Raw genomic sequence first — 863,644 nt, forward strand, 5'->3', positions numbered from 1 at the left:
GTACTGAGGTTTTAAAGGTGATTGCCCAAACGGGCTGGCTCTCACAGAGGGGAGGGATATCCTGTGGGGTATGATTTGGTGTTTGGGGGGTCCCCAGTAAAGTCTGAAGACGTTGTGTTGGCCGCTGCCTTCGTAAATCAACTTTCTGTAACGTGCTGTAAAGGGACAAACAGCAAAAGTGGGAATTTTTGTCACTGGGAACCCAAAAGCCAAGGCTTTGAGGGGGTAAATTCAGTGCCCGAATCAAAATAAACCCCGAAAGGAGCATCACTGGTATTGATTTCATTCCTTATTGCTAAATGGGCTTGGTGAGACCAGTGAAGCTGCTCCAGTAAGAGAAAAACCTTCGAGGTTTGTGTGTGGTTGTGCAGGAGAGCTGTGGCAGGGACTCGAGTTGGGGGTCACCTCAAAATTAAGATAAATTAGCGGTAGGGCCCATTAAATGCAAACCGAGAGGCTCTGGCTGCAGAGCCGGGACCCTGCGAGGTGTCTGTGGGGTGTAAGGACAGTGGGGTGATGGGGAACCCCGTCCCTTGGGCAGGGGGGTGTCGGGATGTGGGGGGGAGCCCCGGCCCTGCAGAGGCAAAAAGCCCCAACGGACAAAACTTAAAATATTTAAAAAAAAAAAAAAAAAAAAAAAAAGCGCCTTTCAGGCCAATACAGCTTAGTAAGCAACAAGAAATCGCATGAGCGCTGCCAGCCGCCACGCCTGGCGTCTCCCCCCCCGCTCGCCCGGCCCCGGCGCTTGGGTAAACAGCGGAGCCCCGGGGGCTGCGGGGAGCCCAGGCGGGGGGAACGCGGGGCCTCCCTCCCCCTACCCGCCGGGAGCCGGCTCCTTTGGAGGCGAGAACCGGGAGGGCAACGGAGGGATGCGCCTGCCTGCCTGCCTGCCTGCCTGCCTGCCTGCCTTCCCCCCGCGGTGGGCGGGCGGGGAGCGCCGGCATCCCCCGGAGCCGGGGCGGTGCGGTACAACCCGGCGGGAGCGGCGGGGCCGGGGCTGGGTGGCGGGGGCGTGCATTTAAAGGGAGCCGCGGAGCCAATGCGCAGGAAGGGGCCGAGCATGTGGGGAGGTTGTTTACACCAGCCCGGCCCCGGGAGCTTTAACCCGGCCGGCGGCGAGGCGCAGAGCAGGGCTCCCCGGACGCTGTGAGTAGCGGGGTTGCGGTACCGGGCATCCCCCGCCCGGCTTCCCTCTTTTCCTCCTTCCCACCCGGCATTACCTGGGAAAAAAGCAAAAAAAAAAAATAATAATAATTTAAAAAAAAAAAAAAAAAAGCGCGCGCGGGAGCGGTGGTTCCCGCCCGGCCGGGCCGCGCCTCCCTGGCCCCGGCTCCTCCCCGCCCCGCCCGGCGGGGCTCCAGCCCCGGGCCGCCGCGTACGTGAGCCGGCCGCGGCGGGGACGGGGATTTCAAAACAAGCTGCGGCGGGGGGAGGAGGGTGGGTGGAAGGCGGGAGCCGCGCCGGAGGTAAGAGCCGTGCCGGGCCCACTCTCCCGCTCTGCGACTCCCTCCTCCTCCGGGGGGGGGGCACCCGGCTTTGCCCCCCCCGTCCCCCGTCCCCCCGCGGGTCTTTGCCGTCCCCAGCTGCGCACACCCCCTCCCCCGAGTCCTGCCCTCTGCGCTCCCCCCGGTGCCTGCCCTCCCCGCCCCGGGCCTGCCCGGTGCCTGTGTCCCTCCTGCCCGGTGCACGCTCCCCCCCCCCTCCCCCCGGTACGTGCCACGCCCCCGGCTGCCCGGTGCATACCCCCCCCCCCCCCAGCCCTCCCCCTCTTTGCGATCTGCCCCCCTCCTTCCCGTGCATGTCCCGCCCCACCGGGGCCTGTGCGCGGTGCGCGCCCCGCCTCCCGGCTTGCCCGGTGCATGTGTGTGTGTGTCCCCCCTCCCCGCCGACGTCCCCCGCCCGCCGCAGCCCTCCCCGCACACACGTGCCCTGCCCGGTGCCTCCCTCCGCGGCAGGCCCGGACACACGCCGCCTCCTCCCCTGCCTCCGGCCCTGCCATCTTCCCCACGTGCCCTGCCCGTCCGCACGGCCGCGGGCCCTGCACACGCGTGCACGCACATATATGCACACGGGTGTACACGCACATAACGCGTGTCGGCGCGTGCCCTGTCTCCTGCTGCACGTTCGTCCCGGTGCCCACGTGATGGCTTCGAGTCACGCTCCGCCGACACCGCTCCCAGAAAGCAGCAAACTCCCGCCCTTTCCTTCCTGGCTGTCCTTGCCGCCAGCGCGCACCGGCCCGCCGATGCCCAGGGAAGTCGCGCTGCCTGCACCGGCGTTGCTGCCTGCACCGGCGTTCCCGCCTGCGCCGACGTTGGTGCCTCTGCTGGGAAAGGCGTCTTTAGGCAGGCGGGTGTTTTCAAAAAGCGTTTTCTTTTGGAATCGCCCAACGGTGGCAAACGCCGTCGTGGGTGAAACGGCAGGGTGAGGGTCAGGGAGCCTTTCCTGGCACTGCTGGTGGGGATACGGTGCAGCCCCGTGGTGGTGACGCGTCCACGGGCAGAACCCAAGCTGTGGGCAGCGAGCACCGAGGCGGGATTAGGAAGAAACTATTGGGGAAGGTGCCTGTTTTGTGGCGTTTTCTGTGAGGGTTAGGTCACGGATGGGTTTGGCTCTGTCTTGGGGTCAGTAGATCCTTGCCACTCTTTTTTTTTTTTTTTTTTTTTTTTTTTTTTTTTTTTTTTTTTAATAAAGCCCAAACTTTGCAAACCGCTCCTTGCGGATGTCTTGTTTCCCAGTCACGTGTGCTGATGGGCGCAGGGCCGGGGTGCGGTTTGCAGAGGGCTTTGGGATGTGTTGAGATGAGAAGGGGCTTTTTGGAAACCATGAAAATCTGGGGTTTGTTAGCAGTTATTGCAGTGTTTAGGGTCTCTTATAGGGTGGACTTTGCGGTCTGGGTTGCCGATCTTGTGGCATGGTGGTCTGTGGCAGGAGTTAGGCTGGATTTGAGGGAACCTGCCAGCACTTATTCCTGAAAAAATGGGGTGTGCTGTAATTGCACGTTCCCTGGGGAGGGGATTTGTGCCAGCCGCCCTGGTTTGCGCGGCACCACGGGTGCAGGAGCTGCCTTTCTGCCGGCAAACCCCGGACAAACAGCAGTCGGGGTGAGCGCCAGGGCACCCTCCCCGCTTTGCCGCACACACCCCCCCCCCCCGACCTTCCCTGCTTGTTAAATGAAGTGTTCCTCGTTTGCCAAACGAGGCGCCTTCTTTCCCAAAACCTCCACCCGGGCTTGCTCTGCCGGCAGCAGCGGCAATGCTGGTAGTCACAAGGGCTGACATTTTTTCCCCGGCGAGCGCTGGAAAAATGCCGTCCAAAATACACGCCCGGCATTGAAGCAAGAAATAATTTGGGATCTGTGCCGGCTCTGACCCCTGCGGCGCGTGATTGCTAACAGCTGGGAGGGCTCGCGGCGGCAGCGTGGCCTCCCGGCTCCGCCTGTGCCGCTGACGCCCTCCCAGCTCTTGCTCTTCTTCTTGCTTTGTGTTTTGGGGCGCAGGGGGAGAAAGGATTTTTTTTTTTTTTTTTTTTTTTGGTGTTGGTGTGTCACCCTCGGCTATGGGTTGAACGCTGAGACGGGATCCGGCATTCAAAGGTCTGCTGGAAGCAGATGTGGCTCCCGAAACTGGCTTTTGGGAGGGCTTTCCTTCCCTTAGTTGCAATTGCGCTTCTCTCCTCCTTCCCGCTTCCCCACCCTCCCCCAGGCCGGAGGGGAAAGGAAAGGGAAAGCGAAATGAAACCCTGAAGGAAATGAGAAGCAGCCTCCCACCTTTGGCGCTGCCCTCACCACACCTGGTCGCCAGCCAAACGCTGCCTTGAAACCGGCGTGCGCTGACCGTCGTCGAGGCGGCGGCGATTTAGCGCCGTTTTCTGTGCCGTGGCGGCAGTGACATTGCTCCATCGACTCCCTGAGCCCTTGGAAAGGCAGTTCCCAAAACGCACCCCCCCCCGCCCCCCCCCAGCCTCGGATATCTGAGCGCGAGGTTTTAAGGTGATGCAGGAGGAAACGTGGTCTGGTGCTAATTCCTGCGGTGAAGTGGAGGGGCTTTGCCGCAGCTTTGCTCTGGGATTTGAAACAAACCGCCGTGTCCCTCCCTCCCAGCCCTTTCGGTTTCCTTTTGGATGAGAAAGTCCCGTATGGGTATATAGGAAATTTAGGAGCAGAGCTGCTTGGCCAGGTCACTTGTCTTCATCAGAAAATATGTTGCACCATGGAAAAAAAGACATTATCGAACAGAGCGGGCTCAGGAGCATCCCCTGGTGATGCCCGTACGCTGCAAAGTCCCGCGTATTTCCTGGGCAGGGCAAGATGAGAGGGAAGCCGGGGGGAGCGGCTCGGCTCTGCCAGCCGCTGCGGCCTCTTTGATCCTGCTCCGGAGGCAAGGCGGCGACGGAGGTGGCAAAGTCCCCGCGCGCTGCGAGACGGGCAACCCTGGCACGAGGTGCTGTCCCCAGCACGCCTCTATCCGTTATGCACCCTATCCTGCTCTTCCTGCTCTATTCTTTATGGCTCCTAAATAGCTGTTAATTTTCTACTCGGGGATGGCTGGATTTCGGAGGAGGACAAAGTGAGCTGAGGGCATACGGTTATTCATAAAACCGCTTGTAAATCTTGGGCGTCCTTTGAAGCGGGACGTGGTTTGGAATAACCCTTCCTGGGACAGTTGGAGGTCAAGAGGAGCAGCAAGCTCCCCTTCCCTTCCTTGGAAAACTTTTCTCATCCAAGATAGTATGTAAGACAGTGCTACATAAATAAGATGTAAAAAAAAAATTATATATATATATATGTTTGATCTGCCGTTAAAATGCCATCACTTTGTAACGGGGAACTGAGCCATCTCTTGCAGCGACCCTGCACGAGAAGAGGAGGGTCTGGGTGCAAGCACCCGGCAGCTCGGGGTTAATCCTCCCTCTTGCACAAGTAGCAGCTCCTCGGACTTGGACTCTCCATGGCCCAGGTTACACTCCAACCCAGACGCCCGACAAACACCCGCAGCCCCCATCCGGCTGGGCGACGCTCGCTGACAAGCCCAGGCGGGGTGGCAAAGGTGACAGAGTTGGTGGTGGTGCAAAAGCACACGGCTTTTTCGATGTACCCCGAGACATGGGGCTGCACCAAGCCTCTTACCTGTTCTCTCTCCTCCCGAACCCCGAGTGCCGTCACCCTTTGGTCTCATCATGGTGTGCGTCCTCGGTTCCCATCGGAGAGGGTGTTGCAGCAGAGGAGACTTTGGGAGGAGGGTGGGATGGAGGAGGACGGCGAGTGCTGCTGGAGCTGTCAGATTTATCAGGGCTGGGTGCGTCGTCTGTCCCCATGCCTGGGTGTCCCTTGCTTATAAGGAAACCTGTAAACCTTTGTTTCTTTTAAAACAGCAATAAAATCGAGAAACCCAAACAAACGAGCCAGGCAAGCTGCTCTCTTGATAGGCTTGCTAGCAGAGCCACACTGACATGAGGAAAACCTATGTCAGAGGAAAAGGAAGCTCTTTTGGAGGCAAAAATGGGTTAAAGTTAGTTACAGAGAAACAGTTCAGGATAAAAATGCACCAAACTTCTAATTTCCTAACAAAGCAGGGTAAGAGGATGCTCCTGTTTTGTTGCCAGACTGACCCTGGGAGAGCTGGGCATGAGTTGTGAGCTTGGAGAAACTTCTCCCAAAAGCATGAGAGCTCCTGGAAAGGGGAGTATTGGGGTGCCAGGTGAGAATGGGCACTGGCTTTCGCTGCCAGAGAGCTTTCCTCCCCTGCCGGAGCGCGGGCAGGGGAGTTGCAGGACTGCGCTGGGCATGGACCCGAGTCTAGAGGTCAAGGTTGAAGAGCACCGATGGCGGGTTTTAGTGTGATGGGCGGGAATAGCCACGGTGGCCTCCGGAGCCTGCACCAGGGGCAACTTGGGTGGGGGACGTGGGCTCCAAGGGCTGTCCCAACTCCATCTGCAGGGTTTCCTTTGGGCTGGCTCATCCCTTTTTTTCCAGAGGGGTTTAGGCAGTGAAGAGCTGTAGGGCAGGGGGAGCTCAGGCCCGCTGCTGTCCCCATGTCCCCGAGATGTCTCTGTGCCTAGGGGCCAACGGGAGCCCCTGAGCAAGCGCGTGGGGATGCCGGAGCAGTGGAAAGCTGCTTTCTTGACCGCCAGCGTGGCGGTGGGGGGGGAAAACACTCCACCGCTGTGGTCCTGCACCAAAGGTAACATCCTCATGTCTTTCTCTTCTGCAGCGTGTCCGAGATGGCGAGTGTGCTGTCCAGGCGTCTGGGGAAGCGCTCCCTGCTAGGCACTCGCGTCTCTGCCCCTGGCGCCTTGGCCGAGGGGGTGCTGGTGGCCACCCAGATCCCTGGCTTGCCGACTGACCTCGGCCGGGCATCTGCCCACGCGGCGCTGCGAGAGGACGGGTCCAGCATGCCGTTGGCGGAGGAGAGCAGCCAAGCACCCAGGTTCCCCAGCCCTGGCCACCGGCAGCTCTGCGCTGGACAGCAAGTACGTAAGGAGGCTCTCGGTGTCCTTGACTGGTGGGCTGCGATCCAGTGGCTGGCTCTGGGGAGGAATAAAACCCCTGGGGCTCTCCTGATGTATGGTGCAATGGGGTTCTGTGATTACCGAGAGTCATTAGTGGGTGTTGGCATTAGTGCACTCGGCCCTGGCGATGCCTGATGGGTTGGGACCATACCAGCTCAAACGGAGATCTATCTCTTCCACGAGATGTCTCCAGTCCTAGCCAAAGGTGAGTGTCCAGAGAAGAGGGTAAGAAGACCTGACGCTTCCCTCCAGCGTTCTCCAACTGTCTGAGGCTAAGGGAGATGATTTCTGTACATTTAGTGACCCCCAGTGGACCTTTTTTCCATGAACTTGTCCTGTCTCCCCATAACCCATGTTAATATCTGCAGGGAAGTGGCAAGGAGCCCCCCAGCTTAGCCAGGGTGGCAACGAGCCTCACGGCTCAGGCCTCGGAGCTCAGTCTGCAGCAGCTTTTTGCTGCTGAGAGTTGGCTATGTGGACGTATGTGGCGAAGAAGCTCTTAGGGAAGAGTGAGGAGCAATGGCTCGTCCAGAAAGGACATCTAGTCCTGCTGGGCTCCACCACTTCTTGTGCCCCAGGCTCCTGAGGCTTAGGAAGGCTGTGCCTTGGCTGGGATGCTGCCTGGGGCGGGGAATATTGTTCATTCTCAATCCCACCGGAACAGTTCCTATTAATGCCTGGCCAAGCAGCACTGTCTGAGGGAAGCCGTGAGCTGCTGACATGGAGCCCATTTCTTGGCTGCTACCTGCAGAACTGTAAAACTTTTTCTGGGCAGAGCTTGTGAAATGGAGGGTAAATAAGGTCCCTGTTCAGTTTTGTGGCTCCTCCTGCTCCATGTTTACTAACCACAGGACAGTAAGAGTTGTTTTCTCGTACGTGCTCTGCGGTGGAGGATTTTGCTTGCTTGCTTTGCTGCTGGGAACAGCATAAAAACAGTGATGGGGTGCCTTCCCCTCCCAGCGACAGGCGGGACCTGTGCTGGTGACTGTGCAAAGCCTGAGGAGGTGTCGGCTCCTCATGCCGTGTGCAGTCCAGGGACAGCCCTTGTGGTTCACGGGGAAGCCTTACAGAAAGCACGGTCAGGGTCTGCTGTGTCCTGGTCCTTGCACTGATCCCCTTATCCCTGGTCCTGCCACGGGTGGCTTTTTCTGCCCGAGGTCTCACCTGAGATGGTCTCGTAGGCTCCTCCCCGGTCAGAGTATGGGTGCGCGTGTCCATCCCGTATCGGCTTCTTGGTATGACACCCATGGCGTTTCCATAAAGAGATGTTCCTGTTCCTATAAATAACCGAGGACACGTGTAGGGTCTTTTTGACACAGATACATTTCCATTAACAGAAATAGGCTCATGGGTGGTAGTGGTGGAAAGCTGCCCATCAGGAGTTGGGATGCTGTGAAGCAGGAGGAGTTGGGGTTTCCACATCTCCTTCTCCTGCCTGAGACTGGACTGGAGCCGGGACTGGAGAAGCCAAGGTGTGAATTCAGGGTCACTTTGCCCAAGAAACCTCCATTTCCATGTCCCCCTGTGGCTTTAAATCCTTTTATCTATGTACTTTGCCATGGTGTGTAATAATTGTGGGAGTCCTTGCAGCAGGATGGTGTGAGAACAAAGCCAAAGCAGAGAAATTCATTGGAGAAAAGTCCACCCAAAGCCATAACACTCAGAGAGGCGGCTGGCACCGCCTCAGGAAATCCCTCAACTTGGGATTGCCGGAGTCGGGAAGCTTGTGCCCGGGAAGAGCAGATCTCTTGGTGGTGGGGTTGGGATGAACCCAGGCCACCCCTTTGGTTTGCTGTAACCGCAGTCTGAAGTCCAGGCCCTTCAGGACAGGCTCTGTCTTTGTCCTAAAGCCCTCTGTGGCCTCCTCCGCTGCGGGAGGGAGAGGAGGGGGGATACTGCAGCAGGTGAAATCTTGCTTGTGCTGTGGCACGACATCCCCTGGGAGGAGCGGGGCAGCGAGTGGCACTGACAAACCACCCCTCGTACCGTTTTCAGGTCCTTGTCACCTACAACGGGCAGGAGTGTGCCGGCCTGGTGGAGCAACACAACTTGCTGAGTGACAAGGTGAAGGTGCTGCTGCCAGAACAGGGCTTGCAGGCGTGCTGGAGGGCGCAGGACGTGCGGCCGGCTGCGCTTCAGCCCCCAGCCCTGCCCGCAGCTGGTGGTCCCAACCCTGCCGAGGCGCTGCAGAGATCCGTATCCAGCAATATCGATGTACCCAAGAGGTTTGTGCCTTTGGCTGATGGTATCTCACTCAGGTGGGAGAGCGGCTCTTGGTGGCTCCAGTAACACGATTGGTTTTACACCAACAGAGCGAGCGGTGATGCTGAGGATATATCCGCCTTCCTAGCGCGGGATTATCCGGAGGATGGTTAAATTTAGGATTAAGGGGATTTTCTTTTTTTTTTTCCTCCAAATGGGGAGAAAACATCCTTCCCAGTGACTTAAAAATGACGCAAAGTTTAGGGGGGGGTGGGGGGAAGAACCTGCACTGCTGCTGCAGGTTGTGCTGCCCTTTGGGTGCCCAGTGACCCCCTGGGTTATACCCAGGCTGTTTCTCTGCTGTTTTTCTCTACGTATTTCACGTGTCTCCCTTCACGGTGCAGGAAAGCTGACGCAGCTGTGGAGATGGACGAGATGGTGGCAGCCATGGTACTGACGAGCCTGTCCTGCAGCCCTGTGGTGCAGAGCCCTCCCGCCGGCGAGAGTGGCATCCCCCGTGAGTGTGCATTTAAAATATTCTTGCATATTTATTAAAAAAACCCGACATCTGAAACAAAAAGAAATGCGGATAAACACGCTGTGCCCTTTGGATCTCAGCGTCAGGGCTCTTGCTTGCCGCAGAGGTGCTTTGCGGGATGCCGAATAGCTGCCAGGACAGGGACCGCGCTGGGCTGGAGGTGGCCAGGGAGCAGCACCAGGGACACAGTAGCGCCCACGAGTGCAGTTGCTGGTTGGGGCCAAGCAAGCTGGGACGCCCCTGGCAGTGCGTTGGGGGTAACCCTGCTCTCCGCAGCCGTCCCGGGGGGCCGGGGAGCCCCGCGCAGGAGTCCCAGGCCGGGGAGCACCGCCCGGTCGCTCCTTTTTTTAGAGATGGTTTCATTCCTGAGGAGTCAAATGCAGCCAGAGGGATAAAAATAGCTGCCTGGAGCCGTGGGAAATGTGCGTGCCCCGGTGCTGGCTGCTCGCCGTGTGCCGGCTGTGCCCACAGGATTGCGCTGATGCCAAGGAGGATGGGGAGGGGAAAAAAGGGGTAAATGACCAATAATTGGGAGCTGGCACTGAGCAAAGGTGCAAAGGCTTCACTTTGCCAAGTTTTTAAAAAAACAAACAGAGGCAAACTGTTGTTGCTGGTTACCCAACTTCAGGGCTGGTCTCTGCTCTGGAGGGGGTTTGGTCAGCCTTGAGCTGATGGTGGCAGCGTGTGTCCCCTCCCCACAGCCTCCCGGGTGGCCTGCGATCCCTGGAAGGAGAGCGGCGACGTCTCGGACAGTGGTAGCAGCACCACCAGCGGGCACTGGAGCGGGGGCAGCGACATCTCCACCCCTTCGCCCCCTCATCCTGCAGGCAGCCCCAAGTACTCCAGCGAGGCTCTGAGCTCTCCCCAGGTAGACGATGGCTTCGAGACAGACTCCGACCCCTTTCTCCTTGACGAACCCGCTCCTCGCAAGAGAAAGGTACTGCTGCTGTGGGGTGGGGTCCCAGCACCGGTGGGGTGGCTTGAGCTGAGCTGGTGTCCTGTGGAGGGATTGCTGCCACCAGGCAGGGGGTGACAGGGGCCGTCTCTCCGCCAGAACTCGGTGAAGGTGATGTACAAGTGCCTGTGGCCAAACTGCGGCAAGGTCCTGCGCTCCATCGTCGGCATCAAGCGGCACGTCAAGACCCAGCACCTCGGGTAAGGTGAAGGTTTCACCTCCTTGATCCCTTCCCAGTGCTGAAGCCACGCACCCTGCCACTGCATAATTCATAATTCCTGCAGCAAATATCCCTAGTATCGGAGATGGCCTTCTGCACTCAGCTTGGCAGTTCTTAGCTGAGCAGTCCGTGTCACCAAAGCCACTGCTGTATTTGTCCCCACCTTCAGGGAACGCAGGGCTTTCTGGCAGGCACGGGAGCCCCATCTGGGGTTCGGGACTGCCCAGCTTGGGTGTGCATTTTCAGTCTGAGGGGTTCAGGTTACACGCGAGCCCTGGGCTCCTGGGCAGAGGCAGAAAGGCACCACCCCAGCTGGGTTTTGCAAGGGCTGGCGCCATGAAAGCTGTGCCTGCTGCGGCAGCAGCTGGCTCCAGCTTGGCCGTCGGGGCTGCCGTGGGCACCTACATACCATCCCGGTGGTGACCACCGCTTTGGCAGTTTGCTTTGTCCTGACCTTCTGTGAATTCTCCCTAAAATACAAAGTAGTGAGGGTGTGGGGATCAGCTTTGCTATGCTCTCCTCCTGCGGCCCCATTGCATTTCTCACCTCAACCTCAGTTTTCTTGTGCTTTTGTCCGTGTTTTCCGGTGTGTATTTTTCTCCTCCCTTGCAAACGTGAACGCTCAGGGAAAGGCGAGGACAGAAGGGCCGTGGTGCAGTGGGCAGCGCTGGACTGCCATCCAGTGCCGAATAAATGCACTGGGAAAATAATAAGAGAGACTTCAGAGGCTGTTTCCTGCTGGGTCAACCACAGGGCTTCGGTTGCAGCTGTGCTAAATGAACTCGATGAGAAGTGAGCAGGGGATTTTCAGTGGCACCCGGTCAATGTGCCAGCATTTTTAAAGGCCCTGGAAGAGTTACTGATCTTTCTTGGAAGTGTGAAGTGCCCCTGCAGAGGCAGTGGCCGTTGCTGATTGTGGTCAATGTGATGCTTTGGAGCCTGGGAGTGGAGCTTTTCTGCCCAGGAGGGCAAGATCGCTCTCCCCTGGGGAAGTTGGGGGCTTCTCACCTAGGTGGACACAGGAGCACCTTTTCATCGCTGTCCCCCTTTCCTCCCCCGCAGGGACGGCGCAGACTCTGACCAGCGGAAGCGGGAGGAGGACTTCTACTACACCGAAGTGCAGGTGAAGGAAGAGCCGGCGCCGGAGGCGGCTGCTGCCGTCAGCCCCACGTCCGCGTCCGCCCCCATCATCATCCAGCAAGCCCTGGCAAAGCCAGAGGCGCTGCTGGTGGAGCAGCCGGCGCTGGAGCCCGCCCTGGCCAGCAGCGCCCTGAGCCAGTCTGCCCCCAGCTCCTTCTGGCACATCCAGGCTGATCATGCCTACCAGGTGAGCTGGTGGCATCTCCCGGGGACCAGTGGCCTCCTGAAATCTTGCCAAAGGGCAGGTCATGATCCGGTTTGCTCCACAAGTCCCCCCTGGGGCAGGGACGTTTCGTTGCCACCCCCACAGCATGGAGAGGCTTTGGTGCCGGTGTAGCACCGTTCCCTGCCTGCCTGCCCTTCAGCCCTTGAGCAACCAGCTTTGTTAACGCCCGGTTAAGGGGCTCATGTGCTTCTGCCACCGTTCCTGGGCTGGGGGGGAGCTGCTGGCCTCTGCTTCCCTGCAATTACCCTGTGCTGGTATGTAACACGCCCTTCTGCCGGCAGATAACACGGGGCTGGAATGTAGCCGTGCCGGATCCTGCACGTCTCCGCTGCACGCTCACTGGGGCGCGGGCTTTTGAGGCACAGGAAACTTGGGGACCTGGAGCGGTGGCCCCGTGGGTACCCTGGGCCAGTGGCCCTTGTCCCAGGGACTGTTTGAGAGCCAGGTGCTGTTCTGGAGCTGCAAGCTAGCGCAGAGACAGGGTATATACATCCATAAGCTGCATGCATATCCATTCCCATCCCAGGGAACAGATATGACATCATCTAAAAGCAGAAAGCTTACGTAAATAGGTGCAAAAATGCTTAAATATAGACCAGGGTGGTGCACGAGGTTTGGCATTGCCACCAAATGCAGTGGCAGGAGTGAAGAAGCTGCTGTGCCCTGGCAAAGGGTGACACAGCCTGTGTGCCCTGCCCTGTGTTAGCAGGATCCGGTGCTGGAGCAGAGGTTGCACGGGGATTTCCATCCCACCCCCAGTGCTCCCAGTTTACAGGTACTCCAGGGTGGTCTTCACAGGGAGATGGATGCCTGTGGGGTGGCACATGGAAACAGGGGACCCCCGGGGCTAATGCTGACCCCTCTGTTCCCCCACAGGCGTTGCCCTCGATCCAAATTCCAGTGTCGCCCCACATCTTCACCAGCATCAGCTGGGCCACTGCCACCTCAACTCTCCCGTCCCTGTCACCGGTGAGTCCTGTAGGTGTTTTCCCTTCATCCTTTTGGGCTGTAGGGTTGGGCTGGGAGCTATGGGAACCTTGTCTCTGCATTCTCACTCCCCACTTTAAACATTGGGTTTGTGGGCTGGGGGCACCCATGTCTCCCACTACCCCATCGCGGTGCCCAGGGGCTGCATGGCAGGAGGACAGCATCGTCCCCCATACCCTTTGACACCTGATTCCCCGCAGGTGCGGAGCCGGTCGCTCAGCTTCAGCGAACCCCAGCCACCGACGCCGATGCTCAAGTCCCACCTGATCGTCGCCTCACCGCCCAGGGTGTCCATCGGCACCAGGTGAGGGTCCTGCCAGCCGGAGGGGAGCAGAGGGAGAGCCCGTCAGCAAAAGGGGTGCCCTGCATCTCCGCTGAGATGGAGCAGAACGATGCTCGGTCGTGGTTACGGGGCCTTACCCTTAGATACGCGACCGAAACTCTGCAGTGGGTGGCTAAATGTTATTTCCTCTCTTCCCCCTTTTGCAGGAAAGTCCGTGGTGAAGCCAAAAAGTGCCGTAAGGTGTACGGCATCGAGCACCGGGACCAGTGGTGCACGGCCTGCCGGTGGAAAAAAGCCTGCCAGCGTTTCCTGGACTGAGTGCAGCACCGCGGTGCCGCGTCCCTCCCCTGCTCCTGCCCTGGGAGCACCGGAGTTCCTCACTGCTGCAACCAGGGACCTTGGAGGTACCTCTTGTGACCCCAGAAGACACCTCCAGAGCTGCGTGTAAATTCTTCCTTCTGTATATTGTACATCTGCTGGGTTTGCTCTCTTTTTTTTTTTTTTTTTTTTTTTAAAAAAAAAAAAACTTTTTCCAACTTTTTCTTTTTTTTAAACCTGAAGAATATCTCCCTTTGTACAGTAAAAGCTGGGGCTGGGAGGGAAGGAAGCCAGTTCCTCGGGGTTCAGGGGAAATTGTAGGCGATCTGGGGACCAAAGAACTACCTGCATTTCCCAGATCAGCCCTAAAAATCTCCTGAACGGTTGCAGCGTAGCTGGGGTGAGGCGTTGAGGCAGCTTCCCGTGTCCTTTGACTACCTAGAAAGTGCCAATCCCTTGTACCCTTTAAGGGAGGGGATTGGTAACAATTATAGCTTTAAAAAAGAAATGCTCTTGGGTTGCTGCAAGCAAGGCAGGAGCGGTTCTCGGGGCAGGAGTCGGAGGTTTCTCTCCCTGCGTGGATGTGGTATTTGCTCATGTCGCATCGTACCGGTAGCTCGAGCCTGCACGTGCCTCCAGTTGGTTCCAGCGCGTCATTTTTGGAGGCATTCAGGGGAAAAAAAACCAAACACCCTGAACACCTTAATCAGGAAAAGTACGAGAATTTTTTAAGGCAAAACCTGGTGTTCCTTCTCATTTTAGGCTTTGTAAGTCTGCTTAGCTATGTGAAAGTGTATGTTGTGGCACTCGCCATGTCTTTCAAAACTAGGCTGAGCAATTTTATTTTTTGTTATTTAACAATTCCACCAGTAAAGGCAGCTGGGAGGACTGGGAAGGGCTTTCCCTTAGCATCACCATATGGTCCCAATTCAGCAAAACACTCCAGTGTTTCCTTTTGAATCCCATGGAGCCTGGTGGGAGTCAGTTTTCTGACTTTTTATCTTCTAAAACATTTACCCAACCCAAATTGCTGCTGGTTTCTCGTCACTGTCGCGACTGTCCCAACTAGACCAGCATCACTGGCGGGGCCTCGCACTTGGTGTCGGGCCAGGATGCGTGTGGCTGGGGAGTCGGATTGCCCCGTCAGTTTTCTCCCCTTGCCGGGGCAGGCAGCCGTTTGGATTTGTATTACTTTTTTGCTGCATTTTTGATAATTGTAGACCGTAACACGCAACCATTGAGCCGAGAGCAATCCCTGCACGTGGCTTGAGCCCGGGGTGTTTTTTAAGAACCCCGCGCCGAGACTCAACTTTCCTTATAAAAGCGAATCAACTGGCTGGGAGAGTGCGATGCTGCTCCTGGATTGCCGTGAGCCCCGTTGTTAAGGGGATCGAGCGGGCAGGCAAAGCGGGTTGAGATACATATAGATGTATTACTGGTGCTTGTCGACGTGTTTGGGTATTTTTCGTTGTTCGTTTGTTTGTAATTTTGTACATATAATCAGTATATTTTCCCGCAACCTGATCTCCTCTCTGATATCTAAGTGGCGGATGCAAAATTTGGCCATTGGAAAGCAGGAGCAAAACTTCCCCGGGCAGGGTGTGACCCTGTGGGGGGTCAAATCCCAGCTCAAATCCCAACAAGGAGAGGAGCTTTTGCTCCTCGCTCAGACTCCCATCCCTGCTGGAGCGCGGTGTTAGCAGCAGGATGTCGGGAAAAGCCTTTTCCTCTCCCGTCACTGTTGGAGACTCTTTGCAGGTTCCCAGGTTGAGCGTTTTATTCAAAGAATGACTTCCCAAAGCACGTTGCAGGTTGGTGCTCTGCATCCACAGCCCTGGTAACAATTAACTGCGCGGTGGGGTTGTTGCACTACTCAAAAATAGGTATTTTTTTAATATATATAAAAAAAAAAAAAAAATCCCCTGCGCCTTTGCTGCTGTGACCTCCAGTGTTTGAACGGTCAGGCCGGCGTTACGCGTCCTGCGTCGCCTCGCGGAGCGCAGCGTGTTTATCCTTTCAGGGAAGGGCCCGGCGATGCCGGGGCGCAGGCAGGTTTTCGGTGATGCCGGAGTTGCTGGGTGGCTCTCTAGAAGCGAGCTGGCGCTTTGAGAAATCGCATACAGCACCTCGCTGCATTTGCATTTTCCAAATAGTTTTTAAAAACGGGGCTTGAAGCAGCACCCAGAGCATGGAAGGGGGCGGGGGGGGGGGAGAAAGGGTGACTTTGTGCTTTCCTCAGACCTTGTGCCTTTGCCCCCACCACTCGGAGAGACCTGGGCAGGACCAGAGATTTTACTTCTTGCTTTTTATACTTTTTCTGCCCCAAACAGCATCAGGCAGAGCCAGATCTGCGGCAGCACTGGCCAGACACAACTCTGCTCCCGCGGCTCCCAGCTCTATCACTCAGGAAATGTCAAACCAAGCCATCGGGGAGCGGCATCGCCCTGGCAGGGGGAATTCATCCCCCCCGAACCTGGGGTGTAGCATCGGCCACCCCTAGCCCTTCCCAACGCAGATCTGCCTCAGAGATCAGGTTTTTCACTACCGGGAGCTCGGGTATCCGAAAAACAAAGCGCAAAATACCTTTCTGCTTTTCTGATAAAGATGCTTTTTAAAAAAAAATTATATAAAAAGGAAGAAAAAGGTGTCAGCGGCATTGGAACAAGCAGGCATGCGTGGCGTGCAGCATCCCCGGGTGAGACAGGGGCTGTTTGTGTCCCCCCTCCCAGCAAATATGGGGGACACTGCCCCTCGGTCCCGGCGGTGCCGCCTCCTCCCCGCAGCGCGTAGCACTTACTGCCCGGCACCCGGCAGGGATTATCTCGCGTAGGAGTATTTTATATCAGTGTTGTTGTATCGGGGGGCTTGGGAGGGGTGGGAGGTGCGTACAGCTGCTTTTGCGAGGGCTTTTGCGGTACGGACTTAACTGGACAAAATTGTCCTTGTGCTCATGGCTCTTTTCTGTTGGGTCTTTTTTTTTTATTTTTTTAATGGAGAAACTGGTGCAGGGTGGGTTAGTTGTTCTTTTTTCCTTCTGGTTTGGGAGTATTTTGGAATTTTTACACTTTAAAACAGAAAAACCTTGTATTTTTTCAGAAATGACAGCAGGCTTCCACCGTGTCTATCGGGTTGGTTGGCATTGGATAGATAATTTTACTTTTTTTTTTTTTTTTTTGGTCCTTTCCCTATTATTTCCCTTTCCTGTTATTTTTTAACTCACTTCCAGCCACCTCCCTACCATTGGACTTCTCCTCCCGATACTTGAGTCTCGCTGGTCTCAAGAAAAACCCTCTTCAGCCCCAACCGCGGGTAACCCCGACCTGTAAATCCACCCCAGGGAGTTTTCCCTTTCGCATCTGGCTGTCTCCCGGAGCGTGTATATGTATGTATATAGGAACCTCTTAATTGGGCACTAATTAATTGGAGGCTGCTCCCCCCCCTCTCCAACCGGGACACTCTGCCCACCTCACAGCCGGTGGGGGGGTAGGTGGACCCCGAAAGGCAAAGCGAGTCGGTTTAGTGCAGGGTGACCCCGCGGTGTCACTCGGTGCCCCGTTGCCGTCGGCGGGAAACGTCGTGGAGGTGTCGGGGGCGGTGGGGGAGCAGAGAAGGGGTTGTGGGGACATTTGTCAGCGTGGCCGTGCCCCTATGGGGCCACCAGCTGCCAGGCCGAGCGGGCGCGATGCCGTATCAGTGAATTTTCTGTCTTGTTGGAGCTTTTCTCAGCTGTCTTCCAAGTATTATTTTTATTGGTTAAAAAAAAAAAAAAAAGGAGGAAAAAAGTTTAAAAAGAAAATAAAAAGGTGAAATGTAATTTTTACAGCAGCAATATGAAATATATTTTATAAGAAATAAAAAGAAATGTTGCCTGATAGCTTGCTGTCTCATCCTTGTAGCCCCGTGCGGTGGGGGTGTCTCCCTGTCCCCTGTGTCCCCCAGGGACCCTGTGTGTCCCCCCCGGTGCGGAGGTGGGGGCACTTTCTGCTGCCGCTCGGCCTCCACCCGCAGATGCTTTTTTCTGGCACCACTAGATAGCAGTGTGTGCCTGGCGCTGGGAGCCGCCATGGCACTTGGCAGCCGATGCTGCTCTTTTCTCTTTTTGTTGGTTTTCCCCCCAAAAACCCCCAAATTCATCAAGTTTTTAACCTAGAAGCTGCAGGGAAGTGTCAGTATGTGCTAAACCCGGCAGGTTTTTAATCGATGTCCTGCCGTGGGCCGTGCCGCAAAGTCTTGTGGCCCGGAGCCCTCCCTTGCTGAGAGTCGAAGGGCAAGCTGAGAAGTTGCCTTTTGTTGCAAAAAACCTGGGTAATTTTATATACGTATTTTATTTTGTGCATGTTGAAGTAGCAAAGGACAAAAAAGGGAGGGGAGGAGAGGAGAAGGGGCAGGGGGATGGAGGGGGGGGGCAGCATGGGGAAGGAGTGGGGGAAAAAAAATAGACTTTAAAAATTGCATCCTGGGAACACCAAATTGATGTAATTCCTACAAATTCCACGGCTGGCCCCGTGCCTGAGCCCCACCTGTCCCACAAGGGACCTCGGGGACTTCGGGTCCCACCTCGCGGCGGGCAAAGAAAACTCTGCCCGGAGCTGGTTCCTCACCAGCCTTAACCCAGTTTGCAAACTGGGACTCAACTGGGGCCGGCCTGTGGTATGGCCACCGACCGTACCGGAGCCCGGTGAGACCCAGCCGCCTGCCGGCACCGTTTCCATGGCAATGCTAAAAATAGCGCCCAGGCGTTTGGGCGGTGATGTGGGTCCTCTCCCCAAATCCAGGGGCTCCTGAGAGAGGTGAACCCCCAAATTCCCAGGGGGGTCGCGGATACCGGGGGGCTGTGGGTGCTGGAGCCTTCGTTATCCGTATGGAAAAGGGCTCCGGATGCGATGGAGGCGGGCAGAAATTCTTCTCTCTTAAACCCTAAAATCCCTCTTTTTTCCCCCCAAATAACCTCCCAATCCATCCCGTATTTGGCTGAGCGGGTGTGAGCAACAGGACCAACGCCCCCCCACACACACACAGCAGCTCGGGGGGGATTTCTGCCATCCCCAAAGCCTCCACTCTGGAAATGATACAAATTTACACAAAATCTCCCTTTTTTCCCCTAAAACTGTTCCCCAGCTGAGTGGGCGGTTCGGTTCCCCCCCCCGGCTGGAGGGGGGGCGGCAGCAGGGACCTGCTCTGCAAACGTTGACCCAAGTGACGGTCGCCAGTCGCAATAATATCGTAGAAACAGTAAACTAATTTATTAATCCTTTTGCTATGTACAAGTTTAATGGAGAAATCTTTGTATGAAACAATTAAAAAGAACAAGATCTTGGATTTTTTTTTTTCTTTTTTTTTTTTTTTTTTCCTGTAGGGGTTATTAGATTTTTTTTTTTAACTTTTTTTTTTTACAAACAGTGAAGGGCGGCACTGCGGGTGAGACCCGGGCGAAGTCGCTCCCGGGATATGCTTTTTGGATAGCAAATTAGGCAGGAGAATTAACCGGCTTCGATTATTCTCCTGGGAGCGACACGGAAAAACCGCATCCCGGCTCGGGGACTGGGACGCGATGCATGCCGGGGAGGGGGTGGGGGGGAATGCAACGAAAACACGTGCGTGGTTTGTATTGCTGAGCAAAGAAGTCAACCCCGGAGGTTTTACAAAACTTCAAGGAAAACACTTTAAAAAAGGGGAAAAAAAAAATAAAAGGGAAAAAAAAATTAAAAATAAACATTTCCAGGTGGTTTCTGGGTGCTGGGGTGGGACGGAGCCACGGCGAGACGTGACCCCTCGGCATCCCCCATCTGAAAAGTTGGAAATAAATCCCGTGGGAAGCCAAAAGCCCCGGCCGGGGGATGCCGAGCGCTGCCGGGGAAGGCACTGGGAACGTGGGGCAGGGGCTGATTTTCCGCTGGATCCAAGGTGGCTTTTTCATAGTGGCTGACAGCCCCCCCCCCCCCCCCCAAAAATCCCCCAAAATCCACTTTTTTTTTCTTTTTCAAAAATCCCTTTTTTTTTTCCCCCCCCTTATTTTGTTTAAACTTCCGCTCGCTCCCCCGTGGTCCTCTCCCTCCCTCCCCGTGGCATCTCGCTCCTGTCGCCGGCGGAGGCCGAAATTCGTCGGGTCCTGGTTTAAATCGGGCTTAGTGAGTGAAGAGCAAAGTGATTTCTGAAGCTTTGGGGTCCGTCAGAGAGAGGATGGAGGCTGCTGGGGTGGACAGGAGCAGGGTTAATTTTGCCTGTGCCTGGCAGAAGGTGCTGGGATGCGATGCCGGAACGCTATAAAAAAAATAAAAATAAAAAAATAGAGAAAGGGAAAAAAAAAACAAACACCAAAATAAGAAAGAAAAAAGAAAAAAAAAAGAGGGGAGAAAAAAAGGGGGAAAAAAAGCAGCTGAGCCAAGAGCGGGGGGAGCAGGGGGCGGCTCTCTCCCGGGAGGCTGCGGGGCTGGGGGTGCATCCCCTAATTTAGGGAGATGCTGCCCGGGGTAAAAAAAAAAAAGAAAAAAAAAAGAGGGGGGGGGGGAAATTTGAAAATTCTCCCAAATTATAAATTTGGGGGGTTTGGGGATGGGTGGTCTCGGCAGCTGCAGAGTAGAGGGGCTGGGGGCTCCGAGCATCCCGGTGCGGAGCTGGGGGGGGAACGGGGATCGCGGGTCCCTGGGGAGCGGGTTAACCCGCTGCTCAACTTGGCAATGTGAAACTGGAGCATTTTGGGAGGAATTTAATGGCTAAAAGGAAAAGGTTCTGCTTTGTTTTAATCTATTTAATTAATTTTAATTGATTTTAATTTTTAAGACTTTAAAATGTAATTTTTTAAAAATTAATTTTTAAAACTGACTCAATTTTTTCATTTTTAAGCTTTTTTTTTTTGCCCCCCTGCTTTTTAGGGGACTGAACCATCCTTCAGACCTATTTGGTGTGGAGGACAAACCCGTTTTTGCCCATCCTCCTCGGGGTGGGGTTGGGGGGGGGGGAGGCTGACAGCAAAGGGCCTTTCCCTGAGCACCCTCCGGACGCCGAGATGCCGACGGGCCACCCTCAGCATCCCTCCCCGGTCTCCGATTCAGCCTTTTTCAAACCGTTTCCAAATTTTTGCCCCCTTTTTAATTTCGCGCCTATGGACGTGTGGTGTAGAGGGGTAGAGGGTTGACTTTTTTGGCCATGGCGGACCTAGCCGGGCGGCGCGGGTCTCCGTTAGATCTCGTTGTGCTCGCTGATGCCGCCGGCAATGTCGTACTCACTGGAGCGGGGTGACATGCCCAGGTACTGCTTCAGGAACTCGCTAAACCTCTTCTGGTTGTTCCACTTCCTCGCCGATTTGCGGACCCCGATGAAGCCCCCGTATCGCTTCTGCACCCCCCTGGCTGTCGGCGCCGGCCGCGAGCCGTGCGGCCCCCGCGGGAAACCGCTGAGTCGTCGGGAAATGTCCTCGGGTGGCTGCGGGAAGGCGCCCGGCGCCGGTTCGACGCCTTCGTCTTCGGCTTCCCGGCGCCGCAGGAGCTCGCTTACCTGCAGCGGGCTCACCGGTACCGCCGGTACCGCCGCCACCACGCCGTGCCAGGGATCGCCGTCGTCCTGGAGGTCGCGGGGCCGTGGGACGGCTCGGCCGGCGGCGGCGGCGGCGCACATCTCCCAGGTGGCCCGCGGCACGGCTTCGCCTTCGCACTCCAGGATGCAGACCTGCGTGGGAGACATGGGGATGGCACGTCAGAAGGGGTTTGGTCCACCCAGGACTGCGGGACACTGGGCAGCGCCGGGTGGTGCACCCCAAATGCCAGGTGCTCAGGCATCCCCCCGCTTCCAGGCCATCCAGCGATGCAACGCACTGGAAGACACCCGTGGAAAGGTGCTGGCAGCTCATCAGCCCTTGCCTGGCCTCATTCAGGAAGGTGTCCCCTCCCAAAACCCATTCCTGAGCTCCCAGAGGTGGTGGTGGTGGAGATGCTGGGGAGCCATGGCAGCTGCTCAGCACCCCTCTCCCACCCCTCCCTAGACAGGCTCTGCTCCGCACTGGACACACTCCACACTTCCACATGCCGCCGGCTCCTTCAGCCAGACACGAGCCCAAAAAATCATCGAGTCACAGGACAGCAGAGGTGGAAAGGACCTCTGGCATGTGCCCATGGCATGTCCTGGTGCCTGGGACTGTTCGTCCCCAGGGGCAGGTCTTTGCTCTTCTCCTTGCCGAACTCCCTGAGTTTCCTACCAGCCCATTTTTCCGGCCTGGCGAGGTTCCTCTGGATGGTCGCATGACCCTGCGGTCTACCATCCATGCCTCTCAACCCTGCATCATCTGCTAATTGCTGGAGGTGCGTCCACCACATCGTCCTGCTCATTAATGAAGATGTCAATGTCCCCCAGGTTTCAGTCCACGTCACCGCCCATTTATCTATCCTGTGCTTCAGCAGCTTGTCTATGAGGACGTCATGGGACAAAATGTCAAAGCCTGATGAAAGTCAAGGCAAGCCGGTTGTCTCACAGCAGAAAGCTATCAGGTTGGTCAAGCACGATTTCCCCCTCATAAATCCATGCTGGCTGCTCCCGATGACATTCTTGTCCTTCATACGTCTGGAAATGCTTTCCAGGATGATGTGCTCCACTGCCTCCCCAAGGATTGAGATGAGGGCAACTAGCCCATGGCTTCCCAGATCCTCCTTCATGCCTTCCTTGAAGTCAGGTGTGACATCTGCCTCCTCCCAGCCCCCAGGAACCCGCCACATCCCTTCAAAGGCCATCAAGAGCAGCCTCGTCAAGAGGTGCCATCGGGTTTCCTCAGCACCCGTGGGTGCATCCCACCACGTTTGTGTCTCATGTCTTTAAATGAGACCTCGCCCACCAAGGCAGGGCACAGACCTGGCACCGCTGTGGGGTGATAGCCCCAAGTGGGCTGGTACCACCAAAATCAGCACCCAGGGGAAACCATCCAGGAGAGAACTGTAGAAGAAAAAATAGGCCATACTAAATAAATACCCAAAGAAACCAGGGCTGGAGGGCCCAGAAGGGAAGGGTTGTCCTCCCTCGCGTTGAAGTATCTCCATCCCAGCATTAGGTTCATGGTGGGCTCTTTGAAATGCTTAACACCAACTGGGGGACCCCATGTTGAAGCACATTGGCGTGTCTCATTGCTACAGGCTGTCTGCAAGACCATGGGTTCATTAACTTTGCCAAGAGGGAGGTGCTACAAGTCCCAACGTGGTGTCTCAGGGCTGCAGCTCAAGCACGTGGCTCTGTGGCAGTTGGCTATTTCCATCCCAGAGGGCAGACAAAAAGACAAAAGAAAAATAGTTGTCCCAAAGTGAGGTGGTAAGGAGGGTCTTGTAGGCTGGGACACCTACAAGGGTCCTTGTGGAGACACTGAGGGCATTCTGTGCTGAGTCAAGATCCTGTCCTGGGATCTCCAAGGCTTTGGCAGGATCTACGGCTGATGGACAGTGTCCTGGCAGTGGCTCACGTTGGAGATGAAAGGTGATGGATCACATGCAGGGAACAGCTCTGATGAGCAGCAGCTAATAGGCTTCAAGAGGAATTACCCCAGGCATCAGGCTGAAGACCATCCGTGGTCCTACCATCCATCCACAAAGCAGCATGATGAACATCCCAGGGTCCTCAGCTGTCTTAGTTCACATGGAAATGGCTTCTGCCACCGGGCCAGCTCACAGTGTTTTGGGAGTCCTCAGCAAACACCAGCCAACGCTCCTCCACATCCAATGCTGAAACTATGCTCCTTCTGATCTTCGGTTGGCATTAATGGTGCCACCCTGGGTTTGCACCGTGCCTAGATGACTCTGGGGACCAGGACACAGGTGATTCATCCACATCTTGAAGACCAGCTCCATCAACTGGTCCCTGTCCTGCCCCGGCAGCTGTGATACTGGTGCAGGCATGCCTGTAACTTCAGGGGGATCTCCTAGTTCTACCTCTGAAGGATGGGTCAGCCATGTTGCTGATGGGACTTCCTTGGCTGGTGCTTTGGAAATGGTGGAGGGTTGTATCAAATCCCACCATGATGTTTCTTCCAGCTGAAACTGAGCCTCGAAAGACCCCAGGATCCTCCGCTCCTCGTTCAAAACACTCTTGCTTTGAGATACAACCTTGCACGGGACCCGTGAGCCACCAACCATCCCATCTCCTCTCCATCTTGCTGTCCGGAGAAGACAGAGCAAAATGCAGCTCCAGAAGCAGGACCAGGCAGGAAGGGGGGGGGTCCCTGCAGAGACCCTGGGGCCTTCAGACTGCAAAACAGCATTTTGGGGCAAAACCAGGGAGACTGTGCCCCAAAAGTTGGTGGCAGCAACGTGCAATTGCAGGAGGCTTTGTCGGCGAGGGGGTGGCACTGGGGTGGCTCCAGCGTGGTGTCTGCGCTGCCCTGGAAGTCACTGGTCCCCCCTGGTTTTGGGGGGGACGTTTCCCAGCCCTGGGGGCTTCCCGAGCTGCCGGCTCCTTTCGGGTGGAGGGCTCGACTTGCCGTGATTTATCGTCAATAATAAATAGGCGAGTGGGTGGGGGGAACGACGGATAATCCCCTGGGGGGTGGAGGGGGAACGGGAAGGAAAGAAATGCTACTGGCCAGGGCACGGCCACGGCTCAGCGGAGGGGAAAAGAAAGGATTAGGGGCTGGGAAAAACCCAAAAATGCTTTTTAATGGCTCTTCCCATCCGGCGTTGGAGGCAAATGAAGAGGGTGAGAGGGGCTGATGCCCAGACCCCAGAAACACCACAGCTCTCCAGCCATCTGCAAAGCTGGTCCCACCCCGATGGGGCTCAGAGGGGGATTTTGGTGCCTCCTTGGAGGATGGGGTGGGGGTCTGGGGGGCCTGGGGTTGACGTAGGTGCAGACGGTGATGCTGCAAGCCATGGGGGCAGGAAAGCCGGGGATGCTCGGGGTCTTGGGACTCTCCTTGGGCCATCGCAGCCTCGTCCCCATCACTCCCAGCAGCTGATTTGGGGTCTGCATCCTCCCTCGGGACCGTCTTGTCCAATGGTGTCCCTGGGGGGTGCCCAAGGAGGGGGGACGGTGGCAGCAGGTGGCACCTTCCCCTCGAGGTTTGGCACCGACCGGCAGCCAAAGCCTCCCCAGACCCCAAACCCCAACCCCGGCACAGGAAGGAGGGTGCCCACCCGGTGTGTGTGTGGGGGGGGGGGGATGCAACTGGCACAGCACCCATGGGTGCTACCCCTGTGGGTGCTGCCCACGGCAGGGGGGGGCACAAGCCAGCGGGCAGAGGGACTTACGAGGACGTCAAAGCTGTCCCGGTAGAGGTGGCGGTCGCAGCGCAGGCAGTCCCCCCGGCAGTCCCCCCGCGCCCGGGCGAAGAGGCAGAGCAGCAACAGGTCCCAGAGCACAGCCCTCATGGCGGCACCGGCAGCAGCTGCGGCACGGGAGAGAGAAAAACCGTCAAAGCGGGACGGCACCGGCGCCTCCGAGCCCTGCACCTGCACTGAAATGTGCCCGTTCTCAGCCCGTCCTCCCTCGTCGTCCCCCCCCAGACACACGTGTTCCCGCTCTCCCTGCCAAAATTATCCTTTCGGGAAAGGAGCTCGGCTGCCTCCTCACCCCCAGAACAGATCCGGCGTCTCCTGGCTTGATTTTTTCCAGGCTACCGCATGGCACGAATCCCGGACGGGGCTTAATTTAGGAGGTGGACGTGGTGGGGCAGCACGTCCCCAGCTGTCCCCTGAGCAGGACACTCCTTATCCGAGCATCGCCGGAGCTGGGAGAGGATGCCCCTCTCCGATTTCCCCTCCTGGCCATTTTTGGGGTGCTACAACCCCTGTCCCCATCTCAGGAGGGTTCGGCCATTGCAGGGATTCCGGGATCTGAGCCTGCCCGGTGCGGAGCAGCAAAGCCCATTCCCAGAGAACCCCTCGTGTACCGTCCAGCTTTGCCGACGTCGGTGACGGGTGACGATTAAGTGACGTGACCAAGGCTGTGCGCTTCCTTCCCCATTCCTGGAGATTTGGTCCTCCTGACCCCCCCCCCCCACCTCCCTCATCCCGTCAGGAAAAGGGATCTGACATCCCCGTGGTCCTTGGGAGCGGGTCCCGGTGCTGCACGGCATCAGGTTTATAAGCCAGCGATGGGACGAGATGAAGGTGATGGAGAGGAGCAGGACGGGGACGCGGAGGTTGGTGCCACCCTTGGTGGCACCGAGGTCCCTCCATGTTGGAGCAGCACCCAGAACCCCCCGTACCGGGATGCTCGGAGGCGAGGAAGACCTCAGTGATGGTGGCTTTGCAACCCGTGTGTTACTCCAGCAGCATTTCAAGCCGCTTTTGGGGAGGTTGGGGTCCTGATCAGAGGGTCCCCACTTATTTCCCACCCCACCGAGGTGGGGTACACCCCTGCTCCTTGCAACGGAGGCAGAGCATCCGCCGGGGTCCCCAACCGGCGTCACGGTCACCTTTCGTCCCCGCCAGCCGGGCAGTGACACAGAGCCTGGCAGCTCCCGTTGTCATTTGCTGGAGGGTGCGAGGGGAAGCTGATAAGGAGCAGGAATTAAGGTTTAATCTTTGCCGAGTCTCATTAAAACTGGCTGGCGGCGTGAGTCAGAGGCTCGGCAGAAAGCTCCCAGGAGAGGGCAACAGACCCCCCCCCCAAAAAAAAAATAATAAAAAAAAAATCACTCAGTCCCAAAATGGGGTTCAGCGGAGCCGGGGAGGGGTCTGCAACCCACCCCCAGCCCTGTCCCCATGTCCCCGAGAGACATCGGCCATGTCCTGGGAAAAGCAGGTCACATCTGGCTGCGGAGGAGGCTCCCAGATTACGGCTCGGCTTTTCTTCCCGGTTAATTGAAAGATGCTATCGGGCGGGCGGGATGCGGTACCCCACCAGCAGCACCGGCCGGGGCAGGGCTGGTAAAGAGGGAAACAAACCCCCCTGTTTGCGCATCGGTGCCCCCAGCGCCCCCCCCCCCCCAAAAAAAAATAATAATTCAATCAGGTCGTTAAAAGGGAAGGAGCCGAGTGCAGGGGATTTTTTTTCTTGCTCCTGCCCTTGCGTGTTTGGGGGCGAGGGGGGGTGGCAGGGTGGTGGGGCGGTGACGGCACGAAGCCCCGCTCTGAGTTTCGCAGTCACAGACCCACGAGAAAAAAAAGGAATGCCTTTTTTCCCGGTTTTCCCATTTTTCCCCTTTTTTCCCCCTTTTTTCACCATTTTTCCATTTTCCCCCAATTTTTCCTCATTTTTTTCATATTTTTCCTCATTTTTTTTTCTCAGGGAAAACTGAACCTGGGCCCTGTTTCTCAGGGCCCCGCTGCCCTCACGCCCAGGGATGCCATCGACCCTGGCCGAGGATGTGCCGGCCCCGGCGTCACGCCACAGCCACCCCCACGGCTCCTTGGACGCCGGGGCTGCTCCCGGGCACGAACCTTCCTCTTCCTCCCTGAAAACTAAATCTTTCCCTCCCGGGGGGGGTGTGTGTGTGTGTGTGTGTGTCAGGATACGGCCACCCCATCTCCCAAAACAGCTTTGGGACCCGCCTGCTGCTACGGGCTGCCCCAAAGGCGCATCCTCTCCGGTTCTCAATCCAGTTGAATTACCCACATTAATATTTGGGGTGAAAAAAAAAAAAAAAAGGGTTTTTTTTTTTTTTTTCTCGAAATCCAGCTTGCGGTTCAGATAACGGCGGGGGTCTGGTTATCCGTCAGGACAAGCGGCTTTTATTTATTGCTCCGGGTGGGATGATGTGGGAGACGGAGCCGTAGGAAAGGGCTGATTCCAGGGGCAGCGGGAAGGATGGAGCGGAGCTCGTGGGATGTGAATAACCCGAGGAGAAGAGGTGGAGGGGGGAAGCAGGTGCTGGCTGAAATGGGCTTTATTCGCTTGATTTGATGCGATTTGGGCCGGGAGCTCGCGGAGAGCGCTGGGGAGATGCTCCCTGCCTCTCCCCAGGGATGCTCCATCCCCTTTACCCATGAGAGACGCTAACCGTGGAGGGAGCAGGGATTATCCCGGTAGCGGGATCACCGTCCTTCCCCAAACACCTTGGCGGGGGTTTCAACGCAGCGATGCTCTCGCTTTCCCAGGTCAGGATCAGTCCCGCCACGTGGGAAGCACATTTAGGAGCTTTTTCGCTTCCCACACCCGGAGCTCAACCGGCCCCAATTAATTTTTTCCCTACTAATTTTTTGCCCCGCGCTGCCCAAAGCCAAGGCCTGATCCAGCGGGCAGGAGAAATGCGACCGGGCAGGATCCGGCCCCGCTGGGACCCAGCATTGAAGGAGTCAAAGCTTTTTCCAGCCAAAAAAAGCGCAATATTGTCCAACAGTGTCCCCCACTGGCACCGGGTAAAACACTTCCCTGGCTCCCCCAAACCCCGGCGATGCCGTACGGCTTCGTGCCGGCGGCTTTTGGGGGGATTTTTAGGGAGAAAAGGAGAGGTTTGGGAAGGGGGGGGTGGGGGGGGGTTGGCTACAGATGCCCGGCACTCACCAGAAAAATAAGCGTTTCCTTTTGTCGATCCCCTTCAATCAGGTAATTGGCCATAATTGGCCGAAATTAGATGCCGCGGCGCGACTATAAACACAGATGTGGGCTCCAGAGACTGAGAAAGGCTCTTTAGAGGTAAAAAAGCTCGGGGAGAACGTTTCTCCCCCGCGTCCCCACGTCTCAGCCATTCACTCCTGGTTTTTTGGGGGGGGGGGGGCTGACAAAAATCGAAGCAACAAACACACACCCCCACCACCTCCACCCCTCCCGTTTTTATCCTTTTTATGCTTTTTAGGAGGGAAAAAGGGATTGCTCGCAAGCAGGGCATCTCTCGGAGCATCCCGCAGTGATCCCGGTGAAGTCCCGGCTAGAAGAAAAAAGGGGCAGAAATTGTGAATGGGGAAAGTCGTGGTGTGGCGGGTCCCCTCCAAAAAAAACCACCCCAAAAATCCCCTAAAAAATCCTCCCCATCCTGGAGGAACCCACCGTCACCCCGTGGGCTTCCCCCCGGCTTCGGGCAGCCGGCCCGTGCCGACTCTTGTTGCATCCCTCCGGCTCCACTCCCGTTGATTTTGGGGCTGGACGGTGAAGCCGAAACTTTTCCTCTCTTGGGATAGAGGGGATGGATTTCTCCCTCCGGGAAGATATTTCATTTATAGTGGGGAGGGGATTATCTATCCATGAATCGAAGCCGGACGGACCATCTTCGGACGTAAAAAAAAAAAACCAAACCCAAAAACCCAACAAAAAACCAGCCGAGCCCCCCCAGGATGGAAAATTAAAGCGGATTTCCTACCTGCGGGTGTGCTGTCGGCTGCCGGCTCCTCTGATCTGTGACTCCTCCGGCGCCTGTGCCACGGTGGTATATATAGACGGTGTACACACGCATCCCCACACCTCCCTCCCCGAACACGTGCGTCGCTGAGCCCACCCCCGGGGGCTGCCGGCGGAGGGATGGATGAGCCAGCCGGCAGCTGGGGACCGGGGATGTTCATCCTTCCCCTCTCCCGCATCCCTCAGCCCTTCCTCTTCCTCCTCCCCAAATCTGGGGTGTGGGGTGGTGGTAGGGGGGGAGAAGCGGCCCCAAAAGAGGCGAGGGATGCCGGCCTGACCGTTAGCCGAAGGTGCGGGGTGTCCGAGCAGCCCGGGGACGGAGGGGTTGGGACGGAGCCCTGGGGCCGGGGGGGGGGTGAAGCTGCTGCTCGGTGGCCCCGCTGTGCCCTGGTCCAGACCTGGAGGGGTTACGAGGACCCGAAGGCACCGGCAGCCAGGTGAGCCCCGAAATCACCCCCCACACCCCCAGAACAACCCTCAGCCCTACCCGGGGCAGGGGGGGGGGGGCTCTTCAAACCCCCCCCCCTGCTCAGAGCCCGGGAAGGGGTGAAGGGGGGGTCCCCGACCCCGTTACCAACCCTCTCCGGCACGGCTGCGGCATCGCCGCGTGGCTACCCAGCGCGTCGCGCATCGATGGCAGGCGTGCGGGTGGGAAGAATTGATTTCGGGCTCGGCGGATGATGGAAGGGGAGCGGGGGGGCGGGGAGGGGGAGCAGAAAATTCCAACTTTACGTTTCACGGCTGATGGAAACGCCTGGTGAGCCAAACGCAGCCGCGTGCTGGCACCTCTCGACGCGGGGAGCCAGGTTTGGCCGCTCCGGCGGCAGGGATAGATGCTGCCTTTGGTTTGAAAAGGCCAAATGGATCTCGACCTTCAGTGGTTTCACCCCCAAAACCAGCATCACCCCATATTCCCCCCCCCCCCCCCCCCCAATTTAGGTGACCCGCAGCGGTAACGTTCATCCCAGCCCACACCGGCGCGGAGCCAGGACCCCCCCCCCCCCCCCGAGCATCTCTCCCTGCCCCACCTCGGCAATTAAATAATAAAATCCGCCGCGGCGCTGTGATCCTATCTTGGTAATTTCTTGTAACGACTCCCTAGGAAGGGCTGGAGATCAGAGCGAAACGCCTTTCGGTTCGGCTACGGCTATTAAATAGTTGCGTTTAATGTGTCCCCCCCCGGGTGAGACCTTCGGCTGCGCTGGTGCTTGGGCAGGCGTTAAAAAAAAAAAAAAAAAAAAAAAAAAAAAGAAGTACAAATTGATGAAAATGCCCCAAAAGTGGTGAAATGGCATCGTAGGAGTGGGTAGAGGGAACCTGCCTGGTGCTGGGGGTGAGATGTGAGCCTGGATTTGGGGGGTTTTAGGGGGAAATAGGGCTGGTGAGGAACTGCCCACGGGCAGCCTGGGGCGAAGCGATTCCCTATTCCAGCGGTGAACGCTGGAGATAAAGAGGCTGGGGGGTTTTTTAATATATATATTTATATTTTTATTTTTTAAATTTTTTTTTTTAAATATTTTTTTTTCCTTTCAGTCTTTCCTTAACGCCTTGGTTTTTCATGAAGGACGTATTTCCCTGGCTCTTATGCAAAGCCGAGCAGCAGCTGAGCCGGAGCGAGAAGGCTTCGCGCTTCTTTTGTCCTCTCCGGGGGTAATTTTACAAGCTCTCAGGGCTGCCGTTCGCCCCGCAGCCCCCCAAAATATTCACTTTTTGACATTTATTGAAGCGCCGGAGCCTTTTCTCCCGTAACCCGGCCGAAGGGGATTGCCTCCGCGGCCCCTTGGTTGAGCCGGTGAGGAGGATGATGATGATGATGCTGTTGAGCTGGCAGGAGCAGGAGGCAGCAAATGACATCGGGGTGACGTCGTTTACAGTCTTGTTAATTAAGAGGGGTGGGGGTGGGGGATGATTGACAGCCAAAGTGCCCAAAGCCAGCACGCTAGGCAGGAGAAATACCCATTTTTGCAGCGTTTCCAGGTTTTTCCAGGTCTGTGTGGGTACCATCAGCAGTACCGGGGAGAGAACAGCTTTGGGATCTGGGGACGATTCAATCCTTGTAAAATTAGGATAGAAAATACAGATGTGTATTTTTTTTAAAAGATTTTTGGGTACTTCTGTTTCAAAGTTGGGTCCGACCGAGCGCTCTCCTCCGCAGTTCGGGGCGGGGGGGGGGGGGAAGAGCATCCCTGGTGAGGTGGAGCAGGAGGATTGGAAGTGACAGGCAATTAGCAGCGAAAAGCAACGATCCTTTTCAGAAAGAGGACATAAAGCAGATGGGATCTGGCGCAAGGGAAACATGGAGAGGCTTCGAAAGCTGCCTGGAGGACGCAGGAGCTGGAAAACTCAGGAGCCGGGAAGTTGTGTTGTTCCCCTGGTCTCCTGGATCCCTTAAACGCTGCAGCTGGAGGGGTTGAGGACGTTCCCAAGCCTGTGTGATGCATCCCATGTTCACTTCTGGATGCTGCCTGATCATTTTTGTAATTAACTCTGGGCGTTTATAGGGCAGCTGTCCCCTCCTTCAAGAAAAACATCCCCCCCCGAGCATCCCCCCTTCTCCCAACCCCTTCTTGGGTACCCCCACCCAGGAACACCCCCCCCCCCCAAGCATCCCCCCCCTCTCCCAACCCCTTCTTGGGTACCCCCGCCCAGGAACAGCCCCCCACCCTGAGCATCCCCCCCTCTCCCAGCCCTGCTTGGGTACCCCTGCCCAGGAACACCCCCCCCCAAGCATCACCTCCTCTCCTAACCCCTTCTTGGGTACCCCCACCCAAGAACAGCCCCCCTGAGCATGCCCCCCTCTCCCAGCCCTGCTCGGGTACCCCCACCCAGGAACACCCCCCACCCCGAGCATCCCCCCCTCTCCCAGCCCTGCTTGGGTACCCCCACCCACGAACAGCCCCCCCACCCCGAGCATCCCCCCCTCTCCCAGCCCTGCTCGGGTACCCCCGCCCGGGAGCTGATTCCCCAGGAGCTTTACAAGAGCCAGGCGCTCGATGCTGGGGCCGCATCCTGCCCACAGGCAGCTCAGTGAGAAGCTTTGAGAAGATGAAGCAGCACTTGAAAGGGCTTCACTGCCCCCAGTTTAGGGTCGATAAACGCCAGCAGCGGGGTACAGACTGGTGTTACTGGTTTACTCCCACCGGCAACGACGGGGAGCTTTGAGCTCTGCCCTGGCAGGGTGAGGATGAGCGTGATGAAGGCTCAAGCCATTTCTGCACCCCTGCAAGCAGCTCGGGGCTGGGCAGGGGAACGGGGCCAGCACGCTACGTCTCGTCGCCGAGTTTGGGGTTTGCCCGGCCACCCAACACCGCAGCCGGCAGAGTCCCGCTGGGCGACAGGAACCCGTTTGCATCCTTCGCTGCCGATAAACCTTAACCGAGGCGCCTGGCTCCGGGCCACGCGTGGGGACGGCTGGAAGCCCTGCCAAGGATGCCGAGGGTTGCCTGGAGACCTGCCTGCGCTGAGCAGGAGGCAGATGCTCCGAGCAGGGGTGCGGGCAGGCAGCGAACCCCAAATTTCAATGGGGGGGCGGGAGGGAAAGCAGCTCTTTGACGAGCCACAGGGACGAGGCGTGTGTGTGTGTGGGGGGGTACCCTCCGGCTCCGTCGCCGTCGAGGAGATGGGTGCTGCGGGTAATAGCGCAACCGGGCTGGAGCTGATTGAATTCGCCGGGTGGAAAAGAAACCGCTTTTTTCTCAGGTTAGTTTTCCACCACTTTAGCGAGTTGGATGAGCTCGGGAAGGGGCCTGATGGGCAGCAGGAGGATGTGACGGGGCAGAAACCATCCACCCGTGCAGATGTAGCTCTTCATGGACGAAGCAGCACAAACCTGCCTGGTTTCCACCGTAACGTGGGCAGTAATGGCTTCACCGCTGGGTCTCCAGCAGATCCTGGCTGAAATGAGGAGTCTGAGGCCAAGAATGGACGAGTTGAGGGATTCAGAGGCATATTAAGGAAAAAAAAACATGAAAAGGAGGGGAGAGCAATCCCTTCCTGCACTTTGCACCAAGCAGGAAAGAAGGAAAGATGATATTGGGCAACCTGGTCTGGTGGGAGGTGTCCCTGCCTATGGCAGGGGGGTGGAACCAGAAGATCTTTGAGGTCCCTTCCCACCCAAACCATTCTGTGATTCCATGATTCTGTGATCTTTGAGGTCCTTTCCAACCCAAACCATTCTATGATATTTCTACAAGGGAAGAGGAACTAGAGCAATTCAGCTTGAGGCAACATCTGAGAAGATCATAATTTCTACTCGGTGCCCTTCATCTCTGCTGCCAGGAAGGGCCAATTTGGACATGGGAACTCCATTTTGTGTTGGGAAAGGGAGGTTTTACCCTCAAGCCCCGAGTGACATGGCTGCTCCCCTCTGCACAACCTCCAGGCTTCATCCTTGGAGATGCTGGAACCACGTCTGGATGGGTGCTGAGGGGCACGACCTGCTTTGAGGTTGGTCCTGCTTTGAGCACAGCTGGGACCAGAGTTCCTCTGGAGATCCCATCCCACCTTCCTGGGACTTTCTGACCCAAGGTGGGCAGAAGGAAGCAGGGACCCAAAATGGGCCAGGAGGAGGACCTTTATTAAAAATAATAAGCGAGGAGATTATTTCATCTCCCCTACCTGTAGCAACCCCCAGTAGTCACAGGATGGTGGCCATCTCCACCCATCTCCATCACCATCTCCATCTCCATCTCCATCTCCATCTCCATCATCTCCATCATCTCCATCCCTGAGCTGGTCCTGGTGGGGATGTGGTGGCTCTCAGAGAGCTGCAGTAGCTGGGCAACATCTCTGGGCCACAGCAAGGTGATGGAGAGAATCCATCCTGTTCTTTTCTGAATTAATTTCTGGGACCAAACTGCCCTGACCAAATCAGAAACCCTCCACCAGCACCCAGTTTGCTTGTGGATGGACCTGGAGCCCCCACCCGTTCTCCAGTGTTGGCTCTGGGGATCTTGTCACATCAACCCTATACGAAGAACAAAGGTGGGTGATGTTTTTTTCTTCAAACATCTCAAAATTTGCCATTCAAGGCAATTTTTGCCGCAAAAGCTCTTTGTGGACCATCCTCCTGGTTACCCCATGCCGGGACACACCATCCCCAAACCTGCTCGTGGCTCTGCCCTCCTCAGCTCCGTTCTCCCACGGAACAAACGGGTGTTAGCTGCCACCACCATCACCACGTACCCACAAAGCAGAGAACAGCCGGACAACAGTCTGCGGTCTTCTCCAAGCAGAACCATGAATAGGTTCCTCAAGAAATAAAGACAACGGGAGATATCGCCAGCAACACAAGAGCTCTGCCGCTCGACGCTCAGCCTCAGCGAGCAGTGGGGGCTCGACAGGGCCCCGCCAAGTATTTGTGTCACCTCGTTAGAAATTGCAGTTTTATTGAAAGCCCGATTGCGCTCATTTAGCTGTCACTCAAACCCTTCTGCAGCCGCTTATTAGCGCTGGAGAGAGGAGCAATAAGACTTTGCTGAAGATCACCCATCCTTTCACAAATTACCTCTTAGTGATGAATTAAGGCCGTCGAGACGACGGTGCCTGAAACGGGAGGATATCTGAATTTCAGAAGGAGTGCCTGAAGCCGTTCCCCCTGTCTATTCATCACCCGTGGAGCAACATCTGGAGCGTCGCATGGGATGGTCGGCTCCAAGGAGAATCGCAGGGACTGGGAGGCCACGGGGATGGTGGGAGGCTGGAGGGTGGGATGTCGGAGGAGCTGTTAAAAGAGGCTGCGGAGCAGGGTTTTTTTGTTCAAATGGAGGGGGGAAATGGTAGATCTCACCCCACGTATGCTCCAACGTATGGTGTATCGTCCTGCGTATGTCTCCTCCACTCCGGGAGCAGGGGGTCCGGCTGGAGATGAGCTTGATCCCGGTGTGGGAAAATCACCTTATTAGCACCATAGGCTGATTTTTTTTTGGGGGGGGGGAGTGGGGGGGAAAAGCTCTTGACTTTAGGCAAATCTCCAAAAACACTTCAGGGCAGAGAAAGAACTTTGTAGGGGCGAGATTTCAACCCATGACACAGGAACGCACATACACGTACGTGGGTTCGGGGGTCCCAACAGCACCTTGGGACCAGCCGAAAAATTGCCGGCCGAAGCTCTCTGCCCCCCAAAGCATCCGGGAGCAACGATGCCGTTACCCCCCCCCCCCCGATCGTTATATTTATGTTCAACCCCTGGGGCCAGCACTTGAAAGATGGGAAGGATGATGTTTAAACCATCTACTGGCTTCTCGCTTTGGGGCCACGGCACCCTCCGTCTCCTCCTTCCCGCGAAAAAAATCTTCCCCGGGGAAAAAAATCTGCTCGGCTCAGCCCCGTCTGATGGATGGCGGCGGGGACGGGCTGGCGAGAAACCAGATTGAAACCGGTGACTCATTTCCCACCGGCGGCTATTTCGGGGGAGAAAAGCGGCCGTCCCCCCCTCTCCAACATCCATCAGGTGGTCGGAAAGTCCCCGCAGCCACCTCCGACACCCGTTGCGCCGCCGTGGGGCGGACAAATGAGTTTTTACCCTAATTGGATCTTTTTCTCTCTTTTCTTGCATCCCCACCCCGTGCTATCCTCTGCCGGCCGTGGGATGAGGATGCAGCTTCGTCCCCGCTGGTACCCAGACCCCCCCGCGTCCCCCCCGCCGGCTGTCGATGGGTGACATTTGGCTGCGATCGAGCAGCTTTCCCTGGGAGGGGAGATAATTAGCAATCGGCTTCCCCAGGAGATTGCCGTCGCTTATAGACACTATAGATATCTATAGGCGCTGCGATGGAGCCCGTAACCAACCCAGAAATACCAGCCAGCACAGATGCGCCTGGCGGTTTTGGGGCAGGATTCGGGTTTTGAGGTGCCGATGTTTCCATCCGAGAGCGGAAGACGGCTCTGAGCCCAAAGCACCGGCACGCATTCATCCTTGCACAGCCCCAAACCCTTGCGCTGCCTCCGTCCCGGCTCACGCCAGGAAAAAAGAGCACAAAGTTTAATGAAACAGGTTCAGCAATCAATAAAAAAAAAAAAAAAAGTAACGATAAGGAATTTCTTTGCTCAGCAGCAACTAAATCTCTTCTCCCACCTGGCAGCCCAGCCCAACCGACCAGCCTCGCACCCTTCGCTCACCCCATCGTTCCCAGTATGGGTACCCAGCATCTTCCCGGCAAGGAGCCTGGGCTGGTACCCGCGAAACCACGATGCACCAAAAAAAATAACCCCCAAACCCCAGCATTTAGCGCTTTGCGAAAGAAAAACTGCTACATCACTGTCGCCTTTAGCACATAAAACCTCTGAGTCACCGGAGGAATGTGCAGCGCTTTTTAATAGAGTCCAAACTGTCCCAGCGGGCCCGATGTTTAACAGTCAGGGCTTTGATTTATTTTATCTGTATTTATTTAAATTGCTTCATTAAAATATTCCCCCCCCCTCCCCAACACCCCGACACGTGGGACGATGCGATTGCAGGAGAGAGGGGGATGCTGCGCGGTTGAGGATGGACGGACTGACCCCACCGCTGGTCCTCTTGATGCTGAATTATTTTTTTAACCCGAATGTAAAAATAATGATTCTCCCTGATAGTGGGAGTGGGTTTCTGGTGATGCTGGGCGGGAAGGATGGGCTGGTCCCCCCACGACGGACGGGGATAGAGGCAGCTCAGGGCAGACGTGCTCAAGCTCTTGGAAAAGCCGCAACAGGCAGAAAAGTTAACCAAAAAATGACTTTTTTGCCAGGATAAAATACAGAAATGCAGCGAGCAGATGGGTGGCTGGAAGGGGAGAGGAGGAGGGATGAGCTGTGGGCTCCTTGCTGCGGGACATCGCAGCGGCTGAAGGATGCTGCCGCGATAATAAGGGAATAAAAATCCAGCGGAGACAATGGAAACTCTCCCTGCCAGCCGGTCACGGCATCCCATCGGGCTCAGCTCCACGCGGAGCCGGGATTTGGGGCTGCTGTGCCCCCCCGGGGGGGGGGGGGGCGATACCACGTCCCTGCGTTTGGCTCCTTGTTTTTAAGACAGAAGGAAATATTTCAGACGGGTGCCGTGGGTTGATTTCATACCGCGAGCGCTGGCCGTTATTAAAACCAATATTGAGGGGGTGCGATGGCCACGCAGAGCCCGGCTGGGGGGCGAGGGGGGGGGGGAACCTGCCCAGCCTCGCTGATAAACACGGCGGGGGGGGACACCGGGATGCTTCGCAGAGCTGGCACCCAGCTGCGACCCCCCCGGGTCCCCATCGCTGCCCCCGCCCCGGGATGACGGGTGGGATCACTGTGGGGGTTTTTTTTGGGGGTTGCAATTCCTAATGCAAGTACAGCCGGGAGGGGGGGACACGTTCCAAGTGGGGCTTTTTTCGCCGGAGGCCCACTACAGCCCTTATTGCTGGGATGGAGCCGGTCCCAGCTGCCTCTTCCCGGTCCTTCTTCCCGGCCCCATCAGCGCTAAGGGCTCATTTAGGACACAGAGAGCTCCCGCACCTCCTAAAATCGTGTTTGAGTTTGGCAAGGTGGCCAGGCGGAGTTTAACAGGAGCAGGAACAAGACGTGGAACGGTCTGAAATCTCCCTGCTGAGACATTTGCACCCGCTCCCAGCCCCGTAACCAAATCCAGGCGCTCTCTACGCATTACAATCTTAGCAAATGGCTCCGTTTTCTGGTGAAATCGGATCATTGAAAACTGTTTTGGTTTATGACTTTCTGCAGGTGTGGTGGGGAAACCCCCGTGCCCACCCGGTTTTCTCTCCCAGCCGCAACAGGGAGGGAAATAAGAAACCAAGGCACGTTCCCACCGCCGGAAAAATGCCGTAAACCGACAGAGATGAGGTAGAAATCAGCCTGCCCACGGTGAAAGCCCGACCTCCTCCTCGGGGGCACGGTCCGAACCCGGAGCTGGGGCTGAGAACCAGGGGGTGACGCACAGGGCGGGGGGAACCCCCAAGTGATGCTCTGGGATGCGGGCACATCCCTCTGCCGCTCTTTTTGAGGCGTTCGACGCCACCGTGTCTTTGGGGCCTGCACCAGGACCCTGATTCGGTGGAGTGGTACCCGGGTGGGCTGGGTACCCTCTGGGTATCTGCCAAAAATTTCCAAAAAAATTTATTTATTTATTTTTTTTAATCATCGGGGCCAAATCAGAGGTAGGAGGCGAGGGCGGGGAAGCGGTTGCGTTGCCCTGCGTTGCACAATTGCCTCGCCAACCGCCGCCGGGACAAGGGGCCGGGTGGGCAGGGAACAGCCTTTGCTGTCGCGCCCAGCGCCCACGCCACGCCGGTCCACAGCTCCAGCACACGCGGCCGTTTGAGGAGGTTTGTCCCTAGCGGGCAACTGTCGTCCGCCGCAGAGGCTGCTGGGAATTGTAGTTTCCCCCCCCCCGCTCCACCACAACCACGCAGGCGCAGAACTTCCGCGCCCGGGCTGCTTGAACCGGGGAAAGCGAAGAATTCGTCGATTGGTCAGGTGACAGCCTCACCTTCCCCTTCGCTGACTTGTGATTGGTTCGACCGCGCCTCCTTCCTTCTGGTTGGTCGGTTGCGGCCAGTGGGAGGGGCGCACGGCGGTGGCGGGAATTGCGGCGGCAGGGGCTGGGCGTGAGCGGTCGCCGGTGGTGAGGGGCCGGGCTGAGGTAACGGCCGGGCGACGGGCTGAGGCGGGTGGAAGCGGGAATGAGCAGGGCCCGAGGGGCTGGCGGGGAAGGGGGTGGTGGGGCAGGATACCTAAGACTCGTAGGTGCTGGGACGAGCTGGGCCTGAGGTGATGGTGGAGGTGGGGACGGGGCCTGGAAGGAGTTTTAGGCAAGAAGTGGGGAAGAGCTGGGCCTGAGGAGGTGGTGGAAGAGGGCAGGGGCTGGGGCTGGGGGCTGAGGTGGCCGAGGGGTCTTTGTTGAAATGCTGGGGCCTGAGGGGATGGCGGGGGTGGGGAGGGGGACAGGGGGTGGGGAAAGGGGGAAGGGGTCTTAGGCGAGAAGCGGGGAAGAGTTGGGCCTGAGGGGCTGGTGGAAGAGGGCGGAGGCGGGGAAGGGGCTGGGGAAGGAGCCTGAGGCGGGGAAGGGGCTGGGGAAGGAGCCTGAGGCGGGGAAGGGGCTGGGGAAGGAGCCTGAGGCGGGGAAGGGGCTGGGGAAGGAGCCTGAGGCGGGGAAGGGGCTGGGGAAGGAGCCTGAGGCGGGGAAGGGGCTGGGGAAGGAGCCTGAGGCGGGGAAGGGGTCTTAGGCGAGAAGTGGGGAAGAGTTGGGCCTGAGGGGCTGGTGGAAGAGGGCTGAGGCGGGGAAGGGGCTGGGGGTGTGCAGAAAGGGGCTGAGGGGACATGCTGGGAAGAGCAGGGCCTGAGGGGCTGGTGGAGGTGGGAGAGGGGGCAGGGGCGGGGCTGGACCCCTGTGGTTTTGCCGTAGGACTGGGGGGGCAGTTTGAGGGGAGGTCGGGGCTTGGACTGTGGGGGGGGGCTGAGGGCTGGCGAGTGGGGAGTAGGGTGGGAGAGGGTTGGGAGGGCTGGGTGAAAAGATGAAAGGTTTGGGAAAGGAGCAGAGCTGGGGGACGGGAGCTGGAGGAGGGGGGATTGAGAAGGAAGCTGGGGTGGGCTGGGAAGAGGGGGGTAGGTTGGGGGAGCTGGACTGAGGGTTTGGGATGGGAGGAGAATTTGGGGGGGGAGTGGGGGCTTTGAAGGCAGCAGCAGGTGGGGTAGGGAGTAGCAGGGAGGTTTGAAGGGGGAAGGGTTCGGGGGACTGGGGAAGGACCATGCGGGGTATGGAAGCAGAGAATTATTAACATGTTATTAGGGAGCAAAACTTGGGATGGTGTTGAAGAGCACTGGCGTGGGGAGAAGTGAAATGAGAGGCTGAAAAGGGAGCAGGGTTATTGGGGAATAGGGCTGGGGATTTGAATGAGGGATCACGAGAATTGCGCTGGGAACCTGTACTAGACAATGAAGTGAAGAGTGACCTGGGGTGGGGGGGCCTCGGAGTGGGACACGGAGCTTGAGGTGGAAGGCTTGTGAAGGGGTTGGGAGAGGGTGAGCTGGAGAAAAGGGGGTGAGTATCAGGACATGGACTGGTAGAAAATTGGTAATGGAAGTGCAGGGGCATGATGTAGTCGCTGATGGATAAGTAAATTAATGAGGGGGGAAAGTGAGGGTGAAAGATCTAGTGCCAGACTGGCACTTCTGGCTAACTTAATTTCTTTAAAAGTCAATTCTGGTAAAAGTAAGCTCAGCTTTTACCCAGGAGGTCTTGTCTTCTTTTTCCTGCCCTGCTTAGGAAACGTGTCTATAATACCTCTTTTTCTTTCTCACTAAACTTTGTCTGCTGTGGACAAATCAATGTCACTTCCCAGGTGGTTGTATCCCACTGTGCTGTCAGGATTGTACTTGATAATGTCTCAAAGTTACCATGGATATAGGCTTTCTCTTAAAACTCCGTTTTAGCTGTCGGTCCTCGTGCAGCTGCATCATGTACCGATGCTTATACTGCTAAAATTGATACCGGTTGGAAGTATTTGCAGTTGATCGTTGGTAAGCTGCTTTGTTTGGGAGAGTTTTAAGCTTTTTATCCCCTTGTCTTCCAGGGTTTTACTACAGGTCACGACTGATTTGCCATGAGTTCAAATATTTTCCTCTGATTTGCCATTCGCTGGGCCGAAGTGAGGGATGGCTACGGAAGCCAAGTATAGCATCATTCGAGAAGTGGGCCGAGGGAGTTATGGGGTGGTTTATGAGGCCATCGTTAATCAAACTAGAAGCAAAGTAGCTGTTAAAAGGATGCATTGTAACGTGCCTGAAAACGTAGAACTGGCTCTGCAAGAGTTCTGGGCCCTGCAGAGCATCCAGAGGCAACATGAAAATGTGATCCAGTTGGAGGAGTGTATCCTGCAGAATGGCCAAGTCTTTCAGCCAATTAGTCATCGGTACAGGAAATCAGATAGCCATTTGCTGCTAATTGAGACCTGCCTGAAAGGGCGGAGGTGCATGGATCCCAAATCCGCCTGCTTTCTGTGGTTTGTGATGGAGTTTTGTGACGGTGGAAACATGAACGAATACCTGCTGTCTCGCAGCCCGGATGCTCAGCTGAATAACAGCTTCATGCGGCAGCTCAGCAGCGCCGTGGCTTTCCTGCACAGAAACCAGATAGTGCACAGAGACCTGAAATCCGACAATATTTTGATTTCTCATAGACGTGGAAATCCCATAGTAAAGGTAAGGGAATAAAACTTTGCTGTAACAAGTGCGTGATCTGCGCGCTTACGAATCATGTGCTTTGGAATAGTCTTTTGGTTAAGTCTTGTGATACTTGTCATAAGTGTACCGAGAACATCTGATATCAGTTGTGGGGTTGGGTTTTCTTTTTTTAGGAGTTTTGGAAGGAAGTAGAGGTCACAATGATGTGTTTCTGTATCGTCCTTCATCCACTGCTTATCCTGTTGAGAGGAGCAGTTCAGGGCTGTCAAACTTCTGCGCGCTAGATAATCAGAGAGATCACGATCAGTCAAAGATGAAGCAATATTTTCTGTGCCCTTAAACTTTGAGAACATACTGCCCTGTTACAACAGCTAGCGCTTCCGATATTGCTGCCTCAAGCACATGCTGAAGTTCAAGGAATGATGGGGAATTTCTTTGTGCTTCGTGTGGGTTGATGCCCTGATTGAGATGAAGACTGGCTACCTGCCTTTTTTGTAGCACCAGACTTGAAAGTCTGTGTGGCTGCTTTTCAGAGAGCTGGGAAAGCTGGAAGCCAGCTCGCTCCTGAACTTTCAATCCTGAGAGTTCCTGTAGTTAGACGTAAAATAACAGGTCAGTGCCTGGCAGATAATTCATGTCTTGACCGTTCAGATCAATAATGGTATTTGTACTTCAACCTATAGAGCCATCAAGGGATGTTTAAATCAATGTCATCTTAATCACTATGGATAATAACAGTAATGCAAGAGATTCAGTGCATGGGAGATCCAATTTTTAGGAAGGAAATGGCAAGATGGCCTTCGTCAGATCCCGATGGAGGTAATCAACAAAGTAGCAGCGAGGTCTCCACTGACTAGCAAAAAGGAAAGACAAGCTGCCTTAGGCGTTGTGGGCTTTTGGAGAATGCGTATTCCAAATTATAGTCTTGATTGTCAGTGCCATGCTGTGGTGGATTGCAGAGTGGAATTCACTGAGCTGCTGTTTGTAAACACGCTGGTAAACTTGATGTTTGCGAATAAGTTATTTTGCTTTTCTTCTTATGCGTTGCAGGTGGCGGATTTTGGCCTCAGCAAGGTATGTCAGGGGAAAGGGAATGTGAACCAGCATCGCTTCTCTTCTGCGTGCGGGTCAAACTTCTACATGGCTCCAGAAGTATGGGAAGGTCACTACACTGCGAAGGCTGATGTATTTGCCCTTGGGATCATTTTCTGGGCTATGGTCGAGAGGATCACCTTCCGAGATGGGGATACTGAGAAGGAATTGCTCGGTGAGGATCAGATCAGTGCTGTCCTGTTGTCAGTGGACGTTCTGGATCTTTAGGGGTCTTCTGAGAGGTGTTTCTCCCAGGCATAGTTACAAATGCTGTGGCATGTATGCTTTGGATGTGGCTTTTTCCAGAAATCTGCAAGCACTTTGCAACACAAAGAAATCCAAAGCTGGTTTTTTTTGGGTGGTTTGAGTTTTTGTTTTTAAGAGAACTGCAAAGAAATCTCTTCATCATGCATTGCTCCTAATTTGGTTGCTTCTCATGCAGGGTTTCCAGGTCTTGAAGAGATATCACTAAGGCAGAGGGAATGCTTTTTATATTTACAAATCGCTTTGTTTGGAAGATCATTGCTTCTGCCAGAAATGCTCTCTGGGATTTAAAGGTCAAGGGAAAGATCACTTCTGGCTTTTCTGCTGTCAGGCCTCCTTTACCCTAAGGAACACTCTTAAAAAATGAATTTGGCCCTTATTGTCACTAAAGAATTGTAAGAGAAAAAACTTGTAGCTGCTGGTGAGGCATCTGTCTTACAGCGATGCTCTTGATAGACAATTTACTATCTGTATACTTCCATTTGCTCAGAAATACTTTTAATGCTCTTAAAAGCAAAACCTTTCTGGAATTGGGCTTACGGGTTTGCTTGTGTCCTTGACTTGGCATAACCAAGGGACGGGATCGCTCAGAGCACCGAAAGGATGTTCCAAGGAGCCAAATAATAAACTGGAAAAGGATGTTTAGATATACTTCACTGCCATCTGGCTTGAGTTTCCTTGCAGTTGAGAGATGCAAGATCTCACAGGGATGAATCCTCTGATGGCCTGCGCTCGCTCGCTCTCTCCCCGCCTCCTTCTTCCTCCAAATCCCCCACATACACGCACGCTTGAAATACTTTATACTAAATGATTTCAGAAAAGTATATTGCAGTGGAAAATCCATCTCCAGAGGAGAGAATGCCAGTTATGCACATTAGCATAATAATTGAAGACATCTACCCAGGCTCTGAGATCATAGCATACCTGTCTATCTTTTAAATGTTTAAATTCTTAAAAGGAATTTTTACGGAGGAACTTTGAGAAGCTATTGCGCTACCCCTTTAATTTTTTTTTCATCTTCAAGTAGGCTCAGTTCTAATTCTATTATTTATTTCTTTTTAAAATGCCAAACATTGATAAATGTTTTAGTTCCTGCCTACAGAAACAAGCAAATGGCTGCAGCTGAGACCAAAGCATGAACAGATTTCATTAAAATAGCTACCCGCCAACTTGAGATAAGGAGTTTGCAAGGCCAACCTTTTCTATACACAGACAGGTCACTGCCTTTGAAACATTTATTCTTTGCTTGGTGCAGGGGCAGAACAGCTTGACTGAGCAAAGCTGTTTTTACTGTCTGGTTTGGAAGCCGGTTAATCATTTTCAACAACCGGTGAAATTATTTAGATTACCAGGAGCAAATTTACATTTCCCTTCCTTAATCTTGCTGAGGAGAAGTTGGCTAATGGTAAAAGGCATATGCTGTCATTTTAATTGAAAATTGTTTGACTAACTGAGCAAATAACTTTTGTGTTTAACTCTTTCGAGTCGCCTCAGCCAAGCAGTCTCCCTCCCTCTTCTAGAGCTTCTGAGCCTGCTAATAGGGTGAAACGGAGTAAAATGGAGGAAATTCACTTCAGCAGCCCATTTTCTCTGCAGATGGTCCATATAACTGCTTGGTGAACAAGCCGTGTTTAACTTGCTCCCTCTGTTCCATGCATGGTTACGCGCACAGCCTTGCGCAACATCTTGATTACTATTTGAAAGTGAAAGCCTCTTCTGATAACAACCTCTCCTAATATTTGACTTGGCGGTCGCCTTTCAATAAGTGATCTTTCCGGTAATCTTTCAGATGTTTTGTTTCCCAGATTGCTTCTCCACACTACAGCATTTTGTGTAGACTGTCCTCTACCTGTATAACCTGACTCCTTCTAACCTGTGTTCAGGAACGTACATCTGCCAAGGCAAGGACCTCATTCCCCTCGGAGAAGCGTTGCTGGAGAATCCCAACATGAAATTGCAAATTCCCCTGAAGAACAAGAAGTCCATGCCGGATGATCTCTGCAAGCTCCTGCGTGATATGCTGGCTTTTAACCCAAAGGAAAGATTGGATGCCTTCCAACTGGAAGTCCGAATCAGGCAAATCTCCTATGGTAAAAAGCGTCAACGCTCTGTCTCGTAGAGACGAAGAACATTCAGGTTAGTGTCTTTGCCAGGTTACTCCCTATTTAGGCTGAGCTTACAGGGGATTTTCTGTTCTATTGACCTCCAGGCCAAAGCCCTCTAAATCAAAAGTGACCTGTAGCAGTTCTGAAAATTCAGCGATAGAAAGATGCAGTCAAACTAGATGAAGAAAAGGCTTCGATAAACATTTGGGAAAAGGAATTTGGTTGAAGTATGTCTAACAAAGAAACTTTTGCCTCCTTAATAGTGTTTGTTCAGGGAATGGCCTGTACCATCTGTATGTGGGCCAGCCTGGCCTCTATCCTAAACCTCATCTATTGCCACAAATGAGGGCAGATTTCTGCCCTTGCTCCAGCGTTTACCCGTGGTTGTTTGTTGCTTTTACAGCATATTTGCTAACTAAATACAAGCTGAAGTGGGCAAAGTTACTGTATATGTGTAGATGGTATTCAGGTATGATTGTAACTGTCAGATTAAAGACAGATTTTTTTTTTTTTTTAAAAATTAAAGTGCTGTTAATGCTCAGAGTGTATCAGAGCTGGGTGTACCAGGTGATAGAGGAGCTTCCTGTCCTGACCTGTTTAACATGTAAAGGCCTTGAATAATGGCTGGCCTGGAGGTCTGCTGGTCTTGTTGTGTCCTACAGTGAAATTGTTGTTTTTATGTGCCTGCTTTGGGGGGTGGGGAAATCCGGTCCTTATTCTTGTGAGTCCTTGACAGCGTCTTTAGTATCTGCCTTGATGGAGGTTTGAATGTCCAACATAAAATTCAAGATGGTCTGTCAGATTCCGTGTCTTTCAGCAGAGCGATGAAAATACAAAAGGGAGTTTCCAGGATTTTCAAGTCCTGTCTTCTGCTGTCATGGGCTTCGTATCCTAGAATTTATTCGATAAATGCATTGTGGAAATAAAAGGGTTTGTGTCTGATACTGAGACTGAGCATCTGGCTGTCCTTATAGCTAAGGACATTGTCCTTTGCAACACAAATGCATTTCTGATGAGTTTAATACTCTTGATCTTGTGACAGACTTGTCCTTTAGCTTAAAATGTTCTTCTCCTTCTCCAGTGTTTGCCAATTCTGAACTATTTTATAGAGAGCAATTGTAACCTTAGCAGCATTTCTTCCTGCCCAAGGTTGGTTGGTTGGTTTCTCCGTGTCCTCTATATACAAATAAGTTCTGCGCTTACCCTAGGCGAGTCTTTTCAGGTCCTTATAAAGCACTGGCATTTACCATCTAGTCTGGAAATATCCTCCTGATGTATTCCAGGATAGCATCTCTCTCCTTTCATATCTATATCACTTAATTCTCTCATAATTACTTTGTATCCTAAAGCCCTTTTTGACTTAGTAGCTTCAAATCAATAACATTCTGGGTTACAGCAGTTACTTTTGTTCACAGATGCATGACCTTATTTTTTCTATTACTGTGTTTCATCCCCCCGTCAGTTAAAAGCAGCGGTGAATTACCCTGAATATTTCCTCATCCTTTTTTATAACCGTAATACCTCCAGCTTTGTGTCTCGCTACACTTCTAATTGTGCCAAGGCTCTTAGTGAAAACATTAATTAAACAAGTCCGTTGCCAGTGCCAATCTTGATAAAACTCTACTCAAGCCTCTTCATTTCCAAATTATCCGTTTCAGTTTTCCCTTGGGACAGGTTAACTGCTTTACATCTTCCTTTTTACTAATCCCAGTCTTTTCCTGTCTATCTAATGCTTTCTTGTGTGGTACTACATCAAATGCTTTACTGAAATCTCAGTGGACAAGACCAACGCTTCTTTTTATCTAGAAAAATCAGTTTTATCGCTGAAAATTACTTGATTAGTCTGGTAGGATCTGCAGTTCTGGGGACTCCCACCTGAAACAGGAGGCCTGGCGTACTGTAATAGCAACCGTACCACTAGTTGGCAGGCCAGCCCTGAAGTGGTTAGCCTGCTATAAAGGAATTTGCAAGGATAAAGAGGGAGAAGAAGGCTCTAACAGCACAGTGTCAGGCTTACTACTGTTGACTTTCCTTTTCCATTATGAAACCATAACGGTAAACAGGTTTGCAGGCAAGGTTCAGAAGAAAAATGTCAGCACAGCCAGGATCTATCCCTGAAAACCCCCTCTGTCTCAATACTCTTCATTTATTTTATTTTCCTGTTCAGTAGGAAGCTAGCTGAATACTATACTTGCTTTTGGCATGTAATTGGAGTTGATGCAGCAATGACTTGTGGCACAGCGCTCCGTGCCACGGGGCGCTAGTCTCGCGTTGTTGAAAATACTGTCAGCTGCTGCGTTAAGCGGGGAGTGAAATGAAAACCCAACTCGCCTTTCAAAAACGGGCTTGTCCTAAACACCAATCCATGGATGCGTCAGTCCAGAAAACAGACCGATTTCAAATCTGACTTCCCTAATCTAAAATTGGGTAGCACAGAAGCTGAAAAGTGTTTCTCGCAATGCTAAATCTAGGTGCTTCAGAAGAAATTCTCCAGTAGCAAGTTCAAGTCAAACAGGAGATAGATACCTTTTTTTTTTCCTTTCCATACCGCTTTGTTATCACAGGGCAATGAACCCTACAGTGTAGGGCAGCCAAACACTAAATCTCCTCAGAGCAGTGTGAAAACTATCTAAATGAGTTTTCTTTCGTGAATTTAAAGACAAGGATATGGGTATAACTTAAGAGGACTTCCTGAATCACAGGTTGAATGTTGTTCAGAACCAGGATTTTTACTGAGGAAAGCCTATTTATGTACCTGCCCTGTGCTCTTCCCTAAGTGTATGTCTGTGAGTGATGTCCCGGAGGCGGAACAGTGGGCCGGGGGACATGTGGTATGGGCCAGTCCTCTCGCCGAGAAGTATTTTATTTTGCAACTTTGACGCATTTCTTTTGCAGGTATCGCGTCCCGCTGTGGTCTGGGAGCCTCGGAGGTGGTGAACAACTCCGCCTTCCTTTGGAAAGAGTGGGTCAATCAGAAGACCATTGCTGCCTTCCAGTTTTCCCGAATGGTTATATTTAAATTGACAATAACTTTATTTATTTGTACAGTAATTTTAAGAGGAGAACTACAAAAAAAATCTATTTTTATGCAAACCTTTGGTGTTTTTATATTTGCGTTCTTTTATGCAGCGAGTAGCGTAGGTGCAAACTTGACTGAGGTGACCTTGACTGCTTGGCCATACTCAGCACAGTCGTAGAGGAGTTTTTGAACTTGCTCTTCTTAAAGCAACCCTTGTGCGTCCTTTTGTTGTCGTCCCACGACCGTCCTTCTGAAGGACGGCAAAGAAACATGTAGAAACCATCTGGAGACAGACTTCTCTGCCCTGTTGCATGGTGACTGCCTTTCCAGCCCTGGCTTCTCACTGATAACTCCATGTCGCTTGTCCTTGGCACAGAAGTTGTCTTTAGAAGGTTGAATTGGAGTTTTTTTGGTGTAATTCTTCACTCCACGTTGCTTGGCCACGTAACTGAGTGATGTCTGCTGAATGAGCTGGCAAAGCGTTCAGTGTCTATTCTGAAAAGTTTGAGCAGAAACAAAAATGTATTTTCTTCACAGTAGCTTTTGAATATTCTTGCTTAGATTAACTAAAATGCTTTCTTAAAATAAATACAAAGAATGTTAAAGATGCCAACTCTTGATTAGAACGTATGCGTCACTAACACTTAAAGTAGTTTAAGGAATCATGCTTCCTGCTGTGTTAGCTGCTTGTGCCAGCTGTTCTTACAAGGGAAATGAAAAGGACTGAACTGGAATCTTGGCAGGTAAATGGGGAGTCTAATTTGCACCCTGTTTGAAACATATTTTAATGTATCTGTGAACTACTGCTGATCGTCGCTTTTCTTAAGGAGCTGGGAGCTCCTGGAAAAGGTTCCTCCTATGCTCTTCTGTTGTGCAGAGGTGAAATAGTGTCCTTCAGGGAAGGCTTCCTTTTGTAGGAGAGGAATAAACTGCCAAATGAAAGATAACATGGGGAGCCCCTCTGCGCCGCCGTGCCACGCGGGACAGAAATACATGTATTTGTTAGAAATAGATTATACATTTCTTCCCCCTGTCCTACTCTACTGAGATTGTGGCTGCTGTATAGAAGACTGTTATTATAAGCAGCGTGTCGTAAGCTAAATTAATGGAGAGGATCTTTCTTCTGCCATGACTTTATCCAGAGGCTCCACTGGTTTTCCATGGGGAAGCGTCCATTTTCTCATCTCTTCCTCCAGGCTGTAAAATGTTTGTCCTGCACAAACAAAGATTAATTGACCTCTGTCCCCGTAACAGATAACAAAGGGACTACCCGATAGGAGTGGTCCCTGGAAAGAGCTGTTGTGGGAACATACAAAAAATAAGTTAATTCAACTTGTTAAATTAAACTTGACTCTTGAATTTAGAGAATCCCTAGTCCAATGGTGCTAGTGCGTGCAGCGATGATCGGGTTGTTTTGAAGCTCATTCAGCTCTTGACATCTCTGCACAAATCCGTATGGTGACTGGAAACAAGCTGACATGGGGCTCTGGATCTTTTGTTATTACAAGTTCTGGAAAGCGCTTCTGTCTTCTGGTAGGAGACAGGTCTGGCTTTCATTGCAGCTCTCTACCTGTAGTGCAGCCCAGTTTTACCTAATCCTAGTTGTTGCCTTGATTTCTAGCTAACCTTGGAGTTCTGGGGAATCGAGTTTTCCTTTCCGCAGCTTTCGCTTATAAATATTCTTGTGCTTTGCAGAGCTGCTATTCTGAAGTAAGAATTCTTCCTCCTTCTCTTTCTAACCCTATTGTCTGCTTTCTGCCATCTCTCCTCCTGGTAGTCTTTCAGGGCTGTTTTTAGTTGAGACCAGGTGCATTTTTCTGGAATACAGATAGGTTTGTCCACCCTCGCAACACGTGAGAAAATTGCAGGGCACAAGAAGGGCTGTTTACTCATTATTTTTTTTTTTCTCCTTGTTTTGCCATGCTAGGCGAGTATCCTCACAGCTGCTAGATATTTTTAGCTAGTCTGTACATATGCTTTAATCCCTTGAAACTCTGTATTTTATAAATTAATAAAGTGCTGTGGTTTTTTTACTAATGGCTTAAAAAGTGTGGTAATACCAAGCATCTCTTTAGAATCACATGCGACACTTCTTTTTATGTTTTTAGGTACCACAATTTAGTAAGTCTTACTCTAATACCTAGTGAATTGGTAAATGAACATATGCAATGACAGCCTCTAATTTAAGTGACGACTACTTAGGGAAAGGGGCGGAGGGAGCCGCTGCGTGTAGCTCTCTGAAAACAAGCTCAATATTCAAAAGCGATCTAAAGGGTAAATGTAATGTCTGTAGCAGGGAAAGGAACAGAAAAAAATGGAAGAGTGCGTGAATCCATGGTATTCTGTTTCAAAAGCTGTGTGGAGCTCATTAATAACAATATAGCTGAGAGGGAAAAAAAAAATACAGCTAAGTTTGTCAAAGACCTACAATTTGGGAACAGGGGATGGGAAGTTTGTTAAATTGTCTATGTTATGGAGAAAATGAGCTCCTCTTTATTGCTTTATTCCTCTCGTGCTCTGGGAACTAAGGGGGTGCCCAGGGGATGCCCAGGTTTCACACAGCACGTCCCTGAATTGCTAAACTCCCTGGTGATAGCAGAAGTGGCAGAGGGCTTAAATCACACCTACTGGTGGAAGGTAAATCTATGAGCGGCTATTTAGAGCAACCTTTGGTTCAGGGAGTTAGTTAGTTCCTCAAGGGTTGTTCAGCTGCCGATGGAGCTGATCTCTCTGTTGGTACCCTGTTCGTATGCAGGTTTTTTTCCAGCTCCTGGGGGCGACGGCAGTGCTGCTGTTTTCCTTTCTCACCGTAAAACGCTGAACCCTAAACGTTGCTGCCCATCACTCCCGGCATGGTAAAGCAGCTGGGTCTTGGTGGAAACCGCTGCTTTGGTGGCTGGAGGAAGACGTTTGCCAGCGATAGCTGCTGACGTGACTTCGCGTTTTTGGGAAGAGAACGGGGCACCAGGGCTGCGAGTGGGTGTCTCGGCTCGGCACCTGGCTCACGGGGCTTTGACACTGTTTGTTTTTCCCTAGGGCAGGCAGTGGTGTCTAAGGATGCGCTGCTCTGTTTTTTTTTAAAATCTACGGTCATAATTTCTCTTGAAGAAAAGAAAACGGAGAGAAGTGCGGATCTGTGATTCAGCCTTGTGTTTCAAACGAACAGATAGTGGGGGTGAGGCTTTGTTCTGCTGGGAAAACTCTGTGAGTTTGCTGGGTTTTTTTTTTTTTCTTCTCTTGAGCCTCGTGCATCACCGTGGTTTGTTAGAATCACCTCTAAATGCTGGAGTTGTCCATTGAGGCAGGCAGCTAAATTCATTGCTTTGGATTAAGAAAGCTTCAGACTATTTTTTTTTCTTTCTGTGGGACAAATAACATCACTCACAGATATGCAAGATAGCTAGGGGCTGAATTTATCCAGGGAAGAATTAAAAACTTGCTACCGTCTCCAGTCAGGATCAAGTCAGTCAATACTATTCTATTTTTCTCTAAAATTAAGCATTGCCTCCAAAGCATTCATTTGCAGAATCCTCCATTAATCATAAATCCCAGCACATCTCGCCAGACAGCAGAAGCAGAAGGTCTTTTTTTCCCCGATGTCTGTTAAATACATCATTGTAGCCGATAGTCTTACAGCTGCTGGGAAGCAAGGGGTTTTTTTGGAACTAAATAAATTCACAGGTCTGTTAATCACAAAGACTAATGAAGGCGCTCCTGGACGCCTGTCGCTGAGCAGTTATCTGCAGGCAACCAACATGCAGATGGGGTGGCTGGAGGTGGAGATCATTCCAAGGCGGGGGGACACAGGAGCTGCTTGGATTAAGTGTTTCATCTCAGCAGGGGCTCGGGACGAGATAAGGAAAGCAGATTTGTCGACTTGTTCCGGTGCAGCGGTTGGCTTCGGTGAAAGCTACAGGCCACGGCGTCCGTGATCCCGATTCATCATCTAGAAACGTTCCCTTTGCGAAGGGTTCAGAGAGAGAATTTAATTTCTTCACGGCTGGAGAGGTAAGGAGGAAGTTATTGACTTGTGTGGGTGCAGAAGTGAACCAGGCGTCACTCGTGGACTAACGGCATCTAAAGAAATATTTTTGCAGAATAAAAAAGGGGGAAACCTGCAGCTTAACCCATTGGAGATGGATCCGGACTATTTCCTAATTAAAACCTTTAGCACTGGGGCGCTCAGTTCACATTGTTCCTCCTCTCTCATCCTAAACTTTGAACACGTTGCTCCTTTGTTCCGTTAAATAGCTGCTGCCTTCCTCCACCAAAGGAGGCAGAAACCACTAACGCTGTATTTGCATTCTGTTTGCAAAGCATGAGCCAGGTACTCTCGCCGGCAAAATGTAAAGACACCTACGTGCCGCGGCTGACGTTGCGCAGGAACATCATGGAGAGGATTTGAAAAGGTAATGAGCTCGTGCGGTTCAATCTGTCAGTCCCTGTTGTTCTTGCACAATTCTTTGTACACTCTTAATTGATTTTGCTGAGGCTTTTTGAAGTTGGAAGCAGTGGTGTGCTCCCTTTTAAGCTTACTTAGCTTTCCTTTAGTCGCAAAGAGCTGCAGGATCAGAGAATTTAGATGAAATTGGTTTTAAATGGAAACAATGTGCAGTCTGCTGGCATTATTCACACCTCCTCGCAGTGCTCCTGCTCAGCGACAGCCTTACGCTCGCTCCCTCGTCAAAGGGCTGTTTGCAGAATAGCCTGCAGCGCAGAGCGGCCGGGTTTCCCTGGAAAACGGGCAAGAGGGAATTTGAAAGCCAGTCCCGTCCCATGCTGGTGAGCACACAGAGGCGTAAAACCCAAAAGCCATCAACGCCTGTCCTCTTGCAGCTTCCCCAGAAAGTTTGGGGTTTGAGTTGTTGACAAAGTGTTGTTTTGTTTTTTTTAAAGAGGATTTGTGGAGGTCTTCCAAGCTGCACTGAGCTGTGATGTGGGTCCCAGCCACATAGATGGGGGATGGAGAGCAGCCCTGAGGAGAAGGACTTGGGCTGTTGGGGCTCAACACGAGCCGGCAATGTGCGCTGGCAGCCCAGAAAGCCACCCGTGTCCTGGGCTGCGTGTCCAGCAGCGTGAGCAGCAGGTCGAGGGAGGGGATTCTGCCCCTCTGCTCCGCTCGGCTGAGACCCCCCTGCAGTGCTGCGTCCAGCTCGGGGGTCCCCAGCACAAGAAGGACATGGAGCTGTTGGAGCCAGGCCAGAGGAGGCCACGGAGATGCTGCGAGGGCTGGAGCACCTCTGCTCTGGAGACCTCAGGCTGAGAGAGTTGGGCTGGTTCAGCCTGGAGAAGAGAAGGCTGCGGGGAGACCTTGGAGCCCCTTCCAGTCCCTGCAGGGGCTCCAGGAAAGCTGGAGAGGGGCTGGTGCCAAGGGCAGGGAGGGACAGGCCAAGGGGAATGGCCTGAAGCTGCAGGAGGGGAGATGGAGATGGGATGGGAGGCAGCAATCCTTCCCTGGGAGGGTGCTGAGGCCCTGGCCCAGGGTGCCCAGAGAAGCTCTGGCTGCCCCTGGCTCCCTGGCAGTGGTCAAGGCCAGGTTGGATGGGGCTTTGGGCAACCTGGGCTAGTGGAGGGTGTCCCTGCCCATGGCAGGGGTGGCACTGGATGGGCTGGGAGGTCCCTGCCCACCCAAACCAGTTGGGGATTCTATAGTGAGGGATGCAGCCACCCACGGACCCTGTGTCGGGATCAAGACCCTGCTGCCATTGCCCTGCTACCTCCAGCTCCCCTAATCCTAGCAAACCCGGCTCCCAGGCAGAACAAAGGCCTCAAGGTTTACTTAAACTATACTAATGGGGAAGGAATTTCTAGAACCGTTCTGATACCATGCAATGACGCTGGAGTTTGAAAATACATACATTTAAGGCTGAAACGGTGTACGTGTCAGGCTTGGACCTAGATCTAGTGCCCGAGAACCACCAGGTACTCCTGACAACTGCTCGTAGACATGGCCAGAGCAAAGCTTGTATTTAATTTTTATCATGATTTCCAGCTGGATTTAGACTAAAACTAGATCTGCATCGATTCTGGAAAGAAGCGTCAATGAAACCAGAGGAATTTGTACACATTGACTTAAGAGTTTTATTTTTTTGAAGCTTTTCCCTTAAACCAGCACCAACTTCTGCTGGAAAATGACTGTGCTGAATGAATTTAGCTGTCACTTTGTGACTGAGGAGTCTCAGCCTTTGCTTACATGAAAGCCTGAGACTAAACCCACCACATTTGGTTCTTCCCCACAATTATAAACAAACTGAAGGGGGGGGCGGGGGGAGGAAAAAAACCCAACATAAAACCAAATGTGTTCCTGCAAGTGTTTAAAACCAGCACGGCGGCTCTGTAAGCCAGTGCAGGGGCTGGTGGCCTTCGAAGGGGACTTTGGGCATGAAATCCCACGGCCACCTGCGGCCCTGCGCCAGCCGGCTGAGACGGGGAAGGGACAAAAGGGGAAGCGGGCAGCGATGTCGAGAAATTGATGCCAAACCCCTTCTTTCCCATTTGGAAAAGGATTCGCGATGAGCCCAAAGATTTTGTGCTGCTGTTTACCCAAGGCCTGAGCAGTGCCGTTTCACCTCGACTTTGTTTTTCCAAACCACCAACTCCTTATTCTTATTAAACAAAGCTGATGAGCACATCCAGATCGTGACTGCTGTATTTTTTAAAATCAAGCTCTTTTTCTAGCTCCTGCTTCTCTTGATTTAATTTTCTCCTTTTCTAACAGATTCGCCGCAGATTCCCCGAGTCCCTGGCGTGACTGCTTATTGCACTGAAGGCAGGAGGCAGCCCCTGCTGCTGCCGCACGAAGGATGCGAGTGAAGAAGAAAAACAAAATCCGTGTTGGCAAAAGGGGAGCGATCCTTGAGAGCAGGTCAGACCCCCGCCACCCTGTGCAGCTGGCAATACCTGGCCTCACCAGAGAGGCTGCCCAGTGTCATTAAGTAGTTCTGGGTTACTTACTTTTGGTTTTTTTAAATCTATCTCTTTTTTGCATTTTTTTTTTTTTCCCCAGCTCACTTTCTTTATAATGAATAGAGCTGGTGGGGTCTCGGGAAGCAACGGAGGTAACCGTGGCTTAGTTTGCAGCCGGGTGCAGGACATGCCGAACCTAGGATCCGTAAACAGATACTCTTTTATTTTCCCCAAACTGAGCAGCACCTATTCTGCTAAATTCATCCCTTCCAAATGTAGAATGGTCTACTGGATGTAAACATTGCCCTTAACATTAATGTCAGCAGAGCAGCTGAGCCGCTCACACCCTACTTTACCACGTTTATCTCGGTGTTGGTGTCCTCTTGTTTTACGGCTCAGTTCGGTGATGCTTCACCTTGGCCATCTTAGGCTAGAACACCGCGAGTTTTTGGAGGTATCTCCCAGCTGCTCTTCATTTTCCAGCTTCCTGCCGCTGTTAGGCTGCAGTCAGACATCCTTCTCCTGGAGCCAGCTCTTCTAACTTGTAGGATTTACCGTGCGGAGTCGTTCAGCACCGCGCTCTGCCAAAAGCCACGGGCACGTCAGATCCCGCGGCTCCCAGCAACGGCTTCTTTTTACCTGAAGAAGTCGTTGAATCACTGTGTTCACCCAGTTCATCTTGCCTGAGCAGGGTTGTGCATTCACTGACGTAGCCTGCAAGCTACAGGCAGCGAGGACAGGTATTGCTCCAGGATGACCAACAGGCAGCTGTGGTCGGCAAGGCAAGCAGCTGAAGGTACCCACGAGCCCGTTTTTGTTGGGGATGCGGGACAGGGGTTATGCAGGTGCTGGCAGATCTGGGTTTTTTTTTTTTGCTGCAGAGCTATACAAGTAGGTGATGCCCATCAGGTCCTCCAAGCTCAGGCTGAGCACCAAAGCTGAGGGAACAGCGGGGCCCAGATGTGCCTGAAAGGTGTAGGTATAGAACCATAGAATTGTTTAGGTTGGAAAAGACCCTTAAGATCATCGAGTCCAACCATTAACCTCACCCTGCCAAGCCCACCACTAAACCATGTCCCTAAGCACCACATCTCCACGTCTTTTCAATCCCTCCAGGGATGGGAACTCCACCACTTCCCTGGGCAGCCTGTCCCAGGGCTTGACAACCCTCTGGGGGAAGACATTTTTCCTAATCTCCAATCTAAACCTCCCCTGGCACAACTTGAGGCCATTTCCTTGTGTCTCTGCTTCTCTCCATGCCGCTAATTAAGAGATTGCTTGCTGCCAGGGCAGAAGGCAGGGAGTGGCAGAATGCAGAACCGCCCACTGTAGGAGAAGATCAGGTTCGAGAATATCTAAGGAACCTGAAGGTGCACAAGTCCATGGGACCTGATGAGTTGCATCCATGGGTCTTGAGGGAACTGGCGGATGAAGTGGCCAGGCCACTCGCCATCATATTTGAGAAGTCCTGGCAGTCTGGCGAAGTTCCTGCTGACTGGACGAGGGGGGACCATAACCCCCATTTTTAAGAAGGGTAAAAAGGAAGACCGAGGGAACTACAGGCCGGTCAGTCTCACCTCTGTGCCTGGCAAAATTATGGAGCAGACCCTCCTGGAGACTATGCTCAGGCACATGGAAAAGGAGGTGATTGGTGACAGCCAACACGGCTTCACTAAGGGCAAATCGTGCCTGACAAACTTGGTGGCCTTCTACGATGGGGTTACAGCGTTGGTGGATAAGGGAAGGGCAACTGACGTCATCTACCTGGGCATGCAAAGCATCTGACACTGTCCTGCACAACATCCTTGTCTCTAAATTGGAGAGACATGGACTTGATGGATGGACCACTCGGTGGATAAGGAATTGGCTGGATGGTCACACTCAAAGAGTTGTGGTCAACGGCTCAATGTCCAAGTGGAGACCAGTGAGGAGTGGCATTCCTCAGGGGTCAGTACTGGGACTGGTACTGTTTAACATCTTTGTCAGTGACATGGACAGCGGGATTGAGTGCACCCTCAGCAAGTTTGGCAACGACACCAAGCTGTGTGGTGGGTCGACACGCTGGAGGGAAGGGATGCCATCCAGAGGGACCGGGACAGGCTGGAGAGGTGGGACTGTGTGAACCACATGAAGTTCAACCAGGCCAAGGGCAAGGTCCTGCACGTGGGTCGGGGCAACCCCAAGCACAACTCCAGGCTGGGCAGGGAATGGATGGAGAGCAGCCCTGAGGAGAAGGACTGGGGCTGTTGGGGGACGAGAAGCTCCCCATGAGCCGGCAAGGTGCGCTGGCAGCCCAGAAAGCCACCCGTGTCCTGGGCTGCGTGTCCAGCAGCGTGAGCAGCAGGTCGAGGGAGGGGATTCTGCCCCTCTGCTCCGCTCTGCTGAGACCCCCCTGCAGTGCTGTGTCCAGCTCGGGGGTCCCCAGCACAAGAAGGACACGGAGCTGGTGGAGCCAGGCCAGAGGAGGCCACGGAGATGCTGCGAGGGCTGGAGCACCTCTGCTCTGGAGACCTCAGGCTGAGAGAGTTGGGCTGGTTCAGCCTGGAGAAGAGAAGGCTGCGGGGAGACCTTGGAGCCCCTTCCAGTCCCTGCAGGGGCTCCAGGAAAGCTGGAGAGGGGCTGGTGCCAAGGGCAGGGAGGGACAGGCCAAGGGGAATGGCCTGAAGCTGCAGGAGGGGAGATGGAGATGGGATGGGAGGCAGCAATCCTTCCCTGGGAGGGTGCTGAGGCCCTGGCCCAGGGTGCCCAGAGAAGCTGTGGCTGCCCCTGGCTCCCTGGCAGTGGTCAAGGCCAGGTTGGATGGGGCTTTGGGCAACCTGGGCTAGTGGAGGGTGTCCCTGCCCATGGCAGGGGGTTGGGACTAGATGACCTTTAAGGTCCCTTCCAACCCAAACCAGTCTATGATTCTGTGAAAAGCTGGGGGGAGGCAATCCTGGGCAGCGGGCTCAGGGTTCTCTTTACCTGGGCTCTGCCTTCGTTGCAGGTGGAGCCGGTGCTGGGTGGACCCACCCGGATGCCTGCGTGACCCAGGGGAGCAGCTTTGGTCCCTCCTGCAGCTCCCAGCCGCCCCTCCGACGCAGATCTGCGATGCAGAGCGAGGCAGTGCCACATCCTCAGCGGGGTTCCTCTGCCAGCAGCTCTCCTGGGCAAAGATGGGCTTCTCCCCCCCGGCCCTGGGCAAGCAAAAACCTGCTCCGCAGCGCGAGAGGTGCGCTTAGCAGGCACTTTCCTAATCGCTCCACCACTACCAAGGCAGAAAATAATTTTGAAGCAATAAGGAAAAGGCATATAAATAGAAGCAAGAGAAATATTGAAGCTGGCAGAGCTGCTTTTCACATCAGAAAGCACAGGACTACAGCAATGAAATCACGGCGCGAGCCCCGATGCTCCTGCCCTGAGCAGGTTATTACTGCTTGAGCCGCACCTGAGCTCCCCGCCAAGCATCACCCAGGTGCCACATCTTCACCACATCCCACTGCAGGCAGAGCCATCAGCCTCCCAAAAAGTTAGAGCAGGAGTAATGCAACAGGCTAAAAATTAACGTAGACACGAGCATGACTCACCTTTTTCTTCTTTTTCAAAGTATTTTAAACTGGTCAGCTCCCATTAACGACTTGTTTTCTTCACGCCTGCTTGCTGCTTCTTCCTCATCGACTGCGAAGTTGCTGGGGACGGGCAGGGGAGCTCAGCCCTCGCTGGTGCTCTCTTGCTTGAAAGCATCAGCCTCAAACCCCTCTGCCTGGCCAAGGCTGCAATGGGTTACAGCGGGGAGGATGCAGCACGAGCGCCCGCTCCGTGGCAGCCGCCCGAATCCTCCCTCGGCACCATTTCAACCCGGAGCAAGGAAATTCGTGGCCTTCCCAGCCCCAGGTTTCATTTCCACAGGCGTGGGATCGGCCACAGCCCTTGCTCTGTTGGGTTTTTTTTTTTTTTACAGCCAAATTGTGTTTTCTTGACTTCGTTTATCTTTTGACCAGTTGCAGAAGCTCTCGTCTGCTTAATCCACCTCGTTCCCATCAGGAAGGCAGGAGGAGCTGCAGCTTGTCAATACAAATCACCTTGGGGGGGAGGGTTGGGGTCTTTTTGTGGGTTTTGGAGGAGGTTTTTTTTTTCCCATCCAGGAGGCTTCAGTATGGTCTTCCACATTCTAACAGATGCCGGGCTGGGCCAGCGAAGGCAACACTGTCCACATTTAGCCAACCTCAAACTGCAGGACGATTCCCGGCTGCACAAGACACATCTCACGGGCTGCAGCGAAGTGGAACTGCTCCTGGATTTCAAGGCCACTCTCCCTTTCGCAGTTAATTACAGGATGCTATTAGCTGGTTTCCTACACGATAGCTCTGTAAGAATGATGTACCTGTACTGAAATGGATGCCGCTTTCATGGAGGGGAAAAAAAAACCCCAAACCAAACCCTAACATAATAGCCCAAACTTTCAGCTTATTGGAAAAACCAGGTCAGAGCCAACTGGAAAATTCCTTGGCGTGGCCGAGTGGCTCCTGGGACAACATGCCTCATCTAAACTAAATTGTAACTGGCCATTTCTCTTACAGCAAGAGAAGTTTTTGGTGCTCAGCAATGCCTCCTCCTCCCTGCAGGCCTAGGCGAAGGCCCTCTGCTCATCTTCAGCCAGAAGTGTGAACTTCTAAGTGGAGGGGGAAAAAAAAAACAAACCCCACCACAAAAAACCCCCGAAGACCAAAGATTTGTCTGATTTATTTCCTGGCAAGGCTTGCAGAAGAGGTTAGCCATGAAGACTGCCAGCACCAAGACTGCGCTTCGCCAGAACACGAGACATTTGTTGGAAACCAGCATTAATGACACAGGACGCAGGCAAAGAACGCGACCACGTCCCTCGGGTACAACCCTCTTGACAAAGCGCTGCCGTCTGTACCTCCGCGCCGTCACAGCCCCTGTAGGAAACCGGCTGTGTGTCTAGCCCCATCAGGATCCCGCTGGGGTCCCCAATTTGTTATTTGGGTACCTGGGCCCATGCTGTCACCCCGTATTAATGAAGTCTAGCTCAAGAGGTGTCCACAAAGCTTCAAGCATCACCACGGGAAGGATCTGCTCAGCCCCTTTTCTCCTTGTAGTGTCTCGTTTCCTTTGTGCCCCCCCCGCCTTTTTTTTGCAGCCGAAGCTGTCTGAAATCTTACCAGACTTCGGCTTTGTTACTGTTCGTTCCCGGTGTACTTCAAACCCAAGAAAGCCTGAAACCCTTCAGAACAACTTTAGAGGGAAGTGTGGTTTTGCTTTTCCCCTCCTGGCAGCCAGACCACAGGCAGCAGAGCGCACCGCAGGAAACGATCTTGTCTGAACTTACGTCCAGGCAACCGCAGACCTCAGAAGCCACACTAAAACCCGTGGAAAATTCACACACACCTGCTAACGCCTCCCTTCCCCGGCTCTCTGTGGGCAACTGACACATACCACTAGATCTTTAAACTCGGGCAGACAGACAACGGGTGAGAAGCCGCAACTCAGGCCCTTTCCTCAAACCATCGTGTCTCCTGGGTCGTCCCCGCGACCCTCCGAGCCCATCCCAAAGCCCAGCGGCGCGTGGAGCGGCAGCAGACAGGACGTACGCCAGGAACACGCGTTGGAGGAACTCCCTGTCCCTGGCGAAAGCAATGGCTCGGAGAGAAGTACAAACCAGCTATTCATTTGGCTGCATTTATATCAAACGGGCAAATCAATACATCACACTTCAAAACAAACCCGAGCCTGTGCAGACAGGCCCGGAGAGTTTCGCAGAAGCTGAGCCAGTGCGGCATGAAATCACCCCAGAAAGAACACACAAATGGGAAGCTAAAAATAAGACACCCCCCCCCACCTCCCCCCAATTGCTTTATTTCCTGATAAAGCTGTTAGTAAACTCAAAACACATTGACCTTAAAAAAAAAACAAACCACACCAAAACCCAACAAACTTATCCGATATTTCCTAGATTTGCCGGAGGGCCATGCTTTCAGACGCATGGCAGCGGTGAGCTTTTCTGGCCAGTACCTGGAAAAAAACCTGGGCTGTCAGAGCTGAACGCGTCAGAGTGATTCATAATTATGTCAGCAGTACCAGAACAACAAATTTTACGGAAAATTTTAAGGATTCAGCACAGAAATTGCATCCCCTCTCAATGCATCCCTTTCCATCTCCTCTGCTTTTACGGTGTCAGAAGCTTAACATGCCCCATTTACCAGTGTCTTGGAGGATGAAAAAAACGGTTCAACAAATCAAGACGCAACAGTTTCCAGCTCCCTTCTGTAAATCAAACGGGGCAGGAGGCTCAAAACACACTCGAGGTTCAGGTACCAACAAGCTGGTCTGCAGTTTTCATTCCCTCCTTAAAACACAGGCCACCAACGTTTAGCTTCAAGAATAAAAACTTTATTGTCAGGTATTTCGGTTCTCCAGCAAGGGCGCGCGTTTTCCGCGCTGCCCGGGCAGCCACTGCCTTTGCCACTTGTGCGTCAGCAGACGTCAGCGCGGTTCTGGCCGCTGACCCGGCGAGTCGCCGTTCGGGAGCAGCAATAGATCACGGTGGCAGAATCGCATTTACTGCGCGGCACCGCCGCCACGAGAGCTTTGCTCCCGGAGCCGCTCCTCCTCCGAGTCAATCACGTGTGTCCGAGCGCTCGTTATTGGCGAAGTTTCCAGAAGGCTCCTGACAGCGTTATTTATTAGAGCAACACCTGAAATGTCAACTTCTCTACAAGCTGCTACTCCGGATTTGAACCCTATTTTTTGATTGAAATACTATGAAAAGAGGAGTGGAGGAGGTCAGAGCTCTGGCTGCTCCCTTCTGCAGTTGTTAAGTCCAGCGGGCAGCACCAGGCACGCTGCTTTGGAAAAGCCTGTATCGCTGACGTCAAAGGACACCCCACCTGCCCTGCGTGGGGGGCGGAGAGGTGAGAAAGGGGTCGAGCTCTTTCCCCATCTTTCTCACATCCCGTCTCACTCTTTGCAAAAAGAAGCTTTAATATTTCTACCGTTCCTGATAGAATTCCCAATGCCTGGAAAAGGCAACCAAGGAGAACCAGGAGGAAGATCTGAGGGGCTACAGGGCAGCCACAGCCCCACCTCCGTGCTGGGAGAGAGGGACCAAACCCTCGCTGAAGCCCTTCTCTGCCGTGGGATGGAGAGGGGAAGGGTTGGGAACAGCCAGGAGGGATCCCCCGTGGGCAGAACATGCCTGAGCAACCCAAGCACCTGCTGGGGGGGATGAGGGCAGTGCGGATGATAAGGGAGGGCCATGGGTGTTGTACAAAGGCCTCCGACGCTGCTGCCACACGGCATCCTCATGCCCAAATCAACGGGTTAAGGGCTGGAGAAGCATCTGGAAATACAGACTAACGGAAGCGGAAGTCACCAGGACGGTTACGGTGTTGGATATGCCATGTGCAAGGAGAAGCAGCAGCCTTTTCCCAGAGGTGCACAGCGACAGGCCAAGAGGGAACAGGCACGAGCCGGAACACCATGAACTCCAATCAGATATTAGGAAAAAACTTTCTCAACACATGGGTGGTCAAATATTGGAACAGGGACTAGAGCCTGAACTCTCCATCCACATCCACTGAATATCTCCACCTCTGGAGATATTTGAGCATCATCATCCTGATCTAGTTGGACCTGCTTTGAGTGGGGCTGGAGTAGAGACCTCAGAGGGCCCTTCTAACCTCAGTTACTCCATGGCTGTGTGTCCCTGGAGAGATGTGGTTTAAGTTTTAATCTCAATTCCTACTGCTAGCAAGGGAATGGCTTCCAATCCTCACGGCCTCCTACTGTGAAAGGATCAAAGGGTGGCGCTTGGGATGGACAGAAAGCAGCCAAGCCCAGCGTAAATAAAAACGCAGAAAAGGAAGTCATTCCTGTTGCACAATAATCCACACCATTTCAATGCTGAAACGTTAAAAGCCCGCTGATAGCATCATAGAAACAATGGACATTTTTAGTTCACCTACGCTTCAGTCCTCTATCGCAATGCATCAGAGCCCACCCCGGCGATCCAGCGGGTTTACGCAGGTAACGAGACACGTGAAATGTCCCCAGCCTCTCCTGGGGCAACAGGCAGGTCTCAGAACCGCTCGCCCCAGGGGAGATGCCCTAGTTGTTGCCGTGGGCTCTGGCAGAAGCAAGTCCTTCGCAGTTGGCAGGCTTTGGTCTTTAGCTTACGTCCGTCACCTTCAGCTTCTTTTCCAGGATGAACCTCGTCTCCTCTCCTGGGTTGGGGTGAGGACCTCCTGGGCCATCAGTCCAGCTTTTTCACCATGTAAGGCCCTTCCAGCTCGTAGCCGATCTTCCTGTAGTAGTTCCTTGTACCAACACCTGCGAGAAGAATGACAAAAAGGTTTAATTCAGTGCGTGACAAAAAGGTTTAATTCAGTACGATGACAAACCAGCTGGAAAAGGCAGAGCCGGGCAGGAAAGTCACTTCCATGGAGGGTCGGTGCCGAAAGGAGCTCGGCCTCTCCGAACAGTCAGCTCTGGGCCGCCCTGGCTGCCGTGCTGTGCCGGAGCGGGGGTGTTTACTCGTTAGCATCTGGACTGATTACGGTGTTTTTAAGTGGGGAAGTGCAGGAATATAGCTGTTCTATCTGCCCTGAATCATGCACTCTTTGTCCTGAGAAAGGCTGCAAGGCAGAGAGGAAACGACACAGGAACAACGGTGAAACGTGAGTCAAGACTTCAGAGCACCCCAGGTATAACAAAACCCAAAGGCAGGCTCTCGAGAGGAGGCGGCCCAGCTGCAGGCATCGTTACCAGGAACTGAAGGGCTCTAAAACCTGACAAACTGTCCAACGGCTCCTAGAAATGAGCTCAGCTCCACTTCAGATAGACAAGTGGGCTCCGCAGCCGCAATCCAATTTCCTCATTGAAAAGGATGGCTCCGAACGCCTCAGTTCTCAAACAGCCCCTTCCCTCTCCTTCCTCTCTTAACGAGACCTCGCAGCATCCGCGCGCAGGGCGAGCCCAGCCCCAGCGACCGAGGCTGCCTTGCTGCGGCAGGACAGGTCCAGCACAGCAGCCTTCCCCCTCACCTTATCTAATTACTCACAGATGCAGACATTAGTCATCAGGGGAGGGAGGAGGAATTCAGCATCACAGCATCATCGTCAGCGCAGCTGGTGGGTAGGGACAGAAGGACAGATAGGACACTGCTCTCCCTCAAGAAAAGCAGCCCCTCTTTCCTCTAATCTCATCCTTCCAGCCAGTTCCTGGAAATTGCGGTGCTTGCAAATGACTCTCCAGGAATCGGCTGCATCTCCTGTGCAGGGAGCGACCCGGTGCAGCTGGTGACCCCTTCCTGCCCACACAGCCCTGCGGCCATTTTACCCATTGCTGCTTTGACAGATTTGTTTAAAATCGCAGTAACGTATTTCCTGAATGCACATTACAATAGTTACCCAACGGCTTAAGCACCGCAGCTCCTGACAAACCTCCAGCCAACATCCCAGAGAAACATTATATTAATTTAAGGTATGGAAAGGAGACCTGGAACCCAGACCTGAGATGTCTCATGCCCCTCATTCCAGCTGAGGCTGGGAAGAGCTTGAAAAACCACAAGGAACCGCAAACTGGGGAAGACCTGAGCAAATTTACTTCCAAGCAGTGGCAAAGCACCGTCCTCAACTGAAAACATCCTGAAGGGACCCAAATTCACTCCGCTTCAGCGTGAACCTGAAGCCAAGGAAAAACTCAAGTCCACTGCACAAACGTCCGCTCCCCTCTTCCTGGTGTCTGCTCAGGAGGGTCGGGATCCTGGAATAAACTATCACCTTTATCAATATCTTGACTAAAAAACGTCCTCTGGGTTTGTTAGCTGAGATGCTGGGGTATGACATACAGATTTTGGCAGTAAAACAGCAGAGCCACCTCCTCCACGGCCCAGAACAACTTGGTTAAAAGGATTAGCGAAATCTAAAGCTGAAGAACAACCCTCTTGGAGCTAAAGGACAACTGAATAATTCAGCTGATGGTTTTAAAAACACCTTGATCAGAGTTATTTAACATTTCCCCTTTTTTCCTGAAGCCCTTGGCAAATGTGTGGATTTTAAAGAAGGCTGTTTAGGTTGCGTCGGAGCATCGTGTGCATTAATCTCAGAGCTATTAAGTGGCGCTAGTTAAGCGCCAGCTCTTCCTCGTTTGAGGGCAATGGGTTCAAGCCATTAACAAGAATGATGATGCAGTTGGCCGGCCCCGTGCCCCAGGGGTCCCAACGCTGTGCCGCTTTGCGAAGCATCTCAGTCGTCATCTCAGCCCTGCTCGTAGCAGGAACTTCTCGCACAAAATTAGTGTCCTTCAACAGGAAAGTCTTCCGTGAAGAGGAGGCAGGAGATGCCTCAAGCTGAAGGGTGCAGGTGAAGACACAGCATGGTTTCCCTGCTGCCCAGCCCTAACTTGGGATGTCTTGCTAGCTCCAGCGCTGCAGGAACGTTTTCAAGGCAAGAGGCTTTTGAGGGGAAAAGCTCTCGCCAAGACATCTCAAAGCTGCCATTGGGTTTGTGTCCAGAAGCGTGAAAGCCAAGCGTCCAGGATTACGTCCCCTGGGCCATCAGCCTGTAACATGACGTTGCTGCGCAGCGGGATGGTGGCAGGCTGCCCAGGCACGGGGCGATATCTGCACGTGGAAGCAGGAGAAAACAGGCAGGTGTGGAGGCACCAGCCAGGGACAAGGACTTCTTGCCATCTCACCTGGCGTAACAGGAGTGGATCAGTAGATGGAAGCACTTGGTGCTCAAGCCCATACCTCTGTATTATATTGGACGGGCGGGTGACTTCAGACCGGATTTTTGGTACTCTGGACCGCGTGTCCCCACCACACGCTTGGTTTGAAGTTGGCCGAAGAGCCATTCATTCAGACCCCTCTGCACCCTCAGCTTAGCTCCTCTGCATCTGGAGCAAAGCTCATGGTTTAGTTTCCTGTGAAAGGAACCGCGCTTGAAACGCACCAAAGCCTCCCCGTGAGCCAAACTGATGCACAAGTGAGGATGAGGATGGGATTCACTTCAGCTGCTCTGAACCTAAAGGCTAACAAACCCAGCCTACAATATTCACTAGAATGCCATTAATAGGAAGGTATCTCCTCGTGGTCAGAGTGTATCAGGGAAATCAGAACGAGAACAGAGAAAGGGTGTTTTGAATCAGCATGGCACAACTGGAAGAGAAATGGGGTGACAGCCAGAAACCATCCATGGCCATCTTCATCCACAAGAGAAATGCAGCACAGCAAGCACTGCTAAGTGGAATAAAAGATCTGTGGGACACCAGTAACTGCCGATAAATCACACAGAAGGAATCCATCTTCACAGACATCTCCATTGTGAAATGATCTCAACCTTGTCTGAATGCAAAGTCCAAAAAACCACAGACTTGCAGGACAATACTGCCGGATTCTGATCGCAAGGACGGGACGAACGCACGGTCCCAAGAAAATCAGAGCTATTAAAATAACGTGCCGTTTCATCTGCTCACAAGTCATCCTAGGGGTAAGAGCTGGAGAAGCAATCTGTCATGTCCAGCACGCACTCAAGCATACCTGAAAGGAAGGCCTCCACGGCACAAGTTCTCTTCCCAAATCTTTGCTGCTCTAATTTACAGCAAACATACAACAGAGCTGGTGGGATTTGTTCAGGCAGCATCCTTCCCACTGCTCCAAGTCACACCCGTGCCTTCCAGTGAAAAGAAACATCATCCAAGAAATATCACACAAGAAATATCACACAAGAGTGGAAGAGTAAGGCCAAAAGCTGGCCCAAGAAACTTTTTGACTTTCAAAGCCAGAAGTGGTTGCATTTCTCATTCTCGGTCTTTAAAACAGGGTTTTAAATTTTAAATATTGCACATCCAGCTGTGCAGGGGAGCTTGGTTTGAAGGCAGCAGAGCAGATTTCAATCCCTCCCTTCCAGATTCACCACCAGCGATTTGGTTGAAGGGCCGAGGCTCCAATCATGCCTGCCTGGAAGGAAACCCGTGGCCAGGGGCCAGCTGAGGCTTTTTGGAAGCGTCCCTCACCGCAATCTTCAAATGACACATCATCTGGCAACGGCCGCTGGTTAATTTAATTGCCTTTTGTTCTCTTCTTTTGGAAGCATCTGAATAATGGTGAAGCAACGGTGAAGCCTACTGATAAAACCCCAAACCTAGCTTTTCACCATAACATTTAAACCTCAAAATTAATTCATTAAATAAGTAAAAGTCAGCCTGTAGCAGGGGACAGAGAAAGATGACCGCAGCGTCGGGGTTAAACACTCCTCTGGCCCAGAAGGACGAGCGGTGGGCACAAGACTGCTACCCAGAGGACGGCAGAAATCAGATTTCATTGCTCACGTGCAGCACCCCCTGCCCGTGACCTTTTCTGTGCAGAGCCCATCAATACACCCTTCTGACTCAGCCCTGCCACACAGAAATATTGTGATGCTGCATCCGAGGCTGAGTATCCTCAAAGATTCCTTTCACCACGGCTCACTAGTCACAGAACTAAGTGAAAATGAGATTGTTTTCAGGATCATTAAAGAGCTACTAATAGTTCATAAAATTTCCATAGCAGAGACTTACTGAGGCACATGAGAGACTTATCTCTACACAGGCCTCCGCATCTTTTGGCAACGACTGAAATCTTTTCCGAAGATGCACAGTCAAGGCATATCGTGTCTCGCGGCTTCCTTCCCCCTCAAGATATTTCTTAGAAGCAGTTAGCGGGGCTCTGTGTGCAAGGCAGCGAACCTGAGTCAGCTGAACTTTCCAAATTGCCTCAATCCATTAACGTGCCGGCTGCAAATCCGGTGATAGCGAAGCCTCTTCCAGGTTTTTTGGGGAGTAACTACCTGCATCCGTGCTTTGCCTTAGGAGGGGAGAACCCTGGGATCACGGCGCGGACACCCGGATCGTCTGTAGGATCTCTGGCAAGTAGGATTATCCTTCAAGGGTGCTGAGAAAAGGATTCGTGGTTAGCGCAGGCAACAGGACAGGGAAGGGTGATGCTACGTTCACCCAAGCGCTATGGATTTCACCCGGAATCGGCAGCGAGTCTCAAGCCAGCCACTGGGATTTGGCACGGCCGACGCTGCTTCTCTTGGTATCCGAAAGGGCGTTCCCCCCGTGACCGCTGGCGTTGCTCCTGACGCAGCGATGTTCTACGAGGGGAACGCTCTGCCACGGCTGGAATATAATTTTTGTGGTTTTGAAAAGGCACAGAGAAGGAAGCAACAAAAGCTTCTGCAGTCACATACGGTACTTCCACAGACATCGGTAAAACACAGCGACGGCACAGAGCTGGGCAGGAAGCTCAGAAGCTGCTGTTGTCACAGGACAGACCGTAAACATCTGCAGTTTCAACACAACTAGAAAAGCGAAGAAAGAAAACAAGAGCTCTGAGAGAATCTCCTTGGCCTCCAAGCGTGTCTCCCATGATCAGGCTGAGGCTGCCAAAGCATTAGGAGGATTCAAAGGCCGTCATTCAGAGATCACAAAGCTCACATTTTAGAGTCTTTCAAGACTTGGGGTCGGGTGACTTGGAGCCTGATGTCAGTGGTGAGCGAGCAAACACAACCCTCTTTTTACCATGGGTCTTGGTGGAGACTCAGGCTACTGAAAGAGAAGTTTTAGGTTTTTCTTTATACTCCTTGCTTTCACCTCCACCAAGTCCAAGACGACTCTTCGCCAGCTGTCAAACAAACGGCTTGTTGTGAAATCCACTGCTATCCAAAACCTACGCTCTGCGTAGGACTTCAAAGCAAAGCCGACGCTCACTGGCACTTGGCAGCCACTTGGGCAAGCGTCCAGAGCTTGCTTTGGAGCAAGCCCTTGCTCTTCAAGTTGGCAGGACTTGCTTATATGATGAAGGGTCACAGACTCACAGACTGGTTCGGGTTGGAAGGGACCTTAAAGATCATCTAGTTCCAACCCTGCTGCCATGGGCAGGGACACCCTCCACTAGCCCAGGTCAAAACTAAAGTTTCCAAACACATAAGAATGGTAGGAAAATAAGATGAAAGAACTTCTTCTTGTCTATCGTGTACTGGAAGCTGACCGAAAAACCACACGCCACATTTCTGAATGGACGCACGAGTTAAGAATGCACAGCAGATCCATCCGCGACCTCTGATGAGTTTGCTTTGGCATTCACGCTTTTCACAATGCTGGATTTTATCTTCAGGGAAAACACGCGGCTGTTTCCTGTGAATCACTACCAACCGACCGCAGAGAACGGTAACAATGGGGAAAAGGCAAAGGATTTGAGATAACCAAAACGCCTTATCAGCACTGAGGAAAGAGAAAAAAAAAAAACAAAATTCTTAACACCGCTGAGAAAACATGGGCACGTCAGAGCAATTAGAAAAAAGAGATTAATTTAAGAAACCAAGAAACAATCCTTATATCAATCCCTGCAGCAAAGATTTTTTATTTTTTATTATCTTTTTTTTTAAGATTAGATAATTGGCGACTCATTTCCCAAAAGTTCCTAAAGATACTGAGAGATAAAAATCTTATGAAACTCAGAAGTAGGGGCTTTTGGAAATGTTACCCAGTATCATGCAAACACAATACTCCCAATTTTCAAGTTAGCTTAGAGAGGAAACACAAACATGCTCACTCTTCTTTTAAAACAACAGATTCTGCTGAGAATTACTGAGAACTACTAATACTTTGGCAGCCATCAGAAAACGTAATCCAAGCAATGCGAATGGAAAATAGGGGTGTGATATTTTTATTATTTTTTAAAAAAAGATAATTGTAAATATTTTTATTTCGATAAATCTACTTTAAAAACGGAGCACTGGAAACTCTGATAATTTTTTGTACCCATAAGCACACGGCAGCGCTGGGGCCTGAAGCATTCTCGCCGCAGAGCGACTCCCCCCATGTGTTTCTCCAGTCTCTGGAGGGACTAAACCCGGGGACGGAGAGTTCAGTGTTCCCTGACCTCCTCCTGCTGCAGCAACCACAAAGAGCTAATCAGCATCGCAGTTAGAGCTGTGATTTAAACATCGCTTTACGGACTTACACGATTGTCAATATTGCTGCGTGTGAAGCATTTCATAATCCTTTCTCTAGTAAGGGCGATGATTAGCAGCATCAAACCCACTAAGAGCAACTGTGCCTAACCTGTACGTAGTCTGTGGGTTGCTCTTTGTTGGACCTGGAAGAGAAATCTGCACCTGAAAACCTCATTTCTTTTTTTTCCTGTCAAATGCAAGTTGTGCTTACTTCCTGCCCGGATTGCTTCTCAGAGATTTTAAATTACTATTTTCACAACACCTCTGTCTAGCAGGGAGGTATTGTCATCGCCACGTCCCAGAAGAAGAGCCAAGATCCCAGGCAGCTGGGTAATTTGTCTGAAATCACAAAGCAAGTCTGCGATTAAAAAAAAAAAAAAAAAAAAAAAAAGGGTTTTTGAAGCCTAGGTCTCCCTTCATCAGCTCAACAGCTCACTTCCCTATTGCAAAACACTGATGGCCTTTCAGATTCAAGATTGGATTGTTTTTGAAGCTGTGACCCACAAGAAGAAAGCCCTGAATATCCCCAGCAGCCCCAGCCTCCCACGCAAATGCACTCCCTGCTCCATTTCAACCCGCTCTGGATTTGATGCAAACAAAGAGATGCAGCCCCTTTCCGATAGAGCTGATCCTTCCTCCAACTGGTGGTCAGCTCTTGGGCTTGATAAATAAAAACGAAGGAAGAAACCACACTGCCTAAACAGCACAGGAGACCTTGACTCTCCCTTTTGCAACTTAACTCTTTATACACTACAGCTTTAATTTAATTTAACTCAATTTAAATCTAGAACGGCGTGGTCTAGGACCTGGCCAATTTAACTCTTTTTCTTCCTCTTTTGCATCTCCCACATGAAAGGCAGCATCCCCTCCTTTACCTTTAGTCCTTTCAAACAGAGATCTCTAATCTAGCAAACGAGGTCCAGGGACCTGTCCTACCCCTGTCCCCGGCTGCAGATGGGGCACTAGCAATTACTTCAGAGGAACCACCTCAACTTTAAAGGTCAACTCCAGCTATAACAGCAGCCACACTGACTCACTGGCAAGTTCAAGGTGAAAGAGAGACCAGTTCTACTGATTTGCTGGGGGAGGTCTGCAAAACACCAAAACCCACCAAATACTATTTAAGGGGGAAGTTTCTGGGGTGACACTACAGGGTGGGAGCCTGGCACGCTCGAGTGCTTTGTGGGGTACACATGCCACCAGCCCCGCTTCGGAAAGGTATTTTGTTTGGAAGGATTATAGTACATTGATAGAATAAATTTAATGAACTGCTTGTGAAGTTTTACTGAAACAAAGCAGCTAAACCGTATTTCCTCCTATCCTGTCACATTGCAGAATTTGTGTGTTGGTGAAGCAAAAAGCAAAAGCTTTATCATTAACAAATGGATCGCTCGGGGATTTTCTGATTTGTTCTAAGGCCAAATCTCAAACCCAAGACTGTCGCCAATAACTTTTTTTTTAAATAAAAACAATTAAATAAATGGTAAAATTAACTGATTTTGCAGCATTCAACTTTTGGGGTCCCTCTTCGCACACAGGAGATGCCCTGTTTTTAAATGGCAAGTCTGCAGCCAAGACCCATCCTAGAGCTTCCAGATGGTGAGATTACATCTCATTGATCTCTTTATTATAGACGCAATATTTCATTAATGACTACACAGGCCTGCCCAAACCCAGCTGCACTGAAAGCATCCACTGTCAGGAGAGAGAAAGCCACCACGCCAACACCACCTTTAACTGCGACAGATGAAGCCAGAGATGACAGATCTTCTGACCCTAAACCAAGCAAAATTAGGTATTTAAGAGCTTCTCTTACACTTTAACAAAGTGCTGCTACCAGGGACTGAGAGAGATGGGGACAGTGAAATGTGTCTGTTACTCAACCCCAAATTTCTCGGGTTAAACGTTTGTGAGATTTTAGATCTACAGGCTACGTAATGTCTTGAGGTTTCTTCCACAGATGGTTGCTGAAATATCCAACCCAGGTGGTAAGGTATTACCGAGAGTTCGGGGATTTAGGATGACTCACCAAGCATATGAGGCATTCACAATCGATTTTCTTCCCTATGGAGATTTTAAACGCCATTGAAGAAACACTCAGCAATCTTGAGAGTGAGCCTACCAGTCATTAAATCAGCAGCGTCCCCGTATGTCTACTTCATCATAGAACCACAGAATGGTTTGGGTTGGAAGGGATCTTTGAAGGTCACCTAGTCCAACCCCCCTGCCATGAGCAGGGACATCTTCAACTAGATCAGGTTGCTCAGAGCCCTGTCCAACCTGACCTTGGATGTTTCCAGGGATGGGAAACCTCTGTGGGCAACCTGTGCCAGTGTTTCACCGCCCTCAGTGTAAAGACACAGCACACGGCTTCGGGAATCTGTTTCGGTACCTCTCCAGTGCAGGGGTCAGAAACCAGCCTTCTCCTCTGAACTTCCCCTCTTACTCATCAGAACTAGAAAGAGATCATTAGTGTTAGAAATATGATGTCTCTGTACCAAAGAACAACTTAAAAGATTCCTGTAGATCTACAATTTAATAGTGCAGATTGCTACATCAGATGTGAATCGCTTCTGGTGAGTAAAAGTAGTGTGAGAAAAGAGCAGAAAGACCCCAGATGCGTACCAGGAATCCCCGCCATGTGTTCCTGTACGCAACAGGCACACTCAGCAGTTTGGGTGGCTCCACCTGAAGGTTATTACCACACGTATTATTAATAAAAAGCATCAAAACACTGAAGAAAAATAGTGCTACAGCGAGAATGACTGGGCAGGGAAAAATCCTTTATGATCTCTTCTTGGTTTTGCTTTATTGTCCCTCTTGCAAGCTGCTGATAGGGTTCCTACAAGTTCATGTGCTTGTCTGGACCCAGCAGCAACACAAGTGGAGAGGGTCACTCGAACATCAATTACGTTTGCATCTCTGCAGTGCAAGGAGGTCCTAAAAAGGCTCCAGTCTGGCAAATAACGAATTAATACAGTTAATATAAGTCACTACCAGCTAGCCTCTCGCTTCCAAATTTTGCAGACAGCACCGCTTACCTGCTCTGCAGAAATACCCTTCAGCTTAGTTCTGAACAAAGCACACCGAGACGGGCGGTTAATGAGGGCTGTGCATGCTATGGGCGATTTTTCTCCAGCTTCTCCCCAGCTACTCGACTTCTCTGATGATCCAGCTAATGAAGCGGGCCGGCGACGCTTGACATCACCTGATCCTCCACGCCTACCATTCAGAAATCCATCCTGCCTTCCCATCGCCACCTTCAGCCTCGGCGCACTCAGGCGTGAAACATCCCTGGCCTGTGTCCATGTTAATTTTCTACTTGACAGAACACAAATAGAAACCTGGTCTGGGGGAAAACTGATCATCTTGCCGCATAGTAATTAGCTTATAGCAGAGGAACGGCGGCGGTGCCAGACCTCCACACCGCCGTGATAAGGCTGCTACGTCACCGGGATGGAGCGAGGCTACAATGAAATCTCGCTGCAGGGAGACATTAAACTACCGCTTCAAAAGATGAAGCGTGCTGGTGCGGATTTGGCTGCGGTTCCAGACACCTCTCCAGTCTTGGGAGTAAATTACCAATGAGGCTCGTTTAAAGGCTTCTAGAGACGGCGTAGGCACAGGTGACAAAATGCCTGCAGTTTAAAGGAGAAAGGAAAGGGTGCTTACTAATGGGCCTCGGTGCATCCGATTTGAACAGGGCAAGCACCTGCGATAGGGGAATTCAATCTCATCCCCCAACCCCGAACAAGCATCTTCTGTACAGAGATAAGGAGACAATCCTGTTGGTACAAGCCAAGCTAGTCTGCTTTTCTGATGCCAGCATAAACAGATAACGCTGACAGACGTCACAGCAGATACTGCAGCCAAAAAAGCTCTTCCGTGCAAGAGCACTGTATTTATAGAGCTAGCTTTTCGTGTTTGAAAAGCAATTTGCAGTCTTAGAGCGCGTATATATTTGGTCTGTGCATTCCTGGTCCTTGCCCTTGGAATAGCCAGCAGGCTCACCTACAGCATCTCAGCTTTCAGATTCACTACACCAAGGAGGCAGGTCCCCCGTTGCGACCCGCACGCTCGTCAAGGACAGTCAGTGAGACGCCAACCCTTTAAGGACGACACGGCAGTATGAAGGTGCTGTCCTTCTCCTTTTGGCAGCTGATTTAGGCTAGGTAGATAGGGATAGAGACAGCCACTCAATAGCTCGTTACCTTCAATTCCTCTGCTGTAAAGGGAATACTCAGCAGCAGCTCCATCGTAACTTCATACAAGAAACTCAGGTTACGGAGTCAAAATAAATAAGCCATGTACCGTTAAATGCCACTGGTACCAAAACCACCACCCTCTGCTGTGTCCGTAGAAAATGAAGTTGGAGGCAGCTACCTGTGCTCTGCACGTGCCAGTGGTGTAAAGTTTAGAGGAAAGTGGCTTTCTCGCACGTGTGAAGGGCACACAGATGCAGTGGTGGACAGTACAACTAGAGGTTTGGAGATGATAGCATTGAAAATCCACACGTAACGCCAGCCGCTATCCCTAAGACAGCAGGAGACATATCCTTTTAAAAAACCCCAAACCCACAAAAAAAACTCCAACAGCAATGTTACGTGTGGAGTCAAAGCAAGATATTTTGGTGCCAGGACAGGATGTGAGTTTGGCACAGCTCCAACGCTTCTCACAAAGAGGAGCAGGAGATTAAGGACTTGGCGAGGAGCTAGCAAAGCGTAACAGCCCAGAGCGTACTTGGAGCCAGGAGGAGCGCGGTGTAGAGCCAGGCTACCCAGGCGCAGGCAAGCTCTGACGCGTGGACGTCTCGTGTCGGTTATTGCTAAGCTGCGTGTTGGCACGGGCTGGCCAGAGCCGCTCAGGTATCGGTCTTCAAGGTAGAGACATGAAGACCACGAAGTCCAGCCAAAAAAGACAGCGGCACTGAGCAGACCCCATCGCTGGCTCAGCTCTGGGTCGTGTGGCTTTCTCCCTCCTCGGGCAAGCACTCGGGCTTGGCCAGTGGTGCTGGGCACTTCCAGGGGCAGTAAGTCCTCATGAGTGACCTTGAACATGTGTGTGTTCTGCAGACCAGAGACCTTCTGTCTCTGCAGACCTGCTGATTACAGCCTCTCTCCGGCTTTCCTAGATTGCTATAACAGATGACGCATGCATTAGAAGAACAGCAATACTCGAAATGGGAACTTTCCCCAAACTACACCTGCATACACATTATTTAAGTTCACACAGATTATTTTAAAAGGAGGTAGGGAAACATTTCTGCCACGTGTTTTTCAGTATAATGTGTAACTGCGAGACATTAAAAGGGAAAGGTATCGGTCTTGTAATTTTATTGCTCTGGCGCTTCAAGTAATTGTAAAGCACCAACTCCAATTTCTCCGGTCATCGTTACTGCCAAAGGTAACCACCAAAATGAGAGGATGACATCAGAACAAGTAAGTTGCTGCTTAGAGGAAACACAAAGGACCCACAACGTATGAATTTGTTTAAGCGCATCCAGTCAGGTGCTCTACGCTTCTGTCCTTTAGGAGAGGGAGGACCCAGGACTTCTAATATTTCAGAATTTGTTGTATGTTACATTTCACATACTTATCACTGGTGCTGTTTTAAAGAAACAGTTTGAAGTACTTGCTACAGGATTAGGGTCAGAAGAGGCTAATTATGGGATGTCAAGCAGCAAAGTCGAAACAGTGGCAATAGGAACCCTCAAGGAGACAACAGGAAAGATTTTAACGGAGGACTGTCCTTCATCCACCTTCACTTGAATCGAATGATCACTCCTCTCAGGCTCAAGGTACACCGGCAAGGCAGTACAACCGACCCGAAAAATCTCATGGAAAAGGATGGGGAGATAAGTTTATCAGCTGTTACAGGCAGACAGACTGGCAAGGCAGAAAAATCCCTCGAGGGCTATCAGATACAAAGGCACCCTCTCTGACTCTAGAAGTCCTTGGGCAACAAATGGCCAGAGGCCGAAAAAATGTTTGCATGCTTACCCGGCATTTACTCCCTTCCCCAGACACCCAGCATCGGCAGCGTCAGAAATGACATACTGATCCGGCCCGCTGCAGCCTGCTCGTATTCTTTGGGCAGGGGCAGAGTCAGAAGCGAATACGCCGCAAGTTGGACTAAGAGACAACAGGCACGAGGGCTGCGTCGTACATACGCCACGGGAGGAATGCAGGGAATCAGCGCAGAGCTCGTGTGTTCGTCTGAAATCATTCTCTGGAAGCCACGCGGTTTCTGACAAAAAACCTGTAGTTGGAGTCACTGCATGGGACTGCTCACCACCAGCTCCCAAAGGGGACCCTGGCAAGTGCCAACACGTACGGACCGCAAAACGGGAGATACAGCCTCAAAACAGAGCTCACAAAAATCCCACCCCAAACAGAAAGAGATACAGGTCTGTAAATTGAATGGTAAAAGAGGACAGGAAGGGAAAGCTTCGTTAGGGATTGGAGTAGCATGATCAGACCAAAAGGAGAGAAAATCCTAAATACAGAATTCAAGCGTCGGCTATTGCCAAAAAGGAAGAAACAATTATAAATTCAGCAAGTTTACGAGCTCGTCCACTAGCCTCAAACACCAAGGTGCCTCACGTTTTCAGTGCCTAAGGACTTGTGGACATCAGAGGAGTAATGTGTTTAAAATTGTTTTAGCATAATTTAGGTTTGGGGAGGCTTTTTTTTAAAGAGAAAAAAGATGCAAATTCAAAGCAGGTACAACTAAAAACAACAACAAAAAAAACCCCAACAAACACACGCCACAAAACTAACAAAAGGCAAAGAAAACACACATGCAATTACAAATGCTGGAAAATGGAAAAACAGACATTTCAGATCAGACCTCCCCAGAGCACTGAATAATGGAGTGATGCCTCCAGGGTCTACCATTCAGCTACCCAAGCCTGCATACTAATACACTACTCACATCAGAAGAGTAGAAAGGCACCACTCATGCAGAAAATTACCTTAAATGAGCAACGACTTCATGATAAACAAGCCACTCGCTTTTTTACTTTGCTCTTTGATTTAGGTGGAGGGGGGCACCTCCTCCCTACTGCTAAGGAGCAGCCCAGCACCCCTTCTGGCTCTGCACCTTGCAAGCAGGCCACAAACCTACCTTGTTATTGTGAATATTTAATTCTGGTTGGTTTGGTCAAATGTCCAGACATGAGATTGCATCTTTGGGGGGAAGAATGGACCTTGCAATCTTACCAGCCAGGTTCCAAAGCATCAGGATCACTAGCATCCAAGCTTTAAATAGAGCAGAGAATCTGCACAGCGGCAATACCAGAGGTGTAACTACAGCATCACGCACAACACAAAACCAGAGTATCTATGGCCGACATTGTTTCCCATCCCATTGGTCCCTAATTTCCCCATGTGCTGCCAGAATCCAAAATGCCCTTCCTAACCTGGCTTGCAAACGCTCATCTTCCCTTACGAACGTGCTCCTAGTGCATTTGTCACTGAATCCACAGTCGATGAAATGCAGTTCTCCCACCGGTCCTCTTCAAATGAAGTGATATTTCACTACACAGACCACGAGGCAGCTGCTGTACAGCCTCGCTGGCTTTTGCATCATTCCCCGGTTCATTGCCTGTGATGACTCCTGAGTGCCTGATGCACGGGACCTCAGATTTTCCTTTGTTTGAAAGTAACCTTGCATGGGTTTAGGTACTGTCCTTATAAGCAACAGCAATCCTGTTAAATCCTGCTGCGTTTTTCCTTTTCTGTCCATAAATTAAACATTCCTAAGAGCAGAGAAGACAGGTTCAGCTGAACCTCTTTACTCCAAGAACAGCAGGGAGAACAAAATGCTTTGGAAAGAGTCCGTTGGGAAACTCTAAAATTTTTTTTTTTCCTAGGATTGCTAACTAATGTGCTCTGAAGAAGCGCAGGAACTGAGAACATTTGTGCAGTCCTGGTTTGAACGTGCTTTTAAAGGAAAATCTGCTCAGTGTCTCACGAATACGTCCGCCTGTGATGCAGGGAGAGGTCCTCACTCTGCGCTGGGTAGGGCGATCGCAGCTGATGAGGTGCAGAATGCTACCCAGATGGGAAGGTGAGACTGGTAAACCAGGGAGGAACGTTAGTCTTTCTATCACAGCCTGTAAAGACGAAGAAAGCACACCGGAGATAAGCCTGCCTTAAGCCAGAAGCAGATTCTCAGCTAAAGCAGCAGTTGAAAAGCTGGACCGCAAGCGTGCGCCAAATTTGGGTTATAAACACAACAAAGATGAACCCCACAACTCAAGGAATTCTGCACTTGAAGACTGACTAAGAACAAGCTTTAAGCCCTTAACCCCTGGTGCAGCCTTGAAAAGGAGGATTACCACTTGCGGGCAGTGTACGAACAGTGCCAGTCAGAGAGGAAGATTCCCATGAAAGAAAACGATATTTATTTTTAAATCCCTGAAAACTGCTATTGCTCACAGCTCTGATTCAAAGCTATTTATACACCCTTGTATTACAAGTCACTAGGATGGAAATCACCTTCATTTTGTCATCAATCTGATTTCTAAATACTTCCTACCCAATCTAATTTCAGAATTTGTGGGTTTTTTAGTTGTTTGGGTTTCATAAACTTGGGAACAGTTTGGGTTGAGATTGGGGAAAGGGTTGTAGAAAAAAGGAAACAGCATGAAGGGGGTATCCCGACGCATTCACCTCCTGCTCCCTAGACTTTGCGTAGGGTTTGTCTTACCGGTTCTTCCTCTGCCCGCTCCAAGGAAAGCTCCTGCAGACACAGATCACGCAAAAGCCTTAACAAATCAAGATAGGTTCCAGCTTCCCAAAAAATGTTCAGCTGGGACGGATGCAAGATAGGTGGAAGCCTCTGGTCTGTATTACGCAGAAGTTAGGCCACATTATAAATCTGTGTTTGTAAGGTATATGATGGTTTGTATATATAAATATAAAAAGCTTCCTACCAGAACACCCTTGCAGAATGCTGGCTGTTGCAGAAGCGTCCTTGCTTAAGGACAGCGATATTCCTGTTCACGCCTGCGCCAAAATCCCAGTTAATACGCTATCAAGCCTGTTTTCAAAGCTGTTACATTATTAAACCTTCGAAATTGAAGTTCATTACGAACTAGAGGATTGTACACAGCAGCTATTCCACAGCACCAATCCCCTAGTACGGGTTTATCCTTGGCTTCTTCCAAATCCCCCTAATTAATTTTTTTTCAAAGGCCATCAATCTGAAGCAGACAAACATCAGAGAGTCAATTCATTAACATTCCCATATTTCCACTTATCTTGGACCACTTCTTCTCTTATTAATAGCTAGTAAGATTGGCATTTCTAAAAATAACCAACCAGAGCTGGAAGGAAAACTCCCGGGAGCCCTCCCAAACGCCATCAATCCTTCCAGCAATACTTGGGAGTCTCGTCCTAAGGTCTCCCGAGTACACCCTGGCAGTTGGCAATCTCCGAGGCAGCCCATGAATCAACATCCAATATGAACTATGAGACACTGATTGCTCAAGTAATTTATTCCTTCTAGGGTGACCAAAAGGCTGTTTACATGAGGAAATTAGGATGCTTTAGAGTACCGTTGAATGCGCCCTGAAAGTTTACCTCTGATTTAGACGCCAGCTCAGTTTCTCTCCCCGTAATGTTCTTGATCGCAGGTGAATTTAACGCTGCTATGATGCATCAGGTTTACTTTTAGAAAGTTCTGAACCTCCGTTTTCTCCCTAACTGCAAAAGGCGAAGGCAAGAGTAGCACAGTTCCCTTAAACACATGAGACAGTGTGCTCGAGCAGCACCAACAGACTGGGAGATGAGTCACCGACTATAATGAACAATTTTATCTCTCATGGAGACTACAGAAAACAGGTGGTATTAGTTTAATTTCTATTCACAGCCTTGCGATTGTGGATTCCTGGCTGCTGCGGCATGCTTAGGAGAAAGATGTTGGGATCAGTCACCCCAAACCGATTATTATGGTCCTACCGATCTTAATCAGGAGGCAATCATGAATTACTCATTTGTTTCCCATTTGCATGTTTGTATCAAGTGATTTTTACAGTACTGCCTGACAGAGAATATAAAAATGTGAACGCTTCACACTGAAATATGCCACTGACTCACTGCGGAGGGGGAAGGAGTTTTAGCCCTCCTTGAAGCAAGAAACGGGCAAGCACAAGAGACGACACCTGACCTAACGAAGGGGACATTTGCAAGGCAGAGAAATAACGTTTAATTAAGAGTATTGACTAGGTTATACGTGGGAAGGAAGCAAGCAGAGGGGAAAAGATGGTGCCTGAAGTTCTCCAGGGAGCCTGGACAAAAGGAAAATTGGCTCTGGCAGCTAACACGCTCTGCCATGGAGGAAAGAGGTTTCTGATGAGCGAGGCTCTAATGGACACAGCCTGAGATGTCAGGAAATGTTGAATACTACCTTGATCAGGATGGGCAGCAAATCAGCTGGACAGGAGAGAGGCATTTCTAATGTAACCTCACTAAAAGCAGATTAGTCATGTGGTGGGTGGGTTTTTTTCCCTTTCTTTCCTGTTTTTCATAACCACTTGTAACTGTATTGCCTGCTTTTATGTTGTACATACATATTTTTATCTGAATTTACCTTACTCTGGCTTGAGCTAAATATCATCAGTGATCAACAGTACGAAGCAAGGCTCTGGCATACAGCAGGATACCGGGGAGAGCCCAGTCGTCTGGCGTCCCAAGGAAACGGGCTAAACCAACCGGTATGAGATACCCCTACTCAAAGCCATGGTAGGGAACAGTCACAGAAGATCACAGAATCATTTGAATGGTTTGGGCTGGAAGACAATCCCCCTGCTAATTTCTAATCAGAGCTGAACCTGAACTGATCTTAGAGATAAGCCCGTCCTATCTTAAAAACACATGTACTTCTTTTTGAAGAAAACAAAAAGAGAGCTTGCTACTTAGACATAACTTTCCTAAAAATTGTTAAGAGTACAGAAATTCAGCCATTCACGCTGTTACTTTGCTAGCAGGAGCCCTGAGAAGGTTTCGGCACTGCCCCACGCACGCAGAGTGTATGCACGGGTCAGGGACCACTCCCTGCAGAGACAGTTTGCATGTTCTGGCACTGTTTAGTCGACTAGTACCGATGTAGCCATTAAATGCAAGACTGGAAAATACTGTTGAAGAAAGGACACTGTTAAACAAAACACTGCAACAAGGCATTCATAAAAGCATGCAGTACTAATGAGATAGAGTCCTGTGAGAGACATCTTCAAAGCAGATTTCCCTTACATGCTTCTCTCCAAAACATAGTCCAAATTTCGCAGTATGGCGGAGACCTAACCTTGCAATGGGTTCCCAAATTAAAAATCTATTTTGAAACCAAAATTAGCAAAACCAAGTTCATCCTCCAATGCAGAAAGAAGTTCTGACTGCATTTTTATTTCAGATAAAACCTACAGGAGAACTGAAATTCAAGTGGTAACATCTCCAAGGAAACAGCTGGAAAACTTGTGGCCATTGCAGATGCTGTCGTATTTTGTATTGAAAGACAAATTGTACCCTGTTGTACTTTGCACTCCGGGGTGGTGGTGGTGAGGAAGGGAATAAGGTCTTAGTAAAATGCCACAAACTGTGCAAGCAGCAAAACAAGACTTCTTGCACTGGATCTCGATGCAAAGAATATATTCTTCACATTAGTTTGCTAAAATACAGCTACAAAAAGCAACACAAATGCTTTCACAAATCATGTTTTAGTAATTGCTGTACGCTTTCTGTTCTCAAGCGTTCTTTAGCACAGAGGAATCGCGACTTCCTCTCTCCACGCATCCCAAGCCAAGACGTTACTAGCAAAACCAAAAGAAACCATTTTTGCTTTCACCTCTCTCCTTACCGAGGACTGACGTGGCACGGATGTTTCTTAACCATATGAAATCCCCAGTTCAAATTTACACTCATGCAGCAGCAACAGAGGAACAGGACTGGTATATGTCTTAAGCAAAGAAAAAAAAGAGAGTCCAGAGAATATAGAATGAATTATCTTTAAGCATCTGGCTACTGCCTGCCCTTGTCACAAGTACTTGGCGAGACGGCACACTGTGGCTTTTCAACATCCAGGGACATTACACAGCTGGAAACACACGGAAAGGCTCTTCACTTCAGCACTCAGCAGCCCCGATCAAAGTTGTGGTTTTTCTGCTTTTCAGGGGTTTTTGGTGGGGCAGCAGCAGATTATTGTTGTTTTTTAAAAAAATATCTATATTACAGCTATTCTAAGTCCCCCAGGATACATTAATCTTACACCAACAAGAGCTTCTCTTCCCACACAATCTGCCAGCTTCCCCAGTTATACACCCTATATGCCTGTGAAAGCTTCCTATAGCTACCGTAACTGCTAATATAAGACAAATTAAGGCGCAAAGGTAGTCCCGACCTTGACTTCACACACACATACACATGACGAACTGATCCCGCTCTCAGTCACAATGCCTTGAAAACAAAATAGGAGAAAGGGCTGCAGCTCTTTCTTATATAGCTCCTTTCTTCATGATAATGCTTAATGTATCCTAAAAGCACATCTGTCCACCCCTGATGACGGTACTCGCAGAAAGACTCTAAAATGGAGGCCGGCAATTTTCTATCCTCATAAGCCCTGGAAAGCAGCCCTCGACAATAACAACCTGCGACGGGGCTGAATCAGTGAGGTCAGAAATAGCAGCGTTTGGAAGAGGAAGACACCCATGGTCACGCAGTCTGTCTCCGTTGGCACTAAGAGCAGGATGGTTCCCCGCAGCGTGCCCTCTGGTATGCTGCTTACGATAATAGTATTGTCCGGACAAAGCTACGATGGAATTTGACTCTGTTACAAAGAAGTATCTGCTGATGCTCATTTTTTACCTAATACGACGAATGTTCACAGCGGTGGCGTTGGCTGCAGTGGTTTTATTTTCAGATTAAGATATAGATATAGATATATATATATAAAAAAAAAGGGATAAAGCAAAGGTACCTGAAATTACAGCAATTTTCCATGACCCATGCTCCTCCTTGGCTATTCTTTCTGCCTCCTCCATTAGTAACATACCAAATCCCTATAATGGGAGAAATAACAGGAAGAAAAGATAAGTTGTGTAAAAATAGAAAGCATAAGCAAGGTCAGAATGTAAGCATTAGTACAGTTCCAAAAGACTCATATTTTTGGCACAAGAATGATCCTGTGATCAGAAATATTGCTAAATATTGCAGGAGAAGGCTTGAGAAGAGGTGTACCAACAAGGAGCTTTACAGCGGAGCTTTCTCAGGGCTTTTTTTTCTGATCATGAAATTATTCACAGGCAGTTCTAGTGTCTGATTGCTTCTCAATGGCAGGAACAGACTGAAGTTAAATCCACTGATGGTAAGTCAACTTGGTAGGCATCCTGTAATTCCTGGCGCTGAACAAGTCTATCCTACCAGGATAGCTGATCCTAAACAACAGTCACCCATCCTAACGGCTACCTTACTAGACCTGGGTTTGTGCTAGGGAATGAAACAAAGCCAGAGCACGCACGCCAGATGCAATTGCCTACACTGTACAATTGCTGAAGAATCCCAGTGCTATTCTGACTGGGGACATCACTCCAAACAGACGTGGTCAGACACTACAGACCCACGGACGAGCCCTGCTGCTGGTCGCTTTTCTGATCTACGTGCTGCCTTAGCGCCTCGCAATCTTTATTTCCACAGCCGCTGCAGGAGTCAGGAGCTGTTCCCCATCCCGTTTCAGGATGAAGAATTGAGGCACGCAGGGACCGCAGGGCTTGTCAGGGCTACCCACAAAGGCTGCATCCAACCGCTGCGTGACCCTCGCAGACCTAGGCTAGGCTCAAGCTCTGTACCGCTCTCCTAGGCTCGGCTCGTGACGCAGGAAATGCCAAATCAAAAAGAATTGCAGAAGAACACGTTAATATTCTGGCCCAGTTCCATGCCTCTGTGTTTGGGTATCTTGCACAGCAGGGGTGCTACTGGAATCACAATAATGCTGCAAAATAAGGGAATAGCCTTTCCACTCTATTTAGCAACTTTGTTGTCCTATATATCTGGGAATAATTGATCGGATTAATTCACTCCTAACATTAGGATGCAGGAATGATACTTGGCTCTTTGTTCATCTGTTTTACTGACAAGATGTACAGAATGGGGCTGTGGCGACACTGAAACAGATGTGATTTAATTCTAAAAAACACTTAACACTTACAGGCATTTTTAAATAACACACAGAAATCTTCATTCTAAAATGTCCTTCTAATCAGAAATTGCCCCTGCAACTGTGAAGAACACTTTCTGATTAACCTCTGGAACACTGACTATTCCGAATGAACATGAGAGCATCATATGCCATGAAATTTCAATTTGCAACCTATTTTCATGTTTGTAGTTGGCTACTTTCAATTGATTTTCTTTTTTTTTTTTTCCCCAAATACTTAGGATGAACACTTTTTCCTTCCTAAATTTTTAAGTGTTCACTATTTTACTATTTTATAATGGAAACATCCACTTCTCTTCTTTTTTTTTTTTTCCTTTTCTGTCCTGCCCCCTCCCCGCCCCCCCCACTGCCTTATGGTCACACATCACCAGCATCTAGCAAAAACTGCATCTTAATGCATATACTCAGGGAAAGATTAATAAATACAAGGAAGTTAATTTAAAACATCAGCCCTGAGCACTTCTGGCAAAAAGGACAAACTGATTGCTTTTTTTAAAAGCTCAGTCTAAAGGCTCAAAACCTACCGGGGCAAAATTTAATTCACATTTTTGCTCATTGCAAGCCACAGCATGTTTCATGCAGCAGAAGGATAATGTGCCGTTTTCATACGAGTCACTGCAAGGACTTAGAAACACAGCTTTCCATTCCGTTCTTCACATGCTTTAACATCTATATGAAATGGTCTCACAAGCGTGACTGAAGCAAAAAAAGCGTCAGACCCAACTAAGAGACTTTACTCAGGAGTCTCACCAAATCACTCAAACCGATAAACCTCTCAGAACCAAAGCTGGATGCCTTCTGTTTTGGTAGGAAGAATGTATTCACAGTAAATGTTCCTTTGAATGAAAGCTGGGTAGTACCAAATAAAATCTCACCTTCTCATATGTAATTATTTCTGATTTCAGAAATGAAATTAATCTATTGAACAAGATCAATTTTAGAAGGAAATAAAAAGACACAACGGATGGATCCCCTTTGTTTTGTTTTTACTCAGTTTGCAGTCAAGTCTGATGTACTGTACAGGGTATCAAAGGGAAGATACTTCAGAACCAACGCTGCTCAGTACTCAAAAGTCATTAAATTAGCACGGGCATACATGAGCTCACATTGTATGGGCACGAAGCAACACTGACAGCATTCAGCCATGCTTGGTTTTTTTATCTCAGAGCAGTTGCAAATACCTAAACATGATCACACGAGCAAAAACTCAGAAGCAGCATGATTGCAGCAGGTGAAATGCGAGAAGGGGCTCAAATTCAAGTCTCTCTCTATTGCAGCAGACTAGAATTCAAAACAACTGAATGAATCTCAGGTATTAAACAAAATTCTTCTCCAATTATATTGGGGAAAGGGGAGGAGGGTGTGAGAAAGAGGCACAGATGAAAAATAAAGATGGCTTGGAGTACCTGGTGCTGAAATTTGGAAGGATCCCGACTGCTCACAGGGACCACGCTCCCATACACGTGCAATTCCCGGACAATGGAAACGCCTCCTTTCAGCTCAGGTCTGAACGACTCCTCTGAACACTTCCGCAGTCGTAGAAGGCCAACGAGAATATCCTGCTCTGGATCTTCATAGGACAGGAAGGTCTCCCAGCCACCATTCGCCACATAATCTCTTCTAACTAATTCAATCTGGTCAAAGAGAAGAAGCGATGATGAATACAAAGAGGAAAAGAGAAAAGAAAAACTTTAAAAATATTTAAGCAAAATGTTGAACAGACCAAAACCAATTTCATGGATCCATAAACTATTATGATTCAGAGAAAACATGAAGTACTTTCTTAAAGGCCAATTTAATTCTAGATGGATTTTAGCAGTACTGGATATGACTGCTGTTACTGCAGTCATATTAAAGATAAAACATGCAACTACTTTAATAGAAATGTATTTGCCAGTGGGACAGAACTAGTCTTCTATCCCTATCTGCAAACTTTCAAGAAGGGCTGGTAATCCACACAGTTACTTGTCTGTCACTCAGAAACCTAAAACCCAAGTTTCTTGAGTTATTCGAGTTTCATAATATCTGCCAGACCAATGGGGGCAGCAACTCTTGCCTCTAACCAAGGGACTTGCTCTAATTGAAATTGAGCTTCAGTTACAAACTTCATAGAATGCCAGACTGGTTTGGGTGGGAAGAGACCTCCCAGCCCATCCAGTACCACCCCTGCCATGGGCAGGGACACCCTCCACTAGCCCAGGTTGCCCAAAGCCCCATCCAACCTGGCCTTGACCACTGCCAGGGAGCCAGGGGCAGCCACAGCTTCTCTGGGCACCCTGGGCCAGGGCCTCAGCACCCTCCCAGGGAAGGATTGCTGCCTCCCATCCCATCTCCATCTCCCCTCCTGCAGCTTCAGGCCATTCCCCTTGGCCTGTCCCTCCCTGCCCTTGGCACCAGCCCCTCTCCAGCTTTCCTGGAGCCCCTGCAGGGACTGGAAGGGGCTCCAAGGTCTCCCCGCAGCCTTCTCTTCTCCAGGCTGAACCAGCCCAACTCTCTCAGCCTGAGGTCTCCAGAGCAGAGGTGCTCCAGCCCTCGCAGCATCTCCGTGGCCTCCTCTGGCCTGGCTCCAACAGCTCCATGTCCTTCTTGTGCTGGGGACCCCCGAGCTGGACGCAGCACTGCAGGGGGGTCTCAGCAGAGCGGAGCAGAGGGGCACAATCCCCTCCCTCGACCTGCTGCTCACGCTGCTGGACACGCAGCCCAGGACACGGGTGGCTTTCTGGGCTGCCAGCGCACGTTGCCGGCTCATGGTGAGCTTCTTGTCCCCCAACAGCCCAAGTCCTTCTCCTCAGGGCTGTTCTCCATCCATCACATCCTAACAGTAGAGTATAGGATTGATGCCTATGTATACCTTGCCATGCTCTTCCCAGTACTAGTATAAAGACTAAAGCCAAGGACCTCAGTATTTTTCCTGCAAATCCTCTAATATCCAGAAATACATGAATTAAAGATTTGTTTACAGAAAAGCCGTAAGGGATTCTGTCACCTGCCTGCTCTACTCCATGACAAAGCCTGGGTGAACGCAGCTCACAATTAAATCCCTCACTGACTACAGAAGCAAGGCTCATTTCAACACTGACGTACAGCTCGCAGGATACAAGCTCACAAGCGCCCAAGCAGACGTCTACCGATGTGCCAAGTTCTCCAAGGGCACAACTCCACTCCAGATTGTGTGTCGGGACAGGTGACACACACTGATCCAGATCTACCGTCAGGTACATAACACCTCTAGTAAAATGGAAATGTACAGGAAAATAAAAGAATATGAGATTTTTAAAAATACGCAGATTTGACAGTTAGTTTCATACGTGGAAAAACAGTTAGGTTAAAGCTTACTGCTAACGCATCAAAAAACCAGAAAATATTATTAAACACAGCCATACTAAGAGTTTGAAATGACAGGATTGCAGAACAACTGGATTCTCCTGAGGACAAAACAAGTAGAAAACATGGCTCTGTTGCTTGTCCTCCAGCAGGGACTAGATGTCGTGTTATGCCCACATCCACTTGTAGACAGAGCCGAAGCAAAGCTACGGGAACCTTCACTGGGAGGCTTTATACTGCGTGCATTTCTATAGCACCATAAACATGTACCCGACAAGCTGATCTGCTCAGAAAAGTCCCTACTGGATCGAGTCTTTTGTCCTCCCCACCTGCCTGGGCACAGAGGACCCTAAGATACAGAAATCCCCTCAAAGGGTTTTCAGGGACTTGGGAGACGTACAAAGCCTTTTCCTTCTGGGATACTGGTATAAACGCAGCAAAAGCCAGCCTGAATCACCTCCTGGGCAGCTGGTGCGGAGCTAGGTGCGGCAGCATGCTGAGGTCCCTTGTCCCTACACCATCCTGTGCGTCGGGTAAGAAGAACCCTCACCAGGGTGGATCACCAAGTCAGTATGCAACCCTACTAAATGTCCAGCACCATCTGTTTTAAACTTACTTTAACAAACAAAGGGAAAACCCAGTTGCAGATTACACTCTTAACCTAAACCAGCTACTCCCAGTTTAAAACATCTGCCTTATTCCTACTAAGGCTCTATATTGAGATCATTATCTTGATACAAAACCCCCCCGCCGCTTTGCAGCAACAGCAGCTTCTACATCTTACGCTTTCTGCTTTAACACTAATGTAGGTTCCCACTCGTAACAGAGCTGTCATTGCCCCTTGCCTTTCAAAAACTGTCAATCCAACGTCTCTTTACAGCAACAATTCACCAGAGCGTTTTTAAGGCTATTACGTAGCACTATGCAGCCCTAACCATTCCGAGAGCAAGCAAATACCTTCCGCTGCTACGGAGAAACGCCACTAACTGAAAAGGCAGCTTAGAGACAGCTCTGTAAATAACCAGCTACGGGCAAGTAATCTACTTCAAATTGATTTTTAAAAAAAAAATATTTTTAAAAGCAGATACACCATTGGCATTACCAAAATACATACAGCCTACTGCTCCTTAACAGAAAGGAGTTGCATAAAGTGTAACTAATTACAGCAAGCGATTAATTTATTTTAGATCTGACACGATAGCCTCTCTTATCAAGAGGATGCATTGTTTACTCATGAAGCCAAGAAAAACATCATACCTTGTCATTAGTCTAAAGCACATGAAAAATTATCCCATCTTCGGAATATTTCTCTTGCTTGCTGTCACGATAAATTTTGCTAAGACTACATAATGACATCCTCCTGCCACTCAGACAGATGAGTTTAACAAAGGGAATTTTCAACATAATGTTGCTTTGAAAACCCTGTGATAAGCTATTTGCTAACTACTCCAGAAATTTACAATTTAAATTAGATTAGCGCTGCTGACAACAGACATCTTTGGAAGATATTTCGTGAGATGACCGCAGATTAGTTAACAGGAGCAGAGCACAAAGGCTGCACGGCCCATGTACAAATGAGTCAGGCTCAGTTCTTGCAGAAATCTAGTAAGAACAAGATAATTTATTGGGGATTGTTATACATTTATATATGTTACATCCAGTTATACTGGATTTCTGTTCTGCAAGATGGGAAGTATTGCACTCCATCTGAATTCACATAATGGCAGGAGAAAAACAGAATATGGCTCGTAGTAATCTCTGGTTTGCAAAGTGAGAACATCTTTCAGATGCTAAACTCAGAATATTCATTCTACTTAACTCCTGGCACCAAACTCAGAGCCTTTTTGAAGCCTAAATAATCAGTGGAGGTTCCAAAGCACAAGTGAGAGGACCTCTGTTAGGAATCTCTCTCTGTGCTGACACACAGAAAGCCTAACCCCAGTTTAGTGGCTCACATTTACAAAGCGAGTACGTGCCCATTGCACAGAAGAGGAGAGAGGTACGTAAGCATCATTCGGGTTCAGCTTTCTACCTGGGGGGGGCAGTAACTGGCCCAAAGAATTCTCGTTTAAAAGGAAAGGCAATATATGATGGACAAATTCCAGAATCATTTCAGTCCCTCCTTAATGTCAGCAAAGGAACAGGAAGACAATGCTTCCAGGGTATGATTTATTTGCCACAGAATACATGTATAGTAAGACGGATCAGACCCTATGTGATCTCAGAAAGCTCATCTCCCTTGGGTGCCATGGACCTCCTGACCACTTTCTGGAAGGATTGATCCCTCCTTGTGACTACAGTGAACTGGAGTATTAGTTTCCTAAATTGGATGCTTGAAGTTCAGAAGTGAACATTTGCCTTTCCATAAAATAAGCACGGCAATCTTTTTGCGGACTATTTAAGGATGTTAGGAAGGAAAACTACAACATATGTGTCGTATGCTAAATGGATCTACTCACATATAAATATATACATACATGTGCAGAAGTGTATTTATACATATACCGTTTGCCTATATAAACACACATCTTCACAAAAAAAGGCTGTAAACTCATCTTGCTAAATGTTCGTTCCTGTTCAGCATGCACACACGGTGTTACTGGCATTTTCTAAATTCAAATTTGTAACGAGGAGGGAGAAAAGGGAAGGCAGTTATTTTGTTATAGCAGCGCAAATACCAAAATAACTGCTGGCTGCAGTCAGTTTATTGAACATGGTGGTCCATAAATTTCAACATGTGATTGTGCTCAAACAAAAGACACCCAAAGCTGCTGCGAAAATAAATGGAAAATTGGATCCAGCTACAAAGGCAAACCACAGGACTGGACGTGCAACAAATGGGTCCCAATGCCTCTGCACCAAACACATGTAACAAATTGTGTCCAAAACAAGCTCCTAGAAAAAAAAGACCAATCTTACCTGATATGGTCTCACTTTATGGTGAATTTCTTGAATTCCAACCTCTCTTGTCCTTACATCACGACACTACGAAAAGAAAGGGAGGAGAAAAAAAAAATTGTATAGGAGAAAAACATGAAGCTCGGAAACATACAGATTTCCAGACACCTATTGGGTTCAAAACTAAACTGAAATAGCATGAAGTTGCATGGATGAATTTCAAATGGGTAGACTTCAAAATAAAAATGCTCACCGATCCATCCCTAATACACCTCAGAAAGAGGGCTGAGTGCTAAATGGAAAGACATGCTGGCAAAAATCAATTCACTAAGCAACCATTATGGCTCATGAGGAAATGTACCCTTTGATTCACAAACAGCAGGGTCTGGTGGCAAAGTCAACACACTTAAAAAAATAACAGAGAACAAAAAAACCCTCCGACTTTGGCATAATCCGTTTTTACCCTACATTGGAAAGGTCTAACATTGGCAAAATCTATGCCAAGGCACCAGAGAGTCCTTAAACAGCGAGTTTTTGAATTTCAGCAATCCTGTTCTTGCTTTTAAATGAGAACTGTTGCAGAAGCCCTACCCAGGTATCAGAAAGTAAAGTTAATGCTGATCCGCCATCCACAGAGCATCACTGAGGCTTGGGACCAATGACAGAGAAAACAAAGACGGGCAAAAGAAACCTTCCCTCCCTCAGTCGTCAGACAGAGGAGGAGATGAGGCTCCAAGCTCAGCGCTTGAGAGATGGGTTGTAGCTTGTGAAAGTTGAGTAATTTGGCGCCCACTCACATAAGCGAACAGTTGTGATAGTATAAGCACTCCTACTGCGGGAGACTGTCTGCACTCACGTCTTAGTGGGTTTATTGGGAAGTCCAACGCTAAGCTTAACCCAACTTCTGTCAGCAAAGTGCAGTCACAACAGTCTTACTCAAAGCAGCTGAGCTTCAAACGCTCGTTTCATTCCACTAGCCCTGCTGTACTTGGAGGGAAGGAAGATAACCTCTATCAATCGGCTAAAATTGCTCTAACAGCAACATCTACCTGCCCACAGATTTCCAAAAGCCAAACTTTTAGACAGGGAAAGAATGTGTGACAATCCAACTCACACAAACTCAGAGTACCCAGAACAAGCACAGCTCTATCTCACACCCTGTCCTCCTCTGAATGCTTTTAAATCCCATTATCAATATAAAGCAATGATCTCCCAAACAGCAGAAAAAAGTGGGGGTTTGTGTTTGCTTTTTTAGAGTGGGCTATGGTAAAACAAGGATTCACTGTCATACCAGGATTCTAGAGCAGACAAACCCTTCTCTGCTTTACAATTTCCTGGCTACACAAACAGCACAGTAAAAGGCAGAGAAATGTCCACTCTTCATGAACAGAATTGAGGAAGGACAATGTTTTCTGGGATGCTGCTTTAAAATTCTGTGTCCCAACTGCCTATCTCCACTCAGGCTGGTAGTCACGAAGGCGAGCATCTGGTCCCTCCAACAGGAATCCTCAAGAATAATCTTTTTTCCAACAACCACAGACACAAGTTGCAGTGTTGGCGTGTCTGATTCCCATCCCTTAAATGCACTCCTCACCAAAGACAGGTGCCGGAACTGCTGGAGCTGGCGTGTTGGCTGAGCTTTACTACTGAGCCTGCAAATATATAAGATTCCTACAGGTCCCTTCCTTGCCTTGGCCTTTTCCTCTCTTTTTCCAAGCTAAGAGGCAAGAAGACAAAAGTATATTTATAGTTTCCTCCTACAACACAAGAAAAACACAACATTTCAAGCTATATTGCAGTAGACTATTTGGTTCCTTACTCCACCAGCTGCAGTGTTTCTGCCTCACTAAATTAAAATCTATAATCATCTGCACAGCAGAGATATTTACAGATTTGGTTCTTCTAAAAGGGATGACTGCCAGCCCATTCAGCTCAGCCCTGACTACCATGGATCAGCTATCCCTGCTTTTCCAGCTGGTCTTGATCAGGTTCAGATGAAATGATGTGGTTTTAGTATCAAACCCACAGAAGAGTTCACTAGTAGCCCTAAAGAGCTCTATCGAAAAGGCTTAGCTGCACCATGCAGGTTGTCTCCCCTGCTTGGTTTTGGAGTGAAAAGTCAGCAGGAGGGATGGAAGCTTCTGTGGCTGGCAAAGCTGTCTGCCAAATCCTGGCTTGCTGCTGGAGAGAGACGGGGAGGAATGATTTAAGGAGAAAGTCCACGGCATCAGCTTAGGAGAGATTAAGCGGTATGGAAAGCCCAGCCGGCAAGAAGACAGCCTGGAGTTTATTTTCTGATCTTGTGCAGTGCGACCGCAAGATCCAAGTGAGATGTTGAAGGCAGTAAGGAGCTAGATGCAGCTTAGAGAACTATCCATGTTAAGTACCAAAAATATAAGTCAGCAGCACAAGCTGATGTGGGACTACAGGCACACGCGCAGTAGCTGAAGACTTTACTATTGCTGAATGCAGGAATGCCTTAAAACCTCGTTAAGAAAAGGTAAGCTAGAAAGAGGGAGCGCTAAATCAGAGTACAGACACACGGAACAGTTGTGGTGAGCATCTGCCCCCACCTGAACACCAGGACACCGAAGCAATTAAACTTCTTTGGAATAGTCTCAAGGAGCACGGGGTTTGTGTGATGTTTTGTCTAGGAAGCTGGGCAACCCAAAAAAGGCAGAACTTGGGCATAACTTTGCTGGAGGATCTGCAAACTGTGGCCGATAACCGGGTTTCGGAGGGAGGTTCAAACAGCAAGCGATGTCAGAGCAGACCATGAGGGGCACCGTGAATGCCAACCGCCACAGTGACCTTCCGAGAGAAATCAAGACTGAGTATACATCCCTCCTGGTGACTTCAAATATAAACGCAATTCCTTCCTCCCCTTCCTTCTCTCCACCTCCACTTGTATTTTTATTTGACCTTAGAAATATGAAGAATATGAAGGCTCATTTGTTTGTGCTGAAATCTCTCTTGCAAGATTTCTCTGGCCTCAGACTAAGAGCTTTTCTTCCAATTTTTCAGTCAAGTAAGTGCATGCGTGGGAAAAAAGAAAGGAAGGAGAATTTCTAATAGCATAAATTAAAAAGAAACCTTCCTGCCTTCTCTCTGATTTAAAGGTTTCATTCTGTTAAAAAATAGAATATCACAAACTAGTTACCAAGTACCTTCAGGAACGAGGTGAAAGTGCTAAACTAAAAATCAACCAAACAAAACCAGCTTTTTCAGAAATATCATCAAGGTGCTTTTTAATCATTAGCATTTTTTTTCTTTGAAAGACCTTTGCAGATCATTTCAATTCAGCCGTAAACCTGGCTCCTATCATGTCTTCTAGTCATTACTTTCCTCTCTGCTACTTCGTCTAAAGTTGTCAAGCAGCTCTCCCTTGATACCAACTGACAAATATTTTACCTGTGTCCCAAGATCTTTCATCCTGGCCAAGGCAAGCTCTCTCAGGTTCCCGTGCTCCACTCCAGAGCTGACTAGTGGCATCGGGATATCTCTGCATATAAGAGGAAAAACAAAGACCTCAAACAACTGCATTAGCAGACAATACACCATAAAGCATCATTACGGTCACCTAAGCTAAGAGCCCAAATAGCAGACTACAGAACTTAGCTGAATTACCTTTGTTGCAAGTCTTTGGTTGAACAAGAGATAACACAGGCAAAACACAACTAAAAGCAGGAGGAAAATGAAGGGAAAAAGCTACAGATTTTATTTCAATAAAAAGACTGAAGACAAAAGTAGGCTTTTACAATCCCGAGAAATGGGTTATAATTTCACTCTCAGTTCTTCACTTGGGAATCTGGGAAAAAAAAAAGGATCATCCAGCCATGCCTGTGCCTCGCCTAGGACTCCAGGTCAGATGTTCTGTACAGTATCTGCTGCTGGAGACGAGCAATTGGGAACCAGATCGCGTCCTTCTGCAGTCTCAGAGTTGAATGTCCCTCAGAGAAAATTCATCATAATTACAACATTTTTATATTGGGATGCTACCTGCTTAAAAGTGAAAAAGTTCTGTTTAGCAAATGATTTGCAGCAAAGCCCAGCAGAAAGCCAAGGGCCTTCCCATGGGAACATAGATCACGAGTCTACAAATGGCAGAACTCCTTCCTTCAGTTCTCCAAGGGAGGTACAAAACTGAAATTTGAAAGCAAGACCAGGTCTGGCCTCTCCACTGCCTTCCAGGGCAGTGTGTCCCACTAGAGATTAGGAAAGCAGGACACCATCCCTAGGGAAAGAGGGATTAATGCATCCAGATCAAGCTGACAAAGAAACGTGGATTATTGGCACATCCCACTTCACACTTTATATCTAATGGCGTACTATACGTTGATTCCAAATGCTTCTCCCTCTCCCTGCTCAAAGTCCACCCTGGCACCACTGATAACACACCACCCAAGTGCACCACTGTGTAATCCAAACCCCTTCAGATCTTCTCCAGGGAAATAAGGACTACACAAGTGTGAAAGATACTCAGTACACTGTACAACAGGTTGGTTTCAAAACGGGGCTCAAACATTCCTTGGCGAGTATTCCTCCTTTTTCTTTATCTATGCAAGCATTCAACAAAGAAGAGAATATCACAAAACCCACACAGAGAATGGGATGGTTCAGGGAATTGGTAATGTAATTAGCTTAATCCATCTTGGTTCAGTAGTGATTGAAAGTCATCACCATCTAGCAGCTGTCTGATGACCTCCGTAAAATGTATTAATTGATCTATTCAGTTCCTGGAGGACTTGCATTCACACCATGGCCCCCATTAACAATCACTATTTTTGGCAGTAGCTGCATAGAAGATAAAGACGGTCTTCAAGGGTCCTAAAGACCTGATCCTTATGCTGCTTCAGAAGTAGAAGTCCAAGACACTGGCAAGGAGGGCAAGAAAAGGAGTTTTCCTTTACTGTCAAGAATGAAAACACGGGGCTTCAAGACTCCAGGATTCTCCTCCCGTTTCAGCATCACACTCCAATTTTGGTACAACTTTCACCAGCATAACGGAGGCCCAGTGTTTCACTTTCTTCCCCTCTTTTCCCTGCTCTTTTTTTCTATAAAAGCCAAAGGGTCTATGAAAAATTCCTCGTCTCTTACACTCAGATGCCAAAAAGTTGAGGCAAAATAAAATTAGCTAACCAGTTCATTTGTTCAGTGGATTTCTTTGAGTAAATAAGACACTGCAGAGCCAACACAACATACTTCAAAGAGCTTCAATTAGAGGAAATGAGCACTTCACGTTGTGACTAAAGGACACACTAGAGGAGAACAGCATTTTCATCAGGGTATGTTAGATCTACAGTGATAATCTAACTAAATGCCTTTCTTCTAATTATGGAATGACTCCAAAAAGTCAGGCTGTACGTATTTTCCCTACAGGGACACAGATAAAACATCCTGACATCTACCAGTACCAGGTCTTTGGCTAAATCCAGAGTCAGCTATGAACTAGTAAATGAAGTACTGCAAATAAAAGATAGATTACAACGTACAGTAACTTGAGCCTCTCTCATCTGCCTACTAGGGAGCAAACTAAATTGAAATATGAATGTGAAAAATAAGCTTTTTAAGAAAAAGAAAGCAAGAAATAGGTTTTCCATCCTCACTTCAAATTAGGGCAGAGTATTTAAATAAGTACCCTGTGTGCATGATGAGTGCACACACTAACTGCCTATTTTGAACAGCCACAAGACAGCATTGTACCAGTGATTTTAGGACTTGTTAAAATGCTAAACAAATTCAGGGATATGGGGAATTAAATCCTGACCTTATTAAAGTTAATGTGCAATTTGCCAGAAGCTTCAACAGGCCTATTTAATCTTCTATTTTTCAAACATTTTGCATTACTTAAGACACTTGTGAAGCAGTTGATTGAAGCCCACGATGAAAGTCTAAAGACCTTGAGTCTGCTCTAAGCTCTGACTTATTATATGATCTCAGTTGAGTAAGGTATTTTATTTCTTCATACCTACATTTCCCCATCAGTACAGTGAAAATAACATTCATATAAACCACCGAGATCCACGAAAGAAAAAGTCTCTAGGTGTGTGGCACTACTCCTGTCATTTCACACCTTCTCACACACCAAAGCACTCGGGTGATAATGAGGTTCAGGATAAATACAGTATTAAGCATCTCTGACAGTTACAAACCACCCTGGAAGATATATTCTCCCCCAACCAGCCATTAGCAACAGGATGTCATTAAAAAACCAAACCAAACCAAAAACATATTTAACCTGGTTTCATGAAGCAGAAAGACTTCTACAGTGTTTTGTCAGTGACACCTCTCCCATGCTCACCTGATTCATTAAACTGATTATTTTGAGCATATGACAGATTGCAAAAACATTGAGTCCCTTATGTTTCCTCAAATAGGGAGCAGAGATCCCAAACAGTGGTCCTAATGAGGGCGGGCACAGATAGCTCAGTCTTTTTCTGGTGGTGTTTGCTAGAAAACCTGAATGCAGGTACCAAACTGTCAGTGTGCAGAGAGCTCGAGACAAGTTGCCATCCAGGGCACAAGGTGAATCCTAGAACAGTTTGGGTTGGAAGGGACCTCAAAGCCCATCTAGTTCCAACCCACTGCCATGGGCAGGGACACCTTCCACTAGCCCAGGTTGCCCAAAGTCCGAAGGATTTGGGGATCTGAAAGGATTGTGGAAAATAGAACCTGAAATGCAAGACGTGAAGGATGAAGGACTTGTGGCAGCAGGCTGGAGGGCGATGGAAGGGGCCCGGGGCAGCAATGGAGGAAGGGAAACAAGTGGCTGTCCTCAGTGAAGCAGTGTTGGGAACAGGCCACCAATGTTTTTAGAAATCTGGCTTTGTCTGTTATTCCATTACAGTCACACAATGGCCCTGAAAGCAATTTAGATCAGAGTAATAGCTTTTGGACTTTGCACTGGAGGTGTAAAAATCTGTAATCACCACAAACAAGTTTCTGATAACATGAGCCAGTCAGTAAGAAAACAGCTATTCCACTGGAACATAATAACTGACAACCGGATGACAGCTGGATGGAGGCTGCTGCTGTTGAGAGAAAAAATCGGAGTCAAGCTCAGGCAAATCAGCACACCAAGCAAAGATTTTTCCAGACCTGTGTTCCTTAGGAGAAGACCTGCTAGGCTGCAAACTCATGCTGTCCTCTAAGAATAAACCTGTTGGGTTTAGATATAATGCTATGGTGATAGTACCATGAACAAATGGTTCATTGTGTCTATAGCGGTGTTGATGAGGAAGGAGGAGATGTGCAGGGAGAAAAAAATAGGAGTTTGGCCTTTAATAACGCTCCTACAAGTGATGTGAAAAGCCTGGGGGCATATCAAGTAGATATTTCCCGTAAGTCATCTTTTGTTTTCTTCATCCGAATCACATTCTCCTCCTCAGAGTTCAGCTACAGCCACCAGTTTCTCACAATAACAAATATCTGAAGGAAGGATCTCCTGGTCACCAAAATCGTGTCTCAGTTACCACAGACTGCTGTATCACAATCACATTCACAAGCCTAATCAAGCTTCACCATACTCATGTTTAGCATCTCTTCCTCTTTGGTAACTTTGGAAAGATATTCCAGAATCTCAGTCCTGACCAAAAATTCCCAGCTTCCTGCCTCATTTTATGCAAGGCTACTTCTTATTTTCTGCCCAAATCAATGCTTCTATTTCTTAAAAGGTTATTTTCCTTCTCTCATAGATTTGCAGGGGTCATTTATGCCCACATCTATCCTTTGAACAAAAGGATATGCTCTTTGATGCTCCTCTGCACATATTTCCACAGTTCATTTTCATGAAGATGGGGATTATTCCAGACAAGATCTTGCCAAAAAGCCTTGTCTGACTGCTGCATTAATACTTTCATCTCTAAGAAGAGTTATCCTGAAAAAAAATAAAATGCTTTTCACGACTACATCCACCAGTGGCTTATTCATATTACAGACCAAGACATTAAGAACTTCTCCTCCTCTGCTATTTTCACATGGTGATCTCATGGTTCACAGCAAAACCCCCTCTGAGTTTGACTTCAAACTTCCCTGAACTGCATCTCATCCCATCTCTATCACTCCAGCTTCACCACCACCAGATCCTGCTTGTGCATCCTCTGTCTTTCAGTGGTGCTTCTCAGCCCTGCAAGGTTTCGTCAGCGCCCTACTACTCTTTGTGTCATTGTAAATAAATACAATTTTGAGGAAGATTAGTTTTTAAATGGATGTTTGAGAAATTCCACTAATAACCCTGAGTCCTTACTGTCTTTGTCAAAGCTACCCAACGTTTCTTGCCTTCAGCCACTTTCTTCTCTACCATGTTTCTCTGCTTATCCCTGCTCCATCATATTTCTGGTAGGGCATAAAAATCAAATGCCTTAGAGAAGTCCAAGCAGGCGAGGTCTAATGCACAAGGCTTTCTCATGCTGCACGCTCCTGGAGAGCTAGGCATTGGCACTGCTTCCAGCTCACGTAGCTGGAAGCCAACCGAGTATTGTCTGCACATGCAAAAATAGGCAAGTATGCTATAGCTTCCCTTCCTAATATCAGACAGAGGTAGGAGATAACAGAAGAAAAATACTCCAGGGAAGACCCCACACTGAAAATACAGCGCTAAAGGGAAGTATTATCTATCGTCCTGGGAGGTGAGTGCCGGAAATAACAGCACGACCATGGTACATTTATGAAAACTCTGAAACACCCACGGGGAAAGAATGGAAGTCTACAGCCAAAAGAAAAAATTACACACCTTGCAGCTCCTTAATAAATGTAGGAAACTTCACCTGCAGCCAAGAGGCAATTATCTATCAGTATCATTAAAGTACTGTGTGTGCCACATCCTATGCTCTTGTCTGACTGGCAGTGAAAACGGGGCCTCCAGAAATCTTGACGTTTCTGGGTGCATTAGAGAGGCAGTTCAATTTAAATAGCTTCTCATTCTACTTGGCCTTTCCCATTCTGAATAGATAGGAAGCAGTTTTAAAAATATTTAGTGCATTAATGATTAAGACTGAAAAATAATAAAAGCCTGAGTCAGATCTTGCTGTAATTAAAGAAAGAATCCCTCCAAGTGTAATAAATCAAGGTATGAGGCCCACCACAGATAATTACCTCTGAACACGGTACACACGTGTCCACGGCGGGACAAGGGCCAGGATTCTGGCCACCAGATCCACAAGAGTGCTGGGGGGATAGCTCTTGTATCTTCCAGTCTTCCAGAGCTCGTACAGACCAGTGCCACGGATCACTAGTGTCGGATAAAGCTTCATGCCATCCGGGCGAAAAGCAGGATTCTCAAAAAACTCCTGCAAAAGCGGAACACAAAATGTAAGTCAGGGCAAAACAAAACTACATTTCCTGGGGCTTCAGCGCCCCAACAAAACTAATTCCAAGATAGATTTTGTAAAAGACAATTGTAAGTACATTTTAAGAAGTACTGTCTTACATTGAGTTGCCAGTATTTGTCAGTTTACGACATTTTTTTGAAATAAAAGAGCATGTTCTAGATTTAAAGAGAAAGCCACGAAAGAAAAAAAAATCCACATGACAATGCTACGAGTCAAATCTGTACATTACTTCTACCTTTCAGCATGAATTCAATAGATATTGCACCATTTATTGTAACATACTCTGCTCAGAATTAGAACAATAGAAATGAGTGTACTTATCTTCAATCTCAGCAGACCACATTTAGAGATTAATCAATGTGTCTGGGACACATCATTTGAATAGCAATGAAGAAAAACAGATTTATTCTACAATGATGTTATGAACAATCCTGGAGAAGGGGAGGACAAACTGTATCTTCTGCTAACTCCTATGACTAAATCCCAGCACAGAACTGCAGACTGAACAGCACTAGCTCACACTACACAACAATCACATTGGTTTTTTGCTGATTAAATTTCAGTAATGACAATTAAAATCACTTACAAAAATAATCAAAACCCAGGCAAGGCACCCTGAACCGAACCACCATTAAACTGACGTAAATGATAACATGGCCCTCTCATTATAACAACATCGACGGGCCAGACCTAGTACTGGATTAGACTGTTGCACACTTGAAATCCACCGCTTGCTCCCTCCCCAGCATGGTATTCTCATAGTAATAAAAAAAATAAAATACAAGTTTGTTAAGCTGAGTTAATGGCAGGCTATTGTGGTCCCACCAGCTGCAGTGCTAGCTTTGGTACTCACCGGCATTTTACTGAAGTGCTTCAACACATTCCTATGGCCCAGACCCACTCAGACATTTTGCTCCATTTTCTACCGCTGCTACGTGTTAAACCAGCTCCTGGAGTGCCCCAGCAAGCCCCGACGTTGGAATAAAGTGCCTTTAGCAGCCTGCTGGGAGCAGGACCTTCCCACCTGGGCAGCTCTGTTGGCTCCCTGTGCTTCACAAAACCATACTTCAACATGATAAAAAGCAGCAAATGGCTTGCTGCTAGCTTAAGCACACCAAAATGGATCTGCACAGACTCAAATGCGTGCTAGATACACGACAAGGACGGGAAGAGGCGAGGAAGGTCAGAGAAACGGCAGGACCACGTCAGCCCAGGCCGTTTCTGGCAGACTCCCTGCCTAAGCCTGGGGCCAGCTCCGGCAGCCCCTGCCCTGCACGCCTGCGCTCCTGTGCCACCCTACCTGCCGTGCAGCTACAGAGCAACACAGACCAGAGAGCTAACCCAGCTGAAAAAAGCAACCAGTTAAAAAATACCTTCTCCAGGCAGACCAGACTCCTGAGCCATTTATACACAGAGAGACAGGGACAAAGGAGTCAGTTTAAGAGACAAAACAAGGTCTTGACCATAGATAAATCACAGGCTGGTTTGGGTGGGAAGGGATCTTTGAAGGTCACCTAGTCCAATCCCCCCGGCATGAGCAGGGACATCTTCAACTAGATCAGGTTGCTCAGAGCCCCGTCCAACCTGACCTTGGATGTTTCCAGGGATGGGGTGTCTCCCACCTCTCTGGGCAACCTGTGCCAGTGTTTCACCACCCTCCGTGTAACAAATTTATTCCTTCTATCTAGTCTGAATAGCCCTTTAGTCTAAAACCATTACACCCCTTGTCCTATCGCTACAGGCCCTGCTAAAACATCTGTCCCCAGCTCTCTTATAAACCCCCTTTAAACACTGAAAGGCCACAATAAGGTCTCCTTGGAGCCTTCTCTTCTCCAGGCTGAACAACCCCAAGTCCACGCTGCTGCTGCAAAATTAACTGTCAAATCCTGCATTCATGATCCGATGAAGCTCCCGCCATCACCATCCCAGCAGCACTGCTGGCTTAAGTCCTGGATGGCTCCATAAAACAAACAAACAAACCCAAAACCAAAAAAACCCCCAAAACAAACACAAGGGGGAGGTACTGGTTTTAAATTTTGCAGGACTGTTTTAAATCAGATCAACTCACTGACTTGAGTTACCTGCAGCTTTGCAAAAACGGTTGTGCCAAAAGCTGTGGCTGCTGAAAGAACTCTGGTGTCCCTGCCCATGGCAGCGGGTTTGGAACTAAACAATCTTTGAGGTCCCTTCCAACCCAAACCATTCATTGATTCTATAACCCCATCCAGGCAGAGGCTCGTTGCACCTCGTTACAGAATCGCTAACCAATTTGGTTCTCTACCCTCAGCCTCCAGGAGGGATAACTAACTCATTTTTCCTCAAAGAGTATCCAAGACACAAGACCAACCATCCTAGACAGGTAATGCATCTTGTATCCCATTAAGCTGAGCTATCTGTAGGGTACGTAGGTTATGAGGAGGTTAGCCAAAGGCAGATAAGGCCAGATGACTCTGAACCCCAGTGCCAAGGTGCTCGCTCTGGAGTGTGTGTAGAAATAAGGTTGGTCTTCTCCTTTCCTCAGGACTGGTTACACACTCCATAAACACTCCTGTTCATCATGAACCCCACATGGCCACCATGAGATGAAAAACCAGACTTATCTTGCCAGCTCCACAAAATAATAAAATTGTCGTCACCTCTGAGGATAGGACATAAATGACTTATTTGGCAGCAGATGTGATGGCTCCCTGCCCTGCCCACGCTTCCAGCCATGCTGTCCTGCTCCCAACCTCTTGCCAGCTCCAATTCCTGATGGACCCTTGACCAGGATGACTCACCTCACTAATGTGAGAAAACCCAACATGCATTTTGGAGAGAGTGCTTTGCTTTTGCCTCAGCATTGGGCTGGGTTACGGAGCAGTCTGTTGAGCACCACTGATGAATCATACATCATCTCAAGCGGGAAGGGATCCATAAGGATCATTGAGTCTAACTCCTAGCAAGGAATCACAGACTGGTAAGGGTTGGAAGGGACCTCTGGAGATCATCTAGTCCAACCCCCTGCTAGAGCAGGATCACCCACAGCAGGTCGCACAGGATCGTGTCCAGGTGGGTTTGGAATCTCTCCAGAGAAGGAGACTCCACAACCTCTCTGGGCAGCCTGTCCCAGGGCTCGGTCACCCTCACAGGGAAGAAGTTTTTCCTCATGTTCAGGTGGAACTTCCCGTGTTCCAGTTTGTGCCCGTTGCCCCTTGTCCTGTCACTGGGCACCACTGAGAAGAGTCTGGCCCCGTCCTCTTGACCCCCACCCTTTAGATATTGGTAAGTGTGGATCAGATCCCCTCTCAGCCTTCTCTTCTCCAGGCTAACCAGCCCCAGCTCTCTCAGCCTTTCCTCATACCAGAGATGCTCCAGGCCCCTCCTCATCCTCGCAGCCCTCCGCTGGACTCTCCCCAGTAGTTCCCAGTCTGTCTGGAACTGGGGAGCCCAGCACTGGACACACACAACTCCAGATGTGGCCTCAGCAGGGCAGGGCAGAGCAGAGGGGGAGGAGAACCTCCCTCGACCTGCTGGCCACGCTCTTCTCCGTGCACCCCAGGACACCGTTGGCTGCCTTGGCCACGAGGGCACACTGCTGGTCATGGAGAGCTTGTTGTCCACCAGGACGTCCAGGCCCTTCTCCGCAGCGCTGCTTCCCAGCAGGTCACCCCCACCCTGTCCTGGTGCTGGGGTTATTCCTCCCTGGGTGCAGGACCCTCCACTTGCCCTCGTTGGATTCCATTGGGTTCCTCTCCGCCCAACTCTCCAGCCTGTCCAGGTCTGGCTGAATGGCAGCACAGCCTCCTGCTCTGTCGGCCTCTCCTCCCAGTTTGGGATCGCCAGCAAACGTGCTGAGGGCACACTCTGTCCTCTGTCCAGGTCGGTGATAAGTTGAATAAGACCGGACCCAGCACTGACCCCTGGGGCACACCACTCGCTGCAGGCCTCCAACTAGACTTTGCGCCACTGATCACAACCCTCTGGGCTCTGCCATTCAGCCAGTTCTCAACCCACCTCACTGTCCACGCATCCAACCCCCACTTCCTAAGTTTGCCAACGAGGATGTTATGAGAGACAGTGTCAAAAGCCTTGCTGAAGTCAAGGTAGACAACATCCACTGCTCTCTCTTCATCTGTCCAGCCAGTCATGCCATCATAGAAGGCTGTCAGACTGGTCAGGCATGATTTCCCCTTGATGAATCCATGCTGACCACTCCCAATAACCTTCCCCTCCACATGCTTATTGATGACCCCTAGAATAAGCTGTTCCATCACCTTTCCAGGCATGGAGGTGAGGCTGACTGGCCTGTAGGAAGTAAAGTCAGAAAAAGGATCTGCCCCCATGTGACAGCAGGGGACCATTATGTCTGCTTAATGCGTCTCTTGGAAGCGTGTGTCCTCCCCTCTGCTCCAAGGGTTCAGTTTGACTTTGCAGGTCAATACCGTTGCTGGCGGCTGTCAGAGAAAGCAGACATGCTCTGCCCTTGGCCAACCACTCTTACTACTTCTTCTGTGCTGGCCCTGGTGCACATCTGATGCTCAAGATGCAAACAGGGGGAAAAGAAAAATAAATCACTGGACTTATTTTCAAACCAGCCAGCTGAAGCTGGTGTGTAATCCAAAGTCAGATAGCATATGAGGCAGCGTAGGGTCAGAAAAATAACTCAGAATCCTGTTGTCCTGGAACAACCCAAAAGGACAGACTTCCATCTTTTGTGGGTGGTTAGAGGTGCTCTAATGTAAAACAAAGCAACTGTGAAAGAAGGAATAAGAAAATTGTGTAAGAGGTGATTATTCTGACAAGAGGAGCTCTATGGCCAAGTGGCACTGAAGAAGAGAAAGACATTAAGGTAAGGAAGCAATGATGCTTCCCCAGTGAGAGAGAGGAAGGGAAATAAACCACTCCAGCAAGGAAAGAAGGCTTCTAGTAAGGTTATGTATTAATATTCGCAACAATACTGAACTGAATGCAAAAGCATGTATGATTCACCAGTCAGAATATTTAAACATTCCCTGATTTACATTGCAGATTAAAGGCAGCCATCAACACAGCACTAAGGTTACAGCCATCCAGCAGGCAAAGGCAAGGTCAGAAGTTAAGGTTGCTAATTCACATCGTGAATTTTGCCACTTCATACACGCTGCATGTTTTACGTCAATATATTAAGCTCGCTGATAATGCTACTTTATACTTCAGCAACACTAGCATTAAAAAAACCGACATATTTTCATATTTATTTCTTAAACTATTTCTCAAATTATTCAAGTTCAATTATTTCAAAAGTCATTAAATTCAAAATGTAACAAAGCAGTATCTCCTTTATTCCCCTGAACCCCCTTTTCCAGCAGTAAACTTTAAATAGTTTCTGTAAATCCCAATATTTACAGGCTTAACCTTTTCCCATTTACAAACAGTTTTGATTAAGTCTCATGCAAAATAAAGGAACTATAAAATGCTAACACATGCCAAGCTTTAGTAGGAATTGTAGCCTTTTCTTTTTTTAATTAGACACCTTAAAAGGTGTCTTTGACTGATAAAAACGTTCAGAACAGTTTCCTGCCAAAACAAATTCAATCCCTAAAACAACATTTGTTCCGGAGACCACCATCCATAGCATCACTGGAGTCAACGGGAGGCTTTCCATCAGCTCTAGCAAGCGCTCAATCAGGGCTTAAATCCACGTCTGCTAATGCACTGTGAAGTTAGAGGTTAAAGATGACCTACAGAGAAAGGATCCTTACATATTTCCAGTCTTTTTGAATCACTCGAGGATGCGGCGTAGTGCTCTCACATGCATGAATATTCCAAATGGAAGCACATACAACTTCAAAGCTACTAAACCAATTTTCTTTGAAGCTTTCTCCCCTCTAGCTAAAGACTGTAAGCCAACTAGCATTTAACACGTCTCATGTAATAAAGACGGATGTCAGAGTAAAATTTTAAATTGGTGCATGTAGACAATGGACAAGATGTAAGAGATCATCATAGTGGTTTAATAATAATACAAAAAAGGTCAACTCAGATCAGCTGAAATGTAAAGGATCTGGAGGTTCATAAGCACAGATCTTTTCATACCCTAAAATAACGTTCCTCATAACCTTGCCTAATTTATGTGATATTAGAGAAAAGTTGAGTACTTTTGCACAGTAAATAATATGAGTAACCAGAGAATCCTGGAACTCACAACATTTTTTTTTTTTGCATCACCTGAGTTCCATTAAACATACTTTACTTGGTGGAACAGCTGCTCTGTGAATTACAAACAATGAATCTTAATAAGATCCCATCAACACACATTCAGGCTACAAGGTTATACAAGTTAGCCACTAACATGTTTTATGAGAAGAGTAATTGATTTTAGTAGCATATGCCTTTGTTGTAGAAGTTCCCTGTTATTAAAGCTAATGGCATCTATAGGATCCATTCATCCACCACCTCATAAACTCACTGCCACTATGAATAATCAGGGTCCAATGGGTGTAAAATTAGTCATTTAGATGCCAAGAAGCCACTGATTTTTCCATCAAGGCAGACGTATCAAAGCGCGTGATGGAATCCTTTTCTCCAACTCCCATCGATTTCTTTGAGTCTTAAAAATTGCATGCCATTGTAATTACTGTCCAAGAAAACAGACATCGGTTGAAAACCCAAAAGTCACCGTGACACTACGTGAACCAAAAAAAAAGATCAGAATATAAGAGGAGATGGAATCAGAAGATGAAGTTCTGAACTCAAATATTTCACTTCCATATGCGTTTGCAATAACCTTTTTAAATCAGAAAGCCTGTTCGTCACCCATATAGCTGTTGAGAGTTGCAACAAAAAGGTCAAACGATTTGGGATCGTAATGAGACCACACAGCGGTTCAGTCCCCTTTTCAAGTTCGGTAATAGCACAACTCAGCCAATATTAAAAGATTATACCTTGCAGTTTTAAACTGATTTTACTGAACACTTTAAGTAGAGAACAAATTAGAAACATGTTTTGAAGACACCCCAAAGCTGCAGTTCTCCAAAAGGAGAAAAAAAAATATTTTATGGGATTCCACTTCATCTTTTTACAGACTAAAGATTCAGTTGCCATCTTTAATCTTCTTGCTCTCAAGATGTTCAACTGTTTGAGGAGATACCAGTCATAGGGTTAAGCGCAGCAATTTTTTAAAGCTATTTACTAAAATGTCAGGATTTGTTAAAAATAAAAGTTACCAAAATCTATTTTTTAATGACTGTCCACTAGCAATCAGGCGCCACTCAACCTGATTCTTGAATTGGTTCCTTTACTATAGCCCTTGCATTACACAGATGATTAAATTCACATCCGACTACATTAAAATGAACATTATCTTAACTCTCCACATTACAGCACTCCTTATCTCCATCAGCTGTATTATTTATAACTATGAATACTGGTAGCACTTGAAAGCTACTGCGTCAAATGACACTTCCAACTCTACAGGGAACGAACAATCACTTAGTAGTTTAATTATATGCATTAATAGAAGCTTGTGGCTCAAAAATGTGGCTGCCTTTTAGTTCAAAATTTGCATTTTCCCCTCTTTCTTGTAAATGCTAGGATAATTAAAATGTAATGATAGGATCTGCATTCACCGATACTGACAATGGCCTACTGACCGAGAAGTACAGACTAAATTGTGCCTTTTTACAGCCTGGGAACACACGCGTTGTCAAGCACAGGGTGTCACCTGGGAAGCAGAGAAATGGGGTGCCAAGAGCAAGCCGAGAAGTGGTCATTTGAAAGTCACTCAACATCAATATGTTTCAATTATGTGACCTTAGACTTCCTATTAAGTTACCAGAAGATAGGAAGATACTACTTGTTAGCTGCTCTGAACACCAGCTGTTGGCAGACTCTGACTTGTGATAAATGAGAAGGTTTTAGATTGAGCTTATCACTCAGTGGGATAATGACGAAAAAGAATCGTATTTACTGCGATGCATATTGTTAAGGGCATATATGTCACATACTGTGATCGTACACAAAAACCAGCAGAGCACACGTGAGCACGAAAGCAATGCAGGGCATCCAGTGATGATAAAGCAGATCAATGCTCCACGAAAGAAAAGCAAACTCTCTAGTATTCCACCTGCGGCAAGCTGGAGCTTGTTGTTCTGCTGACTGTGTGCACACCCACTCTTCAAGGTATCTCTGCCTGACACTTATTTTAAATACACAGAATTATATTAGAAATGTACACAGAAATATATTAGAAAAACGTTTTGATTGTAACCTGGGGAATTCCCCAAGCTGCCGTGAGTTTATATGAAGATGGTATGTTGATATTATTTGTGCCAAATACACCGCTGTTTCTGAGGTCCATCAGGTGTTACCTTGCCTCGAAGAGCAACACTTTCTGTCCATTCAAATATTCTTTGGAGGAGTGACTTTACAGCGCCATTAGTAAATCCTGTTGCCGAATCAGCGATGTTTGATGCAAACACAGTACAACACGGCATCATTTTTAATTAGGCTCTTCTGAAATGCACACGTTACTTTATATATGGTGCCATGAATCTCTATAAAACCGATTCAAAGGTTAACGTAAAGGAGAGATAAATCAAGTCACTTCTGCTTAACGTCTGCACTCATGACAAAGTCTCCTACAGATGGAACGAGGGGGCAACAAGTTTTTAAAAGCAGATGATCCAAATTTCCAGCTCTCCTGAGAGCACCTGTAAAGCACTCTGCAGTCAAGGGAGGAAAGACCATTTCCCACTTAATTGTTATAACTTTCCTGACTATTTGACAGCTACATAATAAAATCCTTTCAGTTCCTGACACATTTAAGCTGTCAAATTTCACCATACAGTCTGAAAATATGATTATGGAAACTACTAAGGTAAGGAAACAGTGACATAACCCCCAACACTTCTGCCCTAAGGGTCAGTTTTGCAATGATGAACAACATCTATTTTTAGCCCATCTGCCCACAAATCTCTTCAACGCTAGTACATGTTAGCGCGTAGAAAAACAGCACATCAGAGGTTGTAGCATGGTAATGCACAGTAGGTGAAACGGGAAAGTTTGTTTTGTATTAGTCTTGCATATTCATTTTCCTAGTCTTTAAATTCCTAGAGGAAGAGGCTCAAAATACTGAAGCAGCTTAGCAGTAGCACATCACTGAAGACCTTGATATGTCTTATTGAACTATTACAATAGCACACATTAACAAAAACTTGTTTTGAGTTGCTACTTAATAATCTACGTGCTTACTTGAGGATGTTCTATAATGCCTCATATGTAAACTCTGAGCGACAAATAAGAAAAGTGAATTTGTCTGCTAACGACCGGAGGGAAGAGTGTAAAGGACCTTGTCACTCACCCTTGCAGGTGCAGGAAGCTGTTACGTCTCCTCCCTTCCCCGACAGCCTCAAACCCCCCAAATCCACATGCCAAAGGGAACTCTTCCAGAAGGGTCTGGCACAAGTGAATCCTCACGATCTTGAGCTTCGCTAAGAACACTTTATCACATTGAACCCAGGAACAAACTGCTCTTGGGGTGCAAAGCAAACAAACTAATAGACAGGAGCATTTAGCCCACAGATGCAAAGCTGCTTTCAGCGAGTTATTTACTAAGACTATGCACCTCAGTGTCATAAATACCCTAATTCTCCACATGGTGTAGGAAACTGCTGCTGCCAGACGAGGAAGGAACATGCCTGCCTCCCATCCCATCCCTCCCACGGTCTCTTTTTACCCCCGGACTGTCAGGATCTACAGGTTGTCTCCTGTCTAACACTGTTGGATAGCTGCTCTCTCCAAGTTTGCACAGAACTTACCACGAGGAGATCCTAGTCTGCGACAGTCCCTGCCACTGCTAGAATACAACTCAATAGTGAGAGGAAACATTTAACATTTGGAAGAGGCCTTGGGCATCAGCAACATGACCTTGGAGCGTGGTTTTGACTCCTGAACACAGTATCTATCCGAACACCAAGACAAATCTCTCCAGATTGTGCTCACTGCACCGAGCAGTCCCATCTGCTTAGTCTTGCAGGTGCTCCGAGTGAGTCTCCATTTATTACGCAGTTTTGGAGAAACCCATGAGAATACCTCAATCAATTTGCTGTGAAGTTTCACCTTCACTTTTACCAAGCACAGAACTCTGGGTTTTATGTTTCTGGGAGGGTCAGCTTTTTCCTAGGGCTAAGAATGGGAAATATAGCATTTTTCATTGTCTTAAGTACACAAGTTTTGCAACGCAGATCCCTTTAAAGTACGTCTTCTACCCTAAAAAACATTGAGAGCAGCAACTCTATAATGTTTTTGATAATCTAATCCTCCTTCATCAGACCTTTCCATAAGGAGCATCAATACAGCCACGTGCTCTCTCCCACCCCACTCAGCTCTGCAAAAGCTTCTCTCATTTATTACGTTCACAATAAAACCATTATGCTTTTCCAGTATGCTTTTTTTATTATTATTAAAAAACAACCCCAACAACTAACTCCTCGAAGATTTAATTTGGACATCGTGGTTTATCCACCCTGACAGCAAACATTCAGTTGCTGTCGATGATTTGTGGCAATACATATTTTACCAAATGACGCTCTCTCTGCTTAAATGCCTGGCAAATTTGCACTCTCTATTGAAGATACATCCCTTTATTCCTGCGCTTCTTTCCATTTGGCTGTATGTTCCCAGCCATATGCTCATTATTGACTTCAGCAGCAAGGGGCCTTAGTGAAAGAGCCCCAGAAAACAACTTCTGAATGCTGGCTTGAAAAACCTCTGCTTGAATAGACAGAGCAACCGTATGGACCTATGCAACCTGCAGCGGTCTGGGGACTGTTAAGTGCAGAAATGATCTTTTAGTTCAGGTATAAAAAGGGTCTCAACTGTACTTTTATATTTAGCAGAAGCTTTTTCTGGATGGGAGGTTATTTTAAAGGTAGTGATTGTTATCTTAACTTTTACGGCTGGCACACTGGAGGGAAACACGCATGTGGGCAACATACTAATTCAGAAAGACAAAGGAAGCAATCCAAGACCCATAAGAAACGTGGTTTTTCCACACAGCCTTGCAATTTATCACGTCCATACTAATGGTATAGCAATACGTACCATTTCTGTGCAGTGCAATGCACCATAGCAAAGATCACTCTTACTACTGAAACTCCCATCCTTTGCATTTTCTGGTTTAAATTGTGACACCCTATTCCGGTTAAGCACAGATCCCCAAACGACGCCGAAGATAAAGGACCAGTTTTACACGTACTATTCAACTGACTCAGCTATTCTGCTCCTGCGCATCAAAGGCCGCAGCTTTAACTTCTACTTCCTTCCTACGTCACACGTATCCGGAGAGAAGTCTGACCCAGAGCTGCAGCAAACACACTCAGCGAGCAAATAAAAGTTATTTCCACAGAGCCACTGGAGAGGGAAAGAAGCTTTGTGCCCACAATTCAACCATCTGCAGAAGTGGGCGCACACTGGGGCTTTATCTAGATATTTTATCCGCAGAAATACGAGTGCAATTATCTGTGAAAATAGTTTCTAAAAATAGACTGTTCCTTACTACCATGATTCTCATTAACATAAAAATTACCATGGTGTTGGCCATAGTTCATGAAACTATAATTGTTTCCAAAGTGAAGAGCTTTTTAGCTCTAACATTTACTAAGACTCCAAGAGAAGCTCTACTAACTGAAGGACTGATCATTAAATACTGCCTAATCTGTTTCTGTAAATGTGCCCATGGAAAAAAAAAAAAAAGACTAATTTTCAGAGGTAGTGCTGGCTACCTGCCAATAATAGTGTTTCAATGAGATGTTTAGTAGGAATTGAAAGGAAAATCATATGCCCCACTAAACATTTCAGAGCTATATTTAAAAACACAGATAATTGTCTTCCCAAAAGAGTAAAAATCAATGTAGATCAACAGTTTAACTGTCTTTTATTACAGTTATTAAAAGCTTCTGATAGAGGTGCAATATATTAGTTTCATTACAAATTTCATCTGTTTGATAAAAATGAGAGCCCTCAGGAAAACTCTCTCATTTACAGCTAAAGGCAATACAGTAGTATTTAAAGTTTTACAACAACATCAAGTACGTTGCAAAGAGAAAGGACACTTGTATTACCTGCTGCATTACTTGCCCATTATTTTTCTCTTGTGTTTAATACACCCAGGGAGGCTGTAGCCCTCTGCACAGCTCACACTTGGATCACAGATGCATCACGCATTTCACTAAAATGAGGCTATTTCTGGGAAATGCTTATTTTGCAATTCCTTCAGGAAAAAAAAAAAACAACCAAAAAAACCAGCCTGACATATGACTGTAAGAAAAGGAATCTTCAGTAGACTACAATCGTTCATTGATTGCATCTTCTTTAAAGTGCGTAAGAACAGCTCTGCTGAATTGAACTGAAAATCTCTTCAGTCTGATACCTGTCTCCAGTACTGACCATTAAATGGTCCTGCCTATGCTCTTAACCTCATCATCTTATTTCTACAAGGCTTTAGATGGAGAGAGTCAAGCCACAGGACCTCCTCATCGATCTCCTCAAGGAAAAATAGCTTCTCAGCAACTGAAGGCCTATCCGATATTTCCGAGCAGCATCCACCAGCCCCCATGCACCTTCAGAGCTGGAGGGTTCTGCAAGCAACTTGCTCTGACACTTCCCCTGACACTTCCCACACTTGAAATTTCTCATTTTCTGGCTCTCCTCCCCATTTCCTTTCCTTTTTTCTGCTCCCCAGATTTATTTCATCTATGAAGGGTCTTTAAAGTTGTTGAAGATGGGCTTACAGCCATCCCTCCCAGAGGGCCAAGAGGAACAGCAACAGTAAATCATGCTTAGGCAAAGACCATAAAAATAAAATAAAGGCAAACATAGCAATATCTGCTCCATTAATAAACGTTGCTAGCTTAGTAATATTTATTCTAGAGCAGATACAGTTTGTTGATTACACTATTGCCACTCAGTGGCTTTGCAGAAACAGAATGAGGAATTAGTAACAGCATCCTGGGAATTCTTTAGCCTCCTAAAGTTTTTGCTTAAATCCAAAGTTCTGCTTGGTAGCCCTGTTGGCAAGTGTGATTCATGAATCCTTCCAACCATTTACCCCTAGAGTCACCTCATCTCTCTCGTGCTACAACAGCAAAGCTGTGTGTTTATCGCATTCCACAGAATGAGGTGTCTGCTCTGGTAACAATTCCATTATTCCCGCTGAGTCCTTGATTTATTCTAGCTATTATTCTAATTATTTTCTCCGACCACCTGCTACGTGAGGCACTGCGACTTGGTCTTATCCGTTATGCTTGCATTTACCAACAATAAGTAGCAGCGTGCGCGTGTGTATGTGTACGCTACCTGACACTCCTGGCACAACGACACGGGTGGTGGGAGGAAGCAGAGCATACTCCCACCCTGCAGCGTTTTCCCATATGTGGAATGGGGTGGAAAGACCCAAAGTTGAAAGGAAATCCTCTGAGGCTATAAAAAGAATCAATAATAAGGGAAGAAAAGAGGCATGACGGGGGAAGGAGTGGAGAAGCACAATGTAACTGGGACACAGGACTAGTACAACCACTCTGTTTCAAAAAAGTATCATAATCTTCAGGATGAAGGCAGGAAAAGAAGTCACCTGTCACCTACTGTAAAAAAAGTATACATATAACCAAGTTTTGAATAATTAGTAATAAACTCTCCAGGAAAAGAGTTGCTATACACACACAGAGAACTTAAAAAAAAAACAAACCCAAAGAAACCCAAAAAACCCCCAGATAGGCTTGCAAAAGAGTGGGCATCCTAGCTGCTGGATGGAAGTAGCAGAAAACACTTTGAAATCAATAGGTCATAAGGGACAGAAGCAACGTTACTCTTGAAACTGTAATTACCTGTTCAATTTGAAGAAGCACCCAGTATTTTCAGTATGCAGTCAGCACAATCAGCAAGCTATTATCTTCCCAGGAGAAGCCCCTATATTTAATATATCAACTGGTAATGAAGGCAAGGCGCTTAGACCTCCTTCTAAAGTCATCTGGTTCCTTTTCATCCTACCTTTCCCTGGTCTGAAAAGCAGGATGACTAGAAAGGAGGTTAGTATCAAAACAACTTAGTTTTCCCCAAACTTACTTAGAACTATTACAAAATCCAAAACCTGTAAGGATCCTTGATAAGCCGCAGGTGTCTGTCCCAAAAAGTCAGAGGTATCCGATAGGAAGATTATGTATGTTTGTGAACTAGGAGAATACTGCATAAAAGCGCATGACCGCTGCTCGTGAACAGCTTAGTACTGTTGCAAGAACACAAAGTCCGTTCCCCTCTTTGCTCTCACGTTATTTTTTTATGTAGTAGAAGTGTCTAAATATTTACCAGCACGGACTAACATTTATACAGCACAACATATAAAAAGGTTGTTTTAATAACTCAAAACCATGATACAAAATTTTAAAGTAGGAAATAGAGAATGTACTATCTAGCTGAATTCCCAGGAAAGAAGGAATTACTGTCTGTTGCATATTTCTACTATGTTCACCAGTGCAGGACTCTGGAAAAAACAAAACAAAACAAAGAGGGTTGTGTTTACCCTCTATTCTCTCCTATTTAAGACAAAGGATCTTTTAAAAATAAATTAGAAAGCATTTAAGATAGGATGAGAAAGGCAGGGAAGGTAAGAGGAAGAGGGTAGCTGCCTCTTGTTTACCATTGCATCTTGAAATATGTCAGAGTGATCCACAACCTCTCCACTCTCATTCCCTGCAGCTCCATTCTCTGAAATGCACGGCCATCACTTAATCGGGCATCGACTCTGCAGCTGCCTCTTTCACACAGATCTCTTTTCGTGTGCCATCTGGTCTCAAATCACAGTGGAGACCCTGTGTACCTCACCAACACAGGCATTTTTGATTCCTCCTTCTCTCCTTTCCCATACTCCCTTCTCTTTAAAACCACGCAGGTATAATTCTTCTCCACATTGATGTGATCTATCACCTCTTCCCCACCAGCCCGCCTCTCCAACTCCCATTTTTCTTCCTCGCTCTGCAGCAATCACATTACTTCTTGAGGGCTTCAACCTCCACACCGATTACTCATCCTCCAACTTCTCATCTGTATTTTCACTGGCATCAAATCTTAATTTTATCTGTGAGTCCCACTTCAAACTTCTGAACTCATTCACAGGGCTGTCACTTGAGTTGGTCTTCACCCCATCACCCTATCTGTATTCTTGAATCCCCTCTCAAACTATCACCTCATTTTCTTACTCCCCTGCTTAGCATTTCTCTTTCCTGGCCCTCCAATCAGCCTTTTTGCCAATGCCAGCCCTTCAGCAAAAAATTCTGGTCTTATCTTAACCCTTCCTTTTCAAAACGGAAAAATTTCTTAATTCTCCTTGGGTCTCATTTTCATGCAGTCTCATTTTTCCCCATCACAACGTGCAAATTCCTTCCTGCCATGTCCTGGAGCTGTCCCACCATCAACATTGGTCTTCCCAGCTCCTAAATCCAAGAGACTTCTCTGACAGAAATAGTCTAAACCAGTTGACCTTCTCTGCTCTGTTTTCTCCTTCTCTTGCTTTTCTATGCTCAGCTATTTCCCCAGCTTTCTTTTAATCCCTCCCTCTCACAATTCCAGCCTCTTCACCATATTCTTGACTCCTCTTTCTGAAAACTTTGCCTTTTGCTGCTTCTGTTTCTGCAAAAGTTGTCATTACTAAATGGACAAAATACAGCATGGCATTAGCATTCCCCTAACAAGCAGGGGAGCCTGCTGGCCTGCAGAAACTGGAGCCAGTTCAGCATCACTTAAAGTTATACCTTTTAAACAGACTCCTCAAATCTCCTACAATGAAACAGGAACAACTCCAGATCCGACAGTGGAAAAGCCTTAGCTGTTTATCATGAATAAACAGCAAAGCATAATAATAATAATCACTAAATACTTTCTATGGAAGCTTGTAATTCTGCCTTAAATAATCCCTCCCTCTCCAGTTTTACATCTTGCAAATACCTTAGATTATGGTCTCCTCTTTGCTGGGTCTTACCCAAGGTTAGCTCTTTAAATCGTTTAGTCAGTGTTGCTATTCTTCCTCCACAAATTCTCTCCAGTCTATTATTACTTCAGTAATGACAGGCCCATAAAGAACCCAGAACTACAGCTAGAATGGGATATTAAGTAAGGGACTCGGGTTTTGCTGTACCCTGCATAACAAGTAATTCTATGAAAACACAGCTAATGTGATGTCCACCTTCTACCTCCTTCAGCACGGTAAGAAGATAATCCAGGAGCAGAGTCTGAGGCAGGAATTTTGAATTAACTTTCAGCTCTGTCACTGATTTCCCCTCTCGTTTCATGCACATCACTTTGCCCCAGCCTCTCACTTTGTCACAGGAACGTAATATTTGCCGAGTACTATGACATTATGTTTATGCAGAGCTCAAGGAATTCTGCACAAAACCCCTTACATAAAGTACTGACCACGATTTTCAGAATTTCCTTTGTGTACTGTACAGCTGTGGTTTTGATTGCTTTTTTCTAGACGTGTCTGTTTGCAGCGTACCAAGCTAAACCCCTGCTTTCTGCCTGCACTTCTAATCAATATATTCCATCGCATTGATAGCTGTTTAGTGCCAGAAAGCACCTAGTCTGACCTTGCACAGAAATATACCTGTGATTTCTCTATCATGACTGCAATTTTTGCACTATTTTAAAAAGATGACCAGTTTTGACTTAAAAAAAAAAGAAAAAATCTACCATGCTATTAAAGTGGTTAATTCCCTACACTGTTTACCATTTGTTCTTTTTTAATTTCAATTTCTCTATAAATAATTTTATATTTTCTTCCACATCATTGATAAAGATATTGAATAGTACTGAGCCAAGAACAAAGATACTATATAATACACGTACCTATACGCTCTACTTTGCGATTAATTACCTCTGAGATAGCATGCTTTTAACTTTCAATCATGTACTATTCTAAACCCGAGGAAAGAAAACCACCTTGGAAAAAAGTAAGAGCCCTAGTTCATATCGGAAGAGCTATATTCCACAGAGAGCCGAGTGACTCAGTCTTTCATGAGGCAAGGATATAATTTTCTGGATGAAGTAGTTCAACAAATCTTTCTCACCCTCCACCTTCAAAAATGAATTTTAAATTATTTGTCCTTAAGAAACAATTCTGGCCTGGATCGTAACTAATAGCTGAGCTAAGAAAAAGAAGCTGGAACAAACCAGAAACTCCCGGTTATTTCAAGCCATACTCACAACGAACTGGTCCATGTCCCTTTCAAGCCCCATGTTTGGTAGATCAGGCATCATGTGTGCCACAACTTTAAACCCGGCATCCTTGGCTAAGTGAAAAGACTCGCACACAGCCTTCACGGTGTGACCTCTGGGAAGAGAGAAAAGAGTTCCAGGATTACACAGAAAAAGATATATTTTGATAGGTTAATTGAGATTATTCTCTAGGAAGTGAGAAGGGTTGAGTTTTATTATCAGTTTATCACCACTCAAGTCTTGGAACGTGGTTGCTAATAAGCTACACTAGAGGCTAAAAGTAGTCCAGTTCACTACTTCTATAGCAGGTGAACCACAGCAAGGCTACAGCTATTCAAATCACAGCCTGAGAAACTTTGGAAAGCTGCTGAAATTCAATTTGTAAAGCAATGACACAAGTTGAGGCCACAGCACAAGCTAGGACACACGGCACTGAAGACTGTCTATAATCAACATGAAGCATAACCAGAAACAAAAGCAACAGAAGAGGAAAAGGAGAAGAAGGATGGGGTCTAAGTAAAACCAGCTAACTAGAAAATCATCCTGCAACATGCTTGCCAAAAATACTCAAGTCCTCCTTCTTAACTCTTCCTAACTTCTGAAAGGTGCCAAACTTGGCACAAATAGGCTGGATTGGGACTCTCGAAGGATTTCGTGTTGTTCTCCACCGTCATGAAACCAAACTAACTCAAGGCTTGCTCTGCTGGAGCTTGGTAAGAGTAGGAGCATGAATGACTGCAGGAACAAAGGTTGGATCTCACATAACTCATTAGCCTTAAAGCAACCTCTTCTCCCTCCTTCCATCGCTATGGTATAGGAGTCTTCTGCCTCCACAACAACAATCACTATCACTATATACAGCAACGAGGAGGTCCCCATCACATGTGACCAGTCTTCCCACAAAGTCCTTGCTTTTGCTCTTCCATCACTGGGAGGGCTCTCCTACTGCTGGCTGACATTTCCATCCTCTCAGTATCTGCTACCTTCCTTCCTCTCCAATCCCCATTTTCTTCCCATCAGACTTTCACACCAGCTCACCCCATCTTTTGGAATTCCTTGCAGGTGACTCTTCTCCATAGTCCTTTGGATGAAAAATTAACACCATCTGGGCATCTAGCAGCCTTCCAGTCCCTAAAGGGGCCTCCAGGAAAGCTGGAGAGGGGCTGGTGCCAAGGGCAGGGAGGGGCAGGCCAAGGGGAATGGCCTGAAGCTGCAGGAGGGGAGATGGAGATGGGATGGGAGGCAGCAATCCTTCCCTGGGAGGGTGCTGAGGCCCTGGCCCAGGGTGCCCAGAGAAGCTGTGGCTGCCCCTGGCTCCCTGGCAGTGGTCAAGGCCAGGTTGGATGGGGCTTTGGGCAACCTGGGCTAGTGGAGGGTGTCCCTGCCCATGGCAGGGGGGTGGAACTAGATGGGCTTTAAGGTCCCTTCCAATCCAAAGTGTTTTTTACAAAGATTTTTACAAATGCGTGCCTTGTGCTGAGACCTAACGTTAACCAAACAGCTACCTCCCTTGTTTTAATGGCCTCTTCCTTCCTCTCTACTGGAAGATTCTGCCTCCGTTAAATCCCTACATGTAGTTTTATGCCCATAGTTTTATTTATGATTTTTTTTCAGAAGTATTAAAGGTGTTTTGCTGAGACTGTTCAAGGACAGTATTATTCAGGACCTTGAGAAGCCTAAGGGGAGTAAATGGAGACTTGCTTCATAAATAAAAATTATTTTCTTATTAGAAGTGGAATTTGAGCTGCATCAATAACTTGATTATTTGATGCCTAGATCTGTTCTTGAATATTTTTCTGCCTCACAGCCACCAAAGGCAATCAAAAACCTCCACTAATGACTTATGGAACATAATAGAAAGTAATTTCCAAACAGTTAGCCTAATTGGTTGTAATCTGACATTTTGCTACAAGGAAAATATTAAAAGTTTAAAGCCAAAACACATCCCCCACAAAGTGGAAGAGAAGCAAAATGAGGTAATTTCAAAAGAAAGAGAAACTTGAATCACCCTCCTCTAAAAGTATGTTCCAATTCATTGCTCTAAAAAGTTGGAGGGAGATATTTGAGTGAACAGCCTGCGTTTTCCCCGCTCTGAGACAGCCTGCAGCAAAGCCTTTTAGGAATTCTGCAACCAGCTTTGAGAAGTGCCAAAAACCCTTTAAAAATATAATAATGTACAGAATTACTTCTGAGTGAAATCAAGTCAGTAATATACTATTTCATTCTTCTTCTGATTCATCAGCAGGAAAGCAAGGGTTCATTAGCAAACGTAGAAGCCAAAAGTGACATACAGCTTTGAATGATTTATGGTACCGGCTCTGATGTGACTGACAAAATTGGAGGAAAACTGAAGATGACTGAAGTGATAGCTAAGTGAGGTTTTAAAGTTCTACCTCAGGATAGGACACTTTTAAAAGATCTGAGGCGGAAAAAAAGTAAAAGCTGAAGAGAAATTAATTGTTAAATTTACAGTCTCTGTCGAAATTAACTGTAAGTGAATACATCTAGCCTAAGAGTGTGATCTCGCTACAGTCCTTAGTATGGATCTTTTCCTTTGGAAAGCTCTGACATCTAGAGGAGGAAAGTACCACCTATAAATATTAGCTCTTAACTCCTGGACTACTCAATAAATGGCTTTTTCTGTCTACTGAGACCTGGAGCCTGACCATTTCATAGCAGTGACATCCTGCACTTCCATGCACCACCAATACTACAGCTAAACCCACAGGAGGAAATTCATTTTGGATTCTTTAAGCCTCTAAAAGAAAGCGTCCAACATTTTCAGTTTTGCACTACTGCCTTTAAGGTAGGTATTAACAAAAATGTGCTTTGCTTATTGAACCATAATCTCTCTGTCATTACATATGATTATGGTTATTAAACATCTTTGGTAGGTGACTGGAATATGCAGTAAGAATGAAGGCAAGTTCTATGAGTGTCAGAAGTGAAAAAAAAATCAAGAAAAAAATCACTTCTTTCAAAATCTGAACAGAATTACGAGACTTGCGATAAAAAATAATAATAAAAAAGAGATTGACTTACTTGCCTGTAAGGGATGAGATGAACAATGTGTTGCGCAGTCTCCTACGTAAGACAACTGTTCTTTTAGCCATAGGTCCAATATGACAAGGAATACATCACAGGCCTCTTGTCAATGTATTTTGCAATCCCTAGAGACACTGTATGCCTAGAATGACTGTGGTTAATCTTTCAACAGGCATTGTTTCTGGTTATGCCTCACCCTCTGTACTTGCCAGTGTCATCTCTCGTCTCCAATACTCAGCAGAAAAAGGTGTCTGGTGTAAAGAACGTGCTGTTTCCTGGTATAGTACCTCCAATAGATTGTACTGCATTTTATCTACTCAAACCTACAGATTATGAGTTATGTAGGACAAGAACTATGAGCTCTCTCTGGGCACATGCTCTACCACACAAAACCACATTTACTTATAAAGCAATAGTAATAAAAAAAGAGAGAGATGTACAATACAGGAAAAATATGAGTTTAAAACAAAACATCACAAATAGCTCCATTTTCTCAAGCTGCAGTCTACACAGAAATTCATGAAGCCATTGCAGTTTATTAATTTTTCTTAACAGACATATGGCCACACAAGCAAGGAAATGAGTTCAATGTTTCAGCATTCAATGCTAAATGGACGTTCAAGCAAACAGGTCAAGACACGCTACTCAAAAGCGGACAGCGAGCAGCCACGCTCAGCTTCACACTGAAGCTTTCTCCTTACCTGTTGGTGTCCCTGGCCACGTCCTCGTACACGCTCTGCACTCCAATCTCCAGCCTCGTACAGCCGTAGGATAACATATCACTTAAATGCCGCTTCAGGCAGTAATCTGGTCTGGTCTCTATCGTTATCCCAATGCATTTTGTCAGGCTTCGTTCTGAATACCTGCAAAAAACCCCCCATTCTCTATTAAAATTGAGGTGTCATAGGTAATTTCAGAAGAGTTTCCAACATCTTCCAGGTGACAGTTTCTGTGTCACTACCAGAATTAAAAACCAGGTTGAAACCTTCAAATATCCCAGCAGCAAGGGAACCCTCAACCTTATGCATGATGGATGAAGTGATATACAAATATGCACGCTAATACGAGTCTGGGGTTTGCTTTGCGTAAGAGAAAACTAGACTGTGGCAGCCTTGCAGGGCTTTTTTACACAGTACTTGTTAGGAAGATGCTCCCAGACCAGACTGAGCGTTCAGTACTCATTATCTGAAAATAAAGCCTAGGCAAAAGGGAAAGTCAGAGTAGGCAATGAGAACTCCCTTCAGTTTGGGGACAAATCAAAGGCAGTCTGAGCACTCGCTCCTGCTCAGACACTGACAGTAATACAGGACCTCATCTTAGGGAGAGTTTGGTATAGTTGGCACATTTTCATTTGATTCCCATGGTGTACAGATAGACTGCAGAGATTGGGACGAGATCCAGCTGTGTTCACACAAGAAAACATACAAGACTGTCTCTGAAAAATTCCACAAATCGCCTCCCTTTGTGAGCAAGTGGCATGCTCTCAACTTCATTGTAGTCTAATGCCGAAACAAAATTCATTGATAACCTTCTTCCCCCTCCTCTCCCATTTATCAATGCATGTCTAACAGAGACTAATTATTCCAGCTAGTACAAAAATCCTCTACTGATGACAAATGGTAAGTTACTGACCTACAAGTGAGTAAAACAAAAGAAAAAAGGAATCCAAAGCAGTCTTGAACCAAAATTCACAAAAGGAAACCATTAATCAACATAATCTCCATCACCACCAGCAAGGCTAACATTCCTTTCCATACAGGAATCATTCCAATTCACCATCTTTCCTGCAGCATATGGTGGTTGTATAACAGAGGACTGCAGCACAGGAGAAAATATTTACAGCAAGAAGAAGGAAACTTCTTCTTTTGAAACCATTTGAAACTGCAGAGAATCTGGATAATTCCCAAATCAGGATGTGGGCAGCATTAACAGCCACTGTTTGAGAGGAGTATCGGTCTCTTTAATGGTCCCAAATGATGAAGATCTCAGTATTAATATTAAATGTTGCTGAAAAGAGGACACCTTGAGTTAGAAAGAGATGTTATGCCGATACCTGAAAGAATATTGCACACCAAAATCACAAGGATGACTAACTTCAGCTCTTTATTAGGTGTTCTATAAAGATTCATCATCCAATTTCCAGCTCTGGATAGCTGGAAACTTCTGAGTCAAAATAAATCTCCAGAGCCTACCTTAGAGCATGATGGAGGTCCCACTCGACCAAAAAAAACCCCAAAAAAACAACAAAAACACACCCCCACTCTCAACCTTCCCCCGAAAAACCAGCAAAACACCCAAGTGGGCTCAGACTCACAAGGAAAATATTAACTCCCTTCAAACTGTTAAAGCCTAAGATACATAAAGACCAAGATATTTGCAGGATAGACTGTAACAGCTGTCAAAATAAGCATCTTAAAAACCCCAACAACAAACACGTAGAACATTTCAGAGTTTGTGGCTCACTAATCTGACAGACTAACCGAACAATTGTTTATCACGTCAGGGAAAACATTGCCAATGTGTGGTTCATTAATATCAGACTGAGAAACGCTCACTTTTAAAGACGTGATTTGCAAGAATTAAAGAAAGAAATTTTAGCTAAGGGGGAGGAAAAAAAAAAAAAAGCGAGCAGATAACTCGCTCATTGTGCTAGAGGGTACGTGTTCACATGAAGCACCTGCAATCATGGCTAGAAATACTGAGAGGAGAAAAAAATAATTATATCCCCCTCCCAAGCAAATTTATGGCCAAGATATAAAATGCTGAATCTAACAAACACCAACAGACCCTAAAGTATAGCACGTGCTAGGGCACCAACGGGATTTCAGTATGGTGTAATGGCTGGTAAAGTTGTCTTGCCTAACTCTACGCTGAAAAGAGAAGTGTGTCTTAATGATAACCAGAAAAGCAAAACAAAGCCGAACCCAAACCATATCTAAAAAAAGACCAGATTCCTTTTAACTAAAAAGAAGTGAGTGACAGCCAACCTTCAACAGAAGGTGATTCTGACAACGCATCTCCATCATTTCCCGAAGAAAAAGGAAATTTGACTTTTCTTCTGTCTTTTCTCAACTTTCAAACTTTAAACACTCATTTGGATATTCAATTTTTTTCCTATTTGCAAAATGAGCAATTCTATTTCACTTGAAATCCAATACTAAAACTAAGAACAGGTACAAATTGTAAGATTATAAGTTAAGAAGCCAAACACAGAGTATCAGAAGTGGACAAGAATTAAAAACTTTACTAGATTTACATAACTTGACATTTTATGGAAAGAGTTATCAAACAGTACCCATAAAAGCTGTACAGATCATCATTATGCCTCACAAAGCTGCACTACACAACTAAGTTAAATTTTAAACTTTTTAAAAATAAATCTGTCAGCATTTAACATTTAGTTTCACCATTTCCCTATGCATGCTCAGCACCTCCTTCGCTGACTGAGTCCATGGCAAACTATAAGAGAGAGCTCGGGTGCCCAATACGATCCTCTGCCATGGGCACTACTTCTCACCCCAAGCCACCACCTAGCAAGAGCAGATCTTACAAATAAAGACCAAGGCAAAGAAATGCTGCGTATCTCAGCCTCTTCCTGTGTCCTCCATCATGGAGCTGCCTGCCTCATCCAACAGCAGACTCACATTTTCTTGTGTCTTCATTTGCTGACAATGTACCTATGGAAGTCCTTCTTGTTGTCCTATAATCCCTTGGAGTTTCACCTCCAGCTAAACTTTCCTAATGTGCCTGTACCCTTCCTGGGTATCCCACATCTCCTTTCACCTTCCGCACACAGTCCCTTTCCAACGTTTGAGCTCTAACAGGACTTCCCCATTTAGCAGTTAAGCAAAGCTGGGGACCTGTCAGGCCTGCCTGGTTTCCTGTACATCAGGATGCAATGTCTTTGCAATTAGAGGAGGCTGTCCTGGAAAGTCAGCTAAGCTCACATGGACTTATTCACCCTTCAGGGCATCCTCTCTTTTGGTTCAAGCCTGTTGTCCTGAATTCTGACTTCTTTATTCTGCTACTCGCCTCCCCCAGGTTCTTAAACTCTAACATCTCAGGGTCACTGTAGCCAAGACCACATCCCTACCCTCAACCAGCTCTTTGCAAGTAGCAGATCCAGGAGAGCACCTCTCTTAGGCACTGTATGAGCCAATTATTTCAAAACATCATCATAATGCACTCCAGAAATCTCTTAAATTAATTGTGTTCCACCATGTTGCCATTCTAGCAGGTATCAAGGTGCCAGGCTAGATTCAAGGAGGTTTGTATATTATTCATTAAGTGCATATATTCTAATGCTTACATCATTTTTATAACCTTTTCTTAGCACTAGCTCCAGTTTTTAAGCATTCTTCTTGTTGCCTTTGATACCAAAAACAGCCACAGAACTTTGCAGACACACCAGTACTATATCCAGATGGGATATGATTTGCCTATTCCTATCCAATTTTCCACTATTTATACAGTCAAGGGTAATTTGGTTGCTGAATCATACAGAAAGCTCATGATAATGTAACTTAACTCCTAAATATTTTCTAGATATTTCGCTGCTTCTCAGAATAGAATCTTGCACCATTCCTAGAAAAACAGCTTTACATTTTCCCGTAATAAAGTACACAGCTTGCTCATATACAACTTACTATGGAATACAAATTTATCCCTTATTTGCCCATCTCCAACACTGATAGCTCCTGCCAACCCTTAGAAATTACTATTTTAACACAAGTATTAAACAAAAGCCCAGAGGCAAAAACAACAGAATCCTATTAGAAACCATTCAGGTCAATGACAATAATTTTCTGCTATGCCTGTTTTGAAAACCAACGTAATGGGTGACATGTTGTTCTAGTCTCTTTTTTTAATGTCAAAATATCTCACTGTACCAAGTCGATTCTCTCGCAGAAGTTTATGCATATTACACTTCATTTCTCCAACCCCCTCTAAGCTCACTATCAGGATATATGACTTATGATAATGGACACAATGGATTTGCCTTCACTTAATCTTTAAAAACAACAGACATCTCGCCACATATCCTGCTGGAATGGCACGCTAGCCAAGGCACTTATGAAGTCTCTCTCCAACTAGGCAGACAGCCTGAAAAGCAAATATCTTGAGCACTGAAGAGAGTGACTTCAGGATACTCACACACAAGAGGTTCAGGCAACCTCGATGATGACCAAGACAAGCAAAACTATTACTAACTGAAGACCAAGAGAAGCAAAATAGAGAAAGCCCTGAGAAATCAGATGAACCCAGATTGGAAACTCCACTCATGATGGTCCTGTATATACAAGTTCACCTGATTTCCAGGTTCATTCTGGCATTAATATTTTTCTTCTGGAACCTGGGAGCAGAGATGGATTTCATCTTCTCAAGCAGCAACAAACATCTTACAGTATTTCTCCTCCTTCCCTGGAACAGTCTTACTTGTTATTTCTAATACAGCAGTGCTGAGGAGCCCCACATAATCAAAAGAATAATCAGAAATCAAGACAACTGTATAGCACAAGATGACAGTGGGGCAATTTTAATAACAGACTGACCAGAAGTGAATTATGCAAATAAAATAGATGCTAAACCATACAAATGAAGAAAATGAGATACAGAGAAATATTAAGGTGTGCACAGACATAGCTGTTGCAGAGTCAGTTCTTTTCAGCATGATTACAGAACTGTCTGAAATAGTGAGAAGGAGAGATTATTAATTTTAATAGAGAATATTTGACTGAATTTTCAAAGAAAGCTGGTACACTAAGCAGACCCTCAAATCCGAATCTGCCTCTAAAATAAGCTTGGGGGTTTTTTTCAGATCAAAAAAGCATCTACCTTTCTACCAGACACAGCAGTTTGATACAGGGTCTCAGACACTTTCTCACTTAAAGAAAAAACAGACCGAACAGTTCTGGCAGAAACCAACTCATTTAACAAAGCCTCTACTCACTCTCAATTAAACTTTGGTCTACAGACAAAAGTCTCATCAGCTAAGAGACCTGAACATCAAAGACTCAATTATTTGCAATCCATACTACAGCAGCTTCCAAACTCCCTGGTTGGGATCAGAGTGGCAGGATGCCAGACAACACAGAAAGACCTGCCTCATCACAACAAGTGCAGAAAAGATAAACTATAAGACTAAAGCACAGTGCGTATACAGCACGTTGATCACGCGCCTTTAAACCATTTATCTGTTTTACGCATTTCAGAGTAGGAGAGTACATAAAGAGGAGGCAAAAGAGCAGAAAAAGGCACAAGCAGCAGCAGAAATGGTTCAAAGGCAGCATCAAAGAGAACCAATCACCAAGAGGAAGAAGTCTTTAGGTGTACCAATCTATATGGAAAGACGGGAAGAATCTAGAACAACTCATCCAACCCAACAGTCCCCCAAAACTTGCCTGCAGGACCTTCCAGCACTACTTCAAAAGCCAAAGAAAACCTTCTTGAAGGTGAAGATGGAATAAATGACGAAGATGATCATAATACTTGATCAGCATTGCTGCTAATGGGTTATTCAACAGCAGCAATTTCAACAAAATGTGGTGCTCCGTACTCATACACATTGCAATGAGTGGTCACAGCTTAGCTGGGAAGGGGACGGCTCTGCTTCTCATCTACCCTTAGCCTATCCCAAAAACCCCACAGTTTGCCCTAGAAGAGGTGCTTAGAGTCTTGTGGAAAGAGAGAAGTGTGGGAGGGTTGGGTGGGAAAATTAAGAACTTGGCAGCAAGTTCCTGGCCTCAACCTTGTGAGCCACAATAGTTGTCAATATCCCACATCTTAAACAAGTCTAATACCTTAAAAAAAAAAAAAAAAAAAAAAAGAAAACCCTTCTTGTGCCCTTGACTAGAATGAGCGTGGTCCCAGGTATAATGCAATTACAGGTGTTCAGGACAGACAATGATGTCTATACATACAGAATTAAGACAAAAAAATGACACCATTGGTTTCTGAAGAGGAAACTGCTGATGTAATACACAAGTACCTTATGTACCATTACACCTATTACTTCAATGACCTCCTTTTTCTTGATCTCCGATAGCTCTGCTTTATCACACCACCAATCTCTGAAACATAGCTAGCAATGAATTAATTCAAGATCTACAATTTCCTGCTAGTAAACAAAACAGGTGGCATCTTACTCATCCGATATGTTTCAAAAGTTGCATGTTTGATAATTGCCCAGAGCAGATATTTCTGAAAGCTCAAATGCTAGTTATTTGGCTTTATACTGCTCCCTTTTTATTACAACATTTCAGTGTTTTCTTTATCACTCCCTACCAGGAGTACAACAGACTGCTTTGGTTTCTTAGCAGCATTGGTTTCCCAAGATTCAGTTTTCAAATACTGAAAAACTTAGTTACTTAAAATAGTCATTTATTGACTAAAATATAATTTTCCAATTTTAATGAAGTAACAGTATTTACACCTGCTAAAAGATAAGTGAGTACAAATCCTTTTTTTCCCTGTGAAATGCCACTAACAGATAAGTCATACGCAATTATGCTCCCTCCTGCTGTGTCACTTGGTGTTAGAAATCCAGGATAGGATCTGTGTTCAAAATAGTATCCATTCTGAAGCAAAAAAAACCCTAGAACTTACCAGTTTTCTCTCTTTCTTAATTTGTTTACCAAGTTGTAACCACAATGAATAGATCCGACATCTGAAAATCCTCAGAAGAAGCAGCACAGCACGAGCAGAAGCGGAAGAGTTACGTTAACACGCTTCAGGCCTAATCAAAGTAGGGTTATTTGCATGGACTAATTAAATGCCTGGCTGTAACAACAAGGAGGTAATGATGTTAGCTATAGACGGAAGAGTATGGAGGGGGTTTGTTTGGTTTATTTTTATATCATTCACAGCTTTCATAGAGCAACGTTGTGCAGAGGACCTCTGGGCAAGGGGGCTGCAGCTTTGCGGGGGGAAAAAAAAAAAAAAGACACTAAACAGAAAACCTGGACAGGACCTTCTAACACTGCAGGCTAATTTTCTAAGCTCCCATCCATCAAGTTCAAGGCAACAGCAATACAGATAATGTTTTTTTCAGCAACAAATGATTAGCAAGCTGTAACTGAAAACACCGGGATGAATAAGCATATGCTAGAGTGAAATATTTCAAACAAGAAAAATTGCATATGCGTGGCTCTAAGAGGAGCCAAGTTGCAACTTCTTTTTTACTTATGTCTGTCAAAACTAAAGTTTTAAGGGAAAAAAAGCTGAAACAAGGCTAATATGGGCAAGAGAATGCTTATCTCCCCCTCCCTTACTGCTAGCTCTTTGCCTTTCTCAAACTTGCCCCAGTGAGCAGAGCTAACTTACAGTCTTGGAGACCGAGGTCTTCACCTTTCTCCCAGAACAAAAGCAGCAACACGAGCCACTGGCATCCTCGCACCAAGGTTTAGGGAGGCTCACGTCTCCAAACTGCCTTCAGATGGGCAACTGGAACACCACTAACAAACTGAACCTGGTCTGAAGGTGGAACAATGGACCTGCAAGCTCCAGGAACACACGAACAGTGCCAGGGGCAAGTCCAAAGGTCTGTTTAGCCCAATATCCCACCCACCCACGGCTGTTGCAGATGCTTAGACCAGATCTGTAGGAGCAGGGCAAGCTGCAGTGCTATTTTCCTTGAACACTCTCGCAGTTGCCAATTATTTCCTCTTCAGGGACTTCCTGAGCCAGAGGTGATGTCTATAGTAGCAGTAGGTGTCTTCAGGACTTAGCAGCTCTCACTGGGTATTTTTCCTAGGAACCCCTCAGCCTAGCTACATGCTGCACAAAGAATTGCCTCCTTTGTATTTAATTTCCATCTCTTCCGATAGCCCTAGTTCTTGTGGTGTAGGAGATAATCAACATTTATCCTTTTTCTGTCTTCTCCATGCTGCTCAGGTTTTCATAGATCTCTATTATACCGCACTCAAATATTTTTTCCACAGTATCATTTTCCTTCTCCCCTCCCTTCTTTTTAAAAAGAAGAATTGAATATAGGTTCAAGCTGTGAAGGCACTGCTGAATTACGCAGTAGCATAACAATATTTCCCAGTTTGCTCTCTATTCCCTTCATTATAATTCCTCACACTGAGTTGGTCTTTTAACTAATACCAAGCAGCAAGCCTGTGTTTCTCATGGTTATCTACTATAACTTTAAAATCTTGTTCCTGAGTGGCATTAGCCAACTTGGAGCTCGTTGTTCTGTAGTAAAATAAGGAAAAATCTTTCTTATACCCATCGCTCTGTATCTACACTAATTTTTACCTGCTCCTTCACCACCTATTCCAGCACAGATTCCTCTGGGACACCACTAATAACCTTCCTCTGTTATGTAAATTGATCATTTGTTCCCTTTCCCAATATCTTTCAACTATTTACGCATGTGAGGCCTTCACTCTTATTCCCACGATGCAGGTAAAGTTAACACATATTGGTCAAATGCAACAACTACAACCTAGAAGTTTCATTGAAATATTAGCCCATTTCAAGTAGCCAGATGAAGAGGAAAACGTGTACTATTGAAAGAGCAACCTCTCTATACTCATTCTACGTACAGGGAGGTGGCTTGGCTTTTTACAGCTAGAGAAAACAAAACCTGTTATCCTAATAAAGACAATTTAGGTCCGACACATCAGCAAAACACAACTTTTTCCAAAATGTCTGAAAGAAGAAAAACACATAAAATGCTTGTAAAATGTCCGCTTCCTAAGCTGATACTCAATCTCTTAGATGAGGAGCGTACACACGTTCTTCCACCATGAGCCAGCCACTTTAAATTTCAGACTAATACGTGAATGTCAGAAAACCACCAACCATCCGTTGTATATATGGAAGGTGCAGCCAGTCCAACACACCACACTGATCATTCCAGCTTGGGCTTTCAGCAGCCACGACAAGCAGATCAATGAGCCACATGCAGATGAAACGCTAACTTGGTTGTCTACACACTCCACCAGCCACTCTAAAACTCCCGTCTCTGTTTACAAGGGCAGGGAGGGACAGGCCAAGGGGAATGGCCTGAAGCTGCAGGAGGGGAGATGGAGATGGGATGGGAGGCAGCAATCCTTCCCTGGGAGGGTGCTGAGGCCCTGGCCCAGGGTGCCCAGAGAAGCTGTGGCTGCCCCTGGCTCCCTGGCAGTGGTCAAGGCCAGGTTGGATGGGGCTTTGGGCAACCTGGGCTAGTGGAGGGTGTCCCTGCCCATGGCAGGGGTGGCACTGGATGGGCTGGGAGGTCCCTGCCCACCCAAACCAGTCTGGGATTCAGTTTATGATTATGAAATTGTCAGTTTATGATGCAGAAGAAAAGCTTGGAAAAAGTATTCTCAGCACAAGACTGAAAATTTGAAACACTAAGCTATGAAGTTTTAGAAAGAGTCAAAGGCATTTCTCTGTAGCAATTTGGGAATTTCTGTCCAGTAATCCAGGAGAAGCACTAAATACAGAGTCCCGCTCTTTGCTCTTTACTAAGCATCAGAGCTGTGCAGCACAGTGACCTTAACCCACACGGTATTTCAAGGGAAGAAAAGCAGAAGGCTGTGTTTGGTTACCATCTCATTTTGGTCCATTTTGCCTGTCTGGTATCTTTTCACCAAGCAATATAAAATCTAACAAGAAGTAGCTCTTAGTCCCATTTCAGCTGTCCCTTATGTGGATTCCAGTACAATTTGATTTGACCTTTAGTTAAATTCCACCTCTACCAGGCAATCGATATCAGCTATTCCCACAGGACAGGTTTTTACTCTACATCCCTTTCTCTTTTTATCTAAGTGTACAGGAGCGGATAACACATCCCATGAACAACAAACCATGTCACCACAGTGACGCTGAAGTGCGAGCAACTCGTCACATACTGTGAAACAAAAGACTGTTACAAAACTTGCATGGGTAGATGCCCAGGATTTGCCCTTGATTTCTCCCATCTTTGCTGTGCAATTTAGTTCAGGGAGACTTGAAAGAACAACAATTTAAATGTCTGTTGCTAAATCAATATGATCAATGATTAGGTCATAATTATATAGACAGTTTACCACAGAATAGTCAATATGTAGTTATAGACACAGGGTAAAAAGAGATTCAGGAGAAAAAAAAAATCTTGTCTCTAAAATTATGAAAGAAATGACACGACAGGATCTTTTATTAAATCTAAACTGAAGTTCAAGTTTTTCTTGCTACAGTTGATGAGGCAGCCAGCACTAGGTGAGACTTGTATGTATTTTAAAAAAAAAAATCTAGTTCCAATTTCAGTTCTGATGTTGACTCACTGTGGCCTAAGGAAAGTTGCATATTCTTAGTAACAACCACTTCCTAGCTGTTATTGAGGAAAATAACCACTTCTGCCACTGCGGTGCTGCATATATCTTGACAACTAAATGCCCTAAAAGCTATTCTTGCATAAAGACAGTGTCCAGTAAAAGACCTTGCTTTGTAGTTTCTGCATCTACCTATTAAACGGAATTCATCTCGCCCCCATCTAACACTCGGATATAAACATTTAGCTTGAGGAACGAAAACCAGCTCGATTGCCGTTTTGAGGAAACAAAGAAATTGTATCAATAAAATTATAAACAGAGCTAATAAAAAGCAATCATCAGCCAAAACTGCCAGGGAAAAGCTATGGCTTAGCTAATCTTCTCTTGCCAAAGCAACTCCCTCACCTATAAAGCTGCAATATGATCTCCCTCAAAAAAGAGTGCTACAAAAACACACACGTGCTTGTAAAACCACAGGTTCAGGAAGAGGCTTGCTGCAGCAGACTACAAGAACTGGTGGCGCCATTTCCCCGGCTCCATTTGCCGTCCGTCATCGCTCCAACTAAGGTGCCAACAGCTACTCAACTTTTAACAGTGATTCAGCTGATTGCTTTGGAAAAGTATTCCAGCTTTTAGCTGCTACAGTAGCTTAAAACTGCATCCTCCCTAAGCACAGACATCCTTTGCAACTCCAGTGAAGATGTGCTGGTCCCAAGGAGCAAATTTCTGCTAAGGAGTGAAGCCAAACATTTCCCATCATGGTTACAGCCCCCTCTGAATGGCACAACCTGGCTTACAATGAGACAAATACATAGAGAACAGAAAAAGCGTACAACCAAAGGTGAGCAACCACTTGTGTCTTCCTAGAGGTGGGGAAAAGCAAAGACCTAGAAAGGAGAATGGGACCAAGAACCAACACCGGAATAAATAGGAGTATCTTGCAAAAAGTGACGCTGCATCAAAAACCAGCATGAGCTCAAGGAGTCAGAAGTCAGAGATGAAGAATAAAACACCTGCTGCACAAGCCTGCGATGGAGCCAAGACTCTTGGTGTGGGACCCAGCTCATGGATGCAAACACCTACCTACACTGAGCTGGGGTTCTCGTCTCCCGCGCCAGGTCAACAGAGCCCAGAGAGCGACGCAGACCCAGAGCTGTCTTAACCCACAAGCTGAACCACATCTCACTTCAGAGCTGTTAGAGGAGAGGTGAATCTCCTTTATATCAGAGGAATAAAGGTCCTTCTTCTCACTAATTCTGGAATTTTCATAGCAGCACAGGAGATATCTTTGGAGACAAACCAAGCAAAGGTCTTGCAGAAAGAGGAAAAAAAGTAAGTAATCGTATAATCCAAGGCCCAGACAGAGGGTGACCAAATTAAGGCTGCGCAACCCCCCCCAGCTCTGCCAGCCCCCAGCTTTTGAGTACTTGACTTCACAAACCAACGGGCCACGAGGAGGCCCAGAGGCCCAGAGCGCGTTAGCTGCAACACATTGCACAAAGACGTATTTCAAAAGCAAACAGCCTCTGCTCTGCCTTGTACAGCATTCACAAAACAGTCACAGGATGCAAAGAGAAGATGTCAACCACTTCTTGACATCCTTCCATAAAAGTATGAAAATTAAACCTGCCTTTTTTTTTTCTTTTACATGCCTACTGCACCCACCATGTTACTAGAAAATGACTTTTCTTTCCAATTAATTTAGCGCTGTTGAAAGGCAGTAGATCTCAGTTTACAATACCAATGGGGCAAGCACAGCACAGCTGAGGGAACTATAAACCGCATCTCACTATTTTACCAGCCCATTTTAATTTGGGCTGGAAAGCAATCTCTGCTGAAAGACGGGAAAAAAAGGTAGCGCGGGTCTCACGTTAGCTCTCCAGGGCACGGGAGCATCAGTCTAGGATCGTTTGCAGCCTTACAGAGCTCAAAGCTACCGCAAATGTTTGATCTTCTGCCCATCAAAACCAGAACACAACAGCAACTAAAGCAATGCTTCTGGAATACAGAGGATGGTGTAATACTTTCCGTGTCAGGGAGGGAATTAACCCAGAAAGCTTAGTTAGTACATGCCACACCATCTCTTTGTGACATTACCTTTGGGTCACCAGCACAATTTGAACTAGAACCGTGTAATAAAACAGGCCAGGTTCATGTTCATACAGGTGACCAAGCCATGAATAAAACTCTATCTCCAGTTACCGATCCCAGTTGACCATTCAGATCCCATCCTAGCATTAACATTTTAGTGCAGGTCACCGGAGAACTTGTTATGCTTGCCAAATTACACATGCACAGCAGTGAAGCAGCAAAAATGAGAAAAGTATTCCCTTTGGCAGGTGTTCAGCAGTAATTTGCTGAAAATGTACAAAAAAGGGCATCGAAATTCATTATTTAGCTTTGACAATGTCATGACCGCTAAGGCCATCATCCCTTCCACCAGTGTAGGATAAAATACAGATCAATAGCATTTACAAATATTGCCAGATTTGGTGTAGCTCAGACTTCTGTTATGAATAAACAACTACCACCTTGTGAACCTACGTGACAAAGATATATTTGGTTCCAGCATCCACCTTACAAAACCTGAAGTCACACAACATCAGATGCTCTGTTACATATGCACAGAATTATGTGGGTATGGCTTCCTCATATCTACCTTCCCTAGTCATCTATGTTCAGTCACAAACCTGAATATTTTACTTGCAGGAGAAAACGCTGCGGAAACACTGAACAGGACAGATAACTGGATAGGTAATCACTTTCCATAGCTGCAGGAGGAAAAAAGATGAACAGCTACCCATAGCAAGATTAGGATCTGATGAAATGACTTTCACTCAAATATCTTCCAAATAACACGCACTTCAGCAGCTAAAAGTTGGGTCTTGCAGTAGAAAATAAGCAATGCAAAAGTTAACAGGATGCCAACAAAGGCCAGCCAGCTTTGGGGTAAATTTCCTCAAATTCTGCAAGCTGGAATGATGTTAGCCATACTGAAGGCATTTCGGGGTAAACACTCAGCAACAAACCTGTTTTAATGGCAAACATGGCTCCTGCACCATGAAAGAGTCGCATCCAAAGCTGGAAAACAAAGAAAATCTGCTTGCTTCTCCAGAACGTTAGGAACTAGTCTCCAAATCTCTGGGAATAAAAGAAAATTGAGGCAGAATCTCTGTTGTAAATGATCTGGCACTAAAACAATAGCCAGTTATCTCCTGCCTGGCACAGGAAAAATCACTGCCCAGTCAGATGTCTGGAGGGATTTGACAGACAAGCTCTGATGGATACAGCCACAGCAATTTGCAATGTTGCTGCCTCCTGCTATTCGCTTCCTTCTCTGCCCAAAGCTGCTGCCTGCACAGGAGGGGACGCAGAACCGCAGAAGTACCCCCACACCTCGGTTGCCTAAATTACTGCTAGACTAGGAGCTTAAGCCGACAATTACCGCGCTTCTGGAGCCGCTAGAGCTGCAAGAGCCTACCTGTCACAGTACCTACTCATTACAGCAAGTCAAGAGGTGAGATCTGACTATCAAATTCTGGCAATTTGTAGCAGGGCAATTTAACAGGCTGGGCTCCCCGCAGCCAAAGAAGTAGGATATCTTCTTAGAGCACTGTCCATTCCAGATTACATTGATTTGCCACAGGGTGAACTCTGGCAGTTGAAGGGTGGACGACTATGTTTAGCTGCCTGTTTTGGAAGCAGTAACCTCAAGCAGAGGGTCAAGGTAGATAAAAGGAGAACAGTAACCTCTTAAATCGCCCCAGCATGAATCACTGGAGGTAGTGAGTCAAAGCTCTCGGTTATTTTTGCTAGAGTCACAATTCATATTCAGAGAGCACAATTAAGATATATTAATATAACAAGCAACTATATGTCAATTGAGCCATCTGAATTGTAGGAGAGCATCATCTTTGCCTATGCTAATGCAAGGTAAAGCATGGTTGCTTAAATCTCTTTCCTTCTGATTCACAGTACACTAGAATGTCTCACAAGTGGGGCCAGCAAAATACATACACAAAGCCAGCTGCAACAGCACAGCCACAACATGCCCACTTGTTACTCCATATAACTTCATTGCGTGTCTGTGCCCTAAAAGTTAAGCAACCAGGCTAACCCTTGGTGAAATTACAGCACCAGCAAGACTAGACTTACCTGCAGAAACCTGTATCTTCTAACAAAACTCCTAAAGTCTTATTTGGGAAATTTAAGGCAAACTTCAACAATACAGAGCGATGTTTTGAAAGCAGATTTATTCCTCACTATTGAAAAGCAAAATTAGGAGTTGCTTAGCTGTCAACCTTGAAGATCACTATAAATCTTGTGGAGAAACTGCAGCTCCTATGTGAAGAATTACTGATACATGAGACCTAATGTGGGTATTTAAGAAAAGAATATAACGACCTTTCCAGAAAACACATCATCTGACAATCACACAAAACACATTTTTCATGGGTTGCTCTGATCTGGCATGTTCAAGAGGACTGATTTCCAGCTGGGTTTTAAAACATATCACAAGCTCCACATACCAAACCAACTGCTGCTGAAACTGCCAGTGCTTAGGGTTTTGGGGTTTTTTTCCCCCTCAGATGGGCTAAGAGGTCTTAAACTGGACATACAATAATCCACCCCTAAGCAGTGGTTATTTAAAACCCACATCTCCTCTTTCAGCAAAGGCTCTGAAGCAGCTGGATCTATCTGCTCGCCGAAAGATCAATACGGCTTTTGGGATACCTAAAGGAAATTTCCTCCTGCATAATGAAAGATTTGTGGCAGCGGGAAGCATTGCTGCCTGCTTGCCAGCCCAGCGGAAGACACAGCTAATGGTGGAAACACAAAAGGATGCTTGGCAAAAGCAATCGATGACAAGCCTAAGAAAAAGGCAGTCTCGCTATGTCGGCCAGTATTAGGAGCTGTAATTTCTCCACGAGGAATCAAACGCAGCCGACAGTACTCACTTCTGCAAGTTCTGAGTTTCAGCTCATGATGCAAGTGGAGAATGAGAATTTTAAGAGATTACTGACTGATGAGTGGATGTAAAGTTGAACGAGTCTTGGATTATGGACCTATTATGGAAGTAGTTATTATGTCTGCTGTGCACCTGAATACTGTCACATAAATATCAGGTACACAAGATGCTCGAATTACAGAACATGAGGTTCCAGTAATTTTATCCCCTACTTTCTTTGCCATTAACAATGTGATTTACAACCAGATTGAACATCAGACAATGCATGATACTGTTAAAATAAAATTTAAAAAATAATTTCTGTGCATTTTTAAACACAGTAAGAGAAGCCAGGCTTGATGTTGCAGTCCAAGGAGCTGCATGGGCACGTAGCCTAGGGGGACCTTTCCGACACCTGCCTTTCCCAACACAGGCAAGTTCTCCTTTGGCCTCGTTCACTAATTAAAAGTCAGATCCTGGCTCAGAGAGGAGGTGCTCAGCCCTTAAGTGGTGAGTCACGGTGGCAGTTAAATATGCCCAGAACCTCTAATGACTCATGGGTCAGGTGAGAGCAGCAAAATGATGGGGAGCAGCAATTCTCATTTGCATGTGTATTTTACACCTTCTTGGTTCACTGTCCTCACGAAAGAGCAAAGGCAGCCAAAATCAGTGATCAAGTCAACGCTTTGGCCTGACCGGAACAGGTCCCAGAGGAAGATACATTTCTCTGGTGTACAAAAATCTGACATAGTGAGTCTTTAGCAGTAATTACAAATCTCCTCCTAAAGAAGGCAAGTCCACAACCTTGCTTGAGAGACATCCAGAAGCGCACTAAAATCTCTCAAGTGGTGTTCTCAGCAGATAAAAAAATTAAAACTTCTTAGTCTTGTTGCACACTCTCTACAAAACAAAGATCCCCTCTGGCTCTGCAATTTTTTACCCATTCCTTGGCCAACTTATTTCTCAAGCATACCAAAGCACCTCAAGCAAAGACTTCTGTCTGAATAGCCTAAAAAGTGTTTATTACCTCAGTAGGGAGGTGCTGCAGAAATACTAAACACCAGCAACACTTTCTCAGGGAAGTCATTTCCTTTCTCCACTCGCAACAGTCACTAGGAAAGCCCAGAGGTTTATCCTTTTAAAAATCACACTTTTGGTTGGCAAGTTCACATATGTAAATACAGTGACTTCTACATTCGTTTTCTGTTCATGCATCCATAAAACTCAAAATCTTAACTCACTTCAGGTCTTGCTCATGCAAAAAGGATCTCCTACCACTTTATAAAAACAGAGGTATAAAGGGAGCTCTTCACACCCCCCAAGTCAGCTGCCCAGTTTACCTGGGAACAGTTTAAACCAGCAACCTAGCTTACATGCTCTGAGCCATCCCACGAAGATCCTGCTCTCTCCACTGACTATAAACCCACAGTTTCAGACTTAGTTATTCAGCAGCAGCTGGTTAGAGCAGTGCCCCACTTCCCTGAGACAGATCACCAGGCCAGATTCACCGTAAGAATTCACTCCGAATCTGTAAGGAAGCCATAAGGCAACGCAGAACATCAGCCGGAGTCCAAGGACCAACACAGTTTGAGGACTTATTTCTTTAGTCAGACTTGTAGTGCCAGTTCCTGGCAAGGAACAATATATAACTCTGTGGCATGCTGCAGTCATACTCTACTGCCTGAAACTGCAGAGTCACATCCTTTTTATCAGATTAACTGGGACCAGAAGCTGCAAAGGGCTGATCAAGAGAAAATATTATATGAAGAAAATTCAAAACTACATCAAGAGAACACCAGATTGATGTTCAGTGCTGCACAATTCAGATCGTATAGGTGAGCATATCACTATCACTGGACGGCACAGGACATAGAAGCAGAGCTCAAGTTCAGGACAAAGTAAAGAAATGACTGGACAAAAGGGAAAAAATGTGCTCGCAGTTAGGTGGACTGAAGCCTATACAGATAGATGCTGCACTGGTTTAATCAAAGGTCATGCTCAGAAAGACTTTTTAAGAAGTATCCCAGCTGAAGGTCTTTTTCCTCAATAGGGAATCACTGTACAAAATGTAAAATTAACTAATGATTTCACAAGGCCACCATAATGGCTATCAAAATAAGGGGCAAGAGAGACCAGATCTCAGGTTATTACCTAACGCAGTGCTCATGATATGAAACAAGTACAGTATTGTCAGTATTCCCCACGTAGCAGGGCCTCTGTCAGTGGAGGTAATGAGGGAGAAAGGCTGAATCCTCATGTACAAAGAGAAATAAACTCAATCTTGACTGTTTATTCCAAGTGTCATTGATCATCTCAAAACAGTACTGCAGTGACACAGTACAACTAAATGCAAAAAGCACAAAAAGTAAAAGGTCTGATTCATCTTGAACTCAATTTTCTCGCCTCTAGAATATTTAGGAAGTGCAACTTGAATAACTCCCACATACCTCCATTTACTAAGCATTTAAGATGTATTTTATGTTAAAAATATAAACCTTTATTTATCTGCTGGAAAAAAAACCCAACCAAACCACAAATTGTTAGCGCAGGTTTTCTCACATTGCTCAATCCACGTGCTTGCAAGGCAGCACACTGACTTCAGAGTCGCTTCATTTTTGCATGCACTTAAAATTACTTGGTCACACAGTCTGTGTCATAAATAGTTTCCTCAATAATCTGCAAAGGACAGGCTACTGCAAAAGCAATTTTGGGTCTGATAAAATTAGGTAGACACCTGCAGCAGAAAAAATACGAAATAACCACATCCTAAACCACCTGATGTACATATAAACACAGCACTAATTTGAATAGACGATCTGCAAACTCCACCCTCCTTCCATAATGAGCTGTGTGCTTCTGTGTTCACAACCAGGGCACTAGAGCAAAAGAAAAGCAATTCTTTTCCCAACCTGTTTGTGATTTTATCTTGATAAAATCCATTTGGAAAGAGCAGCATAGCACTTTTTGTCTGGTCTTTGCATGACAAGGAAAAAAAAAAAACAAAAACCAAAACCCACAAAGAAAACCAACAAAGTGTTTGCTGCCCTCCAGAGGAAAACCAAATGAAATTACAGATTTAAAATACGAAGGTAGACACGAAGCTAGACAAGGGCTTGTCCTACCCAGTTTTAAAATCTTTCTTCAGTAGGTAATAATGATATCGAGGAAAAATCCACTGCACTCCGTAAGACAAGGTAGCAAACTAAAACTGTCAGTAGAGATGCTCACATAGTTTTAACAGCTCCAAAATAGCAAATCTCTCATTTTTCTTCTCAGTTTTATACTGCAAAATGCACTGAAAAGTTATGTATTTAATGACCCCAAGCACACGTAAATCCATCAACCTCTGATTTTCAGTTCATTAACTATAAAATGAGAAGAGGAGCATCTCCCTGTCACAAAAATACTGCAAGGGTAGCTGCGTTTGAGACTGCAAGGGGATCGGAGATCCTGATCACTGACGCTCTCAGGGGTGAGTCATCCCTTACGGGAGCTGACGTCTGGCCTCCCTCCAAGCCAGGATCAGTTCCCCTTCCCAGCCAAAGGAAATAAATCCCATGGCAATGCGATTCGTCACAACTCCAAATCAAGGTGATGAGGCATAAAAGGTAAAAGTCCAGATGGAATGCCAAGAAATTAGAAGCAGCTTAGCATTTCCTACATGAGAAAACAGATAAACCATGGTCCTATCTTCTGCTGGTGCTAAGCAGTACACAGAGCAATGCTGCAAGTTGAGCTATAAATACTCTGTGCCTAAATACGTATTTGGATAAACATTGCCTTTCAAAAAAAAAAAAAAAAAAAAGAAGAAAAAAAAGGCCTGAATTTTTGTCTTCGGTATTTTCTGTTCTTACACTAGTTAAGGAACACTTTTAAACAATTACATTAAGGAAAACCAAGATGCTTACTTGACAGCCTCTGCTACATTATTGGAAGTGTGACCTGATAAGGCATCGTGAAGGTTTCTGATGAAGTAATCCCTGTAGTCTTCAGGCAGGGCCATGAACGTTCCACCCATCACAATGAACTCTACTTTATCCACGCTGTGGCCCAACTGCTTCAGCTGTAAAGTTAAAAGTACCGGGGAAAAAATTACCAATCAGGGACTTCTCTGAAAACTGGGACATTCTTATACCACATTTCCTTCTTTAGTTGTCGTATCTCTTACGTATGAGGAACCATTAATACTTCTGTACAGATTTCTTACAATTCCCCACCCAAAACCCTCCAAAATTCTTTTTCTAATTGAAGAACATAGTACAAATATTGAGCCCAGCATAACGAGTTTTCTTGACAAAGCAGAATTATTTGAGCCTAGCATCTTGCTGATGGAGTTACACTGGTTCCAGTTTGAAGCTAGCTTAGATGAGGCCAGTAGGAAAAGTTTCCTCACATCTGCTTCAATCCATGTATAACTAACTTTCCTTAAGAACTTGTGGGAGAAAAGGACGATACTGAATCCATGGAGAACTTTCCAACGGATTTGGAGATAAACAGGAAACCAGTCAAAGCAGAACAGGATTGAGAAACTCTTCAGATCTAATTCTCCAGCGGAGACCCAAAAAAAATTCATTTTGATAGGAAAGTCACTATTTCAGTACTAAATTCTGCATGTAAATAATCATCAAGAACGAGCAACTGCCACAAAAGTTCAGTATATTTTTGTAATAGGATCTCCTATCAGTAATCAGGTATTGTAATATCTTATAAGAGGTTCCAAACTTGTCATTTATCGAATGGAGTGACAGTTCGACAACTAAAAGGTTTTAAAATTATTTCTCTATGAGAATCAAGTCATGATTCTATAACGCTACATTAGACTGAAACGTTGAAGTTGGAAGAGACCTCTGGAGATCACCTTGTCCATCTCTCTTCTCAGATCAGCATCAGCTAAAGCAGTTTGCTCGGCGCTGTGTCCAGACAGGCTCCGAGTATCTCACAGGATGGAGACCGCACAACCTCTCTGGGCAACCTGGTCCAGCACTTGGTCACTCTCACTGTTAAAAACTGTTTCCTGATGTTCAAATGGAATTTCTGATGTTTCAATTTGTGCCCATTGCGTCCTGTCCTGTTCTGTCACTGGGAACCACTGAGGAGAGCCAGGCTCCATCTTCTTAGTGTCTCCCATCAGGAATTTATACACATCGGTGAAATTCCCCCAAGCCTTCTCTTCCCCAGCCTAAACAGTCTTGGCTCAGTGTCTCCTTGGATGCTCCAGTCCCTTCATCATGCTAGCAGCCTTTTGCTAGACTTGCTCCAGTATGTTCATGTCTGTCTTCTTCTGGGGAGCCCAGAACTGGACACAGTTCTCCAGATGGGCCTCACCTTGACCTGCTGGCAACACTCCTCCTAATGCAGCCCAGGAGGCCGCCGGCCTTCTTTGCCTCAAGGGCACAATGCTGCTCATGGTCAACTTGGTCTCCACCAGGACTTCCAGGTCCTTTTCTGTCAAGCTGCTTTCCAGCTGGTCAACCCCAAGCACATACCGGTGCCTAGGGTCGTCCCTCCCCAGAGGCAGGACTTGCCACTGCCCTTTGTTGAACTTCAAGAGATTCCTGCCAGCTCATTTCTCCAGCCCGTCCGGGTCCGTCTGAATGGCAGCACAATCCTCCGGTCTATTATCTGCTCCTCCCAAATCTACATCATCTACAAACTTGCTGATAGCATGCTCTGTCCCAACACCCATGTCATGAACAGAGAGGTCGGCCCCAGGGTCCACAGCTGGGTTGTATCACTAAAGACTGGCCTCCAGCTGGACTTCATGCTGCTGATCACAACCCTTTCAGCCCACCAATTCAGGCAATTAAAAGCATTCTCATTATTTTAATCACAACCACAACGTGTTCCCCTTTCACTGTAAAAATGTACCTGTTCCACTCTGTGTCTTGTCTGGAGATAGGGGTCATATCTAGCCCGAATGGCCCTCATGGACGTTGGCTAAAAAACAGAAGGAAATTCAGTTCGTACACTTTTTTTAAGAACACAGTGAAAAAGAACAAAAGACAACTTTTAGCGTTGAAACGGATGCTAAAGTCTTCAAATCCTAATGGACCCTAAAGTCTTCAAACTCACAACCAAAGAATCCATCCAACTATAAATTTGAATTTGGCTCCTGAATTTTTTTAAAAAATTATAACAAAACACTTTTTTTCTCTGAAATGGTAATACGATATAAAAAGAATGACAAAATTGTTCAAATTTTCAGTGCATCACAACAGGATGGATAAAGAATCTCTGCAGTGATTTGCAAAAGATATTGCAAAAGTCCCCAACAAAATGTTCTTCAGAATAACAGTTCTTCTGTTCCATGCATTTCAGGCTTTCTTCACTTGTACCACAGTTATCCAAGGAGCAACCTCTAGAGCTCAGTCTAAACTTAAAATATTCTTTAAGCTCAACATATTCTTTCAACTGAAATCTCTAACCACTTTTTATGTTACTACCTGATGTAAGCCTATTAGTAATACCCTAAGATAATGGTTTCGCGTATCTTGCGTATCTTGGATTTGTTTAGTATTTCATATTTGTTCTATTAAAAGCTCTAAAGAACGAGGACTGTTCTGGTCATGCACAGCTCCTGCATGCTGTTAGTACTAAACAAATGAATACAACATATCCAAACCAACATGAACTATCAAGAAGTTACATATAAACAGGATTTTCCTACTTTGTACTAACAGGGCAAGTTTGAAGTCACTGGAAAGTGGGTAACAACAGACAAAATCCATACTAAAAGTACACTGCATCTGTTTACCAAATTAATCCAGTTTGTATTTTACCTCATTTTACTACTTTACATCTGTACTATAGCTATGAGTTGTTTTGTTAAAACCAGTCACAATAATTTAGTCACAACAAGATCTTCCGCTGTTAAACTTTCTCCAGACACAGGAGAGCACAATTTCAGAAATATATATATATATCTATTTAGTGAGATATCACTGCAGATACAGAGACATAAAAGGGCACGGATGTAATTTCAGAGGCACTAACAGCTAAATAATCAGCTTTCTTCCCAAGCTTGACCTTTGTTAATCCGTAGCGTCCTGTAGGTTGGACAGAACTGAAAGCAGGTCCAGATAGGGCAGGATGCCCAGGACTGTGTCCAGCCAGTGTTCGACTATCTTTAAGGATAAAGATCACAAAAATCTCTCTAGATCCCCACTAAAGTGTTTGATGACGAGAATGCAAAGATATTCTTATATTAAGGCACAAGTTTCCACATTCTAACTCATGTTGGTTACCTCTCATCTTTCCACTGGGCAGCTCTGAGAAGAAGTCTGGTTCTGCCTTCTCTGTACCTTTCCCTTAAAGCAAGTCACTTGCCCTGCTCAGGATCACAGGCTGCTCACTCCTGCTCTACAGCGTATCACACGTATGACGGTATAAACAGTAGCAAGGTGAGGAGAAAGAAACAGCAGGTACAGTAATTAAGAATTTCCAGTCCTATAGTTGAGCTGCTTTAGATCTGGAAGTTTATGAAGACTGCTTTGGGTTTTATTCTTGCAACATGGGTGAATTTGTAAAAATAAAGATCTGCCTAACCCAAGTTTATAATGTGTTATGGCAGACAGAAGTAATACCTCATATCCAGTGTAAGACTGTGTTGAATATTCAAAATCAGAATCAGGTCCACCTGGGCAGTATCTGAAAACATTAAAAACAGAACACAGGCATCAAACTCGTACAATTGCAATGACTTAACGTGTCTGTCTGAGGTACGGGTACACAAGAGGGTGCAGGCTGAGCAGACACTGCTCTAACTACCCCACCTCTCATCAGAAGCGCAGGGAAACACAGATTCGAGACAGCCTGACCACAGCACCGTGCCAACTGCTCTCCTGGTACTTGGGAGCTCTCATACAGGCTAAAACAAATCCACAAAAGGAAGGCCTGACTAGCTCAAGCACTACGGTACCTTAACACTGTAATACAGCTTCTAGACTAAAGCTGGCTCATGACTGGTCAGCTGACAGCGCGGGATGAGGAATGAATGAATGAATTCCTGTGTTTCTGCATCAGCCAACGTAAATATAGGTACAGACCCAAAGGCACGTGCTGGAGAGAGGGATTCCATGATATCCAGTAACACTGAGAGGAACTGAGCCTATGTATGTTTACAAATGCTAAGTATACAGTGCAAAACAGTTGTTTCATTTAATTTTAATGAGAATGGGGTGTCAAAAAACAGTTCAGACCTGTCAAATGACTACAGCCACATAAAACAACTTGATCAGACTTACTAGAAGCAAAATGTACTGTGAACACGTTTCTGGAACATGGCATTCTCTTAGGGTGCTGTTTACAGCTTTGGGGTAATAGTTACATACAGATTATTAGATTTTTAAAAGTAATTTTAGTCATAAACAATTTAAGTATTTTCCACCATTCTATCAAAAACATCAACTCATTTGATATAAAATGTGATTTTTGTTTGGCACGGAAAGACATAGAGACATTACCCTGTCACACAATCTCCACTTCTTTTCCAGAAATTTATAGAATTTAACTATCTTGATGTGGAGAACACTAATTTACATTTGTTTTCTGAACTTAAGAACATGTTATTTGATGAATAATACTTCAAAAGAACACAGTCCATCTACTCTGCATAACTGTAGGGTAGTTTGGTATCAAATTACAGTTTCTGTGTCCAGAGGCTTGTTTGAAACTCTTATTCCGTGGCACAGCAAGACAGACTTGCTGCTATCACCGCATGGCTGCTAGCCAAGAGAGGAACAGTACGTAGCAGATAGTAAATAAAAAGAATATAAATTTATTCTGAAGGGTCCTTAGCTTTCTTTCGAGGTCTGTGGGATTAATCTACAGTCATTCTGTGCTCAAAGACGACCTGGGTTGACAACCCCTTCAGCTTTAGCTGCAGGCACTGCGCACCTCCAACAGACAAGGTAATCGAGCTGTCAGTGCATCGTTACTTACAGCGCAGATCTCACATGCACAAACTAAGATAATGCCATCTCTATCAATCAGACATGTTCGGTTCACAGTATAATTGATTAGTTTCCTCACTGTCTGCCCTGCAAACTCAACCCAAGTCATCTGTCACCATTATAAAATTAATTACCATATTACCATGGCCAAATTAATTTGCTGGCAAAATTTGTGCAATCCAAGTGAAGACATTTCATATTCATAATTACCTGGAACACCTCAAACGCACTATCTGCTCATGTGAAAACAAGAACAGAGCCAGCTCGCTCTCTGTTAGGCAGCTGGTAGTGAATCACACTGATATTTCAGGAGTGACGAGGTGGGAAAGGGAAGCAACGTTTCGAAATAGAAGAACTGATGCGGTTAGAAAAAAAAGCAGATGAGATTTCAGGTGCACAGACTCTTAAGTCAACCAGAGGTAACATAATTCAAGGTAAACCCAGCCTGGGTTTCTCAATTCAAATGAACTCAGAAGCTATTCCCTTAAGGCCACAAGCTCCTGGCAGCTGGAGGCATTCCCATCCATCTGTGCTCTCCTTTCACTCCAGAGCCAGGCAGAGCCAGACTGTCACATGGAGCAAGTTTGCGCAGACACCGCCTGCACCTCCTCAGGTGGGTCTCAGCGCAGCAGTTTTCAAACTCTTCAGATTGAGCCCTGTTTCTTCTCTGTAACAGCCTTCTCCAGTCTGCCGAGGTACTCAGCCACGTGCACAGCACGCTCGCACACCCTGACACAGTAACACAACTTACATTTGATTATTAACACATTCTCCTGGTTACTATATTCACAGAAGTGCGTATGTATCTACTAAAGGTAAGCAGGCTTTGGCCCACAAAAGAAAAAGGTGTTGTCCCTGAAGAAAAACTGACAAGTAGATGTTTTTAAATGTAACGTGCAGGTATCAGCAATCTGTGACTTTGCGCTTGTGCGGAAAGGAAGCTCATCCCCGACACAATGCTACTGCAACACTAGATTTATACAGAAAAACCGGAACACAGTCCTCTTAGGGCATCTAAGCTGTCATACTTACACACATATGTTGCCCGTAAAGTTAATGTGGGGACACCTGTGCGGTTTACACATCACTGCAACAACAGCAATCTGCAAGAAAAAGTTGCAGAGGAGAAAAATTATAGTAATTGCTTCTGAAGTTACTAAAGCGCATCTTAGAAGGCTACGTGTACATGTGCATCTATGAGAGACTATTTAAAGGTGTTTTCTGCTTAGTCTGCCACCTAGAATATCTATGCATTAACTCTTGAAGGAAATAAAAAAAAGCATCAAGAAATAGGAATCCTATTATTTAATATTTTCAAAATTCAGAATAAACTGGCAGCATATTATAAAGAATCAGATTTGGTATAAGACACCTGGTTAAGCACCTTGCCGAAGAGATGCAGACTGACATTCAGCTATGCCCTCAGACCATCTAAATTGCATCTAAACCAGTGCAGGGGTGAGAGCGTGCCACCCGGCATACCCAACACCACTTGGAAGATGAAAATGGGGGAAGAGATGAACAGAAACAAAAAGATATAAACCAAAGATAATAAAACTAGCTTCTGCCCTCCACCTAACTGAGCAAAGCCTTTTTTTTCTCCCCAGGCTGGTCTCAGACAGCTTTTCACACATTAAATGCAAGCACAATGTAAGATGCTATCTTCTTTTTTGAAAGGGACCAGATGGAAGAAGAGACAGACGTGCTAAGATTTTGTAGCGTCTGCTAATTTGGGGCACCCAACTTGGAACACCTCACTTCCAGTTGTCAGAAATCCTGGTTGGACTAAGAGTTTAATGAGATACTCTGTGGCTAGAAAGAAGAAATTAAAGAAATTAAGGGGGTTTTTTTTGGGGGGGTGGGTTTTTTATTTGTGGATTTGTATGGGTTGGTTCGGGTTTTTAGTTCTAAAAATGGAACACTTCCTGGGATTTTGGTTTCTGGTTTGGTTTTTGCTGTTAGTAACTTGAGTTTAGGCGTGCTATACATACAGTAGGGAAGCTTAAAAACACACAGCTGCACGTTAGCTGTACCTCTCTTCCTGTTTTCAGCCTGAACTACCTTTGAAAGAAACAAGTTAAATACTAACATTTTACCTTTGCTCACTGAGAGGGCCTGGAGATGAAGCTGCACTGTTTCTACAGCAACTAAAAAGCAAGACACGCTGCTCAAACAAAATCTCTGCATCTCCTCTTTCTCTTCTCCCAAATGCTTTGAAAGCAATAGCCCTGCGGGCACATCATCCCAGAAAAGGCAACCTGGAAGCTGGCAATGCAGCCAGCACACCTGTATTAAAGTTTCTGGACAGTTAATATCCTGGTCTTTGAAAATAATTAAATACAATTTATCGATGAGAGCAGAGGAGGACTGTAGGGAATGGAGATAACGATGTACGTGCTTACCCCGCTAGCAGTTCTTATTGGCTTGGCCTTCAGCTTTGGTACCAGCACCTTGCGGTACTGTGGCGGAACAGCAGCAATGATGTCAACCAAACGCGGCTGCGCTGAAAGTCCATACTTTGCTGACGTCTTGGTTTTCAGCCTGAAAGCAGAAACACCTCAAATTAACAACTCCATTCTGACTTGCATACCTATATTCCACAGCTGTGCTATCACATTACTGTTCAGTTACAAGGAGATCTAGGTAGGCTCTCCCAATTTGCCTTTCCAGGTAACTTAAAAGTAATTTCTTGCAACAGGGGCATTGCGTATTAAGATACAGAAAATAAATTCCAAATAATGTTGATATGCAACAACTGCCAATTTTTTTAGTTTCGGTGTATTTTTCTTCTAAATATGGTTTTATCCAAACATTGTGAAAGCTGCCCGCAGACTCTGGTTTATCAGTTTTCAGTAATTTAATTCTTTTCATACAATCCCAGACTGGTTTGGGTGGGAAGGGACCTCAAAACTCATCTAGTTCCATCCCCTGCCATGGGCAGGGACACCCTCCACTAGCCCAGGTTGCCCAAAGCCCCATCCAACCTGGCCTTGACCACTGCCAGGGAGCCAGGGGCAGCCACAGCTTCTCTGGGCACCCTGGGCCAGGGCCTCAGCACCCTCCCAGGGAAGGATTGCTGCCTCCCATCCCATCTCCATCTCCCCTCCTGCAGCTTCAGGCCATTCCCCTTGGCCTGTCCCTCCCTGCCCTTGGCACCAGCCCCTCTCCAGCTTTTCATGTCTTCCATGAGATTAACCCCTACGTACACAGACTCTAGCCAAGTTCATTTCTCAGACATTCATGTCAGTTATTTCCAGCATCAGCAAAAAGTTTCCAATTATATCGTGTAAATGAAACAGAAACAGTGGGAGAAATTCAGGTTTTATTATTCCACATATGTAAAGAAGGAAAAACTTTCTATAAACAGCAACTTCATTTATAACACATTGCTAAGAAAACTTGATTTAAACTTTATCCCTGAATTAACCTCTCCTTGCCCTGATGGAACTGACTTTGGGACCACTGAAGGATGAACACAGGTGGAAACACAAAAAGACAATGACAATTTTCTTAAGAGTTTTTCACCAGTACAACCCATTTTGTACTCTAAGCATTGCCAGTGAAGCACCAAGTCATGATTTCAAACCGCCACACAATTTACAAATCTTGGTGATGGTTTTTAATCAGATAACAGTAAGAGAAATGACAGTAACCTGCAAAAATAAAACATTTCAAAATAAAGCCTGAATATAAGAGACTGCACAGGACACGTTCATCACTGGTGGAGCAGCTCTTGTGTCATCCCAGAGTGACTTACTTGTTCAGATTCACATCTTTTCCCTGCTCGTGAGCTTCAATTAATTGCTTTATGATGTCAGCTATCGTCATCATCATCAGCTCTGCATGGCTGAGGTCTCCTGAAACGGGAACAAAACAACAAGCCGCGTGTATAGCCAGTGCTTTCTTAACCACTTTTGTGACAGTCGAGGTGCATCTGCTCTGCAGTTCATTTTCAGTATTTCCTACAGTCGTTGCCTACAGAGGGAATTTTGCCACTGCGTATCACTCAATTTGCAGCATTCCCCTGAACAAATGACAGCCACCACCTCGTATCGCTGCTTTTCTTTTACTTCTAGGATAAACTCCGCCTTTGTACGTCAGAGGAATCCACAACAGCTAGAAATAAGTCGCTGGAAGTTAAAGACAATTAGTAGACTAGTCTGACTCCACCAGAACACGTGGCAAGGGACAGAACGTGTTTTGAGAAGGACGGTGGGGCAAGCCAAAGGAAGAAGTCAGCTCTATGAACTCCTCTTCATCACAGAGAGGGTACGCCACTGCGTCAGGCAGTGTATCAGTGCCTTAAAGCTTCCCTGCTGCACAGTATACACTGTATACATTGCTTAAATACCAGTTTTGGAACATCAAAACAATGTGCTTCCTAACAACAATGTGCATTCATTTCACCTCGCACAGCTCTGTCTACACCAGCAAGCGTTGGGACAGTAAAACATACACCCCAAACTTGTCAGAAAACCCACTAGCAGGGACACAGCTGGGTGCACAACTGCTCCAACAGGTTTTTGTTCACAACAGCTGTGCTGAGATCCCACCTGGGAGAAGCACAGCAGCGACACTCCCAGCTGGTCTCTGCAGACAGTTTTGTGGGACAGCCTGTACCACTGCCAGTCCCACACTGCCCTGCATCGTCTCTGCTGCCCCATATCCTTTCCCCTGGGTTTTTTTTTTTTTTGTGATTTTGGTTTTTTGGGGGGTTTTGTTGCTGTTTTTTTCCTTTGCCAGGTGGGAAAAGCCCAGCAACACCCAGACTGCCCTGCCAGTCAGGAGCAAGGCAAGACAAACTCCTCAGCACCCAGCACCAGGGGAGGTGGTAAAGCTTTGCCACCCCAGAGCCACCACCCTCACAGGGCCGGGGGAAGCACGACGAGCCCCGTCCCACAGACCCTCTACCATGCCCAAACACAGCCTAAAGTGTTGCTCCTCACTTCCCCCTTACACACACACACACACACACACACACACACGGCCGGGGAAGGCGGCAACGCTCTGCTCCGCTGCCCCCACACGGGGCCGGGGGAGGGCAAAGCTCTGCCCCACAGCCCCTCCTTCCCCCTCACTCCAAGGGCCGAGGGAGGCAGCAAAGCCCTGCCCTACTACCCTGAGCTCCTGGGAGAAGGGCAGGGGCTGCTCCGCCGCCAGCCCCCGGGCACCGCGATCCCCCCACTCCGATACCTTTCCTCTTCTGCTTCATGGTGCCGGCAACTCCTCAACCGCTCCCCTCACGGGCCGGGCCAGGCTAGGGACTCCTGCCGTCAAGCGACACCACCCCTCACCGTCGTAAAAACGTCGCACCTCCAGCCGCGCTGCCGGAAAAACTATAGGAAAACGGCGGGGGGGGGGGGGAGGGTTGTCGCCGTATCGCGCATGCGCCTTCCGCTGGCGAGGCGGTGCGGTACCTCCGGCAGGGGGCGCCGTGGGGAGCGGCGGCGCGTGGCGGGGCGAGCAGCGCTCCCTGAGGGGCGGCGGGTGCCGCGGGGCTCCCCCACGCGTGTGCTGCGGTCCCGGGGGGCCTCCCCGCCGTCCCTCCTCATCCTGTCCAGCTTTAATTGTCCCTCGTTGCAATACTCGGGGTTTACCCATATCTGTCCATATTGCGGAGCCGCCACCGGGGAGTTCCCCCCCTCTCCTCCGTCCGCCTGCGCCCCTTCAGCGCTAGGTGGTAGCAAAGGACCGACCCGAGGGAGGGAAAAACCGACTCGATTTTCCTTACAAAAGGGTAAAAGTCCCTTCCCCGAGAGCTAGTGCTGTGCTGGGTCCGGTCTTGTTCAACATCTTCATCTCTGACCTGGACAGGGGACAGAGTGTGCCCTCAGCACGTTTGCTGGCGATCCCAAACTGGGAGGAGAGGCCGACAGAGCAGGAGGCTGCGCTGCCATTCAGCCAGACCTGGACAGGCTGGAGAGTTGGGCGGAGAGGAACCCAATGGAATCCAACGAGGGCAAGTGGAGGGTCCTGCACCCAGGGAGGAATAACCCCAGCACCAGGACAGGGTGGGGGTGACCTGCTGGGAAGCAGCGCTGCGGAGAAGGGCCTGGACGTCCTGGTGGACAACAAGCTCTCCATGACCAGCAGTGTGCCCTCGTGGCCAGGGCGGCCAACGGTGTCCTGGGGTGCACGGAGAAGAGCGTGGCCAGCAGGTCAAGGGAGGTTCTCCTCCCCCTCTGCTCTGCCCTGCCCTGCTGAGGCCACATCTGGAGTTGTGTGTGTCCAGTGCTGGGCTCCCCAGTTCCAGACAGACTGAGAACTACTGGAGAGGGTCCAGCGGAGGGCTGTGAGGATGAGGAGGGGCCTGGAGCATCTCTGGTATGAGGAAAGGCTGAGAGAGCTGGGGCTGGTTAGCCTGGAGAAGAGAAGCCTGAGAGGGGATCTGATCCACACTTACCAATATCTAAAGGGTGGGGGTCAAGAGGACGGGGCCAGACTCTTCTCAGTGGTGCCCAGTGACAGGACAAGGGCACAAACTGGAACACGGGAAGTTCCACCTGAACATGAGGAAAAACTTCTTCCCTGTGAGGGTGACCGAGCCCTGGGACAGGCTGCCCAGAGAGGTTGTGGAGTCTCCTTCTCTGGAGAGATTCCAAACCCGCCTGGACACGATCCTGTGCGACCTGCTGTGGGTGATCCTGCTCTAGCAGGGGGTTGGACTAGATGATCTCCAGAGGTCCCTTCCAACCTCTACCAGCCTGGGATTCTGTGATTCTGTGAGAGATGCCTAGGGAGCACAATGGGGGGGAACTGGGGGCCAGGGGTGGTGCAAGGAGCAGGGGAGGGGAATGGGGTTGTTTGAGGGTCCCTGTGGGAAGAGGCTGAGGGAAGGGGCTCATTCCACTGAGAAAGGATGAGCTTTGGGGGCCTGACAGCAGCCCACGATACCTCCAAGGAGGTTACGTCTTCACAACGGTGTGTGGTGGGAGGTAACAGGTGGAAGTTTTAAGGGGAGAAGTTCAAACTGAGCGTAAGGAGAAACTTTTTCATTGCGAGGGCAGCTGGGTGTCAAGAGTGGGCTGCCCACAGTGGTTCTGTCATTTTCTTTGGAGGATTTGAAGACCCAACTGGGTAAAACCCTCATGAACCTGGGCTGATGCCAGAGCTGACCCTGCTTAGTGCAGGAGGTTGGACCAGAGACCTCCTGGGTTCCCTTACCACCAAAATCCTCCTACAGTCCAATGAAATGAGCTCGAGATCCTTCCATGAATCTCCAGTGACTTCTAGGGCCCATGTGAGCTTCAACACCTACAACTTCTTGGGGCAGGGAGTTCCACAGCTGAATTACATCTCGCATGGAGAACTCCCTGCTTTTGTTTGGTGCTGTTTGTTAGCCAAAGCCTCGCTGGTGCCACCAGCTCCTGCCTCTCCTTGCTGGTGGCATCCTGGCCAACCAGTAGATTCTGGTAGATCTCGTCGTGAGTAACGTGAGCAGAGAGGAAAGGTCACCCAGACGAGAAAACAAGATTGCAGAGGAGAACAGGCTGCAAGGGAAAACAGCCACCAAAAAGAAAAAAACCACACCGCCAAATGACAGGAAAAAATGAAGAGAGATGCTAGCAATGGCCAAGTGACCTGCTCTTGTGATTCATGAGCTGGTAAAAACCCTTCTTGGAAAACCTCCTGATCTGAGGGCTGACCTGAAGATTTTTGGCATCACGCTGATGACCGGTGTGCACCCGGAGACTGAAGGTTCAGGAGGGTTTGCAGGGAGGGAAGAAGGCACATGGAAGGACCTGCAGGTCAGCTGTTCCCACTGTGCAGGTTGGTTTATAAAGCAACCAGAGCCTGCTCTGGTGCCTGAGGTCCGCATGCGCAGCCTGGCAGGCACCTTGTCCTGGGATGTATGTCTCCGTGCACGTGTTGTGAGACCATACGGCCTCCCCCACTTTGCTGGGTGGATTTGGCAGCATCCTGCCTCTACAAAGCAAGACCCCAGGATGGAACAGGTTGAAAATATGGTTTAGACCATCTGCTCCCGTTGCTACTTCTCTCCCGCCTTCAGGGCATTTTAGAAAGCTGAATTCAGTTTCCTTCCTACAGGATATGCTGGGAGTGCCCTGCAATGTTTGGACCTGTCTGTACCCATGATTTTACCTCCCTGGGGGTCTCCCAAGCATCCCGTGCCAAACAGCAATTTATCAGTGGTTTGCAGAGTGGCTGTGACCGGGATACAGGCTGTGCAAACACCTACAAAGCATCTATCCAGGCGTGCATCTCCTGCCATCACCTTTCTCAAACCTCCTGCAGCAGCTGCTGTGCAGCACGGGACATTTCGGATGCGATCACGCAGTCAGGGGATGTTTGTGTGTCTAGCTGTGCCCTGCCTTGGGCTGACTTGGGTGGGATAGTAATTCCTTCCCCCTGAATTATTTGGTGGTGCACATACTACACAGCATCTCTCCGGAGGATGTCTTCGTATGTTGTTGGGGATGGCACAGAGCACAGGACAGGCAGGATGCCTGTGCTAGACGCACGGTAAGGGGATCAAAGAGCATGCCAGCGGGGACAAGGCAACCGGTTTCAAACCAATTCTCTTACGCCCTGCCTCCCCTTAACCCACATCCCCCTAAACACAACCCTACGCACCGCGTCACTGCCTCCTCGTCTCCTCAGCCCTTTGTTCCATGAGCTGAGCTATGCTCTCCATTCGTTATCAGTTTCATCCACCTATTACAGCAACTTTTTATCTTGCGCTTAGCTACTGTCATTAACTGCTTTCCCTTTGCTGCAGAGTCTCTATGCTTTTCGGTAACCGTCCTTTAACCTATTACAACCCAAACGCTGCTGCTGAGACTTTGCTCTCTGAATGCTCTTACTTCCCTGGCAGCAGCTCGTGTTCACTCATCTTCCATCTCACCGCACAAGTCGGGTATTTCCAAAAAGCCTCAGTTTTAATCCAGCTGTGCTCCCACCTGCAACTCCCATCAACTTCAATTACGCATATTCCTTTTTCCAAGTTTTTGTTTCTTTAGCTCAGAAGAGCAATAATTAGGAAAACTTCATTTTGGCTACAAAGCCAAACTACACTACCAAACTCTGTCATTGCTTCCAGCAAGGAACACCAGGTAAATGCAGGTGGAGTTTTGGGCAGAAATGGATGGTAAAGCTTGGGTAAAAGAGCAGCTGGCATGTTTGGGTTTGTTCCCCACATCTGAGCAGGGCTGTAGCCTAGGGCTCACATTCTGATCTTACTTGTACTGGTGGAATTCAGATGCAGCAATGCTGATTCATTGGCCTCTGGGCTTTAAAAAGGTACTTTCAGTTCTTTAATCGAAGGCTGCGGCTAATGAGAGTTGGGCAGGATCTGGAAATGCCGAGCAGTGTGGGGAAATGTGCATCTACAAGGAAGGGTGCAGGCATAACAACCTTCCTCTGTACTTGTTTAGCAATTTCTTATCAGCATATCTGGAAGCGCACTATAAAGGCGGGTAAAGAACCATCTGCCTCTGCAGATCAGCACCCCGGGGCACAGAGGGTGATACGGCTTGCCTGAGGCCAGTGGCAGGTGATGGAGACTCTCTCTCTATCTTTTCTCTCCGTTTCAGATTCTGACCCATTTTGTGACTTCAGGAATGATTTTAAAGTATGTTGTGAGTACATACATTTTTATTCTGATAAACCATGCTAATATCATCATCAGTAGGAGTTACATCAAGGCATTATATAGGTCTGCTGTTCAAGGATAGACTACTTGGCTTGGTATGTTCCTGGACATTACTGTTAGTTATTTTACAGCATCATATATGCAAAAAAACTTTATAAATCAGAGAAGGCCTAAGCCTTAAAATGTATAGCAAGCACTTAAGACGCATGATCTGCTGCAGCAAAGGCACAGGGTCCGCAGTAGTGCCCGAGCACTCGGCTCCAAGACCGGTCAGACCCTGGGAACTTTACATTTCCGGTGAGTATGCCCATTGACGAGAAAAGAAAAACCATTGCTGCAGGGTTACATCATTTCCTTGTGTAGCCATTTGCTGTTTGTAACACGGACCTAGCGCTGAACTGCTGCCACAAGAAGCTACATGCTTCCTAATGGAGACCAAAAAAAAAAAAAAGCTGGAACAACAAATTGCACTTAAGAAGCCAAGGAAACACCCATGAAACAATCAGTTTAACTTGGATTTCTGAGGGAAAAGGCTTGCAAGGAGAGATTTGCAATAGCAGGGTATGATGCCGGTGAATGTTTTGGATGGGATTTACCCCATCTCACTTCAAATGCTCAAAAGTTAGCTTTCTTAATCAAAATTAGTCACTCTGGTCTCTTGCATAATCAACAGATCCTAAGATATATGAGATAATTGCCATCTGCAAATTCATCTTTCCACTGATCGCTGGAGAGGTGACCAGCTTAGACTCAATTAGCTCTTAGGCCATCGTGTTGGTTGAGATGAACTCCCCCTTCCTTACAGAGCAACTAGAAAAATGAAAGAATGAAGTTTGGAGAGGGAGGTGCACTGAGTTACCTAATCATTGATTTGGAGAATTCACATGACACTCGACCAAGTACCCAACAGGCAGAGTCTCCTGCTGGACGCTCTCCCTTCAGGTGAGATCCATGATGCGTCGTGCCCGGTGCCTGGTCTTGACGATGATCAATATCTCTCGCACCAAAAAACCTGAAACCCTCAAATGACGCACTGCAGAATAATCTGCTCACAGAGCAGAAGTCTCCTCTTAATCCTTGTCGATTTGTAGTTGGCGTTTTCTCTAAAACATGATTTCTAGTCTATAAATGTTGAGAATTCACGGGCATACTGTGACTTTTCCTAACATGTGGAAAGGTTCCATTTTATCCCAGCTCTCTCACTCTGGCATGTGATAAGGCAATGAGTTACAGTTGCTGTGCAATCAGTCCTCTTAGCCTTAAAAACTACTATTTGTTACATTTACAGGTTATTTCCTTAATTGCAGAAAAGACAAATAAGAGCACATGATTTACATTTTCTTAAATAATTAGACTGGTGCCAGTTCCCCACACAGATCCATGTGCAGTGCTGTAATCCAGAGTGTGGGATTTGATTTCCTTCTCACTAAACATGATTGAAAAGATGGAGTTGCCTTGTTTAACATGAGAAAGAAATTCTGTCTCCCTTGTCTTCCACAATCCCCTCGGAGCCCACAGAGACAGACAACTTCTGTAATTCACTGGCAAAGCATCACAGAGCAGCTCAGGGCATGGGATATGCCCCAAGATGTCTGAGTGACACACAGGCAAGCTCACATGAGGTCCGGCAGCTCTAGCAAGGATCTACACGAGTGCCTCCATGATCAAAAGCCTAGGTGAACTCTGCAGAGATGACATACCCAGAAGAAAAAGAGAATATAGCACCAGCTCAAGAGCAGCAGCGACAGGAAACCAGGCTGAGAAGCACAACAGGAAAACAGATGTAGACCGTACTCCAGTTTGGAAATGGGAGATCCCACCTGGAGATCCCAAAGGCTGGCAGGAGTCATCGCACCAAGTACAGTACTTCAAAAAAAAAAAAAAAAAAGGTATAAAGCCATTGCTCCAACACCTTTCTGTCCAAATTGGCTGCAAGGTAGTTAAAATTTCTTTTGGGCAGCCTAAGCAAGAATAGACGCAGGACCTCCATGCCCATTTCTTTGCATTCTGTGGTGAGGTCAACGAAGAAAGTCTTTTCTAGCAACAGTTAAAAAAAAAAAAAATTAAGCTGGGTCCTTATGAAGGACTCAAAAGCAGCTGTTCTTCACTGAGCACAGCCTGTGACTCGGGCAACACTGCTGTTGTTTCTCCAGTGCCGGGCAGATAAGTTTCTGTTCTGCTGGGATGAAAGATACTCTGGATCATCCCTTACTCTGTGTCAGATCCTTGGTTAGATGGAGGAATGTGCCAGGGCTGAGCCTCAAACAGTGGAGATGCTAGATGAAAAAGAAATAATGTAAGAATCAGATTAATTTAGTCAGAGAATTCAGATTCTAAACATATTTAGGTACTCAGCCAATCCTTGGGATTTTGGTGGCATTTAATACCTCAAATACCTTTACAAATCTGGATTGAATGGAAAGACAGTTTCCATTCATCATCTCAACATAGAGAAAATAATCATCAATCAAAATGCCTTTATTTTGCCTGCCCACCTCTGACAATCTGCAAACGTGCCCTGGTAAAGCCCAGCTGGAGCACTATCTACAGTTGGTTAAGTTTACCTTGGGTAAAGCCTGGCAGAGATCGCAAAGGTCCAGGAGGGGTGACTGAAGGAATTAAGATAGGATTTGTCTCTCTCTGATATAAAAAAAAGAAAATAGTTTTGCCTTGCAAATTGCCCCTAATCCAAATGGAATCCCTCAGGGATAATTCTCCTTGGCAGTTTTTATACTACAGCAACGGTGTTTGTAGGTAGCTGCCTTCCCCGCTCTCCCTAGCACTTTCCTCGTGCACAGTTTTTAAATTTCTTATCATGTAGAAGACGACAGTGACTGCAGCAGAGCTCAGACAGAATGCTGCACGTCCCTGCATACGTCGTTATCCTCCACCCATACGGAATCATTAATTATCACCGGGTGGCCGCTTCCCTGCAGGAGCTCCCCTGACTCCATCTCCCACCTCCTCTTTGACAACACTAAACCGCACCTTCAGCAGCAGTTGCAGATTGGTTCGCAGAGGTTCAGAGACTTAAGAAACACCTTCTTCCCGTTCCCAGTGCCTCCCGGATGGCAGCAGAGTTGAGTGCCACATTCCTGGGAGGCCACAGCAGCCGGAATTCCCTTGATTGACTGGAACAACCCATAACTCAGCCAAGGCCCAGAGCCTACACTTAACTCTTCCTGACTTGGCCCCAGTCCGCTGTACCACCTTCCAAAGGCTCTGTCCAGGCAATGTGATGTCAGGATGAGGGTCCTATTTTACAGAAACCTTGTATTGCTTTAGAAACATGTGCCACTGTAACCCTCTACCCTAATCTTGATGTTTTCCTCTCTTGGCTTTTATGATCGGGATGCATTTATGTACTGCTTCCTCCATGAAGCAATCTTATGTGTTTTCCTTGGACCTCTTACTCATTCCAGTGCTTTCCCCTATGTAGCATCCTTCATCTGTGTTTGGATTCTTTCTCTCACCTCCCACAGAAGGATTTGTGATCGCTCATTTGCACTGTGGGTCCTTCTTACGGGGGTTAGCCTGTGCCCCTGCTAAAAACCCTAGATGCTAGGGAGACCTAAAGGGATGCTGGAGGTCTCCATGTGCTCCATTATCTCCCTTCTAGATGGGGTCATCAATAATTATGGGATAGTTGTTGCCCTGTAGGAGCTCCCCTCACTCTACCCTCCGTGTTCTCTTTGAAAATCCTAACAGTATCACATTGGAACCCTCTTTTCCTTTGTGCGTTCCAGGTTCTTTATCTCCTACCCTTCTTGCGCTATTAAAAATCATCACGGGTCACAAATTGCGATCCTTCTGTGGGCAGCCCACTTGTGAACTAATAGGACTTTCACCAAAGTCTGCACGAACATTGTCTGCTTCTGAAAGATATCCAATCCTTTCCCAGCCAGCTGCAGACATTAAGGACCTTCAGGAGATGCTGGGTGTATTGAGAGGTGAGGTCTTCATGAATAGCTGCCCAAGCCAACCCTAGACTGAAATGGCATCAAATTGGTTTTGATCGTGTCAGTCTGCCTTCCTTATTTTTGGAAGACATTCACACATCAGCTGCTTTCTCAGCTGTTGTTTCCCTGGAGTTGATTGCTTTCTCCTGTAATTTGCTGACTGCTCTGCTTCCAACCCAACCACTCCAGCTCCTCCTGGCATCTATCCAGGACCTGGCAGAGTCTGTGGACTTTGGGCTGAGCCCACTGTCACTTCTGATCTAAGATCTCTTGCTCTGCCATTGAGTACTAGGGAGTTAAACCTGTGCGAAGCCCATGCCAGTGTTCAATACCAAGATGACAGTTGTGACAGACAGGTGGATGTCGCAAGTGCTAGATGTGACGTCTTTGGCCATATGTTCTCTTTTGATGGAGCACATCACTGTCACCTGGATTCCCACCATCCAGAATTACTGTCTTCTCCTTCCCTCTGTGCGCTAAATTTGGATATCAGCAATCTCTATGCTAGCCTCCGCGTGGGACAGGGCAGCGTACTAACATGGAGACCCGGTGTTCGTCCTTGTGAAGTCTTTCCTTCCTCTTTCACGTGCCTTTGGCACTGGAGCTCGAACAGGTGCTGGTCGTATCCCGGCGTTCCACTGGGAGCTCTGGGCCAGGGTCTTTGCTGCTGCTTTGGAGGGCAAGCTCCCGCTTGACTGGGGAGTGGCCCAGCTGGGACGAACTGGTGGTTTTGGAACAGACTCAAGATGTGCAGAAAGTGATAGCTAGGAAGAGAAGGCAGTAAATATCATGTCATCCCAACAGCTTCAGAGGGACTGAAAACATTAGAGTCCATTGAGAACTTCAGTAAATTCTATACATTCTATAAATTACATCCCTAAATTATATTCCTAAACGATACAAGCATAATCTGCATTATTTGCAGTGACCTGTGCTCTGTTACAAGTTTACCTTAAGGACAAAAGGACCCAATTAGAAATTGATGCTCGTAAAGCCAAACCCACATTAATTGATTCTCCACATCAATTCATATGTTAATGCACAAATTCTCCCCCTGTGCATATGGCTGCGACTGATCCCAGTCTTGCTTGCTGTTTGAAGTCTTGCAGTGTAAAGGATGAAATTTATTTTAACACACTGTTCAATGAACATTTTACTAAACAGTATAAAAATTAAGCAAAAAAAAAAAAAAATCATCTTAGCAACACAGTGATTGTTTATTCCTTGAGAAAGATCGCAAATCTTCAAAAAGCGCAGGCTCTGCAGACCGAGAGCTTTGGCTTTTTTTTGACTGATACAAATTATTTGGTAAGAATAACGTTAACCAAACCAAACATGTATATAAAAAGCAATGCGGGCAGATGTTCTTATGCGAAATTAGTGTCCATAGTAAAATGGCTGTGCAGAAAAGTCAATGCTGTTCTGTAATTCCTTCCCGCCCGTTTCCCCCTTCCGTTATTTGAATTGGCAACAGTGGCAGATTTATGGGGCTTCGTGCCTAATTGTCTAGTTATAAATAAGCAATCCAGCAACGGCTGAATATCAACCGAAAGAAAGGCCAGTGATTATACAACTGCCGAAAGTGGTCTCGGACCTTAGCAGTGCTTGATGTGCGACAGAGATGGTACGCTAAAAGCAGCCGCGGTTTTTCTGTCCTAGTGAGAAAAGCACGAGATGAGAGAAGCTGTAGTAGTTGCAGCACAGATCTGACTGTTCCTTGCTTTTCAGCTCCTGGGTTGTTGCTGGTTCAGTTTTAGAGCTCATAGGGACAGACAGGCATAGACTATTAAAGCCAGGCTATACTTTTAAAATTACAGAGACATGTATAAGGTGACTTTGAATACGCAAACATTTTACTGAGTTATTTTCACTTTCAGGAATAGTCCCGTGAAGTTCAACAGGATTTTTTGTATGAATAAATAAAATTCAAAATAAGGTTTGCAGAATATTGGTGGTATAAATATACACTGGACAGGTCGGTGTTTCAGTGCTGGATCTTCACATGGGCTATACCCACACGGTACAAAAATACAATCCATACTCAAAACATCAATTCCCTGTCAATATGTCATAGGGAAATTTATTCCTGACTTCAAATGCTGCAATCTTATTACCTTAGGATAAATGCAGTGAGGCAAGAATGACTGATCCTGTCAAAAAAGATGTTATTTAGTAAGTACTAAAAATAAGTCAGTAATTCAGGAACAGCTGTGAGAGTGGAGCACTCTCTCGAACAGAAACAAGCAGACAGCCTGAAAGGCAAACCCAGCCCCTAATTGCTGACATTGCAGTCATTTGCAAAGCTGTCAAAAGCATCAATCAAATTTCACCTTCCTAATAAAGTATCTGGGAATTCTAACGTTTGAGCATGAGGCTGCCTGTTTTGCTGAGAAGCTGCAGAAGAGCATTGGAAGTGCTCAAGGACTCGTGTGAAGGACACCGATGTGACAGCAGTGACGCCTGCGAAGGGACCCGGAGGGCCAGAGCTCAGAAATCACAGCAGGGCAGCGCAGCTCCACGTCAGAGTGAACGGGAGGGATGATATAGTGACCCAAACCAGAGATCCCGTTTCCATGCCCAGCCTCGTAAAAGCTTGGAGAAGTCACCGAACCTGTTGCATTCCTCACTTTTCTTCATATAATCCTGGGAGAGTAGCTGCTGAAGGCAACGTGAGCGTCACGGTGGTAGAGACAAGCTATAAAGCCCTGATCCAGCGAAGTGCTTGAAGAGATGCTTAACACTGAAGCTATACGTATCCTTTGAGTAAGGCATTGCTGCCCTGGGTAACGACAGAGTATTCCCTCCCCCCTTCAGAGACATGGGGGTTGCACGTGCCTTCGTAAGAGCGATGTGGCCCTTCATTCAGAGACCTAATTAACTTAATTTATTGCAATTTACTATTTATTGCAATTGAGCTAATTTACTTTAATTAATTCTAAATTAAGTGTGAGCCTGGTCACATTTTATGCTACTGTTTCCATGATTACTAATAAACTCCAAAACCTCACAAGTTTACTGGGAGGGAGAACTGATTCACCGCATGCAGACGTGGAGCCAGTGGATGTAATTCCAGGGCTCAGTTCATCACCTTAATTACGTGTTTCTTCTATTTTAGTGTGCTGTTGTTCAGCCTCCTGAGCTTGGAGCTCCATATAATAGCCCTTTTCACATCTTCATTGTTGGCTGTAATATACTTTATTCTCACCTACTTACTGCACATGGATCATTGATCTATTTAAGAGCTTCATTTTAATTTGACTTGATGTTTGTTTGCTTGGGGCACTTAGGCTTTCATCATAGTCTATTCTTCTTCTAAGGATTTACTAAAAGATTTGAGCATTAAGCCTCTTTATTTGGATTTGATTAAATAAGAGTCTTTTCACAGGTCTTCATTTCAACAAGGTTTCCCAATGCTACCTTAATAATAAATGGAAATTCATTTTGGATTGTTCCTAGCGAGTTATATATATATTCTTTTTCTATGCATCAGCCTACCGTAACCTAACCTTTATTGTCATGTGGTGATGTAGTCATTAATGGCCTGCGTAACAGCAGGCTTCTACATCAGAGGATAAGAAACATAGATCTGCTACTGAAATTTGGACAACTCCCAAGTCCAGAGAAATACAAGTCTATTTACAACGTAAAGGTCTAGGGAAGAGTGACACAGGCTACCCCAGGCTACCCCAGATTTTTAACACAAAGAGAAGCCAGTGCTACCAAGATTGCATCGCGCAAGGGCGTGGAGCTCTGTTCTGGGCTGATGGCACCAAGGTGTAACCCCCTGGATTTTCAGGACTCTTACTCCTGGGTTAGGCTGTCCTAACTGCCTAGGAGGGACCAAGGGAAGGTGGTGGACCTGTCAGGCCTGTGGCAGCAGGCAGTGGCTTTAAAACTCTTCCCAGGGCTTTTTGTGGGGTGAGAATTCAGTACCCACTAACTCCGCGTGCTCCCCCTGACATCTGGCTGAGCATTTTGGGTCAGCTAAATGCTTTCTGACCATTTGCTACAGGAATAATAATGTCTCTTTTAAACTGTGAGCAGCCAACTAAAGGTGACACCTACATCCACACCGTTCAACCCTGTACTGCTGCAATTTGTAACCAAAACTCCCACTGACATCATGCAGGAGGGTTTGGACTTCGTGGTGGAAGTCAGAGTAGGTACTTGGGCCTTCTGATTGGGGGTTGCAGGTTAAGTTACTCTGAAGAACTTTGGGGTTACAGCGTTGGTGGATAAGGGAAGGGCAACGGACGTCATCTACCTGGGCTTGTGCAAAGCATCTGACACTGTCCCACACGACAGTCTTGTCTCTAAATTGGAGAGATATGGATTCGATGGATGGACCACTCGGTGGATAAGGAATTGGCTGGATGGTCGCACTCAAAGAGTTGTGGTCAACGGCTCAATGTCCAAGTGGAGACCAGTGACGAGTGGCATTCCTCAGGGGTCGGTACTAGAACCTGCACTGTTTAACATCTTTGTCAGCGACATGGACAGTGGGATCGAGTGCACCCTCAGCAAGTTTGCCAATGACACCAAGCTGGGTGGTGTGGTTGACACACTGGAGGGAAGGGATGCCATCCAGAGGGACCTGGACAGGCTGGAGAGATGGGACACTGTGTGAACCACATGAAGTTCAACCAGGCCAAGGGCAAGGTCCTGCACGTGGGTCGGGGCAATCCCAAGCACAACTCCAGGCTGGGCGAGGAATGGATGGAGAGCAGCCCTGAGGAGAAGGACTGGGGCTGTTGGGGGACGAGAAGCTCCCCATGAGCCGGCAATGTGCGCTGGCAGCCCAGAAAGCCACCCGTGTCCTGGGCTGCGTGTCCAGCAGCGTGAGCAGCAGGTCGAGGGAGGGGATTGTGCCCCTCTGCTCCGCTCTGCTGAGACCCCCCTGCAGTGCTGCGTCCAGCTCGGGGGTCCCCAGCACAAGAAGGACACGGAGCTGTTGGAGCCAGGCCAGAGGAGGCCACGGAGATGCTGCGAGGGCTGGAGCACCTCTGCTCTGGAGACCTCAGGCTGAGAGAGTTGGGCTGGTTCAGCCTGGAGGAAAGGCAGCTCCGGGGAGATCTAATTGCGGCTTTCCAGTACCTGAAGGGGCCTACAGGAAAGATGGTGAGGGGCTGTTTATCAGGGAGTGTAGTGACAGGACAAGGGATCATGGGGTTAAGCTGAAGGAGGGTCGATTTAGATTAGATGTTAGAAGAAATTCTTCCCTGTGAGGGTGCTGAGGCCCTGGCCCAGGGTGCCCAGAGAAGCTGTGGCTGCCCCTGGCTCCCTGGCAGTGGTCAAGGCCAGGTTGGATGGGGCTTTGGGCAACCTGGGCTAGTGGAGGGTGTCCCTGCCCATGGCAGGGGGGTGGAACTAGATGATCTTTAAGGTCCCTTCCAACCCAAACCAGTCTATGATTCTATGATTCTAAGAACACAGAACTTTCCTAAAATCAGGGGAAAGACAATCAAATTCACCTCTTTTTTTACCCTGAACTAAGATTCTTTCACTTCTGGACTGACACTAAAACAGCTTTAAATTTGCAATGGGAAGCCATGGCGGAGTGAAACCGTGTAAGGGCGCGCTGATCTAAGGGCTGCAGAGGAAGCCTTTGGAGAATGGCAATTGTAAGACACAGGCTGAATAACTTTAATTATATTTTCTGTTCTTTAACACTGGCTGAATCTGTTTCCTTGCAAACAGGCTGTATTTGGGTCAGGAGAATGCCTCCCAATCTCGGGAGACAATGCCTCTCTTTTATGTAAACCTTCTTTAGCTCAACTCACATGCGTTCCCTGGCTTTCATCGCTTAGGAAACATGCTTCCAGGTCTGCAAAAACCCCCCGATACGCTTGTGAGCACGTCCTTCTTCTGGCAGTTATTTGTTGCCGTATCTACAAAAGCTTAAACCCATGATGCTTTCTGGAAACCCAACTTCCCCAGACTCCTTTCATGTGAGGATGCCCTATTTTTACCAGCGATGAGCACAATGAATCCTCAGTATTAAGACCTTGGGGCTGCTTGCTCAGGCTCAGTGCAATGAACAGAGAATAAACTAACATCAAATTGTAACGTTCAAAAGTTGCTAGCAGAGAAATGAAGCTTTGGGAAGAGATGCAAATGTCGTAAAAGAATTGAGAGATTGCCCCCGGAGCAGCCAGACACGGGTTGCTTTGTGTCCTCCTCCTGCCCAGATAATCTCCCCTCGGGACAGGCAGCAAACGTGCCTGGCAGCCTACTTACAGTCAGGAGCAAAGTTTCACAGTTACCCGAGTTAAGAAAAAGCTCTGAGTGAAAATGTTCCTGGGTGTACCTGACACTGGGCCCCAGTTGATATAATTACAAGCCGGTGATACTTGCCAGTGATTTTGCCTTCTGGAGTTTATTAGATCCACCACCCGCTCTCTTTTTTTTCTCAGCTGCCTGCCGGCTAAGGTCTGGGGTCTCCCCTCCTCCTTTCTTTCTCCTGCAGAGTAGAACAGAATGGTATTAACAAGTGCTATGCCGTTGGTTCCCTGGGGTTGAGAAGAAAATCCCTTATGATATTGCCACCCGAACAGACATGGTTTAAGAGAATACATTTTATCTGGCACCTGCGGCAGACCAAGAGCACACAATCAAGATACCGTGGCTCAGAGGAGGGTGGTAACTTGCTATTTTTTAAGTTATGATAAGGTTATAGCACTCAGACATATGCCTTTAGCTCGAGCCTTACTGATTTAAGCTAAATTCACATAACACGTTACATCAGCTTAGGGGAATACACAGAAAGGCAAGTTTAGCTAAATTAATTCGAGAGTTTTCAGTTAAGTCCATGTAACTTGTAACATAAATAAGGCCAGGGGACTGCCTCTCCATCAAGTTAGTTACTCAAGTAGTTTTATATCAAAATACTTCTTGTATATGTTATGCATATGCATTTATATGTAGCTCTTAATAAAGTCAATATAATTAACTGGCAGAACAGGAATATTCCAGAGCGTGAAAATTAAGTACACCAGATTATGGCTAGTTGTTACGTTTTTCCAATATCAGGAGTAAAATCCATGCTACGAGGAGGATTTTTCAAGAACTCAGGCAGGTTCATAAACACATTTGCTCTGACAGCATTCATTCCCCTGCCACATTCAAATTCTGCAATACAGAATTAGTGAATTTAACGCAGCAACTCTGTGTACTCTCTGGGTTGGGCTCCTAGCTCCATCACCAGCGTCTCTGGGCTCCTGGAAGGCATGCTAAAAAGCACATTCTGAAGAGAAAATCATAGAATCATAGAATCATGGAATCCCAGACTGGTTTAGGTTGGAAGGGACCTCCCAGCCCATCCAGTGCCACCCCCTGCCATGGGCAGGGACACCCTCCACTAGCCCAGGTTGCCCAAAGCCCCATCCAACCTGGCCTTGAACACTGCCAGGGAGCCAGGGGCAGCCACAGCTTCTCTGGGCACCCTGGGCCAGGGCCTCAGCACCCTCCCAGGGAAGGATTGCTGCCTCCCATCCCATCTCCATCTCCCCTCCTGCAGCTTCAGGCCATTCCCCTTGGCCTGTCCCTCCCTGCCCTTGGCACCAGCCCCTCTCCAGCTTTCCTGGAGCCCCTGCAGGGACTGGAAGGGGCTCCAAGGTCTCCCCGCAGCCTTCTCTTCTCCAGGCTCAACCAGCCCAACTCTCTCAGCCTGAGGTCTCCAGAGCAGAGGTGCTCCAGCCCTCGCAGCATCTCCGTGGCCTCCTCTGGCCTGGCTCCAACAGCTCCGTGTCCTTCTTGTGCTGGGGACCCCCGAGCTGGACGCAGCACTGCAGGGGGGTCTCAGCAGAGCGGAGCAGAGGGGCAGAATCCCCTCCCTCGACCTGCTGCTCACGCTGCTGGACACGCAGCCCAGGACACGGGTGGCTTTCGGGGCTGCCAGCGCACCTTGCCGGCTCATGGGGAGCTTCTCGTCCCCCAACAGCCCCAGTCCTTCTCCTCAGGGCTGCTCTCCATCCATTCCCTGCCCAGCCTGGAGTTGTGCTTGGGATTGCCCTGACCCACGTGCAGGACCTTGCCCTTGGCCTTGTTGAACTTCATGTGGTTCACACAGTCCCATCTCTCCAGCCTGTCCCGGTCCCTCTGGATGGCATCCCTTCCCTCCAGCGTGTCAACCCACCACACAGCTTGGTGTTGTCGGCAAACTTGCTGAGGGTGCACTCGATCCCACTGTCCATGATTCCACTTCTCCTCCCCCAACACCCATGAGTCCTCCTCTGGGCTGCTCTCAATCCATTCTCATGAACATAAATGGTGGAAATAGACTCTAGAATTTCTGTTGCTGTATTCTAGAATCATAGAATCATAGAACATTGGACAGGCTGGGCAGGGAATTGGCCAAGGCCAATTGTCTGAGGTTCAACAAGGCTCAGTGCCGGGTCGCACTTGGGTCGCACCAACCCCAGGCAATGCTACAGGCTTGGGGAAGAGTGGCTGGAAAGCTGCCTGGAGGAAAAGCACCTGGGGCGTGTTGGTCGACAGCCCGCTGAATGCGAGCCAGCAGTGTGCCCAGGTGGCCAAGAAGGCCAACACCATCCTGGCTTGTATCAGAACTAGCATGGCCAGCAGGACCAGGGCAGTGATTGTCCCCCTGTACTCGGCTCTGGTGAGGCCACACCTCGAGTTTTTTGTACAGTCTTGGGCCCCTCACTCCAAGAAGGACATTGAGGTGCTGGCATGTGTCCAGAGAAGGGCAACCAAGTGGTGAAGGGTCTGGAGCACAAGTCTGATGGGAGCGGCTGAGGGACCTGGGGGTGTTGAGCCTGGAGAACAGGAGGCTGAGGGGAGCCCTGGTCACTCTCTGCAACTACCTGGAAGGAGGGTGCAGCCAGGCAGGGGGTGGTCTCTTCTCCCAAGTAACAAGCAAAAGCACAAGAGGAAACGGCCTCAAGTTTCCTGCCAGGGCAGGTTTAGATTGGAGATTAGGAACAATTTCTTCACCAAAAGCATTGTCAAGCCCTGGGACAGGCTGCCCAGGGAAGTGGTGGAGTCCCCATCCCTGGAGGGACTGAAAAGACGTGGAGATGTGGTGCTTGGGGACATGGTTTAGTGGTGGGCCTGGCAGGGTGAGGTTAATGGTTGGACTCGATGATCTTTAAGGTCTTTCCCAATGTAAATGATTCCATGATTCTATAAAAGCAACATTTATCCTATAAAGAAATACGGCCACACCACATAACACACACATCCTCAAGAGCAGCCAACACCAGCACATGTCTGTTATTCACTTGTCCCAGATCAGCTGCAGATCAAGAACCATAAAGACAAATTATTTTAAATAGTAAATTGAGGAAAACTGCAATCTGGTTTTAAACACTTCGCTAACAGCCAAGAGAGAAAATTCAATCGAAAATATTATTGTAGGGACTGACCTGGTCATCTTTAGATAGAACGCAGACCTGGCCTTGTGGTCATAAATTAAGTTATCAACCTTTACTGCTGTATTCTAGTGTCCATCAGCATTCTAGCTGATGGTGTGAGAGCATCCTTCTGCAGCAGGTCATCACCACGATCTCACTTCAAGGTCAGGAAATTCCCATCCCTGGAAACACTCAAGGCCAGGTTGGACGGGGCTTTGGGCAACCTGATCTAGTTGAAGATGTCCCTGCTCATGGCAGGGGGGTTGGACTAGGTGAGCTCTAAAGGTCCCTTCCAATCCAGATTCTATCAAAATGTAAGCAGTAAGGATGAGTTTCTCAAGGCTGCAAAGCAAAAGGGCATCAGAGCTGAGCTGCGGACAGCGGGTCTCTCACTCCCGGTGCTGACCTGGGTGTTTCTCACCCCACTTTCCCCCCTTAAGGAACGTTTTCGATTCCCACAGGCCCAACAGACAGTACAGAGAGTACTGGGCTGGCTATTCAGAAACGTGAAAAGCAGGAGACAAGCGTTAGGATTCGGAAGGACAGTGAAACACCATGCCCTTCTCACGCAAGCCAGCCCCTTTTTTGTCAGAAACTGGGCTCAGGCTGCTGACAGAACAATTACTGAAAGTAATTATTTTCTCGTTGGGTAAACACTCCAGTACAATATGCATCTGTTTTTAGAGCCAGCCTATGTCCATAAATTATCTAACTGAATTAGTGCTGCCTTCCAGAAGCCCGAGCTGGTTGGGGGGGTGGGGTGGGGGGAAGGAGCTTGCATTTTGGCCGAGCTGTTGTCATGAGAAGTAGCGGGGCTCCTTCTTGAGGCACAAGGACACAATCTTGGCGGGGGTCCAGCGCTAGGCTAGAATCGGAATTCATTATTCATGATAAAGTGGGAGGCAAATCTTTTGATTTATTGGCAACAAGCAGCACAAACACCAGATGCCTTCCAGCAGAACTGCACACGCATGGAGTGAAGGAAACGCCCCTCCTGGTCCTTTTTAGGCAGATCCGAGTCCCAGAGAAAATTTGCTAACTTGGTTCCACACTTTAGATAAAAATTTTTCACTTCACCTTTGCGATATTGCTTTGTGCCCAAAGAGAGAAATCCATCCTTGCTAGTCTCTGTTTTCTTGGTATATAAACAAAAAGCTACCTGGATAATCCAGGCAGAAAACAAACCAGACCTGCCAGAAATCATCCTTATGACAAATTGCCCACATACATGCAGCAACACCAAAAGTCAGAGCTATAATTCTGCCATGGGATTTTGATAACCCCTTCCAGGCAATTTGTAATTCAATCCCTGTCTGTATCTCTTCTATATCGTCTCACCACTCCCTCGACTGTGTATCTGATCATTGCTATTCTTAATTTCACTGCTCAGTGACTACGAAGCTTTTCCCACACCATCCCATCTAAACAAAATAACCTCCGAGTGAATGCGCTCAGGGATCTCTGTCCCTTCTCCTTCATGCTGCAGCGACGTTTGTCACGGAGGCTCTTGGGCGCCATTCAGTTTTTAGAGTACAAACTCAGCCCTTTGTGAGCAAGCAGCAAAAAAAAATCCATCAGAAAAAACCCCCAGTCAAGTCTCAATTATCATCCAGATTGCAAATTAAGACCGTTCAGCCATTATTTGGGCACTACCCAGCTGTGACAGTGTTAGGGTTCTTCTCCCCAGTGACACGAAGCACCAGCACTGTTCAGGCCAAACCCTCCCTCGATTGCTCCATAAAAATGTATTTATTTGTTTTTCAAAGGCAAACACCCAATTATCATCTTACAGCCCAAGGTATATGTTTTGTGTTACCTCTTTTAGGTCTCCCTTCGTCTCCTCTCTCCGGCATAATTGAGAATTGACTGTAGCTTGTTCCATTTCCCATGTTTCACATTTTTTTGGCTAAGCAAGGATAAGTTCTCTGCCGTGAATTCATAGCAGTGTAGTTTTGATACTGCTGTGGAAGGGAGCATGTAGCTAATGACTCCTTCTGAAAAGCCAGCAAAGAAACAGATGACAACTCTGCCATTCAAATGAGATCAGTGTGGACACCCTGTTACGATGAACGGGAGAGTTCTCACCTCTCTTCGGACCAGAAAACAAAGGTAGAGTGAGCCCCAGCTCAGAGGAGATTTTAACTGGGTACAAGAGTTAGGAAAAACTTTCTTTTTTTTGTTACCTCTTAAATTCTGCAAAATTTAACCTGCCATTAGGCAGGTGAACTTTGATTCAAAAAAGTAGCCAGTGACTAGTCTCACACATTGCTTTGATGATGGCGTCAGGTATTCCTTTGATGTGATCTTGTTTATTCACAAAGAATTTTCTGTAAGTTGGGTTTTCCTCAGCACGGCAGAACTCAAATGGGAAGGATGGTTTGCTGGCTCACAGTTTTCCCGTCAAGCTGCTGGCCTACGAGCGCTCTCTCTAGTCCTTCTCTCTCAGCCATCGCTTTGGCTTTCTGCTGCTTTTCTGCTGGTTCTGCTGCGTCTTTTCACACATGCTCATGACCTCAAGAAAATACTCAGTCCCCTCGATATGCATTCAGACTGCAGCACAACTCATTTCCTCTCCCAGACTGCCTTTGCAAAACCCTGTATTTTGGGAAATCACTCCTGCTGGTTTAGGAATCTCATTTTACATAGTTTTCATTACTTCTGACATTCGTTTTATATGAAGAGTGGCTGTTAACGCCCGTGAGCTCCAAGAATTCATCTAATCTGAAGAATAACTATACCTAACACAGCCTGGGGGGTCAGAGATTTTTATCTTGGTTCCCTATTCTGCTTTACAACCCTGCACACTGGTCAGGCAGGGTCTGCCTGAGCCTGTAGGCTGCAGGGAAGGTAGATCATCTTGCATCGCATTCACATGAGATTCCCTCCCTCAACCGACTAGACGTTCACTCACAGTTGGCTGAGCATGGTCTTCATCAGCCGCCCAAAACAAAGCTTGGCATCACAGCGGGGCGCTCTGACGACTTTGCCATTGTGCTGCCGTTGACAGGCACCCAACACCTGCCCAAAACACCCATTAGCTGCCGCTGCCGCCTCCACCGAAAGCGTACGCTTGAGGAACACTCAAGCATGAAAGGTGGTCCTACTGTTCCTACCACAGCCAGGGAGCCGGGTGAAGTGCTGAAGACCCAATCGCCAGGAAGCTGCCCAGAAGCCAAGGGTGGAGGATGCAATATTTAGATGGGACATGAGGAAGCATTTCTTTATCGAGAGGGTGGTCTGGCTGGAACAGGCTTCCTGGAGAGCTGGTCGATGCCCCAAGCCTGTCAGTGTTCAAGAGGCATTTGGAGAACACCCTTAACAACAGGCTTTAACTTGGTCAGCCCTGAATTGGTCAGGCAGTTGAACTTGATGATCATTGTAGGTCCATTCAACTGGAACAGTCTAGTCTAGTCTATATAGACCCTTAGCAGGAGGACTTCTGGGAAGGGGCTTCAGAGGGGACTCTGTCGGCAGTGTGTCCACACAAAAGAAGCACCGGGATATCATTTTGTGAGTGGGAAGCTGGGTCGGCACCTGAAACGGCACACCTGCGTTGCTGAATAATCATTACAGACAAGACTACACACTAGCAATTACTTTCAGCTTAAGTGATATTAAAGGGAGATCCTTGATAAACAAGCAAATCTCATAGAATTCATTTCTCTCCTTGCAATAATCCTCTATAATTACGGATAAATGCCAGATTTGCTAGAACACTCGGCATTAAAATATTCTCCATTGCACAAATGGATAGAGGCTCAAATCTCACTTAGGAGAAGAAAAGAGTCAGTGTGCTTACTGTATCATTAGCAACTCAGAATTATTTGCATCTGGTTGTCAGCTGCATCTACAGCTCAACGCTGGAACAAGGGACTTCTAAAGTCTTCAAACAAGGCTTGTCCCACTTCTGACACTGGGTCATGGCCAGCACAAGGGAACCCTAAACCTCACAGAAAGCTTTGGGAGCTGCTAAATAGAAACATTTAGCGCATCTGATAAATAATAACAGGACATTCCTTTGCAACAAGAGGCATTTTGTCAAAATACTTAGTTAAAAGCCTCAAAGAACTCTACCCAAAACAGTGCTAGAGTTTGGAAACATACCACAGAAAGAGGGTGAGGTGGAAACTGGAAAACTCTTTGAAGTACTGCAGTATCCTAGGACTAGGGGACGCGGATTAAAAAATGATTCATAAAAGGCTTGTGCTCAGGCACTGGGAACTTTGTGGAACACCCCGGAGGAGCGGTGGGTCCGGCAAAGTTAATCACATTGAGAAAGAGCCTACATGAGTGCACAACTGCTTAGCCAAATAATCACTCGGCTGGGGTAATTCATGGGTTGATTGTTCCTGTGCACAGGGCTAAACGCGGCTCTATCAGTTCTTCACCTAAAGTACAATCTGGATACTTTCATTGTGGCTCAATTGGTTCCCAAGGTTTTTGTTGGCACAGCGAAGAGGAATCTCCTCTGCTCTGCACATTCGGTTGGGTGAGAGTCTGCGCAGCGTTTTTCACAGGGACTCGCACAAGAACTAGGCAATGGTCATGCTAATCCATTACTTGTTCACCAGGCTCAGATTAATGATCGAATTACCAGTTTCACAACTTAGTGCACATCAGCTGAATTGAGGTAACTGCTGTGAGCCCGTGAAAAATGAGAGAACGTATTAACCAAGACTTAAACAAGAAATGAGTCAAACTGCACACAGGTGACTACCGCAGGCTCCTTGCTATTGCTCCTACTGATGCTTGTCAACGCACAGAAATTTGCCCACAGATCTAAGATTCTGAAATATCCAATGCCAGATGTGTCAAAGGAAAATATAGGGCAGGCTTAACACAAGTTGATGTGCAAAGCTATATTTGGAGTGGAAATGCCTTTTTTTTAGTCAGTTGCTGACCAGATAATCCTGGAAGCCCAAGAACTGATGGATCTAGGCACTCTATCCCAGGCAGTGTAGATGCAAATACTACTGATTACTTAAATAGGAAACATAATCTCCATTTTAAAAAAGCCAAAAAAAAAAAAAAAAGACCCGGGGAACTACCGACTGGTCAATCTCACATCTGTGCCCAGCAAAATCATGCTCAGGCACATGGAAAAGAAGGAGGTGATTGGTGACAGCCAACACGGCTTCACTAGGGGCAAATCGTGCCTGATAAATTTGGTGGCCTTCTATGATGGGGTTACAGCGTCAGTGGATAAGGGAAGGGCAACGGATGTGATCTACCTGGGCTTGTGCAAAGCATCTGACACTGTCCTGCACAACATCCTTGTCTCTAAATTGGAGAGACATGGATTTGATGGATGGACCACTCAATGACTAAGAAATCGGCTGGATGGTCGCACTCAAAGAGTTGTGGTCAACGGCTCAATGTCCAAGTGGAGAACGGTGATGAGTGCCGTTCCTCAGGGGTCAGTACTGGGACCGGCACTGTTTAACATCTTTGTCAGCGACATGGACTGTGGGATCGAGTGCACCCTCAGCAAGTTTGCCAATGACACCAAGCTGTGTGGTGGGTCGACACGCTGGAGGGAAGGGATGCCATCCAGAGGGACCTGGACAGGCTGGAGAGGTGGGACTGTGTGAACCGCATGAAGTTCAATGTGTTGGGTTTGCGTGGGAAGGTTTTGGTAGCGGGTGGGGGCTACAGGGGTGGCTGCTGTGAGAAGCTGCCAGAAGCTTCCCCTGTGTCTGACAGAGCCAATGCCAGCCGGCTCCAAGACAGACCCGCCCCTGGCCAAGGCCGAGCCAATCAACGCCTCTGTGATAACATATTTAAGAAGGGAAAAAAAAACAGTTGGGAAAAGCTTTTGCAGCTGGAGAGAGGAGTGAGAAGATGTGAGAAACTCTGCAGACACCCAGGTCAGTGCAGAAGGAGGGGCAGGAGGTGCTCCAGGCGCCGGAGCAGTGATCCCCCTGCAGCCCGTGGAGAAGACCATGGTGAAGCAGGCTGTCCCCCTGCAGCCCTTGGAGGATGAGGGCGTGTAGAGATTCCACCTGCAGCCCGTGGAGGACCCCACGCCGGAGCAGGTGGAGGCACCTGAAGGAGGCTGTGGCCCGTGGGAAGCCAGGCTGGAGCAAGTCCCTGGCCGGACCGGTAGACCCATGGAGAGAGGAGCCCACGCCAGAGCAGGTTTGCTGGCAGGACTTGTGACCCTGTGGGGGACCCACGCTGGAGCAGTTTGCTCCTGAAGGTCTGCACCCCGTGGGAGGGACCCACGCCGGAGCAGTTGGTGAAGGACTGTAGCCCGTGGGAGAGACTCCATGTTGGAGCAGGGGAACGTTGAGAGGAGTCCTCCCCCTGAGGAGGAAGAAGCGGCAGAAACACCGCGTGATGAACTGACCGTAACCCCCATTCCCCGTCCCCCTGTGCCGCTGGGGGGGGCGGAGGTTGAAGCCGGGAGTGAAGTTGAGCCCGGGAAGATGGGAGGGGTGGGGGGAGGTGTTTTAAGAGTTGATGTTATTTTCTCATTGCTCTGCTCTGTTTTGCTTAGTAATAAATGAGATGAATTCCCTCTCTAAGTTCAGTCTGTTTTGCTCGTGATGATAATTAGTGAGTGAGCTCTCCCTGTCCTTATCTCGACCCACAAGCTTTTTGTTACACTTCTCCTCCTCATCATGCTGGGGGAGGGGTGAGCGAGCGGCCGTGTGGTGCCCTGCTGCCGGCTGGGCCTAAACCACGACATTCAACCAGGCCAAGGGCAAGGTCCTGCACGTGGGTCAGGGCAACCCCAAGCACAACTCCAGGCTGGGCAGGGAATGGATGGAGAGCAGCCCTGAGGAGAAGGACTGGGGCTGTTGGGGGACGAGAAGCTCCCCATGAGCCGGCAAGGTGCGCTGGCAGCCCAGAAAGCCACCCGTGTCCTGGGCTGCGTGTCCAGCAGCGTGAGCAGCAGGTCGAGGGAGGGGATTCTGCCCCTCTGCTCCGCTCTGCTGAGACCCCCCTGCAGTGCTGCGTCCAGCTCGGGGGTCCCCAGCACAAGAAGGACATGGAGCTGTTGGAGCCAGGCCAGAGGAGGCCACGGAGATGCTGCGAGGGCTGGAGCACCTCTGCTCTGGAGACCTCAGGCTGAGAGAGTTGGGCTGGTTCAGCCTGGAGAAGAGAAGGCTGCGGGGAGACCTTGGAGCCCCTTCCAGTCCCTGCAGGGGCTCCAGGAGAGCTGGAGAGGGGCTGGTGCCAAGGGCAGGGAGGGACAGGCCAAGGGGAATGGCCTGAAGCTGCAGGAGGGGAGATGGAGATGGGATGGGAGGCAGCAATCCTTCCCTGGGAGGGTGCTGAGGCCCTGGCCCAGGGTGCCCAGAGAAGCTGTGGCTGCCCCTGGCTCCCTGGCAGTGGTCAAGGCCAGGTTGGATGGGGCTTTGGGCAACCTGGGCTAGTGGAGGGTGTCCCTGCCCATGGCAGGGGGTTGGAACTGGATGGGCTGGGAGGTCCCTTCCAAACCATAACCCAAACCATTCTAGGATTCTAGGAAATGTTCTATAGTACATACATACTCTTACACTTGCACCCTCATTCAATCATCTAAATCTCTTTTCAGCCAGAAGATCCTTGAAGTGATAGAATTCTATTTCATCACAATTAATCCGTTCTTCCTCTTCTGTGCAAAACCCGCAGATTCCTCTCAATCTTGCAGCTCTATTTAAAAACTCTTCAACAAACTCTTGTCCTGATTCTTCCCATTACATCTGTGTAACATCCCCAAGTGTTACAGCCTATTTTATAGGCGGCCGCTAACACGCTCTGCCCGTGCTCTGCGCTGAAATGACACAAAGTAGTGCAGCTGCAACTGCAACTGGACCAAGATCAATCCAAGAAAAGCCAAAAGAACAGCAAGGTTGTTTGCAACCAGGTTGCTGAAGTATAAGACTTCCAAGCAGCTTGGAGCGCAGGCAGAGCTAGCTTGCAAAGGACGCAGACATACCCTATGTCACAGAAAAAGCGAAAGGGAAGAGATCAAGCTCTTACGCCTGCCTAGCCTGCTCGATGGGATCATAGTTGTCGAGGTAGTTGAATCGGATGGTGTCTGTAGGATGCCTGTCTGATGAACGCCATGGTGGGAGCTCTTTTTTCTCCTTGTTTTTCCTCCTTCCTGGCATAGAACGTTTTGCCTCTGGGATGTTGCTTCTTACTGGTTGCACATCAATAACTACAAACTCATCCTTTGAAGGAGTCTAATAAGAGACATTAAAAGAAGAAAATAAATTTTTAGCTTATAATGAAAATGAGATTTATTTTGCCTAACTTTAGACTTCTAAGAATTTGATATTAAGTCAAAATTAGTCCCTCCAGGTTCCAGTATGGTCAACGGACAGAAACAGGCACCCTAACAGTGCATGTCATCGCCCATGTCCCAAAATCTGTATTAAGATGAGCTGAGCTGCTCTCGAGATGAATTGGCTTCTCTCTATTGACTACAGAGAGAGTTTACAGGGGAGTTTGGTTAAAATTAGAGGGCTACACCCCACCTTTGCTTATCAGATTGAGGCAAGCTATCATATGGTCTATAAACTGGGGAAAAAGAGAGAACAGCCTTGTGTGCTGGAGTGGGAAATTTAGAGGATTACCCTAAAAGAATAGAAGAGTGAGACCTTGGTGACTGCTTCTCCTAACTAGTGAGATTTTCACTTCCCCCCTACCAGGGATGGACGATGGGAAAGCAGAGCGTGTGGCAACACGTGAGTTTAGATTCTAATTTAAAATGATGTATCTTTCGTGTTACTAGTGGGAGATTACAGAAAGAAAAAGAGGCGAAGGGGTTAGGAACCCAACCAGCCCCGTTTTCCCACTGGCCCTGAACATCTCTAGAGGTGGTAGGTATGTATGTACCTTTGGTCTCGTGACATGCAGCTCCTTCACCATCTCAATGTAATGTTTCTTCCAGATTCCTTGCTCAAAGGGGGTTGGAGAGAAGTTGATGTACCAGCCAAAACGCAGGCATTTCAGCATCCAGAGCTGATCCAGTTCAGACAGGTACTTCCAGTACCAGCTCACCTGTGAATGCCCAGTAAGTTGAAAACCTTTGGATTTCAAGCATCCAAAATTGCTGCTAGAGATTTCTGTGCTGTGGATGTAATTCCCCTATGTCCTTAAACTAGTAGAATTCTTCAGCACTGCTTATACTCCATTTAGACCTTTCATTAAACCATTTAAACCATTCAAGGACATGCTTAGTACCTGTGTTAGCTGATTTCCAGCACAGGGGGAAATATTCCAAAAATCACAGGTCAAGAGGAAAGATTTCGGCTCGTTTGGAGCAACTTCCTGCACTTGTACTCAGTAAGCCTACAGTAGTTGGAATAAACCCTTTGTTTCCACTGAGAAAACAGCATCAATAAACTCCCCAAGTCCGATAGACCCGTTCTGAACTTTTTCTCCCTACTCATACTCTGCTATTATACTCCATCACCAGATTGTGAACCAGATGTTGGGTTGGAACTAGATGATCTTTGAGGTCCCTTCCAATCCAACTCAAACCATTCTATGATTCTATGATTCTATGATCACAGTCACCTTGCATGCAACGCTCGGTCCAGCTTAAGGACAAACGTCATCTATTGGCACTGCCATGCTTATAACAGCAGCTGTCCAATGATATGACACAAGTAGCACTGGAAAGACCTTTCTCTCTAAGTAAGTAATTTCCTAACCTGTCTTCTCCCTGCCTGTGAATGAGTAGTGTGAGCTGCATCCACATAAAACATGAAATGCTGGAGAAAGATACTAGAGCAAGCTTTAAAGACACTGAGATTTTGATATATTCATAGTATTATATGGAGTACTGCGTTAGTGCGGTCATAATGTCACCAATATCTGAACTTATTACTTTGGAACTACTTTGGGCATCACCTCACAGCACTTTATCTCGTGTAAACATATTTTTTGAGTCTTAACCGCTGTGCTCAAAAGACTGAAGCCCTAGCCACTGTGCTCAAAAGCACATCTGTCACTTCTCTGCTTCTCCCCATCCAACGCTTTAACCTCAAGCATTTTAAAGGATCTGGTTTTCTTAAAGGCTCGTGTGCAGTTCTTTGCAACTAGCACAAACCAATACTTTTCAAAGCAACTAATGAATGCTGCACACGGTGCAAGGTACTTTAAAATAACGTGATTTTGAGAAAGTACCAAGCCTCCTTCTTGGGAAGAATCAGTCTTGTAAAATGCCACATTTTAAATGCTGAGCATCTAAAATTACTCTTCACTTTTGTAAATCTTGGTCAATTATCTGGCTTAATTTAGGATCTGTGGAAGTGTTGCATTCGGTCTCATGCGAGCGTGACTAAGCATTTGGCACCAGGCTGCCAAGCCAGAAGATATCCTTGCATTATGAACAGCCCTGGTATGTCCTTGCTGAAAACTAGAGCTGTTTTCTTTTTTTTTTTTAAATTAGCTTGACCTGACTTTCTGAACCTTAGGTACGTGTTGGCTTTTTTACCTGTGCACATCGACAGAGGCTCCGGGGGTCCAGGAAGGAAAAGATGTATAAAGACAGGACTCTAGGAAGCTTTGTGGTAAAATCTAGAGCCTCGGTGGGGATTCGATCCTGTAGCTGCTTGGCACAGAATTTCTGCTGTGACGGGGAGCAGCGTTCCAACAGGTCCACCAGGATCCTCCGCCTCTGACCATCTGTCCACTTGTCAAACTGAAAAAAGGAGTTTCAGGTTCTGAGAAACCGGAGATTCAGCTTCTTAAAATAAAGCACACATTTAAGGCAAGGGAAAATGCATAAGCAGCAGCTTCTGGTGACTCATTCAAGAGCAAAGCACGTAGGAACTGGGAACAAATGGAGAGGCTACATTAAAAGAAACTCTGAAGCCACTTAACATATGGTTTATAATCCTCAAAGGATCCAGGATGGCCTAGTCCAGGACACACTCATGCTCACAAGACTCTTTACTCCTGGGACCTGCTCCGAGACTTGGCTTCCCTCGTGGTGGTTACAGGATCAGGTCCCACCTTACAATGAGTTCACTGCTGATTCCTCATCAGTCCGGCCACTTCTATGGCCCCCACTACTGCAGTATTTGAGTGCCTCACAATTTGTAAAGTATTTATTCTCACAGTCCCACTGTAGAGGAGAGAAATCCCCACTACAGAGAAGCAGAGCAAAGCGAAACTAAATCAGCTGCCCATGTCTCACAAGGAAAATCTGCGGCACAGACCCGGCAGCGCAATAACAAAGATTTTTCACGGCATTTCTATGCTTATAACAGGTATCTAACGAGGAAGATTAAAACAGTTGCGGGAAGAAATGAGCACTTAGGTAACCACACACGCACGTATCGCTTTGCCACGATGGCAACAACAACGCAGCATTGAGCGGAGTGGGGCAGAGCTGTGTAAACAGAGCGGGAGCAACGGTGGCGGTGGCTGGTGTTTAACTTGCGTTGATAGCAGACGATGGAAAGGGCCCTGTCAGCAGGAATCTCCTGGGAGGAGACTGACCTCATCGCCCCAATCTGCGCAATCTGTCTCAAAACCTGCAAAAGCGGTCCTGGCTGCAGGGCAGCGCAGAGTGCCAGCAGGGAGGAAATGTCAGAGGACCACAGCGGCTGCAGGCAGGATCGGCAGGAATTCCCGGTGGGAGCTGCCCGCAGCAGAACCGCAGGGTTAAAGATGGCTTTCCGGAGGTGAAGGACAGATTTTGGAGAAGTCCTGCTTCCTCCTGCATCCTAGCACAGCAAGAGCAGCCTCGACCTAAACTCAACTTCTTTCCAAAGGGAAAACTGAACGGGTTGGGGAATTCCCCTGTTTGGGGAATGCTGCTTTCCCCTCTTTGTTTCTCACGCGTTGGCCATCCCCACAGCACACGCTGTGCTTTCACGAGATTGTTTCCTGAAGCCTTTCCACAGCTGACAACTTGCTCTCCACAGGTCAAATCACAGCACATTCATTTTTGCATTTAACCTCAGGGGCATTCAAAGTCCTTATTTAAATGTGACCTCCAAAATTTAAAAAAAAAAGAAAAAAAAGAAAAAACATGCATTTATTCCATTTTTTTTTTTTAATTATAATGGGTAAATGGTTTAACGTCCAATGTCCCTTCTTTTCCCTTTCAGAACAAAACAGACTAGAAATTCAGGTTTGGTTTTTTTTTTCTCTGCTTCCTCCCCCCCCCCAAAAAATCTATTGTCAAGTGGAAGACTGGCAGAATAATAGTTTAAAATACACTGTGTGGATGAAAGGTAATTGAGAAGTAATTTCTTTCCAGATCATTTTAAAGAACCCTTTGTTTCTTTCTTTATTTTTACTTGGATGTATTTAATTCCAGTACTGAAGAATAAACTCTAAGAAGTAAATAGCTCTTCTCCTCCTTACAAACACCTCTGCAAGAAGGTCAGCATGAAGAAAGAGTGGAATTGGCATTCCTGAGATCCCGGAGAGACAACAGACCAAAGAGAAAAAAGCTCCCAAACGTCCATGCCTTTTCAGACACGCACAGTCAATTAAGGAATACACCCTTTCCCTCTCACCCCTGTTTTGCATATAACTTTCACCTCTAATGACATTGAGCAGAGTACTAAGGAAAAACTGAAGCAGGACCTTCGGATTTGGGGCTCAGAAACACGTTCCCCTAGAATAAAATCAGACAAAGGTGTAGCAGAGGGGGACGGGCAGAACCTTCTCACCCCCAGCTTGATGTGAAAGGCTTCCTCTGTCACATGGTGAAGGGAGAAAGCTTCTGCTACACAGACATCCCATTCATGATCACAGCTACATCCTCTTCTCATTAAAACAATCCGCAATCACCAATTTGCAAAGATAAATTTCTCCCATACACGTTCCAGAGACAAGGGGGTAACCGGGTTACTCTCTTCCACACAAAGAGATTAAGGGAACTGATCGAAGCAAATCTAGCTTCTCTTTTGAGGAGACAGACTATTTGCTCCTATTTAACTCTTCCCATTCTGCCATGGGTTTCACAACAAAGCGATTCCTTCCAGCGCCCTCGGCCTGTGCTTACGCTCTAAGGGAAACTCCATTTAAATCAGCGCCATACAGTCAGGAGCATGGGAACACGCAGCTTCTTCTCCAGGGCATTCAGCAGCAGCCAAGTAGTTAAGTAGGCATAATTTGTCTCTTTTCCAGTATTAACAGGCATGTCCCCATCCTACATTTGGCTGCCTTTCTCCACAGTTGCTCCCCTTGCATCTGATTACAGCAACCCAACCAGTTGGACCGGATTCCCCTTTTCAAGGTGCTGCACCTTCTCTAGCCGCAGCTAGGAACATTTTTTTTTTCCTTTTCTGTGCCTTTCCTGGAGCCCTGGTGAACAATGTCTCCCCGGGGACTGTATGACATAAGGCTATGCTGGCAACGCAGAGTGCTCAGTCCCTGCTTCTGCGATCAGTTTACAATTAATCCGTGAGTGCACGCACACAAATAACACAGCCTGACACCAAGGGGAGAGCCCAGGACCTCAGTGCCAAAGTACAGAGGCTCTGCCGCTTAACCTAAAGAGGCCCCTCTCTGTTGTAGGAGACAGGTTGTTTTACTGACTTTAGCTACTCACTGAAATGGGACGTGATCCTCATCTCCAAACCAGCACATCGACACGAGTTCACCGGGTTACAATCACACGCAGGCATCCCTGCGCTCTGCAAATGTAGGACCGAATTCTCCGGTCAACGAGGCTGTTTTGCAGAATGGCTTGTGAGCAGATGGAGATGATTCACCTAGGGAGAAGCGATTTTCCCCTCCCTCCCCAGCCATCTTCTCACAGTCCTGATAAAGGGATTTGTTGGAGACATGGGACCTGGGTGAGAAGAGAAGGGATGAAGCAGACAGGCACCTGGTATCCCTAAGATATACTAGTCCACGCCACAAAATCCTAAACACCTCTGCTGCCAAGCTGCTCCTTGTCAGCAATTAGCAACTAGCCCCCAGGACCTGTTCCGTTTTGTGTTCGCCACTGTACTTAAACAACTAAACCTGAAATTTTGCAAGAGGAACTCCCGGGAAAACTGCTAAGGCAGGCAAGCCGGCAGCCTGGTGACATGAAGCAGCCCGAGGCAGGAGCCATTGCTCCTCAACCTTGGCACCTACCATGGGGTCAGCTCCTGGCTGAAGAGGTGTCTATAGGTGGGGGTCTGCAGGGACTAGGGATGGGGTTCAGCTGTCCGAACATCGGTGCCCTGTGTTGTGGGCTATCCTGCAAAAAAACTAGAGTTGCCACTCCAGGAGCGACAGTTGCCTGCAAGTCCCGCATCATACTGCCGTGATACGAGAGACCAAGAGGCAGATAACGAGACCGAGAGGTAGATAATGCATATGTCCACACTATCATACTCTCACCCTTCCAAACAAGGTGGTTGGATCCAAGCTGTGTATTTGGCATGGTTTCTGGCCCAGGCTAATGTCCAAATTGTGTCTGAACAACGTCTGGAAGAGTGCTACCGGCCCAGGCCAAAATCTTGCCAGGGAACGTGCTAACAATTTCATAGTGTGGATGAGCAAGTTCCAGTACCTGGGAACACTCAGATGTGCTGTATAAATTACCAGCAGAAGATGTAGCCCACAGGGTGAGCTGAATCACTGTCTGGGCTCCCCTGTCTACATCTCATTTGGCTATAACGGAACCTGAGACGCTCAGATCACCTGGAGACACTGAAGCTTAGGTGTCTTAACCTACAAGTTCAACCCCAGCTTCATTGTCAACTTATTACCCTGGGTGTCAGCATGATAGCAATGAGCATTAAGGCAGAACAAAATGCTTTTATGTTTTTTAAATTAATGGGAGGAATTTTTGGCTTGCAGAACACAGCGGAAAGGGAGGCTGAGAGGCCGCATGTCAAGGCATCTGCCCGGCGTGCAATACAGAATAAAAGCAAGTAGAATAAAGCAGAAAAATTAACAGAGGGATGTTAACCCTTTCACAGTTTAACCATCCAAAGGGTTTCAACTGAAAGACAGCAGCACAATTTCTCTTTTATATATATCTGGATAATATTAGGGTAAAGGAGTTGCTGTGAAGGAGATTCATCGCAAATGCCTCCAGGAGGATCAAAGCCTGCAAACACTCATGCATGGGAACAGCCACGTTAGAGAGGCAGTCTGCTGGCGCTACACACCACCACTGCTTCCACTCTGTGCAGCAATAATACTTTGCGGAGCTGAGCACAATCTGAGACAGCCAAAAAATTGCAGAGGGTCCCACTGCGCGTCTCGGATACTGCAGGTGACAGCACAGCCAGACCCGAGCCCTTTGGGGCTGCCCGGGAGCGCAGAAACAGAGAAATGAAATCCCTTCAGGTCAGCTAGTTCATTGTTTCTCAACCTGTGCTTCATGGACCACAACAGCCTGGAAGACATCAAAGATGTTCTGTGACACAACTGCAAAAAATTAACTAAATGAAAACGCACAGACATAGTCCCTGAATGCATGCAAATAAAATCAGGAAGAATAAAATAAACAATGAGCATCCGAAGTTTAAGCTAATCCTTATTTGGCTGTAAAGGAAAACCACGGTGGCAATGCCACACGAGGCAACCTGTTCTGCTTTCCCAGAAGGTCAGATGGTCCTTCAGCGTTAAAAGGTTGAGAAACACTGAGCGAGTTCAGCTCCTGCCCCAAGGCGGGATCCACTCTACCTAAACCATTCCTGACACGTGTTTGCCTAACCTGTTCTCAACAGAGTCCAGCAGTGGACATTCCACCCCTAGCTCCTAGGCAAGCTATTCCAGCAGTGAATTATCCGTAGCACTGGATTTTGCTGGTGTCTGAATTGTGTCTCCATCACTGCAATTCAAGCCCATGTTTTCTTGGCCTATACAATGTGAACAGAGAGATCAGATCATTCCCTTCCTCTTTTTGGACATTTTTGTGTGTCATTGGAAAGATGTTATTATGTCTTTTTTCCATCTCCCCTTCAGCAAAGGGATCGTTTTCATATTTTCTGGGTCTGAGACTGTTCTCACATATGACTTGTTCTCAGAAGTATCTCCCGTTGGTCCTCAGCTTTCTCAAAATGCAGGGACCAGAACTGGGGATGGCTCTGCCTTTGAGACAGCTCTTTGGGATATTTCCCTTTATTACGATTATAAGACTCTGTCAGCTTATATTCAGTTTGTGATCTGCCATAATTCCCAGCAATTTTTTTTTTTGCAGAGCTGCCACTGGGTTTTCTCAGATCTGCAGTTTTTGTAAATGTCATTCTCACATGCAGCACTTTTTACTTGTCCTTATCAAACTGCAGGTCATTTCAATCTGATTTCTAATCTCCAAAGTTCCTGAAATCCCTCCAAGCCTACTATCATCTGCAGATGAGTATGTACTTTCCATTCCATCATCCAGATATTACTGAAAACATTTAACAGTTCTGAACTTAGGACAGACTTCAGCCTTCCAGTTTCATAATAAATCATTTACAATTACACTGAATATGGGTTCCCAGCCATACAAACCCACCCTTCAGCAGCTTCACCTAGTCCAGACTTCCTGAGAGCACTATGAGAAGGTCACATGAATCGATGTGAAAAGTCCTGCCCAGAGCACTGTGATTTCTTGACACGGTGTCTCCCAAACTCAGAGTGCTCCAGGCTTTGCATACCACATATTATAATGTCACAGGCTTTGAAGGGAGTTAAGAGCAGCTTTTGTGCTTTCTGCACCCTTTTCATTCGTATGATGGATGACAGAGGCACAAGGAGAATTAGCTCTGAAGAAGCGTGATGAGAGCTACTGATCTAGTGTCATATGAAAGGTCAGAAATTTAACCTTTCAGAAGATGATTCAGCACTCTTACGTGTGTTTGCAGGAAGGTTGTTTCCAGATTTTGGCTCTTTCAGTGGGGGTTCCAATGAAAACAGTTTTGCCCTTTTGCCATGGTATATCCCATGGGCATTTTACAACATCCAACAATTTTCAAGAGAGAGGTTTTAGGTCTGCCAGTTACTATCATGCTAAAAGATGTTTTTTGAAGAATAATCATTCAATTCTTTTGTTTTCTTGCTATCCATGAAATTCCTTATTATCAAAATGCATGCATACACATCAACAAGTTATGGAAAGGATATTTCCTATAAAGATGAATAATCCTTCTGAGCTTAAAATCAAAATACTTTCTGTAAAGGCCAGTTCATATGCAAAAAAATTTCCATGAGTGACCTATTAGGCATAAAGAATAAGCATCATAGTTCAAATAAAATTACCGTGCAAATGCTCTTTATCAAAGAGTGCTGATAAGGAGCATCATTTCTGTATTTCTGTTTAGCTTGTGTATCACATGTGACCACGTAACTGGTTCTTTGGTTCCATTTATAAAGACGTGCACAGAGCTCAACCATACAGTTACTACCAAGCCACATCATTAATACTGAATTCACTCATTTATTGCAATAAAGTCCCTGTGCCCGTATTCCTGTTTACATAGGAGGCCGAGCAGATTAAGCTGCTTGCCCACAATGGCCTGTAAATGGATTTTGCCTTATAAAAGAGAAAGCACGAAGCAATATTTAAGGGGTGAGCTTAGGGCTTGGGGCAAATCTTGTGCCATTGCATGCTCTGCCACCAGTTTCCTGGGTAGGTCAATTAGAGTTTTCATTTCAAGCAGGCAGCTATGATTCCCTTCAGAGGCTATGGAAAGAAACAGGCATCTCTAGAGGACTGTTCTTTTATCCTACAGTAAGTGAGATTAATAACCCTCTGGAAGTACCACTTTCGCTCTGTTGACTGTAGAAGGAGCCTGTGATGACCAAACCAGCCAGGCTTAAATGCGATGTTTCAGACATACACACCTCGCCAGAGAAACCCCATCCCGAATGGCTAACTTGCAATCATTTGTGGTTGGGGCAGACAAATCCTATCTCATGTCTTCCTGTGCCTCATTTTTTCATCTGCAAAACAAGGTAACAGCACTTTTCTGGCTTGTGCAGGAGCTGTGAGGATAACGACAGTAAGAGATTGCGAGGTGCTCAATGATTACAGTATTAGGAGCCATACGTGTGCACTTGGCAGATAACACGCTATTTATTATTAATTTCAAAGACCTGCTAGCAGGCAATGGCAACACCTAAACAGCCAGGATCTTCTCTGAAGACTTCACAGACTTTTCCCAGGGCTTCTTATCCCATTTCAGATCATTCTGATGATGGAATGTGATTTCCCAAGTTCAGAACTTACAGAATGCGGACACTGAGGGAATTTACACATTTACATTCCTCAAAAGTAAAGCGGTTACAGCTCGCTCACTTTCACATCTACATCAGGAAAATGAACCCCTTTTCCAAAATAGGAGATGCTTTACATTCCCATTACAGTAATCTCCTGAACGGTTCAGAAATCTAGCTGTATTTAAATGTATATTTAAAGGGAAAAGTTTACCCATTTTCCAAGCAGGGCTCTTCTTTCTTCAAATACCTATAAAACATACACATACAAATAAAATTGAATACTTAAAGGGGATTCAGTATATCCTGAGAAAAATACAGTTTGAAAAACAATATATGTAACCTACAAAATATAAACAAAATCACTGAATGGAAGAGTTTGGAAAGGAACCTGTGGAGATCTTTCAGTCCAAACTCCCTGCTAGTGTCAGCTAAAGCAGATTGCTCAGGGCCACATCCAAACGCGTTTTGTGTGTTTTCTTGGATGGACACTCTACAACCTCTGTGACAACTTGTTACAGTGTGGACCACCTTCACAGTAAGAATGGGTTTTTTATGTTGAAATGGAATTTCCTGTAATTCAATTTGTGGCTATTGCCTCTTGTCTTTTCACTGGATGCCACCAAGAAGAGTCTGGCCCTGTCTTCTTTACCCCTTCCCAACAGATATCTGTATACATTGCTAAGGTCCTCCATGAGCTTCTCTTGTCTAGGCTGAACAACCCCAGGTCTCTCAACTCTTCCCTATACATCAAATTATCTGATTCCTTAGTCATTTTTGTGGCCCTACACTGGCTTTGCTCCAGTCCATGTCTGTCTTGTACTGAGGAGCCCAGAAACGGAAACAGCATTCCAGATCTGTCCTCACCAGTGCTGAGTAGAGGAGAAGGATCACCTCCCTTGACCTGCCACCTGTACTCTTCCTAATGTAGCCCAGGATGATGATGGCCACCTTTGTTGGCTCGTGGTCAACCTGGTGTTCACCAGGACTCCCCAGGTCATTCTTTGCCAAGCTGCTTTCCAGTCAGACCATTTCTCCAGCCAGTCAAAGTCCCCGTTAATCACTACAACCTCCTCAGGGAGGTGGTAGAGACCCCACCACTGGAGGTTTTCAAGATACGATTGGTCGGAGTGCTAGATAATCTCATCTAGACTCCATTTCCCATGAAATGTTGGACCAGACAATCTTTTCAGGTGCCTTCCAACCTGGGCTGTGCTATGATTAATGACAGCACAAACATCTGGTCTATCAACTACTCCTCCCAATTCTGTATTGTCTGCAAACTTGCTGAGGGTGCACTCTGCCCCATCGTTCAAGTTGTTAATGAAGATTTTAAATGATCCTGGCCCCAGTGTCAACCTCTGGCGTATTCCACTAGTGACTGGCCTCTAAGTGGACTTTGTGCTGCTGATCACAATCCTTTGAGGCCAGTAAGTCAGTCTGTTTTCAGTCCTCCTCACTCTCCATCCATACTTCATCAGCTTGTCTATGAGGATGTTATGGTAGAGAGTATTGAAAGCCTTACTCAAGTCTGAAAATCAGTTTTCCTGGACCTCTATTCTCTCCAGGACCATATCCCATGTGATTCTTCCACATAGATCCCTGAAGAGGTCAAAGTCTGCTCTCCTAAGTCCAGGGTTGTGATCCTGCTATTTGTCTTGCTCTTTCCTCTTGGTATCCTGAACTCCATCATCTCCTGGTCAGTGCAGCCTCCGTTGCCCCTGACCTTCACATCCCCAACCAGTCCTTCCTTCTTTGTAAGTATGAGGTCCAGCAGAGCATCTTCCCTTGCTGGTTTCTCGGTAGCCTGCGTCAGGAAGTTATTATCAATGTACTCCTGAAACCTCCTGGATTGCATGTGGCCTACTGTGTTGCCCTTCCAGCAGATACCAGGGTGGTTAAAGTTCCCCATGAAGATCAAGGCCTGTGAACATGAAGCTTCTTCCAGTTGTCTGAGGAAAGTCTCGTCTACTTCTTCCTGATCTTCTTCAACTCTACAGGTTGGTTCTTGTGGAAGGTTCCTTTCCCTGAAGAAGACTTCTAAAGTTCAAGGGCTATGTGTGCATGACTGTGAAGGACAGCTCTGCAGACTGGCTGCAATGTGCTGCCTCTCATGTCCACTTCCCTTCTTTGCAGCTACTGCACACATGATGTGCCAACGTAGTGCACTATTTTCTTGGGTATATAGTGATGTGTGGTGTCTCACATGGTTAGGTAAAAGCAGAAACTGGGCTTCTCATCTCTTTATTTTAGAACTTTCAGTTTTCCTGAGTTGGAGATGTTGGGTGCCTGAAAGCTCCTACAATGGATACAACGTGGGTAGCTATCATACAGCCCTGGCAATGGCTTCAAACTCAACGCAGCAAGACCGTTAGGAGTAAGATAGTAACACCTGTCTTTGTTCCCTGGCCACTTTACAGTGACAACTAACAAGAAGGATGATCAGTATGAAAACACAGCAAAGGATTTATGATGTTGACCTTTATCCATAGGGAGCCGGACCTGAAAGCACTAGCACGTGGCTTCCCACTACCACAAAACTGCCTTCTATACTCAGGATTGTGACCTGGGAAGTGAGGAAATCCTGTAGATGATTTTTCCAGAAGACAGATCAAAGAAGAAAAAGCCCAGCTTATAACTGCACATAAAACCAGCTATTAACCACAACTAGGAAAACGTACTTGATCATTATAAACTCCAAACATGTTATTGCTATGACAGCCTGCAAAGAAGGTTCCTGCAGAGAAAGACATTATCAGTGCTGATATCTGGTACAGCAGTTGACAGTGTTAGCTCTGTCTCTCTCAGCAGGAGTGTCTCTTGCAAGGGGTGGAAAATGACATTTCTTTTATTTGTATGTTGACAGTTATTATTTGCTTTATTTGCATGCGGGACACTTGCAAAGTAAAAAAAAAAACCACAGTCCTAACAAGCTGAACTTGGAAAAGGATTTGCTACAAGTGAGTGATGAATAGTCAAAGATCTAAGTTTTGGGTTGGATAATTCAAGTGAAGCAGGGAGCTATTTATATAACTGAAAGCAATGTTAATGGTCTTTGATCAAAGACAGACACATATTTGCTCTCAGCATTCTTGGAGATACATCTGAGCCTACTCTGTTAGAAAGTTCTGCCTACTCCAAGAACTTGGAAGTATTAATTAACAACAGAATGGCCCAAAATTGGTATAATCATGCACTGCCTTAATCAAGCCCATGTTTACTGTCCTCTCCTCCAAGGCCTTGGAGTTATACCTACAGCGTACCTAAGCTTGCTGGCTTTGGACGCAGACTGAGGCCTAGGTTGCTCCTGAGACCTGCCTTCTCACATCCATGTCTTTGGGTGATTTTCAATAAGCTCAAATTCAAGGCTACCTGGCAAAATCCTCCAGCCCTTGGTGCAAATGCCACTGGGGGCTCTTCTACCCCATGACTGAATCACTGCCCAACAGAAGGCAAATCATCTCCCGGCTTCATAGAATCATGGAATGGTTTGGGTGGGAAGGGACCGTTAAAGCTCTGGTCTGTCCCTGATGGTTACCCTGGCTTTAAAACAGTCATGACTGCCCATGTCCCATTAGTAACACCCTGGACAGTCTCTTCTGTTCTAACAGCTGATGTAAAGGCAGAAAACCACAGATGGAGGCAGCAGGACTCCTGATGTACAGTAGGTAGGAGAGAGTTGGGTCCTGTCAACAATGCAGACAAGTGTACTCTTGAGCATGTTTGAAAATCCAGGGAAATCTACAGGAGCTATGAATGGACTACCCCCAGGGTTGCCCAAAATTAGGCAGGTGGCAAATTTATGCTACCAACTGTATTTGGGTCTGCTCCTAACTAAGGTTTAGGTGGAGCTTAACCGCTTCTGCCTTGGATTGGCTCTGAATTCCCATCACTGCTGCCCCTCATTGCCTATTCTACTAACAAGTACCCCTCTTAGGCATCTCTCCTCTCTATGCTTTCATCTTCTCACTGTTTCTCACACACCTTCTATCTATAAACCCTTTTCTTTCTTCATGCTTTCTCTTAACTCAAGAGTGCAGAAATGAACAGACATATGATTGTGTGATATATATAGGTTGCTCCCTATATACATCAATTGGATTATCTCCTGATTTCAGCTGTCAACAATATTTTTGTTGCAACTTTTTCTTTTTCCTCCTAAGTCTGCAGAGCCAGCATTGAAAGCAGTGGAGTGATATAGGAAAAGGAGTTTCAAGTAGGTCAATGCTTTAAAACCTGGATCAGAAACAAGAAAACACTTTTAATCATTAGTTTCATCACTGAGCGCAGGTCTGGGAGATTATAGTAGGTTATATCTTCCCTGGAACATCACTAAGTGTTGGAGTATACAAGAATCTAATATGAGCTCCTGAAAGTTTTGCTGCAGCCCAATGCAACATCAGACTGCCGAAGGAGCAGAGGAGTAAGAAGGCAGGAAAGGGTGGTTTTACCCACAGACTTACGGCTAGTCAGATCACACTTTATTGCACAGTGATGTGCATCTGTAAAAATATGTTTTAAAGAGTGTAAGAAACAGACATTAAAATGATTCAAAGGCTGGAGGATATGCCAGATTGAAAGGACTTCAAAGAGCTCAAATCTGTTTAGTTTATCAAAAAAAGTTCAAGTGTTGGCTTGAAGCAGAGTAAAAGTCCTTCCACAAGGAAAAAATACTGATTACAGAAGAGTTTAATAAGCTAGCAGAGGAAGATTTAAATGATGGAAGCTAATGCTAGAAGTATTCCAACAGGAGACAAGGTTTCGTCTTTTCATGGTATAGGGGATTAATCATCAGAAAAATATTAGGGAAGTGATGAAATTTTCATTTCTTGATAAGCCTAAAGGAAGTCTGGGTACCTTCGTGGAAGATAGATTTTAGCCAAATTCTAGTTACTGAGATCAAGACCAGGAGAACTGTGTGAAACAAAATGGCCCAAGAAATCCAGGAAGCCAGACTACATGATGTAATGGCCCACTCTGGATTAAACTCCATGAATCATCAACAGAAATTTAAACTGAATTCTGAGAGAGGAATATGCTCCTGGTGACAGATGAGCCAAAACCCCCTCAGTTATGTTAGCAGATCCCAGATATAGTATACAGAGTGGGAGGTTAGGAAATGCATCTCGTTATTTATAAATTGAGTGCATCACTTCAGTTTCCAAAATATCAAGGTAGTCTCATCACTGCCAGGCTTAGCAGAGAAGCCAGAGCGTGGGTATTAAGGTCTCTCCTACGAGCTGAGATGGAGCACAGCAGCCACTTGGAAACTTACACTGACACTCGGTTTGCTCTGGGGTTAACTTGAAGTCTGGTGCAGAAAAAGAATGATTTGGCAACTTTCACGAAGAAAATAATACACATTTTTTGTTTAAAGACAACTGATTTGGCAAAATAACAATACTTGAACTAAATACTTGTATGTTTTAAACAATTTGCTTTAGAACTTTCAGTTTTTACATAACATATTAGGTTTTATTTATATGTATACATAATAAAAGACTGTATGCGTGTTTAACATATACACAGCTCTCATAGTAAACAAAATATTTATGCTGTTATTCCATTATTCATGATCTACAAAGGCAAAAACATATTCCTCGTGGGGGACTTCAACCACCCCGATATCTGCTGGAGGGACAACACAGCAAAGGATAAGCAATCCAGGAGGTTTCTGGAATGCATTGATGATAACTTCCTTCTCCACATGACAGAGGAGCCAACAAGGAGAGGTGCCATCGTGGACCTTCTTCTCACCAACAAGGAGGGGCTGGTGGGGAACTAAACTTTAAACTAAAAGAGGGTAGATTCAGATTAGATATTGGGAAGAAATTCTTCCCTGTGAGGGTGCTGAGGCCCTGGCCCAGGGTGCCCAGAGAAGCTGTGGCTGCCCCTGGCTCCCTGGCAGTGGTCAAGGCCAGGTTGGATGGGGCTTTGGGCAACCTGGGCTAGTGGAGGGTGTCCCTGCCCATGGCAGGGGGGTGGAACTAGACAGGCTTTGAGGTCCCTTCCCACCAAACCAGTCTGTGATTCTATGATAAGTTAATTTTTTCTGCGACTTAGGAATTTGTGAAGTGAACCTGAGAATTTGCCTTAAGATTTGAGAATATTCAAAATCTGACCAGACAACATCCTGAGCAGATGATCTAGCTGACGCTGCCTTGAGGGGTCAGACTAGATTTTCTCCAGAAGTCCCTTCCATCCTCAACAATTCCGTGATTCTACGAATTTGACCATGTGCACGGAACTTACCTTGTCATTCATGAGTTGATGGTTCAGTGGAGTCCATGTGCTCATCTTGGTTTGTAGCTTGGGGCCATCCATGTTTCTAGGAGGTGCAAATGCCATAGATATGGGAGATGGTGGGTCCTCTGATGTCTTGTCAGCACCAATGGCTATAACAACTGAACAGTACAAAGACCAACATTATTTCTGTGCTACTCCATTACAGTATGTTAGTGAAAAGCAAATAATTTTAAGAAGGAAGCCAGTGATTTAATAGAATAGCAATGATACAAGTAAAATTATTTGAAAGTCAGTTAGGGTAAGGCCTTTTATTTGATGTACTCACAGTAACCATGACAGTAAAGACCAGATTTCCTGATGGAACCTCAGTGCACTAATGTAATATAAATACTTAATAATTAAGCAGCTCTTCCCAAACACAATTATTATTGAATATGCCTTTGATTTTTGCTGCATGAGTGATCACAACAGGGTATATACAGCGAGCTAGAAAGTACACTAAATTTCTCTTTCCAGCTGTTGGCACTGAAAATTGCAGATAACTTGTGCATCTACTTCGGTGACACTAGCTAGGTTTTTACTGATTTTGATGGGCATATAATGACAAGCCTCAAAGGATCAATTTTTTTCTTTAACACTTAACTGAAAGAATGAAATCCAGAATGGTTCAGAATTGACTGAAACCTCTCAGAGTCCTGTGTTCAGGCAGATTGGTTTTGACAGTTTAGACTGACTGTGCTGCTCTTTTAAACAAAAATTCCTGTGTGAAGTAAATAGGAAATTTCACAAAATATTCCTTTCCATTTTGTGACACTGAATAACTGGACCATGTTCAGACAAAGCCATTTCTTTATATATTTTTGCCCAAACATAGGAAAAGCTTTTTTTCCCCTTCGTCTTCTATCCTGCAGCTGGATTCAGCAAGAGAATGTTATTGCTCACCCTAGGCATCCAATTTCCAGACTACAGGCGTAAGCTGCAGCGTCCTGAAAACCAAGTCACTTCTTTACCACATTAAAAAATATCTCAGTTCCTTGTGTATAGTTTTTAGGGAATTTTTCTGTAAATACTTCAGATTCTTTTAAAGCTTCATGGTGGCAAAGTGAATAATAGCACTTTTGGAATAAAAGGGAAGGCAACTCCACTAAGTAACTCCAATATTGTGTTGCTAGCCTACCCTGAACCCAAGCACCTCAAATCCACCCAGCAAACAGACCTTTCTAGCTAATACAGCTCTGAGGTTCACAAGACACATCTTCATGAAAGCCCAGTCCCCCGTTCCTTACCCAGACAAAATTCCATATCAATGGAAGATTAATCTTCAAAACCCCCGCAGGATCTGTCTGGGCACATCACCTTTTTGATTAGTGTTTCCTCCCTTTCTCTCCTAAGCTACTACGGAATCAAAGAAGTATAAGAAAGAGAAAAAATGAAAAATCTCTTACATCTTTCTCTCTGCATCTAGTAATGTTATATGGTCCGTAGTTAGGAAATAAGTTCATTACAAGAGTCTCAGTTCTTATATTTTACTTTTTTTTTTTTTGCTAGAGATCCTTAAATAACATTGTCTGCACACTGCAATTTTAATTTCCCACAGAGAGGCCACTGAAAGCTAAAAGACTTAATAAGGTTTCGAAGTCTCCCATTCTGTAGTTGGCCAATGTTAGAGGCTTCTTGTGCAATAGGTACATTTGGTATACGCATTAATGATGGGATCACTTACTGGGTTGTTTTTGTTTTGTTTTGTTTTTCTGCAAGGTCCTTGCCCTTTTCAATGCACAGAAACACAACATTACAAGCTAGAGAAACAGCTCCACTGCCAAAAAAACAGGTTCGGGCAACCATGTCCTGTTTTTCAGGGACAACCTTCCACATTAGTCACAAAAACATCAGTTGTCACTGCAGCACACTCCCAACCCTGGATTCATGTTCCAGTTTCCCTACACAGACGCTGCTTTCTCGGTGCTGGAGCAGCTGCGTTCACAAAACACCTCCGTGAGCTGGCGCATTAACAACTCGTAACCCAGAGACAGTCGTGCCTCCGGACCCTCTTGTGCTCCTTCTGTGCCAAAAATGTGGCTCACGGCACACCTGGCAGAAGTCATATTCCCAGCTTCACATGCCATAAAACTGCCTGAATTGCACTTGATGTTTGAGCACGATGTGGAAACAGGGCTGCAAAGGCAGGTACCATCAGGCAAAAAGGGGAGCGTAGCCAAACATTTTAACTTTGTTCACGATGTGCTATCCCGCCATCCCGCCATCCCACCCTCACTACCCCATTGCTAGCACAGTCACAGAACCACCACCTGCTCTGCTCCTCTCCCCAGCTACGCTCAAAATCACGATGAGGGGAAGGAGGTAACTCCAAGTCCAACCTCAGCGTGTGTTTATCATCAGTGTGTGTTTACAGGATGAATTCTTTGGTGAAGTCAGGACTGTGCAGTGTCACTTTAGAGCACGTGTTTTCCCTGGGTTCCTCAAAGGCACGCTGTACGTGCTGGGACTCACAGAATCCCAGACTGGTAAGGGTTGGAAGGGACCTCTGGAGATCATCTAGTCCAACCCCCTGCTAGAGCAGGATCACCCAGAGCAGGTCGCACAGGATCGTGTCCAAGTGGGTTTGGAATCTCTCCGGAGAAGGAGACTCCACAACCTCTCTGGGCAGCCTGTCCCAGGGCTCGGTCACCCTCACAGGGAAGAAGTTTTTCCTCACGTTCAGATGGAACTTCCCGTGTTCCAGTTTGTGCCCGTTGCCCCTTGTCCTGTCACTGGGCACCACTGAGCAGAGTCTGGCCCCGTCCTCTTGACCCCCACCCTTTAGATATTGGTAAGTGTGGATCAGATCCCCTCTCAGCCTTCTCTTCTCCAGGCTAACGAGCCCCAGCTCTCTCAGCCTTTCCTCATACCAGAGATGCTCCAGGCCCCTCCTCATCCTCGCAGCCCTCCGCTGGACTCTCCCCAGTAGTTCCCAGTCTGTCTGGAACTGGGGAGCCCAGAGCTGGACACACAACTCCAGATGTGGCCTCACCAGGGCAGAGCAGAGGGGGAGGAGAACCTCCCTCCACCTGCTGGCCACGCTCTTCTCCGTGCACCCCAGGACACCGTTGGCCGCCTTGGCCACGAGGGCACATTGCTGGCTCATGCACTTACTTATTGGGCAGCCTTGAACTTCATGGGATGCATCAGAGGAACCATCAGCATTTAAAAATCTAGAAGCATCTTATCCGTAACATGCAGCTAGCCTAAAATTTGATTGCAAGCTCTTTATAGGCTGTCTAAGAAAAGACTTGATCTACCAACACAGTTTAGCTGTCTGTTCCCCAAAGGAAAACCTGCGCTTCTTGTCTTCACTCTGAATTCACTACCCCTGGCAGGATTAACAGCTAATCCGGCTTCTTCAAGAGTCTAGAGTAACTCTGATCAGAGTTAATCTATGACACGATACCGAGTTGGCTGCAGCAGCTTGCTCAGTATGCTTTAAAAGGCAGCTGGTGTGCCGTGCAGACCAGCGATTGTCAAGCTGTTTAGCCAGGGCCCCACTCTTCTTCTCAACAGTCGTTATCTTTGGACTGGTTGCCTGAAATAACATTCCAGAGATTGCTCCAGCTTGTTCTTTGCATATTCTGGGATGAAATTCATCAAGCTCAGCTGATCTGAAAACATTCAACCAGCAAGAGATGTGCGATGAGGTTAACAAGAAATCAAGCTTTAAATATATATAAGGACAATGCTGGTTCACTACGAGAGAGGAAAAGTTATTGACACATGATACTTAAAAAAGAAAATCTAATATCCTTCTCCAAGGAACAGTAAAAAGGCAATATAGGAACAGGCAGCAGGCATAATACATATCAGTGCAAAAGAGATTTGGGGGAAAGATTTGGGAAAGACTAGGTTTATGAGTCTATACAGTGTTTTCAAGCTGGTTGTGTTTGATTAACTTCACATCACGTTGGTCAGAGATCTCCAGCTGTTTCAAAGCAGTTATCCTACAGAGTTTGCAGAGAGCAGGTGAGTCTGGCAGAACGCAAATGTTAAAAAAGAGCAAAACTGCCTGGGTTACTAGATTGAGAGAGTACCTAGGAATGGCTCACAGTTCAACTGAAAGGATATACTGAGTGAGGACCCAAGAGATTTGTGGTTTTTGAGATGTTTGAAGAAGGCATACGTTGATTTTACAGGGCAGGAGACGCAAATGGCGGTGCCTAACAGCAAGACAATTTCAAGACTGATCAAAATCCTACTGAAGCCAATGGAAATAGTTTCACTGATTTCAGTACAAGTTGGGTCAAGCCCTTGGTTTAAAAAAATGTGATTGCATTTAAGAAATATTAACAATACATAATGATCATATCATATTAACTAAGGGCATTGGAATCATTTCCTTTAGCTGGGTTAATCTCTGCTTAACCTGGAATGGCATTCCATAGGTTTGTAGAACAAGTCCTTAAGAAGCAGACCCGCTTTATTAATGGTTTTGACCACATCTCTATAGCAGTAAGCCTTTGTGGTTCAACAGAGCCTGGTGCACTCAGAGGCTTAAGGATGTATTTTGCAGAGAAAGAGCCTAATCACATTAATCCATGTGACGACAATGGCACAGTCAAGGAGTTCAGTTGCGAATAAACAGAATTTAACTGAATCAATCCCAAGCTCAGACAGGAAAGTAATTTTTATTGTATATAAGTTATTGTATAGACAATAAACAGCACGATGATTGATGCTATGGAAGAAATGCTTTAAACAGTAGGAACAGAAAAACAATCTAGAATGTAGGCCGAACTATGGGGCACTCAAAATGGGAAAAATTCAAGAAAGTAGCCTGAGGTGGAAAAGATAATGTGAAACAGATCCTCAGATGTAGGGGTACACCTGGAAAGACGACAGGAGGAGAAGGGCAAGAGACAAAGTGCACATTCGCAATGATTTACAACAAGGAGGCCAATACTGCCCTCCTCCTTTCCCTCCTGCTGGCCCTTCACCCACAAGCTGCAAAGCACCGATATCATCTGGCCTTCCACATTTGTCACCTGCACTTCGCATAGTGACGCCCTGTCCTCAGCGAACATGTCCACTCTGCATGATATTGCCAGTGTTCCCCACTGCCGCACTGGTCTTCTCACGGTTGTCCCCAGTCCCGTGGAAGGCTCTGTGACCCTGACACAGGCGTCTGCCCAGCTGGCTTCGAGGATCTCTGTAGTACCAATGCAACAGCATCAGTAAAGCCCAGAGCATGGCATCGCCACGGTACTGATAAACCCAAACACCTGCAGCACCTTGTGCCACTGATACTTCTGCCTCCCCCCCAGCACCATCGCTTCTGTGCACCTTGCACTGCACGGGACCAACACCCTTACCCCTGCCAGGGTGTGCAAGAAATACCCCTGTGCGCAAGAACCCAAGGTTTGAGTACCCCTGCAATCCCCCTTACTCCGGGCAGTGAATAACTCTGTGTTCCTCCCTGGTCCATGAAGTCCACCGAGGCACCATACCATCCCAGAGGAGATACCCTCCACTGATCCACAGACCCCCAAACCCTTACGCTCCTTCATACCATTGCCCTCTATACCAATGCCCCTGCTGTGTTGCTTTAGCTTCCATACCCATTCTCCTCATAACCACGGCTCAAAGCTGCATCAGAGGAGGTTCACACCAGATATTAGGAAGCATTTCTTTACTGAGAGGGTGGTCAAACATTGAAACAGGCTTCCTAGAGAGGTGGTCGATGCCCCAAGTCTCTCACTGTTATTTGGACAATGCCTCTTAATAATACGCTTTAACTTTTGGTGAGCCCTGAAGCAGTCAGGCAGTTGGACTAGATGATCGTTGTAGGTCCCTTCCGAATGAAATATCCTGCTCTGCCCTGCCATGCCCTATCGCATCCCATCCCATCCCATGCTATTCCCTTTACCCCACAGCATCACTCAGCTCCAAAGGACCGGTACCCTCTTTGGTCTCCAATAAACCCAGCAATCTCCCCTCTCTGGTGGTGTCAATACCTGACTGCTCTCCTCTGTGTCCACATTACAGATGTTCTCCAGGATCTGCTCTCAGCCCAGAAGCACTGACTCCAACTCCTGCTCCACTTCAGTCTCCTTGTGTCCTGCAGGGCCAACATCCTCCCAGGAGCTGTCACAGCACTGCATAGTCCCAATGACATTATACCCAGGGGAACTGATCAGCGTTGATCCCTAACACCTTTCTTCCCTCATACATAAGACAAGAGCAAGGTCCCTTTTATCCCTAGAGAATAAAGCATTTCCCTTTCTACCCCAAATCTTGCTGGATTTATAGTCATAGAATCACAGAATCCCAGACTGGCTTGTGTTGGAAGGGACCTCAGAGTGCATCTAGTTTCATCCCCCTGCCATGGGCAGGGACACCCTCCATCCCTTCCAGGGATGGGGCAGCCACAGCTTCTCTGGGCACCCTGGGCCAGGGCCTCAGCACCCTCCCAGGGAAGGATTGCTGCCTCCCATCCCATCTCCATCTCCCCTCCTGCAGCTTCAGGCCATTCCCCTTGGCCTGTCCCTCCCTGCCCTTGGCACCAGCCCCTCTCCAGCTTTCCTGGAGCCCCTGCAGGGACTGGAAGGGGCTCCAAGGTCTCCCCGCAGCCTTCTCTTCTCCAGGCTGAACCAGCCCAACTCTCTCAGCCTGAGGTCTCCAGAGCAGAGGTGCTCCAGCCCTCGCAGCATCTCCGTGGCCTCCTCTGGCCTGGCTCCAACAGCTCCATGTCCTCCTTGTCCTGGGGACCCCCGAGCTGGATCCCAAGTATTCCGTTATGCAGTTGGATGATCCATGATGCTCTTATCTCACGGTCCGTCAGAACTTCCCTAGTCCTGCAGCACATACAGTTGCGCTGCCCACTGTCCCCATGTCCTGTAGTGCCCCGACAGCTTTCCTCACCCCTCGTTAAAAGGCAGTAGCAGACCCCAGCTGCTCAGTACTTGTGTCTGTAGATACTAGTGCTTTTCCCACCCATTTACTGAGTTTATGCTCTTTGCATGACTTCTTTATGCCCTGTCCCTTTGAGCACTAATATTTCTAAGCATTCCTTTCACTCAGACACTAAAATCTCTTCTGGGACCAAAAGGCAACAAAAATCCCCTCTGGCCCCAGGCCTGACAGTGCTGGCAGACCCCAGGCCCTTTGTACCTCAGTGTCCCCCACCGTAGCATTATACTTTCTCTACCGGGTACCTCAGAGCCCCCCTTCCGCACAGCATGGGCTATGCCTGGAGCACGCTAGGGTCTTCCATCTTTCCATCAGACTTCCTGCATCCTATCAAATCTGTTATCCCCTCTCCATATCCAATAGCGTTTGTACTCCCCTCTCTTTCCACTGTCCCACCGTGTCCCACTGCATTTGTATCCCCCTCCCCACTCCACACCACTTTCATCCCCCCAATGTCCCACAGCAACGTCCCCTCGTGCCCGACTGGAGTTTTACCCCTTCCCCATGCCCCCCCGCCCACCCCCCGTGTGCCCCACGCTCTCCCAGGGGATTCGTCCATCCCTTTGTCCCCTCACACCTCAGTCACCCCCGAGTTCGGGGTCCCCGCGGCCCCCAGCGCCGGGCCGGGCCGCCCCTCACCTTCCTCCTCCCCGCCCGCGGGCGGTGCGGCCTACTCCTCCCGCAAGGCCGCTTCCCGTCGCTATGGCAACCGCTTCCCGCACCCCCCCCGGGAAGGCGCCAGCCAATCAGATCTTACCAGTGGGGGGCGGGAAGACAGAACGGCCGGAGGTTCCGATCTACCTAGCAACCTGCTCGTCCCGTTCTGATTGGTTCGTTCGCTTCGGCAGGGAGAGGGGCGGGGCGGCGGCAGGGCGTGACGGCACGAGAGGGCGGGGCGGAGGCGCGGGGCGGGGCGGGTGCTGCGGCGGGGTCGGGCGCGAGGAGGCGCGGCCGTTGCCTCCGCCGCCGCCGCCGCCACCTGAGGGAAGAAGCGGGGCTGCAGCGGCGGGACCCCGCGCTGAGGTAACGGCGGGGACCTGGGCCCCGAGCGGCGCGGAGGGGGGCGCGATGTGCAGATGGGCAGGGGGTTTCCCTCAGGGATGTCGTATTTTCACCCTCACAGCGACCGCCTCTCTCGCCAAGGGCAGAGACACCCGCTCCCGGAGACGGCGCTGTGGGGGGCGGCCATGAAGCGTCCTTTGGGCGGGGAAGTGAGCGGAGCGGAGGGTTAAGTTCCCCTCACTCCGATGCGGCGGGCGACCGAAGGACAGGGGATGCTAGTTCTGTCCTCCGCTGAACGACACGGAGGTGCAGGATCCACCCCCTCTCCCGCAGCAGCGCCCCGGGGCCGGGGGATGCTGGTCCCGGCTCCCTCACCAGTGCGCTGGGGAGCCGGCAGAAGGGGATGAGGCTCTTTCCCCCAGCAGTGCACTGGGGACCCGAGGAGGAGGGGATGCCGTTCCCCCCTCCGCATACAAACACCTTTTCTGCGGTGCGCTGGGGACCCAGGAGGTTGCTAGCCCCATGCTTCCCTCCTTTCTCTTTGCAGTGACCCAGGAGGAAAGGGATGCTAGTCCCACGCACGCCTCCCTCGCCCTTTTCCTTTTGCAGTGCAGCAGAGACCCAAGGGGATGCTAGCTCTGTCCATGCACACTCTTTTTCCTTTTGCAATGAATTCAGTGAAGACCCAGGGCGGCAGGGGTGTTAGTCTTACCTACTTATATTCATCCTTTCCCTTTGCGATGCAGCAGGAATCCAAGAGGACGCTAGTCCCATGTATGCACTTGTTCCTTTTGCCTTTGAAACAGAGCGAGGATTCAAGGGGAAAGGGGATGCTAGTTCAGTCTGCACCCTACCTCCTCTTCCAGTCTAAGGGATGATAGCTAGCTTCCTCTCCAGTTCCTTTAGCTTGCCATGCAGTATGGACTCAAATGGAGAGAGGTGGAGACCTGTCCCTCCATACACATGGAGAATCTAACCAGAAAGGGTTTCTGTCTTTCCATCGTCCCTGCGGGGAGTGGAGCAGGGACTGTTGTGGTGTCACTGTGCGGAGGGAGAGGGGAAGAGGAGGTACTCTGCGTCTTTCTTCATTCTGCCCTCTAGTACAGTGAGGAGGAGCATGGAAGAGTGAGAGAGTGTAGTATGTGCCCTCCTTCCTCCATGGACTCCAAATTGAAATAGAGGATGTTGGGGATTATAGTGTGGTTCTCCCTTAATACGTAATACAAGTGGAACAGGGGAGTACAGCACTGGAGTTTCTTTCCCACTGACTAATTAAAATGGAGTTGGGAGAATAATGTATTCTCCTTTTGTGCCTTCATGTGGGTGGGAATGGGTTGGGGAAACGCTGCCAGTGCTTGTATGCAATGAATGAGTTCCTTTCCTTTCACCGTGATCAGAACTGGGTGGGGAATGACTAAGGTGACATTCTCCTCTTGTCTTCTCACTTGTACAGGAGTCATCAAGTTTGTTGTTTTATCACTTAATTTCTCTGGGACAGATAACTGTGAATTAATCCACCTACATACTTTCTTTCTAAAGTCTGATGACTTTTTTTCTTGTTTGCGCCCTCTTATTGCCCCCTTAGTAACTTTGAAATGTATTTGATTTGAAAAAAAACCAACAAAAAGCCTTGTGGGATTCAACCCTCTCATTTCATGATTTTCATTCTTTATAATAGTCTTCTATGCAAGTCTTAATTTATGCTTTACAGCAGGAATTGGATGGGCTTCTAATGATTATAAATAATGTATAAATCCATAACCACACTAACAAACTAGCTGTTTCCTACTCCTTTTGCCCACAGGTTTTTTTGCAGTGCCTTGGGGTAGATGGGTAGGCATCCCCTCCTCCTCTTTTATTCCCAGTGTCATCGAAAGTGTTTTGTTTTGTTTTTATATACATATCAAAATAACCACAAAATTTCATATGTAGAGGCTTAAGTTCTGTATACAGAACTGGATTTGTGGTAAGAAACTATCTTGACACTAAAGATTGCTTATTACAGCATTTATCTGTCTACACCAGTTAATAGGTCATCTATATACTTGTTCGCAAAACTTTCGTCTCCTTTTGCAATGATATGGTTATCTTTTTTTCTTAATTTCACCTAGATTATTTTTTTTTCCGTGAAAGGGCACTGCATGACAAGGCTATATAGTTTGATGTTCCTTTTTGGCTCTAGAAAATACATTCTTCATTTCCTTTATGACACTGTGTAGTAATAAGATCTCAAGCATAAAATGGAAAAAAGGTGAAAGAAAATGATGATTTTTTTTCAGCTTTCTGCACAGTTATAACTCTTCATGGCTTACTGTGTCTGGGTTTTTGCATGTTTTTTTCAGTTTGAGGTTGTGAGGAAGTCAGAGGATGGGTGGATTTGTTTGGAGTCTCTATTTTGAATGTCATTAATATGATGATTTATGTGAAGTGTTCTTGGAGTTTTTCCCAAGACTTTAGATCCTGACATGGATTTGCCCAATGTTTGTGCTTCCAACTTTAACATAATACCTGGTATGAGTACAGTTCATATTATGTTGCTTTTGAAAGCACTTATGAAGCATTATCTACTGATCACTGCTGGAATGGCATCTGGATTACAGGGAGCACACTAAAAAGTCCGTTGCTAATCCACGCTACAAGTTGACTTTGCTGAAGTTGTTGGATAAAGTCTTTTGGAGTTGGTGGCCAAAGTGTTTGGGGAAAAAGAAAAGAATTGCTTGAAGCCAGTGTTTTGGAGATGACAATGAGATGAAAAGGCTTCTTTTCCTGAGTTTGGGAAACTATTAGTAAAATGTCAAAATCAAAAGGCTAGATTCAAAGGGGGTTAGGCACCTTGTACAAAACTAAGTAGGAGTTGATTTTGTCTGTAACTTGTAATCTTCCGGTCAGGATGTGAGAATATGGAGAAACCTTTAGGGTTAAGTAATGCTAGTCTGCTCTTTGGTTTTTGATTTTTTTTTTTTAAAGAGGCACCAAATTCTTGAAAAATAAATCTTCCTCTGACTTATGAGAAATGGCTTCCTCTGATTGGAAGGACATAGCTTTTCAAGGCAATATGAACTTGAAATTGGAGTAAAATCAGTATGTCATATATATACAGTGGCTAATTTTGATCTTTCAAATTCAATGTCTTGACTGCTCTTCACAGCAACACTTGCTTGCTTCAATATATAAGCAAGACACTGTGATATGGGCTGTGTTGGTTGGTTCTACCACCTAACTTAAGGTGTAGGTAGTTCTCTTTTCTGCTTTTTTTGGTCAAGTTTGATTTTTCCTAGGTTTGGAACAGTTTTACTGATTGTATTCTTTTCTTTATGTACTTCAGTGCTGCTTCAAACATAGATTCCCCGTCAATAGCTGTGAGAGAGGAAGCAGCCTGTGAAAGCAAGTTGTCAATGAACTTAAATTAACATGGTTATGTTTAGCATCTTGGTCTTTTTCCTATTTGCATGTTTGTTTTTACCAGCCTGTCTTGAACAGCTACAGCCAAAAACATTGCCGCACGTGATCTAAAGAGGAGCACAGAATTGTTTAGGTTGGAAGGAACTTCTCAAGATTATCTAGTCTAACCCGCAAAGTATATGAGGGTTTAAAGAGGTATATGGTGTTTAATTTTTCTGACCATAAGATGGGCTTATGTAAACAAAAGTGTGCATGCATAACTTTTTTGATCTGCTGATACCAGCCAAAGTCTGGTAATTTAACTCTTTCGTATCTCTCACTAAGTTTGTATTAGGGAGAAAGGAAAGATTTTTTCCATCTCTGAGGTATAGAATTTCTTTCCCTTCCTGAATATCTAAGGAAAAAGATTGTTTTCTCAAGATTGGAGCTCTGCTCAGATTGGCCTACTCTTGGGAATATTGAAGCAGTATTTGGGTTTTTCTAGTTCAAACAGATTTCTAAATTCTTGTTACCTTTAAGTGCAAACCATAATTTTTTTTCAATGCAGTTGGTTAAAGACTGAATTTTGCAAATTTCATTGCCGTAAGACAAAATTGTTATAAGAAACGGGCCTCTCTGTACTCTTACAGCTCTGTCAGCTTTTTCCATGCTTTAGCCTCCAATTTCAGAGTTTGTTTCTCCGGTCAATGAGCATGATATGCTGAGTCCCTGTTCTGCTTGTTCCACTCCAGCCCCTTAATGCTGAGAAAATGCAGATCCAGCCCTGGGGAATGTTTGCTGTTTAAATTGGCTCGATAGGTAGAGTGGAACTGGCAGAACAACCATATGTAGCTACCTTCGCAGTTTCCTTCTTTAAGAGCATGTGGAGAAAGGGGCAGTCAAAGAATGCTGTCTTCTGGCTTATCCGTAGCTGTTATGATGGTTTCTGGAGAGGAAGATATGAGATATGTGTGTGAGTAAAATGGGTTAGAGACAACAAAAAAAGCTGTTTACAACTGGACTAAAATTACATATTTGAACACAGGTAGCCAAACCATGACTGTAGCTTGTTGGACAGAATGGTAGTCTTCAGTACTGCAAGTTGGGACTTGTGTATTGGTGGTGGTGACTGTTTTGTTTTTGTTTTATAATTATTCAGCAGAAGTTATAAGGCCATGCAACTAAAGAGATGCTATCGCTGTGAATGTACCAGTGGAGATGCTGAGTCATAAATAGCTTGGTTTCAGTGTGGTCAACAATTGTAATGCTCACATGGTTAAATTTAAAGTGTGGAGTTTTCTAAAAATATTTTCTTCATAGTAAGTACATTCCTCTTTTTTCCCTCCTGTGTTTTACTGCATACGAGGTTTTTTTCTATCAGAAATAGTCTGAACCCAGGATTAAAACTTGTCAAGGGACCCTCTAGTCTTGCACATGAGAACTTGAAGCAATTTGTCTGACAAGCTATTTAGAGTTAAAATATTTTAATCAATTACAAGGCTTTTTACTGTTTGTTGTGTTTTTTATTCTAGGTTACCTAACAAAAGAAGAACGTAACTCGACTGCTGTTCTGTCACGATGGGGTCAATTGTGTGGGAATGTGGTTAAACATTTTGATACCTTAACCTAATAGATTCTCTATAATACTGAGAAAAGAAAAGCCAAGTCTTCTCACACATTTGTCTCAAATACATCATCTTCTGGACTGAGCTAACAATGTTGTATACAAAGAGTATTCCAGTTTTGAAGAACCTTAAACAAGGACTGAAAATATCACCATTGAAGTGAAATCTGAGGGTACATGAGGCATTGAAAGAGCTTTCTGACTGGTCTCTATAACTGGCCCCATTCCCAGTGCGGAAGGATGGCTGTTAGCTGGATGTTCTGTTACCTTTGGCTTTTGGATGTTTTGGTGGGGCACACAAGAGGGCACAGTTTATTTTCTTGTGAGCCCATCATCTTGCGGATGTGCCAGGATCTGCCTTACAATACCACCTTCATGCCTAATCTTCTGAATCATTATGACCAGCAAACAGCAGCATTAGCAATGGAGGTAAGACTAGTTTTTACAGCAATATGTATGTTTTTTGGCTTTTACTTGACAAATAATTCGTAACGGAATCCAGGAAGATATTTGTATTAGAAATAAAAATGAAAAAATCAAGATAATTAATAATTTAAATATAAAAACAAATACCACTTGCATAAGATGTATTGTAATATATACTAAAATATTCTATGACTACAAAATTTGCCTAATTTAGTATAACTGAGTGTGAAATACTCTGGATGTGTTTGTATGTTAGTCTGTTACTTTAAATATTTAGACAGATCAAGAATGCATTTTTTGAATGGTCTGTCATTTAACTGAATGCTAGAAAAATAGCATACTGAACAATGAATAGAAGATTTTTAGTTCTGAAGACTTACGTTCTCTGCTGGCTTTGTAATATTTGGCCTTTTCTTACTCACCTAAAATTTGGTGTGAAGAAAATGAGAATAATAAGACATACCATGAAAATAATGCGCATTGCTCATTTATTAGTACTGCTTTTCTCAGCTGCAAGAAAGTCTGTTGTCTTGCAGACAATTTAGTGAACCTGTTTCTGTTCTATGTCCAGGCAGATAAGCTTTTAGACTCGTACTTTGTTTATTATAATGGTACCATATTACTGTTACCATTATTCCCCAAAACCTTCTTTGGACTTATACATCACTTCTCCTTTAAAAAAGAAAAAAAACCAACACATTTCCGCTGATATTTGTCTAACCTTTCTTTGGAGAACTTTCCTGATGGGATTTCAACCACGCACTTAGTTTCTTTTTATCTATACTCTAGCTTATCCAAGACTTTTAAGTTCACTTCAGTATGTTCTCTATCCTGTCACCCTACCTAAGGTGTTTCCTTACTTGGTATTCTGTGATATGGCTAAAACTGATGGAAATTCAGAATATTAGACAAGTCTCACTGTCAGTCTATTCAAATTTTCATGAGAGATTTGTGCAGATTAGGTTTATTTGTATTTTTGAAATGCTTGGGAATCCTCGCGGGTAGATATGCCGTGCTGTACACTGAGAACAGAAACAATAATTGTGTGTTTTCATCTTTGAATGTTCTTCCTGGCACTGTAGAAACTTAATTTAATTGCTCTTTTTAAATAATATAAATCCAAGGCTTTATATAGTCTTTTCTATGGAAGAGTTGTGACTTGCCAGACTTGACAGGCATTTTACTGTAAGAAGAAAATAGAGATTCCTACCCTTAAATTTGCTTTGTTTGAAAGAACTATGGACAGCCATTTCAACGGCTCATTTGGATGTGGCCAGGGATTACAATTATACTAAATACATAGCAACAGGAATTAATTTTATTTTAGAATTGGTTCTGGTAAGTTCTGAGCGCCTTTGGAGATCTAACTGTAAGAAAGAAAAATGAAGCCAAAGCAAGTAAGCAAGTTTAACGGGATAACAATGTGAATAACTAGGTGTGAACAAACCGTTTATTTCGTCTTTGAAAGGTGGAATTTAGGATATTAAAGGAATTGACGAAGCCAGCTGGATTGAAGACTGCGGGGACTTGGCTTGCAGAGGTGTGGAGATAGTAGGTTTTGGTTTTGTTGGGTGGTTGGAGAAGTAGATGGTCACCTCTTGGAGTAGAAGTAGATTATCAGTTGAAGTCTTTTGGGATCTGTACAGTTCAGTATTTTCTGAAATGATTTAGAAGAGAAGACTAGCAGTAAGATGACAAAGCCTATTGATACTGTTGTGACTAACTTAAGACTAAGGTCAAATCAGAATGAAGAAGTGTAAAGATCTTGAGATTATGTTTGAGATACATTGAGCCGTAAAATTGTTGAGGAAATTCAAAGTTTATGTGTTGGAGGGGAATAATAGTTTTCATATCAGTGGTGGTGGTCAGCTTATTTCATTGGATTTATGATGGCTTGTTCTATTGAAATATGAGTTGAAAGCTTGACTGAGCAGTAAGAAAGCCAAAAAGCAAATCAGACATGGAATTAGGAAAGGAATAAAGACCAGACATTACAGTGGTGTTATATAATCCTGTCACTCACAAATAGCTGGAGTGTTGTGTGAAGTTCTGAGCTATCTCAAAAACATCCAGAGAAAAACTAGGGTCCATCAAATGAAGTTACTAGAAGCCAAGTCAGAATAGAGAGGAAGAGGTAGTTCTTCAAATAGGTGGCAGTAGAGCCATCAAACTCTTAGACAGTACTGTGTATGCAAAAAGTTTGAGGACACTGGACCAGAATTTGGAAGATAATGCCAATGAGGGTGACTAGGTAGAAAAAAACCCACTTTGGGCTCTTCTCCTCAGTTGTCATAGGCTGGGAGAGCATTTAGGGAATGTAAGAAATGTCCTGCTAACGATCCATTTTGCCAAGTGCCCTGTGTCTGCTAGTGAGAAGAGGAGATACTATTTGGGGAAAGGACGCGAGCCTGGCCACTTGTCTGTGGGCTGATGCTTCCCCAGTATCCACAGGCCCTGAATTTTGGATGTTAGAGGGTACCTCCCTGCCTGTTCCCTTTAGTATCATTTCATGGCTTTATTATCAATGGATTTGTCTATTTTATGAATACAATACTGTCAACCAGTTCGCTAGCCACCACTTACTCTCTAACCTGTTTTAAAGCAGTTTCCTGCTAGTTTCATTTAATACCCTTTTGTTCCAGTATTATGCAATATTGTACTGCAGTTAAATCCTGTTACACTTGTGATTTTGGAAACCTTGGTTTTATCCCCCAGGCTTTTCCTCTCCAAATCGAAGTGTTCCAGCTGTTTGGGCTTTCTTCTTGCGATTCAACTGCTTCATTCCTGTAATAATTTTAGTTACCTTTCTCTGTCCCTTTTTCTAGCCTGGGTCTTGCTGAGGTGTGGAGATGAGAATGGCACACCACTCCAGGTGTGGACACACTAGGGATTTATTTATAAATAAAATCACGCTTTTTGCTGCTAATAGCTTCCTAGTAATGGCCAACATTATGCTCATTTTTCTGGCTTTTGTTGAATGTTAAACCAATGATTTCAGAGAACTGTCAAAAATATCACTTTCACTAACAGTCTGTTGATGGCCGCTGTTGGAAGCAGAGCAGTAATTATATGGACCCTCAGTCTGAGCCAGAATAACTGCTGTAATTGTTCTTATCTTCGTAAAATAGCCTTCTGCTACAGAGAGAGGAACAGTTGAGAAGCGAATGTTACTTCTGTGCACTCTGTGGTATAAAAGCTCAACTTGATAGCATAAATTAGCTTGCATGAAACACTCTGGTGCTGCAATTCATATAGTAGCTCGATGCCAAAGCCACTCTTAGACTTAGCATGGGTGTGTTGGTGTTGTGGGTGTATGTATAGTACCCCCTTCTGCCAGTATAATTAGCATATAGACCAGTGGTTTCAGTCTGGGGATGGACTATAGGCTACTTCTTCTGAATGCTTTGTGAAAAATGGTGAAGGCTGCGTGAGGAAACGAGGCTATTATCAAGCTTAAATTCACTATGCAGGAGCCTGTGCCTCCATTGCAGAGTGTTTTTAGGGATTTGAACAGAAAAAAAAAAAAGAATGAAAAGCCACAGGTTTTCAGAAGTATATTTCTACTCCTTGTATTAGCCTAGATTGCCCTTAAATCTGTACTTAGCAAGAGGGAAGTTTTTATTATTTGGCTTTTTAGACATTATTTAATGTTGCAGTCAGATGGATGGAGCACTCAAATTTTGAACTGAATGAAGTCTATTAAAACTTGCATTGTGACTTTTTCTGGTAAACGTCTTGCATCTCCAAGCACTCCCTAATTGCTGCGAGCATAAAGTAACATAGCAGCAGAATCAGTGTGATTCGTCTTGTGTACTGGGGGGGAGGGGGAGACCTTGCAATTCTCAGTTTTTCAGTAGTAATTTTTCACAACAGTTCCTAATAAAACCCATAAGAAAAATTCAGCTTGCTTGTACTGAGAATACAATACAAGAAAGAGTGAATGTGAAGCAAAGAAGAGAACTACTACAGCTGTTGTCTTACTATCAGTAAATTCAATGTACTTCTCTTCCCATACCATTAATTGCTTCGTTGAAGGAACTGTCGAAAAACTTATTTATTGTTATTTCTTGAAAACTCAAAAAATCATCAAGTTGCCTTTTTGAGACTTTATGGTAATATGATTCCTTCATAATTATAATAAAGGCTAATAAGTCACATCATCAGTGTTGTCTTGCTATGATGCAGCAATATTGGTATTAACCACCTTGATTAAACAAAGAAAAATAGAATATTACATCAGGAGTCCTTCTTAGTGAATACTGGTCCATACTGTAATGAGTTCCTCTGTCTTTATTTACTCCTAGGAAAGATAATGCCTTAAGCTTTCTGCTGTGCTACATCAGCAAGGCCTACTTTAATCCGGGAAGATTGAAGGGAGGGCTTTCTGCCTTCAAGGGCCTGGAGCATGATTTTATCCCCAAGTATCTCTGAAAGGGCTTACTCCTTTTGACAGGGAACAAGCACCAGTTGCACTCGTCCAACCGCTGTTAACATCTGCTTGGCTTTAGCTGAGCCTAAAATGAGTCCTTTTACATCTGCTTCTTTCTAAAAGGAGTAATGCCGGTTAATAGAGACAAACACAACAAAATATAGTTGTGACAGTGTGGAGAGGTGGTGGGTGTAAAGGGTAGGTGTTTTTCAGAGCCCCCGCCCCAGGCTGAGCTGTCCAGGCAGGAGCGGAGCTGGGAGCTGTCCTGCCCTGCAGTACTGCACAACGGCAGCCGCTGCGCACATGGCAGGCCGCGCGTTTCCTGACTCTGTGGGGTCCTGTAAAACGTGTTGTAAAGGTATTTTAAAAATTTTCTGTAATCTGCTAACAGGTTGCTTTATTACAATAATCCTCTAGCATAGTCTGTCTCAGCTATGCTGTTTAAACTTTCCTCAAAATGTATTTGTGATGCTAGTGTGGCATTGAGATGATGTTGCACTGTGCTGCTGCCGCAATTCTGCTGTGTTACATAGATGGTGTGCTGAATGAGGCCGTGACAATGGAGAAGTTAAATTACCCCTATCCCCCTGAGGGATCTGACCTTGTTTACCCAGCTGTTGGATTATTATTGCTACAATGTGAAGAATTATCTTCAGTCCCTTTTTCACTTAATATTCCTCTGGCCTTGAAGGATTTGCTTATGTGTAAAACTAACAAGTGGTGGTTTTTACCTACATTAATGCAATTTTTGTAAACAAATACTTTTTATCAGAGAGGATTTAACTTTTGGTAGCCTGTTGGAGCTTGGGAGCATGCCATTAAGTCATTTATCACTCATGAAGAGAAGTGGTTTAATATGATGATTGCTGGCCTTTTTGGAGTTAAATATACTGCCAACACTTCCTTCTACTTACCCTGATTTTTATGGGACCTCACAAATGATACTAGGGATCAAAGAGGATTCAAAGGAGAAGAACCAGACATAGTTGAGGGCTAAATGGGTCCCTCTGGGTGAATGCAGCAGCATTGTCTTTTGGGATTATATTAGAGGTCAAATGCTCCAGAAATGAGATGATACAGTCACCATATGGGCAGAGGAGATAACATGTTATTCCTTTGCACTCTCTCACAACTCCTATTCCCATTTTGCATATCAAAAAAGAGCAGCAGTAGGGACTTACGGATGCACTGTAGCTAGGTTGGTAGTGTGTAGGTGGAAGACGCAAAGGGAGAAATACAGAAATAATGTTATCCTGCAGTTGATTTAGTCTTTGCGTTGTGAGGGAGGTAGCTAGAAAGGGAGAGGAGTAATGTTGACTCATATGCTCCTACTCCATCAGCGTCACAGGGTTCACTAGCTGGGAATCATTGGATTAATATAAATAAACTATCCGGTCATGGAGTTTTGAATATTTAGAAGCAGAGCTAGTGAATAGTTAATGGATTTTGTCACAGAATATGCAACTACAGATGTGAAGACACCCATTTTTTTCATACCCTATTTCACATTTAGTGGTTTCTTGCTTGCACTGATTCTTGCAGAGGATAATGCCATTGACCTGCCACAGAGCAGAGTGCATGCTGCAAGATTTGCATACCCTTGGTAACTATATTTCTGTGTGTATAGCGCAGTTTCTTTTTTGTGGCAATATTTTTAATCTTTTTCTCCTCCTTGCAGTGATCTTTGGAGTCTAGTTCATTTTTGTGTGTTTTTTTAAGCGAAAAAGTACCTGAGTATGCTTAAAAATGGCATCAACAGAAGACATAGCTGTATTTATTCCCATCCTGGTCTTAGCATGTGGGATAGGAGTTAGGTATTTTTTTCCAGTATAGGTCAGTCAAGTATTAAGTGACTCATTTTAGTGGTGTTTCTCAAATAGCTTTTCTACCAGGCATATATTACTACTTATTTTAGATAATCAGGGTTTGGACTCAACATGAAATATTGTCTCTTAATTCTTGATTTGCATAAGGGCCAGGGGGAAGTGTGCAAAATTCACTGATCTTGGTTTACGTGATTGTGATTGCTACCTTACCTGAAGCTGGGAGGTAGTACAGCCCCATTCCTCTTCTACTTCTGAGTGATTTTTAATTTTTTTTATTTTATTTTTTGGATACAAGTAGGAAGCATCTTTCTTTATTTCCTACTGAGCAGCAAGGATGGGGGGAATGTAAGGTGGAAGCTTCTTAATTTCTTTTCCCATTAATTCCGTCTTTATTCCTTTCTACCCCCCACCCCCGTCTTCTTTTGCCTTGCCTGTGCACTATACCCTCCTAAGTCTCAGCACTTTTCTTTGGCTTTCTGTATTCTTCAGTTCTGCATCCAATACTTGTAGAAGTATAATATAAAGGTAATGGAAAAGTAGGTTTTAATCAGCTGGTGTTTTGTAAGCACCCTAATCTCAGACACTAATTTGCAGTAAGGATTCATTTTCTCTTTAGTGTGTAAGATTATGATGCCTACAGAACAATGGAACTGTATGTGATCATAAGAATGCAAGCTGTGCATTAGCTGATTAAAGCCTACTCTTTCATTAACTTTATATTCTCTTATTCCTGAATTTTCACCTTAGAAATAGCCATGTGAAGATTTTAGATTGTTTTATTTTTAAACCAGAATGTCTCAAAGCTAGAATTGCAAAGATGATTCTGCAGAGTACAGGCAGAGCAAAGGAGTGCCTAAGAATGTAGTTCTTAGAAATTCTTGATTTAGGAATACCTGAGGCTTGTCTGTTTGAAACATGTCAGCTTGCAGTGGCAATCTTGACCTATAAAAGCCATGAGTGTTGTGCAAAGGTGGTAGAAATCCTGAGTCGGTAAGAACAATTTGGGAAGAACTAGAGCTGATGCATCCCCAAGTAGATCCATACAAAAATTAGTATGATCTGACAATTTTGTAAAATGAGGCTTCTGAGGAAACTGTTTCTGGAACATAGCCTTAGATGGCTCATGCTAGGACCATCAATCTGATCCTTTTTACATTAAGGTCCAGTGAACTTCAAGATAATCTGAATGAATAATCTTCAGTGAATATTGAAGTGTTTAGACTCTTTGGACAGGAAGTGCAGCCACGTGAGATAATCGTTTGCATTCAGATAAGGCATAGAGCTGTGCGTATGTACCTACTTTGAAGTTGGTAGAAGCTTAAAGAAGGAAGAAAGGGAAAGAGCCTTGTCTTTGGCTACAAATCTTTCGAAGCAGTTAACCCGAAGAGAGTAATGTCCGAGAATAGATGCATTAAAGATGGGGTTTTTGGCTGCTGTTGCATGCAGTGTTTTGTGTTTGGGAGAGCGTTGTATTTCTGACAGACTGTCAAATACAGACTTACTGAGGAGGATATTTGTCAACGTGGAGGTACCGAGATCCAGAATAGCAAACTCAATGGATTTGTGGACCTCGATCATACTTGAGCATGTGGTCCACCCTAGTACAACAATGAAAGTGAATATAAACTGTAACTGGCATTTTAAGGAGGAATGGATGCTTGTTTAATGTGAGCAATCACAATGGCGAGTCTCTGATTTTTTTCTCCAGGGCCATATCATTACCTTCAGATAAAGGTATTACAGTTATTGCTGTACAGAGCAGCATGAAAGAATAGAGTACTAAAAAGATACTTCTTTTTAAAACGAATGCAAAGAACACAAGGGTTAAAACTTCTGCGTGTAGATCATCAGTACTCAAGTAGTAGAGCTGGATAGCAGGTGTTAGAAACCCTTACTTTCTGTTGCCTGGCTAACAGACGTTCTCCAGAGAATAATTTCAGAAATACTGTTTTCTAGTCTTTTATGTTTGTTAACGAGAACAAGATGCCACGTGAATATTTTCAAAATGCAGACTAGTAGTGAAAGATGAAGAGAGGTAGAGTTTGGGGTTTTTTTTGGATAAATCGATAAACTACTGCTTGCACATTGAAGATGAACTCTGTCACCATGTTCATATTTTCTTGAATAAAAGATTAATTCTGAATGATGATTCAAGTGGAAATATGGAAACGGAGTTTAGCCTTAATAGTTTAGTGCAAGCCTATGAAAAAACCATTAGTTTTATATAATGATTCAGTTTAAAGTGAATGATCTACATCTTAATCAACATCTATTCACAGTGGGCTTGTTTTCAGGGTCGTGAAGGCAGATGGCTCTGCATTGTGGCTAATTCTGTAGCATCTGGTGGAGGCTTAAAGAGGAATTATTAGGAAAGGTGGAACACACATGAATTTATTTTGAATAGTTAAATGACAATGTACTGTATAGTCAGTTGTAGCTTTATATTGGCAAGTGTAAACTCAGAAGCAAAAGAATGTGCTGGAGCATCAAGGGAATATTGGTTTTACCATTTACCATTCCTCTTACCTGCCACAAGCGTACAGACATTCGTTTCTGTCTTTGTATGATTTTTCCCTACCTTAATCAAAATCAGACAGCTGATTCCCTTAGATGCAGCTGCTGTGAGACAAAAACCATGTTTATATTGTATGCTGTAGTAGTACAGGTTAGTATTTGTTACAGTGACTAGACTTAGCCTTATATCTAGTAGTATATGTAACTTGGAGGATATAGTTCTGCTATATTAGTACTGAAATAGCTACCTTGTATTCTGCACATACATGATTCGATTCTGTCCCTCGTAAGGGAGAGATCTAGTGTGTCTGCTATAGAGTCAAGTCAAGTTATTCTCTTTAGTCCAAATTACTAGCAAGAGCTTTCTCTTCCCCTTTACCCTTTTCTGATACTAAGATTATTCAGATATCTCAGTTATAACTTGTAAGCTGACATAATAGGTTGGAAATTCTGTAGTTTTCTGACCTTTCAACTTGCCTTTCTTTCAGAACATGTTTTTTGGTGCAAAAAGTTGGCAGTGAAGTTGTGTGGCTTGGCTAGGATGTATTTTTCATTTTGCTGGTCACTTGGAAGTGTTGTTTTTTTTCCTTGCTTTCTCTAGTGTGTGATGATGGTTCCAGTTACAGGATAGTCGAATTCAAAAAGAAAGCCACAACAGACTGACAAGACAAGAGAATAAGTATGAAATAACAACTTAAGCACCAAGGGAGCAGTTGTCATAATTTTTACCATCTTCCTGCAGTTTTCTTCTTTGTTTTGGGAGACATTTGTGGTGATTTTAGAGAAAGTTAGGATGGCTTTTAGGGATTTGAATCATTTTTTGTATCAATGGGATGTTCCTGTGTGGCTGTGAAGCTATTGTGTTCGGTGGTATAAGAAGAATAATTCACCAAAGCACATTTTTTAATGTTCAAAGGACAAATCTTCTTAAATTCACATGTGCCTCATTTGCGCACTGCTGCCTTACTCCCCATTTTGTATCCTGATCACTAAGAGATGTAAATGTAGGAGAGTTTTGCGACTTTCTGAAGGAAACTGTGTCAGTGTTTGTCCAACATCTAGCACTAAACTAGTGCCGAAGGGAATTAGCCTGTGAGCTGCAAAATATCCCTAATGGTTGAGGAGACCAGTGCTCTTGAACTGAGCTCATTATTCAATCTTGCAATGCTTTGGACCTGCAAAACAATAACATTTTTATAAAATAGGCTTTTAAAGAATATATTTGGTGTGAGAGACAGGCTAGTAGAAATGAATTTGGGGAGGAGATGGATAAGGTAGGAACCTAAGAACAGTGATACGAAGTCAGACCAGAGGTCTGTTTAGCCTAGCGTTCTGTCACCCAATGGTGGCCCGCAGTGGGTGCTGCATGAAGCAGGTCAGGTATGTAACATACATCTACCCAGGCTGCTCTTCAATGTTCGGCACGTTGTGGCTTGGAAATGATGTCTTGCATTAATAATCTTTGACGTCTTATTGTTCTACCAATTTATCAGTTTTCTTCGTGAACTCCTGTATTCTTTTAGCATCCACACAAATCAGTGGCAGAGTTACATGAGCTAAAGGTGTCGTGTGAAGAATTTGCTGTTGTTGATTTCTTACTTTTCTCTTGAAACGAACCACCTGCTGTTTTTATGTTCCCTGCTTCTTATCCTGAAGATACAGCGAACAATTGGACCATATTTTTCCTCTATGTATCATTTGTGATTTCATAGATTTGTCTCATGCCTAATCCTCCTGTTGTACAGGTACAAGAATAAAAGTATGCCATATCTATATTTTTATGTAGTATATGAATGTGATGCCATGTTAATATAATGTATGTAAATCTGCTGTCAGATTGCTCTTGCAATAAAAATAACAACTGGATTGTCTTCCATATTCTGCAGAACTGTTAGTGTAAACTGGCTCTGCATGTAAACTGGCTGAAGCCATAGCTCAGTAGCAGTCTTCCAGAAGCTTTTGTTTCCAGTTATCTGTGAGACATTTAGAAAACATCTTCAGAGCCCATTGAAGTCTAAGGGGAATATTCAGCATCTTTTCAGGAAAACATTAAGTACTTGTGTTGAATTTGAGAATCAGATCTGCCCAGTTCCTCTGTGGTCTCGTATAAATTAATTTGATGCCATTATCTGGACTTAAAACCATCGTGAATTGGATACTGGGTCCTTAAAGTTTGATTTTAATTTTTTTCATTTGTAAGACCTTTTTTTTTTTTTTCCACTGTAGGTTCTAGCATTGCATTTTTTAACGCTGCCTATCCCATTTTGTTTACCATCTTGTGAATTTGGCCATGATACTCCCTCCTCCTCCTCGCCCCTGTCCTGCAGAGTTAGTTCCTATGGTTACCCCCCCCTTTGTGGGGTGACAAAGGTTGGCATCTTGATTCTCCCGAGCCAAATTCTGCCCTTTGACTCTCTCCCCTTTTCACACCCCTTGCTAAGCTTGGCCTCTTGCTCTGCTCCGAGGCTTGTCAGCGAAGAGGTTCCCATGGAAACGAGGAAGGAAATTTGAAAAGAGAAGAGGAGCGAACAGAAGCACAAAGGGCTGGTTAATTTGAATTTGAACAAGGAAGGAAGGCTCCTTGTAGTTCATCTTTGTGTGTTGTAGAAACCTGAAATTTATCTTTTAAAAGTTGCTTTCAATTTGTAAACTTGTTTATATTCCCTGTTTCTTGATTTATAGAACAAAAGTTGTCATGTTTGTGGCACTGAGCAAGAAGAAACATCTTTCTTTTTAAATTCAATGGGAGAATTCTGGTCAACCATTCATTTAGCATTTTATACCCTCACAGGTCCAAAAGCATCATTCACATTTTTAATATTTTTCTCTGAAAAGTTACATGTATTACATTTTTCCCTTCGTAATGATTCAATCATACTGTCAATTATCTAACATCTGTGCATCCTCTTTTGTGGAGGAGTGGATGAATATATGCTGTTCAGAATCAGCAGACCCATTAGCTGAATCCCTGCTCATGACTATTCCTTCTGGTTTCTTATTATACATTTTTAGCATTGTGGTCTGATCAGGACAGGTGCAATATGGAAATGTAACTGCAGAGAAGAACATGGCAACAAAGTTTGGTCTTGGATTTCAGTTTTGATGCTCATTGTCAATAATAAAGAAAAAAATCAAGAAAACAAAAATGTGTGTCTTTCAGACGTTTTATCTGCATACTTTATAAATGTGTTCTTAAAGGACAATGAAGTTACTTTGTCTTCTGATTTTCCACAGTAGACAAGTAGTCTGTCTGGTTCTTACAGAAAAATAGTCTTTACCTTATGTAGAAGAAATATCATTTAAATGTTCTGATTTGAAAATTTGTCCTCCAGCTGCACTTTTACAAAATCTTGTGGCTAAAATACTGAAAAATCTCAGACCCTGAAGAGTGCCCAGACATTTTCCTTAGTCTTACTTTGCAACTACGGGCAAATTATTCCTGTTATTCAGAATAACCTTAATTAAGTGGCATGACAAAAAGGCGACATAATTCTTCAGATCCATCAGTTACTTTTTTCTGACACAACGGGAGGCGGTTGCTTTTGTCTGGAAATAGTAAGCTTCCAGGCTTTTAAAATTTAGGCTTCAGTTCCCCCTCCCACTTTGTACTAGTTGCTATTAGTAGCCAGGGTCATGGAGCGGACTCAAGAAAGGGGTGTTGAATTGAAGCCAGGACTGTAAAAGATCTGCGGCTTGTGGTTCTCCCACAGTGGTAGCCGATTCCTCTGACATAACCTGTTGTACCCGTCAGAGAGGAACCAGTGTGATGGATTAAAGGGCACGTTTTTGATCTCTGGGTGTTAGTCCTCACCCGAGAGGTAAGCGTGAGTAAAATCAGCAAAGGGCTATCGAGCAGAAGTCATAATGAAGCATCAGCAAATGCACGTACATGCACTCCTATCCACTGTCCTGTCCCCATCCTGCTGCTTTTGGGGCTTAAGAGACAAAGGGAGCTGGAAAGCCAGCTCTGCTGTATGAGCTTCCTGCGGTTCTTCAGAGCAGAAACGCCCTCTGACTGGTCTTCTGTGGTCTGCCAGGTGGCTAACCAAACGGGGCTTACCACTGCAGGCTTCCAGCTCTTTTTGCCTTCCCTACCTTATAGCACCACACCTGGGCTTTGCTCAATTGCATTTTCCAGCCTTTTAGACACACACACATACATATATATATATAAAAAAGGCATTTTGCAGCGTTGGGCAATTATTCAAAGAAGCAATGAATGGGAAAACACGCTTACCCCCTCTTGTCTCTGGCATCACTCTCAGATGTTTATATCTCCAAGCAATTTAATGCTGCAGTCTTTCCTGTTTACCTGACCTGCTCTTTTATAGTTTGATCCCGCTAATTCTATGTCGATTGTCCTGTTGCAAGCACCTCTGCAGTGTCTTCCATACAGAACCTGACATACAGAGTACATTTACAGTGCTTGTGTCACTGTTTGAGATGATACCTTTTGAAAAGGTGGTACTTCCGCTGCACCCATAGATAATTGCTTTTCTTTATTCTGTTTCTTTAACTGGAAAAGAATTTGGGTCTATCATCCTGGGTAGGGGCCTCACAGAGTAGCTGCATAATCTTTTTGTCTTCCCTTGTTTCCTTCCATCCGTGTCCCCTCTCTCCTCCCACTGTCTTGTTAATCCTGTTATTGTGTGAGGTCTTGTCCTGCTTGTGTAGAGCGTTTCAAAGACATGGAGGATACAGTGTGGGAGCAATTTTTCCTGAAACTATGTTAGCGAAACAGAAGAGCCAGGCACAAACTTCTGTCCTCAACAGGGAGAAACTTCTGGACCTTCGAGGGCAAAATATTATTTAATCTATTTTGAGAGAAGCAAGCATGCTTTTAGGGTGCCGCAGAAACAAATAAGCAGAGGCACTGTGGGAATTCCTGTCAAATATTTATCTGGTAAATTATTAACTGTAGGGGAGAAAAATCAACTTCAGGAGCTTGAGTTTATTCTTAATTTGATAGTTTTGGTCAGGCTTTCAGAATTGGTCATTCATATGCTCATGAGGCAGATAACAGCTTTCTGTCCCGTGGAAAAGTGTTGTACAATTGCAATTATTTTTTTAATTCTCTTTCCCTATCCTCCCCTGTAGAGTTCATCTGTGACCTCATTACCTTGACACTAAATGGGAAGGATAGTATCCCCTGATGATTCTTAAATTTTAATTTACAGGTGCTGTGTTCAGACATGTGTTTTAAAAATGGTTAATTATTAAAATTGAAATCACCAACTAATATCTTAAAGCTTCTATTTTGAGCAGAAATTATTTTTCATTTAATATGTTGGAGTAAATTGAGATTTTTCTGTCTTAACTTTTCTCTTCTTTTTCCTCTTTGATGGAGTATAGAGGCCCGATTAGCGACCCTCTTGTAATTCTGTCATTAGGTAAAAGAAATATATATTGGGATGGACAATGTCTTTTAAAAGTTAAAAAAGCCATCCTAGTGGATGGAGTCAATGGTCAGAACGTATAGACTCATTGTAGAATTGTAATAGTGAAAGAAAAATCTATCTCCAAAGACTGAAAACTTCCCCCAAAGCCATCTCATTTTCCCATTGTTTGTGTCCAGCTGTACAGATAGCACACAGGAAGAATTTCTTGTGTAATGCCAAAATATAGAAAGTTGATCCGGAGATTCGACTAGCCGGGTTACCTTTTATTTTTGTGATGGCTTTATTGTGCTTGCTCGCAGTAACAGCAATAGTACAGGATGATTCTGCATGGAGCCCCTGGTAACACTGAGATATACACTGTTGTTTTACTCAAACTTCCAGGTACATATATAAATTGTCCTGAATAAAATCTGGATTATATCATCATCTGCCTATGTCTACCCAATTAATGCATGTGAAGAGTACTAAGTACTGCAGCCTTACTTGTGTTAGAAATTGGCTAAAATAATCGCAAAACCAGATCTGACCCCCTGAGAATCCTCACAATCAAAATAGTCTGAAAACTGTAATTGGTATATGAGAGAGAACTGGTAACATCTGTAGTAAAGTAACTGTGAAATGAAGTGGAAAGTGCTGTTGAATTGAGATTTGGAGATGATGCAGCTTGATTTGATTTGATCCTACTCTAGTAAACGCATATAGGGGACAGCAGGGCTGCAGAGTTTGCAGAGTGTAGACCACACATCCAGGAAACTCATCCTGCATTATTTATGCATGTAAAATAACCTGCTAATTTTTAGAATTAACTACACCAAAACACAACTTAGTATACTAGACTGATAACATAGCCTTCCTGGAAATTAAGTGTAAAGGAAAGAAAAGAAATAGTTGTCAAGCCAACAGACTATATGCTTTAAATATTGCCCTGTGAAATATCCTTAATTTTGAGGCCTGAAGGTGCAAATCTCTCTCCTATCCAACTGTTAACACATGTGTGTGCGTGTATGTGTGTGTGTGTATGTCTCTTGGTGTGCGGATGTGTTTTTGCTGGTATGGAGATTTAACAGATGGTTTGTAATGTTAGATTAAGACACAGCTGTTAAAATATTAGTATTCATTTTACAGATAGGTTTAGTTTGCTATTTAGAATAATTTTTATAGCTTTAATCCAACAGATTATGTTCTTACTTCAGTTTGCATCATATTATTTATGTACATAGTTGTATTGGATCAGTGTCACGCTCTGCTTGTTTCCAAGACATATATACCAAAACCCCTGATTTTTCCATTGTTAGAGATGCATTATTGTATTGCATAAGTATCCCTTGTCATTTTCAATTTGGACAATAAATATTGGGCAGAGTCAAGAAAAGTTTCAATATGTAGCCAAACGCATCTGTAAATTCATTTGGCACAACTCATTTTGGTTTTTTTATATAATAGTACATGACAAAGTAACAGTCCTAATGGATATTACAAGATCATTCCCTGAAGTATTTAGGTTATATTTATTATGGACTTTCATAGGAGCAAAATTAAGTCATTTAACCTATGCTCAAGGAGATGTTGACCCTAATGTAGTCAGGTAAGACATGAGAGTTTTTGAATGATGACTCCTGTTTTGAGAACACTGACTGATGTTCATAGCTCAAGCAGTAAATTTATTTATTACAATGACTGAATTGGCCATTGAATTCTCATATATGAAACCAGGTGTTTTGGCTAGTCAGAGCATTTTGTGGGAGAATTTTGAGAGCAGACTGGCTGCCAAGGGAGTAGTAAATAGAGCTTCCTGAATTCAGTGTTACTTTCATTGTATTTAAAAATCCAACTTGTCTAATTTTATTTTACAGGGTATTAATGTTTATTGTGTGGCAAACATTGTCCTTCTGCATGTTGATGGCAGTAAAAATGAAAAGGTGAAGCGAATCTGATTGGTGATTTTGAAACTTGGCTATGTCCTTATCTGTATCTTCCCTCATGTTTCCTATTTTTAGAAATTCCCTTTTTATGAGCTCTGAAGAACTTGATCTGGCTACCGACTCCATTGTGTGCTCTCAAGTTAGTGTCAAGCCGTCTAACAAATCTTCATACCAAATGCTTTTCCTCCTTCACTCAGCAAGATAAATTTTTGAGCACCGTGCCAACAGTGAATTGTTTATACTCTTCACTCCTGCTATTCTTCAAGGAGACAGACCTCCCTTGAGCTGGCAGAAATAGTCCATGAGTCCCTGACATGCAGATCAGTCTGCGGTGGCAGAATTGAGGGGAAAAAAAGGTTGTTATCGCTAACACTCCACTTCTCATAAGGGGTATCTTTCTCCTTCCCATAGTGACAACAGCACTGGAGCATTTTTCGGCAGGCATCAAAGCCGTGATCACACTCAGTTTGTACTTGGAAGGTTGTCTTTGCAACCGCAGGAGATAGAAATGAGTCATTTGAATGAAAAATATTATATTGTCAAGACTTACAGCTCCTGCCCAATTGTGTCTTGCTTGTCCAGGCAAGTGTGCTTTATAGTGTCTTAACTTAATAGTATCTAAAATATGGTCCAAAAGACTTTATATTTATTTCTCTGTGATACTTTGGAATTCTCCCAAGCCCATCACAGCAGGCATATGGAGAGGAAGGAGGAAGTCCACGCCATCTCAGCTGTCTTATAAAAACTAACACTTCTTGCAAATGGAAATTGTTACCAGGACCACCCATTCGCATTCATCAGTTCCTAAAACTTAAAGATCACATTTAGGAAAAGTGCAAATTGACAGATGGATGCCATCTTTTCAGTGTCTTCCAAAGGAACGTCAGAATTTAAAATGAAGCAGGAGACATCTTTAAAGAATAAGAGCAGATGGCTTTGCTCTTTAGTCATATAGACAGAGATTAATGTCATTTGCTGTCTTTTAGCTACTTTCATCTTTATCCGAGGTTTTTTTCTGCAGTTGAGAAATTAACCTCAGCTGTCTGTTTACAGACCAGAAAGCTTAGAATGGTTTGCATGATTGCTGCCCTTTCACAATGAAGGCAGGTAAAATAATTGGTCTTAGGTTTTAAAGTGAATAACAGGGTGATTGTCTGGTTCAACCTATAGCATGAGAAAAATATCATTTAAAACCATACTAATTACTTGACATTTTTATTGTTGGAATGACTTAATAGCTATGCAAATGCGGACATGTATTTTTAGTACTAAGGTAAAACAATCCGATTTTTTTTCCTTCTCAGTCCCTAAAGTAGTACAGTGTTAACCTAATCCTCATTGCAACCAGAGTTTTTCCAGCTAACATCAAATTATGAGACATGGGACAGCAGAAGACAGTGGGTTATGTGGTTTGTAAGGGTTCATACAGACAATGTGAGAATAGCTTTTTTTCCATTCTGAAGAGGAAAGCTTAACAGGCGGCCAGAATTGTGACCCCATTTGGCTTTTCTTACATCACTGTGCAAAGCTAAAAATAATTACCAAAATAAGTATACCGAAGTTTCTCCAGACAAGTTAAAGGTGAGGTAAGCTTTGAATGTACGTTATGGTAAGTATTCTATGCTAAATTTGTCTTGGCACTGTGCATTAGAAACAGGTTTGGGCAAATTAGCCTATTGCCTTTTGAAAACAGAATAAAGCATCTGTACAATAAAACTGCACTTCCATAATCACGTTAAGCTGAGCAAGTGTGGGTTGATTCCAAAAGAAGTGGACTTTTACGCACCTGAACATGTGTTTCTGAAGGCCAAACTGAGTGGAAAAAAAGTAGCTTTCTGTTAGATTCGGCTTTGGTTTTTTGAAGAAGTTAGTGCCCCAGATCTCTGCTCTTTGTGGATCCCCACTCTGCTGTGCCTTGATCTTCTTTAGGAAACACCAGCTAGGTTAAGGCAGGACTCAAGCGCAGCCTCGTTTGAAGTTAGCATCAGCAGTTGAAGTACTACAGCAGTTGTTCAGCTCGGGATATTACCTTACAACAAATATTTTCAGGTTAACTTTGTGTACCAGCATGACTGTGGGCTATAGACTCCAGCAAACCTAGCAGGACTCAGAGGAGTGTGCAGGTCAGAGCCATTGGAGAACAAATTTCCACTGTCTCAAGAAAACCAATTCTGCTTGTAACAGTCTCTAGAGAGCATTCACCCGAACTGTCAGAGCTGTGAGAGCAGTTCAGTTGAAGACTTGTAGTTATCAAAAACAGGAGGCAGTAACGTGTTCAGTCTAACTAGCAGTTGTCTGAAGAGTTAAATCTAGCTGCAGCTTCTGTGATTCTCCTCGGGAGGCAGCCTGGAAAACATTATTACCCATGCGCTTTGAGATACAATTCAAGATTTTTTCCTAATAGCAAGCTAAATTCAAACATAGGGCAACACAGGACAGAAGGAGCAGATCATGTGGCTGGCCTGAGACAAGGATGCGCCCTCAGGCAGTAGCTTCCACCAGAGAATTGCAACAGTAATTGATAGTCATAGCATCACTCTTTTCCCATGAGCCTGAGGGAAGAAAACTTCCCTCCTTCCGTCTATGAGTTTATGAGAATGTTTTCTGTTTAGTTTTCTGTTAAAAGAAAGGAATATATAAACAAATGGAACAGTGAAACATCACCAAAATAATTTTGTTTAAATCTTGCAATAATGTCACTTCCCAAATAACAGCTGCTTAAATGGCTACTGCTGTGTAAAATAAAAGGTAGAATTTGGTTTATTATCTCTCAGTAATATGAAAAGTCTGAAACTGTAATGTAGTAGTGTATTTAAAGTTAGAGTTATTGCTCTTGCTTTGTAAGCAAAAGTGAGAATTTAAAAAAAAAAATATTTGGGGGGAAAAATCTACACATAGCATTCCAACTCTCCTTTGTCTTTCATCCCCTTCTGAAAAAAAAAATCCAAAAGAAAACCAAAGGCAAGCAGGAAATTTCTACTCTCTGTTAGAACATGGCCATTAAAACATTTTCAGCAGGTAGGAATTGTAGGGAGGGAAGGATCTGGAGCCACACTGCTCAGAATCGGGAAATTTCTTAAGGCGACGTTGGTACCAGCAAAGAAAATTCTGGGGAAGAGGGAAAGAAGAGATGGCTACGGTTGTACTGCAAGTTGGCCTGCTCTGAGGAAAGCAGTGATACAGGATTGTGGTGTGTTATTTGGTACACAACACCTGCATGGTGAAGCAAAGGAGGGATGAGAGTGTTCTGACTTAGCCTGGAAAAAGTGGAGTTCATAACGCTGCTGTTATCTCTGGGTTTGAAGGAATTTGCATGGTCATAAAGATTGTTCTCAGAGGTGGAAGGACCAGTGGGTGTATGACTAGATATAGAGTTATGTGATCTGGCATATTTTAAATACGTAAATACCTTCAGGAGCGAAGAAGTGTTTATCTCTTCGTAAACATTTATCTTTTCCCTTTCTTGCATTTCCCAGGACTTGGCCTGAATTATTAAATCGGTTTGGCTCTCACATCTTCTCTTGCCCTTGTTATTTTCCTTTTTCTTCTGTATGTTGAGTTGTTCAACAAGCATTCTTCAAAAGCACATCCCATTTAAACAGAGAGCCTTTTGTTAAGCACCAGTGGAGTAGGGCTAAATGTCATAACTTGCACTGCATCCTTGGGCAAGAACATAAAAAAAAACCCTCTTTTAATCTCCCTGGCTTTATTTTTAATAGTGAACAACATAATCAGTAGATGGAAGTGACTTTTCATCTTGGGAGCTGCAGCAGAGTAAGATAATTTTAGAGATAGGGTGCTTACAGACTGAGCTGCTTCCAGGCACAAATGCTGCTGTTACAGGTTGAAAGCAAGTGAGTCTCATTTTCTCCATGAGTAGTAGTGGTTGTAGGGTTTTTTCTTCTTGTATTGTCTAGCTTAGCCTCTTGATGATTTTAAAATAAACTGATTTGATACAATTTGTAAGAGAGTTTTTGTCTGCCTACAGTCGCTATTTTGAGAGACAGGATGGTGTGAGAGAGGTCTGGAGTTGCTGAGAAACAGAACAGCCAGCACTGGGGGAACACTCCTATTAAATTACCCCTACTTAAGTGTATTTCTTCAGTGTTGTGTTGGGGTTGAGTGTATCTGTACCATGTTTTGAGGAGGATGCCAAGGCCATACCAGACTTCTTTTCTGCAGCTCTGAAGAACCCTAAGTTCAGCTAATGTGCCCTCTGGGGGACTTTGTGAGGGAAGATTCAATTACACTGGTGTTACTTCAGATGTTTCAGCACCTTCAACCCAGCCTCCAGGTGCCAGAAGGGAGTGGGTGTCTGCATAGGTGTCCTACCTGTCAGGCCCCAGAGAGGACAGATCTTGTGCCAGATCGTCCAGGCCCATCTGGATGTCTTGGAAAATAAATGGCGTCTAAGATAGCAGGAGAAGCCAGTGTTTAGGCAGCTGTCTCGTGTCTTGCGTGTTTGAGCACCATGTAACTTTGCCCTTGGGCTGCTGACGGGGACAGCCAGGGAACGCTGCTCTTACTGAGAGTGCTCTTTCAGACCCTGGAGTGTGGATGTTTCCTGTCAGTTCCAGTATTCCCTCGGACACCGTTGCCCGATATCCTTTGGAGTTGGTTGAAAGCCGTTACAACAGCCGCCTGCCTGTAGTAGGATCAACAGGACACAAGGAAATAGTGGTACCTTTCTGTTCCTTTGAACTTGCTTTACTACTTTTCCTTTGCTTTGCAATAGCCATGATCTGGAGCTCTGCTTGCACAGTTTTCTTACGTGCACACCGTAAGGGATCTTCCTAAATGGTACAGCTTTCTGCAAATCAACTGAAACTGAACAGATCTTTTAATGACGGTGAAGTAGTTGGAAAAGAGAAATTTCTGAAACATTTTTTCTTAATAGAAGGCATCTCAGAGGAGAGTAGTAGAGCATTTGTCAGGAGAACTTGAAATTTAGGTATGGGTACATGCAAAACTGCAGTGGCAGGGGGCAAGAGTTTGGGGTGGGACACGCATTAAGCCAGCAGCTCTTTTTCATAAAGATATAACTTCATTTTCTTGTTTTCAAGGTTCTTTGGAAAGAAGGAAAGTTAAACGTTTCCCAAAATAAAAGTAGAGTTTTCCTTTTATTTTCCCTTTCCATCAAAAGAAGACTATTATCTTGAGTTTTTCCAGTCATATCAGGTGTCATAACTACCTAGAATCAATTTCTTGGATGCTTGTTGTCAAACAATAACTTTAACTGTGTTATAGGCAATAAGTATTTAAAAATGAAAACATATATGCATCTGAAGTAAATGTCCAGCCAAACAGAAAGTGTTCCTTGAGTAACAATGAGCTTGTAAATGTAAATACTTTCCAACTGTTGCTTCCTTTTTCCTTGTCAATAGCTCCGAAAGCTTACACCGCTCTTTATATAAGCTATTGCCAAATTGCATGGCTCTGTTGTCATGCAACACCATTTTCAAAAATACATAGCACCAAAGAGAATTTAATCAGCTTGGTAAATAATAATAATGTTAAAAAAATCCATAAAATCACAGCATGGTTGTGTCTTGCATTGCAAAAATTAACCTTTTGCAGAGCAAAGGAGGTGTGTAGGAAGAATTGGAACTTTTCCTCATCATTTCTAATAATTGTCATTTATATTGCCACAGAAGGTGACCTATTTTTTGTTGCTGTTCTGTTCTATAGTTTGGAAAAAGAAAATGTTGAATTGGTTTAAAATACTTCTCACGAAATTGCTGTTTGGAAATGTAATCTTTCTACAGCTTCCTCTTCAGCTTCAGTTATAATAAGATTTAGGTTTTTTATATATATATATAGCAGGTTCATTTGTGCTTCTCCTATTGCACAACAAATTCTGAAGATTAGGCTTCTTGCTCTATAATCCTGCTAGGCTGTGGAGAAGAGGAAACTCTGGTATCAAGATAATGGACTTTTTATAAAAACCTGTCTAGAACAGAGCTCATGTTAGCATTGCCATCAGTCAAGCAATTGTCACCTTTTCCCATCAAGCTATGATTTGAAATATAAGTCAAGGGAAAGAAGTGGCTTACTGAAATGTCACTGCTGTTTCTCCAATCTGGAGGTAGCCGAAGAATTCAACATTCACGTGCTATTTTGTTTTATTCTAGAGCTGTTAAGTCCTAATGTATTTCATCTTCTGTATTACCAGTCCTAAGAGAATATAATTGATCTTATATTACTATCTGAAGATATGGCGAGGCTTTGTATAGTGGTAGGTGCCACACAAACTCAGAATAAGATATTGATTGACTCCTGGAGTGTTTTAAAGACAAGCCGTAACAAGCAAGAGCAAAATGAATCCATGCTTGATAGTAAGAAGATAACGTGGATTATCAATGTGCACCAGTTTTTATTAAGACATAAATCCCTGCCCTACTTTTTTCCTTCTTTTTCATATTCAGAAATACTTAAGAACAGCTCTATACTGGCTAATTGTGATAGGTTTTCTCTTGGTGCTTCCAAGGAATGTTGCTATCACTGTTACTTAAACCTGTTACAAAGCAACACAGTAGCGCAAGACACTAGTTATTTTTTCTGACTAATTTTGTCCAGGCTTTGATTTCATAGTGCTTTCTGATGATTAGTCAAGAAATTACATTCTTAATGTGACTTCATTGTGATTATAGCAACGTTCTGTGTCTGTACAAGAATTTATGTAACAATGATAGCTTGCACGTTGGGACTGTTTTCTGTCTACAGATATACTCTGATGATAGAACTGAGATTTTAACAAATGGATTCTCTTGAGTTGGACAAGATGCTGTGGGAAGAACGCAATGGAAAATGTCCTGTGTTTGCGTTTCATAGAAAGATATGAAGAGCACTGCCCTGCTGAAGAAATTAACGAAATAGGTTATTTACAAATATTATGTTGTGATCAGAAAATAATATTTGAAAGATCACAGTATGCTATATTTCTATACTGTCAAGGAATCTTGCATTATCTAACATTCCTCAAGATGTAATCTCATCAACCGAATGCAAGTTTTTCATATTATCCTACTGAATAAGCAGCTAGCAATTCATGATGTGTCTGTCGGTTACACAGGCACTAAAAGGAATCAAGTTTATATGACTGTTATTGGAGAGTGTGAAGCTAAGCCTGAATCCTCAAAGGTGTTTAGCTGTCTAATTCCCATTGATTTTAATGCAAATCGAGTACGTAAATGTCCCTTGTGAATCCTTGTCATTGTCCCCAGGCTTCTTGATTGCCTGTCTGCCTAAAATACCTAAGTGCTGTGTTATGATGATCACTTCTTCCAACAGACAAAGTTCAGAGAAAGAAGGTCGTGGTTATGGTTGTGAAAGCCCTGACAACTCATGAGACAAGTTATAGCTTACTGCTGAAGCGTTCTACAAAATTGCTGTTTGTAGCTATTGAATTCTTCTTTTTCTTTTCTAGCCGTTTCATCCCATGGTGAATTTGGAATGCTCTAGAGACTTTCGACCGTTTCTTTGTGCCCTCTATGCTCCTGTGTGCATGGAGTATGGCCGTGTCACTCTCCCTTGTCGCAGACTCTGTCAGAGAGCATACAGCGAGTGCTCCAAACTCATGGAGATGTTTGGGGTCTCTTGGCCTGAGGATATGGAGTGCACCAGGTGAGCAAATTTGGGGTTTTTCCAGAATCCAGGATAAAATTTTTGTATGATCTAGGATGTTTTATGATCTGAAACAGACGTTTTAAATGTGTTCCATTACAAGTGCCCTTATTTTCCATTGCATTTGTGTAACAGCCTGTTTCCTGGGGTGGAAAGCGAGTTCATATTTCTATCATCTGCCCAAGAGATAAGTTGAAAATTTCTGTGGGCAATTACTGTAAACTGCACATGCATGTTCTTAAATGAATGAATATACCCATCTATTTTTCTTCTTCTTTGTCATTTGTGCTGACCTGGTTTTGTCTGCTATACCAAAGTTTAATAGGTGATACTGCTATAAATTTCTCTGAGAGTTAGGCAAAATTACATACACTAGAGATTTATGGTCTCTTTTTCTGAAGGGGGAGCTGGCTGTGTTTGATGACTATATAAAATCTCAAAGCTCTGTTTCAGAGCATCTACCTGTTATTGAGTTTGTGTGCAAACAGATATTTTCAGCTTTACATTACACAAATTACTTTATAGAACAGTATTCGATGATGTTCCAATCTGTTTGAAACAGAATATACATGAAATAATTGAAAACGTTATGCTTTGGTTTTTTTTATAAGTGACTCAAACAGCTAATAAACAAACAGGAAGAAATATTCTCTCTTATAGTTGGATTGGAGAGAATGAAAAACAGTTAAAACTTCTTTTAGCAAAAGAGTAAGTCAGAGGATGATTCTAGGTCCTGGTAATCTGGCTCTAACTCCATACTCTGAACCTTGGCCCTTTAGATCCTCCCATCTCCTCAGTAAGGCCCAGGTAGTGAAACTTCAAAACCAGAGCTAAAACTACTAAAACTTTGCTGGTGCTGTGTTAGAACCATTGTGCCAGAACACGAACTGTGGCAGAGGAGCAGGCATACTTAGCTTATGCTGCGCTTGCTGAGGCGATAACATCTAGCAGAGGGAGGAACTGGACAGCTATGTGTGGAATCCCTCCAGTCTCTCCTTCAAAACTTCAGACTTCATCTCCAGCAGCCCTTAGCCTCCAGTTAGAGCTTTACTTAATTACAGAAATATCTTCATCATAATTTCAATTTATTAATGCTAATAGCAGTGCTAAGTTGGATTTTTGGTCTAACTCACTGTCCTGTCTGATAGCAGCTGGTACTGTTGCTTAGGGAAAGGTTTTAAAATGTTCTGTAAAGTCCTGCTCCTTGGGTACATAGCCTCAGTTTACAGTAAGCCTAAATTTATAGACTTCATGAGATGGATTTTGTATCCTCACCTTTATGCTTAAAGTCCCAATGGGGCCCTTGTCCCATTTTTTATAGTTATATTTATATTTCATAGTTATATTTATAGTATTTTATAGTTTCAACATCCACTGCATTCTAGGACAATGAGTTCTAGAGTTTGTTTAAACGTAGTGTAGTATTTCATGTATTACCCATTATTTGGATTGTCTGTCTTTTCACTCCAGTTAGCGTGCCTAAAATCAGACATATAAATAAGGTTGCTAGTCTTTGCAAAGTATGTGTATATTTGTTGTAAATAATTTCTTTCTTACTTTTTAGATTCCCAGATTGCGATGAGCCATATCCTCGTCTTGTTGACCTCAATTTAGTTGGGGAACCCACAGAAGAGGCCCCAATGGCAGTACAGAGGGATTATGGTTTTTGGTGTCCTCAGGAGTTGAAAATAGACCCTGATTTGGGTTACTCTTTCCTGAGGGTACGGGACTGTTCCCCTCCTTGTCCAAATATGTACTTTCGGCGTGAAGAGCTCTCCTTTGCTCGCTACTTCATCGGAGTGATCTCCATCGTCTGCCTTTCGGCTACCTTGTTTACTTTTTTAACTTTTCTGATCGATGTCACAAGATTTCGCTATCCAGAAAGACCGATAATATTTTATGCTGTCTGTTACATGATGGTGTCATTAATTTTCTTCATTGGCTTTCTGCTTGAAGACCGAGTAGCATGTAATGCATCTAGCCCTGCCCAGTACAAGGCTTCCACAGTGACACAGGGCTCTCACAACAAAGCCTGCACCATGCTTTTCATGGTACTCTATTTCTTTACCATGGCTGGCAGTGTTTGGTGGGTCATTCTTACCATCACGTGGTTCTTGGCAGCTGTGCCAAAATGGGGCAGTGAAGCAATCGAGAAGAAAGCGTTGCTCTTCCACGCCAGTGCCTGGGGCATTCCAGGAACTCTAACCATCATCCTCTTAGCAATGAATAAAATTGAAGGTGACAATATTAGCGGCGTATGTTTTGTTGGCCTCTATGATGTGGATGCATTAAGATACTTTGTACTTGCACCTCTCTGCCTGTATGTTGTTGTTGGAGTTTCCCTTCTGCTAGCTGGCATTATCTCTCTCAATCGGGTTCGCATTGAAATCCCATTAGAAAAAGAGAACCAGGACAAACTAGTGAAGTTCATGATCCGGATTGGCGTGTTCAGTGTTCTGTACCTCGTGCCACTGTTGGTTGTAATTGGCTGCTATTTCTATGAGCAGGCTTATCGAGGTGTGTGGGAGACAACATGGATTCAAGAACGCTGCAGAGAATATCACATCCCGTGTCCCTATCAGGTGAGGAAACCAATATGACATATTCAGGAGTGCAGAAAATGGATAATGAGGGGATATGTTAAGACTTACTTGTCATCCCTAACTGAAAGTGCTGCTATTCCTACAAGGGAAGGTTCTTGCCATACCCAAATTATTATTTGGATAATGCATTAGGCCTTCTGGAAGACTAGGTGTTATTGGAAAATTGGAAGCTGGCTTCAGCTGCTTGGTGGCTTTTTGTGGAGTTTCTGGGCTGCATGGGCCCTACGCAGGATATAAAGATGCTATTTTAAACCAACTTCAAGAACAGGACGTGATGAGTTTATTTTTGGTCATTAGAGACATGTGAGAAGTTTTGCTCTGAAGGAATTTTGGCATTTAAATTAAGTTGTCATCAACCTCCTTACTGCTTTTTCTAGTTTTTGTTGTTGATCTGTAACAGTTTGGTTGCCTTGATTAGTCTAGAGGTTCAGTGCTCATTTTAGAGCAGTCTATGCATGTGTCAGAAACGTCTATATAAAATCTTACTTGAAGTGTCTTCTGAAGAAAACCAGAGCTTACAGCTCATCAGTTTTGTTTTTACACTCACCTGCTCAATTTGTTTAATTGAGTTGTCCCAGGAGCAGAAGCCTCTAAGAGCACTAGATATCAAACTGTCCGCTGTTTGCCTCTGTATGATGCTGCTGTAGCTGCAAAGAAAGTATTGCAAGTATTAATTACTTGAAGCTTACTTTCCTTTTTGAGCTAAAGTGGCAAATTGTTTTTGGAATGATATTGCGTAGATATTTTCTGCAACTAATTTGAAAGCAACTTTATTTCAAGAAGGTCGTATAGTGAGCACCTATTATATAGCTGCGCACACAAGGGTATAAAAAAAAGTTACTATTTTGGCTCTAAAGCAGTTAAAACACCAGCTGGATCATCAAAGCTCACATTTTAATGCAATAACATATCACTTAAAGGTTTGGCTTAGTCTATATAGCTTGATAATAATCCTTTTATTACTTTTTAACCCTTTTTATTGTTTTCTCTGTTAGATTTTATTAGGGTGCGACTCTTCCCTCCCATCCAATGTGTGAGCATTTTTATGGCAGGAAATATCTGTCAGTGGGTGTGCTTAGTTTCATTTGCTTCATTGACTCTTCTTTGCTGCCAGGTTTTAATATGTTAACCTGACTGATGTTTAAAAAGAGAGAAAAAGAGGGACATGAAGTTTTCTCTCACCTAATTTCAAATACCTACCATATGCCAATCCACAATTTGTATAAGAATCTATAAAATTCAAAGGATATATCTTTCTCAGAACATTGAACAAAAACTATTTTAAACCTTGAAACTTCTGATGTCTAAGGACTAAAATCCTGGCCAGTGGAATAATGAAAACATGTAGTAAAATGACACTCGGATCTCTAGAAAACTGTTAAGATAATGGCTCAGCGGGAGTCAAAAGAACAATAATAGTTTCATTCACATCAAATTGGGTTGAAGGACCCGTAGACCCTAGGGAGTTTTTCGTCTAACCCATCCTTTTTTTTTTTCTTAAACTAAACATGGTTCCCTAATTAAACGATCCAGACTTATAATTGAAACAGATTTCCAAAGCTGTGGGGAAAAATAATTTTATCCTTAGATTGTGCTAGTAAAATTTATTATTAAATTAGGGGAAAATGTAAAGCTTTGTAGGGAGTATCACTCACTGGCAAAATAAGATTGTATTTTTTCTAAGCTTTCATGTTATTTAACTTAACTTCACATATTTGAGTATCAGTGTCAGCGACCAGACTATCCTAAATTGAGATCTGTAGTTGATTCCACAGCGGAAATAGGTTTTATGTGCAAAACTTACACAGAGTTGCAGTAGTTGGAATTCGCTGCTTGCATAGGCACGCTTTTTCCAACACCAGCAAATCTGAGGTTAAAAATTCATTAGTCCATGTAACAATTACATCATCTTTGCTATCATAGGATGATGCCACAGTAACTCATCCTGGAAAATTGCTAATGGGGGAGTTCGAGTGTGCAGCTGCTACAGGCATGCCTCCCTGCCTCCCTCCTGTGTGACTGCTCCATGCAGGAGATACCGCGGGGTTAATGATTTGCTGCGGATTCTCCTGGCTGCTGCTAAACCAAAGAGTGCCTCTGCAGCTGGTGTTCAAGTGAAAAACAGACATCACGTTTCTTTGACTACCAAAAGGGCTAAATACTCCTTGGAAGACCCCAAAATGGAGTTCAGGCAGTAGCTTTAATCTGTTGCTTGGGCAGCAACAGCAGGAAAACCAGCAGTCGCCCCTCTCATACCATGGCTGTGAGGACTCAGATGAGCTCTGAGATGAGCTGTCAAAAGTTGAGTGGAGTGAATATTGTTTCCTCAAGTCTCCTTTAGTAAGGAAAAAACAACTACTGCATTGGGAGGTGAGGTTTATTTACAGTATATACAATGTATCTAACATGGTTAAGAAATTTAGTTGAATTTTCCCCACTATAGGGGAAATGCATTGTTTTTGTGGATGTCAACTTAAACGGGCAACTCGAGGAGTTGTGTTTCCTATCAAGCTGGTTATATCTCTTAATTTAGTTAAAAATATCAAGGTTCCTATACTAAAGCATCCTTTTTTCAATGTGAATAAAGGCAAATTGACTAAATCTCATTACTACAAATAATTATTTTAATGGTTTCTGATGCTAGGACTATTCACAGTGATGTAATCCATTTCCAGTCAGTATTACTTCTCTGTGAAATACCTGCTCACAGCAACCTAAAAATGTCTTAACCAATCCTCCTCCATTTTCACCAAGGTCAGGACATTTTTCTTTTTCTGGAGGGGGGATGGTGCCTTTGTAATCTACTTTCAGCACAGTAACATTCAAATGAGGAGCTGAATTTTATGTTGGAATCACACTTTTCACTCATTGCCTTAAAAAGGGAACTCACGCTTGGCCTCAAAAAATAGATTAATGTTTTTGTGCAAGAGGAGTTCACGCAGCAGAAAATGAAATTAATTTTCGTTAGCTGTGGAACCTGGTACCCCCATCAAAAATGTAGTATTTTAGTTGGGGTGTGTGCATTAAAAGTCTGACCTGAAGAACGTGTATCTCATATATAATCTTTTTTATGAGAGTATAGCGCAATTTTACATCAAGGTAAAATGCAGAAATGAAGGGGAAAAAGCAGGGAAGCATGGTACAATCCAAACATAAAATAATCTAGTCATCTCTCTTGCTACGGTTGAAAATACCTCCTTTTCTGCTCCTTCTGCTTCTATTGGTAATGGTGATGGTTCTACCAATATTAAATAATATTAAATTGTCGTTCAGAGGGCAGAGCTTGGAGCAGAGAGCTAGAGTTCTGTAATGTTGGGCTCAAGGAGGGACATTTGGTGAAACAAGATTCTGTGTGCTCCTAATGCTTTTCTGTATGGCTATCATCATCATCTCTTTAATAATTTTACCATTCTTAACAAGTTCTTGGTATTGGCTTGGCTTTGTAGTCTGCAGTCCCAACCCAAGAGTTAGCTTTCGCAGTTTGTCTCTTTCCTCTCTTACTTTGCGATTTCTACCTTGTATGTCGATGGAGCGTGTCATGCTACAGTGACAATTCAGATGAAGTGGTGGACTGGGATAAGATTTTGTCCAGTCACTTTACAGCAGCACAGAATTGCTCAGGTTGAAGGGACCTCTGGAAATTATCTCGTGCAACCCCTCTGCTCAAGCAGGGTCAGCCCAGGACCATCTTCAGACGGGTTTTGAATTTCTGTTGCCATGAAAGCTGGAAGTTCCTTTCTGTCAGACGTCTAACCTCAGATGTATCTGATGTAAGGTCAGAAGTAGGGTAAAAGGTTTGAAGTGCATTTAGCTGCTGTTACATATTTGTGTCCTCCAGGCACCGTGGTGGTTTGTTCTTTACAAGGAGAGCGTCAGAGTTTTGTTCCTCTTGGAAATGACAAAGGCAATCAAACTGGGACACAGTGACCTGACCCAATCTGAAAATATGTCCCAAAACTGGGATGAGTTTGGCTACAAAGTGAAATAGATACCCGGCAAAGTCTGTCTCCAAAGCTGGTTATAATATACGTTTCTCTTATGAAAAGTAGGAGTTCAAATGCTCAGTACGGCTTTTCTAGCCCAGAGAAAAGGAACAGGCTGCATCAAATCAGAAACATTCAAAGAGGGAAGTAAGTGACAATTGTCATCTTCCCAAGATAAGGAAGTGTGTCTGCTTTCTTGGAATGACAGACCGTGATGTTAAAAGCTTATACCTCTTTTATTAGTCCTGCAGTTGAACTATGTAAGGTAGTTTAGGCCTGAAAAGGTTTATTGGGCTGAACCACAAAATCAGATTTTCTGCAAGGTAAAGAAGGTCCTGAGTTAAGATTTGTTTCTCTTAAATCCAAATAGACTCTCCAGTTTTCACTAATGCCTCAGGGCTAGGCTAGGCACGGTACTGATGGGAGAGACATCGAATTTAGATATTGAAGAGAAAAAAAGGAAAATAAACTATTTCAAAGACACTTGCTAGTCTACTGGGAGTCCTTGAGAAATGAAACTAAGCAGTATGAATTATCTTTGCTTGTGATCTGATATTCATAATTTCCCTACTCACGTGGCTTTGCCAGATTAGGAGACCTTAGTGCTAACTTACTAAGAGTGAAGGTGGTGCTCTCCGCTTATCTTTTTGATATTATTTAGAGGAATGAAAGCAGATGTGGATAGCACGTTTGATTTCCTGCTGATGGGGAAGACTTGATAGCGGTGAGTTTAGTGCAAATTGCAAATTTTGGTTTTGTATTGGAAACTCATTTTTTCTTTTCATTAAGAACTTGATTTTGTGCTGGATGCTGAGTATCCATCCAGTCTTGCTCAGTCACTGTTGTAAGGTACTCCAGGTAGATTCCTAAGCCCAGAACCAGAAGTAAAAATAGTGACAAGAGTACATTTAGACATGGAAGGCATTGAAATGTGTAGATCCAGCAGTGGAGTCTGTTTACAACCGACTTTTAACCAACGAATGCCACCAGGCCTGTGCAGTGTCTGCTTACCTCTATCATCTACTTCTTTAGCTTTGGGGCTTGCCCTCAAGTAAACCAGTGGAATTTCAGAGATAAAATAATGGAGCACATATTAGAATGAAAACAACGTGAAAATCAAGAATAGTTACTGAGAGCAACAGTCATTTATCTAATTTTGGGTGTCTCCATCTAAGCCAGGCATCCTAGCCTCCTTTTCTAGCTGAAGCAGAGAAATGAGCGTTTTTATAGTGATACGTCGGACGTTCAGATGAATTGTACCCTGAATTTATTGTCTGAAGGGGTCACATTCGCTCTTACTGGATATATTTATGTTAGGATTTTTGCTGCAAAATTCTGGGGAAGTTTTTAGGGGGAAGGAGGAGGAGAAATTGGGGCGGGGGGGAGGTGTGTGTTGCAATCTCTCCCCTTCAGATCAGGAGATGCTCAGCACCGTTTAAGAATACTTGCTAGATCCTGACCAGTCCTGATCTGAATAACAGTCATCCCAGCATGAAAGCTTGGTAACGTGTTTTTCACTCATTTTCGAAGACAAGACATAAATAAGCACCTAACACCACAGTACCTGGAAGGCCATGGGCTTGCATTTGAGAATCCCCATGACAGATAATTTTGCTTTGCTAAGCATATGCATGCTTCAGCTACTGATGGAGAAGACCTCTTCTGCAAGAACAATGAGCATAACTATTTTTGCAAATGTAATTTGAACCAACTGAGTTCTTGAAGCAGTTACTATGCTTATCTCTTTAAATCTTTTCTGTTTTCCTTCTGATCTTCACTTTAAAAAAAGTAAAACTGGCTTGGTACTTTTAAGGACTTAATTATTGTGAGTGATGTTGTACGGTGATGTAATTCTGAATATCATTTCTATCAGCAACAAAAATAGACAAGTCAACCCAGCCAATTTTTTTTTACTCTCTGCTCTACCAATTCCACTCCAAGGTCCCAGTGTAATAATATCAGATGGGTTCTTACTGAAGATTGGAGTTCTCACCCACTCACTTCTGTTCCTCGCTAGTGTCGGATAGAGAAGAGAGGATTAATTGTGGTTACCTAAGAGACCAAAAGCGTAAATGGAAAGAATGTTTTGTTAATAGTTCCTCTTGTCTGTCAATGGCAGTTATATGTATCTAGTACAGGCACAAGGGAAAACAAAGTACAAGCTCACTAATATCTTTCTGTTAAGACTAAAATTATATCACATTACAGATTATTTTAAGGTATTATTTGACAATTAACATTGGAGAAATGAATTTTAATTCTAGGATTAATCTCTGTCACCTGCTACTGATTTTGGCTCAAGAATTTGTTAGCTTTCTTGTTTCCCATTTTCACAAATGTACTTTTTGATCTATTCTAATTTTTTTTACTGCAAATTTTCAAGATCATTTTAGATGTCTCAAAATTAACACCATCATGTTAAACCTCTTCTATTTCAGACTGGTTTGGATCGCTAACAACTATAAATTGCTTTGTTTGTTTTGCATCCTTTTTAAAGGTTGCCCACGTAACATTTTCAAGTGTGTTTCATTCCCCCTTGGCGTGGCTTTGTCCTTCCTTTACTTTACGCCTGGTGCCCTGAATAAACACCACAGGAACGTTACCGAAAGCGGAGACTACGCGTAGCTGTCTAGCAGAACCGTTTCAACACAGGGAAGCTTTCTTCTGAGCAGGTGCCAACTGAAAAGCAACTATGGTGGTAAAGTAATGGTAGGCTGAAAGCCAAGAGTATGGGAGTGTTTAGTCATCTGCTGTTACTTCACGCTGCTGAATATTATAGCTCATAGTGCCTACTTTTAAATAAAATTGGGCAGAAGCAAAGGAAACGCTGAGACAAGCTGCTGTAAGTTCCAGCTCAGGTTTTGCAGCTACATCTCTTCGTTTCTCCCCCCCAAAAAAAGAGAAGATAAACAAGAAAGCTTTACTTAATAAACTATATTTGTATTCAATTTTTATAGTACTTTTATCCCCAAAATTCTTGATAGACCTTTGAATTTACTGTAGAGATTTTAAATTTTGTGATGGCAAAGTTGACTCGCATGCACTTAAGAAACGCTCTTGTAGCAGACTGTCTTTTCCCATGGCTGCGTTATGGGTGAAGTGTAACCCCTGTTGACACAGGCTTTATTTTCATGCACAAGTGCTTTAAAACAATTGCACACGCGGACCAAAGAGAAGAAAAGATGGGGCTTGCAAACATCTTGCTGAAAACAGTGGCAAGAAGTAATTGTTGAGATGAGATGGAGAGGCTGCGGTTTTGGGGTGCTGATTAAGTTGGGATGGAGTTTCCCCATTTTTATTGGCTGCGATATATGGCATTTTCCAGGTTTTGCCATTTTTTTCACTAATCAATCAGGAGTGTTGCCACTATCTTTTTAAATACAAAATGTCTCGGCTGTTTTACCATCTGTGTTACAGTGCGTCTTCAGAAACGTGGGGGAATGCGCTAAGCTGGATACAGAAAAGAGGCTTTGTTACGAAATGTCTTAGCATCGTTTGTGTGTGGCACAGGCATAAAAAGAATATATTTAGAGATGTCTATAAATCTAGATTTCTCCTCCCCCCCCCCCCCCCCTTTTCATTAGTTATTGTTCAGAATTCCTCTTAGAAGAGGTAATGGATTTACTTAAATCTGCCCTAAGGAACTGCTTCTTGTTGAATGTAATTATTCTGTCCTAAAAAAAAAGGAGGGGAAAAAAAAGAGGTTCAGATAAAACCATATTTTCCGTATTGCTATTTACTCAGAAGAGACAGAGCAAATCTGAATTATGAGTTAGACTTCTTTCAAAAACAAAAGTACTGTCAGCTCAGAACAGCAACATTAATCACAGTATTACACTGTTTCCTAGCAGTGATTCAGTTAATTTCTCCTATTTGAGATGCTTAGGAAAAAGAATATATTGAAGGAAAAGAATATACTGGAGTTAATTTCTCAGAATTCTCCTTTTACACATTAGTAATATCAGCCCTGTCTCCTCCTTGCACATCCAGGGCTTTGATAAATCCTATGCAGGATGCAATGTATTCTCTTATCTCACCTTGGCATGTATGCAATTTCCAGTCAATTAACATATTGAGTGAAAGGAATCATTTCGTTGACATGACTCATTTCTGGCTGGTTTTTTTTAATTGGATTGACTGAGCTAGAGACAAAGGGAAATGCTCATTTCTCCACCATTATCTTCAGACAGGTTGATTTGTACTTGTACCCAAGTATGACTCCTCAAGGTTATCTTTTTCCTTTTTTTCTTTCTTTTTAGTCAGTGTTTTGCTGAGGGTGAGTTGCCAAAGGAGGTCAGATCTTGCTATTTTTGAGTTCTCAGTTTCATTCCATTCTCTTTTTAATAAGCATGCTTTATATCTAGAACAGCCTTTAATTCTGATTATTAAGGAAGCTTTCTTTTCCCACTGACTCTTTTAATTGCAACATTAAAATGGCAATAAAAACTAAGTTAGGATGTCTGATTTCTCCGGTTTTGAAGCACCAGTCATTCCTAACTGTCAGAATTGAATGTTGCAGTACATGTGTTAGGATATCAGTCACCTCGAAAAAGATTTAACTTTTAATTTTAATAAATTAAAGGAAATTGCCTATAATTTGCATTTGAAAATTCTGAATAACAATGCATTCATTAATGAGTATGACTCTTGCACTGGGTTTCAGAGTTGCTTGGAGATGTTGGACAGTCATGTCAAAATAGCTGTAGACCAACTTGCAAAGAGCAAGTCTTTAACGGGCAGTTAAGTGTAGATCTCTGCCAAAACGTCAGCGAATGCTGAACCTTGAGGTTTGTAAGTCTGAATATTCTGTAGCCAAGCAAATTTCGGTAAGATGGCTTTTGTTGTGCTCTCTGTAGCACTCCTTGACTATTGAATGACTTCTCCTGTCAGCACAGAAACACAAGGTACAATAAATTTCGGAGATACTTCACTTCTGTGCATTTATTCCTCGTGATTCCAGAGTAACATTATTATTTTCAACAAATTTTTAAAATTTCAGTTCTGGAAGGGTACTTACATTTGAATATCGTTGGTCTCAGGAGTAAGCAGCTCTGACAGTTATACTGCTGACAGTAGATTTTCTTCTGAAAGCTTCAGCTTTTCAGCAAATTGTGATTGCCGTCACCGTATCTATAATGCCGCGGGGCATAATGTGGGCAACCAACTCCCACTGTGAGTGTTCTTAGTGGTATAACATAAAGCAGTTCAGAATACAGTCTGTAAATACACAAATATAGAAAGATGTTTACTCAAATATAGAAAGATGTTTACTCTCTCCGTTAAAACAATTTGTTTCTAGACCTGAAATCAGTATTAGTAAGTAAGGACTATACAATAATAGAACTATTCTAGTGATGAAATATAATGAGATGATATACAAACTAAGTTCACCTGTAAGACTGGTCCAGATCTCTTGGACATGTTCTGTATGTGCCTTATCTTGGTAAACATCAGCTTAATTTAGACATGACTGGGCTATATAGCATGAAAGTTTAACAAATACTTACACATTTCAAGTTTGATTTTTCTTTTACATTTTCATATGAACAAACAGTGCTCCCCAGCACCATCCTTCTATTAGTTATTTTCTCTTAACAGACAATTATTCTGTTTCCTGGAAAAGTAAATGCAGACAAAGAGTATGGTATCTCTTCCCAATATATATGAAGGTTTGCTTTCCACATGAGTTGAGCCCACCCAAGAATCAGGTGCAGTTTCAGAATTCAACTGAGGAGCATAAAAATACTTTTTTTTTTTTTTTTAATAAATAAGGATCTTTTTATGCAAATTATATGTTAGTGCTATATAAAGAGCTAGGTTATTCACATGTTTTCCAATAACAGTTTATATTCTTAGTAATATGGATATATATTTACTTGTGTTTTGTTTATGTATTTTTTCTTTATCAATAGAGTTTCTGAAGTCATTATATATATAATCTTTAATGCTGAATTATGTTAAAATATCTGTTCTGCTCAAAAAAAACCTAAGACCAGTGACAATTTCTCATTTTCACCATGAAAGAGTCAAAGTATGAACACAAAACTGATAAGCAGTATCATAAACTGATGAGTATCAAATTGATAAGCGATATCAAAACTGATGAGCTGTGTCATCTTCCAGGATGTAGAACAGTCACAGATTGGAGTTATAATGCTTTGACTTTGTGTTTGAAGTTTGGGACTTGTCTTTCTAAAAATGCATTATGTATAGGTTTAAAAGCTCAACTTTAATATATGAAAATACTTTAATATCTAGTCCAGAAGCAGTTCTTTCAGAGAGAACTAAGAGGATTTTTAAGTAGAAACAAGTCATTAATAACTGTTGTTATTATATTTGAGTATTTTATACTCTTGTATTTATGTGAGAATAGCTGAGAGTGGAAGGGACCTGTGGGAATCGTCTAGTCAAGCCCCGACTCAGAGTGGGGTCACCTAGAGCAGATGGCTCACAGTTGTGTCCAGCCGAGTTTTGAATAGCTCCATGGACGCAGACTCCACAATCTCTCTTGGCAACCTGCTCCACTCTTCAACCATCCTTACAGTATTACAATATTCAGTATTACATTGTAAAATTTTCTCAGTTGATATAATAACCCTGACACCAAATTATTTTTCAAAGATTCAATTGAACTGGGTTTTTAAAATCAAATAATGTAAATTTGTAAGTTCGACATGAGCCGGCAATGTGCGCTGGCAGCCCAGAAAGCCACCCGTGTCCTGGGCTGCGTGTCCAGCAGCGTGAGCAGCAGGTCGAGGGAGGGGATTCTGCCCCTCTGCTCCGCTCTGCTGAGACCCCCCTGCAGTGCTGCGTCCAGCTCGGGGGTCCCCAGCACAAGAAGGACACGGAGCTGTTGGAGCCAGGCCAGAGGAGGCCACGGAGATGCTGCGAGGGCTGGAGCACCTCTGCTCTGGAGACCTCAGGCTGAGAGAGTTGGGCTGGTTCAGCCTGGAGAAGAGAAGGCTGCGGGGAGACCTTGGAGCCCCTTCCAGTCCCTGCAGGGGCTCCAGGAAAGCTGGAGAGGGGCTGGTGCCAAGGGCAGGGAGGGACAGGCCAAGGGGAATGGCCTGAAGCTGCAGGAGGGGAGATGGAGATGGGATGGGAGGCAGCAATCCTTCCCTGGGAGGGTGCTGAGGCCCTGGCCCAGGGTGCCCAGAGAAGCTGTGGCTGCCCCTGGCTCCCTGGCAGTGGTCAAGGCCAGGTTGGATGGGGCTTTGGGCAACCTGGGCTAGTGGAGGGTGTCCCTGCCCATGGCAGGGGTGGCACTGGATGGGCTGGGAGGTCCCTTCCAACCCAAACCAGTCTGGGATTCTATGAAATGACCATTAACATTATTCCATTCACACTATAACTTGAACAGAAAGCCTTTAGACTGATGAATATAGTATTTATGTCTGTGGAGAATAAGAACTATTTTCTAAATACCGTGTTTGCTAAAATAGCTATTTGTTTCTTCCCTGAACTTCTGTACTTTTGCTTTAAGCTATGGTTTGGCTATTATTTGCATCTTTACAAAATTACACTAATCTGTTTCTTACGACTTCGTCTCCAGCAATTTCACAGTGTGGCAATTACTCATTCTGAAGCATTATTGGAACAAATATAATCTCATGTGCAACTAGTTTTTTCTGTATGGCATTATATGACTGACTGCATTGTGTTGGATCAAAAAAGACTGGAAGAAGAATACAAAAATAAATTAAAAGTAATGAAAGGGTGCCAGGAATAAAGTTCTATTAGAGTTTGTCTTTGGAGGATGAGTGCATGTAGCCTTGCCAAAGGAGGGTAAGAAGGGACACAGTTGTACTTTTAGAAGTCCATAAAAGACATTAAAAAAGAGCTGTTGAAGTCAAATGGCAGTGCTGGCAGAATGGTAACGTGGTCATGAATAAACTTCAATTGGAAATTAGAGAATTACATGATGAATTGAGGAGGGGAGCTCATGATTTCAAGATGAAGCTGGATAACTGAATAGGCTTGTGTGCCATTGCTGGCTGCAGCAGTGGAAGACTTGACTTGGCCAAGGATGTTCCTTTTGTTCTGTGTTCTTAAAGCCAAGTGTCTTCATTCAAGTAGTGGGAGTTTATTAATGGGGATATATTCCAAGCCTGGGTTGTAGTGAGTTTGCTAAATTTTGCCTTGTAAGAATGGAATAAATTCATGAAAGAATGTCTCCTGCCAAAACAGATATTAAAGCTTCAAAGATTTTAGTCCAAGTACATTTTTAGCAGCAGGGTTGACAGAAAACAGATTTTCTGATTCATTATGGTGGGTTTTTTTCCCCGACTTACTGTTTGATTCCCAATGAATTGGTAATATCTGAAGAAAAAAATGCTGGTTTTTCTGAATGGCAACAGGGAGCTTCCAACCTCTCTGGCCATGGGACAAATCTGCAAATGCAACCTACCCTAACCCTACTCCTACCCCTAACTCTAACCCTAACCTACTGCAGTGACCCCTCACTATCTCTAACGTGACAGATTTGCCAGTAATTCAGGTCGGCATCTCTTTAATCTTGTCTTAATCTCTATAAAGATAGGTATATCAAGCAATGTGTTGTGGGTGCCAGTAAAGATGCATTTGCTGATAAAACTTTGTTTCAGCTGTAAGTTTATTGACCCATTTTAGCCCATGCCAACTGCAATCCCAGTTTGCTCAAAGACAGAATACTACAGGAACGCCATCTGGTTCCACAACGGGGGTAAGGACAACTGCATGACGTTTGTTTTGGTAGGCATTGGGATTTAAGTACGAGAAAGCATAGTAGATCGAGATTGTTTCATTCTTTGTATTTAGACACCTTTGGGAGAGCCTTGCCTTGACTCAGAGTGATACTTTGTCATTTTAATCCATGCGTTAGTCACAGGTCTGTAAGGGAAAAAAGAGCTTATGGGTCTTTGGACCTGTTATGAGCTACAGCTCATCCAAAAGGGGGCATTCGGGAGACGGGCTGAAATGGTCCAAAATGGAATATGTTCAAGACTCATGCCGTGATTCTTTTATTCCAGTGACAAGAGGCAAGATAAGCTGTGCTGGGGAAAACAGCTGTGTGGTGGGTGGGAACCTGTTTGCTTTTTTCTCTCTGCAGAGGACACCCCACTTCAGCTCGTACATGTCCGCAGGAAAAGGAAAGAGAGGTCCAAGGCTTTCGTGGATAGTACGCCCAAGTAGCCTTGCTTTTCCCATGCTTAATGCCCGCTGTTGGTGCTAGGAGACTTGTGATACCAGTTCCTCATAATGGTATAACAGAAGGCAGGTGCTTGGTCAATCTCCTAATTAGAAACCGTGGCTAGCACTTAAAAAATTAGTTGCTGTGGTTGAATGCCGTCTTCCATTTCAAGATAAAGCCACAAACTACCAGACATCCTCATAGCTTCATCAAGATTCAGCTTTCCCTTGATAAACGGGGCGTTGAAGCTGCAGAATCATCCTGTCCCGGATTGTTAGGAGATACCTGTGAGATGATCGCTGAAGCTCGAGCCTTCTGCATTCCCATCCCATGAACGCGAGAGCGGTTAGCGTCAAACTTCTTGATGATTGCTGGTTACTGACACTGTGACTAACTACAGGGCCTGAAGGGCAAAAGCGTTGGAGGCAAGATTAGACTCTAGTCATGAGTCAGGACCTTTTTAGTTGTCCTCTGGGATCCCTTTTCAAGAAGGAGATGGATGAGGAAACCCCTGCAGCCTTACCTTATGAGAGGCCGCTCTCTGCTGCGTTATTCTTTATTCAAGCTGTTTTTCCAGTAGCAGATTAGACTCCAGTGTGTTGCCCTGGCACATTGCAGACAAGAGATGACTTCTGGTGAAAACTCGTGCTATTCTTCTATGGACCAAATGATTTCTTTCCCAAAGATTTATTTCCCGTATATTTATTTCCTGTAACATGCCAGAGAAACTCAAGAGAAATTCTTCTAAAATTTAATTCATTGCATTTTAAATGTTCCATAGAGGCAGTTTTCGTAAAGATGTATTTTTTTATGCACTTACACAGGTTAAATTTTTGAAAATAAATGTGTTGTAGATGAGTTCGGCATGGTGAGATGAATCTGCAGTGCCTGGGCTAACACTCAACTTCTGTGGTGAATAAGTTTCCTCCAGAATAACCTGTATCCCATTAGGATGGTAATTTTATAAGCCTTTATTACAGTGTCTTATTTATTTATTTTTTGCTTGGGTTAGGTTTCGAAGCTATCTGTTACTGGCCCAAGTCTTGCACAGGCCGATCACTTTGCTTTAATTTCCACTCTGGTTATATAGCAACTCAGGAGTTGTTAGGTAAGTCTGGAGAATAGGTAGTAACGGTTTTTCATAATTGTTGTAACAATTTAATTGTTTTAATGTGAGCCAGTGGGCAAAGTTAATGCACGGTGCTTTCATGCTCTTGCGGCTGAGGAGAGTGCAACTGAGAGCAAGAAACAAAGAGCATCCGTGTTCTCACCTGGTAATGCAGAGTTGCGCCTTCCGAAATCCCGCAGTCTGAATGATGGTGTTTATTCTGCTTGGAGTAGTCTGGGTATCTTGTGAGCCAGAAAAGTTGCCTTTTGTTTCTTTTGGATGCAGGGAATTCTCCTGATCCTGCTGAGACTGTTTCACACAGGCTTGAGCTATTCTGAAGCTCCTGAAGCATCTCTTGGCTTTGTCATCAGGTCTTAAACAAGGGCTAAATCAGGTTAGCCGTTACTTTTTTTTCAGGTGCTTTTAGTTTCTCAATTCTTCAGCTCGTGCAGTCTTGTAGCCAGAATGGTGGCATGGATTTGCTTGTTGGATAAGAGTAAAACAGGCAAGTTGCAAGATTTTAATAACCTGGAAATGTGACAAATGCTACTACATCTTACTGGGAAACGAGCAGTGTGAGTATAATATTCTAAGTCTCAAAGTAATGACAGTGATGGAAATGGTTATGAAAGTGAGACTGTTGGATCAGATTCCCTTTGGTCTTTCCCCCACTTCTCAACAAAAAGATGAGTTAATTTGAATTTCATTGCTTTTTATCCTTAGGGAAATATCAAATGATCAGCGTTATTGTGGAACCGTGCCCCAAAGGAGGGGGACAGGTGTTGTGTTTGTGCTTTCACTTCACATATGAAGCAAGCTTATTAATTTGCAATTTCATACATTTTAGTGGGAAGAGGCCGCTGGTCTCTGTCACTAAAAAGCAGCCGTGATGGATCGTTCAGGGGCAGAAGGGGAAAATATTCAGAAATTAGTTATATAAGCATTTTAAATTAACAGTGTGCCTACAAAGAAGCATTGTTGTTCCCTGGAGGAATGCTGAAATTGATGTTTTTAACCTCCTTTCTGAACACCTGCCACTGTGTGTTTCAGTAGGGAAACAATGCATTCGAACTAATGTCTTTTTGTATTCACTAAGGCAAGTACATTTCTGTTTGATGATCTGTACCAACCCAGCTGCTACGCCAACCCAGCAGATGGGGGTTAAAAAACAAAAGGGGTTACAGCAATCTCAGTATCGCATATCAATCTTTGTATCTGACAGAACTTGTTCGTTGGTCTTCACTAGGTGAAACATCGGTGCCCGTGCTGCTTGCGAGACGTGTCTGAACAGAATAGAGTGGAGTGTAGAGCACACAACCCAAACCCCTGCCTCTACATCTCGGTGCTTATTTTTTTCTTGTTAGCCAAATGCCTCTGAAGGTCTAGAGCTGCATAGCAAGACAAATTCAGTTGAGGGACTTAGATCCATGCAATTTAGTGTTCATGCGGATGTCTGCGTGAAGCCTGTCAAGGTTTTCCAGTCACATCCTCGTATGTGGCTGCCTTAGTAGCGGGTTCAAGTCAACATGCAATGAACAGGCTGTCACTCAAGAGCGATGCTAACTTGATTCGTGCCAGCTTGGCTAAATTGCCAAGTTCTCATGTTGCTAGAGTACACGAGCCCCTCTTGCATCTCCAGGAAAGCGATTGGGTATGAAGGAAAACGGAGAATCACCACCAGTATCATCTTTCCTCTAGGAGAGGTTCTCGTCTTGAAGGACATCGCCACTAGCTGCCTTCTGGTCTCTGTTTCCTTGACCCTGTCTGCCCTCATGGAAAGGTAGCTCCTGATGTTCAGAGCAGACCAGCGGGCTTGTAAGACAGGCTTTTATCTTGAAAAAAAGGTATTATCACAGTTTTGTAAGGCCCAGAGGAGATCTGCAGTGTCTCTAGATTTGAGTCAGTGGCTTGCCAATATATAAGAGGTCTTCTGAAGGCCTTTGATACATGATAATGAGGGGAGTGCTGAGGTTAAGGGACATAAAGAAGGGTCTGGCAATGGTGCCAAGAGGGAAACTGAAGAAATGACTGTATTAAATTACTTAGTAGGTGTTCACAGTTATCATTTCGGCTGATAAGGTGAGTGTAGCAGGCCTGAACTGTGGTATTAGTTTAAGAGTTTTTTCCCTCATTGGCTGCATCTGCAGTGGAACTCAATTTCTAATATTAAAGGGATCGCTTTTCTAATGGGATTCGTGCCTTTCCATCTGCGCCAAAAAAGTAATACTGTTTGAGAGGTATTATTTTATAGCTGAAACAGTGTTCGCCCTCTATTTTTAGATGCACGTTGGGACTTTTAATTAGCTTTTTCGCAACTTGGATTACTTGCGGAACAAAACTGAAAGTTGAAGTTGATGCTCATACAGAACTAATTTCAGGTGAAATTACTGCCATGCATAATCTGCAGTTAACGTTGAAGTCCTAAAATCAAAAAACTGAAGTGAGCTGGATGGTCCTGCAGTTACAGAGGGTATTTTGTGATCAGGTACCCCTTTAGATCCCTACTTTGAAAGCTGAATACCTAAAACTCCTTCCGTCTTTAAACCATTGGGGGAGGACAATACTAAAATATTCTTAAATCTTTAATTGTAGCTCCAGAAGCTCCGTAGCATGCACTTAAAATCAAACACAAACAATAAGAGGCTGTATTTCTTAGGCCTTTTTTCCCTTGTGCCGCTGAGAGTGCTTTTTACGGTATTTAACAGTCTCCTGAGTAAATTACAACATAATAATGATTAGCAGTGCTTTGCTTGCGTTGTAATTCTGTAAAAGAAGAAGAAATTCTGCATAGAGAGTTCACATCAGTGATTTTTACTCCTTGTTATTACAGTATTTGTTACGTGTAGTTATATGGAGCTCAGCATAAGTCAGCAGCTGTGAAGGGTTTTGTAGAAAAATAAGAGATGAAAATATATTTTAAATTCTTAGTAACTGCATTTCAGTTTCTTTTCCTCCTTTCAATTATGTCAATAATTTAGCTTTTGGGTATTTTTCTTAAATAAACATTTATATTTATAGCAAACAGTATCAATGATTTAACTTTACCCATGTTGTTCTCATGCAAGGACTGCAACATTTTCATTCAGAACTTCTCACTGGAGAGAGATTTTGTCTGAGAATAGAGTTTTAAAAGGAAAACTTGTCTTTCTGTACTTGCCATCTCTCAACTTCCAAATTGTATATTCTACCACACTTCAATTTTAGTAGTTTTAACATTGCAACCGTTTTTCACTCAAAGTTGAAATATTTCTGTTAGAAAGAACAATAAACACATACCGTTTCTCTAGATGCTTCCCTACATCTTCACTTTTAAGGAGCTATATAGACCCAATTAGTGCTTAAAGAAGTTTGCATTTGTTTAAGCTCAAACATATTTGCTTATTTTCTGAATTTTTAAAAACACAGATCAAAAGTGCATGAAGTGACCTTATTACATAAGCACAGACAGCATCAGAGACCTGAGTGTCTCAGTTGTTAATTAATCAATCTTCCCATTTTTCTTCATTTCTGTTGTGCCCCAAGTTTGGGTGACTTCTCTCTTCCCTCAAGTTTGCAACATGCTTTCTGCAAAGAATCAAACAAAGCTGAGCTAATGGGCTGGAGACGAGAAAATTATAATCTCTGCAGGGATGGGAGGATGTTCTTCTACAGCATCTAGGACTGCATGATTTGTTCCCCACATCATCTTCTCTCTCCAAGAAAAGAAACAGAAATGGGGGATCTTGTCCAGTTTTCACCGTTGTCTTCACAGGTGGTTACACGTGTCAAAGTCGTACGGTTTTGTGGAAGTCTGGGATTTAGTGAAGCGTCGTCTCCACTTTTACTCATTCAGCTGAGATCAGTTGTAAATGCTGATTATTTTAGAAGTGTGGACGGCATTACTTTTTGTCTAAGTAATCCCTCAGAAAACTGTTGTGGTTTCCTGTGTTAGAGTTGGATACTTCTGGAGGAGTTTGGGTCCTGCACAATGAATTCATCGAGAAAAGGAAGAGCAAGTGATGTCGTGATGCTGGAATTGCTGGCACTGTTGCTTTGGCCGATCCATTGTTGCCTCAATAGTCCCAGTTACCTGAATTTTCTCAGCAGGAGGCATAAATATTAATAGGCAAGTGAGCTTTGGAAGCTGAGGGTATACAAAAAATGGTTTTAAAATAGCAGAAGTGCTACTGAAACAGTTTCAACATTATACTCGCTGTCAGTGGGGATTTGCTATAAATAAGGACCCTTATTTCTACAGCTATCAATGCTGTGGTTGTGTAGCAAAGCAGATCACATTAGCAGATGCTTTTGGAAAATATTTTGCATTTGAGTAAAGTGGTGTGTGAAGTTTGGATATTCCAGGTCAAATTCTACTTTCATGTGTTCTGAATATATCTAACCATGTCAAAGTCTGCAATACTTCACTGCTCTAAGTTGTATTTTTTACTCTTCCTACATAGCTGTGCAGCATAGCAAAAGTTAAAATCTCCTGGATTTCAGTTTTGAGGGTGAACATGAGTGAGCTTTTGCGTAGTTTTACTGCTTTTAAAAACTGTGCAACCTGGTCTCTGTCCTAATGAAAGGAAATGGGCAGCGTTTCGGGCTTAGAGTTACGAGTGCCGTGCTTCTGGGAAACGGGCTCGCAGGCTTTGGGTTTAAACACCTGGTATTTTCAGTTTTGTAAGCCTGGAATAGTAATTTCAAGTTTTATTTTCCCTAGGTTAATTATTATGAATGTCTCCTAATCTGCGGATATATGTTGTTTAAAACAGGTGCAGTACTTTAGTATAAATGATCGGTGAGTCTAATATGTGTTACTACTTGAATTGGTTTGTGCAAAGCAGCTTATTTTCAAGAAATATATGTAAAGATGTTTAATAACTTGCTTTGCCAAAAAGTAGGATGTTCTTCCGTTCACCGGAAGGAATTTGTTGTACTTATTTTAATTTTTCCTTGGAATTATTTGTAGCACCCAGCGTGACTATGTTGAGCCAGAAGTTTTGATATCAAGTGATTTAATATAATAACTTCATGGAAATAATACCATTTACTTAGTGCAATAGGGATTTGTAATATGTTCAGTGTGGGCAGTAGTACACATCGCAGCACCTGATTTCTGTTGGCTCTAACATAAAGCAGTGTGACTCAGTCAATAAAATAAAGGTGTCCTGTAGTACAGTGAGCAACTGAGAGCTAGAGCTCTTGTTTCATTCTTAATGCAAGAATCAAAATTAAATTCCCTTCAGGCTGGTAGTTATGCCAGGGGAGACTTGGCCCAGCGGACACGCATTATATGTAAATATAAAAATTTACCTCAATATTACCTTCATTAAGAAACAATGAATTTCACCATTTATTCCACTTAATGCCACATTTGCCCATTGTGAAATGAGATAATAAGGTTAATTTTTGAGAGCTTAATTTTGTTGGATAATTTTTTATTGGGTAATTGTTAATGTGTTGGTTTTTTCTTGAGTGGAATCTCACAGGTTGACTGGAAAGCCTCCAGACTCATTTTGCATGGTTAAATGGATGCAAGCGTAGGAAGGTCCGTAGTGTCATCAAAGACCTTCGACACCAGTGTGTTTCTCCCGGGGCGTAGATTGATGGAAAGCAGGCTAAGCAGTGCTGGGGAAAGAATTGACATGGGGAGAGCCTTGGTCCCACTTCATACGAAGATGAACTCCAAGAAACATCTTATAAAAATGCTCATCATGTTTCTACATGTAATTGAAAGATGGGCACGTAATTACTGAAGAGAAAAATCAATGGTCCTGAATTCTGGCCGTGTTCTAGTCTACCACAGTTGTGCTGTGTGGTTTTGGGCAAGACACTGAAATTCTCCTCATTTTCCATCTACAACAGTGATATTATTCAAAAATGTGTAATAATACAAAGCATTAAAACAGTGATTGCTGTATTTTCAGTGGTTCATATGGAAGCTGTGCTGCCTGTCAGCATTATATGCTTGGAAAGTCATGGGCCGTGAGCCTACTTCCGGCAGATCATCCTGACACAGCGACTACATTGAATTCAGATTTTCAGTTTGGGGAAAAAAAAATGGTTCTTGATGTTGTTTTAGGAGGCTGTATACATGTTTCTACATTAATACAGGCTCGTGGGATCAGAGGGAAACTCTGACCATCACTGTCAACAACATCTTTCATAAACTGATAACCTTAAAAGATAACGCTGAACCTTAAAAGATGCTTGGGGTTTGGTTTTTTTCCTATTGCTTAGCTTCAATACTGCTAGGTGGGGTTTTTTGCCATTTCAGTGTTTAGATATGTCATATTCTGTAACAATTATTTTTCTTGCACCTTTGAGTCTTTATAGGCCAGAGAAGACCGGCTGGCTGCTCCCTGTCACCCCACCAGCCCTTCTCTATACCCCTCCGCTTTCCAGGAAGGTGAACTCAACCTGAATTCCCAGAACTGTACCAAGTATTTCAGTCTCACTCTTACCTTTCAGAGCAATGTTCCCCTGACTTGAAACAGCTTGTTTGATATTTTCTTCTGTTTTAAACAGGCTGGTAGATATCCAGATTGCTTTGTTAAGTATAATGGTTTGTATCAGCTGCGTCACCAACAGTCTGAAAGCTGTTGCTGCAGGTACTCCTTGTTGGAAAGAGACTTAATTTCTTGAGCAGCTCCCCACAATTAAACAGCCCCATATACTAATCCTTGAGCCATCTGTGGACCTTTGTTATCCTGTTACATGCCTACTTTATTTCTGTTGGGATCAGAATTTAACAGAAGAATTTCCACTTGTTTAAACATCTTTCCCAGCCATAGCATTTCGTTCTAGTGGGAACCTCATACTGTCACGTGTCACGACAGGAGACAGTCACTGACATCTTCCCCTTGCCTGTCAAGTTCCTTTTCTGCCTCACATCTGCCGCTTTTAGCTGTGCTCCTCTCACGCAGAAGACCCTTCTGCTCGGGATCTGCTCTGGTTAAAGGCCTGTCAGTCCTTCCCAAGGAGGCCCCAGCTACAGGATGTCCTCCCCTTCCTTCTGGTCTGCTTTTTGCTCTTGTCTTTACGTCCCCGTCCTTTCATGTCATCTGCTTATCATTCGCATACCTTCTTGGTCCCTGGCTGCCTTCATTTTCTTGCTCTGCTTACAGGACTACCCACTCTTCTCCTTTATTGTGCCACCTCTGTTCATAGTCCTCGTCCCCTGTTATAATACAAATTTTCACGGTGTTTTGCAGACCCATTCCTTCAGACTCAGCCTTGCTGCAGGCAGTTTTATTGTCTTCCCTGGTTGCTATGTTGAGTCTTTTGACTCATCCCTCATTTAGGTTTTCTGACCAACTCTCCCTCAGCTGTGGTGAAAAGCGGGGAACCTCTGCCGATACCCCAAGGCATTTAACAGCCAGTGGATGTCTGAGATCTAGAGTACCTTCTTCCATGGTCATAGTGTGATAGTGTCACACAAATGCTTACAGAGGACTTAATTACACCAGGGTAAGTTAGTTCCTCTCCTCTACAGCCTTCGTGTAAGAAGATGGTGGTATCTTTCAGGCTTGCACTTGGTTCTCTGTCCTTGAAGGTTCAGCATTTGAGTTGGATTACCGATTCAAGAATGTCCCTGGATGACTATTTGTTTTAAAGCTACCTTACAGACCTTCCTGGAAATAACGTCTTTGCATCTTCTCTGCACCTTTTCCAAACAAACCCTTTGCATATCAAAAAGTTTGCAAAACTAGACGTGGGGAGCTTTTTCAAATTCAGTTGATCCCGTTGAATAACTGGAGAGAGGACGGAGTTTCGCCGGGTCACTGAGAATCCAGCAGTGTACCTTGCCAATGCCTTGAGGGAGGGAAACTATGGGTATAACCCTTTGCTGAAGAGCAAGGAATAAAGGATCAGCACTCAACATCCCATGAAGCATTTCATTGGGCTTTTTCCCAACAGCAAATGCAGCACCTGGTTTTATATAGGTTACTTCCATCAAAGAAACGAGTCTTTATAATTTCTAGACTAGAAAATATTTCACAATTACTCAGGGCACAGACAAAAGACCAGAAATACAAATGAAGGCCAGGACCTCACAGCAGTTGGATCTTTTGTTTTACTCAACACTGGGCTGCACAACAGACTCGGTCATGCTCCCTAGAGCCACGGAACAAAGGAACCCTGTTAATGTTTACTTTGGCTCAAGGCAGAGACAGTTATTTTAAATGAGTTAATAAATGGAGTAGTGAACTATGCTGGTTTGTATAATCATCTTTTCTCTTTTTTCCCTCTCTAGGTCACTCAGATGAGTCGTCCAGATTTGATTCTCTTTCTCATGAAATACCTGATGGCTTTGGTCGTTGGGATACCTTCCGTCTTCTGGGTCGGAAGCAAAAAGACCTGTTTCGAGTGGGCTAGCTTTTTCCACGGACGCAGGAAAAAAGAGTGAGTATTGGTATCTCATAGATAACTAGTTGAGTACTGGCAAATCATCTCCTCTTCCCCTGTAGTCCTGGAAGAGTATTTGGTTAGTTTTTCGTGGAGGCAAAGACAGGAACAGATAGGGGCAGCTTGCTTAGAAATCTCTCACTGTCCAAAATGGAGCAAGGAAGGACAAGACGAGAAACAGCTCAAAAAAACACAGAAGAATTGTCGCTTATTTTCCCATAATTATTCTTTGGTCTCAGAATCAAATTTAGATTATCTGTTTTCAAAATATTTTTTAACAAGAATTATGTTTCAGTTGAATGTTACAACTTCTCTGCCACTTACTGAGAGGTGGAATTGAAAGTTTTTATTTATACATCTGCTTATCTAGTCAACTGAATCAGACCTTTACACTGAAATTAAACGTAAGTTCTTTTCACCGTGATTGCAGTTAAAGGCAACCGTCTCTGCTTTTAAACTTCCCTTATGCATTAGTGCCAAAGCAGGGTTTGAGAAAATGACAGCAAGGATGTCTTATAGCTTCTGTGAGATGGAAATTAATTTAGACTAAGGTATGGCATAAATTTAGAGACGATCTATACGATTATGTAATAGCTATGAATATTATCTTGCAAGTAGATGTTTCAAAATACATGCACAAATATAGCAAGCCTTTAAGTGACTACTCCATGACTTTGACTTGTACGTCCTTAGAAGAACTGGCCGCCTGCTGAGGTTAAAGTAAAAGTACCTTCTGTAAAGTTGGAGTAAATTTCTCGTTATTCGCAAGATAACCTACTAAGATATGCACGGGGTTAACAACAACTGAATCTGATTGTAATACATGTACATACATTTAGATAGGATTTACGTAGAGGCGACATACTAGTTTGGTGGGTAGAGGACAGGAATAGAGTTACTGAAGGCAGAGGAAGCTGTTTTACAGGACTGTCTTATCTGGGACGTGCTGTCTCAGGGAGAGCTGGGTGGCTCCTGGAAGTGCCATCCTCTCTCCTGGTGCAGCCAGGCAGCAGAGCAGCTCCCACGCACAGCAGCGTCTGGCTGGAGCCAGATTCCTTTGCATTCACAGAGCAGTAAGGGGCAGAGCCGGTACAAACCTCCCTCCTTAGGCAGCCTGCGATCCTCTGTGAGCAAGAAAATGAAGAGGAGGAGATAGCCAGGCAGAGGAAACGGAACATGAAAGAATGTAGAGAATGGGGGTGAGGAAAAGGCCTCCCCACAGAAAAAGAGATTATTAAAAAAAAAAAAAAGAAAAAAGGAACGTTGAGGATGTGGTAGCATCTCCTTTCATCAGGCTATGGTAGAGCGGCTGAGCGTGCGTCCCTCTGCCAGCTCTTCCCAGCAAGGGATGTCGGCCAACAGAAGCTGTGGGACTGTAACCGCTGATCTAAGGGCTACAGGCCAGCTGCTTATGCATTATTATGTATGTTGTGTATATACATAATACGCGACTCCTGCTGCCATTTTAAATGCTCATTGAAATGAGGAAGCAGCTTCCCATGTTCCCTGAGAGGCAGTTCCCCGGGTAATCGGAGCTTGCTGAGTCACAGGGATTTTCTGGTAGCAATATTCGTGAGCTAAGGCCATGAGCAGATACACTGCCGTTATTCCATGTGCCCAGGCTGGGGGATCAGGTCAGGGAGTAGGAAGGGTTCAAGGATATGAACTTTGCTATAATATCCAAATGTACAGGTACTTCAAAATTAGGCAAATAGGGACATTATAAGGTAAATAGATGGTCTTATTTGCCAAGCTGTAATATTTTTCTGTTCTGTTTGTGAAATAGTTACAGTACTATTACTGCAATCACTTTTCTATTGTAGTCATGGATGTTAACTATTCAACTTGCGTTCTTCTTCAGAGTTGTAAATGAGAGTCGTCAAGTGCTGCAAGAGCCAGACTTCGCTCAGTCTCTTCTGCGAGACCCCAATACCCCCATCATCCGAAAGTCGAGAGGCACGTCCACCCAGGGCACCTCGACTCACGCCTCCTCTACCCAGCTGGCAATGATGGACGACCAGAGGAGCAAGGCAGGCAGCGTCCACAGCAAAGTGAGCAGCTACCACGGCAGCCTGCACCGATCGCGTGACGGACGGTAGGTTTCTTCTCTTTAAAATCGTGTAGAAAATTCGACAAGCCTCTGCTAGCTGGATGTTTGGCCATCATGTCGCTGAAACTGGAAGTTCTGCTAATATTTACTTTCTCTGATTGCATCTCCTCTCCTCGTTAGTGTCTGGATTGGAAAGGGAAAAAAATACCATGATATTTTTCAGAGTCTCTGCTCGTCTTCGTGAATTACATGGCATGAACGTGTTCAGCGCTGGTTTTCCTGCAGAGGCAGTGATCTGTGTTCCATCATCTAAGTGCGTGGGAAAACAGATCCGTTCCAAAGTCTGTTTAGTATTTTTGTGGCTGCTTTTGTCTGTGTGTAAATTGATTTTGTTTCCATAAATAGTCCTAGCCCTGCTGAGGTAAACACTCTAACTTGAGGTGTAGTTAAGGTTTATAACATAATTTATCATCAAATATTTTACTCACCTAATTGTCAATACTGTACAGTAGCACTCTAGTAAGAACGAAGCTGCGTAAGGAGTTGAAACAATTTGCCTGGGGGCTGTCTAAGCTAAATGACTGAGCTAACAACGGCTTTTTTCACAAAGCAGAGGGTTTGTGTGCGTGTGCGTGCACATGCACCCAGATTTATTTACATTCTTTCCTGACTGCGATGGTAACAATAGTAATAATTGTCCTCTGTTTTTATAAATTAGGTACACTCCCTGCAGCTACAGAGGCGTGGAAGAAAGACTACCTCACGGCAGCATGTCACGACTGACTGATCATTCCAGGCATAGCAGCTCTCATCGGCTTAATGAACAGTCACGTCACAGCAGCATCAGGGATCTCAGCGGCAACCCAATGACACACATCACGCACGGGACCAGCATGAACCGCGTTATCGAAGAGGATGGCACCAGCGCTTGAGCCGCTTTTATCGGAAAGGAGTGGTTGATGCGGTTGCACGGCTCGCGGTCCCTTCCTCAGTGATGTGATAATAATGCTCAGTATTATCATGCCTCTCATTGGGTGCTGATTTTGTGCGTCAGGAAGCCGAAACTGGCTTCTTCGTGTTGAAGCCAGCGTTCTTGTGCTTGCATCAGAGCTAGAGTGTTCAGCAATCTTGAATTATTGAGTAAAAAGCTGGTTGCCTCATTTGAACCTATCTGTAGGTAATTATTTATTCGATAACTGTTACTCATCAGACACCATTGCTGAATTTCTTATTCTTTGTGGCAAAAAATCTCCCTTTCCCTCCGATGGCTCTGCATGTCGGTAGGTGTTACCCCTGAAAACTCGCTGGCAGGGTCACGCTGGGATTTTTTTCTAAGGCATAAGGGAACTCTTGAATATTGAAGGAATTCCTCCTCGCACCTCTCTTGATTCGATAACAAACTGGTACTTGTTTTCATCAAGCGCAGGGAGAGGGGACGCGTCTTAAATGCTGTATAAAGGACACCTGTGCGAAGTCGGCAGGCATTTTTAATGATTACACTGGAAATGCGACACAGGAATGAGCGTTTTGGAGAAGGAAAGGAAAGGAAAGGAAACTCCACTGATGATCACCAGCTCTTACCGGAGCTGTTCAGGCTCAGTTGTTGGGATGGGGCGGGATGGGAGGGTGGGGGGAAGAGAGAGGCAGGGAAGAGTGATTTTTGTATAACTTGTATTGTCCTTGCTTTTTTACAAAATACTATTTAAATTTTCTACTTGTTTACAATTTATGTAGGAAGAGATCAATTTTAAAACCAGTTATCTACATAATATTCAGCCACTTATTTTTTAGATTAATGTACAAAAGCTGAGATTGCCTGTTCCTGATCTATTTAAAAAATAATAATAGAAAAGCTGAATTTGTTGCCCAAACCGGAATGTGCAGCCCTTTCCTTACAAACAGAACAAATCCTGTTTACAAACCCCGTAGCCTGGGTGAGGAAGGCTGAGGCCAAATCGGACAGGAGGAGTTAGATCAGGGATGGCCCACCTTCCTTGCGATGTCACGGCTGTTTTTCTTTTGGGAGGATTCTCTTGGCGCTGAGCAAGCGAGGAGCAGGAATTTGGACACGGGTGGGAGAAGTCGAGGCGGGAGGGTGGGGACAGAGCGGGAGGCAGCGGCTGGAAACCCACTGCATTGCTGCCTTGAGGAGGAGAAGACAGGTATCCACCACAAATTGTTGGCTCATTCCCAGTCAGTCATTTCTGATCGACCTCTACTTGTAGGTTATTTTCTACTTGTAAGTTATTTATTTTCTTTTCATTCCCCACTACATATTCACAGTAGAGAATTCTCAGTTTGGGCTTTTTTTGTGTGTAAATAATCTGTTGGGGGACAGCGAGTCTGTGTTGACACTGCAGGCAAAAGTCAAGGCATGTCTCCAACGGTGCGGTAGATCTTCTGAAGCATCTCCTGTAAAGATTCATTCAGCGTGAGGAAACACTGATTGCATTTAAACCTACCTCAGTAATTACTACAGATCACTGCTGGGAAATGAATACTTATTTTTTCATTGTCCTTACATAATTCCCTTTTTGACCTGTTTGAGGCATGTTGAAAAGCCTTTGTACACGCTTAGATGGCACAACCTCAAGGGCAGGAGTAGGGCAACAGCCCGTGGTGCGCACTTCAGAGGCGTTCGCGAACAGCAGAAGCTGAGCTGCGCTGCAATTACTCATTTTAATTCTCGCTGATGACACAACAGCAAAGGCACGTAACCGTGCGCTCTTTGAAATCAAAGGTCGCCCTGGGAGTCAGCGTATCTTTTGGAAATGTATTTACTGTAATTGTCTTTCTTGCTCCCACCAGGCTTTTGCTCCAAAGGAGAAGCACAAACCAAACCCAACATCGAATCACAAAGCTTAGCAACGACCTCTGCGTTGTAAATCCAGGAGGGAGGTTGCTGCGCCGACTGCCCCGGGGCAGCGCAGACTCTGCTTTGCCTTTGCTGGGCACACGGCCCCGGGGCACGGCCGCAGGGATGACTCTCCTGAGAGGCTGGATCACCTCTTTCAGAGCACATGGGTGTGAAAGGTCTTTTGAGCGACTGAAACCGGGGAAACTACAATTCCCACAAAGGTGGACCCTTTTTTTTTTTAATTTTCAAATTTGGCTTCTACTAAATAACTTGCTGCTTCAAAGGGATGAGAGTTTTAGGAATCTGAATCTACAAAAGGAGCTGAGTTTTCCTAAACACTGTAACTGAACTAAATAAGCTCAAGTGTTTATGTTGAGCTGCTTGGCTCAATTTCCAGTACTTTTTTTTTTTTAAATTGTAGCAATGCTTTGACTTGTTTAGAGTCAGGGAGGGGAATGGTGATGGAGGGTTGAAATATATCCTGCTTGAAATCTCATTAATTTGTGAGGTTTAGTCCCCGTATTGTTTCCAGATGGGAACATCTAAGCTGTTCCTTGCTCGTGTCTCCTGTTCGCAAGGGGCAGGCTCCCATCACCCCAGAGAGGTGATTAAAATGTAAAACTCAAGTTCTGCCTGGGTTTTATCCCCCATCCCCCGTAATCCCAAACTCTCCCTTTTATCTGCAACACCTGAATTAGCATGCCGCGCTCTATTTCTGCAAAGCGTTCCTTCCTGGGATTTCAAAGCCCTTCACCAAGGACTGTTTCAGGTTTCACGTGTAAGATTCCCCGGCCGGGGCACTTGCAGGGCTTCAGCTCCCAAATCATCGTGCTTGGGGGCTCTGAAACGTGTCTGAGATTGAACGCAGCCCAGCCACCGTCTCTGGCAGAGGTACCGAGGCACGTTTTTGGGGTGCTTTTCTATCTGGCACCCCCTGCTAAGCGGCAAGAGCTCCAGGGTGCCTGGTTTCTGAGACCGGTGCCAATCTTTAAATTCCCCCGGAGCTGAAACCCCCGCCCAGGACAGCCATTCTGCTGTTGCTGAAACGCTCTGGTTGTTTTGGGCTTGGGCCGACCCGACGTTCCTGTAGCTGAACGCACGTTCCTCGGGATTTAACAGCAGCGCCTCGTCCCTCTCCAGCAGATGCGTGCACTGAAAGCCTGACCCTCTCTCCTTTGAAGCAGGCAGAGAAGTTGTACATAGCCCCGTTTCTCCAGCTCGTCCCAAGGGCAGGTTAATGTATCTCCATCCTACGCGCACCGTGACTGAAGCCCCAAAATACTGCCTTGCAAGATCGTGATATCAAAGCTTCCCATGAAATCCATGGCTGCTTTTCGCCAGTATTTGCAGGGAATTGAATCGCCATTTAATTTGTGAATGCATCGTTCCCTTGGCAGCTGTACGTCCTCGAGAGGTGGCGGGTGGTGGCAGGTGACTCCTGGGCTTCCCTGCAGGCTGGTCGTGATGTTTGTGATGTTCTTTCTTCCATAATCCCTTCGCAGCTCTCATCATTCATTGAAATATGGTGAGGCAGAGATGTGGTCACGTTGTATGGAGAAGGCTGTCTCAGGACCACGCGCAGCCGCCCTCTTGTTGGATTGGTAGTGCTCGTCTTTTTTAAAGCGTAAAAAAAAATCCAACAGCAGCAAAAAGCCACATTTAGTTGTAAGTTTATTTGTCCGCTCTCAAGTGCTCTCCATTTTCTTAGCGCTTAGACCTGAATTTTGCTGCGGAAGCTTTAGCTATAAGCCGAAATCCAGCCGCAGCCAAATGGTTCCAGCAAGGAGGGGAGGGAACACGCCTCGGGAAGGGCCGGGGGGGGCACAGGAAGAGCTGGGGGAGTTGGAGCCAGCCCTTAAGCGATGCCCACCCTTCCGGGGGAGCCAACTCCACAGCCCAGCTCCAGGGGGCCAAGGACCCCCAGAAACGATGGCAGCGGGGTGTGGGCATCCCCGGCTGTACCGTGGACCCGGGGTGCAGAGCGGAGCAGCCCCCGTGCGGGAGCCATCCCGAGGTTCGCTTTGAGCAGCAGAATGTCGACTTGAATGTGAAATTTCACTCCTGTCCCAATGTACTTCTTCTATAACCGGATCGAGATTTATTTTCACCCACGGCGGGATGTTTTACGCGGTTTCTGCCTGTCGCGAGCGGCCGTCGGATCCGTGCGCTGGGGAGCTCGGTGCATGTCACAGCGCTGCTGCCTCTTCCAGCGCTTTCCCTTGACGCGCTCGCGTACGTAGTGTGATTTCATCCATTTGTGAGTGAGAGAGGAAGCTTTCGTGTTCGTGAGACCTGTACGTAGAGAGTGGACGTGGCTGTTAGCGTGGGGTAGTACCTGACCGTAGCTGACTTGACTTCCACTCGGCTCTTGGTAGACTTGTTTACAGTAGTCCAGTGTCGGTTTTGTAACGTTTATTTTTTTTAGCACTTTAACTGTGAGTGTACAAACTGTTTATATTGTAGTAGGTGTACATTTTCATTTTAGATCTTTAAAAGTTTTTAATAAAACGATGGAAAAATCCTAGTCTCTTCATCAACAGGCTTTCAAACTCTCTCTGATGTGTGTAACTGTCCCCCTCCCCTTTAGAAACCCAGTTCAGAGGCAGCTGAGATTTAAATATAAAATTTTACGCTGGCTAGCGGAGCTCTGCATTTGAAGAAAGACTTTCTAGACTTAATCTTTCCCCAACATCTGGGCTCGTGGACGCCGGGCACCCTTCCAGCAAACACAAAGCTCTCTGCAGACTTTGGGCTCTGGTTTGTTCCACCCTTTTATGAGCAACAGACCATTCAAACCACCGGCAAAGAGACGAGCGAGGTAACGAACGGCGGCCAGGTTTGGGAGCAGCGATACTAGGGGTGTTTGGGGGTTTGTGTTGGGTGTTTTATTGCCAAATTAAACCTGAGAACAGGATGACTTTTTTTTCTTTTTTTTTTTTTTTTTTTAAGTAGCTGTCTAGCATTCGGGCAGACGTGCAGTTATTTCAGGTTGGGAAGCTGCACGCTCTGAGTCTTGCATGGCTGGTGATAAAATAACTAGTTTTAATAATCACGGATGGGGCTGGTTCAGCACACGGTGCTGTTTTGGGTCTCTTTAAGAGAAATAACTCAGTTCAGGGATGAAATTTTGGGAACTGCTGGTTAAGACATGGGTCCTGCAGGGCCACGCGGAGACACGGGAATCAGCCCAGTGCCCGTGCACACCCCTGCACAGCATCCTCGGCGGAGCGGCTCCATCCTGAAATGTCGGTGTCCCCGGGGATGCTACTGCAGCTGCAGCACCCGAAGAGCCCCTGGAGCGGGGGCAGTCAGCTCTGGGAAACTCCTCCTAGGGAAAAACCAAGGTAGGGCTGTCGCTGCCGAGCCCTGGGGACTCACGGAGCTGCTTGGGGACACAAAGGCAGCTGCCCGTCCTGCCGTAAGGACCTGCGCCACGCCACAGCGGGCAGATGGGACAAGATCCCTTCTCCTCCGTCTTCCCTGAGTTTAACCTCTCACTGTTCTGGTTCGTGAGCGTGCCGGCTCCAAAGTTGATCAGATGAAGAAATGATCCGCCTCAGCCTCCTGGGGCAGCCGTGGGGATTTGTCACTGCACCTAAAACCAGCGGGGTGAGGAATCGGAGCTCACATCATTCATCTTCCCATTTTCGTGCTGCAGTAGCAGGTCCCAAAGGGGTGAAGGTAGAGGATGAGGGGTTGGGGAGGAGATCGAAGTCACCTGGAGTGTGCTCAGCCCACAAGATGTGCAGAAAAGGACTTTAAAAAGATGGTTTTAATGACCTGCAGGCAAGAGAGATGGGACGAGCATGAAATGAGAGAGAGGTGGGAGAGGGGCCAGAGCTGGAGGCAGAGGGCAGCCCAGACCCCCCTTCCTCCCCGGGCTGGGACGAGGGAGGCGTATATCAGTTGCTGTTGCGCTCCTGATGCACCTCAACACCCCGTTTGCTGGTTTGGGTCCGGCTTTGCCCCTCAGCCCTGCCACCTCCTGCCCTCATTGTGATTCCTTCACCCATTTGAAGGGAGAAGAGCATCCACGCATGCATAAATCCTACAGAAATTAAGATCTCCAGGAGATCCACTGAAACAAAATAGGTGGAAATAGAAGGATCTTTGACAAAAAGTCATTTTCTTTAGGTGCTATCGCCAACTCAATGCCGCTCCCGTGCAGCGGGACAAAGCTGCCGACCCTTTGGCGTGACCGTGTGCTGGGATCCACGTTTCAGCCGTGCTTTGCTACCAGTCTGACTGGTTTTTATGGTAATAACTCCAAGCACGTTTGATTGATATTCAGTCTCCGGTTTCAGTGCCTGCACGTATTCGCCGCCTGTTCCCAACACCCACATCCCGTGGTCCCGCCGGCGTCTTCTGCTCCCCCTCCATCCCACGGGGACATCTCCGAGGGCTTCGGCTCAGCGTAGGGAAAGCCGCTTTCTCCTCGCCCATCTCTTTGCTTTTATTTTATTAAATCCCACCTTCCGCTGAGACCTTTTACTTCACGCCCCCGTTTATTGCGTCGCCTCCGCAACTCCCCCTGCAGCGCTGTGATGCGTTTCGAAGTGGCTGCCTCCGCATCGCTGCCGACTTTAAAAAGTCTCCTGGGTGGCCGGAATGTCTCCCGAGGGGAGGGTGTGGGGATGCTCGGCAAATTGGAGGTATCGTGACACCTGAAATGGTGGGAAAGCCAAAGAAGGATGGATCTGCAGTGCCAAATGGTTGCCGGCCTCTTCCCAAGCTGCTGTGATGATAGAATATTTTCAATATTTTTAATATTTTAATATATTTAAAAGATAATTAATATAATGTAATATAATAATGATGTACTGTATATAAAATATACTTATATACATGTTAAAATATAAAATGTAATAAATGTGGCCTAAAAATAATCCCATCACTACAAAATGTGTTTGCCAAAGCACACGTGTGAATGCGGGGAGAGAGTCCACAAACTGAAGTTGATCCACAAATGAATTTTGGTTTTGCTCAGAAAAACACGACCTCCCTTTTTGTAAACCAGACATATATTAATATATAAATACATATTTAATTTCCCCATAAAATAACCTGGACTTACAGCCTCGGAGCTGAGCTGCCCTGTGCGAGGCACAGCGGTTACGTCTGGATGCTTTAATTCTTCATTTCTGGCTCCCAGCATCAGGCTGATGTCTTCTTTTTCTTCCCCAGGATCTCCTTTCTCCCCAGTTTCTGATGGTTTAGGGTTTGGGGTTTGGTTGCTCTCTTGTCCTTTGGGGGTGACATTGGTTTAATCAGAAAAAGGACGAGGGTTTCTCCCAGGGCGAGGGCTACGGGCGCAGTTGAGAAGAGCAGCTGATGTATTTTTTTATTTCGCTTCTATCTGTGCAGGACAGAAGGGTGCGGGGGCCCTGTCCAGAGCCCATCAGTCCATCACAGCTTCACGGCTCTGCTGAAAACAAGGGGATTCAGATACATTTTTGGCTCTCAGAGCTTCAGATACTGACTTTATTTCTTACTGGTTTTGTCTTAGAATCTACAAACCATTCTTTGTTTTCTTTCTTTTAAATCCATCTTGTTTGGCGTAGACGTATCCTCCGCTGCTTCTCGTGTTTGTTGGCCCGGTGCTGGTGTGGAGGGTTCCTGCCTTCAGGAGAACGTGCTGAAAAAATCCCTTAAGGCTCTGAATTGCAACATAATCCAGCTACAAATCCCACCTGGAATCTGTCAGCAGCGACGAGCCCCAACATACCTCCACCGAGCTCCCGCGACGCCTTCAAAGCCCTCTGATCTCCTCCGTGGAAACGCTGCCGTCAGATAAGGCTCGGCCCCTGCCAAAAGACACAAAACATCTGCTTGGCCGCAGAAAGCGGGATTAGGCAAAAGCTAACCTTGCTCTTAAATTTTTTTGGGGGGAACCGTCCTCTCGTGCAGATTCTCCCTTGCACAGGGGCTTTGGGGCTTTCACGGTGGTCCCCGAACCCTGAGGACGAGGTGCTGCCAAGCCCTTGGGGATGGTGGCACCGATGCACGGAGGGAGCAGGGCCGGCAATGTGCCAGCTCGTGGAAGAGCAAGAAAATCTGGGACTAACCGAACATTTGGACCTCATCAAAACCAAGAAGTCATCTTTATATTTCGAATCCTTTTTTTCCACTTGAAAAATCTTTTTTTCAAGTGGAAAAATCTTTGGAAAAATCTTTTTTTCCACTTTCTCCCTCAATGCGATTCTGAAGCACCTGGATGTCCAGAAAAGCTCCTGGGGCTCCCTTGGGGCACCCGAACTTGGCGTCAGCCCAGCAGTGAGCCCCCAGCGCTGCTTGGGCGCGGCATGGCAGATGAAGGGTTAACGCCGGTCTTTGGGTGCCTTTAACTGTGAGCAAAATCCCCAAATCCTGCCAAACCTCGTTAGTCCATGAGCAGGGTGAAGCGCAACAACGCTAATTGGAGTGATGGTCTTGCTGCGGCAGCCTCCGGAGCTGTGATAAATTACCAGTGGCACAACAAGGAGGTGCTGAGCTCTGCTGCTGTTAACAGGTGCTGGGTCACCCCCAAACCCCCCCAAAAACGCCCACCCTGCCCGTCACTCGGGGTGAGTGACCCTCTCAACCTGTCCATGGCGGCATTTCTCCCTCCAGCTGCTGGAGAGGGATTTTGATCTGTCTTTGTGCAGCATCGGCAGCGGGATCCGCAGCAGCAACCCGTGTCCGCAGGGCCGTGATGGGGTACGGGGCCCCCCCATCCCACACCCCGCCATCCCAGGGACACTCAGCAGGGATGGGAGGTGCTGCAGGCTGTGGGATTAGGGGGTTTGGGATAACGGGGGGGGGGGGGGGGAACGTGGAGCAGCTGCTGCTGGGAATGCCGTGACCGGCAGGACTGAAACTTTCGTATTTTTGCCGAAAGCCTGGGGGAGAGGAGCCCCGCGGCCCCGGCAGTGCCGGTGGCTGTCACGAGGCCGTCTCCGTTCCCCCTCCTTGAGCAGCAGTAAATCAAACTCCCAACGCTGCCCCCGCCCCAGGCCCTCTGGGGCTCTGCATTAATCAAATTAGTCGGAGTGGGGATAGTACAGGAGCAGGCCGAGAGCTGCACCATCCCGCAAGCTCGTGCGCCCAACACCGGGGTTAGGCTGGGCTCAGCCCAGGTCCCAGCATCAGGTGAGCTCCTGTCCTCATCCTCTTCTGCTCCCACCATAAGCAGAGCTCGTTGTAAAACATTTGCCCCCCGCCCCGTGCCCTGATTCCCCAAGGACAAACCATCCTTAAAGGCCTTTCCTCCCTCCTGGGACGGTGGGGAATTGGGATCCTCGTAAAAAAGCTCTTGGAGTGACCTGGGTGCCGTGCGGGGACGGAGGGATGGTCATGGGAAGGAAGAATGCTCACAGGGAGGGAGGGAGGGATGCTCAGGAGGAGGGATGCTTGTGGGGAGGAATTGATGCTCGTGGGGGCGGAGGGACACTTGTGGGGACAGAGGGGTGCTCCCAAGGACAGAGGGGTGCTCCCAAGGACAGAGGGGTGCTCCTGGGGATTGCTGTTCGTTGCGAGGAGAGTGGGACCTTGGGACAGGTTGAGCTCCTGCCTGCTTGGAGTGAAGACAATGAGCCCAGACTTGCAAAGCTGCTGAGTGATGTCGATAGCCTTGTAAGACCAAACCGGGCAGGTTACGAGAGGAAGTTACGGGAGAAGCAGCGATGTTAATCCTGTGCAAGGTCCTGAGCACGGGTCCTGTCCCACACCGTCTCTCAGGCGGCTGCTGCTCGGGGCAGTTTGGGCAGGACCCACCGTCGCTTTTCCAGCCAGGGCAGAAACTCCTCCGGCGTCCCCGAAAAGGAAAAACCTCAGGGAAACGCAAGGTGTCATCCTGGCGAGGCTGAGCACCAGGCTGGGCACTATCTGCCCCGGCTTCTCCGCTGCGGTTGGGGACCCCACAGGGAAACCCTTGGGGCCGGGAAGGCTGCGGGGAATCGTCCCCCAAAAAGCAGCATCCCCAGAAGCCAGCTGGGATTTCTAATGCAATAGTGCCACCGCGTGCGCCGTGCGAGCCCTGGGCTCCTGGCTCCCGGGACAAGCGGCACCGGTGGCCCAAGCGGCCTTGGCTGGGGCCTAGGTGGGTGACAGGGAGGATGAGGTCACCTGCCGCGGTGGGGTGGTGGCACTGGGGGTGAACACACCCAGGGGTGGGAGAGACAGCCATGGGCACGGCAGCGGCAGGGAAGGGGTGACGGCTGTGTCCCCACGGGAAGCACTCGATCCCTTTGCAGTTCGGATCCTGCAGATGCCAGAAACCTCTGTGGTTTGTAGGGACACCGCGAAAGCTGGAAAAACACAAAATATGCAGAAATTACATCAAACTCAGGGCTTTCTCAAGCTGGAAAAGGGAGGTTTATGTTGTTTTGTGCTTTTCTCTATCTTTGCTGGCAGCCTGCGCCAGCGAGCAGCTCCCGGACCACGCGGTCCCTCCTCTGCTCCGTGTCCTGTCCTGGAGGGATACGCGGGGGGGCACGTGGGAATATCCCCTCTGGGACCCTGCAAGGGGAGTGCCGTGTCCACAGCCCCTCCCCGAGCCCCAGGAAGGGCCAGCACCACCTTGGAAGAAATCTCACGTGGGACGTTTGGGATTATTTAGTCGTCACGCTACATTCGCACGGCCTATAGGAGGGGCGGGGGAGAAGCAATTATTTTGTGCGTGTCTAGGGCGATGTTTCAGGCAGTGGCAATACGTCCTGAAATCTCGCTGCTGGATAGGCTACAGCAGCAAGGACAGATGGGTGATGGGTGTCTCCCCAACACCCCAGGGATCAGAGGCACCCCGATGGGTGCCTCCTCAACAGCCCAGGCACCCGAGGGTGCCTCCAGGCGCAGCTCAGCTCATGCGAGAAGAGTACCCAGAAGGGGGGGAGCAGAGCGATGCTCCTGGTTTCAGCTCCCTAAAATTTCTTGCCACGGGAGATTTCAACCCACCATGACCCAGCTCCCTCTGTGCCCACATATTCCAGAGACCGTTCCAGGGCATCAGAAGGGGACAAGAAGCTTTCAGGACAGGACCCCTCTGCCCCTGAGCATTTTTAGGCTCAGGCTTTGCTATTTCAGTACCCCCAAGGGTGCACACTCATAAGGGCACCCGTGCAAACACATGAGCATGGCCAAGCACCCCGTACGGTCCCATTGAGGCTGTTGGGAGGGCACCCCATCCTAAAGAGTCCGTGTGGGATCACTGTGCCCCTGTCGCTGGTGGAGGGATTTGTTGGGGACACGGAAGGAAGGAAGGAGACGGCCCCTCGGGCTGCGCGAATAAATACAGAGCAGCGTGCACATGCTGCTGAATAACGGGGGGGGAGAGACGCGGTTTTGTGGCTGATCACGGGTACAACGCACACCCCCAGAAAGGCTTGAGACGCAGCCGCCTCCCTCCGCTCGGATCAGAAAGGCTAATCCTCCAGGAATAATAGACGTAAGCCTCTTAGCCAGCCGTGCTGTCAATGCCCGTTGCTGATGAGCTGATTAAAATCGAATGGAAAAGATTAAACTCACCTCCTCCGGGTACCCCGGGAGCCGCCCCAGCGGCAAGCGATGGAGAGGAGATGCGCCTTGGTGGGCTCGGTGGTTTTGCTCTGCCCTGTCCGTCTGTCCGTCGTGGGTCTGTCCAGACCTGGGTGCTCTGTAGCCAGGAGGAACCTTTCAAGCCTTCATAATCTCTGCAAATACCCTGCGCTGCACCGGGAGGTCCCAGCAGCAACTGGCTTCTTTGAAGACGGCGGATAATCTGTGTCCAAGCTGCCACGCGGAGATGGAGGAAACGGTGCCAGAAAAATCAGTTATGGGCAAAATTTCTCATAAGGGGCCCCCTGTCCCAGTCCTTGGTCAGCCTCAGGGGACATCCCCAGCGTTTTACTTCATGTAAGCAGTTGTGTGAAACAACCGTTGCTGCTCTGGACACGAGACTTGGCAAACACACCATGTCATAGCAGAAAAACATGGGATTCCCTTGGATTTGGGAAATTTCTGCAGCCTCCCCAAGATATTTGGCCAAGTGTTGGTTGAGAAAGGGACCCCGATCTCCCCAGGGTCACTTCCCTGCTCCTGGGAAGCAACCGGAGCACGTGGAAAGGCATCACGCGAACAGAGCTGACAGGATGGGGAATTTGGTTTAAAAAGAGGCTTTTTTTGAGTCCGAGCGAGCAACCAGCGGGATTTGAAATGTCACTTCGGATCTGCAGCAGACGCAGGGTGGCACGGGAAAGCACGGTCCTACCTGCGAGGCTGCCCACGGTGGCTCAGCTGCGCTTGCCCTGCTAAGGAAGCGAGACAAAGGTGGAGATCGAGCTGTGCGCACTCCCGCTTGCTTGTGTCACCGGTTTTCCGTTGATTCCTTCAGTAATTCTCCTCCGTTGTTGCTGGTGGCTCTTTCCCAGGTTTTGTCCGTGACCTGCAGTTGCTTCTGCTGTGGGGAAAAAAAAAAAACCCCAAACCGGGAATTATATTACAGGAGCCTGCTGCAAACTGGAAATGTGGATCAAAGCACGCCGGGGTCTCCTCTTGGCCCCTTTGCAGAGCGGTATTTGGGATTTTACCCCATTTTTGGGGTGATGCCACCCTGGCTGGGTGTAGGGTCCTGTTCTGCCACGGTTGTCACCCCCTTTGGGATCCCTTTTCTTTGGGGTTTTACCGAATTATTGCTTGGCCTTCGAGTAGGGTCCCACCACCGGGGTCACCAGAGCAAAGCCGTGAACCGGGGCCGTGACACCTCCCTGCCAGCCACAAATGCCTGTGAATATTTAGTTGCTCCTTCCACGGAGCTGCATTAATTACCCACCCGAGCTGCATTAATTACCCACGCGAGCTGCATTAATTACCCATCCAGCAGAGAGGAGAGGAGATGCCTACAGGGAAAAGCAGGTCAAAAACAGTCGGGGCTGGGACTGGGGCTGGGACCCCAAGACCCCAGATCCACCCTGGCCCTACATCCCTCCTGCAACACCCACGGCATGCGTGTGGTATATCTATACATTTCTATAGCTATATATTATTCTGCTTATATGGTTAATACATAAACTCTCGCAACAAGGGCAATACTCGGACTTTCACATCTCCAGCCACGAGCTGCACCCCAAAAGCTGCCGTGCCCCAACATCTGCCCCTTCCTCTCCAAACCGGTGCGTCGCACATCGCCCATCATCTCAGAGGTGTTTTAAGAGACCTTTCTGGGGCGCTTTTAGGGTGGTTTTTTTGGGAACGGGCAGAGATTTTGGGTGCTGTGCTGGAACGGGTGAGATTTGGGGTGCTGCATTGGCATGGTTGAGAAAAGCAGCAGCTTCATGCGAGCCCCCGCTTCTTCCTGGCCCCCTGCTTTTGAGAAGCCCCCCCCAAAATTCTTGCAGGGGGTCAGAGCCCATCAAGGGTGTCACATTCAGATGGGGATTATCGGGGGGGCAGTCCTATAGTTTAACATACATACATACCTCTCTCTATATCATATTACAAGCCCAAAGCACCCCCCCCCCTCCCCGGGTCCCAGGGACCCCCTCCCCGCCCCTTCCCACCCCAGGGACCCCCCCCCCCCGGAGGACCCGCCACCAGAGGGCACCGCGCCCCCAGTTTTGGGTGCCGCTTCCCACAATGCAGCGAGTCGGGCCGGGGGCTCCGCGCCGCTCCGCACCCGGGCTGCGGCCGCAGGGGGAGCGCGGAGCCCCGCGCAGCTCCGCGGAGCCCCGCGGAGCCCCCGCCGCCAGGTAAGCACTGCCCGCGGCCCTGCAGGGCCAGCTCGGCTGCTTGGGGTGGCTCATTTCCTTTCCTTTCATTTCTATCTTTTAAGGATTTTACTTATTGTGCTTTTTTTCCTAATTATTTTACTGTTTTATTTATTGTATTTTATTTATTGTATTTTATTTATTGTATTTTATTTACTGTATTTTATTTATTGTATTTTATTTATTTATTGTGTTTATTTATTGTGTTTATTTATTTTATTTGACTTTATAATCCCTCCCCCCCCGGGGGACCCCGGGCTCTGCCGGGGAGCAGCACTTTCCCCTCCCAGGATGGGTCCCGGCTAGAGGGGACCCATCACCCCCCCACCCCCCTTCTCCTCCCCATCCCGGGCTGGGGGTGTCCCCGGGGAGGGGGGGGGGGGTTTCGGTGCTTGCAGGGAGGCAGCATCGGCAGCGGGGTGAGCCCTGGCTGGGGCTGGCGGCTGCCTCCTTGGAGGGGGGGGGACGACACTGGCTTTTCAGCCAGACCCCCAAAGTTAGGGGGAACTTGGGCCCGTGGCTCTGGGGTGGCACTGGCAGGTCTCCGGCTCCTCCGGGATGGTGCAACTTAAATTAGGTTTAATGTGAAAGCAGCGGGTCGAGGGCTCCTCTGCTCCCGGTGAAAGTTGCTTTGGAGTTTGGCAATTTAGGCCATGGGGGATGCCAGGAAAATTGGCTGCTTTGAAAGGGCTTTTGAGCCGCAAGGAGAAATCCCAGCTGGGATGGCTGGAGAGGAGGTGAGTGGCCCCCGAAAGTGGAGGAATGGCTTTGGCTTCCCCCTGGAGAGGGATCTTGCCCATCGCTGCTGGTTTAGTGGTACCTGTCCATCGTTTGGCTATGGCTGTGTTAACTCCTCGTACGGGGCCGTGAACCAGGGGAGAGCAGAAGGGCTTGGAGGAGTCAGGATGCCTCCGTCTCGCTTCCTTGTCTGGTTCCCTCTTCGTGCGATGGATCTCGAGGTGCTTGGGACTCACCAGCTCCCTCAAATTGTGTTTTGGGTTGGTTGGTTAAAAACTTCAGTTTTGCACAAAAGCCCCCAGCCAGAGCAGCATTTTTCTGTGCCAGGGAGGGAAGCTGGACACCGGCTAAAGCAAATAAACTTGTATTTCATCACGCTGGGGTTGGGTTTCTTTGTTTTCTGCTCTGCTCTGGGCAGTCTGGGCTCCCTATGGCCGCAAACGTTTCCACGTCCGACCTTCACCTTCAAACGCGTCTCAGTGGCTGAGCAAAAAAACTTCTGCTCCTTCCTGCAAAACTCACTCCCTATGGAGGCTGCTCTGTCCTCTGCCTCCCCCGTGCTCTTCCTTTGGGTGTTTGTCCTCTTGGTTGCTGCAGGGAGGGGGTTTGTGGGGTTTCTCCTCCAGCCCCATCCCCAGAAAGCAGCTCAGGACCAGGCTGAGAGATGCTGCAGCTGTGGAAAGTGCGAGCACGGCTGACCTGACAGCGGCTGTGCGTCAGTCGGGGCTGTGCGCCCTGCCGAGGGATGCAGGCCGGCTTCGTGGCTTGTGCTGCTCGGCTCGGGAGGTAAAGGATGCTGTAGACAAGGGAAGCTGGTGGTGGTTTTGTCCCTGGAAGGAGTGTTAGAAAAATAAAAAACCCTGAGATATTTCTTTACCCATCCCCACTGCCTCAGACCTGGCCGGGTATGGGAGCCGGAGCCCAGATGCATCCCAGTGACGCGGGAATGTGCCTCTCCAACTCGGGAACCAAGGGGTGAGGGGGCTTCAGGGCTGGAAGCTCCAGTACAGAGCATTTATATGGGGCTGTAAATGATCCCAACTGCTGGTGCAGAAACCTCGAGCGAGAGCTTTCTCCTTACTGGAAGAGTCTGTGCAGTCCCAGTGACGCAGGATGGACACCGTTTATGTGCGGGAGCGATAGGGTCAAAGCACAGGACGTGTGAGGAGATGCGGTCCCATGCTATCCAGGCGGATGGCAAAGACCAAGGATGCTGGGGAAAGTGGGGTGTTAGTGGGGGAAAAAAAAAAAAGATCAAAATTAAATGATTTGTTGTGCCCTGATGTGCTCTTCCAAAATAAATGGGAGGGGATGGGAGCCCACTGACCCCATTGCGATGGGCCGGGAGAAGCCTGTGGCTTCTTTGCTGCAGTGATGCCAGTGCAGAATCTGCATCTGAAACTTAAAATCAGTGTAATTTGTTAAATGTATTCCATCGTTTTATAAGAAAGCAGATGAAACGTAGGTGCCAACATCTAAAGTGCATGCAAAATGCTATTACATCGGGAGAGAGAGAAGATTTTTACACACTGCGCAAGTTCCCATCCATTAGTCATAATATTTCCAGCACACAGACCTTTTTTTTTTTGCCATGCATGCACTCACATTTCTGTATAAATGAATGCATGGAAAGCAAAATCGGAGGTGACACGAGGGAATGGAGAAACCCGGGTGGGTTTTTCCTCAGCAGGACTCCTTGCTCTCCAAGAGGGACCTCCAGCTGATCAGGCCTGATTTCCCGGCGTTTGTGGTTGGGGTAGGTGATGCTTTCTTTCCTCCGACGTGTTTTTGACTTCTTTATACCAGTCTTCAAGCTTTGGGTGTCGGGAAGGTGGAAATGCAATCATCCCTGTAGAAAAGTTTGACATTTTGCAGCAGATACAGCCAAATGTAGACAGTTGCTTTGATGTGGCTCCTTTTTGCTGAGTTTAAGGGGAGGCAGGAGGGGATTTAAGCTAGAGATGGAGAAAGAAGGTGGCACGTGCACCCCTTGTGTCACGGTGACATCCAACTCTGGGGTTTTTTAGGAGAAATACATCTCTGGGAACAGGCTCTTTCCAACTTTATTCCTGCTCAGAAACTTGAATCAATCATATCCAGCCAAAATCTGAAGGTGAGGAAACCTCTGCTCCTGTGTCACCAACATCGAGTTTTGTGGCAGCTGTGATTTGATCACTGGGGAACCCGAAAAGGATTTTGTGGTGGTTGGGTGAGTTGGAATTGAAGGTTCATGGTTGTGTCCTTCATCTCTTCTATTTCTTTTGGGAAGGAGAAAAGGGTTTCCAGTCCTGTGTCAGTATTTGGCTTTATTACATCTATAGCTGTTCTCCAGTGGGCCCCAGGAGCAGCTGACTGGAAGTGATCAAACAGAAGGTTTTATGATGTGTGCTACCTTGTAGCAGGAGCAGGATAGGGTCCTGATGGCTTTTTGGATGGGAGGCAAGAGGTGGGCACAGGCGGCTGTCACAACGGGGCAGACACAGCTGCTGACTGCTCCCACCCAGGGATGGCTCTTTCTGGATGTGCCGTTTCTTTGATTTCTTTCCCGAACATCTGCTGGCTTTTCCCAGAGAGGAGGTACTGGATGTCCAGTTCTGACTGGGGCAGAAGGAGATGGTGGCATCTTGCCCAGCTGCTCTCCGGGCTGCATGCCGCCTCCCTGTCCTTTCCGTATTCCCCTGGAAAAACCACAGGGTTTGCCATGGAGCATGGCCTGGGGATGCTTTTTCCTCCAAAATGGGTCTGAACCTGCCCAGTTCTGCTGCAAACTCTTCAGCTGCTTGTGTGGGCCATTCTTTAAAAATAAAGGCACTTTAAAAACTCTTCTTTTCTCCCCCAAAATAGCGTTGGTGTCTGAGACTCTCACTGGGTTGTATACGTGATGGTTAGAGGACGGCTTTCTTCTTATTAGTTAATGAGGCAATGCTTATGATGGGAAATTAATAAGAAATGCTTAAATTAATTAATTCAATTAATAGGAAATGCTGACGAGCATTTGTCCTTCCCTGGGGCTGCCAAGGGGTGATGTCTGTGCAAGCCTTGGCCGGAGGTCAGAGCCTGCGGCAGCCCAGACATGGGAGCGGAGGGGCTCACCGGGGAGCTGGAAGTCCGGATTCGGGCACCCCAGTTTCGCACGGGGATCATTCACTCACCAGCCGAACGGCCGGCGTGGCAAGGTGCGCATCCAGCTCTCGGCGGGAGCTGGCAGCAAAGCGATGCTTGCTTTCGGTCTGGTCTGGCTGGGAGGTGGAAGCATGTCCTGGTGCCAGATGAGGAGAAACTCTGTATTTCTGCAAATACAGCAGAAGGAGGAATCACTTCTAGTGATGTAAAGGGGCTGAAAGGAGGCAAAAGGGGTGATGAAAAAGCACAAGATGGGTACTCACCTCCAGCGTTGCCTTAAGAACAAACTGATCCACCTTCAGGAGCGTTGGACTTGTCCTTCTGCCTCTTGGTGGGAATTCCTTCAGTGAGGCCCCTCTGGATCAGCTTTAAGCCCTCTGGATCAGCACTGGCCCTGGCGAAGTGGCTGCAGAGAGCAAAGAAACCACCTGGGAATCGCTTTGGTGCTTGGACTGGCTTTGCTAGCTTGAAACCAAATCTGTCCCCGCGAGCTGGGGCAGGGGAGGTTACACACTGGGTTGCAGGCAGATGTAAACACTGTTATTTAGCAACAGGTAAGGATAAAGTAATGAAATAATCAGAAAGCTATTAAAAAGCATCCTAAAGCGAAGGTAGTGGGTGCTAAATGCTGCCGCGCCTTTGCAGTGCTCTCTACCTGGCTGCGTGCTGCAGGTTTGCATAAGCTTCTCACAGGGATCGTGTTTTGCTACAACTTTGTCAAACTTTTTGAATTTGCTGTATAAAAATGGTTAAAAAAAAAAAAAAAAAAGATGTTCCTGGATGCCTTGAGTGCCACTGGTCTTGGGCTTTGCTGTCCTGTCCTGGGCTTTCACTAAGTCCTGGCTCTGGCATCGGTTTGAAAATCTGAGTGCGTGGCTTCGTGGCGCACAAGCACTGTTCCCCGAGCCTAGGGATTTGCTAGAGAATTACTAACACTGGTAAACGGGTGAGGAAATGTCAATGCGTTTGTATTTGAAAAGCGGCTCTGCGGAGGAATCCTGTGGGGATATGCGTGCTCGCCTCGGTCGGAGGGTTTGGCCACATAGGTCAGCAGTGGGATTGGGGCCAATATTTTGCATTTCCATCACTTTCAGCATATTTTCTTTTACTTGGCTGGCATTATAGAGATTTCTTATAGCTGAAAATGAGAAAACTCTGTGAAAAAAAAAAAAGCCCAAGTAATTTTTTCTCCCCCAGCTTTCATTTCGCAGTTCACCTTTCTTTCTGGCTGTAATTTCTGCTGGGGCTTCTGGCTTCCTAGAGAAAGGGTAAAAAAAAAAAAAAAAAATAGAAAGCAGGTGTTTAATAATAGATCAAAAATGAGATTAAGCAGTAAGTCAGCCCTCCCCTACACTCTCCCTTCCCAAAAAGCAACCAAAGAAATTGCAAATTGTCTTGAAAAAGGGGAGTGAAAACAGTGAAGATCAAACCTGATGTTAAGTATAGATGAGGTGTTTATATTTTATTTAATGACTGTATACTGCTACCCTCCTAGAAAAGCCCCCCTCCCCTATATTTCTGTATGTGATTAATAAAACAGTAGAGACAAACTGGAATGGGGAAAATTTAGCAAGTATCGCGCTCCAAAGGTGAACGCAACAGGCATCGTTGGCAGATGTGGGCAGGGGTTGCTGCTTGGTACACCTGGAGGTCTCTGCACACCGAGTGACATTGGTGGTGGCTGTAGTTAGAGGTGGCTCCCAAAAAACAGGAGGCTTAACGAGATGCTGTTAGGTTGTCCATCCTCGATGACTCTTTGAATCAATTCTGACCACGTTCAGTAGAGTGGTGGGGTCTCAGGGTGAAGGGACCCCAACGGGCTTTGTGCAAGATGCATGAGCGCTGGCAGAAATGGCACGATGGAGGGAAGAGGTGAGCTCATGCGTTATTAGTCACCAGCCAAGCTGCACCGGGAAGAACCTTTTGGCATGCCTCGGCCTGGGAGAGCGTTCAGTCAAGGCTTGTGCTTGATGAGACATGACTTCCCTGGAAAGGAGGCTTAGCCCTGGCACTGGGCATTGAGGCTGTCAACCCCAGGTCTGTTCTTGCTTGCTGTAAATCCTCTGGCTCCTTTGGGTCTTGGTTTTGGTGGGGCTGTTGCTGCAGGCCAGGCAGGAGGGCGGGAACTGGGACTTGGCATGGCCTCAGCTGCCTCACCAGCCCATGGGGCTGCTCTCCTTCTGGCTCATCTCAAAGATCTCCAGAGCCAGCGTGGACATCGTGTGTATCATCAGCTGCGTGGGCTCAAGCAAGCCGGGTTAGGAGCATGTGCAAGGGGAAAGCTCTTGTTCTTGCACCGTGTCTCCACCGGAGACAGGACAACAGAGGAGAGGACCTTTAATCTGACCCAACCTATGGTCCTGTTTGCAGCCTTGATGAATAAAATACCAAGAGGGACACGAGGCACAGCCAGTCCTCTCCAGTATTGTCTTTGTCCAACACGAGATAACCCAACCTGGGTCATGCCGTGGGGATGAAGACCTACACAGGCAGCTGCAGATTTTTTTCTTGCTAAATCACCCACTTTAAAAAAACAGATTGTGTCACAGCCCCGCTCGCTCTGCAGCCACTGCAGGGAAGAGGCTGAGGAACTACATCCATTGCAGCTGTGGGCGGTGAAGGCATGGCAGGAGGAGAACGCGAGCAGCAGTCCCTTGCGTGGGTCTGGCATGTGGGGCTGGGCACGTTCACCAAGGGTTGCCAGAGCATGAGACGAGGCAAAAAACTGCCCACTTGCTGGAAAGAACTGCTCCCACGTGCAATTAGCATCTTCTAAGGTGTTAATTTATCTTCTTTGTCACCTCCTTGGTCTCAGCTCTGTACTTTAGAGTTGGAGAAGAATCTGTTTCATTACCTGCTGGGCTGCTGGTCTTCTTGTTCATTCCCCAAAAGGAGGAAAATTAGACATTCCAGAGCTTAAACTTAAAAAAAAAAATTATAAAAATCCAGACTTTGGAAACAACCACTTGGAGGTAGAATGAGCCTCAACAAGAAAAGTGTTTGTCTTCCACCTTTTTTCTGACGCTGGCTGGGAGTAAAGTGCAGGGAGAAGACAGGGCAAGGTTTACTTTCTTTTAATTTCAAATATATTCCAAAAGTGAGGCAGTTGGGATTCCTTTTTTTTTTTTTTTTTTTTTAAGTTGCTTTGCCAAATTTAGGTGGAGAAAACCAGCTGAAAACCTTGCCTTGGTGGATGTGGGATGGAGGCAGGAATGCATTTATTTCATTTATTTACCTATTTTTACTGGTGAGGCCCTGAGGCAAAACACCAAAGCCGTGGCCGCGTTGCCTGCTGCGTGCGGGCAAGAAGAGCACTCTTCCCCCCCCAAATTCTCTTTCCCGGCACCAACCAGATCAGCACCAAAGATATGTGATTGAGTCAGCAATGCAGGTGCCATCAAATGTCTACTTTATTCCAGTGTATGAATCAGAGCAGAGAAGTGTCAGAGCCTCATATCCTGCATCTCCTGATAAGAGTGCAGTTACCTCCGAGGAAACAAAACACGGTGAAATCCCATTATCCTGCCTGTTGTGAGCACCTATAATTCACCGGGGCACCAGCAGTGCTTATTTTATTGCAACTCTTGCAATAGCACGTGTAGATTTTATTGTTTTTAAAATCCTACATCCTGAAGCCAAATGATTTTTTTTTTTTTTTAATATTTGCGGAAGAAGTGATCCAGCATATCTATATGCACACCCATGTATATAAATATATAAATGACTGTTGTCTGGAGCACAAGCCATTTGTTTTAACCCCTGTTAGACCAAGAAGAGCAGTGTGTGCCACTAGTCTGGGTACTGGTTGCTTACTTTACAGGTTTTTCCAATGTATCGTATTCTGGGGGAGAAAGGGGGATTAGCTTCATTTGACTTTCCAACCATGCATTTCCCTCCAAAAGCAGCTTAATTTCCAGGCTTAAAATTTTTCCCTTTTGATTCACTATGAAAATTATATGCAAAAGTGAAACCCTTTATCCCCAGAACGTTTCTGCTTCTCTTTTGCAAGACTTTTCCATCCCCAGCCACTTGTTCTGAAGACACAGACCACAGCCAGCTCAGCGACAAGCATTTCCTTCTATTGTTCGTTGGGGGCAGCTTCTGGCTCCCTCCGCAAGAGTTACGCGCGGCCACTGGCTTTTGCGTCAGCTGCCTCCTTTCTCCTGATCCCAGGGGACCATCTGTGTCCTGTTCCTGCTTCAGTCCTGCTTCTGGACCCAGCCTGGGAGGCCTCAGTGGTAGGGAAGGAGACTTGCAATGGTGCGGTTTATATCCCCTAAAACCAGATACGATAGCGAAATTTTGCAAAGATCGGGCTGTATTGTCCCCAAAGGACAGTGTGGAGTTGTTTAAAAGACAGTTATGCTGCTGTGGTAGTGGTGGAGGCAGAGAAGGACAGTTTTCACCCAGAATCCTCTTTTGAATTGCTTGCTTGTTCCTTGGGGTATTTCTACACTGGAGACTGCAGAAGTTGAGGGGATAAAAAACATTTCTGTGGTTCCCCACCTGTAGATTTGAGGGAAAAGTAGTTCAAATCCACCACCCTAAGCTACATCATAAATCTTGCTGCAGAAATATGGAGACTAGACATTAATAATTAGAAACTTGCACAATAAAGCGCTGGAATATTTCACACATGACACAACATTTTTTGATCCAGCTGATGCTGCGCAGAGATCTGTGTGAAAGTTCTGTGCAGCCAAGTTGGAGAAGGTTTTGTTCCCATGTGAGTCTTTTGAAGAAGAAGAAAATGGGAAAGAAAAATCAGGTTGCATCCCAAAAGTATTCACTAAGGCTCAAGTGTGGGGGTTTTAAGGTGCCTCCTTATTGTAGGGTGTTTGTATGTATTGAAAGAAAATGATGAAAATGTTTATTCTTTCCTTACTTCCCACGTCTTCATATCACTCCCATTCAGCCAAGCTGCCTCCTATCAAACTTCTAACACGAAAAAGAAAATATCTTCCGGACTGTGACCAAATGTGACATGTCAGTCCGCAAGGGTCTGTGTCCCTGAGGTTCGAGGGCTGGAGGATAAGAGCTTGGGGCCGTGACATGACAAATGTAACTGCACAGTTGCTCATTCGTGCTCCGGCAAAGGTGTGTTTTGGGTGTAGGTATTTCCCAGCAACAAAGCTGAGATCTTACCAGCTCTTACATTAAGTATTCTTCACCTTTTTTTTTGATGCAGTTAAAAGTAATTGGAGGCCTGGTGGTATTTTGAACAACTGTATCCACCTAGGAAATTATGACCTTGGATTTATTCACTCAAATAATATCAAGATTAAGAGTGAAAATAGCTGAGCTTGTCAGTCACAAGGAATTGTGTTGCAGCCTGGGCTCAAATCCATCACCTGAAATCAGGAAACTCTGGCAGGGTATTCTTCATTCATCAGCAAGAGGCATCACAGCGAGATCATTTAACTGTAATTCATCAATTTACCAGGCTACTCAATTAAGTGGGGGCTGGAGAGAGGATGAAGGCAATATTTCTGCCTGTTGTAATGAATCTTTGGCCACCTGAGGACTTTTTTTGCTCATTGCTGTGTTGTGTTCCATGTTGCCTTGAAGGCCCGTCAGGAGGAGAGCCCAGACTGGCGACGTGCTGCCATTAGTCGCCCTGGGGTTTTGTGTCGTATCTGCGCACTTTGTGCCTGGGGAAGACTTGCACCATGCATTGACCCATGCTGATTGTGGGAGAGGTGGGGGGGATGCTGTCTAGTAGCTGTGTACAAGCAACCGTCATGTGCAAATACAAGTTCTCACCCTGTGACTGTTAATGAGGAAATATGCATAATATGAATCATAATTTTTGAGTGTAAAGTAGGCTGGTACCTCAGTATAGGCTGTGTTTGCTGTTGAACTCACGTAAATCTCTCAACTCCTTGTGCCTTGGCGCTAGGTTGAAGTAGGAGTACTCGTTTCTGTGCTCTTTCCTTGCTGTCCAGGTCAACCTTGCGACTTTTAAAACTGCACAGCAATCTCATGACTGCAGGGCTTCCTACATCTTGATGTCAAAGTGAGCCTTCAAGTGGTACATCTCTCATCACTCTTCCAAGCTTTGTTAAAAGGAAAATGTAATCATAATGGTGGTGAAAAGAATTAGAGGGATTAATGAGTCAGAGCTTTGCCTCTACATGGTTTGCCACTGACCTGAGCCTGACTTAACCATAGTCTGAAGAGATCCTGGAGAACCTTGGGTGGACATCTGCAAAAAAATTGCTTAAGTAAAACTTCGTGCAGCCTGGAGTAAAGGGATAGGCTTTTTCAGGTCCATCGTGGCTCTGTTCTTCCTGTGTTTCTGTGGTCTGACCCCAGACTCATTGGTGAAGCAGTTTGGGAGCTTGGTGCAACCTCTGATTTTGCTGAGTGGTCCTGTCTGACATCAGCTGTCCTGAGACCCTTGGAAGTGTCATTCTAGTGCTGGCTGATGCAGCTCTTCATCAGTCTGGAAGAAAGAAGCTGGGCTAGAGGTTTCTTCATGAATGTGGTATTTTAGACATTTGCCTATTCCTGAGTACATCCAAATACTGATTTTTCTGTATTAAATCTTTAGGTTGCTTCACTGCACATAGCTCACTGCTTGGGATCTCTGCTCGGATCCATGATGACGCTCCCTTGTTTTGCCCTTATGATCAACATCTGTGGTGTTTGTTTTCTTACAGAATGAGACTCAGTCTCATCCAGGTTTCTTATCACCCCATATGTATGTATGTTTGCGCCACCTCAATAACTTCTGAACCCGTTGGCCTGTTTCAGTCAAGCCTGGCAAAGAGGTACAGGTCTGCAAGGGTAATTAAGGTTGCATAAGTTCATGAAAAACAGGCAGTCAGGCACGAGGAATAGCTCGGTACTTACCGAGCCTCCGGGAGAGGTGCAGCTCGAGCTTGCCTGACAATCTCCATGAGGAAGAGATCTTCCAGTTGTTTTGGTCATGAGATTTATCAGCTGGAGCCAGAGCGTGGCCCCTCTGTTGCTCTGGTAGACCCCAGGCCCATGGATGGCAGTCTCTATTTGCAGTAAAATGTCTTCTCGGTTTAAATGCGGTGGTGGTTAAGGCAAGACTAGCCCTAGAGGAAACTGGCTGGTGCTGGGGAAACCTTCGTCTCAGTGGGAGGTGTAGCTGCTTGCCTGCTTTCTGTAGAAGCACAGCGAAGGACTTCAGCAGGTCCAAGGACTCCAGATCGTGAACATTTCCTCCTAGCTGGGTATCTCACAAGTCCTGTTGTTTTCTTTCAACAAAAACAAGAGAAAAGGGTAATTCATTTGATATTAATAATCAGATACGACCAAGGAGATGAAGCAAAAGGAACGGTTAGCAAGAGGAACAGGTGGAGATTAAAACCACATTCTTTCTCTTGCTGTCCCTTGCACACGCACACGCATTATACAGACCCCTTCTCCTTGTGTAACATGGGAAAACTAAATTGAAAAGGAGACAATACAAATCAGGATGAAAGGGAAGAAAAGAGGATGAGTCAGCTCTACTCCTGCCTATCTGAACTAAGGGGAAGCCTGCCTGGTGCTCATGACAGATTTTTTGCAAAAAAGATAATGCATCAGACTGATGACAGCCTATGAGATATACTGTGAGCGGTGTGAAAATTGCTCGTAGGTACTTGAATGTCACTGCCTGCACAGAATGGATTGTAGGTTGAGTCGCAACAATTTCCCTAAAGCTGTGTATATTAACATAAAAATACCAAGGAAGTTCAATCTTTGAATTTTTATCTGCTTCAGCTTGAGAGTCAAATAGGCGCATTACAGAAGTGTCATCCATTTGAATCAATTGTGGCTGCTGCATTTGTGGAAAGGATGCATCTGGGTTTATTGATAATGTTACTGAGGTGCTTAGAAACACAAGCATGTTGGGTTTATTCTCCCTTTAGTAACTTATTCTTGTTTCTGGCATTTTGTTAAAATATGTTTTCAGTTCTGGTCTCCTCTGGAGATCTCTGCTGTGCAGAGCATTAGTAACGGAGATGCTCTGTACGTCCATATCATCTTTCCTCCATGAGCTTGTTATAAACCTGAATTTATTTCATAGCTTTCTGGTAAATTTTAAGGTAATTTTATTTGCTGGAGGAAAAAACTGAGATGGAGAAGAGAATCTAGGAATCGTGATTTACCGACCTTCTAGTGAGGAGGCTTAGCTGCTTTTTTTTTTTCTTGGTTAAACCACATCAGCTGAAATGCAAATTAGTGGCCAAAACTTCCTGTTGATCTCCATTGTACCAGCACTGCACCCACTTTACTTCCTCTGCTGCTCTGCTGATCCTTGCCTGTGCAGAGAAGATGATACAAAATCAGTCTTACACCCACTTGAGAAGTAACTTTACATATGAGGTTTCAGGTTTGGGGGCAAATATTTTAGGTTGTTGTGTTGGGTTTGCGTGGGAAGGTTTTGGTAGCGGAGGGGGCTACAGGGGTGGCTGCTGTGAGAAGCTGCTAGAAGCTTCCCCTGTGTCTGACAGAGCCAATGCCAGCCGGCTCCAAGACGGACCCAACGCTGGCCAAGGCCAAGCCAATCAGCGCCTCTGTGATAACATATTTAAGAAGGAAAAAAACCAGTTAGGGAGAGCTTTTGCAGCTGGAGAGAGGAGTGAGAAGATGTAAGAAACTCTGCAGACACCCGGGTCAGTGCAGAAGGAGGGGCAGGAGATGCTCCAGGTGCCGGAGCAGAGATCCCCCTGCAGCCCGTGGAGAAGACCATGGTGAGGCAGGCTGTCCCCCTGCAGCCCATGGAGGGAGGATGAGGGGGTGTAGAGATTCCACCTGCAGCCCGTGGAGGACCCCACACCTGAAGGAGGCTGTGACCCCGTGGGAAGCCCACGCTGGAGCAAGCTCCTGGCAGGACCTGTGGCCCCGTGGAGAGAGGAGCCCACGCCAGAGCAGGTTTGCTGACAGGACTTGTGACCCCGGGGGGGACCCACGCTGGAGCAGTTTGCTCCTGAAGGTCTGCACCCCGTGGGAGGGACCCACGCTGGAGCAGTTCGTGAAGGACTGTAGCCTGTGGGAGACTCACGTTGGAGAAGGTCGTGAAGGACTGTCTCCCGTGGGAGGGACCCCAGGCTGGAGCAGAGGAATGATGAGAGGAGTCCTCCCCCTGAGGATGAAGAAGCGGCAGAAACACCGTGTGGTGAACTGACCGTAACCCCCATTCCCCGTCCCCCTGTGCCGCTGAGGGGGGCGGAGGTTGAAGCCGGGAGTGAAGTTGAGCCCGGGAAGATGGGAGGGGTGGGGGGAGGTGTTTTAAGATTTGATTTTATTTCTCATTCCTCTACTCTGTTTTGCTTAGTAATAAATGAGATGAATTCCCTCTCTAAGTTTGGTCTGTTTTGCTCGTGATGATAATTAGAGAATGATCTCTCCCTGTCCTTATCTCGACCCGTAAGTTTTTTGTTAGACCTTTTTTCCCCTGTCTGGTGAATGAGGGGAGTGATAGAGCGGCTCTGGTGGGCACCTGGCCCCTAGCCAGGGTCAGCCCACCACAGTTGTAGATGTCTCCTGCTGTCAAAGAAATACCAGGAGAATTCTGCCTAGTGAAGGGGCTGTGGGACTAGGAGCCCTGAATTTCCACCTTGTGCTTAGCTTGATTTAAAAACTGCCTTTTAGGAGCTGTGGCCAATGACTTCACCATTTTGCCTTTGTTCCCATCTTTATAAACAGTTCCTGCACCTAAGGAGGTGGTTGTGAGGATTAGTCATTGGTTTTAAAACTCTTTGAAGATGGCAAGTGGTGTATAACAGCTCGATGTTTATTAAGGGAATGGCTTAATATGATGAGAATTTTTTACAGCGGAGTTTAGATATGCCAGGACGGAGTCTCAGCAAGTTGAAATCGGCATTGCTTCATTGATCCCATCCCAGCTGTGCCAGTTGATGACACCTGATTATCTAGCGCATCATACCTGATCTGTAGGCTGCAGCAGGGAGCCCTCCCTCTTGTTACTTCTCTAGCAAGTTCTCCTTCCACTGGCCTCCTGCCGCAGCATATGCCAAGTTTAAATCTGGTTCTGTGTTTTTGGCTTCGTTCCTTCTAAATGTTTTCAATTTTGTTGGCTGTAACTGATCCCAGTGGCATCTTTTTATGATGCACTTTATTCAGCTTCTTCTACTGCTTCAAATACAATAACACTCCTAAAGTTCAACCTATTTTTTAATTACAAAAAAAAAAAAAAAGACAAAGTGTAGTATTGTTCTGTCACTGCTGGGAGAAAGGGAGGATTTTTCTGAATCTTTAAATTTGATTGAATTTAAAACTTGACATAGTGGTTTTAGTGGAACATTGCTGTGATGGGAAGGACAAATTGTTGTTTATTCTTCATAGAATCATAGAATCACAGAATGGTTTGGGTTGGGTTGATCTACTTCCACCCCTGCCATGGGCAGGGACACCCTCCACTAGCCCAGGTTGCCCAAAGCCCCATCCAACCTGGCCTTGACCACTGCCAGGGAGCCAGGGGCAGCCACAGCTTCTCTGGGCACCCTGGGCCAGGGCCTCAGCACCCTCCCAGGGAAGGATTGCTGCCTCCCATCCCATCTCCATCTCCCCTCCTGCAGCTTCAGGCCATTCCCCTTGGCCTGTCCCTCCCTGCCCTTGGCACCAGCCCCTCTCCAGCTTTCCTGGAGCCCCTGCAGGGACTGGAAGGGGCTCCAAGGTCTCCCCGCAGCCTTCTCTTCTCCAGGCTCAACCAGCCCAACTCTCTCAGCCTGAGGTCTCCAGAGCAGAGGTGCTCCAGCCCTCGCAGCATCTCCGTGGCCTCCTCTGGCCTGGCTCCAACAGCTCCATGTCCTTCTTGTGCTGGGGACCCCCGAGCTGGACGCAGCACTGCAGGGGGGTCTCACCAGAGCGGAGCAGAGGGGCAGAATCCCCTCCCTCGACCTGCTGCTCACGCTGCTGGACACGCAGCCCAGGACACGGGTGGCTTTCTGGGCTGCCAGCGCACATTGCCGGCTCATGGTGAGCTTCTCGTCCACCAACTAACTCTCTCGCTCTCTTGGGAGCCAGTACTAGTATTGCTTAAACACAAGTATTACCATCTGTTGGATGATCTCAAAGCATTTCAGGACTGGTGAGTGAAGAAGGCTTGGAGAATGTCATGACTTTCTCTACTGATAAGGAAGCTGGTGCAACGACTATCGGGGACAACAATTTCTGATCCATAGCAGCATATTTATTGTGCTAGATCAACTCCCTCCCCACAGCAGCTGAAGGGATTTCCATGTTTGTTCTCCGGTTTGCCCCTCTCATTGACCTCTGCTTTTCTGCACTTACACTGTAAACAGCTTCATTGCCTGGTTCTGTAGTTGATGAGATTTCAAACTGACGTGGTGTCGTCAGCCTATGTCTTTCTGCAGAGTTCCTGTGAGTAGAAATGAATTTACAGAGAGGGAGAGGAGGGATGGGAGGAGGACAGCATGTGTGTTTGGGGCTGTGTGAGTGCACTGTCCTCTCTTCCACTAGGTCCAAGCAGCTTGCATCCATCTCTGCTGAGAACCGCAGTCTCACTGACTTGATTGTTGTCAAAGTCAATCTGCTGCTAAGGAGATCTATGAGTAATAACCAAATTAAAGCAGCCAGCGTTTGCTCACCCATCACCCAGCACTGAATGCATGGGTTTGCATTTAGGAAAAAACAGAAGAGAAATCACTTTCCTTGGCAGGCTTAGTTTTTGATTAGCTCCTTGAACTGTTTTGCTTTGCAATCTTGCCATCACCAGCGCCAACATAAGACACTGCAAATGCAACTGCCCGTTGAAAGTTCACAGGACTGTAATGAGTAGTCTACATCAGCTCAGTCTGCCCCAAAACTACACCTGTAATTATATTTTCACAAACATTTTAGGCAGGGCTACAATTAGCAGAAGCAGTCCTGCTCCCCCCCTGCCCACCTTTGCTCGCTGCTGTTGCTCTTCCTTCGTCCTGCGAACAAAAGCGTTGCTAACAACACGGGCATGGCTGCGTGGGCAACTGAACTGCAGAAGTGATCTGGGTTAAAAGAAAATGTTTAACGAAGTAGTTTTTGTCACATTCATTTTAATTGAGCATCAGCTCTTCCTTTGCATGAGAATAGAAATTAATTTTGTTTCAAGTTTTGAAAACCTGAAGACATGCTGAATAGATAGAAATTGGTTCTATTTATAGGCTGCAGAATTCCTTTGTACAATGAAAGAGTTTGTTTTAATTTAAACTACGTATTCAGCACATTTAGCTTAATTTTATTTAACTACAAGTTTTACATGCCGTTTTCCTGCATTCTAATTGTTTTTTAAATTTGTGTCATAAATCCTAAGTACAATTAAAAAGACAGACTAGTCATTAAGAAACTTCATTTACCATTTTTAATGTAAAACGTGTTGACTTGCATAGTTTATTGATTTTTACAAATGTCCAACTGTAAAAATAGGACAGCTTTCCAGTTTAGCCAAAGGCCTGAATTACAGAGAAATATACCTTTGTTGTTTTCTACCAGCAAAAGTCTGTCTTTGGTTAAGAAAAAAAAAGACGAAAAATGCAAAGCAAGGCAGTTTAAATCAATCAGCATTGAAGCATTTTGTGCTCTGTTTTGCATCAATAAATCCTGTAGTCACAGTAGAAAAGGTAGGATGGTCGAAAAAGGATTGGCAGACAAGTTAGGAATAGTGTTCCTCAAGGACTGGTCTCAAGGCCAGTGTTAATCAATGTATTGACTAATGATATAGCAGAAATTAATGGGATTTGTAGATGTCATCAAAGGAGGAAAAATAGGACATCCCATCAGAAGAATGAATGACTTTAAGACTATTTGCCTGTAAGCAAATGTAATGCAAGCTCTGATAGAAAGCTGGGGTTTCTATATTGGAATTGGAATGTATTAATCAATCATAGGATAATTCTGATGTCCTGGTGATAAACATACATACCAGGATCACATTTGTCAACTAAGTTATTGCCACGAGCGACAAGGAAATGAGAATGGCACTGCAACAGGTTTTAGTGAGGCATTGTTTAAAATGTACTATGCGTTCCTTGTCCATGTAAGAGAAAGATTGATTTCAACTGTAAAAGGTGCAGGGCAGAGTGTCTTCTAGAAATGAGCTGGAGAACAGAGAAGTCGGTTCACAAAACGATTAAAGGAGCCTGGACGGTAAGCTGGTGACAAAAAAAGGCAGAGAAAAATTATATTCCTTCTCTATAAATACACGGGCATAAATAACCAGAGAGGGAGAAGAGTTATTTAAGTTAAATGACAATTCTGGCACAAGAACAAATGGCTCTGAATAAGTTTAGGCTGGAAATGAGCAGAATGGCTTCAAACCAAGTGAGGTTCTTGAATAGCCTTCTAATGGGAATTGTGTAACAGGGGCTAAAAACCTGATTACTGTGAAGATGGAGCCTGATAAATGTATTAATGGCATTACGCAATGTAGTTGACTTCACTGTTAAGGGATCAGACTCAGGATTTCCGGGCCTGTGCTTTTGTAAATACACTTAAGAATCCTGCAGGTATGAGAAAAAACAGGAAGTTTTAATTTTAAGAAATATTTTCATAATGATTCAGCTTTGAGCTGGTTTCTCTGTTTCTAATGCACGAATAACTGAATTGAGCGATCTGCAGAAAGAAGGAAGTAGCCTTTCTGCACAGGGAAAAAGCAGCAGCTGGCAACTGTTTCCCTATTTTAGTGGTCGATTTTGGCAGCAGGCCTGTACTACTAAAGATTTTTATTTTTTTTTAAATTTAAAGCATTTTGGTCCATTATATTAAAGTTAGGCCTTGAAATACATTGTGCTCAAAACGATGACAATTATTTATTGTTCTTTAACTTTGTAATGACGCTTTTTAAAAAAAACTGTAGCACTTAATGCACACTAGTGTTTATTATCGATCTCACCGTTCTCTTTATTGATCCCCATTTTCCCCCTTTCCTAATGGTCCCCAGTTTTCTTGTTGCTTTGCTAAAATCCCAATAAATAAGACCAACTGCCTTTTTGTCAAAAGAAACTGGTTATTTTATCAAAGGTGAGTGCCAAGCAATTTTGGCACAATGTAACTTTGATCTCACAGTGCATGTTACACTCTATTTCCATGCTGTTTACGTTTTGATTCAGGCTCTGTTCTCAAGTCTTGTCTGCAGTTGATAGCTGTGGCTTCCCTGAGCGCTGCCGCCTCTAGCCCTGCTTCCTTAAGCAGAGATATTCTGCGTAGAGGTCTCCGTGATTTGGGAGAGACACTGGTTGAAGTAGGCTGATACTGATGGTATGCCATGTTGTTACATGAGAACGTCAGACACGCACACTGGCACTTTGAAACACGGGCTGTGGGCCCAGGAGGTTCATTCCAGCACTTCTAAGTGCTTATTATGAAGATTTCTTAATTTTAATTGGGGGATTGTGTAGACCTGCTAGAAGTCCTTGCTAGCGGACGTGACATTTTGGCAGCCTGGAACAGAGTGGACCACGCAGTGTAGTTGACGTTTCCCTGGCTGGGGAAATTGCAGGCAGACTTTCTTGCAGCCCACCCTGCCTTCACCCCTCTGTTCTTCGCTCTCCTCTTTACTCCACAGCAAGGCAGCATCTGTATTCAGCCTGGGAGCTTGATCGTGACTATCTCCAATCTCCAGGATGTTCTCATTGCTTCCTTGCGTGTGCTTTTTATTCACCTCTTCTATTCCGTGCACAAATGGCAGATGGTTTTTCTTCTTTGATTTCCAGATCTTCTCATTGGAGCCTTTCAGCCATTCAACCCAGTCAGCTTCACCAACTAGTCCCCTTAATTACCTCACCTTTTCTTTTTGAAATTTAAAACCTTGCAGATCTTTTTTTTTCTTAAACTGAGCCGATTTGTGGAAAATAGGCTCGAATTGAGTGATCACAAGCAGCTTTTATTACAACATCCTCACTATTTGCCGGAAGTCTACAGCAGAATCACCTCTTGTTTGCTCAGCGCCTGTTTTGTAAAGAAGTCTGTTGGCTATTACATCCCGGACTTACAGGGCCCTACTGTTAGTATTTGTTCTTCCTTCTCTATCTGGAATTTAAGACTCCCTTATCAGCCGGTTCCTAGGAGTATTTCTTTCTCTCTCTAGTCATTTTTAAAAGCTCTCTGCACACATCCAAATCTGACGGTGGGGTCTCCAGCGGACCTCTAACACAATCCCAGCAGACAGCCTTTTATAGTCTTTTCCCAAAGTGACTTTAATCCAGAACGATCGTTTTATGCATGCTATCGCTTTGGATTTCTAGCAAACACAGATGATTCACAGAAAGAACTGCACAGCAGTGTCCCAAAAGATTATTTAAATAGTTTTGGAAGTGGATTTGGGGTTACGTGGGCAGTGTGCATGCTCGGGTCTGACTTTGGTTTGGGGCTTTGAGGGTGGGGTTTTTTTCTTAACCCCCTGTGTATGCATTTACTGCCCTTCTTCACTGTATGATGACGATAATTTCTAACAGATTGTTTTTCTGACAGTCATGTAGGAAGAATTATCCCCAGTTTACATTGCGGTAACTGAACCCAGGGACAAATGAAACAGCTGGCTTAAGCACATAGGTCTCTGTGAGCGGGGTCTGCGTTCCCTGAGTCTTCTGTCTTTTCAAGCACTCTTGGCAATCTGGCAGGTTGTCAAGGCCCCTCAAATTGCGTGGACTCAAGGGTGAGCTGAAGCGCTGGAAACTCGCAGCCTTGAGTCTGGTAGTCTGGTGCAACAAAGCACACGCTTAAAATGATGCTTTTGTACTTTACTGAACTGCTTGTTTTGCAGTCACTTTTAATTTAAGTTTAGACAGTGCTGAATGCTTAATTAAAAAAGGTGCTTTTGGTAGACAAGAGTGTAATGCCCAAGCTATGCTGCAGTTACAATATGTAGGTGTTTGGGGATTATGTTACATACAAGTGAAATGATTGTTTCTTTTTAACTCCTGTTTAAATGTAGTTCAAATTATGGAATATTTAGTAGAACAGAATAAGCTGTTGCTTGCCAGCTTTTTCATACCAGTGGTTACCAGATGCTTCTGTATTTATAACTTCGCCATCTGTTCCAGGGTGGAGTTTGGGGGTAGTCTAGGTATTTGGATGTGTCTTCTTTCTTGGGTATCTCTGGAAAACTTCAAAGCATCTGTTTTGAGATGAAGGGAAGCATGGTTAGCGGTAATACTCGAGGAATTCAAGGGAATTTTACAGAAATGCAGCTGATTCCTTAGTGTAGCTGGACATGGAAGGGGAAGGAGCCTTAAGCAAAGAGGCAGCGCTGGTATTTTGTGCTGTTACTCAGTCATCGCCAAGATCCACTCAGAGTTTTGCTTGGCTGCCACCAGACTGGGTTGCCTCTTCCTGCTTTGGATGGCATCTTTCTTATGAAGACATTTCCAGGAGTATTGCAATATGGAAGTATTCACTGAAATTTCCAAGAGTATTGCAATATGGAAATCTCATAACATTTTTTATTATTTCTGTAGATAAATTTTATATAGGTATGCTTTAGATGATAATTTTTTTGATGCTGGGTGACTCATCTTTTTTTTTTTTTTTTTTTTTTCTTAGAATGACAGAGCTAAGTCTAGCTAAAAGAGAAACAAAGATAGCACATCCAGACACATTCAGTCTCCGTATTGTACATCCTGCAAGGGCCCAGGAGAGGATGGGAGAGCAACGACACTCTGTAGGATTGAGAAAGTAGCTTGATTGGTTATTTAGCTCCTTTGCCATGAAGCCACCCTTGTAGCGGCTTGTGTGCAGTATCTCTCTGTTCTCAGGGTACCACTGTCCTGTAGGCTGCTGGTGGTAAGGGCTTGCTGTTAATGTAGCCAATTTGTAACCACTGTCCTAATCTCTCTTAATTTATTTCATTGCTGCTGAAATATGAAAATTACTCTTTTAGGCATTGTGGTTCTAGTGAAGAAAATAACATAGTGTGGTTATGTATGCGTTCATAAACAAAGCATAATACAGTCATTTAATTAATTTATCTGGAATGCTTCTTCTTAATAAAATGTGTGGCAGTGCAACTTGACATACTCCGAGTGTGATCCATAATATTCCACCTTAAACCAAAACCTTCTACCCCATTTCGTGCCTCGTGATTTTTCTTTCAAATAGCTATGTAAAATAAGAAACACTAACTGCACCTTCATTGACAGGGGAATGGACATTTCTTTTCCTCACCCCGTTTAAATACCAGGCAGCATCCTCCAGCATCCCAGCATCTTGCAAAAAGCTTTCACGGCTTTTACAAACTCACTTTCTTCTGCCATCAGGATGTGGTTCCCCTGTGCAGGATGCTGATAGTTCATTGTATTTGCTCTTTGGACCCCAGCTGGGGCTGCACTGGGTCCAAACTAGAATTAGCATCTGGGAGGGAAAAGTCTTTATGTCTGTGTGTCCATTCTTACGCTAACTTTTCCTTTCCCAACATAGATATTGCTGCTGAGTGTTTCATTTCATGCTCTAGCCCTTGCTATGCTTTATGGCCAGCAGTAGGGTGGATTGTTACAATACTTCTTGTGCCCATGGGGTCCTCAAAGTGCTTTATTTAAACGTATCGAGATGCCTTCACCTACCACTGAAATGCAGCTACTTATGCTGCAAAGCCTGGCAGCTGCTCTAACAGCAGGAGCAGGACCAGGCCACTGCTTTTATGACATAAAGTAAGGAGAAAAAAAAAAAAAATCCGTATCCATTAAAAACTGCAGGGAGAATGTAAATTGTCAGAATGTAATTACCTAAACTGGAATTTGGCCAGCATTCCAGATTAACATTTCCTCTCTTGTGAAGCATGCTGTGGGATACCTGATGGCCGAAAGCAGTCAGAGTCGCAGCAGGATTAAAAATTGAGCTTTGCTGTGTAGTCGTTCCATAGTGGCGGGGAGATGTCTATTATCTGTTTAACACCTACAGCACCCTGGGGCTAAAAAGTGACTGAATCCTATGAAATCTGATAGGAGTGTCTGAGGTTAAGAGCGTGGTCTAAAAACATTCCATAAAACTTGTAAAATCTGCAGATGGTCCCGCCTTGGTACTGTCTCCTGTGGAAGGGAGGAGAAAGAGGTTAAAAAGGATTTACCAAAAGGACTGTAGCAGGGAAAGATGAAAGTTCAAGGTCCTCCCCTTGGATTGTTGTTCCCACGAGGAGCGATGGATGTTTCTCTTCCATTTCAGGCCATGGAAGCATGTCATGGAATGGTGCATTAGCTGGCTCTGAAACTCCTTAATACCTGCCTGAAATGACTCGATGTAATTTATACCAGAGAAGAGACACCAGTATGTTGGATGCGAGAAATGCTTATGAGTAAAGGGGATGAGGAAGAGGGAATTTGGTGCGAGTAAGGAAAAGAGGTAAAGTGGGGACCATTTCAAGTAGAGAAAAGGAGAACACAAAGGTGTCATGGCATTCACTGTATTCAGTTGCAACTGCTAACTGCAGAGCTACTTAAAAGGTAATATAAGGGAGGTTCCCAGCATGAAATCATACAGAGTTGTCTAAATAAGTTGGTCCGTGAGCCCTGGGACTCATGAAGCCAGTTTGTTTCCCATAGCCTCTGACTACCACCATTTCTTCTGCCTAGGGTGTGTGCCATCAAGGGCCCTCAACCCATTTCCCTTTCCCACCACCTCCAAACCTCCCTCCTTCTTGTTCTTACTGTACACCCCCAGATCCCTCTTTATCACTACCCCCTGGCAACCCAGGCAACCCCCCGAATCCCCAGACCTCCTATGGCTGTTTAGGCTGCTGGCTAGAAATACGTCGCTTGCATAGCTGGGTGGGCACCATGCACAAGCTCGCAGCTTGGTTGGTGAGCGGTCAGAAGGGACAAGATCTGAACTGCTCCCGCTTTTTGGGTTTCTTTGCATAGCATCTGCACGCTTTCATATAGCAAGGTCTCATATTTTTAGACCTCTATCCCTCTGTCAGATTCAACTAAAAGTCACCGAGAACTTTCAAAGTCTTTAAGAACAGGACTGGCACTGTGCAGTCAGTCAGCGTTGTGCGTGAAGGCTTGTTCCTTTGGGAAACCAGGCTGAGAAGCTGGTAAGAGTGAAAGGCTTCTCCTCGCTAGGAAAGGAGTCAGGCAACTTCCTATGCAAGTTATTTTCTTGCTTAAACTATTATTCATCATAGGTTATAGACTCTCCCCATCAGGATCCACTTCCGAATCAAAATTTTACATGTGGTCTTGGATACTGTATATGAGAAAACAAAAACCCTGATAGCAGAAAGGGTGGAAAATGAAGATATTTTAACATAGTGATTTTTCTGTTGGGATATATTGAAGGCAGTTGAGGAGTTGAGGATTTTCAGCTTGAAGAGAAACTGAAAACTCCCCTTTAATACTGATCTCCTGTTACATTAGAAGAAGGGTAAGTCCACAGAGAAGGCGATTAAATCTGAAGATGTCTTCGTCAATATAATGTGTAATAGCCTTTCAGCACTTTCTGAAAGAAAGGCTTGCCAGACTGGCTGCTGATCCTGAAAGCTTGTTTTCTTTTGGGAGCTGGGAGAAGAATTGTTCTCTTGAGTTGTGTCCTGAAGTGCACATTCTCCGTTTGTATTTCTTCCTCAGTGAGGTCCTGAAGGGAATTTATTGCCTCCCCATTTCCTCACGCAGAGCTGCAGGTAGAGCAGAGTAGAACAGCAAAACCTCAAGCCGTGGTAGAGCGGGAACAGATGCGTGTGCACACACATGGGTGTGTTCAATGATTCGGATGTTAATTTTGTCTTTATACTGTACAACGCAGTCATAGTCTATCTTTTTTTCCCCTGGAAAAATATAAAGTATTGTTTCTTAAAGCCTTTGAACCTGCAGTACCTATTCCTGCCCTTCAGTACAGCACTTTCCCTGCTTGTGAGATTGGATTTTGTATTGTTTATCCAAGGGTAGACCTGTGCCCCCGTCCTTACACCCCCCCATTTTTTTGTCTCAGTACAAAAGTTAGTTTCTGCTGGCATTCTTTACACGTGTGTAAATGACTGTTAAAAAGTGCAGAGCAGTGGAAAAGTGGTTTCTGGCAGTTTTGAAGTGCTCATGTTTTATCAAAGCTGAGATTCCTGGAGCTCTGTGGCCAGAGACACACTACAGTTGCCACCCTCTCCGCTCCTATAGAGATAAAACCTCATTTCTTCCTGTGAAAAATCTCTAGTCCCCCCAAAAAAGTTGTCAGTTTGTGTGCTTTGGGGTGAGAGTTGATTCCCATAGATACAAACGCCTTTCATGGGGCTCCTAAAATACAAAATTAACGTTAAAATGCATAAAGCAAGGAAGCAGAGTACTGAACCTGTTTGACTTGGCTTTGCTGTGAGAAGGTGCTGGCACCATTACTTGTCATTTTCCCCCTTTATTTCCCATTGCAATTTTTTTTCCTTTTGCTTCAATTGCCATCTGTTGCATGGTGTGCTCAGTACTTGTCAACCTAAATTTTACATAGCTGCTCTAATTTAACAACATTTAACCACTAATGACTTTTAACACCGCTCTCTCATATTTAAAAGTATTTTGTCCAGAATGAGTGATAATTTGTGCTGTTAATGAAAACCCTCCAGGTTGGATCTTGATGTAATTTTGTAACAAATTCAAAGCTGCAGGGCTATTTTAGTACCTGTGAAGAGGCTCTGCAGTCAGTGCCTTTATCTTTAGATCAGCTTCCCACAATACAGTTGTTTTCATAACTCCCTTTGTCAGGAGTCACCTGAGCATCTGCCTAGGAGACTGGTGGCAACCTTTGCAGTCACCACAGTGGTTTACTGACACAGCCGAGGTGTAACTGAGCTCCGTGGGTGCACCCCCAGCCTCACAGGGGTGCTGGGGAACAGCCAGGGAAAGGCAGGGCTGCCGTGGCGAAAGGCCTGGGACGCGGCTGCCCGTGCGGGGCAGTGTTGGGCACTGAGGGGACGGCGGCTCCTCACGGACGTTCCTCTGTGAGGAGGGAGAAAAGGGATAGCGGAGCACGTGCCTGCCTTTAGGCGGGAAAAGCGCCTCCACACAGTGCGCATGCGCAGTGGCAGGTGGGCGGGCTCTCGGAGGAGAGGGAGCGGCTGCTCCGCCTTCTCCAGCGTTTAAAGGGACAGAGCTCCCCTTCGGTTTGCCGTCCTACTCCCCTCCTCTCCACCGGGAGAGGGCGAGTAGTAACTGTGTGAGCCATTGCCAGCGTTGGGCGCTCTCTGTCCGTGCTGGAGGCGGAGCAGAGCTGGGGAGCTTCGGCCGTTCTCGGTAGGTTCCGGAGCCAAGAGTCTCCTCCTCTGTTTCTGCTTCCCGCCCCTTCAGCCCTTCGGTTCGCTCCGCCGCCTGTTCGGATATCTCCGCTCACCCTTCGGATAAGGCCGTTAAGTTCCGCCACCACTTCGGGAACTTCCGCCGTTTTGGTCGGAAATGGCCGAAGACGTGAGAAATCCAGCGGTTTAGGGTAGAAGACCGGCCGGCTTCTCGGAACAAACCAACTGCGTCCGGACTCGGGGGGGGGGGGGGGAGCAGGGGAGGGCAGACGGAGGGGGAAGACAAGGCAGCGGCTATGGCTCCCCCCCCAGCTACTCGCGGAGGGCGGCGCTGCGGGCGCCGGGACCGCGGCTCCGCCAGGAGGGTGAAGTGAGGGCGCCAAGAGGTAGGGTGGACCATACCACGTTAGGGGGGAGGGGGAAGCGGGGGGAGAGCGACTCGTGGCGGTAGCACACCCCCACTGCCATCACCCGACGGGGAACCCGTGGGGCCGGGTGGGTGGCGGGAGTGGTAGAGTCCGGCGAAAGCCCCCTCCTCCCTGAGGCGGCGGGGGCGGGGGGAGGCCTCCAGCCCGGCTGGGGCGTCCCTGAGGGGCAGGCCGGGGGGGGACAGGGTCCGTCAGGGCTGGGGACACGGTGAGGGGGTTCCCTCACCAGGTGAGGGACATTGTGAGGGTCTCACAGGGCGAGGGACACCGCGGGGGGGGGGGGGTCCCGCAAGGCTGCGGACCCCCATGGCGGGATGGTTGCGATGGCACCTGGTGCCCGGGCGCTGCTGACAGACTCCAGCCTTCCCGCCTGCTTTCCCTCCCGCTCTTTCAACTAACTCTGCGAGGGGCCGGGGTACAGGCGGCTCCGAGACCCCCTCGTCCCGTCTGCCCTGGCTGCCTGCGGCATCTCCTGCGCTTCGGGGGGGACGTCAGCTCCCCCACGGCCGGTGCAGTCCCGTTCCTCCAACTCTGAGGCAGGTTTCGGTGTGGGGGCTTGAGGCCTAGCGCCCGGTCTGGCTTCGACGGTTGACGAAAGCCCTGACCCCGACACGCTTGTCAGCGACCTGCGAGCTTGTCCCGTGTCTTGGAAACTTGACAAAGCTCCTTGTGCTCACCGCTGCCCGTGGCAGCGAGTTCTCCCGGATCGCTGCGTGCTCCCTGTTGCTCTTGCTGGGGTTTTGCCTTGAGAGATGGTGAGGACAGAAACAACAAGGCTGATGTCTCTGAGCTTCTCAGCGTTTCTGGTATGCTCGTGTTGCGCTCCTGTGAATTGTTTGTTGAAGTTGAGGTTCATGTTTTTTTTTTTTTTTTCCCTCAGCTGTTTTCCCCCCCCCGAGATCTCTTCTTGCTCAAAAATGTAGGGGTCTTAATCAAAAATTTTAGCAGTGCGAGGCTAATACATTACTGCTGACTGCCTAACACCCTGGTATGCTGGTATAAACCCAAATTATTTGGATCCTGGAGGAGCTGGAAATGGTTAAAATTATATTAAGGATTCACAAAGATGCTGAGAAGCATTCTAGGTGTGCTGTTCTGTTGCTGTGTGTGTTAAAATTCAAACATTGAGAGTCTCATTGACTAGTGTCTGATCTCTTGTTGCTTATGCCTGTGCCTGATAAATTGTGTGTGTTGATATCTTGATGTGATAGCATGGCTTTAAAATTTCTGTGTTTCCCTGCTGCAAGTCTAACATCTGTATGAGGAAGATTAAACAACTTTCTTTCCTGGAAGGGGTGTCACATGCAGGTGATTATCTTACAGATATTTCTGGTTTTGAGGAGAAATCTATATATGTGAGATGTCAAAGTTTAAAACAGATGTTACAAATGTGTTTCAATCAGTATTTATATTTAAGATAGTAAGGTTCTGGGAACATGGGTGTGTTTTGTATGTTGTCAGGTTTTATCAAGTAATGAGCAATCTTAAGCTAGTTTCTATGCAGAAGTAGCATCAGAAATGGACCACAGGTTGATTATGTGGTGATGGGGTGAGAGAAGTGTTCTTCCCCCAAACAAATCCCTTAACTTCATGTGCCATCTGAGGGTCTAGTTTACATGTAACTTTATCTGTATTCACTCACAGCTTTGGGATGCCTCTTCTTCTGTTCATTCCAGAAACAGGAGTTTGCATTAGTTCAGTTCAGTGTTAAGAGATTCTGGTTTTGGAGTAAATGACTGTCTTCATTTGAGCACGGTACAGCCAAATTCTTCTGGCAGCTCAGCTGTGGTACAGACAGTTCTTGAACTTCTTGATGCCTTGTTGCAGAAGGCAAGTCCAAAATAGTTTTCTGAAATTCTCTGATTTTTCAAGTGGAGGCTGTTAGCTCTCATATTTCTTTGCATGTGAGGATGGATTTTGGCAGTTGTCAAGTCAGAGCAAAAGCAGCAAATACGCAAAACAAGATAAACATGATTGTTGAATTGCCTTCACTTAGACTGTTTCTCAATGACATATGGCAAAATCGGAGGGTTGTTTGTGTACTGTTAAGATGCAATGGGAAAGATCATCATCATCTTCCCTTGAATATTTGTATTGTGGATCTCTGGGACTGTTCAGCCGATGAGTTGAACGTTGTTGATGCATTCCCAGGGCTTGCTTGCATATGTAGAACCAGAGCCCATCTTGAGTCTGCCTTCCATGACTATGTCTTGAAACACTATGATAACCATCATCTTAAGTTTTTAGAGTTTGTGTCTTTCCTTCTGGCTGTGTATACGTGTTCTTTTTTCCTTTCCTGATTTTTCTCTTTGCTGTTTGACTCCTATCACCTCTCGCAGTTGCCTTGCCTGTTTTCCCAGGGCATTCCTCCCTCTGCACTCAATAACGATTTCACCGGGGTGGGAAATGCAGCTAACCACATATGCTGGCTGTTTGAAGCCAAGATCATGGCAGTTGAGTGTGAATTGTTTGCTAGTCCAGAGGCAATTTTTCTGCTTTGGAAACCCCACCAAAACACTGAACTAGAGAGGACCTCCTCCTGATTGTTGGATCTTGTCTCCTCATCAGCAGAGAGGGTTTTTTTCCCAGTGCTTGCTCTCTCACTTCTCTGCTTGTGATCTCTGCTAAACACCCCTGTTTTGGGGCAGGAACAGACTGTGAAACATTTTGAAGTAGTTCTTAACTCTGGGGTTTCAACCCAGGGTGGAATTTTTGCTGAAACGAAGGAGTCCTAACCTAGACTGGGATTCCTATGTCTTAACCACCCAGCAAGCAAAATACGTGGGGTTTTTGTTTGCTTCCTTGGCAAAAAAGTGAGTGATACTCATAGGCGGATTTCGGTACAGATAGGCTAGTATGTGGCTAGTAGGGAAGCATTCACATGGGATTTGGGGGAAGCAGCTGGGACTTCCAGTTGTCTCTCATAACCCGTGCTGACACAGGCTCTGCTTGCTGGGCTAAAGCTAGCATGAGTATGCTTGCACTTCTGCGGTTGCAATTTAGATGTATCCTCAAAAGCAAAGAGCCCATAGTTTTCTTCTTGGAGAATACTTAAAAGTAGTTTTTACTGGGGATTGTCGTGGTTGAGTTTGGCTCCTGCAGCTTAGATGGCTGTTTGTCAGATGCAAATGATGTTGGTGGATGTTGCCTGAGAAGAGGTGCGAAGCCAGTTTGAGATTTTGGGGGTTTGTTAGGAAGGATAAAGACAGAAGCATGTACAGCTCTGTGGATTACAGCTGATCAGTCCCTGGATTGCCTGGGTGTAGGAAGCCTTGAAGTGCTGGCCGACCAGGTAAATTGATGTTATTACGCAGCAGTTGCAGGACCAGTTTTGAAGTGGAAATTGAAATCCCATTTTTATGAAATCAGTGCTATTAGTTAATTGATGTCTGTTACCAGCAGGAGTGGTTTAGAGGACTGAGAAATCTACCACAGATGGATTTGAAAGGACATTTTGTAGCTTCTGCCTTGACTTGCTGGACATTCTACCAAGACTATAGCAATTTTTAAGTAAGTTCCAATATATTTATGTGTTTTAATTTAGTGTTTATCAAGGAAGTTTAGGTTATTTAGCCTTTCATATAAGTATGTAGGTGTGCTGTGCTCCCTCTGCTGGCATCTGCCCCTGCTAACTCCTGGTCATTGGTTTCTCAGGGCTGCATTGATGTAACCAATAACACCACAAACTGAGTGGTCCCTCATTGATAAGATCAAGTGAAATACAAAAAATCGAGCCTCATAAATCAAGCAAATGAATCTTACATTTGTCAGGCAGGCAGGAATCCTAAAACTCCAAACCAACAGATAATCTGTAGCCACTAATGGATGTAACGGAGTTTTTTAAGGCACATGTTCTAATGAGTCTCAGAATTTCTGCCCTTACAGTCAGTTTCTTAAATGATTGGGATCTTGTTTCTTGGAGTTGTGGGTGTGTGTTTTCTCTGCCTGTCCCCTGCCCTCCCCCTTGCCCATGAATTTTGGCGAATTAAGAAAGCGTGTCATTTTTCTAATGCGAATGGCTGCCTGAGAGTAGTATCAGAACATGGGATTAACCCATGGACGTAAGAAACCCTCTCAAGTTTCTTCTAATACAAAATACTAATAACATTTCCCACTGCACAAGTAACATTTTTATTTCCTTTTTAATGTACAGTTGCCAGCTGGTTAGCCTTTTATCTGTCTTGTTTCATAAAATGCTTTCTTTTATTATTTTAAATACTTGCAGATATCTTCTTATCTGACTTTCTTTTTGGGGATAGTGGCTGTGCAGGTAGCCTGAGGTTTGTTTCCACTCCTGTTGTGTTTCGGTATGAGTGGTGCTGTGCTGAAGTGTATATTCTGAAATCTGACCCTGTAGGATGTAGGCTTTCTTACTGTGTTGTGCTAGCCCTTCTGTGTAAGAGGAAAGGATTGTGGAGCTGTGTAGTCATCTCAAATCTCTGCCAGTATATTGGTCATCTATGAATTCATTTGAAAGTGGATTGTATTTATTTGAAAGCCAAGATGTCATAGAGTAGGAAATAAATTGTTCTATTGTTGCCTTTCTTAGGGGACACTTCTCAGCAGGTTGACTACTTTCTAACTCCAGTCAAATAGATGATGTATTCAGGTTTGGCAACTTAATGTGGAAATTGGGTCCTCTGCTTATATAAAGGCAGTACAGTTGAAACCGTCAATGCCCTCCGTTATGTTGTCCCATCAACATGTCTCCATTTCCAATGTGAAGATAAGCTTTTCTTTTCCCCATCCCATATGTACCCCACCTGGTGGGTCCAGATCCGAATGCGATGGAATTAAGGACGTCAGTGAACGTGGGAAAAACTTCTTTATCTTTTCCTCCCTTGATTAAATGCCTCCGCATCATATGTAATGCAGGAGTGCATCAGGATGAAATTTGTACATGTCTTTTAGTGTTTCTATTATGGGTACGAGGAAGTAATTATACTGCAGGTCTGCTCTGTGTAGGCACTTAGTGGGAAGTGATGTGTTCTGGATTGTGTTGAGTGGAGTATATGCTGTGGAGTACTGCTGACATGCAGATGACGCCTGGAAAAGGTTGGCATGAAAGCGTTGGAGCTTGTGACAAGAAGAGCTGCCAAACAAGTGGGGAGCCTTGGAGTTGAGAGCAGAGCCTAAAAATATAGAGTAATCGTGTGAGCCTCTTTCTGAGGGGTCTATAAAGTTTAAGCAAAGCAGTCCTGAATTCGCGATTGGGAGCCTTTCTGTCTGCGGGGAAACTCGTAAGCGTCTGCAAATAAAACGGGCCGGAAACCTTTGATATAAGCGGAGTAGTAACATCAAAGCCGTGATGTGTAACAAGCAGGTGGGCAGAAGATGGGATGGTTTGATCCTGTCTTCCTCATTCAGAGGTAGTTTGCTGGCCAGAGATAACATGTGATACAGGAGCCCATTGACTCCCAGAAATGCATTGTACGTCTAATAATATATATCAGTGGATAGGTTAACATCATTCTCAGATTATTAATAAAGATAGCAGTCCCATAGCAAGTGGGGGAATAAAAAACCCCAACCAACCCATGCATTGTTTAGGCAAGGTATTTCTTTCCTTAGGCATCTCTCCTGGGAAGACCTCGGTACTTGTAAATGAATCTGCCGCCTACCTTGTATGCCTTCATTTTAATGTGGGGATTGAGGAGGAGCCAGCTATCGGAAAACCAGCCAGAGATGGATGCATTGGAAAGTTGCCACTAATTACTGTGGCGTCTGACAATTAGTTGTTGTTAAGCCTTTCCTTGCAAGTTCTCAACCGTGCATCAGGAAAAAAAACAAGGACCTGGAAAAAAGCAAGAACTGTCCTTGTAGTAACCTTGTTTAAAAAAAAAAAAAGAAGTCCTGGGTGGTTGTTACTTTGTTGATCTCGCTGAAAGCAGAACGTAGAGTTGATTCTGACATGGTTCCTCTCTAGCAGAGCAAGCAGGATTTGATGCACCCAGAAGATCTCTGGGTTTTTTTGTTGTTGGGCTCTGCCATAGTCTACAGAGTTCTTATGCCTCTTACCTATAAAACAGGTTTGAGGCTACCGTACTTCGGTAAATCAGTAACATCTGCAAAGTGTTATTGTTGATGTTAACCTTAGAATTCTTAACAAAAATTAAGATTTAATGAAAATAATAAAAAGATTCAAAGAAATCTTGCAGTTGGTTTCTCACATTTGCCTCCAGGGTCTTCTGACTTTGTTTTTACTTTGTGGCAGTGATAAATAGCACCAAGCCTTTTGCAACTGTCTCAAGGGTGTATTTAGTTAGGAGTAACGATTGAGCTGGAGCTGGCAGGTATCTTGAGGCTTTTGTACAGAAGCTAATTTGCCCCCAGCCCCTCAGGATTCAGACCTGCTCTTTCTCTGGAAATGACTTTTACATTGCCAAGACAATGATGATTTTGATTAGAAAGGCCAAACAACACAATTATTTCTTCCTTGTCAAAGGAGCTGTCGGGGAAGAAGATGTTTTTGCCTCAGTCGAATGTCTGTTTTACTGAGCTTGCATTTCAGACGACATTGCTCAGGCAGCAAGGCCCACAGCATCTTCCGGAGTAGTTTATACAAGTATGACCCAGGCTGTGCACTGACTTGCGTCTCTGTATAATTCCATTGACTTGGAAGGAGTGACATGTAATCTCTAGACAGATCTCCAGTCTGTTTTAATATGTATCTCTGATCTATAATACATGCGCAGACACGGCGATCCTTTTGGTTATCACTGAAAGCAGTTATATCTGGGACAGAAAGTGGCAGCTGTTTGACAAATGTAATAGAGTAGGTATTATAAAAAGAACCAAAGTGAATTTCCTCTTCTTCAAACTGATTAGAGCAAAAGCAGCATTGCCAATGTTTCTTGCGAGCTTAATGCTGCTTTGCAGGGGTGTCTTGCTTGGCTGCTTTGCTGTCCCTGTACCTATTCTTAGCCTGTTTACCAAAAGCTGTTGTTTGCGTATGAGGGAGAGCTGTGTTACCTCATACTGTGTACTGTCTATTTGTGTGTTTATGTAGAGTCTTTTGGGGAGGGAGGGGATTATACCTGAGCTCTTCTGTCACCTTCCCCTGCTTCTGTGCTTTATAAATCTATAGGAAATAGAGATTAACGTTTCCATAGTATCTGAGTGTATTGCAACGCTTCTCTGGTGTAGGGAAGTACTGCCTAGTACTTGTTGACGCCGACCTTTGGATTCAGGATTTGTGGCATGGTTGAACTGATTCCATGGTTTGCTGCTGGAAGGGATAGCCTTGGTCCCTTTGCCTGTCTTGGCTCTGTGGTCCTTGTCATCTAACCCCAACAGCAAACTGCTTGTGGGTTTTTTGCAAGGCGTTCCCTTAGTAGGAGAATTTGGGGAGGGAGGTTGCTAGGCACCCCTTCTCCCCTTTTCATACTGTTAGTTTACTGTCTTAATGATCCTGCATTAGGATATTCCTGTCTGGAGTCCCAACCTGGTTCTAAGAAGATGTGAGATAATGAGCATTCGCATTGCTGAGGAGGCAGGGAGTATCTCTGTATTCTGATATTTTTACTCAGCTCGGGTACTCTGAATTTTGCTGCCCCATGGCTATGAGGAATAGATGCCCGGTAGGAGCTAGCCTGTTTCTGTTACTCAAAAGGCGAAGCAAGAGGCAGAGCAGTGTGATGGGATGGTGGGGATGGGCACCTCTGCTTGGGGAGGCCAATGTCTGTATGTGCTTGGCCCCTTCCCCTGGTAGCGATAGGAGTTACTGAGCATTGCAAGGCTTGGGCAGATGTAGGATAGGTAGTGGGACAGTGACAGAGCTGCTGTGCTGTGTCAGAGGTCTGCTCTGCCGCTCTTATCTTTATTGCAAATCTAGAGTCTGCTCAGGACCAGCAAGGGTAATTTAATGAAGCGGGGGGACTTGTTATAAATGAACGCGCTGAATGGACAAGAATGGTTCGCTGTTGTATATGACTATGAAGGTCACTGGAAGAGGATGCTCATTTTTCAGTTCCTGCATGCTGCTGGATGAAACCGAGGTTTGTGCTGACACATGCAGTTCCTGTTGCTGGGGACTGGAGTTGCACTGAAAGAAGAAAATGCCCCGTTTGGAAGGCTGCTTGGCAGTGAGACAGCTGGAAAGATGTGGTACTGGCACAAATCTTTTCAGACTTTGGCGCTTCTTTTTATTGCCTGACTCTTCATTCTGAGGCCTTCTTACTATGACTTCTGATCTTCTGTTTTGAGAATTGAAATTAATAACATCCCTTATTTCCCATACATGGGAAGGAATGCCTTAATTTTGGCCCAAGTTTAACTGCAGATGAAATCTGTTTTGGGAACTGCATTATGCAAAAGCAGAGTGAGGGGAAGAGGAAACAAACAGTTCTGTAGCCTACACACTTTGAAATGCAATTTTAATGGTTCCCTGGTACTCATATAATTATTTAACTGGCTATGCGATCCTTGGCATTATTACTCTTTCGAAGTAACAACTAGAGCAGTAAAGATATCTTGTTAATTTGGAAAAAAGAATCAGCATATGTTGTTTTCAGAATTGCATTTTAGTAATTGTTTGCAATGACCTTTTGGAATCTCGTAGAGAAAATTTGTTTGCTTGACTCTATTCCAGATCAGCTCCTGGCTATCTCGATATAGAGCATAATTGAGTTGTTTTGGTTTTTTTAATTACATTCTGACAGCAAAGCCTATTCTTCTGTATTTTTTTACAGTTCTGGCTTTTTTTAAAGGTTAAGCTGTCTTTAACAGGACTTATATAGATGTAGTTTTCTGAAACTTTGGGGGGGTGTTGGTTTTTTTTTGGTTGGTTGTTTTTAGCCAGAATTGCTTGTCCTTAGTGTTATTTCAAGATAATGCTTTATTTATTTCTTAATTTAGGGAGAAAATTCTCGCTGTATTTTTGAATGTCTAGAGGCATGATGATGAAAGGGCTGTGGTTTGTTGTTGGATTTTGTTTGGGATTTTGGTTTTATCTTAAAAGGTTGTGATGTGATTAGGTCATAGAACCTTGCCAGGTTTAGAACAAATTTTTGTTGCTGTTTTTGGTTTTTGTTTTTGGTTGTTTTTTTTTTACACAAAGGTTTAGCAAAAGTTTTGTGAAATCTTATTCCTCGATGTCACTGGATTGTTGTCACAGCCCACTGCAGGTTTGGTATGTAGGAAAATATCAAACATGTGAGAGGGTGTCAAACTGTGTGTCTGTGTGAAACCTACTCTTCTCGGGGATGAGACCAGTGGTTCCTCCTTTTACCCTTTTGAAATGTCTCTTCTGGTGTTCTTCCTCTTTCCTCTCTAAAATCTGACAACTCTTGAGATTGAAGGGTCAGAAAAACAGATTGCGTGAAATCTCTCAGATCAACTCAGTGTTTAAGTGTGAGTTTTCACATGAGAGCCCACTGCACCGTGTGTTTTCTGAAGCTGTACTTGGAGAGGCTGTGAGAGCTTGGTCCTTCAAATACACCAAAGAAAGCTCTGTGAAACAAGCATCAAAGAGCAGGTGCTGCAAAATTAGGGTTCTGCCAAATTTTGAGAAACAAAATTGCACTGATGGAGATCTGCATCTCTCAAGGGAAAATAAGTCTCCAAAATGAGTGTCCAAGCTGGAACAAGAGAATAGACACTGAAAATATCTCCAGTAGCTCAGTTCACAGCTGGTCCTTCCCTGCCTCTCAGTCTGGTCCATTAAGGCACCATGATATCTAGAAGGACTGAAATGCGGGAGTTATTTGCATAGATGACAGAAATGAGTGGAAGAATCAAATGGGACCCAACCACGTCTCCTTAGATCGACACTGAACTGGAGCTGGGTGAGCAGAAGCATATGTGATTTCAGCCCCCTAATCAGGCTGATTTTTGCACATTATTACTTGAAAAAGTGGGCTTTTCATCCTGGAATCTGAATAGACCTGAGGGACACTCTGTATTTCCTGCTAAATTTTAGATAAGATCTTCTACTGTTTGAACTTGCAAAGCAGTTTAGGTGTGTGCTTCCCTGCTTGCAGGGCTCTTGCAAAGAGTTTGATCCACCCCTTGATTTTGTTGAGTCTGTTAGGAATGAATGATGTTCCTCAAGCTGTGAACTCAAGAATGGTTTACCTTTAAAAACAAAATAAGAAATCCCCTCCAGACATTGATGAATGCCCAAGCACCATGTTTAAACAGTAGCTAATTTGCAAGGGGATAAACCAGAGTTAAAATCTGTCAGGCTTTCTAATTCCCAGATTCAGCAGAGCTTTGTGCTTTCAAATGCAGGATATGTGTGTGTGTCCACTGCTGTCTGATTTCCTTCAGCTTCTGTAGCTAAAGAGTTTGTCCAGGGGCAAGAGAAAATGTTGCTATAAACCTTGATCTGTATTAAGTTTTACTCAGTGACAATTAAAAAACAACAACAACAAACCCAAACAAAGCTATCTCTTTGGTGAGCTGCAGCACTGTCAAACAGTTTCTTCTGAATTTGGATCTTGTGTCTTTGCAGGCCCTTTCCTTTTGCCAAGTAAGGTTAGCTCCCTGCAAGGTCCTAGAGCCACTGCTGGGTGGGAGACTCCATGCTCTGCAGCTGCTTTGGGCTGCACATGGACTGCTTACTTGGTGTTTGGACTCTCCTCTCCCAGACACTTCTGTACAAAACAAGGAGCACTTGGTTTTCACACGTGTAGCTTTGTGAGGAGCTTTCTCTGCTGGTGGCAGCTCTGACCTGTGTAATACTTGGTATCTGCTGACAGGAGGGGACTTACTGTGGTTAGTTGTGTCAGAGGGAGGTTTGTATCAACGCTTCCCCCCCAGTCCCTCCTGGGATGCTCTGTTTATTGGGATTTTTCACTGACCTATTCCTTTAATCTTCAGTTTTGGTACCATTTCCCAGGGTTTGTGTGGGCAAAGCACTTTGCCAACAAGCAGGATGAACCAGCACATGCAGCAGGGTTAGAGGGATCCAGAAGCTTTAGTATCTGCCTGTGATGATGGAGGAGAGAAGAAGATGCTATCATGAGAAACTGAAGTGGCAGTTAAAGGAGTTGCTGCTTTTTTTTCCTCCCCCCCCAGCTTTTTATATTGAAAAGGGAAAAATGTCAGTCTTCTGACTTGGAGCAGCTTCATGTTAAAAGTTGACACAATCTGGGGCAAACCTATTTCTTTGCGATGTCATTAACCAACTTGGCACGCTGGGTGGTTTCAGCAATTTTTCTTCCTCTAAACAGTGCTGGCAGAAAACTCTGAGAGCGAGTTGCGCTGACGCTGCGCTTGGTCTGGAGATGTTGCTCTGGAAAACAGGCACTTTGGGAGAGATGACATCTGTGAAGAGACATTGCTGACTCACAGCATCGATATCTGCTGGGATGTGCTCGTTTTAAACAACTGGATTTCAGAAGCTTATAAAAATTGCAGAAGGGGGTGGGAAGCTGAGAGACCGTCCTGTGATTGATGGTTTCTTACTTTTTCCATGGTTTCTGTTGAAAACCGAGAGTAAGAGTAGTGGGCCAGTTGCAATTTATGGTGAAATTGTGCTTGATCTGTTCTGTTTATTATTATTTTATTCCTCACACTCTGCTTGCTGACTTGACTTGCTCCTCTTTGGCATTATTTTCACATAAATCCTTTTCCTCAGAATTTCCCTGTTCTCTGCCAGCTGTGGAGCAGCTGTGAAGATACCAGAAAACATTAACTGCTCTTAAGAACTGCTTGGACATGCACAGTTTTGCGATGGAGACTGAATTTAGCTGGAACTTCTCGTATGGGCTGAACTGCCCTATAGCTAGCAGTGATGGGGATGTGTTGAGAAATTGTGGACTGGTTCAGACAACAGACCTTTTGTTTGATTGCCTTAGCAACCCTGCCTCTCTGAAAGACGAGATGTGTTTCGCTCGCACGTAGTGTTTGCAGGAAGGCAGGCTGTTTCTCGTGAAGCAGGCCTGGTTTGGAGGACTGATCTCAGGAGACGCTGGTCCCTCTGTTCCGTCAACCTCTCTTTTTTTGACGAGATCTCCATCCAAAAGAAATCTGTGGTTACCTAGTGTTTGTCCTCCAAATCCCAAGCAGCGTGTCCTGCTGTCTCTCATCCTTTGCTGTATCTGCTCCTGTGGGCACAATGCAATTTAAATAAATTGTAGTCTTTGCTAAGTATCTGTCAAATATTGACTTAGTCAGCTGACTAAGCTGAAATTAATGGTGTAATTCTAGCTTGTTTGGCACATGTGTATAGGCAGTTTCATTGCAGATGGAAGAGGAAATTAAGATCTTACCTTCACTCCATCTCAAGGGGAAGAAAGAGAAGCCTCAGGCTTATGATGGCAGTAGGGAAAGACTTGGCGAGGACTTGGGGGGGAGTGTTTGTAAAGATGTTATTTGAGGGTGAGAAAAACTTTTCCTAATGAGTGAGGTCATAAGACAAAATTGAGTTGTTGTTAATTGTGTGCTATTACAGATGTCTTGAATGATCTCCTGCGTTCTGGTCCGATGCCATACCCCTGGGATAATTTTTCTTCATCTGTTGAAAATGAGATCCAAAAAAATGAGACAATCTGGCTGGCTGAGGTTTCTGCATAGATCAGCAGACACAGTGCTGGTATCTGCTGGCCTCACGGGTTCTGTGGAAGCTTTACCCTCTGCGGAGATAAGGGTATCTAGAAAGATACCATGGCATCTCCTTTCCTTGGGTTGAGGCGATACGGACAACTGCATGTGTTTTTTGAGATGCTACTGCAAAATGACAAAGCACTGATGTCTCCAAGCAGACAAAGAACTGGAGATGCCAAGAGGTGTCTGAAGTCGTACGAGTCATCCGAATGAGCTGATGGCAGCACTGGAGCAAAACATGCAACTTCCCTTGTGTTTCAGAGCTACTGTGCAGCCTGTCCTTCAGACACCTGGGAAGCTTGTGGTTTTTTGAGGTTATTTTTTTTCAGAGGTTTGTTCCTGGCAAAAATGAATCTTGGGATCCAAAACAATAAAGATGCAGCTGTAGGACCAGTCCCGCTCCGTTGCAGGGATCTCACTGCTGGTACAGTGAATCTGGTAGAAGCTTATATAAACAGTGAGCTCATGAGTTGCGTTGTTTGTTTTTAAAGACACCTTTTTTTCTCTTCACCCCTCCAACTTTTTTCGCTGCAGTTTTTTGATGCAGGCAGCAAAGTCTCCATTGTAGCTTTCAGCTTCGTGAGAGATTTATGCCTATAATTGATCAGTTCCTAGCTGATCTTCAGTAGCCCAGAAAGCAAATGTAATGCAGCAAATTCATGATATGCTAAAATATTTATCGTATTACTGTAAAGGTCATTGACAGCAATGAAGGTTCAGTGCAATACAGTCCTGAATCTTTCCAAAGATAGTATCTATCACCACTCTCTTTTGAAAGCAGTGTTCTTTAAAGTACCTGGAGTAACTTATCCTTGGCACATGCTTTTGAGGTACGTGCTTGGATCCTCCATAGGTCAACAAATGGCTGTTATAACTGCATCTGAAAGTTAACAGCTGTATTTAGTTTTGTTGTGTGCACTCTCACAGGCAGGCATGAAGACTAAGAGCAGAAAAGGAGTCTTGTGCTTTTTTGCTTGATTTAAGTAATTTGCAGAGTTGTATAATAAAATCTCCATGATCTTATTTCTATTAAGATTATAGTGATCTAGAGTTGTTATTAATGCTGAAGGGCATTTTTGTTCCTACATGTGTAGGAGTGAATTACTTGTTGCATAACATGATTTGGAAAGATAGCAATGAAAAGGCTTCTCAGCAATGAGGTGGGCTGTGATTTGCCTTCCCCTGAACCACAAAATGCAGTATCATTTGGCGAATGAATTTGGGACTGTGAGGAACCTCTCAAACCTTTTTCACAGGTGCATGAGTGGTGGTGCGTGACTGTTCCCTGTTGGAGGGCCCTGAATGGTGTAGGATATATGACTGACCTATTTGCTCGTAGTTCTAGCATCTGGCTAGGATTAGTTGTTCAGCCAGCTGATACCCAGTTCCTTCTTATAATGGTATGTCTTTAAGCAACAGTTAGATGATTGGATGCTGAGGAGCATTTGGGAGTCAGGCCTTGCAAATACAGCTTGTTAATTGAAGCTACACTTGCTGTCAAGGCTGCCTTTTTAAGTTCTGGTATCTGTCCTCCTAATGATATTCCAGTCTCTCTGGCTTCTCATTGACTGCAGATGAAGTGCTGACTGCGGTCCGCCTCTGATCCTCACTTTGTTAGACGGGGACTGCGGTTCGTCTGCCAAGCAGTGGCTGCTGGCATGCACATTTGTCACCTGTGGCCACTCCTCTTGCTGTGATGGGCTCTTTCCTCGTTGCACCGAGAGTTTTGCTAATTGGAAGTGAGCATTGAAGGGGCTGCGTTTATTGTTTGGTGTCACGAGTAAGCTCTTTGCCTGAGCGTGCATTTCAGGCAGCTGCATGAGGTTCAACAGCTTTGTCTGTCATGATCAGACAGATCTCTAGATAATCTAGCAAATCTCTTGATTATGAGGGTGGAAAATAATATGCTTTGATTTACAGATGTTGCTGCACAAAAAGTGCTTCTGTGAATTCTCTGAATGGCAATATCTGGGTGTGTTTGGCATCCTCATTTTCTGTGTACATCCTTTTTTCTGAACATATCCAGAATTTCTGCATACTTTTCTGGACAGAGTGTGCAGTTACCTGTACATATAACAGACAGCCGTTTTACAGACAAGCAGATTACTAATAATTTTTCAGTAGCATTTTAAGCCAAGTTGAGGGATTACATTGAGTCAAGAGTCCTTGAAGTTTATGGTAAAAAAGACAAAGGATGATAGATGCTATTGCCTTATGTCTGATTTTACAGGCAGGGCTGAAAAAGGGAAGGGGGTGAAGCATATTTTGAAATAAATCCTCTAAGCACCTTTTCCTTCTCTCCCTTAGGAAGTTGTAGACAAACTTGAAACCATTTTCCAGTGTCTGTACCTCTGTGAGCAGTGGAAGGGGGAAAGAGATGCAGCAGGCACTGATATTTTGCATCTGCAGCTCGTGGTGGCTGTTTTGGTGAGGGTGCATGAGCAGCAGGAGTGGTGCTGGTATTCGTGGAGGATGTTGAAATATTTTCTTCTTTTGGGCACGTAAACTCTTTTGGTTATAGACTGACTGACAGATATACAGAACATCAGGAAATGTTTTCATAACCCCTTGGAAGTTGTGGTAAGCTGGAAAAAAGAGGTCCTGTGGTCTCTCTCGCCTGGCTGTGTGGTAGACCAGCCTGGGAAGTGATCAGATTGAATCTAAGCTCGCTTCTTGTTTGCGAGGTTAGTTGTAACCTCAGTTTGCTGTGCAGCCACACTGTGCTTTCGCCTGGACAAGGAAGAGGAGAGACGACAGGAGGGTAGAAATACTCTGGCTTTGGTTTGAACTCATGAATTTATGGTGTTAGCTTCTTTGCTATTTAAGGTGAGGGCATTTGAATTGGAGACGTTTAGGTTGGGACTCATTTGTATAGGTGTAGTTGTCTACAGGGTTGTTTCTTTTGTTTGTTTGTTTTCTTTTTCTGACGTCTGCTTTATAGTCAACAGAGAAAAACAACCATTTCTGTAGCACGGTTCATCTTGTCCTAAGTGGGCATCTTGAACCAATCAAGTTTTATGTGCCCCAGAAGTGCCTGTTTCTCTTGCCAGCTGCAGAGAGTGCCAGACCAGCTAGTTTAGGTGTAATGGTAACCGGTTGTGGCCAACAGCGACACCTTATTGAACGAGAAGTGTCTTATGTGAGGCCAAACCTTGGGTGCTGGGGAATTTTGGAGACCGTATGAGCTCCTCATAGTTGCAACTTCCTTCTCCTCAGAAGAAGGAAGAGCAGATGTGATTGTTGCATCTGATTATACCACACAGTAGCAGGCCTGAGGTTTGAGGCATGTTTCTGACCATTTTACTGAGAATCATTGTATGGTGGTTCATATATCTATGAAGAAAGTTGAAGGATGGGCTTTGTTTCACTCTCCTGACCCTGGAAAGATTGGCCAGTTTGAGCTGTGATCCATCCACAAGGGAAAGGTCCGGCTAGATGGGGTGATGCCCTGGCAGCCAGCTTGGAGGGGTCTTGCTGCACTAGCAAAGGAGGGAATGAGATAGTGCAAAGGGTCTGTTCCCAGTCATTATTGTGTCTCTGATCAGATGTGCATTGGTGGAGGAAATCACACTGAAAACGACCACAGAGCTTTTTGTTTTAACTCTCTAACTTGAGACTAGATCATACAAAGCAAACCCTCCGAGCCCTGTGAAGGGGGTTTTGTGGAGGAATAAAGCTTATTGTCAGCTGCAGTGTTCAGACCCTTGGGAAATTGTGACCATTGTCTGGGCTATTATTGCTTAATAAAAGCTTTGCATTTCCTCATTCAGGGTCTTGAAAATCTGGTTCTGTGCTTTTAAAAATAACTCAGCATGAGCCACAATTGGGAGCATTCACAGAGGAAATTCTTCAGCCGTTTAAAACAAAGTGAAGGGGGGAAAAAAAGCCCTCTTTAAAGTGCTTTTACTTGTCAGTGAAGAGTGAGTGTGTCCAAGCCATGCTTCTCCTATCTGGAGGAAGCACAGTGTGGTGGGAGCCTGGTTCTGCTCCTGCTGAAGGCTTGTTTGCTTGCAACCTTAAAGGATTTTGGGTCCAGTGCTATCCTAACTGGGGAACCTGGGCTGGTACAGGGCTGGATGCACTGAACACATCCTCTTGGGATGGAGGGGATAGTGTGGTGTATGGATGAGTATCTCTGGGCAGGTGGGTGGACCAGCATGCACTGATAGGGTTGATATGTTTTGTGCTTGATGCAAAAGGCAGGAAAATGTTTTTCTTTCTGCTTCTAACAGGCTGCTCTGGAAGAGGTAACGTTAAGCACGCTGAAACTTGGTCACACATTGAAGGATGTGCAGGATTTTAGGGCACCTGCTACTGCAGGCTCTGCGCTGCCTTTGGGGTGCTGCCTCAGTGCAGATGCTACTGTAGGCTATGGGGGTCACTAGTGGGGGGCAGAAATGGAGCCAGCACTTGAAATGGAGCCAGCGCATTATCTCAGCGAGCCTCACTGCTGTTGAGATTTTGGGCAGGGGAGTTTGGGTTTTTATGAATCAGCCAGCACTGGGGTGGGGAAGGGGGCAGAGGAGGAGATGCTCTGGGCTTATAGCAGTGTGCATCAGCCCTGTAGTTTGGTTTATCTGTAGTTGTTGCTCTTCCCGACTTCTGCTGTGAGGTTATAGCCCTGCATGGAAGCCCCTGAACTATTTTGCAAATCCAGTCGTGCAGGCTTTTTTCTTTCCATATGTGTGTTCTTGGGTTTATTTTCCTTCTTGTGTGGAAATAATTATATTGCTTGTTTCTTATGTTCTGGCTTTCACTATGAAGAAGAATGTTTTCAGGGTTTTGGGTTTTTTTTGTGTTGTGGTGGTGGTGGTTTTTTTTCCTTCTACAGCAAGCAGTACAGTTTCTGCTGTTAAAATATTCTGGACAGCAGTTGCTGCCCACGTACAGCACAGAAGCGTGTGTTTAGTGGTTGCAAGGCATGCTTGCTCTGGGTGTGCCGCCTTGTTTTGTTCAGTGTAAGTGTCCACGTATATGATTTGCCGTAATTTATCATCTCCGTTAAGCTAGGGAGGTATTATTTACATTAGTAACTTGTGCTTTGTGCAGGCCAGAATTATATACGTTGACTCTGGATTTTTCGAAATAGGTTTCCTCTTGGAGCTGTGTGTTTCTTGCAGGACAGAGGCCACGGCATGAGGAGGGAGCTGCCTGGGACGACACTGGGCTGCAGCAGTCCTGTAGAAGACACTTGGTAGTGAAGAGGCTGATGGCTGGGATATCTGCTCAGTTTTACCACTGAGATAGGAAATTAGTTTAGGCTGAGTATGCCTCTTCTGTGCCTCAGTTTTTCCACTGGAAAATGAATACAGCATGATTTGCCTTTTCACTGCATTGGACTGCTTGTGAACTCCTCAAATTCTGTGTAATGAAGTCAGAAAAAATACAAATAGGAGCATTAGAGAAATACCTTAACTGCAAGGTGTGGTGAGGTCCTAGCACAAGAGTGGTGAAAAGCCTCGTGTTGGTGTGTTTCCAAGCTGTGTTCAAGCAAATGCTGAGATGCCTCAGGTACGTATGCCTCAGGTATGCTGTGAAGTTCAGCGTTAGTTGGACCTTCTGCTTATGGGCAGTGCTGAGAGCAGTTCCTTTTCCTTAGAAGGGTAGGAAGGGTCTGAGTGTGCATGCGTTTACTAGGAGCAAGCAGGAGTTACTCTTCTTCCCTCTTACTGTCTTCTGTAGTATCTGTGATGTGCACAGGCGTGTGCGATGGAAGACGCAGCCCTGCAGTAGCTAAATCCTGTCACACCTTTGTGTGTGGATTGGTATTGCTTGAAATATTCTAGGTCATGTGCACCATTTAAAATGATTTCCATGCCCGTGTTTGGAGGATCTGCTGTGCCTATTTTTGTTTATATCCATGTGACTGATCCAGGGCCATATGTTAAGAATATAACTGCTTTTTCTTTTTTTTCCCTCTTTTTTTTTTTTAACCGTTCGTGTCTAAATATATCTAATAAAAATGCAGACTGGAGCTCTTTAATCAAGCGATAAGTCATTCCTGCCTCTTCTTTTTAAGACAAAACCACCTCACACACTGGCTTCTTTTTGTACGGACTTCTGCTTTGCATTTCTACACATTCATCATAGCATGAAGCCTCTCACAAAAGGCAGTAAGAAAAGACTGCTGAACAGACCATTTTGGCGTGCATAAACCTGAACCCTTGCAAAGGGAAAACCCTGAGCTTTAGCGGGGGAAGCAACAGGCTGTGTGTGAGTGCCTGCGATGATAGAAAGTGTTTTGGGGGGAAGCAATAAAAAATATAGTGCTGAGTAAGTTTAGCATGGTCTTGAATTGTACAGCTAAGAACAGGAGCCACCAGGAAGCAGTTTGCAAGGGGAAATATTTCAAATTTGGTTCTGTCCCTTGGCAAAATTCAAGTGATTGTTGGAAGTTTCTGCCACCCAAAGGAAAGTCGTCTTTGTATTGTTGGCACCTAACTTCTTGGTTAAGTTGATGGTCAGGGTTGTGTGCAGCAGTGTGCGAGTGGCAGCTGGCATGTGCATAGCAGGGCTGGGCAGTGATGTACAGATACACTGTTTCTGATTTTTGAACTTTAGATTCTGGGAGGAAATAGCTCTGCTACAGGAACAGCTCTGGTTTACAAGCACATTGCTGCGCACACCGCTGCAGCAAATGTACCATGGTTGTGGTTTGACAGCTGAAGTCAGAATACGACTGCTAAATCAGATTACGCTTGCACATGGTGGCTGGGTGTGAAATCCCGGGTGGCTGAGTGGCACCGTCACTGACACACTGCTGTGCGGTTGCACAACATGTTTTCTGGAGCGGCAGAGTCGTCTCCTCAAGTTGCCATGCCTGAACGCTCGTTTGCGTCCCAGCGCTGCCACTCACCACTTCTGCCAGGACATCTGTTCATGGGCTTGTACCGTGAACTGCATTGCTGAAATGTCCGAATTGGAGAAAAGAGAATATATACTTGTTTTGGAAGGGCTTATTCCTTTTTTTTCATCACTTACAGGCTGATCCCATGTGTGGTGACAAGCTCTAAGTTGGGGTTTAGTCTCCTTTTGCTAGAGAAGACCCACCATGTGGCTACACACCAAGACTTGCTTCACCAGGCTTAGAGGGAGAAGGAGGAGAGGCGAGCCTCGACACTCCCAAGTAGTGATAGAGCATTGAAAACCAGAGTTTTGTTAAATAAAACAGTAGATCTGTGAGTGATTGTTTAACCATGAAGTATGTCAGAACAGCTGAAAAAGAAGTTGAGTTCTCTGAAATGCTGGCCCACATGAAAAGCTTCTGAGACAAGGTAGTCCAGGCTGTGTTTTTTAATTTAATGACCTCTTGAGATGGGTAGTCAAACCCTACTAATCAGATTTAGCAGGGCCTTGCATAATAAGAGGTCCTTTATTCACAGGCTGCACATTCACTCGTAGGCATTGAGGCACAATGATAAACTATTTAACTGTAGATATCCAAAGTAGTGAGCCAGGTGTCTGCTGGGCTGTGTTGTGTTTCTGCTTCCCAGCTTTGCATGTCCTCTTGCTGGCTAAATCACAAAATCCAGCCGTTTACAGAAGTGGTCTCTTGGTTGTTATTGTTAATTAGGAGATCCTGCTCTATGACTGTTGTGTAGTATGTGCTTTCAAAACATACAAAGTGCTAAGCTCTTCACCCATGCAACGAGCGTGTATATAGCTATATTGTTAATTAGCTGCATCCCTCTGAGGCCGTGTGCCCCTTTTGGGAGCGGTAGTTCTGGTGTTTAGCTGCTTGTGGTACTTAGAGCAAGTCCCCTCCAAGACTCACTTGCAGACTTGTGCTCAGGTTGTCAGATTTTTGGCCTCTGTTTTAATCATTAGTTTCTCTTCTGTGCATTCTACTTAGTAAACAGTGCAGTTTCTAATATTAGTTATTTTCAGATTTGCCATTAGTACCTTGTTTTAATCAGTGCTGACAAAGCACCTGACTCGACTCCAGGTAGGGGTTGGGATTTAAGTGTTCTTCAAAAAAGCTTTTACGCTACAGGAACGGTGCCTCTTGTGCTGACAACAGTTTTATATCTCTGCCTCCTAATAACAATCCTGTGATAACATCTTTTTCCTCCGTCTTACACAAACAACTGTGTTCCAAGGAGAAATTTTCCCCTGAAAATGTAGAAGTGCTGTTTGTTCTGAAAAGTCTGGTTGGAGCTCTATTATTGCTCTGATGTAATATCCTTGCTGATGGGATGCTCCTGTTGTGGGTGTAACATCTCTGAGAAATATCCTCTCTCTACAACTTGGTAGAAAAACTTACACCACACCCCTCTACCCCTTGTTTTAACACCGAGGGCAATAGAATGGAAGAAGATGATACTCTTTGCTGTATAGGTAAATAATACGGCTGTAAATGAGAACCAATTATACTTTAATTTTTGTATATGTTCAGGATGAAAAAGCAATATGAGATCAGCAGGTCTTTCCAGAAGATGAGGGTTGTTCTCAGATATGTATGCTTTGTCCCTAGTTTTACGTTTTCAGTATCATTCAGAAAACTTGGTTTTGCCATTTGATTATAATTTGCATTTAGATTGGCTGCCTGAAGGGGAGTCGCCTGCAAGGGGAGATGGCGCTATATGGCTCGAGTCTCTTGCAGGTCTGGTTGAAAGTAATGGCATTTACATAAAAACCATTAGCTCTGTTATTGATAAACATGAAAGGCATCCATATCATTTAATTTTCTGATGAAGAGTCTTTAATGTCAGCAAACAATAGCACTGCAGTAGTAACATTCCTGCCTCCCATCCCTCCTTACTGACGTCTTGTTGTTTTAAGGGCAAGTTTTGATTGGGATTTTGTTGGTAGAGAGATGTGGGGTTATTTTAATTCCAGTTCACTGAAGTAGCCAGTTGTCTTGCTATATCATAGGGAATTATTTAATGCTCATCTTAAGAGGTGACTCTGTTAATTGAACGGGGATCTAATGTCTTCGTGAAGCATAATTGGTCTGTGTGTGATGTATACTAACATGCATGTCTAGCAACGGGTTTTCCTTTTGTCTGCATCCCAGCACCATTCTATGGGTAATCTTTTGCCCAATCAAAATGGGTTTAAGCAGAAGTTCCGTGCCTCCTTGTTAAGGGCATAAAGTGTGTGGAAACAACAAATCTATTCAAGGAATGTCTTTGGTGCACACTAAATCACATCCCATCTAACTCTTCAGGACCGTGTCTTGATTAAGTAGTTTTTGTGGGCAGTGAGGAAAAATTTGTTTCCCCGTGTAATGCTCTTGACCACATGTATACTGGTGCATTGGTGATCAGCAAGTGTCAAAAAGAGCTGTGATTCACTGTCTCTGTAGTAACTGGCTTTATGTAGCTATTACTGCTACTCTCTTATTTATATATCTTGCTTTACTCTTGTGTTGGATCAGGTCTGACCTTCTCAAGAACCTCCAGGAGCAGGCGGTGCCATAGTTGTTTTCAAACCTCACAGCATTTGCTTAAGAGACTTTGGAAGCTTTGCCAGCTCTTTCAGTTCTTGACCTTAGTGGTGGGTGGGTGGGTGTGTCTGTGTCTGTTTTGCATTGCTTCACTGGCCTGCTTCTTGATTACTTTTTTAATATCTTTGGGGTCACTTTGTCTTTACTTACAACGTTTTTCCTCTCTAATAGGCTCCAGACAAATGAATAGAGAGTTGAGTACAGAAGAGGGACAGATTCCAGTTTTCCAGTCGATCACCTTGTACAGTGAGTACCTTAGCATTTCAGGAATAAGATTTTCTATAGTGCTTAATGTGAACTTAAAACTGACTTCACTGAGGAGCAGCGGTTAGTCTGCATGCTTGGACAATGTTATCCTAGAAATACAAGCTCCCTTGGCTTAACTCTTGTTTTGGGAGAAGTGGATGTTGACAGCTCCAGCTCCTTTTATCTGAAGTGATAAATTTTATTCGTATCCCACTTAGAGTAGTGTGTACATTTCAGCAGAGCGGACAACTGATGCAGTTACATCTTGTACCTGCTCAAGGCTGTGGGGAATCAACACTAGCGGTGTTGCCACGTAATTTAGCAATGTGTTGTGTGCGGCTTCCGGTGCTGCAGAGCAGAGGAGGCTCTGGGGTCAGGAGAGCAAAGGTTCACCTCCTCTATTCCAGCCTTGTCAGAGGTGTTGGACTCAGCGAGGAGGGTGGATGAGGGACCTGCCACGGCACACGTAGGGGTTAGTCATAAAGGCTTGCTGTGAAATCAGGCAAATGAGGCTTGGCTTGATTTGTGGGCTGGAAAGGGTAAGAAAAAAGAACTGGAAAGTGTTGCCTAGTTCATGGTAAGGATGAGAGTAAAGGAGAAAATTGTTATTTCATGGGAAATTTCTACACATTAAAATATCTTGCATGCATGCTACTGGGCTGTAATAATGAGCCCATGCTTTATGAGGTGTCTACAAATATTTCTAAACTTGCTACTGTGAGAGACTTTAAGTGCTGGTTCATTGGAACATCTTGGCCCGTCTGGTGCGGTGGCGTAGCCGGGCTGAAATAGTTAACTGCCTGCTGTAGGCATCTGCAAACCGGGAGGACACTCTACTTCCGCATGTAAAATACAGGCGCAGACACCGCAGGTTAGTGCGGGAGCTGCAGTGACTGGCTGAGGCCACGGCACAATTAAGTTTATTTTAACAGTCCTTGCAGGCGACTCCCCTAAGGATAACATGGGATGATGAATTTTAAAGCTGAGAGTGTTCATTGATGAAGAGGATGAAATGATACACTTTAAGACTGGAGTGTGTCAGCAGGTTGGTTTAAATACATCCTGGGAGCGGGGCAGAGAATTCCTGTGCTTCTGTGCAAGAAGAGGAAAAAGAGGCTTACTTATTTGTGGCTTCCTAACTTCTCCTATATCTGACCAGTATAGCGTGACATGCAGGATGTCCTTGGTTCAGGTGTTCTATTCCGATGTATTACAACATCGATTTAGCTTTTTATACTTCTGGATTCAGGACAGTCATCTTACCCTACTTTTCTAACGTGCCAAACACAGTGAGGACTGTCTTCTCAGCTGGTACATAGCTGCTGTAACAAACGCAATGGTGAAAAATAAAACTGGAAGTAACAGAGAGGTCATATGAAGAACAAATGATGCCGTTATTGACCAATGGTGCCATTGTGCCATGGTCTTAATCGACAGATCTAATCCCAATGTGTGTTTAGAGTCAGATCTGCTGACTTCAGTAGCTAAAATAAGTCAATACCATTGAATTCTCTTTCTCCTTGCATATCTTAAGTAGACCATAGTAAGTTGTAGCCTGACAGCTGTGCAATCTGCAGAAGGCCACAGGGCTGCACAGGCTTCCCCCGAGGGCGTAATTTGGCCTGCAGAACATTTATTACGGCTGGTGGTGTGTGTAGCAGGCTCAGCATTGACCTTTAGAAGCTGTTACGCATTTGTGGGCCTGATAGCTGGAAGAATGAACATAGGAGACAAGGATTTCAGGTTTGGAGTCCTTTTGTAGGGCAGAAGACTGTGATTAAAGCAAGAAGACTGCATATATGAATTTAGGTCAGTAGGAGATAGCTGAGCTAAAGGGCTGTTCTTGGCAGAGAGCTGGAACAGAAGAGGTACTAGAAATGTGGTCTATGATTGCCATGGAACAGAATGGGAAAACAACCTGTTTCAAGGGAGTCCTTAACAAGTCATTCTTATGCAAGACTGTCTCTGTGGCATTAAATATCTAAATAGCTGGGCTGCGGCTGGCATATAAAAATATTTCCAGGAGACTCCTCTTCAGGTATCACCTGGGGTTTTCTGGCTTGACTAGCTAAGCTAAGTATTGTGGAAGGTGGTATTGCAGGTCCCTTCCTATGAGGATGCGGCATCATCGGCATGAACGTGAGCATAGGTCTGATGCTTCCTGTGCAAGCACTGGGCTTAGCTATATGTACATCCTTCTGGTCTTTGTCTGCTCACAACTGCAATTAAGAAGACTAAATGAGAGCAATTAGTTTGATATTGCAAGGAGGATTTGTGCTGCCTGTACCTCCTGCCCACAGTCCTCTTGGAGTGCTGGGCAGTGGGGGAGATGAATTTCTGCTTCTTTCTGCTCTTCTCAGAAGATGCCATGGACTCTTGCCTGCTTCACTAATCACTTGACACATGGCAAATGAACACCTGAGCTGTAGGAGGCCAGAGGTCTGTCCTGTCTCCAGCAGTGGCCAGTAGAAATTACCTTCGTCTCGCATCAGTTTGTTTAGTTGTTGTTTGAACCCACGTGTGCATTTGGCCTCTGTCCTGCTCCCTGGTGTTTCAAAGTTTAACTGTAACTTTGTGTGATGAACCACCCTCTTTTGGTAACTGAACCTGCTGCCAACTGGTTTACTGGAATAAGCTCCTGTTTAGGGAATTGTTGTTTGCGTGTTTGCCAATTCCACGCTGTAGATCCCTACCGTGTCCCCTGTCAGAGGTCTCTCTTCCAGAATAAAACATCCTAATTTAATTCAGCTGCCCTTCTTACAGAAGATGCTCCATGTCTTTGACCATCTTCACTACTCTTCTGTCCTCCTTCCTTTTGATGGTAACTTCTGCTCATGGTGCATGTCTGTTTTTTCTAGTCTTGAATGTTCTTACAGTCCCACTTATCAGGAGCTTGAAAGAGCCATTAGGTTTCCGAGGGCCTGTCCTTTTGCTTCAGTTCTTGGTATTTATAATCCCGGAAAAGAAACCAGGAATTTTCTGTGCCACATAATAATAAGCCTTAGACTTATTTTTTTTCGAAAGCAGAAGTTTGTGTCTTATCTAAAGACTCTATCAGAAAAGCTATGAATAAACCTGATACATTCCCGTGCACTGAGTCACTAGAACAATATAGTATTTAACAAGGAGCCCCGGCAGACATTGTGTGGCTTTGTGCTGAAGCTGTCAGCCAGGATATGAGATGTATCTTTGTATCCTGCAGCAATTTGGTGAAAGTAAATGGCTGCTGGTGTGCACTGTATCTTCTAAATGGGAACAAAAACCATGCTGGATGTTAAACCTTCTCCTTCTCTCCATTGGTTAAGAGGGGAAATGATATCAAAAAAGAATTATTCTTATTTAGATAAATATAAAACAGCGTCATGAAACAGGTACTGGTTCTGCAGGGGAAAGGCATGCCCCTCCATCCCCTGTGCTTTGCATAAGTGATATTTATTTTATTAGTGCTGTGGCTTCCAAAAAGTAGAACTGGAATTCAATATGATTAAAATCTTAACATGCAGGGTTGTAGTCACGGGTCTGCAGTGACGGTCTGCAGACTGACAGGCCTGGGGCTGTGACAAGTCTGTGGTTTTGTATATCTGCCCTGACTCATACCCGTGGTTTTTGTGCTGCCCTAACGTTTCCCTGTGGGCAGCCTGGGAAACCTGGGCCTCGGTTCAGCTAAGGAATGCTTGGGTGTTTTCCTTTTCCTCAGCACTAAGAGCTCCGTGCATCATCCAGAGCAGTTCTCTCTGGGGCTTATCTTCCAAGTCCCAGGGCATCTTCCCCCATGCCTCAGCTATTCCTGCCATTGGGCTTTTCTTCCTCTTTCCTCTCTGCCACCCTCCCCAGTGCTTCCTCCCTGCTTTTAAAATCAAAGAACCCACAGTGTCATTCTGGCTTGTCTGTGCTCTGCTGTTGTTCATAGAATCACAGGCTGGTTTGGGTTGGAAGGGACCTCCCAGCCCATCTAGTTCCACTCCCCCTGCCATGGGCAGGGACACCCTCCACTAGCCCAGGTTGCCCAAAGCCCCATCCAACCTGGCCTTGACCACTGCCAGGGAGCCAGGGGCAGCCACAGCTTCTCTGGGCACCCTGGGCCAGGGCCTCAGCACCCTCCCAGGGAAGGATTGCTGCCTCCCATCCCATCTCCATCTCCCCTCCTGCAGCTTCAGGCCATTCCCCTTGGCCTGTCCCTCCCTGCCCTTGGCACCAGCCCCTCTCCAGCTTTCCTGGAGCCCCTGCAGGGACTGGAAGGGGCTCCAAGGTCTCCCCGCAGCCTTCTCTTCTCCAGGCTGAACCAGCCCAACTCTCTCAGCCTGAGGTCTCCAGAGCAGAGGTGCTCCAGCCCTCGCAGCATCTCCGTGGCCTCCTCTGGCCTGGCTCCAACAGCTCCGTGTCCTTCTTGTGCTGGGGACCCCCGAGCTGGACGCAGCACTGCAGGGGGGTCTCAGCAGAGCGGAGCAGAATAGAGGGTTCTGTTTAGAGAAGCCAAAGGACCCTGCTTCCATCTGCCTCAGCCAGCCCCTTGTTTCAAAGGGGCCCATGGTGATCACCGTTAGGGTGTGGGTGACCATTTCCACCATACCGGTAGGTGACCATTTCTACTGTACCATCCCATGCCGAAAGCCCTGCAACTCTTCTGCACCAGTCCATGGCATAGCAGTACTGTAAATTAGACCTACACATGTGTGTAGATAAAGTCCTCAGAGCAGTTCTCTCCTGAAGAGGCCAGTATTGCTGCTGTGTCCAGGAAAGTATGTTAACAAATGTACAATCATCTCACTGCACAGATTTGTCCAGGTGCTGGTAATAAAACGCCAGCTACCTAAAGCCTCACCTGGCCTGCCAAGATGTGTCACCCTGGGCACACTGAGCTGCCTTATACAGTCCTGAATCCAAGCTGTGGAGTCCCCATGGACAGGGGTCACGTAAGGAATGAAGAGGAGGAGAGAGGGAGAGAAATACATCCAGAAACCATAGGTTGGTCTATCACTACCCAGGGTGTCCCAGCCCCTGCTTGTTCGAAGTGATGAACTGTTGGCAGGAGTTTTTTTCTTTTTCTTTCCTTGCCTTCTTCATCTATATAATATATATATTTATGGCTTGCTTTCATTCTTTTTACCCCTGCTAGTTGCATGCAGCTAGCTTGCCAGCCACAGGCAGCCTACTGTAACAATTTCAGATGTAGTTTAGTAAGGTAGTAAATCAAGAGTAATTTTTAATCTGGTTGGGATAAGAACAGCCAAATTGGCTGTTTCTCTTGTTGGTTTCAGCATTATTTTTGGCCGGGCAGTCCTTAGAGGGTGTGAATGTGCAGACATCGATCTCCGTGAAAGAGGGATCAGCTCTTCTTGGACAGCACTGGAACACCGCGTCTAATTATTTATAATATTTTTTAATACGTTGCCTGAATAATATAACCAGCATGGAGAGGGCTTGGAAAACGCTGAGTTACATGTTGGACTCTTGCTCTGCCTGGAAAAATCTCTTGTGATGAAGAGACTTCACATAGGGGAAAGCTCACGTGTTAACTTGGAGCGAGGGAAGGTTTGGAGACCTTGCGAGATCCCTGCTGTGATGCAGTGATGCTTGGAAAGCAGCATGCTATAAATGGGGAGTTCCCAGAAGCCAACTAGCACCATCACACAGGGGACTTTTTCATTTAATACAGCCATTGAAATTGAGACTTGAGGCTGCGTAGGACAATGCTGTAATGGTAGAGCTGTAACAGGCTGCCTTTGTGGCAGAATTACAAAGCCAGCAGTATGTGCTGAAGTTTTTCTGCTTGCTAGGCCTGTAATATCAGTTCGGGTTCTGTTCTCCTCCCTTCCCCTCCAGGAACTGGTTCATATTTAGGTAGAATAAGTCACTGTTTATGTGTTTATTTCTTTTCTGCTTACAGTTCTACTTGAATCACGTGACTGGTTAGAGGAAGAGAGCTCAAGTGAGGCTAAAACCATCAGGTTGCATGCAAGATCCTCCATAATGTGTTAATGCAAGTCTGCAACTCTCCATTCCTCTCATTCTCTTCTGTTGCTACTTTTTTTAGTATTAAATAACAAAGCTCAGCTGTCCCCTCTTGGGCTGTGGCTCCAGGTCCCCTGCTGCTCTTCTCCAGGCTGTTTCTTGGGTTCATTCCTGAACTGCTCCTGGCAGAGTATCTGAGCAGATTCCCTAGCTATATTTTTCATGCTGTCTCTGCTACAGGGACAAGGCTCTAGACCAGTTTCTGCTCCTGTCTTGTGCCCCCATCCAAAAAGAAGGGGAGAGAACCTGACCATTCCTGTCCTTTTGAAGCAAGGATAAACATTTACTGATACTTTAGAAGCAGCAGAGACAGGCAGAGAGTTACTGAACTTGTAGCTGCAATTTTTGTGTTGAGGTAGAGGGGGTTTTCACATGTTCACTGCGAGGGACCATTTTCTGCCAGCCTTTTCTTCATACTTACCTACAAGCATGGTTTGTGGGGACCTCTCACTACAGCTCTCTGCTGTAGGGGTAACAGCGGCTGATCAGAAGCCATGTCCCCTGGAGGCTAGGTAGCCTGCTGGAGCAGTTTCCTAGAGCTATTCACAGAATGAGTTCGAAGTAGAGCTGGATTATGCCAGCCTGGAGAACTGTGGGATGACATGGGATCTTCCTGCAACATACAGAATATCTTGGCTCTAACCTGTGTCCTGGCCAGGCAAATAAGTCCAAATTCAAATTACATCCTGATTTGCCAAAGGATGTTACATGTGGATGATAGATCATCTTGGAAGCTGGATGGAGGCCAGGGAGTTGAGCCTGCAGTAAATGACTCCTTGTAGTCAGACAAGCCTCACTGGATCTGGCCTGATGATTCCTTTGCTTTGCTCTGCTCCATTTTCTTCCATCAAGTGCCCCAGGTGCTGTACCAGTGATGTGTGCTGGTTCAGGAGGTGCTTCTGCTCCTGAGGATTGTGTCTGTGCCAGGCTGGTGTAAGAGGGCTCTCCGTCGCGGGTAGCATCAGTTTCCAGATAATTTGTAAAGCAGAGGCCTTGACTGTTTGTGCTTGTTAGAAGATTCTGCCGTAAGAATGGGGTTAGTAACCCAGGGGACTGGGCAGATTTTGGGTTGATTTAAGAACTTGTGGCTTCCCTCAATTTCTTGTGAAATTTATCTAAAAGCAGGCACTGGGAGCCTGTTCTGTTGGAAGTAACTTAAGTGTATCTGGACTTTGACACCTAGGAAGGGAATGGTGTCGGAGACGAGAATACTCCCAAGATACAAAGTGTGAGAACAGATTGAAACCTACTTGTGATATGAAAATGTTGTAGTAATTATTTACTATAATAAAGCTATTTCAAAGTGGTTAAAGTAGTATTAAAGGAACTCTCCAGGCTTGCATTACTACAGTAGTGATTGGGAAGTAGGGAACAAGGTTTGCCAGTAGCACAAGGTTTGCTTCTGCATGTAAAATCTGTAGACAACTGAACATAAACACTTTCTAGATAACCTCAGACTTGATAAAAGATTGACTAGTGAAATTTCAGTTTGGATAAAAGTGCATTAGCTCACGTTATCAGATGACTGTTTTGCTACACCGATGGTTCACATGGTAGTTTGGAGAAAGGCCCCTGGGAACAATTGTGGGAAGCGCAAGTGAAATCCTCCTTGCTTTTGTGGGAGCAAAGAAGTTTCCAGTGCAACTTAGTCACAGAAGGCCCTGATATGAAAAGGATTTACTTTGTGGAATTGTTCTGTCATCACTCAGCAGGATAAGTGACTTCTGATTAGGAAGAAAATACAGCTGAACATTTTTGTTTGAGGTTATAAAGTCCTCTTCAAAAGGCAGAGTTCTTACTTAAACAGCGACTGCTCTGACAAGAACAGGATGCTTGTAGCTCCATTATGCCGGTATTGATGTAACAGCTGTTGTTCAAACAACTTGTTTCTACCTCCTTCACACTCCTTTCTCCTCCTGTTGCAAATGAAAGGAAGAGTGGGAATCAGTGTTGTTGTTTTTCCAAAAATAATAACAAGGTTATTAAGTGTTTCACTTCTAGAAATGTTTTTGTCACATGCTTCCTGTACTCAGTGGGTCTGGGTATTGTCTGGGTGTTTAGCTGGTGATGCTGATGACCGGAAGATACTTATTTCTTACAGACCTTTCTTCTGTTACCACCTCCAAAGTGACACACGAGCTAAAAGCAAGCCAAGATTTGTACCTCCCACTGGCAGCAGAAAGGCTGATATGGAAGTCATGGGCATATCACTGTGAAGATGATGCTTAAAATTTTAGAAGAGGAAATCTAGGTCCAGAGTGATGGGCAAGGGGTGCGGGTTACCTCGCTGGGAAGACTCCTGGGCAGAATAGGTTGAATTCTGGCTCTCTGAGCAGGCTTCAGCCTGGACCTGCATTAGGCAGCACTGCAGAGACTTGAATCTTTGTTAGTAATCTATGAAAAGTCAGATTGTTGTTTTACACGTTAGTGTTTACTCTGTTGAAAAGAGAGGGGGAAGACTTTGAAAGCTGGTGCTAAGTTGGTCTGGATCTGAAATGAATTGAGAGGCATTGCACAGCACCTCAACCCTCTGTGCAAGTGTCCAGTAGTGGCTGTTGCTCTGGACAGTATAGATCTTATGGGCTATAGTTCAGGTCTTACAAGGCAGTTCCTATGAAAGCATTTTCAGAAGAGAGATATAAGTTGGGAGGGGTGGAAGGTGAATGTATTGCTGCACTGAAACTGCCCTCAAGGAAAGGAGGATGCACTTGTTCCGCTCTCCCTCCTGTCTTCTGTATGGGGCTGCCTGGATCCTCTGCTTTATCCTGCTGATCCAGCTGCTGCCTTTCCCTGTGGACAGATTTCGTGTCCTTTCAATTCTATCAAGTGCTCACCGTGAGGCATCACAGAGCTGGTGCCTTTGAGGAGGAAAGGAAGCCTTCGTTAGGTCTCTAGGGAGCTAATTTATACTGATACTCTTGGGTTCGCCAGTCAAGTGTGTCTTTGTTTCTATATGCTTTTGCCTCCAAGATCTTATTGTAAGAGTGAGATGAAGTGTCTGCTGCTGTCTGTGGGACTGTAACCACACAGTTCATCCTTTCGGATATTTAGCAAAAAGGGGAGGGAGAGCTGACAAAATACTTGGGCTGAAATTGGAGGTTTTAGCTTTCTGGTCAAAGTTGGGTTTTGTTGTTCTCTCTCAGCAAGTTGTGGATTCTTTCAACCTTTAGACTAAAGCACTTTTTAATAATTATTTTTAGTTTATTTTATCAGTGATACTAGAAGAAGATTAGAAGGTAAGTGGGAAAAGAGTGATCTCACCCTTGACAGCACTGATAGGAGTTATCACTGATATATTCCTGTCTGATGTTGGATTTCATTTCAATACAGTAAAGAAACTTAAAAGAAGTAAGCTGCATTTTTCTGAGCCATGATTAGAAAGAAAAAGAAAAAACAAAACCACCAAAATTGGGACAGAAATTGGCTACTTCCTGTTGAACACTGAGCTTTGCCTGATAGCCAAAATCGAAAGTTTGTATGTCTGCCTTGAACACAGTTCACTCCCTCCAGAAACCTCTTAAAATAGAGCGTAGCCTGGATGGGAAAGCTTTTAAAAAGCCTGTTGGAAATCTCAAACTAGCAGGGGGTAGATAGAAATACCAACAGGAGAAAGCAACCATGTCTTCTGCCCACACAGCCCAGAATTTGTTTTCAGAGAGGTTTTCCCTTCTCTGGAGAAGGTGGACATTCAGAGAGCGACTTAGAGAAGTGAGTGGTGAAACTCAATGCCATTGCTGGGTCCCCAGGTGTTTTTTCTTGCTCAAATGAAGGCCCTCGGTTTTCCTTTCTTTCTGTTCATTTTATTCAGAGTAAGTGTTCCCATTATTTTGTGTGTGTGAAAGGGTACTGGCTGCTGTCTGAGATGGATAATAAGGGAGTAAGCCAAGAGCAGTATAATTTATAACATGTGAAGTGGTTCTCTTCAGAGCATTAATGAGCAGTGACCCAAGCACAGGTAAATTGTCTGTAGGTTTTTTCCCCTTTCCTCCTAAACCTATGATCATTTCCCTCCCTGGGCAGTCTGTCCTTCACCACCATTAGCTTTGTCTCAGTTTTTGTACGTTGAAAAGTTGAACCATTTTATCTGCAATTGATGTGTGCTCCTGTAGGGTGGAGAGTGCTAGAGTGATATAAAAGCATTTATCATAGAATGGCTCGTTCTTGCGTTGGGAGAGGAATAATGGACGTGAGATACAGCTTTATAGTTATAAAGCTATCTAAATTTAGAGTGTGGTTGTGCATTGTAGCTGAACTGATGTAATGTCAAGCTGGTGCTGCAAGGGAAGGTTTTGCTCCCAGCATTGTGCCCCCACTGATCTTTTTGTGCTGATACATATCCGATTCCTTCCTTTTCAGTACAGATAGCTTCCTTCCAGCTTTGCTCCCTGAATCAGCTCGCTGTGGATCCAGGCTTGGAAGCTGGGGAAGAGATCTCTCTTTTCGGTAGCAACAGGCCATTAGATCAGTTGTGCAACAGCATGAAATGACATCCTAGATGAAGTCTCTCATGTCAGTATTTGAAAGGTATTTGCAGTTGTTCTTTTTCCCTTGTGATAAGTGATGTATGGGACAACCATTGTAAAATCGGTGCTTTCATATTACTTTGTTATCCCGAGTTAAGTTACTTCTGGAAATAGCTGCATTTGCTTACAACCACTAAAATAAGTGCAGAAAATGTGGGCAGATCGTTTATATGGTGTATGCTCTGTGATGGTCTGTGTGTTACAGCCAAGTTGAAAAAATAATTGGAAAAAAAAATAATGTTTTTCTTTTTTTTTTTTTTTCTGGATGTTGTTGGATACTTAATGGAGCTCGTTGGCAGTAAAGCGCTCTCTCCCCAGGGATATTCTGAGAGTCATTAGACTCAGTGAAGGCTGATCTGGAAGAGTCTGCCACGTAAGAAACTGCTGCCTCTCTGAAGTGAGGAACGTTTGCTGGACACGGGAGCTGCAAAAGGGGCCCTATCAGGCATCCCTGAGCAGCTGCAGGGTGAGAAGAGGTGTGCTTGGGATGGTGACAGGCAGCAGAAGGGTTACTATCTCTCTCTGTATGTACGTAACACGGATAATACCACACGGGGGAAAAAAAATTCTTTAATTTAAAATACAGTGTTCATCCCCCAAGGGAAAATGATATTATAAGGCCGCAAATAAGCAGTGACTGAGAGTTAGAAGGCAGCTTTCAGTCATGAGATGCGCAGCTTTAAAATAGTTGTTTGGGTGGAAAAAAGGTGAGTTCAACAGCCAGTTGGGCTCTTTCTAAAACACGTTGATGCTTTTCCAAGAGAGCTTTGAGTTGGTGACTGTAGCAGGTTGTACTTGATGTAGGAGGCCCCAAGCTGTCCCATACTTGTTTATGCTCACTTGAATCAAGATTCAAGACTACTGAGTGATGCTTGTTTTGTTTGATAGATGTGTGTGCGTGGTGTTTGCCTCCCATGAGGGCAGGAGAGGGTGAGCACAGGTGGGGGATTATTGATCTGTAGAAAGCCATGAGGACAGCCTGCCAGGTGGCCTCTGCAAAATGCTTCACCTGCAACGGGACGTGGCGCAAAAATTTGCTGCTCTTCTGCTCGGTTGAGTCTTTGTTCTGCAAAGCATAGACTTTCAAGAGGGATTTCAATGCAATTTCCAGATGTTAATGCCAGAGTATTTTTAATGCTGTATTTTGAGGGAGAAATCTTTACTGAATGTAACCTTGGGCAAAGTTTAATACAAACAAACTAAAGAAGTGAAATGGGAAGCGATAAAGAGTTGGCAGTCATACAACTATGGATTTGTGTGGGAAGGCCAAAAATGTGCTCTGTCTCCTATCGTAAAGAACCAAATAACAAGGCCTTGCCCCTGCCCCTTGCCTACACAGGCAGAAGGGTCCCCCCTGTTAGCTCCAGTCCTCAGGCAGCCTGGAGTGCTGAGCCTCAAACCTCTCCTTGAAGTTTAGGAGAGGAGGATTGCTCAGATGGCAAAGCACTCCATGCATTGACGTGTTGGCATGTGGCTGTGAATTTGCGGCCTCTCTATTCCCCTGCAAGCTTCCAGCCTCTGCCATCCCTGCGGGCAGAGCTACACCAGGCCTCAGTGGTCGCAAGCCTCCCACCGTCTCCCTCTGGGTAGAAGCATCAGGTCATCAGTTATGCTGCCTCTCGGCTGGTACCAGTCAGCTGCTGCTGCACTGTGCCTACGTGCACCGTGTTGGAGGGTGCTGCTCTGTACCATGTCCTCAAAGGGCAGTAGAAGTCCAAAACCTGCAAGTGTTTGTCGGAAGGACCCCAGAACAGTGTCCAGGAAAGGTCAGAGTGGCTGCCTTGCGTCGCAGGGTGCGTTAAAACACAGCAACGTTTCTCATCTGGAATTGCCTTGATTCAAAGTTGTCCTCAAGATGAAGTGTACTGCAAATACATACATTTCTGCGGGAATTACTCCCAATGCAATGGGCACCTTCAATAATGTCTCAATATCTACCTCAAGGTGTGAAATCTTAATTTAACCAGAAACCAAGGGCATAGATGAAATTTCGAGGCAAAAATCTTTGACTCTACCTACCACTAAAAACTTATGCATGCAGTTGAAGTGCATTATTTTAACGCCTGTATTACCACCATCCTGAGTGAGCAGGTTGGAGAAGCAGCTCCCAGATGGATGGTGAAGAAAGTGGGTGTCTGCATGGGAAGAGCCCAGTGTGGATCCGGCACGTGGGGCTGGGTGGAGCAAGCAGTTGGGGTTCCCTGGGGGTCCTGCCTCCCTGCAGAGGGTCAGAGAGGGGGTAACTAAACGCAGCGGCAAACGTCTGCTGGCTCTACCCCAAGTGTTTCTGGTGTCTCTTGGCAGTGCCAGATTGCAACAGCATATGTAATACTGGAATTGCACAACCAGCTACCTGGTTCCCTGGCTGTGTTTCAGGTTTTCATGGTCTTAGGAACTGCCTCTGCCTTGGATTAGCAAAGAGATGATGGTGGCCACCTGTGTAGCCACTGTGTGGCAGTGACAAAGCTGACTTCTCACTGGTGGCCCCAGTATGCTGCAGCATATAGCAGCCTGGTTTTGCAAGCCATACTTTGCAGCTCCTACAGAAAGTTGCTGTGACCTTGCAAGCTCCCAGGAAAGCCGGTTGAGGCACTGGATTACTCTAGGGAAAGCTTTCCATCTTCTGCATTTGATCTGAACGCTGCTTGCAGCCCCGGACAGTCTCCTGAGTTCCTGAGCACAGTGGCCAGATGGTGGTGAAACCTGCGCAGTGCCCTGTGGGGCATGGTGTTACACTATGAACATAAACGGAATATGAATTTATATAAACATAGTTACCTGATGCCTGTGTAACTAGTGTCTGCTGTTGGGTATCTGAGCTCTCCAGAAGGAACGTTGTCTGACAGCATTTGTGGTGGGTGGCAATAAGATGACCACACTAGGAGGTGGGTTTTTAAGCCAGGCAGGCTGGCCCAGATGGCCACTGAAGTGGGGTTAGAGCAGCTGGAGATGTCATGGACAACCTGAAGATGTCCTCACCTCCACTGTTGTGGGAAAACATAACCTGAAAGACCTTGAATTGCAGTAAAATAGAGTCTGGAGCATGAGACTGGATGATTTGAATGGCAGTTTGCATCCCCAAATTCTTCTGCGACAGTTCCTTTAGGTTGAAGAATGCTTTAACTCTGTGCACTCACTGCGTACTAAACCAGTGGACCTGTAATTGCTGCTGAACTGGCGTGTCCAAGGGATCTGCAACACTTGGCTGGATGTGAGCATCTGGTTTTGCTGTCAGAAGTGAGGGAGCTGTGTTTGCCCAGCTTCAGGGCAGCAGCCATCACTCAACACCTGACTGGGGGGAGAAGACAACAGTCTTCATCTCTGCCGAGATCCTCCTTCCATGTTCAGCAGCATGAGGCAGAAGGGGTCTTTGCAAGTATGTGTTAGACAAGAAATCAGAATGGAAACAAGGTTTTAAACTACGTATTTTACACTATTATGTTCGTATCCAAGCTTCTCTTAGGCTATACATATGTTGCGGTGAGATTTTTGAAAACTAGTGGATTTTATGCATTTTAGTGTCTTAAATCTTTGAACGTGCTCCACTTATTCTTAGGTTTCCTTTCCAACTGCATCACTAAGTGTATTTCCAACTGAAATATATACTTAATCAGCTGCCTCAAGGGTTATTCTTTTTTTTTTTTTTTTTTTTTTTTTTAACAGGGAAAGAACTCCAAATACGCTTATTTTCATGGTAATATCACAAGCATCAGCCACGACTGTGTTTTGGCTTTTTAGTTCACCTGTGTGTTTATGTGTATTCTTCCTGTCCTTGCAGATGTTCTCGGCTACCCTTTGTAGATTCAACAAACTGACCCTTCTCTTTAAATACAAATTTTTCCATGTCAATTTGGCAAATAATTGACAGATTTTTCTTTTGAGGATAAGCTCTTTTTTACAGAAGACAGCAATACTACTGCCCTGCCGGTATAGGTGTCTCAAATACTTCATGCCTCTTTTGCATTTTTGGTAAATATTTCACTGTTCCTTTTTATCTCCACTGGTTCTCTACACTTTAACTCAGCATATTGGATTACATTTACACTAATACTGTTTTATTTTATCACATTGGAGAGTGGTGTGTGCATATCAATACATGGAATAGAAAGCTTGTTTGGAACGGTAGCTGTAGCTGTTGATTGCTAGGCATAAAGCTACTTTGAAATACTTATGTGTGCTGATATAATGTCTAATTAGAGGGAATATGGATGAAACCTGATTGTTACTGGATTCACAGGCGCTTGCCTTGGGCTCAGTGATGAGGAACTCAGCCAAAGCTGAGGACTCGAGTCCCTAATTGGAGGAATATTTCTCCTCTTCCAGCAGGAGCGAGCTGGTGCTGCAGCAGGCAGAGCTGGGGGTAATGAGGACGTTCCCTACCTGCAGTGGAGCTCTTGAACTGTCAGCGTGTGGGCTGAAGGTAGGTAGTGGTCCAAGAGCCTGGGACGTTTCCCCAGAGAGTGGCTTTACGGAGGCGGTTGTCCATAAAGCGGTGTTGAGAAGCAGCAATCTTGCATGAGTGGCTCTTATATCAGGGAGACATTTCACAGCATGAAGCCCAGTTAGTCTGGAAAAGCTGGATCACCTTTGTTGAAGAGGACAACCAAAGGATGAACAGTTGAATTGGTTTTTTACAACTCATAAAGGGATGGTGTTGCTTTAAAGCTTGTTTGTAGTGCTCATATTCACCTCTGCTGATCTGCATGGCCAGAGCTAGCTTGCTTTTTCTGCAGAGTCAAGACTTCTGTTGGGGCAGTAGGGCAGAGGGAAAGAAAAGGTATCATGGCTGTGTGCTGGGGAAAGGCTGCTGGACTGGAAAAGCTAATTTGTGTTTTTAATGGTATATATATCTATGGGGCACTTCCAAAGTAGAAAGAGTAGATATGTTAAAAGTGCCTAAGATATTCATTCCCTTCTCTGCAAAATAAGGATAAATACTTCTTGATCTGCCAAAAGGGGCTGTGTGGGTTTAATTAACGTTTGCAAAGTGCTTGTGGATAGCATCTTTCATCTGAGAATCTAAAGGCAAAATATATTCTAGGCATTCTCGCTCAGCTTTGCAATTATTCCTCCAGCTGTCGTGAGCTGTGCCAACAAAAACTACTCTCCTGTCATCAAGGGATTGTTGATGCCTTGTGACTTGTTTTGATTTTGATATTCTCTTTCCCCCAATCCTTCTCCCCCCACACACTTGTTAAGCAAAATATAGCATGCTCTCCAAATCTGGGGGAGAGAATAAAACCTATTCTTTTCCATCAGAAACTATTTGTGTCTTCTTATGCCCTTTGAGGGGGGTGCGTCTCTTTCTTTTCTCTTCCCCCCCCCTTTTTTTTTTTTAGTTATTGCCATAATTTATTAAACCCCAGTCACTCCAGAGAGGCATGCCTGTGCACTGTCATTTTTTATTTTAAAGTGGATGTGAAATACTAGATGAATTCCTCCATTCCCTGGACTCAGGTTCCCCTGAGTTCATACTCACAGCATTTGGGGTGTTAAGACCTACAGTTTTGTTCTCCCAAATGCTAATTTTATTGCTAACAGTACTTTGTGAAAGCCTCTGTGTAAGAATCAATATTACTTAAATTTTAAAGGAAGGCTTTTATATAGTCTCCAAGAGAAGAGTATTAAGCCTTACAGTTTTTAGATTACATAGTTACAGGTTCAACCTAGGTGGAGGTACAGCCTTTCTACAAGACCGTAAGCATATCTGTGTAAAAAGGTAAATAAATCTCTAGTTTCCGGGTATGTTTGCTGTTGTCGATACTTGCTGTGGGACTGGGTGCTTGCCCTGTGCGTCCTGCTCTCTCCATCCATTCCAACATGCCCTTGCAGCACCATCACACAGTTGGTGCTTGGCACCAGTACAGACATGGGAAACTGGGTACCCCAGAGCACCCCCACAAGTCTATTGCCTAGGTAACTGTGGCTATGACTGTTATTCTTGTGAGGATTCATTAATCCTGACTTAAAAAGCATAAGATTTTACTTTTTTTTTTTTTTTTTTTTTTAACTTGACGAAAGTGCAAAATATCATTTGAAGTCTTGGAACATTTAAGCTCATAATTATCTGTGGGAATGAAGGCTACAAAGGAATGACTTCAAGAGTAGCTCTGTACGGCCGCTTTCATCAACCTGTGTGTTAAAGCTAGATCTGTTTGCTTTAGCGCTTAAACTCTTGCTCCTGTTTGCCCTTCAGACGAAGTAATGCTGTGGGAGAACGAGCTGGAGTCTGTCCCACCGCATGCATCTCTATCGGAAAGTGATCTGGTTCTTAGGGACAAATTCTTTTATTATTGGCAAGGGTTTAAGAGCCAGAAAAATAAAATGCAGTGTGATTACTTGTTTTCCCCTCTCTAAATCCTGAGTCATACATTGCAGAGTACACAGCAAGATGTGGTTATTCTCTGCCTGGTGCTTCTGGCTTGAGGGATTTGATGCTTCAAATTGAAATTAATATCCCTGGTTCCCACTAAGGGTGAGGGGAGTTGTGTGACTTCATGAAGATTTGTGTCCGTGTTTGTCGGTGTGAGCTTCATTATGGGAGTAGAGATGTCTGACTCCCCCGTAAAATGTAGCAAGTTGCTTCTCCCCAGAAGAGAATTCTGCCAAGTGTGTCGTTGATGGTTTTCAAAATAATAAATCTTAGTACAGTGCGTGCACTTCACTCCTTAACGGAGTCTGTGATATTCGTTGGGTGAGGACAGCAGTAGCCGAGATGCAATCCACCACTGCCTCCCTGCGTTTTGATGCCTTACAAGAGAATGGAAGATCTTTGTGTGAGTGATAACCAACGAGTTTGATTAAAACAAGAGATGACCTCATCTGAGCATCCTAATAATAATTTACTCTTTCATGCAACTGCTGAGATTTGAGTGTCTGGCGGTGCATTTCCTGCTGCCCCTGGGCTGCCTGTCCTCCATGGAAGTGGTGGACTGAGATGGGTATTCCCAGTGCTGCTCTCAGCCAGGGCAGGCTTTCCAGTTACTTTTTTTTTTTTTTCTTGCTAAAGAGCTCTTGATGTTTTCATGAGAAATGTCATGAAATATTGCCTGATATTTGGAAAGAATCTTGCTTCACTGTCTCTTTCAGAAGGATTGGGTTTTCTGTCCTACTAACCCCCTTTCCCATGTGATGACTGTGTGCCCTATTTGCGACAACATGTGTGGCTCTGGCAGCAACTTGGTCATTCGTGACCAGCAACCCTGGGTGGGAGAATAAAGGGCAAGTGGCTTCAAGCAGAGACTTGGAGGAGGAAATTGAGTAAAATACAAAAACACCATGTGCAACGTTTGTTTCTGTAAACCCAGGCTCAGATAATGTGCAGTTTGCAGCGTGATCTTCACAGCTACAGACAAGTTGAGGGAGATGAGCAACCAGGGAGGCTGTTGAGCTGTATTCCTGGACCGGGAACCAAACTGTTCCTCCACTGTGCATTGTCTTGTGGTTTTATTGCTGAAAAATGGGGCTCCTACTCCTGCTCTTAGGGGACTTTTTGATGTTCCAGTAGAGCTTCAGCATCTGAAGAAAGCTCAAAATTGCATCTCTGAAATTGTCATTCTGTCATTCCAAGCACAGCCTACTGTATCACTGCCAGATAATTCCTCTCTCTTCAAGTATGGGGAGCCATGGACACGTGCTCCTCAGCTGCTTTTTAGCTACTTTTAGCTCTGGGGCTCTTCTGTTCCTGGAGCAGCAGAGATCAACAAGCAAGTTTGTCATGATTTGTTTTTTTACATATGCCTTAATTACAGCACTTGAGAGGGGGGATTTTTCCCATCTCTCTATCTTGTTTAGTTTATCTCATTGTAGGCCTTTCCTTTTCAACTGGATTTAATTGGTGAGCCATATGTCAGGAACTTCAGCTGGTATTTAGTCATCCCTTGCTTTAAAAGTTTTTAAAAATCCGTTCCTTCTGTTTGACCTCTGTGCTGTCTGCCTGCCCACCCCAGTGGCCTTTTTCCTTTTCCTAGCAGACTTGCCTTTCTGAAGCTGAGTGAGTTATTCCCTGCCACTGCTGTGTCATGTTTTCCCCAAACTGGTATGATTGATTCAATTCATACCCTCTAAGCAGTCTTTTTCACTTAACAGAGTCGAAGCAGTAAAATGAACTTGGAAAACAAATTTGTTATTCCTTAATATTTGCAAACTCCCTAGTCCCCCATATTTATTTTTTTAACAGAAATCTCCCATTGAGCTCTACTATAAAAGCTTTGTATCTCGACTTTTAACGGCTGGCTTCTGGGCTACAGCACTCAACACACAAGTATAATAGCCTTAAGCATCGTCTAATGCTTTCCATTCCCAGGATCGCTAAGCCCTAGACAGCTATACGTTCACAGCTCTGGAAATATAACCATCTGGGAGGCGGAAGGATGATTATCAACTAGCAGAGCAGTATCACACTTCAGTCTTGGAAGCAGGAAGTTAGGCTGAGACTGCTACGAGGTGTTTGGAAGAATTGCTGCGAGGTTCATGGCTCATCTGCATGTGGATATGCAAACTAATCCGAATTCAACTTCACGGGTTCAATTGTTTGAAGTTTATGAAATTTAGTTCTTACTCAGAATGAAATTTGCCTGAAGGTTTGTCTTAATTTACTTCCAGAGTCAAATTAAGCTAATGTGAAAGAAGGTCACTTCCACAAACAGAGGTTTAGGATGGTTGAACTAATTGGCTTGGATTAATACCTTTTAAGTTAAAATAGAGTAATTTTCATTGAGTAGCCCTGCAGCGAAGTTAGTGCTGGGTTAGGACCCAGGAATTCTTGTTGTTGTCAAAGGGTTTTGACTTGCTTTTATTTGTGCCCCATTTCTATGCCTTTTGATGTGGGCATGCTGGCTGGGCACCAGGTGGTTTGTATCGTTTACCACGTGTCCGTGTGTGCATTTTCTCTCTGCACGGCAAATCCACCACATCATCCAGTGAGATCAGCCTTTCTAGGCAATAAGATGCTTTGAGTCTAGCAGAGCAGTATCCATTTTAAACTTATTTTAAAGCAAGTAATGTTTTTTTCTTTTTTTCCAGAGCAGTAAAGCAATAAATTAGAAAAGCTTCCTTGATGCTTTTAGCAAATTACAATTTTTGCTGCTTCTTTTTCTGAAATCTACAATGAAAACATTACTGTTTCTGTGGAATGTAAAGGTTTTCAAGATGCTCCAGAAATGAAAAATGGTCTAAAATGAAAGCTTGGGCAGCTCATGGATCTGTTTTCCCATGGAAAACGCTTTTCCCTTGTGAACATAGTAAAAGCTGAATAATCTTACTTAGAACTTGATTCTCAGGTTTCACGGCAAGTCTGCTTTAAACCTCTTGGATCTACACACCTAATTCATCCTTCCTGGAGAATGCTCTGGTGCTGGTTTTCCTTCTAAAATCAATAAACGGAGATAAAGAAGAAAAACAAGTGTTAAGATCTTTGAGTGAAGGGGAGAGATGCTGCTTTTGCAGGTCCTTGGAAGAAATGAAATTTAAGCCATTTTCCTCATCTCAAGCTGCTCTTCTTTTTGTACATACTGACTTTTAAAATCTTGTTCATTCTCTAGTTCCTGCTAGGAGAGGAACACTTGCACTCATCTGAACTCTAGCAGATGGCTGTTAGGTAAGTGCAAGAGCAGGAGACAGGGACCTATAACTTCTCTCAAACACCACAAATTAAATAAAATCTCTCTCTATAAAAGCACCTAGACATGCTCTTAATGTTAGACCTTGTATATTTTATCTTGAGTAGTCATCCTTTCTGCCTGAATTATGTTACTGCATTTTAATTGTAACAAATTATCTAGTTTGACTGTGGTGACTGTTTCATAAGCTGGGATCTTACATGCCTATAATTTGTGTGGACAGCTTTGAGTGGCATCAGGAATTATTATCTCAGCATTGACTTCAGCCTGTGAGTAAACACATGAAGCTTGTAGGAGTTGCATGGCCGTTGTATGCAGCTATCAGTTGTCACTGACACAGGTAAAGCTCTTTTTTGTCATGAGGATTAAAATTAGACTGCTCCCTTCCCAAAATAATGAAATAATTATTTAAATATTAGATAAAGGATAAATGGGCTTAGTAGGTGAGGTGTATTTAACCTGATAATTTAGTTTGATGTTAACCTGCTTTTTTACATTTCAAATGTTTATATTCTTTCAGTTCATTTTGTTTAGTTAATAAAGTAAATACAGCTAGAAACTTCTGTGTATTGGTTCCCTTCTTGCCAGGAACAGACACAAAGCGAAAGCTATACCCCATCCAAGCAAGCTCTGTGAGCCTCTGGAGAAGGCATCTCTCTCTGAGTGCCGGTTGGTCAGTGCATCCCAGACTGTGGGAGCCACAGAGACATGTGGCTCTTCCCTCCTCTCACCTTGTGTTCATTTGCAAGCACTTAAAAATACATATGATACATAAAAATACATATGTTTCAAAGGATGAAGGCTGAGAATGGTAGATAAGGGGATGGACAGTGTGCTAGTTCCTAGTGCTTCTTCAGCGGTACGTGTTGATTTCAGAGCAATTTGGGAAGAAGAGAAGCGTTAGCTTCATTTGTTTTATTTTTTTCTTTAAGTCAGGAATTTTTTTGGCCCTGCAGATCAAGGGTTTTCCCTGGCAAGAGGATAAGAATTATCAACTAGAAGCCCAGAGCTCTTGGGACGAAGAGCGCTTGTTCCCTTGGGGCTGAGGTGTCTCACAACAATGCTGGAATATGCAGCGTAGAGAAACTTTGAAGTGTCTCCATAGCAGCTCAAAGAAAGATATTTCTTCAAGTCTTCCATTGTATAAAGTGTGTTTTAGTCATCGATGGTGGCCTATTGGAAGGGACCTTTGCTGTGAATGCTCTTTCTTCCCTTCCTGATAGGATCAGAATGTGCAGGCTGCTGTGTGGCAGACAGTAAGTGCAGTCCTGTCTAATCCCATAGAGAGTAGTTGCTGCCTGCAGGAGAGGATGTGGAGCAACTTTATATTCTCTCTTATGTGGAGTACATGTATTCCTATTCAGTGTTAAGTGAGCAGATGCTCAAAACACAGATGTGTATTTGGAAGACATACCCCCACAGAAGTATTTATCTGCACATTGTCTCTTCCACATCCATCCCCAAGCACTTCCCCAGAGTCTGTCAGGGTGCAGCTCTAGGGACTGGGATGTCACTGGTTAGGACTGTCGGCCAGGCTGGGGCATTCCTGGCCTCTTCCCTGGCCTCAGCCCCCCTGGCACAGCCTGGACATGGTCACGCTGTTAAACTTCCAACCTCCACATCGGGACAGCTTGGTCCCAGCTCCCTTTGGGGATGGTCCCCAGCCTGTGCCATTTCCTGACCCTAATCTGTGGGCTGTTTGGGTCCACTCTGGCATGGTTTAAGTCACTACTATAGGCACAGCCCCTGGGTTTAGTCCTTGTCCCTGACATTTAACCACTTGTTTTTTCTTCTGTCCTCTCTCTGTGTAGGAACCAAGCTTTTCCAGGTGAGGGACTCTCTTCCAGGATGGTGCCTGGGGACCATCTCTGTTCACCTTGCAGTAGTGCACAATAGTATCGCCATTAAACTTGCTGGTAATAATTGGTCTTCCCATGCCAGAATTGTCCCTATTCTATTTTCTCTCACCTGACTGTACTATAAAAGTGTTGCTTTGTCTTTCTCTGTTAGAAAGTTTGTTCTGTAGTCCTGTTTGCAGCCTTAAAACTTATTTTTGTGTTGTATTGCCTGTCACAACACAGGATCATTCTTTGATTGGTCTTTACCCTCAAATATTGGTGGTGTAATGCCAAATTCCCTCCCCTGCTAATGTGTCCAGTCCTTAACGTGAAATGAAAACACGGGAAATCCAAACTGTTTCACCAGAAGGTTTTCACTGCAAGTTCTGGTCATGAGCTGGCCGTGGCCCAGGGCTGGGTGTGCAGTTCAGGGTGGCTGGAGAAGTAGTGCCGACAGAAACCTGTGGTCTGCACCACCCGAGGGGCTGGGCTCCCTCAGCACAGTTGCTGGGACAGTGCTAAAATCAGCACCAAAAGAGGGAGGCAGGGACCTGAATATTTCTCAAGTTATATGTTTTTAATCTATTAAATCATTTGAAAAATGAAATCCCACATAGTCTTAAGGGTTTGGAGGAGGGAGAATGAGGCTGATTTCTTTTGATGGGCAAAGAAATTAAAAAGCAATAGGTTGCCTTAGAAGATACTAACTATATTTCTTCATACCATGGCTAGAACTTTACAAGAACTGTTTTGTTTGGGGGTTTGGTTTGGGTTTTTTGGGCTTTTTTTAGGAGAAATACAAGACAAGTACTGAAACCTGTTTGATACTCATGTTTGAGGCGTGTCAAACATCTTGTGTTAGCAGAACTGGACGCAGTTGAGGCTAGTACATAAAAATGTAGTAAAAGTGAATATTTTACTCCTGTCTACTGCTTCCTTTTCCGAACAAAATTTTACCTTCTTATGAATCCAGATCCATAAGACCTGCTATGCTTTCAACCTTCATATGCACCTTTCTTGGAGAGGATTTCTCATCTAAAGCATATGGGACTCTCTGGACTGATACAGTGAAAGCAAGTCACTGTTTTTTGGTTCGATTCTCTTTAGTACTTCTTTAGTTTTTGCAGGCTAGAACCACCTCCTTGTAGAAGTGAAATAAAATCAAAAGGAGATCTGAGACTTTTCAGTCTTGTGGTTGTTCTTTACAACAGCTGGGTGCTTATCAGAGATGTACACTCTGGAAGAGTTGTCTCCAGATATTAAAGTTAAAGCCACCGGCTTTTATCTGTGTGGCCAGTGTGTGGTGATTGCACGAGGTATTGCAAATTCCAAAGTTAAGTGAAATTACCAGGAAATTACCATTATTTAGGTCAGCTAAATGTCTTTGAGTTGCCTTTTGTGTATATCTATTTCTTACTACACCCATACTTAAGAAAAAATCATGGCTGAAGGAGCAAACTGCTGTATACGTGATGTGGACAGCACTTCTACAGCAATAGCCTTTGGAGTTGGCATAAAATATGTGTGGGAAGGGGACTGTTTTGAATAGCTTTGCATGGGGCCAATTACCTGTGCATAATTTTCAGTGAGCGTTAGGTACAGGTGTTCGTGTTCAGTCTCTTCTGTTTAGTTGACCCTGTTGATCATCTATGGAGATGCTGAGATTTTAGCAGAAGAAATGGTTATGTGGAAGTCAAAGCACAAGGGTAAAACTTATTGGGAATGACAGTTTATTTGTATGGCTGAAGTCTGAATCCGGGTTTCTTGTCCCCAGTTTGAGCAAAGGTGAAGTCTGTGTTTAAGCCTACACTGATCCAGTTCCTGCCATACTTAACACGATTGCCTCTGCCAAAATGTCTCCATCATGTGAAGTTTTCCAGGTTATGGTTCCGTTCACTGCAAGGGAAATTCTGCAGAGGCTTTGGAAAAGTCTGTGTTGTATAAAGTGCACGGTGCAAAATTAAGATGCAGAGCTCCCTTTGTCGTACAAAACGGAGGCATTTTAATTGAAGACAGCGATGCTTGCATTAATGGCATGCAGCTGTTTGTCATTGCGCATCTTCGTGGCACGTTGAAGCAGTTCAGTGCCAAACAAACATACAAGTCTCAGGTCTTCAAGAGATCCTGGGCGGGGGGTGGGGGGGAATGGAGGGTCTGTCAAGTCTTGGATGTTTATTCAGATGCTGCAGTGTCTGCAGTGCTCTTGTTCCCTAACGATAGCTCTGGCTTTTGTTCTGGGCTGAATCAGAACAGCTCACTGGGGGACAGGATTTAGAAGAATCCAGGACTGAGTGAGTGACTGAAGCTCTCGGGGCTCCAGTTGTGCCTCTCCGGCTTGGAGCGATCCCCATGAGCTGCCGAGGCTGCGTCTCGCTGCCAGTCTGAATGCCAGATCTGCTGAGGAATGGGCTGCTGTGCGTGAAGCCTGAACAAATGGTTCATTTGCATGGTTAGTTCATATGTTTGCAAAGTCTGTTTCATGCTATAAAGCGCTAAGCTTCGTTTCTGATGAGCAGGTGTTTGGCAAGTAAAGAGACATCACACCATCAGCTGGGATAGAGGAGGAATCTGCTACTGGAGTGTTGATTCAGAAGTTGTGGCTGGTGTTCAGGAAACTTTTATTTGAAGAGTTTTCTGAAGTTCTTTGCTTGGAAATGAAACAAGAGAACCCTGCAGGGCTCTCAGTCTTGTGGTAATAAATGGTGCTGGGCAGCAGGATCTGTTTCTAGGAAGTCCTAGGAAGAGGCTGGTGTTAGGGTTAGCTGGGCAAGTCCAAGGAGGGGTCAAGTCCTCTCACCTTTGTGTGTCACTGCTGCCCTGCAAACTAATCAGTGTCTCCTTGGCTCTTCATTATTATGAGTTATCATTTAGCCTTTTGCTCTTTGCAAAGTCTGCTCTAATACTGAACTTCTGAACATGACTCAAAATAAAGCCACAAGTAAAAATTTGAATCAAAGGAAAGCCGTCACTTCAGACCTCACAAGGTGCCATGATTTGGGTGTGACGCTTTGACTTAGGTTTCTCTTGGTACCCTGCTCGTATACAGCGTGCTTCTGAGCTGTCAAATGAATGGGCTTAGGCTCTCCTGCTCTCACTCAACAACTGTGCCGTTTCCCCCGACTTTATTCTGACTCCACGTATGTATTGCTCGAGTCATGGCTCTGCCTTGAGCAGCAGCAGGTTGCCTGGTCTGCTGGGGCTGTAGGGCTGTGTAATGCCGCTTGCTGCGCGGGCTGTTTCTCTTTAGCATTCCCATGTACTTGCATGTGGGTTTTTGTTTGGATTGGCGAGCATGAATGATCATTTTTGAAACACTCCTGCAGATTTGAAAGCTTTCGTTCTGAAAAAATGAAGTCTGTCTGCCCTTTCATCCTGGAATGATTACAGAGAGGTCTGAACCTTGGGGAGCTGTCGGCCAAAAGATGCTATTGGAATGCAAAGGTGCAGAGTGGGATTTCCTAAATGCAGCCTTGCTCCGACTCTGCCCTCGCAGAACACAGTGGCAAAAGTAGCAATTATTTTCGTGAAAGCTGGAGCGGTCTTGGAAGGTCCCACCCATGCTGTATTCTTTGTAGTGTATTTTCTAGAGAGATTTTGGAGCTGTAGGAGCTGTGTACTGTAGCAGCGCGTGAGATGGAGTTGGCTGTTTGTGCAGCCCTTTTTTTAGGGACGAGTAGGTCAGTGTTACCGAGTGGTACGTGTGACGCTTCGCCCTGAAAGCAAAGCATCGCTGTTGGTCTGCTCTCTGGCTGCTTGCTTCGTTCAGTGTTACGTGTTTTGCCTTCAGACTGGTGTATGATGAATTAAATCTGTGTGAAGCATTGCCGTGACACTGCCTTTCTTCCAATCGTCTGAGCCGTGAATCCTGTAACACAAACATGCTGATTAACTAATTGGATCACCGTGCTGCAGGTAGGTAAGGATATGCAGAAAGAGATGGGAGTAGATGCTGATGATTTCCATTTCTGCCGCATCTTTTCTTTCCAGATTACCCCAAATAGCTTTTGTGGTGTTGAAGCTCCTCTGTGGAGTTAATGGATTAGCTCAACATTTTGCAGTCAGTGTGGTGCAAGAGTTTTGAACTGGAAAACACACCATTAATTGGTTTTGGCCCTCTTTTTGAGGACCTCAGAGCATTTTACAAAGAACTAGCACTGCTCTGCCCCCTGCAAAGGAAAACCAGCAAAAGTTCCCGGATACTAGAATACGTTCAATTCCAAACAAACCTCAAACTTGAGAGCTATGTGAGTGAAGTGTCAGAAATAAGCGCCTCTTTCCTTCTTCCTTTTATTCTTTTATTGTGTTTAACTTGGTGTCCGTCTGTGTCATCCATTTTTTTTTTAAATTTTTTTTTTTTTTTTAAAGCTTGAAGTTTGGGTGTGATTGAAGTTGAGGGGCTGGAAAGTCTCCACTAGGAGTTCTCGCATGTTCGGGGCATGTCTCGCTCCCACACTTGGGTTTTATTTCAGAGTCAGAGCTATGAAGTCACTTCAGCCAGACCAGTGAAAGGTGCTTGATTTATTATTTTTTTTCCCTGTCTCATCTTTTGAGACCATCAATATATATGTCATTAAATAATGGGGTAATGGGCATGGCTCAGCATGGGTGTCCCCTTTCAGCCCTATAAAAGTGGGATAGTTGGAGTGTGTGGATCGATCAGTTTTGTGTAGTTACATCTGTTGGTCTTGTTACAAGCAAATTTGTTATATGCTTTACATCCTGCTGAACAGGAAGTTGCTCTTGGTTATATTTCTAGTCTCAGCTGCTATTTGTAACCCATGAGATCCCTTGTGAATTACTGAGGAATGCTGCAAGCGAGGGAACCGGAGCGGATGAAGTGAATTCCCCAAGGTTGTGGAAGGTCTGAGACACAGCTGGGAATAAAACCCCAGTCACCCGACACCCCATCCCTTGCTTTAACTACTGTACAAGAATTTCCTCCTACTGTGTCTCTAATAGAAACTGGTAAATTAAGTGGGCAGACCGTAATCACTGCTGCTGAGCTATCCCAGCTGTAGAATTACTGCAACCCTCTGCTCTTTGCTGCTAATTTGGAAAGTTTGCTGCTTCTTCCCCTCCAGTGCTCCACCTTGCCACATTCCGGGCTCTGCATTGTGGGAAAAGAGCTTGAATGACCATAAAGAGCCCAGATGTTGTGTCCGGGGGCAGGAAGCACGAGTCAGCTACCCCTGATCTGTGAAGCTAAAAATAGTGAGAGCATTAATATGGGTTGCTCCCTACAGTTCGCTGGGCAGACTGGCCTCTCCAAACGCATCTTTGTTGTAGGAATCATACAGCGCAGGGTGCGGGCAGGCAGCTTGTTAGATTAATTTCTTGGCAGTTTGATTTATTCTTTTATTTGTATTACAGGAGTGCCTGCAGGCCTGAGTGGAGCTCAGACCCCCTGTTAGGACACCATGGCATGACCTGGGTGCATTGCAAGAGGCTATCTGAGCCTAAAGATGTTCTAGATGAATTTAAGAGCGAGCAAGTGTAGCAAAGGAAACAGAAGGCAGCAGCCGTGTGACATAGACCAGCGATACACCTAGAGTTGTTTCTTATCTCTTACCAGCAGGATTAATGTCCTCAGCTCCTCCTTGGCTGTCACATGCTGGCCTTGCTGGGAGCGCTGTGGAACAGCTGGTGCTTGGTGGGCCATCAGGAGAGCCAGGCGTCGCTCCCTTCCTAAACCAGCTCAGGAGCACGGTCTGTCAAGAGTGGCTGCTTAGGCAGAGTCCCTCTGGATGGTGGATGCACTGGACAATCTTTCAAAGTCCCATTGAGTCCCCTTTTCGGTGATGTTTATGTCGAGGGTAGCAAGTGGGAGAGCACACATGGGCATTTGAAGGTCTGGAGAGTGTCTGGCGTTGCCTAGCGTTACAGCTGGAGTGGAGAGGGTAGGGAACAAGATCAAAGTAGCTTTTGTTCCCTGCAGCATACAGTAATGGTGCTCTGGCCACAAATATCCCCCAAATTGCTGCAGCCAATTCATGAATTTCCTTTTTTATTACATCCTAACACTGAAAATCAGCTAGGCTGCCAGAAACCTTTCCCAAGGAAATCTCTACTGCTGGAGACGTCAAGAGCTGCAGCAGCAGTTGGAGTATAGGTGGTAAGTATTGTTGTACTAGGGGGATGCTGTAAAGAGAATATCTTGTTGCTGTAATTTTGGGATGCTTTCGAGGCTGAGGTAATTAAATTAATCCTAAATATCTAGCTGCTCACTTATATCCCATGACTCCCTATTAATTAGCTACTCCTTTCTCCAGGGTTATTGGACTATCAGGATACCTGAGTCATAGGTGGTCTGGTCCTGTAAGCTTTATCGTGCTCTGTTCTGCTCCCTGTGGTGCTTTCTCAAGGAAGCCATGGAGCTGGACCAGCTTCATCGTCCCCTGCACAGCAGCGGGCTTCCCGAAGCTGGGCTGTGAGATCCCTGGCAATGCCTCCTGCTGCCGCAGTGCTGGAGAGGCTTTTTGGTGGTTTTTTCCTTCTGTTTGTAGCTTTGCTCGCTCACGAAAGAGCATGTATTGTATGGTGTGTCTTGGACAGCCCAGCCAAGAAAGTGTCCCTTCAGCAGCCTTCAGCTCTCTGAGCGACAAGCACCGGGGGGGGGGGTGAGACACTCTTGTTTGTTTTGCTTTCTGTTTTCAGTCGAGTTCTACATCTTGCCTGAAATCACTCAGCCACTAGAGTTCTCGTCTTTGTGGGTGGAGAGGAAGGGAGCAGCGAGAAAGTTGGTTTTGGCTGGAGCACGGCTTTCTCACCCCACAGCAGGTTTTGAGATGCCAGTGCTTCATCCCTGCAGCTCCCACGTGAATTGGTCTCACGGGGGTTGTGTTAGGGCTTCAGGAACAGGGATATAAAGGAGAGACTCCTAAATGCCACTCATTCCTCCATTACTGACTGCCTTCTGTGGCCCTGGGCAAATCATTTAGCTCTTCCTTGCCTTAATTTGCCTAATTATCACCTTCTGATATCTCAAAGTTCTGGTAATCAGTGCTGCTGGTTGTACATCGAGGCAATGACAAGGTAGCTCGTGGCTTGCAGAGGAGACAGTTTCAGCATAGTTCACTGTTAGTCTGTAGCCACATAAACAGCAAAACTCCTCTTTATTGTGTTTAATGTGACAACTTAGAGGTGATGACTGTTTATAACAAGGCTTAGCTGGCAGTGCGGGGTTGCTTGTCCATGCCAGCATGGATACTAACAGGTTGTACTGGTGTGACTGGTCTGGTAATCAAACTGTATGTTATTTTGATCAATTTGTCAATTCAGTGCTCATTGAAACGTATCGTTGGTACTTGTCCTCTTCTGAATCGTGGGGTAGATTTTGTCATGGTTTGAAGTGACAGAGCAAAAGCTTTAGTAGATAAAACAAATTTGTTCATGTCATGAGCTTAGACTTGAAGTCTTCTGCATGTCTACAGTGTGTATTATTTGAGGAGCTGTGAGATTTATGGTTATTAAAGGTGATCAAGCCTTTCTGCCTGGGAGGAGAAATAGTTGTGCCCTCCAAGTGTCTGGGTTAAGCACAGCTAGCATTTTGCGTCTTTTATGTCCACTGGCTTGTTCTTCTTGGGCTGCCTTGTTTTTGTGGGTGGTGTTGATCTCTTGTGTAGCGTTTTTGAATTTGCACGCACACGTCAAAGGCTCTGCCTCAGTGCCGGCATCAGGAATAGCGAGCTTTCGGCACAGTGGTTGGGTTCAGCTGCTGGATGGTGTATGAGGTGTCTGGGGTGAGATGAACCTCTGAGGCATTCAGTTTGGTGCTGGAGGCAAAAGGGGTGCAGGTGGAGAGTTGGGGCAGCAAGGCTGAATGTTTTGAGATGACTCTACATAAATAGAGGAAGATATCCTGGTGTATCTACTGGAGCCTCCTGGAGCACTTCTCTGACGGGAGGGAGAAGACCAAATCTGGAGGAACTGGATGACAAATGGAGTAAGGATTGTGGTGGAACTGGAAGCAAAGGAGAGAAGTGTCCCAGATGAGGAATAGTGGATAAGGAGACGGGTTCAGATTGTAGGCAGAGGCTGTGTGCCCTGATTTCATTCCTTTTTTTTTTTCCCCTGTTTGTTCTTACTTCCTTCTCATGCCATTTGTATTAACTGTACTGACACTTTTAGTTAATTTCTAAGAAAAGAAAAAAAAATTAAACCGTTTCTGCAGCTTCAAAAGCAGGAAGTCCTCATTAGCTGTGGTGTGGCCTTATCAGCCTGTTCTCACGCTGGCAGTCTGATCTTTGCTGCCCTGAAGTCCCCTTCCCATGGCACAGCAGGCTTGGATCGGGCTGTTACGGCTCTTGTGAGTTGCATGTCTGGCTATAAAAATCAAGGCTACGCTGAATGGACAGACTTGGACCTGATCAGTGCGAGGGTCTTTTGTCTCACATCTGTGGTGAGTTCTCACGTTCACCCCACAAAGCATTAATGTTCTTATAACTGATTTGGCAATTAAATTTATATCTGGGGGAAGTCGTAAATAACCTCTTTCCCCACCACTTACTGTCCTAAATGTTAGTGGGACTTTTTTTTTTTTCCTCCCAGAACATTGATTTGGAGTGTCACAAATGTGTGTTACGTGTGGATCCTTCATAGCCTCTTTGGCTACCATGGAACAAGCAGCACACCTGACTTTGGGTGTTTCCCACGAGAGAGGCAGATCGGTTCCTCTAGTACAAATGATTCTCTATCATGCAACTGAATACAGAAGGAGTGTGCTGCTTCTCACCCAGGACTTGCTGCTTATTCCTTTCCTCATTTGCTGCAAGACCACCTTACTACCCTTCTGCCTCCAAATCATCTGCTGCAGGACTTGGTTTGGCTCAGTATCTTTTTTTTTACGAAAAGCTTCCAGTGCTACTCCCTCTGCGTGCTATCAAAATATAGATAATAAATACCACGGATTCTCCTTGTGTGTGTGTGTGGAGGCGGAGGGGGGCTGGGGAATGTTTTTGAGGAAGGACTGTGTAGAAATCTTTCCCAGTTCCGTTCATGTAATCAGTGTTTAGCATTCTTACTATGTACTTCAGCCCGATCACCTTTAACTCGATTGTTCTGAGATTACTTATCTGAAAGAGACGGAGGTTCATTATGTTAATTGGCTTTGAAATTACTGCATTAAATATCTGTAATTGGTGTTATTATTCTGGTCTTGCTGTGTCCTAGGGTTTTCAGCGAGCAGAAATTAACATGGAAACCTGCGCTTTCCATTGTGGTTGCTGGCGGAGCCTCACGTGAGGTTGGTGTTTAAAGAGCCTGTTCAATGTTTCTTTTAGCAAAGAGTGGCTTTGGTGACATGGAGGGTGGTAAAATCCCTGCCTGAAGAGGTCTGTGTTTAACCCCGGCTTCAGGGAGAGCTCTCTGCCCTGACTGAGGTGGGGCTTCTCCAGCAGGACTGCTCTGGCTTGGATCCCAAAGTGCTTTTTGGAGAAAGGAAAACACCGTTTTGGAGAAAGGAAAGCACCGCTTACTCCCTGCTGTACAGAACCAGGGCCAGAGCGATCTGATCGCAGAGCAGAGAGGGAAGCGCCTGCAAGGGTCTGCCACAAAGCTTGCGGCCATTGAGGGGTTTCTGATTGCCCGCTTGGGCTAATGGCCCTGGGATTAATATCGCATATTTTGTCTGCTTGAAGGAAGCTTTTTTTAATCGTTTTGGAATAAGAACTGTGAATACAGGGAAGATGTGGCCGCTAGGAGAAGTATGGATGTGAGGTTGGAAAATTAATTTTAGGAGGGAACAAGCGTGGAATAAGCCGGTGTTTCCACTCCTGACTGTGCTGCCCAAAATTGTTTGGAGAAGGGATAACTTCTGCCAGCATTGTGTGTCCTGCTCCTTTCAACAGCACAATTTCTACCCTGTTGTGAGATTCTCTTACAACCAAATCTATTCTCTTCCCTCCCACCTCTTCAGTTTGGCCAAAACGGTTTTCTCCTTCATCAAGCAGAGTGAAAGCTTTCTTAACAGTTACTGACAGCATCATGAACTTGTATGAGCTGTGACATAACTTGATCCTCTTTAAACTGCAAAGCACAGGCAACGTTTTGGTAATCTGCTGTAACAGGATCTCTGTGCCCAGCAGAAGTTGTAATATAGATTGGAACCTGGTGTTGGTGGGAGGATGGCAAAAAGAAGGGAGAGCTGCTGGAAAATGGGTGAGGAAAGTAAGGCCATTGGGGTAGGAGCCAGAAATTGGGGTAAGGGCGGCATTAACAGGTAGGAGATGAGGTCGATGGGGAGGAAATGAGGCGAGGTACCTGAGTAAATGGGAGGAAATGAGGATCTGCGTTCAGTTCCTTCCAAGCATGTCTTTTGAAGCAGACGCATTTGTTTCTGCTCTGTTCCCTGGTGATCCCTAGGGAACTTCCTCTGGCAGAGGACAACATGCTGAGGAGTGCTGGGCTGCTGTTGAGTTCGGTGGATGACCGTGGCTTCTTGCCCTGGACTTGAGCAAGACACCCAGGCGGTGTTCAGGAGGGACGTGCGGCCACCCTGGCTGGACTGGAGTAAGACCAAACCTTGCACTGTATGTGGGGCACGAGAGTAGTTCCATCCGTACTGTCCTTGTTCTGGCCCGGCTGGGGCTAAACCACGTCACGTACGTTGTATCTCCCATGGTAATGACTTTGGTCCTCGAAGCCTGATTTATTTGAAGAGAAAATATGCAGCAGGCTGTTCAGAGCTTCATGTGAAAGAAAAGACCTGTAGTACTTGGTTGGGCCAAATGTCTGTTTAGAGTAGTGTCCTGTGTAGACTTAGGGAAGGGTAGAAGAGCAGGTGTTTATAGTGATTCCCCTCCTGTTCCCTCCTACCCTGTAGCAGCCAGTGACCTCCAGAGCTGGACATTGCCAGTGACCCACTCTTTCCATCCTTGTGGTTCTGTAGATCAAACCACTCCTACATCTGTCCTTACCAAATTATAAATATGTGCGAACTCTGCAATACCTGGAAGATGTGAATAAAGCCAGGTGCTGAGTGTACTTCTACCTTCATGTGTAGCAGAAGTACAGCTTCAAGGATCCTGCTTTCATCTCCTGTATCTTCTCCTGTTCTATGCTTTTGCATGTATTTGCTTGGCAAAAATAAAATGCACAGCTCTGCATCGCCTCTCCAGCACCAGAATAAGAGATGAGCTGGACTATCGTCTGCATTAGACATTGCTGATGCAAATTAAAAGCTAAATTCAAGCTTTAGAGGTTGCTTCTTGTTAAAGTGCTGTGAGTTGAGAAGAGTATTAGAGCCATGTTATACCTATATAGGACACTTTAAAAAATATCGACTTGCAGAAGGAAAGCTACTTACAGGCAGCAGATAAGCACAGTGTGGGCAAGGGAATCCTTTTCCCACTCCAGCTGCCTGTGTGGATGCCTGGAGTTTTGTAAAGAAATTTTCCACAGTCTGATGCACACATTGTAGAATTAAGGACAAACTTTGCTGCCACCGTTTTGAAACTATTTCCTTATTATTTGAATCTTTGATCAAAAAATCTCTAGGCTTTTTTTTTTTTACCATGCCTCTGAGTCCTCTCTGAGCAACACAAGACACTGTCAGCCTTTCTGTGGAGTCAATTTTTCTGAAGTTTTGCCTGTTTTTTGTTGTTAAAGTATTCTTTAGGTTGAAGTTGGAAAGATACAGCTTCCATCTGGGAACTATTTTAGTTTTAATTTGAAAAAACAGACTATAAAACACACACTCATAAAAACAGTTTGTCCTTTCCAATGTACTAGAAAATGATTCTCATCAGCCTCTTAAGGCACTCTACTTTCATGTATTTAAGCTCCACGACATGTTCAGAGAGATAAGTTACTGTGGGTTTTAATACAGGGTCATACATAAATTTCCAGTATGGATCATCTGGGGAAGATTAATACGGAGAATGTGTTAATAGTAAAGAATTTGAAGTCATTGCAGATTTTGCAGCACTTGCTATGCACGAGTAGCTTAGTGACCGTAAAGTTGCCGTCTGGTTTTGCTTGAAAATGAGATGTACTGAAAGGATGTAACTTATAACTTTGAAAATCAATCATGCCTGTGCATGTGCATGCATACTGCTACCTGGATGTGGGAGGATAGTTGACGTGTATCAGGTGTTGGCTGTGGGCTAAGAGTGCTTCAACCTGATCATCTATCAACTCCTTCCACTTTGTTGCCGTCTCACTGGAAGCTGCAAGGTTTAACAGCAGGTTACACTGGGAGTTTGCCCACTCGGCAGTAGCGTGGCGCTATCCAAGTGCGTTAATCGTTTTTCTGCAGACTTCTGGAAACCAGCTCTCTGATTTTGACTTTTTTAGTGTTTGTTGAGTCTCCAGCTCTGCTCAGCACAATTGAGTTTGTGGTACAGGGGCAGGAGTAAGGCACCACTTAACAGGTTAAGAATTTACCAGCTATAATGTCAGTTTTCCATAGGGCGACACCAATTTCCCAGGCTTTGATTTGATGCTCTTATTCATGAGCCTGACAGAGCCTGCATGCCTCCCTCACCCCCAGGGAGGTCCCTTGATTAAGTCATTCATGCTTCATGGGACCTCATGGGGAGCGCGCGCTGCCAAAAGTAATGAGCTGAAAAGACCGGCAGTGTCAGCTTATATCGGCATCCTGCAAAAATCTCATTTATTTCTGATTCCTTTTTATTCTTGGTGGTCTTGGTTAGGATGCTATCAGATTTTTGGGATACAGAATTTTTTTGCAGCTTGGATATGGAGAAGCAGAGTTGGGCAAGGGATGGTGCGAAGCAGCAAGGTGTCTGGCAGTGTTTGATCTGCAAGGGTTAGAGCTGCCTGCCTTCTTCTCGAGTTCCAAGCAGTACTTGCTTCAGGGATTCTGTGACTCTATGATTCTATGATTTTGGAGACTTGAAAAAAACAACAACAAAACCAAAAACCAACCCAAAACCAAAATTGCTTTTAAGTAATGTGAAATCCTGATTATGGAGATGTTAATTGTATATCACAACATGCATTGATCTTCTGCCTGCTCAGGAATCCTGTTGGTGGCCCATGCATGAACATAGGACATTTAAAGAGAATTTTGCTTAAAATGCACTTGTTAGGATGCCTATGTAAAACTGGTGCCTTCATGGCTAAAATTGATGGTTTTGTTTGCAAAGCAGCATTTTAACTTTTATGGATAAATAAAATGTCAAGGTCTTTTTCCAAAGGAGCATGCAGCCTAAATTGGATAATGCAGCAAAACACAATGGCAGGGAAAGGTGAGTAAAGAGTCCTGAGAGGGGATTGATGCAGGTTTTTATCTGGGAGAGGTGAACAGTGGCATTCCTAAACTTTCCCCTGCTAGCATTTCCCTGTAACCAATCTTATAAAAATACTTGGAGTACATGTAACTTAAGGTGTGATTCTTGTATTTGGAGCAGAGTTGAGTTACACTTTATATAGTACATAACAGTTACGCTATTAGGAGCTTTCCAGCTAGTTGTCATCTGGGAGATGTGCTTTTTGGAAAGAGTCTAGTGGAAACTGTCCAGCTGTTTTGGAGACTAAGACTAAGAAAATGCACACTCTTACAATTAAAAATAAATAAATTAAAAAAGGCACGGTGACCATTTCAAGTCACCATGTCCCTGCACTTGAGAGCAATGATTTGATGTTTGGCAGATGTCTCTCTCTCAGTTCCCATGAAAATCCACCAAAGTTGGAAATCCATCAAAGATTTGGAAATATGTGGGGGAACAGGGGCAGGGAACTGGAGGAGGGAGGAGAAAAGCTGTCTTGCTTAAGCATTGGTGAATACCGCCCTCGAGTTGGATCTTCTCCTTTCTGTTGCCACGGAGTGTGTGATTTTGGAGAAGCTGCTGGAAAGAGTCTCTTAAGAAATAGTGGTTTTGGAGCAGTCTATGTTTTTGGAGACCCTGAATCTAGTTTTGCAGGGCCAGTGGGTTTCAGTGGGACATATCGCCTCTCTGTTTGCCTGTATATGAAAATACATATCTACGTATAGCTGTACGTTGGTGAAGATGGTAAAATATATCTGTATGTAGATATATCGAGGTCCGAGGCATCTCCACATTAGCAGAAGCTGCTGGTCCTAGTCCCTCCCTGCCTCTGAGGCTTGTGTCCTTATGGAAGGACAATCTTAATGTCTTAAGAGCTTCATCCTGGCCTGGATTTGGGTTGAAACTGCTTCAGAAGATTTTAGAAGAAGTGAAAAAACCCAAAGTTGTAGAAATCTTATTTCTGTAAGAATCTAGACTGGAAGTGAGCTAAGGGCAGTGTTTCACACCCTTTAGTGGTGGGCAGAGCATTAGTGAGACACAGAGTGTGGGATACGGATGCTCCAGCACCCACCTCTACCCTGCTGGCAGTCAGTACCTGCAGGAAGCAGACAGGGAAATCGCTGTGGCCCTGTAGAAATGGAGCAGAACCTCCCCCCCTCCAAGGGACACCTTGGATCAGGCTCTACAAGTTACATTGAAGAAGGCATGAGGTATCAAAATAGTCCGGAGTTCTGCAGGAAGCCCTTTAGCTGCTCTGTACCCCAGTAGCCTGGGCTGGTGCGTTGGCCTCTTGGACCATCATGGGGGACAGTGAGAGTAATGACCCTTCTTTTCTGGTGGAGGTGGTTGTGACCAAAAGAAATAAGACGAGACATTACAGAGTGGTTTGTGCCTGTCTTCCTCATAAAGGGAAGTTGGTTGTCTTTTTTTTTTTTTTTTTTTTTTTTTTTAATAGTAGGTTGGCTGAGATGAACAGACATCTCATCTCTGCTCAGTTTGCCCAGCAGGAATTAGTAAGCGCGTCAGATGTTCCTCTGTAACAAAACAAACCAGCAAACAACCTACTTGACTTGAAGATTGAGCCTGCGTCAAAACGCAGCACTCAGGGTAGGTGGAATCAGAGTTGCCCGAAGAGCCTCTGGATTTTAATGATCTTTTAAACAGCTTTTGTGCGTGTTAAAGTTACAGAATCAAGCATCATTCCTGGAGCACCAAGCATCGTTCCTGTGGTGGCAAAGGCCTGCAGAAGTACTGAATGGGAGGAGAAAAGTGTGAGAGTTGTTGAAGGATGTATTTGTCCTACCCTTGGGCAAATACTTAGCTTTGCCAGTTTTTCAAGTTATTTTGATTTGATAGACAGTAGATAAACAAATTTATTTTTTAAGTATGACTTCTCCTGCTTAATCAATTTTCTGTGGCCATAGTGAAAAGTAATTGAGTGTAATATCTCGTGCTTATAGGTAAGAGTGGGTTCTCTGTGAGCTTGCAGTAAAATGCAGCTCTGAATGAATTCAGTTTTGTGTGACTAGACAGTGTCAAAGTTGTCATGAAGGTAGTGTAAGCCCATGTCTCTGCTCTTTTTTCATCAGTGTAGGAAATAAAAGTCATTTAAAGGCTGTGATAAAGTTGTAGCTCTGTAAATATGATCATGGGAGTTGCTAGGAATAGCTGCATCCTTGCTGTTCTTGTGATTTTCATCAAGTATCGAGTCGCTGCTGAGGAAATCTGTGGACTTCACAAAACTGACAGAGTAATAGACTGTTACGAGAATATGATAAATGACTTGGAGTAATCCAGATGACTTGTAAACTGCAGTCCCACAAATCATATGTGAAATGACCCACGATGAAGTTGTTTGGAGGAGCAAGTGGCATGGGTCATACCTGAGGAAGAGGGCTCTGCCCTGGAGAAAGTTGCTGTGAAAAGATAACTTGTGGTTGTACTGAGCAGCCCAGACTACTTGAATTCTCAAGAGTGGTAGTGCAGTAAGAAGTATTTAATGCCATCTATGGACATGTGAACTGGGAAACAGGAAAAAAGGATGTTTTTACTTCCAAAAACTGCATTTATGAAAATACTGTTGGAATAGCTTCTTTAGCTCTGATATCTATCTGTATTTTTAAATAGACGTGGGAAAAGCTAGAGACCATGCAGAAGGAGCAGCAGGGCAGTATTTGGAGCGGGGAACAAATTTTTAGACTTCAACTTTTTTTAAAAAAATCTCCTGCTGTGTGTGTTGAGTCAAGAGAGAGACCAAAACACAACTCTCTCTTGTGGGGAAAGGGTGCTGGATGCTGCCGAGTCTGTTGGAGAGGACTGTGAGAAGTACCGGCTCTTTGGAAGGTGACCTTTCGAAGGTAGACATGGGCTGCGATTAATCATTGGAGCAAATGATCGGGAAGGGATGAATTCACTACCTCTTTGGATCGAGCTTGGATGCTTGGAAGTCATACTTTAACTAAAAGCAGGTAACTAGGTTTACTGGGAGACACAGAACCAGTTACTTTTGCTTTACGTATGGGAATGCTGAGATACAGAGAGGGTGAGGCTGTTCTGCTTGTGCAGAAAGTCCATGGCATGGTCACAAACTAACTGTGGTATGTATCAGTCCAGTGTCTGCCACAACATTGAGACCATGTCAGGAGGTGGTTTCTGCACACCTCGTGCCAGCACAGTTCTGTGCAGTGACACCAATTTGATGGCATTGAGCGAGGGGAGTTTCCGTTCCCTTTCTTGAAAGCAAACTCCCGTAGCACCATTTTTACTGTGAAAGCAAAATGTCATTGTGAAACAGAGGGTGGTTTAGCACAGTAAAATGCTGGAAGTTCTTGCTTGGACCGCTTCCTTTCAATTGAATTGCCACAGTGGACTTGCAGCTTAGGACTGTTTTCTGAAAGGGAATTGTTGCTACTTCTATGTGTGTTATCTACCTGTGGAAGAGGGAAGGACTTATGTGCTGAGAAAGACTCTAATGTGCCTCTTGCTCTTCTTTGAAGCAACTAATTTGCCCCTGCTGAGCATCCCTCCACTTGCATGATAATTCTTTGTGCCACCCAGATGGTTTAATGTGAAAAGGATTTGTAATATCTCCAGCAGCGGGCTATGACTTCAGGTGAAGGAGGACAAGCCAGCCACAGAGGACTTCAATTTGGAGGTCCGGTTTTTAGCCCTAAACATCTCCTTGAGCCTGAGTAGCATGTGCTGTGTGGCTTCTTCTGAGTTAGCTAAGGAAAAAACTCCCTTCTTTTTCTTTTTTTTTTTTTTTTTTTTTTTTGCTTCCTCACAAGTGAATCCTGATACTATCTCTTGTTACTCCTTGTTGATAAATGGCTTGGCTGTATCAGAAGCAGCCTGACCAAGCACCCAAACCATTCTATGATAAATGACAGCAGTAACAGTGCCAGGGTAAATGTCCTGTTTTCCTTATCCACCCTCATTTCTGCATTGAGCATCCTTGTGCATTGCTCCTTTTCTTATGCCAAGCCCGCCTCTCTCTCTGCAAAGCCCTCCTTATGCATTGTCATATCAGCTGATTGGCAAACTTGAGCTTGCCAAGGGAATTTACGGATTTTTAAAGGGGATGTTTGTCTGTTTGGGATTTAGATAGTCACTTGGTCATCTAAAGGCGTATGATCGAGAGTTATGTCTCCTGCAAGAGGACGTGAAAGGGAAATTGTGGCTTCTGGAGTAGGTGGTTAAGGACACACAGACCTTTCAGTTGAACATCTCCAGCATGAGCTACACCCTGCCTGTGCATTGGCAAGCTCATAGCGAGCTGTAAGGAAAATTATTACCTTCAATCCCTTTCCCTTCCGGTGACTCAGCAGGCAGGCAGTAGCTTTTAGGACGTATCTAACCAGTCTGACTTTCGATTGCGAGTCTGAACCCAGACTGGCATAGTCTTTGAAGGTTAAGGGTAAGGAGAAGGGAGTAGAAACTGATACTTTGCTAGCAGGGTTGGACTTGACTCTTGTGGGAGGGGAAATAATTTCCTGGTTTGTTTCTGGGAAATCAATTGTTTTTGTTTGGCTCTGCACAAGAAACTAACTGTTTATCCCTGTTCTTCACAAGCCTTGTAAAATTCCTTTCTTGCAATGGGATCATAAAGTCTTTGACTTCTTCTGCTCTGCAACAACAGATTTTAATTTCACTGTTTGTATGATTTTGTTTGCTGAAGTGGAAGCTAGATGGGGCTCTCTGGGGTTTTCTTCTGTGCTTTTTTTCCCCCATAGACCCCCTCCTGCCTTATCCCACTGTACCTCTGGCATAACAACAGGCACCCCAAACAGTCCTTCATTTCTAGCTCTGTTTTACATGTTCTTTTCCAGAATATTAATATGCTGGGTAGCCTCTGCGCTCAAACGAGGCATAAACAATTCAGACAGCAAATGCTATAGAGCAAGTGCAGTTAATGGACCCAGATGGTTATGTTGCCAGTTTTATGTGACATGTTGCCTGCATTAGCCTGGGAAACTTTCTGCTCTTAAATATCCAAAAGCTCTATTTAATGTTTTGCGTTGTCCAAACTTCTGCTGGGCTTTGGCATCTCCTTAATGGCCCTTGGTACTGCAGGTATGGGGGTGCCAGAAATGCCTTCTGCCTGACCTTGCGTAACATCTCCGTCCCAATCGTGGTCAGCTCAGCAGCTTTGGTGGAGAGACCCTTGGAGAGAGGCCAGCATGTGTGTGCACAGCGGAGCAGATTGCAGCCTCCTCTGCCCTTCCATGGGTGGATGGATGGAAGGATGGACAGATAGATGACCCACCAGGGCTATAGATCTGGGCCTGCGCTGCCGCATGTCTTGATTGCCTTGGCCTTCTGCTCGGATTAGGTTAGTGCTGCGTGCTGGGAATGATTTCCATGTTAGGTTACAATATTTGTCTATGTTAGTGCAGAAGAATGAGCTTAAATAACCATATTGAAACCAAATTTTGGATATGCAATAGCATACTTGACAATGAAAAATAATGAAGGTACAGGCAGTTGAGGGAAATAAAAAAAACAGCGTGGATGAGAGCCTTGGAAGAAGAGAAAATAGGGAAGCAAGTGGACATAACTGTCAGGAAAGGGTGAGATGAAAGCAGATTGTGATGTTTTTGTGACTGAGGGGTAAAGGAAAAAGCTTCTCAATGGGCACTGTGAGGATGAGCAGAAGAAAATGGACAAATTTATCTGGATAATGAAGAGAGGAGGTCAGAAAAGAAAACCGAGATAGTTAAATATCCCAAGATGCCATTTAGTGTTGTGTGTTTCACTCTTGGCCTTTCCCAGCCCCCACTGACATGGATTGCTCCAGGCCACCTGGGGCTGCAAATTCTCCATCCCAGTTTCCTGCTGGGAAGAAGGAGAGCTCGTCTGTGTACATATCCGAGATGCTGGTTTTAATTTCCAGGAGGATGTAGATCTTATTTGTTTATGTTGGAGCAGGGAGTTGGAGAGGCCAGGAGGAGACCATGTGTTTAGGAGCAGGGCTGGATTCCCTGGGAAGCAGAGGAGCTTTCCTGGGCATCTCTCTCCATAGCTGCTCTCCACATCAGCCCTGCCCCGCTCTGCCTTCAGCCTGTGTCATTGCTGCCTTCCTCCAGCCCTGCATCCCAGAGACACAAGGCACTGACTGTGCCTGTTGTACGCGGTATGGTAGTAACATTTCTCTTGTCGTAATCGCACAGCTCTTCGAGATATAAGGACAGGTTTAATCCCTTATTCCAGCAGTCCTCATGCTGGACTTCTCCCGCCTCCAGCACTTGATGGTGAGCTCGATGACTTAGTGTGGTTGCTTAGGGCAAAGGTTCCTTTTTACTTTTCGAAGCGATTCTTACATGCACACATGCTCGTTGAGGCTCTCTGCAGCAGACATCTGTCACTTGCTTTTGTCCGATGGACAGTAGCGGTGAGGCGAGCAGTTAAAGATTGATGGTGGGGTGAGCGGCAGATGTCAGTAAACGTCTCTGTGGCGTGTGTGCCGTTCTGCTCCGTCTGTGCCAAATACAGTCCTGTTTGCTGAGCAAAATAATTGAGGATGAAAGCCAAGACTGGCATGAAAAAATGCAATTTAAATGTTCTTTTTAAAAGACAGCAACAAGAAACTTCTGTTTCAAAGGATGGATCTTTATGTGGGTCTTTATCCACTAAATAAGTCATGCCACGCAGATTCCTGTGATCTCGAGAGACCTTTGGGAGCTCCAGCTCACCAAACGGTAACACATCAAACAAGTGTCCGTGGGGCTTGGAGTACAAACGTGTAATATGCAGATGGCATAGGGAGTTCACAAGGCTCTGAGTCCGTGCCCAGGGAACAGATATTCCCTTGCTGAGAGACCATCTGACAGCCTCCTCCTTTTAGATGACTCTCTGCATCAAAGGTGACCTGAAAAACTTTTTTTTTCAATACATTAAAAAAAAAAAAAAGCTTGCAAACTTTAAAATCTCAAAGTCCAGCTACAAGAGCCATCCCTCTGCTTAAAAGATCTTACTTTGCAAAGTAGGTTTTGCTTGTTTCACAGAGTTTAAGGTATGGTTGCCTGGCACAGGGTTGTCTTTAGCTCTTGCTCAGGCAGACCTGGAGCTCTCCTAGCATGGTGTCCATATGTGCCAAGGGGGACATGGAGGAAAGTGGGCAGTTGAGAATGACCCAGTGTCCAAAACTTAGTGTAGCGTGACGTGATAAACTAGAGGGAAGGGATGCTGTCCAGAGGGACCTGGACAGGCTTGACAAGTGGGCCCATGTCAACTTCAGTGAAGTTCAACAATGCCAAGTGCAAGGTCCTGCAGATGGGTTGGAGCAACCCCCAGTATCAACATAGGCTGGGGGATGAAGGGGTTGAGAGCAGCCCTGAGGAGAAGGACTTGGGGGTGTTGAGGGAGGAGAAGCTCACCATGAGCCGGGAATGTGCGCTGGCAGCCCAGAAAGCCACCCGTGTCCTGGGCTGCGTGTCCAGCAGCGTGAGCAGCAGGTCGAGGGAGGGGATTCTGCCCCTCTGCTCCGCTCTGCTGAGACCCCCCTGCAGTGCTGCGTCCAGCTCGGGGGTCCCCAGCACAAGAAGGACACGGAGCTGTTGGAGCCAGGCCAGAGGAGGCCACGGAGATGCTGCGAGGGCTGGAGCACCTCTGCTCTGGAGACCTCAGGCTGAGAGAGTTGGGCTGGTTCAGCCTGGAGAAGAGAAGGCTGTGGGGAGACCTTGGAGCCCCTTCCAGTCCCTGCAGGGGCTCCAGGAAAGCTGGAGAGGGGCTGGTGCCAAGGGCAGGGAGGGACAGGCCAAGGGGAATGGCCTGAAGCTGCAGGAGGGGAGATGGAGATGGGATGGGAGGCAGCAATCCTTCCCTGGGAGGGTGCTGAGGCCCTGGCCCAGGGTGCCCAGAGAAGCTGTGGCTGCCCCTGGCTCCCTGGCAGTGTTCAAGGCCAGGTTGGATGGGGCTTTGGGCAACCTGGGCTAGTGGAGGGTGTCCCTGCCCATGGCAGGGGTGGCACTGGATGGGCTGTGGGGTCCCTTCCCACCCAAACCAGTCTGTTATCTCAGCTGGGGATCATGGTGTTTGGCGGTCTCATTGGAAGTGACAGCAGTGGTGGAGTTGCTACGACTGTGAGTGCAGGAATTACTTGGGGTTGTTAATACTGTTTTAAGGCTTCTATCTCTGCAGGTCAAACAAATTTTCTTTAGAGCATTGGTTCGTGCAGAAAACTTCACTTTTGTAATAGAGGCACTTTTGAGGCACCAATTAATGCTACCTTATGCCTCAGGCGATGTAGGTTGGGCTCTCGCCGCAACTCCGTGTAACCGAGATCTGCAGGCAGTGAGGCTGCCTCTGCCCCGAGCATGGACTGACCCAGGTTCAGCTGGTTTTACCTTCTGCTGCATCAGGATCTGCGATGCAGATGAGAACACGGCCCTCTCTGCCCTTCCAGCAGAGGTTTGTCAGCTTGGGAGTGACCCCTTGCTGCAGGCACCCTGAGGGGTGGGGTAGGGAGGTCCACGTGTATTTCATGGCTTGCTGGTGCGTGGGTAGCACTCTGGGACCTTGGGAAAGCTCAGCATCCCGTGGAGCAGTGGGGAAGCAGGACTTGAATTCAGACCTACAATTTGGTGCCTGAAGTAACGCGTGCTTTGACCAGGAATGCCCCCACTTGTTCTGCCCTCCCACAAAGTAACATCCCCGTCCCATTTTCCAGGTTAGTTTTCATAATTGGAATTGGAAGCGAGTCGTCTGCCAGGCAAGCAGCCAGCAGACGTCCCAGCAGTGGGATGTTCTCGGTCCTCCAGCCCCACGCTGCTTGGGGCAGTTGGGTGAGGATGAAGACCAGCATCTCGTACCAGCTCGGTATAGGAAGGAGAGGCAGTTGGGTTGGTCCGTCAGTTCAAGGGATAGCTGATGCAAATTAAATCGCTTTTTTATCATCTGTAGGGAAGAGTCCAGCAGAACCCTGGAGGGATGTTTGGACAAAAAGCAGATGCCTGCTGTCTCGGGAATCTTCAAAACATTTCTCCTTTTGCCAGCACTGTTTGAGGCTTTCCTGGGTTGGGTCTGCGCCAGCCATGTTGCACTCCGGTCCTCTGCTTATCCCCTTCAGGGGCTGGCACAGCAGGGAAGCACAGTTACCTGCCCTTGATTGATGGGGTAGTGCTGGGCACGGTGAAAAAAAATACCCCGGGGATATCTGGTGTCTCTTCTCCATCTCCTGGGACTAGACCTGGAGGACCCCAGCTTGCTTCTGCCGCGTCCCTCGTGCGTGCCAGCAGCACCTCAGTGAGCCACGTTTCGATCACAGCACACGTTACAGAGGAGCTAATTTTTGCGCATAGGGATGAGGATAAAGGAGAGACTTGTTTAGAAGCAAATTAGCACAAAGTCTCATTCGACACCTAATTACAGCGTGTGCTGTCAGCCCGTCCAGACTGTGCTCCGCCCCCCAGAGAGCCCATCGCACGCTACCACGCTTGATTTTAGCCCGAGGGACATGAAGCAGCATGTCACCTGTGTTGCCGTGTCGCAGCAGATGTGTGCCAGAGCGCTGTTGGCTCACACTGATGGCGGAGGGAGTCACGATGTGCACATGTGTGTATGTACATTTTGGCAGAGCTGCAAAAAATCAGCTTTTACGCATGTATTCCGGAGCCACCTCCCGTTCTGTCAAGTGAGAATAACATCGTGGAGAGTGCACGTCCCCGCGAGGGAATAATTTGGTAGCGATCAGCAGTTGTTGACTCTTGAACAGCTTCTACTGGCTCAGCCAGTTCTTTAGAGGCTGGGGTTTTTTGGTTTGTTTTTTTCTTTTTTTTTAAATGGCAGCTTGCTAAGGGCCAGATATTGTTGTGACAGTACCTCTAAAATCCTTAAGCTGCTTGAATCACTCCAAGGAGCCAAGCAATAAAAGAGCTAGAATAAAATGCATCCCACAATGTCCTTCACTTCTGCTGACAACTGCAGTTTAAATTACTGGTGCAACCTTTTAGCATAGCCAGCTTGTAAAAACTAATAAAAAATAAAATGAAGTCATAACAGCACTTGCCACCACTTCTCCAATGGGGAGTAGGGAGAAACTGCATTTCTTCTTGAGTAAGCCTGTGCTACTGTACTATTATTGCTGTTAATATTATATTCTGATCACTGTCATTAATATATGCTATAATTTTTACATTATATAAGCTATGCAGTGTTTATTAGAGAAGGGACTTTGCTTTTATCATAAGGTAGCATTTATCCCATGAGCACCCTAATGTTTTTCAGAGCTTACATTAGAATTATGCTTTTTTTTTAAAAAAAAACAAACCAACCCACCAACAAAAACCCCCTAAGCTCTCAGGAGAGTGGTTCATTTGGCTGATGTGAGTTTGGGCATCCCATTTCCAAATGCTCTGATTCCTTGAGTCCTTTGCCCCAAGAGTCCAGAGTTTCAGTGACCGAGAATAATTTGTGACTCAAAATAATTTAACCAACATGGATTTTTTTTTTTTATTTTGTAAACTGTATATATTTAAAGCTTGCAATAAAACATTTCCAGACCTCAAAGAGCCAGTGAGGGTCCTGTACAGATGCTGGGTTCATGTAGTGTGGGTGAGCATTGAAGCGTGTATTTTGCAGGGAACGTTGAAATAAAATCCTCAGCTGGGGCTGTTGAGTAACATCTTCACTCGTGATTTCTGGAGAACTCTGGAAAGAGCTTTGCAATCCAGGAAGGAACAAGGGGTAGAGGGGTCGTAGCTGTTAGTTTTTGTTTCTGCAAACATCTTGTAGCCTTGTGCAGATGGAAACGTGCCACGTCCTGCAGGCTGCCAAGAGAGAGAAAAGCTCCGTTCAAGATATGTTTCCTTCGTTGTAGCCCGGAGATGTAGGCACTTGGGAAGCATTTTGCTAGCTGAAGTGAAAAGGATGGAGGCAGCCTTTATAAACAGCTGCCAGTCTCGCCACCAGAGCCCAGCACCAGCTCCCTGCCGGGAGCGGCGGCGGAGCTGGGACTGTGTGAAAGGCTGCGAGTATGGAATGCATTAGTAAGAGTAGGGGTGGGAAGAGGGAGGCTTGGGACGCTCCGCTTGTACTGGCCGCCAAAGCTGCGACTGGCCAAAAGGCTGTGTAGGAGGGTGAAGGCAGGACGTGGATGGCCCTGATGCGCAGCGCTTTTTGTTCTGAAACAAAAGGAAATGCCATCTACAGCAAAGGCGTCGCCTGCTGAACGATAGTCCTGAAGCCTTGGACTTCACTTAGCAAAAGGTATTTTTTTTGTTTCAGTTTTCTATATGGTCGGCTGCTGAGATCAGACAGTTGTTCTCAGCAGAAATGTGTCTGAGAGAGGATTTGAGCTGGGGAAAAAGCTGGATGAAAAAAATCATTGTGAGTTACTGGGCTCAAGGCTGGAACTGGCGGGTGGAGCTCGTGGTGTGTCATGCAACAGGTCAGACTGGATGGCTTGCAGTGGTCCCCTTTGACCTTGGCACTTATGGAACAGCATAGTAGATTTTTATTTTATTTTTTGTGGGAAATGGTCAAATGTACGAGACTTGAGAGCTATCACTTGCCAGGTGTTGTAGCGGAAATGTTTTCTGCGAAGGAAGCCGAGAAGACCTGCAAGCTTTGAGATGATGGAGCGCAGAGCTGGTGACGCACATCTCATCCCATTTAGCTACAAAGGATTCGAGATACCTGTTCTCCAGGCTGTCTTGTTCAGAGAGAGGGATCAGTTGCAGCATTTGTAACACATGCTGATCATTTACCTTTGCAATTCTACCGCTGTAGCTTGTACTGGCTGTAAGAAATCCAAGTATCCTCGTATCCTCATCCCTGGCTTCAGGAAACAGGTCAGGGTTTGGTGGAGTGAAGGTAACTCAGCGAGTGAGTGGCAGGGCTGACAACCAAGAGCGTCTCTCACGTCTGTCTTCTGGACCTGGCTGTCCCCGTAAGCGTGTATGCTGCCTTTGTAAAACAAAGCACCATATTCAGGTAGAGGAGGATCGGGGCTCATTTTCTTGGTACTCCTGCAGTAGAAGGGGCTCAGGACCGGGAGTTCAGATCATCCAAACTTTGCTTGGGGAATTTTGGTCAGTTTGCTTGTTATTACAGATGTCCTACACTCCCTTTGTGAGTCTCTGCCGTGCTGCGGAACATGCAAGAGCTGGGGATGTGCCTCGTTGCTCTAGGCATCGTAGCGCCCAAGGAGGTGTCCTTTACCTTGGGTCTAATCCTGTGCCCATTTCCTCAGCTAGTATCCTCCAGCCTCTGATACTCCTCAGCAGCCCAGATAGTCAAGCCCATGGGAGCTTTCAGGCTAAAGGCCGATTACGTCGTGAATCTCTCATCTGTTTGGAGGTGGTCTGGAAGGAGCCTTTTTAGCAGCCTCTCTTGCACGATGCCTCTAGGCAATGGGTAATACGTTTCTTAAGTACATGTGGGTTTGTTTGTGTTTTTATATTAAACAGGAGAAGAACCCTTGAGATCAACACTGGGGGAAAGAAGAAAAGTAGCGGAGGAGTCAATGTGTGATGCACGACAGGTCTGAGCCAAGGAGCCGAGGTGCAGAAGGTAAAGCACAGACGAGCCCCGCAGTGTCAGTCTGCTCCATGCCTGGCATTAGATTACTTCTTCCCTTGCTATATTTCAATGCAGACTACCAAAACATCTCTGCACTCTTCTAGCAACCTCTCCCTTATCCCCACAGTCGAATTAAAGTAATGCTGAGATGGGGAAAGCTTGTAAAAGTTGGGCAGCACCAGTATGGTGCCACCCATGGAGTCTTAATCAAGCCCCTTACATATTTTTTGGCCATCGCCTCTTTTATTTAATCATCTATTATTTGCTGAAAGCTTTAGCTAAATTCAGCTGGCAGAACTGCAGGCGAAGAAGTGGCATTTCACTTCAGCAGTTTATGTTCTGATTTTAAAGGCAGAGTTGAATGTCACTAATGGTCTGAGCTCACCGGCTCAGTGTCTGGGTGCCTCGGGATCGAAATCCCCACTCACAGTTGGGTGGGGGAGTTGGGCTCTGAAACTGCATTCATAATCTGAAAATTTTTCTTCTTTAGCATCGTTCATTGGGCAGATTCTTGTCCCAAAACACTTTGTAACCAAGGTAGGTTCACCGTGTAAGGATTAGTGTGTGGGCTACTGCACAGCTATTGCAGGGATGCGTGACTGACTGCGAACCACGGGCAGCCTCACTGCAGAGGCTGGAAATTGCTGCCAGTGGCACATTTCTCCTTCTCCAGTTTTCCTCTCACTCCTGTAATGAAGCCAGAGGATGAGATTGTGTGCCCTGTGCTGAGCTCCTTCAGGCAAACTCCAGAGTGCTGTCAAAACTGCTGATGAGTTTGGGCTTGAGCAAAGGTGTGAAGCATGAAGCGGAGTGGCTGGAGCATGGAGTCATTTCTGCCTCTGCCAGGGAATGGTGTTTTCTGGCAGAGGGACACGCGGGCACCAAGGGGCAGTTGCATCCTACACAAAGCTGCTCTGGTAGCCTGAGTTTTGAGTGGAAGTACCACGTGGATCATTACTGAGAGCTACCATAGTTATTCAAGTTGGGATTTGGCTGCCAGATCTGACTCCAGCTCTTAGGAAAACTTGGATGAAGTGTAGTGCCCCGTGATACAGCAAGAAGCAGACTAGGTGCTCTCAAGGTCCCTTTTGGCCTTGAACTGATACTAATCTGTAGGGGAAAAAAAAAATGACAGCTGCATCTGTACTGACACACGACCGGTTCAAGCCCCTGTTTTGACTTGCTGTCAAAAGATTTCTCCAGGAGCGCTGCGTCCTTGCGTGTCGTGCTTGGAGCATCTGCTGTGTGTATTCCTTGGTTGAACTGCTTCCAGCAGACTTAGCAACTATGCTGGTGATTTCCTCCAGGAAATCCAACCATGCAGGATAGTGTTTAGCTTATGGGATCATTGCAATCAAGCCATAACAACACTCTTAAGTTACCTTTTTGTGGGTTTTTTTTTTTAACTTGTTAAATGTCTCCCTACCCCCAACCACATATCTGTACATCTGGGGGTTTTTCTGCCTTGTTCAAGTGAAAGAGTAAATCCTTTTTGATTTATTCCAGAGCAGCCCTCGAGCTCAGCTCCTGTGAGAGCCTGCTGACTTTGAGTTCAAAAGATCTCACATCTTTGAGGCCAGGCTGTGGTCTTCCATCTTGCCTCAAAGTTAAACTGAAAGAGAAAATTCTTCCCCCCCCCCCCCCCCTAAAAAAGAGAGAGAAAATAAGCATGCTGTATAAGGGAGGCTTACCTGCAGCAGAAGAGAATGCCAACATGCAGAATTTCAGGTTAAAATCTGGTTATTTAGCAAAAGCTTTATTTTCAAGCACCTAGCATGTTGTTTAGTAAGTGTTTCACAGAGATAAATACTTCCTTTTAAAGCAGTGCTGTTGGCTGGCTGGGATCCAGCCTGTGATCCTACATTAAAGCATTTTTTGGTGTTTAAACCGCTACATTACCGTGGTGGCTAGAAATGGTAGTTCTGATCCCTAATTTCCTGCAGATCTGCTGGTAACAATGTCTGGCTCAGGGCAATTTTACATGTGCAAACTCCTCTGTTCGGTCTGCACGTCTGCGCTGAATTTCACTGTGGGCAGGAGTGTTGGTCACCGACATAATTGCCTCGTTGCCTGGTTGATGTTTTCAGGAACAAATGCTAACAGATAGGCCAGTGGCATCTCAGTTCAACATTTAGGCTTAAGATCTGCCTCAATCTCTGCATTTTGTTTTCCTTGCTGCCCAAATCGAGGCATTCAGAGGTGGAAGCAAAGCTGCTCGCTTGTGGGCTCTAGTGCACATGTCGAGCAAGAATGGCTTGCCTTTAAATGTGGATTTCTAATGCTTAACTTCTAACGTCATCCTGTGGAGCAGTATTAAATGTGTCCAGCAGTTGTTGTGCGTGTCAAATGTCCGTCTTGACATACCAGAGGGGTTGGGTGTGGTTGATACCTTAAAATGCCTGTTATGCTGGAGACTATAGCGATGTATATGAAGTGTTAAGCCCTATACCAAAGATGAGCTGTGCATCTTGAGAGGAAGTGCAGACAGCTATCTGGCACCTATATATATATATGTATGTCTATCTATTTATATGCACATATAGAGCAAAATAAGTACGTAGGAGCTGTTATATGCTAGTTTTCTTCCATAGGGCCCCGCTTAGTCCAAATTTATGCAGTTGTTGCTACAGCTGTGTGTTTGGAAGGGCAGAGGTAATAGATGGAAGACCTTTAATATATGAGACCCTCTTAAAAAACAGCTCTTCTGAGCAAGGTGACCTTGGCTCTGCTTCTAACTTGGGAAACCAGCACTGCAGTGGAAAGGAGGTGCTGATCAGTGGGGATAAAACCAGCTTTCTTACCTGCCTCCTAGCAATACAATGATTTGCTGGCAGAGTAAGCAACAGCTCAGCTAGCCCTTGCAGGCACGGTGGAAGTCTCGCATGATGTTTTGCAAGCCGTTCTCATCAAGTCTTTGTTTTGAGAAACCCTTTCAAAGTTTTACGGTCCACGGAACGTGTGCAGGAGAACACCTTGGTGTTCATACTGCCCTTTTGGAAAAAAACACGTCTAGAAAGACAGCTGAAACTGCAGTCATTTTCTGGCATGTACAGTAAATCCACACAGCTCAGGTTACGATACAAGGACAGGTAATAGACTGACTCTTCTTTTGTTCTGTCCCCGCCTCTCCTGCTTTTTCTTCAGTATAGAAAAACCACGTATCGACCTTCTCCCGCAAACCTGTGTTCTGAGCCAGCAATAAAGTAGGAAAATGTTTTTTCCCAAATCTAATTTGAAACATGATGACTGGACCACTCTTAAACAGCTTCCAACTTAACAATAAAGAAACTTCACAGAGTGCTTGGCAGGAGCCTCTGTACATAATTTAGATCATAATCAGATGCATTAACACGTTTTATATGGATCTCATGGGGGCCAAGAAGATGAGGTGTGCTGGGTAATTTCTTTCCAGATTTCTTTACCTGATTGTTTATTACTCTTGGGGACTTCATTTGTGGTTCAAATGTCACCAGCGGAATCCTGCTGCTTCATGTGCCTGCATTTAGAGTAGCTAGTAGCAAGGCTTCAGATAACCTAATTGGGGTGTTATCGTCAGTCTTTCCATCTCTGTGTGTCAAGGGGAGGATGGAGAGAGTATGTGGGGAGGGAGAGAGGCGAGAGGGACAAAAGCAAGGACCCAATTCTGCAAATTGCTGAGCTTCCCCTGTGCCTGCAGCTCAGTGGGAGGGAAGGTGCTGAGAGTGCTCGATGAGTAGCGTGTTTCCTGCTGAGTACAATCATGAGCTCTGCTTCTAGAGAACTGCACGGGGGAAGCGCTCCCTCCCCACCTTTTCATTTTAGCTGTTAAACATAAGCAGCTCTAATTTTATAAAGCTTCTGAAAGCTTTTCGACACTCTGTGCAAAGAAACCATCGTATATCATTCGCATTGCTTCATTGTTTTGCCATGAATCCACCCATGCCAAAAGCATCCTTATTGTGAAATCTCTCCTTTGACAGAAAATTCTATTGCTGCTTTGATAAATGATGTTTTGGATTTCTTTCTGCTCTGCTGGTTTGTATTATCCCCTCAAAAGGTGGGAAGTGAAGTTCCCTGTTACTTCAATGTCTCCTTTATACATGCTGAAGTAATAACCCTTCCGATGTGTTTCATGGGAATTTATTTGTTATTAAAAGCTGTGAACTAGTGTAACATCAGGATTCCAAATCCTTCCCTAGCTGTGGGCTGTTGAGGCCAGGCTTTGCTCCAAGACGCACAGCTCAGGGTTGGGAGCCTGGTCACTGGGGCACAAGGGGATGCTCCTGGGGCACAAGGGGATGCTCCTGGGCACTGGGACTCACTTGCCCAGGGCATAACCCACCCTACGGTGCCTCAGCTGGCTCCCATCGACCCACACTGTCCCCGTCCATGGGCCAGAAGTCAGCACAACCCAGGAGGTTGGATGTGGCCCCTGTGTTCAGGAAGGTGAGAAAGTTTAAGAGAACAAAAGTGGCTGGATTACACTAGGTGGGCTCAAGGCCAGAGAACAGGGGGATGTACGGGCGTAGCCTCAGGGCCAGGCAGCGGGTACCAAAACCACAGAGCCCCTCTTTCCCTTTCTTGCTGCAATACTGGAACCCAACCCTGACTGGAAAGCGACAGTGTTTTAGTGGCACGGTGCTTTGGGTGCTGTGCACAACCTACAGGCAAACTGCGCCAACTAAAACCCTTGTAGCCAAAATGGGTTTGAGTGCAGAAGATCCTTTGGAGGCCAAAGGAGAAGCACTGATTTCTGTTTGCCTCTTTCTTTTTGGTTTTTTCTTTTTCCTTAATAATTGTTTATCAACAACATTTTCCCAGGCGATGATGAAACTCAGCATCCCAGACAAAGCTGGGATTGTAAAGTGACTTACAACAGAACATGATGATGACGAAGAAATGAGTATCCTTAAAAATCAGCGGTGATTGGGTTGTTGACTTCCCATGTACCGAGCGAGTCCCTGTGTCTCGCCCCAGTAATACCAGTGTGTTGTGCTGTTGAAATGTTGACAGGGAGAAAGGAGATGGTGAACAGCTGAGTCACCCGGCGCCTTTCCCACAAACACCTGCCTTTCCCTGGCTTTCCCAGCTAAGTACTGAGGAATGGCGTTACTTGCAGGATATCCTGCCCCAGGGTATGAAAGCTACAGTTGTTGGACTCTCCTGAACAAACCCTTTCCCCTCCATCTGCTGCTTTTTTGAATCATGAGAGCATCAGAGCAGGCTGATACAGGCTCCAAAGGGTTTGTGCAGCAGGGCAGGCAGGCGTACACGAGAGGGAGAAAATAATCCCCAGTCCCTTTGCTATTTATAGCCAGCTCATGAGCAGTTTCACTGCTTCCAGTGCCCAAATTACCAGCTGTGACTGATGTATTCTCCTTAGGTCAGCAGCACATACAGCAACCGACTTGTCTTGACAAGCTTGAGGGGTTATCAGTTCAGCTGATGAAGTGAGCACAGCGGCACGTTGATTTGGCCGCGGCATGGACACACTGGCTTGGTTGGGCAGTGGAAGGGGCTCTGAGCTTGCTGGGGCGATGAAGGAAAAGGAGTGGTTTGTTTCCTATTTGCTTAAGATCTACTTGGGCTGGACTTCAGAATTATTGATCTTCAACTGGTCTTTGTACCAAAACACTGCGACTGTTGAAACAATTGCTCAGCTGAAACTATTAGATTACCTCTTGCTAAAGCATTATCTGATTTTGACTTTCTGTTTTGTCAAGCCTCTGAAAATAATAGCTTGCTTTAGGCTTTCATCTCCATATAACCTGAAAGAAGCAGCCATCGGGAGGGAATGTGCTGCTGCCTTCTAACTTCTGTGAGTTAGAAGCACCATGGCTTATCTGCATGGCATAGGATCCATACAGCCTTCAGTTGTCTTCTCCTTTATATCCTGCATGTATGGCATAGCTGGGTAAGAACTTTGTTTGCTGAAGACCTGCCAGGTGCTGCTCTGTTTCTGCTAGATCACAGCTACTGTGTTCGGTTATTGCGTAGTTTGGGTAACCCATTACAGCTCACGCCTCGTATCTGGAAAAAAAGGTGGTGAAGCTCTTCCAGGGATGTTGTCCATGTGGTTCTATGCTGACATGCAAGGGGTAGCCGTTGCTTTTCTGCTGTGTGGTTTGCTTGTGTGGCCTGGCAGGTCCTTCTCATGTACGGAAAGAAGAGCAGAACTGCTGCTGAGCAGGGGAAGTGAGGAATTTTGGTTCTCTTTTGCCTAATTTCAGGTGAATATAATCTGCTGTTTGGTGCATGCTGTTTAAGTGTCACAAGGAGGGCCATAGACATAAGTAAGGCAGAATGGGAAAGATGGAACACTTAAACTCTGCATGTTTTTATTTATCAGGCAGTAGTATCCTTGCTGTTGTGTATGTGTCTGGTTGCCCTCCTCTGGTTGATATTGGAATGACCTCCCTATATCAGACACTTTTTCTTTCTTGCTAAGATCAATGTGTTTTGTCAGATTGACTTTGAAGAGAGTCAGAAGCATTTTAGATGCAGAGATGAGTTGCTGAGAACAGGTCAGTATAACTGCTCACTCTTCATCTGCAAAGCCACCCTGGGCAAGAGGCAACTTCTGAGCGGGTAAAGCGGGAGGAGTTGTTCAGTACACAGGGATGCGCAGAAGCCAACTCTGTCACTGAACATGGCCAAGGTTTGCTGAGGGGTGCAGGTGCTTGCAGCAGGGTACCCAGAGCTTGGAGAGGCTGCAGACACATCCTGCTGCAAGATGCGGCTCTGAGCAATCTGTCAGCAAAGCCTGGTGACCCCATGGGGCACATTACACCTCAAAATAGGCAGCACACCCCTTACTCCTGCTCTGTTCAGTGGAGTAGGCTTGAGTTATTCATCAGGCTGAGAATTATGTGACAGTCTTAATTACAAAATCCTTTGCTGACCTTCAGTTTTATTAAAATAATCTAAAAGTGAGTTTATCAGCACTTAAATGGCTGTTACAGCAGAGAAGCAGAGGTTTAGAGGATTTAAGGGAGCTGCATCCAGCACTTGTGACTTCCGCTCTGGTGTGTTATGCTGTGTCCTTGAAGGTTGCTAATGTTCGCTAAGTTGGATAATCCTGGTCAGCAAAACCAGAGACTTGTGGTTTTGGGTTTTTTTTCCTTCTGGATCAGAACCAGCAGAGTAAGGAAGATAGCTATGTGCCTTACGAGACCATATTAAGGGTGAAAACTTTACTCTGTGCTTAAAAACCTCGGGGGTACTGGTATACTGTATACTAGGAACTATAGATTTTTGTCTTCTATGGATTTTGGCAAGACAACTGTTAGAGTAAGGTGAAAGGAAAGTGAACCTGAGAGGAGCTTTTGATTTTGGTGAAACTCAGTAGTTACACTTTTCAGTAACAACATAAGACATTTCTAAAATAAATCCCAAACCTGGTGACACTTAGAATTCAAAGACAGCATCTTATCCATTCTTTCTTCATATCGCTAAAGCAACCAGACAGGATCCAGTCTGGGATGTGTATGTCTTGTGTATCTCTCTGCACGTTGGATACGTGGAGAAGTTGGGGAAATTATTATGTAGTGGTTGAGCAGAGAGATGGGAACGGAGGAGTCCTTAAAAGGATGTCTCTTAACATCAGCCCAACCTATTTAATCTCACAGTGTTGCTCTCATGAATGTTTATCACCTCCTACAGGTATCAAGTCTTATGATGCCACTAAAGCACCTTGAATTTTGATGTGAAGGTGGTAGTATATGTGCCTTAATTGAACAGATTTATTCCTCTATTAAGGTGTAAACATTAACGAAAAAGAAGCACAGTGTGCTGGCAGACTTCCCCCTGTCACCAGGTCATCAGTTCAGCGAAGAGCTTATAGAATCATGGAATCATTTACATTGGGAAAGACCTTAAAGATCATCGAGTCCAACCATTAACCTCACCCTGCCAAGCCCACCACTAAACCATGTCCCTAAGCACCACATCTCCACGTCTTTTAAATTCCTCCAGGGATGGGGACTCCACCACTTCCCTGGGCAGCCTGTCCCAGGGCTTGACAATGCTTTTGGTGAAGAAATTGTTCCTAATCTCCAATCTAAACCTGCCCTGGCAGGAAACTTGAGGCCGTTTCCTCTTGTGCTTTTGCTTGTTACTTGGGAGAAGAGACCACCCCCTGCCTGGCTGCACCCTCCTTCCAGGTAGTTGCAGAGAGTGACCAGGGCTCCCCTCAGCCTCCTGTTCTCCAGGCTCAACACCCCCAGGTCCCTCAGCCGCTCCCATCAGACTTGTGCTCCAGACCCTTCACCACTTGGTTGCCCTTCTCTGGACACATGCCAGCACCTCAATGTCCTTCTTGGAGTGAGGGGCCCAAGACTGTACAAAAAACTCGAGGTGTGGCCTCACCAGAGCCGAGTACAGGGGGACAATCACTGCCCTGGTCCTGCTGGCCATGCTAGTTCTGATACAAGCCAGGATGGTGTTGGCCTTCTTGGCCACCTGGGCACATTCAGCTGGCTGTTGACCAACACCCTCAGGTGCTTTTCCTCCAGGCAGCTTTCCAGCCACTCTTCCCCAAGCCTGTAGTGTTGCCTGGGGTTGGTGCGACCCAAGTTCAGGACCTGGCACTGAGCCTTGTTGAACCTCAGACAATTAGCCTTGGCCCTTCGATCCAGCTTGTCCAGATCCCTCTGTAGAGCCCTCCTACCCTCCTGCAGGTCAGCACTCCCGCCCAACTTGATGTCATCTGCACACTTGCTGAGTGGGCACTCAACCCCTTATCCAGATCATTGATAAAGATTTTAAAAGAGAACTGGCCCCAGTACTGAGCCCTGGGGAACACCACTTGTGACTGGCCACTAACTGGGTTTAACTCTATTCACCACAACTCTTTAGGTCTGGCCATCCAGCCAGTTCTTTACCCATCAAAGACTACACCTTTCCAAGTCATGAGCAGCAAGTTTCCCCAGGAGAATGCTGTGAGAATGCTATGAAGAGTTACTTTTACTATACATTAGAGCTTTATCTATTTCAGATATCTCACAGAAACACATGGAATAGTAGGGGTTGGAAGGGGCCTCTGGAGATCATCTAGTCCAACCCCCTGCTAGAGCAGGATCACCCAGAGCAGGTCGCACAGGATCACGTCCAGGCGAGTTTTGAATCTCTCCAGAGAAGGAGACTCCACAACCTCTCTGGGCAGCCTGTCCCAGGGCTCGGTCACCCTCAAAGTAAAGAATTTTTTCCTCATAGTCAGATGGAACTTCCTGAGTTCCAGTTTGTGCCCGTTGCCACTTGAAAGGGGCAGGAAAGACTTCTGCCTTCTCTTTGGCATCTCTTCAAATCATAGAACAAATGAGGTTGGAAGGGACCTCTGGAGGTCTCTAATCCAACGTCCTGCTCGGAGTTAAGTTAGCTGCAAAGGTAGATAAGGTTGCTCAGTGCTTTGTCCACTTGATGCTTCACCATCAATGGGGTGGAGGCTCTACAACCTCTCTGGGCAACCTGTGCCAGTGTTTCACCACCCTCACAAGGAAGAATTTCTTCCTAATATCTAATCCAGATCTTCCCTCTTTCAGTTTAAAACCATTATTCCTCAGCCCATCACTCCCTGCCCTTGGCACCAGTCCCTCTCCAGCTTTCCTGGAGCCCCTGCAGGGACTGGAAGGGGCTCCAAGGTCTCCCCGCAGCCTTCTCTTCTCCAGGCTGAACCAGCCCAACTCTCTCAGCCTGAGGTCTCCAGAGCAGAGGTGCTCCAGCCCTCGCAGCATCTCCGTGGCCTCCTCTGGCCTGGCTCCAACAGCTCCATGTCCTTCTTGTGCTGGGGACCCCCGAGCTGGACGCAGCACTGCAGGGGGGTCTCAGCCGAGCGGAGCAGAAGGGCAGAATCCCCTCCCTCGACCTGCTGCTCACGCTGCTGGACACGCAGCCCAGGACACGGGTGGCTTTCTGGGCTCCCAGTGCACATGTGTAGTTTTCATCCATCAGTACCCCCAAGTCCTTCTCCTCAGGGCTGCTCTTCATCCGTTCTTCACCCAGCCTGGAGTTGTGCTTGGGATTGCCCTGACCCATCTGTAGGACCTTGCCCTTGCCCTTGTTGAACCTCATGAAGTTGACATGGGCCCACTTCTTGAGCTTGTCCAGATCCACCTGACATCTACCAAGCCAGTCACTTGGTTACAGAGGGCAATCAGAGTGGTGAGGTACAATTTGCCCATGGTACATCTGTGCTGTTCCCAGTCACCTTCTTGCCCTTCATGGGAACGGTGTCCAGGAGGATTTCTCCATCCATCCCTGCTCACGGACTGCTGCCGGCAGCGAGGTGCCGTGCAGGCAGGTGGGCAGGGTGAGTGCAGCCTTTCCAGTTGCGTTGCTGTCTTCTTTATTCCCCCCCTCCGAGGTGTAAATACTCTCCAGAGCGAGTTTATATTGTTAAAGTTAATGCTTGGAAACTTACTGCAGATAACCTTGGCTTCATCTTGACTTGGCTGCTCATGGGCTTTCATTGCCTTAGCTAATAAAGCCTTTACAATTGCTCAGAGACATTTAAAGTTGTTTAGTGTTTAAATAAAGGGATTAATTTCAGGCATCCTGCTGCTAAACTTGTATGTTTGAATTTTGAAAAAGTGCGTTTTCCCTGTGAGGTGTGAACAGGCTCTGAAAACCGTTTAACTTTTATCAGCTAAATGGACTGTAACTCCTCGTGAGGAGCTGCTGAACTCCTTGTGAGGAGCTGCTGAACTCTTCGGCATCGATTTACGCTTGCCAGGCAATGGAAACAATTACATTGGCTCCATGAAGAATAGAGAGAGGGTCTTACAGCATGAATACAGGAAGGTGTGTCAGGAATGCCTGCTCTTTAAACCTACTCCTGCTGGTGGTTTTATTGATGATTGAGTCTGTATTTTAACATTTCCGTGCCTTGGTTTCCCTGCCTATAAATTACTTGCTTCTTCCTTTTGGATTATTGAGGACTGGTTGGCTATCATGTATAAAATGCTGTCAAGGTAGGGTGCCAAGTGAATACAAAGTATTTTATTTTTAGTGCCTTTTGAAATCTTGGACTTTTTGTTCTCCCTTTTATCTGTCTCTTTTTCTTTTTAATCACACAAAATGGAAATAAACTCAATCACAGCTGTTGCTGGAGAAGAATCATTAGGCCCATCCAGCTGGCTCTCTCGGGGCCAGCGCGGGATTGTTCCCTACGCTGCATTTCAAAAGTATTTTATCTCCTTTAGTCTTGCGTGTGTGTGGAGTGATGAGCGTCTTTCACTTCTGTCAGCTCTCTTCATTGATCCAAATGGGAAGGGCTATTTTTAGGTGGCTGTAAGTAAACGGACATCAGGCACCGCAGAAAGGGAACTGGGTTATTTTTGGAAACCTATCAGCAGCCATTCTGGCAGGTTCTGCTGCAAGTTTTGTCTTCAGTTGGGCTGCCTCAGGTTGTGGTATCAGTTCCCGAGGTTGTGAACCTGGTTTCTTGGGTGTGATTTGCAGTCTGAATCTGGAATTAGCAGCTGCTGGGGATTGTCTTGATGGCATCAGTTTATGGGAATTAATTCCCCCTAAACCAGGCTTACTTGGAGGGAGGCAGGGTGGTGATTGAGCTGGAGATTTTGGGGCAGCGGATGAGGTCAGCTTAGGGGCAACATAAGAAATACAGCTCAAGTGGAGACAAGCCCATGGAGACAACCTCACAGTTCAAGGCCTGGATGAACGTGCAGAAGACTTGGCATCTGTTAGTGGCCGCGTAGCAGGTTTTGGTGTGCTCTTGGGCAATTTGCTTGCATTTATTCTGCTTCAGTGGATGGCAGAAGGATGATGTTTTCTTGGTTTTGCTTAGGTTTTTTCATAATCATTTTGGGACAGCTTCTGCCTCTTGTTGAATTTGTGTGCAGAGCTTGCCAATGCTGCATGGAGCCATTAGGTTCTCCAGTTACTCGGCTGTGAATGTGCGAGTGGGAGTCCGTGGGGGCAATGACTAAACCTACACCGGTGCTGGTTGGAGAGCTTGAAAAACCCAAGCAGAAAACATTGTGTATGTGATTTAGTTGCACATTATCTTCTCTCTCTCAGCAAAGACCCAAGTCTAATTTCAAAGGTCAGAACATGCTCTCACCTGGGTGTTTTGGGCCTTTCATAGAGCAGTTGGAGGCCATTACCTAAAATTAGCTTGTTGCTTGGGGAAAGCTGATATTAGCTCTGTATTAGGACTCTTTTCAAAGCTCTTGATGATCATTAACTTGATGGGCTGCTATTGAAGCTCGTGGGTATGAAGTAGAAAATGGAAGACAAATAGCACCCGATACTGCTTCCTAACTGGAAAAAAAAAAAAAAAATCGAGTGGGCTTTTTGGTAAAATTCCTTTTCTTCTAGGGTGGTTTTTGGTGGGGGGTGTTTTTTTGAAGGATCTCTAGTGGAGCTTTCCTAGGCAGGCCAGTGGACTGCCTTTAACGATGGGCTTATTTTTATTTTCCTCAAAGTTCCTGATGCTCAGATGTGCTGGGGAGCACTGGGGAGGGGAACACGTGATTCTGAAGCAGGCTTAAATTGTAAAGCGCAGTCAGATCTGCTATGCAACAGCATTGACACGTTTAAATAAATCTGCTGTTGAGTAATATAGAGTGACATATTGAGAGCAATTAGAAAAAAAAAAAAAAAGAAACTCGGCACAAATTTGGGAAATGACTGGAATGGAAACAGAACATAGATGTTAGTGAGGACTTTGGATAAAAGCGAGGGAGGGCTGCTCCACAAAAACAGTGTACTGGAGAACCAGGGTGTCCATCAGGATGAATGACAATAGCAGAAGTGCAAATTATGCTGAAATTATCCCTTGGCACTAGGATCCTTGTATTTCTACTTCTCTACCAACGCTGATGGTCACAAGGATTGAAAAGATTAATACTGCCTGGTTCAGAGAGGAGCATGTGGTGGGATGTCAGACAGCTCAGAGAAGGTAAGGTGGCAGTTCTTGTTCCAGTGGCTTTCTTACTGTTGTTCCTCTGGGTCTGTAGTGAGTTGGGTGAGAATCCCATTGTACCCATCGCTGTAGAGGTACGTAACGCTGTAGAAGGCGGCACAGACTGAATTAGGACTGAGTTTGTATTTGAAGCCAGTGAAAGGCAATGGCTTGTGGAGCTTAGCTGTGGAACTTGTTGCTGCAAGAAGCTGTGAAACCAAGTGCTTGATATGCGGGGGGTTTGTTTGTTTGTTTGTTTGTTTTAAACAGTTCAGACTTTGTACGGATGAGAAAGTACATGATTGATTGCTTCAAAAAAGTATTTTGGTGGGCAGCTTTGGTTTTTCAAGGGCTCATGCAACTCCTGTTTGCTAGTGGTTAGAGAAAAATTGTTCTGAATAAGCTGTTCTCTGACTATGACTTATGAGTATTTTGCACCAAAGCAGCTGGAAATGAGCATTTAGGAGTAAGGGGTTGAAGTGGATGGATCATTGGTTTGATCTAATATAGCCATCCTCATGCTTTTTTATTATTTTTATTGGATTCTATACAGTGGTCAAATTGAGTTGTGAATTTTGTGGCTATCTTAATGACTTTGTTCCAAGCCGACGCCTTCATGTCTGTCTGCATGGCACGTTCACAGTGGAGCTGGTGGCTGTATTGCTGCGCCTTTCAAAGAGTGTGTTTACCGGCAGCTTTCCCAGGCTCTGGGAACATCTCTCCTCTTCTTGGCTGGACATCAGGTATTTACCCTGGACACACGAGCAGCTTTTGTCCTGTGGATGGCAGTAGTTAACTCACATACCAGCCAGTCTCTTATGGTATTAAGTATAAAAGGGAGATAGCTGTGCTGCCCCTTGCAGTATTTTTGTGCAATCTGAGCCATTTATGCCTCAAGCCACTGAGATGAGAGTGAGATGGCACAGCATGAGAGATCATAGGCCTGACTCTTCTGTCCACAGTAACTGATGCAAACGGCCAGAAGAGAGACATTTGTGGCTTCCTTGTCCATTAGGACCTCTCGGCATCTATTCTGCAAATGGTCCCTGAAGCTGACATGAGTTGGAAATGATCTGATCTTTGGGATGATGGCTGGGAGACAGCAGCTTGCGTTGGAAGCGATTGCTTCATCTGCACGAGCGTTGTGCTGGCAGAGTGTCCCACTGCCCATTTCTGAGCTGCTCTGAGGACATTTGGCCCCACTTACCCAGCAAAAATAGCTGTTGTGCGTTGGAGATTTCCGCCTGGAGTATTTTTAAGCCTGATGAGTCCTCGCCAAAGTAGCTTCAGCCTTCCCAAATGTACTCTCTCTGCTAACATTTGGATTCTCTTCACCTTCTGTTGTGAAGGGGCAGGTGGGACCGCGCAGGGTGAGGATTACTTGGGCAATCTCTGAAGTGCAGAACGTATCGGCAATATCCGTGGAGCACAGTTTCTCTGGGAATTTTTCCTCTGGGCCACGAAAGTGCGTTAGCAATGAATAAGATCTGTCCTGCACATCCTACTCCCAATCTAGGGAAGCTGTTAAGCCATTAACTTTGCAAAAACTTGGCTGGTTTAGGCTGCTCATTGCTAGCACTAGTCTCACTACTCGTTGCAGTGGATGAATAGCTAAAGCATTTGGACATTACACGATTACATCAAACAGATTGTCTCAAAGCCACAAGGTATTTAGCTGGCTTGCGTGTTCGATACTAGTTAATAAGGATTTCTTTTAAAAGACACTATTGCTTAGCATTACACGCTCTTTAATGGTGTTCTAATAAAATGGGACTTTGGCATCTGGTCTTATCTGTTTGTTAGTCTTCCAGTAACTTTTGAACCTATCAGCTATTTTCACTCAAATTACAGAGATAGAGCTCACCAAAGCATTAACTCCCTATAAATGTCCTGAAAATAGGAAACTGGAGGCTCTTTACGGGATACTGGAGAACCCCATGGAAGCTTGACGGCATCAAACAGTGAGAATTCAGGCTTCATTTGTGCTGGTGTTCCCAGAAGTACTTGTTGGGGCTCCAACAGATTGTATTTTTCTCTGAGTACAAGTGCTGAGCATCGCAAATGGCCGTTCCAAGTGCCTGACTAAATTAATAGTCATTCCAGCTGTTTCTCCAGCTAGCTAACAGGACACCGTTAGGTTCAGGAGGGTGGCTAAGAAGTGCCTTTGGACCAGGCTGCTTGACAGGTTTTTGATTTCAAAGGCAGAGGGTTTGAAAAAAAAAAAAAAAAACCCCAACCAAAAAAACCCCACAACTCGCACAAGGAGTCATGTTTTGGTGCCTTGGCCTGGAAGGCAGTGTTGAAGCTAAAAGCTCTATTAGTGGGTTTCAAATTGCTCAGGCTGTATCCTTCCCTGAGGATTGCTCATGTTCTGTGGAATTACAGGGTTTGGCGTGATAATGTTTTTCCCCTTATTTCTCTCTTTTGCACTTTCTCGATGCGAGCAGGCGAAACAGCAGCAAAGCTCTCACAGAGGCTGGAGAGGTGTGAGAGCGCTCAAGGGCCTCCATGGGAGCATGGCTCTGTTGGACCAGGAGATGCGCGGGCACAGCACGACGCGGTCTAAGGAGATGAGCAATGCTTGCAGGCTTCAGACATAATAAATGTCAATAGAGGAAAGCAGTGCCAGGCATCTGCCCTCAAACCGCTGGTCGTTAGCTGAGTTATCATGAAGAAAGAGGCTGGAGGTGGATCACAGGGAAGAAGGACATGGATGAACTAAAGCGATGGGCTGACCGTGCTCATCCGAGGAGAGTGCGGAAGACGCGATGGGGCAATGGGGTTGTGGGAGAGGGAGTACAGGAGAGACTCAAATGGGGGAAGGTGGGATTCAGGCAGTGGAGGAAAGGTGATGAGAGAGGGGCAAAGAAAACGATCTCGGCAGCTGCATTTTGCGCGGCTACTCCTGTATCCTGCAGCTGTTCATTAGAAATTCTGTTTATGCCACAGGGAGTTTTGGAGTCTCTGAAGCTGACACAGTTTTAATAGACAAAGACATTTTGAGTGCAGCACATCTGCTCCGGGATGCTAAGGAACAGGCTCCATGCGGCAGTGCCATTGGTTGAAGCATTTCACCGTGCTTTTTTTATTTTAAGATCTCCTCTCTTTTATCCTAAAAAGTAATTTTTGAGGTCAAAAGAAGTGCTGTGTTTGCTCATTAAGTTTGCAGCCATTAAACAGTCCTGCCCTATTCTTCCTAATATCCCTGAGTTCCCAGCCCTGAGGGTTGGCAGAATCACCTTTTACTTCGAAGGATCCCAAAGCATTTCACAAAGATGGCCATCGTGGAGGTATGAAGCAGCGGTTCTTTAAGAAATATGCTGCATAACATGTGGGAGTGAAAAAAAAAAAATAAAAATCAGTGTGAATATGGGATCACACTTGTGCTTCCCAGAGTACGGTGAGGTACTGATGCCTCCTGAGCCCCAGGTATGAGCTGGGAACTGGAAGAGTCCAAATAAAACTAAATAATATGTAAATTATATATATTGCAGGAATTTCATAAAGCTAGGAAGTTTTGCCGTTAACAATTTTGATGGGTTTTTCTCTTGTTAAGTTTCAGGTATTAAGATACGGTAAAAGGGAGCCAGTCGGTTTGGGCCGCGTCTCGCCCAAGCTGCGGCGGTGAAACTGTGCAGGAGGGAGCAGCCCCGTCGGGACCCTCAACATGGGCACAAGCTCAGTGCAGGAGGGATGCTGCTGCACAGCAGAGGCCTTTTTAGTTGCCTGATTGCTAATATAAAGCTGCATTATTAAAAATTTGGCAAGCTGGGTGTATTTAGTTGATCCATTTACTTGTAGGCAGACTCAATCTAACCCTTAGCTTAACTTTTATAACCTGTGGCTTCCCAAAACCCGTCTAATCTTGCTCAGTGATTGAATCTACCTTATACAGGTAAAAAGTTAATTCCTTCCTTCACCTCCAGCTTTGGCCAAGTTCCTTTGATCCCTCCTTTCCTGACCTGTCTATTAGGCCTTTATTAAACAGAATAGTGTAACTTTGCCCTTCCTAACTGGTCTGTTACTACTGCATCTGTCCTCCAGTGTTTTCTGTTACATCTTTCTACCTACCCGTTAGCACAGGAGCAGTCTCTGTGCCGGACACCCGTGCTGAGCAGAGTTTGCTGTCTCCCATCCTGCCGCTTCCAGGGACTGGGTGGTGTTGGTCTTCTCCAGCCACGCAGCTTGAGACTAGCTTTGTTGTTTATGATATCTTGCAAGCAAAAGTCTGGGCACCAGTGACAAGACAGCACACAGTGTGTGTCAAATTATCCAGCATTTCACATCCAAGTGATGACTTCACTTTGTAGAAATTTAATTATCATGCATTCTGCTAGTGCTTATCTTTTATCATACACTCTTCTGCTGGTTAATAACTTCGTTAAGCACACCCACAAGCTTCAGGCACCGTGTTTCATTTTCTCTGGGTATTTTGAAGTGCTGTAGTTGGCTAGTTCCACGTCTGCACGTCCTAACCTGTATAGTGCAAATGTCCTGCACAGCCTTTCTTTAGCTGGACTGCAAACATCTGGTACATTAGGCTGGTCTCTCAGTCAGGTTCCTCTTTGCTTTGCATATCTACAGCAATTAAATTGTATTTCTTTATCAGCCATCATAACACTGCTTTAGCTGGCAGATATCTTACCTGAAAGATCTGTCCCAGTGGCACCTCTTGGTTTCAGAGTTTACCTGGCACAGTGCTTACACCAGCAGCATTTTTACAGCAAGGATGCTGCACGCCGTGTCGCTTTGTGGGTACTTGGCAGAGGAGGGAGATCTGTAGATACACTTCATGGTTTTCTCTGAGTGTTTTAGGGATAGGCCATGCCCTGGGGAACTCAGAGGTTAAAGAGATGGGGAGGAGAATGGCCAGACGTGCATGTTCACCGTGACTTAGTTCACCACTGAGCTGGGTCTTTAGAAAGCCTTGGTGTTGGTTCCATGAGTGAAAGTTGCTCCTGGAGGGGTCCAAAAAAAAGAAACAGGAGGAAAACGCTGTATGATGCGATCCAGAAGGACCAGTAAAGCTGGGGCCGTTTGTGTGATGGGCGAGGAGGAAGCAGGACAGTTGTGAACCTTTCTCAGAAGACTAGAAAAGGCAGAATATCCTTAGATATATTTTTGCCCTATGGCTCGGTTTTTGTTGGAGGTGTGATTTCTCCAGAAGTGGTTATTGTGATTCAACCTCTCTGTGCAGAGTGCGTTTGCACTCTTGTATGTGGCCAAATATGCACAACCCAAAGTCTACCCAGTTTACCCAGTGCTGCCAGTATAACAGCAGTAGTGGGGCTAGGATGCTGTTACAGTTAAAGAGGGACAGCTTTTGCACAAGCCCAGTGGAGGTGGTGTCATGATGGTGTGTGGCATGGTGACATCTTTTTCCTCAAACCTCTGCAGACAGTGAAGATGCAGATTAGTTGAGCCACTGGGTTCCTGCTGTGTTGCATGCCTGTGAGTGCAGCAGAAAGGCATTTAACGTCCCTTCCCTAATTGGGACTGTGTGACTCGAGTGTCTGGTAATGAGAGAGGGGTTTTTACCCATAGGACCCTCTTTGAAGCTAGTCCAAATTAATAGAGTCCTGGCAATAGTTGCGTTTGTGCATCTGAATTTCTGAATTTGTAATGAACTGTGTCAGATAAGAATCCGCCTGCTATATAAATATGGGTGATTACGGCACGTCAAGTTATTTAGTTATTTGGCATGATCGATCGGGCTGTCTGAAACAGAGCGGCCTCCACTTCTGTGGTGATGAAGCATTCTCCAAAAAGTGCAGAAGGCCGTCAGCTTGCTAATGAGGCTGCGTGCGGCTGCCCGCCCCGCGCATCGAAGGCTTTTCCGTGAGGAGGGGAAAAGCTGCTGTTAGACGCACAGCAACAAATGGGAAGACAGGGAGTGGGTGAAAGAGCTAAACAGGGAGGGAAGGTACGTTTGGAGTTGGTTAGCCTGGTTAATTTGGCCGTGTAGCATTGATGAATTTAATGTCACTGCACCTAGCTCGGATGCAGCAGCTGGGGTTCCCTGATTTTTTTTCTATAGGCTTTCCCTGAATGTAAACTTCCCGGCGTGTCTGGGTCATGAGGACTAACTGCTGACCCGCTCTCTTGTCTGCTGAAGTCCCCGAGAAGCCACATGGACCATTTCGTGGTTGTTAGAGGCCCCTCGGTGGACATGCTCGCTCTCCAGAACTGGCTTATTCGCTGCATGCGGGAAATGGGCAAACTTTGCAGAAACCCCCTAGAGACAGGTTGTTTCCCACAGTGACCCACCTTGCTCAGTCAGATGCTGTTAAACATTGTGTTTCTGTGCTGTTCAGGCAATATTTCCTTTTTCTTAGAACCTATGCAGGACAAAGAAAACTTTAAATTTGTGCTTAATTATGACCTGAAGAGAGAGGTTTGTAGTTTTGCCTTGGGGGAAAATAATGTGCCTGAACTATCTAGGGCTGAAAACCACAAAGAATACCAAGGGTTTGAGCTGTCTCATGAAGTCAGCATTTGAAAAGCCAGCCCTCTCCTGTCTGGAGTTGACCTCTGCATGCTTCTCATACAATGCAGAGCGCCTGGCTCTTCACTGTGGTTTTACCTCAAGACAGTTCTTGTTCATTAACTGCTTCAAGGTAAAAGCAAAAAGAGTCTTCCTTCCTCCCACACCTAATTTATCCCTTTTAGTGGTGAAGAAAAATCAGCCATGCACCTGCTCCTCGAGTACCTTGTGCCATTGCACATGATGGAGCAAAGTACCCGCTTCCTCGGTTTGCTTCCCGTGTCCCAAAAAATCTTTAGCACTTTGTAAATGGGAACGCGGTGAGCAATACAGCATGAACCGCTGCGTGGTTGTACGGATTTACCAGCTTTCTTGTAAAGCTCTGTCCTGCTGTCCCTTGCTCTGAGATTTGGAGGGGAGAGAACTTTGCATCCAGGGTGCTCTGCCATACGGTACCGCAGAACGTAAAAAGATTTGCTCATAAGCTGGGTATTTCTTTGTGTGGAGAAGTGCTTGTGTGCAGCCTGGCACAATAAATAAAATAATATGGCTGGTTTATTACCAGAAAACAACACTAAATAATAAATTTAAGAACTAAAAGCTCTATATGTAAAGTAGATTTTGCAATGCATTATGCAAAAAGCAAGAAGGCACCAGAGAAGGAAACCACTGGAAAAAGGCAGGCTGGGAGGATGGATGATCTTGCGGACAGTTAGATGTAGAGTGAACTCCAAGCTGGTGCAGCTCCCACGGTGACCTTGGGCAAGTTGTTTCTCCATACCCCCATTACCTGCTCTCTGAAAACTGGATGCAGTTTTACTGTCTTAAGAATTTCATCAGAATAAATGAATGTTCACGAACCACCCAGTTAACCTCAGCTGAGGAGCGTGACAGACCTTCAGCGGCTGCTTTTCGCAGAGGGCAAAGCAGGTACCCGGAAGCACTTGGGGGAGAGAGATCTGCTTGCCACAATACTGAGCATCTCCTGGAGCGTGCTCTTGCCCCAGATGGGGAACAAAAAGAATACGGGGTGGAAAGCAGCTCTCAAAGGATTTGTCCTCAAGTACCCAAATACCTCTCTGATCCCTCTCTCCTCTCCCAGTTAAGGTTGGTAGAGAGTCTGCAAAGGAGAGAAAGTCAGAAAAGCTCCTGTAAGGTCCTGCGTTTTCTGTTCGGTTGCATTTCTTCCCCCTAGCTCTATTCCCCATCCAAATGAGCTGTTGGGGCAATTTGCACATGCGGCGGGGTTTTTTTTCTCTTGTCCCCCCCCCAAGGATTTCTGAATTGCAGGAGATGCATTTGTGAAGCCTGTGAGATGAAATGATGCTGTACTGGGAACACTGGTCCTATGCTGTCAGGGCAGGAGGACACCTGGCTGGAGAGAAGGTAGCAAGCACGGTGCGAAACCGTGTCCATGTTGTCTGGGACCTGTTTCCAACAGAGCACACAAGCAGCACAGGGGAAGAGTAGAAGACCAGGGTTCAATGTATGTGATACTTCCCTTAATATCGGTCAGCCACTGCCTTCTTCAGCACACATGGTTTTCTGACTTTCCCGGAGCAAGCACGTGAAGGGGCTCTCTTGGAGTGCATGCCCAGGACCCCTTTACCCCGCGCATGCCCGGCTGTGGATGGGGAGCATGGCTGGAAGCAGGTCAGGCTTTGCAGGGAGCTGCAAATGTGGTGAATGTTCCTTGGTTTAGATAAAAGCTTCCTAAAGCTGGGGTTGCGGTTTATCCGCTGAATTTACAGATTACGAGACCTTTTACCGATTGTGCGTGTAGCAGCGTTGATCTTAGCCTAGGAGAATTTCTCTGTACCTGTGAGCTCTCAAGACAGTACAAATCCCTTGTGATGATCCCTAAGGCGGTAGCGTGCGAAGCATTTCAGAGTGAATTTTCCATCTGCTTCTTTTAAAGATCTGCTCTCAAACGTACCTTAAAGCACACACCTAATAGATTTATTCTCCTTGTTCGACTGCAGAAGGAGAATCTTCCAAATGCTTCTGTTCCCAAAGTGATTGGAGATTTGGGGTATAATCCTTTTCTTTGAGACAGTTAGGAAGTAGAAAGTTATCATTGCTGAAGGGCTGTTTTGTGTTCATTTCTTTTCTGTTTCACCTGAAACTCTTTTCTGAAGGGGGAGGAACGTGCTGTATTTTCCTTTTTTAGCAAAATTACCTGCTTCTTTTTAAAAAAAAGAAAGGTAATTATTTTTTTTCTTTGATTTCATTTCTAGTGCTGTTGAAAAAGAGACTTGGCAATAGAAACTATCTATTCAAGACTGGACAGATAAAGCAGAGGAGCCACTACCACGCGCTCCCTGACATCCTTTGCCGTTCATCAGGAGGGAGCCTGCATGACAGAGGTGGGTACGGTGTCTCGTTCTCCGTGGAGGGGGCTGGCACAGCAGAAAGTTTGTGGAGGTCACATAGTGATAACACTGCACACCCGTCGTTTGATGAGGAAGGAGGGTAAAGATGAGTATGGGTGCACATAGATGAGTTTGGGAGCTCTGATTTAGTGAACACAGGTTCCCTGTGAATTTTCCTCCTGGAAACACAGTGCAGTCTGCGTCACCATATTCTGCCTGGTGGTTAATTATTGCTATGCTATGCTCTGGAGGACCATAAGTTTACATTTTCCAGGCTCTGTTCACAAATTTTCTGAGAAAGGGACAACATGTCCCTCATTTTATAGGGAGATGGACAAAAGGAGGTGTAAGCAGGGAGGAATAGGTGTGCTCAGGTGTTTGTAGAAGGACCTTGGTGACTGAACATTGGCAGAATAATGACTCCGCGAGCATCCACAGATCCGTCCACTAGAAATGCAAAAAGGAGAACCTCAGGTATTCCCATAACTTCACCGGCACGGGGAGCAACCACTGTGGAGTTGAGGAAAGCTCGGAACGCTGCCCGGGATTTGAACTAAGATGTGACAACATGTCCAGACAGCAATTTAGTCTCACAGCTCTGTGCTGCAGGAGAAGGAACTGCAACATGCAAACCTGTCGTGCCTGAGAAGTCGGTCAGGTTGGCATTTGGGAACAGGCTGTGGTAATTATTGAGCTTCTGATTTCCCAAGAGCTCTCCCTGCCTCTTTTTGTGTGTGTATGTGTAATTCAGTCTAGCAGGCAGCCATGTTGTGTTACAACATCAACAAGAGTTTCCTCAGTGTGGGGCTCAATCAGTGTAAAGAACTAAATAGTACTTGGGAGTGAGAGGAATGAGTTGGCTGGAGGGCCCAGCAACTAACCCCTTTTTCCTCCCAGACTTCTGTTTGGGAACTCTGGAAATCAGCAGCCTTTTTCCCCAGGGCTGCTTATTGCTCTGAAATACAACACCGAAGTCTCTCTTGGTAAAACCACAGATTGGGTTTTTAGTTTGTTTTTTTTTTTTTAATTCCTAATAACAATGTGTTACAACCTCAGGCTCTATCGAGTTGATGAGGAATAAAGTCTTAGTAATGAAGAAGAGTCTGAGAGTGTGTCTAAAGTGCTTGCTTTATCACCAGCACATATTTCATACTGACAGTCAATACTTTTAACTGATCCCAAGCCACGCGTGTTGCATTTCAAATCCTTCCCCAGCCTGCTCTGGTCTTTCCCGTGTGGTCTTTTCCAAGCTAGTGGCAGTTAGTTTGTCAGCTTTGGGTTTCTGACCGTACGGATATTTTTCTTTAATTCACAGCCCATGTTTTTAGGTCAGGAGGATAAAGTTTGTTCTGTGTCAACTGAATGGAAGGACCAGAGGAGCCACTGGAAGGATTAGGTGGCAGAACAGCTGCAGAGGATCATGTGCAGGGTGATGGATTTTGCTTTTCAAGGACCTCAGTTAGCCATTTCATCACTGTTTAGGGCTCATAAATGGGCAAAGCAACTACAAAGGGACAAGATTTAGATGCAGTCTCAGCTGATAACCTTTGGGACTGCCTTTACTGCCTCTGGGGCTGCGGTTTTCTCTGGCCAGTCTGAAGCAGCACATCCACGTGCCTCCTCATTCTTTCTTGGCCACATTTATGATCCCATGTTTCTGTGTTGTCTCGGCACCTTGCAGGGTTTGACCACATTTACCACATGGCATCCCCAAGAAAAAAAACGGCAGAGCTTGTTTTCCCACTTATGCCTTGAAGTTAGGCTGGTTTTTAAATTCACTGGTGTTTGAGTGAGCATGTGCTTTGGTGTTTCCCCTTGGGAAAAGGGTTAATAGGGCGGTGCTCATCTCCTGGCCAGCTGTTTGCAGAAAATTAGTAGCAATTCTAGAATCTTTTCAGACCCTGTAAGACTAGGTTCAAATAGCAGGGACTGACCGACTGGTGCATGCACACGGACAGTGACAGCATCAGCTTCATTTCCTGGGGAGAACTGAAAAAAGGCGAGGGGGAAAGACTTTAAATGCTTTTTTTATTACTTATTTTTGCCTTCAGTCACCTGGTTTGGACACTGGTGCATGCTAAAACCCTTCTGTTATGTAGCAGCAGTCCCAGAGGCACAATACAAGTGTGCTGCCGCTGCCAGGGCTCCCTGCGCCTGACTGACAGCCCCACGCAGAAGCACTGGGGATTTACATTCATCACCAGCCTCTCTCCCAGTCCGGGCAAATACAAGTTGGTGTACAGAGAATAGTATTAAAATGTCCTGCCAGCAGAGCCGCAGCCTCCCCCATCTGCCCGCAGCGACTGTGCTGCCAAGATCTGAGAAAGCTGATTTAGCCTTTTCCTGACTTTTTAGCCCTTTTATCCTCCTGGCTTTCTGAGATTTACACCGGTGCTGTTTGCCAGACAATGTTATGAATATTAAATTTGTCTTAAGTGTCCATACTGCTGTGCAGCTCCCAGTTGTGGGTCAGGTTGGAGGGCATTCCCATTTAATCATGGGGTGTTATTGGGAACAAATGGCTTTGTAACAAAACAGGCCAAGGAGTTGTGCTTTATTACTCCACTTGTTTCCCCTTTCATTATAATTTTTCCTGGTTAAAATAAAATCTTCCTTTTTATTTTTTTTCTGACACGCACTTGTGTAGTACACTGAAAATTATTCCTGACTTCTCTCTGCTCCTTTAAGGTGAACTTCTGTTTTGCTTTGGCCCGTTTCCAGATCTCTGCTTTAGCTGAGATTTGCTTTTTGCCTTCTATCTGCTAATTCTTGATGAGTAGATGAGAGGAGTATTAAATAGATTTAGTGAAAAATGACCGTCACCAGTGTAGATGACTTTCCTCTAATTAAAAATTGAAGCGGAAATGAATAAGCTTCTCTTGAGGCTGTGCAAGAGTTGACGCTAAACCCAGCACTATATTCATCAGTGCTGTAGGAAGTCCAGTATATGAAAGAATATCCCAGAAACTTTGGTATCTTGGAGGATGCTAATAAAAGGGAAGGGAGAATTTCTAGTGGCAGCATATTCATGTAGCCTAGATTTAAATCTGTTGTCATAGGCCAAAGACTCAGAGCTGAATTTGCCACGTCCTTGATTTTTATGCCCGTGCTAGGTGGGCATTCAGCACCGTAGCAGAGTTTTCCAAACAAAAAAGCATATCTAAGCAAGCTGATACCACTTGGGTGGTGTGGTACCCAACGGATCCCAACTTCAGCATCTTTGCTTTGTTGTACGGTGTAGACTTTTCCAGTTTTGACCAGAAGTTCTCTCTCGTATCTCTTACCTCAGCCACCCAGCAGAGGTAATCGCAACCAACACAAGTATGTTCCCTTTAAACTTTCTCTTGCAACGAATCAAAATTTTCTAGCAGGAAATGAAAGCAAAACACTTCATCTAAAAATTCCTCATCAGCTTTAGTCACTAGACCAGAACAATAGTGATTACACTCAGTTATGCAGTACGAATTCACAGCACTGCTGTGTCCCAGGATCACAACATGCCATTAAAAGGTGACTAGAGGGAGCAGGTGTACATTAATATCTCCATTTTGTACATGACGAGACAGGGGCTTGCAGATGTTAAGCAGCTTCTGCAAAGTTACACAGCAAGACAGTGGCAGAGGCAGAAATAGGAAACCAGATCCAAGGGCTGTGATTTTTCTGGTCTGGCCACTGAAGCATGCAACCTAATGAAAAGCAGAGTGCCCAGAGAAAGCCATGTGTCCGCGTCTAATGAATCCTATCACTTTCTCAGGTTTACTGGTATTAACCCTGGAGGTGTTAGACATGTATGAGAGTTGCTCTTTTGCAGAGAGGACAGTTGCTTTTAAAAACTAGCAATGTCTTAGGTCACTAAGGGGTCGTTTTGTTTGCATTGTCTGAATATATGATTGTTCTCTTATAGGAATGGTAGAGCATCAGCCGCGCAGCAGCGATGACAGAGACTGACATTCATACGAGTCTCTTCTGGCTCCTTCTCCACAAGGCTGGTGCCTCTGCATATTCATTGGATGGTAATGCAGGATGTTGAGAGCAGCGGTAGAGTTTGGCTTGATCCCATTGTGTTTTTATTCTGCCGGTTGAGACTTTGAATCACCATGACAACGCTGTGACACTTCCAGCAACGGTTGCCTGCAGACCAAGGGTGGGCTGGGGGTGGGTGAGAAGGTCAATGATTGAGTCTAACGGGATCAAAAGTTGCGCCTGCAGCAAAACAACTGTAGAAAAGCCGTCAGCACGACAAGAAGATGAAATTCCCCTTCTATTGGCTTCTTGTTAAGCAGTCACAATAACATTTTTTTCCGAGAGACTTGTATAAAAACTCTTTTGGTTATGGCTACTGATCCAACGTGATTGGGCGTGCAGCGATTTTTTTGAACTCATGACTGGATATACGATGTTGCGGAATGGGGGAGTGGGGAACGGAGGCCAGCCGTGGGTGTTGAGATGGTCCAGTCGGATCCGGCTCACCTGGCTTAGTTTCACCCTCTTCATTATCCTCGTCTTCTTTCCCCTCATTGCCCACTACTACCTAACCACCATCGATGATGCGGACGATGCCGGCAAGCGCATCTTTGGCCCTCGGACCGGCAACGAGCTGTGCGAGGTAAAGCATGTGCAAGACCTGTGCCGCATCCGCGAGTCGGTCAGCGAGGAGCTGCTCCAGCTGGAGGCCAAGCGGCAGGAGCTCAACAGTGAGATTGCCAAGCTCAACTTGAAGATTGAGGCCTGCAAAAAGAGCATTGAAAATGCCAAGCAGGACCTGCTGCAGCTGAAGAACGTCATCAGCCAGACTGAGCATTCCTACAAAGAGCTGATGGCTCAGAACCAGCCCAAGCTCTCCTTGCCCATCCGGCTGCTGCCAGACAAAGACGATGCGACTTTCCCCCTGCCAAAATCCAACCGGAACTGCAGGCTACACAACTGCTTTGACTACTCGCGCTGCCCGTTGACATCTGGCTTTCCAGTCTATGTCTACAACAGTGACGATTACCCTTTTGGTAGTTCCTTAGACCCTTTAATTAAACAAGCCTTTGAGGCGACTGTCAGAACTAATGTTTATGTTACTGAAAATGCAAACATTGCTTGTGTGTATATAATTTTAGTGGGGGAAATGCAAGAGCCTGTAATGCCAAAACCTACTGAACTAGAGCAACAGTTGCACTCTTTGCCATATTGGAGGACTGATGGACATAACCATCTCATCATCAATTTATCAAGGAAATCGGAAACTCAGAACTTCATTTACAATATCAGCACAGGGCGCGCCATGATTGCCCAGTCCACCTTTTATGATGTGCAGTATCGACCAGGGTTTGATATTGTGGTATCGCCTCTGGTCCATGCTATGTCTGAACCCAACTTCCTAGAAATCCCACCCCAGGTGCCAGTCAAGCGTAAATATCTGTTTAGTTTCCAGGGGGAGAAGATCGAGTCTCTCAGATCTAGCTTGCAAGAGGTTCGCTCTTTCGAAGAGGAAATAGAAGGCAATGCCCCAGCTGACTACGACGATCGGATCATTACCACCTTGAAGGCTGTTCAGGACAGCAAGTTGGACTTTGTTTTGGTAGAGTTCACGTGTAAGAACCAGCCTAAGGCGAGTCTGCCCACTGAGTGGGCTCTGTGTGGAGAAAGGGATGACAGACTAGAGCTACTGAAGCTATCTACTTTTGCACTGATAATCACCCCAGGGGACACCCATTTAGTGATCTCCGCCGGGTGTGCCATGAGACTATTTGAGGCTCTGGAAGTTGGAGCCATCCCGGTGGTTCTCGGAGAGCAAGTTCAGCTACCCTATAATGACGTGATCCGGTGGAACGAGGCAGCCTTAATCATACCAAAGCCACGTATCACAGAAGTGCACTTTCTTCTGAGAAGCATTTCTGACAACGATCTCCTTGCCATGAGGAGGCAGGGCCGCTTCTTGTGGGAGACCTACTTCTCCACCTCTGACAACGTGTTCAGCACAGTCTTAGCTATCATAAGGACTCGAATCCAAATCCCGGCTGCTCCTATCCGAGAAGAAACTGCTGTGGAGATTCCTCACCGGTCTGGCAAAGCTGCTGGTACGGACCCCAATATGGCAGACAATGGTGACCTGGACTTGGGGCCTGTGGAAACAGAACCACCCTACGCATCTCCCAAATATCTCCGCAATTTCACCCTCACTGCAATGGACATCTACAGGAATTGGAATTCTGCTCCAGGGCCTTTCCACCTCTTTCCCTACACTCCCTTTGACCCTGTTTTACCATCAGAAGCAAAATTTTTGGGGTCTGGGACTGGATTTCGACCAATTGGTGGAGGAGCAGGTGGCTCTGGGAAGGAGTTCCAGGCTGCTTTGGGTGGCAATGTCCCCCGAGAGCAGTTCACAGTAGTGATGTTGACTTATGAGCGGGAGGAAGTGTTGATGAACTCCCTAGAAAGGCTCAATGGTCTCCCATACTTAAATAAAGTTGTGGTAGTGTGGAACTCTCCCAAGCTTCCCTCTGAGGATCTCTTGTGGCCAGACATTGGCGTCCCAATCATGGTAAGAATGATGTATTTATTTTGGTCTTGCTTCCCGGTGGGGTTTGTGCATTAAAGTTGGCTGTAGCTCTTCCGTAGCGTGTCAGCTCAGCTGAAGTCATCTAGGACAACATTCATCTCATGTGGTTTTAGATGTCTGTACCTGATCTGGACTCTTTTATTAATGGAGAAAATCAGGGAGATTACAGGTATGACTCATCTGACCCATTTTAGGTGTTTGCATGAGAACACCATGGCTCGTGCTCTGGAAACGCCTGTTTCTCTACTGGCTTTGAAGGGAGGCCAATGTTCAGGGGCGGATGGCTGTGCTCTGTGGATGTGTAAACTTAGGCCAGGTGAATTGGTGTCATGAGAGAATTCATTCGGTGGCCTTTGGGTTATGAAATACAGGAGCTGATACACACAAGAGCCTAAATTGTAAAAATACGGGAACTTTAGAGGTGCCAGGTGTTTGGCACTCATGGAACAGTAATTACTTGTATGGAGCCTAATATGAATCTCAGAGCTTAAAGCTAGAGATTATGGTTTATTGAAAAGCTTGCGTAGGCTCTTTGTGTTATGCTGTGAGGACAGTTGGCACCTTATAAATACCTAAGAAGTGACTGCTTCTGCACTTTACCAGATGAATCTTGTATAAAAACAACAGAGAAACCCACTGAAGCCGTGCCTATTGCAAGGGCCTCAAAAGTAATTTATCGCTTTCTATTACAAGGGGTGGCAGAGAAGGAAATTTAAGCCAAGGCCGACATGACCATAAGAGCTTCCATGCTCCAAAGGTTGTAATCAAGTTTTGCTTAGGTTTGGGTTGATTATTTTTTTTTCCCCAGCCAAACTGAAGAAGCGACACCGTCAAAGACTAACATTCATTTTCATGCCCAGCTACTCACTTGCATATTGGCAGTGTTGCTTGCAAGGAGTTAATTCTTCCTAAACTGTTACTTACAAATGTATATATTTATTTGTTTTAGGACTTCTCTGTCATCCCAGCATAACTTTCTGCGCTGGCCATTGTTAACAATCAATATTAAATACAAATATCCACGTGCCCTTGTAAAGAGAGCACGGGCATAGAGACGCTAACAAGAAGCAACACTGTGTTGTCTGAATCCGGTCGTGTTTAGAAGACAAATGGAAGGATAATGCCTTACAAATTAGGGAAGGGAAAAATAAAAGGAGGAGATGGCACTTAAGTACGCAAACTGCGTGTGGTTTATGTGACAGGACGCTACTGAGCTTAATGGCAATGGGAGCTTTATGCTTCATGCAAAGAGATTCATTGATTTAATATTTCGTTTTATTATTATTGTGATGAATAAATCCTTCTGCTCACATTTAAAAACCCTTATGGTCCAGGGACAATGAGGAGAGAAAATTGCTCGGATAATTGCAAACTAATCTTTCACATGAGTCCTGGTGAATGCCTGAATTCTGCAAAATCTTCACATTGTGTCTGCTGAAAAACCGTGTACTCCTTCAGAGCTGAAGAGTGGGGATTGTTCTTCTTGGAGTTGCTAATGGGTGTTATTTGTGAAAGAAAAATATGTTTCTGTTGATGGACGTTAATGCCTGTTTTTTACTCTGTTCTCATCTGCACATCTATTGTGTTGGAGGCCCGCTGGCTTTTTGGGGGACTTGGACACACACGAGTAGCGGCGTGTCACGTTCGAGCCTCATGCTGGGGTTTGTACGCTCTGGGGGATGTTCCGTACCGCTCCCTTCAAGAGGAGGAAATTGTCTCCTGTCTGTTTTGGGATGTTAGATGGGAACAGTGTCCTTGTCGCCAAGTGCCAGGGAACGGCTGGAGCACAGCGAGCTTCTGCCTGGGTCCTTTCTGAAGGAGCGTGTTGGTCTGATAGTAGGTATGCTTTCTTCCCATTTTTCTAAATCCCACTTTTTAAAAGAGCCCAAATTTCTTGGGATCTCCGTGGGAGGCTTAACCCATTGCAGCCTCCAGGCATCCATCCCACCGAAGCGCTTGTTGCTAAGTCCACATCCAGACTGGATGTTCAAATCTCGTCAGGACTCTGTAGTATTCATCTATATGGATGGTTTAGTGCTGTAATGATATAAAACTTTACCTGGGCTTCATCAAACAGTGACAGATCCTACGACCTGCTGTGGAGAAAGGCAACAAGAACTTGGGGAACAGAGGTGAGGCTCAGTTTGAGCCTTGGCAACTCAGACTTGGGATGCGCTCGCCAGGGAAAGAAGCAAGTACATGAGGTTGGTGAGAAACGCAAGCCTTTATGACTGCTGATGTCAAAAGAAACTGCAGAGCTGTGAATTTGATTTCCTTACAGGGAAAAAAGTGTGTTTTGATGGGGAATATCCAATTCTCTCAGATCTTGGAGCAGTGCTGTATCTCTATGTAATAAATACATTCCAGTAACTTCAGGGTGCAAGGAATTGCCCTGTGTTCAAGTCCCAAAGCACAGAGCTATGCAGAGGAAAGTCAAGGGAAAGAGAAGTGGACGGGGGCGGATTTGGGCACCCCCCCTTTGCGATTGAAGTGGGTCCAGGCACCATCTGACTGTGAGAAGCAGCTCAACAGCAGCACATGTGCGTCGGCATGATCCAGGATCAAAGCACCCAAAGCCAGAAGGTTACTGAAGTAAATCGTGGCTTAATAAGACAAAGTAACGTGTGTAGCATGTCCTGGGCTGAAATAACGTTCTGCTATGGAGACAAGCTGAGGGAGTTGGGCTGGTTCAGCCTGGAGAAGAGAAGGCTGTGGGGAGACCTTGGAGCCCCTTCCAGTCCCTGCAGGGGCTCCAGGAAAGCTGGAGAGGGGCTGGTGCCAAGGGCAGGGAGGGACAGGCCAAGGGGAATGGCCTGAAGCTGCAGGAGGGGAGATGGAGATGGGATGTGAGGCAGCAATCCTTCCCTGGGAGGGTGCTGAGGCCCTGGCCCAGGGTGCCCAGAGAAGCTGTGGCTGCCCCTGGCTCCCTGGCAGTGTTCAAGGCCAGGTTGGATGGGGCTTTGGGCAACCTGGGCTAGTGGAGGGTGTCCCTGCCCATGGCAGGGGTGGCACTGGATGGGCTGGGAGGTCCCTTCCAACCCAAACCTCTGGGATTCTATGAACCCTTTGAAGCATAACATAGTCCGAAGTCCCACCAAGTCCTTGGAGAGTGGGGCTTTCTCCCTTAGCTTTACTGTGCGGGCTGACCTTCATTCATCAATCAGTTCCTTGAAACTTCATTTGCAAGCCATGCTGCTTGGTTGTAATTTGGTCTTCCAAAGCAGGTTATGTGGTTTCTTTTCCCTGGTGGCCTGGGAGTTAATCAAGAGCAAAGCTTGAAACTGTGTTGGATCTTTGAATCTTTCATGGATAATGAGATAAACAGGGCTACAGAATATATTTGATTTTTAAAACCTTTTACTTAGATATAGATTTCTTGTGATGGCATAATTTACAAAAAATCAGTAAGATTTCTTAGCTGCACAAGAGTCTCTGATAAAATATTCTGGCCCTGTACTGAACTTGAAGTGACTAGGTGCAAATATAATTTAATGTAAAGTTGTGTGTGTAGTCATTCAAGGCTGCCCCTGGAACAGATGTAGGTAGATTACCCTTTAGTTTAAAGTGTCCGTGCTGGAGTTGAGCTGTAAAAATTGTTCCAATCTCACATCAAATAGTATCACAGCAAAAACCAAAGGCTGTAAGTGAGAAGTCTTGTTTGTGCAAGCTTAAAAACTTGCTTTCTGCAAGTGTTTGTATCCCTAGCGCTTCATTAGAACTTCCCCAGACAGAAGAACTTGGTGAGCATGACCCCACCAGCGCCAACAGCGACACTGCAACCACTGCTTAACTTCAGAGCACCTTCCTACAATATTTACACAGCACTGATGCATCCTTCAAGATACATCCTTCAAAATGTCTGTGGCAATATACTCAAGGAATTAAAACCTGCCTGGACCACTGATCCCTGCCAGCATTTGAGCTCCACTCCCTTGTGGGGAGGGTAAGAGCCTTCCTGTTAGACCGCATTGCTGCAGCTGCCAAAGTCCCCGGCATGGTGCTGCTCGCACCTCACTGCCGCTGCTATTTCCATGCTCACGGGGAAGAAAAGGGGAAAGGAATTTGGAATAAATCTCTGCTCTGAACAGGTGGACAGATTGCATTTAGGGTTTGAGGGAGGTGGTGAGACTTGGCTGCTGCTCCCGCACTGCCCCTGCGTGCACATTAATCTTGGAAAGATTTCCAGTGGCGGAATAAAGAATGAGTCATTAAGGAGAAGATCTGGCTCGATCTTGGGATAGAGACTTCCAGCTTCCCCTTTCAGCATCTCCGTGCTCAGGATTTCTAAATAGCGTACAGGCGATGACAGCAGAAACCTCACTCCTTGCTTTGCAGTTCCTTGACAGCATTTGCATCCACGTGAATAAAAGTGAAGGGAAACAAATGAAACAAAACACTCAGGCAACCACACACCCAGCCCACGCAAATGGTAATAAGATGCACCCGAGAAGATTCAGATCCTGCTGTGCTTTGCGGTGTGCTCGGCACCGATGTGCTGCTGCTTTCTGGTTGCTGTAGGGCACTTGTTTGCAATTCCTCAGCAAACCTGAAGCATAGAGCCCAGTCCAGATGCTGAATAAACCCAGTACATGTTTTTAGCAGCTCTTCAAATCCTCCGGAGCTGGTTCACTGGCCGTCTTCCATGCCGCTCTGAGCAGGACATGGGTTGGGGCAGGGGAACAGGATTCATTTCCCTGTTCCTGCTCTGGTTTTAATCCTAGAAACCTAAAAGGATGAGGTGAGCTTGAGCAGCCAGAGTTACCTGAAGAGAGTTTGGTTTAATAGATTTAATATGTATTTCAGAAGGCTGCCAGTGCTGCGTATGCCCTCAGTTTGGTGGGGAAAGCACAAAGCCCCAAGCAGCGAGGTGATTAAGCTGTGGAGCAGCTTGTACTCAAAACAGCCGCAGATCCTCTAATGCAGCAATTAAATTATCCATTTCCCTTTCAGAAACTTCCTTAAAACCCCCCAGGAGTTGCAGCCCGAGCCAGGAAAGCAAACGGTGTGCTCAGCAGCCTCCCCTTACTTCCTCTCCTATTCACATTTCTCAGCCTGTGGGTCATGCCCTGGAGATGAGAGGAGACTGGGAAGGGGAAGACTGAGCTCGGGAGAACCCTAAATTTGATTATAATCTCAAGTAAAAATAATTCTCGGCCCCTTGTAGGCACACCCTGCCATCCAGCTCCAGCATCTTTGGGTCCTTTTTTCTCTTAAACTGGACAAAGATGCATTTTTAACACTTTTTTTCCCTGTCATCAGTAGAGTAAGGAGAAACCATCTCATTTTAAGTAAAGATTTTGCCAGCCAACGAGAAGGAAACCACTGCTTTCGAACTACAAGGGCTTTGTACTGTGTGTTGCCAGTGCAGCCATCTCTGCTTGCCAAAGGCCACAGAGGTCCAAGCAACATGAGAAGAAGATTTGTGGAAGACAGACAACTTCATGGGGACAAATGCTTCATCGGTTTACAGAAGTGTTTGAACCTTGACCAGTGATTTCCAAGCAGCATTGCCTTTATTTCTTTTTATTTTCTCCTGGCCTGACCCCTTTGCATGCAGCTCAGGGTGACTGCTGACATTACCGATCTCAAATCCATCGCTTTGGATGCGCAGGCTGAGGAGTGGCACCGTCCGAATGGTGGTATACCATCTGCGCCTGCTGGGCTGGGTATGTTGGAGGCAAAGGAAGAGTCAGACTTATCCTCGTTAGCTGATAATTGAGATCTTGTACTGACCCGGGGTTGGGGTTTATTGCTGGGGAGGTGAGTTGGACCAGGACTATCCAGTTGTGCCGTGGTTTTACTTTGGTTTGAGCCAGTGTAACATCTCTCCCACTTTCCCAGTAATGCCTGGCTTTCCGTTGGATTATTTTGGAAGCTCGAGGGTTTTGCATGGGCTGCTAGTGTTGTGTGTGGAGTGTTACCTATGAACCCAGCTCAGCTGTGAAAGGGCTTGCCACATTTGGGGCTAAACCTTATTCAGCCTGAAACACTATTTTCACAACCCGTGCTCATGTTCTAAGAAATTACAGCCTGAACTTCCAACTCCTTTTCTGCGTGCATGCAGGTCCTTCAGTGACAGAGCCGTGGCTGGAAAAGCCCCGCAGCACTTTGCTTTCTCCTCTTCCTCCGGGGTTAGGTGGTGTGTGCTTGTAGGCATTTCTGAGCAATTTAGCTGGGTTCCCTGCCAGCGCCAGCTCCTGTGGTTTTCAGCAGTGACTAATCCTTTCCTTCGGCTTTGTTAGAGAATAAGTGGCTGGCTTTGATCTCTGCAGCCAGTTCCAGTGGCGTAACGTCCTTTTCTGCTGGCTTGGTGGCCGGCTGAGAAAGCTCATTCAATTTAGCTGCTAGTTTAAAAAGAAATAATCTTTGGAAAATGTTTAATCCGGAAGCATTGCTGCATCTGCAGACCTGTTTGGCTGGCCGTGGGGTCCCTTGAAATGCCACTTGTTAATCAGGAGCAGGCTGGGGGGAAATGCCGTCATGACTTTCCCTTCTGTTTGGGCAGCGTCTGTACAGCCGTACTGTGCTGAGCTCGCTGCTGAAGGATGGATGCCTTAGGTTTGCGTGTCCTTTGTACCAGAAATACTTGCAGGTGCTTTGGTATCTCCATTTTAAAGAGCACAGTGGGGTGCCTACGTGACGCTTCTGGCTAAGAGGAGGAGGAGCAGAACCTGGTCAGACTGTAAGATCAGTGTGCAGCATGCCATGGCAGCAGCAGGAGCTTCTCTGCTTGTCCTTCATCATCGTGTTTGGTTTTCTGGTAAGAGCAGAGCCAACCTTGCAAGCTAACAGCTCGCACAGTCGCCAGTAACTCGAGCTAAACTGGAGTGGTGTGCGTGATCCAGGGTGAGGTCCTCAAGGCGACTGTGAGTTAAACGGGAGAATGAAACTCTCCGTGCTGACCACACCACCATCTCAATTGATCCTTTTGTTTCATGGGAGCTTTGCATAAATACCAGCTCGGGTCCTGACTCAACTAGCTACTTAAGCACATACCCAACCCTTCCTTGGTGACATGACTTGTGTTTTGCTGGGCCAACTCATCTGCTGAAGCTCTTCGATGAGCCAGAGCTTTACAATGGGCACTCACCACTTTTCCCTGCCTTACCCTGCCTTCCAACTCTTCTGTACAAAATCAGGAGGAATTCAACTTTCAAGTCCTGGTGTGTATATGGGAGTGGGGAGCTACAGGTTTGCTTCCCAGACGGAACAATTCAGACTATGCTTTCCATGACAAAATCAGCTGAGAAAATCACCTTGTTTCTTAGCACTGAGTCACTTTACACAAGAGATTTGCACCATCTGTGGGTTAAATGGGTCCCATGCGGTGCACCAGCTTTACTGTCAGCGTATCACAGGTTTACAAGTTAAATTTCTCGATGAGAGCGATTTTATAAGGCAGGGCAACGTTGCACGAAAATGTCTGTGTGCTGCTGTTGGGTACGTAGCACCACCTGCTGCCTGCAGAGCACGGTGCTGCTGGAGAGGCGGATTACTTCTCAAATCCGTGGGAGTTTTGCTGTCTCGATATATATTTTTACCGTTGTATAGCAGAAGAAGGGGCAAATTTGCTGCTTAGTTTACCTGCGATGCTAAAATCCAGATGCTTGTCACTGCAGGGCCTAAGCACAGGTGCACTGATGCATGAATGTACGCTGATAATGTAACAAGCAGTGCTGACTTCTCAGGGATTTGCGCGCTGAATATTAACTCAAACACCCTTGCAATACTCTACTGCTATCGCCTAAAACCAGCACTTAATTCTCTTGTGTGCCATATGCTGGTTTGTAATAGCTTCTCCATGGACAAAAGTTACCGTAGCCTCAGCTCTCCGAATTCCCTTGGCTTAGGATGCTGCTAACGGGGTCGGTGACCAGAAGGAAGGCATTACTTCGGGGCATTGGAAAGGTAAAACAAGGGAGGGAAACATCCTCGTACACTACAGTGTACATCATCGGATGGTTTTTCTCACACATAAAAGCTTGAAGATGTCACAGTGGCCAGTCGCCCCGTGGTGAAGCCTTTAACCATCGACACGTAAGCTGTCTGTGCGTCTTTAAAACGCTCTCCACTCTGGAGCAGACTCTGTCACAACAGCTAGGGGACAAAAGCGGCACGGTAGGACTTGGCACCAGAGTCAGTGCAGCAACAAAATACCACATTGTTTTCCAGGGCTGAATTCCTGCTGCTTTTAGGGTTTTCATGGTGGCATGTGTGTGCCTGTTTAAATAAAGGGAGAATATGTAGTATCCCCAAATTATTCCATACAGGGAAACAAGCATTGGGGGGGGGGGGGGGGGGGGGGGGAAGTGAGCCTGCAGATGCATTTTCTCTATTTTTTTCCTTCTGTTTTCACCTTCTTTTCTTCTCTGTGACCTTGTTGTTGCAGATCTTACTTAGTTCATATGGCCCTGCGTGTTGACAGCCACTTCACTGCAAGCTACGCCCTTCTTCCGATAATGTCCCAGAGCCCGGGTATCTGTGTTTCCTTTCTTCCCATGCTTTTAACTGTCTTGGTGGAGTGGTTTTGCTGTGCAAAATGATTTGATTGTGCATTCTGTACAGGTTGCTTTATTTGTGAAGTGAAGACAGCCTTGTTTCCCAGCGTAGCTATAACTTGATGCAGTACCACAAGAAATGGATGGGCCCCGAGGCACAGGAGAGAAGGAGCGAGCTGTAGTCACTGAGGTCATGAATTTGGCTTTGGCTTGTGGGTATTAAATAGATGGGATGAAAAAAAATCTGTAGTCTGAAAGTTTGTTGGAATGGGAGGCATTGGGACATGAAGGAGACAACTGTGAAGGACATGAGAAGGTTATAAAGAGGAAGGCAACTCTTGGATACAAGGTTGGAGAAAGAGATGAGGAGCAAGAGAGAGGTTTTAATCACTCTACTTGTTCTTACATTGCTGGTGTAGCTCACAGATGCCTCCCCAAGCGCTGTGGGATTGATCAGCAAAGATATTGCAGCTCTCAAATAGAAGATGGTGACTTATTCCCAAGTTTACTGGTGGGCTGGCGATGGTGCAGCACAGCAGCCACAATATTATTCACCTCCTGGACAGTCTCCTACTCCTTTCCCCATGGTACCTGCCTGTATCTGGCGAGGAAACAGATGCTGCTCTCCCTTATCTAACTGATGGATGTTTTTTCTTCAATTTTCTTGAAATCAAACTCTGCAGTTAACGATAAGACATGACGGATCTCCCTGCCGTGCTGTGCATATGGAGCACTCCCCTCCAAAAATCAGCACCTGGCTCCTTCCTGCGCTTCTGAAGTCAGAGGCTCTTCTCGTGCAAAAAGCGATCGATAAGCAGAAAGGTGATGGAGTAGCTGGATTCAGAACCAAGGGCTGCAGTTTGGTTTACTGTTGTCTTGACTGCTGTATCCCTGGATTCAGTCCTATTTCACTACAAGTACCCAGAAAGGATGGAGCCTTTTTTTTTTTTTCTTCCTGATGACAGTGGGGGGATGCCATTTTAGAGACCATAAAAGATTTCTAGAGAAAAAGCAGTAGTTTTAAGTCACTTCCATCCAAAACCTTGAGTTAGTTAGTAAAAATGTGTGTTACCCTGTGAGGAATATTTCCCTTCTCTTGAAACTTGTACAGAGACCATAAGCAACGAGCTAATAAGCCAGAGGGAAACTGAGGCACAGAGAACAGAAAACCATGGTCACTAAAGTGTCCACTTGTATGTCTCCTTGTAAGCTCACAGAAATGCCGTAGAAAGGTGTTTTCACCTATTCCTAGATTTACTAGCAGCGGAAAGATGGGAAATCTGGTGAAGCAGTTCTTAGGCTTCCTAGATAACACTTTCAGATCAAAATAATTTAGCAAAGTTTTTGGGTTTCTGACTGCTTATCTGAATTGTATTCTGAGATTTTTGAGGCTTCTGTAGGGAAGGGAAATGAGTTTTGTTCTCAATGTTGAACATTAAAAATATTCTAGGCAGGGAGGTTCAGTTTGCAATGTCGATGGAAAGGGACTAATCATCATTTTGATCTCCTGAGCTGCCTGGAGCCCCGGCTGGCGGAAACCTGCCTTATCTCTGCGGTGAGGGACAGCCCCATCTTTTACTGCGGAAGAAGAGAGCTAACAGGGAACGAGAAGAGCACTTTGCTGGGGAACGTAACAGCTATAAGCTAGATAATTCTTCACAATAAGGCTCATTTTCCTCTTGCTCTTTATGCAGGTGACAAAGCAAATTGGTTTCAAAACACTGGTAATAATTAGGTTGAATTTATCAGAAATTTATAAAAGGAATTGGTTTTAGTTAGGCCTCATTTATGTGAAGTCTGTAATTTCTAACACATGCTGGTCCTTAATTCCCAACCCATACTGTGGATTGTGGGAGGTGGTTCTGGCAGCCTGTATTCATCCCAACCGTGTATTTGTCAGTAATGTATTAACTACCTCTTGATAGAAGCATTTGTTCCCGCTTGATTTTGTTTTACTTTTTAATTCACTAGCAGGAGAAGTTTAAATAGATCATTAAGTAGTAAAATTCTCAGGGCAGGCCAAGCTTTGAAGAGCGTGATGTTGCCCACCACAAAGCCCATGGCTTGGAGAGCGTGGGGATGGTGCTCCTCTCGCTTCTGCCTTCTGCTCCTCTGGATGGAAGGAGATGGTGGGCTGGTGTGGGACATGGACCAGGTGAAGTAGGATTCAGCCAAGGGATCCAGCAATTAGGATCCAGCAACTGAAGTCTCTGAGCAAAGGGAAGATCCTCAGAAACTCACCTGGGGCTTGTGTCCTCGTTTGTCATCAACTGGTTCTGCAACATTGAGCGAGAAGGCATTTATTTATTGCTTGCTGAGGTGAGATTGCGTGTTTGGTGAAAATGCCTTTCCCCTTTATTTGACCACATTCAGGGTAATATCCTGACCCTATTCTCTGATATTTGAGCGCATGGAAATTGCATTTCTCCATGAGCCGTACTCATGGAACGACGAGAACAAAAAGAGATAAAATGCTGATTAGGGAATCGCGCTATGGTTTTGCTAGTTCTTTTCTTCTAACGTTACATAAAAGAGCTCTCGTCTCTAGACAATGGATTTGAGGACAGACGTGCTGGCAGAAAGCTGTCTTCATTTCATCCAGACCCATCAGAACTTGCCCAGCAGATCTCAGCCTTCTCATCTCGGAGGTCCCCAAAAGGCTTCCAGTCTGGAATAAACCTGGAAGCCAAAAGTGGGTTTCTGTGCCTGAGTAGTCTTTACGGTTGCTGCTCCCAGACACGTAAGCATTAATAAATCCTCTGTCCTCTTCCTGTCAAAAAATAACCTACCCGCAAACTTGATGGCTTCTTGGCTCTGCTTATATACCAAGTTTATATGCCAACTGTTTTAGTAGGTGCTCAGTAAGTTAATAGTGTGACCCCAGTTCCTTCCTCAGTTAGTTGAGATATAATGTTCATTTTCATGCCTTCAGCCTCCAGATATGAATGCCAGCACTAAAGCTTTTCTAGAAGGGGACACAGCAGCTTTTAAATGTTGAACAACATCACCGGGCATCGTTAGATGTAATATATTCCAAACAGTGAGACGTACCAATTTTAATAAATTTAAAAATAATCGTACCTGCTCTGCCAGGTGTTTTGTTTTACTGCTGTAGTGGAAATCCTGCTTGACAGATACTGAGTAGAAAGAGAAGGAGCCTGCTGAAGAAGTAATTGCACAACAATACTGAGGATTTGCACTGACGAAAGTCTCTGTTAATTAAAGCCGCTGGGCTATAAGCCAAAGAGCAAAGTGTGGAAAGATAAGCTCTGCCTCACTTGGTGAACAGAAAAAAGATATCTCCAATAATCCCCTGGGACTGCACCCCTTGGGTTTCAAGCACTTTCTTCTTTCACTGGAGACGCTCTGACTCTCCGTTGTGCGTTGCTGTATCTCTGAGACGGATGTTGCTGTATTTCCTTCCCTTTGATGCTGATGACCTGGTATTGCACAGCAGCTCATGGCTTGGCAAGAAGAGGATACCCCAAGGGTGCTCCTAAACCGCTGTGCTGAGTTTTACATGCTCTCTGTCTTGCAGATGAGATGTGACAGCCCCTCTCAGATCCATCCCTGAGCTCTCAGTCCATTTGCTGCCAGAATTCTCAGCATGGACCAAGGGACTAGCAACATGTCTTTTCCAATGAAATTAGAAGTGCATGAATTAGCTACCAGAGTCTTTTCAAGAGTGAAGGGCCAAGAGAGATCTGGGTTTCAATACTTCAGAAGTTTTTTGGTTTTTTTAATAGGGTCAGGGCATTGCAGGTTGTGCATCTTTTTTAGGCTCTCATATGGATGTTCCAAGCTCTCATATGGCTCTTCCAAGGAGGACAGTGTACTGAGATTGTACCTGGCCCGACACATCTGTGGTGAGCACTCCACCTGCACAGCGCAGCTGGGAGGGTGAGGCAGGGACACTGAATTTTTTTGCCAAAGTAAGGTCAGGCTTTCGGACTCAGTTCCTTTGTGACGTGCTTGGGTTTTTCTTCTTCGTCTGTACAGGCTGCGTTACACGGCATTTCTGTGGTTAGTTCAAGTACAGGAACAGGATAGTCCTGGCCGTGGGCTCTTTCCTGGCCTGCTTTCCCTCTGCTGCTCGGAATTTCGCAAGCTGCCCTGAAAACAAATTAGCCCAAGCGGTGTGCAGCAGTCCTGGCTGCGGGTATCACTCCGACCTTGTGCATCTCTGCCCTGCGTGGTGCAGTGCCAGCTTCCCTACGATACCCAAAACAGATCCAGGATATAAAAACTAGTTCAGAGCAGTGATCGCTCTAGCCTGATGTGCTTCTCAGGCTCTTCCTCTCTCCAGGGACCGGCCAGGATGCCACCAGGATCTGCAGCTCCTCTGCTGGCAGAACCAAACTCCTGCTGACTCCCAGGAGTCATAGTTGGCTTAAAGCGGAAGTGGAAAGGAGGTATCTGTTCCTGAGCTGTTAGTATTTACCATTCTAGCTCTGGAAAGTTTTTGCTACCCACAAGCAGTTTGAATTCCCCATCCCTGAGCTCCAGGCACTAATACTCCACCTTGTGAAAAGAGTTAAAAGATGTTCCTGCCCTCTTTCTGTCTCTTTGCGTGTTCTCTTTTTCAACAGCAAGGGCTAGTTAGAAATGGCATCTCTGTGTTTCACCTAATATTAGCAAAACGGCTTTGGTACAGAAAATGCAGGGCAGATGTCCCCATTTCATCAACTCGACTCTCTCCGAGCACGCTGCCGGATCTCATCTGGGGAGAGCTCAGGTGCCCGGGTTGGATGGAGACACAGAGCTGGAGGAGGGATGCTGTAGAAGTGGGGAGATCAGAGTGGGAAAAAGCTTCCCCTTGAATAGAATTTTACAGTGCACGTAAAATTTATCTGGGACAGATACGGGGAGGTTGACGTAAGCCTGCTATTTTTTTCCTGTGTTAAATGATACAGAGCTGTGCTTCTCCAGCCCTGAGCTCCTGGGTCTCAGCCTTACATATCCAACCCCGTTGTTTCACCACTTAATTGATGCTGCGTCGGGTGAAATTTGTCAGTTTTCATGACTTAGAATCTGAAAGGGCAATGTTCCTATTGTATAGGACTGACCTTTGAAAATCCTCTAACAATTTACTTTCATCCAAAGATCTTTGAGTTGTTTGCATACATTCGTCAACCTAACAGCTGTCCTGCGAGATTAGGAAACGCTAGACGGCACCAGTTTGTTAAAATGCAGCCACATCAGCTTGGAGCATGCCGGTAGTTTCAACAGTGCATTATGTCATTACCGCGAGCTTTAGAAGAGCAAGCTGTTTTATTCAACAACCTTTTTGCTATTAAAATTGCCACTATAGCAGCCAAGGGGTATTTGGAGAGGTAGAAGAGGCCCAGATGATGAAGTTCAGAGTTGAGACAGACTGCCAGAAGCAAGAGCTTGAAGATGGAAAGGGTAAAATGAAAGCCGAGAAAACAGCGAGTTTTTCTGAGAAGATACTTTTGTTGTTAGGATGAGTGTTTCAGTGCTGTCACTAGAGAAGTCTCAGTGGCAGGATCGTTGTCCTTCCTGCAGAAAGCTGGATGCTACACCCCACATGGCCTCTTGCAAAGGGTCCCTACAGGAGCCATGGACAGCAGGATGAGCAAAGCCCCGCAGCAGAATCATCATCTGGTAAGGGCCATGCTGCAGGCAAGTTCAACACCGCCACTTTTAAATTGCAGAAACCCTGTGGACAGGATGTTTCTAGTTTATTTGCCATACTTTGTCTTACAGAAGACACATAATTGTGTATGTATGCCCCTCTTTGCATTGAATCCGTGCGTGCTCTTGCTAGAGACGCTCCTGCTGCCGTCCGTTGTCTCCCCAGCGTGTTTCAGGTCTGAGCTCTGGGACTGCTTCTAGGCTGGGCAGAATTTCATCTGAATTTTCAGGCTGTGAATACCAAGACAGGATTTGCCAAGTGAAAGCAGGTTTGCGACATTCATCTAGCTCCTAACTTGAAAGAGCATCAATAAAGAACTGTGACGTCTGTCAGAACATCACGCCTTTGGATATTGCCTATTTCATTGCAAAAAAACCCCACTGAACCCAAAATTGGGGTTATGGGTATCAAACCCCTGAGCGCGAGATCTTCCCTCCTCAAATGGCTTTCTCTCGTTTCACAGCAAACAGCAACTTGTAAATCTGGCTCATGATCCCAGACATGCTAATGGACGTTGGGTCGTGAGCTTTTCTGTCCCCTTGGTTCAGCAGTTTTTCCCTGCGAGCTTTCATGTAAAGCACAGAGTGAAGTTTCAGAAATTTGTGAAAGGAGTGAGATGAAGCAACGGGAGACAAGGTATTTGAAAGCCTCAACTGCACGTGACAGCATGTTATCCCAAGGACGTTCTCTGGAGCCAAATAATTACAAATAATTGTAAAATAAATCTAATCGTACAACCAACTCAACATGCATCTTTAATTGCACAGCCACTAAGAGTAACACACAGAATAAAAATGAGTATCTAGATCCCTTTAATGTTAAAATAAGCATTCTTTGCCTTCAGTTTCCTAGAAAGATGCAACCCCTGCTTCCGTATGAAAATGAATAAATAATCAGTTTTATTTGTATCGCAAGCTGTTATCTCAGAGATGAGCAACTCACCGATAGCGGTCGAGTAGTTTAAATAGAGACCGAGTGTTTGTACATATTACGTGCACTGACACAGTATCAGTTTAAAAAAAGGATTTCCACTAGTATCTGCCTGTGTGGTTTTGTTCTCAGTGGGGGATAATTTATGCTTGGCTTTATATTGCATTATTTAATTACGCGTATTTTTAAAATGCATCTGTTTTGCCAATTTATATGCACTATACGCTGCCTTTGGATAGCTTCATAGCTAAATACCCTTCCAGTGAAACTCTTTTCATACCTCTGGTGATAAGCCTTAAAATAGTCTATAAATCCTTTTCATTCAAATTTTGAAAATGCCTTAAATTGGAGGTAGCAAAGCGCAGAAGTCTGGAGTCTAGCTGGGCTGGTTCAGGGCATAAAGGAGGGGGCCGTAACTGTGTCAAGGTGAAGAGGAAGCGCTGGGGAAGGAGCAGCAGAGTAATTAATAGATGAGAAAGGGGGAAATGGTAACTTTCCAATCCATCTCTACAAGTGAAGATTAAAGGGAAAACAAGAAGGTGAAGAATTGCCAGGGGAAGCCACTGTAAAAACCAGGGATGTCTCATCAGACAATAGATGACTACTGAAACATCCCACTAAGAGCATTTCTGAAGCTGTTTTCAGGTGGACCTTCAAATAAATGACCGATATTTTTGGTGCAAGTGCCATCAAATCAAGCAAGAGAGCAGATGCCAAATAATACATATGGGGTAGGTGAGAACCGATGTGGAAGGGGTGTGGGAATGAGCACCGGCGGCAAAGTGCCATGTCCTTTCTCCTGCCGACTCTCCTCCTTGCCCGGCTGCAGCAGATGCTGGTGCATCACCATCTGGAGCTAAGCCCCGCATGGCCTGGGCCTCATCCAGACGAGCTGGACAGTGAGATGTGGACAGAGTAGAGAACTGAGCGGAGAGGAACCCAATGGAATTCAGCAAGAGCAAGTGTAGGGCCCCGCACCCACAGAGGAATAACCCCAGCACCAGGACAGGGTGGGGGTGACCTGCTGGGAAGCAGCGCTGCGGAGAAGGACCTGGGAGTCCTGGGGTGTGTGAAGAAGAGCGTGGCCAGCAGGTCAAGGGAGGTTCTCCTCCCCCTCTGCTCTGCCCTCATGAGGCCACATCTGGGGTTCTGTGTCCAGAGCTGGGCTCCCCAGTTCCAGACAGACTGGGAACTACTGGGGAGAGTCCAGCGGAGGGCTGCGAGGATGAGGAGGGGCCTGGAGCATCTCTGGTATGAGGAAAGGCTGAGAGAGCTGGGGCTGGTTAGCCTGGAGAAGAGAAGGCTGAGAGGGGATCTGATCCACACTTACCAATATCTAAAGGGTGGGGGTCAAGAGGACGGGGCCAGACTCTTCTCAGTGGTGCCCAGTGACAGGACAAGGGGCAACAGGCACAAACTGGAACACGGGAAGTTCCACCTGAACATGAGGAAAAACTTCTTCCCTGTGAGGGTGACCGAGCCCTGGGACAGGCTGCCCAGAGAGGTTGTGGAGTCTCCTTCTCTGGAGAGATTCCAAACCCACCTGGACACGATCCTGTGCAACCTGCTGTGGGTGATCCTGCTCTAGCAGGGGGTTGGACTAGATGATCTCCAGAGGTCCCTTCCAGTCCCTACTAGTCTGGGATTCTGTGGAGCGGAGCTGAGAGCCAGCCGGGTATGGCAAGGTTTTGTGGGGAGACACCAGCATGAGAGGAGCGCATCCCCTTACAGCTGCACCTCACATGCAAGTGGTTCCATGCAGCTTGGATCTCTCTCCAGGATAGCTTTGGCCAGCGTAACGGGGCTCATTCAGGAGCTGTGGTCGCATCTGTGTCCCTTTATCAGTATCTTCTGGATCTGAGCATGTTAACCCTAGAATAATGGTAGATCATTGTCTTAACAAACATCTTGAGGTTTTGAAAGAGCTGCTTTCTGCATCCATGATTTTGCCTTTGCATCCCAAGTTTTTTAAACATCAATTATCATAAATGCTCACAATCAAAAGAACATCCATTTCCTTACAAGATGCCAATCTGCTAAGATATGCCTTCTGGAAGGAGATTTAACACCAGGTTTCATGGGTGTCAAAGTGCAGGGCTGCAGTTTCCCCTGGATTTGCAGCTCGTTGGGAATTGTCAGAAGCATCCTGTTAGTCCTGTGTCATGCTGGACTCATTTCCTTGAGGTCTCAGGTCTGGGCTGGAATGAGAGCATGATTGTGAGGAGGAAAGGCATCATCTTGGGGGCTTGGTTATGGTGGAAAGGCCGTGCTAGCATCCCATCTGCTGCCCGCACAGCCCCGGCAACATGCCAGGAGGAGCATCATGTTGTGTATCGGGTGAGGCCGGGTTTTTTTATTTCTCCTTAAATGAAGAATTGCTGGCTGAGCTCAAGGATTGGTTCTGTGCTTTTCAGTGTGGTTTTGGGTTTGGAAAGCAGGATGTTGGCCAGTAGGAATTGAATTTCTCTCCTCTGCAAATCAGGAGGATTTTCTTATGGTGAGAGTTGAGATTGGCAGGAGGAAACAGTTCTGCGTGGGCAGGGCAGGACCTCGGGGACTTTGAGTTTGATGCTGCACTTTCAGGAGACAATTGATAGTTTTCAATAAGCACCACCGTAGTTGTCCTTGGTAAGGGCAGTCAAATAGATTTGAGGTCTGGGCTGAGAGCCATGATGATCTTGCCAGTTTTTGTGGAGCATCTCTGCTTGCCCAGGAGCAGGTAGTGATAAAACGCTGAGAAAATCAAGAAAAAAAAGACTGCGGTCTTGGTCAGAACCACGTGATTCCCACAAACATCATCTAACTGGGAATGGGTAGAGGGCTGCAGAGATTTTTGGTGGCATCTGTAGCGATGGCAACAGCTCCTTTGGCTTCTCCTTGGCAGCTGCGTTGGCAGAGAGCTTGGCTTCTCGTCGTGCAGCCAACATGCACATGCTGTTCCTACCTTGGGACTGGCCTCTCTTCTCTTTTCAGCTCTCTGACGTGTTAAATGGGGGGAAGGTAACACGGAGCATGAGAGAAATCAGAATCAAAAAGTCATCTTTAAGAGAGTGAACCTCAGGTGTGTAGTTTCCATATGGAGCCTCTCCCAATGCCAAAATCGCCGCCGTAGCCAGGGATATTTACAGTGTGCTGTAGCCTCGTCTGACATCCCAAACTTGTTGCTTGATTTCCAGCTGGTCAGTGCAAACCCGTTCTGACAACTGCGTTCCCCAAAAAATACACAGCTTCAAGGATGCTGCTGTTTCGTGGGACCAGGCGACTTGTCATCTCCCTCATCTGCATCTCTGGTAGCATTTGGAGAGAAGCAAGTGCCAGTTTGATCTAACACCTCGATTGCAGAAGGAGCAGGGCATGGAGTCGGCCGTGTTAAAAAAAAAGATGTGATTTATCCTGCTTATGCGTACGTGAATCTGCACACACGCATAACTCCTCCTAAGGAGTCTTGTAAATAATCTTCTGACTCAGCACTTGTCTGCTGATGCATAAAGGGAAGGGACTAGTGTAGCTGATAGTCTGCAGGTCTTAAGGGCTGATCTCTGCAACTTTCTTAATCAGAGGATGTCTGAATTTGTCCAAACTAGGAGTTGAAAATAAATGCGTGATTACAGAATAGTTTCAAGATTACTTGGTACCTGCTCGTTGTTCCCCTCTGCTGGAGTCTGCCATCTCCCAAAGTCTGCTAACAAAGCTCTCCGTAACTTCTATTAAGCCTAGTTTGGCTGATTTTTAATTGCATTCCTTACTACGTTAGCCAATGGTAGCGGTGGCATGTTCTGTGAGCCTGCAGACACATGGGAGAGCTGCAGAAGTCTTGGCTTCCCATGTGCTTTTTGCAGAAGGAAAAAGCCGTCATCAAAGTGGATGGCGAGCACCCTACTCAACTTGACATGAAGATGTGGATGTGGGTGAGATGAAGATCATCAGCTCCCAAGTATGCAAATCTTGTTCTGACTTGATGGGTGGGGATGATGACGGTGGCATCTCTGGAGCCAAGTCCAAGAGGTCAAACTGGTCACCCATGTTTTGGGAGACACGCTAGCCCTTTTCTTCATGGAGAGGATCTGAACTACCTGCTCCTCCATGCAGAGTAGAACAGCAGGGTCCTTGTTGAGAGCCCCAGATGAAGTACTACACAGATTCCACCCCTGAGGTCAGCGCTGTCCCCATCGGGCTAAGCTGTGTTCTGCAGACGGCTTTACTCTGGTCCAGCAGATCAGTCCTTGGGACAGTGGCAAGGAAAAGGATGCAACCCCAGAGCCTCTGGCTAGGGCGCTCCCCTGCAAAGCAGGAGACTCGCTTCACTGAACGTTATTAATAAATATTCAGAGTCAGTGGCAAGAAAAGGGATTGACAGTATTGTAAATCTGCATCCTCCCTGCAGGACTGCACTGGCAGGAGCTCTCGGCTTCTTGCTTCGAAGTGTAGATCGAGGTCAACTCTTCACGCAGATGCATTTGGCTCCCGCGTCTTCAGTGCCGTAATTCTCAACTGCGTGGTGAAAGCAAGCTTGTGATGTCCCCATCCCCACTCTGCCTATGGTGCTATTTATCCCTAGCCCATTTGGGTTGAATTTGCACATATTTGGGAATGATGGAAATGGATCCTTTTCCCAAGAGCTTGTTCTTTGCCTTCCCCTATTATCCAGCCCTCCTAAGGGCTTCCTTCTAGTTTGGTTTTTCCTTTTTTTTCTGATGAAAACCTGACGTGAGCAATGAGGTTCCTGATTTCTTGCAGTTTGCTCTTTGCCCAGAAATCATTTCAGTTCACCAAGTTGAACTGTCAAAACTTCTCCAAGGGCATAGACATTCTTCATGTTTGCACCGTCAAATTATATGTGACACTTAATTTAAAGCCTAAGCGTAAAGCCTCACTAGCAAGGAGTGGAAGATTGCTGGAAAATATTGATTTTACTGCATTTTTGTATTTATGTATAAAAACGTACTATAAAGTATTGGTTAGGGACATTAGTCCTGGGCAGATTGTGAATTTATGTTCTGTTTTAGTTCTGTCTAACATTTTTAAGATCCATTTGGCCAACGTAGGTATGAACAACACGAGGAGCAAGTGGGTTTGCCTGGAGTTGTGGGGTTTTATTCTCCTTGTGTAAAAAAAAAAACAAACCAACCCCCCCCCCCCAAAAAAAAAACCCAACCATGTTCTGGAGCTGAATCACCTTGAATTGACTTGCTGAAAGAAGCAGAAACTTCCAATGTGTGTTGGGAGCCCGGAGGCAGTTTAGGTCTTGCAGATTGTCTCAAAAGTTTGCAGACTGTTTAGGAGGTTCATGATTTTGAGCTGGGGGCCATTTAGCTGATGACAAAGTGCTTTTAAAAAATTATTCCCGAGGAAAAGCCCAAAATAACCAAAATAAAGACAACCAGAAATACACAGTCTGGGATGGTTTTGAGTCTGGAGGGGCTGGGGTTTGAGTGCAGGTCCTACCACTGATGCTCTGCTCAGTGCTTCGAGCCTTAACATTTGCTGTAAGGGAAGGTGGCTTTGGGGTAAATATGTTTGTGTCTTTTTTTTAGCTCGATGGCTGATTTTGTGTCCTCCTCGCTATATGAATCTCCTTGGGTAAGAGCAACTGCTGACTCTGCTTTGCTGGAGCGCAGCATTTCAGCTTTGCTGGAGCGCAGCATTTCAGCTTTGCTGAGGGAACATCTTTTGTTGGGTTTTGACAGAGCTCTTGGCTCGAGACTTGAGAAACAAGATTATGGCAAAATTGGTCATTAAAATGATGGAAGGGCAGAAGAAACAGCCCTGGGTGAGACATCGAGACCTCAATCTGCTTGAAAAAGAACAGAGAGAGGGTTTGGTTATGACACCTATGTAGTTTTCTGGGGCAGATGAGGCCCACCGAGGAGCAGTGGCTGGCGGCTGAAGGCAGATGATTCACGAGGAGCAAGTTGTTACGTTTGAGAGTGAACGTCTCAAAGGAAGGGTGAATTCCCCCACTCTTGATGTCTTCAAATGGAGACAGGATGCCTTTCCGGCAGAGATGCAGGATGCCTTTCTGGCAGAGATGCTGCTACTGGTGACCTGGATCGTGCAGAAGGTTAATGTAGGTGACTTGAAAGTCCCTTTTGGCTTAACTTACTGCTGTCAACCCCACCAGCCATCCACCGCTGGTTCTCCAGAAAGCATTTAGAGTTCAACCGGTGCCATGAAGTTTGAACTTGTGACTTTGTAATTTGGTCTGAGTTGTCATTTCACAACTGTTTTACGGTGCCATGTGATGAGTCTTCCAGAAGAAGGGTGGCTGCATCACGTCTCCTGGTCCACCATATAAGGAGGTCACACCAGATTGACCTCCTCTGGCCTGTAAATCCCTGAATTTGGCAGCACAACATGCCTTTTCTCTGTACATATACATCTGTGGTCACCATGGTGTCTGCTGGCTTTCTCCACCTAGCCCCGCACGTGGTGGCGGGAGATTAATTAGTTAATGCTGGAAGAGCGCTTTGAGATACCTGCGGCCGAGGACATGGCACAATAACGTGTCATTCAGCTGTATTTTAAGTGTGTGATGAAGTAATGAAAAATCACTAAATCTCACTTAAGGCCACGTGAGGGAGAGGATTGGACTTTTCCTGTATTTTGTGGGTATAATAACCCTTTTTTTCACCTGTCCTAATAAGCTTCTGAGTACATTTGTACCCATGCTGTCCATCTCATGCCTGAGAAATCTGGTGGGTTTAGAGGCCCATTGAAATGTAAAAACTTTTAGGAGAGAGAGAAATGTTTCAAGTCCCTGTATGAAATACTCTTCCCATTCCCTCTAACCTGTTTTTACAAGATTAGTTGCTTGTATTAAACCAGAAAAGTTTCCCAAAAATTCACTTTTATCTTTCTCAAGAGTTATATCTTCTGTGTAATAACACGATGCCCTCGTTTCCGCAGCTCAGGATGCTGCGTATCTGGTCGAGATCAAAACCTGGTCTTGCCTGGGGAGACACCATGCTTGAACCGTCTCGGGGGGATAGAGAGACAGGAGGGAGGTTTTGAACCTCAGCCCCATCGTTCCCATCTCAGATCGCTGCCTGCAGGTCTCCGTGCGCTTCCTTGGTGTCGTCGCCCAAGGGAAAGTGCAGAGCTTTACAAAAGTCACTGAGTTGTTGTCTGACAATTAGCTGCATCCTAAAAGTGTTGTAAATCAGGATAGTTTCTTTGAAAACAAGTCATCAAAGGCAATAGCTTTAAGTTGATTCTAACTTTTGCTGGAGCTAATGTGTTGAATTGAATGTGGTTATCAAGGCTTGGAGGAATCCAGCTCCTTTGTAGCATCCTTCTCTTTAGGGAAGAGTTTAATGTTGGTGTGCTGACCTCTTTATCCTCTGGAGTTCCCAATTTCAGACCTTTCAGGCAGGATCCACTGCACTTTTTCAATTGACAGTAGTTGAATCATGTTATTGTTCAGCAAGTTACAGGAAAACAAGTCAATCAATAAATTTGCTGGGTTTTTCCTTGGAATCTATCGATTTACAGGCTGCTTAAATTTTAAATACTCCCAGATGAAAGGCAGGAGTACACTTATTTTCTGTGAAATGCAAAAGCTGAACACTAGCACTTCCAGTCCTGCAAAGCTTCAGACGTGACGGAGTAACCCGAAACGTGCCCCTTGCAGCACTTGTGCCGAGTTTTGCTTCCTATCCAGATCTTTACCACACAAGAAGGTGGACCTGACTCCAAAGCTCAGGTTAAAACCAGCCTGACTTTGTTGGGTCGTTGGACCTCTGAGCTGAACATCACATCTTTACCTCTCCCTCGATTTTGAATAGCAGTTGCCGCGAGGGCTCGCGAGGGCAGCAGAAGAGCTTTAAAAGTGGCTTGACCGTAAATGCAGGACAGTGCTGTGGGCAAAACCTCCATGCTGCCGTTTTCAGCTTTGGGGAACGGAAATGAATTGACGTTTGCAGACGTGGGACCCGAATCTTTCCCGAGAAGCTGAGATGAAGACTTGCAGTGAGTAGGAGTCTGATAAATTCATAAGCGGTACGCACTTCCCAGGCCATCGGTGAGGCAGAGAAGGGTTTCTGCTGCTCAGCCTGGTGGTTCTCGCTCTTCTTTCGTCCTTTATCCATTCATCCATCTTCAACTGGCAAAGCAGGACCTTGCCTGGAAAGCATGATATCAATTTACTATGGACTCAGTCCAACTTCTGCTAATCCTAATGAGTAGGAGGCCCACAGACTTCACTGAGATCAGGTTTTCTGAGGAAATCCCATCGTGACAGCAGAGGTGCAGCGTGGCACGTGTTCTTTAGCAAAAGGCTAAATTCTGTATCGGTGCTGGGTTTAAAAAGTTTGCAAACTTCTTAGAAGACTGGATCTGCAACAGGAAGAAAAAGTTGGTGGTCACAAGACTTCATCGGGAAAAATGGTGCTGCTTTCAGAAATGCTGCGTGACACCCTTGAGGAGCTGAAACCCATCATGTATCATCGCTGAGCAGGAGAGAGCGATGACCAGTTCCCAGCTGGACCAGGCTGGAATTTACTGGAGGGGCCCTTGCCTGTGCCAGAAACCATGAAAGCTGCTCTTGGGTGGTTTTTGCCATCACTGCTGATCCTGAAGGCTTTGTGAAGCAGCTGAGAACTGGTGTGCCAGGTGGGCTACCGGCACTGACCAGAGAAGGAGCCAGCCATGTGTGGGAGGCAGAAAATTTCCTACGGCATTTAACCACTGACACGATAAAAATGGATCCTGTAAATGCCACCATACACTGGGTGATTAATTAGAAGAGGGCTGGAAATGGGGGCTAATGGCTCGTGCTGGAACAGGTGAAATGCCCATGTCTCACTGGAGGTGTTCAGCAGCCCCACCAAGGTCTGGTTTGCTGCCCTGTGCGACGTTCTTGGACTTGTCATTGTGTCGGTTTGCCAAAGTGCTCTTCCAGTCCAAAAAACAACTGGGAGCAAGGCCCAGCTGCCCCATCTAGAGCTGTGTCCCCTCTTTCCGAGGCAGCAAACCTGCTTCTCCTGCTGCAGCTGCAAAAGCACTTGCATTTGTAAAGCCAGTTACAGATACAGCCGTGGTGATGTAGAAGGTTTAAATTCTCCTTGTTGTCAATTTGGGGACCACTGTTGGCTCCTCTCCTTTCCGGGTTGATGCACCCACACACAGCGTGTCGAGTTTGGTGATGTTTCTGTGGAGGTGGTTTTCTCAAAGGTTGTGTTGGCCTCCTTGTGTCCAGGTCTTCCTTGGCCTCCTGGGCCAGCACCTTAGGGTTGTACCATTCCAAACCTCCTGGGTTTTTGATTCCTGTCTTACCAGCTGCTTCCGCCAAATCAGTTTGTGCGGTTGCCTCCTCATCACCCGTTCCCGCTGTGATTCCTGCAACCTCTCTTTTCCAGCAGTTCCCAGATAGAGAAGATATCCCTGGGAGCATCTGCTGGCTCACGCTAACTCTGAAAGTAAATACTAACACCGTGCTGATTTTTGTCCTGCTTCTTCACCTCGGGAGGGAGAGGGGAAAGAAATTCCTGCGCCGGCATTGTCTCTCTCTGTTTTTGCCTTCTCCTGTGGACACTAATTGCATCGCAGCCCTCCCGGGGTGGGAGTGCTGCCGGCTCGGCTCTGGCCCTGCTCCACCGCAGCTTAGAGCTGCATAATTTGTTCACCTCCCTGCAATAAATTGTTTGTGCTTTTGATGGATCTTCAGTGAAATATTTTAATGCTTTCTTGTCAAATGTTCCATTTCCCCCCCTCCCAGCAGCTATTGACAGATGAAAGCACTAACACTGGCTTTACATGGGAATTTAATCGTACCAGCTGTCACGCAGATCCCCAATACAAATATTTTCCACTGTTAATGGTTTCAGCGTGGGCTTTTTTTTATGTGATCAAATGTAATCTTATTCAATGGAATTTTATTGCCGTGACGCCTTATTCTTTTTACCAGGCTGGGCTTTGTTTTTAAATCAAGAGAGATTGTTCAGAAGAGAGCCAGAGAAACAACTGGAGGGATTGAACAGGACAGGAAGCCCAGGATGAACTGAGTGTGTATAGATCAGAAAAGAGCAAGGGAGAGAAAGGGTCCAGCATGGAAGGGGCAATCAAGGAGAGGGAGAAATTCAGTCTGATTTTACACACGTATGGCTGGGGATAAGGGGAATTGCAGGGGGTGGGGGGTTGGAAGAGTTTTGAGAGGGGGTCATTGCAAACAAGTTGCGTCCAAGGCAGTAAGCGTGGATAGTTGCAGAAACAATTTGGTTTAGATCAGCGCTGGAGAAATGCTGCAAGAGCCACTTCTTCAGCAGCCGTAGGAGAGACCGGCCCTGGCTGCTGTGTTTCCTTCTTTTCATGATTGCAGAGCCGCGCTCCTGCGTGAGAGGGCAGGCGACCGCGAGCACAGCAGATCCAGCTGGTACCCAGCATCGTGGGCGTTGGGTTCGGCTTTGGCACTCCTGCGAGACGGGCAGGAGGCAGCAGGTGAAAGGGCTGGACGCTGGAGCTGGCGCCCGAGCGAGCTGATGCTTTTTGCGTAGAAAGCATTTCTCCATCACAGGGGCTATGAAGCAGTGCCGAAATGCAGTCCAAAATGGACCGCTGCGGCTGGAGTGCACAGCCCCTAAATCTCTTCTCTGTGCGCGTACAGCCACCGTACGTAACTATTGTGTGTTCATCTCTTAGGTTGTCCGGACAGAGAAGAACAGCCTGAACAACCGGTTCCTGCCGTGGGATGAGATCGAGACAGAGGCCATCCTGTCCATCGACGATGATGCTCACCTGCGCCACGACGAGATCATGTTTGGGTTCCGGTGAGTAGCCTCCATGCATGTAGCCTCTGGACCCAAACTGATTTTTTCTGCATCCAGGGTCTGCTCAGATGCAGCGTGGCCTCGTAGCTAAAGGTGTGACCAGAATTAGGACTAGGACAACCCTTCCCATGGCTTTTCAACTCCATTTCTTGGAGGAGTAAGATGCGGTAATGAACTGTTTAATGAGTGCAGACGGGCAGCCTGGTTTCAGGTTGTCCAGGCAACCCCGATTCTCACGCTTCTTAGCCTCAACTCTTCATCTTTTGCTGTTCTGATAGTGTTTCCTTAATGGTTTGGGGGGTATGATTTTGGGGGTGCGTGGCTTCCTAGGGTGGAAGAGAACTGGAAAAACAAACCCAAGAGACTGTTGCGCTCCGTCCTTCGTCTGCCATTGGCAAGGCCAGGACATTCGCAGCTGCTGCAGGACGTGATGCTCCTGTGCTCACGGTGGGCTGCCATCCTCTTTGCTTGGTGTGACATTGGGATGTGACAGTTATTTTGGCACTTTTTCTGCAGAGCATGGAAAAGACAGATGTTACGAAGAACGGGCTGGTGCTGGTTGTCTCATTCCAACCCTCTTTCTGCTCCAGCGTCTACGTTTTCCCTTGGCTTTGCCCTGGCCAAAAGCTTCCAGATGACGTGGCCAGGGTAGAAAGCAGTTACGTGGGCTCCTGCCGTGGCAGGTTTCTGCAGGCTGCTCCTGCATCTCGTACAGCTAAACCTCACTGACTGCCAAAGAGGCGTCGGGGAGTGAGGATGGCACGAGGAGACGGTGCTGGAGCTCGTTTGGCTGTGGCTTGTCAGTCCGCCAGGGCAGGGCTGGGGGCTGTGATTGCTAATCTGAGAGCACCCGGCAGCTGGTTGCGGGGTGGGAGATGGGGACCAGCCCTCTGCTGTCACTGAAACGTGTTGGTTCATGTTTGGGAGGAAGATTAAAAAGCACGAAACGCCTGGAAACCCAACAAGCTCTTGCTGAAAGATGAGAAACGAGGTGTTAAAGTGATTAAAGCAGGGGAGTAGGCGTCAGGACTCCTGGCATCCCTTCCATGCCCTGTTTTAGGTTCTTTATCTGAACTTGGCCATTTTCTCCCCCTCTTTGGTCTCTGTTTTCCTTCGCTCATCCACAGCACCTGGCTGAGGCTTTACCAGTTTGCCCTGGAGAGCATCAAATGAAAATTATAAGTGCCGTGTATTATTCTCACTCATGTCCCTGCTTACAAACACCTTGTTCCTACAAAGCCTCCCTGTGCTAACGCATTCAGCCAGGGAAGAGACGGTGTCTCGGCGATGGAGTGAACCTCTGCCCATAACAACTGTGTTCTGTTGAAACTTTGCTTTGGGCTGTAATTCTTGGGGCCAAGAGCCTCTTCCTGCTCCATTTGCTGCTCAGGAGCGAGCTGGAGGCGGGCACCCAGAGCAAACCTTTGAGGAGCACACCCAAAACGATTCTCTGGAGAAACTCTTTATTTTTGTGGCTGAGCTGAGACAGAGAAAGTGTCACGTTCATAGGAAAGTGAGACGTGGGAGAAGTGAAAGGGAATGAGTAGTTTCGACTCCGGCTTTTCAAAACAATCACATTGGATTGACAGAAACTGCAGCAAACAAGTGCTTGCTGGGAGGATGGTGCCAAGGAAGCTGCTGGCAGTGTTAATTACTCGGTTTTCATTACCAGGTTGTATCAGAATTTCATTAATTTGTGTAGGGGATATAACAATAAACACAGCTTTGCTCCTGGCTGTGGCAGTAAGTGTGATGAAAGCTCAGGGCCCTCGGAAACTCGGTCTCATCAGCAGCCTGTGATTGCCCTGCAGCCATCGCTTCCGTAGCTCTCCACGGGAACAGGGGCTGTGGGAGGAACCGGGAACTCGCATCCACAAGGGAAAAAAACCCCAAAAACCAAAAAGGCCACTTTCTGCCCTAATTTGTGCCTGTGAAGAAGGGAAAATCCCTCCATGTCCAACAGGCTCCTGCCTGGGACTTGATTGTTATAGCCCGGAGTCACTGGATTTGGAGATGGGGCTTGGACACTGTTAGTGAGATGGGATCGGATGATCCGATGGAAGCTGGCACCCCTGCCAGTGGAAGCTGGATTTATTTCACAGGTTAGGCATTGGGCACTGACATTTGTCTTAATTATTCCTGCCAGTGTTGTAGTTATCCTGTGGGATTTCTCTCGAGGAGAGTGAGCTTCAGATGAGAGCAGAATGTTAAGCAAGCCCGCGCTCTCACACGCGAACCTCAGGATTTAATTCCCTACGGCTCGACTGCGAGCGTGTGTTAGGGTGAAGGATGTGCATAAGACCCCAGATGTTTGTCCTCTATGGACAGAGCCCAGGAAGCTGCCGGGTGTTGGTTTGGGATGGAAAGCTGGCAGGTTGGCACTCCAGATCTTCCATCTGGAGACACCAGGGTCTTCAGCATCTCAGCAGCTTTCCTAAAGGGAGCCTGATGTTATCTCGACTTCACCGAGGAGGAAGCTGAGCTTCCGGGAGATGGAAAGTCCCAAGGATTTGGGGAAAGAGGCCAGGAGACCCTGGGTTCCTCCCAGGCCAAGCCTTGGCTGCTCTGGACTTTCCAAAGAGTGGAGATGAGAGAGAAGCAGCGCTGGCATCTGTGTCGTGCAGTGCTGCCCCTGCGTGGGCTGCGGGAAGCTGGTGGCTAAAGGAAGAGTTTCCCGTCTCGCTGGCTTTCTCTGCCTCTTTCTCTGCCTTTCCACCTGAGGTCTTAAGTTTTCCATTTTCTGTGTAATTCAGAAACTAATTCTGGGCCATTGGGCTTTTTTGTTAGTTTTCTTTTAAACCTACAGAACAGCTCTTTTGAGTTAGAAAATCCCTTATTTATGACTTAGGAGCACTTTCCTGTGAATAAGCAACTTGAACGTGCCTCTAGGAGAGGACCAAGGTGAGAAGCTCAGCTTTGTACCAAGCGACGTTGGTCTGTGCTCACAGCCCGTGGTTGGGAGTGTTGGCTGAGGGATGCTTCAGTTCACATCTAACAGCTTTTAGCCTTTTAGCAAGAGAAGGTCAACAAATTCCGCCTGTCCGTTAAAGCCAGGATTTCTGCCTTCAGCCCTGTCCTGCAGTACAGTAAGAAAGGAATCGGAGTTATCTCGGGGAGAGACCTCGTTCATGTGTCACTCGGGCAGCTGTGACGGCCGGTCGGGCCCTCCTACCGACAGTAGAGCTTCAGTGCTGTGGAGGTGGGCGAGTTAGTACTCAACAGCCTACATAAAAAACCATCTTTAGCACATTGGAATTTTCTGTATTTCTATTTAAAAAAAAAAAAAAAAGGACTTTAAAGCAAGGTAATTACACATTTTAACAATGTTTATCCTTTTTGCCCAAACTACAACGTATGTTGGCCATTCTTTAGATGATCAGTTGCCAAACTGTTTTATGTATAGACGTCTCCATGGCTGGGAACCCCCCTGGGGAGCGGGTCTGTTGGTGTCGAGGGCGTAGTCCTGTGTGTAGTGGTTCTCAGCCAGAGCCGTGCTCATCTCCATATGGGCTCCCCGGGTTTGTGTCTCACCGAAAGGCTTTGCGTTTGCAGCGTCTGGAGAGAGGCAAGGGACCGCATCGTTGGCTTCCCGGGGCGCTACCACGCGTGGGACATCCCCCATCAGTCCTGGCTCTACAACTCCAACTACTCTTGCGAGCTCTCTATGGTGCTCACTGGTGCTGCCTTCTTCCATAAGGTGAGATGTCATGGCCACAGAGCCCTGGGCTTTCCCTTCCTTCTCAGAGTAACCAGAGTCCAATGCTAGTAGGGTGGGGTGTTTTCTTTAAAGAACAAATTTTAGAGCTCACCACTCCTTTTCCCAACTGAAACACAGCCAGCAACTGGTCTGTGTCCCCGCGAGCCATCTCCTTGAGGAGCAGCGTATGTCTGTGCTGTGTGAGAAGCACCATGGCACTGAAGAAGATGGATGGAGCGCGGGGCTGAGCGCGTTTCAGTGATGCTCTCGGTCATGGCAAGGGCGAGGCAGGCCACGGGATTCCCTACCCCGCATCTTTACTGTAGCGTCTTTAATCTTACAAAGTGTTGCAAGGGGTAATGCGCAGGGAAGTCATGGGTTTCTGCACCTGCGTGGTGGCACGGGCTGGCTGGTAGGTGTGGGAGGTTTATGCTGGAAGGGAGCAGCGTAGAAAGTGGCTCCGTGACGTGTGCCTCTGTACGGGCGAGACAACAGCGAGTGACCAGGCCTAGAGAAAAGGGAGGGATGTTTTCCTGAGGGGACTGTCCTGAGCTGGCGTATCACGCTGGGAAGGTTATCCGCTAGCTACTGCTGCCATGCTGGCTGCAGCAGCAAAGACAGCGAGATCTGAGGGGGCTGAAACCGTTGTTCTGGATGTCTGAGGATACAGGAGCCTCGGGCGTCAGGGTGGAGGCTGGGGGGTAGATTGCCGCTGCTCTACAGCAGATCTCCTTGGGGCAGGATTCACTCCATTGTGTGCCATCCTTGAGCTCTGAGCCAGACACGTCCCAGCGAGCGGTCTTGATACTCACCCACGGTGCCATGACTGCTCCAGGTCTGGTGCAGTGATGGGTGGGCGCTTCCTGCCTGGGACCACCTTGAGCGATGTTGTGCTTTTTTATCCTTTCCAGTACTACGCTTACTTGTATTCCTACGTGATGCCGCAAGCCATCCGTGACATGGTGGATGAATACATCAACTGCGAGGACATCGCCATGAACTTCCTGGTCTCTCACCTGACGAGAAAACCTCCCATAAAGGTAAAGCACCGAGCGGGAGTTTGTACTGGGCTTTGTGTTTCCAGAGAAGCAGTGGTTTGTTCAATGTCTTTGAAAGGCGAGCGGTCTGTTAGGAGGCTGCTCTGCTCCGGGGGAAATACGCGCTGCCCTTACCAGAATCCGGCTGCATCGCATCTCTGAAGTGCTGCAAGTGGGACGTGCTCGAGGCTGTCAGCATGTCCCCGCTCCGGCCACAAAGAGATGTCGTGTGTGTTCAAAAAGGTGTGAAAACTCAGTACCGCCCTTAGAAGCAGCCACATCCTCACCGCAGCAAGTGGATGAGTTGGGGTTTGACTCCCGCTGCAGCTCAGACCGGAGGGTTCCTGGGCCTTCTAAGCAGCTGATCACAAAAAGACAAATTTCTTTCTTTCTATAACATACAGCACGAGTAGGAATGATTTCCTTGCTGATTTTGTGTGGCTTTCCAGAGACGTTTAGGCCCACCTGCATGCAGAGGGCTGTTGGTCCAAACACTGCAGCCCAGCTGAAATTTCCCTGCCCCGTGATAACAAATGAATGTCACAGTTTGGAGCGTGAATTTTGGATGCAGATAATTCTGCTCTTTGTCACTGCTGGCAAACTGCTCTTTACAGCCCTGCATATGTCTCACCATCGCAGGCCAGCTGCCTTGGAGAGGGGGCTTGGCCATGAATATAATGGCTGGGCTTTTCTGTGTGGTGTTCTTCCCATCTGGAGCTGCTATGAAGTGAAGGCTGTAGATTTTGGTGCAGCTGAGAGAGAATCAGAGCAAAGCCAAGGGCACTGCGATGGGATGTCTCAATCAAGACCAACAAGGAGGCCCTTTAATCAACTGGTGGCCCCTCAGCACCTCCTGAAAACTGGAGCCCCCTCCAAAGATCTTGCTCTGGGATCCTAAATTTTTCATGATGAGGGTGGCGAAACACTGGCACAGGTTGCCCAGAGAAGCTGTGGCTGCCCCGTCCCTGGAAACATCCAAGGCCAGGCTGGACGGGGCTCTGAACAACCTGATCTAGTTGAAGATGTCCCTGCTCGTGGCAGGGGGGGTTGGACTAGATGAGCTTTAAAGGTCCCTTCCCACCCAAACCAGTCTGTGATTCTCTCTGTAGCCAGTAGAATGAAGGGAGTTCCTTTCTCGAGGTCTTTTTCTTCCTGAAACATCTTCACAAACCTTCAACTAGAAAAAAGTAACTAAGCGTTAATAGATCATCGTGTCCCCCTTTAAGTCTCTGCTGTGACGGAGCTGGCGTGGACCATGTCCTTCCTGGCCTGGACACCCTCCAAGGGACACCTGGCAGCTGGGGAGAGCACGGCCGAATCTGTGCCCAGTCTGCGGCACGTCACAAAGGGCATGGTGTCCCCCTGGCCGGCGTGTTGGGGGCAGCGTGGCAGTGACCGTCTTTGTCCCTCTCGTTGCAGGTGACCTCCCGCTGGACTTTCCGCTGCCCCGGGTGCCCTCAGGCGCTTTCGCACGACGACTCTCACTTCCACGAGCGACACAAGTGCATCAACTTCTTCGTCAAGGTGTACGGGTACATGCCCCTCCTGTACACCCAGTTCCGCGTGGACTCGGTCCTCTTCAAGACCCGCCTGCCTCACGACAAGACAAAATGCTTCAAGTTCATCTAGAAGCGGGAGGCAGCCGGGCGCCCTCGGCTCTCCGAACTTTGGCCGGCGGCGGGTGAGGGCAGAGGGTGGCTTTTTGGTGGGGCTGCGAGTGCAAAACGCCTTTTGCTATTGACTCCGGCCTCCCTCCCACGGAGCGAAAGGGACGTCCTGGATTTGGACGGGCACGTTTCCCCCTCCCTTCCCGCTCTCCCCACAGCGACTCGACCGAGTGACAGGGAACAGGATCTCACAGCTTCTGTAAAGACGCTCCCTAGGATCGTACACTGAGGAATGGCACGTTGGCTAGTGGCTCTGCCCCTTCACTAGCCAAGGGCAACCATTCTTTTTAATTATAATTATTGTTATTTAAAATGAAAGTGTTTTAGATTTGCTGCGTGAGGCTTTTTTTTTTGGCTTTTTTTTTTGCTTTTTTTCTTTTCCCCCATCCCCTTTTCCCTTCTGGACCTGTCTGCCCACTCGGGCTGGAGGCGTTTGAGTGCAGAGGGGTTATTCCCAGCATCAAGGCAGCTCTGGTCACCGCTGTCGTCCCCGTCCTTTCTCCTGCGGGGCAGCCCTTGTCCTCCTCCCCTTCCGCACACCACGGCCTGGCTCATCTTGCTCTGAGGACTTTCAGGTGTCATCCGGTGTCTTTGCTCTACTCTGCTCACTGCCCTGCCCCTGCCCTCGGAGAGGGGTGAACAGGGAAGAGTTTGGCCCCAGAGGGTTCTTCCCCAGCTCCCAGCACCATGCCGGGTCCCGTGCTGCAACCACGGGGCAGTTTGGTGCCCGCAGACTCCTTCTCGGTGTCCTTTTCCGCCCTGTGCGGCACATCGCAGCCGCTGCTAAACCTCCGAAGACGGGGAATGTGTCTGGGGCTTCGGAACGGTCCGTCGGCAGCGGAGTGGGAGCTGGCAACGCCCCAGGCTCGTGCGTTTGAGCGGGCTGCCTTGGCCTGCGGTTTTCTACAGCCGCTGCAGTGTCAAAACCGGCTCTAGAGAGTCTGAGTGTGGCCTGGGCTTCTCACAAGCGCTTGGGGACTTTTCCTCCTGCCCTTCAGGGCCCTGGAAAGCTGTTCCAGCAGCACCCCGAGATCGGCTATACGAGCCTTTGCTGATAAAATAAACCTCTTTCCCCAAAGCCTCCAAGCGTGAATGCAATCTGCCGAGAGCCGGCTCTTCACGGGGCCTGGTCCCTGCCGGGGCAGCAGGCAGTACTTCAGCTTACAGTGCCGGTGCGATGGGAGTCGGGGTGTTGGGGCCTTCTCTTGAGATCGCTTCGCGTTTTGCAGAGCGGAGGAAGGAGAAGACGCTGACTCTTAATTTGCGCGCGGCCGAGCAGAGCCGAAGTGAAGCGCCAGCCCAGCCCGTGCGTGCTGGAGCCGGGGCTGCTCCGTGGGCCGGAGTCCCCGCTCCGCCTCATCCCTCGTCCCCCATCCCCCAGCGAAACGTGCCGATGTCGGGTTTGCCGGTGGGCCTCAGCATAACTGCCTTAAACCCCCATCCCGGCCGCACTCACGCCCTGGCTTTGGGCTGCGTTCGAAGGTGAATCCCGCCCAGAGCTTTCCTTCACGTGAGCCGGGAGACGCTGCTGGGATCGTGTTCACGGGGCTGTTCTCGGCGCTGGTTTCTGGCCCACCGAAGCCAAACGCCATTATGTCCACGTCATCGCTCAACTTGCTGCTCCGTTCTGCTTCGATCCCGGCCCGTAACGAGAGGGAAGGACACGGGCTGTCCTCTTTTGTGTGATGTTCTCCTTCAGCGTGTGTCTCGGATGTTTAAGGGCAGCCTGGCGAAGCTCTCGCTGGGTAGACGGGAAGGTGAAACTTGTGTGATTCACCTCAATGTCCCCAGCGTTCCTGGCTCCGCTTCCACTGAGGCAGGATGCAGCTCAGCATCCCGGCACCCTGCACCAGAAGGATGTCACCGCCTGGTTGTGTCTCGGGTGTCTCCCAGAAGATGAGGAGCAGGGATGGTCCGTCAGCAGCTCCCGGGCTCAGCCCTGCCCGCGCTCCTCTCCTGCAGCCTGCACCACATTTCGGGGTGCTCAGAGGCCTCCCCAGTTTCAGCCAGTTTGTCATGTCAGCCCTGCAGGTCCCCACCGCTCGCTCCTTGGGAAGGGGAAGGGAAGGGCCAGCCTGTCCCCAGCAGAGCCGACGGCTTGTGCCTTCACCAGCACTACAGACCGCAGCGATATACGGCTCAAGGTACCTGTTCCTCTCTGTGTGGTTCTTTTTCTTTCCACTCTCTTTTTGTTTTAACATCAGGTGCTCAAAACGCAGCACGCGAAGGCTCCCAGTCTCCTTAAAAATGGGATTGGAGACTCCTGCGAGGCCCCGAAACCCCTGGAAGGATGTTTTCCGCCCCTGCTCGGAGTGGAAACGTGGCACTCGGCAGCAGCTGCACCAGCTTCAGCATCCCCGAGGGGCCTGACACTCCTCTGCCGCTGGCTTTAAATCTCCCCTCGTTACTAGGTGGTTCGTTAGCAGCGACGCAGTCGCTCACGTGCAGCACGAGTCCCTGGTGCCAGCCAAGAGCGGAGGCAGCTCTGCCTTCACCACCCCTCTGCCCGCACAGCAGGAGTCAAACGGGAGTAAGGCTGGATGCAGGCACGGATTGCACTTTAGAGAAATAGAGACCCGCTTCTCAGCAACTGATTTTCAAAAATCTTAAGGGAAATTATATTATTCTGGTGAGAGAGAGTAAACCAGGGAGCTTGGAAAACGCGGATGTGATGTGAAGCTGCCGTTTGCATCGCAGGGGCTCGGGGTTTGCCGAGCCTCGTTGCTTGGCTGCAGTCGGAGCTGGCGGCAAGCCCGAGGTTGGGGGTTTCTTCCTTTGCGTTGATGCGTTTCAGTTCAAGGCCAGTAGAGATGTAGAGCTCAGCGGTGGAAATCCAAAGGGTTCTTCCTCCCAGGCTCTTGACATGCTCGCCTCTTGCCCAAAGTGTTTTTTGGAGGATCCCGAGCGCTGCGGGAGCCAGGGGTCAGACCTGGAGCAGGGTTGAGTGGGGAGAGGCTGTGCGATGGGATCACTGCGCGGGTCGTGGGATGGTTTCACCTTGTTGAGACCCCCCCCAAAGGGGAAGGATTTGGGGGTGAAGGGGTAAATGGTTGCTCTGAGTCGCTGCCAGCAGCTCCGGGGGGACGTGCGGGACAGCAGCAGTCGGGGGGGGGGATTGGGTGCCGTGAGGAAACTAAATGGCCAGCGAGAGCATCTCCTTCCCCACCCGCAGGGCTGGTGCTGTCCCGCCCGGTCCTCTGCTGTTGCTCTTTCCAAATCTGCCCAAACAGACACCAGAAGCCCTCTGGGGTACAGCCCCGTGATTGACACCCCAACTTTCTGCTCCTGAGACATCCCAGGATCTGAGCTGTCCTTAGGCATCCTCCACCATCAGGGAGGAGAGGGGCGTTTCTGGAGAGCGCTCCAGCCCGTGCCACCGTCCCCAACACCCTCCTTTGCCCCTTGTCGCTCTCCTGTGATTTTCAGGGAGCCCCAGGGTAACTCCGAAGCTCAGGTTAGGTTGTATGATCCATCCCAGCTCCAGCACGGAGCAGCCTGGGGCACGCAATCTCACTGCTCCAGCCCCGAGGAGACGGGAAGGTCTCGGCAGCTGCCCCTTTCCCCGGGGAAGGGCCTCTTCCCCTTTCCAGCGTTTCTGCCGCTTCACCCGGGACCGGGGGTTGCAGTCGGCGGGTGCCGGGTGCAGAGCGAGATCTTTCTCACATTCGCTGTAAATAGCATCGTCTGCGGTGACACGGACCCCCCCCGGACACCGTTCGTGTCACACAGCACAGCCCCTGCCCTCGCCTGCGCCGTGGTTGTGCTAAAACTGCTCCGTGAGCACCAGGTTTAAAAAACAAGAACAAAAACCGAGAGAAAAGAAACACTCCTTCACCACGAGCACAATGTTGAGGTTTTTTTGTAAAAGGATCCAATAAATGGAGAGTTTAACTTGAGAGTGTCTCCGTGCCTTCTGTGCCAGGGGCGGGGAGAGAGGGGTTGGGACCAGAGCGGGGCTTGCAGCTGCGGTGCTGCTCCGTGGCCCTGGGTACCCCAAAACCAGGTGTCTCCCCAGGCTTGCATCTCCCAAGGGGCAGTGAGCTGGTCTGGAACGGTGCAGACCCCTCGGGGATGGCAGCGTCTGGTGCGAAACCCCGTCGCCTCCCTGGGCGAGCTCACAGCTGGGCCAAGAGAGCCCCCGGTCCCATCCCAGGGGGGGTTGCACCCTCGTGTAGCTTCAGGGCACATCACATCCCAGCCGCCACGCTGATGCAGGGCTGCTGGTGGCATCGGGGACATCCAGCCACGACAGATTTGGGGGAGGCTGGAAACCTGCATTTTCTGCGTTGCTGATTCAGATCACGGCCGACCACAGCACCTTCCCCAGAGCCCTGCTCTGCTTGCAGGATGTGGCCCTGGGGCCTCGGACCTGCAGTGAATTTCCCCCCCCCAAGAAAAGTTGTCTGGGTGTTCCCAGGCAACGAGAGCAGCAGCCGAGCCAGCAGTGGGACTGCAAACCTTCCCATCCCTGTCCTGGGCTCCTGAAACGGGAAGGTGGGAGCCCTTCCCTACGGCACGCACAGGCATCGCTGGCTCCGGGGACGCTCCCGGCCCCTCTCTGTGCAGAAGGGTGACGTGGAGAAAACCAAGCGGCTCTGTGTGATTCCCAACCCGATGTCCACCAGCTTCAAACCTGCGGGAGGGACGGAGCCAGGGGCCCTGGGCTCCCCCTCCACGCTGGGCTGGAAATCCCCCAGGTTTTCCTGCACTTTGCTGCGTTCCCTCTCTCCTCCTTTCTGCTGCTTTTTTTGGCCCTTCCTCTGGAGCAGACGGCTTTCTCCGTGGTTGGTTGTTCACCTCTGTGTCACCTGCCCTTGCTGCTGTCCCCGTGGGAAATGTGCCCTTTATTTTCCTTACTGGGAGTGTTTGTGCTTGGGTTTATTCCCAGGCTAGGTTTCAGGGAAAGCCCAAATTATTTTGATCCCAGGAGGGAGGAGGTGGGTGCTCTGCCCAGACTTGCCTCTCAGATGCCTGGGGGTCTCTCCCCAAAATACTGTGGAAGGCAGGGACATCGCTAACGGCATGAGGGCACAGAAAAACCTCGCTCACAGGCACAGACCTGGCTGCTGTGGCTGGATGCCGTTTCAGGGGTCCAGCTCGATAAGCCCAGCAGCATCTTGGGCCCCATCTCGCCCGCGGTGACTGCGCGCCTGAGGCTTTTCCAGCCCTTACAAAGCTCCTGTTAAAATAAATAATTTTTACAGCTGTAACTAAGTTGTCCTTGATGAGATAAGCCACAGCATCACAGCTCCCCTTTGGTTTTCTTTTTTTTTCCCCCTATATGATGGTTTGCACCTGGGATGGGGGGAACAGACCCTGGGGAGAGGAGGAGGAGGGGGTAAATCCCCCTAATAACATGTTCCCTTCTCCCAGGAAGGATGGGGGCAGGGGAAAGTGCTTTACACTTCACTCCTCTCCCCAAAAAATGTCCTTGATTTTCCCTTTCAGATGACACATTCCTCGATAAAAGCAATTTCACTGAAATTGCTCGTGTTTCCGTTCTGCCTGTCAATGCCATGAAGGCAACCAGGTCCCGCAAGAGCCCAGGAAAGGACCCGCAGCCACCGGCGCGGATGCTGGCACCCCCGGCGGCCCTGCCTTCTGCCCCAGCCACGCCAAGACAGGCGGGAACAGGGAAATTACTGTTGGTTTGGTTTTTTCTTTTTTCCCCAGCTGGAAATGCAGGAAACGCTCCCGCAGGGCTGGAAACCAGCAGCAACAGAAAGCCGAGGTCACGTTGGGTCCATCGCTCCCAGGTTAATTAGATGACCGCTTTGCCACCCACGGGACGGGACAGCCAACGTACCCCGGCATCGCTTCCCTGTTTAGGAAAGAAAAAAAAAGGAAAAAAGGTTTAAAGCCGAGAGCGCGTGGGGCTGTGGGGAGTGGGACTGGCAGGGAACGGGGAGCGCTGGGCTGCGGGGGTGTTACAAATCTCTACAGCCACAGAATTTCTCAGCCTGTGCTAAGCGAGGTGCGGGATTTATACCTTGCGGCCAGCCATGAAAGGCTTCAGGAAGAAAAACCAGGATTTTACCCCCAATGTTTTAAGAAATTATTCCGGAGTTGTTAGCAGGATGAAGAGTAAACTGCTGCTGCGTTTCCGTGGGCGCCCAAGGCACAGAGGGGTTCACCCATCACCCTCCTCACTCCCTGGGTCCTGCTTTTAGCCTCAGGGCAACGGCACGGTGGAAATACGAAGCTGTGTCAGGGCATTTGGGAGCCTTGGTCTTGGCTTAAAGCCCCCGGGCAAAGCGGGGTTTTGCCCACGCTGCAACCAAAAGGCCGTGGAGGGACTTGGGAAGTGAACCAGGGAGGTAGCACTGCCGCAGAGCACCTGCAGCCACCCAGTGAACGCGTGCGCCGGGCCGACGGCGGCACACTGTAATTTAGAGGCTCAAAATAGTAAATATTAAGAGCAGTCAGAGGGAAATGAGCAGTTATTAGCCAGGCAATTAATAAAAGACCTATGCTGCGTTCGGTGTTGTGCCTGCAAGGGAAGGATAATTGTCACCGTTCGATTTAACCCACTAAGTAATTTAATGGAGCAAAAAAAAAAAAAAAAAAGAACACAACCCTCGCTCAATCGCTGCCGGTCCGTGTGAACACCTCCGGGGAGCTGGCTCTGCCCCGGGGATGCAGCGAGTCCTGGGGAAGAAACCCAGCAGGTTGGGTTTGCTTGGGGGTTTTTTTCCCCCCCTATTTCCTTCGAGAATAAAACAGTGAGGTGTCACACCCGTTCCTTCCGTCTTGGTTTTAGAGCCTTTCGGATGCTCTTCTTGCAGGCGGCTCTTGGCAGAGGGCCCCGCTCTCTTGCGTAGCTGCGTTTTAAACTCTCAGCCCACAATTTTGCTACGAACAGGATAATAATAATAAAAAAGTTAAAATAAGACAAGTTGTGATGTCTTTGCTTGTGATTGGGCTTCCCCATGTAGCCCCACGCAGCACGGGGCTGCTTTGCTCCGTCCCTCACCCTTTTTGTTACCAAACACCATTAATATCAAGAAAATAATAAAGACGCAGAGTTTTAGCAAGCGGGAGGCTGGTCGCGCTGGATTGTGTTCTGCCTCAGGACATTCGCTGCCGTAGCTTTGCTTGCCCACGGCAGCCCCGTCTCGCCACGTTTGAGATGGAGCCATCACCCCCCGCCGGGCACTCGGGGGCGAGGAGCGGACGGCGTCCTCGGGACACTCAGGGACAGCTGGTGATAGGGCCAAGGGAGAGGAAAGATGGAGGAGTAATTTAATTTGTTGCATTAATCAAGGCAAAGAGCTTTTGATCGTTCCGCCCTGCCAGTAAAAATGGGGCAAACCGATGCCGTGATTTCTGAAACAGGAGGTCGGGAAGGTCGCTGCCTCTTAGGGCTGGATGAAGCCCTCGTGGTTTGGGAGCCTGCTGCGGTGCTGCATCAGTCCGTGGGTGAGATGCAGGATGTGGCCCGTGATCTCCGACCCTAACGAAGCCTTGCCCATGGCCTCCGAGTGTCCCCGTAGGAGAAGTACTGTGGCCCCACGGGAGAAGCGCTGTGTCCTCACGGGCAAGAGTCCCCTGTAGCCCACAGAGCCACCACCCCCCCCAGCACGTAGGTGCCCATGCCATGCCCTGGCGAGCAGGACTGGGGGGCTTGGCTGTAACCCCAAGGTCATAGGGAGAGCGTTGGCTTGTTCCCCGTGGGCCACAAGACGTGGTGAGGGGTCCCCAAAGTGATGGGGCCCAGGAGGTGGGTCCCCAAGGGACGGGGTCCCCAAAGTGATGGGGCCCAGGAAGTGGGTCCCCAAGGGACGGGGTCCCCAAAGTGATGGGGCCCAGGTGGCGGGTCCCCAAGGGACGGGGTCCCCAAAGTGATGGGGCCCAGGAGGTGGGTCCCCAAGGGACGGGATCCCAAAGTGATGGGGCCCAGGAGGTGGGTCCCCAAGGGACGGGATCCCAAAGTGATGGGGCCCAGGTGGTGGGTCCCCAAGGGACGGGATCCCAAAGTGATGGGGCCCAGGAGGTGGGTCCCCAAGGGACGGGATCCCCAAAGTGATGGGGCCCAGGAGATGGGTCCCCAAGGGACGGGGTCCCAAAGTGATGGGGCCCAGGTGGCGGGTCCCCAAGGGACGGGGTCCCAAAGTGATGGGGCCCAGGTGGCGGGTCCCCAAGGGACGGGATCCCAAAGTGATGGGGCCCAGGTGGTGGGTCCCCAAGGGACGGGATCCCAAAGTGATGGGGCCCAGGAGGTGGGTCCCCAAGGGACGGGGTCCCAAAGTGATGGGGCCCAGGTGGTGGGTCCCCAAGGGACGGGATCCCAAAGTGATGGGGCCCAGGTGGTGGGTCCCCAAGGGATGGGCTCACACTGACTGCACCTGGGCACGGTGAGCCTGGAATTAAACGACTTGGTCCAGTTGTTTTTATTAAGGCCGACATTAATAGAAAGAATAGCTGTTCCATAAAAGCCAGCCACGTGCAGAAAGCCAATTTTAACTTTTTCTCCCCATCATTCTCCAGCGCAGTGATGCAGCCCCGGCTGCGCTGCGGGAGCGCAGGTTGGGAAGCGCGCTGGGAATTAACCACTTGCTGGGGGCCGAGGTGGAGCCCTGCGAAGCGGCTGCTGGAGAAGCAGCCCAGCTGCAAACCCCACTGTTTGCGTTTAATGCGGGGAGCTGCGAGAGGCCGGTGAAGCGCGGCACGGGATGCGGGACCCCCACGGGGCCTGGGGGTGGCCACGGCACAATGAGCATCACGTGGTGGCCATGGGGATTTTTTTTTCCTCCCGTTCTGGAAGTGACACCAAGTCCCTTTGCTGTTGTCCGGCCGTTCAGGTACACACCGCTGGTTCGGCCGTATTTGCCATCCATCGTATTCCATCCCCTCCATTCGCATCTCTCCTGGGCTGCCATGGTTACCTCTGCAGGACTGACCCAGCCTGAAGAAATGCTATTTCTTTTTCTTCCTCTCTGCAGAACGAACAAGCATTTATTTTGGCTAGTTTAATAAAGATTTTTCATTAAAGAATCCCCCCCCCAGTATGTTTATTTTTCCAGCAGGCACAACCTTTCTATTTGTAAGAAGTGAATCACTTTTCAGATGCTGGTCAGGAGCAGTAAGAAGTTTTCCTGCCAAAAACAACAAGAAGAAAAATGTGCAAATTTTTAAATTGATTTTTTTCCCCCCAGGAGGATGGGGAAAACCTTTGGAAAGCCATTAGCTACCGGCTGACAAGATAAAAATATCAGTTTGGCTGTTGCTGGGCCGAGCTTTGCACCTCAGCTAAGGCTTTTGGTATGACAGCTCAATCACGTCAGTTGTCTTTCAGTAGTGCCCCAAGCTAAAAGCGACCTGTGGAGTCTGAATACCTTTCTAATGCTGATAATGAGCACAGCAGCCCACTCCCAGTGCCGGAATTACCTTCAAACCACCGCACTTTCGATACAATTTCTACTGCGGCAGCTTGCCCCTCGAAGTCTCGAGGCAGCCCGCGAAGGAGCACGGTACGATTTCTGTTTCACGAGGGGAACGTGAGGCACTAAGGCAGGAACGTGTCCGAAAGCGTCCGTCAGAGGCAGGGCTACACCACATCTCTCCACTTCTGTCAAGTTAGGCAGCACAGAGAGACTTCCACGGGGCGCTCCGGGCATCGGGGTTTATTTGACCTAATTATAAACTACTCGCTCCTGTGGAGTAGCTATTGTGGCTGATACAAGTTGTATTTAAATATTTCACATTTAAATATTTGCTTCATACCTTGAGATCTGTGAAGCCTCCCTGGCTAACCTGCCTTTCTGTGTAAGGAGGCCGTGCTGAACGAGTACGTGAGGAGGTTATTCTCCCCCGATACACAAGGCTGGTTGGACTGCGTGACTTCAGCAAAGCCAGCAAACCTCTCCGGCCGTCCTGGCCTCATCACCTGCAGAGTCAGAGAAACACAGAACGCCGTTAAATCTTTTCTGGCAGTGAATCCGCAGCCCTGTTACTGCAGGGCTTCATGTCATAAAATCACATAAATGCCGTAGAACGTGTCTTGGCACCTGGCTAATTTGGCTCTCGGGTTCTGGCTCATGGAACCATCCCAGCTACAGGTAGCTACTACTCATCTCTTCCCCCGCCAAGGACTTCCACCCTTTGGAGATGGGCTATAATGCTTCTCGCTCCTTGGGTTACGGGCACTGAGCACTCGGAGTCTGTTTACACCAGGGAGTCGCAGCTCTGCTCAACCCACGTGGCCTCCAGCAGCGGTTTGGTGAGGGGAAGAGTCACGGGCTGGAGCCCGCGCGGAGCCAAAAGCTCCGAGGAGCCAAGCTGGGAAGGTCAGCCACGGATCAGAATTACAGCGTCACGCGGCTGCCGTGAGGGAACGGCGTTGTGGCTCATAAGCAGCCATCAAGCGCTAATTACTGAATTTGCTTCCCCTTTCCCAAAAGGCATCAGGAAAAACGAAGGAGGAATTTCAGGTTCGTGGCGCGCACACTCGGGATGTCCCGGGACTCGGCCGCTCCAGCACAGCCCTCACCAAGCGGAAACGACGGCCTCCATGGCGCGCCCACCGCCGCCTGCCCCGTCCTCGGCCGGGGGGGTGCAACAAGCGCAACACAGCCTCGGGTCTGGCTTCTTAAAGCAACAAGTGAAGTCCCCTATAATTATAAATGCAAATGAGTACATTCACACAATGAAGGCTCTGGAGCTGGTCTAGGTGACAAGTAGAAAGATGTTCTCGAGGACTCATATATTCACTACGAGGCCCGCTCTTCCCTCTGCCTGCTCAGCTCAGCTGAGTTTATCACGTGGGCTCTGTGTGTTAAGAATAATCTTTTTGGAGATTTAATTAGAAAGTGAAATATGTCCAATTCTTTTATTCCATTTTCGAGTGATGATAAAGCAGCTGAGCTACTGCATATGTTGTAAACTCTTACGAGGATTAATGCTACTGCAACAAGTTTTTTATCACATCAACGATACTATTTTTCTCACGCCCATGACATACGCACAAAGCAAAGGTATGGATGCTGGAGTCTGTACATCCAATCAAATAGAAATCCTTAATGTGTACGAAATGCGATGTGGAAACTGCAATAGCAAATAGTTTTTATTACAGAGCTGTTCTTCCACTGCCTTAATCTCCCCAGAGCTATAAAGCGCAGGAGTAGTTATATTTTACAAATGTGTATATACACGCGCAGGCGGATGTGGAATAAGCATGCAGATGCTTTTATAGACCACAGAACGCGCTTCCTCCTTGGCAGTCTTACTATGCTTTTTATTTTTAACACCAAATAAATACAAAACAATCCAATAAAAAACAAAGCAGTAAATCTGAGAAATCGGTCGCTTTTAAAAGCAATACTATTAACTAAGTTTAGGCCCCAAATAAATGAATTTGGGAGTGAAAAACCTCCCCAGGTCTGCAGTACAGATGGCTTTGTATAAATGACTCAGTATTTCAAGCAGGATTTGGGAATGTTGGGCCTGAAAGGACAGGTTTTTGGAAGGTAAGAAGAGGCACTTAGATCTCAAAGGTTCTTCATGAGCACTAGGAGTTTAAAACTACTTTATGGGCTTTTGGAAGTGTGTTCCTGAGATACGTCCTCCACTGATGATGGAGGAAGCCAGGAGAAAGCAGTCCGTTGCGTGTCTCGGTGAAGAGCCTGGAGCTAGGTGGACAAATCTGGTCGTAACAGCGAGGGTGCAGCATCAATAAACACCTTCCCTTGCTAAAGCATACAGCTTTTCCAAAAATCCCTCTGCTTTTGCAAGGAATGGCCAGGCTCTCGCTGCTTTGAAGCTATTCTACACGTCCAGCGTAGCCCCCCTTTTCTGTTTTTAATTTTATAATCTTTGCCTTACCAGCTTTCTCATTCCTCCTCAGTGAACCACACACACACAAAGTAAATGGAGGACAGGCAGGAAATTGGATCTGGTAACTGGGAAGCAGCAGTGGGAAGAAAAAGAATATCTTAATATCTGAGGCCATTGTTTCAATGTTTTTGCAGTTTTCTCAGGCAAAGGACTGGGCCATAAAATGCTGAGAGGGTCACACAGAGAAATGTCGGCGTCTGCACACAGTTTCACCCTGACCTTGTAAATATACACTCTATTTATTTACTCTGCAGTTCATATCTCCTATAAGATTCCAACTCCCAATTTTACAGAACGAGAATCCCCTCAAAAGGATTCCAAACCCAGTTAAAAATAAAATTTAAAAAATAGATATTAAAAATACATCCTTGCTTCTCCATGAAGGGAAGGTGGTTTCTGGTCTCTCTGAATCAAGAAATTCTCTCTCCCTCCCTGGGGTCACACTCTGGAAAGCGTTTAGCTCTGCTGCTCCGGGGTCTCGCTTTGCAGAGCAGGATGATGTCCACGAGCTAAAATTTCTGCAGGAATTTGAGAACCAGGTCACGCAGTTTCACCCTCAAAGGTTCATCGTTGTCGCAGATGATGTGCGTGGAGTCCTCCTCAATCTGAATGAGGGTTTCTGCCTCCTGGAGGAGTACGATGTGGCCCTTGGCTGTGTCCTCCACCTTCACGTCACTGAAACCGTGCTAGATGTAGTGTTGGGGAGAGAGATGTTACTACAACTCGGGAAAACAGGTAGAGATGAAAGACTAGGGCACAGGGAGGGAGGAGAGGGGAGAACGGCTACAAAATAGAGAGTGGCATTGCAGATATCCTAGATCTCTGGGATAAACAGAGGAAACACCCACAGGATAAGCCAAATATGACCTTCATTATACAGATGGATCAACTATAGAAAAGGGAGGCTAAAGCCAGTATTCTCCCTACACCAAGTCACTGCAATTGCAAAATCTTGAGACAAAGAGGATGAAGGGCTCCTTTAACTACACAAATGACCATCCGCTGACATTACTGCCTCAAAGAAGATGTAACAAACTTCCTCACAGACCATCCTGCCCTTTTCCCTACCCATTTTCTCCAAGGAGGCATGCAGACGAGAACAGCGCTCCCCAGAGAAGAAAACAACTGCCTGCAAGTTTAGCTACCAAGTCCTGTCCTGCAGCTCCCCAGAAAGCTTCTCCATCAGTGGAGACATTTCCATGATCTTTTCTTCACTCGGTCACCTCATTTTCACAAAACTTGCAGGAACTTAAATACTTTTGAGCCTCCTCCCCACTGTTTAAATTTATTGGAAATCAGCAGATGAATCTCAAAGTTACATGGGGGAAATTTACCCACCCAGCGTGACCCCAAGAGCTCCACTTCCATGGGAAACTGGGAGGAAATGACTGACACGAAGCCCCTAGATCAGGACATCCCTCCACAGAGTACTAACTATTCCATCCATACTCAGTGCAGGGACACACGTTCCCCAAAGTACTTTGCAACTCATTAGCCCCCCTCCATTTCAAGCCACACTAAAATGATTTAAATTATAATAATAAAATTGTTTTCCCTCTGCTAGCAAAGCAGCACATTTCTGAGATTAGTAGAAATCAGCTCGAACCTTGCTTGCCACCAAAGACTTACTACCTTCTCGAGCGTCTGCACAAACTGGTCCACAGGGATGGAGCCGCTCAGCAATGGCTTCAATGGTTTACACTCCGGCACGTCGTCACTCACTCGCTTTCTCTTCTTGCTGGTGGGAGGTTGCGGAGGTTTTGGTGGGAGCTAATGGATGAGAAGGTGCACAGTAATGCAGTGAATCACATCCGCTTATTATAATTTAGTTGGAATAACAAGCACATGAGATGATAGAAACGGAGTAGCAATTTTGATTTCTGTGACTAACGGGGAACAGTGCAGTGCTGAAGGGGAGAGGAGAAACCCAGCCTCGGGCTCCGCTGCAGCTCTGCACACACAAGCACATTTCCATTACCTTAAAATTTCTGTCAAATTCGGTTCTGTTCAAATTTCTGTCATCTTAAAAGGCCCGCCTGCTTCAATTCAAGACTGAAGCTTTCTATTTTAGCATTCAAGTACCTTGCAATATTTTCTAGGAATCATGCCTTAAAGAAGCCAATGCCTTGAAAAATGACACTCTAAAAGATGCAACAGGTTGGGAAACAGGCAAATTCAGAGCAAGTAACTACTCAGGAAATGAGAAAAATGGGTAATTTATTTTTCACTGGCCTCAGAAAAGTGAGTCTTTAGGAAGAACTTGAATACAGACAAGGAAGCGAGAGAGATGCTGCAGTGCCTGAAAAATCACTGGAGTGTGATCTGGGTATAATTTTGTGCTGCTTCAGAAAGCTGTCTGCCTTAACTCATCACCGAGACCCTCCTGCCAGCAGGGAGGGGGAGGTAGGGTTAGAACCTGCAGCGGTACCTAACCTTGCCCTGAGCAAGGCAAGGCATGGAGTTAACCGACCACTTCTGAAAGACTGTTTCGTGGAGATAAAAACCAGATTCCTTTAAAACGAACGGTGAGGAAAGTGTTGTGTAAAATAAGCCTGTGTGTCCTGTGCCAAGTTAGTTAGGTCGAGGAAGTGTCAGCACCAGTCCTTCCCAGTGAACTAGGAAAGTCCCTGGCAAAAAGGTGGTTGGGAAAATTTCACCAAAATTTTGGCAAGACCGTTCGCCAGGGATGCGTCTGCACAACACAAAGGGAATTTGCCTGAAGCAACCCCAGCGCCTTGTAGCACCCTGCACACTCCAGGGGACGGACTGGGCTCCGCTCAACTTTGTGTCTTTCCCGTCACGTAGCATCGTGTCTGAACCTGCTGCTGTGATGTCCCTGTGTTTCTTTCAACAGCCAGGGAAGGGTGCTTTTCATCCTTGGGAGAGAAATGCCGCCTGCTCAGGCTCCAGTTCCACAAGCAGTGATGCACTTGAGTCACTTTACAAACCCCATCATTCTCCCTGAAGTTGGTGGGCCTACGTGCTTGTATCGTGTTATTTCTGCATGAATCACTGACGTGGTGGGTCCCAGGCTCAGCCAATACTGACAGATATCACCGTGCTGGCTTACCTCCATCCATATGTGAGGGCTCTGGTATTTTAAGCCTCGGTCTAACTTTATTTGGCATCAGGAATCAGAGTAGAGAAAGGAGTAAATGAAGCAAACAAAGGAGAAAGCAGCCTCAGACCAATTGCATTTTAATATTTCCATTTGTTCTGTGTTGCCTAGTGTTTCTAGGGAACTGACTTGGACAAAGTAAGACAGTCTGTCTGCTGCACACTGATACAAATCCTTAACCGATCTTTATGTCCCTGCATTAAAGACATCACCATACCAAGTGTAGTGGGCCCAGCCCAGCTCTACCACCAAGTGGGAGAGGCAGCATCGTGCAGTGTGGCCTCACAGAGTTCCCAGCACCTCACACATCAAATGAGACAGGTGACTGGGACGCTCGCTGCTGAGCGGGTCCCTCAGACACCATCTGCCTCTGCAGAGAACTGATGCCGGGAATTGCAGTGTCAGCCTAAGGGAGGTGGTAGGAAAAGAGCGTACACTCCTACTTTGTACAAGAATGCACAAGCTACGTCTTTGGGAACAGGACAACCGAAGGAAGACAGTCCCTTCACATGTTTCATTTTTTAGGTCACGTCTGCTCTCTGACCCTCCATTCTAAGTCCATGAGAGGCTGGCTGATGCTGATCCGGGTGTACGGGTTATGGAAGAGACAGCGGTATGATTTGTAGCCTCTCTTCAGGAATAATCTCACTGCCCCTTTTATCTTAGCCAGGCACATGGCCAACGAAAAAAGGGTAGAGAGATTTATTTGCATCCCACTCTCTACTCTAAGTGTAATTCCACACTCGCACATGCCAGGACAAAGCATCTGACAAGGACTCTGCTCCGCTGGGGAAAGAGCTGTTGGCGGGGTTGCCTCATGAGAACAGCTGGGGTCCCAGATGGCAGGAAACCTGGTGTAAGGATATTTTTCTCCCTTTCCCATTATACTGTACCTGCAGCACGTGCTTGTTGTCTTTAGTATGCAACACGGCAGAAACTGTTGCTAAGGAAATACCAGGCTTAATCTCCAAGGGCACAAGCGAATCTGCAAGCTAAAGCAAAAGAAGGATTTTGTTCAGCAAGTGATAATCTCAAAATTTGTATGAATCCAGCTGTGATTTAAATTGGCAGCATGGTATTTTTAAACATGGACTAATGAACTGTAAACACAAACCCACTGATACAACGACAGAGCGCTCCTCTTACCTGCTTAGCCTTCCTTCAAGCTCTTAAAGCTACCGACTCTCACACCGTTGTTATCAGAGCAGTGCGAGGTTTTCAGTAACCAAGGCAAGTCTCAAAAACCATTAACAATTAAAGACAACCCTTGTTTAAAAAGACATCAACTACTTCATTAATAATTTTGATTAGTAAAACTAATCTAATTCGCCATTATTTATTACGTTTGTTATGTCGATGGACAATGGAAAATCAAAGCCAGTTTCCTTTCAGTTCCTTATGCTGCGGCATTCTGGCTGCAGAATAGCTGGGAGAAAAGGGTTTGTGCTTAAAAACCCAAAGGCTCTCTTGCCTGGTTTGAAATTTTTCCTTACAACACTACATAGAAACCCTTCCGCTGCCTTTTATATAATTATTCTCTGAAAGAAATAAGATTTAGTTTTGGCTCCAACTTCAAATTCAATGGCAACCTCCAAAGACCCTCAGCATTGAGGGCGTTGGCAGTGAATGTGGGGTGGGCAGCACTGCACCTGCTGAGACTGTGGAAGTTGGCCAGCTGGGAAGTACCTCTTCCAGGCATGTTTCCAAAGGAATTCTGCAGAAAAGGGTGCTTATAAACACAGAAAATTATTCCCTTATTTTCCAAGGGAGTTCTAGATGACAATACACTGGACACTGGGTGCCCTGGAGTCCCATCCAGGACTGCAGCCAGGATCTAGTCCTAGATAAACAGATACCTTCACACTGCATGGGCCAGCAGCCCGAGCAGTTCCCAAGTATCACTCCCAGCCAGGCACGCTCCTGTCATTCACTGTGGGCCTGAAGGTAGGGATCCATGAAGTGTGCTCTGCCTCTGTGAGGAAACCCTGCAGGTGCCTCACAAAACAAAAGCGGGTAAGATTGTTCATGCGTTATACTACTGGATGGAAGGACTTCTCAGTTGTGAAGACAAGTAACACCTAAAGGGACAGAATCTACTCGACTGTTTTTCCCAACAGTTACATCATTAACCTACCCAGACCATCGCCCCATCTCATATAGAAGGAGCCTCTACAAGATGATCTTCATCTGAACTCCATTCCCTTTCATCTTCAAACATGTGGCACCTCCAGTTGGAGCCAGATATTGGGAAGAGCTTAACCTCCAGGTCAAGGAGCTCTTTCGAAACTTCAGGCACCTACTGGAGCGCTTTCATGGAGCAGAACTCTGGAGAACCAGCTATCATCATTGCCCCGCCAGCAAGGCAACACCAGCTCTCTTTAGAGATGCTCCCACAGATGAAAAGCAGGGAGAGCAGCAGAATGGATTTTAGAAAAGCATGGTGCATTTCCATTTTGGAGATAGTGCATCTGAGGCAAAGGAAGATTAAATTCCTTACTAAAGGCCATCTAATGAATTTTCAACAGGAGCCAAACCAGGAGAGGGATGGAGCAGAACAATGGAACCCTGCCATTTCTCAAGAAATGTCAGGTACCAACATTTTACTGCCAACTACTCTGGTCTGCTGTAAATTATGATTATGTAGGTGATCGCGCTATTACCGCAAAGCTCTAATCCTTGTGAATACAGAAGCAACTGACCTTGACTTTAAAAAACACTCACTACTGGCTGAATCCTTTTGCCATCAAAGCACTGAGAAGGCTTTTCTGTTGGTTTCAATGGCAGCAGAGTTCAGCTACTTCTAATAACCTCTGAAAAAAAATATCTTACCTACCACGATCAAAGTTGCAGGAACGTTTTGAGAGCACCTCCTTGAAATAAAACAGTTGGATAGACGATTGTGTTGGAAACCCAGACATTTTAAGGCTGCATTCAAATCCCCTAATTTTTGCACATATTCAGAGTTGGTGAATCTTAGAAATCAAAATTTCATGGAGCAATTCAGATTGGTCTCTTTCTGGAAGCCTTTCTCAGCCTTTACAGTTTGTTGTTGAAGGCTAAGAGGATGAAAATATAATCATAATCATTGCTTCAGATTTCCCCTGGGACCTAAAAATAGTAATGCTTGCAGCAGTGTGTTATAGTGCACTTTGCAGTGGTCGAAGGCACTTTCCATTCCCACCACCTTCCAGAGGAGGATCAATACAAAATGGGCTCTAATGAAGAATACATGGCAAAATGACAAACACTATACAAAGAAAGATCCTTTAAAAACAGAGAGCTGCTTAGAATCAAAGTCCTCTTCCGTGACAGAACTACTTTGATACTAACATTTATGCAGGCTTTAACAACAGTGTTGGTAATTAGCAACACTTTAATTTTTAACAGTCAAAAAGACAGCAAGACGGACGTTCATTTTTATTTTCTCTAAGATACTGCTTCATCTCACAGCCTTCTCCATGTTGTGGCCAATCCTTTTATTATAGAAGTTCACTGACCCAAACCAAAAAGGTCATTTAATCACATCCAGTAATTCACCCACCAACACCAGACAGCACTGTTACACTCCTTTCGACTGACCTCCTGCACACACAAATCACAGAACTCTTCCAAAATGCTGGATTAAAGAAACCCTTTTCAGAGAGATAGCAAATCTTGTCTATACTCCAAGCAATGGCAACTCCACCATTTCCTATCAGAAGCTGTTCCAAACTTTAATTTTCCTTGCAGCTAGGAAACCGTGTCTTATTTCAAGGTTGAATTTGTCCAACTTTCAGTTGCTGGATCTTGTTATGCCTTTGTCTGCAAGACTGAAAAGCCCCCCACTATGCAAGAATAAACGTTTCTTCCTTCCAGTCATTATCACAAGACCAATGCCACATGCTGGCACCAGGAAAGTCACGAAAGCAGAGACGCATGGCACTGAGCACTAACATCACATTAATTAGTCCCCCACCTACGGATGAGCACTTGGACTGCCTTAAGACAAACTTGTGTGTGTATATGTACTGGGTATTTCATTTTTTTAAACCCCCTCCTGTTAAGGAAAGTTTAAAACAGAGACCAACCAAAAAACAAAAGTCATTGACTCTCAGCAGTCTGAAACTGCAAGTGTTGTCATGAACCTTGTAACAGTTGAGGGAGAGAAGAGTCAGCTTGGGAAGTTCTGCTCCTGTGATCAGAGCTGTCCACCTATGCTCTTACAGAGTAAAGACATTTTTACCGTAAACTGCAGTTGAATCTTTTGTGTAGGATTGCATTTTCCACAAGAAAATAAGATCTGACACATACTACGTTAGCCCTAATGCCGTTGTGTTGGTTTTGTGTGGCAAGGTTTTGGTAGCGGGGGGGCTACAGGGGTGGCTTCTGTGAGAAGCTGCCAGAAGCTTCCCCTGTGTCTGACAGAGCCAATGCCAGCCGGCTCCAAGACGGACCCGCCGCTGGCCAAGGCCAAGCCAATCAGCGCCTCTGTGATAACATATTTAAGAAAGAGAAAAACAGTTAGAGAGCGCTTTTGCAGCCAGAGAGAGGAGGGAGAAGATGTAAGAACATCTGCAGACACCAAGGTCAGTGAAGAAGGAGGGGCAGGAGGTGCTCCAGGCGCCGGAGCAAGATCCCCCTGCAGCCCGTGGTGAAGACCATGGTGAAGCAGGCTGTTCCCCTGCAGCCCATGGAGGGAGGATGAGGGGGGTGTAGAGATTCCACCTGCAGCCCGTGGAGGACCCCACGCCGGAGCAGGTGGAGACACCTGAAGGAGGCTGTGACCCCGTGGGAAGCCCGCGCTGGAGCAAGCTCCTGGCAGGACCTGTGGATCCATGGAGAGAGGAGCCCACGCCAGAGCAGGTTTGCTGGCAGGACTTGTGACCCCGTGGGGGACCCACGCTGGAGCAGTTTGCTCCTGAAGGTCTGCACCCCGTGGAGGAGACTCACGTTGGAGAAGGCCGTGAAGGACTGTCTCCCGTGAGAGGGACTCCATGCTAGAGCAGGGGAATGATGAGAGGAGTCCTCCCCCTGAGGATGAAGAAGCGGCAGAAACACCGTGTGAGGAACTGACCGTAACCCCCACTCCCCGTCCCCCTGTGCCGCTGGGGGGGGCGGAGGTTGAAGCCGGGAGTGAAGTTGAGCCCGGGAAGATGGGAGGGGTGGGGGGAGGTGTTTTTAAGATTTAGTTTTATTTCTCATTCCTCTACTCTGTTTTGCTTAGTAATAAATAAGATGAATTCCCTCTCTAAGTTCAGTCTGTTTTGCTCGTGATGATAATTAGTGAGTGAGCTCTCCCTGTCCTTATCTCGACCCGTAAGTTTTTTTTTTCATTGTACCTTTTCTCCCCTGTCTAATGAAAGAGGGGAGTGATAGAGCGGCTCTGGTGGGCACCTGGCCCTCAGCCAGGGTCAACCCACCACAGCCGTTGTTGGCCAAAGTATAGCTGTTTATAAAGAAGAAAAATGTGCACAGGTTAGGTTACTCTGAAGTCTCTACTAAGGCCTTCATCAGGGACAACTCTCCCTAGACTTAAGGTCATATGCAATCACCAGCCAAAAATCCTCTTGTCGGCCACGAAGAACTGAACAATGACTGAGGATGGGATCTCAAACTCCTATTGTAAAAAAAATAATAAATGGAGGCTGAATGATCAGCGAATACAATCAGGAAAGGACCACAATTTTAGTGTATATATATACACACACACACACTAAATATATAATATTTACTATAATATAGTCAATGGAAGGAAAATTTTAAAAAAGTCATCAGAAGTGGTCATATGCGACAAACACAACAGCTTTCTCTGATAAGACAACCGCCGAGGGAATTGGGGCAGCCACAGTCCATGCTTCATGAAGCACTAGCAAGGTACCACATGTGAAACTACAAACTGTGGATTTCTACACCAGTCCTGAGGTGGGGAAAATGCTGATTAAAGTGAAGATATGCCCAAATAACTACTGGGCTGTTGCTGCAATTCCTGAAGGGTCTGTCTTAAGCCTACTCCCATTCAATTTTTATTAATGACCTCAGTACAGAATGAAGAGTGTGTTCAGAAGGCCCCACTGAAGTTTGTAGAGGCATCCGTAATACAAAGAAAGATCAGGCTGTCATAGAGGAAGAACGAGATGACCTCAAGAACTGGAGTGAGAAAAACAAGATGAAATTCAATAGCGTGAAATGCAAGGCCAGGGACTGGGCTAATACTGAAAATTTCTGCTGTGAGCTGGCAGCTGCTGGAAATGACAGAGGTGAAGGGTCCAGGTTTATTAGTCCACCCCATGAGAACTGAGAGTCACAAACGTGACACGGCCATGAAAAAGCTAAATGCAGCTCCAGAAAATACCAGGTAATTCTACCAGAGATGAGCTATTGCTATTTTATTGGGCCCAGCAAGATCTTACCTAAACTACTTGTAAATTGTGGGTAATTTAAGTTCAAGTAAGAGATACTGAAGGGTAGATTAGGGCAGGAGAAGCTGTCTTGTAAGAGGAAACTAAATACCTTGGCTTGTTTAGCCTGGCAGAAAGAAAGCCAAAAGGAGAATTTCATTATTCTACATAAACACCACAGGGAAAACACTAACAAAAGGGAAAACCTATTTATGCTAAAACATGATGTTAAGAATAAATATATGCAGACCAGCCATGAATACGTGTAGGCTGGAAATTAGAATGTTTCTAGCCATCAGAGGCAGTGGGGGTTTGAACAGCGTTCTAGTGGGAACAGCAGGGGCAAAAGTCTTCACAATTTGAAGCTCGTGCCTTAGACTTTTTGAGACTCATTATAAACACTATTACTAACTGCAGCTGGGTTCTGGCCATGTAACCCATGGGGGCACTTCCATTTCTAGGTGGATATGATTGCTTACAGCCTTGGAGCTTGCCAGGTATGGAGAGATTCCCACCCAGATCCTAGCCCCTAAAAAGGATGCAATTGTATGCAACCGAAAAATATCCTCTCCCAATTATTAGAGAAGCCCAAAGATTTTCAGATCTGCCTGCCTCCAGAGGGAGTCTACCAGGCCCTAGTGATCACAGTTTCACGGAGGTTTTTACAATAAATAGTCCTCAGCAAAACTGAATGGAGAACAACCTGCCTCATCCTCCATCGCTCCACTCACCTTGCTCCTCACCCACATCAAATCCAGTCTCTGGATGTAGAAAAGGATCTTTCCAGTGTACCTTTAATAGGAAAAAACACCCAAATATGCCACATGTTTAAAAGCCATGCAATAGCCCTTTCTCAAGCAGGGATGATCTGTACAGTCAGTTTTGAAAACAGAAGAAAAAACATGGTCTTCATCCTGACACTTATATTTGGAAGGCAATGTTAGGAAAGGGAGACAATTTACCTCACCTCATACCTCCCTGCCTCTTCTTATCCCTTTGCTAATTACCAGGAGCTCTAGTTGAGTCGCTTGAAACCAGACACAGAAGTGCACAAGAGATTATAGTGTGGACAGAAGTCTCAAACAGATTCAGCCTTGGCTTGATACCATCTGTTAAATCAGGCAGAGTCTGAGTGCAGGAAGTCTGCAAGGATCAGATCCTGCAGAGGAAACAAAAAGATCTGTGGTCAAACACATGCACCCAAGGGGAAAGGTCTAAAGATTGAAGTATGCCTGTGGAGTAACCATTCATGACCAGCAAGCACATTAAACAAGGCACAAGCACGCTGCAGGTCATTGTGCAGTAGAATGGAAATAGGGGAATCTTTCTAATGAGACTTAAAGGAACAAGAGCATTTCCAACAGAGAAGAACAAACATCTTCGAAATAAGGGCATCTATATAATCACTAGTGGGTGATCTGAGTCATGTCTTATTGGGGTTTCAGCCTCAGATTTTACAGAATACAAGTGTTTCAAGTGGGATGATTAAGTTGCTAAACTAAACTTACTTAATGGATCTTTCAGTCTCTGTGGGTCTGCTACAATTCTCTCTGGAGCAGATTTTAAAGTCTCATTAACTTCGGTGGATGAAGAATGATGACGTAAATGGTGATGTATGATGACATACAAAGTTATTTTATTACTTGCAAATGCTTGCATCTCAGCTTTACTCTTCCATAGAGCCAACATCTAGTGGAGAAATAAACAGGCTGAAGGGTTAGTCCTGCAGCTCTGAGCAATGAAACAAACCCCTTCTTTTCCATGCATGTGTTCCATGTTCAACTAATGGACCAGGACTCCAGATCAACATGATGAACCTTGGCCCCAAAGCCTGAAAATCAAACTAGAAAGAGATGTACTGACCAACAAACAGGAAATAATCCTGGGTGGGATTATAAACAGTAGCCTTAGCACAAACGCTAACCACTGGCTTTTTGCCAATCCTGTGCCAAAAGACAGTTTTAAGGAGGTATTTAAAAAGTGTAATGAAGTAGATTTATGGCTGTTTAATGAAACTCTTCCCCAGTACACTGCACAGCCTGGGAGCAGGCAGGAAACAGTTGTTCGAGGAACTTACAAGAGGACAGTGGAAGCCAGAACCAGCAGAAGCTGAAATCGGCCTCAAACTTGAACGAAAAATGACAGAAAGGGGAAGCAAGGACATGAAATATCTTCAAGGTAAAGGCAAGCAGCTCACAGATGCAAAAGATGAGTCATTTGAAAGACATGAAAAGGCCATCAATCAAAATATTCAAAATATAGTAACCAGTTTATGGGTCAGAATGTCAAGTCAGAATGTGATGTTGTTGAAGCTGACTGGGAAAAGGTGAGTGCCTGGCTAGAAGAGAATCATCTTCCAGCCAGCCATCAAAAATGAAAAGAAATAAATCTAGATACTAATGTGGGGAGGCAAAGGCAGGCTGAGAGCAGAAAAGCGAGCCCAATCAGAGAAAAGGTGCAGGGGAAAAAAAAAAGAAAGAAAAAAATCTAAGGAGATGAGGGATAACACATTCAAAGCCCACAAAAGAGGGGAGGAGGGAGGAAAATTCTCTGCAGAAGCAATGGGAAGTTGAACGGCCAGGAGAGAGGTGGGAGAACGGCCGATTGCATTGAACACTAATGATGTAAATCTGGAACACTAATGATGTAAATCTGGCAGACTACAGTGGTTCTGGCTTTGTCTAAGAAAAGGTTGGTAAAAGCTGGGACAAGAGCAGTTTTGGTGGAATTTCAAAAGGTGAAGTCAAACTCAGAGAGCGCCTGTACTAGAATGAGGGAAGAACTCCAGATTTACAGACAGTGGGTTCAGTGAGCTTGGAGCTGAAGGGACGAACGACGGTAACAGAAGCAAGTAGGATGGTTGTAATTCCTTTTCTTTATGTAAGTGAGGCTACAGCATCTTTATACAGGGGGGAATAGTCAGGGGAAAAGGAATAGAGGGGTCAGAAGACTGGATAATGTGGGGTCACCAAAATAAGTTGAGGGTTAGAAGACAGACAGAAATTAAAACCCTTTTGTCCCTGAAACATGGAAGGAAGTTGGAGAGGTAAGATGAAAGCCATGTTTTGGCTTGCTTTCTCTCAAAAAGGAATTGGCAAGATCCTCTGTGGAAAGAGAAGTCAAGACAGGAAAAGAGGAGGGTGGAGTGAACACTACATAATTATAATGGGCTGCCAAGTGGCTGTTTTCCTAATTTTCTCTGCAATACTTCCTTATAATTTCAATCCATATTGGGCTGTGCATTGCACATTCACACTCTCCTATAGTGGTCTGTGTCCTGAAGAACTTACAAATAGAGTATTTTAAAAACACAGAGCCCTCACTGAAGCCAGTCTGCTGCTGAAATCAAGTGATCCGCGCCATTGTCCAGCTGTAATTAAACTGGAGGCACATTATTTGCTCAAACACTACTGTTTAATTTATCTGTTTGCTCCAGAAGGTGTTTTCCATTCTCCCATCATTCTCCTGCGAACAGACAATGCCTAACCAATTTCCAGGAAGCAGTCTTTTTTTTATTATTATTTTTTAAAGTGAAAGGCAGATGCTGAGAAGAACAAATTAGTTAAAGAGTAAAGGTTTCCACAATACCTCTGAGAGCCATTTCAGCCTGGTGCCTTGGGACTGTTAAAACCTCTCTCTAAACAAAGGCTGCTCTGAGTGCAAATCTCATTAACATACAACAGTCCTGCTTGACCTGACTTTGCTCTTCGGTGAAGTGATTGAAATGTAGACAAGCTCCAGCAGTATAATGAATTTACATCAGTCTGACAGGCCAGAATCTGAACCGCTGAAATGGTTTTGGAAAGGAAATTTCACACTACCATACCATCAGGCTGTATTGACTGAAAGCACGCTGAACCAACTGTTTAATTTTCAAAAGCTTTAAGAACCCAGACACAAGTTTGAGCACATGTCCATTTCTGAGAAAGGGCTGTGGATGTTAGGAGAGGGCCCTAATCAGGACTTCATTGAAGCAGACGTTCTTTTATGAGACTTTCAGCTGTGCTTCAGACAAACGTCCTAACCCTGGAGCAGATCTAGCAATTACTTTTTTTTCCCAGGGTGGATTTCATAATTCCATTTTTTGCTAACATGGTTTTGACAAATAACAAGCCTTCGCAAGGTCTGCTAGGAGCTCTAACATACCCCTTCTGACTGCCACTTGAGCCTTCACAGAACCCCAGAGCTGGTGGTAGTCATCTGAAATAAATGCCCTCTCCTCACAGTATAGAAATTCCTATATATTCGGGCACCATTAAAGAGTCTTCCTGGATGAAACTACTGAAAAGGGGACAGGGAGCCTCATCTATCATATCTGCAATCCTGTCCTGCAGAACCTATCCAGCAGAAGGGGAAGTTCCTGCCATTTTTTACCACCACTATGTAAACCCTGCCTGAACCCAACAGGTTCTCTCAAAACCAACATCCTAATGACCCTTCTGCATAATGGGACAGACTGACAGACAGACAGACAGGGCTCTTCTGCTGGAAGGGGGAATGAGGCAAGCTGTGCAGATGGCACCATATAAAAACTGTTAGGGAGGTAAGGTGCTTAATTAGGGGGTTAGCATCAAAGGAAATACAGGCCCCAGAAACAGACAGTCTTTTCCCCCTTCTCCCATTTATTTGAAACCAAACAATGACCCTTTGGGATTAACTGTTGTGGCTGGTTAGACAGAGCAGGAGAGATGAGACAGTTACACTTCTCAGCAGTTATCACCTATGCTGCTAAGACTCAAAGACCGAAGTCAGAGAGGGTGGGAGACAACGCACCATCCCTCCTATGCCTTATCTCTACTTTGCAGGTCAAGCTGGAACCAAAAACCAGCTGCACATGGTGGTGTGATGAAAACATGCTGAAACAGAGATTGTCCTGGGGAGACAGTCTGTGATCACTACAGATTTGGCATTGCTATTTCTCTAGCAAGCTCCTTTAAAAATAATGAACAAAATCTCGTTTTGAGGATGCTTTGCATATCTCGGTGCTGGGGAATCACATTCTATTAACAGCTCTGAATCACAGCCTTGCTCTCAGAGGCAAGCACATGACCACTAATGGGTCTAACTCTCAAAGAACCCCAAGGCAAGCAAACTCTACCTACCTGACACCTAGGGGGAAGGACAAAGCTTTCCCAGGAGTCTCAAAGATGATCTGGTCTACTTAATTTTTTTATCATCTGAAGACTCTTAAGGAGAGTCAAGTAGTTTGTTACAATGAGTTAGTACCCACAGCTTTGAACCAGGGAGAATACCTGGACGTGGAAAATCAGATGAGATGTTTCTACTCCCTGAGCACAGATAGCTTTTAAATTAGGACTCCTGTGTGAATATAACTTGATGTTATTTGCTAGAGGGGAAAAAAAAGGGCCATTTCTGTCAATATTCCTGTCTGTGCAGCTTTCTGCTCAAACTCTCCAAGTTAAAGTGAATGCAATAGAAACCAGCTCTCATTTTCTACGTGCTTCTTTGATACCCATTCGCAAGCTGGCAAATACCACAGTGTCTACAGTGCATCCTCCCCCCAACATCCCAGCAGTTTTGGGAAATGATCTTATTTCTATGCTCCGGTTTTACCTAGAGGTATAGGAATAATCCATTCATTTTGGTGACAGACAGCACCTAAAAACCACTGGAGGTCTGGGTTTGAGAAATGGAGAGCATTTTCACATTGGTGACAGCCTCTGAGGTTGAATCCACATGGTTTCCTGAGCCTCAAGTGAAAGGGCTCTTGCTGCAAGTTGCCACGCTAACAAGAGAAATACTGACTGGTTTTCAGATGCAGCCCCACGAGCATGGCACTAACAAGCTCTGCCAGGGAACTCTGTAGTCCTCAGTGTCCTTTTGCTATTCTTTTCCAGTGTGAACTGCATTTTGAGTTTTAAACTTGTGCTGATCATACAGGAAGACCCCAACAGAGCAAGAAGCTGAACTTGCGACTCCCATGGACTCCTAGCTATCTTCTAGGCAGCCCTCCCCCTTGACAGGAACTTCAAAATGTATGATACGAGAGTTGGTGAATATTCATCTGTAGCAGCTGTGCTAACTTGCATTCTGTTTGCAGGGAAAGCTGTATCCACCCTCTTCACAGCGCTGGCACAAGGGACAGGCTCACATGCCAAGGCTCACTTACACCCTCACGGTTTAGGGGAAAACCCAAAGCTTCAGTGGAATCTAAATAACAGGTAAGCTGTGTGCTGGCTCTCTGCACTCAGAATGTGAGATTTGTTTAGGTCATGCTGGTGAATGGAAGCCACATTTTACTAGTCTTAGGTTTTACGGGATTCAATAAATATGCAAATTTCCCAAACAATTAAATATACATGCCATGATGGAGTTGCATCCAAGTACATTTTCTAATTAAAAAATCTCCCCTTGTCTCTGGCAGTCCTCTAACCAGTGGGCTGGGCAGGCTCCTAACAGAACTGATACACAAAGCAAACACACATGAAATGGTAGAAATGGGTGTTGCAGACTGGCTGAGGGATTTTGTTACGTGGGTACCAGTTCTGTACTTCATGTTGGGCTTAACTAAGGGTACTTCCTCCCTCTACCTTCTGATTAAACGTAGACTCACATATTCAATAGTTTCCAAAGGGCAGTAACACCTGCTTGTAAAAAGCCACTGTCACCTTTGATCCAAGGACACATTTGTACTGATTGGATTGTCAAAAAAATATTTTAAGATCATAGCTGTTAGAATTGTATTATGGGAACATTTATCTTTGATTTACAGGGTTAATAAATTATTAATAGGTGTTGCAGGCATAAGTAGCCCACATTATAGATGGCTACAAGCAACCCATTAACCTGTTGGACTTTATGACTGAATACTGCTCCTCAAGGGAAAGGGTATTTCTCATGGCAGGTGCAGCTGGAGAAGGAGAAAGACAACTCCTGGCTACTAACCCCCAGATTCTCTGGATCCTTCCATGGCCCTGCACCATTATTCAAACTGCAGTGCCTCTACTTACTCATATTCAAACTGGTGGTGACTGGCTTGCCTCACAGGTGGCTAGCTGAGATTGCCCTTTGTGCTGTATTTTGAGATGTGATATATCCTTGCAAAGGACAACTAACCTGAAGGTATTTTTTGCTTGCCCACATTTTTTTCAATTCCCATTAGTTTACACAGAGAAATTCTCTCTCAGAAATCCTTCCTTCTTAGCCCTCCGCTTGACAGAAAGTGCTTTACATGATCATAGTCAATAGTAAATCACAGCCACAAGATATCTTCAATCAAAAGGGCTACTGAAGCAGTAGCCTGAATTTAGCTGTATGAGCATCTTTTCCCCCACGTTTGGTACTCACTTCTGGCATGATTTCGATCTTCTCATAGCGCCGCTTGTATGGAAGAGTCAGCACCTCCGCTCTGCGGTAGGACATTGGTGGAGGCTGGCAGTCTATCATCAGATCTGTGCGATGAGACTGGGTGGGAGGTGGCTGAGTGTACTGCTCCGGGCAAACTACATGGAGAGGCTGGAAAAAGAAAAGTGTGGTGACTTACAGAAATGACTGGTTTATTCTGTGCACTGCCCCACAACAGTAATCATTGCCGTAAGGAGGTTTGCAGATTGTCGTTAGTAAGCTAATTTATTTGTATAAAAACAACATCCAAAAGATGCAATCCAGAAGATCCAGTCAGTATTGGAACAAACTGCTCAAGGAGCAGGCAGCCTTTGGTTTGTATACAACATTGTCCAGAGTAACAAGGCCTAAATTTGTGTCTTTAATCACCACTTCAATATCAGCAGTCGTGTTAGCTGCCATAAGGAGAGACCAAAGAAGGATATTCTTCCAAATCCTTGTCATCTAAATTGGAAGCAAATGACGGTAGCGGTGGACACCATCACAAAACGGTATGGAGTGAGGCAGATGTATCAATATGCAAGGCTGCAAAAACATTAGCACAATAAGCAACTCTGAGTTTTCATGACCTGTCAGCAATATATTAACAAAGCATAAACAGGCTGGTTGCCACAAGGATCACTGCAGGATTTAAGGAAGCCAAAGGACAAGACAGCTTTTCTGCAAACTGTTTTGGAAACAGTGTTATACTTCAGTAGTAAGATGGAAGAAGCAGCTTGTCAGAAAAACAGGCAATGGCAATTGCTATCAGTTGTGTGGTGACAAGCCAGATCACAGACAATGAGACAAAATGATCCAGACATCGTTAAGCGGTTTGGAAGAATACGTATTTTTGTGTTCAACACACTGAAGATGGATCAAAGGGAAAAGCTCAGCCAGGAAAAAAATTGGTTTTATTATAATTATGTCATGAGTCAGAAAGCAAATTTCAGTAGAAACAAATTGGATGGACAAGGAGAGGCCACTAAAGCCAAAAAGAGTCAAAGGGGGAAAGCAGAGACTACATGAACACTCTGGCTTTCTTCCTAGACACAAGAAGGACTGTACACACCATTTGCTCTGCGGTTTAAGCTTTTAAGGATCTTCCAGCCACTCTGTGCAGAGATCGGCAGTCATTTCATACTCATTTTGGAGCAGGATGATAGAGAGCTCAATGCTGCGTGCTTTCTCATGGAAAAAAGGATCTGGGTGTTGTCTTGATTTCGCTATTGTTTAATACAACAGTTGTACACAATCGACCTATTTATTTCAGGCATGTGAAGGAACAGAAGAAAAGGCAACAGAAATTCGTTACCTGGACTTCTTTGAGTAATTTAGACACCTGAATAAAATTCAGTCTTGTGTCAATGGGACAGTAAACACATTTCATCGCCAAAGGTTGATAAGGAGCCAGGGCATCCAGATAAGAGAAATCTGGTTCTGAAAAGAGAAATGTTGAAAACACTGAATGCCTATTAAGAACAAAGATGGCCCAGTTCCTCTGCCATTCCACATTCTAGTCTAGACAAGCTGTTGTTCAGCAATGTTAATTCTGTTACAGATTACTCTTCCCTTCTTCCTTCTCCCACCCGTTATTTTCAGTTTATTTGATGAAAATTATGCCCACAATTAGTCTTATCTTAATCAAGCAACAGAGCAATACTATTTCATTTGAACACATTATTGCATGATTTTTATAACAAATTTAATCAAGACAAAAACATCATCTCTTATTTTTAATCAAACCCTGTACATGAAGGCAAGATGTATAAATTTTTGGTATCATAAGGTAACCCAAATGTCAGCTTGTTTTTCACTATGACAAAAATGTAGCATAAAGATCATATCTTGATAAAACTGTAGCAATGTTCTCTGCTGCAAACACATTACCTCCCAACTCCTCTTTTTCCTTACAGTATATATATACATACATTTTTTTTTAAATCTAAGTGCCAGCAGAGCAGTTCTAGTTCAGGCCAGTATGAACTGAAGGTTGCTCGTGTAGGGGCTATCCAGGAGAGACGGGCTGTGATAACTTTATTAGTTAGTATCTTTAGTAGAACTAGCAAGTCTCAACTTCCCTTTGTACTCTCATTATTGACTTTTTAAAATCAGATTAGAGGCTTGCCAGGGAAAAGTCATGCACTGAATGGGCTCTTACTCACACAGAGAGTAATACAACATTGAGAATACTACAGAAAAATACCTTTTTTTTGGTGAATGAAAAACACAGGTCTCATAGGTGACATAGTGTAGGATACATGTAGCCACTTGATTCTGGGGGCCACCAACTAATGATGCGGAAAAGCTTATGCCATGTCTATCTACCTGATAACTGTGGGATAGATCGCATAAAGGGAATGCTAGAAAAAGAAAAATTGGTATTAGTTTGGTAAGTATAGAATGAGAAAAAAAGAAGGGAATGCATGAAAGACTTATCTGCTAGACTATTCTGAACCACAGGGCCTCAAAGGACAACCTGCGGAGCGAAGTGCAGCTGTGAACCGCCAAGCCTTGCTAGAAAATGGTATGAGGTATTTCTCTGGTATCTGCTCAAGCTGTGTAAAAGGATGAACTTAAAGGAAACTTAAATACAGAGACTTCAGTGTAGATGTAGACAGCCATCTTCTATGTTCTTACATCACCCTGAGGAGAGCACAGGCTGGATTTCTCATGTAGGCAGTGTTGTGGTTTAACCCCAGCTGGTAACTAAGCTCCACGCAGCTGCCAAGGCTGCCAAGGGGATGGGGAGGAGAATGGGAAAAAAACTCGTGGGTTGAGATAAAGACAGTTTAATAGGATAACAAAGGAAGATGATGATGATGATGATTGCAGGAATGCAATTGCTCACCACATGCAGACAAAAACCCCAATGGCCAGGGTGTTTCTGAGCAGCGATTCCACCTCCTGGCTCACTTCCCTGGTTACATACGGAGCATGACATTCTATGGTATGGAATATCCCTTTGGGCCAGTCTGGGTCAGCTGTCCTGGCTCTGCTCTCCCAGCTTCCTGTGCACCTGGCAGGGTGTGGGAAGCTGAAAAGTCCTTGACGTATGTGTAAGCACTACAACCACCCAGCAACAACTAAAACCATCAACGTGTTATCATTATTCTCATCCTAAATTCAAAACATAGCACTATACCAGCTACTAGAAATAAAATTAACTCTATCCCAGCTGGAACCAGGACAGATGGCAAGAAAAAAATGTCCTTAAAACTTTACCACGGGAAGTTCAGCACCCAGCATGGCATCCGATGTGTAGTATTGGGCCTCATTCTACTGATAAGGACAAGTTAATTGCTAGTCTAAAAATCTGCTGCTGGCTTAGTACCAGTGATCCTGATGTGGTTCTATTTATCCCGTGAGAACAGAATATAGCATCAGCCAATGATACATATGTTTGGAACTGTCAAAGGGATCACTTTCCCAAGTTTAAAGCAATTGTCAGAATAACTGCCCAGGAACATCAAGGTGAGAAATATTAACAAAAAATGATAGTTGTACAAGAACATCTTACTAGATGCCCAAAAAGCCATGAATCCACAAACATTAAATAAAAAACTATACTGAGTAAAAAGCCATGCTAGTTAAAAGCAGATGTGTTTGTGGCAATGAAACAAAGCCCAAAATATCAATGTAAAAAATAGGAGTTAATGGCAGTAAGTTTAATAGCAATGAATAGAAGTTTAAAAATAACAATAGTGAGAAGGTAGCTGGATGAAGAATGATCAGTGGTCAATTAGAATTAAATCAGAAGACATTTTAAAACTCCTTGGGGAAAACCAGAAAACTTAAGTCAGGCACAGGCTCTCTGCTAGAGATGGATGATGAAATTGCAAATAGTAAGTTTAAAAAGTTATCAGAAGAGAGGTTTTCCACCCCATCTGGTGTTGTGGATGACACACAGATTTGCCTGCTTGTATCTGAGAATGCCACGAGGTAGCACCTGTTCAGACAACTATTTTTGAATAGGCTCAGATAATCTACAGATGTGGATTTTTTTTTCCTAAGAACCCAAAATGGCATCCAGTCTATGGTCTCTCTGAATAATAAGAACATAAGTTGCCTTAGAAAAGTGAGAAATTCTAATGAAGGAATTCTAACACAGGACTTTGAAGATTTTGAACATGTGAAAAACATAACTTGAGCTAGTCTCGTAGTGAACTCACGTGACATAAAGGAGTAGCTGTTTTGAAACTACCAAAAAACCAGAAGTCACCTGTCTGATGGAAGGGAGTGCCTGTCAAGGACACATATTGACTTTTTCTGACAGAATTACAGGTCTTTAGCTTTTCCCCCAAGATGTCTGATTTACTACTGTGTGACACTGAGTTATAAAATCTTCCACTGTAGAGCACTAATGTAGCATGCATGAGCTGTTTTTAAGATCTCCTAGGGAGTTAGTTTTTAAAGCACTGTTGTTATCGGAGAGAGAGCAAGAAGCAGACTTCTTTCTACCACGTTTTCTTCTACAATTTCTTTGTGGCTTAGTGGTATTCAATATTTTTAATCAATAATCCATTCAATACTGTTTCAGCGGTAACATTTGTAGATGACACAAGCAAGCAGAGCAGCCCTACAGCTCACTCACAGCTGGGGTCCTGTCTATTGGCTGCAGCTGCTGTTTTAGTCTATATTCTCTTGCAGTTGTTTTTTACGTTACAAATTGGAAAGGTGGAGACCACCTAGGTCCTGTGGACTGAACAAGCGGTGTCATCATTAAGCACGGCCTGTAGTTTAAAGGTCCTAATTACTAGAAACTAGGAGTCTTTCACAGGAAAAGCTAGAACATCATCTGCTATCACATACTGTTTCAATGGACCAAATTTCTTTCATAACTCCAGGAGATTTTATCTTAAAACAAGAGAAGCTAGGTAATTAAGTAATAAAACCCCTGGGCATCAGTGGAGGTGCTTTAGATGTCCACTGGAGTTACTAAGAACAGAAGAATTTAATCTGCTAGGCATTTCTGTAGACAAAGATGTCTGTTCTAGCTGAGACAGTCATAAGGAACTTGGAACATCCTGCCGCGTGGATGTGCCGACAGTCTCCACAAGCCATGGATAGACGAATTTAGGAAACAAATCACCACAAGTGCCTGGAATCACTGTGCACTCCAAGGTCACCACAACCAAAGCAGATCTCAACTGGAGTTTCATCTGAAGTATAAACTGGGAATGAATATCAAAGATCACAACCTAACGTATCCACAGGTTGTTACGACCGCCATTCAGATGCTTTAACAACATGTCACGGCCACGTTCTAATAGAAGTCTGCTCTATTTCCTCATTTCATGGAAAGATTACATTTTCATATAGAAAGGTCAATTACCTCTCCCTACCAGAAGGCATAGAATTAGAGTTCTTACCATCAAAGACCTGTTTCTGACACCCTTGCTGATGGTGGGTAGCACATTCAGAACACGATTAATGCCACTGATTTCCCAGGGTTTTGCGAAAAACACAACCCAGCAGAGGGTATACACACTCTGGTTTTAATTGAAGTCCTAACTGGAGTAGAATTCACTATTTCCAAGACAATGCATATCTATACTGCAATTTTACCAATTACTGTAATTAGAGCATATCTCCTTAAACTACCTCAAAGGTCAGGAGTGATGGGTACTGTAACAGCTATGACGTCAGTGCTGTGGCACCACACACCATTTCCCAGTATAAACGCAGTCTAGATTTAAGTGTCTTATCTTGTAGGGCTAATTACACACTTCTTTAAATCCTTCCCCATTTTAATAGTTTCATGATACTGGGACACTTTTTGTTACCAATATGGTGAAAGAGTCAAAGGGACTTGCTCATCTGTTAAAAAGAGTCATCTCGTCTGACTCATCTGATAAAAGAGTCAAAGGCACTTGCCTCAAGTCTACAGTTAAAAAAACAAGGAAGGAAGGAAATAACCCTTTCCCAATCCTCTTCGCTTTAGGAGGATATGTGCTTTCCAGCAGTTCTATTCTCTCAAAAGAGGAGGAAAATAAGCTTAACAGTGGGACTCCATCACATCCTTGCTGTGAGAGTAGGTTTGATCAGTTACTCAGTGTTCTCCTCCCCATTTCTAATTACTTTGTCCTAGTCCAAAATCCACACCTTTTTAATCTGGCTGAGTTATATGTAACACATTTCCCAATTATACCAGAGCTCTTTATACATAAAATCAGTAGCAATGGCCTACAGGATTATTTCCCTTCTCAGACCTGAAGAGTGCCCACTGTAGGGTTCTGTGTGGATGACTATGAAGAGGAGGCGGCACTTGGACAGAACGTCAGTTTGAGGGAAGGCCTTGAAGTATTTTTAAATGACATCAAACTCTGGAAGATAGCCCCTTTTCTAGATTTCCCAAAAGCTTCATGTTCTCTTTTAAATACTTTGTCTTGCTGTTAATGATTGGCTTGGTCCCAGGACGCAGCTGCCCTGTGGATCTCAAACCATAGCCCATTCTGAGGTAGGTAGGGCTTGATTCATTAAATCCATTAAAAGTAGGGTCAGCACTAGAAGCAGACTGGGAGAAGTGGAGTAACTTAAAAGACCTGTTGTGCCCCTGGCAGCCTGAGTCATTGAAAAAAGGGAACAACTCCTCAGGGTATTAGCTAGAGCGGCACCTTCAGCTTCAGATACAAATGTGTCTGTCAGCCAAAAAAGCATCTGGGGAAAAAAAAAATCAGCCAACAGGCAGCAACAGCATAGATCACTACTGCCAGGTCTGTATGGGGTGCACACTTCTGAAACAGCAGAGATGACAGAAACATCTTTAGAAACAGACTGTCTGGCTGTCTGAGGGGTTTGATGAAAGGGCAGGACAAGGGATGAGGGAAGGTTTGTGATTCCAGTGGAATATGGAGAAGTGTTTCTCTCCTTTCTGACCACCATCAATTAGGTCTTGCCTGGGTTTAACTTGCAGCCAGCTGCTTTTAATCCAAAGATTAATTTCCTGTAGGCATTTTACTGCTGTGCGTAACAAAGATTTTGCTTAGAAATGGCAGGAATGGACTCAGCATGGTGAAGGCTGGCTCTGCAGGGCTAAAATGAATTAAATGACACAATAATTACATTTGTCCCCACAGTCAATCCTGGGGTCTTAATTTAGATGAGCTCCTACTGAAGTCAGAAACTTCTGCCTCAGAACAAATGAGTAAAGCCCCCAGGATGTGGCCAGACTTAACCAGAGTGCACAACCTATTGTTAATTTGATTACTTACCTGTGAATATGACGGTGTTTAAGCTAGATTTTCCCCATAACTCCATGAAATGAACCACATCCCCAAATCTGAGAGAAGGATGTCCAGTGAACACAACACATGGCTGCTTGAAGTCATTGCTGAAGTCTCCATGAATGCTGGGATAATGTTTCAATTTGTTAGTCTGAATGAGCTGAAATAAAAACAATAATCCAGACATTACAAACTTTTCATGGCTCTGTGCTCTGTAGTTCAGTGTGTTTATTTACATGATTTTGAATATTCTACAGTTTATTTCTAATTCACCACAGAGTCCCTTCCTGCATATCCCCTAGATTTTCCAACAGATTTAGCCATGACTATCCTAAGTGTTATGAAAAGGAAATCAGAGTATGAGGCCAGATGCCTCCAAGTCCTTGCCCTCATTTGTTTGGTACCAACAGTACGGTAACAGAGAAAAAACTCTGCAAATGTTCCCTGCTTAGAGTTTCCTGGAGTGAGCACAGTGCTCAGCTGCCAAATTCAAAATAAGCTACTTTTTCCTATTTGCCATGTCTACAAAGAGCTCGGGGCACTGATGTTTAAACTGGTTTTCTGGCATCACAGTAGCATCAGACAATTTTGCCTTCAGCAGTATGTTGCTATGAGTTTCATTGGTACAACGGGGTTGCACAAAGTCAAGTCCTCTGAAAAAACATAAGAAAGAGACTGACTTGCCCTTCCTTAACCATCACTGAAACTAGTAATAACAATGAATTAAGAGCAGTAAGGAGTACTTGTCACTAGAGCTGGCCAACAGATTGTAATCAACTATGCATTTGGAACAGATTTCTTTACTGAGATGGGGAATTTTATTTATCGAGGCCCTTTTGGAAGAAGAATTTTGCTTTATTTCTCCTGCCACTGTTTTCCAATCTGCAAAGCAATGTTCAACTTCAAAAGCAATTTAACAGACTAGTCCGCTAAGCACTTTCATGCAATATTTTGCAAGTGTTTTCTTGGCGGGTATATGCTTCCATCCCCAGCCTCAAAATAACTGTAAATACAATTTTCTTTAAAAGTATGCAATTTAACACAATGAAATCACACACTGAACAACTAAGAACATACACAGAAATAAAAAGTGTGAAAGAAGGGAATGGTACTTCCTTTGTCAGCCAGTTTTTAGAGGAGGTGGGACTGTTCGTCAAAGATCTCTCCATACGTTGCTGTCTCCTGCCAGGCATTCAACATTGCTCAAAATATACAATTCCCATATGCAGGGTTCAGCAACACATTTCTGCAGCTGTTGTGCTGCGGAACCGCAGACGATAGCACTAATTAGCAAACAGCATGTTCTTCACTACATGTCATAACACAATGTATATATACATCATGCCTTTCTAGCAGAAAACCCTGCCACTCAGGACGTTCCTCTTCTTTGCAACATATTTGATTTTCAAAAGAGGAACTAAGGAAGAACATTACGATAAGCAACTCCTCTGGTCTCTCAAAGCTGTAATTCATCTTTCCAGATTCTCTTTTATATGTTACTTTTTACCACAGTAGATCTAACTCAAGATAGCATGCCTACATGGAAATGAAAAGAAAGCTGAGAATTCTGATGCTTCTGTAAGACTCTTAGCTACTTATGCACGACAAAGCACTTTGGAACTTAAGGTTATGACACAATTAGGTTCTCCATTGAATTTAGCATCACTGAACAAAAGTATTGACCTTACTCAACTTCTAGAGATCGTTTTGGTGCCAGAACAGACAATATACAAACTTACCCTCAGTACCTTTTCAATAACAGAAAGTTGGCTGCACATAGGTGCAATATTTATATCTTTCTCCTTTGCTTCCTTGAGTTTGGTCTCCTTTAAGTTCCTAACAGCAAATATTTTGCTGTGATTTTGCATTTGACTTCCCGCACGTCCTGTTTATAACTGCTGTGCAATAGCTAAATGGCTGGAATGGAATGGGATTGGTATCGTTCCTTCTGGGGTTTGACGTAAGATGGAAGCTGTAGGTGGACACAGCCTGTTATTTCCACACGGATCCTTGGACCACGGAGGAAGGAGCTAGGGCAGTTTCTGCAGCTTACTACTTACATCAAATTCCTATTTAATCTTCAAGAGGGAAATTTGAAAAAAACATCCAATAACTGCTCTGGCAGTTAATATGCACTGAATCTTGAAAACAGCTCTGCAATTAAGACTGGTAAAGATTTCTGATTAACACATCTGGAGTGCAATATTTAGAATCTAAACTTAGCTTCGGTAATAAAAACTGCAGTTTAGCAGACAATGGGCAAAACAAATTGGATCCCATAAAATACTAGCATTTAAAAGAATGAGTAGGAAATGGCCCCATGAAGCTTTTTCTGTGTTTTCTTTGAGGGAAAGCCAAAAGCTCAAAACTAAAGTTGCAAAAGCAGTTGCAATTGGGTGAACTGGAAGAAGGGGACAATTTCTGCTTCAAATATTAAATGGGATATGTGACATTCCAGGGCAAAATTTTGTCAGGGACCAGCAGAGAGCTAAGTGAAAGACATTTCTACAGCAAGCATTTATGTAACGCACTTCTGAAAATCACAAACTGTTCTTCCAGCACTCTGTTTCACAGGTTACTTAGGATTATATATATATATTTGTATACAGCATTCAAACCTTTGCTAAGATGTGAGAGCAGCCCTCTGTGTGCAAAAGCATTCTCAACAGCCTGTTTCACCGCTATACCTATACAAATGTTCATTGTTTATAAATATAAAAGCCGAATTCTCTTCAAAGCGTTATGGAAGCTTCAAATCCCTTCCTATTACTCTGTAGAAACACACGATCTCTAATCCTGTTTTCAGGACCTTGGGTTTTGTGTGTGTAATTCATTTTAATTTTTTTTTTTTCATTATTTCCAGCAACAAAATATCTAGCATAACACTGGGGTGCACTGCTTCTAACTGGGGTTCCAACTCAGGAGGGAAAAGGGACACATGTTGAATCCTCAGCACCATGTCCTGAGGTGCGGTGATTTTTTTTTTCATCTTATCTTTTTATCTTGGAAGATCTTTTCTGATAAGTCCATCGAAGCTCTATACCTTAGCTCACAATAGCAGGGGTGAAAGGCTACAAAAACAAGTTTAGAGGCATTCTACTCACTCCAGTGATAAAGCAGCTGGTAGATTTTAGTGTCTAGAGCAAAGTCTTTTCTAATTACCCAATCAAAAATATATGGAGCTGAACTTGCCAAACACGTCCAACAAAATTTCACAAATCATTAAGAGGACTAAATTTATAATGATTTGTACAGGCCTTTTAGATCTACAGATGAGATGGGTTGTATAAGCACAAGAGTCGTTACTGTGTCATGTTTAGGTGTCCAACCTGTACTAAGCCTGGGCCAAAACCAATGCCTGGCATTTAGCCAACCAGTATTTTCAAACCTGGACTGATTTCTGGAAACCAGAAACAACATTCAGAGCATCTTTCTACAGAAAGAACCATTACTGACTGAAAGCTTAAGAGATAGAGGATGGTAAAGTACTGAACCGAGACTGAGGAGAGCTGTGTTTTTTTAAAATCCCAAATGGTTATGCTTCCTTTAAAGCGGTAGACTTGATTTACAGGGTCAGCAACTGCTGCTATAAACAAGATCAATCTCCAGAGCCTTTGCGTCCCCTTTATTGAAGTGAGCCAAAATACACTGCTGTTTACTCTGTGTGTGTGTGTGTGTGTGTTCGGTATCCAGAATTTTGAACAGATGCGGTTCTTATCAGTGAATGAGTGATGCATTTATTACTTCACCTCCCTCCCTCTCTTCATAAGACCAACACTAACAGGGGCCTAATACTATTTAATACTATAAGAGAAAACATAATACTACACAATCACCTGATTCCAGGTATTTATTGCTTTGAATGTGTTACGCAGGAACTGGTATATGGAGGAGGGAAGCAAAGACGAAGAAGACAAATGCTAGTATTTAAGACCACAGAATCAATATTACTCCCACCCTGGCTATTTTCAGTCAGAAAAAAGAGGCTTTTCATAGCCATTTCTCTTAGATGTTGCTAACACAATCCTTAATAAGAGGACAGTAAATCCAATTTCTTCCTCCGCTAGCAAATACTGATCAGTACAAATCACCTCTCAAATTTTTCTGTTGTGGGCATTTAGAGGATTCACGTATCTTACAGCCTGAAATTGGCCATGTAAACATCGAGCAGAAAGGAAAAGGAGCAAAAGCTTCTCATTTTGCCTTGCTAGAACAATTCAGCTATTCATTTATAAAGCCTCTACCTCCACAAAAGGGATGATGCAGAGTGTAGAATCCATGGTTCCTGTTGAAATGGTCGGGGAGATGGCCAATTCCTCAGCTGTGGCAGTGTTTAGGACGGGATGTTCCCATAGGCTCAAGGAATTTGGTAAAACACCGCAAGTGTTTTCTGGAGTACCAGAATAACATTTCTAAACAAAACAAGTTACTGATTTATGCTCCACAGCATTTCGGCAAGGCATAGTGAAGCTTAAATCTAAGCCAACTGAGACAGTTGATGCTAGAATATAACAGATACCGTGCCATGGAAGTGAAAGCCACCACCTCCCTCGGCCAGCCTGCTGCGTTCACAAACATTTGGAAACTCCAGTTTTTAATCTTTGCAGAAGCTTCCAATGTCACTTCAGTTTGAGCTCCTTCTCCTCTCTTCCCCATCACAGTATCTGCTGGGGAAAAAGTAAACTGCCACTTTTGTTTAAGTGTAGGGGAAAGCCATCCACAGAGTGATCCATACCTTCCCTAACACTGTTTCTCCACCCCACTTCCCCAGTTTTCCTCCTCAAATCACTGGCTGGAATGTACAGCAGTCGTGCTTCAGATCCTAACTCGCTCCAACAGAGTCACAGCAACTCTTACTCCAGCGATCACAGAGAAATACCTTTAGAAAGAAGATCTTTTAGCTTCTGCGCCAGCTAAAAGGCTGCAGATGAGACTTCAAAAGCTTGTGCAAGAATCTGGACGCTCCAGTCATATTAACTTTAGTAGGAACCATTGTCCAAATCCTCCCTACTGGAAGCACTTTAGTCCACATTCCTTGCTCATAACAGAGGGAAAGTATATTCCCTGCTCACTCGGACTGGATGCTAGGAAACAAATTGCCACCCTAAAGCACAATAAATTGCATGCAGTGATTGTGCAGGAGGAGATATGATGAACCCCTGCTACTACATTAAAGCAGAAGTAACAAGGAGAGAGTAGAAGTGTTTTGGTTCTCTGCAGAGTTGAACAGTGTGTCTGGTTTTATTCAGCACAGCAGAACAAAGAATGAGTTCAAAACAGGTAACATAAAACATAAAACTGGAAAATTTCCATGTGAAGAGAACAAAAAAAGTGTCAAACAGTATAGAGAGAACAGTAAGATGAAATAAAAATAATATTTGTAGAGAAAATGAAGATAGTTTTATTTATTCTCTTGTAACAATAATAAAGGGATAGTTAAGTGAAATGCAAAATACAATCATGACTGATTAAAGGAAATAAATGCTCTCTTATACGATGCATCAGGCACCACTAGAACTCATTGCCACAAGAGTTTGGGGGATTTGAGGGAGTTTTTGCCTTGTTTGTTTTTAAATTTTGCTGTTTATATAGCTAACAAGAACACTGAATTTCAAGACCAGACAGCATGCTGGGCTGGACTTCTTCCGTAGATAATTAGAAGCTTATTTCCTGGCCTGTCCCTTTCTGATGTATCATGCCAGGCATGTTATTAATGCTTGCTAATAACTAAGAGGCATGTCTGAGTAATTCCCTATTTTCTTCCAACAATCGAGCAGCTAAGCACATCTTTTCATGGTAGGCAATTTCCGTATAGTTTACATTGCACAAGCCAACCATTACTTTGAAAAAAGTACGGCAATTCTCCACTAACAACCTATCCAACAGAAATGATCATTCAATGTCTGTTTCTGATACTCATTAAAAATTCCCTTAAGTGCTAGTATGCAGAGCTCCTGATTGTGAGGTTATGGAGTCACAGATTTAGAAAGACAGTGTTTACGTGTCTTTCTAGGTTGTAGTGAGGTGGATGTTGGTCTCTTCTCCCAAGTAACAAACAATAGGACAAGAGGAAATGGCCTCAAGTTGTTCAGGGGAGGTTTAGATTGGATATTAGGAAAAATTTCTTCAACCAAAGAGTTGTCAAGCCCTGGAACAGGCTGCCCAGGGAAGTGGTGGAGTCCCCATCCCTGGAGGGATTGAAAATACGTGGAGATGTGGTGCTTGGGGATGTGGTTTAGCGGTGGGCTTGGCAGGGTGAGGTTAACAGTTGAATTCGATGATTTTAAAGGTCTTTTCCAACCTAAACGGTTCTATGACTCTATACCTAAGACAAAAAGGCTGGCTGCTGACTAAGGCTCTAACTTTTAGTAACTGGAAGCCTTGAGTCCAAGTCTTTGGTCCCTCCTAGACTGATGTTATGACCGTGGACAGGTTATTCAGGCCAGGTCTGTATTAAGACCATTTTGCTTAGTAAAATTACACCAAAAGATCATAGCAGCTGAGCCTAGGGTGGATACCCTTTGCATAGGCATAACAGGGTTTCTGCGAGGGAATAAATAATACATTTGTTAAAGAGGTTATATAGATGTTTCACGTTATATGAGTTACATACACAGTGTCAGCTGTGAGATTTTGCCCCCCCTTCTGTTTACACTGTTCCAACTTTGCATTTCATAGAAGAAAAAGAAACCCAGCTCCCCTCCCGTGCCTTAGAAACAGTATGACAGCATTAAACCATAACCAGCTGTAGGTACCACTAAAACTGGAATGCAGCCCAAGGCAGCTGAGAGTTACAGGAGCAGAATGATGACAGTAGCCGTCCCTCAGAGGACAGCAACAAGGAATCAAAGGCACGAGCTGAGCGCTGGGTACCTGACGTGGACATCTGTGTTGGTGAGCATGTGTCTTACATGTCAGTCTACAAACCTCAATATGCTTTGTTTAAAACCAAACTAAACCAAACCAAGATCTTACAGAACAGAAAGGAGCAATCTGATCTGGTGTTTTCAAGCGTGTCTAAACTTCAGTAATTTATGACCTTAAGAAAAGCCCTAAATGAAATAGCAGCCTCAGTCTTTCTTTGCCTGGGTATTACCTTGTTTTGGTTTTGCTGTTAAGCCAGGCTTTTGAAAGACTGCTGCAGCATGCATAGGGCTGTTGCCTCCCACCACACACGCTGGTTTTGTGAAGCAGCCAATATGTATCAGGAATTACCAAGAATTAGCAAGGAAGAGACCCATTTAGTCCATCATGGAGTGGAGTTACTCCACTTCCCAGTGTTTACACAGCAGCTGGAAGTGAACACCCAAACACACCATCTAAGTTGCGTTAGAGGACTTACTGGGAACCGTGCAGTATTTACTTCAGATGGCAGCTCAGCGCTGAAATGTCGAAAGGCTACAGCCATTTCATAGTTTGGGAGCTACAAGGATGTGCATACACAGTATATTGGGTCATCCGGCACATTTAAGGCAACCCTTAAGCAAAAATGTAAGAAGCCTAAGGATGGCTTCCTATCAGTGATGGGCCTAGATAAAGCTGTTTGTGTATCTCATGATAAAATGTCCCTAGCTTTGTGGGTCATAACCTGTATGATTTGGCCTTGGCAACCAAAGCCCGTACCTGTAACAGGCATGTTACTCCCTCTGTGCACTGCATTTTGTCATAGAAACGGATCTGCGAGTCCTTTCCTAGATAATTACCTTGATCTACACATGAAGCACAGAGGAATGTCTCAACAGCTAAACAATAATTTGGCAAAATCTCATTATCAACAGGCCTCTGGAGAATATAAAATGTCCTAAAAATTAGAGGATACAGTTATTACTCTATAAACACAAAGACCCATCATATAAAATGGGTTAATTAATCCAGTCTTTGACAACTGCATGTTCGGCTTCTCATTTTTGGAAGGGCTTTCACTTAAATCTGCTAGTTCCAGTGCATATGGTGAACTAAAACGTCAAAGCAACGTCTTTGGTAGAATATAGGCTGTCAGTGAAACCAATGACACTGCGGATCAACAAGGATACCCCAGAAAGCAGAGATGCAGGGGAAATTAGAAAGCATAGCCAGCAGCATGGGTACACAGTCTCCTACTCAGGGATCAGGCTTTGGAATTGATTTATCAGTGTGAATGAGTTTTTTGGTTACAAAAGAAGTGGTGAATAGGTGGCTTGCCCTGCAGTCTGCATTAGTCTCGGTAACAGATTATACCTAATTCACTGCGCATCCTGCTTGAAATGCATTCAAGCATCTGGAAAGAGTGAGACCTGCTGGTCAGATCCTACTCCCAACAATGCCTTTGAAGCACCTACAGATGATAGATATGGTGGGTAATGGCAATTTCCAGAACAAGGTCCTGGACGAGGTATCTCAGAGGGAAAAAACCCCAATGCCTGAAAAAGCATTTAATCTCTGGGCTCTTACACCTGCAATGGCCACTCTGCACATCTCATTAAACAGTTTTGACCACAGGAACTAAAAGGGCCAGTTTTCTGAGACCACCACCCCAAATGGCTCACTGTCTCACAGGAGCAGGATTTAGCCAAAATTATTTCTCATTCCCATTTCTTCCTTTCCCAGTCTGCCTCTCATTTACTTCAGTGGGAAATCTACCTGTTCCCCGTGGAGAAAGTAAAATATTTCCTTTCTTGATATGTGAGATAACTCTGAAGGCATGAGTTATAGCACATTTATTTAATGTCTCGTTGGCTAAAACTTCCCCTCAAATTATTATTTTGTTGCAGGGAAGATCCCCTCAACATATGTTGCAGGGAGATCCCCCCCAAAGATAGGAACCTTACTCCTCTTTGCTTCACTAAGATGCTAGCTCAAGTAATTTCATTTAAAATTGGCAATGACAGCACTCAGTGCTGCGAGATTTAACTTTTTTAAATCAAATCTCTCTTTCAAGATACCATTTCTCCTGCAGCAGACAACATGGTGCCTGTTTCAGCTAGGGAGGTAGGAGCTGAAATGACTAAGCTGTCTCTGATAACAAGTTCTTAGTTTTACAGACTTTGAAATAAACTGCTTGGACAAAGGGGATATTCGTGGTTCCAGTCTGATAAGAGCAAACATTCAACCATGTGTACACCAGATAGCCTTCTGCGGGGGAAGAAGTAAAACAGGCGAGCATATGTAAGTTATATGCTGAAATAAACATCATGATAATTTTTGAGTTGAGGGAACACTATCATTCATTCCTCCCCCACACTCCCAAATTAATCACAGAAAGGAGAAAAAAACCCCACCAACTTGTATGAATAATGACACAAAACTATTAAATAGCTGTAGAAGCGTTCATCAGAAAAACAACAGCCACATAGGTTCCAGAAACCCACTCACTCTGTGATCTTAGCAAACAGCAAGACCATGGTTTACTTACCTCAGCATGGGGAAAAGGAGGTTCTGGAAGATATACCTTTGTTTGTTTGTTATGACACAACCTTTAAAAGCAAAGGAAAATAAGCTGGGTTAGAGAGCTGCAGAACATCCTGCAGCATCTGCTGCCATCTACTGTTAAACATTTTTTGGAGAAAGTCATTTCGTATCTGTGGCATCAGGTGCAAAATCACCGATTTGTTTTGTTGCTTCCAGTTTTTCTATTTCGAGGACCAACACCTAAAGGACATGACAATTCTGTCATAGTGAGATCATTTAGAGAAGGTGCAAGACAACTGGACTAATTTTGTACACACTATGTAACAGAACTCCTTTGCTGTTGAAGACGTATTTGTAACTCAACATCCATGTCATCTCATAGCCCAGACCTCAGCAGTTTTTGCAAAGCTAAATCACCTGTCATCAGAAAAATCCCACTTGCCTCATCCCACTTCTCAGCAGTGACTGGGTCTTTTTCTTCATTCTAATCTAATTCCCCTATACATTCTATTATTGCAGCTACAGTGTTGGTAAACTGCGTCTCACCATGGCATAATGCTCACTGTTACCTGCTGCTTTACATCAATCATTTATTTTTAAAGCATAAATATTGAAAGTTGTTGATTGGCTCTAGCCAGACTCCTGATTCATCCTATCGTTAAAAACGGATATTTGTCAGAGGCCTGTGTGACGTTACAATTATCTGTAGTGACACTGCCCTGGTGGCTTTTTCTGGGAAATACTACCTGTCTCATACTTTCTTTGCTTTATTATAAAGCATTAAGCCTGGGTCAAATTAAATTTGATAAAGTCTAAGAGATACTAAGAGCAGTTGACTAAATAGTAGAATTGGAAGGCTGGAATCCCTGAATTTCAGCCCTAGTCCTGACCCCAAACCTCTATTTTACAGATGTTCAACCTCTGCCTCCACTTCTACCTCAGTAAAACATTCACCCTACACATTAGTGTTTGGAGATAAGCTGACTTTTGAAGATAAGCCACTACAGCAAAGTAAAATTAAAAAAAAAAAAGGTGTCTGAACACTTGGGTGCCTGAATTGTGCCAGCTCAACACAGCAGACAAATGACCCAACTGGCACACCAACATTCCTGCTACTTTGACAGTATTATTATAACAAGAACTATACAGCTACCACTTCAGCTGCTACTGAAATGAAATCACCATGTAAGCACAAACCAAACAATTGTTTAACTATAAACTAGATGAATCAACACACCCTAGTGAGTACACCAAGGCTTGATTTTCCCACTTTTGCTGAAAGCAACGTGATTAAAATTCACCAGATTTCAGTCCTCTTTAGAATTCTCCTGAGGGATCACTTCACCTAAGTTTTTCAGGACCTCTCTTTTCTTTCCTGAATTCCAGACTTAAAAAATCTGGAGAAGAAAGGAAGGAAAAGCTAAGTTCCTCTGTTTAATAACCTAGAGCATCTCTTTGTAAGAATTTAGGACCAGTCACAAGTGGTTGGGTTCTCCTTTCCCATGGCTCACAATCACAGAATGGCTGAGGTTGGAAGGGACCTCTTGAGACCATCTAGCCCAAGCCCCTTCTGAAGTGTGGTCAGCTAGAGCAGGTCATCCAGGACTGCATCCAGATGGGTTTTGATTCTACAACCTCTCTGCACAACCTGTTCCAGTGTTTGACCACCCTCACAGTAAAAATGCATGTTTCTTTTGTTCAGATGAATCATAGAATCATAGAATGGTTTGGGTTGGAAGGGACCTTAAAGATCATCTAGTTCCAACGCCCCTGCTGCGGGTAGGGACACCCTCCACTAGACCATGTTGCCCAAAGCCTCATCCAACCTGGTCTTAAACACTTTCAGGGATGGGGCCTCCACAACCTCTCTGGGCACCCTGTGCCAGTGCCTCACCACTCTCACAGTAAAGAATTTCTTTCTAACATCTAATCTAAATCTACCCTCCTTCAGCTTAACCCCATGACCCCTTGTCCTGTCACTACACTCCCTGATAAACAGTCCCTCTCCATCTTTCCTGTAGCCCCTTCAGGTACTGGAAAGCCACAATTAGATCTCCCCGGAGCTGCCTTTTCTCCAGGCTGAACAATCCCAACTCTCTCAGCCTGTCCTCATAGCAGAGGTGCTCCAGCCCTCTGATCATCTCTGTGGCCTCCTCTGGACTTGCTCCAACAGCTCCATGTCTCTCCTGTACTGGGGCCCCCAGAGCTGGACGCAGCACTGCAGGTGGGGTCTCACCAGAGCAGAGCAGAGGGGCAGGATCACCTCCCTTGACCTGCTGGTCACGCCTCTTTTGATGCAGCCCAGTACACGGGTGGCTTTCTGGGCTGCCAGTGCACATTGCCGGCTCATGGTGAGCTTCTCATCAATCAATACCCTCAAGTCCTTCTCCTCGGGGCTACTTTCAATCCATTCCTCACCCAGCCTATAGTTGTGCTTGGGATTGCGCCGACCCACGTGCAGGACCTTGCCCTTGGCCTTGTTGAACTTCATGCGGTTCGCACGGGCCCACCTCTCCAGCCTGTCCGTGTCCCTCTGGATGGCATCCCTTCCCTCCAGCGTGTTGAGCACACCACACAGCTTGGTGTCATCGGCAATCTTGTGTTTGAATTTGTGCCTCTCAACATGCTGCTGTGGGTGGGTGCTACTGAGAAGAGTCTGGCTCCCTCATCCTTATTTCCTCCTATCAGGTATTTCTACACATTGCTAAGATCCCCTCGAGCCTCCTGTTCTCCAGGCTTGAAGAGTCCCAGCCCTCTCAGCATCTCCTCATCTGAAAGATCAGCTTTGTTGGCCCTGTGCTGGCCTCACTCCAGTAAGCCCATATTATTCTTGTACTGGGGAGCTCAAAACAAGACATGGCACTGTCCACGCAGCCTCACTAGTGCGTAGCAAAGAAGGATCACCTTCCCTGACCTACTCTGCCTAATGCAGCCCAGGATAATTTTAGCCTTTTTTTGCCACAGATATACACTGCTGGCTCAGCAAAATTAAGCCTGAAAAATCTATTTTGCTTATACAGGAAGACCATGGTTTAGTTTTGGGAGCCCTGGATAAGACGTGCAAACAGGCACAGCTAAAATTCACTCAAGTCAAGTTCATCGTTTAATCATCAGTGCAAGTACCAAAAAGGACAGATTATTTGAGTTTGTATATTCTATAGGAAACGATGCTTCCCTAATTATAGAACATCTACTTACACATGCACGCACACCCTTTTGACTCAAGAAACGTGTTCACAATTCTAATCAAGTATATATTAGAATATGTCAAGTAGAGATAACCTCCATATATCTATTTACCATAGCTGAGTGTGTGAATTGAGGCTGATGAAGCAGCCCTTTAACACCTACCATTCAGCAAAGATCTGGGAGAACTCAAGGGAGCTGTTGGCAACAGGTGAGATGAAATAAAAAGGGACATTGGAGAGTCCAGCAGAGTCAATATACTGATACAGGCACTCTAGCAGATCGTATATTACTCCAGAGGGGTAACAAGGAACCAGCACATTTCCTCCATTCCGGACAGTCATAGCTAAGGGAGAGAGAAAGTAAAAATCAATTAACAGGGAACATATTTAAACTTTTAAATAGAATTCCTTTAATCCAAATATTACATAAGGTAGAGAAAGAAGCTATCGCGTGAATTGGCAGAACACATTATGCATATGAATTGGGAGGAACACTTCTGATCATCAAATATATTTATTTACTGCTTTCTCCAGGCTTAGTCGAATGAATGATTATACTCCCTTAGCTGAGGGGCACATAACAGACTGAGCACACGCAAAGCTCCTGACACGAGAGGGCGGTCTTGCATTGGCACAGGAGGATGAATAAGCAACACAAAACGCCTTACCATCGACATAAACCCTGCTCCATCTATTAGCTGTGAGCAGAGTACACCAGTTCACAGGTCTCAGCTGAAAGCACTGAACATGGTAAACTGTTCTGTATTGAGTTTTCAGTACTCTAGGTGAAAGGCTGAAGATGTGGTTATTTCAAATAGCCCTCGAAGCTAGAAGGGGGTGGGGGAGTGTTTCTCCTTAAAAACTCTAAATATTTCTGTCCTTTCAATATAATAAGAACAATTTAAAATCTCTATGAATTGTAGACAGCATGGGACTAGAGGAAAAATGAGGAAAAGAAAAAAGAAAAATAGGTTTACTCTGTAATCAAGACAGATCAGAGTACAACAGCAAAAGCAAGTACAGAGCAAACATTTTGTTCTTTTGGCAGAATGAATTACAAAAATGCTGTACCTTTTGGGAAAGTGGAAATACTTTGTCCAGCTCACCAAGCAATTGCTGCCTCACTAGGATTTCATCTGTAGTTGTGGGGTGAAACCATCTACTGATGTTAATTGCGGCGCAGCAGCAGTAACATTATGCATCAAGGCACTACACAAAAAGCTGTGAAAGAGCCTGAAAACACATATATTACATCCCGCCATAATCACTTCCTTCACTTCAATTTATTGACAAGCTTTGATGGGGTGTGGATTTAGCACATTAAGGGTCTTTTTGCCCCACCTACATGCTCAAGGAAGATTTTTATGGCTGAATGTTTAAAGGTTTTATGGAGTCTAGGGAAACGCACAGACTCTGTAGTATGATTTTTCACATGCATTTAGGTGCTTAACTCCTTTTAGCAGTCAGTGCCCATTACATTGCTGCTCTCAACAACAACTGGTGGTCAAAGACACCTTCTATATCAGAATTATAATAGAACTGCAGTGTAGTGGATTTTTATTGCCTAAGTTTTCTCCAAGTCACATACAAACTACCATCAAATATTTGTGAATGTGAATAGCAATATTTTACATTTGTCTAGAACCTGAGATGTTACAAAACATCCCAGAAACGCGTTATATTATCCCTCTTACATGGCTAAGTCTAAACTATCCCATCTGTAAACAGGATGTGAAGACAGGAATGAGGAGATTAAGAATGATATTTTCAAACCCATCTGGGGGCTGAAAGTTAAGCCTCTGGCTCCAGGACCAGAATTTGCATTGCTTCATTGTGCACCCAAAAAATCTGCAAAAAGGAAAGCTAAGTACCTGTATCCACAGCAGCAAGAATGCTGCATGGGGCAGAGAGAGGGGACGCAGAGTACAGGGCGCATCAGGGATCAGTGGAAAATGCTAAGGAAAGGGTAGGTCTGCAGTTCTGTCTCTGCTCTAAATGAAGATACTGGCTGAAACACCAAGGTGTGTGTCCGCATGAAATGCGTTCCTTCTTCCACTCAGGCACCAGCTAGCTTCACTCTGTCAAGACGAATGGTTCACTCCTCCCTTTGAAGAGGCAGGAGGAAGAGCTTTCGTCTAATGGTGGGCTGGTTAAAGAATTTGTCCAGGCCATGAAAAATGTGGGGTTTATTCCTAAGCCTTAGAGTTTGAATTCACAGCTCTCCCCTCCCTGCAACCATTGGTTCACCATGGGAACCTCAAGCCTCTGCTGTTGAAAACATGTATGTGGTCAGCACAGCTGGGTATTACTTCTTGAGGGTGCTCTTAAGTGGTTCCATAAAAGGATAAGAATTACCTCTCAGCTTCAGCAAAACAGGGATGAAAACCTTACAGGCATATTGCAGGTCCAATCTGGTGCTCCGCACCACTCCAGCAACTTTCTACAGTTGTCAGTAAGAGGACACGTATATTTGAAAGCTCTTTAAAGCCCAATTTATCTCTGTGACTGATGGATGCTCTCTCTTGATAAAAGTTGTATAATAATCTTGGCATTTCAAATTTAGTCTCCTTCAGTAGTTCCATAACAAGTTGTTCAATTTACAACTCACAATGAGATACTTGCTTTTCGAACAGCTGCCACCACAAGGTCAAGTTGGCACCTAAAAAGCAAACTGTGCTCTTTTCTGCTTTATATAAACACACGCACGCTCACATAGAGGCACGACCGCGCACGCACACAAAATATCACAAACTGTCCCTACAGACAGTCTGCCAATTTTGCTGATGATGCCCAAGGCAATATAAAAATACAATTGCTTTTCTTGAGCTGCAGAGTGCTGGTGCTGCAGTGCTGAGCTCAGAAAAAAGGGGTTTGGGGTAAACTGAGAGGAACCTGGAGACGTGACAAAGCATGGTTTCAGTGCTGCACACACAATGCGGAGAGGAAATCATGCATGTGACTTGGTAAGAATGGGAATCAACATCTACAACTCGACATGCTGGGATGAAAACAGAGATCAGGGTGAAATTTTCACACTTCCATTTCTGTGCTTCACAACACTTACTCACAAACCTGTCGTTACCTCATGATACACATTTTTGGCAAATTTCCAGTGTCTGCTTTAGAGTTTTTACCTAGTGTATTCTGAGCTTCTTCTGAAGTCCCCTGAACATTTTGGAAATGGGAAAAATATATGAAAACTACTGTTTTCAGCTCAGCTTGCCTACTCTATTGCTTTTCCCAGTAACCAATTGCTTTTTGGACTTTTGTATGCATTTGAAAGAAAATTTATTCACTTTTTTTTTTTCCTGATGTAGGAGTAGATGTGTAAACACTGCTGGTGTTATGTAAAAGACAGCCCTGCCACTACATTATTCATAAAACTATTTCATGTCTTCAAGTCGCTGTGTTTTTTGGCAAATACCACTCAAATTCCAGATTCTTACAGTGGCATAATTTTAAGTACATATCTTCCTTCAGTCTTTAATAATTTTCTAATTTCTCTGAGCTTGTCTCATTCAAGAGAGAAGCTGGCTTGAAGACCTTCTGCAAAATCCTTGAAATAGTTCAGAAAGTTTCTGTAAACCAGAACAACTTGTGCAGATAAACACCCACCTGTACCTACATATGTAACACATTTATTTATATGCATTCATCTTTTGGATTTTCCTTTGGCCCAAGCTACATCTCTAAGACTTTGTTTCATTTTTAAAAGCATTATAATTAACAACAGTCTCACTCTTGTTTACTCAGCATACAGCTGTTGCAGTTCAAGACATGAGAGACCACCAAGGTGCTTGCTAGAGCATGTTTGCAGCGGACTTGGCAGCATGGCAACATGTACCACTCCTCGGCCTCTCCAGTACAAAATTTAAAGTACATTTCAGCTCAAGACTTGCTTCCTTGGTGGTTTAAGGTAAGATGATAGGGTGTGATCGTGCTACCATCTGTCAGGGGGACAGTAACCCCCATAAAGGGACAGAGAAAGGAGCACATCTGGATCTAGCACAACAAGGTCACCAAAGCTTATCTGCAACAGCTCATAGGGTAATAAAATTAACAACGCTTAAACCCAATGAAAACAGAGACCGCAGTACACACAAACACATATAAACACATGTATCGCTTAGGAAAGGAAGTCGCAGGTGTTAAGAATTTACACAGCTTCATGGGGAGGTTGAACAAGTTCCAGGAAGAGAACATTGCTGAACATTACCAACTACACAAAAGCCATGACTGATTCAGGAAATCCCTGAAATAAAAATACTTGAAGGTATGAGATTATAAGGGGAAAGTATTACATAGTCTCCTCTGTTCTTCTACTCTTCTCTAGACATCTGCTCATGATCCCTGCTGGAGCGAGGATGTTGGCAGAGAGGATCTTTGGCATAATCCAAGACTATCATTCTTATAAAATGCCAAAACACACTCCATTAACAGGTATTTACACTACAAGGAGTCATCCTGACCCTGTAACTCATCTTTTCATATAAACAAAACCACATAATTTTACCTTGTACATCCCACAACAGGACCTATGACTCCAGTTTGAACTGAAACGTGTCCCAAACAGGGATATCTGATTTTGATTTAGAGATGGTGGTTGATACAGAAATCTACCACATCCCTTCTATTATTTGCCTTCTGCTACCATGGCAGTCTCATACCGGGCCTGTGAGACAGAGGAACTGAGGTGGGGGAAGGGGAGAAAAGGAGTGAACAGCACTGGATGTGACATTCCGAACAGGCTGGAAAATGCTGCCATTCACACTGATATCGCAGCTTTGCAATTATCAGCTTTTCCAGCTGTGAAAGCGTCTGATTAGGTTTTATATTTCTGGGGTCTATAAATATATCTTGATTTTTTTTTTAACAGAGATTGTGCTGTTTGCTTTTGATAATATTTAAAAATCAGGTGTTAAGAAGGGAAGCAGATGTGCTTGTTTTCAAAACTGAAAGTCATAAAAAAGCATGTAAAGATTTTACACTGGCTGATATACAGGAAGGAAATAGTAATATTTCAGCTGGGAACAATATCCAAAATCTAGGCAACACGTAGTCTGTTGGCAGCTAAGCGACATAGCAAACCAAGAGCAGCAGATGATTAAATCTCATTATACCTGTTCCATTCCAAAACATTTTAGGTACAACTTGTGTCTCTCCAAGCACTTACTGTATTAATGACATCAGGAGCACATCATAAAATCTAAACAGCTAGTTTTATGCCAGAAGCTATAGCTGGACAACTTATTCAATTCCAGGAATCTCTGAATTATTTCCCACCCAAAGCAATGAATAAGATGATAAAATAGGCAAAAGACTTCTTTCAGCGACCTACCCAAGTTGCTGCAGAACTCTCCTACCATTCCATCTGGGTTAGCAGTAGGGATTTGTGTAAGACCCGTCAGGATGAGAACATCACTATTTTTAAGAGAAGCTTGGTCCATGGGCTGAAATAGAACACAGTGAAATAAAATGAGTAATGTGAGAGTTACAACTCAGGTTTTTCTGCCTGGCACCAAGAGGACTGCAATATGTACCAGATACAGTGACCAAGAAGGAGAACACCTGGAACGCTTTAAACTTAACATCCCTCCATCTCTGGAAACTGAACTGGAGTTAATAAAAACACAGACAACTGTTTACCTGCATACTACAGCCCAAAACAAACAATGGAACTGTAACTGGATCCATCTCAAAGTAGTCTCCATAGACTAATCATTCCATGGCCTTAGGAGCCGAACACTGGAAAGACAATCATTGCTTAGGATGTGGCAGTGCAGTCAGGAAGGGTTTAACACTTGCATTCCAACTCGCTTCCCTTTGCAAATCAAGGTGTCAGCTTTAATTTCCAGAGCTCACCGTCTACAGGGGTCAGTGCCATTTTCCTCAGCTATTCAGTGGTTTCTTTTTAAAAGAGATGAGATCAGCAAAGGACTTTGGGCTTGAAGCTCTCAGTCTTGTGTATGAATCTGAATGCCACACAAGGCTCTCCCCTGACTCTTAAGTCTGCTCTTCTGCCTGCAGTATTCCAACCATGACTTTCAAATACTAATTTCAGGTTGTTTGCATAGGCCTTTTTAGAAGTCTGATTTTGTGAAATGGTAAATGGCTACTGCTGGTAGAAAAGAGAAGTTGGTTTACATTCCTTAATATTGATAAATTTTGTTTATTTATCTAAGAAATAATCACATACAGATTAATTTTTAATGTAGCTATTAATATTGGGCCAAAGAGACAATTATTTCCTTAAAAGCTAGTAGCTGAAAACAGGTGAAAAATCATAGCTTCAACTGCACAGAAAAACCCCATACACAGAAGTAGTGCTTCCAATGCAACGCCAGAGCTAAAAGAATAGAGAAAATAGAACTTGGCTCACCAGTCTCCCCCAGTGAATCAGATCAGCACTATGCCCTCCTCCAACACCTTTCTTTGAAGACTGTGCTAGAGGCTAAGCTATGTCAAAGTGAAATAGAAGTCTACACTGGGCCATGACCTCTGATCCGCTGGGTCTACAGTGCATGTTGTACTGATGACCTACAGTCATAGGTACAATCCTCGATTATGCGGTTAAAGCGCCGAAGGTAGCTCTCACAAGCATCTATCCATGCCGTGTCTGCTTCCTGGGGGACCGAAGGTTTTACATCTGCACAGTCTGTCCTGTGACTCACAGATGTAGCAGAGGGAACGACAATGAAATGGTCCAAGGAAATAGCATGGCACTTGGCCACTGGCAGGCAGGCTAATGTTAAAGCAAACGTTGCTTCTGCCTCAACTCTACATAAAGGCCCATGGTTTTTTCACTGAGGTCAATCATTTGACATAGTTTATACTGGCATTTTATTACAGTAGAATGAAAATGCATACCCACTGCTCTCCATTAGCAAACACAGAGTAGATATTCAGAAATTATACTTAAATGTGACCTAATACTAGATTTAGATTCTTGATGCTCAAAAGTTAGCAATCAAAAAAATCAAAAGTTAGCAAAATTCAATCTTGAAAAGGAAAAATCCACTTCTCTCTCTGCAGATGCACTACTGCTAAAAGTTAACTTTTAGCCTTGTTCTGGGCTGGGATGCACTTCCTACAGCTACTCTTCAAGCAAAGGTGGGCAACTGCAGCTAGCTGTGTGGTACTTTATCGTTATTTATTCTCAATAGACCTTCTGCAGTCTCACCAACCAGGAAAGATTTCTACCAGAAGAGACTGATGAAGAGATTTCCTCTACTGAACTTAGAAGATCACTGTGCAGTTAATTCCCTTGCTCACAGTCCCTCAGTGCCATTCTTAAGCAGTTAAGAAAGACCTTGCTCTGTTAAACATGCAGGGGAATTTCAGATCAACTTCAACAGAAGTTTACGCTGTGCACCACCTCGTAGGACCAGACCTGTTACGTGAGATTTATTGCAATCTTTGACTCTCCATAGCGTGTCCGTGAAAATGAAATGTCACCAATGCAATAAAAAATAATATCGAATCTGCCTGTGATAATGTACATAATGATTATGCCATATTAGATACGCATAATTTCAGCTGCTATTGCACTGAGAGGGCTTGCATCGATTTTTGTGTGTTAATGTAAAGAATATGTCTTAAAAGGCTTTTAGTGACATGTCTGAACCTGTGCTGTCAACTCCTGCTCTCCACTTCAATGGCAACGGTGTCAATTCTAGCCTCAGTAGAGGGTGAGGCAAAATTTTCAACAGAAACCATCTGCCAGAAGGCAGAAGTAAAGGGAACAATTAATAGTGCCAGACCGAACTCTCAAACAAATCCTTTAAAGCTCTTCAGTTATTTTCAGCAGCTATGAATAGTCTTGCTGAACCCTTCACTTGCACTTCCTACAGACCTGCTGAGGATTTCGCAAGATAGTCCCGCTGCCGCATCCAAGATCAACCCAACTGCCAGCATTCACTGCACCCAGCTCCAGCTAATCTGTACATCCTGGGCCATGTCTAAGATAAACTGCCTGCTTCACTTTCTATGTGCTGTTAACAGAGATGGACTGATTATTACAGATGTACCATAACTCTCTGCCGATTATAAATGTAACCTAGCTGTAATTTACTAATTCAAGAAAACTTTAAGCTGTGATTTACACCAAAGAAGCGATCCCACTCTCTTCCCATGACTGCTAATTGTCACCCATGCTGCCATCTCCACTATGTCAGCACTTAAATCCCAGTGCTGGCAGAAGGGAGGAGGAGGGATGGATTGGGTAGGGGCCCAGTTGCGGTTAGGTGAGACGAACCTTATCCTGTTTGCACCCTGAGAGAAGGAAATACTTTCCAGGCTATTACTGCGTATATTAGACAAGATGTAAGAGGATGAAGCATTTTTCCATTTGTATGCCCAAATAATCTGTGTCTTGTCACCCTAAACAAACAAACAGCTGATGGGAGCCTAGTCAACTGAAGCTCACTTTTAATATGTATGGAGGGAGTTCCAGAAGACTGGAAAAGTGCTAAGGTTTTACTATTATTCAAAAAGCTCTGGATGTGTTTTTACCTAAACGTATGCTGATTAACTGGATATAATTTTTAAAACAAAACGCAGTGACTGTTTTCATACACTGTTAAAAGACAGGAATTTCATTATGACTGCTCACCATGACCTATGGAGAAACAGGTTCGACAAAGAACTTTTCACTCCCTGATGAAAAAATGCAGATTTGTTGAACACAATTTTGACTCTTTGCCACTCAAGATATTGTTATCTTTACATAATGTCTGTCAAACATCAAACAGATGAAGAGCTGGTTGGAAGCTCACAAAAACCACTAGTCATTACCGAATTGCCATATTGTAGGAGCTTGTACTGGCATTCACAGGGATTAACACTAGGACAAAAACTATCCATTGTCTTCAACAACCATCTGGAAGCAAATATAAGACGATGATAAGACGATGATATCTGATATGCAAATGACATCTGGGAACATTTGTGATGTGGTAAATAACAAGAAAAGGGAAAACAATGTAATTTCAACTATCTGATAAACTATTCCTTCAAACTGTTAGTATAAAATAACGCAAAGTGCAATGGGCTGTAGGCTAAAAAATGAGGCTCTCGGAGTGCATGTGGCACAAGCAACACTGTCAGCAGCATGAATAGTCCAGATTTCATCTTTTGTTAGCAAACTGAGTAAGTCCCTACGGTTTCAGGTGGGCTTCCAGTACATTTTCCTGCACTTGTTCAAGCTGCAACTGCCCTGTCTAACTGCTACCACTTCTCCTGCAGGTTGCAGTAAGTGAATGCAGATCTGCTGCCCGTGGGCTGTGCTCTTACCAGGCAGTTCGTTCACACACCACTCCCTGCCACAGGGAGGGAGTTTCCTTAAAAACAGGGATTTTACCAGAACTACCCAGAGAAATGTTCACCTCTGGAAAATGATGAAGCATGGCCAATCTAACCTGACACATGAATCAGCATTTGATGTCAATGAAGAGAAAACACTCTCCGTTACCAAATCACTTCCTATAGTGCAAAGTTTCTCCTCAGTGAAATATTCCATTCATATATTGTCCAATACTGCTGCTGCCCCTTCACTTAGAAGGTGACGAAAAACACAATCCGGGCCAGTCTGAGGCTGATGACAAAAAGGGATCTGATCATTGCAGGCGTCTGAGTACAGCCATAATATTAAGGCTGGTTTATCTATCGGAGTTGTTCAGTGCCTGAGATCAAGCTTTTAAATGAAGGGTGCTCAGAAGCAAAGCTCTTTAGAAGATACTCACCTTGGGGGAAATCACTTACCGATCATAAACCTAACACATTTTTGAAATTATTTTTAAATACCTCCTGCTAATATTGCTTTTAACTATTTTGACAACTTCTGAAGCACACAATACTGCAAACTTCAAGCCATTCTTCCCACTAAGAATTTATGGATCTAGAGAGAATTAATTTACTGGAAATTACATCTACAGCACTATAAAGACTTTGCCCTTAGCAGAGCGGGGTGGAAAAGTTGGCAGCCAGTTAGCTATCATTTCTCCCAAGGAAGGATGTTTCAGAAGTGATATAGAAGCAGTCTGTGAACTGTCTGTAAAGACTCTGCAGTGAAATATGGATACTAAAAAAAGGCACTAATGCTCTATTGTTTAACTCTGTTGAAAATTTCCTATTTAAGGTGAAGGAGAATTTCACAGCTGGTGAGTAAGCTAACATCAAATCATTGATAACAAAGAATTTCAGTTCTCTTTCCCTAGTAACTATTGATACCTGTCCACACATCAGGGTAGGATGTCTTCTCAATGCCTGTTAAGTCTAGCCAATTGCTAACAGAGGTGCCTTAGTACAGCTTCTATACTACACCTGATTCCAGCTGCAATAAGCCCCGCTATTTTTTTTGAGCAAAGACACTTCCCCCTATAGAAGACTAACAAAAGTCAGTGGCTGTACCTGAGGGTGCGTTGTAAGCAGAGAAGATCCTGAAACGTAGGAAACCTTTTCATAGTGCGACTGGATAATCCAATTGGAACTTCCAAGAGCATAGCCTGAGCTGAGAGGGGTGACCTGCACAGCACCAAACAGCTCCTGAAACACACAGTAAGAGACATTAACTGGAGCAAGCCCCCAAGAGAACTCAGAACAAGTCATTTTAGAATCACTTTATTATCGGTGATAGCAATTTTAAAAGTAGTTCTGCTATTCCAAGCCTTTATGTAGCTAGTTTCCCGAGCTTTATGTCTGCTGTTTTTATTTACCTGTCTCTAATAGGACCCATGCTCTGAGAAAAGCTTTTCCTGAGGTAGGGCCTTCATAAAGTCTCTCTTCCATGTGTACCCTATGGCATCTGAGGTCACACTGAACCATAACTCTAAATGGAGGAATCAACCGTGATCTTGATCCTCTGCCTGCCTTTGCTGTACTGAAGAAGCTTTACATCTTTGAAGACTCTACAGTCCCTTAGCCAAATTTTATTGGCCAGCAGGAGGGAAAAAAAGGACAAGTAGTTCTGTACTAATATAAAACTCTGTCTGGGTTACACATTTTGCTGTGGAAAACATAAACAAATTCAAACTCACTCACTTTCTAACTTTATTTCTTTTTAAATGTTATCTACTGGTGATTTAGAAACAACTCCCGGCAAACTCAATCCAAATTTCAGTTTCAGCTCTGAGCATAAGCAGCATGACAGTTGTCTCCTTTCCAGGTGTAATTAGAAAGTGTATTGCTTTATCTGTACACAGTGATGTGTTATACTTGTTTTGAGAAAGGAAAGTAAGCCTCCATGTATACCTCACTAATGTGATCTACTTTCTGGTTACTGAATAATAGAACAAGTACCTCATTCATGCAACAGTAATGATTTTTCCAGTATCTCAATACATATTTGGATTCCCTGCAAAAAAAAAACCAGGGACTCCTTCCCTCAGAGTGTGTAAACCAAGGCTTTAGATTCTGCTGATATGCAGACATGTAAAGTGGACAACAAACCATTCTTGATGCTGTCATGTTTTGGGTTAACTGGCTAATAAGGGTTTGATTATTTTAAAAGTTTGCTTTGGGAAGAGATAAAACATGCTCTAAAAATGTCTCATTTTTCTCAGTAACTATGAAGGAATGATTGGCTCAGATGCACATCTGTGTGAGATGCATCCACACAGTAAGGATAGTCAAAATTGAACAGTAATCACCTATGGATACCGAGGAATCCAAATGCCCTCAACCTGTCCAGTTCCTAGACAAAGCTGCAGCTGTTACTTATGTCAGCAGCCACGTTAGTGGTGACTCGGGGTCTTTTTTCACCAGCTGTAACACAAATCCACCAAATTTCATACACAGCAGCACTGGTTACTCTTTCAAACTATCTATCTTAATCATTAACAGTAGCCTCCAAACTTCAGTGGTCCATTGCTTAAGAAAAGGAAGCAAATAAAAAGCTTTGGGCACACAACTTACTTTAATCCACCTTTTTATTTCTTACAGCCCTGAGCAACAATAGCAAGTATCATGGCCAACATGCTGCCTACAAGCCATAAGGGAACAGTATATCTGCAGACTACTGAATTGTTGGTTCAGTTCATTCTAGAAACTACCCTGGATTATAGTCAATGGCATTATAGACAACATATGTTAGCTGGGCAACCTGGGAAAGGAGTTTTTGAAGTTCAGGTCGAACCATTAGGTTTTGTTTACAATCCCTAATTTGCAGTATAAAATAAAGTGGAGGCTAAAGCACTCAAAAGATTCCCAGAAGTGAGATACGGTAACTCAGAAGGGGATGTGGCTTACAGACAGAGAGGATACATTCATTTGGTACATCCTCCCAGCTCTCAGTGGGCCAACCATCAGCTCCAAATTCACAGGTTCGCTGCCTTAAAATTGGCCTCCCCAAGGAAGAGGAGAAACAAATGGATACTCCCTGATTTCACCAAACAAGAACCCTTCCTGGGACGCAGACTGAGGCATATTCGATATAATCTTGTCTTGCTTTCCTAGGCTAGGGTAACTAGACCTTACACAAGATCTAGAGGGAAAATAAAAAAGGAAGGGCATTTCCAGAGAAAAGCTGGGAAACAACAAGTTGTTACTGTTGACCTGAGGGACAGCTTTGCAGGTACTCACAATTTTCTGAGAATACCCCACCAGCTGGATCTTACTGAGTGCAGCATTCACTTCTGGCATGGTGTAGCACTTCCTCCACATAGACACCTCCACTGCGTCCTTCAGCGGGGCAGGCAGCAATCTGCAAAGATCAACGGGGTGCAGGCATTTCAGAACTTCCTGAAGGACCACCAGCTTTTATTCCCATTTACATCCTCCAGATCTTAAATTTTCTCTTTTTTCCTTTTTATTTCAAATATGGCTGGTGCTTCAAAGTGAGAAATGAGACTTTCTGCCTGTTGAGGAGCCGAACTACACTGCCCATTTTGCCACACCCCAAAGACCAGTCTCCTTCAGCTCTCTCTGTTGTTGTTCCTATTCAGCCCTTTCATCAAAGAAGTAGCTGTGATGAAGGTGTTATAGCAACTCTTGTGGTATTTTCACCACTGACGAAAGCTGTTGGCTGATCTGACATGGCAACATGAAATGCACCACTAGAACTGGTAAAGATGACTGGGATCTTAGATCAGTGTCTATTTTGCATATCCTAAGAATTCAGAAACAAAAGGAAGCCACAATCTTGTGATTAAAATACAGGTATCAGACCATGAACAAAGGCTGGCTCTGCTCTCATTTTTGTCACCAGTGTCTTGCAAGAGCCCGTGCCCCTGCCTCTCGGCTTCTTTGCCTTCAACTCAAGATACCCCACTCGCCTTCCGAGTGTACTGGCAAGGAAGGATACATTAGCTGACACTGCAGAGCTCTTTGAAATCCCCTCCACGGAAGTATTTAAGATGTTTTACACCAAAGTAAAATCCATCCATTCAGCTCTTCGCAGACATTGCAAGTTAGCTGGACAGCGTTGTCAAGGGAAGAAGTGAACTGTAATGTCACAGGCTGTAAGAGAGATGGCTAACTTCTGGGAAATAAATCTTCCTTAGCAACATGAACTGAGGCAGGAAGCAGCACAGCTGCCAAATGCATAAGAAGAATAGGATTTTTTTGTATATTAAACCAATGCTAAATCAAAGGCTAATTCAAACCAATTTCCAAAGATTTATGGAAATTGGTCAAGTTTCTTTGATCAATTTGTTTAAAGGAATTTAATTTATTGTTCTATCTACTAGGTCAGTGAACTCCTCCATAATTTAAGATACTGAAGAAAGGATTAAGGCCAGCTTTTGCCAAGACCGCTGTACAGGTCTAGTGCGATAACTGTAATTCCAGCACATGCTGGCTGAAAGCATACTGTGCTTAAGGAAACAAACAAAGCGTTCAAGGTCTGTTTTGGGAAGTCAGAAGCAACAAAAGGCCAAACAACGTGGATAGTTGTCCACCATTGCACTGAAGCAAATTGCCTGTAAAAGCCTTTAACCTACCATAAGAAGCATTTAGTGTTGGATGCTTTCAGGAGCTGCTCTTCTGGGAAGAGGAGAATATATCTCCAGGTAATGGAGAAAAGTGGGGAATTGTCCTTGGTGATTGAACTAAGGTTTCTATTAGCCTTGACTCTGTGGCTACGCTGTAAATATACTCTGATCCCTAACAGAGACCAGTGGCACCAGTCTCCAGTGGTTTCCTTCTTTGTTGAGCGGCACACAGAGACAATGAGGACTGCTGGTTCCTCAGATGTGCCCCTGCTGGCATTCTACCTGTCCCCCACGCTTTTAAAATCTGTACAGAAAGTTACTAGGGGATATTTTAAAGTCTGGAGTGAATCTACCAACACTGTGGCGGCATCCTCTTATGGACCACCTCATAACAACCAGATGTATGTGAGCAGCCACAAACAGGAAGGTATCGAGAAGCAGCATGGTCCAGTGGTTAGTATACAATACTTATGCTTAAGAAACTCAGAGGTTTGTATTCTTAACTGGGCATCTGTAGAGAGACAGTTTCTTCTCTTCAATGGAAGGATAACATTTAGTATATGACATAACATGTTCTTGTCTAAAGGGAGAGGAGGATACCAGTACCAAACTAGATTGAAATGCTGTACTCTCTTGTCCGCTAGTCTGTCTCAGGAAACAGCCTTTTCAGACACTTTATAGAAAGACGGAAGAAACCATCAAACAGGTAATCGACAAAGTGTCTTTCATAAGGCAAACTTCCTCTTTAGCCTCCTGAATCTCAATCAGCATGAAAGATATCCTGGTTGAGCATCTATAGAGCTTCCATGAGATTGCTCATTTAAAATAAAAAACAACGGTAATAAAACTTGCTAAGCAATTAGTTCAGACTGGATCTGATAATGGCAAAATGTAAGCCACTATAATGAACTTATTATATTTTATACAGTATTTGCATTTAAAATGCTTCAATGCTTTATCTAATGAAGATGATAATACTTTGTGTTTTATACTAACTATTCAGAGTAGAACTAGCTGAACTGTAAAGCAGTAATGGTGATTGATCAGCCTGAAAAATTAAAGTTAGACTCAGAAGTAATAAGTATTCTGTTCTCGCAACAGCCAAGTATTAAAAAAAAAAAAAAATCACCAAGGATCACATTTTCTTAAATAACGGATGTCAGTCCAACCCTGCATGTGCTATTAGCCAGGTGTTAATTTGTGGATCGGTAGATATTTGCTCACATGGTATAATAATCAGTTCCATTCACGCTTGCGTGACACTTGTCACCAGGAATCTCAAAACACTTTGCAAACATTAATTAAGTCCCTGTATACCCTCTATGGTGGATAGGAGCTCTGTTTTACAGAAGCATAGGGAGCTGAAGGGGGAAACTCAGAGCACAGGTGGGGCACAGTTGGAAAGAGAATTCAGATTTGTCGCCCTGTTCCAGCTCACAGACAACACTGGCTTGTACCAGCCTCAAGGCAGAGTTTATGATACGTAGACTTACGTTACTAAACAGCTGCAGGGCTAGCAGTTACATTTTGCTATCCCCACTAGCATAGCATTTCTTTGCTCTGCCTCTATCTCCTATTTGGGCAAAGTGTGCATTTTACTTCTGGAAGTTCAGGGACCTGCCATCCGATCAAGGTTCCCAACAACACGCCCTGTTGTGGCGGTGCTCTGTCTCTGCAGAGGTCCTGTAAGTGGGACAGAAGGGTTGGTCCTGCCTACCCCCAGAGGTGGGGTCTTATACCTTCCTCCTGCCTCCACTGGTACCCCATTGCAACAGGTACTTGAGAGTACCCAGGAGGAACCATCAATGTTAGAGTACTTCTCAAGCAACACAAGACAGAAAAATGTATTTTAAACACTGCTCCAACAAAAAGACTCTAGCCTTCCATAGCAGTTGAATCAGAACAAAGATCACCTCTCTGTGTTCACCTCTGGAATAGTCAACAGCACACAAAGTGCTAGGTAGCACTTTTTCTAAAATACGACCACCAGGAAAGTGACATTAAGTGAGCTCCAAGATATATGATCCTCCTTTAAACCATGCATACAAAACACATGCGGCACTGTGACGAGAATAATGTCTCCAGTCCTCTATCTTCGTATCACTGTGAGCTTCAAAAGTGATTCAGGTCAGGCCATCGGACTCCAAAATTAAAAAAGACCCCACTATTCTGATCAGAGTATACATCAACCTGCACAAAATCCTGATCAACTTTATTGTCTTTAGTTTTGTTTTACATCTATGTTTTACTTGCCACCCTCAGAAGAGTGAGAGCTATAATGCTGAGATAAGATTGCTCCTAAGCTCAGCAGGGGAGTATATTATATAGCTAAACATATGTTAATTGGGATTTTTAATTTCTTTGCTTTGTGATATTGGACAATATCAAGACTACTTAATTTTTAGTAAACTTTTACATCAAGACACGTATCCTGGTTCCAGCTGAGATGATAGAGTTGATTTTCTTTCTAGTAGCTAGTACAGTGCTGTGGTTTGGATTTAGGGTAAGAATAATGTTGATAACACACTGATGTTTTAGTTGCTGCTGGGTGGTTGTAGTGCTGACACATACGTCAAGGACTTTTCAGCTTCCACACCCTGCCAGGTGCACAAGCAGCTGGGAGAGCAGAGCCAGGACAGCTGACCCAGACTGGCTGAAGGGATATTCTATACCATTGAACGTCATGCACCGTGTATAGCTGGGGAAGCTAGCTGGGAGGTGGGATCGTTACGTATTATTATTATCATCATCATCATCACCTTCCTTTGTTATCCTATTAAACTGTCTTTATCTCAACCCATGAGGTTTTTTTTCCCCATTCTCCTCCCCATCCCACTGAGGAGAGGAGGGGTGAGGGAGCAGCTGCATGGGGCTTAGTTACCAGCTGGGGTTAAACCATGACACCACTTTAAGAATTAGGATTAGAAAATGGGAGATCAATTAAAAATGCACAAAGCAGCTTTTAAAAATAACTCACTAATCAACCGGCCCTATCTTTAAAATGTGCTAAAATGAAACTGTCTCCTCCATAGAACATGTTGTGAAAGTTGTTTTTATTTCCCAGGAAAGCATTATCTATAATTAGTAAACTGTATGGATAATTTTTAGATTACATAGCTTTCAAAATTTTAGATGTGTAGAAGACCTCAATTTTGAGCACCTTGTTTTTATGTATAGGTGGAATAATGGACACAGAGTTTCCAACTAACCCTTTTTATTCAGATTTCAATTTGCTTCTAAGCTTTGAAAAGCCAAAAACCCCCACCTCTGCTGTTCAAGTGTAAACGAGGTTGCGGTCCTGGGAAGAAAGGTAGCACTGCCCTGTGGCTGGCCACCAGTGACATCCAACAGTTGCGTCTTGACTTTGCATTTCAGCAAAAATGAATGTAAATATAATTTTAAATTAAAATTATTCCAATATAATAGAATTAAGTTTCAATAGCTTGCTAATTTCAATTAATTAATACAAAAATCTGCAGGTTTTATCTACCATCATGGAGCTAAACTACGTGAGGGGAGATCAGGGGAGACTTTCGTGTTACCAAGTCTTCCTCCAAGAATCAAACTTGTGTGGTTATTTGGAAGACCAACAACGTGCAAACGATTAAAGAAAGAACCGACTCAAGGAGTCATAGCTGTAAACCTCTTAGGCTTTTTTTTTCTGCTTAATGGTAGTAGCAAACCTCAACTGGTGGCAGCTGACCCATCATTACAGGGAATTCTAAACTTTGGTTAGTGTTTTAGGACTGTCACCTTTTCCCGGTGGCTTGTTCCTTACCTCTGTACCTCCTTGTTCTTCCACATGGAGGCAGACTGAGCCTTTGGCACACGTTCAATGGAATTCACCAGTTCTTCCATGAGAAGTCTGAAAAGACATCGTAACTAAATTAGTTTTGCAGCCTTTCGCACAGGAGAGAAATTTGTCCCAAAAGCTTCCAAAATATTACACAAATTGTAACACTGTCAGGCAGTTTTAGAGAGGTTCTTCCCGCAGAGGCATCACAGCAATTACCCGTCACCAATACTACCCCCCTTTCCCCACTGAGTGCGTGAAGCTCAAGTTAGTCCAATTCTGTCTGCATGGTTGCGACAGCAAAGGACCTGGCCCACTGGGTTATGGGTTATGGGTTATTTGAAAAGTGGCAGGACAAGAGGAACTCCCAAATCTCTCTCCTGCTGTGCAAGATGAATTCTATATTACTGACTGCTTGTCATACAGAATAAGACAACATATATGAAGAAAAACCATTAGCTGATGCCTGTTTATCACTTAGAGAAACCAAGCACATTGTCAGAATGAACTCTCCTCATCTACAAATGCACAATGCAGCATTTGAGACAGAAAAATATGTCAGGCATTAAAAACTGGCACTACAGATGTCACTGTCCAAAACTAAACAGCATTTGTAATTGTATGCATGCTTCCCCTTGAAGGTGGGAAGTGACAGATTTAACCGCAGAACAATAGCATCTGGAATTACTTGGGGTGGGGAGAACCATGCCAGTATAGTCTCCAACAAGACTATGCTTGTTACCTTCAGCTATGGGCCAGCAATACCCGAGAGTTCTACTACTAGTTCATATTCATACAATTCCTTTCTCTTACACGGGCCTTCAGTTTCTGTTTGTTTTTACACAAAGGGAGAATTACTCTGGCTGGAAAGTTTGTATAGGACCTTTAATAGACAAAGATTCCTGCCCTAAAGTGCTTACAGAGTCGTTCAGATACCATGGCCTAATCTGCTTTCTAATTACTGAACATAGCAGCTGTTCTGCGTGAGAGATGCACACAGCACAAGTCCAGTTAACTTCATTGAGGGCTAAGCCTGCAGCCTTTGATATTACTTATCCAATCAACAGACAACTTTTAAGAAAAGACTGCCAAATTTGATGACCAAGTAGTAACTTGGGACTGTATTGTCAGGTCTTACATGTTCTACTTCAGTCTCATATTTCTGCTGTTTTTCTTAGTGCTTCTTTTTGGAGTTCAGAGCTTATGTATCTCAACTGTCATTTGAGATGAAGCCAGCTTAAATTCCCTTCCATGGTGTGGAAGAAAGCGTGATTATAAGAATTTTGAATGCTGGAAAACTACACGGCAATAATCTTAAAAGTCACTTATTGTTGAAAAGACTGGTGGTTCCTCTTTTGTTTCAGGGGAGCAGAGAGGAGCAGGAGAGATCTTTGATTCATGGTTTTTGACTGAAGTTGGCTATAGGGTAATTGCTGCTCAAGGTGTCTCAGTCCACTCAAGATCTACTATCCCACAGCTACTGCCTGGACTCAACACAAAGCACCTGCTGTAAGTGTTGAAGACAGATGGATCCAGAGGTTGGGAAACATTGAGTTAACACATTTGCAGCACTAAGGACTTGGCTGGCATTCAGCTACTGCCTAAGAGCCTCTTCGGAACATTAGACTCCACTCCTCTACCCGTATTGTCCTTTACACCTTTTCCTTAGCAGTGATGCAAGAGGAGTAGAGAATATTAAGGGGCTTTTTACCTGCCGATTTGAACAGTGGGCTCAGTGGCATACACTGTTCCAGTGAATCCTGTGTACTCTGTGATATAGGGCAATGCCATCATGCAGTGATAGTTTGAGATCAAGATTACATCTACCGTGGAGAGGTCAAGCAGCTCAGTCTGAAAACAGAGGAAAGAGATAAGCAACATGTAACCCTTTCATGCAGTTTAAGAAATGGCAGAAAAACAACTTTTTAAAAAAAAACTTTATACTGCAGCAATGTAACAGGTTTATAAAAAAAAAATAATGGGGGATGGGTGGTGTGGGGCATGTCTCAGCTCAAAGATTAATGTTTCCTTTAAATTAACAAGATTTATTTAAAAAGCCCCCTAAAATTATTCCCTTCACAGCTCTGAAAAGGAAACCATGTCCTGGGTTTGTCTGTCTTTCACGTAAGGAAATGGCTGCCGTTAAGAGGCACGATGATTACACTTTTATCAAAGAACTGATGTGCACGTTTCTTTAGGGACAAACAGTCTGCTCAGACACCAAAACTTCTGCAGTAGCTATTTAGCAGGGCACCTCATATTTTTTATGTGGCACATGGTACTGTACCCCAGGACAGTGGGAGATGAATGTAGATTGTATTTATTCATATGCTTAAAATAATACTCGTATTTTCCCATACTAAATGCTTGGCATCTGTATCATTCACATTTTCTGCAGCAGGAGATTAAGCTCATTCATAGGATACAACCAACAGACGGGTAGGTCCAATTTGTTTTGATGTGACAGTTAAGACAGCAGTTCAGAGAGTAGAAGAAGATTTCACACATTGTTTAAGAAATTTTAATTAGAAATATTTACTGGTAATGCTATAACACAAATGGTGTCAAGTCAGAAATTTACAAGATATATGACCTCTAACTCAGTTATTATAGAGCAGCTAATGGAATTCAACACTCATCAAGCACATATTATCTGATTACAAGGCTTGGTCCAGCAATTTGAATAAAAAAGGCAAGAAAGTAGGTCACTTGGCTTTTCAGAGGGCTGACACAGTGCTCTTAACTCACAGCTAAGCGTTCATGGTTTCAATCCATGATCACAGCTGATGTGAGAGGCACGATCTCTGAGCTGGGTACAGTAGGTGAAACACCATCCTCAGATTCATGATAGGGCACCCTTTTACCTTACTAAGCTTGCCGGGGAGAAATACACTCCCTACACGGTATCAGAGTCTGCTGACGCCTGCTCCTACCAAACTGGCCCTTCACGGCTTGGTTTTCAGCCGTGTCAGGACCGTACAGAATGAAATGGGGCGTCACTCAGCCCTGAGCTGAATCCCAGCCCAGCCAGCCATCAGCAGGATACAGACTACCACTTTCCAAGCTTAAGCGTCCCACGTCTCGGCATCCTAGAAGCATTTACTAATAAGATGAAAAGGGTGTCAAAACCGAACCAAAGTAAAATCTTCCCTGGGACTTGCGGCAATCTCACTAAAAGTGCCTATGAACTGCAGAGGTTTAAAAATGTTTCCTGAATGTGGAACGAGAGAGACCAGAAGGTTGCCAAACAGAGGGCTGCACCCTGCACTCTGACATGTGGAAGTGTACTCTGCTGCTGACACAGCCTCTTATCACCTTGTGGCTTCTGGATTACATTCAAAGCTTGGCTTTCTTTGGCAATGGTGTTCCTGGAAGTGATACCATGATTCTCAAACTAACTGCTTTTGCAGACAAGTGTCTTCAAAAGTGATGTGGAAGGAGAAAAGACGACGACAAAGCCTGTTTCACGCAAACTGCTTCTTATAGTGTGCTGCCAAACACCAGCAATATTTCTGCTGACGCGTTTGGCTGGCCATGACATCTGAACCATCCTCCAGACAGGGGAGCCTGCGAAGCTAGAGATGCGAGCTGTGTATCGCTAGAGGATCTGTTCCTAGCACTCGCACAGGAGACTTGGCATCTGTTGGGAACTTTGGGAACCAAAACATTTAAGAGGCCATTTGTAAAGTCCCTACAATGGTGACACGTGCAGCTGGTTGCTGTCTTCTAGTTGTAACACGGACTGATGGAAAACAGAGTTAGATTCAGTCATGACACTGGTATAATGAAGCAGCAACTCCCCATCACTCATATTAAGAGCAACACATGTGTGTATTGTCCAACCCAACAAAACCAGAAAGCCTAACTGAAGCACTCTAAACCCTAGCAGATCACCATTCCTGTGCATGGTCTCAATTCAAAGGGAATCCAGAAAGTAAACTCCATCCTTCCCAAGATCTGGGACATAATGGCACTTTCTAGGCATACAAATGCTTCCTATATCCCCCCCTTCCACAGGACAGTAACCAGAAAGCACACAAGAACCTAGAATTATTAGGGGTTTTTTTGTGTGATTGGATTATATCCATCCCTGTTAGGGAAAACAAGCAATTGCACTCAGATCTGTTGATATCACTTGCCAAAACTAGTACCAGAGCTACCAACTTGCTTCGAAGAATCAAGATGACAAGAGTCAGAAGCTGCAAGAGGTGAGTTTCATGGAATCAACGCTATTGCCAGAACCCCAGCAAGCTGACAACAACCTTCCAGGAGTATTTTGTACTTCCTGTCAACAAGGTCAGGCAGAAGGGAAAAAAAAAAATTGCTGCCCAAAAGCAATCCTCTCCATCTTTGAAAGACAAAGAAAACATCCCAACATGAAATGAAAGAACTGATGTTATCACAGTCCGAACACAGCTGAGGAAAGAGGATACTACTCCCAGACTATTCCCCACCATTCTACTCAGCTTTTTATTTCTTCAGTTCTCCTGCATACACCGTTAATCTGATCAGTCAGGTAAGCCCAGTTAATTCAAATATTTTCAATGGTCTTGCTTTCTTTTTTTCTAAAACCCAGGTATTGCAAAAAACAGCTTGAGAATCAGCTACTCGCAGTTATGCCAGTGGATGTGAAGGTACAGTTCTTCTCTCAAAGAGGCAGTAATGAATAGCCAAGGCAGCAGCAAAACTTAACCTGAATTTGCTGCCGGCAGAACAGCACATCTGACTGTAGCCCAGCAGAATCAAACAGTGGCTTGACCACACGCTCAGCTTCCCAGGGCACACGACTAGGCAGGTCATGCATCAGTGGTTAGGGACAAGCAGCTTTCCTTGCCTTTGTTCACTGCCCTTACCAAGATCAGCACATGTATCCTGTCATAATCGAGTCCAGCTCAGTCATACTGTCTTTGGAAGGCCCATAAAAAGGGACAGTTAAGTCTTATTCTTCTGTGAGATACTGATCTGGTCAAGGAGACCTTCCAGATCTCCCCAAACCATTGTTGAAAAGGGCTGTTTCCATCCTTTTGCCAGTCATAGATACTAGAGGCACCTTAATAACACAGAGGTTTTAGTAGTATTATTTACTGCGTAGTAATAAATTAGCATGAATTGGATAATGATAATTTAGCAAGGTTCTCCCACATGACTGAATGGAGTCAGATTTTTCAGTAAAGCTTTGAATCAACTCACCTCTGGTAAACAGAACTCAGGCACAGAGTCTACAAACACATGGCCAGAGCATTCCTTTAGTTCCTGTGAGAAAAGCACATCAACAGAGAAGACACAAAAATACACGGCAATGTTACTCCAACACAGCAGCTTTTGCACTTTTAAAACCTTTTCTTGATCACAGGTAATTTCCAGCCCGTTACTACATTATGTTTATCCCCCTTCTAGATACAATTTGCTGTAAGCAGATCTGGTGAAATTGCTCTCATGTGAGATGAGGCTGCTTGGCACTTCAAGGGATCTGATCCTTGTTTGGAGGAACAGAGACAGCACTCTGGCAGGGAAGGAAAGAGACCCTGGTAATCACCCGCTGTTTTTTCTGGGGCCGTGAAGGAGTGGCTGTCCTATGGAGCTGTGTTTTCCCTGCTCTTTCCAACTGCAGTTGTGTTGGCTGGGAAATCTGTAACAATACAAGTTGACTTCAGCTATAAGTATCCGAAGTATGAACTGAAAAGCGGGTCATGAAGACCACTCTGCTTGGAACTGCTGCTCTCCTGACTGGAAGGTGTGCACAGCACCATTATAGTGCCCTGGCTATCTTACAAGTCTGGAATTTAGTTTTGGTTCCCAATAACATCAAACCGTTTCTGTCTTATTAGGAGCACAATACAATTTTTAGCCTCTATCTCAGAGCATTTGACGAAACATCTTTTGGGGATCTAAGCCCCACGTGGCACTTTTTTTGTTAGATTTATCTCTACTGGATCTCTAGTCCTCTATTTTCTTCCTATTTTTTTCAAGGCTGACACCAGAAATCTTTGTCACATGAAAAGTCACATTCTTCAGGATTATGTATGGAACAAAAATATTCCCGACTCTAGTCCTAATGCACCTCACAGGCTACCTACCACCCACTCTGCCTTCTCTCGTGGATGCTTCTCTTGCTTGTCCCAAAGTGAGTGGTCTCAGCCAGCTTCAGACTGACAGAATTAAAGACTGAATCCAATTCTTAATAATTACTGTGCACCTGCCAACTAATAACGAATGAGCAATTACATCTAGTGGCAGAAGTCTCCTAACCTCATCTCAAGGGAGTTCAAAATGATTAAAACTAAATCGCAGCAAATTTCAATGCCTCTCCAGGACTTAAGTTTTATAACTGTCATCCAGAGAGTGCTATAACAGGAATGTCCACCCGACATGATAAAACATCCCCCTTTGACTCCTTCCCTTGCCTTTTTCCAGCACGGGTCAAAGAATTTACCATTCCAAGCAGTTACAATGGTCAAGGTGAAGGTAGGAGATGCTGCCTTTGAATTTTTAACACATGATTTCCATTGATGCTATGTGAGTTTGAAGATTTCTCCTGAGCACACACTGCAGCAGCAGTACCACAGAAATGTAAATACATCACATATAAAAATATCCTGACAGCCTGTCTGTTCTTTGGACAGAACGGAGCCCAAAGCTCTCCAAAGTCTGAGACCAAGGTTGGGGTTCAGGAGAAACAAATTCCAGGGAATTCCAACTGGGTAACTCCATTCCTGTCACTGAGCCTCTGTAGCTCTGCGATTGCCAGTTGGCAAGTGCTCTGAATAGAGCTGTTACTATTTTACTAACAGAAATGCTGCCTGTACAGTTTCTTTTGTCTCCAATGAGAAGAAAAATCAGGTCTTTAATCTGTGATCTTCAGCTCCCTTGTCTGTAAAAATCAGATCAATCCATTTTGTCCACCTCAAAGTCCCCTACAAAAGCAACTATTATTACTGTTTTCCTTTAATGTTCACGTAGTCAGAGAACAGTCTATTAAAACAGTATTTTCTCTACTGATACCTATCACTGCACACATTTGAAATGTACCTGTCTATTTTACTAACATCTGACATATTTTTGTGTTCATTGTTCCCCTACGACAGATCAAGCTGGACGCTGCAGCGCCTAGTTTTGGTTGAAGCCCCAGATAAATTCTGCCTACAAAACTAATGGAATGAAAAGAGGGGAAAAAAGAAAAATTCTGTGTCTCTCATGTAGTTGAGTAAGGCCTGCGTCTTAGAATTAGGAGGCTGGAGATAATATCCTCCCTGCTACGTCCAGCAGCAGAACACGTGTTGATTTCAGAGGCCAAAGACATGCTTTTCCTCTGCAAGAGACCTCCCATGGGCAAACCATTCACTTTCTCATAGTTCTCCTGCCTAAAAAATGGTATGATACCAACCTCATTTATAAGCATGCTATGCAGCTTCAGTATCAGAAAAGTGAGACTGTTGAATAAAAGGCACTCTAAGAAGGCAAAGCACTATTATTTATGGAGCTCCATGAAATAAGGAAATATTCATACTGATGATTTCTGCATTTTAAAAGGATTTTTTAAAAAGCTAGGCTATCTCTGCAGACTGAAAGCCTCAGAGTTGCTATTAGCATTTTGTTTCAAAATGTTCTGCTCTACAAGGACATCATGGCTGGTAAGGGTACACATAGAAACCTTTGCGATGAGTCAGCATGGAAGTATCGTTCCTGCAGTGCACGCTCCTAACCTGTCAGGTAGCTTTTTGCATGGCAAGAAAATTCTAACCATCAGTATAATACCTTGTCGAGAAATGTGCTTCCATCTTTCAAAACCCAACCAGGAAGTTTGGACAGCCTGGGGCTGCAGAAAGAGAAAAAAAATAAATTGCAATATGAATTGTATCATTATCAATCGCTACGCATAGACCTTCTATTTGGTGTCATACAGGAAGAGAACACCATTCCTGTCTCAGGGAACTAACAATCTCAATAAAACAGACAGACAGTTTCACTGTGTTTAAGTGTTCACTGAAATGACTTTTACAAATCACAATTATGACACTTATAAGTAAAAAGAATAAGAGGACGACACATGCAGGGAGTTGGATTTTAGTAATTTACAGTGAGAATGTCAAAAAGGCTCAGTGCTGCTTACGTTGCCCTGTGGTGAAACTGGCTGTACAAACAGAAGAAGGGTTAGGGCAGCAACAAACTCTATACCTGAAACATCACAACAGCACCATAAAACTGCTCTGGGACAGAAGATGACAGACAAGTATTCCCATTAGCAATGGCAGGGAAAGACTGATGCTGTGGACTAAGTCATTTGTAGACACAGAGGTTGTGATTTTATATCCACATAAACCATGGTTTCATGCTTAGCTCTCATCCTGAGGACTCACACCCACAGCTGGACAAAGGCGCAAGGAGGTTTTGCTGTGAACCACATGTTTTAAGCTGGCAGGACTGGCATCAGTCAGCAATGGCAGGGCCCCTTTTTTAATTGTTTCAAATGCTAATAAAGGAACTTCAGGGATGACATTGTAATCCTCAGTTACGGTACTAACTGCTGCAGCATTTCTTGCTACTATAACTGAGAGACTTATTCATTTCATTTTTGTGTAAGCCTACAACATAGCTTGAAAACCACTGTCTGCCCAGATTCAAGCATATCTACAGAAATCCAAAAAAGAAAAAGTTGAGGAAACAAGAGAATTGAACCTACCTGGAATCAAACCCTGCAACAACCTCAGATTTGGATACACAACTAGAGAATCCAGTTGCAATGAAATCTGCAAGTGTTGTGCACTAAACTGTATAGACAAGCATGCTTATATGCTATAAAGGCTTTCAAATCTAAGATCTTGAAAATAGATAGTGATTCAAGGGCTCAGAGGACTGCTGTGTTCAGACTAACATCAATATAAAAGAATAAATCCTATCTGGCACTCCAGAAAGTCACAAGGAAGGGAAGAGGGGAAATCTAAGACTCAAGGAGTGAAGGCAGAAGGTAAGAGCAGAAGTATATGTCATTGAGAAGCTACGACAGACAAGTGCAACCCCCTTTTGAGGACAAAGAGTAAGTCTGAAGAAGTCTGATGATAGAAAAGATGAGGTGGCTAAATGTACTCCCCACTGACGCATTCAAAAACACAATTTAAGACCAGTATTTTGTAGACTGAGGGGGCTGAGTAGAATTGGTGCACAGAGACTAAAAGAGCTACGGAAAAAGCAGGGGAAAAGCAAGAACAAACTATTTTGATATGCAACAACTTTGACAGATAAGGGAGGAGAGGACAGAAACCTTGTTTGGAAGGGGTATCTGGAGGTCTGTAGTCCCATGTCTCAAACCCAGCACTAGATCAGGTCAACCACAGCTTTGTCCAGCTGTGTCTTGCAAATCCCTGGAGCATGAGATTCTAGAGCCTCTCTGGGGATGGGTGAAAGAGCTAAGAAAAACTTAATTACTGGGAGGCTAACGTCCAACCTGAGCCTCCCAAGACACAATTTGTGGCCACTAGCCCCTGTAGTGCTTGCCACTGTCGAGAAGAGTTTGGCTCTTTTGCCTTTGTAACATCCTTTCAAGCAGATGTGGGTGGCTGTTAGCTCCCTGTCTAGCCTCCTCTGCCAGACTGAACAAGCCCAGCTCCCTCGACCTCTCCATGTAGTTGTGGGCTCCGGACCCTGACCATCTCGGAGCTCCCTGAACACCCTCTCCAGTTTCTCAGCATCTCTCTTTCAATTGGGAATCCAAACCTGGATCCATTTGTGGTATCACCAGCATGAGACAGAGTGGAATAAACTTTCCTTGATATGCTGGCCCTACTCCCCCTAATTTAGCCTAGTACGCTGTTTGCCTCATCCATGATGAAAGAGCACTATTGACTTGTATTAAACCTGACATCCACTGAAGAGTATACAGTCTTGTCAAGAGAGGCAAAATTAACAGATAGGTCTTGTGTGTGGCTGAAAGTGGAAACAAGCAACACAGGACAGAAAGGACTCTTTACCTTGAAGCCAAGAAGTAACACAGTTCCGGCCGACATAGTTTTGACATTGTAATAGAGTGATTGATTAATCCAAAATAGGTAGAACTGTCCCATAAATAATGTGAGCAAGCGTGTCATGGCTAGACAGGAAAGGTTAAGAGCTTCCCACATGTTCATTTTACCGTTTTGCATTTGACTTTGGTACAGGGGAGAAAATTCCAGTTGACAAACCTCCTTTACAGTACATGAACTGGCATAAAGTGTTTGGCAACTGCAAGTACTTTGCGCATGTTCCATGGGCTGGTGAGAACAAGGACTGCCATTTCTGGGACAAGGTGGAATCTAAATACTTTTTCAAGGGCTTTTTTTGAAGAGCAAAGAACTCTAAAAAATGTCCAGACCCTTTAATGACACAAACACTACAGCACTTTCCTCTCTTATAGATTAAAGTGCAGGCTCTCAAAATGTTTGCTCAAGGAGGATTCCATGCCAGGTACGACGCAGGCTCTAGCTGCATAGCAAAGATCCTCTCTAATATCACACCTTTATGCTCCACAGAGGTAAAAATTATGGCACCTTTGCAAACCACATACTGAGACTTACAGAGCCTAAGTGGTTCATGGATCCTACTTTGGGGACCTCTGGTTTAAAGACAGCATAGCTCCTCTCTGGTCAAGGTTTCACGTGGGTCTGTCTCAGCCTAGCTGCAAGAAGCAGCACTCCTGTTCTGAGAGAACATACAGCTGGTAATAACCTAAGATCTGACAGACCTATGTTCAAATTCATGTGCTGCTACATGCTTCACGCAAGACCTCAGGCAGTCAGTCCCTCCTGCAGTCTCTCACCTGGAAGCTGATGATAATGTCAGCTCCCTATCACCCCGCCGTGTTATGCTGATAATACACATTTGAGTTTCACAGGTATTTAGACATCCTGGTAACAGAGACCTGATATATAATGGTACAACTATGAATACTATATAGAGATAAGGACTTTTAGTGGCAGTCACATTCCTCTTCAAGTTTCTAACTCGTTTCCACAACTCCCTGCAGGATGCCTGTTTTGTAGAGTACTGAAGAGATCAATTACTTGCCCAAGTCCATGTGCTTAGGACAATCCTTGCTGTAAGGGGTGTTCAATCACCCTACGACAAGATTGATTGGATTTAAATCCAACTGTTTGCTCCGATTCCACTAGGCCATCAGGGGTCAAATCTGACATTCTTTCTTATTGAGTTTGAGTCATTTTAGTGCAGACATTCTGGAGGTACTTGGGGAATTCCAGGTTGTGACCTGCAATTTGGCTGTTCATTCCCAGGGTCTGCTATCAGCAGACAAAGCTGGCATATCCCCGGGGAGCGTTGATGTCTGCAGTTCTAAAGAACCTCTTAAGCCTTTCTTCAATCACCTAATTTTGCTACTTATTCCTCTCCCAATTTCCTTTTTCTTTGGGGGGGGGGGTGGGAGGTGGGAGGAAGCTAAGCAAGGCAATTCTCTCTCTACCTGGATTTCTCAAATTTTCTGGATCCCTTCAAAATCTACAACTGCCCCTAAATACTGTAATTAGCAATAATATTATGGAATGGGAAAAAAATCAACTATCACACTGATCTGTCTTAAGGCACCTGTTGCCTACTCTACAGCAGATCTTGAACTCCACATTCTTGCAGAACAATGCATACATTGTCTATTCTTCTCCTCTCCAAAAAATAACAAATTATAGGAAGTGCTGGACAAACTCCTTTAATCTCATTAGGTCACTTAAGAAACTTGGTTTCCCAATCATATTCTCCCCCTCTCAATCAAGCCTTCCCTGAACCCAGAACATTCCTCACCTGTTTCCTCGTGGATCAAATTTACTAAATGGCTTTTGTGAAAACTCCTACTGTTTCCCATCACCAGTTGTTGTTCATTCTCACCTTTCCAAACCCTCAGTTTTGTAATTTGTTCCATTTATGCAAGACATAAGCCACCCTAACTGAATTATCCAAATTTATCTAAAAAAACCCTGGGAAAACATGACTTTTTCATTAGGGCATAGAAGGGAGAGTCTTGATCTCAGGATTCTCTCTACTTTTGTTTCACTGCCATTCCATTCCTGTGCCCAGCTGCACTGCCCTTTTATTTATTTAATTTTTAAAAGGGAACAATTATGCCATCAAGTCAACTAACGAGGACTGTTAAGTGCTATTTTTCTTTGCATTAGTCTTTGCTCCCAAGAAAAGCCTGAGAAGATGGTGGTTAAACAGTACTTGCTGGGCTTCATGCACTCCATCTCAGTTACCCATTTATCTCATCTTGTATGAAGAAGCCAGAAAGATGACAGATATGTGACCTCACTTGTGCTGAGCAGTTGCAGCAATACTTTACTGAAGCTTAGAATAAATTATCTAGAAAAACCAATCAATAAATCCATAAAATGTCTTCCGTCTACTGAGCCAAAGGACGTTATTTTGATAAAGAGAATTTTTAAGTGAACAAAGTCTATTTATGATATCAGATGATGCTGTTCATTTGTACTCATCCCCTCCCTCCTTCCAATAGACCGTTTCACGCAGAGCACTCCGACTGCAACCCAAGAAGACACAGACTAAGTGCTTACAGGCCGCAGAACATACCTCTGAACCAGCGGCAATGGGAGGAAATTGAGAGTAGACGTCATATCCAGTCCGCAATCCAACATGATGGTGGTGGATTTGAACTTGAGTACATTGCATGGTAAGGTTGGATGTCCTGACAGGCAGTACTGAAAGCAAAATACGAGGATGAGTTACTGATGACAGTTACCAACAGAGCAAACCCCCCCTGAAAATTGCCTTTTCCCCCTTAGTTTTAAGCATGTAGTTTCAAGCACGTAGTTTCCTACACACCAGAACAAAACCTGATTTCCTATGAATCTGTGTTTCACAGCTGTGTGCGTTTGTTGAAACTTCCCCATGTCAGAGTATTAAGCGGCAGATTTTCTTCAGACAAAGTTTTCTGATCACAAGGGTTGAGAGGATGCCATAGCTGCTCTCTCCAATTTAGGACACGTGTAGAATCACTTTTCTAACCACCACCCATTTCCATTAAAAAATCCAGAAAATCAGTTTCTTTAAAACTCAGTCCTACTGGCAATACTTTCCTGAAATTGGCTAGCAAATTTGTAAATTACTTGGGGTGGAAAGGGAGAGAATCCCTGCAGGAACACAAATTTTATTTCCTTAAGAAACCAGCCTAAACAACCAAACAAGGTGCAGCCCACACCTTCTGTGGCTGCTTGGCACAGATCAGTGGAGGAAGCTGTCTGTGTGCACCGCAGCACCTCTGGGGCATGCTCTCACCTGCTTTTTGTCTTGCTAAAGGCAAACAGGAAACGCGAGGGAATGGACAACCATACCTGAATGGAAGGGTTTGTGTACTGAGAAATCCCAAATGCTTTGCAAGCTTAATGAGCCAGTAAGCAGGTTATGTACAGGGGCACTTCAGCATCATTGAGATGCAGTCACCTCTTGTATGGAGAGTGGCAAACATTTAACAAGGCACAAGAGCAGCTGAAGCTTTGAATAAGAAGAGAAGTGAATAAAAATGCCAGCTTTAAAATGTGGGATTAGAAACGTAAATGACTGAATACAGTGTGGCCACCTTGGCATGAGGGTTTCTCTTTTGAGGAGGGATTCGATGGTTCTTCAGGGATTGCAAGAATAGGAGATTTTGCATCTCTGAAGTCTGGGCATCTGGCAGCACAGCAATGCTCAGGTGGTGAAACTTTAGCTTTTAAATTCAAGTTTTGTCAATTAAGATGAAAAATATCAACTGGCGGGCCATGCACTGCACTAAAAACAGACTCAGTCATTTTCTAAGAAGTCATTTATACCTTACGCTTGCTTTCTATACTTCACTCTACTAGGTGGAAAGAAGGTAGATTAATCAATTCACTTTCTACCTCTGCTCACAGTATGTTAACACAGGACTGCAACTGTCTGGATTAACAACTTCCATGGAGTCTATTTACATACATTCATCAAAACCCCCTTTTAAATTATATTTAAATTTTAAAAAGCTACTAAGTCCCAAATATTAAATTAAAAATATCACAAAGACTTTTGTTTTAAATTCACAAAGCCTTAATTATTAAGGGGCAACATTACATTTGCCTGCTGCTAGCAAAGTTTAAAAAAATGTGAAAAGCCAAGAGAAGAGAGTGTACAAGATATGAAAAGCCAAGAAGAGAAGAGTATACAAGTAAGGAATTCAGTTGTTTTATTCACAAATGTAAAATATGCATGTGAATTTAAGTTCTCACCAGACCAGAACTTTGACAACTGAAGCTGTAAATCCACACAAATAGAAAGAAATGAAGGAAAAAATAAGATCTAAACTATTTTTGTAGCTTTTAAACTATCGGTAATTAAAAAGGCCAATGAAATATCACCACTTTTATCAGCAAAACACTTTCTTGCCTTTTTTAAAATCATGAATAGGATCATGACCCTGACATCTACGAGCTAACTGGAAAATCTTCCGTTTTTCTTCTTTAAAAGCATCTAAAATAATCTATATCTGTGGCTGTCACGCTGTGGTAAATGGATTCCTGGGAGTCAATGGACTCTTTCTATCAGACTCAAGTAAAATGACTTTTTTTTTTAAAAAAAAAAAAAAAGCAATTCATACATGCTACACAGCTATTTGCACAGGTGACATTTCTGGGCCTGTTAGAATTTTAGATTAGGAATCCAAGAATCTGAGTGTCTGCACTATATACGTCTCTATACACACTATAAATGTGTAATATCCCCCCAGTTTATACTTCTTACTATTTAAAACAGATCCAGCTACCCCAGTCACTAATATTCCTGACCGCACTAAAATGCAAGTCCTTTTTGTTCTAAGATTTATTTGCTTCCATCTTTATTCCCTTATGGCTAAAGGCCGGTGCAGCTAACACGCTAGGTGACTCATCTCCTAATTAAAAAAGTCACGTAAAAAAGTCACAAAACATACAAAAGACATAAACATGCCCACCTCAGCTCACAACTTTCTTGGCAGGCTTTGTAAATTGGAAGAAAGTTTGACAGAGCTGGGCACAAAGAGATCAAGACAAGGGGCTAATTCCAGGGGTTTTTTCCATTTTTTTTTTTTCACAGAGGCAGGTTCTCAGTAGACATCTGGTTCATGCTGAGCGCTCGCCAGCTCCAAGCATCTCTGGTGATCTCATGGATGGCAATGTGACAGAGAAAAGAGATGATGTCTCACACTAGCAACTCCAGAACATTCAAAATTTTGCAGGTTAAAGCCAGTACTTTGAATTCCAACCGAAGCCAACAGATACTACAGTGCATTCTTCCAGTATTGATATCACATGCTGGTTTAAAATCTAGGGGGAAGTTAGCAACCGGTTTTGCCTGGATCAAAGCACATTCAAGTTTGTGGGAGTCTGACATTTTCACTGGATTCTGAATCAGACCCAGAGGCCATCACCCTCTATCTTGTTCCTCCAAATTCAACCCAAACAGCTGAGAGAAGAGGATGAAGTAGCATCCAACTTCTCCGCCCACAACCCCAAGATTCAGCCACATCTCCAGACCAATGCAAGATGAAGAATCTGGTCTTATGATCCCCGGATTCCAAATTTATACATGGGTCTAAAAACCTTACAATACAGATTTCAGACAGCTTGTATTCCCCTTCCCTTTCTCTACCCGTAGAGAGACATGATAAAGAATTCTGCATTTCCACTATGGCCTTCATGTAAAGATTTCTCAGTCCGTCCGTCCCCAACCCCCCCGCATTATATCAGCCTCTACAATCACGACCAGAAGTGCTTAGCTTTGCACGGTTCGTCCCACTAGTACTATCCATCCACGCAGAGACTTAATCGCATCTGTAAGATTATGCAGGATCAAACTCTTCGGCCACCTGCCTACCGAGTGAATTTTACAGTGTTACACCACAGATAGTGATTTATTTGAAGTCTCAAAACAAGCCCAGAATCCAAGTTTACTTCTATGAAGCTTCTTCAAGACAAACTGCTCAGTCTCAAAACTGAGAGACAATCTTACGGTTGACAGTGGTGTAACTCCAGATTAAACAACTGAAATGGTATGCTTAGATAGTTTGAAAGCTGCTTTGGTTTTCATCTCCAAAGAATTGCAGCACACTGTGTGAAACAGGGAAATTCTTCCTGGAAAATACTTAAATAATTGAAAAGGGAGATCTGGAGAGGAGACCAGTAACATGGGCAATGTATTTTCTGATAACTTCTTTTAAAGAGATTACAATATCAGAACCAAAATATTTGTCAAAGCATAGCACACCCTTGTCAAAGCTATCCCAGCCTGATCTTCTTATTAGTAATTATCTGTTTTAACATCATACCGCCGATGGAAAATTATTTTATTACGAACCATGGGGATTTATTACTATTTCTAGAGCAACCCAGTAGAAGTCACACATGGAAGGGGCTAGCTCCAGCACTGCTCCGCTCCGAGACTCGTGTTTAAGGGTCGGAAGGCAGAGAAACACCTCCTCCACCTCCTCCTCCACCCCACCGATGCTTCCTTCATCCGAGCCCAAGTCCGGCGGGGGCGGACGGCGGCAGCGGGCCGTAGGACAGCCAGCCGCCCACCCAGGCCTGTGCCCGCTGCCACACCGCGGTGGTGCCTTAACCCCCCACCCGCCCCGGCCCCTCAGCTGGCGGCTCCCCGCCGCCCGTTGAACGGTGGCTCGCGTGCCAGGCTGCTGAGGGGAGCAAAGCGCTCGGGCCCGCCCCGGCTCCCTCAGGGCCGCCCCCCCTCAGGGCCTCAGTTTCCCCTCATGCCCGGCAAGGTTGAGGCTGCTGCAGCCCAGGGGCAACCCTGAGGAGCCCGCCGCCGCCGGGGGCAGCCCGAAGCGCCCCCCCACAGCGCCCCCAGCCCCACGCACTCACCAGCTTCATGCTTCCACCGGCTCTATTTACGGGGACAATCCTGCCCCTACCTTCCTGCCCGGCCCCCACCCCCCCCGCTCGCGTTCCCCAGGGCCTCATGGGACTTGTAGTCCCGCTGCCTCCTCCGCCCAGGATGAAGTCATGGCCGGGGCATGCAGGGAGTTGTAGTCCGCTCGGCGCTGCTCCCCGCGCTCCATTGGCGTGCCGTGCCGCCGCGGCATGCTGGGAGTTGTAGTCTCCGCTCGGCGGCTCTCCCCGTCACCCTGGGGAGGGGGGAACTACAAGTCCCAGGGTCTCACAGCTGCAGCAGGTGGGAGCTTGGATGTTGATATCAACATGGCGCTTGTCAGACAGACAAAGGCAGTCAGTCTGGTGTGATTGAGCCAAAAAAAAAAAAAAAAAAAAAAGAAAGGGGGAGCGAGCGAGGAGGAGGGAGCGGCAAGAGGAGAGCCAGACGGGGAGGGGGGCCCTTGTCCTCGGGGGGCTGGGGAGGGGGGCTCGGCGGCCGAGGGATTTCCTCCCCCCCTATTGTTCTCGTCCCTCTGCGCCCCCGTTAATCTCCCCTCACGCTGGGGCGGGGGCGGGCGGGGGGACCCCCCCCCAGTGCTGCCGTTACATGGTGAGGTGGGGACGCCGCCAGCACCCAGAGGTGAGTGTTGCTTGTGGGGGAGGAGGGAAGTGTGGGGCCGGGTGGGGGGGTGGGTGAGAGCGGCTCTTGTGAGGGGAGGGGGCGGGCGGGTGGGTGGGCTGGAGGGAGGGGAGCGGGAAGGGGGTCCCCCCTCGGCCGGCACCGCGGCTGCCTGCGGGGGAGTTGCGCCGAGCCGGAGAGCGGGTTTCCTCGCAGCCGCGGGATGTGCGTGAGGGGGGAAGCCGGGGCGGGGGGCGGCCGGGGGCGGGCAGGGGCAGCCCCTCAGCCCGGGCGGCCGCTCGCCCGCAGAGTTTGAGCCGCGGCTCGGGGTGGCTCCGCGTATTCTCGGCGCCCCGGAGCGGGGGAGGAGGAAGGTGTCCCCGGGAGGCTGCTGCGGGGGTCTGCGGGAGGGCAGGGCAGCCTCTGGGTTTTAAAGAAGAGCCCTGCATCGTTGTTCCTGCCATTTATTTATTCTTCTTTTTTTCCACCCCGTCTCCCAGGTGTGGGGGGACGGAGTCCCCTCAGCCTGGGTGGGTGCTTTTTTCTTTTCTTTTTTTTTTTTTTTTTTTTTCTGGTGGTGTTTCGATTTTGTTCGTCGCTGAGTTTGGGGCTGGGCTGGTGCCGCCTCGGAGGCTGCGAGCCCCAGCACGGCTGCGAAGGGCGGCGGGGGCCCCCCGCTCCCTGTCCCCAGCACCCTGGGGAGGGGGAACGGATCTACCCCGGCCCGGCGGTAGTTCGGCCGGAGGAGGCAGAGGAAGGAGAGAGGGAGGGTCCGACCCTGCGGGGATGGAGCCCGGTGCGCCGTGTAGATCGCGCCCGGCATCGAGCCCCGTCGGCGGGGCTCTGCCGAGGAGCTCTGCCCTGGCTGGGGGGGGGCTGAGGGGCCTCCGCGGGTGTACGAGGGCTGCTTTTTAGGGGAGCCCCGGTGCTTTGTGCCTGTAGGGAAGAGGGGGAACAGGGGCACCCCAAACCCCGCTGGATCCCAGGGCTGGGAGGCTGCGTGACGAGGAAGGAGGGTGAGATCTGTTGCAGCTCTCGGGGATTTGAGAGAGGGGTCTCGGGGAGGGCAAAGGCGTGAATGCGAAGGGTGTCTTGTTGCTGGAGAGTTTAACGTGGAAACGGGTGGGGGAGGAGGAGGAGGACCCGGAGGGAAGTCATTCCCAAAATGTGCGAGGAGAGCTTGGGTGGGGTGTCATAAGCTTGTTTATTTTGTACTTCTGGGGAAGAGATGGGGTAAATGCTTTTATATCCGTGCCTGGGATCTTTTTTTTTTTTTTTGAAGAACAGTGTGTTTGACCCCAGGACCGGTTGGAGGAAGTGGCAGGGAATGCCGCTGAACTGTCTTGCTTTGGTTCGGGGTTAAAAGAAAACAAGAGGCGAGTGTTTTTAGGTGCAAAATACACGGGCGAGTCAGACCGAGCCGAGTTCTTCAACCTCAGTTCTGTCTGATGGGTTTTTTCTTAGTTGTTCTAAGAGTGTCTCTTGGTATGTTTGCAGAGCACTTCTTCAGAAAGCATTTTTTCCTTGCGATAGATCTGAAAAAGCCTCGATCGTGTGTGCCTTCGTGTTAGGGACAAAAATGCCTTTTTTTTTTTTTTTTTTTGGGTGTGGGGAGGGAAGAAGGAAGAGGAAATGAAGATTGTAAGCATGTTTGCTGTTTGTCTGTGGAGTCGGGTATATCTCGATTTGTTCTCATGCTCAAGTAAGACTGGGAGTACAGATAAGTGGCTTTTACATACAAAATGTATATGAACAAAAGCTGGAAAGATTTAAACTTTGTAGGGAGGAAAGCGTTAAATTGATGGCCAGGGCATGCGCTTGAGAGCACTGTCGGAGCAGATGCCCCTGCTTCAAACTAATGGGGATGGAGAAAAAAGAAACTGGTGGGAAAAAAAAAAAAACCCACCACCTTACAATATATCGTATCGGAGAGAGGGATTGTGCGCTGCAGACGAATTGTGGGCTGGCAAAACCCTGAAGTGCCTGCTTGCGTCCCGTGATATGACTAGCTCATTTCTGCAGGGCTCATCAGGTACAGACTCTGCTTCCTTCCTGGGATGGTGCAGCTGGCATTTGATTTCCTCCATGGATGGGAGAGGAGGAGTCCTGTGCAGTTTTTTTCCCTGAGATGATTGCATTTTCTTTGGCCTTGCTGTACCCTGCCTCATTAGTAGGAACTGCATCTATATTTATTTACCATTATACCATGTCCCTTGGGATGTCGGGTGTAGTTTGGAGTAGGTATATATGGATTTATCACTCTTAACATTTTTTTTTCTCCCATCATGCTAGGGCCAAATCCGTCAACAGCAGAGAACAAACTTAATTTATTTCTGTGTTTTGCATCTCCCTTTTTGCCATTTCTCTTCCAAATTGCAAAGAAAATGTCTCCGAGATGCAGGTGGGGGAGGGAAGTAGGGGAGAAGTGAGGAGGGGATGGAATATGTTATCTGTGCAGGGATGCATTTGTTATCTGCATGTTCTGGGGCACCAGGCTCTGTGAAAGAGCAGGGTTTGATACTGCATCTGAAAACTGGGGTTTGGGAATGTTCTTTTTCTGTACGTGAAGAGTTGTCTTTAGCCCCACGACAGCCACAACTTTTTCTCTGTGGTTGACAGAATTGTCTGACGAGCCTGGGCATGAGACTAGGAACAAGGAACTTGTGTTTTACTCAGCGGTGTCTGTTCTTCCTCCTATCGTTCCTTTAGCACCAGTGCAAGCACCAGAACAGGCATCAGCATTTTTACTCCTGTGTCATCCAACTCTGTGCAGAGCAGGTCTAGACGACATTGTGGTTGATATGCAGACTGCCAGCTGTGCTGTAGGAATGCTACCATAGGTGAAACTGCAGGATTTTTAAAGAGTGATAAGGAAATCGTGAAGAAAATCCTGTGTGGATGAGGCCTCCTTCTCTCCATAACTACTTTACTGAGCGGTCGTGAGCAATTCCTTTCTATTTGTTGACCTTTCTAGAAAACGTGCATCTCTCTAGCATTGTGATTCTGATAATTCCACGGGATTAGTAACCAGTGTCAGCTGCAGAAAGCTTACTTCTGAGGCAGTTTTTGTGTGGGTCTTACTGGTCTCTTTCAAAGGGATATTAAAAGTTCATGTCTGTCCAGTGTTTTGAAAATTAAATTATTATGAAATGTTCACTTTATTGTGATAATCCATAAATTCACAGAAGTGTTTGATACGTTTTTGCACTGGTATCTGGAGCTGGGAAAACAGTGGGGTTCTGACATTTCACTTTTCAAACAATTTTATTTTTAATAAAATCATTTTTAATAAGCATGTATTTCAAGAATTGTTCTATCATTAAGTTTTGGGACTGCTCTTCTTTGTTGGGTGTCGTTGGGGCAGTGGTGAAATCTTGGGTTTAGGATATGATGTTTGGGAGGGGAATTGGAAGAATAACTGAAACATGAGAAAGGAATAATGTTGTGCTGTCCCGTTCATAAAGGGATCTCTGAAGATGTTTGATTGTATATGTTAGAAAACAAAACATGTTGCATGAAATGCCAGCAGATTTTAATCTAAAGAAAGCAACTTGTCCTTTACAGTAATTTCTGTGTAGAGTTTTTAGGGATACTACAGAATTGCACATTACAGTGTTGGGATCTGTGTCAAATATTTTTCATCTTCTGCAGAGTTTGGGATTTGAAATAAAACACTTGAAGGAATGCTGTCAGCTTAAGAACTCTACTGCAAAAAAAACCCCATGCCTTCGTTTATTCTACCGATAACTTTATGCAGCTTTGACACTTCTGAAGTCGGTTTCACTTCATCCTGATTTTAATGGAGCGGGCACTGGATCTGCATACACGTCCTTGTGGGATTGGGCTTTAATTATACCTATGCTGATAATATTATCTTGTGGCTTATCAATGAAGTGAGACCAATGGCATGATTGTAGTGGGATTTTTAGGAGATAACGAGGAGAATTTGAATTTTTTTTGGTCTAACTCATATCCCTAAAGCTGGTTTTATACATACGATTACTAATAAACTGTATTTTAGCCTTCTAATATTCCTTTATTGACTAAAGCTCCCTTCTGACATGTATAAAATTAGGAAGGCTGGGTAGCAAAGTATACTAAAAGTTCATATTTGAACACTCAGTCATGCAAACGGATTGTATGTTAGCTATGAATGCCATTTCCAGCATTAATGCTCAGGATAAGTGTTTTGACAAATGCTTTTAATTTGGGGAACAATACAAGCAAGCATAACAGGATACGGAAAGAAAGTGTTATTTTTCATTTTGCACGTGGCAAACCAAGGAGTAGAGGGATTAACTTGCTCAGGCTCCTACGTGGAGTCTGCGGCAGAACCAGTAATCAGTCCGTGATCTCAAGGGTTTGTCAGGGCTTTAATCAGAGTTTTTCTTCCTCCTCTCATTAATTGTCTAACATCTACATTTTAAAAATAGGGTCTAGAGATTATTTTTCTTCCTTCCAGTTTCAAACTTTATAGCCTTAAGTTTTTTAATTTTCAGTCAAGCCTTGAAAACACAGGGCTGGAAAGCTCGGTCTGAACAGCACCTCCCTGACATATGATACTATCTTGAAACAGCCTCTGACAAGTGAACCCTCTCATTGAAATCATGTGAGGAATTTTATTACTCAACTCTGAAGATCTTCTGGGGGAAAGGAGGTTGCAAACTATTAACTATGTGGTCTTCATTGCAAGTTGGCACATAAAATGTTCTTATGAGGCAGTCATGTGGTCCACAGCAAGAAGTAAAGAATCGGCTCTGTAGTTGCTGGCCAACTGAAAATTTCAGCTTGTAACTGTGAGAAACGCATTTCTCTTTCTGTTGTGCCTGCTAAAAAGAGAGATAGTCGCTTGAAATCTGGTCTTTAGACACGGTATTGTCTGATTTCGTTCCCCTCTCCTCGCAATCAACTGGGTGCTTATACAGGGTTAGCCTGTGACCATAAAAGCATGTGGAGAAGCTTTTATGGTAGATAGCCTTAAAAAGTATTTTGTGTTTGGGATGCTTCTGATCTTTGCTGTTGCAGTAGGGTTTACCAAAAGCTCGTTGTTCGTGCAGGCTTCCTGCATAATACGCTGCTGAGCAAAGTGCTTGTTTCACAGTTATGAAACTGCTGCTATTGCAATTACTGCATCATAAAGTCTAACCTAATCAGGAGTGATCGATTTATGGCCATAACTTGTGTGGTGTGCTAGTGGAGTACGGCTCTGATGTTTCACATTTGATTCATTATGGCCGAGCTACTGTCCTTCTCCTTTACTACTCTATGATAAAATAATACTTTGTACCTTGGTTTGTAAGTCTTTAAGTGCTTTACAGAGGTATCTGTATTTTACAAATAGAGAAACTGAGGCTTAGGGACCAAGTGACTCACTCAAGGTCACATACTGAGTCAGTGGCAATTGAACAGGGCTGTCTCTATTCCTCATCTGTTGCACTTTTACATCTGTGATACATTAATATATATTAACCATGCAAGGAATTTATTGGCTGGTCTTCTAATGTGCTCGATCAGAATACCTAAGTTGATGAGATTTTTTTACAGCAATGGGAGGATTTCCCATGTTCCATTGACTTCTGTGGTTTGACACTCGTCATCCTTATTTATTCAGTTATTTTTATTGCTTTTAATCCATTAGATTCCCCTCACACTCCTCAGGCCAAAAGCACTACTAGAGTAAACTTTCTTACAAGACTGTAAGAGAGATGCCCTTTTTCTTACATAGTTTTTCTTCTGCTTTGTTTAATAGGAATTTTTCAATGTTGGACTTCAAATCTATCTCAGGAATGCACACGCATGTTTGTTATTTGTTTTGATTCAGCACCGTGTTAATGTAGACACCAAAAGGTTGAACAATTACTGTTTTGATGTGCTTTTTTAAGAATTAAAAAAGTAATCCATGACTGGTTATTCTACCCGTCTGTGTGCAGTTTTCCCAGTTCCTAATCAAAGCTGCATGCAGAGTCTGAAGTTAAAGACTGCTCTTAAAACTGGGAACTGCTGTAGTGCAGTGCTTCTGACAAAGTGTATTCTGCTTTATCTTCCCTGTGCAGCCAGCCAGAAGGTATGGAAGGTCAGTTAACTCTTTCTCCTACAGAATTCTTCTATGAATGTTTACTTCATCATTTCATATTGGTTTCAATGCAATTACTAAGCATGGCCCTTCCTCAGGTTGTATGTATGTGTACGCCAAAATGACTTCTGTAATATGGCTTGAGAAAGACCGAGCTTTGCGTGTATGTCATTGATACGTTCGCGAGTTCTTCTTCCAGTCAGTGTTTGCCCGATGGGTGGAGCGTTGTTTCCAGGTCTACTGAAGAGTTTCTTGGAGCCAGAGGAAACAGATCTTATTAGCCTGCTTCATGCATGGAGGTGGCATTCTTTTGTTCTTCATATATATGTCTATTTAGGCTACATTAAACTTACGTGAACCCCGTTCACTGCTGTGGGGGTAGATGAGGTCTTACATTGGGCTAAGGAAGTAATTTAGAAGCCAGGCATACAAAAGATGTTAATTATGTTTGGCTCTACTGCCAGCTGAATCTCACTTGCCCCGAATTCCTGGCATTGGTTTTCTCTCTACTTTTGAACTTAATATTTATTTAAGAAGCTTTATTTTCTTTTCACTTCCTTAAAAAAAAAATAAAAAATTGAATGTTAAGTTCAGCAGTAAAACAACTCCTGCTGCTGAAACAATACTGTAAGCTACTCCTTCAGTGAGCCTTGTGAACAGCCAGTTTTATTCTTCTGATAAGCTTATGCCCTATCAATAGGGAAGTGTAGCATATAGTCATTTCCTGCATTTTGAGCTGCCCATTTCTTACGAGCTCTGAAGCAAGGACTGAATCTGCTTTTTGTTCTTCCAGTGATACTGTAATACTAATGGAAGCAGAAAGCAGTTAGTTAGTTCATAAAATACAAGCGCTGTTCCTACTTGGATATTTTTTCTGACCTTTATTTTGGACAGTTTCTCTGCCATGATCAGATTCTCTGATTACAATGTCAGCTTTCACTAGAAATCTCTTTGTGATATAACTGGCAGGGATTTGGAGTTTGAGCAACTGGGTATGCAGCAGCTCTGACATGTAAGTGGTACTCAGATGTTGAAAAGAAAAGCTCTTCCTGGCCATGAGGTTGCGCTGGGCTCTTGTTTCTAGACTCTACCTTAGGTCTTACTTTATGACCCAGGGCGAACTTCCTGACTTGCCTGTGTTCCAGCGCGTAATATGAAAATAATCCTTTCAGGGCTGTTGAGATGCTTTCACGTTCATAAAGTATGTGAAGATTCTTGGCTGGATGGTAGCGCATGCTGCTGCTCTCGGTAGTATAAACATGAATCTCATAAGTGTATTTACACAGAGTAAGAACTAGTTATTTAAGCTAATACTGATTTTTCGTGCTGCAGATGGGAGAGGTAAGTAGTTGATCACAGTTTTCTCAACTAAGTTATACTATGCATGGTTTCCAGACATCGTAGTCAGTTGTTCTCTGACTGTCTGCATTTCATGGGGGCTCCATCTGTTTGATGCAGTGATGCTGTTTAGTGATAAGTACAGCAATCTGAAAAAGAGGGAACTTACTGAACTTGAAACTGATTCCTCCCTCTTTAATTGCCTCGTCCATAGAAGTAGAATGATGTTAACATATTGGAGACTCATAAAATTTAAGGGGAGAACAGACAATTAAATCGCCTTGTCTGATATGTTTTATATGCTTTGTATCACAAGCCTTTAAATTTTAATCATTTACTCTGAAACTGAGACCAGTAACTGATGTTTGGCTAAAAACAATTTGAAAGCTTTCCAGCATTGAGTGTCCATCGTTGGTAATTTCAGACTCATCGCTTCTCTTGGTAGTTTGTGCCATCTCACTGTTAAAAATAAGTGACTGATTTCTAATTTGAATTTGTCTAAGTTCTGCCGCTGGTTCTTGTTACGACTTTCCTGACAAGATTAGAGCCCTTCAGTATCCAGTACTTTCTTGCCATGGAGGTACTTACACTCTGTAATCAAGTTACTGGATTGATAAGGAAACAGAGTTGAGCTTTTAAGTCTTACTCTGAGGCATTTTCTCCAGCACTCAGATCATCCGGTGATTCTTCACGGTCTCCATTTATTGTTAACATTGTGGAAACCAAAAACGGAGAATGTTCCAGCCTGCGTCTGAGCCGTACTGAATACTGGGGTGCAACAGCCATTCAAAGGTTCACAGCAGCCCTTTTGCAGAGGGAAGTCCTGTTTGTCAGCCTTGCTGCTCTGACACAGAGATTCTTCCTAGTAAAGTCTGCCATTTAGTAGTTACAGTCTGCATTTCTCAGATTGTAAATTTGCCTTTGTGTTCAGATGTGTTTTGCTTTCCTGAGCTAAGTTAAAGTAGATATTCAGGCTTCTTTCTTTTGCTGTCCCTTCCTCATAATAACGTACTGTTCCTGTAGTCCTGGTGTCAGTCGCAGATTTTTATCTGCAGTGATAAAAATGTTGAACTGCATCAGACCTTAAATTTAGTGACAAAAAAATTAGCATGATGCAATCCCAGGAAGTAGATTAAGAACTGGCTAACTGACAGCTCTCAGAAAGTACCAGTCGATACGGAGCAGCCGATGTGGATTTCCACTAGAACCAAAGTATGTTCTGTGCACGTCCTTTCTTCTGTTCAACTACGCTTGTAATCTCAAAGAACAAAGTTAGTCCTTTATCAAGACATTTGCCGTTAAGACATGCTGACTGGCACTACTGATGTCCCTGTTCTCTAATTCTTTACTGAGAAAATATTACTGATTTATTTTTTTTCCTTGTTGGTTTGCCTGGATTGATACCCAGCTGACCGCCATACAGCTCTCCAGATTTGCTCCATCCCCTTCTTAAGCATTAGTATAATATGAACATCCACCTGGCCTGGAGTTTTACCCTGGTTTTGTAGAGAATCCCTCATGAAGAAAGACAAAACCCTCCAACCTACAAGAGTGCAAAAAGCCGTCTTTGGTGCATGTTTTTTAGGATTTGCCGAGTATCACGTTTTATTACTGATGAATTAGAAGGTGCTTTGTGTGCTGAAAGCATGTTGTCCCAGTCTAACAGAGAACTGTTCACAGGAATCCTGATTCTCCCTTCCACTAGAAAGTTAGTTTTTAAAGTTTTATTATTATTATTAATTTTTTTACGTGCGTTGAATCTCGCACTTTGGTTAGCGAGAGGAACATCCCAAGACTTTTTGTTCCTGAATGTCTGCGAGTATAAAACCGCAATGTTTTTGGAGTGGCCGTGGTGCATCTGCTGGCAGATTGCGTAGCGTGGTGGATGTGACAACCTCGCCAACCTTTGCAAGCAGCTACTTCTGAAAACCCTTGTGAAATTATCCTTCAGTTCGTTTCTTGGGCATGATTCTGATAAATATCGGTGTCACTCCTCTGTCACACTCAAGTAAATTCTGGTTTATTCATAGCAACCTGTGCCGCCTTTTTGTTAAAAATGCAGCTACCTTCACTTGCTGGCTGTTCCCTTGAATTTCTCTTTTCCTGTCCCAAACTGTTCTAACTTTTAGTCCCTCCGTGTTGCAGCTGTAATCAGCACTGCACATGAATGTCTCTATTGGAGAGGCAGTATTTTTGCCATTGGTTTTAGGACACAGTGTAATGTGGGATCTTGAAACCAAACCTCATTTAAATACAACTGTCTGTAAGAAGTGTGTTGTATTTTGTTTGGTTTTTTGTTGTTTTTTTTTAATTAAGGTAGGTGTTTGACAGGACTTGCTCCATGAGAGAGTCCCTGTTTTGAAACCTGCAAATTCCAGGCAGATAAAATGCAAAGAAGTTGGGCGAGTATCTGAAGTTTGGGATGTCTGCTTCCTTTCTGACTATCGAGTGGGAAACCTGCCATAGCAATAGGCTTTGAGGAGAGATTTGGAAGGGGGAAGAAAGGGAAGAGGACTGAGGCACAGGATCTCGGAGGCTGGGAAGGACATTGTAAAGTAAGTTATGCCCTTTCTACTGCTTGCAATCTGAGGTGTGGCGTTGTGGAAGTCCAAGGCGAGGACTAGACTCAAAAATGTGTGCTGCTGTGTTGGGCCTACAGTATTTCTTGTAATGCAAGCCTCTGAGCTCAGCCAGTGGCTTTTCTGCCTCCTAGCTAACTCAGTATCTGATTTTTCTGTTCCTCTGCTGTCTTCTTGCAGGAGTTGTTTATTGACTGAAATTGTTTCCATATGGCTGCAATGTAGAGCTTGATTACATTAAACGTGGTGCTTTCCTGTGGCATTGCAGTGCTATGGAAAGATCATCCCTCTTTCTCCCCTTCCTCCATAAAACCTTGTTTTTGGAACATGTAACGTATTTAGGTATTATCTCCCCTCCCCTGCCCTGAGGCTTGTAGAACTGGAAAACTGGAATCCAGTTCTTTTTTGGGTCTTTATATTTGATTGCTTATGTGGGTTAAGTTTGCATATAAATTGCTGATAAAATACTGAAGATGAAGATTAGAGTGACAGTGGCTGCAGTTTGAGAGAGTTACTGGAGCTGAGGCCCCAGTGTTTTAAGCACTGAACAAGTATGCAGACAAGAGTCTCTACCTCCAAAGAGCTTACTGCCCATCAGGACAGTCCATTTAGATTGTGTTTGTTTATACTGATGATCAATTTAAATATTTCTCCAAGAAGGTGTTAAAATTCCTGTACTTGGATGCTTCAAGATGCTGAAGGGCCAGATTCACCACTTATCTGGAGCCTGAGGAAAACAGATCTGTTTAATAGCAAATGGATGCATTAGTATCTTTGATAAGGATAAAAGCTGATTGTTGGCTAAGTTAGCTAATAAAACCAGCGGTGAAGCATCTCCACCCTCTCTTTGCAACTATGCTGTCTTTTACAAACTAGTTTATAAAAACTGGATTAAAAATTTGGGTTTTGTTAAAAATGTTTTTCTATTTAAATAGGTTAAAATATATAAATACCTTTTTCTTAAGTCTAAGCCATCTGATGTAATGCCTACATTTCTTGCAATGTACTTAAACAGAACCTAGGCAATGCATTTTTACTGCTGATATCTCAAATAAAGTCAAACCAGTGAAGTGATGGTAGTCACTCTTGGCTGAGCACGTGGAATCAGAATCTGATGTAGTAGTAAAGCAGCTTTTGACAGAAGTAGCCTCTTCTGCATGTGCATAGAGAATATTTTCTTCATTTCAGTATATTCAGATAGTTCAGCTCACAGACTATTTAATTCAAAACTGAGAAACCATTTGGGAGCTGTAAATGCAGAAATGCTTGTTTTCCTCACCGAATGTAAGGTGGAAAAAAAGAACAATGAGGAAAACGATTCACTAATACTGAAATCTTTCTGTGGAGGACGCAGCAAGGTTCAATTCACTTAATAAAGATAATTCAGTTGTTTTCACTAAAGCATTTTAAAATGCAAACCATGTTTCCATAACCCTTTTATGCGTCCAGCACATATGATGCATCATTCAAGATTAATAAAACTATAATACATAAAAGCTGGCATTTTAAAATTGTTTTATAAACAGTCTGGCTAATAACCCAGGGTGGAAACTGAAACACAGGTATGCTCTTCGGGCCTTTGCTAGAGTGTGAAGCGCCCTCCAGTCTTTTTTTAATTCAGTGTGGAATGAAAGCTTCCAGGGGAGAAGCGAAGCGTTCCTACCACAGGGTATCCAGTGAGTTGCTGGGTGGTGTACGGCACTCCGAGGTATTAGATGTCTACAAGGCACGTTCAAGCCGCCAGTTATTTAAATGTCCCTCATAATTTAGAGGTGTTTGGTGAACTGGCAGGTAGAAGACAGACAGTGACCATGAAGCCATTGTAGCCATCTCCTCTGCTTGTCCTTTTCCTTAAAGGACTTGCTGCTGCCCAGTGCTTGGAGTAAAGGCTGTCGGCAGCTTCTTCCACTTGGGATATTACAAGTCTTAAAATTGTGGTCCGATGGAGCAGGCCACCTTCAGCCCACACCAAGGCACCTCACTTCAACAGAAGGGTGGATTAAAAACCTTTCACTCTCCTTTGTGCTTCTTCTTCAGATGGCTTCCTGTCCAGCATGTCAGGTTTGTGGGTCACTTGTTATATGGCTTGTATACGTTGTAAGGAGAGAACTTCTCATGAAAGGCTGTGGATCCTGCATCTGCAGCAGGATGCCTACAGATCCCCGTTTAGTTTGAAGATCTTTCTACTCCCTGTTTTGCAAAACGCTGTGGGAAGGGTAGGCTGGAGAAGCCTTAGTTTTCTTCTGTCCCCCACAAAATGCCCTAGCTATGTGGGAGCAGAAATTAAGATGAGTGCATTTAGTTTCCAGTGCCATCATCTTCACAGAAAAGGAGAAGAAAAGGCAAATTGTGACTGTCGCAGACCTTGTCTGTTCTACTTCTTGCATGTCAGCTGCATCTGCGGGTGGATGACCAGCTAAAACAAAACCAAAACTTGACCTCTTTAAACCCCTCCTTTACACTAATGACATTTAGCTGATTTGCTAGTTACTTTTCTGTGATTTCCGGAACTGTTGAAACAGCAGCAGTTGATGAAGACTCTTGTGTATTTTATGTGAGCTCAGATATTTGAATATGGAATAGAAGTAGTACTGAATATCTGCAATTTCCATTAAATTTCAATGCCTTTAAGGGATGAGTCCTTAAAACAAGATGTAACTAATGTTAGAGGCAGTGGGAGTGCTCGCTCTCTGTTGACTTTCATAAGAACTGAACTGGAACTATGTTGAGGATATTTTCTTTTTTTTAATTAACAGGAGATCACTGAGTTCTAGGTCCTTTCATACTTAAGAATAATTAATTCTCCATTGTTTTTGCTTTTGACAGACTTCTACTGTTAACCTTCCAAAGGAGACATTGGCCCTTCCTCCAATTATTTGATGAAACAATTTACTACGTGCAGCCTTACCCCCCCGCCCTTCGTGGTAGAAATCTGCTTCTGTTGTCCTCCTGGGTGCTGCTTCCCAACTCTGCTTTATGCTCGCTGTCTTTTACAGATAAAATCCTGCACAGTGTTGGGATTGTAACGCTTTTATTCTTCTCGCACACTCTTGAAAAAAAGTCCATAGCGCTGGCCTTTTAGTTAACAGCATGTGTCAAATGTCCTGCAAATAACTGAATGAAGAGGACAATCCTTCAGTTTTGTTCTAATGAGAATTACTTCTGAGAAAAGACTTCAGGCTCGGGCCCATACTCCTGTTGCAGTATTATCTGTACATTTTGGCTGCAAATGTGATTTCTTTTTTCTTAAATATTAAAGGGAAGGGGCTATGAGTTCTGAGGTATAACTGTGAAGTTACTTGGGCAGACCTCCTAAACTCTCCTGCATTAATTTGGATGTGCCGGTTTTGAGCTCTGTGCACTTACACTTGCTAAGGACAATCCTGGACCATAACTGGTGTTCCCAGAAACCGGAGAAATTGCAAATAATGTTTCTGCTTGCTGCTAAATATTGAGTCTCTCTTGCCTGGTTTCCCTGCTCCTGTTGATGGTCTCTTTCTTACCTGTTCCTATACTTTTTGCAGTCAGAGTTTCCAATTATAAGCTTAGCTTAAAACCCATTTTAACTAACTTTTCAGTTCCAACCTTAGTCAGCCACATAGCAAAAGTGATCTAGCGGTGTTCTTTCCAGTTTCTGAAGCCACCATGCCAAAAAGTATGGGCATCCCTACCTCGCAGATCTGACATAGTTTGCCTTCATAGGAAGAGGTGTCTTTGTAGTCCAGTCATTACCCCAGCACCAACGTAAATCCAGGTGGAGCATCATGTGCCCACGCACTTATTTTTAGAGCAAGTTGCATGGGAAAATTGCACATGCAGGGGGGTTAGACCTGGCGACCTTGAGGTGCTATCCAACTGCCACAATTCTGTGGTATGTGCGATGGGGAAATTAATCGAATAGTTTTCATATAGGCACGTCCTTGTGCTTTCATCCTGTCCCCTATTCTTTCTCTCTCCTCATTTTTGAAAGTGGACCTTTTAAAGCTTTTTATAAAAGTTCTTAAAGACATAGTGGTCTCTCTGGATTTTACACTGTGGCTGACACAAGGGAGAGTTAGAAGCCAGTTGGTGTTTTACATGGTAGACTTTGAAATTGTGAATTCAGTGAGATTCCTGCTTTACCGCTCTTTTTCTAAAGAGCAGCAGTGGTGTACACATGCAGTACTTCTAAAAATAAGGACCTGTGTTGTGAAGGTACTGCTTGAAGCTAGGCTCTGATCTGCAGTAACAGCAGAGCTACGCTAATTTGTACCTCTGAATATAGGCAGCTACAAAATAAGATTTACTTAAGAGTTGCAAAACAGGATATGGAGACTTATTTGAACTGAACTTATTGAACTTACTGAACAGTAAGTTCAGTTAAAATCAGGTTTAATAAATTAATGGCTCTAGTGGTCAAATCAGAAGTTTCCCTTGTCGCTGCGCGAGGCTAGATAACCGGCAGCCCTGGATGCTGGGGAAAGCCTATAGGAACTGGGCAAACATTTGATGCCTCCCCAGCATATACTTGCAGATGTCCACAGTATGTGCTTCAGGTGTTCGGTAGATCTTTAGTATTCCATCTTCTCCACTTAAAGAGAGGTCTAGGCATGTTAAATCCTTGATGGCCCATTTGTCTAGACAAACTGCCATCCTGAGCTGTGTCCATTACACTGTTTTCCACCAGCTTAATGTCAGGTACCTGGAGGCTAGGTAGCCTCTGTAAAGCGAGCTGCTTTTTTTTAGTTCAGTTCCTAGTGAGCAAATGTCCTTATTTATAAATTAAGTCACCTTTTTGTTTGTTTGTCTTATTCCTTTTTTTTTTTTCTGGCATCCCTGTTCAGTCCTGTCCTATGCCACTTAAGGCATGAGCAAATACCCTCTTTTGAATTCTGCCTGCCGGATACTGAACAGTTATCCCTCTCTCCCGAAGTTACCATCATCACCGATGTGTTGACAGGGCGGCTTGTTTAATAACGCTCTCATTTGGTTCAGGTGACGTTGTTTGGGATAACATGGACCTATACGTACCTTCACGCTTGATCTAGCCTGAATACTTTTGCTGAAAGTGATTTGGGGAGTGCTCGCAAAGTAGTGTGGAGCAGGGCTCTGCCAGCGCTGGCTCCAGGCAGGGAGGTGACGGCAGGAGAGGCAGGGCACGCACGGCTTAACTTTCTACTGACATACCTGCATCCAGAAAAAAGACATCTGTCTGTGTCTGGAGTGACACGAACGTTGCAGAACGATGGCAACAGATGGTTTCTCTCCATTCTAGGTCATCTACAAACATCTATAGGACTATGAGTTACTGTTTAACTTCAACTCTGCATACCCTTCATGCGTAAGGGCTAAGTCTGCTGTCATTTAGAAAATGAAGTTTCTTTTCTGACTTGTCACTACCTTTTTGGTGTGGTATGATTGCTATTTGGCTGTCATTTCTCTAACTTGTAAAGCTGTCTCCAGTGTATGCAGTTTTATATCCCATTAGCTCGCTCTTTCTCGTGCTCATCATACTGCACTGCAATCATCTGTCCTCTTTTCTGCCCTGTAATACTGTTGTAGCTCTCTCTTAATACTGTGTTTTCTAAAAACCTTCTTCCTATAAAATGCCACTGTGTGAGTCTCTTTTCTTGGCTACAGTGATCTTTGTAAGTCTTGAACAGGGAAATTCTCATTTTAAATTTTTTTTCTCTAGATATGCGTTTGATAGCCTCAGCTTTTTGGAGCCTGCCTGCCTTCTAGTTTACCTAAAATGTTAGGTTTTTATAGGATATGTGTGAATATACTGTTTCAAACACAGTCCAACAGTGCTAATTCTTCAATTGAAGGGGGGAAAGGAGCTGGAAACAGCATTGCAAGTGAAGTTCCCGGGAGCTGCGTCATTGGAAGGACAAGGGTTAATGTTTTTCTCCAGATGTTAATCTGTTTCTTGCTTTTATTTTAATGTATGCTTACAAAAAGACTTTGGTTTCTCTGTCCCTTTGCACTTGAACTAGAAACTGTAATCTTTTTGTGGTGCATAGTAGAGAAGTATTCTTTTTAGTACTTTTGGTTTAACAGTTCCTCTGTAGAGGAAGAAAAAACAGATCAAACATCCTTCCAGTGAAATATAAAATGAGAGGACAGCAGTATATGAACTAAGCGTTGTCTCCACTAATAGCAACAAAGATGACAAAATAGATTGAATGGTCCCGTAGTCCCTCCGTTTTGGAGAGAACAAGGGAAAGAGGTAGGCTGAGGAGAATAATCTGCAAATAAATTGCTGTGAATGACATTTGCATTTCTCCTTGCAAGAAGTTGGTAACGGTTCTAATAGGAATGGATTGGAAATGGCTTTTCTTAACCCGAAATGAGTAGCATGCTTAAATTTCATTGCTGCTGTGGATTTCTGTCCAAAGATTTCTGGTTTACAGCTGTTATTAAAAATTTATGGGGCAACTTGAGAGCAAAGCAAATATATATTCTCTTTATTATGTAAACTTGGGTTTTGTGGAACATATGCATTGTATCTATACACTTTATGCAGGAATTCTAGCAAAGGCAGTCACCCTCTAGATTGTGCAGTTAGACCTGCGATGTGGAAAACCAGGAGTGTATCCCAGTGATTAATGCTGGTCTGATTCTCTGTCTTCTTTCTTATCTCCCAAGTAACTTCTTGCAAAAGGGGAGATCTCTCCTGTGGTGCTGTACTTACCTGTTTCCTAGTTGACAACTTCTGTGCTGTGCTTCATACTGAGGTTTTTCACACTTTTTTTTGTGTGTGTGTGTGTGTTCCACGTAAGCTAAGTTTCCCACTGGTGTGCTGAAGGTCTACCTTTCACTTCTTAAAGCCTAGACCTGAAAACATTTATATAGATACTTAACCTTATGTGACAGATCATCATCTCTTAATTAGAGTTTTAGACTATAAGGGGTTTCCAGGAAGGGGATGGCCTGTCTTTCATGAGTTTGTTCGTCACCGAGAACAAGGCAGTCCTGCTCCAGATATTGCAGAAATGGGCTCCAAATAAATAAATGCCTTCTGTTCATTCATATTTATTCTCTGAAGAACAACTTCCTGTCCTCCATTCCCACCTTGCTGCATATGAAAGCAAGCTGTCAATATTGGCATCTTTTTATCAAATTTTTAGGGTGGGGTTTTTTTTTTAATATGTCAGCTTTGAGAATCTACATGTTACCTAACAATCTCAAGTTTTGCCAGGACAGAAGATAGCACTTTTGCAGTGAAAAGCTTGCAGGAGTGAACCGTGAACCCTGATGATCCAGTTTGAGACACAACTGAAAAACCGAGATGTGCATGGGTTTGGAAGGGCTGCAGTTGCTTTATTCAGGCATCTCCTGGAGATTCATACCTGCCAGTTTTTCCTTGCTTTGTATTCCTTTTCTGACCTCTCCTGTGTCTCTGGCTAGTTGGTGGCTGAGCTCTTACACGAGCTGTTGCTTTTGCACCTGATGGGATTTGTGTATGCAGACCTGGGTGTAACTTAGCCCTTGGTATGCTGTTACTTTACTGATAAAAAGACTGGTAAAATGGGGGAGGGAGGGAAGCAAAAATCTGAAAAGCTGCAAGATCTTCAAGATCAATCAGTCTGGTTTAAATAGCAAGCAAAGCTACAAGCATTCTTTTCTACATAGCATGGTTTTTTTCCATTCTGCTTTTGCAAAGTTGTTTCTCCAGGGGAAGATTTCAAGCTCCATAAGACTGTGTTCTTATATTAGTGTCAGGACACAGGCTAAGATTATTTGTGTGAATATGTATAAACAGTTACATTGCCTGGGGTTACTTTTATGCTTTCTCGCTCAGTGGAATTATGGCCTCATATTGCACAATTGTTTATCTATTACTCTGTTCATACATATCTGTATTTACAAACTCATACCAGGGAACTTGTGTACGAGCTTCCATCCTAAGCGAAAGAGAAGTCAGCGTAAATGATAAGGATTTCCTAGCTTGTGCAAATGATAAAACCATTCCTGTTTATAAATATTGTGAAGAATATACGATGGTGTTCTTTCAGGAGGGGTACAGTCAGACCCAAGGTTGCTATAATTATTTAGTTGATTAGTGAGGTTTTTGTTTTTCATTTGAAGAGTACATCCCCCATGCCTGTAAACAGCTTCCTGCACCCTTATAACACACAAAGAATTGTTTCAGTTTTGCTGCAAGGAAAGAAGTGATACAAGCAACCTGAAAGATTGGGGCACTTCCTAAAACAGATCAACCCCTGATGTTGTCTTTGTTCATATACCTGTTTTCTACCATCAGCCACTCATAGAATAGGAATCATAGAGTCGTTTAGGTTGGAAAAGACCTCGAAGATCACCACGTCCAACGATTAACCTGGCACTGCCAAGTCCTCCCTCCTTTCGTCCTCTCTCCTTTGCTCTATGCTGGGGGTTTTCACCTCCTCTGCTCTGCTGGTTTGACTGCCTAAGTAGGCTCAAAGAAGGGTTGTAAAACTATGAAGGGAGCAGGAGGAGCAAGGGAAATGGGTAGAAATCAATTTATTCTTTTATATTTTCTCCTCTTTTCCAAATTGATAACCAGTTGTGCTTACGAAGCACCATTTACAACACACATCACAAACCAAGGAGGTCTTGTTTAAATCTGTATCAAACAGCAAGTTTCCTTATCGGTGTTAGTGACTTGCTGACTCTTTGAGGTCTGCAAGTTTTTAGAAGAGAGGACCTGAAATAATTGCAGCAAAATTATATGTTCCGGACTCTACTTATGGGCATGTTCTCAAGTGCTGTCAATGCTTGCTGACGTTGTGTGAGAAGCAAAAGCTGAAGGAATGCAGGTTTTAATCAACATTTTTAATTAAGAAAATGTTTTACTGAAAAGGTTAGTAGTTTTATGACTCTCCTACTTCCATACCTCTCAGTGTTAGTGGGATACAAGGTGGCCCACGGAGCTGTTTCAAAAAAGTTAGACTCTTTTAAGGTTAAGAAATGTGATGATCTTAGCCTTAGGCAAAGGGAGGCCACTGTGTATAGCACGCAGCACATCCTAGGTGGTTAACAGACCTCTGCGGATTATCTATAAAGTTGATGTGTTTTGCCACCATCTAGGGTTGTAATGAGAATTAATAGTTTTCAGTGTGCTCTGGTGATTGAAATATGTGTGTGTGTGTATATATATACACACATGTGACTTAGAACTGAAAATGTGTATTCATTTATTGCGTAGCATTTGATACAAGATCAGAATTTTCATTTATGGGGACAGCAGCAGCTTTTTTGTCTTGCCCCGTCAAAAGCAGAGAGGGTTTTTTGGGTTAATTGTTTTTTTCTCTTTTTGCTGAATAGTGGACTCGCAGATCCAGGCAGTTGAGGGAAAGCTCTATTTGGAACATCTTGGAAAGGAAACAGTCTTAAAGGCAACAATAAACGCTCTGGTATAATGCAGACTAAACCGTACTTAAAATGAGTCTATATCCATCACTCTGATATACTGAAATCCCAATCTGCTGATTTGATGTCAAGATGATGAATTAGGACCTTTTTTATTATTTATTTTAAGGTTTAGTTGCAGACTTTATAAAAACATAAAATGTGTCTGGCTCTGGTTGCAAGGTTTATTGAATGGCTGGGAGAAGCCTTCAGATTTGGGGTACAAGTGGTGGTTTGTTTTCATATATTTATATACACACAAATGTATTTACAAGTAGATAACAATTTATGTGTGTTTATGTATGTAATTTACAATGGGTAAAATTACAACCGGGTATAAATCACATGTAGTTACATGCATGGTAGTGGTTAGAGGTCAATTTGTGGGTGTCACCTTGCTGTGCTTAGGAGAGTTCCTAACAAGTTTAAGCTGATAAGGAACCAATTTAAGATGAATCGGCGTAAGGCACTCACAGTGACACTCGGGTTGTGCAGATTTATTTAAATTGCTCCGAGGTGTGGTTTAATCCTTCCACTTTGCTTAGACAAGGCCATTTGGAGAACATCCCTGAAAATACTGCGCACGTGCAAGGCTTCCCGTAGCAAACGCTGTGCGTGCCGCGGTGCTCCTGGACCTCTCTGGTCCCAGTGGTCCCAGTGGGATAGCTTTGTTGGCTGCATTGTGTCCCAGCAAACACAGCTCTTGCAACACGACGCTGCAATGTGTACCTATGTAAGACTGTAGGATCTGCTGCTTTGTATTTAATCAGGTATGGATGGAAAGGTTGCACCTTACTCGTCCTTTGTTGTAAAAGAAAACTCTCTGAAACAGCTGTTTGGCCAAAGTTCAAGTTGTTCGTCCAACTTCGGTTTGCTGGTATGGTTGCTGGACAGATTTGGTGCTCAAGGTGTTTTTGTTGTAGCTTTGTTGTTTTTTGTTGGCTTGTTGTAGCGTTGACAGCTTATCTTGATGTCTTGAATAGGTCTAATATGAAATGTCATCTTCCTCATTTCGACTAAAACTTTCTCTACTTCTTGTCAGTGAGTACATCTTTACCTAAAAGTTTTGACATTGCTTTTGCTGCTTCCTTCAGTGGGAGTGACCAACTTTTGTCTGCTCAAGGCACAGTTTAATAGTTCATAAACAACTTGTTACACCTGTTTGAGCATTTCCTTTATATCCCGTGTGAGACAAAACTGACAGCCCCAGCCCCTTCAAGTTTGCATTGTTAGAAGGTGGAGGAAAAGGTGGTTCATTTTTAATTTGCGTGTTTCTTCCTAAAGGATGGTTGCGTTTGTTTGCTTGAATTTCACGGTTTAAACATTCATAAACTGTTGATCTGAATAACCAAATCTGGTCCAGAGACTTTAAATCTAGTCAGCTCAAACCACAGGCAGCAACATTCCTTCCTCCAAATACAAGCAGGACCTTGTACTTGAGTGTTGCCCCTTGGCTCCTGCTCATCCAAGTCCAGCGGTGGCAATGCTTTCTAGCTAGCTTATCCTTGGGTGTCCACAAAGACTAGCTTTGGCCTTTTAGAAGACAAAGAGAAGTTTCTCCAGGGAGCAGCTTATAGGATCTGCAGTTAGGCTCCTGTTTTGAATTGCCTGTAGAGGACTTCTGTCTCCATCTCTCCTGGAAGAGGAGCCTAAGGAAGCTGTTCTTTTGTCTCTGCCCTTTCTAACCCGTGCAGAACAGGCGCTGGCTAAAACACTCAAATGCCTCTGGTCTTCCCGTTGTCTTCTCCCAGAACTTCCTTTGTTCCCCTTCCCTTAGCTGCTTAAGGCAGAAATAGGATTGCCTCTCGGATAGGTATAGATACATCCCAGAAGTTCTCTTCCCTCCGATAAATACATCATATAGATGTCGCATTAACCTAAATATGGCTTCAGAGGGTGGTTGGTTGTATGTGTCGATCGTCAAAGTTAACACTGCAGCATGTGGATCGATTTAAATCAAAGTGGTTTAAATAGCAGGCAGGAAACTTTGGTTTGAATAATTGATCTTTAGTTTTGTTTTGCACATGTATTTCTTAGGTTCTGCTGATAACTTCATAGATTTCTGGGAGGTGTCAAGAAGTAACCTAAGCAATTACATTACTTCCTATACATTCATGGCATGCTGAATTAGAAAATGGTTAATTCTCTGCATATTTCCCAGCTGAGTCTTATTTACAAATCATGTCAAGCTGCATTTGGATGGAAACTGGAATTCAAGTGAAAGTGCAGTTTTACTTAATGTTAAGACTGTGTTACACTTATGTCAAAATACAGTTTTTCTTTTAAAATACACTTATTAAATACAGTGAGTCTTGTCTGGATAAGGTAATTTTCATTTAATTTCTGGTTACCTTGCCCTTCAAAAACATAAAGCTGGCAGAGCTCATCAACTTACCTTATTTAAAAGCGAGAAACTGTTTTTCCTGCTTTCTGAATTCCCAACTGATTTCTCAACTTTGAAAGCAGTAGTCATTGAACTGAGCTAAATAAGCAAAGTAAAAAGAAAATGTTTGTTCTTTTGTACTTGCAGACGAGGATACTGCTTGAAAGATGGGTTGGCACTTAATCAGACGCTAGTTCCCAGTGCTTACCAAGTGACTTCCACTAGTTCACTGGCTTGAAATTCTTTTTCCCTTGGCAAATTTTTGCTAAATATGCATCTTACTCGTTCTGCTAATTTAAATTATTTTAAATTGGAAAGTAATTTTGAAGTTTTTATTTTTAATCTGCATGACTCTGCAGTGATGCAGATGCACCTTTGCTTGTGAGTATTGCAGCTGTGTTTGTGAAATCAAGGGCATGTGTAATGGCAGACCCAGCCCTGTCAAATCCCAGAATCACACAGATTGGTCGGGGTTGGAAGGGGCCTCTGGAGATCATCTAGTCCAACCCCCTGCTAGAGCAGGATCACCCAGAGCAGGTCGCACAGGATCGTGTCCAAGTGGGTTTGGAATCTCTCCGGAGAAGGAGACTCCACAACCTCTCTGGGCAGCCTGTCCCAGGGCTCGGTCACCCTCACAGGGAAGAAGTTTTTTCTCACGTTCAGGTGGAACTTCCCGTGTTCCAGTTTGTGCCCGTTGCCCCTTGTCCTGTCACTGGGCTCCACTGAGAAGAGTCTGGCCCCGTCCTCTTGACCCCCACCCTTTAGATATTGGTAAGTGTGGATCAGATCCCCTCTCAGCCTTCTCTTCTCCAGGCTAACCAGCCCCAGCTCTCTCAGCCTTTCCTCATACCAGAGATGCTCCAGGCCCCTCCTCATCCTCGCAGCCCTCCGCTGGACTCTCCCCAGTAGTTCCCAGTCTGTCTGGAACTGGGGAGCCCAGCACTGGACACAGAACTCCAGATGTGGCCTCAGCAGGGCAGAGCAGAGGGGGAGGAGAACCTCCCTCGACCTGCTGGCCATGCTCTTCTCCGTGCACCCCAGGACACCGTTGGCCGCCTTGGCCACGAGGGCACACTGCTGGTCATGGAGAGCTTGTTGTCCACCAGGACGTCCAGGCCCTTCTCCGCAGCGCTGCTTCCCAGCAGGTCACCCCCACCCTGTCCTGGTACTGGGGTTATTCCTCCCTGGGTGCAGGACCCTCCACTTGCCCTTGTTGGATTCCATTGGGTTCCTCTCCGCCCAACTCTCCAGCCTGTCCAGGTCTGGCTGAATGGCAGCGCAGCCTTCTGATGTGTCGTCCACTCCTCCCAGTTTGATATTGGGAGTATTTAGTACCTCACTCATCCAACCCACACTTCCTAAGTTTGCCTTTGAGGGACGGTGTCAAAAGCCTTGCTGAAGTCAAGGTAGACATCTGCTCTCCCTTCACCCACCCAGCTAGTCATGCCATTGTAGAAGGCTGTCAGATTGGTCAGGTGTGATTTCCCCCGGTGAATCCTATAGCTGAATGCAAGATCAACAGGGTGTGCTCCTACTCATCTGTCTTCTGCTGGCTGGGGATCTTGTGTACGCGCAGTGTCTGTCTTGCTCTGGGGCCTCGTATCCCAAATTTGGCCACTGGTCTGTGATCAGCCTTTCACTGCACGTGGGGTCAGGGACAAGGGAAGAAGTGATGCTGTCCTGGAGCTGTGGAGGGGAAATGTTCCCTGTTTAAGAGACTCAAAGTATTGTCCAGTTTGAGTTCAGTCTTGGGACTTTTTCTTGGAGGAAAGCCCTGCACCTGAGAGTGTCTATTCATGATCTGCAAGTCTGGACTCAGAAAAGAAGTGACCACAAGTAACGTGCTTGAGAGTGAGCCCTTCTCTTAAGGTAAAGCCTACGTGACCTCCTTCGGCTGTTTAAGCGAGAGGCTTTGGTTTAGCTTTTTTTGTTGTGCCTGCCCCTAAGTTTTTAAGGAAGATTGTTGGAAAGGAACTGCTTAAATTGCTTCTGTTGAAGGATATACGTTCACGGCAGGATGCTTGCTGTGTAACAGGGCTCTCTGCCGGCTATTTTGAGCTTGTTTATCTTTTTAGATAATGCTTGCCCTGGCATCATTCGTAGTACTCCTTTAACTTTTAAAGGCTTTAAATGCAAGGTAAACTTAGACCATCTGCTTCTACTAAATCCTTCTTTCCAGTTCACGTGAGACGTTAAAGATGGCAGCAGCATGTCCTTTCACTGACAAAGCAGTGGGTCTTGAGCGGATGGCAGAGCCGCAGTCTGTAAACGTTAAAATCAGAATTAGTGCCTAGAAGAATAAGAAAAGGTTTGAGCTCTACTGATGGCAAGACGGGAAAGGTGCCCTGCAGTCCCTAAAGCAGGAGGTCAGTTTGCAAAATGAGCGTTCTTAACAGATGCAGGTTCTGTGCAATAGTTAAATTGAGGAGGTGGGTTTTTTTTTTTAAAAAAAAAAAGGGGGGTGTGTGACACAAATCTGGGCATCAGTTTATGGCAACTGTAGTTTTCTGAGTGTATTGGGGAATGAATTTCTGAGATCTTGAGGCAGGAAATGTCTCTATGTAGCCATAAGAGTTTCTTCGCTCTCTTTTTGGGATATTAACTTTTCCTGTTGCTTAGGTCTGGACTGTTTGCTCTCCTGACATGAGCTAAACTCCATCTGTTGATTGAAAATGAGGAAAAATGGTGGTTTGCTACATAGAGGGATTTGGGGTGGGGTTTTTTTGTTGGTTTGTCCAGCTAGGGTATTTTAGGACTCGGCGTAATAATGTAATATTTATGAAGCTTTTCTTTTTTTTTTGTTCAGTCTTGAAACCTTTAGTCTGATCTGAGTTTGTTATCTAAAAATGCTGTCTCTTCCTATTGCATCTTTTATTTTATTTACTAATTAGTGATAAATGCATAGGTTATAAATACATGGATTTAGATAAAAACTTCTTTTAATAAAATGTAGAGTATTTGGGTTTCATTCCTTCCCTCTTGGTTTGAAGTCAAAAGCATAAAGCAACTTAAGATGGATAGCTTCCTGGTTTTCTTGGGAACAGATTCCTTTTTCCTTCGCTTTTTTTTTCCCCCCACATGTGTGTGTTGGAGATACCATTTAAGCTCTGATCCTGAAAAAGCTGAAGTACGCTAGTAATCCTGCTAAATCCACTTTGAATCTTCTGAGTGGAAGAGCTCGCACAGTTGCGGCCATGCATTCTCTAACCAAGAACTTTTCAGATTGGTAACTTTATATGAGAAATTGTAGCACTATTTAATCTTTAAAGTACTGCAATACTTTAAAATACATTGTAATTGGATCAAAATGACCGTAATATAGTTATTAGCTTTGAGCTGTCGCCTTAAATGATTTTAAAAAACGTGCTTGCTACTCGAGACAATCTTGCTTTTCTGTATACCAATAAAAAAGGTAAAAGCACTCAATGTTTACTCTTCATTTTTGAGAGTTGTAATTTGTGTAAAATGTTGTGCGTGCAAAGCATCGCCTGAATTCTTAGTAGTAGATTCCTGTGCTGTCCCAGTGTGCTCGATAATTAATTTGTATGATCCTTACGCTCTAAGTTTCCTTAGTGCGCTTGCCTCCTTCCAGTTTCTCCAACATTTCCTTTCTTCATTGTACCTCGAATTAGAGCTGTTAGGAAAGAAGGTAGAACCGTGGAGAAGAGCTGTTGTTTTGAAGGGTGGCTTACAAAAGGACTTGGACAGTATCAGAATCACTCGAAAGCTCAGGTGAAGTCTGAGGCTGAAGAAAACCGGGCGAAAATTATGGTAACTAGGAAAGATCGAAGGACATCAGAAGAGGTTTATATAGGAAACACCGAAGCAGGCCAGGGAGAACTGGAATGAAAATTTAGCTTTCACGAGCACAAAGATTGGTAGGGTCTAGCTAATGTTTTTGTTGCCTTTAGAAAAGGCAGTTTTTCTTTAATGAAGGAGAGCCTATGCTATGTTAATCCCTGCTTTGGTCCAATGATCAATGCAGGAAAACAGCATGCTGTGAAAATTTACCACTGTAGATCAATAGCCCCCAGCCACCCAACTGTATTAAAGGTAATTGATGGGCTGAGGGGATCTTGTAAACACTTGTTTGTCCCATCAGCATGTTTGCTTATTTGTTGATAGTAAGGACATCTACAGAGCCACTGTCAGCTGTAATATATTTCTGGTTTTACTTGGGATTACTGCAGAACGTGCATTCGTTTCTCTTTCAGACCACTTCAGCATCTCGAATATGATTAGACATCGGTAATGGCAATGTATTGGTTGATAGCAAATTTTATAAATTTTTAACTAAGGACACAAAAGCCTTATTTATGTTGGGTGAATTGAGATTTAGAGAAATAGCCAACTAACTTTGGCCCCTAGATGACATTTTAAGGGATAAACGATCAAGGTTATGCAAATGAGTGAATTGATCAAAACTGGTGATTTAAATCACTTTGATTTACATCAGCAAGAGGGAAGCTTTGATTTAAATCATTGATTTTAATCTTGTTTTGGGATTGTACTTTCATTATTTTCCTAAAGACAGGTTGATTTTCATTGCCTGGTAACTATTTGAAGTGTGTTTATTTGCAAACAAGTATAGCTCTTAATTTCTTTCTTTGGGCAGGAGGGGGGAATGCTTAACTGGTAGGGTAACTGGGGCAGGAATATATCCTTAAGCAGGTACATAATTTAACAAATCCTCATTTAAATTCTTTAGCATTTACATTTTCTAGAACTGTCAAATGAGCTCTATATAGAGGAGGATTGGAACTGAATGTAAAAAAAACCTCATAGTTTTGAGATTTGTATTTAAATGTAGCTATCTTAAAAAGCCAGCTAAAAAAAAAAAAGACAAAAACGTCTCATAAATGTTTTACATTTTAAAACTGATTCATTAAACAAAGCAAGCATTATCTGCAGTTAATGAACTGAACGCTTTCTGGATACCATGTCCTTCAAGGTTTGAGAGCTGGCAGATCTTATTCTCTTACCTCTTTTATTATTCACAGATTAGAAGAGGAAAACAAGCTTTCTTCCTGCTTTTTTATTATTATTATTTTTTAAAATTTTTAAACTCCCAATTGGTTATTCAGCTTTTGAATGAACAACACATTGATTTGAATTAAATGAATAAACTCAAATGAACAAAATATTCCTTATATGTGCAAAAGAGGGCAATAGTGGTTTAACACTTGAGACTCTTACCCGGTGCTTATGCTATACCTTTGATCAGGTCAGGAGTCAAATTTTAACCTCCCCAAAAGACAGCAATAACTAATGCTACTAAATATTTTACGTGTAATTTTAAATAATATTATTAGTAAGCTTATGCTTTGGAATAGTTGGTCAAAATTTTAACAACGCTTTTTAAAAAGTCAGTTAAAAATAATTCAAAGAACTTTGGTTTTAATCTTCCAGTATGCCATTTAATATGAATACAGATATTTTCCTACCATATTTTTGTTGGTGAATGCAATCTAGGTTTGGTAATCAAGGTGAAAGAAATGTACTAAGCTAGTTTTCAGCATGGAATACATACTGAATTTCTTCTTTCTTTTTTTTTCTTTCCTCTGAAGGACTTTAACAGCAGATTTTTTTTTTTTATTAGCATAGAGTGTGTCTGTCTCGCAGACAAGTTCAAGTGGTTTGGCCACTATTTAAATTCACAAAGCTAACGAGGCAGTTCTTTTTTCCTGTGATTAAAAACAAAAGTCTTTAACACTTTTATATTTTTGTTCCTAGACCACAGGACTTGTTGAAGCCATAGAGCAGTTACAATGAAGATTGAGTAAGAACAGACAAGAGCTACTGGTCTGTTTAGATTTTCTACTACATTTATTTTATTAAAATTGATGGGATGATGACTGTTTAGTCTCAACTGTAAAGAGCACCTTAAATCCTTTGGTACATAACTGTTTGGTTATTGCTCTGCATTCTCAGGCACTGCGTAAACATTTATGGTTAGGAAAAAAGGTGACAGTTTTGGGTGAAAATGATGATACCTTCGCTTCTTTCTCAACAGCATCAAACCTGTGATACTTCTTACAGCACAGAGCTTGTATTCTGCTGCAAACGATGTCTGTATTTGGCTAGAAGATGCTGCAACGCCTCTCTTTTTCCCCCCCAAAAATAATCCAATTAATTCTTCACAATGTACGTTTTACTTTTGTACCGCCTTAAAACAAATGCCTGACCAAGTTGATTTACCAGCACTCTGGTGTTGAATGTGCTACACTGTAAATCAGGGCGAAAAGTGAGGTCCCAGCATTCTGTCACTCTCAGTTTCACTTGAATTCTGTATTGTCAGGTCATTCATTTGCTGCTGTTTGTGTTCCTTGGTGATGCTATGATAAATAGCTTTACCTTCCATCATTTGAGTGACTGCTGCTGGAAATGACAAAGCAATACCTTTACCAGGCTTTTTTGGATTTTTAAGCTCTGTTTAGTAAGTTAGAAAATACTTGCCTTATTCTCATGGGGGAGGGAAAGCCTTTATATGAATGCAAAATACTGATGCTGTTCAGATCTGTAAAACTAGGAGGAGGAAGTAATGGCACATATGACTTTATGATAAACTAGAAACGTCTGTTGTTACATCCTTGGGTGCTTATGTCCCACGTCATAGATTAAATTTTTACTTCTCTGTCTCAAAAAGCCTTTGCACATATCTGAATACAAAGCGTAAGTTGGTGGCTGAGCCAGTACTGAGTGTACTGAGCCAGTTTGTATGTATTGGAACATCCATTTAGAAATAAAAACAAGGTGAGACAGAGTAGAAATATCAAAGGGTAAAGAGGAATTAAGTGGTAACTGCTCTTTACCCATACTTATAATACAGAGACTGCTAGATAGAAAATGAAATGGAAAGGATACCCTTCAGGGTACGTGCCAGCCTTGCTGAAATAGGAGGATGTGAAACCCCTGATTCTTGATAGTGTTACATATGGTCCCTCAGAAATGTGATCATAGGAGTGGGCATACAGATTTGCAGTCTTTAGTGACTGATAATGAGTAGCGTGGAGGCAGGTCCTGAGCAGCCGTAGCACACGCTTTCCCTTGCGCAGTTGGACAGACAGACAAAACCAGGGTGGGAACGTGGGGCAGGAACAGGACTGGAAACAACACGATGCAAGGCTAGAAGCTGAAAATGCAGCAGTGAGAGGATGGAGAGGTGAGTTGTGAGAGGATTTTTACAGTGGAAGGAAGGGGCAAGAGTTGTGTGAACCTGATGTGAAAGTTTCTTGTAAGGAAATGAGGAATACACTTGTTTCCTGTGTCTGCTGTGGGGAGTACAAGAAATAGTCGACCTAATTTTCAGCAAAAAGTCGATATTAGGAAAATAATTTCTAACTATGTTGGGCTTCTGGAGCAGCTCAAGTGGGGAGGCTTAATATTCTGGTTGCTCTTCCCTGAGTTGCTGTAGGCTTTTCCTGCCAGTAACTTCATCTCAATGCAGCAACAGTTATCTGTAAAGTCTAAGTGATCCCGCAATAAAAGGGCCTTCTTAATCAAAGATGGTAAAGTCGGAGACAGTCAGTGCTTTCAGTATTGGCATCCTGTTCTGCTAAGGCAGTCCCACGTAGGAGGAAGACAGACACAAAAAGTGATTTGGCTGTAATGCAGCAAAACAAATTCTGGCCAAATTGTGGACTTGGAGTTAATGGGTACACAGTGTTACTCTGCAAGTCTCTATAATGCTGACTGGAAATCATGGCGAGTTTTGTAGTCTGTTAACTACTTAAGACTGTTTTGTTATTTCAAGTTTGGCTTTAGCTAGTGAAAATGCACTTTCATGTCTTGTTTTTATTTTTGAAATACATTTTAAGAATATTAAAGGTAAACCTTACTAGCTTGCTTTATAGCAGCTGTAAGGCTGTGATCTAATCCATTTATATGCATGTGTGTGTCATCCCCCCTTCTCCCCCAGCCAAGTGGATGTTGACTTACGGTGTCAGTTTTCTCCTTGTAGATGGAGAGCAAGTCTTTTCTGATGTACCATGTTTTACAATATATTCACGCTCTCTGGCTCGTGGAACAGCTATACATAAATTGTACCCAGGCCACTTAAGAACGTAATATCCCTGCTGGGTCAGACTGACGGTCAGACTAGCCCAGTAGCCAGTCTCTGATTACAGTAAAAATACTTCTTGCAGAATCTTAACCTTTTTCCCACAATTAAAGTGGCAGAAACACGCTCGGGGCTTCAGTTTCGTATCTTATGACTGGCAAAGTTGAGACCATCAGGCATCCCTTCTGTACCCTTGCCCAAATCTCTCTCTTACCAGTTTTCCCCATAAGCCTACTTGACTTGACACACTTTCTGCAGCTCATCTGCTGTGCAGCTCTTCTCAACGAGGCCACTTGCTGGTTCTTGATGAATCACTCTGTCATAGGTAAGAGTGGCTCCAAAATCCCTTTTGCAGGTTAACAGAGGTTTTTAGACCAATCCAGATTTTTTTCTTCCCAAGAACTTTATATTCCAAAGTTCCAGTTTAATAGGTGTTAGGTGTGAGCAGTCTTTTGAAATTAACTGGTGTTTGTTATTTATGGCCTCAAATACACAAAACAATTGATAATCACGGTTTGGTGAAGGGGTGATTCTGTCCTAAAGGTATAAGATGTATTTGTTCACTTTACATTTCTCAGCTTTTCTTTTTTCACTTTTCTTTCTATCATTTGACTCCAAGAGCTGGAGCTCAAAGAAGAACAAATGCTAACTGTGAATGTGAGGCCAGTGCGAGAATGGATAAGATGTTTTACTTTCTGATTTGGATTCTAAAGAAGGTCCTAAAAAAAAGACTGTCAAAGTTCTCCCCCTTGTTTTTTTTTTTTTTTCTCTTTTTTTTCCCCAAATCCTTACGTGGTTCTGTTAGTGCAAGCCCTTGGTGGGAATTGCAGGGCATCAACCAGCCCTCTGTAGTCATTAACCCTTTCAAGTGATCCAAGGAATTTGCTATATGCATCATACTTCTCTTATAAAGCTCATTATGTGTAGTCCAAGCATCCCAATGCCAGCAAGAGGGGAGAAGGTAAAACCATCCTCTTCAGATTTCGGAATAGAGTTGGTGGGCTGTGTTTGCAAGGTGCATAGCTGTGTGGATGGAGGGGAAGGGTGATTTCTACTGGAATAGTAATATTGCATAGACAGTGTTGACAAGGTGAGGGATTACTTCAGTATACTTGCTCCCCTGTTTCTGTAGGAATAGCAATAAAAGCATCTTTATATTACTGGAAAGAGATGAGGGAGGAAATTCTATCACTTTAAGTAATGCAATATTGTAATTTCCTAGAGTGGAGAGGTCTGGGTTTGAGGCTTAGGTAATACTGGGTTGTAACTTTTCCCACTAAGATCCCGAAGGGGTTTTGTGAGCTTTCCGAATGAGTGGCATGTTAGCCCTACCGCTGTCATAGCGGTCTGTTGTGGTATTCACCGAGCTCACTGTTGTGGATCTCCCCCCACTCCCGCTAGATTTTGCTTTTAGAATGTTTTAAGATACCTTCCCCATTTGACAACTGGCATCTTCTTACGGGGACATAATGTCCCTTCTATTGTCTCTACCTAACTACATGAGAGAGAACTTGTAACCAATGTGTGCAGTGAACTTACACTCATCTCCTAAAACAATGGTTTCGGTGTTTGTTTAGAAATTGAGAGAGAGATGTAGTTCATGGTCTCCAAACGCCTACAAAGACTGCTGTCCTGTTTTGTTCTCGAGAGGATTTTGCAGCAATCTTATTGCTGTAACTTTTGAATGTCTTCCAGGAGTTCTTTAAGTTATATGACTAACCTCTGTCATGGGAATTTAGCTGTGTTGTCAATGGTAAGTCATATTTAAACAGGGGTTAAACTGGCTTAACAAATAGTATCCATGTGTGGATGGGGACAGAGATTTATATAACAGATAAGTGAGCAAATACGTTATCAACTAGGTGTAAAGAATCATAAAGAGCTAAGTAATAAAGGAAGTTGAAAGTATCCCTTTATATAAGTCAGTATTTTGGATAATATTCTTAGAACTAACTAAAATGAAAAAAATTCGTCCTACAATCTCCTGTGCTTGGCAGCAGAATTGTTAGTCAGCAAGAATGTGCAGAACTTTGTGAAAAATTGTTTTTTTAGATAATTGCCTGTTGCAGACTGTCTAGAGGAACTCACATTTTATTTTTGGCACATTGCATTAAATGGTAGCTTTTATATTTTAGGACTGATGTGTTGATTTATATATCCTCCAGTCCTCTGGTGGACGTCCAATTTCCAAACTTGGATACTTCTGTTGAGTAACCAGAATAAAAATTTTCAGTTCTCAAACTGCAGAGAGACTTTCCAACATACTACCTGTCCAGCTGAAAGGAAAATGATGGGATTATGAATGTGATAGGTCTAAAAGTGTGCATAGAAAAGGCTTTACGCTCATTCCCATCTGGATTTTGGTGGGTATACCTTTGAATGGGTTCAGTATTCCTCTGAGCAACATATATGCACTTAGGGAAGGCCAGGAAACTTACCTGAAAGTTCAGAATCAAAATGCAAGTAATGTGTGAATGAAAAAGATTTGGTTTTTTCTTTCATTGCCCTTAAAATTGGAAGCTTTTAGCATGGGCAATAGGGCTAAATTAAAACAGCAGCATATTGCTAGTATTGCCAGTTGTCAGTGTCACTGGTACACAGGAGATATTGCACAGATCTTTTTGAATTATAATCGTTAGAAACTTGTTAACAGTCTGTGTCGCAGCAGGACGTAGAGGGAAAGTGCAGTTCCCGCCTTTGATGATACAACCGTGCCTCTCGAAGCATGGTTTTGGGAGGATGCTGCTGCCTCATCTCTGGTACCACAGCAGCTGGCAATAGAGGAGATAGAAGCATGCATCCGCACCACAAAAAGTCTTGCGACTTTTTTTTAATTGGCAACCATTGTAACTTTAATTAATATCTGAACTACACGTGTGTCTAGAACTGCTGGGGTCCTGGGTTTCTCTCCAACAGCTGCTTCTTTTTTTTCTGAGCGGTGGGGCTAAATGGGATGAGATTAATGGACGCTATTGTTTATTTGGGTTTAAAATAAAGTGTGTGTATAAAAATATATAAATACAAAAAACCCCTCTGGAAGTCTGAATGGTGAATGATAAAGAATCTTCCCTGATCTTTGGAAATACAGAGTGTAGCATGGAGACAGAGTTAACAGAAAGACACGTCTAAAATGATGAAAGTCAGGGCTGGAGTAATTCTTCAGATGGTTTCTGTTCATCGTGTTATCGCCATACAACAGAGTGGTCTGCAGCTTTGAAGGCAAGTCAACCTTGCTCTGAGACGATCTCTTTTGAACCACCGTTTGAGCTGGTAGGTACCTGACCCGTTTGGACAGGAGTGAGTAGATACCTTAAGACTGCTTGACTGCATAAAAGGGTTGAGAGCTCAGCTCAGGAAAACAGCTCTGAGAAAATGCTTGTGCAAAGGGATTTTAGAAAATAAACTGCATTGTGGCTAGGAAGCTTTTTGGTTAGGGGGAATTTTGTGGGGTTTTTGGAGCTTTCTGTAGATTGTCAGTCCAGCAGATAATACAGGTTGAGGGGAAAAAGGGTTTGCACAAACCCTGAATTGGCACTGGTTAATTTTGGGAGCAAGGGGAAATAGCTTAACAGCTCGTAGATGTTATAGAACAGCTCAACGCTTTGGAAAATATGAAATGTCTGAATGGGAGGAATAAATGAATGTTTTGCTAGCTGTCATTTTGGCCACTTTCCTGCTGCTTCCCCTAGCACCAGCCTGGGTCTTGTGTTAAAGCTAAGCACAAATGTTGCTTGGTTCAAAACCAGCTATAGCAGATAATGCATTTTCTGCTTGTTTCTGGAAGTGGAAAAACTCCATGATCAATCAACTATGAGAATACATTGATGGTGACTCTGCCCATCTTCAGTACAGATGATTTGTTCTAATTCTTCCCATCCCTTTGCCTTCTGTGTCTCTCACAGTTACCAAGTTTCCTCCAGAAATTGCCTGCCTTTCAATTTTGAAAAAAAGTTTTCAGAGAAGTTAGCAAGTGAAGATGGAGTATGTAATGGTGGCCAGAACTGTAGCCTTTGTGGCCAACAACAGCTATAATTATATGTGGGGCACATACATTCTAGCAGATGCTTCCCATTTAAACCACACTCATTTCAGCACAGACCAAATTTAGGATCTAAGCACGGTGACCATAGCACTCGCTAAATCTCTGATTCTATCTTCTGCCATTTACTGTCTTTCTCAAATGCTCAGTGAGACTTTTTTTTCCCTAGTTGTTCTATGGAGCAGCTTTGATTTTTCTCACTTTGTGGTTATTTTAAGCTTCAGAAAACAATAAGAATGTACTTTTTTCTTCCCTCCCCCCCCCCCCCCCCCCCCCCCCCCCCCCCCCCCCCCCCCCCCCCCCCCCCCCCCCCCCCCCCCCCCCCCCCCCCCCCCCCCCCCCCCCCCCCCCCCCCCCCCCCCCCCCCCCCCCCCCCCCCCCCCCCCCCCCCCCCCCCCCCCCCCCCCCCCCCCCCCCCCCCCCCCCCCCCCCCCCCCCCCCCCCCCCCCCCCCCCCCCCCCCCCCCCCCCCCCCCCCTTGTGCTTTTATGAAAGCAGAATCTGTGTAGATAAAGCACAGTTGATCTGTTAGGGATTACTGTATCTCGGTTATTCTTTTGCTCTTGCATATCATGCCTTTATGTAGAAGAATATTTAAAGGTTCCATGTAGAACAGTGAGATGAAAGATTCTTTGTGCATTGAAGAATTCTGGTGTCACAGGAGTCCACCTGTTCTCCTGTAACTTTTTTTTTTTTTAAACTGAAGTTTATTTAAAGTGATTTTTAACGCTCATAAAAGCTGCTGGGTTTTGACAGCCTTAAAGATTGAAAGGCTGTCCCCACAGGTGGTGGCAGCAGCACTATGGCCTGGTATTCAGGGCACAGGAGTAGGAATCAGAAGATGCACGTTCTGTTCTCATCCTTATCCCAGGTGACCTTGAGCCAAGTAGCATGTTGCTGAGGCTCTGTTTTCTGTGGAGAATTTTACCCTGGCTCATGAGGACATCGTAAAGATTTGCTACTCTCTTAGGAAAGAAAAGACAAGGATAAGAACTTCTTGCGTCATCATCAAGCAGCAGACCTCATCACTGGTAGTCTGGAGATCCAGTCTACCAGTGATGAGAATAATTGGCAGTTTTCAGAAGATAGTACCAACAGTCTGTCAAAGGTCTCAGAATAAGTGGAAGTACTTTTGTCTGTGCAGAATTGTCTAAGAGGACCTAACCAAACCAAACTGGTTTCGGGCAGGTCCAAAAGACTGTTTCTGTTGGCGCGTCCTACGTGATAATCTTAGTAATTTCTGTGGAGAGTCGAGGCAGATCAATCTGGATGTCCGTTTGATGTAGCATTGTGTGTCAAGTAGTGGTTGGTATCAGACAATTAATGCACCTAGCTAGCTTGCAAAGCTCTTCCTCTGATGAAGTACAAGAGGAGTTTTCTTTTTGACCCTTTCGGGCTATCAGCTTAATTCCCAGAAGCTTCAGATTTAATTACCCATACCATTACCACAACATGCATAGCTGCAGATTTTATTAATGACCATAAAATTATCAAATCCTCTTTAAAACGAATGCAGATTCCCAGCCAGAAGGTCCTTTCACACATCAGCTCCGGTACAGGTGAATCCCACAGGTTGGTGTGGCACCTTTCACGTCCTTTGTCAGATGCCGAGCCCAGCTCATCCATCTTTCTGCACCTGATTTCCTGCTATTTTACCAACCACTAGTAATACTACTCTGCAGTTCTGTCTCCAGACTCGGTTATTCTTGCTTCTAAAATGGTAGCTAAGCTGAAGCTTTACCCTTCTCAGAGCCCGTTTTTATGCGTTGAGCAGCAGGCTGACCTTTACACCTCTCTGTTTCAGACTCCTTCCGCTCACTACGTTGCTTTTGTTCCGATCCCTAAAACGTTCTTTAATCCATTTCAGTTCCTTTTCCCTGCCCAATGCTTTATGACTTTGTAAATCAGTCTGAGTGGTACAAAATCAAATGCTTTCCTGAGATCCTGATAACTTATGTCCACTGTTTCACTCTTGTCTAACCTAACGATTTGGTCGTATAATAAAAAGGATTTCAGCAGATTTGTCAGGCATGACCTTCCTTTTATGAATCTGTACTGGATGTCCTCTACTAAATTATGCATTTCCAAATGTTCTGCAGTTTTGGCTTTTACCAACACTTCCAATACATTCCCACAGCTGAAGCTGGATTTCCTGTTCTGAGCGAATTCAGCAGAACTCTGTCACAGCCCAACAGAATTCATCAGTTTTTCAGAATTCTCCATAATAAAACTTCCTTGTTTTCTGCTTTTTGTTCTCATCTTATTAGATCCTTGACACTGGAATTAGCATTCTGTTTTATATAGCTCTGAGAGTACTGTGTGTTCAGGAAATAACCGGCTCACCGTTTGCAGTTCAGCAGCTTTGTGCACCACATGTGGAATGAGTTGCTGAGTCTCAGCCCAGCTGCAGGTGGGAGGATGAGGCCGATAGCTCAGAGTCTCGATTTGGTTCCAAGCTTCCTAAATAATTTCATTTGAGACTAGAGGTTGGTTCACCTCTCTGTGCATTGGTTTATTTTTCTGGCCTGCTTCCTAAAGAGTATTTTACATTGCAGGCTTGCCTTGTGCTTTTATCTGAATATGTATGTGTGAGGGGGGGAAGGGAGACTCCAAATCCTTCAAGTGTTCTTGCTTAAAGCCCTTATGCTTCTGCTTATACCTCCTTTGAACATATAGTTTGCCACTTGGGCTATGCTTCCAAATACGGATTTCTCTTGGAGGTATGTTCTGACCCACCTACTTTGCACTGCAGATATATTTAGCAAAGTTTTGCCGTAATAGTCCTACAGTGCTGTCCCAAAGCTGTCATCTGCTCTTCTGCCTACCTCCTTCCCAGTTACCTTCCATGCGTCAAAAGCCACCTGCCAGAGTTCTGCGTCTGCAGTCAAGGCTTTCTGCCACTGACGCGGCTTTTTTTCGGCAGTAGGTAGAGCACTGAGACTAAAGAGCCCTGTCCTCCCTGTGCTGCCGCTTGCCTAAACTTGGCTTAATCCCTTCCTGTCCGCAGCAAAATAGGCGAAGTCTCCGAAGTTATGAACAAGACCAGTAGAACTGGAGACTTCCATGATTGAAGCCTCAAAGCAGGAGGGATTTTTGGTTTTTTTTTAAGCAAAATGCACAAATGGGTACATGGTCCTTGCCCCCAAGCCTGACTTGTACAAGGCAAAGGTGCTGCTTAGCCAGGTTAGGTTGAGAGCAGCGCAGGGGGCTCCTACGGTTGTATTATGATGCTGCAGCAGATCATCAGGGGATATGGGGTATGTCTTAAGACCCCAGGGAATGGCTCTTTTTTTTTTTTTTTTTTTGCCCTGAATCCAGCCTAGAGCGAAAGTAGCACTAGAATACTGGTTGGGTATGTGTCTGCCCTGTATCTGCTGTTTATTGCAGGAGGAAATTGCCAAGTTATAGAGGTACTTAAGTTAACGGCAAAATTACGGAAGACACTGCGTTTAATGGCCTGTCTTTTCTTTAGAAAGCCAGATTCTGCCTCCCTCCTCCAGTCTTCCTGTTAGATGTCGTCCAAGATGGATTCCAAGTGAAAAAAAAAATAAGCAAACCTGCTCCGAGTGAATCATTCCTGCTAAATTTAAACCACTTATTATGGGGAGGGGAAAAAAAAGAAAACTTGGATTACAGGTTTAGCAAGCGTGAGCACATATTTCAGCATGTATTGCTGTATTTGTAATTGCCAAACTACTGATTTCTTGGAACTCTGCTACTAGCATTGTCAAGCAGTGTTCCAGACAGTCACTCCTATAAACCCCTGTTAATATGTTAAGCAGGAGAAGGTCTTTGCAAGAATATTTAGCTGGCCAGCGGTCTCCATCTGGGGCGTGCTAAGGGGACAGATCAGGGAAGTAACTGTGCTTGCTGTTAGGATGTCCTGCTTGAGCATCCCGTTGATGTTTGCTTGAATGTCGCTGCCACTTCTAATAGGTGCTCAGGACTTTTTTTATTTATTTGGACAGAAGCGTTCGAGAGTGTGTGAGGTTTCTGTACAGGGTGTATTTGTAGCAGTAAGGCCTATGGCGTACTGATCTCTTGTTGTCCTTCATATGCTGTTCAGGCAATAAGTAACCACGTGAAAAACACCTCAAACAAAGAAATAAACGTCACTTTCACAGGCAGATATTGTTCTTTTTCAAGTGTGCGATTCTCAACAATGAAGTGCCTCAAACCTTGAAATTACAAAAGCAGATTACTAAATGCCCCCTTTTTAAATATGATTTATTTTCATAATACCAGTATAACCAGAACATTTTCATCACTGCCAGTCTGCTGACCAAAGTCATCTGTCTCTTCGAAACTAGTCAGTGGGTAGAAATAAGATGGGAGTGTCCTGAGAATAAAATTGCCAGAGTACAGCTTTACCTTGGACAAAAAAGATTGTCCTCTTCAACTTGCATCTGCTGAAGCATGTACCTCTGCAGGGGTGAAGACAGCCGCACAGGCTTTCTGGGGAAAAAACACTTGAATCGGACTGTTTGCTTGACATGGATAATACCCTTAGAGGTGGGCCTGATGAAAGTCTGGGTCATCAGAGAGGAAAGCAGAAGAGGAGAGTAGAGCCGCAGATCAGTATTTTAAGCACAACCAGTTGACAAGGGCATGGGATGGAGAGGGGCGAGGAGATGAGTTTGATCTGCACCTGCTGCTGCAGTGAGGACACATCTGCCAGATCCCAGCCCAGTTCCAGCATCACTGGCGGACGTGCAGATTCTCTGATAACTAATTGTATTCTGAAGTGAACAACAGATGGGTGCCCTGGGTGCCCTACGACTGGCCATCAAACCTACCTTCAGTTGGAAGGCAGAGGGCAGGCGTCGGCGAGACTGCCATGCTTGTAGTCTCCTTTTATGGCACAATTTTATGCTAACTTGTTTGGGGATGGAAAAAGGTTGCATGCTTATTTTATTACAAGTAACTGGGAGCTTGCAGAGCTTTTCTGAACACCAGATAATGTTTTTTAAAGTTCCAAACTAGTTTATTGTTTGTACAGCTTGTTATCAGATTACTCTGGGAAAAAGTGATGATGATCTTAAATCCAAAACCTATTTAAAGAAGATAATACTTCTCTTAAATTTTATGCAGTGTATTTGCTATTGGTAAGTGATACCACATTCCTCTTCATACTTTTTTGTGCTGTACAGAAGTACAAAAAATAAAGGATCATAAGGATCATTACTTATTTCTCTTCTATGCTTGTTCCCAGAACTAGTGATGAGGTACACACTTCTGGTTTCTTTTCTTAGGTCAGCAACTGGGCGTATGTTCTTCAGCTCACTTCAGCTGAATATGCTTGTGTCTTGTCACCTTCTGATTTGCACAGGATTGTGTAGTAGCAGTTTCTTGTGCTCGCCAAGGGTTCGTGGTACCCCTGTCTTGCAATTAATATCCCTCTGTCAGGTGGCCTGATGGCAAGTGTGATCTCTGGAATTCTGCTGAAGAAGGTTTGGTGGCATCTACTAAGGTGTGTAGAGGTCTGCTGGAGAGCCATGGATGAAGAAAGGGCTCTGCCTGACCAGTTGGATGAACGCTCCATTTTCTTGGGACTGTTGTACGTTTTTGCAGTACCCCCCATTTTCGTGCTCTTGAACTTGCCTGTCACTGGCCATGACCTGCTTAGCAACTGAGCATTAGTCTTTGTGGTGGACGTTTGTATGCTCTTTGGGACAAGCTAGCTACAGGTCTGAGCGGAATTCACAGCCAAAGAGGAAGGCCTGTCTTTAAAAGACTATACTTATACGTGACCAGCAGGTTGAGGGAGGTGATCCTGTCCCTCTCTCTACTCCACTCTGGTGAGACCCCACCTGGAGTGCTGTGTCCAGCTCTGGGGGCCCCAGTACAGGAGAGACATGGAGCTGTTGGAGCGAGTCCAGAGGAGGCCACGAAGCTGATCAGAGGGCTGGAGCACCTCTGCTATGAGGACAGGCTGAGAGAGTTGGGATTGTTCAGCCTGGAGAAAAGGCAGCTCCGGGGAGATCTAATTGTGGCTTTCCAGTACCTGAAGGGGCTACAGGAAAGATGGTGAGGGACTGTTTGTCAGGGAGTGTAGTGACAGGACAAGGGGTCATGGGGTTAAGCTGAAGGAGGGTCGATTTAGATTAGATGTTAGAAAGAAACTGTTTACTGTGAGAGTGCTGAGGCCTTGGCACAGGTTGCCCAGAGAAGCTGTGGCTGCCCCTGGCTCCCTGGCAGTGGTCAAGGCCAGGTTGGATGGGGCTTTGGGCAACCTGGGCTAGTGGAGGGTGTCCCTGCCCATGGCAGGGGGGTGGAACTAGATGATCTTTAAGGTCCCTTCCAACCCAAACTATTCTATGATTCTATGATTAAAATACAATGGATGTTGTGAAGGCACTGCTGACATCTTGGACCTGCAGGAGGATGCTGCTGCTGTTGCTCGTATTCCTTCAGTTGGGTACCTCTTGCAATGTGTGGTGTGCAGGGCAACTCTGTCGGGTAGTTCTCCAATGCGAGCGAGCTCCCCGCTGAGACCTGGAGGCTGTAATAGCAGTAGTTTCTTTCCTGTTTCTAGTGTGCGCTGCTGAGCATAGTATGCTTGGTCTGCATCCTGCACCCAAATTGCAAACAGGTTAAGTAATTCATTGAATCCCAGACTGGTGTAGGTTGGATGGGACCTCAAAGCCCATCTACTTCCACCCCCCTGCCATGGGCCAGGACACCCTCCACTAGCCCAGGTTGCCCAAAGCCCCATCCAACCTGGCCTTGACCACTGCCAGGGAGCCAGGGGCAGCCACAGCTTCTCTGGGCACCCTGGGCCAGGGCCTCAGCACCCTCCCAGGGAAGGATTGCTGCCTCCCATCCCATCTCCATCTCCCCTCCTGCAGCTTCAGGCCATTCCCCTTGGCCTGTCCCTCCCTGCCCTTGGCACCAGCCCCTCTCCAGCTTTCCTGGAGCCCCTGCAGGGACTGGAAGGGGCTCCAAGGTCTCCCCGCAGCCTTCTCTTCTCCAGGCTGAACCAGCCCAGCTCTCTCAGCCTGTCTTCATAATTCCTCTGTGCCAAAACTGATACTTGGTGCTAACTAGAATAGAGAGATGGCAAACTTGGGGCACTTCAGGAGGTCAAGTTCTTCCATAGCATACTGGATAGTAATTAATTTGAGCAGTTCCAGTTGGTGAGAAATTTAACTCCAGCGTTACTGTGGTTATAACCGCACAGGTATGCAGTACACGTGAGCGTGCCTGAATAGACTTAGTAAGCTGAGATGCTCACATCTAACAATATTCTGCACTGGAGGTGTACTCACAGTATGCTTGGCAATACAGAATCTCATTTCAGTTGGCATATCCGGTGCTACTATGTCACTGTATTCCTAGCAGAAAATTGTCAAGTTAATTAGTGTTAATTAGGATCTTTTTTTGAATGAGCCTCTCATTTATTGTATGTTTGGCCCAGGCTTGGACTCGAGGGCTTGGCAATCTCCCATCTGCAGTTTTGTCCAGATTAACGTATGTGCCTTGTGGTGTGCATATCCACAGAGTTCAAGGTATAATCCCTACTGCTGGCATGTAAGTGCTTTAAATCTTCATTCTACTTTAGGGTATATCTTGCCCATTGTGGCCCTATAGGAATTAGCTGGGGTGGGACTGCTCCTTCAGCTCTCTGCTCCTGCATGTTGTCTTCTGACATGCAGTTACTAATTTCGTGACAGCTTCTGCTCCGTTGCAATGCAGCGTCACACATTCTGAACTGAACCACTCAGCTGAGAGTCACCATCTCCTTAAATTCTCTCACGTGTGAATGACCATCTTGCTCTTCCTCATGTGTTTCAGTGCTCAAACTGATCTAAGTGGATTAAGATAACCTATTTGATCATTAAGGAAGTGGTCTTTGTAGCAGCCGTTAGCTATCGCTATTAGCCGTGAGGTCGTGTGCCTCGCTGTCAGTCTTCCGCTCATGAGATTCACTTGTAATTTTAGGCAGAAAAGCTAATTCGTGTCTGGCCTTTGGTTCCAGGCAAGCTTTTAGACATGATGGCAGGGGACAACATACTGAAATTCAAGAGATACAACAGCATAGGTGCTTGGTACATTAAGGCCTGAAGCTCATTTGTAAGCAATAATGATAATATAACCTGGGGTTCTCTTATGGAATGTGTCTGCAGATGTATCTTGATGACAGTATTTCATTTTCCAGCTGCCATTGAGGACAAAGCAATACTAAATTATGTCCTTTTACTGGGACTGTGTTGCCTTTTATATACTCTGGGACTTCTGGAGCAACTTGGGGTCCTTTCCAGTGAAAAACAGATTAACTTTTCTGCCTTTCTGGAAGCCTTGGGTGAGTTTGGGAAACTTTGTAATTTTGTGACCTGAGTCTTTCTGTAGAGAGGATCCGTTGCTATTCTGCTTCAAAATGGAGCCTGGCCTCGGCTTGCACTCTAGGCGATGCCACTAAATTTGGGTAAGGATGTTTCTTTTGCATGAGGTTGAAGAGGGAAGAGAAGAGAGAAACAATTCTAACTGCAATCCTTGGCTAATTGTTCTGTGGAGACCTACTGCAGGGCGTGTTGTGGAAGCAATGATTTACTTGCTTGCTTTTTTAAGTTTACCAGCTGTGGCTTTATCACAAGATTGAGGCATGTGTTTTCTGAAGGGGAAAAGGCTTGTTGCAGTGGTTTCCTTTCAGTTAAAGAGTTCGGAGGAAGAAGAGGGTCCCATAAAAAAATTTTTGCAGTAAGTTTGGCAAGATGCTGCTGTATTCCCTCATCATAATCCCAAATTATGGCATTCTCCTGGGTAGTACTGTAAAGGGTTTGGTAAACCAACACAGTCACAGTAAGACTGAAAACAATGTTGGTTGGAGGTAACTTCTGAGCAGTATCTTCAAGAATTTTTGTGTTCGTAAGCTGTATGCTCTCTTGTTCCCTTTGGCCTCCTTTGATTCACTGGCACAGGTTGCCCAGAGAGGTGGTGAAATCTCCAACGTTGGAGGTATTCAAAAGCCATGTGGACATGGTCCAGGGCAACCAGCTCTGGGTGGCAGGAGCTTGGACAAAATGACCTCCGAGGTCCCCTCCAACCTCAACCGTTCTTTGAGTCTATGATTGGAAGGTCACAACCTGTCCTTTACGATAAGGTCTCTGCCATAGCAATTCCTGCCTTCTTACCTTCCAGCTGAGCCAACACGCTCCTTGCAAACATCGGTTCAACGTAACCCAGAAGCTGCAGCAGATGCAGTGACTGCGTTGCTTGTTTAGCAACGATTCTTGACGAGACCTGGTGCGCGCCTTCTTGAGGGCCTGCACAAGACCATGCTCAAGGTACGGATCAGTGTACTGACTTAACGTAGTGATATTTAAATAACTTGGAGCCTGGAGACTTAAGAAACACCTCTACTCTTCGTGTTGCAGTACAACGACCGCCTGAAACTGGTTGCTGCACGTTGCCAAGCCACAGTGCGTGCTCAGGAGATGGCAGCTCTTAGAGAAGGTTCTTAACCTTGCTTTCCAGGGCACAGATGTAACACATCCTTAAGTCATATGGCAGAGCATTTTTTTTTTTTTTTTCCTAATAGGCCTATTTTGGGAAAATGGGCTAGAGAGTCCTAGATTAGCTTTAGTATTTTGGACACTAGTCCTACTTTTGTGCGTGCACCCAGATGAATTTATCTTTAGGTTTTGATACGAGTGCTGTAGCTGGAATTTTAAAAACACTGGGTAAACAACAGCCTGTCTGAACATCTCCCAAGAATAAGGGGCTCTAAGCTAGCAAAGAAAGGCTTAACAGGAGCTACTGCCTGGAATCTGAAGCCAGAAACATTCAGACTAGAATTCGGGTACAAATTTGTAATGGAGAGGGTGATTAACCATCGGAATGAACTAGAATGGATGGATCCTTGGTCTCTTGCTGGGTTTGAGGCAAGATATCTTCTGGACTTAAGTTAAGCCAGGTAACTGGTTTGTTTTACTTTATGCTGGCCTCAGCGCAGAGAAAGTGAAGCGGATGAAATGTTAACAGCCCAAGTTTATAGACACGTACGCATGCACAGAGTCCAGCCCGAGGACCTGACAAGTGCTACAGACCTTAAGCTGTACATTAAGTAAAAGATTTAAATTTTGACTTTTTTTGTTACTTCTAGGAGAGTATTGGTTTGTAATTCTGCATGGGGTTGGGAATCTGCCTTTATTGCAAATTCAGCAGTGGTAGAACTTCATTCTCAGGGCTGAATTTCTTCACCATCCAATGCACCAGGGTTATCAGCAAGCTGAAACTTGGTTGTTCTATATTTCAGTAGCTGGTTGCTAATAGTCCTACTGTAGTAGTGGGGCTTGTGTCCTTGGGCAGATACCATGTTCAGCTGCTGATACTATCCTCCGTGGCTTTAAGCCAAGAATTTAGCCCCTCTTTTCATGTTTTACTTTTGACAAATTGTGATGTTTCTCTTCCCCAAGGACAAAGGCTTTTAATTTGTTATTTGTAAAACCCTTTTTAAGAACTGACCAAGGAAGGTATTAGTGAAATACAAAGTGGTAGCATTGTTTTTTACTACGTGACTCATTCAGAAATTAAAAGGAAAAATTAATTTCTCTTCCAAATAAGTGACATCAACCTCATCTTTACCAAGTGACTTCCTCCTTGCCTCTGCAGGGCATTGTGGATCAGGGTGAACTATACTTCAAAACATTTAATTGCATACAGTGAGAAATGAAGAAAACTGAAGTGGATCCCAAGAATGTATTAAAAATCTGAACTAAAATGAGAATGATTTCATGTCAAGTGAGACAAATGCAGAGTTGATACTCCAGTGCTTCACACTTCCACTTGTCCTTGGCACTGAGAAAATGAGATTTTTAATATCTGAAAAACAGATTGCCATGAAGACTCATCCATTGTAAATTTAAGCTGCCTTTATAGCAACTTAAGCTGGGGACAAGATTGTTCATTACATCTGATTCTACAACTGTGGCCATGATTTCCATATTAATACTGATTTTTTTTTTATTGTCTGTATCAGAAATAGGAAGGGGAGCTGGTAGTGTTTTCCCTGTGTTAGCAGATAATTTATTTAATGAATAATGCGAAAAGGGCAAAGGTTTGTGAATTCTTACTTGCATATCAACTAGAGATTGTGGTGGCACCTGCTTTTGCTGCTGTGATCAAACCTGGTTTGCTGCTTCGATTTTGTCACGGTTTAACCCCAGCCGGCAGCTCAGCCCCACGCAGCCGCTCGCTTGTTCCCCACCGGTGGGAGGGGGGAGAGTAAAAGTGGGAAAACTCGTGGTTGAGACAAAGGCAGTTTAATAGGGAAAGCAAAAGCCACGCACGCAAGCAAAGCAAAATAAGGAATTCATTCCCCGTGTCCCATGGCAGGCAGGTGTTCAGCCATCTCCAGGAAAGCAGGGCTCCATCACACGTAACGGTGACTTGGGAAGACAAACGCCATCACTCTGAATGTCCATTCTTCTTCCCCAGCTTTATATGCTGAGTATGACGTCATATGGTACGGAACATCCCTCTGGTCACTGGGGTCAGCTGTCCCGGCTGTGTCCCCTCCCAACTCCTTGTGCACCCCCAGCTACTCGCTGGTGGAGGGTGTGAGGAGCAGAAAAGGCCTTGGCTCTGTGTAAGCACTGCTCAGCAGGAACTAAAACATCTCTATATTATCAACACTGTTTCCAGCACAAATCCCAAACACAGCCCCGTACTAGCTGCTATGGAGAACATTAACTGTATCCCAGCTGAAACCAGCACAGGTTTATGCTAAAAGGAGCCTGAGGGAAAGAGGGATTCATGATTTCAGACTCATGATTTGGTGGTGGTAGAAGTTACATTGTTCAGGGCTGAACTTTGGCTAAAATTAGAGGCACGGGGTTGCTTGTCTCCTCTCTGATGTGCCCTTAGATTACAAAAACATTTAAGCAACCTTTACGTGGATGGGGGCAGGGAAGGTATTTCTGTGCCACTGAACTTTAGACTAACGTTGAGTCAAAGACTATTTGTAACCCTTTTCAAGTGCAGCCGTTCTGTTCTGGCATCAGACATCGGAAGCACTAGCTTCCTCTCCTTCCTGTGTAACTGCGTTGGCTTTCCCATGTCCAGCCACCGAGGCAGAGCTGAGGATTCCTCTACCCGCCTGGCAGCTTGGCTCTGTCTGTGACAGTTTGTGATCGCATTCAGACTGTAATAGTGCTGCCTCAACCTTTAATACAGCAAAAGTGGAGAATTTCTCTTATTTTCTCATGAACTCTCGCCTGTTTGTTTCTGCTGATGTGCTGTCATCCTCTGTCTGGGCTCGCAGATCTGGAGTCTCTTGGAAAAGTTCCTTTTTCCTCCTTTGTTCACATCCCAAATTTGGTCTAGATCCTAATGGCCCTTCATTTATAACATCTAAGGTCTGTACTATTTTTTTTCCCCTCTTCCATTAGTATCACTAATATCATTGTCCTGCCTTTGTCATCTCGTACCTGAGTTACTGCAGCCTTTTTCTTTGGCTTTCTATCTCGTCTCCTCGTGTTCCAGTTTTAGTACTGCGTTTCACGATGATGGAAGGTGATCTTTTCTTTCCTTTGTGGGTTTTGTTCTTTGCCTCTTCCACGCTCCTCACCCTGGAAGCAAATCTTTCTCTGAGGAATCCAGTTCTCTATCATTAGCCTCTCTGACCTTCAGAAAGTTTGTATATATTTAAGTGTAATTTGTTCCTCTTTGGAAAACAAACCAGTTCTCTGTATTTAACTCAAAATTTGGCAATAAGTCAGCAGCATGATCTCATATTTTTTGTGACTGCTTCAGGAAGAATGTTTTAAATGCAGTTAAGAGCTTTAACAGAGAAGTGTTTTGGTGTAGAACTATCTTTAAAAGGTTTGGGATGGCTGACTGTGAGGCACCTGTGTCTTTGTCTTTTCCATCCATCTGGACTTCGGTGTCGCAGTTTCTCTCCCGGGCCACAGTACGTGACCTGCGGTCTGCTGGGACCACTCATCTTGTCTGTGACCTTGCTCTTGGCGACCTCCTTTCCTGGAGAGGAGGAAGGCAGCCCAAGACCTAGATGTGGGCCAAATGAATTGTTTTGGAAATGGCAGCAGCCAGCTCTCAGCAGCTCCCTCTCTGAAAACACCCAGCGCTTTCCTTTGCCACGTCTGGGTGGGGGCAGGATTAAACCCCCTGGGAAAGCTGGTGGCCAGGAGCTGACTGCTGCTACTTCTGGAAAAGCTCATTCAGCCCAGCCTTTTGCCCTCGGAGGTCCTAAGATTTTTTTTTCACGAAGGAAAAAAAGAAAAAAGCCACGTAAACGATAGTCTGTGTATGCCCAGTGGACTCCATCTGGAATAGCTGCAGATCTTCCTCAAAGCCTGTGATCGAGGAAGAGTCGTGCTATGGCATCTGGATCACTCTTAACCACGGAGAAGAGCTGAGATGTGTCTGTCCACAAGGCTTGGTTGCTAATATTACGGATGTCTCTTTATGGAGCAGAGTAAATCATCCCATGCAAATCCCTGTACTACTCTACCCACTTGTTCTCTACCCAGCTCACATACGCCCATAGCCTGAAGTGTAAATACTCTAGTTCTTTCTGCATCTGCCTGGATATATTATCCTGCCTTTCTCTTTCCCATTGGTTAACAGTTTGACTTTTGGAGCACTTTCAGTCCATGTTAGTTTGTGGAGAAAGACATCAGCAGTGATAGCTAAAGAAAATTCTATTAGGTCATTCCTTTTCAGAACATAGTACCTGTCTTCTGAGCTCTTTGCGGATGTTCGCCAAATAATCCTTTTAATAGCTTTTGTGAGTTAAAAGGGTAGGTAACTGTCATAAGGCTAAATGATTGCATAGATTAATTTACTTGTGGCCAAAAGAAATCAATTGTAATTTAAATTTTTGTCTCTGGACTGATTACCAGACATCAACTTTCTCCTTAGGAATCTACCATGTGCATTGAAGTATATGTCTGTGATTATGTATGGGTCTGGATTAGTTACAGATTATCCAGAATAATGTGATTGAACCTTTCCAGGTTTTAACATATGGGTGTGCACAAGCTCAGAATACTCAGCCTTGTTTAGATCTGTAAAGTATCCATTTAGAACTTGAGTTGTTATAATTTATAGGCTGTTTGGATGTAAAAGATTATTTACCAGACTTTTAAGACCATGGGTTTGTTGCAAACCATGTCAAAGCTCCCGCTGAAGGCAAAGAAAGAGGGTGACGCTTTAATGATCCATTTAAAAAATAAAAATTGAAAGATGATATAAGAAAATTCAGTGCTTCTAGGGAGCATTTTTCTTAACCGTGGTTATATTTAGTGATTGGTATACATTTTACTGCCTTGTAGCAGAGGGATGGGTTGGGTGATTGAGAAGGATCCTGAAGGGGCTGTCTTGGTGGGTTTTTTAACGAGAAGTGATTTGGTGCTACTGCCTGGTGAAACCGCCGTAAAGTTGCCCTCTGTAAGGCGGTTGTATAATTGTACACCGGATAACAAGAAGTCAGAATGTATTTGCCTTTCACAGAGATCTCTTAACGGTTTTGTATGTTTTAATTGTGTCTTACAGAATGGTGAATAACATTGAAGACCCTCAAGAGGCTTTATAACGTCCCATCCCCATGTAAAGTATGCTCAGAACTTTTCCAGTAGTGTAAGTACAAGCTAAAAAAACCCACAAAAATTAATTGTTTGGTGGGTTTTTTTCTATTAATTTGTCTAAAAAGAGCAGAGAAATGGTTACAGTGATTATCAACAGTTGGCTAAATTGGAGGGAGTTCCAGTGGTTTGGTATTTGCTAGACGTTTAAACATTTACTGCCTTACTTGGTCTGGCTTATGTGTTATTTCTACTTCTACTTTTGTGTCACTGAAAGAGAAGGAAAATGATGCAGTTCTTAGAAACTCAGCCTGGATCAGCAAAAAGGTAACGTTAAAAGAGAATCTCCATACATCTTCTGAACGTATGAGAGGGATACCAGAGCTGTGCAAGAGAGTTTAGCACCATTACAGACTTGGTGAACGGGGATGAGCACACCATTAACATGGTATTAGATAACAAAGGCAGAAAGGTAGGGCACCTAACCTAACGTTAGAATTGGATGTATTGGTCCAAGCAACCACTGCTGTACCTTGAATCCCAGTACAAATTGAAGTTGTCCAAATCTCATTTTTGAATTTGAGCCTATTAGTTTGTTCTTTTAAATGACTTCTGTCATGAATCTTCAATGTAATTGTTATCCATGCTATTCCTTCAGTAAATAAGCAAATGAATTCAAAGTTTGAAGCTTGTCAGGCTGAAAGGAAAGGCTTGACCTGTTCCGTGCTGTCATCCATCTCTCTCACTGGCCCATCCTATATCACTGTTCCCTATCCCTCTTTAATAGGCACGACCAAAAGCTTGTCCACTGGCAATCAGCTTCTTGAGATACTTTGACCTCTTGACTTTTGCACCTTCTGTCAGACTGAGTTGGAAAGAGAAATCCTGTCTACGGGACAGGTAGCAAGAAACTGGGCTCCTGTGAATGCAATCGTATTTTCCCAGATGGATTATTTCAGGGATGAAGATTATTAGTGCAAGTGGCATGCAGTCGCAGGCTTCTGTAGAGGGAGTCGCAGCAAAAAGTAACGACTGCCAGGGGTTTTGTGTTGGAAACTAAACTACCGATGTATTTCAAAAAGACTTCTTGATACAACCATTAATTAGTTATTTTCTAGTGCTGGTGGCTTGTCTTCTATTCAAAACTAGTGGTTTCCTACTTCATTACCAGTCCCCTGAGCCACCTCATCTTCTTTCTTTTAGCTAGAAATATGTTGGATTTCAGTATTAAAATCACCACTTGAAATTGTAAAGATCTAGTTCACAGCAGGAAAGAATTCTGGAGGTAAGGCCACGCTGCCCTGTGCATCTTTATTGTACTGGTAATTCAGAGCGTGCAGAGTGATCTTAGAGCTTCTCTGTGCTTTGTGCGAGCACAAGGACGGTCTGTCAGCTTTAACTTTGAATCAGACTTTTACCATAAATTTCCAAACTCTGCATTATATCATTTTAATTTCCTGTTCTTTAGCTAGATTTCAGTCATGTTCTGCCCCTTTGCTGTTTTAGTTGGGTATCATGTTGTTCTGTTGCTTTCTGGAATCATCGTGGCACATTGATGTGCCCGGTTAATCAGCTGCCACTAGAGGAGTAGCAGCTTTTTCGATTTATTCCAGTATGTGTGCAGTTAATATGGTCATCGAGAATGCAATATAAGTATAGGTGAATAATTTTTGACTGAGTGAAAGCTGGGGTGAACCTATTTGGAGCGGATTAGAGAGTATTAAATTAGAGGGAAATGAGCCAAGATGACCCAGTTAGGTATAAAGTTTCCAGATTAAAGCGTAGATATCTTTTAAAAAAAGGTGGGCATTGTGGGTTTGGAAGGGGAAAGAAGAAAACAGAGTCTTTAGAAAACCTAAAAGTTTTAACTTAAATACCAAATAAGATTAAAATTTAACTCTTAAACCTACCATGGTTAAAGTAGTTTGGTTACCCCTACCATGGGGCATCATAGAATCGTAGACTCCCAGACTGGTTTGGGTGGGAAGGGACCTCCCAGCCCATCCAGTTCCAACGCCCTGCCATGGGCAGGGACACCCTCCACTAGCCCAGGTTGCCCAAAGCCCCATCCAACCTGGCCTTGACCACTGCCAGGGAGCCAGGGGCAGCCACAGCTTCTCTGGGCACCCTGGGCCAGGGCCTCAGCACCCTCCCAGGGAAGGATTGCTGCCTCCCATCCCATCTCCATCTCCCCTCCTGCAGCTTCAGGCCATTCCCCTTGGCCTGTCCCTCCCTGCCCTTGGCACCAGCCCCTCTCCAGCTTTCCTGGAGCCCCTGCAGGGACTGGAAGGGGCTCGAAGGTCTCCCCGCAGCCTTCTCTTCTCCAGGCTGAACCAGCCCAACTCTCTCAGCCTGAGGTCTCCAGAGCAGAGGTGCTCCAGCCCTCGCAGCATCTCCGTGGCCTCCTCTGGCCTGGCTCCAACAGCTCCATGTCCTTCTTGTGCTGGGGACCCCCGAGCTGGACGCAGCACTGCAGGGGGGTCTCAGCAGAGTAGAGGGGCAAACATCCTCTGTCAGAAGAGAAAAGTAGGCAGCTGGCTGCAATTACCATTTCACCTACCTAATTTTTATCCACAGTTGGATGAGAGTCAGTACTCAAGAGGAATTTGAGGCATGGTGTGAACACAAGACTCTTGATTCTGGTCTCACAAGAATTAGTTATTTATCTGAAACTAAGTCCTCTAGCCAATGCAAGTATATCTCTGTTGGGTTCTCTGTAAATATAATGAGAGTAATTACTTGTACTTCACAGGCTCACAGTGGTATTGATTAATTAATATGTGTTAATAGTGAGATATGACCATTGATATTTGTGTTACATGCTTCAAACTATCTCTCAAAATATGGTTTCTGATAGAACTAGACAGTTTCAACATCATCACTTAAAGTTTACCTGAATTATGAGGCCGGTGCTTATGAATCTGACTGCCAGCAATGACAGAGCTGTCTTGGGAGTGAGTAAAAGCCTGCTGAGTGGAAAGAAAATCAGTGTGAGTAATGCAGATGAAAAAGGACTAGAGTGAAGCCTTGTCATGGTTTAGGAAAAACAACAGAAAGAAAGGAACAAGTATGTGAACGCTACCGAAGTCAGCACACATTGAAGAACAGCCAGTGAAGTTACTGTGGCTTAGCAAGTCACCACATGGCTGAGCTGTGTTAAGTGTCCAGCTTCCTGGAAATGTGACATGAAACACGTTAATTAAACTTGGGTGAAAGAGGACTCTGCTAATTTGCTCGTTTTGTCTTCAGTAACAAGGTATCATGTAAATGGCTGGTGGCTGTAGGAATGTTCACTTGGCATTTTAAGCTTCCTTAACTGAGATAATGTCTTGACTGAGCCCTTAGTTTTCCTTTAAGATAAACCAGATGAGTTAATCCATGATTTCACAGGCAGCTAAGCTGCTCTGAAAGGGACCTAAAAGAAACCTTGTTGCATGTGTGCCTCTTCTGCCTACTTCTGCTTTTGGCAAAATCAGCTTGTCCTCATGTGTTGAGTCTGTAACAGCAATCGTCAGAGCCCTCTCTAAGCTAATTGAGCTGGCTCACCAAGGCAGGAACTATCTATGGGTGGGTTGGTTGGTTGATTTTTTATTTTATTTTTTTTTTTCCCTCCTGCTGGGTTAGTGAACTGGACTGTCTGTGGAGATTTCCACCAAGTCCTGGAGCTATGCAGAAGGGCAGAAGAACAGGTTATAGGTCGGTTCACCCTCTGTCATGCATCTGCAGCCTCAGGACTTGCATCTGTAGGTGTTCTCCTCCTGCTCCAAGCAGGACACAGATTTGGACCTGCTCTGAGACTATAGACTGGCTCTTCTCTGTGTCATGTAAGAGGAAATTTCCCTAGTTCAGGTCTGGGCTACAAAGAAATGTTTGTTGCTTTAAGAGCATTAGTGCTTTAAGAGCATTAATTAGGATGTATGTTTCTTTTCAAAATGCTTTTAAATAAAATAAAACTCTAATATGGAAGCAACTGTGGCCAAAAGCCCATGTTTTTGCCATTATGATTTATATTCTACAAGGAGCCACTGTTATCTATTCCTGAATTGTTCTCCAAGTATAATCTCTGTCTTCACTAAGACTGTGTGCCGGTAAAACTACACTTGCAAACTGTTTTCTAGTAGGGGGAAAAAAAACTTGCTTTGTAGTTAATCACAAAATTAGGGATAGCTAAGTTTCAGTTATTTGCTGGGTTTGGATTTTAGTTTTCTGAACTAAGAAATTTCTCTTTTAAGAAAGTGTTTTGATTGTTGCTACTGTTGATAGATCCTGAGAGAGAACGAAGGTGCCTGAAATACTTCAGAACGTCTCTTTCTTTACGTGTGGAAGAGAGGTGGTGGAAATCCTGGTGATGGCATCTTCTGAAACTTGTCCTACACCTTGTCACATCTGATGCTATAGATGGACCCTGTGGGATGGCTGTATGTGTGGTGAGAAAATGCTCAAAAGTTTGGCCAGGCACTTGGTCTGCCTTCTTGCAGAACACCTGTGTGACTTTGAACAAGTCATTTTGACTTGTCTGAAGGCCAGTCCCTTTCTGTGACCTCTTGCTCTCACAAATTAGCATAGTTTTACTTCCCTGCCTCACAGGGATATTCTACAGAAAATGTGTTTCAAGTATTTAGATGCTCCCAACTAGCAGACTTAATAGAGGAGAATTCTGAGATTCTGTCTGGATTTTTTAATAAAGGATTGGTCAAATTCTGGAGTGAACTGCGAAGGCAAAAGACCGCAGTATACCTACCCCCGTAATGGTGACAGCTGCAAATATGTGACCTGCCAGTCTGGTGTCTGGGTTAGGCCCACATCTCAGTTTTATTCCCACAATGTCTTTGTTTTTTCGTGTGGGTTAAAGACAGTATTTCGGTGTGTTGGTGAGACTTGCTTAGCAGTGTAACTCAAGCGCACAAGTCCTGCCCTGATTCTGTTACAGAGCTTCTATCCAAAGTTTAGTCTTCGGCTCCCGAATCCAAGAGCTCCTCCTTTGCTCTTGGCACAGGGCTTTGGGCCCTGGTTCAGCACTCAGCTGCCACCTCAGCTTTTCTCTCTGTTAGTCCTTCTGCTCCCTCATTCTGCCCTTGAATCCAGCCTCAGAGTTTGAATTCTGCCTTGTTGCTGTAGAATTGCAACAATAGTAGGAAACCCAGATTTTAGAAGAAGGGAAGGTTAGGGTTAGACAGATAAGGTGTCAGTGTGAATCAGTCTGTGTCTTGAGTAGAATTCAGAAGTATCTGGCTCCCAGCCCTGTGCTTAGTCAGAGGTCAGTCCCTTTTGTAAGACTTGGATTATGACAATAATTGGCATTTATATTATATTTTTCCCATGTAAGATCGATCTCAAGTTCTCTCTCTCTTTTCCAAAGATGTCAAGCGGATACTATAAAGCAGAGTAAGTTACTCACCCAAGTGGAATCAGTGGCAAAAGTGCTAGGGTTTGCTTACTGCCAGCGTGCCAGCATCCAGTAAAAAATATTGTACCAGCAGTGAAGAATTTAGAAGACTGAGTGGAAGAACAGCTTATATATAAGTAGTGAATCTGGGTTTGGGGCTCTTTAACTAGCTGAGAAACTTGAAGCCTCCTGAAGAAATGATATGTTGATATTCTGCTCTCAGCTTGCCTTCTATAATTTGTGTAGCGGTGAGTATTTGATTACGTTGGATTTATTTTCAGAAGTTTCAGGCTGCTCTTATTAACTGTCACCATTTTGATCGAAAGCGTATGGCAGTGTTCTGCATTCCTAAGACAGTGTTTTGCATTCATAAACAGAACCGGTGACGTTTAACCTCGATAGATCAGCTTGTAGTCTGATTTCACTCCTTGCCGCAATGTGAGGCTTTCGTTTCCCTGGGATGAGAGCAGTCATTACAAGCGTTACATTTTGTTTGTGAATCAGGATGAATGGGAGTAGAGTCCTCTTTGAAAATCACAACTAAGAGATGCAACTGCAGGAGATAATTATGCTAACGTATGGATAAGGATGGCTCTGTGTTCGTTGACATGATGAGCACTTGAGGCCTGATTTTTTTTTTTTTTTTTTCCTTCTCTCTCTCTCTTGGAAACTGGTACAACTCCACTGAAAATACTGGAGTTGCAACTGATGAGCATTAAGTGTTGGCTCAGATGAGTCAGATCCTTAATCCTCTGTTGCGCCCCAGAATTCATAGCATCGACTACTGTTTTGAAGGCAGCTTTGCTTAATGTGGTGCAAAGCTTTGGGCGTTTCTGAAATATTTAAATTGGCTGTGAATAAAAGGAGATGCACTTGTTCAGTAAGAACAGAAAAGGCCAAAGCTTGAATTTGAGAAAACTAGATAGTGTTATGCCCTAAATGTCCCAGTTTTGTTCCAGCAGTTCCTTAGAGCTGCACTTGATGGGTCACAGTCTTTGCCTCTGACTGCGTCTGCATGGTGTGCACCGTTCGCTTCGTGATATACGTCACCCGCTCTGTTTGCGGAACAGCTATAGCTCAGAAGGAAAGTTCCTCTCTTGAGCATCTTGTAAGAACCAGCTGCATCCTTTGGGATGGGTAACGGTGGGTGAGATGGAGGAAAGGCTGGAGGAGTGAATGAAACTTTGCTTGGGTCCTTGGATCTCATAAAAATATATGGAGGGAGAAACAAGCTTGCATAATATAAAGCATAGTTAAAAAAATTAACAGACTGGGCAACTGGAAGTGGAGTTTCTGTGTAATCACTGGTTCCGCCAGAAAGCATCCAGAACGGTAGTTCTTGTGAATCGCGTTGTTGAATATCAGGCCGGTTGATAAGCAAATTATATTGCCTTTGGAAATAGCAATGCCATCCTTAATATCCATTTTTGCTTGCTGTCTACGTGAGACCTCACGTAGAAGGGAAACACAGCAGCCCAGTCAGAGCGAGCAAGGGTCCTTCCACCAGTGCGTGGTCTGGGGACTGGGCACGCGAAGGCAGCGCAGCTGTGTTCTCTCCTATACGTTTTTAATAGCTGGCGGACATCCATCTCCACAGTTGTTCAGCTAGCAGTTCTCACTAGCACTATATGCCCACATACACAGGGAAAAAACCTGGCAAGCTAAGGAGTTCAAGCTGTGAGAAAGACTGTAGTTAAAACACTTGTCTAGTTAACTAGTTGTAGAAAGTAATTTTTTTGCTCTATACTTTGGGGTAACCTACTTCAGCTGAAAAGCCACAACTTTACCTTGTGATTTTGGCCTTCCATTTAAAGGGAAAGATTGCGTTCAATGACACCAAGAAAGTGGATGTTACATTAACAAAAAATGATGGTGCTATAAAAGATAAGATTACAAATTCTGGAGATGCTGTTAACAGGAGAGCGCAGTGCTGTTAGGGTCCTACCCTGGACTAGCTGTATGTCAAAGAACGGTAGAAGTTGGCATCTCTCCTCATCCTGTTTGCCACAGTTGATGTGACTTTATCAGAATCGTTCTTAAACCAATTACCAGACCTAAGATCCTGCTCTGAACACTTTGGCTCTAGCCCACATCCATATTATGCAGATTATATCAAATATAGGTCTTATATCAAAAAGCGCAACTGGTTTTGTAAGTCTTGAGCTTTGCAGAGCTTATTAGATAAAGCAGTGAATTTTAATGGAAATTTGGAGAAGGATCTCTGCAGAAGAGGATCTCTTCAGTGATGCTAGAATACTTCCTACTCATGTACAGTGAGTAGAAGAGTGGAAAAAATGATTTCTTGTGATCATTAAAGAGTCCAGAGCCATTTTCTCAAGTGTTAGAAGTGTTAAGGCTGGTGTCTGCCCTTATTCCCAAATGGGTAATTGAATTGCTTTGAACTTCAGCAAGTTCAACTGGACATGGGCTTAGCTCGTAGCTGTTTTTATGGGATTATTCTGCTGTTTTCCATCACCTAGAAAGTTAGCATCAGGTAAATTATTCTTGTATCTCTGTGGGCTTGGGCTATGATAGTAGGCGAGAAAACCTTGCTGCATTTTTCCTTCCTTTTCTCTATGAGATGCAGGAAGATAAAGGAAGAGAACACCTCTGTGTCTGCCACGTACCCCCACTCAAGATCAGCACCTCAGGTTCCTTTTGGATGAGCCATGAAAGATAAACATGAAGTTTTAATGCTTTCTAGATACCAAGAGGCAGTAAGTGGAACTGGCCCATCTTACGTGGGGTGTGACTGCCGACTTAATGTGAGAAATGTCAGTAAGTTTGATAATGCAAGCTACCTTTTTTTCTATCAGGAGCTAAATAAACTTGATTCATTTTAAGGGCCAGATTTGGTTGTTAAAAATTGGTCAATTTTAGCTTTGAGCTTAATTAGTACTTTGCAGAGGTCTTGCCTTCAAAATTTCAGGGAGAAGAATGCATGGCGATTCTGCCTTGGTAGGCTCTTTTCTTCAGATAACTCCCCAAGGAAATCTGACAGCCGTTGTAACTTTGCTAACTGATCAGAAGACAAAACGTGATGATAAGCTAAGATCTGCTAGTGTTGAGAATATTTTGCTACACTGGCAGCAAAGTTTGCCAAAGTTTGACTACAGCAAAGCAGTCAGTCCACGGTCTTTGTTCTCAGGAAAAGTATTTGCTATCTTTTTCTTTTTTTTTCCCCTCTCCTGCACACCCCTAATCATTCTGCTTGTGTCTATCTTATTTTACTTCTTGTTACTTTTGCAGTTGATTGTATTTCACAAGGAAAAAAAAAAGGGGGGGGGGAGCAAACTGAATTATAGCTAGCCAGAGGAGTTCAGGAGATTAAGAGGCTCTTATAGCAATATGGGGGGGTGAAGTAGTGGAGAATATCCATTAATTAATGAGGTGAATGAAATTATGATGATTTTAAAATGGCAGATTTACTTAACTGCTTTTTAAATTGATCTTTAAACAGGGTAAGTTTATTAAAAATTTTTAAAAAGGGAAAATAACTGAACCTCTGCTAGAATAACAGTTCTGAATAATGTTACTGTAGTTATTCATTAAAAAGCAATAGATAGTTGGAAATGTTGGAACATGTTCAATAATACCACGTTTTGCAATATTTGTTTTGGGTTTTTAATGGAAAATTCCCAGTTCCTGCAGTTGTTTTCAAGACATAAAACTCACTCAGAAGCATTGTTTCTAGATCTCATGGTTGTGTAGAAAAGCACATGAAAATGTGAGTAGGAGTTCCAAATCAAGACGACCCATAAGAAGTATGTCAGATGCAATATATGGTGTGTATGTAAGTATAAGCAAGGCAGTTTTTACATCTCTATATGACATTAGTGAGACCAGCAGTGAGATACTGTAGCTGATTTTGTGCTCTTATCTTTTTAAGTGTTGAAAAATTATACAGAAGTTGTCTAAACGGGTTGGAGGGCTAAAAGAATACTTTGCATGGACAGACAGATCATTGATTTTGGTTTTGGGTTTTGGGTTTTTGGTGGGTTTTTTTTTTTAAATTGCTAACATTTTTCTAGTGATTGTGTTAAACATAGTATAATGGACTTAATTTGACAGTAGGTTTGCTGCTCTTAGATCACTTTCTGCAAGCCCTTTAGAAGCAGTCCACAGATTAACAGGACTCTGTAGAACACAAGTGGGAAGTCATTGAATCTCTTATTCGTACAGCAGAGGATGGCCTTGTCCAGCAGCCCTTGTGTCCCTGTGCGACTGAAATGTCCGCACGTGCCCAGCGGATCCCCGCCGCATCAAAGCGGGACAAATTGGAGGCCAGATCCCTTTCCCACATGCAGCCGCGTACGACAGACAGAAGGTCAACCATTTCTATTGCATATAAGAACACTGGAGTTCATTATGTGTAATTCAGTAGTAATTCACTAAAGGATACTTAGGATTCACTAAAGGATTATGTGTAATTCACTAAAGGATATTAATTTGGCCTGAGAACCCAGATCTGGAAGCTCAGCCCTGGCATTTTAGGCATATTAGGGATCACACCCAAGTTCTAAAGCAAATGACTGGCCGTGGCAACAAACTGCTGCAGGAAATGGTAAGTTCTGTGGTGTTTGACATTTCTGAAGCCATCTGGAAAGTCATGCTTTGGTGAGATGCGAGTTTTTCAGTTCACAGGGCTAGAAGGACAAAAGTTTTGGCTCTCTAGGTCTGTGACAAACTGGAGATTAAACTAGATAATCTAAAGTATGTTTTGGTATTAAACATTGAAGAGTCAGTAAGGTAGGATTTTTGAGTCGAGGCATTCTGGGTGGAGGTTCTGGTTCATTAAATCCTCCAGTTTGACAAGTACTTGAGCACATGACACTTGGTGTTGACAGATGAATGATCCAGGAAATGGTGACATGAGAAATACAGGTAAGAAATGACAAAAATGGCTATATCTCTAAGGAAAGGCGAGCTGACGTATCTAGTGAAAACCATCTCAAGGCCAGATGTTTAAGAAGAGATTTTCTATTTGAAAACCGTGCTGCTCGGAGCTGATGGGGGGGGCTTGCAGGCTGTACAGGAGTTTGTGATGTGAGTCAGTAAGTCAGCGTGACACCTCTCTTCTCACAAAGCTTGGAGAAAAGGACTGAGCAGCCCTACCTCCCCCAACGCAGAGGCCAAACCTAGAACACAGTGTCTGCTTCCAAATGCTCCTTGTCAAGCTCTGAACGTCTCAGTCTGAGATACGACCTCCAAATTTTAGTTGTTACAATTCCAGTCAGTTGCTAGTCTACTGCTGCATTGGCTGCTGTGCCCTCCTTTTAGTAGAATAATCTGTGTGCTTGTCTTTTAAAATTTAAAATGGCTCGTACGTTTTCAGTAATCAATTGTCCAAAGGACAGCACATTCCTGTTGGACTGAAGCACTTAGATGGCTGTAGTCCCTCTGTCTTCTCACATAGTCATTTTCTTGGATGGGAGTCGTCCCCTTGCATTGTCCTCCTGCTTCTTTCTCCCACGTACAGGTTGATGAAACAATGAAAGGGGTTTGATAGTTGCTTTATGAGACCAAAGATAGAGCTTCTTCTCATTTCTGTATTTTCCAGGCTGCAAATGTAGAACCGTGTTTGCACAGCTACATTCTAGCTACAGCTCTGCTAAGTGAGCCAGTTCTTGGTGCTGTCCTTCAGCCCCAAGACCACTTGACCACATCCATACTACCAGACACTCTTAGCCTTGAGGCAAGTGGCTGCATCCAAACAGAGCGTTTGTGGTTTCTGCTCCATGCAAAATCTTGAAAAAAACCTGTGAATTGATCAGGAGTGCACTGGTTGTGCTGGACCAAGACCATGCCAAAGACAATTACAGCGATTTAATAATGCTGCAGACAACCGTGTGTAGATACTACGGTGCCACTTCCCTGGGCAGTATGTAATTTGCTAGAATTGACATGGTTATACCTTCTGTGTCAAGGACAGACCTGTTCCTATTGCCTGGTCAGGTCTGTGGTGTGAGATTTTACTTCCCTGAAGAGATTCCCTTGCTACACCCGCAAAACCTATGGGCTTGGTTTACTGTGATGCATGTATCTGAAAAAAGACTAAATACAGCAATTGAAAAAGTTCTGTCACTCTGTGGCTCCTATTGGGGACTTCTCTGTGCTAGTGCAGAAATGGAAATGAGTGATCTTCAAAATTTGTGGAGAGAGATAGGCAGTCCTGTCCCTGGAAGGTCTAGCATAATCATGACAGCCATCATCCCTCTTTTTGTTTTCGTACGGTCCTTGGAATTCTTACTTGACTTTCCTGAGGCTGCTATTTGTCTGCTCTCGCTTGTAGGGATTGTACATTAGCTCTGTCACGTCTCCTGGAGTTTGAGTGATCTCTTCACCCTGCTCTCCTGCAGGAATTGTAATAAACTCTTGACTCGTGAGAAGATTCACCAGAAGGATGGAAAATGCCTTGATCTCTTTGCCAAGTTCTGTCTGCCCTCCATCTGCCAACCCTTCTTCTCAAGATCTTGAGTTCTGAAGGAGGTGATCTTGTAATTTGTATGCCATTTGGATCTGTAGTGAGGAGACTTAGGAAGAAAAAGAGATTAAGGGAGAATATTGTGATTTTTCAGTTCCATTTCTGGGCTTTGCAGCAAATACATGTTCATTGTTCTGGCGCCTTGGGAAGTTTAGGAGTTAAAAATGCTTTTGATGAGCCACCATCATGACTGAGTTACATGAGAAGCCTGCCTTTGGAGGGGAAAAGGCTGTAGACTTATTTCTTTAAATGAAAGCTCAGTAGTAATTGGATGTGCTGCACTTTCCTTGTTAGGGCAGGCGATCTGTGACAACATTCCAGGTTCAAAAGTTACTAACTTCAGAAATGGGACTTCAGTCAAATCAACTTTGGTCCCACAGGCCACTAGAATTTCCGCTAGGTGTGTTTTTTATCTTCTTTTTTTCAAGGTAGCAACAAAAAGTTGGGAAAACTTGAACTCTTTGTACTTAAGATTCGAAAGAGTTGAGACTCATAAATCTCATGTCATAACTGGTTAAAACTTCTCCAGAAAAACTCAACCTCTGACCTCGACCTAACAGTTTTGGAGCTGGGATTTCTGGGTGGTAGATATGGGCAAATGGGCAAAAATTTCACTGAAATGAAGTGGCAGCCTTAATTACTGAGCAACCGCTGTCTCTCTGTAGCGGCGGTTTATCAAAAGCAAAAGGGTACTAACTGCAGGTTTATTGTAGAAGGTGTAGGGAATGTTAGTGGAAGAGAGAAATGCTATTTGAGCACTTCAAAGAAAAGAAGCCCTTCTTCTACATAGTGAGACTAGCATTCATGGGAGGTTGCCTGCTGAGCTTGTTTGGAGGTGGACTGTTGGGCTGCCAACTCTGTCACATGTGAGACTTAAAAGTTTTGGGCCAGAATTGATCTTTCCTGCATGTAAGCTACTTTCCACGTACCGCAGAGAACTGTTGAACTGAAGTATTTGCTTTTACATTTTACCTTGTTTTTAGTCTGCTGGAAACCATGTCTCACTACACAGACGAACCAAGATTTACCATAGAGCAGATAGACCTGCTTCAGCGCCTGAGACGTACAGGAATGACCAGACATGAAATCCTCCACGCTCTGGAAACCTTGGATCGTCTTGATCAAGAGCATAGTGACAAATTTGGAAGAAGGTCTAGCTATGGAGGCGGTTCCTACAGCAACAGTACCAACAATGTCCCAGCATCTTCCTCTACAGCCACAGCTTCAACACAGACCCAGCATTCTGGGATGTCCCCATCACCGAGCAACAGTTATGACACCTCCCCACAGCCTTGCACTACTAACCAGAACGGGAGGGAGAGTAACGAGAGGTTGTCTGCATTCAACGGGAAGATGTCACCTACCCGCTACCCGCTTGCAAACAGCTTGGCTCAAAGGTCATACAGTTTTGAAGCTTCTGAAGAGGACTTGGACATTGATGACAAAGTGGAGGAACTGATGAGGTTAGTAGAAGTCTTTGTAAAATGTTTGGAAAGTCAGAGTGAGAAATCCTTTGGAAGAAATCTGCATGTTGGAGGAGTGTTGTAGCAGTGATAAGTATTACCAAGAAAGCAGGAACTGAGTTAGACAGCTATTCCCCGGCTAGTTCCCTAATGGTCGCTACCTCAATACCTCTCCTCCTGCATCTCAGTCTTGTGTAGACAACCCCTGGCCTTGTGTGGGTATCCCACAGTCTGTTTTACTGTTGAAACACTTTTTCCCATGCTGTACCAAAAATTGAACCTGATGTTAGCTTGCTAATTTTCCACCCTGCTCTTACTCCGAAGACTTCTGACTGTCAATACACGTCTCCTCCTCCACTACTTCATGCCAGTTGTATTTTCTTCCATAGACAGGGGGAGTAGGGAATCTGCCTGGTTAATGCTTTCCACTGGGATCTGCAGCGCATATAGGTGATCTGTTTATAGTTTGTGGCAGGGGCTGACTCTCTTTGGGATTTGCACAGTCTGCAGACTGGCGTAGGAAAAACCAAATAATAAAGCAGAAGTCTTCAGTGAGACCCAGTTGGGTTTGTTGGGTTTTTTTTCCAGACTGACCTTCCTTTACTTTTAGGGGCTTCCTTTTCAGCATTATGGCAAAGATGAAAGGAGGGGATTATGCCACTGAGGACGAAAGTCAGAGTCAGTGGGCTTGACAACAAAAAGAAATAAGAGGAAAGGCCAAATGTCTCAAAGCAATTTTGGTTGTAATGTTGGAGTGTCTTTGTTCCCCCCCCCCGCCCCCAAAATTGCAACTTTTATGAAGTACCTATGAGAGAACTAGGGTCCATAAGCTCCAGGATGAAAATATATTTGAAGTAGTTTGGAGATTAAGGGTAAAGGTGTGGCTTTTGGGGGAGAGGATCAGAGATGAGCAGTAAGAAAAGCCAACCAACCTCACTGTTGGCTGCAGGAGAATGGAAAAACGCAGGAAGGTGGTGAATGTGGCAGTATGCAGGAGTTCCCATTGCTGAAGTTTAATCATTCCTTTGAGTTTTGGGTTCCTATGCAGTAAGTCTCAGGTAATGCTTTTAGTGCTTATTTAAACTGAAACTGCTTTCATTTGCAGGCATATGGGAAGATGAGTATTGGGTATAGAAATAAAAAAGAACCCACAACATAGCATTTATTTTACATTTGCAAGCTTGAATCTGCCTTGAATGCTGCTGGGGCAGGAGAGGAGAAGGGGAAGTGAGATTACCAAATAATGAAGCCTAATAAAGCCTGGCTTTAACTGTCTGCCCTTCTCAGGAGGGGAGGGAGGAAGAGGAGGGAAAAGTTGTTTATTGCAATTGAAATTTACTGCATATCCCAGTCCCTGTGTAACCTCCAAATTACTTACTCTTTAGCACAGTTTTAGTCCCTTCTGAACTATCTTTCCATGCTTTGTAAGAATCATACCAAGGCTTTAAATAACTGGCAGTTGTTCATTCAATGCAAGCTGTGGACTAAGGAAATAGGGGTGGGGGGGATAGAGGTTGCAAAATCTCTTCTCCTTTGGGTCTTTTCTCTGAAAAGTTGGAGAAGGTTTGTGTATGTGTATTCATTTGTGTAGCTAACCATGCAGACCCTGCTATCCTTTATTTTTTATTTTTGTGCCTCATTTTTATGACTGAGGTTTTTATGCTGGTATGAGAGATTTATTCATCCCTGTGTAATGAAACTTTGTACGTTCCATATGGCAGTGCTGCACCTAATATGAATTATATAGGACACGAGTCATCCATTTTCCTGCTAGGGTACTTTGATCAAACGTGACACTTGTTAAAAGAAGTGTCCACCGGTGAGGCACTTTGACTGTTTTCATGCCTGCCTTCCCCACTCCTTGTCCCTTAAATAAAGGAAATAAAGCCATTTTGCATCTTCAAAGTGCGCTTTGGTCTGTCCGTCTTTTTGTGTGTTCTTTTTTGTTTGTTTTGGTAGGAGGGACAGCAGTGTGATAAAGGAGGAAATCAAAGCCTTCCTAGCCAATCGGAGAATTTCCCAAGCAGTTGTTGCACAGGTAACAGGTAAGAGCTCGGGGAGTCCTTTCTTCATGTTGGTGAACTGTGTCTAACTGCCTATCTGTGCACAGTGCAGATGTTGGAATATTGCTTGGCTTTCTGCATTGCAGTGCAGATCTGTCAGCTTAGTCATGATAATGTATGCCTTTGATTTAAGACCCATTGTCCTGCACATCATGGCACTTCCCCAGTGAATCACTTTTTTTTTTTTTTTTTTTTTTTGTGGCTTGTGCAAGCAGATTTTATTTTACAGCTTTATAATAAGCCTGAAGTTCTTATCTTAAAATGAAAATGGTTTTCCTTAATTCTTAAATTGTTTGTTGAGTGTGAGAAATAGATGTGTATCTGCATCTCTATGTATGGAGAGAGAGAGGGATATAATATGTATCTATATTATAGAATGTATATGAAAAGTCAGGAGACAGAGCTATAGCTGGTATCACTGCATCCAGGAGTCAGATTATGATAGTTTGAAGTTTTTCAGTCGCTTGCCTTCGAGTGACGATTAATGAAAAAATCAGATGTGAGGTTGAGAGGATGACCATATTCGCTCAGATTTCACCTAGAAGGAGAAGCAGTTCTCTGTTTCTCCTCTGCCCTGGACCTTCTCTCTCTCACATTCAGGCCAAGTGAACAGACTGCAGTGCTACCACCTCTTCCTTGGGTGTGTTTCCAGAGCTTTACGCAAAGAGTAACGAAGTCTTAACTGCTCCTCCATGGGGTGGGGTCGTGTTCTCCTAGGCTCACAGTGCTTGTTCGGAACAACATAGCTGGTAGCATATTTAGGATGAAAACTTGGTGATAAAATACAGATAGCTCAATCCCACGTTATGCCTATAACATTTATTCATTTTTAAGCCCAAGCTTGAATAAAGCTCTTGAAATAGATTGTTTTTAAGGTTCCTTGGTGACTAGGAATGCCAAACCAGCAGGAGGGAAGTTGTTCTTTTATGATATTTCCAGTATTTGAAATGTCATAAGAACCCATCTGTCTGGGAGATCTGGGTTTGCAGACATGCTAGCAGTTGAGGTAGGCAGGCAGAAACGGGCGTTTGAGCCATGGAGCCAGGATTTCCTTCCATGTCTCCAACTCTTCTCTGTGATCTTGGGAAAAATTACTTGTCCTTTCCTGGTTTCAATTTCATCTGTAAAATCATCAGATTAACACTTTGTATAATTCTAGGACTGTTATTAGCCTTATCAGATGTTAGCACTAGTACTTCAAAACTTAAACACTAAGTCTAGTTGCTTAAATTGTACCTGAACTCTGAGGTTTTGGTACGTTGGTTTTGTCATTCCCCTACTTTTGTGGAGTCCTTGCCTGAATATAGTCCTGTAATAACCCATCTCTGAATTAAACTCTGTGTAACACCCTTTGTGCCTACCAGCAAGTCAAAGTAGTTTCCCCTTCAGAAGTAATGCAAAGAGGAAGAAGTTGCAGAAAAAGTCTTTCCAAAACAAGCCATCTTTTTATTTTTTTGTTAGTGGGACTACTGCATGCAGGGCCATTGAATCAGAATCACCACACCAAATCTAAGACAGAGTCTGTATCAGTAAAAGGAACTGATCTAATTATAATTAGCCAGGTGTCTCGGTGCATGTCTTAGTACCCCAGCAGGCAGACTGTAGCAGAGTCAAGACCAGTCTCTTCACACCTGATCACTTTGCTCCCTCCATCCTCAGCCTACTCTCCTGTATTTCAGTTGTTGAAGTCATTAAGTTGGCATTTAGCCTTTGGGGGCTTTCATGGTTTGCCACGTTATTCCTCCTGTGAGTAAACGACACCATCCACTTCATATGGTTGAGTAAGTTTCACACCCATCCCACTCAACCCTACTTTGTAACGCGGGGGCGGGGGGGTATCCAGAGTGATCAGAGAAAATACTACTAGATGTCTCTTTCTAGCCTGTCAGTGGGACCGTATGAAGACTGAACTAATGACAGACACTGTGATAATATCTTGTTTTCAAGTCAAATCAATGGGAAACCAGGTAGATCTAAAGGTTAAATGGCCACGTCCTTTTGCAGCTGACCCGACAGTGTTTCTGTGGACCTTTCAAATAAGAAAACAAAGTGGTATTTTACACACGATGCAGTTTCTCAAGCAGAGAGAGCTGCAGGGCTTGTGCTACGCTGTGACGCACCAGTCTCTTCCTCCCACTACCCTTTGCAGTTGAACTGTGTTATCCTCCATATGCTTGGTGGGAAGGTCTACGGGAGCCGATTCATTTTAAATATAGCCCATAGCCTTGTGTGAGCAGATGCGTAGTACTTATGTGCCACTATTAAGTACATAGTTATGGCTTATCAGAAAGAAATAGTAAATCTCAAAGAGATGTTTGAAGGGATCAGACTGAAGAGTGTGCATAGCACTACCAGGAGAAACATCAGCTTCCTTTCAAAAGCACAGTGCAGTGAAGAGTGACTGAAAATAGCTCGGGACAGAGACCTGGAGCAGAGAGCATGTGTCCCAGGGCTCTCACTTCAGAGTTGTCTTAGGCCTGATGAGTGCTGGTTGACTTGTGTATTCTTCAGATGTATCCAACATCCCGTCCCGTTCAGCTGTGAAACAGGCTCCCAAGGAAGGCCTGGAAACCACTTCTGGTTCATTAAAAACACAGTTTATATAGACAGAGGTCATGCTTTGCAGGATATATGAACCCAAATGGTATCATCTCAGTATTTACAGACTTAGTGGTAAAGCTGTTCTGTAAATCATTCAGTAAACAAGAGGAAAAATAGATAAATAAAATCCAAAGAGTGGTCCGTAGCAGATGGCGTAGGGGCGGACCATGAGAGTGAAACGATACCTTTTCAGAATACTGTTCAGCCCCCAGCGATCCATGTCTCAGGGCCCCCTTTATTATTTTGCACATCGAGGTACAACCCTGTTCCGGCCAACAAAGAGGCTGTGAAAGGGGGTAATTCTGCAAGAACGGATCAGCAGCCCACAGAGGCTGGTGTGCTTACAGCCTCCATCGCCGTTTGTTGTAATACAGACATTGCGAGCTGTTTCTGGAGGCTGCACTGCAGATGTTGGGCATATTTGACTTGCCCAACCACTGGCTACCACCCTGCATCAGCTGGAAGTCGTTTGTTTAGAACTTGAAATAAATGCAGAATAGAGTGGCCTCGGCTTTCAGCATTCATCTCTTCTGCCCTGGGAAGGGAGGCAAGAAAGAAATGAAATGAAAAATTTATGGCTGGCGCTGTCCAGAAGGAGAGTTGTTTGGCTTGGCTACCCATGCTGTCAACTTTCTCCTTTCAATCTCTACCAATGTATTTGCTACTCTAAAAAATTGTGTGTGTAACAGGAGGGAAGAATGGCATGGAGAGGGGAAAGTGTATCTGAACAGACCTTTAGCTAGGAACCTAAAACTTTGCTCCCTTTTCTTAATTATGGCTGGCTTTGAAGTTGGCCAAACTGGACATACAAGCAATGAACTTTAGCTAAACCAATGTATTTGCATGTCTTCAAATTGCAGGTCTTGGACTAGCTCATCAGAGAGCGTCATGTTTCCCCATATTTGTCCCCATTCTGTACCTTGTCGTGTTCTGTCTTTGGTGCAGGAACCTCTATTGCAACTTCTGCTCCTTGAAACTTCCATTTTTACCTTATTTCGCTAATTCTTCAAGCTGCTTAGGGTTTCGTTCTGAAATACCTTCGTCCTTTTTCTCATCTTAATTCTAATACTGCAATGCACTTACAGAATACACATTTCTACATCAGCCAGGATCCTGCAAAGCACACTGAGCAGCCTTGTATCTACAGACTCTGCAACAGTAAATGGCTTTTCCTTTTGTCTTTCCTATGCTGCAGCACAAGGGGATGGGACATGATGGAGAGGAACATGGAGCTGAAGGTTAAAGTCAGCTGTTGCAGTAGAACAATTTTTAGGCTCTCTTAGTCTTTAGAAAATTACCAGAAACTTTAAAAGTCATTTAGATAATGAATCTGACAGGGAAAATTAAACCTGGAAGACATTCTACGGGGCTGCCTTGTGTACTGAGAGAAGAGGGCAGACTGGAAAATAGTAAGAGAGTATTAAACAGTGACTTGAAAATAAAGGAATGATTGATAAGAAGCAAAAACCTAGCATAACACTTATTAGTGCTGGTCCTAAATACAGGAGCTGCTTTTTATAGAAACTTTTTTAATGGTGTCTGTAATAAGATAAACAAGAAGCACTTGGGTTGGGCTCTGTATAAATAATCTCCTACTGATAAGAAAAATGACAGTATAAACAGGAGCTAATAATAGTTCCTGCTGAATTTCCTATCTTGTTATTTGAAGCTCCTTTTAACATAGCTGCAGCTTACTCGAGGGTAGGTATTTAGCCCTACATGTGGCAGGTGGAATGCCAAATTTTTATCAACAGTAATTTGAAGTCATGTGCTGCAATTTGCTTTAATTGCCACCCGAATTGTATCTGAGTACCAAGTAAGTTATGGTCAGAAGGCAAAGGATGAAGAGAGAAATGCCAGCTTATGAAGAGATGCTCTCTCTTAGCTTCCAAATCTAGATGGAGGGCAGGGGAAATGTTTTCAGAAACAAATGTCTGTCTTATGTACTACAGTAAAGGAGAGAGGGAGGAGTGTACATGGGCTGAATGCTTTGATTGATGATGCCTCTGCGAGGTTTGGAAATATTACCTGTTCCATTTTTTACACATAGGGAGGGAAGGAACAAAACCCCCGTACTTTCCTGAGGTCACAGTGGAAGCAGTCAGGGGCACAGCAGGAATTTGAATTCAGATTTCTCAGTTCTTAAGCTAGAACCATAAAAGCTAACCCACCATTTTTTAAAAAAAAAAGGCAACAACAATAAAATGCAGAGGTCATTTTTTTAAAAAAATACATAAAAAATAGAGCTTTCCAGTGTGCAGTTCTGCTAACCTTCCCAATTATTCTGTTTGTACAATTCAGCCTTGTCCTACTCTCTCGGTCTTAATTGATAGGAGATCTTCAGGACTTAGTTTATATTATGCTGAACACACACAGCATCTGGCACGGTGGAGGGCAGCCATGAAGCCCTGCTGTAACATAAATAAAATCCCTTAAGTTTTCAAACCTGCACGCAGGGATGCTGAGCAAATGCAAAGTGAAACTTAACTATTTCCATTGTGAAGAGAATTCAGAAAGTTACTGGATTACTGATTGTCTGAAATGGTGAGAAACTAGATTTTGAAAAACATCTTCCTTTTTTTTTTAATACTCATGACAACACAGGGAAAGATTTGTTTTTCTGTGATTTTGATCTTTGCAGGTTTTCTGTAAACAAGCTTTGCTAATCTCCTAAATTGATAGATGTCCTTTGCAAGCACGTATTATATGAATCTAGGACTTTGCTTACAAACTGAAGAATTAAAACACAGTCAGTTACTTTCTTCTCCAAATCTGACGTATTCCAGGTGCTTCTAAAAATCTCTCCTGAAAGAAACATTAAAGAAATGCAAAGTAGAGTCACTGAACAAAGCTATCTGTGAAGGTGAAAACCAGTTACCGAAGACTTGATGAATAGCAGTTTTGAGGGTTCTGAGCAGATTTGTACTGCAGATACCAGTTGCCTTCTCTTATGATGCATTTTGTCATTTCTTTTATGTATTTGAAGGGGAAAATTTTCCCCAAATAATTTATGTAGGAGAGAGTGGAGCTGGCCAGAAGAGCATGAATGCATTGTCATCTCCATATGGTTACAATTATGAATTGTAACCTGCTATGGGGAGGAGTGACGTGTGACACAAGAAGTCAACATTTGAATTGCTGTAATCCTTTGTGATTTCTTTCTTCAGTATTTTCTGTTCGAAAACTAGTTGTGCTCATTACGATGTGTTCATGTCCCTGTTGATGCTGAGCCCAGAGGATGGCAGTCTTCCTTGAGGTCCATGATTCAGTTTGTGAGTGAATTTCCTCAAGACAGCTGGATTTTCAGTACTCTGGAGAACTTATTTCATTAATCTGTTTCTGGCAGCAGGATGATTTCTTTTTTCCTGCCAGTGCAATTTCCTAAAGTAGTGTGATTACAGACAATGTGACAGGATGGTACTGGTGGTGGTACTAGTCATTGTCCCTATGAGTCAACTGTATAAACCCCACTTGAGATGCAAGAAACTCTGATGTGACAATTTGGGGTTTTTTTAATTGAAAGGAGTGAAGGATGGGTTTGTGATTAAGACACTGTGCTGGGATCTAGGAGATCTTGGATCAGTTCTGCTGCTGCTGACTTTGCCTGTGACCTTGAATCGGTCAGGCTGTTGGCGTATACAGGTTTGGAGCCTCTAAATGCAGTTGATATGCAGATGAAAGCTATTTTATATCCTAAAAACAAAAAGAGGAGGAGAGGTATAGATAGAGGAAACCTTTAAGAAGCTCAGTTCTTACCACAGATCTCAGAAACAAGGAGAGAAGGTAATGAAAAGCAGAAAAGAATGATAGGAAATGGGACATAAAGGGTCTTCTAGAGGTCATCTGCTATATTCCTTTGGCCAAAAGCAAGATCAGCTGCCTAAGCCACACCTGCCACGTTAGCTGGGTTGCTATACAACTTTGCTGGCTAAAGAGCAGAATGGGCTGTGGGCTTTTTGCTAATGCAAAAAATGTTATGGACTGCAGTGCTATTCATGAGATACCGTAGTCAAATGATAATGTGCTGAGAATTTATAGTGTGTTCGTTGAATCTGTACATCTCTGTGTCCTTTACAAAGCTCCGTTTTGCAGAAGCGACTTTATAAACTGTGGGGACTTGCAATGAGTCAAATGTGGACATGGCAATACACAGCTTGAATCTTTTGGCTCCTGCCTCTCTGCTTTGTCTCAAGCACATTGTCTGAAGTGGCTAACATCTGTACCACTTCACGGCAGTGTCAGGCAGCCTCTTGAGCAGAATTTGGATTTTCCACTATGCGACTCTTGTTGAAGATACTTAATCTCTGTTTATAATTTTTATCAAATAATGCTTTGCATTTATATCTTACGTCGTTATCCAAACACTCAACAAACACTAATTCACTGCAATAAGTGTAAGTGGACTGTAGTAAACAAGTAAATTAATGGTGCTGTTACCCATTGATTAATAGGAGCCATGCAGCCAAAAGCAGTGACACACAAACGTTTGTGTCCCACAGCACTGTGTTAAAGAAATCGCTTTTATACATCGTAATAGTAGATTGGAAGCTGCAAATTTTCAAAACTTGGTCTTTTCATTGACAGTCAGGCATCTAGATTGCATGATTTCAATTGGACTGAAGCCTTGTTTTGGGCTGGAGAGTTTTCTCAACTTACATTGACTTCTTTTAGTATTAGCTTGTGTGCTTCCACAGTTCCTTGGTTTAAATTGGCAGAATCCACTAAGGTTTGCGTTTTGGTTGAATAATTCCACTTCCTTAGTAGCATAAACGCAATTATATATTCCAGTATGGGTCCTGGGGATAGTTAACTCCTGACTGTCCTGGCTGTTTTGGAACTCTTCCGGTTGTGGGGCAAAGGCAGTCTCTGGGAACGGGCTTTAAGAAAGAAGATCAATAGATGTATGGGAAACAAAACCAAAGCAGGGTATGTTTTATGGGCAGAGCTCTGTTGAATAGCAGTAAGCTTCTGTACTCAAAACACACCTATCCCTTTGCCCCAGGACAGTTAAAACTTCCTAGGCTCTGGGATTCTTTATAAGGAAGAACAGTTATGAGCATAAACGCCATGATTTTAAAAATCTAGTTGGAGTAAATCCTCCTGAATATGATTCCTGAGAGTAATATTTAATCATTCTAAAGTTAACTAGCTTCAGTGTTCAGTGTAAAAAAAAAAAAAAGCATAGTAAACCCCCCCGTATAGAAACAGTAAAACTACAGGGGGTTGTTTTTCATGAGTTCAATATGATTATGAGATCTTATACAACCTTGATGCATCTCAGGAGGGGAGATGTAGTTGGGTTTCCCTGTGAAAACCAGCCTCCTACTTGCCTCAGTAGTAGCACCAAGCAGGTGGTGGCACAGGTGGTGTTCGGCAGTATATTGTTACTTTGGAGCACCTCCTAAACTTTAGTTCTCAGGAGAGTTTAGATGTTGTTAACCCCTTTTGATAGCTGAAAAGCCTTGTGGAGAGCACAGGGAGTCCTCCTACCTGAAATGCTGCTTCAGTTATTCAGCAAACTATATAGTTTTATATTTTTAAATGAACCTGCAGTTTATCTCATAGTGCACTTTCAAATCTCTTGCTTTATTTGGTTCCTTTCCTTATATGACTTCTTTTCCCTCTCTGCATTGATCCTTCATTCAGTGTCATGCTTTGCAAAGAACTGTGTTAAATTCTAGGGCTTTTTTCCCCTTTTTACTGTTTTCTTAGAAGTCTTGCTTTAAAAACTCTGGAAGCTTTTGTCCCTAATCTTGCCTGTAGATACCTGGAGCTTGGATCCTTCTTTGCTGACAGACAGCTGTCCTTTCTGTTTTGTTTCTTGCTGGTTTAGCTGCTGATAGTTGGCTTGCTCCATTTCTGGGCTGATTTGATCTATATCACATAAACTGTTTCTGTGTTTATCTCCCTTCTTACTCCAGCATTGAATGATAATGATCTCCTAACTATCATTATTTATATATAATAGTGGGTGAAGGACTTGTTCCCATTTCACAAAGAAATTTAAGAGCCAGGGAAGTTGTGGACAGTTCAAGTCAGTAGTAGATTTGGCTTCCCAGTTTGTGTCCTATTTGCTTGTAGATTGATTATGCCGATCCCAGGATGGACCTTGAGTAAGGTTGAAAATAACAACCAGGAGAAGTTAAAGAAGTTAGTGATGGGGATGAAGCTTGAACTCCACTTTTTCTGTGATCGAAACATTATGAGTTCCTGGGCTTTCTAAGACAACACCTTTTATCAGTATATAAACCACTTTAAAATGTTTTGAAAAGAAAAGAACAAGTTTTCTCTTCCTCTTTCTCTTTCTCTTTTTTTTTTTTTTTTTTTGGTTTTGTTTCGGTTTTTTACAGGTATCAGTCAGAGCCGGATCTCCCATTGGCTGTTGCAGCAGGGGTCGGACCTGAGTGAACAAAAGAAAAGGGCATTTTACAGATGGTACCAGCTTGAGAAGACAAATCCTGGTAAACAAATACAGCCTAAACATCTTCTGCTATTTTATTTATGGAAAAGAAGCCTTTTGTCACTGTTTTTTATTATCAATGATCATTCCCTTCATGGTCTGATGCACTGTAGAGGTATTCCCTCTGACCAGTTTACTTTTTAGGAGGGTAGGAACAAATCTGCGCATTGCTTTGCAGCAAATGGTCCAGAGCCGACTCATCCATAGCTGCGTGTCTACCTCCTCGGTCATGGTAACTTGTCCTGTCCTCTCACCACTAGCTAACTCTGGGGATGAGAAGCAGGCTGTGAAGTTGTAGTCAGCTAACGTGAAATATATGCTGAGGCTTTTCAGAATGAACAAATAAAAAAAACATTAATAATGGCTGCATAATATAAAGTTGCAGCAAAAAACCCCCCATGGTTTGGCAGAGAGGAACTTTGGGATAACTTCAGAGGGTTTTGGGTTGGATCTCAAGCTCATGGATGGGATGTTGATAGTTACAGCAATAAGTTGGAGATGTGTCAAATCCCACCTGTTTCTCCAAATCTCAAAATAGATCTTAAATATAAAAAGAGAAATAAAGCTCCTTATTATCTTTAACCAGCAATCTTCAAATTCACAGTTGAATTAATTTCCTTGCATTGTTCTTCTCCGCAGATTTTGTTTGACCGCAATTCTTATTTTTCCCTTTAGTGGTTTTATTGTAAAGATCAAAATATTTATGTTTAATTTCCTTTAAACAATAGCATGATTAAATTAACTGTGTAATTGTTTTAAGAAATTTAAGACAGGCTCTCTAATGTGAACTTGGCTTCAATATCCAGAATTCTATTAAGAAAAATTCCAATGAAAACAGATCCTCAAAACTTCTGCTTTGTGTGTAAGCTGAAAATCAAGAGGCTCCAGCTGTCAGTTGGCCTGAGAATACTTTAGCTTAAAGTTGGGTGGGTTCAAAGTGACGGCTGAGCCTGTCCTTTCTGTGAAGCATCTAGAAAATTGTTGTAAAGAATGAAAGCGCCCTTGGTTGTGAGGCAAGCTGCAGGGATCGCCAGCAAGCCTTGATTTTTGCAGGGACTGGAATTGTGATACTAAGGATCAGCAAAGTTGCTGGATACAACCGTTCAGTGTCAGCTGCTTTGAAAGCCTCACATGTTGTACTCTGCAGAGTAACTCTTGGCCATTTCCCTTTGAAAATAAAACCCAAAAGTCCTCTCCTACTGATGAAAACTCTGTGGATCTTTTATAGTCTTGCATCTTTTCTTGGCAATATTGTTTGGAGCTGTTTGAGAAATAGTATTCGGTGCTAGGATAAGAGAAACGTTGTCAAACTTAGCACTAAAATCTTTACTACTTCCTTTTATCCTTCTTTTTTTCCCCAAATCCACAAGTTCACATGTTGTTTGTCTTTTCGCTCTTGAGAAGTGTCTAAGGAAGACTTGCAGCACTGAAGGTTATGGCTTAAATTGAAGTGAATCCACGTTAACCTCTACTTTTCTGATGCACTGTCTTGCTGAGGTCTTGTTCACTTTTCTATATAGGCACATTGAAAAAATTCCTGAAGAATGGTTATTTCTGTAACTGTTTTTCAAATAAGAGATGTTACACAGCATTTTCAAGAAGAGGCAAAATGGGTGCTCTGCCAATGCCGAGGGGCTATGTGGATGCGCTTAAATTCCCTTTAGAACCAAATGACATTTGATTTCTTTTTAGAGACTGAGGTAAAGAGGGCAAATTCTCAGTTTTCCTGTAGCTGTTGGAAAAGTCTACTTGAGGAAAATGTGGTTGTATTTATTTATTTTCTGTAGGACAATCCACAGCTTTGAATTCTTGCCATCAGTCTGGCTAGCCAAGAGATAATTAACATGCATACGTGCAAGTGTATCCGGTGTATCAAGGAGGATACCAACCTTGTCTAAAGAATCTTGGATTGAAATTACTGTTACAAGACCAATTTGGAGCCTAAGTTTTGGATACTACTTACAGTATCCTCTGATTAGTAGACTAGACTAGGCATTCTGCTGCCTTCTTTTGAGTCAGAAAATGAGGAGATCAGTTGAGCCTCCTGCCACGTTCACAAAGAAGCGATACCATCACTGCGCTCCCCGTGGAGTGATAGAGGTTGTCCTCCTTTGAAAAAACTTAAGAGATTAAGTGCCTGGCACGTGTTTTTTTTCTATTCGCTCACTTACTAGGAAGTGACATTGGACTTTCTATTCTCACGTATCCCATCTTTGCAATTCCAACTGCTGGGAATAAAATCTCAATCCTTCTCCTTTGGGTGATAGAGTCAGGTCTCTCTGTGCAGAACCATCTACACGTTTGAGTTACCAATGGGCAAAGTGAGGTCTTCAGGAACTTTTAGTTCCCTCATTTCTTTAATTCCTTATTTTGGAAAACTGGATCTTCAGAGTAAGTCCATTTTCTGACGGAATTTGTTTGTGTAGTAATGGAGAGAAAACTTTCGCTTAAAATTGAAACGGTTTTGGAGGACTAGGGCACCAGATATAATCAATTTATGAACTGTAAGGAAAGAATAGTTGTTTTGTGATGAAAGGACTGGAGATCCCTTGGCAGACCTGTAGTCTTTCTTTGGCTCTGCCAGTTTTTCAGTACAACTCTTAGCAAATGATTTCACCCTTGCACCTCACTTTCCTGTCTCCTGGATAAAGATGAGACCGTTTCCTGTGCCTGCCTTGCCTGTAAGGTCCTCTTTTACTATGCTTATATACTGCAGCCAGCCAGGAGTTTCTAATAATCCAGGGGACAAAAGATGACTTATAAATACATCAAAAGAGATTTTATTTTTCTTTTTTTCAAAACTATAATGGTGATATATAACACTTTAAATCATCCACAAGCAGTCCTGCATCTGCTAACCAAAGAACTTGGTGTTTGTGGAGCCTTAGGGCAATTTTGAGATGGTACTGCTGTTGAGATGTTGCCAGATGTTGCTCTTATACAGAAGGGACTCAGCAATTCCATCACATTCATTATTTGCCAGCTTGCTTTGACCTCTTTGAATATGCTGCTTGTTATTTCCTTGGTTTCGATTGCTGGTTTACACGGGCAATTTCTGTATTTCTCCTGTCTTTGGTGGTGGGTGTTCACACAACAGCGGACTGGAAACATTGCAAAAGAGACCTAAGTCTTGTGGATCAGAAAAAAACCCTACTTTTCCTACTGTATGCAATAATCTTGCTCAAAAATTTCTTGATCAATGTTTTCCTGGTAGGAGTGATGTCAGAGTTAATAGCAATGCTGTGAATTCCAGTGTACTAGTGATTATAAATTTTTCTGGAAACAGTTGCCAATTAGGGTGAAAGGCAGTTTTGTATTGGAGGAGAAGTTCAGTGCTAAATGCTAGTGTTTGAAAGGTCTTTAATCCGATTAATAGAGATGCTTTTCATTTAGATTGGGCTTTTTTTGGACAGGCACCGCATCTCTTGTGTTTTGTAGAGGACTGAGAGCATTTTGGCAGTAGAGAAATAGTATATGTTTCAGAAGCCAGTATATGAGTGCATAGAGTCCTATAATGTACTGATTATTTTATTTTCAGAGCCCACAGGTTTAAAATAAATAAATATTTCCTTTTACATTGCTAGTTGTTAGCCTGATCAGTTTGGCTGGCACTGGGTCTTGGGCAACATGGAAAGTTTGTTATGGAGTAACCTGAGCATGTCTTTTGCTTCTGTGTACTGCAAACTGAAGCTGGCACCTAAAAATGATGTCTTGAAGTTACAGATGGATACAGACTGCTTCCATTTATGCTGGATATTTATTGCTGCCAGTCTTCTGTAATAGGAAGGCAGCTGTGGTCACCTTGGAGAAAACCATGTGCTCTTCCTCCTTGAACAAAAGGGAAGAAGAAAGGTAGTTATTATCAAGATGTAGCATCTCTTGTGTTATTCCCATAGCAGTTCTTGTTTAGCTATAAAAGAAAAGCCTACCAAAAAAGAAAAAAAAAAACCAAAAAAGAAAAATCAGGGGCTGGATATCCCACGAGATTTGCCCTGGAAACGTATTGTTGGTGATTTACTATTTTACAGAGCTGCTGAGAAAATAGTCCCTGCTCTGATCCGTCTAAGCAATGAGCTCTGTAGGGAACCTTTTGCTGTGCAGGCTGCTGATTCAAATCTAGCCTGGCTCAGTAGTAACTGAAAGGTGTTTATCATGTGATCGCAGGTCAGTCTGGCTAAAAATAAAGTGTGACATCTGTTCTTATCAGTATAATATATGATAGGTACTTGCTGCAAAGGCTTGCTACTAAATGGGGTTTTGGAGCAGGAAGATGACCTGAGGCTTGCTCCAGCCATTCTGCGCATCGCCCCTGTATGGCAGGGCCTCTCTGAGCTATGTGATGTGGATCAGCAATTGCACGTGACGCTTTTAAAAGCAACGCTCTTTCTTCAGGCTAGTGTCTGGAATGTGCTGAGAGTAGGGCAGGTCTTTGCCATGAGGAATTTTGAGTACAGAGTGAGCTTGCATTCCAGTTGGAGAGCACCACTCTTGCCTCCTCTCCCCAAAACCCACCTGCAGCATCCCCAAAGTCATACCCCGCATTTGAGAAAATGCTGGCTCGCGCAAAGAAAAATCTGTATCGCTGAAAAGGTACTCAGCGCTGGCAGGTGGTGAGAGATGTCGCTTTTCATTTTTCTCTGCAAAAGGAGTTCTTCCCAGACGGTTCACCTCTATACCCCTTAGAGATGTCTTGCTTTTTGATGCATATACGAAGATGAAAATCTCTCATACTGCATTCGCTCCGCTCATTCTGCTCAAGAGAGAAGTTTCACTTCTTAAAAGCTGTTTGAGGAGTTTGTAAAAAGAATCTGACCTAGTAACTAGGATGTAACTTATTAAGTTGTAAAGAAGTGGAGCTGGGTGGCGAGAAGATTGCAATGAAGTGTTGGAACAGCAGAATAAACAGGATCCCCAAGTGCTCACTTAATTGAGGGGGATGAAGAAAAGCTCCGTAGTTACCTTATCAAATGTGGCAGCAGTGCATATACCCACTGCTTTCGCCGCTCACAGATAGAGCCAAATGCATTTTATGCTTCTGTATGCATTCAGATGCTTCTGTCTTTATGTGTGTGCAAAACCAGCGGTGGGTACTTGCTTGTAGTTCTCAGCATAGTTCTCTCTTATCTGCTGCTGATATTGCTGTTACCCCATAGAAACGAGAAAGAGGTAAATTGATCTAGCAAGGCTACTAAAACAATAAAAAAAAGCGTCTTATATTCAGTAAGTGAACATATCAGTAATAGGAGCAAATTTATGCTTTAAATGCAGATTTTTTTTTCAACCTTTGTCTGAAAAATTTCGAGTATATTTAATGGAAGTACTCTGCGTCTCTTACCTTGATGTTAGGCATCACTGATATTCCTATATTTTCCCTGTGAAGTGAAATCCTCGGGTAGGGAAAGTATATTGCTGAGACAATTAGCAGGGAATTTCTTGTCCTGTTGTCCCCTGCCTCTTTTATAAAAATTTTTTTTTAAAAAGTTTTTTAGGTTTTGAAGTATATGTAAAACCTACCAACTTGATACTGACCCAGACCCCTAAACTGTGCAAGGACTAGAAGGAGTAGGTAAGGAACGTCCCTTTGAAATGGCCTCCTGATAAATTGGCAATATAGGAAATACTTCGTGTGTCAGTAAAACTATGTCTATGTAGTTGTAGTTGTAGTCTATGTAAAACTAAAAGTCTATCTAAAACTAAAGTCTATGTAGGCTCGTGAGCTGGGAATTAGTAAAGAGTTCCTGTCCGTTGTGCATGCAAGGCAGAGATTGCGGGCTTCGCTTCCTATAGACTTCTCCTGGGTAAAATTTTAAAATTATTTTGGGCTCCGCTGCCTAACACAGATGCAAGCCCCTGGCAGTAAGGAAAAGACTCATTGTGCATTTCTGGAAAGGAACACGTCCAAGTGCATAAATAGCTAATTTCTTGCTTTTTATCTGTAGGAATTTGTTTCTTGGTTAAACTCTAAATTCCCTTAACCCTTTTACTCTGTTTTAAATGAAATAAGCAGTGTTGTTTCACTAACACAGTATGTTTTTAAGATTAAATCCTAACCATTCTGAGCAAGCTTGTGTACCCAGAGGGATTTGCTGTCTCAGCCTTGCTTTTACGTGGGCACAATACTGTATTCCTCCTGTGAGCAGAGCTGCCTGCTTCTCTTGGATCTATCCAGGCTGGTTCAGTGCATGAATTCCGGTTGAGCTCAGTATGCATATGGGATATAGGTGGTGATTCATCTCTTCATACGACTGAGCTTTTTTATTTTTTTGCACGCAAGAGGAGCTATTTTTTCCCTCCAGGGGAAGTCACTGAGCACAAAGCTGTCCTTCAGAACATACCCTGTTTTACGTACTAATGTCCTATACCAGGTTCCCATCTTCACCAAGGGATATGGGTAAGATCGGTCTCCCAGTGTGTCTTGATTTATCTTGATTTATTAACTGAGAGGCTGTTGTGGAAAGAATCAGGGGTAAGTTTCAAAGGGCCTTTCCTGAAGACGTTTTGCCAAGTCCTGTCTCTTGCTTGATGCTTTCCAGCTCAGGCTTCTTGAAAGGAGAAATATATCCATAGAAGGTGGACAGAAGAGGAAAGGTGTGGTGTTAATCTGCTTTCAGTGACTTTTTCAGACAACCCGGCACTCAGGAGCCCGTGTTTGCAGGTCACAGGGTGTGTTTCTATCGGTGGAGCTATTTCAAATGTTTACTCAGCTCTTTGGACATGTCAAAGCACCTTTGGTATAAATTTACATTTTGCTTCCTGAGACTGCTGTACAATTAAATAGAAACCTGCCATTTCCCGTTTTGAGGCAGAAGAGGTAGCAGGGCAACCTAAATAAATCCCAGCTGGGGCATAGCTCACCCTTTCTGTAAGATGTTTTTCCTCTTGATGAAGACAGGACTATTTTTCCTAAGTGGTTATCAGCTCAGTTATATCTCCCTTAGATTTCCATGGTCGCCTGATACCTCTCTGGCTCAGAGGTTGGGGATGGGAATGAGCTGGCTTTGTGTATCTCTAAGGTGTCTTTGTTTCATAATGCTTTACTTTTTTTAGTTTTAATGGTTTCATCATCTGTCTTGTCTTTTTTTCATGAGCAGGAGTGAGAAAATGGGCATGATTTTTAATCCACTAGGAAACACAGTATTTATTATTCTTAGGGGCTACGTTAAGCATGAGACCCGCTCCTATCCCAATAGAAGAGCCAGAATGGAGACAGACGCCTCCCCCAGTCACAGCTACCTCTGGGACCTTCAGACTACGGCGAGGCAGTCGGTTCACATGGAGAAAGGAGTGCCTGGCTGTTATGGAAAGGTATGTCACTTTGGGGTTACGGAGATGGGCATTTTAAAGCCAGTACAAGTATCCTTTTTCCTGCTCTGCTGAACACTAGCTTCGTTTTCATGGATGTGTTTTAGCATCACGCAAGCTAATAACAGTGTAATCATTTGATTCTAGGCAATAGAGTAGGAGGAGCTATTTCACCCCTTCTGTTTGAAAAAATGTTATACCGCTTTGGACAATTTCTCATTTTTTGTAGCCCCTAAGACATCTTGCCCTTGACTCAGGCTGAGAGTGTTCAGCTCTTCCTTTGCTTTTGCAGAAACCTTTCCCTCTAGCCTAATCCAGGCTCTGTCTTGGTGGAGGTCTGCACACTCTTTATGTTCTACATTTCTCCTTTCCCAATTTATTGATTTGTCCTCATAACGTATCATGTTATTTTATAGTTGATACTGGCATTTTGGCAGCACTGTAATTGTTCAGGATGCAGAACTTTGCCTAACAGGCAGTAGATTCCTTGTCCAAAAAGGCTCTTACAAGCCTTCTACATGAGCTAGGAACAGTACAGAGCAAAGTGGATCTTTCAAATACGTATGCAGGGTGGCGGGTGATCATTAGAGCTCCCAGCTCTTCAGTCCTGCAGAGACGAAGCACTCTCTGAGCCTGGTCTCCTGGCTGCCTGTGTGCTTTGCCTTTCCCTCTGCTTACAGTAATGTCTCTTTTGTGGCTTGTATCATGTAATAGAAAGGGGCTAGTGAACTCAAACATAGTTTAGGGATGAATGCTTATTTCTGTTAAGGGCTAAATGGCTGGGAGGAGTTCTTTTCCCTCCGAGAGCAAGAGGAACCTCCTTCCATGAAAGCACCAGATGACTCTCTGTGCGTGCTGTGCTCCTCTCTGGGTTGCAACTCCATTGAGTCTTTGGCCAGCGGATTTCTGGGATGTACTTTTGCCCCTTCTGTAATGCTTCTCTTTCCTCTTTCTTGCACTGATTCGCAGCAGGGGAGTGTCTCATTTTGCCTAAGCTAAGACCAAAACACTGAGCTCCCTCAGGGACCCAAGCGTTTTTGCACTGAAGATGGGCATGCTTCTGTGTGGCCACAGGCCATCGAAGGTCTTGGCAGGGCTGAGACCAGTAACTGAGTGTTTGTTCTCATATTCTGTCCTACCACTGCACTGACGTCTTCAGGTTTGGTGAGCCTTTCTCCAAAGGAAATAATGTAAATGTTTGAAATCTGTTCTGCTTTGCTAGACCCAACTAATGCAAGTCCCGAAATCTGATAGTACAAGAGACTGTGTTTTTTCTAGTGCCTGCCTGCACAGAGGCAGTAAAATGTGCCGTATAGGTTCTTTAGCACTTTAAAATGCTTGTATGACTGTCCTGATTGCAGTATGTAGAATGACAAAAATGCTACAGCTCAGTGTACCTTCAGGACATTACCATCTCCTTATTAACCCTCTGTGTGTGAAATAGTTGCTCTGAAGGAGAAGTAGAGCTCTTTGGGCATGGGTGTTTTCCTTCTGGCTTTTTGTCAGTGTGATAACTGCTATTATTTCCTGTTTGAATCGTGATAGTGCCTTAGACTCCTTTGTGCTGGGTGCTGTGGAAACACAGAGCAGGAGAAAGCTAAGCAACCAAGCACTACCCTTTCCTCCTTCAGATCTCTCCCAAAGCCAGTCTCTGCTGTGACACTCTCAAGAAGTCCAGACAACCTGTAATGGTTTGGTATGTGTCTATTAGAAAGACGTGAGATTTGGTTCTGTATATGGAAAGAAGCAAGTCGGTGTTGATGTTGGAAATCATCCAGTTGTGTATGCAGCTACATAATCACTTGATCTAATTTCTCATTACTCCCTTTCTTCTTCTTTGTCATTCTTGGGTTTGTTTGCTGTGTCTTGTCTCGTGCTCTGTAACGTCTTTGCTGCTGGGGCTTTCTTCTATTCTGCTGGTAAATGGAGACTTCTGCCACATTGCCTTAATCCTGGCTTTAATATTAATTTGCCAACCTCTTGCTGGGTCACCGCAAGCACTGAATTTCGCAGCCTTGTGTGTGGGTACTGGAAAGTATCGCTGAGGAGTTTTACTTGAGGCAAGAACACAGTAAACTCGAGCTGTGGTAAAAGCTTTGTATGACAATAAAATCACACTGTAAAGCAAGTTGGGAATATGGTTGTTTAACTGTGATACTTTAATAGGCCTAGTTGAGCTGTAAGGATGAGCTGTTTTATGTGACAAGTTTTGAAAGAGTGGGAGAAAAACACTCTCTAGGGAGCCCTAGGAAGGAGCTGACTAATTTCACTTACAAGTCACCGGAGTCTTCCAGGCTTGTCTGTAATACGACTCGTAACGGCGGCCAGGATGAAGGCAACCAGACTCCTGGCTGTCTGGCCCAAGCAGATCAGGTTCACTTGATGCTGTAGGGTCAGGAATAAGCATTTGGCCCGCTAAAATGGGGTTTGGCCTTGCATGTGGTCTGGTGCCGTTTATCTGGTAATTTGCATTTTCCTCTGAAGGATTAAGTTTTGACCGGGAACAGAGGCATCTTACTCAGTTGAATGGATTATTTTCCTTAATGAAATGCGAGTTTCATTGCATTGCGTTTGCGTGCCCTGCAACATCTTGATGTGCCATTGGTGCACGCAGGGGATTTAGGCACCTACTTTTGAGCTTCTTATTTGGGAACCTCAGTAAAGTGCTTGTTCACCTAGGCTTCTAGCTATTCAGCAATGAGAAATAGAGATCTAGAAGACAATTCCATCCCACTTATGCAACTCATATGAGGGCTATATGTGTCTTCCTCTCTGGCTACAACAGAGGAGCCTTCTGCAATTAGACCTAACTTTGGTGAATTAGTTAAATGCCTGAAGATAAGAGGACTGAATCTAGACCTTAATGGAAACTCTCGCGTACGTAATGCAGAACTACTTTTTCTTATAAACTTCTGAAACGTTGCTGCAAAGCTGTATAAACATGTTGGGGTTTTTTTTGTGAGAATCAAAGTCTTGGGCTGCTCTATTAGTTAATTGTGGTACGTGCTTTTGACTTGGATTCAGCTGGTGAGAAATGCAGTCGCTGAAAGTCGATGTGTCAAACCAGCTGAGAGCACTTCAAGGAAAGAATCTGACTTTGATTGCAAAAATTAGAGAGATTTGCTTCTAGGAGCAGGCTTTCCAGCTGAAAATGCTCAGCACCGGTCAGGATTTGGCCCATGAAGTGAATGAGATGGGTGAAGGTTGAAGGACTAGTTTCTCTTTTTTAAAAGATGTAAATCAACAAAAATTCCAGTGCAATTAATTATTATATTGGTGCCAACCTGATGTAATTAAGATTAGAGTTAGGACCAGCACATATACTTAAATGTCTAATGCACATAAGTGTCTGTATACAGGGTATGCGTATTAAAGAAACTAATTGGTTTATACTGGATTTCCAGAATGCTGCTTGCGGTTTCTGTAATTCAATTCTCCAGTCTTTACTGCTTTTTTGGAAATTCTCCCAGGGTAGTTTATTAGTCGCTAGGCTTAGATTTCGGACAATAGATTCAGGACTCTCTCCCTCTCTCCTTTCTGGTTTTTGGTTTGTTTTTTTTTTATATATATATCTCCGAATATTTATGCTCTGAAGGTTAAGAGGAGCAATAGTTCCAGAAAGTAAAGTTCTATATTTAACTGCAGACTAGGTGTGGTTCAGACAACTGCAGTGCAAGCTCCCTCTCGCTGCTGTGCTAGTGATATCAACCTTGACCTGTTCTCTTCTTCAGCCTCCTGCTCATGAAATATGCTGAGTTTTGTGTGTGGTGATGTTGTCGTGTGGCTTGCCCTCCTTTGGGAACAGAGCTAAGACTACAGTAGTCCTTTCTGTGAAAACCTGAGGTTAAACTTGAAAGTCTGTTTCTGGTTCTGTTTCATGGTGTTCTTCGTTACGTCTTGTCCCAAAGATAATCTTTTTTTCTTTTCTCTGCTTTACTACTTCTTTTCAACCCCTCTCATTAGAACTATGAAATTGAAAATTCCCTTAGGGTTTTCTCTTTTTTAATGAAGCAGTGTTGTCTTGTCTATCTTTTTTATTTATTTATTTTTTAAAAATTATTTGTGCTTCTCCTCTAATCATGTGTTGGAGTTCAGGTTTATCTTCTTTTTCAGGCAAAAAAAACGTCTCAGATTGGCAGCAGAATCAATGACTGCATACCCGTTTTAAGGCACTTTTGTTGAGTGCCGTTAAAGACTTGTGGGAGGGGGGGGAGTTGAGTGTTGTTTTTTTAGTATATGCTTTATCCAAAGATTAAATTAAAATAACTGTAAATTCGGCTCTAAACAAAATGAATAATTCATCAGTTGAAAGTATTTCACTTTGTCTAGGGAGTAGGGACTTTACTTTCTGGTTGAGGCTTATTTGGTTTGATTTTATGGGTCTGGTTTTTTATTTTAACACTTGTCTGTGCTCTTGAAGCAGCCTTTTGTAAAGATGTATTTGTAGATTAAATAAGACTAGATTGTGTAGATACCTCTTATCCCCATTTCATAGATAGCAAAACTGAGTCAGGTGTTTCACTTGGCTTTGTGATGCAAGGCTACTTTATTCATAAGAAAATGGGTTTAGATTTCTCAAGATACTGAGGGTATAGTTTCATGATAAAGCTGAGCTGAATTAACGGTTTGTCACCATCTCATCCTTAGGTGTTACCCTGTCTCATCACCCGTCTCAATTCCTCCTCCTCAGTTTCCTCAGAAGTTTCCCTGCTTCTGCCACCCTGCGTTGTGCCAGATACGTTTCTTGTCTGTTTGAAATATCAGCCAATTCAGCTCGGTTAGAAAAAAAAGAAATCCTTTTTTATTGCCCCCTCCATTTCATTGAATTGGTTCGGCTTGCTGTGCAGTGAGGGTGTGCCAGAACTGGCCCAGGGCGAATGAAGGGAGTGCACAACGGAGAGCACAGGGAAGGGGAGGTTTAACAAAAAGATGTACAAATTTTCCATGGTGGTTTGTTGTTTTGTTTTTTTTTTTTTTTTTGCTCTGCTTGGGTTTGTTCTGATTGTGTTTGGTTTGAGTTGGATGAGTTCCTGGTTTGGTTAAAAGCATGCTTGGGCAAACAGTTGTGCTGGCACAATGGAAGAGGCGTCCCTTGATTTTTGCCAGGGAGCAGCAATGTATTACCCTGGCATCTCTGCCAAACTCTTTGTCTAATTTGACCAGGTTGTATTCTTGTTCCCCCTTTAAAATGGGCCCGAGTTGGCGAGGAAAGTAATCTCCGTGCCAAAACCAGTCGCTGTGTTTCCATCACCTGCGTGCTTACGCTGTACAAGATTTAGCATCGCTTGCCCTCCTGAAGAAGCACCTTCTGCAGGGTCCCAGCACGCTGGTGCCGGGCTGGGCCAGCGGAGCCCTGGGCATGGTTCTGGCCCTGAGTGATATCAGTCCTGACATGCGTTATTAGAAATTCTTCCGATTGTGAAAGCGCTATTACTGCAGCTCTCCTGAGCGCTGGGGCTTCCACGGCTTCCCTGGGGAAAATGAGAGCTCTATTAGCTCCTGAAATTCAGTTAGGAAATTTTCTTAGTTAATTTTATCCCATTACTCTTAGTTATGTCTTCTAGCAGAACCTTAATACTGGCCCCATAGGGGATCTAAGTTTCCTGTGCAAGCCTTTGGAGGAGATTTAAGTTTTGGATTCATTGCATTTCTCCCTTTTCAAGCTGACAACAGAGCAGGAAGTAATGTCTTTCGGCCTCTTCCATTAGGCTTGTACATTGTTAGAAACAGAACATCAGTTTCTCATCAATATAACGATGTCCACTGGGTTGGCTCGGGAATGCTGCTCGTCTTCTTTGGGTTTGTTTTGCAGGCTGCTAAGAGGTGAGGAGTGCTGAGAGTTACGCTCTGCTGTCCCTGGGACCCTCAGATGTCATTGAACCTTTTGGTGACTCGCCGTTCTCAGTTGTAAAATGTCTGCTATCTGCTTGGGAGACTGAGCCAAACCAAAGAAAGGATGAGCAAGATGCTAAAAGCCTGTAACTTTAGGGTTACCGAGGAAGATTTGTGTTAGGCATTAGGAAAAAACCTTCTAACTTTAGACTTGGTTGAGCACTAAGCAGGTTATCTACAGAAATTACGGCGTATTTCTCAGGAGCGCATTAGCTGAAATCCATCAGGATGGTTCTGATATACTTGATCTTAATGCAGAGGGAAACTTCAGGTGACTTCTTTACATTATTTTCCAGCTCTTTCTATTCTATTCTATCGTAAGGTGTTTGTTAGTCAGCAGCTTGCAGTGGGAGGTTCAACTTCATTAAGTCCTTTGAGATGTTGGGAGGGTTTTTTTTAGGATCTTTGTGTGCTGTTTCTGCTTCTGAAATGCTTTGAGATCTGTGAGTGCAGGCACTTTGCAAAGGCATTCAGTAAAGTTCACTTTACAATTTAGACACAGGCAAGATCTTTTTATTGTCTGGAAGTTCAAATGGTTTGGCTCAGGGTCATTGCTGTATGTCTTCATAAAATGCAAGAGCAGCCATTTTATGCTTGCTACACAGTATCTTTCTTATTTTGCATTAGATCAAGCTCTGTTCCCTCTTAAACATGCATAATATGCAAGCTTCCTATTCTAATCAGCTGTAAGCAAATCCCAGTAGTTTGGCAGATTGCATGCAGTAAAATGTAATGCTAGGATGTCTGCCCAAAGTGCTCGCCAGACTCGGGTCTCTTGAAGGATCCAGCACCTAATGAGTTATATTTATTTTTCAGGGAGCTCAGGTGCTTTTTCTATCTTTGTGTTCTCTCTCTCTTTTTTTTTTTTAACTAATAAAAAAAAGAGATCTGTATGAGGGGCAACTCCTTGCAGCAGACTCCAGATAAAATTTTTGTACCTGCCAGGGTCAAAATACCTGAAATCATCAATGTTTGCAAAAGGAGCCTTGTCAATCTGACCTGCAACAGCACTGTCTGGTGCAATAAACCCACATTTTAAGAATGGGAGTTCTTCTCTAGTCCAGATACTCTCCTGCATTTCTCCAGGACCAATTGAGGTGCATCTATATTCTGACTCCCTGCTCCTGAAGACGAGAAGCAGGATCTCGTCCTGAGTTATAACACTGTCTTCTCGTAGCATCAAAGCAGTTGTCATACCTTTGGGATTGGAAATCTCTACAAGTGCCCAGATGCTTTCAGTGAAGATGTAAAAAGGCATCGTTGTTGCTTACTGTGCAGGCTAATGTCATTTTTGCTGGTTCCAGTAGCACCGATGTGTGGAAGGATCTGTAAGACCAAATTTACCACTTAACCTATCATTTGCTTTTAAGAACGTCTCCTTCAGGGGTGTCCCACCTCACAGACCCCATATTTGAGAGCATAGCCCCGAATGCTTACACGCGCAACATCCAGCTGCCCTGTTTGCCCTTGCAGTGATTTCATGTCACCATCCGCAGCATGTGAAGCTGTGCTGGGGCATTGCCTAAGGAGAGGAGGTATAGAGCTTGAATTCCTACTAGGAAAACAATTCAGCTTGAGTTCCTACTAGGAAAACATGAGCGTGACATGGCAGGTCTGAAGAGCACCGTGAACTATAGGCTGCTTAGTATCGTCCTAGGTCAGCCTCGTTCAAGAGCAGCCAGTTTGTCCTTGGGTGCCTTTTCCAGCTCCATCTTTGGTCCCCGGCACAAGGGCTGGCTTTGTGATGTGTGCTGGTACCGCACCAGCACTGCGGGGTTCTGGCATGTGGCTGAAGCTTCAAGGCTCGGCGATAACCCAGGTGGTGGTGTTGACGATGATGGCGTTTGTCGTTCTTTCAACTGATCCTCTCCAGTCTGTGACTAGTTCACACATGGCTAGCAATCATATGACTGTGAACAAAAGCTCTTATCTCCTACCCTCTGGTGTGGTTTTTTTTTTTTTTTTAAAAATCTTGCTGTTGCAGCTGTGGGCATTCTTATTATTCACATAAATATGTAATTCCTTCTAAATCCTGCTATGGTCTTCAGGGTACTTCAGGAGAACTAATTATACCTAGTTTCATTTTATATGCAAAAATGTGTTTAAAAAGTTGGAGGTCCCTTTTGTCTGAGTATCATGAGAAGGAAGAAGAAAGAACATTGCGTTTACCTTCCCGTGATCGTTCATTATATATACTACTATCAATGTGCTGCTTATTTATCTCCTCTCTGAACTAAACAGTCCTTCTCTTACCTCTTCTTAGATGGCAAGTCTTCCTTTGCCTCTAATAACATTCATTGTCACCCTGCTCTGGACCTTTTCTATTTCTGCATTCAATTTTTAGTGACCTAGGGTAGGTGCGTAGGGACAGGAGCAGAACTGATTACCATATTTCCAGGCTGAATATTCCAGCTTATACAGGCAGCTGAATCTGATTCCGGTTGTTCTCTGACCTCCAGCCTAACATCTGGTTTTTGCTGATCGCTTTTGTGTATTGATTGAGAGGATGTTTTCTTTGAGTAGCCCACAATGATCTGCGTGTCTTTTTCCTGAACGGTCACAACTCCGTGTATGTCAGGAGTTTGAACTTGTTCTTTTCTGTGCGTTTTACCCTGCTTTTTGCAAAGATAGCAAAAAGCAATCGTGGGAGTGTTTAGATATTTTTGAAATTCGCAGCAATTATCTGCTTTATTTGTTTCCAATATAAATAATTCAGTTTCCAGAACATTATTTAATGTAGCTGTGAACGCAAATCATTTTAGGTCACAACTTCTTTGAGCCAAGGTCTTTGTATTCTGTTCATACACAGAGCCTAGTGCGGTGGGCTCTCTACAGTCGTGTTGAGACCTCTAGATGCTGCTTGCTCTAAGGACAGTGTAAAAGTATAAGTCTAGTGCTGTGGGTTATCTCTCTGTGGAATTATCTCTCTGAGCTTTCTGTAATCCTTCACGGTATTCTTCTTCCTCTGACTCTTCTGTTCAAACTACACAGAAACAAATAGTAACAAAAGAGCTCATGCTAATTAGCTACGTGGTTATTTTCTTACCTGTTAACATGATTTCAGGAGGCAGGGAAAGTCATGACATACTTGTCACAGAAACCAGGTGAACTGGACCCTGGCATATTCAGTCTGCATTTTGTGTAGCCATTTTATAATGACTGTCACTGTAGGCTGTCTGGAGAAAATTTCTTGATGATATTACAACCTGTGTAAAGGTGATGTGTCTTTGGATGTGCTCTGGTGCAGGGGTGTGACAGTTACACTCTGCTGTCGCTACGTCTGTACTGAAGGAGCTTGAGACAATGCTGAGGAGTGTACACACTCTTCATGAGCACGCTCCTGGGGAGGTTAGAATCACAGAATGCCAGACTGGTTTGGGTTGGAAGGGACCTCCCAGCCCATCAAGTTCCACCCCCTGCCTTGGGCAGGGACACCCTCCACTAGCCCAGGTTGCCCAAAGCCCCATCCAACCTGGCCTTGAACACTGCCAGGGAGCCAGGGGCAGCCACAGCTTCTCTGGGCACCCTGGGCCAGGGCCTCAGCACCCTCCCAGGGAAGGATTGCTGCCTCCCATCCCATCTCCATCTCCCCTCCTGCAGCTTCAGGCCATTCCCCTTGGCCTGTCCCTCCCTGCCCTTGGCACCAGCCCCTCTCCAGCTTTCCTGGAGCCCCTGCAGGGACTGGAAGGGGCTCCAAGGTCTCCCCGCAGCCTTCTCTTCTCCAGGCTGAACCAGCCCAACTCTCTCAGCCTGAGGTCTCCAGAGCAGAGGTGCTCCAGCCCTCGCAGCATCTCCGTGGCCTCCTCTGGCCTGGCTCCAACAGCTCCGTGTCCTTCTTGTGCTGGGGACCCCCGAGCTGGACACAGCACTGCAGGGGGGTCTCAGCAGAGCGGAGCAGAGGGGCACAATCCCCTCCCTCGACCTGCTGCTCACGCTGCTGGACACGCAGCCCAGGACACGGGTGGCTTTCTGGGCTGCCAGCGCACATTGCCGGCTCATGGGGAGCTTCTCCTCCCTCAACACCCCCAAGTCCTTCGCCTCAGGGCTGCTCTCAACCCCTTCATCCCCCAGCCTATGTTGATACTGGGGGCTGCCCCAACCCATCTGCAGGACCTTGCACTTGGCATTGTTAAACTTCACGCAGTTCGCATGGGTCCACCTCTCATATAACAGATAGGGATAGTTAATAATAGTTAATAACTAATAGATAATTCATTAGTAACTAATAGATAGTTAGCAGATAAGGCAGTGGCAAACGGCTCCCTGGGCAATGACGAGCACAAGTGGCCATAAAGCTGTCATCGTTCCCCCTTTGGCTCTTTTTCAGCCTGCCTAAAGTCCTGAGAAAGAACTAGACAGCCCTGGCCTGCCAAGGAGGGTCGCTCCAGGTCCAAGTTCAGTTAAAAGGGATGGTCATTGCTCACAGTGAGATTTACCTGATCTGTATGTAATATTATCCATGGAATTACAAAATTAACTTCTTGAGTGATCTGGAAAGCATTCGGAAGGAATTAGTAATCAGGTTGGCACCTTGTCACCCCTTGCTTTGATGCAGCCAGCTGTCGGGATGGAGCATACGTGAGTGTCATCCAGCTCAAAGCACCGTTGGATTTGCCCATTTCTGGTTTCTAGAAGTATGCAAAGTGTTCCTGCCGACTCGCTGCAGCTAGTCTCTGAATAGAGTCCAAACCTACCTCAGTGAAAGGAAATTCTCTGCCATCTAGTAACAGATGTGAGGTCTTTATGCAAGTATTAAACAGAGTAATTACAAGGAGAAGTGAGGGAGGAAAATTCCTAAGTAAAACCTGTAGGTTTGTTGTATTATGTATTTATGGGCTCTTGGTCAGACTGTGGAGCGCTTTAAACAGACTAAAAAGAATGCTTTATCAGAGAACCATATGGGCTTTAACCACAAAAGTCACATCCTAGATTCTTTTTATCCCCCCCCTTTTTTCTTTTGTACTCCAGGATAGCACAATTGACCTTTTTTTGTTGGATTTTCCTTTGGAACATGCATAAGTTTTAATTTGTTTTGAATTCTGGGCTGTTTGTGAGGAACTCTGTCAACAGAATAGAAGACATGGACGTGTTCCAAAGAGCTTGTTTAATAAGATTTCCTTATAAAGAAAAAAAGAAGGAGAAAACAGGGTACATAAGTACAAAACATATAGAAAAAGTCATCTGATTTGTTGCTCATTATGTACATAGGCTGGCGCTCTTTCAGTTTCTAAATGTTCCTTGATATCCTCTTAGTCACAGGAGCGTGGGACTGGGACTTCCAGTTTCATGTTCAGCTTCTCTCATTTCAGTCAACCTTCATTATATCTTTTTCAGAAACTGATGAAATTGGCTATCGTAGAAGCAGGTATGGCCAAGGGCAGAAAAGCCTGTTGGGAGATAACTACCCAGCGGGCTCTTACTGTTTCAAGCAGTTAGGTATCTAAATTCCTGAGACTGTTTGTGACCCATCCTTCTTGGATCAGTATTATTATTTACCTGAAATAAATCCTTACCTCCATCTCTTGTCTCCAGTGTTGGTCCCCTTCATTTATTTATGCTAAACCATAACCTCACCTCTGCCTTGAGGTGTGCTCAGGTAGAACATGCTGTATCTCTTGCAAGGTAGGCTTTCCATTCCTCTGTCATCCTATGATTGCTCTCTCAGATGTTCAGTTTTAAATTCATCTTTCTTGAATGTAGGAGACCGGATTGTACGTGGTCCGAGCGAGATCTTGTGCAAGTATTTGAATGCTTTTTCTTTCTGGATTGGAAGTAGCTGGCACCAGCTATATCAGGCTTTGCCTTTTTGGTGGCTTTGTTGCACTGTATTTTTTAGTCATCCTACAGTGACTTAACAGACTTCCAGCTGATGATCTTTTTGTGTGTATGAGTTGTTGTTGTTCCCAAAGTGTATGACCTTGCATACTGCACTGTTAAATTTCTTTTTAGTTCTTGCCCTTAGGTTTGCCTATTACATTTTATGATACTCCAATTCCCTGTATTGACATGGCTTCTGACTGTCATCAGCAGATTTCATTACCATGTTCAGACTTTGTGTCAAGATCATTAAGTGTGTTCATTCTTAAGATACTCCAAAGATAGTACTTGAGGGATATCGCTGATAGCCATCTTCCAAACCGTTACTTTAAATCTTCAGCCCAGTTCTTAGTTATATGGTTCCTTTCTACCCTATCTCATAATTATACTAATCTTTGTCTTTTTTCAAAATTATGAATAATTTCCCATTTGTGATTGTATCAAATGCTTTTCTGAAGTTCAAAAATAAGAATTTATTTTTCTAGAAATAGGACATAGAGTCAAAAACTTCTTAGTTGCTTTTCATAGAATCCCAGACTGGTTTGGGTTGGAAGGGACCTCCCAGCCCATCCAGTGCCACCCCTGCCATGGGCAGGGACACCCTCCACTAGCCCAGGTTGCCCAAAGCCCCATCCAACCTGGCCTTGACCACTGCCAGGGAGCCAGGGGCAGCCACAGCTTCTCTGGGCACCCTGGGCCAGGGCCTCAGCACCCTCCCAGGGAAGGATTTCTGCCTCAGATTTCATCTAAATCTACTCTCTTTTAGTTTAAAGCCATTCCCCTTGGCCTGTCACTCCCTGCCCTTGTCAACAGCCTCTCCCCAGCTCTTTTAGAGTGTTACTACCAGTACTGGTTTAGTCATGCTTCCTGAAGAGGTGAGATTGTCCCCAGGGAACTTGCTTTGCTGAGGTGGAGTGGCAATGACATTTAAGAGGAAGCACATGGCAAAAAACATGGCTCATGACAGGGAGCACAAATCTAGGGGTAAGGAGCTGCAGACTCATTTCACAGCTCTGCGGCTGGTTTCTTGTGTCTGTATCTCTTAACTTTGCCGTTCTTCTACCTCTAAATTCTTCTAATAATATTGAAGAATAAGATTAAAGAACACAATTTCAGAATACTTTTAAGGAGTTTATGATCTGGTTATAGAAAGTGTTCTTGAAATACAAAGCATCATGAGTGTTTTTTAATGAAGTAATACTTTTGAGGCCTTGGAGTGGATTACTTCCAAGGTAATTATTCACAATCCTGTAGGCAAAAAATACATAAAAATAATAAACTCAGCTATCTCCTTTACCCAGGGATGGTGAATGGTCATTGAAGAATCTGTAGAAAATAAATAAAAAGATGTTGCTGCCGCCAGACTTGAGAAGTAGTATTCTTCAAGTATCCGCAAAGCTGCCTCATTGCTTAAGACTTTCCTTAAACCATCTTCGCTATGATGTCTACAAAGAACATCATTAAGCTGGTCTTGGCACTGTAGTAGCTTAATGAACTAGCATGCTGGCCTACGCTGATTCATTATTTCTTGTTCTCATTTGCTTATATCCATCTGTTGCATTGCATTTAGGTCGCGAGGCAGGGAATAAATTGATATTTAAACCAAAAACAAACCCAACTTTTTCTGCTTTGTGTCTGTACAACATTTAATAGAGTAATAGTTCTGGTCCAGATCTTTAAGATACTGGGTGTTAGGGAAAATATATGTACAGAGCCCAAGGCCAGAAGCTTTGATCCTTAGCCTTTTGACTTTAGGCACTGGATATCCTGCAAGAATTGGCCCTATCTTGTCTTTTGAATCCGGTAGGGTCCTTTCATTAGATTAATCGGTTCTTACTTTCTGAAAACGCAGCAGCAATGGTGGCTGTCCATGTGCTTCTAAGCTGAGTGGACCTGAGTCTGGTCCAATACTGGAAACTGAAAAGAAAAACTTGGGGATCTTTGAGGGGAAATGCTAGTGATTACATTGGAAGTTGTCAGCTCGTACTAAGCTTTATCACAAATCTCATGTTGGGTATTTTTCCTCTCCTGGAGGCTTAGGACAAAGTGAGACTTCAAGCTTCATAGCCAGAAGGATTATGAGGTTTTGAAAAACATGACCTTACTGAGGGTAAACTAGTAACTTGAAGGACCTTGCTGCTTACACTTGACATTTTGTACATACATTATTTTGTGATCCAGTGCTGAACGTGCCATTAAAGCACAATCTTGAGGCAAAGGTAGGCTGGTCTTCTAGAAATATCTTACTTTAGATGAGCAGAAAACCAAGTTCTGACTCTGATGAGTTTAATATTTTCTTCAAGAGAGCAGAGAATGATGTTTTGGTTTGAGTAATGTAAAATCCAAGTCATACATTTTGCTGTTTATTTGTGTTGCCAAATAAACCCTTGGAATCCTCTGCTGTCTGCAAGTAGCATCTCTAATAACCACAGTGTTGATTACAGTACATCTCATTGGAAAGGGGTCACCAAGCAGCAAAACAGCCCTTACAAGTGGGTGAGCTCTTACTGAAGTGCCGGGGCTGATTTCTGCAGGGTCTCACCACTTCTTGAAGATGTTTCATCCATGGACCGACCCTGCCTTAGCTTTGCTTGCTTTGTTAGAACTCGATAATCCAGAAGATGTAACTTAAACAACTCTTCCCCTGTACGAAATTAAAAAATGTAGATGAGATGTTTGTTTCACAGTTGTCTTCGTAAAGGTCTTGTTTGGCATGGAGTTAAGTCCAGAGGATTTAATGCACATAAATAGTGTGTAGGTCTCAGTTTAAATATTGCAAGTAAATAAAGGAGGACAAGGCATACTATTATTCATGCTTAGATGCCTTGTTAGGAAGAGCTTTGAAGGTGCTGTATGCTCACACCAAATGGTTGTTGAAATATTATAGAACAATTCTCACTTCATCATGTCTTGATGTGTTAGTTTCTTGCTGGCTTTAAAAAATTTTCCATCTTTTTTCTTTCCCCTTGTATTTTTTGAACAATTTAGTTAACTGTGTTAGTTTTGGGAGTGTGCGACACCATAAAGCCTAAGGAAAGTCATAAAATTTTAGCCATTGTCTGCTGTCAGTGTCTTCAAGGTGCCTTAAGTAGAAAGTACCTGTGTGTTTCAAATTGCTAAAAACTCCAAACCTTTCTACTCAGAAGAGAGCTGTTGTGTAATTTCAAAAATATTCTTATCACCAAATCCAATTACAAGGAAGAGTAAATCACCACCTCCGATGTCTTAACTATTCTTTTTTTAATTGTTAATTATCTTGACAGTAGGGTGCTATAGATTAGGAGGCATAGATTATCTTTTGCAAGTATGAGACTTTCAGAGCTATTATCAATTCTGTTTTTAAACAAATTTTCGGATAATATTAATAGCTTGATAGGATTGTGTTGATGCTTGAAACTGCTGTCAAAACACAGAGAAAATGATTTTTAAAAAATGAGAAACTTGATGATGTTATAGTAGCTTTGAAGGTCATGCAGTTTTAACGCACTCCGGTGAAAGGTGCATTTCTGGTGTTTTAATCTACATTGCAGAGTAGATTCCTGCTAAGAAACATCAGTAAAATGACTGTCTCAGAGTTTAGCAACTGATTTGTAAAACCAGAATAGAGAGTCGGGTCTATTGCACAGGTTTTTCAACGTGTACCGAAATGACTATGCAATTTATATACACGAACACACACTGACGTGCAAAATAATTACAATTCATATCTGTCTGGTGTTCTAAGTGATTTAATCCTGTTGAGAACTCTCCTCCAGGTTTGTACTTTTCATGAAAAGAAGTTCAAGAATGAAACATCTCTTATAGAGACTTAAAAACTGTTCTCTCCCTAGACAGAGAGTGTGGTAATACTCTGGGGTTGAAAGCTCGAGTTGGGAATGTGATGTAGGTTTTTAAGGAATGAGGATTCCTACAGTTTGATTCCAAAGTGATGATAGATACTGCATTGAATAAAATCCCAACTTTTTGTGTTGAGACTGGATATCTCTAGGTCAAACAGAAGATCTGGGCTTAATGCCAGAATTGCTGAGAGACCTCTGGTCAGTGCTGTAGAAGAGGTCAAGCTGGACTCCTACCGTGGTTTCCTCAGTCCTTAAAATCCACAGACATACGAGAGCCCCTAGCTAAAGGGTAGTGCTATAGGGGAAAATAGTAGAGAGCTGTAGCAATTGCGTTCATCGGTGTTTTTTCTAGGTTTAGGATTTTTTTTTTTAATTTGTCTTTTGCCTGGATGGAGGGTCTAGTTGAGCTGACGCTATAGGAATGTCGAGACTCAACTTCATCTGCTCGCGTCCAGAGAGCTGCAGTTTTTATCCTTGGCAGATCTCAAGTGCAAAAGTGGCTCGCCAGATGTTTCTTGCAGCACCTAAACTGGTGGTTACGTTTTCAGTCCTGGGGGAAAAAGAAGATGGTCACTTCAGTGTAATTCTCAACTCCGTCAGAGTTTGTCTGCGGACAGGATATCTTTGAGCTTTAATTTTGCTGTCTGAAATAGAGATGACTTCACTGTATATTGTGGGGTGCACTGTTTAGCTGACACGCGTGCCATTATTATAGAATCTGTAGAAATATCAGTAGATAAAATGGATGGTGTCATCTGTTGACCTCGCTGAAAATGGCATTAGTGATATTCTTGGCCAGTATTTACTGGGAAATAAACTAGTCATTACACTTTCCGATGAGATTATGCTTTGAATGTCAGTTCTTTGACAGACTGTCTCATGCCATGCAGTGATAAGATCTCAGGCACAGATGACAGTCTAACTTCAGAAATATTTCCATTGATGTGACAGCCTGAATAATAGTTCTGTTAAAAGCCACAAAGACTGGAACAATGACCTCTTGCTACTGGGTGATACTAGGTTGATAAATATACTAATGAGAGATAAAGTTGGTAACTATATTTGAGTGTTTTATGTAACTTGTCAGTGGAAAGCAGAGGTACCGTTCAAAGGGAAACTAGATAGGGAGCTGAAATTACAGGCAGTCTTATCGAAGACAAAAGAGCAGCTTGCACTCTCCTGTATTTTGAGACACCAGAGGGTTTGGCAGGGAGCTCAGTCCCTGGTGGCAGCAAGATCTTCTGTTCATCAGCAGAGGTGAGATGGAAGCTGAGGAAAATGGCCAGTTCTTTTTTTTCCATCCGTCCCTGGGCCAGTCGCCGAGCCCATCACTCAGGCTTTGCTTTTAGCATCGGTTGAGAAGGATGTGTGTGAGCTGCTGTTGAAGCAACTGGTCCCAGCTGCGTGTTTCGGCTGTCTCCTGCCCGCCTCCCTTGGCTGCGCGACCGCTGCTCTTGGCACGTGTGGAAGGCTGGACCAGAGAAGCAGCTGGGCAGAAAACCTTCCTGCAAAAAGGGAATGAAGGAGAGGATAGGACTATTCCTTTCAGTCCCTGCTTAAATTGTGTTAAGCTGGACTGCAGCCCGAGTCTTGGGCAAGATGGTCTTTGGTGGAGGAGTTAGAGCCCCAGCAAGAGCGCTGGGATATTTCACTTGCGGGCACTTCCCGCATTGGCGGAAGTGGGAACCCAGAGACACAAACACAAAGTTGAGCAAGGGACTGAACTTGCAGCACTTCTTCAATAAATATCCATCTGTGTATTCTTACCTCCCATTAATTGCAAGGTAAATTATCCTTCTTTCGATGAGTTTGCCCCGATGTACACATACCTGAATTACCTCACCTTGAGTCTGTGTAATTCTGCTGTAAGAGCTGACCCGCGGTGAATTGTTGCCCTGCAACACATTTAAACCTCTCTACTTTGAATCACTTCCACACTTTGAAGCTTTAACCATTATGTCATGCTGTAAACTAAGCCTTTTCCCAACCGAGGGTCTTCTGAGCAATTCTGGGTTTTTATCTGTTTGTGTCTGACATCCAGCCCTATGAAAAAGCACCAAACCTGCCCGTCCTTCCGCTGCTCCGTAGCTTGGGTCGTTTCAAACACTTCCCTGGCAGCTGCAAAGCTGATACGAAGCAGCAAAACTTCCACTGTGGATTATCAGGAACACTACTGAGGCATTGCTTAATGCATCTGATATCTAAGCCTGGATAACAGAAGCCGTACAGCCGAGCAAAAAAAGATTGGCAGCTATTGCAGGAATTCAGATAGGGGCACCTTGGTAGAAAGTGGGGGGGAATGCATTTACTTCCATTACAGAGCCCAGGGCTGAGATGGATTCTCTCTCCGTCATTGTCCTAAGCACATTATCCCTGAAAGAAAGAGGGTTTCTCTGAATCTGCAATTTTTCTAGGCTTCAGTGTTATTGAAATGAAACCGCTTCAAGGATATCTACGTTCTTTACCATCATATGGATTCTCATCTCATGTAAATTATTTGGCCACTTTTCATTTTAATCCTCCACTGTCACTTTCTACAAAAGAGATCATTTGGTTTCTTCATTGAAGGTATTCAGCTGACAGCTGCCCTTTGTCTAGAAAGCAGTGTGCCTTTGCAGGATTTACTTGTGCCTGCTCTCTTTCTTTTTCTTTCTTCCCCCCCCTTTTAAGTTCATATTGCTTCATATTTTTCATCTGTAGTTTTATGGAACTTTTTGGATTGTGAACAGGCTGTGGTTTGTAGCTGTGAAGGGAAAGTCAGACATCCTGAGTACTTTCCCTGGCGCTTAGCAAGAGTATGCCTGACTGATAAGTAGCAGAAGTGGAGGCAGATTAATTAATTTCCTGCTTGCAAGAAGAGCTGTAGTCAAAAATTCACAGTGTGTTCACAAGTTCTACACGAGCATACCAAAACAGTCAACGATGAAGTCTTGAATTCTTTTCCATGGCTTCCTTGTCTTGAAAACTCAGTTATTCTCACCTACTTTCCAGAAATGTTGGGAGGCTTTAAATGTTGTGCCTTGTGTTATGGTATATCACCCACAAGTCCTGTTAAGACCTTGAAATTGGTGGGAATGAAACACGAGGAGGAAAATCAGCTCTTATAGAATCATGGAATCCCCGACTGGTTTGGGTTGGAAGGGACCTCCCAGCCCATCCAGTGCCACCCCTGCCATGGGCAGGGACACCCTCCACTAGCCCAGGTTGCCCAAAGCCCCATCCAACCTGGCCTTGAACACTGCCAGGGAGGAAGTCGAGATTGAGATTGTATGGTTACCTGTAGTTATGAGACCTTTTCCTTTGAGGTTGAAAACTCCTGAGCGTGATCTCTTCTCTGCTAAAACCAGCTGTCAGTCTCTGTCAAAGGTTAAAAGCACAATATGGTCATGGAGAAGAATATTCTCAGAAGTTGAGGTGAAAGTTGAGAGTTGGACAAGTTCTTAGGCAGCTTGAACAGGGGAAGGAGGAGACGTGTCATTAATATGGGTAAGGAATAAGCCAGCAGATGGAAGGAGAGGCAGCTACTAAAATTACTGTGCCAACTACAGAAACCAAATTTAACTACTTGGGTAGTTCCCTTCCAGCTCCTCTCTGGTACCTGCTTAGCTTTGTGGTCTCCATGAACACGTGAGAGCTGCCAGAAAATGTGAAAATGTCTTGAAATTTTGGTGGTTTTTCGTAAAACAGGGTTGCAGGATTTCAGCTTTTCGAATGGGAATCACTTTTCTTGTAGAAATTTTTAGACATTTACATTAAAAGGTAAGCTTGTGTTTGAATTTAAACAAAATGTATCAGAATGATGAAAAATACATTTTTATCCAATCAAAAAAGTTTACAGCTTATTCATTTGTAAAACGTGTTAAGAACTACTGTGTCAGTGGCAAGTTTTTTCTAAATCACAAAAGCGATTGGACTACACAAAGAAAACTTCCCCATTTGCCTGAAGAGGTGTCTCATTCATCATCCAGTTCTGAAAGTTAACTCCATCACAGCGAGATTTCCTGTTACCCGGGAGAGTTGTAAACTTGAGCCTAAGTTTTGCTGTTACTAGAAAATGTGAGCTTTTTTTGTTGGAGCCAGCAAAAGTGCATGGCAGTCAGTGGCTTGCTAAAAGGATGGTGTTTAGTTACGTGCCAAGAGAAAGATCAGTGATGCCTCCTGTGTTGTCTTTTCTTCATTAATTGGTGTCTCAGTTTCTCGCATCAGCATAAGAATGGGCAGTTCAAGTAGATAACGTTTCTTAATTTGACATCATTTGTCATTTCTGCCATAAAGTTAGGCATCATCTAGCAGTTTTGTGACCATGGATGATCTAGATCCATAAAACCGCATGGTATCAGGGTTTCACCTTCTGGTTGTAGTACATCACTGTGTAGATCCATCAGTTTTTCTAATTTGATGGGGTTTCTTTCATGGTGTTCTTGAGTTTTGATAAATATGTATAAACAAAACAAACAGCGTTCGGCAAAGGGAGTCTGTAAAATAGCTGCTATGGCTGCGTTAATTTTTGTATGGATGGAGATAACCTGGATTCTTGACTAGGACTCCAGGTTAATCCAATATATACGTGTAAATAATAGTATAGCAATTTTCGGCTGTGATGTCTTGACGTTCCTTTACCTCCTGGCACTTAAAAGAGGAAATAGTTCCTGCCTCTGGGCAGAGAGGGGAGTTTTCTCTATTGTGTAGGTGGGAGAGCTGAGACACGGTCATGAGGCAGTTGGACTGGGATCCTGAGCTTCTGCATCCATCACTAACTACTCGAAAATGCATTTTCTAGTCTTTTTTTGGAGAGTGAAGAGGTTGGAAAAAACTTTGTATAGACCCCTTTGAGCAGAATGTGCAAAGACGTACATATCACTTTAAATGGTAGAAAGGATGATATGTCTGGAAGAAGATAGAATGAATTTTAAAAATGCCATCCCCCGAGACTGGGGATACCGCTGGAAGCGGGGTGGGGGGAAGAAAATCTCTCGCTGACAATTCAAGGAGCGTTCTGCTGGTGCTGGTGCCAGAGTTGAGAGTGCTATGTACTTAAAGCTTCCCAGAAAGTAAGTGTAACCAGGTGTCCTCCTCTTCAGATCTAATGGCAAATATCTCAGCTGTTTTTCAGAGGAGGTTCAAGTGGGAATTGCAGTTGTGGTCGGTCTCTCTGGATTTACTTCATAAGAGCAATTTATGAAGTCCAGGGAAGAAGTAGTAGATGTTTACGTGTACACGTGATTTCCTGCAAAGCCCAAATTGGTAGTACAGGCATAGGCTGCCCTTCATTTAGTGCAGATGGAGCTATTTCTGAGGTTTTGTTTGCTCTCTGAGCTAGCAAATCAAGTGGAAGCACGTTAGCAGTGGAACTAGCTGTGCTAACGTGTGATTTCTTAGTCAACGAGTAGCAACTTTGAAATAGGACCGCGTTTGTGGGCATAGCTGCAACTGTAAATGACGCTGTAAACAATGGGCTGAAGAAGCAGTACCTAAAATTCCAACTGAATGTTCAAAATCTGTATTTACAGTGAACAGAAATAAACTGGAAGTGAAATAGTGAGATCTGCATTAGTATCTCTTTTTCAAAAGAAGGTTGGACAGAAAGAATTGCTGTATGGAACAGAATCCAGGTTTCCGTATAAATTAACCGGGGCCGATCCACTGGAGGAAAAATATGACCATGGAAAATAATAATTGCCTAAATGTGCCTTACTCTCCCAGTACCAAATGATCTACAATTAATATCTTCTTTTCAAATACGGAGCAGCTGTCCCAGCAGCTGAACTTGATGCTGATCAAAGTTGATCAAAGAATTCTTAGGATTATGTATTATGGACAATCTACAGAAAAAATGTTGTAGTCCCTGCTTATGGCATGCTTATCAGAGTCGATTGAAGTAAACAGGACTTTTTGTTGGTTTTAATGCAAATCTGATAAGCTCTGTAGAATGTAAATCAGTTCATTAAAATTTGTAAAGCACTTAAACTGTTTTCTCTTTTACTTCATTTAACTTTTATGGGATGTTTACTTCATATAAAGTACAATAAAATCACAATCATTCTGAAAAAAATACTGTTAAAATATGCTATACTCAATACGTTGTTCTGGGGAAGATTTAAAATTTTTAAATTGTGATTTTTTATAAAACCCACACTAGTCTGACTCTAGAAGTCTTACTGTATTACTGTGTAATTTTGTCTGTACAATCTTCATACCCTATCTGCCTAAAGTCCGCAATACTTCTGTGTGTTTGTGCGCACAATATATGCAAGTATATATGCGTGTATGTGTGTATATATTAACCCAGGGATCTTGAACAGCTCCTTCGTTAGTAGGACACTGGCTAAGCTGGGGCTATGTCAGGAAAAAAAGATAAGTAAATGATAATAAAAAAAGGCAGAGGCATGGCCTACGATGTCTTCTGACATGATGCTTCACTTGACAGTCTTAACTCTGATAGTCGTGGTGTTGTCTGCTTTGTTGTATCTCCTAGTACAATATTCCGAATGCCGAGGTGACACCACAAACGCCGAGATAATATTCATTTATCTGAGGCATTTGGGAAGTTTTAGCCGGTCTGCGTGGATACGAGCGCATGCCGATAATACCTTACACGTACACAGGTTTACCTAAAATTTACTGTGTCTGTATTATGTCTGTGAAAGTGTTACATAAACTAGCAGTTGACATCTTTTAGTGAAGCCGCTTTGAAGCATTCATGCTCTGATTTCTGAAAAAAAAAACCCCTTCTTTTTTTTTTCCTCCTTGCAGTTACTTCAATGAGAATCAATATCCAGACGAGGCAAAGAGAGAAGAAATTGCAAACGCCTGTAATGCAGTTATACAAAAGCCAGGTGAGGAGCTGATCGTGGTGTCCTTTCCAAAGGCAGTTGCAATTAGATTTCAACATCTCCTGCTAAATTCGGCAAATCCCATTTTATGATTGTTACTAACAAATGTAGCGCTCTCAACTAGTAGTAGGTTTCTTCTTGAGTATTCTATAACTCGTGTTGTTCAGAGGTGCCGTACTTGGATGAGCATGACAGTCAATGCAATTTTCAAACCTAAATGCTGATGTCTGAAACTTAAATTCCCATCAGTTGAGATACGAAGTACAAGTTGTGCACCCGAACATTTCACTTATATAGCTTTGTGAATGGCATCGCTAAGAAAATGTATGAAACATGTATGAAAGGTTTTCATTTTTTACGTTCACTTATTTCAAAGGACTTCTATAAGCACTCAGTAGTGATCTGAGAATTTTATTACACTCCACAAAAAGTGGGTTTTACTCGTTCTGTTTTACAGATGGGCAATGTTAGGTTCACAGGCTGAGGCTTGCTGGAGATCGTAACAGCAGGTCCTCGGAGGAGTAAGGAGCACAGCGTTCCTGTCTTTCATTTTTCTTTACAGCTTCTAGACAGGGGTCTTGTGTTAGAATCTGTGTATTAATGGAGAACCTTGTCGTTGGGTCAACAAGTCCCATTTTCCCTGTTCCTGGAGAAGTTGTACTTGGGAGAAGAGCATGAATATTCAGTGTAGTATTAGTGGATGCACCTGCCTTTGCTTAGTTTTGCTAACCAAACACTTACATGGTTTTCAGAACTTGTATTTTGGATATATTTAGATGTTGTATAACCAGATTATAAATGAATGCAAAAGGAAGGTAAGGCATGACTCCTGAACATGGGGACAGTCGCAGGATAGCACAGAATCCTAGAGCAATTTAGGCTGGAAGTGACCTCTGGAGATCATCTGGTCAGGCAGAACCTTGTTAAGCTTTGAATATCTCCAAAACCGGAGTTCTTCCCGCCTCTGGGCCCTTGTTCCACGATGTTGAGCATTCTCATGGCAAAATACTTTTTCCTAATACCTAGTCAAAATTTCCTTTGTTGCATCTTCTCTGTGTTGCCTCTTGTCTTTTCATTGTGGAAGCAGAATGATCTATCGGGTAGAGCACCAAAGAGGTTAGGATTTTATTCCTGGCTGCGCTGCTGGCTGCTTGAACAACTTGGACCAAACTGCTTAAACGCTGTGTCTCAGGGCTGCTAAAATGTTATGAGTGGTACTGATGCAAAGCATTAGGAAACAGCGTAGCTATCTATTTTCAGATTTTTCTTTCTTTCACTCGTCTCCTCTCTCCTTATTTATTTAAGTTGGCAGATTGCTGCAATTACATGAATATTTTGAATGCTGAATAAATAAACTTTGAGAAACAATCTGAAGCAGGGGAGTCTCATCCCCATGCAGCCTGAAGAGGACTGAGGATGCAGCTACATTGAATATTTTATATAGGGTCGAGGCCAACTGAAGAGGTTTCCACTTGCAATGCTGAATCCCTCCAGTTCTCCCTCTTTTATGTGGGTGATCAGAAAAAGGCATTGTTTCCTGTAGCTGCCTGGTGGTTGGTGGGGATTTTTTTTTTTTTTTTTTTTTCTGGTTTAAGTGTAAAATTTAAAGTGTAAAACTCCGGTGATCTGGTTTCCAACATCCACCCCCATTCTCCCAAAAGATCGCAAGTGTCCCGGTGTAATTGGGAGGGTGTGATTAGCACTGCGGGAGCACGACAGCGGCTGGTGGTTGAGAGGAAGGAAAGCAGATTGGAGGGGATGACATAAAATTTCTTCATTTGTTTTGCTGCTGAAGAAAACACGTCATTGAACTATATCCTCGTGGCGCATAGTAAGAGAACTAGCCCAAGGGTATGCGATTTGTGGCAGGGCTGTGAATTGAATTTGAGTTTTTTTGAATCTCAGTTTTGTGCTTGAACTAGAAAAGCAGCCCTCTGTTCTCCCATGGCTCTGGATTTAGTTGATTGAAGCTGCAAAGAAATTCCAGTATTTCAGGGTTTTTTTTAAAAAAGAAGAAAGGCTACTTTGTTTTTAGAGCGATATTTGGCATTTGTTACTATAGCATCTGGGCACAGTACTTTGAGTCATAAAATTCTTTATTCTCAGTTATAATAACTTTTCAGTGCTGTCAGTATTTCAGGGGTTTATCACATGTGTGAGGGTCTTTTGCCTACCTCTGGAACCAGTGAGTAACAATGCTGTGTTTTCTATTTCCCCATTACTTTCATAGGAAAAAAGTTATCGGATTTGGAGCGAGTTACCTCCCTTAAAGTGTACAATTGGTTTGCCAACAGAAGAAAGGAAATCAAGAGAAGAGCCAATATCGGTAATGTATCAGAGAGCCTGTTTTCAAGGGTCAGTACATAGACTTACTCAGGAGAGATGGAAATTACCTAAGATTGTACTAAAGAAAATACTAGAGGTTCTGACGTTTTTGTAATAGAAATGTGGAGCAATTTTTAAAATTAGTCTCTTGCTGTTCCAGATTTTTTCTGAAATACGAGTAGAAATTTAATTCATGGAATTCCATCATCAGTGCAGGAAAAATGATGCAGTTATGAAATTTTACTGGAAGATCAGTTTTAAAAACCAAAGTGAGAATTCTTTTGGCAGAAGGAGAATCATATTTCCCTATGCTCAGGCTCCTTTGGGTATCCGAAATAAAATCGAACATAAACCCTCAAAATATCTGCATTGGAAATAAGGGAGATTGAGACGATTGTGAGTTCACAACCTTAGCATGCCGTTTAAATGAAAAGTGGCTGTTGTGAAGAGCTTTTATCTGGTTGTAAGTTTTCCTTGTGTCTGTGTTCCACTGAAATGTCCTTGTTTTTTCAGCCAAAACCTGGGGGTGTCTGTCTTACTGCCATCCTCAAGACCCCACAGGGATCTAAGAGTCCAGATGAGTTGTTTTACATCTCAGATACAGCCATTAGGACCAAAGGTTCTGCAAGCCAACCGCTTATTCTGCTTACATCTGCGCCCCTTATTTTTTTTTCCGAGGGGCTGCGCAGTGACAAGTGGCTGGAACAAAGTAATAATTTTTCTTGATGATCAGGATTAAACAAAAATCACTTCAGAGTTAGCCCTGCAGGTTCTTTGCGTGAGTAGGTGATCGTAAGGATATTAGAAGTGACTCTGAACTTGTAAGAAGTAGACCTCAGCGTAACACATTCTAATGAGAATAAACTCACATTAGTGGCCAGGATTGGACAAACTTCTGCAGTGCATGCAAGATCTTATGCACTCACTCAGATACTATGCAGAATTATATTTGCAGTATGTAGAGAGAGATCCATACCTGCCTGTTAACCGCTATTTTTGCAAACGTCAAATGTTTGCTGTCTGCTTCTTTCTTTTCTTATTGTGAATAAGACAAATTTCTCTTTACATCACGTAACGCGTTACTGAAATTTAACCTACGCTTATCTTTTTAAAAATGAAACCTATGTGGCGAAGGGCTGGGGGGGAACAAAGCAGAGTCCAAGGTGGACGGAGTTATAGCTGTATCTGTGCTGGATGGGGAGGAGGGTTGGAAAGAGGTTAAAAAGAGCCAAAGGGAGCTTTAGATGCATGGATCTTACTGGAAGATGAAGATATGTATGTTTTTAAATCCCTTAAGTGCTTTAAAAAATTTCTCCATCTATTTTCAGACACTCCCTGCCCCCCTCAAGTCCTGCCAGTCCAAACTATGTGGGAAGATCTACAGGGAATGCCTTTGCCACTCCAGTGCATTAGAAATTAAGCTAATTTCTAATAGGACTGGCTGGAAAACAAGGATTCTTACTTGCAAACAAGTCTGTTAGTTGGCAGGGAAGGATTTCAGGCAAACCAGTATCTGTACATGTGCTACCTTCCCAAATACTGGAGAGTGAAGAGGAGGAGTCTAAGAACTAACTCTGTTCTTCCAGTTACTCTAACATCTTGAAAAAAAGTAGTTACTTTTAATTACTCTAATGCATCAGATAAATTAGGGATCCATTTGCTTTTTTCGAAGAAGCAGCAATCCTGGAGAGCCATGGAATAGATGTACAGAGTCCGGGAGGTCATTCCAACAGTGACGACGTTGATGGCAATGACTACTCAGAGCAGGTAAGCATCGTGGCTGCGCTGCGTGGCCCAAAACGAGAGAGTTCACGCGACACATGAAGAGGCCCTCTACCTCTCGCAAATCAGATGTCTCTTGTTTTTTGTTTTACTTTTATGTAATTGTAATGGGGAAAGTGGAAGAGCACAGCTCACCTGTTTGAATGTGTTGAGCAACCAGTATTCACCCACATGGATTTATTGTCATACAACAGGACACTTGGCAAGTACGCAATGGGGAGGAGGAGGGAAGATGTTCAGAGGGAGGCAGAGAAGCAGAGAAGGTAGAAGAAGACAGGAGGATCTGCTCCAAACAAGCAAGTTACACCATTCACACCACACGCAATGTATGAAAAATGTTAGGAGAGTGTTAACTCACCCAGTGCACCATGCATAACTTGCGCTCTCCTTACCCCTGCCACCGTTCTAGTTATCCACCCTCAAGAAAGGACGTACAGGCCTTTAACAGTTGCTCCTATATATCAGGCACCAACATGCTTCCCTGCAAAACTAGGTGTATGTGTTCCTCTTGCACTTACTATTCCTTTCTGCAAGAAATGTCTCCGTTATAGCCTGTGCTACAGCTACTGTGAGTTTCTTACCTGGCACCCAGACAAGTACAGCAGTAAGCCCCAGCCACTTCTTATAACCCCTTTTCTCAACCTTGCCCAGGAAGACACTGAGCGCCCTCCTGTAAGGTGCTGAGCTCCCTCTGTTTGTCCGTGGGAGTGCTTTTCAGGAGCGTCTCAGGATCAGTCCCTAAGGCACTGACAGACAAAGGGTGAAGGGTGGGGGGAAAGGAGTTCACTAAATAACGTTTGACATTTATTTGGCCCTGTACCTGTTTCATATTGTTCTGCAAAGATGTGCCACTATTTGGATTGTTTACATATTATCTGTCTCTTTTTTTTTTTTTCTTTTTGCATTTTAACTCTTACCTATTCTCTATTTTTCTTGGTTATTTTTAACCCTTGACAGCAACTTCTTTTTTAAATTCTCTAGCAAAAGAATACCCCTTCCCGCACTCTGAGCCCTCACCTACCCTAAAGTTGGTGACCCTTCCTTCACACACCTTCCTGACAGGTATTGCATCCCCTTCCCAATTTTCCTTCAGATGTCAGTTGGCCAAAACCCCTCAGGGCTCTGTGTGCTTGTAACCAGTGGACTTGTTGAACAGTTCACATCCTTGGTTCTGGTTTGGATAGGAACCGTGTTCTGCGCTCCACCCAACATCTGGGGTGGGCAGATCGCTTTTAATTGACTCGTTTGGGAGAAATAGGTAGGTCTCCCTCTATAAAGATGGAGTGTAATAGCAACTGAGCATCCTGGAACGAGTCCCTGGCAGGTTTGGCTGTGGCCCAGTACGACGGATATCTGGCAGAAGCATTCCCAGCCGCTCTGCTTCTGATGGGTATTAAGGCCCTTTTTATAGGTCATCACCGGCAGATTTGGTGGAACCAACCTCCCTAGCTCTAGATGATGAGAGGCTGCTCTCTGACTGGTATAAAATATTTTGAAATTGCTACCGAGCACAGAGAATTCCTTGTCGGTCAGATACAGGACCTGAACACTGAAATGAAGTGTTATGTAGACTCCCAAACTATGTTTTTCTTTTGTCTGTTATCCAGAATACTTTGAAAAGAGAACTAAATTGGTTATTAAAATTTAAAGACCTTTGTTTAGAGGCCTTAAAAATTACATTTCTCAGTAATCTAGCTGGGCTCCTCTGTGAAGTATAATTAGGCATTAGCAGCGAAGCGGATTAAATGGCAAGCTCTCCTGATGACCGTTTAACATCCCTTAGCTGTTAAACCCATAAATTTTGTTTTCTACAGCGACACTTAAACTCTAGTAAACTTTAAAACACAAAGTTCATCCAAATACCAATGAAACACCTCAAACTACAGAAGTAAGGACTTTGTAATTCTTACCGTGGTAAAGATTACTGAGAGGTCCTTAAAGTGTGTGCGCATCACAGTATTTGCCTGACATTTGTTGTAAATTAATACATTCCTTTAAATAACCTTAGGATTTTATCAAATCGTGGTTTTTCTGTCCCCCTCCACATTTGCCACCCGTCATCTTAATTTAAAAAGTGTAATACGCATTTTAAATTTTACATTTAAAAAGTTCATCACTTCAAGGCTGTTGGAAGACTGATAAATGTTTATTATATCCTTTCTGTAAATTAAAAAAAAAATTATAAAAAGGCGAGATCATGGTGTGATAACTATTAGTACCCCATTTTAAAGATGGGAAAACACCACAATTTTGCCCAATGTCCCGGAAGAATTTATTTGACAGGTGGGATTAGAGATCGGATATTGCTGGTTCTCCTTCCTGTCATTCAAAACCAGGCCCTATTGCTGATGCAGACCGATAAACACGCACGTCTCGCTATAAAATTCATGCTAGAATTTGTCAGACTTTGAGGTCTGCTGTTGTATGGCCGTTGTGCACCTGTAGAAGGGAGCCCTTGGTGTTCGTTGCCTTTAAAAGTTTTAAAAGTTTCGCTGCAGTCCAGGAGCACCGCAGTTTCTCTGGATTAATTTTGCTTGCCAGCCATCACAGCCATCCCCACAGTGGTCCTCTTACAGCTGGGAAGCTTTGCTTTTTAGAAAATAAGTCAAAGAAATACAGAGTAGTTCAGTGGACTGGAGAACCTGGCAGTACCTGCACCTGCATATTTGAATTACGGTGGTTCCAGTCCCCTAAAATCATTGCACTGGTTTTCTTTGCGGTCTCGGAGTTTTTCGGCATCTTTTTTCCCTGTACCTGCGTGAATTCAGTGTCTCCACAGGATACTGGCTCACACCAAGGGTTAGTCTAGGTTTGTATCCTGCTTCTGAGTGAGGTCAATAGCAGTATTTAAAGAAAAAGTATTTTTAAGGAATATCTAGAATGATTTTATTATAGGAGCTTCCAGCTTCTGGAAGTCAGTAGCTTTGAGAGGCTTCCTGAGCCAGGCAGTGTATCCACTTTCAGTTTTGATAGTTGCTAGTAGGCGAATTTTCCCTGTACTTGTCTAACCGCTGCCTTTGAAAGCCGTTTGTACTTTCATCTGATCTAAAAACCAGTGAATCCCACAACTGCGCCGTGGTAAGTGAAGCGGTGCTTCCCGTTGCTGCTTTGGAATATATTATCATTCCAGTGAGTGCCCATATTACATCATGAGAAGCCACAAACAATTGTTCTCTATTTACTCATTATTTGTAATAAACATTTACCATATCAACCATCAGCCGTTTCTTTTCCAAACTGAAGAACCTGGGTCCGTTTCGCCTCTCCCCGTGAGGAAGCCACCCCTGCCTCTCTTCCCCTGGGTTGCCGCTCTCTCTACCTTTTCTAGCTCTAATGTGTCCTCTTTAGGCGGGATGACCACAGCTGTATATTCAAAATGTAAGCGTAGCATGAATTTGTGCGGTGCATAATGATTCCTATCTTAGTTTGGTTTCCTGACATGCCTTGCGTATCACTTTTATCTTTATAATATAATATTTTTCTCAGAATATCCCCCAACGCCCCTCAAATTTCTCTCTGGAAAATTGGGTACGCCACCCCTTGCCTTGCTTACCTTTGTCTGCGCAGTGAGGGAAATCAGGCCTAAATCGATTTTGTAAATTCCTTTCGCTTTCTACCCCCGTAACGAACGTGCAATTTGCTGCCCCTAGTCCGTTATTTTACACGCTAGTTTTATCCGCTGGTTTTCTACTTGTGGAGTAACAATGCTTCTCTCTTCTCCTTTCCGCATGCCCAGGATGACAGCACTAGCCATAGTGACCATCAAGACCCCATTTCATTAGCCGTGGAAATGGCAGCGGTAAACCACACCATCTTGGCATTGGCCCGGCAAGGAGCCAACGAGATCAAGACAGAGGCTCTAGACGACGACTGATACAAAGAAAGGGGAGGGTCAAAGCAAGAAGTAACTTAGTTTTAGACGTAGCACCTTAGCAGACTTTCCTCGGTCCTTAATATGTGTTCTTACAGTATAACTTTGCAGTTTCTTGTACGTCAGTTAGCTGTTAGGGTCTTGTTCTGTGAAGATGGCATGGTGCCCTCAGCCTTTGCATATACTCTCTCAGTATTAATTCCCAATAAATAATCAATCAACCAACCAACCTCCCTCTCCCAGCCCCAGTGGCTAGAAAAATCTTGCTGCTCTGTCTTAGCATTCAAAGTGCTTCCAGGTATTTTAGACAGCCCTCAATTACAAGTCTTAGGCTACACTTAAAAATCTTGGATACCCTTAGAGATCGTGTTAAAAAACCCCCTAGTCTGTACGCTTTTCCTTCTCTGAGACTGAAAGGATGCAAGCTGAGGTAGTGGCACAGGGTCGATGGACACCAGATCGGGAGTATCAGCAGAGAGTAAAAAGAACACTAGAAACCCCACTTCAGCATGGGAATAAATGATTTCCAGCTGCAATAAGCCGTGCCTCACTGGTCATACAGTGACTCGATATACTTTTGGGTGCTGTGCTGAGAATGTCCATTGGAAACACATTCACATATTTCGGTTGATGTTCACATATTCAACACAGACATCCTCTACTCTCACGAGCTGCGTGGCTTAGTGGATAAGTACTGCCTTCTGCCTCTGGGACCATGTTTGAAGCCCAGCCTGGGATCATATGAAAAATGAGCTGAATGTCTAATGGACAACAGTCCACTTCTCAAAACCACTATTCATTATTTGGCATGGCTAGCAGTGCCTGCTCAGAAGAGGTCTAGACTCTATTGATCTGTCATTAACAATTTCACCTTTTCTTCTTCCTCTCGCCTTTTCTGTCCCCACCCTCCTCCCCTCTCCACTTTGCCACTTTTCAAAAGCAATGTTTTCCGGGAAGGTATTAAGGTCATAAAATGGGCGAGTGGATTTTTACACGTCTGTGTAACTAATGCCTACGTCCTGACTAGCCTGAAAGGTTATTGGAGAACTTTTGCAGCTGACCTTTGCTAGATAACCATCGTAGCATAAATATTCTCCTAAATACGAACTTTTTTTGTTTGTTTAAAGGCAGGAGGATCTCTTACCTGAGAAATGGGGTATGAATGTTTTGTGTTCTCTTTACTCTGTCCTTGTTAAGATGTGAGAAAGCTATACTGCTACGAGCAATTTAATTAATAATTGGAAGCCATACTGATAATGGATGTGGTAATATTTGTAAAGCAAACCTACTTTAAGTAGCAGAAACTAATGGAATTGTTTTCCTTGATCATATGTAGCACTTTTGTTACTTTTTTCTTAAAGATATTTATATTTGATAAGTCTTTTTTTTATCATTTGAGAATTCAAAATACCAAACAGCAAACTTGCATTACAGAGTCACCCTGCGATCACCTTGTCATCTAGTATCTAAATGATGAACTGTGTGTGCATCTAAGAAAATTACATCTGCTGGCATTGTGTGGAAATGATCTCCTGGCATCCTGATAAAATGATATGTTGCTGCCGGTAAGAGGAAACATTTCAATGGAAACAGCACGGGAAGTGTTAGAGACGGGCAGGACTGTGTTACGTTCAAAATAAAAATTAAAAACCTATGTAAATTTTTGTATATAGATACGTAAAAATTTGCATAGCGTTTTCACAACATTCCATTTTTTACCTTCCCTGTTTATGTGGGAATAGTTTAAAAAGGGGAAAACGGGCTTGGTCTGAAGGATGGGTTTCCCTTTTCTCCCCTCCGCTTCTGCAGGTGGAGGCGATCAAGGGAAGTTGCTATTACTTGGCTTGTTCTCATCCCTTCCTCACGCTTAACTATCAGATAGCATTGCAAACTCCTACAACGCGGCTCCTCGGCAGGTTTTAAGCCAGCCTAAACCCCTCCAAGGCGTAGGCTAACTAGATCATCTTTACATCTGTTAATCTTGTGAAAATTGCTTAGGTAAGTGCGGAGGAGATTTTGTGCTTTCAGAGGGCACAGACTTGGCACCTCGTTGTCTCTGTAGCTTTGAAGATATATAGGTAGGGCTTGGCCTCGTCTTTCATTTGTGGATTTCATTGGAAAATTTATGTGCTTTCCTTAGATCTAGATCGCTGAAGCAGAATGAAGCCGTCTTTTTTTCTGTTTTATTGCATTTCTCGAGTAGGCAAATTCATAAGTAGCATCAGGGCAGACTCAGGAAAGAAAGGAATTGGATCAGCGACCATCGCAGGTTTTTTTCTTCATGTGTGTATGAATGTTTTGGTACTAAGGAGTGAAAGGACGGGGAGAGCTTTTATTTCTATTTTTGCACAGCAGAATGATCGAGCAAACTGTAGCCTTAGTGGAATTTTACCTACTTATTCATACTACAGTCACACACCAAGCTGACAAGCAACATCCACGATTTATAGTAAGGAGATTTTAATAATCGATGGCCTCTTTACGTTGGGCTTGCCACCACCATTTGTTTTGGCTGTTTCATTTTAAAAAGAACAGACTCAAACTGTTGGACAGCTGCAATTTTAAAAGAAATATTGCTTACTATACCGTCTTTTTTTAAAAAAAAAAAGTCATTGTTTCAAGCATTGGCTTTTTAAAACAATAGGGAAGAACAAAAATAGTACTACAGCTTCTGTATCCTGGTTATAGGTGTATCCTGACTGTAGGTTCACGTGATGCAGGATTAAAGGAACACCACTAAAATTGTACGTCTAACGTAGAATAATCTGGTCTTAATTCTGTGTGTCACTGTCAGGTAGCTGCTGGTCTCATTGTGCATCACTACCCTAGCTGAAGGTTGAACAGTTAAACCCCTTGTGAACGACTGGAGATTGGCAGATCCTCCTTGTCTGTAGCTTCCTGGTAAATACCATCTTCTCACCAGAGAAAATAAATGACTTAAACTGGGGAATCGGACACTTTAGTTCCATGGTGTCGGTTTTTTGGTTGCCCCTGTCTATTTTGGCTTTTCTTTGACCATTGAGAGGTACGAGGAAAGAGTAAGACTTCAGCTCTTACCAGGACGCTCGTGGCAGTTTATTTCCTTTATTCTGAAAGTTCACAATGAACAATTTGCAGCTGCTAATAACTTTTTGGTTTGATGTGAATTAGCTAAAATGAAATAGAAGCTGGTGTGATGATATCAGGAGACGTGTATGTGATCTGGAGTAAGTGAAAGAATTGGTGGAGAGTGTGTCCTGGAATTTAGCCTTTGTTCTAGGGTGTTTTATGCAATACGGGAGTCGTCTTTGTCTTTCTATCTCTGGATTTTCTTGAAAATTATGCCTCATTTTTATAGCTTTGCTATTCAGTTGCAATTTGTTGTAGCCAATCTGGAATTACTGCAATTTGTTCTCATGTGGGTTCCCTTGAAGTGGATCTGGTGGCAGACTAGATCTACCTTTTTGTTCTGTGAATAGAGAAGAAATTATTTAAGATGCTTCTCTTCTGCGACGGGCACAGATTGCTTTTAACTTCGTAGAGTAAGTTTTGACTGTTATTTTGTCGCTCTTAAAGTCCTTATACTTGAGTTGTTCTCTCTCACCGTCTTCTTAAAACAACAATTTCTACCTCCACTTCTTTTTTGGGTTGTTTTGAGTTTTTTGTTGGTTGGTTGGTTGTTTTTTTTTTTAATTCCCCCAACTTTTTCCTGAAGTCTGAGATCGCAGGCGTTTGTGAAAGCATTTTGAGATGATAAAAGTAAGTCGACATAGCAATGAGTAGACATGTTATTTGTTGATGCTCTAGCATTACAGAGACATCTTCTAAATACTCTATAAACATTCTTACAGCGTAATCCCATTATTCATATGTTGGATGTGACCAGGTTGGTTGTGAGTCAGCAGTGCACCCTTGCAGCAGTTGAGGAATCTCATTAAGAAGAGCCTTCAGCAGGTCAAGGAAAGCCATTAGTCCTGTTTTCATCACTTGAGGGACCACATCTGGAGTACTGTGTGCAGTGCTGGGCAGGAGCGAGTCCCTTGTAGGGCTGCTGAGATGAGAAGGCTGGAGCACATGTCCTGTGGTGAGAATTTGCGAGAGCTGGGTTTGTTCAGACTGGCTCTGGGGGCATCTTCTGTTTTGTTCTTCAGCTGTCTTAATGGGTGGGTTTAGAGAAGATGGAGCCAGGTTCTTCTCAGAGGTGTATAGCAAAAAGGTGAGGGGCAGTGGGTTCAAGTTGCATTAAAGAAAATCCCAGATGAATATAAAGAGAAATATTTTCATAGTGGCCCCAGAACCGTCGAATGGCAGTGGAAGCCCCATCCTTGGGGATATTCAAAACTCAACTGGACACGGTTGGACTGGAGACCTCCAAAGGCCTCATCTGACCTCAGTTATTGTATGATTCTGTACAAACCTGCTCAGGTTGAAGTGTTTCCTAGTTCTGATCTATACATGTTGAGTTGTTTAAAGAAATTCTCTTCATTTGTTGTTGGCTTTTTTTTTCTGTTTTGTTACTGATAAAAAGTTATCTTTCCTATTCTCCTAATAGAGGGGAGCTTTATTTGCAGGGTCTGGCTCCAGGTTCCAGTCAAGCCATAAGTAATAAATTTCATTAATTATTTGCTCTGTTTACACAGTTCTTCAGGGATATTTGAATTATTCTGTTTGTTTCATTGCTCAACATCAGACTGGTAAGTTTTCCATGTTTTCGTAACATTTGTGCTGTAGATCAGTTTTTGCCTTCGTTTGTGAGGATTTATCGTTGTCTTGCTGCTGTGAGTGCAGACTTGAAAAATTTCACATAGCTGAACATATTACAGGAAAAATTGTAGCTAACTTAGGCCCACTGGTGACTTCTATGATAAACTAGAAATTTTTGGTTCAGTAATTCATTAATTGGTGATTATCAGAAGCTGAGAGGATATGACTGGGAAAGAGTGACATTATACTCGCTTGGATCCTCCTTTTCTTTCCGTGTTTGCTGTTGGCAACTGCTAGGGGGAAAAAAAAAAAGATACTTCACTAGGCAGACTTTACATCTGAGTTGGATGCTATTTTGAAGAGAAATCACAACGATGTTTGCCAATATGGACTGCCATGGGGGTCACTTAGACTCCCAAGTGTTAATTTTTGCCTTCAAGGAGCATACAAACAGGGAGATGAGTTAGCCAAGATTTTGAGTTCGCCTACGTGGTAGAAAAAATTTTCCCTCACAGAGAGATGCTGCTTGCAAAGAAGTAAAATGAAAATGTTGTTTCCCCCAGAGTCATTGAGTCACCAAGACATGGTGGTTGGAACTGGGTTTCCTGAGCAAACAGTTCTTTATTTTTGATACAGATAAGCCCAGCAAAATTGGTATAAGAGTTTTCAAACCTCAAAATCGCTGCCCCTAAAGCACTTAATGGAGGATGTCGTTGCCCTGTGTGCAATCTTAACTCGGATACAAAGCTGGATTCACACCTTTCTCTGCAAATTACTAAGATTCAGCATGAGATTTTCCCTGTAGTACTGAGAGCTGTGGATCTTTATTAGGAGAAGATGTTTTTCCCACTTTATCCCTGGAATTCTGCTTATTTTAGATAATCATTTTCTTACCAGAAGGTTTATGTTCCTCCTCCCACCCCAGCTACATCATTGTGCAGCCCTCATTCCCCAGCGTTCATCAGCTTCTTTCAAGTTCGTTGGATAATTACCAGCAAATTCTAGGGGGTTTTTTGTCGAAAGAAACTTTGCTTTTATTTTGGACAAGGCTTCCCACCCAAGTAGCTCTCGTGCTCTTTGAAGTTATTTAACTTGATAATGTTATTTTGATCAAAGTCTTAAGCTTGTAGACAATAATCTTGAGTTTGGTGTAGCTTTTATCATTTGGCAGGAATCTTCATTCACAGGATTGGTCTTGAAAACTGTGTTACATGTCAGTGACCCAACGTGTTCACTCTTATTAGACAGCTGAAGATGTTGTGCGTGTGTTAGTAGCCGTAGGCCGGGTTGTGTTGTGATCCCGACTAATTTAACGGAGTTTTGCGGAGTCAGGCGTTTTCACTGTGATTTCTTGGAAGGGAAGGTTGATGGCCTGACCAAAAAGTACCTAGCAGTTCCCAAGAAGAGTTGCAGAGACGTTTCATAATATAACATTCCCCCTTGGGCTTTTTTGCAGCTGGGATGTTTACTCAGGATATTGAATCGGTTATTGGCCAACAGGCATTTGGCAAGCTGAAAAGCATAGTCCTAAAACCTTCATTTTAGCATCTATTACTGTTGCCTAATTTATGGGGTTTAAACTGTCCGACTAAAGATGTGGCACATTAGTGAAAAAAAGAGGCATTCTAGAGATGGCAGCTATAAACTCCAATTGAAAATACACAAAAATTATTTTTCTCCATTGTGAGAAATGTGTTATAACTAGAAAAGTGGAATTGGTTGTTTTGAGGACTGTCAATAAGATGACAGCATTTTGATGTTGGTTTTTGTCCAACAAATACAAATTAAATTGATGTAATGGCAGTGGCACCCGTGAAACAGAGATGTGGGGAGAAAAATTCAAACATCTAAAGAATTGTTGATCGCTAACCTCGGTCTTAGGTTTTATGACTTAAAAATAGCCTAGAATTGTTTGTTCATCCCTGTTTTCACAAAGGCGTCCATTGAACGTAGGTGATGCTGTAGCTAAGGTGGTATCGGCACAATTACAATAATCACTACAAACTACTCTGTTTTTGTTAAGGTTCTTCTGTCGCGCTCTATGAAAATCCAGATCGTACTTTAGCTTGAGCTTGCTGGAAGAAGTAAACAAATGCATTCTGCTTTTTCAAGATACGCTCCGTGATGCCTGTGCTGTGCTTATCGGTGTAGTATCCAGGCGATAATATTGACAGCTTATGTCATGGAGGTGGAAAAGGATTTGCCGTTTTGGGTGCAGGGGGGAAAAATTCACAAAGCTTATTTTAAATGCCCCTTTTAATCAGGCTGATCAAGAAAACGAACTAATTGGTTTGATTGCTGCAACGTTGTGCTCTTCCCCGTTTTTCCAGTGAGCTTTGGAGTGCTCCGGCCAACAGCTAAAGCGTGAGTGAACGAAACCCATTGAACTGGAGTGAACTGCGTAATGGGCCTTTGATGTTTCTGCATGTACGCTGCATCTCTCACTCAGATGGCTTGGCAGGAGGCTCTCGCTGCCATTTATTCCCTCTCTTCCCTCCGCTGTTAAATGGAAGCGGGTGTATTCTGCTGATCAAAACATCCAGCGCACTTCTGCTAAATCCTTTCAAACTGCAGCCAGGGTAATTGGGATGGGTAGGATAAATGCATAAGAACATGGCAGTAAAAGTGATGGCAGTTCTTTTGAATGACTGGGTGTCCTCCTGACATGTAATTAGCTGCTTTAGAAAGATGTGGATTGGCATGGTCATAATTAAAAGGATTTCTGTCTTTTCTGTGATTGAAAACAGAAGATCTTCCGCCCCCTAATTCTCTTTAATACCAGTGTTATTAGTGACACTTGGAACACAACTACTTCGTAAACTTAAATAATGACCTGTTCCTAATAGTAACTTACAACAGCAGGGACTGCAACCGAGTTGAGTTTTCTATGCAAAGCTGCTTCTCATCCTTCTGTGTGGTTCCCTGCCCCCCCGCTCATGTGCGTATTGCTTCTCGATAAGTTTTAGAAACAAAATGGACGTTTAGTTCCGTGACAGCATGATTACAGATTACCCAGGGTGCTGGTTTAGCCCTTCTTCATTTGTTACTCGGTTGTAGCGTTGAGGAAGATCAGCCATGGCCCAGTACTCCGCTGAATTCCTCACCCTGCCCGCAGGCAGAGGGTACCGATTGCGCTCCTGCCCCCGGTTCCTCAAGCAGGGAACGTAACTGGCTCTTCTGTGCCACTGCAAGTTGTCCTTCGTCGTGTCTCGGTTTGGAAGCCTTATCAGCAGTTACTGCCAAGTTTATATATAACCGTATTGTCCTCGAGCTGTCTGCTGTCTCCCGTTGCAGTTAGCGTGTTGTGGTGTTACGAGCTAACTCACCTTTTTCTTAAGAAATCTCAAAAGAGCCTGCAACTGGATAGTTGAACAGCATGCTTGCCATTCACAGCAGGAGAGGATGTATGGTGATGACCTAAAATAACATCGTAATCTTTCTCTATACGTTGCTGGATTCTCAGAAAGTATCTGTCATAGGGTGTTACGTGCCTTTTTACTCTGTGATTTTTGTGAAAAACGTTCTCTGTTGACCGATCTTGAGCACTGCAGAGCCTGTGCTTCATTTTTGCCCTTAAGTTTCTTGACCATATTTTTGCATATTGCTGTTCACCTGCTGTAGTTCCTTATCAGACAGGTTTCCGGAGTTTTTTGGTATGCAAAGTTGTGCATAGAGACTCTTCGTCAAATTTAGAAAAATTAGCAGGTTCCTAACTCCCAACAGATTTGCAGAAGAAGTTAGGGACATAACTTCCTTAGGCTCTTATTTAAATCCTTCAGTTACTTTTCAGCTTCTTTGTGCTGGAATACTTGTGTAAATCTCATCCAACGTCACTGTGGTTCAGAACAGACCTGTGGGTCATGGCTACTTCGGTTCTTCCAGCGCGGTTGCCGCTTGTGGTACTACACTCACAGTGGCAATGGTAGCAACTGCTTTTCTAGGATGTACGTTTTGAGACGTTAACTTGCTGCTGTCTCTGGTCTCAATTCAGCTTCCTATCCTCCTCTCTCCACCCCTTCTCCTTAACTAATTAAAGTCTTCCATGTTATGGCAAGATGGCATATGTAGCTTAAATAACCCACCTCTATAATTAAGAGGTTGACTTTAGCCTTCTGAGATATGTTTTACATCATCTGAGATTTAAAAATACATTTTACTTACAAAGTTTATCTGTCAAATCGCTCGAGGAGGGCAAAGAGATAATGAAAGTAAATTATTAATTAATATTTCTCACCCAATATATTCCATTAAGAATATTAAGCATATATTCCATTCCTCAAAGCATGTTTGACTTTGGATTTTTTTTATTTTATTTTTTTTAAAGTCTGCCTGCTGATAAAGTTGCTGCTATCTCTCTTTGACAGGACTGTAGTGACAGTACTGAAAATACCCTTCAGGAGCTAACCAGAGCCAGGAACTCAGAATATCAACTCACTGACCGGTTTTTCCTGTACCAGAGTGCAAGCCATTGCATTTATGCGCTATGGCAAGTAAGCAGATCTTTTCAAGACCAAAGCGACGTAGGCTCTCCCTTGCCACATTCAAGCTGTTCTTCTGTTCAAAAGGTTTGATAGGATTTTTGGAGTGGAAGGTAGCAGCGGGAGCATCTTACCTTTCTGCGTATCGGAGAGTGATCTGAGTTTAGGTGGAATTACATTGGGTTCAGAATGGCAAAGATGTGTTGCTGGGAAAGACCGGGTGTATTGCACAACACGTGTAGCTACTACCCGAGAAGGGTAAATAGCTTGGATGCTTTATTGATGAGATAGTTGAAGCCGTTCATGAAATGCTCTGAAATCTCCAACGTGTCTTCGTGGCACACCGTATAGCATTACAAAGTTCGTTTAGGAGTTGTTATTGGAATTTGAGACGTGCTTTTGTTCACTTTGTTGCAGAGGTAGTTGCCTGTCGGTTTAGCTGACATGGAGATCGTGGCACACAGCTGCTCACTGGGAACTAACAGTTTAATTCTGCAACCCTTCCTTTAGAGTTCTTTTAAGTCACAGTCCTCTTTCTCCGGGTGCTTGGAGAAAAGAAATATTATTGAGATGAGGGAATAGATCCACTCATTTGCAGAGCTATCAGAATTAACATCAGTTGAGAATCTGCCCCTACAATACTCACTTGTTAATGCTGGGGTTTGTAGCAGAGCAAGGATAAAACAGTCGTGAAGTTGCATTTGCCGGTAATTCGGTTCAGTCAAGTAGGCTTGAAAATTAGGCATCTGATTAGGAGTTAAGAGGCAATGAAGTATCCATGGACATTAAGAAGTTGTTTGTAAGTGTGTTGAGAGAAAAAAAATAATGATTCCATTTATGTTTCTAAATCCATTGGATACAAATGGTAAAATTTTTAAAAGTTACGGGGAAAAGGCAGACGCTCTCAATTAGGGGATTTATTTATTTATTTATTTTTTACATTTGGAAGGGCAGGATGGTTCATTCATCCCGTTGGATGAAGTAGATAGAATAAGGAGTTTGCATCAGGATTGCGGGAGGCCATCTAATATTCAGGGTCTCTTTGTAGGTGATAGACTGGTCCCTTCTGGCCTTAATTGTAAAACTATGATTCCAAAGAGGTAGACTTGTCTTCTACTCTTACCGTTATAACCTGTTCATAGTATTTAATAATTTATAGAGATTTGAGTACTAGAGGGGTTCTCTGCAGTAAGAACTTCTTTTAAAAGTATGACTTTCCATCAGAGAACATATTGTGCCTTATGTCTCTAAACCACGTGAGGTTCCAGTTATGTATGATAAATATCTTTTTACACTTTGTACTTCTGCCATAACGGGAATCAAACAAATGTAGTTTTGGTACCAGGTGGTTTCTGTTTGCCGCCGTATTACTTAGATTTGCTCCAGTATCTTACAGGTTCAGTCTCTATTCTACTGACACAGCGATGCATGCTTTCATACCAGTCAGTGGTGAGCAGCTAAAGTACCTCTGGAACGGCATTATTCTGTTCAACTGTTATTTTTGGTTCTTATTTGAAAATAAACAAACAAAACCCCTAACCAAAAGCCTGGGTCAATCCGAATTTCTGATCCTTTGTTCCCATTTGTTCCATTAGACATTCGGGTACCTGAATTCCAGTTGTTAAGTGGACCTTGCCGTGTTTTTTACTCCTACCTGAGAACATTCAACATGAAAACCATTTGACATGAAAAAAAACCTTGATCAGTCATGATCATTTCCTCTAGCTGCAGTGCCCCAAGCAACTGTTTTTTACAAATACTTTCATCAATTGCCAGAGCGCTTCAAAAAATATCACGGCCACCAGAAGTCCTCTTGCTAAACCGATGTCTCCTCCTGTTTCCTACACTGAGCCCGTGTTTCCTTGAAGGAATTCCAGACGAGTGTTTTGAGCTATACCTCCTCCAACTGCTCTGAGCCATTCATTTTCCTCTGAAGTTGATTCTTCTTGGTACCGATTTTGTCGCACGTTATTTCCCCAAATTTCAGTTCTTCTCAGAGGTAATTCCTTTGATCTTTCATCCAAGCTCCTTCACACCCCGGTAATCCTGTTTTACCTGGTTTGCCAGTGGTTTTCTCATACTGAAGTGCTGACCTGAACCCGTTGTTCTTACTGTCTCAAAATAATGGCTATATATCATTTCCATCCTAATAAAAAGCAATCCAGGGTAGTGAGGAGGTTTAGATTTGGTTCAGTCTTTGGAAATATTCGGAGCTTTCTGCTAGCTAAAAGACCTTGGGATTTTCCAGCACGGTTAGTTAGCAGCCCTCTTCCCTTCCCTCATTTTAGCTTTGACACTTAGATTCAAAAATCAGGGAAATAGTAACTTTCAAGTATAATCTTTTTTTTTTTTAATTACTACTTGGACTATGGGGTTTGTTTTTTTTTTTACTGGGAAGACTGGTACTGAGCTGTGCACTTCAGCAGGTACTCGACAGCGTTCTAGCAAATTACTTGCGAAAACAAAGCTCTATCCTAGATACAGCGGTGCGTCTGAACAGACTCATTGGAGGTGTCGTGCACACAGTTGGCGGGCTCAGGTTTATCTGTTCTGTTTGGTTCTTTGTGCCCTTTGTTGTTCGCTGCCTCTCCCACTCCTGTTAGGACTCTCCGTGCCCTTTCTCCTCTTCCGCAGGTGACTTTTCCTGTTTTAATTTTGTTCCTCCCTGCTTTCTCTTGTTTGTCCTTCTTCTCTTTACCCTGTACAGGCACTTTATTACCTTCACACCGTCAAGCAGCGTATTTATGGTTATTTTTTAATTCCTTTAATCCTACTTTAGTCCAAGTCAAGAGGCATTCCCCTTTTGCCTATTAGATGGTGCTGTTTCAATTGCATACTTGAAGTCTGGATATATATTGTCCACAGTGAATATAAATATGAAACATTTTGTCTACTCTGACCATTACAAAAAAAAAAAAAGCTCATAAATTCAGTCAATTTACAGCAGGTTCTTCACTTGCAACCTCTTGTGTGAAATAAGGTGGTTCCAAGGTGTTGGACCATGGTTAACAGAGAGGGACATGGTAGTGGTATTTTTTTTTTTCTTTCATTTTATTTTGTCTTGCTTGCACTTTGTGTTGGCAGCTGTCTTAATTGGTGCAGTTGGTTTTTCTTGGTTAGGGTGCTGCTGTCTGCTTTTTTAATGTGAGGGTTTGGGCCAGGGTGCGTGGATTTGCGTAGCTTTGCTGCGTACTGTTTCCCCTCGTACTTCCTTCACCCAGGGTTTGGGATCACTTTTTACAGCCAGAGTAGCTTTTTATTATTATTTTTCAAGTTGGTTTAGATTTGAAGATGATTGGAGAAACTTGGAATTACTTTTCCAAATAGATAATGACAATGAAAACAGAATTTGGATTTTGATCTTCCCGTCTTTCAGTATTATCCACTGAATTTTCTCTTTCTCTTTTGGCTTCTGTGTAAATTAAGGTGTCGTCTTGAGACTTGTGCCGAACTGAAGCTCGTGACTTGTTTCTAGTTGCTCTGGGGTCAGAGCCCTGTTTGTTCTTTCGAGAGGGACAGATTTTCAATTTCATCACCCGTTGCAATACAAACTCAAAAGCAAAAAACCCTTTCGCCTTGCTTTTGGCTCTAGCCGTGCCGTTAGTAATGTCTTTCCGAATCTCGTCAACAGCCTTAATTTGCTGCCAGAGTCGTTCTCGGGGGTTACGGGCAGCACTTCTCTCACCAGTGCAAACGCTCGGCGCGCTGCTGCGGGCTTCAGCTGGGAGAGCGCCGCGTCTCTTTGAAGTCAGGTGTCAGATCCGATGTGATGAAGCGGATGATCGTGCCACAGAACCACCGTAAGACAGGCTTTTACCTTAAAGATAATACAGGAATAACAAATCTAAACTAGATTTAGTTCAATAGCAGTTCTATCAAAGGGTGACAAATAAAAGTCAGTTGTGTCCATGGGGAGCACTATTTTCTTGACAAATCGCCTTGGCTGTCTCCCTCTTGGTCTTTCTGATCTTCCCAAGGCTGACGAAAGCCCGGGAAGTGTGAAATATGTGCAGTACTTTTTTTAATTTTATTTTTTTTCTTAGTGTCAATTTAAAAAGTGCCTAAGTGAGTAACAGGACTCCAGAGTGAGCTGGAGAAATAGGATTAGACCTCATTTCCCTCTTAAGAAAAGAGCCCTCCCCGCGGTCCCTCCGCACGTACGACTCCAGCCCAGCGGTGGGAGTCCAGAGCCCTGCAGAATCCGGCTGGAAAGAAATCTCCGCTCCTCCCTCATGCTGCGTCCCCCTCGGTTTTCAATCTGTTGGTGGGGATCTTCTTAACGAATCTCATCGTCTCAGCCAAACCTTCGCAATCTCCGATTTGGGGTGGACGGTAAAGAGGGGGGAAGCTTGGATGGAATTCGGTCGGAAACTGCCTCTTGGATTGCAGATAGGAATAGCTTCGTGCATTAAACGCGCGCCTCTGGATAACTGTACGTCTGGATAGAAGAAACTAATACACGTATTTAATCATCCCTTTTTGGAATCACAGAGGCAGTTTCTTCCTATATTCTTAATTATTTCTAGGCTTATAATAGTGGCACCTGCTAAATGTTGTGTCAAAATAATTGTAGCTATTGGCAGGTGGTTATAATTTTGTAAACGTACATGAGAATTTTATGTGGGGAAAAAAACAAGATATGAATGCTACTTTAGAAAATTGCATTAAAGGAGAATTTCTTCTGACCATAGTAAAAGGAAATAACAGAACACTATTAAGATGTATTAGTACCACTTAAGGATTCAGAAAATGAAAGCAATCCATATGTAGATGTTTTATTTTTCATTAGTAACAAAATGTTGTTTTCACTCTGACAACTTAATAACGTATGAGTTGGGAAAGCCTAGGAAATTACTATTGGCAAGAAAAGCTGTAGGGACATCTCTTTTGCAGAGAACAGAAAATTAGCTTGTAGGATGTTGATGGGTGTTGATACAAGCGACGATCAAATGGGAATCTATTGCTGGGGTACTAATGAAAATAAAGTATTTGTGGAGTGTGTAATACACATGGACTGTTTGACGTCGTACTGTCACCCTGCTCTAGAGATGCCTTTTTTTGACAGTGATTTTTTTTTTCTCTAAACCAAGTGATTGTCGATAGCAGCGGTTGTAATTGAAAAAAGAAAAAAAGAAAAAAAAGATGAACGTAGTAGTGAGTGTTGCAAACCTAGAAGTGAAAAGACAGTGGAACAGTATCGGAGGCACACAAAAAAGGAGGCAGAACGCCCGAACAAAAACCCTGGCAAAGCACCAGGGAGTCGCGTTTTTCCTTTGAAAAGTTTTGCGCGTCTTAATTTTGTTCCGCTGGCGCGTTGGCGGGGGGTGTCGTATCAACCTTGCATCTCCGGTAAGGGCAAGCGAGCGTGGCTGTAGCGGTAGTGGTGTGTGCGGTGGGCGGCTGGCAGTCGCCTACAGTTACTTCGCGTGTCTACCAAACGCGTCGATACCATAAGCTGAGCTGCGTCCCATCTCTGCTGGTCGCCGTAACTCGCCCGCGGGTTCTCACCTGTCCGTACGTTCCTCTGTCGGCATCTTCCACTCGCGTATTTGTTTCTCCCGCCGTGTGCCCCGATGAAAACGGCACCTGTGTCTCATCTGCTGTAGGTGTTCTGCCTACCTCAAGAGGTAAACATGGCATCCTAGAGTCGTATGTTCACACTCTGTTCTTTTTTCACATGAGCACTAGCGCACACACACACACTGGAATGTATATTCTCCCCCCCCCCCCGCCCCCAAATAACCTCTTGACCTGATCCTTGCTGTAGCCACCACCAACTCCTCTTGCAAAATTGGATGCTGCTTTAAATGTGAAAACAAATGTTCAAGAAGCTATAAAACCTGAATGAAAGCTAAAGCTGAATTTATAAAGCCTTGTTGCATATGAGCCAAAAGTGCAAAAAGCTCTATATAATGAACTAACCTGCCACTCATATAAATATAAATATATATAAATATATTAAAATCAGACTGTTCTACAAAATTGTGTATTTGTATTTTTGTGTACGTACAATTTTCTGCTAAGCAGAAGGAGGATGTAGTATAGGATGATGTGAGAAGAGATTTTGTTTAATCATATTTCTTTGTTACTTATTTTTGTTAACATCCAGATGCCTGTCTTTGTCTTATGTGTATGACACTGTTCGAAAGGTGCAGTATCTCTCTCCCGCCCGCGTATTAAACCTCTTCCACCACGAAAGGGTCGGGTAACGCTTCACGTCGTCATCAAACCCCGCAAATATGCCTCGGTCTTGGTCTAAACAAGGGCTGCTCGTTCAGCTTCAAGACTATTTCACGTTGGCAGTTAACGGGCACGTTGCCTCGTTGCTCCTAATAGTAACGTCAAATCTTCACACGCCGGTCGGTTGCTTTTCACACGGGTGTTCTCCAAGGACGCTGTCTGCGCCATCCACGGCCTGTAGTATCTTTATACTGGTCCTCAGCCGGAAATGTCAGGGGAATAAGAGCCCCAGTGAAGTGGTGTGGATTGGGAGGGTGAACAGAGAACAGAGCCTTGTGTTAGGAAGCTGCTTATGGAAAAAAAGCAGCAGCCGGGGAAGCGGTACCGTATCGCACAGGGGAGCGAATCTCAGGTAACACCACCGCGGAGGAGGATGGAGGAAGGTGCCACGGGGAGCTCGCGTTCCCCGCGGTGTGTGCACGCTGGGGAGAAAAAAGTGCATTTTGGCTTTCAGGAAGGCAAGTTGGCAAGGTCGTAGGTCGTACCTTTCCTTCGGCCGCTACAGACGCGTCCTTCCACCCCAGGAGCTGCACGCGAGCCGTGCGCGTCTCGGTCCGTAGCTGTAAGAACAGATGAGGTCCATCTTCTCATGGCTTGATGCCCTTGCAGTAAAGATACTGATTTTTAAGAAGAGTGTTCTAAAGTCTTCTCCAAATCACTGCGTTTATCTGCAAGGTGCCCGTGGGTCTGCTCCATCATTTGTTGCGAGGAGAAAAGTGATTGGATTTCTCCCTTGATGCACTCGGAACCGTTCGTTACGCGTTAGAGAGTGGAGAACTGTCCGGGGAGAGGGGGGGTCGAAGGAGAACTAGATAAACCAGAACGTAGTGAGAAAACTGCCGCCCAGCTTTGGGCACGAGGTGACGGACGTTCACCTGCCAGTTCCACCGCAGACTTCCTCAGACCCTTGAGGCCAGCCGGTCCTTTCTGCTCCCAGCTCTGCAGTGCAGGTGAGAGTTAACGTCACCTGTCACATCTTCCTCATCATCCGTCACATCTTCCTCAGGCGGCACGTGCTGCGAAAGTCCGAAGCATCAGCTTCTTCCCCTGTGTCCTTTGTTCCCTTCCTATTTTCTTTCTTTCTTTTTTTTTTTTAAATTTAATTTCTAACATTGAACTGAATTTCGGCCCAGGGAGAGCGATACTGCATCTTTACATGTAGGGCTCATATTTATAACAATGTGTAATGACTGTAGCAAAAGTCCTTGTTTCTATATGTGAATGGACAGAGAAACAAGTGCTCTATTGTATTGATTAAAATAGTTCAAATGAGTCCTGTATCATTGTATCTCCTATTCTGGATTAGTGCCTTTTGGACAGTAGACTGTTCTGTAATTAAAATGTAGTATAACTGCTTTTTTGTACAGTTTTGTTTTAATAAAACTTTTTTTTAATTTGTGTTTATTTTAGTATTGTACCTATTAGAAAATAAAAATGTATAACTCAACAACGACGCATTTCTTCTATAGTCCTTTTTTGTGCAAAGCTGTCGGGGTGTGAAGGCCCGAGAGAGGCCGTGGGCACAAGTTAAGACCTAAAATGTGTCTTTAGAACTTAATGTAGAAAAAGGAAGGTGTGGGAGAGAGACTTCAGGCTTTGTGCCTGCCTGTTTTCCTGAGGACGCTCTCCGGGAGGGAGCGGGGTGGACGCTGCGCCGGTGCATCTGAAGCGGCGGCATCACTTCCTCGGAGTCTGAGCCATGGGCTGATAGCGGAGGCCGTTGGGGGCTCTTCTCCCTAAAAGGCGGTGCTCAGAGCGGAGTTTAATCTCCTTCGGGTGCAGCTGGGTTTGCTCAGAGGTGAACGTACTGGTCATACAGTATCCTGGACAGGCTGGAGAGCTGGGTGGGGAGGAGCCCGATGAAATTCAGGGAGGGCAACCGTAGGGGCCTGCACCTAATAAATCCACCTCCTAAATATCCAAAGGGTGGGTGTCTGGAGGACGGGGCCAGACTCTGCTCAGTGGTGCCCAGTGACAGGACAAGGGGCAACGGGCACAAACTGGAACACGGGAAGTTCCACCTGAACATGAGGAAAAACTTCTTCCCTGTGAGGGTGACCGAGCCCTGGGACAGGCTGCCCAGAGAGGTTGTGGAGTCTCCTTCTCTGGAGAGATTCCAAACCCACCTGGACACGATCCTGTGTGACCTGCTGTGGGTGATCCTGCTCTAGCAGGGGGGTTGGACTAGATGATCTCCAGAGGTCCACTCCAACCACCACCAGTCTGGGATCCTGTGGTAATGGCCAAGGAGATGGTGCAGGCAAGGCAAAAAGCTTCTCTTTGGGAACGTCCCTCGCCAGGAGCCTCAAGAAGGGCCATGGAGCCCCATCCCCACAGAAGCTTTCTTGCCTGAGGAGTTGTTGAAGGTCTGCAGGGAGCAGACTTGGGGCTATTTGGTAATAAACCCAAAACGATGTTGAAGTAATGAGTACAGGCATCATTTTGAGAAGCCACAGGCAGGAGGAGGTGGCTCAGCTTCCATCCTGGCCTGGTAGGGCTCAGCATCTCAGGGGTCTCCAAATGGGGTCTGTGAGGTGGGGAAGAGCTTCACAGAAACAGGGGGAAGGGGTTCGGTGGCTGGTGTGTAGGAATTAGCCAGGTAGCAAAGTCTCAGTATCGCAGAAGCTGATTTATTTATTGCACCGGTGTCTGGGTCCTGCAGTACTGGTTAAAATTTGTGTGTGCAGCTGGGGTTTGAGGGTGATGTTGGGGTTTGCTCAGGATGGACCCCCCCAAGCCAAGGGGCAGGGCAGCTCTCACTGCGTCGGAGCTGCAGCTGATGAATAATACACCTTAGGGGTGGAAGCACCTTTCAAACTGGTCCTTGTGCCTCTCGGGGGGGGGGGGGTATCTAACACCCCAACACCCCCCTGCCCGTCATCAGCTGCCGGATCTGCCATGGGAGCTGAGGAGGTTTTTCTCTCGGAGGGAGCAGGGTGGGGATGGGGGGACCAAACCCGAGGGAACGTGGGGCTGTCACCACCCGCCTGGCCCTGCTGCCTCCTCCTGCCTCTGGAAAGGAACCGGTAAGGCAGTGGCCGTGCTGTAAATCCGTGCTGGCTGAATAGCTGGGACTGAAGGCTAAGCCCCCCGCCCTGCCCCCCGCAACTGCTGCCGTTTCATTACTTTTCTCATTGGGGTTTGTTTCTTTACAAATGAACCCCAACACGTTTCCGTTCATCCTCGTTTCCGTTGTAAGGGTGACCCACTGGAACAACTCGACCGTTCGTTACGTTGCTAACGCTGCCAACCATCAGGGCTCATGTCCCCCCAGCTTTTTTTTGCCTTTTTTTTTTTTTTTTGGAGGGGAGAGGGGAAACGTGCAGGGTTGGTGGGGATGGGGCCTTTCCCGGCGTGACTGCGTGCGCACACGGAGGAGAGCGGTCCCCAGAGCTGCCCCGGACAAAGGATGAAGGACAAAATCCTCTCCCCACTTCCCAGCTGAAACTCAGGAGTAAGTACAGCAAAGCACTGGTTGGCATTGGGGCGGGGAGGTTGTTGGGGTTTTTGTCTTGGTTGTTGGTTTGGTTTTTGGTGTGTGGGGTTGTTTTTTTTTAAAAAAAACAAAACCCACAAAACAAAAAAAAAAAAACCACCCCCACAAACACACACTTCAGGCCTGTGCTTCCAGCCCATTTTTGTGCCTTTTTTTTTTGTTGTTGTTGTTTGTTTGGGGTTTTTTTTGTTTTTTTCCTGGGGACCCAGATGATTGGGGGGCATTTCTTTAAAAAAAAAAAAATGCAACAAACATACAAACAAAAAAAAACCCACAACCCAAACCACCAAAAAAACCCAAACCACATCACTAACCCCCCCCCCCCAAAAAAAAAAAACCCAACGCCCCACAAACCCAAATTCTCATCACAGGTCAATGTCCAAAGATGGGGGAAAAAAACCAAAAACCAAAACCCCAAAGCCCTTAGCTCTCTGCCCACGCCATGAGCAGCACGGAGCCCCCCCCCCCATGTGCCTCCTTCCCCGGCTGCCTCCCCCAGCCACATTCCGGCCGCCCTGTTGACTTCCCCACTTGCCTGTCAGAGCAAAAGGCTTGAAGACAAGAGGACAATGAAAGTGGTATTAATTTGAAGGAAAGCGGGGGGAAAAAGGTGTTCTTTGTGGTTTGGGTTTGTGTTTTCCCCCCACCCCCCCCACCCCCAACCCTCCTCTGCTCATTTTGATCGGTGCTTTTTAAAACCAGTTTTGGCTGAAGAACAGAAAGCGGAGCGCGGTTGCGGTGCGGAGAAGGTGTTACAACCACCTTCCGGGAAGAGCGAGGTTTGAACAAAGTAACGGCACTTCAAAAGGCTTCTGTGTTTCAGCCAAAGATTTTTTTTTTTTTTTCTCCAGAAGGTAAAACATTAAAGGGAAGTGGCTTTTTAAAAAAAAAAAAAAAAAAGCAGCTGTATTTTTCGTGCACTGATTGCAAGACAACACTGATAAAAATATCCTTTGCTAAATGACTTTCAACAGGGATTGTGGAATCAACACAGCATTTGTTGCTTAAAAAAAAAAAAAAAAAACACACCAAAAAAACCCCCCAAACCCAGACAACGGCAAAATAAAACAAAACCACCACCACCCCCCCAAAAAAAAAAAAAAAATCCAAGTCAAACCCTGCCAGTTGGTTCCAACATGAAGGTGGAGAAAAACGTCGCCAAAGAGAAAGAAAATACCGTGACCGAGGGAGGGGGGTTTCAAGGGCACCTCGCTGTGCTGAAACCTGGTCGGCGCGTTGGGTTTCTCATCGCCCCGAGGCCTTTTTGGCTGGTGGGGGTGGCTGGAGCAGGGTTCCCCGCAGCACCAACCTCCCTGCCTGGGTCTGTACCCACAGAATAACCCCCCTGAACCCACAGAAGTCCCTGGGACCCCCCCGCCCTGCGGCGCGTTGGCGTGCGAGGCAGCAGCGGGGCGAGGAGGGGAGAGGATCAGTTCTGGGACAGACGCTGCAGAGCGGGGCACGGCCGGTCGCCGCGTGGCTGGTGCGCTCTGAGAGGCTCCATCGGTGCCGGTGAGAGCCACGGACCCCCCCGTGCCTGCGGCAGGTCCCGTCGTGCCGCCACGGCCCCTCCACGCCACCAGCACGAGGGGACACCCGGCTGCGCTGTCCCACCCCGTGCGAGCGGCCGGGGGCGCAGGCGGTGGCACCGGGCAGCTTTGCTGCGTAACGGGCATCGGCTTGGAGGGGCAAGGGCCTGGGAGGGATGCTGCAGCATGAGGAATTTGTAATTTGTCTTTTATTTTTTAATTCAAATTATTTATCAAGTGCTGGGTTGGGTTTTTTTGTAGTTTGCTGCTTCACTTGCGTTACATTGAAGTCATTGATAATCCGTTAGAGACGCCGGCCCGGCCTCTCCCCACTCTGCCCCAACCCAGCCGTGCCACAGCCCGAGCGCAGCCGCCTCCAGCGGGATGAGTGCGGGGAGGCTGCGCTGGGACAACGCCAGCCCCGACGGGGAGATCTTGTCTGGTTTGGTCTTGGTTTTTCCTCTAAGAGCTGAAGCTTTTACAGCCCACAAGGAAGGCAACCGCTGGGCTTCCCCACCCGTGGGTCCCTGCTCCCCACAGAAATCAGGGCCAAGTTTTTAAGCTGCGGGACACAAGTTGCCCTGACCACAACGGAAATGAATTTGCAGTTTTCATTTGTCTACACTGCACCTCACCTCACCGGGTAACACTCGGCATCTGCCATGATCTTCTACTGCCACGGACGCGATGCCTCCAGGAAGCACGTGGCTGCTCAAAGGACAATTTTTCTTTTTCAGACAGTGGTTGGTCAACCCCAAGACCATCTCATGGTTCTTAATCTGGATACCTGATCATAAAATAAATAATTTCTTCAGTCTTACATCTTAGTTCTCGTTGCAAATGCATAACCAGGACAGACGGGCTCTGGCAGCCCCTTTCCCCTCCCGGCTGGCCGGCGCCGACCAGAGCGGAGCTCGCTGGAGCAGCCCCTCCTCGTTCCATCCCTGCCCCATCCGTACAGCTTTGGGGAAATGGGGCACCACCAGGCTGTGAGCGCGTTACAATAAGCGTTAGCACCACGTGCGGGTTCCAAAAGCAGCAATCTGCATCCCAGCTCCCTCCCCGCTAACCACCTGGTGGAGTTTGAGGCGGTTTCCCTGCAAAACTTGCCCCCTCCCCTGCCCCCCGGCACTGGGGGCACCTGCCCATCTCGGGGGTGCAGGCCGCTGGTTTTTACAGCCCGCAGGGGAACAGGAGGAGCAGAGGAAAGAAAAAAATCACTGCAGCGACTACGGGCAGGACCAGCAGCAACAACCCCTCGTGCGGACAAAGCCCACCAGCTGGACAGCACAGGGGGAGCACAACCAGACTCCATCTGCTTTTATTTAGTGTAACGGTAGGGAACGTGAGCGTTAAGCCAAGCCTTCCCCTGGCTCGGCGTAGCTCCGTGGACCCGTGGTCTGAGACAGGGGTTCCACACCTCAGTGGCTGTAGCAAAGGAGGATGGAGGGAAGGTAAAGCCGTGGGCTTGGGCACGACGACGGAAGGTCCCTAAATTGCAGGTAAGAGGGCAAAAGCCTTGTCTGGCAGAGATCTCAGCACCCCGGAGTGATGCTGCTCCAGCCCGGGGCTGCGAATGCGTCTAAGCATTTTGGTGACAGGAACAGGATTAACAAAGCGCAGACTTACAGGCTCTAAAGAAGATGTTTATTCAGGTACTGCAGGCTGCGTTGCATGTATGATACAATATTACAGTAATTTAGTATTGTACAGAAATAATTAAAAACTTTACAGCTCATTACAAAGTATCTTTGGATTTTAGCTCATTTAAAGGACACGGATCGACGAGTAATACCACAGGGTAAATAGCCACTCGTTATATACAGACCCACGACATTTACAGAAATCAACAGAAAGACGAGCTGGAAGAGGCTCTCCCAAGACACGGCGGGGAGGAGCGGCACCGAAGACAAGGCTGGCTGGAGGGAGGCGGGAAGGCGCTGGCTCACGCTCTGCCGCTTATTGCTCGGAGCGCGGCTCCTCTATCAGCTTCAGAATCAGTTTGGCAGGGGAAAGCGAGGGGGAGAGCAGCCGCCGCCTCCTCCCCAACAAAAGCACGGCTCCTCTGGAGCGGGGAAGGCCGGCGAAGGGGAAATGGCTCCAGGCATCCCTCCCGCTCGCTGGGGTTAAGGAGCCCCAGCCCACGTCCCCGCTCTCTCCGCTGCGGCGTTCGGATGCCAGAGCCAGGCCGTGCCAGGAGACTCCGCCGCCGGCTGAACCCAGCCGAGCCGGGGGCTCGCAGCAGACAGCGGCAGCCGAGCCTTACTCGGGGGTGAAAATCTGACGGTGGTTTAGGAGGAAGGCGGAGAGTGCAGAAACCAAAGATGGATAAAGGAGATCTAGGAACAAGACACTTATCTGTGACCCCAGCTCAAGAGTATTTTGTAGTGTGACCAGTCTGCACCTTGTCGTGACCTTCCTCCCGTACGGGGTGGGCAGGCTGGAGGCCGGTACGAAATCCGGCCCCTTGCCACCTCAGGGATAAGGCACTGCGAACCCCAAACTTCTTTTGTGCAAAGAACTGGCAGTACCAGCGTAAGGACAACACAAAGCATCAACACAGAAAAGACTCTGCAACGGCTCCACGACAGTGCAAACGGGTCTGTACAACACCCAAGCTCGTTTCGGACAGGTTTTCATGACTGACGGGCAGGAGCGAGGGGGGGTTCTTGGTTTGTAGGAGAGCAAAGAGGTGTTGACCATCCCACCTCACGGGGAGCTTCGACTGCTGACAAAACTGTCATCTTAAGGACTCGGGTGGTATTATCACGCAGAACTCATTTCTATTAGTTTTCCTCAACTAAACTACATCATTAAACAGGAAAGAGCCAAGGCCCTTGAACTGGAAAGGTATTATTTTGGACATAGAGATCAAAAGACCATGAGAGAGCTGAACATAAGACAGAAAAAAGTCTTGGCTTGGTTTGAGAAAACCCAAAAAAGTTCCTCAAAAAAAACCATCATCCTCTTGGCTGACTCGGAGCAAACGACACGACGCTTCAGACCCCGGTGCGGAGGAAGGGACCTGCAGAGCCGCTCACGGGTTCAGACCGACACGTTTCCTACCCACCAACACGATTTTCTACGCCCAGAATCCGAGGCCCGTCCACGGCTCAGGGATACAGAAAGCAAGCTTGCGCCACCGAGCAGACACAGGACACGAGACACTCGCTACAAATGACAGTTCCTGCATTAAATATTCTTCTTCCCTGTATAAAGTGCATGAAAATCTTGGAAAATATGCATAGCTATTAACACACCAGCCTCAGCTGCGGGGCAGTTCCAGTTAAGAGAACCTCCTCCTTTATGCTGAGAGTAGAGTTTTTCTGATGTCATCAACAACCACCACCAAGTATTACCTTCATTACGGTTTTCAACTGTTTTCTGGTTAGTTGGCTTGGCTGGTGCAAAGGAACAGATGGCTTTGAGAAGAGGGATGGGCACTCACTGTGCCAAAATCTTGGAAAATATCTTTAGAAGAAATCTCACATGCCCAGGAAAGCTGGGGTGAGCAGGAGGGAATCGGAGAAGTCCTCTAAGAATGTCCTCACGGCCGGGTTGGACTTGTTTGGTTTTCTGGAGCTTGCGCGGCATTGGGGTGATTCAGTTAGGATGGCTTCGTTTTGGGGGCAGGCGTCAGGGTGGGATTTGAGGACAGTTAGTTTCAAAAGTCAAACGAGACGGTAAAACCCAAGAGCTACGAGTAAAATCCTCCCTCCGCCAAAGTCAACCAGGTGCTGTGTTAACAGAGCCACTTCGTCACGCTAATCATCCACTGAAGTTTCAAAACATACCAGCCATATTTCAGATGTTTGCGTCCCGGACAATTTAGGTTAGAGGAGGCATCGAGTACGTTCTGTTCAAACTGGGTTTCGTACCCCTCTAAACATGCACAGCACGGTTTTGTAACACGACCAAGGGCGGGTGGAAGAGGAAATCTACCCCGTACCAGTCGCTTGCAGCCTCCGACCACGTGCTCCAGATGTGCAAACACTGAAATACGTCCTTACGCGGTCAGAGCTGTAGTACAAACACGGCCAGAGGAATTTATAGTGGGTAGCGTAAACAGTGAACTATTAACCCAACCGCCTTCGGCTTGACCCTTTCGCTCCTGCGACTTTGATACCTTTACATCAGTCCCGCAGAATTCCAGGCTTCAGAGACAGCGGTGCGAGAAAAGAGGCTTCAAAAGGACTTGGACAGGTTCTTCCCTTCATATCTCCCCCAAAGGGGCCACCTAGCAAACATTAAGAAATTTTAAAGATATCCCTAAATCCAGTAAACGAAATGCTGAGACTAAAACAACAACTATGGGTTCGGGGGCTGTTTCACATCAGCTAACTTCCTGCAGCACATCAGAACAAAGTGCAATTAGAAAAACGGTAAAGATGGATTTTAGAAAACTTACAAGGCAGTTTAAGAGGCATCATATTAATTAGCGGGTGGTCTTTCATCAGCGAGACTCGTCATACCCCAAAACGAAACGTCGTTTTGTTGCATGAGTCGGGTCTATAAAAACAGTTACAATTTTAAAAACCAGGATTTTAGCGTCTGAATTCTTCACTACTAAATTTCTCCCATCGTCTCGGCCTGAATGGACAGGAGCTTCGTGCAAAGGAAAAGGAGGAAAAACTGTACACTAAAAATATCTTTAAAAGCTGGTCTGTACATTTTATATTAAGATTTCTTTATGAAAATTTAGGGAACACTGAAACTAGTTACACAAAGCTGAAAGGATACACGAATCCCTGGCAGTACTACGCATGCTGCATTGTGACCCATCCCACTTATTTCTGCTACAAATTAGTTTCTATTTTAATTTTATTCCTTCTGCATAAGTGATATTAATTACAGTAAATCAGCATAATTATCTCCTTCGCTAAGCATCCCTATCTCCTTTGATGACAATGTATCTTTCCCTTGGACCTCTGAACCAGATGGCTAAGGCACTTAGATACCAACGTGCAGCACGGGCAGCGACTAGATACGTATTAAAGTTTAATCATTAATTTAGCATCCTAAATATTCCCCACGTAGATAAAACATCTATTGCTCAAGCTGTCCAATCCTCCCGTGACGACTAAACAAGACATAAACAGTTCAGAATATAAAAGTCTGTGGCTTTTCTTGATTTGTTAGAAAATGAGCGTGTGTACGGCGATATGTGCGCATGTATAGATACACACACGTACAGTAATACATCATTTGCGCCACCGGCAGTTAAAAACTAGCAAGGGTTACCAAAAATAAAATCAAGTTTTATAAAAGCTAGCCCAAACCTCCCACTTTCAAGAGAGAGATTAGTTTTGGGGACGACTCTCGTTCGGCCGGGTTTGCTTTCGCTTGCTGCTGGGGCGGTTCGGCTGGCGACGGAGGCACCTCCTCTTTGGATCGACGCTCGGTATGGCGCTAGTGGAGCTCCTCTGTGCAACGTCAGGCGGTGGATGATTGTAAAGCGCAAACGTTTCATATTTTTAAAACAATAAATAAAAATAAATAGACTGGATTCATCCCGTTACAAGGATAGCGACCCTCTGCTTTGCGTAACTGGTAAAAGACCTAAGTGTCTCCAAAGGCTGGGTGGGAACATGGAAGCACCGAAGTGCTGACATCTCCGCAAACATCGCCTTGGCCCACAGGGCAGAACCACCAAGAAGAAGGTCCTGCCACTTTGGGGCAAGCGAGAAGAGGGGATCCTGTTATGGTGAGAGCGCATGTTAAATGGATTAGACAGCAAATTTGCTCAACTCCCCTCTTTCCTAAAAAGAAGGGATCAAAAATATTACAGAGCAGGTCACGCGTTTTCTCCCATTCCCAACAAATCAGCTGGAAAGATTGTGTTGATTTCCACAGAAGGAGAGAGGGACAACAGGACAGTAATCAAAGCGGGCACTGGTCACAGAACCAAAGAGCTGTTGCTTTTTTAAATAAAGGAGTTGTTGGGGGTTATTTCCAAATAAAGTTTTATGTTCGCTTCTCTGCCTCTCTGGAATCATTATAACCTTGCCCTTTCACCATGTATTACGTGATATGGACACAGCTCTTGGGAAATTATAAAAGAACTGTTATTTCGGGGAGGTTTTTTTGGGGATTGCCAGTCACACAGAGAGAAGCATCAGTGCATGGGTAGTATTTTGTAGCTATTGGAAAGCCATGCCATCATTTGAACAATTTATGCGTCTCTCCCTTCTCTGAAAGGTGGAAGAGAACAGAGTTTACATTACACCCACCCACCGCCACGAGCTTTCACCGCCTGCCATCAGTCATACCCTGAAGCGTCACAATTTGTAACAGGAAACAAAGGACGTAGATCCAGCACCATGACAAGGCGAGGAATTAACATGTCAATCACCCAAAGCAGAGAAAAAAAACCCCCTTCATTAGTGTTTGCCACAAACTAGAAGTCCACATGGTTGGTTTAGCTTCCCGAAGCTAGAAGACCTGCTCCCCTGGTTGTGTTGCACGGCGTTTGCTGTGGTAGGTAGGGCTGTCTCAGTTTGCCCAGGATTTCCTGTTCTCCACGTTTTTCTGGCTCTTCTCCGGTCGCAGCGTGGATCCTCCTTCTGATTTCGCCAGGGCTGTGAGCGAAGCCAGGTTGGAGGCTGACCCGGAGAAGTTCCCACTCTTCCTGTTCTCAGCGGCGGCTCCTCCTTGCAACCTCAATCCGGTGCTCCGCCGCCTTGCTGGTCCCGTGGCCTTTTTAACTCTGCCTGGTTTCACAAGCAATCCGTAGCCTGGGTTGCATCTGAAATACTGCTTCCCTCCAATCGAGCCATCATTCTTACCTTTGACAAGGAGAGAAAGAAAGATGATAGACACAATGGCTTTTATTGTGTGCATACAGAGTGCTACTAGGACACTGGAAGAAGAAAGCAAGAAGGAAATGCTGAGATGGAAGACAACTGTTCCCTATAAATACACGGTGAGCACCCAGGAGGAGAGAGTACTATGGGCACTAGAGCACAAAGCCAAACTGAAGATCGATACACACTTATTGATATAAAGAGAAATCTTCCAACTGCCAGAGGAGTAGAGAAGTGGGAGTAGCTTTCCCACAAGAGTGAAGATTAAAAAAACCCTCACCATCACCTGGTTTTGTATCTGAACCTGATAAAATTATAAGATTAGAGGAAGCAGCTGCTTGTGACAGCAGAAGGCTGGACTTGATTCAGGTGGCTCCCAGCTGCGGGCTTGTGCTCCAGTGACACCAGTACGCTTCACTGCCGAACACCAGCAAAGCCACTGCACGGAGACAGTTACTCTGAATGGGACACTCCACCTTGTTCTTCCTCCCCGCCTGCTATTCAGGGGAATTCTTTCATTTCACCAAAAGTGCTCAATAATCGGTTCAGCAATAGATGCATTAGCAAGCTATCAGGAAGGAAAGAAGGAAAAAAGAGATTTAAAAGAGCTTTTGGACTGCTTTCTGAGTTGGTGAGAGTCTGACGTTGAGAAGAGTTACTGTTTCCATGTCATAAAACACGCCATCCATTTCTTTACGGTGACGCTATTGAGATCTTTCTGTTTCTCCCTTTAGAGCATTGAAAAGTCTCACGAACACTCTTCTGGGTACTGGGACAGAAACCGCTCCCATCTGTAAAGGGAACGCCAAATGACACAACAGCTCTTTAAATGACACAAGGTCACCGCTTTTGTTTTACGGGTGTTTCCTTCTCTCTACCATGTTGGGTGCGATATACCCTCACGTGGCCAAGGACTTGGACTTCTAGCCCCGTTTGTAGTGCGACAAAGCTACACGTTTGTGACCGTATTTCCCAAGTGAAGCTCCAGATGTGTTAGAAGCCAGTCATGCTCCAACAAATCAGGGACTTAATCCTTCTTGAAACAGAAGGGAGAAAAAAATATCCAGTAACATCAGCAGTTGAGTCCTCAACAGACTAAAAATCTGGTAGCCATTCGACTCTTTCACGGACGGTGAAGCTGATGCTTACTGGGTGTGTGCAAACAGCCCAAGAGAATTAGCACTGTGGACCAGAGCAGCCAGACAGGGAGGGAAGGTGACTTTCCAAAACTGAAATGAGTCTGTAAATAGCTATTTTCATTTACTTTTTAAAAATAAGGCATGAATTCAGGACTGAGAGTCGGGTCTACAAGTTTCAAAGGGATCAGAGATACAGTTTGCTTTCCAGGATGGCAAACTCCAGACAGTTTTCTGTAACCAGCTGAAAACACACCATCCAGTTTAGCTTTTATGAGCACACCATGTGCAGGGAAGATAACTGCTCATTTAATGGGAGCTCTGGATCCTTGACACAGTATTTATCTTGGTGAACGGCTCCAATCCCAGGGAAGCGTGCAGCAGAGAGGAGCGTGGGCAACTCCCAGGGACGTGCTGATTCACCAAACAGAGCCTGCACTGCAGATTTGGAATGCTACTGCTCAGTTCAAAGGATTTAAATAAGGAGCTTTACGTGCACTTGGTAAACCAAACCCTCTTACTATCAAAGGCAGCGGTATCGACTGCTTGTCTCTTGAATTTTCCACTAGCACGCCCTGTTTTCCCCCCAGTCCTGCCTAATCTTGGAGAAAACGAGTGCCATAAAAGTGGACATGAACCTGCAGAGGAAAGGAGTTATGAAGCCTGGGGCTCCAGCAGAGAACAAACACCAGCCATCATCTTTCTTTCATCTCCCTCACTTTAAAGGGCCTGTGCTGAAGTCACTGTTTTTTCCGCATCATGCTACAGCGGCACATACGAACAGAGCCTCCCCAGGAACAGCACCCTGGTTTCCAAAAAACTGAAGTATTGGAGCCTAAATTCTGGGAAGTCTACAGTTGTACAGGGAAGAGTCGGACAGGAATGAGAAATGAGAAGCTGAAAGAAATCTTAAATCATCTGTATGTCCCGGCAGTCAATGTGTGCTTTTTTCCTACTGGTTTTCTCATATATATAGGCACACACACAAATTGTCTTTTGTAATTTTACAGCTTATTTTAAAATAGCTTCTGAGAGACTAGGTAACCTGTTAAGAGACTGTACATCTCATTTAGCCTAAATATTCTTTTGCCCATTTGAAACTCCTGTTGCGCTTTGGACACCCTTACGGAAGTCCAGAAGATAACTCTTTGGACACAAGGCGCATCTCTTTCAACTACATACTTACTGAGTCGCAGTGTAAAAACAACCCTGATTCCTATCTCCATTGTAAGAAGCCAATGAAATAACTGAGAAAGGACACAATTCAGCCAGTGGTCACTCAGACTAGGTTTACAAATGCAGGCTGGAAAAAAAAAGATTACAGCAGAGAAAGCTCTTCTATATTTCCCTTCTCAATCTGTACCCAACAAAGGCTAATGAACCCCCACCTCGACAAAAAGCAGCATTAAAATCAACACTGCAAATTCTCACATGCTGCCTGCTTTGCACTCAGTCTAGAGCATATTTTACCTGAAGGTAAATCCAGTTCGACACCAACCCATGTTCCCTCTTGAAAGTCTGTGGGCCCAATATATCTAACGGTGCCCGTCTTACTTGCACCAACTGTGACATACTCCCCTTCTTTCAGCCACTCGGGAATTTCATTGGCATCTTCGGAGTCAGAAATCACCTCCAGTTTTTCTTCCGCCATCTCTGATCCATTATGGTTCAGTCTACGGGCAGCGGACGTGCTCTTTAGTTCTTGCTGCTCTTCTGTGTTTAGCGAACACGTGGGATCTGTCTCCAGCATACTTGTAAAGGACTTCAGTTCCGATGTCTTGACTTTCTGGATTTTGAAGGGGGAGGCTGCAATGCTGGGCTGGGACAAGTGGTCAGGATGAATCTGTGGTTTGGGAAATCCCAGTTCTGAAGATGCAGAAGCCGTTTCTTTTTTCCTAGCTTGCCCTGCTGACTCCATTGATTGTTTGGCTAACAACTCCTTCTTTGGAGTGGAGGTAGAAAGAAAGGTTTTTGCATCAGTGGCCACAGAGGCATCATTTGCCTGCTCACTTGGAGTCACAGGAGATGTCCAAGATTTTGATTTCAAAGCATCATTTCCATTTATTTCAGTGCTGTCTTTAGGCCTTGCATGAGCACTTGGAAGGCTGAAGGTGGGTAGACTCTCTCTCTTAGTACCGAGACAGCTTTCTGAAGAACTGTCCGAGTGCCCTGGCATGTCAGAAGAAGAGACCTGAGCCACAGCGGGAGCTGGGAAGTCACTCGCTGCAGACATTTGACCTCCTGGTTGAGCCACAGCATCACTTCCCGCTGCAAGGGCTTCCGAGAGGGTGGCAGTCGAGACACTGTGAGAAAAATACCCACTGGAGGCTTCGCTCAGAGGACTTGGAGGTCCTTCCTGGGAGTCCTGCGCCTGGGTGTCTCCTGCGGGCTGCTGCAAAGGCACTTTTGGCATCTTTTCCAGACTCTTGTCCGCCTCGGATGTCTGTGCTGCAGTTTCAAATGGCTGTTTCCCTACTTCCTCTTGGTTAATCTGAAACAGAAGAGGATAGGGACCGTGGAGCTCTGTTATCCAAAATATCTGGGCTTAAAAGGATGGATACGAGGTCTCTGGGAAGTACTAAGGCCTTCAGCTTATCTAAAACCCTGTGTAGCTGCAACCTCCACAAGATGGAAGCTGATCCCAAGTCAGCTTTGCAAACCTGGTAGGATTGTCAGCTCATTTCTTCCATTAATAAGAAAAGTGTCGACCAAAAGAAATACGTTCCCCAATATTTACTGAAAAATTATTTATATTACAGGAATGGTCGTTTGCTGTTTGAATAGCAGGATTTATATGAAATGTGAAACAGCCATGATCTGTAAGTCTCTCTCAGTTATTTGGCTTAACTCTCAGGATTGATAAATCATCCCTCTCCAACTAAACTGTCATTTATGTCCCCGTTTCCAAATGCCATTCCCACCTCAACGCCGCCAGCACCACACACTTTCAGAGTATGAAATTAACTGCACTTCGTGAGATTAACAGCCCATTTTTGTGATGTATGTCTTGGCTGTAAAGTTTACTAAATCTGATAGATCAATATCTTTTGCCAGCACATGTACTCTAAAAGATTAGGATGTCTCTAAATCTCTTTGGGAGGGAGGAGGCTGCTGATATGAAGGGGAAAAAGAGTGGTTGGAGGACGGCAGATTTGTACATATCCTGTCTTAACTCTCAGGTGGACATTTTTGTTTACTGTTCAAAATTTTGTGGTTTATCCCATCTAGTGGTTAAGTGTCTCAAACGACAGGATTTTCACCTTACTCTGAAGTGCCTTTTCCACTGGAAACGTAAGCGGTATTTGAAGAAAGAGGGATTTGATTCAATTACGGGAATTTCAGAATGAAAGGCTAGCTTGCTATTGCTAAGTGAAATGTAATAAAGAAAAGTTTTTTGAAATATATCTGTGGATTAAAGACATATTTTTGCTTTTCTATGGAGAGGATGGTGTACACGTGGACTCTGGAGCTCTGCTCTTTCTTTGGGTTTTCCCTTTTAAGCGTTCAGATAAGACCCATTTTGCTAAGACAATAAAAGCACAGTGGGAGAAAGCTGATTTGCTATTCAGAAGACTGAAGTTCTGCTGAACTGTGGGAGATCATAGGGTCTATTTTCTCTCCAGCTTAGCAAGAGCCTTTTTTTCACGCCGATATCATGAATTGGCTTGAAATGTAAAATTGAGAATTAAGCTCGACACTCAGAATAACAGACACGTTCTGTTTATAGAAAGCGTCACAGCCTAGCAATTTGCCTTTTAAAGCAGAAAAACAGCTAAATTTTAGCTAGTCAACTGCTAATGCAATCATAACCAGGCTTTCAAATATAAAAATGCAACCAGTGATATAAGGGGGAGATTTTACCAGGACCTAAGAAAACACAGCAACACACACTGCATTTCATTGTCTCACAGTGAAGCAACAGTAGAAGTGGAACAGGTTTTAAGTAGCTCACCCAGCAGTTGTTCTTGCCACCCCTGGTTTCCAGGCACGTGAATATGAAAATGGTAACATCAGACCCTGGGACAGGCTTACCTGTTTTGCCTTTGCAGCGCTGACATCAATACTGGCAGACTGAACCATAATTCGTGGGACCGGCTGCAGGAACGAAAACAGCATCATTCACTTACAGGATGAAATAGTGTCAAACTGGTGAACATTAAAACTTATATTTGGAATTTTGGAATCACAAACAAACCTTTGTCACAAAAGGATGGAGCACTGCTATTTTATTGCCTTCTGATGACATGCTCTGAAGGGGTAAAAGCCTTGGCCAAGGCATCCCTGATTTTAACACATGAGCATTAACAAATTCACAGTGTACGAAGTTTTCTTTTATGCAGTCGGTCAAAGCCAGACCACTGAGCAACCAGATGACAGAGAGATCTGAGGTCACACTGGTCTGGCTAATGAAATCCTCAGCTTCAGTCCCTCTCCAAAACACTTTCGCCATTCTGCAGTGTCTCAATTCAGTTTAGGTATTAGCACTGTTCACTTTAACTCAAAGTGGAAGCCAGAAACAAGATCTGTGCATCCTCTTTTCAAAGAGGGCATCACCACTGCCTGCTAGCGCGAAGGCTACAGGTGCCATTTGCTAATCCCAACATACTGGTCCTGTGCCAGGAGAACCACGTCGGAGTTGCAACTGTATCTCTTCCTTTATAGCATGGGACTTGATATGAAGGCATTGACAATAAATGTCCCTCATTTGCTCCGTATTCAGGTTTTTATGTTAAAGATTTAAAATAATCACTCTCCTAAGACTGTAACAGCAAATTGTGACACTTGACTATAAATCTTTGGCTAAGCTGTCAACGTGGGCTGTCGTGCACTGTTGACGCAGGAGTGAAAGGGACCACCAGTTCAAAGGAGAACCTTGGGAAAAGCAAGCATGAAGAACAGGAGAGAGCGGAAAAAGGTAGAAACATCTCTCTCAAGCACTGTTAAATAATGTCCGGCAAGCACAGGTTCATACTTTCAAGGAAAGAGCTCTTTAAGGGGGACATATTATACAATTATTTTTTTTCCTTTTTTTTTTTTCTCCTCCAGGGGACTTGAGAACTCCTTCTGTAGAAATACACAGGCAGTGCTCATCTCCAAGACAGCTATTTCCAGAATTCCACAATCTGTTTAAAGAACTGAAACTTTCCATCTGAAGAGCAAGGTACTCTTCTCTTGCATCCTTTCTAAGTACAGTAAAGCAGGAATATGACTAATCCTGTCTCAAAAATAAACAACCACGGGAGGACAAGAACAGCTATTATTTATCTAGAGACTGCCAGGCATTTAAAAAAAAGTGGTTGTTCAAGGTAATTAAAAAAAAAAAAAGAGAGAGACAAAAGATGGACAAAAAACCCAACAGCTTTACAGTGGATCAAAATAACTTCTTGTAAAGACATTAAAGCTCCAGTTCAATAAAAGAAAGCAGAAGAGAGGGGATTTGCTTGTCTTTAAACCTACTAATTGCAAGTACACCGGTGAAGTGGGGTTCAGAGCAAACTGGCTCTATTCCAGGCGCACAAAGTATTAGCATTTTGAGCTCCTTACTATGACATCCACTCCAGGAAGCAGAGGGGGACCCAAATCAGAACAAATCAATGAAGCCTAAAAATAAACACAGCTTTAGGGCTCATGATGCAGTGGTTTTCAGACACCTCGTACTCCCAGAACTTCAGCTTCCTTTGGAATAAAGCGGCAATCTTCTACAGCAAAAGTATTAACCTGAAAGCAACTGTAGTACTGGCTTGTGACCGAGTCCAGAGACAGCTCAGAGCAATGAGGTGCAGTGAGTACTCTGACTCGTCCTAAGTATTAACTCAGACACGCAAGGATAACTGGATTCTCATAACGGTCAAGTGTTTCACTTTAACAAAGACTAGAGAAGAGAGGGATTAACTGTCTTATGAGAAAACCCTGCAAAATTTAGGTTTAATAGAGGCTTATCACGGTGTTAGAGGGAGCAGAGTATTTGGCAGAACACTTATTCTCTTCAACCACCTTTGAACCATGGGTTGGTCCACCCTGGGAGTGCAAAGCCAAGCAATTAAATACCACCTTTTAATGAAAAAAGTATCTGTAGTCACAAGGCATTAGGGCTAATCCCTAGGCAGGCACTTACACAGCACTTTAAACCTTTTGCAGAGGTGCAGCTGAACTTCAGCGAGAAGCCAAGACTCTTGAATTCAAATTATCCTAGTTAAATATCTCCATGGTCCAACGCTAAAAGCATTGCATTTTGGCATCTCTGAAAGGCTGTGTGAAGGAAAAACACTGTCCTTGTTGCTTCCACGCTACTGTGTGTGATCCGATACAGCAGCAGAAACAGCCTTTTTCAGCAAACCTTGTATCAGGAGCTAAAGCCAGCTCCAGGCTCTCGCACTGGCACCGTAACACAACTTGATCTTCTTGCCCCATTTTCTCCCAGAATACGAGCCACCTCTGGGAAGTGGTCTGAGGTCTAGCGTTATTATCCAGAGATAGGCACTCAACATTGGAATAAGTATTTAAAGATATGTCTGAGTTCCTTTGATTTTCTTTCTCTCCCCTTAAAACAAATGAAGAACAGAAGAAAGTGTTCCTTTTTTTTATCTCTCAAAAACCTTCATCTTGCAGCATGTAACTCCATGAAATCTAGAAATCCAGTTGATAGCAAATAGCAAAAGAAATAAACCCGTTACACTTTAACCATTCCCCATCAAGTTCTCCTCCTGAAAGGATGACAAATCTCAAACCTACAATAACTTTGCCAAGCAATGTTTAGAAAAACATGGAGAGAAAATCAATTATGAGAAGTGGCACTTGCCCAGCTTTGGTGTTGACAAGAAACAGATGGGCAGAAACACCCCCACTGGGGTAGCCAGGGTACTAAAAGCTTTGTTACGAAACGTAGTCAAGTTACTTGGGGGGGGGGGGGGGAATACTGAAAGCAATGTGTTTGTCTGTGAAGACAGTTACTGGATGAAAAATATTTCTGATTCAAGAGCCAAATTCTGTCATTAAACGTTTGTAGATAGCGACTGCTAAACTAGACATCTATATTTACCCAATGGCAAAACATGACCCTTTTACAGTGATAATTGTTGGCACAATTTCTTCAACCAAGCTGACAAAATATGGAGTAAGAGAGAACATGAAAGCAACTCACTTTAAAGCTTCTCTGAATCTTTGTAGAACAAAAATTGTCTTTTTCTCAAGAGCTGCTACTCTGTGCCGTGAGTTTATGAGGATTTCTACGAGTGCGTGTTTTCTGGTCAGATGGGAGGTCAGTCTGCACATACTCTGAGGTGACCAAAAGCCATGTAGTTACTAGTGAGTAGCATCATCTGGAGACAACCTGCTATGTTGGTAAGCTCAAACAGGAAAAGCGAACGTGTCTCACCCTGCTTACACAGGCACCAAAATCAATCCACAATGAACTCTTTCACACATATATTACATATATATAATGGCAACCTCTTCAATGAGCTCAGAAAAAACACGCTTGGTATTTCAATGTCATTACACGTTTTATAAAATGCCTCTGACAACGAGGACTGATGACTTCAGTACAAAGCCTCTTGACTTCACGCCACTGGATGAAAATCATTCAACGTTAACACCCCGTATGCAGAAAGTTCAGCGGCAGTTAACAGAACAGACTGGGCCAGCGCATACAAGAATTATCCTCCAAGCTCCAGAAATGGTCTAGTCAAGGTTATAGCTGATGCGATCCTGAAAGGGCATTATCAGAAAACTTCCACCGCTCTCATCTATGCTTTCCCATCCGCAGATAGGAATGACTGAGCTCAAGGACTGTCACACTGGCGGTATTACGTTCACATCACCATTTAAAAGCAGCTATTGGAAACTTCTGCAGCAAGGCATAACAGTCGCTTCATTAAATGTAGATTTGAATCAGTTTTGAGCACTCGGGATAAAATACTTTCACAAGATGGACAGGGCAATGCAGTAAGAATTCTGAATCCCCTAGTACCTAGCCAAAAAAGTTGAATCATTTTAAAAAGGTCCCTCATTTTAAAAATGTCCCTCCCCAACAATTCTCCTCTCTGCCCTCAATTTTAAAATAATTTTCAAGTAATTAATCATTCAAATTTAAGATCTCCTGCATACCAAAAGGAGATCTGAAACCCAGTACAAGTTTGTTTGTTGTTTTTTTGGTGTGTGTTTGTCGTCGTCTTTAAAGACATTTAAATATTAACCCAAACAAACCCCTCTTTTTCCACCTTCCATATGTGGAACATTCAGTCTGTAATAAGACTTTTGAATTCCACATTTCTAATATACTTCATGCAAAATTAACCATACCGTTTTCTATGCAGTTAAATTACTTCATTCCTAGGTCCGGGCAGATTAAAAGGGTAATTCATAACCATTTTCAAGTTCGTTCACAAAGAAGTTTCAGCGGTTTGCTCTAAGAACTTTAAAAGCCAGTTTTCCATACTCATTCTCATTAAAAACTATTTGTATGAGGACGATAGCGAAAACTGAACTCAGAAAGAAATCAAAATACCAACAACTCAGTCACAAGAACTAGACACATATGAGAGCTCAGCTGGCCACAGAGGATCTGTTGAGCTATGCTGATTATAGCATCCAAACGATTCTTTATTTGAAACTCTGAAAAAAGCTTTCGAGATTTTAAAGAAGGTTCTCTGAGGCCACATTATTTACATTTGATTAAGGAATGTCAGTTCTAGCAATTATACTATGCACCATGCGCATCCATGAAACTGTTATTTTTTAATGCACTGCCAGAAAAAGGCTTTTGTCTATTTAGATAGCTTTTCATTAACTGCATTTCACTATTTTTTAAGATTAATTACTATGTCTGCATCAGAAGGTGAAAGGGAAAAAAAATGGAGAGCTGCCCTCTCTATGTGTCACATCTCTGCATTTCTATACCACAAACCAAAAATGAATTACATTAGCACACAGAAATTCAAAGAGTTTTTATTATTTTTTTCAAGATAGCTGTGACTCAAGATCTCTCATTTAAGCCACGTGCTAACAAAAAGACAGTTGAGCATCCAACAAGGTTCTCGAGTATGAAGGTGACCAAAATCCACTTACCAAATTGGTCAGAGGAATCTGCTTCTGCCACAGCAATGTCAAAAAACAGAAACTGAAATTTAATATGTACATTTTTAATGTCAGCACCCAATGATGCCCTAAAATGTAATTATACGGGCAGTTCCTGGAGATCAACAGGGTCATAAGGTAAAGAACAGTAATTCTGCTCGGTGCACACTACGAAAGCCTCAGCACGTTAATAAAAAAGACGAGCTTCAAGAGCATGTACGTAATATAATTAAGCACAGATAGATAAAACTCTGATTCTCCATCCACCTGCATATTTTACACAAGTATTTTAAACTTTTCCCCGTCAGCAATAAGGGTTGGCAAGGCTTTAAATCTTGCCTACTGCGGTACTAAGCTTTTTAAAGAATAGCCTAGGAAAATAAAAAGCAATTCCAGCAATCCAAAAAGGTTTAAACTGTTGGCTTTTTTTATTTACAGACTACTGGCAATTAATTTAAAGGCATCGGATAATGGAGAAAATAGGCATTTTCTAGCTTAAAAGTATATAAACAGCTTCATCAGAAACCAATCTTTTAGGTACATAAACAGCTTCATCGGAAGCCGTTCTGCTAGTTACATAAAGAATCCTATTATGCCAAATTAATTCAATCTAACTAATTAGAGAGCAGGAAGTTCTTTCAATTATTTTATGTGCTGTCTGAGAAACACACTTGAATACGAAAGCAGATTTCATTAATTGCGGTTCATTATTCTCCAGATTAGTTACTAAACTTGCATCAGAAGGTCAAAGACAGCAATTTTGTTAGCTGCCACCACCTTGACTGGAATGTACTCTGCATTTCTGAATCTCAGGCAACCACTGACTATAAACAAAAACAGCATGGGAAAAGACCATTTTGTTAAGATAACTTTTGTATGTGCTCGCTTACTTTGAGGTTAAAGCCTAAGCAACGGCATATGATCGAAAGAAAAAGCTGCTAAAATAAAAAAAAAAAAGGTATATTCAGAACGAGTGATCAGAATTTCATCTCCTGTTTACTCACACAGAATCAGAGATTCGGTAACACATCCACTCGGAGAGCTGCTTGGTCATGATGAACTTAACTTCAGCTGGAAAAAGGTTAAGTACTGCTCCTTGGAAATGATGCTCAAAAGCACTAAAATCAACTTAGCTGTAAGACCCGGCTTGCAAGGCGCAACAAAAGAAATGCTTTCTGCTGAGATGTACAGCCATCTAACCCTGATAGTTTAACATATCGGAGATCTAATACAACAGCTGGGCCAGCCATCTAGTTGAAGATGGTTCACCAGCATTTTTCCAGAATGGGTTTTAATGACATTAGATAATTAAGTACTCTCAAATAATGTAACAGATATATACTGAAAAGGGAGTTTGACAAAAACTTTGGAAATTCTCTTTCATGTAGTTGTTTGATGAACCAGGAGAAAGTAATAAACTGATCCACTTAGCTTTTTGGTGTTTATGTTCAAAAACTTGTTACTACCTATCTGCTCGTTTGCTTTTAGCCACGAAAGGATGATTTAGGTGTTTCTATTTGCTTTGTATAGCATTCCTTTAGTCCTTTCTATTCCTCAACCTACCTCTCCCAATTTATTGTTCACGCCAACAGAAGTCCATCAGTTCCCAGTTCGGGGTCAGATTTTCTTTTGCAATTACAGCCAAAAAGTCATTTTAGCTTCACCACCTCCTTACACTTTTTGTAGTTTACCAGCTACTCTCACCTTGCACGTTCATTTATGTCTGCTGCCACTGTGTATCAAAGTTTCATTCTTCCACAGAACTAAGATGCATTGTTCTCTATTTTCTGAGACTCAGAAATATAATTTTTTGTGTCCTCTCCATTGCGTAGCTTACTAGGGTTATGCAAGAATTACTAGCTTGCTGTCTCACTCTGGCAGGTTAGCGATAAGGTGTTAAAGCTGACTGTCAAACAGTGACCCCCCGTAGCAGCCCCATCATCCACCGAGCACAACAGCCATTCATCACCGCCACCATTTAAATTCTTCTGGCCACATTTGCATCATCAGGCCATTATAAAGAAACAGCAAGAAAGATTACGAGACATAATATTTATGATCTTGAAGCCAGTCTCACTACAACAGCACGTATTTATTTTTTGTGCTGCACAGAAGAAGCTATAGCTAATTCTGTAGCAGTCCCTTCAATTTTTGCTCTCTCTTCCACGCACTGTGATTGCTAACAGAAGTGAAGAAGCTCTGTTTCCTTACTGATAGGGCCGCAAAGAATATCTATACACCTCTCAAGCCAGTGAGGTGTATTTGTAATACAAGTGACTTGTTCTATTACAAAACTAAAAGTAGCAAATAATTTTAAGTTTTCGTTTTATTATACAGATCCAGTGGCCATGGGAAAACTTGGGTTGCTCTCCAATGCAACCACGCATTAAAACATCACACACTCCCGTTTATATATCAGCTTTTGTTTTTCAGAAAACAAAGCAGAAATAGCATTTTCCCTCCTAGTAAAAATTGTTGCGAGCATGAACTGATTACTTGAGTTTCCATAGCAATCCATAATATAAATTAAAATCTCTGTAAATAGATGTCTCTGTAGTTTAAAAACTGCTTTCAGGATAAAGAATACAAGACCCATCTTGAGCAGTAGGAAGGAGTGGGAACAGGTGGTTAGACTAGAGGCAGGAAATTAGGCCTCGCTTCTAAGCTCAGCTCTCATTGATTCAGTAAGAATTCAAGAAGTAGTGAAAGGCTCTCACTGCAATTGGAAAGAGCATCTATTTGCATGTTTTGATATCCGAATACCCTTAAGAAAGCCAGTGTCTTAATTTTAATTCTCTAAATTTCATAGATGAGTATGGTTATATGATTCCAGTCTCAACACTAAGGCTGTTGTAAGAAAAAGGCAACGTGAAAACGTAAAGCATTAAATCAGGTAAGATTTGGGAGTAAAATTGGCTCCTTTTATTGCTTTCTAGAGAATAAAACCACAGTCAAACTAAAAATATTTTGAATCTGCCTTACTTTTATTTGTGCTAGGTCTGTCATAAGTTACTTTCAAAAATATTTAAGTGTTAGTGGATTTATTTTTAGTCTATTTATTTATTTGATATTTAACTGTACTTCTACAATGACAACACCACTTCCTGTAATCCTCAGACATTCTTATAAAGGCAAGTTTAGTTCTAGCAAACAACGGAACAGAATGCCTGGATCCAATCACAAAAAATAGTTGATTGAGGATTTGGGGATTTGTTTTGCTTTGGTTTTAGAAAGATATCCTTTGCAACATTTGTCTGCATGTGAAGAGGTATGGAAAGGTCCAAGTTAATGGGTAACATGCTTCCAGAACTCCAGACGAGTGAACCAGACAACAGCAGAGTGGATGGTTAACAAACACGGACAGAATGGACTGCCACAAACTTTAACAACTGAGATCTGGCTCCAGATTTATCTTCGTAGCAGTTTTTTTAAATCTTCCAGACTTACACTCTACAGAACTACTCCTTTATAAATAAACTACAGACTCTCAAATAAAGGAGAAAATATTACTTATAATGAGATTTTGTATTTCATCTGTTTTCTTTAACAGGCAGTAGTGTTTTCTAGTCTGCTTGACCATGCACTAGCTGCTGCTCAGAGCACAGAAGCCACATCTGAGGCAGGTGGAGTTTTGCAGGACAGCATCCAAAAAAACCATAAATGCTTCTCTGACACATGGAATAGAGAAGAGAATGAAGAGAGCAACTGTCCAAAATACACAGCAGGTGATGGTAAAAGGTAACATGAGCTGGAGCAAGGGGCAGGGAGAACGGTGTATGAAATAACGAATTAAAAATAGAATTACATTTTCTACTTGGCAATACACAAACAACACTAAGTGCACTTCATAAATTTTACTATTGTTGCTGCAAGTAGTATTATCATAAATCACGCTGGTAGTGTACTTGGCACTTTTAAAAAGCCAAGTGGGCTGAGTGTATCAATAAGTTTAAACAGCTCCACTATCTCTGGACAGAATGGAGGGGAAATGCATCACAAGGCTTTACTATGACTAAAAGCTTGGTTTGCACTGCAGCAACACGTAAAGCAGCACTTTGCCAGAAAGTCTAACAGCACTCACCAATATTACTGCATAGCCGATTTAATTTTTTTACCTGTTGTGCAAGAGGAGAGGTCTGTCTGCCCTTTTTCTCATCTCTAATAGGAAAGAGAGACTTCAACAGCTTTGGCATTTGAGGCACAAAGGACTTTACAGGATTCAGATAGGAAGCAGCAAGGCTACCAATCCCTGTTGGAAGAATTAAAAAATGAGAACAATTATGCTTTGGGGAAAGGACAAGAAAAAAAAACCCCAACTCAAACCCCTCTAAAAATATTACAAAACTATTATCAATTTAGTCTAAGATGACATCTCCAGCAGTCAAAGCATTATCCAACGAAAAGCATTGAGTGCTTGCTCCTCCCTTGAAAGGGACACATGAATTCGGGTAGGTCCTAATATCTGTGTCCCCGGTATACAGTAAATTTTTTTCATTGCATGGTGTGAAAAAACTTGTTGTTTGCAATTGGAAATACAAAATGCTTTATAACTTGCAGAAGCGGGGGGGGGGGGGGGGGGGGGGGGGGGGAAGAAACAAAATTGAAAAGGGATGTCCATACAGCACACAATTTTAGAGACAATTACAAAACTTACTAGAAATAAAAGATGAGAAGATCCAAGTTAAGAAAAAAAAAGTTAGGGGGCATTCAACTCTCCTTAGTCACACTGCCATTATTTTCTACACCACTCCCCTTGAGAAAACCTAGTCAGACATACAAAACATCACTACTATACATCTCTGCGCTCTCAGTTACACATTAGGCACATCAGCTGCAAAATAATCCATCCAATGCCAGTGTTGCTTATTTTCTAAACCCTGAGCAGCCTTACTGTCTTTGCTGGTTTACTCACGTAACAAATAGCGCTTTCTGAGACCAGCTAACTTCTGGCTTTAGAAATTGAGCTCCTGAGATAAGACTGCATCTTCAGACAACTTTAACCACGTGGCATTTAGCAGAACTAGTACCAGAGTTAAAGGAAAGGCTAGTTGGAATAAACTGGAGTCTGAGTAGCTTTGTCACAACTGCTAAATATTCACATAGAGGGAACTCCATGAACATTGCTCTGGAAAAGTTTCTGTGCATCTCTGAAAGCAGCTCAGCTTTATCTGACGTTCAGGAGTTGAGGTGACTTCACTCCATTTTTAGGCAAGTCGTCTTAGCTTTCGGAAAGCCCTTACCCGGATCAGGAGAGTGGTTTTGCTGTCGAGAGTCCGGCAGAGAGGTACGAGATGGACTAATGCCTCTACTGGAATTTGTGGCACCTTGGGATACATCTTGCTGACTCTCCCATCGGCCCTAGGGGAAAAAAAAGAAAAAAGGTTGTGTTTTTCAAAGCTAGCACACCAGGAAGAATACAGCAATCCTTGCATACCGTGCCAGCCTGCACAGCCCCTTTGCAAAGTTCAGAATGCAGGGCGCTCAGGAAAGACCCGTCCCCAGAGGCACTTTAAGTTAAACACCCAGTCCTGCAAAGATAAGCACCCTCAGCATCAAGGCACAGAAAAAGTCCACTTAGAGATTTTGAAGCTGTATTTCATTCAATTGTGCAGCTGTGTTTTGCAAGTGGAGTACATTACAACCAGGTGAAAATAAAATAGTACTGTCTGCCCAAAACTCCTGAATATTTTGCGTATCTAGTCCGGAAGCATTCCTGAGTGAAGTCTGGATGTAGAGTGTCAGAGGGAAGGGGTGAGGACAGACAGAGCTCTAAACAAGAAAAGAAATAGGATCTTAGACCTAAAAGCTGGACGTTAGTGCCTGGGGCCAGAGAACGGATGAGCCGATCAGATCAAGAGGAAGCAACTGTAGTACTGCAATTTTTCTAACAGCCTGGAAAAGAGAGAGATGGAATACACAACAACAAGCTGCGGATACCAGGAGCCAAGAAAAAGATTAAGTAAAAACAAGTTAGAGTTTTGGCATGGTTCGTGAAGATGACACACGGTGATTTTCAGACCTGTGAGAGCCTGAGTGTAGATGAGGTGGGAAGAAGCGGTGACTGAGAAGGCAGTAGGGCCATCTGCCTTCCCAAGGCCCCAGGGTTCTCTAGTTGGGTTTTCACATGGATCCCAAGAGAGGTACACACCGTTCTGCACGTGGGGTGCGATTTTGCTCGCTTTTACAAAGGTCCACTGTGGTTTTGCAGCTTTTATCTCAACCTTATGGGTCAGAGACTGCCCCAATGACAAAGTCTCTTGGCTAACAGTCTCCAAGCTAGTACTTCCCACCAGTGCACGAGTGTCAAGAATCTATGTGGCCAAATCGGTTTTTCCTAACTTTATCATCTTGATATGTAAAACAGTTTACAGATTTGTCTGCAATGATTACATTAAGTGACTGGCCAGAGGGTGTCTCTGCTGAAAGTTTCATGTGGATACAGGACAGTGTATTGCTTCACCAAACGGAGCACCACGTTAGATGTGCAGAGCTGACAGGTAGGCACTGAAATCCACCTGGTTGTCCTGCACTCTTCTGACACGGGCACACTCGCAATGCCTGTCAGAGCGGTCTCAATGTCTTGTGGAAAAGCGTTGTCCTGATCAGGTAGCAGAGTGCCCTCGGGACTACAAGCTTGCAAAGCTTCACCTTTCCAGAAACAGAGGTTGCAAAGGCAGGATGGTGCAGCCAAACCTATATAAACTGAAGTCTGATCCCACTTCTGGTAAAGAGTTATGCTATGATTAGTACAATAACTGTACTCGTCTGGATTATATTGTATCTGAATCTTGCTTGTTCTTTTAAAAGACATAACAGAAAGAGAACTACTTTCACAACAAGATGGTACAGTGAAGATACTACAAAGGAGTCACAAGGGATGGACAGACCTGCTACATCCCAGATGACAAGTTTTATCTATTTTTTTCCAGGGGGAAGAAGGGGAAATGTGTCTTTTCAAGAAGCTTCACGCTGTTGGATGCAAGGAAATAATCCGACCTTGAACAGAAAAATGACAGGCAGCTAAACTAATCTTAACTGTAACTTGAAGTCATGAATGTTTCACAAATAATAAATAAGCCAGGATAGGAGGAATAGATTTCTCCAATGGGCTGAAGGTCACACTGAGCAGCCCAGAGCAAAAATCGTTTCCATTTGGATCTATAAGCTAGTCCCACAGAAGCCCTCCTGCTTTGAATAGCAAGTAACTTGTACTTTGGCAGAGCAGCACCCATCTTCAGACCTCTACTAGCTAACCTCTGCATTGTTAGATGTAGAGACAAGAGGTGCGGTTCCTGTGAAGTAACATTTGAGATACCTAAAGACTAATGGATGTCTGAGTTGACTGGAGGCAGCCATCCTGAATGTCAAAACCGATGCAACCCAGGCTGGGACTAGCAGTAATATCAGGGGTTTGTTTAGTCTTGTATATTTGAGGACTTTGGTGTTTAAGCCCTTCTTGAAAGCTTCCTGCTCTATCAGCACGGATGACAGAGCTGTTCTACCCATACCTTAAGCCCCCAACTTAAACATTATCTTTGACCTGCAACTCATTTATGTCTTACACACATCAAAAAGTCATGCCTGTGTCTGGGAAATTCCACAAAATGCTTCTATGAAACAGTCTTTCCTATTCCACTCCCCAGAAACTCTTGTTCAGGCTTTTGCTGTCTTGGGTTTCAACTACTGCAGGTTTCTTTCGGGTGGCCTTGTCGCACGCAGTCTTGACCCACTTATATCCATCCAAAATACTGCTTCAGACTGCTCTCTTATCCTGCCATTTTGATCATTTCACATGCTGCAGCAGACACTGAAAGCCAGCATGGAAACAGCCAACGACTTCAGTCTATGGTCAAACTGTCTTCCCCTTCAGGATGTGAAACGTTTCCTGAAGTCTCCTCTTCTGGCTCCCACTGACAGGTTAGTGTGCAGGAGGAGTCAAAACATGAGAAAAGAGTTCATACACTCTCCAGATGGGGAAAATATCTCAGTGTAATTCAGTATTTTTTGGATGCACTAGCTCAGTGGTGCTGAAGAAGTTTAAAAGAAAATAAAAATAGAAGACTATTTGGTGGGAAGTAGTCACAAGATTGACACAATCTCAAAATACTGTTTGGTTTTGTTGCCTTCTGGTCTGGTCTGCCATCAGCCCAGTAGATGTTGGCGTTAGGTTAAGAAAAAGAGCTAAGGAAGAGTGCAAAGCATCTGAAGGCTGCTTTTTTGGAGGACATAACAAAGGTTGATTAGTGTTGCTTTTGGATCTTAGGATAATGATCCACTTAAAGACAAATGGATAAAGGTGACATGTCTTAATAATTTGTATCTATAGGCCAAGTGTAAGTGCTTCTGGAGACCACAGAGACATAAGAAACAGAAAGACTATTACGGGAAAGTTTTCTAGTTTACTAGAACAGTGATTCAATGTAGGTAAGGAGCAACTGAATCATTTTATGAATCACAATTTGTTGAGTCAGAAGTGCCCTTCATTGACTGTTCGAACAAAAATAATTTCAGGCAAGTATCTTGACTTTCTAGACCTGTTTGGAGAATGATGGAAAAAAAAAGGAGTAGGTAAGAAACAGTGCAAAACATTTTCAGAATATTCATCTTGTACAGAAAGAATAGCAACATTTAGTGACTTTTCCTTAGGAAAAGCCTTTTTTTGTAGGATCTTTAGGAAATTTTGCTTCAGCCTTGATATAATGGATGACTACATTTTCTACGTAATTTTAAATATTTTGCCAGGTTAAACAAAATGAAGGTCCTGAGAACAGGAATGCGCACTTCAGAAAAGGATTGGTCTGGCCATATACTTAAGGCATGCTGGGTTTCTAAATAACACTTGCTTTGGAGAGAGCAGAAAGACCATCATTTTAGACTGAAGGTCAGATTTGTTAGGGGTAAAGTGAGCCTCAACTCTGAGATGACAGCAAACCATTAAAAAGTAGGTAAATCAGGGGAACAGGTGGAGTAACATTTGCAAAAGAAAATACTGGAGACAACTGAAAGGCTCAACTGTTGTGCGAAGAATCTGCAGAGGCAAAAGACAGTTCATGAATGATTGATTTGACTAAGCTGGATTGAAAGATAACCCATCTCCATCTCATTAAAAGAAAAAAAAAGAATTATTAACTATATTAACTTGTTGAAGTTCCCAAGTTTCAGATATGCATGTTATACAGCACTCTCACATGATTGCTTTGTGCATTCACTAACTGAAACACTTAAACTTTAAGTCTAGAAATTGGAGTATTATTTAAGTATTATTTAAGTGCTGTGAATCTTTCCTCTATCAAGAAGGGTGATGAGAGAAAGGAAGGAAGCTTGTAAATCATTTGCCCAGAGGAGCCATCATTTCATGAATACATTTGGTCCCTGCCAAGTGACCAAACAGAGGTCAAGTGACTTAATTTAACAAATCAAAAATAGCCACTAGAAGAATGCATGTCCCTTAAAATATTTTGATACAGAGCTGTTTAGAAAGTGTTTTATTTCTAGAATACTTTTTCCTTTTTCTCCTCTGCCTTCCCTTCTTTCACACATCCTCCACAAAAAACACCAGGGAATTTATATCAGGTCAGCACCGACATGCACAAAATCTTTAGAGCAAATATGGGAGATCACTACCTAAGTCATCTGCAGGCTTTACCTGACAACAATTCTTTTCTTGAAGTTGACAGACCATTAAAATGCTGCCACTGGGTAAGAGAAATGAATGGTTCTTGTGTTTTATTATTTTAGAAGTTCAGAAAAGGCTTAGGAAAAGGTGACCATGTAGCACTTAAATATAAGCATACAACTGGGACAAAAGGCACTTGTTCTCATGAACAGCAAGGTTATTCAAATCGATCTACATGGTACCAATTTGGTGAAAAAACTCTGGTTCCCAGTAAAACCTGAAGGTTAAGTGGCACAATCATGTCTTACTTGGCTTTTGAACTGCAAACTACTGGACCTTCGGGAAAGGAAGGATGACTGCCAAAGGGGTTGTTGCGCATTCAGGTTGTTCAGCCTGGAGAAGAGAAGGCTCCAGGGAGACCTTAGAGCCCCTTCCAGTCCCTAAAGGGGCTACAGGAAAGCTGGAGAGGGACTGGTGACAAGGACAAGGGGGAATGGCCTGAAGCTGAAGGAGGGAGGATTTAGATTAGATATTAGGAAGAAATGTTTTACAATGATGGTTTACAGGTTTCCCAGAGAGCTGGTAGATGCCCCATCCCTGGAAACATTCAAGGTCAGGTTGGATGGGGCTTTGGGCAACCTGATCTAGTTGAAGATGTCCCTGCTCATGGCAGAGGGTTAGACTAGATGAGCTCTAAAGGTCCCTTCCCACCCAAACCATCCTGTGATTCTATGAAAGACAGAACGGCTATTGTGCAAAGATATTTTAAGAACAGCTCAAGAAATTTTTCATCAGTATGTGATTATAGTCTGAAGAAGACCTGTAAAACAAGTCAGAGGTGTCTTCCTTCCTTTGTGCATCTGTGCATCCAGTTTAAGTCAACTGAATTTTTAAACTGCCAACGCAAACACCCTGGAATGTAAAAATCCAGCTCCGTATCTTATATCACCACTAAGACTCTACTCCTGCATCACCTGACATGTGCTGATGTGCAAGATGAAATAAAACTCATCTCACTCTCCCGTAACCATATCTGGAGAGATAACAGGAGTAAAAATTGGCTTCTTCTCACTTAAGCAAGAAGATAGAACTGAGACCAAATGCAGTCCTGTTAACACAATATGAAACATCTGTAAGATTGTATTCTGAAGTAAATTTAGAAGGCACCTCCTTGCCTTCTCAGCCAGTTAAGTAGCTTAATCTTATGAGTTATTATTAAAAAACAAATCCCAATGGTGACTTAAATATTTCACATGAATGCATATCTCAGTGTGCGAGTCATCCTGCTCTTTGGAAGCTCTCTGTGGTGTCAGTACACAGAGACATTCTTCAATGTTTTTTCAGGATGTGCCAAACCCACACCGCTGCTCCAGTCCTGGAGAAAGACTTTTCTAGCTCTTCATGGGGGTGTGACGTTTGTAGTAAAGAAGATTCAACTATGGCTAGAAGATGAATCTGGGTCCTAATTCTGGACACTTCCAGTCTGCCTGTTTTATTTGCACCAACACCATCTTCACTTCTTGTTCTAACTTGTTTAATATTCTTGTTTACAGGGGAATGAGTCCTGGCTATTCACAGTGCTGAAGAATGAAGCACAGCCCACATTCATAACATTACCAGTATGAATGGTGCTTTACATACAGGAATGAGACTCAAGAGCCCTTTCCGCAAAGCTAAAAATCCATGGTAAAGACAGCAGGAATGCAAGGAATAATAATGTTAAAATTAGAGAGAAAAATGAATGGAATAAAAGTTAAGGAGAGGAATATTCTGAAATGGCAGGGGGGGTTGGAACTAGAAGATCCTTTCCAACCCAAACCATTCAGTGATTCTAAATGTGTTGAAGGCTTCCGCTAATATTAAAATATGCAGGCTTGACAGATCAGTTCTGCACCCAATTCAGGATGCCATTACTATCCTGTGACTGATGGTTCTTATTATAGTCACTTGTAAACAAAACCAAATTCCTGGTAAAATAACGATGTGTGACTGCTGGAGAAGACTTCTTTTTCACTAAATTTCTTTGCAAGTGACAAAGACATCTAACTTAGCTGAAACTCTGCATATCAAGCCATTCTCAGCTGTCACCAGTGTGCTTTATGATGTCTATGTGCTATAAGAACATTTAAGAATTTGTTTAACATTTTTGTGATTAAAAATGTTCATCTCCCTATGGAAACTGAACCAGAAATCCATTCAAAACCAGAAATTTCTAACAGGGGAGTTTGCACCCCTCCATGTCCTGAGTAACAAGTGCCTTGAAACGAAGCACGCTGCAAGCAAGGAGGTAAGCCACACGATCTCAGCACCATGTTGTAACAGTACAGTGTGTTTGTCAGTGATGACATCAACCATGGTGAAGAGCTGCAAAACCCCATGCAAGCCACGACCAATAAACTCTGGTTAACCAAAGCCTGGTACAACTAAGGGGGCAAACAGTCATTCCTCCGAGAGCGTTAAGATGATACGAAGGATAAACATGCTTTCCATTGGCCCAGTATTAATTTAAAAATCATTCTTTCATAGAAATTAAGAGATGTTAACACTGAACTATCCGAAGCCACAAAGCCTAAGAGAAATTTGGAAGAATCTCCTCTCCAGGCTAATGTACACGACTGGCATATATTTGCTTGCTTTCATGTCTTTTTTTTTTTTTTAAGCTGAGATGGGGCCATTTCTGAAATAACTTCACCCTGTCCAAAGAGCTGTGAGAAATGGCATTAAATAGCTATAGCTCTATAACAAACCATAAGATGCACCCAAGAAGGAGAAAGTTCTCTCATTTGTACCAGTTTCACACTGCATTAAGACAGGCTTTTCAATGGAAAAACTCATTTGCTGTGTACTGTGCAAATGAGACGCCACCAGCCGCATCTTCAAAGCGGGAAGTAAAAGCATTTAAGTGAGCAAAATAAACTTTATAGTGAGATAAAATTATTATCCCACTCATTAGGTGGACCTAATGCATTACCTCTGCTGGGACCTTTGGACTCTGAAACATGCAGTGAGAGAAATCATTGAGGGGAAGGGAGGAGAAAAAACAGAAATTATTAAGAACTCTGGTCTTTAATTTTTGCTTCAAAAACCTACGATATTGCAACATCCCACAGTTCTCTCCAAACAGAAGTTGCTATAAGCACTTTATCACCTGCGCGTATTTTAGCATTCTCTCCATGGATCAGATGTAGCAGATTTAGCAACCAATGCTAGAGCACTACATCAAAATTCTATTATTCCATGCAACTGCAATATGCATTAAAATGCCTTGTCACCACTAGATTCTCCTTTTTAAAATGACTACACGCTCACTGGGAAGAATATCTATCAGGAGAAAACCCTTCAGTTTACCTAGGCTTTGGAAAATAAGTTTAAATTTAATCTTTCACTTTTTAAAGAAATAGTTTTGATCTATACTGTTATTTTAAGGAGTGTAATGGGCTGAATTACTGCCCCACCGCAAGCTTAAAACTGCTGGTTTCCCTCTGAAGGTCAGAGACTCTCTTCATAGGCCTGTATTCTGTCCTAGAGGTGGACCTCACCTTACACGTGAAATTTGTCCCTTACCCAGAAGGTTTGCATCCACCCAAGGTGAAAGCTTTGGAGGAGCTCTGAAGCTTGACAATGAGAAAATTTCCTGAGAAGCACACTCCTGTGTGATGGATGGCTACGTTTAATCTCATCTGCTCAGCTCAGGTCTGCCGTTGTACATCCCACAGCAGCTGGCAGCAGCGCTCTGTGAGTGACGATGGCCTGGGAACTTTCCCAGAGAGCACAAGTGTAGCACATCTAAAGCTAGTATGTCCTAGGAACAGTCCTGAGGACACAAGAGCACATGGGTGTGCCCCATCTTTCACAGACGTTTCCCACTTACGCCCCTGTAACTGGGATAGTGTAGTCACTGGAGCTACCTTTTTTCTATGGAAGATCTCCCAGGAGACCTTCAGATACTTACCCGGTTACTGCTCAGGTTATAAGGGAGTGCTAAATCTTGGCGGCTTCCAGCAAGCTGAAATAGTTAAGGCAAGCAGAATTATTTCTTAATAAAAACTTAAACAACTGGTAAGTATGCCTCTTGGCAAACATGAGGAAGGGTGAAAAGAAATCATTTTGCAGTTAAAGCAGAACTGAAATCCAAGAGATGAAAGGTGAAATCCTGACTATTGACCTGGAAGGAGCCAGAATTTGATAAGTTTGATTACCAGTTCTACCAAAGCATTTCATTCCAAATTTTGGACAACAGAAGTCTCATCTCTCTTATGCACTAAACAGGAAAAGACAGTGTCCCTACAACACTGTTACAAAGTTTAAGTTCAGTAAATACTTGTAACTTGTTTGCAAATCTTCTAAAGAAAAAGAAAAAACAAATCTTCAACTTTATAGCTACCAGTGTTCAAAAAAAAAAAGGGGGGGGGGGCATAAGTTCTTTTCATCTTGCATTTTCAGATAAGTATGTGCAGGTTTGTCTCTGCTTAGTGATTTACGTGCTCACAAACAGCACGGATAAATAGAAGGGTCAACCAAAAGGAAATTTATTGCTCTGCTCCATGACTCTGGCATCACAGGGACCTGTAAGCGCAAGACTGGACCTGCTGCCCTAAATATGATGCCAATGCCAGTGTGGAATACTCACCCGATTCACATTGGGAGAGCTCAGGCTCCTGCGGTAGAGTTTTCCTTTTCCCATTAGCTGCTCTTTTACAGCAACTTCCTGTTGCATTCATGCCAATCACAGAGAAGCAAAACAAAGAAAATAAGCTTGTTTTGCAAGAATCCAAGCTCCAATCATCCCAGCATAGTTTTGTCTATACACAAAAAATGTTTGTAAACAGCTTTATTGCACAGGCTCCTGTCTGTAAAGTCTATTGTCATCTAAAACTTGCACGTAATTTGGCTAGAAACGTAGGAGTGGATAAACTTCAACATACATGGAGTGTTTTCCAGCTAGTTCTGATTCTAGTAGATGACTGTTACAGAAGCAAATACCAAGACTCCCTTTCCTAGCTGAGCTCCTATTTTAATCCTTTAAACTAATTATATATGACAAGGAACTTGCTTTCAATACTTAGAGTGCATCACATTTCACCAATAATTTATAGTGGGCAGGCACACACTCTAGCTTGTTTTGCATAACTTTCTTTTGTGCTTGCATAATTTATATCCAGAAGAATAATTTTCAATAAATGTTTCTCTCTCCTTTTTTTTTTTCCTGGTAAACAGATCAAGTTACAGTACTTACGATTAACCCAAGCAATGTCTTATCTATTGACAGAACGGGTTGGGTTACTTCAAGGCAGAATATGGGCAAAATGACAAGGATTCTGCTAGCAACTTCGGAAACTATTACTAAAGTCCAAGCTTCAGAAAGCAAAAGCTAATGCCACACAACTACTTTTTCAGAACCATAATTAGCAATGCACGGTCTTAAAAACAAGCCAAGGATCCCATAATGGCACATTTAACATAAAGCTCCCTGTCCCATCCATCCATATCGCAGGTACTCGAGTGAGAACATCTCTGCATTTGCTTCTTTGGATATTTGCCACACACACACTCTGTGAGGCTGAGGTATGCACCGAAGTGGTGGTTTTGGTTTGTTCACCGTTGTACGCACTTACGAGAACATTTGCATTGCCATACACTGTTCTCCGCAAGTATATTCTGTCCGCTACAGCCTTAAAAACAGACCTGGCGCAGACGATCCAAGGTGAGAATGTTCTCCACAGCCAGCACGCTCCGCAAGTACTTCTCAATATAAGCTTCAGAGTCAGCTGAAGCTGCATCTTCAACATTTGCTGCCATTCTGGCTAGTGCCTCCCGCTCTTCAGCTCCTTGAGCATCCTAGGAAGATGAAAAGAAATTACATCCTTTTAAAATAAAATTAAAATAAAAAAATAAAAAAAATCTCCCCTGTCAGTCCTGAAGAAAATGCATTTTTAAAACATGCAAGGCAGAGTCAACATTGTCTGTCTGAAGCTCAGGGGCGGATTCAGATGTCTGGTTGGGGATTTCTAAATATAGGCCTCATTACATTGAAGGAACTTGTGCCACGCGAACTGCACGGGTGTTCCCACCGCTGTCAGGCACAGCTCAAACTAGACGTGGTCATTGTCCTTTTGGTTTTGGGCTTTTTTTTTTTTGAGTGTCTCACAGTGAGACATTGCTATTGATTAGCAAAAGGGCTGCATTCAGATATTTTATAATTAAACAGTGCTCAAACACATCCAGGGCGTTATTTATTCTGTGAGGAAAACAAAATTTCAAGTGACTTGCAAGAAAAAAAATAGAACATTGCTCGAGAAACATTTCACTGCAGTGCTAAATACAGCAGAACATAAAAGACAGAGTCAGGCAGCAATCAGACTTTTGGCTCTTCATGTGTTAATGTTTTTACAAGTGCTCTGATAGAGCATCTGTTTGGAAGGAAAGGATTAGCATCTAACTAGGCACATGCTCAGGAATCAAGACTTGCATAAAGACATGACTTAGAAAATGCCAATTTGTTATTTTTTACATATTCTCATGCTCCCTACATTAAGCACTTCACCTACCCATCTCTACTCCCCCTTTTCTCTCTCTTTAAAAATGGTTCTTTCAAGGACTTGAGCAAATAGATGCTCACTCAACAAAATGCATAGTGACACTGATAACACATAGGTTGCTGCTAAGTCACAGCATGTAAAGAAATGCGCTTCATCTTTTATAAGAACCATAGTTTATGCTTGCAGCAGCAAGAGCTAGCATACTCAAAACAAGGGAAAAAATTAGAGGGTCTTAGGAATTTCAGACAGTCTCATTCCTTTTTTTACCTCTGGAATATTTGAGACTATCTCAAAAGTGACACCACAGCCAGGAATGGAACTTCGGTGAGACATTCTTCGGAGGAAACTCTGTGCAAATCCCTGTGGGAAGACAAAAAAAAAAAAAATTTTTTTTTTTTTTTGCTTTAAGGAAAACATGGTTGAACATTATCTCAACTAAAGTAAATATAGTTTACAAAGAAAGAAGTCTAAACCCAAAAGACTAGTCAATAAATACGTAAGAGTCAAAAATTTTAACTTGGAGATAAATCATTTGCTTGTCTGTATTTTAGATACAGAGAAAGGATTAACTTCCTTCATTGCAAGGTGACTGCTTAACCAGCACACAAAGCATTTGCTTGTTCTAGAGGGTGGAATTTATTTTTTTTTTTGGTAGAGCCCTAGGTGACTTGTCTTGAATATTGACAAGTAGAGGCATTAAATTCTTGACCAAAGAGATCGTTATGAAGAATGATTTAAGGGGGCATGGTCATTGTTTATGCTGACTTGGCGCCTTGCAGGGTTAAGAACTGGACTGTTGAATTAATGCAGAGATGAGTCATTCAAAGATGCTGCTGAGACGAACACCCAGGAAAGGTTATTGACAAGGATTTTTAGAAACCTAGCAAGAAAGCCAAAGATTCTGTGTCGAATAAAAGTAAAAACCATCATTGACTAAATCTGCAGAAAACAGAATTGATGAAGACTTAACACAACTGTAATTATTGGCAGGCTCAATTTATCTATTGAATACACTCTTCCATTCTATATGACAAAAAATTCACTGTTCCCTTTCTGAGAAAAAGCTTTTGCCTGATCGAAGCACCAAGAACTGTAGTTCTTCTATTCCTAGCACTAAAAGCGGTTTCGAGTTGCCTACAGGGTTTCTGGGTGTGACCACACCTCTTCTGCTCTTGCTTCAGATTTTAACTACAGATGTGCAAACAGAATAACAATTTGTGCTTTCTGCTTTGTCATTATCACTGCTAGGAGAAGCTGGATTCTGAGACAATGCTGAACAAACTCTTCCTGACCATCTTTCTCAAGAATTAAGTATTTTTTCAGGACACGATGCTGTAAATGGAATGACAACCTTCTGCTTTCCATTTATCAAACATCCTGCTCTCACCTACACAGTATCCTAAGAGCACAAGCTAACCAGAAAACATAAAAGACCAGGAGTCATTAACTTTGACAAATTACACAAGGGGACCTCTGCTCCAACTATTGCTAGTTTATCTCTAAGTATCTGGATGCATAAACAGAAATGGATAGTGAACACACTACAGGAGGAGGGAAACACACAAGTTTCTTCTGATACACAGTTTTTGCAAAACACAAGCTCCAACCTCATGAGAAGTTAACTCTTTCTACTTTTTCCAGTGACTGGGGACAAAGCACTTAGTGGTTAACAGAAATAATACTGAGTCTCTCATACTTAGATGCCATTGAGCCTTTAAAAAACCCCTGCATTATCATCCACAATATAAAAGAGTCTATGAAAATTACTTGGCAGTTTAAAGTCTCCATGCATGCCATCGATACGGTGCTTCCACTCAGGCAGAGGTGAAGGTAGATACAAGAAAATAAGAGTCATAGCAGCAGCATATTGCACAAATCACAGCCTTCCCCTCTTCAAGCTGTGATAAACATGGGGCAGAGCGAAAGTGTGAAGGATTATAAAAGATATACCTGTCTGCCATACACGTTAACACAAATGCGCTTGCGTAACACCAATTGCATTTCTGCAGGATGGCTGAGCTGGACAGTGGCTCTCACAATAAGGTAAACTCTTTCATCTGCTGCTGTTCCTTTACTGAGCTGGATACAGTCGTGGACTGTGGAATCCCATGAGGCTTCTGCTTTCACCTGCAAAGGAAAAAAAATGTATCCTCTAATAAGCATAATTAGGTGTATAATTAACTGTAATTAATTAAGCATAATTATAAAAAATACATAATACATAAATTTTGAGAGTCAGCTTCTCCATTTCACTCCCTATGAAGAAAAATCCCTGCACTTTAGAGGAGGCCGTTTAAAAATCAAGATGAGTTTGCCAGATAAAGACATTAAGATTAAAAATGCCAACTTGCTCAAACTCTGGAACATTTCCTCTTGATAAAAAAAAGATCTTTGAATACCCAGGATCATTGCAAATAAATTATAAAATATGCAGAACTACAGAACCATTTGGCCTAATTTATTAAGATAAACCACAGCGCAACAGAGATTGCAGTGAAAATCTTCCACCATACCACACAAACTCTCCCATCTGTATTTGGGAAACAACTTTGATGAAACATTACTAGCAATACAGCAAAAGCTGGAATTTCTCTTCTTGAATGTTAAAATCTAAGTATCACCGAAGATTTAAATGGTTTATCTGCAAGCCATGAGAAAAATGGCCTGGTAGCCATCTTTCCAGACTTTAAAAACAAAACAGAACAAAAAAACTACCGAAATCATGAGGAATAAAGCTCCTTGAAGAATATAAAAAGAAATAAGTTTCAGGGTAAGTAGCAAAATTTAAAGGTAGTAAAATAAATCGGATATTATTCGAAACCCAATAGCAAAAATTATAAACCTACAATTGTACAGTTGTAAAACTATGAACTGTGTGGCAAAATGGAGTGCAATGAATGTAACAAGGCAGAGGTAAATATGTTATCTGGAGCAACAGCTAAGGTTGTTTGGGTTTTCAGCTGGGGGCTCCCATAGTCTAATTTGCTCAGGGGGGTGGTTTTGGTTTTTTAAACATGAACTCAGAATCTCAAGCTTCTGTAATGCTTGGAATTAGACGAAGGAAGATCCTTGAGTTTTATTATTTTCCAAGTCATGGTTATACTCCTAGCAAATATTCCTTGAAAACACAAAGCCAATCATATAAGAAACAAGCGTTGTATCCTTTGTATGCCATCTTTGATGCATTATTTTCACATCTGAACATATTAAGAGAACAATTAAAAGACTTCTAAACTAAATATACTGGTCTGTATCTCTTGCTTACCTCACTGTCATGATGCTTCACTATCTGCAGTTCAAAGAATTCCTCCTCCTCTTCCGCAACAAGAGTAGCATCCCAGCCACCCGCTTCTGGGTCATCAAGGTTATCTTGGGAACTGAAGTCATCAGCTAGAAACAAAAGCGAATGCAGAAGGTGAGGAGACACAAAGCAACTATCCTTTTTAAGAACATCCCGCAAGTCATGAATTCACATTTGCATCACTAACTGCCAGCTTAAACTCTACCTACATAAGAAAAGCTCCTTGTATTGTTCCACTTCAAAAAGGATCCCATTTCTATACAGAAAGCTGCACAAAGATTTGGGGACACAGACTCAGGGTGCCTTATCCAGTCCTCCATTGTGTGGAAATCTCCCCCGTTGTAAACATCCCCTCCTTGCCCACAGGTGTATTTTCAGCTCTCCTGCTCAATCATACTCTCAGTATGAGTATACATTGCTACGTTGGCATTAGTTAGGTGGTGTGGGGGTTTTTTAAAAACTAAAGATAAGCTGCTGGTTGTATAAGTAGAAATGTAGTACTTTTAAATCAAGATTAAACAACCTGTTTTTTGAGAAGAAGCTCAACCTGTTCTGGCTCCAGTCCCTCACCGTGAATGAATTATTAACTAGCTCCTCTCTGAAGCCATCTGATACATCAACATGCTTTCTAAGGTGAACAAACCATAAATGTAAACAGCACTGCAGCAAATACCTCCTCCAACAGGCAACATGCCACCTCCCCACTCTCACCTGATCCTTTTAATCCAAGCATTAACCCTCTTTTAAACATCTTCACAAGGATTTGTTCAACTGATTGGGCGCTGTTGGCTCCCTGGACTACTTTGGGGTTGCCACTTTCTGGGCAACAATTTGCCATCTTTGGTAGAATATCTGACAAATACATTGTTCAAATTGGATCTTGTATTTGAATGTATTGAAACATATTGTTTAAAGAAACACGATCACACTCTGTAAAATCAACTCGAGCTTATCATGCCATGCTTTTTTGATATGCAGACATTATTACCAGTGACTTCACATTTTCTTCTGTGTCATCAGTAAAGAAATGAGACCTCAGAAAGAACATTCCCAACAATAATTTTTAATTTACACTGGCTCCTGCTGTTCACTCCCTTAGGTGTACTCATTTTACTATTTCTATTTTATTTATTAAATATCTGCAAAATATCAGGATTATTAATACCTACGGTTCCTTCTATATAAAATGCTGTGCATTGCGAAACATTAAACAATATCTTTCAGTGAAAAAAATGCACTCTCAAATCAATCTACCTGCCATTCCAGGCATTTCTTCATTTTATTAGCTTGCTTAAATTCTATAATGGCATCAGTTGTACAAAATTTGTTTCAAAGTACTCTGTCATTTTAAGAACCAACTTACCATTCAAGTCAAGGAAAATAACAGGAATGTGAGTTTCCATACCAGGCACAGGGGTCCTAAAATGTAAGACAGGGACAATGGCAGCTTTTAAACTAACGCAGCTTTACCCAGCACACGTACCTTATGATACAAGCCCACAGTATATTACATTCTAAGCCAGACCATTGATAACCTTGGCAAACAGCTTTATTTTAATTCACTGTTGCAGATTCAGAGACTCAGCTGAATTGGTATTTCTCTTATACCAACTCTCTTACAATTATTATATCCTTTGACCTCTGCTTTCAGACATGTTTTCTCCCTCTAAAATGTTAATAGCAAAATTAAGTTTATTTACTCTGACACAGACATTTATTAAATGCAAACCCCTCTGCATTAGCGATGGCAGCACAGTTAAGAGTCTGAAAATCCAAGTTTCTACCCTAACATCAGTGTTGCCACAATACACCATTGTTACTCTTTCTTGTAAAACATCAAAAGCTGCCGTACAAGGCATCTCTTCCAAATAATGGAAGAAAGGGTAACAAAGGTGGCGGTCTATTTTTAAAACGAACTATTCCGTGGCCTAGCACTTTTAAGCTACACAACATTCATAAGGAACTAAAAATGTAATATGAAGCACAAAAGACTTTAAGACTCCTTGTTGCAACCTTAGCTGTGAAAAAGGCTGTAGCATCTCATGACAATCTTGGATTTGATGATTTTTGTGGTGAACAAGAGCAGGCTGGAGTCTTATGTAATATACAAGAAGCTTGAATCATACTGAACATTTCCTCTGGTGCAAATGTGTTCAAAACAGATTCTTCCTCAAGTAAGTTTCCTGCAGCTCCGCTCTTTTCAAACCTAGTCAAACACTTTGATGGGAAAATTGATGTATTTCCAACAAACATTTGCCATTTTTACGTTTCAGAAGTACTAGCTTTAACAAACTTCAGCTAAAAAAATCCATGACACCCAATTTCATCAACAAATATCGTTAGAGGTTTGCTCAGAAAAAAAATTCAGAAAGTTGAAAGCAACTTAAAGACAAGAGGTTTGAAGTGAAACAAGCTTGCTTCCTTATCTGTAGTTGTTACTCACAGCTGCTACAGTGCAGCAATCTCTGTCTGGTGTAGTTTACTATTTTTAATGTTTAGAAAATTACATGGAACACTTGCTGACTAAACAGACTTTGCGCTCAAACCAGCAATGCAACAAAATGCTCCTGTAGATGCAGTTTTATTATGACAGAGCAGCCTTTTAAGTGAATGAACTAGGTAATTAACATATTAGTTAATTTTTTTAAATGGTAAGTGCAGCGGTAATAAATATCGATTCTGTTTTTTTAGAAGGTCATAATTACACTCTGATCAATAATAGTATCGTTTACTAAATAGCATTTCTGGATTTCAGATACACAGCCTAATAAAATAATTTACGCAAGAGGCCTAATTTTAACAGCTTTGCTCATACAGCACACAGAGGCCAGATTAAGGAAAGCAAAAAATGGCAACAATCCAAGCCAGGACCAGGTCGTGCATCATTTTTTACATTCGTTCTTGCATATGGCAATGTATGTTCGTACCACTCCGCTGGAGCTCCAGGGATGCCGCTGCCAGCCGAAGGAACCATTACAGCATTCCTTTCTTCAGTGAGCGTTAGCCTCATCTCTAAAAGCTGCGCCTCCCGATCTGCATCATCTTCTGTTTTATCTGGAGAAGCAGGATGTCAGTCAGGACAACAGAGAGTATTTCTTACTCCTGCCCTTTATCACGTGTCGATGATCTTACAGCATCCGTAATAGAATAAATCCCACTCTGCTCAGAAATGCAACGCACGAAGACGAAACACGCAGTATACAAGAAAAACAAGCAATTTTATATAGACTTTTCTAGTTCCACTGAAAGCAAATTACTGGTGAGTTCAGAGATTCATCTCTCCATTAACTTCTTTTCTAAATTATACAATATATTCAGATAAAAAGCGTGCACGCACATGTGTCCCAACCTATTACTGTTGTTACCTTTAATAGTATTTTGCTTACCAGGCTTCCCAACGAGTTTTTGCAATTGCTGATCGAGATACTCCTGACGCTTTGTTAAGGCACATAGCCATTTCCGACGGAGCCTCTCCAAATCCCTATCCTGGAAAGGGGAAAGTATTCATGTTAAATATTGACCCAGGAAAACCAACATTTCCTATTTGTGGCTTACACATTTCCGTAATCCTTCTACTCATCCTGTACCCAAGAAGCAGGTAAGAAAGACAGAGTAGAACTCTAAGAAATCACTTAGCTCTTCTCTATTGTTCTCTTTTGCACAGGACAATAGAAACACGGAATAGCTGAGGTTGGAAGTGACCTCTGCAGATTGTCTAGTCTAACCCCGCTCTGTGCCCAAAGCAAGGTCAACTACAGCAGCTTGCTCAGGGCTGCATTCAGTTGGGATTTTAATATCTCCAAGGACGGAAAGTCCACAACCTCTCTGGGCAACCTGTTCCACCACCACAATAAAAAAAAATAAAAAGTTTCTTATGTTGAAGCGGAGACTCATTGCCTTTTGTCCTTTCACTGGATACCACTGAGAAGAGCCTGGGTCTGACTTCTTAACTCCTTCCCATTTACACAGATGAGATCCAGCCAGAGCCTCTTCTTCTCCTCGAGGCTAAACAACCCCAGCTCTCTTAGCCTTTCTTCACAGGTCCAAACCCTTAACTTCCCACAGCTCGTTTGAAGTATTTTTGTTTGCCAGCCTGAGGCATCTTTTCTTCTCCAGCTGTTATTCTGTACTACCCAGCTGAACAAGCTTCAGTTTACACATCATCTTTGCCCCCAAAACTAGTCTAAAACTCACCTACCATTACCTTGTGGCAAAGCTGGAAACCCCAGTCCTTATCCGTGACTGCCGTTTACACCCAGCGTTTAGCGGTCTCATCTTAGGAACCCACCCCTGCCCCACATCATGCCGCTGTCCCTAGTTATGGCATTTGCAACCGAGCCTTTCAAAATATTTTTTCTTAAGTGCTCATGTCCTTCAAAAAAACCCCTCAGTGTCCCTAAGAACATTCAGTTCATTTGCCTCTGGTGCAGAAATGCTCAGAAACGACGACTGATACTCTACGTGCAGTGTGTTGGGTGCCACAAAGATAAGCTCTGGGATGCCTTCAGGCAAGCCCCTTTCATGGCAAAAGCAGTTCCGATTCATTTCACATCAAAGTATAACAAATACTTTGTCAAGAAAAAAATGGCTGGATGCAAGACTATAAACTAGAGTTGTATTACTCACTCGCAGACCCCTACAAGTATGCTGGAATTTGTTAGAGAGCATTAAACCTAAATCTCTGGTTGCTCACATTACACAAAGTTGAGATCCATGATGACGATGACGTGCTTTTGTTGAAGTTATATTTTTCACCTTCTTGTGAATATCACAGATATTGTACGTCATCGGTTCCCCTTTAAGGATCACATTACTGACATTACATACAAAAAACCCCAGTGTGCTGATTTCAGTAGTTTTATCACTGTTGTCTTAGGGCTCCAGGAACAGAATCCTCCTTGCTCGCCCAAGGGTTGATTACTATGCAGTACACTCCAGCACTCACACATAGCACATTCATGAAGTATTTTGACTGCATCTTTCAACACTGCCATGTCTGTTCTTGTTCTTAATGAGCACAATCTCAATCTAACCACAGTTTGTCAAGAAGAAAGACTTCTTCCCCCAAAACCGAAAAGCAATTGGATCTTGTTTTGGAAATAAACATTAAGGCACCTTCTTCCTTCCCTTCCACCTCTCTAATCCACCATATGGCTTTGTAGCATAACAATCTACGCAATTCTTAAGCTTTTAGTCTCTTCAGAAGACAGGTTCTCTGCATATCCAACCAGTAGAGCAAAGATAAAATGCTGATCCTCCTCTAACATGTTTTAATCTGAAAATGTCTTGAGTTTGTAAAAAGAGAGAATTCAAAATTTTTACCTGATAACTGTCCATTTCATCGTCTTCTTCCTAGGCCAAAACATGCAAAACCATGTCATTAGTTTTTCTTGATAGCAGGAAACACACTGAATACCAAAGGTGTAACTATTTTAGCAATATTACACAAAAGTCTGAGCTCAGCAATGGTATGATCATAGAATTAAAACACATTGACATCCCAAAGATTTTCTGCTATCAGCTCATCTAAACACTAACTAGAACAATTCAACAAATATAATGGAAAAATGACACAGAAATATAACTATTAGAAGTCTTCATAATTAGAAGCAAGTGGAATACTTATATTGACCAAAGAAATAGGAGTTATCGCAAAACAACTTGAAACCTGCTGATCCTGCACAGCAAAGAAAAATGTGCTGGTTTACCTGTAAGAGTTAAGTGTGAGTGTTCCAGCAAGCACCAGAAAATCAAAGGCTGGCATAAAGGATTTGAGGTAAGCTTGCTGTAGCATTTAGAGGAGAAAAATTGTAAATGTCTAAGCCAATTGTTAGGGAATTAGAATAACTCCATCTGCCACACCAGGAGTCGCAATGTAGACCTTCGACATTTTGATTTCCATTATTTTCCGATGGGAGACACCACCTTTCATCCGCAACATTCATCACAAGCACAGCCACTTGCAATGAGTGTAAGCAGAACTGCCACTCCTGCACGGTGAATGGAAAAGCAATGAGGGCTCCAATCCTCACCGAGTTATTACTTATCTATTTAAGTAACAACAAGCCACTGGAGTTTATTTCTGTATCTTAATATTGAAAGCAAAAACTTACTTAAGCTATAATTAAAAAATCATATGAAAGAGGCATCTTCTTAGTTCAAGGTCTTTAGAAAAATCTTTCACATTCCATAGATACAGATTTACTTCAGATAGAGAAATACTAATAAGGGGACTAAAAATCCAGGTGCTCAAGTCAGAAGGCTATTGTAAGCAACAGGACTAATAAAACCTGGTTTCCAATAGCCCTTTCCCATGTGGGTTACCAGTGTCAGACACAGCTCTTTCTCAAGTGGAGCTTAAGTCTTTCTTCTGGAAAGAACTTACTCTTTTGTGGATTGCCAGCTCTGTTGGATACGGTTAAAACTGGTCGACAGATCAGAAATTCACTGGGGAAGAAACGGGATGAGACAGACAGGATGCTCACCTGGGACTTGTCCTCGTACAAAACAGGCTAAAAGGGGCATGTGTATGTTGTGGGTGCGTAACAGCTTTCAAGTAAAATTTGCAAGGAATCAATCATTCTGTCTCAGGAGAGGTGAGTCTCTTAAGAAACTTGCTCCATTTAGAAGAGAAACTACAGTTTACTTGCTTTATAGGACGTGGCTATTGGGGACTGCTGTGACAGAAAGGCAGGTAGAAAGCCTGCAGGCAGAGTCTCTAGCAGAAGTATAATGGGGAATAAAAGCAATAATCTGCCCAGGATGCTGCTGAAAAGTGAGATCTCTGCAAAGGTGGAAAAAATTCCCCTTTTTGTGCTCCTGACATATGAGGGGCAAGGGATTGCTGAAGTTAGGAGACAACAAAAAAAACAACTACTTCAGACCTCAAAGGGAAAAACAATAGTGATTAAGCAAAAAAGGGGAGAAGACACGCATTGAATTCGACTCTGTCAACAGAGTAAACATTATGGAAAGCTGGGAGATGTCCCAAGAACTACTTGACATTTAGTTGGCCTTGTTTCAAGCAGGGCAGCTAATCAAGCAAGTCGAGAGACTTGCTTGTTCTGTTGCACCAGATTTTGGCTTGCTAACTCAGAGGAGTGACTACATTTTAATTTAGCTTTCGGGGGAAAAAGTCAAACTGCACTAGAAACTGATAGAAGCATCTCAGAAAGACAAGCCCTAAAACCAGATCCAGATGAGATGCAGTGCTGCTGAGGTTGTCAAACAACTAGCCAACATATACTATGGGTCAACAATTGGCTCGTATAATCCTAACATTTGAATCTCAACGCTATTTGAATATATGTTCTGCTGATTTATTTTAATTTGAATAGTTGCTTAAAATTGCTGCCATATGTAATACTTGAAGTAAAATCTACTGGACAAACTCCTAATGAATTTTAGAAACTTTAGCATTTTCTTTTCTTCTTTGAATGGTGTGTTAAGGCTGTGCTGCTTTTAAGGATAGGGGAAAAAAAACCCCAAACCAGAAGAGACACAGAAGGTAGTCTTACAAATATTATTTTTGCCATAGAAATTTATTTTTGCTTAAGAGGAAGGTCTTCTGCAACACTTTCTGAAAAACAGAGGTTTAGATTTAAACTATCCCAAATAATCCCTAAAACCACCATCAAAGCAATTCTGACAATTCTTCCTGACATTGCTTTATAGGTTTAAGAAGCAGGTTCAAAAAATATCCCACCAAACCAAACTAAAACTTGAAATGAATGGAGTTGCCTCCAACTACAACAAACTTAGGACATCAGTTTATTCTTTTACATGTCTTGGAAATACCCATGGGTGACAGGAAGCATTCAGACTCTTACCTGATAAACTTCAGGTATTTTTTGTGACTTGGCATGTTTTATTTGAACACAGCCAATGCCAACAGATAATATTGATTCCTCCATCAGTGGTAAGGTCCCAGATTCCTGTACAGATCTCACTTCAACCTGAATTCGTCGAGATTGCCCCTGTCCAAAAGAACAATTTCAAATGCTTGGAAAAAAACAAGAATATAAAATGCTGAAAGCTTAATGACAGAGAGACCTCTACTGGCAGTCATTTGCAAGCAACATGGTATTTTTATTTTGTGAAGAACAAAGTGGTGAGTACTGCAATCGCAATGGCCCAGTGTTCGAGAGATACCCCTTCTGTTGCAAGGATATATGTTTAGAGGATTTATGTATTTACAGAGGGGAAAAAAAAAAAAAAAGTTCAGCATTCAGCAACTCCCCAGTTTAGTTTTCTGGAGGGTTTTCACAACATACAGGATTTTATTTTTAATACTTCTGAAGGCAGAAAATAGGATCTCTTCCCCATGTACAAAAGAAGAGAGAAAATAGTCTAATTTGGTGAGCTACTGGAATTTCACTGAATTTTTCTTGACTCTGGTCTCCTTGACTGAAAATTCTTATCCACTGGTGCTATCGGTGCAGCAAAGTAACTGTTCTTTAGTAAAACCCATACGGGAAAAATTTAAAAAAAAAAAAAAAAAAAAAAATCAAAGGAGTTGGGGAGTTCAGAGGTGCAGCCTGTATCTAACTTTTAGTGATTCCTAGTGTTCTCTAGGCAATAGCTTATCACTTAAAAATGTTAACTACTCAGTTAAGCATTAACAATTTAATGGGGGTAGAATTCAAAGAACAAAGGAGTGGCTGGCTGGAAGGATCAAATAAAGGGGAACTCCGGACCTCTTTAAAAAATAATTAAGTTCAGTCGAGACTGATGTCCTTTCTACCAGGGGCTGTCACAGAACTGGGAACAGAACATAGCAAAGAGATTACAGGTAAGCCTTTGATCACCTATACACCTCAGCTTACACACACTGGCAGTCTCACAAAACACAGAGGGACTCCACTGTCTTCCCCTTTACATCTGTTTTACACAATATCATATTTTATGTCTAAGCTTGACAGTTCCTTGGACACCATCCCTTTAGCATACAAACCAGAAGCTTCTTAGCTTTCCGCAGGCTCTTTTCACAGCTGAAATCCTGACATGCCACCTTACCTGCCTGAGCTGGAAGATGCCTCCTGTGCACACGTCCTTGGCAGGAGTCACCTCAACTGGGCAGTATTCCCCATTCTCATTCAGCTCTAGAATTTGAACCCAGAGTTCTACTTTCCGGGTTACTTCACTCCACCTGCAAAAAATGTCAAATACTGTTTTGATTTTTTTTCCCCCCCTCTAAAGAAAAAGAAAGAAACCCCCCAAAGCATTAGCTCTGACTGCAGATTGAAGAAGCAAAGGAACGCTTCAACAGATGCACCACTTGTGAGTATATAGGGTTACTAATTGTGCAGTGCTTATAAATTTTACTTGACAACCATTTTAGTCAAATATCAGAAATAAGCCTTTTCTTGATTCCAATACAAAAAAACCCCAAAACAATTCCACTATATTCTAACATTTAAGCTCCGGTCTCAACTACTGCCACAGAAGCCCAGTGTTGTCAGTGCAATCAGGTTCGTACAAAAGACAGCAGAATGAAACATGACATTGTCTCACAAGCTTTTGAGATTCAGGGCACTTTCCTTAACTTCATGATACTACTGCCTTCTCTCCAATTCTTCCAAGAGCTTAAATAAGAAATGGCCGCCTTTGTAGTACTTCAAAATTAAAAAGGAAGGAGGTACTTACTACTCAGCTACCAAACGTAACTCACTATTTTATAGCATCCTTTTTCCATCTCCTCTTTGCCATATTTTCCTGACTTCTCTTTTAAACTTCTCTCTCTATAGCTTAATACTCAACATGCTCAACACAAGCTTAGGCTGGAAGTAAAAAGAGAAATAACTGCCAATAAATTAAGGTGCAGAGCTGCCTTCTAATTGGAGAGGCAAAACAACTTACATTTAAGAAAATACTACTAGGCCTACTTTGGGGACAACAAACAGCTGCCAGCAAAGCAGCAACCCTTTTCAGTCTAAATTACCATACTGCTGCATATTAACTCCAATTGAAGTAATTAGCAATACAGCTCTTCCAATGGAAGCATTACAGTGATGACATTTCATGGCCAAAACCAAATTGAGTCAGACCTTGAATAAATATATCAGCCTACAGTCAGAAAAACATCTTGCTGGTTTAAATTTGATAGCTCTTTCCAGTGCAGACTAGTGTAACAATATAAAGGAAAATAATCAGCTTGCTCTTTTGTAAGACACCACTAATGCACTTGAGTTTGCCTAAATAAAAAGGCCTTCAATGTCTTTCAAGTTTTGCCACTTTTAACTTGAAACAGAGATGGGCATTTCTCCTCTTTCACCTTTTTAAAGCCTACTGACACATCGCATGGTGTTTTTCCACTGAAGAGCATCTGTTTATAATACTCTAATAGATATAGTCTCAAACACACGTTCAGTTGTCTTCAGTTCAAAATTTGACTACTTATCCCAAACCTGCTTCAAAATTGGGCACCTCAGTGATTTTCAAAAATTCTGAGCCAAGGGTCTTTTTTCCATATTTACCTGTCACGAAGGCTGCGTGTTTTGGCTTGAATTATTCCCAAATCCCACAGGGCTGGATTTTTGCGGTCACCGCTCTGCTTGTGCCCATATACTTCAATTGCCAAAGCACCATCATAAAGATGTTCCATGAAGTCTTCGGAAATATTTACAGAAACTTCCTGTATGCAACAAATTGGTTGATGACTGTGACTACACAATGACTTAGGCTTAGAGATTTACTGTCTTGACTTTAATACAAGCATGTAGTAAAGTCACCCTGGTCCCCAAGACACAATATAGACGAAAGGAAGAACTGTCACCTCAGTTTGTAAAATCAGGAAGCAAGGCAAAGATATATGATTCAATGAAGATTAAAGTCTACAAAGAGCTGAAAAATGATCGCATGCTGTTCTAAGTCCTGATCCAATACTTACAAAAATAAAAATCACGTTCTAATGTTCAGCAGAAAATCAAAACTCATCAGAGGGCATTATATCTGTTTTACAAATGGTAACTGGAATAAATTGCTCAGTGTAATGACAAATGATAGAAAGAACAAGGTGAAAACTCAGGTGACAGGCTGGGACTCATCTATGCTGACTTTAGATATCTCTGTTAAAGATGCCTCCACTCAGTTGCTCAAAAGTCAACAGGAACAAATAGTCTGTTCTAAGATACATGACCTCACTTCAACATCTACATTAGGATAACAGGCATCATGTCCCAGGACTGGGACATTTCTCTCCACTACATCAGAGTGTAGAGTGATCAGCTCAGATACGGATATGGATTTTATGGACATAAAATCATGGAATCACAGAATGGTTTGGGTTGGAAGGGACCTCCCAGCCCACCCAGTTCCACCCCCTGCCTTGGGCAGGGACACCCTCCACTAGCCCAGGTTGCCCAAAGCCCCATCCAACCTGGCCTTGAACACTGCCAGGGAGCCAGGGGCAGCCACAGCTTCTCTGGGCACCCTGGGCCAGGGCCTCAGCACCCTCCCAGGGAAGGATTGCTGCCTCCCATCCCATCTCCATCTCCCCTCCTGCAGCTTCAGGCCATTCCCCTTGGCCTGTCCCTCCCTGCCCTTGGCACCAGCCCCTCTCCAGCTTTCCTGGAGCCCCTGCAGGGACTGGAAGGGGCTCCAAGGTCTCCCCGCAGCCTTCTCTTCTCCAGGCTGAACCCGCCCAACTCTCTCAGCCTGAGGTCTCCAGAGCAGAGGTGCTCCAGCCCTCGCAGCATCTCCGTGGCCTCCTCTGGCCTGGCTCCAACAGCTCCGTGTCCTTCTTGTGCTGGGGACCCCCGAGCTGGACGCAGCACTGCAGGGGGGTCTCAGCAGAGTAGAGGGGCAGAATCCCCTCTCTGGACCCGCTGGTCACGCTGCTGGTGATGCAACCCAAATGCACTCAGTATCACTCTTCCATTCACACTCAGGAGCATTTTTATTATATGTAAACTCTACCATAAGTCTCTCTGCTGAACAGATGGTCTCCTTTATTAATTCACTCTTCACCCTCTGTGATTTTTGTATAAGTGAAGACTGTAGTACGATCAAACCTACATGGACTCCAAAGATGTTTCAAGTTCTTATTAAAAATGGTATTAGGGTATCAGCCTCAGGAAGTATTATACTGAGAGCAAAAAGGTAACTAAAACTGTTATGCTAACATAAACCTGCTTTGCCTGTCTACAGTTTCATTAATGAAATAGAAAAAAGTTTACATTGCAGTGATCGAAGACAACCATGCACCGCGGCTCCTTGCTGATGGAAGATAAGGAAGGATCCACCTCAGGTGCAACCTTAACTGGCTCCAGTTGATCCCAGAATGTATATTTGCAGAACACAGAGTTGGAGAGGTGCTGTGGCAAACCTGTGGCCTGAAGTATTTTAATCTAGAAAAGAGATGAGAAACAAAGAAAAAGCACTAATTCGTTAGGAATAGAATTAAAAATATCTTCTGTTTGAACAATGTTACTCTGTTCCACTGCAAAATACAGTATTTTGAGTGCATCAGCTGAACATTGCCACTAGATGTCACCAGGCACATATTTCTTGGGAGTAAAAGCTAAAGGTATGAATATTACAAACACACCAAAACATTTTGTTAATTTTTCATGGTGAGATGCACCAAAAAATTATAACTGAAGAGGAATACAATAAAAATTTCATACTTTACAAAAACTGGCTCCTTTATTCTGCAAAATCCTTGTCTGAAGATACTACCTGTCCTTATTCTTTGATGCTAGAAACAATACAAAAATAACCCCAACAATACAAAAGTAGCCTGTCCCCTCTTTTTCAAAATCAAGGCCAAACAGAAACAAAATGTTTTGAATAGAACAAAGCCATCATATTAACCATGTTATTTAATAAACTATTTGCCATTTGTCAAATTAAGTTCTGATGAGTTAGATTCCTACGGTAAGGCACTGCTCAAGAGCCTCAGAACGTGTTTCCTGCAGCAATGCCCCGTACTGCTTGCAAGCACACGGAGCTCTATGGGACAGGATAAACCGTGAAAAAGAGTACAGCTGCCCCGAAATTGTTCCTATGTTCCAGAAAAGTTGGGGTTGCACTCCCTCTAGTGCTTTTTTCCTCCCTCTTATCTGTAGCTTGGCCTATCTTGCATTTTACTACAACACAGAACTGCTAGTAAATCCTTCCTGCTAACTTCCTTTTCATTAACAAACACAACTGCATATATTTCACAAAACATTGACTATTTAGAGAGAGAGAGATTGAGGGAGAATGATTCTCAGAACAACGGGAGTTTATCAGATTCTATGACTCCTTTTGAATTAGATATGGTAGCTCCAATCCTAGTGCACAGACCTTCCATGTGTTCCAAGACTACAATAAACTGGGGTAAGATGTACATGTATGCATATACATATAAATATAGTTCTAATGAATATCTTGCATACTTAAAAAAAATCATGGAGATTGAAAGGAACAAAGCCCTAGTTCTCTTGTATTATTTCAGCCACTCAAGAAACAAAATATTGTGAGAAAAGACCACACAGCAGCACTTCAAGACAAATGCTGAGCATCAGGACATTACACAAGGCCACGACAACAAACACAGCAAAAATATTAAACTCTGTACATACAACTGATTAGGTACAGCTAAATTATTTATTCTTTTTTATTTTAAATCCTGAAACATCAACAGTTTCATATAGTCAAGACAGGACTCTGCCTGTGTAGCTGAATACTGGAAAAGAATATGGCACAGGAGGTTACAAAGAGACATCTAACATCCAGAAGCTGCTGTACTAGGGACTGCTTTATTTTTAGGACGTGGGATGGAATTAGAGAAGATTGCTCAGAGGTTGGGTTATGTCTTGAACTCACCATGCAGACAAGTTTTCTCTCTTGAGTGTCATTTTCATTTAAATAGTCCGGACTATCTTCGCCTCCAACCAACCTGTCATCTATCTCTCCACTCACTCGAACAACTTCAACGTGGAGACGACCTGATACCTGGTAAGAAAGGAGCAGGAATTACTTGTGTGTCAGAGAACAGCGACAGGTTCATCCCTTTCCACGTAACTACAACTATTGCTGTTTCCAGTCTGTAAGCAGACATTTTATTCCTTTCTATTGTTTTGCCCTGTGCATTTGTTGCACCAGGTGAAGAACACTTTGGAGCAAGAATCAAAGAGCATTAGTTGTAACACCACAAAGAAATCTGCCACTAGAGTGACTTGGGAACCGCATACTGCAATCTCACTCACCTTCACACCAGTCTCTAGAGAGCCTGCAAAGTGCACACGTGATGCAGAGCACAGAGAACGTTGCCTGGTAAGCTTTAGCTGCAATGAAGTTGTTCTTACAGAATATATTTAAAAAGCTTATTCTTGATGGTAGTCAGTGAAGGCCAGTGCAGCTATAGCTCATACTTGTTCAAGTAAGTATCTATTTTGGGCTGCTTCGTTCAGCAAGGTGCTCACACAGCTTTTTCCTCTCACAATTACTATGTTGGAATTCAGAGCTGTCTAAAAAACTCTAGTAAGGTATTACGGGATTGCATAATTCAAAATTGTTAGCAAAGAGCTTGTGCACATGAAACTGGAAAACATCCTACTAAGATCCATGGGCTGTAATTAAACAGTTGAGTAGGGACAGATTATGGAGGAATGACAAACCTCTCCCTTCTGATTGATGATTGGAACAGCATATTGTAGCTTCACGTCGTAGAACAGGCACTCAAGAAAAACATTGGCTACTCCGATAAGGCTGTGGTTTTCCTGCTCATCGTAGAACGGATCAGCTCGCCTGAAGTAAGCTCTCACCACCTTCAATCAAATTCAGAAGAATGTAAGAAAAACAAACTTTTCGTGAAAAAGTTTTCTAAGTGTTGCACAACCAGCCTAACGACAGGAAAACGGACTCAAGAAGAGGCTAGATTAGATCACAAGAAGAATGGAAGCTTAAATTCAACTTTGGACTGAGCAGAAGGCTTGTCCTCAGTGAGTTCTCTTTAGTGTTCTCAGGTTCAGAGACGTCAGCCCGAACACCAACTCCTGTTGTGTTTACTTACCGCTTCTTATTGTATGCTCGGTTTGATCACCAAACTATGCATGGAAACAAGCATCAGAGTGACAGGATAAGGGTTAATGAAATGCTGAAGATCAGCTTCAGTACTAGGAGAAGCAAAGGCTCAGGAACACCTCTTTGCATATCCCCCTCCCCTTCTTCCCCCAAAGATTTTCTCACATCTACTTAAACAAAAAAAATTAGCAGGGATGTAATTCTATCAGCACAATACTAGAGTAATTTTTACTTACTGGGTTGTCTTCCTCACAGTCTTTCCACTCCTGGTAAAGATCCCTCATATCTACCAGTCGGTTCTCCAGCTTTTCCAGTGACCAAATCTGTTTGCCTTTCCCTTTCCTTCTCACCTGAATAGCAGGCTCGCTGAGAATTGCGCCTCTCTGTGGAACCATTAAAGAGATATCAATATGGAATTTGTGTCACAACAATAAAAAAAATAGTTCAAAAATAATACAAAAACTGAGAACATCTTTGGGAAAAGTTTGGATTTGGTTCTTTTTTCATTCTAGCTTGAGCAACCAAATTCAAGCGTGACAGACTCTGAGTTCTGCTGTCAGCGTACATTTGTGTTCAGCTGAACTGCAAAGTCTAATCACAGCTAGGGGCACTAGCTTCCGTGGATTTTCACCTTACATAAGTGTTACAAATAGGAACATTGAGGATATTCATGAAATGCTTAAAGTTACAGCAGGCCTGGAGCTCCAGCTAAGGTTACTACTGTCAGCAACTTTCAGCTCCTGCAGACACTTAACCCTCTTTACCATCCCATCTCTAGATGTGCCAGAAGACTGCAAGGAAAAACAAGCAGAGAGAGAACCTTATAAAGCAACTGATAAAAATTCTAATCCTGGAATAAATTACATCTACTGCACTAACAACAGCCTGACTATTACCAAAATATTCCTCAAGAATGGAATAATAAGCCAGCCTGAGAGATGGAAGTCTGGGTTCAGTTTTGTTCTTCCAAAATTTCTAAGATGCCTGGAACAAATCATCCAAATCCTCTCTGCTCCAGTTCCTCCCTGTACAAGGGGGAGATGACAGCATTTTCTCAACTCACTAGGATGATGTAAAGCCAAATGCCCACAAAGTGATGGTAAATACTTGAAATAGGGGTTACCTAACCTGCACAGATTTTTATCACAGAAGGAAGCGTGAACTTCAACACCAGTGGAAAGGTCTCGCACCATAACATTTATCAGCAAGCTAGCACACTGTAAGACTTTCATGGTAAGAAAATAAGGTAACGATCTAGCATGCACTAACAGAGCCATGTTTAATGCACACCAATAGACTGGCAAACTATCTAGACCATTAAAGTCAGAATACGACAAATATGAACGCTGAAGTGCAAACTCACTGAACAATGATTTAGTTCTGTTACGGCTACCTTACCTTACTGTTAGCATTAAGGCTTGAAGCTGGGATCTGGAGGGTAACTTTATACTCTGTCCTCTTGTCCAGTTCTTCTCCGATAAAATTGGCTTCTCTCACATACAAATTGGCTTTAACAATCTGCTCTCGCAGCTTTCTCAGGCTGTGGGTCAACATTTCTTCTCTAAAAGAAGGAGATTTGGAGGGGGAGACGGGAAAAATCATGGTATTCAAGTGCTGAAACTCAGTACAAAACAAACAATCATTTGACAGGAAGGAGTCTTAACATTCGGCCTTTTAACACAAAAATCAGGTGAATTAAATTGCATTTCCTCTGAGGGGGGGAGGGGGGGAAGATTATCTGTATTAGTTTAGCAGCATGAGCATTAGCATACTGCTGGCTTTGGAGACTTCTTCATGCATCTGCTGAACAGTCAGCTCTTGTTTGGCTTATTCCAGAGTTTCCCCACCACAGACGTGGATGTTCCATCTTACAGAGAAAGATTTATTCAGACACCATGATCCACTTGCTCACTGGCCTTTCTGGCAAGCGTGAGGGCGCGCCAACTGAGCAGCTTAGGAATCTGGTACCACAAAATATTCCAGGCACACAGCTAACACCTTGTTAGACTGTCTCAAATATTTTCTATTTCAAAAGTTGCTTCTCTAGCCATACAAATTAGATTTGTATTTTCTCATTACAATGTCTTTACCATACTCTTTGTTTTAGGGTACGTTTCATCTTCCTCCTGCAGCTGCTTTTTTTGACAGTAATACTGGAAACGATCATTTAGAGGGTGAAGCAAATAACCTCAGTGCAATTGCCTAGAAAGGCAAAGAGGACAGTAGCCCCTCTGTGGTTATTAAAGAGTTTTTGCGATGCTCTGGATCAAAATTCTTTCTATCATCCTCTCACTCCCTTTTCTTTCTGCCCTCTTCTAGTTGCCAGGGCCTGCGCAGGTCAGACAGATGGATGTGAATCAAGAGGAAAAACAACCTTCTGGCAGCTGAGTCACGATCCACAGAAGAACAAACTCCTATATGAGTCCCAGAATTTCTTCCAATCACCTTATCTTTAGTCAAATTTGTTGCCGATCAGGATAGAGTTTCTCCTTAACAACTAAGCAGGCACTCATTCTTTCTCATCTTTGCCAGCATTATAGGTCTGGTTGTTCTCAGACTAATATTTTTGCTCTGTCCTCCCCAATTCCCTGCAGGAGCCCTCTCAGAAATCTGGCAGAGGTGTGCCAATGCCACTAAAATCTTGCAAAATTCACTAGCACCGAAGAACTTCAAACGGACGCTCCCAATGGTCAGATTTGATTACCCACCTCTCCTCTGCCCACTGCCGTAACCGCTGCTGAGCACTGGGAGAATGAAAGGAGAACCTGTCCATGCTGCGGAAATGCTGCTTCTCTGGCGACAATCGCCTTCGCAATTGCTCCAGTTCATGTTCATACATCAGCCTCTGGCGTTCAAGCGCAGACCTCTTCTCCTCTTCGTGTTGCTGCTCCAGGCTTTGCAAGATTGACTGCATTGGATCTAAGCAGATGTTGAAAACAAAGAAACTAGTACTTCTGGTGGTCAAATACCTGGTAAGCATAAAATTAAACGGAAACAGTCACACAGTGAATATGGGGCAGAGACAGAGGACTAGGAAATAGGAGATCTTTCTCACATTCTGCTATATGACCTTGGGCAAGGCACAGTTTACTATGATTTGGTTTTTCCCTTCCCTGTTTTTGCAGCTATCCATGTTAGGGACTGCAGTAGCCACTGAAATCCATAGTGAAGAATGTCCTAGAGAGTAAACATAGTTATCATATACAAGGAGGAAGAGATTATATTTTTGTTATCATGCACATTAAAAAAATGCTGCTGAAATGTGGAGTAAAATAAAAATCTACAAAACAGATTGGATGGATGATTTAAGAGAATTGAGGAAAAAGGAAAGAACAAGCTGAAAAAAACCTTCTTCCTGTTTCCCAAAATAATGCCATTCTGGGACAGCACGTAAGACCACAAAAACTAAGGAACATGGTTTCAGAGACAGAAACCACTAGTTAATGCCTGAGCGAGACATAAACGCAAGAAAAATAAACAACAAAGTGAAAACACTTTGATTTGAGGCTGCAGTTCCACCAATATTCCAGTTTTGGCTTTTTCCTCAACAAGATCTGCCAAACAAAACATTCTGTGGTGGGTTTTTTCCCCCCTCAAGTGCTAAAATGGTTACGATGAGTCATTCACAAGAAAAATTCTCCAGCAGGAAGAATTTTTAAGGGAAAAAGTCTGTGGTTAGGAGTCCCTGAAGATGTAACCTCATATTCTGTACCTATTTCCAATAATTTCTGTTGCTTCTTACCATTACTTCCAAGTGCCTTCATAGTGACTTCCATCTGGGCATATTCATAGCTGAAGTTAATCTCACTAGACACTTCACTGGAATTGTCTCCATCTATGTCCAGCTGCTCAACACTATTACTGCACTTCATAGAGTTGTCTTGCTCTTCATCTTCATGATCAGCCTTCTTTTTCTTCTTGGGCAAATTCAGCCTTTAAATAAGAGGAAAAATTGTAAAGAACTATTGATTGTTTCACTCTGAAACAAAGGGTTGCTTTCAAAGGTTATATAAATTGAGTTGATTATCCAAATCAGATTTTTCCCTTTCAAAATTGGTTGATCTCCTGTGAGTGTAGTTTTCCCCAGGGTAAACAGGGGAGTTCAAAGCAAACTAACAAATTCATTCTACACTCTAATAATAGAGAGTACCTGATATTACTAATCATATAGTTTAGACATGAATTTTTTCAGTCATCCCCTATCTAAAAAATATAGAGGCAATAATGAAATTGTATCACAGAATCCCAGGTTGGATGGGACCTCAAGGATCATCTGGTCCTTCCTTGGCAAAAGCTTCGTCTAGACAAGATGGCTCCGCACCCTGTCCAGCTGAATCTTAAAAGTGTCCAATGTTGGGGAATCCACCGCTTCCCTGGGGAGATTATTCCAATGACTGATTGTTCTCATTGTGAAAAATTTTCCTCTTGTGTCCAATTGGAATCTCCCCAGGAGTAACTTGCACTCGTTACCCCTCGTCTTTTCCATGTGACTCCTTGTAAAAAGGGAGTCTCCATCTTCTCTGTAGCCACCCTTTAAGTACTGGACCATGGTGATGAGGTCTCCCCTAAGCCTTCTTTTCTCAAGGCTGAACAAACCCAATTCTCTCAGCCCTTCCCCATATGGCAGGCTTCCCAGTCCTTTGATCATCTTTGCGGCCCTTCTCTGAACCCTCTCCAGCCTGTCCACATCCTTTTTGTATAGCGGGGATCAAAACTGAACACAATATTCCAGGTGTGGCCTGACCAGCACTGAGTAGTGGGAAAATGACTTCTTTATCTCTGCCAGTGATGCCCTTGTTGATGTGACCCAGCATCCTGTTGGCTTGCTTTGCCACACCAGCACTCTACTCACTCATATCGAGCTTCTTGTTCACCAAGATCCCCAGGTCCCTCTCCACAGAGGTTCTCCCCAGTCAGGTAGATCCCAGTCTGTGCTGCACTCCTGGATTATGTTTTCCCAGGTGCAAGACCTTACACTTGTCCTTGTTGAACTTCATAGGTTTTTTGTTAGCCCACTCTTCCAACCTGGTCTCTGTGCAGGGTGGCTCTCCCTTCCAAAGTGTCGACTTCCCCACTCAGTTTGGTACCATCCGCAAAATTCATCAGGGTGCACTTGATCCCATCATCCAGATCACTTATGAAGATATTAAGCAGCATGGGGCCCAGTACTGATCCCTAGTGGACTCCACTTGTGAAAGGCTGCCAGTTCAAAGAGCTGTGTACCACAACCTGTCAGCCCACCCATCGCTCGGACCACTTGTCTAGACCATAACACAAAAGTTTCAGATTATCATTTAAATCCACTGATCTTTAAGGTACTTCAGACTAGCCACAGAGGGTTTCAAGAATACAGTCCTTCCCAGAAAACTTCTACCAGTGATCCTGTCTGATACAAGAAGGTCGTAGGTATGGCTGGAGCTGGAACTCTGAGGAACAGAGAACACAGTCACCTTGTAAGACCCAGATCACTGTATAACATAGGTCAAAAAATCTAACACTGTATCTGAAAAATCCAAAAGGCAACCTATCCAAGTCAAAGTTTGGGTGTAATATTTTCACCGTGGAAGACAGTGTACATAATATTAATGTGGTACCAAACCACATTAAAGTTACCAGCTCAAAAATGAAATCTCTTCAGTGAGATAATAGCATTGATAACCACAGCAAGGTCCTCATCAGCAAGGTTACAGTTCCTTAAAAATACAAGAAGTTAAGTCGACCTCATGCTCTGAAATTAAAACCACACACAGTTGCTATAGCATTTAGCAATCAAGAACAGTCAGTCATCAGCATTGCCTTTATAATCCCAAAACGAAATCGCCTCCTCCTGCAGCTCGAACGCTCCACTGACATCTTTCCTTATACCTTAAGATAAAACAAAGTTGGTGCAAACTTACAGATTCTTTAATATCTATTGTACCTGAAGAAGTGGTTGTTTCCCCACAGTATTCTGTCTCCGTGATGTAGCTGGATAGGACACACAACAGCAGAACCATTTACGAATGTCCTGTGAAAAGGCAAAAATCTAAAGCAAATGCATCTATATAAGGCTTAAATATTTTTTTCCAGCACTACTTTCCTTATTATAACTACTTAAGGTAGGCAAACACGTTTATCGATTGCAAACAGGCCAAAGCATCCCCATAAACTTCATTGATCTACCCTGTGCTGTTTCATAAGCTCCTCAAACTCAGCTTCTTTTGATTCCTTAAGCTTAGAGAATTCAGCAGTTTTGGATAGATATCATGACAGCTATGTCTGGGGAGTATAATTAGAGCTTAAAAATCAGAGGCCTGAAAAAAAAGATGATCTCACTGGAAATAAACACCTTTCACATCACTCTGAAATAGAGACACAAAACAGAACCATTTGAATAAGACATCAGAGACCTTTGCTATATAAATAGCTCAAAGACAGTAAACTAATTAGAATAATCAGAAACTACTTTTATTTCAGAGTCAGGTTAAGCCTGAAAATAGGATCATAGGATAAATCAAATTTGAAGGGAATCTCAGGATGTCATCCAGTCAAATCTCCTGCTCAAAGCAGGAGCAACTACGACTCTCAGTAAAAGTGAAATTGTTGAATTTTGTGCATCTAACAATAAATTATTGGAGATGCTGACGATGCATGTCATTTTGTGATCAATTTGAATACACCATCTGCTTTGCAAGTACTGCTACTTAATCAAATAAAGCAACAAATACTTCAGCAGCTCTTTGCATATCAACAGATTTCCTAGAAAATTAATTCAAATTTTGGTAGTTACATCTACACAGCTGCAAATCAGCGAGTATCTACTTGCTGAAAGCATACGCAATTTACTCATCCTCTCTCTGAAAACTTAGACTACACACTACATCACTGAGAGAAATCTCATTAGAATGAAATGCGAGTTGACAGAGGGGTAGACGACAACTAAAACAAAAACCAGATAAAAGTAGAATTTTCTTACTTCAGAACACATAGAAAAGTGTAACTACAATTATTATACAACTGGAGCTGTATTTTATTCCTTTACCTAGTATTTTTTTGAGGTGTTAACATAACCTGTCCTTCTGGGGTGATGTCTATAATGCAGTGTTCAGGAAGAATTCCCATTCCACACAGCTGGATATCTTGAGAGTTGTCTGAGCCTATTAATGTGTGCTCCTGGGGAAAATTAATTCAGATGTTAGCAACGGATTGCAAAAGTTCACTAGTTCTAACTCATCCATTCTCCTTCTGGATATATCATTTAATTCCAAAATTTCAAAGCTGTTCAATACTTCCCTTAGAGGGAAAAAGGATAATGAAACATTGCAAGCAAATCCTCACTTTGTCTTATAGTAGCAAGTAGGGAGCACTCAGGAAAGTTTACAGGCAACAGTTAAACCCAAAGATGAAGAGGTTGCTATAATTTAATTGTGCAATTCAGTGCCTCAGGATGCTGCAGAAGCCAAAAGTATAGAGGAGTTCAAAGAGGAATTAAGGCAGGTTCACAGTGGTTTGACCCATGGCTATTATACAGGTTCCATCTAGATCATCCAACAGCTTAGAAAGTTCCTGAAGTAAGAGAGGCAGGGAGGATTTGGCAGGCGAAGGATCACTCCACACACACCTCAATTCATCCATTTCTTTTTTAGGCATTTTGAAGCAATTTTTGAGGAACAGATACAACAGTTTACCTAAGTCAGATGAAGTTGTTCTTCGGTACTTACAAGAACCTTGTAAGAGCTAGTACACATGCAGCTCAGCATTAAAGAGAATGTGGGCGAGATTTCTACTCTGAGAAGCAAGAGAGTTTAATCACAGGATTTTAGGCAAAACAGGTGTAAGTCATTTTATGGAGAGCATTTCAAAGCACAGGGATTTCTACACCAAAATTCTCAACCAACAAAATTAATTTGCATTATTAAAAGAAGAAGAAAAGTATGAACAGACAAAGCTTACGCCATGCAACAGGGTTTTCTCTAGAAAAGGAACGAAGCATAGTACCACCTGAGAGTTTTCTACTAGTACCGATGGGCAAGGACTATTTTCTGAGCAGGTTTGGTCCTCAGTGCACTCTTGTCACGTGTTCATGATGAACACAGCAGAAGTCAGCTCTGCTTCAATAGCTGCCAGTGTTGAGGCTGATTTAGCAGCCTGAGTCACACTCTGGACACCTACGTCCAAGGCGCCTAGAAAGGATTCGATTCTTCTCCCGAAACCTCAGCTCAACTCTTTTTTTCCTTTTTAATGTTTTTTAGCAGATGCAACACTGAGAAAGTTCTTTGCTTTGCTTTCATTGAGATATCACAGAGTCAATTATGACTGATATAAAAGAGGATCACATACTTCCTAAGACTGACTAAACCAAAACCATCTTTCAGTCCAATTGCTAATTCTGTGGCCGTTTTGAGAGTTACTATAGACCATTTCAAGGAGAAGAGAATGATTTAATGGGAAGCTCAAACTGCCGATGTTCTTACACTCTTAAATTTTTCAAACTTATATTCTAAAACATGACTTTAAAATGGTTGCATCCCATTTTTTCTCCTGGCTCCAGATCACATCTACATAGTTCGTTAAACTAGAATAAACTGCCCAAATGTTTCAGTGCAGAGTCCAAAAGCCACGTTACACGTTTTATGTTTAACATCAGTAACGGGGACCGCACGTCAGCAGAAATGCTAAAACAGAACAGAACTTGATTTTCACTCCTGGCAAGTTGCACGAGGAGGAATAAAAATGTATTTTATAAACTGAATTTTGACATGCAGAAGCAAGCTGATATTGATATGCTCAGATAAAATACTTTTCTGGGTAAAACCTTCTGAAAGCTGGCATAAAAAAAATCCCTGAAGACAGTTTCTAAAAGAGAAGAGCTCTAAATTTCTTCTAAATATCAAAACAAAACCATAAAAACTCCAAACCTTTCTCTGCTACAAAGAATTAAATTTGAAATAAAAAGGTTGTACTCATTTTTAATGAGGCAGTGACTACTGGAGAATGCTTTAGATATGCAGTTTTTATAACATTCTATAAGTACACCTCTGTCAATGGCATTAGAGGCCTACCTCTATTTTAAAAAAAACAAACTATTTATATATGTATATCAATATCTATTTTTACCTTTAAATAGTATACCAGAAGTTCATTGAGAGCTGGATCTGCATTCAAATTAACCAGGAAGCACTTATTATCCCCAACTTTTATTCCAGAAGACTGAAGAGATATGCCAAGACTTTCCAACTGTTTCTGACGCTCCTGCAAGAGAGTAGCCATCAAAAAATTAAGCCGATTGATGTATAGTCCTTTGAAAACGCATTCCTATCAGCCAAAGCCACAAGACAAAATGATGGGCAGCTACTTCTGAAAAAGGTAACTCTTCTGCAACAGATTAGCCACAAAAGCCTTAATTATATCAAGCTTTGATCAGGATATCTGTAATTTCTCTTGTCCTTCCACCTCTGGTCTCGGAGGGCTACGTGCAATGGTCTCATGCGGTCGTGTCTTCCTAGTGAAAAAGGAAAACAGCTGAGAGCAGCACACTGCAGTACTGTAGGAGCTTCTCCATGACCTCACTGGAACAGTAAAACGCTACCACAAAGCCATCTCTAGAGCCCTTTATTTTCTCTTTTGAGCTAAAAAGCAACAAGTTAAGTTAAACCCCTGCCAAGTCAAGCTCCATGTCTATCTTTTATTCCAGAGCAATCAAAATGACAAAAAACTGGCAACCTGCTATTTAAGTAATGCAAATAACACTTCCTGCTGAACAAGAATAGTAGCATTTTGGATGGTGTTTTGTCCTTGTCAATAGACTTCATAGAATTCAACAACAAAGCATTACTGTGCAAAAATGTACATCTTTCAAAGGGAAGTGTTTGAGTGAAGACAAGAGCAGTGAAAGAGGAACATTAAACATTTCTGACTTAAGAACAGAAAGGGATTCTTCTACAAAAAAATTGAGACAGAAGTGTTGAGAATTGCTCTCAGGATCGTACAGAAATTGAAATGAGACTATCCACAGCAGAAAACAAAATTTAAAAAATAAACATACGAGGCCTGTCACGGAATTACTACGGGGAAGCAGAAACAAGCGAGTAAAAAAATACAAGAGACCTGCAGGGCCTTCCATGTGATGCTGAGACTTAAAAAACAAAAAAGTAATACTTTAGCAGACATTATATAGGAATAATGCTGGAACCTTTTTTAAGTTTCTGATCTTTACCTATCACTCTGCTTTGTATTTAAAAACTTAGTATGTCATTCCATTCAGTATAATTCTCTGTTCAGCACTGGTCTAATCAAGATTAAAATAGCAAAGAACAGCAAGCACAACTCCCTCTTGATTTTCTCTACCCCGTCTTCCCACACACTTACAAAACCAACATAATGTCCTTGTAAGGAAAAGTCGTGTGTGTGTATGTGTGAGAGGGAGAGAAAACAAAGAACAGAGGAAAAACTGTAGTGTGATGTCAAAGATCTCTCTTCTGATCACCAGTGCCAGGCTCTGAAGTTCACATAATTCCTTATTATCTACAGAGATAAAGAACGCGTTGCCCAAAGGAGGACTTGGGCCCAGTCTAAATCTCATAGGAGTAACTTAAAGAAAATGTGCCAGTTTCTCATGACTTTTGCTCAAGACCCAATGTTAATTAACTTAAACATTCAAAATACATTAAAAGTATGTCAAATACTCAATGAAAACGTGAAAAATTGCCTATTCACCCAGTCTTTAAGGCTTTGAACCCTTCTTGCCACTCCATCTCTACAAACTGCCTCTTCGATGCCCCTCATTCTTTATAAGGAATCATCCTTTCCACAAAGATTTACAATTATCTCTCCATCCTACCTGCCTACCCTGCCACAGTTTGACAGACAGATGTTGGTGGATGCTGGCCAGAAGTAAAATCAGTTGACAGAGCCATGATATAAATGCCATTACTCCAGTTTTTCAATCTCCTCACACACTCAGGGTTTCTATGCCTAGAAACTATTGTGTAGGATAAGAGCAGAAATTCATCATTATTACTATTATTCACCCTTATACACACAGAGGAAAATCCAGGGTACGAATCTGCCTTGAAAGCCAGGAAACCCTCGTAGTCACAAACAGCATTTCTGACAATGGATCTTCAAAACTAAAGTCAACACAGTCTCTTCTGATTGTGTCATCTACAAGAGAGCTTTGTATCGGAGGCTCCATTTTCTCCTTATTTATTACATGCTATTCATCACCTTTCAATAGTCCTCCCCCCTCAAAAGCTCCCTACTGCAAATTTCTACATCAGCGTTTGTGTGGTAAGAATTGGAAGTGTCATGCAATAATCGTGGTGACCTGTGCAATTTTTCAATGCAACCATCTTATTCAGTTATGGTCGGAGGCCCTAAGTATCAGTTTAAGAAGTATTAAAATACACAGGGATCATGAACAGTTCTATTTTTTAATGTTCTGAATGCCCTTTGCCTTGTGTATTGAGGCATTCTGTACATAACCTTGCATTTAACACTCTCAGTGTTCCATCTTTCATCACAAACGATTTCACTGTCTGAAGAATATAAAATCCCTGTAATCCTCTCATCTATGGATTATTATTTTTTTAAATAACTTCTCCATTTGCATACAGTGACAAGTTATTATTGTCACTAGAACAGCAATCTAGGAGGCACTCAGCTATCACAGGAATTAAGCGAAGCTTTTCAAAAGGGCAGTAAGCTTGACCTACTTACCCATAAATGCGGGGAGAGAATCAGACAATCTCTATGAACTGACAGACAAAGGAAACAAACCTATTTTTCATAAAAAATGGGAGCGTGGCAGAAAAAGGAAACAGCAAACCTGTGCTATCTCCTCAGTTTTTCTTAATTTTTCTTCCCAGGTCACAGTCATTTCCTGAATCAACTTTTCTGATTCCTCCAATCGTTCTTTTAACTCTGGTGATTTCATAGCCTATGGAAATAAAAGCAAAACAAGAAAGGCCGTTATGCTTTGTTTTTTTTTCACATCACTGTCACACAGATGGGGGGGGGAAAAAGGAACCATAACTTTACTCATTTTCCAAGGCATACTTACCAGTAAGTAAATGGTTTTCTAAAATGCATATTGCATATAAATGCAGAATCCATTAAAAACTTAGTTTAATTAGTTTCAAGTACAGATGCTAAAGTGGAGCTTATATACGTCAATGCAAACCAATTACACGATGCTGGCAGATTTGCACAAAGATATTCAAACGCAAACTATTCTCATTTCTATACCAATACAAGTATTCCAAACAACACGTATCTAAACCAATCTTGTTCCTCAAGATACTGCTGATATGAGCCACCATCTCAGCTATCGCTCCCTCAAAATGGCACTTAACATCCGAGTCACTCAAAGTGCCACGGCCACCAAAATATCTTTATTGTTCATTTTGATAGGCCCTGATGGGTGTGGTATTTTTCTTTCTATAGCAAATACCAAGGCATTTGAGGTGTTCTGGTTACCCACACCTCTACATACACACATCATAAGGCTTCTTTTGATAACTGCTTTGTAAAAATGCTCTAATTTTGTTTTGTGAAACAGTCAAAGGCCTGTGTTCTGTCCAAGAACTAACTTGAGAATAAGAAGATACCCCGCCCCCCACCAGACACTCCAAAAACTGAAAGATCGTCAACATTTTTATACTACATATATTTACTTCCTCCAGTCTCAGTACTGGCATATTCCTCCTCTATAACCTTGAACAGGAAGCCTATGGACTTCCTTACGTCGTTATTTCATTACCGCTAATAAGATGAAAATGGTTTTGGATAGTAGGTATTTATGCAATGCCAATTAAACAATGCAAGCATCGTTCTCCATCAGATATTCCCTTACCACAAACCCAAAACTCCTCACAGGAATCCAAATCAGAGTGGCCTCATTACAGTGCAGTTTGTTCAAGAAACAGAGTAAGTGCCAGGAGTGGAAAATCCTGTTTTAAGACAGGAGATTCCTCTGCCTCAAGACACAACAGCCTAGGAAGTGTCAGCTGATGTGTCCCGTGTGGTCTTTTTCTGGTTGAATATCTCAAATACCTAACTACAGGGTAAAAGAATTCCACCCAGGAAGGAGAGTGAAACCAAGACAAAACATGATCAGTGCAAAGGTGCTAGATGCCACAGACCAGGACAGGAAGATGAAGCCCAGTTACTCTCAAGATCTAACTCTTGTTTATCTATTTATTTGGACCTGTGGCAAAATTACTCAACCTTTTCACATGCTTCAACTGTAAAATGAGCTAGGTAATTCTCCTGACTCCCTACAATGCTTACAAAAACAATATATGGCCCCAGGTTCACACCAGACCAGTAGGTGTGCTGCTCTGCTGAAAGCAGTTTAAATTCCCAGCTTAGGAAGGACAAGCTGATGGCCTTGGCACAGACAAATTGAAAGATATGATATTAATTTCGACAAGAAAAGATCAAAATGTGGGGATCAAAAAAGAAAAGGGGAAAAAGAGGATAATGCCTTACTCTTCTGGGGTGGGGTGGAAGTAAACTGTCAAGTTCTGTTCTGCCTCAGCAGTTCAGGAGAGAAAAGGAAAAAGGAAAGGAAAAAAAGGGGAAAAAAACCCCAACGAACCCACAACTTGGTAAACTCTATATTTGGAAATGAGCTTTGAAAATGTAACCTGACTGTCGTAACAGGTCAATGGTTTTGTTCACTAAAAAAAAAAAAGCTATTTATGCACATTTGTGTAAGAACAATTAGACGAGCTGCAAGTGTAAAAAAACTGACAAGACAACGAAGGTGGGTTTTGACCCTCACTGTGTAGCCTCTTCATAGCAAACTACGCGGGTTTTTCCATGCTCTTTGCAATGTCACGGGGATGACAGCTAGGGTGGGATTTTAATACTTGGGAAAGGAAATATTTATTACTTCATATTTAGGAAACATTACTTCATTATTTTGGAAAGCTGCCATTATTTTGGAATTAATGCTCACAAATGAAACAAATAGGGAGTACTTGCATCATCCTGAATACTGTTAAGTCTGTGGCTTATATTTTCAAGGAATTTTTAGATATTTAACTTGCAATACCTTAAAGAAACTGATATACACTTATTGGATGCTTAGCATATTAGGCAGCTCAAATTAGAACAGTCCAAAATTCGCCAGTCATTTCTAATATTGCAGCCAGCATTCCCTGCATACCTCATGAGGCAAATACTGTAATCCTAATTTTTCTGAATTGCAAACCAGACGGATTATATCACCATTGCTTTGCCACGTTTGAGAACAGAACTCAGAATTACGGTATTTCTTGGCCTTCACCTCACATTTAGACCATGCTCCCTTCTCAATTCATTGAGGTAGCTATGCAGATATTCATAATACTGTCTAAGACGCGTAAGAAAGATTCAATTTAGAACAGTTAAAGCTTGCAAGCAAGTATTATTTAACTGAATTCACTAGTGCAGGATGTAGCAACATTGAGTTCTTAAAATACATTGGCAAAGCTCTACCTAAAAACTGCACAATCTTAAGACTCCATCCCTACTCCTGCCTCCATGTCCTCTTTCTTTTGATCTGTATCTTGCAATAAAACCAAGATTGCTCAACGGGTTATTCAAACGCTACCTAGAATCTCATGTTATCACTCGTGTTTCAAGACTGATGTACAGAAAAATGGAAAGAAGTGATATATCAAGAGAGATTTCCCCCTGATACCATGTAGTAATTCTTTGTGGCATTCATTTTCGAAAGCCAGGTAAGAAAGTCCTGACAATGGGGTTTACGGGACTTACTGGCTAGTCAAGACTAAAATTTGTACCTCTGCTTTTGTGAGCTGTTCTCGCAGCTTCTCCACTTCTTCCCGGAGCTCCCGAATAATGCGAGCGTTGGGGTCTTCGTTCACCACTGCATGATTAACGATGTTCTTGGCCCGGTCCGCGTACCTCAGCGTTGAAAGGGTCTCGTCATAGTTGTCTGCTGCTGGGCTTACTGTTGCTACCATGGCAGTCTTGCTGTTACCACCAAGGCTATCCTGGAAAGTGGTAGAGGTTTTAAAATTAAAACAGAAGGTTGTTTTGGTTTGTCCGGTCAATGAACTTAGATAGCAAATAATAACCTGGGGTTGGGAGCAGATGGGGGCAACTAGTAACAGAAACATTCCTCAGTTCAGAATTAATATTTGAAGATGAGTAAATTAAGGAAAGCTTTTTTTGTTTTTGTTTTTTTTTTTTTTTTAAAGCACATTTAGGAAATGTCATTCTTGGCTTTCAGAATCAGTTTTAAACAGGACTGAAAACAGTCCCTTTTTTGGGCTTTATAGAGCCTAAGTAAGGGCTTCTACGGTTTACTTCTATGTTTTCTTCTTAGGCTTATGAACCAGAAATATGAGCACTTCAGCATTAGACTTCTCAGCTACTACTGAAGGAGCTCAGGAAAGATCATGATTAATTCATAATATCTTATTTTAAAGACTGGAAGTGAGATGTGTCCAATAAGTACTTAACTTAAATTACTTAAAGATCTCCTCATAAACAATATAGTTGATTTATTCTTATAAACGTTTCAGAATGGGACCTGTCCCTTCCCCCCACTTTCACAGCTCATAAATCTAAATCGAGTTATGTAAGAAATTACTCTTTTGGAATTTGGTTGACAGAGAAGAAGGGCGCGAAACCACATTCCTGCAAGGCAACGTGCTGGGGGACTGGGGGAAGGAAAGGAGTGTTCCATCTTTTTATTGATCGCAAAATTGTGTTTTACAATTTTGGCCAGTCTAAAAGAGAAAATATTCTGCTTTAAATTTTGCAGCAAATCTTTTTATTTTGGTTAGGTTTTTTTTTTTCTTTTCTTTCTTCCCCCCCAATATCCCTTTCTGAGATGAACCATGCTATTAACTTTCATCTTCAATCACCCATGAAATCTAGGTCAGGCGCTGCCATTAGAACAATCTGACTACATTAGCTGCTTGTCTAACCATTTCAATTACAAAGCACACACGTAGCTTTCCCTAGCAATCATTAAAACGCCCCTTTAAGTATTTCCTTAAGACTCTCTTTTTTGCTGCGTGATGCCTAAGCCAGTTTGACAGCAGTCTGACTGCTTCGGTGGTCAGCCAAGCATTGACCACACCGACTGATGTTGCTTTGCTGCTCCACTGGTAACACTCTGCCATCTCTGGTCATGCAAAAGGGCTGTCAGCTCGTTGAGTAGAGAATATAATTTCATTTGTATAATGTTCAGCACAGCGAGGTACACCAGTGTGGTTAGCACTTGCAGGTAAGAATATTTAGAGAGAAGACAATTGAAGAGAACGGCTTTCAGACTGATACAAGTGTGGGTTTTTTCTCTTCATCTGAGGAGCAACCAATGCTTACTCCAATACATGACTTAAGAGGATCCACTCTAACACACAAATGTTTTTCCAAAGCATCTACTGAAAACTTTAAAAAGACTAACAAGAGCACATGACTCATTTGATGGGATTTCTGGCTCTACAGAAGCCAGGACTTCTCTTTAATTTGTCAATGGTTTTCAAAAATTTAGGAACAACACTCTGCAACTGCAACCCCTCTTCTGCATAAAAAGATGAAGTTTATCAGTGTGCTGGCCAGGTACTCTGCTTCCAAATCAAACCTTAACAGTTTGCACTTTGGGAACCTCCTTCACTGCACTAATTAGCTCCAAAATAGGATTAATTCATTATTTGAATTACAACTCTGCCGTACAGGCAGCTGAAAACACCGTTACAGTGATACACCGTAATTCACAAAACACCCATTATGAGCTGGGTAAAGTTCCTCTTGTACTGTAGCTATTCAAGCCCAATGCCAGACCGGCCGATGAAGTTTTATGTATAAAACCGTTGTGCTGATTTCACTGGTTTCTTTAATGTTACGCAAGAAACGTAGACGAATAGTAAGCCAGCCTCTCATTAGCGAAGACAGCATCTGCAAATTACTCTGGAAAGGCTGGGCTTGCATGTGATAGAGACAGACACAGAGTGGAAAAAAGTAAGTTCAGTTATTTCTAAGACTAAACTAGCCCAGTCTTCTCTAGCACCAAGATTACTGTGAAAACAGCTTAAAATGTAGAGATCAGAAATTACATTTTTAATAGCAGCCATCTGTAAAACATGCAGGCCTTTGAATAAAATGGGAAAACAAGAAGTTTGTGCCAATACAATTTGATAAAACCAAGAAGTTAAAGCACTGACAAGCTACTTTGCTTCCTACACATAACCTGATACCACTCTTCAAGCCTCCTCTTGCAACAGTATTTTTCACTTTAATCTAGAGATCCTCAACAAAATTAAACAAAAAGTGCTAAATCTTGAGGTCTCCTGAACTCTAATGGTTTCTCAGATTTGTGGAGAGACCCTATGTGACAGATATTTCTAGTGTTAGAACACATTTACTCTGCTTTGGCATCATAATTAAAAGTTGAAAGCTAGAGAGAAAGATAGCCCGCCATCTCATGGCTTCAACAAACAGGCCTCTCTAAACGAATAAATCCTTCCTTTGATCTTTAATTAAAAAAATGTTTAAATTTTACCCTTTCAAAATAAAGCTTCTCTTCAATAAGCTTGTTTGTAAAAAATCCAAAAGCCCCAAAACCTTTTCTTTGCACTTAACATAGCTGGATGTTAAAGACACAAAGAAGGTTTGCTTGAAAGAAGGCAGAACAAAAGTGCACTTCTATTTATGAGCTAAAGCAAGTGCTGTGTACGGCCATCGTCATCGCAGCTACAATGCATCAGACAGGTGCTAAACAGGAATTTCAGTCTTCTTGCTGGATTTGTTTAGAAACGGAACAGCATAACTAATTCTAACAAGGCTAGAAATCCGTTAGGAAAGTTTCCACTCCGCTTGCTCAGACTATTCCAGCCACATCAGGAACCCAAGCACACATGCCACGGGAGCAAACCCAAGCAAGCTGCATGTTGGTTTTGTTCCCATCTACAGAGAGCCAAAAAGCAGTTGTTTAATTAGAGTAAAAACTCAGTGTAAATATACAGAGGCAAAAATATATTTGAACACTCAGAAAGTCTTAGGGCAAGGAACACTGTGAAATGAGGATTTATTTTACTGTAGAAAACATGGACACTATTTCTGTGATGCCATTCTGATTTTTATGTAGCCCTCATGACTGTATTATTTGATGTCCAGTATCTGTAATGTTTACACCAGGGAGAAGAGAGAAATCATTTCACAGTAGTCATGCTAAAAGGTTCATTAAAAGACAGCACTGAGAAAAATGAAAGGTGTCAAGGGTTTACATGAACATAGATTTAATTTTACTTAAGCATTGAAGTCAAGTTTGTTTTCAGACTTCCTTAAGGAAAATAATCTTTCTGAATTTCCACACCTCTGTATAACCTGCAAGTAACACTCTTTTTACCTTTTTTTTTTTTTTTTTAAAATGTGCAATTAAATCATAGGACAGCCAAATTTCAACAACATTTTAAAACATTACTAAGAATGACTGGGGAAGCAAAGCTTCTTTTGTCAAGACAAAATCTAGCCAGAGCACACACAAAGCAAGAGGACAGAAAAAGGCTGGCAGTGCCAAAAATCCATGTCTTCTTTGCAGATTGTATCTTTCTACTGACAAATATCTTAGTTACTCCTTGATAACAATAAAAGAGAGCACAAGGAAAAAAGGGAAACTTATTAAGTTGGTATTTCTATGAGACATGCTTACAAAGTATCCTGGCAATTAAATGATGCAAGAGAAAAATTTTAACCAAATGGCAGGTTATAAAATGAAACTGTGGTCATCTACATATGACACCCCATTCAATAATCCATCAAAACCCAAGTCAATCCATACCACTCAAGCTGTACCAGGTAAGATACGAAGACAGACACAGAAGGCACCTGCAATAGCAGGGGGGCTTTTTTCAGATAGAAGTGGCTACATTTGTGCTTGTGACTCATTTAGAGAACAGGTGAAACCCAGAGGATGACAACACCTAAGATCAAATCTGCAGTCCCAACATTTTTTGTCATCACGCTATCATGCTTTTAAGGCCACTGTATGTAGGAAGCGGGAAGAACAACCAAAGCAAAAGCTTGTCTTTTAATTCAACATATATAAAACTCAAGTATTTAACAATTTGGTTTTTCATTTAGACCTTACAGAACTTCATCCAAGTGCTCTCATGATACAGATTCTTTTTTCTGCCCAAGAATATCAAATATCGTCCTATGCAGTACAGATATTGATTTAAATTTCACGTGAACACAATGTACAAACTCTTCTGATCTGATCCTCAGACTGTAACTGGGATAATGCTGTGCAATTATACTCTGCTGACAAAATCAGAGCATGTTAACAAATATATTATACAATTAGAAAAAGGTAATAGTTTTAATCAAAATTCTCAAAGCTAACCATGCCACTATATAAAACTCAGTTGCATACGGCAATAGCCCAAATTAAATTAGCCCCGAGGTTCTGTGTGAAGCTGTATATAAACCGATCCATAAAAGATAATGCTTTTTTTTTAAAAGTTCCTTATTCTTTAGGTCACTACAGGTCAGCAGAAGACAGGGAACATATTTAGTCTGTAGCAATACTTGTGGCTTGCATCCAGATAGTTTTTCAAAGACAATTATGGTTAACATCAAAACCAGAAAACGAGGTAGAAGAACAACGGTTTATTTCACTGAATGGGACTCTTCTCCCCTTTTCCTCCCTTTTATTTCTCTTTAAGAAAAGAAGATCAGAGTACTTACTTTAAGTAACCAAGTGAGCACAGAATCACGATAAGGAACAAATTTGTTCTTGTTCTTGCCAGCAGCCTGATCTGCCAGGGCAGAAATAACCAGCCCAAGCGTTGTGAGAGACCTGCACAGAGAAGACAAGCAGCCATTAACAAGTGTAAATATTCATAAGTCAAATGCATATTTAGACAGTGACTTTCTCTCCAAAAATGAGCTCCAAGGAAAAAGTTCCTAGTACAGTTTTGATCATTCTTTTCTCACAAAAAGCTCTATCCTTGTTTTCAGTAGGTGTTTTCAGTCTTCACAATGCAATTATGCAGTAGTTGCAGGCACACAAGTACAGAACAAACCCCACCATTTTCAACAGGCAGAGATCTCATTCAAACATCAAAGAGTATTGTATGTCAGAAAGAGAAGTAGAGAGGGGAAGAAGAAAACTGGCTACAAGAGCTTATATTGACTTTATCCTATTTTACAAGTATGCTGTATTTAGCAGTCATGATTGTACTGATGAAAAAAAGGAAAAGAAATAATCACAGAGTCTTACTTGTTAATGTTGCTGCCTTCTTTCAGCCTGTCTCCTGCAGCACCAGTCTTGGTTGCCCTTTCACTCCCTGCTAAGTCCACCAGACTCAGCTTGCCCACCTTCTCACCCGACGTCTGCAGAAGGAACCAGAGAACAGCTACTGCCGGTTCACTCAAATTAACTTACGTAGTTTGACGTATTTTCTAACAAGAATCGAGCTTCATTTCTTGGTGTAGACTCTCTGCAGCTGTTCCAACACCTCTGGAAGGGATTGGACTTGAACAGTATCCTGTGTTAACTCACTAGCTGCCGCTTCAGGAACAAGAGGAGGATTTGAAGTGAAGTCAGATACACTAATATCTTCATGATATCTCAGAAATGTCCACAGGAGAGGTATGTAGGGCACATTAGTAAAATGTTAAACCAAGAAAAATGCAAGGAGTCACAAAGACAGACATGGGGTTTACAACCCCACGTCAGAAACACTCTCCTAAAAATCTCAGGTTTTATACCAAGCTTTTTCTGTTTTTCAGAAACTAAAAATGAACATGACAAGAAGCATGTTATAATTTATGAAAATCATTACAATTGCAAAGTCTCCTATATCCTCAGCAGCCTCCTACAAAGCAATCCAAGCGATGTGAGTATTTAAACCTATAACACAGATTTTATTACCAATCCTTTTATCTCATTTGACCCAAAATGACATTCTGAAACACTCCCTGAATTTCATACGTCAATCTGAAGAGCTAACTGCCTTTGAGAACAGTTGGCTCACATCACGCTCTTCTGCCGTATCTACGACTTTAGCATCTCGGTATCACAGTTGCAAAGTGCTACGTTCCCCTAAATGAACAGGGCAATGAGAATCAATACGCTTTCAAAAAAATGTTACTCTACGCCTCTCAAAATGTAGTGTGATCATCAGGGCCATGCTGAAACATGTCATTTCCAGGACTGAAGGACCAGCAGATGGGAAAACAGACACATCTGTTCCAGGAACTCACACAGTGGTCACTGGAAGACGCAGAAAAGACAATCAGAACTACCATCCTTGCATCCAGGCTGACTATGACCACACAAAAAATACGTATGATAAGTATGCAGCACAGCCACAGCAAAAACAAAATGACAAACTATGGCAAATCAAGGAGTTTAGCATAGTATGACTGCTGATTTGAAGTGCAAAGGGGAAAAAAAAAATCCAAATAAAGAACAAGGAAAATTGTTTGGATAAGATGATTGGTGAAGACTGAGAAATGAGGAGGAAAAAAGTCCAAATGCTCATTATGCTTTACACGATATTCAATATTTAGGCACATACGCGCCTTAGATTTGCTCCGTGGACGCTCAAAATTCCTCCAAGGCTTTGAAGACATTAAAGAATAGCCCAAGCACAGAATCTATCAACAAAGTTTAAAGAATTTTGGTAGGGGAGATCTATTTCAATTTTAGTTTATCACCATTTTCTGTGAGGGATTAAATAGTATTAACATAAACGTACATCATACGCTCCTCCAAGGAATATTTACATATAAGGAAATGTGAAGAAAAGTACTTTCACATTTAAATATCTTTTAGATATTTAATATATATACACACACATAAAATACTAATGCCATACCATGCAATATCTTTGGAATGAGCGTTTCTGTTTACAAAGTTGATCATTTATACATATTTGCATGAAGTAACCCCTTGAAGGAGACTACTAGATGTATACTCAGGTGTTTTTCTATTTTTCAGCTACACATTGTGTCTTTAGTTTCTGCTCCAAGTCTGTAGTATGCACCGTTATTTAAAAGAAGTGTTTCTTTAGTTTAGAGTCTACGATTAAGAGATCCTTCCTGCACCCTCCAGCAGGTCTGCTGCAACTGGGGGCCTGCATTTTTGCTTTCCATTTCAAAAAACACATTTCCACTTACAAATCTCCTGCACACAAATGACCTCCTGAGGTCCCTTCCAATCAGCATTTCTTAAGAGTCTGGGAATATGTTAAAGCAAGAGACAGACATCCAAGCTTAACACTCGGACCTTGTAACTTGTTTTACTTACCCCTGATTGTACATCATAGAGCGTATGGGTGAGGATAATCTTGAAGACTGCATGGGACCGACTGCTCTCCTCATTCATGTTGGTTGCAGCCACTGTTCGAGATTTGTTGCCCTCGGACATCAAGGACTCGATGTCCTAGATACAATTTTCACAGTGATAAGCATATCTGCATTAACATTCTTTTCAATTATCTACCTAAACAATCTCATTGTGGTATAAAATACAGCAAGTATCTTCCCACTGTTTATTCATAAAACATGAGAAAAAAATATTGTGATCTCCCTTTTAAAGACTAGAAATTACACAATGTTGTGACATGCCTAGTCATCCATTACCTCTACCTAGATATTAAATTATCAACAAAAATAATGCTGCTGCACACAGCAATACTCAGAAGCAAAGAAAAAAGTGAGGAAATAGCAATTCATGTTTGAACACTGTAACATCTTAGCCTCAGTTGTCAAACACATGGTCTTGGAATCTGTAATACTGGCATAAGGCTCCAAGTTTTATAAAACAGAACCACACTGAGCAGGGTCATTATGTTTCTCCTATATATAAGAGCTATAAAGTCCTCTGATATATTAAGTTGTGATACTTGAGAAATATGCAGCTTCCCCGCTTAAGTGTTTTACAGCAATCCTGTAAAATAGTTACAACTGTAGAGTCTCGGGCTTAATTTTTATTTAAGCATCTTTAGCTGGATGATGCTAAAATAAAAAACCAACCAAAAAACCAACCAAACAAAACACCACCACAGACCATTTTGACTCTGTATGCTGTATTACACAAAGCTGCTGGGCAACATGTAAAGGAAAAGCATGCAATGTGTTTTGGCTTAACAGAAACCACCAAAGAGAGGTAAATAAATACCTGGGGAGACCGCAATAGGAAGGGCAGCACCACTTTCATGTTCTGCTTAAGAAGTCAGAATTCCATCCCATATTTACTCATTTCTCCCACAGTATATCAACGCTTCTTAAAAATTAGGACATTTTGCAAGTGCACACATATACATTTGCTATCCAGCTAACTACAGCACTCCCAATAAATAAGTTTCATGCTATGTTCTCAAGTATTTGCCTTGTAAACAACAATTAGTTTGTACTTCCAGTGTGTCTGTGTGCTACTGGTAAGTGACATTACTAGGCAGTAGCATGACAGCCAAAAAGTGACAAAGCGTGATACTGAAACCCTGTCTCTGCTAAATCCTGGTTCTGTAATTAATCATGGAAAACGATTTCTCATGGATACAGCCTACGCTCATCTTAAGTTTGGGAGGAAAGCTGTGGCATTAAACAGTTGAATTACTTTCAGAACTATTGAATAATACAGAATGAAAATGAGTTTCTGCTCTTAACTCTGTTCTCCCCAGCTCTCTTGCTCTAAAATCTGTGTTACTGCCATGGCAATTAGGTGTAGCTTAATATTTTTGTCCTAGTGTTTAAGGTGTCAACACAAGCCTTTCATCAAATTGATCCTTACCTTGTAGCTAGCAACAGCTAGTTTGGATAGGCCGTCTACGTAAGGACCATAAACACTGTGTTCTCTAACTTTTAATGACTGACGGCTTCTGGTTGGAAAAAAAGAGTTATTTGACTTAAGACAACATTTACAGAAAGTCAATTTCTCACTGACAGATCTCAAACATGATGGTCTTACAAATATCATAATAAAGCACAGAACAAGGAGTACAATGCAAACAAAAAAGCCTTATGTCTACACGTAAAACGCTGACAAACATTTTTGTCACTTCATAAAAATTCATTAGGGTGAGTCTACTCCAAGCTTTCAGTCTCACTATTTTGATTTAAAATGAAAGTACACTGAGATCAGTGGCAAAAGCCATCCTACGCAAACGCCTTAGATGGGATCCATTAAGGCAAACTGGTTACGGGAAGGAAGAGTATATGACAACATTATTACAGTGCTGTTGACACACAGATTACTTACCCTTTTGGGTCAAGAAGATCTCTGACTTTCTCATTGTATATCTCCATGTAGGATACTTCCACTTTGAAACTCTGCTCTTCATTTTCCTCCTTTTGTGCTCTTTCAAAGAGTCCACTGCAAAGTCTTGGGATTAATCCAGGCTGATCAGCGGTACCCATCATTGTGTATGATTTTCCAGATCCTGCGTGATTGAATCTATGATTAGTGTACATGCAATAAAGTATCTCGGTTCGCAGAACATGGAAAGGAAATAGAGAGAAGAGGTAAAAAAAAAAAATAAAAATTTGCATTTCAGTAGAAAGATATTTGTGTGGTTTTCTATTTCAAAGTAGCCAAAACACAATTTAACTAATGACTATTTAATTAAAAGGAAAAGCAAAACAAGAAATTTAGTTCAAACTGACAGAGAAGCCTTTTTCAGGTAGATACAGTCATACTGTAGAAGACAACCCACTAGCACCCACTTATATGCCACAATGAGAAAAATCAGTTGCACAAGCATACTCATTTTTGCATATTACATTTAAAATGATGATTAAAGATTATTCCAACTGCAGAGGCATATGAGTGATGCACTGAACTCAAGGACAATCAAAATCATGCCAAAGATTATAATCTCAGGTGTGAGAAATAAGGGTAGCCAGCAGCAAAATCCTATTTCTCATCCTGTCCACCTCATATTTAATGTTGCAAAAGCGAAAAACATTTCTTATCTACATTACAAGGCATTTCTCCCGAAACAATGTCACAACAGACGTGAACAGAGTCTCCAGTCAGAAGGTAACACCTTTTGTGTCAACAGTTATTTTTTGCTTAGGTGCAGAAGGGACTTACCAGTTTGCCCATAGGCAAAGATACAAGCGTTATAGCCTTCAAAGGCATTCTGAAGAATATTCTCTCCAAGGCACTTGAAAACAACATCTTGACCTAAGAAATAAAACACCCAAGCTAACATTGTAACAAAGCAACAGATTTCCCCCCCCCGGCCCTTGATTTGGATCCTTGAATAATTACATAAAAGCAAACAGTTAGTGTTTTCCTCCTGTTGTTGCCCAAATAACATGTTTAGCATCCAGTATTTGCTCCCTCTACAACAGCAAGACCATCAGCCAGTGGACGTGCTCCAGATTTATGCTCCTGTCAAAATCAGAAGCTGCAATTCTCATCAATATACCTGTATGTGCTTAAACCAACATCTTATCAATGGTCATACTCAGAAGTTTGATCAGCAGAAAATCTACTACCAACTGCAGAATTTAATCCACCGGTGAGTGACACCACCTCAAAATATACTCAACCGGTACGTTGTAACAGCTGTCAGTTGATTTTAATCTAGGGCAATGAGTAAAGAGCTAGATAATTTTACTCTATAAGGTATTAAATAATACCATGAGGAGATTTTTGCAGAGAAGGAATCACAACTATGTGGGAGTTATTATAGTACAAGACATACATTAGCAAAATATAGGGTATATCACTTCTTTTGTAATTGAACTAAAACTGTAGGAACAGCTTTTTGGCTCCTTTTCCAAGAGGAGGAAGAAATGCTTAATATATTTGGGTATTATCTATTTAAACAAATGCTGTATTTTCAGAATTTCTTTTACAAGCAGAACAACTAAGGTCTGAACAAGACATGGCAGAACTTTACGGACTGAGAAGTCCTCTCAAATATGTTAATGCTCCTGAAAGCTCTTCCTTTCTCTCATTGACTGAAGTCCATATCTTTACATCCAAGTCCACTCAGAATTTTACACGTGCAAAATTCCTCATCAGAATTACTAATAGCTGTGCCTAGTTAAGCACAGCGGAATGGTTTTGGACCAAACACTTCCAAGAGACCAAGTGACACCAAGGTGCCTCCATTAGCCTCAGAAACAAAAAGTTTACCTTCCTAATTTGTATGGCTGAAAGTGTCACGTTTTTCTCAATTCCTCACCAAATTACTATTCATTAGTTATTTGTTAAGAGAAATTAAAACCTAGAAGCACATGCCTCTCTTATTTTTCTTGTGATTTTTTTTTTTTAAATAAATGTAAACAAGCTTAACTGATTCCCAATTCTAAGAGATAACAAGTATGAAAGGAGAGATCGCAAGAGTGGTAAGTCCACGTATATTTCATATTTTACCATAACTGTTTGCCAAAATGTGTCATAATAATACACAGAAAACTTTTAATTAAATACATTACACATTCTCACCAGACTATATGAATTCACACCCCCCTATAATAAATTAGGCTTTTTTTAATACCCCATTATTAAGTTCTAATATGATGTCAGCACTGTGAAACACAAAATTACATTTAGCAATGTTCCTCAAATCCTGCAAAGAAATGGAATTGATGCTTGTAAAATGATGGACTTGGAACAGTATTTTAAGTAAAGATGTAAATATGAGTAACCCATTATTGTCATGGATTTCTTAGCTTCCTACACTGCAAACAGGAGGCAATGCCTATTGCTATTACCATCTTTAAAGAACAGAAACAGGAATGACTGAACATCTTCCTTTCTCTGTTGATAAAAAGCAATTATATAGGGGAAGGCACTTCGTGCCGTATGGTCTGTGCCCTTTAGCAAATACTGTATTTTAATCAGATCGCTCGCACTTGGAGACAGCAAGCACCAAGCTACAGTAAATATTACCTGCATATTTTTCTTTGACTGATTCATCCATGGACCAAAAACAGTGATCGTAGGCAAACACCTGTAGGAAAATAACCAGGAGGATACCTTATAAAGACTGCTGCCAAATCAAACATGTTATCCAAATTTTGACAGTGCTGCATTACATTGGCTAACATCATACTCCTTGGGGCCATTCTGAACATATAACACGAAGTCCCACAGAATTACTTATTTGCTATGAGTCTGAAGCCTAAACGCACACCTCATCTACCTCTATGCAAGCCTGCTCCTTGCTTTTATTTCTTCCTTTCTACTGTGTGAATCCCACCCTATGCTCTCCAAAAGCTCTTCATGTAGCAACTGAGTGGATGTCAAGGAGCTCTTTCCTTATCTTCCTTTAAACCCATCCTTGCAATTCATTTTTCACAAGACTTTCTATTTTGCAAACTGACAGATGTCCCCTGGCTGTTTCTGCCTACCATCTCCTCATGTCTCTTGTCTGCATAAATTAAAAATACGCCTTAGGGTAGGAATCTCTTTCCATACAACAGGAGTATGTATTTATGTACTGCTGACAAACAGTATGTCAGCAGTTGTCACCAAAAATCTAATACTTGTAAAGAACAATATAGAGTAAATTAGTTTTCTCACGAGAAGAGTAGCATTATAATATTTTTAAATAGAAAAGTTTAAATTGTGTGGTAAATCCATTTAAAGGTCCACAGGCGCCTTTCAATGTGAAAGCTGACCTCCAATAAGACGATGCGTATTTTGGGTCACACCCCCTGGGTGTGAATTTGCAACAACAACAAAAAAAAACCCCACAAAAAAAAAAAGGGTAATATCTGACCTACATTCACACAGGCAAATTTTACTCTGTAGGATATAGGAAAGTGCAATGTACTGCTCTTTGGCTGTGTATTTCTCCTCTAAGCGTAACAAAGGCTGCTCTTTCCCCTTTAGATGTTCTGCACTGCTACGCAGCCGATGTTTGCATCACTTCAGATCACGTTGGCAGAGCAAGCGTGCCATGTCAGCATCTCACATCCACTTCCTCAACCCTCAGTCCGTTATTTCTGAAAATTTCACTTTATCTGTTAACACATTTTCATCTTTCATTTTAGTGAAGTAGCAATAAAGCAAATCTTCAAGTATTTAAATGAAAATCATTTGGAAGATCATGCGAGAGTTGAAAATCCATACTACCAACACATCCAAACTTACTACATACATTTATGAAAATGTTTAATATAGCAAAACTCTTGAAATTTAAATAACTTTTCTTCAAAAATACATTGGATTTTTTTTCCTATACTACATTAGTGTCCCAGCATCAAGAGATAGAAGTGGTTATTTCACATCCTCTAATTGAGGAAACAACAGCCTGTTTATTAAAGGTTTTTGGTTCTTTGAGATCATTATACAATTAAGCACATTATTATAACATCCCATGCCTTTGGAGCACTTAATAAAACATCACTGGCTCTATAACCGCATCAATAAATCTGAATCCTGATATGCTAGGGTAGCAATAGATACCTGCATACCAAATAGAGTCATGGGATCATAAGCCGTAACAACAGAATGAGTTTGCTTTAACACAGATACCAGAAAATGCTTTAAAAAGCCCACAAATAACAAGTACTCTTCCATTCACAGTCTGTTATGCTGAGTATGTATGTTCTCATCTGTTCCTGTGACTCATTTTTTGGCACAGGCTGTACAGTGCTCTTCTGCAGCAAGGAGATGCTTCGAGTTTCCTACTCAACAGCTGATCAATTACAGAGCTGTTTTTTGAAATGCTTTTAATATTTGGATAACCCAAGACTGAATAAGTGATAGAACAATTGTTCACACACTGATTTAATGTGCAGTAAAAGCTCTTACCTTTGGTTGGGTCCTACTGTTTCCCGAAGCATCGGGAGCAGAAAGCATTTGGTACACGGATGGGGTAAGAAAAAGACAAAAGAAAAACAAAGACTGTTAGTTGTAGTGATTTTGGCTTCATTACTCTATTATTAATACCTCACCATTGGGACGCTGTGTTTAAAAAGTTCATTTCTCTCCTTACAGATCCTGAGTCATTTTATAAACCAATGCTTATCTCTTTTCAAGAGTAAGATTTGAGATGCTGCTCTGAATAAGTTGATTTTAAATTCAAAGCCACTGATTTTCCTCATCCTGCCACCACCTTTTCCTCATTCTCTCCCTTTTTTTTCCCCCCTTGCGACACCTCTCTCTCTCTAGTTTTGTGGGTGTCGCTGTCTCTTAAAAACAAAGTTCCAAGCAACATAAAAATTTCCAAAACCACTTGAAGAGGAACTTCAGGAGAGTTATTTAAGAGGAAATTTCAGAGTCCAACCCTTGGACTTGCCCAGCTCAGTTCTCTCACGGTTTCTGGGACAGCAGAGCAAACATTTGTTTCCCTAAAAGAATGAGCAGAGAATAGCAATTCCTTTAACCTGTTACATACATAATTTAAAAGTTTGTTCAGATTTTTTGGTTTTGTTTGTTGTTTTTTTTTAACAACAACTACAAAATTACTGGAGTGACCTCAAAAATAAGAGCACAGGTTCAGTTAATTCCCCGACAGCAGGTTACACAGCCTTCCCGCACACAGAAGGCCGGAGAAATGCAGCAAACACACAGCAACGAAGAACCGATATTCTCCTTGTCCTGGACTTTCCAAAGGACATTAGGGAGCACTTGACATCGGTGACAAGTCAAGTCTTGTTACAAGCATCATTGATTTCTTTTAAATAGAGCAGGAGAAAGACATGGGAGCCATATAAGATTACTCTCAGAGTTCTTGCTGTTCATATGGGTCGAGAAGAGAGTTTAAAAATAGCAATTTCTCAGCGTTGCCTCTCAAAAATAATTATTTATTAAGCAAGACCATCATCTCTTTTTACTCAGGCCTGGACCTAACATGCATATCTGTTTGACATAAGAGGAATGATGGTGACTTTGGATAGCAGTCAGCATTACCGGCTACGCAGGATGATTAAGTCGAGGTTCGCCTGTGACAGCCGTGTCGCAGGGCCGGTGACAGCCGTGTCGCAGGGCCGTTCGAGTAAGCAGTGACACCACGACCACTTTTCCCCCCCACCATCTGGCTACGTTTAAATAAAAGCTCTCCCAAAGTCCTCGGCAGAACGCTCGGTGCAGACTCTCGACTGTCACCGTTGCTCCTGGGTGGGTCACAGATGTGGACGCGGATTGAGGGAATCTCCTTCACCAGGGCTTTGATTCAGACACAGAAGACACCAGAGAACCCGTGTGGATTACTCTGAGACACAAGAGCATTTTGGTGGCTTTCTGGGCTCTGAAATGCTAGCGGAGCAGTCTGCTGAAGGCCTTCACTGGCAGCTGCTAAGTGGCTTTTAGAGGTGCTCCCGCTTGCAAAGCGGGCTTATTCCTATTCCTATAGGATGATCGTTCTCATTGTAAAATAAAGAGAATAGCAAGCCTGGATTCCGAGTTTGAGTTTAGCACTTGAAGATGTGATGCTGCTCTTTAATTCAGCATGCACTCATGCTTATATTTCCCAGCCCAGTTCCAAGGCAGGACTATATTGCGACAATGCAGTTAATCTTTCCAGTCCTCAATACAGCTCGTATTATTGAGCATTTGGATTAAAGCAGTAATAAGGATATAATCTCAGAAGTCATATCACATATACAATTTTAAGAGGATAGATTATAGTAGGCTATGTAAATCATCAAGCTTAGTTCAGACTAAAGGTCTTAGTATCTCATTTTCTAAAGACCTGCACAAACACACAGACCCACGTCTCACTTGTGGCTTCACTTAATCCAAACATGCGCAAAGGGAAGCCCTACATCCGAGAAACTCAGCGCACAGCATTTAGGATAGAGCACAGCTATCTAGAGCCACAGCTTGTTCTGTGTAATTTGGACCAAAGAGAGCAAATCGGACAAATGTTTCCCTAAGGAAAGCATTAAGGGTGCATACTGTATTACACAGCACTGGGCTGTGCACATACCAACCCAGTAACGCTGCAGCTGTGCGCTACTATAGCTGGGGCCAGAAACCCAGGAAAAGATTTTCAGCCTGATTCAAAATCCCGTCGGAAATTAATAGATACGGGGATACAGCACCCACAGCAGCTACAAACACACACTGGAAGTGCTGGGTGTTTCAAGGAGGCTCCATGGCCAAGTACAGTGCATGGCTACGGTCCATCCCAGAGGTGATGAAAAGGTAAATGCCAAGCAACAGCATCACCTACAGAACAGGGAAGTATCTCCTACAACAAAACACAGATGACAGCAACATACGCAAAGAACATTTCCTATGGTTAAGGTTGGCATTAGCAAAAAAAAAAAAAAAATAATAATCCCAGAGGATCCGAATATTGATAACTTGTAATCGTAACAAATAGTAAAGAATCACAAGTAGTTCTAAAGCAGAAGAGATCACACACAGTGGTGTCTCCTGCAAATGGCTTACACTGAAACCCGTGTCAAACTAGTGTCAGCAAGGTAGAGAGTGAAAAGGAGCACAGAGCGAAATGACCCCTGCAGGACTCAAAGCACCCGTGCAGTGGCTAGCCAGGATGCTAGCCATTTCTCCCAAGGATGCTGCCATTTCAGTGGAGCAGGCAGGACTTGCTATCATTCCTCAGCTGACAGCCAATAATTCGCATCTATCTCAAACATAGCAGAAACGTCCAGGACAGGAAGGGAAAACTTATCTTTTAGCTACTGAAGGATGTCACTGAGATGTTTTCAGCCGCGTATTTCCACTTGAATCCAGACTGACAGGACTTTCTCTCCCCAGCTCCCCTCTTTTATCTTTTTTTAACTCAGTATCAAACAGAACTAAGTGGAATCTAATGTATCTAAGGTTTCTAAAATTAAAAAAGGAGAACAAATACTCTAAAACAACTGCCTACATTTATTACTATTTTATTTGTTGCAGCCAAGTGAATATATATGCTGTTTCAAGTGTGAATGAAGACATGCAGGCCTGAGCAATCATTTCTTTTTAAGCTAGCTCTTACATGGTATATATGCTTCTTGACCAGCACACATTTGCTTTCCTTATCACTATGGTAGTGGTTTCACAGATCTCAGGCACAATATAAACACCAGATAAAACCAGAGCAGTTCCCAGCTGAGACCATCAGTACATGTCCAATACCACTACTGCTTCTGGGGTTTTTTTTATTTTAAAAAGAATAGAATCTCCAATAATTAAATCATCTGTTCAAGTACAATAAATCAGTCTGTTTAGCAACAGTTATTAGTGCATTTTGATAACATCTCAGATCAGTTTTTACTCTGGCTTTCCAGGTTCAAAAGGAGAAGGAAGGCATAGCGACCTTAAGCCTATTTGAGATTTTACAAATCTCGTGGGGAAAACACCACAACAAATGAGTAGAGGTGAAACATTACTGGGAAGGGATGAGGATAGCTCAGCCCTTATCCATTCTGTTTGGCTGACCCAAGGACTCAAGAGATAGCAGCCAGCTGGCAAATCAGCACATGCTCTAAATCAGTCACAGCACATCCTGCTGCTTGCTTAATCAGAAATGGGCAGATGGGGCAAACAGGAGGCAGCAAGTCAGAAAGTAGGGAAAAGAGGTACAGAGGCTGTAGGACATGGTCTGACAAGCCAGGCTTCTTTCTTCTTTTTTCTTGTTCTTTAAAATATATAAAAATATATATATTCCTATGCTAACAGTGACTGCAACAGCATCCAAACTATAAATTTGGCTGATACTGCTCAGTGACACAAGGCTATGCTGGATTTATGGAATTGAAACATAACATTTTACCATCTTCAGAAACTTCTGGAATAGCAAAATATAATATGAACTTGTAGGTTAAAAAAAGAGGGAGAAGGAATGATTCCAACAATAGTTATGAATTAGGAAAGTCTCAGCAAATCTCCAGAAATTGTTACTGCTTTCCACTTTCAATCTTCCATAACCATTGCAAAAATAAGCCTATCAAATTCCAATGTAATTAGTGCTGGTTTATGCCCTTCAGCAGGAACTGCTTAGCATAAACTCTAGAAAGTAGCTAAAAATGCAATTAGAAAAACATCCTGATGGGCAAAAACTACTTGGGGCTTAACAGCAGAAAGGTGTCGGTATCTCCCAGCGATGACTCTGTAAGACCACATCTTCATGCTCCCAGCGCTGAGGTAGCTTGCCTTAAATCAATTTGTATTCACACACATTTTATTAGAAGCAAAGTTGGCATCATGTGTCATAGTAATTTCTCCTTCGGATGCAGAACAGCTCCACTTTGTAGCAAGTTTATTCTTTTTAAAGTTTGTACAGATATAGGCCAAAGCACTGTTTCTGATACTAGATTTAAGAAGTATCAGGTAAACTGTTCATACCCCACATTCACAGACTGTTAAAACACTCACAGCCCTGATGTCAGCTCCACATTTCCAAGCAAATCTGGAAGAGAAATGCTATATTGTAACTACACCCTCAGTACACAGGGGAATATCAACACAACCGGACAAACAGCGGCAGCCCTGGTCTTGGTAACAAGTCAAAGGAAAGAAACTGTAAAGTAGCACCTAAAGGACAAAGGGCCGATGACCTCCAGAGGTCCCTTCCAATCTCAGCCATTCTGTGATTTTTATTAATAATTTGTTGTAGATAAAAGCAATACAATAACTACACTGGGTTCTGACACAAACATACAACTGCGTCATATTTCAGTTATTCCCTGGAAACAAATAACTAACACTACACTGGGCAGAATTAGTTCTCCCCACAGATCTTTCCCTTCCTTCCTTTCCCTGGGTAAGTACGCCCTAAATAGTATCTGAATGAAAAACCTTGCATTATAATGCTCAATTTCTTTTGTGGCTTCTATACAGTGTTTTCCCTTGCTCGCTCTCACTCACCTGCTTTCCCACTCGATCTCACACCACCACCTCTGGGGAAAAAACCCAAAACAATACAGCAGGGTAAGGATGCTTGGGAACACCTCAGAAAAAATCAAATATTGCATTCACAGAACCTTAGCGCAGAGCTTTACTAAGCAAATGTAGGCTTTGTTTGAAGAGCAATGGGTTAAAAGGCAATGGCTTTCATGGGCTGAAGGGTTTCTCAAGAAAACTCATTCTTCAAAGATGACTCCTGAGTTTGACCCCTAGCTGTATTTTGGAGGGTAAATACCGGGCGTGGATGGAGCGGAATACCAAAAGGGCCTGTGCATCACTCACGCTGTCTCAGCATTCGATACCTGCCTGTAACGGGAAGCAGGATTTAACAAACCACTACTTTGCAGCCTTTATCTTGGAATAGCAGGGCTTATGCAAGTTTACCTTCCACCATGAAGAAACAAATATATCCTCCACTGTACTAGGGGAGCTCCCTAGTGTGGAGAAGCTGGTAAGTGGCGTAGGAATTACTGAAGAGCTCCAGCACCAGCAAGTCTCAAGGCAGACAGCTTCAGGCACACCAGATAAGGATGTAGGCAGAAAAAAAGTATCAGGAAGATCCTCCATTTGTTTGAAGCTTGGGAGCCCAGCTATTTTTCTGAAGCAGATCCTTTAATTGGTAGTATTTTCTTTTCTATATGAATAAAGGATTCAGAATAAGGTTTTTTGAAGAGCCAGCAGTTAGTTAGAAAAGGCACTGCAATATTCAGAGCTTTACTGTTTGAATTTTAGCTCAGAATTTCTTTCCCAGCATAAAGAAAGCCAGCCAATGGTAAAATAAAATTTAGACAATAAATTTGATTATTTTACTAGCATAGACATAATTGAAAGACAGCAGTATGACAACTGATAAGAAATAGTAGAATTAATTGAGAAGCTGTTTCCTCTCTTTCTGTGTATCAGACATACAACTTGCAACACATTTTGCTGCTGCTAGGTATACAATGAGAGGAAATGTCAACTAAATCAAGTGTGATCACTTTAGGCTTCTTCATTCTACAATTCTTAGAAATCCACTTTCCCAGAGTATTTCAGAAGGTAAAGTGCTTAAGGTTGTTAGATTTAACAGTTTACAAATATTTTTTACCCATTTTTTACATGTAGACCAAGTCGTATCAAAATACTGATTCCCACTAGACTCCAATTTCTGGATGATATCCTCCAATTAATACTATTCTTATGGAGTTTCAATTTTACCTCCACAGCAATACTGAGCTCTTTGGGTGAAAACCACGCTGCCCTATTTGAGCAAAAGATTTTTTGCAAACAGAAACACTCTCTTTAAAACAAAATCCCCCAATACATCAAAAAAAAATGTGAAAGAGCAGACACAGTTCAAAGCCTAAACTTGCATAGCTAAAAGGAACAAAAGTAATCACTGTTACTTGGAAAATTCCTCCAGTGCTCCAAGGCATTCCAGGCATAGCTGGCTGTTACTTAGTTTCTACTGACAAAACTAATTTTTGCCAGCTCACTCAAAAAAAAAAAAAAAAAAAAAGCAACCCCAAAAACAAGAACTCAGGTTGAACAGCAGCTTTGTGGGTTTGGGGTGTTTTCCAGTTGGAGCTAAGTATTTTCTGTATTGTTAGTCTCAGTACAATAATCTGCTTAGTCCTGACCACATTCAAGTGGTGCATGTATCCCATAAAGCTCCTGTTATGACAAGGGGATTACAACTTTATCCTTTTGTTTGTAAACACTTAGATGTGGGGATGCTATTGTGCTCTGGAGAATGTCTGGTGAACAGCCAGTACCCAAAACTTTCAATTACTATTGTGAATTTCAATATTTTTTAATAGAGCCTGACGTAGCTACCATTTTATAACCACAGGAGGGAGGGAAAAAGCCCTCTTATGACTTGGCAGTCTATTAACTCCACTGATCTCCAGATGGAAACATGACAGTCCTAACTCTGGGATTTGTCAGAAAACCTGTTCCGCCTCTGGGACAACCGCACAACTTGCTTAAGTCAAACGCGATCTCCAGCCAGCCAAGGAGCTGCGTGATGAGCTCCCGAAGTGGCAGAGCGCGCAGTGTGCGCGTGTCCGTATATGCCTATAGGTGTATAGAAACACATATGATAACCTTGTTTTACAGCATCAACTAATGCAGGCATCTATACGCACAGCATTCTCGTCCAGTAAAACCTTTAATTTAATGCAGGGGCTAAAAAGCCAAGTTGCTGTTATAATATATAGGATTAATCCTAGAATGATGTACCGTACACAAGGTTTACACTAAAAGCAGCCATTAAAATGCCCCCACAAACATATAGGATGAATCTCAAGTTAGAGAACTCCAAAAGAAGAGGCGTATTGGAGGCTACCAAATCATTGAAAGCAGTTTGGAAGAATATCTCTACACCTGGTCAAATAGCTAGTGGGATAACTGTGTAGAAAAGCCTTCCTGATGTGGACATAATTACATGCTGTAAAGATGCTTTCAGTACGGGTATTTTACAGGAGGGGGAAAACAGTCTGTGTTTTCACAAGGCATCTTTTTCAGTGGCACAGCAGAGTCTGCACAAACAGCAGTTGTATGAGAATAACTGTGCCATGAGAATTACTTCATCATACTTACCAGAAAAAACCCCAAACAAACCTCTCAACAGTATGGCCACACGAAGAGTGAAACCAGCTCAACAGATCAGAGGCTGACTTCTCACTTGGAATTCTTCAGGATTACCATCAGAGCTACCCCAAACGTCGTGGCACCGAATAGCTGATTGTGTACTTCCCTTCTCCCACAAAAAAACCCTCCGCAAACTCTTTTGGCTGTGATATTAGAGTTCAATAGCGAAATTTTTCCTTCTTACTAAACTATTGCCTGAAAACACACACGCAGAACTTTTCACTCCGAAGTGAGGGTTGGGGTTTGTTTTTAAAAAGCGTTTTCCTTTCCAATTAGATGAGTTCCAGCCTGCCCCCTTCACCTTTCCCAAGCCACAAGCTCCTTATTTCCAAGAGGATCCAAGACTCCCAGTTCAAGGTTTTGTTCACACTGTTAGCCCTAGTTCCTGTCAATACACAGAATTAAACTGCAATTAATGCAGAAACTGTGTTATGAAGCCCCAGAACAGCTACCAGTCTGCTTTATTTTTTTTTTTAGGGTTTTTTTTGTGAGCAAGTTGACAATTCATCACGCAACATTGAGCGCAACTTGTCTAATGCAAAGGTGAGCTGCAGATAAAGAACAACTGTGTTTAGACCTCCTTAACTCCAGCTTCTTCACAGTAAGATTTTAAAATGCTTATTTTGAAAATGTAGGGTTTTCCTACATTTTTTTTCTTGCGTGGCAGGTGGGATTTAGAAGAGCTCAAGACGACGACCATAAATGATTAAATTCTTTATCAGCAACTTTCTTCAACTCTGAGATTAAATGCACCGAGCATACTCACAAAACAATGAGAAAATTATTTCAAACACAAAGAGAATTTTCACCATATAGATTTTTTTTTTTCTTTGTGAGGCTGTTCCAACATCAAATAGCCTTGCCCTACTTCGAACAGCTTTCTTCCTAGAAGAGTGCTTTTGAATTCAGTGTGTGAGTTTGTGTGTGCACTTAGGGCAGAGGACCTGTCACCAGGTCTCCTGGGGAAAAAAAAAAAAAATTTCCAAACAACTTTTTGTGTGTCTGTATTCAGTCAGCTAGAGCAGTCTAGAGCAATATTTTTGAAATATTTGCCTCACTCTTCCCACTTAAAAATGATCTCAAGGCTTACTGAGATTCCTAGTTGAAAGATGTTTTTTCTTAAAGACTCAGCAAAAGGGTAAAAATTGGGAACAAGCCAAACCTATGTCAGTACCTCCCCCACCGACAGAAACTGCACCAGACACCCTCCCCAGGCCCCCTCCCTGCTCACTTCCCTTGTGCAGGATTTGAGAACTGTCAACGCTCCCTCACGGAAGAAAGTAAAACATGCTGACATCCACAGAAATTTCTAAGGCGAGTCTACTGGCAGCTAGAAGTAGAAAATAAACGTGGGAAAGGGGGTGGAGGGAGAGAGAAGTCCTTTATGTGCATCTAGGAATAAGAACAAAATTTTTTAATCCATGAAAGAATATTTTAAGGACTCTTTCAGTTCCACCAAGCCTGGTATTTCCTCCTTTTGTAGATCAGCCAGCTGTATCATCCAATTCATAAACTCATCAGAGCCTCTACCTTAAACCAGTTTGAGTTTGTCTGTCTTCCCTGAAAACACAAATACATCATCCGGAATCACTCTGGAAGAGAGCTGAATTTTTCCCACGGGCTCGGTTATATTTACACACACCTACCTAGACACAAATGTGTGCATCCAATATCCTTTGACAAAAAAAGAATCGACTTCAGGACCTCTCTGCTTCAAACAAGGAAGAGAAAAAGAGAACGGTCCATGATAAAGAACAAGAAAGGATCTGCAGCCATGGAGGCTCCAAGCCTCCAGAGTAGCCCACCAGCTCTTCACCCTCGGATTAAGCAGGCAATCATTGCAAGCTACAGAAATTACTGTACGACTCTTCAACCCAGGGAAACAAATGATTCATCAAGAGCATTCTGAAAATTTTGGTAATGTTTTCTACTACTTTTAACTATGCACTAACTCCCTCTGCACACAATGTGTAGAAGAGGTGTCTCTCCCATGCTTAAGCATCTCTGAGTACTTGCTAATTCCCTCTCTACTCTCCTTCCACTGAATTACTTAGGCTATGACGAAGCTCTATAGTATAACACCTGCTACTATCCATTTTCTTTACAGACCACATGCCCAAAGAACTTACAGTCATTTATCTCATGATTGTCCACACAATTTATTTCAGATAATCACAAAGACGGCAACTCAGGAGACACCTTCCAGCTTGGTGGTCTACATAAGAAGTCAAACTACCTCCTTCACCTTGTTTTTTGGTTCCAGAAATCTGCCTTGTCTTCAAGTGAAGAGTGACATCCTGCCATCTTTGGAAAGGGCGATGCCTGTTTGAGGAGACGCACAGACTCAGTTCTCCAAGTTCTTTAGAAAGTCCACCAGCCACTAAGCAAGTAGGTAATGTTTGAAACGGCTGCAGTTCAAAAGAGAACATCGCTGCGGCCGCATTTTGTAAAGAAATCAATCTTAGTGGTGTGCTTTGTATATGCAGTGTATTTACAAGGTTGGGAGTTTCAGCGGATATAGCGTCCAGTTACTTTCTCAATCTCAGTGCACTTTCAGCATCACTGGGTCTTCAGCTGTCGAATAGGGCAGTTCTGGGCAAGTGCACAGTGCAAAACTCATTTCTGATGCATCTAGAACTGGACAGCTGCTAAGCAAAGTGTTGTTTTCATGTGGTAAGTCTATTCATGGCCTGTTTTGGATCCAACTCTACATTAGGGACTCAAACAGTATTTAAAACTACTTACACACACTGGAAACCAGAAATGATGTTGATTTAACAGTGTATGGGGAGGAGAGAGAAGATAAGAGTTGTAGGCAAGAAGGGTTGGTCATTAGCATGAAAGTTATTTGTCTTGCCTCCATGGTTCAGTAACCGCCTGATTTTCCTCACTTCAGCACGTACACGTTTCACGATCACAGTGATAAGCCAGAGGTTGTTGCACAATATCTATGTACTCTCAACTAAAACCTCCCATGGACGTCTAAGGGGCCTGGGAGGTGAAAGAACAGCACAACACATCTGAACCACTCTAGTAAAAAAGGAATTCGAGAACGGCAGCTTGTCAAGAAACTGGCATCTCAAAAAGAGCACTTCAAAAAAATCTTGACATACATTAGAAGCTTCAAACATTCAGCTGCGGTAAAATTAGTGTTTGTTATCTCTCAAAAAAGAAAAACGCTTCATACTGTCTTTGATTCTTCCCAAGAGCACAGACTACATATAGACCTCCCCTCCCTGCTCAGCTCTTTCAATACTGTCTATATTCCTCCAACCCATTTTAGCAAATTCAAGTGATAACGTGAAGATAAGAAAGCAAGCAGCAATCAATATTCGCTTTGACGTCTTCCATATGCTGAATGTCAACAGAAATTCAAAGCATTTTGGCATACACTGATACGTTACTTCTTCTTCACAAAGATTTCAAGCCTTTTTACCCTGCACTCTATTTATGCAAACTCACTCAAACAGTTCGGCAGCTGCGAGATTACTTGTGTGCAAGTTCTGCCACAAACAATGGTAAGAAGGGATTGCTTTCCCCACCTACCCATATCCCCACTACAGAACGCAGGAGTTACTTTCTCTTGTCATTTTTCCAAACTATAATGAGCTCTCAGGACTGAAATCTCACTACGAGGGTACCTGGCATGAGGAAATAAATAAAATCTTTGTCCCAGAGAAAGTAAGACTAGAGAGACCCATTCAGACAAACAGCTTGCACCCCTCCATAGCACCTCTGACTGCTGCTTTTCAGGGTAACATTTTTGCACCAAGCTGCTCTTCTGCTTGACCTGGAAAAGAAATCCTTATTCTCATTGTAACATTCAAATCAGCTGTTGTATTCCCAGCATGAGGATGGGGACATAAGCTATAATTGACCTGTTTGCTGAGAAGCAAAGGGAAAATACAGCATATTATGAAAATTACAGGCAAGCCTTCACCATGACAGCTTGGTTCCCATGTCCAATATATGCCCTACTAATGGCTCCAGACTGCTGAAAAAAAAAAGTTGTAGTGCCCTAGGCAGAATTAAATATTTGCTTAAACCTAGAATTGCATGAAAGCTTATAGGTCTCTATCAACAACTTGTTCTGAAGACAAAAGCCATCTTTGGAGTGAAAAGGAAAGACAGATCCCAGGCTCATGGGCACACAATGCATACAGTAAAGCCACGGTACAGCTAAAAGGTACGAGCCTGAGGTGCAGTAGTCCTTAGCTACAGGACTAAAACATTGCTTGCATATTCAGGATTTCCATTTCTTTCTGCAAAATATCAATTTCTTCAGTATTTGGGGGTAAAAGCCCAACTATTTCTTCCTAAAGTGCTACTGATTCACTGTAGCATTCCTCTGTGCCCTTAAATTTCCTAAATTCATCTTCAGTCCACATAATGAACTTATACATCTGCTTTGTCTATTCTTCCCCCTCCCACCTCAGCAAGTCACTGTGGTCATTTTTAAGTGTAGGAAACACTTCGTGAACTATTCTTGAGTCAACACACCACATAACTATTTCAAAGCACTGCAGTTCTTTCATGCCCATTGTGTTCCAACTGAAAGCTCTCATTTGGGGAATCAGATAATCCTAACGTATTTAATGGAGAGGGTCATTTTGAATAAGCTTTTATTCCCTACTTCTTTTTCCAATGATCTTTATTTATTTTTGTGTACAAAAAAATTCTTCCATTAAACACTTGTACCAACACCCATCACCTCCAAAAACAAATCTGGCAGTTGCTTAAGGGCTTGTACATTACTGTTGGTAATTTATTCATGCTGGGGAAAAAAGTAAGAATCAGTAACAGGCATTAGCAGAGCTGCATGACTAGTGGTACCAACTGCAGAAGCTACAGCCTAGACAGTGTAAAAGCATTTGGCCACAAATTAATTCAGAAGTTAGCTAGCTGGAATAGGCATTGTAACTGGGGTTGGTAAAGCTATATATATTTTTTGGCTGACAAAACTTTCTTCCAGATACTATGGCCTGCAGCACTGTAAGAAGCAATCAAGGATTAAGTTATCATTTCACAGCTCTGGCAAGAGAATTCAGATATTTAGCATGGTGAAACATGCACTGTACACCATCAGTTATCCCTTTTATCCAAATAAATTGTGTCAGACTAAATCCCGCCATGTACTTTCCTGCCAACCAATCTCCTGTGCTCTGGACTTTGGCCAATAACTCATTCACTCTTGCCAACTCTCACGTTGTCCCACGGCAGGGCAAAGATGTGTTTGCAAGGAGGATACAATTCCCACCCTACGGCAGACCAACGGCAGGCTGTTCCTAGTACTCGTGTGAGGCATCTAAAAAGTGCAAACATGAGCAAGTGCAAATCTATCACCAACTTATATCACATATATTAGACAATGCCTGAATAAGCGATGCAGGACTTTTAGAGGCATGATGCGAAGTTGGCCCTGCAGGTTTTCAGCAGATTTCACTAAGTCTTGCAAAGGGAATCCAGGTCAATCCAGTGGCTCTGGCAGCAAACCTTTCCCTAGCAGCTTCGAAGCACCTACAGGTCAAGGTCAGGGGCGCTGCTGAATGCAGAGCAGCTGCCAACCAGACTTCCTCCTTCCTCACCCTTATCACTAATTACTTCTAAGAGCTTCCCACAAGCAACGCCATCTATTTGCTTCCTGCACTGCTCTTAAACACAGAGCTGTTTATCTCCCCAGCATGCCTTTTCTTTTGAAATCCCTTTCAACACCTCTGCCTCCAAAAAAAAAAAAAAAACCCACCAAAACCCCAAAAAACCAAACCAAAAGGCAACCTTAAAAGGAGCCTTAAACCTTTTCACAACACTGTTTCTGGAGCAAAAACTGTTTATGATTGTAGATACTAAAAAAAAGTCCTTTTCATGACATTATACATGTGCAGTTCAGGCCAATTAAAAGTTCATTGTATGTTCAAGAGTCCTGTCCTGCAAGAATGGAGCTAACCGGCTATTTAAGTACCTACCCCTTGCTTATAGAATATAAAGGACCTCAAAACAGGGAAAATAGCACGCAGAGCAGGGAACTGCAGAGCTGGCAAACAAGAAATGCTGCACTAGGGACTGTGTAGGAATGAGTCTTCATGTAGCCACTGTCAATAAACATATACCAACCACAGGACAGATCCTATGTTAGTTGTAAATTCAAAGCTCAGAACTTTTTTCTGGACTACAGCATCTATGACTTCCATCCTGGATGGAGTTGTTTAGTTCTTCTGTAAACTTAGCCATAATAAACTGGCTTTTTAGAAAGTCCCAGTGAACAGAGCAATCGATCACCCAGAAACTGAGACCTGTGTGCTGGTTCCCACTGCCAGGAACGATTAATACAACGTGCATCCTCGGGCACCGCAGAAAATGTAGAAGTAGCTCAGTTCTCATCACTGACCATGTGCTATAGCCCTATAAGATATTAATTTGTTAAAGCTGAGCCATTGCTTTAGAAGAATTTGCTCTCGGAATAGCTTGTGGCCTGGTGACACCAGGGTAGTTTTCATTCACCTTCAGAAAACTTATAGAGTAAAAATTTCTGTAAAGTATCACTAGTCAATTCTGCCACAAAGCACTGTAATTAAAGAGGGGGAAAACCTAATAACCCAGAAAGGCAATCACATTTCCCTGTTGTAGTCTGATGAAATTGCTTGCTCATACTTCTAAATTATTCACCTAAACACACACAACTTTTAAAAATAATTCTACCATCACTAAAAGAGCACAGTTACAAGCAAATGATGTGTAATTTCTTTATGAAGTGAAAGCAGATGTAGCCTATGCTCGATGTGGGTTCTGTTACATTTTGGGCACAATACTCTCTGCAAAAAGTTGAAACTCTGGAAGTATAAAAACCTAAAACAAGATAAAGAAAAAAGTTAACTCCAACCTAAAACTTGAACTAATGTTTAGCTCCTCACACTGTTCTTTTGTTCCACAGTAACCACTGGCATCAGATACTTGCTAGCAGCAGGCAGCTGGTTTCACTTAAACTTCCATTTTCCTTTTCCAACTATCTATTTGGGAAACAAAGTGTGGTGGTACATGCCATGTGGAAAAGTGTTTAATATTTTGTGGTCTCAGTGATTATTTCTGTGATAGTATGATAGTTTGTTACTCTCACATACACAGTAGAGGAGCCATCCATTTTCCTGAAAAAAACACATAAAGGTGATATCAAATAAACTTGTCAGCTCCTGATGCCAAGTTTGCATTGCAAAGAAGCTATTTTAAGTCTGCAAGTGTAGGCTACACAGCTAGTTCCTGGTATTCATAAACAGTAATGAGATGTAAGGCTTTCATGTGTACTGAAAGGAGCCAAACGATGGGTTTTGTTGAATTCTAACTTTGAACTCCCAGATTGCCAGCTGGTTGTCTCTTCTAACTGAAACATCTTGCTTGTAGATGCAACTTGTCGCCTGCTTGACTGCGATTCATATGGGATAGCATATGCAAAAGCACTTTATACGACACAGTCATGATTTAGCACTGTACACAGCAGTGCCCTTAAAACAATACTAAAAAGCAGATGTTTCTACACGTATCTCGAGAATCCCTTTGAATTATTTTAAACATACACATCACCAAGAAAAGCATTGGGTTTTCTAATGTTAAACCAAACTTGGAGATTAGAAATGGGCTGAACAATACCTGCAGTTAATCCTGAATTACAAAAAGCAGTTATGAATATCTATGTTGAGGAATAGGAAGATACTGTAATTTTAACAGATGAACAGACTGACTTACTCTTAGTTTGAGAAGAAAAGTTATTGCATAAAAATGTACTAGTACTCCTGTTAAAAATAAACTACGGTGTATTTGTGGATTAGCTGTTCCACAGAGCTCACACTTTGCCCACCACTATAAACCATCACATGCTCATAAAAGCAATAACTGAAAGGGGAAAAAAAAATAATCCCAAAACAGTACTACTGATTAGTTTACAAAGAAGTTTGCTATACACTACGAGGTAGCATGTATTTAAAGAGACAAACTGAAAAAGCTGCAGCACAAGGGAAAAGACAGACATGCAGCTAATATTTCCTAACTGAACGGGATGGGGGGGAAGAATCAACAGCCAAAATTATCTTTGAGAGTTACCACATTGTCCATTTCACCTGGAGCACGGGGCTGAGATTGGAGACACGTGTACGCACCATGGTAAAATCACTTTAAATAGCCCTGCATATACTTTCCTTTTTCAAATTTCCCACTCTTGCTAACACTGGTACCACGCAAACCACGGTGGCAATGATTAGAGCCATAGTGAGAAAGAAGCTATTTAGCTGTTATACCATCTACAAATGCTTTTCCATCTTTTTTTTACCTCCACTTAATGGACCGTAACAATCTTCTAAAGGACCTGTGAGCCCTGAGGAAAAGAATTTAAGTTTACAGACAACAGACTTTTTCTTCTGCAGACCCTTTAGCGACAGTGCCTGACACTCATGCCCACCTCCCACAGTCAGTCCTACAAACATGGGTTGAAAACAGTTCCTTTGGATGTGCTTGGCTATCCTCCTCCTCCTGCCAACAGGCAACAACAAAACGTTGTTAGTTTGCAGGCAGGTTGGGAGATTATCCAAGGTCAGCTGCTCTAGGATGAAGCCTGTGTTGCAAAAGAAACAATTTGTTAACAATTGTTTTCCCCAAAACACAGCCCTGAAAGCTGTGGGTAAAAGTCATCTCTCTCCCCCAGCAGTTTTTGGCAAAGGGAAACGACCTAGTAGCTTGCTTTGATAAAAACCACTTAACACATGTGAAATTAATATCAGGCTTTCAGATAAAAGCTTGTGGACATCATAAGAACTAAATATAACATAAGAGGAAAGAGAAGCCCAGGGATATTCATATAAAGATCAGATCACGTGTTCCAGCTGAGGGAGTTCCGCAAAAATCAGGCTTCAGCATACTGGCTTGTTGTCCTCAGCTGCTGCTACGAGTTCTTTCTGAACGCAGGCTTGATTTTAACATGCTAGCTAGTTCATCCAATTCGGTGTTATTCAACTAGTTTTTGGGGTTTTTGGAAGCACCTTTAATTATGAGCATCAAATTCCCAGCCACGTAAACACGATTATTTTTCTTTACAGAAAACTAGTCTTATGGCAGTTGTGCACACATTTAGCAAAGCTCATCTAAAAGACAATGTCATTCATAAGCAGCAATACCCTAAAAAACATTACCCATTTCTCTACTGCGTTCAGTTTTCTGTAATATTAGATGTATGTTTGCATACCCAGTAGCATGACAGATGATGCGTTTCTAGAGCCACTACAGGTGACCCACTGCATAAAATGAAATGTGTCAAGTTATTTAACAGCATTTAAAAGAGAAACGAACTCTGAAAAATAAGAGAAATAAGCTCATATGGCTTCCACACCAGGCCACACATTTGCACCATTCTGCCTGCCTCTAAATGTCACAAAACTAAACGTATGCAGAAAGAACATCCTAAAATCAAATTATTCAGATATATGCAGCAGAATGATAGCAGCTTTTAGGTACATCAATTTTGTACCTCCATCAACTTGTCAGTATTCCTTTAACCTCATTAGTGTTGTGCAGCCAGTATAACAAAATAGACAAGATGTCTAATTACCATAATTTGGCCACTCTGGCTTATAAAACCCCTCAGTGCTCATTCATGCAGCTGATTGAATGAGTCTGTCCAAGCATAACCACAAACACAGGGAAGATGTTGGATATTCAATTTTGTCATTTGATGCTACAAAAACCAGGACACACCAATAAAATTCCTCTCTACAGGTACTGGAGCAACAGTTATTACCATGTTAGAACTGTCCATGCTCTTGGAATGCATCATCCATGATTTCATAATTAGCTCCCACAAAAAGAAAATCATACAGAAATTTAAGGTGCTATTTTAAGCACAGGATGAAGAAAGGATGTTTAAAGATGGAGCATCACTACTAAGTCATCACACCCAGTTTCTTTTCCTTTAGTAACAATCAATACTAACTTCTTACCATGCTTTACTTGCAGTGCAAAGTGGAGTTTACTGTCCTAGTTTGCAGGATTTGCATTACCGGCATGAGTTATTGCTGCTAAAACATTTAAAGAATGAGTAGGGGGTATTTATCCTTGCTGGCAACCTGTACTGGCTCTAGTTATTGTAGTGCTGGATGGAGGAGGGGGACAGAAATGCACTGCTGCTATTGTGCCAGTTACAGTGGCCAGGAAATCACTCTCCAGTGAATAAAGCACTTTATATAAAGTGGTACAATTATAAATCAAAGGGGCAGAGGGGGAGCATCTGTATGGTTCTCTCCCTCCACCCTCAACATACAATCCATAAATTAGCATTTATGCAAGACTGGAGCAGCAGGTAGGAATGCAGCTTCACCTTCTCGGCTGATACGACTGTCAAGGCACGTAGCGCCACACAGTTTCAGGCAGAACAGTGATACCAAAAGGAGACAGGCTTTTGAAACTCTGAGAGTCAGAGCTGGAAAGAATTCAGAGAGACACTTGGCCCACACAGAAGAGGTTCGAAACAGTGTGTGTTTAGCTGTATATTAAAAGCAAATACCTGAAGAGACCCTCCCTTGCTTATGTCTCTCTCCTTACACCTCTTTTTTTTTTCCCCCTTGAACTTTGATTTTCCCATCAGCAATTTAATGCCTGAATGCTCCCAGAGGAAGAGTTGGGTTGTGTAATTCCAAACATGCAAGTTTCCATTTATTGTTCCACAGAACGAGAGGAAAATCTAGCCTTTCCAAGTACAACACAGCATTTCAAACATTACATTTGCCTTCCAGAGTTGAAACGGAAAGGAATCTGTTTAAAACATGACTTGCAAAAAGAAAGGAAGACAAAATATGTTACAGGCATAAAGCTGTATTGTCAGAAATTGCTTGAAAGGCTGCCAATGCTGCAATTCCTCACATCTTCTTTGTAATAAATACACATTATAAACTTGACGAATACCTAATATGATTTTTTTTTAGTTTCAAGTAGGGCTCCAATACCAAAAGAGAGATTTTAAAAGTCTCAAGCTCTTTTTTTTAAGACTTTCAAAGGTCCTAGCTTGTGTCAAGGTCAAAAGTCCTTTCAGAAATCAGGCAATTGCCTTTGCCTGCCTAAAATCACTGCACAAAATCAACAGAAATTAGCAGCAAAAAAATCAGATACCTTAACATCCTCCCCAACCTATTTATTCTTCTCCAATGAGAATGGCTTTTTTAAGTTCAACTGCTAAATATATTTTCTCCAATGACTTATGAGCACCTAAAGAAAGATTCAATACTAAAGCCTTTCAAATAACATATAACCCTTCATAGCACAAGTTCATTAAAAAGAAACCCAGGGACAAGTACACATCTAAACATTCCTGCACTTCATGCGAAGAAAACCTTCATTAAAAATAACCCTGCTTAGTTTAACTAATGAGCCCAGAGACTGTGTTTATCAATTGGCAATATACAATGAAGCAGAGAGTCTTTTAAGCTCAGTGAGCTTATTTGCTTGTTGTGTAATGCTTTATGTTCTTAAACATGTCCTATAGAACTATCACAGCGTATAGATGTTAAAAAAATAGAAATCTACATTGAGATTTTATATACCTGATATTAGGCAATACTCAGGATCGTGAGTGCATTTGTTACCTGGTTCAATGGCACTAACTCAGCTACCTGTGGCACCAACAAAATGCAGACAGGTGATTCAAAGCCAGATTACTTAAATGTGAAGCTTTGCTTTTTTCTTTTTAAATAACAGAAAAGCATTGAGTCTCTTGAAGCCCCTCACATTGTTCCCACTGTGTGGATTTGATAAAGGGGAACAGTAACTTCTCCCAAGGCTGCATGTGTTGGCAGCAGAGGCAGAGCTCAGAGCCTCCTTTATCCCCCCTCCATGTTTTATTGCCTGTCATGCCAACCTCAGGAAGAGGGTTTCACAACACAAGTCATTTTGTCCAGCATCTAAGGGCTTTAGAAAGAAGGCAAGAGGAGGGAGATTGTCTTTCTTAAGACCTCATAGCAATGTATTGTCCTGCCTTTTCCCAGATCGAGCCCTCCTTTCAGCCACCAAATTAACTGAGGTTTGTTCATGGAGATGCTCATGCCAACGCAACCAGCTTTTTGAACTGAATATAAACAGAGACTCCAAGGAGATTATCAGACAGTGTCACACAGCCCATGTAAAACTTGACTTAAACGCAACTGCAAACAACTTAGAGTATATTAAAACTGAATGAATTCAATACATCATTAACATTTTGTATCTGTAATACAACCATGCACCATACTTTAAGTCTTACCATCATGTCCTCTATATACTCAGAGATATTAAAGCTGGAAAGAACTGTTAGACAGTTAACCTGACCTTGTAACACCAGCTACGCAATTACACCTGTCAACTTGTGTTTGGACATCATAGCTCCTGAAAAACATCCTTATTCTTGCAAACAAGAGCCTACCATTATCTGTCATATTGACTCCAATAATTCATAACCTTTGCTGTTAAAAATGGGACACATTAATTACTAGTTTGTATTTCTCTAGTTTCAGGCCTTCCTACAGTTAGTCTTTGTGATACCCTTCCCTTCTTACAAAGTGAGTTTCCAAGATGACAACAGCACTTTCTATCACACATGAAAGTCACATGGTAGCTCCAGCACGTGAAGTACTTCATGATTCATGATCCTTCCTTATGATCCAAAGCCTATGGTGTGAAGACATATTTGAGCAAAACAAATTAAAGTAACGAGACAAATACCTGCTGACTGCATGTATCTTACATAAAAAACATCACATTTTATACTCAGTCCTATGTTAAAGTGTCTTCTGCTTCCAAAACTTCCCATGAGCTATCCACATCAACAATCAAATCAAAAGAATTAAGAAACAAAGGATAAGCATCTAAAGCCGTTTCATACTACTGACCTAAAGCTATGTGACAAAGACTATCTGTTTTATATCATGGGAACAAATATTGCACTGAATGATTCTAATAAAATCCCAGAATTAAAAATGCCTTGGTAAAGAGCAACTATACAAGGCTACAGCACAGAAGATGGGCTTGCTTTTACAGAATGCCTACTGCAGAGAAATCCTCTCGTTTTCAAATACCAAAGGATAGAAATCAAAATTCCTTCCAGTTTTACAGTTTTAGCTAAATAAAAAGCATTAGTCTATCAACCTGCACGTCACATTTCTATCAAGTAAAGTGCAACGCTAACACTCTACTTAAATAGGGAACCCCAAAAGAGAGCAGCTATCATCCTCAGCCCAAACCTCTATGGTATCAAAACAGTGTTGAGTGCCAGCAGATTAGCAGACAATATCAGTAAACAAGTGGGATAAAGTAGAATAGAGAATATAATTAATCAACATCACCTAGACTGCTAGAAAATAACCTCGTCATTTCAAACAACTCATTTGCCCTCTATTTACCTTTCAGCCCACAGGATTCACAGTTTACGTGAACAATGTTAAACCAGCATCACTTTGTTGCTGACACCACAGTAGTTATCAGCAGTAAATCTTTCACTGCGATAAGCAGTCTTAGATGATTAAAAATAAGGTTTCTATCTGCATCAGACCCTCAACCACTGCTAATTAAAAACCTGATAAAACAGAACAAGCTATTCTGAAACAGTGATTTATGAGACAAACATATTAAATACACTATTGGTTCTGCGTGCCAGGCCTACATTTAATTACCAGGAATAAGAAGTTATAAAATGTAGAGACATAAAAAAAAAAAAATCAACATAAAAAGCAACTCAGTCCAACCTATCCAACATTCTAAGCATGTGGACAGATTAGTTCAGTTCCTTCACAGCACAACCCTGGAGGATCACACACACTGTCAAACTCCTGGACAGAGCATTAATAGGTGATTCTTAATAAAGACGCTTTTAAAAACAAAGAATTTGAGCCATGCAAGTGAGTGTTTACAGGAAGGAACCTGCTCTGCCTGGACCTCACTGCTTTTAAAGCAAAGTCACTTTGAAGTTCTCCGTGGCTGCATTGTTTCAACAGCTAAATGGCGAGATAAACCTTCCAGGGGCGTTAAAATAAAACTCCAAGACTTGCAGCTATTTTAGAGCTTCAGGGAGAAATGTCAGCCAGCAGACAAAACTGTCACGTACTCGCTTCTCTCCACTGATTCCATGAAATATTCCGATTTATTGATGAAGTAACTCATAGTTGTGTGACACTTCAAAACCATGTCACATTTGCAGGATGCACTGTGAAACAGCGGCTGCAGACCACAGGTAACACCAGGGATTTGGAGAGGTACAGCGTGTACGCTCCCTACAGCAATGGTTCTCAGTCAGCGTGGGGCGTGCAGCACATCCCAGAAACCACAAGAATGGACAAACCAAAATGTCAGAGAAGTACTGACATGTTGGGCAAGACAAAGCCTAACAAGGGCATTCACTCCAGTCTTTCCATCCCTCAACAGACATCCTCCCCAGTACCATTATGAAAAACTTAAGAGCCCATTTGCTTTCCTTAAAGTTTGGATGAGGTACAAACCTCCCAAACACAGCCTCACACATCAGCTTGGTGTTACAACTATTCTACATCACTGAACAGCTGACTGTAACCCATAATATTAGTAATTCATCTAACTGATCTACCAGACAAGAACGTTGTTTCAGCAGAAATGAGAACGTGCTCCTCACAATACTTCAAAATTTTTAAGTCATTCATTATCAACACCTGCAGCGCATCTAATTTACATCATCATACATACACACCACTGTCTTAGGTCCACCAAACATAGATTCTGCCAGTATGAAATCAGTGATGGAAAATATAAAGTGGTATCAAAAAAATTAACATCATGCCCTGTCCGCCAATTCCCACGTCTTCACAAGTCCGAATAACTTGGATTTATGCACAGACCCAATGCAAAGAAATACGTATTCCATTCTGATTAAGCCAACAGTTTGCTTTCCCATGTTTACCCATCACATCACCTGGATGAAAGGGAAAGGAGAAGACTGGGAAAAAAAAGAGAGGCACCTCTTGAACAAGCCTCCGGACTGAAGTACAGAAAACACAACAGATTCTTCTTTATCCTTTGCAATGACTACGGGCCCTCTATGGAACATGTAGCAACAGATAATTGTCTATTTTGACAAGTTTGCTTTGTGTTGACAGCATGTCTTGGTCACCATGCTTCTCTTAGTCAAAGACAACACCATGGCAACGGTGCAAGGTCACTACAGCGAGTTTTCAAGGCCATCTTGGGGTCCCTTCCCATCTACCACTCAAATACTGTCAACACGAGGTTTGAGACAGGGAGGAAGTCCTCCCTCCCCTAAAATTCAGATGCACCGTCGGTAGGATTTTTTTCTTACCATGTTTAGCATTAAGTAATAGAAAACAGCTACAAAGGACTCTTACAGGAGAAGCTATAATTTAAACATATATTCAGTTGGTTTAGTAATGAAAAAGATTCCCTACGAAGCACTAACGGCCAGAGACTCACATAAGAATAGGCTGCAGCAGCTTGGAATTCAAATAATGAAATAGAGGTCTCCTTTTAAGGAAGGACAAAGATCTTCTACTGTACTACTATCATTATTACTCATTTTACACACTGCCTTTGTCACTGTATTCTAAAAGAATCTGAATTTTAAAAGGTCTTCAAATGGCACTCTTCAAATCACAATTAAAAATCCCTGTAGTAACTGTTTCAGTGTAAGATTTTTCTCCCTTTTTGAGTTCACACTGATTTTCAAGTCTGCATATAAACTCGTATTTCATTACAGTTCTGCGCAAATGCACAGATTAAAAACTTGCTCAAAAACTGTAATTATAATCCAAATCATAATAATTTGCAAAATAAAGATATTTAAGTTATGGCCATTTAATTCATTTTTATCATATTTTATAAACCACTGTATACAGAGGGGGATGACAGCAGGAGAAAACCACAGTTATGTTGTAATCAGTTTCTAGTTGAGCTAGAGATGCCAGGACAGACTAAGTTGTCAAGTTAGTTTCTTTTGTGATAAAAAATTAACTTCATTTTTCTGCAAGGATGGATTTCTTCAGTACTTTTCTCCAAGAATCCAGCTTTTTCTAAGCATTAGCCCCAACAATAAACAAGGATTAATGACTTTTATGCAACTTGGAAGTCAACTTGGCAACAATTTTAAAACTTGCTAGTGCCAAGGAAATCTTCAAAATTATTTCTGCCAAAATACACAGCAAGTATAAGACACAGGCATGAACAGAACCCATGTGACTCCTAAATGCTAATCTTCTTTCTACTTAACCTGCAGTTTCTAACTGAATATATTCAAATTATAGCTTCTCCTTTCCAATACTTTTCTTTATAGCTTTTTTTATACTACAAGCTTTTAGAGGTATGGACTTCACCTTTGAAAGCATCTGTAACATACTCAGCATAAAAATCTAAACATTTATGTTTCTGCATACTATGAGTGGTAACTGCTAAGGGGCAGACTGCTTTTTTTTTTTTTTTCAGGATGCAGTTAGTCCACTGCATTAGGCAGTGTAAAATCCTGTATAAAGCATCTCTGGATTGGCTTCATACAAAGGAAGCTGTTTCAATCTGTCATGTGGGATGATGCATTTGTTACCTCTGCAGGATCCAGCTGAGCGACTATCACTTAAAAAACACTTTACCAACACCTGCCATTGTCAAGGTTCAAGGATCCAAGTAGTAGTTAATGTTGGAAATGCAAAGAAAAATGTTAAATATTTCAAAATCCATGGTAACCTGGAGTGCCTGGCAAATTTTGCTAAAGGTTGTAGTCACTAATGTGCTGAAGATCCTCCCAGAATTACCCCAAAAGTCAGGCAAGATCTTCCCCAAACAACAAATGACTGAAGGAAAAAAGAAAAAAAAAAAGATTCCTTTATTATTTAGGACAAAGGATCATGCGAATTACCCCAGACACACACTGGCAAGGGCAAAATCATGACTGAGAACACAGCAGGACAGCATGGGTTTGCAGATGAGACAACCATATGAAAGTGGAACCTGGGTGCCTGTCATTAATGCCCAACAGACAGTACCGTTGGTGATATCATCATTACAAATGGAAACATTTCAAGGACGCTCATGAGCAGAATTTAAGATACCTGTACTAACAAATTCCCAGCTAATTTTTATTTGAATAGACTACATGCTATTTTCACACTGAGTGCTACAGAAGATGATTTAGGTTTAGCAGCGGGACAGTTAACTGAATGCAAGATTTGATACAATGAAGGAAAGGAAACTTGATTTTTGCTCTCCAGAAATTGAAGGTAGTCCACACTTACTGATGAAGGAGAAAAAAACCCCACAGCCCCACCTACTCTCCATCTGAAGTCTCTACCTCTTCTGAGCATCAGGGTTACCTCACATGATATCCAGAATGCTCAGTCTTACCCAACCTGTATTTAAAAAACAGGAGGTTTCATGATGCTTCCATGGATCGTTGTCACAGAAGGTACTGGTCATATGATACGTGTTTAAAACATCAAAGGATCAATGTCCTGTCTCCAATGCTTAGGAAGGCTGAAACCTTTGACATCCTTCAAGGCTTGTTTATACAGAAGATAAAGCAGCCAGCAGCTAAAACACAAGAACAACTCAGCACTGAGGCAAAAGCATTCAGCCTGAATTGGAATTTCTTTGGGTCCTATTCCAGCATGAGGTATCAACTAAGTTTTCATTTAGAAAAGAATTATTCAAGATGAATATTGGATAATCATGATTTTTTTTTTTTTTTAAGTTTCTGGATAGATGTTCTGCTAAAAATAATTTACCGAAAGGTAAAGATTTGTATCTTGCCAACAACCTCTCATAAATTAAGTTACAATTAACTGCCAACATCACTATTGCCTTGAAAATGAGTCTGTCTCTCACTTTGGATACAATTATACAGAGACAGCTAGTACTTCTATTGAGCACTGTCAGCCAGGTTACCACATCTCAGTAAGGCAGGTGTTTTCCCAATTCTACCACTCTGAATAAAGTCACTCTTCAACAGTATAAAAACAACTTATGATTTTATTCATATACAGAACTCCAGGAATTATCTGTGAAGATATTAAAAAAAATCTGGACAAAGTCCTGGACACCCTGCTTGAACAGGAGGGTTGGGCCAATCTCCAGCAGTCCCTCCCAGTTTGAACCATTCTGTGACTCTACACGTACATTACTATGTTTAAGACTGCCATGAGCAAGCCTGCTATCACTACAACAGCAATTCTAAAATGTTCTGGGACTCCACTGCCTCCCAAACCTCCAACCTGGAGGCAGGCAGCCGAACTCCCTGCTCAGCAAAACAGCCTACACAGCGTGTGCTGAATCTCAGCAATGTCTTCGGGAAGGGGGTTGCTGGTATGACCTTACCTGGGAAAGAATCACCTAAGGAACCTGAACAGGGACTAGAAGCACAGACAAGGAAAATAAAGGTATGAGGAAATATTTGATTACAAAGTATACAATATTCTTAGTTCAAAAGGCTAACACCGTTTCACAAGAAACGGGTGTACCAGGATAGACACCACATGATATTAGTGAGCTCTACCAGTTTCACTTTGTGTCACCTTCACAAGTAAAACACCTTGCTACATAACCACGAGACTGGTTTTTGTCACCAGAGATCGAGTCATGGAGGACTATCCTTTGCCTACTTCCAAACCTACGTCAAAGTGCTGCAGTAATGATTCAGCATGCAGAGTGTGCTTACTTCGTATCGCTCGCGCTCCTGTATTAGTGCAAACCTGTCACAGAATCCCAGACTGGTTTGGGTTGGAAGGGACCTCACAGCCCATCCAGTCCCACCCCTGCCATGGACAGGGACACCCTCCACTAGCCCAGGTTGCCCAAAGCCCCATCCAACCTGGCCCTGAACACTGCCAGGAAGCCAGGGGCAAGTCATGCTTCTACTAATCCAGCATAACTCTTGTGTTGGGTACACTGTAAAGGATTTGCCAGTGTTCTTCCTGAAATTCGATTAAACCCTCAGCAAAGAAACATATTTTAGTGGTGACAGGAAGAGGTAATTACTACGTGTGAAAACTTTGCAGAGGGCAGTTGCACAAGCTGGCACGAAGCTAGGAAGCTGTTCGCATGAAGTTACCGCATAGCTTATTTGCTGTTGTGGGCCGTACAGGTACTAAGATAACTTGTAGGCGGTAGAGATGCTCATAAGTCTCAGCTGGTACATATGTGGTTTCAGCAGATGAGTAAAACAATCAGATAATTGCTTCCTCCCAGAACCATCCCTATTTCTCTCTTCTCTGCCACAAAATTTGCATACGTTTTTTCTTGGTCTCTCTTTTTTTTTTTTTTTTCCACACCTCTGAAGTGTTTCTTTTTCTGCTCAGCACATTGTAATTCTCCCTTCCCATGGTACCATGGCTGCAAACTCTGCAAAGTCATTATCTTTAGCTGCATTTTCAGGAAGAAACCAGAACTATGAGCTATCAGATGAAGGCTGGCTGGTGACAAATACCAGTCAAAGAGCTCAGAGGAGTAGAGAGAAGAGACTTCATACCAGGAAAAGACTGGACAGAAGAATAAAATAACTGATAATGTCACTTTTCATCAGTTATTCACGTTAGGTAACATTTTTGTAAGTAATGACATTTGTTACCAAGTATAAATAACATTCAGATCGTAAACATATGCAAATAATGCTTAAAAAAATTCAGAGAGCTGGAAGTGCTCATTGCTGAAGGGCTATTCAGATGAAAGCTGGGTGGATATCCTGTTTCTTCATTTCATTTATCTGATCAGCACAGTAGAGCCACAACTGCTGAAGAGGAGAAAAAAATGCTGGCAGAAATCTATGAACCCTCAGGAGAAGGAAAATGGTATTGTGCTTTCCAAAAGGCTAAAAAGGAAACTAAGTGGACTAGCCTAAGAACCTCCAAAAACACACATTAAGATGTAGGGTTTCTTTACATCACTACCACAGCATAGAGGCCCTGAGTTCTGGCCACTGAGCTATGTGACCTAATTAATTATATACCAGCAGAGGAAGCTTCCTGCTTAGAAGAAAAAACAAGCAGAAAAAGAAAAAAACATCATAAAAGTAACCCCAGACAACAACAACACAAAAACCCCAAACCAAAAACCACCCTCCTCAAACAATAAAAACCCTACCCTTCCCAAACAACAAAACCCATCTTGTAGTAGATCATAGAATCCCAGACTGGTTTGGGTCGGAAGGGACCTCACAGCCCATGTAGTTCCACCCCCTGCCTTGGGCAGGGACACCCTCCACTAGCCCAGGTTGCCCAAAGCCCCATCCAACCTGGCCTTGACCACTGCCAGGGAGCCAGGGGCAGCCACAGCTTCTCTGGGCACCCTGGGCCAGTGTCTCAGCACCCTCACAGGGAAAAATTCCTTTCTAACATCTAATTTAAATCTACCGTCCTTTAGCTTAAACCCATGACCCCTTGTCATACCACTACACTCCCTGATAAACAGTCCCTCTCCAGCTTTCCTGTAGGCCTCCTTTAGGTACTGGAAGGCTGCAATTAGGTCTCCCCGGAGCCTTCTCTTCTCCAGGCTGAACAAGCCCAACTCTCTCAGCCTGTCCTCATAGCAGAGGTGCTCCAGCCCTCTGATCAACTTCATGGCCCTCCCCTCTGGACTCTCTCCAACAGCTCAATGTCCTTCTTGCGCTGGGGACCCCCGAGCTGGCTGCAGTACTCCAGGTGGGGTCTCACCAGAGCAGAGGGGCAGGATCACCTCCCTCAACCTGCTGGTCACGCTGCTTTTGATGCAGCCCAGGACACGGTTGGCTTTCTGGGCTGCCAGTGCACATTGCCGGCTCATGGTGAGCTTTTCATCAATCAATACCCCCAAGTCCTTCTCCTCAGGGCTGCTCTCCATCCATTCCTTGCCCAGCCTACAGTTGTGCTTGGGATTGCCCTGACCCATGTGCAGGACCTTGCACTTGGCCTTGTTGAACTTCATGTGGTTCACACAGTCCCACCTCTCCAGCCTGTCCAGGTCCCTCTGGATGGCATCCCTTCCCTCCAGCGTGTCGACCACACCACACAGCTTGGTGTCGTTGGCAAACTTGCTGAGGGTGCACTGGATCCCGCTGTCCGTGTTGCTGACAAAGATGTTAAACAGTGCAGGTCCCAGTACTGACCCCTGAGGAACGGCACTCATCACTGGTCTCCACTTGGACATTGAGCCGTTGACCACAACTCTGAGTGAGACCATCCAGGATATCAACCGAAAGAATGGAAAAAATGCTATTTTAGAGTCTAGAAAAGGAAGAAAAGAATCTGCAGTGACTGTCCTACAGTCAGATAGGTAGTGTACGACAGAGCTGAGGCAAAACCTAAATCCCCTAATGCAGCCACAGCTCTTACCAGAAGTCCATCCTTCCTCCCCCCAGACATCTTTAAAGTCCAGCCCTCTTCCTTTATGCTCATTTAGCAAAAAACTCACTATTTAACCTGTTTGCTTCTCTCCTCAAAGGAGTACTCATTGGACAATTACGCTCTGCATTTTTCTAAGATGGCATATGATTATCAAAGCTGCCATGAACTTTAAATCACTAATTAAAATGTTGTTACTTTATTTCACATAATCCCAGAGCACTGAATGCAACACTCATACCACAGCAGTCCACTTTGTCCTGCTCCATACCAAAAGAATGGATAAAGACACATGTTATTTTAATGTAAATTAGAACCAGGGGAGAATAGTTTGGTACCTCTAAAACTGCAAAGACAAAAAATTTAGTGTGCCTTTTAGGAGGAGGCCATAAACAGCCATACCTCTGTAGCTTCTTTCCAGGAAGGACGGACATTCCAACCCAGAGGGAAGGGTGCTGCCCATGCAAGAACAGCCGATGCTGCATTCCTGCAGACCTAGCTCATGGAAAACAAAAACCAAAAATACCTACAAGATGTTGATTGTTGATTTCTCCTCATGAGAGGAGGAGGAAAAACAGTTCTTGTATCTCCTTCCCCATCTACTGAAATTAAAATAGGTAAAGGAATATCAAATATTAAAGCAAATCTTGCGGTGCTACAGCAATTGCAGTTTTCCTTTCTTACTGTATGAGCTTGAAAACAAAGATACACAGAAACAACTTCCTCTGTATTCAGTAGTTATTTCCAACTTGACAGAGCTGTAAGATGGTGGCAGTCAGGCTAATCCCTGTAAATGTAATGAAGCATCAAGTGTAACAGTGTCATCTTTTGAACTTCTAATTCTAAAATCACCACCACAACGAAAAAAGGACAAGTTACCTCAAACTGATGCACACAAATAATTCCAAAAGCTTCTTCAAAGTTCCTCGGGACAATGAATATAAGACACTAAGAGGTACAAAGTTTTTCCTTTTCTTCATTTTTCATAATAAGTCCATAAATAATTTAGGAAACAAACCCTGACAGCTTTTATACTCCATTTTCCAAAACGTAAGGAATTCAAAAGACTATATGTGATATTATATACCTACATATTCTAGTTGACCATAAAAATACATGTGTTACAGTCACTGATAATATCATGAGGCATTTATCCACTTGCCTAGGAGAGCATCACAGCTCTGGTTAGCGTGTCCTGCCACAGATACTCAACTCCAAACATTCAGATTAGCTGATTTCAAATTAGCTTGAGGGATACACTGATAAATCTAAAGTGATTGTTGCAAAGAGCATTCGAGTTGTTCAGCACGAATAAAATTATTCTGGCTATTACTAATCAATCACATTGGATGGCAAGAAATGTCCTCTCTTGCATCTTTTTCTGATATCTCATCATATTAATCTGAGATCAAGCTTTTGGAGTCTAATCTAAAATATCCTCAAACCAAAATTGGTAGGCATAAAACCAGTTTAAGGCAGTTAAGAAGTTTAACAAACTCATTGTATACATATTATAGATAGAAAAGAAATATATATTTAAGTTCTGTTCTTAAAATCGATACGAACTTACTTGACAGGCATGAAATGTCACTGAAGGTGCTAGGTATTCGCTGACACTCCACATACCTTCCAATGCTGAGGCTGTAAAAGCTGTCCTGAACTGCATCCTGTGGCACAGAATCCTGTGGCTCCAGCCACTGAAAATAATCCTTCAGCCTGCAGGAGCATTATTCAACACCATTCTGACCACTAAATCCATTTTACAGTCTTACCTCATGAAGCATTATTATTTAAGAGTTGAAAATTAATACGGAATAATTCCTCAGAAGCACTCAGTGGCAACATTTACTCAGAAAACGGAAGGCAGATCTTAAAATCCAGCTTGCTCCTTTACCCTTATTCAACTTCTCCCCACAGTTTATGGCCACTAGGTCAGTCCCCTACCTTTCTTGATTTGATGTAACAGGAAATATACTCTTAAGCCTTTAAGTATTCTCTTAACATATCACATCAACATAGGAAACAATTATGTCAAACTTAAAGCTCAGCTTTCATTATCTATCCAGTGTTTCGTTCTGTTTGTGCTGTCAGAATAGCACAGGGTAATTTGTTAGTGTCACTTCCTTATTTTCATACACTCAAACAGAGTTTTGACTTGATTTCTACCATTTCAAAGAATTACTGCAGTCAAAATAAATGTTATGCTCTTTTAAATTATTTTCACAAAAGAGAAACCTACATTGCATCAAAGTTAAAAAAGTCATTGGGCTAAACTGGAAAACCCCGGGTCACATCCTAATTCCATTGAAACCCAAGTCCAGAAAAAGACTGACACTGAGCCAGATTCCAACTGACTCTTCTTAAAGGAAATGGATTTGTCTGTTTTAACTTGTGGATTTAACAAGTCAAGAAAACAATTAACACATCACAGCCTCCTTGAAGCTTAAACAGCCTGATATTCTAAGCTTGAGATATAGGCTAGCTTTAAAAACAAAACTGCTGATAGTTCTCTCAAAACTGCTATAGAGATTTAAATAAAAGATATGTTCCACTCAAATATTTAATATGTTCATTCTTATAGCTTCAATTTGCCACAGAGGATTACTTTGGGGTTTTTTGGGGGTGTTCTTTTAAACTCTGGGAACTGGCCATTACTGCTGATACCGCTTTGCAAATGGGAAGGGACTACAAATTACTTTCTATTTGCAGCAGAAGTCCACTCCTTAGCTAACTCACAACCAGAAACCTTTGCAAACTCCAAAGAAGTTTGCATGAAGGACAAGCTGCTTAGCAACTATCACCACCAACCTCCAAACACTGTCTGCAAGCAGGTCAACAATGTTAAGGGTACTCCAGAACTTGCTGCTAGATTACGCAGTCTATTAAAAGCCTGCAATGTAGAGAAGAATTAAGGTTGCAGGTACTTTACAAATGTATTAGGTTTTAAGAAGAAAAAGTACCACAGATTAGGAATCCACGAAACACAAGTTAAGGTTATACTTGAGATCAGACGACATGAGAACCAAATTAATTCTTCATCTATTAGCTTTACTCTTTCCCTCAAGTACAGTAGGTTATTACTGAGTTGGCAAGATCAAAAAAGGCTTCTTTCATGTTCAGCTAAGAAATACAAGGTGGCCAAGGATGATTCCTAGTGGTGGTGTGGCCACCCAGTTCTCATTTCAAGAGGATATGGCTCATGTTATAAGTAGTTTTCACTTACAATATGGACACAGAGTTTATAAATAACAGATAATTCTAATTTTCTGTGGCTACGTTAGCCACAAAAAAGAGGTAAATAGGTGTGACCCAACTGGTGGGAGAAGAACTGTCTATAAAAACGTTAACACAATCTCACTGTTTTATTTTCTTAAGCAAAACAAAAACAGGTTACAGGTTTCTAAGCATATTAACATACACAAGCACAGTTGAAAGTTTTGAACTTTTTTGTCTGTGTCATGAATTTGTGGAGGGTTTCTATCTCGCATTTTCACTTTTACTCAAGTCAAAGCACATGAGTTGTAGGAAAAACACTTCCTCAAAAGCATAACTTGAAGCACAGCAACTGCCTTCTCCCCTGGTAGAACTCCTACTTCTCAATTTTGCACAAGGTAAGTATTTTATACGGCAAGTGTTCACCTCCTTCAGCAATGCAATCCATCACTCCTGCAACTAAAGACTCAGAGGGTGCACAGTAACAGCCTTGCGTGCCAGCCCTGCTATCCTCCAGACATCATCTCCATCCTTTGTCTGTCCTGATTCCTCTCTGACTTCAGATCTTTCCAGGACAAACAAACAGATTGCCTTCAAACTTTTAAGAAAGAAAATGATTTCTAGGTACTGCAGCAACTCATCAGAAGTAGTTAGACATAAAATTTCTACATCAGAAGACATTTCTCAGTAAAACATAGATGACTGGCAGTTGGATGCAGCCTAGCTTTAATGCACATGTATGGAGTATGCTCCACAATATAGGTTTAATATTACTTCCTACAAAATAAACTCTGATAGTAGACTGAAAAAACAATGGTTTTACCACAATTTCATTCAACCCTTTAAATTACTCTTGTCCATTTTAGGTGAGGCTTATCTTTCCCCCCTCTTCTAACTTACTTAGTCTGTTCAGTAACCTCATCCATAAAAAGCAGCAATACATACTTGAGGGAGCTCATCAGAAATCATCATTTTACAGAACAAGGTCACATCTGAAGTGAGAGTTGTATACAGAGATGCACAGAGTTGTACAGGCAACATCGGCAATACAGGAAAATCTCACAGCACTGCTTTTGCAAACATGATTTTCCTGTGAGCTGTTTTGTGCCCAGTATGGATGTGGAGAGAGGAAGGCTTCACTTTCTTCTGGATGTCAGCTATCAGTCACAAGAATACTCTTGCCCTCCCCCCACAACCTCCTGGAAAATTTCTGCATTATGAAATGTTGCATAAATCTGTTCCCTGTAAGAGAAAGCTGAACTAACATCCAATCTAGAAATGTCATTCTCAGTTAAGAGTTTTATACATCAGTATGAACCCTTACCCACATAGCAAGCCATTCCCCTTAGTGGAAGGAGGTAACACAGCCAACTATGCAGTTAGTGGTGTTTCCACACACTCACATCCTCATCTGAATTGTTCCTAACCCAAGCAGTTTAACACAGCAAGAATTAATACAACGCCAGGAAAGATACTGAGAAGCAAAGGCACGTGCAGTGCAATTAGTTTTCACCCATCTTCAAAGACAATAATATTTCTTCCTTTAAATTGCTTTGCTGTCAAATAGCAACCGTACCACATTGTGCAAATGGTCCACCAAGCTCAATATTCAATTTCTGGCTGTGTCCAACAGCTGATACTTCTAAGTAAAAGGCATGAACAACTGGGGACACATACATAAACCACTGCCTAAGATAAGGCAGCTCTTCAAGTGGTTCTTACCTAACATCAGACAGGATTCTGGTATATTTTCAAGAAAATGCATGCATTTTTCCATGACTATATACCATGACTATATGCCTCTCACTGTTTTCTTGGGGCAAGGAGTTCTGCAGATTAATTCCATATATAGCATTGCCTTTGTACATTTTCCTCATTTCCCTATTATGCACATTCTTTCCTAAGGTAGAAAAAGTGAAGTGTGCACCCCTACGTGCCTCTGCTATCATATATTATTTTTAAAAATCAAAGTCTTCCTGGTTACTCCTACCAGTCAGCTTTTCCAGTTCTTATTTATACACACAGACAAGAACGCCTATATAATCACATCAGCACTTCCTCTCTAGGCATCTTAACTGTCTGCATGCTGTTCTGGAAGATATGAGGAGAATTTATTTGTGCAAAAATTATAAGATACTATAACCTAGATAAACAGGATCACGGTATTTTCAAATTTTGCTAAACCTTTCTTTAACTGGGATTTTTGCCTACCATTCCACATATCTCACATATTTTAGCAAATTGTACAAGTAATATATATGCTTCTTCACGTCACAAAGAGATTATTTATTTAGAATTGGTTAATGCAAGTTTTTCACCGGTTAATGTACATTTTCCCCACCCAACACACTCCCTATTTACAATTTTTCCAAAAGAAATCCATTTATGTGCAAATTTTACCACCTCACAATTCAGGCATTTCCCACGTAGTCAGCTACACCAAGATTAACATTTTCCATTTTTATCAAAAGAGCACGAGATCTGTAATACTCTGCACAGCAAGGGCTGATAAGTCATGACTTATTTTGAGCTTTTAGGCCAACATTAAGGAAAGTTCTCGAGTCACACACATGGCAGCCAGATGACAGCCAGCTTCACCTGCGCTCTGTGCAGACCAAATATTGTGTAACTGTGAAGGCTGTGCCAAGCAGGAGCTTATCCTGCCTCCAGCACGCTCACCGCTGCTGCCTCCACGTTGGGCAACACCATCACAAGATTTCTGGCTGAAAGCAGGCAGAGGGAGTTTGTGTGGGCTTGCACAAACCCCGTATTCTAGTTTTTAGTAACTGAGCAAAGAATAGGTGAAAGCAGAATCTGATAAGATTGTGTTTAGTTCTAAATACACTTTCTGAGCTTGGCAAAAGCTCTGGGTGCTTTACCTATTATTTAACACAGTATCTAGGTATTTTGCAAGCTTCCACATTAGCGTAGAATACAAAGCTTGGCTCAGATAGGTTTTAATTCCCAGGACTGCAGCAGTACTGGTTTACAATTCGTAAGACCTTCCAACCCTTCTAGTTTTCTAAAATTTAGAAGTTGCATGTGTTTGTTAACATTCATCCACTTCACACTTAACCTTTCAAAATCAGCGATCTAACATTGCTTAGTCCTTCAGACTCCATAATTTTTTCCCCCAGTATCATGTTTTCAATAGCTAAATCTTTGACAGTATTCTGTCTGTCTTGGTCTTAATCTTCATTTCTTCTTCAAAAGGATTAAAAGGTTCTTCAGCTTTATAAGAAGAAAAAAAAACCTTCAATGTGAAGACAAACCATGGCAAGTTTTAACACACTGGGCTGGATATTGGCCTATGATGGGGTTACAGCGTTGGTGGACAAGGGCAGAGCAAGAGATGTCATCTACCTGGACCTGTGCAAAGCATTTGACACTGTCCCACACGACAGTCTTGTCTCTAAATTGGAGAGACATGGATTCGACAGATGGACCACTCGGTGGATAAGGAATTGGCTGGATGGTCGCACTCAAAGAGTTGTGGTCAACGGCTCAATGTCCAAGTGGAGACCAGTGACGAGTGGCGTTCCTCAGGGGTCGGTACTGGGACCGGCACCGTTTAACATCTTTGTCAGTGACATGGACAGTGGGATCGAGTGCACCCTCAGCAAGTTTACCGACGACACCAAGCTGTGTGGTGTGGTCGACACACTGGAAGGGAAGGGATGCCATCCAGAGGGACCTGGACAGGCTGGAGAGGTGGGACTGTGCATTGATTGATGAAAAGATCAACATGACTCAGCAGCGTGTGCGTGCAGCCCAGAAAGCCAACCGTGTCCTGGGCTGCATCAAGAGAGGCGTGACCAGCAGGTCGAGGGAGGTGATCCTGCCCCTCTACTCCGCTCTGGTGAGACCCCACCTGCAGTGCTGCGTCCAGCTCTGGGGGCCCCAGCACAAGAAGGACATGGAGCTGTTGGAGAGAGTCCAGAGGGGAGGGCCATGAAGTTGATCAGAGGGCTGGAGCACCTCTGCTATGAGGACAGGCTGAGAGAGTTGGGATTGTTCAGCCTGGAGAAGAGAAGGCTGCGGGGAGACCTAATTGCAGCCTTCCAGTACTTAAAGGAAAGATGGAGAGGGACTGTTTATCAGGGAGTGTAGTGACAGGACAAGGGGTCATGGGGTTAAGCTAAAGGACAGTAGATTTAAATTAGATGTTAAAAAGGAATTCTTCCCTGTGAGGGTGCTGAGGCCCTGGCCCAGGGTGCCCAGAGAAGCTGTGGCTGCCCCTGGCTCCCTGGCAGTGTTCAAGGCCAGGTTGGATGGGGCTTTGGGCAACCTGGGCTAGTGGAGGGTGTCCCTGCCCACAGCAGGGGGTTGGAACTAGATGATCTTTGAGGTCCCTTCCAACCCAAACCATTCTATGATTTTCACCCAACCACTGCCTGAAGTCCATTGTTCATCTGAAATCAGCAATTTATTACCTACTTACTGCATAAATAGGAATTTTTTTTTGTTCTTTTTCATTAAGTTCTCTAAGTATTAGTTTTATTCTCTCAACAATCTTTAAATTCATTATGGAAGAAATTTCTCTTTGGGTCTATTATTATTAGTAGCCACAATAAGGTAAACATCATTTACCTACAGCTCTGAAAGGTGACCCTTTATTAATTACAAGGAAAGCAGTCCAAAATTATTTCTCCCCACAACCTTTTTCAGGGCTGTCACTGGTCTCAGAAAGAAAATGGGAATTGGAATGGTAAAAGAATCTTAGAACAGTATTCTTTTGTAAGTAAAATATACTTGGGCTTCATCCAGTTCCTCAAAGCAGAAATCATCAAGCTCAGATGTTGCAAGGCTACAAAAATCCTCAAGTCTAAGATAATAGTACCCCCCTTTTCAGTTTCCAGAACTCCTTAGAAAACAATTAAATTGAGTTTAAGTATCATGACTTCATAAGGAAAAACATTGTCCGTGTGGATATACAAGAGTAAACTGGTTTAAATCCAGGAATAGATACCTTAAAAGTAAACCACTTTTAAAAAATATTTATAAAGATACTCAATTATTGAAATATCTATTACAAAGCACTAATTATTAAGATGTTACAATAGCTGAAAAGGAAAAACCCAGCTTGGTTTAACACACTTGTCAGCTTCAGTTAGCTGCACTCATTCCTTGGAATAGTTTTTACCCTGTGCCAGCCTTTGGAATCTCTCTGTTCTGCCAAACAAGACAGAAAGCATCTATAAACCACAAATTGCAACAAGAGTACACAGGAGTCAGCACTCGTTTCATTTTGAAGCATATTCTCTTAATAAAAAGGCTCAAAAGTGGTTTGTTGGGCAGATTTAATAAATGCTTTGTTTTACAAATATTACAGCTCATTCACAGGCCAGTGCCAGACTAATACACAACTGATTTCTGAGCTTTTATCAGTTACACATCGATTACAGTTATGGCTGCAGTATATAATAAAACTCCTTTGTCTGACCTGTCAAAAATAATAGTTTTTAAAGTCTTTTTAACAGGTCTTGTTTGGGAAATGTAAAATGACAACATGAGCAAATTGATAGTAAAAAAAAAAAGAAAAAAAAGGAGGGGGTCTATAAAAGAACCTAGAGCAATTAGAGTCTATTTGGAGGTTTATTAAAAAAATAATTCCTATAAACATTCCAATTGTTGCCTAGGAGTTATCTATTCACTTCAATCAAAATGAGTTCACACCCTCTTTCAAGCCCTAGCCGCCAAGTAATAATGCTTTGAGTAATCTTTGCAGCACCCAGTAACTCCCATGTTGATAAAGAAACTTTAGCCTTGACCTTTGCAACAGAGAGAACAGACAGCTACATAAGGCAAACAAAAAAAGACGACAAGTCATGCTAATGATAGCATTCATTTACAGGGAATCCCTGGATGTTCACACATCCTTGAAAGGGGAGATTTTGATTTAAAGAGGGAAATTTGTGACAAAACTCAAGGTTCTGCAGCAAATCATTTTGTGAAAGCAACTAAAGAAAAGGTTGGTCATTTCCACACAGTACAATTTTCATTTTAATATGAGAAACCACTCAACCAAACCAGTCCCCCAACAGCCCAAGGTCAGTAAGAAAGCCTATCTAGCCTGGAAGTAATCTGAAAGATTTTAAAATTGATCTTCTGTACACGATCAGATTACCGAAACCTACACAGCACTATTAGGGATTGCTCAATAAAGTAACTGCTGCATTTCTCTATCACAGGAAAGGTTGTTTCTTGGTTAAGGAATAACAGGAGGATGCTAGATTTTTGAAGCCATATGAAAATAGACTTCCGTTTTGGAGAGTGAGTATTTTACATGCATTTATTAATCCTCAAGTCTCTAGAAAAATGTGTAAATAAAATATTCAGTTTGTAGACACAGGGGAAAGTGAGGTCAATCACTTATCACCTGGATTTTCAAAACATTCCTTCATTTTAACGCAAAATTATAAACAGCTAGAGAGACACCTTTTCTGAAGACCTGGAAATGTTTCAGTAGCAATTACAACAACACAATTCACTATCTCCGCAAGTCAGGTCCTACATACCTCAAGCTGGGTATCTGTCAAAATATGAAATACATAAAGAGAATAAGAAATACGTTTCTGACTTCTTGACACATTCATTCTCAGGTGCCATGGGAAATCAGAAGGAGAGGTGGGTGCATCTCTTAGGAACTCCAAAGCCTGCTTCTCCTCTAACTCAGAGCCACCTGGAAACAACACGTCAGGTATTTGCCATTTTAACTGATGTGACTGGGAGAGATTTTTTGCAGACAGACACACACAGTATGTAGATCTCCAGCCTTCGAGGACCACCTTGGGGAGACTGGACAAATATATTTAACTGTGACACGGGCTAATTCACCCATTACACTATTTATTTATACCTACCCAGACTTGGTTTCTACCAGAGAGGATGGAAGTGGGAAAACATGCATATTTCCTGAAGTCATTGGTTGTTTTTCCAAATGTCACTCCCTGCCACAGCATGGCTGAGTCATGACAAGTGGGGATGTGGCAACACAGATTTCTGGTTTTAAAATTCTTTTACCAGTTCCTAAATTGACCCTGGTATCTTAATGAGAAATGCAGTAAAGCTCTTAAAATTTTCAAACTTATCCTGCTTTGCAAGCATCTAAAGAGCGTATTTACAGTATTATTTACTTTCCTCTAAGTAAAAGCACTCTAGGTTTGCCAGAATTCCTTCAGTTCACTTTAGACACCAGGTAAGTCTGAAATCAAAATTAATTATTTTACAGCACAAGGCAAAGTTGTTGATGGTGGATTTGGAAACAGAAGCAGAACCTGAGCATAAATTAACCCCAAAATTTAGAAAAAGCGTAACTAAAACTAATCTTTTCCTTGAGCTGGTATTTAAGATTCCTCTGATGGAGCTGCAGAAGCCAAGACAATTTCGCAGCAGCCTCTCTCAGAGGTATTACATTCTAGATAGGACCCTGTTCCAAATTCTCACTACTCCAACTATGATTTTGAGATATGCTGTCTCACTGTTTGCAGGCAAATCTTTAGTGTAGTTTACGTGCCTCCACTTTTCCCTCTTCTATTAAATCACCCCATATAAATTTACTGTGCTTCCTGCTTAGATTAGCAATGGGTATTTGTGAAAATGCAAATGAAGTATTCTTCGGTCTGGCACGCTGGTTTCTCACACTAGGCTCACCATCTTGTCTGGGACGTCAACGCAATTGCCAACCGATTCCTCCCTTGCCAGGGGGCACAATTTGCATTATGTATTCTCCACAGGCTGCGGTATGAACATTTTTTAAACATATATCAGTGAGTATAAACTATGCAGCATTTGATTGGTTGTCATGTTTTAGAGAAACTATGAATAACATTCTTAATGCAGCTCTGGCTGAATAGGCTTCTGAGAATCTCAATTTCCTGCCATTTTTAGCAGCTTTAAAGGCTCGAATCAACATAGGTATTTGGCAGCTAAACAATACACGTGTTTCTGGAGGAGGCAGATATTGACACAAACAAAAACACCCCACCACACACAGCCTGTTTGATCTGAAGTACCTTCTTAAAGCTCCAGTCCTACTGTCTATAGCGAGTCTTTCAGCTGATGATGACAGTCTATATTAAACCTGATGATATCTTCGCTTTTCCATTTAATACCACTTGGGTTTGAGAAGTTTAAATAATCAGAAGTCAGGTAAAGAATACTTCTACTGCCTGCTGACATACAGTTCAGCTTAACATGAAAAAGCTATGATATGCTGCATTTAAACAAAGCTCTCCTATGTGGTTAACTGAATTTCTCTCATTTCTGTCACTCTTGAGACCACTTCCTTTGTTTTTTTCCCAGAAAACAGCTCATGATGGATTGTAGATGTCCAGTAATGGGTTATGCCTTTTCCTGCACCCCTGTTATTCTGTTTCATCCATACATTTTTTCATTTCCTCCCCTTGCAAACAAGCAATAAATCAACTAGTCACAACCTTAACCCTATCAATTATTACAGGACTTCTCAGTTTCACAGTGGTTTAACAAATTGATGCCAGTTCTGACATAAACTGGTCCCTAGCCACCTTTTGAAGTATTTTTGCTGCATGTAATGCCCCACTGTCAAGATGCATCTAGAGCTACACCTCTCCAGCATGTTCCCATTCCCCTTCTTACATTACACAATGAACACAAGCCATTAATGGAAAATAAATGTGAAAACTAATTTCATTCCAAAATGACAAACTGTGTCCTGCTCAAATTATCTTGCATTTTAAATAGCACATGAGAAGAAATGAAACCGTTAACAGACCCATTAATTGCTAATACATTGTTTAGAGCAGGAAGCAAACGTTCACTTCAAAATGCAGTAAGAACTAGGTTTTCAAAGCATCTTCCCAGCACGGTAAAATCAGCTGTATTTTACAGATTATGACAATTCCATTGCAGAAAGAATATATATTGTTTTTTAAACTGAAAGCCTTCTATCAAGGCCCACATTTCCCAGTTGTTAGCCTCATATTTAATTTATGATATCTGACCTTCCTAATTCAAAAATCTTACCTGGCATCTCCTTTTGAAAGGTTGGTGTTTACAGGATGAAGAATAACCTTGTTTGCATCCACATCCACCACACATTTTGTATGCAGATCAAGCTCTATAAAGAAATGAGAAAGTGTCAAGCGCTGCTCCTAAAGCACTAGGATTATATACACCATTACTTCCTCCAGACACCAAATTTATTCATGCAGTCTGACAGCCACCCATCAGCTAGAGAATAGAAACAGGACCATTGCCAAATTCCACTTCTAGAGATATTCTGACGGGATGGATCCTGTCCAGCTTTAAAGCATGCACTCTTTTCAAAACAAGAAAGAGCACTTTGGTTTTACTGAGGGACAATCAGCATATACAAGGCAGTATGAAATTTCTTGTGGGGAAAGACCCATTAGGCATGGTACCACTTTGACAGCTCTTCTCATTGCTGTCTCAATGCCCCACACGCTCGGAGGGAAAGCTGCCCCTACCATCTGCAGCACATTTTCCCTGGCCACTGTTGTGATACTGCAGCGTGCCATGCCAGCTGTCAGTCCTGGGGCACCTGCTCGGAGAAATTCAAGTCCCATCAAAAATAATTTAGGTGCAAGTGTGTAGAAAAGGGCTTATTCTTCCCCACAGGCTCTTGGTCAGCTGGAAAGCCCAACACTTCCAAATGACGCTAAGCAATGGGATATACACTATGAGTAATAAGAATATTTGGAATGTATGAGAATTCTCAGCCATAGAGGCGGAGGAGGGAAGGGGAGGGGGGCAAGGGTGGAAAAAAAGTTCAGATAGCACTGACAACCGTCCAAGGTATCCACCCAATGACAAATGGAGTTAGATATTAAAAAAAAGCACACAGTCACTTGCAATCAAAGTCACTGCCTACAGACATAGGGGCCTGGATAAAAACAAGTCCAGTCCTATGTTCTTACACTCCAATGCTGAACCTGGAAAGTGCACCCGAATGCTGATACCTATAAACATGACACACTAATCACACCCAGTAGGCATTGTGCAACGCCCTCACACGCTGTGATGACGAGGGGCTACATCAAATAACCTCCACATGGAATTCAACATCTCGGCTGAATCACCGAAATATGCTCCTGTCTAATCATGTTAATTATAATCCTCATCCTCCTTCATCTCTGCTCTTTCCTTCTTTGTCACCTGTACTTGCTCTTTCACCTTACAGCACCTTATAAACTCAGGCTGAAAATCTCTCAGGCAAAGACCGTAGATCTTAATTATTGCACGGCACCTTGCAGACTTCTTGCTACTGTTAAATAACATAATAAGAGGAAATTTCTTTCATTGACATTTTTTGAAAGAAATGTTATAGCCTTTTGCTAATTGAAACACAACAAAGAAAGCCAAAGCTCGAGATTACTGGTCATAGCAGGCAGGCACATGAAACTGAAATCCCTCTGAACAAAACTACTCCTCTGTTATTAAACTGTGCTTTTGCAGAAGGAAGAGACAGACAAACTTCAGAAGCTAGTGTTTATCTTAATTTCTCTCCCCACCCTGAAAGCCAATTTACCTATTATTAATATGCAATATGTGTTTGCTTAGATGAAATTATATTCTCCATACATCCCATATCTGCCAAGCCACTTTATCTTGGTCTGGGTGGTTAGTGATTAACATTCTGCATTGCAGTGACCTGCTTTTCCTCAACTACTGTGGAAGGTTTTTATATTTTACCTCCCTTATGCAAAACATAAGGTATGTACACTCTGTATATAAGCAGTATGACCTCTATCACACTTTTTAATCCATCTTGAGAGAGAATGCTGATGGCAGGGCTTGCATCCATGACTGCCCAGTGAACTCAAGGTCTTGCTAGTATTCATTAAACATCTCTTTGTTAAATACCTTTAAGAAAGCACAGAGACAGGATACAAGAGTTCCTTAAAGTTCCAAGTCCGCACAGGAAAAGAAGAAAGCCAATTAATCACATGCAACACACCTTGTCTGATTATCATCACCACAAAGGTAACATTAAACTCCCTCACCTAAGCATCCTGCAGACAGGGGACAGCACAGTTTCAGAAGATGTGGTGAGCCAACCTAACAGCCATTGCCAAACAGGGAGGTCTCCAACCTTCCTTCTGGCTACCTGTGCCAGTTGCTCACCTTCCACCACTAACGCACTCACCAGACTCCTCTCTAAGTCACTTCAAGTTACTTCAATGGCAGAAAACTACCCAGCATGGAAAACCGATGTATTCAGATGTGACAGAAAGTGACCACAGCCCAGTGAAAGCCCTGAAGAACATCAAAGGCCACACAAACAAGTGGGTAGACCCGACCCGTACGGGGAGGAGAGAGGAAGCAGAAGAGTAAGGCCTTCTCCCAGCAGAGACGAGCTGCTACATCTGCTCATGGTGTCCCATGAGATAAACCCCTAAGAAACAGTTATATTCAGCCTCTAAGCTGGGTTAGGTATCCAGACAGCCTTAAGGCTACTTATCCCAGTTACCTTGGCAAAAGACTCACATGGCAGCTCTCCTTTCAGCTGAAGAAACAGTTTAAATTCTGTTTTAATAGCACATCACACACTTTCTACAACTCTGGCTCCATCACAAAGCATGTTCTTTGACTGATTTCTGATTTCTTTAATGCTTCTGTAGGTTGAGAGATGAATCTTATATTACCCACTACTGAAAATCCTATCATCATAATTTCTACCTCATTACATTTTTAATATTACTAAAGCAGGTTAGCCTTCTAGACAATTCATCTTCCTGCTCTTTTGGATATGATCACACATGGACTCCACCCTTACTTTTACTAGTTTCAGTATCTCCTTGGTAAGTAGTGTACTTGCTGCCCCTGAACAAGCAGCAAAATTAGGATGCATCAAGATAAGATGATAAGCATGCACATCCAAAACCACCAACTAGTTCATCTTGTAGCAAGGACTCATTTGTCAAGGCTTGGTATTACTATTTCTTTCAACTATACAGGTGGTTTTTTCGGGCATCACAAAATTCAGGAGAAGTGAAAAGATGGTAAGTGGCTCACTGTCAAACTTTGGAGATTTTAAATCTTGTTAAGCTACAAGATTTGTGATAAATCTCACCTATTGTTATCGCTAACCTGCTTCTACCTTCAGTCATTACCAAGCAAACACAATCAATTACTCATTTGCTTCATCAAATCAAGAAACTAATCAACTAATTGCTTTTTGAAAATTTAAAACTTTAACTCATCATCTCAAGAAACATTTACTGGAGGGAATGAAAGCCTCTTTCATAGCTTCGGAGTAAGAGAGCTGTGACGTCCATAATAAAAGGGTAACGCATATCTTAGTCACTTTTCCACATTTACATTTCATAGCTGTAGAAGTGTTAAACAAAGCTGGGCTTGGGCTGAGTGCAAGAATAATGAAGTCATGTGCATCCAAGCTACTCACTGAGAGTCTCTTGGATGACTTCTTATTTTACTTGTGAAACTGAAAGGTGGGGCTTGAAAGAGGCCATTCTCCTTCCCGTTTCCCTTGATTTTTCAACTCCTCACAAAAGACAATAAAAACTGGGATTCAAGCAATGCAGATCTTAGCTGAAACCACGCTTGTGTAAATCCTAAATGACTATGCCTTTGATAAAAGCCTTATGGATGTTGTAAAAAAGAAATCACACCATCCATATACTCTTTGGGCTCTTTCACTAGCCTAAGAAATTCGGTGTGCTTCAAACAGGGTGGAAAAGTCAGTAAGCAAGAAAGAGCAGGAAGAGCAAGACGAGGAGCAGCGTACCGCCGCACGCAATGGTGGATTCAGCAGGCACTGGTATATTCCCAACAACAGGTAGGAGTTTACATTCTCTCTGTAATAGCAGTCACACGTCTGGTAATCATAAACTCAACGCAGCAGATTTTCCACAACAGTGTTAGGAAACACTAGCAAAGGTGCCACTTTAAAATGTACTAATCAGGGTCGGGGCAGAGACAAAGAGTGTATGTGAATCCTGGAGGAAGGGGAGAGGAATATTTCGGAAAGCCTTAGATGTTTTCAACCCTGGGAAAGCTCCACCTTCATTTACGGATCAGTTAGGGAACTGTCTTCATAGATTAGCTGCAACTAATAACACTGGTTGGATAATGATGCGCCCAACTTACTCTAGTAGGGTGCGGAATCAAACCCAGGTGAACAACAAAAACCATCTGAACTGCCATGCGGTGACAATGGAGCTTTTTCAGCCACTACACTAAAAAGTCATCCCACCTTTAAGGTTACTGTACTTCAGAACCAAACAAAATGATCCTAATAGATAGCTTTTACAGGGTGGTTTGAAATAATCTTAAAATGAAAGATGACACAATAAATAAGCTTGTCTGCAGTTTATCAAGCTAGTGGTTGGGACATGGCATCATAACGGCTTTTAGCACAACAGCGACGGTAGCTGAACAATCTGTTACAACTTATTGACCTTCCATATTTTCCTCTTCAGATACTCTATTTTTTCACATTGTATAAGATGAATTAAGGGAAACCATTTCCTAATTCTTCAAAGACCCTTTATTTCCATAAACATTTTTCCATCAGATTTCAATTTAAGAAATTAGTTTCTGATGGTTGACAGTTTTTCAGCTCTTTCAAATCCCACCTGATCCTAAATCCCACTGAAACAAAGATGTGAACCTGGTGTTATAACACAGGCTGAATAAAATTTGTGACAGATTCCTCCTGGTCCCACTACCAGGTTTAGGGCAACTACACCTGCACTGACACCTAAGGACCCCTTGGAGACAGGACATTAAACTCAGTACCGTCACTGGGAACTGGCACGGCTGCTCTTGTACGGTTTCAGAAAAGCTAACTGAAGTCTAAAAAATAAAATGTGAAAGGTTTGAAGTGCATGTATTAAGCTCATAAGCCAAAACTGGCCCCAAATACAAAAGCTCAAAATAATCTCCTGTCAAGACAGACGATAGAAATTTTATATTTTAAATTGCCAGTAGATTTTCAGGAGATTAACATTCCCTTGAAGGTTAGAACTGGAATGTTGTGGCCTGAGCCTTCAATTGTATTGAGTGAGAAATTACAGTTGGTTTCTTGTACCTTTCTTGGTCTAAAAAAGCAAACAGCAATAACACCAAGAAGTCTTTAAATAGTAACTTAGAAATATTTAAAAGTTTATTTATCACATAGATTAAACAAATACCACCCCCAAAAAAAGAGGCTGTTGTTTGGTTTTTTGTTTTTGTTTTAAAAAGAAATCTGAAAGCAAGTTCAAACACAAGAGGTCCTTGAGTTTCCCTGCCAATATCTGTTGCCTCAGAGTGACTTTTCTCTTTGCCCTTTGCTATGTAGCAGCCAACACAAATAAAGGAAAACTAACTGACTATACAACAGAGTGTGAAAATAACTTACATCTAAATGACAATGTTAAGAGATTAAATGGAGAAAAAAATAGTTAGTGTAATGGCACTTTTACGGTATTAATTATAAGACATAGTGACTGATACATTCTGGACAAAAATACAGTAATTTGACTTGTCCCTTTAGTCTACCAACATGACATATACGCAGGCATCTTTCAAGCTTCTCTGCTATATATATGAACTGGGCAAATATAATTCATTAAATTTTCAGTTTGCAGCAATTGGAGATCATTAAATATGTATGAGTGCATCTGGAAGAGCACACAATACTATCTAATCTTGATGATGAGGTCCAAGTCAACTCAAACTCATGAGCACACTGAACGCAAGCAAGGTCTCCTCACGTGTTAACACTACGCTGTCCAAATGGTAAAAAAATGTATTCTATCTTCTGCTGTTCCATTTTCTGCGAGATAAGAGCTTGTCAAACGGCTTTAGTCAAGGCACTCTGTGTATCTGGACATTAACCTTACTCACAGTCAGTTCTGCTGCTGCATGCACTGCTCAGCTCACGGAAAGTAAGTAAATCAATCACTCTGGTGACCTTCTGATGCAGCAAAGAGCTCTGACGAAGTTCAACACACGACTTGGTGCTGATGCTTTGTTTCGGGCTTCAGAGTTAACAGGAACAAAATGTAATAGTGTTTGCTCTGCCACCAACCACCCAAGAGCCGAGGCAGAACTATTCACAGTGGTGTATCTGATCTTCTGTTGACTTCAGGAGAAGCAAGCAAACATGAAACCAGAGCAGCGAGGTAATCTCATACCGTGCTTCAGGCTAGCTCTAAAGATGTAATTAGCACAAGAATTGTTTGCCTTTGTGGCATCCACATTGGACTGACTAGTAGTCTCACCAGAGACTTCGGCTGTGGGGAGTACGCTTGTAACGCCATAGGAGTTCTTCAAATACAATTGCCTCACTGAGGAACGCAAGATGAAACACTAACTCTACATGCTTTACCCATTTGTCACCATATCTCTAGGTTAATCCTGCTCATACTACAAACACTGTTTTATAGGGTATCAACCATCACCAGAAAACATTAAAAACTAGGCGCTCATGCATAACAAGGATAATGATGAGGAAAAGTCTTGTGTTTTGCATATTGCCATCAGGATACAACAGGTGCCATTTCATTTGCTCTAATACCATAATTAATCTTTTAAGACTGCTTGCACAAACTCCAATTTATAGATAAATTGATTCTGTTGTAATCTCCAGTGGGGAAAAAAAACAACAAACAAAAACACAAGAACAACCCCTGCCTCCTCCCCCAAAACAAAAAACATTTCAAGCAACTGGAAATGCAACCTCCTCCAAAGAGTAGGAGGACATAAAATTAGCATCTAACACCATGGTCAGAAGCTTGCACAGATACAAAAGCAAATTTTTCCTTACAAGCACTGGAGACAGAATCTTTATCATCAAAGCACAAAAAGATCCCTGTTTGAACATAGAAACTAATCTGGATGAATATACACATTAACATAACAGATACCTGAATGTGTACCTACAGGAAACCTAGATATTCAAACTGGAAGCTATAAGTCTTACACCACACTCCTACAAAGAGTTTGATCTGGTGACATTGCCTGAATACAGGCTCTGGTCGCATACAGCTTAAACCTAACCTGGCACACCCACACCACCACTCCCCACCTGAGCTGTGCAATGCAACTACCCGCCCTGCCCAGCCTTGTGCCAGCACTGGTACTTCTACTGCTCCTCAATAAATCCATTCAAAACACTAAACACGGGTTTTTTGTGGGGTGTTTTTTTTTTTTTTTTTGGCAGTTAAGTTTCCTGCCTTTCTTGTTCAAACAGAAAAGCATTAACTCAAGTGAGATGTAGCAACACAATAGCAGTAGTTTTGACTGGCTTAAGGTGTCAGCAGCCATACCCTTGAGCAGAAGTCATATTCTTTTAGTACTGATAAAAGATGTTATATTTTAATTAACACTACACTAAATTGATTCAAAGGCACAGGGAAACACAAGGATTTAAATGTACTTATGGGATGCCCGTACATCAACATCACCTGAAAACAAAATATTCAGTAAGACAAATCTTAATTAAAAAGCCTCCAGCTGTCTTTTGCTTTGCTTCATGGGATGGCTTGAGCTTTGCACAGCATTTATCTGAAATATAACGAGTATCTGCTAAGTGAAGACAAACACTGACAACATTCATAAAAGGAAATCCACTGCAACTCTAAAATACAACAGCAAAAGAACTTGCTGATTGTTATCAAAAACCCATCTGAAAAAAGCAGTGCGCTAGGAAATACTTTAGTGAATGACTAAACCAAGAAAACAGAAGACTAAGTCTTATCTAACAAAATAGTACTGAATTGTTTAATACATAATAGCATGCTAATCGAGAGCCCAGTTTGCAAAGTAGAAAGTATGCTAAAAAAAAATAAAAAGTCACAATTGCTACCTAGCAGAGCCCACAACTTCAGATGTGACGCTGCAAGCGCGTTGACATAGTAGTAGTTTTACCAAAGCGTGGCTTCCATGCACAGTGTGCACGATTGGGGTCTAATTTGAAGCAAGATGCAAAAAAGTAACCTAGATGCAAACCCCCAAGAAAAGCAAACACAACTATGAATGCTTTCCCTCACTGCCAAAAATTAGTACTATAAACTTACTTCATAGATTACCACTTTGCATGAGAATGAAACAGGACCCTCAATACCATCACCTTGGAATGTGAATACTGTGAATAACCAACTATTTGATACAGAAATCCCTTCAACGTGCACGCAAGGAACCTTTTACACTTTTATGAGCTGTGTAAATTAGTAATAGTTAAACATACCACTTTTATTAACCTAATAAACCCTCGCCTAAAGAAATTCATAATTCAAACACTAAAGATCACCACCACCACCACAAGTAAACACTGAGAATATTTTAAAACTTAAATTTCAACAGTTGTAACCATCTGACAGGTTTGCAGTTTTAAGCTTTTTGGTACAGAGGGAAGGAAAGAACATTACTCGTGATCCTGAAGAAAACAAATACTTGCTTCAGGTCCAAAGCCCCAGAAGTTCATACAAATACTACTTAGAACAAAGTGCATATTAGAGAGCTTCCAAGAAAGCTCCCTCTTGCCTCAAAGCTTATTAAAAAAGCAAAGCCACAGAAGTCTTACAACGGGATGACTCCTCAGAGAACCAGTTACACAAATGCTTAAATCTAACATCAAGTAGGTAAGAAAAGTACTAGGCTTCATATCACCGTTTCTATAAATTCTAGAAGCATCAGAAATGCTGCATGGAGCTATCAGTTTTTAGAACAGACCAAAACATCTGGGCTGTGACAAATAATCCACTTTAAAAAAATCAATTCTAGGACATTTTGTTTCAGGGAGAAAAAGGCATTGATCTTTTAGGCTAGACTTACATGGATTTAGGTATCGCTCTACAAAATAACAGGATGCTCATAGCTGCAAAGCGGTTCTTACAGAGAGGAGGTACGCCCTGATTGCCAAGCAACGCGCCAAGAGCGCAGGGTTCGGGTCCCTCTTCTCCCTGACAAACAGCAAGGACTGATACTCAAATATCTCTCACTCCTGGATGAGCCTCCTAACAACCAGGCTACAGCCATCCTCTCTGGCCCATAACATTTTTAAGTTTATACAGAATAAAATAGCTCTGATAGCAAGATACACTTTCCTGTTCTCCCAGATTTATGCAGCTCAGTGTTACGATATTCCCCAGCAAGGCTTCAAATAGATATAATGCTCAAAATCTATTATCTTCCATTGGTTTTCCCCTTTACTTCCAGCACTTCTTCCCCAGAATTTTCTGCAGAATTCAATCCCTAGCTGGAAACAGCTTGAAGACCAGTACAGGTGCACAAACTGAGGCTGGACATACGTAGAATATACACCAAGAGGGAGAGGTGCATTGCTCATCCTTGGAAATTCAAAACCTGACCGAATAAGGCCCTGTGCAACCATATCTAATTTGACCTGCTCTGAGCAAAGAGTCGGATTAGAGACCTCCAGAGGTCCCTTCCAACCTGAATTATTGTAGGGGTAAAGCACACTACACAGTCAGAAGATGCCTGGGTCACAGCCAAGGAAATGACCTATGACAGGAAAGGAACATAAGCAAGAGGAAAGGCCACATCTATCACTGAAACAAGGCACCACTTCTCAGCTCCTTTCCATCCCAGCTCCCACCAACGCCTCCACACTGTCACTTAATCTCCTTTCGGCAATTCTCCACAGGGATGGGTCCCTCCTCAGTTTTGCAAACTGCTGCCTGAAATTTAAGAAAATGTAGATTTTGGTCAAAATATCCTCGATTGCCCTAACCCACCAGAACTCAAGGACATCAATTCCATCTCCTCTGGTTTGCATGTGGGATTCGACAGCTCTTTTGAACTCAGTTTGACATTCCCTTGCTTTTATTTTAAAAGGTACAGAAATACTTTATTCAATGCTTTACTTTTTTTTTTTCCCCTTATTTATTGAAAGGAGTTAAAGACTTATTTTGTTTCAGATCACAGAGAAGATAAAGCGTTTCCCCTACACACACACTTCTTGCTTCAGCTAGTAAACTGACTTCACTTGATTCCCATTCCCCAAAAGGAATTATTGGCATACTTCTGTGAGAATGTGGGGGGAAAAAAAAAAGCCACCCTACACATTTCTTGGATTTTTGCCATCTTCACCTTCCCATTCCTTGGCTGAAGTTGCCTTTTCGTACTTGCTTCCTCATAACTTAGAGCAAGTTTTTCTAATTACGACAAGTAATAAACATTTAAACAGATGCCCAGACCGCGGTCTGATTAACATAACCCTTAGGCAAGTTTCGCTGAGGGGAAAAAAACCAACCCAACCCAACAACAAAAAAAATGTTCTCCTGTAAATTCATGCTTCCTCTTCCACGCTTTCTTATTTGTTTTTGTTTCTTTTGTCCTTATAGTGCCTCTGTCATCTGGTTAACTCCGTCCCACTCAATCACCGAGGGGTAAGAAGAGAGGTTACAGAGCTGAGAGTTGAATTAGCACAGGAAAAAATACGGAAAAAGAGGTATTTTCCCCCCAAAAATCCCAGAAAGCAGGAAGACTTCTCCCAGCAGGGAACAGGGCACAGCCCAGTTGTAAAGCAGGTGCAACGTGTGGGGAGGGGGTAAAAAACACAAAACAAAACAAACAAAAAACCTCAAACCATAAAAACAGGGCGGGTTTAGGAAAAAGATGTCAGGAGAGGGGAGTGAAGTCAGCTGCATCGTGAGAGCACCTCGGCTTCGCCCACAAACCTACCTGTACCTACACACGCGTGCACAATAAATAAATAAACACCTACACCTATAAACACGCCCCCGCGCCGGGACACACACCTGGACACCCACCCGCAGGCACCCCTGCCCCTACAGACACCTACGGGGAGAGGCACCCCCCGGCCTCCCGCCCCGCTCTGCCCCTCAGGCCCGCTCCCCTCACACACACCGCGGCGAGCGCCGGGAGGGGGAGAGGAGGGGAGGGGGGTCGCTGAGGGAGGAGGGTCTCACCTCGCCGGTTCATGGGGCGGACGCGCACCGCCACCTTCACTTTGGAGTCCCCCATCGCACCGCTACAACCTCCCCGGCTCCCTCGTCCCTCCTCGGCTTCCGTCTACGGAGGGACACCCGGCGGCGCGGGGAGGAGCGCGGAGCGGGGCGGGGGGGGTGAGACCGGGGGCGGTGGGAGGGAGGCACCGTGCGTGACCAACGTCGGGCCGGACTACAGCTCCCAGCGTGCAGCGCGGCGGCTCGCCGGGAGGGCGGGGGGAGCAGAGTGGCGCGCTGTACGCTGGGAGCTGTAGTCCGGCCCGCAGCCACGCCTGGCCGGGAAGCATTGCATGCTGGGATATGTAGTCCTCTAGAACTGAGGCGTTTCGGGGGGATGCACCCCAAATGGCGTTTGTGGGTTGTGTTGAACAACAGGGCACTGACGGGGGGCTCAGGGCCACTCCAGGTCCTGCCACTCATCCCCTGGGTGGTTGCAGGTGACCTCCTCGCACCCCAGTCCCCACCAGTGCCTCAGGCCCTTTTTGGGGTAATACTGGAATATTTCATGCCGAGCTGACAGCAGCGTCACCGCTGAGACCAAAAACCTCACCGCAAGATTTACTCTGGGAGTAACAAAGCCAGACAGCATTGCTTTGCTGGTCTGCGGGGTTTCTGTCCGTTAGAAATCGCGTGGCGTTGAGTACCACACGCCATAACCTGGCGTACAGAGCGTGGTTTTCGGTGATGGCTGAGCCTGGCTTCACCGAGCAACCTCTGGTGTTCTGCCAACACAGTAATTAATGGGCCCGTTACTATCCGCTTAATGAAGGTGGCTCACTAAAAGAGCTCAAGAGTAATAATCGGAGACGGTTTGAACAATATTACAATTTATCCCCATTAGACGGCTCGACTGCTCAAGCGCAGCCACTGATTGCAAAGACCGAGAATGAAACTATAATGCAAAGATCAAAAAAAACCCAAAACCCCCAAACCTCATTTAAATGGTCACGGTTGAAAACCCTTGCAGCTGCTATTTTAGTTCAAAACAAGGATTCTCTCAGTTATTTTGAAAGGCCAGATTTCAGCAAGGACAGGAAAAAAACCCACACACAATTATAATCCTTTGGCCCTTCAACATCAAATGAGGTTTTATGACAGAAATAAATAAATAACACATTTCCAAGTGGTCTTGAGATAAGATTTCAGAAGGCAGCACTTTTTACCCAGAAGAATTGAATTTAATATCTAGCATTTCATGCCTGGCTGACCTGAAGAATATCTTGTCAAGGCAGAGAGAAAACGAATATGGAGTTGGCATTTAAGTGACACTGGGATTAATGTCCATGTTCTTAAGAAGACTGCCAGAGCATCTTCAGTTAGAAAGTTGTCTTGAAGTTAAAAAAAAATAAAATTAAATTAAATATCAGCGAGTCAGACCAAGCAGGGTGGCAAAAACTTGAAATAAAAATCAAGTTTTTTGTCCACAGCAGCAGAAAACATCGGCTCCTCGGCACGCCGCACTGGCGGTTCAGCCCCGCGCCACGGAGGCTTTCTGGTAGGGAAAGGGGACGTCCCGCTTTCAGCCTGCACAGTTGGTTCTTGCACTTGTGAACTTGAGGATCCGATTACAGGATGAAACCAGGCTTTGAACTTCTTGTGGTATTTTCCAGCTGGGGCCTCAGCAAACCGCACCAACGTTTTCTGAAACCGAGTACTTCGCGATGGAGATAAATATAATCATGGCTTTACAGCTGGGAGCCCTGTGCAGCAAGTGGAGGGTGGGTTGTTTGTTTTGGGGTTTTTTTATGTCAGGTTGAGTCACCTGGAATCTGATTTAAATAAGTGGGGTGAAACCCGCCAGATGCGCATGCTGCTGGGGATAGCAGGTGTCACCCAAATCCAATCCTCCTGCATCTTCTCCTCTGGTCCTAGTTACCACTGGCCTCTCTGTTATATGTAAAATTAAACAGTAAGACTCTTGGGGAAAGGTTTGCATACCACCTCTTTATTTGGTAGAAAGAGGTGCCAGCGTCTTTCAACTACAGGGACAATAACAAATGCAAACATACAATTCTTGCAAGCTTTGCTCCAGTTTTCTACTTGGAATGAAGAATTTATTTTAAACTCTGAAAAAAATCACTCTTTTAGCCTTCCTTCAGTTCTAATTCACATATAATTGTTGCTACTTTCTGCAAACTTCTTCAAAGATGGGGACATCCTCAGAGCCCAAAGAACCGTCCTCAGCTCCGACGTCGGGTTTTATCGGGGCTCGGGGAAGGCACGCGGGAGCAATAACTTCTCATGGCTCTCTGCAGTCCTGCCTCTGGACTTTTCCTTTCTGCAAGCCCCTACCTCCTGCAATGAATTTACAGCAATGCAACTCATCTTGCACTGGCACAAGCTACCTCAGTGTAATTACTCCACTGTGAATTCCTTGACAAGCCCTTTCCCTGGCTCGGTTGTTTCACAATCTGTGGGAAGCATCTCCCTGGAGGGGCACAGCTTGGAGGGAGGATATTGTTTCCATTCACAGCACTGGAACATGCTAATTATGCTGGGAGGAAAAGGAGGGGGGTGGCAGCTTTCACTTGGGAGGGACAGGCTGGGCAAATAGTTTGTGAAACGCCAACTTAACCCCATCTTGTAGGGAATTGTCTCCAGCTCTTTTCCCCCTTCCTAGTTACTGTAATGAGGGGCTGACTTCCCAGATTAGCTCTGGCTATTTAAATGCTAATTTAATTAACAAAACATCCTTGGGGGAGAGGCATTACTTGTCCCTCCCATTCATTTATCGAGTTTCTGAATGCAACACTATTTTCATCAGGTTGAGGAGCCACAGTTATTTGCTGTACCCACCTGATCATAGCAGGGATTAAAGCAGTGATGGGGAGAGAAGAAAATCAGGTCCTTCCTCTCATTTATTATTTTTTTTTTTTAATAAGCAGCTAACTACAATTGATTGTTTAGAAGTAACCAAGTTAAAAGGATTTCATGGGTCCCACATAACTGTGATGCCTAGGGTGTGTGTATCACCAGGGTGCAATGGACGAAGTTGGCTTTTGGTTTTATCTAGATGAAGGTATGAATGGTTTAGATCTCAGATCATCTAGATATAATTATATCTCGGGGCAAGGCAGAAAAGATGACAGTCTTTTGGATGTCTTCTTCCAAACCATAACGAGTAACAAATCAAGCATATTTTAAATCCATTTTTTTCATTTGTTAGGCTGTATCAAAAGAGATGCATCAATTATGAATTTGCTGTAGACCTAGTTTCTGCCCATAAATCATTCAGGCGTTGGAAAACTAAAACAGAGGATCTTATCAGTGTTTAGTTAGTTGTATGCAAACTCTTAAGTGTCACTGGGGTCCATTTTTGCAAGAAGCTGAGTACCAACTGGGACAGTCCCAGTCAGAGCCTGGGAGGCATTTAGGGCACCCAGCAGCTCTTGAGCATCTTCAGTGATCAGGTCCCCAGCACAAAAGTATTTGACGAAACATTTAAAAAATAAAACCTGTTGCTGTCATACGTTTTTCATAGATTTTTGGGTTGTCCAGTCCCTGGGGTAACGAGTTTTATTCTGATCTGCTAATTTTGACTTCAGGTTTATCTTGCTTCTCAGTCTGAAGATACAAATATATAAATGTAGTGGAAATTTGTAGGCACTTATAGGCAAAAACAGAAGACAAGTTTGTTATAAATTTCTTTCAGCTGTAATTGAGAAAGAAAGCACCAAGGGAAATCAGTGTTAACAACAGGTCAAAAAATCTGGATAAAGCAGAAAATAAATTTTTCCAAATCAGTTGTGTCAAAATTCTGCTTGTTATATTTTTTTTTTTTTCAAAGGAATTACTGAAATTTCTCATGCAATACTTTGTGCAGGTTCAGGAGACTCACATTAATTTTAGCAAAGCACTTTCTGTGCTCTATTATTTTAATAGGACTTTTATAAAATCAAAGGATTGATCATTTCCAGGGTCATTCATAACTGTGAATTTTACTGATCCTGGGATGGACTTTTAAAGCGTGGCCTCCTGCCCTCGCTGTGAGCAATATCCCCGGACAAATAAATGAACTCTTGAAGTCTTCTTGCAATACTAGATTATAACAGAGTAAAACCTGAAACAAACTTTTTGTAGACAGCCCCCACTTTTTTAAAGTTATTCCAAAGTTCAAAGTCCTGGGCATAAATATCATGGCACTACAGGACCTAATACTCTTTCCTGTATTACCCAGAGGGGATCCCAACTCGACAGCCAGGCTCTGATCACTCCATAAACCTGTTTATGGTGGTGAAGTTTCTTACAGCTACGCTTTGGCTGGGGTGCTTCTCCCCTACAGTGGCCCAGCAACGCAGGGCCAGGTAATATTAGCAATTTATGTGCTCGTAGGATGAGGCTCTCGAGAATTTTCTCATCTTACCAAAAATTTTTATTATTTTTACCAGCTGTTCAGTTTGCTGACACAGCGTGTTTCAAAGCGACTGGTTTTACCAGGCGCGTTGCATTGTATTTGAGCAGTTCTTTCCTCAGATAAAGATTTGAATTTGGATTTCACTTGTTTGAAAACAACATGGCTTTTCTGTCCATGGAGAAAATGGAGAATCTCTAGAGAACTTGAAAAATACAAAATTAGCAAGAGAGTATGTTTAACGGTTGCAAGACAAGCTTGTAGTCCTAGAAAAGTGAAAAAACCCAGCACAGTGGCAATTGCCGTACTCTGAAGAATGCAGTTAGAGAGCTGTCTAATGTTCGCAGCGTTTATCTCCTAGTACGTTTATCTCCTATTACTTCTGAGATTCGTGATGGGTCACAGCTGAACTGCCTTGACTTCAAAGGCTGGAATATGTTATGGCTTCATGTGCTGAATTATGTTGTTCTTGCCCACTTTTGCAGAGGAGATACCTGCAAAAGCCACATTTTTTTGCTTTTCTGCCCATCCACATTTTTTCTGTTCTTCACCTGCTCTCTCACCAGGAGCTGTACAGCTTCAAGGCACGTTCTAGTGATCCAGACACTGGCCGAGCTCCTAGTCCAAACTCAGATCTAAATTTTCCAGCTGCATTTGCACTAATAATACTAATAAAAATGTAATGTGTTTTGCCTGTCTTCAGCAAATAGCACCGCAGGCTAAAATGCCAACTCCAGATACCCCCAAATTTAATGAACTGGTGATTTGATGTTGAAACCTGGGAAAATGTGATAAATGGGAATGCTGCTGTCACCACTGGGAGCTGCAGGATTTATTGATGAAACAGGATTTGAACAGCGACTGAAAATTCCTTTCTGACTCTATAGACAAGAGTGACACCCGGTGGCTAAGCAGCAAAACAAAATCAGGTTTAATTGTAATGTTCCCCTTTCCTGTCCTTATTTACTGATTTTCTTTTGCTGCTTTTATAAAGCTGGAGACATGGAAGTACTTCTTCAGGGGAAGTGCAAGGTCCGGCAGATGGGTTGGCACAATCCCAAGCACAACTCCAGGCTGGGCAGGGAATGGATGGAGAGCAGCCCTGAGGAGAAGGACTTGGGGGTGTTGGGGGACAAGAAGCTCACCATGAGCCGGCAATGTGCGCTGGCAGCCCAGAAAGCCACCCATGTCCTGGGCTGCGTGTCCAGCAGCGTGAGCAGCAGGTCGAGGGAGGGGATTGTGCCCCTCTGCTCCACTCTGCTGAGACCCCCCTGCAGTGCTGCGTCCAGCTCGGGGGTCCCCAGCACAAGAAGGACATGGAGCTGTTGGAGCCAGGCCAGAGGAGGCCACGGAGATGCTGCGAGGGCTGGAGCACCTCTGCTCTGGAGACCTCAGGCTGAGAGAGTTGGGCTGGTTCAGCCTGGAGAAGAGAAGGCTGCGGGGAGACCTTGGAGCCCCTTCCAGTCCCTGCAGGGGCTCCAGGAAAGCTGGAGAGGGGCTGGTGCCAAGGGCAGGCCAAGGGGAATGGCCTGAAGCTGCAGGAGGGGAGATGGAGATGGGATGGGAGGCAGCAATCCTTCCCTGTGAGGGTGCTGAGGCCCTGGCCCAGGGTGCCCAGAGAAGCTGTGGCTGCCCCTGGCTCCCTGGCAGTGTTCAAGGCCAGGTTGGATGGGGCTTTGGGCAACCTGGGCTAGTGGAGGGTGTCCCTGCCCATGGCAGGGGGTGGAACTAGATGGGCTGGGAGGTCCCTTCCAACCCAAACCAGTCTGTCATTCTGTGATTCTACTCCCTTGCAGCGTAAACACCCACCCCCCCTGGACCAGCTCCTTTGGGGTGAAACTGGGAGAGCAAAGAGATGCTGGCAACCCTCCCATGGCTCCTAAACCGCTGCAGCCAAGCACAGAGGCACCGATACGGCCCTGGCACCCTCAGTTTGGGCAGAGGATTTCCACTCATCCTGCCACAACCATTATGTGGCCCTTCCCAGGGCTTGCGCTCATTAGGACACAAGATGGGATATTTTTAAACTGTGTTTCAGCTAAAATGGTGACAAACTCATTAGCACGGGTTATCAGAGAGAGGTAAATATTGGGGGGACTCCTTTTTTCTTTGTGCCTACTAGGTATTGCTTCTCATACACTAAAGAATACCTGGTAAAAAGAATGAAACACTGTTTTTGACTACCAGTGTGGACGAAAGCCTAATAATACCTTCAGCTAAGTGATTATTGATAGGTATTATGAATGGTTAACTACCTCAAGGAAAGTGTTAAAAAAGGAAAAAAGTAGTAATCTTTGGTGAAGGGCTAAAAATGTACTTTATGTGAACTTTAATTTGGACTTACTAAAAATGAAAATGGAAATGCCCAGGTAATTACATCACTCAGTGAGCTGTGGCTTTAATAAAATGTCAAGTGTTGGCAAGTGTGCTGCTAAAAGCTGATGTCATGGGCCTCTGCTGGAAAGGTGCCCATCGAACAAACAAACCTGTTTGGCTCCTAAATCAAAAGCCACTGTGGTATTTCTGTGTGGGTGAACCTTGATATTAGATGTTCCCTCAGGTACCTATCCATATCTCAATGTGTTACACAGAGGGAGGTCAGGATGGGGTCTGGTGTCTAAGCATTTTGGTTCAGCTTACTCTGATCCTTCACTCAAAGATGGCTGCAAAATTAAGAAGACACAGAAATATTTTGTCTTAAAATTTGGGAATATTTTTTCTGAATGAGAGTAACTGGGATGGGAAGGACCATCGATTTTGTGCCAGTAAGTTTTTAGAGTTTTCAAAAAGGCAAGGAACTGTGTTATTACGAGCAAAGAACATGAAGGAGAGGTTGCTGCACAGCACAAGGCCATCGCAACCAGAGAAGCAAGGACCGGCATGTAGCTGCCAGAAGGACCAAGCCACCTCTTCCACCATGTCTCAGCTCTAAGGCCAGCTCTTTGCAGAGACATCCCTCTTGCACAGAATTGCTTCGTACAACATATGGCCTATTGTTTGCCTGTAGTAGATATTGTCTCTTAAGAGGTTCTTCCATAGTCAAACAACTTCACAGCTACAATCTTGTTCCTAGTATTCAGCAAATATTGAATCAAGAAATTTCATCTGGAGAAAGTGGCTCTGGAATGAAAATGTCCCCCAGGTTCTTCTGTGACAGACTGCCCTCTGGCTTTTTCTTCTTAACCATTCCCTTCTCTGCCTCCATCTCTCTTTTCCCTTCATGAAGTATTGTTACTGGTGAAGATGTAGCAAAATGTGAGTTTTCAGAATCTTTATCTCAGAAATACACAGGCCATGCAGAGATCCTTGCTCAGACTCAATATAGAACCTCGGCTCTCTGAGTTTTTCTGTTCCTTTCTCTCCCTTGTGAAATTAAAATAATGATAAGCCAAATAAAGGTATCAAAATGTAAAGCATCAAGAAGAATCAACCAGCTAACAAATCCTAGGGCTGATATGGATGTTTCACGACGGTTCTGTTTGGGGACTCTGGTGGAAATGAAGTGCTCGGGGCTTTGCCAGATGCAGCCAGCCTTCACTGCCTCAAATGAGTTGAGAGACCTCGTGTAACGTTTCACTGTACGTGCTCCAAGTGCTAAGTCACTGCTAGGCTATGGTCAAATAATGAATTGTCAGTATTAAAAAATATGAGGGAAAGCCGTCTTGCTCACCAAGAGGTTAGTGGGATCTTTTCCCACTGCCTCCCATGGGAGCTCCCCTCCTTTCAGCTTTGCACATCCCTTTCGTCACCGGCTTTCAACTGCTCTGCTGTGCAGGAACGGGCCATCCCTTACTCTTCCATCCCATAAGTCATCTGAGTTCACGGGTGATGCTGTACACATACCTGAGGGCAGTACTTGGATTGTAATAGACACCTGCAAGTTAAATATTCACATGAATTAGCTTAACAAATTACCCTGCAGAAGGAGCACACTTTCATTAATTCGAAGCAGAACCAGAAATACTGGAGTGGTTGCTGCTGGACTTGTCAGGGCACACGTGGATTTATCCCGTATCAGAATTTGGCTTTAATGATACATCCTACAGCCAGGAGAGACCACTGAGGTCTCCGACCCCTCTGCTCTACACAAACCAGGAATGTGCACGCGAATCCATGAATGGCACGGGGGGTGGAACTAGATGGGCTGTGAAGTCTCTTCCAACCCGAACCATTCTATAATTCTATGACTCTCACTCCAAACAACCCGGTGGCCCTTTTCCATTTGTAGGTTGCAGATCTGCAATGTTCTCCATTGCCGTCCTTCCAAGTGTTACAGAAATCAGTGGAGCTGCTTTTCCCTTACGCCGCCAGCACGGATATGATGAACAAAGAAGTGTGTGGCTCTGGGAACAGGCTGGTCCTGCTTCTCGGAGATGCTTAACACATTTCCCGGTGTATTCTACAGGAACTGTCAGTACTTGGCACTTCAGAAAGCCATCCTGGCCCTTCTTTTTCATGCACCGATGTTCTCAGGCAGAAGGGGGAGCCCATACATTATTTTTTGTGTGTAATCATCTCAAAATAGTGATACAAAGCCATCAAATCAGTAGGGTTTTTTGATCATGAGAGCTTCTGCTTAGCTGATGTTACAGACACATACAACTAGGGGAAGGCAGGCTTGTAGAGCCCAGATTACTGTTATCTATTCCCTTGCAACAATGAAAAATCAAGGAAAATTTGAATTCTAAACAACTTTATCATGTGTCATCACGCTAGTTCAAATGCTAGAAAACAGAATTTAATTAAGAACGTGTTAAACAAACAAAAATACAGAGGGAAAACAGATCCTTTAGAAATAGAGTAAGTCATAGCCGCATGACATTTATTTTTGCTAATTTACTTACACGCCCACTGGGAAACCAAGTCAGTCATCTGTACGGTACTACTATGGTTCTTTGTATAGAACCAGTATGTCAGATGTTTCCTAAGGATGCATGTGAAAGTTAAACTGTTAAACAAGCTTTGGGCTTTTGTAGGGTACTTCTATCAAGATGAGCAACTAAATAAAGGCACTGTGCAGTCTTTTTTATCACCGCCCAAACGCCCTTCAAATCCTTTCTCAGTGCAGAAGCTCCCAGGCATGCCACTGTCATGTCCTTCAGTCACAGCTCCTTCTCCACCATTTAACCCATGTTTTGATCCATGGATGTCCACCCATGGAAACCCATGAGTCCATTTTAGCACTGAGGACCTCTGCAGTCCATCCGTGGGATGGGTTTCTTGTTACTTTTTCTCCAAGAAAGGTTTTGATTGCTCTTTCTGATGAGTTTGAAAGCAAGTAGGTACTTTTGACTCACGGCTGTAACACCATCTGTGCTATCCCTTAGTGGCATTGCCCACCTGCTGGCTGCCATTAATACCTCTGAGAATGACACAAAGATTTTGGCCCTAAAACCTGTGACATGTGAAGTTACATTAATATAAGCTCAGGTTAGATTTAACCCACACCATACATGCAAGTGGGGTTTTTTTCCACCTGGTTAACTGATGCTGTGTTGGATTTGGTATTTACCATGGAGTTTTACTAACTGAGATAGATTTGTTAGTCAGAACTGCGGTTTTATCCCATTCTGGCTGTGCAAATAAAACTGCATAGATGCAGTTGCACCATTAAAGCAGTCCTTTTGCTCTCATAGCTCCTCGTGTTCAAGGACCTGGCTAATGAGCACCTAGTATGTATTAAGCTAACCTGGATTGGAAGTGCTCATACTGTTTGATAATTCTGAATTTTCATGAGCTCTGAAGGAGAAGAACTTCATTCCCAGCTTCACATTGTGCAGGCTTTCATTCTCAGACTGTGCCCAGGTTTCTCCTGCCCTTGCTGAAGGCAACATCAGGGAGATTCTAAGAGGGATTACGCGGTCCCTGTAAGGAAGGAGCCTGGGTTATCTCTCATGCCTGATGTCCTCTCAAGGATGGAAGGATGGAGCCAAGAGAAACCCACCAGGCCCATGCCCGTGGGCTGCTCTGACCGTAGTGTACAGCTCAGCGTGCTCTGGATGATTGCTCTGCCCCCTTCGATGGACAAGCCAAAGTGGAGTCCGCAGCAGCGCATACGCAGCCAAAATCCCCAGACAATCAGGAGGCTGCAGGGAAATATCCAAGTAAGAATCTTGACTTTTTCAGAGGGAAAATGGTGCTGCTGAAGTGGGTGTTGAGAGACTATGTTGCCACTAAAAAAACCCCAATTTAGAGGTCTGAGAATTAAATTGGTTTCATAGCTTCCATTTAAAAGAAGAGCAAGTTGTGCTGCAGAAATGCAATGACAACATACCTCTGGAAGGAGTGAAACTCCTGAGAGATATCAATTCTATGTCGGAAATTTGGTTCATGGTTAGGGTTTCGAGACTGCGGAATTAGTATGCAGGTTTGGAGGGTTAAAGGGATCTCAGGTCAGAGTGGGAGCTGGAGAGAGAAATCTGAGCTAAAGGCTGGTAGGAGATCCCTTAAAACTAGAAGGAGTGAGAATTTGGAGAATACAGAATACAGTCTGCCCAAGAATACAAATTGAATTCTTATTACTTACAATTAACCTTTATTTGAAACTGCAGTGCCAGCTTTGCTAAGAAAAACCTCATCCTGTTGAACAGGGACAGGTTTCAGACTTCATGATGGAGAACTCCTTCCTTGAGTTGGTGTTTCTGCACCTGATGTAAAGATAAACTCAAAAAAGATAAACTGCAAATTGTTTCAGGAAATGGTGTGTCTGTACAAAGGCTGAAAATCTGTCAGAGTCTGATGCACTGATAGGGATTATATGCAGAGGAACTGGAATACAGGGAGATAGAAAGAAAAAAAACCCCAACAACAAAACAAATAAAAAGCAGGCCTACCTGTAAGAATCGAAATAGCAAAGGAAAGGCAAAAGTTTGAGAAGAAAAACGCCACAAATAAAAGTGTAGGATAGAAAACTTTAGCAGAGAGGAGGTCCATTGAACAGCGAGGCTGTGGTCCTGAAAAGTCTGCTGGTTAGTGGTTTGATGAAAAGGAAAACAAATTTTCCTGTAAGAATTAATGTAATAGAGCAATTGAAATGCACAGGGACATTATACTGCAGCTTAAAATCACTCCCATCCAAAACCCATCCCCGAACAAAGGCACAAGATGATAGTGTCGGTGTGATGCTTAAAGAACATAATATCGAATGACTTAAAATATTGTACTGCAAACAACTGTATCCTTGTAGGTATTTTAATGCAAACAAATATAATACTAGAAAAAAAATTGTATTCACCAAAATAATTTGGTGGCAGGAGGGCGAAGGATAGAAAAACAGTCGAATGACAGCAGTTAGCAGAGCAGGGTATCAAATGATTGACAGTGAATCTGCAAAATATTGGGTAGGTAAGTGATGGAGAGTAGGGTATTACTGTGCTATTAAAGAGCTTCCTCCTTCTTTCAGGAGAAATTTGAAAAAATGTAGCACAGAAAAACCAGACAAAAGAGCAGAGGTTTATGTTGTAAAGGTAAATATATTTAAGAAATCTACAGGCTTTTGGACTGAAGTGGTATACGTTTATTTGCTTATGCTGTAAGAAAATGCACGTTAGTTCTGGATTAGAAACAGAGATGCTGGGGACTCACATAAACATCGGGAAAAAAAATACTGTGAGAGGACTGCATGGTTTAAAGCCTTTACAGCCTTAGAATAATATATATATGATGGTAAAATGCAGGTAAAAAGAGCAGTAGCCTGTAGAGTAGTTTCTCCGCACTCCAGCGAGGTAGGTACTGGGCAAGGGTTGATCTCTACATCCCAAGAATGACTGCCCTGGAGGAGGCTGGAGGTCCATCTAGCCCAGGATCCTGTCTCCAAGCATGGTGATGTGGTGTCTAGGGAAGAGTAGAAGAACAGAAGGTGTGTGTGTATGATCCTGCTTCCCAGTCTGGAGATGTGATGTCCATGTACAAACTTCAGTGGGTAGGGAAAGTGAGAGACTCCTTCTACATGGGGGGAAAGAAGAGGTGAATTTTCAGTAGTCAGGGAAAACTGGAAAAACTCAGGCTGTGGAGGACTTGGAGGAGCAGACAGCATTCATGGCTGAGCATTTTCTTGGACATGGACACAGTCATGTTTTTAACTGTTCAGGCTGTACTGCAGATTTTCTCCTGCCTGTATCCCAAGAACACTTGCAACAGGAGGTAACAGCAGCAGAGCTCTACAGGACTAACTTTAGGAAATTCAGATTCGTGTTGACAAAGTTGTAAGCAAGCCCAACAAAGTTTTACAGACTTGTTTTAAGAGTGCCTGTAAGTCATTTAGAAGATTCCCTCTCCAGACATGTTCGTTTATCCAGGTGCTGCTCCGGCGCTGGAGTTGCCAGCAGTGCTTCCCAGCCAGGACTCTCCAGCTGGAGCTGAGCCTCCCTGTTACACTGCTCCTGGGCTGTCCCAGGACCTAATTCCTTGGCTGAACCTTGGATTGCACCCTCATGGCATCTGTGTCCCAGAGCTGGTGTGTTGGGGACCAGGTGGGCTTGGGCTTCCAGTACCTAAAGGGGCCTACAGGAAAGCTGGAGAGGGACTCTTTATCAGGGACTTTAGTGATAGGACAAGGGGTCATGGGGTTAAACTAAAAGAGGGCAGATTTAGATTAGATATAAGGAAGAAATCCTTCCCTGGGAGGGTGCTGAGGCCCTGGCCCAGGGTGCCCAGAGAAGCTGTGGCTGCCCCTGGCTCCCTGGCAGTGTTCAAGGCCAGGTTGGATGGGGCTTTGGGCAACCTGGGCTAGTGGAGGGTGTCCCTGCCCATGGCAGGGGGTGAAACTAGATGGGCTGGGAGGTCCCTTCCCACCCAAACCATTCTATGATTCTATGATTCTATGATACCGTCCCATGGGAGAGTCAAGGAGCGTGGCTAAGCTCCCACACTGGAACACCACTGGATGTGGGTGCCAAAGCAGAGCAGCGTGTTTCCTCATGGGCTTTTTGGCATCAGAATATCCTGCAAGACTGGACGCACTGCCACATCAGTGTCATGAGCCTTTTGGGAGCAAGGTCTCAGACACCCTGGGGGACCTCAGTGTATGGCCACACAAACAACGTGGCAGTGGCACTTCGGTTCTCCCTGACCCCTCGGGTAGGCAGCACTGCCTCTACGCCAGCCCCCCTCCTACGTTCCCTCTCGAGTGCTAAGAAGTTGCTAAGCAACCTCAATCCATCTAGCAACCAGCAGCATCACCACCACGAGGATACCACAGCGTGGATGCTTGGGTACCATTTTGTCCTGCAGCAGCTATTGCACCTGGAAAAGCCCCATCTTTCCCCCTGCCGTCCCAGCCAAGGGCAACCCCAGGGCTGTCCCCAACTTTGCACAAACGTGGAGGTGTACCAACACATAAAAAATGGACAGACCTGGTCTTTACATGAAGCACCTTTGCTTTGGTTCACAGGGAGTCATTTGGGCATGGTGTGGATTTTGATCAGCATGAGCAATATGGGATATTTCTAGGTCCAGCTCCCTGCTGGCACCCAGGGGTTGGGTGATGCCATGTGGGGTGATGAGCAGTGCATGGGACGGTGGGTGCTGGAGAGGGGAGCGCCTTGCTTGGCTCCTGCAAACCGTCCAGCATGGGCTATTCTCTTAGGCTGATGGACCTCACCTGACCTAGCTGAGATGTTAGCTATGTCCATCCAGGCTTTTCAGCTTTAGCAACCTAAGCATGTGGCTGACCTGGCAAGTCTTCATTGCTGGGACTTTTTGTTCCATAGAAAGTAAAAAGCTTGACTAAAGGGATGTAGTAATGGATATTTATGGCAGCTTCCTTTAAAACTAGCAAACTGTTGCTGTGTTTCTTGTGAAAAAGTTTGCTCATTCTTTTCCTTCTACTGCCTCCTTCCAGCAGTGCAGCTTCTCAGTATTGTTAGAGGGGTATCGCTTTCTGCAAAGGCATGCATAAATTTTTAACGAATGGCTATATTGCTTGGAGACAGCATGATGGTGAACCATATAGGCATTTTGGTGTGGTTTCCTTGGTGCATCGCTTGCATCTGTCCGTCTTCGCAAGCCTCCTGCCTTCCTTCACGCAGAGTTTTGCATTGCTCCTTCTTCCCAAAGGCTGCAGGGATTTTCCGAGTCCCACTCCCGGACCGAGTTTGCGGCTGTACAGCACTGAACCCTCCCTCTAGTGGCTGCCGCACCGAAATGTCGAGAGATGCTCTGCACGTTTCAGCTAATCTCTGCTCAGGAATGGACAGCGGTGCCAAAATCAGATCGTCTGCCATAGGTCCGTGGTTCCTGCAGGCTGGAAAGGCAGACCCGTAGCACGCGCTCCACTTGTGCCGTGCCCTGGCTGCGTTGGACGGGGTTCGGCCACGCAATGCAATTCCTGCCATTCCTTGATTTAGATGGACTATTTGCAATGCAGGATTTGCCCTCTTGAACTGGCAGAGAGGGGTGTGAATGGGAAGAGCTGTGTTAGGCTTCCCGTCTGGAACTCACCCGTGCGTCTGGTCAAGGGCGCTTCTCCTTCTTGTGGGTTTTGTACTGCTGACATTTTGGATTCATCCAGACCAGACATGCCAGGGTAAACACTGGTTTTATTTTAAATCTCATTACAGTTCCTCTGTGTTTCATCATTCTGCAGACACGCTGTTTACTGCAGCATCACTCCTTGCAACGGGAGGAATTGCAGTAAAAACCTCCACGGCTGGTGGGAAGGGAGAAGCGCTGCAGTTCAGCACACAGGACTCCCACTGACGTCTCCACCTTTTCTCCATCACCGCAAAGCCCAGCCGACGTAGCTATGTGCAGCGATTCTTGGGGTTAAACTACCAAATCTTGTACCAACAGTGTGTAATAGCATTTTTCTGGCCAACTGGGAGACGCTGTGTAGATGTTGTGAAGACAAGGCTAATGCAGGGGGGCAAGGCAGCATCTCCTCCTGCCTGAGGTACAACCAGAACAGCACATCTGACACTACCCGGTATGAATACATCTGCCGGGGGCTGCTGGAGCCTGAACGGTCCTTGGGAGGTGTGTGCGGTATCGCTCATCTCAGTCAGTCATAGATCCAGAGCCCTCAAAGGAGAAACGGCTTCGAAAACCCAGGGTGACTATTTAAATGTAAACACCGCTAAACCTTCTGTTGATGGTTTGAACAAAACCCATCCAGATTGAATGGAGCAATCAGTCTTGGTATCTAGCCACAAACCCGCTCTCCCAACAAGCAGAACATGTGGCTGTGCTGATAAATGCCAAGAATGATTTCTGACTACTGCAAACTTTTCGTAGTTGTCTTTTATGATCATGGATCTTCCTTGGATTATTTCTGTTCCAATCTCAGTCTCAGGGCCATTCCTCTGGCTAATTAAAGGACAACCGTTTGTAACTACTGACCAAATTTTTTCAGCAGTCATCAAGTTATTTTGCATTTCACTCAGCTTGACTATTAAAATAAACTGGACAATTTCCCAGTTATTGCTGACTCTCAGGCACTGGCACAAAGCTGTGCTTGAGTGTCTGTTGCTGCAGAGAACACATAGATTTAAAAAAAAAAAAAAAAAAATTGCCTCTCTGTTGTTTCTTATGAGAGATTTCTCTATTTAGCATGAAGAAAAAAATCAGGTTCAAAATGAGCCAAGCTCCTGTGCTCTGGGTACCTCTTCCTTACACCCAGCAGGTAGCGCAAAGCCAACGTGCCAGTTCCCCTAAAAGCTACATCTGTACTAGTTAGTTACTAACCAGCAAACTAACCAGTTCTACGATGAGGTTGTTAAACTCTCTCCCCTCCTAACTGCATCCAAATTGTCTATCGGGAACAGTCCCATGCCAGTGCTGCCCTGTCCCTGCGTGGGGACTGCTTTTTGCTGTCCGTATGGAAAGGACCTTCTTTTGATTTCCCTCCTGCTGCTGCTTGTGGAGCCTCTATTGCACCTCCCAGCCTTTCCCTGCTGCGACGGGGACTGGAAACTTAAAAAAAAAAAGCAAAACAGAGAAGCAGAGATTATCCCTCGAATCCAGGAGCTGGGGCTTTGAGGTTACGCACACAGCACGACCCTGTCCTTGCAGAGCCTCTGGAGACGTCTCTGAGACTGCAGGAGAACACCTTGGCCACTGCACGTTGCACAGGACAACAGGCCAACGGGAGCCACGATTTCTCTCTGGCTTTGCTAATGTTTCCTTATGTGCTGGCACATAGATGGATATATATGATGGTATATATTATAGCACGTGTTATATCCGCTCCAGGCTGGAGTGAGTTGAGGCTCAGGATGTTTGGGGTGTGATACAAAACATGAATATAAAAAGTATGAAAACCTCTACCTTAACACTGAAATACGTTAATAGCAGCACACTTGCCACCTTCGCATGCTCACAGAGGAACCCCACCGTCTTTCTTTGTGCTCTTCGTCACCAAGAGTGCCACTACCACCCAATGTTGTCTGCATCGAGCCATTTATAGGCAGCAGATCTAGGCAGTAATTAGGCCATAGGATAATTTCAGTTTGCACTGGGACCCCTGAGCGCTGCTGGAGGGGAGTAGGAGATCTTTGCCCAAACGGCACTGAACCCTCTTCTAGATGCTTTGCTCCTCAGAGGGAGCAGAAGATGCTAGCTTGATGTGTCCAGTGACAATCCCTACCCGCTTGTCCCTCTTGAAGGTCATCAGGGGCATATAACGGGTAGAGAATAGCTCCTTTCATGCCGTGTGAGATATTTATATCGATAAGGGCTGCCGGTCACTGGGAAGCTGCCCAAGACTTTAATGGTTTAATTGCTGTTTCCTGTATGTTCCCCTCTCTGTTGTTCATCACAGATGACAATTGTGGTTTCGTGTCTGTGGGGCTGGGCTGGGTCTCCCTGGGAATTTCGGCTCCTCGTGCAATTACTGCTCCTGGATATCTCTGCCGGTCTGGGTATGTCCTTGAAGTCTTCCCCCAATTAAGATCATCTGTATGGTTCTTATTTCCTAATGGGAACTCCTACAAGATGATGTTGGTCCCTTTTTTTACCCTGAGGCACGAGTGAGGGATGGAGCGTAGATTTGGCCATCCTTGCAATAACCCATAAAACACTCTGTGCACGATGGGGTGAGACCGGGATGGACATGACGCACAGCAAACGAGCACATTTTGGGTACCCTGGTACTCACTGGCAGTGCCACAGAGCTGCATTAGTGTAAAGCAGGGCACAATTAGACCTTTTAAGACTTGTGTGCGCTAGCAGATAAATACACCATTTGCTCCACCCTGATATCGATCCTGAAATAAAACCATGCCGCCCTCCGCTCCCAGTTCCATTATCTCCAACCCCAACCGTCCAGAAATCATGGCCAGAAACCCCCAGATCACAAAATTGGTTCAAAGTTCTTGATCGTATTTTTAGTACTCTTTCTAATGTGCTTTGAATTTGCCTTCTGGTTTTTTTAGCTGCTAGAGTAAACTCAGCTCATCCCTCAAACCTTTTGAAAATTGAGGTTTTTGAAAAAATCAGTTGCCTGCAGGGCCTTGGGCTTTAAGAAAAACAACATATATGTATGTATATGTATTCCTACATATATTTATACCTTCATAAAATGAGATGCATGGTAAAATTACACGAGCTGGCAACACAACCGCCCTGTCACAAGCGTCTCTTTGAAAGGGTGACAAACCACCTACGCCCGGTGCACCGTGCTTTGTCTTCCCGGGACCGAGACGAGAGGACAAACGTTGGCTCAGCTAAATGGAGTCCTGTCAGCCCTGATCCTTCATGTCACCCCCTGGTGGGTTTCACACGTGCACCCCCTTCCCTTGCCCTGAAACATTTAGATACCTCCCTGAATTCGGGCTGGGCTACAGCCAAGGACTGGACGTTTGCTTTAAATCGCAGAGGTCTTCTCTGCCATGCTTTAAAAGCTGATCCTGGGCTGAAGTCATGCCAGGATGAGTTTTATCAGAGATAGGAGGGAGAACCTAACAAAAATATTATAAATCTTGCAGAGCTTAAAATAAAAAAAAAAAAAAGGCTTTTCTCCCATGGGCATTTTAACAAAGCGAGTTGCCCCAGGATTGAGTCGGTGGCCACTGCGCGCCCCCACACACGTCCCTGGTTAATTCATCTTCTTGGTGTGTCTTCCTCGGCACCGTTGCTCGGTGAATCTGCTGGAAAAACCTGCTGGGAAAGTGTGTGCAGGCATTTGTGTGTGTGGGGATGGTGCCACCTCTGCCGTGGGCACTGCCAACCCCGTGGGGAGCTGCGCAACAGGCTGATCTTTGGGGGAAGGTTGCAGCATCAGGACCACCACTGGGTAATCCCAGCCCAGAGACCTGCTCTCCTGCCTGTCGTGGCAGCACAGGAAGGCTGTGAGCCATCATATTTAATGCATAAGGAGCACTGGAGATCTTTTTATAGGTAGCGCTCTCAGGCTTCTTTTTTTTTTTTTTTTTTTAATTGTTGGGTAGTAAGAGCTTGGAAATTAGAGGTTGGGTCCCCAGGTTGGTTGGAGAGGTCTGTAGGAGCAACATCTAGAGCTAGAGCTTTGCTGGAACCCATTCCTCATCCTGGGCACCAGGGACACTTCTGCTCAGCCAGGCAGGGAGCAGTGATGGAGGGGTGGATTCAAACTCCTTTTTTAGCAGAGTGCACCTCCAGCTTCCCCTTCCTTGAAACTAAGGAAAATCTTTTTTATTAAAGGCTGGTTTTACACAGTTAGGTTTTATTCTAGAAGAACGGGAGTCTGGAGATCTGGATTATATACCCAGTGATGGGCTGGGTGAGATTTTTTTCCTCTGTTAAACACACCTGTAATCCTCCCTGTACCTTGCTGGATTTGGCCACCAGCTTGGAGGTCTACTTGCACCGTCTGACTTCAGCGGATTAAACCCAAGGACTGTCCCTTTTACCTCTCCAGAGACCTTATTGCCATTTCTTCTCTGCTGATTTTCATCTTGCTAGTTTTAAAGAGAAATCCTTGAATAAAATACAGTACATCTGGATTGGTGGGTTTTAACCCCTGGCCCATGGCTGGCTGCTGGTCTGGACTATGCTGCAAGCCAGCTCTTGTTATATAGATATTTTCAACACCATATAAACGAGGCAAGAAAGCAAGAGAGGGGAATTAAGGGTTAATTTTATGGGCATTTCAGTTGTAGCCTGTCTTTTCCATTGCCTGCAAGTGATGGCAATGGTACAAAAAGAGCCTTTGGGATTTTAATCCTAATTTACAAGCTAGCTAGACTCATGGACCAATCTAGATTGGAATGAGACCTTTGGATATGGGAGTCTTGGTCATCTGGTCCAGCCCCAGAAGCTTTGCTGGTCCTTAGGTATTTTGTAAAGTCATTTAGTGTTTTTTCCAAGAACAGGGGGAAATACGGGGCTCTAACCCACTCCTTGTCCCAAGGCAGGATCAAATATTTTCTTATGTCATTCCCGACACACATTTTTCTAGCCTGGTATTAAAACCTCCCAGGAGCAGAGTCCATCCCAGCTGCCGGCAATCCATTCCCACGCTAAACTAACCTCATGAGAGCAAACTTTCCTTATAGCAGAATAAGAAAAGCTCGCAGTATCCACTGAATCAAACACCATTTATTTTACGGACTGTCTTGATAACCGAATCCTGGTTTTGTCTGGGCTATCGGGATCGTCAACTCTATGCTAACGAGGGCAGCATCAAAAGGATGCTGCACTGGGGAGTGTACATGGAGAGAGGATGGAGAGGTGAATTCAGGTCCCTCGTAGGTATGGGGATATCACCTCTATATGGCCCCGTCCCACTGCGTATCGCACCCCATCCCATCACCCCGTGTTAAGCAACCCAGGGCATTTACCTTCTCTCCAGGAAAATCTGACCATCTAAATTCCTCGCTATATAGCAGAACTCAAAGTAGTAGGGGAAAGGACAAGAAAACGCAATATAATAAGCCACGATATAGTGCTATCTATAAATATTTTACCAGGAGAGGTATGCGACTGGTATTTTGAACAAATCCCCAGTCACAGTTTTAATAAAGTGCCTTTAGCATGCCACTCTGCCATGTTTAAATCTAATTCCAGTTGTCAGTCAAATCGCTGTATGTTATTAACCTATGGGCATAATTGCCTATTCCAAGTCTGCAGCTCTAAGAGGCTTTATGTATGATTGTAATAAATGAAATAACTTTTATGATTCCAACTCACAGTTGAACACATTGACATTGAAAATTACACATGCATACGTATTACTTTTGTCTTTCCCTATATAAGATATTATCGGTGCGACTGTGACTGCAGAGGAAGACCCGTGTTAGCGGCGGGGCTAACGTTAGCTCATCTCTACAGCTGATGCCACATGGAAACGCTTCATCCCATCTTGGTTTAAAAGAAAAAGTCTTCATCCAAATAAGCAAACATTCATAAAATTGCCACCGTGTGTATCAGCGATGGAGAAATCCTCATACGGTGCCATGGCTAAAGCGATTTATATCAGATTTAGGCATGATGGCTGCTGTCTCTCCAGCTCCAACCTCCGCCCTCTGTCTCACCATGTCATATTTCGTGGCTGTCGGAGGCAGTGATGCCGAAGGGGAGATTGGTTTGTCGGTTTATTTTTTATTTGTCACCACTGGGGCAAGGTGAACATGAAACACAAAGGGCAAATTGGCATTTTCCAGCCTTTTGGTGCTGCAGAAAGCCACAGCACAAGTAGGAGGGCAGCAAAGGGTCACCGACCACCAAAGGATGTAGGTGCTGCAGGCAGCAGGTCCTGAAAAGCATCATCTCAGCCTCTCTTGGATGTGACCAGACTTTACAAGAAGTTATGGCCCCCTCAGCAGTAATCTGTGCCGGGAGCATCCCGCTTGGCAGTGCTGGACCCCTTGGCCTCTATCACTTGCCCCAACCGTTTCGATATTCGTAGACCGGCACTGAGGAACATGTCTCTTCATTGCAGTCATCTGAAAGGCAGGTGGATAGTCTCCACTTGCCAGCTGGACTGCTTTCCACAGGGGCAGGGAGACAGTCATCTCCAGAGGGTGGTTTGGCTTGGAGACAAGGGACGGCTGTCCATCAGCGGTGGACATTCACACAATGTGATTCATGGGCACGAGAGGACCTTTGGGCAGCTGAGATTTGGTAGGGTGAATCCAACCTCTGCAACGCCTCTACCTCCCTAACCTAAAGGCTGCTGAAGAGAGGTTGGGACACTTGGAAAACATTTGATGAGGACCAGACCCTGCTTAAATACACAAGGTATAGGAGGACCGTCCTCCACTGAGCCTCCAGCCTGTTCCCAGCTCCCTAAATACCCTCGGGAGAGCCAGCAGGAGGGGGATAAATCCCTTGGCCAGGCTGCTCAGAGCTTGCCTAGGGTATGGGGAGAGGCTGTGCTACTCTTCACCTCCAGCAACCAACCACTGGGGCATTTTATCTTCTCGCTATCCTGCGCTTTGGCTGAAATGGTCCCAAAACACCCTGAGAGAGACCCAACTGCAGCCTTCGCACTTGAAAACACTATGTCCTTGCCGCAGGACAGGAACAGTCCAGGCTCCCGCTGACGTGGCTTTTAGTGCTGGGATAGGTTCATGTCCTAAAGTCAGGATGTTTCCACTGAATGAAGTGATGGACATTTTAAGGGACCAGGTTTTCTCGGGCCGTATAGGTGTGTTTTATGTATCACGATGTATATGTTCACCACTCACATCTTTCCTGGCATTGGTAGCAATTAAAGAACTGTGATTTCACCAGGTATCAGGTCACCACTAAACCTTTGGATGACTTTGAACTCTTGCCCTCCAACCCATCAGATCTTCTCGAGGAGGTCAGGATCTGCCCCGCCAACTGCGGTGCGGTAGGAACCATGGGAATCCCTCTTCTTTACTCATCCCCTGGTATACGGGACCTCTTGCTTCAGAGCAGCCCCGTCCCCACCCTGGGATTCAGCCCTGGCTCCCTTTCCCCTCTGTGCAGTGTTTTTTGGCTCAGACCCTTGGCTGCAGAGCAAAGCATGCAGAAAGCACTATAGGTACCGGGATACCGTCGTCGTATCACCTCCCCGTAATCGCAGCACGACTTGGGACCGTATGGACGCACAACTGTGCAAGTGCCACGGTAACGGCGTATCCTCTGTCATCACCAGTCGTGTAGCAAAGGCTGGACCCGCCTTCCAGCTCCAGGGTGGCCGGAGATGCGAGTCGCCTCTCGTCCCAGCCTCCGCGCCGCGCAAAGCTCATCGGCTTTGCTCGTTTGGTTGCTCATCGCCCGCAGGCTTGGAGCGAACCCGGTCACGCCGAGCATCTCGGCAGTGCTGATCCGTTGGGTCCCCACGGTCTTTAAGTGCAGCTCCTGATTGGAATTAATCTAATTACGGGTCCGATTCTGGGCATTTTGGGTGATGGGAAAAATATATTTTGAGGGGCTGCTTTGAGATGGCTTTAATGGGAGACACCGGATGGCCTTGGTGTGCGGGAGCATCATTAAAGCAGCGTCCGCGCTCCTTGGGGCGCCACGTTCAGCTTCCCTATTTGACCCCTTAATTTCCAGCAGTGACGTCATCGAAATCCCTGTTTGTGGTCTCCCTGGCGGTCTAAATTTAGAGCGTTTGAGATGATTTGTGAGACTGTTGCTGGGGGGAGGCGGGAAAGGGGGGGGGGATCGGGGGATGACATGTGAGTCCTGTGTCATTGAGGCTTGTTTGGGCTTTGAAGACGATGGAGTGGCATGCAGAGGTGATGGTGTTGTCCAGGAAGAGCACAGGGGAAAAAAAATACGGGACTCTTGATCCTTTTTATAATCTAAGTAATTTAATAGAGCTCGTTGCCTAGCCAGGACATTAAGAAAGGATTTTCCCCTCGAATCCTGATTAAATTTCCCAATAAAATGCCCGCTTTGACTGCTGCTGCTAGGAGATGTGTTGGTTTGTGGTTCAAGGAGATGTGCGGCGTAAAAATAAACCGAAAAAAAGGAGCTGGATGCTGCGGGGATGTGGAGGAAAAGACCTTTCCACATGAAGACCATCATCCTTCATGAATAGGTGAACAGCAGAGCTAGATGGGGCTAGGACTCAACAGAGAGCTGGGAAATGAGGGAAATAGAGGAATTTCCCACATCTTCCTTTCCGCCTCCCCGCCGGAGCCAGAGCATCTCGAGTCAAACCAGCGCTGCAATCGCGAGCGAATCGGTCAGGGGGTGGGCGTGGGCGGGGAGAAATAAAAATGGCATAAAATTGCAGATGGAAGGATCTGCGCGCCCTGCTTCTCCGCTCCATCCATCCCTTTCCTCTCCCCGCATCGCGGGTACCTGAAGGTCCCTCTCCCTGGCCTTGCTGGGCCCTTCCAGCGCACGACCTTGAGACCAGATGCCTGAAGGTTATTCGGGGGCATCGCTGTGTTAATCAAACGTTCGCACAAGCTGCTTAATTCCCCCTCTATAATCCAACCGGGGATGGAGCCTGGCAGGTTTCTAGCCGTTATGTTTACATCGGACTGCGGGTGGAGGGAGGAAGGAGGGGATGGGGACATGGAGGGGGGGAGCTGACGTGCTTGGAATAAAATTGTGCCACCTCCTCCTCCATCCCTCAGAGAAAAAATCAAACGCATCTGTCCACCCCCCCCCCCCCCCCCGGCAGCATTTCCCTACCCAAAGTGTCCACCCAGAAGAGGAGGGGCCGTGCTGCAGCTCATCTCAAGGGGGCAAAGGTCTTTGAGAAACCCCCGGCCTGATTTATTCAGGACATAGCAATATTTCTTGGGATTAATATTAATACAAACCTCCTGCCCCCTCCTATCCATCCCCCTGAGCTGAGCCCGAGGGACGCAGCCGGGCCCCGGCGGGGTACCAGGCCTCCCGCCTTCGGGTGCGAGGTGATGGCGTCTTTTCGTCCCAGCCTTTTCGCAAGCAATAAACTGGTCGTTTATTTATTTGGGGTTATTTAGATCTTGTTTGTCTCTCCTGTGCCACAGCTCCTTAATGGAAAAGCCGTTTCGCTGGCTCTCCGGGCGAGGGCCGTGTGCTGCGGGGGCCGGCGGCGCTGCAGAGGGATGCTCGGCACATAGTGCGGCGGGGCCGGGATCTGCCTGCGGGGATGGAGGCGATCCCAAATAGAAGGCACCCCAAATCTCTTTCTTTTCCCCCCTTTTATTCATTAAACAGGAGACCTCTGGCCGTTTAGACTCTCCTGGAGGTCCAGGATGCGAAGGCGCCTGCCCAGGGTTGAGCAGGTGACCACGGGCTGCCAAATTCAAAGGTTGAGGTTTTTATTTTGGGGTGGATTTTAATATTTATCCCCCACCTGGTGCTGAGTGTGGGTCCTTCGGGGGGAACCTGCCTCCACCGCTGGAAGAGACGGGTGAGAAACCTCCGCGAACAAAGGAGAGGATGCGGGAACCCGCAGCGAAAGAGCTTTATTGGCACGGCACGACCCGACGGGCTCCTTGCGGCATCCGCACCAGCTGGGATGCAAGCCCAGGGAGGGCTGCCCCGAAATACCTGCAGCACCCCGGGGAGGGGGGTGCAAAGAGGCGTCCCAGGGACCCCGAGCCACTGTCAATGCTCCCGTGGGCACCGTCCCAGAGGCGAGGGTCTGCGCGCAGAGCTGCAAAGAGAGATGGACCCCCCCCACGCCATCATCAAAGGGCCCCCAGCCCGGGCGCAGCTCTGCGGCCACCCCGCGGGGTGGGGGACCGTCCCCTCCAGTAAGGCCCTTCTTTGCCCAGTGCGAGGCACCTGCTGGGACCACTGGGACGGTTACTGGGCCGGCCGTGGGGATGGAGGGATGGCAGGGCAGGTTGGCCTCCAGCTGCAAAGAGAAGGGAAAGGGGGAGAAGGGATGGGAGAAAGGAGGGAGGTGAAGGGCAAGGAAGTGGCCATGGGCTCCCGGGCACCTCTCTGGCTAAAAAGGTGGAGAAAAAAAATAACTAAAAATAATAAAGAGTGGAAAAGGAAGGGAAAAATAGAAAAGCGGGGTGGTGGCGGAGCAGCCCCTGCGCTGTAGGCAGCTCTGCGGGGGCACCCGCTCCGCATTAGGCCGCGGGGTCGCAGCATCCCTCCGTCACCCTCCCCTCCCGCCGCCTCGGGCTTCCAGTTTCTTGAATTTTATTTTATTTTCTGAATAATTCAGGTGCTGTTTCCCCCCCCCACACCCCCCCCCCCCCCCTCCTTCCCCTCAGCTCCTTCTCCCCCCCCCCCAGCCCCCTCCCCTCGGCTGCTCGCACACACACGCCTCTCGCCGGGGCTGTGTTAGGGGTATAATGAGGCAGCCGATGGGTAATTGGGATCTTTTGTAGGGAGGATGTATGGCCGGGGCAGCTGCGGGGGGGGGGGGGGGGGGGGGCAGCCGGGGAAGGGGGGGGGACACGACAGCATTACCATACAAAGGGAACAAATGACATGTTTATCCCTCCAAGAGATTTACGCCCGGCCTCGCCCTGCAGACACAGCGCTCCCCCTTCTTTTCTCCCCGGCACTTTTGATTTAAATTATAAGGATTAAAGGAGAAGGGGGTGGGGGGGTGCGGGGGGGGGGTGAAGGGGAAAGACACACAAACAGCCACCGGGAAAAAAAAAAATTAATAGTAATACTAAAGCTTGAAAAAAATAAAGGAAAAAAAAGCGGCTTTGCCCCAGCCTCCCCCCCCCGCCGGGGGAGCAGCGTGAGCCCCCGGTGACCCCGAGACCTGCCCTTGCTTTTAGCAGGGGGGGAAAAAAAAAAAAAACCCCAAAAAAACAACAAACCATCGCTCTGCGGGGAAAAGGAGCGAGAGAAGGCAAAGCACAAAGCGGCGGCACCGGAGCAGCCCCGGGGGCAGCAGCCGCGCCCCCCCCCCCCCCGCCCCGGGGCCCACCCGCGGGTCACCCCGAGTGACAGCTCCGGATTTCATTTTCATTCCCGGGGTGCGTGTGCGCGCAGAGACCAGACCCCCCCCTTTTCCCCTTCTTCCCAGGGACACCCCCCCCCCCCCCAAAAAAAGGTGTCGCTCCCCCCCCCTCCCCTCCATCCCTCTCCGCCCCCCCCCCCCCCCCCCCCCCCGCGCTGCGGGTGCCACCTGCGCCGGTGCGCAGCGCTGCCCTGCGCGCCCCGCGGCCGGGCTTGGGGAGGGGTTGGGAAGGGGGGGGGGGGGGGGGATGTTCCGCGGGTGCGGAGAGCCGCGGAGCCGCCTCCGGCCTCGATGCTGGTCGGCCTCGTTCTTGGCATTCACCGCGTGCCTTAATTGTATGGACATTTAAATCAAGGTCCGCTGTGAACACGGAGAGAGGGGCCTTTCCTCGGGAGGGCAAAAAAAAAATATAATGGGGGGGGGGGGAAATTATTAAAAAAAAAAAAAAGTGGGGGGGGGGAGAGGAAGGGAAGGAGGGGAGGTGGGAGAGGGGCCGCGCTGCCCACCGCCCCCGCGGAGCCCAGCCTTTGTTCTCCGCGCCCCGCGGAGGGCTCGGCGCGCCCTTCCCGATGGGCGGGGGGGGGGGGGGGGAGAAGAGAGAATAAAATCCAACCTACCCCTTACCCCCGCACCCCCTCCTCCAAGGCAAAAAATAATACTCTCTCTCTCTATATATATATATAAAATAAACCAAACCAAAGGCTGGGGGGTGCTGGCCCGGGATGGGGCCGGGGCGGCGGGGGGGGGGCCGGCGCTGCCCCGTTACCTGCCCTCCGTCTCTGCCCGCCGCTGCCCGCTCTCTGCCGCCTTCCCCGAGCCCCGCCGCGCTGCTATAAAGGGGGGGTCTGGAGGAGCGCAATAAACCTTCCCCCGTTCGCCTGCTGCAGTCAATCCTTTCGCTCAGATCCCAAGTGGTGCAAAAAAAAGAGGAGAGGGGCCCATCTGGCTTCTCATCAGCTTTGTCAAGTCTTGCATACGCTAAAATGCTAATGACCTAGATAGCTCATGCAAAATGCAGCAGAGAGGGAGGGAGGGAGGGAGCAGCGAGGGAGGGAGGAGGGAGGGAGGGAGGGGGAAAGGCAGAGGGAGGGGGAGAGCCCGGGTGCATCACCCCCCCTCCCCATCATCATCCCCCCCCCCCCCCCAAGTCTTTGCTGGCCAATGCACCTTGGTAGGTACGAGCCGGGCTTTGATTCGAAAGGTCACCCGGGTACGATGGGGGGGGGGGGGGGGGGAGACGGGCAAAGCCCACGGATAAACCGCCCTGGCTTCATCCCCCCCCCCCCCCCCCGCCCCAGCCCTCCAAGGGGGGAAAGAAAGGGCGCGGGGGAGGGGGGGGGGCGCAGCCCCCATCGCATCCCCCCCTCCCCCGTGGGGTGCTGAGGGGTGTCGTGTCTGTCCCCCCCCTCCCTTCCCGGCCCGACCCTAAGCCCCAAACCCCCCAACCCCCCCCCCCCCAATAAGAGGAGCGAAGGCAATACCCCCTGCTGCGGCCCCGCGGTGGTCCCTCCGTCCGGCAGCCGGTGCAGCAGCGCGGCCAGGCGCGTAATCCCGCGGAAGATGCTCGGGGAGGAGAGGGGGGGGGGGGGAAGTGCCCTCCCCCGCGCTATGCGGAGAGGTGAAAATTATATATATATATACAAAATAAATTTATATCTCTAAAAAAAGAAAAGGAAGGGGGGGGGATAAAGCCAGGCCGGCGGCAGGGAGCGGAGCGGGCGGCTGGAGGGGTGCGGAGGGAGCGCGCAGCGCGGAGCAGCCGGACGGGCGCTGCGCGGAGAGAGGAGCTGTCAGCGGCGCCTTCTCATTTATCATTAGCCAGCCCTAATCTTGCTCGCTGTCCTCCTTCGGTGATGTTGATCCACTTTCCCTCCCTCCTCCCCCAGCCCCCCCTCCCTTTCCCCGCACACCCCCTCCCCGTAAAGGATTATTCAGCCAAAAAAAAAAAAAAAAAATAAAATAAAAAAAAAAAAAATCACAGCTGCTGACTCCGTGCGCCGAAAACAAGGCGGCTGCAGCCCTCGCCCCCAGCCCCTCTCCCGCAGAGATGCTCCGGGTGTTGTCCGCAGAAATGCTGCCTTTTAAAACAAGGAGCGACCCGCGGGGAAAGAGCCTCCAGCCCTGCCCAGCTCCCCCCCGCCGCCCCCCGCCGCCCCCCGCACCCTCCAGCCGGTTGTTGGGGGGGGGGGGGGGGGAAACCCCTGCCCTGGCCCCCCCCCCCCCGGCCTCCCCCAGCCCCGCTGCGGAGAAAGGATGCTGCAGAGCTGGGTGCAGCTTTGCAAGGGGAGGGGGGGGAAAAAAAAAAGAAAAAGAAAGAAAGAAAAAAAAAATAATAAAGGACCAGTTTTGGATGAGGCTTCGCTTCCCCCCCCCCCCCCACTGCTGGTTTCATGGCTACGCTACTGTAATTATGAATTCTTCTTCTTGCGACTTGTGTGTGTGCGTGTGTGCGAGGGGCTGGGGGTGGCAGTGGCTGTGGTTTGCGGCTGACATCACTGCAGTGGCGTGGAGCTGACAGCTCCCAGGGCTGCACTCCGGCTGCAGCGGCTCCTCAGCTTTTTTTGCAGCCTCTCTGCTGACAATTGTCAGGGAAAGGGAAGGGGACACACACACACACACACACACACAAGAAAAAAAACCCCCACAACCAACCGACCAACCCACCCCGTCTCACTGTTCAAGGTGAATTTCAAGGAGAAGAGCGTGCTTTTTGTTTATGGTAAGGTCCCGATGTATACTGCTGATAAGAAACGCGTGCTGCGGCTATCTACACGGCTGTATCCAGGGATATGTATGTATTCCCAGCATCGCCGGCACTTACTGAACGCCCTGTTAGACCCTGTAACCTTGTCAGGGCGCTGCGCAGCGTAACCCAGGCTAAACCCCCTGGCCGAAGCAGGCTCTGAAGGCAGGAAATCCTTTATTACTCGCCGGGTGATTTCGGATCAAGGGCATGTGCCCGCTCCTGGGATCTCTTTGCCCAAGCCGCAGCTACCGTGCCGTTGAGCTCATTTCAGCTACGTGTCGCCGCATCGCACGTATATTCCTTCCCATTGCATGAAGACAAATTCACGCTTTTTTTTTTTTTTTTCCCTCCCCCCCCCCCCCCCAGTCTAGGCCTAGAAGTTGCTGCGAAAAAACCGCACGAGTGCGCGGTTCATACCCTGAGCACAGACAGCGTGTGTGTGTGCGTGCGCGCGCGTGTGTTCGGAGACGGGCAGGAGCATCCGGCTCTGAATAAGCACAAGAGCCCTGTGCGCGTTGGGGGGGGGGGGGGGCCCCCACCGATGCACTCGAAATCTTCGTGCTGAGCTGGCTGAGAGCTGCGGCCCTTTCTTCTTTGCGCTGTTTAACAGTAGTACCATTTTGTTTCCATTACGTTAATGACATTTCATCTAATGCACCAAATCGGAGGAGTTTTCAAGGAAACACTGGAAATTAGATGTCAAAAATTGTTCTGGAGAGTCACCAGCCCAGGCACAAAAATCTCCTTCCCTGCTTTTTGTAATGCCCCCCCTCCATAAAAAGATGACACGATATTATTTGTTTAGGAATAATAAAAAAAAAAGAGCAAACCCTATTTACCCTGAAGGAGCAACTTCTCATATACCTCCTTTAAACTGTTTGCAATTCAAATCAGAAATCGTATAGCACAGGTTTTAAAGGTCTCGCTGACAGAAACCAACAGCCAGAGCATCCCTCTGAGACCGCCGCGCTTCCAACCGCAGCTGGAGCCACGGGCCGCGCGAGCGTCAGCGCCTGCCCGGCAGGCAGCTGCCCGATGGGGACCGCGTCGGCAGCCTGCGCCGGGGATGGGGTCGCGGCGTCACGTTATTTATCTCCTCCTCGGTTTTCTGTCTGGGAGATTTATAGAGAGCTGAGCTATTTTGCTGAAAACTAACTGTACGTGTTTCACGGGAGGTGAGTTGGTTGGAGGTGAAAAGTTGTAATTTCAGGACCGCTCCAAAATGATTTCTAATTTTTTTTTTAATAAGTAACAGCGCTTTATCTCTCCTTAAGACCTTCCTTCAGAGGATCCCAAAGCGCTTTGGGAATCTGCGTGAGCACGGATCCCAAGTGGCAACAGGAAGGAAGGAACTGCAATTCCCCCTTCACCCAAGTGGGGAAACTGAGGGTCGGGGGCCTCAGGGACATTTTGCCGCCCATCCTTCGTGGCTGGAAATGGCAGTGAGATGCCTACAGAGCCCCGCCACGGGGATGGAGCCGCTCCTGAAAACCGTGGGGGGCAGCTGGAGATGCAAACCCCGACCAGGGCTCGCATCGCCCGCAGCGTCGGGCAAAATGCCTTTGTAAAACGGACACGGGGATTTTCAGCCCGAATTTCAGCCCGCTCGCACGGGGGGGCTGGGTGCAGCGTTATAAACCTGCGCTGGATTAATGCTCAAAGGGATCTTTCAGGGTCCCACTCAGAGGCCCGCTCCCCGCCACGTTTACCCGGGGTATTTAAAGCCCACTCCAACCCGCTCGAAAATACATTACGCTCCCTTAAAAACATAAATCCTTGGACTTAACCGATGATCCATTCCCTCCCTCTGCACTATTAGCACATTAAGAAATTAAACGATAAAACTCCTAAAGATCCGATTGACCAGAATCGCGCCGCTCCATATGGCACGGCATATGTGTCCGGCCCTCCTGAGCGCCCCGTTCGGGATCGCCTGGATGCGCTCTCAGGCAGGCTGGGATGGGAAAAGGGTTTCAAGGCAAATTCGGATGGATTTAGAGTTGCTTTTTTTGTTCCCCCCCCCCCCCCCCCGACATTTCACTTCTCTGCTCCACCTCCAGCGCCGGAGGAAAAACTGTGGAGGTGATGTATGTCCCTAAATAAGGATGCAGAGCTTTGCTCTGCTGGAGGAGGTCAGGTGAGGCTATTTAACGCTTTGCAGGACGGCTCCTAAAAGACGATGGGCTTAAAAAAACTACCCCAAACCCCAAAGCTACATCCCCACAGTCAGCTTAATGACTGCTGGAGCCGATGGCAGAGGTGACTCTGGGGGAGCTGGTCCCTGCGGGTGGGTGCTGAGCACCCAGCCGGGGCGGAGGGGGGGGGGGGAAAGTCCCTTTTCTGCCCTACGCGCTCCATGATAAATCACATCGCAGCAAACAATAGGCTCTGGGCCTCGCTGGGAGCTTTCCCCGAGCGACGATGGGTTTCTAAAAGCCTTTATAAGCTTTTTCACTGCTTTGGTGAAATTTAAACCTTTTTTTTTTTTTTTTTTCTTTTTTTTTTTTCTGGGGCTCACCTGAATTTCTGGGTGCTGGGAGGTGCGAGGGGGTGAAGATCGCAGAGCCGCAGCCGGCAGCACCTTGCTGGGTTCAGCCCCGTGCCCGGCACTGCGGAGACGGACGGGTTCGTACCGAAAAACTTTAACTCTAAACATGACCTAAACCAGCTTAGCGGGGATATGCACGAAGGAAGGGATTAACCCCCCTCGCCCCCCAACCAGGAGCAATAAATCCCATTAACTTCCCATCCCTGGGAGGGGAAACGCTGCGTTCGCTGACCCCCCGAAACAGGGACCCGCCGCATTTATTTAGTTATTTATTTCAACTAAAAATCCCAGCCCGTGGCAACGTCTCCTGCAGAAGCTCCGCGCGGAGAATTAACGCCGGTTTCTGCGGAAAGCGTCGGCATCGCTGCGAACCAGCCTGACCGTGTTACTCTGGTGCGACGCCTGCGTCGGCTGCTCACCACCTAAATAGTTAATTCCTGGAGACTGCAAGAAGGTTAAATATGTATCGGGATGAGATGCAGTCACCTATAGCTCCCCTTCCCGCAGGATTTCTCGGGGCTACGTGGAGAATCGGGAGCAAAATTCAGCAAGAAGGGGATGAAAAATCTCTCTCTGCCTGAAAAACCCGGCTCGCTCCCAAGTTGTAATTTGCTTTAAACCAGGCGAATTACTCACCGAGGTGATAGGTAGGAATCGCACAAAATATAGTGGGGGGAAAAAGAAGCTGTTAGAGACAACAGCAGAAGAAAAACTGTTATCTATGGTAACAGTCTGGAGACTGATTTATACGGCGTATAAATAGAGCAGGAGAAGCTTTCTCGATGTAGACACTCCTATGGGGAAGCGCGAGTTTCTCTTCTCCTCCGTTTCGGGTTCACCTTCATACAAAAATTTCCCGTCGAGGTAGCGGCTCCCGCTCAGCAACGTGCGACATCGCACCCATTTCCATAGGAAACCGGCCCAAACTTTCTCCCCTCGACGTCGTGCCGGGCGCAGGCGTGGGATGCGAACCCTGCGGTCCCCCCCCCTTCCCCACGAGGCCATTTCATCTGAATTAACCCCCCCAGCTCCCCCCCCCCGCCCCCCAGCAACCCCCTCTAAGCCCCCAAACATTATTGCTTTGTTTACTCCCGGGTTTCGTGGCGGATGAAAGCCGATGGACTAGATCCCTATTCCGAGTACTTCTTCCCTTTCACAGTTTTAACAATATTATTTCATCTACTGGCTGTAGAAAAAAACCCCAAACAAACCCCAACAACCAAACCCAGCCCAAATCTCTTGTGCTCTGTGATTTATTTCTGAATTTTCCTCGGGGTGGGAGGAAATCGTCGAAAGGTCTGCGAGCCGAGGGTTTAAAATAATGCATCATATGTAAGCAAATTATATCGGAGGAAGCACAGGGAGAAAAGGAAAGGTGTAGTGCCCGGCTGGAGCCTTGTTAAGCTTTTCGAGTACCGTAACACATATTTTAGAGAATATAAGTGTGAGGGGTAGCAGGGAGATTTCAGGGCTCGTCTCAAATATACCTGGGCCGTTCGCATTTGGGAGCCGCAAACCCCACCGCGTCATTCGTCCCCTTCGCACTTTGCGCCTCCGTCATTTTATGAGTATTTGCAAAGCAGATTAAACCCGAAAACTCGCCTCGCCTTGCTGGAATTTGCTATTTATTTTTCCAAGCTGCTCTGCTACGGCAGCGACGGCCTTGAAATCCCGCAGCTTCGGTTTTACGGTGACATCTCCCGGCGTATACATTATCTTGGCTCCTATTGTTCTATAGGTCAGCCCGAGAGCCCCGAATCAGGTAAAAGCACTTTCCCAGTCCCTTTTGTGCCGTATGCCACAATATAAATGTCTGCCTAGCGTGTGTTTCCCATACGCAGATTCAACTGGTATCGAAGAGCAGATGGTTCAGGTAGCGGATTGAAAAGCTGTCCCAGCCAACCCCCAGTCCTGACCTATATCGCAGGATGAATGCCAGGCATACCTTTGCTTTCCCTTATGTCGATCATATATCTTTGGATTTCCAACCCCCCCCCTGCCGCATCAGCTCCCAAAAAAAAAAAAAAAAAAAAAAGAAAAACCAAAACAGACGGGAAAGGAGATAAAAAAAAAAAAAGCAATACCTTCATGACTGATATTTACACAAGTATATATATTTTATGTATATACAGGCAGTATGAAATGATTTTTAATGAATTATCTGTGAGTGAAAACAGTTCTGTAAATCAGCAGGGCTGCAGGCAATTTTTACCATATGTCGGCTTGCATTTGTATCACAGAATTTGTTTTTGCGAGGACGAAATATCTGCTTTTCTTTCGTTGCTTATGTGTTAGAATTAGGATCTACATAACTCAATGCATTTAAGCAAGAATATTGTCTGCTTTTATTGGACTATTATTAATGCAAAGGCGACCGTATCCTATACCGCACTGCACACCCAGAGAGCAAGGCAGGCACTGAGAGCTGCACGTTAGCAGGGAGAAGCCGAACGATATTAAAAATCCCTTTTTTTTTCCCCTGTAAACCTTCCTTCAAACCTTTCTCCAGGAGATTTCTTAGAGTAAATCAGCAACTTGCACAGAAAAAAAAAAAAAAAAAAAAATTAAAATAAAATTTGCGAAATCTAAGCTGCGCTCTGCACACATCCCTCCCTTCCCCCTCTGTAAAATAACATCTGAATTCCTAATGGCAATAAGGATGAATTACTTAATGTATGGAGGGGGTGCTCGGGCTAAACCCACGCTCCGTAGTAAGGCTAAGCTTTATTATCCCTGTATTTCCCCACAGAAGTGTAAAGCTCGTCATGGACAAGAGAAGCCGGAGCCCGAAATGAGAAATTGCCACTGTAATACCCTGCAAAAGGCAGGTTGAAACTTCTCACTGATCCGGGTTAGGAATAAATTGTTCTCCTAAATTCAGTTACAAAGATGAAAAGTAACTGGGGGGTGGGGGGGGGGACACACAAAACCAAACCCAAATTGCTATGGAGATCTCTTCTTCCTGCTTTATTCCTGAACTCGGGGGATTTTATTCCTGAGCTGGTAATACCGAGGAAACGTTTCAATTATCTTTTTAAAAATATCGCTGCAGTAAAAATCGAAAGCCAGATTCTCCATCGTTTGGATGGGGGCTAAATCGGAGTGGGGGGGGGGACACGACTTCGCCCGGCTTGCACTGATGCTGGGAGGGAGGAGAAGGCCTCTGGTGACAGTGGTCCTCGCTCTGCCGCGCCATACCCGAACAAAGAGCGGTGGCCCCTGTTTGTGTACGGGGCCTGTATATCGAGCGATTCACCGCTGACTTCAATGGGAACAGGATGCTTTCCATTTGCCCACGGGAATATTTCTGGCTGTGCAGCCCTGGGCAGGGGGAAGGGAGAGAGGTTGGAAAAAAAAAAAATAATTTTTTTTTTTGGTGAGAGAATAAAAATAATAAATAATAAAAAATGAAAAAAAAAAAAATCCCAATTCTTTCTCCTCTGTCCCCGTTTTCATCCCCTCCCCTCTCCCCCTCTCGCTGCGTGGCGAGGATGCAGCCATGAGACAGAAGACGACGATTATATAATAACGTAATGCTTAGATGAAAAATGTCATAACCATTTGTCACCAAATGCCCCGTGTACCGAGATGAAGCAAACAGTATGAGACTGACAGGGCTGATGAAAAACAGCACTTAAGCTAATTTTTTTCTGCTAAACTCTGTTGTGCACTATGCAAATATGATTGCGAAAGTGGGACATTATCAACACTTTAACGCTAGTTAACTTTCGGAGATGATACTCAGAGCAATCAACATAAACTTAGCATACAGTAACTTAAATAACAAAAATGTTTTGCCGCTCGGCGCTGACATTTGGTTCCAGCCGGTGTAACGCCGTGTGATGGATTGCGCCGTGCCTGCGAACAAATTAAAAATACATTGCTTCAGATCACTTGTGGCAGTAGCGAAGAGGAACTGGTTTTAAACCGGAATAACAATAATAGCAATTATATACCAATCTGGCCTGAATCATCTCACCCTGCGAGCGGTTATTGATTATTAATAGGATAATATTTGCACGAGCCCGCCTTAGACCGCATCCCTCATCCCGCTGGCTCCTGCGCCACTGCACAGCAAGAACCAACCCGCTCCCGACGAATTCACGGTCCAGCGGCGGGCGCTCGCCGGCTCTTAAATTTATCGAGTTCCTCAACAGCCTGTCTTTTTTCCCTAAAGGTCCAATTCCTAACTCCACGCGATCATGTGAGAATTGCAGCTTTCCTTTCCTTTTTATTTTTCCCCTGGAAAACAAATTTCTCTTTATCCATCGGAGCTGTGCGTTGCGAACCCTAAAGGTCATCCTTCCAAAGGAAGGAAAAACAACCTGCAATTTGTTATTTTTAAAAGCTCACGGCGGTGGGAGAGGTGGCGTATGAAAAGACGAACTGATTTACAGGAGGGGACGGGGCGCGCATCTCCCTCGTTAGCATTCGCGCCATTCCCTGCGGCAACAGGGAATAATAATAATACCTTAATACCTCCCAGCGGGGCTCAAAGGAGCTGGAAAAATAGGATTTAGGGTGCGAGCTGGGCGAAAAAAACCAAACCCGCGCTGCAGCTGAACCTGCGGAGAAAAGTTGAAGCTGAATTTTATGTCGCGGTGTTATCGATTGGGATGTTAACAAACCCGGAGCGCGGGGAGCGGAGGGAGGTTGGACGGCAGCCAGCTGCCGCTGCCGGTCCAGGCCTGGAAGGATGCCTGCTCAGATACGGCAAAACCCACTCCCCGTCCTAGGTCTTCCCAGGGCTTCTTCAAAAATGTTAATTAAGACTCACACGCTGGGTAAAGTACTGAGAATTAGCTCTATTTTGCATATGCAGAATTGAGGTGTGGGGAGGAGAAGCACCTTAATGAGGGTGGCCCAGGGAGTCCACTGAAAATTGAGTCCCACCTTCATGGTGTGAGCCCTCCTCTTTGACCATGCCTCCTCTGGTCTTCTCCTTAATCAAACCGCTGGCGATCCTGTCTAGTTCATTAATGAAACACAAGAATTGGTCGGAAATACTATGGATTGGGGGAACAAATGGCACCTTTTCCAAAATTCAGGAGGGATGCCAACACACGCCATTGGTGCAGGGACCGGAGAGAGGAGCAGAGCACCACTCTACCATGGGATGTCTGGTAAAGGAAATTATATCCAAGGAAAAGTCTTCCTTCTTGTCTCGAGGGATGGCTGGACGCAGAGATGCACAAAGTGCAGGGATTTTCCCCTTTTTGAGACTAGAGCTGGCATTTTATGGATGAAGGAACCAAGAAGGACCCTACTGGATTTGGTGGATCAGCTCTGAATTTACGCCAGCCCCATGGAGCATGGGCTAGGCTTGCTGCCGACGGCATCAGAGCAGAGAGCGGAGAAATCCCTAGCTAGACCCTTCTGCACGACTTAATTTATCAAAAAATAATAAAATGTGCTTCCAGTCTTCGACAGAGCGGAAGAGCAAAGCTTAACCGTCACTCAAGTCCCTCTGCTCATGGTAGGGTGGGATTCACCCCTCCAAACTTCAGCTATTTTGTTGCCCAGTGCCAAAACCTGCTCCGAGGTGTCTGTGGAGCCATCAGCTCTTTGGGGGCACCAAGGAAAGACTCAGACTGCACAGGTGCCCCATGGTCACAGCTCCCGCACCCCAAAGACGTGGCCTCATGGCCAAGGTTACTGCACAGGTTTATTTATTAGTAAATACATAGCTAAATTCTATGATCTATCCCAAAGGGTCTGCGTATCTGCTCTAGTTCTGGCCAGGGTGAATGAGAGATGGGGAACAGAGTGGTCCGGCTCTTTTGGGTCAGGGATGGGGCATTTTTGGTTCATCAGCTTGTGTTGCCTCAGCAGCTCAGCTTGATGCTTTATTCTCTTTCAGCTCCCTACTCTCTGGTGGTAGGGCATCACCAAGGTGGTCACTGAAGCCAGGGTCTTGCAACCACCTCCAAGGTACCACCAAGGTGAGTTAGCAGCTCTTTCCACCTTCCCCCATGTCCAGGGTCTCCCTGGACTTCACCCACCTGCAGCTCCACACCTCCCAAGGGATGTCTGACCCTGGGAAGTCACCATAGATCACCTCACCATGGCAGAAAGCCACCTTCTGTAGCCGTGGCTGCTCGGGAGGGGAGCTGAGGTCAGCCAGCACGTTGCTGTTTGACGAGAGAGCTCTCGGTCTCACCCAGCACAAGGGCACTTTGCCGCTGAATTTCTGAAGCTGTTACAAGCCCGGTCCTAGTCCCCGGCTGCCTCTCACGGCCATCAGCAAGTCCTGGAGTGAGAGCATAAATGCACTTGTTCTGCCTTCCTGAGTGCAAGGAAACTGTCTCAACAAAGAGGATGAAATATTTCTCGTGGCTTCCCGTAAATGAAGGGAGAGAGAGCAGGGCAGACGGCAGCTACTCAAACCACTCCACCCGGCGATTCATAGCCTACAAGAGCTTTGTGGGACCGCTGGGACAAGGATTTTCTGCCACGGATGAACCCACTTCTTTATCATCTCTGCCCAGATTTCCTTTTCATAACAAATAGCGGCCAGGTCTGTGAAGGGTGAGCAAGAATAGCCCCACAGGACCTCTTGGTTTGCTCTCCAGTGTACCCCCAAAATCCATGTCCCCCTCTGCGATGGGTTTTTTTTTGGGGGGGACGCCACCACTAACGTCAAATATCAGGAGCTGTGTTATTGGAATTGCCTTGGACCTCATTTTCAATAAGGCAGGGATTTGGGCACGATGGAGCCGTTCTTCGCCAAGCTGACGTTCACCCCAAAGAACCTCTTTCAAAATCCCTTTCTGCACTTGAAATGGAGGCCAATAAAATGTCCCAATTGCTGTCACATCATCTCAAATCACTGCTGTTTTTTCTTTTTCACTTCAAACAACCAGCGTCAGCTCTTGTCCTATGTTTTATACATGGTCAGCAAGAGACAATCCCTCTCATAATAGGGCAGGAGCACATCCAATTAAACTGGCAAACAATATTACGTTTTCCTATTACTTTGTGGAGAACATCCTTTCTGGCAAAGAGAAGCCCGGAGGTTATAGAAATTTTAAGGATTTCTTTTTCAAACTGTTACATGGCTGAATCTGTGATCTCAATTTGAATTAGCTGGTACCTGCTGGTTGGGCTGTTTGTTGTTAGATGTCACCAGCGATGGTGATACCAGAAAGGCTGTTATACAATAGACTCAAAAGGATCTGAGGTCAAGGGCAATAAAGTTTAACATATAATCTCTTCTTGCTTGGAGATATTTTTGCACATCTGTATCCTGAAAAGAAAACTCAGAAGAATAATGCTTTCCAATGCAATCTGAAGAAAGTCACAGGGAAAAAGGCAATACATTTTCTAATGAATTCGTTTAAGCAACTGAGGTGATATTGTTGATTTGCTGCTCCCTGGATTGTAATTTATTAGAAATTGCTTCTGATGTTTACAGGATGCATAAAGAGTAGTTCAATGTAAATAAGGTGCTGCTGTATGTTTAAGTGTCCCTTCTGGTGAATTAAATAACTTTGTGAAAAGACTTCTTGCATATATTTATCCCACTTCCTACTTCAATGTCATCTTGGCTCAGTTGACTGGAGGAGAAAAACCAGATCGCATGTGAATATTTTCCCATTCTTGATGGACCCACACTTCGATACAGTGTGGAAAACCCCAAAATCACCCTGTGTTCTCGGCTGCCGTACTCACCCCCTTAACCTTATCACCCCAGGGACCCGGGCGCTGCTTTCTTCTGGGGCGAGATGCCACCACGTGAAGCAGAGATGGTCCTTCCCCTCCCTCGACCGCTCCGCCGGCGCAAAGTGGTGAGCCCAGCGGACGAAAAGCTTCTGCTGCCGAACGGGGTGGGACCGTGGCACGTAGACAGAGCACACGGTATTATTCAAGAGTCACCTTTCCAGCGGAGTGATTTGCTTCGTATGAGTCTTGCTTTCAACCTAGAAATAAATCTGAAAATCTATATACAACCATCTCCAATTGATCAGACAAATCTTGCATAGCCGAGGCTAATCAGGAGTTGTAATGCACGGATTCTTTAAAACATCTTAAAATTAATGGCAGGATCTATCCCAGAGCTATAATTTTTTTCAGAGCGCTTAAAGGGGGTTACGCAGACATAATTCAGCTGGATCGAACGGTCTAATCTGAGATTTACATGATTGGTAATGCTTACTTCTCTGGTAATCAATTCTCGGAGCGCAAAGAGCTCTGGAACGCGCAGCCTTGGTGTGAAGCGCGTTAATTCTTTCCAAGAGGTTTATTTCCCCACCATTTGTTTGCTGAGCGTGATTTCACGTTACACCCCTCACAGACAAACCCAGCAAAGCAGGCCTGTTTATTTAACCGATTTACAGCCAAACTTTAAATACCAGCACTTGCTTCTGTTATTAACCGTGCCCTCCTGTTAATGCAGAAATACCTTGCAAGCCCCCAGCCAGGTTTATAGCACGGCGTCCCATGTTTTCTCGCAGCAACGGTGCTGGCTTCCTCGAGCAAGCCCTTGGTCCGGTCTGCTGATACGGCGATCACCCTCCTCTCAGCACCGAGGCTCAGCACAAGATGTACATCCCTTACGGTCTTCAAAACACAGATTTTTTGACTCATTTGCTGGTGTCACCGCAATATTCCAAAAAGCCCTTTAGCGAACATGAAACTTCCCCTTCTTCAGGGCAGCATGCGTTTGACTTTATCCTCGCACTTTTCTTGGAAGGATTCAGGCACATACGGGAAGCTGAATTTGCTGGGGCTGCTCCTCCAGGCTGCAACCACGCCATGCTCACTGCCCAGCCCAGATGCAAACCCATGAAGGTATCTATGCCTCCACCATGGATCCTAGCACGCAGGAGCAGAAATTTAACTGCATGCCATGTAGGCCTCACTCTGGAGATGTAGGTGGCACATTTCGTGCTCCTCCGTGAGACTAGGTTTTGGTAGTCACCCACATAAACAAGTGAATTTTTAAGCATCTCGGGCTCCTGGTTATGGTGTTACTTGGTGGTGGTGAGTCCCTCAGCACCTCCTGACCTTGAAATGTTTGGGTTTAAAAAAAATCAGTATTTGTTTTAGCCGTGCTGTTTTCATTCAAGGTAATTTAAACCCCTTCGTCTTGACACCAGATATGGTCAGGAGGTTCTACTCCGTACTGGCAGTGCAAAAGGAACTTAAAAGAGGAGCAAGCCAGGGCTGAACCCAGCTATGACCACAGGCTCATCTGTGGGGGTATAGCAGTGCTGACACTGCGCCCACATGGGGTAGGCATATGGAAAGACCTTTCTTACGCTGAGGCTGGACCATGGTCACTAGCTCATGGCAAAGGTTCTTTATCTTCTGTATTTGAACGAGTACATTCATAGAATCATAGAGTCATAGAATGGTTTGGGTGGGAAGAGACTTTTAAAGCTCATCTAGTCCAACCCCCCCTGCCATGGGCAGGGACATCTTCAACTAGATCAGGTTGCTCAGAGCCCCATCCAACCTGACCCTGAGTGTTTCCAGGGATGGAGCATCCACCACCTCTTTGGGCAACCTGTGCCAGTGTTTCACCACCCTCAGCGTAAAAAATGTCTTCCTTATATCTAGCCTGAATCTGCTCTCTTTTAGTTTATTACCCTCAACTTTTGCTATATTTTTTTTTTTTTTTCCTGTGGCTCCATCTTCTTCCCACTGGCAGAAGTACCATGAGATGCAGGACATGGCTGTGGGCTCTGTGAACTTTCTTGAAAGACTTGCATTTTCTTTTAAGTTCACAGCTTTTTGTCATCCCTTCCTGGGAGCTTTCCTTCTGAGGGTGGTGATGGCAAGGGAGCAGCTGGTTGAAGAGGAGCATCATATGCCGAGCACACTGTGACAAGGCAAATGCTCCTTTGCTTCAGGCTTTTCAGCATGATGCGAGAGAGAAAAAAAAAAATTTCCTCCTTGTTAGCAGATGCAGCCAAAGCTTGTTTTGTTCTGATTTGTCCAAATTCAGGTATTACAGAGGTGCTGCAGCATGGATGTGATGGCGGTGACTTGTCACTGGGCTCCTGCAAGTTCAGGCTTGAGGCTGAATGCAAACCAGATTCTCCTGCTCAGTGGTCAGGACATTTCTTCATTTCAAAGAATGATATAAAATGGTAAAATTCAGACAACAAGCTCAAAAATCTCACCCTGCTTATGCCATTAAAATCTTCTTTTGGTATTTCAGCTTCCTGAAGGGAGCAGGGCCATAGCATGGACTAGAAGCTTGCATGTCCTCCAGGAGAAGTGCGTCAGGGGAGGCTGCATAACAAAAGAAGAAATTGCAAGGTGGTGATGGGGGAAACACTAAAAATGTGGAAAATAGAAAAAGCATTTCTAAACCAGAAGAAAATGTAGAGTCATCGAGCTACGGTGTGACATCTCTTCTGCTGGTCCAGCAGGAATGGCAACACGGCTGTGCGTCTCCACACAGGGGTGGGCATGTTTGGGTGGGGCAATGTGCCAAGCGCTTTGGGTTCATGATGGGTTAAGAGCAGGTGTATGAGCAGCTCCTCCTGCCACGTCGATCCACGGGAATTCATTTTGCCTGGGAAGCTTGATCGCGCTGGAGTTTGAAATGATGCTAAAAAGACATCATGGGGTTTCCTGGTGATTGTCCTCTGTAGTTTCAGATCAGCTAAATTCAAAGAAGCCCCCTTATAGGCACAAGTCTTTAAGCTCTGCTTCAGGTCATCTGGAAATCAAAATCTCTTCTCTTTCCGCCTCTTCCATCCTCCATGGCCATACACTGAGTCAGAATCCAGTCACCAATGCTGGTTCCTGAAGCAGAAGAGACTCCAACTTACTCTTCCTTCTGTATCTAGGCAGAGAGAGGTTTGTGACACAAGCTGAGTTAGAATTAGACTGACTCATAGTTTCATTTTTCTAAGAAGAAGTCTAATGTTCCTTACATTTGATCTTGCAAAATGCTTGTTGCTTTGGCCCTGATCCATGACCAGAAATCACGCATGATAGCTCGTAGCATGTCTGGGGAGTATTTGCAATGTGCATATAAATTCTGGAAAATACCTAATGTGTTGTTAACGCGAAGCAGTTTGTTCTAGTGCCTGTGCTGCGTCAAAACATGAGCAGCAGTGGTGTCCAGCCAAGGAAGGACTGTGCCCATGAGCAGCATTGTGCTGGTGGAAGAAGGAACACCAGAGTCAATCGTGAGCCATGAAGAAAAAGGAAAGATGGTGTTTGCCACTGTTGATGCTAATGAGCTTACACAACCTCGTTCATCTGAAATTAGTGCTCTTTTTTGAGATTGTAAATGGCTTGTAGTGACACAGAAAGGAAAAGGATGGGGAGATGCATTTGGACTATGTTGTCTCTCCAGATCCTCATTCCCTGTGTGCGGCACTTCTGCTAATGTAGCCATGTTTAATGGCAAGAGGCATCATCTTTTCACAGCTCAAATGCTCATAGGACCTCTTAGATTTGGCTTTTCTGGATTCTCTGGTGGGACAGGAGAGAAGAAAGCAGAGAGAAGATTAGAGAGGGAAAGAGCTCTTTAGCAGACAGATTGGTCCTACTCTCTCCTTCCTTCCAAAGCCTGATGGATGCCACAAATAGGAGAAGAAAATCAGAAATCAGCTCTGGGAGAGCTGTTAATACCTTGGAGTTAGGCTGGGATCCTGCCATCCTATGGCTGAACCGTGGCACCGTGGAGAATGAACCTGCAAATGAAGACTCCCCTGCTACGCTGCGCTGGTTCAGCTGAGTTGAATGTGTCAGCAGTCAGCACAGACAGTTTAATATTTATAACATGTTTTAACCAGTAATATATTCAGCCCATTTTCAAGCTGCACAGCTCTGCACGGAGGGACATCTCACATCTCTGAGCCCTGTGGAAAGCTCCTGGCCCCTGGAGGCAGCTGGAAGAGCTTTGCAGCTGGTGTCCACACTTGAAGGAGAAAGTTTCCAGCCTTGCTTTGGTTGGACACCCAGGGCTGGGGGTGGGATATTGCGTGATTCACGGGGTGGGAGAGAACACGGCGTTGGGTTATGGATACGGGATGCCTGGGAATGGCGTGGGCTCGGCCAGGGCAGGATCAGCTGCAATTGCATCAGGCGTATTCACCCAAGTTTGCTCTGGTTTAGGTTATCCTGGAAAATGCTTTCGCTGTTGCTTTAGGAAGAAATTCTCCTGGAAGCAGTTCTCAACCACAGGTCAGTTTATTTACACGAAGAAGGATTCAGGTAATAAGAAAACACCATTGTGAGCCCACATAAGCATCAAATCAAGGTTTTAAAGCCCAAAATAATTTTCCAGCAAACAAACTAGTTAAAATTCAGGTTCTAATGAGAGACCAGGAGGAAAATGTATAGCAAGAGGAGATGAAACCTGTCTTGTTTGGATGATGTGATTAGAAGTTTTACTATTTTCAGTATCATTAATCTGAAAAAGTAAGCAATGTCAGCAGAAAATTAGTCAATGTGGGAGGAAAATTTGGTGAATATTTTGGGGTTTATTTCTGCATTGGAAATTACTCGTTAGCTAAAAAACACACAGGGAAATTCAAGCAGTTGATGTTTCACTTCTGTTACATGCAGAGCTGGGAGAAAGCAGCAGCTTTTTGGAAGGGAATTTGCAGGACAGCAATTCCTTTCACATGAATCCTGATGTCTCCAAATGCAGATTTTTTTTTTTTTACATAATTGAAATTTTGGGGGCCTAAGAATTGTTCATAATTAAGTGTGTGAAAGATAAGTGACTGGTAACGAGGAGGCTTTGCTTCATGTCTCCAAACAAGCCTCACCTAGATGAGATATGTACCTACAGAGGTCTTTACAAGTGGTTGTACATTATTTGAAATGTAAATAAAATATCCTCGACTGCTCAGACAGGGAACAGGAGGGTGAGAACAATCTGCGAGGTGCCAAAATTCGGGACTAAGCCAGAAGACGGGGTTGCAGGTCTCCTGGCTTTCTGTCTCATGACATCCTATGCAGCATGCAGGAAGGAGCGAGAGGTTTGGAGGTTGCTTTTCGAAGGAAAAGTCACCCCATTTTCATCTCCACGTAACCTGCATAGCAGCTGCTGCGGCTGAGCTGAAACCAGGCCCCCTACAATTTTGGGGAAAGCTGATGCAATGGGAACAGGTCTACCATGAAATGCAATAATAGGTTAGGATGGGTTTTGAGATCAGAGATCCTGATTTCTATTTATACTTAATTCTTTCCTATCCCTCTAACAATGTAAAGCAGCCTTAAAATGACTGTGCAGCATCAAATTCTTCCCTTATTTCCCCAGTGGTGCAGAGTTCTCGAAGGACAAGCCCCGTGAGTGGCTGTGTTGAGCAAGGGCTAAAGGAGAGCCGGGAGATTTAGGCTTTATCTCAGAAATAGTATTTCAATGCATCACCCCGAGTGAACCGCTGCCGGAGCTGCCGACGGGTCAGCGATTTCCTCACCAAACCTCAGAAACAGGTGAAACCCTGAGCAGGGCTTGGAGCATCATTCAGCCGAACTTTTAAAATAGCAATCCCCGTAATAGGATTAAACGGCACCAACCAATAGGGGCAAAGGCTCGAGGAGATTACGCGAGGCATGCGAGAGGAAGGATTAGCGGGAGATACAACAAAAACGGAAGCCAGGAGAGTGCACTTAGCGCTAAGGGCGAGTGGTGCCACGCGCCGCGCACGCTTGGGGTTAACCTCTCTACCTCCTGGACTCACGCTCTCCATCCATGGCACAGTCCCTGTGCTGTGCCTTGAGATGCCATCCTCACTTGGACACCAGCTCGTGCCCTACACTAGTACCGACGTGGTCCAGGACTCCTTGGGGCTGACATCCATTGGGAGCGTGGACAGCTATATGCACCAAAAATGTGTTGTTTAAGGCCACTTCTCTTCTCTTTTGCAGCCTGGTAGCCATGGAGTGAATGTTCTCTCAACTACTCTTATCTTTCTCATCCCAAAATGCCCTGACAGGTGGGATAGCAAATTCAGGCATCAAAAATAATCACCTGAGTATGGCCCCAGGTTCATCCTTTTGCTTTCCTTTTGCCTTCTGAAAAATGAATCCGTTAATGTATCAGTTCCTCACATGATACTCTTAATAAACTACATGGAAAATATCTTTTCCTCAGCCACCCTAAGGAGATAGAGGTATCCACAGTGGAATAATCTCAGGTCTGTGAATTTACATTCTCTCATGGTCATGTTTTAGCCACAGACACTGATTTTAAGAAATGTGAGTGTGTCCTGCCTGCTGCATAGGTTGTGCTTTTATATCCTGGTCTTGGTGACTTCACTGGGTGAGATCTGAGCTGTTGACAGTCTGCATCATCATCCCTCATCAGATTTTTCGCATATACAAACGTGAGGCCACGCTATGTAACTTCAGGCGTTGTCAAATAGTGTTTCCTGTACAAGGTGGACGTTTGTGCTCTTGGAAACCACAAGGCAGGAGTCAAGGGCCTCTTTCAAACTTAAGGACTTTTTGGGGTTTCCTGGCTTTGTAACTTGAAATATAGTTTCCAATAAGCAGAAATCCCACTATTTTTAACTTACAGAACAGCTCAGCTGGCCATCCTTCCCACTAAGGTGGGGATGGTGTTCTCCTCTCCCATGGCCCTGAAGATCCCTTTCCAGCACCCCAGGGCTGTCAGGGCAGCCCGACTGCGCCCTCCGCACCCAACCTGCACCGCAACCAGCTGATCCTTTCAAAGTACTGTTTCCCTTTGTTAATCTAAATGCATCCTCTACACATTTGTCCACTTGTCTGTGACTTTACTGGTGACACAATTGTCATGGTGATAGCTACCTCCTGGTATGCAAAACAGCGAGAAGATACTTTGAAATGTCTTTGTTAATAGCAACAACAGCAACGATGGTATGCACCAAAATGCTTTAAATTGGCAAATTTTAATGACTGATGGACCAATGCTACATAGCACTGGGTGTTGGTACGGATCTGTGTTCACTAAACAGCGATCCTGAGCAGAGACACACGCATTCCTGCGTGCAAAGTTCTTCAAAGTGGAGCACGACCCTGAACACAGCAAGGTACTGCTGCTGCCAGCGCTGGCTCCTGCTGCTGCCACTGATGCTACCGGTCATAGCATCAAATAAAAAGTTGTTGCCTTTCACATACACCTCTTCACCTTTCCTTTCCCAGAAGAATGTACTTGAGACACATCCTTACTGCTGAGAGGCGACAGCTTTCCAAAAAACATTGGATACCGTGACCTGCTCCGTCTTTTGCTGTTCTGGCAGGTAATTGATAGCTGCTCCAGCACTGGGCTGCACGTGTGGGGTGTCACTGATAATACAGTGCAAAACATTTTTATTTGCCTATTTCATCTCTGGGCTTCTGCTTAGTCTGCCCTTAGATGTTTTCTCAATATAGCTAGTTCCAATGGAAAACTAAATGATTACATTTGCAAGGAACCTCGGCGCAGACACAGATGTAATGGCAATTTATGTGGAATAGTTCTTTTCTGTGTGTGCTGTGTGCCATCAGTCTGATGCCTGTTTATACGACCAAATCGTATCTTACAGAAAGCTGCAGTTTTCTGTGTGTAGTGGAAGTAAACACGCTGTGTACAGGGATGAAATGGTTGTGTGTTTATTCTCAACATGTGCAACTGGCTCTTGGGCCATTTCGAAGTTGGTCTTCTACTTCAGACTAGAAGTTCATGTCTCCACTGGAGAGAAAGACTCACTTCCAGAGGGCAATTTTTCTTACCTACCGCAGGATGGGATGAGCTGACCTCTGGCAGCGCCTGTCTTCTGCTCAGGAAAGCTTCCTTCCACGGGATGACCTTTGACAACTACCAGCTTCTTAGGTCATAAGACATTTCTTTTTAGCCACCTTAAAGAAAACTCAGAACAAGCCCTTGAGTCCACTTGGTACTTTGGGGAAACCCCAAAGTCCTGTACTGACCAGATGCTGTAGAGCTGCCATGGGCATGGAGCAAACACCCAGGGCATCCTGCAGACCGTTAGTCAGCCGTTCTGTGCTTGAGCGGGGAGGGAGCTCCTTCTCTAGCTCCTTTGAGTAAATCCATGATCTCTCGTGCACTGAGCCATCCCTGTCTCATCCTCCCAGGCAGCCTGCCTGCAGCGGCAAAGACAGCTTTATGGGTCTGCTGAGGTCATACCTGAATATTCTGAATAATCTTCGTGAGTGATGGGGAAATGCTCGTGTGTTTTGGTAAACAGCTGCAAGGGGAAGTGACCATAGTTTAAGATGTATATCTGATTTTGAAACTCACCTTGTCATGCAAACTGTGAGCAAGACTGAGTCAGCCAAAGTGCTGTCATTAAGATTGCATTTATTTTATGTATATATGGATAAGATTAATGACTTGAGGCAAATTTCCATGGAAAATATTTATTTTGGTAAAATACTCAATGGCCCTATTCTTCAATGAAGAGTTTGGGGAAAAAAGAGAAAGAGAAACTGCATATGAAAAAGCCTCCAAAACCAATCCCTTTTTTGTTTGTTAAAAAAAGCCTTGAATACCCTTTGAAAAAAATGGTATAGGATTATGTGTTTGTTTTGTTTGCTTCCTTTTAAAATGTCTTTGGAAATATGTCTTTGAGCATTTCTGACAAGCTCTGAAAATAAACTTAGCCAAACAAAGCCTAAGTCAGTCATCTATAGAGACATAGGATATGGAAGTTTTCCTTCGTCTAGACCCAAATTTTTCATTTTTTCAGCTAATCCCATTCCGATTCCTATGCTGACCCATTAATATAATATGTGAGCTTCAGTCTGCTTCTGAACAGGAGCTGAGCATCACTGCAGGAAGCAGAGACTACCCTTCGATAGCAGTCTCAACAACTCATATTTCTCCTAACACATTTTTAACATCTCATGAAAAGTCATGTATTCAAACTGTTCTCTGCCAGCCCACTCCTCCCTCTTGAATCCAGTCAGGAGTCACAAGATGAGGTAGATATCCAAACTTCAGGTAAACATGTAATGCTGATGAGTTGTGGGAGGTGAAGATGAAGTACAGAGTCATACCCACATGAGGTGCTCTGCAGAGATGGGGTGTTGGATCTGCTGCTCCTCAAAGCCTCAGTTGCTCCATTGCTTTGAGGGATTAAAGGACCTCCTGAAGGAAAGAGCTCTGCAGGTGACCATTTATATCCTTCCTAGGAATGCATTCAAAAAAATGTCGATTTGAGGGAAAGGAAGAGGAAACAATCCCAAGATGAGAGCATCAGCTTTTGGAAGCTCCTAATCTGCTGACTCTCACTTCTGGATGTCCTGAACCTATCCAATATTGGGAACAGGGGATTTCTTCCTGCCCCAGGGGACATCATGGCCGTACGCTCTATCCTGACTCTGCTCATGGCAAGGAAAAAAGGGTTTCCGCACCGTATAGGTCTCCAGCTGCTGGGCTGGGTTGAGGACCACTGTCAGCCTCCACAGCCCATGGCCCTGCTGAATTTCAGAGGGTGATTTCCCCAAGCACTTGTCATCTGTGGCTGAATTTTCCTTGCAGACTATTAGATATGGAGGGCCTGTAACATATAATAAAAGCTTGATGAAGGCTGAAGGGCAGTCACGTTTTTACTGACTCTCATTTAACTTTAATTTAAATTTAATTTAAGCATTACTGCATGGCCCATAAGCAAACAGCTCCAATTGATGCTGCTTCTTGTTTTACCCAAGTCTGAGTTTTAGCCAGAGAAGTGGAAAGTGGCCCTGGATGACTGGTGGGGTTGCCGACTCTGGTGAAGCCTTGCCTGATCGAGAGCCTCCCGTTGTGGCTGCATGTGGGTGATCGCATGCGGCAGCGCTGAGATGCTTATCGGTCCTGTTAAAGCCGGCTATAGCATAATCTTCTTGGCAACTCTGGGTCATGAGCATGAGATGTCACGCAACCCTTCGCCACCCAAGGAGCCGCATCTACAAGTTGGCTGAAAGTGGACACAGCTGGCAAGCACTCGTGGTATGCTGTGGGTTATTTTTGGAGGCAGAGCCATGGAAAAATGCTGAGGACTCTTGTTTTAATCACTGCTGCTGTCCCTTGTTGGCCTTGCCGAGTTCTGCTTTGCATCCACAAACACTGTCCACACTCAGAAAGCACAATGATGTTCTCCACTGTGCCCGTCTTGCCTACAACCCCACAGAGGTGGCTTATCCTGCTCCATACTAGGTGCAGGCTCCTTGTCCACATCGTAGAGGCTTGTTAACCGTTGTCCTGCAGATTTATCCATGTAGCCACCCAACATAGGACCTCTTCCTTCCAAGAGGTGCAATGCAGTCGATGTGGCTAGGCGCCTCCCTCAAAATCAGAGTTTCATGTATTAATGCTTTATTCCCTCTCCCAAATAATCCTGAAGCACCTCAGACCCACACAATGGTGCAATCTAAATAGACCACAGGCTGGTAGAGGAGATTAATTGAACAATATAGTATAGCCGCTCCGTGGTAGAGGTGAGCTGCACCCTGGATTTTTGGCTACCTCTTTACTAGTAACTTCATGTCTAAACCCGGGAGCCAACTGGCAGAGTCATGCCATGTCCATATTATCAGAATCTCCCCCAAACCAGGTGGACACATCCCAACTGCCTTTTGGGATTGGCACTTGTCCTGCTGTGATTAGCAAGCCCATGTTCTGCCACAGTAAGATCTACCAGTATAGAGGTGGGGTTTGAGTTTTCCATCTACATCTTGCAGGTACCGTTCTTAAATTCCTGCGCTCCCCTGTGGCTGGGATTTGTTTCTGTCTTTCTGACTCAAAGATCTCTTCAATGCACTGCAACCTCTACATACGGTTATGCTTCAGACACATCCCTGAATACCAATATGGCAAAAAAGAAGAAAAAAGGAGCTGAGAAGGCACACATCTCTTAATGAGTTAAAAAAACCTTTTTAAAGGACTGCAGTTGGATTTTTCTTAGTATAAAGCCACTCTTTTGGGACCTACTCTTGATGTAAACTTGTGCTGTTACAATCAAACATCTGAAATAAATCTAAAGTTGAGGTAGTCCTTTCGAGCTCAATCTTGTAAGACACTGAGTACCATCCCCACCTGGAACGACTGTGTTTCTTTATTTCACCTCTGGGTGCAATGGAGGATCTTACTGACCTTTTTTATAGGGCTGAACACTGTGTTCCCATCTTCACGATGCTCCTGTTGCGAACCTTGAAGGTGGATCTGACACTTTACTTTTCTCTCATGAGAAACACAGGCTGCAAGATCTTCCTGAACAGCCTCTTGTTATAAATAAATACAATTTTTTTCACAAAATTCCCTTGAAACATGGCAAGTACTTTCACCTGTTTACTGAAGTGCGTATCATATTATCCGTATGAACATTAATGTATAACTTACATATAGTAAAAACCTCTCAACATATATCAAGGGTTTTCTCAGTGCTTTCTGTAACAGTTGCATTTTCAAGAGGAAAGACCTGATCAACCTAAATGTTAATGCTGGTGTTTCTCTGCAAAGCAGCCTGTTTGAGTTCAGTGCCACTTCACTCCGGTCTTCCATCACCCGCAGGCTCGTGTGGGTATGAGGCCTCCTTCTCCATCGCCTTCTGCCTCGGGCAGTTACAAATTGGATTTAAGACCTGACTGTCACGTCCTTGGGGACCAGCGTTCATCTCACAGTGGGCTCTGTCAGAAACAGTGAATTTAATGGATGTTGGAGCCGAATGGTCATTGGCAGCATGTCCCTGGCATGGTTTTGACCTGGGACAAGTAGTGCTGAGCTAAGGAGCTCTGAGCAGCCTGATCTAGTTGAAGATGTCCCTGCTCATTGCAGGGGAGTTGGACTAGATGAGCTTTAAAGGTCCCTTCCAGCCCAAACCATTCTGTGATTCTATGAAATAATCCATAAACCCAGATTAGCACGGGTTAGAGATTGTTCTTAATAGCTTTCCTGGGTGCAATCACCCTGTTGAGGGGAACAAGGGGGTTTGGCAGCATGGATGTGGCTACATCAACCCAGTCATGCTGGGGCCAGAGGACAGGCCCTGGCACTATTTATTTTACCACGATAAACGCAGCCTTGACATTACCGTTACATGTGCCGGCATCCCAGTCTGGTATTAGAGTAGCCATCTTCCAGTGCTACTGTGCATTTATTTTATCCTGGGCTTCAGCTGTATTTTCTAAAGCTGTGCTGTGAGAAAGTTGTAATTGGACTCTTGAAATTTAATTTAGTGGTTGCCTGGTTGTCGGGCAGTTTTTTTGCCCGTCATATGCCAGACATAATCATATTCCATCAGAGGCAGAATAAGCCAGTATGTCCTGCATTACTAAGTGTAGGACAAGTTCATTGCCTGCTGGGTTTCCTTGGGTTTTTTTTGTTTGTTTGGTTGGGTTTTTTTTATTTTTTCATGACAGATGTACCTATTTGTTTTTGTGACTCTTGCCTGTGGATCTTGGTCTATTGAGTTATGATGGTACATGGGGAAATCAAGAGAAGATGGTGAAAATACCAAGATGGAAAGGCCAAGCAGTGGTTTAGATAAGAAAAAATAACAGACAACCTCATCCCTGTGGTTGTCATATTGCTAATAATATATATTTTGCCAAGATGAGGAGAGGGAAGGAGGGGAGTGTTTGAGAGGATGGACAGGAGCTGGTGTTAGAAGTGAGTCTGGAGCAGAAGCAAAGTGATTTAATGTCTGTTCGTATGGATTATCTTCACTTTGCCTGCGCTCCTGAGATAAGATCACCTCCAGGAGACATGGCAGCTCTGCTTGAAGAGGGACATGGTCACTACTCCTGTCCACGCTGGCTTGTTGATAGCCAGGCTCCCTGCCCAGTCCAGATCAGCTTGGAGGAGTGGTGAATATACATCTGTCTGCACCCATAGAAATACCCGCAGAAACCCCAAGCAGCCATACAGTGAAGTTAACTGGGCTAAGGTGCGTTTTCCAAACATGCATGGAAAGTTTGAAGCACAGGGAAAACCCACATATTTAGGCTGTTCTTGCTTTTATTATGTAGTTTTGAATCAAAATAGATAAAATTGAAGGATTAAAAGGAATCACCACAGAACCAGGTATGTTCAATGTAAATACATTTAAGAAAATGACATCTAAAATTAAAAGTGAATTAATGGATACCCCTATTACAGCTTAAATTTATTAATAACCACTGAAGTTACAAAGTGACACTGAACAGCATCATTTAAGCCACGACTATTTGTGAGCTGCTGCTGAGGAGTCCTACCCAGGATTGGGGGAAGCACCGATTCAGGTTTTGACAAAAAAATTCCCTCTTTTGCGGGTGCAAAGAGCATATTTGCTCCAGCCACTCATGTCAGCACTATAACACCATGTGGAGATGCTCTTGGCTGGAGGGCTGCTGTGAAGATGGTGGAAGATGCCCAGATCCCTCGGAGAAACTCAGCTGCAGTCCCCTGGCAGCTGCCTGCTCCTGCCACGGTCCTCAGTTGACATTATTGCCTGGCTTTGCCTCTAAATGCTTCTCTGTCCTCTTTTGCTCCCTGTTGGAAGTCCTTTCCCTCTGGCAGATTGATGGTGTTATGGGGGTGTCCCCAGCGGCCGTGCTGCCATCTGTCCCCCCCCTCCCACTGGCACAACCCGGAGGCATAACCGCTTTGGGATGGGTTTCCTGAGTGCTCCCAGGGGTCAGGTTTTCCCTCTAACGACTGCTGAGTGAAGCAAACATCTCTCTTGGTTGGATGCAAGCACCTGAAAACCATGCCCAACTATGGGACAGCCAAGCATCCTGCCTAGTTAAGACACAGTGAATAGAGTGGGACTTCCCCTTTGCGGGAGGGTTTGATCCAATCTGTTGTAAAAATAACTTATTCCAAGACGATCCGGTCCCAGGAGGGAGCAGAAGACCAAATCTCCTGGTTCCTCTCCTAGCTTCATCTTTTATCCATCCCTGTGGCTTTTCTATCCCCTGCCTGCTGCTAATCAGCATTCCTTGCAAAGAGCAGCTGCTAATCTGCCGGCGGTAGTTAGTGCGTGAGGAGGGTGGGGAGGTGGTCGGGGCAATGAAGCGACACTCTCCCAGCAGCTCCTGCCCAGGCTTCTGCCTCCAGCATCACCAAAACGCCCCAAACCGCTCAAAGCCACCATGGCAAAAACAGATTCAACCTGGTGCACGTAGTCCCATCCTTAAAAACCCCACAAACCAGCTGTTTCGCAGCACTTGCATTTTAGGTAGGAAAAAAAGTATTTGTATATGTGTATGTGTGTTTGTGTGTGCGGGCGTGTGTGTATATATAAATACATATATATATTTTCCCCTCTGAAACAACTCGCTTCCCTTTGGGAATAAAGGGGATCTTTAAAAATGCAAAAATTCCTTCCAGACAGTTTGTCATGTCTTACTAGAAACAGCCGATCCTATTAGCAATTTAAATGATGTCTGCTATTAGCATAATTTTTAATGAAGCAGAGCACGTGTTTCACATTTGTGTTTCTGATGCGGTGGGGAGGAAGCACTCGGACACTCAATGAACGTAGTAGAAATGGGCTTTGAGAAGATAAGGAGTGATGCCGCAGCCTTTTGACAGCGACTCAAGCCGATGCTGTGAAATTCAGTGTGTGTGTGTGTGTGTGTGTGTGTGTGTGTGTGTGTGTGTGTGTTTGTGTGCGTGATAACGGTCCCCTGCTACGGCAGTCAACAGTGTCCATGTAGCCATCGTAATGGACCTGCCTATAGACAACACATCCTGCTTCAGTGTATAAACTAGATGCTTATATCAGGATTAACACTGCACGCTCTTGACCTGCTTGTATGATTTCTGAGTCCTGGCCAGGACTTTATTTTACATAGTTCTTTGCAAGTGGGTTTGCATTACAATAATTTTTTCCAAATTCTATATATAATTTGGTGGAAAACCTGCATGGACAAAAAACCAGCCATCACCACTGTTGGTCAGTCTGCCAGATTTTTAGATGGAGGTGGAGTGAACGAAGGAGAAGCGTATGTGGGTTGTGCGTGTGTGGTTTTGCTCCTAGAGCAGGAGTTGTGAGTTGTGGGATGTGCATCCTGAAGGTCTGTGCATTATTTCTGCAGGGGCTACCGTTGGTGAATAGATGAGCAAAGTCATCTCCACCATGCAGCCAGCTTCACTGGTGAATACACAAGAAGGGCCCACTGGAATATTTTTAGGATTCAGAAAAGGTTGCAAATCACCCTCTGTCAGATGTGCATGGAGAAACTGTGATTTTAATTTATATTTTTTTTCCTCCCAAAATCTTGAAAATAAACTCCTTAGTAGCTTTTAAACATGATCTCGAATCTTTCTCAGGCCGTTGCCCTACAAGCCAGGCTGTGATTGCAAGCCCAAGTCCTCCCTACCCAGGGGAAGAGCAAATCTAGAATGACTGACGGCAATAAATGCTAAATAAAATCACTTGCCACCCCACATCTGTTATTATTATTTCAAATTCTTATTTGCTTTACAGTACCCTTGTGGCAGTGTGCAGGAAGGGAATGCCAATGGGTTTTCAACTCGATCAAACATCAGATAAAGCAGGGCTGGTTTGGTTTTTTTTTTTTTTTTTTTTTTTTTTTGCTAAAGACCTCATGATTTCTCTCAGATGAAATGGTAACTGAAATTTGCTCATCTTTTTCTCTGGTTTCACCCTGTTTTTCCCACCTCTCCCTGCCTGCAATGCTGATCCATTGCGCTACGCCAGGTCCTTGCGCACGAGCCATTTGCGACGTTAGAAGGGAAATTGTGCGTGGGTGTGAAATCTTGTGTGCACACATGTTCCACATTTTGTTTGCTTAAAAGCCCGTGCAAAGCTTTTTTTTTTTCTTAATGGGAAAATTCTCCTGGGAACTGAAGTTACACAGGCAATAACACACAACACAAACCAGTAACCGATCCCTTATGGGGAGGACAGAAATGCCCTTGTGCTGGGCCACCCTTTGGAAAAGCAGAAGGTCACTTGGACCAACCTTTCCCCCTTGCCAGCCTCCCCGTCTCGTGCGCGAATGGTCTGCCACGATACGGAAACATCCTCATTAGGATAATAGGCAGATTTCCAGGATCCACTTCTGATTCCCTCGTCCTGGAACAGTCCCAAATACCACAGATGTTTTGACAGCTCTCCCAGAGGGTGGCAGCAGCTCATCCTCCACTTTCGGCACGTCGAGCCCTGGCATGCCGCGAGCAGTGGGCTGCTGATGCCCTGCTCCATGCCCAGGACAGCAGCCACCCTGGTGGTCCTGGTCAACCCAAGACCTTCACCCCAGCAGAGCGAGGTCCCAACGTGGGCTAGTGCCCAGCTGGGTTTTTCAAAGCCATGTGGCATCCTGGAGACACAGCCTCCAGCCTGTGCGTGCTGCAGGAGCTTCTGGGGAAAAAAAAATGTATTTTTTAGGACAACCTGAAAGCAAGGGCTGCTTCTTGAGAAGGACTTTACTTTTAAGAAAGACGCAGAGGAGATGAGAAAGATGGAGGCAGGTCGATGCCTCCTTTCCACAGGCCAGGAAATTATGGCTAGGAAGCAGTGCTGAATTGCAGCAACGACAGTTTGAGCATTAGGGGAGAAAGCAGGGAATAAACCTTCAGCATCAAGGTGGCCTTCAGCATCAGGGTGACCTTCCTCAGTCCACCCCAATGCCGAGCAAATGCAACTCTGATTTCCATTATGGGTCCTATTCTGGTGGCTAGAGGATTGGACAGTTGAGAGAGATGAAACCATGTCTCAATTTGTTGGGTAACCTCAGGAAATTATTTCCCTTTCCCACCTGCCTCAGGAGAGGCTATGAAGCTTACTTCATTCAGGATTGCAAAGTGCTTGGGAAAGTTCAAGTGAAAGACAGCATGGAGCTGTTATTGTTGCTGATGCTTTATTTTTCTCTGCCAGTCAATTAAGGAGGAAAACCTGACAATCAGAAGTTATTCATTGTGCTATATAACAGCCTCTTGTAGGGCATATCTTCCTTGGGAAGGAAACAAGAGCCGCCTGTTTATGAGAAGACTGGAAATATCAGACAATAAAAAAGAAGCGTCTCTGCATGTTGCTGACCTGGCCCATCTCCCACCTGGTGTCCTCATTTATATCTGCTCGAAGTGGTTGCGAAGTGGGTGCAAAGTGGTGTTCTGGCAGGGTAGCTTTGCTGTCTGGCGCAGCACTGACGTCAGTGCAACGAGTCAGACCCCGAGTCAGAAACCACGGGACTCGCCTGTGCTTGCGAGCGAGCTGAGGTGGGACAAGGCGGGCTCTGAAGGGCTTTAACTCCCAGCCTGGAAACCTGGTGATGGGGAAAGGGAGAAATGCGGCGTGTGCTGCTGCGGTGATATGGGACTTGCACAGGTCAAGTCCTTAGTGGCAGGCACGGAGATATTGTTCATCCTTTTTCATTCCGTTCATCGGAAAGAAGTTAAAAAAAAATCTGGAGCTGCTCAGAATTGCTGCACTTAGTTGACGTGTCCTGCTCAATGAGATGCCTGTGGATTTTGTGGCATGGCAACAAATTCAAAGCTCACGATACAAAGAACAGATAACCAGGAGAATAACCATCCTTAGTGCTGCATGCCTCATACACTTGCAGTGCCTTTATTCAAAGCCCTTCACAAATATCAATCAAACAAAGTGCATTCAAGTACCCTGTGAATTAAGTTAGGGAGATTAGGGTTGCACCTCTAATGCTGTGCAGAGCACTCCCAGGCCACGCTGTTTGCCCCTACAGGACCATCCATCCCTGGGGGAAGCCACTGGAGCAACCCCGCTGGTGTTCCTGGGGAGATATCATACTTGGTCCTCAGGTTGTCCTCTCACCTACGCTCTTGCAGCTCCTGGACCTCAAGCTAGTCCTTGGAGAGTTTGCGTTGCATTTGAGTGAGCAACTTGGAAAGCGCTATGTGGTACAGCATGGACACAGACATAAAGACTCATTGCTACCTTAGGGATAAAATATAGCTCTTTCCCTACCTTCTCCACATAGCTTTTTCCTTAGAAAGAAAGCCTGTGGTCATTCACGGTAAGGAGGTATCCATGAGCATCCATGAGATGGGATCCCACATGCTCATAAAGAATGCCTTCTTCCTTGGACCACCAAACTGAATTCAAGTGTCAGAGAGAAATTCCAGGACAGACCACAATTATTCAACTTAGAGCTTGGCCAGAGCACTGGAGTTAATTCTATCAATCAAAATGTGTGCTGACACCATAAATTATCACAACTGATTACAAGCCAAACTTGATATCTCCTCTGGAGGATGTTGCCATCAGCAGCACAGACCTACCCAGGACCGTTCAAGCACAGAATGGAAAAGCTATCTGCTTGTGCCAGGTGGGATGGCATGGTCCCACAGATCCCAGTAAGCCACTGGAAACACATGGCAGGGTCAGCATCCTGCTCTGCCACAAACTCCACAGAGGCCCAGGAGGATGTGCTTGGAAACGGCACAGAAGTGACAGTGGCAGTGGCATCGCACTATCCAACTGTGAGTTTTAGGTCAAGTCCAGAAGACTTCAGAAGACGTCAACAGCGGCTGGGGATACACCACACTGCCCGCACCTCCTGGTCCTTCTGTATCCAGGTGTCTGTTGACTCTCCTGCAAGGTCCGGCACAGAGGAAAGCCCTGACTTTACTCCCACAGAAGCTGGGCTGGTTTATTATCCCTGTTAGACTATCTGTCTACCCCCATCACTTGCACAGAGCTTTGGGGAGATAAGCGTTTTGAGAGCTGGAGTGAATTTCATTTATTTTATTGTCCTCATTTTATCTGCCGGGTGGAGGTCAAGAGGAAATATTCTATTTTATTTTGGATTTTAATTTAGGAATATCTGAGCTACCTTATCTGATCGAAGCTAACCCCTGCAATGCTGCCTGCTAAATATTTCAGAGAAAGGTGCAAGGCATCTATCAGTAGGTGAGGATGAAATTCCTTGCTTGTCAGTAAAGTTGTTGTAAACCTCTTAATCAGAGTTGATCTTACAGCTGAACGATTACTTAGGTGGGGGCTGTAACTAGCACTAGCGATGCAAGACTATATTTATATTTGTCCCCTGGTTGCTCTCCACTTTCTCCCAGCTGTTGCTTGCTCCTGCTGTACTATGCTGTCATCTGGAACGCAAACTAATGGCAATTGGCCGTTTAATAACATCGGTACATTGTCCAGCATGACCAAGTGCCAGGACTGATTTGGGCCCCTAACACTTTATTATCATGCAATCTTCCAGACAATTAATTGCCGTCTCTGTTGGTGATAATTTGGACTCAAAGATGAGTATCTCCTCCTGGTTTAAATAGTAAACTTAGTGGAAGAGGGGTTGCCTTTTGCTTTTTTTGCTTAAACAAGATTTAACTTGCACTAAGGAAGATCAGTGTAAATGAGAGTTTAACTTCAGAAGTTGAAGCCTGGGTTTTGAAAGGAGTTTTCTCTCCTTCCTTCCTTCCTTCCTTCCTTCCTTCCTTCCTTCCTTCCTTCCTATCTACAAAAGACAAGTCTCCCAGTGAAGAGAGGACTCCAGGGAGCAAACAGAAGGGTTCACTCCAGCTTCTGCAATTTTTTGGCCAATGCCGGTCCCATGGGGTTTCAGAGAAGCTCCCACCCAGCAGGTAGCTCCTGCGTGTACATTTTGCACTGGGCAGTTTGTAAAATGGATATGAAATGCCTTATCAAATGTGCTACAGAGTAAATGTTTTTTTCCTGCTCGTTTGTTGCTAGGCTAATGTTGTGAAACAGCAGAATAGGCCATTTGCAATTGTAATGCTGAGCAGTCAAGCACAAGCATGTTAGCATCTAATGCCGGCTGCAGCGCCTGCAGATTGGCAGCTGGCACTTTAGGTATAGCCCTTAAAGCTTATTAAATTGATTGGTCTTTGGAGTTTTAAATCTTTCCTACAGTGTCATATTTATGGGCACTCATGCCTACCAGTTGCTCTGCTGAGATTAATTGGCATGTCTTTGTGGGATCTTAAACTTTGATCCATGCCATATGCAACAGTGTTGTCTTCGCAAAGTCTTCTGAAAGGACCTTTGCAATAAATAAACTAATTTTGTTACAAATTCCCGTTGTTGACCTCTCTTATACAGCCATCAAAAGAGGGAGGGACTGGCTCAGGACATTTCCACTGACTGTGGATCCAGAACTTTAAACCTTCAAGCCAAAGCTTCAAATTTGGAACCAAGTTGACGGGAATCAAAATTTGCACTGAGAAATCGTAACTGAACAAAATGTGAGAAAAAAGATGGCGAAGAAGTAATTTCTTCACAGATAAGTGCCCACAGCATGAGACTGCCAGAGGAAAAGTGCTGTGCCAATAATCCATTTTCTGCAAGGCTTTCCTAACTTTACACGAATGCCATTTGGAGATCCATCCAAACCCAACAGCTTCCTGGGATATGGTGTGTTGATGTCTCTCCTCAGATGAAGCAGGCGTGCACCGACTTAGAGATGGTGGTGAACCTCCATGATGGTGGTGCTCCAGAACACATATTGTCCCATTTCTTGCCATGAGAGGACTGTACTTCTTAAAGTTTGACCTACATTTATTTTTCTTGCTGATGCAATATAATAATGTCCTTAAACGGACCTCCCTGTATTCTCTGGCCTTCCAAGCTCCAGTTTCAGGAGCTCATTAAGCTTTTTAAGAATCACAGTTACATGTTGTCTCCTTCCTCAGCAAAGGGAAGTTATTTCTCTTTATTTTTCTTGTTCCACTCTGCTGTGGCACAGGAAGAGGAAACTCACTGGGTCCTACAAGGTTTACAAGCGGTTGTCCCGGCACTGTGGTTTGGAGAAGCGATGGGAGGATTCAGCAGCCCAATCTGAAGCTCCAGTGCTGTTCATGGAGGGGACAGTACGTGGGTTTATTGTCCTGTGCAAACTGCTTGGCAGGAGCGCTACTTCTCACCCACAAGGATGGTGGGAGGCACATCATCTTCCTCTCCGCAGAGTTGCTGGCGAAGCCATGAAATTAATGTGACCATATGGAAGTAGGCTGCAGATCTTGACTGTCTAACACACTCTGGTTTCCAAAATCATGCTCCTGACACAACGCAACCATAGGCTGCTCCAAACCCAGGGCTTATAGCAAAAAGACAATTTTGTTCCTCTACATCAGCCAAGGTACTCTTAGGTGTGAAAGATAAAGATCTCTAGCAATTTATAACTGCTAATGTTCTGGCCATGAAATAATCATGGAAGACATTTTATTTTCTGTTTATTCATCCTGACTTGAAGTGAATCAACTTCTGAGCTCACACCATGTGACGGTGGCAGTGGCGCATGTGTTTTCTGTGCCAGGAGAGAGTATCCAGGCAACTAGACCAGATATCAAAATCTTGTCAGATTTTTCCCACCCTGTATTTTGTCTATGTTACGGCCCTTATTACCACTGAGTTTAGGATCCATTGATCTCTAATGAATTTAATCTCACAGCTGCCTTTTGCAGACAGAGCGATGCCTCCATTCTGCAGATGGACATTGGAGGCACAGAGAGCTCTGTAGGAAACCTGGATGAAGTAGAGATTGAAGCGGGATGTCCCAGGTCATCAATTAGCAACAGAGACCCTTGTTTAAAGGTGGGAACAGTTCTGAGTGTGAGGGGTTCAAGTCAAGAAAAGGAAAATTAATAACAAGGTGTTGTCTTACTGGATCGTAGGAGAATTTGGGCTGGAAGGGGTCTTAGGAGGCGGACTCTGGTCCAACCTCCTGCTCAAAGCAGGGTCAGTCCTGGGTTTGGACTGGGTTGCTCATCCAGTTTGGCCTTGCAAACATCCAAGGACAGAGACTGCACAACTGCAGCCTGCTCCACTGTTTGTGCCCTTTGCCCAGAGTCTGAAGTCTTTCTGCATCCATCTGCCAAGCTGTGCTGGTTTCAGCTGGGATACAGTTAATGTTCTCCATAGCAGCTAGTACGTGGCTGTGTTTGGGATTTGTGCTGGAAACAGTGTTGATGATAATATAGAGATGTTTTAGTTCCTGCTGAGCGGTGCTTACACAGAGCCAAGGCCTTTTCTGCTCCTCACACCCTCCACCAGCGAGTAGCTGGGGGTGCACAAGGAGTTGGGAGGGGACACAGCCGGGACAGCTGACCCCAATGACCAGAGGGATGTTCTGTACCATATGACGTCATACACAGTATATAAGGGGCTTGGGGGAAGAGAAAGGGGGTGGTGGCAGCATTCAGAGCGATGGCCTTTGTCTTCCCTAGTCATGGTTATGTGTGATGGAGCCCTGCTTTCCTGGAGATGGCTGAACACCTGCCTGCCATGGGATGTGGGGAATGAATTCCTTGTCTTGCTTTGCTTTCGTGAGTGACTTTTGCTTTCCCTATTAAACTGCCTTTGTCTCAACCCACGAGTTTGCTCACTAGTACCCTTCCGATTCTCTCCCCCACGCCACTGCGGGGGGAATGAGCGAGCGGCTGCGTGGGGCTGAGCTGCCGGCTGGGGTTAAAGCACGACACGAGCACCAGCCCAGTAAGTCCCCACAAGTATAACCTGAGAGAGGGACCAAACCCACCGGACAGAGGCTTCTGCTTTTTCTGCTGAAACCAAAGAGTTCTAGTCCCAGTAACAAAATATGGATCCCTGCGTACGAGCTAGAAGTAGGATCTAATACAGGCACCCAATCTACACCTAAATTTTGCTCCTGTCCTGAAACACACATGTACATGTTACCTGCTCAAGGCAGAGAGGCACACACTCTGAAGACCTCCACAAGAAGTTCCTTAGACTCTCCATAGCTTCTCCGCACTTGTCACCCATCCCTGGGCAGGAAAACCAGATCAATTCACCTGTCACTGTAATTCCTCCCCTGTGAGTGAGAAGCAAAAGCCGAATCCTACGGCATTAACTTTTCGTGCTTATCCTTTTCATTCCTGCTTTTTGTTCAGCACTTCATTGTCAAGAGGAGAAATTGAGGAAGACAGGCATCATTTCTTGTATGACCAAACAGCCAGAATGATAATGGAACACCTGACTTTTTTTCCTCTAGTAGTTAGGAATGTGGAAGTCAGTCGTGGACATTGCCATGGCAGAACGGTGGCCGGATACTGAACTAATTTAGACTTTAAATAAGTGTGGAATTTTGAGACCTGAGAATTATTTATGTTGGAGAGACTCATCTCCCTCTCCATCCCTATTAGGGAAAGAATAAAGTTTCTTCTACTTTAAGTAAAAAAAAGTGTTGTTGACCCAACAATCTCAAAATGATTCCTGGAGGGCGTGAGGGGAAATCAGGAGAATCATATGCATTTTTAATTCCTTGTCGTTTTAGTTTAATGTCCTCAGGTTTTATTTCTTTAGCAATTTTTCTTAAATGCACTTATTCCAAAGCCTATGTCCTAATTAAAAAGCACAATGCCCTGAAATAAGACAGGGCATGCATGAATGTCCTAAATAAAGAAAAATAAATAAATAACGGGCCTGTTAAATTTTCTACATGAAGTCCATGAATGAGGAAGCATCCCCCTCTTCCTTTTTGACCTATGGATATCATTAATATGGACTGTTCCAGCACAATGAACTGGAAAGAATGGTAATATTTTTAATTTCCTCTCTTCGGCAGAAGTAGTTACTTTACCATATTAATGTCTGCGTGGGTAATACACTGACTTCTGGCTGACATGAAATGCGACTTTATCTTGGATTTTGTAGGTATGTCAGAATAGAGTCTGATTACTTTGGGAAACAATATTCACACTGCAAATTCTAATAAGTCTTCCAGAGGCGACTCACAGAGGCTCTTCCCAAGCGAGCAACGGCTCAAAATTCCTGTGGGCGGCTTGGCCACCCTTGGTTATAAAGCCAGGCGCTTGGTCGACAAATCCACAGTCATCCCTATTTGGTAGCAAAAACACAATTTTGCAGTAAGTTACAGGTGTTATTCAGCATTCATGAGCTGGACCATGAGCCCAACTTTACCCAGATTTGCCATTGTTTTTCCCAAGAATATTTTACAGAGAATTGGAAGTGACGCTAATGAGTTGGAAATCAGATATTACAACAGCTTTCATTGACTGGTGACCCTGCAACCGGTCACAAGTGAAAGGTGAGATGCAAAACGGACTCAGAAGTTTGCAAGGGAACTTGTTCATTCCCTCAGCCTTTCATTTTCCTGCTTTAATTTATTTTGCTAACAATCTTACTGAAGAAACGCAAGAAAAACAGCAAAATCAATACAACTTTTCTCTTTTCTCCCTTCCAAAGAGTTTTCTACTTGCGGGCTGTGTGGTCCCATCTGATGCTTGCTGTGGAAAGGAGCGTGTGCTGTTTGTTACAGGACTGAAAGGAACTGGTCTAACTCTTATCTCTGCACTTTGTCTTTTCAAAGTAGAGGAGAACACCAGCTTGGAGTTTAGTTTATATGCAGAAAGTCACACTGTAAGTAACACACTGCAATTTTCCAGCCCCCCATCGACACATTTATGTTTGATCTTTCTTTGTTACATTTCAAATATATGAAGATTTATCCAAGGAATTACTTAGGCTGAAAAAAATCCTTTTACTGCCCCTCAAGGTTTCAGTGGAGGAGAAAAAATGAAAGAGCAAGCGCATTGCTTCCATGCAAGCCAGGACGGGGATTTGTGGAGGAAGGAAGGAGTTGCCCATCCCCATGTCTGATCTGGACACCACGGTCCTGTGATGCCTCCATGCAAAGGCATGGACGCAGCAAGGACAGCAGTGCATGGGGTGAAACCCAAACCCTCGACCGAAGCCGTCCCAAACAAACAGGACAAATTGCAAACATGAGCCAGGGCAAGAGCTGACAATGTGTCTATGAGCTTTCTGCTGCTTCAGGATTAATGAAAGAGGAAGGAAAGAAGAAAACTGGATTTTGGGGTCTTTTTTGCTACCAAAGAGAAAATATGACAATGGGACATTGGAAGAACATGCACTTGTGAAAGGCTATTCTGGAGCAAATGTAGTTGCTCCCCAGGAGGAGGACCTGAAGAAAAAGGCTTTATTTGGGGGAAGGAAGAATTAGGTTAGATATTAGGAAAATTTCTCCACTCTAAGAGAGGAAGGAGACATTATCCAAGAAGGTCTTGAAAAAAAATGATGCATCAGTATGACTGTGACCTGTTCAACAAGAGTGGTTTTGGGCTTGAACAGGGAACTTCACAGACCTAACATAATTCACGTCATGTTTCATACAGGTCCTAGCTGTAGGTGATCACTCTCCCACGTTTTTGTGTTGGTGCGTGGCCTGGGGAAGGTCTCTGAGAGCCCTTGTTGGGTTGAAGGGATGAGACAAATATCTGCTGGGAGTGGGCTGAGCCTACTTCATCCCACCTCGATGCACAGGGAGACTGAACGCTGGCCAGGAGAGCCTCTGGAGGTCTGTCCATCCCTCCGGCTCCCAGCCCTCGGAGCAGCACCGAGCATTTCCCCTTGCTGCCCGGCTGAGGCACAAAGCTCGGGAGATCTAACACGAGCACACAGGAGGGGGCACGGCTGCGAGCATAAATGATCAAAGTGCAGAGCAGGCTGATGTGCATAAAGACGCTCTGATACAGCAGAAGAGATCCCCTCTAGCCCTCGCCGATGCTAATGCATATATTTACCTCCTGATTGACTTCCTAATTAATTGACTGCACGGGGTAGATCCTTCTCTCACTCTCTTGCTCTAAATAGGGCTGCAGAAGCCTGCAGAATGACATGGGGGTAAAACCAATCCATGCAAGGGATGAATGAGGCCTTTTGTCTTTATTTTCTCTGAAAGTACATAAAAGCCATAAGGAGCCTCTAAGGATATAAATGAGGGCAAAAGTGTATTTATTTCAATCCCCAAAATGCAGCAGGAGGAAGTCAGCATACAGAAGGGCTTAGGCAATAGTTAAAAAGAAGAGGGGTTTGTGTTTTTGACTCTAAGGTGGATATATTTAAAAAAACACGGTAGAAAGGTAGGGGAAATTAATACTTCCATCCCAACCAGAACAAGGAGAAGAAGCATTTGTTATGCAAATCTTTTCATTATTGCAAATCCTGAGTGCTGATAAGAGATAAGCGTTGTTCTAGCTTTATTTCAAGTAGCTCCTGCACAGACGCGGGTATGTGATTATATTGCTGCGAAAGAAAGAAACAAACATACACATTTTCCCTGTACATTTATTTCTGTTACTGGAACATGAATTCTGGAGCCTGCCTGAAAAGGCATTTGGTCCATTGAGGCTTGTTCATTTTACTGCTTTGTTTTCTGCTAAGGTGACATCTGCTCCTGAATGACCTTAGCATCTTTTCTCTCTGCAGCCTGGCCCGGGTGGCCGTTCCTTTTATGCGCATACATTAATGTTCGGGCGAATCGCAGCTTCATGAGGTCTGTTCTTTATCCTTTTCATTTCCACTAATCCCGGAGTCTGCGGGAAACAAAGGGCTGGATCCTTGTGGTGTAAACGGCCAGACCCGACTGTAGGGATTTACATTGGCTACGGCGTGACACCGGTTATCTCCAAAACCCATTCCCCACTTTACCATCTCCACCATCAAATTCCTTGTCCTTGTTGATAATTTATTGCTTTCTCCCCCCGCTGTTTTTTGTCTGCTTAGGAGGCAGCTGTAAAATTTGCTTGCAGCAGCGGGTGCACGGAGCAGTGGGAGCACCCATCGTGGGTACCCCCAGCCCCGGTCGGACACATCCCCACTGCACGCTGCAGCACGAGGGAGGTTGTCAGTGGGTTGAAAGGCTGATGCCACCTGAATGGCATGGGATGCTGCTTTCCTCCCCATCATTGTGCTAAGGTGCTCCGGATTTTTGTGGCCCCGGTGCAGGATCTGTCCCTGACTGCTGCTGCCCTCCGTGGAAATCAATGAGGTTTGCTCAGCCCTGCATTTAGCTGAGACACAGCTATCAGTCTCCCTGGCTATTAAATTACTTTTCCACGTGACAACGGAGCTTCCAAAGTTTGCAGTATAATTTCAGTCTTCATGTGTAGCTCTTCGAGCCTTTTTTTTTTCTCTCTCCCATTGTTTTACTGCTCTCTGCCCATTCAAAGGCTTGGTGTTGCAACAGGAATATTACATTTGCCCCATCTCCCTTTGTCTGGCACCTTTGTTTTTTGCATCACCACCAAATGAAGTCAATTTTATAACTGATTTCTCTGACCTGGCACCAGAATGACATGCCTACAGTTTCTGCTACAAATTCTCCTTGCTGTCTGTAATAAGTTACTTAACCATTCCATTATTTCATGCCGGCTCCCGGTGGGTTTTAACTGCACAGGACGTCTTTCTGATGAAATTGGCAACCGCTTTTAAAAAATCCAAATCAATTATATCTCCTGGGCCTCACTCAAGACTTTAAAAGAGGTTAGTTAGGCAGGATCTTCATTTTACACATCTGGGTGGAAAATGTACAGGCATTTTTTCCCCTGCCTGCACGTACAAGCGGCTCACATTGTTTCTTCGATAAAATTGTTTATTGTTGGGAGAGTCGGGAGCTCACTCAGGGAGGAAATTTGGCTGATATATATGGCAAGACTCCAATGGCTTTAATGAATGCAACGTTGATCACTTGAACAACAGGATCAGCAATATGGCATGGATGCGATAGCCCTTTTTCCCAATCCTGGTTATAAAGTACCAGATAACACTGTTGTGTCAGAGGGCAACTCCCATTAGAGGGGAAGAATTATGATCTGAGTGTTAGATCTGGTTTCTTCTCCCATCTTCTCCCTAGCAAGATATTGTCCCTGGAGCTGGTCCAATTCTTTTTCCATTCAAAGTGATATCGAAATCCAATATTACCTATCTTGACAAGCTTTCTGGTAAGGAAACAATTAATCCTAATGAACTTTTTAAACAACAGTTTCACTAGATTTCTGAATCTTCTCAAACAAATCTTACTCGAAGTATTTTCTAAATGAATACTGAAATGTTCATTTATGAAAAGGAAAAAAAAATAACTCCCTCACTTCTTCGAGGTCATATCGTTATGCAAAAAACCACATGTGCACAACTTCCCACTTTTTTAAAAAATCAAACCTAAATTTGACTTGTTCTAAGTACCTAATGGGAGCTGCAATTTCTTGCTAATTATATAATTACTCCAGATTGTTATGTAGCACTGGCAATTAAACACTCGAAATACTTTTAGCTTGAAGAAAGTAATTACGTAATTCCAGTGAATCTGTGCAAGCAAAGCTGCATTGGTTGCTGCTCCCTTTCCCCTATGACTTCATGTCCACAGCCGCTCGCACAGAGATGCAACCATCAATTCCTGAGCTGCTGCAAACCAGCAGAGCTTGGCCAACGTTGGCACATCACTTGATAGCACCTGAAGGCCAATATCTTATTTATACAAACAGACAGAGCGATATGGATGTGTGAATATATATATGTGTATCATAGTCTAGTTTTAGTAGCCTTTTTCTTTTCAGAGCCTGGCAGGGCCTTGCTGAAGGGAGCATCCCAGCACCGCAGTTCCCCAGAGGACCTCCCTATCACACTATCTGATGCGGTCCAAGTCCTGTGACTTCCCAGTGGGTATTTTCATGGCAACTGTTTCCCTAGACCCAAAAAAGAGTTTATTTCATGGCGTAGCATCCCCTGTACAGCCACAGTGAGAGCTCAAACGTAGCCTGATTGCTCTTTGCCACCTCCTTCTGCATGCCTGGACCAGGGCCCCACAGTCATACATGTCTGACCAACACAGGAAGAAAAATGTCCTTGTCCCCATCATCTCAGTGCAATGTCCCTTGACACCTAATGCTTTTAATTCAGGTGACAGTTCTGTCTCTGAAGTCTCCACAGTCCCTGCGCTTATGTCAAGACACTCAAAAGTTGCATTAGTCTTCAGTCCTACACTTTAACTCCTTCCCTCATAACAGCTGTAATAATAATAAAGAAATTTAGAATGTCTTTTGGGGCTGGGACCAGTGAGTAGCGATGATGGCAAAAACTGCCAAATGCCGTGACTTTTCCCTGCATCCTTCATGGAGAATGAAGCTGTATGTGCATACATAAGCTGTACGAGATGTACAGCTGTACGAGATGTACATTAACATCTCAGTTCAGACTTCAAGTACGTTTATAAAGACAATTATAAGGCTCCTCATAGGGAGAAGGGAAAAGGAAACACAGGTTAAAAATAAGTTAACAATAAGTTAAATAAAAATAAGTTAAAAATAAGTAACAAGAACAAAAACAGTTAAACAAGATATTTAATTTTCCACAGCCCTCCAGAAATTAAAGAAGCTGGGACTTGATGCCCTTCAGTTGACAAGAATTCATTGATGTCCACTGATTTCAACAACAAGAACCTCCCTGCTGTATTGTTTATATGGAAGCTATCATACTTCAAAGACCAGGACTTTTCATGGATTTTGATTCTGTCCGTATTTATGTCCCACAGTCCCAATGACTTTTCCTTCTTGCCTAATTTTTTCTTTTTTTCAAGGGAATAAGGGATGAGTGTAGAACCCCTAAAACCTCTAATCCTTGGCCCACTCTTGGAAGAAGACAGCACGGACTTGGAGCCTCCCTGAGGCTACTTTGCTGCAGATGTTTCGTCAGATCCCCTCCTCTCCATGCCGCCATCATGTGGATTTACGAGCTTTCTCCTCTGGGAAGCTAAAACTCAGTCAAGCCCCTTCTGGGCCTGGAGACTAGAGCAGTGGCCCCATCTTTGGAGGGATAATCTCATCCCACCCTTGACGTCTTGTTGTGATGCTCTCCTGTATGCAACGTAGGGACCACAAGAAGGTTTTGAGCAGGTAACTGGAGATCTTCATCCCAAATTTATTGCATTGATGCAATAAATTGCAGGTAACTGGATGCAATAAATTGCAGGTAACTGGAGATCTTCATCCCAAATTTATTGCATTGATAGCTCCAGCAGACTTTGGTTAGTCCCTGCATTATACATATGTGTACATATAAATATCTGTATATGTACACACCACTATATAGTATATATACCTCTCTATACCACTGATCGCTTCAGGGCTCTGTCTTGCTGGCCTCGTCTCACTGAAGTAGACATGGCTTTTACTTGCATGAAAACCAACAAGTTTAGTCCTCACTTTTCTAGAAAGCATTTCCGTCCAAACCCAGCTAGTGCAAATCGACCTGGAAAAAATACCTCTGTCACTGAAGTGATCAGAGATGATGTGTTTTGACTTGACAGCCCCCCCCCCCCCCAAAAAAAAATAAAAATCGAACCTCTTTCATTTTCCTTGCCCCTCCTAAGCCAGGGGCAGTTCTCTGTTTAGTCATTCCTGGGGCTGAAACCAGCATGGAATGCTAAATGGATTAATTAGTACTACATCACTCTAAATTTAGACAGCTTCCTTTCAGAATTAGATTTCTTCAGGTTTATGCCATTACATTTCTTAAATGTACATTCTCAATCACATTAGCAATTATGAATACATTACATTTATTTTCTTTTTGAAATATTTTACTGTTGTACCTTAGGATATAAAATACACGCACTGTCCTACCCAGGCAGAAATGTGAGGTCACTAGCGCGCATGATTCTATTGCAAATCTCATGATTTTAAAGATAATCCTCAGACCACCCCCCCAGGAGCTATCAAGTATCTCCTTGTATGAGAAAACCAACTTTAATTTTTCATGCAATTTGTTTATCTCATCTCCTGGAGTTGCAGAGATATTCTTGAAAAAGAACGGAGCATCTGCAAAAAACCAGGAGGTGAATAAAAACATTTGTTTGCCATTCAAACTAAAACCCTCTTTACTTAAGGTAATCACATAATTCTGGGGACTAATCTCATGACTTCTCACCACTGGAAGTTAACATTGCTGAAAATTATATAAATTGATATATAACAACCAAACAAGCAAACAAAAACTCCCACAGGGAAGGATCCTGGAGCAAGCACATCGTCCTAGAAGCAATGTTAGGGCAATTTCTGCGCCTATGCCATAAGCTTTGCAGTTCTTGTCTTACACCAAAGAGTTTTTCTCTATTCTCCATTCCATGTGAAGACAACCATGGACAACAAGAATAGACGTGTTATGTTACGTCAAGGTCTGCAGTGTAAGCCGTTCAAGAGAGTTTGAGAATTTTGTATACAAAAATTAACTGTTTCAGAAGTGTTCAGCATTTGGAACCTCATGTGGAATCAGATTTTCAAACCAGGCAGGGGTATATCCAATATAAGTTATGCATACTTGAACATCTGACCTTGCTGAGGTCTCCTGACAGTTCTGGTCATAGTGATTCTGTTGATGTAAATGGGCTGTTCTGTAGGAAATCCAGTGATTAAGAGAGCTAGTGACAGAAACATATTGAAAATCTGTGAAACTATTGCAGAAAGTGAGGATAGGCAGCAATATGTTAAAAATAAAAATGAGAGTATTTTGCATTCCCTGGTGTTATAGGAAGTGGAAAATGAAACAATAGTTATTAGCTTGGCACACCGAAAAAGACCAACCGTATAGTGTTTACTTGAAGATGTTGTAGGAGATATGGTGTGCAGCAAGTCAGTTTGTAGTGTTATAGTAGTGAGTGAATTCAAAAGTGATTTCAGGCAAAGGGAACTTGAACATGTTTTGGGAACAGCAACATTAAAAACAGTGACAGAAGCTACAGTGAAGAATTTACAAGATTTGCACACATAGCAGGAGAACCGAACCTGATTCAAATAAAATGCCAAGGCAGTTTACTGAGAAGGATGTTTCTGCTTTAGGGAGCTCATTTTTACCAGTTTGCAAATTAATAGTGACCGAGAGTCATAAATGCAGTCACAAGTGGTGACTGCAAAGCTAGAAAATGGAAAGACAACAGCTCAGCAGCCCCTTCAGAGACAGCCAGCGTGGCTTCACCGAGGGCAAATCGCGCCTGACTAATCTAGTGCCCTTCCACGATGCATCTGTGGACAAGAGAAGATCTACGGATGTCATCTACCCGGACTTCTGTGAGGCCTTTGGTACGGTGCCCCACAGCATTCTTACCTCTGCCTCACGGCAGGCAGACCCTGCCCGGAGGAGCCATCTCTGGGGCTGCAGTGGGATGCATGGGGACATGGTGGGGTCGTTGGGAGCAGGTACAGCACCCTGCTAAAGCCCCAGGGTGGCAGGATGGCACCCAGGCTTGGCAGGGGCCGGTGCTGCCTCATGTGTGAGGCTGTGTCCGCGAGTCCTGCATGGAGCCATCTGTTCCTGGCTCCCCCGCCAAAGGGCTGCTTGCCCTGGGGAAGGGGACACCCCGCCATGATCGCCCGCACCGCTGGCGGTGACTCAGCCCTGGGGACAGCTCGGTGCCCTTTGGGGCTCGGTGGATCCAATCTGGGGCTCAGCAGTGCTGTTGCACCTCTTTGGTGCCATTTCCTGGTGCCCCCTGCACTCCCCATCCCATGCGGGCCCGGAAAGGTTCTGGGTAAATGGCTTTTAATGGAAAAACAGAACAAAACAATCATCAAAGCTACTAGATCGTCAGCACCACCACCAGTGGGGACATCACTTCCTGGGGGGCTGCCACTTCCCTGGGGTGCCCCCAAGGGCTTATCTGCGCTGGACGGGCTGTGCTGTGTGTGGTGCCCCGTGAGGTGGTGCGCGGGAGCTGGCAGCACTGGGGGCACTGGGCCCACTGCTCTCCCCTGACGGTGGTAGGGCAGGCATAGCTGTGGTTGGCCCTGGGCGGCCCATTGCTCTGACCATGCCGGGGGGCAGTCCGCAGCCGTGGGGTCCCCAGAGGCACCTTGCCTGGCGGAGAAGCAACGCTGTGGCCGATCACAAAGATGGCTGACGGAGGCGGGTTGGTGCTCATCCACTCAAGGTGGATGACGTGGGAGTGGAAGCAGCTGCCACACGGAGCCATTCGCAGACCTGCATGGGTGAGCGGGAGATGTGCTGGGCTGGGGGCTGGGGGAGTCCCCCGGGGCCCCCGCCGAGCCGGCCCTGAGCACAGACATCCATCCCCCTGCTCCGTGCCAGGTGGCCCCTGCTTGCGGCAGGGACGATCCCTGTGGGGCGAGCTGCTGTGCTGGCAGGATGGGGTCGCACACCGGGCAGGTGAAATGGCAGAGATGGCCCTAAGGTATTGGTATATTATCTGTAAATTATATTTACTGGGCAGGCCTTGTCCAGGCGACAGCAGGTGTGTTTGCTGGGTCTTGCTGAGCGCGTGTGCCACAACTGCCAGGGGGACAGAGGTGCTGGGGATGCTGGAGGTGCTGGGGGGAGGGAGGAGACAGGGGAGCCACGGGTGCTGGAGGCGCTGGGGGACAGGGCAGATGGGGTGCCATACCTGCCGGGGGTGCCCAGGGTGCAGGGAAGGGCTGCCGCTCCTGCCCAGGCAGTCGGCAGAGGTTGGTCGGTCCTGGAAGGGAGACATGAGCAAACGCTGGCCCTCATATCCCAAGCTGGGGCGGGAGGGCACAGGAGGGGACTGAGGAAGAGGAGGGAGAGGTGCAACGGAGGAAGGGCTGTGAATTTCCCCAGAGCGCGTCCCTGGGCAGCCAGGGTCAGGGTCAGGCCTTACCTCTGACGTAGAAGGTTTTGGGGAAGGCAAATGGCTTCATGGGGAGGGCAGAGGGGCCACACGATGCGTGCCACAGGGCTGGGAGTGCCATGGCTGGTGGATGGTCAGTGATGTTGGGTGGAGGCAGGTCTGGCTGCTTCTGTTTGAGTGTCTCCGAGGTAGGAATGTGGGAGCTCCTGGTGTTCTGTCCCACCCCCAAGAGCTTTGCCAGCTCTTCATGGGGAGAGAAAGGGTGAACAAAAAGGTTAAAAGAAGAGTTACAGTAAATGGCTCGATGTCCCAGTGGCAACCGGTAACAAGCGGTGCCCCTCAAGGGTTCGTACTGGGACCAATACTACTTAGCATGTTCACCAGTGACATGGACAGTGGGATCGAGTGCACCCTCAGCAAATTTGCCAATGACACCAAGCTGTCTGGTGTAGTTAACGTGCTGGAGGGAAGGGATGCCGTCCAGAAGGACCTGGACAGGCTGGAGAGGTGGGACCGTGTGAACCTCATGAAGTTCAACAAGGCCAAGTGCAAGGTCCCGCAGATGGCTTGGGGCAATCCCCAATAACAGTACAAACTGGAACACGGGTGGATTGATAACAGCCCTGCAGAGAAGGAGTTGGGTGGATGAAAAGCTGGACATGAGCTAGCAATACACACTTGCAGCCCTGAAAGTCAAATGTATCCTGGGCTGCATCAAAAGAAGCGCTTCAGAGGTTGGCTGGTGCCACCTGGGACAATATCAGCTTCCAAATTTTGCCCAACAACAGGGAGGACCAACAAGGCTTGGATATTGGGACAAATGCGGAATCCCTTGTTCAGCTTTATCTCACCTGACGTAAGCCCTTAACAGCACGCTGTGGGTGGGATTGTCTCCTCCTACGAGACGCTGCAGAAGGCACCCAACAGCCGGCAACTTGATAATGTTCGTCAATGGGCAGTCAGTGCCAAAAATGAATGTTGCTTTTTGAGTAAATACAATGTCCTTGGACTTCTGTAAAGCATTTAAATTAGCACCATCTGACACTACAATGCCAATGAAATCTCCTTTTAATGGATTTGGTACAGGAAGACCTCCCCAAGCAGTCCGCAGAGAAGAATCGCTGTCAAAAGGAGGGATGTTTATGAAAGTTTCACGTAGATCAAAACCGGGTCTGACACCGTTCCACATTTTGATTAGTCACTGAGAAATAGATATAGGAGCACTGCTGATGAATGGGCCAGGTATCCCTTAGATTTACTGCAGAACGGTAAATCACAAGAAGGAAGGGACAGCCGGTTTTGTTGCACCCTAATCCAACCTTAAATGTGTTAGGAACAAGAAACACAAGATGAAGCTACAAAAAGGCGAGTTGCTCTTGGAAAGCAGTGGCTCCAGAGAGGTGTTAGAGGTTTAATAGATGGTGAGAGAACAGGGGCTGTCACGGGATATACTGCTGCGATAAATCGCAAATGCGATGCATGGAGGCGCACACAAGAGGGATCAGCTTCTCCCGGTCCCTCTGCATGCAAGAAACCTGGGCTTTTGGGACGACCAGAGATTTTCCTTGTCATGGCCGTGTTCCTACTACATTGCGGTGCTCAGTTTTGAGTGCAAGCAGTAATCGTGACCTTCTGGTTTTGTACCGTTTAAAGGGCGTGAGGCAGATGGATTGCAAACTTGGGGTTATGTGAGATTTCCAGGAAACGAATGGATTTTCTTTTTAAACAAAACACAGCATGTTAATGACCTTGGGGTGTATTTTCAGCGCAAAGACATTTCTCCACGGCACATACCAAATGCAGACATCGTCCCAGCTGACCAGGGTGTCAGAAGTCCCTCCCTGCGTTGGTCTTCACTTGCACCGCCTTGAAGAGGGTGAAGAAAGCGGTACCTTGCTCAGGGAGACAGTGTGGATTTTGGAAACAGCCAGAACTGTAGAAGCCTTACCCTCGGTGTACCAAACAATAACCTTGCTGAGAACCGACTGAACCAAACTCTTGCCTATGCACATCTGACGTGCCTTGCCTCTCTACCGTCAGCCCTCAGAGGGGAGTCAGGATGGGAGCAGTTGGTAGAGGTGTCAGCCCTGCCATTTCAGCATAGCTCTGCAAGAGCGAAGCCTGGGGAATTCAATGCAGCCACTCCGGCTTGCTTCCAGCCCCTTGGCAACCTCTTTGTATTGCAAAATATAAAAATAAGAAAAGAGATTCTTTATGTGCTGTTGGCACTGAATTTTCACTTTTTTGGGTTCATTCCTCTGTTTTTAAATACACCTCCTTTCTCCATGCAAATGGTTGTTCTTACCCACTTGGCTACTTCTACATCTCAGCACCCAGCAAACCCATGTCTTTATTTTCATGACATCCCTTGGCAGGGAGGGGAGAGATGTGAGCCTCCTTCTATAGGCAGGAAAATGAGGCAGAGAGACACTGAAATCAAGATGCAAAAGGGGATGTTATTAGGCACTGAGCCTGTCATGATTCATATTTTAGGTTTCCTCCATCAATCCCATTTCAGAGGTTCAATCTGGTAGGAAAGTTTTAGTGAGTCAGGACCAGCACAAAACAGAGCAGTGGAGGACTGGGTGTTTCTTCATTAATTCTGGTAATGGGGTTCTCTGGCAGGATGCTGGATACCAGGGGTTTATGCTTTCTGTGTGGGTTTTGCGTGGCAAGGTTTTGGTAGCGGGGGGGGCTACAGGGGTGGCTTCTGTGAGAAGCTGCTAGAAGCTTCCCCTGTGTCTGATAGAACCAATGCCAGCCGGCTCCAAGACGGACCCAACGCTGGCCAAGGCCAAGCCAATCAGCGCCTCCGTGATAACATATTTAAGAAAGAGAAAAACAGAGAGAGCTTTTTGCAGCCAGAGAGAGGAGGGAGAAGATGTGAGAAACTCTGCAGACACCAAGGTCAGTGCAGAAGGAGGGGCAGGAGGTGCTCCAGACACCGGAGCAGAGATCCCCCTGCAGCCCATGGAGAAGACCATGGTGAAGCAGGCTGTCCCCCTGCAGCCCACGGAGGGAGGATGAGGGGGTGTAGAGATTCCACCTGCAGCCCATGGAGGACCCCACACCAGAGCAGGTGGAGACACCTGAAGGAGGCTGTGACTCCGTGGGAAGCCCGCGCTGGAGCAAGCTCCTGGCAGGACCTGTGGATCCGTGGAGAGAAGAGCCCACGCCAGAGCAGGTTTGCTGGCAGGACTTGTGACCCCATGGGGGACCCACGCTGGAGCAGTTTGCTCCTGAAGGTCTGCACCCCGTGGAGGAGACTCACGTTGGAGAAGGTCGTGAAGGACTGTGTCCCGTGAGAGGGACCCCACACTGGAGCGGGGGAATGATGAGAGGAGTCCTCCCCCTGAGGATGAAGAAGCGGCAGAAACACCGTGTGGTGAACTGACCGTAACCCCCACTCCCCGTCCCCCTGTGCCGCTGAGGGGGGTGGAGGTTGAAGCTGGGAGTGAAGTTGAGCCCGGGAAGATGGGAGGGGTGGGGGGAGGTGTTTTTTAAGATTTGATTTTATTTCTCATTCCTCTACTCTGTTTTGCTTAGTAATAAATAAGATGAATTCCCTCTCTAAGTTCGGTCTGTTTTGCTCGTGATGATAATTAGAGAATGATCTCTCCCTGTCCTTATCTCGACCTGTAAGTTTTTTTTTTCATTGTACCTTTTCTCCCCTGTCTAATGAAAGAGGGGAGTGATAGAGCGGCTCTGGTGGGCACCTGGCCCTCAGCCAGGGTCAACCCACCACACCTTCCTTTCTCTGAAGAGTTTGAGCCCCCATCTCTCTGCAAAGCTCTTAGGCTGTGATCCCAGGATGGGATGTAGGTGTGTTATCTGCCTTTCAGCTTTACTTGGCATTTAAATACGAATTATGTAAATATTCAGACAGAGGAAGAGGAAACACGACCCTTTAGCCTGACTTTGAAAGGGGGAGGCTCAGATTATGCCTATGGCGGTGGGCTGTAAGGGTACAAGGGCAGTGTTAAATTGTCAGCATGTTCCCTGGCACAGTTCTGATCTGCGCCAACTAACATTGACCCAAATAATCCCCAGGCACAGCAGGGGGTACAGCATGAACCAGGGTCATTCCCCATGAACGGTGCGGACATGGCCACCCTTGTTTTGGGACAGTGAACTTAGCTGTATCATTTGGCCTCAGGGCAAAGAGCCATTCTCTTGCCTTCGCTAAACCCCATTTAGTTTGTTAGTATGAATGAAAGTGAGGGATTAATTTATGGAACAAGGTCAGGGTCACAGGTCTCTCCCAGCAGCTCGATGAACATATGGCACATTTGAGACCCATCTCAACAGCTTCAGCAGAAGGAGGTAAAAGCATTCCCTCCCCAAGAGGAGTCTAGAGTGGGGTCAGAGAGAAGGAAATGGGAGAACAAGTCTGCTTCAGGTTGGAAAGGTCTTGCTTGTCTATCCCACGTGCTGTGAATACTCTGATGGGCGGATGCACTGTAACAGCACTTACTTGCTGTTTCGGGTTTGCGTGGCAAGCTTTTGGTAGTGAGGGGTACAGGAATGGCTTTTGCGAGAAGCTGCCAGAAGCTTCCTCCATGTCCGACAGAGCCAATGCCAGATGGCGCCAAGATGGACTCACCGCTGGTCAAGGCCGAGCCCATCAGTGACAATGGTAGCACCTCTGGGGTAACAGAGTAAAGAAAGGAAAAAAAAGGCGCAGCAGCTTTTGCAGCCAGTGTGAGATGTGGGAAACTGCAGACACCAAGGTCAGTGCAGAAGGAGGGGAGGAGGTCCAGGTGCCAGAGCAGAGATTCCCCTGCAGCCCGTGGAGAAGACCATGGTGAGGCAGGCTGTCCCCCTCCAGCCCTTGGAGGATGATGGTGGAGCAGAGACTCCCCTGCAGCTCGTGGAGGACCCCACACCTGAAGGACGCTGTGACCCCGTGGGAAGCCCGCGCTGGAGCAAGCTCCTGGCGGGACCTGTGGCCCCGTGGAGAGAGGAGCCCACGCCAGAGCAGGTTTGCTGGCAGGACTTGTGACCCCGGGGGGGACCCACGCTGGAGCAGTTTGCTCCTGAAGGTCTGCACCCCATGGGAGGGACCCATGCTGGAGCAGTTGGTGAAGAACCGGAGCCCGTGGGAGAGACTCATGTTGGAGAAATTGGTGGAGGACTGTCTGCCGTGGGAGGGACCCCAGGCTGGAGCAGGGGAGGAGTGTGAGGAGTCCTCCCCTGAGGAGGAAGGAGCGGCAGAGACACCATGTGATGAACTGACCACAACCCCCATTCCCCGTCCCCCTGTGCCGCTGGCAGGAGGAGGGAGATAATTCGGGAGTGAAGTTGAGCCCAGGAAGAAGAGAAGGGTGGGGGGAGGTGGTGTACGATTTGGTTTTATTTCTCATTGCTCTACTGTTTTGCTTCATAATAAATTAGATGAATTTTTTTCTAAGTTGAATCTGTTTTTCCCGTAGACGGTAATTAGTGAACAATCTCTCCCTGTCCTTATCTCGACCCACGAGCCTCTCGTTATACTTTTTCTCCCCTGTCCAGTTAAGGAGGGGACTGATAGAGCAGCTCTGGTGGGCACCTGGCCTCCAGCCTGGGTCAATCTTGCTGAGTTTGAAAAGAAAGACCCTTCTTTTTCTTGAAAGCAAAGTCTCAAGCACCTGGAGCAGGTGCAGGACTGTGAAACCTATAAGGGGGAAGCCCCTTATAAATTTTGTGCAGTAACAAGTGCCGTTATGATGCCACGGACAAGGCTGCAGAGGCTGGTGCTGCCCATCCCAGCTCTGCCCCACTGGAGGGGTATAAGCCATCGTGGTTCTCGGAAGACACAGCACATTAAGGTGCTGAGACAGCCCTTGCTCATGGCTTTATGGTTTTGACACATGCCAGGCCTCCTTTGAAAATCTAGTTCTGATCCTAGAAAATTTAGTCACAGGTCTGTGGTCAAAGGAGGTTGTGGTCTGGCAAGGAAATAAGTTCAGTGTGTACGTCCCAGCCATGTTTCAAATCTCTTCTGGGACAAGGCTGTATATAGAAGTATATACGAATGTGAGTACGTGTATATATCTATACAAATATGTATACACATTTTTATATGACTGTATGTAAACAGAACTATATAAACACATTTTCACCTAAAAAATCATTGAAACTTAAAAGCCATTTCACAATAAAGAGTAAATAGGGAACTATGTCTTTTTCAAAATATTTTTTATAGCATAAAACTTCAGGATGCAGCAACTTTGCCATGGCTTCACCAGGCTCATACCCACCTTGGGACTAAGCTGAAGAAATGGAACCCAACACCTTGTGAGAATCATGTATGTCACATGCTAAAAGCACCCACAACACCCTATTTTTTTTTTTTTTCAGTCTTGCACTTGCTGTTTTATATCTCATATTTAGGGCTAGTCTTTCTGGTCAACCTTAGTAATGGTCGAAACTTCGTTTCCCACTTGGGATTTAATTTTCTGTTTCTCTCTTACATCAGTAAGTGAATCTGTGATGTTGTCTCTGCCAGTCATTGTGCCTTTCTGCAGCTTTATATTTGGCTTGATTGTACTATCTTGCGAGCACGACTGTCTTGAAACAGAATAGCATTGATGCACAGACTGTCAGTCAGAGAGAAGTCAATCTTGTTCTTCTTTTAATCATGTGGGCTTTCCCCTTTCCAATTCTTGCTGACTTTCCTCCTACAGGAAATGAGTAGGATCTTCTGGCTCTGACTATTATAACATTTTACCACATGTGCTCTCTTTTGTTCCTAATTTCTTTTCAAAAATGACTGCCTGGGTTGCTTTTCCTATGTTAACATCAGTGAAAAAAATAGAATTTTATTTCTGCTTCAGCAGCTTGTGACGAATCTTGAAACCTGTACTCATTGTACAGTTAACCACTGTAGTATGCATCTTTACTATTATTTCAGGCACCAATTAATTTTATTTATCCTCTCAATGCCCCTTGCCTTTGCAAGAGAAAGAAGAATGTGTGCTTGTCCCTGCTTCATCGATGTGGTGCTTAGGCACGGAGAATTGGTACTCACCCAAGAAAGCATCAGAGAGGCATCTCAATGCCACCAAACAGAGATGTGGCTCCAGCATCCTCCTCAGGGGGGTTTCACCCCAAGATCTTCTCCCCTCACCGATGCCTCCGTGGCACTAACTAGAAAGCCACCCCAAATGAGGGCACGCTGCATTATCCGTAATACTTTGCATGGTTGTACGGTTTTAGCAGCTCATCATCTTGTGACTGCCGGTAAGTGCACATATCAGAGCGATAATCAAGGTAGAATTCTGCTTTTAATTATACCCTTTGCGACACATTGAAATCAGCAGCATTGCACAGCCACATCTGAATGCTCAAATGAGAAAACTGGAAAAATGTAAGTGGAAGGAATTTGGTAAAACTTTCCTGTTCTGATGGAGGTTCAGGAATTGAGTTTGGTTTTATGGAACTCTTGCTGAGGGCAAAATTTGGTCTTTTTGCTCTCTTTTCTTGCCTTTTCTAATTAATTTTTTATCTTTTTGTTCCATAGGACATGCTGGTTTAAAAAAAGACTGAATGTCAAAACTACTAAAAGCTAACTTTGAAAACGAAGTAATAATTCATTTAAAATCAGCATCAAACCAATGCCTCTCCCTAGTGTTCTCCATAAACTCCTCAAAAAATTAGGTGTTTCAACAAGAGCAGTTAATTATACAGACATAATGTGGAGCAAGACATCTATAAAATCCCCTGCCGGCTGATCGAATGATCAGAGAATCACACAGCATTTGCAATTAAACATAGAAATATTCTGGATTTCTGGTTGTGAGTTGCACTGTCAGCGGTAATCTTACAGTGGCATATGATAAAACAGTTGTAAAAGCAAAGAAGCCTCCCTAGAAGATCAGGTGAGGAAAAAATACATTGTTATTCCAGTGTAATAGAAATCTGCACTGATTCTTCATCAGTATCAGGTGAATTAACTAGTTTCTTCTACGCTTTCCTAAGTTTCTCATGAGACAACTGCATATTGTCAAACAACTTCTCATCTTAATGAAAGATAAAAAAATTCCAGTATTTTTTTTGATCTACAAGAAACTCAGCATAGAGTAAAGGTATAAAGTAAGGGAGTTGTCCCACTTTAAAACAAATTTTTTTGCAAGCAGAAATCTCTCTTTTCCTTTGAAAAACATGTGGCCTAGGTAATATCTGAGAAAATATTTACGCCCCCTTTTTGTTTGTTTGGTAGAGGATCCCACATATTCTCCATGCTTGGTCTATGAGTCCCATGTTAATGTCAACAGAGTTAAAAAGTGACTGCAAAATTTTGGGGAAAACTTCCTTTGTGAGCTCTGGGAGCTAACAACCTTCCTTGTTTCTACAGGTTTGCGAAGAAGTTGAAAAGCTTTCACAATATCCCGTGGAGACATACAATTTGTATTCAGAACAGGCTTCAGAAGTGACAGCAAGATTTTCCATCGGAGATTTCCTCAATTAACCCCAAGACATGCAAATTGGCATTTTTACTAATATTCTCCAAGGTCTCAGGCTTGTGATGAGCAGAGCGCTGTCTCTCATTAGCACACCTGTAAGAGCTTTGCAGCAAGAACGTGCACCTCCCAGCATCTGAATGTTTTCCAGCTCCCTTTCCAAATCAGCAGCTCCAATCTTGTGGGAGGAAGAAGAAAAAGCCCGGACCCCACCAGAGCCTTATGCTCATCAAGAACGTGCAGACTGACAACACCACTGGGTTTTGGTGGCAGTCATCTCCAAAGACTTTTGGGAGTAGGACTGAGAAACTCCTAATTTATCTATTTATCTATTTATATACATAATATATAACTCCTATTCTATTTATTTATTTATTTGTTGAGTTCATTTTAATCCAGATCAATTTTGCGATCTGGCTCAACCCATGGCCATCCAAATGTTTGGGGTGGTATAAAGAGAGGGATGATGCCTCCAAAGAACAGCCGCAAGCCAGGGAAGGTGGGACAGCTTTGGTAAATGTTGTGGTGATTGAATGTGTCCTTTGCAGGGCTGATCTGCTCAACACCTTCCTTGTGTCTGAATCTCACAAGGACTGGGGAAAAAAGTGAAAATTCAGTGCCAACAGCACATAAAGAATCTCTTTTCTCATTTTTATATTTTGCAATACAAAGAGGTTGCCAAGGGGCTGGAAGCAAGCCGGAGTGGCTGCATTGAATTCCCCAGGCTTCGCTCTTGCAGAGCTATGCTGAAATGGCAGGGCTGACGCCTCTACCAACTGCTCCCATCCTGACTCCCCTCTGGGGGCTGATGGTAGAGAGGCAAGGCACGTCAGATGTGCATAGGCAAGAGTTTGGTTCAGTCGGTTCTCAGCAAGGTTATTGTTTGGTACACCGAGGGTAAGGCTTCTACAGTTCTGGCTGTTTCCAAAATCCACACTGTCTCCCTGAGCAAGGTACCGCTTTCTTCACCCTCTTCAAGGCGGTGCAAGTGAAGACCAACGCAGGGAGGGACTTCTGACACCCTGGTCAGCTGGGACGATGTCTGCATTTGGTATGTGCCGTGGAGAAATGTCTTTGCGCTGAAAATACACCCCAAGGTCATTAACATGCTGTGTTTTGTTTAAAAAGAAAATCCATTCGTTTCCTGGAAATCTCACATAACCCCAAGTTTGCAATCCATCTGCCTCACGCCCTTTAAATGGTACAAAACCAGAAGGTCACGATTACTGCTTGCACTCAAAACTGAGCACCACAATGTAGTAGGAACACGGCCATGACAAGGAAAATCTCTGGTCGTCCCAAAAGCCCAGGTTTCTTGCATGCAGAGGGACCGGGAGAAGCTGATCCCTCTTGTGTGCGCCTCCATGCATCGCATTTGCGATTTATCGCAGCAGTATATCCCGTGACAGCCCCTGTTCTCTCACCATCTATTAAACCTCTAACACCTCTCTGGAGCCACTGCTTTCCAAGAGCAACTCGCCTTTTTGTAGCTTCATCTTGTGTTTCTTGTTCCTAACACATTTAAGGTTGGATTAGGGTGCAACAAAACCGGCTGTCCCTTCCTTCTTGTGATTTACCGTTCTGCAGTAAATCTAAGGGATACCTGGCCCATTCATCAGCAGTGCTCCTATATTTATTTCTCAGTGACTAATCAAAATGTGGAACGGTGTCAGACCCGGTTTTGATCTACGTGAAACTTTCATCAACATCCCTCCTTTTGACAGCGATTCTTCTCTGCGGACTGCTTGGGGAGGTCTTCCTGTACCAAATCCATTAAAAGGAGATTTCATTGGCATTGTAGTGTTACATGGTGCTAATTTAAATGCTTTACAGAAGTCCAAGGACATTGTATTTACTCAAAAAGCAACATTCATTTTTGGCACTGACTGCCCATTGACGAACAGTATCAAGTTGCCGGCTGTTGGGTGCCTTCTGCAGCGTCTCGTAGGAGGAGACAATCCCACCCACAGTGTGCTGTTAAGGGCTTATGTCAGGTGAGATAAAGCTGAACAAGGGATTCCTCATTTGTCCCAATATCCAAGCCTTGTTGGTCCTCCCTGTTGTTGGGCAAAATTTGGAAGCTGATATTGTCCCAGGTGGCACCAGCCAACCTCTGAAGCGCTTCTTTTGATGCAGCCCAGGATACATTTGACTTTCAGGGCTGCAAGTGTGTATTGCTAGCTCATGTCCAGCTTTTCATCCACCCAACTCCTTCTCTGCAGGGCTGCTATCAATCCACCCATCTTCCAGTTTGTACTGTTATTGGGGATTGCCCCAAGCCATCTGCGGGACCTTGCACTTGGCCTTGTTGAACTTCATGAGGTTCACACGGTCCCACCTCTCCAGCCTGTCCAGGTCCTTCTGGACGGCATCCCTTCCCTCCAGCACGTTAACTACACCAGACAGCTTGGTGTCATTGGCAAGTTTGCTGAGGGTGCACTCGATCCCACTGCCCATGTCACTGGTGAACATGCTAAATAGTATTGGTCCCAGTACGAACCCTTGAGGGGCACCGCTTGTTACCGGTTGCCACTGGGACATCGAGCCATTTACTGTAACTCTTCTTTTAACCTTTTTGTTCACCCTTTCTCTCCCCATGAAGAGCTGGCAAAGCTCTTGGGGGTGGGACAGAACACCGGGAGCTCCCACATTCCTACCTCGGAGACACTCAAACAGAAGCAGCCAGACTTGCCTCCACCCAACATCACTGACCATCCACCAGCCATGGCACTCCCAGCCCTGTGGCACGCATCGTGTGGCCCCTCTGCCCTCCCCATGAAGCCATTTGTCTTCCCCAAAACCTTCTACGTCAGAGGTAAGGCCTGACCCTGACCCTGGCTGCCCAGGGACGCGCTCTGGGGAAATTCACAGCCCTTCCTCCGTTGCACCTCTCCCTCCTCTTCCTCAGTCCCCTCCTGCGCCCTCCCGCCCCAGCTTGGGATATGAGGGCCAGCGTTTGCTCATGTCTCCCTTCCAGGACCGACCAACCTCTGCCGACTGCCTGGGCAGGAGCGGCAGCCCTTCCCTGCACCCTGGGCACCCCCGGCAGGTATGGCACCCCATCTGCCCTGTCCCCCAGCGCCTCCAGCACCCGTGGCTCCCCTGTCTCCTCCCTCCCCCCAGCACCTCCAGCATCCCCAGCACCTCTGTCCCCCTGGCAGTTGTGGCACACGCGCTCAGCAAGACCCAGCAAACACACCTGCTGTCGCCTGGACAAGGCCTGCCCAGTAAATATAATTTACAGATAATATACCAATACCTTAGGGCCGTCTCTGCCATTTCACCTCTCTGGTGTGCGACCCCATCCCACCAGCACAGCAGCTCGCCCCACAGGGATCGTCCCTGCCGCAAGCTCCCGCTCACCTGGCACGGAGCAGGGGGATGGATGTCTGTGCTCAAGGCCGGCTCGGCGGGGGCCCCGGGGGACTCCCCCAGCCCCCAGCCCAGCACATCTCCCGCTCACCCATGCAGGTCTGCGAATGGCTCCGTGTGGCAGCTGCTTCCACTCCCACGTCATCCACCTTGAGTGGATGAGCACCAACCCGCCTCCGTCAGCCATCTTTGTGATCGGCCACAGCGTTGCTTCTCCGCCAGGCAAGGTGCCTCTGGGGACCCCACGGCTGCGGACTGCCCCCCGGCATGGTCAGAGCAATGGGCCGCCCAGGGCCAACCACAGCTATGCCTGCCCTACCACCGTCAGGGGAGAGCAGTGGGCCCAGTGCCCCCAGTGCTGCCAGCTCCCGCGCACCACCTCACGGGGCACCACACACAGCACAGCCCGTCCAGCGCAGATAAACCCTTGGGGGCACCCCAGGGCAGTGGCAGCCCCCCAGGAAGTGATGTCCCCACTGGTGGTGGTGCTGACGATCTAGTAGCTTTGATGATTGTTTTGTTCTGTTTTTCCATTAAAAGCCATTTACCCAGAACCTTTCCGGGCCCACATGGGATGGGGAGTGCAGGGGGCACCAGGAAATGGCACCAAAGAGGTGCAACAGCACTGCTGAGCCCCAGATTGGATCCACCGAGCCCCAAAGGGCACCGAGCTGTCCCCAGGGCTGAGTCACCGCCAGCGGTGCGGGCGATCATGGGGGGGTGTCCCCTTCCCCAGGGCAAGCAGCCCTTTGGCGGGGGAGCCAGGAACAGATGGCTCCATGCAGGACTCGCGGACACGGCCTCACACATGAGGCAGCACCGGCCCCTGCCAAGCCTGGGTGCCATCCTGCCACCCTGGGGCTTTAGCAGGGTGCTGTACCTGCTCCCAACGACCCCACCGTGTCCCCATGCATCCCACTGCAGCCCCAGAGATGGCTCCTCCGGGCAGGGTCTGCCTGCCGTGAGGCAGAGGTAAGAATGCTGTGGGGCACCGTACCAAAGGCCTCACAGAAGTCCGGGTAGATGACATCTGTAGATCTTCTCTTGTCCACAGATGCATCGTGGAAGGGCACTAGATTAGTCAGGCGCGATTTGCCCTCGGTGAAGCCACGCTGGCTGTCTCTGAAGGGGCTGCTGAGCTGTTGTCTTTCCATTTTCTAGCTTTGCAGTCACCACTTGTGACTGCATTTATGACTCTCGGTCACTATTAATTTGCAAACTGGTAAAAATGAGCTCCCTAAAGCAGAAACATCCTTCTCAGTAAACTGCCTTGGCATTTTATTTGAATCAGGTTCGGTTCTCCTGCTATGTGTGCAAATCTTGTAAATTCTTCACTGTAGCTTCTGTCACTGTTTTTAATGTTGCTGTTCCCAAAACATGTTCAAGTTCCCTTTGCCTGAAATCACTTTTGAATTCACTCGCTACTTGGTTTTGGTGGCAGTCATCTTCTAAGACTTTTAGGAGTAAGACTGAGAAACTCCTAATATATCTATTTATATATTTATATATATAACTCCTATTGTATTATTTATTTATTTATTTATTGAGTTCATTTTAATCCAGATCAGTTTTGCGATCTGGCTCAACCCACGGCCATCCAAATATTTGGGGTGGTATAAAGAGAGGGATGATGCCTGCAAAGAACAGCTGCAAGCCAGGGAAGGTGGGACAGCTTTGGTAAATGTTGTGGTCATTGAATGTGTCCTTTGCAGGGCTGATCTGCTCAACACTTTCCTTGTGTCTGAATCTCACAAGGATTGGGGAAAAAAGGATTTCTGTGTTCTCCTGGTGGGCTCTGTGTGGGAGGAAGTTTTCAAGCTATAGCTGCCATCTGAAGTTCTCTGAAAATGTGGTGAATGTGGGTCTACCACAAGGTGTCTGACTTCTCTACCCCCTCAATGGTTGAAGAACAGCAGCAGAGTCTCCTTTTCTCCTTGTGCTTTTGAGGGGTGTCTTTCCTCCCTGCATGTGAGGGATCTTCCAGCTACAACCTACAAGAGTATGGAAAAGTCCTGCAGCACTGGAGGACACCTCTCTGCTCTGGAGTGGAACATGGCTTAACACACATTTTCCATGGGGAAGATCTGGATGATGTGTTGACTAGGACTATGGGGCATGACGGAGAAGTTATGTGCAGCTGTAGCTACAGGGGTATCACTGGAGAAGGCAGGCATCTAAAGGGTTGGAGAGGAGTCCTCTGCCTATCCGTTTTAAAGGGTAATGAAGTGCATGAACAGCATTAGAAACAGGAGCTCCCACCCTCGAGGTAATGTCCTTTCCTCGCCACAAGCCCAAACTCAAGCTCCCAGCTGTGAGGTTGCTCTCTTGACCTTCAGCTTGTCCTTCCTGGCTGTACAGTGCCCAGTGTGAATATAAAGGATGATATTTGTCTGAAAACTGAATCCTGGCCAAGACTTGTGTGTTCTGGAGTGAAGGGTATGACTGAAGGTGAGAAAGAGATAATCGGAAGCGGAGAAGGTCCCTTCGGACAATTCAGATCCTACTTCAGTGGGCACATAAAACAGGCAGTTGGGGCATATGTTGATGTACTCCTCATATCAACACAAATGGAATAAAAGACAAGACAGATGAAGTGAATGGTCTGCTTTTGAGTGCAGAACATTCAGAGGCATTGCAGCAAATTACTGGAGAGAAGATAATCAGGACACTATCAGAGCAAACTATAAATTATACAGGACGGAGAGAGTAATTTGCATTGTGGAGGAGTAGTAGCACAGTTAAAGAAAACAAAAGAGTCACATCAGATAAGTAAGTTAACTGTATCAACAAGTAATGCTGATGCCAACAGACTGAAATACCACACCCAAGAGGAGAACTATATTCCTCAATTGCTCGGCCAGGATAGTGATGCTGGAGATGCAGTCAGTGGAGGAGGAACTCCTGGTGCAGCCCAGATTCACCATGGTATTATCAAAGAGACAGTCTGTACAAGAAACCATAACATACTGAGATTCAGTATTGTCATAGGAAAAAGAAAGCCAAAAATATCACCAGTGCAGTCTCGGATTTAAAAAGGAGCCCTAGAAAAAAAAATGAGGCAACTTATTAAAAGGAAATTAGTAAGAGCCATGACTGGGTGAAATGTTTGCAAGCAGCAGAGATATTGTTTAAAGACACCATATAGAGGCTCACAGAAAATACACAGAGTGTATCAAAAAAAGACTTTCAAAAGACCAGAAGAAAGCTACTGTAATTAAAGATCAGAGCGAAGGAGGCTATTACAAGTAAGAAGACTTCATGTTCAAACAAGGAAATAGTAGAGAACATACATTCTATTAAAAAGGTAGACTAAAAGATTTGGAGAACAACTTTCTAAGAGCGCGAAGAGATCATCAATCCTTCTCCAAACACGACTGGATTAAGCAGCCTGCCAGGCAGTACGAAGGGCCAACAGAGGGCCAGGGTGTAAAATGAGTAACATCAGGCCATAGTGTACGCATCAAAGAATGCAAGAGGAACTCAAATCTGAACCGTTCGTACAGAGGAAAATGCTAGTAATTATAACAGAAAAAGAAATGTTAAGTGCACGAAGTTGGGGAAGAGTCCACATGGGTTTTGCAGGCTGAAGTTTTGCACAGGAAAACTGCTAGAGCTCTTCACCAGCACCACCGAGTACGTTAATCCGGTTGTGTTGCGTACATGACCTTTCAAAGGCCCTTACCAAAGGCCGTGAAGAAAAGCAAGCTGCTGTGCGCATGAGATGGTATGAGATATATGGTTTGTCGCTGATTAAAGGACAAGCAACAAAGCGTTTTGCAAGAGAGGGGGATTGTTAACGGGATCCTAGTGCTGGGAGGTGGGCTGCTGAACAAATCGGATGATATGGATGATATATTTGCTGATGATATTGGATTATTCGAGGTCGTGCAAATGAAAATCGGCTGCAGAAATCTCATAGCACTGAGAGGCCGGATGATAAAATGGGAGCTGAGATTCAGCATCTGTCATGGCAAACTAAAGTGCGTGGGGAAAAGCAACTCTAAATCTCAGACAAGTACTGAAGCCAAATACTGTACTGACAACTACTGCAGCCGATGGAACTGCCATCCTTGGAGATATCCAACACCCTGATCAGCCTGGGCTAAGCTGGCCCTACTCTGAGTTTAGGATTTGAGTGGAGACATCCAAAGGTCTGTTCCAACCAAAACCACTTCTAATTCTTTGCTTTCCATGTCTGTAGATCATGGTGCCCCTGCACATTGAAAAATGTGTGATTTTCGGGTCCCCTTTCTTCCCCCTCAGAAAGGACACTGTGAAGCTGGGAAATTGTCAATGAAAGGAGTAAGGATGATGGAGGCTATGGAACAACATCAACATGAGAAGACATGAATTTGACTGAAATGGATGGTTGAGGCTGGAGAAGAAGGGAGAGACGTCTGCAGATCGACAAGTGCTGTAAGGAGATGAGCAGAGAACGATTATAATTTCATAGTACGAGATCAAGACAGCATCTGAGGAAATGTTTACAAGGGCAAGTAGAGACGGGACAAGGGGTAGTGGCTTTAAACTAATAGATTTAGATTGGATACAAGGAAAAAATTCTTCCCTGTGAGGGTGCTGAGACACTGGCACAGGGTGCCCAGAGAAGCTGTGGCTGCCCCTGGCTCCCTGGCAGTGTTCAAGGCCAGGTTGGATGGGGCTTTGGGCAACCTGGGCTAGTGGAGGGTGTCCCTGCCCATGGCAGGGGTGGCACTGGATGGGCTTTGAGGTCCCTTCCAACCCAAACCAGCCTGTGATTCTACGAAATGCCTGAGCTGCAGGCTCACCACAAGGCAAGAGGATGTCCTGGGGAAGTGTCATGATACGTTTGCCTTATTCTCAAATTTTTCTGTAAGTGTTTGTGAGTGACCTCCTCAGAAAGAGCAGAGTCCTCAGAAGAGTCCGTGCAGTCCTGCCAAGGCTGGACCCATGCTCCAGCGAGCCTGGGGGGAGGCAGCAGAAGACCCAGACACATAAATACCTCTGCAAAGCTTGATTCAGCCTAGCATTTTCTATAAATTGGTACAGAGGGAAACAGCTAGCTCAATACTTTCTCTGGCCTCAAACACTCCTTGCATGTGTTAGCGCATACCCTGCCTGCTGACACGTTCCTGTAGGTGAAGTCAAGATTAGTAAAAGTGTTCAGGATGGAAGCTCACAGTGGATAAAGAGAAAACCTGCTGCCAGGACCCCTAGGCCTTGTAGCTCTGAAACCTTCTCCCTTCCCCATCTGCCTTTTCAACCGGCAGAGCACTCGGCAATGTCCGTGTTTTCATCCAGCAGGTTGTGAAGGGCAGAGGGAGGAGGAGGAGAAATGGTGGGTTTTGCAGCAGTTATTATTCTCTCTAGCGGCAAGCTGTATTTGTCTTCGGGGAAAGGTGACTATTGCATGCTTTCGTGACATCAAGTTAGATCTTGGAATGCTTAACATAATAGGAAGAATGCATTTCCCATTGACTTCTTTGGGAGCAGCTTGCACATTTCTGCAGGCAGATGGTATGATGTATATTAAATTATCACTTATGTCGGGGGGCTTATT

The 863,644-nt window shown here is 44.8% G+C and overlaps 10 protein-coding genes and 1 long non-coding RNA gene across 47 annotated transcripts; 5 read left to right on the top strand and 6 right to left on the bottom strand.

Moving 5' to 3' along the window:
- The first annotated feature begins 993 nt into the window (after window positions 1–993).
- Window positions 994–16,011, top strand: ZNF395 (zinc finger protein 395). 2 transcript variants are annotated; one of them, XM_075750323.1, is made up of 10 exons: window positions 994–1,146; window positions 6,213–6,471; window positions 8,506–8,735; window positions 9,117–9,229; window positions 9,952–10,187; window positions 10,305–10,405; window positions 11,488–11,752; window positions 12,668–12,760; window positions 12,979–13,082; window positions 13,268–16,011. In XM_075750323.1, the coding sequence occupies exons 1-10, from the start codon at window positions 1,040–1,042 to the stop codon at window positions 13,377–13,379; spliced, it is 1,620 nt and encodes a 539-aa protein (XP_075606438.1). In that variant the 5' UTR covers window positions 994–1,039; the 3' UTR covers window positions 13,380–16,011. The 2 variants fall into 2 exon arrangements, with proteins under 2 accessions (XP_075606438.1, XP_075606439.1); XM_075750324.1 differs by lacking the exon at window positions 994–1,146 and adding an exon at window positions 1,373–1,466.
- A 4,228-nt stretch (window positions 16,012–20,239) lies between these two features.
- On the bottom strand, window positions 20,240–28,633 carry PNOC (prepronociceptin). Its single transcript, XM_075750346.1, has 3 exons — window positions 28,588–28,633; window positions 24,596–24,732; window positions 20,240–21,044 (listed from the first exon to the last, which is right to left on the bottom strand). The coding sequence occupies exons 2-3, from the start codon at window positions 24,713–24,715 to the stop codon at window positions 20,559–20,561; spliced, it is 606 nt and encodes a 201-aa protein (XP_075606461.1). The 5' UTR covers window positions 24,716–24,732; window positions 28,588–28,633; the 3' UTR covers window positions 20,240–20,558.
- A 9,560-nt stretch (window positions 28,634–38,193) lies between these two features.
- LOC104630998 (serine/threonine-protein kinase PDIK1L) lies at window positions 38,194–49,291 on the top strand. Its single transcript, XM_075750326.1, has 5 exons — window positions 38,194–38,238; window positions 40,169–40,796; window positions 41,829–42,045; window positions 44,018–44,270; window positions 47,135–49,291. Exons 2-4 carry the CDS (start codon window positions 40,251–40,253, stop codon window positions 44,251–44,253), a joined length of 999 nt encoding a protein of 332 aa, XP_075606441.1. The 5' UTR covers window positions 38,194–38,238; window positions 40,169–40,250; the 3' UTR covers window positions 44,254–44,270; window positions 47,135–49,291.
- An 11,238-nt stretch (window positions 49,292–60,529) lies between these two features.
- On the bottom strand, window positions 60,530–149,647 carry ELP3 (elongator acetyltransferase complex subunit 3). The gene is made up of 15 exons (XM_075750327.1): window positions 149,523–149,647; window positions 148,087–148,186; window positions 146,732–146,870; window positions 145,362–145,432; window positions 142,962–143,025; window positions 141,247–141,315; window positions 139,287–139,441; window positions 119,889–120,050; window positions 116,131–116,257; window positions 98,684–98,877; window positions 93,002–93,092; window positions 89,612–89,677; window positions 84,775–85,002; window positions 82,133–82,214; window positions 60,530–62,489 (listed from the first exon to the last, which is right to left on the bottom strand). The coding sequence occupies exons 1-15, from the start codon at window positions 149,539–149,541 to the stop codon at window positions 62,413–62,415; spliced, it is 1,644 nt and encodes a 547-aa protein (XP_075606442.1). The 5' UTR covers window positions 149,542–149,647; the 3' UTR covers window positions 60,530–62,412.
- A 4,287-nt stretch (window positions 149,648–153,934) lies between these two features.
- On the bottom strand, window positions 153,935–199,337 carry FBXO16 (F-box protein 16). Of its 3 annotated transcripts, none has more exons than XM_075750329.1 (9): window positions 199,229–199,337; window positions 191,639–191,790; window positions 185,601–185,636; window positions 177,714–177,920; window positions 176,108–176,272; window positions 175,247–175,452; window positions 164,256–164,361; window positions 158,440–158,665; window positions 153,935–156,218 (listed from the first exon to the last, which is right to left on the bottom strand). In XM_075750329.1, the coding sequence occupies exons 2-9, from the start codon at window positions 191,732–191,734 to the stop codon at window positions 156,151–156,153; spliced, it is 1,110 nt and encodes a 369-aa protein (XP_075606444.1). In that variant the 5' UTR covers window positions 191,735–191,790; window positions 199,229–199,337; the 3' UTR covers window positions 153,935–156,150. The 3 variants fall into 3 exon arrangements, with proteins under 3 accessions (XP_075606444.1, XP_075606445.1, XP_075606443.1); XM_075750330.1 differs by having other exon boundaries at window positions 158,448–158,665; window positions 199,229–199,291; XM_075750328.1 differs by lacking the exon at window positions 199,229–199,337 and adding an exon at window positions 192,919–193,011.
- A 167-nt stretch (window positions 199,338–199,504) lies between these two features.
- Window positions 199,505–261,426, top strand: FZD3 (frizzled class receptor 3). Of its 3 annotated transcripts, none has more exons than XR_012834973.1 (8): window positions 199,506–199,612; window positions 204,505–205,025; window positions 228,539–228,735; window positions 230,300–231,317; window positions 253,835–253,983; window positions 255,848–256,081; window positions 256,755–259,114; window positions 260,034–261,426. XR_012834973.1 is itself a non-coding variant. In XM_075750345.1 (8 exons), the coding sequence occupies exons 2-8, from the start codon at window positions 204,837–204,839 to the stop codon at window positions 256,966–256,968; spliced, it is 1,215 nt and encodes a 404-aa protein (XP_075606460.1). In that variant the 5' UTR covers window positions 199,506–199,612; window positions 204,505–204,836; the 3' UTR covers window positions 256,969–261,426. The 3 variants fall into 3 exon arrangements, 2 of the variants coding, with proteins under 2 accessions (XP_075606459.1, XP_075606460.1); XM_075750345.1 differs by having other exon boundaries at window positions 230,300–230,456; window positions 231,243–231,317; window positions 256,755–261,426; XM_075750344.1 differs by having other exon boundaries at window positions 199,505–199,612; window positions 256,755–261,426.
- A 9,064-nt stretch (window positions 261,427–270,490) lies between these two features.
- EXTL3 (exostosin like glycosyltransferase 3) lies at window positions 270,491–430,512 on the top strand. Of its 12 annotated transcripts, none has more exons than XM_075750334.1 (10): window positions 270,503–270,592; window positions 318,249–318,323; window positions 333,182–333,278; window positions 365,953–366,055; window positions 387,687–387,815; window positions 391,726–394,350; window positions 420,088–420,215; window positions 423,768–423,912; window positions 424,824–424,952; window positions 426,369–430,512. In XM_075750334.1, the coding sequence occupies exons 6-10, from the start codon at window positions 392,203–392,205 to the stop codon at window positions 426,576–426,578; spliced, it is 2,760 nt and encodes a 919-aa protein (XP_075606449.1). In that variant the 5' UTR covers window positions 270,503–270,592; window positions 318,249–318,323; window positions 333,182–333,278; window positions 365,953–366,055; window positions 387,687–387,815; window positions 391,726–392,202; the 3' UTR covers window positions 426,579–430,512. The 12 variants fall into 12 exon arrangements, with proteins under 12 accessions (XP_075606458.1, XP_075606449.1, XP_075606447.1 ...); XM_075750332.1 differs by lacking the exon at window positions 270,503–270,592 and adding an exon at window positions 295,776–296,038; XM_075750335.1 differs by lacking the exon at window positions 270,503–270,592 and adding an exon at window positions 296,332–296,886.
- A 7,316-nt stretch (window positions 430,513–437,828) lies between these two features.
- On the bottom strand, window positions 437,829–509,725 carry INTS9 (integrator complex subunit 9). Of its 2 annotated transcripts, XM_075750347.1 has the most exons (17): window positions 509,657–509,725; window positions 505,368–505,495; window positions 500,562–500,622; window positions 497,997–498,059; window positions 494,518–494,657; window positions 492,792–492,878; window positions 487,665–487,785; window positions 485,496–485,630; window positions 480,427–480,538; window positions 475,252–475,432; window positions 471,905–471,965; window positions 462,502–462,673; window positions 456,603–456,727; window positions 455,252–455,419; window positions 442,460–442,558; window positions 440,081–440,218; window positions 437,829–439,134 (listed from the first exon to the last, which is right to left on the bottom strand). In XM_075750347.1, the coding sequence occupies exons 1-17, from the start codon at window positions 509,663–509,665 to the stop codon at window positions 438,958–438,960; spliced, it is 1,977 nt and encodes a 658-aa protein (XP_075606462.1). In that variant the 5' UTR covers window positions 509,666–509,725; the 3' UTR covers window positions 437,829–438,957. The 2 variants fall into 2 exon arrangements, with proteins under 2 accessions (XP_075606462.1, XP_075606463.1); XM_075750348.1 differs by lacking the exons at window positions 497,997–498,059; window positions 500,562–500,622; window positions 505,368–505,495; window positions 509,657–509,725 and adding an exon at window positions 497,660–497,784.
- Window positions 509,726–509,943: 218 nt separating this feature from the next.
- HMBOX1 (homeobox containing 1) lies at window positions 509,944–637,590 on the top strand. Of its 19 annotated transcripts, none has more exons than XM_075750367.1 (12): window positions 509,962–510,305; window positions 558,641–558,724; window positions 571,523–572,002; window positions 573,962–574,047; window positions 583,017–583,127; window positions 590,278–590,431; window positions 612,730–612,812; window positions 615,040–615,135; window positions 616,807–616,901; window positions 617,111–617,179; window positions 617,898–617,978; window positions 620,653–637,590. In XM_075750367.1, exons 2-11 carry the CDS (start codon window positions 558,702–558,704, stop codon window positions 617,940–617,942), a joined length of 1,242 nt encoding a protein of 413 aa, XP_075606482.1. In that variant the 5' UTR covers window positions 509,962–510,305; window positions 558,641–558,701; the 3' UTR covers window positions 617,943–617,978; window positions 620,653–637,590. The 19 variants fall into 19 exon arrangements, 18 of the variants coding, with proteins under 18 accessions (XP_075606472.1, XP_075606482.1, XP_075606466.1 ...); XM_075750364.1 differs by lacking the exon at window positions 617,898–617,978 and adding an exon at window positions 559,873–559,954 and having other exon boundaries at window positions 509,980–510,305; window positions 617,111–617,242; XM_075750353.1 differs by lacking the exon at window positions 617,898–617,978 and adding an exon at window positions 551,544–551,634 and having other exon boundaries at window positions 509,981–510,305; window positions 617,111–617,242.
- Window positions 637,591–642,838: 5,248 nt separating this feature from the next.
- KIF13B (kinesin family member 13B) lies at window positions 642,839–773,701 on the bottom strand. 2 transcript variants are annotated; one of them, XM_075750369.1, is made up of 41 exons: window positions 773,557–773,701; window positions 762,656–762,749; window positions 721,422–721,437; window positions 719,553–719,613; window positions 717,738–717,830; window positions 716,904–717,084; window positions 716,436–716,523; window positions 714,951–715,085; window positions 712,917–713,029; window positions 712,382–712,493; window positions 707,464–707,676; window positions 704,499–704,609; window positions 701,789–701,923; window positions 699,714–699,844; window positions 698,613–698,699; window positions 696,435–696,625; window positions 695,401–695,611; window positions 694,091–694,253; window positions 692,929–693,075; window positions 692,287–692,436; window positions 691,493–691,621; window positions 689,860–690,030; window positions 688,159–688,316; window positions 686,699–686,831; window positions 685,513–685,659; window positions 683,006–683,035; window positions 681,070–681,169; window positions 680,611–680,737; window positions 679,047–679,102; window positions 677,648–677,772; window positions 676,333–676,509; window positions 674,650–674,742; window positions 673,529–673,681; window positions 672,474–672,551; window positions 671,796–671,849; window positions 670,815–670,835; window positions 663,468–663,585; window positions 662,343–662,476; window positions 653,185–653,247; window positions 650,623–651,643; window positions 642,839–647,998 (listed from the first exon to the last, which is right to left on the bottom strand). In XM_075750369.1, exons 1-41 carry the CDS (start codon window positions 773,609–773,611, stop codon window positions 647,706–647,708), a joined length of 5,868 nt encoding a protein of 1,955 aa, XP_075606484.1. In that variant the 5' UTR covers window positions 773,612–773,701; the 3' UTR covers window positions 642,839–647,705. The 2 variants fall into 2 exon arrangements, with proteins under 2 accessions (XP_075606484.1, XP_075606485.1); XM_075750370.1 differs by lacking the exon at window positions 670,815–670,835.
- A 24,284-nt stretch (window positions 773,702–797,985) lies between these two features.
- On the bottom strand, window positions 797,986–800,744 carry LOC142601236 (uncharacterized). The gene is made up of 3 exons (XR_012834842.1): window positions 800,418–800,744; window positions 799,214–799,310; window positions 797,986–798,440 (listed from the first exon to the last, which is right to left on the bottom strand). It is a non-coding gene; the product is annotated as an uncharacterized LOC142601236 (long non-coding RNA).
- Between the last annotated feature and the right edge of the window lie 62,900 nt (window positions 800,745–863,644).

The sequence above is a fragment of the Balearica regulorum genome, chromosome 3 (assembly GCF_011004875.1).
Source record: "Balearica regulorum gibbericeps isolate bBalReg1 chromosome 3, bBalReg1.pri, whole genome shotgun sequence".
In the NCBI taxonomy this organism is placed as follows: domain Eukaryota; kingdom Metazoa; phylum Chordata; class Aves; order Gruiformes; family Gruidae; genus Balearica; species Balearica regulorum.

Excerpts from the sequence above, each read along its gene's own strand:
- ZNF395 (XM_075750323.1), top strand. The coding sequence starts at position 1,040 with ATGCGCAGGAAGGGGCCGAGCATGTGGGGAGGTTGTTTACACCAGCCC. Across the intron at positions 11,753-12,667 it reads AGGCTGATCATGCCTACCAG|GCGTTGCCCTCGATCCAAAT; the intron begins GTGAGCTGGTGG and ends GTTCCCCCACAG. Across the intron at positions 12,761-12,978 it reads CTCTCCCGTCCCTGTCACCG|GTGCGGAGCCGGTCGCTCAG; the intron begins GTGAGTCCTGTA and ends GATTCCCCGCAG.
- PNOC (XM_075750346.1), bottom strand. The coding sequence starts at position 24,715 with ATGAGGGCTGTGCTCTGGGACCTGTTGCTGCTCTGCCTCTTCGCCCGG. Across the intron at positions 21,045-24,595 it reads GGGACAGCTTTGACGTCCTC|GTCTGCATCCTGGAGTGCGA; the intron begins GTAAGTCCCTCT and ends TCTCCCACGCAG.
- LOC104630998 (XM_075750326.1), top strand. The coding sequence starts at position 40,251 with ATGGCTACGGAAGCCAAGTATAGCATCATTCGAGAAGTGGGCCGAGGG. Across the intron at positions 40,797-41,828 it reads GTGGAAATCCCATAGTAAAG|GTGGCGGATTTTGGCCTCAG; the intron begins GTAAGGGAATAA and ends TATGCGTTGCAG. Across the intron at positions 42,046-44,017 it reads TACTGAGAAGGAATTGCTCG|GAACGTACATCTGCCAAGGC; the intron begins GTGAGGATCAGA and ends ACCTGTGTTCAG.
- ELP3 (XM_075750327.1), bottom strand. Across the intron at positions 141,316-142,961 it reads AGTCTTACACTGGATATGAG|CCAACGTCCATGAGGGCCAT; the intron begins GTATTACTTCTG and ends TCTGTTTTTTAG. Across the intron at positions 85,003-89,611 it reads ATAAAGTGAGACCATATCAG|ATTGAATTAGTTAGAAGAGA; the intron begins GTAAGATTGGTC and ends CTCTTTGACCAG.
- FBXO16 (XM_075750328.1), bottom strand. Across the intron at positions 177,921-185,600 it reads GAGCCCTGCTTGGAAAATGG|TTTGACAAGTGGACAGATGG; the intron begins GTAAACTTTTCC and ends TCCTTTTTTCAG. Across the intron at positions 175,453-176,107 it reads TGCATGTCACGAGACCAAAG|ACTCCTTCAAAGGATGAGTT; the intron begins GTACATACATAC and ends GTCTCTTATTAG.
- FZD3 (XM_075750344.1), top strand. The coding sequence starts at position 204,837 with ATGGCTGTTAGCTGGATGTTCTGTTACCTTTGGCTTTTGGATGTTTTG. Across the intron at positions 228,736-230,299 it reads GAGGATATGGAGTGCACCAG|ATTCCCAGATTGCGATGAGC; the intron begins GTGAGCAAATTT and ends CTTACTTTTTAG. Across the intron at positions 231,318-253,834 it reads ACATCCCGTGTCCCTATCAG|GTCACTCAGATGAGTCGTCC; the intron begins GTGAGGAAACCA and ends TTCCCTCTCTAG.
- EXTL3 (XM_075750343.1), top strand. The coding sequence starts at position 392,203 with ATGACTGGATATACGATGTTGCGGAATGGGGGAGTGGGGAACGGAGGC. Across the intron at positions 420,216-423,767 it reads GAGATCATGTTTGGGTTCCG|CGTCTGGAGAGAGGCAAGGG; the intron begins GTGAGTAGCCTC and ends TTGCGTTTGCAG. Across the intron at positions 423,913-424,823 it reads GTGCTGCCTTCTTCCATAAG|TACTACGCTTACTTGTATTC; the intron begins GTGAGATGTCAT and ends TATCCTTTCCAG.
- INTS9 (XM_075750347.1), bottom strand. Across the intron at positions 471,966-475,251 it reads TCCCAGATCTTTGCTGAATG|GTTGTGTCATAACAAACAAA; the intron begins GTAGGTGTTAAA and ends TTGCTTTTAAAG. Across the intron at positions 456,728-462,501 it reads AAACACCGTCATATTCACAG|AACCAGATTTCTCTTATCTG; the intron begins GTAAGTAATCAA and ends TTCTCTTTTCAG.
- HMBOX1 (XM_075750349.1), top strand. The coding sequence starts at position 563,068 with ATGGACCCTGTGGGATGGCTGTATGTGTG. Across the intron at positions 590,432-612,729 it reads TGCCTGGCTGTTATGGAAAG|TTACTTCAATGAGAATCAAT; the intron begins GTATGTCACTTT and ends TCCTCCTTGCAG. Across the intron at positions 617,243-620,652 it reads CCATTCACACCACACGCAAT|GATGACAGCACTAGCCATAG; the intron begins GTATGAAAAATG and ends CCGCATGCCCAG.
- KIF13B (XM_075750369.1), bottom strand. The coding sequence starts at position 773,611 with ATGGGGGACTCCAAAGTGAAGGTGGCGGTGCGCGTCCGCCCCATGAAC. Across the intron at positions 717,831-719,552 it reads AGTCAAAGAAAAATATGCAG|GTCAAGATGTTGTTTTCAAG; the intron begins GTAATATTTACT and ends TTTATTTCTTAG. Across the intron at positions 707,677-712,381 it reads TGCTCACTTGGTTACTTAAA|GATAGCCTTGGTGGTAACAG; the intron begins GTAAGTACTCTG and ends ACCACTTTCCAG.